At 42.3% G+C, this 1,153,433-nt stretch overlaps 6 protein-coding genes across 8 annotated transcripts in view; 1 reads left to right on the forward strand and 5 right to left on the reverse strand.

The window, feature by feature from the left end:
- The window catches only part of tbl1xr1a (TBL1X/Y related 1a), a 52,400-nt gene extending 34,811 nt beyond the window's left edge, over positions 1–17,589 (forward strand). Inside the window, exons 5-15 of the mRNA XM_079574945.1 lie at positions 370–502; positions 2,212–2,353; positions 5,228–5,291; positions 7,399–7,496; positions 7,564–7,624; positions 7,708–7,829; positions 12,293–12,367; positions 12,434–12,561; positions 13,752–13,917; positions 15,894–15,995; positions 17,418–17,589. Coding sequence (XP_079431071.1) covers positions 370–502; positions 2,212–2,353; positions 5,228–5,291; positions 7,399–7,496; positions 7,564–7,624; positions 7,708–7,829; positions 12,293–12,367; positions 12,434–12,561; positions 13,752–13,917; positions 15,894–15,995; positions 17,418–17,444 — 1,118 coding nt within the window. The 3' untranslated portion in view covers positions 17,445–17,589. The remainder of the gene's footprint in view (positions 1–369; positions 503–2,211; positions 2,354–5,227; positions 5,292–7,398; positions 7,497–7,563; positions 7,625–7,707; positions 7,830–12,292; positions 12,368–12,433; positions 12,562–13,751; positions 13,918–15,893; positions 15,996–17,417) is intronic.
- Positions 1–40,352, reverse strand: part of rgs5a (regulator of G protein signaling 5a) — a 254,907-nt gene extending 214,555 nt beyond the window's left edge. The window contains exon 1 of the mRNA XM_079575006.1: positions 40,347–40,352. The gene's annotated coding sequence lies outside the window, so the exon portion shown is untranslated. The remainder of the gene's footprint in view (positions 1–40,346) is intronic.
- On the reverse strand, positions 27,923–58,684 carry LOC306976832 (uncharacterized protein). Its single transcript, XM_079574930.1, has 18 exons — positions 58,444–58,684; positions 51,977–52,018; positions 49,745–49,818; positions 47,737–47,805; positions 47,563–47,665; positions 47,350–47,491; positions 43,192–43,257; positions 41,165–41,288; positions 40,987–41,086; positions 39,716–39,774; positions 39,568–39,632; positions 33,890–33,988; positions 33,381–33,423; positions 31,515–31,629; positions 30,166–30,268; positions 30,008–30,077; positions 28,222–28,325; positions 27,923–28,137 (listed from the first exon to the last, which is right to left on the reverse strand). The coding sequence occupies exons 1-18, from the start codon at positions 58,613–58,615 to the stop codon at positions 27,933–27,935; spliced, it is 1,755 nt and encodes a 584-aa protein (XP_079431056.1). The 5' UTR covers positions 58,616–58,684; the 3' UTR covers positions 27,923–27,932.
- A 14,652-nt stretch (positions 58,685–73,336) lies between these two features.
- naaladl2 (N-acetylated alpha-linked acidic dipeptidase like 2) lies at positions 73,337–663,951 on the reverse strand. Its single transcript, XM_079574900.1, has 16 exons — positions 663,832–663,951; positions 364,084–364,253; positions 362,728–362,896; positions 361,313–361,477; positions 307,413–307,680; positions 287,000–287,119; positions 277,857–277,989; positions 236,300–236,443; positions 213,424–213,516; positions 202,710–202,897; positions 196,568–196,696; positions 166,630–166,776; positions 139,430–139,519; positions 88,134–88,227; positions 80,887–81,085; positions 73,337–73,889 (listed from the first exon to the last, which is right to left on the reverse strand). Exons 2-16 carry the CDS (start codon positions 364,244–364,246, stop codon positions 73,640–73,642), a joined length of 2,352 nt encoding a protein of 783 aa, XP_079431026.1. The 5' UTR covers positions 364,247–364,253; positions 663,832–663,951; the 3' UTR covers positions 73,337–73,639.
- LOC306977232 (uncharacterized protein) lies at positions 508,534–511,591 on the reverse strand (the record flags this gene model as incomplete). The annotated part of the gene is made up of 4 exons (XM_079575441.1): positions 511,463–511,591; positions 511,220–511,397; positions 511,070–511,146; positions 508,534–508,542 (listed from the first exon to the last, which is right to left on the reverse strand). Exons 1-4 carry the CDS (start codon positions 511,544–511,546, stop codon positions 508,534–508,536), a joined length of 348 nt encoding a protein of 115 aa, XP_079431567.1. The 5' UTR covers positions 511,547–511,591.
- Positions 663,952–760,658: 96,707 nt separating the features above from the next.
- nlgn1 (neuroligin 1) overlaps positions 760,659–1,153,433 on the reverse strand; it is a 532,296-nt gene continuing 139,521 nt past the window's right edge. For 2 of the 3 annotated variants that reach the window (XM_079574884.1, XM_079574883.1), the window contains 9 exons: positions 1,136,929–1,136,991; positions 1,113,630–1,113,782; positions 782,445–782,657; positions 781,010–781,276; positions 778,316–778,677; positions 774,437–774,597; positions 765,459–765,615; positions 763,653–763,730; positions 760,659–762,092 (listed from right to left, as the gene is read on the reverse strand). In XM_079574884.1, coding sequence (XP_079431010.1) covers positions 761,490–762,092; positions 763,653–763,730; positions 765,459–765,615; positions 774,437–774,597; positions 778,316–778,677; positions 781,010–781,276; positions 782,445–782,657; positions 1,113,630–1,113,782; positions 1,136,929–1,136,991 — 2,057 coding nt within the window. In that variant the 3' untranslated portion in view covers positions 760,659–761,489. The remainder of the gene's footprint in view (positions 762,093–763,652; positions 763,731–765,458; positions 765,616–774,436; positions 774,598–778,315; positions 778,678–781,009; positions 781,277–782,444; positions 782,658–1,113,629; positions 1,113,783–1,136,928; positions 1,136,992–1,153,433) is intronic. The other variant, XM_079574885.1, reaches the window with a different exon arrangement.

Genomic DNA, 1,153,433 nt, shown 5'->3' on the forward strand with positions numbered 1-1,153,433 from the left:
CGGCTTCGGCCCTCGGTCTGTTTACAATAAAGAAAATCGGCCCCTCCGACAAGGAAACTTGCCGACCCCTGACCTAAAGCATGGGTCTCCAACAGGCGGAGATGATTCAATCCAGCTAACCCATTCCTGTGCGGAGTTGTGATTTTTTAAAAGAAATAACCAGACTGGTAACTGCAGCCACTAGGGGGAAGCTTAAATAAAGAAAGGAAAGATTAACACTGCAGAGGGCACTGACATATGAAGAGACCGGGATATAAACAACACATTATAATCACGTGGTAAATGGACAGTCTGCCCCTGGGCGTATACTTCCTCATGTTACTGGTTAGTCCTGTGGCTCGCTTTAACCCTCGGCCCGTCTGTCCTCAGATAACCACGCTGACCTGATGGAGGTGGACGGGGACGTGGAGATCCCCCAGAACAAGGCCATGGTCCTGAGAGGCCACGAGTCCGAGGTCTTCATCTGCGCCTGGAACCCCGTCAGCGACCTGCTCGCCTCGGGGTCAGTCCCGGAGTTTAACCGTTCGCTTTGCCTTTTCAGAGCTGACGTCGTTTATGTTCATCAAAAGCTCTTGAAATGCGAAGATTCTAGAGAGATTCATCGAGCTCAACAACATATTTTTTTGAGTTTAAGGCGAGACACTGCAGGTGAATAGGGGGGAAAAAAATTAATGTAGAGATGTCAATTTGAAACTTCTGTTGAACATCACAGATATAAATATGAGAAAAAAATGTATTGCATTTTTTCTGTCATTTTATGTTTTCACAAAAAAAGGCATTTTGAGCATTAAAATGGCCAAAATTGCCTATATTTTGTAGCCTGGCATCCAGACTAATCTCCAATGTTTATTAATTAATAAACAGGAGACTAGTCTGGCGACCCTGTATTATAAAAGCTACTGCTTGAGGCGGGACTAATGTGGGACAACCGAAGCGCAGCAGCCAATGAGAACAGAGCGGATGTGACGACAGAAACAGCGACAAGAAAGTTGTCGTCATTTGGACATTAACAATGGCGCTCCTGCCACACGGAGTTCAGTAAATGACTTCTGTCGTTTATGTCAGAAAAACTTAAGAACACAAGCAAACCGGAGCATTACGGGAAGTGGTTTGTGTTGAAAAACTACAAAACAAAGGCGCAACAACGTGACGCCCGTTCAGGAGCTGCTCTGATTGGTCGGTAGGCTCCATATCGCTGCGTCACTTCCTTTTAAAGCGCGAGTGTTGCCAGACCCTCTTCTGTAAAGAAGCGGAGTCTGGTTGGCGAGACTATATATTATGGGCAACGAAATCAAAATAATGAATTGAGCCAGATTAAATGTATGGTTTTATTTTATTGACATATTAGTAACTAAGATTTTTTCAGAGGGATTTTGGATATTTTGTTTAGTTTTTCAATAAACTAATCATCAGTGAAAAAATCTGTAAAAACTCAAATTTCACCTGTTTTTTTGTTTGTTTCAAAGCTGAATAAATCAGGCTAGGAATTAGATATTAAAAAATCCCTCTGAAAAAACCTTCAAAACATTGTCAGGTCTCAGACTGTAAAGTTTGGAGTCTGTGGGAGCTTCTATAAGGGCTCAGGCTCTGCCCAAGTGCGGCTTCTCTCATTCAGAGAAAACCAGCCCTGAAGTTTTGTAGCGAGTGCGCATGCTCGGCCCGTTCTTCCACTTTTCCGCTCCAGCGTCTCGTAGGAGGAAAAACACCATATTTGGGTGAAAGCGTCATCACGGGGCCCCTTAGCAGGACACGTGGATGTCAAATCTGTCAATATTTATGAATGAAAACCCGCGGGAAAGACGGCCTTTCTACTTCCGGGTCGCCCCCACCTCGCAGACAAAACATCATAAAATAAACATCATCATTTTTATATCTGACATGAAAACTAAGATGTAAAGGGAGGAAAATAGATACAAATCTCCACTTCGACCACTGCCGTGTCTCGCCTTAAGTCAAGATTTAGTCTGAGGCTTCCTTTTAGTTTTAGTCAACAAAATGAACACTCAAAAATCAAGGTTGTCCAGTTGTGTCTCTTTGTTGTTGTGTAAAAATCCAGTAAAAGGCTAAACTTTTGACAAGGGTGAAACATAAAGCGACCCCTCCCTCATGGATCCCTCCCTTTACGCTCCGACAAGCCTCCGCCTCAGTGCTTGTTTCAGAGTCGACTTAAAAACCTCAGTTTGAATGAACGTACGTCGGGATTGTGCGCAGGTCCGGAGACTCGACGGCGCGGATCTGGAACCTGAGCGAGAACAGCACGAGCAGCTCCACGCAGCTGGTCCTGAGGCACTGCATCCGGGAGGGAGGCCAGGACGTGCCCAGCAACAAGGACGTCACCTCCCTCGACTGGAATGTACGTCTGCCCCAACACAGTCGGGATTAGAATTTACCTAAGGAGCTCTGGTAGAAAGTAAAAACGACTCTCTATGTTTGTGAAGACTTCCATTCATCCCGGAAGTATTCACTGTAGAAAAGGTAAATCACTGACTTAGCAAAACCCAGTCCAGTCGATGATTTAGCTTCGATGCTTTTTGTTTATCCGTTTAAAAAGGACCAGAGGGAAAAGCATGGCCCCCGTTGTCATGGAAAAACCAACATGGAGGGTCTGAGGAAAGGTTTGACTGTGTTTGGGAGCTCCACCTCTACACAGGAAATGACGTCACCTCCACAACACTAGCTTAGCTTCTTAGCTTCTTAAGGCGGGGGGCCTTAACCGAGCACATTTCTCCTCCCCGGCTTTACTCAAATCCAAAAGGTGCTTGACTGGAGAGTTCACAGCCTCTGGGCCAGTGCAACGCCTCATTTGAAAGACCTGCAAAACGGATCGTAACTTTTTTGTTGCGTTGTCGTCAGTTTTTTATTACATTTTTTTTGTCACATTTTTGTCATTTTTTTGGTAATTTTTTAATCAAATTAAATTAATATTTTTTCACATTTTGTCATTTTTTCGTGAATTTTTTATTACATTTTTTGTCACATTTTTGTCATTTTTTTATCCATTTTTTGTCCATTTTTTATCAATTTTTTATCAATTTTTTGTCACATTTTGTCACATTTTTGTCATTTTTTCGTCCATTTTTAATCAAAATGTTGTTAATATTTTTTCACATTTTTGTCATTTTTTGTCATTTTTTATCCATTTTTTTATCAATTTTTTGTCATTTTTTGTCACATTTTTTGTCACATTTTTGTCATTTTTTCGTCAATTTTTAATCAAATTTGTATCAGATTTTTGTCACATTTGATACGTGTTTTCGTAGTTTTTTGACGCCTTTTTCTTTCCTTTTTTTGTCACTTTGTTGTCGCTCTTTTTATCGCGTTATTGTAGCTTTTCCAGCACGTTTTTGTGGCCCTTTTTTTTTTATTTCATCACTTTTTTAGTCTTGTTTTTGTTGCTCTCTTGTGGCTTTTTAATAACTTTTTTGCTGCGTTTTTATCCTCGTTTTCGTCGCTATTTTTCCACTTTTTTTCAAGACGCTTTTAGATTTGGATAAAGCTGGACAAAATAAGCACAGTTCAGGTGAGGGTTAAGAGATTAAACTAATCCAAACTAACCCTAAACCTAATCTTTAAAGATAAACTCACCCTCAAATCCACTTTTTTTTGCTGATAAACGGTATAAATGAGTCCAATAGTGTTGTCTACATATCCTGGTCATAATTTTGGCACTTAAAGCAGTACTAAGTAACTCTTGCCCCTAGAGGCCATAAGCGCAACTGCAGGTGTTGTAGCAAGTTACGATTTTTTTACTTATGAATTGTCTTGGAGAGTAAATACTACGCTGACAGGAAAGGCGAAGGGAGAGAGGGTTACTGTACATCCAATTATACAATGAAAATATTTTTTTTTCACTCAAACTTTGCTGTAAATACTGTTTAAAGTGACGTTAGCCCGCAGTTAGCTTTGCCCGTTAGCATGTTAGCTTCTTCTTCGTGATTAAATTAGTGTGTATTGCTTTCTCCGGACCGGTGGCAGCCAAGTTGCAAACATGGTTTTCTGGCCAGAGACACCAGGGGGCGATGAAAGACCCTCCAATCATCCCATAAACACTTGTATTACCCCCACAGGGACTACGGAAAGGATTTATTAAGGTAAACACGTTACTTAGTACTGCTTTAAGTGCAAATTAGTTGAAAGATCAACTTTCTGCCCAAAACCGTCAGTGAGTCGCCATCTGCAGGCGACCTGTATTTACTACATCTGAATGTTGAATTCGGCCGCACCGTTTGCGCAGGCGTAGCGAGTTGGAGAAGGAGCGAGAGAGTATTTTCATCGATTGTCAGGTTTGCGATTAGTTATAGCATTTAGGTTTTTAGCACAGCTTTTTGTATTAGAGATAATTATGCAGTGTAAATAGCGTTGTTGTTGTTGAATATTGTAGTTTTAGTTGTTGCTTTTATTGTTCGATTAGTTAGCTGAATTTAGCCCAGGGATTTTGTTAGCATTACTTTCTAGTGTTCTCCATGCTCGGACTTTGTTTACGAGGAGCGAAGTCAGAAGCCTCAAACCTGTCAATCACAGACCCAGGCCCCTCCCACCCCTCACCCCTCCCGCGAGTCCTCCAGGCAACGCCCCCTTTCTGTTGAGATTTTCAAATCTGAGGCTCTGAGGCTGAGGAAGGGGGGGTTAGCAACTCTTTAAGGACAGTGGACTTTACTAAAGGCGTCCTATTGAGATTCATTTATATAAATATGGCGGGGAAAAAAGTGAAGGTGACGTCATTTCCTGTGGAGGTGTGGAGCTCCACTGCTCATCATGAAGTCTGCAAACATGAGTTAATTACTGATGATGCTGATCCAGTGCGAATGACCTTAATGACCCTTTCACCAATGCCCTAAGATCCTTCCAATCCCGTACGAATCCGGCTTTATATATGCACAATAAACAGACCAAACTCTACAGTCACTACATACGTACCTCCCACTCTCACACGGCGATGACAGAACTCCGTGTCTAAAGGAGAGACTTTACTATGCGGATATTGTGCATCCTCTACTCCACAAACACCCACTCAAGTCTCCTAAACACGCAGGAACAATATCATGGAACACAGTGTACCAAATGTCAGCGTTTTAGATTCATCTGACCAGCTGCGCTCACACCCACACACTCGTAACAACAACAGGCGCTCAGTCCCGGCCGACGTCAGAGGCACACGATGTACACGAATGTATGGAAACAACTGAACTGACCCCTGTGTGTGTGTGTGTGTGTGTGTGTGTCACAGAGCGAAGGAACGCTGTTGGCGACGGGATCGTACGACGGCTTCGCCAGAATATGGACCAAAGATGGTGAGAGCGCTGAGCTGTGTGAACTGTCTGTAGTGCGAGCTCGTGCTACAAACAAACAGCAGAGTCACAGATCTGGAAGAAAAGAGAATGAAGCAACTGCAAATGTGGCGGCCATCTTGCAATTGTCCTGTTAGTCAAATTCGAATTGAAAATAATGTGAAAAGAGGGGCAGGAAGTTGAAAATGGTTCACGTTTGTCTGTTTGCTTTGTAAAACCACAAACTGCCTCGTTTTGCCTCAGACCCGGCTTTTCTCTGATTGGTTAATATGTTTGTCAATCACAGTCACCCCGAGCCCTGATACACGTCTTTGTAAAGAACAGGAAAGCGTGTATTCTGGACAGGCCAGGTCTTTTATAGATATATAAATAATTAGTTACCAGGGCTGGGACGATCCACTTTTGTCACGAGCCGATACATATCACGATACTCAGGGGCCGATCCCATACGTATTGCGATACAGTAAGAAATTATAACAAGTGACATGTTTGCCTTAAGGGGAGACACTACAGGCAAAACTACATTTTTACAGTTTTCAGGTTTTGGGCCAAATTGGTCTCTGAACATATAAGCTTTCACCTGGAAACAGAAAATATGCCTAATCTTCACAATAACATGTTTAAATATTGTGCTGATTCAATGTTCCCCCATAGACTTATATGGGACAATGCAATTTCAAGGGCCTTTTTCTCAAAACACATTTTTCTGTCATTGTGGCGACAATATGTCCACGTCAGTCGGACCTAAAGACTTCACATTTTCCAGCCTTGGACTGAACAAGATTTGGAAGATTTTTTCAGAGGGATTTTTTATTATTTAATCCAGTGTTTTTCAACCTTTGTTGAGCCAAGGCACATTTTTTTCATTGAAATAATCACGAGGCACCACCAGCAGAAAAAGTGTCAAAGTGTCATGGCTAGGAACGCCGTCTCACTAGCCACAATGCCTCAATACATCAATAGTTCTCTTGTCTCAAAGAAATTAACTACCTGATATGGAAGAGTATAATATGGTTACTCTGCCGATCACTAGACAGCATCGACACCCTCGAAAACGGTACTATTTGTGGATAATAATGCATTTGTTTAAAAAAAAAAAAACAACTTGGTGAGATTGGATAATTTCCCAAGGCACACCAGACCATATCTCACGGCACAGTGGTTGGAAAACACTGATCTAATCCCTTAAGCCCCATTTATTGAGTTTTGAATGTCAAAAAATAAGGCGAAAATTACATTTTTACACATTTGCCCACTAAAAAACAGCTTATTTTAAAACTAAACAACAAATCCAAAATCCCCTGTGAGAAAGTCTTGGTAACTCATTCATCAATGAAATGAAACCATAAATTTGAATGTAGCTCTGTCCATTATACAGATTTCGTCGCCGAAAAGATGGGAAATTTGGGGCATTTTTAGGCATAAAACACCTTGTTCTTATATGAAAAGATAAAATGACAGAAAACTTGCAATGTATGTATTGTATTTTTTCACATTTATGCCAGTGATCGACAGCAAACGTTTCAAATTGATATCTGTAAATATACATTTTTTCCCTATTCACCTGCAGTGTCTCCCCTTAAAATGTGTAAAAAGTCATGTGTCCAAAGTTTATAAACCAAATGCCGACTGACATTTACTGAAGTGTTTAGATTGAAAAGTGCAAAAGTGTGAATAAAAAATGGCTCCAAACACAAGTGTTGAAAGTATTGCGATACTTAATAAAGCATCGATACTTGGTGTTGCGGCACAAAGTATTGCGATCCCAGCCCTATTAGTTACTACTTTTATTTTAACCAGTTATGCTAACTTTCAGGAGCAAACTTTAGAAGAAATTAGTTTTACTTCCAAGATTAGCATTAGAAACATCAAACGTCATGGGTGTTAGAAAGGGACTCATGTGTGATAATGACAAGGTAAAGTCAATGCGAAGAAATAACAAAAAGAAATGGCCCCTAGAACTGTACTGTACAGTTTCAATGGATTTCCAAGTTTTGTTATAGATCTGTGTTCTGCTCTTTGGAGTCTTCCACGGCACAACACTGCCCCCTAGTGTCTACACTGTGGTTCAGCTGGATGGGAATAACAGCAGCTTCTCTTGTTTTCACAGGGAACCTGGCCAGTACACTGGGCCAACACAAAGGTCCCATCTTTGCCCTAAAGTGGAATAAAAAAGGCAATTTCATCCTGAGCGCGGGAGTAGATAAAGTAAGTCCCATCGTCCCCATTTTTCTGAGATAATACGGTTCCGGACTAACTGTTCCTGTCGTTTTAGACTACAATCATATGGGACGCCCACACAGGAGAAGCCAAGCAGCAGTTTCCGTTCCACTCAGGTCTGTCCTCTCGTCTTGGGTCGCTCTGTGGTCGTGGTTTCATAAGTTCTGGACTCTGACGTTGGTTTGTCTTGTGTGCGCAGCCCCGGCTCTGGACGTGGACTGGCAGAGCAACAACACGTTCGCGTCCTGCTCCACGGACATGTGCATCCACGTGTGCAAACTGGGACAGGACCGGCCCATCAAGACATTCCAGGGACACACTGTGAGTGAAGTTCAGAGGTTTGCAGGGGAGAGGAGCAGAGAGATGAGATTAAGTTTAAAAATCATTCTTATTATCTGAAACATGGACAAAAAAATAAAACAATTCTGCCAGGGTGTGTAAACCTTTGAGCACAACTGTATATCTGAGATCTCTTTTATGAAGTCAACAAGGTGTTTTTCAGTTTTGTGACTTTTATTGTTATGGTGGCCATCTTGAATACCCAAGCAGCATTATGCAGTACTACAACATGTCTTAAACTAGGGCTGAAACAACTAATCGATTAATCGACAACTAATCGATTACTAAAATAGTTGTCAACTATTCCAGTAATCGATTAATCCAGGGGTGGCCAACCAGTCAGAGACCAAGAGCCGAAATTTTCAACCTTGATCCTGTGAAGAGCCACAAAGGCACCGACCATTAGCGAGATTCCGGGGCGGTCGTTTATTGTGATTAAATAGAATGTGACCGTTTTATTTAATCACAATAAACTATAACTTTATGCCTTTTTCTTTCTTTTTTTTAATAATTGTGTTAGATTGAATGGTTTTACTCCTCAACAAGATTGAAATACATATATATTAAATGACATTTTGTGCTTTCAGCTCTGACTGAGACAGAATTAGATTATTATTTTTATTTTTATTTTTTTAATGCTGGGGTGTGTTTGTATGTGGGGCCCTGCCCACTGAGCCCCCTTTTCTGATTCGCCCCTGGCCTGTGCGCTCAGTGCCTGCAGCTTCGTCCTGACTGGACTGTGCAGAGAACGCACTCTAGGCTGCATAAAGTTCATGAACTTTAACCAGGAGCCCCTGGAGGACGTCTGAGAGTCTGTTTTAAGTTGCATCTGTTACAGTTACTGTCACATGTGAAAGAAAAGTCATGACTTTGCGTATTTCCGCGTTACGATGTCGCGCTTCGCATCATACGCTTCAAAAGAGCTCCGCTTTTTTCCATTTCCTAATTTTAATCTTTTTCTGTGAATATGTGGCCAAATTACATCAAATAAAGAGTAGGCTGATCAGAAACCTGAAAAGCACATAAGCTAATCCTAGTGCCACGATCTGCCTGCCTGTTGTTTAACCTACATCCCGCTGTGAGTGAGGCTGCACGGGCACCTTTTACACACCGCCTCGAAAAGGAGAGAGATACGGACTCTCATTCATGTAGAGATGGAAACATGGTCTGTAGGACTATGGTTGGATTTTTGGTCAAAGACTGTTACAGTTTATGGGAAATATTTACCAATTATTTTGCAAAGAGCCGCATTGTATTAAACATCTCCAATCATGCAAAGAGCCGCACTCTGATTGGCCAAGAGCCGCATGCGGCTCGAGAGCCGCGGGTTGGCCACCCCTGGATTAATCGTTTTCTAGTAAACACAGACTAAAATTGAGCAAAAAAGACATGACAATTATGTATTTTGGATGAAAACCTACTTTGTTTTTTAAAGTGAGGGTCTGCAGTGTTTTGTACATCGTAAATTTCATAAATATCTGTCTTTGTCTCGTCCAATCAAAGCAGAATTAGCACAAAGAGCCTCCTACAAACGTTTACTTTAAGTTTACTCCATACACGTGTCCTCAAGCGGCGCCACTTTAGCTTTATGTGATGAAAAAATTGAAAAAAATACAATTTTCATGCACCTTTCACAGCCAAGCGATTAATCGATTAATCGTAAAAATAATCGGTCGATTAATCGATTACCAAAATAATCGTTAGCTGCAGCCCTATCTTAAACTCAGGATGAAAATGAAAGAACTGATTGACAGTGACATTTTTATGCACTTGTACTTGCTCAAGAAGATAACAGTAAGAACACGGCCCCACAGTGAGCCAGTGTTTAAGCTGCTCAAGACGTTAGCATGCTACCGGTTAGCATTTAGCTTCAACAGTTCAGCTCTGACCTCTTTCTAGAAGGTTCATGCTGTCTTCTTAAGTCTATTACAGTGTTGTTTCTTTTAGTAAGACAGAGGGTTTAGTTTTACCTGCTTGACTAGTTTCGATCACTTCCTGTGACTGAAAAATCCATGTGCGCTGCTGCGACACGTCACCTCCACCACCAGGGGTCGCTTCTGAGGAAGAGCACAGGAAGTGATCGAAATATTTTTTATTTTATTTTTTTATTAATCAAATACAAACAAAAAAGGTACAGCGTAAAGACCTCACTATGTTCAGTGCACAATTTAAAGAAAATAATAATAAAAAAAAAAAAGAACATGGGGCAGGTTATATATTGAATAAATTCACATAAAAAAAAAAAAAAAATGTAAAGGGGCATTTCATTCTACAAGATTGTCTATAAAAGAGCTCATTCCTCCAATGAGTAATGTTAGGTTTTGTCTTGAAAAAACGACACTTCTGTATATAATGTTTGCTTAACAAAAATACCACATTTTATATCATTAATTGTTAGATTGATAATCTGAGTTCCTTTGGAGACAGTCCATTGTTGAAGGTCCAGCCAAAACCTTTGGACGACTTCACACAAACAAAAAAGATAATCTAAATCCTCTGGTTCACTTTCACAAAAGCTGCAGTTTCCTACATCCATTTTAAATCTCTGTTTTAAAAAACTACTAGTTGGACAGATCCTATTGATTATTTTAAATTGAATTTCTTTCATCTTTGGCGGGACTGGGAATTTTAAATATTTACATCTAATCTTTTTTACAATCTCCTTTCCAAAGTCTTTAAGAATATAATCTCTTTTGAGAGAGCTTGTTTGACAGTTAAGTAAACCGTTTCTTATATGTTTGTTGTTACATTTGTAATTCTGAAAATCAATACCATTAATGTAAAGTTGTCTTAAAGTAGGAGTGACTTTTGAATAGAATATATCCTGCTTAATCATAGTGAAGTGATGGAAACTAGTCAAGCAGGTAAAACTAAACCCTCTGTCTTACTAAAAGAAACAAAACTGTAATCAGCTCTGACTCTAAGAGAAGGCCCTGAACGCCAAACCTTGGCTACAACATGTGACAGAGGTCAGAGGTCAGAGCTGTTACTGTAGTATTTCCTCACTTCATAAATGTGAGCCACACATGTGTTTATCATGGTGAAGCCTGGTTGACAGTTGCTAGCTGGTAGCATGCTAACGTCTTGAGCAGCTTAAACACTGACTCAGACTGAGACTCTGTCGACATGACAAACTGTAAAAATCACAGAGAAAGGTTTTCTTTCTCTTTGATGTGTTTAGTCTGAGAAGTGAAGCAGATCTGTAGAAAATCCTGCTGTAGCTCGACAGGCAGAGCTGCTACGTCTAGTTATATAATGATATAACCAGATATAACCAGATATAACCAGATATAACCAAACGTGCGTCTCTGGGGCCATGTTTTTACTGTTATCTTCTTGAGCGATGTCAATCGGTTGTCTTTCAGTTTCATCCTGAGTAAAGTTATTAGGTGTGTTTAAGATGAGCGAGGCGCTGAAGGCGGCTGCAGGCGAGCGGTGCAGCCGGTCAGAATCGCTCTGACGCCACCTGTGCGACGGTGCCCGTATTCTCGTGAGACCGAGGCGGCTGGAGCGCCTTGGGTCGGCGAGCGAAGTTGCTTTTCTCCGCCTCGCTCGGCTGGCTGAACTACAAAGGCCAAAGGGATTGTGGGAAATGAAGTGCCGTAAACACGTGCGCTGACAGAGGACTGACAGATGATTGGATACGAGTTGTGTTTAGATCAGAAACGTGTTGCCCTGAGGCTCCGCAGCTCCTGCCTCATCTTTTCTCATCACAGATCTACTTAAATCTGCAGAAATGCTTCATATTTGACAGAAAGTGCCATGTGTTCAACATATGGCCTACATTTTAAATATGCATAAGTTTATTATTCTAATCCTAAACTGTAAGAGGAGAGTCTGTTATTGTAGCCGTAGTGATGGGTCTGCCTGGTGTGTGGGAGAAGCAGAAAGGTGTTCACAAACTTTTAAAATAGTTGTATTCCCAAACTCTTCCAAACAAACGCGAGACGCTGCGTGACCTGAGGCTCCTCTCTGTCCTCGGGGCTGAGATGTGTCTGCCTTGATTAAAGGTTCTCCGCCCTCGGACGCCACCGCCTGGTCTCGTCTGGAATCGAGGCGAGGCTCATCTTAAACACACCTATTGTTCCATGTTGTAGGACTGCATGATTCTACTTCGGTTCAAAATGGCAACGCATGTATATGCTGCAAATTCAAATTTAGATTAAAAAAACAAAAACTAATTTTTGTTGGTTCTATTGGCTATAGAATTTTTTTTTGGGGGGGGACACTGATGATTCTCAAATTGACCAGGTCTGATGTCAGCTCCTTATATATTAATGTTTAAAAAATGGTGTATTAAATGTTTCGTTTGTGCTGAAAAGTGTGTAATGAACACCTTGAGAAATAGTCAATATCTTAAAAACAAATGTAGCCCAAAGGATTTTTTTTATTAATTTGCACTTGATCGGGGGCAAACTTCACTCACATGAATTCCTTTCTTTCAGAATGAAGTAAATGCAATCAAATGGGACCCGACGGGGAACCTGCTGGCCTCCTGCTCCGACGACATGACGCTAAAGGTCAGTGAGGGAAGGTCCTGGAGATGAGGGAAGGTCAGGAGTCTAAACCCGTCCCATGTGTTTCAGATCTGGAGCATGAAGCAGGACTCGTGTGTCCATGACCTCCAGGCCCACAGTAAAGAAATCTACACCATCAAATGGAGCCCGACCGGCCCCGGAACCAACAACCCCAGCGCTAACCTCATGCTCGCGAGGTCAGTTTTGGTTCTGTTGGTTCTGTTTTGTGGTTGAACAAAGAGAACACTTCTGGACCGGCCTCCTCTTTCTTTCTTTTTTTTTTGTTACTTTAATTTTTAATGCTTTTATAGTATGATCCCCTAGTGTGGGGGGGGAAGTGGGTTATGTTACATCATTTTAACAAACATTAATAAATAAATATAAGAATAATAAGACAAAAATGTGATAAAATAAATAAAAAATACAATGAATAAGTGATAAAAATGCCACACAAGAAAAAAACAGCAACATAAAAGTAAAAAGCTACAAGAAAAAAGTGGCAAAAATATGAATAAAAAGTGACAGAAAAATGTATAAATGTAGAAAGCTATAAAAAAAAAAAAGTGGCAAAAACACAACAATAGGGTGGCTAAAGAATGACAAAAAGGCCACAGAAGACCGGCAAACATAAGTCAAAAACACAACAAAAGACTGGCCAAAAACGTAACAAAAATCATTGATAAATGTGACGACGACGAACAAACCCCCCCAAAAAAAAATTTTAAAAAAATTGTAATAACCATAAATAAAAATAATAATAATAAACAAGATTAAAAAAAAAAAAAAAATAACAATGTAGATTTTTTTTTTTTTTTTTTTTTTATTTACATTAAATCATCTATACATATATAGATATATATATACACATTATTTACATCTTATATTCATAAACATTCATGTTCGATTCGTTTATCCTTACATTACTTAAATAGCATTTTACATGTTCCATTTTTGTAGCTCTATGACAGAGACATGAGAGGACAAAACATCACAAAATAATAAAAGAAAGCAAAACAAAAAGCCAAATTCTCACAATCCAAACCCATATTCAAAGTTCTCCAGAATTAAGAACTTTATGTGTACGTTTGTTAAGTGATGACATCATCCTTTTACCTCCGGGTCCAACGGAGGCTCTACTGATTTTAACCTACTGTAGATCAGATGGTTAGACAACTGTTGCAAAGAAATATTACATTTACCCCAGGTCTTCTTGATTGATGCCTTTCTAAAATCAATCATCTAATTATTTTATCCATACACAATGAAGGCGTATTTTTCCATTTTGCCTGGACTATACTACTCGGAGAAGATGTATAAAGTTGTTTGGCCTCTCAACTGCTACTATTTAAAAAAAGAAGATTCCGCCCTCCTCTTTCTGTGTGCGCAGCGCTTCGTTCGACTCGACGGTTCGCCTGTGGGACGTGGAGCGGGGCATCTGCATCCACACTCTGACCAAACACCAGGAGCCCGTGTACAGCGTGGCCTTCAGCCCCGACGGCCGGCACCTGGCCAGCGGCTCCTTCGACAAGTGTGTGCACATCTGGAACACGCAGGTACGAACATCTGCAGAGGACCCCGGCCTGCTCAGGGAGGGGCCTCAGCACAGAGCGGCTCAGAAGGGTTTCTTCAAGCTGTGGATTTGAAATGTGGATCGACATATTTAAAGCAACACTGTGTAACTTTTGGCCACTAGAGGAGCTCGACCTGTAACTATCTGTCCGTGTGTTGGAACCTCATCAGGACACTGCCTTTGAGCAGCTGATTGAGAAGTCTCTCGTGTGATCCCTTTCTTGCCTCCTCAGACATAGGCTGTATCTGAATGTATCGGAATTAAGCAAATGTTTTGTTTAAATGTTACACAGTGATGCTTTAAGCACATGTCCATCCTTTTGTTGCTCAAGATATTAGTTAATGTCACATTTTCCTGAGCTGAAACAATGAACATGGGAGCTAGTTGACATTAAAGGTGCATTATGCTATATTTTATGTAAAAATAAAGGTTGATATCAGTGTGTATTTGACCTGTCAGTGACGGATGCCTGGGTGGTCAACATAGCGCCTTTACGTTCCATCCCGACGGCCTGTAGGACGCTCCAGGATCAATCGTTTTTGAGGTTTTCACTGCTGATCTAACCGTATCCATGGTAACACATACATTCCATAACGAAAACCTACCAGAAACCCTAAAAGAAGAACCTGTAGTAAAATTAAACCTGAAGCATCAAAGGAACCACCGGGATGGAAAGCAAAGATAATCACCCACACAGCCTCTGGGTCACTGGAAAGTCAAAAACACACTGATATGAACTCTCCTTCTACTAGGGATGCACCGATACCGATACCAGTATCGGGTATCGGGCCGATACCACATGCTTGTACTCATACTCGTACTCATTCATGAGGTCCCGATACCAGAAACCGATACCATTAGACATGCGGCCAGCGCAGCTACGAGGCGCGGCTACGAGGCGCGGCTACGAGGCGCGGCTACGAGGCGCGGCTACGAGGCGCGGCTACGAGGCGCGGCTACGAGGCGCGGCTACGAGGCGCGGCTACGAGGCGCGGCTACGAGGCGCGGCTACGAGGCGCGGCTACGAGGCGCAGCTACGAGGCGCAGCTACGAGGCGCAGCTCTCAGCTGAGGAGAGAAGAAGCAACAAACTGGAGAATAGTTTAGTGTAAATCCAATAATCCACATAGAGCTGACTTTATTACAGACTGCGCTCTCTAAACCAGAGTCTGAGCTGGATTTAACCAGAGCTTAATGTTGTTAGAGCTGCAGCGTCTGCAGTGTTTACAACATACAGGCTAACGATGCTAACGATGCTAACGATGCTAACTCGCGGCTAGCAGTTTTGGCCATTGATTGATTGATTTGATTTATTTGAGTCATTATATTTACATTGTTTACATTATTTACATTACATAGTCACAGAACAGAAAAAACTCAAAGGGAGTTGGCCGAAGCAAGAAAGCTTATAGGTGCCTACCCCGAATTCAAGATTAGTTTTACTTTCCAGCTGCGGTCCCTTATAGGGGTATTCTGACGCCGTTTTATGCCCAGGGGTTTATTCACCTGAAAAACAAACCCAGCGACTAAAAAGTCCTCAGAAAATCCAAATGAAAGACATACAGCATGTTTATATTGAGGGAAAATGAGCTGCAGCAGAACAATGAAAACGCTGTAGCTACTCGCTAAGTTACTACAAACACACGAGAAAATCTACAGGAGCTGAAGTAAAGACGAAAAGAGACCATTTAAGTAACATCTCAATACTATTGTTACATAAAAACACATAAATGAATAAAGCTCAGGCATTGGGAGCTTTAGGACATGGGCTTTTCTGTCTATGATGGACAGAGACGTAAAAATGAAAAATTATATTGAATGAAAATTAAATAAATAAATAAATGGCATCAGCACAATTCTAATATAACTGCTCTTAAATTAAAAAAAGCGGTATCAGTGCCTCCCTACCTTCTACATAGAAAGTTGCATGAGACGTAATGAGAGCTTTTGTGTTTGGCAGACGGGGGCTTTAGTCCACAGTTACAGAGGGACGGGGGGAATCTTCGAGGTTTGTTGGAACGCAGCGGGAGACAAAGTCGGAGCCAGCGCGTCGGACGGATCTGTGAGTGCCCCTCTATTGGCTTGTTGCACGGTGTGGCTCTATGCTAGTTCCTCTGACCTGAAGGTGTGAGCGCCTGAACTTCCTGTCTGTGTTCTTTTCCTGGAATAATAATCATATTCTCCAAAGATTATGTTGTGGGCGGTGAGTTCCCGGTAGATGATCGTTTATTGTGTGTTCAAATCATGATACAGAGACACCTGTGATCATAAAGGATTGATAGTTTGTCTTGAAGCTAAAGGCTAACATGCTATGAAAAATATATATATAAAAAGGCACTATTTCAAGTTGTGTAATGCATTAACCCCTTAACTCCCACCTGAACCGAGCACATTTTCTCGACGAAAACAATGATGGACAAAAAATAGACGAAAGATGACAAAAATGTGACAAAATAATGACCAAAAAATTACAAAAACGTGATAAAATGTGACAAAAATATGACAAGAAATTGACGAAAAAATTACAAAAATGTGATAAAAATTTGACAAAAAAATGGCAAAAATGTGACAAAATAATGACCAAAAAATTACAAAAACGTGATAAAATGTGACAAAAATTACAAAAAATGTACGAAAAAATTACAAAAATGTGACAAAAAAATGGCAAAAATGTGACAAGAAAATTACAAAAATGTGATAAAAAAATTGACAAAAAAAGGACAAAAAATTGATGAAAAAGTGGCAATAATGTCACAAGAAATTTACGAAAAATGACAAAAATGTGACAAAATAATGACCAAAAAATTACAAAAATGTGATAAAATGTGACAAAAATATGACAAGAAATTGACGAAAAAATTGACCAAAAAAATGGCAAAAATGTGATAAAAATTTGACAAAATAATGACAAAAAAATTACAAAAATGTGATAAAATGTGATAAAAATATGACAAGAAATTGACCAAAAAATTACAAAAATGTGATAAAATGTGATAAAAATTTGACAAAATAATGACAAAAAAATTACAAAAATGTGATAAAAATTTGACGAAAAAATGGCAAAAATGTGACAAAATAATGACCAAAAAATTACAAAAATGTGATAAAAATATGACAAGAAATTGACAAAAAAATGACGAAAAAATTACAAAAATGTGATGAAAAATTGACAAAAATGATGGAAAAAAAAATTTTGACGTGAGGAAAAAAGATCCTCTCGGTTTAGGCGGGAGTTAAGAGGTTAAATTAGCCTTTAGCTTCAAGACAAACTCACTGATCCTCACAAACATAAACGTCTCGTCTATGGAAATATTTCTACGAGGAACTCACTGGTCTGAGCTAATCCTAATGGAAATGAATATGAACAGGAAGTACTTGCGCCCACAGCTTCAGCTCAGAGGAACTAGCGTAGCATAGCCACATTGTGTACGGCAGCACAAGCTACGCAAACTTAACCCTTCTTCTTCTTCTCTTTCGTCGACAGGTATGTGTACTAGACCTGCGGAAATAGCCGCCGCCGCCGCCGCCGTTGGAAGCCATGGACCGACCGTGAATGTGTACATAGCCAAAAGACTGTCCCCCCCCCCCCTGCCTGCTCCGCGCACTGCCCCGCCCACTCTCACACAGGAAGCAGGGGAAAAAAACGGGAAGTACGCGCAGACGGGACGGGACGGGACGGGACGGGACGGACGGACGGACGCAAGCAGGTCCAAAAAAAACAACCACCCCCACCCCACCTCCCACCCCCCTCCAGGGCTGAACAGTTTTATGGACAGATTTACGAACACCGTGCGGCTCGATCTCTTCTCTTTCTCTCTCTCTGTGTGCGTGCGGGGGGAAAAAAAACTCAGAGAAAAAAAAACGCACAGAGACGTAAAAAGACGAAAAAAGATCCATATATGTACCAAAATCTGGAAGCTATTTTGCTTTTTTTTTTTTTTCTCTCTCTCTTTCTTTTTTTGTTGTTGTTGATCTTCGGAAAAAACCCATGTCATCGAGACGAACACGGACAAAAAAACGCGGTCTTTGTTACTAGTCGGACTCCCATCGTGAAGACGTATCAAGATCTCCACGAAATAGGATGGCACTTAGAGGTCGTTTTTTTCCCTTGGTGGTGGGGGGGGGAGGGGGAAGGGTGACGTTTCTTCTCCGATGTTTTTTTCCCCCTTCCCTCCTCCCCCCCCCCCTCTCTTTTTAAAGGTTTTTTAAAATAACTTTTCATCATTTTCTCGAGACGACGAGAGGCTGCTCAGCTCAGGCGACGCGCGCACGAAAAGCGAAACCCACGACGAATACGCTCCGCCTCACCGTGGAGTCGATATTTACCGGTTTGAAATGAACTTTTGAGTGAAATTTTCGCGGGGGGGAAAAAACGGGCGATGCGCAAGCGGGGGGGCGTCACGTGACTCCGAGCGGATCCTCCGGGGGGCGCCGCTCTTCCCGTCCCCGGTGAGTTTGGAGTAGGGATGGGATCGATACGATACCGATCATTTCATATGGGCAAAAACTGGTTATTTTATATAATTAACTGGTCAATTACAATGATATTACTTTAACTGGTTAATTAAACAATGTTAATGTGAAATTAAATACATAAACAACATTTAAAATTAATACTTAGATGACAAACAGAACCTAAACCAGAATGATCAGCCCGGCTCAGTTCAATCCTTTGCTGTTGTGACTGTTTTGGCTCAGAACAAAGAAATAAATCATCCTTTTGGGTTGATAATTGCTGCCCCGCCTTCTTTTCACATATGCAAATTAGTATCCACGCTTTTTGCCCAATATCGATACTTAAAAAGTAGCCGTTTGGTGTCGATCCGCCCATCCCTAGTTTGTAGCGGTGTCTGCGCATAAATGAACAGCTGAAGGGTGCAAGTTTAGGCACCACTGGTATCAAAACATTAAAATAACATTCTTTTTCTTGTCGCTCTTTTCCAAATTTTATTCATGGTTGCTCCATATTTAACCTTTTTATTTCTCTTGTTTTTCCAATTTTTCCCCCTAATTTTTGCCCATTTTTATTACTAACTTTTCCCTATTTCCCCCCCAATTTTTTTGCCCCATTTTAAATGTTTTTTTTCTTTCCAAATTATTCTCCATTTACCGCACATTTCTCGAACCCGATATCGTAAATTTGCAGACCTGCTTTCGAGATGACACATATTTTAGTTTTCACCATAGATACAGACGGGATCTCGTCACGGAAAGGGGGCGTGGCTTCACTGAGGGGGAAAATAGAATCTTCTGGGGGGGAAAAAATAAATAGTTTTTCACACTTTTTGGCCGCTTTCTGGCAAAATATAAACCTGTTTATCACACACGTGTAAAGTCAAGTCTAAATCGGGTTCACGTGGATGTTTACTCACAGCACATTGTTCAGTAGAAGCGAAAAAAAACGGCAGTCGTAGCTAGCGTTAGCATTAGTGCGATGCTAACATGAAGCATCAAGTTAGCATTCTCCGTTATTTATGTATTTATGGGCTGTTTAAACCGCTTTGCTCCTCTCCATGTCTATGTATCTTTATTGGGTAGAAAACTATATCAATAATTCAGCACTTGTTAGTTTTTGAATAATTAGAGAAATTTAGATTGTTTTCCCCCTTAACTGTTTTCAAACATGACCATATATGGGCGATTCCAGAGATGCCGTCTGTATCTGTGGGTGAATGCTCTGATTGGCTGGAGGGTGTCCGTCAAAACGTGATAATATACACCTCGTCCATATCACTCCACTGCAGCTGTTTCCATAGTAACGATAAACAATTGAGCTGGATCTAGCTTAACCTCTTAACTCCCACCTGAACGGATCCCATTTTCTCCAGTTTGGCTTGACCCGAATCAAAAAGCTTCTTGGGGGAAAGAAGCACCAAAACAGCCACAAAAAATGAGAAGAAAACAAGGATGTAAACGCGACATAAAGTGAGAAAAATTCAACAAAAATGTGACAAAAATTCAACTAAAAAATTACAAAAATTCAACAAAAATGTGACAAAAATTCAACAAAAATGTGACAAAAATTCGACAAAAAAGTGTCAAAAATTCAACAAAAATGTGACAAAAATTCAACAAAAAAGTGACAAAAATGTGACAAAAAAGTGACAAAAATTCAACTAAAAAGTGACAAAAATTCAACTAAAAAATTACAAAAATTCAACAAAAATGTGACAAAAATTCAACAAAAATGTGACAAAAATTCAACAAAAAAGTGACAAAAATTCAACAAAAATGTGACAAAAATTCAACAAAAATGTGACAAAAATTCAACAAAAATTCGAAAACAGGCCAAAAAGCCACAAAAAAGTAATGAAAAAGCAACAAAAACACGACAAAAATACAGCGACAACGTGACAAAAAGTTCCCATCACTTTCCTAGATATTATCTTTCAAATGAGGCGTTACAGTGATGCTCTCCAGTCAAGAAGCCTTTTAGATTTGGGTAAAGCCGAACTGGAGAAAAAAATGCGGGGGTTAAGAGGTCAAAGGAAGTGACAGGAAATTGTCATCTATTCAATAAACGACGATTGCTCTTACGATTATTATTCTGTTTTATGGTATGGTACAAATATATTACACTCATAACTACACTAAAAAATAAAAAAATCTTAATTTACTTGAAATTAATCGAGAACATTTCACTCATTTCAAGATAACTTTTTGCAGCGTAGGACATGGACGTAATAACGAGAGGAAGGACCTCGACCTCCGGAGATCGCGCTCGGAGTCACGTGCCGCCCGCCCGCTCGCTCTATTGCCTTTTTTTTAAAAACAATGCGTTATATCAAAAAAAAAAGAAAAAGAAAAAAAAAAAAGATCATCACCAAAAGGCCAGCGATTAAATCCTTCATGAAATACGGTCTGCATCAGATTGACAATGTTGGTAAAAAATGTTTTCGTTCTAAATGTGTCTTAAACTTCAGCGGGAAAATCACGGCGTTTTTTTCGTTTTTTTTTTGTTTTTTTTAAAGAAAAGGAAGAATGTGGCTTTTTAACTGTTTTGTGTTGAAGGTCAATGAAACGAAAAGGAAAAAGAAAAAAAAGAAAAAAAAAGGCTGAGCTGGGCAGTCCCGGTCGACCCCCCCCTTTCCACGAATGACCACCGCATTTTGAATACGTCTTTGTTTTGAGTGTTTGTTTTGGCGTGTTTTTTTTTACAGGACGCTTCGGCTCATGATTTTCAGCTCGCCCGGATCTTACGGCCGGAGCTCGAAACCGCACGAACAATTAAAGGCTGCTCGTTGACCAAAAAAGTATTTCCGGACCGATACTAGAGGCACCAAAGTCGTCGAAAATCCTAAATTCTTCACACGCCGCAACGGAGGCGACGTTGAAGGGATATTTCAGGATTTTTGACGTAGAACCTCATTTCTTACAGAGTGTTGTTGAATTTTCTGGAGATTTTTGTTTTGTTTTTATTCATGCAGTCTTTATATTTGAAGAGTCGAGTGGCGCTAGGCTAGTGCTAGGCTAGTGCATGTCTATGGTAACTAGTAGCATTCATTAAAAGACAGTGTGACCCGCTCCACAGAGCACCTGAGGCAAATCACTTATAACGCCAGACTAACCATATAAATGTCTGTGTCCATAGAGTAATTTGAACCATTTTGCAGCATCAGCTTCGTGGTTGTATAAGCTACGCGGCGGTGGAGTGATCTGCAGGAAAATAGTCCCTCAAAATGCGGTCATTCATGTGATGCAAGGTCAGTTATATTCCAAACATGATTCTATGGACACAGACATTTATATGGCGACAGTGGCTCAGATGGTGGAGCGGGTCGTCTCGTGATCGGAAGGTCCCGGGTTCGAATCCCACCTCCTGGAAGTGCACACTGTCGTTGTGTCCTTGGGCAAGACACCACCCACATTGCCCCCAGTGTCTGTGTACATTGGTGTATGAATGGGTGAGTGGATCCTTGCTGTAAAGCGCTTTGACTGCCTAATGTATATGGAAAAGCGCTATATAAGTTGAGACCATTTACCATTTACCAATATGGTTAGTCTGGTGTTATAAGTGATTTGCCTCAGGTGCTCTGTGGAGCGAGCGGGTCAGACTGTTTTTAATGCAGGCTAGCTGATACCATAGACATGCACTAGCCTAGCGCCACGAAACTCTTCAAATACAAGAACTGCATGAATAACAAAAAAAATATCTGCAGAAATCTGTGTTAATGTCGTCGACTAAAATATTTAGTCTTAATTTTAGTCAAAGTGTTGTTTTTGTCGACTAAAATTGGACTAAAACTAAATTAAAAGTTTCTCATGAGACTAAAACTATGACTAAGGTCAAGGTCAAGTTTATTTCTATAGCACATTTACAACAACCACGGCTGCCCAAAGTGCTTCACAACACAAACTAAAATGTCCAGATATTTGAGTCGACTAAAATAAGACTAAATAAAAATGAAAAGGAGAGACTAAAATCATCCAAACTTGTATTGAGCGTCTGAAAGAGCCTCAGATCATGTAAATTCTCTGCCAAATGAACAGGTTTGTGCTTTGTTCATGTGGAGCAGCTCCATGAAGCAGAGGAACAGGATTAAATATGATTATAATGAATATTATAAATGAAGAGTTCATTTGCAAAAGCAGATATCTCAGTTTTGAATTTTTTTCCAAAATCCTTTTGGATATTTGTTATTGCACGGATGCCACTTAAAGCTAAAGTTGTGTGAATTTAATTAAGAACAAGTGACTTAATATTTTTTATGGCACTGAAACAATTCTGGTAATGAAAAACACTGCAATGTAAAGAGAGATGTTGAAGCATACGTTGAGTTTTTTTCAATGGCACTTATCTGTTTTTGCAAATGAACTCTTCAAATATAAGTCGACTAAAACTAGACTAAAATTGAAACGTTTTTTTGTACTAAATCTTGACTAAAACTAAAATAAAATATGTTGTCAAAATTAACACTGGCAGAAATCAACAGCTCTCTGTATAACTAGGGAATGAGGCCCTGTGTCAAAAACCCTGAAATGTCCCTTTAACGGACACTTCCCGATCCTGAAACCTCTCGTATGCACTTAAAAGTTTGCGAAGTTGAAGCGTCCTGTAAAAGCGTCGGCCGAACGAGCACCGGGCCCCCCTCTCTCTCTCGTTTTTAACAGAACTCGGATTTCATTTTGTTTTCGGTGACTTTGCATCCTATTGATCTGTTCCAATTCGAATCAGATCAGTCCAACTAAAGTCAGAATAAAATCTATTTTGATAAGACTCCGGCCTGGTTTTTGTGCATGACGCAGTTTTACACATGTTTGTCCCGGGCAGATGATGCCTCGATGTCTCACATGTTTCATTATTTTATCACGCTGTACAGGCGCCATCTGGTGGAGAAAGGGTGTCACAGCAGTGAGCCTGAAAAAAGGGAGCTCGACACTTCTCGTTCAGAAATGTGAACCAAATCCAAGAGAGTGATGAGTGTGAGAAGAAACCTGCTCAGGATTATGAGAACAGACATGAATAGGTGTGTTTAAGATGAGCAACGGCCGCCTGAACTACAAAGGCCAAAGGGATTATGGGAAATGAAGTGCACTGACAGCGGACTGACAGATGATGGATCTGTTGTGTTTTGATCAGAAACGTGTCGCCTCCTGCATCCTCTTCTCTCAACACAGATCTGCAGAAATGCTTCATATTTGACAGGAAGTGCCCGTGTGTTCAACATATGGCCGACATTTCAATAAGCATGAGTTTATTATTTTAATCCTAAACTGTAAGAGGAGAGTTTGTTGTTTTGCTGTAGTGTTGAGTCTGTCTGGTGTGTGGGAGAAGCAGGAATGCGTTTACAAACTTTTAAAATAGTTTTATTCCCAAACTCTAACAAAGGCGAGACGCTGCGTGATCTGAGGCTCCTCTGTTCTCGGGGCTGAGATGTGTCTGACTTGATTAAAGGTTCTCCGCCCTCGGACGCCACCGCCTGGTCTCGTCTGGAATCGAGGTGAGGCTCATCTTAAACACACCTGAGACGAATCAGTGATAAAAGCATCTCAAATAAAGTCACTGACCAAGACTGAATATATACTAATGTTTGTGACAGTATTGGGCACATGGCACACTCGTGTTTTTGCTGTTCTCTGATTCGAGATCATGACCTGATTTGACACCGAGCGCTCTCCTTGTGGAGCTCTCCTTGTAGAGCTCTCCTTGTAGAGCTCTCCTTGTAGAGCTCTCCTTGTGGAGCTCTCCTTGTAGCGCTCTCCTTGTAGCGCTCTCCTTGTAGCGCTCTCCTTGTGGAGCTCTCCTTGTGGAGCTCTCCTTGTGGAGCTCTCCTTGTGGAGCTCTCCTTGTGGAGCTCTCCTTGTGGAGCTCTCCTTGTGGAGCTAAGTCCGCAGTTTGTCAAGTGAATGTTTTACTGCATCTTTTACGTCGCGCTCAGTGTTGGAGAGTAACGGGATACATGTACCGCCATTACGTATTTAGAATAGACATTTAGAGTAACTGTATTCAGTACAGTTACTCTTCAGTCAGAGGGTATTTAGAGTACAGTTATTTAGCTAATACCAAGGGAATACATATGTTTTAAAATTTCATAATTTACAATACATATATACATACATACATCCTTCCTTCCTTCCATCTATCGATGGATCTGTAGGTCTGGACCTTTATTTTAAATGTTTGCACAGACGGTGAATTTTGAAGCTTTACAACAAGGAAACTAAGTGACTTAGTTTTGCTTTAATAAACGGCAGAGCAATGAACTTATATGTGTTTAATCCTACATCAAGAGTATACACTTCAAAAATATAGGGCGTATTTAAAAAGTATTTTAAGTATTCAGAATACAGTACTCTGATTGGCCAGAGTAACGGAATACGTTACAAAATACATTTTCAGGCAAGTATTGTGTAATGGAATACAATTTTAAAGTATTCTCCTCAACACTGATCGGATTTCAATGTCTGTTATCGACAGACTCTGGGAAACACCTTAAAGCAACTTGTTTACCTTAATAAGTACTTTTCGTAGTCCCTCTGGGAACTCTGGGGACACCGAGAAAGATTCTTCCCCTAAATAAGGTCAACTCTCAATGAAATAAAAACAGTTAGACAAGTTTAATTTCATATAAAATAGTGTAATACTTTCAGGTTTTATCCAAGGTGTGTCAAAACGAAGGACTGAACCACCAAATGAATCAGTAAATGTTTGATCTTTAGTCTTTGTTATTGACAGAGAAGGGAAGGCTCTTGTCCTTTACACATGATCTTATTATATTATTTAGTATCAGGGCAGATTCTCAAAGCCCAGCAGATCAGAGCGGGTGCATAAACTCGTTCTGGCGCCCCCTGCTGCACGTTTGTATGACACTACATGATACAGAATGACGCTCATATCCTTAAGAGTTGTACTGAACCTTGATCTTAGGATGGAATATTTATAAAGTGGTGCAACATAAAACATTTAGTGATTATCAGTCCTTCAGTTTTTTATACAAATACTATTCAAATGTTGCTAAAGTTTTATATTTTCATCGTTACAGTCGCCAAAAATCAAATGTCAAAATACAAGCGCAGTATTAATCGCTATTTATCTAAGTGTCAATAATTTATATTTAAATATAGTGGATGCCATGCCTTGCATAAATAACACTGTTGTGCAAAGAGAGAAGCAGGATCAGGGTTTGTAAAGGCAGAAGCGAGTCCAATGTAAAGGCTTTTCCAGGCCCTTTGACTTACACAGTAAAAATGTCCAATGAATTTAGATTTAATGCCGTTTGAAAACCCTGATGATGTTTTAAAGACGACCTGCTGAAGGAAAACAGAAGTGGAGGAAACGCAGAACTTTAAAACAAGCTCCACATGTCTCTCCAAAGTGGGATATTTACACGGCGTCGGGTCCGGTCTCTGGAGTCGTCCATGGTTCGGTTTCTTCCCCGGCGAGAGCGGCAGCCGAGGAAAGTGGCTCTGGTGAATCAGAGGAAAGGCTGAGAGTCTGTTTGGCACCGCAAAGGAAACGAGAAAGACTTTCACCCAAGATACAACATTTCCTGGGCAAAAACTTCGTAACGTTCATTGCGTCTACTTGTGTTCTAGTATCACTGTTTTTGTTCGTTTTGTCAGACACTAAGGTTAGAGATGTTAAAGATCTTTTACCTTTACATGTTTCAGCGCCATCTGCAGGCCGTCATCAGAAGTATCACCGGCGTGCGGTGACGTGTCACTTATCAGCTGTTCTTACTTCCGAGGCGTGACCAGTCTGACGGTCCCAACAGGTCCGACAGACTGGTCACGCCCCCTGCCGCCCGGTGGATTCAGGGCGACAGGGGGCGTAATCATTGGAGGAGGGTGTCCCAGGTGTGGGACAGGAGAAACGCTCCTTCGTCACCATCAACCGTGACGAAGGAGCGTTTCTCCTGTCGTGGCCAGTCTGTCGGACCTGTTGGGACCGTCAGACTGGTCACGCCTCGGAAGTAAGAACAGCTGATAAGTGACACGTCACTGCACGCCGGTGATACTTCTGACGACGGCCTGCAGATGGCGCTGAAACATGTAAAGGTAAAAGATCTTTAACATCTCTAACCTTAGTGTCTGACAAAACGAACAAAAACAGTGATATTTCCTGGGCAGTCGGGATGTCACGATTCCTCAGTCACGATTATTGTGAGGAAAATTATTGCGATTTTGATTATTCACAAAGAAAATACTACTTTTCTATTTATTGAAAAAGGGGGTATTCTGCTTTTATCAATCACATAGCACCAGTCTATAGCACACTGTAATGATGAGCAAACCTTCTGTTGGCAGTTATTCTAATTTACTTAGTTTCCTGGCCTCTGTTGTTCATAAAACAGTTGTTTTAATAAGCATAGATGACATTTGATTATATGATTTGACACGTGACCTGACGCAGCCGCTCCGGAGGCCGTTCCATTTGAGCTCAAAGGCGGCGCTGAGAGGACCCTCCGCTCCGTTTTGGAGGAGCCGCCACCGAGGACGTCAACGAAGTGGCCAAACGGAGGACGGATCCTCCAATTGAGAAACAGCCGCTGTCTGTGGCATCAGTGGGGAGGGGGTTCTGCTGAGGAGCAGTGGTCGGTTACTCGGCTGGTGACGAAAGCTCGGAGGCGTCTCCAGGAGGTGGGGGCGTTCCTAGGAGGACTCAGGCAAACCTATCCCTAAAATGGCCGCCATCAGAGTTTTTACAGATTACTCAAAAATACGTGAATGTGCCAAGGCAACACTTCAGGCATGTTTTTAATGAGGGAATGACATAATAACATGATGGAAAGCCTGAAAAAGTCCATTTTGCATAATACCCCCCCCTTTAAGGGTTGTTTGAATTGAATTGACTGATCTTGACATCCCGACTGGACAAACAGAATCCTGTTTGTTTTAAAGTGATAGTCTACAGGTTTTAATGTATTATCAATTTTATAAAAATGGGCAAAATCAACCACCTGGTCTTGCATTTTAATGTAAAGTAAATAATAATATACATTATTTTCAGTAAAGTCCCTCCTTCTGGATCTTAGCAACTGATCAGAGTCTTGTATCCTCCCGTGTGGACCAATGAGAGGAGCTTTCCCAGTAAACCAGCCTGTCAGGTCCAACCAGGAGGGGCGGGGGAGGAGCTTGATCGTTTACTTTTGAAAATTCTGTTCCTGCTTTGCTCCTTTTGCAAACTAAGAAGGGCTTTCTGTTTAAAGAGAGTGGAATTTGAAAGTGAACAATCAAATTCCACTCTATCGCTCCTCACTTTGCAAACTTACAGACTATCACTTTAACGCTCAGACCCCTCATAATCAGTGGACAATAAAACTTCAAAAATCAATCATTTATCTATTGGTAATGCTGTTAAACTGATATTTCTGTACATCTCCCGCTCTTACCAGCAGAGGGCGTCCTACTCAGTCCCGAAAGAGCGTGTTTTTTTCCGTGCACACAATTATAAAACACGATAAACCATTAGAATCCCGTCCAATAAAAAGTCTCAGTGGAGCGAGCATGTCCTCCGTGACCCGTGAGGCTGGCGTGGGGCGGGGGGGCTCAGAGGGGGTCAGAGGGGCCCCGTGGAGGAGTTGTACGGGCCCCAGTTCAGGACGAGGCTGTGGTTCAGGGCCCAGTGGGAGTGAGGCAGCATGGGGAGCAGGTCGGCCACGGTCTGGAGCACGTCGTAGACCACGGCGAACAGGAAGTAACAGGGCAGGAGCCAGGACAGGCTGAACACGCAGTCGCCCACCGGGAGGGGCACGTGGACGCTCCTGCCAAACACACACACACAAACAAACAAACGCGTGATTCCACTGAAGCTCTGAGTCCAGGTGGGTTTGGGGTTCGAGACTCACTGGTACTGGTCTTCTCTGGACTCGCGCAGCATGAAGAACACGAACAGCCCCACTTCAGTGTTCAGGGAGAACGACACCACTTTGTCCAACATCACCACGAAGCCCTGCGGCGCCGAGCGGACGGACAAGGAACTTTAGACCTTTTCATATTTGTATTTGAATTCATTACATTACATAGAAATACATTTTACCTCTTAAACCCCACCTGAACCAAGCACATTATCCCCAGCTGGTACTTTGATTTAAGTACTTGCCGATACCGAATACCGATACGAGTACAAGGCATTTTCTTCAACATTCTTTTTGAAGGGAATAGACGGTTTATAGACTGACTTTTTCACAGCAGATTGGTTCGTAATTAGTTCATTTACTCATTTCCTTGAGTAAAGTAGGCAACACTTTTAAGAGAAGTTATATCAGAATTGAACAAAGCCATTTTTTTTTTCTCCATTCAGTATAATTTTTTTTTTATTGCTCTGTCCATCATAGACAGAACATCTCATGTCCAAAAGCTCCTCAATGATTGTGCTTTATTCATTATGTATTTTTATTTAACAATAGTATTGAGATATTACTTATTACTGCAGCTAAATGGTCAACATACATTCTGTATGTCAGGGGTCACCAACCTTATTTCAGCTGAGGGCGACTTTAAGAGCGAGGGCTACCAGTTAAAAACAAATCCTAAAGACTTAAACGTACACTGTTCACTTATAGGATATTGACCCCATATTATATTAAAATAGCTTTATTTTAAACTCATACTGAGTCACAAGAACCAAAATAATTGTAATTTTAAGAATTAGATTCAAGAAAATGAAGTGTTTTACACTTTAGAAAAAGTCCCAAGGGCTACTGGACATGCCCCACACTGCAAAAAGTAAATATCAAGCATTGTCTTAAATGACTTGAATTGAGGAAATTTATCTTGTTTTGAGCGGTTTTTGCTAATTTAGATATTTTTCCTGATCGGACCAAGTTTACTTTGCTTGTTTGAGGACATTTCAGACCAGTTCTAGGGTAAATCTCGCTTGAAATAAGAAAGTAAAATCGCCAATGAGCTAAGACCAATTTTCTTACCCCATCGGCAAAGAAAATGAGCTGAAATAAGGACGAAATGTATTGAAACGAGTCAGAAACATCTCAGAACAAGTGAAATAATCTAGGACAAATGCCCAACAACTTCTTAACTAGTCAAAACAACTAAAATTTTGATTATTGTGCTCAAATTGAGATGTTTACACTGATCTAGTTAATTACTTTTTGCAGTGCAAAGGGCCCCTGGGTGCCCGCGGGCACCACGTTGGTGACCCCTGCTGTATGTCTATACTTTGGATTAAAAAAGCGACAAAAAGTCAACACATTAGTGGCAAAAATGAGATGACAAAGAAAGTGCAAAAAGTGACAACGACGTGCCAAAAAACGCAAGGAAAAAGATCGGTATAGATCAGTTTTGTAGGTCTTAGTTTTCAGATGAGATGTTACATTGGCCTAGAGGCTGTAAACTCAAGTCAAGAAGCTTTTAGATTTGGGTAAAGCTGAACTGGAGAAAATGCACTCGGTTAAAGAGGTTAAGAATCAATACCCTTTTTAACTTCACAGAAAGTGTTTTCCTTCAGAATTTGTTGGAATTTAATTGAATCCATTCTCCAGAAAGCACAAGGTCCGTCTTAATGTTACGCCTAAACCTTGCGTGCCACTGTAGAACATTATGACTGGAGAAACGCTGATCCGGGGCGCCTCCACTTTCGAACCCTGCGGTACAGTTATGAGAGTGAGCCTTTACCTTGGGGTCGCACATGGACACGATGAAGATGATGATGAACCCGATCAGACACACCAGTCCTTTGACCAGGCTGTGGAGGAGCGACACCACAGGCGTTACACGTTGTCTGTGGTGATGAACGTTTGCTGCCCTCTTGTGGTGAGTCCGGTGTAGGTTACCTGAGAGCGGAGCACAGCGGCGGCCTGTCCGGGAGGTGACGTTTCCAGCGTTTGGAGAGCCAGTCCAGAGAGCCGCCCCACAGAGAGGTCACCAGGCCGTCCACTGGAAACACAACACGCTTTCATTCAACGTTCTCTTCCCTGTGACGTCACCGGAGAGCGTTTGTCCAAACATTCGTGAGACAGAATTAAAATTTAAAAACCTCTTACCCCGCCTGAGCTGAACGCATTTTACCCAAATCGAATAGCTTCTCAGAGCTTTCAAATTCGCCTTTGCACTGGCAAATAGGTTAAGACCTACAAAACTGAGAGTAACTTTTTTGTTGCTTTCTCACTTTGTCTTTGTCGCTTTTTTACGCTATTTTGGTTGAGTTTTTGTCACTTTTGGTCCATTTTTTTTAGATCATAAACTAAAGGTATAGACTCACTGGTATAAGTAAGGATTAAACAACTCGGAGCCGTGCATTAGACGGTTCTAACGCCCGACACAGTGTTGTTCCTCCTGCTTTATAACGTCTAATGCGGCTCCTCGTTGTTTAATCCGCTTATACCAGGGTCCCACAAACGTAACATTTATAATAAATGTTTGTTTCATTGACTAAACTCACTAAATCTGCCAGACTACGGGACTATTTTGTGTGGGTTATTAGCCGGTCACTGAAGGCTGGTCTCAGAGCGAGTCATTCTCCGCAGCTATTACGAGGATCTCAGTCAGGCTCAACGACACAACATCAGCACAGAATCACAACACAACAGGACTAACCCGGAAACACTTTTCCCTGGAAGTAAACACCGATATGCGGCACTCGTGGGCAGGAGTTATTTACCTTTTACGCTGTTTAACCTGAAGCTAAAGCTAGCTAGCTCAACCAGCTCAACTGTTTATGGAAACAGCTGCGGTGGAGTCGCTCACACCTGGGCCCCACGAACTGAAACTTTTATGTTTGACTTTACTAATCCAGACAAAGATGCTTAAATGCAGGATCATTTTATGTACGCCTGAAAATGATGAATAGCCTAAACCGTTTTCAATAGAAATGTAAAGCTCATATGTTATTAACAGTAGCTAACCTAGCTGCTCACTCTCCTCTACAAACATTTAGCAAACGTTTGGTTTTGAAATTAACACAAAATCCATCTCATACGTTCCTGTCAGTCACTAATTACGCCTTTATCTGATTCAGCTGTGTCATGCGTTGCTATGGCGACGCCACAGCGGAGTGATATCCCAGTGATTTAACTACCGGACTACGTGTGCGGTTATACCAAAATAATGCACCAGCCAATCAGAATCCAGTATTCACCCAGACCATGGTATAAAGGATCATAAACTAAAGGTATAGACTCACCGGTGTGCTTGAGAGCGGAGCCCATGACCAGGAAGGACACGGTGACGCTGATGGAGATGAAGACCTGGATCAGAATGGCCACCCACGAGAACACGCTGTAGCGCTCCTCGATGATCTGCGCCCGTGGGTGAGAGGGGGAGGGGCATGAGAGGAGGGCGACACACAGGACGGATGGACAGATGGGAGCATGGGACACACGTCTAGGCATTAACAACAGCAAATGTACAGCTTGTCTGAAGGTTTGACTGGGATTTAGTCGCAGAGAGAGAGCAATGGTTCTAAACTGGGCCGTACACTCAATCATCAACATATACGTTCGTTCACAAACCCTTAGGAATATGGAAAATGTGCAGGCGTGATATTCAAAAGGACATCACAGACATCAAGGCTACATCTTAAATACTGTAAATGCTCTAATATAAGGCATCTAGGACCAGGCCTTTATTGGAACCAGGCCACAATTTGAGCAAAACGGACGACCAGGAAAATGAAGAAAAACGAGATTTGTGTCCATTTGCACCTAAAATATTAGGTTAATTTATTCATTAACATTTCAAACCCTCTCCCAGCGGCTGGAACATTGACGCCTTTTATTTTGTCGGGACAACAGGAAGTGTTTCGTTGCTGTTAGCGTAGCTTTGACATCAATGTCACTGCAGGTTTCTGTTTCGTTTTTACCACGGACCGGATTATTTGTTGTTTTCTTGTGTAAAAGGCGAGTTTAGACGGAGCGTTTGTGTTTGTGATCGATCATGAGACTGACCCGAGAGAAGACGAGACGCTCGCGCTGATGGGAGGAGTTATTTTGAGGCGTGGGACTGACCTGCACACGGAGCAGCTGGACGTGCTTTGAAGACGCGATGGAGACTTTACTAAAACCCTGGAGGGTCACACAACATTTGTTGTTTGCCCTGTTTCCAAATATCGTCACAGGAGGTTTGAAAAGTGGCTAAATCTGTGTCAAAGTTACGCTCGGATCAGCTCCTCCGCAGCGTCCCCCTCGGCCCGGGTTCCCGTTTGTTACTTCCTGCACTTGAGTTTTCATTTACACCAGTATGAGACAAATTCCTAACATGGGGATTATTTCTACCGCTATAGTTTCTAATAAAAGCCCCGGCCTGTTTTAGAGACCGGCTTTAATTTGCCTCCGCCAGCCGCGAACCCGGCCTCTGTCAGAGACCCGGCCGCTAATGGAATACAGGCCAGTATTAGAGCATTTACGGTAAGTAGGTTTCTGTTAGTTTCATGACATTCATTTTATCAGACTCCGGTAGTGTTTCCATGCCAATACAGATGGAAAATATTGACTTAGAAATATACAGTACAGTAACACTTTTATCGTGCCGCTTTTCTTAATTTTCAACACTATTAACGTTGTGTGATTCTCATTGAGGGCATTAAACTATGAATGAACACATTATTATTATGTAAGAAACAAAAAAGGGGGAAATAACCTTTATTCTCAGCATTTTCCTTCCTGAAAACTATCTCAGGGGACGGTCTGTGACGTAAAAAACTTTTCTGGCGACAACATTGTGAAGCCCATTGAGAAAATGTCAAACGTGCACAGCAATAATCAAAGTAGAAGGCGGCCATTTTGAAGAATTTATGTCGACCTTTTTTGGTTTAAACATAATTACACGTGTCTATTCAAAAGTTAACGCCTTCAGTAAATATGCTAAAGGCTCGCGACCCACCAGTTGAGAACCACTGACCAAATGTTGTTGAAAGAGTTCTACAAATAAACAATGATTGATGGATAGACACATGTAATTCCCACGTTTAAGTACAAATAAATACATTAAAGTAATAAACACACTTCTTGTTTGAGTCGTGTTGTGAATGTGGCCACTTACTGTTTCATACCTTTGTGAGGGGAATGGTTGCAATTTCTCCAGCTTTTTCTGACCTGAAATAAAGGATACGAACAAGAAAGTTACTTGAGCCGCAACAAAAGTGTGCAGCTTCTTACGTACTAGTGAACCACAGCCAGGTTTAGACTTTATTTTCTTTGTTTTTTCTTTCTTTTATTATTAATTCATTATTTCTCATTCGTCTTATTCTTATTTATGAATCGTCTTCACTGTAAACATCCAAATCCTTATCTTTGATGTTCACTGCATGTACTTTTTTTAAACCACTACCGCAGCTGGCCACTAGAGGGTGCTGCTGATGCTGTTTATTGAGGCTACAGGCAAAGTCAGTCTAAACAAACCTCTGTGGTTTATTGTTGCTTCTTGTGATGTGGATAAAACACCTAATATTCCTTATAACAGTAATTTGGTCCATACATTGTGCAGTTTGTGTCGTTTTAGCCAGTTTAAGCCCTGATATAACAAAGGTTTCTCTGGTTTGAGAGGGTTTTCAGGACTCACTGCTCCAGGGAGACGTTGGTGAGGATCAGAGGTGAGTCTGAGGCGGAGTGAGGGCCCAGCTCTGACGTCTGAGGGACGATCTCCAGCACCGCCCAGCACCTGAACAACACGAGAGCAGACTGAGGAAACAGAGACTGATAATAATCCGGCACATTCTTATAACCTGAGAACAGTTTTACATCCTTCATTGTAATGGCAGCAGGGTGAAGACAATTGATTAAAGTGGAAGTCCATCCATCCTTCCATCCATTTTCTTCCGCTTTATCCCGATCCATTATAATCAATATATTAGTCTTAAGGCTCATTCATACTTCACAAGACGCAAGAAGTTCTTGTTCTTGCACCCTGAGCCGCAGCAAAATGAAGTCACTTTTGCCTTGTGGCCATGGAACTGTCATCAGCTACAAAACATTTCCATGGCCACAAGGCAAAAGTGACTTCATTTTGTTCTGCGGCTCAGGGTGCAAGAACAAGAACTTCTTGCGTCTTGTGAAGTATGAATGAGCCTTTAAAATGACTTTAAGAACAGTTTTTTTTTCAACACATTGCGAAATGAATCTACAAATGCTTTTTAACCAAAATAAAACTAAACAAGTTTTACAAAGAAACTGTAACTATACCAACTGTATAGTTACAGTAATAGTAACAACACAGGCTAGAGATGCGCGGGTCGGCCTTTTTTCTGACACGCTGTAAATCAAACCCGACCCACTCGACCTGAAGAAACGTGTCTCAGTTTGCCGACCCGACCTGAACCCACACACATTTATAAAATATAGAACTTGATGCTTTGTTTTACTACTGCATCTCTGAGGACACCTTTGAAATGGCTTAATTTACTTATCAGGAAACAAGGAGCAGAAACTCTTTCTGTCAAACTAAACGGAGTTTGGACTAAAGTGGTGCCGCCTTTACCTGACGCTACAAGAAGCTGCTCTGCTCTGGTTAGTAAGATGCTGTGTCTTTGTTATTTTAGTTCTACCTTGCTTCTTCTTGATGCATTATTTTCATCACCTGCTATTGTGCTGCATTTGTAGCTGTGATCAAGTCATACAGACGCGATAGGCCAGGTGACATCTAAACAAAACATGCTAATGATACCTTTACCCCAAAAAACTAAACCTTCAACAAAACACGGCCGACTTCGTGTGGCATTTAGGGATAAGAATGCACCGTGTATGTTGTCCTCAGAGCGATGATGCAGGTATTTTGCAGGTATTTTTGAGGTACCTGCGTCACTAACACAGGAGAACCTGGACATGCACATTCAGAGACAACTGAGAACAGACATGAGGACGAGGAAGAGACAAAGAGAATTTAATTCATCTGTTTTACAAATCCTCCTACTGTTGAGAGTCCCACTTTTAATTCAATCTGAAAGAACACGCTTCCTCTAATGCACTTTTGAGAATGTGCTCGTGGCAGCGTGAAGATACGAAAGAGATGGGTACAGCCATATACTGCTAAAAAAAAGAATGGACTGAGGGAGCGAGGCTTCCTCCACAGCGTCCAGCTCAGGCTCGCTGAAGGTCGGTCATGCTCGCAAATCTGCTACATATTTAGAATAGGCCAAAAGGTAAGAATGAAAAGCCTGTGTTCAATACTGACTTACAGAAGGAAAGTCCATAGGAGCCAGGAACTTATGGAGCCAGCAAGAAGTCGGTCACAATGAGATCATACTTAGTCTATGGGTTCAGCATAGGGCTGCTCGATTATTGAACGATTATTTGTTGCCTTTAAAACAAAAGTCTTAATTTGATTTATATATTTATTAATCAAAAAACCATGCTGAATATTTTCTGTTTTCTGAACAGTCATAAAAGTACAAATGGTTTAAAGTTTGCCTCTGTGAAACTGAGGTCTCTGTTTCACACCTGCCGCCTACTGGCCAGCCCTCACACCTGCGCAAGTAAACTGAGCAGCGCGGCCTGATGACATCAACACACAGCGCTGTTTCTTTTTATGTCAGGCAAAATGCAAAGGGAAAATAATCCCAGTGCCATGAAATAATGCAAGTCTACTTTGCAAAAAAAAAAAATGGACAAAAAATAAATAAATAGGACAAAATAAAATCTTTTTTTTTTCTTTTTTTAGCTTATACCAATTTTGTAGTCGTTTAGTGTAATAATCGAAATTGTAATTAAATTTCGATTAATTGCACAGCTCAGCACATGTCCGACATGTAGCATTGCTCTTTATGTCACACATGCTCACACGACTGTGTCTCCAACTGTTTCTTAAATGTGAGGAGACCCCTCGCTGTCAGAGGAGAACTGCTCCAGATCTGTGCGCCCTGACAGGACCGACAGGGCGTTTGGAGAAAAGGTCTGAGTGGAAGTTCACAATCTCCTCTGACAGTGGCTCGAGTCACTCGTGTAGAGCCACGAACAGATTTCTGCTTAAAGAGGGGGTATTATACTTTTTCAGTCCCACAGCACCAGTCTATATCACACTACAATGATGAGCAAACCTTCTGTTGGTCTGTAAATGCAGTAAATTAGAATAACTGCCTTGTATAAAATGTCTCTCTCAAAATGGCTGTAGTGAATGTCTTGAAATAGGCCTCTGTCTCTTTAAGAACCTCTGAGCCTTTAGACACGCCCCCTCCACACGCTGTCTGTGGCATCAGTGGGGAGGGGGTTCTGCTGAGGAGCAGTGGTTGGTTACTCGGCCGGTGACGAAAGCTCGGAGGCGTCTCCAGGAGGTGGGGGCGTTCCTAGGAGGACTCAGGCAAACCTATCCCTAAAATGGCCGCCATCAGAGTTTTTACAGATTACTCAAAAATACGTGAATGTGCCAAGGCAACACTTCAGGCATGTTTTTAATGAGGGAGTGACAGAATAACATGATGGAAAGCTTGAAAAAGTCCATTTTGCATAATACCCCCCTTTAAGGAACTCACTCATGGAGGGGCCAAACTGTGTAACACTTTATAGACCAAGAAGGATGATTTAAACAATTCAAAGCTATATTTATTGAGGATTTGACAATGATTGGAGGAAAATGGTTTCTTCTTTTGTTTCTTATTGAAATACATCCAAATTCTTAAAACAAGCCTTACAATCTTCTTTTCCTGCTGTGAATGGAAAGTTGAAATCAGTTGTACACAATTCTGCTAAATGTTTTGTTTCTTTCCTGACCTTGGAATGAAAGCAACAGCGCTGCACCATGAATCGTGATCGGCAAAGCGAGCAGTTATTTAGGCAGTGCAACATTCTCTGCAAAAAGGTAATACTTTACTACTTCCTCGCTTTGCATTTGCCTTTATGCCACATTAATACTAAAGAATTAATAAGACGCTGCACTCATATCCACACAGCCACACAACTCTGCAAACTTCGAGCAAAAAGCCGGAGTATAAATTTAAAGTTCCCTCTCGGTCCCAGGGCCATAAAGCTGCGGCAGAGGCTCGGGTTTCTTGTTTTCTCTGCGCGAGTGCGAGGCAGAGAGATTTATCCGTTCATTTGTTGTGGCCGCGCTCGAATGCGCCCAACAACGAGCCATTTCTATTTTATACCAGCGCCCCCCCCCCCCCCCCCCCCCCCCCCAAACAGGAGTTATGCCCCGTGCGATAATTATCAATCAAAATTATGGTCTGAAAAATGGGCAGGAGGTGGAGATTGCTTATCGGGGCGTCAGGCAGGACACGCACGGGGAAGGAGCAGACGGAGTTATCGGACTTTAGACGGAATGTTTTTGTGCGAGTCAAGTGTTACGGACTAAACGGGCAGAGGGTTTGTGGGGCGCAGTGGGGTTTGTTTCTCTTGAAAATCTAAATAACTGATGCTCGGTGCGTTTTGGGGGATTTGCTTTTTTTAGTGAAAAAGGCAGACCCTATATATGAAAAGGAAAAAAAAAAAACATACACTGCCGCTCAAAAGTTTAGTTCTGTAGCTTCTTTTATCAGCATAACAGTTTTCAGCAGTGCTAACATCATTGCACAAGAGTTTTCCAATCATCAATTACCCTTTAAAGGAATAGGCCACCGTTTTTACATACTGAGACTGAGACATACTGTGTTAAGGGGAGACACTGCAGGCAAAACTCAATTTTTTCAGTTTTCAGGTTTTGGGCCAGATTGGTCTCTGAACATATAAGCTTTCACCCGGAAACAGAAAATATGCCTAATCTTCACAATAACATGTTTAAATATTGCGCTGATTCAATGTTCCCCCATAGACTTATATGGGAGAACGCAATTTCAAGGGGCTTTTTCTCAAAACACATTTTTCTGTCATTGTGGCGACACTATGTCCACGTCAGTCGGACCTAAAGACTTCACATTTTCCAGCCTCGGACTGAACAATATTTGGAAGATTTTTTCAGAGGGGTTTTTTATTATTTAATCCCTTAAGCCCCATTTATTGAGTTTTGAATGTCAAAAAATGAGGTGAAATTTTTTTTTTTTCCACATTTTTCCACTAAAAAACAGCTTATTTTAAAACTAAACAAGAAATCCAAAATCCCCTCTGAGAAAGTCTTGGCAACTCATTCATCAATAAAATAAAACCATACATTTGAATGTAGCTCTATCCATTATTCAGATTTCGTCGCCGAAAAGATGGGAAATTTGGGGCATTTTTAGGCATAAAACACCTTGTTCTAATATGAAAAGATAAAATGACAGATTTTTTTTATTTTTTTCTCACATTTATGCCAGTGATCGACAGCAACAGTTTCAAATTGATATCTGTAAATTAAATTTTTTTCCCTATTCACCTGCAGTGTCTCGCCTTAATTTCGTCGACTAAAATATTTAGTCTTAATTTTAGTCAAAGTGATATTTTTGACGACTAAAATTGGACTAAAACTAAATTTAAAGTTTTTCATGAGACTAAAACTATGACTAAAATGTCCAGATGTTTTAGTCGACTAAAATGAGACTAAATAAAAATGAAAGGGAGAGACTAAAATCATCCAAACTTCTATTGACTGTCTGAAAGAGCCTCATATGTAAATTCTTTGCCCAAGGATCAGCTCTGAGCTTTGTTCATGTGGAGCAGCTGCTGCACGGACACCTTTTACACGCCGCCACGAAAAGGAGAGAGATACGGACTCACATGTGTGTCGAGATGGAAACACGGTCTGTAGGCCTTATGGTTGGATTTTTGGTCAAGATTCTTAAAGACTGTCACAGTTTATGGGAAACATGAACCAATTATTTTGGAAAGAGCTGCATTGTATTAAACATCTCCAGTCATGCAAAGAGCCGCACTCTGATTGGCCAAGAGCCGCATGCGTGTTCCCCACCCCGGTTGTAAAGGGTGAGTTGTAACCAAACTAGCATTAGCACGGTAATATCAGTCTGGGAAGGCTCTGGTTTGAATCGTTTGCTAAGAGGACAGACTTTTCAGGAAGTTTTAGTCAATCAGAGTCAGTGTTTGTGAGGCTGTAGCAGAATTCCTCATGTTCTTCCATCATCGCTGTGTCGTGAATTAGTTTAGAAAAAGCGCTTGTAGCTGTTGGTAGATATAAAACACACCCACGCTGAAAACTTGCAGCTCAAGGTTAAGAAAGTTGCAAATTTGTGGCTGAATAACAAAGTACAGTATCTCTACAGAGACCGGCTCCCCTGCATACTCACACTGGTTAATTAAGGTTAAGGTGTGCTTTACTGCGTTGTAATTTCCCCAGGAGGGATGTGGATATTCACGCCTCTCCTCAGACGCTTGACTCACCAGAGGATGTTGAGCAGAGTGCACGTAGTCAGGCCTCCAAGAACCGCTCTCCGAAACCACATGATCTGTAGAAATGAAATAGATTCATTCATATTCAAAGTGACGGCGAGTTGGAGACTTTCCCCCCCACTGTGGGACAAGTGGATACCTGAGTCTTGTTGTGAGCGATTTGGGAGAAGAGCATCGGCATCACATTCACAATCCCCCCTGTCAACACATCACAGCGGGCTTTAGGAAACACAGATCGCTCACCGACCATGTGCAATATCAGAAGAAAGCATGTCCATATTTTCATACTTTTTAGCCATTTTCTGGTGGAATATGAACTTATTTATCACATACAAATAAAGTCAAGTGTAAATCTGGTCCATATGGATGTTTTCTCACAGCAGATTGTTCAGTAGCAGTGACAAAACAGGAGCCATAGCAAGCGGTAGCTAGCTTTAGCGTTAGCACGATGTTAGCATTCTCCGTTTTTTTTTATGTATTTATGGGCTGTTGAACCACTTTGCTCAACTCCATGACTTTGTGTCTTTATTTAGTAAAAAACTATATTCAGAATTCAGCGTTTGTTAACCCCTTAACTCCCACCTGAACCGAGCACATTTTCTCCAGTTTGGCTTTGCCCCAGTCCAAAAGCTTCTGGAAAAAAGGTGTGAAAATAGCAACAAAACTGAGATGAAAACAATTATGAAAATGTGACAAAAGAGTGAGAAAAGTTTGACAAAAAAGTGACAAAAAATGACAAAAGAATGACAAAAATGTGATAGAAAATTGACAAAAAGTTGACGAAAAAAAATGATGAAAAAGTGGCAAAAATGTCACAAAAATGACTAAAGAAATGACAAAAGAAATTACAGAAAAATTACAAAAATGTGACAAAAATGTGATAAAAATTTGACCTAAAAATGACAAAATTTAGACAAAAAAAAAAAAAAAAGACAAAAATGTGACAAAAAATGACAAAAAAATAACAAAAATGTGATAGAAAATGGGCAAAAAGTTGACGAAAAAATGATGAAAAAGTGGCAAATATGTCACAAAAATGACAAAGGAAATGACAAAAAAATGACAAAAAAGTGACAAAAAAATTACAAAAATGTGATAGAAAATTGACAAACAGTTGACGAAAAAATGACAAAAAAATGAGTTGAATACCCAACACAAAAATGATGGGAGATGAAATCTTATGACGTGAAGAAAAAGATCCTCTCGGTTCAGGCGGGAGTTAACAGGTTAAAGTAGTTTTTGAATAATTAGAGAAAGTTTCGATTTTTCTCAAAATTGTTTCCCCCTTAACTGTTTTCAAACAACACCATCTGTATCTATAGCCTATAGTGTAAAATCCCCAAATATCGGCCCGATACCCGATGCATTCCGCCCTGCACTGGTCCTGAGGCTACAGACAGATGACCTCACCCAGAGCCACGGTGCCCATGAGGAAAGGACGTCCCATCTGAGAGAAGTCACTGCTGCTGTGGAGACCCACCTCTGAGCCCACGGCGAACGTGACGGCCACCTGGACAGACGGGCAGGTCACGGGTGTTTTCAGGCTGATACTTTGGAAAGGGGCACTGTGTGACTGCTGTAGTGTTACCGTGACGATGAGGAGCACTCCCTTGAGCAGAGTGAGCAGCGATGTGATTGGCTGGATGACTCGATGGGCCAGTAAAATGGACAGCGTCAGGACCCAGGTGAACACTGGGATCACGTAGATGTGCCTGAGGACAAAACACAGTATTAAAATGGATTCTTTTTTACATTTACAGGTTTGAAATAATATCTACGTTAAGAAATCACAGTAAGGCGCGAGAGACTGGGCTGGTCAGTACATCGAAGTGGCCAGGAGCGCTCTCTACAGGCAGTAAAGGGAATGACACAAATTTCAGCTAAGGGAATGTCAGCAAATCCATGATGTTTATGGAATATCGCCTTCATTGTGTTAAGCCGCATTTAATTGTAGCATCTCTACAGACGGTTTTGACATAAATAAGCTGTGAGCTTGTGGTTGGGAGAATGCATTCATGCAGCTGAATAGGGAGGGCGAAAGAGTTTATTAGAGAAGATTAAAACTAAGGATGTTAACTCCTAAAATGCCTCTTTGCCTCCTGCAGAATTGCATCTTGTTGAAGTTTATATGCAGCTCAATACTCTTATATATATATTGCATGAAAGATAAAACATAATTATTATACAGTATAAAATATTAAAGCAGCACTAAGTAACCCGTGCCCCTAGAGGCCATAAGGGCCACTGCAGGTGTTGCAGCACGTCGTGTTGTTTTACTCATTAATTGTCCGTGAGAGTAAAAACTACGGTGATGGAAAAGACAAAGGGAGAGAGGGATATTGTTCATCCAATTAAACAATGGAGATATTTTTTTTCACTCAAACTTGGCTGTAAATTAGGGCTGAACGATTAATTGCATTTGCGATTTTAGAGCGATATTACACAACGCGATTTTGAAATCGCACACACGCGATTTCAGCCCATGCAGCTGATGCCGCTGCCCATAGAAGTGAGTGTAGTAGCGAGAGACGCCACCGACATCCGCTCCGCCGCGTGCTTTTGTTTACTTCTCCGTCTACTTAAGGTGCGCGGTAGATCGTGGATGTGAAAATATCAGCGTGTATAAAGCAGCCACCGCTAAGGACTATTGCTGTTTCCTCTGTTAGCATTGCGTTAGCTGCACTGCTACACGCTCTGATGCTCTGATCACAGAAACTTTCCTCCGGATTCACACGTCTCGGCCTCCACAGAGATGAAGCTGAGCCTGAGCTGCTGTTGAGAGTCTTTTGTGGCTCACGTTTGGAGGCTTATGTTTGGGAATGTTTTGGACAAAGATTAGAACTTATCTCACAACCACTGACTAAAACACAAGAGCAAATAGCAAGAGATTATTTAGGCTATTTACAAAAAAAGCTAAGCTAAAAATAAGCTTATCGGAAATGATGTAGGATAAATGACTATGTGGACTATTTGGAATTATATTCCATGTGATTATAAAGGACTTAAGAGTAAGTAATACTTTATTAAATCAGTTGTGAATATTTAATTGTATTGTAACAAAAAGTTATTGGGGAAAATCGCAATAAAATCAAAATCGCAAAATTGATTGAAAAAAATTGCGATATTGATTTTTGGCTAAATCGTTCAGCCCTACTGTTAATACTGTTTGCTAGCTGCTTGTTAGCCTATTAGCATCTTGTATTGGTGTATTGGTGCTCCTCCACCGGGGGAGATGAAAGAATCATCCCATTAACACTTGTATTACCCCCAATTTTCAGTTTTTCAGGGTAAAGGATCCGGCAAAGATTTAATCTGATATAATGTTATTTAATGAGAGCATTCCGGCTAATGTTTCAGGCCAGAATTGTTCCTGAAACTACAAATTTACAAATCAAGCACTGCCCCGGAGGGACTGTGAAAAGGATTTATTCAGGTAAACGAGATAGTAATGCTTTAAAATGGCAAATTGTATCGCAACATCACAATAATTGCAATTAGTTTTTTTGTCAAAATCATGCGGCCCTAACGGGAGTCTTACTCAAAGCAGCGTGAATGAAGCAAAAACAACATTCAGGCTAAGAAAAGACCACCTCCTGCTGTTGCTCGAGCACTTACTTGACATTGAGCAGAGATGCATAGGCTTCACTTCCAGCCAGGACGTAGCTGATGCCAATGGAGATGCTACACAAACAAACACACACATTCAAAAAGGGAAAAGTTTACTCCGCCCACATCAAACGTTCTGCGGCGAAGTTTGTGTCGAGGTGGTGTTTCCTGACCGCGCGGAGGGGAGGACATTGTTTGTGTCCTCCAGCTCCAAACGGCACAGAGTTATTAATGCATTCAGAATTTAAAATGAGTTCTTATTCGGCGGCAGAGCTTTGATCCTCTTCTTTAAATTTACTCTCCATAAACAGAGCCTTCGGGGACGACATCTGAGAAATGTTTAGCTTTTATACACACAACTTCATGTTCAGGACTGTGGAGAGGATTTGGATTAGGTACATCCACATTTTTTTTTTTTAAATCTTTGTTAACGATAATCAAGCAATACTTCTGTACATGTCTCACACTTTATTTTGTTATGTATTTTATTGATCTAAAATAGCTTCTTCCTAGTTCAACAATCACGTTTTGTGCATAAGCCGAATGCTGAATGTGGGTAATGGAATGGCTACAGTATTGATAGTTAGCGTAAAGCAACAAAGAAAGCTCTGATTTGGACCGTTTTCTGGAAAGTTGATGATTAAAGTGCTTTTGTCGACCAGTCCTTGTTCACATAGTTGGAAAAACTATGTGAGGAAAACATTTCTGACCCTCGAAAGCGACTGTTGGACAAAGTGCAGGGTCTGAAACTGTGGCCTCAAGTCGCCGATATTTAGAACATTTAAATTGGAGTGAGAAATAAACACGTTATTTTTTTTGTCAACAAGGAGGTGGACAGTAAAGGAAATCCATGTACACATACAGGCTATGCATCTAAATTGACTTTATTTGTATTTTTTACGAGTGATCTGATGGTACAACATAGTTAATCGATCGCTAATTTGACAGACGGAAATGTACCCACTATATCTAACATCAACACCGTTTTGAAACTTTTCCCTGCAATTTCAAGACAAATTTAAATGATTTAAAAAAGTGGAGGTGTCTGTGTGGGGCATGTCCCAGGTCCTGAAGTGTTGCCTTGGCACATTCACATATTTTTGAGTAATCTGTAAAAACTCTGATGGCGGCCATTTTAGGGATAGGTTTGCCTGAGTCCTCCTAGGAACGCCCCCACCTCCTGGAGACGCCTCCGAGCTTTCGTCACCAGCCGAGTAACCAACCACTGCTCCTCAGCAGAACCCCCTCCCCACTGATGCCACAGACAGCGTGTGGAGGGGGCGTGTCGGAAAGGCTCAGAGGTTCTTAAAGAGACAGAGGCCTATTTCAAGACATTCACTACAGCCATTTTGAGAGAGACATTTTATACAAGGCAGTTATTCTAATTTACTGCATTTACAGACCAACAGAAGGTTTGCTCATCATTGTAGTGTGATATAAACTGGTGCTATGGGACTGAAAAAAGCATAGTACCCCGTCTTTAAACCAATGCCCGTAAGCCTTATGGGTCACAGTTATGGCTCAATATACTTCAGTGTTCAGGCTCCGCTGCCTGGACTCGCTCACACATTTCAATGGCGGAGTGGTTTGTTTGGGCCGAAATTAGGATCCTGATTGACCCACGCATGCGCAGTCGAGATGGGCATTCGGTTTATTGTAAATGTCATAAACACAGTACGATCCGTCTGTGTCTCAGAACAATTGTCCAATCAGAAAGCCTGCAGTCTAATCTATAATAATCAATACCAATATAATCGTTATTTGCCACTAACCAACAAAACTCGTTGCCCTTGACAGTTTCTGTGTTGTGAGTGAGTAAAGTACAGGAGGTAATGTGTGATGAACCCATTGGCGGCGCTGCTGTTGTGTGAAGGACAGTTGGACGTGGCGTGGCGCTGGTGGTCCGTGCAGCAGCATCGATCCACCAGCGAAGCTCCTTGAACACAAAGAGGCCCCATCGATCCGATAGGCGCTCGCTGATAACAGGACCTTACACTGTCCCTGTCCGCTCGGCTGCGCCCGCCGCCACACGCCGGACACACAGAGCGGAGATCTGTGGACCGTGATAGTGGAAGACACTTCACCACAGAGGACAAAACCGCAGAGTCTCGCTCGTCCAGGTCATTAACTCAATCAATGCTACAGTAGTAGATTTTAACCGCAGAAAGCTAAAGTAACTCCGCTCGAGAACATTATTATCTGTTAACTTAATAGTAATGCTTGTAGGACGCTCTTAAACTAGTGGTGGGACACGCGTGAGGAAACAAGCACAAGTCTCTGTGGACATTCATCATTTGAAAGCTAAGAACATTCAGAATAGTGATTGAGCTTTAAGTACTGGAGGCTGCACCATAAGTGTGCTCTTAAAGAGGGGGTAATATGCTTTTTTCAATCACATAGCACCAGTCTATATCACACTACAATGATTACCAAACCTTCTGTTGGTCTGTAAATGCAGTAAATTAGAATAACTGCCTTGTATAAAGTTGCTCTCTCAAAATGGCTGTAGTGAATGTCTTGAAATAGGCCTCTGTCTCTTTAAGAACCTCTGACCCTTTAGACACGCCCCCTCCACACGCTGTCTGTGGCATCAGTGGGGAGGGGGTTCTGCTGAGGAGCATTGGTTGGTTACTCGGCTGGTGACGAAAGCTCGGAGGCGTGTCCAGGAGGTGGGGGCGTTCCTAGGAGGACTCAGGCAAACCTGTCCCTAAAATGGCCGCCATCAGAGTTTTTACAGATTACTCAAAAATACGTGAATGTGCCAAGACAACACTTCAGGCAAGTGTTTAATGAGGGAATGACATAAAAACATGATGTAAAGCTTGAAAAAGTCGATTTTGCATAATACCCCCCCTTTAACGCCTTCTTAGGAAGGTTTTTGACATTCACAAAACTTGCTGAAAACGTTCTCGACTCTTACACACAAACCCAACATTGTGAGTCATACTTGTAATTTTTTAATCATGTATTATTAATTCCAGAATGCAAATGTAATTATAATAACTTACAGATGCCCTTTTAATTCTGAAATAAGTTGGTAGTATCACTTTTGAATGCCACTGATCTTACGACCTTCTGTTCACAAATCGGCGCTCTACTCGTAGAGCTACGCCGGGAGAAGTTTAAGGGACTGACCCGTGAGAAAAGAAGGAAAACCCTTTTGCGATGCACAGGATGTATGTTATATCTATTTAAACATTTTTTAATGAGAGCAAATTCACGAGCCCAAAGGTTTAGGCGGGTCCTTGAGCATGTGGTGCCGTTGACAGATATTTTTTTCTTTTGGGGTTTTGTTGGTTATTAGTTTTGGATTTGTGTTTTGCCGTTCGCATCCTCATCTGGCTGCCTGTAGCGCACAACACATTTTGTCCTTATACTGTGAAAGAGGCAGTGGCATATGCTAATTAAGGAAACATGCTAATTAAAAGTCAGAATTCATCAACTCCAGAAAACGTAAGTGAGGTTCATTGTCAGATCTGTAGACACAGAGAGGTCAAGTCGGACAGTTGTTTCTTGATTAAAGAGGCTAGATGCAAGTTGGCCATTTTATACTCACTACTGCCACCTCAGGTCTTATGTGTAACTGCAGCGTCTATATTAAGCTCGTGCATGACGACAATTCGGACCCAAAGTAACAACTTATTGAGTGACAGTGCAGGATTTTAGAGGCAGTTGCGGTGAACAGGTCTGGGCTTTTTAAACTCTGTATAGTCCATTTAAAGATCAATAAATAGGCTGAAATAGCTGACCATTATTTCAATCATCAGTCGATAAGTTGTTTCAGCCTTGCATTGTTTTTTTGCCGATTTAGTGGTTGGAAAATCGAATGAAGGAGGGAATCTTAAATTGTTAGTGTCCAAGTACATTTGTAACTTCTCTTAAGCATTGCTAACCTCCCGCTTTTACACAAGGATGAGTTTCACAACTTTCAGGTTCTACAGTTCAGATAACGTTGAAAAAGACAACTGTCCTGCTTTAAAAAGGTTTTATAATCATGCACAAAGGTCTTAGGAAGAAGAGACCGCTGATCCTGTCTCCAAAGGTTCTTATAAAACCTTTTGACCCTGCAGTTTAGATACTGTACAAACATGATCTAAAATCCTCGACACTTCTGAGAGACAACCCATTTCATTTTTTTTAAGAGACTAGAATGTATTGAGGTCTTACAAGTGGAAGAGCAGGATGCAGTTGAAGGCGTGGCTCATGATTCGGGGGAGGAACAGTCGTCCCAGGAGGTGCAGGTGTGGCTGGAGGCTCTCAGGCTGCGGCTGAGGAGCTGCGGCTGAACCCGGGTACAGCAAACCCGTGTCTGAAGAAGCACGGAGAACCACGTCAGTGCTACATCTGCAGTGTTTCACAGTAAACTAAAGTGTTCTGCACCTGCTCTGGTGTTCTCCCCGTCGTCCTCGTCTTCATCGTCATCTGTTAAGGCCTGTGGCTCGGCTCCCATGGGGCTCATCACGATACATTCTGCCACCCCAGTCTGAAGAAAAGATAAGACATCAGAATCAGAAGACCATTTCTTTGGGGCAGAGACGACAGTGGACTCGGTACCTTGAGAGTTTCCAGCTGTATGACCTGGCATCTCTGGAGCAGGTCCACGAAGAGGTAGATCAACAAGGCCTGGAGAAAGTGTGGGCTTTAGCAATGGAAGGAACTGACAAAATGCTCTTCATAGGGAACAAAATCATAATTTAGAGATATCAATTTGAAACGTTTTGATTGATTGATTGATTGATTGATTGGATTGATTGATTGATTATTCCGAGTTCAATGTACAATAATATACATTTTTTAACACCATTTTTTACATTAACATGTGCAGCTTTTGTGACATTTTAACATGCATTCATGACATATATACTTGCCTTTATACATAATGCTGTACATAAACTCGAAAAGGAGTGGGAGGAAGTATAACTTATAAATTCCCACCCCTGTTAATATCATATTTACATTAATGTTGTTGGAGCAGGTGGCAGGGCAATGCACAACAACCTGATGGCAACAGTCAGCACAACGATCCAGCCAATCCCAGTTGCAGCAGGACGACAACGCAACCACACACCAGCAACGCCCCAAAGCCGCCGAGCCAGTGAAACACAAATCTCCCTCTGTTACGGCCCCAGGCCTCCAGGTTCCCTCCTTTTTGTATATTTTTGTTAGTGTGGCCTAAACCTGCTTTTTCCCCCATGTAAATTTGCTGCTGTGGTCCTGGGCTGCGATTGGTGGAGCGCATTGGGGCCCTGGCTGCTGATTGGGGGAGCAGTTCTAGACCTGGAGAGCTCGTTAAAGCCACCTGTGCCAGCCACTCCTATAAAAGGACGTGGAATCAAGTGACACTCTAGTCATGACTTTGTTTGGTTTTGTTAGGCCCAATTTTGTCTGTTTAGTTTGACTAACTTTGTTTTGGTTAACCTTTTTGTAAACACTGTAAATAGCCTTTGTTCTTATGGTTATTTTTGTCACTCCTTCGTTTACCTTTTACACTCCTTTTATTAAAATACAACTTTATTTTACCATTTTACATCTTGGTTTTTGTTACGTCCTATACCTAGCAGAGCCGGGTCGTAACACCCTCCAACAAGAGACAGGATGCCACGTTCAGTCAGTGTGACCAATCTGAGAAGTCCGATTTGTTTATAGGTCAAGGTCAAGGTCAAAGTCAAGTTTATTTCTATAGCACATTTACAACAACCACGGCTGACCAAAGTGCTTCACAACACAAACAAATGTTTATAGTTTAGTTTTACTTCTTTTTTTTCTGTTATTGTTTTTTCCTTCTTTCTTTAGAACATTATTCCAGTAATGCACATTGACTTGTAATTTTCAACCATCCAAAAGGTACGATACTTGAACTTGCGCTCTCAATCACTTCAATTGTCCTCCTGTTTTCCGTCATGTGGCAACAAATCAATATAGTGGAAGAAAGATACAGCGCCCCCTGCAGAACAACCTCACTACGTCACCGGCCTGCCACCACGCCACCCCCCACCACACCCACAAACTTGTGTTGAACATTACTGATACACTGTATATATAAGGAAAAAATGTATTGCAAGTTTTCAGCCATTTTATGTTTTCATATAAAAATAAGGGATTTTGTGCATAAATATGGCCCAAATTGCCTATGATGATGATGAAATCTTAATAACGGATAGACCCAGATTTAAATTTATAGATTTATTTCATTGAATTTTTTTAGAGGGGATTTTGGATCTTTTGAATAAGCTAATCATAAGTGTAAAAATCAGCAAAAACTCAATTTTTTTGGGGTTCAGGCTGGGAATTAGATATAAAAAAATCTACCTGAAAAAATCATAAAAACCTTGTAAAGCCCAAGATGGGAAAGTTAAGAGTCTGTGGGACTAAAGTGGGTTGTAGTGGAACAAAAAGCTCATTTTGAGAAAACCAGCCCTAAAGGGTATGTCCAAAAAATATAAAGGGAGAAAACTGGCTAAAAATCTCCACTTTGACCACTGCGTGAAAAATCAATACCTTCCCCTGCTGTGTCTTTACAACAGTGAAAACTTTCCGAAACACCAACTCGTGCGTATCTTACCTGGACGGAGAAACCAACCAGAAATGAAACTAGAAAAGGCAACAGTCCAGCGTGGGCGATAGTCACAGGAAGACCTACACAGAAGCACATATAAAGCAGTTTATTCTTCAAAGTAAATTCGTTGATCTGCATTTTCTTTATTTCTTTACTTATTTTCTTGCAGCAGCCGATTCCCGACCGGTTCAGAACGCCCGTCTTACCACATTTTGCTGAAATTTAAGCCTCGTAATGGAGACCGGTGTCATGGCTCGGTTGCAGACGATTAAATGTAATGTACCATTTAATCTCAGGATAACCCGGACCACACGTCACAAAGCACTGACAGTGTGTTGGGCAATAAAACCCCTGAAGTTGGACAAAACTTAACGATGTTCCCAATGAACTCAGCAGATGGTGGCGGGATATGGTCAACACATTTACATTACGCTGCTGACAGTGTGTTGTAAAACCGAGATCTTAAGGTTGATATAATCTCCCTTTTACGTTGAATAGAAATCAAGGCTGTCCAAAAGAGGAGGATCATGTTTTTCTCAAGTGCTTTGGCATAATATTAAGCACATCCTGTTCATTAATCTTTTGATTGCTTCATCAAAAAAGCATTTTCAATCTTTCCCGTCTCTTTCTCCCAATGCCACACACCTTCTGTCTCTTTAAAGTGGATATGTCATCCATATGGAGCCTAAAAAAAGACTTAAAATCCTTATTTTGGGTGTCTAAGCTTTGATTTTTCATTTTTTGTCATTTTAAAATATGTCTCTGTAAGAATTAAATAGCGACAATGTAATGCAGGAGAAAGAAATGGCGAAAATCTCGACTGGGGCTCCTCCTGCTGGCAGCTTTAGGAATAATGTTCCATGTTGGACGTACGTACGGCGTGGCACAGACCGACTCAATATCGATAATGTTGGATTATGCGCTTTGAAAATGTGGAGGACAGTTTTTGGGTTTGAACAATGACGCAATTGTAATCAGGAAGTACGTAACGAGGCGCTGACGGCGTAGAAGAAGAAACAGATACATTAATCCCTTAACTCCAGCCTGAACCGAGCACATTTTCTCCAGTTTGGCTTTACCCCAATCCAAAAGCTTCTGGAAAAAAGGTGGGAAAATAGCGACAGAACTGAGACGAAAACAAAGATGAAGATGTGACAAAAAAGTGAGAAAACGTTGGCAAAAAAGTGACGAAAAAATGACAAAAATTTGAGAAAAAATGACAAAAAATGACCAAAAAAATGACCAAAAAAATGACAAAAAAATTGACAAAAAAATGACCAAAAAAGGACAAAAAAATGACAAAAAAATGATTTTAAAAAATGACCAAAAAATGACAAAAAAAGGACCAAAAAATTACAAAAAAAATATTTAAAAAAATGACAAAAAAGTTACAAAATGAGTTGAATACCCGCCCAAAAAAAAAGATGGAAAAAAATTTGATGACGAGAGGAAAAAGATCCATTTAGATGAGTTTTGTAGATCTTAGCTTCCAAATGAGGCGTCACACTGGCCTACAGGATTTGGGCAAAGCTGAACTGGAGAAAATGCTCTCGGTTCAGGCGGGAGTTAAGAGGTTAAAGTCCAACTAAAGACAAAACCAAATAAACTTTATATCTGAGTAACTTTTGGTCAAACGAGTGTATGTTGTCGTGTTTTGGGGAGGGGTTTTTGGTGGCAGTTCTGAAGCAGGAAGCGGAAGTGTAGAGTTTCTGTATTACATCCACTCAATGGCTGCTGGCTGCTTTGCTTTGTGACGACGACACTAGAGGCCACCATTGCTCCACCATTGCTGTAGTACCTCCATTTTGCCGCTCATCCCCCATTGGAATGCACTGCACTTTAGACACGTTAAAAACAACTTTAAAGCCTGCTTTCCTAAACTTTCTACAGCTAGATATTCCTCCTGTGACAACGCTGGGTTAGTTACAATTAAAGAAACCAGACTCGCATCGAAATCTCGTACTAATGAGGGCCGGAATGTTAGCATTGGAGCGCCGCGAGCTACATGTCACACAAGGGCGGAGTCTGTTTTAGGAACATGCTTTGTCAGAGCTGGGGAGGAGGAGTCTGTAAATCCGCCATGATTTCCCCCTCGAACGTGGTCATTGTGGTAAACGGGGAGGAGTGAGGAATGACGATCTATTAACAATATATCTATGCATCCACCATGGAGATGTCAGCTATTTTTATTTTCAGTTTTGTTTGCTTGATGCTAGCACACAATATCAGTCTGCTCACCTAAGATTCCCGTTCCCAGTATGGTCGCTATGGTCAAGAAATCTGAGAAGAAAAGAGAAGATGGTTAAAAGTGACCGACAACACCATGTTTTGATACAATAAGTTCAAAAGTTAAAACACTTCACGGCCATCATTTTGTCCGGTAACTTTCCCCCTTTCTGCTTGTATTGATGACTGTATCGACGGGACACTCAAGACTCATTCACATCCCTCACTCGCGCTGAATACCTCCAATCACGGGCATGGATGAGCTGTCGTCTGAAATCAGCCACAGCATCACTTATGAGCCCCGTCTCTCTGAACAACATCCACAGGACGAATGACGCCACTAATGCAAAGTGAGAATCGTTTCTGCCCTGTCTGTGCAGTTGAGAACATCAATGGACGAAATAAGCAGGTGCCATAAATCAGCGAGGTTTGTCAAAGTGAACGGGAATCTAACGCTGAGGGAGGTTTGTCATATTTGTTGACTTCATTCAGCGACCAGAGACGTATTTTTCAAACCGTGGGGTAAAAATGTTGTCCTCGCTGGAGTTATAACCAAGTGTGCACGTGTTCTTTTGGTATTGAAAGCTATTATTGAATGTTATCACAGAAATTCACCATTTTAGTCAAATATTGTGCGACTTTATATAGCTAAAAATAGGAAAAAGTAGAGAACAGCCATGGATCTGCTCGAACATTGTGTTTGTTGGACTACAATAAACTTTTTTCTTACACTTTTACACTGTGTTACTCAGCACTCGCAGCTTCCACCTCGTATTTTTACCGAGTGTCTCTACCAGGGTTTCCGTTAGCCGGCTGTAGCCGGTTTGCAAAGCAAATGGCCGGTAAAAATAATTTCCATAGGCCAAATTGGCCGACGGTAAAAAATATGGAGAGAATATAGGAAATTATATTAAATACAACATGTCACCTGGGTCAGTGACTAATATAACAAAGTGTTTTTGAGACAGCCCCAAATATTAAAGAAAGGTTCAATGTTTTTATCAAAAAGCCCATTTTACAAAGCACAGTTGAAGCGCCATCGTCACGCTGGAAATGAAAGGATTTTCTCTTCGTGCTTCCTCACATTTTCCAAGAAAACAATGAACTACAGGTACTTTTACTTTTATAAAAGTGTGTTAAGAACTCAGCAATACTTTTCAGTCGGATATTCTTTAAACGAGCGTGTGGTCAGTCAGACTGACACGCCGTCCTGCACTGGCTCTTCCTGGGAGAGTGGCCGGGTTTAGAGGCGCTTCCCTCGGTCAGTCTTGTCCATGTTCAGTCGATTTGCCCCTCCGTAATATTTCAGCGGTGACAGACTTATTATTTTACACCTGATGTCACGTTAAAGCCCAACCCTCGCTGAGCAGCTGATGTGGTCAGACCTGGATAAGGAGGGTCATAGATATGGGCTACTTTCTGTCTGAGTTAAAGTGCAGATGAGTAGGCCTAGGCTTCGTCTGCGTGACACCTGCCGCTCTCAATCGATCCATGCGCACTTTATATTTGGATTTTAGCTGCATTTTCTCACGTCACTTTCATTAGCAATAGCCGTCTTTTGGACCCACTAAAGCACTCGTGTAGCTCTGCCTAAATGTAGATTGTTATTGATAATAAGCCACGTTCATTATGTACAGTGGGGAAAAAAAGTATTTGGCCAAAATCCAATAGAATGTCTATGTGAAACTGACCAAATACTTTTTTTCCCCACTGTATATATTTTTTAATGTCCGGTAATTCCTGTGAATGGCCGACATTTTACGACCCAGCCGGCCAAAGTGGCCGACAAAAAAAAAGTCTAGCGGAACCTCTGGTCTCTACTTCTTACTTTTAGGGCTTTCTACATTGTCAGTGAGTACATGTTCATGTACATGGAGTGTTATTAATTCATTATTGCCATGGAAATCCGCAATGTTTCTCGATCTGGAGCAAGAACACCTTGTCCATAGCTAAAAACAGAATAAACCATGGAGATAAAAGCTGTGGAACCACTCATACAGCTGCCAGTACTGGGTAATTCCATCTAATATACTGTGTGTCAGGGGCGGACTGGCCACATGTCCATTCTGGAAGAGCACAGAAGGGCCACTGGCTCTAGGGCCACTGGTTTGGCCTCTCAATTATCTCCTTAACCTCTAATTTTACGCCTTAACCGAGCTTTGCCCAAATCTAAAAGCTCAAAAGAAAAGCGCCACGGGACAAAAATGTGCCGTAAAAGCAACAAAAAATGTGACAAAAATGTGACAAAAACGTGGCATAAACCAGTGTTAATTTTGACAACATATTTTATTTTAGTTTTAGTCTTAGTCTTTTGACTAAATTTAAGACTAATTTAGTCGACTTTGCATTGATAATATTGATTATAATCATATTTAATCTTGTTCCTCTGCTTCATGGAGCTGCTCCACATGAACAAAGCTCAGAGCTGATCCTTTAACAGAGAATTTACATGATCTGAGGCTCTTTCAGACGCTCAATAGAAGTTTGGATGATTTTAGTCTCTCCTTTTCATTTTTATTTAGTCTTATTTTAGTCGACTAAAATATCTGGACATTTTAGTCACAGTTTTAGTCTCATGAAAAACTTTTAATTTAGTTTTAGTCCAATTTTAGTCGTCAAAAATATCACTAAAATTAAGACTAAATATTATAGTCGACGAAATTAACACTGGCATAAACGTGACAAAAACCAACAAAAAAGAGACAAAAACACAGCAACAAAGCAATGAAAAAAGCAACAAAAAAGCCACAAAAAAGTGATAAAACACAAAGACAAAGCCACAAAAGTAATGAAAAAACAAAAAAAATCATGACAAAAAGTTGCAATCACTCTTGTAGGTCTTAGCTTTCAAATGAGGCGTTACACTGTCGCTCTCCAGTTCAGGAGCTTTTAGATTTGGGTAATGTCAATATGTATTTGTGCTGTGTGCATTTATGCTAATTTGGGCCACACTGGTCAGAGTCCAGGGCCGTTTTGAAGTCCCCGTCCGCCCCTGCTGTGTGTCCGAATGCTTGAATGTGTCCGGTTATTTACATTTACATTACGTGATTCACAGAAGCAATTCCGTAGTAACAATAATGGAGATAAAAGGTAAAATACTGCAGTTATTGTTAACATGAAAACATTCGGACACTAGATTAGATTTGTTTAGCAGTTGTGACTCGGCAGCTAAAGGACTTTTCGTACTGTTTTACCTTTATTTGACCAGGAAAGGGGGAGTCCTGGCCCCAGAGAGAAACCTATTGTACATATTTTTAGTCGTAGGGGAAACCGGAGGCAACCTACCCAGACACAGGGACAACAAGGCAGCTCCACACAGAATTAATACTTTAGAGTTCGGGAATGTGACGTCATATCGCTAAGCATTATGGGAGTAGCATCAATTGTAAACTAATGGAGCTTTTAAAAGGTAAAATACTGGAGTTATTTTTCACATTAAAACACTTGGACACCACAGTGTGTTAGATGTTTTTACCAGCAGTAACTCAGCAGCTAACGGAGCTGTTCTACGGCTTTTTTCTCCACTTTTTATGCTGTTTTTAGCTAATGTTAGTCAGGGGCGGATTGGCCATACGTCCATTCTGGAAGAGCACAGAAGGGCCACTGGCTCTTGGGCCACCGGTCTGGCCTTTCCATTTTCACCTCTTATCCCCCGCCTTAACCGAGCTTTACCTAAATCTAAAAGCTTAAAAGAAAAGAATCAAAGTAGCGCCGAAAATGAGGATGAAGACGGAACCAAAAATGTGCCGGGAAAGCAACATAAACCCACAAAAACACGACAAAAAAAGAGACGAAAACACAACAAAGCAATGGGAAAAAAAGCAACAAAAAAGCCACAAAAACACAATACGAAAGTGACACAAAAGTAACGAATACACGACAAAAAAGTGACGAAAAAGCAACAAAAACATGACAAAAATGTGCCAGGAAAGCGACATAAACCCACAAAAACACGACAAAAAAAGAGACGAAAACACAACAAAGCAATGGAAAAAAAGCAACAAAAAAGCCACAAAAACACAATACGAAAGTGACGCAAAAGTGACGAAAACACGACAACAAAGTGACGAAAAAGCAACAAAAACATGACAAAAATGTGCCAGGAAAGCGACATAAACCCACAAAAACATGACAAAAAAAGAGACGAAAACACAACAAAGCAATGGAAAAAAAAGCAACAAAAAAGCCACAAAAACACAATACGAAAGTGACACAAAAGTGAAGAAAACACAACGAACACACGACAACAAAGTGACGAAAAAGCAACAAAAACATGACAAAAATGTGGCGGCAGCGTGACAGAAAGTTTCAATCACTTTTGTAAGTCTTAGCGTTCAAATCAGGCGTTACACTGTTGCTCTTCGGTCAAGAAGCTTTTAGATTTGGGTAAAGCCGAACTGGAGAAAATGCCCTCGGTTAAGGGTTAAATATGTGTTTGTGGAAGTGTTGCATTTACGCTCGTTTGGGCCAGGCTGGTCCAGAGTCCAGGGCCGTTTTTCCGTCCCAGTCCGCCCCTGATGTTAGTCTATGGAAAGGTTAGTGCTAGATCGTCTGCTCCGGAGGGACGCTCTGCTGTGATTTTGTATAGATCTATGAGTTGGTTTGTCTAAAAATACAATTTAATCCTAATCCTTAAAGTTAACCCCTTAACTCCCACCTGAACCGAGCACAGTTTCTCCAGTTTGGCTTTACCCCAATCCAAAAGCTTCTGGAAAAAAGCTGTGAAAATAGTGACAAAACTGAGACGAAAACAATGATGGAAATGTGACAAAAAAGTGACGAAAAATGTATGAAAAAGTGGCAAAAATGTCACAAAAATGTCACAAAAAATTGACAAAAAAATGATGAAAAAAATGATGAAAAAAATTCAAAAATGTGACAAAAAATGACAAAAATGTGACAAAAAATTGATTCAAAATTGACGAAAAAAAATGACGAAAAAATGACAAAAATGTGACAAAATGTGACAAAAAAATGACAAAAATGAGTTGAATACCCAACAAAAAAAAGTTGGAAAAAAAATCTGATGACGTGAGGAAAAAGATCCTCTCGGTTCAGACGGGAGTTAAGAAGCTAACCATTTCCCTGGCCCCAGGGGCGTCGGACTGGGGGGGTAAAGGGTGCTGAGTACCCAGGGCCCAGTGCAGGGTGGGGGGCCCTCAAAAGTGCTGCAAAAAGCGTTCTATATTGTACTTTCTAAGTTTCCTCATAATGGATGCTATAAGAATCAAACACAGCCGGGCTGAAATACAACGGTTGCTACACAGAATTTGAAACAAACAATAATGATGGATGAATTTTCAGGCCCTGACACCCCTTTAACCTCTTGACTCCCACCTGAACGGATCCCATTTTCTCCAGTTTGGCTTTACCCTAATCAAAAAGATGCTTGGGGAAAAAGCACCAAAACAGCCACAAAAAATGAGAAGAAAACAAGGATGTAAACACAAGAAAAATGTGACAAAAATTCAAACAAAGAGTGACAAAAAATCAACAAAAATGTGACAAAAATCAACAAAATGTGACAAAAATTCAAACAAAGAGTGACAAAAAAACAACAAAAATGTGACAAAAATTCAACAAAAATTCAACAAAAACTCAACGAAAAAATGACAAAAATTCAACAAGAATTCAACAAAAAGTGACAAAAAACTCAACCAAAATGTGACAAAAAATCTACAAAAATGTGACAAAAATTCAACAAAAACTCAACAAAAAAATGACAAGAATTCAACAAAAAGTGACCCAAAAAAAAAGAATAAAAAAAAAATGGTCGACCAATTTTTTCACCTAGTTAGGCTATATACAATTATGTTATAATAGAAATTAAATGAACTGCACTGTAAAATTGTCACTGTTATGTGGTTAAAGAACATAAAATATGAGCGGGGTCCACCAAGATCGTTTGTACCCAGGGCCCAGAATTAGGTGCTACGCCCCTGCCTGGCCCTAACCTTAATTTGTGTCATGATATCTCAAGTTTTCACAGCAGACTGTCCCTCCGGAGCACACGATCTAGCACTAACCCTATGGAAATGTATGCTAACAGCTGCAAAGATGGCGGATCTCCATGGTAACTGTAGACTTTTCCCGAACTCTATAAACTAATGGAGACTTTAGAATAAAAAAAATACTGTAGTTATTGCTCAAATATTTGGACACTCCAGCTTGTAAAGATATATTTACTCTTCCCTACTTTTGTTTTGTTAGCTCGCATCTGTGGATAATGTGGCTTTGCACCAGAAACATGGCGGATTTCCATGGAAACGGTCAATTTATAACAGTCCAGCCCGAACTCTCGGCTTTCTCATTTTTTCGCCATGATTAACAGTGGAGTGGAAATGGACATAAACTTCACACAGTCTCGTCATTATGTATATTTTGTAGTAGTTCATTTGAAACCGGCTCCGTGTTGTGCTGAGTGCGGTTGTCCGGGTGTTGTGATGGACAGGGAGAAGCTAGCGCCCCTCGGTACTCACAGCACTGCAGGTAAACAAAGCGCTGCCTCCACGAGCGGCCCTGCTGGTGCCTGCGGGGGACGGTGACGGACAGCGGGTCGACGCAGAGCTCCGCGGCCGGGGGACGGTGCTCCGTGCTCAGGTCGGTGCGGACGGTGTGGATGCTGATCTCCTCTGCGGCGGTCGCCATCATTTTCGCTTCGGCGGCGGCACCTTCATCTGTGACGCGCGCTCGACTCCGCCCCTTTTTCCTGCGACACGGGAGCGCGCGCGCGGATGTTGCGCGTTCACAGCTCGCCAGGATGCTCCGCGTGACCTCGGTGAAGCTGGCCCAGAATCCTTATTATCTTTTTAATTTTAATATTATTATTGTTATCATTTATATAGACACTTTGATTGTTTGTAAACATTAGGGGCTTAGCTGGAGGCAGGAAGTTAGATTCCTATCGATCTCCATTGGAGCTGTTGTCATGGTAACTGTTTTTGGAAATATCAAATAAACCTTATTTTATTGACTCAAATGTCATTCCTCTTGGTCTTGTACCTTAAGCCACAACAAGACCACATGTTTTAGTTACAATCGCTAGTTTTAGCTTAATCTTATTTCTCTTTTTTTTCTTTTTTTTTATTGAAAAGTATACGAGTATACAAAGTATGCCAGGGGGTAACAGAATTGTACAATACAATTATTCAGTTACAAATATATTATATTTTGAGCAAATACTGATGTTTTTAGAGCCTTTTTGTTATCAGAACCTTAATCTTATTTCTCTTGATCACTTCCTGCCTCCAGATGATGTCACTGATGATGTCAGCAGTTAAAGGGTCAATAGGTGTGTTTGACATGCCGGCGCAACGGGGGGGCGGAGAAAAAAGTCTGAAGCCCATCTGACCCTCCACATGCAGAGAACAACGAGAGCCTCAGAACACGCAGCGTCTCGTTCAGATATCGTTCATTTAAAGTTTATCTTAGATAAAAGTCATTCACCTCCTGCTCTGTTTCCTTTACTCCAGAGACGTCATTCTTCATCAGAGAAAACTTTCCCATTCGTTTGTTTGTTCAAGTTTGTGAGATAAAACACGTCCTTTTAAATCATTGGTTTGTTCTGAAAAGCATCAAACATGAGCTCTATTTTAGGGGCGATGCAGAACTTTAATAGTTTCAGTCATAGTTTATTTGTTCAGATCTAAAGAGGAGAGGGGAGAGGGGGAGGAGCACGTTTCTGATCACACAGACTCGTATCCAATCACCTGAGCGTGAGGACAGGTGGGTGTTTTCCCATCATGCACGGGGCCGTGGAGCCGCTGCAGTTGCCTCTGGAGAGATGCAGCGGCTGATCCAGTCGGCTGCTCTCGTCGGGGTCTCACCATCTTTCCGTGCCCCACGTGCCCGTGACATCAGAGCCCGTCTGGAGCAAGTCGGACAGAAATCTAACCGGCACCGAGAGTCTGCAGTCGGCTGTAAAACTGCGTCCGTCTGGCTCATCTCGAACACACCTAGTATCATTTTGCGTTTGGTGGGTGGGCTAAGTTCATGAGAGTCACATCTAGCAAAAACAAAAAAAGGGCTGTTTGTTATTCATAAAATATGCTTTTAATGGGGGGCTAAGTTCACAGAGGTCACACCATTTGTGCGTATGGTCCCATACAAACTTTTCAGGCCCCGGCGACCCCCAAAATCACAAGATAAACAACTTGGGACCCCCTTCTGCAAAATGTAATGAGCATTTATTCGACTTTATGGTGCAAAACAGTTCAAATCGTTTTTATGCATGTTTTGGCACTGTATTTTAATATTTAGCTTAATTTCACTAAAATATTTAAGTTTCTCAATCATAAATACATCCAATTCTGTAACAGGGCCGCAAAGTAGGCTATGTAAAGTAACTTAAAGGAATAGGCCACCGTTTTTACATACTGAGATATGTTCTTACCTGAGCTTTGACGAGTTCTTTAGGACCTGTCTGATCTTCCCCCGTGCCTTCAGTCACGTAAACACAGCGCAGACGGCGTTAGCATTTAGCCTCTCCCTCTCTCCTCTATAGCTCCAAAACAGGTCAAGATAGAAGCTACCAAGCTCTTCCACGTTTTCCCTATTTAAATATGGTTACGTGAAGTGTTCCACTACAAAGTATAATTACACAAAATTAAACAATGTGGATTTTCTAAGCGGATAAAAGGGGGAACTATATTGTAAGGCGTAATAATACCTGGAGTAGTTTGAAATCCGCGCAGTAATCTTCACTTTACTGCGCGGAGATTGAAGGCACGGGGGAAGATCAGACAGGTCCTAAAGAACTCGTCAAAGCTAAGGTAAGAACATATCTCAGTATGTAAAAACAGTGGCCTATTCCTTTAAAAGTTAACCCCACTTCAGTGTCCTACGATCGCCAGAGGGGTCCCAACCCCCACTTTGGGAACCCCTGCCCGATACAGTAGATCAGGGGTGTTCAAACTTTTTCCATCGAGGGCCACATATTGACACGGCATGGCGGGCCACGCATCGGTGGTCACTGTTGTTAAATATTTAAAAGGGTGCAAAAGGAGCCAGGCGTTTCTGACCATTAGCCTGATTCCACATCTGGACATGGTTCCCCGAGTGCCGGCCCCAGTGGCACTGTGGATGGGTCAATTGCAGAGAACGGATTTCCCTACTGGGATTAATAAAGTATAATTTACTTTAACTTTAGAGAGGTTTAAAGTGTCACCTCTGCACAAGAAGCCAACATCAAGCCTGAGGGCCACAGAAAAGGCATCTAAGAGCCATCCACTACTGACTCTGTGCATAACTTCAAATCATAACAACGCCGCCCAAGAAGTGACTTCCTGTTTCGATCCAGCACACCAAAATAAAAGCACACAGCTCGTCTCGTTAGTTCAGCAGGTTCTTGCAACATTACAAGAATATAGTTAAATACACACATTGTCTGTTAATAGTTAGGCAGAAAGAAAGTTGAACTAATGAACTGCTGAACTAATGAATACGACGGTGCTTTTATTTTGGTGTGCTGGATTGAAACAGGAAGTCACTTCTTGGGCAGAGTTGTTATGATTTGATGTTTTGCACAGAGTCAATTTGCCCCCGTGGTCGCCAGGTTTTTTACTGTAAAATTTACAGATTTATTTTTTCTAAAATACAGATTTTTATGTATTTTAAAACTTTTTACCGTAAATTGCAAAAGAAATGGGTGTTAAAATGACAGTAATAAACCGTGAAAAAACAGCTGTAGTTATTTTCAACTGTAATTTTAATTACAATTGTCCTGTATTTTTTATGGTAAAAAAATGGCAGCTGTGGTCGCCAGTTTTTTACCGTAAAATTTACAGATTTATTTTTTCTAAAACACAGATTTTCATGTATTTTAAAAGTTTTTACCGTAAATTGCACAAGAAATGGGTGTTAAATTGACAGCAGTAAACTGTATTAAAACAAGTGAAACAGTGCTTGACTGTAAATTGAATAACAAGGATCCTGTATTTTTTACAGTAAAAAAAATGGCAACCACAGCTGCCAGTTTTTTACCGTAAAATTTACAGATTTTTTTTACAGTGCAGCCACACTCTGAACTCTTTTGTCCATGATTTTGACACAGATAAAATAAAGAACATTCACAAAAGAATGATCTGTTTTTTATTACTTCAAAGTCCAAAAACATCCGGATCATCATGTAACAGCAAAACCACCTAGATCTACCAAAAAGACATGCAGATTTACAAAACATATTCGATATAACTCAACAACAGTAACAAACTTGTGCTTGTTTCTCGAGTACAAATGATTGTAATATGCAGTTTATCGTCACAGTGTTAATGTGCAAATATCACAGATGTTGCTTCTTCTCAGTGCAGATCAGTTCCTCTCGTCTCTTGGAAACACGGACTGTACGTCATACATGTCGTAGCCATGCCTGAAGACGTCACCGAGAGTTCAACCATGCAACAAAAAGAAAAACAAGTCCGCTGGAGACTTTTCATTCCACATAAGAAAACTGACAAAGCCATTCGCTGATTGGTGAATTAGTTTCAGATGAGTTTGTTTTAATGTAGTCTATACCTCTACATTTGTGTGTGACATATTATCATCTAAAAAAAAGAGATGTGTTTCATTTGTTTGTTTTAGCGCCGTCTATCTTCATAAATCATGTAAATGACACCATGTTTATCCAGTAGAAGGCACAATTTTAAAGCAGGTTCATCAATCTTCTAAAAAAATCTTTTTACAATCCACATTAAATGGCTTTTCTAGCACTGAGAAACATACTGATTAACTCACACAATAAAAATAACCATAAATGTAGGAAGGACGAGTCAAATCACACGGCACAAAGAACATTCATCAAGATAAAACAAATGACCAGAGGTGGGTAGTACTCAGCTACATTTACTCAAGTACTTTTCAAAGGAACGGTACTTTGGAGAGTACTTTTTTTTCATATAGTACTTTATACTTGTACTTGAGTAATATTAAATTGAAGTATCTGTACAAGTCCCAATTTTTACATGTAAAATACATGCCTTTTGTGTTGTACTCCAGTGTTAATTTCGTCGACTAAAAAATGTAGTCTTAATTTTAGTCAAAGTGATATTTTTGACGACTAAAATTGGACTAAAACTAAATTAAAAGTTTCTCATGAGACTAAAACTATGACTAAAATGTCCAGATATTTTAGTCGATAAAATAAAATGAAAAGGAGAGACTAAAATCATCCAAACTTCTATTGAGCGTCTGAAAGAGGCTCAGATCATTTAAATCAGGGGTGTCCAAACTTTTTTCCTGTGGGGCCGCACATTGAAGCCTACACAGGGTGAAGGGCCATAGATCGGTGGTTAGTGCCGCAAAACCTTTGACTAGCAGAGGTTTAAATTGCGCCCACACCTTTATTTATGCTCAAAACCTTCATGCCAGCTCTGTCTCACAGTAAAAGGTTAGTTGTTTGGTTAGAATTGTGTAGAATTATTACATTTTAAATAAAAAGGACTATCTCTGATGATGTGACCCGATTCAGCAAGAAGGCAGAGGGCCACCAAAAATTGGTCTGAGGGCCGCATTTGGCCCCCGGGCCGCACTTTGGACACCCCTGGTTTAAATTCTCTGCCAAATGAACAGGTCTGTGCCTTATTCATGTGGAGCAGCTCCATGAAGTCGAAGACCACGATTAAATATGATTATTATGAATTCTATCAATATAAGTCGACTAAATTAGTCTTAAATTTAGTCGACTAAATTCACATGCAATTTTAGACTAAAACTAGACTAAAATTGAAAAGTTTTTTTTGACTAAATCTTGACTAAAATTAAATTACATTTTAGTCAAAAGACTAAGACTAAAACTAAAATAAAATATGTTGTCAAAATGAACACTGTTGTACTCAAGCTTTGTCTCACCGGAGGAGATGTTGCACAGATGTTGCGGAGACTGGCTGTCACCGCAACATCTCTGCAACTCGGATTGACTGCACACATACTGAGGGTCGATCTCACTGGCCTGGAGACTGGTTGGAGACTGGAGTCGCTGCTGGTCACGGAGATGTTTCCGAGACGTCCCCTGGAGATGAGGCGAGTCTCCAGGGAGTCTCGGTGACAACGAACAGGTTTGATTTCTGTGGAGACTCCGCATGGTCTCCGAGAGGTCTACACGGTCTCAATATTGCAAACACTATTTGTTGTTCTCAATAATAATATTAATAGATTTAATTTATAAAGCACTTTTCACTCTGAGCTCCACAGGGAGGCTATTCCAGCGCCGGGTGCAACTGAACAAAAGGCTCTATCCTGGTTTGGAGCTTCGTGAAAGGGACCTGGAGGAGCCGCTGGATGATCTCAGGGTGCAGGTGGAGCTTTGGAGAGGGATAAGTTCTTGTAGGTTTGATGGACGGATGGTGGAGGGAGTGTAGAATTGGAGTGATGTGCTCATACTTGCAAAAGGATTCTTGCGGCGCTGTTCTGCATGTATTGCAGCGTTGAATGTTTTTGGAGGTGATCCCAGTAAAAAGCCCCTCCTGGAAGCGCCACCTTAACGTGGTGGAGGGGTTTGAGCACCCGAATGATCCTGGGGGCTCTGTTGTCGGGGGCTTCGTGCCCCTGGTTGGGTCTCCCAGGGCAAACAGGTCCTATAGGTGACGGGTCAGACAAAGAGCGGATCAGAAGCTCCTTATGAGAGACCAACAGGCCCGGTTAGAACCATGAGGCCGTCCTCCTGTGGACCCGCCACCTGCAGGAGGAGCCATAGGGGGCTGGTGCAATGTGATATGGGCAACTCCAACTGCTGCCCCCATGACCCGGCAAGTGGAAGAAAAGAAAATGGATGGATGGATCTATGGATGGATGGATGGATGGATGGATGGATCTATGGATGGATGGATCTATGGATGGATCTATGGATGGATGGATGGATGGATGGATGGATGGATGGATCTATGGATGGATGGATCTATGGATGGATGGATCTATGGATGGATGGATCTATGGATGGATGGATGGATGGATGGATCCCAGTTTAAAGTCCATTACAGTAATCCAGCCTTGAGGAGACAAAGGCATGGACAAGTTTTCCGCATCGGGCAGGGTAAGGAGAGAACGGATCTTGGAGATATTTCAGAGGTGATAGAACGAGGTCTTGGAGAGGTTTCTATGTGGTCGTCGAAGGTGAGTTCGATCAAACCTCACGCCAAGGTTGTCGCTCCTTCGTGACCAGAGGCAACTCGAGTCTCCAACTTGTCTCCAGGCCGGTGAGATCGACCCTTTACTTGAGTATTAAATGGGCCACTACTTGTTTACGTCTACTGGAGTAAAACGACTTTAAAATAACATTACTCTTGAGTGAATATTCTGTCTACTCTACCCACCTCTGCAAACAACTGTCACTGACTTTTGTCTGATTCAAAACAACCCCAAGGATTAACTTCCATTGCATCATGCGGCGACGACCACATTAAAATCCTAAATACACGACTGCAACACAACTACGCGAGCACAAACCATGCCTAAGTACAATAACTACAGATGGCTCAAACCCAAACAACCAAAGAACTGCATCAACCGAGAAACGACGTGATCTCAGACCCACACACACAGTTTGCTGCACTCCATGGTCTAATTATCCTACTGTGAAATAGTTCTAGCTACGGGTATTTTTTAGTGCAAAACCTATTTGAAAATTGAATTATTGCTTGCATAAATGTATTGGTAACTCGCCCTGATCACAGAAAGATTGATAAAATCCATAGATATTGCTTCATACGCTACTGTCAGAAGAATTACCCTGTAGATTCCGCGGTTTATTACAGGAGCTGTGTTTGTTTTCACTAGACTATTGACGAGGTAAAGTGCATATGACACATCAGACACGGGTTTTGCTTAAACATAGTGAACAAAACAATATTTAAGAAAAATTGTGCCCAGCTTCCTTTAGTTTGACCATTTTTGTGATGTTTATAGAGTTATTATATCGAGCATTATGAGATTAGCAGCAATCGTAAACTAATGGAGATTGTAAAAGTTAAAATACTGGAGTTATTGTTCACATCAAAACACTTGGACACCACAGTGAGTTAGATGTTTTGACCATCGGTAACTCAGCAGCTAACGGAGCTGTTCCACATCTTTTTTTCCCCACTTTTTATACTGTTTTTAGCCAATGTTAGTCCATGGAAATGTATGCTAACAGCTGCAAAGATGGCGAATCTCCATGGTAACTGTGGAATTTCCCGAACTCTATAGTTTCACTTCCTTATTGGACGCTGACAGGAAGTGACATAAATAGAGGCAAACAATTGAAAACTGTCAAGTCAATGGGAAATGAGGGAGTCAAACTGCTCTGGGTCGACGGGGGAAAAACACCGGGGGAACTCAGGCCAAAACAAGCTTCTAACAGCTAGTGCTACTTTTTGTTTTGTTTAGTGTGAGCTGCCAGTCGTCGTCCTCAGAGTAACAAAGTCGTGAGTAAAATGCACGACGTCAATGCTAGCAAAAAGTAAATGTTTTATTAAACTCACAATCTAACGTAACACATCTAAATGATTAGCTGAGCTAAATGCTAATCAGTGATAAAATACCACTTTTATTTGGTTACAACAAAACCCCCACTTCCCCACATACAATACACATGAAAACAAACCATAGATATAATAATTAGAGAGAGATAATTACCTATTCAGCCCCATTCATAGTAAAGGTCCCGAATCGTCTTTGAAACTTGCATGGCTGCCTGTTCTCCATTAGAGTGAACCTGGCCCCCCATCAAACTCAAATTTAAATGAAAAATATGTCAATCTTTTGTGCTGTTTTGTTCTGTAAAAATCTCCGTTTGTGCTGTTACCGTTTTTGAGATATTGATGATTGTTTTATTGGTCAGATCTGAGGTCACCCTGCTCGTTATAAAGTTCTAAAACGGGTCAAAATGGTGTCACCGTTTCCTCTACATCTGTGCTCTTTTATTACAAACTTTCACCCTCGTCCTCCTCTGAGACGCGCACGTGTCAGAGGCGCACGGCAACACACACTGCATGCAAAAAACAATCATCAATATCTCAAAAACGGTAACAGCACAAACGAAGATTTTTACAGCACAAAACAGCACAAACGATTGACATATTTTTCATTTACATTTGAGTATGACGGGGGGCCAGGTTCTCTCTAATCTATTCTCCTCCTACACAGCCTGTTCCTTAAAAGGGCAAAAAGGCGGGACGCCCTGCTCTCGTGGGGTGGGCGGAGCCTCCACAGAGCCAGCCAATGCACCGAAAAGGCGATTTTTAGAAACAGATAAACTCTTTGGAGCCAGGCTTTTAAGCCGTTCCAGGGAAGTCTGAAGTCCCATTAGAATCCTGTTTACCAAATGTCCTTTGGAGTCTCCCCTGGCCACTAGGGGGCGGTGTTACAGCAGCGCCCCGCCATGAGGACCAGACAGAAGCACGTTCCTCGCCCATTGACACTAGGGCTCGTTCCGAAAACCATCAGATTGCTAAGAGCTCTTACGCCAAACCGGATGTGCGTCAGCGTCCGCCATGATAAGAAGCGTCATAATTGGTTAGTCAGTTAGGAAGTAGTTAGGAAAAGGAGCCTCAATGCTAACTATCATGGCCACTTTAGCATAGGGACCTCTGGTGCTAACTATCATAGCCACTTTAGCATAGGGACCTCTGGTGCTAACTAACCGGTGATTAGGAGCTATGTGCCGTCCCACAAGCCACTGCTCCAAACCTCCCCCACCCCCCTCGCCCCCCCCGGAGTGATTCATGGCAACCACTGTTGATTGACAGGAGCACATTTAATAATACAAATAATAATAATTAAAAAATAAGATTGTGCACAGGCCAAACTTTATAAAAGTGATAAATCCATGTTGTCGTCCCCACAGCTCAGTCACATGTCAGTGTTAAAGAGGAAACTCAGGAAACGGATTAAATGCTTTTGTTTTCATTTAGTAGAAACTTAAGCCACATGGATCATTTGCTGCTGTAGCTTTAAGAAACAGCTGTTGAAATAAAATAACACTAAAGGGAAATGTTTGGATCATTTGGATTTTTTATTCTCCTTAAATGTCTTTGTTTGGACACTATGTTGTTGTTGGACACTGGACACTAGGGGGCGACATGCACTTTTGTTTGGCCTGCTCCACCAATACCTTTAAAGAAGAAGAAAAACAGCTGTTGGTGATGTCACTTCCCTTTCCCCTGTTTAAGGACGGACGGATTGTGCAAAATGCAGCTGAAGCTCTAGTTCACTAACTGCATAGATCTAACAGACCCCATGAAAGGTTAAGGAGTTAGTTGCTCGTGTTAGAGCTTAGAGGCTTTAATTTGATGGTTTCGGACGCAGCCAACCATCTCGGGAAAACTCCCCCGTCCACATGAACATATGTCACTTCCTGTTAGCATCTTAAAAATTCTAATCAAAATAACTTTTCTGCCCAGCGTTTCTTCATTAATTTGCTGCTTCACTGACATAAAATGATGATTATTACTTGCAGCTGATGTTGTCCATTCGTATAAGTCGTATTTTCAAAAAAGCAATAAAACCTGTCATATGCACTTTAAGCGACAACTTACAATATGAAATTTTAATGTGCACAAAACGCCTCCAAATCCATATTCAAAAAGCCCCTAAAAAAACAAGTCTATAAAGAGTGTGCAAACATCGTACGCAGTAGCTTATTCTTACTCCAGCGCTCCTATTAAACAATTCATGACTAATGCGCAGCGCCTATAAAACTTGAATGGCTTGTCGGCTACAGACTTTGGATTTGCCCGAAAGCTATTCCATACACAAAAGATCATGTTCACAAGGTATAAAACCAGCCCTATACATAATATAGCCCCGTATGAAAATTTATAGAGAGGAGAGATGCTTCAAAGTGTCAGCTCTGCCTCTTAGTGCAAATAGAAAACTCCACTGTGCGAATACAGTATTTATGCGCGTCTTTGGGGCAATAGTGCAGAACGTCCCTCGATGTATCGGATCATAAACTAAAGCGTTCTCTTCGAATATAGATTATAATTTGTAGCTTATTGACGAATCCCTGCTGAGTGAATATTGCAGTTGTGAATAAAAGATGGTTTAAGGCGAGACACTGCAGGTGAATAGGGGAAAATAAATAAATGTAGAGATATCAATTAGAAACTTTTGCTGAACATCACAGATATAAATATGAGAAAAAAATGTATTGCATTTTTTCTGTCATTTTATGTTTTCACATAAAAATAAGGCATTTTGAGCATTAAAATTGCCAAAATTGCCTATATTTTGGGGAAATCAAAATAATGAATTGAGCCAGATTAAATTTTATGGTTTTATTTTATTGACATATTAGAAACTAAGTTTCTAATATGTATTGCATTGCAAATGTATTGCATTTTTCCTGTCATTTTATGTTTTCACAAAAAATTAAGGCATTTTGAGCATTAAAATGGCCAAAATTGCCTATATTTTGGGCAACGAAATCAAAATAATGAGCCAGATTAAATGTTATGGTTTTATTTTATTGACATATTAGTAACTAAGATTTTCTCAGAGGGGATTTTGGATATTTTGTTTAGTCTTTCAATAAACTAATCATCAGTAAAAAAATCTGTAAAAACTCAAATTCCGCCTGTTTTTTTGGTTTCAGTTGAATAAATCAGGCTAGGAATTAGATATTAAAAAATCCCTCTGAAAAAACCTTCTAAATCTTGTTGTGTCTCAGCCTGTAAAGTTTGGAGTCTGTGGGAGCTTCTATAAGGGCTCAGGCTCTGCCCGAGTGCGGCTTCTCTCATTCAGAGAAAACCAGCCCTGAAGTTTTGTAGCGAGTGCTCATGCTCGGCCCGTTCTTCCACTTTTCCGCACCAGCGTCTCGTAGGAGGAAAAACACCATATTTGGGTGAAAGCGTCATCACGGGGCCCCTTAGCAGGACACGTGGATGTCAAATCTGTCAATATTTATGAATGAAAACCCGCGGGAAAGACGGCCTTTCTACTTCTGGGTCGCCCCCACCTCGCAGACAAAACATCATAAAATAAACATCATCATTTTTATATCTGACATGAAAACTAAGATGTAAAGGGAGGAAAATAGATAAAAAAATCTCCACTTCGACCACTACGTGAAAAATCAATACGTTCACCTGCCGTGTCTCGCCTTAAACCTGTCTGTTTGTGCTGATTTTGAGGTGACCCAATAAACCTAGAGCTACTTTTTGTCAAGTCCATCCACCGTAATAAAATAGTACCGAAGCAGACCTTTTTTTTTTCATTTTTTTTTTCATTTTATACTGTGCAAAGTTAGTCTAGTATTCTTTTGTCTTGAACTGATTTTTTTTTCGGGCTAAAGATTGAAAGCTGGAGTGACCAATCGGAGAAGAATGACCACACCCCACACAGAAATATCTTTGGAAATGCCCATGTATGGTCATGTTTCAAGCAGCAAGAGGGAAAACACAGAAAAGGAAAAACTTTCTTCAATTTCTCCACCGTTACTTTAGCAAAATGCTGAATTGTGAATGGATTTTTCCACCAAATAAAGACACAGAGACACGGAGAAGAGCAAAGGGGTTCGAAAGCCCACACAAACTGACAATGCTAACCAACACGTGCCGTTTTTTGCTTCTATTGAACAATTTGCTGTGAAAAAAACATCCTTATGGGCCCGATATTGGCTTGACTTTACTGGTTTGTGATAAATATGTTCATAATGCACTGAAAAGGGCTAAAAAAGTGAAAAATTGTGATTTCCATTCGTTCCAAACGCCATGAGATTTTGTGTTTCCATTAAAGGGGTCGATCTCTGGAATGACTGTACAGAGGATCTCAAATTATGTCCCTCTCTCTTCCACCTAAAGAGAATGTATAAAAGTATTATACTTGAAAAATACCTTAATTCTGTTTACTAGTATGTTTAAGACTGTCAACTTACTTTAAAATAATAATAATAAAATAAAATCCTTTTGAATGTCTGATGTTATGTTAGAAGGTTAACAAAAACACGTGCCGTAACTTTAAAAAAAAACAAGGGTAGGCAAAATAAGCATTAGCTTCAGCCTGTACCTTTTCGGTCATTTTGTATGTTATGTTATGAAGAAGTTTACTTAACTGAATGTAAATCTTTTGTCACAATTTTGACCGAATAAACTGAAACTGAAACTAAAAAAAAAAAAAAAAAAAAAAGTTGTGTGGCGCGTTGCCGTCCAAACAAAACATGGGGGCGCGTACACATCCATCTAAAAAAGGTTTATTTTTGTCATCTATCTCTAAAAAATTTTGTTGGAGAGGTTGCATTAGTTTGTTAGCGTGAAAGCTGCTGTTTCCTACGGGCTTTAAAAGGAACAGGCCACTGTTTTTACATACTGAGATATGTTCTGCTGTATGTGCTTCACTCTTCTCTGTACGGTTTAAGTGCTCATTATATAGGGAAAATATCTGCTTAAATATTGCAGTGCCAGCAAAGAAGTTTACTAATCTCTCCAATAGCTTTGAGGTCTTCGCCGCTACAAAAAACACTCATTTGTTTAATGCAAAAAACAATCCTACAAAAACTTTTTTGACATGTACTGCATGTACTTGGAGTTGGAGAATAGCCGTCTTCAGTTTCCAAGCAGGGGCGGACTGGCCATATGTCCATTCTGGAAGGGCACAGAAAGGCCACTGGTTTGGCCTCTCAATGTTCTCCTTAATCTCTAATTTTACGCCTTAACCGAGCTTTGCCCAAATCTAAAAGCTCAAAAGAAAAGCGCCAAAAAAGAAAATCAAAAACGAGGATGAACACGGGACAAAAATGTGCCGTAAAAGCGACAAAAATGTGACATAAACGTGACAAAAACAAACAAAAACATGACAAAAAAACAACAAAAAAGAGACAAAAACAAAGCAGCAAAGCAATGAAAAAAGCAACAAAAAAGCCACAAAAGTAATGAAAAAACAACAAAATCATGACAAAAAGTTAGAATCACTCTTGTAGGTCTTAGCTTTCAAATGAGGCGTTACACTGTCGCTCTCCAGTTCAGGAGCTTTTAGATTTGGGTAATGTCAATATGTATTTGTGCTGTGTGCATTTACGCTAATTTGGGCCACACTGGTCAGAGTCCAGGGCCGTTTTTAAGTCCCAGTCCGCCCCAGCTTCCAAGGATCAACCATAGAGACTGTAAGGGGCTTTTGATCCATAAGTTTGTTCTTATTTATGATAATTTCCCAATATTTGTTTTAATTTTCAAGAAATGAATACTTCCTCCTCTGAGTGGCTTGGCACTTGGAGAAACCCAGTAGATTTATAGCCTGACCAGCCAGAATACACTGTCTTCCTATACTTTACACAGATGTGTATCTGGGATCAGGAGCGATTCCTTCAAATTCCCGATGTCCATGATTGACGAGTGTATCAACCGATCGGACAAAAGCCGAATATGACGAAAACGGCATGCAGCGTATTCTGTAAACAAGGAAGCTAGTAGTTTTAAGAGGCATCGGCGAGAAGAGTTAATGCGAACGAACTACCGTAAATGCTCTAATATCGGCCGGGGCCTTTATTTACTCAAGGGCATCTGGGACCAGTCCTTTATTGGAACCAGGCCACAATTAGAGACAGGCCTTTATTTCTATTTGAGCAAAACGGACGACCAGGAAAATGAAGAAAAATGAGATTTGTGTCCATTTGCACCTAAAATATTAGGTTCATTTATTAATGAACATTTCAAACCCTCTCCCAGCGGCTGGAACATTGACGCCTTTTATTTTGTCGGGACAACAGGAAGTGTTTCGTTGCTGTTAGCGGAGCTTTGACATCAGTGTCACTGCAGGTTTCTGTTTCGTTTTTACCACGGACCGGATTATTTGTTGTTATCTTGTGTAAAAGGCGAGTTTAGACGGAGCGTTTGTGTTTGTGATCGATCATGAGACTGACCCGAGAGAAGACGAGACGCTCGCGCTGATGGGAGGAGTTATTTTGAGGCGTGGGACTGACCTGCACACGGAGCAGCTGGACGTGCTTTGAAGACGCAATGGAGACTTTATTAAAACCCCGGAGGGTCACACAACATTTGTTGCTTTCCCTGTTTCCAAATATCGTCACAGGAGGTTTGAAAAGTGGCTAAATCTGTGTCAAAGTTACGCTCGGATCAGCTCCTCCACAGCGTCCCCCTCGGCCCGGGTTCCCGTTTGTTACTTCCTATGAGACAAATTCCTAACATGGGGAATATTTCTACCGCTATAGTTTCTAATAAAAGCCCCGGCCTGTTTTAGAGACCGGCTTTAATTTGCCTCCGCCAGCCGCGAACCCGGCCTCTGTCAGAGACCCGGCCGCTAATGGAATACAGGCCAGTATTTGAGCATTTACGGTATGTTGTTTTTGACAGAAAAACCTAAAGATATTATGAGTCATTAGCAACTTGGTTCCTATTTTAAACGTGGGAGAATTCAACATGATTGCGCAACAGCTGTTTCAATCAATGTTGTAAAAGAGACGAAAAAACTTTTGATAGATGGTAATAAGAAGAAAATACTCTTAAGCCACTTTCACACAGGCTAAAGCCCTGCTAAAGTCAGGAATTTTGGAAGAACTGGAACTAGAACTGAACAGTATCTCTCCTAAAGCTGCCATCTCCACTGTTTTGGTTAAAGAAATATTGACATTGAACTTGATTGCTGAGAGAATCTTTGCATAAAATCTTTGAGCAATACTAGACGAACTCCCTCCGTATAGAATGAACGATGATAAAACGTCTGCCGGGCCACAGTCTCTCCAGGACTGTGTTACTTCCTGTCTGCGGGGTAGTTCTCGAACAGCTCCAGCCCGAAGCAGATGAGCCTGTCTGCAGAGTGCATGGCCCCGAGGATCAAGTCCAGAGCCCGCTCCCTCGCACCGGAGCAGGACGCATCCGAACGCTCTGCTGGAGCGCTCGACCCGCTGGAGTCGCTGTGGTTACAGAAGAGAACGGCGTCTTCTGAGAAACGGAGGATGGAAAACTTTGCCGTGCTTCCTGGGAGGCTGTACAACAAGTTCCTGCAGAGAAAAAGAAAAGAGAAGAAAATATCACATAATTTTAAAAAGGCTTTCGGTTGTACTCAATGTATCTCGACAAAGTATCATGGACAAAATCCACATCATAATAATAATACAATCGTAATATTAGTCCAGTGCTCAGGCCTAACCCCCAGATTCCACATTCTCCGTGCTCGCTCCGCTCCACTGCGTTCCACTCCGCCCCGACCTCCTCAGCAAATGCGTTGCTATGTTGAACGTTCAGAAACATTCCACATCGTCCACTCCGCTCCGAGGGGCCTACGTCGCCTCTCCGCCTCTCCGCCTCGCCACGATAAAAATACGGATCAACCCTATTTTCAGGTCCGTCTGCGCCGCGTCAGCTCTGGCCGGATCAAGCTCCACCGCTCAGATCGCACCAAACGGGAAAGAGAACGACAACAATTTCCGTATTTTCAGTAAGTAAATACCCTCCGAGCGGACTTTATTTTAACGAAAAAGTCACTATTTCACACAAAGTGACCTCGATAATTCCCTCTGTGGAGTTTGTTATCACAAAAACAATCACTCCCTCGCGCATGAGGGGGGCACAGGCTTCATGCTCCAACGCGGTATAGCTCGCATGCTCATTTATAGTTGTTTATTATTTTATTGGGAGTTTTATTTCTCAAAGTCGCTGCTTTGTGCGCGTGCTCCTCGTGGAGCTGGAGCACTGGCGGAGAGGACCGGGGCGGGCTGAAGCGGAGACAGTGGGCGTTGATGTCGCAGCCGTTCGGAGTCGGGGGGAGCGGAGCGGAGCTGAGCGCACAGGCGGATGATGTGGAATCCCGGGGTAAGTCTAACTCTGTGGAGCCAATAGCGTCGATAAATTTACCGGCCAGTTTCATAATAATTATTACTGGTTATTACATTAAAGCAGTACTATGTAATTCATGCCCGTAGATGCTACAAGCGCCACTGCAGGTGTCGTAGCATGTTGCGTTTCTTACTCATTAATTGTCCGCGAGAGTAAACACTACGCTGACAGGAGAGAGATAATGTGCATCCAATTACACAATGGAGATCATTTATTTCACTCAAACTTGGCTGTAAATACTGTTAAAGTGACGCTAGCCCACAGTTAGCTTTGCCCATTGCTAGTTTCTTCTTCGTGATTCCATTAGCGTGTATTGGTGACTCCGACCCGGTGGAAGTGTGGTTTTCTGGCCGAAGACACCAGGGGGAGATGAAAGACCCTGCAAGCATCCCATTAACACTTGTATTACCCTCAGAGGGACTACGGAAAGGGTTTATTAAGGTAAACGAGTTATTAGCACAGCTTTAATTGTCACAATCCTCTGTTTTACCCGTGTGTATCTGCTTATGCTGTTATGTCGAAGTCTGATTCCGACAAAGTCCATATTTGTTATTATCACACTGCAAAAAGTATTTAACTAGATCAGTATAAACATCTCAATTTGAGCATAATAATCCAAATTTTAGTTGTTTTGATTGGTTAAGAAGTTGTTGGGCATTTGTCCGAAATTATTTCACTTGTTTTGAGATGTTTCTGACTCGTTTCGATACATTTCGTCCTTATTTCAGGTCATTTTCTTTGCCAACGGGGAAAGAAATTTGGTCTTATCTCATTGGCAATTTTACTTTCTTATTTCAAGCGAGATTTGACCTAGAACTGGTCTGAAATGTCCTCAAACAAGCAAAGTAAACTTGGTCCGATCAGGAAAAGTGTCTAAATGAGTGAAAACCGCTCAAAACAAGATACATTTCCTCAATTTAAGTCATTTAAGCCAATGCTTGATATTTACTTTCTGTAGTGCACTCTCACTATTTCACCCTGGAATAAAAAAACAAAACAATACATTGATGGGATAAGTTGGTCAGTATAATTGTCAGCTCACCTCAATCTTTGGACTCATAATGTTGCTGAACTTAGACCTGACGTGGCGACTGTAGCTCTAACTAAAGTCCTCAAAACTGTTCAGCGTCTGTGCTGAGAGACACTGTTTGAACGACGGCCTGTATCGCTGCACGTCCCGCGCACAAACACCCGGAGAGAGGCCTATAGGGCAGCACACAGTCATTTGTTAGTGACTGGGCTCCGTGCTCCGGGCTCCACTGCATTGATTTCTGTTTGAAGTGGCTGAATGGACGGCCTTATGGGGTAAATAGAGTGATTCTTCATCTGAGAGGACGCTCACTGCACGACCTTCAGCACACACGGAGCTCAAACACAGTAACTCCAAAACCGATAGTGTTGTGGCTGTTTGTCTCACACCACCTCGCTATGGTCTTGTGAGTGCACAATGGGGAGGGGAAGGGGATCTTATGTGTGTTTCGCTTCTCATAAGACACGAGCAATACTACCACATAATTAAGAGTATATGGTTTTATTTGAAAGTCTCGTGGCAGAGGAATAAAAAAGTATTATTTATACAAAAATTATCCAGATCAAAGTTGTTACTGATCTTCGACTTGCCCAAGATTGGAATAAAAGTTTATGTCTTTGTCAGTCCATAGAGTTCGGGAATGTGATGTCATGTCGCTAAGCATCATGGGATTAGCAGCAATTATAAACTAATAGACATTTTAAAAGCTAAAACACTGGAGTTATTGTTCACATTAAAACACTTGAACGCCACAGTGAGTTAGATGGATTTACCAGCAGTAACGGAGTCGCCCCACAGCTTTTTTCTTTACTTTTTATACTGTTTTAGCTGATGTTAGTTTATGGAAAATGTATGCTGCAAACATGGCGGATCTCCATGGTAACTGTGGATTTTCCCGAACACTGTAGAGCTCCACAGTCCGGAAGTAAACCTAAGTCAGATGCAGGTGAAAAAGCACGTATGAGATTGATCTAGTTTACGAAAAAAATACAGTTTAACGGCGAGCCTTCGTCCTAGAACTACATTACCCAGGATGCTCAGGAGTCCCATGATCTACTACGAGGCTTTTGATTGGTGGAGCTTCACGTTCCCACACGTGTTTATTTATTGTAATGTAGACGACATATTATAAACAATTTATTCAAACAGATGGACAGACGGGTCGGTGCGGCGTCAGCTGTGATGCGGTCGCTGTATCGGTCTGTCATGGTGAAGAGGGAGCTGAGTCGGGGCAAAGCTCTCGATTTACCGATCGATCTACGTTCCCACCCTCACCTATGGTTATGAGATTTGGGTAATGACCGAAAGGACAAGATCGCGAATACAAGCGGCCCAAATGAGTTTCCTTCGCAGGGTGTCTGGGCGCACCCTTCAAGATCGGGTGAGGAGCTCAGTTACCCGGGAGGAGCTCGGAGTAGAGTCGCTGCTCCTTCACGTCGAAAGGAGCAGCTGAGGTGGCTCGGGCATCTGTTTCAGATGCCTCCTGGTCGCCTCCCGCGGGAGGTGTTCCAGGCATGTCCTATTGGGACAAGGCCTCGTGGAAGACCCAGGACACGGTGGTGGGACTATGTCTCCGAGCTGGCCTGGTGTGGCCTCGGGGTCAGAACAGCTGGAGGAGGTGTGTGTGGATCGGGAAGTCTGGGCATCTCTGCTGAGACTGCTGCCCCCGCGACCCGGCCCCGGATAAAGCGGAAGAAAATGGATGGATGGACGTCCATAGGAATTAATGGAACAACTGGAAGGGGATACGTCAGAAATACCCGGATTGACGTCTTTATCAATGGTAAATATTTTTTATGAGACACAGCAAACAAAAGTGTTGGTTCAGAACAGTCTCAAAACATGAGCCCATCTTTACCACGGCTGTAGTGTGTGAACATTTGACATCTTTAGCAAAAAAAAAGATAAAAATACTAAAAACAACAACATTTTTTTTCTCTTTTAGAGTAAATGTAAAAAAAAAAAAAAGAATAAAAAAAGAAAAGTCCTTGCACACTCCAGGCCGCACGTACCTCCTAAAAAACAGGTCTATTAAAAGAAGCGTGGGCTGCTCTCAGTCTAATGGGCCGCTCCTGTGACTGAACGGTAACTCGTTATAAATGGCTGCCATTACGGCTAATGTTTTTTGAGCATGATGGAGCAGCTAATTCTAGCTCGGATGCTAATGGGAGCGGAGGACAATTAACGTGTCTATTACTGCCATAAACTGTGAACAAGACCAAACACGGGGGACATTCATCCTGCTCCAATCGGGACGAGGAGCCGACAGCACGGGCGCGTAAGTGACACCACAACAGCGCGGGCTGCAGAAGACGTACAATTAGTGACCGAGTCGGAGAAAATGACACGACGTGACATCTGTGTTACAAAAAAGAAAGAAAAAAAGAAATGTCAAAGGCTTCATCAAGTACAAAGCACTTTGGAAACTTTATACTGTCATGTTGAACACACAGTCCTACTCGGTGATATATGGAAGCAGTTCAGCAGCACTTTGCTCCAAAAGGGAATTAATTTAAGAATAAGCCACACAAAGACGTCAAGTAAATTCAATACGAGATAAAAACTGCTTTGACCCAAACTGTTCCGAGCATCAAACAGGAAGAATAGGGACTTAATAAGCTTCATGTATCAAGATCTTATTCATGGTGCTTCTTTTTTTCTTTTTATTGAAGTTTTGACATGTTTTGAACACAACAGACAAAACAAAACGAAAAAACAGAGCAAAAAAGGCCTTTCACTCACTCATACATTTGCTTGTTTAAACTTGTCCCAGAGCTCCAGAAACGGATCCCATGAAAATCATCTCCCTTTCCTTTCCTTTTAGTTCAAATTAGATTTTTTGCTTCTCACCAGAAAACCTACAAAACAATTGATCCTGGAGCGTCCCAGAGACCATCATAAAGAATAGATAAAAGATAAAGATAAAAAAGTCCTGGACTGACTAAAGACAAGGAGACCTTCGCCTATTGTGCGATCCCTTTCTCACCTTCTCTTTTTTGCCTCCTCAGACATAGTCTTCCTTTTTTTACTTCCCTCGGCCATGACAAACTTTAAACCAAAGAGGAGAAAAGGCAGAAGCACAAAGCACTGCTTTCTGTGTCACGTGTTCAGATTCACAGGGCCAGTCCCTCCTGAAAACAGAGCAGCCCATATAGAACAGCACTACTCATCATGTGCTCTATATTGTCCTCAAATATCATCTGACATCACTCAAATTAAGGTATTATTTAGGTCAAACGTTACAGTGACATCACGCATAGTTCCGGCAGCCATTTTGAATACCGAAGCAGCATTATGCAGTACTACAACATGTAACAATATCTCAGGATGAAAATTAAAGACAACTGATTGACAGTGGCGTTTTTACGAGCTCGTAATCACTGCTCATGAAGAAAACAGTTTAAACACGGCCCCAGAGACGCACGTTTATGTGAAATAACCAGTAAATGTGACACAGACGTAGCAGCTCAGTCTGTGGAGCTGCAGCAGAAGATCTGCTTCACTCTGAAGACTAAATGAACACATCAAAGAGGCAACAGAAAACCTTTCTCTGGCATTTTTACATTTTGTCATGTCAACAGAGTCTCAGTCTGAGTCAGTGTTTAAGCTGCTCAAGACGCTAGCATGCTACCGGTTAGCAACTGTCATCAATCAACTGTCAATGGCTTCAGCACAATGAACACATGTGTGGCCACATCTATGAACACTGAGGAAATACAACAGTAACAGCTCTGACCTCTGTCACATGTTGTATCCTGTGGTTCAGGGCTTTCTCTTAGAGAGGTCAGAGCTGAGCTGTTGAAGCTAAATGCTAACCGGTAGCATGCTAACATCTTGAGCAGCTTAAACACTGACTCACTGGTTTCTTCACATAATAATAAATAATAATAATGCATTGGTTTTATATAGCGCTTTTCTGGACACTCATAGACGCTTTACATTGCACTATTCGTTCACTCCATACTCGGTGGTGGTAAGCTACTATTGTAGCCACAGCTGCCCTGGGGTAGACTGACGGAAGCGAGGCAACCAGTCTGCGCCATCGGCCCCTCCGACCACCACCAACCACTCACTCACTCACTACATTCGCTAGGCTTCCTGGTGTTACCAAACGGTCTCCCATCCAAGTACCGACCAGGCCCTTCCCTGCTGAGCCTCCAAGGTCTGACAGGATTGGGCAGAGCAAAGGCGGTATGACCACATAAATGTGCTTCTCTGCGGCCGTTCCTCTTGAGCAGTGATTACGAGTACATAATAATGCCACTGTCTATAGTTGCCTTTCATTTATATCCTGAGTAGAGATATCGTTGCATGTTGTAGTACTGCATAATTCTACAGTATTCAAAATGGCCGCCACAACAACAAAAGTCACATGACTGAAAGGAATCCGCCCATAGCCAGCGGCAGTGCTCTGAAAGACAAAACATTTCTCCTGTGATACTTAGGGAAACTTTGATGATCCAACTATGACACACACAAGCAACAAACCGCAAATGCAAACGCCGTGGCTCCTAAAAGTCCATGTGTGACTTACATAACTGCCCGGTTAATGAATATTTATATCTTCACAAACTCGCTCCCCATTTCCCACCTTCCCCTAATACTCAGTGATTGATGTGCTGTGCGTAGATTTGCTTTTTCTCTCGTTCATCATCGGAAACACTGCCCCGAATTCCACCTCGCGGCACACCTCCCTCCTCTTTAGCGGGCGCGCCTCTTTTATTTGGCACTAATCAATGTTTTATTCAATAACGGACTCTTCGGAGGCTGCTTTTTTCGGCGCCGTGCACCGGATCTTATGAATAATGGAAAATGACTGTCGAATCACATCTGACTTTGAAGGTGTTGTTTGTTATCAGGGGACGCCACAATAAAGGCCCGCGCTAAACCTCCGTGACAGCTCCTAAATAAACCCTTCATCTTGATACTAAGTTTGCAGGAGCCGCTGAGACGCAGTATTTTACACAAACGTACAATAAGGATAATGATGAAGTTTGCGGATCTGTCTGAGTTACTTTGTGGCCTCGTGGAGTTTGTGAGCGATCAGTAAAATAAACTAAACGCCACCATGACAACCCAGTGTGTGCAAACAGATCCAGAGTAGTAGAAGAAGAAAGTGAGGTGAGGTTGACCTGTATATCCCCGGAGGAGCGCGGGCGACGATGAAGCTCTTCTCCACGTCTCGCAGGACGTCGTTGAGCATCCGAACGTGGGCCGGGTCCCTCTCTTTGGGGTCGTTGGCGGGACGCATGACTTCAGACTGGAAGAACGCCACGTGGTCTCTGAGGAAGGACGCGGCGCGGAGGAGCGGCGGCGGGACTGAGGACTTATCTGAAAACACACAGACATGATGCTCATAAGGTAACGTTGTTCTTTAAAGGGGGGGTCTTATGCAAAATGGACTTTTTCAAGCTTTACATCCTGTTATCATGTCATTCCCTCATTAAAAACATGCCTGAAGTGTTCCCTTGGCACATTCACGTATTTTTGAGTAATCTGTAAAAACTCTGATGGCGGCCATTTTAGGGATAGGTTTGCCTGAGTCCTCCTAGGAACGCCCCCACCTCCTGGAGACGCCTCCGAGCTTTCGTCACCAGCCGAGTAACCGACCACTGCTCCTCAGCAGAACCCCCTCCCCACTGATGCCACAGACAGCGTGTGGAGGGGGCGTGTCGGAAAGAGTCAGAGGTTCTTAAAGAGACAGAGGCCGATTTCAAGACATTCACTACAGCCATTTTGAGAGAGACATTTTATACAAGGCAGTTATTCTAATAACTGCATTTACAGACCAACTGAAGGTTTGTCATCATTGTAGTGTGATATAGACTGGTGCTATGTGACTGAAAAAAGCAGAATACCCCCTCTTTAAGGAATAGGCCACCGTTTTTACATACTGAGATATGTTCTTACCTGAGCTTAGACGAGTTCATTTGTACCTGTCTGGTCTTCACGTATGCCCTCAGTCACGTAAACACAGCACAGACGGTGTTAGCATTTAGCCTCTAGGTGCAAATGGACACAAATCTCGTTTTTCTTCATTTTCCTGGTCGTCCGTTTGCTCAAATAGAAATAAAGGCCTGTCTCTAATTGTGGCCTGGTTCCAATAAAGGCCTGGTCCTAGATGCCCTTGAGTAAATAAAGGCCCCGGCCTATATTAGAGCATTTACGGTAGTCCTAGAGTTAATTGTTTTTGTGAAGAAAATACTGCAAGTATGAATAATCGGTGCAACGAGCATGTCCAAATATGGACAAAACAAATAAACTTTAGGTTTAAGTGAACCTGTATGATCAAATGTGGTGCCTGCCCTTTTTTTATGCTGTAATTTCACTTATTTCACTACGTCCTCCAAAACCAACACATCATCACTGAGCCCAAATACTCACTAACAAAATGTGTGAGTTTCATCAACTTATCACGGTTAGTTTTCAGGTTATGTAAAGAAATGTAGCATGAATTTAGCCAGACTTTTTCAGACTTCAGAGAAAACAGGAAGTGGAGAGCGCGACCGGTCTCTGCTGATTGGTCAAATGCCACAGAGGCGGGATCTGTGATTCAGATTCAGATTCATTTATTGGCCATTTGCAGTTTGAAAAACCACATTGGAAAAAAATGTGCAAAGAGCTCAAAGTGCGATATGTAAAACACGTAAAAAGACACAATATAAAAAACAGAACAAACAAACAATGCCACATTAAAAGCCTGAGGGCAAAATTTTGTACAATAAAAGTCCACACAGATAAATATAATAGAAGTGCCTGTTTAAAGTGCCTTGTTTAAAGTGATCACAGCTTGAGGAAAGAAACTGTTAATATGTCGATCAGTAGAACATATGATGGAGCGATACCTTCTCCCTGAAGGAAGCATCTCAGAAAAGGCCTTAGCCGGGCGGCCTGAGGCGTCATTTGCAGGTTGTAAAGCTCGATTCAGTCGTCGAGCTTTATATGTGGCCTCCAGGAGCGGCAAGAGCAGCCGATGGTCCTGAGGCTGAGAGAACCACTTTGTTCAAAGCCTTCTTCTCTTTCAGAGTGAGACCAAACCACACTGTAATACAACTGGTCAGGACACTCTCAATTACACAATAATAAAAGTTCAGAAGAATCCTAGTATTTTGGGTAAATTCTCGAAGCCTGCGTGAAAAGAAGAAGCGCTGTCTCACTTTCTTAGCAGAGTTCATCGTATGTGAGCTCCAGTTCAAGTCATGAGAAAGAGTCACAGCCAAGAATTTACATTTCTCAACAATCTGCACGTCAGAATCTTGGATAGTAACAGGCAACTGATTCCTATTGTGACAAAAATCAATAACAAGTTCACATGTTTTTGAAGTGTTCAAAAGCAGGTTGTTTATGTGATGTAGGGTGATCTCTTCTGATTGGCTGAGTGAGGACCACATGCTTCTTTACCTTATACTGATGTACAGCAGGGAGGCCATATTTTTACCAAAAATAGTCACTTGCCGTTTAAAGGGTTGTAAATGTATGAAAAAAAACATTATGTTGTTGAGAGGCCACGGGGGAATATTGGACCTCGAGGCGGCCGTGACCCACTGGACTTTGGGTATAGCTGTTCCAGACCATAAATCAATACATATAACAATAACAGTTTCTATTTCAGACCATCCCTCATGGTGTCTGTGCTGCAGCTGTGTCCAAATTACCTACAAGAACCTCTAACACTACGCTATGTTTTGAATATCAATGTTGCTTTCATGTTTGCCTCCTCACAACCGGCGACACTTTGTTTATACCGCCCGCTCTTAATGAAGGCATGCCGGCTAAATCCTTTGTTGTTCCCGATTGTGAAGGTTACATTAGTATTGAAGGACAGGTCTGCGCTCGTAATCCGGCCCGGCTCGGCAGCGGCATACTAACGGCCCGCTATCGGCCTATGCAAATGCCCCCTCAAGGCTGCAGCCGGTCCTTGACTAAAGAGCTCCTACATATGCAGCGGCCTCCGTTTCTGCGCCGCGAACGAGCCCGGGCCACGTCGCGCGGCAGGAGGCGGGTTATTTAGTGATCAGGGAAACGAGGAGGGAAGGCAGCGGACGTCCTGATACGCTTTAATCAGGTTTTTACAACTGGGTATTACTCGGAATACCGGATGTGCCAAGAAAGTGTGTTTGGTGGAGTCAAGGTGAACAGGAAGACTAAGAAATCATTTTAAAAGAGGAGATTCCAGACTTCACTTCCTCCAGCTGTTCTGGGTATTTGGTTTTTTCAAGGTTTAAATGCATGGTTTTATTTTGCTGATATATTAGTTACAAAGATTTTTTCATAAAGGATTTTATATATATTAGATTTTTGAATGAGCTCGTAATCAGTGGAAATATCTGTTCAACCTCTTAACTCCCGCCTGAACTGAGAGCATTTTCTCCTGTTCAGCTTTACCCAAATCCTGTAGGCCAGTGTAACGCCTCATTTGAAAGCTAAGATCTACAAAACTCATCTAAATGGATGTTTTTCCTCACGTCATCAGATTTTTTTTCCATTATTTTTTTGGGGGGGTATTCAACTCATTTTTGTAACTTTTGTCATTTTGTCATCTTTTTTTTGTCGTTTTTTTGTCACATTTTTTTCCTTTTTTGTGATTTTTTTTAATCACTTTTTTGTTTTGTCTTTTTTGTCATTTTTCCGTCAATTTTTTCAGATTTTTTGTAAATGTTTTGTCACTTTTTGTCAGTTTTTGCTCATTTTTTTTCCGGCATTTTTTCGTCATTTTTTTCGTCATTTTTTCGTCACATTTATGTCATTTTTTTGTGACATTTTTGCCACTTTTCCATACATTTTTTGTCACTTTTTGTAAATGTTTTGTCACTTTTTGACACATTTTTGTCATTTTTTCTGGTCATTTTCTGTCAAATTTTTATCACATTTTTGCCCTTTTTTTTAAACATTTTTTGTAAATTTTTTGTGACATTTTTGGCAGTTTTTCGTAATTTTTTCGTCACTTTTTTGGTCAAAGTTTTCTCACTTTTTTCTCACATTTTCATCATTGTTTTCGTCTCAGTTTTGTTGCTATTTTCACACCTTTTTTCCAGAAGCTTATGGATTGGGGTAAAGCCAAACTGGAGAAAATGTGCTCGGTTCAGGTGGGAGTTAAGGGGTTACTTAAATGTAACGTCACCTTGTTTTCTGAGTTTCAAAGCTCAACAAACATTGCTGGGGGAAACATATCACAAAAGTAACGAGTTGCAAAAATATATTACCTTTTTTCAGTAATGTACAGTTCCAAGAAAGGGAATGACCACATGTTTAAATTAGATATCTGTAAATTAAAAAAAAAAGTTTCCCTATTCACCTGCAGGGCCTCGCCTCAAAACTATGCCGAAAAGTTGAATCTCATTGTGAATTTAAGCCCATTTATCTGATGAGTTTATTTATCTATTTAATACTTTCTGTTCTTTTTGCTCCAAAGGCCAGAAAGACCTTGGACTTTCTGTCTCTGATTCTATTGGATTCCCGTCTCATGTAACGGTGAGTGTCTGCTATGTTTGCCCTTTGAAAAGTTACGATGAGAAATTGATGATTGTTTTGTTTTTTTTTGTTTTTTTTGGGGGGGGGGGGGGCGTGTATGTTCAGAGGTCCCACGCGGAGAATAGATGCGGCGTTGATCTGAGGTTCACAAAAGCGTGGAGGTCGTTTGTGTTGAAATAATGAGGCCGAGGGATCGATACGTGCAGCCAAACTAATGAAGCGGCGCTAACCCACTCGCACGGGGACTGAGCTCTGAGGGTGCGGCGAAGCAGCCGCCTTACAACGGAGAGGACGGGAGACTGAAAAAAAATAACTACTTATACATCTACACTGTAAGAAATTACTGTAAAAATATGTTTCTTTTTTACAGTAATAAACCGTTTTCTTAAACAGCTGATTACCGTGAATTCTCACAGGAATTGACATAAATATATGTTCAGGAAGTCTTACTTTAAATTTTGCAGTATAATAGTTTACCAGTATTACACCGTAGGCAATTATTATTGTAGTTTTCGGTTGAATATGATTACAGTAGTTCACCATCTCACGGTAACCCCCCGTTAAAAGTTTAATACTGCAGCATTTATACGGTTCCAAGCTGTTATTTTAAGTACTTTAGCAATATAGCTAATTTACGGTAAAGAGTATAAGTAGTAAGTAGTAAGTATTGAACTAGATCAGTATAAACATCTCAATTTGAGCATAATAATCCAAATTTTAGTTGTTTTGACTAGTTAAGTTGTTCTTGGGCATTTGTCCTATATTATTTCACTTGTTCTGAGATGTTTCTGACTCGTTTCGATACATTTCGTCCTTATTTCAGGTCATTTTCTTTGCCAATGGGGAAAGAAAATTGGTCTTGTCTCATTGGCAATTTTACTTTCTTATTTCAAGCGAGATTTACCCTAGAACTGGTCAGGAAAAGTGTCTAAATGAGTGAAAACCGCTCAAAACAAGATACATTTCCTCAATTCACCTCACAACGAAGAGGACGGATAAGAAAAAAAACCTCTTATTTTACATCTACACTGTAAGAAATCACAGTAAAAATATGTTTCTTTTTTACAGTAATAAACCGTTTTCTTAAACAGCTGATTTACCGTGAATTCTCACAGGAAAAGACATGAATAAATGTTCAGGAAGTCTTACTTTAAATTTTACAGTATAATGTGGTTACTTCTACCAGTATTACACCGTAGGTAACTATTATTGTAGTTTGCCGTTGAATATGATTACAGTAGTTCAAAGCAGGAAAATGCACTCCAAGGTGTCCTTTATCAGAATTACTATCATAATAATAGATAATAGACGCCTCCTCGTGCAATATCCCTATTTCAGAATAGGGCTGTCACGGTATGAAAATTTTACCTCACGGTTATTGTGACCAAAATTATCACGGTTTTCGGTATTATCGCGGTATTTTTTTTAAATGTGTGTTAATATGTTCAGAAAGCATTGATAGTCCTGCACAAACTGAAACAGTTTCAAATAGTTGTTGATCGTTTCGAGGGTATTACATGTACTATTAATATTTTAAATGTGTACAGGAAGTAGTCTTTACCCTACACTGACCAACAGGAAGTTAGCCAAAGACATCCATGCCTAGAGAGACAAATTAAGGACCTTTTGTCTTCCATCGTTTTAAAGGTCCTATATCATGCAAAATCGACTTTTTGGAGCTTTTAGCCATGTTGTTATGCTATTTCCTTATCAAAAACACCCCCAGAGTGGTTTGTGGCTTCATTCACGCAGCTCTCAGTAATCCTCCTGAATCCTGCTCTCTGAGGCTCCTCCCTCTCCTGGTGAACGACTGAGTGTTCAGTTGTGTCGTAACAGCGGAACGGAAGTGCTCGAAGTCTGTAATGTAATGTCTTAATTCTATGCTTACGGCCTGATTTTAATTTGTAAAACAGCGTTTTCATTATTTCTGTCGTAAGAGAGAAACAAAGAGTAAAAAATAATAATTAAAAAAATAATTAAAAAAAGAAAAAAGGAAGTGTCCGAGGTGCTTCCAGGTCAGCTGTGGCCAAAACAAACACATCGCGTCTGAACAGATCAGTCATGTTTGCGCTGCAGCTGTGAAGATGGAGCTCGTTACCTACTCTTGACACATCTGTTCTTCATTCTTAACTAACGATAATGTCACGGAGAAAAAGAAGCGCGTTTGGCTACGGAGTTTATTCAACCTTTTTCAGGAAGAGGCCACTCAGCTGTTTTTTTCTCCGGGATTCAGCGACTATCAGCCAAAATATTGTTTTTCTGTGATTGTCACTGATGGATGTTTGGTGAACCTTCGCCAGAACCAAAGTGGATTAACTTTTATAACCAACGCGAGTCCCACAATGTAAACAGCGATGGAGCAGAGGGTGAGTCAATCCAAACGCGGGTTAGCTTGTGTGTTAGCATATTAGCATGAGTGTTAGCATATTAGCATGTGTGTTAGCCATTTATGAAGCTGTGTTGCAGATGTCAACTCTGTATAACTGCATCGTGAAGTAACTTCACTTATTGTTGTTTATTTATATTACGGTAAAGTTGTATGTGCAGAGAGAGGGGGCGGAGTTAACTGGAACGAAGCGTTGTGTCTTCCGGGTTCGAAAAATACCTCCAGAAAACACTTATATTTATCACAAAAATGAGTGCTCCATAATGGTAGAGGTACAATATATCATATAAATGCCTATACTTAACTTTGGAATGGCTAAAATAGCATGATATAGATCCTTTAAGTTCCAAACCTGCCAATCGTGTTATACATGTCATCACTGTACTTGTACTATTTGTTTTTTTGCACATTGATCTGTCATAACTCTCTGACGGACACGAGTTTCTCTGTTTTGAACCTGCGACTCGGCACAGTCTCCACCTCTCGTTAATAATACGCTCCTCTGTCTGTGGCTCTCCTCACCTCTGAGTTTGTTCTGAATGTCCAGCACGATGTCCAGGGTGTCGAAGGGCAGCACGGGGTCGTTCACCAGACGGAGGATGGCCTCTGCCGTCATCTGCGCAAACAAACACATACATCAATACTAACACAGGCTCACAGAGAATCTCCTCCTCGGCTCCTCTGAGGTCTCTTTCTTTCAAGGTTGTTTCTATGGTGAGCTGACAACGCAAGGATGAAGGAAAACTAGACTCGCGGTACGTCTGCCACTGGAGCTAACTTTTTTTAGTCCAACTTGAATCCACTTTAGACCCGGTTTAGTCCTGATCTGCTCTTCCTTGAGGCCTGGGGGCACTTCAGTCGGGACAAACGGTTTATGACAAAAGTTCGAGAACCACCGACTAAGGCTGTATCCACACAAAGACAAAACACTGATGTTTTCAGAAAGCATGAAGCAGCTCAGTAAACGTGTTTGTCCACATGGGTCGACTCAGGTCTGTGAAAACGAGGCAGTTCCTCTTCTAGGCCTGCGTGAGGCGCTGTGACGCAAACACAGATAATAGAACAAGATGTAGAGCAGGGGCGGGCACTGGGCAATTCATTTTCACAAGGGGCCACATGAGAAGCCTGAATTGAGTCGGAGATGTTTTAAAAAAAAAAATCATAACTCCGCACAGGAATGGGCTAGAGACGTACTTTCTTTTATGACATCCTTATGAATTTATGCTCTACAAGTTGTACCAAACGGAATCAAATCCGTATTTTGCCCAGGTCTGATGTAGAGGCATGTGCCGTAAACCTTTGTGGAATATAAACAGTGAAAATTAAACTGATTCTAGGATTTAGGATCTGCAGAAGAGACGAGGAGGAGAGTTTATTCTTCAGACGTAACGGGACTAAAGCAGAAAAACCTGTCAGTCCAAAAACACAGACTGACTCGTGTTTTTCTACTCGTCACCTGTGGCTTGTGGACGGCAGTGGAGCAAAGAGGGGCGGAGTCAAACCATCATAGATCCAGGAGGAAAACTCATTATAAGGTCAGTAGATTATGGATCACAGACTCTGGAGCTTTGATGTCATCGTTTAAGTCAAAGTTGCGGAGACGCCAACGACGCCACGTAAACGGCGTTTTGAGATCTTTCCACTCTGGGACCTAGTTTGGAAAATGTTCATTTACAGACCCTCAAAATGCCGGGCTCGTATGGACGATACACTGGACAAAATATCTTTGCGTCCACAAGTACAGCTCATTAATGCAAAGAAAGAAAGTAAACAGCCACAACAATGATGGAACAAATGAATCAGTTTGTGTAAGCCCTCGATTGTACAGGAAACTTCCATCGAAGACAAATGTTCTTAAGCCGTCATCTGTACCTGATGGATAAAGGTACTATCCAACTTTTCACCTTTTCTGTCAGACTATTTTGGCATTTATCTTTTTTATCAAAATCTGATGAAATATTTTTTACTGTCACCGTCGGCCTTCGGTGTCAAAAACACGACATCGATCAATCAAAGCGACGCAGACTCCACACATGGGGCATAAAGAATGTTTTCCTACAAAAAGAAGAAGACTCAAGTAACACGGCAAGTAACAAGTTAAGGCGAGACACTGCAGGTGAATAAGGGAAAAAAATAAATGTAGAGACGTCAATTTGAAGCTTTTGCTGAACATCACAGATATAAATATGAGAAAAAAATGTGTTGCATTTTTTCTGTCATTTTATGTTTTCACATAAAAATAAGGAATTTTGTGCATGAAAATGGCCAAAATTGCCTATATTTTGGGCAACGAAATCAAAATAATGAGCCAGATTAAATGTTATGGTTTTATTTTATTGACATATTAGTAACTCAGATTTTCTCAGAGGGGATTTTGGATATTTTGTTTAGTCTTTCAATAAACTAATCATCAGTGAAAAAATCTGTAAAAACGCAAATTCCGCCTGTTTTTTTGGTTTCAAAGCTGAATAAATCAGGCTAGGAATTAGATATTAAAAAAACCCTCTGAAAAAACCTTCAAAATGTTGTTGTGTCTCAGCCTGTAAAGTGTGGAGTCTGTGGGAGCTTCTATAAGGGCTCAGGCTCTGCCCGAGTGCGGCTTCTCTCATTCAGAGAAAACCAGCCCTGAAGTTTTGTAGCGAGTGCGCATGCTCGGCCCGTTCTTCCACTTTTCCGCTCCAGCGTCTCGTAGGAGGAAAAACACCATATTTGGGTGAAAGCGTCATCACGGGGCCCCTTAGCAGGACACGTGGATGTAAAATCTGTCAACATTTATGAATGAAAACCCGCGGGAAAGACGGCCTTTTGACGCGGCGCAGCAGCTATAAAATAAACATCAGAGTTTTGTCATTTTTATATCTGACATGAAAACTAAGATGTAAAGGGAGGAAAATAGATAAAAATCTCCACCTCGACCACTGCGTGAAAAATCAACACTTTCACCTGCCGTGTCTCGCCTTAAGTAAGAAAAGGGCGACTGTCTCATTAAGCTCCTCCACACAGGTTCAGATGAATCTTTGTTTTAAGCGAGCCGTCTCCCGCCCACACCGAACTTGAGCAAGTAATCCGTGGCTGAAATCTCCACAAAAAAAAATGAGCAGGAAATCAATAAAGGCGACAAAGGAAGCGCGTGACGTTCTTAGCGTGTGGGAAATACGGGCGCCGGTGTTTTGACCGGGAGAATCGATATATAAGATGTAATATAGGCGCTCGGACACTTGGAAATGTCACTTTAACATTTGGCGCTGCACTGCTGCGCCGCGCCATACATTTTTAATATGTTGACATTATGAATAAATGGGCCCCCCCTCACATGACCTTTGTCCAAGTGATCTTTGGGTTTCATTGTGCTGCGGTGACTCAGTGGTCAGCCCACGCTCCTTCTCTTACACCACGGAGGATATATGGGCGCAGATTTGCATTTGCTTTTCACATACAGAAGAGGACAGACTATTAATAACGTACTTATCTCGACCTTCTGTTCCACCGGGCCACGCTGTTATGGAAAGGGATTGGAATAATGCAAAAATCGCACTGGATTATTGTTCTCCATCGTGTCCGTTACCTCGCTTCTTGATTTCAAGCATTTTTACTGCGGCAATCCTGAGAAAATGTGAGGGAAATGTTCCTGAAATCACTCACTGTAATCATCCTATATGTGCGACAGTTGGAAAGAGGTTAAACGATGTATTAGTTTTGCAATTCATTATAATAGAATTGATGTAGAGCAACAAAACAATACGTTTGAGATCTACAAGTGGAGGCGTCACAGGAGGCGCTACAGGAAACAAAACGAAAGGGCCAAACGAGGAGGTATCCGGGCAAGGCTCAGAGTTAAGCCACGCAAGCCTTCTATCCCTATTATTGTTCTGGCTCATGAATGTAATCAGAATAATGAAACACCACAGAAAAACATTAAAACAATTCCTAGTAATAATAGATACAGACGACAACGCGTCATAGAAGGGGGCGTGGCCTCGCCGTGGGGGAAGGAAGTGTCTTTTGGGAAACACAATTATTCATTCTGTTTGCTGTTTTCTGGCGGAATATAAATTCCATCACACACAAATAAAGTCAAGTCTAAATCGGGCTCACATCGATGGTTTTTCACAGCGGATTGTTTAGTAGAAGCGGGGGGGGAAAGGCAGTCATAGCTAACGCTAGCATGTAGCATGCTGCAACCATGAAGCATGATTTTAGCATTCTCCGTTTATTATGTGTTTATGGGCTGTTGTACCACTTTGCCCCTCCACATGTCATTGTATATTTATTTAGCAGAAAACTATATTAAAAATTCAGTAGCCTAGTATAGTTTTTTAATAATTAGAGAAAGTTTAGATTTTCTATTTTCATTGTTTTCCCCCTTAACTGCTTTCAAACATGTCTGTATCTATATTCACCTTATTCCGGAAGTTTGCATGGGCTCCGCAAGGCCACGCCCCCTTCTATGACACGATGCCGTCTGTATCTATGCCTCAAACTTGTAAATTAAAAGGAATGTCTAAAACGTAACTGTTTTAATAAATGGAAACTTTGACATGTGTTGTAATGATGGACCTCAGTGTTGCTGTTAAAGTAAAACGTTAAAGGGACTATACAGAGTTTAAAAATGTAAAAACTAAGTATTTTCCTCCCCCACATGTTCCAGCCATGTCCTAGTGTCTAGATGTTGATCTGTTCACCACAACTGCCTCTAAAATCCTGCACTGTCACTCAAACAGGTGTGCCGTCATGCATGAGCTTAATATAGAAGCTGCAGTTACACGTAAGACCTGAGGTGGCAGTAGTGAGTATAAAATGACCAACGTGCATCTAGTCTCTTTAAAGAGGGGGTATTCTGCTTTTTTTCAGTCACATAGCACCAGTCTATATCACACTACAATGATGACAAACCTTCTGTTGGTCTGTAAATGCAGTAAATCAGAATAACTGCCTTGTATAAAATGTCTCTCTCAAAATGGCTGTAGTGAATGTCTTGAAATAGGCCTCTGTCTCTTTAAGAACCTCTGACCCTTTCCGACACGCCCCCTCCACACGCTGTCTGTGGCATCAGTGGGGAGGGGGTTCTGCTGAGGAGCAGTGGTTGGTTACTCGGCTGGTGACGAAAGCTCGGAGGCGTCTCCAGGAGGTGGGGGCGTTCCTAGGAGGACTCAGGCAAAGCTATCCCTAAAATGGCCGCCATCAGAGTTTTTACAGATTACTCAAAAATACGTGAATGTGCCAAGGCAACACTTCAGGCATGTTTTTAATGAGGGAATGACATAATAACATGCATAATACCCCCCCTTTAAGTGCTCTAGTATGACAGTTTTTCTTTTGAGGTGACACAAAACTGTTGCTGGTTATGATTCCCCATCAAGTCTACTCCCTGTGTGTGTAATCTTACATCATTTTACTAATCCAGAGATGAGTAAATCCAGAGAAAATCCAAGTCGTAAATGCCATTTGGTGTGATAGTCACTCTCTGCAAAAGTGATGGGATTCATGACTCTTTAATGGGAGCAAAATCTTGGCTCATTTCATGTAATTTTAGAGAAAACGAGCGGGAAAACGAATTTAAGAGGCAACAACTGCTTTGTCAAGTCGCATTAGTGTAACGGGGAAAAAAAAAAAATCACATTTCCCTCGTGATCCCTCTGCTGTTTTCTAGCGTCTCTTCTGTTGCATCTGTGTAAAACTGGACGAAAAACCGACAAAGATCCGACTCTTTTCATAAATGACACTAAAGATTCGGTCATGAACGTCACACCACTAATTTGCACCTAAGTATCTGTCAGAACTGCTGCAGCTCAACTGTCCTTCCAGAGCTCTGAGGTCTGCAGACCAGCTCCTTTTGTCTGTGTGTCCAGAGGTGACCGAGCCTTCTCAGTGGTCTGTAGAGGAGTTTAAAACCAAATTAAAAACTCATCTTTTTTGCTTTGGCCTTCGGTTCCATGTAGACCAGACACAGTTTGTGCCTTTATATATGACCTGTGTTTAAGGGTGTGTTCAGACCAGAAAAGTCCTTTGCTCCGCTTGTTTGTTCCGGATCAGAAGCGAACTTTTTTTTGTTTTGTTTGGTGCAGTTCGCATTCAGACTGTACTTTTTGCAAGAGAACTATATTTTGTAAACACGTGTGGCGATCGAGGCTCCCATTGGACAGCAAGGACCACAACAAATGAAATAAAAATGAAACGCTTACTATGATAATAAAAGAAACGTGAGAGGCTAAACCACTGACCTTTAACCTCAGCTTCACCGGAGCAGCTGAGGAAGAGGTGTTTTGTGCGGATGAAGGGTCGTCTGCTGAGCTGTTTGTTTCCATTATGTCCACGGAACAAACTCTTGGTCTTGATCCTCCACTTTTCTTTAATGCGTCTCGTACTTTCATTTAAGTTTGGCGAAGTTTTTTCCACTTTGACACCGCGCTGCGACGACCGCGGCTGTTCATTTTCTCGCTGAACGCGAACGCAGTAGTGTTGGTGCATCTGCCCAAATATCCAGGAGGCTCCAGGTCTGTCCACGGCTCATTGTTTGTAGCATCCATCCAGTTTTAGCGTTAGCAGCAGCGAAGGGATAACTTTTCTCACGGCGCTTTGCTACGGTGGCTTGTTAAGCCCAAAAAGGTGCATGTTTCCCGCAGTTGTTTCGGATCAACAGTGGTTTATATTCACACCTGGAGCGAACTGGACCAGAGTCCGTTTGGAAGCCGGACCGAGACCACCTGAAAAAGTGGGTCTCGGTCTCGGTTCTTTGATCCGCAACAGGATTCGTTTGTTGTTTTCACACCTGAATAAAAAATCCGGACCAGCGTTCAGAACGAACCCTGATCCGTTTAAAGTGGAGCAAACAGTGCAGGTCTGAATACACCCTAAGTTTTATTGTGTTTATTGTACATATTGTTACTGTTCTTGTACAGCACTTTGGTCGACAATGGTTGTTTTTAAATGTGCTTTATAAATGAAATTGACATTGACATTAACCACTAATTTTCAAAACCTTCAGGAAAAAAAGGGTTCAGTAGAATCATTTTATACTTTGGGTTGTGGACAGCAGCATGGTAATAGTCAGGGACCCAAAGTCTCACAGTGAGGCCTTAAGCTGAGAAAGTACTGACATGTTGTACATTTCCTGAACCCTCACAGTCTAGAGAGTTGCCCAGTATCAGAGATTTGTGTCTGTGATGTTCCTGGAAGAAACAGCGTTAAACGTAGTAAAACATTTTTTTGTGAAAAACTGTCCTCACATTTGAGTCTGAGGAGCTTTGGTTACCACGGTAATTGTTACAGAGTAGTACCTTTGGGCTCAAATGAAACATGACAATGTCTTCTTTACAATGATGCCAAATACATTGGTGTAAATCATTATCTAATGGGCTGAAAATGGCCCCAATCCAAATATGGACCTGAGTCTGTTGATCACTTATTGGTCTTTAAATCATCACAGATCCAATGATTTTGGTCTGATTTTGATCATTTTTTCTGTGGAATGTGTCTACAGTCTGTTTAAAATAATGGCATATTGACTGATGCCATAACTGGGTGGAATAGTTGATTGCCAATGAAGTAAATATAAAAATATTGGAAAAAAGTGAGAAAACGCCACATTTTTTTGCATTAAATTGATGCAAAAATCTGTAGAAATGTGTTTTAAGAGCTATTTTTTCAGTGGATGTTATCAGCACATGTGTTCTGTGTATCTGGAATGCATTTATTGACATCCTACTCAACCCACTGAGGATTTGAGGGAAAAAAAAATGTTTTTCACATTTTCTGATAAAAATGCAGGGTGCATGCACTAAAATGGCCACCATTTTTTCCCGCGATATTTCCAGCAGAGCAGACCCTCCGATTATTGGGGTCAAAGTTAAAAGATAAAACACAAATAAAAAGTATAGCAGACCATGTCAGGTTCAACCCAATTCTGAGACTTTGGGTCCCTGACGATAGTAACAGGAGAGGAAAAGTATGATTATTTATACGGTGAATGACATAGAAACAAGGCACGGCAATGCTGTATTTCACGGTAATATAATTATAGTTAGAACCTTAACCCAGTACAGAGAACGTAACCAAGAAACACGGCTTGTGTTTCGAAAACATTGCTGCAAAGTGCGTGATCCCTCATCGCCTGTAACTCCTGCTATTTCCAGCCGATCCTCGTGTTCCTGCGCCGTGTGAGAGCAGCGGAGCGAGGTCGTGCTTTGTTTTTTTCGCTCATGCATGTTTGAGTAATGCTGCACTCTCAGCTCCTCCCGGGGCTCAAAAAAACACACGGTTCCTCCAAAAACGATATCATGAGGCAGACGTAAGTCACCGAAAGCGCTCCGCGAGGGACTTTCCCACCCACACCCACGCTCAAAACTCATGTAGCCACAGCCGCCCTTGAGGAAGTCTGACAGGAACAGAAAGAAAGAGGGGGGAAAAAGCCATTGTATGAATCTCCTAGTGTTTTTGGCTCTGCGCAGTGACCCTTTCCCGCCAGCAGAGGGCTCTAGTGCGACACGCATGTCCCCCCTCTCTCTCTCCGCCTCACCATGCTCACTCGGCTCACACTCGCTCACACTCACAGGCAGCAGCAGAGTATTCCCAGTGACGCACCAGTGGCACAGCCTTCCAGCCTTCCAAATCTCTCCTCTCCAGACTTTCCACCAGCGACTGCAGCTTATTCAGTCCATGCATAAGGACACGCGTGCACATCGAACCAGGATTTTGAGACATGACGGACAGAGGAGGGGCGGAGATTCACTCACTTTCATCTCCGAGGTTCACTCTTTGAGGAATTAGTCTATCTATCTATCTATCTATCTATCTATCTATCTATCTATCTATCTATCTATCTATCTATCTATCTATCTATCTATCTATCTATCTATCTATCTATCTATCTATCTATCTATCTATCTATCTATCTATCTATCTATCTATCTATCTATCTATCTATCTATCAGGGCCATAGTCTTTTATATGGCTGGTCAACTGATGCCGCAATGATGTGATTGACAGATAAATAAATAAATGGCTTTTTATTAGGCTACTTAAGTTCTGATGGACCCTTTGACATTAGCTTAAAGGAATAGGCCACCGTTTTTACATACTGAGATATGTTCTTACCTGAGCTTTGACGAGTTCTTTAGGACCTGTCTGATCTTCACCCGTGCCTTCAGGGAGAGAGGGAGAGGCTAAATGCTAACGTCAAAGCTAAGGTAAGAACATATCTCAGTATGTAAAAACAGTGGCCTATTCCTTTAAACTTGTGCCGAGCCCAGTGGTTAAGGTGGCCCAGCTGCCCAGGGTTGGACTGACGGAAATGAGACGGCAAATCTGCCCCTCCGACCAACACCACCACCAAACAACCAGACTCAGCCTCCATACTGTATTGTACATTGTTAGCCACATAGCATAATTGCCTAAGTCATTTTGTATTGCTACAATGGCAATAAGAGAAAAACAATTTGTTTCCTAAAATAGGTATGTAAAATACATACAAAAACAAAACAAAAACGAGTTAGGCAATTACACTATGTGGCATGTTGTTGTGGTAGGGAAACCGGAGTACCCTGAGGAACCAATGCAGACAAAGGGGAAAACATGTAAACTCCACACAGACAGGCAGGGGCGTCGGACTGGGGGGGTAAAGGGTACTGTGCACCCAGGGCCCAGAGCAGGGTGGGGGCCCTAAAAAGTGCTGCAAAAAGCGTTTTGTATTGTACTTTCTAAGTTTCCTCATAATTGATACTATAAGAATTGAAAACAAACGCGCTGAAATACAACGGCTGCTCGACAGAATTTTGCACAAACAATAATGATGGATGAATTTAAAAATGTGCCAAATGGTTCAGCCGGCTTCAAACATGGTGCGAGACTAAATGAGGCTGAAGCCCTTGAGCTTTTTTGTTCATGAGACGACATATAGTATAATATTTCTTTTTTGCAAAATAGCATTTTAATGCCTACTTTAAAGTCACACATTTGTTATTCCCAGCACAAATATCTCATGTCCCTGGTGCAGTCGTCCTGTTTAATGTGGTCTGCTAATAATCATTATGCAGAATATTCCACCACCAATTTAAATATATCACTACCGGGATTGAAGGTTATTCAATGTCTGTAACTGATGAAATTTCAAGTCAAACATTGAGTACACGACAAACAAAAACAAACAATGAACTAAGTATCCAGGACTAATCTAGATTTTTAGGTCGCTGTATATAATAAAGTTATAATAGAAAATAAATCAACTGCACTGTCAAACCACTGTTATGTGGTTAAAGAACAAGAAATATGAGGGGGGTCCAAAAAGATAGTTTGTACCTAGGGCCCAGAATTTGGTGCTACGCTCCTGCAGACAGGCCACGTCTATCCGAGGTTGAACCCAGAACCTTCTCGCTGTGAAGCAAGAGCGCAAACCACTGCACTACCATGCCCCCCAATCAGACTCAACTACAGCTTCAATCAAACAAACTCCTTATGAATATCTGGTCTAGAATGTAACAGGTTCTGGCAAATGGAAATGTTTACTTTGACGAGTGTGACCTCAGTGTTTGGTTTTAAATTAAAACCTAAAGCGCTCTTACAGACGCTCCGAAAAAAAGGATAAAAAGGCGAGAAACTCCGCCTCCACAGGGCTTCCAGGGCCCGTCGATCAAAGCCCACAACATAAAACCAGCATGACACTCTTCTCAGTCTCGTTCTCAGCGTTGTCACGTTAATAAACTCTCTTTGGAGCCAGTCTTTAAGTAGTTTTTGAAAAGTCCCCATTGGTTTCCATGTTAGAGTGAACCGTGTTGCCCTTTGCCACTAGGGGGTGGCATCGCAGCAATGTCCGCCTTATAAACCACTTGATAGCTTGTTTGTGTTGCCGTGTGTTCTCTGGGGCTGTGCTTTTGTAGTTTCTCGAGGAATGATTCCGATCACACGCTGTATAAACCTGATTCCGAGAGTGTTTTGGCTTCCGTTTAAACAAAAAAATATCGTCTTTTTACGAGGTGGGATCTCACGGAGCAGAAAGGAAAGCAAAGAAAAGAGAAGATGTTCTGAATCACCGGGCAGCCATGTAACTTCAAAGTGATGCTAGTTCTTATGTAAGTCAAAAACTTGGGCTTCTCTTCCCACCTCTGACGACGAAGCTTCTCCTGCGACGGAGAAGCCGAGAGGGTGATTTTGTGGAAGTCTGCCGTCTTTATTTTGGACATTTACCCGTAGGTCCCCAAAAAAAAGGAAAGCCGGATGCTGCATTTCGGGACGCCCAGTTTCTCTGCGGCCGATCTAGGTCTCTCATGAATAAGACATGGAGCCTGTGCTTAAGTTACGTAACAGCTGCGAGGAGACGGAGAGGGGGTACAGTAACAAAATGCTGCTCTCTCCAAACTACTAAATAAACAGGGATTAGAAAGAATCATTTCTCACGTCTAAACCAGGCCACGGCTGGAAGAACGGACCTGACAGAGTGAGGCACAACTGCAGAATATATAGATTTGTCTGTCAAAACAGCTTCTCATTTTGATCTGCAATGCAAGTTTGAAGCTCCCGCCTTGACCGAGCGTATTTTCTCCAGGTCAGCTTTACCCAAATCTTAAAGCTTGTCGACTGGAGCCTATAGGCCAGTGTAATGCCTCAGTAATGCCTCAGTCGTGATTTTTTTGTGGCTTTTTTGCCCCATTTTTGTAATTTTTTCATTTCTCTTTGGTCATTTTTTTATCACTTTTTTGTCACTATTTTGACGCTTTTTAATCACTTTTTTATCGCTCTTTTGTCCCATTTTTGTCAAAATTTTGTTACTTTTTTGTACCCTTTTCATTTCACCGTAATTTTTTGTCACTTTTTAGACCAATTTTTGTCACTATTTTGACGCTTTTTAATCGCTCTTTTGTCACTTTTTTGCCCCATATTTTGTCACTTTTTCATTTCACCATTGTCATTTTTTTGTCATTTTTTTGTCATTCTTTTGTGGCTTTTTTGTTGATTTCAGGCGCTTTTTTTCCAAGAAGCTTTAATATTTGGGTAAAGCCAAACTTTTAAGTGTCAAAACTGCCGCGAGTTAGCATCGTTAGCCTGTATGTTGTAAACACTGCAGACGCTGCAGCTCTAACAACATTTAGCTCTGGTTAAATCCAGCTCAGACTCTGGTTTAGAGAGCGCAGTCTGTAATAAAGTCAGCTCTATGTGGATTATTGTGTTTACACTAAACTATTCTCCAGTTTGTTGCTTCTTCTCTCCTCAGCTGAGAGCTGCGCCTCGTAGCTGCGCCTCGTAGCTGCGCCTCGTAGCTGCGCTGGCCGCACGTCAAATGGTATCGGTTTCTGGTATCGGGACCTCATGAATGAGTACGAGTATGAGTACAAGCATGCGGTATCGGCCCGATACCCAATACTGGTATCGGTATCGGTGCATCCCTAGTCTTTCACCTTCGATGTACCGCCAGGCCTTGATCAAGACAAACCAGCTGGAAACTCAGACCTAAACTCGTGCACAATTTAAGCGCAGAAGACGAATCCCCCGACAACCCTCCCGTCTTTGGTCCGCGGGACGACGCCTAAACGCATTAAGAGTTTCATCCGTAGCCAAAATGATCATCACTAATGACACTTTGTTTTTCCGAGAGCCGTCACTGCCATTAAAGTTATTAAAGTTTGGCTACAGTCTCCCCCTGCAGCCCTCGGCACCACGGACAGCGCCAGCCCCAATATTTACCCTTTGGAGAGGCACGACTCATCCAAAAGTTTAAGAACAGATGGTCCCGCACTCTGTACCCCTCCAAAAACCCTCTGATGCCTCTGAAGAAAGAAGCGGCACACATGCACACGCACACGCACACGCTAAGACTTTGGAAACACTTGGTCTATCAGCCAATCAGCCGGCTCAATCAGCTTCAAATAAGACCGGTAAAAGAGCAGGCTGGTCTTTGTTTCACGGATAAAAGACAATGAAGTTTCACTGTTGCATCTTTAGACACAAACTTCCTGTCTATTTTAGGACTTTCTCTATAGTTTGGGTGAAGTTACATGGGTGCACATTGAAAATACAACTGTAGCGAGCCTAAAAAAAAGGGTACATTTTCATCTATCTATCTATCTATCTATCTATCTATCTATCTATCTATCTATCTATCTATCTATCTATCTATCTATCTATCTATCTATCTATCTATCTATCTATCTATCTATCTATCTATCTATCTATCTATCTATCTCTATATCTATCTATCTATCTATCTGTTACTTTTTGTTGAATTTTTGTCATTTTTTTGTTGAGTTTTTGTCACATTTTTGTTGAGTTTTTGTTGAGTTTTTGTCACATTTTTGTTGAGTTTTTGTTACTTTTTGTTGAATTTTTGTCATTTTTTTGTTGAATTTTTGTCACATTTTTGTTGAATTTTTGTCACATTTTTGTTGAATTTTTCTCACTTTTTTGTTGAGTTTTTGTCACTTTTTGTTGAGTTTTTGTGACATTTTTGTTGAATTTTTGTGACATTTTTGTTGAATTTTTCTCACTTTTTGTTGAGTTTTTGTCACATTTTTGTTGAATTTTTGTCGCTTTTTTGTTGAATTTTTGTCACATTTTTGTTGAGTTTTTGTCACATTTTTGTTGAGTTTTTGTCACTTTTTTGTTGAGTTTTTGTCACATTTTTGTTGAGTTTTTGTCACTTTTTTGTTGAGTTTTTGTCACATTTTTGTTGAATTTTTGTCACATTTTTGTTGAGTTTTTGTCACAATTTTGTTGAATTTTTGTCACATTTTTATTGAGTTTTTGTCACAATTTTGTTGAATTTTTGTTGAGTTTTTGTCACAATTTTGTTGAAATTTTGTCACATTTTTGTTGAGTTTTTGTTGAATTTTTGTTGAATTTTTGTTGAATTTTTGTTGAATTTTTGTTGAGTTTTTGTCACATTTTTGTTGAGTTTTTGTCACATTTTTGTTGAATTTTTGTCACATTTTTGAGTTTTTGTTGAATTTTTGTCACTTTTTTGTTGAGTTTTTGTCACATTTTTGTTGAATTTTTGTGACATTTTTGTTGAGTTTTTGTGAATAATCAAATTTTCATCTATCTATCTCTATCTATCTATCTATAAAAAAGGGTACATTTTCATGTTTCGAGACAGTTTGTAATATAGAAATGTAATCCTTTACCCTGAAACTAATGAACTGCTTAAGTTATTGAACTCACTTTATGTTTCTCCATAGATTCAGATGGATATTGTAACTACAAGAGCCATTTAAGTAAGTGCTTTATTTGTCATCGTGTAACAAAATGGCGTCGGGTTAGTCTTGAGCCGCCATCGTGGGCCCGCCTGAGCAGGTTGTTTTTGGAGGTCGGGAAACCGGAGTACTGCCGTCAGTGCTCCTCTGAAACGGTGCACCGCCTCCTGGGATCGTCCCTGTTTCAGAGCGTGGTGTCCTGCACTTGTCAACTCCTCTTCCTCCTGCGCAGCTCCCTCCGCTCCCACAACAGTCTTTCAGCGTCTTCTTAAGGTCAGCACAAACTTTTCTAGTCTTAACCTCTTACCACCCGCCTAAACCAAATGCATTCTGTCCTCTTTGGCTGTTATATAGGTCTGTGTAACACCTCATTTGAAAGCTAAGACCTGATCTTTTTCCTCGCGTTGTTGCTGTGTTGAGTCACCTTTTGTATGTTTTTTTTTGTTTTGTCAAATTTTTGTTGAATTTTTGTCACATTTTTTGTTGAATTTTTGTCACATTTTTGTTGAATTTTTGTCACTTTTTGTTGAGTTTTTGTGACATTTTTGTTGAATTTTTGTTGAATTTTTGTTGAATTTTTGTTGAATTTTTGTCACTTTTTGTTGAGTTTTTGTCACTTTTTTGTTGAATTTTTGTCACATTTTTGTTGAGTTTTTGTCACATTTTTGTTGAGTTTTTGTCACTTTTTTGTTGAATTTTTGTCACATTTTTGTTTAGTTTTTGTCACATTTTTGTTTAGTTTTTGTGACATTTTTGTTGAATTTTTATCACATTTTTGTTGTGGGAGCGCCATTTGAAAAGGGGGGGTGCCCTCGCAACAAGTCAATGCGTTAAACGTTCGAAATCCGCGAAGTAATCTTCACTTTACTGCGCGGATGCCAAACTACTCCTGGTATTATTACGCCTTACAATATAGTCCCCCCTTTTATCCGCTTAGAAAATCCACATTGTTTAATTTTGTGTAATTATACTTTGTAGTGGAACACTTCACGTAACCATATTTAAATAGGGAAAACGTGGAAGAGCTTGGTAGCTTCTATTGTGAGCTTTTTTGGAGCTATAGAGGAGAGAGGGAGAGGCTAAATGCTAACGCCGTCTGCGCTGTGTTTACGTGACTGAAGGCACGGGGGAAGATCAGACAGGTCCTGAAGAACTCGTCAAAGCTAAGGTAAGAACATATCTCAGTGTGTAAAAACGGTGGCCTGTTCCTTTAAGACTGACAAATAATAATCTGCACTAAACTGACCCCAAATGTTGATGCTTTGGCTAAAAGGGGAGACCAACCCCACTGTTCTCACTGACATGACCAAAGATCATGAATAATTGCTGCCACTTTGTTGTCAGACATATCAAAACCCGATGTCAAAACAGTTTGCCCAAACCTGATGTAAATGGATGCCTCAGACCCCCCCCAAAAAATACATTTTAGTTCGGGGTTCACTAAACTCTTGAGCAGATCGAGTGTTTGGCGTCAGCCGGGGTCGTGTTAGATCACAGAGCGAGACATATTGGGGAGAAGCGAACGCTGCTAATTAATTCTCACTCGGAGGAGCATGAAGAGTGGCCCCCGCGCCGGCTGCTCCTGTCGCCGCACGGATCGGGGAGACGGTTCTTCCCAAAATGACTCTGCTCAGCCGTGCTCGGTGCAGCAGATGGTTCGGTGTGGGGGGAAATCCAACTTAGACCAGCGACTGTCAGACACATGAACGCAGGCTAATGCAAGGTTCTGCAAAAGCTCGTAATAGGCTTTATTTAGGCTTGGTTCATTCAGTTTATCCTCGAGATTCCACCACATGTGTGTTGATGCTCAAACTCTTGGCAAACGGTTGGGCTTTTAAGTAAACCTTCTCAACGATTGATCTGAAGGTTAGTTGTGCACAATGCCTGCAGAGGATGCTAGTTTATCTAGTTTAGCTCATTGAGTTCTCCACAGCAGACACTTGATTATCGAAGCCGTCATCTGTAATGTCAGTGTTGGACGTAAAGCTCTGTCCCGATTCAAACCCTAGCCCCAGATTTGAGCCCTTCTCCTAGATTTTGCTCATTCCCGAGGAGGGGTAGGGTGTCCCAATACTTTAGGAAGCAAGAGGAAGTGGTAAACTCCCCTTGAAAAGGCCCCTCGGCAGCAGAAGCAGACTTGCGGCCAAGGGAGTATAAAGACGGCGGCAAGAGTTCCAGGTATCCAGGTTCTTAATCGACTGACTCTGACTCAAGCTTTCAGGAAACTAAATGGTCTCAAGCTGAACCCGTTCTCCTGTGAGGACTGTTTGTTTTTAGACGCAATGGTAAGAGTTATGATAGAGTCATGATAGAGTTATGATAGAGTCATGATAGAGCTATGATAGAGTTATGATAGAGTTATGATAGAGTCATGATAGAGTCATGATAGAGCTATGATAGAGTTATGATAGAGTTATGATAGAGTCATGATAGAGTTATGATAGAGTTATGATAGAGTCATGATAGAGTTATGATAGAGTTATGATAGAGTCATGATAGAGTTATGATAGAGTCATGATAGAGTTATGATAGAGTCATGATAGAGTCATGATAGAGTCAAGATAGAGTTATGATAGAGTTATGATAGAGTCATGATAGAGTTATGCCAAATCCTAGCGAAAATGAGATCCAATCGTTTCAAAGGAGTTCACTCTCCCACCTGATAACAGAGCTCAATTGTGACGGTCCAGACCCTTGTACGAAACACAGTAAGTACGAGGGTCTGGTAAAACCAGGATACTATAGCGCCACTGCAGGTGTCGTAGCATGTTGCGTTTTTTTACTCATGAATTGTCCGTGAGAGTAAATACTACACTGACAGACAAGACAAAGGGACAGAGGGATGTTGTACATCCAATTACACAATGGAGATCCTTGTTTTCACTCAAACTTGGCTGTAAATACTGTTTAAGTGGCGCTAGCCCACAGTTAGCTTTGCCCGTTAGCCTGTTAGCTTCTTCTTTGTGATTCTATTAGAGTGTATTGCTTCTCCGACCCATAGGCAGCGAAGTTGAAATTGTAGTTTTCTGGGCCAGAGACACCAGGGGGAGATGAAAGACCCCCCAATCATCCCTTTAACACTTGTATTACCCCCAGAGAGACTACGGAGAGGATTAATTCAGGTAAACACGTTACTTAGTTCTGCTTTAAGGGCCAGAGGTTTAATACTTGAGGGTCAGATTTGACCCCCTGCCTCTGCCCTACATGTCGCTATGAGTTTGAGATAAAAATAAGACTGACTCAGGCACTTAAGTATTTCCAAGACACAAAAACATTTTCAAAACCATTAAAGCCTGGCACATAAACTCATCACAGCCCACTTACATTTTTCAACCCTCCTCTGAATGAATTCGTAACTACCACAAACACTGCTGACCTTGGCCTCCCTTCGCCTGGATGACTACACAGCCTTGACACGACGTAATCCAACACAAAACAGCCTGAAGCAAAGCGCAGATCAACACAATCACGCTCTTCTGTCTTTGTGAGCAAAAGGTCAACATTTCTTGACGCTGCCCGTCCTCCTGGCGCTCCCTTTTTTGTACGGGCTGTAGTTATGCGTGTTCTCAGGCTGCAGCAGACGCCCTTCACTCGCAGGACTGTGTTTGCATAAAGCTGCTTCGCCCACGTCAGCGGAAAAAACAATCCAGTTCTCCAATAAATCAACACAGTCCTTGCATATGCAACGGCAAAACAAAAAAAAATACATGGGTTCCCACGCACTCGTCTCTACCAGCCGAGAGAGAGAGAGAGAGAGAGGACTTAAGCACGAGGTCCAGTCACAAAAGGCAAACTTTAAAGTTCTTGGATTTACTTTTGGAAAACATTTGGTACATTTTGTGCACAAAATAGTTCAAAGTGCTTTACAGGTCAAGAAATTCAGTGTTGTGTGTTATGAATTGGGTGTAAAAGTAGTAGTTCGGCTTTACCATCCATCCATTTTCTTCCGCTTTATCCGGGGCCGGGTCGCGGGGGCAGCGTCTCAGCAGAGATGCCCAAACTTCCCGGTCCACACACACCTCCTCCAGCTGTTCTGACCCCGAGGCCACACCTCCTCCAGCTGTTCTGACCCGAGGCGACACCAGGCCAGCTCAGAGACATAGTCCCACCACCGTGTCCTGGGTCTTCCACGAGGCCTTGTCCCACTAGGACATGCCTGGAACACCTCCCGCGGGAGGCGACCAGGAGGCATCCGGAACAGATGCCCGAGCCACCTCAGCTGGCTCCTTTCGACATGAAGGAGCAGCGACTCTACTCCGAGCTCCTCTCCGGTAACTGAGCTCCTCACCCGACCTCGAAGGGTGCGCCCAGCCACCCTGCGAAGGAAACTCATTTCAGCCGCTTGTATCCGCGATCTTGTCCTTTCGGTCATTACCCAAATCTCATGACCATAGGTGAGGGTGGGAACGTAGATCGATCGGTAAATCGAGAGCTTTGCCCCGACTCAGCTCCCTCTTCACCACGACAGACCGATACAGCGACCGCATCACTGCTGACGCCGCACCGATCCGTCTGTCCATCTCACGCTCCATCCGTCCCTCACTGAGAACAAAACCCCGAGATACTTGAACTCCTCCACTTGAGTTCGGCTTTACCCCAAATCTAAAAGTTTTTTGACTGGAGCTCACAGCCTATAGGCCAGCGTAATGAAAGATCTACAAAACTGATCTGATCTGATCCCTTTGCTCGTGTTATTGCCATGTTGTCATCACTTTTTTCACATTCATTTTCATCTTATTTTTGGTTTAACTCGAGGGTGGGGGCACATAACTCCTAGTCACCCGTCAGCTAGCACCAGAGGTCCCTTTGCTAAAGTGGCTATGATGGTTAGCATCGAGGCTCCTTTTCCTAACTACTTCCTAACTGACAGACCAATTCGGAAACTTCTTGTCATGGCGGACGCTGACGCACATCCAGTTTGGCGTCAGACCTCTTACCAATCTGCTCGTTTCGGACACAGCCTCGGAAGAGCACTCGGGCGACGAGTGATGATGTAGATACCTGACCACGCCCATTTTTGACCAGGGCGAGGCCAGATACCACGGCTTTGGGAAACAGAACCAGGGGGGCAGTGAAGCAGAGAGTAAATGGTGTCCCATTTACAGTGGTAAAATATAAGGAGTTTTGTCGATTGCTGAATCATTCCTAAAATAATAAGTACAAAATGCAACAGAATGCTGCAAGTGGCGCGTGATATGTTTTAATTCGAACAACTGGAAGCCTAAGCAAACTTCTCCTCGAAAACATTTCTCACAAAGCACATTGTTGACATTTGACCACAGGCTTCACAATGAAACCCGATGTTCTCTTGCTTCCCCCACAGTTTTAACGCAGGACGGGAGTGTGTGAGTGGAGGTCAGGAATCACCCGAGAGAACAAGGCCAAGGGGGTTAAAAATAAAGAAAAGCCATGCAGTATTTATCAGCGCCAGAGTCGAGAGGTGACGTGCGTGCGGATCACAAGCGCAGATCTGGCAACGCGCGGGAACAATCGGCGTCTGAACAATAGATGGAGAGGATGGCGGCGGCGGCACGGCAGCGGCGCTAACTCAAAGCCGGCAGTCGGGCCATTGAAGTGTGACGCGCGAAAAGGAGGAGACTAAAATTACTGCAGAAAGTGCGAGGGAACGGGGAAAAAAAAAAGTATTGTCCTAGTTTTGAGAGGGAAAAAAAAGTCATCCACGAGAAGCTCCTCCGCTACGGCTGCTGCTTGTTAGCGAGTATACGGGAAATAATTACTCTGACGGCACGTTTTGAAACATAGTGGCACCGTTCAAACTCTGCATAACAAGGTTTTCAAATAGCGCAGCGAAGGTAAGCAGTTTTCAGAGCGGGAGGCGACAGAAGACTTGCTTTCGCCCCCAAAGATTGCAATATGACGTTATCTTTTCCAATGTGCCTATTAAATGTTCTGAGCAAGACAGTTTCACAAGACAGTGTTTCAGTTTTCAGGGCGATAACGTAAATGGTGAACTGAGACGATCTTTATTTGTTTTCAATGAGCCGGCCAGAAAGCTCGTACTATCTAAAGTCGAGTGCACACTGCGCGATATTGGACACATGCGCCAAAAAATCTTAGGTCGTACAGTGAGACAGGGATAAAGATTTAAAGGAGCTTTATCATGCAAAATCGACTTTTTACTGCTTTTAGCCATATTGTAATGCTACTTCCTTATCAAAACCCCCCCCAGAGTTGTTTTTGACTTCATTCACGCAGTTCTAAGTAATCCTCCTGAATCCTGCAGTGACACTCTGACGTGTTTTACATCATAGTGTCAAACAGGAAGAGCCCGACATCTGTAATGTAATGCTCTACGGCCTGATTTTAATTTATAAAATAGCTTTTTCATTATTTCTGTTGTAAGAAGAAAAAAACTGCGGACAAAACAAACGCCCCCCCAGATGTCATGTTTGCGCTGAAAGCTGTGCAGAAGGAGCTCTTTCTAACCTACTCTGGACACGCCTGTTCTTTTTTCTTACCTATCGATAATGTCACGGAGAAAAGCGTGTTTGGCTACGAGAGGAAGGTTATTCAAGCTACCAGAGGAGAGGCCACTCGCCAGAAGCTGGAATTTCTTTCCGGGATTCAGCGACTGTCAGCCTATATAGTGTTTGTCTGTGACTATCTCTTTGGTGAACCTTGGCCAGAATCGAAGTGGATTCACTTTTATCCAACACGAGTCCCATAATGTTAACACCCGATGGAGTGACCAGGACAGAGCGGTGAGTCAATCCAAACGTGTGTTAGCTTGTGTGTGTTAGCTTGTGTGTTAGCTTGTGTGTTAGCTTGTGTGTTAGCTTGTGTGTGTTAGCTTGTGTGTGTTAGCTTGTGTGTTAGCTTGTGTGTGTTAGCTTGTGTGTTAGCTTGTGTGTGTTAGCTTGTGTATTAGCTTGTGTGTTAGCTTGTGTGTTAGCTTGTGTGTGTTAGCTTGTGTGTGTTAGCTTGTGTGTGTTAGCTTGTGTGTGTTAGCTTGTGTGTTAGCTTGTGTGTGTTAGCTTGTGTGTTAGCTTGTGTGTGTTAGCTTGTGTGTGTTAGCTTGTGTGTGTTAGCTTGTGTGTGTTAGCTTGTGTGTGTTAGCTTGTGTGTGTGTACATGCAATTTTAGTCGACTAAAACTAGACTAAAATTGAAAAGATTTTTTCTACTAAATCTCGACTAAAATTAAATTACATTTTAGTCAAAAGACTGAGACTAAAACAAAATTAAAACATGTTGTCAAAATTAACACTGGTTTGGAAAAACGGTAGAGCTAAGATCGGGCGCAAAAAAATCAAGCCCGACCCGACCCAAGCCCACGGACATGAAGCCCGACCCGAGCAATTAACTTGAATTGACGGCCCGAGTCTGAAAAACAAACCCGACGGAAATAATTGTTGATGTTCTCTGTGTGGCGCGTATCTTTGGAAGGCGATTCCTCTCACAACTGAGGAAAGTCACCGCCTGTGAGCCTTTTTTTAGTGCACAAAGCTTTCACTTGCGTTGCTCCCGCTGCTGTTGTGCTGATTCTCGAGTTCATTCGGGGTAAATCGGTGTAAAACTGGCTCCTGCACATCCCGAACGCACATGTGAATAATCAAACCCGCGCATCCCGCTGATAGTCTGGTAATGTGTATCAATGAGGTTGTAAAAGTTGTTCAGTGAAGCCAATGCCGATATTTCCATTGACTTATCTCTAAACTGCTTTCTCCCCGTAGTTTGCACGGCTTTGGTGATTCAATTGTTTCCTGATAAGGTGTGAAACAGTGTCTCCTTAAGGTCAGCACACACTACACGACTTTTCTAGTCGTAAACGATTTTATATAGAATGGGGCGTCCACACTACACGACTGGATTCAGTGCGATTTTCGAAGGTCTGGGGGTTCACACTTAACGACTGAGAATCGTCAGAGCGACTCACGATTCTGACAAACAGCTGATGTTTTATAACACAGCGCGTCTGTCGTCTCTACGGCTTCAAAACTGACCCCAAATCCGCAAAGACAGGCCTGTGTTTGTGAGCGTGGGAAACATGCGTGTCCCGATTGGTCAACGGTGTCAACAATGTCACAACACCGCAGCGCTAGCTTACTGCTACTACGAAGCTTCAACTGGGCTATAGCTCTGTCATATGGAGATAAAAGTTGGCGACAGGAAGAAGCGGGACGTATTTCAGTGGATTTAATAAGAAAAGGAGACGGGCGTCAACCTCAGGATGGAGGAGACAGCGGAGGAGACGGAGGAGGAAGCGGGGGGGCGAGCCGCTGTTAGCGGCGAGGTGAAGCTGAACAGTTCGTCTCCAAACACAGTAAGTGCCGCTAAACTCTGTTCGTGGTTGAAATGTAGCTGGAAAAGGTGGTTGTCGTGAACTTTTGGTGATATAAAGTTGTGCTGTTTCGTGTGTGGGGCTGTGGCCATGAAATGAGTTGTTTGTGCCGCTGGTTTAACAGAGAAGTGAAAAAAGGAGGCGTGGCGGTGTTTTTCTGTCTTTATATCACTCTGTCATTCACATTTGTGTCGGTAAAATCACCCACGTTTCTCCCGTGCGTCCAAAATCGGGCTTAAAAATCAAACGTTTGATTTCCTACGACTGGAGTCTAGTCGCGTCTTTCTGCCGCCCACACTACACGATTCCAACGTCAGTCCAGTCGTGACCCCCCCACACTACACGACCCGACTCTGTGTGACTGACTTCGACTAGACGCGACTCGATTAGACTCGGCACGACTGAGAACAAGAGCGAAATCGGGCATAAAAGTCGTGCAGTGTGAGCTGACCTTAAGGTGTATCGACCCCAACAGAGCTTCTTTTGTTGTCGACTGTAAAAGCGCACTTCACCATGTGCGTTTATTTTCTACAGTGACTAAAAAGTTTCTGATCTAATCGAATAACTGCTGAGTTGGGTTTTGAATTCCATGTTAGCCATCGATAAAATACTTTGGTTTATCGTTGAACAAAGGAACAGAGGGCGGCTGCAGTTGGTCTAGTTGTGATGCTCATGTGACGTAAAAAGAGCCGGAGCTTTTTCTTTCGGTCAATTCACTTAATCAAGGTTCACAGTTTCTTTATTATTGACCATTTGCTTTATGATCCCCCACGGAAACCTGAATATCGACAGTTCACATGGCCTGTTTTTACATTGAAGGACTGACGTGGCAAAACAAATGTAGGAAATAAAAGTGCTACCAAGCTCCAACGACTCATCTTTTTTACTAACCAGGCTCCGCACTTTCCGATGAAGCCGCAGCAGCTGCTCCGTCGCCTCGGCTTTCCTTCACAGTGGTGTTTATTAAACTCCTGTGACGCCTCATCACTCAGGCGCTCGCCCGCTCTGACGGAGGTGACAGGAGAGAGAGCCGACTCCAAACATGGCTGTCCCAGGAGAAACCATTGTCTCCGTCTCATCGCTAACCTTCACAATACACCGTGAGCCTCCACTTCTGTCAATCAAACGGGGAGTTCAAAAACCACACACGTGAAGGGGGCGGGGCTTGAGAAATGTAATGGTCCAGGTCTACAGTACTTTATAAAGTAGGCAAACTTCTTCTCCTAACCTTCAAAGGGATATTTCAGGATTTTTGATGTAGGGTCTCATTTCCTAGTTATCCAGAGTGTTGTCTCATGGACTCAGACCTGAACTTAAACAGCCACATCAAAGCAATAACATCAGCAGCTTTTTACCATCTGAAAAACATGGCTCAGATCAGAGGAATAGTGTCAAAACCAGACTTAGAGAGACTTATCCATGCATTTGTCTCCAGCAGGTTAGATACTGTAACGGCTGCTCACTGGCCTCTCTAAACGAGCTGTCAGAGCTGCAGAACATCCAGAACGCTGCTGCTCGAGTCCTGACAAGAACCAGGAAATACGACCATATTAGTCCAGTGCTCCGGTCTCTGCACTGGCTTCCTGTCACTCAGAGAATAGACTTTAAAACAGCTCTGCTCGTGTACAAGTCTTTTCATGGTTTAGCACCAAAGTCCATCTCTGACATGTTAGAGCCGTATGAACCATCTCGGGCCCTGAGAACTTCAGGGAGGGGCCTCCTGGTGGTTCCCAGAGTCAGGACACCTGAGGTAAATCACTTATAACACCAGACTAACCATATAAATGTTTGTGTCGAGTATGTTTTACCATTTTGCATTTAATATAATATATTATATATTATATTTGAGCAGTGGTTGTATAAGCTACGCAGCGGCGGAGTGATCTGCTAGAAAATAGTCCCTCAAAATGCGATCATTCATGTGATGCAGGTCAGTTACACTTATATGGTTAGTCTGGTGTTATAAGTGATTTGCCTCAGGTGCTCTGTGGAGCGGGTCAGACTGTTTTTAATGCAGGCTAGCTGATACCATAGAAATGCGCTAGCCTTGCATTAGCCTAGCGCCACGAAACTCTTCAAATATAAGAACTGCATGAATAACAAAAATATATATATCTCCAGAAATCAGCAACACTCTGGATAACTAGGAAATGAGGCCCTATGTCAAAAACCCTGAAATGTCCCTTTAAGGCTATTTCTATCTCTACATAATCTAACTTGCACTTGCAACTTGTAGCAACCCCCCTCCCTCTTGGTACAGCTGTGTTGTTTTTTTTTGCCTTTTTCTGCAAACTGCATTTGTAGTTTCTGTTCCACATTGTTTTACTAGATGCTTTTCTAAGTCATTGCAGTGTTTTTGTGGAGGTTCGGTGGATTTTTGTTTTGTTTTTTACAACAGCGAGTCCACAATGGTCCTCATGAAAAGGAAACAAACAGCCAGCTTATGAGCTACAGCTACAGCACAAAAGCCATTCATGCTTTTATAACTTCGCGACTTGATTATTAGGCCCGAGCCGGACGCAGTCCTGGCAAGGGACTATTGTTTTTGGGTGGTTTCTTATTATTATTATTATTATTATTTTTTTTTTTCTCCGGAAAGGATCGCGTTTTTGACCCGCTAAACGTGGGTGAAAGCTCCCCAAAATTGGCGGAGGCAATGGGGCAGCGAAAAAATGTATGATATTGGACGAATGGGACACGCCCACAACAAAATGGCTCCACAGCGCCCTCTGGAAGCGGACCCCAATTCAAAAAAATAGGGGCGTTTTTGGGCGTACGCCCGAATCCCTCGGCACAGTGAGAGGGGACATCAGGACAAGCCCAAAACTCACTTGGAGCGCCACGCCCACTCGCACAGGGAGGCGGCCATCTTGGCTTTCAAGTGGCCTTTTAAGTGGCTTGTAAGTGGCCCACCCATCCTCCGTGAAAATGGCCAGAGGTCTTAGCCTGGCAACATACTGGCCTCTGTCAGAGGCCTCTGTGTCCTGAAATTCGCCAATTTTCCAAATTTCTCCCTTTCTTCACAAAAGCCACACTTTTGGACTCATAGGTACTTATACTACCCCTATGTCACAGACAGAAGCTTTAATTTGGACGTTTTTGCCTCCAAATTCACGTTTCTCTCAACAGTACAATCACAGGAAGTTTAATTCGTCTGTTTCCTGTCCGTCTCTCTGTGTGCTCCTCGTACTATATGGGTCTTTCCAAAATATTGCTTCAATATCGAGGGTGCTGCAGGGCTGAAACCCTCTCTCAACGTTTCTTTGGGCAGCCAGGAATTTACCCTGATTAAATAATGATAGAATATATTATTTTCTATATTGTAAATCCATTTCCTGCAAATACACAAGTGCGGGGTATTTCATGATATCAATGTCAAATCCCCTGCAGTAATCACTCAGTCTTAGTAGCTCCATTGGTAGAGAGCTGGGTTAGTGTACAGGAGGTTGCTGGATCAAATCCCAACCAAGACTCCTTTTCATTTGTTTTTCTCTTGGACTCCGCACTTTCTGGTAAAAACATGAATCGTCGCCGATGGTTCCAAACTCATTAGAAACAGGAAAATTACCCCTCCAGTGTGTTGCCGGGATCAAATTTCAGCCTGTGAATTTGGAGTACCCAAGCAGTCATCAGGCCCATGTTTGCATGGAATTACAGCTCAGTGATAGCATGGTCGTCTCAAGTGAAGGAGGTTGCTAGTCCAAACACGACCTTGACACTTTCATATTGCCTTCACCTTTTACATGGGATGCTGCACACATTGTCGCAGCCTATAACACGTGAGTAAGGGACATTTTGCAGAAGTTTCTGTGCCTGTGTGGCATCATAGCTTGAGCGTTGGATTCCCAACCATTAGGTTGTTGGATCAATTCTGACTTTACCTTTTTTTTTTTTTTTTTTTTAACCGCAAATATGGTCCCACCCTCATGAAAAACGCTTCAAAACATGCGTCACTAAAGAGAAAGAAATGGGGGACACTGGGGAATATGTCGAAAACAATCGGGGACATGTTGAAGGTGGGGGGGGGATCTAAACTGTGAATCCGTTTCCTGCAAACACACAAGTGCATGATCTCTCATGACATTAATTTCCAATCTGCTGTTTTATTCACTCAGCTGGAGTAGCTCCATCGGTAGAGAGCTGAACTAGTGTACAGGAGGTTGCTGGATCCAATCCCAATGTTCACTCTTTTATTTCCTTTTTCTTTTGGACTCAGCACCTTCCAGGAAGAACTCACTAAAAACAGGGAAATAACCTCTCCTCCAGTGTGTTGCTGCGACCAAATTCCAGCCTGGGAATTTCGAGAAACCAAGCCATCATCAGGCCCATGTTTCAAGTGAAGGAGGTAGCTAGTCCAAACACAGCCATGACACTTTTATATTGTTTTCACCTTTTACATGGGCAACTGCACACATTGTCACAGCCTAAAACACATGAATACAGGACGTTTCATGAGATTGGTTTTGCCTGTGTAGTGTTACTGCTTGTGCATTGGCTTGCCAATCATAACATTAATGGATCAATTTTGACCTTAGCTCTTTTTTTTTTTTTTTTTAACCGCACCTATGGTCCCGCCCCAATGTATGGGTGGGGTGCATGACCTGAAATTACCTCTCTCCTCCAGTGGTGTGCTGGGAACTAACTTCTGCTCAATAATTTAGACAAAAGTAGCCCACATCGGGGTCTAACTACCATGGAGGTACAGCTCAGTGATAGTGTGCTTGTCTTTAGTGGAGGAGGTTGCCAGTTCAAACATGGCTGTGACACTTCTCTAATCCTTTCTCTATTTTTGGTCGGCATTTTAATAGAATTTCTGATACAGTGCAGTCTGTCAGTGATTTTAACAGTTTATACAGTGTTAAGAGTTTCTGCAATATCAACATGTTTGTACAGTTTCTGCAACAAAATAGGGATTATTGCAATTACAACAAAATTATGCAACTACATAGGGATTTTCACAATAGCACTATAATGCAACTTAATAGGGACATTCGCATATAAAGCACTGTCATGCAACTTAAAGGGACTTTCGCATATAATGTACTGTAATGCAACTTAAAGGGACTTTGCATAAAATGCACTGTAATGCAACTTTAAGGGACTTTCGCATATAATGAACTGTAATGCAACTTAAAGGGACTTTTGCATAAAATGAACTGTAATGCAACTTAAAGGGACTTTCGCATAAAATGAACTGTAATGCAACTTAAAGGGACTTTCGCATATAAAAAACTGTAATGCAACTTAAAGGGACTTTCGCATATAATGTACTGTAATGCAACTTAAAGGGACTTTCGCATATAATGTACTGTAATGCAACTTAAAGGGACTTTCGCATAAAATGCACTGTAATGCAAATTTAAGGGACTTTGCATAAAATGAACTATAATGCAACTTTAAGGGACTTTCGCATAAAATGCACTGTAATACAACTTATATCAGTGTGATGAGGATTGATCGCAAGGGACCACAGCAAACAGAGGTGGTCGTAAGGCGTGAGAGTGAGCAAAGGTGGTAGCAAGGGATGACAACGAGCGGAGGTGGCCGCAAGGGACGAGAGTGAGCGGGGGCGGTTGCAAGGGACGAGTCCCCAAGGGCGAGGGCCTTCATCGCCGCTTGCGGCTTTAATTGTAATTGTGTTTGTACACTGGTCTTGGTAAGCGTTCAATCTGTCGCCTCCAGGGGGTGCTAAATGCAGCTGCTCGTCTCCTTACGGGGACCAGAAAGAGACAGCACATACCCCCTGTGTTAGCTGCTCTACACTGGCTCCCTGTGTATTATAGGATAAGGTTTAAGCTTTTACTTGTTGTCTTTAAGTGTCTCCATGGCGCTGCTCCTCTGTATTTGTCTGAGCTTCTGGTGCTCGGGCTCTGAGATCTGCTGATCAGCTGCTTTTAGAGGTCCCTCGCTCCACATATGTGACTAAAGGGAACAGGGCTTTCTCTGATGCAGCTCCAAAACTGTGGACTGACCTGCCTCTCCACATCAGAGCTGCACAGACACTTGAAAATTTTGTATCGTTGCTTAAAACACATTTTTATGCAAAAGCTTTTAACACTGTCTAGCACAAATCTGGCCAAATCTAAGCTGTCAGTGCTTTGCTGTTTTGGACATTGTGTTTTGTTTCTTATTATTATATTTATATATATTTTTTTCTGTACTGTAGACCTTTTGTGAAGCACTTTGGTCAACAGCAGTTGTTTTAAAATGCGCTATATGAATACATTTGATTTGATTTGATGAAAGTCAGAACTAGTTGAGTAAAAACCACCCAAGAAAACACGCTGTTGATTTACACCTCGTTCGCAATTTGGCCTAAAGTCTCCCCTCTCAGCACCTGATCCAAAACGCTCTCACAGTTCACCATCGCAGCAGCAGAACCGCCCTCCTCCTCGCCCTCGGCCTGTCGTCTCCTCTTCACCGCCACCAGTCATTCCTACAGAGATACTTTCTAAATAAATCTATCACGCTCTCCCTTCGGCGCTTCTCAGCCATCTCCCGAGGTCAGTTTATAAGAATAAGTCTCTCCCGGTTGAAAAGGTTGTGTCTTTATATAGTGCATCTTCAGCGCTGTAGGATAACAATGCTCACTTTAAAGACAGTGGTGTTGAAGATACAGAAAACAGGGGAGAGCTGTCAGTGCGGCGGAAAAGAAAGGAGAGCGGGTAATAAGCCCGGTTCAGACAGAGCCGCCGGAGTAAAGAGTGTTGTATCTTATAGCGGAAAAACGCAAAGTGCACTTGATGGCGTGAAATGAAACGCTCTCAGCTCACACTCTTTGGTAGTTCGAAGGCAAAAGGCGCTGTGGCGTTTTTGACAGCGTTTAATCTGAAATGTAGCAGAATTCCACAGGGAAATGAGGAAAAGAAACAACACAACAGAGGCGCTGTATGAAGAGAGACCATTTAACTCAAAGCACCCGGAGGAAAGTATTGTCTCTTTTAGTGAAACCAGGTCTAAACAAGTTCTTTAAATATTGACTTTGAACTTGAAACTGGTAAAAAAGAGGTTTGAAATATAGTGTGGTGGTGTGACTATATTCTACACAAGGACTGAAGAAGACATGAAGAAGTAACTTGTTTACCTCAATAAGTCCTTTCCGTAGTCCCTGTAGGGGTAATACAAGTGTTTGTGGGATGATTGGGGGGTCTTTCATCTCCCCCTGGTGTCTCTGGTCAGAAAACCACAATTGCAACTTCACTGCCTACAGGTCGGAGTCACCAATACGCACTAATGGAATCACGAAGAAGAAGCTAACAGGCTAACGGGCAAAGCTAACTGCAGGCTAGCGCCACTTAAGTCGAGACACTGCAGGTGAATAGGGGGAAAAAAAAAAATGTAGAGATATCAATTTGAAACTTTTGCTGAACATTACAGATATAAATATGAGAAACAAATATTGCTTTTTTTTCTGTCATTTTACGTTTTCACATAAAAATAAGGCATTTTGATCATTTAAATTGGCAAAATTGCCTATATTTTGGGCAACGAAATCAAAATAATGAATTGAGTCAGATTTTTTCAGAGGGGATTTTGGATATTTAGTTTAGTTTTTCAATAAACTAATCACCAGTGAAAAAAAACTCAAATTCCACCAGTTTTTTTGGTTTCAATAAATCAGGCTAGGAATTAGATATTAAAAAGTCCCTCTGAAAAAACCTTCAAAATCTTGTTGTGTCTCAGACTGTAAAGTGTGGAGTCTGTGGGAGCTTCTATAAGGGCTCAGGCTCTGCCCGAGTGCAGCTTCTCTCATTCAGAGAAAACCAGCCCTGAAGTTTTGTAGCGAGTGCGCATGCTCGGCCCGTTCTTCCACTTTTCCGCTCCAGCGTCTCGTAGGAGGAAAAACACCATATTTGGGTGAAAGCGTCATCACGAGGACCCGTAGCAGGACACGTGGATGTAAAATCTGTCAATATTTATGAATGAAAACCCGCGGGAAAGACGGCCTTTCTACTTCCGGGTCGCCCCCACCTCGCAGACAAAACATCATAAAATAAACATCATCATTTTTATATCTGACATGAAAACTAAGATGTAAAGGGAGGAAAATAGATACAAATCTCCACTTCGACCACTGCGTGAAAAATCAATACTTTCACCTGCCGTGTCTCGCCTTAAAGCAGTACTAAGTCACTCATGCCCCTAGAGGCCATAAGCGCCACTGCAGGTGTCGCCACATGTTGCTTTTTTTTTTACTCATGAATTGTCCGTGAGAGCAAATACTGCACTGACAGAAAAGACAAAGGGAGAGAGGGATATTGTACAACCAACTACACATTTGTTTCACTCAAACTTGGCTGTAAAGACTGTTTAAAGGCCGCTCTGTCCGGGCCACTCCTTTGCGTTGGTTATAAAAGTTAATCCAATTTGATTCTGATCCATCAAGACACAGTCACAGAAAAACACTATTTAAAATGTATTATATTTATTATGGTGGTCACTAATGTAGCTGTAGACAATTCAGAGAAACCATATTTTACAATTAATGCACAATAGGCCAGGATGAATGATGTGTGTGAGTGAATGTATGGTGGTGGTCAGAGGGTCCGTTGGCGCAGACGTGTGTAGTCGCGAAAGCGCCTCTGACAGTCTCCCTCAGGGGAAACTGAAGCTACAAACGTAGTTTACCATCACCGAGTATGGAGTGAATGTACAATTGTCTCATGTAAAGCGCTTTGTGACCATGTCAGTGAAAGGCGCTATATAAATAAAGATCTTCTTCTTCTTCTTAATATATTCAAGCTTAAATCATTTTGTTGGATTCTTTATTTCATTACGAATATTTGTGGTGAGACTTTCTTGTCCCGCTGCACTGTTTGTGAGTATTTCCAACAATCCCTGCCCATTGTAAAAGACGTCCGTATCCGTTTGCTTTCCCAGCTCTTCGGTGGAGACGATGAATCACCGTAAACCTACAGTGAAGTGGATGGACCTCTGGCGCCTCGCAGACACACTCCCCTCCACCGCTGCTTTTGAAGTGCGTGGGCTTTGGGGAGGCCTCACACGCGCGGGGCTCCAGCTCCATCATTAGCCCTGATGGATGAGCGCCCGGGCCGGACATATACAGTACACGGGGCTGCACAGGAGCTGGGAGGGTGGAGAGACAGACTGAAGAGGAGCGGCGTGTAACAAATGATGCTATGGTCCATTACGGGGTATGTCAGTGGGACGCTGTGGGCGCGTAGACACACCTGGACACGGCGCCTGGTAATGCGTGATAAAGGAGAGTGTCAGGGCTAATGCAGACAGCAGCTCTGCCTCCGCTCAGAGAGGTGTGTGTCGCCGTGGAACTGAAACGGCACTGGCGAAGGCGCTATAGAGATTATCATGGCCCTAAACAAGAGCGGAATGAAGTTGTCAAGATGTTCGGTACCTACTGCCTCTCTGCCAATCACAGGCTGCGTCTGAATGTCCACACTTAGGGCCGAGCGATTTTGGAAACAAAATAGTCACGATTATTTAGATCTCGATTTTCGATTCTGTTTTGTTACTTAAGGCGAGACACTGCAGGTGAATAGGGAAAAATAAATAAATGTAGAGATGAAAAAAATGTATTGCTTTTTTTCTGTCATTTTATGTTTTCACATAAAAATAAGGCATTTTGAGCATTAAAATGGACAAAATTGCCGATATTTTGGGCAACGAAATCAAAATAATGAATTAAATGTATGGTTTTATTTTATTGACATATTAGTAACTAAGATTTTTTCAGAGGGGATTTTGGATATTTTGTTTAGTTTTTCAATAAACTAATCATCAGTGACAAAATCTGTAAAAACTCAAATTTCGCCTGTTTTTTTTGGTTTCAAAGTTGAATAAATCAGGCTAGGAATTAGATATTAAAAAATCCCTCTGAAAAAACCTTCAAAATCTTGTTGTGTCTCAGCCTGTAAAGTGTGGAGTCTGTGGGAGCTTCTATAAGGGCTCAGGCTCTGCCCGAGTGCGGCTTCTCTCATTCAGAGAAAACCAGCCCTGAAGTTTTGTAGCGAGTGCGCATGCTCGGCCCGTTCTTCCACTTTTCCGCTCCAGCGTCTCGTAGGAGGAAAAACACCATATTTGGGTGAAAGCGTCATCACGGGGCCCCTTAGCAGGACACGTGGATGTAAAATCTGTCAATATTTATGAATGACAACCCGCGGGAAAGACGGCCTTTCTACGCGACGCAGCAGCTACTTCCGGGTCGCCCCCACCTCGCAGACAAAACATCATAAAATAAACATCATCATTTTTATATCTGACATGAAAACTAAGATGTAAAGGGAGGAAAATAGATACAAATCTCCACTTCGACCACTGGGTGAAAAATCAATACTTTCACCTGCCGTGTCTCGCCGAGCAAGTAAACAGATGCTGCGGCCAAACTGAAAACTGCAGCTAACTCAGCAGCAAAAATAAGCTCTGCACTTAAACACCCCGTCACAACAGCACACAAGATCTGCAAAGGAGACGCCCAAAAAAATGTAATGTTTGAAGAATGTCAATGTGAGCATGTTTGTGGGCGGAGCCTCAAAAGGCCACATTGTCAGAGTGAAGCGCTAACAACTTATTATGTACATAAAGAAATGAGTAAACCGTACATTTATTAGTAAAAAAGACGCTCAGACTTACATTTCACTGTCTGGCTAATCCACGGCTGCAGCCTCAAAACAAATCCACATGGTCCAAATAGTGATCGATAGTTTTCCTCTTCAAAGGTAAACTTTTCATCCTCGTGTGTGTCCTGGTTCTCTGAGGCTCCTCACGTGTTTCTGTTTTGCCCTTTAGACGAGTTAGTGTAACTTTGTAGCTGATTTTACATGTAAAATCACCAGGTCCTCTCCTCATGCTTCCGCCTGTGCCGTCCTGTGCTTCCTGTTTGTTTGGGCCGAGTGTTTCCCTGGGATTGACCTGACAGGCGCTGCAGCATTGCACCGTCCATATTTCTTTCAAGACTGCGACAGTCCATCCATTCCATTTTCTTCCGCTTTATCTGGCCCCGGGTCGCGGAGGCAGCAGCCTCAGCAGAGATTCCCAGACTTCCCGATCCACACACACCTCCTCCAGGTGTTCTGGAGGGACCCCGAGGCGACACCAGGCCCACCAGGGCCACGAGGCCTTGTCCCAATAAGACATGCCTGGAACACGTCCCACGGGAGGCGACCAGGAGGCATCCGAATCAGACGCCCTGGCCTCAGCTGCTCCTTTCGACGTGAAGGAGCAGCCAGACTGCGACAGGATTGGCCAATTCTCCTGGATTAAAACGCACCATGCGATTATTGTGATCGACCTTTATTAAAATCACTATTGGATTAAAATTCGAGCCCTATCCACACTGTTTCCTTACAGAGTGGTCACGCCATTTTGTAGATGTCTCATTGTCTAGAAAGAGTAAAAGTGCACGTTAAAAAGTAGTGAGGGGCAGTGGTCACTTGAAGGGTCAAAATAGACCAGACAGGACTGGTGGGAGAACAGCCAAACGGTCTTTGAACTGGACACAGCACAACTGAAACTGTCAGAGAACACAATTATTACTTTGACGCACCTTTTGTTAGAGGAATTTGTAGAGGAATGTGCCTGTGTTAAAGTTTACTACAGCCTGTAAAACTTATACCCTATTATTTCCAATGAAATACTAAAACTCAGATACTTTTAATGAAACTTAGACTAAAACAATCACATTTAGAAATGACTATAATGTAAATAAAAGCATTTTTGTCCAAAAGACTAAAAGAGGGCGGCAAAAACCAACAGTGTTTCGGTGTTAGATTCAGATTCAGAAAACTTTATGGATCCTACAGAGGAATTCATTTGTAGCAAACCTCAGAACATTCACTGTGTCAGTCCCGACGGTCCAGACAAGAGTAGGGGCTCAAGATAAACAATAGAGATAAAATAGAGCACATTTCAAATCATATATCTTATTTTATAAACACACTCCCTTCAGAATTCAACAGTTCAGTGACAGAGCGGACAAAAGAGAAGTGATTAGTTTTCCAGAAGGCATGAGCAAAAACTCTGAGGACAAAGCATCGAGAGGCCGACCCAAGATACATTTATCCTTCTTTAGCGCCTGCTTCTCCCGTAGAGAGTTTAAGTCTCTTTGACTTACACTCCAATCATATTAGAGCAGGTTTTCACAATGTTTTGCAGTTCATTTTTATCTTTCACAGACAAACCCTTGAACCAAAAAAGTTCAACGGCTCTCTGAAAGTTGCAGAGAATCCTTTTATTCACAATAAAATAGTTCAATTTCCTTAAAAGATGGACTCTGGATTTCTGTCAAACTGAAACTTCAATCCAAGAACCAATATATTTGTACTTCACCGCTCCAACCACTTTGCCATGAATGACTCTGCTGCCCAGAGTTATCAACAGAAAATCCATGTTAGATAAGACTTATCTGACTTTTTCCCACCACAGTCACATGATCTGCATTAAAGGGACTATGCAGAGTTTAAAAATGTTAAAATTAAGTTTTTGCCTCCCCCTACATGTTCCAGCCATGTCCTAATGTGTAGAATGAGCCCAGACCTGTTCACGACAACTGCCTCTAAAATCCTGCACCGTCACTAAAAACGGTGTCACTTCGAGTCCGAATTGCCGTCATGCACAAACTTAATATAGAAGGCAAGGCAACTTTATTTATACTGCGCATTTTGTACACAAGGCAACTCAATGCGCCTAGAAGGTGCAGTTACACATGTGACCTGAGGTGGCAGTAGTGGGTATAAAATGGCTAACTTGTGTCTCGCCCCTTTAAGGGGAAAGTGAATACGAGCGATCGCGATGTCGTCACATCCGTTGGCCGTGGTCGGCATTTTACATTTTCATATTTGATAAACATTTTATTAAAATCCTATGATCAGCAAACACAATGTCCATAAACAGGGCATTGCTTCTCTTGCGCTGTAACAGATCTAACATTTTATAAAAGCGAGATAGAGGCCTGTGTGCATCAGCTGCCAAGTGACCTGTTAGACAGTATATAATGCAGTAGTAGTATATAATGATTGAGTGGTTTGGACGGACATTCAGGGCGACAGTAGCGCAGATGGTAGAGCGGGTCGTCTCATGATCGAAAGGTCACGGGTTCGAATCCCACCTCCTGAAAGTGCACACTGTCGTTGTGTCCTTGGGCAAGACACTTCACCCACATTGCCCCCAGTGTCTGCGTACATTGGTGTATGAATGGGAGCATGAATGGGTGAGTGGATCCTTGCTGTAAAGCGCTTTGAGTGCCTAATGTAGGTGGAAAAGCGAGCTGAGACCATTTACCATTTAGGGCTGAAAGATACATCGTTGTCGTATCGATATCGAGATATGAACATTCAAGATATCAGTATCGCAAAAGAAAAATATATCGCTATCGTATTGATATGGAGAGATGAACATTCAAAATACTACAATCGAAAATGCGAGATATAAATGATATAGATTTTCATCAATAAAACTGCAGTGTTTTGTTTCATTATTATTTTATTTTTCTGAAAAATGCTTAGTTTTCACCTCACCCATAGTTATATCGTATCGATATCGAGATATGAAATTTTGTCCATATAATTCAGCCCTAATTCAGACACGACCCCAGTCACAGATCCAGAGGTTTTGCATTTCTCTTTGGGGGTTATTGTGGGGGCTTTACTCTGAGCCCAACCAAAACCAGATCCCTCCAGCGAGGTTGTCCTGATCAACATCCACGGCTCACGATCTGGGGACGGGTCCAGGAGAAGCTCATTCTTTAACCTCCTAACACAGCACTCACACATTAACCCCTCTACATCGCCCTCATGGCCCGCACCTATAATCACCTTCAATAAGACATATCTTCCTAATAATACATGCCGGCGCCTCATTATTCACCCGCTCATTTGTGCATGTGCTGCTGCCCTCCCTCTGCTCGTCTTCCTTTTCAGCACCAGATCCAGCTTAATACACTTTTCGCGCACGTTTCCCACAGCGCTGAGACAGATCCTCGGATTCCTTCACACCGGGAACAGACCAATAAGAGCGAATGACTCGGAGGCATTGAATTTTTCATTTCATCTTAACAAAACTGTCCCCGAACCGAGCCCAAAATAACGCTGCTGCGGGGGAGAGGGACACTTTAATTACATGGCCCGTACCTCCACATTCTCCGCAGTGCGCGAGCTCAGCCCTCTCTATCGCACAGCGGGATCATATTAGCATTTATATGAGGTAGATGAGCGGAGGCTGGCTAAGCTAACCCTCTGTTTACATACGGGCTGGTAATGTAATGTGGCTGGACATGTATTTACGGGTTTCGCTCGTGTTTATGCATTCAAACGGGAGGAGACACAGCTCCAAAAGTTTACAAGATGTGTGAAAAGCAAAGGTCACTTAGTCTTAATTTTAGTCAAAGTGTTATTTTTGACGACTAAAATGGGACTAAAACTAAATTAAAAGTTTCTTATGAGACTAAAACTATGACTAAAATGTCCAGATATTTTAGTCGACTAATATAATATAATAAAAATGAAAGGGAGAGACTAAAATCATCATCTACTACTACTACTAAACTACAAATGACCGTCTGAAAGAGCCTCATATCATGTAAATTCTCTGCTATAGGAGCCGCTCTGAGCTTTATCATGTGGAGCAGCTCCATGAAGCAGAGGAACAACATTAACCCCTTAACTCCCACCTGAACCGAGCACTTTTCTCCAGAGGTTAAAGAGTTGACAGGAAGTAGACTTTACCCCACACAGGCCAACAGGAAGTTAGCCAAAACATTCCCTGCAACTGATAAAACACTAAACCCTTTGACCAAACTTGTTCTAATCCTGTACGTGGTCGTGGTGATTTTAAGTTTCAACACAAAAGGAGCAAGCCTGCCCTCTGCTGGCATTTTGTTTAACTGCAGTTTATCCAACATCTTAAAGAGGGGGTGTTACGCTCGTTGTAGGTGTGGGGTAATCATCTCAAACACTTGTTGACACTTTATTGGTTAGAAAAAAACTTTGTAGTGTTTTCAGGACAAATACATTCTTTAGATTCATGTACAAACACACCACAGTGACTGCAGCAAAAGCCTCAATAAAACATAAAGCCTTTGACTTTACCGTATGCACTGTTAATTCTGACAACATATTTTAATTTAGTTTTAATCTTAATCTAGTTTTAGTCGACTAAAATTGCAAGTTTATTTAGTCGACTTTGCATTGATAATATTCATTCTAATCATATTTAACCTCTTAACTCCCGCCTGAACCGAGAGCATTGTCTCCAGTTCAGCTTTACCCAAATCCTGTAGGCCAGTGTAACACCTCATTTGAAAGCTAAGACCTACAAAGCTAAATAGATCTTTTTCCTCACATCATCAGATTTTTGTTCATCACTTTTTTTGTTGTGCAGTCGTCTCATTTTTGTCAAATTTTCGTGACTTTTTTGTCACTTTTTCGTCAAATTATTTGCATTTTTTCGTCAAATTCTTATCACTTTTTTGTCAATTTTTTCTAAATTTTTCGTCAAATTTTTCTCACTTTTTTGTCAATTTTTTGTCAAATTTTTGTCAATTTTTTGTCAATTTTTTGTCAATTTTTCGTCAGTTTTTCCTCACTTTTTTCACTTTTTCATCCTTGTTTCCGTCTCAGTTTTGTTGCCATTTTCACACCTTTTTTCCAGAAGCTTTTGGATTGGGCTAAAGCCAAACTGGAGAAAATGTGCTTGGTTCAGGTGGGAGTTAAGGGGTTAATGTAATTCAAAAGTAAAGTAAGATTTAACAAACTGAAGAAAACTCAAATAAACGCTGTTAAATAAATGTTGTGATGATTTAACAGCGGCTTTTCAGCAATGCATTGTTTATATATTTATTTCAACACGACACGGCTAACTCTTTATAGGACAATGCCTCGGAGCGCCGCTCAGAGTGGTCCAAGTTCAGACAAGCTTTCCATCATGTTATTCTGTCATCCCCTCATTAAAAACATGCCTGAAGTGTTGCCTTAGCACATTCACGTATTTCTGAGTAATCTGTAAAAACTCTGATGGCGGCCATTTTAGGGATAGCTTTGCCTGAGTCCTCCTAGGAACGCCCCCACCTCCTGGAGACGCCTCCGAGCTTTCGTCACCAGCCGAGTAACCGACCACTGCTCCTCAGCAGAACCCCCTCCCCACTGATGCCACAGACAGCGTGTGGAGGGGGCGTGTCTAAAGGCTCAGAGGTTCTTAAAGAGACAGAGGCCGATTTCAAGACATTCACTACAGCCATTTTGAGAGAGACATTTTATACAAGGCAGTTATTCTAATTTACTGCATTTACAGACCAACAGAAGGTTTGCTCATCATTGTAGTGTGTTATAGACTGGTGCTATGTGACTGAAAAAAGCATAATACCCCCTCTTTAAAGTAGTTTTATGCTATTCTTCTTCTTTATTTGAATGCCTTCTTAATTCACTTTTTATTTATGCTTCAAGCTTGTGCAGAAACACAGCCGCCCCGGAACCTCGCGCAGTGTCACAAAGCGGCATTTACTCCTTGTTTGTCCTGCGTTAACCTTCCCCAGTGTGTTTAAAAAACCAAATCCGCCGCGTGTGAAAGCCCCTCGTCCCGACTCTACCTGCGGCTACTCATAAAGTCACCTGAACCAATGCGGCGACCAAGACGGATCACTGTAGCGCCGCTCAATGTCCTGCTCTCACAAAAAATCCATAACGGGAAGGAATGAGCCTGAATAAGCGCGTTCCCCAACCCGCTGTGACCCGACCGGCGCTTATAACGGAGGAACCCAGAGCGCCGCGGGCAGCTACTCCTTCAATTGTCATACTTCATATACTTTTACTGCTGTCGAGGGTCGAAATGCATTGTTTACTATTGACCCGGGATTAAATCGGGGGGATATGGCGTCATGGGAGAGCAGAATCTTATCTGCAGCTCTCCCCGAGGGCTCGTGAGGGGGGTAGATCCGATCCATCACCGGCCCGGGACCCCTTTGATGTCCCGCTCCTCTCTGCTCGGCGCTAATCTGAGTTTTATAGCTGCTCGCTTCATAAGAGGCTGCCAGGGAGGATGGAGGAGAAGAGGCAGTGCTGTTTCATTACACAAATCCCATCAAACGGACGAGTCTGGGCTTTTGTGCTGTCCTTAATCTGATTAATTTGGTTTCAGAGGTTTTTTTTTTTTTTTTCTCGACAAAGAAGCTAAAGGTAATTTACGGAGGGGTTAAGGTTAGTTTATTTGCAGAGCGTAATTCACCCGCAAAGTAATTTGAACTCAAGTGCTTCAAAGAGCAAGAAGGGGTTTGTTTAAGCCCCTAAAGCGCACAGTAAAACCAGCAAAATGCAAACAATTACCACCAAATGCAAATTCGAAAGTTGGGACCTATCTGTGGAAGAAGATCAGAATAAGTAAGAATAACTGTTCCGTGGACATCACAACTATAGAAGAAGAGGCGTGTTGTTCAGCTGTTGTGAACCGTCGATAGATTGCTTTGTGAGGGAGGGGTGCTCTGTAGTATTTAAGGGGAGGAAGCCAGAGAGCTTGTGTTCCAGCCAGAGCCGGTGCTGGTCCTTCTGGGGTCCAAAGCAAAAAGCCAAACGGGGCCCTACAGTTTCCATGGCTGTTCGATGAAGAGCAAATCCATTTACGGTCAAAAACAGTTCCACTGTGCAGTAGTGCAGGGCAGAAGTGGCACATAAGGACCTCACTTCACGCCCTGTACCTCTGTGTGAGAACCACTAACCACTAAAGGTGGTTTTCCACATGCAGGCGTGTGTCAGCTGAATGGCTTTGTCGAGCTTTGCCATAACAAAGGCCAGGGCCAAACTGGTCTGACCAGGTATAGGTTTTGGGACCGACCGCTGGCTGTGGCCAAAGCACTGACCCGTGTCTCATGTGACGTAAACAGACTCTGGCCTCTGATCGGCAACGAGAGAGTGGACAGTCCTCACTATTGACACGCAGGTCATACGGATTTAATATTTTACAACATCATATCACTGTTCTAGAAGGGGATTTTGCCTATATTAGCATGTAGCCGCTGTTAGCGCAGCTTTAGCTGGTGTTAGCCTAACATCTGCATGTAGCTTACCTTCATAGTTGTATTTAGTGGTTTCTTTTCTGTTTTAATACAGCTTGGCACCTCTGAGTGATTCCATAAACCCCACCTGAAGGCAGTATTTGTCCACATGTACAAAACTTCTGCGCAGTCGATACGTGCACGTAGATCGTGGTGTACGCGGTCGGGTCGCGTGCATGTGGAACGACGGTTTAAGCCACTGTCAGACTGGGGTTTGGGACGACACTAGTCTATTTTCCCCACTTTTTAAAATGGCAAATGGTCGCAGACTCTCATCTCTGGTCCCTGACCCAGTGTTTGGGAACCACTGATTTAAGGGGAGACACTACAGGCAAAACTACATTTTTTCAGTTTTCAGGTTTTGGGCCAAATTGGTCTCTGAACATATAAGCTTTCACCCGGAAACAGAAAATATGCCTAATCTTCACAATAACATGTTTAAATATTGCGCTGATTCAATGTTCCCCCATAGACTTATATGGGAAAATGCAATTTCAAGGGCCTTTTTCTCAAAACACATTTTTCTGTTATTGTGGCGATGCTATGTCCACGTCAGTCGGACCTAAAGACTTCACATTTTCCAGCCTTTTGAATGTTTTGAATGTCAAAAAATAAGGCAAAAATTACATTTTTTACAATTTTTTCCACTAAAAAACAGCTTATTTTAAAACTAAACAAGAAATCCAAAATCCCCTCTGAAAATGTCATAAATTTGAATGTAGCTCTATCCATTATTCAGATTTCGTTGCCAAAAAGATGCAAAATTTTGGGCATTTTTAGGCATAAAACACCTTGTTCTTATATGAAAGATAAAATGACAGGAAACGTGCAATGTATTTTTTTCCTCACATTTATGCCAGTAATCTACAGCAAAAGTTTCAAATTGATATCTGTAAATATAAATTTTTTCCCTATTCACCTGCAGTGTCTCGCCTTAAAACTAACTGAAACCTGTACCTAATGGATATTGTTTTAACACTGAGAACAAGTAATTAGTTTTAGACTGTGCACGTTCAGAGAACCAGAGTTACTGAAAGCAACCGTGTGGATTCAATTCTCCTTTGAGACAAATCACGTATATTCGCCAAACTACTGTCCTGATGCTCTGCTAGAGACAACAAGAAGATAGTTTAAATGAGAGTGTGGCCAATGCAGCCCCGAGTCCGCACAGAGAAAACATGACCTAGTCGCCTGGAGACAGACAGCCGAGTGGGGGTGAAGGGGGAAGGCGGTGCCGTCTCTCCTCCTCATCCACTTCACCAGACTGCTCGTAACAACGCGCTGATTCACAAGCAAAACAACCCCGTAATTTGACTGAGATGCTTGAGCAGAAACAGAGGGATAATGTGAAAAATGGCACCTCGTTGGAAAAGCGTCCGTGGGAGGTTTAAATATTACTGAAAACTCTTTTTGATGGAGGAACAATACTGTGATGGTAAAAAGCTTGATTTTCAACTCTACTGTGCCTTTTCAATCTCTTTTTCATGTTGACTTGTGTTGTCTTTGTTCGTCAATGTCATGTTTTTGCCTACAAGAAACAAAATGCAGTATTCAAGCTACATTTGACAGCATTTGCACTGATTCAAAGGCTCAATGAACACGTCTGTCTCTCAAAGGACGGCGAAGGACATCCATTTCAATAGCACCTGTAAAACACCCCAGACTGAGGCAGGAGACTGTAATCTGAATATGTTGAGCGTCAAATGAATGCCCTGAAGCCACCACTCCACAGCAGAGGTAATAAGCCCATTGTCTCAGGAACTGACCTTCAGGTTTGCGGAGAAAGCGGAGTCCCCATCGCCCACTTTCAAGTCCTTGTAATTATATGTTTCATAAAAACCTGAATGTTGCCGCGGATGTTAGCCAGAGTCAGGGGTTTTGATCGACCACTCGTAGTGCAACCTTGGATCCAAGAATCTTTATGCTCGGGCTACCTCGGTGGGGATGTTTTTTGGGGGAAACCAACAGAGATCTACTGGGGTGAAATCTATACGGACGAAAGGAACAAACTGAAGAATGAGAGTAAATGATTGATTCCAAAAGTGTGGTTTCTTTGAGAGTGCTTCAAGTAGAAGTAGCAAAACTTATAGACAGAAATTCACGGTTGATTGCACTGAAAGTCTAGGTTGTGCTTTCCATTATTAGTCAAGTAAACTCCTCAGGGTCGACTTAACATCCTGGATATTTTAGTAAACCTTTAAACCAAGTAAACCCATCACGCCCATTAGGAATTCAAAGAAATCACCCCAGATCCCAGTCCCAGATACACGTCTTTGTAAAGAATAGGAAAAGCGTGTATGTAAGTAACTCTTGCCCCTAGAGGCCATTTTTAACTCATTAATTGTCCGTGAGAGTAAATACTACGCTGACAGAAAAGGCCAAGGGAGAGAAGCATATTGTGCATCCAAATACACAATGGAGATCATTATTTTCTCTCTCTCTAAAACCAAAAAATCAGGTTAGAAATCTAGGAGTGATCATGGACTCAGACCTGAACTGAAACAGCCACATCAAAGCAATAACATCAGCAGCTTTTTACCATCTGAAAAACATGGCTAAGATCAGAGGAATAGTGTCAAAACCAGACCTGGAGAGACTTATCCATGTGTTTGTCTCAGCAGGCTAGACGACTGTAACGGCTGCTCGAGTCCTGACAAGAACCAGGAAATACGACCATATTAGTCTAGTGCTCCGGTCTCTGCACTGGCTTCCTGTCACTCAGAGAATAGACTTTAAAACAGCTCTGCTTGGTACAAGTCTTTTCATGGTTTGGCACCAAAGTACATCTCTGACATGTTAGAGCCGTATGAACCATCTCGGGCCCTGAGAACTTCAGGGAGGGGTCTCCTGGTGGTTCCCAGAGTCAGGACTAAACACGGTGAGGCTGCGTTTCAGTTTCATGCAGCTAAAATCTGGAACAGTCTTCACGAGGATGTGAGACAGGCCTCAACTCTGACAATGTTCAAATCCAGGCTGAAAACAGTTCTTTTTGCCCGTGCATATGACTGAAAGTATTTTATTGCACTCTCGCCTTTTACTGTAATTGATAAATTTTATGTTGATGTTTCATTGATTCTATTTGCTTTCTTGTATTTATGCAACTGTGAAGCACTTTGAATTGCCTTGTGTATGAATTGTGCTCTACAAATACACTTGCCTTGACTATTTTTCACTCAAACTTGGCTGTAAATACTGTTTAAAGTGCCGCTAGCCCACAGTTAGCTTTGCCCGTTAGCCTGTTAGCTTCTTCTTTGTGATTCTATTAGTGTGTATTGCGAAGTTCAAATTATGGTTTTCTGGCCAGAGACACCAGGGGGAGATGAAAGACTCTCCAATCATCCCTTTAACACTTGTATTACCCCAAAGGGACTACGGAATGGATTTATTAAGGTAAACACGTTACTTAGCATTGCTTTAATAATGCCATTATCATCAAGGGATTCTCCAAAATAAAGAAGAATGCACACTTTCCACTGACGAAACTTCATCTTAGCTCAAGCCTGGTCAAAAATAGACAGCATTTACAAACAGGCAGTGTGTTTGTGAAAAAACACAATATCAGCTTGTTCAAAAGAGGGTTCAAGGGTTCAACTTTATTCATGTCCCGAGGGAAATAAATTTGCAGTCAGTTTCTACACGTAAAAAAAAATGCAATCTTTTCAAACACAGATCCTACAGCCAAAGCTTAGCAACAGGCACCACATTAAACAGTCGCCTAAAGTAGTCACAAAATAAAGTATCACGAGGGCGGAATAAACGAATCCCTGACCCGCTATGTCCTTATCTGGGGCATTGTAAGCCTGTGACCCCTTAAAGAGGGCACGGTCCAGAAACTCCGTCATCTGTTGGGCTTTACACACAGAGTAGTACAACAGAATACATATTTAGAATACTCCTTTAGAGTAATTGTATTCACTGCAAAAAGTAAATAAAAAAGCATTGGTTAAATGACCTGAATTGAGGAAATGTATCTTGTTTTGAGCGTTTTTCGCTAATTTAGACACTTTTCCTAATCGGACCAAGTTTACTTTGCTTGTTTGAGGACATTTCAGACCAGTTCTAGGGTAAATCTCGCTTGAAATAAGAAAGTAAAATTCCCAATGAGATAAGACCAATTTTCTTTCCCCATTGGCAAAGAAAATGACCTGAAATAAGGACGAAATGTATCGAAACGAGTCAGAAACATCTCAGAACAAGTGAAATAATCTAGGACAAATGCCCAACAACATCTTAACTAGTCAAAACAACTAAAATTTGGATTATTGTGCTCAAATTGAGATGTTTACGCTAATCTAGTTAATTACTTTTTGCAGTGTTCTAGTACAGCTCCTCTTTCAATTAAGATTGTATTGCACCTTGTAAGTAGTGGATGCACCGCACTATGAAAACCTTATATTGGAAATACAAGCCTGCAAATTCACCTGGTGCGGCTCACAGCAAGGTGCACTTAATAGGCTGAAATTTATGGTAGATAAAGTTTAGTATAAAGTGTTACCAGATAGAAAAGATCAAAACAGTCGCGGAAGTTTAGTTCCGTGTCATTCTGGGATGTGGCATTTGCAAAGTGCTTTTTCTATTCCTAACTCGTGGTTGAAGCAGTACTAAGTTACTCATACCCCTAGAGGCCATAAGCGGCACTGCAGGTGTCGTAGCATGTTGCGATTTTTTACCTATTAATTGTCCGTGAGAGTAAATACTACGCTGACAGAAAAGACAACGGGAGAGAGGGATGGATACAGACGGCATCTCGTCATAGAAGGGGGCGTGGCTTGGCCGAGGGGAAAAAATTGAATCTTTAGAGAAACACAATTTTTCACTCTTTTTTGCCATTTTCTGGTGGAATATGAACTTATTTCTCACATATAAATAAAATCAAGTGTAATTCGGGCCCATATGGATATTTACTCACAGCAGATTGTTCAGTAGAAGTGAAAAAACGTCCGTTGTAGCTCGCGCTAGCTAACCGTTAGCATTAGCCCGATGCGAACATGAAGCATCAAGTTAGCATTCTCCGTTTTTTATGTATTTATGGGCTGTTGAACCACTTTGCTCCTCTCCATGTCTTTGTATCTTCATTTAGTAGAAAACTTTATTCATATTTCAGCGTTTGTTAAAGTATTTTTTGAATAATTATAAAAGAGAAAGTTTAGATTTTTCTCCAAAGTGTTAACTGTTTTCAAACATGACCATATATGGGCGATTCCAGGGATGCCGTCTGTATCTATATTGTACATCCAAATACACAATGGAGATCATTTTTTCACTCACTTGGCTGTAAATACTGTTTAAGTGGCAGCTAGCATCGCCCGTTAGCCTGTTAGCTTCTTCTTCGTGATTCCATTAGTGTGTATTGGTGACTCCGACCTGGAGGCAGGAAAATGGTAGTTTTCTGGCCGGAGACACCAGGCGGAGATGACAGACCCCCCCCAATCATCCCATTAACACTTGTATTACCCCCAGAGGAACTACGGAGAGGATTTATTAAGGTAAACAAGTTCCGTAGTTCTGCTTTAACAGGTTTGTAACAAGTCCAGCATCGTATTTTTAATCATGGCTGCTTTTGTGCGTGAATATTATGCAAATAGACGTGAGAATATTATAAGTATAAGATTGATAAACTACAGTCATATGGGCATTAACAGCGTGGTCAGTTTATGCTCCCAAACAGGACCCCATGTCCAGCTGTTGAACCTGCTGCGACCAGCTCCCCTGAACTGTGATCCACGGCCCCGGCGCCCTCCCCCAGAGCGCCGGCTTGTGTCAAACTTTTAAAAACTGCTGTAAAACAAAGCCGGGAAACGCCAGAGGAGCTGTGAGAGCAGGACTGAGCGCTCGTGCCGCCGCCGCCGCCACCTGCCGAGGCCCGTCCACAAGCCCACATGACAAATGAGTTTAGAGGACCGAGTGTAGCCAAAGTCCCTGAGCGAGGAGTTTAACAATACACGCTGACTGTACCGGGGAGAGGGGGGGAACTTGAGTGCCGGCGCTGAACTTGGAGAGAAGAAAGGGAGAGAAGGAGTCAGGGAAAAAAAAAAAAACTTTTCACATTGAAGCGCTTGAAGATATGAAATAGTAATTCAAGCGAAAGGCAAAGGTCGACTGTGGATCTTCCAAACAGACTTTTCTAGCTTTTATGCAGGTTTCAAGAAGCAAAACAATCTGTCACTTTGCAAGTTTAAATCTGACTTCTGAGTGGATCAAGCAGTTTTAATTGCGCCTATAATGGTTTGTGCTTGGGGGGGGGGTAATCAGCGGCATTTGGTTTGATCAGTAAAACGTTTGGTTGTTCTTCTTGTGGGTAAATACAGTAAGTGAAAAGGCCTCATGTTGAAAAGGTAGTTTTGGGGCACTGAGGGAGTGGTCCCGCTCACGGCTCGACATCTCCTGGGACGGTTCGGCTCCCTGAGTGAAGTGACCAAAATCCCTCTCAATACAGAGTTAATTTTGACAACATATTTTAATTTAGTTTTAGTCTTTTGACGAAAATGTAATTCGATTTTAGTCTAGTTTTAGTCGACTAAATTTAAGACTAATTTATTCGACTTTGCATTGATAATATTCATTATAATCATATTTAATGTTGTTCCTCTGCTTCCTGGAGCTGCTCCACATGAACAAAGCTCAGAGCTGATCCTTTGGCAGAGAATTTACATGATCTGAGGCTCTTTCAGACGCTCAATAGAAGTTTGGATGATTTTAGTCTCTCCTTTTCATTTTTATTTAGTCTATTTAAATATGGTTACGTGAAGTGTTTCACTACAAAGTATAATTACACAAAATTAAACAATGTGGATTTTCTAAGCGGAAAAAAGGGGGAACTATATTGTAAGACGTAATAATACCAGGAGTAGTTTGGCATCCGCACAGTAATCTTCACTTTACTGTGCGAACTTCACATAACCATATTTAAATAGGGAAAACGTGGAAGAGCTTGGTAGCTTCTATCTTGACCAGTTTTGGAGCTATAGAGGAGAGAGGGAGAGGCTAAATGCTAACGCCGTCTGCGCTGTGTTTACGTGACTGAAGGCACGGGGGAAGATCAGACAGGTCCTAAAGAACTCGTCAAAGCTAAGGTAAGAACATATCTCAGTATGTAAAAACGGTGGCCTATTCCTTTAAAGAATAATCAGAATGCTTGTTCTAGCCACTAGAGGGCATTAAATTTAAGGACAGGACAGCTGTGGCTTCAATAACAGCTTACCACCACTGAGTACTTTGAGAAACTTGTGACACGGGCTTGTAAAGTGCAATACAAGTGTGAGCCATTGTAATTCATGAAGCTACAGTCAAGTTGGGGCTGTGACCAAATCACAGCTCATTATCACTCATTTATTGGAAAACATGTCTTTATTATATACGGCCCGCGACCCAAAATGAGTTTGACACGCCTGCTTTTAGAATAAGCACGAGGCACCACAGCAGTCTGTCCCAAAGAACAAAATACATTTCAAGAAATCAGGTATAGGGGTTTAGAAGCTGCATTTAATCACCTTTGTACCATAAGAAATACTGCAGTACTCATGACAACACTTCCATTCATGTACGCAGACATAAATACCACTGCACTGTCACCTCCAAACGTGACAAAGTCCAAATCTGGGATCAGCCAGGGCAAACCAGTCGACCCCCAACTGTCTTCGCTGACTAAGCTTCTGCCACCCTGAACAAAGGCCTGTATGATGTTTTATGCCCGTGTACAGTGTCTCCAGTGCTTTCACAGACTCTTATATCCAGACTTTATTGTTGTGACACATGAGGCAGACCGGAGCTGGGGCTGAACGCTTTCACCCCGGACATAAACGCGCCTCAGTGACTTTATAAGCATTTCTTGGATGTTAAATTGTGTTAAACCGCAGTCACACTGAAGGCGAACCGCTGTTTACTGCCTCATCTGTGCCCGAACTGAGCGAATGTACAAGCTCAAGGCGGTGCAGAGCAATAGCATTATGAATTTAGCGAACACTTTGAAGTGTTTACTGAGCCAACTGGAGTTCAAGCCTTCAGCTCTCCGTGGCACCATTTTCTCGGGAATCAACCCCGGCATTTCTCCCCCTGAATTTCTTGTTTTGTTTTTTTGTTGTTGACATAACTGCCCCCAAAACCATGCGTCACAAGAAAACATTTGCCCGGTCATGTCGAGAACAGCCAGCGGCACGCACGCATTATGCTCGCAGAACGTTCGCAGTGATAGATACGGCGTTCGCGCGGTGTTTATCTCGAGAAACAGATGGGTGCCGTGGCCCGGCATACGCGGCGCCACAAAGCCAACTAACCTTGTGGCGAGATGAGATGGAGATTTTGAAAGGCACAGCATGTCGTGGTCTGAAGGATGGGGCTCATCGCCATAATGGCTTTGTCAAAGGAAGACGTCAGCTGCATTAGTCAAATAAGACACAGTACATGGATCATAGCGCTGGCGTTTTATCCACAGAGAGGAGGAGGAGGAGGAGTGGGCTGAGGAGGCGGTGAGGACCAGAAACTTCTACCTTTACATTTGCAGAGAAACCACCTACAAAGTCCAAGGAACACATAACTCTAAAGGCAATTTACGGATTATGAAAGAAATCCACATGTTTTCAAACCTTCCAAAAGTGCCTGTGCGCCTCAATAATGCTTTTACTAAAGACACGATTAGATCCAACTTTTTTGATAAGACTGCTGACTAAATATATACACTGCTCACAAAAACTTAGGGTACACTCAAAAAAACACATCCTAGATGTCAATCAATTCGATTTTTCGGATGAAAATCTTTATTCCTAGTGTAGGGAAATGTGTTGAGAACAAAATAACATAAGAATGATGAATGGAAATCAAATTCTCAGCCCCTGGAGGTCTGGATCAAAAATTACAGTGACAAATCAGGTCACTGGTTGATCCAAATTCTGTAGAAATTCCTCCAAACGAGTCTGTATCATCCTCAGTCGTGTGTGTGGCCTCCACGTGCCTGAATGCACTCCCTACAACGCCTGGGCAGCTCCTGATGAGACCACGGATGTCCTCCTGAGGGATCTCCTCCCAGACCTGGATTAGAGCATCAGTCAGCTCCTGGACAGTCTGTGGTGCCACGTGGCGTTGATGGATGGACCGAGACATGATGTCCCAGATGTATCTATTGGATTTAAGTCTGGGGAACGGGCAGGCCAGTCCAGAACATCAATACCTTCATCATGCAGGACCTGCTGACACACTCTTGCCACATGTGGCCTGGCATTATCAGGCATCAGAAGGAACCCAGGGCCCACAGCACCAGCATATGGTCTTACAATAGGTCTGAGGATCTCATCCCGGTCCCCAATGCCAGTCAGGGAACCTCTGGCTCGCACATGGAGGGCTGTGCGGCCCTCCAATGAAATGCCTCCCCAGACCATCACTGACCCACCACCAAACCGGTCATGCTGGATGATGTTGCAGCAGCAGAACGTTCTCCAGGGCGTCTCCAGACTCTGTCACGTCTGTCACATGTGCTCAGGGTGAACCTGCTCTGCAAAACCATTCCTCTTTTGGAGTGATCTTGCTAATTGCCTCTCATTTCCACCTGTTGTCTGTTTAATTTCCACAACACCAAGTGAAACTGATTCACAATAAGCGTGGCTTCCTAACTGGACAGTCTGATTTCCCAGAAATTTGACTGACTTGGAGTTACATTGTGTTTTTTGAGTGAGCCCTAAGTTTTAGTGAGCAGTGTATTAAAAAGATGTAGACATTTAAATAGGAACTAGTTGTTACAGAAAAAAAAAAGCAGTGCAAGATTATATTGGCCTATAATCTGAAAAGTGCAAAGGAAAATGTCTCTTTCTCTCTTATGTGAAGGGGAAGAAACATCATCAAAGTTAAGTTCTGGTGACAAGGAAGATGCTGAACTTTATGCCTGTTATTGTTTCTTGTGGATAGTCCAGTAAATTGGAGATATTTACCATTAATCAGTTCAAAGCATCAACATTTAGACAAATTCTACCACGGATTTCTGATCTGCCCTCCACCTCCTCTCTTTGACGATGTCACATCAATGCAAACTATACTGAGATAGAATCTGGGAAGTTCCACAACAGTGCATTTACCAGTGAGTGTCTGAATGTCCCCCTCCTGGAATCGCCACCTTAACGTGGTGGAGGAGTTTGAGCCTGAATGATCCTGGAGCTCTGTTGTCGGGGGCTTCGTGCCAGAGGTGGGAGTAAGTCACTAAATGCAAGTCTCAAGTCAAGTCCAAGTCCTGAAGGTCCAAGTCCCAAGTAAGTCCAAGTCAATCGGTCATGGGCTCAAGTCAAGTCAAGTCTTGCTTTAGTCGGCAAGTTACCTCAAGTCACAAACGCCAGCGTGTTTACTTTTCTTGTGTTTAATCTTGAAAATAACAAGTGCTTTCTCAAGATACCGTAATTTTGAAAATTTAGGCTACAATCAAACTTTCAAAAACGCATGGATTTGGATTTAAAGTCTAATTAATATTTAAACGCCACAACATTCAAAATATATGTAGCATTTTAAGGAAGGGGGCGTTCAAACTTTGTGTGAACGCCTTAAAACATCGAAAAGCCCCAAGATTTCTGTTGCTCTTATGCATCGTGGTTCTGGAGGCTCCGTCTGCGCTGTAGGTTCAGTCCATTGTTTCAAACGTTTTCCTGTCCGTAAATCTCCACCTCTTCACTCTGTTTAGAAAACTTTTAATGCATGTATTTCAACATCGTATTTCCTCCGGCCTTTTCGCGCTGTATTGATCAGACGCTCCGTCGGGAAACCGAACACGCATGTGGCTAATTACCATACGCAAACATAGATGCGCCGCTTTTACAAAATGAATCCTGATCTTTCGACAGTTTCACTCAAATAAATAATAACTGTAAAGTCACAGAAAGTCATTGAGAGTCATTGGCCTCAAGTCCAAGTTAAGTCTCGAGTCACAAACAGCAAGTCCCAAGTCAAGTCAAGTCTTTTTGGAGCTTTGGTCAAGCAAGTCTCAAGTCCCGAAAATTGCGACTCGAGTCTGACTCGAGTCAAGTCATGTGACTCGAGTCTCCCACCTCTGCTTTCGTGCCCCGGGTTGGGTCTCCCATGGCAAACAGGTACTAGGTGACGGGTCAGACAAAGAGCGGTTCAGAAGCTCCTTATGAGAGACCAACAGGCCCGGTTAGAACCATGAGGCCGTCGTTTCGTGGACCCACCACCTGCAGGAGGAGCCATAAGGGGCTGGAGCAATGTGATTTGGGCAGATCCACCATCCGGCGACGGACGGACGGACGGACGGATGGATGGATGGATGCCTAAAGCTCTCCTCAAACTCGCTCTGTAACCCCATCCTCATGCTTTCCGCTGTGTGGAAGCGGCCTTACCTTGGCGATGGTCTCATGGAACTTGAAGAGTGGATCGAGAGTCTGAGGAGAGTCCACCGAGTACTGGGCTTCCGACAGCAGACTGGACACCTGCAAAGACGAGACACATGCACTTTGTCAGCAGGTGCTGTCGGCCACTGGCTTTAGTCTGTTTCTTAGACGGTTTCTCTGACGTCTGGGGACTAAACCACGAGAGACAACTACTTTGTGTGGTCCTCGATTCGGAACACATCCAGTTTAAGTAACATTAAAAGTCGTATCACTATTTTTCCTCCTGTAGTGGAATACAATTTGCTTTTTCTTCAAGATATTGTAAAAGCAGACATCTGTGAAAAACCCCGTGTGTGTGGTGCATCTAATTCTAGATCCTTTTTATCCTTTCCGGCTAATTGCTGTTGTTTACGTTTCTGTGCAAGCGTCGCTCCCTGAAAGCACTCCTCCCCTTACGTCTCAAACTTAGAGCTTTCTAAAACTTCTCAACTTTTAAACATTTAGTCCATGAGTCATCCGCCCTCACAGAAACTAATGAATCTCCACGGAGCGATCATGACTTCAGACTGATCCAATTAGAGCGAGCTGCGCGGAGAAGCTTTCAGGTCAGTAAATCGTCAATATTTCTCAGGGAAGACGCGTTCTTTATTCTTCATACAAGGTTCATGTGTTCGACCGCAGGTTCCAGGAAATTAGACATACACAAAGCATTTCACAGAACTGTCCTTTGCTTTCTTTTTTTTATAAAGCAAACGCCCTCTCAATTCTAAGCAACCTGAGCTTATATCAAAACACACTCAGATTCATGGAGGACACGATATGATAAACATATTGTATACGGACATACAGTATAAACAACCTCCCTTGAATTTAACAACCTCAGTTTGTTTAAACAACCGAGGACATTCGTGGAAACTGCAGGAAGGCGGCGGCAGCTCTTCAAAGAAATGAAGAAACCTCTATAGCGACAATGACCTTTGAATAGAATAGTTCTTTTATTCTGTATAACAATATGACTAAATAAAATGGGAGAAAAATAGGAGTTGTTTACATCTGCACAGGGCCAGCTCACAAACCGTTCCCTCAGCTTTAGGAAACCTTGGGCCCGATCTTTTGTTTATTAGTTGGAGCGTGCTCTCATGTCCAATGGCGATATCTCGTAGAACAACCTTTTTCAAACAACAAATTTTTGCTTGAATTATTGATTGACTGCGGAATTCTTCCGCAGTCAATTATTGGTTTTCATGTTCTTTATTATTATTCCTCTTCCATCTTTTTCCCGATTTTCTAGAGCTTTCAGCACCTTCATGCTTTGTGCAATTTATGCAAGTTATGCATCAAAATGTTCCGCATGTTGAGGAGAAGGTGCTATTACTTTTGGGACTTCTGTAACTTAAGGTTTTTCCGCAATCGGCCAAAATGTCGGAGATTTTTCCCATTGACTTATAATGGGGCTGCCGCAAATCCATGCTTTTCTGCACTTTTTTCTGCATTTTATGCAATTTCTGCACTTTGTGCATGTTCAGCTTATGCAACTTGTGGGTTTTGAGAAAAAATTGGCCTTCTGCAGTTTTCCAGTTTTTTTATACGAGAGTTTGAAATTTTTGCATTGGTGTGTATGTGGGAATCCAGCCAATGGGGAAACTCCAGGACTTTCAGCCATTTGTGCTTCTGCCAATCAAGCCCTGAGGCCATTTCAACAGTTTGACCAGTTTATGGAATATAAAAGTTTATGCAACATTAATAATTTATGCAAAGTAACCACTTTATGGGATTTAACCAGTTTATGCAACTTAAGAGTTTATGCCATTTAGGATTTATGAATTTTAAAGCGTTTATGCAATTTACATAATTTATGCAAATTAACCCATTCATGCATTTTACCACTTTATGCAGTTTATACAGTTTATGCAACATGACATTTTATGCATTTTACCAGTTTAGGCAAATTAGATTATGCAAATTAAGCAATTTATGCAATTTGAACAGTTTATGCAATTTCTGCATTTGCTTCCCGCAATTCCGCAGTCAATCGCAATGGCGCAGCCATTGCATTTCTAGTTTTTATTATTATTTTGTGCATTATTCATTCACATCAAACTGCTGGTAAGCTATGCATGTAGCCACAGCTGCCCTGGGGTAGACTGACGGAAGCGAGGCGCCAATCTGTGCCACCTGCCCCTCGACCACCACCACACACACTCACTACATTCACCCAGGCTTCCTGGTGTTTAGGGAAGGCAACTTTATTTAAACCACACATTTACACATTCATTTACACATTCATTCAGAGAGGATAATGCATATTCATAAATGAGACACCCCTGAAGCAACATTTAGCTTATATATAAGACACAATATTACAAACACAAACATACATTGCTAACCTGAGATACATATTACCTAAAATACCTATTACCTACTACTTTTACTAGCTTAGAAATGCATCAATTTCAAATTAAAAAAGGTACTTTTTTTTCCTTACATACATTAGTACATACTCTCATGAGTGACAGAAGTCTTGATAGGGGTCATCAGCTAGGGTTTATTAAAATTTCCTAGAAGCTCGATTTTTAGTTTCTTTTTCAAAAACCTTTAACCTGTTACTTAACTGAGTGCATTTTCTCGAGTTTGGCTTTACCCAAATCTAAAAGCTTCTTGACTGGAGCTTACAGCAAATCCAAATTATTTTGTTTTTATTTGTGTCAAACCATGTGAATGATTTGTAATTATATTTCTCTCATCCTTGATTGTAGAAGTGGGGGGTGAAGGAAGAGGGGTGGGTGGGAGGGAGGGCAAACTGGAGAAAATGTGCTTGGTTAAAGGGACTATATGGAGTTTAAAAATGTTAAAACTAAGTATTTTCCTCCCCCTACATGTTCCAGCCATGTCCTAATGTGTAGAATGAGCCCAGACCTGTTCGCCACAACTGCCTCTAGAATCCTGCACTGTCACTCACAAAGGTGTTAAAGGGACATTTCAGGATTTATGACATAGGGCCATTTCCTAGTTATCCAGAGTGTTGCTGATTTCTGGAAATATTGTTTTTTGTAATTCATGCAGTTCTTATATTTGAAGAGTTTTGTGGCGCTAGGCTAGTGCATTTCTATGGTATCAGCTAGCCTGCATTAAAAACAGCCTGACCCGCTCCACAGAGCACCTGAGGCAAATCACTGATAACACCAGACTAACCATATAAATGTCTGTGTCCATAGAATCATGTTTGGAATATAACTGACCTGCATCACATGAATAATCGCATTTTGAGGGACTATTTTCTAGCAGATCACGCCGCCGCCGCGTAGCTTATACAACCACGAAGCTGATGCTGCAAAATGGTTAAAATTACTCTATGGACACAGACGTTTATATGGTTAGTCTGGTGTTATCAGTGATTTGCCTCAGGTGCTCTGTGGAGCGGGTCACACTGTTTTTAATGCAGGCTAGCTGATACCATAGAAATGCGCTAGCCATGCATTAGCCTAGCGCCACGTAGCGCTCTTCAAACATAAGAACTGCATGAATTACAAAAAAAAAATCTCCAGAAATCAGCAACACTCTGGATAACAAGGAAACGAGGCCCCATGTCAAAAATCCTGAAATATCCCTTTAATTCGGGTCCGAAGTGCCGTCATGCACAGGCTTAACATAGAAGCTGCAGCTACGCGTTTGACCTGAGGTGGCAGTAGTGAGTATAAAATGACTAACTTGCATCTAGCACCTTTAAGGTGGGGTTAAGAGGTTAAAACCGCTTTAGTCCAATACATAATTAAAGGAATTCCCCTCTGTCCTGCAACACGACGGGCACAAACCTTCTTCTCTGTCGTGAGTCAGGGGCATTAGACAGTACATCTGCACAGCGCCACCTACTGTTCACAAAGTGTGCATTGTCAGGCTTTTAAAATGAACCAAATCTAGTTTGTGTCATGAAGTTTTTTTCTCACATTTATTCATGATGAGGTCATTGTTGGTGCGTTATTAGTTCATGGTTTACTCACAGACCTTTTCCTTATTTAACTCCAACAGTCACACCATGGGTAGATAAGAAAATGATAAGTTGGAGACTGACAACAGTAAAGTTATATCACTGAACAAAACAAAATATTTGTGCGAGCTCGACTTGAAAACGGAGCGTTTTAAGGCTTAGTTCCACTCGGCTCGGATTGACATTGATTTCTGTCCGTCTGCCTTTCCTGCTGTCGGTCCAGGTGCCGCTTGTAATTGGATTTCTTCGCTGTAAAACCGCGCCTTTAAAAAGTCTCCGCCACTGGCTGGGCTTATAAAATAAACTGCGAGAGAAATGAGAAGATGAGAGCGAGAGAGCTGAATAATGGATGGGTCAAATGCAGGGAGAAAGTTTCAACCCCGAGCCGTCTTTCTGGTTGGAAATGCGCTGTTAGTGTGAGTCAGTGTGCACTTTTTCTGTCATGAATATAACCATCTGCAAAATGGTTCACTTTAGGAGAATAAAAGTGAGAAATGAGAAATACTTTGAAGGCTTTTGAAGCCGTGGCGCTCAGGCTCAGGTGGACAGAGCAACACCTGCGGACACCCAGGGGACGGAGCCCTTTGGAGGGTTTGAAAAGTCAGTCTGACAAAGTGTGTCTCTTGGAGTGACAAAAACAAACTATAGACTCGCTACACACTAAAGCAAAATATTAGTTCATGGTTAACTTACAGACCTTTTCCTTATTTAACTCCGACATTCACAACATGGGTAGATAAGAAAATAATAAGTTGGAGACAAACAAGAGTAAAGTTATATCACTGAACAAAACAAATTATTTGTGCGAGCTCGACTTGAAAACGGATCGTTTTAAGGCTTAGTTCCACACATGAGACAAAAACAAACTATAGACTCGCTACACACTAACGCAAAATGTGTATGAAACATGTCTATATCAGAAAAAACATCTAAATTGCACAATTTTAACTCGACTTTTTTATTCAAATGCACAGGGCCAGATCTTGTGCTCGGCGTAAGGACAGTCTTGGTCGAAGGAAGGCTTTGATCTTCCGCTTACCTTTGTTCCCCCACTTCCATTGATTAAGATTAGGCACCACTATCCTTAAGGTTAGTGTCTAGGGCAGGGTCAGGGTTAAACTGACTTGTGATTGGTTGATGCACCAACTCACCTACAACAGAAAATAATAATCACAGTTTCATGTCCATGCAAACCGTGCCTCATGGAAGTGTAGTGGAACTGTTCCAATAAGCAATGTCCTTACAGCATAACACTGAAACTTCTCTGCAGCCAATGCAACAGTCTCTGATCAATTCAATCCTTTTAAAGCAGTACTATGTAACGTGTTAACCTTAATAAATCCTTTCCGTAGTCCCTGTGGGTGTACTACAAGTGTTTATGGGATGATTGGAGGGTCTTTCATGTCCCCCTGGTGTCTCTGGCCAGAAAACTATGTTTGCCACCGGACTGGAGCCACCAATACACACTAATAGAATCACGAAGAAGAAGCTAACATGCTAACGGGCAAAGCTAGCTGCGGGCTAGCTTCACTTTAAACAGTATTTACAGCCAAGTTTGAGTGAAATAATTATTTCCATTGTATAATTGGATGTACAATATCCCTCTCTCCCTTTGAGTTTTCTGTCAGCGTAGTACAGGGGTAGGCAACGTCAGGCCCGGGGGCCAAATCTGGCCCTACAGTATAGGACCTCTGGCCCCCAAGATGATTTTGACAAATATTACATAAATCAGAGAGCAAATACACGATAAAGCACTCTAAAGATTAGGAAAATACTGTAATAGTAAAAGTATTTTATCTGCACTCTCGCCTTTAACTGTAATTGATTAATTTTATGTTGATGTTTTTATTGATTGTATTTGTTTTCTTGTATTTATGCAACTGTGAAGCACTTTGAATTGCCTTGTGTATGAATTGTGCTCTACAAATAAACTTGCCTTGCCTTGCCTTGCCTAATATGTGTTATGTGTGATTTTCTTGCAAAACACCTCATTAACCTCTTAACCCCCGCCTTAACCAAGCGCATTTTCTACAGTTCGGTTAACCAAATTCTAAAAAAAAAGCTTCTAGACTGGAGCTACTATAGGCCAGAGTAATGCCTGATTTGAAACCTAAGACCTTCAGAACTGATCTAGGATTTTTCCTCGTGTTGTTGTCACTTTTTCGTCCAATTTTTTCGTCTGGTGTTGAGTGTGAAGTGATTTGCCTCAGGTGCTCTGTGGAGCGGGTCAGACTGTTTTAATCCAGGCTAGCTGATATCGTAAAAATGCGCTAGCCTTGCATTAGCCTAGCGCCACGAAACTCTTCAAATATAAGAACTGCATGAATTACAAAAAAAAAAAATCTCCAGAAATCAGCAACACTCTGGATAACTAGGAAATGAGGCCCTGTGTCAAAAATCCTGAAATATCCCTTTAAGACATGTATGATGTACAAAAGTTGCAGAAAATGGTTCTTTACGTGGGCTATAATTTTGAAGTTCGGCCCTTGGGGTTTTGGCAATGAAGAAAATCGGCCCTCCATGACGCAAACTTGCCGACCCCAAGTGTCTGCTTTCACCTGCCTTGTCTCACTACTACTGACTTCATATCTTTAAATCTCACTGCAGACCCGCACTGGTCTAATTCAAGCTTGTGATCCTCCTCACCTCAGACTAACCCGAGCTATTACGTTTCAGCGGCTTTAAGTTCTCTTCAGGTCATCGCTAAAACTCATATAGAGTTTTCATTGTATCTATACTCTGTATTATGTAAAAGGCGGGGGCTTTACAAGTTTGCCCGCTGTTCTTTCTGACCTCCATTCACTTTGCCGCTCACTCTCAATCTCCTAAATCCCCGAAAGTCTGCGCGTTCGATGCTCATTTTCTGGCCCCCGTCTCGTCCCGTCTGTGCCGCTGTTTTAATGAAGGGGATCTGAGCGGGTTAGGAGCTGATCAGGGAGGGACTAAGCAAAGCCTGCGTAATGGGCCGCGATAGACACCGTTCGAACTTCAGCCTCACAGAAGCAGTGCGGGACAATGACAGTTTAACTTTAGTCAACTCTTAAAAATGTGCAGAAGTTCAGTTTTAGTCGTGACTTTTCTCATTGAGTTCCATTTTAGACCTGTGTGCCCTCCTTATATTGCTATGTTTGTCTGAAATCATGCGGCCTTACTTTATTTTATCAAGCTTTCCCTGAACCACACCTTGAATTGGGGCATTGTCATCTTGGAATATGAAATCCACTGATGGAATAACCTGGTCAGAGTTTTCCGGTAGTCAGCTGATCTCAGTCTCTGACATGTCGTGTTTTACACATAATACGCTTCAACCCAGCACTGACTGGCCACATATCGCACTTCCATTGCAAATGGACGGCGCTCCCACGAATGCCTCTGCTAGAACACACATTACTTAAAGGGCAATATCATGCAAAAACGACTTTTTGAAGCAAAAACACCCCCAGAGTGGTTTGTGGCTTCATTCACACAGTTCTCAGCAATCCTCCTGAATCCTGCTCTCTGAGGCTCCGCCCTCTGCTGGAAAACCACTGAGTTGTGACACTCTGACGGTTTTTATGTTATAGTGTCAAACAGGAAGAGCACAACTTCTGTAATGTAGTGCCTTACGGCCTGATTTTAATTTATAAAACAGCCAAAAAAAAACTGAAACTGAAAACAAACGCAAAACAAACGCACCCCCTGAGCGTCTGAACAGACGTCATGTTTGCACTAAAGGATGTGAAGATGGAGCTCTTTCTCACCTACTCTGGACACACCTGTTCTTTATTCCTACCTAACGATAATGTCACGGAGAAAACCCTTCCTAAAGAAGAGGCCACTCGCCAGAAGTTGGAATTTCTTTCCGGGATTCCGCGACTATCAGCCAAAATAATGTTTTTCTGTGACTGTCTCTGATGTTTGGTGAATCTTCTCAAAGTGGATTAACTTTTATAACCAATGCGAGTCCCCGATGTGATGGAGAGGCCAGGACAGAGCGGGGGTGAGTCAAAACACGTGTTAGCGTGTGTGTTAGCTTGTGTGTTAGCGTGTGTGTGTTAGCTTGTGTGTTAGCCATTTATGAAGCTGTGTTGCCGATGTCAACTCCTTATAACTGTATCGTGAAGTAACTTCACTTATTGCAGTGATTTTTATATTTCTTTTACTGCTAATAATGCATGGGCAGATCCGCTCGGAGAGAGGGGGCGGAGTTAACTGAATCGAAGTGTTGTGTCTTCCGGGTTTGCAGAAAATAGTGCTCCATAGCGGTAGAGGAACAATATATCATATAAATGCCTATTCTTTACTTTGGGATAGCTAAAATAGCAGATACAGATCCTTTAACATTGTACTGTATTTTCACAGCTCTTTACATGTACTTTGTGAAAAGTTTAAAAAAAAAAGATACCGTATGTGCTAGAACATCCAGTAACCTTCAGTGTGATGGAAAAACACTTATATCAACAGCACAATGCCCCTCATGTGTGGTTTTATGTGCAGCATTGGCAAGGGCAAAAATGCTCCCGCTGAACAATGTCCTCTTATCGTCTTGTAGAAGTTTCTTAGTACTTCATGTGTGTTTTTGAAGTGGCTCGGAGCATTGTGCTGACTCTGAGCTTCACTCCATTGGCTGCAGGTCTATGGGCCTCTCAGACACTTCTACTCAGCGAGAAAGGAGGAGAACAAGGTCACGCCATAAGAGACAAATGTGCAACTGCAATGTCACATGTGGCTTTTTATATAATGAGTGTTTCCATTGGCGCACACAAGCCTCGGTAAAGTTGCTCTGAAAAGTATGAGGAGGAAGAGGAAACACATGTTCAAACTTTATCAATCCATTCAAACATCTTCCTGAAGCACTTGTAGTACATAACATTACAATTTGGCATGGATTCTGTCACCATAGGATATTTTGCTGAAGAAAAAAGTAACTAAACTATGATTAAAAGCCCAATAAATCAAACCACCTGGATTTTTTTTTTGAGGCTGCGTCCCATGAGATCAACAAATTTCAACTTATTCCAAGCAGATGGTTTTGCTTACACGGAAAATGATGAAACTTAGAAAACGTACCACGGCTCTGGTCTGGTCTGCAGTGCATAATGACCAAGTGAGCTGTGCAGCTTATGCAGCACAATATCTTATGAAAAGATGTCGATGAAATAATAAGGTGTTTTTGGCATGGTTTATTAAAGGTCATGTGATTGAATACATTTAATCATTGTTTGATCTGTTTGAAGCACAATATATGTAAACATCAGGAATATAGGCTCGGTAATTGATTGAAGGGGGCGTGCAATATGACGGGTTATTCCCTCATATGACTTGATCTATACAGACGACAATTGAACTTGTGTTTTATGCTACACATGACTGTGACTTCGAATTAAGGAGGGGGTGAACTAGTAACATATATAAGGAGATGCTTTTCGTTCTTTTGGCACCTCGAGATAAGGTTGTACTCGCTGCATGTTCTATTGCATTTTAATTTCTTTATTAAATATCCGCAAAACGCAGTACCTGTCCTCGAGATTCAATTTTTAGTTTGTGTCCACTTCTGGCTTAGTGTCTTAGGAGTATTGACTTTGTATGCTTTCCCCCCACACAGGGAGGCGTGGTAAAGCCAATGTTCGTTAATACGTTCTGTTTTCTTCAAACCTTGAGGTCTACGCGGGGAACAGAGCGAGTATTGCACCATGTGGTATATCTCGTGTGTGTAGAGAATAACCATAGCTTGTACTGCGGAGAAACTTTTGTTTTATCCGAGTCGTAAGTTCGATTTTCACATTTATAGAGGCGAAGCCGCAACTACAGTTAAAATGCACTAGAAGGACAGTGTCGGAAAGTCTGTTCTGGATGTACGGAGACCACAGTTCGTGGCAGGTTTTGTTGTTCAAATCAAAGTGGCTGTAGTATAAAATAAAGGAAGCTTTGAACTCTCTCACTAGATACGAGACGTATAAGCAGAGGGTGCGTGCTCGGCTTCTGCCATCGGCGGGACGCGAGTCGCCCCTGTTAACGTCGGGCCGCCGTAAAGAGCCTGAGGCTGTGGTTTCTTTAATACAAAAGTGTTTTGTGTTAGCATAGGTAATCACAGGTGCAGAACAGGTCAGACTTACAAACTTAACCTGTTACTTGCTGTCCCCCATTATCAGGATGTTAGGATTACGGCAAATGTGATCTAAGTTGTGTTTCACTCACACAGATCTAACACAATTAAGAAACTGGTAGGTCTTGGCTTTCAAATGAGGCATCACACTGGCACATCACTGGAGAAAATAACTCTAAGCCTAAAGCTAATATGTCGGAAAACAGATAATAAAAAAAAAAGTCCCATCACATTATTTCATCCAAAGCAGTTTACAGCCGTAGTTAGATCCAGCCGCTGAATATCTGCCGCTGCCAGAGCTGTGATATTTGTGGAGTCTTATCAATGTTAACATAAAGGTGAGCTGGCTTACAACTCCAAATGATGTTCCAGATTAGAGGGTGCCAAGAGCAGACACTCTTCATTGTTTTAACAGCATCACCGCGGTGTTTGCCAAGTCCCTCTCACTCACTGCACTCAGGGGACCCACACAGGTGTGAGCAGAGACACTCGGGAAGTGATATGTTACAGTGTGGGGTGAATTTAATATCAAAACTGTCCGACAGACAGATTTGAACCGTTCAAACTTTTCTTATTATTCTTGTTTACAACAGTCCATTTCTACCACAGCAGCAGCAGCAGAACCATCAGCTTCCTCAGCCTCTCTATCTCTTCCATAGGGGGAGAAAAACACCCCTTATTGTGAAGGGGAGCTACCAGTAACTCTGCAGCAGTGATGTGCTTGGGAGTCAGGGGAGTCAGGAGGTTTTAACGAGCAGCCGCACTCTTGGGCCGTCAGAAAACTGAAAATGGGACTCCCAAAGTGGGGCTGTTGAAGGCCTGCAGGCTGCAGCGAGAGCCGGTCATGGGCATCAACCAAATGAGGACAGAGGTGCTGAAACCAGGTAGGAAATATATAACGGTTGGAAACTTCAGATATGGTCAATCTTAGTTCTGATGTCTCTCGTAAGAACACAAGTTTATCGTTTCCCAGGTCAGTCTACAGATGGACACTTCACAAGTCACAGCAGTAAAACCTGGAAATACTGAATTCCATTACGGGGACAAACACTCGCACATCAAAACATACTACGGCATCACTTTATTTTAAGTAAGTAAGTGCTTTAGTGTAATTGTACAAGCGGATGATGAAAAAGTGTTCAGGTGTCAGTCCTGAGTAGGGATGGGCACTGTTAAACGGTACCTACTTGGTACTAACCGAAACGCTCCGGTCGGGGATGGTTTCTGCCCACGAGTGCCGCATATCGGTGTTTACTTCCAGGGAAAAGTGTTTCCGGATTAGTCCTGTTGTGTTGTGATTCTGTGCTGATGTTGTGTCGTTGAGCCTGACTGAGATCCTCGTAATAGCTGCGGAGAATGACTCGCTCTGAGACCAGCCTTCAGTGACCGGCTAATAACCCACACAAAATAGTCCCGTAGTCTGGCAGATTTAGTGAGTTTAGTCAATAAAAAAAACATTTATTATAAATGTTACGTTTGTGGGACCCTGGTATAAGCAGATTAAACAATGAGGAGCCGCATTAGACGTTATAGTGCAGGAGTAACTCCACTGTGCGTCGTGGTGTTCTTGACTCCACGTCGTGCATTATAACCGTCTAATGCGGCTCCTCGTTGTTTAATCCTTACTTGTTACATAACACATTACATTGTACTTAATTTAGTTATGTACAATGTGTCAAGAGTACCGTAAAATAAAGTGTTGCCCATTATACATTCAAGTGTGAGAGACCGTCTTTGTCTCTATGAAGCTAAAACAGTATATCCATTTTGGCCTTTATCATCAAGTGAGAATCCAGTGTTCTTCATAATCAGTCCAGCCTTTATACGAGCGATCGCGATGTCGTCACATCCGTTGGCCGTGGTCGGCATTTTACATTTTCATATTTGATAAACATTTTATTAAAATCCTATAATCAGCAAAAACAATGTCCATAAACAAGGCATTGCTTCTCTTGCGCTGTAACAGATCTATCATTTTATAAAACCGAGTTAGAGACCTGGGTGCATCAGCTGTTGCCGACCATTCACCAAAACATCCGGCGAAAATTGCGGAAGTAAACAATAACAGCGATCGCTCGTATTAAGTTGTGATTCTTTGAGGCAGCGTCTCATTCAAATATACAGTACGTGCTGGCGAGAACTAGGACATATCCAGTAACCTTCAGCTTGGTGGATAAACACGTACATCAACAGCATAATGCACCTCATGTGTGGTTTTATGTGCAGCATTTTCAATGTCAAAAATGCTCCTGGTGATCAATGTCCTATTGTCCTATTGTAGAAGTTTGTTATTTCCTGAGTGTTTTTCAAGTGGCTCGGAGCATTGTGCTGACACTGAGCCTCACTCCATTTGCTGCAGGTCTATGGGCCTCTCAGAGAGTCTAGCTCAGCTCATGGTCTGGAGAAGGCCGGGGTTTCAAAGCACTTTAATTACGTTGTGGAGAGAAAGGAGAAGGCCAAGGAGTATTTGTATCCTCTAATAAAATGTAAGAGAACTTTGCACTATTTTACTTTATTTACTATTTATTTTTCTGTTGCGTTTCTTTCCGGACATATAATAATACATGAAGTACCCTACTGTCCTTGCTCTTTATATATAATCAGTGTTTCCGTTGGCGCACTCAAGCTCGGTAAAGTTGAGGGCTATGACAGATATACGTAGATGTGCAGAAAAGCATGAGGAGAAGGAAGAGGCAAAGACAAACTTTTTCAATCCATTCAAATATCTTCATGAAGCACTTTTTGGCATGGATTCTGTCGTCATAGTATTTTTTGTTGAAGAAAAAGGTAACTAAACTATGATTAAAAGCCCAATAAATCAAACCACATGGACATATCCAAGTGGCCTGGATCGGATCTGTGTCGTTCAGACTGTGATGAAAATATCAGGGGCATAGGGGCAGAACTAGAGAACTATTGATCCTCCTCACTTTGTAAGTAAGAGCTGGAAACCGTTGCACCCGGAAGAAACCTGGCTGCCTTCAATCCCTGCTTCAGAGCGTGGTGTCCTGCACTGGTCAGCTCCTCCACCTCCTCCTTCCTCTTCCTCCTGCGCAGCTCCCTCCGCCCCACAACAGTCTCTCACCATCTTCTGGGAAGAGCTTAGCAGTGAATCCGTTTTATTCTCTAGTGAACGTCGTCCATTAGCCAGAACAGTAGAAGGCATGTGTGGCTTAGCTGTGAGTCTCGCCCGGATACCTCCTCGTTTGTCCCGTTTTTGTTTCCTGCAGTGCCTCTTGTGACGCCTCCTCTGTGCTGCAGGTGTGAGAGAGGCTCTTGGTGCCTCTTCAGTGTCTTTGTTTACTTTGAAGAAGCTGCTTCAAGGCCGTTATGGACTCCAAACTCCACAAAAACACAATGTGGAACAGAAACCACAAATGCAGTTCGCAAAAAAAAGGCAAAAAAATGCAGCTGTACCAAGAGAGAGGGTGGTTGCTGCTAGGGATGCACCGACACCGCTTTTTCTAAAACCGATACGAGTACTTTGATTTAAGTACTCGCCGATACCGAATACCGAGACGAGTACAAGGCATTTTCTTCAACATTCTTACTTTTTTCACAGCAGATTGGTTTGTAATTAGTAAATTTACTCATGTACATTTCCTTAAGTAAAGTCGGCGACACATTTAAGAGCAGTTATATTAGAATTGTGCTGATGCCATTTATTTTTTTTCTTTTATTTTCATTCAATATCATTTTTAATTTTTATGTCTCTGTCCATCATAGACAGAAAAGCCCATGTCCTAAAGCTCCCAATGCCTGAGCTTTATTCATTTATGTGTTTTTATTTAACAATAGTATTGAGATGTTTCTTAAATGGTCTCTTTTCGTCTTTACTTCAGCTCCTGTAGATTTTCTCGTGTGTTTGTAGTAACTTAGCGAGTAGCTACAGCGTTTTCATTGTTCTGCTGCAGCTCATTTTCGCTCATAAACCAAAATCCGCACAGTAATCTTCACTTTACTGCGCGGATGCCAAACTACTCCTGGTATTTTTACGCCTTACAATATAGTTCCCCCTTTTATCCGGTTAGAAAATCCACATTGTTTAATTTTGTGTAATTATACTTTGTAGTGGAACACTTCACGTAACCATATTTAAATAGGGAAAACGTGGAAGAGCTTGGTAGCTTCTATCTTGACCTGTTTTGGAGCTATAGAGGAGAGAGGGAGAGGCTAAATGCTAACGCCGTCTGCGCTGTGTTTACGTGAAGATCAGACAGGTCCTAAAGAACTCGTCAAAGCTAAGGTAAGAACATATCTCAGTATGTAAAAACGGTGGCCTATTCCTTTAAAGTACTCTAGAAATGTGAAGAATACGGTCAATTCCTTAAAATGTCTAAGCAGAGCACACCCTTTTAGGCCATAATCCTAAAAGAATACTCATCTATAGGTAGAAATGACTTAAATCTACTTGCATTAAGAGAATTAAGAATTAAATCTAAAGTTGGAGTAGATTTGGTCTGGCCTTAGAGCAGATAAAACATATTCTTGCACAAGTTTTTTTTTTAAATTCAGATTATTTTGTATATTTTCAAGTGAATCATAAATATTTTTTACAGTAAAAGTTAATTTGCCTGATTTCCAGTGGGATTTCTATTTGTTCCACTGGCATCAGCGTTTTTATCTGATCTTAGATTAGTTCAAACCGACTCAAATCTAACATAAAAAAATCCATCTTGACTCAACTATTTTTTTTACCGCACACACATGAATTATGAAACGAAAGCGATCAATGTTGAAGTCACTATACCAGCAGTTTTATATGCACGATATGTCGACTTTAAAGAGCGCGTAATCCACAGTCGGTGCTTTGACATCGAGAGCCACTTTATGAACAAGAAACAGACGACATACATGAGGCTCCCTTCCATTATTCATAGGCTACGTTTCGCGGACCTTTTATGTGGAGGCATGTGGGATGGTATCTGGGACAGGCCTCTGGGTTTGTGTACATGTTTATAAGTCCCTTTAAGACTCAGTGCTTTTAAATGAGCTGCTTGTTTTGGCCCGTCAGTCCACGTTAGGCCCGGGAGACGCGGCAGCACACGGGCCGGGCCACCTCCAGCGCATCCTCTCATGTATATTCACTCACGTACCGTCCAATTACACCCATGTTCCGTCTTTAAACGAGGCACAGAGGAAGGACGCTCGTGTCTCGCGCTGCAGCCGGCTCGACGTAAACATATGCAGAGCCGTGCGTTCAAAAACACATGCGGCGTTCGACGTGAGCGGAAACGACGGCCATGAAATTTAGATGAAGCAAAAAAGCGACGAGAGACTGGGCTTCGAGCCACGCGCATCGAATTAAAAGAGGGCAATATCTTTGTAGGACAAGAAAAAAAGACAGTGTTGAGTGTAATTATGGATTCTTCATTAGGACAATGTGTTTGAAGAGGAATATTAACAAGGATTTAATGTTTGCCTCTGTTCTTTCCCCTTTCCTGTTGTAAAATAGACATCTAGAGCTTTTGAAAATTACATTAATATATAACTTTCCTTGTTATTCCACGGGGAAAGTAAGTTGTTGAGTTACTGCGCCACTTTATTATGAAAGTAACACACTACAGACCCCTGCGTCAACAATTATGAACATCTTTATATGCTGTAACTGCGCTGGACAAAGCTTCTGATGCTGTAAACACGCTGCTAACTAGAGATGCACCAATCCAGCTTTTGTTGCTACCGATACCTATACTGGGGTTTGAGTATCTGCCGATATCTGATATTTACCGATACCAAGAGACTTTCTTACAAGTGTCTTTCTCATGTAATTGACTCTTCTCCATTGTAAGATCAATAACATGCTCTGCTAGCTTTAGCATGCTATTGCTAACTGTAGAATTTTGCACGGCGATCAAAAATATTTTTGCGGAGGTTAAAAGTAGCTTCTTAGCTTTACAATGACAAACAGCACGCCCATATTCACTTAGATTTAGCTGGTACAAGTTGTGTTCTTAAAGAGGGGGTATTATGCAAAATTGACTTTTTCAAGCTTTCCATCATGTTTTTATGTCATTCCCTCATTAAAAACATGCCTGAAGTGCTGCCTTTGCACATTCACGTATTTCTGAGTATCTGTAAAAACTCTGATGGCGGCCATTTTAGGGATAGGTTTGCCTGAGTCCTCCTAGGAACGCCCCCACCTCCTGGAGACGCCTCCGAGCTTTCGTCACCAGCCGAGTAACCGACCACTGCTCCTCAGCAGAACCCCCTCCCCACTGATGCCACAGACAGCGTGTGGAGGGGGCGTGTCTAAAGGGTCAGAGGTTCTTAAAGAGACAGAGGCCTATTTCAAGACATTCGCTACAGCCATTTTGAGAGAGACATTTTATACAAGGCAGTTATTCTAATTTACTGCATTTACAGACCAACAGAAGGTTTGTCATCATTGAAGTGTGATATAGACTGGTGCCTCTTTAAGGCGTTAAGAGCCAAAACTGGTATCGGTTCAGTATCGGATATTTGTAGCCGATACTAGATTTTGTACTTTTTCCATTATCGGCTCCGATACCAGTATTGGATCGGTGCATCCCTCGTGCATATGACAGAGAAGCTCTCCTGGACCACGACATCACTGGTCAAGAAAAGTAATCAGCGTCTCTACTTTCCCAGCCTCTGTTATGTCCGACTTCTACAGAGGGACTTTAGAGAACATCCAGCCTGGGATGTGTTTGACTCGGGTTATGCACAGAGGCTAGAGTTTAAAAAAAGCCATATTTTGCTAATTTAACCTTAGTCCATCCAAATATCTATCCAGATCACAGGATTTTTCTCCACATTTTTGAGAATGGGCAAATTCTTATTCCAAAGTTAAAGGATCCAGCTTAAACCAAGGTCCATTGCTTCTTTTTTTTACATTTAGAAATCACTCTCTTATTATAATCACAGAGAAATATTACAATTACACTTCACTGTCCCGTGCGCCGGCGAACACAAATCCATCCGCCCCAGTTTTTTGTCTCGTAGATCAGCGGCGCGCCCTCGTCCGCCGCTCTCCTCAGTCCGCTGGAGTTTACTGTGAGCCCTAAACATGACGGACAGCCCCGCAGCCGGCAGCTCAGACCTCTCTTTCCGCACATTTATTTGTTTAACTGTTAATTCGATTCTTTCGTTAATGGGCCTATGTTTCTTCGGCGCGGCGGCGAACTCGGCGGCGGATGGGAGGGATTTGATTAGTGCTGTATAGAAGCCAGTCGGAAGAGGTTTTTCTGTTTGTTCTTTATTCCACAGAAGCACTCATTTGTGGTTCCGCTGGCAGATGAAGAATTAACAATACAACTGATGTCTGAAAGCTGGTAGTCAACAAAAGGCTGGTGCTTATATGGCAAAAAAAAACAAGGAAATGAAGAGATATGACAATTGTGCTGCTGTTCTAGGGCGCACAACACCGCCATGTTGTTGATTGCTTTCATTGTCATATCTGAAATGAGTGAAAAAGTCATGTTTTTTCTCTCACTATGAATGCCACAGCAAAACCTTCCGACTGCACCTTTTTTTCTTAAAGGAACAGGCCACCGTTTTTACATACTGAGATATGTTCGTACCTTAGCTTTGACGAGTTCTTTAGGACCTGTCTGATCTTCCCCCGTGCCTTCAGTCACGTAAACACAGCGCAGACGGCGTTAGCATTTAGCCTCTCCCTCTCTCCTCTATAGCTCCAAAACAGGTCAAGATAGAAGCTACCAAGCTCTTCCACGTTTTCCCTATTTAAATATGGTTACGTGAAGTGTTCCACTACAAAGTATAATTACACAAAATTAAACAATGTGGATTTTCTAAGCGGATAAAAGGGGGGACTATATTGTAAGGCGTAATAATACCAGGAGTAATTTGGCATCCGCACAGTAAAGTGAAGATTACTGCGCGGATTTCGAACTCCCTCCCTTCCCCTCTACCACACTGACCTACAGGCTCCAGTCGGGAAGCTGTTAGATTTGGGTAATGCTGAACTGGAGAAAATGTGCTCGGTCGTGGGGAGTAAGAGGTTACATCGTCCACAGTGCACCTTTGGGCGAACTACTGTATAAAAGGTTTCAGCAGGAGGCCTATAAAGACTCTGCCTGTTCTTCTCAGGAGGCGGAGATGTTTGTCACTGCTGGAACAACACACGGCGGACGCTAATGCCCAGTTTTATTTGTCAGTCTCTGGTTGATGCAGTGTCATTCACCATCAATCGAGGATGTGGTGGAGGCACTGGTGAAGTTGTCCTTTTAAAGTGACTGTATTATTGTCATTGTTGGTTTTATTGTGTCTCTCAATCTCTTTGGATCCCCAGCCCATAATAAAGTTCAATTGAATATATGTACGTATTTAATTATTTATTGCCAGGAAAGTTCCACTGAGATTTCAGAATCTCATTTCCGGGGGAGAAGCAAACCACAGGAGACCCTGCGGTGTATAAACCTACAAACTCCACAAAGAAAGGCTGAGAATCGAACCTTCAAACCTTGGCCCCTCGTGCAGTGAAGCGAGAGCGTTTGCAGATAAAGCTATTCTTACAAAATGTAATTCTTGAAGCTTGCAGTGATCGGTGGTTTTGGACAGTCTTTCTGTATGTTGAAAGCATCTCAGGAGGTCAAAGATCAGGAGGACGTATTAATAATGGAGGAAGCCGTGTTTGTGAGCCTATAGTGTCGAGACCTGGTCTGAAATGAAGAACAGGCGGCCGAGCTGAATAAATCCTACTGTATGATTTGAAGATGCTCAGCGTTTTACATATTGGACATGAGCTAACAGGAATTTAACCTCTTATTATACGGCTCTTCACAACGTAAGTAGAAGCTCCGTTGATTTGAATGGGATTTCCCAACGTTCTACCTGTCATTATTTTCTGATAAAGGACCTCTGAAAAAAATAATGACACTGCCAATGGCAACGGGGTTCGTGCTTTCATATCACTCCGCGCGTACGTAGTAGCGACACTATCTGTCCCGTCACTGAGAGAGAAGTCGGGGAATTGCTCGTGAAGTTAGCGTGAGTCTGACTTTCATCTTACCCAGAGATTCTTTTATTTATGGTTTATTTGGTAGGGACAGTGCAAGTTAATGAACAAGCCGCACCGGATTGTAGCCTTAGGCTAATTTTCATCCGTTCATGTTTTTGGTGGTAGGGGAAACCGGAGTACCCGGAGGAAACCTACGCAGACACGGGGAGAACATGCAAACTCCACACAGAAAGGCCCCGTCCTTGGTGGGAATCGAACCCGGACCTTCTAGCTGTGAAGCACAAGCACTAACCGCTGTGCTACCGTGCCGCCCTCAACACCATTCCTCCAACTGCGCCTTCAACTAAGTAGCTAGGCTAGCCTTGCTGCTTCTAGCCTAGCAAAACGTTGCCGAGCAACGCGCAAACTTTTGGGAAATATTTGTTGTGGAAATCATTAAATAAACCTTTCGAGTTTATGTTGTGTGTGTTCAGTTGGCAAATGGCCGTATAATAAGCGGGATAATGTATAGAGTTCGGGAAAGTCTACAGCTACCATGGAGATCGGCCATCTTTGCAGCTGTATAAAGCATACATTTCCATTGACTAACATTAGCTAAAAACAGCTTATAAAGTGGAGAAAATAGCCGTGGAACAGCTCCGTTAGCTGCTGAGTTACTGCTGGTAAAAACATCTAACTCACTGTGGTGTCCAAGTGTTTTAATGTAACTCCAGTATTATAACTTCTAAAATCTCCATTAGTTTACAATTGCTGCTAATCCCATAATGCTTAGCGATATGACGACACATTCCCGAACTCTATTGAACGCTGGTCATTATCTGGAAAATAAGTAGGCCTACCTTCAGGGCCCTGAAGGTACTTATTTTTTATTGTCGGTACTTATTTTCCAGATAATGACCAGCGACGCGTTCTATACATTATCCCTTACTTAATCCTCACCTTAAAGGGAGATTTCAGGATTTTTGACATAGAGCCTCATTTCCTAGTTATCCAGGGTGTTGTTTATTTCTGGACTTTTTTTTAATTATCATTCATGCAGTCCGCATATTTGAAGAGTTTAGCGGCGCTAGGCTAGCGCATGTCTATGGTAACTAGTCTGCATTAAACACCAGTCTGACCCAAGCACAGAGCACCTGAGGCAAATCACTTATAACACCAGACTACCCATATAAATGTCTGTGTTGACTGAATAATTATTGAAATATAACCATTTTGAGCAGCAGCAGCTTCCTGGTTGTAGCTACGCAGCGGCGGAGTGATCTGCTCAGTTACCGGATCTACAGTAGTTTGTTTACCTGCGGCCGGCGTTACTACACGTGGAATTCACAAAGGAGCTTTCTACAAATCAGATATGGCAACATTTGGAGGACGAGCCCATGATTTTGAAGAGGTTTTTAATGCAGGCTACTAGTTACCATAGACATGCACTAGCCTAGCACTAGCCTAGCACCACTAAAGAGAGAGAGAGAGAGAGAGAGAGAGAGAGAGAAAGAAATCAACAACAATGAGCCCCAATGTCAAAAATCCTGAAATATCCCTTTAACCAAGCACATTTTCTCCACCTCAGCTTTACCCAATTCTAAAGGTTGCTGTACTGGACCATACAGCCTATACGAGCCATCGCTGTTACTGTTTACTTCCACAATTTTCTCCGGATGTTTGGTAGGCAGCTGATGCCTCTTATTTCGGTTTTATATAATGATAGATCTGTTACAGTGCAAGAGAAGCAATGCCCTGTTTATGGACATTGTTTTTGCTGATTATAGGATTTTAGGATCGCTCGTAGAGGCCAGTGTGCCTCATTTGAAGACCTTGTAGTTTCTGAAAACACTGTGTCAGATCTGTGCGAGCAAAACACAACAATAGTAGTAGTGGATGGCAGGCAATTGGTTAAAGTGGCAGCTTTTGTGCTCTGCTACCTTCTGCTCCTAAATCGCCTCCTCCTGGCGTTTGACGGCAGACGGATTCTTGGCAGCGCCTCAAGTCTATGACGGCGGGTAATGTTTGCACTTCCCGACATCTCGCCTCCACCTTCCTCTCGTTCTCGTAACCTCAAACGTCCCCCTTCTCATAATGATTCCCGGACACGTTCCGTCTTCAAAGTTAGGCGCCGCCACTTCCCGCGGCCAATGTCAGGTGGAGATTTAAATATATATGCGGCCAATAATTTTCCTAACACCGGAGGACCGTGACCTAACAGCTGCGCGGGGCTTGGCCGGAGCACAGGTAATCTCCCATCATTCCTCGCCTCAGACAGGTGGAGGAGCGCCACTTAACAAGGCTATTTACGGCCTTTCAGAGACGAGGGAGACGTGGGAGAACATCGTGAAGGGGAAAAGGGAGAAAATCTCTCAACAAATTGGTGTAATCAGATGTTTTTCGCAGAGAGCCTGTGATAAATGCTGACCCGATGTGCTCCGGCGGAAGATGAATCCGGAGCCGGGTAGAGAACGCCTCCCAGTATGTTAGGAGCAGTTTAGCGCCGCAGTTTTCGTGTTTGAATAGACGTTTTTAGGATATTGGAGGAAGGCTGGTTGTGACTCACGCTGCATTCAGTCTGGTGGATAAACCGTGAAACACAAATACAGGGTGAATGTGTTGAATTCAAGCCCGCCCAATGTTTGGCCTTTATCAAGACCAGACACTCCAGGTGAATAGGGAAACTTTTGCTGCGGATTACTGACATAAATGTGAGAAAAACGGTATAACAAGTTGTTTATGTTTTTATCTCTGAATAATGGACAGAGCCAGATTTAAATCCCTAGTGTTATATTGTTAAAGGCTCACTGTGTGGATTACACTGTTGTCAATACAAAACATGCCCCTCATGACCAGCTCAACACAGAACAATGAAAGAAAAGATTTGGATGTAGGGCAGGGCGAAAAGGCCTAAAATCTATATCACGATATAACAAAGAAATATCACGATAACGATATATTTGACGATATAATTGGCAACGGATAAAATACCAGCCTTACGCCTATTGGGAAGATTAATTCACGGATATTTAATTTTAGTTTTTTTTAATGGCAAATGGCAAAAGCAGTACAAAGTAACTCTTGCCCCTAGAGGCCATAAGCACAACTGCAGGTGTCGTAGCATGTTGCTATTTTTTTTACTCATTAATTGTCCGTGAGAGTAAATACTACGCTGACAGAAAAGTACATCCAATTACACAATGGAGATCATTTTTTTCACTCAAACTTGGCTGTAAATACTGTTTAAGTGGCGCTAACCCACAGTTAGCTTTGCCCGATAGCCTGTTAGCTTCTTCTTCGTGATTCCATTAGTGTGTGTTGGTGACTCCGGTCCGGTGGCAGTCAAGTTGTGATTGTGGTTTTCTGGCCAGAGACACCAGGGGGAAAGACCCCCCAATCATCCCATTAACACTAGTATAACCCCCAGAGGGACAACGGAAAGGATTTATTAAGGTAAACAAGTTACTTAGTGCTGCTTTAAGCACCTGTCCTGTGCTCTACAGTCAGTGTTTATGCTGCTCCGATGGATCTGAGCGTAACATAAATTCTATAAAAAATTACAACTATATAAAAAACTAGAAATGCAATGGCTGCGCCATTGCGATTGACTGCGGAATTGCGGGAAGCGAATGCAGAAATTGCATAAACTCTTCAAATTGCACAAATTGCTTAATTTGCATAATCGAATTTGCATGAACTGTATAAACTGCATAAAGTGGTAAAATGCACGAATAGGTTAATTTGCATAAATTATGTAAATTGCATAAACTCTTTAAAATTAATAAATCCTAAATGGCATAAACTCTTAAGTTGCATAAACGCTTTAAAATGCATTAACTGGTTAAATCCCATAAAGTGGTTACTTTGCATAAATTATTAATATTGCATAAACTTTTATATTCCATAAACTGGTCAAACTGTTGAAATGGCCTCAGTGCTTGATTGGCAGAAGCTGCACAAATGGCTGAAAGTCCTGGACTCTCCCCATTGGCTGGATTCCCCCATACACACTAATGCAAAAATTTCAAACTCCCGTATAAAAAAACTGAAAAACTGCAGAAGGACAATTTTTTCTCAAAACCCACAAGTTGCATAAGCTGAACATGCACAAAGTGCAGAAATTGCAGAAAATGCAGAAAAAAGTGCAGAAAAGCATGGATTTGAGGCAGCCCCATTATAAGTCAATGGGAAAAATCTCCGACATTTTGGCCGATTGCGGAAAAAACGTAAGTTGCAGAAGCCCCAAAAGTAATAGCACCTTCTCCTCAACATGCGGAACATTTTGATGCATAACTTGCATAAATTGCACAAAGCATAAAGGTGCTGAAAGCTCTAGAAAATCGGGAAAAAGATGGAAGAGGAATAATAATAAAGAACATGAAAACCAATAATTGACTGCGGAAGAATTCCGCAGTCAATCAATGATATCGCCATAACGATGTGCGATATGATATGGCCCACCCCATATGCAACTGTGCCTAAAATCATTACATTGGTCCAATATTGGAATTGAAGAAGATCCGGCAATTCTGCACAAAAAACTCCACCAACCGTCTTGTATTTGGACTTCTCGGGCGCCCGTTCACCTCGTGTGAAATGCAGGTGGTTAGCACATTGAGGAGGTTCAACACACAGCTCCTGGTTCAGAAACAGCTGCACAGGACTCGTGTGGAGCAGATGTTGCGTCTGAGGAGCTCACAGAGGCCTGGGCTGCTGTTGTGTCATTCAGCAGCTGCTCCTCAGACACTGTTGCTCCAGAGCTCAGTCACAGGCCTCATCCGCCACCTGTTATTGAAGTTTTAACGTACACACTTCTGTTCCGCTGACACTTATCTTAGCACAAGCGCAAAGACTGGAGCGTTTGCATTGCACAATTTAACTCGGTGAAGACGGGGAGTCCACATTTAATGATCAAGAGAAATCGGGACATATTTCCAGTTGATTTAATATGAAGAGAAGCTCCAGAGAAAGACATCAGAACGCGTGGCAGCGGAGAGAAGAAAAGTGAGCGTATAAGAGATTGTTTGTGGTTCAGATCCGTTTGAAAAGTTGCTGTTGTAAACTTTTAGTGATATAATTGTTTTGCTGCTATAGGCACAGTCTGCGTGAAGCTCATTGTGGATGTTGTTTTATACGCGCCGCTCTGAAAAGGCTGATGTGATTCTCTGTATTTACCTGCTCTGTTTATTGGCGGCTGTATTCACATTTTGGCGGGTAAAGTAGCCCGTGCTTCTCCAGTGTATCCACAGTTGGTGTTAAAATGTTTGACCGCGACTTCAAATGTGTATCGACTTGTTCACCCACAACAGCGCGAGACTGGAGCCACTGCGACTGCCTTAGACCAGCAGCACATTTGGTAAATATACTTTGCAAATATATGGCCAGTGGTCGCTCCACATTGACGACATGGGAAGCTGAACTTTCCCCCAAAATTTCCCTCCGATTGACTAGGGCCATATCCCGAAGACAAAACGCTTACATTTTCAGAAACTTTCTTTGTAGGCATGAAGCCATCTTAGTAAATGTGTGCGTCCACATGGGTCGACCTGTGGCTTGTGGACTGCAATGGAGCAAAGAGGAGCGGAGTCAAACCATCATAGATCCAGGAGGAAAACTCATTATAAGGTCAGTAGACCCCTCCTGGAACCGACACCTTAACGTGGTTGAGGGGTTTGAGAACCCGAATGATCCTAGGAGCTCTGTTGTTGGGGGCTTTGTGCCCCTGGTAGGGTCTCCCAGGGCAAACAGGTCGTAGGTGACAGGTCAAACAAAGAGCGGTTCAGAAGCCCCTTGTGAGAGACCAACAGGCCCGGATAATCATGAGGCCGTCCTTCTGTGGACCCACCACCTGAGGAGCCATAGGGGCTGGTGCAATGTGATTTGGGCAGCTTCAACAGCTGCCCCCACGACCCGGCAAGGCTTCAGACGGCGTGTATTTAGCTGGGGCCAGTGCTCCTGGGGCCAGTGCTCCTTAGCGGGGTTTATTTTCGCGGAAAAGTGCAGGGAAAGTCCAGTAATATGCGGAGTCGGACCCGCTCATGCCTGGCTCCTGTTGCTTATGACTCCTGAAACGCCTGAAAAAGATCATCGTTGCAGCGAGAGGAGGCTCACTGCAAATCGCCCTCCTTCTTAAATCTTTCTCCCTGTCTGTATCGGCTAAAATCATACACTATACACCCGGCTATAGCCTCATTTACTTCCCTCTGGGTTTATCTACTGTAGAGTTCAATTACTTGCATTTTTTTGCATTTTTCTAAACATTTACTTCAATATCTTTAGTCATTGAGCCTACAATGACTTTCACAAGCCCAAACAAGCAAATAGGACATTTAAATATAGTTGTGTGACGACTTTCAATTCATTTAACTTCGTTCTTGCGCATGAACCCAACTCGTCTTTTGAGGTTTATGTAACGCGCAGATCTGCTTACAAGATGCTCCCCTTTATTCTAATTTTACGCACAATAACCTCTTCAACCCGCAGCATCACGGTAAACCACACTTCACAAACACGTCTGAATCATGTTTTTTTTTGACTCTCTCCTCTGTTATTTTGCGTTGGGTGCGCTGCCTCCGGGGCGGGTAAACATCACGACCGACTCTCGCACTAATTAAGCTCAAAGTTGCGAAACCTCGAAACGAGTTTGAGAAGAGTTTGGCTAAATCTTAAGTTTCCGCCCGGAGCGTTACAACAAACATCAATACTGCATTTTTAATACCAGGAAATGGGCCATGCATAATTCGAGCTGCTCCCATGACGCCTGCTCGTTACTCGTGTAAGGGACATAATCCATACTGTCAAGGCCAAGCGCTGGATTGCCTGGTTTTCTCCCCACTTTATGAGCCAGTGCAGTTTTTTCTCTTGTAAAAGCATTTCTCAAAGATTGGATGTAATTGGGACGTGAGCGCATAATGGAGCAACAGAACATCTGCTCATTTCAAGAGACAGTTTAGTCATTCAGTGTTGAAATAAGACTGAAAATAGTAAATAATTTGCCAATGTGGAGTTTCATTTGAGGAGTTATGGCCCGATTTGGTTCTCCCCAACTTCAGGAAGGCGCAGTCCGATACGTTCTTTTTGCTTCTTCTTATTTGTCATGGTGCTTCTCATGTGTGTGGTGTGCAAATGTATTACAACAGTAAAGGTCAGCACACACTACACGACTGGATTCAGTGCGATTTTCGAACGTCTGGGGGTTCACACTTAACGACTGAGAATCGTAAGAGCGACACACGATTCTGACAAACAGCTGATGTTTTATAACACAGCGCGTCTGTCGTCTCTACGGCTCCAAAACTGACCCCAAATCCGCAAAGACAGGCCTGTGTTTGTGAGCGCGGGATAACGTGTGTGTCCCGATTGGTCAACGGTGTCAACAATGTCACAACACCGCAGCGCTAGCTTAATGCTACTACGAAGCTTCAACTGGGCTACAGTTCTGTCAAATGGAGATAAAAGTTGGCAACAGGAAGAAGCGGGACGTATTTCAGTGGATTTAATAAGAAAAGGAGACGGGCGTCAACCTCAGGATGGAGGAGACAGCGGAGGAGACGGAGGAGAAAGCGGGGAGGTTAGCCACCGTTAGCAGCGAGGTGAAGCTAAACAGTTCGTCTCCAAACACAGTAAGTGCCGCTAAACTCTGTTCGTGGTTGAAATGTAGCTGGAAAAGGTGGTTGTCGTGAACTTTTGCTGAGATAAAGTTGTGCTGTTTCGTGTGTGGGGCTGTGGCCATGAAATGAGTCGTTTGTGCCGCTGGTTTAACAGAGAAGTGAAAAAATGAGGCGCGGCGGTGTTTTTCTGTCTTTATATCACTCTGTCATTCACATTTGTGTCGGTAAAATCACCCACGTTTCTCCCGTGCGTCCAAAATCGGGCTTAAAAATCAAACATGTTTGATTTCCTACGACTGGAGTCTAGTCGCGTCTTTCTGCCGCCCACACTACACGATTCGAACATCAGTCCAGTCGTGACCCCCCCACACTACACGACCCCCCCACACTACACGACCCCCCCACACTACACGACCCGACTCTGTGTGACCGCCTTCGACTAGACGCGACTCGAGAAGACTCGGCACGACTGAGAATTGGAACGAAATCAGGCATTAAAGTTGTGTAGTGTGTGCTGACCTTTAAACATCCAAAACCTCAAATCACGGTATACATACGATTGTCGCTTGTGATTTGTGCGATGAAACTCGTGTGTTGTTTCCATACCTGGTCTGCTGTGGTCTGCTGGAAGGAGAACTCCAGTGTGGGCACAGCCAGGACGTCGGAGAAGAAGGCCGAGTCTCCGGGCATCTGCAGAGAGCTGACGTTTGGGCCTGGACAGTTCCCTCCGCGGATGCAGCTCAGCAGCTGTCTCTGGGAATGAGCAAAACATATGAAATTATATTATGATACATTGACAACTTAGATTTTGTTGAGATTTTTCGGTTAACTGTCAAACAAATTCAGTGAATATGTATAAAAATCTTATTGTCAGTCATCTTTCCATGGTCATGTCTGTGTAGGCTCTCAATCGTACAGGCGTTGTCCTTTTTCAATGAAGGTTCTTGAGTCATCTTTTATACTCTGTAGTTCAAGTGTCGAATGTTTCTCCTCTCATCCAAAAGGTTTGGGCTGGAGGCTGAAACCTTTTGGATGAGAGAACGCTTGACACTTACAGAAGACGACTCAAGAACCTTAATTGAAGACTTTCCATTGTCAGTTATTTTTACAAAACCCTTATGTTCTCAACTTTCTTTTGACCCAAAAGGATGAATGGATATGTAAAAGAACATTGGGCCTTATTCACGAAAGGTTATTGCTCACAAATTTGTTCTCAACTCCTTCATAGGAAGGGTTTGGCATTCACAAAACTTTTTCTCAGCTCAGTCAGGAGGACTCTCGCAAACAAGTCTCCAGTTCTGTTCATGATCTACTCCTGATGGAACCCAACATTCAAAGTCATACAGTATTTGTTCATATTAAATCTCATAATACAGTGGTCCCTCACTATAACGTGGTTCACCTTTCACGGCCTCGCTGTTTCGCAGATTCATTTTTAGTACAATTTTGCATGCTTTATTACAGCGTATGAACGCCACACGCGCATTGTGTTCTGCGTCCTGATTGGCTCGTCACAGAGTGAGGATCTTTGTCAGTGTCCCGTCAACACATCAGCGCACACACTACGCCGCAGACAGAGTCACGTTCTCTTTCTCTGCCCTTTTCCGTGAAAATCAACACCGCTAGCATGTGGCGCTCACATCAGCTAAACACTCACCTTCTGACGACTGAAACTGCTACGATAAAACTTTTTAAAGGAATAGGCCACCGTTTTTACATACTGAGATGTGTTCTTACCTTAGCTTTGACGAGTTCTTTAGGACCTGTCTGATCTAATAATATCTAATAATACCAGGAGTAATTCGAAATCCGTGCAGTAATCTTCACTTTACTGTGCGGATGCCAAATTACTCCTGGTATTATTACGCCTTACAATGTAGTTCCCCCTTTTATCCGCTTAGAAAATGCACATTGTTTAATTTTGTGTAATTATACTTTGTAGTGTAACACTTCACGTAACCATATTTAAATAGGGAAAACGTAGAAGAGCTTGGTAGCTTCTATCTTGACCTGTTTTGGAGCTATAGAGGAGAGAGGGAGAGGCTAAATGCTAACGTCGTCTGCGCTGTGTTTACGTGATTGAAGGCACGGGGGGAGATCAGACAGGTCCTAAAGAACTCGTCAAAGCTCAGGTAAGAACATATCTCAGTATGTAAAAAACGGTGGCCTATTCTTTTAAGAGAGAAGGAAATCGCTTTTGTTTTATCTATTGAGTCATTTTGTAATGAGAGGTGTCCAAACATGTGTGTGGGTCCTTGAGCGAGAGGCGAGTTATTTTGTTTTCTTTTGCGATTTTTTTGGATATTGGTGTTGGATTTGTGTCCTCCTCTGCCTGTTGCACTTTCCTTTTATGGTGAGAATGAGAATGAGAATGTGTCATAAAACCGGCACAGTTTTCTAACCGTGCCTTCTTAAGCATGGATTTTAAAAAGTTCTTTAAAAAGATGTTAATTGTTCTTCAGAGTGACTTTAATCATGCATTCGGAGCGTGTGGGCGGGAGGCTCTGAACGTTCTATCTGTATCTACTGTATCTTATTACTATTTTATTGTGCCGCCACTGAGGTGAACTCTAACAAAGATCAATAGTAAGAAAAGGAAGCTCGAGCATCGTTAACAGTTGTCTGACCTTTCACTGGATTCGTTTGGGGCTTTTCTGAAAAACAATATGGTTCAAGGCAAAATCTGTGCCACATTTACAAAGTGGTCGGCCTGGGTGGAGACCGGACTGTCGATCTTCTGACATTTCCATCTTGGCGTTGATTCTGCAGTAATGTTGCTCTTCGCCGTCTACATTTCAGAGTTGGGAGGTGCTTTGTGGCGTTCGTGACATTCTCAGGAAAGGGGCTCATGCGTGCGGAACAGGAGGTTATCATCTGACCGGCTGGAGTCTGTGTGCATGTGTTCTCCCGGAGTCACTGTGGCTTTAATTAGACTTTCCTTTTGGCCTCGCGACGGCCCGCTGCTTTCCAATCGCTCACACACTGTCGGCATCCTACGCGCTCACACGGCTGCAATCTGAATGTTGGGGGCCCTCACGTGAGTCAAACATAACGCGCGGAAAGTCGAGCATTCTGGGGTTTAAATTAGCATCCGTCCCAGTCGTTTCTATTCATCAAAATGTGCTTCCACCGACCCAAAAGTAGGTCGCGGGTCCTTTGCAAGTAATGGCTTTTGATAGATATCTTTGGAGGTTTTTTGATTGTAAGCCTCATTACTGAATACTTGAATCAACAGAACTCTGTGGTGAAATATAGTATGTGGTGGATACAATGATTTACTATAAGAAGGCAAACCTGTGACATGTTTTTATTGTAAATTCAAATTCATATTTTTGGGTCTTGGCTTAGGATTATAGGCTCCCACACTGCAAAAAGTGGATTCTAAGCAAGTAAAAAATGTCTTACTTTAAGAAATAAGTTCTTATCTTTTCCCTAAAAAGTAATAATGTTTTGCCGAGCAAAGTTTTCTTGAGAAAAAAAATCTTGTTTTAGGAAATAAAATCTAGCCATTTCTTGTTCAGATATATTTGCTAAAAACATGCTAGTTTTTCTTGTAACAAGAAAGAAAAACTTTTTGAATCTTCTTCAGTTTTAGACAAAGAATATTTTTTCCTATTTCAAGAAAAACTAAGATCACAACAACTTTTAATGTACGAACTGATTCTCACAGAGAGATAATACATTCCATTCTTTAAAGTGGGCGGCTCGGTGGCACAGCGGTTAGAGCCTCAGCTTCACAGCTCGAAGGTCCTGGGTTCGATTCCCACCAGGAGCATGTTCTCCCCGTGTCTGCGTACGCTTCCCCTACCACTAAAAACATGTACAATAGGTGAATCCTCCAGCAGGTGATTCTAACCATCTGGCTCCACATCCTGGAGACGGGTCCCCGGGCGCGGGCAATATTTTCCTTAAATATTAGTATTTATTAAGAACATTTTCCTCAAAAATGTTTGTAATTTAGAAAATTTTACTTAAATCAAGCAACATTTAAGTAAAATATCCACAATTTTTCACTAAATAAGAATGTTTTCCTTAAATTATTCAATTTTTTGAGGACATTTTGCCTAATTATAGCTATTTATTTGCTTAAAATGAGTGTTTCTTTCTTTCTTTTATGATGGGAAAAATATTCTTAGCAAGAAAAAAATGCTGACCCCATTGGCAGACTTTTTTCCTTAAAACAAGGCAAAATGTCTTATTTTAAGATTTTTTCCCTTGTTTTTAGTCAGTTTTGCAGTGCATTATAGGTTCCCAAAACAGTTTTTAAACATCTAACCTGATACCTGCCGCGCCCCCTGATAATGGGGCTAGGGTTACCATGGTTATGTGTTAGGAGCTGCAAATGTGATTTAAGCTGTGTTTGAAAAGTAAATGGCTGGTACAAATAATTTCCATTGCCCAAATTGGCCGAGAGTAGAAAATCTGGAGAGAATGTGCTGTTGTTTTTAAAAAGGGTCACCAACGACTGTACTGTCTTCGGAAACTGTCCTTCTTTCATGTAGATAAAACTGTGATGACACTTTTTTATCGGGCATTCATCGAAGCGACCCGAGCTTTCTGCCTGGTCCCCTGGTACGGGAGCTCTTCTGTTAGAAACAAAAATGCCCTGAATCAGCTGGTCAAGTGGTCCAGTAAAGTCATGGGCCTCAGACCAGTTTGGACTTTCAGCAAGGACGGCACGAAGCATCATAAAGACACTGAGCATCCTTTGCATTCAGAGTTTCGATGCTTCCGCCTGGGCGTCGGTTTTTGATGCCAATAAGCCACACAAACCGTTTTAAGAAAGGTTTTGTTCCCGCTGCCCTTTCCTTGATGAACAAGTCGGGATCAAATTGCCCCTGACACAACTTGTTATCTGTGTTACTGTCCAGTGGCTTTGATTTCAGTTGCATCTGTACCAAAGGCACATCCGGTTAGTATCTGGAGCACTTACAAGCTTTATATTTAAATATGTGTGATGTTTTATCTTTGTATACTGTGTTTTAAAGCAGTACTAAGTAACTCTTGCCCCTAGAGGCCATAAGCGCAACTGCAGGTGTCGTAGCAAGTTGTGATTTTTTGACTTATTAATTGTCGTGGAGAGTAAATACCACGCTGACAGAAAAGGCAAAGGGAGAGAGGGTTATTGTACATCCAATTACACAATGGAAATCATTTTTCGTCTTGATTCTTTTAGTGTGTATTGGTGCTCCGGTCCGGTGGCTTTCAAGTTGCAAACATGGTTTTCTGGCCAGAGCAGTGTTAATTTTGACAACATATTTTATTTTAGTTTTAGTCTTAGTCTTTTGACTAAAATGTAGTTTAATTTTAGTCAAGATTTAGTAAAAAAAAACTTTTAAATTTTAGTCTAGTTTTAGTCGACTAAAATTGCATGTCAATATAGTCGACTAAAATTAAGACTAATTTAGTCGACTTATATTCATAATATTCATTATAATCATATTTAATCTTGTTCCTCTGCTTCATGTTTCTGCTCCACATGAATAAAGCTCAGACCTGTTCATTTGGCAGAGAATTTACATGATCTGAGGCTTTTTCAGACGCTCAATACAAGTTTGGATGATTTTAGTCTCTCCTTTTCATTTTTATTTAGTCTTATTTTAGTCGACTAAAATATCTGGACATTTTAGTCATAGTTTTAGTCTCATGAGAAACTTTTAATTTAGTTTAAGTCCAATTTTAGTCGTCAAAAATATCACTTTGACTAAAATTAAGACTAAATATTTTAGTCGATGACATTAACACTGGTCAGAGACACCAGGGGGAGATGAAAGACCCTCCACTCATCCCATTAACACTTGTATTACCCCCACAGGGACGACGGAAAGGATTTATTAAGGTAAACGCGCTACTTAGTACTGCTTTAATGTTTTGACTAGTTCTCAGAATTGCAAGACGAATTTACCCACGGGTATAAATAAAGTAACCTAGCCTGACCTAATATAGAAAAATATATTAAATACACCATTCGAGCCTGGTCTGTGGTGAATCGCTCGAGACTGACTTTTGATGACTTCAGTGCTGTCGACTTGTCCCTTCATAATATTTCAGCGGTGAGAGACTTAATCATTATTTTACACCTGAGGCCACGTTACGGCGTGGAAGGGCATCCTGCAGCCCGACCCTCGCTGTGCAGCTGATGCGCTCAGATCTGGACGGCGTTGGGTCATAGATATCTTCTGTCGGAGTCAAAGTGCAGATGAGTGGGATGCGACGGCGTGACACCTGCCGCTCTCCTCACACATATTTTTAGAAACTAGAAGGTCTTGGCTTTCAAATGAGGCTTCACAGGCTGTAAGCTCTCCAGTCAATGCGCTTTGAGATTTGGATATACATAATTGCTCATCCTAACCCTAAGGTGGCAGGTTAAGATGAGGCACTCCAGGTGAATAGGGCAAAATCAATATAGTGATATATATTTGAAACTTTTGCTGTAGATTACTGATACACATGTGAGGAATATATGTATTGCAAGTTTTAAAAGTAACAGTATTTTGTGCATAGAAATGGACAACAGAGAGCCAGGCTTAAATTCATGGTTTTATTGTGTTGATATTAGTCACAAAGATTGTTTCAGAGGGGATTTTGGATCTCGTCTAGTTTTTGACTAAGCCATTTATTATTATTTTCCCCATCTTTCGTCTCGTCACTGCTGAAAACCCTGAGCCGCTGTGACAGGGCGTGCCGCCATTGTGGGTCAACCTGACCAGCATGTTTTTGGAGGTCGGGGTAAACCTGGCTGGCTGCCTTCCCCTTTGAAACCATGTTTGGATTATAGCGTCATCTAAGTCGCCTTTTGTCAAACACACGCGTATAGACGAGTGGAGAGCAGGCTGAAGCCAACAGACAAAACATCATGAAACAAACAGCACAAAGGGTCCGCTGTTTCATTATTCTGACATTAAAACTAAGATGTTAAGGGAGAAAAGAAGCTAAACATGGCAACCTTGACCGCTACGTGAAAAAAAGCTGTTTTCAATTGCTGTGTCTCACCTTAATTAAACAAAAACAGGCCACATGTCGCAGTGGTTCAACATGAAACATAAATGAAAGGCACACTGTAATAAGTGTATTTAGGCCTTGTTGAAGCAAGGTACAAATTTACATAAAGCCAAAGTACATTTCTCATGTTTTGACTACAAAGGAAATATGTGGTTTTAAACAACTTAAAAATGCTTGACTTTGGGTCACAGTCATTTATTACTTTGACCCAAAGTTCAAAATTAAGTTCTTCTCCTGCGTATGGTGTGACGCATTAAAATCTGCGCCAAGTGAGTGACGTATTATCTCCGCGCTCTCAGAAACGCTACTTGTGAATATCATCGGTTTCGGATTAATTTTGGTAAGTTTTTCCTTTAATATATCAAAATTCTACATCCTTTATGTTTTAGATCAAAATAGTCTTAAGTTACGCGTTAACTCAAGAATTCTGCCGTACAAAACGGCAATGCACTGAGTCTGAGAACTCCAACTCCCATAATGCACCGTCCGTGTTTCGCCCGCTCTTTCCTCTGTTTTCGAATCCTGGTTCCTCCCCCTTCTCTTCGCTCTGCAGTTGGAGAGACGCCATTACTGAAGTCGCCGAGCGGTCAGAACAACCCGATAACGTGCGTAAGTTTGTTAAATCGTGTAACTTTTATTTTGGACGACTTGCCAGTTATCGTTGCTTTGCGCTGTGAAAGTGTCTGTGGATAAATGGATGTCTCGCGACTGCGTTCGAAAATTTGTTTATTTTATGCATTTTACGTCGCTGTGTTAACGATGCTGGAGCTTTCCCCAGACGATAAACCAACCCGATTTAGGCTTGAAATGCAATATATTTCCAGTGAGTTACTTTTTCTCTACCCATGTCAGATAACTTTACCACAGAGGCCCGTTGGCTGTATTCCACAGAATAGTAACGTACTTATTGTTGACGACTTCGCGTTTAAAAAGTGTTCTCCGCTTAGCCACAGACATGGAATCACGTGAATCGTGCAGATGTATTAAAAAAATAATAATAATGCTTATATATTTTACAACATTTAATTTTTCTTTTATTCTATTGCACAGAATTTAATTCTGCACCTGCAAGTCTGATGGCATGACCCCAGATCTGATTTTTACAGTAATCAACCAAAGGCTGTTTGGAAAAAAAGTAGTGAACATATTTAAATTTATTTCTCTTACAGATGACGTGTAATTGATATTTATCCTGCAAAACAATTATACAGCCTATCTTGGAGGACGTTGGACAGGAATATCTGAGGTGAGTTATTTAATCTGCTACTTTAACTCTTGTTGAAATAAATTAAAAAGTGCATTGTTAGTACAATGGGTTCCACTTTTTTGTTTTCTTTTTCAAGTGGAGATTGAATTTGTGAAAGAAGATCACTGCTGCTGAAGCACTACAAACTTGTGCATGGAATGCTATTTGTCCATGGCGCAATAGGAGGACTCCCTAACTTCTGTGAGATCATTGAGATGGCAATTCACCAAAACATTGTATTTTTCATTGTCAAAAGGGTGGATGGATGGTATATTGAACATTTTTGATTGTTTGATCTAAAAAGGTGTCCACTTAAAGGAATAGGCCACCGTTTTTACATACTGAGATATGTTCTTACCTTAGCTTTGATGAGTTCTATAGGACCTGTCTGATCTTCCCCCGTGCCTTCAGTTACGTAAACACAGCGCAGACGGTGTTAGCATTTAGCCTCTCCCTCTCTCCTCTATAGCTCCAAAACAGGTCAAGATAGAAGCTACCAAGCTCCCCCACGTTTTCCCTATTTAAATATGGTTACGTGAAGTGTTCCACTACAAAGTATAATTACACAAAATTAAACAATGTGGATTTTCTAAGCGGATTAAAGGGGGAACTATATTGTAAGGAGTAATAATACCAGGAGTAGTATGAAATCCGCGCAGTAATCTTCATTTTACTGTGCAGATGCCAAATATATATATATACTGCTTATTACTTACTACGTACTTATGCGATATCTTTTTGCATTCATTCTTTCCAGATTTCCATGGTGATGGAGACTTCCAAACCTGCACGACTGAAAGTCATCTTTGGTGACAACAATATTGAGGAATTGACTCTTCTAAATGGAATTACAGAACACCTTTGGACTGACTGACATTCGTCTGCAATACATGGATAAAGACTTCGGTAATGATTTTTGCAATCTGAGTTCAACTAATGACCTGACAGATATGGGAACAATCAAGGTTATAAAACTGGAAATAACGCCACTTGTTATCGCAGTCGCCGATGGAGCTACACCAGGTACCTCACGACAAGAAGTGGTTGACCAGCAGCCTAGGATTGGGGACTTCAAGGACAGATGGCCAGCCCTTTTCAGTCAGCTAGAGGTAATGTACCTTATTCCACTCCGCCCACTTTTGTCTCTTTTTGCTTTGTCTCGGCACTTCCGTTGTACAGACACTTCCGGTCAAGCGTGAAGCCCATTCATTAAACGGAAAACGAGAGAAAATATTCTCCGCTCAAATCTGATGTTTAGTCGATTGATTTGTGTAAAATGGCCAATGTTCATTTGCACCAACATGTCAACTCTGCAACATTTCTCTGCATGGCCGAAAAACGTCTTTGTTTTCGTGTAGTGACTGATTTTATCTGGACTTCTCCAGCCCCATGTTAACTGATAGGAGAAAAGGGGCGGGCACAATTAATGGCGGCGCCCACGCGAACGTCCAGAATAAGGTGGATGACCGCCTAGTTTGGTAAATTTGTACGTTAACACTCCTTTTGCTTCAGGTGAATGAAGAGTTCCACAGGCTTGTGGCCCTCCCTCTCGAGTCAAAGTCTTTGGAAAAACTTGACCTCTACTCCAGTGGACTGTTGGCATTGGCAAGATCCAAGAAAGGAACTGCAGGGGCCAAAATCGCTCCTATCCTGCACACGTTTGACCAGGTAATTACCTGCATTATCCTGATTCCGTCCTGCTTTAAGCTGAGCGCAGACTAATTGACTTGTTTTGGTCCAATTTTGGTCAGATTTTTTTGCGGTTCTGAGTCTGCCTTAGTCTATCTTTCTCACCCAAATATGAGCCCACAAGATGAATGTAGCTTAGCCTTGCTGCTAAACCACCAAACAATCACAACATCACATTGCCAAACTGCAAATAAACCTAAAATTTTGCTTTTCATTACTTTTCCTAATTGTCACAATTTAATATGAATGCTACTTGGATATCAAATTTTAAATTGGCATTTAAATAGAATAGAATTTTGGCATTAGAGTGGCATTAAAGTGCGATTTCTAACTATTTCATGCTTTTCGAGATTTTTTTCTTTATTGCTTGAAAATAGTGCACAAAATGATGTGGAACAGCAGTTTTTCCTTTAATTGGACTTACCTGGTAAACTAATTCCTCACAGGAGTCTAGGATGGATATCACAGACCCAAGAGTCTTCAACACAATACCATCCACAAGTTTCACTGGGATTTTTTTTTTCTTAGCTTTGACACTTAAACAAAATTGCATGATGTGAGAAAAGGTTCCTCCTACTAACCATGAATGACCCCTTCTCCAAGGTTCATCTTATTGTTGAATTGCTGCTTGATATTAATTTTTAAATTTATGCTTCAGGCCGAAAACATCAATCTGAAGAGAGTGTCTCCTGAAGGCCCTTATCATTGCTCTTGGGGAGGATACTGGTGATCTTGTCAAGGAGTTTGTGGTAGGTAACATATTTTTCCTTACAGCCTGCCTCTTGTGATTTCATGTAACTGGAAAGTACGTTGAATTGCCTTGTGTATGAATTGTGCTCTATAAATTCTGTAAGTCTTGAGCCAAATCACATGAAAGAAAAACTGTCACAAAGGTCAAAGCCCTCTCTTTCAGCTCATATGAACTATGGTCTAATTATTTCCTCATAAAGGCGTCTAAAAGTGGAGACAATATTCAAAAACATATTTGTGATTTGGGCTGGTAGAAAGGACTTTAAGCCATGAAAAAATATATGGCGGTTTTGGGAATCAAATCACTAAGTGATGATCAGGTAAAACGTTTGGACATTTTCATTTTGGAAATTTCTTTCAAAAACTGTTTTGCTCCCATAGTTATATTGGCACCTGCCCTCCAACTGAATTAGAATCCTAAAACGTGAATGCAACTCATACCCTAATGTGTTGAATTATCCCTGACCTAATTACTGCGATTGCCTCTATAAACCTGTACAGCCCGTCAAAAGCCACGGTGGCGGTCCAGCTCCTCAAACCTCCTGCAACATTTCCAGAGCGTATATATTTTTCTTGTAATTTTTTATTCTACTCCAATTTGTAATATTTTTGTGCAAAAAGAGCTTAAAAATGAAATTGTCCGTGATGCGAGTTACTTCCTGTTTATCCATTGGACGCCAATTTCTTTGTTTATTGACCTTTATTAAACCAGGATAGTCCCACTGAGATTAAGAATCTCTTTTTCAGGGGAGTCCTGGCCCCAGAGGGGAACCTATTGTACATGTTTTTAGTGGTAGGGGAAACCGGAGTACCCGGAGGAAATCTACGCAAACACGGGGAGAACATGCAAACTCCACATAGAAAGGCCCCGTCCAGGTGGGAATCGAACCCGGGACCTTCTAGCTTCTAACCACTGCGCTACCGTGCCGCCCATAGCATAAAGCATAAATGTACCGACTTCTGCTTTATCCCATTTAAATTACGAGAAATTGAGAGCAATGACAAAATGTAACTTGTGTTTTTAATTTTTCAAGAACTCAGCGGTTAATCTAAAAATCCAATTGGTTGGATACCAATGCATGTCGTCAAGCTAACACTGTTTTTCTGCTCTCTATAGGACAGTCCGCAAGATGACCTTCAGGTCGATTTGGAGCAGGTGACCATGGCGGTGTTTTCCATTCGACCAGAAGGATGTTTCGAACTTCCTCCAGAGGACATTGGTATTGTTATCGAAGGCGTAACAGTCTTAAATGGACTCAGCTCTGTCGCATCTGCTTGTGCCCTACTGCTCAGTTTGATCTACATTCTCAATCTTGCTGACCCTAAAAGCATCAGTTACACTTTCGAGGTTTTCCAGAAAGTTTTTTTGGAGCTAGATTCTCAGAAAATGTCCCCAAAAGTGCACAAACTCTTTGGAAAAGTGCAGATTAATGGTCATCCTAAGCCTATGACAGCGTTGTAAGAAGTTTGAAAAAATAAGCACTTTATTAATATTCCAGAACATAACAGGATGGAAGTCTGTCTTTTTTTTTATCTCAATTTTTATTTCTGCTGCAGTACAATCTGAACCAAAGGAGTAAATGACTGGTTTTCTTTTTGTTTTTTGGTGGAGCTCTGCATATGCCCTGTAGAAATTTCTAAATGCATGCATGATCATCTTAAGCTTGTCTACATCATGTTTTAAAAGTTTTATAAAACTGGGTGTTTTAAGAAAACAAAAAAAGCAACAGAAGCACTTTGTAACCCCCTGTTTAGACAGGATTGTTTATTGCTGGCACAGGACAGTCTGAACTGAACTGCTACTCTGGCATGTGAATATAGTCATGGAGGCTGTACAATATTCAATTGCAATGTTCTGAAAACCAATGTGAGATCAATGTGACGTTACTACTACAAATAAATAATTTGCAGCTATGACCTTTATTTTACATCTTCACATCATTACTAAACTTACAAACAAGTTTATACTGTTTAAAGCTGTGGTTCTCAAACTCCACACCCAGTACAATCTTTTTTTCGGTGATGGGTCAATAATAAATCAGAATGCCTAAAAATGTCAAGGTATAGGTCAAAAATGGAAATGATCTCCTACCACCTGAAGAAGCCTGAGTACCACCAGTGGCACATGTACCACAGTTTGAGAAACACTGTTATGTATATTTTCAGTTGACTACAGTTATTTAGTAGCAAATAACGTACAAACTTAAATATTGTATTTTTGGTAGATGAATGTTGATTCAACGTAAACATTTGAATAGGATTGTGAGAATGTTTAGAGTGGGGGAGTTGCAAAATTTTAAGTTGAACTAAAGTACAGATGTGGACTAGAATGTACAATGTTTTTGTAAGAAAAAGGTCAAAAATACTAAGTTGTTTTTGTGTAAAATTTAGCTTTAGAATAAAGCTGACTTTTAAGTTTAATTTTCAGAAAATAATAATCAAATTTTATATATCTTTGTAAGTTGAAAGAAAGTAATATTTTAGAAAACATTGAATGAATATTTAACTTTAATCTGACTAAAAATATAAGTTTGGTTCAATATAAAATGAAAAGTTGAAAATACTTAATTTATTAGTTGTTACCAATTGAAACACTTTTTTAAGTTGGTTCAACGAAAAACTTTTTTCAGTGCAGTCAATCAGTGGACTGTGAGAGATTTTCTCAGGCACAAAAAGCTTTAAGCCTCTTCAACCTCTCTGTCTCTGGCCCCTTCTTGGTAAGAGCTCTTACGCCAAACCGGATGTGCGTCAGCGTCCGCCATGATAAGAAGCTTCCGAATTGGGCTGTCAGTTAGGAAGGAGTTAGGGAAAGGAGCCTCAATGCTAACTATCATAGCCACTATAGCATAGGGACCTCTGGTGCTAACTCACCGGTGATTAGGAGCTATGTGCCATCCCACAAGCCACTGCGCTAAAACCCCCCACCCCCCTTGTTGGCCCCGCCCTCGAGTGATTCATGCACAACCACTGTTGATTGACAGGCGCACATTTAATTTAAAAAAAATATGGAATGGAAGATTCTGCACAAGCCGAACTTTTACAAAAGTGATAAAAAATCCATGTTGTCGTCACCACAGAGCCGGATTAACTGAAGGCAGTTTGTGCTTTTGTGCATTTGCTTTCATTTAGTAGAAACTTAAGAAGCCGCATGGCTAATTTGTTACTGTAGCTTTATGAAACAGCTGTTGAGATCAAACAAGGCTAAAGGGAAATGTCCATCCATCCATCCATCCATTTTCTTCCACTTTTCCATTGCCGGGTCATGGGGGCAGCTGTTGGAGTTGCCCAAATCACATTGCACCAGCCCCTATGGCTCCTCCTGCAGGTGGTGGGTCCACAGAAGGACGGCTCACGGCTCACGATTAAACGGACCTGTTTGTCTCTCATAAGGGGCTTCTGAACCGCTCTTTGTCTGACCCGTCACCTATAGGACCTGTTTGCCCTGAGAGACCCTACCAGGGGCACGAAGCCCCCGACAACAGAGCCCCCAGGATCATTCGGGTGCTCAAACCCCTCCACAACGTTAAGGTGGCGGTTCCAGGAGGGCTAAAGGGAAATGTGATGGATCATTTGGATTTTTCCTTTTTTTCTCCTTAAATGTCTATATGTGGACCCTGTGTTGTTGCATATGCAATACAGTAGGTGGCGGCATGCGCTTTTGATTTCCTGCAGTCTGCCAATAACATTAAAGGAATAGGCCACCATTTTTACATACTGAGATATGTTCTTACCTTAGCTTTGACGAGCGCAGACGGCGTTAGCATTTAGCCTCTCCCTCTCTCCTCTATAGCTCCAAAACAGGTCAAGATAGAAGCTACCAAGCTCTTCCACGTTTTCCCTATTTAAATATGGTTCCACTACAAAGTATAATTACACAAAAATTAAACAATGTGGATTTTCTAAGTGGATAAAAGGGGGAACCATATTGTAAGGCGTAATAATACCAGGAGTAATTTGGCTTTCCGCACAGTAAAGTGAAGATTACTGCGCGGATTTCGAACTACTCCTGGTAGGAGAGAGGGAGAGGCTAAATGCTAACGCCGTCTGCGCTGTGTTTACGTGACTGAAGGCACGGGTGAAGATCAGACAGGTCCTAAAGAACTCGTCAAAGCTCAGGTAAGAACATATCTCAGTATGTAAAAACGGTGGCCTATTCCTCTAAAGAAGAAGAACAGCTGTGGGTGATGTCACTTCCCCTTCCCCTGGGTAAGGACAGTCGAATTGGGAAAATGCTGCTGAAGCAAAAGTTCACTAGATCTAACAGTTGACCCCATGAAAAGTTAAGGATCAGGAGCTAGGGTTAGGACATATGATGGTTTTGGACGCAGCCTCCGTCTCTTCCTCAGTAGCTTTTCTCGTTTTCTTTCTTTTATATTGTATTGAAATAGAATGAAGCACCGAACTTGGAACTGGACCCAGGACCTTCTTGCTGTTTGGCTGGAGTGCTTTACCATTACGCCATTTTCCAATTCACTAAGAGCCTAATCCGTATATTTAACCTCAGTCTGACTTGTCGCACAACACGCTCCACCGTTGTAACGAAATTCCATTCCAAACTGAAGCACTTATTAGCAAAAAGGACAAAACATTTACCTGCGCATTAATAATCATAAAGAGCCTTTGATTAGCCACTCGCAGTCAATTAGGAGCTAACAGGCTGAGAATAAACGCTCCATCAAGTGCCTACAATTTCAAAGTTGATTTCTTCCGTAATGCTCAGGCCGCGCACACGGGCCCTTATCATAATGTCATCCCGCAGCATTGCCGTCCACGTTGACACACACCATTTAGATCCATATTTGGAGAAACACTTTACTGGTTTGTTTGGCAAAGACAATGTCCCGGGAAATGATCCAGGACACACATCTGGCCGCGGACAAAGAGGGAATGTCAGGATGCAGTTTTTGAGTCTGTGTGCGATTTTGAGGGATCATTGAGCAGAACTGGTCCAGCAAACACGCAAACCAAACATGGCGGATCATATTTGCTTCATCGGGACAAAGGAAATCCATGCATTTTTAGCTTTACACTTAGCAAGAGATGGAGACAGGAGGATCGGTGACAGTTTGTTCTTTTGGTAAGACAAAAGGTTTGTTTATCTGCTTTACTAGATTCGATCACTTCCTGTGATCTTCCTGAGAAGCGTCACCTGGTGGTGGAGGTGACGTGTCGTAGGCAGCTTACTGTACATGGATTTTCCAGTCAATAGGGAAAGCTTTACACCCCCTACTGACTGGCACCTTCCCCAGAACGGCATCCCAGGTGTGGAATAAGGTACAGCAAGTCCAGTCACTCAGCTAAACAAACGTTCTTAAGGTCAGCACACACTACACGACTTTTATGCTCGACATTGCTCTAATTCTCAGTCGTGCCGAGTCTTCTCGAGTCGCGTCTAGTCGAAGGCGGTCACACAGAGTCGGGTCGTGTAGTGTGGGGGGGGCGTGTAGTGTGGGCGGTAGAAAGACGCGACTAGACTCCAGTCGTAGGAAATCAAACATGTTTGATTTTTAAGCCCGATTTTGGACGCACGGGAGAAACGTGTGTGATTTTACCGTCCCAAATGTGAATGACAGAGTGATATAAAGACAGAAAAACACCGCCGCGCCTCCTTTTTTTCACTTCTCTGTTAAACCAGTGGCACAAACAACTCATTTCACAGCCACAGCCCCACACACGAAACAGCACAACTTTATATCACCAAAGGTTCACGACAACCACCTTTTCCAGCTACATTTCAACCACAAACAGAGTTTAGCGGCTCTTACTGTGTTTGGAGACGAACTGTTCAGCTTCACCTCGCTGCTAACGGCGGCTAGCCTCCCCGCTTTCTCCTCCGTCTCCTCCATCACTGAGGCCCGTCTCCTTTTCTTATTAAATCCACTGAAATACGTCCCGCTTCTTCCTGTCACCAACTTTTATCTCCATTTGACAGAACTATAGCCCAGTTGAAGCTTCGTAGTAGCGTTAGCCTAGCGCTGCGGTGTTGTGACATTGTTGACACCGTTGACCAATCGGGACACACACGTTATCCCACGCTCACAAACACAGGCCTGTCTTTGTGGATTTGGTGTCAGTTTTTGAAGCCGTAGAGACGACAGACGCGCTGTGTTATAAAACATCAGCTGTTTGAGAATCAAATGTTCGCTCTTACGATTCTCAGTCGTTAAGTGTGAACCCCCAGACGTTCGAAAATCGCACTGAATCCAGTCGTGTAGTGTGTGCTGACCTTTACCAAAAGAACAAACAGTCATAGTTTAATCGAAGAAGACAATATGAACCTTTCACAAAGTCTCAGGAGGAGCTGTTTGGGAGTTCTCGCCACTGGAGAAGATTCAAAGATGCACAACTGACTCAAAAGACAACCAGACTCCAGGTATGTTTTTTTGGTGAGAGAATAACATTGTAACATGGTAAAAACTCTAAGAAGTTTGTTTACGGACACAGAGATAGTTTTATGTTGAACTGGAACAGAAAAGTAATAAGCCTTCATAGATCAAGACACCATTTTCTAACCAACAAACATATAAGAATCAAGATGCCTGAAATCGCATAGCATCTCCGCTTTGATGAGCAGTTCAGATTGGCAGATTCGGCCATGGACGTCACATCTGGGCCTGAACCCCCCGACCCCCCCCCCATCTCCTGCAGACACGCCGCGTTAACTCCGGGGCCTCTCCAAACCCTCCGGCCCAAATGAGAGCCTTCGACCTGACCGGCACTAAACGCAGCGGAGCACACAGCGGAGAGAGAATGGGTAATTCTACACCGAGAATCAATATTTAATTTCTTTGTCCGCGATGATAAGAGCGGAGTGAAATCAGTTTGCGATCGCCGCTCACCACTCAATAGCCCTCAGTCGAGAAAAAACGCCAGATCCACAGAAAGACGGAGTGAAAGCGCGAGGTTTTCTCTTTAAACGTGTGGCGTACTGATTGTTTTTTAGCAAATGGCGAGGCCTTTCGAAGCAGGAGGCGGCCCCTAAAGAGCGCTACTGTAAACATGTTCGTCTCGGTTCTCCGTGTATTTAATCCTGGAGATGAGGCGACTTTGCTCATCATTGAATGCTCATCGACAGTGTTTTTTGATGTTTTTTGGTTTGTGAATGTAAGCCTTATTTGTTCTCCACTTGACTCTCTCAAATCCACATCCCGGGACGAACGACCCGGTGCCGAAGCCAAGGCGATCGCATTTCTATTCATGACGACTGCAGAGTGACAAACTGAGAATCACTTGTGCGTAATAATGGTTATTATAATACAGTTCTCCACGGTGGTTTTGGAGAAGCACTTTCCGTCCCGGTCTCCCCGGAGCATCCGGAGTAAACGGGGGCACAGGCCAGAGTGGAGACACCAAGTGGAACGGAATCTGTAACCTGCAGAGTGAAATGCAACCACTGCTTTCATCCTATTACCAGGTCACTGCTGTGCTCTAATGTAAAGGGCAGTTTGGGCTGTTTCTACTGTTACATTCATCTACGAAACCGGTTCTTTAATGACACGTAATACACAATACCAATACCTCTATCTGGAACCATAGAACAGAATAATAATGTGATATGTGTTATTTGAGCTGAAACAAACAGGTTACTCTTTAAGGTGCGTATGACAGCTGTAAATGCTTTTGAAAAAATGACTTATTTAGAAAGATTGTTGTAAGTAATAATTATAATTTTATTTCAGCGAGGGAGCAATTTAATGAAGAAACGTTGGGAAGAAAAGTTATTTTTGTTCGATTTTTTTAAGCTAATGACATAGGTAGAGCTAAAGCAGTTTGACTCTCATTGATGCACTGCAACATGGTCGGCATGGCAACAGTTTATGTCACTTCCTGTCGCTTTCCAATATGTTAAGCGATGATTTTTGTAAATGTCTGGTCTATAATCCTATGAAAAAAAACAAATACTTGACGACTCCAGCAGTGGACGATTTTACTTTATCACTTTAGGCGATTCAATCATAGTTTCTGCTTTGATTAGCTGCCGTTAGCATTAGCATACTGTTGCTACTTGCAAGCCGCAGCATTTTGCATGACGATCAAAAATACAATTGCGGAGGTTAAAACTAACTCAACGATTATGTCCATATTCACTGAGCTTGTTGACCGATACTCTGTTCCCCTGAGGCCTATAGGAGGACTCGTTTCAAAGCCCCACTTCGCTGTAACACTTTCGGTTTGTCTAATGTGTCATATGCACCCAACATTCATTAAAAGTGGGTTTCTTAACCTCTTACCACCCGCCTAAACCGAATGCATGCTGTCCTCTTTGGCTAAATGCCTGTGTAACAGCTCATTTGAAAGCTAAGACCCACAAAATTGATGTTTTTCCTCGCGTTGTTGCTGTGTGGTGTCACCTTTTGTATGTTATTTTTTTTTTTTTTAGTTTTTATCAAATTTTTGTGGAGTTTTTGTCTTTTTTTTTTAGTCACTTGTTGGTTGACCTTTTGTCATATCTTTGTTCAATTTTTGTCACATATTTGTTGCATGTTTGTCACATTTTTGTTGAATTTTTGTCTCATTTTAGTTGAAATTTTGTCACATTTTTGTTGAATTTTTGTCACATTTTTGTTGAATTTTTGTCACTTTTTAGTTTAATTTTTGTCACTTTTTAGTTGAATTTTTGTCACTTTTTAGTTGAATTTTTGTTGAATTTTTGTCTCATTTTTGTCTCATTTTGTTGAATTTTTGTTGAATTTTTGTTGAATTTTTGTTGAATTTTTGTCTCATTTTTGTCTCATTTTGTTGAATTTTTGTTGAATTTTTGTTGAATTTTTGTCACTTTTTAGTTGAATTTTTGTCACTTTTTAGTAGAATTTTTGTCACTTTTTAGTTGAATTTTAGTTGAATTTTTGTTGAATTTTTGTTGAATTTTTGTTGAATTTTTGTCACTTTTTAGTTGAATTTTTGTCACATTTTTGTTGAATTTTTGTCACATTTTTGTTGAATTTTTGTCACATTTTTGTTGAATTTTTGTCACATTTTTGTTGCATTTTTGTCACATTTTTGTTGAACTTTTGTCACATTTTTGTTGAACTTTTGTCACATTTTTGTTGAAATTTTGTCACTTTTTAGTTGCATTTTTGTCACATTTTTGTTGAAATTTTGTCACTTTTTAGTTGCATTTTTGTCACATTTTTGTTGAAATTTTGTCACTTTTAGTTGAATTTTTGTGGCTATTTTTGTGCTTTTTTCCCCAAGAAGCTTTTTGATTAGGGTAAAGCCAAACTGGAGAAAATGGGATCCGTTCAGGTTAAGTTGAGTTAAGAGGTTAAGATACGATATTTGTTTCTGTACCTTTATCAATACCTGAACCTTTTTTTCCCCAATACTTTTGCTGATATCATTTAATGGTACCCAGCCATATTCCAGACTGTTTATCTAAGCACTGATGGTTCCGTAAAATGGGTTCAAGTGTGGCATAAGCGAAAGGTATGTGTGAACAAATTTAATAAACAATATGAGTCTCTTTTCGGGCTTTTAAAACTATTTCTGGACACACCAACATTAATCTTTCATGTTGAGGTCAACCAGTGTGGGTTGACGTTTGCAAAGGGACCGCTTAAGGTAAGACACACACACACACACACACACACACACACACACACAAGAAATAGCAATAAAAACGTTTTCTCTCATTTAATTTCGTCACAATAACATAAGACACATCATGAGTAAAAATAGGCGATGGGTTTTATCAAAAGTCTGTGTTTTATGTTTCATGCTACACGATTGTACTGAGAAAAATTCCTAGTTTGTGAACTTGTTCTCAAACAATGGCAACAAATACTATTCTGATTCTGATGTATGGGTTTATTTTGTGGACCACATTATTACTCACACTTTCAGTATTAAAATGTTCTTTGCCAGACTTTGGCAGGTTAAATAAGAAATCCAACAACAAACTTTGTCAGGTACACGGCGGTGCTGTGAAGGTGATAATATGTCGGGATGTCTTTAGAGTGTGAATCCAAAGTGCAAAGTTGATTCAGTGAAATAATAAAACAACTTGACACATTTCCAAGTGAAAGTTTACATGTTAAGAGAGAGAACTGTGTCACGATTTGTCTTTTGTTCCCCTGTTTTGGACCACTTCAAGACCCAGCGGACTGAGGACCCCTGTTCCCGTCGTTCCCGCCCTGAGCCACTGCCGTCGTCCACCAGGGTTGTCTCAGCTGCCTTCAGTGCCCGCACCTATCCCCGAACCACCGCCAGGCAACACTCTCCGTGTGGGGTGGGCTCCATCCATCCCAGCGACACTGCCCCTGGGCCCCTTCTGTCCGGGAGCCACCGCCTGACACCATTATCCGTCCAGGGTGGGCTCCTCCTGTCCTGGGGCCGCCATCGAACCGAGACATCCGTCCGGAGTGGGCTCCTTTAGTTCCTGTCCGTGCTCCTTACCTGAGCAATATCCTGGGCCTTCTAGGGTCCCTCTGGTATTTCACCTGCCAGCTCCCTGACCTTCATGTCCCTCCTGCTGTTACCCTAGCTTTGACTCTAAATTGTATTCACTGTAAATTCTCTAATACTGGCCTGTATTCCATTAGCGGCCGGGTCTTTAACAGAGGCCGGGTCTCTAACAGTGGCCGGGTTCGCGGCTGGCGGAGGCAAATTAAAGCCGGTCTCTAAAACAGGCCGGTGTAGCGATTTCAAACTACCCCCCCATTCACCTTACCCCCCGGTACTTTGAAATTGATTTCAGACTACCGGGGGGTAACTTGAAATCGATTTCAAATTACCCCCGGGGGTAACCTGAAACTGATTTCAAGTTACCCCCCCTGATTTCAGATTACCCCCGCCACAATATGTATTGTTTGTTTGGCACGGCTGTGTTTAATAGAAAATGCCCGGATGTTAATTGCTAATAATAGCTTCAACTCTCGTAACTTTTCATCTGGTAAGGTCAGCTTTTGTTCGGAAACTCCACTATCCTTAAGTTTAGGGCTACGGTAATGTTAGCTTTAGTTCGCAAACTCCACTATCCTTAAGTTTAGGGCTACGGTAATGTTAGCTTTAGTTCGCAAACTCCACTATCCTTAAGTTTAGGGCTACGGTAATGTTAGCTTTAGTTCGCAAACTCCACTATCCTTTAGGTTAGGGCTAAGGTAAGGTTAGCTTTAGTTCGTAAGCTCCACTATCCTTTAGGTTACGGCTCCAACTGCGGTTCCTGTAAGGTATTTTATGGATGAAGAAAGCAGTTGAGAGGGGGGTAGTCTGAAATCAGGGGGGGTAGCTTGAAATCGCGTTCATTTTACCCCCGGGGGTAACTTGAAACTGATTTCAAATTACCGGGGGGTAGCCTGAAATGGGGGGTAGTTTAAAATCTTTACACCGGGGCTTTTATTAGAAACTATCGCGGTAGAAATATTCCCCATGTTAGAAATTTGTCTCATACTGGTGTAAATGAAAACTCACGTGCAGGAAGTAACAAACGGGAACCCGGGCCGAGGGGGACGCTGCGGAGGAGCTGATCCGAGCGTAACTTTGACACAGATTTAGCCACTTTTCAAACCTCCTGTGACGATATTTGGAAACAGGGTAAGGAACAAATGTTGTGTGACCCTCCAGGGTTTTAATAAAGTCTCCATCGCGTCTTCAAAGCACGTCCAGCTGCTCCGTGTGCAGGTCAGTCCCACGCCTCAAAATAACTCCTCCCATCAGCGCGAGCGTCTCGTCTTCTCTCGGGTCAGTCTCATGATCGATCACAAACACAAACGCTCCGTCTAAACTCGCCTTTTACACAAGATAACAACAAATAATCCGGTCTGCGGTAAAAATGAAACAGAAACCTGCAGTGACACTGATGTCAAAGCTCCACTAACAGCAACGAAACACTTCCTGTTGTCCCGACAAAATAAAAGGCGTCAATGTTCCAGCCGCTGGGAGAGGGTTTGAAATGTTAATTAATAAATGAACCTAATATTTTAGGTTCAAATGGACACAAACCTCGTTTTTCTTCGTTTTCCTGGTCGTCCGTTTTGCTCAAATAGAAATAAAGGCCTGTCTCTAATTGTGGCCTGGTTCCAATAAAGGCCTGGTCCTAGATGCGCTTGAGTAAATAAAGGCCCGGGCCTATATTAGAGCATTTACGGTGACCTTTAAACTGGCTGTTCTGCATTTGGGTCCTCAGTCTGAAAACCTTTCACAGATCAGTCCTTTTATTGAAGGAAATAAGCGATCATCAGAGCTACATCCACAATCTGATTACTTACAAACCTCCCCCTGTTATACAGCACCGAGCAACAGTCCTTAACGCTTTTATGGGACATTTATTAAGTACGAACCGCGTGTGCGTGTGCCCGCTCTGTGCCACGCCGCGTCTCCATGGCGACATTTACAGACCGGCTCCAGCCTCTTCGCCACCGTGGCTTCTCTACACCTGACAAATCTCACATTCACAAACAGTGACAGCCTCTATCCCTCAGCCCCGCGCTCCCCTCTCGCTCCGCGCTCGCAGATATGGAAATATGATTGATACTCGGGCATAAAGACTTCCCCGGGCTTGAGTGCCTCCTCCTCGTGATTATGCAGATTCATGAAGCCCCGGCGCTGTCACAATGGCCACGCAAACAAACGCCACCGCGCGAGGGCCATATTTCACGTATACTGTCGCGTGCAAATTATTCAGCAAATGTTATGTCCTCTGTGATGTTGTAATAGCGACTGTGGCCATAAAGTCACACGGATTTATAACATGGTCTTTTCTCCCCCAAAGTTTATGTGCGGAAAGATAAATTATGGAGGGATTATGGCAGGCTGCGTCTCGTCTAATGTGTCGGGGTGTTAATACTGGGAACGGGGACGTGATTTAGGGCCGAGGCCATTGTGTCTGAAAGCCTCTCGTGTTGTCATCATTTCAGCCGACATAATATTCTCTGACTCTTTGACGGAACAGGACAGAATGACAATCAGGCACAGGAACAATATAGATCAGAGAGTAATAAAGATGTCTTTGATTTTGTTGAATTCCCGGTAATACCTGCTCTTTAACCATGGAATTCCCACCCGTTAAACATTGGCTTAAGGGGTGGGAATCTGTGTCTCACGGTTTGACGATTTCAGAGGGTCACATTTCAATTAAGAAATTAAGCATATCACTTCTTTCACAAAGCAAAAGGTAATTTACTGCAGCAGATAAGTAGAAAAACTGCCTCAAGTGGAGGAGTTCAAGTATCTCGGGGTCTTGTTCACGAGTGAGGGACGGATGGAGCGTGAGATGGACAGACGGATCGGTGCGGCGTCAGCAGTGATGCGGTCGCTGTATCGGTCTGTCGTGGTGAAGAGGGAGCTGAGTCGGGGCAAAGCTCTCGATTTACCGATCGATCTACGTTCCCACCCTCACCTATGGTCATGAGATTTGGGTCATGACCGAAAGGACAAGATCGCGAATACAAGCGGCCGAAATGAGTTTCCTTCGCAGGGTGGCTGGGCGCACCCTCCGAGATCGGGTGAGGAGCTCAGTTACCCGGGAGGAGCTCGGAGTAGAGTCGCTGCTCCTTTACATCGAAAGGAGCCAGCTGAGGTGGCTCGGGCATCTGTTCCGGATGCCTCTTGGTCGCCTCCCGCGGGAGGTGTTCCAGGCATGTCCTAGTGGGACAAGGCCTCGTGGAAGACCCAGGACACGCTGGTGGGACTATGTCTCCGAGCTGGCCTGGTGTCGCCTCGGGGTCAGAACAGCTGGAGGTGTGTGTGGGTCGGGAAGTCTGGGCATCTCTGCTGAGACGCTGCCCCCGCGACCCGGCCCCGGATAAAGCGGAAGAAAATGGATGGATGGATGGGCCTCATTTCCTAGTTATCCAGTGTTGCTGGTGCCTGGAGATATATTTTTTTGTAATTCATGCAGTTCTTCTGTTTGAAGAGTTTCGTGGCGCTAGGCTAATGCAAGGCTAGCACATTTCTATGGTATCAGCTAGCCTGCATTAAAAACAGTGTGACCCGCTCCACAGAACACCTGAGGCAAGTCACTTATAACACCAGACTAACCATATAACTGTCTGTGTCGATAGAATCATTTGAATCATTTTGCATTTAAAATACCTTATATTTGAGCAGCATCAGCATCGTGGTTGTATAAGCTACGCAGCAGCGGAGTGATCTGCTAGAAAATAGTCCCTCAAAATGCGATCATTCATGTGATGCAGGTCAGTTACATTTATATGGTTAGTCTGGTGTTATCAGTGATGTGCCTCAGGTGCACTGTGGAGCGGGTCACACTGTTTTTAATGCAGGCTAGCTGATATCGTAGAAATGCGCTAGCCTGGCATTAGCCTAGCACCACGAAACTCTTCAAACATAAGAACTGCATGAATTACAAAAAAAACATCTCCAGAAATCAGCACCACTCCGGAGAACTAGGAAATGAGGCCCTATGTTAAAAAAAATCCTGAAATATCCCTTTAAATCCTGACCATTTCTGATGTCTGAAGTGGCCCCAGCCCACGCCAAAACCCATACGTTACTTGCAAGGAAGGTGAATTTACTTGCCCAAGGACACTACGGCAATATATGCAGAACAGAGCTGTGGTTGGACTGACAATTTTCCGGTTATGAGACGACCAATCTCCCGCCCGAAGCAGTGTCGCCCATTTGCATGCGTTGAGCTTTCTCAGCCTCCGCGCTGCGAGGTGAGGGATTGAGTTTTGACAACTGCGTCTAGCGACTCAAATCAATGCTGCTGCTCCTATTTCCCCAAAAAACATTGCCTCCACATTCCTATATATCGTCGTAGAATTGCCTGCGACTTTCGCTGCCAGGAGCCCCACGTACGCGACAATAATGAGCGCATGCGACCGCGATATCGCCGCATTGAGAGAAACCCCCGCCGTGGCACATGTCGGAGACCTTATACACTTCCCCTCTACGACCCTTATAGTATCTATTTAAACTAACAATGCGCTGTCCACTGCTGACCACTCGTTATACAGAAAACACCAGCCTAACCGCCCGCGCACTCACGGCAGCGAGCCGGCAATGGCCAATTAGAGGAAAACACGATTCATTCGCCGTGTGAGCCTGTTGTCACTTCAGGTCTTGGGGTAAAAAGGCACATTCGTATCTTGTGATCTTCGCGGATACCTCGGGCCAATCAGGACTCTGCGATCCCATACAAAAAAGGCGTTATAATTGGTTCCAAAGCACCCATTCAAAAACTGTGAGAGGCGGCGTCTCAATTCACATGACAGGTCAAAAAGAAAGTAAGTGAGATAAGTTGGGAGGATCGCGGAGGCAACACAAACATGACGGATGCTTAAAGGTTTGTTTTCTAAGCATTAGCGAAGAGCAGGAAGTAATGTTACACAGGTAGAGGTAAAGGAGCAATATGCTTTCCAATTATGGGAACGTTTGGTTTATGCTATGGTAAATGGACTCGGCTTATACAGCACTTTTGTCCGTTCATTAGGCCCAAAGCTTTATGGTGCGTAATGGTCCAGACCGGGAGTTCTCAACTGCTTGTTTGGAAGACAGAAATAAGCTGCGGAACTACTTTCAATGGGCGTGACTGTGACAAAGTGGGTTTGTCCCATTGTGTGTGTTTGTTATTTTGCTTCGTTTGTTTCGTTTGCAATATCCACCAGCCGGCAATAACCCTCAGATTCATGTATATGTTAATAATTCTATCACATTGTCCATTTAAAACTGTGTTTATTAATTTACTCAGACATTTACCTGTACCACCTGGTGGGAAGAAAGGAAGGGGCGTGGTCTGTGTCGGCCATTTTAAAAACTTCAGGCTGAAACATGTGGAAGGGGGGAAACCAGTTGAATCTTTGTTTTGAGTTTCCTTTGTGTTTGATTTTTGGCTTGTATTGTCTTTATTCATTTGAGTTGAACACTGATCATTTTGGACTCTTAACCCATCTTTATGTAAGATGTTAAAGCTTACCAGCAGAACTTTTGTTTGGAAGTTACCCATCAAGGAATGGTACCTACCGGTGGGAGGTCCTTTCCCTTTAGGGGAGGTAAAAAAGCTGACTGCTGTAGTCACTGGGGGCCATTTTGTATGTGACATCTGTGTGTCAGAGAAGTTCCTTTCTGCGTGAGTAATAAATGTCTGGCGAGAACTCTACCTTTGTTAAGTCTGCCTGCCCATTTCAACCCGTCGTGGCCAGCTTCCTCACAGTGACCTTTATAAACTAAAAAGGATTGAAAACTGCCACCACACACGAGACTATCAGCATATTTTCTTTCTCTCGAAATACGGACAGTGTTTCACTCACAGTAGGATAAATAAAATAAGTACTTTGTCCTGTTATCGCTTAAAAAGAATATAGCCTAAATGCTGAATGAAGTACATGAGGGCGCTCGTGCGAGGTTAAAGGAACAGGCCACAGTTTTTCCATACTGAGATATGTTCTTAAAGGGGTGGTATTATGCAAAATTGACTTTTTCAAGCTTTACATCATGTTATTATGTCATTCCCTCATTAAAAACATGCCTGAAGTGTTGCCTTGGCACATTCACATGTTTTTGAGTCATCTGTAAAGACTCTGATGGCGGCCATTTTAGGGATAGGTTTGCCTGAGTCCTCCTAGGAACGCCCCCACCTCCTGGAGACGCCTCCGAGCTTTCGTCAGCATGTGGAGGGGGCGTGTCTGAAAGGGTTAGAGGTTCTTAAAGAGACAGAGGCCTATTTCAAGACATTCACTACAGCCATTTTGAGAGAGCAACTTTATACAAGGCAGTTATTCTAATTTACTGCATTTACAGACCAACAGAAGGTTTGCTCATCATTGTAGTGTGATATAGACTGGTGCTGTGTGACTGAAAAAAGCAGAATACCCCCTCTTTAAACATGGCCTATTACAAAAACATTAAGAAAAGTCAGTTTCGCATGAATATGTTGTCTTTAAGGATTGAATGGATCTCACTAAACAGGACTTCAGATGTAGAGACAATAGACTATGGGCCAACTACGTGCCCATGGGTAGAATACTGGGAGCCAAAGCTGCGTGAATGAAATCGCTAAAGAATTCAAAAATAAAAGGAAGTTGCAAAAACGAAGTGAAATTTCCAAACTGCCATTATAAGAAAGTAAAGTGCGCGATCGTTAAACATCATCCAGATCCATTACTGGAAGAGCGGAAATCGGTTGCTCTGATTTATCGCCTGTAATTAAGTTTAATATCCAGTTATTGCCATATTCTTTTGTAAATTTAATTCTGGGCAGAGTCATTACTTAAGCCTGCCATCTGCAGCCATCCATCTGTTTGTGTCGGGGTAAACACACAGGCGTGGAATAATTAGTTTTTATGTTATTTTTATAGTAAATTGAAGCGCGGTTTTCTTTGACTCGCTCTTTTACTGTCCGTGGGCTTTAAAAAAAAAAACGCTTGGTAAAGATTCCAAAAAGCACTGTTTATTTGTTTGAAAAGCAATTAATCTGTGTTGTCAAGCGTGGGCGGCTTGTTTTCACTAAATTGCAGCAAATATACAGTATGTAATTTTTGAACACACGCTGCTCCATTTATGATGTTGTCCAAAAATATAGAAAACAATCCCTCTGATGATAATTATTTACGTTTTTCTTTGTTGGTAGTTTTGGAAAGGCTAGTTTAGATGGAGGGGGTCAAGAGGAAGAGCAAACATGAGATTTCCGAAAGTAGAGGAAGGGTCGACATATCGGTTGGTGTGAACGATGATGAGGATGCCACTTCCAAACAAAGTGATCAATGATAAATTCAATTCTGCTTTTTCACTCTTTATGGAGGGGCCTAGGTTGTTCTTTAAGTTTTGGCTGATTTATCAATGCACGGCTCTTCATCGGCAGCATGATAATAATTATAGTAATGAGTGATACTAATTCTATTCACTTTTCTTCAACTGAATCCTGTCTATATCACACTACAATGATGACCAAACCTTCTGTTGGTCTGTAAATGCAGTAAATTGGAGTAACTGCCTTGTATAAAATGTCTCTCTCAAAATGGCTGTAGTGAATGTCTTGAAAGAGGCCTCTGTCTCTTTAAGAACCTCTGACCCTTTCCGACACGCCCCCTCCACACGCTGTCTGTGGCATCAGTGGGGAGGGGGTTCTGCTGAGGAGCAGTGGTTGGTTACTCGGCTGGTGACGAAAGCTCGGAGGCGTCTCCAGGAGGTGGGGGCGTTCCTAGGAGGACTCAGGTAAACCTATCCCTAAAATGGCCGCCATCAGAGTTTTTACAGATTACTCAAAAATACGTGAATGTGCCAAGGCAACACTTCAGGCATGTTTTTAATGAGGGAGTGACATAATAACATGATGTAAAGCTTGAAAAAGTTGATTTTGCATAATACCCCCCCTTTAAGAAAAATGAATTCATTTAGAGTTTGTAACGTCCTCATGACTATCTTTTACCAGTCTTTTATTGAGTCAGTTTTAACATTTTGTTTTGTATCTTGGTTTGGGGCTCTTTCTGTGACCAACAAAAATTGTCTGATGAAGTTGGTCAGAGTAGCAGGTCAAATCATTGGTGCACAGCAGACTCAGCTGCATGACCTGTACATGACCTGTACATGACCTTTACATGACCTTTACAGCCAAAGGTTTGTACGTAAAGCCCAACAGATAATGGAGTGTCCATACCATCCGCTTTTTAAGGAGTTTAACTGACTCCCCAGTGTTTATTTCGTAGACTAAAATATTTAGTCTTAATTTTAGTCAAAGTGATATTTTTGACGACTAAAACTGGACTAAAACTAAATTAAAAGTTTCTCATGAGACTAAAACTATGACTAAAATGTCCAGATAATTTAGTCGACTAAAATAAGACTAAATAAAAATGAAAAGGAGAGACTAAAATCATCCAAACTTGTATTGACCGTCTGAAAGAGCCTCAGATCATGTAAAGTCTCTGCCAAATGAACAGGTTTGTGCTTTCAATGTAGCATTGCTTGATGGGTTATAAGCTGAATTTCCTGATTGTATGTGTGAAGTTGGGAAATAAACTAAACTAAACTAAACTAAACTTATTCATGTGGAGCAGCTCCATGAAGCAGAGGAACAAGATTAAATATGATTATAATGAATATTATAAATACAAGTCGACTAAATTAGTCTAATTTTAGTCGACTGAATTGACATGCAATTTTAGTCGACTAAAACTAGACTAAAATGTAAAAGTTTTTTTTTGACTAAATCTTCACCAAAATTAAATTACATTTTAGTCAAAAGACTAAGACTAAAATAAAATATGTTGTCAAAATTAACACTGCTACTCCCCTCCGGACGCAGGCTAAGAATGCCCTGCACTGGAACTGGTCGGGTAATTTGGCATCCGCGCCGTAAAGTGAAGATTACTGCGCGGATTTGGAATTACTCCTGGTATTATTACGCCTTACAATATAGTTCCCCCTTTTATCCGCTTAGAAAATCCACATTGTTTAATTTTGTGTAATTATACTCTGTAGTGGAACACTTCACGTAACCATATTTAAATAGGGAAAACGTGGAAGAGCTTGGTAGCTTCTATCTTGACCTGTTTTGGAGCTATAGAGGAGAGAGGGAGAGGCTAAATGCTAACGCCGTCTGCGCTGTGTTTACGTGACTGAAGGCACGGGGGAAGATCAGACAGGTCCTAAAGAACTCGTCAAAGCTCAGGTAAGAACATATCTCAGTATGTAAAAACGGTGGCCTGTTCCTTTAAAATTAGGGCAGGTTTAAACTGATTGATATATGTATGACGTTTCACTCTCATGACTTGTGATTGGTTGATAACCACCATTTTTTTCACGCACACACATCATTCATCCCTATTGTACATATTTTTAGAGGCACGGGTAACCACAGTACCCTAGTTCCAGGAAACCTACTTCCTGGGTTAAATTGCGATATAGGAAAAACACAGAGTACCCGAGAAACCCCGGCTGGGTGGCTGATGCTCTTACCCTGTGTATGTCGGAGGTGAGCTGCAGCAGAGATGGAGAGGCCGTGGCTCTGAGCGTCTCTGTCCCTCTGACCGGAGAGTCCAGGCTGATGTAGGCCACTGCGCTGGACTGGAGCACCACAGTGTTCTCCTGCAACACAATAACGCAGGATTAGAAACACTCAGCATTGGAAGCAGCAGTGGGTCCTTTACCTGATTGAACACACATGGGAAACCTTTTGATGACTGCTTGTTGAGATTAATCATGGTGATTGCAGGTGACATTATCAAGTTCAACAGAATCAATCTGGTGTTGTTTCTGTGTTACTGTGTTTATAGTTTGTTAACTTTTATAGTTATCACATGTCAACAATGAAGGCAATGATAAAGCAAAACTAAAGTTGACCCATTCACGTCAGCATTCAAAATCTGGTGTTTTCTTTAACCTCTTAACTCCCGCCTGAACCGAGAGGATCTTTTTCCTCACGTCGTCAGATTATTTTTCCATCATTTTTTTGTTGGGTATTCAACTCATTTTTGTAACTTTTTTTGTCATTTTTTATCCCATTTTTGTAATGTTTTTGTCACATTTTGTCACATTTTGGTCATTTATTCATCATTTTTTATCACATTTTTTTCGTCAATTTTTTCGTCAATTTTTCATCCATTTTTTGTCACATTTTTGTATATTTTTTGTCAAATTTTGTAAATTTTTGGTCACCTTTTGGTCATTTATTCGTCATTTTTTGTCACATTTTTTCGTCCATTTTTTATCAATTTCTTGTCAAATTTTGTACATTTTTTGTATTTTTTCATCAATTTTTGTCATTTTTTGTCACATTTTTGTCATTTTTTCGTCATTTTTCGTCAATTTTTTCGTCAATTTTTTATCAAATTTTTGTCATTTTTTTGTCAAATTTTGTCAATTTTTTGTAATTTTTTTGTCACATTTTGGTCATTTATTCGTCATTTTTTGTCACATTTTTTCATCAATTTTTTATTCCATTTTTTATCAATTTTTTGTCATTTTTTTGTCAAATTTTGTCAATTTTTTGTCATTTTTTTGTCACATTTTGGTCATTTTTTTGTCATTTTTTGTCACATTTTTTCATCAATTTTTTTTCAATTTCTTTTGACATTTTTGCCACTTTTTCATCAATTTTTCGTCACTTTTTTTTAATCAAATTTCCATCATTGTTTTTGTCTCAGTTTTGTTGCTATTTTCTCACCTTTTTTCCAGAAGCTTTTGGACTGGGGTAAAGCCAAACTGGAGAAAATGTGCTCGGTTCAGGTGGAAGTTAAGGGGTGAAAATATCATGAAGTAAAAGTCGTATTTGGTCGTTGATGTAAAGCCGTACAACGATCTTCAGGCAAAAGAGCTGGTGAAGATCTTGACTGGAGCTCCTCCTGCTGGCAGTTATAGGAATCATTTTCCAAAAGAATAACTTCCATGTTGGATACGCCTCGGTTAGCAGCTCCAGGAGTGCGTGATAAACACTTCGAGCACAGAACGGCTCAAAATCGATATTGTGGGTTATGGGCTTTAAATTTGTGGAGGACAGTTTCTGGGTTTGTAATCAGGCAGTACAGAACGAGGCGCTGACGCCGTAGAAGAAGAAACAGCTAAATGGTACAGCTTTGTCTGAGGATTAACTCAAAACTGTTCCACGTGTGTTCATTCATAAATTAATACCTTCAGTGACAATCCACAATGTACAAAGTCGTGAAATTAAATGAAAAACAATCCAGAAATAAAGCATTTCCAAACTATTGACAGGACTGTAGCTCCTCACATCGTTTGGAACAGGGATCAAGTGGCACTTCTTAAAAGCAGTAATCTTCCATGGCGCTGTTCACGTGCGTGATGGTGATTTTGTTGCTCTTTGTCGAAGCCGCAGCCTCCAAAACCTCAAATCCGGCTTGACATTTGTAAAGGCGTAACCCGGCAACAGTAAAACTAAGGCCACCGTCTCCACGCCGGCTCATCTTTGGCTCACGTTGCAAAGTGCAAAACGCTCCCGTGGCGCTTTTTGCAACGAGGATTTGCTTCGCTTTTGGCGCCCGAAGCAAACGGAAAAGCGGGTGGCCTCGCACTTTTTCTGAACCGTTCAGTCGCCGTCTCCGTGGGATCTTTGCGTCACATCTTAAAAAGCGTTATCCTCAATCCTAGCCTCATCTGTCGTGTGAGAAAACATGTCCTACAGTGAAAACAGGAGAATGAAAACCCAAGTCAAATCGATGGCTCTACTCAGGCAGATGGCGAGTTTTTGACTTTGCCGCGGCTGATTCTCTTTCTCCGCACACGCCGCAGACCGGGCTAATATATTGTTTGAATTAGGGCTGCCGCCTCGTGATGAATCCGGTTAGAGTGATTGATGGAGATTGTTACAAGCAGCAGAGAAATTACATGCACAATCAACTCCCGCACTGATCATCGTTTTAACTTCCCCCTTCTTTCATTTAATCAACGGCTGCCGGGTCCACCATTTATATACTTAACCGCTGCTGCGTGCTCTTTGTCAGGTTTAATCTCGGCATGTCGCTGTTTGTCTGGAGTTTGAAAAAGGTACGCTTGATTATTCGTGTTGAATATGAAAACTGTTGGTGAGAAGCATTTTTTCCACGGATTTTGTCACAAACTCCACCACCAACGTTCAAGGACGGAATTTCAGTAGATTTTCACTGTGCTGAAGCATTTTATGAAGAATTGAAGGCCAGGAAGAATTGCTGGCTTTTGGTAAGGTTTATCACTGACCTGGTTAACACTACCACACTGCAAAAAGTAGATATCAAGCATTGGCTTAAATGACTTGAATTGAGGAAATGTATCTTGTTTTGAGCGGTTTTCACTCATTTAGACATTTTTCCTAATCGGACCAAGTTTACTTTGCTTTGTTTGAGGACATTTCAGACCAGTTCTAGGGTAAATCTCGCTTGAAATAAGAAAGTAAAATTGCCAATGAGATAAGACCAATTTTCTTTCCCCAGTGGCAAAGAAAATGACCTGAAATAAGGACGAAATAAGGACGAAATGTATTGAAACGAGTCGGAAACATCTCAGAACAAGTGAAATGATCCAGGACAAATGCCCAACAACATCTTAACTAGTTAAAACAACTAAAATTTGGATTATTATGCTCAAATTGAGATTTAAACTAATCTAGTTAATTACTATTTGCAGTGCAGGTCACTGATAAAACACTTATCTCTGTGTAGTATCGAGAATGTTAGCAATCCCTTTGGAAAGTTGGCAATAAATTTACATCACTTATCTGTGTCACTGTATCCAACACTTGCACTATGGTGTAAAGCTGCACTGCTAACACTGACTGTAACATTTTTTTGTTATAGCCTGTTTACTTATTATTTACTTATTATTTTTGGTTGTCATTGCATGTAAGATACCACTATTTACTATTTAATTGTTTTTTCCTCACATTTCCTGCCTATTTGCTCACCCTGAGTGTTTCTAAGGGTGTGCAAGTTGATTTCTCCATTGTGAGATCAATAAAGGCTTCTCTTGTCTACTGAACATGAGACAACTAACAGAACAAAGAACAAAGATTGCATTAATGAATGTGTATGCGCTACAAAAACTAAATATCAAGCATTGGCTTAAATGACTTGAATTGAGGAAATGTATCTTGTCATTTTTTTGTCATTTTGTATCACATTTTTGTAATTTTTTTGTCAAATTTTGTCAATTTTTTGGCATTTTTTCGTCATTTTATTCGTCACATTTTATTCGTCAATTTTTTATCAATTTTTTGACCTTTTTTTTGCCATATTTTTGTAATTTTATTTGTCAATTTTTGTCATTTTTTGTCAATTTTTTTGTAATTTTTTCATACATTTTTTGGTAAATTTTTTGTCACATTTTTGGCCATTTTTTGTAATTTTTTTGTCACATTTTTTCTATTCTTTGTCATATTTCATAAATTTTTTGTCAATTTCTTGTGACATTTTTGCCCATTTTTCATACATTTTTTTGGTCACATTTCCATCATTGTTTTCGTCTCAGTTTTGTTGGACTGGGGTAAAGCCAAACTGGAGAAAATGTGCTCGGCTCAGGTGGGAGTTAAGGGGTTAAAATATCATGAAGTAAAAGTCGTGTTTGGTCGTTAATGTAAAGCCGTACAACGATCTTCAGGCAAAAGAGCTGCTTAAATGACTTGAATTGAGGAAATGTATCTTGTTTTGAGCGGTTTTCACTCATTTAGACACTTTTCCTGATCGGACCAAGTTTACTTTGATTGTTTGAGGACATTTCAGACCAGTTCTAGGGTAAATCTTGCTTGAAATAAGAAAGTAAAATTGCCAATGAGATGAGACCAATTTTCTTACCCCATTGGCAAAGAAAATGACCTGAAATAAGGACGAAATATATCGAAACGAGTCAGAAACATCTCAGAACAAGTGAAATATTCTAGGACAAATGCCCAAGAACTTCTTAACTCGTCAAAACAACTAAAATGTGGATTATTATGCTCAAATTGAGATGTTTATACTGATCTAATTAAATACTTTTTGCAGTGTGAAATACATGGCGATGGCGATGATGAATGTTGACCGAATCTTCCCTGGAGCCCGGACCCTGGTGGTAGTGGAGGATGAGATCAGGACGGCCAGCTGACAACGACGAGCAGAGCCGAAGAGAAGCCAGGCCGAGGAGGGGGCGGAGGAGGGTCACAGCAAAGCCGGGAAACCGCCGAGTGATGGACAAGGAAGGATAGGAAGGTGATCCTGGGCGATGAAATGGCTGAAGTAGGAATGAGTAGCTGTGGTGATTGGCTGTTGCGAAGGTGTGGCTTGAGATGGGGCTGTGATTGGATGATTGGTGAAGAGATGATGAGGTGATGAGGCTTTGAATGAATGCTGCAGGTTGAGTCTTGCAGGTTGAATTTGTGCTGAAGCTGAATTCAAAGCAAACTCCCTTATTTAGGGCTGGGTACCGAAACATTTCTTTCTATATCGGTATTTTTATGATACTGAGTTTATGATACCAATACCTGAGCAACTGATTCTGCTTTTGATACATTCGCTCTTCGCCCCCAGTAATGCCTGAACCTTCGATACCATTGTTTAACCGTACCTAGCCCTGCCCTTTGTGTTTAACAATGGGACAAAGTTGGGACAAAGCACTTAATGAGTGATTGGGGACGGAGAGAGTGGTCGATCATTGGTGTTGAAACGCCAATCCAATCCCTATTTTTGTCTTTCAACGTTTGGCAAAACAAAAGCTATTTCTGATCTACATGAAGGGACTAAATGCAAGTTGGTCATTTTATGCTCACTACTGCCACCTCAGGTCCATACAAAATTGACTTTTTCAAGCTTTCCATCATGTTATTATGTCATTCCCTCATTAAAAACATGCCTGAAGTGTTGCCTTGGCACATTCACGTATTTTTGAGTAATCTGTAAAAACTCTGATGGCGGCCATTTTAGGGATAGGTTTGCCTGAGTCCTCCTAGGAACGCCCCCACCTCCTGGAGACGCCTCCGAGCTTTCGTCACCAGCCGAGTAACCAACCACTGCTCCTCAGCAGAACCCCCTCCCCACTGATGCCACAGACAGCGTGTGGAGGGGGCGTGTCGGAAAGGCTCAGAGGTTCTTAAAGAGACAGAGGCCTATTTCAAGACATTCACTACCGCCATTTTGAGAGAGACATTTTATACAAGGCAGTTATTCTAATTTACTGCATTTACAGACCAACAGAAGGTTTGGTCATCATTGTAGTGTGATATAGACTGGTGCTATGGGACTGAATAAAGCAGAATACCCCCTCTTTAACACCTTTTTGAGCGACAGTGCAGGATTTTAGAGGCAGTTGTGGTGAACAGGGCTGGGCTCATTGCGGGAACATGTAGGGGGAGGAAAATACTTAATTGTAACATTTTGAAACTCCGTACAGTCCCTTTAAGTTAAGTTGTACTTTATTGATCCCCATAGGGAAATTCGTTCTCTGCATTTGATCCATCCTTCAATGCCCATGGGGCGACCTGTAGGAGCAGTGACCAGCCGGGCTAATCAACCTATTGCAGACATGAGGAGAACATGCAAACGCCAAGTGGTGCAGCACGAATGACCCACACATTTCAAGGAAAAAACTGCAACTTGACACCAATCCCAGAGAATCCCGTTACTGTCATCATGAAGCTGACCTTTCCCCACTCGTAGGAGCCGACGTGTCCCGGAGCCGAGCCGCCCCACGAGCAGAAGACGGTGGTCCGGTCCGGCACCCAGCCTTTCTTGGTTTGTTCCGTGAAGGCGGCGATCAGCTCGGTCATGATGGCAGAAGCCCCGCCTCCTCGCTGGGCGCCGTGGTGACTGCCCACCAGCACGTAACGATCTGGAAACACACAGGTCGAGACAGTTCAAAACCTATCGTCTATAGCAGGGGTTCTCAACCTGGGGGTCGGGACCCACTAGGGGGTCGCGAGATTAATTTGGGGGGTCGCCAGAGCATATAGATAAAATATATATCTTATTATTATTGTGGTGTCGTAGCGTACATGCTATTTTACCAGGGTGCCATTATTTGTTCTAAATTTAATTCATTTTTGTTTTAGCCATAGTTTTTTCTTTGTTTTTTAAGAGTTATATAGGTTTAACCTTTTAACTCCCGCCTGAGCCAAGAGGATCTTTTTCCTCACGTCATCAAAAATTTTTTCCATAATTTTTTTGTTGGGTGTTCAACTCATTTTTGTAACTTTTTCATAATTTTTTTGGTCATTTTTTGTCACATTTTTGGCAATTTTTTGTCACATTTTTGTAATTTTTTTGTAATTTTTTTGTAATTTTTTTGTAATTTTTTTATTATTTTTTCGTCCATTTTTTGTCCACTTCTTGTGACATTTTTGCCACTTTTTCATAAATCTTTCGTCACTTTTTTGTCACATTTCTATCACTGTTTTCGTCTCAGTTCTGTCGCTATTTTCCAGAAGCTTTTGGATTGGGGTAGAGCCAAACTGTAGAAAATGTGCTCGGTTCAGGTGGGAGTTAAGGGGTTAATGTCATTGTTTTTCCCATGGTCTGACCCGGGTGGGGGGTCACCATCCTAATTAACTGTTATATTGGGGGTCGTGGCTCTAAAAGGTTGAGAACCACTGGTCTACAGTTTGTTGTGTCCTGACGTGATCGTTGTCGTCATTCTTCAGTCGGCGCCGCTTGGACATCTAGATATGAGTATGAAAAATAAAGAATATGCAAATGAAGGATAAAAACAGCAAAGACTGTAAAGTAACTGCAGAGAACCACCAGAAGCGGTCCGCATTTTGAGAAACACAGCTGTAGGCCTATGTCCCTCCAAAATCTCTACATTTTCCTCTATAAAATGTCCATTCTTTTCCCTAATTAAACAGCTGCTTTATATAATATTTACATACATCAGAGGCAGAGGGAGTGACGACTTTGAAGCGCGTTATTATTTCAGTTTAATTAAATGTGTGCATGGAAAGAAAATACATCAAATTCAGCTCAAACACTCAATAGCTGCCGTTAATTTCCTCCCATTGTTTATAGTTAAATCAATCACGGATGCAAATGGTTTTCTCCATACAGGCCATTTCTCTAATATCGAGACAAAAGCCCGGACCGGCCCGAGGCGGGAGCTTCGCGACGGTATTATTCCTCTGGTAAAGCATGAAATACTCACTGACGCACAGAAGGAGAAGGGCTTCTAGGCTTCTTTCTTTTTAAATGTATTTATTCTTTCGCACGGGCGGACTGTGGACTGTTGAATATGCACAGAGCAGCTCCCTGAAGGCACGAGGCGTAACGGCAAACTGCAACGCTGCACACGCAAGTTCATTCGGTAGAGGGGGGGGGATCTAACTTTAGGTGTTGTGAAGCGCGAGCGAGAGAAACCATTTGGTGATGCAAGATGAAGCAGAGAACATACCTAAATTGGTCATAAACTGCGGTCTGATCATCATCAAAATCGTAAGAATGAGTAAAGAGTGTCTGCCTGAACTGAAACCACGCAAACATTTATATTCTATCATATTTTTACTGGCCATGACATGTAAACATTCACAGGAGAGGGAGGAATAAGTGAGTACACCGCCTGAATCTCGCTGAACTGCAGCAGTTTTGTAAAGAGGAATGGTCTCAGATTCATCCTGATCCTTCACTCTCCCTCCTTTTTGTATTAAGAGTGTGTGTGGTGCTAATTTTGCCCTTTCCTCCGTGTAAACCTGGCTGTGCGAGCCCTGGCCTGGGATTGGAGGACTCGTTTCAAGCTTGGTTCTGGTTGGCTGCTCGTCCCTGGTCCCGATTGATGCGGCATCTGGACACTGCGTTCGAAACCATAAAATTACAGCTTCTAAGTACTAGCAACGACTCCTTAACCTTTCATGGGGTCGACTAGAGCTTCAGCAGCATTATGTCCCATTCGACCGTCCTTACCCAGGGGAAGGGGAAGTGACATCGCCAACAGCTGTTTTTCTTCTTCTTTAACCTCTTAACTCCCACCTGAACAGATCCCATATTCTCCAGTTTGGCGTTGCCCGAATCAAAAAGCTTCTTGGGAAAAAAAGCACCAAAACAGCCATAAAAAAAAATGAGAAAAAAACAAGGATGTAAACTCAGCAAAAAAAAATGACAAAAACTTAACAAAAATTGGACAAAAATTCAAAAAAGATGTGACAAAAAACTCAACCAAAAAGTGACCAAAATTCAACAAAAATGTGACAAAAAGTCAACCAACAAGTGACTAAAAATTTAAAAAAAAATGTGAGAAAAACGCAACCAAAAAGTGACAAAATCTCAACAGAAATGTGACAAAAACTCATTAAAACATAAAAAGGTGACACAACACAGCAACAACGCGAGGAAAAAAATCAATTTTGTGGGTCTTAGCTTTCAAATGAGGTGTTACACAGGCCTATAGCCAAAGGGGGCAGCATGCATTCGGTTTAGGCGGGTGGTAAGAGGTTATTACTGTAAATAGCCTTGGTTTGGTTATTTCTGTTACTCTTTGTTCAATTTACCTTTTACTTCCTTTTAAATTACCTGAGCCGGGTTGTAACGTCCACGCCGTCTCAGGTCTTTCTGCAAAACATCTCGTTAAACCTGTGACTTCATTTTTTCCATTGATGATAGCAGGTTGTCCAGGCACTGCTTTTTTTCCACAACGATCAGGACGAATCTTCAACCAATCCAATGTACAACACTTCAGCGAGATTCAGGGGGTGTACTTACTTATTCCACGCTCTCCTGTGAACGTTATGGCCAATAAAACTATGATCAAATGTAGATGTTTGGGTGGTACTAGTTTAAGCACACACTGTTTACTCATTCTTATGATTTTGATAAAGATCAGACACGTTAGGACCAATTTAGGCAGAAATGTGAGAAATTCCACGCGGTGTACTTTTTGTTACACACACAAATTGTAACTTTTTTCCAACATCAACCTGATTGTTTTGTGCCTCTATTGTTTTCCCCATTAGCCATTGACTTAACAAAAGCTTACTGAGGTCTTGATCTTAAAAAACACATCTAACAGCCAGTGAATTCCTATCACACTTGAAATATTACACACTTTTCGGAAAGTTCTCGTGAAAATAACAGTTCTGAGACGAAGGTGCTCTTTGGTGTTTAAGAAGCAAAATCTTGTGAAAGAAATGAAAGAAGAGCAGAGGAGTGGGTTTTCCTTCATCATTTCTCTCAAAAATGTCCCGAGTCTTTTGAAAAACAGTAACGCTTGCGATGTTTGAAATGTCTGTGGGCAGAGAGCCAGGCTTTCATTCCTGTGCGCATCGCAGATTTCAGTCCAGTTTTTTTACTGGAAGAGAAGATTAGCTGTGTGTAGTGTGTTAAACTTACGTAAGGAACGACTGAATAAAAGCTCATCAAACAAAAGCTCATGTTATTTTGATACAGCTGTCTTTCTATAAAAGCATAGAAGGGGCAACATTTATTTCCTCACCAATGTCCAACCTAACATTTGAAGTTTGCTTTGAATATTTGAGTAATTTTAAGCAGCACAAACGGCCTGATTCTACACACCACAGCGGTCCGAGAGGCAATTACAGCCCAAATGTGGGGATTGGCGGCAGACCATCACCCATCAGCAGCAGGAGCCAGAACCACCGTTACTCAAAGAGGTATGGCCCGCCTGGATCCAGCAGTGCGAGAGACAGTTTGTGCCCAGACCTTAAGGGAACAGGCCACCGTTTTTACATACTGAGATATGTTCTTACCTTAGCTTTGACGAGTTCTTTAGGACCTGTCTGATCTTCACCCGTGCCTTCAGTCACGTAAACACAACGCAGACGGCGTTAGCATTTAGTCTCTCCCTCTCTCCTCTATAGCTCCAAAACAGGTCAAGATAGAAGTAGTTCGAAATCCGCGCAGTAATCTTCACTTTACTGTGCGGATGCCAAATTACTCCTGGTATTATTACGCCTTACAATATAGTTCCTCCTTTTATCCGCTTAGAAAATCCACATTGTTTAATTTTGTGTAATTATACTTTGTAGTGGAACACTTCACGTAACCATATTTAAATAGGGAAAACGTGGAAGAGCTTGGTAGCTTCTATCTTGACCTGTTTTGGAGCTATAGAGGAGAGAGGGAGAGGCTAAATGCTGTGTTTACGTGACTGAAGGCACGGGTGAAGATCAGACAGGTCCTAAAGAACTCGTCAAAGCTAAGGTAAGAACATATCTCAGTATGTAAAAACGGTGGCCTATTCCTTTAAAGGGGCTGGAAGCAAGTTCGCCATTTTATACTCACTACTGCCACCTCAGGCCATATGTGTAAATGCACCTTCTATATTAAGCTCGTGCATGACGGCAATTCGGGCCGAAGTGACACATTTTTGAGTGACCGTACAGGATTTTAGAGGCAGTTGTGGTGAACAGGTCTGAGCTCATTCTACAAATTAGGACATGGCTGGAACATGTAGGGGGAGGAAAATACTTAATTTTAACATTTTTAAACTCCTTTTAGTCCCTTTAAGATAATAGAAAAAAAACAACTTGATATGATGCAAAATAGTCAAAGACTATTGAACAATCTGTCTAGTTCCATTGGCAATGTTATTTCAAGAAGAGAAATCCACCAATAGTTTTTGTTTGTTTTATAACACTGAAATAAAGAAAAACATTAGCAATAATCTTATTTCAGTTGAGTGTGATGAGGTTTTCTTTGATGAGATTTTCTTAATTTAAAGGAACAGGCCACAGTTATTCCATACTGAGATATGTTCTTACCTTGTGCCCGTGGAAGAGCTTGGTCACTTCCAACTTCACCCCCATTTGGAGCTATAGGAATACATTGGGAGAGGCCAAACGCTAACAACATCTTTGGTCGTTTTGCGTGACTCAGTGCACCTAGTCACTGATATTGATGTTATTTCATTGCTCTGCTTGCTTTATGAAGGATCCAAACTCTGTCAGCTCATTTGTCCGACTCCACCATTGCTCCGACAGTGCTTCCCATTTTTATCTGGGACCGGCTCCATCTTTATGCAAAACGCCATTTTATCTTCCCTCCTCGGTGTTTGAAGCCCCTCTTCACGCTGAACCCGTCGCACTCGGTGGCTGGTGGAGAATTACCCCCTCTGATTTACTGTGTGAGATTAGGCCGCCATAATGGGCCATAAAGCACATAATACAAGCCACAAATCCCCAGGAGAGCAGACACTTCGGCAGCACGTCGTTCACGTTCGGTCATATCTGTGCAGGCTTCATTCAACTCCACTCAACACACCAGATTCGACTCAATTAGGAGGGCTTTTCTGGCAGCAGTTAGTTATGATGTGAGATTGGAAGATAGTTTGTAAATTATTAAGACCCATTAGATATTTTTTGGCCTGAGGGGATTTTGCTCCGGCCAATTTATGTTTACTAAAATGGTTTGAGTGTTGGTTTCTAGCAATCTGAGAGGTTGTCAATATTTTGGAGGTCATATTTATCCAAGTAGATGTGGATCCAAATATGCTCGGGCAACAGTGCTGACACCATCGCTCTCAAATAACTTTAAGATTTTCATCAGAGGAGGGAAAAAACTAACTTATGCAGAAGAGAAGCAGCGGAACCCATGGCAAGTTCACAAGTTACGCAGTAGAGGGGGCTATTGGGTTTTTGGGAGTTTTGGTCTTATTTGGTACTTTTTCCACCTTCTATATAAAGCCTTAAAAATCTTTAAAGAAAGTAGAGTTAAAATCAAAGGGGAAAAATAAAATACATACGCGTGCATAGACGCACATACACATGTGTAAAGGTCAATTTATCCACCTTCACCCCCGGCTCACATTAACTACGGTCCAGGTTCGGTCCTGATCCGGTCCGGGTTTGCCCCAAACTACCACTCACAGCAAGTCCGGCTGACACTCGAGGCACAAAAACGGCACTTGCGGGTTTCCCGCTTGGTGCGACTTTACGTGATGATTAGCCCCGTATATACGTAGTTTTTGTAAACAAAAGCCGCATTTGCCAGAACAACGACTCTCCCCAGTGAAGTGGACGCTTTGCAACACATTTCTGCCCCCGTCTCACTGGTAATGGAGAAATGTTTACATTTACAGGTGGTAAATGAGACCAAATACGTAGCGAGCAGACCGATTTTATTCTGAAATACACCGGTATAAAGTATATACACACATACACATGGATCTTCTTTCCTCACGAGACCTGACTTCCTGCTTGGCTCGTGTTTTTCTGTCAGCTTGATCCGCTGGGGCTCCGGCGTCCGGCAAAAATAGACTTCGCGGAGCAGTGTGAGCGTGCAACATTGGTTTTAATGACTAAGTTCGCGGATGCCGTACCGGACCTTAACCGGATTTAATGTGAGTCGGGGGTTAGCCTGGCTATAGTTCTCTATTTTTATATTTACTTGAAGTATTTGAAATTCTTCTTCTTCATTATTGATTTTATGAGTCTGTACATTTTCTATTGTGTCCAGTCAATTCCAATAGTGTATGTTATAAATAAGTTGATATTCCACCAGAAAATGGCAAAAAAGAGGGAAAATTTGTGTTTCTCTAAAGATTCGCCGAGGGGGAAAATAGAATCTTTAGAGAAACACAATTTTTCACTCTTTTTTGCCATTTTCTGGTGAAATATGAACTTATTTATCACATAAATAAAGTCAAGTGTAAATCGGGTCCATATGGATATTTTCTCACAACAGATTGTTCAGTAGAAGTGAAAAAACGGCAGTTGTAGCAAGCACTAGCTAACCATTAGCACTAGCCCGATGCTAACATGTAGCATCAAGTTAGCATTCTCCGTTTTTCATGTATTTATGGGCTGTTGAACCACTTTGCTCCTCCCCATGTCTTTGTATCTTTATTTAGTAGAAACTATGTTCATATTTCAGCATTTGTTACAGTAGTTTTTGAATAATTTGAGAAAATGTTCATTTTTTCAAAATTGTTTTCCCCCTTAACTGTTTTCAAAAATGACCATATATGGCCGATTCCAGAGATGCCATCTGTATCTATCTATGCAGCCACATATACATATCAACTCCTTTTTTTTTTTTCACTTATAAAGTTGCATAATGCACCTTAACCCCCGCCTTAGTGCATTTTCTCATCACCTTATGTTACTTTTGTTGTGTTTTTGTCACACATTCTTGTCACTTTTCCATCGCCTTTTTGTCACACTTTTGTTGCATTTTCATCCTACTTTTTTTCAAGAAGCTTTTAGATTTAGGTAAAGCCAAACGGCAGAAAATGTGCGCGGTTCACATTCACCGCTGCATCTATTTAAATAAACAAACATAATAAACCTGCTTTATGTTTCAGGCAGTGCATTGCCAGAGTGTTCTTTCAAAGTTAACTTGGGCTCGATCAGAGAGTGGGGGGGGGAGACACCTGTAGCACCAAATGAGGCGCTAAATGCAGCAAGCGGCGCCTGTTGGAGCTGATTAATGTGATTAAACAGGAGTTTCCAGGTTTAACTGCGCATCACTAATCAAAGACTACGGGCTTCTTTCTGCACAGCCAGAGACACCCAGCCGCTCAAAACTGCAGGACGAGTGAGAAACGTGCTGGATAACATCGGAGAAACAGATCCCAGTGTTTAACCAGTGGGTACTTCTGCACGGCTGTGGGGGGCGCTGTATCTACAGGAAAAACGCTTATCCGGTTGGTCGATTAAACTCTACTTCCTGTTCCGTCTTTTGTTTACAAAATGGAGCCGTGTCAGTCTGTGGATGTGTTGGTTTTTCTTTCCGCACTTTTTAATATGACAGTGACTGGAACTACGCTCAGACGCACGGATCTTTTTACTGACGAAATGAGCCGATACTCATGGGATGAGATGATGCCAGACGAGGCAAAACCAGCACTAAACCAGGACTAAACCAGGATTAAACCAGGACTAAACCAGGACTAAACCAGGACTAAACCAGGACTAAAGCAGTACTAAACCAAGGCCGTTTCTCAATTCTCAGACTGCAGACTCCGTACTTGTGAACTCCGGGGTACGGACTTGCAGGTGCAGACTGGGAAAACGCCTTTAAAACATCTGATGTGCAAACTGAAACAATAATAATAAAAAACAAATAGGTCAAATATGAACTTGTTTGGGGGGTTGCAAATTATTCTGAGAAAACAAACAAACAATTTAGACTTTAAAATATGTAACTGTTTTTTCCCATATAAAGATGTGTCTGCAGCGCCCCCTTAATAAAACAATGTAAAAGTAAAATGCATTTGTCCTCAATGACCTGTTCATGACGTTAAGACTTTAAATGAAACTGTTGATCATTGTGAGAAAATGAAAGTATGTTTAAAGTTGTTTCCACACTTCTGCTCAGAAAACCATCTTGAGCACGAGACACGTCTCTGAGGATAAAAGACTCTTAAACCGGGAACATCTCCGTGTTTATTTACATGCGCGCGATCAGCTGTAGTTCAGCTGGAGGCTCGGTGCTGAGGAGGAGGGGGCGCTGCAGGCGGGGGCTCGCGTGAGCCACGTGCTCACACCAAACGGATTGTGGGAAATATAGCTGGCGGAGAACGCACAAGTCTCCTCTGATGCATCCTGGGTAAAACGGGTGGAGCAAGTTCTCATCCAGGGATTTACAGCGGACTTGCTGAGAAGCGAACTTTGAATTGGAACAGGACTTGGGCCGCGCGTGATGGCGTTTCACGAGTCCACGAGCACAGAAGTCCACACAAGTACACAGATTGAGAACCGGCTCAGGACTAAACCAGGACTAAAGCAGAACTGGCGGCCCCCGGAGATATTTTTTCTTCACATGACAACTGCGAAGGCTCCGAGCAGAGACATCGGAAACTACTAATGACGACTGTCCGAGGCTTTGCTCTCTGGCCTCTGGCGCTGCTCATGTCAATGTTTCTGCCTCATATTTACGAGTCCTGGCTTTAGGTGTAGATGTCGTATTGACTGTTAGCTCTAACGTGTCTGCACATGCGTTTTCATTTACATTACGTAATGAATGCCGTGATTGTCTCCGCTCTGTTCTGTCTTTGCGTAACTCGTTTGTTTCGGTTGTAACAGAAGCACAACTTTCTCTTCCTGGCTTTGTTCCGCTCTCTGGCTCAGTTCAGAAACTAAATGATCCGGCGACAGAGCTCGTTCGAACCGGGCCGAGTCCCACATTTTCAGCCGGGCCAGGGATCGTCTCCTTGTTCTGGATCAGAGTCCGTTTGTTCAAAACACCTCAAATGAACCGGGCTATCTGCGCACACGGGAAGATGGAGCTCTTTCTAACCTACTCTGGACGCCTGTTCTCGTTTCTAACCTAACGATAATTCAACTCTTCCTAAAGCAGAGGCCACTCGCCAGAAGTTGGAATTTCTTTCTGGAAAAATATTGTTTTTCTGTGACTGTCTCTGATGGATGTTTGGTGAACCTTGGCCAGAATCAAAGTGGATTAGCTTTTATAACCAACTCGAGTCCCAGGGGCGGACTGGGACTGAAAAACAGCCCTGGACTCTGACCAGCCTGGCCCAAATTAGCGTAAATGTGCACTTACCACCCGCCTTAACGGAGCATATTTTCTCCAGTTTGGCTTTACCCAAATCTAAAAGCTTCTCGACTGGAGAGCAACAGTGTAACACCTCATTTGAAAGCTGAGACGTACAAAAGTGATTGTAGCTTTTGGTCAAGTCGCCGCATTTTTTGTGATATTTTTGTTGTTTTTTCATTACTTTTTTGTGGCTTTTTGTTGTGTTTTTGTCACATTTTTTCTATAATTTTTTGTTGCGTTTATGTCATGCTTTTGTGGCCTTTTTGTTGCTTTTTTCGCTGCTTTATTGTCGTGTTTTTGTTGACTTTTCATCACATTTTTTGTTGCTTTTTTTGTTTTCTTTTCTTCCTCTTTTTTGTCGCTATTTTGATGCTTTTCTTTTTAGCTTTTAGATTTGGGTAAAGCTCGGTTGAGGCGGGACCTGTGGCCCTAGAGCCAGTGGCCCTTCTGTGCTCTTCCAGAATGGACATATGGCCAGTCCGCCCCTGGGAGTCCCATAATGTAAACACCCGATGGAGCGGCCAGGACAGAGCGGTGAGTCAATCAAAACGCGTGTTAGCTTGTGTGTTAGCTTGTGTGTGTTAGCGTGTGTGTGTTAGCGCGTGTGTTAGCTTGTGTGTTAGCGTGTGTGTGTTAGCCATTTATGAAGCTGTGTTGCAGATGTCAACTCCTCATTACTGCATTGTGTTGTAACTTCACTTATTGCTGTGATATTTATACTTCTTTTACTGCTAATGTTGCATGGGCGGATTAGCTCGGAGAGAGGGGGCGGAGTAGGTTTGAAAAATACCTCCAGAAAATACTTATATTTATCACAAAAATGAGTACTTCATAGTGGTAGAGGTACAATATATCATTGTACATCATTGGAATGGCTAGAATAGCATGATACAGATCCTTTAAGTTAACAGCAGTACATACCTGGGTTCTTCTTTCCTTTCAGGTAACCGACAACGTTGTAAATCTTCTTGTTGGCCCACCGGTTTCCAACGGTCAGCGCGATCGTCTTACGGTCTAGAGAGAAAAACATAAGTTATCGACAAGGTTAGCATCAGTTCATTGTTTGTTTTTTGTGAATCCTCATACTTTAAGGCGTGTCAGGAGCAAATAATGTCGGTTTACTTTTGTACTGAGCTTCACAAGACCGAGGTTTTCAAGTGGCTACACGGTCGACGTCATTCATTTGTTGCAAACTATTGTAGCCACAGCCGGGGTCGACTGACGGCTTGATTCCACATTCTCTCTCTAAACACAGAGGGTATTCATCGCCAGGACGGTCCAGACAGAAACACAGATCGAGTCTATTTTCTGCTCTGTCGAGAGTCCGGCAAGATCAAGCTCCACAGTCCAGATCACACCAAGAGAGAACGCAAACAACATCCGGGTTATCAAAGTACCCTCTGCACGAACTTTGTTTAACCTCAGTATTTCCCCTCTGTAGGGTTGTGTTATCACTTTAGGTCACAATTAAGCTTTACTTGCTCTTATTCACATAACTTTTCTCTGCCCCTCGCAAGCAAGAGAAGAACTTGTGAAAGTGAAAGATAAGCGGGCTAGCTTCAAAGCGAACTCCTCTGTGACAGGACTTTACTGTACAGCTCGCCGGCTCCTAAATAGTTATTTCTTATTTTTATTTCACAAACCCGTTGCCTTGCGAGTCCTCTCTCCTGCAGCTGGCGGAGAAGACTAGGGCGCACTGAAGTGGAGGCAGAAGGTGCTGATTTTGCCATCATTTGGTGGCGTTTTGAGCAGAGGCGTAGCTTGCCATAAGGCAAGGCAGGCAGCTTCCTGGGGCCCCCAACAGTCAAGTCAATACACACAGTCTTCCTAATGAGTTACATCATCTCCACCAATGCTCCGTGGTGCTGTTCATCCCCATCCTGTTGCTGGAAGGGAATCTTATTTGTAAAGCGCTTTTCATATGACACAAGTCACACCCAAAGCATGAAAAGGAGGGGGTTCATTCACTCCATGCTGATGGCGGTCAGCTACATTTGCAGCCACAGTTTCCCCTGGGGCAGACTGACAGAAGCGAGGCTGCTCACATGAGCCAACGGTCCCTCCGACCACCACCAACCAATCACTCATAGACATTGGGTGAAGTGTCTTGCCCAAGGACAACGACAGTCTGCAGCTGCAGGAGCCGGGATTTGAAACCCCGACCTTCCGATCATGAGGCGACCCGCTCTACCATCTGCGCCACTGTCGCCCCAGTGAGTCATGGTTCCCTAATGTTAACTTATAATGAGCTGTGGACCGACTTTTCTACTCATGGCTCCACCAGATTATATTTCTAATAGTGGAACCAGTTTATGTAACACTCTTCATGACCTGAAGAACCTCTGCCTTCTAAATGCTGGAGTTGTTGTTCACATTAAAACACTTGGACACCACAGTGAGTTAGATGTTTTTACCAGCAGTCGGCAGCTAATGGAGTTGTTCCACGACTATTTTCTCCACTTTTTCTACTGTTTTTGGCTAGTGTTTGTCAATGGAAATGAATGCTAACAGCTGCAAAGATGGCGGATCTCTATGGTAACTGTGGAATTTCCCAAACTCTATACAGGTCTTTCATATCACTCCAGTAGTAGTCGAGGAGACCGTCTCTGTCCCCGTCCCTGCGAGAGAAGTCTGGGGAATCGCTTGTGAAGTTAACGTGAGTTCGACTTTCAACTTACCCAGAGATTCACCACCATTCCTCCAACTGCACCTTCCACTAAGTAGCTCGGCTAGCAATAAGTAAACCTTTGGGAATTATTTGCTGCGGAAATCATTAAATAAACGTTCGGCCTTCATAAAAGTGTATGAAGTGCATAAGTACCATCGCCCTGTCGGTACTTTCCGATAATGACCAGCGTTCTATACATTACACCTTACTTATTTAACACTAGCCTTTAGCTCGTAAGATAATAGTGAAACCAGTTTATGTAACACTCTTCATGACCTAAAGAACCTCTGCCTTCGATTCTGAGGAAAACTTATGCGAAGAACTGCATTATGGGAGTTGTCAGGTGACCCGCTCCTGCCCAAACGACGTCCTCTCTCCCAGTACGCAGTACAACGATCGACCTCCAGAGGGCCCCCTACCAGCATTCTTGCCCTCAGTACCCTTGCTATGCCACTGGCAGAGCGAACAGGCGGAATATGAAGAATCCGGCCATCGATGAACGCCTTCAGCTCCTCCGATCACCACCAAACACTCATGACAGTTTGGAGCAGAAGGAGCCGAGATTCGAACCACTGACCTTCGAATTCATGGACAAACCACCTACAGTGCTGGGTACCATGAAATGACACCAGTCTAATATCAGAAAAAAGATTTAGGTACTACTGGTATCGGAAAAATATAACTTTCGAAAAACAGGTACCAAAAAAAAAATCTTATATCTTTAGATCCATTTTGAGGTCTGATGGGTTCAGGCTCTCTATTTGTATTTATTTTTCCCCTTGAAAAAACAAAAAGCCAATGTTTTTCCCCATTTTTTTTCTTATTTTAGCTCCAATTTGTTTTCTTGTTTTACCATTTATTCTCCTCAATATTACAGATATTTTAATTACACACACTTTCTCCCAATTTCCCCCCATTTTCCCCTAAATTTCCCCCCATTTTTCACCCATTTCTTGACATTGGAGAGGAACCCAATGTTGCAAATCTTGCTCTGTTTTCTGGTTGTTCAGGTATCGGTATCGAAAACTAAGTATTGTTAAAGCACTGGTATAAAAAAATAAATAATGGTAGCCTACCCAACCTGTAACCACGAGGATCCACAGGGTTTTAGGCTATTCCGCATGTTTTATATACAGATACAGATACAGAAACTCCACACAAAACACCCAAGAAATAAAACCTTTTGCTGTGAGGCGAGAAGATTTGTATTTTAGAACAATCGTAAACTAAAATAACCCCATATCCTAAAGCGCTGCAGCGGTGGACTCACACTGCCAACCTGCCGCCTGGCTCAAGGGCTCGAGGGAGAAACATGGCGGAGCATCTGAAGGAGCGTGTGACAGAGGTGGCCTGCCTACAGCTGACTACTTTCCCAGGACAGGTCCCCACGCTCCTGTCCCGCCATCCACCGCTGTACCGCTGCCGCTGCTCCTATTAAATATACAGAAAAATACACTCGGCGGATCCTCACAGGCCCAAACAGGAGGCATTTATCACTCCTGACAGAGGTACGGATGACTTTGGCTAAAAGGATGGAGCACGCGGGGACTCGGGGGCGCTCGCTCTGCAGAAGAGCGGAGCGGAGAGGGGCAGGCGGTGCTGGAGAGTAAATCCCGCCGTGATGAATGGACGTCCTGGATGCGGGGCTCCGCGGGTAAGAGGTGAAACCCAGTTAAGTTTCAACAGTTTGAGGATGAGAGTTGAGGGACTTCACGTGTCAGGACGGAGGGGAAAAAAAAGTAGATACAGCGGAGGAGGCGTCAAGGAGTTTGGTGAAAGGCGTGTTCGAAGACGAGGTGTGGGGAGAGAAAATTAAATACTCAAAATAGTGACCCAAAGGAACAGGCTTCATGAGCTCACACTTTGTGGAACTGTCCTAACGTAACAGATTCCTGGACTAGCATTTTCAAATCGATGTCTGATGAAGCTTATGCGCAAATTCAACCTGGAAGACCCACCAGCTGCATTCATTCATCACCTCATCACCGGCAGAGAACTCCAATCATCCAATCACGGGCCCCGCTCAAGCCGCACCTTCACGACAGCCAATCACCGCGGCTGCTCATCCCCTCACCAGGATCCCCTTTTTAAGCTCCCTGGTCAAATGAATAAATGAATTATCTTGCTGTGAGAGGTGATTGTGAATTGGCATTTAAGCGGACTGCCTTTTCACAGAACGTCCTGTCATATCAGGGAGTGAGCTTCTGGAATAGTATTCCACTGTCAGTGAGGGAAAGCACAAGTCTCCCTACATTCAGGAGTCATTTAAAAGTGTGGCTGAGGGGCACACAAACATGTGATCATGTGTAGTGCATTATAAAAAAAAGAGATACAATTATCAGTGTAATTCGGGTTGTGCAATAAGGGTCAGATAAAATGGGTTGGGCAATAGGGGTCAGTGTAATATAGAATGGTGCAATATGGGTCAGTGCAATATCAGGTCTGTCAGGGCATGTGCATTATTGAGGTTTGTGCAATACAGTCGATGCATTTACTATTTTCTATATTCTCCTCTGTTGTCCACTCTTGTTATTGTTATTTGTTTTAACGATGTGATCACTGTCTCTCTGTACATAGTCTGTATATAGTGTCTCTGTATGTTTTTACTAACTCGTGTGTAACATCAAATTAGCCTAAGGCTATAATCTGGCATATTTACATTGTTTACAATGTTCATTAATATATATTGTCCCTCCTTTTCAAATAAATAAATAAATAAATAAATTTGGTAAAGCGAGTGTCTCTGAGGGGACAGTGACTTTACGTACATTTACAAAAAACGACGTAATAAATATTTCTACTGGTATTTTATCCAGCTCACTTGGGAGAGTAGTATTATTTAGCCTTAGCTACGATGCTAACTTATAGTTTGAGATTCTGGAGGTTTCATATTGAGCTCATGAGTCAAACCAGTAGATGGCGCCCCTGCGACGCTCACACTTCGGCTGAGGTGGTGTAGAGGAATAAATCCCTTAGAAAAGCTACTGTGCGATGCTCTCTCTCTGTTCGCAGTCACTGACAGCGAGCGAGTCGTCTACCAGCGGCCATCTTTTTTTTTTTTCGTAGGATAGTTGCTACATCAAGCAATCACAAGTCATGAGAGTGCACCAACTATCCTACGAAAAAATAAACCATGCGCACAGTCGTGACAGCGGTAACAGCAGTCTGTCAGTCCTGTCAGATCGAGGGGCTTGGTCTGAGACTGTCAACAGAGCAGACCCCGCCCACACACTCACCCCCCTCGCCTCCCCCAAAGCCTCCGAGACCACCCCTTTCTCAGAAATGTTTGACTTTTGTTTGTGGGTGGGGAAAGGCTCTGCCACGCCCGTTTAGTTACTCTTTAAGCTCCCTGGTCAATCACTCAGCCGTTTGCCAGCCGTGCTACGACCCTCCTCCACCCCTTTCTCCGCCTGGCTCCTCCTCGGCTCCGCTCATCAAGTGGCCGACCCAGGTCTCCTCCACCACCACCAGGGTCCAGGCTCCGGGGAAGATCATGGCTATCACTCGTCAAAGCCATGCGTTCCATATGGTTGGTTCAGTCTGAGCCCCAATAATGATTCATGTTCGTTAATAAAACACTCACACCGTCACTCTGTTTCTGTGAGTCTTTTCAGGTTGAAATGTTTGTGGAACACAGTTACACCCTGACCCTCCAGCAGTGGCCAAGCAGAAAGCCGTTATCAAATTTATCTCAGTACAGGCCAGAAGGCTGACATTACTAAAATTGGAATACAAGAAATCATCCAACATATATTAATTTGTTACATGATATGATGAAACTGGAAAAAAAAAACAATATTAAACTAGAAATGCAATGGCTGCGCCATTGCGATTGACTGCGGAAATGCGGGAAGCGAATGCAGAAATTGCATAAACTCTTCAATTTGCATAATCTAATTTGCATAAACTGGTAAAATGCATAAAATGTCATGTTGCATAAACTGTATAAACTGCATAAAGTGGTAAAATGCATGAATGGGTTAATTTTCATAAATTATGTAAATTGCATAAACTCTTTAAAATTATAAATCCTAAATGGCATAAACTCTTAAGTTGCATAAACACTTTAATATGCATTAATTGGTTAAATCCCATAAAGTGGTTACTTTGCATAAATTATTAATGTTGCATAAACTTTTATATCCCATAAACTGGTCAAACTGTTGAAAGTGCTTGATTGGCAGAAGCTGCACAAATGGCTGAAAGTCCTGGACTCTCCCCATTGGCTGGATTCCCACATACACACCAATGCAAAAATTTCAAACTCTCGTATAAAAAAACTGGAAAACTGCAGAAGGACAATTTTTTCTCAAAACCCACAAGTTGCATACGCTGAACATGCACAAAGTGCAGAAGTTGCAGAAAATGCAGAAAAAAGTGCAGAAAAGCATGGATTTGCGGCAGCCCCATTATAAGTCAATGGGAAAAATCTCCGACATTTTGGCCGATTGCGGAAAAACCGTAAGTTGCAGAAGTCCCAAAAGTAACAGCACCTTCTCCTCAACATGCGGAACGTTTTGATGCATAACTTGCATAAATTGCACAAAGCATGAAGGTGCTGAAAGCTCTAGAAAATCGGGAAAAAGATGGAAGAGGAATAATAATAAAGAACATGAAAACCAATAATTGACTGCGGAAGAATTCCGCAGTCAATCAATAACTAAAAGGAAAATTAGACGATTTTAATTTGATATGGGATCCGTTTCTGGGGTGCTTTAACCGGTGCAGGGAGACAAGGGTGACGAGTGTGGCAAGTGTGGCAAGTGCAAGGCAGTGAGGAAATCATAGCTCAAGATTTGGTAAAGGGCAGCGAGTAAAGGTTAAGATGTGGCTGGAGCAGGTTAAAAACATGACCTGAGATGAGACTTCGCTGGAGAAAACCTCAGTGTTCACAACGTGGGTGTTTTTGTATTGAGGCTAAGATAAAATAAAAAATAAAATGACTGCAAAGTTTTGAACGAACCTGCGCGAAAAAGAGTCGGCTTGTTAGTAGTTTACATTTCTTGGAGTTGTTTACATTTATTTATTACATTTATTATACGGCTCTTCACAATGCAAGTGCCATTGACTTGAATGGGATTATCCAACGTTCTACCGGTCATTATTTTTTGATAGAGGACCTCTGAAAAAAATAATGACTGCTGCCAATGGCGACAGAGTTTGTGCTTGTAATAGAGTTTGAGAATGTGATGTCATGTCGCTAAGCACCATGGGATTGGCAGCAGTTGTAAACGAATGGAGATTTTAAAAGTTAAAATGCTGGAGTTATTGTTCACATTAAAACACTTGGACACCACAGTGAGCTAGATGTTTTTACCAGCAGTAACTCAGCAGCTAACGGAGCTGTTCCACGACTATTTTCTCCACTTTTTATATTGTTTTTGGCTAATGTTAGTCAATGGAAATGTATGCTAACAGCTGCAAAGATGGCGGATCTCTATGGTAACTGTGGAATTTCCCAAACTCTATACAGGTCTTTCATATCACTCCACACATAGTAGTCGAGGACACCGTCTCTGTCCCCGTCCCTGCGAGAGAAGTCTGGGGAATCACTTGTGAAGTTAACGGGAGTTCGACTTTCAACTTACCCAGCGATTCCACCATTCCTCCAACTGCACCTTCCACTAAGTAGCTCGGCTAGTAATAAGTAAACCTTTGGGAAATATTTGCCGCGGAAATCATTAAATAAACGTTCGGCCTTCATAAAAGTGTATGAAGTGCATAAGTACCATCGCCCTGTCGGTACTTCCCGATAATGACGTTCTATACATTTCACCTTACTTATTTAACACTAGCCTTTAGCTCGTAAGATAAAAGCTCTGCCTTTAACGAGCCCTGGTGTTTCCTTTGGGGAAATCCGGCATGATGTTTGTGACTGTCCATCAGTAACTCGCTGTCCTTTACAAAATCTTGAGCTAACTCTTCATACGTTTGGGACCTGGCTAATCGGGAATGTAAACGATCGGGGACCGAAAGTACAGCATCGATCTTATTGTCCAGGAAGAAATCACGTAGGGGCACTGTGCATATAGCCCATTCTGCCTTTATCAAATCAAATCAAAACAACTTTATTCATCCCAATGGGCAATTCTGTTCACTGCTCTCTGGTCATAAAAAACAGTAAATGGAGACACATACGACCATATACAGACGTCATGAACTGTAAGTGCATCAGGACACAAGGGGACCAGTAAAAATGAGGGGAAAAGAACAAGATAAACACTGCCTTCTTAAACCTTGTCATTTAAATTTCTGACAGCAGTCGGAATGAAGGATTTTGAATAGCGGTTTCTCTTCTGTTGGGGGACGACATATCGCCTCCCGGAGGGCACCAGAGTAAAGTGCGACCGCAAGACATGATTTTGTTGACCCAAAATCGATCGAGTCTTTTGGAGGACTCTTTTCTTACAGAGTGAGGCGAGGTCTTCAAAACGCACACCAGAAATCTGACACTTTGACAATCTGGTTCAGACTGTTCCTATTTTTCACAGACCGGCGTCAAACCAGCAAATAAAAGAAAAGGTTAAGACACTTTCAATAAAAGAATGATAAAAGTTCTTAAAATATTTGCTGATACATTAAAAGAGTTCAGTTTCCTCATCAGCTGAACTCGCTGATGTCCACGTTTGTCAATTTGCTCTGTGTTTTTATCAAATCGTAGAGAGGAATCAAAAACAGTCCCCAAGTACTTTAGTGTGTGTCTGTGAACTAGCTTTGCAGATAGCCAACAGTCTCCAATTGACTCTGTGCATAACTTCAAAACACAACAACGCCGCCCAAGAAGTGACTTCCTGTTTCGAGCCAGCACGCCAAAATAAAAGCACCGTCTTATTCATTAGTTCAACTTTCTTTACGCATCACTATTAACAGACAAAACATTGTGTGTATTTAATCATATTCCTGTAATGTTGCAAGTACCTGCTGAACTGATCAATGAGACGAGCTGTGTGCTTTTATTTTGGCGTGCTGGATTGAAAGAGGAAGTTATGCACAGAGACAATTCTCCAATAAAGGGCCAGGAAGCATCTTGCTATTGTGGTGTATTTTAATGGAAGGACTATAACAAAGAAAATGTATTTTACGATCTTATGAGGGCAAATATACTAGGGATGCACCGATACCACTTTTTCTAAAACCGATACGAGTACGAGTACTTTGATTTAAGTACTCGCCGATACCGAATACCGATACGAGTACAAGGGATTTTCTTCAACATTCTTACTTTTTTCACAGCAGATTGGTTTGTAATTAGTTCATTTACTCATGTACATTTCCTTAAGTAAAGTCGGCGACACATTTAAGAGCAGTTATATTAGAATTGTGCTGATGCCATTTAGGCTATTTATTTATTTTATTTTCATTCAATATGATTTTTAATTTTAATTGCATAGTCCATAGACGGAAAAGCCCATGTCCTAAAGCTCCCAATGCCTGAGCTTTACTCATTTATGTATTTTTTTTTAACAATAGTATTGAGATGTTCCTTAAATGGTCTCTTTTCGTCTTTACTTCAGGTCCTGTAGATTTTCTCGTGTGTTTGTAGTAACTTAGCGAGAAGCTACAGCGTTTTCATTGTTCTGCTGCAGCTCATTTTCCCTCAATATAAACATGCTGTATGTCTTTAATTTGGATTTTCTGAGGACTTTTTAGTCGCTGGGTTAGTTTTTCAGATGAATAAACCCCTGGGCATAAAACGGCGTCAGAATGGCCAAAACTGCTAGACGCGAGTTAGCAACGTTAGCCTGTATCTTGTAAACACTGCAGACGCTGCAGCACAAACAACATTAAGCTCTGGTTAAATCCAGCTCAGACTCTGGTTTAGAGAGCGCAGTCTGTAATAAAGTCAGCTCTATGTGGATTATTGGATTTACACTAAACAATTCTCCAGTTTGTTGCTTCTTCTCTCCTCAGCTGGCCACACGTCAAATGGTATCGGTTTCTGGTATCGGGACCTCATGAATGAGAACGAGTATGAGTACAAGCATCGGCATCCCTAAAATATACAATTCAAATACAAAATAAGTAGCTTAATGATGAAAAACGGTCGCACTTCCACAAGGGGGCAGTGCGTTGTCACTTGATCTACTAAGGCTGGAAAGAGTAACCAGACGCTTCACTCATTTGACAAAAACGTTTGTTGAGAAATGGGTTGGACAGTTCTTGACAGCTTTCATCAACACCTCAATCAACATAACCTGAATCCTCCCTCATCTCTGTTTCGGGTCAGTGTCACACTCACGGGACCCTCTTCTCCAGAGACCTGGGACGATCAACCGTCGGTTAACAGTCGGAAGACACTTCTGAAGAATGCACAGAGTTCTAAAACATGTAAGGGTATAATACAAACCTCTCTCCCCCCTCTCCCACTTTCTGCTTACAAAGGTAGAAGAAAAGGTGTAAGTGAACGTTGGAAGCAGCACAGAGCAATCAATAGCGGTGTAATTAGGGCCGGCTGCTCTTTCTATAAAGCCATTTCGACTGGTTCTGCTTGGCTTGTGCTCCCTCCGCGCCTGCTATTCTAATTGCGTCGGAAATTTGTTTCACTTTTCGCAATTTTTTTTCTCCAGCCCGGGAAGACGCGAGACAGAGAAATAAAAATAAAAGATTACACTGAATATGTTTCGATTCAGTCAAACGGTTCCTTCAGGGCTTTTATGCTGCGCTGGGTTTGAATTTTATGCCTAAAACTACCTGATTATGTTAAATTTATGCCATTTCATAGTACAAGTAATGTTCTTTTATCATTGGATTTAAATGCTTATTGGGTTTAACTTTTCTGAGAATAAGAGCCAGAGCTTTGGAAACAAATCTCAATGTTATTTCAGTCTGAACTCTATAGGAGTTTGGTGATGATTTCAAAAGTGTGTCTCTGGACAGAAAACCATGTTTGCAACTTGACTGTCACCGGACCGGAGCCACCAATACACACTAATAATAACAATAATAATAATAATAATGCATTGGTTTTATATAGCGCTTTTCTGGACACTCAAAGACGCTTTACATTGCATTATTCGTTCACTCCATACTTGGTGGTAGTAAGCTACTATTGTAGCCACAGCTGCCCTGGGGTAGACTGACGGAAGCGAGGTAACCAGTCTGCGCCATCGGCCCCTCCGACCACCAACCACTCACTCACTCAATACATTCGCTAGACCTCATGGTGTTTCCCAAACGGTCTCCCATCCAAGTCCTGACCAGGCCCTTCCCTGCTGAGCTTCCAAGGTCTGACGGGATTGGGCAGAGCAAAGGCGGTATGACCACTACTAGACACTAATAGAATCACGAAGAAGAGGCTAACATGCTAACGGGCAAAGTTAGCTGCGGGCTAGCGTCATTTTAAACAATATTTACAGCCAAGTTTGAGTGAAAAAAATATATTTCCATTGTATAATTGGATGCACAATATCCCTCTCTCCCTTCGCCTTTTCTGTCAGCGTAGTATTTACTCTCCAAGAAATAAACAAGTAAAAAAATCGCAACTTGATACGACACCTGCGGTTGCGCTTATGGCCTCTAGGGGCAAGAGTTAATTAGTACTGCTTTAAAGGGGGGGGATTATGCAAAATCGACTTTTCAAGCTTTCCATCATGTTATTATGTCATTCTCTCATTAAAAACATGCCTGAAGTGTTGCCTTGGCACATTCACGTATTTTTGAGTAATCTGTAAAAACTCTGATGGCGGCCATTTTAGGGATAGGTTTGCCTGAGTCCTCCTAGGAACGCCCCCACCTCCTGGAGACGCCTCCGAGCTTTCGTCACCAGCCGAGTAACCAGCCACTGCACCTCAGCAGAACCCCCTCCCCACTGATGCCACAGACAGCGTGTGGAGGGGGCGTGTCTGAAAGGCTCAGAGGTTCTTAAAGAGACAGAGGCCTATTTCAAGACATTCACTACAACCATTTTGAGAGAGACATTTTATACAAGGCAGTTTTTCTAATTTACTGCATTTACAGACCAACAGGTTTGTCATCATTGTAGTGTGATATAGACTGGTGCTATGGGACTGAAAAAAAGCAGAATACCCCCTCTTTAACAAATTCTGAATAATGAATATAGTTTTCTACTACATGATGCATACATGTTAGCAACATGCTAATTCTCCGACTGCCATTTTTTCGCTTCTACTGAACAATCTGCTATGAATAAATATCCATATGAACCCGATTTAGACCAATGCATGGTCTGTCCAACACGTGTGTGAAAACATTACATTCTAGGAGAATTGTCACACTGAAAATTCTGGCAAATCAAAAGGTAAACTACAAAATAATTCTGATTACCGATGAGAGAAGTTAGGAAGTTCGTCTTGAATGATGTGCGAATGATGTGCTTCAGTAGTCTTGTGCATTTGTGTGCTGCTTTACAAATTTGAGTATGTGATTGGAGCGATACAAAGCATATCGGGTAATGATTGGCTCCGACCAAACCCTCGTCTGATCCTGTCTTTCAACAGACCAGAGAAGAGGCTCCTGGGCCAACAACACTTCGACTTTCAGAAGGCGAATGGAGACAGTTCCATCCAATCATAGCCCTACATTGGGATCTTGCTATATTTTTCCTGGATACAACAGCCGTTTCTTCAAAAAACCTTCTTTGTTTACACCACGTCTCCAGCCAAAATCGCCAAATTACTTTCAACATTTTCCGTTTCGTCAGCACTGCTTCAGCCGCACGGGCATCAATCTTTTAACCGTGTCAGAGGCCAACTCAGGACAAAGGTTTTGGGTCACTCCGCGTTAGCCTCGCTCAGTCTCGCCAAACGCCTCTTCATGTTTGCCCTGATCCGAGCCCAACCTCGGCGGACAGGCGCGTGTGTAGAGCGCGGTGTCCACCCGAGCGTTCTGCGGAGAGGCAAAGTGCTTCTGTTACAGTGAATGAGCACTAAACAGGGCTAGATCTGCCGCTAAGACAAAAGCAGAGGCTGTAATCTCCTCAGGATCGATCTGAGCTCGGCGCACCACTCCCGGGACCCCACTATCATGAGTTTCCATCTGTCTGCCGCCTTTCATCTCCTCTCAATTCCCTCCCCGCGCCCTTTTTCTCTTTTAATTCCCATTCAATTAAGGCCGGCAGTATTGGCTGACCATTGGTTAATTGCTCGGGGCCCTCCGTGGAGATGCGAAAACTTAACGAGATGCTTCGCTGCTGAAAGAACGTATGCGCGGCGTGGATATGCAGCCAAGCGAGTATCAGGCTCTCTGTACAATAGAATTAACATTCTTCCCCATTGCGAATTGGTGAGTAATGATTTATTTAAGACTCATTTCCTATGCCGCACGCTGATTGCATTTTTGAACAAAAACAGCAGTTCTGTGGAAGGATCGTCCATGTTATACACACTGTCAGAAGACGGTATGGGCTCTTCACTTTGAAAATGCAAAACAAAGGCAGTGTTATCTCTTACTGCTACTCTTTTCGCAGAATAACATGACTTTTTTTTTTTCCTTGGCCTTCAACTTTTGCTGCATTATGAGCGTTGCGCCCACTGACTCCACGATAAAGCTGTGGAAAATGGATGACAAAATAACAAAAACACATTTCAAGAGAAATGCACCGAATGTCTATAATGCCGTGAGGATTTGTGAGCACCGCCTTTTCAGACCGTGAGCCAGGTCAAGAGAACCCAGCTTATATATATATAATACCCCACTGTGCATGGAGTCGATGTCAGCAGAATACCTGAAAAGAACCCGAGCGATTGGCGAGGTCGAAACCTGGCTCAGGGTCAGACAACAGAGATACGGCCAAACAACTTCTTCTGCAGGAAAGACAACACAAACAGAAATGTAAGAACTAAATAGCCATGTGTTCAGTGCAGTAATCAAGTGTGTGTTAAATGTGTTGGATAACAAAGAGAAAAGGAGTGACGTCGCAGTAACAGGTGTTGGCGAGAGCTTAAAACATCCCCAGAAGAGAAGAGAGGCCGATATAGTTTCCAAACAACATAACTCAGTGAGTGACTGAGAGCTTGCAAGTGCAATAATTACTGTATCTACTCAAACTAATGTCAGACGACTCTTCCCTTTATTATAAAAACAGAGGTGTAGAAGAAATCACAATCTCATATTTCGACACATGTGGGGCTTTTTACTCGTAAAGTCTGCAGCCACTGAAGAGAAAGAAAGAGTCTTAGGTTTGTTAAACAGTCTCTCCACATCTATGTCCAACTATTGAACTGGGACAAAATACGATTTGCAATTTTGATGTGTGTTTTTGTATGTGTATTGTGTCGGAAACCAAATATTTTTGACTTAATAGTTTTGTTAAACCAGAGTTGGTGCTGATTGGTTTGAACAAATAAGCGCAACGTTTTCCTTGTTAACTTTTAAATTTTAAAAACATACATTTTGGAAAAAAAATAATAATAATAATTCAGGGTAAAATAATTGCAGTTTGTTATTAGATCAGGAGTCCTCAAACTTTTCTCTCTGGGGGCCACATTATCGTTCCTGACTGTGATGGGGGCGAGGCTGGCTATAACATAGAATTATATGACTCGCCTGGCACAGTTGTCCCCGCGACTAAATCCCCAAGATCAACACTTGACTCCAGGAACATTTGTTTAGCTTCAGTGGTTTGAAAAGGTAGTAATCAAGTCTTCACACTTTGTTTTAATTTGAAATACCACAGGTTCCATTTAATTGTATTTTCAAAAAAAAATCTTTGCCTAATGTGACCAAAGTCATAACCGTTTACCAGAGGTGGGAGTAAGTCACTAAATGCAAGTCTCAAGTAAGTCCAAGTCAATCGGTCATGGGGTCAAGTCAAGTCAAGTCAAGTCTTGCTTTAGCCGGCAAGTCACCTCAAGTCACAAACGCCAGCGTGTCTTTTCATGTGTTTAATCTTGAAAATAACAAGTGCTTTCTCAAGATACCGTAATTTTGAAAATTTAGGCTAAAATCAAACTTTTAAAAATTCATGGATTTGGATTTAAAGTCTAATTAATATTTAGACGCCACTACAGTCAAAATATATGTATTATAAATAAACAGTCTATGTACAAAATTACTGGGACAGCATTTTAAGGAAGGGGGCCCGGGGGGGGGGCGACTTAAAAAATATGAAATATAGTATTTTAAATATGAGCTGCTTTTCCCTGCAGTCTGAAAGATAAATCTAAAATACTATTTGTATTTTTGTTAGTTTCTGGCAGTTTTTCTGTCAGTGGTTCCCCTGTAGTGCCCCAGCCCCTGTATACTTGGATTCGCCCCTGCTCAGAGTAGATTCTGCGTAGCCTTCAGTCCCGCTGTCACTGGGCTGTGTGCGGATGCGTAAAATAGCCTCTAAATGCTGTAAACTTTGTGTGAACGCCTTAAAACATCGAAAAGCCCCCAAGATTTCTGTTGATTGATCCAGCTCCGCATCGTCTTTCTCGAGGCCGCCCGTCTGCGCTGTAGGTACAGTCCATCGTTTCAAACATTTTCTTGTCCGTAAATCTCCACCTCTTCACTCTGTTTAGAAGACTTTTAATGCACGTATTTCGACGTCATATTTCCTCCTGCCTTTTCGCGCTGTATTGATTAGAAGCCCTAGTCGGGAAACCGAACACACATGTGGCTGATTACCATAATGTAAACATAGATGCGCCGCTTTTACGAAATGAATCCTGATCTTTCGACAGTTTCACTCAAATAAATAATAACTATAAAGTCATAGCGAGTCATTGAGAGTCACTGGCCTCAAGTCCAAGTTAAGTCTCGAGTCACAAACAGCAAGTCCCAAGTCAAGTCAAGTCTTTTTGCAGCTTTGGTCAAGTAAGTCTTAAGTCCCAAAAATTGCGACTCGAGTCTGACTCGAGTCAAGTCATGTGACTCGAGTCTCCCACCTCTGCCGTTTACACTTGTATTGTGCTTTACAAGCCTGTGTAACAAGTTTCTCAAAGTACTGTCGTCATTATTCATTCACTCCACACTCAGTGGTGGTAAGCTTCATTTACCACGTGGATATACTGTGTTGTTTATATCCTGATTTCTTATGTCAGGGCCCTCTGCTGGACACGTGTGGAATTCTATTTTATTTATTTAAGTTGCCCCCTAGTGGCTGGAATGAATATACTGGTTATTTAGTTTAAAAAAAATCATAATTCTGCACAGGAATGGGCTTGAGACTGACCTGACATACTCGGGGATGTGTGCTCTACAAGCCAGGGGGACGAGTTAAATCATCTCCGTAGTTTAAGGACCCCTGTAATAGATTGTATCCCTATACATATCGTATCGAGCCCTCTGTATCATGATATGTATCGCAACAGAAGTGTATCTTCCCAGCCCCATTATCTACATATGTGTCAGACATTCCCAAAGTCCAGAGCGTCAAGGGCCAAATCAGATAATATACTCTGTTCAAAATAATGTCATGTTACATATAAAACATGAATCTATGTTCATACATCGCAACATTAAAAGCAAATTGTTATGATATGGTTAAAATTTGAACGCACAATTGAGATGGATCCGGATGGGGAACAAAAATCGTGATTCCCCAGGTCGTAAGCAATGATGAGTGAAAGAAACTCAATCAGTCAAAACATGATTAGAGGCAAACATCCTGCATGGAAACACTAGATAAATACTTCCAGCATCAGCGCACAGTTCACAACCAGGTCCAGTTCATGAAGAGTGACATCCACCGGTCGATATGTGGGTTTTTTCTTTCTCTCATTGATCGTGTGACAGGCCACGACCACATCAGCGGATCCCACCTGATAAAGTCTGGGAGAGACTTATCTGTGCTGTACACCGCGGCCGGACGCAGCCGAGCGCACTGTTCCAGTCACTGAGCAGAGCCGGAGTTATGGCTGAAAAAATGAGAAGAGACATTGGCGGGATGCAGTCAGAAAAACCATACCGAGCTGACGGACGGAGGGTTTCGAGGGGGAGGGCGTGGAGGGCGCGGATAAGCCGGGATTTGAGCCTCGAAAAGCAGGAATTAGCGCCAAATCTGTGTCAGTGTCAATGGCTGATGTTTAACAGTGCGCAGGTGAGGAGCGGATCAGGCAGCGAGCGCTCAGCTGAACCGCCGCCGAGGCCACACGGGCAGGTCAACCACACAGGCACAAGGGCGGCACGTTCAGGGATTTTAGCAAGAAACGGGCCAGCTCGACAGAAATCCAAAACAAGATCCTGTAGATGAGAAGCCTTCATGTTGCATCAAGTAAAAACGTTCTTGACATTGTTAGAGGATGACATTAAATTGCTATTCATCACACTGGGTCAAGCTGTACAGTCATACTATCTCTGACTGTGGAGCTCAGGCGCCCACTCTCAGCCACTGAATGTTTGCTTATGTATCAGTATGACGCTCTGAGAGGATATTTATCCCTTTTCTGTGGAAGCATAGACAGACTTGAATATTAGGACTTGCGCAATGTCTGGAGTTCATGTCTCCGGGTCCCGCACCGATGGTAAATAAACTTCTCCTGTATAAGACATCCAGACTCCTGCCTATTCTTCATCTATCCTCTCGAACAACATTGTTAATTCTCTAACAAACATAAGTACATTTTTTAGTTACAAATTTTAAAAAAATCTGTCCATGGGGCACAGTTTTCTTCCTTAACATTTTAGTTTTTATGTCAGAGTATAAAAAAAGACTACGTCGCTTCGGGAAGCCGTCTTTCTCTCGGTTATTCATTTACAAATATTGACAGATTTTACATCCACGTGTCCTGTTGGTCTATCCATTATTTAGATTTCATTGCTGAAAATAAAGGCAATTTTGTCCATTTTTATGCACAAAAGGCCTTCATTTTAAATGAAAACTTGCAATCAGTAATGTTCAGCAAAAGTTTCAAACTGATGTCTCTACATTTACATTTTCCCCTATTTACCTGCAGTCTCACCTTAAAGCAATACTAAGTCACTTGTTTACCTTAATAAATCCTTTTTCGTAGTCTCTCTGATTTAATCCTTTTTCGTAGTCTCTCTGATTTAATCCTTTTTCGTAGTCTCTCTGATTTAATCCTTTTTTGTAGTCTCTCTGATTTTTTCGTAGTCCCTCTGATTTAATGGGATGACTGGAGGGTCTTTCATCTCCCCCTGGTGTCTCTGGCCGAAAACCACAATGGCAACTTCCCTGCCTACGTGTCGGAGCCACCAATACACACTAATGGAATCACGAAGAAGAAGCCAACAGGCTAACGGGCAAAGCTAACTGCGGGCTAGCGCCACTTAAACAGTATTTACCGCCAAGTTTCAGTGAAAAAAAATATTTCCATTGTGTAATTGGATGTACAATAACCCTCTCTCCCTTAGTCTTTTCTGTCAGCGTAGTATTTACTCTCACGGACAATTAATACGTTAAAAAATAGCAACTTGCTACGACATCTGCAGTTGCGCTTATGGCCTCTAGGGGCAAGAGTTACTTAGTACTGCTTCAAAACGTACACGCCACATATTTCACTATTTCAATCGTTTTTTGACACATGTTAAGTCTCAGTTGGATTTCAGGTGCCGCATTATTGAAACTTCTGAAGCCGCCAGTAGGGGGTGGTGTCGCACAATTTGAAACGTATGCTATAAATTACTAATAGAAATATGAGGAAAAGAATACTATTGTTGTATTTTCATTTTCAAGATTGTCTGTAATTTCAACAGCCAAGCATTAATAATGGACTGAGCCAAGTTTAAATTTATGGTTTAATTTTGTTGTTCCAATTCTGCCTTGCTGTTTAAAAACAAGGCAAAAATTCAAAACCAAGTCCGACGGCTTTTTGCCAATGGGACACTCCTGGGAGATCTTGTCAAATTGTTTCGGCGGATCCGCGATGCTCCGCTGTATTTTCCTCTTTTCTCTTGTGTTTAATGCGTGGACCGAGGCCAAGCTGCTCTCACCTCATTCACTGTGGGTTAATGAGAAAACCGCACTGCAGGGACCGACGCAAGACCAGGTCATGTGACGGAGGCGCAGGCTGAAAATAGTCTTAATTAAACTGTAATGGTGCATTTAGGGAAACTCAGAAACTAAACTGCAGCACTAACCGCTCATTTTGCTCCTATTTTATATGTAAATAGGTCTGTGTTCCAGGTGGATTGACTACATTTATGCTTCCCACCATCTTTAATGTTAAGCTTGTCTTACGTAAAGTGGCCACCAGAAGGCGCTGGAACTTTGTCACCAAATCCGTAAAAAAAGACCAATGGAAGCTCACTTTTAACCTCTTACCCCCCGCCATAACTGAGCGCATTTTCTCCAGTTCAGTTTTACCCAAATCTAAAAACTTCTCGACTGGAGCTTACCAGAGGGAGTCACTAAATGCAGGTCTTTCTTTAGCCTGCAAGTCATCTCAAGTCGCAAACGTCAGCGTTAAGCCTAATTCTTCTTTTCAAAATGTATTTAATCTACTTGAAAATATTAAGTTCTTTCTCAAGATTTTGCGATTTTTAAATTTAGCCTAAAATCAAGCTTTTTAAAGGGACTATACAGAGTTTAAAAATGTTAAAATGATGTATTTTCCTCCCCCAACATGTTCCAACAATGTCCTAATGTGTAGAATGAGCCCAGACCTGTTCACCACAACTGCCTCTAAAATCCTGCACTGTCACTCAAAAAGTTGTTAATTCGGGTCCGAAGTGCCGTCATGCACGAGCTTAAAGGGGGGGTATTTTGCAAAATCGACTTTTTCAAGCTTTACATCATGTTTTTATGTCACTCCCTCATTAAAAACATGCCTGAAGTGTTGTCTTGGCACATTCACGTATTTCTGAGTCATCTGTAAAAACTCTGATGGCGGCCATTTTAGGGATAGGTTTGCCCGAGTCCTCCTAGGAACGCCCCCACCTCCTGGAGACGCCTCCGAGCTTTCGTCACCAGCCGAGTAACCAACCACTGCTCCTCAGCAGAACCCCCTCCCCACTGATGCCACAGACAGCGTGTGGAGGGGGCGTGTCGGAAAGGCTCAGAGGTTCTTAAAGAGACAGAGGCCTATTTCAAGACATTCACTACAGCCATTTTGAGAGAGACATTTTATACAAGGCAGTTATTCTAATTTACTGCATTTACAGACCAACAGAAGGTTCCGTCATCATTGTAGTGTGATATAGACTGGTGCTATGTGATTGAAAAAAGCATAATACCCCCTCTTTAATATAGAAGGTGCAGCTACACATAAGACCTGAGGTGGCAGTAGGGAGTATAAAATGGCAAACTTGCATCTAACCCCTTCAAAATCTAGTGGATTTGGATTTATAGTGTAATTAAAATTCAAATCGCTACAAAATTTTAAATATATATATTGTAAATGCTCCAGTCTATGTACAAAATTACTGGGACAGCATTTTAAGGAAGGGGGGCTTTGGGGGCCTACTTAAAAAAATATGGAAACAGAGTATTTTAAACATGAGCTGTCAGAGAGATAAATATGAAAAAAAAAAAATGAAGTTACTTTTGGGCAGTTTTTCTGTCATTGGTTCCCCTGTAATGCCCCAGCCCCTGTATACTCGGATTCGCCCCTGCTCAAAATAGATTCCATTTAGAGTCCATTTACAATTTACTTTTTTGTCGCTTTTTTCCTCAAGAAGCTTTTAGATTTGGGTAAAGCCAAACTGGAGAACATGTGCCTGGTTCTGGTGGGGGTAATGAGGATAAATAATGTGCCAGGGCAGCCTGTTTTTGGAGGTTGGGGAAACCGTAGCACCCGGGGGAAAACTGGCTGGCTGCCTTCAGTGCTCCTCTAAAATGGTGCGGCGCCTCCTGGGTTTGTCCCTGTTTCAGAGCGTGGTGTCCTGCACTGGTCAGCTCCTCCTGTTCCTTCTGCACAGCTCCCTCCGCCCCCCAACAGTCTTTCACCGTCAGTTAATCTGTTTTAGTCTCCAGTGAATGTCCATTTGTCCATTGAGAACAGTAGGGATAGAAGATTTGTGTGGCTTTGCTGCGAGTCTTGTCCGTCTTCGTTTTCCCCTTCCTTGTTTCCTGTAGCTCCTCTTATGATGCCTCCACTGTGCTGCAGGTGTGGGGCTCTTGGTGCCTCTTCAGTGTTTCAGAAGAAGAAATGTGTAGATCTTTAGCTCATAATCTAGCTGTTTGTTTACTTTGAAAAAAATCTGGGTCCTTCATGGGTGTTAAAATCCACGGAGCCTCACAAAAAACACAGCAAAGATGAGCAAAAGTATCCAGCAAAACAATGTGGAACACAGAGACCACAAATGCAGTTCGCAGAAACTAAACATGTAACAGATGGGAAGAAGACAGGAAACTAGTTGATAGAGGAAATGATTCATACGTCAAACATGTAATACGTTTTTTAAAATCACTGATGCATTCTCCATTTTGAAAAACACGATTATTTTGCCTTGGGTTTTCTCAGAAAGATCCACCAGGTATTGGGAGGCAGACTCATCACTGTTGGAGCAGTACAAACTCCGACTTTACGCATGTTGGAAAGTGCAGAGGAGGAAGCTGGGTGACTCACGGTGGCTCAGACTGCAGGTCGTGAACCGCTGAATCACCGCTGTTTGACGAACACAGGGCTCAACTCACCGGGGAAGATTCCGGGAAGAGTTCAGTTTTGTGGACCTACGCGCAGAAACTTTTAGTGTGTGTCACCACTGCTAGACTTCCATCAAACAAGCAAAAGTCACTGAGTATTGGGTGTGAGAAATGTGCACACACCGCCTGAACAAATGAAAAGGTTAACTGTTATGATCTAGGGCAGGGATTCCCAAACTTTTCAGGCCGCGACCCCCAAAATCACTCAACCAACAACTCAGAACGCCCTTCTGTAAAACGTAATTAGCATTTGAAATACAGTAATTCAAGGTGCAAGACCTTTAAAATCTGGTTTCATTTTGTTCGTTCGGAAAATGTATTTTGATATTTGGCTTAGCTTCACTAAAGCAGTACCTTTCTGTCGTCCCTCTGGGGGTAATACAAGTGTTAATGGGATGATTGGGGGTCTTTCATCTCCCCCTGGTGTCTCTGGTCAAAAAACACAATAGCAACTTCCCTGCCTCCAGGTCAAAGCCACCAATAAACACTAATGGAATCTCGAAGAAGAAGCCAACAGGCTAGCGGGCAAAGCTAACTGCAGGCTAGCGCCACTTAAACCATATCCCGGAAAGAAATTCCAACTTCTGGTGAGTGGCCTCTTCTTTGGAAGGTTGAATAAAGTGCTGCACCTCACAGACAAACGTGCATTTCTCCATGATGTTATCGTTAGGTAAGAAAAAAGAACAGGCGTGTCCAGGGTAGGTTAGAAAGAGCTCCTTCTTCTCCACAACTTTCAGTGCAAACATGACATCTGTTCAGACGCTCAAGGGGTGTGTTTGTTTTCTCCGCAGGGGCAGCTCGGATGCCTCCTTTAATATTTATTTCTTTGTTACAGCAGAAATAATGAAAAAAGGTGTTTTACAAATTTAAATCAGGCCGTAAGGCATTATATTACAGACATCGGGCTCTTCCTGTTTGACACTTCTGTCACAACTCAGTCGTTTTCCAGGAGAGGGCGGAGCAGCTGCTCAGAGAGCAGGATTCAGGAGGATTGCTTAGAACTGCGTGAATTAAGACAAAAACCACTCTGGGGGTGTTTTTGATAAGGAAATAGCAAAACAACATGGTTAAAAGCTGCAAAAAGTCGATTTGGCATGATATAGGCCCTTTGAATGAAAATGATTTAGGCTGTTAGTGCACACCCTCTATTAATGGGAATTGTTACCACAGCAATTAGGAATTCATCAATAAAAAACAACAACTCTTTAATGTATCCCACCACACTACTTTAACAAGTGCTGAATTATGGATGTTTGTCAACCAAATAAAGCTACAGAGACACGGCGCGGTTCAATGGCCCAGATTTGTACATATAACAGGGAATGCGAACCATTAGTCTAAAGTTAGCGTCATGCTACATGCTAACAGCTAGCTTCAAGCTTTTTCGCTTCTAGTGAACAATCTGCTGTGTCAAAACACTAACGTGGACCTGATTTTCACTTCACTTTATTTGTGTGTGCTAGATGTGCTTTAAGCCACCTGAAAACATCTAAAATTGTGAAATATTAAAGAGATCCAGAACAGACTTCCTTCACCCTTGCGAGGCCAATGTTTAAACCACTGTAAAAACACCCCAAGTTCATTTATTTCTTTCCTAAATGTGTAAAGTTGCAGTTTCAGTGACAGAACGGTGTGTTTACCTGCGTTGGGGGGCCTGGATAATGGCGTGCAGACCTCAGCGCCCTCCCTGACTGGAGCCGAAAGCAGCGTCTGGGCCAGGACTGGAGAGATGGGCTGGACCAGCAGAGACGAGAGTGAGCCCGCCGCCCCCTCAGACACGCCCACTGTGGAGGGACAGACAGGACAGGTGTGGGGGTATTATGTTAAAATTGACTTGAGCCATTTACTACCTTTTCTTTAAAATAAAAAAAGTTTATTTCAAAAGCGCTTTTCACATAGAAAATCACACAGTGCTGTACAAGAGAATCGGTCAAAACAAACAATAGAAAAATATGTGTAAAATTAAAGTGACACTTTTGAAAACTCATCATGAACATGTCTTCAGATCCATCCCTCCATTTTCTTCCGCTTTATCCGAGGCCGGGTCGCGGAGGCAGCTGTCCCTCCAGCGTGTCCTGGGCCTTCCACGAGGCCTCTTCCCACTAGGACATGCCTAGAACACCTCCCACAGGAGGCGACCAGGAGGCTCCGAAACAGATGCCCGAGCCACCTCAGCTGGCTCCTTTCGACGTGAAAGAGCAGCGACTCTACTCCGAGCTCCTCCCGGGTAACTGAGCTCCTCACCCGATCTCGAAGGGTGCGCCCAGCCACCCTGCGAAGGAAACTCATTTCGGCCGCTTGTATCCTTGATCTTGTCCTTTCAGTCATTACCCAAATCTCATGACCATAGGTGACGGTGCGAACGTAGATCGATCGGTAAATCGAGAGCTTTGCCCCGACTCAGCTCCCTCTTCACCACGACAGACCGATACAGCGACCGCATCACTGCTGACGCCGCACCGATCCGTCTGTCGATCTCACGCTCCATCCGTCCCTCACTCGTGAACAAGACCCCGAGATACTTAAACTCCTCCACTTGAGGCAAGGACTCCCCACAGACCTGGACAGGGGAAGCCACTCCTCAGATCCTTTTGAACCGTAAATATAATACTTTCTTTAAAGGCTCCAAAGTAAAAAATAAACTTGACCATGTGCTTTGTTCATTCTAAAAGCCTAATACTGTGAGTTCCAGAACAATAGGTGGCGCTGTACACACATACTGTCAATGCCGTAGTCTCACAACAAGGAATAATTGATTATGGCCCTTTCCAAACCAAATCCTACTTCCTTCTTTTCATGAACAAATGTCAGCATGACGGTAAAACTCTTGTAAACAAACATGGACGTAGTTGGTGTGTGTTCCTCGTGGGGCTGCTGTCCAATGTCACACACACTGTTTAATCTGCAGAGACGCTGACTGTGAAGGATCAACCACTCCTCCTGCTGCTCGGTGTGTTTCGGACAGACCTTTCCTTCACAGAAACACGCATTTTGATGTTTGATGTTTGATGTGGGAAACTGAGGAGGAAAGGGTTTCAGAAAGGGCTTCAGAGAGTAGTTTTTGTATTTCTGAACTGCAAAGTTAGTTTTCACAACACTTATTTGAACTGCTTTGTACTTTGAACTTTGCATATGTGCGTATTTCAGCATTTTTCTTTGAGCAAATTGGCTGAGCAACTTTTACTCATACTGGAGAAATATTTAAGTAAGGATTCAGCAATTAGACGGTTATAATGCACGGCGCGGAGTTGTTTAATGTGTGTATACCATGGTCCCACAAACGAAACATTTCCGGGGACTATTTTTGAGACTCAACTGGGAGTTACTGAACCTACTTATTTCTCAGACTCATTAGCCAAAAATGCTGCACCTACTGCTAAAAAAGTTAACATATGGTGCGTTCCAGGCAACTGGTAACTGGTATTTTTCCCACTTGAAAGTGACCAGTTACGACTTCAGTGCGTTCCAGGTGAATTCGCATGTAAACAAAACTGCTAATGCTACAACGGTTAGCTCATACGATGCTAACGTTACATGAACGTTTCTTCAAACCAGATCTAATTACAAACATGCAACATAATGTTGTGTTGAATGCTGTGACCAAAAGTAACGTTCACATCACTGATGTAGTGATTTTGTTACAGTTTTAACGTTAGCAGCGCTGCTCCACTGGGGGGCGCCATTACTGTCGTCATCTCGTACACGGACTCGTAGCCGTCTTCAGTTTTCCGAGTTTACAAGTTGTAATTACCAGTTCGAGCGGCTCCAAGGCATTTTTCCAAGTGGGAAGTGGTAAATTTACCAGTTGCCAGTTGCAGACGGCATCTCTGGAATCGCCCATATATGGTCATGTTTGAAAACAGTTAAGGGGGAAAACAAATTTTTGAGAAAAATCTAAACTTTCTTTAAAGGAATAGGCCACCGTTTTTACATACTGAGATATGTTCCTACCTGAGCTTTGACGAGTTCTTTAGGACCTGTCTGATCTTCCCCCGTGCCTTCAGTCACGTAAACACAGCACAGACGGCGTTAGCATTTAGCCTCTCCCTCTCTCTTCTATAGCTCCAAAACAGGTCAAGATAGAAGCTACCAAGCTCTTCCACGTTTTCCCTATTTAAATATGGATACGTGAAGTGTTCCACTACAAAGTATAATTACACAAAATTAAACAATGTGGATTTTCTAAGCGGATAAAAGGGGGGACTATATTGTAAGGCGTAATAATACCAGGAGTAGGTCGAAATCCGCGCAGTAATCTTCACTTTACTGTGTGGATGCCAAACTACTCCAGGTATTATTATCTATTATAGAAAACGCTATCTCAATGGCCGCCGCCTGGGCGCCGCCATGTTTATTTCCCATACCGACTTTGAAGCTAAGCAGGGACGGGCCTGGTTAGGACTGGGATGGGAGACCGTTTGGGAACACCAGGAAGCCGCGGTGCTGCGGTGCTGCTGTCCGAGGACAACCCACCGTCACAAAAACGCGAGTGCACGAGATCTGACTGCCGTGCGTGTGCGCGCATTCAACCAGGGCGATGTGTGTGTGCGCGCGCGTTTGTGTGTGTGCGCGTGTGAGCGTCCGTGCGTGGATGTGTGCGCGCGTGCATCCAAACAGGGCTGTGCGTGCGTGCGTGCGTGTGTGTGTGTGTGTGTGTGTGCGTGCGCAGGCGTGTATGTGTGTGCGCGCGCGCATCCAAACAGGGCGCTGTGTGCCATCGTCACTCACCCTAAACTGCAGCTGTAGACGCTCCGCACAGGTACAGGTACATCCTCCAAAACACATCTGCGTGTCTTTGTTTAAGTCTCTCCTGCCCAAAACCTGCTCCAACACGAGCCTCTAATCAAACGCGCTGCTCCGACTGATTTCTCCTCCGTGTGAGTGAAAGCGAAAATGAAACTACAACTTCACGAGCGCATGGCCTGCACTGCATAGTTTTTTCCCTTTTTTTTTACGTTGCTGCTGGACCATTTGTTTTCTATTTTGCTCTCACGTATTGTGAGCCCAGAGGTACATTTTATTCTAGAGCAGCTTTGAAAGCATTGCCAATTTTATTGTAAGGTTATAAATACTGTCTAACAACGATCATTAGACTACTTCAGTTCAAAACCTACTCATTATTTGTTTTATTGTACACTACCGTGATGCACCAAGCCACGGGTCCTGCACCGTGATCCAAACCGTTAGAGCTCAACCCCTAATATTTATCCATAATTATTCCACTATCTCTTGAATTCTATTCCCTGAGTTTAGCATATAACATAGCATATTGTCGTTGTAGTTAATAAGAAAGGAGCACGGGTGCATCAAACTCTCCAATTGCTGTTTGTTTGAAATTATTTTTTCCCTTCATTATTTTAAACATTTGTCGTGGCCATAGTTCTTGGAATGGGTTGGGAACCACTGTTCTACAGCTGAACTGTGTGACGGGTTGGACATTTCTTTGTAATCACTCATAATCTCAGAATATCAAATGTGGAGACTAGCGAGGCCCGGCCGAAGGCCGGGTCTCAGCTAGTATATTATATATTCCGCTACTTATAAAAAAATTAAAAAAAAGATTAATAAAATTGCAGATAATTACTTAAATCGATAAGTGATTTCTCACACTGTAAAGCCGCCAAAACAGTCACGCGTTTAAACTAGTTCCAAAGAAACAAAAAAACGATTTCTAATAAAGCCTGTGGACGAAGTGTATTCACCAAATACTGTAGGAAACACCATGAGAAACATAAACAAGGCCCATTGCAATCCACACCTCACACGGGCGGCGCGTAAGCCCTTGTTTGTCTGCGGCGGTGACTGATGATGAGCCCGTGTGAAATTCCCCCAAACCCTTGGCGCACACGCGTTAGTATTTGTTGGTATGAAACCCCGGAGGACTGCGGCGTGTGATAAGACGTGTTTGTTTGCTGTTCATTGGCCTCTCGGCGTAATCACTGTGGACCCCCGCTGCGCCTCGCTGCTCCCACGCTCCCACTCGCGCTCCCCGTTATCACAGGCCGAGTTAGCGGCTCTGATATTGTTTGTCCTGTACAGATTTGCTCATAAGGATAACGCCGGATGCTATCTCCGCTCTCGCATCACTGTATCGCCTTTTGCTTCGCCCTTTTTGACACAGGTTTCCCCTACCTATACGAGTCCTTAGTTTTGCACATATACATAGGACTACGTGGCTGCCGTCTGCCAAAATGACCATGTTTGGATTACAGAGTATTGTCAGGGGGATTCCGTGCGTCACGTGGATGCCAAACACGTCATTAATGAATGGACAGCAGCAATGTTGTAGCGACTTCCTGACAAAATCTGAAGCAGAAGTTGAACATCTCCCTAAATAAACAACATAAAGGGTGAGTTTGGTATTTTTACTTAGCTGTTCAGGGAGAAAACTACCGAAAAAATCTCAAAATTGACCAGAGCATAAAAAAGAAAAGCTTTTCACCTGCCTCTGCCTGATCTCTCCCTCTCATCCTCCTTTCTTCATTTGCTGAATGTTCACTCAACCAAGAAATCATCAAATCTGACCCGGGCAGCGTCTCCGCTCTGAGCAGCAGCTCCTCCATCACTGGCCTGCGATATTAACAGATAATGGACAGTCCGGTGCAGCGGCGTCTGGGTGGAGCCTCCTGACATCTCCACACCACAAGACCAGAGCTCCAGAACAGGACGAGACAAGGAGAAACTGACCAACCCGAAAAGATGGATTTGGATTAGGTTTGGACGATGTAGGGGGGCGATAGTGATCGATGGGGCATTATGGCTGAAGATGGTGGAAAATGGAAGTAGCACCTACAAACACAGAATAGTTCAGTTTCACAGGATTTGTTGGCTCAGAGGTTCTTAAAGAGACAGAGGCCTATTTCAAGACATTCACTACAGCCATTTTGAGAGAGACATTTTATACAAGGCAGTTATTCTAATTTACTGCATTTACAGACCAACAGAAGGTTTGGTCATCATTGTAGTGTGATATAAACTGGTGCTATGTGATTGAGAAAAGCATAATACCCCCTCTTTAAAAATATGTCAATACCTGATTCAAATCCTGGATTACATTTTCATCAAATATGTTTCAAAATCAACAAACGAGTTCAGCTCTATCCATAAATCTGACTTTGCCCTTCAAAATATGGAACATTTGCCATTTTTTACAAATCATATACCTTGTTATCACATTAAACACAGAGGGCCAGATCTTGTGGCGGCGCACGGGGCGGCCCCAGGCTCTTGGCGAATTATTTTCCGAGTGGCGGCGCTATATGTGCCATTCGCCTCCGCCACCTGCGAGGGGGCGTCACAAGAGGAGGCGACTGCACTGATGGAAACACGGCTGACATTCACTTCCTCGTTTACATTGCGCTGTCTTGCGTTCTTTCTTAAGCCTTAGGCTCTCACAGGTCAAACTAAAAACTTTATTTACCCCATCGTGAGCTAAACCATGTTCACGTCTCGAGAGAAAAAGAGCTACAGCGTCCGCTGTGGCGCGGATCGGCCGCGCTTGGCGTGAACGCGAAGCAAAACAAAAGCACATGTTCACCCCCCACTCCCACACAACCACTCTCCTGGAGGCGGAGTCGATCTGGTTGGAGGAAAATGTGTGTCTCCACCCACTTAAATGCGCCAAGGCTGGAGTGGCAAGATCACAAAGTGCGCCCCGACTGAGCGCAAAATGTCACGCTATCGTCTCCGTTTTGATGCACAAGATCGGGCCCAATATAGGAAAGTTATGAAACCTTTTTCCTTTACACTAATGATATGTTATCTACTGCAAAAACCTTCAAAAAGATCTCTCTTTTTCTCTGCATTCAGATATTGTATAACGCCACTAAAGACTTAAAGAGACTATACAGAGTTTAAAAATGTCAAACTTATGTATTTTCCTACATGTTCCAGCCATGTCCTAATGCAGGGAAAGGCAAGTTTGTGTCACGGAGGCAGATTTTCATCACTGCCAAAACTCCAAGGGCCGAACCTCACCACTGTAACCTAAAGTTAAAAAACATTTTTTGCAAATGCCAATGTTTTACATCAGTGTTTCTAAAGTGGTCCGGCTCCGAGACCCGCCATTACCTTAATGACAAGCTGCGACTCAAATAAAACTGTCATTTGTCATATATCGTATAAAATATTGTATTTATCACATGTTTTTATTGTACACTGCAAAAAGTATTTAACTAGATTAGTATAAACATCTTAATTTGAGCATAATAATTCAAATTTTAGTTGTTTTGACTGGTCAAGAAGTTCTTGGGCATTTGTCCTAGATTATTTCACTTGTTCTGAGATGTTTCTGACTCGTTTCAATACATTTCGTCCTTATTTCAGGTCATTTTCTTTGCCAATGGGGTAAGAAAATTGGTCTTATCTCATTGGCAATTTTACTTTCTTAGTTCAAGTGAGATTTACCCTAGAACTGGTCTGAAATGTCCTCAAACAAGCAAAGTAAACTTGGTCCGATCAGGAAAAGTGTCTAAATGAGTGAAAACCGCTCAAAACAAGAAACATTTCCTCAATTCAAGTCATTTAGGACAATGCTTGATATTTACTTTTTGCAGTGTAGATTCGCTTTTAAGACTGAAATCATGATCAAAACAACCAATATTAATTGTTACAGACTCCATTGTGTTTCCGTGTAGTTTCAGATGGAAAATATTGAAGAAAAAAAAGTTTCCTACAGGCTCACAACCCACTTTTGAGTCCTGACCGACCAGTTGAGAATCACTGTTTTACATTATATATGACTAAGTGGGATGTTCACTGTTTACTTTGCTTGTTTGAGGACATTTCAGACCAGTTCTAGGGTAAATCTCGCTTGAAATAAGAAAGTAAAATTGAACCAAGAACTTCTTAACTAGTCAAAACAGCTAAAATTTGGATTATTGTGCTCAAATTGAGATGTTTATACTGATCTAGTTTATTACTTTTTGCAGTGTGGATCTGAGCCAAAAAAATAATACTCCCACATTATTATCCCCCAGATGTTTTTTTTTGTGAGTCTGAATGAAAATTGAGTCAAATCTCGCTCCAGTTTGCAGCGCAGCTTTATAGTTTGCCCACCTGCAGGGAACAATACTGTCATAATGTAAAATACAACAAGCCTGCGAGTCCACGAGTGATAAAAAAAGACTTCATAAGCAGCACAGCATACACATGTCTGCTTTTACAACACACTGAAGGACAACAAAAAAGCAAAACCCACTCTCAGAAACAAACCAGATACGGCGCGACTTAGAAAATGCAACCGACAAGAGAGGCGTCAATAGTTAATCTTAATTACGTGTTTTTCGCTTTCTCCAAAACGGCTACAGAGGTGCCAGCTGTGATCAAACTTGGCGCTCGCCGCGGTTGTGTTGTTCATCTGAGGACAAGAGGAAGGAGGGGGCTGGAGACTTGGGGTTTGGCAGCAAACATCACATGACATCCCGCCGCGATCAAAGAAAAGAGAGGCAGGATGGCGGCGAGCAAACGAGCGCCGCGGGAGTGACACCTCGCTATCAGACAATGCCACATCTCTGTCTGCCACTGCGGGACTGCGGCGTGACAGGGAGAGGGACGAACGCCGAGGAAAGTAAATACAAAACAGCTAATTAGACATGTTTCCTTTGATCTGCGATAAACACCTGACGCCGTGACGCTGCCCTCCGGTGGTGGGATATGAAAGGAGAGCAGGATGGTTCAGCGCTGAGGCTTTAGGACAGGACGCGCTCTCCCTGCTTTAATTACACCAAAACATCCTGGTGCATATGCTGTTTCTGTAGTGCATTGAACTCAGTGGGAAAGCACTTCTCTTTGGCCCTAATGGCTGCGACACCACCCCCTAGTGGCCAGTGACAACTCCAGAGGGTTCACTCGAACATGGAATCAAATGGGGACTTCACACGTGTCAAAAACAACTTAAAGGAACAGGCACACAACACGACCAAAGGTGTTGTTAGCATTTGGCCTCTCCCAATGTATTCCTATAGCTCCAAATTGGGGTGAAGTTGAAAGCGACCAGGCTCTTCCACGGACACAAAGACCAGACAGGTACGAATCAACTCGTCTAAGCTCAGGTAAGAACATATCTCAGTATGGAAAAACGGTGGCCTGTTCCATTAAGAAAGTCTCTTGGTATCGGTTTCATATCGGATATCGGCAGATACTCAAAACCCCAGTATCGGTATCAGTGTCGGAAGCAAAAAAATGGATCGGTGCATCTCTACAATAAAGAGGTCCAGGTCCAAAACAAGGACTAATGAATGCACTTTTCCCCCCGACACAGGTCACTTCACACTTGGTAAAGGGAACAAACGAGGAATATTCATGGACTAAACCAACAAGGTGAGAGTTTCATTGTCACAAAAGAAATGCTTGGATTTTTCTTCAGTTTTCAAGGTGGATCTTCATAAGGCCAAAGATGCCATGAAAAGTGGCACTGATCGTAGCATTTTTGTATGCTATGGAAAAACGGTGGCCTGTTCCTTTAAAGCCTGACTCCAAAGACTTTCATTGTTTCTTAAAATACCCTTTACATCACGTGACAACTCTGAGGTGAGTGTGGGGTAACATATTACACTAGTAACGAGTTACTATTATATATGAGTTACTATTATATATGAGTATATAGTATGAGTATTATATATGAGAGAAGACGAGACGCTCGCGCTGATGGGAGGAGTTATTTTGAGGCGTGGGACTGACCTGCACACGGAGCAGCTGGACGTGCTTTGAAGATGCGATGGAGACTTTATTAAAACCCTGGAGGGTCACACAACATTTGTTGCTTTCCCTGTTTCCAAATATCATCACAGGAGGTTTGAAAAGTGGCTAAATCTGTGTCAAAGTTACGCTCGGATCAGCTCCTCCGCAGCGTCCCCCTCGGCCCGGGTTCCCGTTTGTTACTTCCTGCACGTGAGTTTTCATTAACACCAGTATGAGACAAATTCCTAACATGGGGAATATTTCTACCGCTATAGTTTCTAATAAAAGCCCCGGCCTGTTTTAGAAACCGGCTTTAATTTGCCTCCGCCAGCCGCGAACTGTTAGTCTGTTAGAGACCCGGCCGCTAATGGAACACAGGCCAGTTTTAGAGAATTTACGGTATGTTTGTGAGTAAGTGTCTTTATAAAAATTGCAAAAAAGCATTACAAAGCAGTTTTATCCCCATCTGGGAAAACTTAATCCTCCTACTGTTAAAACTCGTGTTAAATGATGTCTCATTACAGTTTTTATACCAGGATTGTGTGCTTTCTACCATAAACTGGCAAATTGAACTTGACAGGTCTAATAGGAAGTCATTCATTTAACAGATTGCTTTTCAAATCTCAAATTACTTTTGCGTAATTACTCCATGTACCTGCCCGTCTTTTCTAAGCAGATAGATTCCTGCCAATTTCATTATCCTTAAACAAAAAGACATTCAGTCACGATTTCAGAGCATTTTCCTCAGACACAGAAAACTATCCAACTTAAACAACTATTCAAACATGCGAGGATGAAAGAAAACAGAGGAGATTTTTGGAGGAAACCTAATAGATTCCATTGTCGTGTGAAGATGTGCGTTCATTTGCTCAGTGAAGTGTGTTTGCTGCTCCGTTCCTCTCCGAGCATCCGCCTGCACGGCCGTCCTGGGACAGTGCCTTTAATGGACTGAGTTGATGTTGAGCTGCTGGGTTTGGGGAATAACTAATCCTTATTTAATGATGATGCGCTTTTAATGGCAGCTTGATGGCACTCGCATTCACTCTGTCAGATTTTTTTAGGGGAAATAAAACAAACTCTGAGAAACTCTGAGAAACACAGAAAGAGAAGGGAAGCTTCTTTGTAGAGCTTTCACAGGACACGAGTCACCACAGAGGCGAGAGGAGGCTGCAGGGGGGGCATTTAGGACCAGACTGAGCAAGTGTGTGGGCTACAGGTTATTTTCTGTCCCATATAAGCATTTTTTTCATATAGTTATGGCTCATAAACCTGCTTTTGGACACATCAGCATTGGTATTTTATGTTTTGTAACCCATTTATTTATTTACTCAATATTAAGAAGTCTTTACATTAAAGCAGAACAAAGTAACTTATGCTCCTAGAGGCCATAAGCACCACTGCAGGTGTCGTAGCTCGTTGCATTTTTTACTCATTAATTGTCCGTGAAAGTAAATATTACGCTGACAAAAAAGACAAAGGGAGAAAGGGATATTGTTCATCCAATTACTCAATATAAATAATTTTTTTCACTCAAACTTGGCTGTAAAAACTGTTAAAGTGGCGCTAGCCCGCAGTTAGCTGTGCCCGTTAGCCTGTTAGCTTCTTCTTTGTGATTCCGTTAGTGTGTGTAATGTGGATTTATTAAGGTATCCAAGTTACTGCTTTAATTTGGGTCATTTTTATTTGCCAAGTATGCTGGTGGACTAAGTGTATTCTATTATTATTTTAAGGCGAGACACTGCAGGTAAAGCGGGGTTAGCTACTTTCGGGATGTCAGTTTTGTAATTTTTATACTCTGACATGAAAACTAAGATGTTAAAGGGGGGGTATTATGCAAAATCGACTTTTTCAAGCTTTACATCATGTTATTATGCCATTCCCTCATTAAAAACATGCCTGAAGTGTTGCCTTGGCACATTCACGTATTTTTGAGTAATCTGTACAAACTCTGATGGCGGCCATTTTAGGGATAGGTTTGCCTGAGTCCTCCTAGGAACGCCCCCACCTCCTGGAGACGCCTCCGAGCTTTCGTCACCAGCCGAGTAACCAACCACTGCTCCTCAGCAGAACCCCCTCCCCACTGATGCCACAGACAGCGTGTGGAGGGGGCGTGTCGGAAAGGCTCAAAGGTTCTTAAAGAGACAGAGGCCTATTTCAAGACATTCACTACAGCCATTTTGAGAGAGCAACTTTATACAAGGCAGTTATTCTAATTTACTGCATTTACAGACCAACAGAAGGTTTGCTCATCATTGTAGTGTGATATAGACTGGTGCTATGGGACTGAAAAAAGCATAATACCCCCTCTTTAAGGTATTCAAGTTACTTAGTACTGCTTTAATTTGGGTCATTTTTATTTACTGCTGGTGGATTAAGTGTTTACTATTATTATTTTAAGGCGAGACACTGTAGCTACTTTTGGGATGTCAGTTTTGTCATTTTTATACTCGACATATGACATGAAAACTAAAATGTTGAGGGAGGAAAATAGCTGAAAATCTCCACTTCGACCACTGCATGAAAAGTCAATACTTTCACCCGCCTTAAGGCAATTAGACCCACTGTCTAATTTTAAGTACAATATTCACAAAATGACTTGGTCCACTGGCAGATTTTCTTCACTTATCGACTCAAATCAAGAGCCAGTAGATACATTTCAAGAATATCTACATGACTTTTGCATTGCATTGTTTATAGCACCACCTTAAAGCAGTACTCAGTAACTTGTTTGCCTTAATAAATCCTTTCCGTAGTCCCTGTGGGGGTAATACAAGAGTTAATGGGATGATTGGAGGGTCTTTCATCTCCCCCTGGTGTCTCTGGCCAGAAAACCTTGCAACTTGACTGCCATTGGACCGGAGCAACCAATACAGAAGCTAACAGGCTAACGGACAAAGCTAAGTGCGGGCTAGCGCCACTTTAAACAGTATTTACAGCCGAGTTTGAGTGAAAACAATTATTTCTATTGTGTTATTGGATGGCTCTCTCACTTCGCCTTTTCTGTCAGCGTAGTATTTACTCTCACGGACAATTAACCTCTTAACTCCCACCTGAACATGTTTTCTCCTGTTCTCCAAATTCTCCAAATCTAAAAGCTTCTTCAAAACAGCGATAAAAAAAGAAAAAAAGAAAATGAGGATGTAAACACAACAAAAAAGCGCTAAAAAGTGACCAAAAACAGCGACAAAAATGACAAAAAGGTGACAAAAATCCAGCAAAAAAAGTGACAAAAATCCAGCAAAAAAATGACAAAAATCCAGTAAAAAAAAAGACAAAAATCCAGTAAAAAAAAGACAAAAATCCAGCAAAAAAAGTGACAAAAATCCAGCAAAAAAAGACAAAAATCCAGCAAAAAAAGACAAAAATCCAGCAAAAAAATGACAAAAATCCAGCAAAAAAATGACAAAAATCCAGCAAAAAAAACGACAAAAATCCAGCAAAAAAAGACAAAAATCCAGCAAAAAAAAGACAAAAATCCAGTAAAAAAAAAGACAAAAATCCAGTAAAAAAAAGACAAAAATCCAGCAGAAAAGTGACAAAAATCTAGCAAAAAAAAGACAAAAATCCAGTAAAAAAAAAGACAAAAATCCAGTAAAAAAATGACAAAAATCCAGCAAAAAAATTACAAAAATCCAGCAAAAAAAGACAAAAAATCCAGCAAAAAATAGACAGAAATCCAGCAAAAAAATGACAAAAATCGAGCAAAAAAAATGACAAAAATCCAGCAAAAAAAAGACAAAAATCCTGCAGAAAAATGACAATAATCCATCTGAAAAGTCATTAGAAAATGGCAAAAACACATAAGGGAAATAAAAAGTGACGACAATGGCAAAGAGGAGAGAATGCATTTGGTTTTGGCAGGTGGTAAGAGGTTAATAAGTAAACAAATCACAACATCCTACGACACCTGCAGTGGCGCTAATGGCCTCTAGGGGCACGAGTTACTTAGTACTGCATTGTCTTGAAGCTCGAAAAACAGCTTCAACTTTGTAACATGTTTACAATCTCAAAAAAGGTGACTGTGCCAGGTATGTCTTATGTTTTACTCTTTAAGTATGTAAAAAAAACAACCTGTCATGTTGCTACGGACAATTACAAAAGCCTGTAAAGCTTGCGCCCTTCAAATCGGGGCTCCATTTTGTTTGCGAGTGTCCCCGAAGACGTTGTTAGCAGTGTGTCGATAAACAGCGGCTGTGGAGGAAACAATACAAACTATTCAGACAAAAATAAGGGGAGCGCTGTGCTAAAGAGCCGGCTTGCACAGGCGAGCAAAGCGTTTGTGTGCGGAGCCGATGGAGAAGTGTGGCTTTTTAAATGGAGCTCTGGGGAGGCCGCTGCAAATACACCGTGCTTTTCTGTTTCCTATAAAGAGGAACAAATCAGGGTTATACAACGATCAGTGTGTCGGCTTGACGCGGCGAAACATTAAGATGTTTTATTAATGATATTTACCTCTACACAGCTAGTCGTGAAAGTATCCTAAAATGATCCTCAAAATTGCATTAGCTGATTAGATTCACCTAAAGGGACTATTACGGTTGTAATAGTTTGGTTCTTTGCAGAGGATTGTTTTGTAGTTGCAACATTTCAGTGGAAACTGTGCAATGGATTGTTGACCTGGATGGAAGTTAAAGACGACGGTTTCTGGTTACAATGGACCGTGGGATCAATCAATCAAGCGCTTTTCATACCGAAAGGTATCACAAAGTGCTTTACAGATTACAACATTTAAAACAATGCGCCTGGGACAACCTCCCATATATATATTTATATATTAGGATTAAATAAATAGATTAGTCAGTAAAAGGCTAAGCTAAAAAGGTGGGTCTTGAGCTGCTCTTAAAAACATGAACGTTCTGCAGCCCTGAGCTCCTCCTCAGGTGGTTCCAGAGGATAGGGCCGTAATACTGAGTCGTTTTATTGACTTTAGGAGTAACTAGGAGACCCCTGCCGGAGGAGGAGAAGGACCAAGACCATTAAGACATTTAAAAAACATTAAAAGAACTTTAAAATCGATCCTGAAACACACGGGGCCAATGCAGCGATTCTCAAACCGGTGTAATGTGGTCCCGCCTCCTGGTCTTCGTCAGGACACGAGCTGCTGAATTTTGTAAAATAATATAATAATAATACCAGGAGTAGTTTGGCATCCGCGCAGTAAAGTAAAGATTACTGCGCGGATTTCGAACAACTCCTGGTATTATTACGCCTTACAATATAGTCCCCCCTTTTATCCGCTTAGAAAATCCACATTGTTTAATTGTGTGTAATTATACTTTGTAGTGGAACACTTCACGTAACCATATTTAAATAGGGAAAACGTGGAAGAGCTTGGTAGCTTCTATCTTGGCCTGTTTTGGAGCTATAGAGGAGAGAGGGAGAGGCTAAATGCTAACGCCGTCTGCGCTGTGTTTACGTGACTGAAGGCACGGGTGAAGATCAGACAGGTCCTAAAGAACTCGTCAAAGCTAAGGTAAGAACATATCTCAGTATGGAAAAACGGTGGCCTATTCCTTTAACAGCATTTTTCTTAGGGTACCGCAGTTTATCCAGGACAGTCCCAGTATCAAGCCCTCTGCACAAATTCTCATTGGGTCCCAGTTTTTAATGTGAAAATCTGGAAGTCAAGGCAACACGACACTACAATAAGAAATAGATGCCTTTAAGATCTTACAGGCGAAACAACACTGTCGATGGTTATATACAATTATCTCAACCATTCTTTAAGACATGATATGAAGCAGTGCGGTTGTTTCACAAGAGGGCACCAGTGGCACGTTGCTGTCAGAGGTTTTACAGAGTGGAGGCTCTTTCTGCTGTAGACATTAGACAGGGGAGACAGAGGGGATGACCCAGAACCTCAGGGGAGAGCTGCCCCTCCACTGGACTCTCTCGGGCCACTCTCGCTCAGCTGTGACCAGTGAGACGCAGGGGCAACAGGAAGGGCAGGAAGTCATTGCATCATCACTTGGGATCGAAGTGGGGGCAGGAAGGGCTCGGGATGTGTGTCTCACTCGAAAACAAACGACAACAAAAACATCTGGACCTGGATTTGAAACTAGACTATTACCAGAGTGGTGTCAAACAAGACTTTACTGTCTCAATTGGGAACATTTACGCCGTGCAATTGACCCAGTTGATATTTGTGCGTATTTGACCTTGTAGGGACTGCGGGATCCTTCAGCTCCGGGACATAAGAAACTCAAGAGAAGGTGTCCGTTCGAAGAAGTCTTTATTTGATCAATAGCTCAAAATACAAGTCACATCTTAACAAGTGTTTGATGGGAAGTCTGTCTATGGAAGTCTATGGAAGTCAAACTGACCTTGACTCAGATGGTATGTGCAAGTTTCAGCAAAACAACTTTGTTTTCCATCACTGATCTTATACTTTGGCCAACATAGATCTGCCAGTAATTTTCAAGGCAGGACATTAAAGGTCTATGCTTACGGCCTTATTTTAATTTGTGAACCACCCTTTTCATTATTTCTGTTGTAAGAAATAAATAAATAAAGGAAAAGGAAAAAGAAAAAAAGAAAGGATGTGCCCGAGGTGCTTCCAGGTCAGCTGAGGCCAAAACAAACACATCGCGTCTGAACAGATCAGTCATGTTTGCGCTGCAGCTGAAGATGGAGCTCGTTACCTACTCTGGACACACCTGTTCTTCATTCTTACCTAACGATAATGTCATGGACGGAGAAAAAGAAGCGCGTTTGGCTACGAGGACAGGACTATATATACAGTCTATGATTCAACCTTCCTAAAGAAGAGGACACTCCCGTCAGAAGTTGTTTTTTTCTCCGGGATTCAGCGACTTTCACCAAAATATTGTTTTTCTGTGACTGTCACTGATGGATGTTTGGTGAACCTTCACCAGAATCAAAGTGGATTAACTTTTATAACCAACGCCAGTCACATAATGTAAACAGCGATGGACCAGAGGGTGAGTCAATCCAAACGCGTGTTAGCTTGTGTGTTAGCATATTAGCTTGTGTGTTAGCCATTTATGAAGCTGTGTTGCAGATGTCAACTCCGTATAACTGCATCGTGAAGTAACTTCACTTATTGCTGTTTATTTATATTACGGTAAAGTTGTATGTGCGGAGAGAGGGGGCGGAGTTAACTGAATCGAAGCGTTTTGTCTTCCGGATTTGAAAAATACCTCCAGAAAACACTTATATTTATCACAAAAATGAGTGCTCCATAGCGGTAGAGGTACAATCATTCATATAAATGCCTATACTTAACTTTGGAATGGCTAAAATAGCATGATACAGATCCTTTAATGTAACAATGACACAAGCAAAATCATTACACAAAGTTCACGTTGTTCTTCTCCAAATGGGTTGTTTATAAGTTTTACACAAGCAGATACAATTATAATTCTTACAGGACCCAGCGGCTGCATGATTGGTCAGCATGGCGCCTTTACTTTCCATCACGGTGGCCTCGAGGACGCTCAAGGATCAACTGTTTTGAAGGTTTTCACTGTGGACGGACCCTCTCAACAGAAAACCGACAAAACAATTGAGTCTGAACATTGTAGAGGCCACTGTGATGGAAAGTAAAGGTGCCATGCTGACCATTCATACAACCGCTGGGTCAAACATGCACAAATATCAACTTTTTTTCGCCTAAAAAGTTGCACAGTGCACCTTTAAGCCAGGTCAAACAGAATCAACTGCACCGCTTTATGGTAAGAAACATTTTTAGGTCACAGAGACGGTTTGAGAGGATTTAGTTCAAGGTGGGACTCCTGCGGTGAGTGCTTAGCCTCCTGCCTGTGTCTCCAGTGCGCGCTTATCGCACGGCACATCTGCACCAGTAAAAAACTAATTACATGACAAAACCACAATTAGCAGAAACATCGAACTCGGGAGATGCACTTCAAGGGGAAAGCGGCACAAGGTTGACCGAGAGATAAGAGGGTCTTATCAATTCAGTTACTGTTGAAAATTCACTCAAAGTGGCTTCATCTCGCAGCAAAAACGTCCCGGGTTCCATTCCTGAGAGCAAGTGAGGTCTTTTGTGTGGAGTTAGCATGTTCTGCCTGGGTCTGGGTGGGTCTCCGAGTGCTTCATCCATACTCATGCACAGTAACCCAAATGGCAATGGCAGATTGTGGATAAGTCGTTACCTTTACCTTTCCTGGGTCTGTCTGTGCCACTGACGCAGACCAGGCAACCCTGGGAGAAGGTATGAAGCCGGGGCTGGTGTGAGTGGGTGGAGCTGATGGAGTTTACTAATAGATAGTGGAGGAAAAACTGAATCCGCCTCTGTGTTGTGGTCGACTCCTCTGTGTACGGCGTAAAACCAGCCGCCTTGATACTGTCACCGACAGTTTCGCATAAATCCACATTACAATGCTTCTTTCCATCTTAAATATTCACTACTTTTAGTTTGTTCATGGTTAAAATAAATTAAAAAACAGAGTCTCCTCTTCACTCCAGAAACACACTGCAAAAAGTAAATATCAAGCATTGTCTTAAATGTCTTGAATTGAGAAAATGTTACTAGTTTTGAGCAGTTTTCACTCATTTAGACTTTTTTCCTGATCTGACCAAGTTTACTTTGCTCTTTTTTTTTTACTTCAAGTTTACTTTGCTCGTTTACGACTAGTTCTAAGGGAAATCTCGCTTGAAATAAGAAAGTAAAACTGCCAATGAGATAAGACCCATGTTCTTACCCCATTGGCAAAGAAAATTACTTGAAATAAGGACAACATTTATTGAAACAAGTCAGAAACATCTCAGAACAAGTAATATAATCTGGATCAAAAGCCCAACTACACCTTTCCTCGTCAAAACATCTCAAATTTGGATTATTATGCTCAAATTGAGCCTTTTATACTAATCTAGTTCATTAGTTTTTGCAGTGCGGGAGCTCTTCCGACTCACCGCCGCCATGTTTGTTTACGATGAACGGCGCATGCGCCAAAAATGGGAAGTTCCTTAAAACCGTAAAAGTTGTGTAAACATGCTGTTATATCCCGGTTACTGACGGAAAATCCCAGCCAGAAAATAGGGGTTTCTGCAAAATCAGGAAACTGCTATTTTCAGGTTTTTATAATTGGGAAACTGCGTGTATATGATCAAAGACTAAACCGGAGTACTAAAAACTCCCGATAATAGCCTGGAAACTCGAGCCTCTGTAAACACACACTATGAGAACAGTAAAATAAAGCAACATCAAGCGGGTGAAATCACGGATTGATTTGGCAAAAGTGAACCCATAACTTTTCGACTGTAGCCTATAAACACTTTTCCTTTTCCTATTCTTTACAAAGACGTGTGGCCTGGGATCTGGGGTGGATTCTTCCAATTCCTGATCAACGTGATTGATAAACGTAAAAACCAAAGAGAGAAGAGCCGGATATGACACGAACGGCATGCAGCGTATTTGGAAACAAGGAAATCGGTGGTTTTCTGGGCTCTCATAAATCATGCTGCCACTGCCCATTAAATGAAGTGCGGAGATTGAACAAACAACAGTAATCTTCCTGCAAATTCATTATAATAGGTGTATTTTGGCCGCCGTGCATCGATATGATAATGGCATTATCCAATATCTAACAGCTTGAGAAAGATTGTCTCCTGTTGCGTTAAAAGCGATGAGATGTCTTTCCCCCGATGCCTTTCCCAATGTTTCACTGTCATCGAATAGAAATAGGTCTTTATGTGGGAGTGCTTTTTCATTTCCCTGCAGCTTATTGTTTAGGATGATGTGTGGATGTGCGTACGCTCAATATCAGGAACTAAAACACGCTGGAAAATGGAGCCTTATTGTGTGAGCGCGTTCTCCATCAAGAGACTCTACATTACATATTCTTTAATGCTGCTGGAGCCGACTGTGAGGAGCACGGGTCGAGCGCCGTGCAGCATCCAGGGACTTCTCCATATTCAGCTTTACCTCCGAAAACTTCTCGACTGGAGAGTTCAGTCTATGGGCCTATACGCCTCATTTGAAAGCTTAGACCAGGGGTAGGCAACGTCAGGCCGGGCCGGAACCAAATCCAGCCCTCCAGCACAGAACCTCTGGCCCTCGAGATGATTTTGAGAAACATTGTTACACAAATCAGAGAGGACTTTGAACACTATTAGAGATAAATGGGAGAAATAAAGGTAGAAACACTGTCAATGCACCCAATTAGGTCGTATATTATGCACAACACTGGCATTTTGAAGGAAGTGCACTGGAAAAAGAATCGTTTGAAGGAAGGAATAACATAAATCTACTTGAATTAAGAGATTAAATCCAAGGCTTGAGTAAATTTGGTCTGGTTTTAGACGAGATAAAACCTCTAGTAGTAGTTATTCTCATTTATTGTGTCATTTCACATGAAAATCAATTATTTGTCTGATTTCAAGTGGGTTTTATTCTTGTTCCAGTGGCGCTAGCATTTGTATCTTGGATTAGAAAACCGACTCAAATTCAACGTAGAAGAATTTGAATCAATTTGAAGTCATTTAGCTAATTTAAGATGGTCATTTTTCCAGTGTTGTGCTTTACTTTGGGCTAATAATCATCGGCTTCGGCCCTCAGTCTATTTACAATGTAGAAAATCATCCCTCCACCAAGAAAACTTGCCTACCCCTGGCTTAGACCGTCGCCGCCTTTTTGTTGCTTTTGACCATGTTTTTGCCACGCTTTCGTTTTTTGTAACTGTTCTATTGTAGCCAGGCCTTAGCCATCTGTAAACGCCGGTCAATTATAATTTCCCTACATGTTACGTCTGGGTCTGATCTCATGCGCTACATCGGTTGATTTTCAACCTACCATTCAGCGAGCGGGGGAGGCGGGGCTTGTAGGTAACGTCAAGCATTAGCGCCACATTTGCTGGTTGTAGTTTGGCGATGGCGGCGGATACGAAAGTAAAGGAAGCTCAATCCGTTCTGCCTCGGCTTCCAAATATCCAGAAACTGAAATAGAAGCCTTGGAATGCGAAAGGAATAGTTATGATAGAGTTATAATAGAGCTATAATAGAGTTATGACAGAGTTATGACATAGTTATTATAGAGTTATAATAGCTGCTTCAATCACTCAGGTGCATTACATACGTCACGACCGAACGCTGGCGAAAATCAGATCCAATCATTTCAGTTCACCCCTCCCACCTGATAACGGAGCCCAATTGAGAAGTTCCAGACCCTTGTACGAAATGAGTACGAGGGTATTAGAGATGCGCGGGTCGGCTTTTTTTCTGACACGCACCAACCCGACCCGCCGTAATTTAAACCCGACCCACCCGACCTGGAGAAAAGCCTCTCAGTTTCCCGACCCGACCCGACCCGCGGACACACTAAAAAAACTGCTGCATGAGTCACGCTGCAGCTGGATATCACTCAAACGCGCCACGTGACCGCGAGTTTACAGGAGAATTAGCACTTGATGCTTTGTTTTGCTACTGCACCGGTGAGGAACCGTTAAAATCGTGAATGGACTTATCAGGAAACAAGGAGCAGAAACTATGAGGCTTTACTTCAACCATGTCATGGACGAGTCTTTCTGTCAAGTAAACAGAATTTGGACTAAAGTGGAGCAGCTTTAGGCTACCTGACGCTAAGAAGTTGCCCTCCTCAGGTTAGCAACATTCTGTGTCTTTTATATTAGTTTCACCTTGCTTCTTGTTGATGCTTTTTTATTGATGCTTCATGGGCACGGCTATTGTGACGCATTTGTAGCGGTGATCAAAGTCATACAGAGGCGATAGGCCAGGTGACATCTAAACATAACATGCTAACATAACATAATGATACGTTTACCCCATGAAACAAAGCATCCAACAAAATACAGCCGGCTTTGTGTGGCATTTATGGATAAGAATGCACTGTATGTAGTAAGCCAACAATATAAGGACAAAACCAAAAAAGTGCGCTTTGTAACCCGACCCACCTGCATCCGAAGTTTGAGGTACCCGACCCGACCGAATCCACGGGCCCCGCGGGTTGACCGTGGGTTTCGGGTCGACCCGCGCATCATGTCTCATTTTCATCGCTATTTTGGCGCTTATTTTCAAGAAGCTTTTAGGAGACGTCAAACTGGAGAAAACGTGCTTGGTTCTAGTGGGAGTTAAGAGGTCAGCATGCAATGTCCCAACCAAATAAACCGATAAACAAAATACTGGTTAATTCGGTCCTTCCTGTCGTGACAACGCGGCTTGTGATACAAAACTCTAACATTTGATTGGCTGTTAGCAAAGTTCCAGATGGTTTTTCCCCTTCCTTTCCATCCTCTTCTCTCAATCCAATTTACTTTGTTTCACTCTAGATCCATTAATCTCCTCTTTGGTCTTCCTCTGGGCTTCTTCTTATACCCAAATATTTACTATCTCACCTCTGTACCAGTCAGAAGTATTTGAATCAGACTTTATCTTCAATCATTTACTCATTCCTCATCTTCTCCAGCCTTGACTTCCTTGCTTATTGCGCATTCATGCTGCTTGCATTCATTCTCGGGTCAACTGCTTTGGCCAGACCTAAACGCAGGTCACACCCCAGAAGAACCGCACTGCGCGAGGTATAGAAAGGCCTGAACGCACCGGAGGACGACCGGAGGAAAACAGCTTAATTGGTCGGGAGGAAGCGGAGGGAAAGACGTCTTGGTTGCTAATTCGGCCCCGGCGCTTATTGCAATTCAATCGCGCTCACTTCGAGGCTAAACCCTGCGGAGGAAAAACAAGGCTTGTTACAGACGGATGAGCAGAAGAGGAGTAACGAGTCGAGAGGGAGATGCGCACAATATCAAGGTTAACGGCTTCTGAATGCTGATCGCGCAAACGGGCCGGAGTGAGTCTTTGAGAATGGAAACAGTGAGACAAATGACGCATCTATTACAGGGCCGACGGAGAGCGCAGGTGCTGAGGAAGACTTATGGATAGGCTGCTTCTAGAAAGACTGGACTGTTTATTGGGAGAAAGGAATCTCTCAGACTTGGGGCCTGATTTACGAAGAGTCGTCAAAACACATGCAGCGCAATTGAACACATGAGATCTAATGAATTTGCTAAACGGGGCAATTTCGCTGCAGTGAGCAAAATTTGAGGCGGAGAAAATGCGAAGGATATCGTTTAACGGGACCTTTATTTATCATGGCTGCGAGGAGTGATAACGGTATGAAAAACTAGCACGTTTGAGAAGCAGGTAAACTTTTTGCTGAGGACAATATAATACGCTCAGAGGCAAGGGCGTAACTTCCTGAAGGACTGGTGTGGACATGTCCCCATCAATATTTCAGGATGGCTAAGTTGTCCCCACCAACTTCATTCACATTGTGTGATCTTTCACCAAGACTTGACTCAGATGTGGCACTTTAGGCTTGGGAGAGGACGATCGGCATCACGACACTTTTTGTTTCGTGTTGATTGGTCAAATATTCGCGGAGAAATGCATATTTTCGGGTCGCGACGGAGCTTCTGTCTCTTTATGAAGCCTTACGTGAGACGCATTTACGTGTCCGACGGAAACACGCGATGTTTCTAGTTTATTTATGTCGGATGTTTCACTCAACAACGATCAGAAAATGGTCGGTATGCCCGTTCCATAACTTATTTTATTAACAAGTTAAGTGGGAGAGGAGTCTGTGCCATGTTCTCTGAGCGCAGCAGTGAGGGGAGGGGCAACACGGGGAGTTTAGAGACAGATTTTCACTAATAAAAACAAAACTACAACAAAGAGTCATATTAATATGCCTATGTGACGATGTTTGACAAGTCGAGAGGCATTATCTTCGTTTTTTGAGGATGGGTAAAGTGTCCCCACCAATAGTAAAACCAAACCTACGCCCTTGCTCAGAGGGCATGAAGCTTGTTTCATTTATATATCTGAAGGCAGCACAAATCACAGAGAGCATTTGCTGTTTCTAGAATATTTATTTGCTATACGGCTCCTGGGACCGCCACCTTAAAGGAATAGGCCACCGTTTTTCCATACTGAGATATGTTCTTACCTTAGCTTTGACGAGTTCTTTAGGACCTGTCTGATCTTCCCCCGTGCCTTCAGTCACGTAAACACAGCGCAGACGGCGTTAGCATTTAGCCTCTCCCTCTCTCCTCTATAGCTCCAAAACAGGTCAAGATAGAAGCTACCAAGCTCTTCCACGTTTTCCCTATTTAAATATGGTTACGTGAAGTGTTCCACTACAAAGTATAATTACACAAAATTAAACAATGTGGATTTTCTAAGCGGATAAAAGGGGGAACTATATTGTAAGGCGTAATAACACCAGGAGTAATTTGGCATCCTCACAGTAAAGTGAAGATTACTGCGCGGATTTCAAACTACTCCTGGTATTATTACGCCTTACAATATAGTTCCCCCTTGGTGGCTGGTTCCACAGCCCATAAATACATAAATAACGGAGAATGCTAACAGAATGCTACATGTTAGCATCGGGCTAATGCTAACAGTTAGCTAGCGCTTGCTACAACTGCCGTGTTTTCACTTCTACTGAACAATCTGCTGTGAGAAAATATCCAAATGGGCCTGATTTACACTTTCTTTGTATGTGATAAATAAGTGTTTCCTAAAAGATTCTATTTTCCCCCTCGGCGAGGCCACGCCCCCTTCTATGACGAGATGCCGTCTGTATCTATTAGGAGAGGTGATTCTCATTAAAGTTTGTTTGTACATTTATGAGGTATTTTTATCAATGATGGAAATATCTGTCATTAAATGCTTGTGTTTCAATTTTATTGATTAGCTAAAAATCTACGCGGTGTGGCTTTAAGTATTTTTTGAAGACCCACTTTTTTGCTTTTCACACTATTCAAGCAGGATTTTTGTTTGCTTGTTTTTATAATGTTTCGTTTTTACAGCCTTGGGCCTGGGTACAGCCCTGAGCAGCAATACTTCTCAAAAATGTACTTTGCAAATAAACTTGACCTTGACCTAAAGACAAATTCACACCAGTACGACGAGTCTCCTTCTCAAGAGCTCAAAACATCCACCCGCTTGTCTCGCTCCGGCTTATGCATCATGATACATTTTGTGGGAGCCACGGGTTTGCACTGCGAGGGGCTCCGGTGAATCCAGTACGAGCAGTGAGGGCTTAGAGACAACAGCATTCTGATCACAGAACAATAACGGGAGGTCCCTGGCTGCGACAGTGTGGATCTGTTCTCCGCACACTGCCTGAGCCGCCTGAGCCCGTCCTATAGGAGCACACTTACAGCTTCTTTAAAAGTGCACTCTTCCAAACAGAACAACATAATTATGCAGCACATTCCTACTCAAGTGTAATGAGTGCAAGCTGCTGTGTACAAACGTAGGAGTAATTGCCAGGTTAACCATATGCTCCTTAAAAACATATTTCATACTTGTGTGCGTCTACCTGCTCCGGTGGATTTCTCAGAGACGTCCTATTTATTGTGAGCGTCTCGTGGGCTTTGTGCTCTGAGACACAGATGTTCGCACGGCTCCCTCCGGACTCTATTCTTACACCCGGCTTCTGCAGCAGCATCTACTGGGGGGACGGAGCGCCTGGAGAGCGGCGGCGACACGGCCACGCAATTAGGCAAACAGGAGCCACAATACACAGCTTCATTTGTTATGTCGGAGGGGGAGCAGCATGGGGTGTGGTCAGGAGAGGTGGTGGAAGGGACGGCAGATGAAACATGTGTGGATGCTGTAAAGAGCAGTGATGGCCAAAAAAACTCAGCGCTCCGGAGCTTGTATCACTTTTCCTGAAGCAGATGCTGCGTCGGAGCCTCTGTCAGCAACAGCTGGTCACGTGACTGTCTCGTCTGCTTCATTTTGTGAGTTATCGTGTCTTAAAGCGGGTCATCGGCTCAGAGGGGCCCTCAGATTTTTTCACTGATGATTAGTTTATTGAATATCTGTAATGTTCAGCAAAAGTTTCAAATTGAAATCTCTACATTTATTTTTTTCCCTATTCACCTGCAGTGTCTCGCCTTAATTTGTTTTAAAATGATGAATCTACTTGTATCTCTTCTTCTGTGTTTCTCGAATTCAAGGTTTGGTCAATGATGGAAGCATCGCTCTGAGATTCATCACAAAACGAATCACATTTCAGTTATTGCTAAAACACTAATAACTGCTCTTTCTGTACAGCAGCCCATTTGGCCACTGACACCGGCAACTATTTGAATTCATCTATGCAAATCCCAGGTGGCAGTTCAGTTTGCACATCGCAGAAGTTCATTACTCGCAGACACACACAAACAACAACTCTGTAGGATCGCAGTTTTGCCGAGCAATTAACTTCTCCAAACAGAAACAGTTTAACCGAGAGTGCGTCGGTGCAATCACCTTGTTTGCACACCTTTAGCTTTGGTAAACAGTGTCGACAGAACAACAGCGCCGCGCAATACTTTGATCACTCCTTCTTTGTGCTCCCCCCCCCCCCCCCCCTTTCTTTCCGCCGCATCCTCGCCTCCATCCCCTGCTGCTCCCCGGCTGATACAGTGGTGTGCGTGACAGTACAAACAGCCCCATTCTGTCAGGGCGCGGCGCTAACGGGCTAACAGGCTAACAGCCTCATTGGAACCCCTTGTTATCCCGCTCAAACAGGCAGCGCGGAGGAGCCCTGGCACATTTCCATAATGTTATTGACCTAGCGCTGGGACACGGCTCGGATATGTGCTCACACCGCCGCTATTTGCATGTCTATTACCTCAGAGTGAAAAAAAAAAGAAAAAAAAAAGCGGCAGACGTGGAGAAGCACAACCAATTTGAAGGTCCACTGCACCAAAGCGACCCACTCCCGTGCTAACTTTAAAGTAGAGGCACTGGAGAAACGGGAAGTACTTAGGGAAAGAAGAGAAGTCGGGGAAGAGTGTGGTGTTCTCTTTTTAGTGCAGTATCAGTTTAAGGGAATTCCGCTCAAAACTTACATGCAATACAAGTAGATTAACGACAGAACACTCAGCAGCACGACTTTTAACAGGAGCCAGAAAACGCGAGAACATCACCCCTATTTTAGCTTCTTTGCACTGGCTACCTGTACGTTTTAGAATTGACTTTAAAGTGTTGTTGTTTGTTTTTAAAGCTTTGAATGGACTGGCCCCTCAGTATATTGTAGACCTCATCCCAATCTATACTCCGGCGCGCGCTCTGAGGTCTGAGGCCCGGCTACAGCTTGTGGTTCCTAAGACAAAGCGTAAAACCAGAGGGGACAGAGCGTTCTAAGCTGTGGAACGCTCTGCCCCCCCCACGTTCGAACGGCCCCCACAGTGGAGTGTTTTAAATCTCGTCTTAAGAGCCATTTTTATTCTCAGGCTTTTAACACCGCGTGAGTTGTGTGGTCCCTGTGTCTTTTATTTATTTTATCTGGTTGGTTTTATTGTTTTATTCAATGTTTTTAATTATTTTATTGTTTTATCTATTTTATTTGTATTAATGTTTTTTACGAACTATTTATTGTTTTATGCATGTTTTAGTCTTTTTTTTATCTATTTATTTTTAATCTTTTTTTTGTGTGGTAGAGCTAATAAGTATTGTATCTGTTTTTAGGATCTCATGTGCAGCACTTTGGAAACATTTTTGTTGGTTAAATATGCGATACAAATAAAGTGGATTGGATTGGACACAATGGGCCAGATCTTGTGGCGGTGCACGGGGCAGCGCAGGCTCTTGGCAAATTATTTTCCAAGTGGCGGCGCTATATGTGCCATTCGCCTCCGCCACCTGTGAGGGGGCGTCACAAGAGGAGGCGACTGCACTGATGGAAACACGGCTGACATTCACTTCCTCGTTTACATTGCGCTGTCTTGCGTTCTTTCTTAAGCCTTAGACTCTCACAGGTCAAACTAAAAACTTTATTTACCCCATCATGAGCTAAACCATGTTCACGTCTCGAGAGAAAAAGAGCTACAGCGTCCGCTATGGCGTGGATCGGCCGCGCTTGCCGTGAACGCAAAGCAAAACAAAAGCACATGTTCACCCCCCACTCCCACACAACCACTCTCCTGGACGCGGAGTCGATCTGTTTGGAGGAAAATCTGGGTCTCCTCCCACTTAAATGCGCTAAGTCTGGAGTGGCAAGATCACAAAGTGCTCCTACTGAGCGCAAAATGTCACGCTATCGTCTCCGTTTTGATGCACAAGATCGGGCCCAATGACTACGTTTACATGCCGTCAATATTCAGATAAAGGTCAACGTTCTGCTTTTGGAAAAACCCGCCTGAGCAGACAGTTACGCCTGTACATGGTCATTATGTTCAACTGGGATATCCACACCTAACCTCGATGCACGGAGAACATCATGACGCAAATCAGTGTCATATTTCTGCTTTTTCTTCCTGTATCCAAAGACAGCAGCGGAGCAGATGCTGAACGGTCCAGGGCCGATAGCAGTCGCCTTTGTTTGCCCTTTGGTGCTGGTACTGACCCACCAGAAGGACGTGACACTACACACACCTCATGGCCTTCAGCAACAAAAGGAGAGAACGCGAAGAAGGCGCAAACAGTTCTCAAAAGATTCCTTGCAGGTAAAACATGTGCAGAACACAAATGAATGTTCCTTTCAGTGGGGATGTATATGACCAAATACATGGCCTTGCGCGCCTGGGCTGTTGCGGATATTCCGGTTTTGAAAGGATTATTGACTGCATGTAAACATAAATACATTTTTGATCTACACAAACGTCAATCCTGCTGATTTTTGTGTTGGCGTGTTTCACAACTTTGAGGTTTTGAGGTTACGATAATGTAAACAACAATAGTTCACATGTCTGCTTTTACAAACTACTTCCATCATGTCGCTACCATATTTTCCGAGCTCAATTGAGCAGTTCCAAACCCTTGGACGAAATGAATGCGAGGGTATGGTAAAACCAGGCTAATATTGTCCGGACTTATATATCATATTATATAATTTCTCATGTTTGTTATCATCACACTGGCCGCCACGAGAGGGCGCTCTAGGCTTGTGTACCAGTGTCTGCTACTCCTGTACCACTGTGCATGTTAGAAACGGTTATCGAGCAGCAGAAAGAAAGTTTCGCTTGGACTGGCGAAAAGTGGAGTTTACTCTCACTGCAACGAAGAAAACGAAAAAGCTAATCGTGGGCTAAAAGCTACATGGCCACAGCTAAAGGAACAACTCTGCAAATGAGAGCTTGGACAATGCTGCCGGGAGAGGCTCGTCAACGGTGCAGTTACGCCTCCATACCCAGGTAGTTGCCAAAGCTGGTGCGAATTATGCTCCGGAGCGACTTACAGTCCGGAAAATACAGTGTTTGAAAGAAACAGGTCGGCTATAGGGTCTCTATTCACTGTTGCTGGTTTTATTTTCCCAGTCTGAAAGGTAAAACTGCTTATTTATGCCACTAACAGTAGAATTGAGCTGATAAATTAAGCTTTTTCGTCTGGTTTATATTTGAGTCTGATTGCCCCAAAGTCACTTGCGTTTCATGCAAAGTGTGCTGCTTTTGGCGTGAGACTGCTTTAAAAAATGGGATTTCCATATTTGTAAAAATTCACAGTTTCCATTGTGCGCACCTCTTCTCATCTTTTGGTGAGCGCGCCTCATACTCAACACGTCTCTGTGTGTAACTGGACATTAATAAATCATAAGGGACGCTGTGAGAAGCTTTAACCTCCATGCATAATTCACTGGGGCTGATGCTAATGCTACCGCAGCTCTGTCCCACTAAACTAAGTCGGGCCAATTAGCTCTAATGAAAGCAGCCAGGTTTACGCCTCAGCACAACCAACGCACAGCACATTCTCCAAAGAAAGTCTCAAAACTAATGCGGTAACTTTACTTTCACCTAGAACAAGAAAAAGAGGTCATCCACACCCACACTTACAGAGCTTATTCCATTTCTTTTAATCCACCTTCTCAAAAGCTATAGGAAATCAATACATTGTATATACAGTACAATAGAACGGTATTTCTCAAACCGCATTGCTCTCCAACTGTGTCATGTGACCCCAGAGTCGGTGCTGGCCTTTAGAGGGCCCTAGGCAAAAATGCACTGGGGGGGCCCTACAGTTAGCATCCCAAGGCTAGGTGAAGAGCGAACCCGTACGAAAACAGTCCCGCTGTGCAGTAGAGCAGGGCAGAACTGGAACATAATGACCTCAATTGAGTGAGATTGTGTGAGAAGCACTAACTATTTGCCACTGTCAGACTGTAGGACTACTCTTGTCCCCCACTTTTTAAAATGGGGCCACGCCGCCTTTGCTTTGCCCAATCCCGTCAGACCATGGAAGCTAACCAGGGAAGGGCCTGGTCGGGACTTGGATGGGTGACCGTTCAGCAACACCAGGAAGCCTAACGAATGTAGTGAGTGAGTGGTTGGTCATGGTCAGAGGGGCCTATGGCGCACACTGCTTGCCTCGCTTCAGTCTACCCCAGGGCAGCTTCGACTACAATAGCAGTTTTCCACCACCAAGTATGGAGTGAATGAAATGTAAAACTATGTAAAACATGCATTATTATTATTTTTATTATTAAATGGTCACATTCTCTCACCTCTAGTCCCTGACCCACAGTTTGGGAACCACTGATTTAAAATTGAAATCTGCACCTGACTGGTTAGTTTTATTTAACCACTGAGAATTAGCCTGACAATTCATTGTTTTAGACCAAGCATATTCGGAGAACTTGAGTTACTAACTCTTACCGCCTTTGCTCTGCCCAATCCCGTCAGACCTTGGAAGCTCAGCAGGGAAGGGCCTGGTCGGGACTTGGATGGGAGACCGTTTAGTAACACCAGGAAGCCTAGCGAATGTAGTGAGTGAGTGGTTGGTGGTGGTCGGAGGGGCCGATGGCACAGACTGGTTGCCTCGCTTCTGTCAGTCTACCCCAGGGCAGCTGTGGCTACAATAGAAGCTTGCCAACACCGGGTATGGAGTGAATGAATAATGCAATGTAAAGCGTCTTTGAGTGTCCAGAAAAGCGCTATATAAAACCAATGCATTATTATTATTATTAACTATGCTCATGAGACCTGTGTGGATTCAACTCCCATTTGAGACAAATCCGAACAACAGCTTTGCACACTCATATTCTCCAACTAATAATCTGCAACAGACAATAAGAAGATAGTCTAACTCGAAATGAATGCGTGACACGAACAGTGACGAGTGGGGGCACGAGTGGAAAAGCACTTGCGCCTTGGGGGTGATGGGGGAAGGAGCAAGGTCTCTCCTGCTCATCCACTTCAGCAGAAGCTCCATTTTGGTGTTATATGTGTAGGCGGAGAGTGAGTGAGCGCTGTCAGGGAAAAACAACACCACAACAACAATGTGAGTGAGATACGGGGACCTACGCAACTTGGTAATCTGCGTATAGGAAAAAACGGCTCTGTGTGGCCCTCAGACTCCTCTAGTCTTTGTTCAACAGAGAGACCATTTTATTTATGTTTTTGTCCTCTTCTGGGCTAGTCCTTGTTAGGAACTACAGCATATTTTAGGCCTGATTCATTCGAATTGGACTAGCTTTAGATCTTGTGGTACTTTATGGCAGAAGCTTGGCAACCTCTGAATAAGCCACTTCTCCTTGATACTGTATGTCTTCATTCACTGAAACCATGGACAAAAAGCAAATCCAAGAGTTACTGTAAGTACTTCTGAACAAGATCTCAATGTTTTGAAAAAGGTCCTCTGACATTGGACTATCATTGCCAGTATATGTGCAGAAAGAGCCAAAATGCACAACACAATTCTTGTCAAAACTTAGTATCTGTGTTTCCTGAAAATGTACACTCTTTGTATTTTGTAATTTTATGATGAATCAGTCGGCAGTGATGCGGCCACTGTGTTGGTCTGTCGTGGTGAAGAGGGAGCTGAGTCGGGGGAAAGCTCTCGATTGACTGATCGATCTACGTTCCCACCCTCACCTATGGTCATGAGATCTGGGTAATTACTGAACGGACAAGATCGCGGATACAAGCGGCCCACTTGAGCTTCCTTCGCAGGGTGGCTGGGCCCATCCTCAGAGATAGGATGAGGAGCTCAGTTACCCAGGAGGAGCTTGAAGTAGAGCCGCTGGTCCTTCACGTCGAGAGAAGCCAGCTGAGGTGGCTCGGGCATCTGTTCCGGATGCCTTCTGGTCGCCTCCCTCAGGAGGTGTTCCAGGCATGTCCTATTGGGACACGCTGTAGGGACTATGTCTCTGTGGCCTGGTGTCACCTCAGGGTCAGAACAGCTGTAGGAGGTGTGAGTGGATTGGGAAGTTTGGGCATCTCTGCTCAGACTGCTGCCTCCGCGACCCGGCCCCGGATTAAGCGGAAGAAAATGGATGGATGGATAATTAATCACATTTCCTAACCTGGCTAGCGGCAGGCTGCTTTGTGCTGCACAACAGCCTGGGGGCCATGGCCGAAATTTTTGCATGGATTTGGGAACCAATCACAGAATGAGAAGAGACGGCAAGATGATGACGCGCTATTCGATATACGGAAGCTTGTAGTCTATTTACGGATAAAAAAGAAAAAAAAAAAGACAATAACAAAACATGACAGCAGCAGACGCGACGCTATTTTTCGATCAAGTTTTAGGCCGTGTTCTATAGTTTAGCTCGAAAGTTTACAGCAGTTACGTCAGAGGCTACACATTTCCATGTATTAAAGGCGCATTATGGAGCTTTTTTATGTGGAGACAAAAACTTGTCCTTGCATTGACCCAGCGGCTGTATGAGTGGTCAGCATGGCGCCTTTACGTAGCATCACAACGATCTCTGGGACGCTCCAGGATCAACTGTTTGGAAGATTTTCACTGCTGACGGACCCTCTCACCAGAAAACCTACAAAACAATTGATCCTGGAGCATTGTAGAGACCACCGTGATCAAAAGTAAAGGCCCCATGCTGACCTCTCACAAAGCCACGGGGGTCACTATAAGGTAAAATATGCAAAAATATCAACTTTTTTTCCATAAAAAGTTGCATAATGCACCTATAAAGTTCAATGACAGATTTGTTCTCATGTGTACCTTGCAATATATATATACTGTTGCAAGGTACACATGACTACGGCGTGTGATTATGTGTTTTTCATCTAATGACCATGCTATTATTAAGTGCTCCGGAGTATTTTACTGCTCTCAAAACATCAAAAAGGAAGAATTTTCTAAGACTGAACATGTGCCAACAAACACACTGTCACAAAATGTTAAAATGACTCATTTTAATATCAAATGTTCACCTTTTATCATCTTCAGCATCAATGGGAGAGAGAGAATTTTGCTCATAATTTGACATTCGCAAACATTCAGGAACCAATTTCTCAAAAACACGCCTGATTCTGAGCTTGGACCTTTTTCAACACATTCCACATCGGTCTCGGCGAGGATGAAGAATATATTTCAATACAGAAATAAAACTGAGCTATCAACTAGCCACCCCTGGATATTTCTCAACACAAAAGGGGGAATAATGAGCTGGATTGACAATTACAATTACAATGAGAAAGCTCAACAACAGGCCCAAACTAGCCCCAGTGGCGTGTCTCTTCTCCGCCTTGTATCAACGCTGTCCGTTTCAAACAGCAGAGTAGACCTTAGGTAGTGAACTAGCATTTAAATCAATATGCTAATGCGCCCATTTCCCATTCATTGGCTTCATTTGAATCCAGCAGAGGTTTCTAAATAACCCTGGGGACCCCGAGCGAGGAGCAACCTGTCAGAGCGGCTGTCTCTATCATCACGGCAGCGTTCACGTAGCAACGGAGGTTAACGCAATTATATTAGACGACACACGACACGGGTGCGCACACACACACACACACGCACACGCAAGGGCTGCTGGGTAATGGCACGCGGAGTAGGCAAACAGAGCAATCACGGGCTGGTGACCAAACGCTCTCATTTGTTTAACCCAGAAAATGGAAAGGACAAAGCGCACACGAGCCGAGGAAGCGGACGAGGGCAGCAGGGAATAGGCGGCGAACCAGAGGGAGCGCAGGAAATGAGGGTTGAAAACTCGCAGAGGACGAGCGCGGGGTGGGGTTCGTACAATGGGGGAACAATGGGTTTTTTTAAACAGAGGCCCTCGAGGGTGAACACAGTGGCCTTGCGATAAAACTATGGGACTAAATAAACAACACAGCGTGATTGGGAAAATAACTCGATCTGCTCCATTCAGATGCAGTCTGGAGAGAATTCCACGTGTTTCAAAGTCAAACAGAAAATACACACATTTGTTCATTAGAGTGGTGAAATTCAATTTTTTACTATGAGGCAAGAGAAACCCATATCAGGCGCCAACAATACTTGCAGTTCTGGGCAGTTTCTATGAGCTTTTTGCCCTTTTGGTTGTCCCCCTCACAGGGTTGCCAGATGTAGGATAACCATTGTATTTGTACCATCATTTTGACCCCTGCATGATGTACGATCAATAATTAAAAAAGCCCTAAATGTACGAATTGTGTCCACATTGTGTCCAATATGCAATTTCAGAGCGCCAGATGAAGTCTGGTTAAATTCATTTTCCTAGCCTGGCCTCAGCCATCCGTAAACTCCGGTCAATTATAATTTCCCTACATGTATATCTGGGTCTGATCTCAGTACACAGTGCTTTTCAAAGTTAAGAACACTGAGGACAGTAGGGGTGGGACAGGGGGGGTGTGAGTGAGTGAGTGTGTGAGCGTATCTATGTGTGGTGTTGTCTTATTGTATTTTTGTTTCCTTAAATTGTACATGAAAATGTATTGTGCATAACTGGCACAAACACGGCACATCAGAAAACAGGAGCAGCAGCGTCACCTGTAACTTCATGTTTTGAGCAGAATTCCCACTAAAGCAGTGATAAAAAGAGAGTTTGGACATTATTACCTCCTGAGCTGCAGGAACAGACCAGATCCACATCAGGCACCGTTTACTGAAGATAAACTTTTCTAAACTCACTGAGCTGTTCCACAGTGAAAGCTCCTCACACGTCACAGATCTGTTACATAGTGAGAGCGCTCACTCTGTCACTGACAAAGCACCATAACTGTTCCAAACATGGCTAATGCAGAGTGAGCCTCGCCTTTTCCAGAGACAATCTTTGATCCCAAACGCTCCGGTGCAGCTGGAGTTTAAACAACAGCAGTAACTTCAGGCTCTGCGGGGCTAAAGCTAAAGGTAAAGCTAAAGGTAAAGCTAAAGGTAAAGCCCATGTGTTTCTCGTTGTCACTGCTTTTCTATTTGTCTAAGAGTCTAGTTTCTTATTCAGTCCAGGTTTAGTCCTGGTTTTTAACCAGTTTACTATAAGTCCTGGTTTAGTCCTGGCTTAGTCCTGGCTCAGTCCGCGGCTCTGCCATCTCTGATAATGACTGAAGTGTTAAGTTATAGCTTTGCTTCTGCCTTTGTGCTGAAGCTGCTCATGAGTTCAGGCTTTTTTAGACTCACTGTGGATCATTTATTGACGTTTGGAGAGAAAAAGTACCGAAAATTAGCAGCGAAAAAAAAAGGTTTTTCGATACCGCCCCCTACCGGAGCTTTTCGGTCGGTACCAAGTAGGTACTGTTTAACGGTACCCAGCCCTATCCATGATGACTGTGCGCTCAGTCGCGGCGGCTCAGGACTAACCCAACGCCTCGACTTCATTGTATAATTTTACTGTTGCCGTTACAAATGGCGAAAGCGTGTTGTGAAAGCGTGTTGTAACATGAGCTGCAGTGCGGCGGCGGTTACAGTGACACAGAGCAGATGTGTGTCAGCTTCTCTCCTCCTGCGTTTCCTCGTTCTCTCTCCTCACAGCTGTGTCCTGCCTCGGTACAGTAAGTAACATTAGCACTTATCGGACACAAAGACAAACTGCGCAGCGACAGCTCGAACATGAGGGGGACTAAGTGTGAGGGCGGACATATGTTTGCAGAGGCTCGGCAGAATCACTCTTGGAAAATGACACTACATTCTTGTATACCGCAGCTAATACATATTGACATTACCCAAATCTAAAAGCTCCTGAACTGGAAAGCTAAGACCTACAAGAGTAATTGCAACTTTTTGTCAGGATTTTGTTGTTTTTTCATTACTTTTGTGGCTTTGTCATTGTGTTTTATCACTTTTTTGTGGCTTTTTTCATTGCTTTGTTGCTGTGTTTTTGTCTCTTTCTTGTTTTTTTTGTCATGTTTTTGTTGTTTTTTGTCATGTTTATGCCACGTTTTTGTCACATTTTTGTTGCTTTTACGGCATATTTTTGTCCCGTGTTCATCCTCGCTTTCGTTTTTCTAACTCGCTTTTCTTTTGAGCTTTTAGATTTGGGCAAAGCTCGGTTAAGGCGTTAGATTGGAGGTTAAGGAGAAAATTGAGAGGCCAAACCAGTGGCCCTAGAGCCAGTGGCCGTTCTGTGCTCTTCCAGAATGGACATATGGCCTGTGAACACTAGAACGTATGGAAGTATTAGCCGAACTTACAAAGCAGTGAAAAAGCCCGTGAAGTCGAGTTTGCAGAAGATGAATAAATACGGCTGCTTCCTCCCGCTCCTCGATCCTCCCGCGCTCCAGCCGAGTGTCTCATGTGTCAGTCGCGCCTCTCCGTCAGCGGCTCACAGACAGAGACCGAGTCTGATGCGCCTAAATCCTGATTAACAGAGCAGCGGTTCACACCAGTGAGTCCAGCATCTGTCACTGCTCCACTCGCGGTGAGACAGGGACAAATCGCGCTCCGTACAGGCTGCTTTGTTTTGGGGTTTTGTGATAAGTTTAGGATTACAAAACTACAACTGTGGACAATAAACTCACAAAAATGAGGCCTTCATCCGAATAATGGGTGACTGATTTTCCTAACCCTGGGCCTAAAAGCTTGTGTCCGCGTGTTCTTTCCATTCACAGATATTACTCTTAAGTTTTAAAAAGCAAAATGTCAAATGCCAAGGTCTAGTATTCACAATTATTCAAAATCCAGGGTTTATGCGGGCAGTAGCAGGTCAAATTTAATGCTTTTTAATAGGGATGTACTGGTACGATATTGGGCTAAAAAGGCCTTTCTATTCTTACTTGTATAAAGCGTTAAATGTAAAACCACCAAGCCTCAAGTTGGACTCTGTTTGACGTCAATTGGACTCTGCTCTTCTTTGCCCTCGTGCCGTCTTCATCAATTGACAGAATGTTTCTTTAAAATCTGAGGTTGTTTGTGTTTTTGGCATTAATATTTAAATCCCCACTAAATGTAAAAGATATAGATTTTAAATGCTCCAGTCTATGTACAAAATTACTGGGACAGCATTTTAAGGAGAGGTCCGGGGGCCTACTCCAAAAAAAAACCAAATGGCAACAGAGTCCTTTAAACATGAGTTGCTTTTCCCTGCAGTCAGAAAGATACATGTAAAATAATAATAATAATTTTATTTTTGTTTGTTAGTTTCTGCAGTTTTTTCTGTCAGTGGTTCCCCTGTAATGCCCCAGCCCCTGTATACCCAGATTCACCCCTGCTCAAAGTAGATTCTGCAAAGCCTTCAGTCCCGCTGTCACTGGGCTCTGTGTGGCTGCGGAAAATAACCTCAAAATTAAGGGTGCCCAAACTTGTTGTCTCCGAGGGCCAAAGTGAAAAGTGCCTGTGGGTCGCGGGCCAAATACGGCGAGTCAAGTGTGAAACACATATAAATGCAAATAATAATAGTTACTTAATTTTATTTTTTGGGTATATATTGCATTTGAGTCTATCTACGCAAATAACATGCTACATTAAAACAAATGTTACTATATTGTAAGGCGTAATAATACCAGGAGTAGTTCGAAATCCGCGCAGTAATCTTCACTTTACTGTGCGGATGACAAATTACTCCTGGTATTATTACGCCTTACAATATAGTCCCTCCTTTTATCCGCTTAGAAAATCCACATTGTTTAATTTTGTGTATTATACTTTGTAGTGTAACACTTCACGTAACCATATTTAAATAGGGAAAACGTGGAAGAGCTTGGTAGCTTCTATCTTGACCTGTTTTGGAGCTATAGAGGAGAGAGGGAGAGGCTAAATGCTAACGCCGCGCTGTGTTTACGTGACTGAAGGCACGGGGGAAGATCAGACAGGTCCTAAAGAACTCGTCAAAGCTAAGGTAAGAACATATCTCAGTATGTAAAAACGGTGGCCTATTCCTTTAACTATGGCAAAATCCTAGTTTTACAGTAGCCGAAAGTAGTGACTTTACCTCATTCATTTGTTCACTCAAAGAAAATGCCACATTTGATCATTTTGAAAGTGTCAGTTCAGCATAAATTCTTTTATAAGTCAATTTTTAACATGTATGTTTGTTGATGTCAACAACCTACAATAAACGTTGGAAAACTGGGAAAGTTGATGTTCTCTGTAGAGAAATTTGCTCCCTGCATTTGACCCATCCTCAATGTTGCTGGTCGACCTGTAGGAGCAGTGAGCCGCCAGCGTGGACGACAACGCTCTGTGATTGATAAACACCCAAACGCCACAACAGTGTTTCCTTAACTTTGCAAAAGGAGTGAAACAGCGCACCCAATTTGACGTTGGTGTCCAAAAAGTGTACTGCATCCATATTTACCATTGAGAATGAATGGGAGAGAGTTAGTATTAATCAGATATGGCGCAAAAGCAGGTCACCCTCTGGCTTGTAGCTACCCCCGGTCATCTTAAAAAAGGACTGCACGCCTCATACTGATGTCCACAAACATTTATTGGCACAGCAGCAATTCGTGGAACACCGTGAAAACTACGAGAGAGACACACAAGAGCTAAGTTGTAAACTCTGGACATTATCGTAGCAATTTTCGTCACAAATATACAAATTGTACAGAAACAAAAGGCAAAAATTAATATTACGGTGTTCGCCAAGTAGACCAGCGGTAGATTGACTCTTAAAGGCATAAAAAGTATTATTTTATCGCCGTGCTCTTGACTCTTGACTTTTTCCGGCTTTACTCTCTCTAACATCCGGCTCAAACGTCACATCCTGTGACTATTGACTAAATTAATTTCTCTGATGTACAAAAAAAATAAAATATAAAATTACTCTTCAACATAAAGCTGTGGTACATAATACTGTGGACATTTTTCTGTTTTTTGCAAAATTAACAAACAAAGGCTGTAGTAGCATAGGCTGACCGATAGGTGTCGTCTCAAACTTAAACAGACAATTTAGCGTCAGCTACATGGCGGGCCAACGAAATTGTGGAAGCATGTGGCTAATTACCATTTGTAAACAAAGATGTGCTGCTTTCATGCAATGAATCCTGATCTTTCGACAGTTTCACTCAAATAGATAGCAAGTCATTGAGAGTCAATGGCGTCAAGTCCAAGTTAAGTCTCAAGTCACAAACAGCAAGTCCCTGGTTTTTAGACAGCATTTCTTGCATTTTCAATTAACGTATGGAGTACAAAAGTCGAGCCATGTCATTATTATGAAAGAAATGCCTGTTGGAATCAAACAGAAGGACGCAGTTTCTTGTACACTTGCGGAAACCTTGTCCATTTTTTAAATTGACTTTAGTTGGTATACTTCCACGACTTTTACAAACAAACAAACTCGTAGGATTTCATACTTATCCACTCCCTCTCCGCACTAACACGGATTTGACTGAAAATATTCTTATGTAACGTGGGATGAAAAAGGCTTTACCTCATACGTAAGAGATCACAGCGACGTTAAAGAAGCACGGATAGACAGATGCATATTTGAAATGATCCCCAGTAAACTGCCTTCAGCGGCGGGGGTCCCTGTTCTCTGCATTAGACTCCTACAGCGCACACATTTAACACAGTGACGCCCCCCCACCGAGTGCAGTTATCCAATTAGAGCTTCCCCAGTGAATCGCAGCAGGATCAGACCAATCCAGGCCAATTCCAACCCAAACGTCTCTACCTGTTGTTCACCTGGGATAACCCTGCCCAAGGCTTGCATTCGCAGCCGCGTATAAACCGTCCAGTTTCTTTACAGTTTGAGTGCGAAGCCAAGGGCAAGAACGATGCTGAACTCCTGCCAAGTCACAACTAATTAATGAACAGTTCCAAACTGCTCATAAATGCGTTCAGGCTCCTCCACTTTCTCGAAATGAAGAAGACGAAACAGGCACAAATGTTGGTGACTCGTCCCTTGACTTTTTTGACAGGGGAGAAAGAGACATTTCTGGACATACAGAATTAGAACCACTGAATGATTGGCACTGATCAATGCAGCGGAAAAAAAAACAGTGTTAAAAGGAACAGGCCACCGTTTTCCATACTGAGATTTGTTCTTACCTGAGCTTAGATGAGTTGATGCGGACCTGTCTGGTCTTTGTGTGTGCGCTCAGTCAAGCACAACTACTAAAGATGTTGTTAGCATTCGGCCTCTCCCAGCATTTTCCTACAGCTCCAAACGGGGGTGAAGTTGGAAAGGATCAAGCTGTTCCACGGGCACAAAGACCAGACAGGTACGTATCAACTCGTCTAAGCTCAGGTAAGAACATATCTCAGTATAGATACAGACGGCATCTCGTCATAGAAGGGGGCGTGGCTTCGCCGAGGGGGAAAATAGAATCTTTAGAGAAACACCATTTTTCACTCTTTTTAGTCAAATGTAAATCCGGCCCATATGGATATTTTCTCACAGCAGATTGTTCAGTTGAAGTGAAAAAACGGCAGTTGTAGCTAGCGCTAGCTAACCGTTAGCATTAGCCCGATGCTAACATGTAGCATCATGTTAGCATTCTCTGTTATTTATGTATTTATGGCCTGTTGAACCACTTTGCTCCTCTCCATGTCTTTGTATCTTTATTTAGTAGAAACTATATTCACAATTCAGTGTTTGTTAAAGTATTTTTTTGAATAATTAGAGAAAGTTTAGATTTTTCTCCAAATTGTTTTCCCCCCTAACTGTTTTCAAACATGACCATATATGGCCGATTCCAGAGATGCCGTCTGTATCTATGGAAAACGGTGGCCTGTTCCTTTAAAGGGCAGCATGCTAGTTTAGCCATTCCACAGTAAACTATAGGCCTGTAGAGTATATGATGACCTAGGGCTGCTCGATTATTGAAAAAATAATAATCACGATTATTTTAGTCATAATTGAAATCACGATTATTCAAACAATTATTCGTTGCCTTTAAAAAAAAAAGTCTTCAATGAAGGTATTCGAGTCGTCTTCTGTACTCAGTGGTTGAGTACTAAAAAAAAACACCTTTATTTTATTATATATTCTATGCTGAATATTTTCTGTTTTCTGAACAGTCATGAAAGTACAAATGATTTCTAGTTTGCCTCGATTAAGGAGAGGTCTCGGTTTCACACCTGCCCCCTGCTGGCCAGCCCTCACACCTGCGCAAGTAAACTGAGCAGCGCGGCCTGATGACATCATCACACAGCGCTGTTTGTTATTGTGTCAGGCAAAAGCAAAGAGACGTGGCACGTGAAATGCGAAGGGAAAATAATCCCAGTGCCATGAAATAATGCAAGTGTGTATGTTTACTCTACAGGGGCGGCGCGGACACGTCGGGCACTTCCTGGATGGGGGTGGTTTGACGATCGTTCTACGTAAGATTGTCAAAGCCAGTCCTTTACAAGAGAGCGGGATTCATGTGGATTACTCAGACCCAGCATTACAACATGGCTTAAAGGCGAAAAATGTTGATTTTGCATGATTTATTGCATGAGACCTTTCTAAATATAACATCCAGCTATAAACCCATTTCTGATTGTAGGATGATTTGGAGAAATTTGCTAACGAAAGAGATTTCAACACATGTTCTATGAACTGAAGAGAATTAATTTCCCTACACTGCAAAAAGTAATTAACTAGATCAGTATAAACATCTCAATTTGAGCATAATAATCCACATTTTAGTTGTTTTGACTAGTTAAGAAGTTCTTGGGCATTTGTCCTAGATTATTTCGCTTGTTCTGAGATGTTTCTGACTCGTTTCGATACATTTCGTCCTTATTTCAGGTCATTTTCTTTGCCAATGGGGTAAGAAAATTGGTCTTATCTCATTGGCAGTTTTACTTTCTTATTTCAAGCGAGATTTACCCTAGAACTGGTCTGAAATGTCCTCAAACAAGCAAAGGAAACTCGGTCCGATCAGGAAAAGTGTCTAAATGAGTCAAAACCGCTCAAAACAAGATACATTTCCTCAATTCAAGTCATTTAAGCCAATGCTTGATATTCACATTTTGCAGTGTACAGAGATAAATAAAATATACCTTAACCTCAACCTCAACATTCCAAAACAGTGGTTGAAACTGTGGTACAACTGGTGATACTTGAGCTTTTTCATTTGTTACTCGGGGTCATCTGCAATATTTAAACTTAAAAAAAAACCTCTCAACTTGTATAGTGCTTTTCCACCTACATCAGACACTCACCCATTCACACTCTCATTCATACCCCAATGTACGCAGACACTGGAGGGAAGGTGGGTTAAGTGTCTTGCTCATGGGCATAATGACAGTGTGCACATTCAGGAAGCGGGATTCGAACCCCTGACCTTCCGATCATTACTAAAGGCGTCTTATTGAGAACCATTGAGCTCCGCTGATCATGTGACTCTCCATCGGCTGCCTTATAGGAACTGTACTGAGAAGCCATAGCTGATTCTTCAAATGCTGCTTTTTTGTGTCATAAAATAGCCATGTGTTGAGGGATAAAACATTTTCACAGCAGCGTAAAGTGGTACTGACCGCGCGCTGGGTTTCCTCCCGGGTTGAGCGTGACACTGAACGCCTGGCTCCACATGCTCTGGCCCTGGGGCGCGTCACAGGGGTCCACATACAGGAGGGCAGCTCCAAATCCAAGCTCTGACAGGAGGGACAGCTGTGGAGAGGAGAAAACAGGCCTTACAAACACGTGGAGAATGTCACATCGTCTCCACTGCGCGATGGTGAATCATAGCTAGACCAAATCCACACAGCGTGATGGAGATCATTACAGCAGCGAGAGGATTCCTCACTCTGTGACCAGCCTTCCGAAACAGACACCGCCTGACGTCTGTCTCAGCTCGTTTTTGGTCGATTCTATGTTTAATCTTTGTCTCTGTCTCAATCTATCGATCTGCGTTTTTGAGCCGCGACTTATGATATTCCCCACAATGACAGATACTTTTTTCTCAGATGGACCAAGTCATGCTGTGTCCACATGCCGTAACAGACCCTGGCACACACACAAGAACAAGAAGAAGAAGAAGAGCTTTATTTGTATAGCGCCTTTCACATGGTCACAAAGCGCCATACATTCACTCAGTCATAGACAAAACTAAACTGAAGAACATGTAAAGACATTATCTTTAAAAAGTATGCTAGCGAAGTATCATAATTACTAATACATTCTTAGACAGGCACACACTTGCGTTTTTGTGTGTGGTTGCCTGGATATGAATATCAAGATATAAAGAAAGTTAAGACCCTAAAGACACGGGGAAGAAAACCACGATGCAAACGCGGTTAAAGGCTAGTAACATCCTTCCCATGTGGAGCCGCTCTTCTCACGTAAGTCTCAGGACGAGCTCATCTATGTCTCTCGTGCGCAGTGCACTGATGCAACTGGTAAACATTGTCCCGTTCACCCACTGTCTCTTACATTCCGTTAAAATTGAAAAAAAATGCAAATAATAACCTCCACCCTACATTTGTATGAGCGTAATCTGAGCCTTGATATCTATAAGCAGGTGATGCTCTGAAACTCGTCTCCTCTGAGACTTTTACGCACAAGTTTATACACATTTCTGTTGCAAAATGTACCATAACTGTTCAGATCAGGTTTAGTTTAGCTCCATTTATCCTGCAATCTCACATAAATAACATGAAGCCTATATATATATATATATACATTTATAAAAATAAAAAATAAAACGCTTATGAGAGATTAATTCATGAAGGATAAAAATTGCTCATGACGGATTTTTTTCAAACCTGTCCTTCAAAATGAAGGAGAGAAATTATCCTGAGCGAAACCACTGATCAGAAACTTTTCTCATGGTCCCTCGTACCCATTACAAGACCAAAAGAGATCGCTCCTTCCAGACGCTCTGGAACGATTTTCTGCTTTCCTTGCGCTTACTTGATTGTGTTGATTTTACTAAGAGTAAACTGAAAACCTACTTTGTATTTCTATTTGTAATTTTGTAAAGCACTGTGTGACCTCTGTCTTTGAATGGTGCTGTATACATAAACATTACTCACTCACTCTACTATGGTGTCTGTAACTTCAGTTTCCCCTGGGGGAGACTGACTGAAGCACCGTCACGACTGCAAACATCTTGTTGTGCTAACACGGCCCTAGTTTCAGGCAAAAAATATGGAAAACTGAGCGTAGGTCAGCAGTGATACTATTCTCAAGGTGATAATCAGCTTTTTTTAATGTTTACACTCGATTTATTCAGGACTGGAACGTAAATTGGAAAATAAAAATAAATAAAAAATGTCAATGACTCATTATAAGATTAAAGAACACATTTGTGATGAGACCACATTATTTCAAGCTAAACAAAAAAGTTACAGTCAAAGAGCCAGTCCGTCTAATCTCCACCAGGCCTGGTTTTATTTATAGCCCCCGCGCTGCTGTGACTCCTGGGCCGGTGTCATTGCTCCATATATTTACTGAATGTGTAACAGCAGCGGTCACTCCTCCGTCACGTCTGTCCTTTAAAACTGGGTCTCCTCGGCGTGCAGCGAACAGCAGAAACCGCAGAACTCTAATGGAGACCGCGACCCCACCTGGAACGCTGCCACGCTCAAACAAACCACAAAACTCACAGTGCTTTAAATCCAATTCTGTGGACAAATATAGACGCGGGTTCTCCAGAGCATTTCACTGTGAATGAGTGATGTCCACGACCACAGCCGGAAAGAGGCACAGAATATACGTAGATTACTTTTGACATTTTTATTTTGACACTTCCTCGACTAGCTCTTTGAAAATTGTTGTATATTGTTATATAATTGCATATTGCTCCAGTTCATTGTTGCAATACTTTTTAAAGCTACAAAGGAGGTGTTGGAGGCAAAGACATTAGGGAACGATGGGAGCGGATATTGAAGCTTGAACCTTCAGGTCGGAGGACGATCAATCTAACTGAGATAAGGGGCATCATTTGTCACTCAACATGGAAGTCGTACGATAAAATGACTAGAAGGAAGATTGTTTTGAGCTGTTATGTGATTTGGAAATCACCGTCCAAGTTGAGCCGCATTATGTAATAGCAATTCAACAATGTAATTTAAGTCCTACTTTATTGAGTAGTAAAGTCATGATTTTCTAGTTTGGCTTTAGATTAACCCAGGGCTGCTCCAAACCATTCTGGTGCCCTAAGCAGAAGCCCAAAAAAAGAAATATTTGTAGAATTATAGAGTTTAGATGTAACCATTTAATATCTGGTGCCCCCAAGACCTGTCAGATAGATACAGACAGCATATTTGGTCATGTTTGAAAACATTTAAGGGGGAAAACAATTTGGAGAAAAATATAAACTTTTTGTAATTATTAAAAAAAATACTTTAACAAATGCTGAATTATGAATATATTTTTCTACTACATAAAGATACAAAGACAGTCCATAAATACATAAATAACGGAGAATGCTAACATGATACATCATTTTAGCATCATGCTAATGCTAATGGATAGCTAGCGCTAGCTACCACTGCCATTTTTTCACTTCTACTGAACAATCTGCTGTGAGAAAACATCCATATACACGACTTTATTTATGTGTGATAAATTGCTGGGTTGCAGGTGACGTCACAGCGTTCTAAAGGCCTAAATTATTATATAGAAGAAAGATTATTTTGTTTTTGAGGAAATCTTTGGTCTTGTACAGAGAGATCATGGACCCAGTGATTGATATTAATCAGTCAATCATTTTTGTAATTCATACATTTTCTTTTGAGCTACGCCTTGTGAAAGTGTAATGCTGTTAATAGGAAAAACTGTCTCCTGTCCCCACTGGGTCCGGTGACATCATCACATCCTAGAACCTGCAACCCAGAAATAAGTTCATATTCCACCTGAAAATATGACGAGATGCCGTCTGTATCTATTCACCTTAATCAGGAAGTTCGTGTGGGCGCCGCCATTAATTGTGCCCGCCCCGTTTCTCCTATCTGTTAAAGGGGGGTAGTATGCAAAATTGACTTTTTCAAGCTTTACATCATGTTATTATGTCACTACCTCATTAAAAACATGCCTGAAGTGTTGCCTTGGCACATTCACGTATTTTTGAGTAATCTGTAAAAACTCTGATGGCGGCCATTTTAGGGATAGCTTTGCCTGAGTCCTCCTAGGAACGCCCCCACCTCCTGGAGACGCCTCCGAGCTTTCGTCACCAGCCGAGTAACCAACCACTGCTCCTCAGCAGAACCCCCTCCCCACTGATGCCACAGACAGCGTGTGGAGGGGGCGTGTCGGAAAGGCTCAGAGGTTCTTAAAGAGACAGAGGCCTATTTCAAGACATTCACTACAGAGAGCAATTTTATACAAGGCAGTTTTTCTAATTTACTGCATTTACAGACCAACAGAAGGTTTGTCATCATTGTAGTGTGATATAGACTGGTGCTATGTGACTGAAAAAAGCATAATACCCCCTCTTTATCATGGGACTGGAGAAGTCCACATAAAATCAGTTTCTACACGAAAACAAAGCCGTTTTTCGGCCGCCCTGAGAAACGGTGCAGTGTATGTACTGTATGTTGGTGCAAATGAACATTGGCCATTTTACACAAATCAAGCGACTAAACATCAGATCTGAGCGGAGAATATTTTCCCTCGTTCTCTGTTTAAATGAACGGGCTTCGCGCTCGACCGGAAGTGTCTGTACATCGGAAGTGAAGGGACGAAGCAAAAAGTGGCAAAAGTGGGCGGGGCGGAATAAGGCGAATACCAAGGAGATTTCAAAGAGACTCCATACAGCAGTTTGAGATCTCCATGGTAACAGACAAGCCTATGAGACATTGCAGGGACGTCACAGGAATGTCTCACGGTTTGAGACCACTTAGACCTCTCGGAGACCGTGCAGAGACTCCGCTAAAATAAAACCTTTTTGTTCGTTTTCACCAAGACTACCTGGAGACTCGCCTTATTGCCAGGGAATAATCATTTTCAAAAGCTCTTTTCACATGACACCAAGCCACACAAAGCTTCACATGTCACGATGTCCTAAACAAAACATAAAAGGGGTTTAAGGATTTTTAAAACAAATTTCAGTTTCTCACACTTTTATAAGGTCATATTTAGTGCCAACGTCTACGCGCTCTGTATCCCCATCCAAGGGTAATATTCAGCACATGACAAAGCCAGCATTAATCTCCCGATCATCTGTGTCCATGCATCTTCATAAACCGCCTCATAGAGACACGCGGTCGGGGATAATGGGATAAATTCCGCTTATATCTGATTTGGACGGGTAAATGTGACAACGGCGTGCGGCTGATGCGCTCCTATATCATGATTTATTGTCCGTCCTGGGCTTAAATAGAAATTAATGGCTTAAGCATGTGCCGTAAAATTACCGTATGATATTCCCGCACACGAAGAGCTAATGAGATTTAGCAACATAATGATGGCTTGTTTGGGAGTGACCCACAGACAGGAACACAGCAACAAGGTCCAGGAAACTTTCCACACACCGCTTACTCTGACCATCTACGCGGACAGGGTATCAATCTGTGTTTCTAAAGCCTGATATGAAACAATAATCGCCTCAGAGATATTACAGCAGTGCTTTTGTAAAGGGCCTCAGCTTTGCAATTTAGGTAAGGTCAACTATCCATTACCTAAAGGCTAATGTTTGCATATCGCCACTTTGACTCTGAGCAATGGACGGACCAGTTTTTGTAACCGTGGGGTTTGGCATCGCATCGGCACTGAATGTCCGCCAATATCAGCCCCTGACTTGAGAAGAAAGGGGTGTTTTAACTAAAGGGGACCATCTGGTTGTGAAGGAAATGCTCACCAAAGCAGCTTCAGCTTTAAATAGCAAACAGAGCCCGTTTTTAAAAGGCTTCGTTCAGACTTTCCGTACTTTAGCCCTGGCTTTGTTTCATGTGAAGCACTTTGAATCGCCTCGTGCTCTACAAATACATTTGACGTGCCTGTGACTTAAAATGAGCTCCACGGGCCCGATCCTGTGTTCCTAAATGCAGACTGTAGACGAGACCTTTGTGCTGACGGGAAGCGCTGTGTGAAATCTTCAGCTTCACGCCTGGCGCAGTGAGTGGCTGGACAGACTCCCATGGCATTGGCGATGTTGTTGTGCACAGCCGTGGTCCCTCCCCAAGCTTTACCTCCTACACACCGTACTAGACTGGTGCTCATGTTTGGATCACGTTTCTTTCTACTGGTGTTAGAGCAAATTAAAGCCGGTCTCTAAAACAGGCCGGGGCTTTTATTAGAAACTATAGCTGTAGAAATATTCCCCATGTTAGGAATTTGTCTCATACTGGTGTAAATGAAAACTCACGTGCAGGAAGTAACAAACGGGAACCCGGGCCGAGGGGGGACGCTGTGGAGGAGCTGATCTGAGCGTAACTTTGACACAGATTTAGCCACTTTTCAAACCTCCAGTGACGATATTTGGAAACAGGGCAAACAACAAATGTTGTGTGACCCTCCAGGGTTTTAATAAAGTCTCCATCGCGTCTTCAAAGCACGTCCAGCTGCTCCGTGTGCAGGTCAGTCCCACGCCTCAAAATAACTCCTCCCATCAGCGCGAGCGTCTCGTCTTCTCTCGGGTCAGTCTCATGATCGATCACAAACACAAACGCTCCGTCTAAACTCGCCTTTTACACAAGATAACAACAAATAATCCGGTCCGCGGTAAAAACGAAACAGAAACCTGCAGTGACACTGATGTCAAAGCTCCGCTAACAGCAACGAAACACTTCCTGTTGTCCCGACAAAATGAAAGGCGTCAATGTTCCAGCCACTGGGAGAGGGTTTGCAAAGTTAATTAATAAATGAACCTAATATTTTAGGTGCAAATGGACACAAATCTTGTTTTTCTTCGTTTTCCTGGTCGTCCGTTTTGCTCAAATAGAAATAAAGGCCTGTCTCTAACTGTGGCCTGGTTCCAATAAAGGCCTGGTCCTAGATGCCCTTGAGTAAATAAAGGCCCCAGCCTATATTAGAGCATTTATGGTATGTATTTTCCTCCCCCTACATGTTCCAGCCATGTCTTAATGTGTAGAATGAGCCCAGACCTGTTCACCACAACTGCCTCTAAAATCCTGCACTGTCACTCAAACAGGTGTTACTTCGGATCTGAAGTGCCGTCATACACGAGCTTAATATAGAAGCTGCAGTTAAACGCATGACCTGAGGTGGCAGTAGTGAGTATAAAATGGCCAACTTGTATCTAGCCCCTTTAACGGTACACAGCCCAACTGTTGACGGCACCGAAGGGGCCATTTCAGCGCCACAACAGCCCTGCTTCAGCCCCAGGGCAGTGGATGCTGTGGCTCAGAAAATCACTGCTTGGATCTTCAGCTATAGGCGCCCAAGCATCAGTATCAAGACATTTTGCACACAGCGAGGCCCAAGTTGAACCAACAATCTTGCTGTGAAGTGAAAAAGTAACAACTACATAAAACAACGGCCGTCTCCTCCACCCTTTAGCAAACGCAGCCTCCCCATCCATCACTCCCCCTCACATGTAGAGCCCTGTCAGTTTCCTCACACACACATTATGATGCACGCGCCGTTCAACTCATCAAGAGTGTGGAAACGGGGCCTCGGCCTGTTGCTTTGGGGCCTCCCCCGTGAGCGCCGGGCTTCTTTAACTTAATGGGTTTTTAAGAGAGCGCCTGTATTAATGTAAACGCCGCACACTGACCCCCGCGTCTCGGCGCCGTAACCTCCATCGGCGCCCGCTCAGCCTCATTAGCCCGTCATCTATCACCGAGCTCATACGCACAGTCTAATAACAGGAGGAAACGGCGGCGGCGAGAAATCACTGAATCATTCACTCCGGCTAATTCGGGAAAGCATTAATCACGGCGGGGGCAGGGACCGAAAACGCTACGGCTTCTTTGGGGCGCCTTCGATTGTGTGGAAATTCTTTGTTTGATGTTGAATAGTTACTCCGTTGTCAACGACCGTCCGCCCCCAAGCATGCTGGGATTGGCATGGCAAATAAGCTTCACCCTGGATGCCCCTTTGGAGTAGTGGCGGAGAGAGAGAGGGATATTGTACATCCAATTATACAATGGATTTTTTTTTTTTCTCAAACTTGGCTGTAAATACTGTTTAACCCCTTACCTCCCACCTGAACCGAGCACATTTTCTCCAGTTTTGGCTTTACCCCAATCCAAAAGCTTCTGGAAAAGAAGTTGTGAAAATAGCAACCAAACTGAGACGAAAACAATGATGGAAATGTGACAAAAAAGTGAGAAAACATCGACAAAAAAATGACGAAAAATTGATGAAAAAGTGGCAAAAATGTCACAAGAAATTGACAAAAAATTGAAGAAAAAACGACAAAAAAATGACAAAAAATGTGACAAAAAATGACAAAAATATGATAAAAATGGACGAAAAAATGATGAAAAATTGATGAAAAAGTGGCAAAAATGTCACAAAAATGTCACAAGAAATTGGCAAAAAATTGAAGAAAAAATGACAAAAATGTGATAAAAATTTGACAAAAAAATTACAAAACTGTGACAAAAATGACAAAAATTTGATAAAAAATGTGACAAAAAATGACAAAAATGTGACAAAAAAATGACAAAAATGTGATAAAAAATTGACAAAAAATGACAAAAATGTGACGAAAAATGACAAAAAAAGTTACAAAAATGAGTTGAACACAGAACAAAAAAATGATGGGAAAAAAAATCTGATGACGAGAGGAAAAAGATCCTTTCGGTTCAGGCGGGAGTTAAGAGATTAAAGTGATGTTAGCCCACAGTTAGCTTTGCCCGTTAGCATGTTAGCTTCTTCTTCGTGATTCTATTAGTGTGTATTGGTGGCTCCGGTCCGGTGGCAGTCAAGTTGCAAACATGGTTTTCTGGCCAGAGACACCAGGGGGAGATGAAAGACCCTCCAATCATCCCATAAACGCTTGTATTACCCCCACAGGGACTACGGAAAGGCTTTACTATGGTAAACACGTTACTTAGTGCTGCTTTAAACACCCCTTTAAGGTAGGTGTTGGTTGAGACACGGTTTACATCAAGTATAGACATAGTTTAGTCCAGTTTAGAAGTGTTTTAGATCCAGTTTTGTCCTTTAAATAATGGTGCTTGGAAGGTCAAATGTTAGCGTGAAAAGTTTGAGAGCGACTGGTCCAAATCCCGCCTGAACCGAGAGGATCTTTTTCCTCACGTCATCAGATTTTTTTTCCATCATTTTTTTGTTGGGTATTCAACTCATTTTTGTAACTTTTTCGTAATTTTTTTGTCAATGTTTTCTCACTTTTTTGTCACATTTCCATCATTGTTTTTGTCTCAGTTTTGTTGCTATTTTCCCACCTTTTTTCCAGAAGCTTTTGGACTGGGGTAAAGCCAAACTGGAGAAAATGTGCTTGGTTCAGGTGGGAGTCAAGGGGTTAAACAGAAAACTTTTTATCGCAACTTTTGGAAAAATGGCCCGCGAAGTCACACATTTTAGCCTTTAACAATCACAAAAAATGCTTGTGAAATCCTGGAGGGACTGGTCACGAATCACCCGATAGGAGGATTAACCTGTATATTTTTGATGTGATGGGGGAAACCAGGAGGAAACCCATGCAGACACAGGTAGAACAACTCCATTGCACTCCCCCAGTGCACAACCATAGTGCCCCAGGGCAGCCGTGGCTACAAAAACGTTATTTCTCCTTGTAGAGCCTCACCTTGTAGAGCAGCGGTGCCCTGCCCAGCTTCATCACTGCGATCTGACCCGTTAAATTCATGATCTGTTTGACCCTCTTCAGATCCTCCGCGCTGCCGTACTGGACATCCACCACTTCCCCCTGGAAACACACAGCAGAAAATTGTACGGTGGTTTAGAAATATACACTTTTATTCACTTTATTCTGTAAACTGAGCTTAAAATAGTAGAAATCAACACATGTTACATCTAGGTGAAGTTGTTTGTATGCCATTATATAACAGCACAATGACATGATGTAGGTCCGAGAACATGGAAAAGGATCCACACATCCAAAAAGCTCTTCAGAAATGATCATTTATTGTTCACCAACAAAGAGTCACGTCACTGTTAATTATTTCTGTGAGCTTTTTGACTGTGCGGATTCTTTTTCCATGTTTATGTTCATCTGTTTAACCCCTTAACTCCCACCTGAACCGAGCACAGTTTCTCCAGTTTGGCTTTACACCAGTCCAAAAGCTTCTGGAAAAAAGCTGTGAAAAAGCAACAAAACTGAGACGAAAACAATGATGGAAATGTGACAAAAAAGTGACGAAAATTGGATGAAAAAGTGGCAAAAATGTCAAAAGAAATTGACAAAAAATGGACAAAAAAATGACAAAAATGTGATAAAAATTTGACAAAAAAATGACCAAAAAAAAAGATAAAAAATTGACGAAAAAATGACTAAAAAATTGACAAAAAAAGACAAAAAAAAATTGACGGAAAAAAAGAAGAAAAAAAATGACAAAAATGTGAGCAAAATGACAAAAAAATGACAAAAAAGTTACAAAAATGAGTTGAATACCCAACAAAAAAATGATGGGAAAAAATCTGATAACGTGAGGAAAAAAGATCCTCTCGGTTCAGGCGGGAGTTAAGAGGTTAAGATACAGCACATCTATTTAGTTTGAGGATGTGGCCGTCTTTTTGAGTACGGCCACATCTAAAACTCTCATCTTCTACCAGATAAACAAGCGAACACCTAAAGTGAGAGAAGTTATAGAGTTATAGAGCCCTGTCATGTTTGGGATCTGAGCCCGTGATCTTGCTGTGGTGTACATACAGGTATACATACACAGTATATACAATAAAACAGTTAGCATTAACTGTTAGCATTGAATAAAGGAACACCGGTGCTGACAGTAGACTGTAGAGTTTTTATCCTGTTCTACGTTTGGCCTTTAATGTGCCTTCTCTTACGCACCTGTTCCAAGTGCCATAAGCAAAAGACACTGATCTGATAGACAGGGATGTTAGCTTTGATTTGAGCCGCTCTAAAGCTAACATGCTAAAGCCATTTGTTAGCTAGCTTACATTGTTCATGAAGTGGACACTCTGGGTTGTCACATGGGCTGGTTCCCAAAGCCGAGGTGCCTCGCCTCTGGCTGCGTCTGAAACCATCAAATTGTAGCCTCTAAGCACTAACACCAGCAACTAACTCCTTAACCTTTCATGGGGTCGACTGTTAGATCTATGCAGTTAGTGAACTAGAGCTTCAGCAGCATTTTGAACAATCCGTCTGTCCTTAAACAGGGGAAAGGGAAGTGACATCACCAACAGCTGTTTTTCTTCTTCTTTAAAGTTATCGGTGGAGTGCAGGCCAAACAAAAGTGCATGTCGCCCCCTAGTGTCCAACAACAACATAGTGTCCAAACAAAGACATTTAAGGAGAAAAATAAATCCAAATGATCCAAACATTTCCCTTTAGTGTTATTTTATTTCAACAGCTGTTTCTTAAAGCTACATTATGCAAATGATCCATGTGGCTTAAGTTTCTACTAAATGAAAACAAAAGCATTTAATCTGTTTCCTGAGTTTCCTCTTTAACACTGACATGTGACTGAGCTGTGGGGACGACAACATGGATTTATCACTTTTATAAAGTTTGGCTTGTGCAGAATCTTATTTTTTTATTATTATTATTTTTATTATTAAATGTGCTCCTGTCAATCAACAGTGGTTGCGCATGAATCACTCGAGGGTGGGGGCGAGGGGGGTGGGGGGATTGGCGCAATGGCTTATGGGATGGCACATAGCTCCTAATCACCGGTTAGTTAGCACCAGAGGTCCCTATGCTAAAGTGGCCATGATAGTTAGCACCAGAGGTCCCTATGCTAAAGTGGCTATGATAGTTAGCACCAGAGGTCCCTATGCTAAAGTGGCTATGATAGTTAGCACCAGAGGTCCCTATGCTAAAGTGGCTATGATAGTTAGCACCAGAGGTCCCTATGCAGTGCCTCCAAACTTACTTCCTTCCAGTCCAAGGCAAGTGTCCTGCCTTGGTCCAAAAAGAGCTGCTAACAGGAACACACTTCAGAGGTAAAGGAAGTGACATCACAAAACAAACAAGGAAGTGCTAATTTTTTTTCCCCTTAAAAAGTGGAATTTAAGAGCTTTAAAAGTCACACAAGCCAGTACCACCTTTTTTCTTTTCTTGAGATCCCTGGTGCATTATGGGTGATTTTGGCTTGAGCAAGGCAGCAAAGGCTACACTGATGTACACTTGGCATATTAGCCACATGCTAACCAAAGGCAGGACACATGCCTCCAGACGACTGCTGAGTCCCAAACCAGTAAATTGGTAAGAGCTCTTACGCCAAACCGGAACCGCCATGACAAGAAGCGTCCGAATTGGTCTGTCAGCTAGGAAGGAGTTAGGGGAGGAGCCTCAATGCTAACTATCATAGCCACTTTAGCATAGGGACCTCTGATGCTAACCCTATGAAAGGCTAAGGATTAGTTGCTAGTGTTAGTACTTGGAGGCTATAATTTGATGGTTTCGGACGCAGCACTAGGCTTTGGGAAACAGCCATGGCCTGAGGGGTTGGTTGTCACATGGGATATAAACAGTGATATATGTAGTGTAATATGATCACTTTATTTTCACACTAGCCCTAATGTTGTATCACTTGGTGAATTTTGAAAACAAATCAACAGTTCAAATTAGTGTGATGAATAGGAGTGTGACAATATTTACATTTTCCGATATATCGCAATATTTTGTGGGACAATACGACACCAATGCTTTTTATTCCGATATCGATGCTTTTGGTGACATTGTGCATATTAATGGGGCACGGTGGCGCAGCGGTTAGTGCTCGTGCCTCACAGCTCGAAGGTCCCGGGTTCAATTCCCACCTGGACGGGACCTTTTCTGTTCTGGAGTTTGCATGTTCTCCCCGTGTCTGCGTAGGTCATGAAAAAACATGTGCAATAGGTTAATCCTCCAGCCAGGTGTTTCTGACCACCAGCCTGGCTCCACATCATGGAGACGGGTCCCCGAGCGCCTGCCCACGCTGGCAGCTCACTGCTCCTACAGGTCGCCCCATGCGATACTGAGGATGGATCAAATGCAGAGAACTCATTTCTCTACAGAAATTAATACAGTATCAGATTTAGATTTTAGATTTAGCAGTGCTCCACTGATTTCACAGTCAATAGAGGCCAATAATGATCAAGAATCTATAGACCCACACAGAAAAAGTGGTACAAAGCACATGAAAAGAAATGTAAATGTCAAAATAAAGGTTAAAAGTAGCATGTTTTTTTTTATTGTGTTGTGGATTGTTTTTGTGCAATATAATCGATCATCAGCGTATCATGAGATCATCGTTAATTATTTATCTCAATATGACGTTAAAGGGATATTTCAGGATTTTTGACATAGGGCCTCATTTCCTAGTTATCCAGAGTGTTGATGATTTCTGGAGATATTGTTTTTGTAATTCAAGCAGTTCTTATATTTAAAGAGTTCTGTGGCACTAGGTTAATGCAAGGCTAGCGCATTCCTACGATATCAGCTCGCCTGCATTAAAAACAGTGTGACCCGCTCCACAGAGCACCTGAGGCAAATCACTTATAACACCAGACTAACCATATAAATGTCTGTGTCGATAGAGTAATTTTAACCATTTTTTTCCAATTAAAAGACCTTATATTTGAGCAGCATCAGCTTCGTGGTTGTATAAGCTTCGTGGCGGCGGAGTGATCTGCTAGAAAATAGTCCCTCAAAATGCGATCATTCATGTGATGCAGGTCAGTTTTATTCCAAACATTATTCTGTTGACTTAAAAATTTATATGGTTAGTCTGGTGTTATAAGTGATTTGCCTCAGGTGCTCTGTGGAGCGGGTCAGACTGTTTTTATTGCAGGTTAGCTGATACCATAGACATGCACTAGCCTTGCACTATCCTGGCACCACGAAACTCCTCAAATATAAGAACTGCATGAATTACAAAAAAGTATTTATCTCCAGGAATCAGCAACACTCTGGATAACTAGGAAATGAGGCCCTATGTCAAAAATCCTGAAACATCCCTTTAAGGTTTAAAGCTTCATTTGATGCAGGTCTGAGTCTTGTGGGATTTTCTGCTGATGAGCTGTGAAAAAAAAAGAGACAAATATCCCCCAGTCTCCTCTGTTGTAAGGCCACAGTTTCCCGTCTCAGTTTCCTCGTTTTTTGCCTTTTGAGACCAAGCACCATTACACTCACTCCACAGTTACAGCTAAAGATGTATGGAGCCTGAGCGCGTCTTCATATGAAATCAGCATAAACCTCCAGTCAGCTCTTTCACCACAGAAGCTGCTATTCATCACGGCTCCGGACAGATGCGCCGCTCCGGGTTCAGCTCGCCGCGGATCCGCACTCGCCATTTGCATTTTAATAAGCCGCTTTTTTTTTTTTTTTCACCCAACTTCATTACGCCGCGAGATCATATTAACACATGCGATGATTTATATATGGATACGACTTTCTAAATAAAACTAATCACCTTAATCACGCATCTTATATTTCATGTGAATGGGCTGATTGGAGATTATGCAGCTTCAGGGACTTGTGCGTTTAGAGCCGTTCACTTTCACGCGAGGCAAAGCGATGAATAAATTGGAAGTCGGAGGATAACGCCGTTGATAAATATTGTAACGAATCTAATTAACGGGACATTTAGCAGGCGGGGGAAAATCACAACAACATCCAATTATGAGCAGCTTTGTCAAAACGGTTTGTCATGAATAAGTTAAATACTGGCTTCAAATATTCAGGAGACAATTACTATTCTGATTCTTAACTATATCCATACTGTGGTTTACACAGAAATACAAACAAAAACAAAATGTTGCAAAGTCCCAGACTGTAAAGTTTGGAGTCTGTAGGAGCTACTGTAGTGGAGATGTTGTTGCGTAAGTGGAGCAAAAACCTCATTTTGAGAAATCCGGCCTGAAAATCTTGTAACTTGTGCGCATGTGCTAGAATAATTCTGCTGTGTTTTGTGTGTGGGGTTCTCCCAGAAAGGAAATGACCATGTTTGGATTATAGCGTCATCTCAGGCACCCTTCGCAGGACACGAGTACCGTAAATGCTCTAATATAGGCCGGGGCCTTTATTTACTCGAGGGCATCTAGGACCAGGCCTTTATTGGAACCAGGCCACAATTAGAGACAGGCCTTTATTTCTATTTGAGCAAAACGGACGACCAGGAAAACGAAGAAAAATGAGATTTGTGTCCATTTGCACCTAAAATATTAGGTTCATTTATTAATGAACATTTCAAACCCTCTCCCAGCGGCTGGGACATTGACGCCTTTTATTTTGTCGGGACAACAGGAAGTGTTTCGTTGCTGTTAGCGGAGCTTTCACATCAATGTCACTGCAGGTTTCTGTTTCGTTTTTACCGCGGACCGGATTATTTGTTGTTATCTTGTGTAAAAGGCGAGTTTAGACGGAGCGTTTGTGTTTGTGATCGATCATGAGACTGACCCGAGAGAAGACGAGACGCTCGCGCTGATGGGAGGAGTTATTTTGAGGCGTGGGACTGACCTGCACACGGAGCAGCTGGACGTGCTTTGAAGACGCGATGGAGACTTTATTAAAACCCTGGAGCGTCACACAACTCTCCCCCTGTTTCCAAATATAGTCACAGGAGGTTTGAAAAGTGGCTTAATCTGTGTCAAAGTTACGCTCGGATCAGCTCCTCCGCAGCGTCCCCCTCGGCCCGGGTTCCCGTTTGTTACTTCCTGCACGTGAGTTTTCATTTACACCAGTATGAGACAAATTCCTAACATGGGGATTATTTCTACCGCTATAGTTTCTAATAAAAGCCCCGGCCTGTTTTAGAGACCGGCTTTAATTTGCCTCCTCCAGCCGCGAACCCGGCCGCTAATGGAATACAGGCCAGTATTAGAGAATTTACGGTATATTTTTCCTAGGATAGTTGGTCGATCAACCAGTCACAAGTCATGACAGTGAAACGTCAAACATATAGCAACCAATCAGCTTAACTCTTGACTTCACTTGAAAGTGTTTTACAGTGCTTTTGTGGAAAGTGCATTGACTTTCTGTATCATCTGTTGGTGCGGGGGCCATGACTGAGGCACAAAAGAACTCCCTTAGGAAAATATGTACAGTCGCAAGCAAAATCCTAGGTGTTCCTCTAAAGCGTCTGCAGGACATTTATTTTGCTCGAGCTCTAGATAAAGCAGACATAATATTATCGGACTCAAAGCATCCTCTGTTTAGAGAGTTTGAGCTGTTTTGTTTGTTTGTTTGTGTACTTTATTGTCCTGCCCTGTCTAAAAACAGGACCAGGCAGTCATTTGTGCCACAAGCCATTTTGCAATTAAACAAACCAATATGAAGTAACCAACAGTGATGTTTCTATTCTGTACAGCTGGTCTGTCAGAGAAGGTTTTAAAAAAACAAAATTTACCCCCAAAATACTTTTTCTGTGCATAAATCCTATTTATTAACCTCTTAACTACCGCCTGAACCGAGAGCATTTTCTCCAGTTCAGCTTTACCCAAATCCTGTAGGCCAGTGTAACACCTCATTTGAAAGACCTACAAAACTAAATTGATCTTTTTCCTCACATCAGATTTTTTTTCATCACTTTTTTTGCTGGGCAGTCGTCTCATTTTTGTCAAATTTTCATTACTTTTTTGTCACTTTTTCGTCAATTTTTTCTCAATTTTTCGTCCAAATTTTCTTACTTTTTTGTCAGATTTTTGTCCATTTTTGGCATTTTTTTGTACATTTTTTGTCACTTTTTCATCAATTTTTTGTCACTTTTTTCCACATTTTCATCCTTGTTTTCGTCTCAGTTTTGTTGCTATTTTCACACCTTTTTTCCAGAAGCTTTTGGACTGGGGGTAAAGCTGGAGAAAATGAGCTCGGTTCAGGTGGGAGTTAAGGGGTTAATATTGCCTGCAGTTCACAAACTATCCACCAGGGGGTGCTGCAGCGCCCTCAGCACCCTGGGTTCCCACGGCCTTGCCATCCAGGAATGGAAAGAGTCTGGCATCACTGCAAACCTACCAAGACCCGGCCGTCCTCCTAAACTTACTGACCGAACAAGGACAGCACTGACCACCACAGCTGTTACCAAGAAGCCTATGATGACCCTGGATGAACTGCGGAGAGCTACAGTTCAGGTGGGGGAAACTGTCCACAGAACAATTAGTCGTACACTGCACAAATCTGGCCTTTATTATAACTGACACTGACCCTCACACACATGAGGGATACCACATTTTTTGGAATCGATACGTTACCGATACTTTTGGGGTCATTTTTGTCGATATCGATACCGATACAGGTCATTTCATATGGGTGAATGTATTTCAATCAATATACATTTCTAAAACTGGTTATTTCATATAATTAACTGGTCAATTAAAATTATGTTACTTTAACTGGTTAATTAAACAATGTTAATGTGAAATTAAATACATAAACAAAATTTAAAATGAATACTTAATAACAAACAGAACCTAAACCAGAATGATCAGCCTGGCTCAGTTCAATCCGTTGCTGTTGTGACTGTTTTGGCTCAGAACAAAGAAATAAATCATCCTTTTGGGTTGACAATTGCTGCCCCGCCTTCTTTTTACATATGCAAATTAGTATTGATACTTTTTGCCCAATATCGATACTTAAAAAGTAGCCGTTTGCTATCGATATATCGATACTATGGTATCAATCCGCCCATCCCTAACACACACACACACACACTGAGCATCACACCTCTCAGTTACAGCGTCACTAAACCCAAATTAATAATACATTTCAAATTTCATTGTAAAATATTCTTGCACATGAATATATATACACGTATTTCTTTTTACTTAAACGAGCGAAAATCTCCACATCGACCCACTGCATGAAGAATCAATGTTTTCACCTGCTGTGTCTCACCTTTACTAGGGAGAAATCCTAATGCTAACATAGCCATAAAAGATTAAGCATCCCTGTTATTTTCCTACAAATCCAAATGTCTATAGAGAAAAATATAGTGCACTTTAAATCCCGTGTTGCGTATCTTTCATGAACGAACCGCTTAGTATATATGATGAATACTATAATGCTGCTGACCTTTGGCTTGAGCTGTTAAATGATTGATAGATTCAAGCATAAAGGTAATAATACAAGACTTTCTCTATTATCTATCCATAAATATCAAAGAGCCTCTTGAAATTGGTCTGCATGAATCCATTATTATTGAAGTGTAGTGCACTTAAAACAGATATAGTGCACTCATTCTGTTGGTGATTCAGATACGGCGCTCACTAGTTTCTCAACAAGGCAGTGCACGTGACTTCCAGCAGGTACAGTACGTATTTCTTCTATAATGCAGCTACAACGTCAGCATGGCCTTGAAGGTAATGATCGCGCGGATAAAAGGATGTTTTCAACAGCACACAGTTAATGGGTCTGGTTAAACACACACAAATACATAATGGCCTGAGTGGAGTGTCTGGAGCCACTCCATCACTGGGGCTCTAAACAATGCTACAGCTATTAGTGTTATCAAGGAGGAAATGTACAAATACAAATACTGCACAAATACTGCAGAAAAAAAAGAGGAAAATACAGCAACGTTTCTATTGCTTGTTGTTGAGTTGGCTGCTTTTTTGATTCCTTTTTGAAAAGTTCGATGAAAGTGACTTCTTTTTGAATTTCCTGTCTTTAAACAATAATGTCTTAACCATGGGTGACTGGTTCCTTGATGTAAAGCGCTTTGGGTCAGTGTTGATTTTTGGCAGCTTTTCTAGTTTTAGACTTTTGGATGAAAATGCTTTTAGTTTTAGTCACATTTCAGTCATTTCTTAATTTAATGTGTCAGAGAGAGAGAGGGCAAGCACTATTTGCGACTCACGGCAACTTCCGGTGACTCGCGAGGTATGAGTCGTGGCTCGCGATTAAAAATACCCCAATTCTTTGCTTTTTGGCGGTATTTATTAATTATTAAGGACACAATGTGGACCTGGAGGCACAGTTTACATGTTATCAGTACCATAAACACGCTTTATCAGCTGTTATGCGTTTCCATGTCTTGTTAATCAGTGACTCGCGTGACTCGTCACCAGAGGGCGCTGTCTAATTTAATTTTAAAGGGGGGGTATTATGCAAAATCAACTTTTTCAGGCTTTACATCATGTTATTTTGTCATTCCCTCATTAAAAACATGCCTGAAGTGTTGCCTTGGCACATTCACATATTTTTGAGTCATCTGTAAAGACTCTGATGGCGGCCATTTTAGGGATAGGTTTGCCTGAGTCCTCCTAGGAACGCCCCCACCTCCTGGAGACGCCTCCGAGCTTTCGTCACCAGCCGAGTAACCAACCACTGCTCCTCAGCAGAACGGAACGGTGTGTCGGAAAGGGTCAGAGGTTCTTAAAGGGGCTGGATGCAAGTTGGCCATTTTATACTCACTACTGCCACCTCAGGCCATATGCGTAGCTGCAGCTTCTATATTAAGCTCGTGCATGACGGCAATTCGGACCGAAGTAACACCTTTTTTAGTGACAGTGCAGCATTTTAGAGGCAGTTGTGGTGAACAGGTCTGGGCTAATTCTACACATTACGACATGGCTGGAACATGTAGGGGGAGAAAAATACTTAATTTTAACATTTTTAAACTCCCTATAGTCCTTTTAAAGAGACAGAGGCCTATTTCAAGACATTCACTACAGCCATTTTGAGAGAGCAATTTTATACAAGGCAGTTATTCTAATTTACTGCATTTACAGACCAACAGAAGGTTTGGTCATCATTGTAGTGTGATATAGACTGGTGCTATGTGATTGAAAAAAGCAGAATACCCCCTCTTTATATGATACGCTTCACCAAAATATTGAGGTGAGGTATTTTGTTTCTTTGTGTGTTTTAATCATTTGTGATGCCATGGTACTTTGACATTGAAACAGAAACAACAAAACTTAAAAAAAACACCAGTTTAAAGTATTATTATGATAATTATTATTATCATTATTGTTAGTTGTAATAGTAGTACTAGAACTTAGTAGTGCGTAGTAGTAATACTTAGTAGTAGTGGCAGTGGTAGTAGTAGTATTAGTGAGAGTATTTGGTTTACACACACAAAACTGTAGTGTGGGCTGTATTTATCAGCATAACCCTAACTGATTCAACTAATCATAAATTGATTTATAGTAACAGTTTTTTGTGTAGAAACCATAATCACCCAGCCCTATGTAGAAGGATCTCTTTCCTCAAGTTGTCGTCACTTTTTTGACATTTTCGTGACACATTTTTGTCACGTTTTCATCACTTTTTAATAACATTTTTTGTCACTTTTGTTGTTGTTTTTTCAATGATTTTTTCAGCCACGTTTTCGTCTCGTTTTCGTCGCTATTTTTTCAAGAAGCTTTTAGATTTGATTAAAGTCCAACTGGAGAAAAAGTCCTCGGTTCAGTCGGGGGTTCAGAGGGTGATGAGGAACCAGAACCAGTGTAGTTGTTGTTTTAATACAGATAAATAGATAAAAAAACAGACATGGGAGCGCCAGCATTTGCACAGGAACACAGGGGAATGGGGATCCCTGCTCTCGACTGTGAAAAACGATGACCAACAAGCTGACAAGACAAATGGTTTGGCCCAGTGGGAGCGCGGCAGCATGTACAACACGGCCGAGTGTGTAATCCAATCTACAGGTGCCGGAGCGCGCGCAACTGAGCATGTGCAGGAGCGAGCCGGAGCAGATGACATTTTGATGACATTTTATACGGAAAGGTCAAAGTGCCGCGACATCTCAGATCCGGCTCCGACACATAGCGGTTAATGTTGAAAGGAAACAGTGTGTTTGAATTCACCTGCTCTGCTGCCACAATAGAGTCGTGCACATATTTTCAAGCGTGTGATATACTTTTACTATTACATTTTGATTAGTCGCGCTGTGGAGCCCCAGGAAAAGTCGCCATTGCAGGATTTACTGTACTGGGTTTGAGTCTTTCAGATCCGTTCATTTCAGACAGGCTCATTTTTTAGACAGAAAACTCACATTCCACTTCTTGATTTCTGAGAAGAAAACCCAGATTTCTACACCTTTGAAAGGCGAATATGTGCAAAAAAAATGTAATAAAAAGAGGATGCCAGGTCATTTATAGTGGAGTCATCTTTTACTCGCACTGTCTCCTCTGATTTCCATGTTCAAGGTAAATCTATGTAAAAATTCGGCTACCAAACAAACCACTCCGCCATTGAAATGTGTGAGTGAGTTCAGGTAGTGGAGCGAGTGTCATGAGCCATAACCATCAATTATAAGGCTCACGGGCATTGGTTTAAAGACACAGGGCCAGATCTTGTGGCGGCGCACGGGGCGGCGCCGGCTCTTGGCGAACTATTTTCCGAGTGGCGGCGCTATATGTGCCATTCGCCTCCGCCACCTGTGAGGGGGCGTCACAAGAGGAGGCGACTGCACTGATGGAAACACGGCTGACATTCACTTCCTCGTTCACATTGCGCTGTCTTGCGTTCTTTCTTAAACCTTAGGCTCTCACAGGTCAAACTAAAAACTTTATTTACCCCATCGTGAGCTAAACCATGTTCACGTCTCCAGAGAAAAAGAGCTACAGCGTCCGCTGTGGCGCGGATCGGCGTGTGTCTCCACCCACTTAAATGTGCTAAGTCTGGAGTGGCAAGATCACAAAGTGCTCCTACTGAGCGCAAAATGTCACGCTATCATCTCCGTTTTGATGCACAAGATCGGGCCCTTTAAGTCTCAAGAGACATTTCTTGCAAGTATTTATGTTCAATATCTTGACGGTGGCTCCGTAGGCAGGAGTGGACCATAGTGGACCATAGTGGACCATAGCGGACCATAGTGGACCATAGTGGACAGGGGAACGACAGGACCTGGGATCAGCCCGACACAGACACCGTCACTTTTTAAATTTAAATTAGTCTTGAAATCACAAGGAAAAAGTTTCAAAACGATGCTGATGTTAAATATAGCGGATACATTTCTGTCTGTCAAATTAGCGATTGATTAACTCTGTTGTGCCATTAGATCACTCGTAATATAATACAAATAAAGTAAATTTAGAGGCAGCCTATGTGTGTATGTGGATCTCTGGTCACAATAAAAAAAAAAAAAAGATTTCTTTTACTGTCCACCCAATTATTGACCAAAAAAATTCTACATTTTTTTTTCCTCATTCCAGTTTAAATGTATTGAATGTCGGCGACATGAGGCCACAGTTTCAGACCCTGCACTTCGCCTTTTCTCACATAGTAATTCCAACTATGTGAACTATGTGGTCGTCACTTTTGAAGCATCTCTACATATGAACGGCCGGTTGTAAAAATAGATTTTAAGCTAATATTGTAACAAGCTCCACGGCGACGACAAAAACGCTTTAAATCATCAACTTTCCAACGGTTCAAACGGTCCAAATCAGAGCTTTCTTCGTTGCATTCCGCCACCTATAAATATTTCTTGGTAGTCAAAAGAAATTCCATTACCCATAATGCAACAGGCGACGCGAGATGGGCATTCAGCTTATTGTTAGGGCAATGAATAATCGGTATGCTACGACTAATAATGCCTCTGTAAAGGCAAACTGCGTAACATTTTGGATTATACTGTAAAGCAAAACAAAACATGCTCCTAATGACCAGCGAGTAACTGCTGTTTTTGCAGTGTGTTATCAAAGAAAGGATTCTGATGAGGATGTAACCCATTTGAAGGTCACATTTGGCTTTAGTCATCATCTCATGGAGACAATGTGGACACGTCCCGCTCTCAGTAGAGCAACAGTTAGGTCTGAAGAGAGGTGATCCACTCACAGAAAACACATATTTTTGGTTGGGTTTATGGTAATTTTCAAGGTATTTTTCTGCAATAAATTATATCTGCTATAATATAAACGCTTGTATTTTATTCTACTTGTTGGGTAGAATAAATACCTTAACCCTAACCCTAGATGAAGATCAAACAAATGCAGCATCAAGCAACGCTCTAAACTTAAAGGTTCAGAATAAAACAAAGGGGTCATTTAGCAACGGTTAGCGCTTCCGCTTCACAGCAAAGAAGGTCCTGGGGTCGATTCCCACCTGGACCCCTTTGTCTGCGTAGGTTTCCTCTGGGTACTCCAGTTTCCCCCACGACTCAAAACATGTGTAATAGGTGAATCCTCCAGCCATGTGATTCTGACCACCAGCCTGGCCCTACATCTGGAGATGGGTCCCCGGGCGCAGCACTTCCACTGCCCACTGCTCCTGACGGGTCGCCCCAGCGGCATCGAAGGATGGGTCAAATGCAGAGGACAAATTTCCCTACGGGGACAATAAAGTAAACAAACAAACAAAGCTAGAAAATAGCAAACAGCTATTTGTGGGCAAATTGCACTTAAAGGCCCTGAAACAATACTATCCAATATTGTGGTACAATATTGGACCACATTAAACATTAAACCTCATACCTCATTCACAAATGTGTTGACACTATACTAAAGGAGGACAAACACATTTCTCTCTATTACTAGCAAAAAAAATCAGGTATAGTGCCTTCAACAGACCATTTAACATCGCTTGCATTAAATAAAATTAAAAAGTAAAAAAAAAACGTATTAGTAAAAGTATTAGAGCTCCAGATCTGATATGTAAATGAGAGACTGCTGCGCGAGGAAAACAATTTGTAAATAACTCTGTTACTGATGCACTTCTGTATGTGCTTATCATTTTGCACTTGAGCAAACTCTTGGCAGACGACAGCCATAGTAATTCAAATGACCTTTTACACCAGGGATCTCCAACCTACTGCAGCAGCTTCCAAGTAGTTCGACAGAGGCTTTCCACATTTCAACATTTGCTCGATGTGCTACATTTAAATCAGCTTGTTGTTCTGAACACACTGCAAACGTAAAGTAAAGAATAAACTCGAGTTCGTTTGTTGTGTTGAAACATCCTCTGAACTCCAGCTAAGTCGCTCATTAACAGGGGCGGACTGGCCATATGTCCATTCTGGAAGAGCACAGAAGGGCCACTGGCTCTAGGGCCACCTTAACCTCTTAACTCCCGCCTGAACCGAGAGCATTTTCTCCAGTTCAGCTTTACCCAAATCCTGTCGGCCAGTGTAACACCTCATTTGAAAGCTAAGATCTACAAAACTAAATAGATCTTTTTCCTCACATCATCAGATTTTTTTTCATCACTTTTATTGTTGGGCAGTCGTCTCATTTTTGTCAAATTTTCGTGACTTTTTTGTCAATTTTTTGTCACTTTTTTCTAAATTTTTCGTCAAATTTTTCTCACTTTTTTCTCAATTTTTTGTCCATTTTTGTCATTTTTTTGTACATTTTTTGTCACTTTTTCGTCCGTTTTTTCTCACTTTTTTCACATTTTCATCCTTGTTTTCGTCTCAGTTTTGTTGCTATTTTCACACCTTTTTTCCAGAAGCTTTTGGACTGGGGTAAAGCTGGAGAAAATGTGCTCGGTTCAGGCGGGAGTTAAGGGGTTAACTGAGCTTTACCCAAATCTAAAAGCTAAAAATAAAAGCATCAAAATAGCGACAAAAAAGAGGATGAAAAGAAAACAAAAATGTGCCGGAAAAGCAACACAAAAAATGACAAAAAAATTTGATGAAGTCAACAAAAACAGGCCAACAAAGCCACAAAAAGGCCACAAAAACGTGACAAAAACATAACAAAAAATGATAGAAAAAATGTGACAAAAACACAATAAAAGAGTGACAAAAGCACAACAAAAAGCCACAAAAAAGTAATGAAAAAACAACAAAAATATGATAAAAAATGTGGCGACTTGACAAAAAGTTAGAATCACTCTTGTAGGTCTTAGCTTTCAGATGAGGCGTTGCATTGTTGCTCTTCAGTCGACAAGCTTTTAGATTTGGGTAAAGCCGAGCTGGAGAAAATACGCTCCGTTAAGGCGGGTGGTAAGTGCACATTTACATTAATTTGGGCCAGGCTGGTCAGAGTCCAGGGCTGCTTTTCAGTCCCAGTCCGCCCCTGCTCATTAACACAAACCATCGAAATGCAAGCAGTCACTTTCTGTTAAAGTAGCTCACCGAGTAAAAAAAGGTTGGCGGCTCCTGTTAAAACGATCACTTGTGATTCATTCGGCTGCCGTACTTTCCCAAACAAAAGTAAAAATGGCTGATCATCCTCTCGCCTCCCTCTGCAGACCGTACATACATACATATACTGTAACACCGCACACTCCTCTCTTACTTTATATTTATCCGCCTGTCTGCAGTGTGACCGAATGTTGCTGCTCTATAGGGACCTCTCGCTCCGCAGTGATGGATGACACCCACGGGTGCCGGGTGTGTGTGGGGGGGGAGGTGTGCGCCCCGAGGACTCTCCACTCTCAGGACCGGGAGCTGCTGCTGCTTGTGTATTTTTTACTGAGCTCCCCTGACAGCGCGGGTTACATCTGGGGCCATTCTTCAGCCGACTTCTGAGCACTTTGGGGTTTAGTCGTGCGCACAAATTACAGCGTGTCCGATGCAAAGGGAGCGGTTGTTGTAGCGGTGTCAAAAGTTTTCTCACTTCAGGGGGATGAAAAATACAGCCTCTGCACGTCGAACGTCGAAAGCGGCCAGGTGGAGTTCTGCTTTTGGGGGTAGAAATGACTTATTATTGATTGTGACTTTAGAGGTGAAGGGATACACGTGTTCAAGAACCTGACGGGCTGGAAAATGTTTGTAGCATGCACTGTCAGTGGTTTAGAAAAGAAAAATGAGAATATCTTTCATTTATTTCTGTAATTCAACTTAAAATGTGAAACTAATATATGATATAGACTCATGACATGCAAAGTGACATATGTCAAGCCTTTGTTTGTTACAATTTTGATGATTTTGGCCAACTTCAAACCCCAAATTCAAAATCTCAGAAGATTAGAATAAGAAATGTCGGTCCTCTGAAAACTATCATCATGCATACAGTATGTACCGTAAATTCTCTAATACTGGCCTGTATTCTATTAGCGGCCGGGTCTCTGACAGAGGCCGGGTTTGCGGCTGGCGGAGGCAAATTAAAGCCGGTCTCTAAAACAGGCCGGGGCTTTTATTAGAAACTATAACAGTAAAAATATTCCCCATGTTAGGAATTTGTCTCATACTCGTGTAAAGGATAACTCACGTGCAGGAACCCAGGCCGAGGGGGACGCAGCGGAGGAGCTGATCCGAGCGTAACTTTGACACAGATTTAGCCACTTTTCAAACCTCCAGTGATTATATTTGAAAACAGGGCAAACAAATGTTGTGTGACCCTCCAGGGTTTTAATAAAGTCACCATCGCGTCTTCAAAGCACGTCCAGCTGCTCCGTGTGCAGGTCAGTCCCACGCCTCAAAATAACTCCTCCCATCAGCGCGAGCGTCTCGTCTTCTCTCGGGTCAGTCTCATGATCGATCACAAACACAAACGCTCCGTCTAAACTCGCCTTTTACACAAGATAACAACAAATAATCGAAACAGAAACCTGCAGTGACACTGATGTCAAAGCTCCGCTAACAGCAACGAAACACTTCCTGTTGTCCCGACAAAATAAAAGGCGTCAATGTTCCAGCCGCTGGGAGAGGGTTTGCAATGTTAATTAATAAATGAACCTAATATTTTAGGTGCAAATGGACACAAATCTCGTTTTTCTTTGTTTTCCTGGTCGTCCGTTTTGCTCAAATAGAAATAAAGGCCTGTCTCTAATTGTGGCCTGGTTCCAATAAAGGCCTGGTCCTAGATGCCCTTGAGTAAATAAAGGCCCCGGCCTATATTAGAGCATTTACGGTATTTACCATTTTCTCTTTCTTATTAATGACGTGCAGTTCGACTGGATGATGAAATTTTAACAACGTATGTACTCCCTTGGTATTAGCAAAGTAACTGTAGTCTAACATGTATCCCGTTACTCCCCAACACTGCGCTTCTGACGTTGTTTGTAGTTCAGGAGCGGCTTAACAAGAGGAATACGGCATTTGAAGCCCATGTCCAGGATCAGTCTGTGTGTGGTGGATCTTGATGCACCGACTCCAGTGTATATCATATATTAGTTTCACTTTTTAATTTGAATTACATAACTTTTTTAACGATATTCTCATTTTTCGAGTTTCACCTGTATACTGTATCTACTAACTTGGGCTGAGCTGCACACACGGACACAAGTTTGGCTATACAGTATGTGCATTCCCCATTTGATAGAAAATCCAGCTTTAACTAGTGGAGGCTGCACTGGCACTATGAAGATTTGACTGGGGACAGGAGCTGGAATTGTGGAAGTAGGGGTGAGTTCATTTATGTTCATTTCCAAACTGGTTTTAGCCACATTGGGAATCTGCTTTCTGACAGGATAATCACTGCTAAAGCCTGGTTCACACAGCAGGATGTACATGTAAGACAATTTGTTGATTGGTAATTTTATCATGTCACGTAACCTACTTGTTTAGCAATTGTTATACCATGGTCTGGGTGAATACTGGATTCTGATTGGCTGGTGCATTATTTTGGTGTAACCGCACACATAGTCCGGTAGTTAAATCACTGGGATATCACTCCGCTGTGGCGTCGCCATAGCAACGCATGACACAGCTGAATCAGATAAAGGCGTAATTAGTGACTGACAGGAACGTATGAGATGGATTTTGTTTAATTTCAACGTTTTGGGCCAAAACAAAACGTTTGCTAAATGTTTGTAGAGGAGAGTGAGCAGCTAGGTTAGCTACTGTTAATAACATATGAGCTTTACATTTCTATTGAAAACGGTTAAGGCTATTCATCATTTTCAGGCGTACATAAAATGATCCTGCATTTAAGCATATTTGTCTGGATTAGTAAAGTCAAACATAAAAGTTTCAGTTGGGGGGGCCCAGGTGTGAGCGACTCCACCGCAGCTGTTTCCATAAACAGTTGAGCTGGTTGAGCTAGCTAGCTTTAGCTTCAGGTTAAACCTTGTAAAAGTGAAATAACTCCTGCCCACGAGTGCCGCATATCGGTGTTTACTTCCAGGGAAAAGTGTTTCCGGGTTAGTCCTGTTGTGTTGTGATTCTGTGCTGATGTTGTGTCGTTGAGCCTGACTGAGATCCTCGTAATAGCTGCGGAGAATGACTCGCTCTGAGACCAGCCTTCAGTGACCGGCTAATAACCCACACAAAATAGTCCCGTAGTCTGGCAGATTTAGTGAGTTTAGTCAATGAAAAAAAAAACATTTATTATAAATGTTACGTTTGTGGGACCCTGGTATAAGCGGATTAAACAACGAGGAGCCGCATTAGACGTTATAATGCACTTCGCTGCGCGTCGTGGTGTTCTTGACTCCGCGTCGTGCATTATAACCGTCTAATGCACGGCTCCTCGTTGTTTAATCCTTACTTATTCTTATTACAGCACCAAAAAAATCCTTCTGTCAAGTAGTAAAAAAGAAAAAAGAAAAAGAGAAGTAACAGTTGGTAATTCGCTCTTACATTATATCACTTCTTGGCTTAACTTTACCCTTTCTTCCCGTTAGTTTCCCCGCTCCTTAAGGGTTAAACATGGTACTTAGCGGTTACAAATGGCCTGGTGTCGGCAGAGTCGTGTGCACATGTGTCACGGCACAGTTTCTGCCTCCACAGCAGCGGCGCCCGACAGCAGCAGGACTTATTAGGCCAGTATCCTCAGCCCGGGCCCGTGTCCATCCATCACACACGCCACACCTAATTGTGCCAAAGCTGCGGTAACATAGACCAAAATGGAGCTAAATTCAAGACTGGATGAAAAAGGGGGAAAATGATGCACAGATGGGCAACGGTGGCGCTCCAGTGGGAGACACCTGCAGATCAGGCCAAAGAGGGAAAAAATATATATATATATGCATAACTATGTGTCAAAAACTTATCATTTGTTAGGTTCACTTTTGTTCATAAAATAAACCCAAAAAAAAATGAATATGGGAATAAACGTTAGAAAAACGTCCAATTGGTCAAAATACAGAAACTCAAAATGTCTTTCTGTTCACAAAATCTTCAAAAAAGTCCTATTTCTATGATTTAGAAAAACAATTGTTCCAATCAAGAATACACGTAAGAACTTCTTATCCATTCATGTGCTTGTATTTGACAAAGTTACCGTAAACTCTCTAATACTGGCCTGTATTCCATTAGCAGCCTTGTCTCTAACAGAGGCCGGGTTCGTGGCTGGCGGAGGCAAATTAAAGCTGGTCTCTAAAACAGGCCGGGGCTTTTATTAAAAACTATAACAGTAGAAATATTCCCCATGTTAGGAATTTGTCTCATACTCGTGTAAATGAAAACTCACGTGCAGGAAGTAAACAAACGGGAACCCGGGCCGAGGGGGACGCTGCGGAGGAGCTGATCCGAGCGTAACTTTGACACAGATTTAGCCACTTTTCAAACCTCCTGTGACTATGTTTGGAAACAGGGGGAGAGTTATGTGACCCTCCAGGGTTTTAATAAAGTCACCATCGCGTCTTCAAAGCACGTCCAGCTGCTCCGTGTGCAGGTCAGTCCCGCGCCTCAAAATAACTCCTCCCATCAGCGCGAGCGTCTCGTCTTCTCTCGGGTCAGTCTCATGATCGATCACAAACACAAACGCTCCGTCTAAACTCGCCTTTTACACAAGATAACAACAAATAATCCGGTCCGCGGTAAAAACGAAACAGAAACCTGCAGTGACATTGATGTCAAAGCTCCGCTAAATGCAACGAAACACTTCCTGTTGTCCCGACAAAATAAAAGGCGTCAATGTTCCAGCCGCTGGGAGAGGGTTTGCAAAGTTAATGAATAAATGAACCTAATATTTTAGGTGCAAATGGACACAAATCTCGTTTTTCTTCGTTTTCCTGGTCGTCCGTTTTGCTCAAATAGAAATAAAGGCCTGTCTCTAATTGTGGCCTGGTTCCAATAAAGGCCTGGTCCTAGATGCCCTTGAGTAAATAAAGGCCCGGGCCTATATTAGAGCATTTACGGTATATAAGCAAAAGTAACTGTACACGGAGAATGCATCCTTCAAAAAAGGACAAAAGGAAATGCTACCATTGGACAGTGTTTGTTGTGATTCTGACATCATTTATGTAGCATCCAAAAAGCCACTCACTCTCCCCACTAAACATTCAAAGCCACTGAAAAGCAGAAGTGAATGTGTTTTACCTGCAGCGTTCCCACAGCGGAGTAGGCGGCGTAGGAGAACTGCTGATTGGACGGTTCGTTGGCTCGGCTCTGGTCACATGACTCGCCGGTGGGCAGGAAGCACTGCCCGGCGGAGTGATCGGTGACGGAGTTGGGGGCGGGGCCGGGCAGACTGAGCAGGGCCGTGAGATTGGACAGCTGGACGTCCGTCAAACCGAGCCCCACCCACTGGCGATACAGGAACCGCGCCCTGGCCTCTTCGCTGGAGTCGGGCTGCCGGGAGATGGACCTACAGAGGGGAGACATTTAGGACATTTTTAACCCAATATTAAGGTGCATCACATTCCTGTTTGTCCGTGTTTACATGTTCAAATCTCACATCAACTACAAAAAGCGATTTAAAGGATTTCCCAAGATCATTTGTTCATGTTTTGTATGTTTTTCTTGAGCCGAACACATCCAATCAGAAAGGAGAGCTCGCCCCCCCCACGTCTGGGATTGTGAGCTAAAAAAAAAAGTGAACTTTTTGGGAGTAAACACTGTGATTTTGTTCAGTCTGAAACCCAATGGTGCCTTCAGATAATTTCGGTTCTTTCTGGCTGCCAAAAACAAACCCACATGAAGACTTTTCCTTCGTATTTACCACTGAAGAATGACACAGAAAACATTGCAATAAGTGAATTTGTCATTTAGCTGCTATAATGGCCTTTACACACAAAAGGAAATGTAAAATAATAGACAAATAAACAAAGATATGCCAACCATGTCAATATCTTTTGCAAGTTATGTCAGAAATATTGATACCAAGCCTTGAGCATTCATCAAAAACTCCTTCAGGCCAGGTTTGGATTGTGAACTATGGAGTTATGTGTCGAAAATATATTTATAATGCTGGAACAAGAGTGTGAAGAATCAGTTGCCAAGACATTTTTGACCGTTTTTTTCATGCAAGAAACATTTTGTCAATGTGAATGGGCCCTACTTTTCAGACGAATGTATTCAGGTGAAAATACCTTACTATGTTCCACCACCTTTGCTAATTTCAGCTCATTCTACACTTTAGGACATTGCTGAAACATGTAGGGGGAGGAAAATACTCAATTATAACCGTTTTAAACTCTGTATAGTCCCTTTAAAGGGTCGCTGTCGTCAGTGTCCGTGCGCATTCACGTTTGTCCTTGGGTGTGAGCACAATACGACTCAAAAAGCTTTGGGATTTTATGAACAGGTAAATAAATATATACGGTATAGAATCACAAAGCTGTTCAAAACTCCAAGCTTTTAGTTCATTAAAAAAACATGGTACTATTTAATTGATGTCCTTGAATCTTTAAGAAACAGAAATCCATTTAGTATTGAGAAAAAGGACACTATTCTATATTATTCCTCGGGCTTCATAATATTTGCACAGTTAGTCTCAAATGTAAACACTTTTTAATATAGAGCAGTGATAATACATTCAATACAGTGTGTAAATTGATATTCAGCTTATTTCATTCATTTCATTTATTAATTTATTTGAATGGGACAGTGCATATTGATGAACAGACTAGTGCTGTAAATATGCCGGATTTAGCTCAAGGCTAATTTCCATCCGCAATCCGTGTAAATTGATATTCAGCTCAGCTCATGTGGTCTGACAAAAGCTGACCGATGAGTCTGTTTTATAATAACTTGACTACAATAAATACATTTTGTTTAAATAACATGAGGACAAAAATCCTCCAACCCTTTTCCAATGTGTACTGAGCTACGACCTTTCCCTCTCAATGAAACGTCTCACAAATCTTTCCAGTAAAAGTTCTCCCTCAGAGTCTCTCACTCTGCTTTATCGCCGCAGCAGCAGAAAAATCAGCCTCCGCAGGCAACTCCATCTCTGCGTCTTCGCCGTCGTCAGTGCATAAGCCCCAGGGAGATACTGTCCACAAGTGCATCGCTCTCTCCCTTTATAAAATGCCTCTATGAAATTGTAATAAAAGTCAAGATGTTTTTCATGCAAATTTGCAACAAACGAGCCTCATTTAGCTTCAAGACGAAAACACATCTGCAAACACAGACGTCCTCTCTGGTGGAGTATGAAGTATGGCAGTATGACAGTAGAGGCAGGCAGTGTGTCGTCTACAATAATATTGAAATTGCTGTTTAGAAAATATGCAAATTTACAAAATTGAGTTTATCTTTAGTGTCAAGAAATGTGGGGAAAGTGTGAAACAAAATGTGGGGAATAAAAGGGGAAACATATGGGAGAAATGTTTTTTAGATGTCACTTGACTATAATCAAATCCCCACAGCCATCTACAGGAATCCATGTGAACACGATTAAAAATGATGAATGATTTAAGACCAGTGGGATTAAAGGAATAGGACACCGTGATATGTTCTTACCTTAGCTTTGACGAGTTCTTTAGGACCTGTCTGATCTTCCCCCGTGCCTTCAGTCACGTAAACACAGCGCAGACGGCGTTAGCATTTAGCCTCTCCCTCTCTCCTCTATAGCTCCAAAACAGGTCAAGATAGAAGCAACCAAGCTCTTCCACGTTTTCCCTATTTAAATATGGTTACGTGAAGTGTTCCACTACAAAGTATAGTTACACAAAATTAAACAATGTGGATTTTCTAAGCGGATAAAAGGGGGGACTATATTGTAAGGCGTAATAATACCAGGAGTAGTTTGGCATCCGCGCAGTCAAGTGAAGATTACTGCGCGGATTTCGAACTACAGAACTACAGGTCCTAAAGAACTCGTCAAAGGTAAGGTAAGAACATATCTCAGTATGTAAAAATGGTGGCCTATTCCTTTAAAGCAGTACTAAGTAACTCCTGCCCCTAGAGGCCATAAGCGCAACTGCGGGTGTCGTAGCAAGTTGCAATTTTTTAACTTATGAATTGTCTTGGAGAGTAAATACTACGCTGAAAGAAAAGGCAGGGACAGAGGGATATTGTGCATCAAATTATACAATGGAAATTATTTTTTTCGCTCAACTTGGCTATAAATACTGTTTAAAGTGACGCTAGCCCGCAGTTAGCTTTGCCCGTTAGCATGTTAGCTTCTTCTTCGTGATTCTATTAGTGTGTATCGGTGGCTCCGGCCCGGTGACAGTCAAGTTGCAAACATGGTTTTCTGGCCAGAGACACCAGGGGGAGATGAAAGACCCTCCAATCATCCCATAAACATTGTGGGATTATATATCTTGATATACAAGTCGCACCCCAAGCCAAACTATGGAAAAAAAAGTGCGACTTATAGTCCGGAAAATACGGTAAAAGCGTCTCGACTGGAGAGCTTACAGTCTGCAACGCCTAATATGAAAGCTAAGCTCTACAAAACTGATTGTACGCTAGTGCTTTTGTAACGTATTTTTTGTCACTTGTTTGTCACGTATTCATTCACAGCCAGTGAAATTCCCCATTTGAAAGCTACGACCTTGTATTTTCGGAAAAAATGTGTAAGATCTGTGTGTGGCCGATGGCAGGTGACTGGTTAAATGTACAAGGCTTTGGCACCAGTATTAGATCAATAGGCAATAATTCAGAGCCATGAAGTTACTGCAAGGATAACGACAGCTCACTGTATGTGTTCCACCAACAAGCTTATACAGCATGAAACGATACACAAACCCGCTGATTTATGTCGTCTGCCGGGAAAGTCGGGCAGCGCGCTTTGACCTGAGCTTTTCTCCCCAGTTTCGCTGCGTTCATGTGCATTTTTCACCGAGGATATTTTTTCATTTCCCCAGATCCAGAGAACACAAATGCCCCAGACTGTAGCTCCCCATTGAATAAACTAAAAACAGCACAACCGTTATGAGCGGAGGAAGTTTACGAGAACTTTTAAGACCAATACGACAGCTGCAGATCCATTCCATCCCACTCAATAGACGCTCCACAGTTTTCGAACGTTCGTTAAAGTTAAGTTATTGGTAAATCGCCTTTGCCCATGAAACAGAACGTACAGTTTCTAAGTGCGTGCGTGCATTTTTGGGTGGACACTACAAACAATTCAATGTCCGATTGTTTAACATAACAAAGTGAAGCCACTGTTTGTTTTGGTCCTCAGAGACATACTGTTCCTGTACTCCCACGCTGTACGAAATGAATGGAGCCGCCTGACTCATAATTGCACAAAGAAAATGTCAATACCTCTGGATCCAGCGGTGTCCGAGCTATTGGTGTTTACTCTCTTTATTGTTCTCGGACCCAAAGGTTTTGACAATACAAAGTCGTCTGGACCGCTGAGGTACCTCCTCCCCCTGAGAAACTTCTGAACTGAAGTTTAAGGAGGCCTAATTACACATATAACCACGAACATACCTTGAGTAGGGCTGAACGATTTATCGCATTTGCAATTTTACACGTGATTTCCATATCGCAGAGGCCCGTGATTTTGGCCCATGCAGCTGATGGTCGTGGCCCATAGAAGTGAATGGCGCCGCGTGCTTAAGTTTATTTCTCAGTCTAGTCTCGTCTGCCACTACTTTCATGGGTTTACAGTGTCAATTATTATTGGAGTAACTTAATTACGAGATTAATGCACTGAATTATTGGCTATTGATCTGACATCAGTACCAAAGCATTATACATTTAACCAGTCACCTGCCATCAGCCACACAGATCGTACACTTAGCTTTCAAATGAGGAACTGCACTGGCTGTGAATAAAGACGCAACAGTTCAGTCCTGTGGGATGTCCCAAACAAGTCAGTGCTGCAATGTTTTTTTTAGACAGCAATGGCTTCCTCCGCGGCGTTCTCTCATGAACCACATTCTTGTCTAATGTTTTACTTATTGTCACGTGTCAGAGATGTTGGCACGTGCCAGTGATTTCTGTAAGTCTTTAGCTGACACTCTTGGGTTCTTTTTTTACCTCATTAAATATTCTGCCTTGTTCCCTTGGAGTCAACAGTGAAGCCAAACAACACATACATCAAGACTTTTAGAGATGGTTCTGGAACCTTTTTCCAGCTTGTCACGGTCGGGGATTTCAGCCCCGTTGCACTCCCGTTATTTCTGTTCAAAAACTGTGCTTTGTTTTAATATATGCACAACGCTCGGCGAGGCCCGGTGCGTAATTGGTCCGCTCCTGTTCCGCCGGCTCGTCACCGATTGGAGAACCTCCCGCACGGCAGACCAATCAACAGACCAGGCCGTCAACCAGCACCTGGAATGCCACTCCCTTTAAATCAACGGACTTTTCCCTTGTTCGAGGCGGCTGGGGAGTTGTGGAACCCAGTTCGCCTTCGTGTGTCTCTTAATTTCTGTCACTAAATGGCCTTACTTTGTTAGTGACTTGTTTGGTTTAGTTGAGACGCTTTGTTTGCTATTTGTTCCTTAGGTTGCTTTGTTGTTTTAGGAACTAATTTGAATTATTTGTTTTGGTAAATTTTCTAAGTTGTTCTTATTTTGTCCGTTTTCATCTTTTGGTTTTCGTTAGTGCTATTTTTTTTTTACCTCCTTTTGTTCCCTTTTACCTTTTTGTAAGAATAAAATCTGCAGTTTTAGTATTTCAATCTACTGTGTTCCTTTCTTTGTACCCTAGAGCAAAGGGCAAGCTTTATACAAATCAAAAATTCTTGATCATAGGTCTTCAGACTGCTCTTTTTTGAGCGAAGCATGGTGCACAGCAGACAATGCTTCTCAACAAGACAATACATAACTGGTGAGTTTTTTACACACCAGGGCAGCTTTGAGCCACACCTCAGTGATTGGACTTCAATCGATCAATCATTGGTTTTGAATAGCTTTATATCACAACAGGAGTTGCCTTACAGGGCTTCAGGTCGGCTCACACCTGACTCTAAATGACTGCATATATTTGTCTTATTAGTCTTGGAGGATCCTTAGCCAGTAGATTTACTTACATATTCCACGCTGTCTTGTGAATGTTATGGCCAGTTAAAGGGGGGGTATTATGCAAAATCGACTTTTTCAAGCTTTCCATCATGTTATTATGTCATTCCCTCATTAAAAACATGCCTGAAGTCTTGCCTTTTGAGTAATCTGGAAAAACTCTGATGGCGGCCATTTTAGGGATAGGTTTGCCTGAGTCCTCCTAGGAACGCCCCCACCTCCTGGAGACGCCTCCGAGCTTTCGTCACCAGCCGAGTAACCAACCACTGCTCCTCAGCAGAACCCCCTCCCCACTGATGCCACAGACAGCGTGTGGAGGGGGCGTGTCGGAAAGGCTCAGAGGTTCTTAAAGAGACAGAGGCCTATTTCAAGACATTCACTACAGCCATTTTGAGAGAGACATTTTATACAAGGCAGTTATTCTAATTTACTGCATTTACAGACCAACAGAAGGTTTGGTCATCATTGTAGTGTGATATAGACTGGTGCTATGTGACTGAAAAAAGCATAATACCCCCTCTTTTCTTTAAAGCTGACACTGTTTACTCATTCTTGTGATTTTAATAAAGATCAGACCATATTTTATGACCAATTTAGGCTGAAATATAAAAAATTCACACACATTCCCCCCCATTGTAAATGTCAACTACTTGTATAACAAATTTACACCGTGAGATTTGACTTATTTCACATTACATTTTCACGTCTAAACATGAGCACCATCACAGTCCTAATGCCCCTCAGTGTGATTGAGCTCTTCAGGTCTCGTGGACCAGGCTCCTGCTCCTCCTGGACCAGCGGGACATGTGTCATCCTGAAGGACAGAGTCTGTGACTTTTTTCCTGCCTCCGTTTATTAAAACTTTAATGGCTGCTCTCTTCAATCTGCAGTAAAGCTGTCATTCCGGAAGGTTACTCTGCAGCGCGACGCAGAGGCCGGCCCTGATTTAGGACAGATGGACGTCCTTTTGACATTTACCCCGCCCTCGCGAGAATCTAATTTATATCAATTTATAGGAAGACGACGTGGTCCGAAAATGTGTAGAAAGAGGCAGAAGTGTTGTCTGTGCGGGGCGGTCGTGCTGCGTGACCTCCCCCGGCCCGCGGATAAGCGCAGATGGTTTTGAAGTGATAATTTGGCATTAGAAGCTTTTGACTGCCTTTAACACAGCGGCTCCCTCTGTAGCCGGCTCCCAACAGAGAACAATAACAGCTTTTATTTCAAGTCTATAACCACAATCCACTGAGTCAAAAACACTCTTCATTTCACTTATCTCTTTAGCTCTGAAACTTCAATGGTATTTTTTGGGGCGAAACATCATCAAAACCAAATCTGGGCGCCGTAGTTTTGGAGGTCGTTCAACTTTTAGTGACCATTTGCGGATTTAGAAAAATATTCAGCATTTAATATGGCCAGATATTATAGCATTCAGTTACTGCACTTTCACGTAAGGAGCGCCTGTTTAAATTTTCCCCCACAATTTCCAAACAAAAAAGTGAGGTAGTTAATTTTAAATTGTTTGTTATTCTTGGCGGTGATGAGCACTTATATATAGTAATGCCTGCAGTATTACTCTTGCAATATTACTGTGACAAATGAGTGGGTGACGCAGCAGTTAGCGCTCATTCACCACAGCTGGAAGGTCCTGGGTTTAGTGCTTTGGGAATCAGTGCAATGGTGATCAGTGCAATGGGCATTGGTGCAATACGTATCGGTGCAATAGTGATCAGTGCAATGGGGTCAGTGCAATAAGGCTCAGTGCTCTCGGACTAAACATGAGACTAGGAGGTTGTGCAATACATTGTATCAATATTTTTTCCATTGGTTTGTCATAATATGTCCTAATTATTCCGTCATGTTTTTCCAACCACATGTTTATTGTCTGTGTTTAACTGTCTTTGTACATGTCCTGTGTACGTACTCTGTATAGATACAGACGGCATCTCTGGAATCGCCCACATATGGTCATGTTTGAAAACAGTTAAGGGGGAAAAAAAGTTGGATAAAAATCTAAACTTTCTTAAATTATTCAAAAACTTCTTTAACAAACGCTGACACATGAATATAGTTTTCTACTACATAAAGATACAAAGACATGGAGAGGAGCAAAGTGGTTCAACAGCCCATAAATAACATAAATAATGGAGAATGCTAACCTTATGCTACATGTTAGCATCGGGCTAAAGCTAACGGTTAGCTAGCGCTAGCTACAACTGCCGTTTTTTCACTTCTACTGAACAATCTGCTGTGAGAAAATATCCATATGGGCCCGATTTACTCTTGACTTTATTTATGTGAAAAATAAGTTCATATTCCTCCAGAAAATGGCAAAAAAGAGGGAAAATTGTGCTTCTCTAAAGATTCTATTTCCCCCCTCGGCGAAGCCACGCCCCCTTCTATGACGAGATGCCGTCTGTATCTATATTCACCTTATTCCGCCCCGCCCACTTTTGCCACTTTTTGCGTTGCCTCGGCACCTCGTTTTCCAGACACTTCCGGTCGAGCGCGAAGCCCGTTCATTTTAACGGAGAACGAGGGGAAATATTCTCCGCTCAAATCTGATGTTTAGTCGATTGATTTGTGTAAAATGTCCGATGTTCATTTGCACCGACATGTCGACACTGCAGCGTTTCTCTGCGCGGCCTGAAAACGGCTTTGTTTTCGTGTAGTGACTGATTTTATGTGGACTTCTCCAGCCCCATGTTAACACATAGGAGAAAAGGGGCGGGCACAATTCATGGCGGCGCCCACGCGAGCCTCCGGAATAAGGTGAATAGTGTCTTTATGTTTTCTGTAAACATCAACCTGCCAGGGGGTCTGCTGGTGGAAATGAGCCCAAGGCTATAATCTGGCATGTACATCTGTTAAATGTTCTATAATATGCATTGTTCCCCCTTTATCTTAAAATAAATAAATCCCTGGCTGCAATTATTGCTTTCCCGGGATGGGAAAGGCACAATTTGCATATCGACTTCCTGATTGGTCACGTGCCATTTGTGCTCACACGTTCAAGACACCTTTTAGAAACATCACTATCCTAAGGGTTAAGGCTCGGGTTGGGTTAGGGTTAGTTTGTAAAAAGTCCTTATCCTTAGGGTTAGAAATATGGGTAATGTTGGTGGAGGTGACGTCATGGTCTCTCATCTTTGGCTGCTTAAAGGGACCATACGGAGTTTAAAAATGTTAAAATTATGTATTTTTTCTCCCCCTACATGTTCCAGCCATGTCCTAATGTGTAGAATGAGCTCAGACCTGTTCACCACAACTGCCTCTAAAATCCTGCACTGTGGGGTCCATCATGCAAGAGCTTAATGTGGAAGCTGCAGTTACACGTATCACCTGAGATGGCAGTAGTGAGCATAAAATGGCCAACTCGCATCTAGTCTCTTTGGCGGCACGGTAGCACAGTGATTAGCGTTCGTGCTTCACAGCTAGAAGGTCCTGGGTTCGATTTCCACCTGGACGGGGCCTTTCTGTGTGGAGTTTGCATGTTCTCCCCGTGTCTGCGTAGGTTTCCTCCGGGTACTCCGGTTTCCCCTACCACTAAAAACACTATTTTCATCACTTGGAAGTACAATCGATCAATCAATCAATCAAAGCACCTTTCAACAACCAAACGGCGCAGTAACAAAAGTCAGCCTAAATAAGTGTGTCTTCAACTGTGATTTAAAGACAGAGTTCATGGTGATGGTCAGAGATGTTTGACCAGATGTCTGTGAATATAATCAATCAATCAATCAATCAAACTTTATTTATAAAGCGCTTTTCATACCGAAAGGCATCACAAAGTGCTATACAGATTACAACATTTAAAACAATGCGCCTGGGACAACCTCCCATATACATTTTATATATTAGGATTAAATAAATAGATTAGTCAGTTAAAGGCTAAGCTAAAAAGGTGGGTCTTGTGCTGCTCTTAAAAACATGAACCTTCTCTGCAGCCCTGAGCTCCTCCTCAGGTGGTTCCAGAGGCGAGGGCCGTAATACTGGAAAGACACCTCACCATGAGTCTTTTTGTTGACTTTAGGAATAACTAGGAGACCCCTGAGGAGGAGCGAAGGGGCCGTGAAGGTTCGTAAGGTAAGAGCAGTTCTGAAAGATAAGAAGGACCAAGACCATTACGACATTTAAAAACCATTAAAAGAACTTTAAAATCGATCCTGAAACACACGGGGCCAATGCAGCGATTCTCAAACCGGTGTAATGTGGTCCCGCCTCCTGGTCTTCGTCAGGACACGAGCTGCTGAAAACCTGAGATCCTCGTTTTGGGAAGACCAGAGAGCATGGCATTACAGCAGTGGATACGACTGGTGATAAAAGCATGCATTAGCGTCTCCGTGTTGGCCCGAGAGAGAATGGGGCGGCTCTGGCTCTGTTCTTTAGATGGTACACTTTAGATATTACACTGCAAGAGGGAAACATGGCTGCCACTCTACTATGAGTCTAAAAAGTAGGCACAGCCCCTTTAACAACATTACAAGACATTTGTACTTCTAATCATGTTGTACAATAAGCGGCTAAACTTCTTGCTGCCGTCGCTTTGTCTCATCCCTCGACAATAATGCATTCCACTCGGGCGGATTTCAGACGTGAATGCGGAGAATCCTGCAGGCCTAGTTCATAATGAGTTAGAACATCGTAAATGGATGAGGACGGAGCCTGGTGCACTGTTCGCTGCCGTAGCCTCTGGTGCCAGCGGCTCAACGCAATCCATTTCTGCTGCAAAGATCATTTTAATGGCTCCCCCATTTGTTCGGGAGGCAATTGATTTTCCCTGTTTCCAAACACATTAGTCACATTTGATTCCCCATATCATTAGCGCCGCGCACATTTTTTGGAGACAGCACCTTCGCCGGGAGGTTTTGCAATTGCTGTAATATTTCTACATATTTTCTTGTTTTTTTCCTCTCCCATTACTGTCTCCAGTTTTGCAGGGGAGAGTCTGGAAAGAAGAGGCAAGCCTGGAGTGGACACATTGAAGGACTGAGGCAGTACAGTATTTATTGTCTTATTTTGCACTTTAAAATAAAGAGAAACTATACACAAAAACAACTATTACTAGACTTTTACGCAGGCAGGGGGCGCTCTGGACAGACTCCCATGGCGATGTTATGCACAGCAGTGGTCCCAAGCTTCACCTGCTACAGACTAGGGGTGTTGAAAAATATCGATCCGCCGATATATCGCGATATTACATCGTGCGATTCTCATCGATCCAAAACGCGGCCAAATCACATTCACATATTAACATTTATTCTGCACATTCACCCCTGCACTCACTCACACAGTCCTATACCTTCTAAAACCCACACACTTCGACTTTTCGACTTTTCTCCCGCACCCACCCGCCATTCCCATACCCACACCCTTTCCACCCACATCCACCCTCATTCCCATACCCACCCTGCAACCAGCCCAGTCTCCTAAAAATGTAATGCTTCTGATAATAAAAGGTCACTTCTACTTAACATACACTCTCATACTACATATCAAATACTATACAATGTCCAATGTTAAAACATATAAACCAAACATTTCTTTGCCAGAGTTTAGTTCATGCCAGGTTGTGTGGGCAGTTTTGATCGTCATATAGCCATGACTTGAGATGTTTGGTGAACGAGCTAATTGTAGGCATCTCTTTAATGCTCGGTGGTATAGTGTTCCAAGTTTGAGAGGCTCGGAAGGAGAATACTTCTTGTCCAAAGGCACTTTTTTCGGAAAGGACTTGTACAGTCACCTCTGGAACTTGCTCTTGCTGATCTGTTGTGATTCTTTTGAGTAAATTCTTGTAATGGGGGTGGGGCTAGTCCTTTGAAGATTTTATATACAAGAATGGAGTTGTGGTTCTTCGGGAGATGGACAGTGTTTAACTGACAGTGGGAGAAATAGTTTGTTCTGGGAGCGCATAAAAAGATGAACAAGGCTGCCCACTATGTTAATGGAAAGAAGAGGAAGCGCTCGTTGTAGTCAGTGCTGTGAGTGGCACACCAAGACTTCTCAAAGCGACGCCCTCAGGCTACCGGCGTCAGCACTGCCGCACCGTTGTTCGTACACAAGATACCAACTTCATCTTAAGCAACGGTGTTGTTGCACCAGGTGGAAAATCGGGCCCTGTGGAGGTCTCCACCCTTTCCCCTCATGGTCCTCCAGCACGACCCATTCAGCGGCAATACGGCGTCATTCAGGATGTTCAGAAAGTCAGCTGATCTCATTCTTTGGGCTCATAGTGAACGAATGTGGGTGGAGCTTGGTGTTTAGTTGTCCTTTAACCAGGAAAATCCAACTGAGATCCAGAAACTCTTTTTCCGGTGGAGTCCTGGCCCCAGAGCGGACCCAATTATGCGTGTTTATATAGATGTTATTTTAGTGGTTGGGGAAACCGGAGCACCCAGAGGAGACCAGCCCGCCACGCTCAGCTCCTCACCTGTAGCTCCGCCTCTTCTCCCCTGCTCTATCCAGATGTTGTTCCTCTGATAATTATTCCCAGTCGGCGAACGCCTCAAACAGAGACATTTAACGAACGCAGCTGTCGCGCCACCCCCTGCCTTTTCCAGCGGAGACTTCACATCAGCAGCACAGGTAATTGGCTCCACGTTCACCCCCCAAAGATGACATCAAACGAGGGATGAGACAGAAAAGCAATGAGCCTTTTGTTGAAACAACCTTCAAAAGGTAATACTGAAGCAGCTGTGGTTACAAAGAAGACTTACATTTCTGTACAATGCATTCTCCAGTCATCAGTGTATCAAAAGGCATGGATTTAATGTTGAATTTCAATCAATAAACAACCTTTAAGGCAGAGAGAAAAAAACGTATGGCAAGGCAAGCTTTCTGTCATGTTCGTTGCTAATTGCCAATATTTTCAGCGACAAAATCGAAATAATGTATAGAGCAAGGTTTACTTTTAAGGTTGTATTTTGCTGATATATGAGCTGCAAAGTTTTTCTAGAGGCGATTTTGGATATTTTGTATAGTAGTGCAAGGTATTTAGGTATTTTAAATATATCGATCGACCGATATTGGCTAATAAAAAGTCTGATATCTCCAGAACTGAAAGTGATAGAGACTTCCCTCAGTCAGAGCTTTAAATGATCCCTCCCAAAACTTCCTAGACCTCAGGGGAGCGGAAAAACTTTGCGGTGAAAATCGGTCACAACTTTTTATTTTGTGTTTATGTTAAAGGGACTATACAGAGTTTAAAAATGTAATAACTATTTAAAAGTATTTTCCTCCCCGTACACTACAAAAAGTAAATATCAAGCATTGGCTTAAATGGCTTGAATTGAGGAAATATTTCTTGTTTTGTCGGTTTTCACTCATTTAGACACTTTTCCTGATCGGACCGAGTTTACTTTGCTTGTTTGAGGACATTTCAGACCAGTTCTGAGGTAAATCTCGCTTGAAATAAGAAAGTAAAATTGCCAATGAGATAAGACCAATTTTCTTTCCTCATTGGCAAAGAAAATGACCTGAAATAAGGACGAAATGTATTGAAACGAGTCAGAAACATCTCAGAACAAGTGAAATAATCTAGGACAAATGCCCAAGAACTTCTTAACTCGTCAAAACAACTAAAATCTGGATTATTATGCTCAAATTGACATGTTTATACTGATCTAGTTAAATACTTTTTGCTGTGTACATGTTCCAGCCATGCCTCTAAAATCCTGCACTGTCACTCGAAAAGTTGTTACTTCGGGTCCGAAGTGCCGTCATGCACGAGCTTTATATAGACGGTGCAGTTACACGTATGACCTGAGGTGGCAGTAGTGAGTATAAAGTGGCTTGCATCTAGCCCCTTAAACAATATGAGATAGAGACGTACTGCTTTTTGTTTTTTAATATACTGATTTTTGTCTTTCAAACAAGCTCCCTCTTAAGTACCTACAAAACATGAACATACAGCGCCCCCTGCTGTTACACTCCAACACTAACAGGTTTAGAAGCTTCATAACCATTTTTAAAAATCAGGGGAAAGGTATATGGTCACCGGCCTTAGAAAAACCTACATCGGGTGACCTCTATTAGATATATTTCTGTATATTTCTAGGATTGAAACCTATATTATTATAAACAGAAATGTTTAGGATCGAAGGTCCCGGGTTCGATTCCCACCTGGACGGGGCTTTTCTGTGCAGAGTTTGCATGTACTCCCCATGTCTGCGTAGGTTTCCTCAGAGTACTCCGGTTTCCCCTACCACTAAAAACATGTACAATAGGCCAGAATGAGAGTGTGTTAACATACACTTACATACATGTACACTGTCCTGACCAAATAAACCAATACATACCGTAAATGCTCTAATATAGGCCGGGGCCTTTATTTACTCAAGGGCATCTCGGACCAGGCCTTTATTGGAACCAGGCCACAATTAGAGACAGGCCTTTATTTATATTTGAGCAAAACGGACGACCAGGAAAATGAAGAAAAACGAGATTTGTGTCCATTTGCACCTAAAATATTATGTTCATTTATTAATTAACTTTTCAAACCCTCTCCCAGCGGCTGGAACATTGACGCCTTTTATTTTGTCGGGACAACAGGAAGTGTTTCGTTGCTGTTAGCGGAGCTTTGGCATCAGTGTCACTGCAGGTTTCTGTTTCGTTTTTACCGGACCGGATTATTTGTTGTTATCTTGTGTAAAAGGCGAGTTTAGACGGAGCGTTTGTGTTTGTGATCGATCATGAGACTGACCCGAGAGAAGACGAGACGCTCGCGCTGATGGGAGGAGTTATTTTGAGGCGTGGGACTGACCTGCACACGGAGCAGCTGGACGTGCTTTGAAGACGCGATGGAGACTTTATTAAAACCCTGGAGGGTCACACAACATTTGTTGCTTTCCCTGTTTCTACAAGTTGTCACTGAAGGTTTGAAAAGTGGCTAAATCTGTGTCAAAGTTACGCTCGGATCAGCTCCTCTGCAGCGTCCCCCTCGGCCCGGGTTCCTGTTTGTTTACTTCCTACACGTGAGTTTTCATTTACACCAGTATGAGACAAATTCCTAACATGGGGAATATTTCTACCGCTATAGTTTCTAATAAAGAGACCGGCTTTAATTTGACTCCGCCAGCCGCGAACCCGGCCTCTGTCGGAGACCCGGCCGCTACTGGAATACAGGCCAGTATTAGAGAATTTACGGTAAATAAGTAAATACATTGGAGAGATTAAAAAAAAGATCAAATCACCTAAAATATCGGACTATATTATCGGCTATTACATCGGTATCAGACCCCTAAAAATCCATATCTGTTTGGCCCAATCGTATAGTTTTTTGAATATGCCATTTAAGTTTACCTTGATTTTTGCAGTTCACAGCAAAAAAGTTGGAAATTACCATATTACAGTGTTTCATGCTACGCGCCAATATCAGATGTCTCAATATTCATGAATGATGAAGGTCTGCTGCTGAAAACATCATAAAATAATCATTGCAAAGGGTCATTTCAGTCTCTTTCGGTCATTTCAGTCCTAATACAGCTTGTTACAGGTCAAATAAATCACTGGTCTAACGTTAAACTATCCAAAACAATATGTCAAGTTGTTAATAGAAATCTGTGTGTTATGAGTCAAAAAAACAACTACCCGTGTTGTCCTTCACTTGCCTTACCACGTCAAAGCAACATAAAGGGACATTTTGTATCCGCAGAACCGTTTGATCGAGACTGCATGTTGTTCCTCAGCCTTGTTCTTTAGTTGGTGAGTTTCCAGTCCATGGCGGTGTATTAAAAGCAGCTCAGATCACAGTTAAATCGTTTGGCAGCGAAGTGAGCACACGGCGCTTCACTGATAAAGCCCTATCTGCGTCTGCATCTCCGTTTGTCAAAGAACGCCGTTTCCATATCAGCCATCTAATCCGTGCCATCTAAACTGCCGCCTATTTGGGGGAATGCCAGTTTGGGGTTTTATGAATTTATCTTAGTTTGAACATGAGTGTGGGATACAGGGATTTTGATTTGGGAAAATGGACATAGGATTTTGCATATGATCACAGTGCAAATAATCTGATACGTGTGTAAACTATGGGAATTAGGAATGTGTCTTTCGATTTTTGTGAGTGTACTTTCTTTTGCTTTGTTTTACATTGCTTTAGCTTTCTTTTGGTTTTACTGTTGTTTCAAATATAGATGCTGTGAAGCCGAGGTGTGAGTTCAACCTGGAAGACTAATTTCAGGGTCACCGATCTCCAGCTAATGATCGCCTCCACCCAGGGGCTGGACTGGGACTGAAAAACAGCCCTGGACTCTGACCAGACTGGCCCAAATTAGCGTAATTGTGACACTTCCACAAATACATATTTTAACCTCTTACCACCCGCCTTAACCAAATGCATTCTGTCCTCTTTTGGCTGTGTAACACCTCATTTGAAAGCTAAGACCCACAAAACTGACCTTTTTCCTCGTGCTGTTGCTGTGTTGTGTGCTTTTTTTTCTTTTTTTCATTTTTGTTGAATTTTTGTCACATTTTTGTTGAATTTTTGTTGAATTTTTGTCACATTTTTGTTGAATTTTTGCCACATTTTTGTTTAATTTTTGCAATTTTTTGTTTAATTTTTGTCACATTTTTGTTTAATTTTTGTCACATTTTTGTTTAATTTTTGTCACTTTTTTTGTTTAATTTTTGTCACATTTTTGTTGAATTTTTGTCACTTTTTTATTGAATTTTTGTCATTTTTTTGTTGAATTTTTGTCACATATTTGTTGAATTTTTGATTATTTTTTCTATCATTTTTTGTTGTGTTTTTTTGTCCGTGTTTTTCTCATGTTTTCATCCTCTTTTTTTGTCGCTATTTTGATGCTTTTCTTTTTAGCTTTTAGATTTGGGTAAAGCTCGGTTGAGGCGGGACCGGTGGCCCTCGAGCCAGCGGCCCTTCTGTGCTCTTCCAGAATGGACACATGGCCAGTCCGCCCCTGCTCAAGATGTGCTCGTATTTTGATTTATTAATCCGTCAATTCCAACATTATTGCAGTGACATGACATTGAGCTTTTTTTTTTGTCTAAATCCAGCCCGGTTTAAGGAAAGCAAAAGGTTCAGGTTAAATATTTCCTCTGACACGCCCAAAAAAATTTCAATGTCACTTTCATGCTTTATTCATGCACTCTCTGCACTCGGTGGGAGCTGCATAGCAACTGTCTCTCTGGAAGCAGAAGCGTCAACAAACCCGTCCACTCATTCGCCATATTTTAACAAAGGCTGGGGAGGGTGAAGTGTAATAACCCAAGGACATAGCGACAATCGTGATGAAATGAATGGAAAAAAACGGCCCATTGTGAAGCGCTTTGGGTGAGTAGAGTGCATATAAAGTGCTACAGAAACAAGATTCACTTCCCTTCTTGAGCTTTCTTGGTTGAGAGTACCTGGTGCTGTTCAACAAAACCACTTAAGGTCAGCTCACACTACACGACTTTTATGCCCGGTTTTTGCTCTAATTCTCAGTCGTGCCGAGTCTAATCGAGTCGCATCTAGTCGGGTCGTGTAGTGTGGGGGGGTCGTGTAGTGTGGGGGGGTCACGACTGGACTGACGTTCGAATCGTGTCGTGTGGGCGGTAGAAAGACGCGACCAGACTCCAGTCGTAGGAAATCAAACATGTTTGATTTTTAAGCCCGATTTTGGACGCACGGGAGAAACGTGGGTGATTTTACCGACACAAATGTGAATGACAGAGTGATATAAAGACAGAAAAACACCGCCGTGCTTCCTTTTTCACTTCTCTGTTAACCTCTTAACTCCCGCCTGAACCGAGAGGATCTTTTTCCTCATGCCATCAGATTTTTTTTCCACCATTTTTTGTTGGGTATTCAACTCATTTTTGTAACTTTTTTGTCAATTTTTATCAATTTTTTGTCACATTTTTTGGTCATTTTTTTGGTCAAATTTTGTCACATTTATTCATTTTTTCGTCAATTTTTTAAATAATTTTTTTGTCATTTTGTCATTTTTTATCACATTTTTGTGATTGTTTTGTGACTTTTTGTGAAATTTTTGCCACTTTTTCTACAATTTTTCGTTAACCTCTTAACTACCGCCTGAACTGAGAGGATCTTTTTCCTCACGCCATCAGATTTTTTTTCCATCATTTTTTGTCGGTTATTCAACTCATTTTTGTAACTTTTTTGTCAATTTTTATCAAATTTTTGTCACATTTTTTTGTCATTTTTTGGTCATTTTTTGATAATTTTTTTAAATTTTTTTATCAAATTTTGTCACATTTTTTAGTCATTTTTTGTCACATTTATTCATTTTTTCGTCAGTTTTTTTAATCAATTTTTTGTCAAATTTTTGTGGTTGTTTTGTGATTGTTTTGTGACATTTTTGTGACATTTTTGCCACTTTTTCATCAATTTTTCGTCATTTTTTTTGTCAATGTTTTCTCACATTTCCATCATTGTTTTCGTCTCAGTTTTGTTGCTATTTTCACAGCTTTTTTCCAGAAGCTTTAGGACTGGAGTAAAGCCAAACTGGAGAAAATGTGCTCGGTTCAGGTGGGAGTTAAGAGGTTAAACCAGCGGCACAAACGACTCATTTCATGGCCACAGCCCCACACACGAAACAGCACAACTTTATATCACCAAAAGTTCACGACAACCACCTTTTCCAGCTACATTTCAACCACGAACAGAGTTTAGCGGCACTTACTGAGTTTGGAGACTCACTGCTCAGCTTCCCTCGCGGCTAACGGCGGCTAGCCTCTCCCCGCTTTCTCCGCTCGCCTCTCTCCACTTCTACGCCTTATGATATAGTTCCCCCTTTTATCCCCATTGTTTCCTTTTGTGTAATTATACTTTGTAGTGGAACACTTCACGTAACCATATTTAAACAGGGAAAACGTGGAAGAGCTTGGTAGCTTCTATCTTGACCTGTTTTGGAGCTATAGAGGAGAGAGGGAGAGGCTAAATGCTAACGCCGTCTGCGCTGTGTTTACGTGACTGAAGGCACGGGGGAAGATCAGACAGGTCCTAAAGAACTCGTCAAAGCTCACGTAAGAACATATCTCAGTATGTAAAACGATGGCCTGTTCCTTTAAAGGTTGATTGATTGATTTCATGGGCAATAAATTAAACTTGCCTGGTTACATGTGCAGATAAAACAAGGGAAACAAGTTGGAAAAGTCCATTAAGCAGAATATGTGCATGCAGTCTAAGATAAGATAAGATATACTTTATTGTCACATTTTTGTTGAATTTTTGCAATTTTTTTGTTGAATTTTTGTAACATTTTGTTGAATTATTGTCACTTTTTTGTTGAATTTTTGTCACATTTTGTTGAATTTTTGTCACATTTTTGTTGAATTTTTGTCACTTTTTTGTTGAATTTTTGTAATTTTTTTGTTGAATTTTTGTCACTTTTTTGTTGAATTTTTGTCACTTTTTTGTTGAATTTTTGTCACTTTTTTGTTGAATTTTTGTCACATTTTTGTTGAATTTTTGTTACATTTTTGTCACATTTTTGTTGAATTTTTGTCACATTTTTGTTGAATTTTTGTTACATTTTTGTCACATTTTTGTTGAATTTTTGTCACATTTTTGTTGAATTTTTGTCACTTTTTTGTTGAGTTTTTGTCACTTTTTTGTTGAATTTTTGTCACATTTTTGTTGAATTTTTGTCACTTTTTTGTTGAATTTTTGTCACATTTTTGTTGAATTTTTGTCACTTTTTTGTTGAATTTTTGTCACTTTTTTGTTGAATTTTTGTCACATATTTGTCACATTTTTGTTGAATTTTGTCACTTTTTTGTTTAATTTTTGTCACATATTTGTCACATTTTTGTTGAATTTTTGTCACTTTTTTGTTGAATTTTTGTCACTTTTTTGTTGAATTTTTGTCACATTTTTGTTGAGTTTGTAAAGTATGTAAAAACGGTGGCCTGTTCCTTTAAAGGTTGATTGATTGATTTCATGGACAATACATTAAACTTGCCTGGTTACATGTGCAGATAAAACAAGGGAAACAAGTTGGAAAAGTCCATTAAGCAGAATACGTGCATGCAGTCTAAGATAAGATAAGATATGCTTTATTGTCCCATGAGTTAAAGTCATTCCTTGCTGATCAAACCGACCAAACCTTCAACAAATAACCCCCACAAACCCTCAAGTCAATCTTTTTTTTTTTGCGCTGTTGCTAGCTCTTTCGCGTGTATTTCTCCCGAGGAAGCTAGCTCATCTAAAGGTGCGTCCTCGTGGGCCCAGTCGAATCCTAATGTTCCCGCTCGGTCCCTGTTCTGTGATGAGCTGAGAGGAGCAGAAGAGCTAAAGCCCAGAGGGAACGGGGGGGGGGGGGGGTGTCTCATAATACACGGTAATGTCAACAGGGCAGTGCATTACCGAGGCGCGATAACAGGTTTCAGAGAATGGACTGTCCGCACCTCGGCAGCTGTGAGCACGTAAATGAAAAACATCCCTCACCTGCGCGGGGGGAATGTGAAATCTATAATGAAATATGTGTCTGGGAAAGTAAGTTCGTAAAGTACACAAGCGGGCTGACGAGGCGGGAGATGTGTCTACGGGTTGTTTGTTTATTTCAAAACACACGTGGCATTAGAATATAACTGCAAAGTCAGTGCGAGTGGAATGAAAAGGAACATCTGCCCCTTGTTACTCCACAATTACTTCATATACTTCAGTTTTTTAGTCTTTTTAAACATTAATCATTTCCATCGAGTGCGTTCCAGACCATTTCTCACAGTTGAAGCTGCCCTGCCCGTTTTTTTTTGTAGGATGGGAAAGGCCGCTCAGTGATCAGTGGAGCTCCAACCACGACGTCACCACAACAAAACAGCACGAGTTTAAAGTAAGTAAGGTAAATAGAGGTGTGTTTTTGATTTGTTTCTAGTACAAGCATTTATGAACATTATGAACACCTCTTCCTCTCCTTCTCCTCCTCTTCCTCTCTTCCTTCTCCTCCTCCTCTTCTTCCTCTCCTTCCCTTCCTCTCCTCTTCCTCCTTCTTCTCCTCTCCCTCCTCCTCTTCCCCCTTCTTCCCTTACTCTCCTCCTCTTCCTCCTTCTCCTCTTCCTTCTCCTCTTCTTCCTCTTCCTCCTTTTCCTCCTCTCCTCCTCCTCTCCTTCCTCCTTATCCTCTTCCTCTCTTCCTTCTCCTCCTCTCCTTCTCCTCTTCCTTCTCCTCCTCCTCCTCCTCTTCCTCCTCCTCTTCCTTCTCCTCCTCCTTCTTCCTCCTCTTCTTCCTTCTCTTCTTCCTCTTCTTCCTCCTCCTCTTCCTCCTCCTCCTCCTTCTCCTCCTCCTCTTCTTCCTCCTCTTCTTCCTCCTCCTCTTCTTCCTCCTTCTCCTCTTCCTCCCTTCCTCCTCCTCTTCCTCCTTCTCCTCTCCTCTCCTTCTCTTCCTTCTCCTCCTCCTCTTCCTCCTCCTCTTCCTTCTCCTCTTCCTCTCTTCCTTCTCCTCCACCTCTTCCTCCTTCTCCTCCTCTTCTTCCTCTCTTCCTCCTCCTTCTCCTCTTCCTCCTCCTTCTCCTCTTCCTCCTTCTCCTCCTTCTCCTCTTCCTCCTCCTTCTCCTCTTCCTCCTTCTCCTCCTCCTCTTCTCCTCTTCATCTCTTCCTCCTCTTCCTCTCTTCCTCCTCCTTCTCCTCTTCCTCCTTCTCCTCCTCTTCTTCCTCTTCCTCCTTCTCCCCTCCTCCTCCTCTTCCTTCTCCTCCTCTTCTTCCTCTTCCTCCTTCTCCCCTCCTCCTCCTCTTCCTTCTCCTCCTCTTCTTCCTTCTCCTCCACCTCTTCCTCTCTTCCTCCTCTTCCTCTTTCTCCTTCTTCTTGTAGGGTTGTTGGTGGCTGGCTGCAGAAGTGCATCTGCTCAGTGCTCATTACTTGAATGTCCCATAGTTTTGCATTGCAGGTCTGCGGCTTGACGGACCTAGCTTCATAGTAACGGTTGCTAGGACGTGTGATTGGACAGTTACCATTTCAAGGCGGGGTTTCGCGAAAGGTCAATAATGAATAAATTACACACACGTTGCACACCATCTTGAATGATCCAGTCAGACCTCAGCACAGGGCTGTTTCGTCCACCTCGCGGTGCACTCGTTCCTTAGCTTTCTGCTCCTTCATCTTTGATTCCTGTGAAATTCTAAAATCTTCTTTTTGTGTCTTGCTCTTTCTCCTCTTTCAACTTTAAAGACACCGCGAACTCTTCCAGGGCCGACCTCCCTCTGAGCTGCAGAGCCTCAAAAAGATGAAATATCCAACGTGGCTGTCATCACTATATCTAGCGAAGAAAAAAAGAAAACACCTCGGCGAAATGAGAGCTGCATTCTCAGTAGGAATAAACCGTCGAGGGCCGTGCCGCTCGACCGGCCTGAATGTGGGAAGCAAGACGAGTTTAATCTCTTTTTGTCAATGTGTTCAGTACGCAGTGTGATAAATGTTCTTCTGCTTTAAAGTGCATATGACAGGTTTTCATGCTTTTGAAAATCTGACTTATTTAGATGGAATAACATCTGCTGTCAGCTCCTAACCGGACAGGATGAGCTTTTTCCATTGTTCTCAATGAGTGTGTTTACAAGGGCTCCAAATTCCCAGTTATTTTCTGGCTATGGCAGTTTTTGGGATGTAGGCGTCTCCCAGTCACGTGACTAGAAATGCAAGCGCGCAACATTTTGAAGGGAAACAAACATGGTGAATGCAACAGAAAACGATTGTGATTCCACACAATTATGCAGTGTTTTTTCACCTACATCTGTTACAACCAATGGGCGCTGGCTGCTCTGCTTTATGACCACGACACTGGGGGCCGCCATTGCTCCGCCATTGCTGTAGTACCTCCATATCACCACTAGGCCCCCATTGAAAAGCATTGGAGTTTAGACACCTTAAAAACAACTTAAACGCCTGGTTTCAATATTTTCAACACTAGACTAGGCTAGATCTTCCTCCTGAGATAACGCTGGGTTAGTCACAAAATATGAAACCAGGCTGGTTTTCGTAAGAAGAATTTTAGAAATCTCGTACTTAATGAGACTCGGACTGTTAGCATTGGAGCAGCGCGAGCTACACGTCACGCAAGGGCCGAGTCTACAGTGAAGATCCCGCCCTTATGCCCTTTTTAGGAACATGCTTCGTCAGAGTTGGGGATGGGGAGCCTGTAAATCCGCCATGAATTCCCCCACGACCGTGGTCATTATGGTGAGCGGGGAGGAGTGAGCAGAAGACGTCCATTATTTTTTACAGTCTATGGTTACAACTCACTTACAAGGAAATGCGGCACCAAACTGTCATTGTTGGATGTTACAGACCCAGAAACGCTTCAGGCCGAGTTATTTACTGACGTCAAGTTCTCGGTCATAACTTCACTCGAGTTTGGCGATATTTAGATAGTACATAGTTACTTCACACTTCGCTAAACCAGCATGCTAATAATACTGTAAAACACATTAAGTTGGACACCCAGCTCGTTGTATAGATTGCTCTTTCACAGATTAACGAACAGTAAATCTGACACTGACAGTCAATCCTTCTGTGCTACAGCAGTTTTCAATAGGCTAATAATTTGATGAGATGTCCGATTGAAAAGCACAATAGGACCCCGTTAAAAGAGTAAAGACAAGAGAAATTCTGACACCACTAATTTGTATCCAACTGCGCAACAAGCTTCTGGCATTTCAGTAGCCTGGCATCCAGACTAATCTCCGATATTTATTAATTAATAAACAGGAGACTAGTCTGGCGACCCTGTCGTAGAAAAGCTACTGCTTGAGGCGGGACTAATGTGGGACAACCGAAGCGCAGCAGCCAATGAGAACATAGCGGATGTGAGTTGTCGTCATTGGGACATTAACAATGGCGCTCCTGCCACACGGAGTTCAGTAAATGACTTCTGTCGTTTGTGTCAGAAAAACTTAAGAATACAAGCAAACCGGAGCATTACGTGAAGTGGTTGCTTGTGTTTAAAAACTACAAAACAAAGGCGCAACAACATGACGCCCGTTCAGGGAGCTGCTCTGATTGGTCGGTTGGCTCCATATCGCTGCGTCACTTCCTTTGAAAGCGCGCAGTGGAGTGTTGCCAGACCCTCTTCTGTAAAGAAGCGGAGTCTGGTTGGCGAGACTAGCATTTCAGCGGTTTTGAAATGTAGAATTTAAATGAAGCTTTGGTGTCAGTTTATCTGGAGTTCATTAGCAAGTATCCCGTCAAGATGGAGTAAGTTGGCGTGACGTCATGCAGAGTGCACGTATAGTGTTTATATGACACTGAAAAATCGGGAAACTCAAATCCCTACTTTCATGATAAAATGAGGAAACCCGGCTTTTTGTATTTAAGCTCTGTCCAAGCAGGCGCAGTGAAAATATTAAAAGCATAAATGATTGGCTTGTTCTTTTGAATGATCACTTTGGGCTCAATGTCTTGCTCTTTCGCTACATCCTGAGCAAACGACAACGACGGCAGATTGTGGATAATTTGTTACCTTTGCCCGTCTTGGGTCTGTCTTTGTCTCAGTTAATGGAGTAAAAACTTTATCCCACTCTGTGTTGTGGTCGACTCCTCTCTGCGTCCGGAGGAAAAACAGCCGCCCTCAAAAAGTTCGGCATCAGTTTCGCATAAATCCACATTATGACCCTCAGTGGCGTAGCAAGGGTGCCAAGGGACCCTAAGTAAAAATGTCGTTAGGGGTCCCTCTGATGGCCGCTCGGTGTACTGGGCACTGGGAGAGAGGACGTCGTTTGGGCAGGAGCGGGTCACCTGACAACTCCCATAATGCAGTTCTCTGCATACATGTTCCTCAGAACAGAAGCTGCGGTTCTTTAGGTCATGAAGAGTGTTACAATAAACTGGATTCACTGTTAGAAATATATTCTGGTGGAGCCATGAGTAAAAAAGTCTGTCCACTGCTCATTATAAGTTCATATTAGGGAACCATGACTCACTAAAGCAGCAGCTGGATGGGGATAAACAGCGCCACGGAGCTTTGGTGGAGAAATGATGTAACTGCATCACCAGGAAGACTGTGTACCGTATATGCTCTAATATAGGCCGGGGCATTTATTTACTCAAGGGCATCTAGGACCAGGCCTTTATTGGAACCAGGCCACAATTAGAGACAGGCCTTTATTTCTATTTGAGCAAAACGGACGACCAGGAAAATGAAGAAAAACGAGATTTGTGTCCATTTGCACCTAAAATATGAGGTTCATTTATTAATGAACATTTCAAACCCTCTCCCAGCGGCTGGAACATTGGGTCTAATTGAAGTCTTTTTTCGTCCTCAAAGTGTACTCTGTTTGGCTACACCGCGTTACCGCGCCTTCCCCCCGCTCCCGTATCGATCACGGCCGCCGCTATGGCTGACAGCCCTGTGGTAATTACCTGCAAGGCACCGACACTCGGGGGGGCACTTCACGCGCACCGTCACCTGATACACCCACCCCCCCCCCACCCCCCCATGCACCTGTAATTGAAATGAGATTGCTATACGGCTCGCACTCGAGAGGCCCAAACCACATTAAGAAGTCCGTCCGTGGCTTATTACCAACGCTGGTGATTACCCATCGGGCCGTGAAGCGTTGGGGGGGGGGGATAGAACAAGCTAATACCGGTTAGTGATTAATGTCTTAAAGCTGTATTCTAAATTATGAGCAAACGCAGCCTCATCCATTCATGTGCCGCACAGGAACCCCCCCCCACCCCCCCCCTCGAGAAAGTAAACAGTAATGACTTAAAGCTACAATATGTATTCCACATCATGAGTATTGACTCACAGCTCCATTTGCTCAATAATAAGACAATGCAGCGGGACGTAATGCGCATTACGTCGGGGGATTGTTTATCAGATAAGCCAAACAGAAGCAGGCGTGAAGGAGGCGCGGTGGAATCTCCATCGTTTATCTGTTCTTTCTTCTTTCTTTTTTACCCCCTGATTTTCCGAGATTAAAAGAAAATAAGAAGGGGATCTTGGGCCTGTGTCTGTAGCTAATGTACGCCCGTGAAGGAAAAGGGAGAATGGTGTCTGGGGGATTTTGGATTTTTCTTCATAGATATCAGCAGAGGTGGGAGTAAGTCACTAAATGCAAGTCTCGAATCAAGTCCAAGTCGTGAAGGTCCAAGTCCCAAGTAAGTCCAGGTCAATCGGTCATGAGGTCAAGTCAAGTCAAGTCAAGTCATAGCTTTTGTCAAGTCAAGTCAAGTCAAGTCTTGCTTTAGCCGGCAAGTCACCTCAAGTCACAAACACCAGCGTGTCTACTTTTCAGAATGTGTTTAATCTTGAAGATAAGCAGTGCTTTCTCAAGATACAGCGATTTTGAACATTTAGGCTAAAATCAAACTTTTTAAAATCTCATGGATTTGGATTTAAAGTCTAATTAATATTTAATCACCAAAAAATTCAAACTATATATATTTGAAATGCTCCAGTCTATGTACAAAATTACTGGGACAGCATTTTAAGGAAGGGGGCCCGGGGCTGCTTTTCCTTGTAGTGTGAAATATAAATATCAATGTTTTTATTTTTGCTAGTTTCTGGCAGTTCTTCTGTCAGTGGTTCCCCTGTACTGCCCCAGCCCCTGTATACTCGGATTCGCCCCTGCTCAAAGTAGATTCTGCGTAGCCTTCAGTCCCGCTGTCACTGGGCTGTGTGCGGATGCGTAAAATAGTCACTAAATGCTGTAAACTTTGTGTGAACTAATTAAAACATCAAAAAGCCCCAAGATTCCTGTTGATTAATCAGCTCTTACATGGTGGTTCTGGAGGCTCCGTCTGCGCTGTAGGTCCAGCCCATTGTTTCAAACGTTTTCCTGTCCGTAAATCTCCACCTCTTCACTCTCTTTAGAAACTTTTAATGCATCCAAAGAAACACGTCGTATTTCCTCCTGCCTTTTCGCACTGTATTGATCAGACGCTCCATCGGGAAACCAAACACTCATGTGGCTAATTACCATAATGTAAACATAGATGCGCCGCTTTTAATTTAGATGAATCCTGATCTTTCGACATAAAGTCACAGCAAGTCATTGAGAGTCACTGGCCTCAAGTCCAAGTTAAGTCTCGAGTCACAAACAGCAAGTCCCAAGTCAAGTCTTTTTGCAGCTTTGGTCAAGTAAGTCTCAAGTCCCGAAAATTGCGACTCGAGTCTGACTCGAGACAAGTCGTGTGACTCGAGTCTCCCACCTCTGGATATCAGTGCGTTGGGCTGTATTGGGGCAGGGTGGGGGGATTCGGGAACTATGTGAGGTCATTTTGGGAAAGTTTGGGAAAGCTTGTCCTCAGAAAGTCGACCGACCACGACTGTCCACTGAAAGGAATGAACCTATAACCAGGCCAGGATTTCACGGGTCATTTTTGTGATTGTTGCGGGACTGAAGTGCCTGGTTTAAAGAATTGAACAGCTTAACCCCCACCTGAACTGAGCACAGTTTGGCTTTACCCAAATCTAAAGGCCTCTTCGAAAAAAGAATCATCTAAACAGCGACAAAAACATGACAAAAAAGCAGCAAAAAATGACAAGAAAACAATGGAAAAAGTGGCAAAAATTAGACAAAAATGTAACAAAAAAGGACACAAAAGAGCAACAAATAACCAACAAAAAAAATACAAAAAAGCCACAAAAGAGCAACAATTAACAAACAAAAAAGCCACAAAAAAGCCACAAAAGAGCAACAAATAGTTATTAAAAAAACGAATTAAAAAAAAAGTGACGACAACACGGCAACAACAGTTTTGTTGGTCTTAGCTTTCAAATGAGACGTTACACTGTACCTTTAGCTCTCCAGTCAAGAAACCTTTAGATTTGGGTAAAGTCGGAGTGAACTGGAGAAAATGTGCTTGGTTCAGGTGGGTGTTAGCAGAACTAAGTAACTTGTTTACCAGAATGAATCCTTTCCCCTCTGGGGGTAATACAAGTGTTAATGAGATGACTGGAGGGTCTTTCATCTCCCCCTGGTGTCTCTGGCCAAAAAAACACAATTGCAACTTCCCTGCCTACGGGTCAGAGTCACCAACACACACTAATGGAATCACGAAAAAGAAGCTAACAGGCTAACGGGCAAAGCTAACTTCAGGCTAGCGCCACTTATACAGCATTTGCAGGCAAATTTGAGTGAAAAAACCACTGAATGGGTGCTGCTGCCGGATGCTCTCTCATCGAATGCAATTTCTCCATCTGTGAGATCAATAAAGTACCATCTTATCTTATCTTATCTTAAAAAAAATCTCCATTGTGTAATTGGATGCACAATATCCCTCTGTCCCTTTGTCTTTTCTGTCAGCGTAGTATTCACTCTCACGGACAATTAATGAGTAAAAAAAAAAACGCTGCATGCCACGACACCCGCAGTGGCGCTTATGGCCTCCAGGGGCAGGAGTTACTTAGTTCTGAAAAGTCAGACCGGGGGATGTGAGAGGAAGAGGAGTGAACAGATGCAACAGTCCTCGCCTTCAGTGTGAACGACTTTAACCACTTCCTACGCGCAAATAGCGTTAGCGTTTGTGTCACTCTGAATATAAATCCGTATACTATACTGCCAAAGTACAGAAAAAAACTGGATTACTTCTCAAAATAAACAAGAACAATCCACGTATAATGCACAAAGGGCTCGTCAACTCATGCTGTGACAAGTGTGAAGAATATGTTTAGCTCTGGAGACAGTTATGACTTATCTATTTCAAGCTTTGTATTTCTCATCTGAAAACCTTTATTGTTTTACTATGGGGATTCATGCTGTTCATGTGTCTATAGGTGAACATGGGCCTGTAGATATTCTCTGTCACTGCATCCAACAGATCAGTTTGTGCACTGCAAAAAGTATTTAACTAGATCAGTATAAACATCTCAATTTGAGCATAATAATCAAAATTTTAGCTGTTTTGACTAGTTAAGAAGTTCTTGGGCATTTGTCCTAGATTATTTCACTTGTTCTGAGATGTTTCTGACTCGTTTCGATACATTTCGTCCTTATTTCAGGTCATTTTCTTTGCCAATGGGGAAAGAAAATTGGTCTTATCTCATTGGCAATTTTACTTTCTTATTTCAAGCGAGATTTACCTCAGAACTGGTCTGAAATGTCCTCAAACAAGCAAAGTAAACTTAGTCCGATCAGGAAAAGTGTCTAAATGAGTGAAAACCGCTCAAAACAAGATACATTTCCTCAATTCAAGTCATTTAAGCCAATGCTTGATATTCACTTTTTGTAGTGTGGATGCAAAACAACTTTCTCCAACTAAACTCAGACAAAATTGAGATCATTGTTTTTGGCCCACAGGCACAAAGACAAAGTGTTATCAGTCACCTTGAGTCTCTCTCTCTAAAACCAAATAAATCAGGTTAGAAATCTATGGACTCAGACCTGAACTTAAACAGCCACATCAAAGCAATAACGTCAGCAGCTTTTTACCATCTGAAAAACATGGCTAAGATCAGAGGAATAGTGTCAAAACCAGACTTAGAGAGACTTATCCATGCATTTGTCTCCAGCAGGTTAGACGACTGTACCGGCTGCTCACTGGCCTCTCTAAACGAGCTGTTAGAGCTGCAGAACATCCAGAACGCTGCTGCTCGAGTCCTGACAAGAACCAGGAAATACGACCATATTAGTCCAGTGCTCCGGTCTCTGCGCTGGCTTCCTGTCACTCAGAGAATAGACTTTAAAACAGCTCTGCTTGTTACAAGTCTTTTCATGGTTTAGCTCCAAAGTACATCTCTGACATGTTACAGCCGCATGAACCATCTCAGGCCCTGAGAACCTCAGGGAGGGGCCTCCTGGTGGTTCCCTGAGTCAGGACTAAACACGGTGAGGCTGCGTTTCAGTTTCATGCAGCTAAAATCTGGGACAGTCTTCACGAGGATGTGAGACAGGCCTCAACTCTGACAATGTTCAAATCCAGGCTGAAAACAGTTCTTTTTGCCCGAGAATATGACTGAAAGTATTTTATCTGCACTCCTGCCTTTTATTGTAATTGATTAATTTTATGTTGATGTTTTTTTATTCTATTTGCTTTCTTGTATTTATGCAACTGTGAAGCACTTTGAATTGCCTTGTGTGTGAATTGTGCCAGAGCCGTGGGAAGACATTTTAGTTAGGGGGCGCTGGGGGACAAAATTTACCCCCAAAATACTTTTTCTGTGCATAAATCCTATTTATTAACCTCTTAACTTCCGCCTGAACCGAGAGCATTTTCTCCAGTTCAGCTTTACCCAAATCCTGTAGGCCAGTGTAACACCTCATTTGAAAGACCTACAAAACTGAATTGATCTTTTTCCTCACATCAGATTTTTTCACATCACTTTTTTTGCTGGGCAGTCGCCTCATTTTTGTCAAATTTTCTTGACTTTTTTGTCACTTTTTCGTCCATTTTTTCTCAATTTTTCGTCAAATTTTTCTCACTTTTTTGTCAAATATTTGTCCATTTTTGTCATTTGTCAAACTGCCGTTTTTTCACTTCTACTAAAAAATCTGCTGTGAGAAAATCTCCATATGGGCCCGATTTACACCTGACTTTATTTGTGTGATGAATAAATTCATATTCCACCAGAAAATGGCTAAAAAGAGTGGAAAATTGTGTTTCTCTAAAGATTCTATTTTCCCCCTCGGCAAAGCCACGCCCCCTTCTATGACGAGATGCCGTCTGTATCTATTTATCCTTTTAGGAACCACCACATTCCTTTTGATGGTAAAACGTTTTTCATTTTCTTCATTTGCGCGGCCAGGAGCGACAGGCCCCGCCCTCCTGCCCTCGGCGTTTACAGCAGACACGTCAGAGCCACAGAGAAAAGGGTCCAGACGAGTTTAAAGTGACAGGGAACAGACGTGTGTTTCCTCACGGCACACGACGCACACGCTCGAGCCTCCAGCACCGTCCTCCTCAACACGCGTGTGGAGAGAGCTGGAGAGGCAGTTTCCGGCGCCGCTGCTGCTCAACGAGCTGAAAGCCGTTACATCGGAAAATGATCTCTGTAAATGTTCTCTGTAAATGTGCCGGTTTTAGCTCTAAAGCGAGTTTTCAAACCGTGGTCCCTGGGCAAGACATGGACAATAAAGTGTAAACAAACAAACAACAACAATCATTATTAAAACAACTGATGATCTCCAGCACATTTTTGAGGAATTTATACAGTAAAAATTGTTGAGGGATGTCTTGATTGTTACGAAAGGTACATTTATTGCCAGTTAATATCAATTTGAATGCTTTTTAACATTTAAAAAGATAGCTCATATTGTTTCCAGAGCAAAAAACAGGAAGTCTTTATCACTTCTGGAGACATCAGCATCAGATCGGCCAATAGCTGATATTGAAAAACTCCTAAATATATAAACAGACGGCATCGAGTCATAGAAGGGGGCGTGGCTTCGCCGAGGGGGAAAGTAAAATCTTTTGGGAAACACAAATTTCAACTCTTTTTAGCCATTTTCTGGTGGAATATGAACTTATTCATCCATCCATTTTCTTCCGCTTTATCCGGGGCCGGGTCGCGGGGGCAGCAGTCTCAGCAGAGATGCCCAAACTTCCCGATCCACACACACCTCCTCCAGCTGTTCTGGGGGGACCCTGAGGCGACACCAGGCCAGCTCGGAGACATAGTCCCACCACCGTGTCCTGGGTCTTCCACGAGGCCTTGTCCCACTAGGACATGCCTGGAACACCTCCCACGGGAGGTGACCAGGAGGCATCCGGGACAGATGCCCGAGCCACCTCAGCTGGCTCCTTTCGACGTGAAGGAGCAGCGACTCTACTCCGAGCTCCTCCCGGGTAACTGAGCTCCTCACCCGATCTCGGAGGGTGCGCCCAGACACCCTGCGAAGGAAACTCATTTCGGCCGCTTGTATTCACGATCTTGTCCTTTCGGTCATGACCCAAATCTCATGACCATAGGTGAGGGCGGGAACGTAGATCGATCGGTAAATCGAGAGCTTTGCCCCGACTCAGCTCCCTCTTCACCACGACAGACCGATACAACTTATTCATCACACATAAATAAAGTGTAAATCGGGCCCATATGGATATTTTCTCTCAGCAGATTGTTCAGTAGAAGTGAAAAAACGGCAGTCGTAGCTATCGCTAGCTAGCCGTTAGCAGTAGCATGATGCTAACATGAAGCATTACGTTAGCATTCTCTGTTATTTATGTATTTACGTGCTTTTGAACCACTTTGCTCCTCCCCATGTCTTTGTATCTTTATTTAGTAGAAAACAATGTTCATAATTCAGCGTTTGTTAAAGTAGTTTTTGAATAATTAGAGAAAGTTTAGATTTATCCCCAAACTGTTTTCTAACATGACCATATATGGGCGATTCCAGAGATGCCGTCTGTATCTATCGGCCCGATATATCGATATGTTTCAAATCACAAAATGCATTTTTTAGACATTTCAGATCCAGCTCAACTCAGGAAAAAATACAACAGAAGATTAATTGAAATGTGTTTGGTTGATTAATCCTTTGTTTATCCCCGTTTGGCCATCTTGTCCTTGAAAAAAACCTTCATAAATCAGACATTGAGGATCTTTGAGTTTTATTTCATTTGTTGAGTCTATTGCCTGGGTCTCATGTACTGTATGTCCCCTCTGAACTTTTCATCTTCAGTTTCCATCAGTCAAGTAAGGCAGACTGGGAAAATCCATCCCGAGCGTGGGTTTCTCCTCACACCAGCTGTAAAAAATGATCTTCATATTTGGTGGCAGCGGACTCCAGCATTACGTAGACCGCGGACGTCCCAGCAGGCCTACGCCAAAACCATTCCCATTTTGGATAATTGCCGAGACGGGTCTGCTGATAGATGGAGAATGAGTGGAGAGAGACTTATTGAAAGCTTTTTTCCTGCTTCTGCCAAGCCAAATATATAAAAAATGTACACCTAATGACTGAATTTCCATCTCGAATAAAAAAAAAAAATACATTGGAAGATAAATGCTGCTGCTGCTGTTGAAATGTTCTCTGCTTTTGATAGAAGAAGGCCGTGCCCGCTCTGCAGTTCAACCACTTCATCCGGAAACTTATAATATTGCACACTTTTATTTCGAACGCATTGCACCGCTATTTCATCAGAAACTTTGCAATTATCTTTTGATGAAACCAAATGTTCCTCAAGTGCAAGTGATTAAAGTTGGAACCAGCTTTAGCGCAGACATGATGCGGTGTCCGTCCGTGGCCCGAGGTCGCGGTGTGTTCAGTGATGAATTCCATAAAAGATTGACAAAAGTAACAGTGAAAAGCAGCAGCCCTGTCTTCCTTTTGGTGATCAAGAAATAAGGTCCTACAGTGTGCAATGAGAATCGTAAACTAGCACTCATTTCTTTACCAAAATCTAGCCAATGGGGAAACACTTTACATTACGGGCCGGTAAGTCCTTGGTACTTACTGTGGTACTTATGGTGGTACTTATGGTGGCATTTACACTGGTAATTCTAGGTATTTATTGTGGTTCTTACAGTGGTACTTACGGTGGTACTTACAATGGTGCTTATGGTAGTAATTACAGTGGTAATTCTAGGTACATATTGTGGTACTTAATGTGTACTATGGTAAATGGTGTCAGCGTATATAGCGCTTTTCCATCTACATTAGGCACTCAAAGTGCTTTACAGCAAGGATCCACTCACCCATTCATACTCTCATTCATACACCAATGTACGCAGACACTGGGGGCAATGTGGGTGAAGTGTCTTGCCCAAGGACACAACGACAGTGTGCACTTTCAGGAGGTGGGATTCGAACCCCCGACCTTCCGATCATGAGACGACCCGCTCTACCATCTGAGCCACTGTCGCCTCTATAGTGAGAATTACAAGTTATGTGCTTCTAGATCAGGGGTCACCAACGTGGTGCCCGCGGGCACCCAGGGGCCCTTTGGGGCATGTTCAGTAGCCCTTGGGACTTTTTCTAGCAAAACACTTCATTTTCTTGAATCTAATTCTTAAATTTACAGTTATTTTGGTTCTTGTGACTCAGTATGAGTTTAAAATAAAGCTATTTTAATATAATATGGGGTCAATATCCTATAAGTGAACAGTGTACGTTCAAGTCTTTAAGATTTGTTTTTAACTGGTGGCCCTCGAACAACTTAATGCTCTTAAAGTAGCCCTCAGCTGAAATAAGGTTGGTGACCCCTGTTCTAGATACAGTGGTAACTCTTAGTAATGAAGGTTTGTTTTCCCTAATGCTGTTTTATGTAGTTTTATTGTCACACAATCCTAGAAATAACGTCTGTATGTAGAATTACCACATTTACCACTTATGAATTGCTGCTGTAGTATTCTTGAATTACCAATAAGTACCATAGATGCATCACTGAAACTACTAGAAACTGTCATTTAAAGTACCAAAGTACATAGAAGTTTGACCTTCATTACTAAGAGTTACCACTGTATCTCTTAGTAATGAGTCTCCCTAACCCCTAACCCTAATGACTAGTAATTATGACTTTTAGTACCACAATAATAACTTAGCAAATTATCCTGTAAGTACCACTGTCATTATAAGTACCACGGACTTACCGGCCCGTAATGTAAAGTGTCCACACGTTTCTCAGGACGGGTTGAAAGATTCGAGCCGTTTCTTGCAGAGTTTGCGGATCTTGGGTGCGAAGCGTTGCCCTTTGCTGAGAGGAGTGATGCTGCGTGGCCGTGACATTATGATAATAAATGAGAAGTGACACCTGTCAGTGCGGCGTCTCTCAGTCCGTGCGGCGCCGGATCTGCTTTGGCATCTGACCTTAAACCAAACCTCTGGCTCTCACAAACTCAACAACAAACGCAGATGGAGACCGGGGCGGGCGGGAGGCTCGCATGAGATACGGAGGGATGTCAAACAGCTTTGAAGAAAAATAAAACTGTTATATGTCTGGAAGAGATGGTGCAATACGTTTCTTTTCATGATTTACTGAATGTAGACCGTGATGAGAGGAGGGTGATATGCCTGTACAATACATACATACATACATTTAATGAGACAAAAGCTATGACTATAATCATCAGATATTTGTATCAGTTAAGGCGAGACACTGCAGGTGAATAGGGGGGGGGAAAAAAGTAGAGATATCAATTTGAAACTTTTGCTGAACATCACAGATATAAATATGAGAAAAAAATGTATTGCATTTTTTCTGTCATTTTATGTTTTCACAAAAAAATAAGGCATTTTGAGCATTAAAATGGCCAAAATTGCCTATATTTTGGGCAACGAAATCAAAATAATGAATTGAGCCAGATTAAATGTTATGGTTTTATTTTATTGACATATTAGTAACTAAGATTTTTTCAGAGGGGATTTTGGATATTTTGTTTAGTTTTTCAATAAACTAATCATCAGTGAAAAAATCTGTAAAAACTCAAATTCCGCCTGTTTTTTTGGTTTCAAAGCCGAATAAATCAGGCTAGGAATTAGATATTAAAAAATCCCTCTGAAAAACCCTTCAAAATATTGTTATGTCTCAGACTGTAAAGTTTGGAGTCTGTGGGAGCTTCTATAAGGGCTCAGGCTCTGCCCGAGTGTGGCTTCTCTCATTCAGAGAAAACCAGCCCTGAAGTTTTGTAGCGAGTGCGCATGCTCGGCCCGTTCTTCCACTTTTCCGCTCCAGCGTCTCGTAGGAGGAAAAATACCATATTTGGGTGAAAGCGTCATCACGGGGCCCCTTAGCAGGACACGTGGATGTCAAATCTGTCAATATTTATGAATGAAAACCCGCTTGAAAGACGGCCTTTCTACGCGGCGCAGCGGCTACTTCCGGGTCGCCCCCACCTCGCAGACAAAACATCATAAAATAAACATCATGTCATTTTTATATCTGGCATGAAAACTAAGATGTAAAGGGAGGAAAATAGATACAAATCTCCACTTCGACCACTGCATGAAAAATCAATACTTTCACCTGCCGTGTCTCGCCTTAACTGTGTGAAAATGTGAAGAAACCACTAAAAAAACAATCCAAACTGAAAGAGTTTAACATCATTTCAACCTGAACAGACTCACTGACTCACAACACCTCCCACCCACTGCACGGGACTGTAGAGGAGCTGAGCAGCTCTTTCAGTGGCAGACAGACACAAAAAAGAGTTGTGAACGCAAACCCCTCCAGTTGGAAAGCTGAAACAACGTTGCAATTCTGGTCCCCAATTGAACCGAGTCACAGGTGTGAATAAGACTTATAACTAATGGAACTTATTTGGCTAAAACTTTACTATTAGTCAAATTTTTTGTCCAAAGGTTAAAGCCATTTTTTCTAGTTACTAAAATGTAGCTTCTGTCACTTTAGTATGTTAAAAGTGGTTGTAAGCCCTACTCGTCAGACTGCTACCATCATTGCTAGTTTACCAACATTGTTCATCTTTCAGCTGCATATTTTGTTCTCAGTTTTTGGTTTGGCCCAGGGCTGGACTGGCCATCGGGAGATTCGGGAGTTTTCCTGGTGGGCCGACGTACTTTTGGGTCGGTTGGGCCAGTCATATCGAGATAAGGCCCGTGGCCCACAATTAGCGGGTGAAGCCATTAGAATATCTATCATTACATAGATGCAATTACACAACTCCTCCACTAGAGGGATGTGACGCCTTTTATACCCCTCTGATGGCGCTTTATTGAGTCATGGTTCACAGATAATCTCGTTTAATGAGCAATGGGCCTCTGGGACATAACACTCATGCCCCTCACATTGTGAATATAAGACAAAATAGTTTATTGTAACTCCTTCAAGGACCCACAGAACCTTCGACCTCTATTTTGTGTACATTTTAGACAAATGTTTGCAAAGAAGTGCATGCTGGGAGTTGTCAGGTGACTCGGTCTTGCCCCTCGTCGTCAGTGCAATTTGGAAATCTTCTAGTTTCCATTAAAAGGATTTACAATGTTTGGCCTTTATGAGATTTCTATTCTCACTCCTCACCTCTTTAACTCCGTGGTGAGTTTTACCGTTTCATCTTCAATCTACAGTGGGATCATTTGGTTGTTTTGAGAAGTTTATTTGTGTTGCAGTCGCGAGAGGAACTTCATTAACGGAACGCGCACTTTAAGATTGTTAAGTAATTTTACAAAGGTTCCTTCAAGTTGTAAATGAAAAGAGTAAAGTGTTGAGTGCTATGACGGGTTAGCTTGAATTCGGCAGAAACAACAGCAACTATTGTCCTCGATTCCTAGCTTATCGTAAATGCTGTAATATAGGCCGGGGCCTTTATTTACTTAAGGGCATCTAGGACCAGGCCTTTATTGGAACCAGGCCACAATTAGAGACAGGCCTTTATTTCTATTTGAGCAAAACGGACGACCAGGAAAACGAAGAAAAACGAGATTTGTGTCCATTTGCACCTAAAATATTAGGTTCATTTATTAATTAACATTTCAAACCCTCTCCCAGCGGCTGGAACATTGACGCCTTTTATTTTGTCGGGACAACAGGAAGTGTTTCGTTGCTGTTAGCGGAGCTTTGACATCAATGTCACTGCAGGTTTCTGTTTCGTTTTTACCGCGGACCGGATTATTTGTTGTTATCTCGTGTAAAAGGCGAGTTTAGACGGAGCGTTTGTGTTTGTGATCGATCATGAGACTGACCCGAGAGAAGACGAGACGCTCGCGCTGATTGGAGGAGTTACTTTGAGGCGTGGGACTGACCTGCACACGGAGCAGCTGGACTTTGCAGCTTTGAAGACGCGATGGAGACTTTATTAAAACCCTGGAGGGTCAAACAACTCTCCCCCTGTTTCCAAACATAGTCACAGGAGGTTTGAAAAGTGGCCAAATCTGTGTCAAAGTTACGCTCGGATCAGCTCCTCCGCAGCGTCCCCCTCGGCCCGGGTTCCCGTTTGTTTACTTCCTGCACGTGAGTTTTCATTTACACGAGTATGAGACAAATTCCTAACATGGGGAATATTTCTACTGCTGTAGTTTCTAATAAAAGCCCGCCCCCTGTCAGAGACCCGGCCTCCGTTAGAGACCCAGCCGCTAATGGAATACAGGCCAGTATTAGAGAATTTACGGTATACTGTTTTAGTTCAAGCCAAGGGCTAATTGTTTTGCTCATCACCTCGACTATTGCATTGAATATGACTGAATATGATGATTGCATTGAATTTTTTTAGAGGGCCGGTCTTGACCCAAAAGTCCCAGGCCGATTTTTTCTGCCAGTCCAGCCCTGGTTTGGCACGTCTGACTATGTTCATAAAGCAGTTTCTGTCCACAGTGTTTGGCCTCAGTGCCTGATTTATTTCTGCAGCCTTCATTGTGTGGTTAAAACAGTATTCACAGTCACAACATAATCTATTTTTTGAATGCAGTTGTATGAGTCAAACACAAACACAGCAGCAGCACTGCAAGTCCTTTCATTGTCATAAAACATCATCATTTTCATGCATCAAAATCAAAAAAGACTGTGTTTTGCTGTTGCCGTCCCCCCTGAACTTAGCACATCTTTATCATTTTTACGGCTTGGACATACTAGCTTTTATGTGAACCTAAAACCTCACATCAGCCAGCCCTAATAAAGTCTTTACTGCTCGTTGCGGACTGCAGTGACCTGGCGGAGGCTTTAAACGTGTGTGAAATTAATTGCGGAACATCGCACTCCCTGGTTTTATTAGTACGTATGTGCGGCAGAGCATGCTTTATACAACGCCTCCCTCAACATTTATTCACAGTCACTGCCCACATGCATTAAAAAGTCCACCGCGCCAATTACCTTTCCCAACATAGAAGACGCCTCGACCACAGAGCTCCGGCGTGATAAAGTCTTTTTATGAACTGGGTTATAATCAGAAAGCCAATCACTTTTTACAGGACGACTAAAGAGGTCCTTTCTTTGATGTGAAAGACAGAAGTCAAAGTTGCCCTGGGACTCACTAATGGAAACGTGGCTGCCATTTTACCAATCAGACAATCACACATACATTCGCTGCACACCAAACAAAAAGGTCGCCCGCTGTAATATTTTGTAGGTCCGCCTTTAGCTTTGACTACAGCATGCATCTATTGTGGCATGGGCAAGATCTGGGCCCGATCTTTCGACTGGCGCAACAACAGCATTGGTCCCAACGCGACCGGTGTCTTACCACGTACCTGCTGTCAGTGCCAATGGCGACAGGGCGTCACTTAAGATAAACTACAAACACAGGGTAAGCTACAAACGTTTATTATCCCACTGTGAGTTAAACACTGTCTGTGTCCCGAGGGAATGAAAATATAGATACAGACGGCATCTCGTCATAGAGTCTTTGTGTAACCCAGCTGTAAAATCCATTGTTAGTCATCACTGTCTGCCTCCGTCGTCACGCATGCGAGAGTTTAGTCTGTGCGGGATTAAACATGGCGGCACGCACTGGTGGGGAGACGGGTGGGAAGCCAGGACGGAGTTCGACTGCAGGTAGACCGCATTTAGTATCTAAATGAGCCTCTTCTGTCACATTTCATGTACTCGTTTTAAGATATGTGCCCCTCGACTTGCAGATGCTTTACACCGCGATCAAGCCACGCTGTTGATTCGTGTGCTGTGAATGAATGGAATTGGTAAGCTATGTGTTAAAGCTGGTCGGCGTCGCCGCTCCCGTTCTTGTTGTTTTTATATTTTTAAAGCCAAGTCTAAAACGGGTCCATGTGGGTGTTTATTCACAGCAGATTGTTCAGTAGAAGTGAAATAACGGCAGTCGTCTAGCTAGCGTTAGCATTAGCACATTGCAAACATGAAGCATTATGTTAGCGTTCTCCATTATTTATGTATTCATGGTCTCTGCGATCTGTAGGAGGAAAAAGCTTGAGGAATATAACAATTTTTCCCTCATTTTCCTGATTTTTTTTAACCAAATTTATTCACACTTTTTTCATATTTTTGCTCCATTTTTTTTCTCGTTTTCCAACTTTTTGGGTATTGTTGCTATTTTTCATTACAATATCCCCCACCAAATTTCCACCCCAAATTTTTCCTTATTATTTTCCACAATTTCTCCCAATTTTTCCCCGAATTATTCCCCATTTTTTACACACATTGGAGATGAACCCGATATTGTAAATGTGCAGATCTCCCACACATTATTGTTCTGTTTTCTGGTTCTAGATGAAAATATTTAAATTGATCAGGTATCGGAAAAAGCATAGTTCAGGTATTGGTATCGAAAACCAAATAAGTACCTTCAGGGCGAAACAAGACCCCTCCGCTTCGCGTCGGGCTCCGGTTCGCCCTGAAGGTGCTTATTTTCCCGATAATGACCAGCGTTCTATACATTATCCCGCTTATTATACGGCCATTTGCCAACTGAACACACACAACATAAACTTCGTACACTTTTATGAAGGTCGAAAGGTTTATTTAATGACTTCCGCGACAAATAGTTCCCAAAAGTTTGCGCGTTGCTCGGCAACGTTTTGCTAGGCTAGAAGCAGCAAGGCTAGTAGCTAGCCTAGCTACTTAGTTGAAGGCGCAGTTGGAGGAATGGTGGTGAATCTCTGGGTAAGTTGAAAGTCAGACTCACGCTAACTTCACGAGCGATTCCCCGACTTCTCTCTCAGTGACGGGACAGATAGTGTCGCTACTACGTACGTGCGGAGAGTACAGTACCCAGTCTAATAACAGGTGGTGACTTTTGCTTTTTTGGCCCAGGCAGTGTATTAACACATGCAGGGTGAGTGAATTCAGCTGCTTGGTACGAGTCTGAAAAGGCCTACAATTAAATTACATTTCTGTGGCTCCCACTGGAAGCGAACAATTGAGAAGAATGGAAAATAATGAGTCAATTATGTTTTTGGAGTACTTCATCTTTGTCTTATTTGCGTTCTGTTAAGTTAGCTCATTCGTCTCGGCGATGGGCAAATTTCAATCAAAGTAGCCACATGCTGCTTCATCAACCCGGTATAATTACTTTACTTATTTGTGGTTATGGATGTCCGACTGTGAGGAAAGCGAGTCTAAATATTAACTGAGAGCAAAGAATCTGCAGCTAATGAAAGAAAAACAATTACTACTGCTGATTTCTTAACAAAGAAACGGAACCGAGTAAAGCATAATGCATCCATCTAACATTTAACAAGACCCACTGCAATTCATAATCTCTCCTAAAACGACAAGTCCTGGCCTTGGAGGGAGCTGTTGAAACCCAAACCTGGTCTGGGAATTGAACCCTACAACTTAAATCTACATTGCACACACAGTTTTTGACCTTCTAACGATGACATTCACCTTATTCAGCCCCGCCCACTTGTGTCGTTTCCCTCTTTTTGTAAGCACTTCACGTGAGCGATGAATTCAATTGTTGTGGATGAGAGGGAAAACAAGAAAGCTGAAAGGAAATAAGTTTGCCTCATCCCCGGCTTGTACCGTACAAAAGTGTTGCAGTTCAGTGACATTCAGGTGGTGTACTCACTTATTCCTCCCTGTCCTGGGAATGTTTACATGTTATGGCCAATATAAATATGATAAAATGTAACGGTTCACTCATTCTTATGATTTTAATAATGATCAGACCACATTTTATGACCAATTTAAGCAGAAATGAGAGAAATTCCACTGTGTGTATATATATAGAGAGAGAGCGAGAGAGGAGAGAGAGTTTCCAATGTAGGGCTGGGCGATATGGCCAGATTATGAAATCTCTATTTTGTTTGAAATACACTTTAAAAAGTCTCCTGATCTTTCATATGAAGATGACTGCTCAGAGTTCTGCTCTTTAATATTTCATAATGTAGCTACAATTAGGCCCATTAGGAAAACATAACCCTTGATTTAAAAAATATTTCTGATTTAGATCTTTTATTGTCTGTTCTCAAAAGTAAAACCTCTTAATAAACCATGGAGTTTTCAAAAGTGTTTTAGTTTTATCATCTTCATGCCTCCGCTGTGATTGACGACCGTCTCCATGGAGACTCAAGGGAAAGGGGCGGCGTTAAATGGTCCGCTCAGTAGGGATGGGCGATACCACATTTTTCGGGAATCGATACGATACCGATACCTTTGAGGTCTTTTTAGTCGATACCGATACCGATACCGATACCGGTCATTTCATATGGGTGAATGTATTTCAATCAATATACATCTCTAAAACTGGTTATTTTATATAATTAACTGGTCAATTAAAATGATATTACTTTAACTGGTTAATTAAATAATACTAATGTGAAATTAAATACATAAACAACATTTTAAATTAATACTTAAATGACAAACAGAACCTAAACCAGGATGATATGCCCGGCTCAGTTCAATCCTTTGCTGTTGTGACTGTTTTGGCTCAGAACAAAGAAATAAATCATCCTTTTGTGTTGATAATTGCTGCCCCGCCTTCTTTTAGAATATGCAAATTAGTATCGATACTTTTTGCCCAATATTGATACTTTAAAAATAGTCATTTGGTATCGATATATCGATACTTTGGTATCGATCCGCCAATCCCTACCGCTCAGAGCAGAGTGAGAGAAAGGCACAGGAGCAGAAACTCTGTTTTAGCGGCAGAAAACTCCCCCGCATCATCTTAAAACACGACGCGCGGCCTTTATGAAGCAGCAGAGATCGTCAGAAAGTCTCTGGTTTCTCCACTGGTGTCATTTCACTACGGAGACATTGACATTGAGTGGCGGACTCAGCTCAAGTTAGACCTGCTGTTTGGTCATGAGCACAAGATGCCCCTTCTCCTCAGTAAGGTGAATAACAGCGCTCTCTCATCAGAAACATACCTCAAGTAGCTTTTTTTATTTGTACTCCTTTTTAATTTGATCATTTCTTCTTCTGCTGAAGTCCAAACATCATCACTGGACCCACTCAGTTCAAGACTTTTGTTCTGTTGTCCAGTGTCTCTAACCTTACCATCTTAGACATTCTGGCATAATTTATAACTTATCATACAATATCTGGAGGGGCACCAAGTAGAAGAAACACAAAGCATAATTATGTGATCACAGGCTGCCACCACACTTTTCTCATGACGCAAACTTCCGCCCAAAATGCACTGGACTCATCCGACTGTGAAACTGTGCCCTGGCTTAGAAGAAGGCAGTTAGTGTTAAACAGCGGACAGTATTCACACGCATGTACGCCTCTGTCTGGGGGTGCACAGGACAGGGGAATGCAAAATGTCCTTCTCCAGACCAAACTCATCATACCGGCATTATGAACAGACAGAGAGGGCGGTCGAGATGGTTCATAGCAAGAAATCAAAAGTCTTTAAAGTCAATGTTGATGGCTCACATACGGCATAATGGAAAGAATCTGCAAGGGGTCTATTTATGGCGGACACTGTAGAAACCGCAGCATTTTCTGATCACGACCAGGGAATCAAACAAACCAAGCAGGAAGTCAGGCGCCAAATCAGCCACAAACTTGCACTAATTTGGTTAACGCAAACAATACGACACACACGAGCTCGGACGGTGATGAGTTTACCTACAGGAGAGAAGTGGAGATATCGTGGACTTCAGGACAGACCCAGCACCACCGTCACCCCTCGCCCTGACAGACTCTCCCATCCCCATCGTGGACTCCTTCCGTTTCCTGGGCACCACCATCACCCAGGACCTCAAATGGGAGCCAACCATCAGCTTCTTCTTCTTGATGAGGGCATCAAGAAGGCCCACCAGAGGATGTTCTTCCTGCTGAGGAAACTTTCTCAATTCTCAGACTGCAGACTCCGTACTTGTGAACTCCGGGGTACGGACTTGCGGGTGCAGACTCGCAGAACAGACTTGAGGAGTTCACTAGTGTGGACTCGGCTTTTTCAGCGTTTGGAACGAGTGAACTCGATGACATCAAAGGAAGTAGCTCATGTTGAGCTGTGAGCTTTAATAACATTAAATCACCTCATTTGAAATTGAAAGGGTGACACCTCAGTCGAAGTGGAAATATGTTTTAAAAGACATAAATCATACACTTTGGCAATAAACAAAAATACATTTTAGACAATTTCACTTTTTTTTTTTTTACAATTAGGTGGAAAGTCATTTAAAAATCTGATGTGCAAACTGAAACAATAATTGAAAAATATGCAAATATGAACTTGTTTGGGGGGTTGCAAATTATTCTGAAAAAACGAACAAACAATTTAGACTTTAAAATATGTAACTGTTTTTGAAGTTCCCATATAAAGATGTGTCTGCAGCGCCCCCTTAAAGGAATAGGCCACCGTTTTTACATACTGAGATATGTTCTTACCTTAGCTTTGACGAGTTCTTTAGGACCTGTCTGATCTTCACCCGTGCCTTCAGTCACGTAAACACAGCGCAGACGGCGTTAGCATTTAGCCTCTCCCTCTCTCCTCTATAGCTCCAAAACAGGTCAAGATAGAAGCTACCAAGCTCTTCCACGTTTTCCCTATTTAAATATGGTTACGTGAAGTGTTCCACTACAATGTATAATTACACAAAATTAAACAATGTGGATGTGGAGGGGCCGCTGCAGGCGGGGGCTTGCGGTGAGCCACGTGCTCAAAACAAAACGGATTGTGGGAAATATAGCTGGCAGAAAACGCACAAGTCTCCTCCGATGCATCCTCGGTAAAATGGGCGGAGCAAGTTCTCATCCGGGGATTTACAGCGGACTTGCTGAGAAGCGAACTTTGAATTGGAACTGGACTTGTGCCGCGCGTGATGACCCCAAAGTATCAGACACAAAACTGTACTCAATGCGAGTCACAGTTTACTAGAAAACCATACGTCGTCAATGTGAAACCGGCGCCTCCTTTAAGCTCTGTCCTTTCTCCTGAGTTTGGGTCAGTCAGAGGCTTCTCTCTCTGTGAGCTGAGGCTGGTCCCCGGATAACACTAACCCCGCTGTAGTGGCCTTGTAAGTGCCCGTCTGCCTGCAGCCACACACCACTCAACACCTCCAGCACCGAGGGGACTGAAGCCATCACAGCCGGGCACCAACCTGGCACCAGTTCACTGCCCACGGCTCCAAACACAGGCAAACAAACACCCACACCATGGTCTCTCTGGAGTCTGGTCTGGTGCTTTGCAGGTGAAGGTGAAAAAAACATACTGTGAAACATTCTACCCAATAAGTACAATACAATCATTTTAGTATAGGAGGTTTTATTGGTAAGGAAAAGTAAAATAAAGTCAGGTTAAGGCGAGACACGGCAGGTGAAAGTATTGATTTTTCACGCAGTGGTCGAAGTGGAGATTTTTATCTATTTTCCTCCCTTTACATCTTAGTTTTCATGTCAGATATAAAAATGACAAAACTCACCCGCATGATGTTTATTTTATGATGTTTTGTCTGCGAGGTGGGGGCAACCCGGAAGTAGCTGCTGCGCCGTGTGAAACGCCGTCTTTCAAGCGGGTTTTCATTCATAAATATTGACAGATTTTATGATGACGCTTTCACCCAAATATGGTATTTTTCCTCCTACGAGAAAAAGTGGAAGAACGGGCCGAGCATGCGCAGTTGCTACAAAACTTCAGGGCTGGTTTTCTCTGAATGAGAGAAGCCGCACTCGGGCAGAGCCTGAGCCCTTATAGAAGCTCCCACAGACTCCACACTTTACAGTCTGAGACCTAACAAGATTTTGAAGGCTTTTTCAGAGGGATTTTTTAATATCTAATTCCAAGCCTGATTTATTCAGCTTTGAAACAAAAAAAACAGGCAAAATTTGCACTTTTACAGATTTTTTCATTGACGAGTTACTAATATGTCAATAAAATAAAACCATAACATTTAATCTGGCTCAATTCATTATTTTGATTTCATTGCCCAAAATATAGGCAATTTTGATGCTCAAAATGCCTTATTTTTTTGTGAAAACATAAAATGACAGAAAAAATGCAATACATTTTTTTTTCTCATATTTATATCTGTGATGTTCAGCAAAAGTTTCAAATTGACATCTCTACATTTTTTTTTTTTTTCCCTATTCACCTGCAGTGTCTCGCCTTAAGTGCTGTATTTGTCATTAGTGGTTGTCAAAGTACTTTCATTACTTGAGTAAAAGTGCGATAGTTACAATTGGACTTTGCTTTGCCCGATCCCGTCAGATCTCAGACGCTGAGCAGGGAGGGCCTGGTCGGTGCTTGGATGGGAGACCGTTTGAGAACATGAGGAAGCCTGGGTGAAGGTGGTGTGGGAGAGAGTGGTCGGAGGTGGTCGGAGGGGCCGTGGCTGCAACAGTAGCTTACCACCATCAAGTATGGAGTGAACGAATAATGACAACAGTGTAGCGCTTTGAGAAACTTGGCAATACAGGCTTGTAAAGTGCAATACAAGTGTAAGCCATTATAATTATTATTGTTATATATTACTCCAATAAAAGCTAAATAATGACTTAAGAGAAAGCACTGAAGTATTTGTGGTAGAAAGTCCATCTGCAAAATCTGTTTAATTTTCAATAAGTGTTCACTAATGAGTGTAATGCGGGGAGAGGAAGAGCTCTTCTTACAGCCTGATTTTCTTAAATTAATATCTAGTCGCGGTGGCAAGACAAAAAATGATCAAAATGCTAATTTATTACCTTAATGTAAACGCATGATTGAGGTGAAGGGCATAAAGCACAGCCCAAAGGCATGGATTTCCAGACCAGTTGTACTTTATTTAAGTTAGTTCATTAGTTTCAGCAAACTTAGTGATGTGGCCGAGGTTCTCGTTTTTTTTGTTCCTTGTAGAATTTTTTGCAACAAAATAAGTTTAGGAATAACTGAGAGTTGACTGAGAAGCATCAAAAATGATTTGATAACCTTAAGTGTTAAACTATAACAAACCAGTGCTCTCGTGCCAGAAAGGCTGAGTGAGACAGTATTAAGCCAAGAGAGGACTGGTTAAGGACAAAGGTATTGAGAATTGATCTCATTTCTCTTTTTTTTTATTTGACCTTTATTTAACCAGGAAAGTCACACTGAGATTAAGATTTATTTATTTTTACAGGGGAGTCCTGGCCCCAGAGGGGAACCTATGGTACATGTTTTTGGTGGCAAGAGAAAGCGGAGTACCCGGAGGAAACCTACACAGAACATGCATCCTACCCCGCCCAGGTGGGATACAAACCCGGGACCTTCTGGCTGTGAAGCGGAGATGCTAACTGCGGTACCTGGGACAAAAAGATTAGCATCAATATCTATACCAGAAGTAGCGTTTGTGGAACTAAAGACCAAACTTCGCTCGCATTTGAAATTGCCGCTGATGTGGGTCAACTCAAGAGCAGCGCAGAGGGGGCGTGGCCAGTCCCACGAGAAACCGCCGCCAACAGCGTCAAATAAACACGGAAAATTGCTACACGCACTTAGCTACTGAAGCTTTCTGAATGTAATAAAGAAAACCTGCACTGCCTCCTCCTTCGCCGGCCGTGATCGGGAAATGATCCATTTATCAGATCGCCGTGTGCTCATGATGTGGAGTCCTTTTTAGCCATGAGGGGGCAGTGTACACACACGGTTTATATATTTACTAGTTTACACTAGAATGACACAAAATTAAGTAGAAACAGAAGATAATACTCTGCTAATACCAAATAAATAGATCAGCAGAAAAAAGGTGGTTTGGCCTTTTTGTTCTTCAAATACAAAACCACACACTGCGTCAAGAGCTGAACAAAGCCGTCTTCCTTAAACTTTACATAAACACAGTCATGACTTTACACATGAATGTATCAATCCTGCATGATTCCTAATGTACAGTAACAGCAAGCACCCATGTTTGATCATGACAAATATACATAGCAATAGAAAAACATGTACGTTTAAAAAACATCACCCCCATACTCATCAAAATCAGCCAACAAATCTAACTGGACACTTGAGTTTATCTGCACGGAGCTCACTCCTCCTCTTGCCTCATTCCTGTTAAGCTAAAATATCTCCAAGCGAGCCTCCATTTTCCTTTTTTTGCTCTCTCTCTATTTCAAGTTTTTAATTACTGGAAAGTAAAGGAACAATGAGAACAATAACACCTTTAACACTTAAACAGGTTGAGGAGAAAGTCACTTTTTGACACATTTGTGAGAAGAATGTGGGCGGCAAATGAAGAGCACAAGAGGCTTAATCATAGAGAGTCAAACCGGACTTCCTGATTAACACTTCCCTAATGAGAAACACTAGTGAAGTGGAGAGAGAGAGAGACGGGGGGCGTCAGTGAGCTTTCATTGTTCTCCATCAAAATAATTATAATCGTCCCCACAGTAATATACTTTCAAGCACATGTACCACTTAAGGCTGAACCTTCTAAGATTATAGCCATTGAAAAACACAAAAGCTAAAGGTAACAAAGCACATGATTACTGCACTGAGCTGATATGCACTGCCTCTCACATGACTGGAAGTGGCTAACACGATTATAAAAGGACGTGGTAGTTTTTTTTTAAAATTCTAAGTTAAGCATTTATTATTATAATAAAGGTTTCCATCATAGAAATATATAGAAAGATCGGTCGACGGATGTGGGGATCACAGTTATGTGTTATTGGGCTGTTTTATCATAATTTCAGCTTTTTTTGGCGTATTCAACAACAATATTTGACCAAATTTTACTGATATTTTACAAGTTTAAAGCAGCACTAAGTAACTCTTGCCCCTATAGGCCATAAGCGCAACTGCAGGTGTCGTAGCAAGTTGCGATTTTTTAACTTATTAATTGTCTTGGAGAGTAAATACTACGCTGACAGGAAAGGCGAAGGGAGAGGGTGATACTTTACATCCAATTACACAATGGAGATCTTTTTTTTTCACTCAAACTTGGCTGTAAATACTGTTTAAGTGGCGCTAGCCCGCAGTTAGCTTTGCCCATTAGCCTGTTAGCTTCTTGTTCGTGATTCTATTAGTGTGTATTGGTGGCTCCGTTCCAGTGGCAGGGAAGTTGCAATTGTGGTTTTCTGGCCAGAGACACCAGGGAGAGATGAAAGACCCTCCAATCATCCCATTAACACTTGTATTACCCCCACAGGGACTACGGGAAGGATTTATTAAGGTAAACACTGAACACATCCTTTCCGTGGCACAAACCCGTTCCTTTGATGGTGTCCTTAAGTGTGGAGGTGCCGTTTGGATAAAAGGCCGTTCCTTCCTCTCCGCCACCGAACACCCGGATCAGCGCGGCCCATATCAGATACAGATACTGATCTCGCTCCGCACGCCTCCATCCGAGAGCCATCAGCAGCAATTACAGCCGACGGCTTAAACCCTTCTCCAGGCTCACCCCGGAGGACCTCCCCAAATCTGACCTACATTTCTTCACATCTAAAATCTGGTTTTCCCCCCAAAAGAGAAGAGCTCCTTATGCTCCAATATAAAAGTGAAGTCATCACAGTGGTAAAACTAAAGTTCAGCTAAGTTTTGTTCTTTCTCAACTCAAACTGTCTCTTGCAAGAAAAACAAGAGAGTTTTTCAAAGTCACCAGTTTTTGCAGCACATGGTCCAGCCATCTTGTTTTTGATCCTCCTTTGCCTCTCGTCTCTTTCATACGAGCGATCACTGCTGTTGTCGTTACTTCTGTGAGATGTTTTAGTGAATGGAAGGAAACAGCTGCAGCGGTATTATAAAATTCCTGAGCTGAACATTGTTTTTTGCCTATCATAGAACTATGATTATTATTTATTTGAAACATGAAACTGCCCACCACAGCCCCCAGACGTGACAACATCATGATCACTCGGTTGAAGATCTTCTCCAAGCTGTTATCTGCCTTGATCACATGTCAATAGAAAGTCAAAATCGGCGCTGGCGCTCTGTGAACTCTTCAGTTTCAGACCTGACGCAGTAAGTGGGTTGGACTCATGGCAATGGTATGTACTACAACACTGGGCCCCAACAATTTTCCTCCTACGGACTGTACCAACTCTCCACCGGTAAAAGGTGGCTTCCCCTCTTCAGGTCGGTGGGGAGTCCTTGCCTCAAGTGGAAGAGTTCAAGTATCTCGGGGTCTTGTTTATGAGTGAGGGACTGACGGAGCACGAGATCGATAAACGGATCGGTGCAGCGTCAGCAGTGATGCAGTCGCTGTCTCAGACTGTTGGGGTGAAGAGGGAGCTGAGTCGGGGCAAAGCTCTCGATTTACTGATTGATCTATGTTCCCACTCTCACCTGTGGTCATGAGATTTGGGTAATGACCGAAAGGACAAGATTGCGAAAGGACTACAAACGGCCGAAATGAGCTTCATTCGCAGGGTGGCTGGGCGCACCCTTCGAGATCGGGTGAGGAGCTCAATTACCCGGGAGGAGCTCGGAGTAGAGTCGCTGCTCCTTCACGTCGAAAGGAGCCAGCTGAGGTGGCTCGGGCATCTATTCCGGATGCCTCCGGGTCGTCTCCCTCAGGAGGTGTTCCAGGCATGTCCTTATGGGAGGAGGCCTCGTGGAAGACCCAGGACATGCTGGTGGGACTATGTCTCCGAGCTGGCCTGGTGTCGCCTCGGGGTCCCCCCAGAACAGCTGGAGGAGGTGTGTATGGACCGGGAAGTCTGGGCATCTCTGCTGAGACTGCTGCCCCAGCGACCCGGCCCGGATAAAGCAGAAGAAAATGGATGTATGGATTGAACCAAACTTTGATATTTTCCAGCGCTCTTTGTGACATCAAAGAGCGTCAAAGTGGGACCGTCGGTATATTCTCTTTCTCTCGGGACACGCAGAGTCTTTAACTCACAGTGGGAGAAATAAAGTTTGAAGTTTGTCTGTAAGAGCTTTAAAAGGACGTAGCCTAAATTCTGAAAAAGTACATGCGATGTAAAGGAAGAAATGAGGAGAGGCTACAAAAGAGAAGCAGCAGCTCTAGCGGAACACCACGCCTCAGTCGACTTCTTTTTCTCTACGTGATGCCCTGTAGCCACTGGTGCAGCAGGTGAGTGCCTGCAAGATGACAGACTCATATGGACCAATGCTGTCATTGCGCCAGGTGGAAGATTGGGCCCAATGTGTTCCTTCCATTAAGCTAATCAGAGACCGTGTCCTTTTATTAGAGCTGAACATGAAATTACTGAAAAAATTACTATTAAATCCAAAACACTTAAAATTCCAGTCCTAATTGTCCTTACATATTTCTAACATACATATTCTTTACAGGGACAAGTGCTTTCACAACGTTAAAGAGGTCATATTGTCACGGTAATGTAAACAGAAATAATTTTATGAACCTGTGCTTTACGCTCAGATCTCTCCGTACGCAGAAGGATCTGATGGTAAATGCCACAGAGAAATCCCAGCGTCATCTGAATGAAACAACCGAAAATATTCATAATCAGGAGACCTCACCCACGGGTTTTACGGTAAACGCGAACGAAACACGGCAAAAAAAAGAACAGAGTTGTTTTTGACACAACAAATATGATATTTTTGCGCATGAGCAAAATTAAAGAATCTATTAGAGACCCACAATAACCTTATAGCCAATCCAAGATCACATTCACTAAATAAAAAAAGGGGAGTAGGCCTAAATGAGGAGTTTGACCTTCAACCTTCTCATTGATTTGCCTCATTTGTCTCATTTTCCCAACATGGCACCCCTACAGTGTTCATGTTCATCTTTGAGAGTGTCAACCCCAGGGTAAATGTTAATGTTAATTTCTTCATGAAAAAGTATACATGTAAAATATATGGAAATACTTTGTACATATTTTATTTCTCTGTGGTTAAACATTACTGTGGTTGTTTCTGCTTGCCCCATATGAGCCTATGCACATTTGTTTCTACTGCCTTGTACAAGGACTTGCACAGTTTTTGTTCTTGTACAGGTTATCTATGTATATATAGTTTAGGTGAGCTAATAAAAAAGCTGGTGAGCATTCATTCAACCATTTTCAGACATTTCTAGAAAGAAAAGAAAAGTTCCTAGACAACCCTCCCACCAGACATAGCTTCCCGGGACGGCGGGCAATCCCTCCTGCCTCCCAGGACAAATAATCTCTACATTTTGGCAAACCAAAGACCACAAGGCAAGATAGTTCTCACAGAAGTTCTGGTTTCTGACTGAGATCAATCCCCAACAATTGGACATTTTACTTCCTACGATCTCTACACAGGCTGTCAAAGCGTGATACAGTTTTTCAGTGGTTATCTGGCATAAAAATAGTTTGGTGTAGATATGAAGCAACCCACCAGCTGCTTTTAGACTCAACCCTTGGAACGTCAACAAATGTACTCAACGTTTTCTCTCATCTCAGATTGCGTTCCCCAAAAAAAGCTCTCCTTATGCTCTCATGTTCAAGTGAAGTTATTACAGTGGTATAATTAGCAGCCCGGCTAAGTCCTAGCATGATCGCAGCAGCAGGGAACAATCTTTCCGGGATTTGGGCCTAATCCAGTCTCTCTCTCTCTCTCGCTGCCGTGCTGCCTACACCTCTTTGAAGTGTAAAATAGAAAAAGGAAGTAGATTCGTTTGACTTTTTTTTTTCTCTCTTTTGCAAGTGACAAGAGAGATGGGAGCTCGTTTGGACGGATGACAGGAAAACACATGGTTAGTGTCTGAGCAGCTGAACAAAGACGGGGGAGAGGAAGAGACGCTTTCCTCAAACACAATATGCTTTTAAAAGAGAAAATTCGACTTAACTGTACGCAAAGATCAACTTTATCAGATGCTACAAAGCACAGCAGTCTGGAGCAACATAAAAAGTAAAACATATTTGTTGAAGTGACCAAATGGTGCGCTGCTAAACTCACTTGGTTTGCAAAGTTATCCTTGTTTTAACACTTTAGCCACTTTTCCACTGGCAGGCACTACAGAGCCTAGTGCAGGGGTCTCCAACAGGCGGCCCACGGGCCAAATCCGGCCCCCTTGATGATTCAATCCAGCCCCTGACTTATAGAGCACAATTATGTAAAAAAAAAAAAAAAAAGTACGTCTCGAGCCCATTCCTGTGCGGAGTTATGGATTTTTAAAGAAATAGCCAGAATGCTCACTCCAGCCACAAGGGGGCAGCTTAATCACTTAACAGCCACTTAAGGATTAGGGATAGCAATTATTTACATCCAACTCTCAAAGCGTATTGACTGTAGAGCTTACAGTCTATGCCAGTGTGATACCTCCAGTCCAATCCACTTTATTTGTGTAGCACATTTAACCAACAAAAATGTTTCCAAAGTGCTGCACATGAGATCCTAAAAACAGATACAATACTTATTAGCTCTACCACCAAAAAAAAAAAAGTTTGTAAAAGACATTCATAAAAATAAAATAGATAAAACAATAAAATAATTAAAACATTGAATAAAACCATAAAACCAACAAGATAAAATAAACAAAAGACACGGGGACCATACAACTCATGCGGTGTTAAAAGCCTGAGAATGAAAATGGGTCTTAAGACGAGATTTAAAACACTCCACTGTGAGGGCCGTTCGAACGTGGGGGGGCAGAGCGTTCCACAGCGTACCTAATTTGAAAGCCCAAGACCTTCTAGTTTGTAAAAATATGTGTGAGATCTGTGTGAGTGAAGCACAACTTACGCTACATTTGCCGTTCTTAACCCTAGTTATATCCTGATTATGGTTAACTAACCCTGACCCTCGCCCCCTGATCGGGGGGGACGGCAGGTAACAGGTTAAAGAAAGAAAGGAAAGAATTCCACACGTGTCCAGCAGAGGGCACTGACATAAGAAGAGATCAGGATATAAACAACACACCTCCAGAGACAGTCTGCCCCTGGACGGCTGTGACACAAGCTTGTTATGTGCAATACAAGTGTAAGCCGAGGCCACAGTCCTGTCAGGATCATTATTATTCATTTATTGAAAAAAAAATTCCATCAAAACATATTTTACTGGAGCTTTTGTTTTTGGACCCTGGCAACACAATCCCGATATGCTTTGGCCCCGACCGGATGGGTGAGCTTTTCGACTGCCAAGGTCAGGGCCAAACCGGTCTGACCAAGTATACGTTTTGGCACCGACCTCTGGCCAAAGGGCAGAACCGAGATAAACGTGACATGAACAGACGCCTCTGATTGGCCAACAAGAGACAGGACAGCCCTCACTGTTAACATGCAGGTCATTCGGATTTCATATTTTCACCGCTGTTCTTAAAGGGGATTTTACTGATATACACATCTAGCTGCTGTTAGCATAACATTTGCATGTGGCATACCTCCATAGTTCATCTTTTAGCGAGTTCTTTCCTCCTCTCAATGATTCCTCAACATCTGTGGGGTGGTTGTGCAGTGTAGTGGAAGCATAAGCGTGTATTGGGTAGAGGTGATACGTGACAAGGCGAGTACATAGACCGAGGCGTGCGCAGCAGAGCCGTGTTCAGTGGAAAGGTGAGGTTAAGAGACAGCGGACACACACTGACCATTGCAGAGCTTCTATCTTGTCGGCAGAGATCCTCGTGAGCAGCTCCTCCAGCAGGTCCGAGCTCTCGGGGGCGAGGGCTTTGGGTTTGACCGACGACGGAGAGTGGAGGAACCAGCCAATCAGGAAGCCCAGGATAAACAGAGCGACGCCTGCAGCCAAATACCTACAGCAGCAGAGACACAAGCACGCTATATTTCAGACAACTTCAGACAACTTCGGTAAAAAAAAATATTGAGATTGCCGTTTTTCTCAAAGATTTATATTTGATTTCTGTGTAAAAGGTTTTTTATCAAATTAGATTTTTTAGAAATTAGTTCTTAAGGTAGCTTAACAAGGATGTGGCCTAAATGCTGAATGAAGTACATGAGTCCGCACATGCTGTTAATGTCAAGATGAGGAAAGTGAAGGAGAAGCAGCACACTTTTTTTTTCTACTTAACATGATTTATACATGATTATACCATGGTCTGGGTGAATACTGGATTCTGATTGGCTGGTGCATTATTTTGGTATAACCGCACACGTAGTCCGGTAGTTAAATCACTGGGATATCACTCCGCTGTGGCGTCGCCATAGCAACGCATGACACAGCTGAATCAGATAAAGGCTTAATTAGTGACTGACAGGAACGTATGAGATGGATTTTGTGTTAATTTCAACGTTTTTGGCCAAAACAAAATGTTTGATAAATGTTTGTAGAGGAGAGTGAGCAGCTAGGTTAGCTACTGTTAATAACATACGAGCTTTACATTTCTATTGAAAACGGTTAAGGCTATTCATCATTTTCAGGCGTACATAAAATGATCCTGCATTGAAGCATATTTGTCTGGATTAGTAAAGTCAAACATAAAAGTTTGAGTTGGGGGGGCCCAGGTGTGAGCGACTCCACCGCAGCTGTTTCCATAAACAGTTGAGCTGGTTGAGCTAGCTAGCTTTAGCTTCAGGTTAAACAGCGTAAAAGTGAAATAACTCCTGCCCACGAGTGCCGCATATCGGTGTTTACTTCCAGGGAAAAGTGTTTCCGGGTTAGTCCTGTTGTGTTGTGATTCTGTGCTGATGTTGTGTCGTTGAGCCTGACTGAGATCCTCGTAATAGCTGCGGAGAATGACTCGCTCTGAGACCAGCCTTCAGTGACCGGCTAATAACACACACAAAATAGTCCCGTAGTCTGGCATATTTAGAGTTTAGTCAATGAAAAAAACATTTATTATAAATGTTACGTTTGTGGGACCCTGGTATAAGCGGATTAAACAACGAGGAGCCGCACTAGACGGTTATAATGCACTTCGCTCCACGTCGTGGTGTTCTTGACTCCGCATGCATTATAACCGTCTAATGCACAGCTCCTTGTTTTTTAATCCTTACTTAATACACTAAAAACTTGAGTGAACGCCGGGCAGGAGAGTCATCTGACCTGAGCAGGAAGCAGTGCAGCCTCCTCTGGCCCTTGTGCCCGGGCGTCCTGGTGAAGTGGGAGATGTAGTTTGGATCTTCTTGTAGTCGTTCGAATCGTCCGTGAGGAGAAACAGACACCGAGGGCGGGATGGGCTCCAAGAACTCCGGGTCAGGGTCTGGACCTGGGTCTTGAAACATGCAAAAAGAGCTTACAAAACCAAACACAAACATACAGTATCTTAATGAACCCTCTAGTTAAAAGTGATTGCTATTTAGAGATTGTACTTATTGTGCAAAGAAGTAGGATTTTAGTCTATGTTCCAAAATTGTCTTTGTCATTCTCACTGAGGGCAGGGCGGGGTGCATAAACACTGGCTCTGAGCAAGTTTGAGGAGAAAAAAAGAGGACTTGAAAACCTCACACAAAACTTCAAAATATAAGAGAAATAAAATAATGGCTTCCCGTTGAATTATAAAACGATCACTTGTGGAGCAGAGCAGCAGATTCAAAACTCGAGGCGTAATTCAAAACTCGGTTCAAAGGAGAGGAGATGGAGAGAGCTTCAGGGGCTTTCGGAGTTTTGTCTGTGCTGCTGCGGGCGCCGCAAACTCCTCACAATAAATAAGTGACAGTCTGTTTCAAAGGCCCCGGCTGCTGCAGAACTCTGGAGCAAAGCTTAAAAAAATACCTGAGGTTTAAAAGAGAAACAGAATATCTTGTGCAATGTTTCAACAGTGGCTGAAACTGTAATCTAAAACAATATAAGTACTTTTACATTACACTGGCAACAATGTGTAAAATGATTGATTTTAATATGAAAGTGATTTGTTTAAAGAGGGGGTATTCTGCTTTTTTCAGTCACATAGCACCAGTCTATATCACACTACAATGATGACCAAACCTTCTGTTGGTCTGTAAATGCAGTAAATTAGAATAACTGCCTTGTATAAAATGTCTCTCTCAAAATGGCTGTAGTGAATGTCTTGAAATAGGCCTCTGTCTCTTTAAGAACCTCTGAGCGTTTCCGACACGCCCCCTCCACACGCTGTCTGTGGCATCAGTGGGGAGGGGGTTCTGCTGAGGAGCAGTGGTTGGTTACTCAGCTGGTGACGAAAGCTCGGAGGCGTCTCCAGGAGGTGGGGGCGTTCCTAGGAGGACTCAGGCAAACCTATCCCTAAAATGGCCGCCATCAGAGTTTTTACAGATTACTCAAAAATACGTGAATGTGCCAAGGCAACACTTCAGGCATGTTTTTAATGAGGGAATGACATAATAACATGATGTAAAACTTGAAAAAGTCGATTTTGCATAAGACCCCCCCTTTAAGACACTTCAACATCATTGTGACCAGTGGTAGTAATCCCCCGTTTCTCACCCGCTCTCTGGCAGTCGACATGCTGCGTCTGTCGTCTCTCCAGGTCTTGTCCTGCTGCAGGGAGCTCCTCTTTGTCCAGGTCCCAGTCCAGCTCCAAGGCCCCCGGGCACGGCTCCCCCACCAGAGGCCCCCCCTGGGAGTCGCACACCTTCCGGTAGGCCATACACTCCCTGCAAGCACAGGAGGGAAGAGGCGTTATCCCACGTGGTGTCCGCCCGCCAGACAAGCTGAGAAATGACATTTATTTTACAGCTAATTCACCGTAGCATTTTGCACATGGATAATATGCTTTATCAGTAGGGATTCATCAAAATGTATTTCAATCAATCAATGTAAAATGATCTCGGAAGCGGAGGAGGCAGGAGCAGTCCAAACACACATCCGTCCATACATTTTCTTCCACTTTTCCGTTTTCGTGGGGGCAGCTGTTGGATCTGGATTTTATTTTTTCAATTTTTTTTAATCACATTATAGCTTAAGTCGCGCTGTTTAACCCCTTAACTCCCACCTGAGCCGAGCACATTTTCTCCAGTTTGGCTTTACCCCAGTCCAAAAGCTTCTGGAAAAAAGCTGTGAAAATAGCAACAAAACTGAGACGATAACAATGATGGAAACGTGACAAAAAAAGTGAGAAAACATTGACAAAAAAGTGACAAAAAATTAATGAAAAAGTGGCAAAAATGTCACAAGAAATTAACAAAAAATTGTCGAAAAAATGATAAAAATGTGACAAAGTGTGACAAAAAAAATTACAAAAAATGGCAAAAAAATTATGAAAAATGGACGAAAAAATACAAAAAATTGACAAAAAATTGACAAAAAATGTGACTAAAATGTGAAAAAAAATGGACGAAAAAAAAATGACAAAAAAGTTACACAAATGAGTTGAATACCCAACAAAAAAATGATGGAAAAAAAATCTGATGACGTGAGGAAAAAGATCCTCTCCGTTCAGGCGGGAGTTAAGGGGTTAAGGAAGTGCTGATGGAGTTAACTAAAGGGAAATGTTTTTTGAAGGCTCTATTCATGAAATTTACATTGTACAAACTACTACAGACCCTAAATATAAAATCAAAGTAGGTTTTCATCAAAAATACTACATTTTTTGGGGTAATTTTTGCTCCATTTGAGTCTGTGTGAGCCAGAAAACGATTAATCGATTACTAAAATAGTTGCCGACTCTTTCAATAATCGATTAGTCGTCGATTCATCGATTAGTCGCTTTAGCCCTAACCTGTTGTCATTGGAGACCCTACCAGGTGCCTGAAGCCCCCCCACAACAGAGCTCCCAGGATCATTCGGGTGCTCAAACCCCTCCAACACATTAAGGTGGCGGTTCCAGGAGGGGTCCAAACACATATTTAGGAAGAATCTACAGAGCCCAGGCATTCGGATCAGAGGAATCAAAATGCTTCAATAAACTTATGAAAAAACGGGCATCTTTGGCCAGACACACAGCAGCGTGTGGACGGAGGGCCAGGAGGGCCAGGACGTTGGCCGGGAGAGGGAGGACAGCGACCAGTGAATAATTCAAATCAAATTTATTCATATTGCACATTAAAAAACAACTATTGTCGACCAAAGTGCTTTACAAAAGGTCTACAGTACATAAAATAATAGGTTTGTTAAGTGGTGACGTCACAGCTCTACTTCCAGGGTCTTTGATGTGTGAGAAAGCTCTCCACCAATATTTTTGTTGTAAACATGAATGAATGAATAAAAAAATATATAAAAACAATGTGTGAGAAACTACAAAAAACTCTTTAATACAACAATCAATATTTCTGAAACTCAACGGGGAGTTACTGAACATACTTATTTCTCAGACTCATTAGCCAAAAATGCCGCATCTACAGCTAAAAAAGTATTATTTACTAAAGTCGGTACTTGATAAATGCTAATGGCGGAGCAGCTATGCTAACCCCGGAAGTACCGACTGTAGTAAATAATACTTTTTTAGCAGTAGGTGCGGCATTTTTGGCTGAGTTTGGAGACGAACTGTTCAGCTTCACCTCAACCGCTAACGGCGGCTCGCCTCTCCCCGCTTTCTCCGCTGTCTCCTCCGTCTCCTCCATCTCTGGGCTGAGGCTCGTCTCCTGTTCTTATGAAATCCACTGAAATACGTCCCGCAAGCCAAGCTGAACACATACGAGCGGAATAGAAGCAACAGCACGAACCATACGGTCAGGTGTGTAGGCAGCATTAAACCCCAACTGACCGAGTGCATGAGGCGTTAAAATCTATTGGCCAGTGCAACGCCTCATTTCAAAGCAAAAACCTACAAAAGTCATTCAAACAGATCTTTTTCCTTGTGTTGTTGCAGCGTTGTTGATCAAAATACTGTACAATTCAGCTACGTTTTGGATGAGGTAATGACACTCTAACAAAAGCTCAAACATTCAATTTCGCTGAGTAAATTCAATCTACTTGTACGTGGTATTTCACTTGCAACACTCATTTGTTGGATCTAAGTTTCTTAATTGCAGGACGTGTCTGAATAGCCTAAAAGCTACTTCAAAGACAAGAAAGTATGAAATAGTCATTTAATCTTCTTTCGATAACCATCAGAAGAATTTGATACGAAGTCTAACCCTCAGAATCAAAGAGGCAGAGCTTCACCAGAAACAACTTCAAAATCTAGTTGGAAATTCTTTGTGAGATCAAGTACAGCTTTATAAAAAGACACGACATATCCTGTGTTGAAACTGGCTTGCCGGGTTTGCTATAATCTGTTGAAATGATAACTCTGTGTCTCAAATTGCTTTAAATGTCTGAGTGAAATGAAAGACGTGACAAGAATGAGTGAGGAATGAGGTCATTGTATTGCTTCGGACATGTTCTGTTTAACCCATACAGATCTAATTTCTGGTCTCGCTTTTTAGATTATCATTAAATTATTCAGGTCAATGGTTTTCTGTTTTATAGAGTGAGTAAGTGCTTTATTTGTACAAACACTAGCAACTAATCCTTAACCTTTCATGGGGTCGACTGTTAGATCTCTATGCAGTTCGTGAACTAGAGCTTCAGAGCTATTTGTCCAATTTGACCGTCCTTACCCAGGGGAAGGGGAAGTGACATCGCCAACAGCTGTTGTTCTTCTTCTTTAAAGTTATTGGTGGACTGCAGGCCAAACAAAAGCACATGTCGCCCCCTACTGTACAGTGTCTAACAGCAACATAGTGTCCAAACAAAGACATTTAAGGAGAAAAAAAAATCCAAATGATCCAAACATTTCCCTTTAGTGTTATATTATTTCAACAGCTGTTTCTTAAAGCTACAGCAGCAAATGATCCATGTGGCTTAAGTTTATACTAAATGAAAACAAAAGCATTTAATCCGTTTACAGAGTTTCCTCTTTAACACTGACATGTGACTGAGCTGTGGGGACGACAACATGGATTTATCACTTTTATAAAGTTTGGCTTGTGCAGAATCGTAATTTTTTAATTATTTTTATTTTTATTATTAAATGTGCTCCTGTCAATCAACAGTGGTTGCGCATGAATCAATGAGGGTGGGAGCGAAGGGGGTGGGTGGGTGGCTTGCGCAGTGGCTAATGGGATGGCACAGAGCTCCTAATCACCGGTTCGTTAGCATCAGAGGTCCCTATGCTTAAGTGGCTATGATAGTTAGCATCAGAGGTCCCTATGCTAAAGTGGCTATGATAGTTAGCACCAGAGGTCCCTATGCTAAAGTGGCTATGATAGTTAGCACCAGAGGTCCCTATGCTAAAGTGGCTATGATAGTTAGCACCAGAGGTCCCTATGCTAAAGTGGCTATGATAGTTAGCATCAGAGTTCCCTATGCTAAAGTGGCTATGATAGTTAGTATTGAGGCTCCTTTTCCTAACTCCTTCCTAACTGACAGACCAATCCGTCCGTCCTTAAACAGGGGAAGGGGAAGTGACATCACCAACAGCTGTTTTTCTTCTTCTTTAAAGTTATTGGTGGAGTGCAGGCCAAACAAAAGTGCATGTCGCCCCCTACTGTATAGTGTCCAACAACAACAAAGACATGTAAGGAGAAAAAAAAAATCCAATTGAGTCATACATTTCAACAGCTGTTTCATAAAGCTACAGTAGCAAACTAGCCATGCCGCTTAAGTTTCTACTAAATGAAAGCAAAAGCACAAAAATGTACAATGTGGCTTATGGGATGGCACATAGCTCCTAATCGGTTAGTTAGCACCAGAGGTCCCTATGCTAACGTGGCTATGATAGTTAGCATCCAGGCTCCTTTTCCTAACTTCTTCCTAGCTGACAGCCCAATTCGGACGCTTCTTATCATGGCGGACGCTGACGCACATCCGGTTTGGTGTAAGAGCTCTTACCAATCTGCTCGTTTCGGACGCAGCCTTTGTCTTAAAAGTCTTTAAATCAAAAGCTAGCTGTTAGCTGAAAGAGTACACAGCAAATCAGTGTGGAGCACAGAAAACACAAATGCCGTTTGCAGGAAAAAGGCAAAAAACTCAGCTGTACCAAGACAGAGCGAAGTTGCTGCTTGTTTACATGTCACCGAGACAGCCAAAAATGTATATGGTGCTTTTCTACCTGCCTCAGGGACTCAAGCAGGTACTACTCAACCCATTCACTCTCTCATTCGTACGGCTTTGTGGGCAGACACAGGAGGCAAAGTGGGTGAAGTCTGTCTCACCCATAAAAGTTATATTCTTCTATGTTATTTTTTTATCAATTCACTTGTTTCTTAAGATCAATATCACGCCAACAATCACCAAGTCTTGCTTTAATTGCAATAACCGTAGCCCTAATGTTAAAAAAGTAAAGCTGAGTCCAGTGAATCTTGCCTGTATGCTGTGTGTTTATAGATGAGGGCAACGAGGCTGAAACACAGAGGGAAGAGCTCTGGGAGTTCCATGGCATCAATCTTCAATGCTCCGGCTCACTCCTATTACTTCTGCCTGAATGCAGACCAAGGATCCCGCGCAAAACGGAACAAAAGTTCATCTGAGTGACCCCCGTGCTACACTCCCGCGCTCAGACGGGACTTTTACACAGCGCCACGGGCAGACGTCGGGCTCGAGGATTGTCTGGATCGCCTTCAGAAAAAACAAGGAAGTCTCAGGGCCAACAATGATGCGTTGTGGTAATTCAGGGGCTGATCGAATGTGGGGATTAAGTATTGTAAAAGAACAAGATATAATCACATGCTGACAAATCAATGGCGCTGTGGTAAATGCAGCATCAAATTCAGTTGTTTGTATTTAGCCCGATCTCCCAAAAGGAGTGGCCACACGGTTCTGCACTAAACATCGAAACAGTGAAACAACTGTCCACTATAATGTCCAAAAAACAGTCTACCCAAATGGAAACACCCTCATCAACAGGCAGAAGCAATACACATTCAATGCTTTCTAATGGGTAAAGCCGAACTGGAGAAAATGTGCTCCATTAAGGCGGGTGGTAAGTGCACATTTACGCTATAGCGTAAATGTGCACTTACTTTACTTTTTGTAGTGTATACACTACAAAAAGTAAATATCAAGCATTGGCTTAAATGACTTGAATTGAGGAAATGTATCTTGTTTTGAGCGGTTTTCACTCATTTAGACACTTTTCCTGATCGGACCAAGTTTGCTTTGCTTGTTTGGGGACATTTCAGACCAGTTCTAGGGTAAATCTCGCTTGAAATAAGAAAGTAAAATTGCCAATGAGATAAGACCAATTTTCTTTCCCCATTGGCAAAGAAAATGACCTGAAATAAGGACGAAATATATCGAAACGAGTCAGAAACATCTCAGAACAAGTGACATAATCTAGGACAAATGCCCAAGAACTTCTTAACCAGTCAAAACAACTAAAATTTGGATTGTTATGCTCAAATTGAGATGTTTATACTGATCTAGTTAATTACTTTTTGCAGTGTAATTTGGGCCAAGCTGGTCAGAGTCCAGGGCTGTTTTTCAGTCCCAGTCCGCCCCTGCTCAGAATATAGTAAATACATTATTATTGGGGGGGGCCCGAAGAGATTGCGTGCGTGTTGGTCTCCGCCAGGGCTGCCCTTTGTCACCGGTTCCGTTCATTACTTTTATGGACAGAATTTCTAGGCGCAGCCAGGGGCCGGAGGGTGTCCGGTTTGGGAGCCTCAGGATCTCATCTCTGCTGTTTGCAGATGATGTTGTTGTGTTGGCTTCAACGACTCAGGACCTTCAGCTGCTCTGGGGTGGTTTGCAGCCGAGTGCGTAGCGGCCGGGATGAGGATCAGCACCTCCAAATAAAAAAAATCCTGATAATGAGGAAATGAGGCCTGAAATATCCCTTTAAGGCTACACGCTGAGTGATCCACCTCGACTCGGCCCAGATTGAGATGGTTCATGTAGGAACCCGGGCTGTCATGAAACGAGAGCACTGCACATGTACAGTACCGCAAATAATGTGACAAAACCAACGTTGACCGCTCAAACGTGAGCACCGCCAGGAGCCCGCGGCCTCCGTGTCCTCTCCAGGCTCCCGTACCGCCGCCTGCCTGTCACCTCTCGTTAGCCGTTTTACATATTTGATCTGTGTGCCCCCAAACACACTCGTTCTTCCATAAATCATGCTCTTACGGGGACACGCCGCCGTCTCTGGCGCTCGGGACGCTAAATTTTTCAGCCCGTACTCCGCTTTAGACGGGTGGAAGCAAACAAAATGGTAAGTTCACAGCTTGGCCCTAACAGCGGCTGACAGGGCTGTGTTGTTGCCATCTGTGAGGCTCTACACAGGGAGGAGATGAGAGGAGGCAGGAGTGTCAGGAGGAGCGAGCGGCTAACGCACAGTGGCATTTACAGCGCTCACGACGGGCTTCAGCGGAGGGGATGGGGCGAGCGCGGGCAGAGCTTTGTCTTCAAACCGGATCGACGCTTTTAAGTAATGGAAGATGGACTTGGGGTTGAATTCAAAAGGCGTGGGCTGAAACTGGCTTGATGTTCAAATGTGCAGTCATGTCGAGCTAAAGTTCTCTGGGAAAGCTAGCAGTCTCCATCGGGGCAGCAGCGTGATAGTGAGAGGGTTTGAAGGCTAGTTTTGAAGTTCTGAATGGGGCCTGTGCTGAGTGTGCATTTTCACCCTTTGTCGGGGTGGGGTTCCTCCACACTGGTTTCAACTTGAAGGCTACCGCTTTTACACAGCCTAGTGAGATATTTTCTTACCTTAGCTTAAACGAGTTCTTTTGTACCTGTCTGGTCTTCACGCGTGCCTTCTATCACGTAAGCACAGACGGCGTTAGCATTTAGCCTCTCCTCTATAGCTCCAAATGAGGTGAAGATAGAAGCTACCAAGCTCTTCCACGTTTTCCCTATTTAAATATGGTAACATGAAGTGTTACACTACAAAAGTATTACACAAAATCAAGCAATGTGGATTTTCTAAGCGGATAAAAGGGGAACTATATTTTAAGGCGTAATAATACCAGGAGTAGTTCCGTGTCCGCACAGTAAAGTGAACATATTAGTGCTGGTATTATTACGCCTTATTATACGGCTCTTCACAACGTAAGCAGAAGCTCCGTTGATTTGAATGGGATTTCCCAACGTTCTACCGGTCATTATATTCTGATAAAGGACCTCTGAGAAAAATAATGACGCTGCCAATGGCAACGGAGTTGGTGTTTTCATATCACTCCGCTCGTACGTAGTAGCGACACTATCTGTCCCGTCACTGAGAGAGAAGTCGGGGAATCGCTCGTGAAGTTAGCGTGAGTCTGACTTTCAACTTCCCCACAGATTCACCATCATTCCTCCAACTGCACCTTCAACTAAGTAGCTAGGCTATACTAGCCTTGCTGCTTCTAGCCTAGCAAAACGTTGCCGAGCAACGCGCAAACTTTTGGGGACTATTTGTCGCGGAAGTCATTAAATAAACCTTTCGACCTTCATAAAAGTGTACGAAGTTTATGTTGTGTGTGTTTAGTTGCAAATGGCCGAATAATAAGCGGGATAATGTATAGAACGCTGGTCATTTCCTTCAGGGCGAAACAAGACGGTTCGCACTGTCGGTACTTATTTTCCAGATAATGACCAGCGTTCTATACATTATCCCTTACTTACAATATAGTTCCCCTTTTTATCCTCATCTCGGACACCCTTAAGGACACGTGGATGTAAATTATGTCAATATTTGTGATTGAATATTTAAGGGAAAGACGGCTTTGAGAAGAGACGAAGAGGCTACTTCCGGGATGCCTCTGCCTCACTCGCGACAAGACATCATAAAATACAAGAAGAAGAGCTTTATTTATACAGCGCTTTTCACAGACAGTCACAAAGTGCTTTACATGAGACAATTTTTGATTCACTCCATACACAGTGGTTGTAAGCTACGTATCTCGCTTCAGCTTGTAATGGTAGGGGAAACCGGAGTACCCAGTTATACTCAGACATGAAAACTAACATGTCTTCACATCTTCACTTTACTGCGCAGTAATCTTCACTTTACTGTGCGGATGCCAAACTACTCCTGGTATTATTACGCCTTACAATATAGTTCCCCCTTTTATCCGCTTAGAAAATCCACATTGTTTAATTTTGTGTAATTATACTTTGTAGTGGAACACTTCACATAACCATATTTAAATAGGGAAAACGTGGAAGAGCTTGGTAGCTTCTATCTTGACCTGTTTTGGAGCTATAGAGGAGAGAGGGAGAGGCTAAATGCTAACGCCGTCTGCGCTGTGTTTACGTGACTGAAGGCACGGGTGAAGACCAGACAGGTCCTAAAGAACTCGTCAAAGCTAAGGTAAGAACATATCTCAGTATGTAAAAACGGTGGCCTGTTCCTTTAAGCCAATGCTTGATATTTACTTTTATTTTTTACATGTTTCGTTTCCTGGCCTCACAGAGTAATTACAAATATCTTATCTAATCCTATCCGTGAATGAACGGCGTCCGTACTCTGCTCGATGTTAGGAAACAAAGAGCAGCTTTACAAATCAATTATGTCACTCATTGAGCGAGCTGTAACTGCCGTCATTATCCGCAATCAGGGATCAAAGCGCATTTTCATATTTTACCCCCCTCTTTTAACTGTGACCGTTTATAGAGAACAAATTCCGCATAACTAATAAAAAGTCTGATGCAACAGCTGTTCGCCGTGACCTTGCGGGGCTGCAGTCGTCATAAACCGAGCGGCTTTGAAGAGGTTGAGGCGCCGCATTGGTATTCCGCAACGACGACGCCCTTCCCCCGTCCTTATACCCATATCAAATGTTTTTTTTTTACACACACATCTGCATACTATAGAAGGCGAGGCACACAGGGGGACCGGGAGCAAAGTGCACTTTCTTTTAGTTAGAGGCGGCGACACGGGAGATTTAGCAGGATTTTAGTTCAAGGGCTCGCTCGGAGGTCGGGGGGAAAAAAAAATATATACAACAGGGAGCGATGAATTATGAATTTGGGAACGCGTGACGTGCTGCTTTTGCCCTTGCTACTACAAATATGGTTTGTATTTTTTTCCGACGGAGAGACAGGTGACGGGTGAAGATAAAGCGTGGGACTAAAATCCCGCCACTCTTTACGCTGTCTCTTCAAACTGCTTCCAAAACGGCAGACAGTGTTTTGTTAAGGAGGATCCATTCTGCTGCTGTGACGGTCTATTATTGTGACTTATGGAGTATACTCAAGTTATTAACTCAGACGTGTCTAAATTAGCCCAATATATTTTTATGGCTGTCCAACTTGCTTTGCTTTGATGCACCTTAAAGGAACAGGCCACCACACTGCAAAAAGTACCCTTCTAAAAACAAGGAAAAACATCTTAAAATAAGACATTTTGTCTTGTTTTAAGGAAAAAATTCTGCTAATGGATCAGCATTTTTTTTCTTGCTAAGAATTCTTATTTCTAGAATATTTTTCTCATCATAAAACAAGAAAGAAACACTAAATTTAAGCAAATAAATAACTAGAATTAAGCAAAATGTCCTCAGAAAATTGAATAATTTAAGGAAAACATTCTTATTTAGTGAAAAAATGTGGATATTTTACTTAAATGTTGCTTGATTTAAGCAAAATGTTCTTAATAAATTTAAGGAAAATACTGCCCGGGGACCCGTCTCCATGATGTGGAGCCAGGCTGATGGTCAGAATCACCTGGCTGGAGGATTCACCTATTGTACATGTTTTTAGTGGTAGACACGGGGAGAACATGCTCCACACAGAAAGGCCCCGTCCTGGTGGGAATCGAACCCGGGACCTTTGAGCTGTGAAGCTGAGGCTCTAACCGCTGTGCCACCGCGCCGCCACTTTAAAGAATGGAATGTTTTATCTCTCTGTGAGAATCAGTTCTTACATTAAGAGTTGTTGATCTTAGTTTTTTTCTTAAAATAAGAAAAAAATATTCTTTGTCTAAAGCTGAGGAAGATTCAAAGTTTTTCTTTCTTGTTACAAGAAAAATCAACATGTTTTTAACAAATATATCTGAACAAGAAATGGCTGGATTTTATTTCCTAAAACAAGATTTTTTTTCTCAAGAAAACTTTGCTACACAAGACATTATTACTTTTTAGGGAAAAAAATAAGAACTTATTTCTTAAAGTAAGACATTTTTACTTGCTTAGAATCCACTTTTTGCAGTGCATTTTTCCATACTGATATGTTCTTACCTGATCTTAGACGAGTTGATGCGTACCTGTCTTTTTGCATGACTGATGTTGCCTCAAGTGGAGGAGTTCAAGTATCTCGGGGTCTTGTTCACAGTGAGGGGCGGATGGAGCGTGAGATGGACAGACGGATCGGTGCGGCGTCAGCAGTGATGCGGTCGCTGTATCGGTCTGTCGTGGTGAAGAGGGAGCTGAGTCGGGGCAAAGCTCTCGATTTACCGATCGATCTACATTCCCGCCCTCACCTATGGTCATGAGATCTGGGTAATGACCGAAAGGACAAGATTGCAGATACAAGCGGACCTTGGACTAGATTTGCTGCTCCTTCATGTCGGAAGGAGCAGCTGAGGTGGCTCGGGCATCTGTCCCGGATACCTCCTGGCCGCCTCCCTCGGGAGGTGTTCCAGGCATGTCCTATTGGGCCAAGGCCTCGTGGAAGTCCCAGGACACGCTGGTGGGACTATGTCTCCGAGCTGGCCTGGTGTCACCTCGGGCTCCCCCCAGAACAGCTGGAGGAGGTGTGTGTGGATCGGGAAGTTTGGGCATCTCTGCTGAGACTGCTGCCCCCGCGACCCGGCCCCGGATAAAGCGGAAGAAAATGGATGGATGCTGTTAGAATTTAGCGTCTCCTCTATGGGGCCAAACGGGTGTGAAGTTAGAAGCGATGAAGCTCTTCCACGTTTTCCATATTTAAATACAGTTTCATGAGTATGATCCAAGTATAGTTACAAAATTAAACATGTCGATTTTCTAAGCGGATAAAAAGGGGAACTATGCTGTAAGGCGTAATAATAGGAGCATTTTGACGTCCATGCAGTGATATCAGTGCTTCAGTCTGAACCTGGACACCACTCAAACAGTTCTTCAAAGAATATGAAAGAAAACACAAACGTTTTAAATCATAATGGAAAAAGAAAAGACCAAAATGACCCTGATCCATTGTTTACATACCACATTCTGTGTATGACAGCTTGGAGTCTTTTGTGGTCATTGTGGAGAAGGTTCTGTATAATCTAATGGTAATGCAGCTCATTCCTCTTAATCATAAACTTTAAAGGGTCATTTTGGTGCTTTGTGTTTTTAATAATAATTGAAAAGGAGCAACACAACCACTGACTGTGTGTAGTTGTGGGGAAGTTGAAGAATTAAGGCATAATAGCAAGGAGATTGTAGCTTTTTGAATAGGCTAGTTGCTTGACAGTTGTAGGATTTTTGCAAGTTTTCTTTGAGCCTTATTCACGGTTCGGTTTGGGACAAAGCTTTACACAAAGAGCAGCGAAGGAAACGAGAGGCTTATTACGCCCGCCGCTGCTGCAAATGCATATGACAGCCCAGCTCTCCCCCACCTCCTCCAAGCGGGCCAAAGTCCGGAACCGAGCTGGACCTGAGCACGGCGTTATCGCACACACTATAAAAACCAACCGCACTGAAGTTCAGATGGACACGTCTACACATTTGGAACTAAAACCTATTTTCTTTTCACTGTATGTTGAAATGATCGATGGTGCCGGGTCTTATTGAGGTAGAAAGCTTCGACCAAGTCTCCCTGAACAATCCTCTGCACCAAGCATTCCCTCTGACACGACCTTGTCAGCAGCTGCAGTTATTCAGCATGAGGCCAGCTGTCAATCTGTCTCCATCTCCCACAGCAAAAAAATAAAATAAAAACAATACCAAGAGTGCGAATAAATACCACAAATTATTCATGATCGCTCTGTATTTATATTCAACAGTCATTCAGTGCGGTTACATGGACGAAGGGGAAGTCAGGTCTCTCACCTATAGTCTGACTATAATAGGATTTCCCAAGCACATGTAAACACATGTCCGGTCCCTGTATGACGCAGCAGGAGCTTGGCTCGCATTGCCGGCAGTAAGTCAGATGATGTTGTTCTGATGGCTTCAACAAACCAGGACCTTCAGCTGCTCTGGGGCGGTTTGCAGCCGAGTGTGAAGCGGCCGGGATGAGGATCAGCACCACCAAATCTGAGGCTATGGTTCTGCACCGGAAAAAGGTGGCTTCCCCTCTACAGGTCGGTGGGGAGTCCTTACCTCAAGTGGAGGAGTTCAAGTATCTCGGGGTCTTGTTCACGAGTGAGGGACGGATGGAGCGTGAGATCGACAGACGGATCGGTGCGGCGTCAGCAGTGATGCGGTCGCTGTATCGGTCTGTCGTGGTGAAGAGGGAGCTGAGTCGGGGCAAAGCTCTCGATTTACCGTTCGATCTACGTTCCCGCCCTCACCTATGGTCATGAGATCTGGGTAATGACCGAAAGGACAAGATCAAGGATACAAGCGGCTGAAATGAGTTTCCTTCGCAGGGTGGCTGGGCGCACCTTTCGAGATCGGGTGAGGAGCTCAGTTACCCGGGAGGAGCTCGGAGTAGAGTCTTTGCTCCTCGAGAATCGGGACGTCTGGGCATCTCTGCTGAGACTGCTGCCCCCGCGACCCGACCCCGGATAAAGCGGAAGAAAATGGATGGATGGATGTAAACCCGGGAGATTCGACTTCTCCCCTGAGCTGATCATCGACCTGCCTGGTCCAGTTATGGTCAGATTGGACCATCATGTAACAGCATTGGACTAGCACAAAATAACTGCTCATGCTGTCCCTGCCCCGGAAACTGTCAGGCTGCTGAGCGCAAAAACACACAAATAACATCGTGTTAGTTACTTCTAATGGACGAGTGCCATTGTTCAAAGAGTAGTGGTTCATCATTTATCCGTGATCAATATCTTCAGGGTGGCACACACGTGATCCACGGATTGATTTATGAGGAAACAACGTTGTGTGCTCGGTCATGGTGAGCGGAGGAGCTTGAACACCCCGCGTCATTTAAAATGGGAACATTTTGGCTTCCCTGTCAAATTTAATGATAAAGGAAAAAGGTTGGATAGAGGGGCTGGGCTCAGAACAAAACCCTGGTAATAATACCAGGAGTAATTTGGCATCCGCACAGTAAAGTGAAGATTACTGCGCAGTAAAGGGAAGATTACTGCGCGGATTTCGAACTACTCCTGGTATTATTATGCCTTACAATATAGTTCCCCTTTTTATCCACTTAGAAAATCCACATTGTTTAATTTTGTGTCATTATACTTTGTAGTGGAACACTTCACGTAACCATATTTAAATAGGGAAAACGTGGAAGAGCTTGGTAGCTTCTATCTTGACCTGTTTTGGAGCTATAGTGGAGAGAGGGAGAGGCTAAATGCTAACGCCGTCTGCGCTGTGTTTACGTGACTGAAGGCACGGGGGAAGATCAGACAGGTCCTAAAGAACTCGTCAAAGCTAAGGTAAGAACATATCTCAGTATGTAAAAACGGTGGCCTATTCCTGGGAGTTAAGTTGTTAATCCACATGGGAAATTCATCAGTTGCTGCTGCTCCAATAAATATGAAAAACATTAAAACACAGTCCAAAACAACCATTATTTTGGACTGTGTTTTAATGTTTTTCATATTTGCCTTTAATATTGGTGCACCGATATTAAAAGCCATAATAAAGTCCTAAATAAAGGAACTATTATAGTCCCTAAATTGAGTCCAGCAGTAAGGTGCCTTAGATCCCACTGGTGGTGTTCATTTCCACAAGATAACACCATGAGCACTGCAAAGACCGGTCTCCCAGTGGTTTTCAAACCTAATGAGGGACTGCAGCAAAAAAGAAAAAAAAGAAAAAAACACTGGGGACAAATAAGAAAAGCAAACAGGACGTAATGAAATGATGGAGGGTCGCCATGGAGACGCGGTTCGGATTTTGGGCCCGTCAGCGGCAAACGAGGCGCGCTCATACGCCGACTACCAAGCAAACAAGCTTTAAAACTGAGAGGGAGCGAGTTAAAGCATGGGCTCGGTAATTTGAAGCGCAGAGTTCAAGTGAGTCATTTAAAAAAAAAAAAAGAAAAAAAAAACGCTACACCGCGCGACGGCCGCTCGGCGATGTTCAAAACGATCTCGGGGAAACGGGAGGTAATGGAGGAGTCCGTCTCCGAAGCAAGCACCGTTTTCGTGCACGGGCTCGACGAAAACAAGCAGCAGGGAAAGGGAAATTGAAGTAAACTTTGCAATTTAGTTACCGAGATGTTTTCGATCTGAGGCTTCCACAACTAGGGGGTGCCTGGAATTGACCCAGAGCTTTGGTCCTCGGGTTAGATCATCACAAATGACTAAAAACGGACTATGTGAGCAGAAAACATTCAAACAGATGCCAATTTTTTTTAATGATTTTGGGGTGCTACGGTTTTCAATCTGTATCACAATAGGTTTTAGCACATTCACAAACTATTAGGCGTTAAACGGTTCCTACTTGGTACCGACCGAAAAGCTCCGGTGGGGGTCAGCGTGGAAAACCTTTATTTTTTTTCTGTGCTATTTTTCGGTACTTTTTCTCTCCAGACGTCAATAAATGATCCAGATCCATGATGAGTGAGTCTAAAAAATCCTGAACTCATGAGCAGCTTCAGCGCAAATGCAGAGTTTTTCTTAAAGCGAAGCAAAGCTCTAACTTACTAACACTTTAGTCATTATCAGAGATGGCAGAGCCGTGACTAAACCAGGACTTACAGAAAAGAAACTACAGCTAGTGAACAGTGAAGCACTTGAGGGGGAAAACCAAAACAAAAGATCTAAACTTTCTATAATTACTCCAAAACTACTGTAACAAATGCTAAAATAGGAATATAGGTTTCTACCCAATAAAGATAAAAGATATGGGGCGGAGCAAAGTAGTTTAAAAGCCCATAATAACATAAATAACGGAGAATGCTAGCATAATGCTTCTAGTGAACAATTTGCTGTGAAAAAAATATCCACCTTCCTTCCCCCTCACACTGTGGGGCTTCTGGCTGACTGGACACCTGTGCAGGAGGATATGATGGTGACAGCTAAGGAGCAGGGGAATCAACGAAAAAGGACTGGGGTTATAATGTAGAGTAAGGTTATAGTGCTACAAGCAGCAACCTCCCTCTCTCTTGGTACAGCTGCGTTTTTTGCCTTTTCTGTGAACTGCATTAGTGGTTTCTGTTCCACATTGTTTTTCAGGATGCTTTTGCACGTCTTTGCCGTGTTTTTGTGGGGTTTAGCAGATTGTTTTTTTTTTTTACTGCTGAGAGTCTTTAATTGTCCTGAAGAAAGCAGCTTTATAAAAGTAAACAAACAGCTGCTCATGAGCTTTAGGCATTTGAGAACTACAAATGTCTTCTTGTGAAACACTGAAGAGGCACCAAGAGCCCCCCACACCTGCAGCACAGTGGAGGCGTCACAAGAGGCGCCACAGGAAACCAAAAGGGGACAAATGAGAAGGTATCAGGGCAAGACTCACAGCTGACCAGTGCAGGACACCACGCTCTGAAACGGAGGGGAACACCCAGGCTGCCGTGTGCGCTCGAGTCATTTCGAACTTCACAACAGCCTGGGGACCACGGCCGAAAGCGTTGCATGGATTTGGAGACGAATCATGGAACAAGGACGGACGGCAAGACGATGACGGACTCTTCGACATAGTTTGTTTACGGGAAAAAAAGTGTGTTTACGGATCCAACATGGCAGCAGCAGAGGCGACGCCATCTTTCAATGAGGTTTTAGACCGTGTTAAATAGTTTAACTCGAAGGTTTACCGCCGGTACGTCATATGCCATTGGATAGGATGATGCGATTGGCTGTGGCTACGTTCAGACCATAGACTGTAAATATAATGGACGTCTTCTCCTCACTCCACCCCGTTTGCCACAATGACCACGCTTGAAGGGGAAATCATGGCTGATTTACAGACTCCTCCTCCCCAGCTCTGACGAAGCATGTTTCTAAAAAGGACATAAGGGCGGGATCTTCACTGTAGACTCGGCCCTTCCGTGACGTGTAGCTCGCGCTGCTCCAATGCTAACAGTCCGACCCTCATTAAGTACGAGATTTCTAAAATTCTTATTACGAAAACCAGCCTGGTCTCTTTAATTGTAGCTAACCCAGCGTTGTCACAGGAGGAATATCTAGCTCTAGATAGCTCCAAAAAAAGTGTGACCAGGCTTTAAAGTTGTTTTTAAAGTGTCTAAAGTTCAATGCTTTTCAATAGGGGACTAGCGGCCATATGGAGGTACTACAGCAATGGCGACCTCTGGTGTCGTTGTCAAAAAGCAGAGCAGCCAGCGGCTATAGGCTCAGACACATATGATAGACATTCAGGGGCGGACTGGCCATATGTCCATTCTGGAAGAGCACAGAAGGGCCACTGGCTCTTGGGCCACCGGTCTGGCCTTTCCATTTTCTCCTCTTATCCCCTGCCTTAGCCGAGCTTTACCTAAATCTAAAAGCTTAAAAGAAAAGAATCAAAATAGCGACGAAAATGAGGATGAAAACGGAACAAAAATGTGCCAGGAAAGCAACAAAAACCCACAAAAACATGACAAAAAAGAGACGAAAACACAATAAGGCAATGGAAAAAAGCGATGAAAAAAGCAACAAAAAAGCCACAAAAACACAATACGAAAGGGACACAAAAGTGACGAAAACACAACGAAAATCAGGCATTACACTGTTGCTCTTCGGTCAAGAAGCTTTTAGATTTGGGTAAAGCCGAACTGGAGAAAATGCACTTGGTTAAGGGTTAAATATGTATTTGTGGAAGTGTTGCTTTTACGCCAGTTTGGGCCAGGCTGGTCCAGAGTCCAGGGCCGTTTTTCAGTCCCAGTCCGCCCCTGTAGACATTCATGGCGTCCAATAAACGGCTATGGACAATCGTAGACCACACCTCTCCTATGAGAATATGAATTGGTGGTCCCCAGACGAAACATCACTTGTGACATTTAGTCTGATGATGGCCAGGCTAGAGGCGCTGCTGTTTCAGAGGATCACAGGAGCACTCAGACAGGTCTGATAAATAAAGCACTTACCTACTTTCAAAAGCATATTGAACTCTTGCTTCATGGCAGAGGGGAAAGCGTCTGCTCCTGGTGAATTTGGCCGACAAACAAAAGGAGACATTCGCCGTTATATATATTTGCTGAACTTCTTACAGCAAGGCTATGGCACAGAGCTTTCCTAAAAAGGTCGCACTGACACTAAATAATGTTGGCGATACAATCCACAAGAACAACAGGAAATTATGTCTACATGGAAAATTGAGCTCAGCAGTGTACTATCAGAGAGAAACAATTTCCCTTTGGTTTTGCCTCTTGTCGCAGATAAAAGAGGGGGTGAAACGGATCAAACTTGAGGCTAAATATCACGTTTTTTGCTCTGAATGTTCAATGGACAGGTTCAGATGGCTTTAATTCACTAATCATGAACGTTTGATGATCAAAATCACCTCCGCTTTAGGTAAAGAAGCCAATTTAATCCAACGCAGGAAAACCTAATCAGCCACAGGTTAATGCATAAATCACTCCAACATGAAATCGAAATATTGCTTGATATCAGGGCTCCAGGGCACCTAAATGAAGTAATGTATGTGCGGCGGAGCAAAAAAAAGTAAAAAAAAAAGCGGATCAGTTCAAGTATGCCGCAGACATCCCTCTAACATCCACAGCAGGAGAGATAATTAGTTAGTTTGGGGTGTTTTTATGTCTCTTTGGAAAACCGGGTGACATAACAGCGGCATTTACATATCCCTCCGGCAAAAACCGCGAAGACATTTACCGCGCGGCTTATTTATGTACGTTTTTATGAGCTCCTTCATTATACTGAGCCACATCCATTCATCACCGGCGAACAGGGCTTTATCCCATGCAGGCACACGACCACCGTTCATAAACACATTTACAAGTGGGGAAAACTACTAAAATCATGCTTATTTTTAATGTATTGCTGTCGTCGTAAATCTATATAAATCGGCGCTTCGTAATTGGCGTAGCTTCAGGGGCGCCATCCTCGTTGCGATGACGAGCCACCACCCGAATAAATACGATTCAGCTCATGGTGAAAAAGTATTTACAGGTTGGCTCTGTTTTAGTTTATTTCTATCGAAATACCGTATTTCCTCACATAGTTTTGTTAATGCAATCATGCAGGGTGTTTAAAAGGCATTAAAGTTAATTTAACCTCTTAACCCCCACCTGAACCAAGCACATTCTCTCCAGTTTGGCTCGACTCAAATCTAAAAGCTTCTTGAAAAAAGCGAGGATGAAAACGCAACAAAAAGTTCTGCCAAAAAGTGAAAATGAGATGAAAAAGAACATAAAACAGTGATGACAATATGGCAACAACAGAAGGAAAAAGATCTCCACTTTGGAAGGTTTTAGATTTGGGTAAAGTCAAACTGGAGAGAGGGTGATGCCCCTAGAGGCCAAAAGCGCCACTGCAGGTGTCGTAGCTGACAGAAAAGACGAAGGGAGAGAGGGATGTTGTACTTCCAATTACACAATGGAGATATTTTTTTTTTCACTCAAACTTGGCTGTAAATATGGTTTAAGTGACACTAGCCCGCAGTTAGCTTTGCCCGTTAGCATGCTAGCTTCTTCTTTGTGATTCCATTAGTGTGTATTGGGGCCTCTGACCCGGTGCAGGGAAAGCTGCAATTGTGTTTTTTTCTGGCCAGAGACACCAGGGGGAGATGAAAGACCTCCCAATCATCCCATTAACACTTGTATTACCCCCAGAGGGACTACGGAAAGGATTTATTAAAGTAAACAAGTTACTTAGTACTGCTTTAAAAGTGCATTATGCAATTGATCCTGGAGCATATAGGGACCATGCTGACCGCTCATTCAGCTGCTCGGTCACAACAAGGTCAAACACACACAAACTTTTCTTTCCACATTAAAAGTTATTAATGCACTTTTAAAAGTCATTAAAGGCACTCTATCTGATTTTCTTTAAAGTAGTGGAACAAAATGTGTTTTGTCTTCCTTAAAGGGGCTCGATGCAGCTACTGCCACCTCAGGTCATACGTGTAACTGCAGGTTCTATATTAAGCTCGTGCATGACGGCACTTCGGACCCGAATTAACACCTTTTTGATTGACAGTGCAGGATTTCAGAGGCAGTTGTGGTGAACAGGTCTGAGCTCATTCACATTAGGACATGGCTGGAACCTGTAGGGGGAGGAAAACACTTAATTTTAACAATTTAAACTCTGTATAGTCCCTTTAAGTACATTGAAACTCAGACAGTTGTGGAGAAAACACACAAAAATGGATATAAGGCCTTTAAGACATATCTAAATGGCACTGTAATCCAGCCTCACTACAAAAAGGTTCCTTTCCCTCTGACGTTTGGGGCTTTTCTGCACGTCCTCCCTTTTGTCTGGGTGTTTCCTCTGATTCTCCTCATCAAACAGTACAAGTGAATATATTTCTGACTGAGATCAATGAGGACCATGAAGAGAAGGAGCTCATCTGCTGCTGATAGTTGTCCAAGCGTCCTTGAAGAATAGGTCAGCACATAAATCAGTATGACTACCCTGAATTTCCCCTGTTACCCACTAAAAAAGCACCAAGTTGGTTGTGGATGTTTTGGAATTTCGAGATCAGCGCACACAGATCACTGTCACCTATTTACCGGCACATACCCACCGTTCGCTCCCTCTAAAATCCAACCTCCCAAAGTGCAAAGTCGCTGGCAGAGTTTGTAACAGGCTGCGGGGCCATCACAGGAAAACCTTTATTTTTATAGCGTTCATGAATTAAAGATGGCTTCCCCCCGTGGTGTCGGAGGCTTTATGGATCTCTCTCCGTGTCTCTCTCTTCTCCTCGCATTAAATCCGCTCCCAAACCCACGGGTCACGTATCACGATGTTAGACACGGCAAACAACAACAGCCAAAACATTCTTATCTATTTTCCTGGATATTGTCCGATCAAGACTTTTTCTTTGTCTCATCCTTGTATACTCGGAAAGTTGGGCCAGTCCATTAAAAACTGCATTACCCGCGAGTCAACAGGTTGCGCAGTCCATTACGGCTGAAGGTCAGGTTTTGTGTTGGGAGGAAAAACAAACAGGTGAACAGAGAGGCAGGGTAATGTGTTGCTTTAGGAAGTTTCAAAGCGACCCAAGCAGCAGACTGTGATCTGTGTATTATGTCCTACGGCAGGTGGAAATGTAGAGATTATGTTTGGTTCCATTTGATTGTTGTTCCCTAATGGATTGTAACGGTTCATGATCATGCTCTTGATGAACCAATTACTTCCTGTTTTTATTTTCTTTTATACTGACAACTGATAGTGACAGACATGGACTGTGGAAACTGGATTCAAGTTCACAACTCCATGGCTTGTAACCTTAGTAAAGGGCCTATCTCACCGGCCTGGAGACTGGATGGAGACTTGAGTCGCTGCTGGTCACGGAGATGTCTCTGAGACGTCCCCTGGAGATACATACAGACGGCATCTCTGGAATCGCCCACATATGGTCATTTTTGAAAACAGTTTCTCTAATTATTCAAAACTACTTCAACAAACGCTGAATTGTGACTATAGTTTTCTACTAAATAAAAATACAAAGACATGGAGAGGAGCAAAGTGGTTCAACAGCCCATAAATTCATTTAAAAAAACGGAGAATGCTAAGAGTGCTAATGCTAATGCTAGCTTATCTATAAGGCGAGTCTCCAGGTAGTCTTGGTGAAAACTATTCAATTTCAGGCATGGCATTAAAGGAATAGGCCACCGTTTTTACAGACTGAGATATGTTCTTACCTTGGCTTTGACGAGTTCTTTAGGACCTGTCTGATCTTCCCCCGTGCCTTCAGTCACGTAAACACAGCGCAGACGGCATTAGCATTTAGCCTCTCCCTCTCTCCTCTATAGCTCTATAGGTCCAGATAGAAGCTACCAAGCTCTTCCACGTTTTCCCTATTTAAATATGGTTACGTGAAGTGTTCCACTACAAAGTATAATTACACAAAATTAAACAATGTGGATTTTCCAAGTGGATAAAAGGGGGAACTATATTGTAAGGCGTAATAATACCAGGAGTCGTTCGAAATCCGCGCAGTAATCTTTACTTTACTGTGCGGATGCCAAATTACTCCTGGTATTATTACGCCTTACAATATAGTTATATAGTAAGAACATATCTCAGTATGTAAAAATGGTGGCCTATTCCTTTAAGATGATTAAGAAAGTGCAGCTGTAGATATTGTGTCGAAACCAGACATTAGACATACTGTATCTATGCATTTTCCAGCAGGTTCGACCAGTGTTTTCCAACTTAATTTGTACTGAAGAGCCCTTGGATCTGTACTGTTAATGTAGCTAAAATCTGGAACAGTCTTTCTGAAAAGGTGAAACGGGCCTGAATGTTCAAATCGAGGCTTTAAACAGTTAGCCGTGCAACAACGACTGAAAATACTCTTTAACATTTAGATGTGTGCATGTGTGCAAATAATGCTCCTCAAATAAATGTGCCTCTCTAAGTTGTTGCTATAAATGCATCTCTCTTCAAAAAGTATTGGGTGATGTGCAAAACAAATTTGAAGTGTGAGTGTGCTAAATGGTCTAAACACTTCAATTACGACAAAAACTTGACATCAAGCATGGGTTAGTATGACTTGATTTGAGAATATTCATTTAGTCTCGAGCGTTTTCCACTCATTTAGACCTTTTTCCATGATCGGACCACGAACACTTTGCTTGTTTGAAGCCACTTCTGCACTTCTAAGGTCATCTTGCTTGAAATAAGAAAGCAAAACTGACAACGGGGCAATTTCCTTACACCATTGGCAGATAAATCAACCGGAAATAAAGAGAAAATGTATTGAAACAAATCAGAAACATCTCAGAACAAGTGAAATAGCCTCGGTCAAATGCCCAACTAAAGTCAAAAAGAAACTTGACATTTACACAAATCTAGATATTCATGTTTTGGAGTGAACGTGTAGCATATACCCAGGCTAAATACTACAGATACCGTGGTTCGGATTGATGCTAGGCTAGATTTGAAGGTCCAGCTCTCGGAGGTAGTGGCCCAATAATTAACATGAGACATAGGGTTCTTTTGGTGATGGTACCATATATGTAAGATCAGATAAGATAAACCTTTATTGATCTCACAAAGGAGAAATTCACTTGTTACAGTCGGCGTTCAAGAAGAAGAGTTAATAAAGTGCAGCTGATACAGAGATTATGGTGATATATATTTATATTGGTGATATAAAGCATAAATAACAAAAGAAGTAATACCCAATATGTACAGAGTAAATAATATATTTACATCCCAACAAAATATAAAGGAAAGAAAGGAAGCCAGAGTTTGTTCCCACAACGTGGGTGACAGGTAGTAACTGACTCTGAGCCACACACACAAGCGGCACGCTGGTTGTAGCTCGCGCATAGAGTTTGTTCAGTTAATTTGCTGCTGCGATTAGCAGAGTTCAGTTGCGCAGCAAGAATCTAATACAGTCCAAAACGCAGGTGTGTGTGGAGTGAGAGGGTGGGGTGAACAGGCTGTCCACAGCCTCCTACCTGAACTGGGAGATGTAGAGGTTCTTCCACTCCAAGGCTAGGAACATTAGATCTGTGGTTACCACAGCAGGTAAACCTGGCCAAGACCCGTTATATTTCCGGCACGACGCGATCAACCGTCCCACACCCTACTGAATGGGAACAGCCCCAACAGCTTGTAAGGAGTGCTACTGCTATGCGATTGGTTGGCTGCGGTCACGTGACAGGCGTAAGGTCATGACCCGAGTGACGCAAAGACGCTTCTACAGACTAGATATTATTTATTTTATTTAATAACCGGGCGGTTTTTACCCGGGTTACAAACGCCTAACTAAATAAACTGAATACTGAAAAATGAACTGCTAAGCCAACACAAGGATCACCTGTTTCCAGAACTTGTTTGCAGAGGTCTAAGCTACTTGGTTTGCAGGCTTTATACATAACAAGACGTCCTAGTGATTTGTTATGTTGTTGTTTTGCGGTCGTCAATAGCCACGCGGACCGCCAATATGCCAGTAAGTCCTGTTAAGTCCATGCAAAGACGAGATTCCCTTGATCAATAGCGCACAGCACCAATTAGTGGATCTTATTGGCACGTGAAGTGAGGCTTTGCGACAGAAACAGAAGTGCAGATAATTGACAGTGACCAGCTGTTAACACCCACCGCTCTTTCAACACGTGTCAGCAGGGGGCAGCACTGACTTAATTAGTTGTTTATTGATGCGCCTACGCTCTTCCGTTATTGTCAACATGTTGTGCGCATGTTGCTGTCAACTGTTGGGGTATTTATAAAACAGGCGTCATTGTATATGTTGTTCACGGTGTCTGGGATGAAACAAGGCTATATTTAACGGCGCAATACAGACAAGATCACAGCCGCAATTCATTTAGTGCGACAACCTCTTTGACGAACAACGTCGAGATCGCAAAACTTTCTAATAAGAAGCTTTGCTGATGGAACGGGAAAGTGTAACCGTTCTGCTTGAGTTGGAAGTTGAAGTCTTTATTTTATTTATATATTTATTCATTAAAAAAAAAAAAATACTATGCTGAATATTTTCTGTTTTCTGAACAGTCATAAAAGTACAAATGATTTTAAGTTTGCCTCGATTAAAGAGAGGTCTCTGTTTCACACCTGCCCCTGCTGGCCAGCCCTCACACCTGCGCAAGTAAACTGAGCGGCGAGGCCTGATGACATCATCACACAGCGCCGTTTGTTTTTATGTCAGGCAAAAGCATGAGCCGTGGCACGTCAAATGCGGAGGGAAAATAATCCCAGAGCCATGAAATAATGCAAGTCTGCTTTGCAAAAAAAAACATAATCGTTTAGTGTAATAATCGAAATTGTTATCGAATTTTGATTAATTGCACAGCCCTAGTATCAGGATGGGTATACTAACCAGATTGTCAGGGTGAGTGATATAAGTCAGTGGTTCCCCCATTTTTTTTGTCTGTCGTATCCCTCGAGTCTTTCATTTCTACTCCAAGAACCCCTTATCTCGAGAGTGTCACCAATTATTTAGAAAATGATCAACTTGCCTCATGTTTATTAGTATTTAGTAGTGTGTTGGGCTCAAAATGAAGCTAAACAAATTAAATGCAAACTTTTTTACAAGAAAATACTAGGGATGCACCGATACCAGTATCGGGTATCGGGCCGATACCACATGCTTGTACTCATACTCGTACTCATTCATGAGGTCCCGATACCAGAAACCGATACCATTTGACGTGCGGCCAGCGCAGCTACGAGGCGCAGCTACGAGGCGCAGCTACGAGGCGCAGCTCTCAGCTGAGGAGAGAAGAAGCAACAAACTGGAGAATTGTTTAGTGTAAATACAATAATCCACATAGAGCTGACTTTATTACAGACTGCGCTCTCTAAACCAGAGTCTGAGCTGGATTTAACCAGAGCTTAATGTTGTTAGTGCTGCAGCGTCTGCAGTGTTTACAACATACAGGCTAACGTTGCTAACTTCTGACGCCGTTTATTCATCTAAAAAACTAACCCAGCGACTAAAATTTCACTAAAAATTAAAGACATACGGCATGTTTATATTGAGCGAAAATGAGCTGCAGAAGAACAATGAAGACGCTGTAGCTTCTCGCTAAGTTACTACAAACACACGAGAAAATCTACAGGAGCTGAAGTAAAGATGAAAAGAGACCATTTAAGTAACATCTCAATACTATTGTTAAATAAAAACACATAAATGAATAAAGCTCAGGCATTGGGAGCTTTTGGACATGGGCTTTTCTGTCTATGATGGACAGTGCAATTAAAATCAAAAATCATATTGAATGAAAATAAAATAAAAAAAATAAATGGCATCAGCACAATTCTAATATAACTGCTCTTAAATGTGTCGCCTACTTTACCTAAGGAAATGTACATGAGTAAATTAACTAATTACAAACCAATCTGCTGTGAAAAAAGTAAGAATGTTGAAGAAGATGCCTTGTACTCGTATCGGTATTCGGTATCGGCGAGTACTTAAATCAAAGTACTCGTATCGGTTTTAGAAAAAGTGGTATCGGTGCATCCCTAGAAAATACCACAAAAACAAACTTTTGTTTTAAAATATCTTTGAAATGTAAATCATCTTCTTTTTGATCAGAAATAATTCCGAGGATCCCCTGCCAAATGCACGTGTACCCCATGGGTGTGAAAGACTGAGTGAGTGGGTGGTGGGGGTAGGTCAAAGGGTTTATTCTTGCATTTCTGTTATTAGTCTTCCCAGGGGCAGTGTGTATGTGCGTTGCTTAGTAACAAAATTATTGGAGTTAATGAATAACAACTCCTTGTGAAGCATTGAGTGACTTGTATTAATAAAAGTTCATTTCCTTTCACAATCACACATTCAAGCTGGTGAGGTGTGTTTAGTTTATATTTGGATCTCATCAGCTGCCAACAGTTTGACAGTTATTCTCCGTGGGCTCCTATTATGGAAAATACAAATACAAAACATTTCCATAATACATTTTAACATAACACGTCACAACTTAATGTTTGTGGGAGAAGTAGCATCTTCTCAAAGGACAATAGGTCTCTTTATCCATACTGTGATATGTTCTTACCTGAGCTTAGACGAGTTGATGCGTATCGGTCTCATCTTTGTGCGTGCGCTCAGTCATGCAAAACGCCCAAAGATGTTGTTAGCATTTGGCCTCTCCCGGTGTATTCCTATAGCTCCAAACGAGGTGAAGTTGGAAGCTACTACGCTCTTTCACGGACAAAGGACTTCACGGACTATTCACGCACAAAGACCAGACAGATACGTATCAACTTGTCAAAGCTCAGGTAAGAACATATCAGTAAGGATTAAACAACGAGGAGCCGCATTAGACGGTTATAACGCACGACGCGGAGTCAAGAACACCACGAGGCGCAGTGTTGCTCCTCCTGCATTATAACGTCTAATGCGGCTCTTTGTTGTTTAATCCGCTTATACCAGGGTCCCACAAACATAACATTTATAATAAACGTTTTGTTCATTTACTAAACTCACTAAACATGCCAGACTACGGGACTATTTTGTGTGTGTTATTAGCCGGTCACTGAAGGCTGGTCTCAGAGCGAGTCATTCTCCGCAGCTATTACGAGGATCTCAGTCAGGCTCAACGACACAACATCAGCACAGAATCACAACACAACAGGACTAACCCGGAAACACTTTTCCCTGGAAGGAAACACCGATATGCGGCACTCGTGGGCAGGAGTTATTTCACTTTTACGCTGTTTAACCTGAAGCTTATGGAGGACCGTGGCTGCCAAAACTATAAATATATACATAAATAAATAAATAAATAAATAAATTTAAAAAAGATAAAATTTGCAAAGAAATGCGTGCAATTATGAGAATAAGTGCATTTATTTCTGTATTTATTTATTTATATATTTATTTATTTATGTATTTATTTATTTATTTACATATTTATTTATTTTTGTATTTATTTATACATTTATTTCTGTATTTCTCTATTTATTTCTCTATTTCTGTATTTATTTTTGTATTTATTTATTTATTTATTTATATATTTATTTATTTATTTTTGTATGTATTTATTTATTTCTCTATTTATTTATTTATTTCTCTATTTATTTTTTTATTTATGCATTTATTTATTTATTTCTGTATTTATTTATTTATTTCTGTATTTATTTATTTATTTCTGTATTTATTTATTTATTTCTGTATTTATTTCTGTATTTATTTCTGTATTTCTCTTAATGAGATGCAAATCATGGGGTGGGTCGGGATGCCTCTGCTGTAAGCTCATTGGTCAATCTTTTTCCTTGCTCCAGAGCTTGTCCAGCATAGACGGCCATGTTGAGATCACTGTGTTCTCGCTATAGCCATGTCAGAACGAAAAAAAGCATTCTTCCATATGCAGCAATTGCATTGTGTGTGTGTTTTTTAAACAAATAAGTAAATTATCCTTTGCTCTGGGTCGCTGAACAGCCTCCATTTTGGAGTGGTGAACGGTTGCATGTTGGACCTCAAGCATATCTAGTTGGGGACTGCTGTGCTATGTTCTAATGAGCTGAGAAGACTGGCGGACAGGAGAATCTGTAGTGTTGACTATATTATTTTCCGTTTGGATCAGTTACGTAAAGTCCCGTCGCCAGACGTCAGTCTTAAGGCGGCATTAGTACTACTATAAAGAACATATTTTTCGGTATTCGCGTAGCCCTGGCGCACACTGATCATTACATTAAACATAATCAACAGCAAATATGACCAGACCAACTACAGCTGTAACATCAGTCCTCGTGGCGGAAACGTCAGTAGGCCTACATGCATTAAATGCCGCCGGTCCTCTCTCTCCGTGAGGAGGAAATAGTTAGGTTACTTGTGGAGTTTGGGCTGGTCTAATCGGGCAGAAAGCGCGAAAGTAACACTGTGCAAATGAGTGATCTTTGTGGTTATACAGCAGTTCTGCAGGCCTTCTCGTGGTTATACGGCGTATGTCTGCGTATCACGTAGTCTACTACACCACATCTGTGTCAGGGGGGGCGGGCATGGCCCCGTATGGCCAGCCCATAGCGACGGGTATAACCACTAGAAAACATGCAGGATGGCCGGATAACCACGACAAACCGGGCCAAGATACGTATCACTCATGTGCGAAGTGTTACTTTGCGCTTTCAATCGGTTTAATACACCGCACGCGACGAGCTCTCGCGCAAAGTGCGTACATGTACATTACAGGCGTGCGCTGAGAAGCGCCATGCTGTCAAGATGCGCGTGCCCACTACAAACCACTACAAATTGGGCAAAGATCACTCAATTGCACAGTGTTACTTTCGCACTTTCTGCCCGATTAGACCAGCCCAAACTCCACAACAAGTAGCCTAAGTATTTCCTCCTCTAGCACGGAGGCGGCATTTTTTCCCTCTCTCTCTTTCTCTGGCACGGTTCCTTCCAAGCTGCGCTCGTGCGCAATTGCGCACGGCTCCCGTGTTGTCTGGGCACAAAATAAAATATAGGTGATATGATAGAGGGGCATTAACGATCATCCTCCGCCCCGAGAGTCCACGATGCTCGTGAGAGGCAAAGGCAGTGACAGGTGCTCGTGTGTGTTTTACTACAAAGCGCTGAAGTCCGCCGAAAAGTCCCCGCGTTCGAAGTGTGCGTTTTACACTCAGACACAGGAGCTTTCAGTGAAGGCTGAGAGAGACTGAAAAGTGGACGCGGCCACAGCACTGACCGAGCCATATTCATGGTACAAACGGTGGCGCGAGTGTGGGGGTGTGTGTGGGGGGAGTGTGGAGGGGAGTGTGGGGGTGCAGGCGCTCGTTCTACAGCCCCAGAGTCCGGTCGTTTTCCACGCTCGGAAACGTGTTTTCGTTGCATCGGCGCAGTATTCTGCACAGACGCAAGGCCCAGCTCATTCAGCTGCTTTTGAAAAGGACCTCACTCATAAGTTCAAGTTTGAGTAGAAGGATGTGTTGATGAGGAGGCTCAGCTCGGAGAAACGCATGTAGGCCTACTGACGTTTCCGCCACGAGGACTGATGTTACAGCTGTAGTTGGTCTGGTCATATTTGCAGTTGATTATGTTTAATGTAATGATCAGTGTGCGCCAGGGCTACGCGAATACCGAAAAATATGTTCTTTATAGTAGTACTAATGCCGCCTTAAGACTGACGTCTGGCGACGGGACTTTACGTAACTGATCCAAACGGAAAATAATATAGTCAACACTACAGATTCTCCTGTCCGCCAGTCTTCTCAGCTCATTAGAACATAGCACAGCAGTCCCCAACTAGATATGCTTGAGGTCCAACATGCAACCGTTCACCACTCCAAAATGGAGGCTGTTCAGCGACCCAGAGCAAAGGATAATTTACTTATTTGTTTAAAAAACACACACACAATGCAATTGCTGCATATGGAAGAATGCTTTTTTTCGTTCTGACATGGCTATAGCGAGAACACAGTGATCTCAACATGGCCGTCTATGCTGGACAAGCTCTGGAGCAAGGAAAAAGATTGACCAATGAGCTTACAGCAGAGGCATCCCGACCCACCCCATGATTTGCATCTCATTAAGAGAAATACAGAAATAAATACAGAAATAAATACAGAAATAAATAAATAAATACAGAAATAAATAAATAAATACAGAAATAAATAAATAAATACAGAAATAAATAAATAAATACAGAAATAAATAAATAAATGCATAAATAAAAAAATAAATAGAGAAATAAATAAATAAATAGAGAAATAAATAAATACATACAAAAATAAATAAATAAATAGAGAAATAAATAAATAGAGAAATAAATAAATATATAAATAAATAAATAAATACAAAAATAAATACAGAAATAGAGAAATAAATAGAGAAATACAGAAATAAATGTATAAATAAATATAAAAATAAATAAATAAATATATAAATACAGAAATACAGAAATAAATAAATATATAAATAAATAAATACAGAAATAAATGCACTTATTCTCATAATTGCACGCATTTCTTTGCAAATTTTATCTTTTTTAAATTTATTTATTTATTTATGTATATATTTATAGTTTTGGCAGCCACGGTCCTCCATAGCAGCTAGCTAGCTAGCTCAACCAGCTCAACTGTTTATGGAAACAGCTGCGGTGGAGTCGCTCACACCTGGGCCCCCCCAACTGAAACTTTTATGTTTGACTTTACTAATCCAGACAAATATGCTTCAATGCAGGATCATTTTATGTACGCCTGAAAATGATGAATAGCCTTAAGCGTTTCCAATAGAAATGTAAAGCTCATATGTTATTAACAGTAGCTAACCTAGCTGCTCACTCTCCTCTACAAACATTTAGCAAACACAAAATCCATCTCATACGTTCCTGTCGTGGGGCCTTTCTGTGTGGAGTTTGTATGTTCTCCCCGTGTCTGCGTAGGTTTCCTCCGGGTACTCCGGTTTCCCCTACCACTAAAAACATGCACAATAAGCCAGGATGAATGATGTGTGAGTGAATGTATGGTGGTGTCAGAGGGTCCGTTGGTGCAGACGTGTGTAGTCGCGAAAGCGCCTCTGTCAGTCTCCCCCAGGGGAAACTGAAGCTACAAACGTAGTTTTCCACCACTGAGTATGGAGTGAATGTACAATTGTCTCATGTAAAGCGATTGTGACTATATGTCTGTGAAAGGCGCTATATAAATAAAGATCTTCCTCTTCTTCTTCTTCTTCTTCTTCTTCTGTCAGTCACTAATTACGCCTTTATCTGATTCAGCTGTGTCATGCGTTGCTATGGTGACGCCACAGCGGAGTGATATCCCAGTGATTTAACTACACTGTAATAAATAATATAGCAGTTCAACTTAAAATTCTATGTTAACTTTCTGCCATAAAGATTTGAGCTCATTGAAGGTACCGATATTGTTTCAATCAAGTAAAACCAGTAAGTTATAAATGGTCCATAAAGCATTGCTATAAATTGTTTCAACTTAACAGTTTCAGTTTTAACAAACCAACATGTTTTGTTGTGCCAACCATAAACTTGTATTGCTTCTTCATATTAACGCAAGTGTGTGTGTTTTTTAAACTCACGAGGCTAAGTTAAAAACATCTTTGACTTATAATTGAATGTCAAAAGAAAACAATGTTTTTAGCTCTATGAACATATCAGGTTAAGTTATGAACAGATTTCAACTCATTCACTGCAGTTGAATGAAACCAAATATATTTGCTACTATAACACAAAATACTACGTTTTTAAACAATGGTACCACTTACAGTCTAATGTTAAAAGAACTCAAATGTTTATGGCAGAAACTTCACAAACACTAGTAAGTTAACAGAACATCTACTTGTAATTCCTGTTAACAGATAGATACAAGTGACAAGAGACAATTATAGTCAAGGCATTTTAATTTTCCAGTAAAAAAAAATATACAAGTGCTTATAAAGTTACAAATGTTAAGATCTGATGAAACTTACAAATTTTGTTCATACATTTAAGCAAATACATGTATATTTTTTGTATGCACTTGTGTAGGCCTGTCACAAAAGTTCATATATCTACTTCATATAAATCTACAATAATTTAGCATTTTACCAAAGTAAATGTTAATTGCAACTCGTGTTGTTGAAGATCTCTTAACATGTACTTTTAGAACAACTGCTTACTGAGATTTTGTTTTAGTGGTTATTGTGTGATTGTGACAGGCCGACACTTGTGTTGTAGACAAACTTGGAGGCAGTGCCTCTGATGCTGCTCTGACAAAAACTGTAATGTTGGTGGTAACAAAAATAACTCATTTTAAAATTACTTCTAAAAGTGGCCAATTAAACAGGCCTGCTCCATATCAAAAATGGTTCATAAGAGTGACCGAGGATGAAAAAAAAAATACAACAGCATTTGCCCATGATAATGGTTTGTATCTTATACCTGCACAGTCCATGTACTCCAGCGGAGCCTGTTCTACTTTGATTTTCATGATGACCTTTAGCAGAAACGTGACGTTGATTTTCTCACGGTGAAGCACGAGGCTTTCTGTGACCACACCTGCTACAAAGTCCTGATGTGACACAGCATCCTGCTCCTCTTCATAGATATTAAGCAGTCCAAGTTCCATTCGCTTCATCCAGATGTTTTGAATGGTCCTTAAGAAAGAAAAGTCATACTATAAGTGTCAAAACATCAAAGCGTCTTTACCTTTCATGATGATGTGAATTATTTATGTCTGGGATTAATATAGTGTAATTTAAAGTGTTTGCCATTAACCTTTGCAATACATTGTTCTACATTACTTTTTACTTTTTTGTGATCATTCAACATCTTTCAGAGCTAGTACGGCTGATTTACTCAATATTTAAATAAGCTGCAAAATTAGAGGAAACACCCTGTAAGTCCTACCTATAGACAATAAATCAATAACCAGAAGGATACGTGTGAAAATAAAAATAGCGACTGGAAAAACAGGACGATATAGTGTGTTGGGACAAACGCATGGACACATGAATGACAGCACAACACTGTACGATACCACACATTTGAAAACACCGCAGCAGAATGCAATTAGGGGGAAATGTGTCCATGAAATTGTTAGTGTGTACTTTTAACGAACATGTTTCACAATGAAAGCCAGGAACTAACAAATATGCATATAATATATTGTTGTTAATATTTTAATTTTAGATCAAATTTATTGTACTCACCGCACACATTCAAAAACACTGGATGGATCTTCTCGGAGGCAGTGGGGATCCCACCACCAGAGCAGCAGTCCTGTTCCTCTTGTGTTCTGCAAAAAGTGACAAATGTTGTTTATGAGCACTAGACACTGAGGAATAAAATGGCATCTACTGCATTTAGACGTTCCAGAGTCTTAAGGATTGAGATTACTCTACAGAGATTAATAAAGGATAACTTAATTTCCCACTATACTTACATTTTTTACATGACACAAGGAGAAACACCTTCCAGGAATTGCTAGAACATTAGTGAAGCTCTAGCAGTCGGGGAAAAACTTCCTCAAGGCCGTCCAGAAATGAAGCCAGCAGTTCAGTTACAGCCACTCATTGAAATTCAGCTTTTATCTGAGAACAAAATACAAATAATGTATATTAGCAAGCGCGCAAAAAAAACAAAACAATAAAAAGTAAACAGTTACATCACCTCATCACCGACAAGCTCTCTCTTCCACTGGGCCCAGCATTGGTTTTGTCATGAATGGGGCTGTTTTTACGAATTTCTCTCCATATTCTTCCAGTTTTCCTCCATTTCTTCTTCACAGTCACCTCCTTAAGGCTCCTTTTGAAATATGTTAAGATTAGACCTACTTAATCTCAAACATACTGCATAAATAAGCACACAATCGAAACACGTTTGCTACATATCCAGGTTGACCCAAGTTGTGGAATTTTATAATCCAAGTTTATATGCTAACACATTAAAGTAATTACTTTTGTCATGTGCCAATAAATAAAACCAAGGGTTACTCCCTCAATTTAATTCCCATACTTTATTAGGCATTTTGAAGCACACCAGAGGTATTTAAAAGCAGTAAGTATGTATACAATGTATTAGTATAAAAACACATTTCATCTTTCTGCCTTTGCTGCACTCGTGCCCCCTCTCTCATCCTCCCCTGACAAAGCAAGTGAATGTGAATCTATAATTATTATAGTACTGCATTTCCAGACCTTCGTGAACGCGTGTTGTCTCCACGTCATGTTCACGGAGACACGCACGTGTCATAAACACACACTGAGCATTTACTCAGAATGACAACAGAATAATCATTTCATTTTGACAGTGACGCACAGACGTTTGACGAGCATTTAATGTAAAACTGGGCCAAAACGCAGACCACACTGTCAGTGAAAGAATCACTTGGTCACGTTCAAACCTCCGTACGGGGCACGGGGCTTTACCAGCCCAGTGACCGAGACGGGTCTGCGGCCAGAGACACTTGAAGTGACCGCAGAGCGTGGCCTGTTCTTGGGCTTGAACTGCGCTAGCTTAGCTCAGCACCCCTGCTAGGTTAGCTTAGCACCGCCGCTCCACTAAGCAGAGAAAAGTGGCGCGCAGCAACGTAATGCGGAAATTATCGGCAGCAAAGTCATTGCTTGAGCGGTTAAAGTACTTGCTAAACAGTAAAATGACAGCCTTAGTAGTTTACCTTTGCACAGACACGAACTCAGATGAAACCTGTGGCATCACTAGCTCAGTAGCTCCCTCTTCGTCGTCTCTCTTCCTTGTCTCTCTCCTTTCTGGGAGACTGGCCTGGACTTCGCCTGCTGCCTGCTGGGCTACACGAGAAAATATGACCACGATGAAGCTTTTAGAGCAAATTAAAAACCCCACTCTAAGACAACTTTCTTCAAATAGCCCACCCCTTTTGAAGCTAGCTTTAGCACCGCATGGCTTACTTTACAAAAAAAAATATATCCATATATCTATACTATATGGGCAGGACATGGCTTAGGGTGATATTGAACATATATTATATTTGACTAAAACATAAGTGAAAGATTGTTTCCTTACTTTAGCGCGATCCTCAGCGAAGAAACGTTCACTCCATTTGAAAACAAAACTGTTGAAATGTACCGTAGGACGGACTGATGTGGATCGTATTCTTCCGCCAGTTTTTTCCAGATTGATTTTTACCAACATTTCTTAAGCTGTTTCAGTAAGAGTTATTATTAAAAATAAGTATTCACTCTCAAAAAAGCTGAATATTATTTTATATTATTTTCTAGCACTATATGTGTGGCGCAGTAATATGGTTGTGGGGTTACAAGATCCGGTCTCTTTCTAAAACATACCAAACTAAGTCAAGTTCACATTTAAATGTTACCCCAACACACCTCAAAGAGTTATTCACCTTTGAACTTACTGACATAAGTTAAACATTTAAAACGATCATTGTCATGTGAAAACAAATTACACTCTTACGTTACAATAACAAAATGGGCATACGACTTTTAACAGTGTACCGGACTACGTGTGCGGTTACACCAAAATAATGCACCAGCCAATCAGAATCCAGTATTCACCCAGACCAGGGTATAATCATGTATTTAAGAACTGTGCGCCCTCAGTCACGCAAAAAGACCAAAGGTGTTGTTAGCATTTGGCCTCTCCTAGTATATTCCTATAGCTCCAAATACATAGCTCTCAGTATAGAAAAACGGTAGCCTTTAAGAATATTATCACAGTCTAAATGGTCCCAAAAATTATAATTTCTTTCTCAAATAAAAAAAATTTGAGACATTTTTTTTTGTCTTTATTTGATGTAACAGGATGATAATGTGATATTGCTCTGAAGTAAGAGAAATAAGACTCAAAATGTTCCAGAGTAAAAAGTAATTAACTAGATCAGTATAAACATCTCAATTTGAGCATATATATAATAATCTAATTTTTTGTTGTTTTGACTAGGTAAATTGTTCTGGCATTTGTCCCAGATTATTTCACTTGTTCTGAGATATTTCTGACTCGTTTTGATACATTTCGTTCTTATTTCAGGTCATTTTCTTTGCCAATGGGGTAAGAAAAACGGTCTTATCTCATTGGCAATTTTACTTTCTTATTTCAAGCGAGATTTACCCTAGAACTGGTCTGAAATGTCCTCAAACAAGCAAAGTAAACTTGGTCCGATCAGGAAAAATGTCTAAATTAGCGAAAAACGCTCAAAACAAGATACATTTCCTCAATTCAAGTCATTTAAGCCAATGCTTGATATTTACTTTTTGCAGTGTGAGTACTTCTGGCCTCTGATGATGCTCTTGTCGTGTCCATATATGGACGTTTAGAGGGCGTTTCTTTGTCAATATGATGTAAATGATAATGGAGTGGAGTGTAATGTTGGTGAATATGAGGCATCACTAATAAAGAAGACCTGCCATTCCCCCGAAACCTCTTAAAGTGGCACCTACAGACTTATTCTTCAGAAATCATTCATGAATGAGGCCCAACGTGACAACAGCCTGAGGGAATAAACCACTGCCCGCTGTTTGAGTACCCAACATCTGTACGCTCTGCATCGCCAACATTCACAGCACTGTTGCCATGTTCCTATCGGTGCAGTTTGAAATATTAAAGGGAACTTTTGCCAGCCTGCTTTCAGGAAAAAAACAAAAAAACCTCCACATCCACCTCCACGATTTCCATACGAGTTCCCTGAAACTGCCAACAACTTGTTTCTCCAGGGCTATTAAAATGTAATTACAATCTGATGTGCATCCTCCCAAACGTACCCGTCTTCTCCTATAGATCTGACAGCCAGCGCCAGCCTCTATCAGCTCGTGCCAATCCTCACTCCCCATCCCCGGCACATAACCTCAGCACGGGGGGGCTCTGTCATCCACAGCCAGCCTTCACTTTCAAACTTTCATTTAGAAGTTTCAGTGAAGATTTCATCAAATAATTTGCTTTGTACAGTTTGTGTGTTGTGTCTTATTCTAATTGGACGAAAAAGACTTGTTCCTGTTATGTTGATTGCACTACAAAAAGCGAATATCAAGCATTGGCTTAAATGACCGGAATTGAGGAAATGTATCTTGTTTTGAGCGGTTTTCACTCATTTAGACACTTTTCCTGATCGGACCAAGTTTACTTTGCTTGTTTGAGGACATTTCAGACCAGTTCTAGGGTAAATCTCGCTTGAAATAAGAAAGTAAAATTGCCAATGAGATAAGACCAATTTTCTTTCCCCATTGGCAAAGAAAATGACCTGAAATAAGGACGAAATGTATCGAAACGAGTCAGAAACATCTCAGAACAAGTGAAATAATCTAGGACAAATGCCCAACAACTTCTTAACTAGTCAAAACAACTAAAATTTGGATTATTCTGCTCAAATTGAGATGTTTATACTGATCTAGTTAAATACTTTTTGCAGTCACTGTGGCCACGTCCCGCCTCTCACTCAGAGATTGGATGTGTTTTTGCTTTCAAGCTGATGCTAAATTCTTGCAGGAAGAAGTATGTTGTGAATTAGCGACACACGGCGTTAAAGGAACAGGCCACCGTTTTTCCCATACTGAGATATGTTCTTACCTGAGCATAGACGAGTTGATGCGTACCTGTCTGGTCTTTGTGCGTGCCCTCAGTCTCGCAAAACAACCAAAGATGTTGTTAGCATTTGGCCTCTCCTAATGTATTCCATTAGCTCCAAACCACGCTCTTCCACGGGCACGCAAAGGGTACGTATGAACTCATCTAAGCTCAGGTAAGAACATATCCGAGTATGGAAAAACGGTGGCCTGTTCCTTTAAAGGTCAGTGTTGCTTTTAAAGTTCAGTTTGTGGTCAACAATAGTTAACAAGCAGGATAGGGTCCAATGGCACTCGCTTAAAGGAACGGGCCATACTGTCCATACTGAGACATGTTCGTACCCGAGCTTAGACGAGTTAATACATAACTGTCTGGTATTTGTGCGTGTCCCCAGTCACACAAAACGACCAAAGATGTTGTTAGCATTTGGCCTCTCCCAATGTATTCCTATAGCTCCAAACGGGGTGAAGTTAGAAGCAACCAAGCTCTTCCACGGGCACAAAGACCAGACAGGTACGTATCAACTTGTTTAAGCTCAGGTAAGAACATATCACAGTATGGAAGAACTGTGTGCCCTCAGCCACGCAAAAAGACCAAAGATGTAGTTAGCATTTGGTCTCTTCCAATGTATTCCTATAGCTCCAAGTTATAGGAAGTTCTGAAGCTGAAGTTAGAAGCGACCAAGCTCTTCCACGGGCACAAAGACCAGAAAAAAGGTGGCCTATTCCTTTCAGGGTCTTATCTCACCGGCCTAGAGACTAGTTGGAGACTTGAGTTGCCGCTAGTCACGGAGATGCCTTGTAAATACATTTTAATAGCCCTGGAGAAACAAGTTGTTGGCAGTTTCAGGGAACTCATGGAAATCATGGAGGTGGATGTGGAGTTTTTTTTCTGAAAGCAGGCTGGCAAAAGTTCCCTTTAATATTTCAAACTACACCGATAGGAACATGGCAAATCAGTTTATGGTCAACAATAGTTAGCATCAGTAACAGCTTGGATTCTTTAGTGGTAGTTGTTGATGTGCCTCTTCATTTCCTCGGATGGCAAACCTGGCCATTCTTTTTGGCAAAAAGCCTCCAGTTCCTGTAAATTCCTGGGCTGCCTTGTATGAACTGCACGTTTGCGATCTCCCCAGAGTGGCTCAATGAAATTGAGGTCAAGAGACTGAGATGGACACTTCAGAACCTTCCCTTTATTCTGCTGTAGCCAATAAGAATCAATTTTCACCAAGTTCCCTGATGCACGGTAGCTCACACATGCCAGTGTTGTGCGTCATGGCCTACATGGGTGTTCTGCTCAGACACTTTAAAGGAACAGACCACCGTTTTTACATACTGAGATATGTTCTTACCTTAGCTTTGACAAGTTCTTTAGGACCTGTCTGGTCTTCCCCCGTGCCTTCAGTCACGTAAACACAGCGCAGACGGCGTTAGCATTTAGCCTCTCCCTCTCTCCTCTATAGCTCCAAAACAGGTCAAGATAGAAGCTACCAAGCTCTTCCATGTTTTCCCTATTTAAATATGGTTATTATACGGCTCTTCACAACGTAAGTAGAAGCTCCATTGATTTGAATGGGATTTCCCAACGTTCTACCAGTCATTATTTTCTGATAAAGGACCTCTGAAAAAAATAATGACGCTGCCAATGGCAACGGAGTTGGTGCTTTCATATCACTCCGTACGTACGTAGTAGCGACACTATCTCTGTCCCCGTCACTGAGAGAGACGTTAGCGTGAGTCTGACTTTCAACTTACCCAGAGATTCACCACCATTCCTCCAACTGCGCCTTCAACTAAGTAGCTAGGCTAGCTACTAGCCTTGCTGCTTCTAGCCTAGCAAAACGTTGCAGAGCAACGCGCAAACTTTTGGGAACTATTTGTCGCGGAAGTCACCCCAGTAGGCACAGTAAAGGGAAGTGGGAAAAAGTGGGAAGACCAGACAGGTCCTAAAGAACTCGTCAAAGCTAGGGTAGGAACATATCTCAGTATGTAAAAACGGTGGCCTATTCCTTTAAAAGAATTGACAATATTTTTCACATGTCATTTAGGCCAATGCTTGATATTTGCTTTTCTACTGTATGATGCAGGGCCGGTTTTGGCCCCTGGGCTTGGCATTGCCTACCCCTGATGTAGAAGGTCTTTACTTGGGAAGGACGACAGGAAACTCCAAGCTTAGTTAGCGATCCCAGGTTTGCTGTGTCGAAAGCATAAGCGTTCAGATTTACTCAACAGAGCCACTTGGTCTCTGAGTATTTCTCTCTTGATAAAACTGCCAATTTGTAATAGATTGATTGAGGTAAAAAGTTATGTATAAAATTCATCAACAGTTTGTAAAAGATGTTAAAATCCCTTTCCTTTTCCTAGTGCAGGATGTTACGAGTGTTACCGCAACTATGGAGCATTTATTTACTAACTTCCTTAAAGCTGTGGTTCACAGTAAATGTTACAGCAAAATGGATATACAGTGTTTGTGTATATCTGTGGCTTTTTTTAACGTCTTTCTACATAATTATATTGAGCCGGCTTTCCTTTTTTTCATTCTCATATAGTAAATCACAGCGCCTTAGTTCTGTCCTGTTTACCCAGACAGAGTGAAGCCCCAGAGTCTGCCGCAGAGATGGCAGCCGCGGTTTACTGCCGTGGATTTCATTAGTATTGGATTTGAGTGGGCGGCTCCGGTGCGATCCAGACTGGGGCGCGATTTCCGAAATTTCATTTGTGCCGTTTGCAGAGGACAGTTTGGAGTTATAAGCAGAGGTGTACTGCGGTAATCCGGTCAGTATTGGTTTGAGGTAGAGCTGTGTCTACTCCGCAAACTCTCCACGGCCCGACTGTCTGCGCCATCGCGGCAAGAAAGTTTTTTACTAGACCTTTCAGCGCGTCCCCGGTTCACCCCCATGTAGGTTTTAAGAGGTTAACAAGGCAGTAAAGAGGTTTGTGGGTATTTTAATGTCCAAGGGGCGTCCTGACTTCCGTTGCACAAATTCTGACTCCAGCTGTTGCAAACATCGCTGCTGCTTCGATCATCCTCAACGGGACCAGTTTATCATTTAAGGCGAGACACTGCAGGTGAATAGGAAATGTAGAGATTTCAATTTGAAACTTTTGCTGAACATCACAGATATAAATATGAGAAAAACATTTATTGCATTTTTTGTCATTTTATGTTTTCACATAAAAATAAGGCATTTTGAGCATTAAAATGGCCAAAATTGCCTATAGTTTGGGCAACGAAATCAAAATAATGAATTGAGCCAGATTAAATTTGATGGTTTTATTTTATTGACATATTAGTGACTAAGATTTTTTCAGAGGGGATTTTGGATATTTTGTTTAGTTTTTCAATAAACTAATCATCAGTGAAAAAAATCTGTAAAAACTCAAATTCCACCTGTTTTTTTTTGTTTCAAAGCTGAATAAATCAGGCTAGGAATTAGATATTAAAATGTCCCTCAGAAAAAACCTTCAAAATATTATTAAGTCCAAGACTGGAAAGTTTGGAGTCTGTGGGAGCTTCTATAAGGGCTCAGGCTCTGCCCGAGTGCAGCTTCTCTCATTCAGAGAAAACCAGCCCTGAAGTTTTGTAGCGAGTGCGCATGCTCGGCCCGTTCTTCCACTTTTCCGCTCCAGCGTCTCGTAGGAGGAAAAACACCATATTTGGGTGAAAGCGTCATCACGGGGCCCCTTAGCAGGACACGTGGATGTCAAATCTGTCAATATTTATGAATGAAAACCCGCGGGAAAGACGGCCTTTCTACTTCCGGGTCGCCCCCACCTCGCAGACAAAACATCATAAAATAAACATCATCATTTTTATATCTGACATGAAAACTAAGATGTAAAGGGAGGAAAATAGATACAAATCTCCACTTCGACCCCTGCGTGAAAAATCAATACTTTCACCGGCCGTGTCTCGCCTTAAACAGTCACTTGTAGCTCAAGATACACCTAACTTTCTGTCTACTGTTTACTTAGGTTTTTTGTTTAAGGATCTACTGAAAGCTCCCTCTGAAGAACCTACTAAACATGAATATACATCACCCCCTGCAGTGGAAAAATCAAAAATCCAATCAAAACTCGGCATCGGCCTGAGAAAAGCCCACATTAGCTGTAATTTTTTATATATTTCAACCTATAGTTAATAATACATGTTTAAGCTATTTGAGAGATTTAAAGGAATAGTTCACTGTTTTCACATACTGAGATATGTTCTTACCTGAGCTTAGACGAATTGATGCGTACCTGTGTGGTGTTTGTGTGTGCGCTCAGTCACGCAAAACAACTAAAGATGTTGTTAGCATTTGGCCTCTCACAGTATATTCCTATAGCTCCAAACAGGGGTGAAGTTTGAAGTAACCAGGCTCTTCCACGGACCCAGACCAGACAGGTACGCATCAACTCGTCTAAGCTCAGGCAAGAACATGTCTCAGTATGGGAAAACGGTGAACTATTCCTTTAAGGCAGTACTAAGTAACTCGTGCCCCTAAAGGCCATAAGCTCCACTGCAGGTGTTGTAGCATGTTACCTTTTTTTACTCATTAATTGTCCGTGACTACGCTGACAGAAAAGACAAAGGGACAGAGGGATATTGTTCATCCAGTTACACAATGGAGATCATTTTGTTCACTCAAACTTGGCTGTAAACAGTGTTAAAGTGGCGCTAGTCCGCAGTTAGCTTTGCCCGTTAGCCTGTTAGCTTCATCTTCGTGCTTCCATTAGTGTGTATTGGTGAAACCGACCCGGAGGCAGGACAGCTGCAATTGTGGTTTTCTGGACAGAGACACCAGGGGCAGATAAAAGACCCCCAAATCATCCTATCAACACTTGTATTACCCCAAGAGGGACTAAGGAAAGGATTTATTAAGGTAAACAAGTTACTTAGTACTGCTTTAAAAAAGAATACCGTACAATCTCTAATACTGGCCTGTGTTCCATTAGAGGCCGGGTTCGCGGCTGGCGGAGGCAAATTAAAGCCGGTCTCTAAAACAGGCCGGGGCTTTTATTAGAAACTATAGCGGTAGAAATATTCCCCATGTTAGGAATTTGTCTCATACTCGTGTAAATGAAAACTCACGTACAGGAAGTAACAAACGGGAACCCGGGCCGAGGGGGACGGAGGAGGAGCTGATCCGAGCGTAACTTTGACACAGATTTAGCCACTTTTCAAACCTCCTGTGACTATTTGTAGAAACAGGGCAAGCAACAAATGTTGTGTGACCCTCCAGGGTTTTAATAAAGTCTCCATCGCGTCTTCAAAGCACGTCCAGCTGCTCCATGTGCAGGTCAGTCCCACGCCTCAAAATAACTCCTCCGATCAGCGCGAGCGTCTCGTCTTCTCTCGGGTCAGTCTCATGATCGATCACAAACACAAACGTTCCGTCTAAACTCGCCTTTTACACAAGAAAACAACAAATAATCTGGTCCGCGGTAAAAACGAAACAGAAACCTGCAGTGACACTGATGTCAAAGCTCCGCTAACAGCAACGAAACACTTCCTGTTGTCCCGACAAAATAAAAGGCGTCAATGTTCCAGCCGCTGGGAGAGGGTTTGAAATGTTAATTAATAAATGAACCTAATATTTTAGGTGCAAATGGACACAAATCTCGTTTTTCTTCGTTTTCCTGGTCGTCCGTTTTGTTCAAATAGAAATAAAGGCCTGTCTCTAATGGCCTGGTTCCAATAAAGGCCTGGTCCTAGATGCCCTTGAGTAAATAAAGGCCCCGGCCTATATTAGAGCATTTATGGTACATCAAATTAAATTACTTGAAATATCAACCTATATCTATATACTATATCAGCTATACAAACCCCCTTCATATTGGTGTCGGACTCCAACAATCCTTATCGGCCAGGCCTCACACCTTTTGAGTAAATGTGTGATTGAAATGTGCACACATCCCTTTCCGGGGATAATTACCCACTCTCCTTCTAATTCAGTTCTTGACTCGCGCGCCATTGTCCGCTTGACAGTGCGCCTTCCCCAGTCTTTATGAAAGCACTGGCCGTGAGAGGAGCTGTGGACCCCGCTCCCCGCTCAGCAGTGGACACTAATGGGCCCGGCAGGACGGACGCTCATTTCACCACACGCACTCCCAAGTCCTCGTGTCAGAATTAGCCGTGCCCTCAGGCCTGACTGAGCTTTGACATTCAGCCAGCATTTCCCATTTTCCGCCGTTTCCGACTGTCTCAGCCCGTCAAGTCTCCAAACGCCGGCTGTTGCTTCTGCTGAACGGCTTCATCGCAATTTGTACATTTTATTTGCGGGGAAAAAGAGAAGACACTATATTGTATCAATGTAATGCTCATATTTAGGGTTTCATATTTGGTTTTCTTTTCTTTGATGCTTCTATTATATCTAGGCAAAACTTCTACAGTCATGACTCGGACGCTACCAGCAAGTTTAGGTTCGACTTGTATCTTAGAGGATCGTTTGTGTTTACTAAACCACAAGTGCAAACAGACGCTAAACTAAGGAGTCAGTCGTTTCAAGGTGTGAATGTGTGGAACTGTTTGGAGGATGAGCTTAAGGTCCAGTTCATCTTTTTTTCTGTTTAAAAGAACGCTTAAAGCTCAAATAATTAACTCTTATTTAGTGGAGAAATTGTAAATCATCTTTGTGGAATTGTATATATATTTCTTTTTCTTGTTTCTTGGGGAATGTGAATCGCTAGTGTACTTTCCCTTGGATATCTAGTGAAAAGGGAAGGCAAAAGCAAAGCCTCAGCCTGAAGCTTAAAGGAATAGGCCACAGTTTTTTACATACTGAGATATGTTCTTACCTTAGCTTTGACGAGTTCTTTAGGACCTGTGTGATCTTCACCCGTGCCTTCAGTCACGTAAACACAGCGCAGACGGCATTAGCATTTAGCCTCTCCCTCTCTCCTCTATAGCTCCAAAACAGGTCAAGATAGAAGCTACCCAGTGTTAATTTCGTCGACTAAAATATTTACTCTTAATTTTAGTCAAAGTATTATTTTTAAAATTGGACTAAAACTAAATTAAAAGTTTTTCATGAGACTAAAACTATGACTAAAATGTCCTGATATTTTAGTCGACTAAAATAAGACTAAATAAAAATGAAAAGGAGAGACTAAAATCATCCAAACTTCTATTGACCGTCTGAAAAAGCCTCAGATCATGTAAATTCTCTGCCAAAGGATCAGCTCTGAGCTTTGTTCATGTGGAGCAGCTCCATAAAGTAGAAGAGCTTTATTAAATATGACTATAATACATATTATAAAAACAAAGTCGACTAAATTAGTCTTAACTATATTGTAAGGCGTAATAATACCAGGAGTAGTTCGAAATCCGCGCAGTAATCTTCACTTTACTGCGCAGTAATCTTCACTTTACTGTGCGGATGCCAAACTACTCCTGGTATTATTACGCCTTACAATATAGTTCCCCCTTTTATCCGCTTAGAAAATCCACATTGTTTAATTTTGTGTAATTATACTTTGTAGTGGAACACTTCACGTAACCATATTTAAATAGGGAAAACGTGGAAGAGCTTGGTAGCTTCTATCTTGACCAGTTTTGGAGCTATAGAGGAGAGAGGGAGAGGCTAAATGCTAACGCCCTCTGCGCTGTGTTTACGTGACTGAAGGCACGGGGGAAGATCAGACAGGTCCTGAAGAACTCGTCAAAGCCAAGGTAAGAACATATCTCAGTATGTAAAAACGGTGGCCTATTCCTTTAACAGAATTACCTAAACCAAACTTGAGTTACCTGGCTGTTGTTGCTGCTGTTAACGGTTGTTGTCAAGACCATCTCTACAAAACAAAACATACCGGTAAGTAAACTAGGGAAGTCCAGACACTGAGCTGTTGGTCAAACATCTGTATCTGTTCAGCTCAGGAACGACTTGCTTGTATCTAAAGTCAATGTAATTTAGACCTTATCATTTATTATCTTATGTAAATGTATATTGAATTGAATATGTGGTAGGCACTTATTAGCTTATTGCTTCAGCCAACTCCACTTTGAGCCTCAACACCGTATGACTGTAAAATTGCTCAAAATAAACTAAACTAAACTGAAAAACAGGTATGGGAAACATATTTTTTCTTGAGATCTCGGGCCATTTCTAAATGCTAATGGCCCTAAGTTTTGATGCCTGTTTAGGTCCAGGGACAGCAATGGATAAAGTTCCTTGTTCAGGTATTGGTATCGTAATCCAAGTGTTGTTAAAGTACTGGTATCGAGAGAAAAACGATGCCCAGCCCTAACCAGTTCAAATTTGGTCTAAAGCTCGAAACTGTCATGACGAGCCATGATTGTTTCCTTGCAAGTCGGTCTCTGTGCAACTACCCCCCACCCCCCCTCCAAAAAAGCGTCATCACGACATCACTGTATCAGCATCAACACAGAATTTGTAGGTCAGTGATCCAGCGCTTTCACAGAGATGCATTTTTGTACATATCAGTGGCAGCACAAGCGGAACTAACCGTCTCGACCGCCCCAAGTGAACACATCGCGGAGAGCCCTGCAAAATTAATGAGCGGCTAAGTCCAAAGTTATTCTGAGAAGAGTCACAACAAAGGCAAACGCAAAAAGCTTTTAAAACAACCACCTGGGTGTAACTGCGCTAATGCGAGGGAGGATTACCGCTGCACAAGGAGAGATCGCTCGTCTCAAAGGGGGATGGATTTATCCAAATATCGAAGTACAAGCAGGATGTTTAACCTCTTACCACCCGCCTGAACCAAATGCATATTCTGTCCTCTTTGGCCATTATATAGGTCTGTGTAACACCTCATTTGAAAGCTAAGACCCACAAAACGGATCTTTTTCCTCGCGTTGTTGCTGTGTTGTGTCACCTTTTTTATGTTTTTTTTTGTGGTCACATTTTTGTTGAGTTTTTGTAAAAAAAATTGTTGAGTTTTTGTCACTTTTTTTTTTATTTTTGTCACTTTTTTGTTGAATTTTTGTCATTTTTTTGTTGAATTTTTTTCATTTTTTGGTCTAGTTTTTGTCACATTTTTGTCACATTTGTGTAGACTTTTTGTCATTTTTTTGTTTAATTTTTGTCACTTTTTGGTTGAATTTTTGTCACTTTTTGGTTGAGTTTTTGTCACATTTTTGTCACATTTTTGTAGAATTTTTGTCACTTTTTGGTTGAGTTTTTGTCACTTTTTGGTTGAGTTTTTGTCACATTTTTGTTGAATTTTTGTCATTTTTTTGTTGAGTTTTTGTCAGTTTTTTTTTTATTTTTGTCACTTTTTGGTTTAATTTTGGTTTAATTTTTGTTGAATTTTTGTCACATTTTTGTTGAATTTTTGTCACTTTTTGGTTGAATTTTTGTCTCTTTTTTGTTGTGTTCACATCCTGTTTTGGTGCTTTTTTCCCAAGAAGCTTTTTGATTAGGGTAAAGCCAAACTGGAGAAAATGGGATCCGTTTAGGTGGGAGTTAAGAGGTTAAAGGAACAGGCCACCGTTTTTCCATACTGAGATATGTTCCTACCCGAGCTTAGACGAGTTAATACATAACTGTCTGGTCTTTGTGCGTGTCCCCAGTCACACAAAACAACCAAATATGTTGTTAGCATTTGGCCTCTCCCAATGTATTCCTATAGCTCCAAACGGGGTGAAGTTAGAAGCGACCAAGCTCTTCCACGGGAATGGAACATTTCCACTGAAATGTCCCCTGGAGATAAGGCGAGTCTCCAGAGGCTTGTCCACCAAGGTGCTGGTTTGGAGCTGGTTCTGGGCTGGTTCAGAGCTGGTGCTGGGCCCGGGTTGGTTCCTCACTGACTTGGTTTTCCACCAAAGTGAGCTGACATTGTGCCTATTGCCAGAGCAATGCTTTGGGAAGTCAACTGCCACATAAAACATGGATAGCAACATCTTAATACAGACACTCCTGGTTATAAAATACACGAAAATAAGTTTGTGTTCCATTCACAGTAGCCGTTAACATTTTTATTTCTTCTTTCTAACCTTTCCTTCTTGTTGTAGCTGTAGCTAAAGAGCATAAAGTAAAAAAAAACAGTTCATTTAAAGTTTTGGCTTCTCCAGGGAGTTATAAGCACAAACTAACTAATATTGGTTGTTAGTCGGAGGAGAAAGCAACACCCCCATCCACTAAAATCACTGGTGCTCGTTTCTTGGTCCAGCTTTTAACTGGTTCCCAACCGGCACCAGATTTTGGAACTAAGAGCCAGCGTTTTCTCAGTGGAAAACGAAAGAACTGGTTCTGAAACTGGAACCCACCAGGAACCAGCACTGGCACCAGCTTGGAGGAAAAGGGCTACAGGTAGTCTACAGGTTCCATTTTGTTCCATTTCACTGGTCTCCTAGACACTGCAGGGACGTCACAGTAACGTCTCACAGGTTGAGGAGAACAAATAGCGTTCGCGACGTTGCCACAACTACTTGAGACCATGCGGAGACTTCTCGGAGACCACACAGAAGAACTAGCACTGCCTTTCAAATCAGTCCCAATGATCCATGATACATATTGGAACACGCCAAAACGTTATTTCAGCAGACTCCGATTATCTACAGTATATAAGGCTTTGGCCCGAATCAAATGGACGAGAAAAGTTGTTTCACGAGTTGCACGAATGACTTTCCTCTTTTCGGCTTGTTGCTTCTCCTGGTTTGCCCCCGACGACCACACAAAGACATGAGAGTCTGTCGGCCATTAGAACCTGCTGCAGCACCATCTGTTGCACACTGTGGGTCACATGAACCGGCCCGAAGCTCTGCCAAGTTCACTCTCGGCCTCTAAACTGAGATCCAAAAGTACAGTAGAACCGAGCAGCTGCTGTCTGCATTCTCCGACCGCGGGTTTAACTCTCTGCTACACTTTTATTCAACGCGCCAATCAATGAGGAACATGCGGGTCCTTTCAGCAAAATCAAGGCGGAAAAAAAAAGTATTCTGTGCAAGTGACAAAGCCGCTCTAAATCCTCAACAGGTACTACACAATACTAAAAACGTTCAACCACTCGAGTTGACATATTTTAGAGATTATTACAGCGTTTCCAGCAGGAACAAGTATGGATAAAATGGCTGCTCGGGGAGATAACATAGCAGAAAATGAACATCGCAGTTTGACAACAAAGTACCCCTCCTAAAGGCTGTCCTGTCACATTCTCTTTTATAAACTCCACCTAGAATGGAGTTAAGATGTCGCCTCTGTGCGTACTGCCCGTGTGGCAAATGTAGTACAAGAGAAAAGTGTGAATATAAAGAGCGCCTATGGCTGGACATCTTTATTAGTGACAAACCGGCAAAATACAGACTGTTTGGGTGGTAAGAAAACTAAATAGAAAACAAATAGCAGCTCCGTGAAGACAGCGTTATTTGTTTCATTATCGTATTAAAGATGTAGTAGGCCTATACTGTACATGCATTACAGCGCTGGCAACTGCACAGCATGCGATAATTATGATATTATTATGGGAATGTTAATGATATGCTTTCTCTTTCACTAGAGTTATATGCACAGATGCGACTTCCTCTCCTCATGTATTAGCAGTGTCTTGTACAAATAAATAAGCTTATGCGGCAGACAGTGTTTTTGGATATTAGGGGCTTTACCAGAGGATACTTCAGTGTTCATAAAGGATAGGGAAGGACTTTAGGGCCTTTCACAGACATGGGGCCCGATCTTGTGTCTCAAAACGCAGACCACACCGTGACATTGGGATCCTGCCACTCCAGACTTTAAGTGGATTGAGACACACATTTTCCTCCAACCAGATCGACACCGCGGCCTGGAGAGCGGTTGTGGGAGAGTGGGGGGGTGAACATGTGCATTTGTTTTATTTCACGTTGAGGCCATGCGCTGTAGCTCTTTCTCTCTCGAGACGTGAAGATTGTTGAGCTCACGACGAACGGGGGACCCGACGGCTTAAGGAAGAACGCAAGGCAGCGCAACGTAAACGAAGAAATGAATGTCAGCGTTTGTAGGGTTTGAATCCCAGCTCCTGAAGCTGTCCAGCTCCATCTCCTCCTTCCTCCTGCACAGTTCCCTCCGCTCCACAACAGTCTGTCACCATCTTCTGGGAAGAGCTTAGCAGTTAAATAAGGATTAAACGACGAGGAGCCGTGCATTAGACGTTATAATGCACGACGCGGAGTCAAGAACACCACGACACAGTGTTGTTACTCCTGCATTATAACGTCTAACGCGGCTCCTCGTTGTTTAATCCGCTTATACCAGGGTCCCACAAACGTAACATTTATAATAAATGTTTTTTTCATTGACTAAACTCTAAATCTGCCAGACTACGGGACTATTTTGTGTGGGTTATTAGCCGGTCACTGAAGGCTGGTCTCAGAGCGAGTCATTCTCCGCAGCTATTACGAGGATCTCAGTCAGGCTCAACGACACAACATCAGCACAGAATCACAACACAACAGGACTAACCCGGAAACACTTTTCCCTGGAAGTAAACACCGATATGCGGCACTCGTGGGCAGGAGTTATTTACCTTTTACGCTGTTTAACCTGAAGCTAGCTAGCTAGCTCAACCAGCTCAACTGTTTATGGAAACAGCTGCGGTGGAGTCGCTCACACCTGGGCCCCCCCAACTGAAACTTTTATGTTTAACTTTACTAATCCAGACAAATATGCTTCAATGCAGGATCATTGTATGTACGTCTGAAAATGATGAATAGCCTTAACCGTTTTCAATAGAAATGTAAAGCTCATATGTTATTAACAGTAGCTAACCTAGCTGCTCACTCTCCTCTACAAACATTTAGCAAACATTTTGTTTTGGCCAAAAACGTTGAAATTCACCACAAAATCCATCTCATACGTTCCTGTCAGTCACTAATTACGCCTTTATCTGATTCAGCTGTGTCATGCGTTCCTATGGCGACGCCACAGCGGAGTGATATCCCAGTGATTTAACTACCGGACTACGTGTGCGGTTATACCAAAATAATGCACCAGCCAATCAGAATCCAGTATTCACCCAGACCCTGGTATAATCCGTTTTAAACTCCAGTGAACGTCCATTATTCCGAACAACAGAAGACACGTGTGGCTTAGCTGTGAGCTCGCCTGGATACCTCCTCGTTTGTCCCTTTTTTGTTTCCTGTAGTGCCTTGTGACGCCCCCACTGTGCTGCAGGTGTGGGGGCTTTTGGTGCCTCTTCAGCGTCTCAGAAGAAAAATGTGTAGGTCTCAATTGGGTTCAGCTGATAAGCAGAAGCTGTAACGAGAGAGAGGGAGGTTGCTGCCTGTTTACGCGTCGCAATGACCTTAAAATACGGTATTTTATTTGCTTGTGTGAGACACGGCTGATCCCACAAGAGGAAAATAACGTTAATAAGTCACGTTTGGCTTCAAAGTTAAGTGCGATGAGAGGAAGGGGGAGGAAAAACTTCAGTAATTGTATGCACCATGCCTCCACTTGTGATTTACAAGTGAGGAAACTACAAAGCCAGCTTGTCCAGGGCAGCTTGATTAATATGTGGGACAGCTGTCTGGAAATGCCCTCCACCACCCCCGGCAGCCTCGCGTTTTACATAACACTCACTTTGTTCCTTCCGTGACTTTCTGCTGACAACGACCTGCTCTTTCCGCGGGTCCGCACTTGCTGCTAGCGCCCCGACTAACTGATAGGCTTGATGCGTAATTAATGGTCTGACACCGGCTAATAAAGCTAATGACGCTAACTGCGCTAGCATATGGGAGCCCCGTGGGGATCCGCGCTCGCCGCTGTAATTTAGATAAATGACAGCCCCAGGTACGCGCGGGGCTATTTGCATTTCGTCTGGTGCCGGCCTGGGGAGGGACAGGATTGTGGCAGGATGGATTTGATGGTTTACAGGTGAATGTGACGGGTATGGGAAGCAGTGTTTTTGCTTTGGAGCAGTATTATGTCAGATGCTTTTATTTAACCTCTTAACTCCCGTCTGAACCGAGAGCGTTTTCTCCAGTTTGGCTTTACCCCAGTCCAAAAGCTTCTGGAAAAAAAGGTGTGAAAATAGCAACAAAACTGAGACGAAAACAATGATGGAAATGTGACAAAAAAGTGAGAAAACATTGACAAAAAAGTGACGAAAAATGGATGAAAAAGTCGTAAAAATGTCACAAGAAATTGACGAAAAATTTACAAAAATGTGACAAAAAAAATGTCCAAAAAATGACAAAATGTGACAAAAAAATACAAAAATTTGACAAAAATGTGATACAAATTTGACAAAAAAATTACAAAAAAATACAAAAATGTGACAAAAATTTGACAAAAAAATGACAAAAAATATACAAAAATGTGACAAATATGTGACAAAAAATATACAAAAATGTGACAAAAATGTGATAAAAATTTGACAAAAAAATGACAAAAATGTGACAAACAAAAATAAAAAAATTTGATAAAAAATGATAAAAAAATGACAAAAAAATGACAAAAATGTGACAAAAAATGAAAAAAATGACAAAAATTTGAAAAAAATAAGAAAAAAAATATGACAAAAATATGACCAAAATGTGACAAAATGTGACAAAAAATGACAAAGAAATGACAAAAAAATACAAACAAATAAAAAAAAAAAATTACAAAAATGTGATAAAAAATTTACAAAAAAATTGACGAAAAAATGTGACAAAAAATGCCAAAAAAGCTACAAAAATGAGTTGACTACCCAACAAAAAAATGATGGAAAAAAAATCTGATGATGTGAGGAAAAAGATCCTCTCGGTTCAGGCAGGAGTTAAGAGGTTAACTAGTGTTTTAGTCTGCCAAAATATTATAGTTATGAATACTTTAATTAGGGAGTGAAGCAGCCCTATGGCAAAAAGTGGACCCTGTATACGAATATTACATTGACATACTCACTCAAGTATTTCCTTGTTGATCATTTTTTTCTTGTCTACTCCCCTTTAACTGCTCTTCCTACCATCGCCCGGCTTCACCCTCCGGCTTTGAAAAACAAAACACCCAAACTGCATTAGTCGTGCCTCTCGGTTACACTTAATGGGTGAAGGCGCACAGATAAGCAGCGGGATATTGAGTGTGAGAAGGGCCAGTTTGGGAGCGTTCCAGCCTGGCACATGTTGCTCTGTTGGCTGCAGCCCTCGGTCTCCGCAGCCATCTGGACCTGAGCTGTGTGTGGTTCTGCTCTGATCGCTTCATCTGTTTCACTGACCCACTGACCACCGCGCAGCTGAACCACAGAAAAATACTCAGCCAAACTTAGAATCGAATAGCAAACTTTTTTTTCCCCCCCTCTGTACACATCTTAAAGCTGTTAATCTGTTTGGGGCTGATTCAACCAGGGAGATGTTCAGATACATGGCCCAACTCCCCACTGCAGCAGCAGAATCTGGCTCAGTGGTTCTCATTGTGAGTGAGTCGTGACGAGGGTTGCAAAGTGGTGGAAAATTCCCCATAAATTTCAATGGGAATTTTAGCAGAATTGGGAATTATGTATTTGAACCATAACACATGCAATTGAGTGATAGATACAGACGGCATCTCTGGAATCGCCCATATGTGGTCATGTTTGAAAACAGTTAAGGGGGAAAACAACTTTGAAGAAATCTAAACATTCTCTAATTATTCAAGAACTACTTTAACAAATGCTGAATTATGAATATAGTTTCTACTAGATAAAGATACAAAGACATGGGGAGGAGCAAAGGGGTTCAACAGCCCATAAATACATAAAAAAACTGAGAATGCTAACATGATGCTACATGTCAGCATCGGGCTAATGCTTACGGTTAGCTAGCGCTAGCTACAACTGCCGTTTTTTCACTTCTACAGAACAATCTGCTGTGAGAAAATATCCATATGGACCCGATTTAGACTTGACTTTATTTGTATGTGATAAATAAGTTCACATTCCACCAGAAAATGGCTAAAAATAGTGGAAAATTGAGTTTCCCAAATGATTCTATTTCCCCCCTTGGCGAGGCCACGCCCCCTCCCTCCATTCCAGGAAGGGAAAGGCAACATTTGCATATTTTGATCGGTCAGATTCATGCTCACGCCTGCAAGATGCCATCCGGTAAATGTCACTATCATTAGGGGCTATAAGTTTAGAGTTAGTTTGTGAAACTTTACTATCCCCAGGGTTTGGATTAGGATCAGGCATACGGTTAGTTTGGATTAGTTTAAACTAGAAATCCGCGCAGTAATCTTCACTTTACTGTGCGGATGCCAAACTACTCCTGGTATTATTACGCCTTACAATATAGTCCCCCCTTTTATCCGCTTAGAAAATCCACATTGTTTAATTTTGTGTAATTATACTTTGTAGTGGAACACTTCACATAACCATATTTAAATAGGGAAAACAAGAGCTTGGTAGCTTCTATCTTGACCTGTTTGGAGCTATAGAGGAGAGAGGGAGAGGCTAAATGCTAACGCCGTCTGTGTTTACGTGACTGAAGGCACGGGGGAAGATCAGACAGGTCCTAAAGAACTCGTCAAAGCTAAGGTAAGAACATATCTCAGTATGGAAAAACGGTGGCCTATTCCTTTAACAGGCCATGAACAGTAAAGGTATTAATAAGCAGCTTGCTAATGTCCTTGAGGGGAGGCAGTGATGCCCTCTGATCCGCTCTGCCGCCCTCACCACTGCTGGAGGTCCCGCCTGTTTTCCTCTGTGTCGCTAGAGAACCCACAGTCCAGCATAGGTCAGGATGTGCTCTACTGTAAAGCTGACCTACACAAGTTTCTGATTCTGATTTCAACTTTACGGGCTTCTTCAGTGCTTAACTCATGTGGGAAAACACGGTATTTTACATTATAAATAAACAAAAATCTGTATAGCCAGTTATCATTTCAGAGCTTACGCGTCGATTTTCTAGTTTTGCTCATCCTGTTACAGAACACGGAGAAAACGCGGCTTTTGGCCTCGGGCAGCCACCGTCGGCCGAGGAGCAGAGGCGTCTTTCTTCTCCACATTTCTACCGTAAGTCTGACAGCCCAGAGCCAACTTCCGAGGCAGGAGGATGAGCCGCGCAAACTTCGAGTTGTTTGTGTCGGGGAGAAGAACGCGGTTGATGTGCAGAGACGATTTGGGAGAGATGGGAATATTTTGGAAGAATGAAATGGAAGAGTTTGGAAGAAAGATAGACCAGCACATGCTATGTAATGCAACTCAAAACGGACTAAATGTTGTGGTTTGGAGCCTGATTTTATGACGTACGCAGTGGTCAAAGTACGGGTCAGATATTAAAAAGCTATTTATTATTAAAAAAAGTACTGAAGCACATTATCTATTAAATAATTGTGGTGAACTCTGCCTTTGCAGGTTAAAAAAAAAAAGATTTTGCCTGAACTCATCACCAAATGACAAGGACAAACCTTCTTTCATGCTGTGAGTCAGACTTTGGAGCCTTTAGACTTTATACGCCTTGATCTGAGATGGGGGTGGGAGCATCTGTCAGGGCGAGGGGGGACGGTGGGGCTGTGTCTTTCCTGAAGTCCACGATCATCTCCGCTGTCTTCAGGCTGTTGTGGTTGCACCAGGACGCCAGCCGGTCCACCTCTCTCCTGCAGGAGACTCATCACCGTCCAAGATGAGCCCAATGAGGGTGACTGAGCTGTTTGTGTGCAGGGAGAAGAGCCAGGGGGAAAGTACACAGCCCTGAGGAGCTCCAGTGTTTGTAGTCCGAGCGTCCGAGATAGACGTCCGAGACGACTCGTAGCAGGGCGTAGGTTCCTGAGGAGTCCCGATGCTCCAAGATGAATTGGAGGTCCAGATCGTCCACAGAGGAGCAGTGGTTCAGACCAGCGAAAGCCAAACTGTTTTAAAGGAATAGGCCACCGTTTTTACATACTGAGATATGTTCTTACCTTAGCTTTGACGAGTTCTTTAGGACCTGTCTGATCTTCCCCCGTGCCTTCAGTCATGTAAACACAGCGCAGACGGCGTTAGCATTTAGCCTCTCCCTCTCTCCACTAATTAAATAATGTGGATTTTCTAAGCGGATAAAAGGGGGAACTATATTGTAAGGTGTAATAATACCAGGAGTAGTTTGGCATCCGCACAGTAAAGTGAAGATTACTGCGCGGATTTCGAACTACTCCTGGTATTATTACGCCTTACAATATAGTCCCCCCTTTTATCCGCTTAGAAAATCCACATTGTTTAATTTTGTGTAATTATACTTTGTAGTGTAACACTTCACGTAACCATATTTAAATAGGGAAAACGTGGAAGAGCTTGGTAGCTTCTATCTTGACCTGTTTTGGAGCTATAGTGGAGAGAGGGAGAGGCTAAATGCTAACGCCGTCTGCGCTGTGTTTACGTGACTGAAGGCACGGGGGAAGATCAGACAGGTCCTAAAGAACTCGTCAAAGCTAAGGTAAGAACATATCTCAGTGTGGAAAAACGGTGGCCTATTCCTTTAACAGAAGACAACTTCACACTCCAAGAACACAACACGTGGCCTCTGTAGAGCAACAGAGAGTGTCAGAAAGTCGCCAACGGTCATCGAGTGACGGACGCAATTTCACGATTTAGCTATTTTCCACATCGTCTCTTTTTAAAAGCATTAATTAAAGGGACAATACAGAGTTTAATAATGTTAAAATTAGGTATTTTTCTCCCCGTACATGTTCCAGCCATGTCCTAATGTGTAGAATGAGCCCAGACCTGTTCACCACAACTGCCTCTAAAATCCTGTCACTCAAAAAGTTGTTACTTCGGGTCTGAATTGCCGTCATTCACGAGGTTAATATAGAAGCTGCAGTTGAATATACGACCTGAGGTGGCAGTAGTGAGCATACAATGGCCAACTTGCATCTTGCAAGTGAGATGCAAGTGAATAGGGATAGGGAAGATATCAATTTGAAACTTTTTGCTGTGGATTAATGACATAAATGAGAAATAATGTATTGCAACTTTTCTGTCATTTTATTTGTTCATATAAAATAATCCCTTTATGCCTAAAAGTGCCCTAAATTCCCCATATTTTGGGCAATGAAATCTGAATATTTCACTCATGTAGGCAGGGAATGTAAGAATGTCTTTCATCATTAAAAACACGTTTGACCTGATATAAAAGTTGTTTATGTTTCATTTTTTAGCCCACCCACTTCCAATTGTCCCAAAAGCCCAGCCAGATCCTAAGAATCTCACCAGTAGGCAATAACCTAGACACGTGCAAGGTACTGTGACTCCTTCATTTTCATTACAACAGTAAACGTGCATGCTACATACGTACCCTACCTTTAATCTATGTAATACAGTTGGGTTTAAATGGTTTTGAAATGAACCACTACAAGTAGTCACTTTTCCGCACTTATTCAATCCTGCCTGTATAACAAACTTTAAAGCAGTACTAAGTAACGTGTTTACCTTAATAAATCCTTTCCGTAGTCCCTGTGGGGGTAATACAAGTGTTTATGGGATGATTGGAGGGTCTTTCATCTCCCCCTGGTGTCTCTGACCAGAAAACCGTGTTTGCAACTTTACTGTCACCGGTCCGGAGCCACCAATACACACTAATGGAATCACGAAGAAGAAGCTAACATGCTAACGGGCAAAGCTAACTGCGGGCTAACGTCACTTTAAACAGTATTTACAGCAAAGTTTGAGTGAAAAAAAATATTTCCATTGAATAATTAGATGCACAGTATCCCTCTCTCCCTTCGCATTTCCTGTCGGCGCAGTATTTACTCTCCAAGACAATTAATAAGTTAAAAAATCGTAACTTGCTACGACACTTGCAGTTGCGCTTATGGCCTCTAGGGGGAAGAGTTACTTAGTACTGCTTTAATTCTGTAGAAATATGTAGAAATCAGCCCCTAAATTGCCCAAGATTAGTTTGTGGAAGTGCTCGGCTACAAACCAGCTCTTCTAATGGGTCAGTATTTGATGTTCTGGCAGTTCTGGAAGATTTTTGAATTAGACATTGAAAAAATCTCTCCGAAAAAAGTTCTTCAAAATATTGTTCAGTCCAAGGCTGGAAAGTTTGAAGTCTGTAGGAGCTATTGCCGTGGAGATGCTGTTGCACAAGAGAGTGTGTGACCTTTTTTCACCCCAAAGTGGTCAGGTGTGGAAATGAAGGGAAGGAGAAAGTATATCTATATTTCTCCAAACTGAACTATTCTCAACAATAAGACGAGCCAAGTAAAGTACAGATCCTCAAAAAACACACTTTAGTTTGGTACTAGGGCTTTTAGATTCTAAACACAATTAAAGAAACATACAAAAGCTTTTCAGACGTTAAAGCCACGAAATGACCTCCTCCGTCTGCCTTTAACTTTCCTCTCAAAACAACAACCTCATGTCCTTTTTCAAAACATCTACAAAACCCTTTTGGTCGTTGTCTTGGCCTTCTGTTTCCTAGCAACTCCAAACTCGACTTTCTTCTCTTAGACCGGGGACCGTGAGCAGGGACAAAGCGGCCGGCGCAAAGTGAGTAACCACTGCTAATGCAACACCTTGATTTCCGACCCTGTGTGAACAAAAAATAGAAGTAAAAACACAAGTAAAGGCAGGTGTCGAGCGCCCCGGCTCTTGTTCATTCAGGCCAATCAGAAGAATGTAAACATCCAATTCAGGCTCCCAGCTGCGGCCCGAGATGCGCATGTGCTTTTCTGAGCATCCTGGCAAAGTAACTGTGTGTTTGTGTGAGCGATTCTCTCATGGTCGACCCATTTAACGTGTTAATAATAAAAATGTCATATAAACGGATGAATAATGGGTCCTGAGAGGGAAAACATACAGCGGCGAACCAGACCATATGTTTTCATGTCGATGTATTTGTGATCATCATGCGCAGTAATCAATAGAAAAGGTGGTCCAGCCTTCGAGCAAGACTTGAATCATCTGGTCACTGATGCAGATTTTGTTTTAGTGCCAGGTTTGCTTGTTGGAGATCATTTTAACCTTTTTGGAAAAGCTTTGACTGACCCTGTTCTTTCTGTCTTTTCTACTTCTACTGTTGAATTTCTTCGATCAGCATTGATTGGATTTGTTGCACAATGGGGGCACTTTATATGTCCACATACTGTATGTACTATCGACACGGTAGCGCAACGGATAGCGCCTCTGGTTCACAGCAGAAAGTCCTGGGTTTGATTCCAACCAGGACAGGGCCTTTCTGGCAAGGATACATCAAAAACAGACAAAAAAATAAATTAAAAAAAATCATGCATTCATCAGTCCAAGATGCTGAAGTGCAAACCTCACAAACAACAGAGTCATTGGCAATTTTATGTACAACAATTGGACAAGAGAATACAACAACTCTTTCCCCTCACACAGAATTCGATGCCTGTATACTCCTTTTATGGTCAGAGTCTAGAGTAGAGATGCCTACAGGTATGGAGTGTTTGTATCTGTTCTCCCCCACCAATGGAGCCCTGAGCCTCGAACCAGAAGGCAAGTAACAGAATTCACCATGAAGAGGATGAGCGTCATGAGCCAGAATACTCTTCCGCGTCACTTGTCCAGAACACAGGTCAGAAAGTGGAGTCTGAGGAGCTCCCAGAATCTTGGCACTCAAATTCACAATTCTGCTGAGTGACTTTTTCGGTTTGATGTCGAGATTTCCAAACCAACGCATCATGGAATATGTTGGTCTGTAAATGCAGTAAATTAGAATAACTGCCTTGTATAAAATGTCTCTCTCAAAATGGCTGTAGTGAATGTCTTGAAATAGGCCTCTGTCTCTTTAAGAACCTCTGAGCCTTTAGACACGCCCCCTCCTCACTCTGTCTGTGGCATCAGTGGGGAGGGGGTTCTGCTGAGGAGCAGTGGTTGGTTACTCGGCTGGTGACGAAAGCTCGGAGGCGTCTCCAGGAGGTGGGGGCGTTCCTAGGAGGACTCAGGCAAACCTATCCCTAAAATGGCCGCCATCAGAGTTTTTACAGATTACTCAGAAATACGTGAATGTGCCAAGGCAACACTTCAGGCATGTTTTTAATGAGGGAATGACATGATAATAATATGATGTAAAGCTTCAAAAAGTCGATTTTCCATAATGCCCCCCCTTTAAGTATCTTGACCATACACAGACTTTACTTCAGGGCTGAAAACGTTCCATTATTATAGCTTGAACAAACTTTTAGCAGGAAAGGGCCTCGAGTTAACCATGAGTGTCACACTTTTCTTAAGAACAACATCCTTTTCATGCCTCAAAACACTTGCATTAAGACCAGCTCCGCCGCTACACACACTATATGTGAACTGAAGCATAATTTCTCCAAGCCTGTTGTCTTTGCAAATGAAATATAGTCCCAATTCCAGCACCGCAGCATGAGCGATCGCAGAGCCTCTGAAAGTCTCATAATAAAGACACCCCCCCCCCCCCCCCCCCCCTCCTGCTACCTGCGCCATTGATTTTCCCTGGCCCTAATTATGTTTTATAAAAGCGTGATTCATACACATGCGCGGCTCCCCGGGGGGCTCTGTAATGTTTGTTTGGAGAAATGAGATGCGACGGGGTCCTCGGGGGGTGGCTCCTCCGTACAAACGCGCCCGCAAAACACTCACTTGACCAAGGACTTCGTCAGATGGAAACTCCATTATGAACTAATCAACCCCACTTTGAGTATGATGAATTTGGCCGCCGAAACCGTATTAATCATTCGCACGCGCCGGCCAAATACTGTAAATTGAATTATCGTATCGCGAGCGGCACACATCCTGTCCTGCGCCGTGCTTTATTGGCCTCCCGTAATAAGCTATTAAATGTAAACACCGGCGTTCAAATTGATTGCGAAAATTAATAAATATCGGGGAATCGTTTGTTTTATGTGGCCACGGGGTTGTTTTGCTAATTAGCCGTTCTGCTGTTATTGCCGCGATGAAAAACAGCGATCCTGAAATTCAATTAGCCGTCCCATATGAAGGCCCCAGACTGAGGGGAATCCGGTCTGGAGAGAACTGGAAGCACGCGGCGCCGCTTATCATCATAAAAAATCTATGTTATGCGCCGCCCATAATTTGAGTAATTTTCCCGCGTGCAAGCTGCAAACGCGATTGCCGCGGCTAAACGAATCAAAGGGAAAAGGTCAAAGGAAATCTTGGTCATGTCTTTAATACCCCTCTAATTAAAACGGCAATGACATTACGGTGCAGCCGGCGTGTTTAGTAAACAAGCGGCGCCGATTGGGTTATTAATATGACAAATACCTGCAGAAATCCGCTTTGAGTGGCCGCTTGGAAGTTAATCCCAGTCGGTAATTGGAATACGTGGCGGCGAATGTCAGCGAGGAGCAGATGGCGGGGGAATTGCCGCCTGATCGTTACAATCAAAAGGCCAGGAATTTTGGGGGCAAATTTGTGATGATTGCAATTAAGGCTTTGTGCGTTTGAGAATGTTAGAATGAGGAAAAAAGTTGTTTGAATGTTGTGCCAGAAAGTTATCTTCCAAAAGAATTTGTTTGCAAACCACCGTTAATTCCGGACTCTGGAGTCAAATGCAGAGGACAAATAAAGTATGCACACACATAAACCAAATAAAATGTATAAAGATTTTACACGTAAAATCACCAGGTCCTCTCCTCTGGCTGCCGCATGTGCCATCCTGTGCTTCCTGTTTGTTAGGGCCGAGTGTTTCCCTGGGATTGACCTGACAGGCGCTGCAGTATTGTGCCGTCCATATTTTTTCCAGACAGGACCGGCCAATTCTCCATCCATCCATCCGCGGGGGCAGCAGTCTCAGCAGAGATGCCCAGACTTCCCGATCCACGCACACCTCCTCCAGCTGTTCTGACCCCGAGGCGACACCAGGCCAGCTCAGAGACATAGTCCCACCAGCGTGTCCTGGGTCTTCCACGAGCCCTTGTCCCACTAGGACATGCCTGGAGCACCTCCTGAGGGAGGCGACCAGGAGGCATCCGGAACAGATGCCCGAGCCACCTCAGCTGCTCGATGTCAAGAAGCAGCGACTCTACTCCGAGCTCCTCCCGGGTAACTGAGCTCCTCACCCGATCTCGTGCGCCCAGCCACCCTGCGAAGGAAACTCATTTCAGCCGCTTGTATTCGCGATCTTGTCCTTTCGGTCATAGGTGAGGGTGGCCAGTTCTCATTGATTAAAACGCACCATGCGATTATCGTGATCGACCTTTATTAAAATCACAATTAGATTAAAATTCGATGAATTGCCCAGCCCTAGACTGACAACAGCTGAAATCATCTGGATCATTCATAAGATTCAACACTAATGAAGCTTCAGCATAAATTCAACCTGGGAGACGTACCTGCAGCCTTCATCCATCGCCTCATCAACGGCGACCTTCACTAATCATCCAATCACGGCCCCAGCTCAAGGCGCACCTTCACGTCAGCCAATCATTGCAGCTGCTTATTCCTGCTTCAGCCATTCATCGGCCAGGGTCCCCCTCTTAAGCCTGCCGGTCAATCACTCGATCGGGTTGAACGGGTCTCGCCCTCCCACCACCAGTGTCCGGGCTCCGGGGGAAGATTCTGGCCATCATTCGTCGATGCCACGTATTCCATATCGTTAATGCAATCTTCCGAGCCCCAATCACGTTTCATGCACTAGGACTGTAACTTCACACCCCGATATTTTACTTATATGACCTGTTCTAGTTTTTATCCTATGTTTATTGTTGTTGCTCACCTATTGTTGTTTTTCTGCTGCTTGTTGTGCATGGGATACCTCGTTTTTATTCTATTTTACTGGTTGCACATTTTCCTGTCTGTTTTTGCACAACTCTGAGTGATCTTCTTGAACGCCGACTGTAACAAGTGAATTTCTCCATTGTGAGATCAATAAAGGATTGTCTTATCTTATCTTATCTTAAAACCTCTCTAACACTGCAAAAAGTGAATATCAAGCATTGGCTTAAATTACTTGAATTGAGGAAATGTATCTTGTTTTGAGCGGTTTTCACTCATTTCGACACTTTTCCTGATCGGACCAAGTTTACTTTGCTTGTTTGAGGACATTTCAGACCAGTTCTAGGGTAAATCTCGCTTGAAATAAGAAAGCAAAATTGCCAATGAGATAAGACCAATTTTGTTACCCCATTGGCAAAGAAAATGACCTGAAATAAGGACGAAATGTATCGAAACGAGTCAGAAACATCTCAGAACAAGTGAAATAATCTAGGACAAATGCCCAAGAACTTCTTAACTAGTCAAAACAACTAAAATTTGGATTATTATGCTCAAATTGAGATGTTTATGCTGATCTAGTTAATTACTTTTTGCAGTGAACGCAGTCTGTCTTTGTGAGTCTCTTCAGGTTGAAAAAACACTGACATACAACAAAGATAAAGTATTTCAATATAACATATAATGCAACCACACTGTCATTATCAACCGCAGCCGCAGTCAGACCAAGCTTCCTCCCCGCGCCTCATTGGGATGCAGAGGTCTCTCCCTGATCCCCGTGTGAACCCTGCGCTCCCCCCCCGGAGGTGCCGCTGCCTATTGAGCTATCGATCGGAAAGGGTCCCGACCCTGACTGCGCCGGCCGTGTAGCTCCGCGTGTTTGTCTCGAGTGCGCGAACGCAAATCAAAGTCGCAACCTCGCCTCACCCCATCCACTCGGCTTCCACTTTGTTTTACAATCCAGCGAGAGGGCGACGAAAACTCAGCGTGATGGAGGAGCAGGGCCAACGACGTACGGAGCCAAGAGAGGCAGCCGCATCTCTGTCAGTTTGCTAAGACTTTACTGAAGGTTCAGATTTAACACAAAATGATAAAACAATGACGCATGCCAAAAAAGTAATGAACTAGATCAGTATAAACATCTCAATTTGAGCACAATAATCCAAACTTTAGCTGTTTTGACTACACTGTAAAAAAAAGTCTGTAAATTATACTGTAAAAAACTGTAATTTACCTACAGAAAAAGTAGGGAAAATTACTGTTTATTTTACAGTGTATAACTATTTTTTTGAAAACTGTGACATACTGTACATTTTACATAAATTTGCTGCAAATATTACAAGTTTACTCTGTCAATGCTGAGTAAACTGTAATTTTTACAGATCAATTCCGGAAAAATATTTACAGTTAATAATGTAAATTTCCCAGTTAGATAATGGAAAATGTACATTTTTACACCGTTAAGTTTAAAGAAATGCAGGTTTTTATAATGACATATTCTGCAACCACAATTACGCCCATTTACTGTAATTTTCAACATACATTTTCTGTAATTATTACAGGTTTCCTCTGTTAATATTGAGTTAACTGCACTTTTTACAGGTCAATCCTGTAATGTTATTTAGAGTTAAGAATGCCAACTTCACAGTTAGATAATGGAAAATGTATGTTTTTGCACCGTTAAAAATACGGTAATGCATTCTGTAAATTTTACGGTAACTCACTGGCAGCTGCAGTTGCCAATTTTTCACTGTAATTGTAATAACAGATCATGTTACTGTATTTTTAACGGTGAAAAAATGGCAACTGTGGCTGCCAGTGAATTACCGTAATTTTGACAGAATTTTTTTTTTTACAGTGAAGTTGTTGGGCATTTGTCCTAGATTATTTTTTTACTTGAATTTCTGACTCGTTTCAATACATTTTGTCCTCATTTCAGGTCATTTTCTTTGCCAATGGGGTAAGAAAATTGGTCTTATCTCATTGGCAATTTTACTTACTCTTATTTCAAGCCGGATTTACCCTAGAACTGGTCTGAAATGTCCTCAAACAAGCAAAGTAAACTTGGTAAGATCAGGAAAAGTGTCTAAATGAGTGAAAACCGCTCAAAACAAGACACATTTCCTCAATTCAAGTCATTTAAGCCAATGCTTGATATTCACTTTTTGCTGTGCACTGTTTATAATGCCAAAACTGCAGTCGAATTGTGTTTTCATTTTTGCTTCCTGCTTTGAGAGGGTGCAGTCGTGTCTCTGCTTGCTTATGCTGCTTGCCTCTTTATTCGCTTTTTTAATCACTCTTTTTTGGCACATGTCACACGGATATGATTTTATTCTCTTCTTCTAAGTGAGCCAAGACTTTTTAAATCATTTTTAATCATTTTATGCCTTTTATTTTTTACAACTCATCTGGACCAGCGACGACAGTCTTATCAACATGGCTGCGGGAGTAACGCAAACATCTTCTTGTGAAAGCTGTCGGATTTATCAACAAGAAATTCTTTTGCTGCGGGACAAAATTCTCGCCTTTGAGATGGATAAAGGACTTAATGACACGCTCCCTATGGAACACGGTAAGAAGACTGGAAAAACTGATACTTGCAACCTAAAGCTAGACGATACCGTAACGTTCCCGAAACTAAACAGACAACTTGGCGCCAGGCCAAAGCAAAGAAAACGTGCTAGCAAAAATAAACCTGGAATAAAGTTAACAAACAGATTTTCACCTCTCTCAGAAGATGAGTATAACAAACGGAGAAAATCAGAGAGAGACAGAGAAAAAGAAGTCAAAACAAAGCTCGAGAGGAAAAGTGTGGCAAGTGTCAAGGCCAGAGATATCCTGGTGCTTGGAGACGGAGCCATATCTAATATAAACAATGACAGGATTACTACAAGCAGTTATCCCAGCGCCACAGTTTCTGACATCATAGATGTTCTAAACAAGGAAATCACAAATAACCCTGGGATTGACAAACTTATCATACATGTTGGTGCTGTGGACATAAGAAACGAAGAGTCTGAAGCCCTGAAAGAAAAGTTCAAAACACTTTTTGAGAGACTTGATTGTCTGGATAAAGAGGCAATACAAATGTTCATCAGTGGACCCATCCCAAACATCGACGGAAGAATAAACAAATTCTCCCGGCTGTTTCAGTTGAATACATGGCTGTCCAATGTCTGTGAGTCGAGAGGATTGTATTTCATAGAGAACTTTAATCTGTTCTGGCAACGTGATGACCTGTTTAGAGGAAATGGGCCTCACTTGAGCAGAGGTGGAGTGAGACGACTGACGGAAAATCTCCTCCACGCTCTGCAAAATCAGTGGAGGCCTGAGCTACAAGGGGGAGCCGAAAGGAGCATGAGAAGAGCTCCTGGCTCAGCAGCAAAGGGCTCAACTGCACCACCAATAAATGATACAGTCACAGCTGCGTCATCTGCATCTGCCATAAAGGACTCAGCTGCAGGAAAGGTTTCAGCCATAGCAGCACCACCTGCACCTACGGACTTAGCCACAGTTAAGGATTCAGCCACAGCAGCACCATCTGCACCTATGGAATCAGCCACAGTTAAGGATTCAGCCACAGCAGCACCATCTGCACCGGTGGACTCCGCTGCAGTTAAGGATTTAGCTGCACCAGCACCACCCGCATCTCCAGAAAGCGTTTCAACAATAGCAGTATCACCACCTGCATCTCCGGGGAAAAGCTCAGCTTCAGCACCACCTGCACCTTTATTAAATTTATTAAATGATTCAGCCGAAGGAGCACTTTCACCTACTCCACCACAGGCCTTGAGCCCGACTACTACATCTACACCCTCCAGAGACTTTTCTGAATTGTTCCCATCCTCAGAGTCACCTATGGGATTTTCCAACCATCTTGAAAACTTGACGTCAAGACCAAGGCTTTCATGCCCAAAGAAGCATCCACAAACCAAGGTCTCCCCAGCTCGGCCCCCACCACCGGCGCCCACAGCTGTTATCTCCAGCAGCTTCACTGCTGCTGTCTAGGACATTAGGGGCCTCTGCGTTGCTACCATACATAGCAAACTCAAAACCAACCAGAGGTCCATAGAGGGAGTGTGTTCTTACAAGACAATTAGTACTGTCAAACAACATAGATTAGATAAGAGAGGGACAGTCAGACCGTCCAATCAAAGAAATCTAATCCATATCCCCTGCAAAAAGATTCCATCCACTCAAACACAGATAAATCTCAAACATGCTGTACTCAATGTCAGATCGCTAAAAAACAAGTCCTTTTTAATAAATAGTTTTATTTCCTCTTATAATCTAGATTTTATGTTTTTAACTGAAACATGGCTAGACAAAAACACTGGTAATGCAGTTTTGATTGAGTGTAGTCCATCTCACTTCAATTTTGTGTCTGAAACACGCCAAAACCAGAGGGGTGGGGGTGTTTGTGCCATATTCAGGGACAATTTACTCCTGCAAAAATTGTCATTTGGGGTTTTTCCAACGTTTGAGTATGTGTCATTCAAAATGGAGATAAAACAATCTCCCATACTTTATATGACTATTTACAAACCACCACAGAACTGTTTTATTGAAGATTTTACTCAATTACTGTCATTTATATGCATTGATTTCGATTGTTTAGTAATTTCAGGTGATTTTAATGTGCATGTGGATGTGACCAACGACAGGCATGCAATAGAACTCGGTGCTGTCCTTGAAATGTTTGGTTTAACTCAGCACGTGAGTGAGGCAACTCACAACAAAGGCCACACTCTAGATCTAGTTATTACAAAAGGTGTTAATATATCAAATGTGAATGTTGTTGATGTTGCTTTGTCTGATCATTTTTGTGTCTTCTTTGACCTGTGTGTTACACCGAAACCAGTGGTCGGGCCTGGAGTTATTCAAGGAAGACACATAAATGATACAACAGGGACACAGTTTATGGAGATGATCAGATTTGAAAATGCCCCATGTTCTAATGTTGATAATCTGTTGGACTCCTACACATCAAGGGTCTTAAATGTTTTGGATACTATTGCTCCTGTCAAGGTTAAAATGGTTAACAATAGGCAAAAGGCACCTTGGAGAAGTGAAGATTCGGTCAGGGCACAGAAAAGGGAGTGCCGAAAAGCCGAACGGAAATGGCGCAAGTCAAAGCTCCAGGTTCATTTTGAGGTTTACAAAGAAGTACTTTGTGTGTTCAACCATATTTTGCGTGGAGCAAGGGAGAAGTACTTCTCTAAAATCATCTCAAACTGCAGAAACAATTCTCGCGTTCTGTTTTCCACAGTAAACAGATTAACTAACCCTCCAGTTTCACTGCCCCTAGAACTAATCTCTACATCTAAGTGTAATGAGTTTGCAATATTTTTCTATGACAAAGTCCAAAGCATTAAAAATGCCATAATCTCCACAACACAAATAGAAACTCTGCCACCAGATAAACACCTTGAGCTGACACATTTCACACCTGTTACTGACAAAACAATCGAAGAGGTTATCTCTGGTCTGAGTTCATGTACATGCTGCCTTGATGAATTACCCACTAAATTTCTGAAGTCTGTGCTGACCAGCTTGTTACCACAACTTGCTCAGTTAGTTAACATCTCACTCGAGACTGGAGCATTTCCAAAGGCCTTGAAAACTGCAGTCATCAAGCCTCTTCTAAAGAAGAGCAGCCTTGATGCCAAGGTAATGAACAACTACCGGCCCATATCAAACCTGCCATTCTTAGGAAAAGTCCTAGAGAAAGTAGTATATCAGCAGCTCACTTACTTTCTCCTGTCTAACAATGTGTTTGATACTTTCCAGTCAGGCTTTAGGCCCCACCACAGCACTGAGACAGCTCTGATCAAGGTGACAAATGATATCCGTATGAACACCAACGCAGGTAAGGTCTCAGTTTTAGTTCTGCTGGACCTGAGCGCTGCCTTTGACACAGTGGACCACGGGATCTTACTTCACAGGTTAGAAAACTGGGTGGGAATCTCTGGTAATGCTCTAAACTGGTTTAAGTCCTATCTCGAGGACAGGACGTACTTTGTTGAAATTGGCAACTGTGTCTCAGACAAAATTGCCATGACCTGTGGAGTCCCCCAGGGGTCAATCTTGGGACCTCTCTTATTCAACATGTACATGCTTCCATTGGGTCAGCTAATAAACAGCAACAACGTGTCGTACCACAACTATGCAGATGACACTCAAATCTACGTGTCACTGACGGCTGGTGAACATGGGCCTGTAGATACACTCTGTCACTGCATCCAACAGATCAGTTTGTGGATGCAAAACAACTTTCTCCAACTAAACTCAGACAAAACTGAGATCATTGTTTTTGGCCCACAGGCACAAAGACAAAGTGTTGTCAGTCACCTTGAGTCTCTCTCTCTAAAACCAAAAAATCAGGTTAGAAATCTAGGAGTAATCATGGACTCAGACCTGAACTTAAACAGCCACATCAAAGCAATAACATCAGCAGCTTTTTACCATCTGAAAAACATTGCTAAGATCAGAGGAATAGTGTCAAAACCAGACTTAGAGAGACTTATCCATGCATTTGTCTCCAGCAGATTAGACTACTGTAACGGCCTACTCACTGGCCTCTCTAAACGAGCTATCAGACAGCTACAGTACATCCAGAACGCTGCTGCTCGAGTCCTGACAAGAACCAGGAAATACGACCATATTAGTCCAGTGCTCCAGTCTCTGCACTGGCTTCCTGTCACTCAGAGAATAGACTTTAAAACAGCTCTGCTTGTGTACAAGTCATTTCATGGTTTAGCTCCAAAGTACATCTCTGACATGTTAGAGCCGTATGAACCATCTCGGGCCCTGAGAACCTCAGGGAGGGGCCTCCTGGTGGTTCCCAGAGTCAATAATAAACACGGTGAGGCTGCGTTTCAGTTTCATGCAGCTAAAATCTGGAACAGTCTTCACGAGGATGTGAGACAGGCCTCAACTCTGACAATGTTCAAATCCAGGCTGAAAACAGTTCTGTTTGCCCGTGTATATAACTGAAAGTATTTTATCTGCACTCTCGTCTTTTACTGTAATTGATTAATTTTATATTGATGTCCAGAGGAGAAGGAGCGACAAAAACAGAGGTTAGGTAACTTACTTTTGAACGAGCAAGAAAAATAGTGCTCAAGACAGAGCGAAATAGTGCTCAAGACAGAGCGAAATAGTGCTCAAGACAGAGCGAAATAGTGCTCAAGACAGAGCGAGTCAAAACAAGACTTAAAAATGGTGCTCAAGACAGAGCGAGTCACAACAAGAATTAAAAATAGAGCTCAAGACAGAGCGAAATAGTGCTCAAGACAGAGCGAGTCCAAACACGACTTAAAAATAGTGCTCAAGACAGAGCGAAATAGTGCTCAAGACAGAGCAAGTCAAAACAAGACTTAAAAATAGTGCTCAAGACAGAGCGAAATAGTGCTCAAGACAGAGCAAGTCAAAACAAGACTTAAAAATAGTGCTCAAGACAGAGCGAAATAGTGCTCAAGACAGAGCGAGTCAAAACAAGACTTAAAAATAGTGCTCAAGACAGAGCGAATCAAAACAAGACTTAAAAATGCATATAACTGAAAGTATTTTATCTACACTCTTGCCTCTTACTGTAATTGATTAATTCTATGTTGATGTTTTATTGATTGTATTTTGTTTTCTTATATTTATGCAACTGTGAAGCACTTTGAATTGCCTTGTGTATGAATTGTGCTCTACAAATAAACTTGCCTTGCCTTGCCTTGCCTTGCCTTTTCTTCACGAACTTACGCAGTAAAAATAGATCCAAGAAATGACACATAATGACAGTTTGAATCCAACTTTTCAGCACTTTTAAGCACTGCCCGTTCACCCAAAAAGTATATCTCAGCTCATACCTACATGGTACCACATGGTCATATCGTTTTATGGGCGAGTACAGCAGGCGGCAGAGCCAAGTCAACAACAGCCAAATGCGCTTCTGGGTGATAAAATTACATTTAATTCAATTGTAAGTTGGCAACGTCTCGAGCACACCTGCCTCCTGTTTTGTTTTGGCTGAACGCTTCTTACAGTAGCCAAATATATGCGTGCGAGAGGGGCGAAACCGAGCCCAAAAGGGAGGGAGACAAACCGATATAAAGCTAAGCTGAGCGGCTCGGTGTAGGCAGAAAGTGAATAGCTCATGTTTTCATCATCCGAAAACTTGCAAAATGAAGGCACAAATACTGGAGCTCCTGAATTGGATCCTCGGTGAAGATTTGTGGATGTCCCCAGGCGCTGCTCTGCCGTCTCCTACAGCTCCTGACAGGCCTCCCCAGCGGCATTAAAGATGGTTCAAGCGCAGAGGATACAATTCTTTGCAATTACACCTTTGGATGTTTAAGTGGGCATGTGCAGAACTGATGCTTAAAACTTTGAATGGTAAAAACAAGCTTCAACCTTTAGCTGACAGCATATACTTCAACAATATTTTCATTGAATTTCTCAAACAGCAAGAACTGTTTTACAGGCTTTGATAAAAGTATTTATAATAATAATAATATATACGTATATAGAGGCATACAAAACAGTGGCAGCCTGACCTAAGTAAATGAATAAAATAAAATAAAATAATATCACTCCAAAACTCCAAATGCTATGCTCATGAAGTTACAAATCTCCACTTTCCATCAAGACATGTGACAGATCCACCCTTTCCAAATAAGTAATACAAGGTTGCCAAATCTGATCAAATGATTCCCCTTTACCTTTCAAAATACAGGTTATTTTTTCTAATGCTAGAGCTGATGCCAATTCTCGTACCCAATGCCCTTCTTTTGGACATTCCATTTTTTTTTCCAGAAAAGTGCTATTAAACGTTTAGCGTGAAGTAGACCAAAATTGACAAGAGTCTTTTAATTTTTAGGTATAAAAATATCTGTTGGATAAATTTCTAATATGAACAGTTTGGGATTTCTTTGTATTGTAATGTTTAGCATAGTATTAATAGCCTGTCCAATGCTTCACACATTCCCACATGCAGTGATACAGGGCACCTTTTGCATTATTGCACTTTACACATGAATCTGGGATATTACTATCAAATGAATGTAGTTTGACAGGAGATATATATGTACGCATTATCCGGTTGACCTGTAAAAGTTGTAATCTTGTATTTACAGTCTGAGTGTGGGCTTTTAAACACAGTGCTTCCCATTCGTCCAAAGAAATGTCCTCCCTAAGATCCCCTTTCCAAGCATTTAGTCTGTTAGCTGAGGATTCTGTAGATGAAATAATGAACAAATTTTACAAGTAAGAAACATGTCTTTTGGCATTAGGATATTCAAAAACAGCTTCTTCAAGAATTGAAAGGGGAGGCAAAGTTAACTTTTTGTGAGGTTGAAATAAAGCTCCTCACCTGTAAATATTTGAAAAAATTACAATTGGGGATATTAAATGTAGTTTGTATCTGCTCAAAAGACATCATTACACCATCACGGTATAGATCTTCAAGTTTTCCAGCTGACAGCATACTTGCAAACTGTGGGTGGGTTCAGTGTTGGGTTAAAGACTCTGTGTCTGATTTCTGGATTACAAAGAAAGAGGGAGTAGTGCAGTGTGTGTCAGTTGTGGTCCAAACGTCCTCATTTTTCAAACATATTTGTGATATGGACGGGTTTATCGGCACGTTTCACAACTTGCAGCATCACTTTTCAGGTGAATGCTAGTGTATGTTAGGTTTTCTGGTGAGAGGCACCGTCAGCAGTGAAAACCTTCGAAACAATTGACCCTGAAGCGTCATAGTGTAAGGATTATAACGAAATCTGAACAAGCCTCTGACTCATGCTTTGCTCACACGCTACAGAACAAGAAGACCATGTCAGTGAGATGAGCTGATAGACAATGGTCCACACCATAATCATTCTGAACATAAAGAGAAGTACAGATAAAGTACAAACACATAGACTCAAACAACTGACTCACTGATCCTCTCTACGCAGAGAAGTGCAAGACTAGGATAAAAGGCGATTGTCAACGGAGGTCTGGACTTCACTACTTCTCTTTCTGCAAAAAGTAATTAACTAGATCAGTATAAACATCTCAATTGGAGCATAATAATCCAAATTTTAGCTGTTTTGACTAGTTAAGAAGTTCTTGGGCGTTTGTCCTAGATTATTTCACTTGTTCTGAGATGTTTCTGACTCGTTTCAATACATTTCGTCCTTATTTCAGGTCATTTTCTTTGCCAATGGGGTAAGAAAATTGGTCTTGTCTCATTGGCAATTTTACTTTCTTATTTCAAGCGAGATTTACCCTAGAACTGGTCTGAAATGTCCTCAAACCAGCAAAGTGAACTTGGTCCGATCAGGAAAAGTGTCTAAATGAGTGAAAACCGCTCCAAACAAGATACATTTCCTCAATTCAAGTCATTTAAGCCAATGCTTGATATTCACTTTTTGCAGTGTGGTTATACAGCTTTGTAAGTAGGAACAATGGCAATAAAAGCCTTATCTTTGAGACGACTTCTATCTTCAGTGTATGCTTTGGCTATATCCAAAAAACTGTTCTCGCGTGAAACAAAAGAACCAGGTCCTAACAATAGAGACCACTGTGATCGAAGGTAAAGGCGCCATGTGGACCACTCATATAGCTGCTGGGTCACTGCAAGGTCAAATACGCACCAATATCAACTTTTTTTTTTCTGTTAAAAGTTATACAATCCACTTTTAAAGGAACAGGCCACAGCTTAGATGAGTTGATAAGTACCTGTCTGGTCTTTGTGCCCGTGGAAGAGCGCGGTAGCTTCCAACTTCACCCCCGTTTGGAGCTATAGGAATATACTGGGAGAGGCCAAACGCTAACAACATCTTTGGTCATTTGCATGACTGAGGGCACGCACAAGGACTAAACAGGTACACATCAACTCGTCTAAGCTCAGGTAAGAACATATCTCAGTGTGGAAAAATGGTGGCCTTTAAATACACAAGAGAAGTTGCCACAATAGTAAAAGACTGCACGCGTTTACATTTTGTTGCAAGTGTGAGAGTGTGGTGACGGCTTCCGCTTCTTCGGGAATGAAGTCCCGCCTCTCGGTGCGTGATTGGACCGATGTGGGTAAAATCGTGAAATGAAGATGACAGTTCTTCTTTTGAACAGAAAGGAGGAGTGTCTGGCAGGCCAGGCAAGGTTAGTGCTAGGCTAGTTACCATAGACATGGGTAACTAGAAGCCTGCATTATAAACCTCTTCTAAATCATGGGGTCGTCCTCCAAATGTTGCCATAACTGGTTTGTAGAAAGCTCCTTTGTGAATTCCACGTGTAGTAACGCCGGCCTGAAATATCCCTTTAAGATCTGGACTCTGTAGAGGCCAATCCATGTGTGAGAATGATGTCTTACGCTCCCTGGATATGGAATGGAATATGTCAGAAGAAGTCCATTGATGGTCCATTGATGGTCATTGCAAAAAGAAATTAACTAGATCAGCATAAACATCTCAATTTGAGCACAATAATCCACATTTTAGTTGTTTTGACTAGTTAAGAAGTTCTTGGGCATTTGTCCTAGATTATTTCACTAGTTCTGAGATGTTTCTGACTCGTTTCGATACATTTCGTCCTTATTTCAGGTCATTTTCTTTGCCAGTGGGGTGAGAAAATTGGTCTTGTCTCATTGGCAATTTTACTTTCTTATTTCAAGCGAGATTTACCCTAGAACTGGTCTGAAATGTCCTCAAACAAGCAAAGTAAACTTGGTCCGATCAGGAAAAGTGTCTAAATGAGTGAAAACCGCTCAAAACAAGAAACATTTCCTCAATTCAAGTCATTTAAGCCAATGCTTGATAATCACTTTTTGTAGTGTGATGTTCAGGCTGTCGGCTGATCTCACTCGTCCAGATCCAACAGATCCAAACAGTCCCAGCCAGGTGGCGACTTCTTTCTTTTGTCAAGCAATGTATGTGGAGGGCAGTATTGTGTCCCCCATAAGACTCTATAAAATCCAGTTAATATAGAACAAAGCAATCGGGCACTACGAGACGTTTTTAAAGTGGGAACAAAGTCAATTTCCGCGTGACGTGCTGCCTTTAAACTTACAAAGCACATCTTTTTTTTAGTCGGATCCGAGCAAAAAAAAAAAACAGACACGCCGCATCAAAGACGAATCACTATCGAAGCGCGCTCGTGAATCAACGCCGTTTCCCTCGTGACACAAACAAATGCCGCGTGTTGAAAGACGCCTGAAGATGTCCCTGAGATAAAACAGAGGTCACTAATTGTACACGGCCGGCGCTGCATTCTCGCGAAACACGAATGAGCCGTAAAAAACAAAAAAAGACAAATTCGCTTCCCACACTACAAAACGTAAATATCAAGCATTGGCTTAAATGACTTGAATTGAGGAAATGTATCTTGTCTTAAGGGGTTTTCACTCATTTAGACACTTTTCCTGATCGGACCAAGTTTACTTTGCTTGTTTGAGGACATTTCAGACCAGTTCTCGGGTAAATCTCGCTTGAAATAAGAAAGTAAAATTGCCAATGAGATAAGACCAATTTTCTTACCCCATTGGCAAAGAAAATTACCTGAAATGAGGACGAAATGTATCGAAACGAGTCAGAAACATCTCAGAACAAGTGAAATAATCTAGGACAAACGCCCAAGAACTTCTTAACTAGTCAAAACAACAAAAAATTGGATTATTATGCTCAAATTGAGATGTTTATACTGATCTAGTTATTTACTTTCTGCCGGCTACTGCGGGACTTGAGCCGTGATGGATGCCCTTTGAATAATGCATGCAACGTACAGCGGACGGCCAACAACCTCCAGCGCCCATCTGCTCCCACCAAAACGCACCATGTCCCCGCCCCTCGTCATCTGCTTTATGTATACATCATCATCAGGCACAATATAACATAATCTCAGCCTTATGGGCGCGTTAACATGACTTGGACCGGGTTCAGAGTCTGCGCGATTGCCGTTGATGCTTTATGGTACATGTTGGGAGGGGGGGGGGGGGGGTTAAATGACAACAAATAACGACAGTCGCCTGTTCTATTAAAATTTGCAGCGCTCGTAAAATAACACAGTCGGCAAACGCGATGAATTACGCAAATATTTATGGCTCAGTCGAGTGGAGAGAAGATGTGAGGCGAATTCCCGCTGGGGCCAGTCGAGGCGTGTGTGTGTTTTACAGTCCACAGGAGGCAGTCAGTATCATTGCGCTAATGTGACGCCGTGTCTTTTCTAAATGACATTTTTGAGGGTAAGGGAAGCAACATTACGGTTCATTTGGTGGAGTAATTTAAATACATGTTCGTGATGTTGGTCATGAATGACAAAAAACAAGCGTTGTCTATTATGATTAGCTAAATGTGAAACGCTGCAAAGTGGTGGAATGGTTTTGTCACTGGCAGGAATGTGGTTTGTGAACATTGTGAACCCTCCCGCTATCTTTTAAAGGAATAGGCCACCGTTTTTACATACTGAGATATGTTCTTACCTTAGCTTTGACGAGTTCTTTAGGACCTGTCTGATCTTCCCCCGTGCCTTCAGTCACGTAAACACAGCGCAGACGGCGTTAGCATTTAGCCTCTCCCTCTCTCCTCTATAGCTCCAAAACAGATCAAGATAGAAGCTACCAAGCTCTTCCACGTTTTCCCTGTTTAAATATGGTTACGTGAAGTGTTCCACTACAAAGTATAATTACACAAAATTAAACAATGTGGATTTTCTAAGTGAATAAAAGGGGGAACTATATTGTAAGGCGTAATAATACCAGGAGTAATTCGAAATCTGCGCAGTAATCTTCACTTTACTGTGCGGATGCCTGTGTTTACGTGACTGAAGGCACGGGGGAAGACCAGACAGGTCCTAAAGAACTTGTCAAAGCTAAGGTAAGAACATATCTCAGTATGTAAAAACGGTGGCCTATTCCTTTGAGGATAAAGGTCTCTGGGCTTTGCATTGGAGACACTCCTGGTGACAAGGGGAAGTTCCTAGAGATTACAGAAAAGCTGAGGATGAGGATGAGCACCTCCAAAAACAAGGTTATGGTTCCCTGCCGGAAAAAGGTGGCTTCTCTTCTCCAGCTCGGAGGAGAGTCCTTGCCTCAATTGGAGGAGTTCAAGTATCTTGTTCACGAGTGAGGGACAGATGGACATTAATTGACAGACGGACCGGTGCGGCGTCAGCAGTGATGCGGTCGCTGTATTGGACTGTTGTGGTGAAGAGGGAGCTGAGCTCAAGTCAAAGCTCTCGATTTACTGGTCGATTTATGTTCATACCCTCAATATTGAGAGAACGAGATCGCAGATACAGACGGTCAAAATGAGTTTCCTCCACAGGGCGGCCGGGCGCACCCTCAGAGATAGAGTGAGGAGCTCAGTCACCAGGGAGGAGCTAGCTGAGGTGTTCCAGGCATGTCCTACACGGAGGGAGGCTCATGAAAGACCCAGGACACGCTGGAGGGACTGTGGGCCAGATCTTGTGCTGCACGGAGGCTCTTGGCAAATTATTTTCCAAGTGGCGGAGCTACTATGTGCTTTGCGCCTTCCCCACTTGTGAGAGGGCGTCACGAGAGAAGGTGACTGCCCTGACATTCATTTCCTCGTTTACGTTGTGCTTCTATGTGTTCTTCCTTAAGCCTTAGACTCTCACAGGTCAAATTAAAAACTTCAATAACCCATCGTGAGCTAAACAATGTTCATGTCGTGAGAGAGAAAGGAGTGAACGTGAAACAAAACAAATGCACATGTTCAGCCCCTACAACCCCTCTCCAGGCCGAGGAGTCGATCTGGTTGGGGGGAAAAGTGTGTCTCCGCCCACTTAAATGTGCTAAGTCTGCGTTTTAGACACAAGATCGGGCCCCATGTCTCTGAGCTGGCCAGATGTTGCCTCGGGTCCCCCTGAACAGCTGGAGGACATGTGTGTTGAGGGTAGTCTGGGCATCTATGATCAGACTGCTGCCTCTGTGGATAAAGCAGAGGAAAATGGATGGCTATTCTTCTTATTCTTTGACAACAAGAAGTGTAGAAATGGCTCGACAGCAAACAACTAGTTTTATTTATTTATTTTACAACAGCTGCAACACTGTAGCCAATAACCCTAAGCTTTAGAGGCCACGCTGAAATCTAAATATAGCAGATTTGACTTGTCTTCAGCCACACTAGCTCATCCTCGGCCTCTGGGATGAGACTTCCTGCTTCAGTTGTCTGTGCCTGCATCACACTCACAGTACGTTTCAGTGCTTTCCCTGCACCAGGCGTGTCAGTCATACTTCCAGATGGAGTTATAGTAAAGCTTGGGAAAGTTTTCTGTACTTTAGAAACTGTGCGAAAGCGGGAGTCGGGGCCATCTTTACTTAAGACCGCCGCCAATACAAACCCAGAACTTGAATCCGAGCACATTTTCCTTGATCATGAATCAGAAGCAAGTCTGCACAATGACGGTTCACTGTGATCTACTCAACCGTTCGACAAAGCTGCACTGCCTAACCATGAAAGGGAGGTATTGTGAGAGCCAGTAATGAGTGGATGCAGCAGCTAACATACAACACTGCATTCGATTGTCTTGAAAACAAAAGGAAATGGGTAATGAAAGGCATCAAGTAGGATTTCTTTGTCATTGACCAGATCACTTTTGTAAACAATAAAAAGAAACCCTTACATGAGACACTTCGTGGGATAAGGCTTGACTAAAGAGTAAAATATTCCAGAATAAACCAGTCCTGTTTTTTTACGTGCCGCCTTTGCATAAAACCTCCCATTACCAGCTGCCCATTTTCCCCCCCACTCTTGCAAAGCATTCAGGCGTAAAATCATCACAGCGCCTGCACCAAAAGAGAACTTCTCCTCCACTGAACCCTCCTCGCTCTCGCTCTCGCACAAACCCCCGACACGGTGTAACGGCGGCCGTGCAAAAGGCAAAATGAAGAGCCATTTCTGATCCGCGCCGGTTCAGTCCGGATCACCGCGCGTCCTCTGTTCTTGTTACCCCCGGCAGCCCAGGGCCAAAACACATCTCGGAGAGGCGGGGAAACCTCTTTGACACGGCGCTGATGAGCAGGGAAAGCCATATCTGCCCATGAGTGAGGCGGGACCCGGCACCTGCCCCCGACGTACAGTTTGGAGGCAATCTGCTTTCCATAAAACGGGGTCAAAACGGGTGGAGATAAATAAATTGCTTTGGGAGAGCTGACAGTGTCTTAAGGCCTGGTTTAAGCGCCGTCTTATGGAAAATATAAAGCGCATAGTGACGCATGGATTCAGGAAAGGTGGTATGATGCTCCGTGGTTTATGGTTCTGTCATGTCGAAATAAAGCATATAGATCAGGGGTGCCCAAAGTGGGGCCAAATTTGGCCCGCCAGAACAATTCTGTTGGCCCACCAGAGAGTGATCTACTTTGGCACTGCGTGTGGTTAGTACTAACTCTCTTCCATTCATTCCAAATGTTAAAGGAATAGGCCACAGTTTTTACATACTGAGATATGTTCTTACCTGAGCTTTGACGAGTTCTTTAGGACCTGTCTGGTCTTCACTCGTGCCTTCAGCCACTTAAACACAGCGCACACGGCGTTAGCATTTAGCCTCTCCCTCTCTCTTCTATAGCTCCAAAACAGGTCAAGATTGAAGCTACCAAGCTCTTCCACGTTTTCCTTATTTAAATATGGTTACGTGAAGTGTTACACTACAAAGTAGAATTACACAAAATTAAACAATGTGAATTTTCTAAGCGGATAAAAGGGGGAACTATATTGTAAGGCGTAATAATACCAGGAGTAGTTCGAAATCCGCGCAGTAATCTTCACTTTACTGCACGGATGCCAAACTACTCCTGAAAAAATGCTTTGGAACTGCTACGAGTTCAAATGCGAGATGATGACAGTAATGGCGCCCCCAGTGGAGGCTCGCAGCCAATGTTAAAACTGAAACAAAAACCCTGCATCCGTGAACGTAACTTTTTGCCACAGCTTTTAAAGGAATAGGCCACCATTTTTCCATACTGAGATATGTTCTTACCTGAGCTTAGACGAGTTGATACGTACCTGTCTGGTCTTGTCTGTGTGTACCCTCAGTCACGCTAAAAGACTAAAAACGTTGTTAGCATTGGCCTCTTCCAGTATATTCCTATAGCTCCAAACGGGCTAAAGTTAGAAGCTAGGTAAGAACATATCTCAGCATGGAAAAACGGTGGCCTGTTCCTTTAACATAATTGTTAATTATTTTAATTATATCTGGTTTGGAGAAACGTTCAAATAACATTAGCATCGTATGAGCTAACAGTTGTAGCATTAGCCTCTTTGTTTACATGCAAGTTTAATCACCTGGAACGCTCTGAGATCGTCGAAGTCGTAATTTTCAAGTGGGAAATACATACCAATTACCAGTCAGTGTTCATTTCGTCGACTAAAATATTTAGTCTTAATTTTAGTCAAGTGATATTTTTGACGACTAAAATTGCACTAAAACTAAATGAAAACTTTCTCATGAGACTAAAACTATGACTAAGTCCAGATATTTTAGTCGACTAAAATAAGACTAAATGAAAATGAAAAGGAGAGACTAAAATCCCCCAAACTTCTATTGACACTGTGAAAGAGCCTCATATCATAAAAATTCACTGCCAAATGAACAGCTCTGAGCTTTGTTAATGTGGAAGCAGCTCCATTAAGTCGAGGACCTTGATTCTCTATTGATATTTTAAATGCTAGGTCGACTAAATTAGTCTTAATTTTAGTTGACTAAATTGACATGCAATTTTAGTCAACTAAAACCAGACTAAAATTGAAACCTTTTTTTTTGACTAAATCTCGACTAAAATTAAATTACATTTTAGTCAAAAGACTAAGACTAAAACTAAAATGAAATATGTTGTCAAAATTAACACTGTTACCAGTTGCCTTGAACGCACCAATATTTCTATATTTCTATTTTTTTAGGGTGTTTTACCTGAAGCTTGCTCCAGCTCAATTGTTTGTCATTACTATGGAAACAGCCTCAGTGGAGTGATATACGTTTGTTAAGTAGTGACGTCCCAGCTCTACTTCCGGGGTTGTATATGTGTGAGAAACTACAAAAAACTCTTTAATACAACAGTCAATATTCCTGAAACTCATTACTCAGTATTATATACAAAAAACGTTACTTCCGGTTTAGCGGAGATAAATGCTAACGGTGCAGCACCTATGCTAATCCCGGAAGTACCGACTATAGTAAATAATACTTTTAAGGCAGTAGGTGCGGCATTTTTGGCTAATGAGTCTGAGAAATAGGTTCAGTCACTCCCCGTTGAGTTTCAGAAATATTGATTGTTGTGTTAAAGAGTTTTTAATGTTTGTTTTTTTCTCGCATATCACATCAACATTAGCCTGTATGCTAGGACCCGGACGCGGAAGTCATGAGGTCACACTTAACAAACGTATGGGTTTATTAAGTGATGATGTCATCGCGCCACTTCCGGGTCCAACAGAGCTTTAGCCCTATTCATTATAATGGGATTTCACTGATTTGAACCTGCTGTAGAGCCGACTACAACATCTGATCGTAAAGAAATATAACATTTACTGGATTTTCATTCTAATCAATCAAATAAAACAAAATAAGGGGGTTTATATTCTACCTTCTATTGTTCCATCTTCTGTTGTATTAATGTACATTGGCCACAATGTCAACAATTATTAACACTATTGGGATGTAAATTTTCCAGTTGATATGCAGCTACATTGTTCTAGTGATCCATTACAATAGCAGCAATATGTTTTTATTGTGAAATGTGTCCTGTCCGTGATTTCTTTTTTGGTCATGAAATGTAATTTATAAATCTGATGCATCTGTGTGAAAATCACTGCCCTGACGAAGACTCTGTCCTGAGTTGAAACGCGTTGGCTTTATAATAAAATACACCAGAAGCTGATATAATGTGCCTCGGATTTCATTTTCCTATAACATCTTCAACCTTCCATTTAGGTCCGTGTTTTAATCAAAACCAAAGGCGGCTTTACATTTCCTTTCTTCATTTCTTTCTCCTTTGAGAGCCATGTTGAATAACCACTTCAACACGCTCATAGTTCAACAAAGACAGCGTATACTGGAGAAGATCGCACTCAAAACGCTGAGATTCAAAAGGGAGTTGAGGCGAGGACAGGAGCGGGGCTGGAGAGGCGCGGGATAAAAGCGGCGATAAAAAGAGCGTTAAACCGATCTGCGAGCAGCCGTGTGCAGCTCATGGTCTGGTGAGCGCAGCGGGGCGTCTTCATACTTTGATGCATCCGAAACACCGTCCATTCACTCCCCACTGCTGTGAGCTCGAACGGGAGGCGCTCGGAACTCCAAACATGCATTTGAGAAAGTTTGCGATGAGCACTTGTGGATATCAACACAGAGTGAGACGAGAGGGGGGAGGGGGGGGGAGGTGGAGCAGAAAGTTTTGCACCCATTGAGTTGTCAAAACAAAGCAAAGAATCCCGAACCTTTTCTAACCTTGGTCTGAGAGTTGCTTTTGTATGAAATATTAAATGTTTTGGTTTCCTTTGTTTGGCACCAGTTCAGCCCTTTCACCCGAACTTCTGAGGGGTCATGTAAATATCCTCGGGTAGAATGTGACTAAACAATGACACATCCACTAGACAAGGTCACAGCTATTCTGGTAGGCTATGAATAACACAGAGAGGCTCAGTCAGACGGCGATCAAAGTGTTGTTTTTTTCTTCTCTCAATTAAACACAGCAGCACAGTAACAGTAACACAGATGTTGATGAACGAAAGTGTAGATGGCGCTGTCAAAAAACCTCAAAGTGATGATCAAAGGATGAGGAGAGCGGGCGCTTTTCGGCCTGTACATGCATTTCCAAGGTCATCATTAATTGCTCCGGCGGCCATTTTGAATGCCGAAGTAGAATTATGGAGTAACATCCATCCATCCATTTTCTTCCGCTTTATCCGGGCCGGGTCGCGGAGGCATCAGTCTCAGCAGAGATGCCCAAACTTCCCAATCCACGCACTCCTCCTCCAGCTGGTTCTGGGGGGACCCCGAGGCGACACCAGGCCAGCTCAGAGACATAGTCCCACCAGCGTGTCCTGGGCCTTCCACGAGGCCTTGTCCCACTAGGACATGCCTGGAACAACTCCCGCGGGAGGCGGCCAGGAGGCATCTGAAACAGATGCCCGAGCCACCTCAGCTGGCTCCTTTCGACGTGAAGGAGCAGCAACTCCGAGCACCTCCCAGGTAACTGAGCTCCTCACCCGATCTCGAAGGGTGCGCCCAGACACCCTGCGAAGGAAACTCATTTCAGCTGCTTGTATTCGCAATCTTGTCCTTTCGGTCATTACCCAAATCTCATGACCATAGGTGAGGGCGGGAACGTAGATCGATCGGTAAATCGAGAGCTTTGCCCCCGACTCAGCTCCTTCTTCACCACGACAGACCGACATCGCGACCGCATCACTGCTGACGCCGCATTTCCAAGGTTATCATTAATAGTTCCGGCGGCCATTTTGAATACCGAAGTAGAATTATGCAGTAATACAACATGTAACAATATCTCTTCTCAGGATAAGAAATGAAAGACAACTGACTGACTGTGGCATTTTTATGTACTCATAATCACTGCTCAAGAAGATCACAGTTAAAACACGGCCCCAGAGACGCACGTTTATGTGATATAACCAGTAGATATTGATGTTGATGATCTGTCTGTCGAGCAACTGCAGGATTTCCTAAAGATCTGCTTCACTCTGAAGACTAAATGAACACATCAAAACAGAAACAGAAAACCTTTCTCTGGGATTTTTACAGTTCATCGTGTCAACAGAGTCTGTGTCTGAGTCAGTGTTTAATTTTAGACTTTGTTTATGTATTTAATTTCACATTAACATTGTGTAATTAACCAGTTAAAGTAATATCATTTTAATGTACCTATTAATTATATAAAATAACCAGTTTTAGAAATGTACATTGATTGAAATACATTCACCCATATATCGGTATTGGTATCGAGAAAAATTACCCCAAAAGTATCAGTATCGTATCGATTCCAAAAAATGTGGTATCGCCCATCCCTAGTTATTATTATCTTCTTGAGCAATGATTACGAGTACATGAAAATGCCACTGTCAATCAGTTGTTATCCTTTATATCCCGAGTAAAGATATTGTCACATGTTGTAGTACTGCATAATTCTAATTCGGTATTCAAAATGGCCGCCAAAACAACAAAAGTCACATGACTGATAGGGCTTTTCCACCAAGGTGTTGGTTCTGGGCTGGTTCAGAGCTGGTTCTGGTGCCGGGTTGGTTCCATACTGACTTGGTTTCCCACCAAATGAGAGCTGTGCCTATTGTCATAGCAACGCTTTGGGAAGTCAACATCAAAAATGGATAGTAACATCTTGCTACAGCCACTTTTGGTTATAAAATACAGAAAAATAAGTTTATGTTTCTGTCACAGCAGCCGTTAACATTTTGATTTCTTCTTTCTAACTCTTGTTTTAGCTAAAGAGCATAAAGCAAAGCAACAGTTTCCTCCACAGAGACTGTTTTGGCTTCTCCAGGAAGTTCTAAGCACAAACTAACTAATATTGATTGATTGTTGGAGGAGAGAGCCACGCCCCCAGCCGCTGACATCCCTGGTGCTCGTTTCTTGGTCCAGCTTTTAATTGGTTCCCAACCGGCACCAGATTTTGGAACCAAGAGCCAGCGTTTTTTCAGTGGAAAACGAAAGAACCGGTTCTGAAACTGGAACTGGCCCAGAACCGGCACCGACACCAGCTTGGTGGAAAAGGGCTATGAGAGGCATGTATAGTGTAATCTGACTGTCCAAAGTTTAGTTCCTCCTGTCGCCCTTCATTCCAATTTCCGATGCATGGAAAAATGTGACAGTTTTGAGGAGGAGAACCACAGGAAGAGAGATCTACTCCCATGGACGGACAGGCTACAGATAGACCCAGGGTCGATGGGAGTCCTTCAACAGACCAGAGGGATCCATCCATCTCTGACTACTGCATCCATCAATCAATTATTAGACAAATACAGATGATGTTTAACTCACTCGTTGCACATTCTGCACGCCCCTCGCTGCAGACGGTGACGTGGTCTGTTGTCATTAGCTTCACAGTTTAACCACCGAGCTTCGCCCGTCGAGCTGTTGCCATGGAGACGCAACAGGTGTCTGCATTCCCCACAACGAGACTGAGAAAGAGCTGACCATGTTCCTCTCAAGGGGCTTCGAGCATTAACGCGATAATCAAACCCCAGACGCTTCCTGTGCCACAGCACCACAGCGAATCTGGGTTTTAAGCCAAAAATAAATGAGGGAACTTGTGATAGATGTCGGGAAATCGCATTCATTTACTTTGGCAAATTCCTGTAGAAAAGTCTGATATTTCCCTCGAGTGTCCCAAACCGACGGCCATACTTCTCCGCTTATACTGCTTCTCCACTTTGAAGAGCATTTCGAAAAATATCCATTTAAAGCTGTTTTTTATCCAAATGCTTGTGGCCAGAAAACCCAAACACAGAAAAATAAATTTAGAAAAATACATATTGAAGTATTGACAGGGCCTTCCACACTGAGAAAAACTGCAATTTGAAACTTTTGCTAATCCTTACTGGGTTCACTTAATTTTTACACAACCCTTGATACACTGTACTGTCAAATTTAGTACAATGTAATTTCAAAGCTCAATAAATCAGGTTGGGAATAAGATGTAAAAAAGAAATCCCCCCATTGATCTACTCATTTCAAGAAAACCGGCTAAACTGATTACTCCAGCTTCAAAATATGATACAGCCAGTACACAGTGGTTTATACAATGTGCTCTGAAATGTTACAAGGTAGACTTAAAGTGCATATGACACATGAGACACAATTATTGCTAAAACATAGTTAACACAATTATATTTTAAGATTTGCTTTAGATTGTACATTGTACCCAGCTTTCTTTAGTTTGGGCAATTTTTGCGATGTTTATAGCTTCACTTCCTTATTGGACACTGACAGGACGTGACATAGATGAAGGCATACTTTCAACTGTTGCCGTGCCAATCATGTTAAGTCAATGAGAAATTAATGAGTCTGCTATAGATGCAGACTGCATAGATACAGACGGCAACGCGTCATAGAAGGGGGCGTGGCCTCGCAGAGGGGGAAAATAGAACGTTACATTACAACGTTACAACGTTGCTACTTTGCTGAAACAAAGTAGCAACCTGTTGTTTTTTGGGGGCTCCGTTTATAACTTTAGCTTGCATTCACTAGGCAGTTTATATTTTCTACCCATTGTTCTATATTTAAAAAGCCTCTATAATGCTGCGTTTACACATAACGACAACAAGTCACGAAGTCCCGAGGATCACGAATGTGGGTGATTCGGGGTAGAGGTTTCACGCGCCGCCACGAACTGTTGCGACCTGTTACTGCGTGTTACGATTAATGGCACAAATTATTACGCACGGTCACGAATATGCGTCCCGCACTGCTGCGTGCTGTTGCGTTCTGCTGCAAGCTGCTGAATTGGCTGAATGTGGCCAAATCGCCTGCCGCGCACACCGGGTTGGAGGCGGAGCAGGGACGTCTCGCTCCGCCGTGCTCTCCCTGACTCGTTGGGCTCTCGCCAAATCGAGTTAAACAAAAAGCAAATAGACTCAGGCCTGTCCATATACTGAAGAATAGCAATAGTTTTTCAGTCTATGGGACTGTCACACCAGTTCAACCCCGCTCCTGTCAATGCGTAACACGGGCAAACGCATCAACAAACGCACGCGCTTCATGTCAGATAAGTCCGTGCAACAGCCGCACAATTTGGGCTGACTTTGCTCCACAGAATAAACATAAAAACACTACACACACTGTGCACTCGATCTTCTGAGGATCCGTCGTAGTTCTTGCTGCTCTTAAACCTCTTTATCCATGATTCTCACTTGTCTGGTCAGTCATCAGCTCCAGCTGAAAAAACTTTATAATCCACAAACACAGGCCTGTCTCCACCTGCCCCGCGCCCACCGCCGCTTGTTTTTGGTGTCTAAGGTTGTAAATAAGCCTTAACTTATCTGTGGTGTCGCTGCTGGAACCACGCGCTGTTGTTTTGGTGCGAGGCAGCGTGGGAGATGCATTCAGGGACAGTGGGAAAGGCGCACTTCTTACTGTCCCTTTTTCCCCACAAACGCGGGGAAAATCGTGACAAATATACAACAGTGGGTTCTCCAGCGGGGGGGCAATGGGGTGGCAGGGACTGGTTCCCAAACATCAGGAGGAACGACCGCAGGAGGAGGAAAAGCACCTGAGGAGCGGCGGCGGCAGGTGCTGCTGTCCTGGGCCTGGAGCGCGGACTGGCCGAGTTTGTGTGACTTTTCTTTTGCTGCTGCAGGTCCGAAAATGTACTTTTCGGCGTAGCTTGTGTTTACATCAATTTTGTGCGTTCTGTTTTCAGATCCCACAGCCGCGATCTGCTCGACCAATTGCCTGCAGCCACTTTGTTCTCCGGTCGGCCCGGCTGTTCTTATTGGGAAGCAAATAAAACTTTAACTCTGGGTTTTTGGCCCGATTCGAGGAGCAAAACACCGCAAAGCATTCTGCTACTTCTTCTGAGGCTGTCTCTGCGGCTGCCTAGCAACGCTCTTCGGCGTTCTGTTTTCCCCCGCAGCTCCGCGCAGGAAATGACGTTTTGTGGGCGTTGCCAAAGTTGCCGTCTGTATCTATCTTAGAAGGGGGCGTGGCCTCGCCGAGGGAGAAGAAAGTATGTTTTGAGAAACACAATTTTTTACTGTTTTTAGCAGAATATTAACTTATTTATCACATACAAATCGGGTCCATATGGTTGTTTTTTCACAGCAGATTGTTGTATTGTTTGTATGTTTATTGAGCATTCTGCATTTGTTACAGTAGTTTTTGAATAATTGGACAAAGTTTAGATTTTTCTCCTTTTTGTTTTCACCCCTAACTGCTTTCAAATAGAGTTCGGGAAATTCCACAGTTACCATGGAGATCCGCCATCTTTGCAGCTGTTAGCATACATTTCCATAGACTAAAATTAGCTAAAAACAGTAGAAATAGTGGAGAAAAAAGCCATGGAACAACTCCATTAACTACTGAGTTACTGCTGGTAAATACATCTAACTCACTGTAGTGTCCAAGTGTTTTAATGTGAACAACAACAGTATTATAACTTTTAAAATCTCCATTAGTTTCCAATTGCTGGTAATCCCATAATGCTTAGCGATATGACGTCACATTCCCGAACTCTATAGATACAGACGGCATCTCGTCATAGAAGAGGGCGTGGCTTCGCCGAGGGGGAAAATAGAATCTTTACAGAAACACAATTTTCCCTCTTTTTAGCCATTTTCTGGTGGAAAATGAACTTATTTATCTAAAGTCAAGTGTAAATCGAGCCATATATGGATATTTTCTCACAGCAGATTGTTCAGTAGAAGTGAAAAAACGGCAGTTGTAGCAAGCGCTAGCTAACCGTTAGCATTAGCCCGATGCTAACATGTAGCATGAAGTTAGCATTCTCCGTTATTCATGTATTTATGGGCTGTTGAACCACTTTGCTCCTCCCCATGTCTTTGTTCATTATTTAGTATATTCATATTTCAGCATTTGTTAAAATAGTTTTTGAATAATTAGACAAAGTTTAGATTTTTTCAAAATTGTTTTCCCCCTTAACTGTTTTCAAAAATGACCATATATGGGCGATTCCAGAGATGCCGTCTGTATCTATATGGACCCACCCATATATGGTCATGTTTGAAAACAGTTAAGGGGGAAAACAATTTTGAGAAAAATCTAACTACTCAAAAACTACATTAAAAAATGCTGAATTATGAATATGTTTTTTTTACCAAATGAAGATAAAAAGACATGGGGAGGAGCAATGTGATTCAACAGCCCATAAATACATAATAAAACGGAGAATGCTAACATGATGCTACATGTTAGCATCGTGCTAATGCTAGCTAGCGCTTGCTATGACTGCCGTTTTTTCCCCCCCGCTTCTACTGAACAATCAGGTGTGAATAAATATCCATTTAGACCCGATTTAGACTTGACTTTATTTGTATGTGATAAATAAGTTTATATTTTGCCAGAAAATGGCTAAAAAGTGTGTTTACTGTTTCGAGAAGATTCTGTTGTCCCCCTTGGCGAGGCCCCGCCCCCTTTTATGACGAGATGCCGTCTGTTTCTATGGAATGCTACCTTCTTCCATGTCACTTCCTGTCAGCAGCTTAAAAATTCTAATAAAAATAACTTTTCTTCCCAAAATGTCTTCATTAAACTTGCTGCTTCACTGAAATAAAATGATAATTATGCCACTGATGTTATCCTTCTAAATAAATCATATTTTCAAAACTTGTCACATGCACATTACGGGGAGACTTTGACTTGTTCTCATTTGACTCATCCGTGCGTGACGCTGGGGGAAAATGATATCTAACTCTACTCGGATTAATTAACTGGAACACTGGCGATTGACTGGCGAGCTGTTGACATCCTCTTCCAAGATAAATCATCAATTGTTACGTCGATATCTTGGGATTAGAATAGGCAAATCCCGCCGTCCCCGAGACATCATTCTCCTCTTCAGACGGATCGGCGCTTCTAACGATATGGTTTATGGCCACGTTTTGCCTGGTAATAGCATGTACCTCTTTCCAATCAATAGTTAATCAAGACGTGAAGAGGAATATACACACGTGACGGATTAAGGCGGCTGCAGTTACTGAATTACAGAAGGCGTGTCATTGTGGAGGGAGACCTGGCTCCAAAGAGGGAGTGAGTAATCTTCTCTAAATTCAGATGCCAATACAGTGACTGTGCCGGGGCCTAATATGATTGAATTATCCTTTAAAGGCTCGGGATAAAGCGGCGGAGTGGAACACGCGATTACAAAGGAACCGCGGCGATCAGCCCGGCACTGTTTTACACATTACAACAATGCACAGTGAGAGACGGATCATTTGTCAAATACACAGAATGCACCGGGTCACAGTACTAAAATGTGAGCTCTGCTGGTTTTCCCGTTCATTTGTGGAGCTTTTTAACAAACGACAATGAAACAATGTGGCCGAGGCTGCGAGAAAATTTCTAAAATCAAATCAAAGCCACGGTTGTATCGAATAAATCAAATTATAAATTACAAAGGCTACGATTGTTAACCTCTTAACCCCCACTTTGATTAACTGAACACGTTTTCTCCAGTTTGGCAATACCAAATAGGCCTCATTTGAAAGCTAGGATTATTCCTTGAGTTGTTGCCACGTTGTCATCGCTTTTGACGCTTTTTCGTTGCCTTTTTTAGTCACATTTTTGTCACCCTTTGGTTGTGTTTGTGGTGCTTTTTACATGAGGTTTTCGTTGTTGTTTTGTCCAGTTTTTGGAACTTTGACGCATTTCTATCATTGTTTTGATGTTGAGCTTGCATCCTGTCCTGTTTTCACTGCTATTTTGACTCTTTCTTTCAAGAAGCTTTTCTATTTGGGTAAAGCCGAACCGGAGGAAATATGCCCCATTAAGGTGTGTGTCAAGGTCTTGTAATTACAACATTGTGAGGACCAGTTTCAGTTTTTAACCAACAGAGTGAGGACATTTTGGGTGGTCCTCACTTCTTTGAAGGACTGTTTGAGGGTCAAGATGTGGTTTTAGGGTTAGGGTTAGAATTGGGTTTCGATCAGGGTCAGGATTAAGGTTAGGGTTAGGGTTTTAGGGTTCAGGGTTAGGGTCTGGGTAATACATTATGTCTATGAGTGTTCTCGCTGAGAACCAGTGTGAGTTTTTACCCAACAGAGTGAAGACATTTTTGGAAAGTGAGGCCATTTTGGGTGGTCCTCACTGTTTTGAAGGACTGTTTGAGGGTCAAGATGTGGTTTTAGGGTTAGAATTGGGTTAAGATTAGGGTCAGGATTAAGGTTAGGGTTCAGGGTTAGGGTCTGGGTAACATATTATATCTATGAGTGTCCTCACTAAGAAAGCAGTACAAGATTGTGTGTGTCAAGCAAGGTCACAAAGCGCCTTACATGGGACAATTTTTACATTCACACCACACTCGGTGGTATATGCTTCATTCGCCGGTGGTGCCCACAGTGCAGCCTGGGGGCCAAATTCAGCCCTCAGATCTTGTTGAAATGGCACATATGGCCAGAGATGGTACTTTTTGACTACAAATGTAGAGATTCTACCCACTTATAGCCTCAAAATCTATCATTTGTCTGCGAGACAGAGCGTCCAAGTTTAAATAAAAGTGTGGGACACAGTTAAACCTCTCTTGAATGCACACAGTTGAATGTTTCTCTGCACTGACCATCAATTTGTCGACCTCAACGCCGTATAAACTTCAACATGCGACTCTCAAGAAGGAAATGTTTGGACACCCCTGACATGCACCAACAGTCACAGGCGTCTTTGACTATTATACATGTTTTCAAAGCCCCTTCTGAGATATTCTGAGTGACCCGTACCTGTTTAAGGTCATTTCCTCTGAGGCTTGACTAATTCAGGTCTCCCTCACTTCCAGGTCAGTTCCAGGTTAGCTGTAAAACTAAGCTCTTAAGTTTTATGGCGTGGCGGTGTTCTTAAGTTGAGCACACAGACGGCTTAGGAGAGATTCTATAGCAGCCTTTGTTTTTCTTTAAAGATACCGCTGTCTGTGCAGCACCCGGGCTATCACCCTTTAACTTTTAATGTTTAAAATGATTGTATAAATATGTGCTGAGCATGTCCTCGGGCAGAACGCTCCGTTACCCGTATGGGTAACAGAGTGTTATTAGAGTTATGTCTGTGTCGATAGAATAATTTTTGGAATATAACTGACCTTGCATCACATGAATGATCGCGTTTTGAGGGACTATTTTCTAGCAGATCACTCCGCCGCTGCGTAGCTTATACAACCACGAAGCTGATGCTGCTCAAATATAAGGTATTTTAAATGCAAAATGGTTCAAATGATTCTATCAACACAGACATTTATAAGGTTAGTCTGGTGTTATAAGTGATTTGCCTCAGGTGCTCTGTGGAGCGGGTCAGACTGTTTTTAATGCAGGCTAGCTGATACCATAGAAATGCACTAGCCTTGCATTAGCCTAGCGCCACGAAACTCTTCAAATATAAGAACTGCATGAATTACCAAAAAATATCTCCAGGCACCAGCAACACTCTGGATAACTAGGAAATGAGGCCCTATGTCAAAAATCCTGAAATACCCCTTTAATCTATTATTACCTCCTTGCTCACTATATAAAAAATATAAAAAATTATTACATTAGCATAAACCCCATTATCATTATCATTAAAACTACCGTCCCACAACCTGCTCCGCGGCTCAGCAGAGCATTAGAAAGTGTAAGACTGAGCAGAAGAGGTTCAGTGGCGGGGTCTGTGTCGGGCTTCACTGAGCAGAGCCGTATAAGTCCACAGTTAATCCTGGTCTAATTCCGGCCCCGTATAGATCCCGGTCCCTGTAGGCCGGTCCGAGGACTCTGGAGAGATTTGGACGAGCGGCTAACCAACTCCCGTCATTACCTCCTCTGATTGTGTGACCTCCACGGTTAAATGAAGGAACGAGGACTTTGGAATTGAAATTTCCATGAAGGCGAAAGTTAGACAGGGCTCTCTGGGCTGTGGAGACGAGTCCTTCAGTGTGATGTGGATGTTCTGGGCATTTCAAATGGAGTAGATGGTTACACATAGAAACACCAAACTGCCATGGCTCATAACTGGAGCACTCACACTCATCAGGCCCCTCTCTGGATCCGTAATATCCAGCAACTCATGTAAACAGAGATATGGTTTTCCAGGTTTCTCGGACGCATGTATTGTCATAACCAGCTTCTCCTTTTCAGCTTTACCCAAATCTAAAAGCTTCTCGACTGGAGTTTACAGCTTATAGGCCAGTGTTACGCCTCATTTGAAAGCCTTGATTGTGACTTTTTTGTTGCGTTATTGCGGCGTTAATGTGTTTTTGTCGTAGCTATTCGTAGTTTTTTGTAGTGTTTTTGCAGTGTTTTTTTCCGTGTTATTTATTTTTTATTTATTTATTTGATAGGGACAATGCATATTGATGAACAGTTGCACATGAGCACTGTAAATATGCCAGATTATAGCGGGGATGCTAGTTTCCATCTGTAGTCCCTAGGAAGGCAGCACATACACAATTTACAATTTACAATTAACATAATGTGACAAGAATAAATGCAGTAACAACTAAAAGTGTCCACAGGCCTGGTTTTCCTTTAGCCACAGTTTAAAACGTGCTTTGAAAGTGGCCAGAGTTGGAGTCTCTCTGACTGATGAAGGGAGACTATTCCAGTACTTGGTGCCTTTTACAGAGAGCACAGTCTGTCCAAAGGAGGTTCTCCTGTGTGGAACCTCACAGAGAGCACAGTCTGTCCAGAGGAGGTTCTCCTGTGTGGAACCTCACAGTCTCCTCCAGCTGATGCCTTGGTGCCCATCCCACTAACAGACTTTGGCTTGATGAAATCCTGCAATGGAGGTGGAGCAAGTCCATGCAATATATATTTTTGTGGCTCTATCATCACTTTTTAGTTATGTTTTGTTGCTTGTTTATTTATTGTGTTATTCTTGCTTTTCCGGCATATTTTTGTTGCTTTTTTGTCGCTTCACTTTTTTCAAGAAGCTTTTAGGCCCTGTCCATACGAAGTCAAGGTGAGATATTTTACATACAAAGATATTCTATCAATCCAGTGTATCGTCCAAATGAATATTTTCCAAACTAGCTCCCAGAGTGGAAAGATCTCAAAACGCTGCTTACGTGGCTCCGTTGTTACGACGTCTACGCCATTTTTTTCAAAAACGATGATATCACAGCTCCAGAGTGGTGTCAGTTATCCATAATCTACTGACCTTATAATGAGTTTTCCTCATGGATCTATGATGGTTTGACTCCGCCCCTCTTTGCTCCACTGCCGTCCACAAGCCACAGGTGACAAGTAGAAAAACACGAGTCAGTGTGTGTTTTTGGACTCTGACAGGTTTTTCTGCTTTAGTCCCGCTATGTCTGAAGAATAAACTCTCCTCCTCGTCTCTTCTGTAGATTCTAAATCCTTGAATCCATTTCATTCATATTCAATTATCTGTGTTAGCGTCACAGCGCCTCACACAGGCCTGGAAGATGAATTGCGCCATTTTCACATACCTGCGTCGACGTACGCATTTACAAACCTGGCTTCGTGCTTCCAAAGAAAATTTCTGAAAATATAAGCATTTTGTATTTGTGTGGATGTAGCCTTAGAATTGGGTAAAGCCAAACTGGAGAAAAATGTGCTCGGTTCAGGTGGGGGTTAAGATGTAAACAGACTGAACTTACACTTTCAAACACGCTCTGCATCTGTCCACACTTCTGCCCGTACAACGTCCCAGCGCTCATCATCTGACTCCACCCCCCCACGCCTCCTTCCCATCATGCACTGCTGCTGTGGATCCTGAGATAAACGAACTCCATTGTCGCAGAATGTTAAGGCGCCGGTTTAGTCGCCTGGTTTCACAAGATGTGCTCTTGATGGACGTAGCTTTTCATCCCATCCACTCACTGTGACCTTCTTAAAATCGTTATTCAGGATGAAGGTCGCTCGTCTCTGGCAAATCAATTCAACATATCTTTTGATGGATTTTTTTTTTCTTTGGTTTTGACATTTGCTTGAATGCAGGTGTGCTCATAACGGCCCTGCCTTGTAAAGTATGATTCAGGATGGAATGTTCTAATGGGGCTTTGACGTACAGTACATTGTAAGAGTGAAGACAATTACACAGTTTGAATTGTAAAACTCATGCATTGAAGGACATCCATATTACTCACACCATTCTTAAAGTGTGTGAAAGGTTTGAAGTCTAGAGATCAGGTTTTGTACAACGTGGGGCGGAAATGATTGTGATTGTACAAGTGTTGCATTTAAGATTACATTTTCTTCATTCAGTCTTATTTATTTGAATCACATACGTTCCCAAAGCAGAATAAGGCAGGGGCGGACTGGGACTGAAAAACAGCCCTGGACTCTGACCAGCCTGGCCCAAATTAGCGTAAATGTGACACTTCCACAAATACATATTTTAACCTCTTACCACCCGCCTAAACCAAATGCATTCTGTCCTCTTTTGGCTGTGTAACACCTCATTTGAAAGCTAAGACCCACAAAACTGACCTTTTTCCTCGCGCTGTTGCTGTGTTGTGTCACCTTTTGTATGTTTCTTTTTTCTTTTTCATTTTTGTCACATTTTGGTTGAGCTTTTTGACACTTTTGTTGAATTTTTGTCACATTTTTGTTGAATTTTTGTTGCATTTTTGTCACTCTTTGGTTGAGTTTTTGTCACATTTTTGTCACATCTTTATTGAATTTTTAATGATTTTTTTCTTTTTCTTTGTGGTTTTTTGTCCGTGTTTTTTTCATGTTTTCATCCTCTTTTTCATGCTATTTTGATGCTTTTCGTTTTAGCTTTTAGATTTGGGTAAAGCTCGGTTGAGGCGGGACCGGTGGCCCTCGAGCCCTTCTGTGCTCTTCCAGAATGGACATATGGCCAGTCCGCCCCTGGAATAAGGGTAATAAACACTTGCATTACAGTGCATTGTGTTCATGTGCTTTTATGCTTCTAGCAAAATTAAACATGGCAAATAGTCACTGGAGCGCTCTACACAAGTAAACTGCTTTAGTTCAGTTTTTTTTGTTCCAGTCACTAAATTATTACCATATCATTCACATCATGTAATATACAGGTTGTATTAGATCAAAATAAGCAGAAGCAGAAATCTTGCAGAAAATATTAGTCATCACATGCACAGCTGAAAGCCTGGATTTGAACATTGTTAGGTTAAAGGAATAGGCCACTGTTAAAGGGTATTAAGGGGGTATTATGCTTTTTTCAGTCCCATAGCACCAGTCTATATCACACTACAATGATGACAAACCTTCTGTTGGTCTGTAAATGCAGTAAATTAGAATAACTGCCTTGTATAAAATGTCTCTCTCAAAATGGCTGTAGTGAATGTCTTGAAATAGGCCTCTGTCTCTTTAAGAACCTCTGACCCTTTCCGACACGCCCCCTCCACACGCTGTCTGTGGCATCAGAGGGGAGGGGGTTCTGCTGAGGAGCAGTGGTTGGTTACTCGGCTGGTGACGAAAGCTCTGAGGCGTCTCCAGGAGGTGGGGGCGTTCCTAGGAGGACTCAGGCAAATCTATCCCTAAAATGGCCGCCATCAGAGTTTTTACAGATTACTCAAAAATACGTGAATGTGCCAAGGCAACACTTCAGGCATGTTTTTAATGAGGGAATGACAGAATAACATGATGGAAAGCTTGAAAAAGTCAATTTTGCATAATACCCCCCCTTTAAATACTGAGATATGTTCTTACCTGAGACGAGTTGATACGTACCTGTCTGGTCTTTACGCGTGCCCTCAGTCACGTAAACATAGCACAGACGTTAGCATGTAGCCAATCCTCCTTTCCTATGGGGCCAAACAGGAGTGAAGTTTGAAGCAACCAAGCTCTTCCACGTTTTCTGTATTTAAATACGGTTACATGAGTCTGAACAGGATCCAAGTATAATTACACAAAATGACATGTCGATTTTGAAAGTAGATAAAAAGGGTTATACATTGCATAGTACTACAACGCTTAGAACATCGACATGTTTAATTTTGTGTAACTATAGTTAGATCATGTACAGACTCATGTAACCATAATAAATAGGGAAAACGTGGAAGAGCTTGGTGGCTTCTATCTTCACCTCATTTGGAGCTATAGAGGAGAAGAGAGGCTAAATGCTAACGCCGTCCGTGCTGAGGGCACGCGTGAAGACCAGACAGGTACGCATCAACTCGTCTAAGCTCAGGTAGGAACATATCACAGTATTTAAAAACGGTGGCCTGTTCCTTTAAGCACATTGGAGTCGTCACAAGAGGCGCTACAGGAAACAAAAAAGGGGCCAAACAAGGAGACATCCAGACAAGACTCACTGCTATATTCGCGGTGGTGGCCACACATGCGCGGTGGTGGAAAGGCCCCAGTTTTTAAGCTGGTAGCTTCATCAGGAGTCAGTTTTTTTCGACCTTGTAACATCATGATGGATGTTCAAACTGTGAGACTTGATAGAGCTTGGAGTTTGCACGTTCTCGCTGTGTCTGCATGGGTTTCCTCCGGGTACTCCGGTTTCCCCTACCTGGCACACAGAGTCGCAACGGCTTCGGACTAACCCAACATCTGATCTACGCAATTTCACTGTACAATTGTATAATGACAAAAAAAGTGATTCATTCATTCATACAGAGAATCTTTCTTTGAGTTTTCTCTTTGTACCTCCAATATAAAAACATCCACAACAGCAGTCGATCCTGTATACTGCATAAGTGGAGTTACAGGCGGCAAATGAACAACAATGAAAGGTTTTTGCATGTTTTGAGTCACTGAATGATTTTGCTCTGTTAACGTGGGAGCAGTGAGAACATGCCCATACCTGAAGGTTACGATTTTTTGAAAAAGGTGGGGGTGTTATCGGGGGGAGGAGGTAATTAGTCACCAATTTGTCTCAGAGTTGGAGGCCGCTTGAAGGAGAACGTGGGAGGTTCTGCGAACAGAGAGCCCAGAGTAGAATCACAGGATAAAATACTACAGTTTTTAAGAATGACACTGTTGATTTTGGAAGCCATACTGCTGTAATGCATTGGACAAAAGAGTTAGAGGGAAAAGTAGAGCATCGTTTTTTCTTCCTCTGTCCTGGGTACAGGCTCTAAAGAGAGTATTGTTCAACATAGCTCAAGCCCCTCTGAGAGAATCTATTGTACATATCAGGTGCTTGCAGTTCGAAGTCACTGACCCAGTTGCAAATCCTCCTTAACCTTTGGAATTGGCCGAATGGTATATTAGACATTTTTTTGGGTGGAAGCTTTCTTCTCTGAGTATAATGTTTCTGTCCTTTTCGGAAAAAGAAGTTTGTACAAGGCCATCGTTGAGAAATTTTAAGCTCCAAGAAGTGTATTTCTTGCTGCCTATATTCCAGGCTAAAGTTGATGTTCGGGTTCGTGTCATTCAGCATAGGCAGGTCCATGATGCAATAAAGGACTTTCAAACCTTTTCATAGACTCGAGTGCCTCGGACATTTTTCTTTTAACTGCTTTCTTTACTCAACACAAGCTTTTCCTGCAAGCAAGTCCTAAGCCAATTTTTCAATCAACTTTTCGTTCAACCCTGTCCTTGAAGACCAATCATCGCTCACGAGATTCCTAGACCATTGATGCACTCGCCCTCATCTGTTTTTCATTGTTATTTTGCATAATTTGATACCACATAGCAGCAGAAGACCTCTCCTGGAACCGCCACCTTAACGTGGTGGAGGGGTTTGAGCGCCCAAATTATCCTGGGGGCTCTGTTGTCGGGGTTTCTTGCCCCTGGTAGAGTCCCCCATGCCAAACAGGTCCTAGGTGACGGGTCAGACAAAGAGCGGTTCAGAAGCCCCTCATAAGAGACCAACAGGCCCGGTTTGAGTCGTGAGGCCGTCCTTCTGTGGACCCACCACCTTCAGGAGGAGCAAGGCAAGGCAACTTTATTTATACCGCGCATTTCGTACACAAGGCAACTCAATGCGTCATAAGGGGCTGGTGCAATGTGATTTGGGCACCTCCAATGGCTGCCCCCACGAGCCGGCAACGGACAAGTGGAAGAAGATGGATGGATGGATGGATGGATGGATGGATGGCAGCATAAGTATGACATTGAACGTCTCTTTAGTTTATAAGACACACCATTCTCTAAGCCTGATCAGTGCCAAATCCCACACCCAAAGTCCAAGCATTATTTTTTACAAAAAGCTGCTTTTTCCAAAAACCTTTGCCCTTAGAATGTTCTAATGAAGTTATGTCGTGGCATATCATTTCCTCATTAGCCTCGACCTCACCCCAACTGCTTCACTGTTGTTCCCGATTGAGGAAATTAAAAATCTCGCTTAGACTTAATTAAACCAATTACCGTTTGGGGGAGTCGAGATTATTAATCAGCTAATTTCATTTTGTCAGTTGTGATTTTTTTTTTTTTTTTAATTCTTCTTCTGGGAGCGCGGTATTGGGAAGAAGTCAGATAGAGCAGAGCAGAGGCAGTGAGGTGGAAACACTGTCGTCCCAGCAGTCTGTAATCAAGATCAACGAAGCAGGCGATCCTTAATAAACTAATGATGGTGCAGTCAGGTGCGGGTAAACAGCTGCATGACACCTGGGTGAGTGAGACAGGATATCCACCACTTCTTTGTTGGTGCCTTTACCATAATGCATAAGTTAAAAGCAGTACTTTTGAAAACGTCAGCCATTGTGTCTTTTTCCACTGAAAGAATGATACACGTCAAACCAAAGGGAGATGACGCTGTAATCCAAATATTGTAATTTCCTTTCGGGGAGATAGAAGCGGCAAAAACACTGCAGCGATACACATGCGCATCCGCAGACGGCACCAAACTTTATGGTGAGTTTTCTCCGAACACTTTTGTTTTACGCTTTTGCTACAACACCTCCAGTAAGTAGGTCCCACAGACTGCAGACTTAACAATATTTCTAAGGGTTTTTTTGCCAGAGGGATTTTTTTCATATCTAATGCCTGTTGAATTATTGAGCTGGGAACCACAAAAAACAAGACAATAAAAATCCCATTTGAGGGAAAAAATAAAATAAAATCTTCAGCCTCAGCCTCCCCGGTAAGGTCTGCTCCAGGGTGCTGGGGAGGAGGATCCGGCCGATAGTCGAACCTTGGATCCAGGAGGAACAATGCGGTTTTCGTCCTGGTCGTGGCACACTGGACCAGCTCTATATATATGACCGCAGCAGGAGCTTGGTTCGCATTGCTGGCAGTAAGTCAGACCTGTTCCCGGTGCGTGTTGGTCTCCCTCAGGGCTGCCCTTTGTCACCGGTTCTGTTCATTATCTTTATGGACAGAATTTAGGCGCAGCCAGGGGCCGGAGGGTGTCCGGTTTGGGAGCCTCAGAGTCTCATCTCTGCTGTTTGCAGATGATGTTGTTCTGATGGCTTCAACGAAACAGGACCTTCAGCTGCTCTGGGGCGATTTGCAGCCGAGTGTGTCGCGGCCGGGATGAGGATCAGCACCTCCAAATCTGAGGCCATGGTTCTCCACCGGAAAAAGGTGGCTTCCCCTCTTCAGGTCGGTGGAGAGGCCTTGCCTCAAGTGGAGGAGTTTAAGTATCAAGGCAATTTTGTGCATCCGAAAACTTTTCACACAGAGATCTCAAGAAATTGATCTAGTTAAGTCATGGTGAGGCACGTAAGAAGCAAAACCTTTTTATTGTTGTCATTAGTACTGGGTATTGATTCTAACCCATGTGATGGCCGCTTGTAGTTTCAAGACCATGATGTTGGGTCTCACCATCCATTGCTGTAGTACTTCCACACAGTGGCGGCATAACAAGATAGTTTTCCATAAGCTACTATTGCACTTTCGACACGTTCTAAACAACTTAAAGCCTGGTGCCTAATTTTCCTTAAAGGGGGGGTATTATGCAAAATTGACTTTTTCAAGCTTTACATCATGTGATTATGTCATTCCCTCATTAAAAACATGCCTGACGTGTTGCCTTGGCACATTCACGTATTTTTGAGTGATCTGTAAAAACTCTGATGGCGGCCATTTTAGGGATAAGTTTGCCTGAGTCCTCCTAGGAACGCCCCCACCTCCTAGAGGGTGGGAGCTTTCGTCACCAGCCGAGTAACCAACCACTGCTCCTCATTCGAACCCCCTCCCAACTGATGCCACAGACAGCGTGTCGGAAAGGCTCAGAGGTTCTTAAAGAGACAGAGGCCTATTTCAAGACATTCACTACAGCCATTTTGAGAGATTTTATACAAGGCAGTTTTTCTAATTTACTGCATTTACAGACCAACAGAAGGTTTGGTCATCATTGAAGTGTGATATAGACAGTGCTATGTGATTGAAAAAAGCAGAATACCCCCTCTTTAACTTTCCACAGCTAGATATTCCTCCTGTGATAACGCTGGGTTAGGCGCAATTCCAGGGAGTAGGCTGGTTTTCGTAAGGAACATTTTAGAAAAGTTGTATACCAATGAAGATCCCGCCCTTATGCCCTTTTCAGGAACATGCTTTTTGATTTTGAGCGAGTTGGATTGAGAGAAGACCTGCCCTTCAACTCTCTCAAAAAGTTCTGCTGTCCTGTAATTCCTTGCCGTGCGGCTGATTTGGGAGGCTTTTTGGCCAGTGCAAGGACAGGTAGAGGGAAGAGCGTGTGAGCGAGGACAGGTCCCCGAGCGATGACATGAGAAAAACACGGCTCCTGCTCGCAGCGGGAAGGAGCCCTGACATTCTGCCAAGGCGAACGTGAATAATGGCCCCAGTCCTAAAACTGGTGGAGGTGACCGGGATAAGGCAGGCCGTCCACAGTGTCTTTGGAAACTGTGGAGCGGTGGCGGACACGGAAGATTATTTTACATCAACCGGTGTTTGGTGCATTTCACACAGAAACTTGAACTGTAAAACCAACCTGGGCACATGAGATATAATGATAATGAAGCTAAAGATAAGATAAGCCTTTATTGATATCACAATGTTAAAGGTCCTATATCATGCAAAATCGACTTTTTGTTGCTTTTAGCCATGTTGTTATGCTATTTCCTTATCAAAAACACCCCCAGAGTGGTTTGTGGCTTCATTCACGCAGCTCTCAGTAATCCTCCTGAATCCTGCTCTCTGAGCAGCTGCTCCTCCCTCTCCTCGTGAACGACTGAGTGTTCAGTTGTGTCGTAACAGCGGAACGGAAGTGCTCAACGTTTGTAATGTAATGTCTTAATTCTATGCTTACGGCCTGATTTTAATTTGTAAAACAGCGTTTTCATTATTTCTGTCGTAAGAGAGAAACAAAGAGTAAAAAAAAATAAAAAAATAAAAATAAAAAAAGGATGTGCCCGAAGTGCTTCCAGGTCAGCTGAGGCCAAAACAAACACATCGCGTCTGAACAGATCAGTCATGTTTGCGCTGCAGCTGAAGATGGAGCTCGTTACCTACTCTTGACACATCTGTTCTTCATTCTTAACTAACGATCATGTCACGGAGAAAAAGAAGCGCGTTTGGCTACGAGGACGAGGAGTTTATTCAGCCTTTTTCAGGAAGAGGCCACTCAGCTGTTTTTTTCTCCGGGATTCAGCGACTATCAGCCAAAATATTGTTTTTCTGTGACTGTCACTGATGGATGTTTGGTGAACCTTCGCCAGAATCAAAGTGGATTAACTTTTATAACCAACGCAAGTCCCATAATGTAAACAGCGATGGACCAGAGCGGTGAGTCAATCCAAACGCGGGTTAGCTTGTGTGTTAGCATATTAGCTTGTGTGTTAGCCATTTATGAAGCTGTGTTGCAGATGTCAACTCCGTATAACTGCATCGTGAAGTAACTTCACTTATTGTTGTTTATTTATATTACGGTAAAGTTGTATGCGCGGAGAGAGGGGGCGGAGTTAACTGAATCGAAGCGTTGTGTCTTCCGGGTTCGAAAAATACCTCCAGAAAACACTTGAGTCACAAAAATCACAAAATCACAAAAATGAGTGCTCCATAGTGGTAGAGGTACAATATATCATATAAATGTCTATACTTAACTTTGGAATGGCTAAAATAGCATGATATAGCTTCTTTAAATCAGCTCTCAAGAAACACTCAGGGTGTGCATAAAAGGCAGGAAATGTGCAATCAATTAAATAGTAAATGGAGGTATCTTGTATACAATGACAATAAAAAAAGCTTTAAGGGGAAAACGTACAAATAACAAAAATAAAGTTAGAGCAGACTACAAAAAATATCAGCAGTGCAAATTCTTTCAGTCCTCGTGCAGGTGGTTGATAAAGTGACACACCTGTGGCTTGTGGACGGCAGTGGAGCAAAGAGGAGCGGAGTCAAACCATCATAGATCCATGAGGAAAACTCATTGTAAGGTCAGTAGATTGTGGATCACAGACACCACTCTGGAGCTGTGATGTCATCATTTTAGTAAAAGTTACGGAGACGTCGTAACAACGGTGCCACATAAACGGCGTTTTGAGATCTTTCCACTCTGGGACCTAGTTTGGGAAATGTTCGTTTACAGACCCCCAAAACGCCGGGCTCGTATGGACACTGGATTGATAAAATATCTTTGTGTTTGGTCCTCAGCTTGACTTCGTATGGACAGGGCCTTAAAAGCCCAATTAATATTATTTTTACTACAAACAACGAAAGAGGAAGCGGTGGTGGTCCAAACTCGTTCCTAGCTTTTCTAACATATTTGTACAATCCAAATTCGTCACAGAGTAAAATTTATAGGTATATTTTTACTTGCAGGGTCACTTTTCAGGCTCCGTCACAGGATTGACAAATGGTCGCATTTATATAGCGCCTTTCTGCCAGCTTTAGGCACTCAAAGCGCTTTACATTAAGGAAACAGTCACCCATTCACTCTCTCATCCAGACACCAGCGTACACAGACACTGGAGGCAAGGTGGGCGAAGTGTCTTGCCCAAGGACACAACGACAGTGTGTGCCTGTGGGATTCGTACCGCCAACCTTCCTGTCACAAGACGACCCGCTCTACGATCTGCACCAAAGCCCCCACCATGCTCAGAAACTAAACTGAAAGTTCAAGAAATGAATCACAAATACTGAGTGTTTTTAAATCACAGTTGAAGACACATTTTTTCAGGAAAGCCTTCGGATAGCCACCGACTCGACTGCTGTTTTTATGTGTTTTTGTATTTATTGTTGTCTACTATGATTCTTGTTTTTATCCTGGAAAGCGCTCTGGGCACCTTCTGGTTGTTGTTGGGCGCTATACAAATAAAATTTGATTGATTGATTGATTGAAATAATATTAGCTGGTTTAACAGCTGCCAAAAAGATGGTAGTTTGCAGATGGAAGAAAGTGCAACCTTTGACTGTGAGGGAATGGCTTGTCTCCTATAGAGATATAATTCAGTTGGAGCTTTCTGCCGCTCGAATCCACGGAGCAAAAACTGAAAATATTACTTGTTGGTCCAATCTACTGTCTACACTGGTTGTGGAATAGAAACTGCATTCAATTTTTTTTTTGTTCCTTTTTCTGCCTGTATACTATTGTACATTGTACATAATTGTATGTATCCTGTTGTGAATAGTCTCTACTTATTGTACATATTCTTTATGTATATTTTGCTATTTCCGCAGATGTCTTTTGACGGAGGAAATTAGCACTTTGTATTTCAAATAACATACCAATGCACTTGTGGTTGTATATCCTGGACAGGGTCATATTATATTATATTATATTATATTATATTATATTATATTATATTATATTATATTAATTATATTATATTATATTATATTATATTATATTATATTTTATATTTTATATTTTATTATATTTTATTTTATTTTATTTTATTTTATTTTATTTTATTATTATGCTATTGTTTTTGTCTTTTGTCTTTTTGTCTTTTTTTTTTCCTTTTTTCTTTCTCTTTTGCTCTCATTTCCATTTGTTCTGTGTTGATCTTTCCTTAAGGAACTGCCTTCAGTGTATCTGTTTTTGGGTATCATTTGATGATTCAACAGATATGAGGCCCATCTTAAGAGGGACTGGGGAATAGAAATGGGGAAAAAATGTGCTATGCCTGTATACTATACTATATATATAAAAAAAAAGAAATGAATCACATGTTTTATAATTAGAGGGACAGTGTTTTTACCACAGATGTTTGAGTTTACAATATACTAAAGGAGGGACACGACAATTTTGAGTTCATTACCAGACATAAAATCAGGTCTACAGCTTTTAAGGCAGGGGTCCTCCATCATAGCACCTCTGGCCCTGAAGATGATTTGGAGGAATAGTATCACACAAATCACCTGTTAAAACACACCTGAAAAACACTGTCAATTCCTTCAAAATGTCTAAACACCCATTTAGGCCCTATATGATTGTACAACAATGGTTCCCAACATTTTTTGTCTTGCGTACCCCTTAAATCGTTCATTTAAACTCCTGAGTACCCCATACTTATAGGACTGTGCCAATACTTTAATTGTTTTGGGGAACACTGATGGTTCTGGCATTTGTAGAAAGTCATGCTTTACTTTTGCCTAACAATGGAGGATCCAGCCCATGGTCTTTTGACGAAGAAAATTCTCCCTCCACCAAGCAAACTTGTCTACCCCTGATTTAAGGGGAACATGAGACCAATCACAGCAGATTAAAGCTTGTGTTACTGTTTCACAGGTGAGCAAGTTTGTGATACAAGCCGACTCGATCAGAAAATATGCGAAAAATGATGTTCCTTTAAAATAAACAATATTTTTGCAGAGTTTTCACAGTGTGCAGGATTTTTCCTGATCGATCAAACATTGGGTTGTTCCCTCGTCTTTTATGGACCAGCCCTAAGTACCTAAGTCCCTTTTCTCTGATACAAAGCAACTTAAAAGCAACGAGCTCACGGCTAAACAGCTTTGTACTGGGGGCAATATGAGCAATGAAATGTTCAGCGCAGGATTGGTGACCACATGGGTATTTTAGACAACACTGTTACTCAAAAATCAAATCAGTTTTGCTCAATATCTGACCTTCATCAAAAACCTCCACAATTTTCCAATTTATTGGTACAGCATTTGTGTAAAAGATATAAACTCACAAGAACTGGAACGAGAGCAAACAACAAGTCTCATTAGTTAATGTGATAAACTGTTTTGCTAATTTTATACACTTGGAGATGCTAATGAGAAAAAGGCTTAACCAAGAAGATGTAATCACATATAAACAAAAGTAAACTGGCAGCGAGTGAAGTAAGGACATGATTATCAGTTCAAAACACATTGAAATATTGCGGAATTTGTCGGTTTGCGAATAACTGTGTGGGTTGTTTTACTTGCCACAAGCAAATCTCATCAAAACATGCCTGAAACCACCGTCTTCTTCTCGCCAGAATGTAAAATATGAAAGAGAAGAGAGAGGTAATAGCCGAGCCATTTAAGCCAAGGTTCTGCCCTCGTCAGAAATGATCAGTGCCTCCCATCGCTCACAATGGATCCAGTGCAATTAGGAGCCCGTTGAAAACACACGGGAGACGGATGGCCCCAGACTGATATTAATAAGTCTATGTCTGTTTTATTACTTTCCTTGGATGCATTTGTCTTTGGAGGCTTTCTGCCCCAAACACGCTGTTTTCGGAGGCAGAGGTGTAACTCAGAGCCTCCTGTGTCATATTTTCACAGGGCGTTGCGGAAATGGATCAAAAGATTATGGCGAAGTCGAGTGTGACTAACGGTCGCTGAAGTTTAGAAGATCAGTTTTTAAATGACCAGAGGAATGATGAACAGTTGAATTGAAGGTAATTTTTAAGAGACTAGATGCAAGTTGCTCATTTTATACTCACTACTGCCACCTCAGGTCTAACGCGTGACTGCAGTCTCTATATTAAGCTCGTGCATGACGGCACTTCAGACCCAAAGTAACAACTTTTTGAGTGACAGGGCAGGATTTTAGAGGCAGTTGTGGTGAATCTGGGCTCATTCTACACATAAGGACATGGCTGGAACATGTAGGGCAGGGGTCGTGAAGGGACAATTTTCCTCATCGCCAAAACACCAAGGGCCAAACCTCACCATTGTAGCCTAAAGTAAAGAACTACTTTCTGCAAATGCCAATGTTTTACATCAGTGGTTCTCAGGTGGTCTGGCTTCGGGAGCCAACATTACCTTAATGACCGCGACCCAAATGAAACTAATTTGTCATATATCGTATAAAATATTGTATTTTCCACACACGTTTTTGTTGAACAAACAGTAGATTTGCCTTTTAGACTGAAATTATGATCAAAACAACCCAATAACATTAATTTGAACAGACTTGTTTTGGTGCAGTTTCAAGTTTAAAAAAAAAAATACTGACACTATTTCTCTAATTTTTTTTAGGTATTTTAGGTATTGGACCTCTTATTTGCATAATAATATTTCTCTAAATCAAGTTGGGGGCCAGAGGTTTGGTGCTGGAGGGCCAGATTTGGCCCCGGGCCTGACGTTGCCAACCCCTGATGTAGGGGGAGGAAAATACTTACTTAACATTTTTAAACTCCGTATAGTCCCTCTAAGGATACAGTTAAAAACACGTGGCCAATTAATATTAAAGAATAAAAATGTTCAAACAGGAAGTTGGTGGTTTGATCGCAGCTCCGGTCAATAAATAGGTACAAAATGAGACAGGTGAGGAAGTGATGGAAGTGGAGAGTTCAGCTTCTTGACGACTGGACAAGTTAAACTGTAGTACTGTAGGTGGTGCAGCGCCTCCTGGGTTTGTTCCTGTTTCAGAGCGTGGTGTCCTGCACTGGTCAGCTCCTCCACCTCCTCCTTCCTCTTCCTCCTGCGCAGCTCCCTCCGCTCCACAACTGTCTCTACCCATCTTCTTGTTTGTCCCTTTGCTCTTTCCTGTAGCGCCTCTTGTGACGCCTCCTCTGAGCTGCAGGTGTGAGAGGCTCTTGGTTCCTCTTCAATGTTTCAGAAACAAGAAATGTGCAGGTCTCAAACGTCTTTAGCTCATATGCTAGCTGTTTGTTTACATTTATAAAGCTGCTTTCTTCAGGACCAGTATGGACTCTTTGCAGTAAAAAAAAAAATCCACCGAACCTCCCAAAAAAAACGGCTGTACCAAGAGAGAGGGAGGCTGCTACTTGTTCACACGTCGCCATGACGCAAAAGAATAAACTGTGAATGTAGTTTAGCCCTTGATGGCAGGATTGAAGAGACTGTTGGGTGGGTGTAGAGTCGTCTCCACACTATTGATTTCATCAACCAACAAGTACTTGGCCATAGTTTTAGTCAACGTAATATTTTGCTGACTACAGTTTGACTAAAACTAAAAAGAATGTCCAGATATTTTTGTTGACTAGTAAAAATAAAATGAATTGAAAACACTGAACCTTCAAAGCCCCTGGTGACACCATTTGAATGAGCCTTTTTCAAAGAAATAGGAGAAAAATAAAAGTACGGCAAGTTTTCTGTCATTTTATGTTTTCATACAAAAATAAGGCATTTTATGCATAAAAATGGCCAAACACACTTTCGAAATATTGAATTCAGAAATTCAATATTTATGAATTACACCATGTGGGAAAAACAAAGCACCATGCTGGGTCTAGTTGTTTCCTGGAATGTGTGGCAAACTCTACAAAAAGTCATAAAATAAGCATCGTGAAGGGTGATTATTTACTCTGCCATTAAGGGAGATGATCGCTAATTTACTGATTTTTCACATGAGCTTATTAAAAAACTAAGCATGACATCCATAATCCCCTGTGAAAAAATCTGCGTTACTAATATGTAAAGATAAAACCATCCATTGAAATCTGTGTCTATCCAGCCAAAGGGCGGCAATTTTTATGCATAAAAAAACAGAAACCTTGCAATACATTTTTTTCCCTCTTATAACAGTAATGTTCAGAAAAGTTCCAAATTGATATCTCTACTCTAGTTAAAATTTCCTCTGTTCACCTGCAGTGCCTTTGAGCTGCAGCATACAGCATGTGCCTTGCATTCCTTCTGGCCTGATTGGGACAACTGCCATCCTCTTCTCCCCCTTCAGCCGTGAGCTTTGGGTCGGCTCCAGCTTCCGTCTCAGCTCTGAGCCCGTATTAAGCCAAGGATTGTGGGTAATGGCCATAGTGCACCTCTTTGCGGCCGTGTTTGCCGATCGCTCTCCCCGCAGAGGGATCCGCGGTGCTCGTTTAGCAGCCTGATGCTTTGTAATTAAGAGTATAGCTGCGGATAGCGTTAACCGGTTAGCTCGCGCGGTCTGCAGGGTTCGATTGCAGAGACCGCTAATGAGTCCATTAGTCTCCTGTGATCCTGCAGGAGGGGGGGGCAAGGATCGGGGACAGCAGATGTTCCGAGCGTGAACTGGAGGTGAGAGCTTTTTTTTCCCACCTACACCTGGCAACAGGAAAATGTGCAAAATGAGTTGAGAACTGAGAGCAAATCACACCCCTTTGGATACGAGGCCAGGAGCCTTAACTCTTGTACAAGAATAAATTGTATTGGGTGAACACTTAAACCGACTGTGTCACTATTATACATTATTTGACAAATCAAAGTCGTCTTTAAGGAATCGTCAAGGTTTGTTACACTACAAAAGGCAACACAGACTGACATGGAGTATTGACAGTATTCATTTAAAATGTGTATTGCTGGCTTAAAGCAACACACAGCTGGACATGTCTTTTACATAAGGTTTAGAGAACTTGCTGATGTAATAACAACTAAAAAAGGACTGCATTAGTTTGTGTTTTTAAGGACAAATGATTGACAAATGATTGACACCACTTCAGAGGATCAGAAACGGTGCACCATTTCTTCAGAGTGCTACAGTTTCCCCGTCCTCCAAGGTCATGCGGGTCAGGCTGACACACAGTGGCAGCGCGGCTCAGCCGCAGGAGCTCAGGACCGACACCTGAACATTATTTTGTTGTACGTTTGTACAATGACATTAAAGCACTTACTTATTTTTTCCAAAGTCCCTTTGAATCCCCACTTGTGCAATCTATTGAACATTCACTCTTAGGGATGGGAATTGAGAGCTGTTTGAGCAAAGTATTGGAACCGTAAGTCCACTTCATTATTGATCGCTCTTAGTTCTTTGTGTCTGTTGATGCTGCTTCGAAGTAAGCAATGAAACATGGAGAGTTAGGCCCAATCTCAATTCTACCCCTCAGCCTTTCGCTTAGCCCTTCCCCTCTGTTTTGTGTTCACGAGAGACGAAGGGGTGTCGTCAATTGAAACAGTCCACTGCATTGTTGCTCTGTTTATTTGCGTTGTATTGGATGACATTGGAGTTTCTTTCCAAACCTTCGCTACGTCACTATTGACATGACACACGGGTTTCAGTGCCTCGCTGTCTCCCCGTGCCGCTGTGCTCTGAGCCCAGGTCTTTTTCTGCCCCTCCCCTCTATGAGTGCACCATATGAGCGGATCGGCTGATCTGATCTCTCGCAGCTCTGGCTAACGGCCTCAACAGAAGTAGTTCACACGGACAGGAGGATGGAGAATGTAGCGCCGGATGAAGCAGAAATAGATAAAAATCTGTAGGGTTTGGGCTGAGACCGAGTTTCAGACACTTGTTGAAAAGTATGTACAAATGTTACCATTATATTTCAGAGGATGCCAGGCAGGCTGAGTAGCAGCAGGAGCCACAGTATATTTGGAAACTTGCTTCATTTAATAAATATTTTTTTCTTGTGTGTCTTTTTTGATAGAGTTCATCGAAAGCACGTTCATTCCTTGCTTTTCCCCAACACACAGACAAGTCAGGCATTAGAGAATCAATAAAGAATCGAATCGATAGGTCAACTTATTGATGGCATTGATATCAATAAAATCTTATCAATTCCCATCTCTATTCACTCTACACTTTCTGCCTGTCCAATAATGGCGTCAATACATCCAAACAATACAAAACATCCCAAGGTCCTGTAATTAACGCTCTCTCCCTACCGCCATGTCCTCCTATATTTCCAAGAAGAACAGATTAAAGGAAAGCCATCACTGTGCCAAGCCATGCATTTTTTTTTCTTTAAATGGCATCATCTCATTGTTGAAACGCCCATTGATTAGAGCAAAAAGCTTTGGCCATTTTTCAAAGCCACTCAGCACTCAATTAACAGTCCATTTACATTATGGCAGTTTTTCGTTTCTCTCTGGCTCTCACTCTGCCAGTCAATTGTGAACCGCACACTTATAACCAACACCACTGGGACCAACCGCAGCCTCGAAAAGAAAGGCGGTGGAATTTTTTTTTTTTTTAAAGAATAGGATTCTTGAGCAAAGAGGCACATATTGCTGACAGAGGGAGATAGTGGGAGAGAGGAGACGGGGAAAGCGCGGTGACATACAACGTGGGGCAGACAGGGGTGGCTGGGGAGTGGTGACTGATAGGGCTTATAAAGAATGGATGGTTTAGAATGAGGAGCGGCGCCGCAGAGACAGGAGCGAGCCCAGATAGATCAACATGTCTCTATTCGGCAAACACAAGAGGCTCATTACCATTTTATACACTATGCATTTTATACCCCGCTGCCAATAATGGGAATACAGTAGAGCTTTATTTTAAAATCCAATCCTTTCACCTTGACAGCGACTTAAGCTGGCACTTGAACGTGGCAGGTGTTTGTGCCAAAGATTACCAGCGCCTCCGTTTCCTCAGACGCCTCTGACTGTCTGGAGTCTGCAAAAACATGAGCCACATTTTCTACAGGCCGACCATAGAGTCCATGCTTTGATAGAGCATCAGTCATAGGCACGCCTTCCTTAAAGGGGGGGTATTATGCAAAATGGACTTTTTCAAGCTTTACATCATGTTGTTATGTCATTCCCTCATTAAAAACATGCCTGAAGTGTTGCCTTGGCACATTCACGTATTTTTGAGTAATCTGTAAAAACTCTGATGGCGGCCATTTTAGGGATAGCTTTGCCTGAGTCCTCCTAGGAACGCCCCCACCTCCTGGAGACGCCTCCGAGCTTTTGTCACCAGCCGAGTAACCAACCACTGCTCCTCAGCAGAACCCCCTCCCCACTGATGCCGCAGACAGCGTGTGGAGGGGGCGTGTCTGAAAGGGTCATAGGTTCTTAAAGAGACAGAGGCCTGTTTCAAGACATGTAGTTTGTGTTTTGTTTTTTTCTCTCGTGGAAGTCTGTAAACTGGGTTAGGCATACTAAGTTTTCACTTCAGCCTAAACCCTTTCGGTCGTGTTGTACACAAAGAATTGGAAATGTTTTTACGTTTAAAGGAATGAACTGACCGAATAAACTACTACTACATTCGCTACAGCCATTTTGAGAGAGAAATTTTATACAAGGCAGTTATTCTAATTTACTGCATTTACAGACCAATAGAAGGTTTGGTCATCATTGTAGTGTGATATAGACTGGTGCTGTGATTGAAAAAAGCATAATACCACCCCTTTAACTCATGACTGCCAATGACGTCTATAGACGTCAATTGGGTTTTTCAATGGGAACAGTTGCAGCAAAGCCTTGAGCATGTCTGGTGTTAAAATCTTAGTTGTGCTGCCAAATGCTGCCACCTAGTGACTCAATAAAAGAACTACAAGTTATTTTATTAAGCATTGCTCTTTCATTTTCTTAGCTTTTAGGTCAGAAAACAGCATTTTGGGTGATTTCACCTATTTTCTACGGACTATTACTAAAGAATGGAAAGAGGTACACACAAACCTCTCTTTTTTTAGATGAAAGAAGAGAGTCTAGTCTTTCTTTTGGTGGGTTTCGTGTTGACATAGACCTAGACCTAAATTTTCTGTGGGTCTTGAAAAAACAGTCAACATCCTGAAAAAAAAGCCAGATTTTATTTTATTCATTCATGTATTTAATAGGACAAAAGTGAGACGTGTGCGGGAGCTTTTGTTCATTTTTGCATCAATTTCCCTGTCTTCTAAGCACATAATCTAATTCAGAATTTGGAGAAGATCATTGGCAAGATCATGGGCCCGCTATTCACACAGACATTTGAACAGGCTCAGAGTATCCTGATTCCTCACGTGACCACTGGGCAGAGTTACCGAGTCCACATGTGCAAACCCAACCATTTGGAAAAACTCATTAGTCTCTGTCTATCAGATCTAGTGTTTTCATCATCTTGTATTGTGAGGGAAGACTATTAAATAAGGCTTCATATGAAGATTTCGAATCCTGGCTCATACAATCTTTTTCTGTGGAGTTTGCAGGATGAGCTTTCCCTTGTCTAACTATAGCATGTGCAAATATCAGCTCGTGAGACTCGTCCCTCAGTGCTCTGCTGGAGTCGCACATGGCTCTTTGCAGGTTGCTGTAGTGGCATCAAAGGGTGGGTCAAATGCAGATGAGATTTTAAGACCTCAGAAATAACCATCACACCTGCTGTAAACAAAAGAAAAGTTGTGAACCTGGACTAAAACAAAGAGCTGAGAGCCGGTCAGGACATAATGACTGCACGGTGATGAAGATTAATGGTGTTGTAGGAGGTGAATGGGGGGGATGGGGGGGGAGGCGGGGGGGGGACACAACCGGAGGCGGGTGAGAGGACCAACACGGAACTTAACAACACTTATCTAAATACTGAGAGACTAGATACAGGAGTGGTGACTGGATTTAAGGCGAGACACTGCAGGTGAATAGGGAACATTTGGAAACTTTGCTGTGGATACTGAAGTATGAGGGGAAAAAAGTATTGCAAGTTTTCTGTCATTTTATGTTTTCATTTATAAATAAGGCGTTTAATGCTCAAAATGTCCCATCTTATCTGAATAATTGATTGAGCCAGAATCAGATTTATGGTTTTATTTTGCTGACATATTAGTTACAAAGACTTTTTCAGAGGAGATTTGGGATATCTTGTTCAGTTTAAAAAAAAGCTTTAATAAGTTTTTTTGTGGGAAAATCTTTGCCTTGACGTTTAAAACTCAACCAATCAGGCTACGAACTAGTTATTGAAAAATCACTCTGAAAAAATATTCAAATATTCAAAATATTTTTTAAGTCCAAGGCTGGACACATTTGGAGTCTGTAGGAGCTACTTACATGAAGATATTGTCGCCACAATGAGAGAAAAATGCATTTTGAGAAAATGGCCCTTGAAATATCCAGTATAAATCTATGGAGAAACATGGTGCATTATATAACCATGTTATTGTGAAGATTAGGTATGTTTTTGGTTTCCATGTGAAACAAAGAAGACTGAAAAAATGTAGTTAAAGCGATGAACTGTAAAGGGAACTACCTCCTCTGGAGAACTGGACTAATGCTGAGACCAAGAAAAAAGCTATTTCATTTAAAATGTATGAACTATCACTGGAATAATTCTCAGCTGGACTGCTTATCTCTCCTACGCCGTCAACACTTCCCTTCAAGGCCAAGCCCCGGAGCTAAACCAGATGAGGACTGAGCTCCCTGGGTCATATTTTGCATAACACTGACTTTCAGACTGTAAATAACCACACACACATACCCCTCCCTAACCACGCCCCCATCGCTCCGCATCTTCCTCAACACGTTTCTTCAGCCCCGCCCCCGGTCAGTGGCCGGTCATCGTGTATTCCCCATGTCTTGATGTTTCTACACATGTGCTTTGCCGAAACCTGATTGTAATTTCACATTAAGGCGCATTGACTTGCCTTGTGTACGAAGTGTGCGGAATAAATAAATAAATAAAGTTACCTCGAGGTCAATACATTATGATACATACATTGCCTTTTGCGATTGATTCCTACTGATGTTTTTTTGGACCAAGACGACATCAAAACTCAGCCACTGCTTAAAACCCAGCTCGGATCCGTTTTCAATACCCTTTTGTCACGGGGCATTTTAATGAGGTTTTGGGATTATGTGCATATAAATAGCCTTAAAATGTTAGCCAAAGCCACAAACGGCGCGGCTCCACACGTGTTCGCCTGTCGAGACCTGCTCCTCCGCTGAGCCCCGGACCATTCGTGTGAGCGGCGCGAGAAAACAGCCTTATATGTCATGCCCAGCAGTCAGCGGAGGCTCTACCTGACAACGAATTAATGAAAATGTCACTGCCTTATTCCTCCATCTCTCTTTCCCTCACACACTTTCTTAAATGTCCCTCCCAAGATTACACTGCAAAATCCAGCTCCTAAACCTGGAATTATTCATGTGCATGAGTTATTGGAGTATTAGTTTCCAGGTTAAGCAAAGGATTATCTGGGCATCTCTTGGTTGTTTGACAGGAGAAGCTTTGAGGGAGTGAAGCGAAAAACAATGACTATCAGTAAGAAACGAGAAGTGCTGGTGGCGATGTGAGGGCTTAAATGATTGAGATGAGTCTGGAGAACCTGACTGGACTTCGAAAACACAAAGGAGCTCCATGTCATGACATCAGTTTTAAGCTCTTCACACGAGCCGGCTCCTCAGAGATGCAAAGAGGGAACTTCATGAAACCAATAAAGCCTAGTCAAGAGGTTAAAGAGGGGGTATTATGCTTTTTTCAATCACATAGCACCAGTCTATTCACCTTATTCCACTTTTGCCACTTTTTGCGTTGTCTCGGCACCTCGTTTTCCAGACGCTTCCGGTCGAGCGCGAAGCCCGTTCATTTTAACGGAGAACGAGGGAAAATATTCTCCGCTCAAATCTGATGTTTAGTCGATTGACTTGTGTAAAATGGCCAATGTTAATTTGCACCAACACTGCAGCGTTTCTCTGGGCAGCCTGTTTTCGTGTAGTGGCTGATTTTATGTGGACTCCTCCAGTCCCATGTTAACACATAGGAGAAAAGGGGCGGGCACAATTCATGGTGGCGCCCACGCGAGCCTCCGGAATAAGGTGAATATCACACTACAATGATGACCAAACCTTCTGTTGGTCTGTAAAGTAAATGCAGTAAATTAGAATAACTGCCTTGTATAAAATTGCTCTCTCAAAATGGCTGTAGTGAATGTCTTGAAATAGGCCTCTGTCTCTTTAAGAACCTCTGAGCCTTTCCGACACGCCCCCTCCACATGCTGTCTGTGGCATCAGTGGGGAGGGGGTTCTGCTGAGGAGCAGTGGTTGGTTACTCGGCTGGTGACGGAAGCTCGGAGGCGTCTCTAGGAGGTGGGGGCGTTCCTAGGAGGACTCAGGCAAACCTATCCCTAAAATGGCCGCCATCAGAGTTTTTACAGATGACTCAAAAATACGTGAATGTGCCTTCAGGCATGTTTTTAATGTGGGAGTGACAGAATAACATGATGTAAAGCTTGAAAAAGTCCATTTTGCATAATACCCCCTCTTTAAAACAAACGTCAGATTCACATCCTCACAAGAATTCAAATCGAAGCTCTGAAATCGTGAACCTCCGTTTTGCAGTGCAGAGCAGGCCACCTCTCCCCTCACCTGAATCCATTCTCTCCGTCCAGGGCAATTTCCTGCCTCCTGTTGCCGGGGCCCCTCCGTCCGAGCCCTCGGAGCCCGTTTGATTAAAGTGGGACACGCCTGGGGATGATCTTTTACTTTATCTGGACACAGCAGAGCGCGGCCCCCGTGCGCAGGAGAGACAGAGGGTTAATGGGAGCCATGACAAGGAGTCCGTTTCCATCAGAGGAGGAAAGGTCACGACGCAACAGGACAATCGGAAATGCCAGAGCGAGGACGAGCGAGCGTCTCCCAAACATTTCAGTCAATGATCCGGGTTTGTTTGGTGCCAAGATTTTTTTTTAAAAGCCAGTATTCAAACGGCAATGCTGCTCGGAACTTGTGGAGACGAGCAAGCTGGACATCATTGCGGAGATTTGCATGAATCAAACGTTTTCTTTTGTGTGGTTTTCTCATACCTGACAGTTTCGACTGCACGCTTTCTGCAGTCTTCCTCAGAGTTGGTCACATGATGTTGCTGCGACGAGTTTTCCCACCAGTGGAGGTAGGACAACAGCGCCGCCCGCAGTCCTCCTTCTGCAGCGCAGTGTGCCGGTGTGTGTCCCAGACCGGTCCTTCATGTTAAAAGAATAGGCCACCGTTTTTACATACTGAGATATGTTCTTACCTTAGCTTTGATGAGTTCTTTAGGACCTTTCTGGTCTTCCCCCGTGCCTTCAATCATGTAAACACAGCGCAGTATTATTACTCCTTACAATATAGTTCCCCCTTTTATCCGCTTAGAAAATCCACATTGTTTAATTTTGTGTAATTATACTTTGTAGTGGAACACTTCACGTAACCATATTTAAATAGGGAAAACGTGGAAGAGCTTGGTAGCTTCTATCTTGACCTGTTTTGGAGCTATAGAGGAGAGAGGGAGAGGCTAAATGCTAACGCCGTCTGCGCTGTGTTTACGTGACTGAAGGCACGGGGGAAGATCAGACAGGTCCTAAAGAACTCGTCAAAGCTAAGGTAAGAACATGCCTCAGTATGTAAAAACGGTGGCCTATTCCTTTAAGAGATACATGGGGACACAGTCTGGAATTGTGCGATCTGAATCTCGCTGACTCTGACAACACCAAGGCGAGCCAATCATAGCATGCGAGGCGGGGCTTAACTGTGCGTCATCTTCTAAGCTAGGATTTCCCATCACCAGCGCTCCACCGGGCCATAACCAAAACACTGAGGATTGCTTTTACCAGTGCCCTTTCTTCTGCTTTCAATGAGCTGGACTTGTCGTTAAAGCCACAGTAAGAAGCTGCTCTGAGGAATTTCACCCGAACATTTACTCGACTGCACTTGTGGACTGTAAACAATCATGGTGGAGGAACAAAGCGTAGGTCTCTTTGTGTTTGATTGGTTCACTCTCGGTCAAACTGCGAGTCTCGATTTCCCTTTTAAAGTCTTTATGAATACACATTACCAAATTTCAACTGCCTTCTAAATCCTTGTCGGTCTCTGTTGTCCGGATGATTTGAGCTCTTTCCCAGTCAATAATGTGGTTCTCTCTTGTGCAATGGTCAGATTTGAGTTGTTCTTGCTCAGCTTTTTTGTTGTGTTGCTCTTGTGTACACCTTTGCAGTTTTGTGCTCCTTCTTTCAACAACTTAAAGCCCACCCTGTTTCCCCGATACATGTTTAATTGCATGATCTACACGGGAATCCATACACTACATTGGTGTATTAATACTATGTTTTTTTCATTGCCCTCTGACTTTCTCTGTAATGCCCTTAATGTGAGGTAATGTAACCGTGGTGATGTGCTCCTTTTCCCCCTCCTGTTTCCTTTTTGTTTTGTTCTCTCCTTTTTCTTCAACTCCAAACCCCAACTCTGAGGAAGACCGTAGCTTCAAAAGTGTATCCTGTTTCGATAAGAGAGAGTATTCCATCTCATACGTTCCAAAGAGCTGGAGTGAAAGGCGGACGAACTAAACAGAAAAGCAGCGTCTGCCTGAACGAACATGTTGCTTTACGCATAAAGACTCACATGTTCGAAGAAGAACAAATACAAATCACTCAGATGGCTGAAAATGTTCGACCCAAAGCTCGTGGAGAATGGATTTGCTGTGGAGAGCGTCCCAGAGGCTCTTGCTGGCAGTCGGACATGCTGCAAAAGACCCTCACTCGTGTGCGGATAGATCGCTGACCTTCACGGACGAGGTGGATCAGTCCCGTCCGAAAGGAAATCTTTGTGTGAGAAACTTTTAATTAGTCTCAAGTCCTCTCCAGCTTCGCAGTCTTTTCCCCATTCATTACTCCATTGTTTCTCTGGTCAATCTCTGAGCTTCCCACTGTGTTTCTTTTCTTTTTTTTTTTTTTACCTCTGTTGGATCATGAAAGTTTCATCTCGATCAATTGTTAATGTTTTCCAGGGAGATCATTGTTAGGATGCGATGCGGAGCGACAAGAAAGTGTTTGGTACAGTTGGCAGACTCTTTTCAGAGCTAAGATGTCCCCATGACTCATGCATGCTAATTAACAACTCTCTCTCATGCAATATACAGGAGGGTTTATTTCCCATTCACACCTAAAGCCTGGCGTACCCTGCCTGATATTTTTGAGACTTTTTTGAGGTCACGCTGCAAGACATGGGGAATGTAGAACAAGCTAGCACTTACCTACATTGTGCGATGGTTCAAAGTTCAAATACCAATCCAAGCTTCTGGCAGAGCAAGACTCGGTGTGGCATCAGTTTAGCATAGCGTCGTTTGCAAGGAAAGTAAAATGCAGTCCCATTTTGACTCTGGCGATGCACTGGTGTTTTTTGTTGAGTGCTTAGCAGAGATATGTCAAACTACAGCATCATACATTGCTTGACATCTACCACAGTCTTTGGTTGTATAAAACTTCTTCTTTTAATCTTCATCCCTGTCTCTGTTACTACAACCTGCGTTATTTTTAATGCTTTGTATTAGCACGGATAGAACAGCCAACCTTTTGATCAAAAAGGCAGGACATCTTGACTGCAGCCTCTCAAAGTGAGATGCTCATGTGCAATAATCATCAATCGCCTGCACTATGACATTGTGCATGAGTTAGTCCCATTTACTATTACTTGTTTGCACAATATCCTGTTCTTTTTGATGGCACATTCAAACCTCTTCATCAGGTTTGCAGAGGACACAACAGCGGGCCGGGTCAGACTACAGGAGTGAGGTGAGCAGTCTGACCATGTGGTGCACACAGAACAATCTCTGTCTAAATGTGGAGAAGACAGAAGAGATTGTTATGGACTATCGAAGAGCGTGGGTCCAGCTCCTCTAACAATCAACGGTGCTGCAGTGCCACCATTACGTTCCTGGGTGTGCACATCACAGAGAAGCTCTCCTGGACCATGCACACTACATCACTGGTCAAGAAAAGTAATCAGCGTCTCACTTTCTCCAAAAGTCAAGAAGAGCCAGAGTCCCAGCCTGCGTTATGTGCAACTTCTACAGAGGGACTATAGAGAGCATCCTGACCAGCTCCATCACTGTGAGGTTCTTCTACAGAGGGACGATAGAGAGCATCCTGACCAGCTCCATCACTGTGAGGTTCTTCTACAGAGGGACTATAGAGAGCATCCTGACCAGCTCCATCACTGTGTGGTTCTTCTACAGAGGGACTATAGAGAGCATCCTGACCAGCTCCATCACTGTGTGGTTCTTCTACAGAGGGACTATAGAGAGCGTCCTGACCAGCTCCATCACTGTGTGGTTCTTCTACAGAGGGACTATAGAGAGCATCCTGGCAAGCTCCATCACTGTGTGGTTCTTCTACTGAGGGACTATAGAGAGCATCCTGACCAGCCCCATCACTGTGTGGTTCTTCTACAGAGGGACTATAGAGAGCATCCTGACCATCAGTGTGTGGTTCTTCTACAGAGGGACTATCGAGAGCATCCTGACCATCACTGTGTGGTTCTTCTACAGAGGGACTATCGAGAGCATCCTGACCATCACTGTGTGGTTCTTCTACAGAGGGACTATAGAGAGCATCCTGACCAGCTCCATCACTGTGTGGTTCTTCTACTGAGGGACTATAGAGAGCGTCCTGACCAGCTCCATCACTGTGTGGTTCTTCTACAGAGGGACTATAGAGAGCATCCTGACCATCAGTGTGTGGTTCTTCTACAGAGGGACTATAGAGAGCATCCTGACCAGCTCCATCACTGTGTGGTTCTTCTACAGAGGGACTATAGAGAGCATCCTGACCATCAGTGTGTGGTTCTTCTACAGAGGGACTATCGAGAGCATCCTGACCATCACTGTGTGGTTCTTCTACAGAGGGACTATCGAGAGCATCCTGACCATCACTGTGTGGTTCTTCTACAGAGGGACTATAGAGAGCATCCTGACCATCACTGTGTGGTTCTTCTACAGAGGGACTATAGAGAGCATCCTGACCAGCTCCATCACTGTGTGGTTCTTCTACAGAGGGACTATAGAGAGCATCCTGACCAGCTCCATCACTGTGTGGTTCTTCTACAGAGGGACTATAGAGAGCATCCTGACCAGCTCCATCACTGTGAGGTTCTTCTACAGAGGGACTATAGAGAGCATCCTGACCATCACTGTGTGGTTCTTCTACAGAGGGACTATAGAGGGCATCCTGACCAGCTCCATCACTGTGTGGTCCTTCTACAGAGGGACTATAGAGAGCATCCTGACCAGCTCCATCACTGTGTGGTCCTTCTACAGAGGGACTATAGAGAGCATCCTGACCAGCTTCATCACTGTGTGGCTCTTCTACAGAGGGACTATAGAGAGCATCCTGACCAGCTCCATCACTGTGAGGTTCTTCTACAGAGGGACTATAGAGAGCATCCTGACCAAAGGAGCCTCCAGCGCATCGTGAGAGCCTCCCCTCCATTAAGGACATGTACTCCACCCGTCTCACCCGCAAAGCCATCAGAATCACCAGAGACCCTACGCAGTTCATACACCTACAGTTTCATACACCAGGCCATCAGGAAGCTGAACGCCCTCTCTTCCCTGCTGTCCCTGCGAGAAACATAATTTCAAATCATTCACAAATGGTTTGACAAATAAAGAATCTTTTGAATCTTTGAATTTTCTGACTATTCTGTCCTCCCTGAGTGCAAGTGAATTTCTCCATTGTGTGATCAATAAAGTTCTATCTAATCTGTCTTTTTTGTTACATGCTTGGCAGAGATATTTCTTTTTTACTGAAAGAGGATTGTGCCCTCTGCAAACAGTTTCCAAACTATCTTCAGATTACTTGATGATACCAATAACAGCCCGTCTTTGGTTGTGCAAAAGTTCTATTTTGAATCTGTATCTGTGTCTCTCGCTCTGCCGTACCTATAACCTGTGTTTTTGAGATAAGATTTTCCCCACGACGACTCTGACTCTGTACTCTGATCCGTACATACTGTAGACAGAACAGGTGACTGATGATCACATGCCAAACGCAATGGCAATATTCAAATTAGCATGGATAGAACAGCCAGCCTTCGGATCCAAAAGAAGAGATCTCAGCTGCAGCCTCTCGAAGGGAGTTGGCTTTAGTGAATTATATGTAGTCAGATTTCTTACACCAGAGTATGAGATTAAACTGTTCCAGCCATCTGGATATACCTCTATTCTGCTAATTGCTTCATCTCTATTATCCTCTTCCACTGGATATATCTAATTTAAAGCCATTTAATTTCCCCCCCTTTATTCCCTCAGTCCTGATCCTCAACAGAGCAGCGTGTTGTTCTCTGGCGCGGCGACCAAATTGCAAGCATTAATCATTTCTAACTCATCAGCATTTTAAAGGTGAAAATCCAAACAAATTGTTTTCCATTCGGCCCGGGCTTAATAGGATTGTTGTCTTGTAATTCACAGCCTCACAGCGTTTAACAAAAACAATTAACAGTAAATTGGTCGCAGCGCTTTTCTCCTACCAGCCCACACGTTTGAGTAATACAGAGTTATTTGGAATCGCAGAAGAGGGCTCTAATGGAAACGATTGGTCTGAACTTAATTTATTTCAAGACAGAAAAACTATTAATTCAGCATGTAAAATGTATGGGTTTGTTATGAGACAATTATTACTTGTATTAGTGTACCTGGAGTTTACCGGTAAGACACACACGCTCCTCGTAGGAGGAGCATCACGTGCACGCACGCAGATGAGGCGCGCAGTGGCCCAAGAGGCTTTACATCCGTAACGTATCTAGATTAAACCGATATGAGCGCGTAAAATCCGATGCATCTCATGTTTATGCTCTGAACTGCATCGATCTGTGGCTTCTCTGTCGATGCATTGCATCTCTCGTGCGCAAATCGGTGTATCGATTCAAATCAGTTTTTCGTCCCATCCCTAGAACAAATACATTAGAAAATAGAAAAAGGTGGTATTTGAACCGTCAGTCTTTAGCTTACGAAACTCTGTGGGCACATGGACCTAAATGAAGTCCCATGCAGCACACCCCTGTGTAACAAGTGAATTTCTCCATTATGAGATCAATAATGTTCAATCTTATCTCATCCTTAACTTTTCGGTCACCGTAGCATATACAACAACGAGCCGCGAGATTATACGAACATCTTTTTCACAGATGTCTGCTTTTACAATACACTGTAGGGCAAAACTAATTTCATTTAACACCAAGACATGCATATCCTAGTCTTAAAAAAGGGTTAGGGTTAGCCTTTAAGCGTGCATAACTGCTTGTGAAATCTAGAGCTTAGTACTTTCTTTTGACTTTGAGACTGACATGAGCAAGGGAGCGCAGTCGAGGACGATAAGGACCTTGGTAGTGGGAATTTCCATGGATGCCAAGTCGATAAATACTGAACGTCAGGACTCATCGAGCGACGTGCCAGCAGATGTGCGCAGCAGCGTGTCTCCCTGCAGGTAAGCCCACTTGTGCATGTGCAACGTTCAGATAACCGCTTTCTCTCCACCTGTTGGTTCGCTCTCTCCTCTGCTTGTAAAACAGCGCGCATACGAAGTCACCCACTGTAACACATCGTGACAAAACAGCAAAAAAATAAAATAAAACGAGAAAACATCCCCAAACCATGCGCTCAAATGTATGAGCCAAAACGACAGGGATTAGCGGGGAGTGGACCGCTGCCACCAAACCACCAACGCAGCAAAAGCACTCCATAAGCACACACTCGACAGGCCAAGAAAGTGTACTCAAAAGCGTAATCCTGTCTCGTACTTGTCTGTTCCTGCAAGGCGTGGAGAATTGCGGTGTCAGAAAAGGGGCTAAAACGTGCCACAGATGAGTTCTAATGGGACAGAGGCGGTCAGCGTGCTGCCAGATCCGCTCCGAGGCGAAAACAGTGAAAGGAGACAGTCGCCGCTTTACGTGTTTCTTAATAGGGAGAGTCACATGTACCGAGGAGCTCGCTGTCAGGCTTTAAAAATAATGTGTACGTTGGTTTGAGGGCATGTAGGAGTTTGATGAAAGGCAACATTATATGCTGTGTGATAGTACATACTAATTATGATGGTTGCATTGCAGATGATTTGTCATGAAAAGTAATGGATCTTTCAGTGAGAATCCCGTCGCCGTCCGCCCTCCGTGCACGTCGAATAAACCGGGGTCAGCCAAGGGTCGCCAACTCCGAGAAATAAAACACGCCCGATCGCCATTTTCGATCAACGTGACTTATAATTTGCCACCGCGGTATAAATGAAATGGAGACGATGGGAGAAAAGTGAAGTTTGAGAGTTCCAGTTTGGACGGCTTCTGTTTGTGAGCCATTAAGCTGTAGGCTGTTTTAAAGTTGTAGTGTGTCGTCAGCATAACAATCGAAATTAATCCCATGCCTGCAGACGATACGAGCAAGGGGAAGCATGTAAAGGTTGAAGAGGGTAGGGCTGAGTATGGAGCCCTGGGGGACCCCACAGGTAACAGTGATGGGTCTGGATTTTGCATTCCCCGGGACCAAGTACTCAGTCTGTTCGGTGTGGTATGAATGAAATGAAATTGAAAGCCAGTGCCAGGGAGACCAACGTAGTGCTGGAGTCAGAGCAGGAGGATCTGATGGTCTATGGTGTCAAACGTTACCCAATGACTAGTTCCCCGGAGAGCTTCGAGGTACCCCCAGATGCCAGAGGTACCTATGTTCCCCAGCCGCTCGGTGTGCCATCACAGTTTTAATTTCCATCCGTTGAGCTGCACTAACACATTATCTCATTCCTCCTGACCAATGGGCGAGGAACGTGCTTCTCAAAGGGTTTTTTTTTTTTCTTAAAAAATGCTATGACCCATGTGACAATGCTGGGGTGGGTGAAATATTTTTAACCACGCTAGTGTTTGTTTAAAAGCTTGAAATTTGGAAGCAATTTTAGTGCATTGACTGGCTCCAGCGCCTGTCAATCAAGCTCTGGAGCTCTGTGGAGGCTCGGCCCGCCCCGCGAGCACAGGGCTTCCTGCCTTTTTGCCCTTCTAAGGCACTGGCTGCATAGGAGGAGACAGAGCGGCCATTAAGGTTCACACGACTCGGGAACCTTTTCAATGAATGGGGCTGAATGGGACCCGCTCATCTTTATTATATTATATCTATGCTCCTGACCTATTGTACATGCATTCATCGGAACCACATTATCCAGAGGAAACCTTCCCATACACGGGAAGAGTATGCAAACTCCACACAGAAAGGTCCCACCCCATGGCCAGGAAATCAAACCCAGGTTCTCTTCGAAACTCTACAAAGCTCTACTTTGTGTAACTTTGCACTTCCAGCAGGGTCCTGCTGATTTCCAGTCATGCTCGAAACCATTTAAAACACATCCAGGGGTCGGTAAGTGCAACAGTCAGCGCAAAAAACAGAAATTTGGCACCAAAGTAATTTCATTGTATTCTTGTTGAATAGTGTTCGCCGTGCTGGATCAAATCTGAATAGCAAAAAGCATGACCAAAACCAAATAGAGTGTGGAGCGAGAACACTGTGCACCCATTTATTTTCCCATATTAAATGACAAAAGCGCAGTGGAGAGACTGATTTGGTGAGGGGACATCCAGATGCACGCATGGTGCTGACGGGGCATTCTTTGGACTCGGTTACCCAGCCTGGTAATGAATGGTTTCCAATTGTCTACAGAAGAGCACCCGCGCTCTGCAGCCGTGGTATGAAGACGATGTTTTTAACATACTTTTGAGAAGCTGTGACCTCACTGACTCACTAACGATCTCATTTTAAAAATAACTAAATACGCTTGATGACAACGTTTTGTATTCCTGACACTTGAGCTGGCCTAGTAACTGTTCTGACAAAAGGGAATATTTAAATTTGCCAATCAAATGACAAACATTTTTCTTCTGGAAGGGAGCCTAATTACTCAACAATGTGCACAGAAATAACTCATGGTTTCAAAAATACACATGTTATATTAAAAGTATCATGCTTTATTCAGGCTTCTTCAGTTCCTCTTTAGAAATGTACTGTATGTTTCATCTCCACAAGACTAAGGTTAGCAAACTGCATACAGGAATATTTACTGGACTAAAAGTCAAATTAGACAAGTGGACGACAGTTTGTGAATTGAATTGTGTGGTGACAAGAGACGCAGACTCTACAGTCAAAAATAGCTCAATCGAGCTCCAACAATCTCTTTCATCTACTTTGAAAACCGATCAAACCACTCCTGATAAGAGATCATTATCAGGAGTTTGAAAAGGGATAAACACACTCTCAAATGACAAACAACTGTTCTCTTTGCTCTGTTTGAATAGGCTCTGAGTTGGACAGCTAGTATCTATTGTAACGGGGAGTTACAAGTATTCTGGTTTGGACTGGGTTGATTTAGTTGAGGACCTTTCGCTTCTATCTTCAGAAACCTGTTTATAAAGTGGGTATAATTACAATCGCCTTTGTGCTGTGCTGAAACAAAACTGGGAGGTATTAAGTCCCTAAATCTCCCAGTTTCGGATCAGCACAGAATAAAGAATAATTCTAATTAGTGAAAGTGTAAACAAGTGCAGTAGGCGGGACCCTGGCAGTCCTGACCAGACCTCCCAGGGGAGTTGAAGCCACACCGTGTAACGTTTCACCCAATAAAGACGATAAAATACAAGCATTTATTTAGTTATTCACCTCTTCTAAGACCTGACTGGCTTTACTACTGCATTTGAATAAAGGCAGCCAAGTTAGTTTTTCATCTTTCCTTTCTTTGTCCACCCCTCCTCGAACCGCCACCTTAACGTGGTGGAGGGGTTTAAGCACCCGAATGATCCTGGGGGCTCTGTTGTCGGGGGCTTTGTGCCCCTGGTGGGGTCTCCCATGGCAAACAGGTCTTAGGTGACGGGTCAGACAAAGAGCGGTTCAGAAGCTCCTTATGAGAGACCAACAGGCCCGGTTAGAACCATGAGACCGTCCTTCTATGGACCCACCACCTGCAGGAGGAGCCGTAGGGGCTGGTGCAATGTCATTTGGGCAGCTCCAGTGGATGTCCCCATGACACGGCAACGGACGAGTGAAAGAAAATGGATGGGTGGATTTCTTTGTCCAGTTAGTGCGAGCAAGTTTTGAATTGCTGGAAACGGTATAATCCAAAGTATTATGCAGTGTGCCTTTAAATAGGCCGCTTTTGTAGTCATGAACTGACTTAAGCACATATGACACAATAGACAGGATTTTTGCTAAAACAATTAACGCAATTAAATTTATATTATATTTATTTTATTTATTTTTTAATGAAAAAGAATGACCCACTTATCTTTAGTTTGACCATATTTGTGATGTTTATAGTTCACTTCCTTATTGTACACTGACAGGAAGTGACATAGATGGAGGCAAACAATTATAAACTGTTGCCGTGCCGACCATGTTATGGTTAAACTGCTATGGAACTTTACCTCTATGTCACTTCCTGTCAGTAGCTTAAAAATTAAAACAATTCTGTCCAACATTTCTTAATTGATTTTCTGCTTCACGGAAATAAAATTATAATTATGACTTACAACAGATGTTATCAATCTAAAGAAGTTATAATTTCAAAAGCATCAAAACTTGTCATAGGCACTTTAAAGAGTGAAAAGAAGCTTCTGAGAACAAATACAGACGGCATCGCGTCATAGAAGGGGGAAAATAGAATCTTCAGGGAAACAGTTTTTCACTTTTTAGCCATTTTCTGGCAAAATATTAACTTATTTATCACATACATACAAATAAAGTAAAGTCTAAATCGGGTCCATATGGATGTTTATTCACAGCAGATTGTTCAGTAGAAGCAAAAAAAAACTTCTGTCGTTACTAACGCTAGCTAGCGTTAGCATTAGCACAATGCTAACATGAAGCATCATGTTAGCATTCTCCGTTATTTATGTACTAGCTGAGACCCGGCCTTTGGCCGGGCCTCGCTAGTCTCCACATTTGATATTCTGAGATTATTAGTGATTACAAAGAAATGTCCAACCCGTCACACAGTTCAGCTGTAGACCAGTGGTTCCCAACCCAGTCCAAAAACTATGGCCACTACAAATGTGTAAAATAATGAATGCTAAAAATAATTTCAAACAAACAGCAATTGGAGTGTTTGATGCACCCGTGCTCCTTTCTTATTAACTACAACGACAATATGTTCGCTAAACTCGGGGAATAGAATTGAAGAGACAGCGGAATAATTATGGATAAATATTAGGGGTTCAGCTCTAACGGTTCGGTTCACGGTGCAGGACCCATGGTTTGGTGCATCACGGTAGTGTACAATCAAAAAAATAATAAGTTGGTTTTGAACTGAAATAGCCTAATGATCGTTGTTAGACAGTATTTATAACCTTACAATACAATTGGCAATGCTTTCCAAGCTGCTTTAGAATCAAATGTACCTCTGGGCTCACAATACGTGAAAGCAAAATAGAAAACAAATGGTCCAGCAGCAAAGTAAAAAAAAAGAAAAAAAACTACGCAGTGCAGGCCATGCGCTCGTTAAGTGGTAGTTTCATTTTCGCTTTTACTCACACGGAGGATAAATCAGTCGGAGCAGCGCGTGTGATTAGAGGCTCGTGTATTGGGCAATGTTTTGCGTGTACTTTTTGTCGGAGACAAAGCTTTGGAGACGGAATGCGGCCAGCACTGGATCTATAATGAACCACAGCCTCGGTAACTGCAGGAGAGACTTAAACAAAGACACGCAGAAGTGTTTTGGAGGATGTATCTGTACCTGTGCGGAGCGTCTACAGCTGCAGTTTAGGGTGAGTGACGATGGCACACATCGCCCTGTTTGGATGCACGCGCGCACACATTCATGCACGAACGCACACACACACACACACAAACGCGCGCGCACGCGCGCACACACACACACATCGCCCTGTTTGGATGCACGCGCGCACACATTCATGCACGAACGCACACACACACACACACAAACGCGCGCGCACGCGCGCACACACACACACATCGCCCTGTTTGGATGCACGCGCGCACACATTCATGCACGAACGCACACACACACACACACACAAACGCGCGCGCACGCGCGCACACACACACACATCGCCCTGTTTGGATGCGCGCACACGCACGGCAGTCAGATCTCGTGCACTCGCGTTGTTGTGACGGCGGATCAGCCCCCAGCACCAACCACGCACAAACTCAGTACTGTCGCCAGGCTTCCTGGTGTTCCCAAACGGTCTCCCATCCCAGTCCTAACCAGGCCCGTCCCTGCTTAGCTTCAAAGTCGGTATGGGAAATAAACATGGCGGCGCCCAGGCGGCGGCCATTGAGATAGCGTTTTCTATTATAGATTTATGGGCTGTTGAAGCACTTTACTCCTCCCCATGTCTTTGTATCGTTATTTAGTAGAAAACTATATTCATAATTCAGCATTTGTTAAATGCTTTTCATATGATTCAATAGACCTATTCCGCAGTATCCGATCTGAAACGGCGCGGCAATAGAAGTGTTACTGCAAACCGCGAGATGGCTGAGGAGACCCTGTGCTTTCATTAGAGGCGCGCTGTTGAGACCGGAGTTAGAAAATACAGTCGTCTTTGTTGAATCAGCGCAAACACTTCTTTGACAAAGACGCCATCCGAATGTAAACAATCGTGGCTTTACTTGTGTAGCGAAGGGTAAACAGTGTGCAGGTGTGCAGGCAGCACCATATGGGCGCATTATGGCTCGCAGCGTGGAGCCCTCAGGAGTGATTTAGCTGGACAGGAGCAGGATGGATGGTCTGTGCTCTTCACATTCATCTGTCTGCGGCTCAGAGAGGGTCTAACAGCCCCCGGGGAGACGCAGACGTTCAAGCACCTCTTCATTACTGCTCTAATTCTACTCTCTCCCTCTCCTCTGCTTCCATTAGCAGTGTGCACGTGGATTAAGTGTGCATTTGGTTTCTAAATCCATTGTATTTTGAACATTGGAGAAATATAGGAGAACATTGCATTTTGGGTCAGGTGTACTTAAAGGAATAGGCCACCGTTTTTAGGCGTAATGATACGAGGAGTAAAACGTCCGCGTAGTAACTCCTAAAGACTTCCCCCGCTCACTTCCGTCAATAACCTTTAGGAGTTACTGCGCGGACGTTTTACTCCTCGTATCATTACGCCTCACAATATAGTCCCCCTTTTTATTTGCTTATAAAATCGACATGCTACATTTCTGGGTAAATATACTTCGCATGAAAACACTTCACGTAACTTTATTGAAATAGGGAACACGTGGAAGAGCTTGGTAGCTTCTATCGTGAGCTTTTTCGGAGCTATGTGACATGTGGGAGAGGCTGCGTATGTGCTCCGTTTGCGTGACAGAGCGCGCGGACAAAGACCAGACGGGGATATATTAACACGTCTAAAGTGAGGTAAGAACATATCTTAGTATGTAAAAACGGTGGCCTATTCCTTTAAAGGGGCTAGATGCAAGTTAGTCATTTTATACTCACTACTGCCACCTCAGGTCATGTGTGCAACTGCAGTTTCTATGTTAAGCTCGTGCATGACGGCGCTTCAGACCTGAATTAACACCTTTTTGAGTGACAGTGCAGGATTTTAGAGGCAGTTGTGGTGAACAGGTCTGAGCTCATTCTACACATTAGGACATGGAGGAACATATAGTGGGAGAAAAATGCATATTTTAAAAAAAATGTTAAACTCCGTATAGTCCCTTTAACAATCGGTAACACTACATTGTACCTAACTAAATTTAGTACAGTACTGATACAAGTTATTCCATTGTGTACGTACTACATAGGTACAAGTTATTACAGATTGTTACAGAGCACATTACATTGTACTACATTTAGCTAGTTAGTTAGGTGCAGTGTATCAAGGTAGTGTAAAATAAAGTGATACCGTAAAGACCATACTCACTTTCAATTACAGCCTACAGTTCACGTGTAGTTACACATTAGGTACGGTGTATTTGTGCATTAGTTTTACGGTCATTCAATTTATTATTCAATTTATGTGCATGACAACTAAAACGCCTGGAATAACACGCTGAATACCTTTGTTACACTTAATAAACCTTTATTGAATCTGGTTATACCTTTGTACACCTGCACTTTAACCTGTGACTACCTAGTAGGGGGCAAGCAACCAGAAGGTCTTGGCTTTCAAATGAGGTGTCACACTGGCATATAGACTGTAAGCTCTCCAGTCAACACTTTGAGATTTGGATGTGCACAATTGCTACCCTTAACTCTAACCCTAAGATTGCAGGTAACAGGTTAATGTCTAATAACCTGTACCCACATGTCTAACTACTCATTCTTGTGCCCTGTTCCTACACATGGAACTTGCAGGCTGTAATCTAAAGTGTTTACTTTATAAAATTCAATGCGCACTCTCGTATTAAGTACTTCTCTTGCTTCTGCTCAAGGTGCTCCCTCCTCTTCCCTCTCTGCTCCTCACACCCTCTCCTCTGATTGGTCAAAGAACCTGGTCCAGAGCAGGTTAAGGGCATGTTTCCATGGAGATCTACCCTGATAAAAAGTAAATTATCTTTGTAGTTCGGCTAAACCAGGATTAACTCTGAATTTACCCTGTTAACCCTCTAATCCAGCTTCATAGTAAACCCCTCTGACTTGAAGATTAGCCTTAAAGCATGTATTAGGTTAAGGTAAGGAATATTGTGTAGTGGGAACTCGTCTCGCTATCTCCACAATGGGAGGCTTTAGCTGGTTATGGAGGAAGGAACCTCGCTCAAATACAAAAACAAAAGTAACATATTGCTGTGTGGTGACAGTGCCAGTATTATTCTCATAGAATTACAATCTCCTGTGGTCAATCTGTCATTTGATTTAATATCCGACGAGTAAGTACACTTTCCAAGAGGCTGACATGAGGCTCGTTATCCAGACGGATCATAAATTGTTTTCAATAATCTTCAATGTGCACTTCATGGCCCCAACGACGTGCTTCATGAACATTTATGGAGATGTCAGCTCATCCAAATCTCAACAAATATAAGCACTATGAAAGAAAATGGAGGAGAGTAAACAGAGGAGATATCTAAGCCAGACCAGTGGCTAATATACTGTATCATACTGTAGAAGACAGTGTATGCTATTTAGTAGGGGCGAATCGGTTCAGCTACATATAGTATCTTGTGGTTTGATTCGAGTCACGGTGCAGGAACCATGGTTAGGTGCTTCACGGTGCAGGTACAATAAAAAGAGGTTGGTTAGGAATTAAAACTCTAACTCTAAATGTTCATCATCCCCTCCTGGAACCGCCACCTTAACGTGGTGGAGGGGTTTGAGGTCCCGAATGATCCTGGGAGCTCTGTTGTCGGGGGCCTCGTGCCCCTGGTAGGGTCTCCCATGACAAACAGGTCCTAGGTGACGGGTCAGACAAAGAAGTTCAGAAGCCCCTTATGAGAGACAAACAGGCCCTCCCGTGGACCCACCACCTGCAGGAGGAGCCATAAGGGGCTGGTGCAATGTGATTTCACGACCCGGCAACGGACAAGTGGAAGAAGATGGATGGATGGATGGATGGATGGATCGATAAATGTTCATCATTAGGCAGTATTTATAGTCTCAGAATAATGCTATCTACTTTTTCAAAGTTGCTTTATAATAAAATGTCCCCCACAAAATAGAAAACACAACTAAAATGCTCTAAGCAAGTCTAAAGTAGTAATTCGACTGCTCGACACAGATTATGACCAGGTTTTGATTTTACGCATTTGTCTGGGCCACTGGATCTATCATTCACAGTCGCCTGGTCATCTGCAGTGAAATCATATTTTTAACATTGCTATGTTCAAATTGTATTATAAATGAATAAGCACGCCAGTGTGTAGAGTTATGAGTGTGCAAAACGTATTCTGCCTACGCTAGCGGAAAGTAAGATAACCTATAGTACAAGGAATGTGTTTTTCCATATTAAGGCCTCACATACATAGCATTCCTGTCACTATGACAGTGATGGATACGGGGCCTCACAGACAGACGGTCTGTCTCAACTAACCTCACCAAGAATAACTCAGAATACTTAGAATTTGGGCCATGTTTAAGGATACGCCCTAAACATACCTCATTTGCATACTAGGATAAAAACCCCATGTCTATCGTTGTTCATTGTGAAACTTGTTCTATAATCTTCCACCCAGTAAATATTTCTTAATCCACTTAATTGTCTCCAGTTGTTCTTCACACCTCATGATTTCATGCAGGACTCGGAGAAACCTTTTCAAAGCCACACAGACTTCACGTGTTTTTGAAGGATGTAACTTTGCCTGTAGCCTTCAGTTTAGTGATGATGACACACATGGGCTCTGTTCGGGCGCTCCCACACACACATGCCATGGGAGTTCATTATGAAGAAATATAGACGTTATATATAGACTTGCACCGTCACTGTAGTACAATGCTTGGATACTCGACCAGTGACCGACTGAGTGAAGGGACTTCTTCATCCTCCAGGCAGGAAGCTGAACTCTCCTTTTCCCTCCCTTTGCTTCTTTTCCATTGTGTATGATCCGGCTCGAAGGACCATAAATATTGTGATGAACTCCACTCCACTCCACTGAACTGAATTATTATCATTATTATGTTTGGCAGCTGATGTACTTCATGCCAAAATGGGTGGTCTCCAAACCTCCTTTCTTTGCTATTCACAACAAATGTTTAAGTGACTTTGATTTTTCTCGGCTCGTGAAGTATTCATTGTTGACAAACCTGGCGTATCATTGCGGTTTAAGACGGTGGAAGCATGAGCCCATCTCTGCTGGTGCCGTGCCAGCTGCTGTTTGCTCTCTAATGTATTCTGTCCTGCTGCACACCACACATGGAGCCTGTTTTATTGATGGACTCCGAGTCAAGTCTGGAATGCGAGCCACACTTTTTACCCAGGATGTCCTTCAACTGCAACTTGCAAGCCTCGGTCTAAAAACAATACGGTTTAATATTTTAAAGCAACTCTGCGCAGCTTTCCGAGAAATGTATGAGCAGGTCATTACACAGTTCCAAAACACTGTCTGTTCATTTGCAGAGCCCATATTTGCTAAACTGACTTTGACAACATTGTTCCCTCATTAAAAAGAGATCTGGAGGCGTTCAAAGTGAATACATCAGGCATAATTGTAAGGTATAAGCCTGATTTTGAGCACCTCAGCATTGGTGTTTTGAATAATCTCTCGATGAAGAAGCAGAGACTGGAGACTCGCCTGTCACTCGAGCTGAAGTCACTGAGGTGGTGGGAAAGCTGCTCGGTGGCAAGGCTCCGGGGGTGGATGAGATCTGTCCAGAGAGCCTTTTACGAGATTTGAGATTTTTTTTTGTCTTATAAGATTTTTAGATGTCACACTGCACAACGTGGGGATGGTAAAGTCGTGAGCTGCACTCGTCTCCACTGTGTGTTCAAAGAGACAATCATAGCTACGGTTTTCTCGTAGCAGTTTCAGGCTTCAGAAGGCGCGTGTTTAGCTGAGGTGAGCACAACATGCTAACGGTGTTCATGTTCCGCGGAAAGTCCAGAGAAAGTCCTGTGAAATGCGTAGTCGGACCTGCTCATGCCCGGTCTCTGTTTGCTGTGACTCTGGCTGCGATGTAGCAGCCTGCACTGATGTGTTGACGGGACGCTGACAGAGATCCTCTCTGCAGCGAGAGGATGCCTCACTGTACGACCAGTGTTCCAAAATATCAGACACTGCTTGATGTCGGTCGTAGCTCGTCTTTGGTCGTACGGCGGCTCTATTTAAAAAATCGTTGTCCGTGTCTCACTGTACGACCTAAGACCTACGATTTTCAGCTACAACCTAAGATTTTTCTCACGACTAGTGATTGTACATCGTCGATGACAAACATTTTTGATTTGGGTGGTTGCAGCCAAAAAAGCTTGGGAAACACTAATGTAGAGGACATGTATTGTGGCCACACCGCCTTTGCTCGGCCCAATCCCGTCAGACCTTGGAAGCTAAGCAGGGAAGGGCCTGGCAGGACTTGGATGGGAGACCATTTAGAAACACCAGGAAGCCTAGTGAATGTAGTGAGTGAGTGAGTGGTGGTCGTGGTCGGAGGGGCCGATGGCGCAGACTGGATGCCTCGCTTCCGTCAGTCTACCCCAGGGCAGCTGTGGCTACAATAGTAGCTTTCCACCACCGAGTATGGAGTGTCCAGAAAAGCGCTATGTAAAATCAATGCATCATCATCACGATTATTATTAAATTTCACATCAGCTTTAAAGTGAATGCAGCTTCATAATTGTTCACAGAATTTCCACACTAAGTTTGTCTCCAATTGAACCCTTTCTTATAAGCAAGGCAAGTTTATTTGTAGACCACTATTCATACACAGGGCATTTCAAAGTGCTCCACAGTTGCATGAAATTACAAGAAGCCAGACACAATCAATCCATAAAACATCACCATAAAAATGTATTGATTACAGCAAAAAGCAAGAGTGCAGTGTCATGTTCACGGGCAAAAAGAACTGTTTTCAGCCTTGGATTTGAACATTGTCAGGCCTGTCTCACGTCCTCATGAAGACTGTTCCCGATTTCTAGCTTCAGCCTCAGCGTGTTTAGTCCTGACTCTGGGAACCACCAGCAGACCCCTCCCTGAAGTTCTCAGGGTCCAAAATGGTTCATACGGCTGTAACAGATGTACTTTGGTGCTAGGCCATGAAAAGACTTGTTCAAGCAGAGCTGTTTTAAATTCTATTGTCTGAGCTAAGGTGCAAAGGTTCTACGCTACGTTCTTTCCCCTCTGAGCCAGTGTGATAAATTGTCATTGTCCATTACTCTATGAAAAAACAAAATCGGCTGCTACCGTAACAGAGCTGCTGACCTGTCTCTGCTCGTCTTCCACGTACAGGTGCCCTCATGTTCGCAGTGATCCTCTTCACTCTGATAGGGGATAAACCGCGGGTGCTGCTCCGGACAGATACCGGCGAGGGCTTAGGAGAAGGAGAACGTGATCCAGTCAACACTAAACTCCTGTAAGTCTCCTCTACATCCAATCATGGCTTCTCTACAAAGTCCCTTGGAAGTGTGTCACATGAGAATCCACCTTGTCCAATCACATCTCCACACTAACCCTGTTACAACGGCGGACCGGGCTGTCGTAGAAGAAGCAGCACATACAAGCCAGACTGTAGCACCTTTAACTCTTAGATCCAACAGTGGCAAAGATACACCACAGGCTGAACATGGACGCTCTGAAACATGGATGAAGTCTTTCATTCATTGCCATGTTTGTTGACCGCTGACCTCACAAGGGATTTGACTCATTAAAACAAACTAAAAACATGGCTGATGTGGTGTTTTGTTTCAGTAAGTCATAACACCAGCCTTGATTTTTGTGTTTTATAGCATCCTGTATGTGGCAACAGTCTCTTCCCTGCGCTAATTACCTCTTTTCTTAATAGCTTTTGCAAGTTTGAATTTTTGGGTTGTTTAGACGGAGGATGTTCTGCCCTTTAGTAAAACAGCATTTTATAATATCATCAAACATAAACTATTCTTGAGACAATAAAAATATCAAGGCTAAGGGGTGTTCAGTATGAAGTTGCTGTAAAGCTAGGGACAAAAAGCGCAATTGGATTTAACCTCTTAACCCCCACCTGAACCAAGCACTTTTTTCTCTAGTTTGGCACTATCCAAATCTAAAAGCTTCTTGAAAAAAAGCGCCAATATAGCAACGAAAATGAGGATTAAAAGGCAACGATAAAGGAATGAAAAAAAGTGATGAAAAAGTAACAAAAGCCTCCAAAATAGCAACAAAGAAGCATCAAAAACATGCCAGGAAAGCAACATCCATCCATCCATTTTCTTCCACTTGTCCGTTGCCGGGTCGTATCACATTGCACCAGCCCCTATGGCTCCTCCTGCAGGTGGGTCCACAGAAGGACGGCCTCATGATGCTAACCGGACCTGTTGGTCTCTCATAAGGGGCTTCTGAACCGCTCTTTGTCTGACTTATCACCTAGGACCAGTTAGCCAAGGTCCGGATTCGATTCCCACCAGGACGGGGCCTTTCTGTGTGGAGTTTACATGTTCTCCCCGTGTCTGCGTAGGTTTCTTCCCCGTATTCCGGTTTCCCCTACCACTAAAAACATGTGCAATAGGTGAATCCTTCAGCCAGGTGATTCTGACCACCAGTATGGCTCCACATCATTAGAAATGGGTCCCCGGGCGCGGCCCTGCCGTCGACCACTGCTCCTTGCGGGTTGCCCCAGCGGCATCGAAGAATGGGTTAAATACAGAGGACACATTTCCCTATGGGGACAATAAAGTATACGAAACAAAAAGTAAAGCAACAATAAACACAAAAAAGTGACAAAAATGTGACACACAAGTGATGAAAACACAAACAAAGAATGATGAAAAAGCAACAAAAAGACATGAAGACGTGACAGAAATGCTTTCAAATGAGGCATTACACTGAAATCAAGAAAATGAGATCCGAGGCACACAAATTTGATTCAACTCTATACTGATTCTTGATCAGGGCAGGGAGCGTAATGAGGCATTACACTGTTGCTCTCCAGTTGAGAAACTTTTAGATTTGGGTAAAACCGAACTGGAGAAAATGCATCTTTTCTCCACTTAGACTTTATCCAAATCTAAAAGCTTCTTGACTGGAGAGCAACAGTGTAATGTCTTACTTGAAAGAAAACTGATTGTAGCTTCATTGGTGCGTTGTTGCCTTTTTGTCTCTTTTCATGCCACTTTTTTGTTGCTCTTTTTTCACTTTGTTATTTATTTATTGGTTTATTTGGTCGGGACAGTGCATGTTAATGAACACACATGGGTCTCATGCGTGTAAACAAGCCACACCGGATTGGAGTCTTGGGGCTAATTTCCATCCGTCGTCCCCCATGCGCACTCTCAAACACACTCTCATTCACCCTGGCCTATTGTACATGTTTTTAGTGGTAGGGGAAACCGGAGTACCTGGAGGAAACCTACGCAGACACGGGGAGAACATGCAAACTCCACACAGAAAGGCCCCGTCCAGGCGGGAATCGAACCCTGGACCTTCTAGCTGTGAAGCACGAGTGCTAACCGCTGTGCTACCGCGCCGCCATCTGTCGTGTTATTGTTGCTTTTCTGCCACGTTTAGTTGCTGCTTTGTCACTTTTTTATAGCTTTTCTTCTGTTACTTCACATTTTCATTACATTTTTATCATTTTTTGTCACTTTATCGTTTGTTTTCGCCGATATTTTGACACTTTTTTCAAGAATTTTTAGATTTGGGAACTGGAGAAAATGTCCTTGGTTCAGGTGGGGATTAAGAGGTTAAGTGTTAATAGTTTGGCACTCTTCAACTAACATCCAGATAAAAACAAATGATCCAAATGCAGTTTTGTTTACATTTCTGTCTAAATTGCCTGATGCCCAAGGTCAGCTGATAAAATAGGATCGACTGACAATCAATCAATTAGGAAAAAAAAAAAATCAAGCTTTAGATATCGACCAATCGGATCAACTAAAAGTTCCTGCCAGACCCGCTGTGTCTTTCGCGCTGTGCTTTAGTAACTTTAGTGCCTCCTCACTGCCAAGAGGCCCATCGACCAGGGGGGGGGAAGCACTTGGACATGCAGCAGATACATTCATAGCACTTGACATGTGGTCAACTCAAGTGTGTTTAAGCAGAGATGTAATGAAGAGCGGCTCTGGCGGGACACTTAGCTAATGGAAAGCGCTGCGTGTGTGCTCTGTTTACCGCGAGCAGGCCCTCCATCCCTCTGGCTCAGGTCTCCCATCGACTGCTTCGGGGGCCATAAATCACTGTGGAGCTGGGAGACTGTGGACGGTACACCCCCCCCCCCCCCCCCGCCTTTCTCTGTCCAATCTCTTTACCTTCTCTCTTTCTTCCTCCCCGCGGAGTCGCATTTTGTAATGACGCCGCGTTCTGTAATAACAGTTCATAATGCAAGAAAATGCTCACTTCTTTTGTAATGAAGCCACATTTTTGTTAAGAGAAGATGAGACTTTATTGATCTGACTTGTTACAGCCGCTCGAACGGACATTCTTCAGGGGCGTGAGGACAAAATGTGCAATCAAAGAAGAACAAGGTGAATGGACGATGAATAAGACGACTTGAAAAAGCCAGAAAAAATAGACTGTAAATAACTATTGCACACTATTGGAGCATGTGTATATACTTTTCCACCTCTAAAACATTTGCAAAGCATCACTTGTTAATCATTTATAGGTGCCTAAATGTTGTTAGTTCAATAAAACATGCCCAGACTCTAATTTGTTTATGTAAATTGCCTAGTGACGAGTAAACAAGCAGCAACTTCTCTCTCACTTGGTGCAGCTGCATTGTGTTTGCCTTTTTCTGCGAACTGCGCTTGTAGTTTCTGTATTCCACATTGTTTTTCTGGATACTTTTGTACATTTTTGCTGTGATTTTTTTTTTACTGCAGAGTCTGTGATAATAAAGGATCCAGATGTTTCTAAAGTAAACAAACAGCAAGCTCATGAGCCAAAGACATATGAGACCTACACATTTCTTCTTCTGAAACATTGAAGAGGTACTAAGAGCATCCACACCTGCAGCACAGTGGAGGCTTTACAAGAGGTGCTGAACAAAAAAGGGACAAACGAGGAGGTATTCGGGCAAGAATTGGGCCTTATTCTGACTAATGTTAATTCACTGGAGGATAAGACAGAGGAGGAACGCTCTGTCTTATTCGGACTAACCCAACACCTAAACGCAGTATCGTTGTACAGTTGCTTACTTTAGATCACATGTGTCAAGGTCAAGGCCACGTGCGGCTCCTCGGGATGATTTAATGTGGCCCTTTGAGGAGCATGAATTTCTGAGCATGTAAAAAAAAAAGTAGAAAAGTAAGTCTCGAGCACAGGGGTAAGTTCGTGTCATGGACGGCCGATTTTCTTCAATGCCAAAACACCAAGGGCCAAAACTCACTATTATCGCCCAAAGTAAAGCACCTTTTTTTCTACAAATATAAGTTTTGCACATATTATATGAGCTAATCAGGTGTTTTGCTGGGAAATGTGAAAATATTGACAGTATTTTCCACATTTTAGAGTCCTTTTCACATATTTGGTCTCTAATTTATGAATAAGTGTTTCTTCAAAATTCTCTTGGGGGCCAAAGGTTTTAGGCTGGAGGGCCGAATTTAGCCCCCGGGCCTGAAGTTGCCTACCCCTGCACATTCCTGTTATGGATTTTGAAAGAAATAACCAGTTTGCCCACTCCAGCCACTAGGGGGCATCTTAAATTAAAACAGGAAATAATTCCACACGTGTCCAGCAGAGGGCACTGACATAATAAGAGGTCAGGATATGAACGGCATATTACAGCCACGTGGTAAATGGTCAGTCTGCCCCAGGGCGGCTGTGGCTACAATAGTAACTTACTGAGTGTGGATTGAATGAATACTCGATTCTGATTGGCTGGTGCATTATTTTGGTATAACCGCACACGTAGTCCGGTAGTTTAATCACTGGGATATCACTCCGCTGTGGCGTCGCCATAGCAACGCATTAACACAGCTGAATCAGATAAAGGCGTAATTACTGACTGACAGGAACGTATGAGATGGATTTTGTTTAATTTCACTGTTTTTGGCCAAAACAAAACGTTTGATAAATGTTTGTAGAGGAGAGTGAGCAGCTCGGTTAGCTACTGTTAATAACATATGAGCTTTACATTTCTATTGAAAACGGTTAAGGCTATTCATCATTTTCAGGCGTACATAAAATGATCCTGCATTTAAGCATATTTGTTTGGATTAGTAAAGTCAAACATAAAAGTTTGAGTTGGGGGGGCCCAGGTGTGAGCGACTCCACCGCACCACTGTTTCCATAAACAGATGAGCTGGTTGAGCTAGCTAGCTAGCTTCAGGTTAAACAGCGTAAAAGTGAAATAACTCCTGCCCACGAGTGCCGCATATCGGTGTTTACTTCCAGGGAAAAGTGTTTCCGGGTTAGTCCTGTTGTGTTGTGATTCTGTGCTGATGTTGTGTCGTTGAGCCTGACTGAGATCCTCGTAATAGCTGCGGAGAATGACTCGCTCTGAGACCAGCCTTCAGTGACCGGCTAATAACCCACACAAAATAGTCCCGTAGTCTGGCATATTTAGTGACTTTAGTCAATGAAAAAAACATTTATTATAAATGTTACGTTTGTGGGACCCTGGTATAAGCGGATGAAACAACTCGGAGCCGCGTTAGACGTTATAATGCAGGAGTAACAACACTGTGTCGTGGTGTTCTTGACTCCGCGTCGTGCATTATAACCGTCTAATGCGGCTCCTCGTTGTTTAATCCTTCTATGTTGCACTTTGAGAAACGAGTGACACAGGCTGATGAAGTGCAGTAAGTGTAAAATGTTTTTTATGAGGCCACAGTCCTTTACAATATGTGCGGCCCGCGACCCAAACGAGTTCGACACCCCGGCTTTAGATGCTGGTGAACGTAAAGAAGTGTAATAACTGTGTGAATGTCTCATAAACAAACTGCTTGATTCTACTATTTATATACGTTGCGAGAGTTTATTACAAATTGCGGCACAGCTACGAAATGTGGTCATTTAGATGACATTTTGAACAGTACATAGTGCGGCGTTATCACCCTCCCACCTCAGGTCAGACAGCCAATCAGTGGCTCTGCTGTTCGGACCAGTGGGCTTCCTGGAGCGAGTGAATGACTGCTCCTGACGCTGGGATGTAAGAGTTGAACAGACCGGAGCTTTCTTCATTCACACACACAGGGAAACGCACAGACCGCAGAAGCACGGGAGCAATTAATCACGACCTGCCGATAAGAAAGTGGCCGTGCGCGTTCTACTTTGCACTTTGCTTATTTGACCCAACTCGGGAAGTCTATATCCAGCCGCTGGACCTTCATAGCCTAATCACTAAACCCCAGCGGATTAACAATGGCCCCGGGCACAGATACAGATGCAGATTGGTACTTTGTATAATGCACTGCTTTCACCTGGAGGAAACTATTTACAGAAAAGTTTATGCAAGCATTACGTGATGCAAACTTAGAAAGGAGCACAGTTGTTGTTTTTCCCCCCTGAAAATTGCTTAATGTTTGAAAATGTAAAAGTTTGCAGACACAGTTATGCTATTGAACTATTATCTAGAAGAAAATACATATATTTATACACCTAATGTCATTATCCACTGACAAAGTATGTTTGTGTAGGAAGGATCTTATCATAGTCCTGGGACCAAATGAGGGTTACTTCAAACAAAACATGGTTGGTTGGTTGGTTGGTTGGTTGGTTGGTTGGTTGGTTGGTTGGTTGGTTGGTTGGTTGGTTGGTTGGTTGGTTGGTTGGTTGGTTGGTTGGTTGGTTGGTTGGTTGGTTGGTTGGTTGGTTGGTTGGTTGGTTGGTTGGTTGGTTGGTTGGTTGGTTGGATGGATGGATGGATGGATGGATGGATGGTTGGTTGGAAGGATGGATGGATGGATGGATGGATAGACAGATAGAGGAGCACATTCCAAATATTCTCCATGGGGTTAAGATCTGGACTCTGTGGCAGCCAATACAAGTGAAAAAATTATGTTTGCTCCCTAAACCACACAATGTGAACCTGATTAATCTTGGCCATTGTCAGTTTGGTATATAAAATCCCATGATGGAATATCATGGGCATTCAGGATGCTCAGGCTACCTGATCACATTCTTTGGACACATAGGGCCCGATCTTGTGCATCAAAACGGAGACGATAGCGTGACATTTTGCGCTCAGTAGGAGCGCACTTTCCGCGTCCAGGAGAGTGGTTGTGTGGGAGTGGGGGGTGAACATGTGCTTTTGTTTTGCTTCGCGTTCACGCCAAGCGCGGCCGATCCGCGCCACAGCGGACGCTGTAGCTCTTTTTCTCTCGAGACGTGAACATGGTTTAGCTCACGATTTTTAGTTTGACCTGTGAGAGCCTAAGGCTTAAGAAAGAACACAAGACAGCGCAATGTAAACGAGGAAGTGAATGTCGGCCGTGTTTCCATCAGTGCAGTCGCCTCCTCTTGTGACGCCCCCTCACAGGTGGCGGAGGCGAATGGCACATATAGCGCCGCCACTCGGAAAATAATTCGCCAAGAGCCTGGGGCCGCCCCGTGCGCCGCCACAAGATCTGGCCCATAGTATTGCTGAACCTAGACCTGACCAACTGCAGCAACTCCAGATCAAAACACTTTTTCTCTCTTGATCGGCCGGTGTATAATTATTACTGTTCTGACATGTACTGTACAGGGATCACCGGAACCTTTCTTTCCCAGAAAAGAAAGAAAGATCAGTCACTTGTTTCCAGTCATGAATGTCACAGCAAGAAATGTAGTCAAACATAACATTTAACTACGCTGGAGACCTGTTAACATGAAAGTCCATTCAGTTACAACCTCTGCTGACGACCAAGTCTAACCCAACCAATGGGCAAATCTCATATATGAATGTGTAGCATTGAATTCCTCCAACTTGCATGTCTGATACACCACAAGGGACCACCATTTAAAACATGACTTTCTTTGTCCAGAACAGAAAACGTTACTGGACACAATGTTTTCACTGCTACTTTTTTTCCGAAGTAGCCCCGTCAGATAGAGTTGGTTCAAAGACTTAAATTCACATTGCGCTTAATTGGACCGTGCTTCAGAGAGTTATAAAGTCATCTTTTATCTCACACATTAATATTTCATTCATGACTTATTAACATTTTATTACAGATACTTTCCAGGATGACGGCATCTGAGGATATGCTCTTTTTCCACACTTTGTTTCAGGATGTACTGCCCTTGACTACAATGAAATCCAACCGCGACTTTATTAAGCAAAACAGACTTTCGAAAAATAATGCCTCCAAAGTCAAAGAGTTCCGCGGTGCTTTTTCATCTGCCTCCATCTGACCCCGTCCTCGCCGTCCTCCTCCCTCGCACCGAATGACTTCATGTCCTTGTTCAGTAGCTCTGAGTGAACCACGGGGCGCTTACAGGAGAGTTGTCTTCATTTGTGCCGCTCGTGAATGCAACACCTGACCCTGGGTTGCACCAACACTTGCATAACTGCGGAGTAACAGGATTACACTGACTAAAATTCACTGCTTGGAAATTATGTAAAGCAGGCAACAAACAAGTGTAGGCGTTTACATCTAGGTGTGCTGTTTTCTAACCAAAAGGCAACGGTTCTCAAAAGATAATCTGCTTTGCGCTAAACTTTACAGTACACTTAAAGGCATTCTGTGTGACATTGAACCCCTTAAGCTCTAAAAAGCCATATTTGGCTCCGCCCCCCCTTGTGTCTGCATCTCTGGGGCCATAACTTTCGCATACAAACACTGTCAGTCATATTTTTCACCTCTCCGTGTTCAGTGGACTCTCAGCAACACATTCGTCACCTCCAATTTCAAATCAACAGATCCTACCTCAAACAGCCACAATATGTCAATTTGTCATAATTCGTTGTACATATTTTGGTCAGTGACAAATAAATGCTATTGTGTAATGTTTTTGGAAATAATGGTGTTCATTTTTAGACAGGGAATACAATCTTGTGACCCGATTTGTCCCTATGACTAAAATACTTAATTTCTGTAAAAAAAAAAAAGTACGATTTTTTTTATTTTATTTTTTATTTGGCACAGTTAGATTCTGCCTGGACGTTTTTATTATAAAGCATGTATAACTTTAGTGTTTTGACCTACTGGTATTTTGTTGACTAGGGAGCACACATTAGGCTATATTAATTATTTCCATTTCTGTTATTTGCTTCAGCACAGACAGAGAAAGAGCATTTTTAGGCGCAAATATGTGTTTTTCATTCAGGCGGAATTTTGATTTTTCTGTTTCAAACTAATTTTTACTTACAAACTGTAATTTCGTCTAATTATTTTTCACTGAAACAAAAAGTCCCAAGGATAAAGTTTATTTTGGTACCAAGATTAGCCATGTGCCCCTTGTAGAGGCTGAGTTAAACCCAAATAAACACATGTATAGCATTAAGGGGAAAAGGGCCCTAAACAAGAATGATTAAACTGTTACCAATGCAAAACGTACTCCTAATGACCAGCTCGAAAATGCAATTGGTCGTCGTCATCTCCATGGAGACGAGATGGAGACGTCCCGCTCCCAATAAAGTTAGTCAGGTCGTACAAGACGTTTGTTTTCTCCATAATAAATGGTAAAGAGACTCAACTTACATAGCGCTTTTCTACCTTCATCAGGCCCAAAGCGCTTTACTGTAAGGAACCAGTCACCCATTCTCACTGTACACAGACACTGGAGGCAAGCCAGGTGAAGTGTCACAACAACTGTGTGCATTTGCGGGAGCTGGGATTCAAACCCACGACCTTCCGATCACGAGACGACCTTGCCTGACCTGCCAGACGCTCCTCTTTTCTTTTCAAAAGAAGAACTGTCTGGGCGGTTGCTCGCAGTCAATGGGCGCTGGCTGCTGTACTTTATGACCACGACACTGGGGGCCGCCATTGCTCCGCCATTGCTGTAGTACCTCCATATCGCCACAAGGCCCCCATTGAAAAGCATTGGAGTTTAGACACGTTAACGCCTGGTTTCAATTTTTTCAACTCTAGACTAGGCTAGATCTTCCTCCTGAGATAACGCTGGGTTAGTTACAATTTATGAAACCAGGCTGGTTTTCATAAGAAGAATTTTAGAAATCTCGTACTTAATGAGGGTCGGACTGTTAGCATTGGAACAGCGCGAGCTACACGTCACGCATGGGCGGAGTCTACAGTGAAGATCCCGCCCTTATGCCCTTATGTGTTGGGGAGAGGGAGTCTGTAAATCCTCCATAAATTCCCCCACGACCGTGGTCATTAGGGTAAACGGGGAGGAGTGAGCAGAAGACGTCCATTATTTTTTACAGTCTATGCTCGCAGTCAATCATTTTACGATTTTACCCACATTGATCCAATCACGCACCACGAGAAGCCGTCACCTGTCACAACCACGCACTCTCCCTAAACATTAAAGATGGCGGCGCGGCGACGGATACACTGTTTTCTTCTGCTCTTGCGTCTGTTTTAAATCATTTGGGAAATATTAAATCCCTAAAACCGGAGCAAGAAACAGTGTTCGAAGTGTTCCTCGAAAGGCTTCCTGCCGCTTGTTGCTCTAAACTAAAGAACCCGTTTTCATTTTTTTTTTTTTCAAGGTCACTTTTGATGAGCCCACAAAGTCGTCAAGTGCCTTTTTATTTACCGTTTATGAAGATTTAAAAGCTTTAACCGTCCTTCATTGTAAACTCCAGTGTGTTTTCTTAACAAACTGAAAAGGTCGGGGTCGCTGAAAATGCTTCACTGCGTTTAATATAAACATAAAACGAACATCCAGTGCGTTAACGTCAAATGCCATGTGTAATAACGTTCAGTAAAAGGTCGACCGCAATCTACAGAGGAAACAAAATAGATGTAGTTGAAGCAGGCGCGAAGTGTGAATTTATCGTTTTCTTTCAGAGAGGGATCGCGCGACTCGACAGCTGTGTCCTCGTCAGTTTGTTGTAAAGAGTGGAAATGTGAAAACAAAGTCCATTGAGTCGAACCTGAATGGTCAGTGTTTCAAACCGCAGAGGAACCTTCCAGTTTTCAAAGCAAACACGGCCACGCACTTGGTTTAATTGCATTCGGTTAATTCAATGTCAAAACATAAGTGTGTGCATTCTTCACACACTTATGACATAGATGACCAAACAGCGAGGTCAGCGAGGTCAGCGAACAAAGAAACCCCAACATTGCGTCAACATAATGCGTACTCACCGAAGCTGTGTTGGAGCCGATCAAAACACCTGAAAGAGAAGAGAAACTTCATCAATTACAGGAAACAGACAGACAGTTTTTTGTTCCACCAGATAAATATATTCTAACTAACCATTTTCAGGGGGTAGTCACCAGTTATTCCAACATATTTGCAACATTGGTCCACAGTAAAATGTCTATATTTTGTCAATCAATCAAGCAACACATAAACTTAAAGAGCTACTAACCCCTCCTTCCAGAGCCTCAGTATCAGAGCCTCAGATTTGAAAATCTCAACAGAAAGGGGGCGTTGCCTGGAGGACTAAGGGGCACGCGGGAGGGGTGAGGGGTGGGAGGGGCTTGAGGCTTCTGACTTCGACGCTGCACCTGCAGCGCTCCTCGTAAACAAAGTCCGAGCATGGTAGCATGGAGTTCCAGCGAGCTAACTTATTTAGCAACTTGTTCCACTGGGACAGCTCTACAGCTCTCTCTACACAGGGGGGGCATCGTGGCAGCCTTGTACCTGAGGCGCTGGGTCATTTATTCCTCTGTCATTTACAAAGCTAGCGGCTTAGCATTGAGCTCGATCGACGTTAGCATCGCAGCTAAGGGACGTAACTGTCCTGGCTGCTTCAGAATTTACCGATCTATTTTAGATGTAGACTTTTGCTGTGGTCTACGTGAACATGGGAGATGTATCTCAGTGTCCTCAGCAGAGTGTGTGGTATAGAGACGTGGCTATTTGTGTTACAAAGATTTTTATTATTTTTCTTACAGCAAAGTGCACAAAACATATCACATAAATAAATATATGTAGGCCTGTATTATTGAGCAGGAACACTGTCTTTTTGAAATTGATTTTTGGTTTGCCATTGAAGATGTGAGACAGAATCATTCAGGTCATGTTTCTCTAAAGGCTTGACTGTAACATTGTGAACCCAAAGAGCCAGTTAGCCCTAAGTAAATAGCCTGAAGTAATTTCTATTACTAAATTTAGTGAACTAAAAGGTTTAACCAACGTTAACACATACACTAAACTACCACTGAATGATGACACTGTAGAGTAAAGGCTATAATGAAGTATTTATATGTATGCTTTTTTTAGTTGAATATTGAAATATTAATAAAAATTATAGATCTTGTTTTGTACCAGTACTTGATTCTGCACTTCTGGCTCTTACAACAGTGCAATTTCCCTATTGTAGCACAATTTCTTTGGTAAAACTTACTACAAACTTACAGCTCACATTTCACTTGAGGTTGAGCTGCATGTGCCACTCACTTGGCCTACATAGATGTGTGCAATAAACAAATTGAACAGACAAAGTTGACTGGTTATGTTATACAATACCAACTGTAATAAATATACATGCAGTAAGTTTTCAGCTTCTAGAAACATAAAGCGGTGCTGCATATACCTTCCCGTGACATATCTGACAGAACATATACAGGCTTCTTTTTTTTTTTACTGCTCACAATTAAATCTTGCATGAAACATTGATTTTAATCTATTACGTTGTCCAATGGGCACAGAATGGTTCAGGCACAGGTCCTTTGTGTGCTCCTGATATGGGAGAGGATCCTCGACCACACTTTCAAACAGCAGGGCCATTAGTTGGTCAAAGTAGACTGTAAACAAAGCACAAAACATTTGTTCTTGTAAAAGCATTGGTTGTGTTGTTTTTAATGTGACATACCTGAGGTAGCTCTGGTCTTCATGGCTCTCACTGTGTCGTCTCCACGCTTGAATTTTGGATACACTATGACATACAGCAGCAAAACGATTTGCCTTTTTTAATCATAATTCAAGGCACCAACCTGCACCCTAAAATTTCACAAATAAACAATATGCAGTATCTATTTTCTAAACATTTCAAAGTGATAAAATAACTAGTGAATATTTGTTGAACCTTTAGGAATCATTACCTGGCCAGCATTCCTTTGGATAAGAGGCCCAGACTATTGTGAGAGAATCAGACTATGGATGCCTCAATATTTGAAGTGTGGTATTGTGGGCTTATTTTAGCTTAATCTTTCAAAAAACGTGGTGTTGACAAAAGAGTAAGAGTCTCTCGCATGCTGCTGTGCCTACAAAGAATTATAAAGAATTACAAAGAATAATAAATTGATATGTGAAGTGTAAATACATCAATATAAATTAGATATTGGGAGGAGTAGTTGTAATTACACATACTTGATTTTGGCTACACTCTTGCATCATCCCCAACCAAAGGCCTGTGAAGACAGCGAGGGGACAGGGGGTTTTCCGTGGACATTCTGAATGTAGTTGCCCAGATGTCCACTCAGCCACAGCCTTTGATGGTGACCAGTAGAGATGATTCATAGATGGTTCACAATGCTTTTCTTCCACCTCGTCATTTCCTCCGTTCACCTTTTCTGGCCCAGCGCATCATTTTTTCCAATCTCTGGGACACAAAACACAAACCCCTCCTTCTCCATGCGCACGCTGTTTCCAACCACATTGCTCTAATAAGACAAAAAAATAAGAATATGAGTTCTATCATAATGCACAGTTATCCCAAATTACATAGTTACATTTTTATTGTAATGTTTTACCTGGACTAGCTGGATGTCAATGACTTTGTTACTCGTTAGATTCATCATGGTGTAGCTGCCATACTTGGCTGAATGTCCTACATGAATGCAAGTTATACATTAGCTGACTTTTATTAATACTTCAGATAAATGTTTATGAAATGTATTTACCAGGTGAATCTGCCCGCATGTCCCCGCCCAGTGTAACAGAGCCGCTTTCAAGAGCCTCCCTGATGAGGTCATCCTGCTCCAGCTTCCACTGCCAGTTGACCGTAGGGATGAGGAGCTTTGCCTGATGCCTATAGAAGCACTGCTCTGACAGTCCCTGAATATTGAAGGCCCCCAAGAACTATAAAATTAAAACATCTGTTATCATCGGATAATATATGGAAAAATAAAATGTTTTTGTAGTACCTTTGAAATCTGGCTAAAGGATGAGCCGGTGAACAGCACAGCAGCACAGAGCTGTAGGTTTCCAGCTGGGACGTTGTTCACCATGGGCTGACTGGACCACTGACTGGAGAACTCACAGCGAGGACACTGTTGAGTGACCCAGACAGGACATCGCCTAAACAGCTCCAGCAGTTGGTCCTCAAGAACAATATGTTCTTTGTCCTTGTGTGGAGGGACTTCAGCAGGAATGCTATATAAAATAAAGGATATTTCATCCCTCAAAAAACCAGGACGCTGTATATATTTTTTCAATTAAAACTCTAGATTTCCTTTGTACCTTGAACAGTTCACAGTGCTGGCGCTGTCATCTATGTGGAAGCTGGGCTCAGACGATGACACCTCACACCTTCTCCTTTTTAAAGGTGTAGAGGCTGCTCTGGGACTGTCAGGAAGAGGGATTTCCATCAGGTCCCCTGTCCCACAACCGACGCTTGTGTAAGCGGTCCGGGCTTGAGTAGCTGTACAAAACACAAACAAAATAAACACGTTTAAAATGGCAGTAATTACACAACTTGTGTCTAACTACAGTATATAAAAAAACAAAAGTGTAGACTGTTTTATACATAAAATGACAGTACTGTATAAAGGATAAATAGATTTCACCTTTGCGTCGCCTGCTCGGCTTCACATTGGCCTGGACACTTGCATGCCTTGTAATGACTGGATCAGTCTGGACATTTCTCTCTGCTCACTTTTGGCTGAAAACATAACAATAAATAATATTTATAAAGTGCACACACACGTGACATGCAAACACATTGTTTGTATTGATGATTTATAGGAATACAACCTACGATATACTTTAGAATATGCCACCCTATAGCAGATAAAACAAATATTTGTATCAGGTTAATTCTGGCTACAGTCGGCTTCTAAAAACTTCCAAATGGTTTGGCATTTTGAAAAGCTGCGTCCAAATAGGTGTAAACTTTGGTTCACTTCAGAAAACTTGTCAACATGAACATAATTATCAGAATTTATCCTACTTTGTGAACCTGTTCAACAACAATGGCAATAACAACTATACTGATTCTGAAAGCACGTAAGAACAGCTCATATCTGTGACCACAATGACCACACGGTCCACCTGGAGAGGTCAGCCCTCTCCTCACTGACCACACGGTCCACCTGGAGTGGTCAGCCCTCTCCTCACTGACCACACGGTCCACCTGGAGTGGTCAGCCCTCTCCTCACTGACCACACGGTCCACCTGGAGTGGTCAGCCCTCTCCTCACTGACCACACGGTCCACCTGGAGTGGTCAGCCCTCTCCTCACTGACCACATGGTCCACCTGGAGTGGTCAGCCCTCTCCTCACTGACCACACGGTCCACCTGGAGTGGTCAGCCCTCTCCTCACTGACCGCAATCGAGCATCAAACGGGAGCAGAGCGCGCATGGAGCCGGTCAGTTTAGCCTCAGACACACAGTACGTTCTAGCTATACGTTAGCTTTACAGGCTAGCTATACGTTAGCTTTACAGGCTAGCTTGTAGCTACTGTCAAAAGCTGCAGTCATATCAAACTTAGATTAGTTTGGTGCTCAGACTCGTGCACATTTGCGCACAGTGTTGGCGTAACTTTGCAGACGGATGCATTAGCAGGCTGCCCCGGGCAGAGTAGACGCGCTTATAACCGGTGGCTGCTTTTCTTCAGCCACAGTGAGCGAGTGCGGGACACGTCGCCTGGAGCTGACGCTGCAGAGTCTATTTACACGTCATATTTTTTCAACATATCTACACGACTCATGTGATTGGTGTTATCAGAGGCCAAAACGGCGAATTTGTTTGAGACACTACAATAACGATCTATTCTGACGTGCACATCAAAATTCTATATACTGTACATGACTCAATCTGTGAGCAAAGTAGCTACTACTGACAGAAATGACCGGGACAGAGTGAACCAAGTGCCTCTTTTTACAGCAGCTACAATCAATGCAATTATTACCAAATCCAAAATGGGTAAATCATTATTTTTCTCACTCACCTCACATTGTTGGCGGGGCAGCAGAGTCGGTGGGGACGGCCTCGCTCTTCAAACGGAGAAGACTAGCATAGCCCAGTTCAACCTCGGTGAAGTTGGCGAAGGAATCAGCACGTAAAATGGTCTTTGCAAACTCCAGCCCCACTACGCTACACTTCCTCCCCATCCTAACACAGTACAATTAACAACTAACAATTAAATTATACACGATAGACCACTAAAAGCAATACTAACAAACGCCCTAAGCTAAACTGAGCAAACTAATCTAACAATAAAAGCAACTAGTGACTACAACTACAATATTCAACAACAAACACTACTAAAACTATACACTTATTTATAATAAAAAAAGCTATCCTAATAAAATCTACCTAAATGCTATGATAACTAATCGCAAACCTGACAATCGAGGAAAATATTCTCTCGTTATTCCAACTCCAACTCGCTACGGGGGCGTGAGCGAGACTGAGCCTTTTTATACCCCAGAGCGGCAGAGCCCGTGACATCATCTCTCGCCTCCTGACATCATCTCTCTCCCCTCCGCTAATTGGGTGCCGAATTCAAAAAATCAAATGCAGTACAGACAGTTCGCTGCAGATGGCGCCACACAGACGGTTTGGGACACAAAGACAGGATTTCAACAAATTTGCACTAAATTGTTAAAATAGTGACATATACACGTAGACAACACTATAAGATACCCATTTATACAACTTAGCTAGAAAAAAAAGTTGATTTGGGGGTTAGTTGTTCTTTAAGCATCAGGTTTCTCATTTTGCCCCTGCTGAGCAAACAAACTCTGGGCGTCTGAACATATGTCATGTTTGTACTGAAAGCTGTGAAGAAGGAGCTCTTTCTAACCAACCCTGGACACGCCTGTTCTTATTGTCTTACCTAACGATAATGTCACGGAGAAAATGCGCGTTTGGCTACGAGAGGTGCAGGACTTTATTCAACCTTCCTAAAGTAGAGGCCACTCGCCAGAAGTTGGAATTTCTTTCCAGGGTTCAGCGACTTTCAGCCAAAATAGCGTTTGTCTGTGACCGTCACTTCACTGATGGACGTTTGGTGATAGCCTGATAAACCACACCCACCTTCACACAGCAAACAAGTTGCTGATTGGCGGCTAAGGCCGAACCGAACCAATCACGACCGTCACAGGGAAATGACAAGGTTACGTCACTCGCTGCACCACTATGTTGATGGTTCAATTAAAGCAGTACTAAGTAACTCTTCCCCCTAGAGGCCATAAGCGCAACTGCAGGTGTAGTAGCAAGTTACGATTTTTTAACTTATTGTCATGGAGAGTAAATACTGCGCTGACAGGAAAGGCGAAGGGAGAGAGGGTTACTGTGCATCCAATTATACAATGGAAATATTTTTTTTCACTCAAACTTGGCTGTAAATACTGTTTAAAGTGACGTTAGCCCGCAGTTAGCTTTGCCCGTTAGCATGTTTGCTTCTTCTACGTGATTCTATTAGTGTGTATTGCTTTCTCCGCACCGGTGGCAGTCAAGTTGCAAACATGGTTTTCTGGCCAGAGACACGAGGGGGAGATGAAAGACCCTCCAATCATCCCATAAACACTTGTATTACCCCCACAGGGAAAGGATTTATTAAGGTAAACACGTTACTTAGTACTGCTTTAACATTAATATTAGCCAAAATCATGGATGAAGTAGTCGAGGATTTTGCCTCGCGTTCTCCATGTGAGTTTATATTCACTTCATATTTTTTTAATTGGACTTCGGCTGTCGTCACGTCCGCTAATTGCTAATTGGTTTATTTCACTGACAATCTGTGTGCGTTAGGCCCCGCCCCTTCAAACTGCTCCAATGGCTCCATGACCAGACTCATTCCCTGCGTGGAATGGACGGTGAAGAGTTTGGCAGAGCCAGGCTAGTTTGGTGAACCTTGGCCAGAACCAAAGTGGATTAAACTCTTCTAACCAGTAATGATGGAGAGGCCAGAGCGACCGGTGAGTCAATCCAAACGCGTGTTAGTGTGTGTGTGTGTGTGTGTTAGCTTGTGTGTGTGTTAGATTGTGTGTGTGTTAGCCATTTATGAAGCTGTGTTGCAGATGTCAACTCCTTATAACTGCATTGTAAAGTAACTTCACTTTTGCTGTGATATTTATATTTCTTCTACTGCTAAAGTTGCATCGGCTGCATCAACTCGGGAAGAGGGGCAGAGTTCACTGAATCCAAGTGTCTTGTCTTCCGGGTTTGAAAATACATATATTTATCACAAAAATAGTACTCCATAGAGGCAGAGGTTCAATATATCATATAAATGCCTATAGTTTACTTTGGAATGGCTAAAATAGCATGATACGCATCCTTTAAATCATATCATCATCATTCTTTATTCAGACTCTAGGTCCATAGTATAAAAAGACATATATATATAGACAAGACTCACATAAACAATACATACAAGATTATAAAAGACAGCCATACCAATGTTTCCATAAAGGAGACTGGTAAAATATCAAAAAACATGCCTTTATCGATCGCGTCTTAGATATTGAGAATTATCCGGCTGCCAATAAAAACTATTTAAAAAAAGGCAGTCTTTTGAACCGCTCTATGAAATGAACGGACCCCAAAGACTCAGCTCTTTATCGGACCAAATTTCCTTTCCCAGTTTAAGGACACTTCTCATTTCTGAGGTCATCTAGCTTGAAATAAGAAAGTAAAATGGCACAAGAGCCATTTTCTTACCCCATTGGCCAAGAAAATCATTTGAAATAAAGACGAAATTAATTGAAACGAGTCAGAAACATCTCAGAACAAGGGAAATAAGGTCAACTAAAGGTCAACTCGTCAAAACAACCATATTTTGGATAATTATTAAAAGGAATGGCAGACAAAGGTTGATAGACGTGGAAAACACTCTTTCTTGTGTGCTGAAGTGCCATTCAGATAAATGTACCATGTGCTGATGCCTCATAAAGCTGTTGCTTGTCACTCATGTTCATATTTTTATTCATTTGCAAATGGATCGCCAGCGGGAATCACCGAAAGTGGTCCCGGCCGCACCCGAGGGAGCGCTCGATACCTCTGGCCTCTGTTCTTTCGACTGGACAAAAATAGCAACACTTCCTTCCCCTCCCTGGGCTGTTAATAATGAATGGATATTATTTATGAATGTGTGTGGGCTTTCCCGGAGAGGCCGCGTCGGAGTTAATGCCCCTCACACACGAGGGCACTGATGGACTGCTTACTTATTGATCAGACAAAGGAACAGTAACCGAGAATAGCCAACAATGTGCATTATGAACGATCGCCCCCGTTGTCATGTCTGTGCTGACGAGTGTGGGTCAGGCTGCCGTGTCAGGAGTCAGCGCTAAGGCCAAGTATAGCCTATAGGATCATTTGGAATTTTAGACATGATTCATTTTATTTGGAAATCATTGAATTTACACTTCCGTAATGTTAACGCCCAGTTTAGACATACATTAGCCCAATTTAAGATCCTTTTTTGACCTGCTTTACTCATTCAACTTCAAACACTCCCGTGGCCGTATGAACTGTGACCTTATACGAATTATAGCAATGAATGATCAAAATGAACTAAAACCAGTATTGTTTCCTGTTGCATTTTTCTATTGAATGGCCATTCATATCCATGTTTGTGGTATGTCCACTTTAATGTACGTAGTATATTGGTACCACTTGCAAAAGCAATCACTTGTGTCTGTCCCATCTCTTTGACAGTCGTAACCTATTCTTTGGAATGGCCCAACTGGGCGGCACGGGAGCACTGCGGTTCGTGCTTCACAGCTAGAAGGTCCCGGGTTCGATTCCCACCAGGGACGGGGCCTTTCTGTGTGGAGTTTACATGTTCTCCCCGTGTCTGCGTAGGTTTCCTCCGGGTACTCCGCTTTCCCCTACCACTAAAAACATGTACAATAGGCCAGGATGAATGATGTGTGAATGAATGATGGTGGTCAGACATCGTGACAGCGCTTCTGTCAGTCTCCCCCAGGGGAAACTGAAGCCACAAACGTAGCTCACCAACACCAAGTGTGGAGTGAATGTCCAATTGTCTCATGTAAAGCGCTTTGTGACCATGTCTGTGAAAGGCACTATATGAATAAAGATCTTCTTCTTCTAACACGTACTACCTTAACTAGTTGTTCAGCCACATTTGCTAAAGAACCTGCAGCAAACACAAGATCTTGGTCAAAAATGGGCCGTTAGAATTCTAATTCAGTACAAACACACAAGGCATCTACTCTTATTCACAGTGATTTAATGCTCCTCTTCCATGAACAACAGCTTTGGACCAATTGGAACTGAATATCACAAATTGTGTATATTGAAAACGGTGCCATAGTTCTGAGAACAAAAAGTAAGTTCTATTTATTACATTATGCTCTTGAGCAAAGATGCTTGTACCGGACTGTAGTTTTTTCAAGCTTATTTCCATATGTAGTCCTCGGGGACGAAGCAGTATTACAAGGTGCAGTATTAACAGTGTATATAATCATCCAGTCCTCACCATCACATCCATAACAGAGGATAAAACTTACATCTTTCACCTTTACAACATACAGTCCTTTTCATGTTTTGTTTTGTGCCTTTTGTGCCTTTTTCTGCCTTTTGTCCAGATCGACCATTTGTAAATGAGGCTGCTGGTGGAAAACATGTCGTATTTATGCACAGGTCGATGAGAAGAGGATTCAGAGGAGCGTTGACAGAAGCGCGGGGACAAAGACGAGTGCTTTAAAACCTGAAGATGACACGCCAGACAAATGAAAAGCCCAGATCTGAACCAGGCTTTCATGTCTAATTTACCTCGCTCCCCTTTCTTCCCCGGCTCAAGCTCGATTATTCATTTTACTCTAAGGCTCTGAAAGGGCGCAGCTGTAATAACGGGGTTTCAAAGCTGCCACGTTTTAGGGCGTTTTAGGTTTTTCTCTTCAGATGTACTGTACTTAAGGGTCGCATTTAGAGAGGACAGCATCCAAGGTCCAAACACCTCACAGTATATGGAAGAAAAAACACCTCAGAATCCACAAATGTAGCCTAATGCAAAAGGACAAAACAGAGCGTCTTTCTGGCCTGATGTGGTTTTGAGGTGAGTCACTGCAAACGTCTTTAAGGTCTTGAGACAGACTTATTGTTCACGTGTGATCTTTCTCCTGAAGACATTGACTAATGTGAATCTGCATCCCTCAACAGATTTGATTGAGAGATGCATTTTTCTCACACTCTGGGGACAACATTTCAGATATAGCACTTATATACAGAACAGAATATCCAAACAGTTTTCATTGAAGGCTGCAGATCGGTGGTCAATGCAGTGAAAGTTTCAACTGAGAGCGTTGCAGAGTTTTAACCTGTGCCCCACTTCTGTATTTAGGAACGGTGGCACAGCGGTTAGCACTTGTGCTTCACCGCTAGAAGGTCCCGGGTTCGATTCCCACCTCTGTGTGGAGTTTGCACGCTCTCCCCATGTGTCTGCGTAGGTTTCCTCCAGGCACTCCGGTTTACCCTACCACTAAAAACATGTACAATCGGTGAATCCTCCAGCCAGGTGTTTCTGACCATCACATTTGATTAGAAGAGAGAAACTGGAGGTTTTACACATTTCAGAAAAAAAGCCTTTTCTTCACATGTATCTGATGTATTATAGTGCCCTTACAAAGCCCTGGTCAAACTCCTGAAGTGAAACAAGTGGTACTGAATCAGTGTTAATTTTGACAACATATTTTAATGTAGTTTTTAGTCTTTTGACGAAAATGTAATTTGATTTTAGTCTAGTTTTAGTCAAAAAAATATCTTCAATTTTAGTCTAGTTTTAGTCGACTAAATTTAAGACGAATTTAGTCGACTTTGCATTGATAATATTCATCATAATGATATTTAATCTTGTTCCTCTGCTTCATGGAGCTGCTCCACATGAACAAAGCTCAGAGCTGATCCTTTGGCAGAGAATTTACATGATCTAAGGCTCTTTCAGACGCTCAATAGAAGTTTGGATGATTTTAGTCTCTCCTTTTCATTTTTATTTAGTCTTATTTTAGTCGACTAAAATATCTGGACATTTTAGTCATAGTTTTAGTCTCATGAGAAACTTTTAATTTAGTTTTAGTCCAATTTTAGTCGTCAAAAATATCACTTTGACTAAAATGAAGACTAAATATTTTAGTCAACGACACTGTACTGAATAGAATAATTTGTGTGTGCGGACTCTGAATTCCACTTTGGAACAGGTGGAAATTGTCTCTCTGGTTTTATGACCATTTGCTCTCGTAACAACATTTCATCAGGAAACAAATCAATTGTGCCTCTCACCTGAACCGAGCACATTTTCTCCAGTTTGGCTTTACCCTAAAAGCTTCTTGAAAAAGGAGTTGTGAATGCGCAGCAAAAAGTAATGAAAAAGTTACAAAAATGAAACAAAAAAGCTTAAAAAAAGGGCGACAACGTGGCAAAAACGTCTGTCAGTTAGGAAGGAGTTAGGGAAAGGAGCCTCAATGCTAACTATAGCACCAGAGGTCCCTATGCTAAAGTGGCTAACATGTGATTAGGAGCTGCCTGCACTCCACCAATGACTTTAAAGAAGAAGAAAAACAGCTGTTGGTGATGTCACTTCCGTTTCCCCTGGGTAAGGACGGTCGAATTGTGCAAAATAGCTCTGAAGCTCTAGTTCACTAATTGCATAGAGATTAGAGATCTAACAGTCGACTAGTTGTAGTGTTAGTGCTTAGAGGCTACAATTTGATGGCAGATCTGTAAGATGCCTACGACACATCACCTCCACCACCAGTTGACGCTTCGGAGGAAGATCACAGGGAGTGATACTAATATAGACTAATAAAGCAGGTAAACAAACATTCTGTCTTACTAAAAGAACAAAACAGTAATAGGGATCAAGATGTGTTTGAGATGATTAGCAAACACCTGCAAAAAGCATAACACCCGCTTTTCAAATTAAAACTGGAAATGTTTTCTTCATATAAATTACTTGTGTCAGTATTTACATAAAAGTTTGAAAATCATTTGTTTCTCCTTTTCACCTGCAGCGTCTCACCTTAAAAGCGTGAAGTCTTGAAGCACGTCCAATTCTTTCAACTATAGGCAAATTAAAGCCCAAGTTGCTGCTTTGTTGCTCGTCGTTTACCTTGAAACGCGAACAAAGACAGCAAATAAGCGCTTTAAAGACTCCACAAACTTTCCCCACATGAAAAAGTAGGACATAAAAGCGGAGCATCCTTTTTTTCTTTTTTTTTCTTCTCTCACTCAGAGGCTCCGGCTTTTTTTTTTCTTCTTTTTAAGATGCAGCAATAAAGGCTCAAACAAATAACCTCCTCCTTACGTTTTATCAGCCGCTACTCCCGCTGCATGTTAAAGCGGCCGCGCTGCCGTGTTCCTTGTCTTGTTTACGCCCCATAAATTAAAGTCGAGCCTCTCCCGGTTAATCAAGCATGGGGCGGACACACTCGCACGCGCCCAACTCGCCAATAAACCGTGGCCTCTCGCACTTTGCAAAGTCAGTGGGAAATATTTTATCCATAAATGCCGGGGAGCACCCGGAGCACTTTGCATGTCATATAAAAATTCATACGCTGGCTAAAATCATTGTAACAGGTGCTGTAAAAGGCTCATTCAATTACAAAGGAACACGGCGTCCCCGCAGTAACTCAAGCGGCGTGACAATATGGAGAGAGAAATACAGTCCGTGCAGTGGGCCGGTGATTCAAATAACGGTTACAAGCACTTTTATTCAACACGTATCCGACGTTACGGTGAAGGAGGGGGCAGAGGTGGTCAGTAAATTCATTTGAGTATCACAAGTGGCTTTTTTAAGGATCTGTGCTTTACTTGAGGTGTATTTGTGTGGAGAACGTAATGGGCCCGATCTCCCACCTGGCGCAACAACAGTGCAGATGAGAGCGACATCTTGTGTGCGACCAACCGGGGCAGCAGTGTTTGCATGGCCAGGGGGGCGGGGACTAGAAAGACGAGCTCAAATGAGGCGCCATGCCATTAGTCTGACGTCTCCATCCATCCATCCATTTTCTTCTGCTTTATCCGGGGCCGGGTCGCGGGGGCAGCAGTCTCAGCAGAGATGCCCAGACTTCCTTATCCACGCACACCTCCTCCAGCTGTTAAGGGGGGCCCCCGAGGCGACACCAGGCCAGCTCGGAGACATAGTCCCACCACCGTGTCCTGGGTCTTCCACTGTTTAAAAACTCAGATCTCAACTGTTTGGATCTTTCCATGGGAAGCCGCTCTGCTTTGTCAAATGCTCCAGAGAGCGACAGAGAAGTGTTGTACGCAATACCACGCCCCCTCGAACGAAAAGAAAATAATAATATGAATAATAAAATAATATATGAAATGTCCAGATCATGAATTTTGATGAAGTTTTTGATCGTCATTTATTTCACTTCTGTTCATCACAGAGCTACCAAAGTCACACATAAGGTGTATTAGAGTGTCTAGTTTCATAATTGTTTCGTGTTAACAGCATGTACGACTTGGATTTGCGCAGGACTTCTACAATAAAACGGTTTGAGATTAAGTACACAGGTCGAGGACATAAATAAATTGAGAGTTTTGTATCAGCCCAAAACAATCATTGTACTCTCTTTGTAAAGTGAGCAGAGGGCCCTTTTGGATTACCTACAGCGTACAGTCACCATTAAAGGCCTATTCCATCTTCATTTCGTCAGGACTTCTACAGGAAAATTGGTTGAGCTTAAGCACACAGGCAGTGGACCTGATGTGGGATTTTAAATGCAGTCTTGTTTCACCTTAAAGGGAACAATACAATCCCTTTCCAAACCCAGCATATTTTACACAGTGGAGTACATATAGTCACCATTCCTCCTTTCAATGTAAACATGGCAACACCAACAAAACAGCTAAAGGCCCTATAACTAATCCATAATTTAAAAAGCCGGTATCTGCTCCCACTTGGTCCGGTTACTATTTCAGGCGTAATGATAAGAAACTGTTGTAAGAACGATAGAATGTTGCCATACACTGCGCTCTTGTGAACCCTGAGAGATAATCTATCCATCAGCCCGGTGTGAGAGCAGTGAGAGGTGAACCGCGCTGACCAGAGCTCCTCAATGAGCTGCTGACCTTCACACCGAAAACCCATATTTAGCACAGAAGACGCCACGAAGCAATGAACCCACTACGGAGGAGTCGGAGAAAAGGCAGCGGAGTTTTCTCACTCTTTTGTGATATGAGCCGGATAAGGCCTCTCTTATTGGATGGTCAGATTATGTAAATGTGTAAATTGGGTTATACAGTGATAAACTCAGGAGCTGTTTGAGCCAGTTCCAAGCTTGGATAATAAGAGCAATAGCTGCAAAAAAAGTCATGTCAGAACACCATTTACCAACAATGGCACATTTTGACTGCTACGTGAATAATAATAATTATATAATTATATAATAATAATAATGCATTGGTTTTATATAGCGCCTTTCTGTACACTCAAAGACACTTTACATCTGCCCTGGGGCAGACTGACGGAAGCAAGGCAACCAGTCTGCGCCATCGGCCCTCCGACCACCACCAACCACTCATTCGCCCAGGCTTCCTGGTGGTTCCCAAACGGTCTCCCATCCAAGTACCGACCAGGCCCTTCCCTGATTAGCCTCCAAGTTCTGACGGGATGAGGCAGAGTAGGGCTGTGCAATTAATCGAAATTCAATTACAATTTCGATTATTCCACTAAACGATTACAAAATTAGCATAATCGGAAAAAAACTTTTTTTTTTTCACATTAAAAAAAATATATAGTATATTTTTGCAAAGCAGACTTGCATATTTCATGGCGCTGGGATTACTTCCCCTTCGCATTTCACGTGCCAAGGCTCATGCTTTTGCCTGACTTAAAAACAAACAGCGCTGCTCAGTTTGCTTGCGCAGGTGTGAGGGCTGGCCAGCAGGGGGCAGGTGTGAGACCTCTCCTTAATCGAGGCAAACTTGAAATCATTCAATTAAAAAATATTCAGCATAGTTTATTTTTTTATGAATAAATATATAAATAAAATAAAGACCTTTTTTTATAGGGAACAAATAATCGTTTGAATAATCGTGATTTCAATTATGACAAAAATAATCGTGATTATTCTTTTTCAGCATGCGTTCTTCCTGTGAAAACAACAACATCACACTCAGATTTTTAGGTCAGGTCACTTTTAGGCGTGAATCCAACCGCAGCTGAAACAGGTGGTCTCGGAGCTTGCGCCTCTTGCTCTCGGTGTGAATGCTGCCGAACTCGAGCTGAACTACTCTCACTTTGACTCATGAATATAATAATAACAATAATAGCTCCAAACTGGGGTGAAGTTAGAAGTGACCAAGCTGTTCCACGTTCTCCCTATTTAAATACAGTTACGTGAAACGTTACACGATCCAAGTCTAGTTACACAAAATTAAACATGTCGATTTTCTATATAACTAGGGTTAAGAACGGCAAATGTAACGTAAGTTGTGTTTCGCTCACACAGATCTCACACATATTTTAAAAACTACAAGGTCTTGGCTTTCAAATGAGCTATCACACTGGCATAGAGGCTGAAAGCTCTCCAGTCAATACACTTTGAGATTTTGATGTAAATAATTGTTAACCCTAATCCCAACCCTACAATGACAGCTAAGGGGTTAACAATACTTGGTTTTAACGATTCTTTTTTTCTACACCTAAAAAATGTTACTTCCAGAACCAGAAAACAGAACAAAAATGTGAGGGAGATCTGCACATTGACAATATCGGGTTCATCTCCAATGTCAAGAAATGGGGAATCATTTCGGGGAAAATGGGGGAAAATTGGGAAAAATTAGGGTAAAAAAAAAGGTTGTTAAATGTTGAAAAAATTACAAACATAGGTAAATAATTTGCAATAAAATGGGAATAAATTGGGTAAAAATGGGGGAAAATATTATCTTAAAAAAAGAGGGGAAAAATTGGGAAAACAAGAAAGAAATGGGGTTAAAATACGACATCAAAACTTGGATCTAAAGATGTTTTTTTGTTTTTTGTTTCAATAATTGCATTTTTTCGATATACGGTAATACCTAAACTTTTCCCCCCGATACCAGACTGGTGTTGTTTAACGGTACCCGGCTCTATCCATAATGAATCCAGGCTATAATGTGAACATCAGAACGTCTCTTTTGGGTTCTCCCGTGATGCGGCTCAAACAGCACCGTGACCTTTAAGCAGATGCCCTTGTTGTCCTGCCGTGATTCATGTACGTCTGCTCCACTTTATCCATCTCTGCTCCGCCCTCTCGCACTGCCTCCCTCTGAACCCGAACGGCCCGTGCTGCAGATGCCTCTTCCCCTTTCGTGGCGGCGCATTTAAAAACCGCGAGCGTCTGCAGAACACGTGCCTATGCGTGTCAGCTGTATGAGCGCACTATGTCACTGCCACGCCGCCAGTCCCGCGCACTAAATTCTCCATCAGGACGCAGAGTGAGATTAAATAGGCCCACCTGAGCCTATCCATCATGACACATAATCACTGCTGTGGTCAGCGGGTCACGGACCGCGAGGGTCCCGCTAATGGACTCGGTGCATTCAATCTGAGCGCGGCCGCATGTAGCCACGTGTCGCGCGCGATATCGAACGAGAAACATCAAAACTGATTCATCTCGGCTGATTATCCTAAAATGAAAGGATGGAAACTGACAGGACAATGGGACTTAAGGTGAGGAACTCCGGGCGACTGGCTCTTCCTGTGATGCTGAGGCTTGCAACTTTTAACCAGGGTTTGGTAATGAGGAAAACAGGTATTGGTGCAACTGTTAAAGGGGTGTTATGCTTTTTGCAGGTGTTTGGCACAGATCTCAAACATATCTTTATCACTATCTTACACTTTGTTGATTAGAAAATGCAACATTGATCTAAAACAGCTCAAACAAATGACTGTATCCAGTAGTTTAGCTTACGGATTTTCAAGCTATAGGTTCCCTCTGCATGACGTCACACCAAAGAAGTTACTCCATGTTGACGGGATACATGCTAATGAACTCCAGATAAACTCACACCGACGTTTCATTTAAAATCTACATTTCAAAACCGAAATGCCTTAAGTAACATGTTTACCTCACTAAATCCTTTCCGTTCTCCCTCTGGGGATGATTGGGGTCTTTCATCTCCCCCTGGTGTCTTTGGCCAGAACACCACACTTGCAAGTTCACTGCCACCGGGTCGGAGTCACCAATACATACGAATGGAATCACGAAGAAGAAGCTAACAGGCTAACGGGCAAAGCTAACTGTGGGCTACAGCCAAGTTTGAGTGAAAAAAAAAAAGATCTCCATTGTGTATGAATGTTGAATGCACAATATCCCTCTGTCCCTTTGTCTTTTCTGTCAGGGTAGTATTTACTCTCACGGACAATGAATGAGTAAAAAACGCAATATGCTACAACACCTGCAGTGGCGCTTATGGCCTCTAGGGGCACGAGTTACTTAATACTGCAGCAATTTACAGCCCTAAAAACCAAGCACACGACTCGAAGCACCATGAGCGCTCCTTCCCAAGTTTTCCCATAAACATTCATGAGTGAATCCAGCGCTGTCCACAGGCAAACACCGCGATAGACCCTGTAATTGGCTCTCACTTCATTGCCCAAGGACTGGTATTGCTTTATTAGTTGATAGATATTTACGAAGGCGCGCTGCAATCTCTGCTTAGCTCCAGATCCGAGCAACTCTGGCTCATTTCGAATGGACTTATTGACATTTAAAAGGTGAGCCTGACGTCACACTCTCCCCCTTCCAGGTTCAGTCACTTATCCCTCTTCATCCCCCCGTAATATCTGCCCATCTCTCTCTCTCTCTCCACACCTCCCCCCCCCATCCCCATCCTTCCGTCCCACCTGCGTCGCTTTATCTCTTTGTTCACGTGTCATTGGACGGAGCAGGTCGGGCGTAAAGGCTAATCTAAATTTCATTCCCTCTTTCACCGGGGACTTTATCATAATGAGGGTCTAAAGCCATCCCCCCCCCCCCCCCTTCGTTTGACTCCATTGAAAACATGACAAAGAATAAACACAAAGTCGCCGCCGTGACAATGGCCTGCCCTTGAATTTGACCGTGCAGAAATGTCAGAGTGTTCACGTATAGGTTTGAGATTTGTGGAAAGAAAAAGCATATAGAGCAATCGAAATTCGAAAAGAGTATATTGACGTTCAGGGATTTTTTGGCTGGGAGAGATGTTCAGCAAAGCGTCGGGACCTAAACTGATAAGTAAACCAGCATCCTGAAACATTTGGCCGAGAGACAGATCAAATCAGGACTAAACTATTTCAAACCAGCGCTAAATTGGTCAAAAATATGTGTAAATTGTGTTTGTGTGTTGCGTTTGAGCCACGATCTTGGTCAGGAGTAGCTAGTGAGAGGTTTTAGCCAACAATAAACTGGACTGGTCCCACAACACCAAGAAGGACCAACCTCTGGGGTAGCCTCTGCTCCACTCCGCTGCCGTGTGCTGGGCCCCGGGGCAGCACAGAGCGGGACAAGCACAGACTGAACAAGCTGGTCAGGAGGGCCAGCTCCGTCCTGGGCTGCCCCCGGGACTCTGAGGGACAGGAGGGTGTTGGCCAAGCTCACCTCCATCATGGACAACACTTTCCACCCACTGCATGGGACTGTAGAGGAGCTGAGCAGCTCTTTCAGTGGCAGACTGAGACACCCTCAGTGCAAGAAGGAGCAGGTCCTTCATCCTCACAGCTGTCAGACTGGACAACAAGACTGTAAAGCAGGGGTAGGCAAGGTTTTTGTCATGGAGGGACAATTTTAAATCATTCCCAAAACACCAAGGGCCGAACCTGACCATTGTATCCTAAAGTAAACTTTTTTTCTGCAAATGCCAATGTTTTACATCAGTAGTTCACAAGTGGTGCGGCTTTGGGACCCACCATTGCAATCCGTGACCTAAATGAAATTGTAAATGGTCATATATCGTCTAAAATAAAATAAAAAACAGCCCAACAACATTCATTTTAACTGACTCCTGTGTGTTTCCATACAGTTTCAGGTGGAGAATATTGATGTTTCTTATAGGCTCGCAACCCACTTTCTGGTCCCGACCCACCAGTTGCGAATCACTGTTTTTAGTCCTCTACCAGGAAAGGTTTAAAATACCAACATTAGTTTTTCCCCCCGCATTTTTAGATTACTTTAACAGGTATTTGATCTCTTATTTGCATTATAATTTTTTTATCAAAATCATCTTGAGGGCCAGCGGTTCTGTGGAGGAGGATTTAGCTTTTTTTCAGAGGAAGTTTTGGCTACTAGTGGGGAAAAAAAATCAGTAATTTTAAAAAAATCTAAATGTGTGTTTTTGGGGTTCAAATTTCAATAAATCAGGTTAGGAATTAGATTTTCAAAAATCCCTGTTGCTGCGGTTTCCCAAAAAGAAATGGACCTTGCCGTAGGTAAGGCAACTGAGATTGTCCTCTCAGTTGCCTTACCTACGGCACATGGATACAAAACGTGTCAATATTTATGAAGGAACACGCGTGGGAAAGACAAGGGTCCTCCACGATGCTGTAGAGTTCACCACAACTGCCTCTAAAATCCTGCACTGTCACTCAAAAACGTGTTATTTCGGGTCCAAAGTGCCGTCATGCACAAGTTTAAAGAGGGGGTATTATGCTTTTTTCAGTCCCATAGCACCAGTCTATATCACACTACAATGATGACCAAACCTTCTGTTGGTCTGTAAACGCGGTAAATTAGAATAACTGCCTTGTATAAAATGTCTCTCTCAAAATGGCTGTAGTGAATGTCTTGAAATAGGCCTCTGTCTCTTTAAGAACCTCTGACCCTTTCCGACACGCCCCCTCCACACGCTGTCTGTGGCATCAGTGGGGAGGGGGTTCTGCTGAGGAGCAGTGGTTGGTTACTCGGCTGGTGACGAAAGCTCGGAGGCGTCTCCAGGAGGTGGGGGCGTTCCTAGGAGGACTCAGGCAAACCTATCCCTAAAATGGCCGCCATCAGAGTTTTTACAGATTACTCAAAAATACGTGAATGTGCCAAGGCAACACTTCAGGCATGTTTTTAATGAGGGAATGACATAATAACATGATGTAAAGCTTGAAAAAGTCGATTTTGCATAATACCCCCCCTTTAACATAGGGACTGCAGTTACGCGCCAGACCTGAGGTGGCAGTAGTGAGTATAAAATGACCAACTTGCATCTAGTCCCTTTAAAGGCCATTTCAGCACTCAAAATGGGTCTTGCTATCGCAGTCAAAACAACTGCTCAGAGCACACAACCTGAACAAACATACAACAAAAATAATACGAGCAATTCCTACTTTGATGCCACTTGGGACCTGGCTGGAGCCACATAAAGGCTTTGGAGCTGAGGTATGAGGCCATTCATCATGCGTCTGGTGCCGTCACATGACCAGCGGAGCCGACAGAGCGCTGTGCTGCCGAGGAGACACGTGTCGAAGATGGCGCTCATGTGGAAAGGACACAGGATAACCCCGAACGGTCTCAGAACAGGGCCTGGTGGACGCCCGGCCACATAAATGTCACGTTTTAGAGCAGTGGGGTCAGTGATGTGACTTTCAAGACAAATCAGTATTATGGCTTTGCAATGTCGAATACCGTAAATGCTCTAATGTAGGCCTGGGCCTTTATTTACTCAAGGGCATCTAGGACCAGGCCTTTATTGGAACCAGGCCACAATTAGAGACAGGCCTTTATTTCTATTTGAGCAAAACGGACGAACAGGAAAATGAAGAAAAACGAGATTTGTGTCCATTTGCACCTAAAATATTAGGTTCATTTATTAATGAACATTTCAAACCCTCTCCCAGCGGCTGGAACATTGACGCCTTTTATTTTGTCGGGACAACAGGAAGTGTTTCGTTGCTGTTAGCGGAGCTTTGACATCAATGTCACTGCAGGTTTCTGTTTCGTTTTTACCGCGGACCGGATTATTTGTTGTTATCTTGTGTAAAAGGCGAGTTTAGACGGAGCGTTTGTGTTTGTGATCGATCATGAGACTGACCCGAGAGAAGACGAGACGCTCGCGCTGATGGGAGGAGTTATTTTGAGGCGTGGGACTGACCTGCACACGGAGCAGCTGGACGTGCTTTGAAGACGCGATGGAGACTTTATTAAAACCCTGGAGGGTCACAAACATTTGTTTCCCTGTTTCCAAATATAGTCACAGGAGGTTTGAAAAGTGTCAAAGTTACGCTCGGATCAGCTCCTCCGCAGCGTCCCCCTCGGCCCGGGTTCCCGTTTGTTTACTTCCTGCACTTGAGTTTTCATTTACACAAGTATGAGACAAATTCCGAACATGGGGAATATTTCTACCGCTACAGTTTCTAATAAAAGCCCCGGCCTGTTTTAGAGACCGGCTTTAATTTGCCTCCGCCAGCCGCGAACCCGGCCTCTGTCAGAGACCTGGCCACTGTTAGAGACCCGGCCGCTAATGGAATAGAGGCCAGTATTAGAGAATTTACGGTGAACAGGAGAATGAGCACCGAGCAACAGAGGAAGTGTTTTAGCAGAAATGGCAGCCTGTATGAACTCAGAAGCGCTCGTGGTTCAGGAGTCGTCTCCTCACTCAGCTCCCGGACTGAGACGAGCACAGAGACGTCTCAGACAGGATCATCTCGACTAATACTCCTGACAGCGTGTCAAACGTTGGACAATTATACGTGTTAAATGGCCCGTAATGACTACACAACATGATGGCCATATGGATGGGCCCCAGTGAAATCTGCTGCTGGCACTGGACCAACTGGCCCCGGCTCAGAGAGAGGGAGGGGGGGAGAGAGGGGGGAGAAAGAGAGCAGGTGAGAGAGGGAGATTAACGTCTTGCTCACAAGATACAGCAACGCAAAGAGGAGGGAAGGCGTGGGAGGTTTTGCTGAGACACGCTCAACAAAACAAAAACAAAACACACTACTGTTAGATTCTGTTTTTGTCAAATCAAATAGTCTCAGCGGAGATGGCCATGGCACACCTCACAACGCTGGGCAGGCTTTCAGATTTTTAAGCATCACAAAAACATGGAGCTATTACTATAAATGGGGCGGTGATAATGGAGATAATGCAACTCTAAAAACAAATCTGTAGTCCAGACCAAAGGAGAAAGTACAAACGACTGACCAGATCCGATTCAGATCCTTTTACACCACATCAGCCTGAAACAACACCATTAAAGAGCAAGTATGACGCTTTTTGCAGGTATTTGGTAATCATCCCAAACAAATCTTTATCTTTATCTGTCTTGCTGGGTATGAATTACAATATTGACCTAAAGAGGTGGGAGTAAGTCACTGAATGCAAGTCTTGAGTCAAGTCCAAGTCGTGAAGGTCCAAGTCCCAAGCAACACTACAAAAGGTAAATATCAAGCATTGGCTTAAATGACTTGAATTGAGGAAATGTATCTTGTTTTGAGCGGTTTTAACTCATTTAGACACTTTTCCTGATCGGACCAAGTTTACTTTGCTTGTTTGAGGACATTTCAGACCAGTTCTAGGGTAAATCTCGCTTGAAATAAGAAAGTAAAATTGCCAATGAGACAAGACCAATTTTCTTACCCCATTGGCAAAGAAAATGACCTGAAATAAGGACGAGATGTATCGAAACGAGTCAGAAACATCTCAGAACAAGTGAAATAATCTAGGACAAAAGCCCAAGAACTTAACTGGTCAAAACAACTAAAATTTTGATTATTGTGCTCAAATTGAGATGTTTATAGTTAAATACCTTTTTTGCAGTGACGTCCAAGGCAATCGGTCATGGGGTCAAGACAAGTCAAGTCTTGCTTTAGCCGGCAAGTCACCTCAAGTCACAAACGCCAGCGTGTCTACTTTTCAAAATGTGTTTAATCTTGAAAATAACAAGTGCTGGCGATTTTCAAAATTTAGGCTAAAATCAAACTTTTTGAAATCTCATGGATTTGTATTTAAAGCAGTACTAAGTAACGTGTTTACCTTAATAAATCCTTTTCATAGTCCCTCTGGGGGTGATACAAGTGTTTATGGGATGATTGGACGGTCTTTCATCTCCCCCTCGTGTCTCTGGCCAGAAAACCGTGTTTGCAACTTGACTGCCACCGGACCGGAGCCACCAATACACACTAATGGAATCACGAAGCAGAAGCTAACATGCTAATGGGCAAAGCTAACTGCGGGCAAGCGTCACTTTAAACAGTATTTACAGCCAAGTTTGAGTGAAAAAAAATACTTCCATTGTATAATTGGATATACAATATCCCTCTCTGCCTTTGCCTTTCCTGTCAGCGTAGTATTTACTCTCCAAGACAGAGTTAAGTTAAAAAAACTTAACTTGCTACGACACCTGCAGTTGCGCTTATGACCTCTAGGGGCAAGAGTTACTTAGTACTGCTTTAAAGTCTAATTAATATTTAAACGCGACAAAATTCAAACTATATATATTTTAAATGCTCCAGTCTATGCACAAAATTACTGGGACAGCATTTTAAGGAAGGGGGCCCGGGGGGCGACTTAAAAAAATGAAACAGAGTCTTTTAAACATGACCTGCTTTTCCCTGCAGTCAGAAATATAAATATAAAATAATATTTTATCTTTGTTAGTTTCTGTCAGTTTCTGTCAGTGGTTCCCCTGTAATGTCCCAGCCCCTGTATACTCGTATTCGCCCCTGCTCAGAGTAGATTCTGCGTAGCCTTCAGTCCCGCTGTCACTGGGCTCTGTGTGGATGCGGAAAATAGCCTCTAAATGCGATAACTTTCGTGAGAACAACTTAAAACATCGAAAAGCCCCAAGATTTCTGTTATTAATCCAGTTCTTACACATCGTGGTTCTGGAGGCTCCGTCTGCGCTGTGGCTGCAGTCATTCTTTCAAACGTTTTCCTGTCCATAAATTTCCACCTCTTCACTGTCTTTAGAAAACTTTTAATGCATCCAAAGAAACACGTCGTCCGTGGGGAAACCGAACACGCATGTGGCTAATGACCATATGGAAACATAGATGCGCCGCTTTTACGCAATGAATCCTGATCTTTCGACAGTTTCACTCAAATAAATTATAACAGCGAGTCAGTGAGAGTCACTGGCCTCAAATCCAAGTTAAGTCTCGAGTCACAAACAGCAAGTCCCAAGTCAAGTCTTTTTAGAGCTTTGGTCAAGTAAGTCTCAAGTCCCGAAAATTGCGACTCGAGTCTGACTCGAGTCAAGTCATGTGACTCGAGTCTCCCACCTCTGCCGAAAACAAACTGCAACAAAATTGATTTTCAAGCCCCTCCTACTCCCCCTCGCAAAAAGTGTAGTCCGTGTGTCCGTCGTGAAGCTATGGTGAGAGTTTCTACTTCCAGATGAAAGGACTGAGCTGAGTAAGAGGTCGAGAGGTGAGGAGAGCAGGTGTCAACGATTACTCAAGGATTACCCAAAGTGTGTCGAAACACAGCTCCAGAGCAACATTGTCAGATGGTAAAAAGCTCCATAAAGTCCAGAATACATGATCCCCGTATACAGTATGTTCAGAGAATTACAGCTCGTGCATCGCTATAAAAATAATAGTGGCTTAATGCCTGAAATGACTTGTTTGCTGATACTGTGTCGCACCGCGCCAATAAAATCCTGTCTTTTATTGTTATTGTCTCTTTCTGCTGTGTGAGGTCAAACACAGCTAATTACTTTGTTCAGGTAATTAAGTTAGTTAAACAACTGCTCGCTGCCGTTGCTACAAACAGGAGGGCCGTTCGCTCTTTACAATGCACTACTTTTATGTCTTTAACTGTTTGGTATCAGTGCAACAAAGTGGAAATAAAACTGCAAATGCCAACCAAAGCTGTGATTACTCGGTATTGCAGATAATAAATGACATATTGTTGGCACTACGGAGAGATTATCGAGGTTTGGAGATGTTGGAATGGAGGCCGATCTGTATCAATTAGAGCACATTTAGATTAAATACATTTAAAATAAGCAAGCCTCTATTTGACTCTATAGAGTTGGGGAATGTGATGTCACATCGCTGAGCATCATGGGATTAGCACCAATTATAATCTAATGGAGATTTCAAAAGTTAAAAATGGAGTTACTGTTCACATTAAAACACTTGGACACCACAGTGAGTTAGTACCAGCAGTAACTCAGCAGCTAAGGGAGTTGTTCCACGGCTTTTTTCTTTACTTTTTATACTGTTTTTTAGCTAATGTTAGGCTGTATCCGAATGTCCACACTATTCCCTATATAGTGACTATATAGTGGTCACGCCATTTTGTAGGGGTCTCCGAATGTCAAGAGAGAAAAAAGTAGTCCACTCGAAGTTTCTCGAAAAGTAATGAGCATCGATGGTCACTAAACGGGTCAATATAGACCACAATGCATTGCGAGAGTGGGAGAAGAGCCTGACAGCGACAGGTCTTTGAACTAAACAACACGACTGAAGTAAATCAGCTGTTTCAGTCGTGTGTTTGTATTTCTTATAAGTAAACGACCAAAATATAAACGGTTACGGTGAAAAGATGCTAACGTTAGCTGCTAACCATTAGCTTGAGATGTTAAATGACCGACAGCTTCCTCTCGAATAATCCAAGCCATTCACGTAAAATCCATGTGAAATAAAGCGTATCTGTCGCGTATTAATCCCTAAATATTCCACTGTCTCTGAGTTTGGTCTTTATCACAGAAATACTTTATTCCCGGAGTTTCGCAAACTTTTAGCAGATGTTGTCACTCAATCTGCTGGCGCTTCGGACACTGAGCTTTGACCGACTTTCGGCGTCTCTGAGCTCTGGGGTGATATTTTTTTTTCCTTTTTTTGTGATGATAGTTTTAATTTAAATGACAAATAAAACGCCTGTAAAAGTGCCAAAACAGTCGTTCTGGTTCATACAATAAACGTTTGTAACAATAAATAAATTCAGATAAAAAAATTAAAAAAACATATCTGCAGCCGCAGCGCGTGTGACGTCACGCAGCGCGGAGAAAGTCGTGGCTTGTGTCCGAATCGCCAACAGAATCAGTGACTATATAGTGACTATATAGTGACTATATAGTGCGGGCCTATGTAGTGAATGAGGGGTTAGGGACTAGTGTGGACATTCGGATACAGCCGTAGTCTATGGAAAATGTATGCTAACAGCTGCAAAGATGGCGGATCTCCATGGTAACTGTGTATGTATGTCTTCACTGAACCAGTTGATCTGTGACTGACGCTGTAATCAGCTGCATTTTGCAACACCTAAACAACACGATCGTGGAGCACTCACTGTCAGCACAAATCATACAGATTCGCCGGGTCACTGTGTCTGAGATAGATAGAGCCGACCCGACCCGCTCACAGTGCACCAAGGGCGGGGAGACGGCGGCCACAGCAGCGAGGCCAGTCAGAACAATTGCGATGTATCGAAAGTTTGGAAAGAAACTCCAAAGACAAATGAACCAGGCGTTCGCAGCAGAAAGTGAAAACGTTTACAGCAATGGACTATTTGAATTGTTGCACAAAAGTCAAAAACAAAGAGTCCTACAATTTTATAAATGTTGTAAAAGTGCTTTTTGAAGATGTTTGTGACATTCATTCCGCAGTTTTGTGACCATGCCTGAAAGACACGATACTAATAAAGTTCTTCTTCTTCGTTTGGAGTCTGCATCTGAAAAAGCTTTGTTTGGAGGGTTATGTGGCCCTGCTAGAGAAATAACAACCGAGAGACCGAGAGGATAGATGAAAAAATAGGCAGGAGTCTTTCAGAACGCCGCGGCCAGGATCCTGACGAGGTCACCTTAGCACCAGCACATCACCCCAGCCCTCCGTGACCTCCACTGGCTCCCGATCGGTCAACGCATCAAATACAAAATCTGCCTGCTCACCTATCAATGCATCCATGGACACGCCCCGGACTATCTCACTGAACTCCTCACCCCTCCGCCCATAACCAGAACACTCAGGTCCACAGACACCAACCTTCTCTCCGTCCCCAGAACAAAACTCCGGACAGTTGGTGACAGTTTAGGCTGCTCCTAAACTGTGGAACGCCCCACCACTAGACCTGAGGGCCCCACAGTCTCGGGAGACTTTTAGAAGAGGACTCAAGACTTTTCTGTTCCCTTATTAACATTTTTAACTTCAACTTGTGTGTGCTTTTATTATTGTCAGCTTTTACTTGTGTTGTAGCACTTTGAGATTTACATGTAAAGTGCTTTACAAATTAAATGTATTATTATTATTATTATTATTAGGAGTCTGGATGTTTTATGCAGGAGAAGTTTATTTACCATCGCTGCGGGACCCGGAGACATGAACTCGAGACATTGCGCTGGTCCTTCCATTCAAGTCCGTCCATGCTTCCACAGTATAGAGGGATGAATACCCTGTCGAGCGTCATCCTGCTCCGCAAGCAAAACATCCAGTGGCTGAGGGAAGGCGCCTGAGCCCCACAGTCAAGGCTGCGACAGAGATAGTGCAACTGTACAGCTTGACCCAGTATGATATATAGCGATTTAATTTTATACAGCCCTTCCCTAAGCCCTACGCCTCGCCACTGAACAGAATTGGGACGCCCCTTCGTCTCTCGTGAACGTGCAAAATGGAGAAGAAGGGCAAAGGCGAAGATAGTTGAGATTGTAAACTCTTCAGGCCTGTAATAGCACAACTGTCTGACTCCACTCTGTCATTATTGTCAGTGCCGTAGCCCCCCCCCCCCCGAGGGAAACGTCCCGACTCTCATTCAGCCCTTTTCCAACAAGCTGGAACCGGTTCTTTCGTTTTCCACTGAAACGCTGGCTCTTGGTTCCAAAATCTGGTGCCGGTTGGGAACCAATTAAAAGCTGGACCAAGAAACGAGCACCAGTGATGTCAGCAGCTGGGGGCGTGGCTCTCTCCTCCAACAAACAATCAATATTAGTTAGTTTGTGCTTAGAACTTCCTGGAGAAGCCAAAACAGTCTCTGTGGAGGAAACTGTTGTTTTGCTTTACGCTCTTTAGCTAAAAACAAGAGTTAGAAGGAAGAAATCAAAATGTTAACGGCTGCTGTGACTGAAACATAAACTTATTTTTCTGTATTTTATAACCAGAAGTGGCTGTAGTGAGATGTTACTATCCATTTTTGATGTTGACTTCCCAAAGCGTTGCTATGACAATAGGCACAGCTCTCATTTTGGTGGAAAACCAAGTCAGTATGGAACCAACCCGGCACCAGAACCAGCTCTGAACCAACACCTCGGTGGAAATGTGACTAGTTGAGCGTCTGTCCACAAAGGCAAAAAGTAGGATTGTCTGGCCCGGTAATTAAACAGCATTACTGAGGTTTCTTTAGCGTCAACACTTTGAAAAGGAGCCGCCTCATTTGGCTCATGCGGACGCGTCTGGTCTCACATTAGCAGTCGCTCCGAGTCCAGGCCGCATCTAAGAAAAAAGCGAACGGCGCGCTCTCCATTAAAACCCTGTTATCCGGCTCCCGCTGCTCCCTCCCCACGGACCAAACTTTCATGGCATCCTTTGAAGACAGCCACTTTGGTCTTTAACAAAGTAATAGAGCTGAAGAAGAGGCACTGACGGACGTTTATGTCACTTTTAAAACAGCGCGTTCAGACAGCTGCACCAATCTAACGAGCCGGAGTCTTTGTGCGCTAAAGTAAATGGGAAATTGGCTCTTGGACTGAAATGCGTCGGCCGGGCCCTGTCTAATTGCCACAGTTTGATGAGAGCAGAAAGGAGTTTTTTTTTTATCAAAAGCCAGTTGGGTGTGACAACAATTAGCTCAGTTTGTGGCGTTTTGTCTCAAAGTGATGCCACAGAAATTAGACTCTTTTTTTTTTCTTTCTAATGGGGCTGTTCAGTCAATTACAAAGTCGCAAGAAACGAAACCTCGGGAAAATGTTCCAGATTGGTTTGTTCGAGACTGAACGGGAAAATCTTAGTCATAGATAGGGCTTCAGAGGAAAAAGGAATCACGGAGTTGGTGCGCGTTCCAGTTGAAACTCCGAGATCAAGTGGAACGTGGCATAATGCACGACGCGGAGTCAAGAACACCACGACGCAAGGTGCATTTTAACTGCTTCATGCACGGCTTCCAGTTGTTTAATCCTTGCATACCACGGGCCCACAAACTGAGACTGTTCATTTGTTTGCTTTTATAAGTCCTGGGCAGGAGTTATTTCACTTGTTAAGCTGTTTAAGCTATTTTACCTGAAGCTAGTTCCATCTCGATTGTTTGTTGTTAATATGGAAACAGCTGCAGAGGAGTGATAGGTTGTGTCCGAATGTCCACCCTAGTCCCTAACCCCTCGTTCAGTCCACTGATGCTGTTGGCGATTCTTTTTTATCAGAATTGATTTATTGCTACAAACGTTTACTGTTTGAAACAGAGTGACAGTTTTGGCACTTTTACAGGGGTTTATTCGACTATACGGAGTTGAAAAATGTTAAAATGAAGTTTTTTCCTCCTCCTACATGTTCCAGCCATGTCCTAATGTGTAGAATGAGCTCAGACCTGTTCACCACAACTGCCTCTAAAATCCTGCACTGTCGCTCAAAAAGGTATTCATTCAGGTCCGAAGTGCCGTCATGCACGAGCCACCGTTTTTCCATACTGAGATATGTTCTTACCTTAGCTTTGACGAGTTCTTTAGGACCTGTCTGATCTTCCCCCGTGCCTTCAGTCACGTAAACACAGCGCAGACGGCGTTAGCATTTAGCCTCTCCCTCTCTCCTCTATAGCTCCAAAACAGGTCAAGATAGAAGCTACCAAGCTCTTCCACGTTTTCCCTATTTAAATATGGTTACGTGAAGTGTTCCACTACAAAGTATAATTACACAAAATTAAACAATGTGGATTTTCTAAGCAGATAAAAGGGGGAACTATATTGTAAGGCGTAATAATACCAGGAGTAGTTTGGCATCCGCAGAGTAAAGTGAAGATTACTGCGCGGATTTCAAACTACTCCTGGTATTATTACGGTGGCCTATTCCTTTAATATAGAAGCTGCAGTTATGGATAAGGCCTGAGATGGCAGTAGTGGGTATGAAATCACGAACTTGCATCTAGCCCCTTTAATATAGAAGCTGCAGTTACGCGCAAGACCTGACCAACTTGCATCTCGTCTCTTTAAACATATTTGGATGGATTAGCAAAGTGAAACATATAGTTTCAGTTCGTGGGACCAAGGTATACGTGACTCCACTGCAGTTGTTTCCATAAACAATTGAGCTTCAGGTTAAACAGCGTAAAAGTGAAACAAGCCCCGCCCAGGAGCCGCATATCAGTGTTTACTTCCACGGAAAAGTGCAGGGTTAGTCCTGTTGTGTTGTGACTCTGGTGAAGCAGCGTGTGCTGATGTCGTTAAGCCTGACGGAGATCAGACAGTGGCTAAACACCCACATGAAATAGTCCCAGTAGTTTGGCATATCTTGCCAGTTTAGTAAATGAAAAAAACATTTGTTATAAAATGTTACGTTCATGGGACCACACTCTTGACTCCGCGTCGTGCATTATGACCGTCTAATGCACGGCTCCTCGTTGTTTAATCCTTACTTATCTAAAGGTTGACGTAAAAAAACAAAAAAAACAAATTCTCGCTCAATATTGTCGGTGTGAATTGACTGAGAATACGGCGACTAAGCTCAGAGCCTCCAGCCGGACAAAAGGCCTGGAAACTGCTGTCGACCATTTAAAAAAAAACATAACATCGCTGTTCATGTGTGTAATTCCCATCAGGAAACGCTGGATAATCCATGGGAGAGAAAAAACAAAACAAAAAAATAAATCCCTGTATTGTCTTGCTAAATTATTGTTTCTTTGCAAAAAGTTTTCAGCCTCTGTATACTTTTTTATCCTTGCGAAAGTATTGCATTCCCTCATCACATTGCATCCCCACTTGTTACCACTGATCATCATCGCGGCTCGGATCAATATATCATTTAGAATTTCGTCAACATTTCTCCTCCACTCAACTGACAACTGAATGAAAGCTTCCCCTGTTAATGCAATTAGTTTCTTCAGCTTAACCGCCCATTTCCGTCCATGTGAGATCGGTCTAATGAATACGAAAGTGCCTGAAAGCCGCTTGTGTATACAGTCTGTACTCGCCTTAACTAACGGCCAACTGTTTCTCTGGAGTTTTACCGAGGCCCTGAACAAATCTCCATTAGCGCAGCTTTAGCTCCAGCCCAGTGACAGCCAATTAAAGCCCACATGTTAATTAACCGGAGGAGACTGAGGGTGCTCCCTGGGTGTCCCGTGCAGAGAGAGGGCCGGACAATGGCCTCATTTCTCATTCACACCGCTGCTCTTGTCCCACCAGAGAAAAGACAACATTTGGGCCTTCTGGTCGGATTAAAGTTTAATCTGACTGCGCCTGGTTATGTCCATGTTAACGGGCTGCACTGGGAGATCTTTTCACAAACCAAGAAGAGTCGGACATTGATAAAAACTGGAGAATGTGTGGGTTCTGGAATAGCCATTTTTAGATTTATATAGTATATTGATTGTCAGGCATCTTCTCCCTATAAAACTGGTGGCTGGAGCGAAGAAAAAAAGTCATTTGTCCCCTGCATGGACACTTCCTTAAATGTCACTGGAGCATCAGGAGCAGTGGATAACCGCAGTAAAGTGCCCCTACAGTGGACTCATATACTGTATTTACAGAATTTGAGATAAGATCTTGGTCAACAGAGCTGGGGGGATTTGCTGATAATACGAGTCCTCAGAAGAAATCCACCTACAGCAAAGTGTTTGACAGTGAAACTCAGGAGACTCTTGCTTAGGGCAGTGGTTCCCAAGGTGGGGGGTCGGGGAAGGGATTTTGAGACAATATTTCTGACACCGAATTTGTTACAGACACTTTATGTTATTCTAAATCCTAATGACATTTTACAGCTGAAACAAACAATAAAACTGTTAAACTATTAAATAAATGCAAGGCCATTATCTTTTGATGGTTCTAGAAATAGAATAATGCAGTATTGGTACTGGATTATAGTGTTATTCAGCTACCGTATACCATGAACTGTAGTTTCTGAAAAAATGTAACCCAGCTTTACGCCCAGCTCACATTAAATCCATTTAAAGGGGGGGTATTATGCAAAATCGACTTTTTCAAGCTTTACATCATGTTATTATGTCATTCCCTCATTAAAAACATGCCTGAAGTGTTGCCTTGGCACATTCACGTATTTTTGAGTAATCTGTAAAAACCGTGATGGTGGCCATTTTAGGGATAGGTTTGCCTGAGTCCTCCTAGGAACGCCACCACCTCCTGGAGACGCCTCCGAGCTTTCGTCACCAGCCGAGTAACCAACCACTGCTCCTCAGCAGAACCCCTTCCCCACTGATGCCACAGACAGCGTGTGGAGGGGGCGTGTCGGAAAGGCTCAGAGGTTCTTAAAGAGACAGAGGCCTATTTCAAGACATTCACTACAGCCATTTTGAGAGAGACATTTTATACAAGGCAGTTATTCTAATTTACTGCATTTACAGACCAACAGAAGGTTTGGTCATCATTGTAGTGTGATATAGACTGGTGCTATGTGATTGAAAAAAAGCATAATACCCCCTCTTTAAGGTCTGGTACGGCCTCCGCCATCTTAGCAAGTCATTAAAACCAATGCTGCACACTCACACTGCTCCGCGAAGTCCGAAACCGGCTAGAATCCGCAAGAAGTCCGGAGGCGGATCAAGCTAACGGAAAAACACGAGCCAAACAAGAAGTCAGGTCTCATGAGGAAAGAAGATCCGGTGTATTTCAAAATAAAATCTGTCTGTTCACAACTTATCTGGACTCGTTGACCACCTGTACACGAGCGTAACGTTGTGTACTGTGACACAGGGGCAGTAGTGTGTTGCAAAGTATCCACTTCACGGGGGAAAGTTGTTGGACTGGCAAATACGTGGTTTGTTTACAAAAACTACCAATACACAGGGCTGCTTATCACGTGAACTCACACCAAGAGCGGAGAACCCACGTGCACTTCTGTTCTCGTGAGTGTCAGCCGGACTCACTGTGGACATCAGGACTGGGTCAGGACCGAACCCGGACTGGAGTTAATGTGAGCCGAGGGTTACACTTGCTGTGAGGTGAGAGTATCAGGCCAATACAGGTAATACAATATACAGAGTTTGCAAATACGTCAAGAATAAGGGATCTGATATCATTTTCCACTGAACAAAGCTTTCTGACATGACATTGCATAGTGGAAGCGCATGTGTGAAAAGGAGTTGAAAAGAGATTTTACATGACCAGTTCCTAAATAGTGCGATTTAAGTTTTCAAGTTTCAAATTTAGTGCTAAAAATATGTATTTGATATTTCTGTTCACTCATTTATTTTTTGCTACGCCCCCCCTTTCGCGCCCCCGTCTCTCTCTCTACCAGGAATGTTTTCTGACTTTTGCTGGCTTTTTCAGATCAGTGACAGTCGAGCGCTACTCTTGAGGAGTGTATTTATGTGTCTTATGTACTGCTCTGCTGTTGCCCTTCTTTAGTGTTTCTCCTGATGCGTACTGTCATGAAACAGCAGCACTTTGCCGTGAAAGTTTAGCCTTGTGTCTTCTGCTGTCCGGAGAACGAGTCCGAGACGAACGGGCAGGATGTGATCGCAGTTTTATGACCATATTCCCGCGAGTATTTCACCGATCTTTACCAAATAAACACCAATTCAGAGCATGTGAGCGGGAGCACAGCACTGAAACAGTTAAATGCCCTAAAGTACGGGGGATCCCCTCTACTTTGAGATGCGCAGGCTGCAGCTGGCACTCACAATGGTGCGCACTTAAACAATACAATATGGATTGTTGCCGATATTTGACACGTTTTCACTGAAAAAACTCAAGCGGCTCATCAGCGGGACTGGGGTGTTAAATCTTTAAGTGACGCCTTCTTTTATTTGGCTTCATGCCTCCCTGGCATCGCACCGCCCCACTATACTGTACGTCAGGCCCGGGGGCCAAATCCGGCCCTCCAGCACAGAACCTCTGGCCCTCAAGATGATTTTGAGAAACATTATAACACAATTCAGAAAGTACTTTAACATTTTAGGGTTAAATGGGAGAAATACTGTTAATACACCCAATTAGGTCATATTATGTACAACTTAAAATTAAAATAATTTTAAGGAAGAAATTACAGAAACCTACTCGAATTAAGAGATTCAATCTAAAGTATGAGTAGATTTGGTCTGGTCTTAAATCAGATAAAACATCTTATCACCAATGGAACAAGTCATAATTCTCTTAATTCAGATTGTATTTTATAATTTCAAGTGAAAAACAAATGTTGTTAAAGGTAAAAGTTCATTTGTCTGATTTCAAAGTGGGTTTATGCTTGTTCCATTGGCATCAGCATTTGTATCTTTATCTTTATCTTAGATTAGTCCAAACAGACTAAAATACAACATAAAGAACCTTTTATTCAAGCAATTTTAAGTCATTTATCGCATTTCCCTTGGTCTTTATACAATGAAAAAAATTGGCCCTCCGTTAAGAAAACTCGCCTACCCCTGCTGTACAGTAATATTCACGGGCCCAGAGTGTCTAAAGGCCAGTCCCCAAAGCCGACCTCTGTACTCTTGAGTGTGCATTATCCTCCTTTAGAGAAGCACATGGGGGAGGTCCCGGAGGTCAGAGATAAGAGCCAGACTGACATTTTCTAAAGGGCTTTCCTCCAGCGGCTCTCTGTCGCTCAAACCTGCAGACATACGGCATTTACGCGCTTTTAAGAGAAGGCTATTTGAAGGGCTCTTGGCGTTTCATATTATATTAGCAAAAATAGTCTTATATGCTTGCAGTATTTTCTTTCACTTATTAAATTCAATTGTTGGGTCAGTGTTTTCATGCAATTTACGTCATTATTAAGGGGTTTGCAGCATGGAAATTGTCAACACCTGCACAACATGCTAACAGATACAGATCCTTTAATATCACAATAAAGCATGGATCAGCCATTCCAAAGTAAATTCATAAAATTACATATGATATATTGTACCTCTACCACTATGGAGGACTCCTTTTTGTGAGACTATTTTCTAGTTGTATTTTTCCAACGCGTAAGAAAAGACGCTTGGATTGAATTAACTACGCCCCCTCTCTCCGAGTTGATGTGGCCCATTGCAGTAGTAGAAATATAAATACCACAGCAATAAGTGGTTACTTCACAATGTAGTTATAAGGAGTTGATATTTGCAACACAGCTTCATAAATGGCTAACACACACAAGCTAACATGCGTTTTGATTGACCCACTGCTCTGATCCATTGAGCGTTTTTATTGTGGGAATCACAATAATAATAGTGAATCCTAGGGATGCACCGATACCACTTTTTCTAAAACCGATACGAGTACGAGTACTTGGATTTAAGTACTCGCCGATACCGAATACCGATACGAGTACAAGGCATTTTTTTCAACATTCTTACTTTTTTCCACAGCAGATTGGTTTGTAATTAGCAAATTTACTCATTTACAGGCTACACATTTAAGAGCAGTTATTAGAATTGTGCTGATGCCATTTATTTATTTATTATTTTCATTCAATATAATTTTTAATTTTTATTGCACTGTCCATCATAGACAGAAAAGCCCATGTCCAAAAGCTCCCCAATTCCTGTGCTTTATTCATATATTTTTATTTAACAATAGTATTGAGATGGTCTCTTTTCGTTTTTACTTCAACTCCGTGTGGATTTTCTTGTGTGTTTTGTAGCAACTTAGCGAGCAGCTACAGCGTTTTCATTGTTCTGCTGCAGCTCATTTTCGCTCAATATGGACATGCTGTATGTCTTTATTTTGGATTTTCTGAGGACTTTTTAGTTGCTGGGTTAGTTTTTCAGAAGAATAAACCCCTGGGCTTTAAACGGCGTCAGAATGGCCAAAACTGCGCTAGCCACGAGTTAGCAACGTTAGCCTGTATGTTGTAAACACTGCAGACGCTGCAGCGCTAACAAAATTTAGCTCTGGTTAAATCCAGCTCAGACTCTGGTTTAGAGAGTGCAGTCTGTAATAAAGTCAGCTCTATGTGGATTATTGTATTTCCACTAAAGAATTCTCCAGTTTGTTGCTTCTTCTCTCCTCAGCTGAGAGGTGCGCCTCGTAGGTGCGCCTCGTAGCTGCGCCTCGTAGCTGCGCCTCGTAGCTGCGCTCACCGCACGTCAAATGGTATCGGTTTCTGGTATCGGGACCTCATGAATGAGTACGAGTATGAGTACAAGCCTGTGGTATCGGCCCGATACCCGATACTGGTATCGGTATCGGTGCATCCCTAGTGAATCCACTTTGATTCTGGCGAAGATTCACCAAACATCCATCAAGAGACAATCACAGAGAAACACTAATTTGGTCGAAAAGAAATGCCAACTCCTGGCTAGTGGCCTCTTCTTTAGGAAGGTTGATTAAAGTCCTGCACCTTCTCCGTGACATTATCGTGAGGTAAGAAAAAAGAACAGGTGTGTCCAGAGTAGGTTAGAAAGAGCTCCTTCTTCAGATTTCGGTGCAAACATGACATCTGTTCAGACGCTCAGCAAGTGTGTCTTTCTTACTTACAACATCAATAACGAAAAAGCTGTTTTATGAATTAAAATCAGGCCGTAGGGCATTACATTACAGACGTCGGGCACTTCCTGTTTGATACTATGACGTAAATAACAGGAGAAGGATTCAGGAGGATTGCTTTGAACTGCGTGAATGAAGCCAAAAACCACTCTGGAGGTGTTTTTAAATAAGGAAATAGCAAAACAACATGGTTAAAAGCCCCAATAAGTCGATTTTGCATGATATAGGACCTTGAAGGTTTAAAATGACCTAAAAAGCATCAACGGAAAAACAATAAAAGTACATTTCTGTTGAGCCCAAACAGTGAAGCAGCAACTGGATAATTGTTCCCGGAATGTTCCCCTGACTTTACTTTCCGGCGTCACAACCCATTTGAAGAAACATCATGAATCATAAAAACAGGCCCGCAATTATTTCCAGCAATTCACTGTTCACGTTTTCTCTTCCTGCTTTCCTCTCGGTGGAGGGTTTCTGGTGCTTTGGTGTTTCCAGGAGACAGAGTGCTCCTCTGGCCAACAGCAGATGTTATTTTGGGGATTATAATTCAGCCCGTGCCCTTTCCCTGACACTAATGGACCTTCTTTCAGCGGCGGCTGCACAGTAACTCAGAAACTGCTCAGAGAGTTCCCGTCTCGTGGACTAACTGTTCACAACCTGACGATATGGACAATGCACTTCTCGCTGCTCCTTGGCCAAATGTAGCCAGAATTTCCAACTGAATGTTGCTTTTACTACAACGAGTGACATTTCCGAGGCTTGGATTATCCCCGTCTCATCCCCTAAATTCTAGAAAGTGGATTTAAAGATACCGCTTGGTAAACGTCTTCACCTGAGTCTAACGTTGCCAACAGCAGCGGAGAAATGTGTCGCATCGTTTCTGAAAATTGTTCGAATGAAAATGAGTTAAGAGTAATGAGACACAATTGGAATATGGGCTGTAGTGTGATGTAAAGTTAGAGCTTCTGGAGACAAGAGAGGACAAGCAGGCTCAGTGTTGAGCTGGTGTACACATAATAAATATATGATTACTACAGGATGGACTAATCAGAGAAGCATTGTGTGCTCAAAGTTTGCTTGAGAGTTAGAAGTATTCCAATATGGATCTAGTGCACATTCAAAATGGTTTATGCAGATGTAATTAGGTAGCACACAATCCACAATTAATGCTTAGGAGCACTTGGCTTGTGTGCCAGGTTTGTGCTGTTGCTTCATTAATACAATTATGATAAAATGTGGAGTCCTTTAAGGCCGATGTTCAGACTTAAGACAAAAGTACAATGTAGGAGCAACATGTTCACGTACATGTTTATTGTGTAGCCTTTTACTTTACAGCGCAGTATGGGATGGAAATGAAAAGGCAACATGGTACCTAAAACTGTAATAATATGGTAAATACAACCAGGAAATATGGTCTGTAAGTGCTGCAGACGAAGCTTCTTGAGACAAATATCCAACACTTAAACTGTAGAGTTTTTGAATAGACTAAAAAACAAGTCACATTACATTATTTTACCATTAGATTTTCTTATGGTTAAATCAATCACATGGGAGATTTTTTCTCCGAAATTACTCTCAATCCTTCAGAGTGAACTTTTCTCACCTGAACAGATTTTAGAGCCTCATGTGCTGCTTCTCCAGAAGTTTACGCTGTTTTTTGGGTGTTTGCGTGATTTTGATTTGTCCTCTATCAACAATTTATCTGTTTTTGTGAGCCTGATGGCTCAGTGTGAGCAATAAAAATTGGTGAGCATATACAGTTGTGCGGATCTCCTTTCCATTATTTCCACTGTGTTGGTTTTGTAAGCCGCCATGTTAGTTTAGAGTTCTCTCAGCCCCATTCATTAGAATTGGAAAAACATGCTTGTAATATTGCAGAAAGTTCCAGTGTGCCTCATAGACAATGCAGTGGGAGGATAATGTAAGTGAATGCTTTGGAATTTCTCACACTTCTGCCTAAATTGCCCGTAAATTGTGGTCTGGTCTTCATCAAAATTATAAGAATGAATTAACAATGTCTGCTTAAACTAATACCACCCAAACAATCACAGGTTAACATATTTTTAATGACCATAACACGTAAACTTTCACAGGACAGGGAGAAAAAAGTGAGTGAACCCAGGAATTTTGCTGAACTGCAACAGTTTTATAAAGAGAAATGGTCGAAGATTCATCCTGATCGTTTTGAGCGTCTAATCTGTAACTACAGAAAAGCAGTTATTGCTACAAAAGAAGGATCAGCAGATATTCAATACAATGGTTCACTTACTTTTGACCCCATTTTCTGACCAATTTAGGCAGAAATGTGAGAAATTCCAAAGTGTTCATGTACATTTTCCTCCCTCTATATGATACAGTACATGTGGAGGTCACTTCATGACTTTCTCCCTCACTAGCTTTTGACACGTTTTGAGTGGAGCCCCATTAGTATCCATCAGGTTTGAAGGGCCGCCATACATTATAAGACAGGGCTTCACTTTAACAGCGTCCGTGTCCTCTGCTGGTCCAGCGACATGAGACGCATTAACGTCACAGCTTCACTCGACCAGGAGTGATGTGTGTGGATGTGCATGTTCACCGTGAATACAAGCTTATGTTCCCACAAAAGGCTGGATTCTAGTATAAGCAGCCATGTGAAGAAACAATGCATAATTTGGACAAACTCTCTAACACTTTTCAACAGAACTGGCGAAAAGGGAGCAAAGGTTCTCCGTGAAAATGTTGGTAAAGATATCAAACTTAAAAACCCCTGTTCAGTCACAACAGAGAATGAAGTATCACTTACTACCTGGTTGATTTGTATTCATTTCTAGTGATACAACTGCGTACTGTAAATCCAGCCATCGCTATGAAAGAACATAGTAAAAACAAATGCATCTTCAATCTTTTATTCCTGTACTCCACACTCCCTCGACAGAGCCTGTTCCTTCCCCGTCCTCCAGGGGACTGTGTGAGAGCATTGTTCATCGAAGCACAGTGTTTCTGCACCAAATAAAGATGAAGTCTTTCTGAATTATTCAGAAGAGACAAAGCAAATCACAGGTTCACGGTCCATCTGTGGATGGAACCACAAGCCTTTGGGTTAGGTAGGTCAGCTGTCCAACCAAACATACTCTGATCAAAAAAACGTTTCCACATTAAAAAAAGGTCACACGCTTTCATATTTTGTTGGACCACCTTTAGCATTGATTACAGCAAACACTCTCATAGCATTGCTTCAATAAGCTTCAACAATGTCAAAAGATCCAGTGTTGCATTTTTTCTTTCTTGTATTGTTGATGGTAGAGTGTTGCCTGGCCAGCCGTCCACTATGCTTTTTGTATCTGTTCAAAAGCAGGACCATCTGGCACTTTCGTATCGATCCAATCACAGGCCACGTTGTCACGTCAGGAACTGAATTAACCACTGGCAAAATATGAACTTACATGTAATAATAAGAATGTACCTGCGTAGATGTTGATACTTCATATTCTCTAAGAGTATTCTCAATTGAGTTTTTTCATCCCGTTCTGAACATGCACTGCGTTCCAAATTGTTATGCAAATGACATTTTTCTAAGATTTTCTAAATTGTCAACTCAAATGAGAGTCAGCATAATTTTCAAGTCTTTACCTGGTAGTGGATCATTTAAAATCTCCCAGTGGTAACAGTATTTATTTCAAAAATAAATATAGTAAAAACCTTAAACTCTACTGTTCCAAATTATTATGCAACTCATCGTTGCAATACATTTAAAGCTTGTAATTAACTGAAAATGGTCATTTGTTGAATTTGCAGCATTAGGAGGTCATATTTACTGAAATGAAAAGCTATTTCAATCAAAAAAGTATAAACAGGTCAAGTCATATTTGACCATAGGAGCCCTTGTGTGAGAGCAGCTTCAAAATTCTTAAATCCATTAAAATTGTGAGTTTTTGGAGAGTTTCTGCTGTTTCTGTTTACTCCCATAGCAGCCAGTGATGCAGAGGTTTTCTTTACAGCAGGACATGGTGTGTTGTCATGCATGAAGATGATCTTGTTCGGGAAAGCACGGCTCTTCTTTTTGTAGCATAGAAGACAGTTGTCAGTCAGAAACTCCACATATTTTTTCAAAGGTCATTTTCACACCCTCAGGGAGCCTAAAAGGGCCGACTAACTCTCTCCCTATGATTCTGGCCCAAAACATGATTCCGCCCCCTCGTTACTGACGTCACAGCCTTGTTGGGACATTGGGGCCATTCACCAACTATCCACCACTCTATCCGTCTGACCATCCAGGGATACACAGCACTCATCAGTGAACAAGACTGTTTGAAACCGAGCACATTTTCTCCAGTTTGGCATTACCCAAATCTCCGGAGCCGTATCTTCAACCTCCCTGTAGTGGCTCTGTGTCCCACTGGCACAGCCACGAGTCAGAAGTAGAACAGGTTCTGATAGAGCTATCTGTCAAATCCGTGTGTCTCCTTCATTAACGATGACTCTTATCGATGCCGCTTTGTGCCCCAGCCTCTTAATATTATAAACCTGCAGGCGTGGAGCCGCTGCAGATACACACCCCACTTCCACTTCATCACAAAAGTGTGTGCTGTTTTAGGAGCTGCTACGGTTTTAAGAACAAAGCGCACCTGCTTAAACATGCACGTCTGTGCACTCGCTCAAATCATTCAGAAACGACAGCGCTGAGGAGCTGACAAGAATATCCTTCACCCCTTGTTCATGAAACCAGAGGAAGGCAGAGAAAGGTAAGAAAATCACTAACGACCTGATGTGCAGCTCCTCCTCCGCACAGCATGGACACTGGCTGTTACAAGCTGAATTAGTCAAACAAATGTTTTAGAGAAACAATTGTGTCTGCCCCTCTGGAATCGCTAAGGACCTACAAAACATAAGGCTAGACTAGAGACTGCGCAAAACCTTCTCCAGCACATCCCAAACACTCTCAATCTGGACTCTGTGGCCAACACATGTGTGAAAAAACCCATTGACGGAATAACCTGGTCATTACTCAGCTGATCTCAGTCTTTGGGTACATAGTTTCGCTGAACCCAGACCTGACCAACCGTAGCGACCCCAGATCACAACAGTTAGTGAAAATCCAGGCGTCCACTTTTATTTTGGGGTCAGGCAGTGTATATCTATCGAGAAAATACATGGATTGAATTACGCTAGATGATGCTGGTGGAGCCCGTTGGTGATCTCGTGTTTCCATAGACATCCCCCAGTCTTGTCATCTTGTCTTCACCTCTTCACAGTACAAGCTTTTATCCAGAGTGCTCCGGTGTGTGCTCTCTGTTGTTCAGCTGAAAACAATAGCCACGCAGCACTTGAACTGGCTTTAAGTGATTCTTTCTGCTCAAAAGCAGGTTATCGCTGAGGCCCAATCGCCACGCACCGCTATTGTCTCAAAAATACACTCTCTCAACACAACAGGCTGGCCACTTAGGGCAGCACTTTCCCCGACGCGCACTGGGCCCATAACAAAGATGGCTGCCTGTTGGAGTCAATAAAGAAGCCGGGAATAGCACTGTGGGATCGCTCTGAGAGGTAAACAAGTAACATAAGGGGGATATATAGAACTGAGTTCTGAAGTTTTCTGGGCTCAACAATGCTGTGGTGAATTTAGATGTTACAGCTGAGCCCTACTTCAGACACTGTTTCAGAGCTGCATGTCTATAGCTATACAATGTACCTGTAGTGAAACTATTGATCAAGACATTGTAAATATATCTGCTCCTTCATGGTCATGGACACTCCATGTTAAAGTTGCACACTGGTGTCTACCAACTTTAACTTCGGGTGTTCAACCTCAAATGGTATCTCCCAATTGTAAACTAAAAGAATAGAGTCATCATTTGATCAAATCCTTTGAAGCCCTATACCTGATGATTTTGATTACAAACCATGAAAAAGGAATCCACTAAATTAAAATGTTAGTTGTAGTTCAAACTCCTTGCGAACTGTCCGTGCATATTTGCAGCATCTATTCAAACGGACGAGTTTAAAGCCACATTTGACAACTTTTCTAGCCTGGCACAAGCCAGACTGATCCTCCATGTTAAGACACACATGGGGATACAGTCTGGAATTGTGTGATTTGAATCGAATATAATAATTATAACCATTTTGCATTTGAATAACTTATATTTGAGCAGCATCAGCTTCGTGGTTGTGAGCTAACACAGCAGTGGAGTGATCTCTCCTTCAAAATGCGGTAATTCATGTCATACAAGGTCAGTTATATTTAAAAAAATGATTCTATGGACACAGACATTTATATGGTTAGTCTGGTGTTATAAGTGATTTGCCTCAGGTGCTCTGTGGAGCGGGTCAGACTGTTTTTAATACAGGCTAGCTGATACCATAGACATGCACTAGCCAAAAACTAGCCTAGCGCCACAAAGCTCTTCAAATACAAGAACTGCATGAATTTCAGAAAAAAATATCTCCAGAAATCAGAATTAACAACACTCTGGATAACTAGGAAATGAGGCCCTATGTCAAAAATCCTGAAATATCCCTTTAAGAACGCGTCGTGAATCTGCCACAGTTTTCTGCCACTGCCTTCATAAGCAATGATTTCAAGAGGTTTGAAGAAAAGAGTAATTTACAGATTTCACTTACTGGTTTCTGATTATTCATATTACCATGAAATATGTAGTGTCCCGTTTCCATGTAAGGACCAAAGTCAGTCGCCATGGCATTCATTTTTTAAGTACTACGCTATTTCTATTTGATATCAAGATAAGATAAGACTTTATCGATCTGACAATGGAGAAATTCACTCATGCTATTGCTGTGCTGCAAGGTAAAGTGCTCCCAATGAAACAAATCAATAGAAACAATCCAAAACATGTTGAGAGACCAGAAAGGGGAAAAAAGAAAAGAAAAACAAAGCGTCTTCAAGAGCTTAGATTCTAGCAATGCTGCAAAGAATTAAAGGAAAACGACATAGAGCCCCGTCCCGCATTGCCCGCATCCAAGTGATCTTCAAAGGTCCCTCAAACTGGCGTTGCTTTTGCCGCGTCCCCGCTGACAGACGGATGCGTTCGGAGGCAATGGGAGAATGCAGTTTCAGATCACAAAGGCGCGTGTAAAGAGTGTTTGTGTTGCGTGTGTCACAGCCCCCCCGCCTGGCGCTCCGTAACAAAGCACTCGTCTGAATGGGCTGACAGCTCGTGAAAATTTCATCAGCATGAGAAATGTCTGTTTTCCCCCTCAACTTTCTGTTTACTGCTATCAATAATTTGTGCACAACAAACAGCAGATGTCTCCCCCATAACAAAGACGGAGAGCGCGGACCGTTCGCTCACCGGCGCATGTGAGGCTTCATACCAGCGCGCTTCAACCAGATGTTAGCGCTGCTGGAAGCAAACGAGGACGGACTATGACCACGCGCTAATTATGAATTCAGGAAATATAATACCGTAGAGACCAGTACAGGACACAGGGATCACTTCTAATATTGGAGAATAGCTCAGCCCCCTTTATCTTTGTCCCCTCAGTGATGAACCAAATCTCTGGACAACAGGTGAGAGTAGAAACGCAGAATGAATCAAGAACTATGCTCAACTCCTTCTTCACCACAACAGGACTTTGGCTCTTCAATCCAAACAATCAAACACACCAAAGTCCCTTTTGGGTCTATATGTACTGCCTTTTACTGATGTGCTGTTCTCAGTGTCTGGTATGTGAAGTCTCGTTTCCTCGTTAGGTCAAGTTTCATAGCTGTTCAGGGCTAAAGAGCTTCTCGACTGTGTTGGGCTTGAAGTTGTTGCATGGAGGATAATTGCTGGTCGATAGCTATAGGATCTTTAAAAATACTGTAAATGTAATATAGGCCGGGGCCTTTATTTACTCAAGGGCATCTAGGACCAGGCCTTTATTGGAACCAGGCCACAATTAGAGACAGGCCTTTATTTCTATTTGAGCAAAACGGACGACCAGGAAAACGAAGAATAACGAGATTTGTGTCCATTTGGACCTAAAATATTAGGTTCATTTATGAATTAACATTTCAAACCCTCTCCCAGCGGCTGGAACATTGACGCCTTTTATTTTGTCGGGACAACAGGAAGTGTTTCGTTGCTGTTAACGGGGCTTTGACATCAATGTCACTGCAGGTTTCTGTTTCGTTTTTACCTTGGACCGGATTATTTGTTGTTACCTTGTGTAAAAGGCGAGTTTAGACGGAGCGTTTGTGTTTGTGATCGATCATGAGACTGACCCGAGAGAAGACGAGACGCTCGCGCTGATGGGAGGAGTTATTTTGAGGCGTGGTTTCCACAAATAGTCACAGGAGGTTTGAAAAGTGGCAAAATCTGTGTCAAAGTTACGCTCGGATCAGCTCCTCCATACCGTTCCCCATCGCTTGGGTTCCCGTTTGTTTACTTCCTACACGTGAGTTTTCATTTACACAAGTATGAGACAAATTCCTAGCATGGGGAATATTTCTACTGTTATAGTTTCTAATAAAAGCCCCGGCCTGTTTTAGAGACCGGCTTTAATTTGCCGGCCTCTGTTAAAGACCCGGCCGCTAATAGAATACAGGCCAGTGTTAGAGAATTTACGGCACACAGGCCTGGGACCAAAGGAATCAAGATCAGGAGATCATACATATAAGTTATCTGCAGTTTATCTACTATAAACACGAGCCTTTCAGAACATTTTGTTAGAGGTCTAGACTGGGTTTGCAAAGGGATGAATTGCAACTTTTGTAATTTGCTGAAATGACATATTGGTTACATTTTGAATAGGCCAATAGAATTTGGAATTGAATATTATGAATTTAAAGTTACCATAACATATCCCCCATTGGACATAACACTGGCATTAAAAAGACTATGAATATGTCCATAGTACATAAAACAATGTAAAGAAATAGCTAGTGTATGAGCTATAGGCATTTCAGATCTACAAATTTCTTCTTCTAAAACGCTAAAGCAAACGAGGAGGTATCCGGGCAAGGCTGGCAGCTAAGCCACACAGGCCTTCTATCCCTACTATTGTTCTGACTGATGTTCACTGAAGAATTAGACATATTACATCTGTCTGGTACGCTCTTCCTAGATCAAAGACTGTTGTGGAACGGAGGGAGCTGCGCAGGAGGAATTGGAAGAAGGGGGAGCTGACCAGTGCAGGACACCACGCTCTGAAACAGGGACAAACCCAGGAGGCGGTGCATCGTTTCAGGGGAGCACTGACGGCAGTACTCCGGTTTCCCCGACCTCTACAAACATGCTGCTCAGGTTGGCCCACAATGGCGGCTCAAGGCTGACTAACACCTGAACACCTGAATTGTGTTGTACAATTGCTCTTTGACAAATAAAGCACGTACTGACTTACAAAGGACAAAGACGTAACAATTTGAACTCTTTCTCTAAACACTTGGCAGCTTTGACGACACACTCTGAGCTCTATCACGGCTGACCAGGGCCATGCTTCGTATTTCGATGCAGACGGCACATGCAGAAGTCCAGATCTTAATCCAGTCCTGTGTCAGTGGGTTAGAGCGCTGCATGGGAGGGCCCTGACCCTCGCACTTTGACCCCTCTGCTCCACACTGACACACGGCGCCGCGTGCGTCCTCCCGCTGCGTCTGTGGTGAAATAAACCCTGTGCGCTGCGAAGGTGGAGGATCAGGGCTGCACCGCTGAGACCACTGACAGCCTAATAAATCTGGAGCAGGGGTCAGGATCTCTGCAGCAGGACGCAGGGGCAAGACCAGAATGGGAAAATCAGAGCAGCCGAGAAGAGAATCAAGTGTGTGTTTTTAAGAGGATAAAGAGAAGTGCTCAATGAATTCCCTGGACAGTGGGACACAAGTCGGAGATTTGTTTTTTTTACCCATAAGGAAATCTGGTTGCAATTGCTGAGTTAGTTTTAATCTCCACAAATGTGCTATCCTCTTCTTCTGACTGCAGACTTTGTCTTATCATGATACAGTACTTAATTTATCTGTAGTCTGTTCATCACTATTCACATGGTGTCTCCTGTCTCCCCCCCCCTCGGGAGTGCCTGTCTAGATCGAACGGAGGAACCTGGGTGAATGGAGGAACCCTGCATTCTGGAATCTGATGACTGGACGGTCTGCAATCTCGGCCCGTCTGCTGAGGGATCCTTCGGCCCTGGGTCTCTATAACCTGTCCGTCCATGGGAGTGGATCTCTCCTTCTGTGGTTCTCCCCAAGGTTTCTCTTTTCTCCTGCCGGGTTTTTGAGTTTTTCCTCGCCGTGCTGGAGGGTCTAAGGACGGGGGACGCCCACGCTGCTCGTCGCTACCTCTTATTGGACATTATATTTGCCTGGATTCACCTGAACGTTTAATTGTCATATTTATTGCTCTGTTTTATTGCCTTAATGTTTGGTGCAGCTGTGAGGCGACTTCTGTTGTGATATTGGGCTATACAAAACCATTAAACTTGAAACTTGTTTTTGAGCGCAGCGCAAAATGCCAAAGCTAGCAACAGCATGCTTAATCTAGCATCATGCTAATGCTAACGTCAAGTAATCAAGGCTGGGACAGACACCATGATTTAATCACCAACAATAATAAAACAAGTGTTTGTATTTTAGTTTCTGAAATTCCACTTTATCCGAGGCTATCTCATGGAGGCAGCAGTCTGAGCACAGATGTCCAAACTTCCCAATCCACGCACACCTCCTGTAGATGTTCTGGGGCGACCCCACAGTGACACCAGGCCAGCTCAGAGACATAGTCCCTCCAACGTGTCCTGGGGGAGGTGTGCGTGGATCGGGAAGTCAGGGCATCTCTGCTGAGACTGCTGCCCCCGCGACCCGGCCCTGGATAAAGCGGAAGAAAATGGATGGATGGATGTTTAATGTTTGTCCATTATAGTTTATGAATAAATAACCTATAATTGATAATTGATAACACCTCAATTGCAAGAAAAGATCTGTATTGATGCCACACTGGAGAAAATAGGACCATTCATTTTTTCACTTGGAGAAATCCACATTTAAGAAAGCGGTTCATATCGGATATCGGCAGATACTCAAACCCCAGTATCGGTATCGGAAGCAAAAAAGCTGGATCGGCTTAAAAAAACAAACAAAAAAACAAACTCACTCACTCAATTGACAATGACAGGAAATTTGAAATACAATAATTGCGTTTTGTTTCCGTGTTTTGCTTTGGTTCTTCAGGCAATCATCAAATCCTAGGACAGATACTTTGGGGGTGCCGGCTCCCATTGCTAAAACCAGTCATCGGTAACCTAAAAAGGACTCTCACCTGATTCCAAAACCCCAGCCTGTGTCTCCAATCAGGTCCATGTTAATATCAGAGCGAGATTCCCTTAGTAAAAGCTCACTGACTGAAGGCTCCGAGCAACCCAAGCTGGTCGAAGTGTGGTTTTTAACACATAATTATATTTACCTTGATTGTTGTTGTTCCCAGCGTGCATTTTCACATCCATAAACCCATCAGCGCCCCTAATGCATTTTGTTTCCTTCCCACGCCTCTCTCTGCACAACATGTAACATTAACCCCCGCTGCGCTGCTCATTACATGCGTCAACATGACAAGAGCACATATTCATAATGGCGTAATGATTCGGTCGTCTGGCACATAATGCGGAAGTGCCACTGCGCGCTGCTAATCCAATTACCCCGTCAACACGATCCCCTTCAGAAACATAACGAGATGTAATCAACCCCAGTTATATACTACAGCATAAGTGATGGAGAGTCGTATCAATTACATGGAAAATATAATCAGAGGAGTTAGTGTATTATGGTATCCAGTGTGACATGGTGATGGAAGTAATGCGATATATTCAGGCTTATTACACAGTACAGGGTTTCTGCAGGACAAAAGCCATGGCATGAATTGAAGGCCTTAAAGGGATGTTTCAGGATTTTTGACATAGGGCCTCATTTCTTAGTTATCCAGAGTGTTGACATTTTTTTTTTGGTAATTCATGCAGTTCTTGTATTTGCTAGGCTCGCACATGTCTATGGTATCAGCTAGCCTGCATTAAAAACAGTCTGACCCGCTCCACAGTGCACCTGAAGCAAATCACTTATAACACCAGACTAACCATATAAATGTTTGTGTCAACAGAATTTTTTTGTAATATAACTGAATTTGCATCACATGAATGATCGCATTTTGAGGGACTATTTTCTAGCAGATCACTTTTTCTCCACATAAAAAGTTACATAGTGCACCTTTAACATAGAGACTGCAATTACACGTTCGACCTGAGGTGGCAGTAGTGAGCATAAAATGACCAACTTCCATTTAGTCTCTTTAAGGACAATGGAGTTATACAAAAGACCTTGACCTTATCTTAGCTCTAACCCTAAGGATAGTGACGTTCACAAAAGGTGTCTCTCTTGGAAAAAAAAAAAATGCCTAAAATCTTCTACTGTCCACCTCCGACAACTGGCATTAATTAATATTTTGTACATAATGACTCAACAGCTGCATGTGTTCTACCACTAACTGTTGGAACTCTTATCTGGTGCCAGAATAAGAAGTACAGGAAGGGACCAAACTGCCACCTTCAAATAATCTCCTCAAGAGCTTCAAAAGTGTTTATCTCATCAAATAGATCCTTCTGTGTGTTAGAATGAAAGATGTGCTGCCTTTGCACCCCATTTTTAAAGTTTTTAGCCCGAAGTTTGTTCACATGTCAATCCCCCCGCGGCCCGGCCTGACTGGCGTTCTATCACTGCAGCACACTTACTGTATCAGCGCGCGTGACTCAAGCTATTTGTCAAGTTAAATAAAAGCAGCGCGGACGGGCCCTGGGGGAGCTGTACGTTTGGGTTTGTTTTGGAAGCGGCCTAATAGTGCGTGGCATGTGAGTGGAAGCCAGGACTTTGACGTTTGCTCAAGGGCACGAGGGCGGCGGCGGCGGTGGTGGTGGTGGAGGGTGAGGAGAAGAAAAAAAAAAGCGAAAACAAACTCTCAACCATCTGGACATCCTGCTGGCATCGCGCGGATTCAGATGGGGACTTTACTTGAGGAGCAGTCGACTTTTGGTAATGCGACAGCAACAACGCTCCTTCAGGCCTTCGCAGCTTTATAGGAGAAAAAAAAAACTGTAGAGCAGCCAAGTTTAGTGACACATCCACCCGACACGGCGGCGAGCCCGGACGCATTTCGCAACATCCGAATTTCCTCGTAAGAGAAGTCTCAATTTTCCACATGTCACACCTGCTAGTTATTTTCTCCTGACCTGTCATCTGTTCATTTCCAACGCCTGACTTTGCATTTGAAAAGTGTTCTGACAAGCCTGAGCTCGTGGGGACAGTAATATGACTAAGAACATATGCTATAAAAAAAAAAAAAAAAACACCTTTTGGAGGTTTTGAAAGCGACTGGCAGACACCACCAAGGAAAGTCAGTCACAGTTCCGCATTATTACTGTTTTCCTTAAAAGGTTTGGCATAAAGACTTTGACTTCTGTGGTGCACCAGACTAAAAACGCCTACATGGCAACCTGCCCTGGGGCTAGTTACCCTTTGGTTGCCCTCTGTAGGAATCTTCTACCCATTTAAAGAGGGGGTATTCTGCTTTTTTCAATCAAATAGCACCAGTCTATATCACACTACAATGATGACCAAACCTTCTGTTGGTCTGTAAATGCAGTAAATTAGAATAACTGCCTTGTATAAACTGCTCTCTCAAAATGGCTGTAGTGAATGTCTTGAAATAGGCCTCTGTCTCTTTAAGAACCTCTGAGCCTTTCCGACACGCCCCCTCCACACGCTGTCTGTGGCATCAGTGGGGAGGGGGTTCTGCTGAGGAGCAGTGGTTGGTTACTCGGCTGGTGACGAAAGCTCGGAGGCGTCTCCAGGAGGTGGGGGCGTTCCTAGGAGGACTCAGGCAAACCTATCCCTAAAATGGCCGCCATCAGAGTTTTTACAGATTACTCAGAAATACGTGAATGTGCCAAGGCAACACTTCAGGCATGTTTTTAATGAGGGAGTGACATAATTACATGATGTAAAGCTTGAAAAAGTCGATTTTGCATAATACCCCCCCTTTAACAGAGCGCGAATGAGTATTTTCCCCAGTTCGACTATTCCCAAATCTAAAAGCTTCTTCAAACAAGTGTCAAAATATAGACGGAAATGAGGCGTAAACAAAGATCAAAACGTAATGAAAAAGCGCAATGAAAAAAATTTGACGAAAAAGCAACTAAAAAGCTACAAAGCAACAAGAACTTGTATTACTGCATATTCCCGACCTGAATAAAAGAGTAGAAAAGGCATAAAAAACACAACAAAAACTTTATACCACTTTATAGGTCTTTCAAATGAGGTGTGACACTGGCCTTGTAGGCTGTAAGCTCAAGGCATAGAAACTTATTTAGATTTTGGTAAAGCCGAAATGAGAAAATGCGTTTGGTAAAGGCGGGGGTTAACTCATTGACTGCCAATGACGTCTATAGATGTCAATTAGGTTTTTCAATGGGAACAGCTGCAGCAAAGCCTTGAGCATGTCTGGTGTTAAAATCTTACTTGTGCTGCCTAATGCTGCCACCTAGTGATGCAATAAAAGAACTACACACCCTTTTATTGAGTCACTAGGTGGCAGCATTGCTCTTTCGTTTTCTCAGCTTTTTGGTAAGAAAACAGCATTTTCACTTGTTTTCTATGGACGATTACTAAAGAATGGAAAGAGGTACAATCTAACCTTTTTTTAGATGAAAGAAGAGAGTCTACGCTATCTTTTGGTAGGTTTCTCGTCTGGACAAAGACCTAGACCTAAATTTTCTGCGGGGCTTGAAAAGACAGTAAAAATCCTGAAAAACCTCTGGCAGTGGGGAGCTCTCTGATTTGAAAATGGCTGGCAAGAGAGGTTAAGATCCTAACCACCAGATTCCCCATCTTCCGCCTGTTCGCTCAGCTCCAGTCCACTCCAGACGCCTCCGAATGACAGCAACATCAACGACCACTATCTCCACTTCAGTCCACCCTTCTCCTCCCACAGGTCCACGAGGAGCTTGAAGAAAGCACACGCAAATAAAACTCCTAATAAAATAATAAATATCAAAGGTGTAAGAGAGGAGGTCGCTTTAAAGCTTGCCCCATTCTCTTGCACTATCACAGGTTTTGCTTTCTCTTGCATGCGAGGGTCAGCGGGGCCTCCTTCTGGGCTTCCTGCCTTGAGGCTCGTACCTGAGTATCCACCATCTAATAGCAGTAAGTGAGGCGGGATTCCCTGGCAAACAACAGCCTGCCGAAGTCAACCGTGAGACAAAGTTGTTTTTTTTCCTCCTCACTGGGATGCTCTTGGGCTAGGATCCTAAAATTTAGTAGTAGCAGTAGTTAAATTGCATGTTGACCCACTACCTCTCCAAAAACAATGTATTTCAAACACATCTGATTTAGGAATAAGTCCAAAAGCGACACATAAAGCCTTGATATTCCGCGGTCCATTCATCAGCTGCAACTCTATATCACTGCCTCTTTATAGACTTCCTCCACTGCCTCTGTCTGTGTAACCTCTGCACTCTGTTATTCCGAGTTGCTTTGTGCCGGGAAGATAGGACAAGCTCCTCACAAGGTCACGACTGGTAATGGAAAAACCTCCATGAAGCTGCTTCTGAAAGCCGAGTGTGCGGGGTCAACATCGACAGCTAAGCCACCATTTGTCAACGCATTGGTATCTAAGGTCCATGTCGATGGTCGAGTTAGACTATGTTAAGACCTTCAACAAGATGTCTATGAAATATTGTTGCTATCCAATCAAAATAATGTAAGCCAAATCAAGTGTCGGTGCCTGCTCATGTTGACAGAGGAATCCAAGGTCAGCTGCATCCAATCACAGCTGTTTTTGGACACTGTTGTAACCTTCCTACATGGTTGAAAGCTCAGAAAAGTTTCATGTTCGTAATAAAGGCCAGGGGGGTCCATCTTTACATGGCAAAAAATGGTCCAGCTTCAATGATTGATTGTTGAGTAACTGCCCATCTACGTGTCCCCCTGATGAGTTAATGCCAGGAAGTAATGTTTATGAATTGTGTCCAAGAAGAAAATGCTTCTCAAATATGTATCAAGGGTGTAGATGGAAGAAGCCTTTGTGGAGCTACTTGGAGAGGAGAGCCAGCGAGCTCAAGGGCCACCAGCTGATACAAGCTCTTTAAAGTAGTGCATTGGTTAGCTTAGACCAGAGATGTCCAAAGGGAAACCCAGGGCCAAACGCAGCCCATCCATCCATCCATCCATCCATCCATCCATCCATCCATCCATCCATCCATCCATCCACATTGTGCCAGCCCCATGGCTCCTCCTGCAGGTGAAGGGTCCACGGAAGGACGGCCTCACGATTCTAACCGGGCCTGTTGGTCTCTCATAAGTGGCACAAGGGCCATCACGTGTCTTGGTCAGGTGACCCACAATGTCAGACATGGTACTGGATATTACAAGCTTCAATACCCTCAATAACTTACCTTTCAGAAAAACATACCGGCTTTTCGTTTGCTTTTCGCCTTTGTGCTGTAACTTGCTCCTAATTCGTCAATATGTATTGCTTAAATATTCCCGTTTTGAGGGATTTCCGATTTCATGCCACAAATCAGCGGTAGGCCGAGGGTCATAATACCTTAGGAGCACTTCGACGTCCGTGCAGTAAAGTCGAAGTGCTCCTAAGGTATTATTACGCCTTACAATACAGTTATCGGCTTAGAAAATCGGCATGTTTAATTTTGTGTAACTATACTAACTTCGCCCCAGTTTGGAGCTATAGGAATTTGCTGGGACAGGCTAAATGCTAACAACGTCTTTGGTCTATTTGCGTGACTGAGTGCACGCACAAAGACCAGACAGGTACGCATCAACTCGTCAAAGCTCAGGTAAGAACAGATCTCAATATGTGAAAAACAGTGGCCTGTTCCTTTAAGGTTACTTATATTTTCCAACAAACCAGCTAGCACTAACTATAGCGCATGCTTCAGCGTCATCGAGAAGTAAAGTGAATGTTACCAAGTGATGTTAACCCCTTAACTCCCGCCTGAACCGAGCACATTTTCCCCAGCTTGGCTTTGCCCCAGTCCAAAAGCTTCTGGAAAAAAGGTGTGAAAATAGCAACAAAACTGAGACGAAAACAATGATGGAAATGTGACAGAAAAGTGAGAAAAACATTGACAAAAAAGTGACGAAACATTTATGAAAAAGTGGCAAAAATGTCACAGGAAATGGACAAAAAATTGACGAAGAAATGATAAAAATGTGACAAAAAAATTACACAAATTTAATAAAAAATTGACAAAAAAATTACAAAAAAGTGACAAAAAAATGACAAAAAATCGATAAAAAATTCATGAAAAAATTGAAGAAAAAATTATGAAAATGTGAAAAAAAATTAACCAAAAAAAATGACAAAAATGTGACAAAAAAGTTACAAAAATGAGTTGAATACCCAACAAAAAAATGAGGTGATATGAGGTGATGCAATATCCATATCGCAAGAAGCCACAATATACAGTTTTGATCAGACTGAGATCGACACATTCTTTGCAAACTCGCCCAAAAACAAACAATGCGTTGAACTTTTAAATGTGTAAAGATTCAGTTTTAGTGACATTTACTTGATTTAGTCTCTTTAAATATCCACCACCTAAAGCAGGGGTGGCCAACACGCGGCTCTCGAGCCGCATGCAGCTCTTGGCCAATCAGAGTGCGGCTCTTTGCATGATTGGATATGTTTGCAAAATAATTGGTAAATATTTCCCATAAACTGTAACAGTCTTTGACCAAAAATCCAACCATCGTCCTACAGACCCTGTTTTCATCTCTACACATGAATGAGAGTCTGTATCTCCCTCCTTTTCGAGGCGGTGTGTAAAAGGTGCCCGTGCAGCCTCAGTCAAAGCAGGATGTAGGTTGAACAACAGGCAGGCAGATCGTGACTCTGGGATCAGCTTCTGTGCTTTTCAGGTTTCTGATCAGCCTACTCTTTATTTGATGTAATTTGGCTTCATATTCACAGAAAAAGATCAAAATTAGGAAATGGAAAAAAGCGGTGCTCTTTTGAAGCGTATGATGCGAAGTGCGACATCGTAACGTGGAAATACGCAAGTCGTGACTTTTCTTTCACATGTGACAGTCAGTAACTGTAACAGGTGCAACATAAAACAGACTCTCAGACGTCCAGAGGCTTCTGATTAAAGTTTATGAACTTTGTGCAGCCGAGAGTGCGTTCTCTGCACAGTCCAGTTAGGACGAAGCTGCAGGCACTGAGTGCACAGGCCAGGGGCGAATCAGAGGAGGGGGCTCAGTGGGCAGGGCCCCACATACAAACACACCCCAGCATTAAAAAAAAAATAAAAAATCTAATTCTGTCTCAGTCAGAGCAGAAAGCACAAAATTTCAGTTAGTATACATGTATTTCAAAACCATTAAATCTAACACAATTATTGAACAAAAAAAGCAAAAGGCCAGGCATAAAGTTATAGTTTATTGTGATTAAATAAAACGGTCACATTCTATTTAATCACAATAAACTACCGCCCCGGGATCTCGCTGATAGTCGGTTCCTTTGTGGCTCTTCACAGGACCAAGGTTGAAAATTTCGGCTCTTGGTCTCTGACTAGTTGGCCACCCCTGACCTAAAGGTTTGACGGCACAACAAAAGTGTGCACACCTTAGATGCTCTTTGGTTTTGGTAACAGAAAATCTAACTATAGCCTGAACTCCACAAGCCAAACCGCACAGGGCTGACAGCTGACTATTCACGCTGTAATGAAGTCAAGAGCATTAGACAGGTATTTAACACTGCAGCTATGAATTTCCTGTACATTTCCTCCCTCCGGCCACCGAGAGAAAGATGAATGATACATTTAAATTTGGTGTTAGGTGTCCGGCGCGCGCGGAGGATGGAGCAGCCTGTTTAAATCCCCTCAGCGCTGTCATTACCATCACCTCTTATTTATGACGCTGCTGTCAGAGCCGCACCGGAATAATGGAGCCCCTTTTCATAAAGTCACTGTAATGGAGCCCTAATGGATTTGTCAGATTGACTGGGAAGGAGGCGAGAGAAGGAAGCGAGGGACGAGCACAAAAGGGAAGAGAACCCCCTCCCCCCCCTCCGCTTTAATCAATTTGAAATTGCAGTTTTACCTGTCACAATTAGCCAAACTCAAAGACTGCAATATTTTAGTCATAACATGAACAAACAAACTAAACGAATGGCTTTTGCATGTATAAAAGCTGGTAATGTAGTATAGCCCAGTGGTTTTAAAATGGTACGTTGCTGTCAGTCGCTCTACAGTCATTTCAAAGAAGCTCCCTTGAAGGCCTGGTTTCTACATTTCTACATGCTTGTGTTTTATGAGTCACAGTGCTGAACATGTTTGCTGTTATTTAAGTAAATATAGAAGTCACAGGAAACGTCATTGTTTTAATTGTGAGGAAAAATCTACATGGCAACTAACTCCACGGTGAGTCGTTGAAGCATGAGTGGGTCTCGGAGACTTTTGTTAGGCTAGAACAGTGGTTCTCAACTGGTTTGGTGTTTGACCCACCATCTCCAGCCACAACCCAAAACAGGATCTTATTTGTTATATATCTGTCTCAGTGGGACTTTCCTCGTTAAATTAAGGTAAAATACCATGTAATCCTGTATAATCCTGACACATTATTGTTGGATAAGTCCAAAAACAATCAAACCGTAGTTTCAACTCTCTGAAAAAGTATTGAAACACTACCAGTGGATCAGTATTGAAAAAATAAAGAGTTCTGGGAAAGGCTCGCGACTCGCTTATGGGTAACACTGTGCTATAATGTACATGAGTAACACACACTGTATTGCAGTCTGGAGTTTGTATTGCAGTCTTCACTTATTGTCTAGAATTCATCGGGGTGCTCTAATTTCCCCTACCACTAAAAGCACAGCCAGCCAGACCCAATACAAAATTTGCAATAATAAACACTGCAGTAATAAATCATGCACATTACACTGTGATATCCCCTGCATCCAAATCCCCAAACCGAGCAAGGAAAGGTCTCCAGATGTCATAACATTTTTGGACAGTGTATCTAATCTTTTCTAATTGTATATAGAACATGACCTCCCTAACCCAGTGCCCATTTACAGGTGGATGTGTATCCTTCCAATTCAATAAAATTCTTCTACGCGCCAACAGTGCACCAAAGGCTATCAAGCCGAGTTGTGCCTTTGTCACATGGGCATTCATAGTCACTCAAAATAATGCAACAAATGGACAGGGTTTCAGGGTAAAACCACACGTTTTAGAAAAAATATGAAATATGTGTTCCCAAAAGCTATGTATTTTTGTACATGTCCAAAACATATGCACCAAAGAGGCTGGATCTTGTTTACACCGATCACACCGATCAAACATTTTCTCTGATCTTACTCAATCTGGTGTTGGACCAGTGAAGGCGATGTACTGCTTTAAATTGTATGACAACATGCCTGAGACAAATAGATGACGAAACAATTCTGTTAATAATCCTTTTCCAGGTCTCATCTGAAATCTGCACGGACAAGTCTTCCTCCCATTTGTTTTTGAGTATCTGCAATGTCACCACTTTGTAGTTATTTAACAATCCATAAATAACACTTATGAGGCGCTTGGTATTTCGTTTGAGCTTGAAGATATCATCCAAAAGTGATGGGGATGGAGAAGACGGAAAGGAGTCATTGTGAGGACCAGTTTGAGTTTTTATCCAACAGAGTGAGGACATTTTTGTGAAGTGAGGACATTTTGGGTGGTCCTCACTGTTTTGAAGGACTGTTTTGAAGGACTCAAAGTATGGTTTTAGGGTTAGGTTTAGATTAGGGTTAGGGGCCCTAACCTTAGAGTTAGGGTCTGGGTAATACATTACATCTATGAGTGTCCTCACTAAGAGAGCAGTACAAGATTGTGTGCGTGCACGTGCATGGTGGTTGGAGGGTCTGTTGGCTCAGACGTGTGCACCTGTGCTTATTTCGATCTGAGCCGTGGCTACAGCTTTGTTGTTGTGTATAGCGTATGGCCTTAATTAGGTGTATGCTCTATTCTACTAGGAACCTGAATTCTCCCTTTGTGTGTCTGTGTTACGCCCCGGAGGACAAACATATATAGAGGACACAGGAGACAAAGGGTCTGTCGAGGACATATAAAAATCCCCTACCTTGAGTGACGAGCTATGAGTGTCTTTCACTCCGCATTATTGGTGATATCTTCTCTAAGTAAGTGCCTGTTTGGATGCATTGCTCCCACCTCCTCCTCTGGTGTACGAATGAGCCGCTTATCAGATCATCGTAAGGTCATGACATTGAGAGGATCCTTTGGCTCCTCAAAAAGAAATTCAAGCTTTCAAAGCATGCATACAGTTGAAGTTTTCAAAAGTGCAAATCCCTCAAGTTAAGGCGTAGACAATACTCAAAGGACGTCTCACACGCGGTTTATCAGCCAAAAAAAAACATCTTCACCACTGTCATAACAAGGCCCTCTTGCCCCACACTTACGCAGTTAAGCGTACATATTTGCAGATTTGAATGCATGTGACGCATTAGACAGATTTGCGCACTAGGCCGCTGTGTGTCTGAGCTGCTGTCTCCACTGACACTGAGCGCTGTCACAAACCAGACAAACTCCACTCCGCCGCTCGCTTTCATCTATTATTACAAGCTTCATTTTGGGAGCTGACAACCGACACACGCTGAGCCCCGCGTCCACACCAATCCCAAAGTTAAAAACATGGTGTAAAACTGTATCGCTGCCAACTCCAGCAAGAGTCCACGACAAGTAGCTCTGCCGGTAATGAGACATGGCTGTTACACAGACAGTATTCGTCTTAAAGGGGAGATACCATGCGCAAATCAAGGTTTCGGAACGTTTTACCATAATCCCTCATATCTATCTATCAAGACATATCTGGAGTAATACCTTAATTCAATCGCACAGTTTTCCAACGATCCTATTTCATTATTTCTTCTGTTGAGGCACTTTGATTTACTGCATTTCCAGGATTTTGAGGAGACACTAAATCCCAGCAACTCTACCCTCAAACCACCAATGCTGTTAGCTAAAAATGACTGCTAGTATAATCTTTTAAATAGTGATGATTCCCAGTGCCTGCAGAGGGCGCTAAAACCAAACAATGAGATGGTGTTACAAACTGCTATCAGTCACCTTGAGTCTCTCTCTCTAAAACCGAAAAATTAGGTTAGAAATCTAGGAGTTATCATGGACTCAGACCTGAAAACAGCCACATCAAAGCAATAAAATCATCAGCTTTTTACCATCTGAAAAACATCGCTAAGATCAGAGGAATAGTGTCAAAACCAGACTTAGAGAGACTTATCCATGCATTTGTCTCCAGTCAGTTAGATACATCCAGAACGCTGCTGCTCGAGTCCTGATAAGAACCAGGACCATATTAGTCCAGTGCTCCAGTCTCTGCACTGGCTTCGTGTCACTCAGAGAAAAGAATTTGAAACAGCTCTGCTTGTGTACAAGTCTTTTCAAGGTTTAGCACCAGAACCATCTCGAGCCCTAAGAACTTCAGGGAGGGGTCTCCTGGTGGTTCCCGGAGTCAGGACTAAACACGTTGGGGTTAAAGCTAAAATCGGGACCGGTCTTCATGAGGATCTGAGACAGGCCTCAACTCTGACAATGTCCAGGCTGAAAACAGTTATTTTTACACGTGCATTTGACAACTGACAACTGAATTAATGTTCATGTTGATGTTTTATACCGTAAATGCTCTAATATAGGACGGGGCCTTTATTTACTCAAGGGCATCTAGGACCAGGCCTTTATTAGAATCAGGCCACAATAAGAGACAGGCCTTTATTTCTATTTGAGCAAAACGGACGACCAGGAAAACGAAGAAAAACGAGATTTGTGTCCATTTGCACCTGAAATATTAGGTTAATTTATTAATCAACTTTCCAAACACTCTCCCAGCGGCTGGAACATTGACGCCTTTATTTTGTCGGGACAACAGGAAGTGTTTCGTTTCAACTAGCGGAACTTTGACATCAATGTCACTGCAGGTTTCTGTTTCGTTTTTACCGCGGACCGGATTATTTGTTGTTATCTTGTGTAAAAGGCGAGTTTAGACGGAGCGTTTGTGTTTGTGATCGATCATGAGACTGACCCGAGAGAAGACGAGACGCTCGCGCTGATCGGAGGAGTTATTTTTCCACAAACACTCACAGGAGGTTTGAAAAGTGGCTAAATCTGTGTCAAAGTTACGCTCGGATCAGCTTCTCCGCACCGTTCCCGCACTCGGCCCGGGTCCCTGTTTGTTTAATTCCTGCACGTGAGTTTTCATTTACACGAGTATGAGACAAATTCCTAACATGGGGAATATTTCTACCGCTATAGTTTCTAATAAGCCCCGGCCTGTTTTAGAGACCGGCTTTAATTTGCCTCCGCCAGCCGCGAACCCGGCCACTGTTAGAGACTCGGCCACTGTTAGAGACCCGGCCTCTGTCAGAGACCCGGCCTCTGTTAGAGACCCGGCCGCTAATGGAATACAGGCCAGTATTAGAGAATTTATGGTAGATTGATTTGATCTGTTTTCTTTATGCAACTGTGAAGCACTTCGAATTGCCTTGTGTATGAATAGCGCGCTACAAACAAACTTGCCTTGCCTAAATCAAGTTTTATTTATATTCATTTGGACTGAATCAACACACTCTTTGGCACTCATGTTACTTGGCAGACATTTGCAGCCCATTACCCACATACCCATCCTCTTTAAATACCCAAACCATCTCAATCTGTAAAACAGCATGAAGCGCCTCAGTCCTAATCCTCCTATTATCATGAACAGAGTGTACGAAAGGCAACATTGGTTTAGTGAAATGCTACAGGGCATGGGTGGAGGTTTGCTCGGCGACCACATTGGGGACAACAGAAGAGACAATCCATAACATCCTTCCTCACTAATATATGGCATTGCTCCGGCATCACGGACAGCATTCAAGTTCATCTGGATGTAAAGAACAGAGCAGTGACTGAGTGGCAGCTGGAATGAGTCGTGATGGTTTTCAATCAGAAACCAATCAGACACACAACAGGAATGCTAACCGCGGACTCGGGAGGGAGCTGTGGGGCCCCTTGTGGAGAAGGCATGAAACAAGCACCGGATCTCATAAGACTGGAGTCGGCCACAGCGGTCTATACTGAGCTAAGTGTGACGTTATAGAGGCCCACTATCTTGTTGGAAAGTGAAATCCAACTACAAAATTGTAATAAATTGAAAGAATAATATGAAACCAAGTGTCAAAATAAAATATGGTGGTGTTTTCGTGTAAACAAACCTCACAATCAATTGAAAAGTCCCCATCCAATTTGTGCAATGTCCTTGAACCGAAAACATCTTTCATGAATCAACAGCAGCTTGTAGTGATGTCATTTGTGCATGGAGCAGCTCTTGTTTGGAGTGCTTTTGGAGAGACACTCGGTCTCCTCTCATCCCCATTAAATCACATGTCACTGCCCTGAAATACTTAATACTGATTATTCAGATATTCTAACTGCAGTCGAGACGCTTCCCATCGCAGAAACCAGTTACCGCAGTTTGTGCCCTCGCCTCATAGCAAGAAGATTTGATTTCCAGGCCTTTATGTGTGGAGTTTGCAAGTTCTACCTGTGTCTGCATCGGTTTCCAATGCCACTACGACATGCACAATAGGTGCCACGTCTGGATTCAGCAGATCCGAAGAGTGGCGCAGGGTCGAGCTTCACTGCAACCTTGGTGTGTGTTCTCTAATAGAAAATTCAACCTGAAAAGACTCACAGAAACGGAATGGCGGTGTGAGAAACTGAACGAATGATATGGAATGCATGGCTTTGACGAATGATAGCCATGATCTTCCCCGGAGCCTGGACCCTGGTGGTGGTGGAAGAGACCTGGGTCGGCCACTTGAGCGAAAAAAGGGGATCCTGAGCCATGAATGGCTGGTGAGGGGATGAGCAGCTGCGGTGATTGGCTGTTGTGAAGGTGCGGCTTGAGCCAGTGTTAATTTTGAGAAACATATTTTATTTTAGTTTTAGTCTTTTGACTAAAATGTAATTTAATTTTAGTCGAGATTTAGTCAAAAAAATATCTTCAATTTTAGTCTAGTTTTAGTCGACTAAAATTGCATGTCAATTTAGTCGACTAAATTTAAGACTAATTTTGTCGACTTTGCATTTATAATATTCATTATAATCATATTTAATCAAGGTCCTCGACTTCATGGAGCTGCTCCACATGAATAAAGCACAGAGCTGTTCATTTGGCAGTGAATTTAAATGATATGAGGCTCTTTCAGACGGTCAATAGACGTTTGGATGATTTTAGTCTCTCCATTTCATTTTTATTTAGTCTTATTTTAGTCGACTAAAATATCTGGACATTTTAGTCATAATTTTAGTCTCATGAGGAACGTTTGATTTAGTTTTAGTCCAATTTTAGTCGTCAAAAATATCACTTTGACTAAAATTAAGACTAAATATTTTAGTCGACGAAATTAACACTGGCTTGAGCGGGGTCCGTGATTGGATGATTGGAGTTCGCTGAATGAATGCAGCTGGTAGGTCTTCCAGGTTGAATTTGCGCATAAGCTTCATTAATGGAGGCGGCTCTTTTGCAAAGTGTCACAGCGTCACGGCGTGCTTTGGCTCTATCCTATTCGATCCAGTCACATTATCTGCAACTAAAATGTGCTGCATTGATGCGTTTAGTGTTTAGTTTGGGGCCGTTTAGCAAAACAAAGCAACAGCTGACTCGACCGAAACGAAACATTTCTTTTTTGAAGAGTCTGGTATGGCTTGGCATCTTTCCCAGAGACTCAGCAAAATGACTGGCTTTGCTGAAACACTGACAATTTCTCTTTCCTTGTGAAGCAAATCATGAGTTTGTACCGGTGCCTTTTTTTTCTGTGACGTGTTCTAAGCAACATTTCTGTCATCCTGGGTACGCAGCGATTCCGTGTTTTTCCGCAACACCTTGAACAAACTGAATTGAATCAGGGCAAAACCAGGGCTGACGTGGAATTAGAGACAAAACAGTGGCCATGGCAGAGATGAAAAGAAATTATATGAAAGCTCATGGAGATTAGAGAGTGTCATGGCTAGCCAAACACTAACGTAAAGTCACATGATAATGGGTTAACTAGGTTGAAGCCAGCTAAGGCGAACCCGACAACGGTTCGAGAACCACTGCTATAGATATCTACATTCAGACCTCGGAACTGAATTCGTCTTTTGGAAAGTTGTGCGCTTGTTCCTCCGTCTACTCTCTCTGCCTCATACAAAAGGTCACGGGAGTCTAGCTCACTAAAGTTAATCATTCTGCCTCCTCCGGCCCACAGTAGTCTCCCAATACGGCACATAAATTATCCAAGAGTTAGCCTGAATAACAGGGCTGCTCTGCTCCGGCTCCATTTGTCCGCTAGCTAAAGGTCAGTGCAGTGTGTTTTAGCCCCAGTCACTTTTTCAGAGCTCATTTGTAGCCCTCAGCTCAAACTGCAAAAGGCAATAACACCAAGTTAGACAGGAAGCAAAATCCCAGCGGAATATGCAATGAGTGATAGGAAAGTAGAGAAGGACAGTCAGTCTCTGTCTACTTCTTTGAATGCTTTGCTAAAATGGATTGGGACGCAGTGTTACAGGCCAACTGCAGCATCACCTTGTGAAAGCCTGATCTCGTCATATCTCGGACGGTCTGGTTCGTACCTCGATGGGAGTCCGTGAGGGAATATAAGATGCCTGTATGTGAGCAGTTGGTTGGTGGTGGTCGGAGAGTTCATTGGACTGACAGAAGACGGATGATGACAGTGAGATTGGAGTTCTCGCCGAAGATGGTTTGAAGGAAGATGGTAGTACTGTAGACATTTTCAATTATCAAGGTCAGGATTGTGTTGAGGATGTTTCACGTCAATCATCAAAAGCTTATTCTCACTCTTCAGTCAAATGTAAGACTCAAATTGGTGACCTGTTGCTAGGGACTATTTCTCTGCAGAGATAGCAGCAGTAGCGCATCGTGGGCTTTACATCTCTCACAAAGCCACCAATCATTGTTTGATGAGGTAAAAATTGAAGCAAAAGAGAATATGTGGATTGAGGAAGGAGTAAAAGAGGTCATGTTTGTGAAAAAGCACGAACCCAAAACATCCTCTACTCAATCTCCCAGTCCAGTTGACAATATCTGAAGAAATCTCCTCTATAATGGAACATGTTTGGAAGAGTCTTCAAAGAAGGTTCTTGAGTCATCTTTAGGGCCTGACCAATATATCGGCCGGCCGATATAGGTTTGATGCCTTCAATCGGCCGATATCTCGGGAACCGAAAGTTTGCGGTGAATATCGATCACCAGTTTGTTCACCTAGTTTATGATGTAAACCTGTTTCTAATTTCGGAACCACAAGAGATAGAGACTTACGTTTTTGTGGTTTTTCTACTGATTTTTATCCTCACTACAAAAAGTAACTATCAAGCATTGGCTTAAATGACTTGAATTGAGGAAATGTATCTTGTTTTGAGCGGTTTTCACTCATTTAGACACTTTTCCTGATCGTACCAAGTTTATTTTGCTTGTTTGAGGACATTTCAGACCAGTTCTAGGGTAAATCTCGCTTGAAAGTAAAATTGCCAGTGAGATAAGACCAATTTTCTTCCCCCATTGGCAAAGAAAATGACCTGAAATAAGGACGAAATGTATCGAAACGAGTCAGAAACATCTGTGAAATAATCTAGGACAAATGCCCAAGAACTTCTTAACTAGTCAAAACAACTAAAATTTGGATTATAGTGCTCAAATTGAGATGTTTATACTGATCTAGTTAAATACTTTTTGCAGTGCTCTGAAGCACCTACTAAACACCAATATATAGCGCCCCCTGTTGTCACAGTTCATTTTGGATGAGAGGCGAAATCCTACACTTCAACTACAGAGTTCAGAAGATGCCTCAAGAACCTTCATTGGCAATTGACAACTCCTGTACGACTGAGAGCGCACAAACTACTGCATCCCAAGTGAACAATCAGGTACAGCCCAGGTCGTGACAATATACAAGTTAGTGTTATCATGTGCAAACTGATGATTTCATTGAAACCAGGTTCTGAATCTCCAATGGCCATTTATGAAAGTGAACGGTTAGAGCAGCTCATAGGCAGGAGGCAGACCACATAGTTTAACTTATTTAGTGCGATAGAAAATTCGATATTGCACATTAAAAGTGAGTACACAAAGGTTGAAAACAGGCAGGAAATGCTGAATGAAAAATTAACGAAAGGCCTGAAAGAAAAAGGAAACACAAAGCACCGGTGAATAGACAGAGAAAGGAATGAGGATAGACTGAGCAAACAGTTGGAGGAAAACATCTCTGTCAGACAAAATAAACACAATAATACTGCTTTTTTACTGAGGGAGCATGGGTTCTAAAGTTTTTTTGGGATATATATATATATGCATGATGCGACACACAACTGCATAAAATGAAACTACATAAGTGAGGGCGGGGACTTCATAAATGTAACGGCAATGCTCTGTGCACTGATTCGTGTTGTATTTCCTGTAGTGGCCATGTTCAACACAGTACGCTCTCTTTAATATCGCCTGTAATTGACCCGCCTTTCACTGAAGTACATCAAACCCTCGACAAGACAAGAAGACAGCGGCTCGGTTATCTCGGACACAAGATGAAACCCGATCCGTCCCAGCTTTCGCCGCGAGGACATGGCAACCCTTCCCCATGGCCCGCAGGTATATCGGCTTCCTTTGTGCCGAGATGAGTTCTTATCTGCTCCTCGCAATAATAAAAGAGGTAGTCTGCTGTTCTGCCACTCCACAGAGGATAACAAAGGAAGTACTGGTCAGTGGGAGATATGGCCCCCCGCCCTCGACGCTCCTTTTGTGGCCTGAGCGACACATCAGATCGAGTTGCAAGGATGGGGGGGAAAAAGAAAGAGGCAAAGACGTGACAGGTGAAACCGCCAGTGCTCCAGGTAAGGCATGTCAGAGGGAAACGGACCGTCGGCCGAGGAGGAGAGACCGAGGAGGCGCAACGATGCTCAAATGGGCAAAAATGATCTTGCCATTTTTGGATATTTTGACGTCATGGTCAAAACTAAAATGTGTGGTATAGCTTTTGGAGAAATGTTTGAAATCAACAGATGAAAAACATGCACAATATTCTCCCTGACCACGAACCAACCTTATGGTCTGTATTTGATAAAAAAAATGAAGTTGTGGGGAATAATGACTATGTTTACATGCAGACAATAAGCAGCTGATAGGACTTAGAACTTTACAAAGACTTATAACTACAAAGATGTTTACCTACTGGTGAGAGTAGCCGTTAATAGAGGGGAGAGACTGAACCAAGCTAAACTCCCAGTGGTCTATATCTAGTCTGCGGGCTGAGCTTAAAAAGGGGGTATTATGCTTTTTTTCAATCACATAGCACCAGTCTATAGCACACTACAATGATGACCAAACCTTCTGTTGGTCTGTAAATGCAGTAAATTAGAATAACTGCCTTGTATAAAATTGCTCTGTCAAAATGGCTGTAGTGAATGTCTTGAAATTGGCCTCTGTCTCTTTAAGAACCTCTGAGCCTTTCCGACACGCCCCCTCCACACGCTGTCTGTGGCATCAGTGGGGAGGGGGTTCTGCTGAGGAGCAGTGGTTGGTTACTCGGCTGGTGACGGAAGCTCGGAGGCGTCTCCAGGAGGTGGGGGCGTTCCTAGGAGGACTCAGGCAAACCTATCCCTAAAATGGCCGCCGTCAGAGTTTTTACAGATTACTCAAAAATACGTGAATGTGCCAAGGCAACACTTCAGGCATGTTTTTAAGGAGGGAATGACATAATAACATGATGTAAAGCTTGAAAAAGTCGATTTTGCATAATAAACCCTTAACCCCCACCTGAACAGAACACATTTTCTCCAGTTTGGCTTTACCCAAATCTAAAAGCTTATTGAAAAAAAGTCAACATAGCAGCGAAAACGGAACAAAAAAGCGGAAAAAGAGCAACATAAACGCGCCGGATAAGCAACAATAGCATAATGAAAAGGTGGCAAAAAGAAGACTAAAGAGTGATGAAAACGCAACCAAAAAGGCGCCAAAAAGTGACTAAAATACGACGAAAATGCAACAAATAAGAGCCAGAAAAGCAACGAAATAAGTGATGAAAAATCAACAAAAACGCACACAAAAAAAAAACAATAAAAAAAAGACAAATACTTGAAAAATTGTATTAAAACGCGGCGACAACAGGACAAACAAGTCACAATCCGTTTTGCAGGTCTTAGCTTTCAAATGATTGGCCAAGCTTTCCAGTCGAGAAGCTTTTGGACTTGGGTAAAGCCGAACTGGAGACAACGCTTAAAGTGGGTGGTAAGAGGTTAAACTTTAGTGTCGCTGATGAAGCCTTTTGGATGAGAGGCGAAACGTTCTACACTTCAACTACAGAGGACAGAGGATGACTCAAGAACCTTCATTGAAGAGGGACAACTCCTATAGGACAAAGCTTACGTCATTATTGTTGGGACTCACCTTTGCAGTGCTTCTATGTCGCCTTTAGAGCAGAGTCAGACTCAGGCAGAATCAAGTGAGATCGCTGTAGCTGTGTCCTTTTGTTTCTGCATATTAAGTGGGAATGTGAGCTTCTGATTTCAGCTGTTTGACTCGATTAACCTATTTATTATTTATTATGGAATCATGACCGTACTAAAGCCCCTCCTGGAACCGCCACCTCAACGTAGGGGGAAAAGTGGAAGAAGATGGATGGATGGACTGTACTACAGAGACAGTATGACCCAATATGATGAAAAGATGCGTTTAGACTGATTCACCTCAAATATTTCTACCGTTCCGTACACCTGTCCCATTTTCCAACATTTTCCGACTTCCAGTAGAGCAGAAAGCCTTAAACGAGTGTGATCAACATGTATTTCGTAAATGAGGAATTAAACAGTGCCAGGTGTAAATGAGATGTCAAGACACGTCACTGTAGCTTGACTCTTCTGAGAAAGGTGCAAGAAGTATCCAAAAGGTACACAAGGTAAACAGTCTTCCAACGTGTAGCCAATTTGTGAATCTCCAGACGACATTAGGAAAGTTGCGTGACAAGAATTGAGAGTTTAGATCGAGATATTGTCCCTGTAAAAGCCCATACCCCACGTAATGAAGACGCTCTGAGTTAAGCCCAGACATCTCCTGTGAGATCCACTCTGCACTTGAGCAGAGCGGAGCCGGGTCAAAAAGGTCAGTCTTCAAAATTAAACTTCGACTGTGTACACAAAGCGCCTGGAAGTCTATGGATTTTCTCTGCTTGTCAATACTTCAGATTGACGTAATATTCTACTGCGTTGGATGCTTTGTGCTGAAAGAAAGGGCTTTCAAACTGGTTCTTTGGAGCATAATCAAAGCTGTTCTGAGTGATGTACAGGAAGAATAATGATGTTATTCGTGATGATAATGAATGGTTCCATGCCTTATAGTTGGTGTACAGAAGCAGTTATGACTCATCCATCCATCCATCCATTTTCTTCCGCTTTATCCGGGGCCGGGTCGCGGGGGCAGCAGTCTCAGCAGAGATGTCCAAACTTCCCGATCCACACACACCTCCTCCAGCTGTTCTGGGGGGAGCCTGAGGCGACACCAGGCCAGCTCAGAGACATAGTCCCACCAGCGTGTCCTGGGCCTTCCACGAGGCCTCTTCCCACTAGGACATGCCTGGAACACTACTACATACTCCGAGCTCCTCCCGGGTAACTGAGCTCCTCACCCGATCTCGAAGGGTGCGCCCAGCCACCCTGCGAAGGAGAAGAAACTCATTTCGGCCGCTTGCATTCGTTTTTTTTTTGTGTTAGATTTTTAGATGTCACATGGATGGAAAAATCGTGAGCTGCTCTCGTCTCTACTAGTTTTTTAACGAGACGATCGTAGCTACAGTCAAAGTTCTGTCGTAGCAGTTTCAGGATTGAGAAGGCGTGTCTCCAGCTGAGGCAAGTGCAACATGCTAGCGGGGTTTATTTCCGCGGAAAAGTCCAAAGAAAGTCCTGTAAACTGCGGAGTCAGACCCGTTCATGCCTGGCCTCTGTTGCCTGTGACTTTGGGTGTGCGCTGATGTGCTGTCGAGGGGCTTTACGGAGATCCTTTCTGCAGCAAGAGGATGGCTCACTCTACGTGTAGTGTTCGTAGCTCATCTCGTACGACGGTTCCATTTTAAATCCTTCTCCAAGTCTCACTGTACGACCTAAGACCTGCTATTTTCAGCCATGACCTAAGATTTTTTTCACTAGTGATCGTACGTCACATCACATTTGGAAATGACTATAATGAAATAAAAAATAAATAAAAGCATTTTCATTCAAAAGACACTGGCAGTATTTAGTTCTTTGTTCGTAAACTATAAAGGGTCAAGTGTCCTTTTATTGAAATGATGTTTTATTGAGTCATAACGGCAAAGCTCTCGATTTACCGATCGATCTACATTCCCACCCTCACCTATGGTCATGAGATTTGGGTAATGACTGAAAGGACAAGATCGCGAATTCAAGCGGCTGAAATGAGTTTCCTTCGCAGGGTGGCTGGGCGTACCCTTCGAGATCGGGTGAGGAGCTCAGTTACCCGGGAGGAGCTCGGAGTAGAGTCGCTGCTCCATCACGTCGAAAGGAGCAGCTGAGGTGGCTAGGGCATCTGTTCCGGATGCCTCCTGGTCGCCTCCCGTGGGAGGTGTTCCTGGCATGTCCTAGTGGGACAAGGCCTCGTGGAAAATACCAGGACACGCTGGTGGGACTATGTCTCCGAGCTGGCCTGGTGTCGCCTCGGGCTCCCTCCAGAACAGCTGGAGGAGGTGTGTGTGGATCGGGAAGTCTGGGCATCTCTGCTGAGACTGCTGCCCCCGCGACCCGGCCCCGGATAAAGCGGAAGAAAATGGATGGATGGATGGATGGACAAAAACAACGCACATTGTACACCAGCCATTAGTCGATGAAAACTGAATAAGGTTTTAGTCAGCTTCAACGTAATGATAGTGTTGTTTTCGCCAGCGAAGACAATCACGATGTCAGCTTAAGCAAAATGCCTTGCCTACATCTCTAAATGATCCAAACCATTTAGGCTGTATTAAAGGGACTTCGGCGCAAGCAGCAGATCGTTATTCCCTGTTAAAAAACACAGAATTTTACGCCACAATTTCTCACAGCATTTTGTTACTGAACTGATTTTCTTCTGTGGGATAAACGACACCTCGAAGTTTGACCAGACCTCCCTTTGTGAAACTCTCCTCAGTATATCCGTCTGTCTCCATCTTGCACTGAAATTCCTTAAAGCTTTTGCTGCCACATCTCAGATCTGCCAGGCTCCACAGCTGGGCGCAGCCTGGGTCCCGATGGGATCCTCCTGGCTTTGAGCGACTGAGGAGGAGCCAGGCGGCTGAGGAGATTAAAGACACAAACACTCGGTGGCAGCTAACTTTTTACTGTGGGTTGTTGAAAGGAAGGCTGTCAGGAAATGTTAGGTTTACAATTAAAAAAGGTGGACTTTTTGTCTAATGTGAAGAGACAAGACTGAATGGAATGTATCGTGAGATTCTGAAACAGTTTACGTCAAGTACTTCATGATACATTTCATCTTGATGGGATTTATGGATGAGTCTTTGGGATCAGCTCACTTCAAAGAGCTGTTCAAAAGACTCATTCATTTAATACTGATTTTTTAAGATGTCAACAACCTAACTCGCAATTGAAAGGCACAGACAATCATGATGGGACTGAAATTCCTCCATTTAAAAGTGTGCGTGTAAAAGAAAGGTCGCCCTGCTATTAATGAAATGTGGCTTCAACTGTCTGCCAAATTACTTATTGTGCTAAAAGCTTTCACTTGAGTTTGTTCAGGGTAAATCTGTAAACACCAATGAAATGCTTCACCTCAAAGAGAAGAAGAAGAGCCGGTTCATTCATCATTTCATGATTTTTGACATCGGGCCTCAGAGTGTTGTTGATTTCTGGAGATATTTGAAAAGCTAAGTGGTGCTAGGCTAGTGCTAGGCTAGTGTATATCTATGGTAACTAGTAGCCTGCATTAAAAACCTCTTCAAAATCATGGGGTAGTTCTCTAAATGTCGCCCAATCTGATTTGTAGAAAGCTCCTTTGTGAAATCCATGTGTAGTAATATCAGCCACAGGTAAACAAACTACTGTAGATCCGGTAACCTAGCAGGTCACTCCATCGCTGCGTAGCTACAACCAGGAAGCTGATGCTGCTCAAATAACAGTTCTTTTAAATGCAAAATGGTTATACTTATATACAACACGGACATTTATATGGGTAGTCTGGTGTTATAAATGATTTGCCTCAGGTGCACTGTGCTTGGATCAGACTGTTTTTAATGCAGGCTACTAGTTACCATAGACATGCAGTAGCCTAGCACTAGCCTAGCACCACTAAACTCTTCAAATATAAGGACTGCATGAATTAAAAACATATATATATAGAAATTAACAACACTCTGGATTGCTAGGGAATGAGGCCCTATGAAATATCCCTTTAACATCACATCACAATATTTGACCTTCCAAGTACCACCAGGCCTAGATTATTATCAAAACAGGACTGAAACAGGGCTCCACTTCTTTGTTCAGTCCAGCATCAGAAATCTCATGGTATTCTCTCTTGAAAGGCATTTTAGTCACTGTTTTTACCAACTGAGAAATGTTGCCAATTTGATCCAACTCTAATATTTAACTGGTGATTCAAGCTTTTATTTTCTCTCGTTTTGATCACTGAAACTCCCTCTGTACCTGATTAAACAAATCGGCTGAATCATCTTCAATTGGTTCAAAATGCCGCAGCGAGGCTTTTAACAGGATTTTGCAGACAAACACACATAACTCCAATGCTACCCTCCCTGCGCTCAAATTTCAAAGAGATTTTGGATTCACTGTACCCCTACAGCTGTGAAAGATGTTATATAACCAAAGTTTCTTCACCGTATTTCTTCTAAAAATGGTCTGAAATAGATTTAAATGGAATGAATTGCATCTAAACTGGGTGTAAACCAGGGATCTCCAACCAGTAGCTCTCCAGTCCTTTAGCTCGCCTCTACATTTCTACAATCGCTTAATGTCCCATATTTTAGATGCATTACTTTTTGTATTGAACATGCTGAACACAACATTTCGATCAATAAAGTAAGATACTCAAGTAATGTTCCTTAAAATATCCATCAGCTTTAGCTTCATCAAATTATTATGCAAATTGTATTTCAGTGTCAAAAAGCTAAAAAAAAACCAAAAGGTTTTAACTCATGGATGGTTTTGTGTCTCAGCACTCTTTGAATCACTGACATCAATCTCAGACGCCTGTGACACCTTTTCCGGAGGCCTGGGGAGTTGTGGGAGGACTCTATCATTTTCGGTCCCGGAAATATCGTCTTTTTTCGGCGCTAGATCGGTCGAGGTATTGTAAAATCCCCAAATATCGGCTTGATGTATTGGCTGGCTGGATTCGTATCAAGAGGAGGTTGTCATTGCGGCCTCATAAATGATGAATGAAGTATTTTTAAATGCGTTGCTTACTGCTTGATGATGTGCAGTGATCAATTTGATTACAAAAAGAGTTGCTAAACAGAGTTACTATTACTAAATTTGGTGTTATTACACAATTAATCTAAAATTTGATTACATTTTGAACAGTTATTACATGGCTTAAAGGAACAGGCCACCGTTTTTACATGCTGAGATATGTTCTTGCCTGAGCTTAGACGAGTTGATGCGTACCTGTCTGGTCGTTGTGTGTGACTGAGCGCACGCACAAAGACCAAAGATGTTGTTAGCATTTGGTCTCTCCCAATGTATCCCTATGGCTCCAAACGGGGGTGAAGTTGGAAGCTACCACGCTCTTCCACGGGCACACAGACCAGACAGGTACATATCAACTCGTCTAAGCTCAGGTAAGAACATATCTCAGTATGGAAGAACTGTGTGCCCTCAGTCACGCAAAAAGACCAAAGATGTTGTTGATTTGGCCTCTCCCAGTATATTCCTATAGCTCCAAAAGGGGTGAAGTTAGAAATGACCACGCTTTTCAACAGGCACGCAAAAAAAACAGACATCAACTCGTCTAAGCTCTGGTATGAACATATCACAGTATGGAAACACGGTGGCCTGTTCCTGTAATCACGGTTCATGTGTTGGAATAAAAAACTAGAATATTAGTATTGGCTTTTCTGGGCTGAGACTCTTTTCTTTGGTCAAGCAGTAAACACATTTCATTGCCAAAGAATGGTTAAGGGGATAAAAGGCCATGGAAAGTGTTTAAGTGTTGAATCTGCCAATCTTGTGAACAGAAAAGGGAAGTAGTCAATAGCCAACTCTAAACTGGCCTTTTACATACAAAAATAATCAATGCACACGGGGCCTCTGCAGAAACATACTCATTCAAAAGTACCAGGGGTCATGTTTACTTGACATTCTGCATATAACATGGATGTATACAGTAAACTGATGTCATGGTCATGTCATCCATTATGGAAGGGCGCGTTTGTGTGAACGAGAAACAACAATTTCACTGATTTCATCTCAGCTCCCGCACACACACCGACATAAACAGCACAGGATGAATACAAATGCCCAGACAGTCAATATAATCGCTCAGAAAAACAGAAGAGGAGCGGCTAAGCCTGGCAGTGGAGTTCACAGCCACATTCACTGAACGACCATCAGGGAACTATTTCTGTATTGATGTTGCATGAACGCACATAATATGATTTAGAGAGTTACGTCACTATTGGACACTCGCTGTTTCACTGGTCAACATAGCTCCTTGCATCTCCAAGTAATACCAATATTGTTTTTGGTAAACCTCACAGCACATACAGTAGACAGATCATCACAGTCTACTGAAGGTTGGCAGGACTCAGGACCATGTTGATGCCCCCACGACCCGGCAACGGACGAGTGAGTGAGTGAGTGAGTGAGTGAGTGAGTGAGTGAGTGAGTGAGTGAGTGAGTGAGTGAGTGAGTGAGTGAGTGAGTGAGTGAGTGAGTGAGTGAGTGAGTGAGTGGGTGAGTGAGTGAGTGAGTGAGTGAGTGGGTGGGTGGGTGGTTGGGTGAGCGGATGGACGGACGGACGGATGATTTGTTACAAAGACTTTTTCAGAGGGGATTCTTTCTATATTTCTAAATTTTCATTTCAAAACATATTTGCTTTTTTCATTCCCAAATGCAAAGCATCTTTAAGGGTTCCTTAGGGTAAAACTTCAAGGTAAATTTTATCCAAATGAGAGAAAAAAAATCACCAGGAGAGTTTTCTCAACTATAGCATTGAATTCCAAGCGTTGGAGTTTTCAATTTCCATTGTAAGAACCACCCTAATGTACAGAATACAATCCCATTTAAAAAAAACAAAATGTTTTATAGGAATTTAGTCATGCTGTATTAGACTCTACTTGTTTTAGAAAGGCCCAACCAGGGACAGGTTAAATAAATAAGCACTGGCTATAAGCTCTACACGCATCACATCAGCCTCAAACTTGCGTTGCAACCATGTTGATGGCATCGACCCTGATAAATAAATAAATAAACGAATACATGAATAACCTTCACCGGTGCCTCATGTGCCGGAGCTGGTCTGAGTGTGTGCACTTGTCTTTATAGGAGGCTGTGAATTCTTAAGCGACTTTGAGATCCTTTCAGCAACTCCTTTATAAAGTGCAATAACCTCATCGAGCTCCACTTTTAAACACTCATTGTCCTTTCTCACATTATGGTATATTTTATATATATATATAAAGCGTGATAGACATAGACAGCACATATAGAGCTGCACTTTGATGGTATAAACGCCTGAGATCACGACATCCAACTGTCAGAACTTGGAGCTTTTAAACATGAATTCCTGACACAAACTTGATCCCACTTGACCTTCGCTCATACATGTATATGTATCTCTTGACTGTGCAGCCACCTTGATTTTCATTCAAACCGCATAGAAAATATCTTACATTTCAACTCCATCTAAAGCACATTGAAAAAACTGGGCAGAGAGTTAAAGGCGACGCTCGAACTGAGCCAAACACGAAAGACAAAACACATATTACTGGAAGACATTTAGAAACAGCTAATCAATCGGTCTGATAATTAGAGGGATGTTCTCCCGGATAAACTGACAACTGCCCTGAAAACATCTCACTACAGGTACAGAACCCGATACTGTACCAGGACGACTGTGTGACATCGATTGAACAAATCATACTTAAATACAGTAGTATAGTAAAAACTATCAAGGTTTTACATAAACGATACACAAATGATGATTAAAGGCACCATGTCCTATGAAATGTGTTTTTCCCCGATTGCAGTGTAGACGTGCTCATAAACTCACCATGACTAAGAAATCGGGATGCAATCGGAAGAAAGGAATGCGTTTGGATCACAACAAACATTTTTTGCAGAATTTAATCCTTAACACATTGAGTGCCGCGCTGTTTTGGGGATTTAGTTGTAGAGTGCCAACAATCCAGACCATTTTTCATGATATTTGTAGCACCACAGCAGATTCTATGTTATAGCTATGGACACGTGCTATGGCTCGTTTGAAAGGTAAGCTCGCCATAGGTGGAAACAGTTTAATTCTACGTGCCTCGGTTCCTGAGAAATCTAAGCTAAACAGAGGCTAGTTTGGATCAAAATCAGATTTTTTTCTAGAAACTGAGATGATATGAAACACTCTCCTTTCTGATTAACTCCTCTCTCCTCTCTGGACAGACACTAACGCTATGTAAAGAGACAAATGCCTAAATATCTCTGTTTCAAGACCATTTTCAGCGACAACATTGTTAACACGTTTTGAAACACCGCAGATCGATCGCTTTTTCTCAACAGAACAGCCTTCTCGGATTGAAGACTTTAACAGGATGTTTCTCAGCCGTCCTTGGACCGATTTTAACCATTTAAAAACTCAGAGAAACAAACGTGCTCCAGAGAGCGAGAGAGAAGTGTCGGCTTTACAGCTGTTCGATAATCAACACCACGCCCCCTCGGACTAAAAAAAAGAAAAGAAAAGAAACGCAATAATATATATAAAATGTCCAGATGGTGACTTTTCACAAGTTTTTGATCGTCATGTATTTCACTTCTGTTCATCACAGAGCGACCAAAGTCACACATAAGGTGTATTAGAGTGTCTAGCTTCATAATAAAAAAACACTCAAACACACACTCACCACCACCTGAACCGAGCGCATTTTCTCTAGTTTGTCTATACCCAAAACCTAAAAGCATCTCGGAGAAAAGAGTCAAAATAGCGACAGAAACAAGAGACAAAAGAGCGACAAAAATACGATGAAAACACAACACAAAGCAACAAAAGAGTGGCAAAAATGTGCCAGCAAAGCACCAAAAACACACACACAAAAAAAAGAAAAAACGACAAAATCAGTTTTGTAGTCCTTAGCTTTTAAATGAGGCGTTGCACTGGCCTATAGTCTGCAGGCTCCAGTCGAGAAGCTTTTAGATTAAACTGAAGGAAATGTGCTCGGTTATGGCGGGGGTTAAGAGGTTAAAAGGGGAACAATTAGGTCCAGGGTCTTCTGGTCTCCATTGATTCACACTCATACTTTTTAGAGTACGAGTTAGCTGCTTAAAGAGGGGGCATTCTGCTTTTTTCAATCACATAGCACCAGTCTATATCACACTACAATGATGACCAAACCTTCTGTTGGTCTGTAAATGCAGTAAATTAGAATAACTGCCTTGTATAAAATTGCTCTCTCAAAATGGCTGTAGTGAATGTCTTGAAATAGGCCTCTGTCTCTTTAAGAACCTCTGACCCTTTCCGACACGCCCCCTCCACACGCTGTCTGTGGCATCAGTGGGGAGGGGGTTCTGCTGAGGAGCAGTGGTTGGTTACTCGGCTGGTGACGAAAGCTCGGAGGCGTCTCCAGGAGGTGCGGGCGTTCCTAAGAGGACTCGGGCAAAGCTATCCCTAAAATGGCCGCCGTCAGAGTTTTTACAGATTACTCAAAAATACGTGAATGTGCCAAGGCAACACTTCAGGCATGTTTTTAATGAAGGAATGACATAATAACATGATGTAAAGCTCGAAAAAGTCAATTTTGCATAATACCCCCCCTTCAAATGTTTGCCTTCTGTGAAATTTGAAAGTGAACTGAAAGAAATGTTAATTCTCCTGGACGTGTCTAAAATGTGCAATGTGAACTGAATCTTTTAAACTAATCAAAAACCACAAAAGACAGAACCAATGACAGATCTCAACAGCCCATACAACTATAGTCTAAAGTGCAACATATCAATATAATGATCATTTGCTGCTCTTGTCTATTGTCTCTACTATTTGATGCAATGCACAGCACCAAACCAAACCGCACACACTGAAACCACAACAGCACTAGTGTCCATTTACCTCGGAGCAGTGCCGGCCGGCCCCCCCGCGGTGCCCCCCCTGTGTCTCTTGTTTACTGAAGGGGGGTGTGTGTGTGTGCTCACCGCTAATGCTGTAGCTCCCGGCGTATTCCTCCTCCAGGCGAACTTCCCCCGCAGAGAGCCAACCCCGCGCTGTCCGGCCCCTGTGGGTGTGTGCCGTTTCACCTGTTTACCTTCCAGCGTTACCATTTGCCTGCGAGTGTTTTGTGCTGTTTTCCTCCTTCCCGTTTGCGAGCCTCTGACATTAGCGTTAGCCCTCCCTCCTCGCCGCGCTCCGACTGATCCGACCTGTTTGGCAGCGCGTCTCCCAGGTGAGGCTTTGGGAGCGCGGGCTGGTTACAGTGTCACATGCACCGGCTTCACCCGCTGCTCTCTCATAATGGTGTTTTTAACCTGCCAAAACTCCCAAAGGACGCGGCACAGGACCGGGGGAAATAACGACATAGAGTACAAGGGGGTTTAAAGCAGGCCAACAATGAGTGGAGGAATTTAATTTGAATAAAAGAGTTTGGGCTGTGAGAACTGTTCTTTTAAACAGTGGTAGTTTCTTAAGCAGGGTGTATATCGTGCAGTTTTGGCTGTTTATTAGCTAGTCCAGTGAGGCAGAGACAGATTTCAAAGACGAGCCACGACCGACATCAGGCCTGATGTTTTGGAAGGTGAGGCGCAGAGTGAGCCTCCTCTCGCTCATCTAGGATCTTTGTCTCGTCAACAAACAACGTCAGCACAGCGGCCAGGATCGCAAGCATCACAGGCCAGGTATGAACGAGTCCGACTGCATTTTTCCTCACGTTTATCCAAGGGCGGACTGGCCATATGTCCATTCAGGAAGAGCACAGAAGGGCCACTGGCTCTCGGGCCACCAGTCCCGCCTCAACCGAGCTTTACCCAAATCTAAAAGGTACAAAGAAATGCATCAAAATAGCGAGAAAAAGAGGATGAAAAGTCAACAAAAACATTTGTCGTCTGTGGCATCAGTGGGGAGGGGGTTCTACTGAGGAGCAGTGGTTGGTTACTCGGCTGGTGACGAAAGCTCGGAGGCGTCTCCAGGAGGTGGGGGCGTTCCTAGAAGGACTCAGGCAAACCTATCCCTAAAATGGCCGCCATCAGAGTTTTTACAGATTACTCAAAAGTACGTGAATGTGCCAAGGCAACACTTCAGGCATGTTTTTAATGAGGGAATGACATAATAACATGATGTAAAGCTTGAAAAAGTCCATTTTCCATAATACCCCCCCTTTAAAGAGCAGGACTCTGAACAGTTTTCTTCATGTGAAATATCAGGACAGTTTTTAAAGTTTATTTAAAATAAAATCGATTAAAACTGTAATCGTCCAAACAGAGAAAAAACAACATACAAAAAAGCAACAAAAAAAAAGTTCTCTAGACCAGGAGGCGCAACATTTATGGATCTTGTTTGTTGCTACGGCGCTGTGGACCCACAATGCAAAGCTTCAATGGGATTAAGATAAATTAAGCAGTGAAGCAGCTAAAATTGGAATGTGCTGCTCAGCCTGGCCCCTCATCTCATTGGCCAACATCTTCTAGTTCAGATGTAAATTCAAAATGTATGTTTCCATTTAGGATTTAAGTTGGATGCAGATCGTGTCATGTTTTTAAGACGACCTGTGGCAAACACTAGACATGGATGTGTCTCAGAGCAGAAAAAGCTAAAGTTCTGTGGCTGATGCAATAATAGAAGTTCAACAGTACCTGTCAGCAACAAACATTCCCAGACCCACTGGAATATTGGAACACTTAAAAACAGGCCTAGCCACACAAACTGTCCCGAAAGTATTTGTGTTCTCCTGCCTCATCTCTTCGTTGCAAACAGATTTTCTCTAAAACTGGAGAAATTGTGTCCAAGAGAAGAAATAGTTTGAGCCCCCCCAAAAAAGAAATAAATCACAAGCACAATCCACTCATAAGCCACAAGCAAAGTGTATCACATACAGGTTATTGAACATAGACTCAATTGTTATGGTAAATGGATTCAACTTACCACTACCTTTAACAGGCCCAAACATTGTACAGCAAGGAACCAGTCACCCATTCAGTCTCTCATTCATACACCAATGTGCGCAGACACTGGAGGCGAGTCGGGTGAAGTGTCTTGCCCATGGACACAATGACAGTGTGCGTTTGCGGGGGCTGGGATTTGGACCCTCGACCTTCCGCTCACAAGACGACCCGTCACCGTCACCCCCGTTATGTTCGCATGTGAAAGAAATACCTTACGCACTTAGTTATCAACTCATTACAATTAGTTTTTTCTTTTGTAGTATGGCTGCAGTGCATTTTTTAAACCACTAGATGGAGCCCATGCACATACCAACACCGTGTGATACAGTGTCGACACAGTCAGGGGAAAGTGTGAGATATCATCTACCCATCACCGCGAGCTCGGCTTCCACATGCGGACTCACATTTCAGATGCATTTTCTTTTCGGTCTGAACATTCTGCAAACATTTGGTTCAATAGTCGACTAATATCATCATTGAATTTGGCTTTAATTGCACGAGTGTCTTGGAAACGTGAATAGCTCTCTGACGTTTTGGTTCCCTCTGGTTCCAGGACAATAGGGGAAAATCATCTCTTAAAATGACTGGGCAAACGGCGGTGTGACACAGGCAGCAACAGTTTGCCAACACTTCGGAGGAAACGACTGCACCTGCATGAGCGCCCTCATTCTGAACACCTGCAGGTGCCTTCACACCTGCGATCCAGTCAAACATCCAAACGAGATAACACGTCTGAGCAGCAAGAAAAACAATGAGAGAATGACACTATGAGACAAGCCGCTCAAGCATTATGTACACACGAGGCTTAAACTATTGCTATTAACATTTTCTAAGTTGCTAAAACGTCAATGTAAAGAGAAGACAGTAAGAGACTAGGCTGGTTAGGATTTTGAATTAGCATGGAGCACCTTCTATAGTCATTAGAGGAACTGGCACAGGGGCGGACTGGCCATATGTCCATTGTGGAAGAGCACAGAAGGGCCACTGGCTCTCGGGCCGCTGGTCTGGCCTCTCAATTTGCTCCTTACCCCGCGATTTAACCAAGCTTTATCCAAATCTAAGAGCTTAAAAGAAAAGCATCATAATAGCGACGAAACAAGGATGAAAACGGAACAAAAATGTGCCGGAAAAGCAACAAACAAATGACCAAAAAGTGATGAAAACCCAACAACAAAGCATTGAAAAACAAAAACACCACAAAAAAGTGACAAAAACGCGAGGTCTTAGCTTTCAAATGAGGCTCTGCCAGTCTAGAGGCTTTTGGATTTGGGTGCCGAACTGGAGAAAATGCACTTTGTTAAGGTGGGGGGGGTAAGAGGTTAAAATATGTGCTTTTAGAAGTACGTATTTAAGCAAATTTGTGCCTGGCTGCTCAGAGTCCAGGGCTGTTTTTCAGTCCCAGTCCCCCCTTGAACTGGCATGTTCTAAAATCTCCTGAAAACGTCTTGATACCGTGGGGAGTTTAGTGCCGTCCTCTCTGTCTCTCTCCCTCGGTCTGTGGTTCTGCCATCAGGCGCTCCGCTCGATACTCTCGGCTCTAATAGGCCTTTCATTAGCCGCTCATCAATTACCTCTAGCTCAGGACGGCCACTTGGATGTCCCTTTCACACACACAAAGAAGAGACTAGCTCAAAACACCAGACCCTCTCATTTAGCGAGAAACAGAAAAGAAAGTGTGGGCAGGCCTGCTATTTGCCATCAGAATTTCAAGGCCACATATCCAGCACTGACGGTAAATCGAACATATTTTAACCTTGTGTTAATCAATGTAATGAATACGTTTCATTCTACAGCACGAACATTCAGGGCTGTCTATTTTTTTTTACTCAACGTCTTATTTGTTTATTGAGGGCTGTATTCTGGAAATGTATGACGTTGTGAGTCGCTTAATGGTGGGGAATTTCAACAGTGTGGATACAAAAGTCAAAACATTTACTTACTACCACAGTTATGAACCTCTTAACTCCCACCGTAAACAAGCAGATTCTCCCAGTTTGGTATTAAAAGCATCCGAATAAAAGCTTCTTTAAAAAGAAATGTCAAAATAGCAGCGAAAACGTAACAAAATCCGGCAAAAACGTGGAAAACGATCAGTTTGGAACTGAAACCGGAGAAAAGCAACAACACACAAAAAAAGCCACTAAAACACGACTAAAAAGTGATGCAAAGGTAACAAAAAAAAGACGAGAATGTGACAAAAACACTTCCAAACGCCGCAAAACAGTGATGAAAAAGAACAACACACAGTCACAGAATGATGAAAAAGCAGCAAAAAAATCAACAGGAAAGCCATGTGTTGAAATGTGATGAAAAAGTGACCAAAACACGACAACAAGACTTAAAAAATTGCGGAAAAAAAAAGTTACCATCAGTTGTGTAGGCCTTAGCTCCAAGAAGCTTTTAGATTTGGGTAAAGTTGAGTTGGAGAAAATGCTAAGTAACTTGTTTACCTTAATAAATCCTGTGTTAATGGGATGATTGGAGGGTCTTTCATCTCCCCCTGGTGTCTCTGGCCAGAAAACCACAATTGCAACTTGACTGCCACCGAACCGGAGCCACCAGTACACACTAATGGAATCACGAAGAAGAAGCTAACAGGCTAACGGGCAAAGCTAACTGTGGGCTACAGCCAACTTTGAGTGAAAAAAGATCTCCATTGTGAAATTGGATGTACAATATCCCTCTCTCCCTTCGCCTTTTCTGTCAGCGGAGTATTTACTCTCACTGACAATTAATAAGATAAAAAACGTAACATGCTACGACACCTGCAGTGGCGCTTATGGCCTCTAGGGGCATGAGTTACTTAGTGCTGCTTTAAGAGCTTAGGATCTGGACTCTGTCGTGGCCAATCCATGTGTGAAAGTTTAACTATTGCCCTTATTAGAATGGATCTTCAAAACCAAATCTTTAAATCCAAATTTGTGCTTCATTTTAGAAAGCGATGTCCAGGTAAAGGGAGAGGCTCATACACAAACCTAACGCGACAGTTTCTCTCACCACTAATGCAACCTGATCCACTGGCCTTTCTCTGTGTTGTGAATAGCGGCAGGATCCACCCTCAGGGCAGCCGCATACACACTGTACTGTCTAATGAGCTAAACAAGGACAGACGAGGAGTTTACAGGACAGAGGCACATTTCAATGGTTTACACACATATATCACACCTGAGGGCAAAATTAACAGCCATCTCCACTCCCAAATTTCACAAAACAGTCGGGTCCAAAGATATTATGGCACGTCCGCGGTGCTCGGAGTGGAGAGGATGATCATAGTTGCTAATGGCTTGTGGTTTAGACGCCAGCCTCAGTGCGGAGAACCCGGCACTGAACCAGGCCAATAAACTCTTGGAACCTCTCCCCACAGCTGATGCCAGCAGTGAAGCATCATGGTCAAAACATCACACTTTCCAACACCAAGTTATGACAGCGGATAAACATCATAATTGTTGTGGTACGCCCAAAAGTTCTGTCGCGGACGTGATTATGCTGTGGTTCACTTTCGGGCCAGCGTTTGTCAAGCTAACATATTCCTCTCCTGCCGCGGGAAAGAGGATACAATTTTCATCTCGTTGCTCGTGGAGTTTGCCAGAAAGCACATTGAGGAGGTGGACGGTTTCAAGTACCTGGGTGTTCACCTCAACAATAAACTGGACAGGTCCCACAACACCAACACTGCGTACAAGAAGGGCCAAAGTCACCTCACACCTTGTGAGGAGACTGAGGTCCTTTGGAAGTGAGCAGGCCTCTGCTCAGGACTTTTTATGACTCTGTGGTGGCCTCTGCTCCACTACGCTGCCATGTGCTGGGCCCCGGGCAGCACAGAGCGGGACAAGACCAGACTGAAGCTGGTCAGGAGGGTCAGCTCCGTCCTGGGCTGCCCCCTGGACACTGTGGAGGAGGTGAGGGACAGGAGGGTGTTAGCCAAGCTCACCTCCATCATGGACAACACCTCCCACCCACTGCTGTAGAGGAACTGAGCAGCTCTTTCAGTGGCAGACTGAGGCACCCCTCAGTGCAACAGGGCCTTTATCTCAACTGCTGCAACAAGACTGTAAAGTAACTCATGTGCAATAACCACTACGCAAAAATCTCAATGTCACTTTACCTGCACTTAGACTGAAAGAATTTGCACTGCTGACATTTTTTATCGTCTGCTCTAACTTAAATTATTATTATTTGCGATGCCTTTATTTACTATTTAATTGATTGCACATTTCCTGTCTTTTTTTAGCACACTCTGAGTGATTCTTGAGAGCTGATTTAACAAGTGAACTTCTCCATTGTGAGATCAATAAAGGGCTATCTTATCTTATCTTATCTTATCTTATGTTCAATCCAATCCAATCCACTTTATTTGTATAGCACATTTAACCAACAAAATGTTTCCAAAGTGCTGCACATGAGATCCTAAAAACAGATACAATACTTATTAGCCCTACCACAGAATAAATAAATAAAAAATAATAATAATAATTAAAAAACAAATAAATTAACTAAAACCTGCATAAAACAATACATAGTTCGTAAATGACATTAATAACAATAAAATAGATAAAACAATAAAATAATTAAAAACATTCATGTGTTGTTTATGTTCTCCCGTATCTGCAAAGGTTTCTTGCCTTTTACAACCACTAAAACATGCATTTGGTGGTTGATTTATGGTCGGGACAGTGCATGTTAATGAACATACGTGGGACTCATGCATCTCAAACACACTCTCATTCATCCTGGCCTATTGTACATGTTTTAAGTGGTACTCTGGGGAAACCAGAGTACCCGGAAGAAACCTACGCAGACAACGGGGAGAACATGCAAACTCCACACAGAAAGGCAGCGTCCAGGTGGGAATCGAACACGGGACCTTCTTGCTGTGAAACACAAGCACCAACCACTGCGTAAATGTCAATTCGACAAAGACAAAATGCTTTTAATTTCAGAAACTTTCTCTGTAAACACGGAGCCAGCTCAGTAAATGTGTCCATCCACATGGATTGACTCAGGTCTGTGAAAATGCTGTGATACATCAGCCGGGCCTGTGTGAGGCGCTGTGGCGCTACCAAAGAAAACAGAACAAGACTGTAGAAACCTGTAGAAAACCCTGTATGAAACTTCAATGGATTTACCGGACTTTCACTGTCAGTCCAAAAAACACAGACTGACGGGAGAATTATGAGGTCACAGATTTTGAATAACATACACAAGGTTGGATCTGTGTTGTTAAGAAAAAGTTGATGAGACGCCGTAACGGAGCTTCGTAACGCCGTTTTCAGATCTTTTCACTCTGGGACTTAGTTTTGGATAATGTTTATTTTCAGACCCCTAAAACACTGGTTTCGTACGGATGAAACCCTGGATTGTTGAAATACTTTTTGCATTTAGTCTTGAGCTTGACTTCGTGTGAACAGGGCCTTAGTTTCCTCTTAGGATCAAGGAGTTTTTCGGAAATCTCAGTAAGACATTCCCAGTTAACAAATTTTCCAACATTAAAGACACTAAAGTCTGCAAGTACAAATATCGGTGAACATATTTGTACTTGGTCACCGATATTTGTTCCAAGTCAATGAATTGGCGAAGCGTTTAGTCTGGCTGGCCAGGCACTTGGGTTGTACTCGTGCATGAAAGGTGCTACAGTTGACTTAAGTTAAGTGACTCTTCTTCAGTTCAAGCACGATCAATATGACCTCTGAAATGTCCCAGGTTTCAGTCCATTCCTAAGTAAAACGCTTGCATCATGTCAATATCAAATTACCGAATTACATGGAAAACAAAAGTCGCCCATCCTGACTAATCTAGCTAAATGCTGTCCAAACCAATATTCAATTGCATCAACGCATTAAAGCAAAAAGAAGAGTCTTTGACCAAGGATATAACAGCAAAAATACAACCCCCAAACTTCAGTAAGTCAGTCGCCCCAACAGTTATACACTGCTGCCCCAATATTTCTACTGTATTGCAAAGAATAATACGTTTCACTTTGATGCACTGGACACTGAAAGGCTTGAGGTCAAGGTTACACTCATTATTGGGCTGACAGTCAACCCAATTACACATTTAATGGCTTTTTCAGGAGGCACATCCAGAAGACTGACCTCTCCTCCAGCTCCTGACACAGGCATTAGACTTGTCTCATCAGGGGGCCACAGTTTGTAATTATCAGGTACATCTGAAGTCAGCACGGGGCAGGACTCTGGCACCGATTCAAACTCATCACGCGGGATTTAGAGACACAGTTTAGCAAATGTGTCCTTAGCTCAAAGGTAAACAAAAACGCTGTGTCAGTTTGTTTCCATAAACGCACATGCGCAAACATTTTATAAACCTCTTAACCCCAACCTGAACCGTGCACATTTTCTCCACTTTGGCATTACTCTAACCTGAAAAAAAAGCAACATCAAAATAGTGACAAAGTTAGTTATTGCACATGTTTCTTTACAGTCTTGTTTTGCAGTCTGACAGCAGTGAGGATGAAGGACCTGCTCTGTCTTGCACTGAGGGTGTATCGGTCTGCCACTGAAAGAGCTGCTCAGCTCCTCTACAGTCCCGTGCAGTGGGTGGGAGGTGTTGTCGGCTAATACCCTCCTGTCCCTCACCTCCTCCACAGAGTCCCGGGGGCAGCCCAGGACGGAGCTGGCCCTCCTGACCAGCTTGTTCAGTCTGTTCTTGTCCCACTGAGCAGAGGCCTGCTCACTCTGAAGGACCTCAGTCTCCTCAGAAGGTAGAGGCGACTTTGGCCCTTCTTGTACAGGGCGTTGGTGTTGTGGGACCAGTCCAGTTTATTGTTGAGGTGAACACCCAGGTACTTAAAACTGTCCACCTCCTCAGTGTCCTCCCCCTGGATGTTCAGCGGTGTGTGCGGTAGTGGCTTCCTCCTGAAGTCGATCACCATCTCCTTCGTCTTACTGGTGTTCAAGCACAGGTAGTTGCGCTCACACCAGTCCACAAAGTCCACAACAACCAACCAGTACTCCTGTTCATTCCCCTCAGACACAAACTGGAGTCAGTTATCGTGGATAATAAACTCCTTAGCGGCCTTCTTAACAGGGTCGCTGGCCGAGGCCATTTCCTATAGCAGTTTTTCATCGAAAAAAATCACGAGGCACACCACTAGCAGAAAATGTTAAAACATGTACGTAACTCTGTAGCCTATTTTCATAATATAAAGTCATTCGCATCATAGTGTCTTGAATAGGGACACCGTATAGTCTCGCAATGCCACTGTCACACCTGTCGCATCCATGCATCACTAATTCTCTAGTCGCAAAGAAATTTGCTACTGCAGCCACTTACTGATATGGAACAGTATTACATGATTACTCTACCCATAACTAGACAGCACAGAGACTCAGTAACATCCATCCATCCATCCATCCATCCATCCATCCTCTTCCACTTGTCCGGGTCGTGGGGGCAACCGATCGAGTTGCCCAAATCACATTGCACCAGCCCCTATGGCTCCTCCTGCAGGTGGTGGGTCCACAAGAGGACGGCCTCATGGTTCTAACCAGGCCTGTTGGTCTCTCATAAGGGGCTTCTGAACCGCTCTTTGTCTGACCCGTCACCGAGGACCTGTTTGCCCTGGGAGACCCTACCAGGGACACGATGCCCCCGACAACAGAGCACCCAGGATCATCCGGGTGCTCAAACCCCTCCCCCACGTTAAGGTGGTCTGCACAGTAGACTCTAACAGTTTTTTTTTTTGGCCTTTTAAAATACCGATAAGAGTACCAGATTGATAAGTGTAGTAGTATTGATGAATACTTAACGACACCCACCCCTAATCCCCATGAGCAACTTGTACTTGGAACCATGCATCTCCCGGAGGGTTACAGATGTGCCTGTTTTGGGATAAAATCCTGAGCGCCCACAGGAAACTCAAACAGCCACGAGAAAAACATACAAATCCCACGCAGCTAGGTCCAAACAGTCCAGATCCCATTATTTGTAAACTGTGCTTTGTACGTGCATTTGCGTGCAGCGTTTTTATAGCTTTCTCGCCGTTTCTACCTTCTGAACAAAGCCTCGTCGTTCTATTTCCTGAGGTTTACTGCTGTGTTGGCGGGCAGTCGTTCCTTTCATGAGAGCCTTTTAGACAGTGGGTGAAAAAGTAAAGTAGGACTACAATAAAGGAGGGAAAAAAAAAAAAACTCTGCTTTTTCAGACACAATGGTGGTGTGAAGGTGAAGCGGGGCTCTGAGCTCTGGGAAAGCTGGAGCACCATTGTACGGAGTTCTTTGTTCAGAGGTTGCGGTGGGAGCCCATGGGCGACACAATGAGGGGCCGGTGTGAGCTGAAATACATTAAGGCCGGGTATGTCCACTGAAGTCTGCTATATCATGAGACAAAACATGCTCTTCACTGGTACAATGTAAGAACTCAAGCAGAAGCAAATAAATATAGAGATACAAGATGTAAAAAACATGTTAATTTCCTTTGCAGAAGACGCAAATGTCCTTGTGGAAATACGTCCAGACAACATCTCACATTAGTCACTCTTACAGACTCCAAACATTGTTTTAATTTTTTTATGCCTAGTTATTCAAGGAGAAATGTATTCATAATTATTATTTACTGATTTGTGTCACTAATAACTGGCCTACAAATAAAACAAAACAATATACCATACATTTAAACCTGGCTTCATTATCCATTATTGACATTTGTCAATGTGTATAGTTTGTGTATAAACAACTTTGGCCATTTGTATGCACTACTGCATACGCTACCTTTTTATTGTCATATTTGTCCACACAGTAAATGTATCAAATTGATATCGCCACATTTTTCTTCTCCACACATAAAGCACCTCGCCTTAAAGCTGGGGAGATTTTGTTGTTGTGAAGTAAATGTATTTTTAGCCACCAAGATCTGTAAAAACAGATCTTGTTGCATCACCTAACTTTTTATTGAGTGATGGACAATAGACTTAAAAGTTTAAGCAGCACTAAGTAACTCGTGCCCCTAGAGGCCAGAAGCGCCACTGCAGGTGTCGTAGCATGTTGCGTTTGTTTTTACTCATTAATTGTCTGTGAGAGACTTTGAGAGTAAATATTACACTGACAGAAAAGACAAAGGGAGAGCGGGAACTTGGCTGTAAATACTGTTTAAGTGGCGCTAGCCCGCAGTTAGCTTTGCCCGTTAGCTTCTTGATTAGCTTTGTGATTCTATTAGTGTGTATTGGTGTTGCATTGACCCGGAGGCAGCGAAGTTGCAATTGTGGCTTTCTGGCCAGAGACACTAGGGGGAGATAAAAGATCCCCCAAGCATCCCATTAACACTTGTATTGCCCCTACGGAAAGGATGTATTAAGGTAAAAAAGTAGCTTAGTACTGCTTTAATTTGCAGTGCCATTAAAAAAACTCAACACATTTCTTTTTACATATTGTTTTTCATTACCAGGTTTGTTTTAGTGCCATTAAAACATCTGCTTTTCCAAACAAACTCTTAATAGAATCTAAATTAGTGCAATATATTTTGATTGTGGGCCGGGTCAAAAAAACCTTTGCCATACATATTCGCTGTATGTCAAGGGTGTCCAAACTTTGTTCACCGAGGGCCAAAGAAGCCTCAGGGCCGGATTTTGCCCCCGGGCCGCACTTTGGACCTCCCTGCCATACGCGCATCATTCATCCATCCATCCATTTTCTTCCGCTTTATCCGGGGGCCGGGTCGCGGGGGCAGCAGTCTCAGCAGAGATGCCCAAACTTCCCGATCCACACACACCTCCTCCAGCTGTTCTGGGGGGGACCCCGAGGCAACACCAGGCCAGCTCGGAGACATACGATACGATACGATATACTTTATTAATCCCGAAGGAAATTCAGTTTATCAGCTGCACAATCAAGTCACACATACAAACATCAAATTTAAAATAACAGTGCAGAGAATAAATATAATAATAATTTAGAAGTATAAAAATATAGAGGTACTATAAAAAACATTTCACTCCCCAAGGATTTGTTATACAGCCTGATCGCTCTGGGCAAGAAGGATCTCCTGAGCCTGTCCTTTGAGCAGGACAGCGAGAGCAGCCTCTCACTGAAGGAGCTCCTCTGCTTCATCACAAGCTCATGCAGGGGGTAGTCTCTGTTGTCCATTACAGAGAGCAGCTTCTCCAGGGTTCTCTTCTCCGAGATTGACTCTACAGAGTCCTGATCGGCCCCAATCACAGAGGAGGCCTTTCTAATTAGTTTGTCCAGTTAGTTAGTTAGTCCCACCAGCATGTCCTGGGTCTTCCACGAGGCCTTGTCCCACTAGGACATGCCTGGAATACCTCCCGCGGGAGGCGACGATGAAGGCTTCCGGAACAGGTGCCCTAGCTAGATGCCTTAGCTGGCTCCTTTTGACGTGAAGGAGCCGCATCATTCAGAAAGTTGTAAAACATCCATGCATTTGTTGGTTCAAGAAGACTTGGGCTGAGTGGAAGCGTTTGTGAGAATTTGTTGAAAGGAAATTGGGAACAGCAGCTTCAAAGTTGGCTTTTTAATGTATTATGGCATTGTGTTCCTATACCCACCTTTGGGAATATCAAACAAACAAAAATGAAAAACAGCTTCTTTTCCCCCTTACAGCACATGGAGTTGTTTGCAAATCAGCGGTGGGGTTAACAGTACAGCTCTGAGATCGGAGACGCAGAGGTGCTCTGAGCAGCCAGGGCTAATCACCATTAAAGGCTTACAAGAGCGGAGAGGAGGGACAGAGTGAGCAGCGGCACAAAGCGAACAGGCAGAGAGAGAGAGAGGAACGAGGAGAAAGAGCAGGGCGAGCAACAGGCCAAAGCTACAAAAGGCCATCTGTTCAGGAGTCACAGCGGCACAGAACAGAGACGATTTGACAGAAAAAATAACAACCGCTTTTCCACAGAGGGAACGGGGAAGAGACATGCTGAGATAAGCCATCAAAATACCAATGTCTTTGAGAGAAGTCTCAATTCATTTGCCTCTTCGAGCTCCACTGATATTCACTCTCTGTCATTAAAGGTCATATGTCACATTAACATGAATATAAGCACTTCTAAAACTGAACCAAGCTTTTTTTTTTTCCCTGGTTTGACTTCGATTTGGATGTTAATTATTGGTTCTTGAGCACAGTGAAAAAGGTAGATGTGCATTTTCCAACTAGCGACATAAAACCCTATTCTACCCATCAGAAGCAAACAGATAATAATAATAATAATACATTTTATTTGTCAGCGCCTTTCAAAACACCCAAGGTCACCTTACATGAGCCACAATGACAAAATCATAACAAAATAAAACACATCAAAGTGAGTAGCTAAGTTTAAATGAGTGGGTTTTGAGGTGAGATTTAAAAAGGGGCAGAGAGGTCATTTGACGGAGTTCAGCGGGGAGTGAGTTCCAGAGGTTTGGGGCTGAGCGGCTAAAAGCTCGAGCACCCATGGTGGCTAAGTGGGCAGTAGGTACAGACAGCTGAGGGGCAGAGGAGGACCGGAGGGTGAGGAGGGAGGAGGCACATGAAGGACCTCAGTGAGATAAGGAGGGGCCAGGTTATTCAGAGATTTGAAGGTGAGGAGAAGGAGCTTGTATTGAATGTGATGTTTACTGGGGAGCCAGTGGTGCTGCTAAAGAACCGGGGTGATGTGATGAGTGGATTTATCTAAGTATACATTTTTCGTCTGGTTGAGGCGGAGAGTTTGATTTTGTCTTGCAGTTGTTGTGGCCAATTTTTAGAATTGTTGAGATCTTTGATCACTCGTCCAACAGGAGTCTTTTGTCTTATGGCTTCATTCATCCTACATTTTGACATGTTCGATATATTCCAAATTTAAAATGCTATCGGCTCCCCCCTGCACTGCCGTTATTGACGGACTTCTTCTCCTTTGAGTTTGGCAGCAGTGGCAAAAGCGGGCCCAGTCCAGACTGATATCATCACTGATAAAATATACAGAGGGGCATCATTCTGGATGCCAGGATAAAGGATTCTGACAAGAGCTAAGAAGAAGCTTCTGTGAATAAGTCAAGTTATACTGTATTAATCTCTGTAGAGAAATGAGTTCTCTGCATTTGACCCATCCTCAGTGTCGCATGGGGCGACCTGTAGGAGCAGTGAGCCGGCGCTCGGGGACCCGTCTCCATGATGTGGAGCCAGGCTGAAGGATTCACCTATTACACATGCTTTTTATAACCTACCACTAACCTACGCAGACACAGGGAGAACAAGCAAACTCCACAGAGAAAGGCCCCGTCCAGGTGGGAATCGAACCCGGGACCTTCGAGCTGTGAGGCACGAGTTCTAACTGCTGCGCCACCGTGCCAGCCATAGAATAGAAGCAAGATGTCCTCAACTCAACCAAACCCAGTCCAGTTGAGGATTTAAGCTTCACTTTGATAAATACCTCCTAAACGAATGAGAGCCTTCACAAACAAGTGTCAGGTGCAGTGGGCTTATCTGCAGAACAACATGACATCTACAGGTTAGTTACAGTTTCACATTGTATTGGCAGGATGAAAAAAGTCATCTCTCCAAACAGTAACGCCTTTTAAAGCACAATGAGAAGACTTAAAGATCCAAACACAGCCAGGGAAGGAACAAAGAGGGTCCTACCTTTAGCTGTTCACTGCTGGTGCAGGACAGAAAGACCTGCAAGAACATTCGGAGGACAGGAGTTAGATATGAGCTTTGACAGCAATAGGACAAAATAATGAAGTAACCGGAATGAACTCGCAAGCTGCAAAAAGAAGGGGGTGTTACTTGGCTACACAGAAGAATTAACATTTGAGAGAACACTTGGAGCTAAATTTATAATAATTGAGATTGGTGCCTAGGTTTGAATAATGCAAGTCATACAAGGACATACAGCACCAAAAGAATAGCATTGGTCGCAATTAATTCCTAACTTTATTGTACGAAGCCCAATTAGTCTGGTATGAGTTGAGATTTCAGAGAATTTCCAAATGGTCTGCGTGGATAGTGCGGGGGTGGAATCATTAGTGTCATTTTCCAGTAAAAATGTCCGTGTTTGAACTTCAGTATGAGAGCATTAGCAGTGAGAAAGAGTTGTCTGAACAGAACATCCTGTACATGACGCGAGTATGAAAGGAAATCAGAATTAAACATTTGTACGGCCATGAGCGCCAGGAAGGAGGAGAGGCTCTTTGCTGTGAATGGTCCCAAAAATACTCACAATATTAAAACAATTCCACCGTCAAAAAATAGTTCCATTCACTACCGGCTCATTTACAGCAAACAAAATCATGTTTTAAAGGAACAGGCCACCGTTTTTCCTGAATTTAGACGAGTTGTTACGTAACTGTCTGGTCTTTGTGCGTGCCCACAGTCAGGCAAAATGACCAAAGATGTTGTTAGCATTTGCCCTCTCCCAGCATATTCCTATAGCTCCAAATGGGGTTGAAGTTGGAAGCGACCAAGGTCTTCCACGGGCACAAAGACCAGACAGGTACGCAGTCTAAGCTCAGGTAAGAACACATCTCAGTATAGAAAAACGGTGGCCTAATTCCTTTAAACAAAATGACTAGTGATGGCCAAAAAACTCAGCGCTCCGGAGCTTGTATCGCTCTTCCTGAAGCAGATGCTGCGTCGGAGCCTCTTTCAGTAACAGCTGGTCACGTGACTTTCTCGAAAACTGCTTCATTCTGTGAGTTATCGTATCTGGTCTTAAAGCGGGTCATCGGCTCAGAGCGTCTCACTGAGCTGCCTTTAGGGTCGAGGGCTAAACCAACGGAGGCTTCCTCGTTCAAATAGTGATGTAAATCATTAGTCAAAGATAAATAAGGCGTGAGGCGGTCGTGAGGCGGTTGTGATGCGGGGGTGGTGATGGTGGTACGGATGGTGGCAGTGGTGGTAGTAGTAGTTGTGGTGTTTGTAGTGACGGCGGCACTAATGGTAAAAATTGTAGCTCAAACTAGTCTATTGTCCTATGTCATACCTCATGTGTGTTGTTTTGTCTCTCTTTTCTTTTTCTTTTTTCTTTTCTTTAAATGTATTGTGCCCCCTCTGCACATTTGTAAAATATGCACTTCTTGAGATAAAATAAAATAAAATAAAAAATTTAAGAAAAAAAAAAAATAAGATAAATTAATGTGCTGTAATTCCCTCATTTCCGGCGAAAGTGGCTGTGGGCCAGAATCCATTTTGTATTTTCTTAGTCTTTACAAAGTCCTGCTTTTGAACAGACACTAAAGCAGGCGGGGAGCTGATCAGGCGAGGGTGTGCCCCTCCTGGAACCGCCACCTTAACGTGGTGGAGGGGTTTGAGCACCCGAATGATCCTGGGAGCTCTGTTGTCGGGGGCTTCGTGCCCCTGGTAGGGTATCCCATGGCAAACAGGTCCTGGGTGACGGGTCAGAAAAAGAGCGGTTCAGAACCCCCTTATGAGAGACCACCAGGCCCGGTTTGAATCCTGAGGCCGTCCTTCTGTGGACCCACCACCTGCAGGAGGAGCCATAAGGGGCTGGTGCAATGTGACATGGGCAGCTCCAACAGCTGCCCCCACGTATTGTGATGGTGCTTCAGTCGTGTTTATAAGTCGCGATAATGAAGTTTGTCCACAAGAGGTCAGTGTTCAAACAGAATGAAACGGCTGAGAGACTTCGAAGCCTACGACACTTTTTGCTAGGAAAGCCTCCAAGTGTTAACCCCTTGCTGTAACTGAGCACATTGACTCCAGACCGGCCAAACCCAAATCTAAAAGCTTCTCAACTGGAGCTTACAGCCTATAGGCCAGCATTCTCGTGCTTTAGACGGGCTTCAGTGAGATCAGCGGAAAGAGAAAGACACAAAGGGCAAGGTCTTAAAAGGTTAGGTTTTTTTAAACAATCACGCACACATATAAAGTTGAGTGGTCTTTCTGAAGACTGTATGCGGAATGGGTTTGGATGTAGAAGTAAATCAAAATGCAGTAAGTAAGTTTCCTAGTTATCCAGGGTGTTGCTGATTTCTGGAGATATTTTTTTTTTTTAATCCATGTAGTTCTTATATTTGAAGAGTTAAGTGGCGCTAGGCTAGTGCAAGGCTAGCGCACGTCTATGGTATCAGCTAGCCTGCATTAAAAACAGTCCACAGTGCACCTGAGGCATTAATGTCCTTTCTCTCTTTTTATCGCTGCTTAAGTGGAAATTCTGCTCAAAACATGCAAATCTGACCTGTTCACTTTGCATCCAGACCTATAATAACCTCTAATCCCTTCCATTTACTCACTATATCCCTTTCGCAAATTTACATATTCGTATCCCATGCGTCAAACAACGTCTTAATCTGTCGTCTGTGTATTTCAAAGCATCACATTTCTATCGACGGCAAACCGTTGTGATGTGCTCCCGACCCGAGAGAGCGCATTGTCAGAAAGAAAACATAATCTTATTCCCCATTAGACGCCTCTCTGAAGGATCGCTGGTGCAGTCGAGTCAGATTAATGCCAAAAGCTGCTCCAATGGGCCAATAATGTGATCTTTGCTCGGGTAGACGTAGCTCGATGGCAGCGGCTGTTATTCCGGGATTGGCTTCAAAGTGCGGGAGCAGAGGGAGAATTAAATCAAGCGCTGATCACACGGCTTTCACGGCGCACTGATGGCTCTCTCCAAAATAAAGTGTCAGTCAAATTACTTTTAGCTTGAGTGACCATTCGAGCGTCATCGGATTCATTTTTCAGATCCTTCTTGTGCTTTAGACGGGCTTCAGGGAGATCGGCGGAAAAAGAAAGACACAAAGGGCAAGGTCTTCAAGGTGTTAGATTTTTTTTTAAAGGAATAGGCCACCGTTTTTACATACTGAGATATGTTCTTACCTTAGCTTTGACGAGTTCTTTAGGACCTGTCTGATCTTCCCCCGTGCCTTCAGTCACGTAAACACAGCGCAGACAGCATTAGCATTTAGCCTCTCCCTCTCTCCACTATAGCTCCAAAACTGGTCAAGATAGAAGCTACCAAGCTCTTCCACGTTTTCCCTATTTAAATATGGTTACGTGAAGTGTTCCACTACAAAGTATAATTACACAACATTAAACAATGTGGATTTTCTAAGCGGATAAAAGGGGGAACTATATTGTAAGGCGTAATAATACCAGGAGTAGTTCGGAATCCGCGCAGGAATCTTCACTTTACTGTGCAGATGCCAAACTACTCCTGGTATTATTACGCCTTACAATATAGTTCCCCCTTTTATCCGCTTAGAAAATCCACATTGTTTAATTTTGTGTAGTTATACTTTGTAGTGTAACACTTCACGTAACCATATTTAAATAGGGAAAACGTGGAAGAGCTTGGTAGCTTCTTTCTTGACCAGTTTTGGAGCTATAGAGGAGAGAGGGAGAGGCTAAATGCTAACGCCGTCTGCGCTGTGTTTACGTGACTGAAGGCACGGGGGAAGATCAGACAGGTCCTAAAGAACTCGTCAAAGCTAAGGTAAGAACATATCTCAGTATGTAAAAACGGTGGCCTGTTCTTTTAAAACAATCACGCACATACAAAAAGTTGAGTGGTCTTGCTAAAGACTAGGAATGGGTTTGGATGTGGAAATATATCAAAATACGGTAAGTAACCTCTTAAGCCCGCTTTAAAGGGATATTTCAGGATTTTTTACATAGGGCCTCATCCAGAGTGTTGCTGATTTCTGGAGATATATATTTTTTTAATTCATGCAATTCTTATATTTGAAGAGTTAAGTTGTGCAAGGCTAGTGCATGTCTATGGTATCAGCGAGCCTGCATTAAAAACAGTGTGACCCGCTCCACAGAGCACCTGAGGCAAATCACTTATAACACCAGACTAACCATTTAAATGTCTGTGTCGACAGAGTCATTTTTGGAAATAAATGACCTGCATCACATGAATGATCGCATTTTGAGGGACTATTTTCTAGCAGATCACTCCGCCGCTGCGTAGCTTATACAACCACGAAGCAGATGCTGCTCAAATACAAGTTATTTTAAATACAAAATGGTTAAAACTACTCTATGGACACAGACATTTATATGGTTAGTCTGGTGTTATAAGTGATTTGCCTCAGGTGCTCTGTGGAGCGGGTCACACTGTTTTTAATGCAGGCTAGCTGACACCATAGAAATGCGCTAGCCTTGCACTAGCCTAGCGCCACTAAACTCTCCAAACAAAAGAACTGCTTGAATTACAAAAAAAAAATCTCTCACTCTGGATAACTAGGAAATGAGGCCCTATCAAAGATCATGAAATATCCCTTTAAGATGCATATTCTTTTTCCAGTGTGGTAGCACTTTAGTAAACTCTGCACTTGTTTTGTTTAAAGAAAAAAATGCAAATGTGTGAGTCAAATCAGGGGCGTATCTAAGAAAATTGTACTTATTACTTTTTGCAGTGTTTTCATATGAGAGTGACTTTTCAAATGAGATTTTCTGAACTTGCTTTGCCCATGTGTTTTAGAGAACAGGTAAAGCCACCGTCAGGAGTTTGACGTTCAGCATCAATGACAAATTGTGTTTCTGATAAACGTTGAATTTGGTTGTTCGCCGTGACTTTCATTTGTCGACAAACATCCACAGCTCCCTTTTCTCGAAATCCGTGTTTTGTTCGGTTCCGGCTCGTCTCGGTCTTCAAATCCCTCCCTCTCGCTCCCTCTTGTCGCGGCACACATCATTATTTGTTGATCCCATTTTCCCACTAACAATAGAACACATTCAACATGACAGAGCCGCGCCGGAGTCACTTTGCGTCAGATTGGATATCCTTCACTTGAGCGCTGTCAATGTCTCTCGCTCCGCTGTTTCTTCATCAAAAAAAGAAAAGAAAAAAAAGAATAGAGAGAAGAGAAAATCCGCAGATGTCAGTTCCCACCATGACGGAGTGGATCGAGCTCCGAAGTGACAACCAGCCGACGACTGACGCGCTGTTTATTGCGTTGGAAATGAGCTTTTTGTCATGTAAAGTCTGACACAGTGAGCAGACATAATAAACATGTCAGGATCACTGTCGGAGAGCCGCAGACCGCTGGACGCGTCTGTACGTATAATCTGCGACGCAAAGGAAGATGGACACGTGGAGACTGGTGCTACACAGGGCTGCGGAGAGCTTCCTGGGGCCGGTGCCGAGTTTAGTTTGCTGTTCCTTTGTTTGGCGAATATCTAATTTCAGATTTGTTTACGTTGATCGAACACAAGAGTCTTTGAGATGGGAGTCTTGACATTCTGTACATTTCAAATGGCACTCATTCAACTTTCCTCCATTTCTTCACAGTTAAGTGTTTACAAGGGCGCTTCAATACTTTCAGGGAGCAACAGGGTCAACTTTCATATTTAGGTTTAGATTCACAGTTTTCTTGCAAAAGTCTGCTTTAACAAAATATACTCAAGGGCAAAGCAAATGCTTTTCTGGGACGAAAAAAGAACAGAAAAAGTGATGCTGTTGATGGTAATCGGTTTTGCATTTTGTGCATCTTCATGTCATGTAAAAATGACTGACCACATAAGTAAGGTTTGGTGTTCAGTAGGTCGAGATACTGGCCTGAAGTACCAAGTAAATATAGTTGAACAAATAAGTAAACAGGGCTAGTTAAAAATCATAGATATAATATACTGTTCCATTCAGCCCCATTCACAGTCGTGGTCCCAACGTGTGGTCTGTGAAATAAACATGGGTCTCCTCCTACCAAGCCTCCTGTTCCTTAAAGGAACAGGCCACCGTTTTTCCATACACATAGTCTTGCCTGAGCTTAGACGAGTTGATACGTACCTGTCTGGTCTTTGTGTGTGCCCTCAGTCACGCAAAACAACCAAAGATGTTGAGAGCACTTGGCCTCTCCTAATGTATTCCTATAGCTCCAAACGGGGTTGAAGTTGGAAGCGACCAAGCTCTTCCATGGGCTTGCATGAAGACCAGACTGGTACGTATCAACTCGTCTAAGCTCAGGTAAGAACATATCTTAGTATGTAAAAACAGTGGCCTGTTCCTTTAAAAGGGCAAGAGGGGGGCAGCCCCACACTACGAGCCTTCACAGAGCTCCAGAGCCTCACTCATAGATTTAGGCTTTTTATTTCAGATTCTCAAAATAGGCCATTTTCAAAACAAAAGAAACACTTTGGGGCCAGGCTTTTAGCAGCGCTCGGAAGTAGGAAAGGCTACATTAGAACTGTGTTTCAAAAGTGCCTTTTAGAGTCGCCCCTGGTAACCAGGGGGTGGTATAATCCCCGCCATGAGGACTGAGGAGAAGCACTTTCTGTACATTTCAAATGGCACTCATTCAACTTTCCTCCATGTCTTCACAGTTATGTGTTTATAAGGGCGCTTCAATACTTTCAGGGAGCAACAGGGTCAACTTTCATATTTAGGTTTAGATTCACAGTTTTCTTGCAAAAGTCTGCTTTTACAATATACTCAAGGGCAAAGCAAATGCTTTTCTTTTTTTAATTTTTTTTTAATTTGCAATTTATGGGTTTGTGCGCTGTAAATAAATAATAAAAAAGAATGATATTAAATAAAAACAAACACAAAGAAACATATGTATATACGTACATACATACTGTGCATACACACCCACATACATATACATACATCTAATCTACATTTGCACGTTACACGTTACGAAGTTCATACATCTACATATACGTATATATACACACATATACATGCATGCATTCACAACACATAGGCACACTTATGTACATACACATACAAATAGATACACAAATACATATACCCATCTGCGCGTACATGCACGTACACATGCATACACATATATACACATACATTACATTACATTCTACTCAAATTTCCTTATTTAAAGTACTGTAGTCTCAAAATAAATTGTTATAAAGTAAAAGGGGAGGAGGGGGGTTACCTTGAAAGTCAGTTGTGACCTTGTCATTTACGTTGTATACCTCTTAGTCCCATTCTACATTATTTTATTAAATACATTCTAGTTTATTTTGGAAAGATATTGTTCCCAAATTTCCCATCTGTTTTTGAATACCTCATTTTTAGTTCTGAGATTCATTGTTATTTTTTCCATTTCGTGTATTTTATACATTAAGTCTTTCCATGTATTCATAATAATACATGTTTTTTGCCAGTTTTTTGTAATTTGTTTAACCATTATTATTCTTGCAATTAGAAACAGGTGCGACTCTTTCTCCATCATGTTGTCCGGAATCTTTCCAAGTAGTATAGCTACATCAATGACAGTTCCTCAGTGGATTTTTCCCAAAATTCTTTTATAGTCCTGCATGACCAGAAGACATGAGTATGGTCTGCCTGATGTTCCCCACAATTTCGCCAGCAGTCGGATGTTACATTTTTATATTTCTTTTGTATATTAGGTGTTTTAAAGTACCGATTAACAATTTTCCAAGAAAATTCTCTCCAATAATTCGAATGTGTAGTTAGATGAATGTTTTTCAAATTTATCCCCAATCTGTTTCTAAAATAGTTATAGAGAGTTCCTTTTCCCATTTATTTTTAACTTTAGAGATAATATCAAGGTTTGGTTTCTTTATAAGTGTGACAATTTTGGTTAGGAATTTTCTTTCCACACCCACGTCATGTGTTCTGATCATATATCTAGCAAATGGATGAATATCCTCAACATTTCTATTTTTTAGAGCCTGCTGAATGTGGCTACGAATCTGAAAAAATCTGAACACATGGGCATTTGGTATCTCATACTGTTGGGCAATTCTTTCAAAAGACTTTATTTCTGTATCACCGAGTAGTTGTCCAAATATAAATAATCCTTTGTTCGTCCATCTTTGGAATGTCTCATCTATTTTATTTGGCATAAAATCTGGGTCATTTTTAATTTGTCTTAAAAAAAAGTCCCTTACGATTTTTTGTTCCCGACACATTTGGTTCCACACTTTAAGTGTTTCTTTTACCCATATGTTTTTTATTTTTTCCTTCACCTTTTTACACTCAACAAAGGGGAAAGTATTGAGCGGAATATGTTCTTCAAATGCCTCCAATTCTCTCCATTTTGTGTTCAGTTTTCCTGTCATCCACTCAACGATATTTCTAATATGTGCTGCTTGATAATAGGATTTGAAATTTGGAAACCCCAAACCTCCCATTTCCTTTGGAAGTTTTAGGTAGTTGAGTGATATTCTTGCTTTTTTATGATTCCAGATAAATGTTAAGAACATTGAGTCCCACTGTTTAAAGGTAGTTTGAGGTATATATATAGGTAGAGCTGTAAAGAGAAATAAAAATCGTGGGAGCACATTCATTTGTATAATTTTGATTCTCTCCCATAGTGAAAAAGGTATCAGTGACCAACTATTAAATTCCTGCCTAATTACAGTTATCAATTCTCCAAAGTTTTTGTTGTAGAGATTATCCAAGTCTTTTGTAATGTTGATTCCGATATATTTTATAATTTCTTTATCCCAATGGAAAGGGTATTTTCGTTTTGTTTCCTCCTTAATGGAGCAACCAATGAGCATGATTTCAGATTTATTCACATTTAGAGTATACCCAGAAATACTTCCAAATTCTTGTATAATTTCCATCAATGGATTTAGTGAGGACTCAGGATTTTCCAGGTAAACAACTATATCGTCAGCATATAATGACAGTTTATGATTTTCTTCCGCAATGTTTAATCCGCTTATAGTATTTTCTTGTCTAATTCGCTCGGCTAATGGCTCTATACATAGAGCAAAAAGTAATCCAGATAAGGAATCGCCCTGTCTTATTCCTTTAAACAATTTAAAATTACGTGATATAGTACCATTTACTCTCACTGCAGCATTTTTATATAAAGCCTTCATCCAGTCAATAAATATTTCATGTATTCCAAATTTTGTAAGTGTTTCGAACAGGTATGGCCATACAACCTTATCGAAGGCCTTCTCTGCATCTAACGTAAGAATTCCTATAGGTATGTTATGTTTCTGTGCGATATGCAAAACGTTCAAAGTTCTTCTAATATTGTCAACAAGGTGCCTTTGTCCTATAAATCCTGCTTGGTCAGACTTTACAAGTGATGGTGTTACTTTTGATAATCTGTTAGCCAATATTGCCGATAGAATTTTATGGTCAGTATTTAATAAACTAATTGGTCTGTAAGACGCGTCGTCAGCTGGGTTTTTTCCTTGTTTATGTATCACCGTTATTATGCTTAAATGCTTTTCTGGGACGAAAAAAGAACAGAAAAAGTGATGCAGTTGATGGTAATCGGGTTTGCATTTTGTGCATCTTCATGTCCTTAAAATGACTGACCACATAAGTAAGGTTTGGTGTTCAGTAGGTTGAGATACTGGCCTGAAGTACCAAGTAAATATAGTTGAACAAATAAGTAAACAGGGCTAGTTAAAAATCATAGATATAATATACTGTTCCATTCAGCCCCATTCAGTCGTGGTCCCGACGTGTGGTCTGTGAAATAAACATGGGTCTCCTCCTACCAAGCCTCCTGTTCCTTAAAGGAACAGGCCACCATTTTCCCATACTGAGACATGGTCTTGCCTGAGCTCAGACGAGTTGATACGTACCTGTCTGGTCTTTGTGCGTGCCCTCAGTCACGCAAAACAACCAAAGATGTTGTGAGCATTTGGCCTCTCCTAATGTATTTCTATAGCTCCAAACAGGGTGAAGTTGGAAGTGATCAAGCTCTTCCACGGGCACAAAGACCAGACAGGTACACATTAACTTGTCTAAGCTCAGGTAAGAACATATCTTAGTATGTAAAACGATGGCCTGTTCCTTTAAAAGGTATTTTATTTTACTTTTTATTTCTGATTCTCAAAAACCACCATTGTCACATAGGCCATTTTCAGAACAAAAGAAACACTTTGGGGCCAGGCTTTTAGCAGCGCTCGGAAGTAGGAAAGACTGCATTAGAACTGTGTTTCTGAAGTGTCTTTAGAGTCGCCCCTGGCAACCAGGGGGTGGTATTACAGAAATGTCAGCTTCCCGCCATGAGGACGGAGAAGCACTTTCCCCAACTAATGGTTAAAATGTTTAATCATCCAACAGATTAAATTTCTTATTACAGTAATGGTATTTACTCAGGGCCAGGAATGAAGCCGTGTGCTTTCATTGATTGGGGCGTTTGCAAATCATACAAAATAATATCTTCCTTTAATTATAATGACACTTAGGCGCTCACAACGATCAGGATGAATCTCAGACCATTCCTCTTTACAAAACTGTTGCAGTTCAGTGAGACTCAGGCGGTGTATTTACTTATTTACTTACTCCATGCCCTCCTGTGAATGTTTACATGTTATGGCCAATAAAAATATGATAAAATGTGAATGTTTGCCTGGTATTAGTTTAATCAGTCCTGCGATCAGACCACATTTAGTGACCAGTTTAGGCAGAAATGTGAGAAATTCCAGACAGCATACTTACTTTTTCTTTATCACTGTAATCCTTTCATCACCAAGTAAAAACCCTCACTGTAGCTTCATTAACGGGCCCAGCGATCCATTTTTTTCCATAGTGAAAGAGCTGCTTATGAGAGACTGTATGTTCTAACCAGCCAAAGCGTAGGATAGCAACAAATTTGTCTTTGCGATTATTACCAAACACCTAGAAAAAGCAAAACGCCCACCCTTTACAAGCAAACACAACCTGTCGGCAAAGACGACTCTTTTTGTTGCCTAGTTACCACAATAAACAAGTTAGGTTCATTCCTGCACTGCTGGAAGCACCAATACAGACGGCATCGCATCATAGAAGGGGGCGTGGCTTCACCGAGGGGGAAAATAGAATCTGTAGAGAAACACAATTTTCCACTCCTTTTAGCCATTTTCTGGTGAAATAGGAACTTATTTGTCACATAAATAATAAAGTCAAGTGTAAATCGGGCCCATATGGATATTTTCTCAGCAGATTATTCAGTAGCAGTGAAAAAAGGGCAGTTGTAGCTTGCGCTAGCAAGCTGTTAGCATTAGCACAATGCTAACATGAAACATTCTGTTAGCATTCTCCGTTATTTATGTATTTATGGGCTGTTGAACCACTTTGCTCCTACCCATGTCTTTGTATCTTTATTTACTAGAAAACTATATTCATAATTCAGCACTTATTAAAGTAGTGTTTGTATAATTAGAGAAAGTTCAGATTTTCTCCATAGATACAGACGGCATCTCGTCATAGAAGGGGGCGTGGCTTCACCAAGGGGGAAAATAGAATCTTTAGAGAAGCCATTTTCTGGTGGAATATGAACTTATTTATCTCACATAAGTAAAGTCAAGTGTAAATCGGGTCCATATGGATACTTTCTCAAAGCAGATTGTTCAGTAGAAGCATTCTCCGTTGTAGTTGTATTTATGGGCTGTGGAACCTCTTTGCTCCGCCCCATGTAGGGCTGCAACAAACAATTTTGGTAATCGATTAATCTACCGATTATTTTTAAGATTAATCGATTAATTGCTTGGAAGTGAAAGGTGCATGGAAATTGTATTTTTTACAATTTTTTTATCACATAGAGCTAAAGTGGCGCCGCTTGAGGACATGTTGATGGAGTAAACTTGAAGTAAACGTTTGTCGGAGGCTCTTTGTGCCAATTCTGCTTTCTGATTGGACGAGACAAAGTCAGATATTTATGAAATTTACAATGTACAAAACACTGCAGACCCTAAACTTTAAAAACAAAGTAGGTTTTCATCCAAAATACATAATGGTCATGTCTTTTTTGCTCAATTTTAGTCTGTGTTTGCTAGGAAACGATTAATCTATTACTGAAATAGTTGACAACTATTTTAGTAATCGATAAGTTGTCGATTAATCGATTAGTTGTTTCCGCCCTATCCCCATGTCTTTGTATCTTTATTTAGTAGGAACATATATTCATAATTCAGCATTTGTTAAAGTAGTTTTTGAATAATTTGAAAACAGTTAAGGAGGAAAACAATATGGAGAAAAAAAATCTGAACTTTCTCTAACATGACCATATATGGGCGATTCCAGAGAGGCCGTCTGCATCTATAAAAGATGTCTGGCGTGTGAAGGTCATTAAACTCCACACATCACACAGAGTTAACCCCGCACCGCAGCTATAAGGCGCAGACTTGGAACAAAGTGGAGAGGAAAAAAAATATAGCTTCAGTCCCAATGGCGCCTATACAGTCCCAGCCGTATCCTTCTCATAACGCAGGTGATGTCTCCAAAAGAAAAACTGAATTCGAACCACGCACCCACAGGGCTTTGTCCGCGCTCGCCGAATGACAAATATTAATTTCCATCAAACACTTCGGTAGCCTGTATCTTTCACTCTCCCCGGCTGCAATGTGGAGTGTTTCTCTTGGCCTTTCCGCGCCTGGGCACCCCTGGGGAACGCACCGAGCTGCTATTTGAAGCCCAGGACCTAGTTTTTTTTTTTTTTTTTTTTTTTTTTACCGCTACCATGGGCCCCCTTCGTCTGATGCACGATTTATAAAAGGAAAACTAAAGGAGACGGAACAGCCGAGAGGAAACAGAGGGAGACAAAGAGAGAGGGCTGGTACCGGGGCTCAAAGACGGTCTGCGAGATGAAAAGGGAGCCTGGCTGATGTCACTGAAATGTCACTGGAATCAGGTAAGAGGGAAGTTCAGGAGTTCAAACGTAACGGAAAGGAAAAGTGAAAGGTGCTGCCCGCCCCGTTGCATTCAGGGAAAAGGCCACTGTCACAACAATGAGCCTTCGCGAGGAGGCTCTGGCAGATAGGACAGACTATTCCCATCGTGTTTGCATATTGTTCCATAGGGTTGTTTGTGTTCAAGATATAAAATGCAGCATCGAAAGGACTGGACCTATTCTTTAGTATATTTAGAGAAATATCAAATCTACTGTGTTTTATGTCCTGTACCACGGGTGCTACAAGCAGTTAGCCTGGCGGAGGCTTAAATTACCGGGTTCCTCTGTTCTCTGACAGCTAGAAAGTTAGAAAGTTGCAGGTTTGGATGACCAACAATAGGGCGATTTCACTTCTGAAAGTCTGCACCACTTTAGAGCTTGATATGTTTACTGTAATTTTGTTTTGAGCGGGCAGACGTCCTGTGACTTTCAGAGTTTACCTGGAGTCGGGTCTTGCCGTTGCCATGGCGACAGGAGCTCGCGAACGGCAGCCGGGAACACGAGGAGAACGACATTTGGATCAAATGGATCTCAGAATTGCCAATGTTAAAAGGTTTAAGGCTTGTTTTGCTTCACTGGAAAATAACGGCCATCTTAAATGAGATATATGACTTAAAATTGCTTGAATGACATAGGGCCTCATTTCCTAGTTATCCAGAGTGTTGTTGATTTCTGGAGATATATATATATCCTCTGATGGTGTTTTCTCACCTTGGTCATCTGTACCCAGCCTTATGTACTTGATTTTGATTCTGTGTGTGAGCATGACTGTAGAGTAAAGGGTAGGGGGTGTAGGTGTGTGTGTGTATTGCGACAACTGTATATATTGGGAGGGTTTGTCGGGCAATAATGTTTTAATGTCTTTTTTTTTAATGTCAAAGCACTTTGCGATGCACCTGTGTATGAAAAGCGCTCTATGAATAAAGATTGATTGGATTGATTGATATATATAAGACAGAAATAGCTTGTTCTATTGGCAATACCATTTTAGATTTCATCTCTTAATTCAGTGGTTCTCAACCTGGGGGTCCGGACCCCCAAGGGGGTCGTGAGACACGTTGGGGGGGGGGGGTCACCAGAATCTGTAGATAAAATATACATATTTTTATTAGCATATAATCTAATATTTTATTGTAGCATACGTGTGCTATTTTACCAGAGTGCCATTATTTGAACGTAATATTAATTTCAAGGACTATGCAAATAACTGCACACACATCCCCTCCCTAACCACGCCCCAAATCCCTCTGCGTCTGTGTTCACCAACTTTTGTAACTCCCCCACCCCCGCCCTCCAGTCGACAGGCGGGCGCCCCTCCCCTACCCAACACAAAATTCCAGAGCCTGCCCAGGTGTACTGTGTGTTTCCCATGTCTTGATGTTTTTATATATGTGCTTTGCCTTAACTGATTACCTGATTGTAATTTTGCATATTTTCTTTTGTAAGGTGCATTGAGTTGCCTTGTGTACGAAATGCGCGGTATAAATAAAGTTGCCTTGCCTTGCCTAATTTGATGAATTTTACTTTAGCCATTTGTTTTTTTTTCTCTGTTTTTTAAGAATTATGTCGGCTAATGTTCCAATTTCTCACGGTGTGACCTGGGCGGGGGGTCAGGAACCCCTTTAGCTGTTATAATGGGGGTCGTGAGTTTCCTTTGCAGGGTGGCTGGGCGCACCCTCCGAGATCGGGTGAGGAGCTCAGTTACCCGGGAGGAGCTCGGAGTAGAGTCGCTGCTCCTTCACGTCGAAAGGAGCAGCTGAGGTGGCTCGGGCATCTGTTCCGGATGCCTCCTGGTCGCCTCCCGCGGGAGGTGTTCCAGGCATGTCCTAGTGGGACAAGGCCTCGTGGAAGGCCCAGGACACGCTGGTGGGACTATGTCTCCGAGCTGGCCTGGTGTCGCCTCGGGGTCCCCCCAGAACAGCTGGAGGAGGTGTGTGTGGATCGGGAAGTTCGGGCATCTCTGCTGAGACTGCTGCCCCCGCGACCCGGCCCCGGATAAAGCGGAAGAAAATGGATGGATGGATGGATGGATGGGGGTCGTGGCTCCAAAAGGTTGAGAACCACGGTCTTAATTCAAGTAGATTTATGTCGTTTCTTCCTTACGATGATTGTTCTTTTTCTTTTCCCATCTGACCCCCAGTCTGAGACCGGACTGAGACCGGACCAGCTCAATTTCTTGGACTTAGTTTAAGCCACGGTTAAAGGAAACATTCAGATCTCATTCTTCAAAACAAACCAAACATAACCATCGGGCACTTATTTAATCGATTTCCTTTTTAAAACCCCGTCTATTTTTGGACAATAAACACAGCCGCTTGTCAGATTAACGATCGTCTTGAAACAGGATTGATTAGCCGAATGAGCCTTCATGTCTTTGGCCTCCACGCAGCGCCTGAAAACAAATTAAAACAACAAAGACACATCCTCTGCTCATTAACCGTTTTATTTTGGCAGGCTCTAATCCGGTTTGATTCTTGTGCGCTGGTGGGCTGACCCAGAGCAGCGGGAGGGCCTGCAGTTATGTCGGCGATAATAGCAATGGGCCCGAAACATTCATTTGTGGGATTAGCAGGTCAACAATAATTTCACTGTAATTAAATGTTCGCCATCTGCTCAGTTTAACAACAAATAGTGGCTCAAAGAGTGAATTATGATAAGCCAGAAAAGATGGCTTTATTAGGGAGTCATCGAGAGCTGCATCTAATCCAAACTAAATCAAGTTCACAATAAAGATTTGGAACTAAATGGACGTCAACTCCTAATTAGGCAAATCCTATATTATTCATTATGACCATGCCTTTTTGCGCTGATGATCCTGTGCTCCAAGAAAGCTCAACTAATGTGTAAGTGTTTTGTCTGCATTACCAAGTTTGTTCAATGTACCGATTGCCTGAAACTACAGTGTCTGAGCAAAAAAAAACTAGATTATTTTACTTGTTCTGAGATGTTTCTGACTCGTTTCTATACATTTTGTCTTCATTTCAGGTTCATTGATCTGCCATTGAGGTAAGAAGATCTTGTCCCATTAGCAGTTTTAGTTTCTTATTTCAAGTTAGATGACCTTAGAACCAGTGAGAAATGTCCTCAAACCAGTAAAGTAAACTTGGTCTGATCAGAATAAACGTCTCACTTGGTGAAAACCGCTCAAAACAAGATCAATAATTCCAGTCTTATAAAGTTTTTGCAGTGATCAGCTGACTACACTGTAAACAGTAAATATCAAGCTTTGGCTTAAATGACTTGAATTGAGGAAATGTTTCTTGTTTTGAGCGGTTTTCCCTCATTTAGACACTTTTCCTGATCGGACCAAGTTTACTTTGCTTGTTTGAGGACATTTCAGACCAGTTCTAGGGTAGATCTCGCTTGAAATAAGAAAGTAAAATTGCCAATGAGATAAGACCAATTTTCTTTCCCCATTGAGAAAGAAAATGACCTGAAATAAGGACGAAATGTGTCGAAACGAGTCAGAAACATCTCAGAACAAGTGAAATAATCTAGGACAAATGCCCAACAACAACTTAACTAGTCAAAACAACTAAAATTTGGATTATTATGCTCAAATTGAGATGTTTATTCTGATCTAGTTAAATACTTTTTGCGGTGTACACTGGAAAACCCTGTCAGCTTTGTTTAGAAAATGACTTAAAAGTGCATCATTTTTACTGGTTTTGAGCAGATGCTATTGGAACAATGAATGGTTTTCTTGCCTTTTACTTTTCTGTCTCATTTCACATGCTTTTGTCTTATTTTAAGCCATTAATGATTGTTCCATTGGGAATTTCAAACCTCAGGATAAATGGTCTCAAGTCAAGCACCTTTTAAGCAATTTACCCCAGCTAAATTTTTCCCCCAGTGTACCAGAACATCCTTAATGACCAGGTTATTCCATCAATGGACTTCTTCTTCTCTAAAAACATGGGCATAATCCAAGATCAGGCTCACATTGTGAAAGAGTTGTTCAGGGAGCATGAGGTATCGTTTTCACACATGTCACAATGTCTGAGTCCAGATCTAATCTATTGAGAATCTTTGGGATGTGCTGGAAAAGGCCTTGCACATTGGTCACACTCCCCATCATCAATATAAGATTAATGCAACACTGGATCCTTTGCCATTGCAGAAGCTTGTTGAAACAAAGCCACTGCCAATACTAAAGGCGGTCCAACCAAACATAAGAGCGTGTAGAGGCAGCGTAGCAATGCTAAAGGGTTTATCTCACCGGCCTGGAGACTAGCTGGAGACTGGACTCGCGCTGGAGATGTCTGGTGAGTCTCCAGGTGGTGAAAACAAACAGGTTAGATTTCAGCCGAGTCTCCGCATTGTCTCAAGCAGCCACACTGCAAAAAGTGGATTCTAAGCAAGTAAAAAATGTCTTACTTTAAGAAATAAGTTCTTATTTTTTCCCCTAAAAAGTAATTATGTCTTGCCGAGCAAAGTTTTCTTGAGAAAAAAAAATATATTTTAGGAAATAAAATCTAGCCATTTCTTCTTTCAGATATAATTGCTAAAAACATGCTACTTTTACTTGTAACAAGAAAGAAAAACTATTTGAATCTTCTTCAGCTTTAGACAAAGAATATTTTTTCTTATTTTTAAGAAAAAAACTAAGATCACAACAGCTCTTAATGTAAGAACTGCTTCTCACAGATAATACATTCCATTCTTTAAAGTGGGCGGCGCGGTGGCACAGCGGTTAGAGCCTCAGCTTCACAGCTCAAAGGTCCTGGGTTCGAGTCCCACCAGGACGGGGCCTTTCTGTGTGGAGCATGTTCTCCCCATGTCTACCACTAAAAACATGTACAATAGGTGAATCCTCCAGCCAGGTGATTCTGACCATCAGCCTGGCTCCACATCATGGAGACGGGTCCCCGGGGTGAGGGCAACATTTTCCTTACATATTAGTATTTATTAAGAACATTTTGCTAAAAAAATGTGTGTAATTTAGAACATTTTGCTTAAATCAAGCAACATTTAAGAAAAATATCCCACAATTTCTCACTAAATAAGAATGTTTTCCTTAAATCATTCCATGGACATTTTGCTTAATTCTAGCAATTTATTTGCTTAAATTTAGTGTTTCTTTCTTGTTTTATGATAAGAAAAATATTCTAGAAATAAGAATTCTTAGCAAGAAAAAAATGCTGACCCCATTGGCAGAATTTTTTCCTTAAAACAAGACAAAATGTCTTATTTCAAGATTTTTTTCCTTGTTTTTAGTAGGGCACTTTTTGCAGTGCATGGCAACCCTTCTTGGACACTATCGCGGCACCACTGCTTGACACTGCGTATACCTCTCGGAGATCATGTGGAGACCTCTCGGAGACTCAGCTGAAATCTAACCCCTTTGTTTTCACCGAGACGACCTGGAGACTCACCTTATTGCCATCGCATCGGAGAAATCTCTGTGACCAGCGAGTCTCGAGTCAGCAACTGTTCTCCGAGCCATTACTTTCCCAAAACTGTCCTCAACGTTCCCATGTCTGAATCAATAGGAACATCTCGCTTTGTTCATTCGCTTCTACTTAATCTCCTCTGTACCTCCCACACTGCATCCCTGCTGCAGTATTAATAACTTCATACAAGCGGCGGTGAAGAAAGCTCCATCTTGAATGACACGCCGAGTATCAGTGGAGGCCAAGTCCTACAGAGACAACATAAATATGCATCGCCGCGGGCTATCTTTGCGCTGGATCTGAACGACAAAGCTAATGCACTCGTGTCAGTTTCCTCGGCTCTTCCCCTTCTCTCCCTCCCAATGGCTCTGCGCCGTTTCTCCCTGTCATCCTCCACTGCGTCAAAACCAATATCGGCGCTCTCCAAATTAATTACCAAGCGCGGGCCTCGGCGCTTTGGTAATAAGTCTCCGAGGGAGCGGGAGTGATGGCCTGTCCCTAGCATGTTCACATGGGTCTGACAGCTCGTCCCCCCCTTGGCTCACACGCTGCCCCCGCATTGCAATCACAGCAGAGGGATGGAGGAGGAGAAGCAGAGGAGGAGCTGGAAACAATCCCGTCTCCATTGGCTTTGTGTCAGGGAGAATGAAGTCGCGTGTCGAAATTGGCCTGCGCTACATAAAGCACCTCTGTGTGAAGCGGCGCTGTAATGAACAAGACGCACCGCCAGAGGTGTGCAGCGGTTTCAGGAAGTATTGCTGCTTTGAAGGCTTTACATTGGAATATGTAGCGGTCTGAAAATGACGTGTTAGACCTTTATTGTCCATCAGTAAAATTGTACAATGATTACTCTAAATAATACATTCAAAATACACTGCCTGACAAAAAAAAAGGAGGGATTTAACTCACTTTTATGATCTAGGGTTGCTGCAGGTGGTGAGGTCGTGGTTCAGAAACACCATGTGCTCAAAGAATGAGTCCTGGTTATTCCATCAATGGATTTCTTTTTCTTCCAAGATGACACTGGGACACACTGGGCTCACATTGTGAAAGACTGGCTTAGGGAGCAAGAGTTATAGTTTGCACGGAGCCCAGATCTCGACCCCAGTGAGAATCTTTGGGATGTGCCGGAGAAGGCTTTGCAAAGTGGTCACGCTCCCATCATCACACAAGAGCTTGGTGAAAAATCAATGCAACGCTGGATCCTTTAATGATGCAGTAGCTAGTGGAAACAAAGCCACAGCAAATGCGTGCTGTAATCAAAGCCAAAGGAATGAATCAGGCATTGTAGAATCTAGCTTTATCTAATCGAGCTTTAATAAACAATTAAGCTGGACTTGGCGTGGATGAGGAACTTCTAGTGATATGGCGCACTTGGCCGAATCTTTAAGGTGACTGAATCCAATCAGATTTCAATCTAAAGTCTCTGTTGTTTTGTTTGTTCTCAATTACAAAATCTATATACAGTGAGGAAAAAAAGTATTTGGCCAAAATCCAATAGAATGTCTATGTGAAACTGACCAAATACTTTTTTTCCCCACTGTACATGATTCTCATGGTGAAGAGGGAGCAGAGTCGGGGGCGAAGCTCTCGATTTACCGATCAATCTATGTTCTGACCCTCACCCATGGTCTTGAGATCTGGGTAATGACGAAAGGACGAGATCGCGGAAACAAGCAGTCGAAATACGTTTCCTTCGCAGGGTGGCTGGGCGCACCCTTCGAGATCAGGTGAGGAGCTCAGTCACATGGGAGGAGCTCGGAGTAGATCCACTGCTCCTTCAAGTCGAGCGGAGCCAGAGCTGAGGTGGCTCAGGCATTTTTTTCAAATGCCTCCTGGTCACCTCCCTCGGGGGGTGTTCCAGGCACCCAGGATACATGGGAGGAGGTGTGCCTGGATTGGAAAGTCTGGGCATCAGACAGGCCTCAACTCTGACAATGTTCAAATCCAGGCTGAAAACAGTTCTGTTTGCCCGTGCATATGACTGAAAGTATTTTATCTGCACTCTTGCCTTTTACTGTAATTGATTAGTTTTATGTTGATGTTTCATTGATTCCATTTGCTTTCTTGTATTTATGCAACTGTGAAGCACTTTGAATTGCCTTGTGTGTGAATTGTGCTCTACAAATAAACATGCCTTGCCTTGCCTAAGGGTCGCCTGTTCCAACAGAGAGTAAAAAAAAAAAAAAATCACATTGGAAATGACCTCTAAATCCCTGCACTTGTCCCCAACCAAGTGCTGGGTTAGGCCTTTAGTATTTGAAGCTCATCATCATCAGACAATAGTTCTGGAAGTTCTTGGCGTTCAAATGAAGAACGGTGCAGCGAAACCTGAGGTAACCCAAGTTCAGGTGTATTGCCTTTTTCAAAACACACACACGAGCGCGAAAGCATTTCCTCAGCTCACCTCGGGTTTTGACAGGCAGCTCAGACTGGCACGCCGCTGACTCAGACTCTCCTCGCTGCGTTTCATTCCTGTCCTTTTCGTTCCGACACGTCTGTGATTAAGAGACGGCGAATGCAAAAATGGTAAACCGCATTTGCATATACACAATTGCACTTACAAGTCCTGCATGCATAATGTATCAATTCCTTAATTTACCTATTATCATACTGTCGTTATTGTATCACACAAGCCACATCTGCACACGCTCCCTCCTCGGGAATTTAAAAAAGATCTCCCGACGTTGCCCTGAGGTGGGCGTACGTACAGTATGTGTGTATTCAGATACAGGCAGCCGCTAGATGAAAGTTCCCTGCACTTTGACTTTTGATGATAAATTCTGCCCATGAACACTAAACTAAGCAATACTACAGATGTGTTGCAAACATTCTGTGTGAGATCTTTCTCCATTGTCGGAACACATCTGATATCCACCGTTGGAAGGAAACTTTGGCAGATGTTTTATTTGGATGTTTTCAGGAATCCCAGTGTTCCCTCAGACTGAAAGAGCAGACAGAATTATTGACAAGCTGAAATGGAGCAATTAGCAGCAGAGGCTCGGGCACATTATGAGTTGAAGAAAGCAATCAGCTAAAAAACAATAGACTCTGGAAATAAACTTTCTTTTCGCCAAAATCGGCACAGCTCTGATGAATTTCTCACTTTAAACGAGCCCTATTAAGCATTTGCAATCCATTTAAAAGTAAAGTATTGGTAAACACCCATCATTTCTAAGATTCCCTCCTTTGTTGTGCATATAAATAATTAACTAATAATGAGGAATGTTACCAGTGTTAATGTATTCACTACCAGTTCATGGATATTTGAGATACTGTGATACATCCCGAAAACTGTTTTTGCTCCTCATCAATCAAAATGCTAAGTTTATGCTTCTTTTCAGACTTCAGCTTTTGATGCGCCATTAGAGGGTATATAACAAGTAAGTTTTCAAGTATAAAGATGCACATCAATGCACAGGGAACTTTCCTCAGTCTCTCAATCCTGCTATTGAAGATTTACAACATAATAAAAATGAGCGGCGAAAAGATCACCCACACAGATCGCACTCTCCGGGAAGAATCTTTAAATGTTAAACGCAGAAACTTGTGATCGAGAAGTTTAATGTCCAATGGATGGACTTATTTTTGTGTCAAAATGCAGATCATTGAACCTGGTTTATGTATCTCTCTCTCTCTTATATCTCTGTAATTACTTGGCCAATTGTGCTTAATTCATGAATGAACTTGAATGAGTAACTGTCCAGCATTTTTTCGGAGGTGGGGGAACCGGAGGAAACCGACACAGACACGGGGAGAACATGCAAACTCCACATAGACAGGCCCCGTTCAGGTGGGATTTCCTTCTCGGCCCAGTTCCATCTACTGCGGACACTAATCCAGACATTATCTCTGTTGGACATTATGTTTGCCTGGACAGTAGATTTACATGAACGTGTGATTGTTTTAATGTTTGGTGCAGATCTGCTACAGCTATATAGCCTGGCTAACACCAGACTAAAATCACAAGTGATATTTAGTCTGGGGACCACCAATTCATTTTCTCGTAGGAGAGGTGTGGTTTACGAGCGTCCATAGTCGTTTATTGGGCGATACGAAAAAAAAAAAAAAAAAGTCTCATGCGTCTGCACGTAGCCATGGCCAATCGTATCATCGTATGAGATGACGTATGACGTACCCGCTGTAAACTTTTGAGCTAAATTATTTAGAACAAAGTCTAAAGCTTGATCAAAAAATACCATCGTGTCTGCTGCTGTCATGTTGGATCCGTAAATAAACTTTTTTTTTAATTATCCGTAAATAAACTACAAGCTTCCATATATCGAATAGCGCGTCATCGTCTTGCCGTCCCTCCTCGCTCTGTGATTGGTTCCCAAATCCACCGGAGATTTGGCCATGGTCCCCAGGCTGTTGTGCAGTTCGAAATAATTCGAGCGCACACAGCAGCCTGGTGTTAGCCAGGTTAACAGCTATACAAAACAAATGATTGAATGATTGAACAGAGCACCAAAACAGTCTAATCTCCACAACCATCAACTCTCTAAACAAGTCGTAAGTAACATTCCTCTAGAGAGACCTGTTTTTCGTCATCATATCAGAGTACATCATGTTGTCCGTTTGCAATGTCTCTCCATAAAGTAATAAAGTATACACACAATGTGTGCCAAAAATGTAAAAAACTTGTTTTTGTTTTTATTTAATTATGACTCTAGACACTAATACACCTTATGTGTGATTTTGAACTGAAATAAATGATGATCAAAAACATGTGAAAAGTGACAATCTGGACATTTCATATATACAGTTTTGCGTTTCTTTTCTCATTTTTTAGTCCGAGGGGACATGGTGTTGCGCAGTGAAGCTGTAAAACCTGACAGAGTGAGACAGAAAGCAGAGTGGCTTCTCATGTACAGATCGAAACAGTTGAGATTTTAACATTTCTCGCCTGAGAAACATCCTGTTAAACTCTTTAATCCGAGAACCAGGCTGTTTAAATGCACATGCAATAAAAAAAACAATCGATAACACAACAATGTTGTCGTTGAAAATGGACTTGAAACTGAGATATTTAGGCATTTGCCTTTTCCCATAACGTTAGTGCCTGTCAGGAGAGGAGAGAGGAGGAGAGTGTTTCATAAAACACACAATATCTCAATTTATTGAAAAAAAAAATCTGTTATTTTGATCAAAACTAGCCTCTGTTTATCTTGTATTTCTCAGGAACCGAGGCACGTAGAATTAAAATGTTTTCAATTCTGAAGAAGTTAGAGTCTTAGAGTTTATGCTGTTGAGCTACAAATATCATGAAAAACGGTCTGGATTGTTCTCACTCTGTAGCTAAATCCCCAAAACACAGCAGCACTCAATGTGTTAAGGACAACCAACCAACCAACCAACCAACCAACCAACCAACCATCTAGACCTGGGACAGACTAGGAGCCGCTAGAGGACCATAGCCATTTGGCCAGAGTGTGCTGTATTATCAAGCTGTTTCCATCTAACAGTTTCATATTCCCCAGCCTGCTAGTGATGTCACTTCACCGCTGAGAGTGCGATCCAGACCGCTAACTGATGGGAACAAATCGAGTGGGCCAAAGCTTAGGGGTTCTAACGCGCTTTAAAAGCCAGAACCAAGCGTTACGGGACCTTTAAATGGTCCTCGCCGCTGAGTACAGTACACTCCGCTAATGCACTCGCTTCCTCGTTGCTTTGCCGCTGGACTCCTCCCAACACACACTCTGCAGAAAAGACCTCGCCGTGGCCCAAGTCCATTTACTCGCCGCTGATTTGCAACCATCATTTTAAGGTGAGCAAATGCTTTAGCGAGCGGCACTTAGACTTAGCGGCCCATCGTAAAACACTCCGTTCCATTTACAGTAACACCTTAGGGGGGGGGAAAAACACTACTTTAAATATGATTTTTTAATAAACAATAAAAGGAACCTCTTGCCTTCCACTTAAGCTGTTAACCGCGCGGCTTTGGTGGCAGCGTCGCGGGACCATTCCTCACCGTAATACCAATGTCGCGGCAGCAAGGATTTTCCAATACTCCATAAATTCAGGGTCTTATCTCCAGACAGTGACTAGTAAATGGTAAGCAATGCTATCAATCAGCCGAGCTCCCCGCTGCGTGATTCATAGTAATGCGTTTCCATTTAAAAGTCCCCCGGGGACCCGCGCCGAGAGGAGAGCCGAGGAGAACAGCATCAAATTCCCCGCATCAATCGATATGTGGTCGCTCAAACAGGCCGTCTCGCTCGGCACGGCCAAAATAAACACGTTGAGGTAAAAAGGCGAGGGAATGCATGGAGGAGGAGAATAAACTTGGAGGAGGCAGAATGATGCAGGATCTTACTCAGATGAAACAAAATACGACTCCAGATAGGATTGCAGCTCGGGATCAACGCTGTAACGAGCTGAAAACTTTCCCCAAAAGTTTATTATATATATATGAATCACACAAACAAATTTAGGGCTAAAGAAGGACATTGCCTAAACCAGAACAAATATGTGTCTAAACCCGTAAATATTATTGCTATGTGCAACACAAATGAAACCATACCCTTAGGCAAATCAATAAATCTATGAAATGTCATAAAAAAGGGATTCTGAATGGATTAAAGTGGCGTGTCTTCTTTAATCTTTTCCAAGGACACTTCCACAACAGGAAAGGAGACTCTCACTGCCAGCTTAGGGTTAGTGTTAGAGTTAGGGTTTGCAATTATGTATATCCAAATCTCAAAGCGTATTGGTTGGAGAGCTTACAGCCTAAAGCAAAGACTTTCTAGTTTCTAAAAAAATATGTGTAAGATCTATGTGAGTGAAACACAGCTTAAATCACATATGCCGTTCCTAACCCTAATATGTTAGGGATGGCAAACTTCTACCCTAATGGTGCCTACACATCTAACCACACGGACCGCGCTGCTGCTTCTATTTGGACGCTTGAAAGGCTGTAATCAGACGCTGGTATGTGTTCACCTCAGGCGGAGCCACTGCTGCTGATTCTGTAGGAAAGAAAACTCTGTGCACAGCTTCCTGATTCTTTGTTTATACTTTAGTGACAGTGGAATAGTTTAACTAACCTACATTTCTCTGACACTTGAGGCAAATCGCGCCTCTTTCCTCTCTCCCTCTCTCAGATATTATTTCAGCATGTGGGTTTGAGTGTGTAGTACCTGTCTGTCCAACGGTCATGTCAAGATCAATCCCCTTTTAAACATGGTTGTAATCCAGCGCCTTGTTTAATGCGCCTGCGCCCGTGTTTTCAAAAGTTTACTGAAGCGTATGATTCTTCTGATCCAAATGCCTGATCCGACTGTCATGAATACTGTCTCTTTTCAGACGGTGTCTTTATGACACAAGTGAAGAGGTGGTTATCCATCCATCCATCCATTTTCTTCCACTTGTCCGTTGCCGGGTCGTGGGGGCAGCTGTTGGAGTTGACCAAATCACATTGCACCAGCCCCTTATGGCTCCTCCTGCAGGTGGTGGGTCCACAGAAGGACGGCCTCATGGTTCTAACCGGGCCTGTTGGTCTCTCATAAGGGGCTTCTAAACCGCTCTTTGTCTGACCCGTCACCTATAGGACCTGTTTGCCCTGGGAGACCCTACCAGTGCACGAAGCCCCCGACAGCAGAGCTCCCAGGATCATTTGGGCGCTCAAACCCCTCCACCACGTTAGGGTGGCGGTTCTAGGAAGGGAAGAGGTGGTTATGTTGCTCCAAATTCAGATGATCGCTAAATTCTTCCAGAATGTGTGTTTGAACTGCTCCTGCCTCCTCACGCCGCTCTGAGCTCTGAACAGCTGACATGCGTTGTTGCTGATTGACACCGCTCACTCATCACCCGCACATGTGCACATTTACATTGACAATACACAGGAACCAACTGCACCTGCCGTGTGAACCGCGTTTGGTGTGAATGCACCTTTACTGACAGATCTGTGGGGCAGCAAATAAAAGGAAAAAACAAAATGGATCTGAGTCTGCGCTGGTCAGGGTTAGTGACTGACTTTATGTAGAAGATATTCACCAGGGGTCCCCGAATTGTGGACCTGGGTCCAGATCCGGACATCCAGAGGCTTTAGTCCAGAACCCAAAGCCTTTTCATTTTCTCAATATACTTGATTTCTAAGGCTGAATTTATCCTTATCTAAACAATTTGAATAACATTGAAATAAAATGGCAAAATTATTGATTCATTGATCAGCTCTGCTATGTAAATGGTTCTTCTAATTGGGAAGGCAGGATTATTTGCATGCAGTGGATCAACATTTATTTATAAAGCTCTTGACAACACTCAGCGTGACCCGAGTGCTTTCCAACATAAATGAGCAATGCAAAATGGTAATATCCTCCCATTCAGGACACAAATCAGGCTCCTCCAGCTTCCTTTCTACCTCGATTTGCCACAGCAACTTTGTGATGACTGCAATACAACACAGAACATGCCGGAGAAAGGGCTCATTCTGCATGTGCGTGATCAAAGCCAAGAGCTGAAACAGGCTTTATGATCAAATCTTCCATACTGTGTGTTCAAAGCTGACTCACTTCATTCTTGTGACTTTTGAGTCTGGCCCTTTCCGAAACGAGCAGATTGGTAAGAGGTCTTACACCAAACCGGATGTGCGTCAGCGTCCGCCATGATAAGAAGCGTCCGAATTGGGCTGTCAGTGATGAAGGAGTTAAGAAAAGAAGCCTCAATGCTAACTATGCGCAACCACTGTTGATTGACTGGTGGCAATCTGCGCCATTGGCCCAACCACTCACAAGACATTCACAAAAACAAGTGTCTTCCCCGAGGACGAAAGAACAGTCTGCTCAAGCCGGGCCTGGGATTTGAACCGATTCCAATCATAAGACCACCCACTCCACCTTCTGAGACGATGTTCCCAAGAAAAGCCATCTGTATCTATTTGGACATACAGATGGCATGCAGGCATCACAAAAGCCGACTGCAGCTCAAGTTGAACACCTCGTTGTTGTGAAACAATTTGCAGAGTTTGCCGAATAGGAGACCGGGGACAGTTGTAACACAGGGTTAGTTGTAACAGCACCAGTTCAACCAACCTATCGCCCCTTCGTCTCTGATCATACACAGCAACTTTAAAGTCCGACGGTCTTTGCTAGCATATTTGATCTGCCTTAGGGGCTCATTGATCAAGGCAGGTGTGGGTGCAAGCTGAAAATTAAAACATTTTGTAGTCTGTAGCTGATCCACTTTAGCACGTGCTACTTGCTTTGCACATGAGCAAACGCTTGGTAAAAAACTCCCTTTGTGTTTTAGGCTTTTATATTATCTAATACACTTACAAAATATTAAAGAGGGGGTATTCTGCTTTTTTCTATCACATAGCACCAGTCTATATCACACTACAATGATGACCAAACCTTCTGTTGGTCTGTAAATGCAGTAAATTAGAATAACTGCCTTGAATAAAATTGCTCTCTCAAAATGGCTGTAGTGAATGTCTTGAAATAGGCCTCTGTCTCTTTAAGAACCTCTGAACCTTTCCGACACGCCCCCTCCACACGCTGTCTGTGGCATCAGTGGGGAGGGGGTTCTGCTGAGGAGCAGTGGTTGGTTACTCGGCTGGTGACGAAAGCTCGGAGGCGTCTCCAGGAGGTGGGGGCGTTCCTAGGAGGACTCAGGCAAACCTATCCCTAAAATGGCCGCCATCAGACTTTTTACAGATCACTCAAAAATACGTGAATGTGCCAAGGCAACACTTCAGGCATGTTTTTAATGAGGGAATGACATAATAACATGATGTAAAGCTTGAAAAAGTCCATTTTGCCTAATACCCCCCCTTTAAAATACAGCTTCTAGGAACAAAGTGACACATTACATTACAATAAGGACAATATGTTAGGCTGTCATTCATCCACGGCGTATCCATCGTAGAAAAAGGCTCAATCATCGACGGACTAGGTTTGGTAAAGTTGAGGACATTTCGCTTCTTCAAGCTCTTCAGGTCAACAAAGACCGGCTAGTTGAGTGATACTGTAAACAACTTGAAAAGGATTTTTTTCCCCCTCCTCCAGGGAAGAGCCTGGGTCTTTTTAGTGGTGCCATGTCGTTGGTCCGACAGCCCATTAGTCCGACGCCTCATTATTTTCCGAAAATGACCATTGAGCAGAGGTGCCCTTAGCCCGAAATGTTGTGTTGTGGATTAGAGAACCACATACAACCACTGGCCCAAACCTTAAGGTCAGTGGACTCTTGCCTGAACCTTTTTTGGGGAATTTTAGTTTTACATATACATTTTTGGGATAATGAGACGTCGGACTAACGGTTTGTTGGACGAATGCGCTGACCCCATTTTAGTTCCCTCCAGGTTGTGCAATAGTGCATGTCTTTGTCATTTTATAAAGCTTGTTCTAATATATTTTAATGGTAAATGGTCTCAACTTATATAGATCTTTTTCCCAAAGCACTTCACATCAAGGAACCACTCACCCATTCTCTCATTCATACACCAATGTACACAGCCATTTTTAAATCTTGAATTTCTTTGTTTTTTGTTTATTTGTTGTTTTTTCTTTTACAATACAACAGTTTAGAAGACTATCTTAAGGTAATCTCACGGTGTCTGTGTTAATGTTTCAGGAATCATACTTGGAACAGTCTGTAGCCAACATGTGTAGGCATTTTGTGTAAAGGTTTGACAGTCATAGCTTGAAAGATCAGTGAGTCACAGCGCTCAAGCAACTGTCCACTGTCTCCCCGACTTCATCTTTTCTTCACCTCCAATCTTTCTGTACTACCCAGTCCAAAAAATCTATGAGGGCCAAAACAATGTTACTAAAAGTAAGAGAATAGCATTTAGACCCACAGCACGTCAGAACAACTTTTTGGGGCCAGGACCTACACGGAGAGAAACCTCCGTTTGGTGAATAATCCCTGTCTGACCTGTTTAGCTTCAGTTCCTGGTGCAGCAGCAGCTGTCAGTGCCCGGCGCAGCTCCTCCCTCGTCCCCCACGTCTCCTCGAACATCGTTGTGACAAGCTTCGAACAAACACGTTATTTACCAGAGCAGCAGTGCCAGGCCTATCACCCAGCCATCAGTCAATCAGGGAGCTTTTATAAACGGCCCAGATGAGACTGCGAATGTCCACAGAGGGGGAGAGAAGCCAAAACATAATGAGTGTAGTTGGTTTTAATCTCAAGCAGTCACTGTTTGAACATAACAGCGTGCACGATCAAACGGCAACGGGACGGCTCATACGGGAAGAGCTGCTATTTTGTACACAGTGCCGCTGGCTTTTCATACCCAGACGAGATACTTAACATAACTTCACCGGAAACACGGTCTGAGAGGAGGAGGAAACGCTTCATAACAACGCAGCAGCTGTGGTTTGAAATGCCTCTCCTCAGCCCAGGCATTCGGATCAGAGGAATTATTTGCTCCAATAAACTCATGAAAACAGGGACGCAATAAAGAGCGCACTGGACTACAAACATATTTTAAAGAGGATTTTATCATGACATGAGGCATGATTAGGGATGTCACGGTTACCGGTGTAGCGGTAAACCCCGGTAAAAATGTTGACAATAATAATTACCGTCTTGTTTTTGAAAAAATATTTTACCGCGGTGGATTATGGCGCCCGCGGTTTAGGCAAAGTGAGCCTCATGAGACGCCGTCTCCTCTGTTGAAACTGCCGCAGGCGCCTCTGGAGCTACAACCAAAACTAAACTTTCTCGAAGCTGGAATCATGTCCGACACGACAGCGCAGGATCAGCCTCAGAGACCGAGCCTGAAGTCTGGACATGTTTTGTGTATTTTAAGAAGCTGAAGGACAGTTGATAAAGACAGTTTTCCTGTTTGTGGAACGTGCAGGAAAAAGTGTCTCTAAAGCAGCAAAACTTTGAACCTCTGACTCTCCTGCGTGACCATCTCCCTCTATAGCAGGAAGCTAACGTTAGCGCTTTAGCTGAAATGCTGATGTGGGACTTTGGGCTGAGGGAGAATGTAACGAGTCGCCCCATAGTGCGACTGCAGCGCCACCGCCAGCATAAACCGTGTCCGGATACCTCCGCACAATGACACAATGTGTTACTGGGCTCCCGGGAGCAGATTCACTCTCGCCGCAGTTTTATGAATTTAATAATGATCACTGTCTGATGGCATTTCACAAATCTGCAAAGCGAAAGCTCACTGGAAGGAAACAAACTGAGAGCAATATTCCTGATACAGACGGTTTATCTTGTTCAAAAATATTCTTCTCCGTTTCTGGCGCTATAAATAGTACATGTAATACCCTCGAAACGATCAACAACACATCGTTATATTTCCTTTACTTTGATGTGAAAAGGCTTTGTCTCTATTTTTTTTTGTAATAAGCACTGTTAAACTTTTTAGGAATGATTTCAGTTTGTGTAGGACTATCAATGCTTTCTGAACATATTAACACACATTTAAAAAAAATACCGCGATAATACCGAAAACCGTGATAATTTTGGTCACAATAACCGTGAGGTAAAATTTTCATACCGTGACAGCCCTAGGCATGATAAATGGGTACTGCCAGCGGCGGCACCAGACATTTCTCCCAGGGGGTGCTTAGGTGGTGCTGAGGTCTTTCTTGGGGGTGCTCACAATTGGACAACATAACACACACAATAAACGCGCGTGCACCCATTAATAGTAAATGGTCTCAACTTAAATAGCGCCAATGCATCATTTTCTGTTCACAACTGCGTCCGAGTGAACGGAGCACCAGTCTTTGGGCGGCAAAGGCGTCGTGAGCGGTAAAAGTGCTGTGGTGGAAGAGGAGGCTCTGGAGCTGCCTTTAACTCCAGCGCGCACTGAGGAGCCTCCGTGAGACGGTTTTATGTCGACCCCGGGAGGACGTGTGGCCAGAGGAGCCGGTCCTCGTGAATGTGTGGCTCTGCGCGCTCATGTTGCAATCTCTCCTCATACTCTGCATCCTAGAGCTGCTTCTATCTCAAACACAGTAAATGTTAAAGTTGAGCTGATTACCAGACGGATGCCCACGACTCGAGAGAAGGGCAACGCGCTCATGACTTAACTTTTTTTTTCCCGCTGTTGTTTTCCTCGTCCAGACTTTGTCTCTCTGCTGGAGGACTCGCTCTGTTTCGTGCTTTAGGTTCAGCCGCGCTCACGTTGCTGCACAATAATAACCTCTGATTTCTGTTCAGAGCCAGAGGAGCAGAGTCTGACTTTATAACATCAGTCTGACTTCAGCTCATTGATCAACTTTAGTGAACAACTGTAATAATGACCCCAGCAGGAGTCAGGCTCAGCCCGACTCCTGCTGTGGCCGAGCGTGCGCTCTGACGCACGGCCGCATTAACATCACACTGGGCCTCGGACAAAGCCCCGTCCTTTAGTTGGATTTAAACCTGTCCTACTCACTCCTTTTCATCTTAAACATCAGAGGAATGTTTCAAGAGATAACTAGTGCTCCTTTGATTTAGTGGCCAAAATCTTTGGGGGTGCTTTGGCAATCAAGCCCCCCTGGCGCCGCCCCTGGGTACTGCACACTCCAAACCCACAAATATTGATAAAATATCCAGGAGAGACAGGAGGGAGGAAAGTGGCGAGGTTTGTGTTACGTGTCAAGTGTCAGAGAAAGGTAGTAAAACATTTCCACTGTCACCAAAGCACAAGCAACGAATCAGGGAACAATTTGGTTTGGCAGCTTAGTGCTCAGCAACACACGAGTTTATTTTTCAGATTCTTGCAGCAGCAGAGACTTCTCCTGAAGTAGACAGGCCCATCTTAATGTACCCATAGGCCCCGGGGCTTAAACAGAATTGTAGGCCCCCATTCCCCCTCAGCACAAACCCTAAACCTAACTCTAACCCTAACCATAACTCTAAATCCAAAAAAAAAAAAACCTAACCCTGCAACTCCTACATGTATCCCTCTGGGCCAGGTAGGGCGGGCCCACTCCAGGTACACACATAGGAGTGCAGCACAATCATCACATACGCTTAGTCATGCAGCAAAGTGAAGTGATTGACATGAAAATCAACAAATCACCTTTTATTTTTTATTTTCCTTCATTTTTTTTTCTCATAATGGCTCCAGCCCCTACTAACCCTTTGGATAAGGTGGCTCTGGAAGTGAACGCATGCGAGTGACCGATTGCAGCCGTTTCAAGCAACCAAAGAGAAGCAATAACGCGATTCAACCGAGGCGTACGCACCTTGAGACTTGTGTAATGTAAAATATTATCTTTTCCTCAAAAATGGTGTTGAATAAGCACGAAATAGACCAAAAAAACTGAAATTATGATCAAAAACCTGATAACCCCATAAATTATTTTAACACTCAGTAGTGATGCTATAGTTTTCCTGTAGATAAATCAATCTATCATCAAATATATGCTTTATGCAGAAAGTGAACCACTGGTCTAGAACTTTTTTTTTACAACTGTTTTGAGCCAAGGCACATTTTTCATTGAAAAAATCACGGGGCACACCACCAGCAGAACATGATGAAAAATGATTTTTTTAAAATGATAGCCTATATTCAGTCGTTCTCATCAAAGCGTCTTGAATAGGAACACTGTATGTCACTGTCACCGCCACCTGCCGCACTAATTGTCTTGTCTCATAGAAACGGGCTATCTGATATGGAAGAGAATTACATGGTTACTCTACCGATCACTAGACAGCACAGACACTCGAGAACAGTAAATTATTTGCGAATAAAAATGAATTTGTTTTAAAAACTACTACAACTAGGTGAAATTGGATAACTTCCCAAGGCACACCAGACAACATCTCACGGCACACTAGTGTGCCACGGCACAGTGGTTGAAAAACACTGGTCTAGAAAGTGGTAAACTGTGTGCACTGTTTTAAAAGGCTTTGCAGAATCACCCGGATCAACGTTAGATCTATAACAGGACTAAAATAAGTCAGTTCTACGTCAAAATAGGACTAAACCATGACATACATAGATTTAAATAAGGATCAGTGCCATCTGAGGAAGCAGTTTGAGAAAGTGCGTATTTGCATACCATGGTTAATTTTGACAACATATTTTATTTTAGTTTTAGTCTTTTGACTAAAATGTAATTTAATTTTAGTCATGATTTAGTCAAAAAAACCTTTTCAATTTTAGTCTAGTTTTAGTCGACTAAAATTGCATGTCAATTTAGTCGACTAAAATTAAGACTAATTTAGTCGACTTATATTTCTAATCATATTTAATCGTGGTCCTCGACTTCATGGAGCTGCTCCACATGAACAAAGCTCAGAGCTGATCCTTTGGCAGAGAATTTACATGATCTGAGGATCTTTCAGACGCTCAATAGAAGTTTGGATGATTTTAGTCTCTCATTTTCATTTTTATTTAGTCTTATTTTAGTCGAATAAAATATCTGGACATTTTAGTCATAGTTTTAGTCTCATGAGAAACTTTTAATTTAGTTTTAGTCCAATTTTAGTCACAAAAAAAACACTTTGACTGAAATTAAGACTAAATATTTTAGTCGACGAAATTAACACTGTTGCATACATGGTATATTTTGCTATATTTAATCCATTATCAATTAAAAAACAGCTTTCATTATTCTGAGGCTCCTGTCAGCTTCACTTGTTGAAAGAAGTCTCTACCAGAACAGTGTACAAAGCACAAATGTGTTTAACGTTTCACAAAGCTATTCTCTCACCAGATTGTAAAGTATGGAAAGTTGCCAAAAATTAGAAAAACAAAACAAGTGATATGGATAAATAAACTCCACTTTGAAAAGAGCACTCTATTCTCACTCAATAAAATGTAGCTGAAAGTAAAAGTACAGTAACTCCTGCACCGCTGCCAGTGGCCCGATGCTACACGCGCCTCGACAACACCGGCTCAGAAGTGCTAATGTATGTGGCACACGAGAGCGCGCTGTGGTGCCAGGGGAGCAGCTGGGGGGGGGGGGGGGGTTTCCTGGCTAAAGCTAACACAGCCACGCTACACGGAGGCTTTTGAAACAATGATCCAAACCCTTAATAAGAAATCATCTGACACAAAGCTGCAGCCGCTCGAAATGTGACAGATGAGGGTGAAAATGGAAATGGCAAAGCTTCAAGAGAATATGGGACTGAAGTGATATCCGCTATAATGACATTTTTTTCCCCCCAAGAATTGGCTTTGTCTGGTTATTACTCGTTACTATGTTGGCAAAGTGGAGTCTTTAGTTTGGCTTACTTTGTTAAATGAGATTAAAAACTTAATGAAAGGAGCAACATCCGTTTGGTCATTAATAAGCTCAAGATAAATAAAATGCCACATCATTTTGTTGCAGACCTTTGCAAAGTCTAAAGATTCTGGGCACATTGGTCAAGACTCTTGCCAAAGCAGCGACACAGTTGTGGATCTCTTCTTTTGAGGAGTTCTCATGCTCTGTCTGGTTCTTTGCGTCTACTTTCTCTGAATAACCCAGCTTCCCCTTCCAATTAACCTGTGTAAGAAGCTTTCTTCTGGGGCCAAGACTTTCAAGTAAAAATTGACTTTTTCAAGCTTTACATAATGTTATTATGTCATTCCCTCATTAAAAACATGGCTGAAGTGTTGCCTTGGCACATTCTCGTATTGTTGAGTAATCTGTAAAAACTCTGATGGTGGCCATTTTAGGGATAGGTTTGCCTGAGTCCTCCTAGGAACGCCCCCACCTCCTGGAGACGCCTCCGAGCTTTCGTCACCAGCCGAGTAACCAACCACTGCTCCTCAGCAGAACCCCCTCCCCACTGAGGGGGCGTGTCAGAAAGGGTCAGAGGTTCTTAAAGAGACAGAGGCCTATTTCAAGACATTCACTACAGCCATTTTGAGAGAGCAATTTTATACAAGGCAGTTATTCTAATTTACTGCATTTACAGACCAACAGAAGGTTTCGTCATCATAATAGTGTGCTATAGACTGGTGCTATGTGATTGAAAAAAGCAGAACACCCCCTCTTTGAAACATATATAATAATTGTAAAAAATAAAGCTGACGACTTCACGGATTTCGTTTATTGTGGGTTGTTTTAAGAGCGTAACCCCCGCGATAAACGAAGGACCACTGTATTCCAACAAGACGTCGTTCGGACGACCAACAACAGTCAGGGTCTCCGATAATAGTCAGGAGCTACACTGCCCGACCACCCAAAAAGGTCACACGCTCCAAAATGTCATTGTACCTGCTTTAGCTTTGATTCTAGCGCGCATTCACTGTGGCATTGTTTCAATAACCTTCTGCTGAACCGAGACCTGACAAACTGCAGAAACCCCAGATCAGAACCGTTGCCAACAAGCTGACAAATTTTTCTCGCTGAAAGAAGTGAACTTGCTGACACCATGCGATCTCAAGCGGCACTTCAACCACTCACTCAAACCACTTCAGCTTCATGAGACTGATACCTGAGTCGTATTGCTCGCTCCAACGGGTGTACACTGTTGTAGTGTCAGTGGGCAAGACTCTTGAACCACCTGGCCTCAGCATGAATGTTACTAATGGCTGGAAGGATGAGTCTTTGAAAGTGCATTAGTACAAATCCTTCCTTCCATACAATATGAGCATACAATTGTGGTAAAGCTTATGTTGAATATGCAGCAAGAGAACCCTTTATTTAAAGGGGCTAGACGCAAGTTGGCCATTTTATACTCACTACTGCCACCTCAGGTCATACGTGTAACTGCACCTTCTTTATGAAGCTCGTGCATGACCAAAGTGACACCTTTTTGAGTGACAGTGCAGGATTTTAGAGGCAGTTGTGGTGAACAGGTCTGGGCTCATTCTACACATTAGGACATTGTTGGAACATGTAGGGGGAGGAAAATACTAAATTTTAACATTTTTAAACTCCCTATTGTCCCTTTAAAGGAATAGGCCATCGTTTTAACATACTGAGATATGTTCTTACCTGAGCTTTGACGAGTTCTTTAGGACCTGTCTGATCTTCACCCATGCCTTCAATCACGTAAAAGGGGATAAAAGGGGGGAATATATTAGGGCGTAAGAATACCAGGAGTAGTTTGAAATTTGCGCAGTAACATCGTCACTTTACTGTGCGGATGCCAAACTACTCCTGGTATTATTACGCCTTACAATATAGTTCCCCCTTTTAGCCGCTTAGAAAATCCAAATTGTTTAATTTTGTGTAGTTCTACTTTGTAGTGGAACACGTCACGTAACCATATTTAAATAGGGAAAACGTGGAAGAGCTTGGTAGCTTCTATCTTGACCTGTTTTGGAGCTATAGACGAGAGAGGGAGAGGCTAAATGCTAACGCCGTCTGCGCTGTGTTTATGTGACTGAAGGCACGGGGGAAGATCAGACAGGTCCTAAAGAACTCGTCAAAGGTAAGGTAAGAACATATCTCAGTATGTAAAAACGGTGGCCTATTCCTTTAACATATTTTACTTGAAAGTAAAAGAACCAGATGGAACATGAGAACTCCTCACAAGAAGACAACATCAAGACCAGGAATTGACCCCACAAACCTTGTTGCTGCTTTGGCAAGAGTCTTAACCAATGTGTCCCTGCCCAGAATCTTTATAGATGTCTCACTTTTCTTCAAAATCAAAATTAATGTAGCATCTATTAATAAAATTAAATATTAAAAACGAAGCTTGTGCTGCTGTTGATTCAAGTATCTCATGTAATATTGTAACGGCAATTTCCCTGCACTTTTTACACATAACCAGGTGCTGCTGACACATCCAACTAACTCCTCGCTCTATTTCTCTCCATATATTTACAGCTGTAGTCATCCGAGCGCCCGGAGCAGGCGTTTGTGCACGGTGCAGCGTGTAATATGCAAATGATTTCTCTCAAACCTGTGAGACACAAACAAATGCAAAAAATGCTCCGTCGCCACTCGCTCTCCTGCTCCTTGATTGACATTCAGCCCGAGCTCAGACACTTGTCAGAGCAAAGCAAAGACAAAGTAGAGGTAATGCGCTGCGATGGCACCAAATAGATGTGTTATTTTATACCCGGGCTCGGCGGCAAAGTCCCATTACAACCAAACGCATTCTAACAAACACGTCACCAAGCCAAACACAATGTAATGGAGTAGGCCTCATTTCATTTGACTTTCAATCTCACATAATAGTTGGCAGACATCGGGCAAATGGAGAGTGAGAGATGACGGCTGAATACAAAAAAAAACCAATTGTCTTGAACCAGAATGGTGGCATATAATGTGCTCTATAGCTTTTGTGACTTACAGCAAGTGTTATGAGAATAGTGTGTTCTATACTGGTGAAAATTAAATATTTTAAGGCAGTGTTTTCGTCAAGGAGGACAAATCATTTTGTGGACACACCTGTTTCCATGATGATGGCCGTTTCCCAGAGCTTAGGTACCTCGCCTTGCCTGGTGCTGCGTCCGAAACGAGCAGATTAGTGAGAGCTCTTAGGCCAAACAGGATGTGCGTCAGCGTCCGCCATGACAAGATGCTTCCGAATTGGTCTGTCAGTTAGGAAGGAGTTAGGAAAAGGAGCCTCGATGCTAACTATCGTAGCCACTTTAGCATAGGGACCTCTGATGCTAACTAGGAGCTATGTGCCATCCCACAAGCCACTGCTCCAAATCCCCCCACCCCCCTCGCCCCCACCCTCCAGTGATTCATGCGCAACCACTGTTGATTGACAGGAGCACATTTAATAATAAAAATAATAATGATAAAAAACTAAGATTCTGCACAAGCCAAGGGAGCTGTGCAGGAGGAAGAGGAAGGACGAGGTGGAGCAGTGCAGGACACCACGCTCTGAGACGGGGACAAGCCCAGGAGGCGGTGCACCGTTTCCGATGATCAGAGGAGACAGAGGGCAGCTACAGTTTCTCCATCCTCCAAAGTCATGCGGGGGGAGTGGCTGAAGGACAACGAGATCATCGACCCAGCCGAGGACAGGAACTTCTACATCACCATGGACACAACCTGATCATCAAGCAGGTGCGTCTGTCCGACACGGCCAACTACACCTGTGTGGCCAAGAACATCGTGGCCAAGCGCAAGAGCTCCACCGCCGTGGTCATCGTCTACGGATTTCCCATCAACCAGTGCTCCTCCTGTGACCAAAACAGTGAAGATGGCGGCCGCGACACAACGATCTTTCACCAAAGAAAAAAAAAGAGTGGTGCGCACTGAATGGGTGCTGCTGCCGGATGCTCTCTCATCGAATGCAATTTCTCCATCTGTGAGATCAATAAAGTACCATCTTATCTTATCTTATCAAACTTTATAAAAGTGACAAAATACATGTCCCCACAGCTCAGTCACATGTCAATGTTAAAGAGGAAACTCCGTAAACAGATTAAATGCTTTTGTTTTCATTTAGTAGAAACTTAAGCCACATGGATCATTTGCATAATGTAGCTTTATGAAACAGCTGTTGAAATAAAATAACACTAAAGGGAAATGTTTGGATCATTTGGATTTATTTTTCTCCTTAAATGTCTTTGTTTGGACACTATGTTGTCGTTGGACACTAAGGGGCGACATGTACTTTTGTTTGGCTTCACTCCACCAATAACTTTAAAGAAGAAGAAAAACAGCTGTTGGTGATGTCACTTCCCTTTCCCCTGTTTAAGGACGGACGGATTGTTCAAAATGCAGCTGAAGCTCTAGTTCACTAACTGCACAGATCTAACAGTCGACCCCATGAAAGGTTAAGGAGTTAGTTGCTAGTGTTAGTGCTTAGAGGCTACAATTTGATGGTTTCAGACGCAGCCAAACTTCAGAGCTTCAGAGAGGAAGTGACATCACAAAATAAAGAAGGAAGTAGTGTTTCATCCAGGGGAGGGTCTGCTGAGTCGGGGGATTGTGAAAGCTGGTGGAGTGGAAGTAATAACTTCTTTTACCAACTACAAATAAATGAATAAAAAGGAGTCAGAGAAGATGAAACCTATCTGAAAATATAAAATAAAACTCGAAAGGGGGACTAAAACTTTAACAATAAAAAATTCAAAGTGCCTGATATTAATTAACGCCCACAAAACAAATGAAGTTTCCTTTGCTTCTTTGCTCCATGAAGCAGTGACATTTCCTGTATGTTTGAATCAAATAATATACATTTCAAATTAACAAAACAAATCATAGATGTAGTTTTATTATTGACTGAAAAAAAGACAGAAAATCATTATTTGACCAAATCTTGACAAAAACGTTTGCTTTTTTGCAACTGAAATGAACACTGTCTGCAGAGCCATTAAACACGTCAAGGCTTGTATTTTCTTCTTAAAAAGGTGAAATAAGTGCATTATCAAGTCACACAAGCCAGCCCCACCTTTTAAAAAAAAATTGTTTTCTTCCCCAAGAGCCATGGTGCATTATGGGTGATTTTGGCTGGAGCAAGTGAAGGCTACACTGATGTATCCTTGGTATATCAGCCAAATGCTAATTAAAGGGAGGACACAGCTCTCTAAAATCTATAAAATCACACAAGCTGGACATACCTGTGAGCACAAGAGAAGAGACCAACGGGCATGGCCTCAATTGGGCAGCTTTGCGTTGTTTTCTTTTAGTTTCTAAACAAAACTGCAGTCTACGCGTCTACTTTGCATAAACTCTGACAGAGCTCCTCACTTTGCCGTGAATGTGACTGTCGCTGATCAATGGGACACACAACACATGGGCGGATCTGGTCACGTTGGTCACTGTTTTCTCTCTGCACAGTGCAGTCAGACTGAGACTCATAGACTGAATCTTCGCCACCCTGAGAGAAAACTGATCCATTATAAAAAATAAAGAAGGTGCACCACTCCCTGCAGCTCATATACTCGTTCTATCAGCTAAATGGCCTGTAGGCTTATGAGCAAGCTCTGATGGAAAACAGAGTAGGTTCAGTTGAATTGTTTTTACAATTAGAAGATTGACAAACTCTTAAGCTTAAAGTGGCTGGATGCAAGTGAGCCATTTATACTCACTACTGCCACCTCAGGTCTTACATGTAACTGCACCTTCTATATTAAGATCGCAATTCGACCCAAAGTAAAACCTTTTTGAGTGACAGTGCAGGATTTTAAAGGCAGTTGTGGTGAACAGGCCTGGGCTCATTCTACACATTAGGACATTGTTGGAACATGTAGGGGGAGGAAAATACTTAATTTTAACATGTTTAAGCTCAGTATAGTCCCTTTAAACATTTGTAAACTGCTAAATGTTCCAGCAAGAATGGTCTGGGGTCAAATCTCCCGTGTGGAATCTGCTGCCTGCTCTTCCAATGTTTCAGGCGCTCCCGACTACCTCGAACCAACAACCAGCTCAAGATCTGGAGAAGGGTTCCCATGCACCACTTTATATGAAGGATCAACTGCAGAAAACATGTCCCTGTGTATCCACGCAGCATAGCTTATAAAATATGAAAATTAAAAATTCACCGCAACCTTTGAGGATAAAAAGCAACAACAAAATGTTTTAAAAAGCATTTGCAGCAATGCAGTTCACAGAGGATACTTTTCTTTATTATTCAAAGCTTTTAAATCTCTTCGGTAGCAATTTTCTACAGCATTCAACATTAAGTGCTCCAATTAACTATGATTTTTTTCACAAATGAATGAGTTGAATAACCTTTTGAGTACGCAGTTGGCTTGTTGCACGGTATGGCTATGCTAGTTCCTCTGACCTGAAGTTGTGAGCGCCGGTACTTTCTGTCTGTATTCTTTTCCTGTAGAGATTAGCTCGGACCTGCTGGAATAACAACCATATTTTCTGAAGATTACGTGGTGGGCAGTGAGTTCCTGGCAGATGATCAATTACTGTGTGTTCAAACCTTGATGGAGCGAGTTCAGAGGAGACGCCTGTGATCATAAAGGATTGATAGTTTGTCTTGAAGCTAAAGGCTAAACATGCTATGAAAAAAAGGGAATAAAAATAAATACAGATAAAAATGATGGTTTATATGCACATTAGTTTATATTTGAGGCACTATTTAAAATGTTATAATGCATGAAATTTATGTTAGCCTTTAGTTTCAAGACAAACTCACTGATCCATATAAACATAGACGTCTCCTCCGCTGAAACATTTACACTGTACAGCAACTCGTTAACCTGCAGGAAGTGATCATCTACCAGGAAGTCACTGTCCACTGCAGAATCTTTAGGAAATACCATGATTCGAACGGGTCGAAGCTAATCTTAAAGGAATAGCCACCGTTTTTACATACTGAGATACCTGAGAGACCTGTCTGATCTTCCTCCGTGCCTTCAGTCACGTAAACACAGCGCAGACGGCGTTAGCATTTAGCCTCTCCCTCTCTCCTCTATAGCTCCAAAACAGGTCAAGATAGAAGCTACCAGGCTCTTCCACGTTTTCCCTATTTAAATATGGTTACGTGAAGTGTTCCACTACAAAGTATAATTACACAAAATTAAACAATGTGGATTTTCTAAGCGGAAAAAAGGGGGAACTATATTGTAAGGCGTAACGACACCAGGAGTAGTTCGAAATCCGCGCAGTAAAGTGAAGATTACTGCGCATCAAAGTGAAGATTACTGCGCTGATTTCGAACTACTCCTGGTATTATTACGCCTTACAATATAGTTCCCCCTTTTATCCGCTTAGAAAATCCACATTGTTTAATTTTGTGTAATTATACTTTGTAGTGTAACACTTCACGTAACCATATTTATATAGGGAAAACGTGGAAGAGCTTGAGGGAGAGGCTAAATGCTAACACCGTCTGCGCTGTGTTTACGTGACTGAAGGCACGGGGGAAGATCAGACAGGTCCTAAAGAACTCGTCAAAGCTAAGGTAAGAACATATCTCAGTATGTAAAAACGGTGGCCTATTCCTTTAATGGAAATTAATATGGACAGGAAGTGCTAGCGCCCACAACTTCAGCTCAGAGGAACTAGCGTAGCCACATTGTGCAACAAGCCAATTATCATTAAATAAATGTTATTTTTTCTATCTTCCTTGAAATAAAGATTTGAAAGAAGTCTGAGGATGATGTTTAGTACTTTATTTTTCCATTGATTTCTTGCGTATTCAGACTTCAAATCTGAATGCCGTTAATAACTTGCTCTAAATATATGTATGTATTTATTTATTTATGGTTGGCCTCATTGTCACGAGTCCCTTTGTATTAAACTTAGGGTAAACTTTGATCATTTTTGAGTTGTTTTTATATGTTAGCATCTGTGCTTTTTGACATATTGCCTGCATTGTTTGATCTCTTATAATAGATCGGTAAATTGAAAAGGCATCATGAACTGATCCCCTTGAATCTGGACCTCCAGTGTGTGTGTGTGTGTGTGTGTGTGTGTGTGTGTGTGTGTTTTTACAACTAAAATAGGACTACCCAGGTTGAATAAAGTTCTTTCAAAAAGGAATAATCTTCTAAATTTCAGAACTACTCATTTGTCCATTATGAATACACGGACACCGCTGGCCGTCCATTGGCAGCGGCCTCCACTTCTGCTTCAGATGTAATTAAAGCCACTTTTAAAACATACCCAGGAATATTTTACCCGCAGAGGTTGGCACTTGTGGAAGGCCATTAGGATGAAAAGGTTGTATTTATCCCGATGTGAAATAGCCTTCTCTCCGTCGGCGTGCACATTTTTATGACAGCCCTGGCTTTGATAATTTCAGCTCGACTCAAGCGCCTTGGCCTAATCAGACTTAAATTGTCGTCTCGCTTTGATTTAACCGGGCCATAATGAGAGCTCTGCCTTTAGAATGACAGCAGACATCCATTAAGACGTTCGCGCTCTCCTCTTGGAGATTTCAAATAGAGTCCAATCAGACCTGGCTCGTACAATCACAAAAAGCACAGGGCTATTCTTACTGTGGAACTATAAAAAAAAAAGGGCACGACTAAAAAGAGGATTTGTACAGTGGGTTGCATAAGTATCCGCCACCCTTTAACTTTTCGTCATTTTGCCATTTGCCACGAGGAGAATAAAGCTGGGTTAGGTTATAAAAAGACTTCCAAAGCTTCACCGCAAAAAGGAATTAACTAGATCAGTACAAACTTCTCAATTTGAGCATAATAATCAAAATTTTAGTTGTTTTGACTAATTAAGAAGTTCTTGGGCATTTGTCCTAGATTATTTCACTTGTTCTGAGAGGTTTCTGACTCGTTTAAATACATTTCGTCCTTATTTCAGGTAATTTTCTTTGCCAATGGGGTAAGAAAATTGGTCTTATCTCATTGGCAATTTTACTTTCTTATTTCAAGCGAGATTTACCCTAGAACTGGTCTGAAATGTCCTCAAACAAGCAAAGTAAACTTGATCCGATCAGGAAAAGTGTCTAAATGAGTGAAAACCGCTCAAAACAAGAAACATTTCCTCAATTCAAGTCATTTAAGCCAATGCTTGATATTCACTTTTTGCAGTGTTTGAACATCTCTCGGAGAACTGTTGACTACACCATCCAGAAAAGGAACGAGTACAGCATCACTGCAAACCTACCAAGACCCAGTCGTCCTCCTAAACTTACTGACCACAGCTGTTACCAAGAAGCCTATGATGACCCTGGATGAACTGCAGAGAGCAACATCTCAGGTGGGGGAAACTGTCCACTGTACAACTATTAATCGTAGACAGCACTAATCTGGCCTTTATGGAAGAGAGGTTGAGAAGCCATTTTCAAAAGAAAACCACCAGAAGCCACATGAGGGATCCAGCAAACATGTGGAAGAAGGTACTTTGGTCAGATGAGATCAAAATTGAACTTTTTTGGGCTAAATGCAAAATGCTATGTTTGGCCTAAAAGTAACACTGCACATCACCCTGAAAACACCATCCCCACTGTCAAACATGGAGGTGGTGGCATCATGCTCTTTTCCAGTCTCAAGATGTGCAGGAGTGGTAGAGTGGTAGAGTGGATGTTTATTCACAGCAGATTGTTCAGTAGAAGCGAAAAAAACGGCAGTCGCAGCAAGCTCTAGCTAGCGTTCGCACTAGCACGATGCTAAGATGAAGCATGTTAGCATTCTCCATTATTTATGTATGTATGGCCTGTTGAACCACTTTGCTCCTCTCCATATTTTTGAATAATTAGAGAGGGTTAAGATTTTCCTCCAAATTGTTTTCTCCTGTTTTCAAACATGACCATATATGGGTGATCCTAGAAATGCCGTCTGTATCTATGCTGCTTAAATAAACTAAACTAAAGATGTACAAACTGTGTTAACTGAAGAGGGTATTCTAAAGGTACTGAACTATGAATTGTTAACTTTAAGATTGTATAAATAAAACTTGCTACATATTGCAAATGGAACATTGCCTGTAATTTTCTATCATGTCCTTATCTGAGGGCCTTTTTGAAACAAGTTTGATATTAATTCTTTTGGTGAAATTCCTATCGTGGCGTAGTTGACAACCAGCTAAATCCTCAATCAACCCTCGCCATGCCACACATGCATGTACCGAAAAACTAAGCATCTTAGTTGGACTTTCCAGCCCCCACTCTGCCCCCTCGTCCTGAAGGAAAAAAAACACTTGTGATTCATGAGCAGCAGTCGGCGCAGACCTCCCACGTCCGCAGCCCTCTTCGGAGAACTTTAAAAGCTTTGTTAAATTGAACGTTCCGGCAGCGGGCATTATTTTTAGATGCTGTCCCAGAATCCCGCCAGTTTAGGCATGCTCCACAGGATTTGTAGCCCCTCTGAGGCGGCTAAGCTCGGCTAAATGCGAGCTTAAAGGGGTCAGGTAGAACCGGAGATCAACATTAGCCTCAGGTGAGCATTTAGACGTCAGATTCTTGGTGAAAAGTGGGGAAGCCTTAAGAGAATTGGGAGCTCATAGCAAAGAGAAACCTGTTAGTGAACTGCTTTTGTTTGGGCGCAGTGGAGGATATCATCGCAGCTGATCTCTATAATATTTCTGTAAGCAAAAAGAATATATGTGTCTTTGTATAGGACTGTAGAGAAAAGCCTAAAGGTCTCCAGGGGGAATGTATCATGGTATATCTCTCAGCAGCTTATCCTCTGAGTGCAATAATCCCTTTAGTACATACTGTAGGGATGAGCTAACAGTAATATCCTTTTTTTCCATTAGCTTTTGTGTTAGAAAGCTGAACCATCAAATGATTGGAATATGATGCTCTGCCTTCTCAGTGTCCAGCAGTCTCATGGCCATTTTAAAGTGGAGTTTTGTGCTTCCAATTATTTTTTTACTCAAACTTGGCTGTAAACACTGTTTAATTGTCGCTAGCCCGCAGTTAGCTGTGTTCTTCATGATTCTATTAGTGTGTATTGGTACCTCTGACCCGGAGGCGGCGAAGTTGCAAGGGTGGTTTTCTGGACAGACACACCGGGGGGAGATGAAAGACTCCCCAATCATCCCATTACCGCCAGAGGGACTACGGAGGGGATTTATTAAGGTAAACAAGTTACTTTGTACTGCTTTAATTTTAGTGTGGCCGTGTTTAGAGCCGCCCTCCTCGGCCTGTCTGCGTTCACTGCCCCGGCCCCGGGAATTTACCATTGTTTGAAGCTGCTCTGAGCTGGGTTCGTGGTGGATCGCTCAAGGCTGGCTTTAGATTAATTTAACCTGCCATTCACTTAATAATATTTCAGCAGTGAGATAATTAATCACATTTATTTTGCACCTGAAGCCACGTTATGGCGTGTAAGGGCATCCTGCTGCCCCCGCCTCGGTGTGCAGTAAACACCGCAGACCGCAGAGGTAGAGGAAGACAGTTTTAGGGTTTGCACTTGTCCGAGTTGTTGTGCAAATGAGTGGGGAACGTCCCAAAGGAACTGCGTGAGGTCTCCATCATCTCCACAACTCTATGTTTGGATTGGAAGCTCTTGTTGCGTCTTTCTCACGTTGGAGTTCTTTCATCAGAAACAGTGTTTTTGGACTCAGGTGCAATGTTGTTGATAACATACACAGCGTGGGTGTCCAGAACTGACTGCAAATTTGTGTGGCTGTTGTGAAGCGATGGTGAGTGTTTTTACTTCTCGATGAAAGGATTAAAAACATTGTCCATGGGTGCTGTTTCCATGCATTTTTTGGGGGGGGATCTTCATAAACAATCCAAATTTCAAGTGACAAAAGCTTAAATCCAAGGGCGTCAGTGCTGCTCTTTCTGTGTGAAAAAAGAAGAGGCAGGTCTGCATCACTGGAGGAGCGTAGTGGCTTTGTAATTACAGCCACACTGTATGTTCAGGGGTCAGCCCGACGCTCCTCGGTACCCATGTTCCCCCGTCAATAGAAGTGGGGGAACATAGATGTATTAAAATGAGGCACCAGCCCACTATCCATAAGGTTAGTGGCTAGGGCAGGGTCAGGGTTAAGTTGATTGATATATGTATGACATTTCAGTTATGATTGGTTGATGTACCAATACGAAAAAAGAAATCGCACCCGGGGAACATAGGTACGCACCCGTATGTTCATGGATTTTGGGTGGTTTGGCTCCATGGTGCAAGATTTCTATCAGTCCACCTCAGGGCAGTTGTGGAAATAGATGTATAACTCATTGGCTTTAGACACGCAAACTATGTGGGAAAACGAGCTGAAACCAAACTACGAGCCGCGATTACCTGCTCACAATTAACTTAAGACTGAAAATGGAAGAGTTCTCTGACCCGTGGGTGTGTTGGCCAAGTTAACCTCTGTGGATATCTTCTAATTCTGCGATCATTCACAAAAACTTGTGATACTTAAAGCTTAGAGAGTGGTTTGTCAGCATAAAAAGAACTTTTAGTTCCATGTTGTGATTGGTCAAATATCTGTGGATATCTTTACATTTTCGGATCAAACTGAGCTACAGTCTGTGTACGAGGCCTCATTACATGTGCTGAGTGCTTACCTATGTTCCCCGGGTAGGAGTAGTTCGAAATCCGTATCAGTAATCTTCACTTTACTGTGCGGATGCCAAATTACTCCTGGTATTATTACGCCTTACAATATAGTTCCCCCTTTTATCCGCTTAGAAAATCCACATTGTTTAATTTTGTGTAATTATACTTTGTAGTGGAACACTTCACGTAACCATACTTAAATAGGGAAAACGTGCACGAGCTTGGTAGCTTCTATCTTGACCTGTTTTGGAGCTATAGAGGAGAGAGGGAGAGGCTAAATGCTAACGCCGTCTGCGCTGTGTTTACGTGACTGAAGGCACGGGGGAAGATCAGACAGGTCCTAAAGAACTCGTCAAAGCTAAAGTAGGAACATATCTCAGTATGTAAAATCGGTGGCCTATTCCTTTAAGGATAGTGGGCTGGTGCCTAACCTTAATCAATAGAAGTGAGGGAACATAGGTACATAGGGCTGACCCTACATGTGCCGCATTTATGCAGAAACATGTCATGTCTGTAGTTTAATTAAGTCAAAGGTTTTACTCAAAAAACATCAGAAAATAGCTGCTCTTTCCAAAACTAAGACATTTTAAATGGATTGTATTCAGACCCAGCTCAGCTTGTGTCGCCTCACGGGGCTCGGGTCATGCCACTCGTACAGTGTGAGCAGGTCAGTCGCGTGTTATCACTCTTTATGGTATAAACACCTCCGTTTGCTCAGGCTTTCTTCATCACAGTTGGCACGTTCGAAATCGCCCGAAACACGTCACAGTATATATAAGACCAGTTTTGATCCAGGAGCAATTTCCACACACAGCATGTTCCAGAGCCACATGTCACTTTCTCTGGTTTTTAATTCAACGGCGAAGAGCAAAACATGTTCCTGAGCTGCAGAGGACATCTCTTCAAAGATATCGGGGGCTGTTTAAAAAATCATCTTGATATGTTGAAATAAACCGCTGTGTGAAACGAAAACTCGCCCTGGAAACCGCTGGACACCAACGGCTCAGCACGACTTCCGGCATCTCACTGGAAATGACGCCCATCCTCGTTCCTACATGAGCCGCCCCAGGAATCAGGTGGAGAACGACTTTTGCTTGAATGTAAAGCTGCGTCAAATCTTTTGTTGACTCATTCGATCGGGACGGCTCATTTTAAGAGCTTGCCCCGTCATTACTGCCCTAACCCACTTACTGTACAGGGTGGTCCCAGGCTCAGCTCCTGTCCAGTGATAACCAGCTCTGTACAGTGGGGAGTGCTTGGTTTTGACACCCCCATCTGACTGCAGCCTAATGGGGCGAATGGGTGCTTCGTTTGAGGCACTTAGCGCAGAGAGTGACAGCGGCCCGCAGGCTCAGAGTCACGGATCAGAGGTGTACCGCTGAGTTATGATATCATTTTATTTCTGTGTTTGTTGTTTCTCCATTTATGACAGCGTGTTGTTATAATTGTTGAAAGCAGCCGGTGAAAAAGACCAAAAACAAGCAAAAACAGTGTTGCAATTTCACTGGGAAAGGTAATAGCGACGGCGGTGCCAAGTTGTAAGACTTTAACTGCCTTCCTGTGTAATCCTCCGTAGATCTGTTGCGGTTCATATTTGATGAGGATATCGCTTTGATATCTTTTGGTGTTTCAATCTAAATTGCCATATTGATTTCTGGATATGGTACAAAGTGGATCATAGAAACCCCGTGAGTCACTGTTTCCGCTCCAGTCCAGACCGGTTAGTCTAGTCATCCAAAGACACTGACAGATTTAACAGAAGCCTTCATTAGAGCTGCTAATCTGTCGTTGTATTAAAAATAATCATGGTTACCGTAAACGCTCTAATATAGGCCTGGGCCTTTATTTACTCAAGGGCATCTAGGACCAGGCCTTTATTGGAACCAGGCCACAACAAGAGACAGGCCTTTATTTCTATTTGAGCAAATTTACACCTAAAATATTAGGTTCATTTATTAATTAACATTGCAAACCCTCTCCCAGCAGCTGGAACATTGACGCCTTTTATCAACAGGAAGTGTTTCGTTGCTGTTAGCGGAACATTGACATCAATGTCACTGCAGGTTTCTGTTTCGTTTTTACCGCGGACCGGATTATTTGTTGTTATCTTGTGTAAAAGGCGAGTTTAGACGGAGCGTTTGTGTTTGTGATCGATCATGAGACTGACCCGAGAGAAGACGAGACGCTCGCGCTGATGGGAGGAGTTATTTTGAGGTGTGGGACTGACCTGCACACGGAGCCACTGGACGTGCTTTGAAGACGCGATGGTGACTTTATTAAAACCCTGGAGGGTCACACAACATTTGTTGTTTGCCCTGTTTCCAAACATAGTCACAGGAGGTTTGAAAAGTGGCTAAATCTGTGTCAAAGTTACGCTCGGATCAGCTCCTCCGCAGCGTCCCCCCCTCGGCCCGGGTTCCCGTTTGTTTACTTCCTGCACGCGAGTTATCATTTACACGAGTATGAGACAAATTCCTAACATGGGGAATATTTCTACCACTAGTTTCTAATAAAAGCCCCGACCTGTTTTAGAGACCGGCTTTAAATTGCCTCCGCCAGCCGCGAACTCGGACAATTTTAGAGACCCGGCCGCTAAAGGAATACAGGCCAGTATTAGAGTGGGTAAGTTTTACGGTAAATTGTTTCTTGTTTTCACCTATCGAATGAATCACTCCCTCACAATCTCAAGCTGAAAAAGCCATTGATGGAATAACTTCAGAATGTTCTTATCACCCTTTGTTTGCCAACCAACCTAAACCTGAAATCGTGAAACTTCAATGTCAAATAGCTCTAGTCAAAGGCGTAGGTTTGTTGTCATTATTGGTGGGGTCACTTCAATGGCCGCTGGCTGCCCTGCTTTTTGACCACAAACGTGGGGGCCGCCATTGCTCCGCTGTTGCTGTAGTACCTCCATATCGCCGCTAGGCCCCCATTGAAAAGCATTGGAGTTGTTATGGAAATTTTGGAAATCCAACTGTATATTATATATTATTATACGTTTATTATGTGCTTCATTGTAATTGCATTACGTATGTGTTATGAGCGACGGACAAGTACGCACTGTACCCTGTTTACAGCTAAGAGACAGTGTTTTCAGCTAAGGGACACCTGCTCGGACACCTGCGTGGCCGGGGTAGTACATCTTATCTCGATTTGGAGACAGGGTGTCTGTGTCCTTGCTTTGGCGACGTTTGTCTAATACATCTTCGTCAGCGTTTTTGAATGTCTTAGGTCAACCTGAACCATTACACCATTGGGGGCATTCTTTAATCGTATGATCATTGTTTATCTTTGTGTATAAATACTGTGAGCTCTGAACTGCGCTTCAGAGCATCTTGTATCTCGGTACTTGATGTGTCTCCATGTGCACATGTCCAATAAATTGGCACGCTTGACTCACGACAACTTCTCTCCGGATTTTATTTACTATGGTCTCGATATTTACCATAACAGAGTTTAGACACGTTAAAAACTACTTTAAAGCCTGGTTTCAATTGTTTCAACACTAGACTAGGCTAGATCTTCCTCCTGTGATAACGCTGGGTTAATAACAATATATGAAACCAGGCTGGTTTTCGTAATATGATTTTTTGAAATCTCGTACTTAATGAGGCTCGGACTGTTAGCATTGGAGCAGCGCGAGCTACACGTCACGCAAGGGCCGAGTCTACGGTGAAAATCCCGCCCGTATGTCCTTTTTAGGAACATGCTTCGTCAGAGCTGGGGAGGGGGAGCCTGTAAATCCGCCATGAATTGCCCCACGGCCGTGGTCAATCTGGTAAACGGGGAGGAGTGAGCATAAGACGTCCATTATTTTTTACAGTCTATGGGTCACTTACGTCTAAAGGTCTTTTGAAGAAGTAAGAAGAAAATAAGGCCTACAGACATGTCAAATCTAAACGTCTTATACTTCGGAGCGAGAAAGTGGAAGTCACTCTTAGAGAATAAAACAAAACAAAACTAATCATGGGCTGAAAGCTATATGGCCACAGCTAGAGCAACGAGTTCGCAAATGAGAGCTTGAAAAACGTGCCGGGAGAGGCTTGTCGATGGCGCAGCTATGCCTCCATGTCCAGGTCGTTGCCAAGGCGACTGTTCAGAAGTGACACCGAGGATGAAGATTGGATTTAGTGATTTGGAGTGAAATCGAGAGTCTTATAGTTCTGTGCTATAGTTATCTGAGTTATCTGAACTTTTTATGTGACGTTAACATGCCAGACACCTATTTAGTTCATTGTTTATGCTTCATGTCCATTAATGTGTTACGTTAGCAAACCGTCCGCCTGTTCCGCCTGTTGTTTTCTTCTTCATTAGGCCTTCATTAGGCCTGGCAGGTGAATCACAGCGGTTTTACAGACATGACTGGCTTCATGTGGACGCACACAATTACTGAGCTAGCTCCGTGTTTACAGAGAAAGTTTCTGAAATTATAAATATTTTGTCTTCGTGTGGAAAATAGTCTCCGAGGGCCTCAGCCCCTCATTTGCTTCTAAGTCCGCTTGACCCCACGAGCCAGCAGGACAGGTAAGTTTTTGATTTGTAAGTTTGTTTGCTATTTTTTAGCATTTACTCTGCCACTGCGGTGATCTCTCTGCCTCTCTTCTTCAAGTATTTTCTGATCATTTCCTTCTTTATTAAACTACAAAAATCAATTGTTTCCGTCAAATACTTAAAGGGGCTAGATGCAAGTTAGCCATTTTATACTCACTACTGCCACCTCAGGTCATATGTGTAACTGCACCTTCTATATTAAGCTCATGCATGACGACACTTCAGACCCAATACTTTACTAAACTTTATCGTGTAACACTTCACATAACCGTATTTAAATAGGGAAAACGTGGAAGAGCTTGGTTGTTTCTATCTTCACCTGGTTTGGAGCTATAGAGGAGGAGAGGCTAAATGCTAGCGCTGTGTTTACGTGACTGAGGGCACGCGTGAAGACCAGACAGGTACACATGAACTCATCTAAGCTCAGGTAGGAAGATATCTCAGTATGTAAAAACGGTGGCCTATTCCTTTAAGCGAGAGCTTAAAGGAAGAGGCCTTTAGGCCAGGGTAATGCGTCATTTGAAAGCTAAGACCTACCATACTGATCGTGACTTTTTTTTTTTTTTGTCGCTGTGATTTGTCCCATTTTCATCGTGTTTTCGTAGGTGTTTTTTTGTCTTGTTTTAAGTTTTTATTTTTTGTCGCTTTCTTCACTTTTTTGTCGTGTTTTTGCTGCTTACTCATTGTGTTATTGTTGCTTTTCTGGCACGTTTTTGTTGCTCTTTTGATGCTTTTTTGTAACTTTTTGTTGCTTTTCCATCCCAGTTTTCATCACTGTTTTGACGCTTTTAGATTTGGGTGATGCCAAACAGGAGAAAATTTGCTTGGTTCAGATGGGGGTTAAATTTGTCTTGCAATTCTGAGGAAAAACCAGTCAATCATTAAAACACATTATGCAAAGATAACGTTATATCATATTTAAACATGTATGTGATGTTTAAGAGGTTTATCTGGTAGGAAAAAACAGAAAAAGTCTGTTATATAGTAGTCTTCTGTGTCTGTATTGTTTACAAACCGCGTAGAATTCAAGAAAAACTTCAGTGTGGTCTCTTTTCTCAAATCACATCCACATTTGGAGTTGTTTTAAAAAGGACTTACTTTTAGAATGTATTCAAGTGTCTTCATGCCACTCTTTCTTTAAAACTTGAAAGAAAATGTAACAAATGTCTGAGTAAAAGCACTGATTAAACGACAACAGGCTTTATGGACCCGCGCCAAGGCAATCAATTAGTCACTGCACATTTAGCACACGGCACCAATGCTAATGAAATTAACAAGGAGGCTATCAACAACTGCAGCGGAGCAGAGAACATACAGAAGCAGCTTCAACGTAAAGAAGAAATGTTTTATTTGTATAAGGTTTACTGAAGGCTTTCGAGAAGCCTGTACATTCCACATGAGCAACACTTTAAACTTTGCACCTATTGAGTTTAATCACATTTTAGCTCCAATTTAGTTTTAAAGCCACTTAAACCCCTGGATACAAAGCATTACGGCGGAATTATAATGATCGAAATCAACAAATCGGAATAAATTAATGGTTCTGCATATTTGCGACAATTACTAACCAATTTAGAAGCATTTATAATGTCATTATTGTGAAATGACGCTCAGTTGGTGCCAACAAATGTATTGTTAAACAAACATCTGTGGCAATTACAAAGGAGAACATTAATAAAATTGAGGAATAATCCGTTTTTCCAAGTATTAGCATTTTTCATACATTCATTCTAAAGTGTAATTACCCACTGATAATTAGAGTTTAGATTCTGGGCCGACAGTGATCCAAGCCAGAGCAGGATATTCTCTTCTCTCACAACTAAATGGTTCATTCACTGTAGAGCAAATAAATCAGTTTGATGTTGCAGTATGAGTGAAGAAAGGATGTTCTGTCAACAACGTTGGGGGTAACGTATTACAAATGTAACGCCTTACAAAAGTATATTCCTATTTTCAGTAACTAAGGAATGTAACATGTTGCTTACAGGAATATATTGGTCATTACATTTAAGTAACTTGAGTTACAAGTGCATTTAAATGTATGAACAAAAAAATGCAAAACTCCCCCCACATAAAATCCATCCATCCATTTTCTTCCACGAGTCCGTTGCCGGGTCGTGGGGGCAGCTGTTGGAGTTGCCCAGATCACATTGCACCTGCCCCTTATGGCTCCTCCTGCAGGTGGTGGGTCCACAGAAGGACGGCCTAACGGTTCTAACCGGGCCTGTTGGTCTCTCATAAGGGAGTTCTGAACAGCTCTTTATCTGACCCGTCACCTACGACCAGATTGGCCTGGGAGACCCTACCAGGGGCACGAAGCCTGTGACAACAGAGCTCCAGGATCATTCAATTCTATTATTTATATTTTTGAACAATAAATCGCATTGAGCAAGTTCTAAATATTCTTTAAATTAGCTAATATTTTAGCTACTGAATCTTTATATGACCCATCATCAAATGCAGGGTTGGAAGAAAGCAGATTTAAAAATATTTTTTTTTACATAGTACGAGGAAGCACCCTATTGGACACTGGAGTATAAGATCTGCAGTCTGTAGTTAATTAAAACCATTTTGCATTTAAAAGAACTTGTGTTTGAGCAGCATCAGTGAGCAGCTTCGTGACTGCAAGCTACGCAGTGGCGAGTGATCTACAAGAAAATAGTCCCTCAAAATGCGGTAATTCATGTGATGTGAAAAAAGGGGGAAAAAATATAATCACATATTAGTCGCTCCGGATTATTCACCTTATTCCCGGAAGTCCGCATTGGGCGCTGCCATGAATTGTGCCCGCCCCTTTTCTCCCTTTCTCAGTTAACATGGGGCTGGAGAAGTCCAGATAAAATCAGTTACTACACGAAAACAAAGCCAGAGAAACGGTGCAGTGTTGACTTGTTGGTGCAAATGAACATTGGACATTTTACTGAAATCAATCTACTAAACATCAGATTGAAGATGAATAAGGCGCCAAAATACCGTACACAAAATGTGACTTACTGTAAGTGGAGTTCATCCAGGAGAATTAGAGGCCATGATGATATTTCAAAGGGAATTACTCGAATTGAGTCCTCATATTTCCAACATCAACCCAACTGTTCTCAGATTGTTCTCAGCATGTTCAGAACAAACAGAAACTGCATCTAAAATGTGAGTCCTCAAGTGTGTAGAGATGTAGAAAGAGCTACAAGTTGGAGATCCCTGAACTACTGATTCCCAGCCTTGGCGTCAGGACGAATAACTATTGTAAGAAAAAGTTTAATGAAATGAAAAGCCGCTGTAAAATCGCCATAAAAACGCTTCTCGTGAATGCACTGACCTCGCCGGCCCCTGACAGCGGACAGAGCCATTACCATGTTCTTTACATTGTATTCACCTCTTGTCCAACATAACCTCTTTCACAATTACAGCCGCGTAGTATAATACAGGTCAAAACGTCGAAAATCTATCAATGGTCCCATTCAAACGCAGCTCAAACGCGGCGCTCCTGATCTGTATTCCGCCCGCGGCCGCCTCGCGCTGTGGGCCGGCCGCCGCTGACGGTGATTGCTTGTGTGTATGGAGCCTAAGTGGTGCACTGGAGCAGGTAATGGAGACAATGACTGGCCAAATGGATGACTCCTCAGAAGTCACCTTGAGTGGGCACAGCTCATCACTCACCAGCAGCCTCTGACAGAGATACACACGCTCAGGTCCACGCGATTTCATGGGGACATTTCAGCGGCTTCGTTTTGTGAGGCCCGACTCTAAAACGTAAGGCGAGACACTGCAGGGGAATAGGGAAAAACAATTTAGTGATATCGATTTGCAGCTTAGATTACTGAGAAATACTCACTGAAATACTTTTAACTAAATAATTTCAACGAAGAGTGTTATTGGGAGGGTTAGGTGTGATCATTCTAACCTCAATATCACCAGTCAAGAGCTTTTGTAATGTGATTGTGCTTTACATGCAGTGGGCGGGGTCACCTTCAATATTGTTTGCCTAATAATGTTACTACATAACAACATAAAAACATAGTCCTTGGGTTTATTGGTTCTTTTGTGTAGAAAATACTGTAAGTTTGAATAATCGGTGCAACGAGCATGTCCAAATAGGGCGTATGATCAAATATGGTGCCTGCCTTTTTCATGCTGTAATTTCACTTATTTCACTACGTCCTCCAAAACCAACACATACATCATCACTTAGCACAATTATTCACTAATAACATGTGTGAGTTTCATCAACTTATCATGGTTAGTTTTCAAGTTATGTAAAGAAATGAAGCATGAATTTAGCCAGACCTGGGTCATTTTCAGACTTCAGAGAAAACAGGAAGTTTAAAGCGTGACCGGTCTCTGCTGTGTCACTTTTAGGGTTCATTTTGTCAGATCTTTACCTTGCAGTTGGCGGCTGAAACATGTAAAGATTTCAACAACCCTAATGTCTGACAAAATGAACCCTAAAAGTGATAATGTCTCTGCTGATTGGTCAAATGCCACAGACGTGGGATCTGTGATGTAGGGTGATCTCCTCTGATTGGCTGAGTGAGGACGACATACTTCTTTACCTGATACTGATGTGCAGCAGGGAGGCCAGATGTAAAGTGTGGGGAAATGATTATAAGGGGCAAGGAATATGTGTTTTGTTTCTGTGATTTGAAGTTTTCATATACAAATAAGATATTTCATGCATCAAAATGGCCAAAATTGCATAAACTGTATTTTCAGTGACAAAATGACAATAATGGATAGTTGTTTATATATTAGTAATTAAGATTTTTCAGAGGGGCTTTTGGATTGTGTTTAGTTTTTAAATAAAATAAAGTACAAAAACCTCATTGCTACATATTTATTACCATCTTACATTTTGTTGGCTTGAAAATGCAGTATAAAGCAGCTAAGACAAAATATCCAGGAGTTTCACTTCCTGGTTTTCATTCAATTTCACCCGGATATAGATACAGACGGCATCTCGTCATAGAAGGGGGCGTGGCTTCGCCGAGGGGGAAAATAGAATCTTTAGAGAAACACAATTTTCCACTCTTTTTAGCCATTTTCTGGTGGAATATGAACTTATTCATCACATATAGAGTCACGTGTAAATTGAGCCCATATAGATATTTTCTCACAGCAGATTGTTCAGTAGAAGTGAAAAAACGGTACTTGTAGCTAGCGCTAGCTAACATTAGCCCAATGCTAACATGTAGCATTAAGTTAGCATTCTCCGTTATTTGTATTTTGGGGCTGTTGAACCACTTTGCTCCTCACCATGTCTTTGTATCATTATTTAGTAGAAACTATGTTCATATTTCAGCATTTGTTAAAGTAGTTTTTGAATAATTAGAGAAAATATACATTTTTTCAAAATTGTTTTCCCCCTTAACTGTTTTCAAACATGACCATATATGGATTCCAGAGATGCCGTCTGTATCTATATGCAAGACCTCAGGATGAGCTTTTCGAGAACTGCCGGCGAAGATACAGAGATTACTCAAAGGTGCGCGAGCGGCTCCAGACACAGCTCCAGTTATGTTTATGATGAGACATTGTGACATGGTAAGCTTAAAATAGTGGGTTTGGCATAATACTGCACTGCAAAAAGTAATTAACTAGATCAGTATAGGTAAGAAGTTCTTGGGCATTTGTCCGAGATTATTTCACTTGTTCAGAGATGTTTCTGACTCGTTTCGATACATTTCGTTCTTATTTCAGGTCATTTTCTTTGCCAATGGGGTAAGAAAATTGGTCTTATCTCATTGGCAATTTTACTTTCTTATTTCAAGCGATATTTACCTTAGAACTGGTCTGAAATGTCCTCAAACAAGCAAAGCAAACTTGGTCCGATCAGGAAAATTGTCTAAATGAGTGAAAACCGACAAAAACAGGACACATTTTCTCAATTCAAGCCATTTAAGCCAATGCTTGATATTTACTTTTTGCAGTGTGCCCCCTTTAAAGCCTTATTCTACTCAATAGTGGTCAATAAATGAGGCAACCAAATGCTTTTTCTCACACCAACACATAATATTTGACTTTGTGGATCCCAAAGGTATTGAATATGAATAGGAAACTTTTACCAAACTCAACCCATCTCCAAAACATCCTGCAATCACATCCACAATGACAACAGGTCTGAAGTCTTTAATCAGTCCCCACATGACCTGGTAGACCTGAACGCGCACACACACACACACACACTGGTGCGCAGATAGAGGACAGAGCAGTGACCAAGGTCCCTGTCACGGCTGAGGACACGGGGCATAATGCAGCGTGGTCTTTGATATTCTCTGGTTGTAGCTCAGAGGAGAAATGCCAGAGCTGACAGTGACAGACTGGCCCTGGGTGTACTTACAGTGCTCTGAGTGGGACAGTGCTACATATTCAGCAGACGGGCACACAGGAGGGGGCGGTCTGGGGATAAGGTTTACTGTGCCAGAGACTTGAAGGAAAAGAGAAATTTACCACCAGAGTCACAGTTAATTATAACACTGCAGCTGATGCATTTTAGTTTTTACCACCATTACTCTATTAAAGGAATAGGCCACGTTTTTTACATACTGAGATATGTTCTTACCTTAGCTTTGACGAGTTCTTTGGGACCTGTCTGATCGTCACCCGTGCCTTCAGTCACGTAAACACAGGGCGGACGGCGTTAGCATTTAGCCTCTCCCTCTCTCCTCTATAGCTCCAAAACAGGTCAAGATAGAAGCTACCAAGCTCTTCCACGTTTTCCCTATTTAAATATGGTTACGTGAAGTGTTACACTACAAAGTATAATTACACAAAATTAAACAATGTGGATTTTCTAAGCGGATAGCGGCAGTAAAGTGAAGATTACTGCGCAGATTTCGAACTACCACTCAACAAAAGCACAAAACAAGGCTAAACTTAGTCAAATCATGGACCAAAACTGAACTATTGCACACTTTAAGCTTCTCTGAGTCAGATGGGAGACCTCAGGGATTCTGAATAGTGACTTCTTGCGAGATGTTGCATCACCTAATCTGACACCCGTAACTTGGTGGAAACATTGCAGCCACTTGAAAACCTCGACAAATGCATTGTGTTGAAGTTAGAGCTACCGCCTTTCAGCAAGATAAGAATAAGGTCAATATGCTGCCTGACCTGATGCACAACATCCCTCCAGTGCCCTAACACGATTGGTGAATCAACGCAAAACAAAAGGTAAATGGGTGTAAACGCAGCCCCACGGCACAGACGGTCCACACGCTTTCTGAAAACATAACGTTATTATGACCCCTATCTAATATTATTGAATTCCCCAAAAGAACTGCGAGGTTTTATTGATCCCATCACTGACCATAACTGCTCTCCACAGCCTCCTTCACTTTATGCTCTTGCTTTTGTTTTGTGTTATTGCATTATGTCCACTCCGGGGCAGGCAGAGCAGCTACTCCCCGATACGTCCGGCGTCCATTCCGATGACTTACATAAAGGTTACCCGGCGCGCTCACCGGCGGGCTGCTGTTGTTGAATGAGTTACCGATCATATTGCAGTCCATAAAAGTGCATCCACCTTCAGTGCCGGAGGACATGGCTTTACAGCGGCCGTGCTTTTCTTGTTTTTATGTTGCTTTTTGCTCCTGTGAGACCCAGCAGCGCACACAGGCCCGTTAGCCCCGGCGCGTGTCACTATGATTTAGCCTAGTTGCACGGTAGCCTCCTGTTTGGGGGGGCGTCTCATCTCTGACCCCATAATCTGAGCGCGGGCCGTAAATCGATATAACCTCAGGGGCAGTACACTAAGTGCCGCCGTGGCCCTCAGGCGGGGATTTAACCCCTGGCCTCCCGGGGAGCCACAGCAGTAGCATTGGAATGGGCTCAAAGGCAGGACTGGGTACATGTGTCCAGATGAATATGAGTGACCCACCCCCCCACCATGATGCCACTGGGCCTGCTCTGTCATGATTTGGCAATAGCGACAGAGACAGGGACTTCCTCATGAGTTAGCGTTATCCACTGACAGCATTGAAGTAGCTTAGAGAGTGCATTCAAGTGCATTTGTATTTTGTTACATGTTTATGAGCACTAGCGAAACGGAAACCTCTTCAGTGGGTCGAGAGTCTTTCCCAGAACTTTTTTTATTTTTTCTTATTATTTATCAATTGTAAGTATTGCAACTCTAGCTGAGAGAGAATCAAAAGTTGTTTTTTTCATTATGATTTCAGAGTATTGGGCTTATTGATGCTTATTCTACAATGATGTGTAAGTAAAATCCAGTATATTGCATGATATGTCCATAGCAAATTAGATCCTGTTTTGGGTCGCGCCCTGTCATTCTATGGGGATGGTGGGTCCCGACGCTGAACCGGTTGAGAACTGCAGGACTAAACCACACATTCGATAGACTGGTGTCAACCAATGGCCGCTGGCTGCTCTGCTTTTTGACAACGACACTAAGGGCCGCCATCGCTGTAGTAATAATGCATTGGTTTTATATAGCGCTTTTCTGGACACTCAAAGACACTTTACATTGCACTATTCGTTCACTCCATACTCGGTGGTGGCAAGCTACTATTGTAGCCACAGCTGCCCTGGAGTAGACTGACGGAAGCAAGGCAACCAGTCTGCGCCATCGGCCCCTCCGACCACCACCACTTACTCACTCACGCACCACATTCGCTCGGCTTCCTGGTGTCTACTCAATGGTCTCCCATCCATGAACTGACCAGGCCCTTCCCTGCTTAGCTTCCAAGGTCTGACGGGATTGGGCAAAACAAAGGCTGTATGGCCACATATCGCCGCTAGTCTCCCATTGGAAAGCATTGGACTTTAGACACTTTAAAAACAACCTTAAAGCCTGAGAAACTCATGATGTGGACCCCATCCTCCCCTGACCTCAACCCTATAGAGAACCTTTGGAGCAAAAAAAAAAAAAAACTTCTATGAGGGTGGGAGGCAGTTTTCATCCAAACAGCAGCTGTTTCTGATTGATATAGCTTTTGATTTCAGTAAATATGACCTCCTAATGCTGCAACGATGACTTGCATAATCATTTACTATATTTATTTATATTTATTTTTGAATTTTTATCACAGGGAGGTTTTTTTTTTCCACATATAAATGATCCTCTACAGTTAAAGACTTGAAAATTATGCTGACTCTCATTTGAGTTGACAATTTAGAAAATCAGAGAAAAATGTCATTTGCATAACGAGGCTAATCTAGTTATTTACTTTTTGCAGCGTAAACATGACAGATAAAACATTAGCGGCCTGTCCTTTCATTCCTTTACATTTGCAACAAGAGGGTCAAAAATAAACTTTTCAAATAATAAACTTCTCTTCTTGTATATTATTAGACGCAGTCATTTTAGATTTAGGCCAGACAAAGCCCTTGCGCCTGTCACAGAAAGTCGGACACCCCCACAGGTGTCCCAGACTGTCTCCTCCTCACTCCACTGATCAGCGCTGAGCGACACGCCCCATTAACAGGCTTTAAACCCGGGCCCGTCCTGCCTTTAGAATCACACAGTGTCCCACAGCCCTCCCACCCCCATCCACCCCCACTCGTCCGACGACTAAAGAAGTGTCACTAAAACGGCTCCGCGGGCCATTCCACCGGCAGAGAGGGAACACTGTAGGACATAAACGGCTACAAGCGACGAGAGGCGGCGTGGCAGCGCTTCTGGGAACTGGGTCAGCAACAGCAGGTGAGTAAACACGTCTGCACCGTCCCCACTTGTTTGATGTCTTGTTTTTTTTATTACAGATATGGCAGTTGTGATGAGATTGTAATAGGTCAGAAAATACTGAAATACGAACTTCTTTACTAATTATGTACAGGGTGCAACAGGTTTAATGGAGAAACCTTCAGAAATGGTTAACTCGCAGTCAATGTACAGCAGGAAAAACTCAATTTTGTTTTTCAGTGTTCATGCTTTGGGTCAGATTAGTCTCGAAACAGCCATCCAAGTCCCAAATTTTGCATCATGTAACAAAATAATCCCACACTTAGACTAAAATACTAAAATACTAGCATAAAAAACTGGAAAACTGACAATGTTGATTTCTCCTGTCAAAGGCATACATCTAAATGTCTTTCTTTCCTATGACCTGCAGCGTCGTCTCTAACTTGAACCTAAAGATCATTCAGGATACACTATTGTGAATGCACTAGGGCCGGGACTTTTTTCAATTCATTCCGATTAATTAATTACAAAAGGTTGAATGTTGAAATCCCACTTTCCTTTACACAGACGCCTTCTCGGTTTCTCTTTTTCCTGTTGCTTAGGGACGAACACCGCGTAAAGCCACAATTTAACTGTCAAACTTGTTTATTCCCACAGTTAAGCCGACATAAACTTATTCAAAAAGATCATTCTCCGAAATAAATCAAGCTGCTATTGTCTTTGAAGTGTTTGAAATGATCACACAGGCCTCACATCTCCACGAAAAGAAGTTCAAATGTAGGAAAATACAAAGAAGCATCGGAAATATAGTACAACCTCTAAATAAATGATACTTCAATGTGATTATATTAACTACAAAGGTCATAATTACTGATACACGATTAAAAAATGTAACCGAGAGCACTTTCCTCAGTCTCAAAGACACTTTACTGTAAGTAAAGTATTTTATAGTTAATTTATAAATCCATAGAATATCCCTTTCCCCTTTTAGTTTAAAGCCACACCGTGTAGAATTTTACCCAAAACATAAAATTGAAATACAAGCATTTATTTTATGACAGATATTTTCATCATTGAAAAATACCACATAAATGTCCAAACAAACATTTGTGAGGCTCACCCCTCCTAATATATGACTGTACTCTGTACTGGGACTGGGTACGTCTCCAGCTGGGCTGGCAACAGGCAGTAGAATTTGAGATTTAAACAGGTTAGTTTCTCATTCAAATACATTACTTTATTACTCACTGCTGTAATAGCATTTTCTGTGTTGAGCTGGTCAATAGGAGCAGGCTTTGTTTTGTGGGCAACAGTATAGTCCACAATGTTATGCAGTGTACCTTTAAAGTTTTAACTGTTGGCTCTGTTATTGCATAGATGTTTTTAGTTATTTACTGAGACAGAAAGGATTAACCTCTTACACCCCTGCCTGTTCAGCTTTACCCAAATCTAAAAGCTTCTGGACTGAGGAGCAACAGTGTAATGCCTCATATGAAAGCTAAGATTTTTTTTTATATAAGCTTTTAGAATTGGGTGAAGCCAAACTGGAGAAAATGTGCTGGATTCAGGCGGGGGTTAAGAGGTTGAAGTGGCCTTTGTAAACAGGGAAAGTATCTTGAATAGACTAATATCACGCTATGGCGCCTTCCACCGTGCATGTGCCAAGAACACAAAGTTACATCAAAGTCGAGCGTAAGTCAAGCTTCTACACATACAAACTCAGCGGGACGGCGTGCTCACACAGTCGAGATCCCTTGATGCATCCATACATTTCCACCCTACAAAGTGTTAAACGTGTTTAGCATTCGCCGTCGTCAGCATAAGCCTGTGTCAGCAGCCGCGCAGTGTGAGATGAAGTGTTGCTCGCCTTTTGAAGCCGCTGTGTTCTCAGGTAAAAGGCGTCCGCGTTGAAACTGTCATTTATCGTGTCGTACATTTCAACATCAAGGCAATTCTCCGCTCCATCAGCACTAACGCTCAGACCTGACCGCGCCGCACGACTCGCAAAACGCCGCTAATGTATGTGCCTTCTTTTTTCCCTCCCCTCTCTAACAATAGCCCACGTCGGACGCTTTCCTTCCGCTTTTCTATGTATAGTCTCATATGCATTAAGCGTCAACCCGAAGAGCGAGGAGGAGGAGGAGGGGGCGGGATGTTGTCATGTGATCTAGCTATACTGTACGGCGCAGATGCTAGCTTGATTTTGCTAGCATCTCTTAGCAGCCTTGGCAACAACGTACCGAGACAGAAATCGACATCAGCCTCTTTTAATCTGACGAACGTGTAAAGCTGTGGGGGGAAAAAAAAGCAGCGCGGAGCCGTGCGAACTGTGCAAAGTGCGTCAGGACGGAAGAGAGAAGGAATCCGAAGCCGCTTTAGCCGTTAGCAAGCGTGCAAGACCAGGAGAGCAATATGGTTTACCATGATACGTAGCATCCAAGCACCTACAGACGAACAAAAGCAAAGCTCGGACACACAGCCGAACACTTTTATTGCCTGGACTCTAAAATACTTCTACATGATCGTCATTAAACAGATCTCGTACACAAAGTAAAGCAAAATTAAAGCGAACGAACCCAAAAGCTACTGTTTCATGATTTCATTGCGCAAAACTTCGATCAGCTTCAAATACTATATTATACTATAACAGTTGCCTTTTGCGTGCTCAGGTTAAAGTCTAATCGCGAAACATGGTTTGTATACTGTTGGCTACTCTCAGGATCTTACCTTATATACGTTAGCACATCTGTCTATCCGATATGTATTCTCCCTAAACGAGGAAATAAGATTGTCCGGTCGATTTTACGCATCCCGCCACGTCCTTATTTCTGCAGACATTGCCAAGACGCTGACCAGACATTCAAAGGTACTCGTCAAAGTTATCAGGAAGCTTTGATGACATATTTCTATCCAGTGTAAAAAGCTGCCGATACATGTGTTTGCGATGTCGCTATGAAATCACAACAATCCGAGAAAACGGCACTGAGAACACACGCACAGTATACAGTACAGCCAAAGCATCAGCTAATATTTCGAAAGTCATGTTTCCTCGATATGTTAAAGAATTCAGAAGCAATGTCTGAACGGAGACATCCTTCGCCAGCGATTCAAGTCAAGAACGTCAAAGCGAACGTTGCCTTTCCCCGATTGGCACCGAGCCTCTTTAACTCCTTTGTGCCGGCCGAGGGCATCCGACCGAGGGCATCTGAGGCTAAACCGCCGAGGCAAGGGTTAAGCGCTGCTACCACGGCGACTGCTTCCGAAATGCCACAACACGCCATTTTGCCTGATCCCTTTATTTCCATCCGGCTCAACTTCCTGCTCCGGGAAACAGGAACGGCAAACGAAAGGAGGAGGAGAAGGAAACCGAGGGGGGGAAAAAAAAAAGGAAAAAACAAAAGGGAAAGGGAAAAAAAAGAAGAAGAAGAAGAAAAAAAAACACATTGTGAAGGTCATTGTGTGAGTGGGCTTACCCTGGGAGGAGGAGGAGGAACGCCGCTGGGCCCCGAGCGTGTGGTTGCCAGAACCTATCCGCTACCGACCTGGAGAGAGCGCCCAACCTGCGCGTGAGAAGACAGCCTGTGACAAAGCTCAGACGCCGCGCTCCGGGAGCCAGTGAAATCAAATGTGACACTTTTCATTTATTTGTAAATGGCTGCCTGCTACTCACTGGAGATTGTGCTGGGAGCAGGTTTAGTGGAGCCAATGGTGCAGTGGAAGGACAGCGTGTTTTTTTTTTTTTTTCTTTTTCTTTTTTGGAGGGGGGGGTAATGAGATGCCGCATTATCGGGCCGCGCTCATCCTCTCCTGCAGCCCCTTCCCGGAGCACGCCCTTCACTTCCAATCTACTGCTCCCGCCGTTCCCCCCCGAAATAAAACTACACTAACCCGCTTTGGTGCAGCGATAAAACACGGCATTGTGGGGTTATATTGTCGGGGGTTTCCTTTGAAGCTCCGAATGCCCCATTGTTAGGGAGGATTTGGGAGAGTCTGGCGCTCATGGGGAAGGAGTGGGAACGGTGTCTGATAAGCAACACCTGCAGGAGATGATCTTTGACCAATTCTTTTTTTTTCTTTTTTTTTTTTCTTTTGGACACGGAATAGAAGTGATGGAGGAAACAAAAGCTTTGGCTGGTTTGCAACTGCCTGTTTTAGGTTAGAGTGCGGCGCTTTGATCGGAACCACACAGTTTAACGTGCTTGGCGTAGCTTTGTTTGTTTCAAGTTTCAAGTTTAATGGTTTTGTATAGAACAATATCACAACAGAAGTCGCCTCACAGGGCTGCACCAAACATTAAGGCAATAAAACAGAGCAATAAATATGACAATTAAAAGTTCAGGTGAAACCAGGCAAATATAATGTCCAATAGGAGGTAGCGACAAGCGGCGTGGGCGTCCCCCGTCCTTAGACTCTCCAGCACGGCAAGGACATTTGAAATTGTTGCTGTGAAAATAGGAAGGTAAGAACATAGCTTCACTGCTGGAGACATTTGGGAAAATATTTCACTTGTATTAATAATTCTTAGAACTGTAGTTAGGTTTTTACAAATAACAACTTCTTAGTTTTTGCTTTAACCTCAGAACCACCCACGTGAACCACATTTTCTCCAGTTTGGCATTACCCAAATCTAAAAGCTTCTTGAAAAAAAGCATCAAAATAGTGACAAAACGCCCCAAAAGAGGACCAAAAACAATCAACTGAAGGCAACAAAAGTGACAAAGACGAGATGAAAACGAGGATGAAAATACAACAAAAGCGTGACAAAAATGCCCCCAAAGAGGACCAAATAACCAATAAAGGCAACAAAAAACTGACAAAAATGCCACAAAAACAGAATGAAAAAGTGGCAAAAGTGTAATGGAAAAAAAGAGACATGCGCTATCGTCAAAAGTGACGGAAGAACAGCAAAAGAGCGAGGTATAAGATCTGTTTTGTAGGGAGTCCTGGCCCCAGAGGGGAATCTATTGTACACATTTTTAGTAGTAGAGGAAACCACACAGACACATGCAAACTCCACACAGAAAGGCCCCGTCCAGGTGGGAATCGAACCCGGGACCTTCTGGCTGTGAACTAGGGCTGAACGATATGGGCAAAATTTCATATCTCGATATTCATGCCAGATATCTCGATATTGATACGATATAAAATCACAATACAAAAGAGTATTAATATTTTGAAATGTTCATATCTAGATATCGATACGATAACGATATATCTTTCAGCCCGACTGTGAACCACCGTGCCACCCATTATTCGTGTTCAACAATTATCCTCCAGGTATAAAAACAATGCAACTGAACTTGTGGACCTCTGGACAGAATCCAATGTTTCTCTCTCTATAGATACAGAGGACATCTCGTCATAGAAGGGGGCGTGGCTTCGTCGAGGGGGAAAATAGAATCTTCAGAGAAACACAATTTTTCACTGTTTCAAGCCATTTTCTGGTGGAATATGAACTCACGTATTACACATAAATAAAGTGTAAATCGGGCCCATATGGATATTTTCTGAAAGCACATTTTTCAGTAGAAGTGAAAAAACGGCAGTTGTAGCTTGCGCTAGCTAACCGTTAGCATTAGCCCGATGCTAACATGTAGGATCAAGTTAGCATTCTCTGTTTTTATGTATTTATGGGCTGTTGAACCACTTTGCTCCTCTCCATGTCTTTGTTTCTTTATTTTGTGGAAAACTAAACTAAAATCTCTGGAATCGCCCATATATGGTCATGTTTGAAAACAGTTAAGGGGGAAAACAATTTGGAGAAAAATCTAAACTTTCTTTAATTATTCAAAAACTACTTTAACAAATGCTGAACTATGAATATAGTTTACTACTAAATAAAGATACAAAGACATGGAGAGGAGCAAAGTGGTTCAACAGCCCATAAATACATAAATAACAGAGAATGCTAACATGATGCTACATGTTAGCATTGGGCTAATGCTAACGGCAACCTAGCGCGAGCTACAACTGCCGTTTTTTCACTTCTACTGAACATCTGCTGTCAATAAACATCCATATGGACCCGATTTAGACTTGACTTCATTTATGTGTGATAAATAAGTTCATATTCCACCAGAAAATGTCTAAAGAGTGGAAAATTGTGTATCTCTAAAGATTCTATTTTCCCTCTCAGCGAAGCCACGCCCCCTTCTATGACGAGATGCAGTCTGTGTCTATCAGGACATCCTCAAGGCAATTTTTTTTTTGGACGTTCCTGGAAGTCTGCCATCCACGCCCACCACGGCTATATCCGCTTTGTGGTTGCGAAACATTGGCAGTTGCCTCATAAGTCCAGTCAAATTATTTATAAACCTAGAAGACAGAATTAGCCACCTGGATGACTGAGAAGTTTCACCGCTTTACTCAGCAATGACGAAATATGATGAAAGAACTTTATTAATCCGCGAGGAGCTCCAGTTGTGGATCAGCGTCTCTTCAACGGGGCACAGGGAGCAATAAAAGAAGCAACAATGAGCCCATATCTGTCACACTAAAAAACAAACATGGGCTCAAAATCATAGCTGTGCCAGTCTTATGATTCATCAGTTTGTTGGAGAAAACGACTGCCGGCTTTGCATGCTAACTGCACCTTTCCACATTCTTCAAACTTTATATATATAGATATTTTTTTAACGCTATGCAAATCCCCTTTGACTTACAGCAACTGAAGTGCCATTGAAAGTCATGATCGAGCCATAATTTCTGCTCGAAGTGGGTCAGACTGCGGAGAGGTCCCGGCGGACAGGGAAATGAAGCATTAGCCTCCACAAGTGTGTGCTACGTGTCCTCTGGAGTGTCCTACCAAGGCAGCATGTGGGCTCTGACTTATGGACTGCGCACTTAGTCATTTCGCTCAAAGATATCAGGTCCACTCCCAGTAGTTCTTTCCTTGCACATATCAGATCCACGAGGGTGCCACGTGGCTAGAAGCTAAAAAAAAAAAAAAAAAAAAAAAAGGAACAAACCACAGCAGCTTTATCACAAAACCCACTTCACTGTAAACCTTTTCATTAAGATTATTTTTCGTCCTCCACTTGGTTCATAATAATTTTCTCGGAGTAATTAGATTCATCAGTGAGACTTTCTACAGGATTAACCGAACGAGATCACGTCGAATGTGAATTATTTTAGGCCTCCACTGATGTGTAAAGTTTATTTAACATAAGCTGCTTAGTTTTAAATGGATACTTTTATATTCCTTCTTCACAGCTCAGTGGGAAATGCATTAGCTGCACGAAATATCGCTGAAAAACCATTTGCGGCACTTGGGATCAACCACTGCTCTTCAGATTATTAGAAAAAAAAAAGGCAGACATATTTTTTGAAAGATGCTCGTGTGGGCTTTGAATTTGTTGCACCAACGAAGGACAACTTTTAAACTATAGTCACGACCGAATCACCAAATGACATCGAAGACGCGTCGATTTTAAGATTGTAAGGGGCAGTGCCATACTATATATGGGTGGTTAACACTATAACCAATATTATTCCCCGCCCTTTATTATGTAGTTTATGCCAGTGTTTCCCAACATGGGGTACTGAGCAGGGGGTGCATGTTAGGGCAGAGCAATTAATCAAAATTTGATTACAATTTCGATTATTACACTAAAACTATTACAAAATTAGCCTAATCGGGGGGAAAAAAGTTAGTTTTTCTATTGATTTTTTTTTTTTTTTTGCAAAGTAGACTTGCATTATTTCATGGCGCTGGGATTACTTTCCCTTCGCATTTCACGTGCCATGGCTCATGCTTTTGCCTGACATAAAAACAAATGGCGCTGTGTGATGATGTCATCAGGCCGCGCTGCTCAGTTTACTTGCGCAAGTGTGAGGGCTGGCCAGCAGGGGGCAGGTGTGAAACAGAGACCTCTCCTTAATCGAGGCATACATGCAATCATTTGTACTTTTATGACTGTTCAGATATATAATATATATATATAATATATAAATAAAATAAAGACTTTGTTTTAAAGGCAACAAATAATCGTTTGAATAATCGTGATTTCAATTATGACAAAAATAATTGTCATATATTATTTTTTCAATAATCGAGCAGCCCTAGTGCCTGTGTTCTTTTCGTCAACAAAGACCATACAGAATTTCGTTGACGCGCCTTTATTTAATGAAGACAACGTTACGATGATGAGCTAAAAATACCTCTTTGGGACTGTGACAAAGTGGGTTTGTCCCGTTGTGTGCATTTGTTGTTTTTTGTTTTTTGTTTTGTTTGCAGTATGCACCGGCCAGCGGTGGCCCTCGGATTCATGTATGTCAATGATTGTGTCGTTTACCTGTACCACCTGGTGAGAAAGGAAGGGGCGTGGTCTTTGTCGGCCATTTTAAAAACCTCAGGCTGAACCATGTGGAAGGGGAGAAACTAGGAATGGTACCTACCGGTGGGAGGTCCTTTCCCATTAGGGGAGGTATAAAAGCTGACTGCTGTAGTCACTAGGGTGCCATTTTGTATCTGTGTGTCAGAAGTTCTGTTTGCTTGAGCAATAAATGTCTGGTGAGAACTCTAACTTTGTTAAGTCTGCCTGCCCATTTCAACCCCTCGTGGCCAGCTTCTTCACAGGGACAAAAACAAGACATTTATGAGTTTACGTCTCGTCTCATTGGTTCGTCAGACCATTATCAAACAGAGCTTGTGCTAAGAGCGGGAGAACACGCCCGCTACATGTGACACAGAGCTGCACCGTCAGCTCACGTGGACTCACATGCTGCGCCCCCCTCTCCCACTCTCCCCCTGTGCACCACAATCAGCGTACGTCCTCCATGGAGCGTGTCCATAGACTGTATATATAAACAGACAGCTCGTTCTCCTCCCAATAATGACTACAGTCGTGGGGGAAATCATGGCTGATTTACAGACTCCCCCTCCCTAGCTCTGACGAAGCATGTTCCTATAAAGGACATAAGGGCGGGATCTTCACTGTAGACTCCGCCCTTGTGTAACGTGTAGGTCACGCTGCTCCAATGCTAACAGTCCAGCCCTCATTAGTACAAGATTTCGAAAACAAAATGTAAAGTCCAGTGCATTCCAATGGGGGACTAGCGGCTGTATAGAAGTACTACAGCAATGGCGGCCTCGAGGGTCGTCGTCGCAAAGCAGAGCAGACAGCGGCCATTGAGACAGTCTGACAGCGATGTCACTGGGACTTAAAGGGGGGGTATTATGCAAAATCGACCTTTTCAAGCTTTCCATCATGTTATTATGTCATTCCTTCATTAAAAACATGCCTGAAGTGTTGCCTTGGCACATTCACGTATTTTTGAGTAATCTGTAAAAACTCTGATGGCGGCCATTTTAGGGATAGGTTTGCCTGAGTCCTCCTAGGAACGCCCCCACCTCCTGGAAACGCCTCCGAGCTTTCGTCACCAGCCGAGTAACCAACCACTGCTCCTCAGCAGAACCCCCTCCCCACTGATGCCACAGACAGCGTGTGGAGGGGGCGTGTCGGAAAGGCTCAGAGGTTCTTAAAGAGACAGAGGCCTATTTCAAGACATTCACTACAGCCATTTTGAGAGAGCAGTTTGATACAAGGCAGTTATTCTAATTTACTGCATTTACAGACCAACAGAAGGTTTGGTCACCATTGTAATGTGCTATAGACTGGTGCTAATACCCCCTCTTTAATCTTTTCGCAGAACACATTTTGTTGAAAGATTGTGCAGACGGCGCTGTTGGGAAAAAAAATGGAAGCGATGATCAGAGGATGAGGAGAGCGGGCGTTTTGGAGAAAAGTCATGTTCACAATGACACTTCTGCCAGCACCTATATTGTAATAATAATCCATCAGACTAAAACTGAAAGGGCTGCCAAAAACAACACTGGGGGTACTTGGAATTACTCCAGACAAGATTCTAGTGTTTCTATTATTTTCAATTTTGAATTTAATACTGGAGAAAAAAAAGAGTTTAGTTGACCACTTTGTAAAAATATTGATCCTCAAGGTATATGGGTGAGTTTGAATGTAGGATTTAGGGGGTACACGAGATAAAAAAGGTTGGGAACCACTGGTTTACTGCCTACTAATATGCAGACACACATGGGCAGTGTCTGTAGAAAGTCCAAGACAAAAGCTCTCGAAAGACTCTAAAAGAACCAGATCCGTTAGCATCATTGTGTAGTCTTAGCAATCCCTGTTAAACAACAAAAAGAGTGAGCGCAGTTTACGCCTTTTCCTTTGATATTTGTCCACATGAGCGACCGATTGTGACCGATTGTGCACATTCCCCATTTGAACGTATACAAGTCGTCATTCTCCTGCACTAGCCTGCACCGTTATCAAATATATGCGGTTGTATTTAACATTTTGTGAAGCAGCGTCTTCCATTTGCCACGAGAACACGAGCTGCATCACACACGAGCCTGGTTTATGTCGCCAGTGGCTCAAAACAAGTTACATAACAGCTGCAAGCGTAGCCGAGGATGCTACGAGCTACTAGCATCCACATTTAGCTAAAACTGGAGCGATTATAATAGCAGGATAATACTGACCTAAGCATCGTCTCGCCGAGATGGAGGCAATTCTGTGTACGGAGAATCCGACCGACCATTTCAGAATGAGGCGTTTCATAATTTATCATTGGACGTCCGGCTGCTGCGATGAAAGAGTAGACCAAAAGATGATGATGTTAACTGTTGGCTCTACAGTATAATAAATAACTTTTTCGACATGCGTATATACAAAATGCAGTATGAATTCTGATTATTTCTCAAGATTGGTGCCTCCTTTTCTTTTGAACTTCTTTAGCGCTGTTGCCATTTGTTATGTTATCAAGTGCACAGTTCACTTAAGACTTAAAGGCCCTTAATGTTGTGACTTGACATGTCCTCTGTCCTTTAGTATATTGTAAAAGCAGACGTTTAAAGGAATAGGCCACCGTTTTTACATACTGAGATATGTTCTTACTTTAGCTTTGACGAGTTCTTTAGGACCTGTCTGGTCTTCACCCGTGCCTTCAGTCACGTAAACACAGCGCAGACGGCGTTAGCATTTAGCCTCTCCCTCTCTCCTCTATAGCTCCAAAACAGGTCAAGATAGAAGCTACCAAGCTCTGCCACGTTTTCCCTATTTAAATATGGTTACGTGAAGTGCTACACTACAAAGTATAATTACACAAAATTAAACAATGTGGATTTTTTTAAGCGGATAAAAGGGGGAACTATATTGTAAGGCGTAATAATACCAGGAGTAGTTCAAAATCCGCGCAGTAATCTTCACTTTACTGCGCAGTAATCTTCACTTTACTGCGCAGCAGTCTTCACTTTACTGTGCCTTAAAATATAGTCCCCCCTTTTATCCGGGTCCTAAATAACTTGTCAAAGCTAAGGTAAGAACATATCTCAGTATATAAAAACGGTGGCCTATTCCTTTAAAAATAGAGCGTTATGTGCTGTGCATCTAAATATCAAGCCTATTTTCTCATAGTGCAAAGGACTGTGGCCTCATAAATACTAACAGCTTAGACTTACTGCGCTTTAACAGCCTGTTCACACGTTTCTCAAAGTGCTACATACAGTATAGTCATTATTTATTCACTCCACAGTCCATGGCAGTAAGCTACATTTGTAGCCACAGCCGCCCCGAGACAGACTGACCATTTACCACATGGCTATAATATGCTGTTTATGATGATCCTGATCTCATATTATGTCAGTTCCCTCTGCTGGGCATGTGTGGAAGTCTTTCCTTTTTTTTTAAGCTGCCCTAGTTTACAGACTCAGAAATACCTGCTCCATAAATCCAATCATCTGTGATCTAAAATCACAATGGGACTGAGATTTACGCTCTGAAAAACATATTTGTGAATAAAATCTTGCATCACAACTACTAAAGCGAGGCTGCGGCTGTCTTACAAATCATTTTAGTGCATTTAGCTTTGACTTGTGTCGCCTGCTCCTTTGTTGGGCTGATTCTCGTGTTCGTTTGTGGAAGTTCTGGGTTAAATTGGCTGAAAAAATGATCCGACTCTTTTCCCAATTAATACATTGACTGTGCCAACAATCCAGACCATTTTTCATGATATTTGTAGCACCAAAGTGTATTCTATGTTGTAGCAATGGACACATGATGTGGCTCGTTTGAAAGGTGAGACTCTAAGCTCTCTGTAGGTGAAAACAGTTTAATTCTACGTGTCTCGGTTCCTGAGAAATCTAAGCTAAACAGAGGTTAGTTTTGATCAAAATCACCAATTCTTTTTCTAGAAATGGAGATAATGCGACTTTTATGAAACACTCTCCTTTCTGTTTAACTCCTCTCTCCTCCGCTCTCCTCTCCAGGCACTAACGTTATGGGAAGAGACAAATGCCTAAATATCTCAGTTATTTTTATTTTTAATTTTCAACGACAACATTGTTTGAAACACCGCGTGTTATCGACCGCTTATTATCGCGTGTGCATTTAAACAGCCTGGTTCTCAGATTGAAGACTTTAACAGGATGTTTCTCAGCCGTCCTTGGACCGATTTTAACCATTTAAAAACTCAGAGAAATGTAAAAATCACAACCGTTTTGATCTTTCCATGGACAACACCACGCCCCTTCAGACTAAAACATTGAAAGAAACGCGAAAATATTATATGAAATGTCCAGATGTCACTTTTCACACATAAGGTGTATTAGAGTGTCTAGTTTCGTAATAAAAAAAATAATCGTTTTTAGCACTCAACGCATAGATACAGACGGCATCTCTGGAATCGTCCATATATGGTAATTTTTGAAAACAGTTAGGGGGAAAACAATTTTGAAAAAATTTAAATTTTCTCTAATTATTCAAAAACTGCTTTAACAAATGCTGAATTATGAATATAGTTTCTACTAAATAATGATACAAAGACATGGGGAGGAGCAAAGTGGTTCAACAGTCCATAAATACATGAATAACGGAGAATGCTAACTTGATGCTACATGTTAGCATCGGGCTAATGCTAATGGTTAGCTAGCGCTTGCTACAACTGCCGTTTTTTCACTTCTACAGAACAGTCTGTTGCGACAAAATATCCATATGGACCCGATTTACACTTGACTTTATTTATGTGTGATAAATAAGTTGATATTCCACCAGAAAATGGCTAAAAAGAGTGGAAAATTGTGTTTCTCTAAAGAAAACAAAATTCTATTTTCCCCCTCGGCGAAGCCACGCCCCCTTCTATGACGAGATGCCGTCTGTATCTATGGGAGCTATGGGATGTTTGTTGGCACTCAGTGTGTTAAGATCCGGTTCGAACGTCTCATGATCAGTCGGTCATGAAGGTCACATCCCCAACTGAAGGCCTTTAACCTGTTACTACTCCACCCGATCGGAGGGCTAGTGTTATGATTAGGGTTAAGGTTAGGAACGGATGTGATGTGAAGTAAGTTGTGTTTCACTCACACAGATCTTATGAGTAGTTGTAGAAACCTCTGTCTGTAAGGTCTCACGTCAATACGCTTTGGGATTTGGACATGCACAATTGCTAACCCTAACCCTAAATCGTACTAAGATGGCAGGTAACAGGTTCAGCTACCAAAACTAGCAATTTCATCATTTAAAGTCCGACGAAAATACTAGTACTTCTTTTGTAAACGTTGTAAATGCTGTTGCCTAATGTTTTCAACCCATGCGCCACGTGTCTCGTTCTTAACACTCAAGACTTAATGTTAGGCCTTGCAGATGTGCCCACTTTTTGTAAATTGAACGAATAAACAGCTTTTCAACCACGACTCAAAGGAAAAAGCGATTGAAACCTGTAAACCGAGGGCACCTGTTGAGTTCCCATTATGCACCACTTTGCTTGCTTGCTTTGGTATATTGAAAGAAAAAATGCATTCACTTTTATTAGCTGTCATGATTGACACTGCAGGCTCTCGAATGCTTTTCTCTATGTATGTAAAAGACACCACTTAAATGTTTAAAAGATTTGCTCTGAATGCCTTCATAACGTTACCAGTCTGTAAACTACCTACAGCTATATACGTGCTCCAGACTGAGGTCACAGCTGACACCTTTTCATCTGCATAGTCGGTGTTTTAATTTGCATGGACAATAATAATAGCTGTCGTTGAAGGCCAATTCAGTTTCAAAAGGCATATGAAAAAGTCACAAAGCGGTGTTTCTTGAGTGCTGCTCCTTTGTCATGGCTTTGTCTGTTAATAGAGAGGAGGGACGAAGCCAAGCTGAACTCGTCCCTGTGGTCTTTATCTGAGCTGCGAGCTGAGCTGAACCTTAGTGCGCTGACGAAGCCTTTTGGATGAGCGGTGAAACGTTTGCCACTTCACCTACAGAGTACAGAAGATGACTCAAGAACATCCATTGAAGATGCAGCTGATTTCTGAACTTATACATGTTTTTTTTCCAAATTAAGCTCAAACGAAAACAAAAGTGTTCCTCTAGTTTCATTTTGCACTCAAAGATCTTCCATTGCTTCATCCCAACTCGAAAACTAGGTGCTGTTTCTGCCAAAAGAAATGGCTTTCAACCTGACGATTGTAAAGTCCCATGACGATTATTGAGATTGACCAAAGTATGGATTATGATCTTGGTCAAATTTTGATTGCCAAAGCCCTATAGTCGGACCCATGAGTGGAGGAGAACGGGTTTGGGGATTGGGATCGGTACCGCTGTTCTCCAAAGCCTTGGACATGGGAAAATTATTTAACAATAACTGAAAATAACGTGGAAGACCGAGACTGAAGGTGTCTGTTTCCTCGTGATGCGTTTGGATCAACCAGTCTCAGACGTAAGCGTTTCGCCTCCATAGCTGCTCCCCAGATACATTTAACGCAGATGGGAGGAGTTGCCCATAAATCAGCCTTAAAGGAACAAGCCGCCGTTTTTAAATACTGAGATTAAAGCAGTTCTAATTAACGTGTTTACCTTAATAAATCCTTGAGCCAGAGTGTCGCAGCTTTTGTTAGGGTTTGCAAATATCCGTTCGAACTCCATCTCGATTCTCTTTTCTAACCCTTGACACAGAGGGATAAGGTCGAGGGCTCAAGAAACGGGACAGCCCTCCATTTGACTGCATTTACACCTGAAACAGATATGGAGGAGATTATGGTTTTGTGAGTTTGGAAAGGAAGCTTACTTGTACATTTTTTCTCACTACTCCACCTACTGACAAAACAGACATAGCTAAGGGCAACGTTATCCTTTAGCTTTAAGGCTAAAACACTGGTGGATTATCTAAATCCTGAGTAAAGTTTTGTTTTCTTCGATATTGTATAAGTGCTGTTCCAATATTTGTTTAAGTCAGCGAGACAAGGCGAACTCTCCGAAGGAATAAAACACAAACAGGAAACATTGAGAGTGCATTTGCAAAAACAGAGCCATTGAAAAAGCTCAACGTATGCTTGCAAATTTAATATAAGGCCTTAAAGCAGTACTAAGTAACGTGTTTACCTTAATACATCCTTTTCGTAGTCCCTGTGGGGGTAATACAAGTGTTAATGGGATGATTGGAGGGTCTTTCATCTCCCCCTGGTGTCTCTGGCCAGAAAACCATGTTTGCAACTTGGCTGCCACTGGTCCGGAGAAAGCAATACACACTAATGGAATCACGAAGAAGAAGCTAACATGCTAACGGGCAAAGCTAACTGCGATCCAACGTCACTTTAAACAGTATTTACAGCCAAGTTTGAGTGAAAAAAAAAAACCTCCATTATATAATTGGATCGACAATATCCCTCTCTCCCTTCGCCTTTTCTGTCAGCTAAGTATTTACTCTCCAAGACAATTAATAAGTAAAGAAATCGCAACTTGCTACGACACCTGCAGTTGCGCTTATGGCCTCTGGGGGCAAGAGTTACTTTGTAAGTTCTTACCTGAGGTTATAGACAAGTTGATACGTACCTGTCTGGTCTTTGTGCGCGACCGTGAAGAGCTTGGTCGCTTCTAACTTTTGGGAATATACTGGGAGAGGCCAAATGCTAGCAACATCTTTGGTCATTTTGCGTGACTGAGGGCACGCACAAAGACCAGACAGGTACACATGAACTCGTCTAAGCTCAGGCAAGAACATATCTCAGTATGAAAAAATGGTGGCCTGTTCCTTTAAAACAGTCACTTAAGCTTCAACATGTTGTGAAGTGTGATTGGTTGAACCATAACCAGCATGATGAAACAAACCCTGTCATTCTCATTCCTCATTCTTTTCGATTCATATATTGTATCCTTGTTTTAGTACTTTTGTCGTTTTATGCCATAAAAAAAAGAAAATCATCTCTAGGAGCAACGCTGAAATGAATACGATCCAGCCTTGCGTCAGGACAGGGTTGCGAGGTCCGCAGACAAAATGCGGAATTGGGTGGCTTTGTGGAGACCATTTTCGAATGACAAAACCTCCAACCCAAGAGAGAGAGGGAGAAAGGGGTGGCTTCTCATCAACGCAGGAGCACATGGCTCGTGCAAAAACATCGGAAATTGGATTCTGCTGATTTTTTTTCCTGATATTTTTGGCTGGATTTGGCTGCCGAGACCTGGCAACCCTGTGTCATGAGAACAGCACCACGCTGAGGGAAGCTGGTGTCTTCAGTAAACCGGTCTTCATGCAGTGTATGGGGGGTTACAAGCAGCGATCACCTGCTCATGATGATGGGATGTCTGGCACGTTTGACATTTGTTTTTAGGGTCCTATCGGCACAGTACTGAAAGCTCTTGACTGAATATCATTTGTCGCGGAAGCTAGCCTGGGCAACTGTTTAGCGACTGTTTCAGTGTTTAAATGTGCTATTTGATATAGATACAACTTGAGTATGAAGATTAATAAAGTGACCCGTAATTATTATAGTATATGAGATCAGCTTGACGAACTATGAGCACTCCCTGGTGGCGACTTTTGATAATGCAGGATGGGAAACAGAAAAAGACGCAAGCTTCATTGTTCGGTCACACTATAAACCTTTGCTGTTGAGCTCAGTCGATGAAGATGCAGATTCCACTCTATACCACTGTGACCCATACAGCAGAGGTTTCCTTGAGCAAGATACTTCACCTTCCTTGCATGTCTGAGTGCCCTGAAAGACTCAAATGATTCAAATGTAGGTCAAAGCCATGTGTTTGTAGAATGTAAATATATGCAGGGACGTTCGCAAGCTACAAAGTTTTCATACAAGGCTGCGTTTCTCATTGGAAGCGAAGGGGAGTGACCTTGGTCGTGTTAAATGAAGCCGCGAGGATGTTTTCGTGACTATGCCGGAGAGAAAAAGGCCGGCGCTGGGAGGAGTAAAAAAAAAAAGAGAGAAAAAGTCCACCAAATTCCCATTTCGTTCTGTCACTGAAGCTTGACAGGTCGTAATTTCACTGCTCACTCCACTGAACTGCAGATTATGGAGACAGGTTTTTAAGCACGCTCTTCATCCATTTTAAATCTCTATAATGCCAGGGCATAAATAAAAAACACATTGCTTTATAGTACCAGAAGCAGGCGGCAGAGGAGGGGAATAACGCGGTGCTTGGTTGACTAAGTTCCCATTTATTACTGTCAGGATTGAGTGAAGTCGAAAGCTTTGACTAATAGCTATGGTCTGGGACAGAAAGTGGCGAACATTCATTTTCTAATTTCTCCATCAGTGTCAATTTTGTAATTTGTTCTGTCAATAATATGAAATTGTGCCGTGTCAAAGCCAATTTGGGCGTTTTAACACTTCACTAATAACTGATCAGATTGAGCTGAAAGTTAATGAGACGTAATGAGTCATAGGTCTGGTCACTGTTGTTCTGGAACCTCAGGCACCAGTAGATTAGAAAGCTCTAGAGCAGGGGTGCCCAAAGTGGGGCATGCGGGCCAAATTTGGCCCACTGGAAAAACTATGTTGGCACGCCAGAGGGTGACCTACTTTTGCTCCATGTATGGCTAATCCTTACTCTCTTCCCATTCATTCTCAATGGTAAATATGGATGCAGTACACTCTTTGGCCACTAGCATCAAATTGGGGGCGCTGTTTCACTCCTTTTGGAAAGCTAAGGAAAAAAACTTGTGGTGTCTTGGTGTTTATCACAGAGCATCAACTTTCCCAGTTTTCAAACCTTTATTGCAAAGGTTGTTGACATGTACATGTTAAAAATGTACTTAAAAAATAATTTATTCTGAACTGACATTTTCAAAATGATCTAATATCACATTTTCTTTGACAAACGAATGATTTAAAGTCACTGTAGGTACTGTAGATACAGGTGTTGTTTACATTTTGCACTATATTGCTGCAATAGTTGATTTTGTTCTACTAAAACTAGGCTTTTGCCATAGTTAACATTTATATTGCTGTATTGTATATGGTATTTGCATAGATAGATTTAAATGCAAATGTATAGGCTACCGAAAAAGAAAATAAAGTAACTTATTATTTGCAGTTCTAAGTGTTTCACACTTGACATCGCCGTGTTTGAACCACGACTCACAGGCACTTTTTCATTTCTCAGAGACAAAAAGTGTGGGCACCCCTGCTCTAGGGCATTCGTCCATGCATCCAAAAGGTCGGCTGTACAATCCTGGCAACGACATATTGCCATTTTGTCATCGGGCAAGACTGACATGTACTATATGGGTCTGCCATTGAGATACTGGCTATAAAGAGGTCATTAGTTCTGACTGGCTGCCACCACTGAGTGTGGGATGTTAATGAATGACTGGTCAGCTTGTCAAAAATGTAAAGTGCAATACAATATGAAAAAAATATTTAAATAAGTGACATTTTCTTGAAATATGTCAATTTGTCCGTGATTTAGTTTACTTTATTTGTTTTTTTGGTACGTAGAACCCACCCCTGACTTATCGAAACATGAAGCTGTTTACAGTAGAAGTTGTTTACAGTAAACTCGTGACCTAGTGGGATGTTCTGCCAAAGTAGTGAGTAAAAGTCCCAGAAAAACAAATGATGAGGAAGGAAAATGAAACACAAAATGCAATCAAATCAATCAAAATTCTTGCTGATATTTGCAACAGTTATGACAATGCATTTTCTCCACTGATTTCACTAGATGTGGGAGCATTATTTTTATCCTCACTTTTAGTCAGTACAAGAGTTAGAGTTTTGTCCAAACAGCAGTCAATATATTTTCACATCCAACACACTGAACATATCATGTCGGAGCACCTTGGTTCTTGTTCTCAGATGCCGGGATTCGTGTTATTGTGGGGCACCTCACCTGACCGGCATCACTTCAGAACAGAGATGATTGCCTCCTCCGATAAATATCTCTGAAGTTCAAAGTCCAGGCCCTCGATGTGAAGGTCAGTCGGATTCTGCTGTGAGCCCCCGCCTCTTAAACCCATCACTCACTGGAGACAATACCGTTTTCGGTGGGAGGCTGCAAGGGCCAAACTAAGCTGATAATATACTGTCTATCAGAGGGCCCGGGTAGTTTATTGCACAGAGATCCTTTAGTCATTTGGAGAAATTAAAAAAGGAAAGACAAAAGTGTTATAAATCTAAGAATCCATCGCAAACCCCCCACATTTCCTTTCTCGTGACGATGCGATGGAAGTGCCACAAATATCACGTGCCGACTGTTAATGTCTCTACAGTGAATGCCTTTCTAGATCTCGAGTCTTGCCATGAGGGATAATGTTAGTGGGAGTAACAGATCAGTGTATTGACAGAACTGAATGGAGAGATGTTTGTAGTTTGGTGATCACCAGATGAACTCAGGAAATGTAATTTGTATTTATAAACAGGTGCAAGACTTTTGAAGGGGCTAGACGCAAGTTTATACTGCTGTAAAGTCCAGTCAATTATAATTTCCCTACATGTTGCGTCTGGGTCTGATCTCAGAGGCCGCGTTACCATTCAGCGAGCGAGGCAGTGGTGGCGTCAAGCATTTGCGCTGGATTTGCTGGTTGTAGTTTGGCAATGGCGGCGGATACGAAAGTAATGGAAGCTCTTCAATGTTCTGGCTCGGCTCCCAAATATTCAGAAATTAAAATTTAACCCTGGAATGCGCAAGGAATGCCCCCAAGAGTTATGACGGCTGCTTCTCTCACTTGGGCGCATTACATACGTCATGACCATGGCGGCACGGCAGCACAGCGGTTAGTGCTTGTGCTTCACAGCTAGAAGGTCCTGGGTTCGATTCCCACCAGGGACAAGGCCTTTCTGTGTGGAGTTTGCATGTTCTCCCCGTGTCTATGTAGGTTTCCTCTGGGTACTTCGGTTTCCCCTACCACTAAAAACATGTTCAATAGGCCATGATGAATGTGAGTGTGTTTGAGAGTGCGCTTGGGGGACGAGGGATGGAAATTAGCCTAAGGCTACAATCCGGTGTGGCTTGTTCATTAACTTGCACTGTCCCTGCCAAATAAACCAATAAACAAAACAAAATCAAACGCTAGCAAAAATCAGATACAATCGTTTAAAATTTCAGAGAGTTCACCCCTCCCACCTGAAAACGGAGGTCAAGTGTGAGGACCTGAGAGAAGCTCAGGTGACTGAGAGTAAAGTCTCTGATCCTTCACGTGGAAAGGATCAGCTGAGGTGGCACAGGCATCTATTCTGTCGGAGCCTCCTGGTCCTATTGGGACAAGGCCTCACAGAAGACCCAGGACACCCTGTAGGGACTATGTCTCTGTGGCCTGGTGTCGCCTCGGGGTCCCCCCAGAACAGCTGGAGGAATGTGTGCGTGGATCGGGAAGTCAGACTGCTGCCTCCGCGACCTGGCCCCGGGTCAAGCGGAAGAAAAATGGATGGATGGATGGATGGATCACACGGATTCGTTTGAGTTTGGCAGCAGCAACAAAATAGTCCATCCGGCCGAGTCTGGTATCCCCATGTGGATGCCAGGCTAAATAATACTGGCAGCCTTGCTTCCGTCGCTCTATCCCAGGGCAGTTGTGGCTACAGTAACTTACCACCCCGAGTATGTGTAAGTGAATGGACAATGCAATGTATTGCATCTTTGAGTGTTCAGAAAATCGCTATTAAAAGAGTATTTTAATGTAATTTTCCTTAATGGCAGATTTCCATTTCAAGCATCAGGGATAAGTGATTATTATTATCTTCTATCGTTTATTACTATCGTTTGCTTGAAATAAATTAAACTGAAGTGAACTGAACTACATATACTTTACATCAATACAATTTCATCAGTTTTGAAAATTCTATTTTGAAATAACCAATGCAACGCACGTCTCCTCTTAAGGAAGTATCTATGTATCCCTTCCCTTTGATACTGACGGAGAAAATGATTTGCAGTTCATATTACAAGCCTCCAGTCGATATCTAAATTGGTTCAATATCTGTCAAGATGATAGATTATTCTCAGTAGTGATATCAGCAACTTCACCGCAAGAAAACAAACTCTGTCCTTCAATTGTCGTTCTGCAAACCCCCAGACGCTGAAACAGTTCTCTGGAATTCACTAATTGATTATTTGCTCATCAATGGAGCTAATTATCATCGTGAACTTGCAAAACACAAACATATTCAATTGTATTCTTTGATCAATAGTAATAAGAGAAGTGCTGTGAGGATGCCGTGCCCTTTGATCATTAGTCATTCACAAATAAAGAGGCTAACGACTTGTGTGGCGCGGAATAAACCGATACAAACTGCTCTCGACTCCGCGTGAAGTATTGAGCACGTAAACAAAAGGAAAGGTCAAGAATCAACACCTGCACTTTTGTTTTCCCTCTCATGCACATCAATATCTCTTTTAAAACGGCAAAACACTTTAATGATGCAGCGAAGACGAGTGATGATAACTTTGGGGATTTCGAGCAGAGAGAGCAGAGGATTAGTTTGCTAAACATGGAATTCAGAAACTTTCTCTTCTCGTTCTATTTAGAGGTTATTTTGTGTTAGGTTATGGAATTCCCCCTAAAATATGTAAGTATTATTATTATTATTATTATTATTAGGCCCGAGCATCATCAGGGCGGGTGTAGGGGCTCTTTTAATCGTATAGCAGCTCCCCCAAAGTGAGCGAAGTCCACCTCCTCTCATACAGTAACGCACTCTTCTCGTCATGTGTTGGAAAAATGAGCATTGACCCATTGACCCCTTCCATAACGAAGAATGTGAGAGCCAAAAATATATAGTTCATGTATCTGCAAAATGCGTAAATATTTCTTTCTTATTTAATTTTTTACATTTCACATTTTTTACCCAAACCCACAACTTTTGGCTATTTCCAATTTTTTTTGAAGAGGGGGTATTCTGCTTTTTTCAATCCCATAGCACCAGTCTACATCACACTACAATGATGATGAAACCTTCTGTTGGTCTGTAAATGCAGTAAATTAGAATAACTGCCTTGTATAAAATGGCTCTCTCAAAATGGCTGTAGTGAATGTCTTGAAATAGGCCTCTGTCTCTTTAAGAACCTCTGAGCCTTTCCGACACGCCCCCTCCACACGCTGTCTGTGGCATCAGTGGGGAGGGGGTTCTGCTGAGGAGCAGTGGTTGGTTACTCGGCTGGTGACGAAAGCTCGGAGGCGTCTCCAGGAGGTGGGGGCGTTCCTAGGAGGACTCAGGCAAACCTATCCCTAAAATGGCCGCCATCAGAGTTTTTTCAGATTAAAATACGTGAATGTGCCAAGGCAACACTTCAGGCATGTTTTTAACGAGGGAATGACATAATAACATGACGTAAAGCTTGAAAAAGTCCATTTTGCATAATACCCCCCTTTAATTTATTTGTCACCTTCGGGGTTTTTTTCGCATTGAAAAAAAATGACAAGTTGGGGGAAAAAAAGTTATTACGGCAACGCTGTCTGCCAAATCTATGGGCTCCAAGAGCGATTATCGAAACAAGCTAATCTGGGGTGGAAAATAATCTTGAGAAGAGGAACTTCAAAAGTTATCCAAATCACTTTGTTTTCTTAATTTGTTTTTAGTTGTTGAAGTCCATCCATCCATTTTCTTCCTCTTTATCCGGGGCCGGGTCGCGGAGACAGCAGTCTCAGAAGAGACGCCCAGACTTCCCGATCCACACACACCTCCTCCAGCTGTTCTGGGGGGACCCCGAGGTGACACCAGGCCAGCTCAGAGACATAGCAGTTGTTGAAGTCCCAGTCCTAAATACTTGAATTTTTGTCAAATTCAAATTGGGCGCGATAGGAATTATGTCGAGAGTAAATACTTTTGTTTAATGAAAATTAATAATTTGGCACAAAATTCCATTTGGTCGTTCTGCTTAAAAAAGTCAATTACACCCATGCTACATTTGTCATGGTGTACCTGCACATCTGTGAGCAATCCCGCTGTTGTTCTGTCAAATTGTTGTCGTCCTATGTTTCATTTTATTTAATTTCTTATTAATTTGAAATCTTCTGCTATTTCTGCTACTGTTGTATTGCCCATGTCCGCCCCAACACGTCCAGATGTTCCACCTCCAGCCTCTTCTACAAATGTGCCACTTTCAACCTCTTCCACCACTTCGGGAGATGTAACTTTTGCCTTTTTTGTAACTTTCTTGGCCTCGCCTTCAGCTTTCATCAAATCAGTCTTATTCAAACCTACAGGCGTTTCCAAAGTGGTCACAGTTGTCGGAGTTCCAACCTCAGATCTTAAACTTTTCTGAATTTCAATGACTTCATGAAGACGCAGCTCTGAGGTGAGGGCCAGCTCCAGTCTGTCTGCAGAGATCCACCTGCTGCTGTACTCAGCATTTTTATTCAGAAACAAGTCTGTGTATCCTCTTTCCTGGAGGATCTTAATCTTTGTTGGTTCATCTTTGTTCTCATTCACACTTGCTTTTCTTTCTCTCACGCCTTGCTGCACTGAGGTTGAATCTTAGAACCAGAGAAATTGAGATTAAACCAGCTCACAATTTCCAGTAGTGCACCACCGCTCCATTAGGTAAGGACTCATTTCTTATTAGACAAAAATAGTGTTCAAGAGAAGGGGTTATCGCCTTTCAACAAAAAGGTTCCGTGAAGCACTTTGCGGTGAAAGGCAAACCGTCCACTTCTTTAGACAAGGCAAGTTTATTTGTACACACAGAATGAGTGAGAGAGTGAATGGGTGACTGGTTTCTTACTGTAAAGCGCTTTGGGCCTGATAAAGGCAGAAAAAGCGCTATAGAAGTTGAGTCCATTTATCATTTTTTACCATTTACAAAGCAATTCAAAGGAGTAGGGGAAAGCTGCAGACCCGGAGCTGAGATAGGAAATACCGTGAAGCGAATCCACCGTGATAGTGCGCCATCTCCTGGTAAAGACGGATATACGACGGTATTAAGTCTTGGGAGGATCGATTTTGATCAACTCAACGAATGTGAGTAGACTTTAACAGAGTTATTTCATTTTTTTGATTTCTTATGAACCAATTTTGAAATCGTAGATGCTTCAGTTGTTTGATAAAGCTAACACTTTAAACAACATACAAATTGCTTAGTGAAGTTGAGGAATTCAACAGAAAATAATCCCAACAATACAACTGTAAAACATGAAATAAATACCGTCGTATATCAGTCTTTACCAGCAGAGGGCGCGCGATCACGGTGGATTCGCTTTTCACGGTAGATCTGTCCTCGGCTCCGGCTCTGCAGCTTTCCATTATTGATGCAAAGTGCTTCTACAAAAAGGCAGATACAATGAATCCATAAAAAAAATAAAAAAATAAAGGTCAATACAATACAATAAAACATTTATAGAATTATTAATTTACTAAAATAACCGTGAAGAGTGCAGGTAAAATACTTTCAGTGTCATATGCTAGAAAGGCATGCTCTTAGTCTTGTAGTTTAAAGTTTTTATAGTTTATTAATAATAGTCTTATATAGCGCGGGGCGAAGGTCGCAGCTACGAGGATCTCTTTGCCAACGATCCCCAATCGATGGCAAAGCGACCCTCAGACAGGCGTAACGAAAGGTGCATTCGAAGTGCCGAACTACCAGGCCAGGTGCTAGTTTCAGGTCTGACTCCTCGCCTCAGATGATTTGATATTCAGACCTTTAACTAGTGGAAAGTCAGAACTGACAACAGCTTAAAATTCATCAGAATTCCAGTTCACATTCTCCAGTGTAGTAGGCGCTAAAAAGAACGGTTCTTCATCTGAGCTTTCCGTATCTTCGCTGCTTCTAAACCCTTCCTCAGCCTTATTTAAAGCATTGGGAATTTCCAAAGTGACCACAGTTTTCTTAGTCTCAACGTCAGATCTTAAACCTCTCTGAAGTGTGATGAATTCATCAAGATGCAGACCCGAGGTGAGGGCCAGCTCCAAGACTTTCCCTGTCTGCAGAGAGCTGTACATATCTCCCACCTGTTGCTGTAGCTGAGTATTTGCACGCATTAACACATTCGCGTATCCTTTTTCCTGGAGGATCTTGAATTCTAATAGCTGTTGGGTCTTCTCTTTCTTCATTAACGCTTTCATTTCTTTCTCTAGCGCCTTGTTGCAGGCAATATAAGCTCTTTGTTCTGTGCGTATCATTTCCAGCTCAGCAGAACCGTCTTCGTAACACAGATTCCTTTGGCTCTGGTTTAGTTTCCTTAGTTTATCGATGAGATTCAGGTGCTCCTCTTTAAGCTTGGCGACATGGCTGGAGGCGATGTTCATTACTTGTAGATTTTTCGTTTTTGCCCGGGTGTTTTTAATCTTTTCTACAAGACTCATATTATTCTTCATTATAGCATCTGCCGCTTTTTCCTTCCATTTATACACGTATGCTTCTGAGTTGGCCTGGTCATACTTTTTGAGGAGTCTTTCTGATTCCTTTTTAAGCGCTTTGTTTTTAGCAGCCTGCGCATTTACTGATGCGTCCAGTTTACGCCGAATTGTCACGTAGGTGCTCTTTTCATTGATCCCCTTCTTCATTTCGACAATGCCATTCTGAAGTGCCTGGTTTTCGTCAAGAAGATTTTGCAGCTCTTGTTGCAATACTTTGTTGGCATCCTGATGATTCAACACCCGCAGGTAATCTGGGCGGAGTAAGTTGTACTCGTGTCTGAGCTGACTCTTCATCCGGTTTTGCACGGTCAGTTCGTCCCGCAGAGTCTGCAGTGAGTCTCTGCTTGTGAGAAGTCCTGGATTGTGACGGTCTTGTCTGGAGATCTGTTCCTTTGCAAGTTTTTTCAATACCCGAACAAACAGACAGTCTACGCTTGCATCGAACAAAATAACCGTCGGCTGATTCATTTTCCCTTCTCCTTAGAACCTCCGTCGAGGCAAGGAATAACTCTAAAACCCAGTGGGAGAAAAGAGAAATGGGGAGAACCACAAGAAGTCGGACAAGCAGTCGACCCAGAGCTCACGAGAGTCTGTGTGCGCTCTCTGAGGCCTGGATCACTGTGAGGAATGATCACCAAATATGGACACATATGGAATGCATTCTGTTTTCATGGCAACGGTTTTTTATTCTTGAATTCCATGATGGTGTCTTGGACCCTTTAACTGGTGACATCATCAATGACATCATCTGTAAACAGGAAGTGATCAAATAAGAAATAAGATTAAGCTAAAACTAGCGATTGTAAGTGTGAAACTACAAGTAAAACATGTGGTCTTGTTGTGGCTTAAGGTACAAGACCAAGAGGAATGACATTTGAGACAGTAAAATAAGGTTTACTTGATATTTCCAAAAACAGTTAAACATTTGTTTACCGTTACCATGACAACAGCTCCAATGGAAATTGATAGGAATCTTGCTTCCTGCCTCCAGCTAAGCCCCGAATGTTTACAAACAATTAAAGGGTCTATATCAGGGGTAGGCAACGTCAGGCCCGGGGACCAAATCCGGCCCTCCAGCACAGAACCTCTGGCCCTCAAGGTGATTTTGAGAAATATTATGACACAAATCAGAAAGTACTTTAACATTTTTAAGGTTAAATGGGAGAAATACTGTCAATGCACCCAATTAGGTCATATCATGTACAACTCTGGCATTTGTAGAAAGTGCACTGGAAAAAAAATAGATAATAAATGATACAAGAAATGACAGAAATCTATAAACTTCGTAACGTTCATTGTGTCTACTTGTGTTCTAGTATCACTTTTTTGGTTTATTTTGTCAGACACTAAGGTTTGAGATGGTTTGAGATCTTTAACATCTCAAACCTTAGTGTCTGACAAAACGAACCAAAAAAGTGATTCTAGGACAGAAATCTACTTGAATTAAGAGATTCAATCTAAAGTTTGTGTAGATTTGGTCTGGTCTTAGATCAGATAAAACATCTTATCGCCAATGGAACAAGTCATTATTCTCTTAACTCAGATTATATTGTATAATTTCAAGTGAAAAACAAATCTTTTAAAAAGTAAAAGTTAATTTGTCTGATTTCAAAGTGGATTTCATGCTTGTCCCATTGGCATTAGCATTTGTATCTTTATCTTAGATCAGACCAAACACTCAAATTCAACATAAAGAACCTTTATTCAAGCAATTTTATCATTTGTCTCATTTAAGATGGCATTTTTTCCAGTGTAGTGCTTTACTTTCACCCTCGGTCATTTTACAATGAAAAAAATGGCCCTCTGTTAAGAAAGCTTGCCTATCCCATGGTCTATATGGTCATGTTTGAAGCAATTAAGGGGGGAAACAAAGAGGAGAAAAAATGTTCTAATAATTTTCTATAATTACGCCAAAGCTACAAATGTTGAAATATCAATATAGTTTTCTACCCAATAAAGATACAAAGACACAGAGAGGAGCAAAGTGGTTCAACAGCCCATGAATACATAAATAACAGAGAGTGCTAATGGTGCGTTCATGTGGACTGGGAAGCTTGTTTTCCCGAGATGTGATGTCATTATCCCCATGTGGTTTTTATGTGGGAAAGTGGGGATTTTAAAATCTTTTATCATTAATTAGCGCTTAGCTCAGCTTAATCATTTAAAGATGTTGTTAGCATCTGAAAAGCTAAACGCTCAATATCATGTAAATTCACTTTTTCCTAGCATTGATGGGCATTTCACTTGCAATTTTGTTAATCTGAGGTTGACGACAGCTCACACTAAAAAAAAAGTAGCAGTGTTTAACAATAAAGCTCACATTAGACGATAAAAGAACAAATCAGCTGATTTCCACAGTCAGGTGCGGAAGTCGGGAAGTTTGTTTTGACCCGACTTCCCCAGTCGTTTTCCCCAGTTGAGCGAGCGTTCACGTGCATTCAACTGGGGAAGTCGTTCTCCCGGGTTCCCGAGGACCACATGAACGCACCATTACATGATTCTTTATGTTAGCATCATGCTACATGCTAGCGCTATCTACGACTGCCGCGTTGTCTGTTCACTCTGCTGTGAAAAAAATATTAATAAATTAATATTCCATCCCATAAAACATAATTCCTTCCCCGTTGGCCACGCCCCCATGTATGACACAATGCCGTCTGTACTTCAATTAGGATGGAACTGGGGCTTGCTCATGGCCCCAGGAAATACGACCATATTAGTCCAGTGCTCCGGTCTCTGCACTGGCTTCCTGTCACTCAGAGAATAGACTTTAAAACAGCTCTGCTTGTTACAAGTCTTTTCATGGTTTAGCACCAAATTACATCTCTGACATGTTAGAGCCGTATGAACCATCTCGGGCCCTGAGAACTTCAGGGAAGGGCCTCCTGGTGGTTCCCAGAGAAAGGACTAAACACGGTGAGGCGTTTCAGTTTCATGCAGCTAAAATCTGGAACAGTCTTCACGAGGATGTGAGACAGGCCTCAACTCTGACAATGTTCAAATCCAGGCTGTAAACAGTTCTTTTGGCCCGTGCATATGACTGAAAGTATTTTATCTACACTCTTGCCTTTCACTGTAATTGATTAATTTTATGTTGATGTCCAGAGGAGGAGGAGCGACAAAACAGAGGTTAGGCAACTTTGTGTGAACGAGCAAGAAAAATACTGCTCAAGACAGAGCGAATCTAAACAACTTAAAAATGCATATAACTGAAAGTATTTTATCTACACTCTTGCCTTTTACTGTAATTGATTCATTCTGTGTTGATGTTTTTATTGATTGTATTAACTGTGAAGCACTTTGAATTGCCTTGTGTATGAATTGTGCTCTACAAATAAACTTGCCCTGCCTTATTTACTGCATGGTTGAACAGCGACAGGTGTGGAATCTCCCAATGTCACATTCTGAGTCAGCTACTCCATCAGGAAGTAAAATAATAAATGTCTGAAAAAGGCAAAACCCACAAATACATATACACACATTTTAAAGCTGAATTTCAAATATGTACAACTGCTCAGCAAAAAAGTTATATTCATAAAGTCTTTATCCAATTAAAAACTACAAAAGGGAAAACAAATCTATTTATTTAGCACAATCAAATCAAAGTGAAATCTATTTTAAATGTCTCATTATAGTACAGTAACATTATCTCAAACAAGGCTAATTTTGTAAACTGTAAACTCTAAAATTTGCATACGGGTTGCAGTGATGGATTGCCTATACTGCAGTGGTTCTAGAACTGCCGTCTGCAATTTAGACATGACTCATTTTTAATCACCATTTTTAAAAAAACGATTGTGACCCCTCTGTGTTTCTCGATTCTCGTCTCGCTTTGTCTGGAAATTGTCACGATACTCGCTTCCTTCTAAATGATTCTGGCTTCATCTGATGCTTTCACATTGCGTAACTACCAGAAATACAGCTGCTGTTTTTCTTATCATCTTCAACTGCCAAAAGCGCTCTCCCGACAGGCCGAATGAACTGACTATTTCTTGAGTAATTAAGCATTAGCCCAGGTGCACATTAGCATACGGCTGAGTGCACAGTGACAGCAGCGTGTCCAGCTCGGAGCTCCTTCTGAAGCTTTAATGACCTCTCTCTCTCTCTCTCTCTCTCTCCCGTCTCGTCTCACATCTCGCAGTCCCTTGTTCTGTCTCGGAGGTAACGTCTTTTCATGGTCACATCATTAACTAAGTCTGATTTCTTCCCTCTCTCTCTCTCTCTCTCTCGATGTCCTTCTCAATCCCAGTCTCTTCTCCTCCTTTCCCTCCGTTCCACCCCCTCAGCCTTGTCTGTTCCTCTCTCTTTCCACAAGGTTTCTGAAAGGCATTAAAAAGCGTTAAATTGGACTCAAACTGGCATTGAATCGGAATTTCTTTGAAAATGATGACCTTGCTCGACTAACTTTGTCAAAAAATTCTAATATTATAATCTAAGCTTTCCATGGGGAAGATTCTTTTCCATTTTCTTCCACACCAAAATTACAAAAAACATTCCTGAGTGTGTTAGAATTACAGTTGAGTTGTTTTCTTTTTATTAAAGGGACTATAGGGAGTTTAAAAATGTTAAAGTAAGGATTTTCCTCCCCCTACATGTTCCAGCCATGTCCTAATGTGTAGAATGAGCTCAGACCTGTTCACCACAACTGCCTCTAAAATCCTGCACTGTCACTTAAAAATGTGTCACTTCGGGTCCGAATTGCTGTCATGCACGAGCTTAATATAGAAGGTGCAGTTACACATATGGCCTGAGGTGGCAGTAGTGAGTATAACATGGCCAACTTGCATCCAGCCCCTTCAATGGGATTATTCAATGCCAGTGTCAAGAGTGCAACATTTCGTGGACGGATTTGCGCTGGGAATGTGTTTGAGGCCATAATTCACACATGGTGGCGCTGTGGTTCACAGCTAAAGGCCAAAACATTAGGGATGCACCGAAACCGATACCAGTATCGGGTATCGGGCCGATACCACATGCTTGTACTCATTAATGAGGTCCCGATACCAGAAACCGATACCACTTGACGTGCGGCCAACTCTCCGCTGAGGAGAGAAAATAGCAACAAACTGGAGAATTCTTTAGTGTAAATACACTATTCCACATAGAGCTGACTTTATTACAGACGACACTCCCTAAATTAGAGTATGTGCTGGATTTAACCAGAGCTAAATGTTGTTAGTGCTGCAGTGTTTACAACATACACGCTAATGTTGCTAACGAGCCGCTAACTCGTGGCTAACAGTTTTGCCGATTCTTACGCCGTTTTATGCCCAGGGGCTTATTCATCTGAAAAACTAACCCAGCGACTAAAAAGTACTCAGAAAATCCAACCTACATAGATACCTCATGTTCATATTGAGCGAAAATGAGCTGCAGCATCAAAACAATCAAAAAGCTGTAGCTACTGGATAAGTTGCTTTAAACACACGAGAAAATCTACATAGAGCTGAAGTAAAGGTGGAAAAAGATGAATAAAGCACAAGCATTGAGGAGCTGATGGAGAGTGCAATAATAATATAAAAAAAAAATCAAATGGCATCTGTAAAATGGCATTTTGATATAACCTATAGGCTACATTACTGAAGGAAATGTAAATGAGTGAAGGCTAACCCCTATAGCCACCAATGCAAAACCAGGAGCAACATTTTCATTGATTCATCGGCAGAATGTGAGACACTCTGATTGTTTGTGATTGTTTTATTTCTAAGTCTCGTATCTCTGTCATGATCAGGTCATTTCTTTGAAACGTTGTGTTGTTTAGCCGTATTTGCATTGTTTTCTCCTTTCATTCCCAGGGTTCAGTGGTTAGCATTCATTGTATCACTGTCCCATGTTCAATGTACATTGATTTAGAGTAGGAAACAAATATACAGAATGATTTAAAGTGTTTGACAGAGGAAAATCCGTGAACAAATGTAACTAAAGTTTATGCATCCTATAAAACTTACAGGGACTAGACAGAGTTTCAAAATTTCCACCCCCTACTTGCTCCAGTAATGTCCTAATGAGCCCAGACCTGTTCACCACAACTGCCTCCAAAATCCATCACTGCCACTCAAACAGGTGTTAATTCAGGTCCGATGTACCGTCATGCACGAGCTTTATATAGAAGCTGCAGTTACGCGTAAGACCTGTGGTGGCAGTAGTGAGTTTAAAAATGAAAACTTCCATCTAGTCCAGGGGTGTCCAAAGTGCGGCCCGGGGGTCAAATGCGGCCCTCAGACCAATTTATGGTGGCCCTCGGCCTCTTGCTGTATCGGTACACATCACCAGAGATGGACCTTTTTATCTGAAATGTAATAATTCTATACAATTCTAACCAAACAACTAAAATTTTATTGTGAGACAGAGCTGGCATGAAGGTTTTAAGCTTAAATAGAGGTATGGGGCACAAATTAAACCTCTGCTAGTCGAAGGTTTTGCGGCACTAACTGCCGATCTACGGCCCTTCACCCCGTGTACGCTTCAATATGCGGCCCCCCCATGAAAAAAGTTTGGACACCCCTGATCTAGTCCCTGTAAACAACATTTGGAAAAACTGCAGAAACTTGATTTTCTTGCCAGATATGACATAAGGAATGATCAAAGGGTCATGGAATAACTAGATAAAAACAGTAGTTTAGTTTAGTTTATTTGTTTATTTGAGCAGTATGCATTCTGCTCAAAAGGAGTGGGCTGAAGCAAGAAGCTCATGAGCGCCGACCCCCAAATGTGGGGTCTCCCAGGGACAGCTCACAGACCCCAGGGGCGACGGTGAGCTGTCCCGCCCGGCCTTCGAGGCTCCGGGCAGAAGTACAGTGTGTGGCTGAGTGTCCGCTGAAGGCAGGCGGGAGGTACGAGTCGGAACAGTGGAAGTCTGCATCAGAAAATATCAGCTACAGAATTGCATTCCTCTCTTGAGGCAAGCAGAGCGAACAAACAACAACCGCTCCCCCGCCCATCGGATGACATTTTGGGAGAGCAGAACGCCCCAATTAAACGTGTCGATTTTCTTAGTGGATGACAATGGTATGGTATGGTTTTTATTTAAACAGGCACAGTGCACAATTTAACATTGACCAAAAGGAAAGATGCATTGTGCCAGGTTATAGCAAAGATGCTAATTTCCACCTGTCGTCCCTGGGCAGGTTGATGTTGCAGTACAAACACTGATTTTAAATGTAGATGAGTACTTGACCATGGATTTATACATTTTGACATCATTAAAAACATACATTTAATTTAAACAAGATTGGAACATTAGAACATTTTCTACCGGTCCTTTTTCTAGGTGAAACGGTCGCTCCCACATGGCGTTACAGGTCAAGTTTGTTTTTCTAGAAGCCATTTTTAAGTCAAATGCGCAAAACTTTTGAATGTCGTACTTGCAATAATCTCTGTTGGCAGTGTGTTCCACTGACCCATTGCGATCACAGAGAAGGCAGATTTAGCGAAGGCAGTTTTTTACATTTTGGGACGCTGCATTCTCCTCTAGAAGTGGATCGAGTAGTTCGAGTAATTTTATCAGTACATAAAGTTATACAATGGAAAATATATTGTGAGGCGTATTAACACCTGAGGAGCACTTCGACGTCCGTGCAGTATTTACGCATTTAGCCGCGCATCTAAAACTCCTTTGGCGTCTGAATTCAACCGCACATACTTCCAACTAGTCTTTTGACACTGAACGCAGCATCACTCTCCCTCACTCGCTGTTTTTTCTCAATCCTAACCTCCTCTCCTTCCTTCCTCATTCTTCCTTGTGTGTTTTTCTTTCTCTCCATCTCTCTTTCTTACCTTTCTCTCTCTCCCTTCCTCTATCTTGTCTTCCCCCGCTCCTTCTGTCTCTCTTTGTACATCTCCACCAATCCTAATCTCTTTTTTCCCCTCTTTCAATCCACTCCCTCTCTCCCACTCTTTTTTTTCCTCTCCATTACAGCCCCTCTCTCTCCCTCTTTCCCCCTGTCTGTTTTTATCAGCTTCTCCCCCGCCCTTTCCCGCTCTCTCCCCTGATTTGGATGCAGGCCGTCGCGTGGCCGGTGTGCCTGGTTTTGACGGACAGCTCGGAGACACCTGGAGATGACTGCGCCGGCTCTGTCATGTTCTGTCTTTTTCTGTCTTCTCTTTTTGCCTCTCGCGTTTGATGCTCTTTGTCTTTCCATCTTCCGTGTATGCCTTTAGCCCCCGCTCCCCCGGGACGCTCCATCCAGCGGCAGCCTTTTCAAACTCCGGCACAATGAAAAGAGAAGGGGGAGTTTTGAAAATATATACAGATCCTCCGTTCTGTTCAGCAGCTCATTTCCCAGGACATTTGAGGACACTGTTAAAAGGATGGGGGGAGGAAACTATGACAAGAGCGCGACCGAAACCAAAAGTTATAAGGAAGCTTCTAGCATCGCGTGGCAACACTGCTGAAAGTCTTTTCTCGAGAAGAGTTCAGCAATCGCAAAGGTCACATCGAGCCAGTTGCAATAAGAAATGTTATTGTCTTCATGGTCTTCCTTTGTGAAAAAACTGCTGATCTTCACTCTGTTGAGAGTTAACCATATACAAGTAGGGCTGGGTACCGTTAAAGAGGGGGTATTATGCTTTTTTCAATCACACAGCACCAGTCTATATCACACTACAATGATGACCAAACCTTCTGTTGGTCTGTAAATGCAGTAAATTAGAATAACTGCCTTGTATAAAATGGCTCTCTCAAAATGGCTGTAGTGAATGTCTTGAAATAGGCCTCTGTCTCTTTAAGAACCTCTGACCCTTTCCGACACGCCCCCTCCACACGCTGTCTGTGGCATCAGTGGGGAGGGGGTTCCGCTGAGGAGCAGTGGTTGGTTACTCGGCTGGTGACGAAAGCTCGGAGGCGTCTCCAGGAGGTGGGGGCGTTCCTAGGAGGACTCAGGCAAACCTATCCCTAAAATGGCCGCCATCAGAGTTTTTACAGATGACTCAAAAATACGTGAATGTGCCAAGGCAACACTTCAGGCATGTTTTTAATGAGGGAATGACATAGTAACATGATGTAAAGCTTGAAAAAGTCGATTTTGCATAACACCAGTAGTAATTATGGGGCTGCTTTTTTTGTTATGCTAATTTTTTCTTTGTTATGCTAATTATGTGTAAACAATCACACCTCCCTAACCCATGTGGTGTCTAGACACAATGGCGCCACAACAGGTGCATGGGGCACCTGCATGCAGGTGTATGGGCAACCGGTTCACACCACAGCAGACCCCCTCCTCTCACCCTTCCCCTGATGCAAAACCATGTGACCCAATGGCTGTAACGACCTCACACCACAGCAGACCCCCTCCTCTCACCCTTCCCCTGATGCAAAACCATGTGACCCAATGGCTGTAACGACCTCACACCACAACAGACCCCCTCCTCTCACCCTTCCCCTGATGCAAAACCATGTGACCCAATGGCTGTAACGACCTCACACCACAGCAGACCCCCTCCTCTCACCCTTCCCCTGATGCAAAACCATGTGACCCAATGGCTGTAACGACAATTGGTTGACGATGTTGTGTGTGACAAACTGTTTTTAAAAGTTTACTTTTAAGTAACATTAAACAGCTATGCTTTAAGAGCTAAGCTGCAATGTTTCATTTTTATTAGTCTTAACTTAGTTATACTAGTTTTGGCTATTCCAAAGTCATTTTGATTGTTAGTTTGTAAGCTTTACTTCTGTAATGTTTCTATAGTGGAATAATACAATACTAATAAGAATAGTGATAATAATATATTTTGTTGGTTTCATTATTTTATTTTAGAGAAATGTGTGCGGGCGTAAATACGGGATTCTGTAAACAAAACAAACATAAAAATAAAACGTTTTGTTTACCGTTTTCCATAGGAAAACAAACACAGAATTAAAGTTACATTTACAACAGTATATTGTGTCTGACTTGTATGCATTTGAGATAATGTATTGTTTTGACATGGTTGTAGTGATGCTTTTAACACACGCACACGCACGCGCACACACACGCACACGCATGTTTGAAGTAAAAGACGTGTGAAAAGCTTGAGATGCATAAGCACTGCAAATAACAGAGCCAAGCAGACTGTGGTGTGTGTTTTGATGTAACGATTCATGAAAGACGCCAAGTGTCTGTCTCCTCAGACTGCTTTAACGAGCACAGCTGATGGGGCGCTGGGCTATGCGGCGACATGACCCACTATAGTGTTTGTAATTGAAATGTCCTCGCAAAGCACACCCCACGTGGGATCCTAGACACTACGGCTGTGTGTGTCTACACACCACAGCAGACCCCCTCCTCTCACCCCCCATGATGCTAGCGTCTCACACTCCACGGGGATCCTAGAAACGATGTCCCTGTTTTAAAAGTAACATTAAACAGTTATGCTTTAAGAGCATGTGCGGACGTAAATACGAGATTCTGTAAACAAAACCCGTTTAAAAGTAACATTAAACAGTTATGCTTTAAGAGCATGGGTGTGCGTAAATCTGACTGTAAACAAAACCCGTTTAAAAGTAACATTAAACAGTTATGCTTTAAGAGCATGGGTGTGCGTAAATCTGACTGTAAACAAAACCCGTTTAAAAGTAACATTAAACAGTTATGCTTTAAGAGCATGTGTGTGTGTGTGTAAATCTGTCTGAAAATAAAACCCCGTTTAAAAGTAACATTAAACAGTTATGCTTTAAGAGCATGGGTGTGCGTAAATACGAGATTCTGTAAACAAAAACAACATAGAAATAAAACGGCTTTGTTTACCGTTATTTTTTTTATTTTTTTTGCAGTGACATGCAGTCAGTATTGCATGTTTGAAGTAAAAGACGTGTGAAAAGCTAGAGATGCATAAGCACAGCAAATAACAGAGCCAAGCAGACTGTGGTGTGTGTTTTGATGTAACGATTCATGAAAGACGCCAAAGTGTCTGTCTCCTCAGACGGCTTCACACGCAAAACTGATGGGGCGCCCATTAAAAGTCATGGTCAAGAATAAGGGATTCACGCCCGGACACATCCCGGCTGAAGCGACTTCAGCGTGTTGTGTCCAGACATGACCAAGTCGCGTATGGGTATATAGCGGTAGCCGGGGCGACCTTCATTCTGTACACCGCCACAGCCAAAGCAACTCGCTGCAGCAGACGCCCGGTTCCCTACCTGTGCCGCCTTCAGTCCAGCTCGCCACCGCAACGCCCGCTTCCCTACCGGTGTCGCCTTCAGTCCAGCTCGCCACCGCAACGCCCGCTTCCCTACCGGTGTCGCCTTCAGTCCAGCTCGCCACCGCAACGCCCGCTTCCCTACCGGTGTCGCCTTCAGTCCAGCTCGCCACCGCAGCTCGGTTCCTTACCGGTGTCGCCTTCAGTCCAGCTCGCCACCGCAACGCCCGCTTCCCTACCGGTGTCGCCTTCAGTCTAGCTCGCTACGCACTCATACGGAGAAGAAACAACATTTGCGTGGATAAAATATGCCTGGGAATTACGGTAAGAAATCACATGCTGAATTGTCGTTCATTTCTTTTTCTTTTTTTCCATCATGTAGAAACTATTTCCCCGTTCTAAATATTACTTTTTTTTAATCTAATACAGGAAAACGATTTTACGAGGATGATTCGGATTGCGTGTCTAAAACAGAACAAGCCCCTGGTAATTAAAACTCGTATTATCAGTCGTTCGTTATCCAACGCATGCTAAATTAATATCTGGTTTTATGTTTTTCAGTTGCACTGCGCGCGAGAGGTCTCGGCAAACACCGTAAGCGCCCATTTCTGAGCGCGGCCGAAAGAGATAGGTAAGAAAATTATGTTGTAGGAATCACAAGGCACAATGTAGTAGTAATTATGGGGCTGCTTTTTTTGTTATGCTAATTTTTTCTTTGTTATGCTAATTATGTGTAAACAATCACACCTCCCTAACCCACGTGGTGTCTAGACACAATGGCGCCACTACAGGTGCATGGGGCACCTGCATGCAGGTGTATGGGCAACCGGTTCACACCACAGCAGACCCCCTCCTCTCACCCTTCCCCTGATGATAAAGCATGTGACCCAATAGCTGTAACGACAATTGGTTGACGATGTTGTGTGTGACAAACTGTTTTTAAAAGTTTACTTTTAAGTAACATTAAACAGCTATGCTTTAAGAGCTAAGCTGCAATGTTTCATTTTTATTAGTCTTAACTTAGTTATACTAGTTTTGGCTATTCCAAAGTCATTTTGATTGTTAGTTTGTAAGCTTTACTTCTGTAATGTTTCTTTAGTGGAATAATACAATACTAATAAGAATAGTGATAATAATATATTTTGTTGTTTTCATTATTTTATTTTAGAGAAATGTGTGCGGGCGTAAATACGGGATTCTGTAAACAAAACAACATAAAAATAAAACGGTTTTGTTTACCGTTTTCCATAGGAAAACAAACACTGAATTAACGTTACAGATAGAGCAGTGTTTTTGTGTCTGACTTGGGTGTCTTTGAGCTAATGCAGTAGTAGTAGTTCATTCCTTTAAATGTAAAAACATTTCCAATTCTTTGTGTACAACACGACCGAAAGGGTTTAGGCTGAAGTGAAAACTTATTACGTCTAACCCAGTTTACCCAGACTTCCACCAGAGAAAAACAAAACACAAACATTAATAATGAACAATATCAAGTGTCAAACAGAAGAGAAATAAGCATGTATCTGGAGTTAGTAACATAAATTTCTGTATTCCAACAAATATGTATACATACATTTTTAATTTAGTTGAAACTAAATCATGTCATTATTATTTTTGATTTATTTTTTCTTACTTTATTCATCCTAAGCTGATATATTCTTGAATTTTAGCAGCTTTAAACAACTTTTTGAAAGCTTTGACTGTTTGGGACAGTTTTAACTGATCTTCCACAGATTAACACCTCTTACAGAAATACATCCACTCTTTTTATTCTTTTTAGCTTTTTTGAAAATAGCAGTTCCTCGGAGGTTATACTGACTTTTCCTGTGTTCAAAAAGCTCCTGGATGGGAGGGGGGAGAAGATTATGCTTTGTACACTATTACTAATGTATTTAGATCAACAAGATCATGGATTTTCAGTAGGCTCAGCTCTACAAAGATAGGGTTCGTTGGTGCATAGAAATCTGCTTTAGTGATAATTCTTATTGCTTATTTTGGAGTACGAAAATAGGATGAGTATTGGATTTATTATTTTTCCCCATATTTCCAGGCCATCATTTGGGTAAGGAAGTATGAGTTATACAGTAATAGAAGAGATTTTTTATCGAGTACAGTTTTCAATTTGCCAACTACAGCAATGTTTTTTTCTAATTTTGTTTTTTAAGATAAGATAAGATAAACCTTTATTGATCTCACAAAGGAGAAATTCACTTGTTACAGTCGGCGTTACTTATATATATATATATACTTATATGCGATTTCCATTCAAGTTTACCATCAATGGTAACTCCTAGATACATGCATTGTTTTGGCATGGCTGTAGTGATGCAGTGTCTGCCTTCTCAGACTACTTAACTCGCTTAGCTGATGAATATGCATGTGGGCTCACGTTGCTAAAGCTAGGGGTCAAGAAATCTGTTGTTTGAAGCCTCTTCAGAGGGATCATGTCCCAACATAGATCTGAAGTGATTTTAATCTGTCTGTAAATAAAAACCCGTTTTTAAAAGTTTACTTTTAAGTAACATTAAACAGCTATGCTTAATATCCAACGTTTTATTTCTGTTAGGGTGCTATTGTTTCTAACTTTTAATCGCACAAACATGCTGATGTAAGAACTTTTTTCAAAGTATGCTGCACTTTGGTTGTTTTTATAAGTTATATTGTATTTTGCTTCAAACTGTGTTCCTTTTGTGGTGAGAATGGGGACATAATGGCTTTTACAATAATTATAACATTTAGTTTTTTTATTTTAGTGAAATGTGTGCGGGCGTAAATACGGGATTCTGTAAACAAAAACAACATAAAAATAAAAACGGTTTTGTTTACCGTTTGAACCAGCTGAAGAGTCCTGACCACCTAGGTGTCTAGACAAGGCTGACACCTGACATTAACATACAGTATGCGCATGATCCTCACCCCCCTCGCCACCTGCACGGTGAAAAGGAGTTTGCTCAAGGTTCTATCTGATTCTGAAAAAAGAAAAGAATGAACTATGGATCAAAGCAAAGCTTTTGCATGTCAAAGACTGACAAAGACTACAACTCCAACCCAAACCAAAAGTCATGCAAACTGCAACCACTCTTAACATAATGGAAAGTACACAAACCAAAGAAAGCACTCCAAACATCCAACCTGCGATCAATGCAGCAGACCTTCACCACCAAAATTTGACAGAGATCACAGTTTACTGGTATATTTTTCTTTAAAAGCAAAATGAAATATCAGACCTGCTCATCAAACGACAAAAACAACTCAACTACCACGGCTAAATGAGCTCAATTTGTCAACCAAAACCATAATCACAAAGCTGCCAAACAAACTGAAAGAACAGTTCAGATATATTGCATGTGGCGTCCAAGAAGCACTTTCACTGACATTATAATTTTTGTTGAGTGTCAGTTAAAAATCATCACTGATCCCTTATTTGGTGAACTTCAAACTCAAAGTGTCGACTAAGAAACTGTGAAACCAAAAAACAAGACACGAACCAATCTAATATCAGATCTGTAAAAGTTAATAATCCCAACTCTACGTTTTTGTTCACAACCTGAATCTCATTATTTAAGTTGTTGTCCCAAGTTCACAACCCTGCAACATAATGGGAAGATTAATTTTGTTTAGGAAAAGAGACTTTGCTTTAAATGTTTTGGGTATGGACATTTTACTGTTTCATGTAAATGTTTCAGTGGATAAATCTATCAAACAGTGATCTGTCTGAGCTCAATCCTGATGTCCATAGTACTTTCTCAACAGTTGAATCACAGCAAGCCCAAACGGGGACCAGTGGAGTTGGTAAATTTTCAATCATTCCAGTTGATGTGAAATCAAACAAAGACAATAAAATAGTTCAAACATATGCATTTTCAATAACATCAACATCAAGTTTCTGCACAGAATCACTTCTGCAAAACTCAACTTGAAAGGACAGAAAACAATTAGCAAACAATGTCACCTCAACAAACACAATCTACTTAACCTGACAATTGATCTTTCAGTTTTCCAGTTGTGATGGTAATGACTTCTATTCCGGGGAGTCAAAAGACAATACCAGTGACAAAAGTGAGTTTGCTTAAGTCATGTGGATCTTCCAGAAATTGAGTCAAATGTTGAATTGCTAATCAGATTGACTGCTCCAAAGTTGCACTAGCCACAAAAAACAGTAAAAATGATGGCCCTTTTGCTGTTAAAACGTCATTAGGATGGATTGTAAATGGTACTTGTACGTGACATAAACATGTCAACTTTGGTCAAACTGTTCAATAATCTGCTCTATGTCACTCTGGTCTGTCCACACTCGTATTTGCTGCAAACACTTACTTCACATGCACATCTGTGAATACACTCACACTGTTGTTCTATGTTCTATGTTCATGTGTTTTATGTTTCAAGTTGCACGATCTAACGAAAAATAATTCCTAGTTGTGAACCTGCTCATAACCATGACATTAAAAACGATTCTGTTTCTGATTCAAGCAAAAAGGATTGACAAAACGGGGAAGGAATGAGAGACAAAAGTGGCAAATAATGTATACGGGAAAAACGACAATGCTATTAGCAAATTGAGTTGTTTATGGTATTGTAAAGGTTTCGAAAAACAAAGATGACAAAATAGCAAAGTATGAACATTAGTTTAGGGAAAATCTAAACTAAATGTCCTAAAGTTAAATATGGTTGCCGATGGTTTAATATGGTTGCCGATACACACAATCTACATAACCTGACAGATGATCTTTCCGTTTCCAGTTGTTAGGGCAATGAGCGTGTTGTAAACTCAAAAGACAAAACCACAGTGTCTAAATCCAGTGTTAAACCTAGACCGAAACACATGTCAGCAGCAAGCTGAATAATGCAACGTACTGAGAACAAATCTTAACCATTTTCACAATAATTGCATAATGTTGCCTGAGGAAGAGTCCCAAAAGAACTATATTGTAATTAGAGTAAATTCATGAGTCACAAATTAGAGTGAATATCTTATTATAAAAGATTATTCACACCAGTTTGTTTTTCATTTGATACAGCTAATAATATTCTTTTACCTATTTCTTTTACATAAGATGAAAGTCATAATGATAACAGGCTGATTGTTCAAAAGGTTTTCTTTTAAAACAACTCTTAAATAAACTTATAATCAATTAATCTCTTGTTTCTTTGTTGTGAGCCACACGGTAAAGGATTTGAGAAATTCTCTGTATTTTCTTCCTTAATTTCACGAATAATCACAAAAGGGCAACATTTTTCTACACAGTAATCGTAATTTAAAATTTTAGGATTGTGTAATTCATTGTTAAAAAATGACTCAAAATGGGAAGGTTGTGTTTCTACTATGGACTCCTTGATTGCCTCTTGTTTATTTTGCATAGTTGGCAAACCTTCTCGGATTTATAAATGTGTTTGTCTTCAAGGGGGCGTCTGTGTCACTTAGACAGTAAAATGAAAACAAAAAAAATGGAATTTGAATATTTACAGTATAGTTAGGTTCATTACAGCACTATATTAATCAAGCTGCACAACAGTCAGAATATTAAGTAATACTTACTATTCACAAATATAAAGAAACCACTTTTCTGTGTTTTTTATCATGTACACATCATAAGACGATGTTTACTGTCCATTGGACATGTATTTGTGTATCCAACTCACAAAAGCAGAAACTTCAACGTGATTCAGCATTTAGCTCAGATTACCCTTTTTTAGCTAGTACAGGAGGTAAAGGCAAATCTTACATTAGAAAAGTTGTACTTTTTAAAATGCTTATATATGTTGTGATTTATATTTTTTGCTTAATTTAAACGTTTTTGTTAAATGTACACAGGATACCAATGTTATTATTTTTTGTTTCATTCGAAAGTAACAATAAAAACAGCTCCCCAAAAGTCTGAATGAAAAAAGAGCAGAAAACAAGAATATGAATCTGTTACTTTACAGTCCCTTTACATCTGTCTGTTATTTTGTTCACGTCCAACTTTTCTAAATATTTGCAGTTTTACAGATGTCGTGTGCATTTTATGTACAGCATATACAATATACAAGTAAACATGTTTGTTCAAAGTAAATATCTCACATTATCTATGTTCAAGTTTAATCTACATCCTTCTTTAACATTGCAGCGTATGCATTCTTGAATGCCATGAGAGTTCCTGACTCCTTTACTTCTTTCTGAAGTTCATACCATAAACTAATTCCTTTCACAGTTTGTTCCATTGTTTTGGAATTGATCCTGTGTGTGAAAGTTTTGAAGACTATCTAGTCGAATAGTTTTTATTTGTAAAAAGAAAAGGTTTAGTGTGCTATGTCCATAAAGGTTAAATTGTTTTATCTTTATAAACTTACTAACATTTTAATTACATTTGAATCAAGTTATAGGATTAGTAAGACAACGTGAAACTAACATGTTTTACTAAGACAAAAAATTTAATTGATATTGTAAAATTTACTTCTGTGGTAAACGACTGCCTTAAGATTTACATTTCTGCTGAATTATCAGGGTAAACTGTGTACAGACACGGTATTATGGCGTTAAAAAAATACTATTTTGTATTTCTTCAGGGCCATCACTAGCTTTCTGCTATCGTTATATGTTGTTTGGGATGCCTATTTGCCAAACTATTGCACAATGACTAGGCTAATTGCTAAAAAATGCTATTTAAAACAGACAGTACAGGGAGGTAAACTAAAACATTTTTGTTTTTGTCTTTTTAAAGGAAGATGTTGAAATTATATTTTCCATACAACTAAGATGTATTTGAGTACCATGACCTTCAACAGAACCACAAAAGTTGCTTTGTAAATAATCAGCAGTATCTTTAAAATAGGCAGTAGCTGGAGGTTAAAGGGACTATAAGGAGTTTAAAAATGTTAAAATTAAGTATTTTCCTCCCCCTACATGTTCCAGCCATGTCCTAATGTGTAGAATGAGCTCAGACCTGTTCACCACAACTGCCTCTAAAATCCTGTACGGTCACTCAAAAATGTGTCACTTCGGCCCGAATTGCCGTCATGCACGGGCTTAATATAGAAGGTGCAGTTACACATATGGCCTGAGGTGGCAGTAGTGAGTATAAAATGGCGAACTTGCTTCCAGCCCCTTTAAATAAAAGGCCAAAAGGTCTAACCTAAAAAACGGTTGAGATTCACTACCTTGCATGAGCCACAAGCAAATACTTTTATGACATACAGTACATTGGGCAAAGACAATAATGTGCACTGGGGTCCCTTATAGATCCAAATATCCCGAAGCTACCGGTTATCCCGAAGCTAACTTCCAACTATATAAATTCACTTCACAAAGAATGTTATGTGTTTTTCCTCATAAATCTCTCAACTGCCATAACAATTTACAAATAATCAAAACCAAACACTGTTTGTTCCTTTGAAACTTCACTTATTATTATGAGTAGTCAACCTCTAACAACTTGTTTGTTGTGTCTCCCTACATTTCACTATCTGGTTCCATAAAGTGATTGGACCAAAATAAATCTAAAAACAAAATGAAGAGCGAGACTTTCCACTTCATATAAGATAAAAACTGAATTGATCTCAAATTGGAGAGACTCTCTTGATAGCTGCTCCTACACTGTGAGGTGCATATAAGAAAACGATGCAATCAAAGAACTAGGTAATGTGCACAAACAAGTATAAGTAAAGTATTTTGTATAAATAACACACTGTAAAAATAGCCTAATCCATCACTCTGTTACATAAAGTCAATTTCTCGCAAATCAATCTTCTTGATTTGCTCAGAACTAAATTTTACAATATCAATTTATTAATTTTTTTGTCTCAGTAAAACATGTATACTTTCACGTTGTTTTACTGATCAAGTTATAATTATTATATTATAATCTTAAAGATACTGCTGATTATTTACAAAGCAACTTTTGTGGTTCTGTTGAAGGTCATGGTACTCAAATACATCTTAGTTGTATGGAAAATATAATTTCAACATCTTCCTTTAAAAAGACAAAAACAAAAATGTTTTAGTTTACCTCCCTGTACTGTCTGTTTTAAATAGCATTTTTTAGCAATTAGCCTAGTCATTGTGCAATAGTTTGGCAAATAGGCATCCCAAACAACATATAACGATAGCAGAAAGCTAGTGATGGCCCTGAAGAAATACAAAATAGTATTTTTTTAACGCCATAATACCGTGTCTGTACACAGTTTACCCTGATAATTCAGCAGAAATGTAAATCTTAAGGCAGTCGTTTACCACAGAAGTAAATTTTACAATATCAATTAAATTTTTTGTCTTAGTAAAACATGTTAGTTTCACGTTGTCTTACTAATCCTATAACTTGATTCAAATGTAATTAAAATGTTAGTAAGTTTATAAAGATATAACAATTTAACCTTTATGGACATAGCACACTAAACCTTTTCTTTTTACAAATAAAAACTATTCGACTAGATAGTCTTCAAAACTTTCACACACAGGATCAATTCCAAAACAATGGAACAAACTGTGAAAGGAATTAGTTTATGGTATGAACTTCAGAAAGAAGTAAAGGAGTCAGGAACTCTCATGGCATTCAAGAATGCATACGCTGCAATGTTAAAGAAGGATGTAGATTAAACTTGAACATAGATAATGTGAGATATTTACTTTGAACAAACATGTTTACTTGTATATTGTATATGCTGTACATAAAATGCACACGACATCTGTAAAACTGCAAATATTTAGAAAAGTTGGACGTGAACAAAATAACAGACAGATGTAAAGGGACTGTAAAGTAACAAATTCATATTCTTGTTTTCTGCTCTTTTTTCATTCAGACTTTTGGGGAGCTGTTTTTATTGTTACTTTCGAATGAAACAAAAAATAATAACATTGGTATCCTGTGTACATTTAACAAAAACGTTTAAATTAAGCAAAAAATATAAATCACAACATATATAAGCATTTTAAAAAGTACAACTTTTCTAATGTAAGATTTGCCTTTACCTCCTGTACTAGCTAAAAAAGGGTAATCTGAGCTAAATGCTGAATCACGTTGAAGTTTCTGCTTTTGTGAGTTGGATACACAAATACATGTCCAATGGACAGTAAACATCGTCTTATGATGTGTACATGATAAAAAACACAGAAAAGTGGTTTCTTTATATTTGTGAATAGTAAGTATTACTTAATATTCTGACTGTTGTGCAGCTTGATTAATATAGTGCTGTAATGAACCTAACTATACTGTAAATATTCAAATTCCATTTTTTTGTTTTCATTTTACTGTCTAAGTGACACAGACGCCCCCTTGAAGACAAACACATTTATAAATCCGAGAAGGTTTGCCAACTATGCAAAATAAACAAGAGGCAATCAAGGAGTCCATAGTAGAAACACAACCTTCCCATTTTGAGTCATTTTTTAACAATGAATTACACAATCCTAAAATTTTAAATTACGATTACTGTGTAGAAAAATGTTGCCCTTTTGTGATTATTCGTGAAATTAAGGAAGAAAATACAGAGAATTTCTCAAATCCTTTACCGTGTGGCTCACAACAAAGAAACAAGAGATTAATTGATTATAAGTTTATTTAAGAGTTGTTTTAAAAGAAAACCTTTTGAACAATCAGCCTGTTATCATTATGACTTTCATCTTATGTAAAAGAAATAGGTAAAAGAATATTATTAGCTGTATCAAATGAAAAACAAACTGGTGTGAATAATCTTTTATAATAAGATATTCACTCTAATTTGTGACTCATGAATTTACTCTAATTACAATATAGTTCTTTTGGGACTCTTCCTCAGGCAACATTATGCAATTATTGTGAAAATGGTTAAGATTTGTTCTCAGTACGTTGCATTATTCAGCTTGCTGCTGACATGTGTTTCGGTCTAGGTTTAACACTGGATTTAGACACTGTGGTTTTGTCTTTTGAGTTTACAACACGCTCATTGCCCTAACAACTGGAAACGGAAAGATCATCTGTCAGGTTATGTAGATTGTGTGTATCGGCAACCATATTAAACCATCGGCAACCATATTTAACTTTAGGACATTTAGTTTAGATTTTCCCTAAACTAATGTTCATACTTTGCTATTTTGTCATCTTTGTTTTTCGAAACCTTTACAATACCATAAACAACTCAATTTGCTAATAGCATTGTCGTTTTTCCCGTATACATTATTTGCCACTTTTGTCTCTCATTCCTTCCCCGTTTTGTCAATCCTTTTTGCTTGAATCAGAAACAGAATCGTTTTTAATGTCATGGTTATGAGCAGGTTCACAACTAGGAATTATTTTTCGTTAGATCGTGCAACTTGAAACATAAAACACATGAACATAGAACATAGAACAACAGTGTGAGTGTATTCACAGATGTGCATGTGAAGTAAGTGTTTGCAGCAAATACGAGTGTGGACAGACCAGAGTGACATAGAGCAGATTATTGAACAGTTTGACCAAAGTTGACATGTTTATGTCACGTACAAGTACCATTTACAATCCATCCTAATGACGTTTTAACAGCAAAAGGGCCATCATTTTTACTGTTTTTTGTGGCTAGTGCAACTTTGGAGCAGTCAATCTGATTAGCAATTCAACATTTGACTCAATTTCTGGAAGATCCACATGACTTAAGCAAACTCACTTTTGTCACTGGTATTGTCTTTTGACTCCCCGGAATAGAAGTCATTACCATCACAACTGGAAAACTGAAAGATCAATTGTCAGGTTAAGTAGATTGTGTTTGTTGAGGTGACATTGTTTGCTAATTGTTTTCTGTCCTTTCAAGTTGAGTTTTGCAGAAGTGATTCTGTGCAGAAACTTGATGTTGATGTTATTGAAAATGCATATGTTTGAACTATTTTATTGTCTTTGTTTGATTTCACATCAACTGGAATGATTGAAAATTTACCAACTCCACTGGTCCCCGTTTGGGCTTGCTGTGATTCAACTGTTGAGAAAGTACTATGGACATCAGGATTGAGCTCAGACAGATCACTGTTTGATAGATTTATCCACTGAAACATTTACATGAAACAGTAAAATGTCCATACCCAAAACATTTAAAGCAAAGTCTCTTTTCCTAAACAAAATTAATCTTCCCATTATGTTGCAGGGTTGTGAACTTGGGACAACAACTTAAATAATGAGATTCAGGTTGTGAACAAAAACGTAGAGTTGGGATTATTAACTTTTACAGATCTGATATTAGATTGGTTCGTGTCTTGTTTTTTGGTTTCACAGTTTCTTAGTCGACACTTTGAGTTTGAAGTTCACCAAATAAGGGATCAGTGATGATTTTTAACTGACACTCAACAAAAATTATAATGTCAGTGAAAGTGCTTCTTGGACGCCACATGCAATATATCTGAACTGTTCTTTCAGTTTGTTTGGCAGCTTTGTGATTATGGTTTTGGTTGACAAATTGAGCTCATTTAGCCGTGGTAGTTGAGTTGTTTTTGTCGTTTGATGAGCAGGTCTGATATTTCATTTTGCTTTTAAAGAAAAATATACCAGTAAACTGTGATCTCTGTCAAATTTTGGTGGTGAAGGTCTGCTGCATTGATCGCAGGTTGGATGTTTGGAGTGCTTTCTTTGGTTTGTGTACTTTCCATTATGTTAAGAGTGGTTGCAGTTTGCATGACTTTTGGTTTGGGTTGGAGTTGTAGTCTTTGTCAGTCTTTGACATGCAAAAGCTTTGCTTTGATCCATAGTTCATTCTTTTCTTTTTTCAGAATCAGATAGAACCTTGAGCAAACTCCTTATCACCGGGCAGGTGGCGAGGGGGGTGAGGATCATGCGCATACTGTATGTTAATGTCAGGTGTCAGCCTTGTCTAGACACCTAGGTGGTCAGGACTCTTCAGCTGGTTCAAACGGTAAACAAAACCGTTTTTATTTTTATGTTGTTTTTGTTTACAGAACCCCGTATTTACGCCCGCACACATTTCACTAAAATAAAAAAACTAAATGTTATAATTATTGTAAAAGCCATTATGTCCCCATTCTCACCACAAAAGGAACACAGTTTGAAGCAAAATACAATATAACTTATAAAAACAACCAAAGTGCAGCATACTTTGAAAAAAGTTCTTACATCAGCATGTTTGTGCGATTAAAAGTTAGAAACAATAGCACCCTAACAGAAATAAAACGTTGGATATTAAGCATAGCTGTTTAATGTTACTTAAAAGTAAACTTTTAAAAACTGGTTTTTATTTACAGACAGATTAAAATCACTTCAGATCTATGTTGGGACATGATCCCTCTGAAGAGGCTTCAAACAACAGATTTCTTGACCCCTAGCTTTAGCAACGTGAGCCCACATGCATATTCATCAGCTAAGCGAGTTAAGTGGTCTGAGAAGGCAGACACTGCATCACTACAGCCATGCCAAAACAATGCATGTATCTAGGAGTTACCATTGATGGTAAACTTGAATGGAAATCGCATATAAGTATATATATATATATAAGTAACGCCGACTGTAACAAGTGAATTTCTCCTTTGTGAGATCAATAAAGGTTTATCTTATCTTATCTTAAAAAACAAAATTAGAAAAAAACATTGCTGTAGTTGGCAAATTGAAAACTGTACTCGATAAAAATCTCTTCTATTACTGTATAACTCATACTTCCTTACCCAAATGATGGCCTGGAAATATGGGGAAAAATAATAAATCCAATACTCATCCTATTTTCGTACTCCAAAATAAGCAATAAGAATTATCACTAAAGCAGATTTCTATGCACCAACGAACCCTATCTTTGTAGAGCTGAGCCTACTGAAAATCCATGATCTTGTTGATCTAAATACATTAGTAATAGTGTACAAAGCATAATCTTCTCCCCCCTCCCATCCAGGAGCTTTTTGAACACAGGAAAAGTCAGTATAACCTCCGAGGAACTGCTATTTTCAAAAAAGCTAAAAAGAATAAAAAGAGTGGATGTATTTCTGTAAGAGGTGTTAATCTGTGGAAGATCAGTTAAAACTGTCCCAAACAGTCAAAGCTTTCAAAAAGTTGTTTAAAGCTGCTAAAATTCAAGAATATATCAGCTTAGGATGAATAAAGTAAGAAAAAATAAATCAAAAATAATAATGACATGATTTAGTTTCAACTAAATTAAAAATGTATGTATACATATTTGTTGGAATACAGAAATTTATGTTACTAACTCCAGATACATGCTTATTTCTCTTCTGTTTGACACTTGATATTGTTCATTATTAATGTTTGTGTTTTGTTTTTCTCTGGTGGAAGTCTGGGTAAACTGGGTTAGACGTAATACGTTTTCACTTCAGCCTAAACCCTTTCGGTCGTGTTGTACACAAAGAATTGGAAATGTTTTTACATTTAAAGGAATGAACTACTACTACTGCATTAGCTCAAAGACACCCAAGTCAGACACAAAAACACTGCTCTATCTGTAACGTTAATTCAGTGTTTGTTTTCCTATGGAAAACGGTAAACAAAACCGTTTTATTTTTATGTTGTTTTGTTTACAGAATCCCGTATTTACGCCCGCACACATTTCTCTAAAATAAAATAATGAAAACAACAAAATATATTATTATCACTATTCTTATTAGTATTGTATTATTCCACTAAAGAAACATTACAGAAGTAAAGCTTACAAACTAACAATCAAAATGACTTTGGAATAGCCAAAACTAGTATAACTAAGTTAAGACTAATAAAAATGAAACATTGCAGCTTAGCTCTTAAAGCATAGCTGTTTAATGTTACTTAAAAGTAAACTTTTAAAAACAGTTTGTCACACACAACATCGTCAACCAATTGTCGTTACAGCTATTGGGTCACATGCTTTATCATCAGGGGAAGGGTGAGAGGAGGGGGTCTGCTGTGGTGTGAACCGGTTGCCCATACACCTGCATGCAGGTGCCCCATGCACCTGTAGTGGCGCCATTGTGTCTAGACACCACGTGGGTTAGGGAGGTGTGATTGTTTACACATAATTAGCATAACAAAGAAAAAATTAGCATAACAAAAAAAGCAGCCCCATAATTACTACTAACACCCCCCCTTTAAACGATACCAGTAGGGTATCGAATAAAAAGTTTAGGTACTACTGATATCAAAAAATAAAAAGTATCGAGAGCAGGTACTGAAAAAAAAAAAGGTTTTGATGCTGTTAGTCCAGGGACTGCATTAGAGGAAGTGACTTGTTTTTTAAAGCCTGGCCTGAGCCATCAGTAAACTCCAGTCAATTATAATTTCCCTACATGTTACGTCTGGGGAGGCGGGTGTTGTGGGCGACGTCAAGCATTTGCACCGCCATTGCTGTAGTACCTCCATATCACCGCTAGTCCCCATTGGAATGCACTGCGCTTTAGACACGTTAAAAACAACTTTAAAGCCTGGTTTCTTATTTTCTTAAACTTTCTACAGCTGGATATTCCTCCTGTGAGTCTCGCACTAATGGGGGTTGGACTGTTAGCTTTGGAGCAGCGCAAAGTCGGCGTCACACAAGGGCGGAGTCGACAGTGAAGATCCCGCCCTTTTGTCCTTTTTAGGAACATGCTTCGTCAGAGCTGAGGAGGGGGAGCCTGTGAATCCGCCATGATTTCCCCCTCGAGTGAAGTCATTGTGGCAGGAGACGTCTATTCTTTTTAACGGTCTCTGGGTAAGAGCAGGCTAGGTCGTTTCAGCTCAAAAGCTCAAGCATTTGTTTTTTTCTCCAAAATTTCTTCCCCATTTTGGCACAATTTTTATTTCTTTATTTTTCCCGTTGTTTGAATTGTTTTTTTCCTGTTTACCCAATTTTTTTCCCTCTTTCTCTTTCCCAATTTTCCCCCATATTTTCCCCAAACGAATCTCCCATTATTGACACATTGACATCGGAGATTAACCCGATATTGTAAATTAGCAAATCTTCCACCCGTTATTTTTCTGTTTTCTGACTCGAATACATATCTTACGATCGAAAACCATATTATTGAAAAGTAAGGGTTCCCAGCTCTATATACAACAAGCGACACTTTTATTGATTTTTCTTTTCCATCTTCATGTCATTTTTTATGCCACGGTAAACACAAAAGAGCGGCTTTGCTGTCACTGAGCCAATAACGCGGAGACGAATGCCCTCCTCTGTGTCTTTCAGGTCCTGGATCCAAAAAGAGAGACCCGGCTCCATCTCGGCTTTGATTCCTCTTCTCCCTTTGTGCGCCGCCGCCCGGAGCCCTGTGACACAACGTGTTGGAGTTTTCATCATTCATCCGTCAATCTCCGCCCAATAACTCTTTTATCTGGAGCATTTGCATCCGTATTTCTGTGCTTTCATACCGCACTTCAAGAGGCTGTGCGCCCGGCTGTGGGTGCGCGCTCTTGCCTGTCAAACGGCCGCATACGTAAGAGATGCCTCGTGTCTTTTCTTTGCCCCTGTTTCAAACGACTTAAAGGGAATTATTAAGGGGTGAATATCTACAGTGGTGTTTTCTAATTTAACCCCTGGGCCGGTTCAGTCAGTGAGAGCTGGTTTGAAAAGAAACAGATGTTAAAATATGTCTGGGATTTTTGGGGGTCTCAGATTTATTGGCAAAGAGTTGATCAAAGCAAATGGTATCATGGGGTTGGGTTGGAAATAATAGAACTAAACAGAAATATCTGTAATGTTAGTAGTAATTAAGGCGAGTATTGAAAGTATGGATTTTTCACGTAGTGGTCGAAGTGGAGATTTGTATCTATTTTCCTCCCTTTACATCTTAGTTTTCATGTCAGATATAAAAATGATGATGTTTATTTTATGATGTTTTGTCTGCGAGGTGGGGGCAACCCGGAAGTAGCTGCTGCGCCGCGTAGAAAGGCCGTCTTTCCCGTGGGTTTTCATTCATAAATATTGACAGATTTGACATCCACGTGTCCTGCTAAGGGGCCCCGTGATGACACTTTCACCTAAATATGGTGTTTTTCCTCCTACGAGACGCTGGAGCGGAAGAGTGGAAGAACGGGCCGAGCATGCGCACTCGCTACAAAACTTCAGGGCTGGTTTTCTCTGAATGAGAGAAGCCGCACTCGGGCAGAGCCTGAGCCCTTATAGAAGCTCCCACAGACTCCAAACTTTACAGTCTGAGACCTCACAAGATTTTGAAGGTTTTTTCAGAGGGATTTTTTAATATCTAATTCCTAGCCTGATTTATTCAACTTTGAAACCAAAAAAACAGGCGTAATTTGAGTTTTTACAGATTTTTTCACTGATGATTAGTTTATTGAAAAACTAAACAAAATATCCAAAATCCCCTCTGAAAAAATCTTAGTTACTAATATGTCAATAAAATAAAACCATAAAATTTAATCTGGCTCAATTCATTATTTTGATTTCGTTGCCCAAAATATAGGCAATTTTGGCCATTTTAATGCTCAAAATGCCTTATTTTTATGTGAAAACAAAAAATCACAGAAAAAGTGCAATACATTTTTTTTTTTCATATTTATATCTGTAATGATCAGCAAAAGTTTCAAATTGATATCTCTACATTTATTTGTTTCCCCTATTCACCTGCAGTGTCTCGCCTTAATAGTGACATTCTCTATGGGCCTTTGTGAGTCTGAAATAAATGAATAAAAAGGACATGATGTAAATGTTGCTTATGTTGATGCTTATGTCCAGTTCTTGAGCAGATTATCAGAAAACACCACGGTTGGCTAATTCAAGCTAGTTCACGCTAAATTAGCATTTTTAAAGTTGCAGGTTGTGGCAACTCAGTGTAACCGATGGAGGAGGATTCAATGCCCCAATATGTACAAAGTCAAAGTACAATAAAGAGAAGTTTCAAGTGGTTTATTTAAAAAATATCTACAAAAATAGTTATTCTTAAAATGGCAATGTAAGGTTTAACCCAAATTAAACAGCAGTTGCCTAAAGAAATATGGACTCATATACTGCCCCAAAGTGTTTTCTATATTAAACGAAGAAGAAAAATGTAGAAATGACACAAAAACAAACCATATGGAATAATGGGGGGCAGGAGTGCACATGTTTGGCAGGTAGGGCTGCAGCTAACGATTATTTTGATAATCGATTTATCTACCGAATATTTTCACGATTAATCGATTAATTGCTTGGCTGTGAAAGGTGAATGGAAATGGTATTTTTTTAATTTTTTGACCACATAAAGCTAAAGTGGCGCCGCCTGAGGACATGTTGATGGAGTAAACTTAAAGTAAACATTTGTACGAGGCTCTTTGTGCTAATTCTGCTTTCTGATTGGACGAGGCAAAGACAGATATTTATGAAATTTACAATGTACAAAACACTGCAGACCCTAAACTTTAAAAATAAAGTAGGTTTTCATCCAAAATACATCATTGTCATGTCATTTTTGCTCTATTTTAGTCTGTGTTCACTAGAGAACGATTCATCGATTACTGAAATAGTTGACAACTATTTTAGTAATCGATTAGTTGTCGATTAATCGATTAGTTGTTTCAGCCCTATTGGCAGGAGAGAAGACGGATTACTATCTTTGAAAAAAAAACAGCAAAAGTTTCAACTGAGAACTTTAACTGATACAATGAATATTGCGAAAATGTTTTACACATACAATGTTTGCTACTTTGAAGGGATATTTCAGGATTTTTGATATAGGGCCTCATTTTCTATCCAGACTGTTGTTGATTTCTGGATATATATATATACATTTTTCAATGCATGCAGTCCCTATATTTGAAGAGTTTAGTGGTGCCAGGCTAGTGCTAGGCTAGCGCATGTCTATGGTAACTAGTAGCCTGCATTAAAAAGTAGTCTGGTGTTATAAGTGATTGGCCTCAGGTGCACTGTGCTTGAGTCAGACTGTTTTTAATGCAGGCTACTAGTTACCATAGACATGCGCTAGCCCAGCACTAGCCCAGCACCACTAAACTCTTCAAATATAAGGACTGCATGAATTAAAAAAAAACTCTCCAGAAATCAACAACACTCTGGATAACTAGGATATGAGGTGTCAAAAATCTGGAAATATCCCTATCGTGTTCTCTATCTGTCAATAAAAAGTAACAAAAACACCACATCAACTTGGACACAGTGGACCAGTGGTTCCCGCCGGAGTCATTTATACTCCAAGCAGGGGCGCTGCCAGAAATTCTGGGCCCTATGGAAACAAACATTGCGGGGCCCCCTTCATGTTTAACAGATAAGATACGCATAACCCAATAAACATACCCCGTTTGTAAGTTCAAACAGGCACAATACACATTGAGTGCACGAGGGGCCTTAGCACATTTAACCTCTTAACCACAAGTCATAACCAAGCACATTTTCTCCAGTTTCGGCTTTACCCAAATCCAAAAGGTTCTCGACTGGAGAGTAACTGTGTAATATCTCAAATTAAAGCTAAGGCCGCCAGCTTTTTTGTCGCGTTGTCACCGGATTTTTGCTGTGTTTTTGTATATTTTTCCTCACTTTTTTTTGCTGTTACTGTCACTTTTCTGGGACACACTTGTGCTGCTTCTTTGTTGCTTTTTAATCCACTTTTTTGTTGTGTATATGTTGCTCTTTTGTGGCTTTTTTTCATCACTATCTTCATTGCTTTCTTCTCACTTTTGTGTTGTGTTTTCATCCTTGTTATTTTGACGCTTTTTTCCCCCCCCGGATGCTTTTAGATTTCTGTAACGTAAGTGGAGAAAACGTCCTCGGTTCAGGTGGGGGTCAAGAGGTTTCAAAAATAAACCGCACACATTTTGGTGACACAGTATAATACAGCCATAACTACAAGTGTTCCCGCCCTGCTGACTGATAAGTGGGTCTGTTAACAATCAAAAACAAATGGTCTGTATGCAATGCAATAATTTCACTTGGTAAAACGGTCCCTTCTTTGTGCAAAGTAAACCATACATCAGAGACCTGTTATTTCATTCTCGCCCGTGTGACTCCAACCAAGGCTGTTATTTTGACGGCTGTAATGACACTTGAAGAATGCGCACATTACACATATCCACCGGAGGAGCCTACAATTTGAGCGAGTGTGTTGAGGTATGTAAAATGCAGCAGGGGCGACGTCGGCGGAGGCTGAATGCATAATTAAAGCGGGTCTGGAGCTGGAGCAGAGACACGGAATGAATAAGCAGCAGAGGGATGAGGCAGGTGACAGGAGAGAGGCGCATGGAGGCGCATGGAGGCGCAGAGAGGTCTGAGCGGCAGCAGAGGAGGAGGAACAGGAGCGTGTACGGGCCGATCAGGATGAGCCGGTTTTTATAATTATCGCAGTTTTAAAAGCTCATGGTAGGTTAACTCCTTAACTCCCACCTGAACCGAGCACATTTTCTCCAGTTTGGCTTTACCCCAGTCCAAAAGCTTCTGGAAAAAAGCTGGGAAAATAGCAACAAAACTGAGACGAAAACAACGATGGAAATGTGACAAAAAAGTGACAAAAAATGTATGAAAAAGTGGCAAAAATGTCACAAAAATGTCACAAGAAATCAACAAAAAATTGATGAAAAAAAAAAGACCAAAATGTGACAAAAAAAATACAAAAATATGACAAAAATATGACAAAAATATGAAAAAAAATTGAAAAAAAATTGACAAAAAAATTACAAAAATGTGACAAAATGTGACAAAAAATGACAAAAATTTGATAAAAAATGGACAAAAAAATGACAAAAAATTGATAAAGGATTGACGAAAAAATGTGACAAAAAATGACCAAAATGTGACAAAATGTGATAACATTTTTTACAAAAATGTGATAAAAAATGACAAAAAAATGACAAAAAAGTTACAAAAATGAGTTGAATACCCAACAAAAACATTATGGAAAAAAAATCTGATGACGTGAGGAAAAAGATCCTCTCGGTTCAGGCGGGAGTTAAGAGGTTAAACATAAGAACTGTAGGGCCCTCAGTAAACCGCCCTCATCGGCAACAACGGAAGAAACTCTGTCCAGTGTGAAATCAGCCCAAAAGAAACAATGTGCAGAGAGCAAATCGTATCCATTTCTGCAGAGAGACAATATCTAGAAAAGCAGAAAGTCTTTTGAAAATATTCACACCCATTGGCTTCCTTTAGGTGGATAATACAAATATTTTATTGTCTATTTGTTATTCTAAAACACATGATTTTATTAGGCCTATTATTATTTTTTACACAGGAGTAAAAGCATTAAGATAAACAATGACACAGGCTGAAAGTTCAGGAGGTCAACAACCCTTAAATAGACATAAAAATGTGCATGTACACTTTCTTGATAAAAATATGATAAAAGACAACAACACTGTGCTGTTGTTCAGTATTAAATTGTCTTTTAGCATATTTTATTTTTTACTACTACTTGTGCCCTTATAGTTTTATAGATTTTAAAGTTTATTGTTCATGTTATGGTTTAAGTTCATGTTGCACCATTGCTCCGATGGAGGTCATCATTTCAGCTGCGTGTCATGTGACATCTGTCAATAGTTGTGTTGATTGGTTTGCAGACGCCCACGGCTGAGATCCAGGTTAACAGGCGTCCTCCACTAACTTGCTCAACCTGCCCTCCATGGCATCTCATCCACCTAAGAATCCTTAGGTTTCTATATATAAAAACGTAGGTTACGGTGCATTGTTTGGTCCGAATTGCTATAGCAACCTTTCATGCAATGACTCTTCACCATTTTCTTACTGCGAGTTACAAAGCAGAACTCATGTTCAACTATTCAACTTAAATCTTAAAGAGGGGGTATTCTGCTTTTTTCAATCAAATAGCACCAGTCTATATCACACTACAATGATGACGAAACATTCTGTTGGTCAGTAAATGCAGTAAATTAGAATAACTGCCTTGTATAAAATTGCTCTCTCAAAATGGCTGTAGTGAATGTCTTGAAATAGGCCTCTGTCTCTTTAAGAACCTCTGAACCTTTCCGACACGCCCCCTCCACACGCTGTCTGTGGCATCAGTGGGGAGGGGGTTCTGCTGAGGAGCAGTGGTTGGTTACTCGGCTGGTGACGTAAGCTCGGAGGCGTCTCCAGGAGGTGGGGGCGTTCCAAGGAGGACTCAGGCAAACCTATCCCTAAAATGGCCGCCATCAGAGTTTTTACAGATGACTCAAAAATACGTGAATGTGCCAAGGCAACACTTCAGGCATGTTTTTAATGAGGGAATGACATAATAACATGATGTAAAGTTTGAAAAAGTCGATTTTGCATAATACCCCCCCTTTAAAAGCATTGGAATTATGGGGCAAAAATGAGTGTGAGACCCATTTGTTCATTGATTATTGCAGAAAAAGGCACATGGAGATACTGTGGAAGAGACCGTTGATCATATTAAAAACTTAAAGAAACGTGTTGAAAAGAAAATGAAATGAAACAATAAATAAATTGTATTACACTACTGCTTAAAGGGGTAACATTAGGATAACATTAAGTTAATAAGGAATACAGTCTGGACATTGTTAATGCCGTGAATGCCTATTCTATCTGGAAACGGGTGAGTTTTAATGGAAGGCGCTCCAGAGTCTAACGGTACCCTGTGTTAGCTGATCGTGTTAAAGGGAACTGATGATTAGAAAACCCTTGTGCACTTGTTCTAGCACTGCTGAAAACTGTAGATTAGAGAAGCTACAGAACTGGCCCGGGTGACCCCAAACATTTGAGCGGTAAAGTATGATTTGCAAGTCATGTGGAGCTGTCAAGAAACACTCTGATCAATAAGGTCTTAAAGTCATGCTGCCCCTAGTGGACAATGACTGCAACAGGGAGAATCTTTGCTCCATATTGCCAAATCATTGTCTATGCGCTCAAGCTTCATTGTGCGTCAAGTTTAGTTTTAAGGCAGTAAATACAATGTGAAGACACCAAACAACACAAATGTCAAATAATATTTACCAACTAAACATATTTTGAACTCTTTCATTCAAAAAAAGCCCCAAAACAGCTTTGTCTCTGTGGGCGTGTCGTCTTTATCTGTATTTTTAACCAGTTGCCCGTTATTGTTTTTTCTCCAGAGGAAGTTTTGAGCCAACCCCATGAACTGCTACCTTAACGTGGTGGGGTTGTTTGAGCGCCCGAATGATCCGAGGAGCTATGTTGTCTGGGGCTTTATGCCCCTGGTAGGGTCTCCCATGGCAAACAGGTCCGAGGTGACGGGTCAGACGAAGAGCAGTTCAAAAGACCCCCATGGACGTACACTATACAAGGACCGTGACGTCGCCCGGCATGGCGCAGCCGGGGCCCCACCCTGGAGCCAGACCTGGGGTTGGGGCCCGAACGCGAGCGTCTGGTGGCCGGGTCTCTGCCCACGGGGCCCGGCCGGGCCCAGCCCGAAGGGACGACGTGGGCCCGCCCTCCTGTGGACCCACCACCCGCAGAGGGATCCGTAGGGGTCGGGTGCGGAGAGGACTGGGTGGCAGTCGAGGCCGGGTGCCTCGAAGACCTGGTCCACATGCACAGCTTCTGGCGTTCGGGACATGGAACGTCACCTCGCTGGGGGGGAAGGAGCCTGAGCTTGTGCGGGAGGTGGAGAGATACCGACTAGATATAGTCGGGCTCACCTCCACGCACAGCTTGGGTTCCGGATCCCAACTCCTGGAGAGAGGCTGGACTCTCCATTTTTCTGGAGTTGCCCGCGGGGAGAGGCGGCGGGCTGGGGTGGGTTTGCTCATATCCCCCCAGCTCAGCCGCCACGTGTTGGAGTTCACCCCGGTGGACGAGAGGGTCGCGTCCCTACGCCTTCGGGTCGGGGACAGGTCTCTCACCGTTGTTTCGGCCTACGGGCCCAACATCGGTGCAGAGTACCCGGCCTTCTTGGAGTCCCTGGGAGGGGTACTAGATAGTGCTCCGACTGGGGACTCCATTGTTCTGCTGGGGGACTTCAACGCCCATGTGGGTAACGACAGTGAGACCTGGGAGGGGGTGATTGGGAAGAACGGCCTCCCCGATCTGAACCCGAGTGGTGTTCTGTTGTTGGACTTCTGTGCTAGTCACAGTTTGTCCATAACGAACACCATGTTCGAGCACAAGGGTGTCCATAAGTGCACGTGGCACCAGGACACCCTAGGCAGGAGGTCGATGATCGACTTTGTAGTTGTGTCATCTGACCTCCGGCCGCGTGTCTCGGACACTCGGGTGAAGAGAGGGGCTGAGCTGTCAACCGATCACCACCTGGTGGTGAGCTGGATCCGCTGGCAGGGGAGGAAGCCGGTCAGACCTGGCAGGCCCAAGCGTGTTGTGAGGGTCTGCTGGGAACGTCTGGTGGATCCCTCTGTCAGTGGGGTCTTCAACTCCCACCTCCGGAAGAGCTTCACCCAGATTCCGGGGGAGGCGGGGGACATGGAGTCAGAGTGGACTCTGTTCTCCTCCTCCATTGTCGATGCGGCTGCTCGTAGTTGTGGCCGTAAGGTCTCTGGTGCCTGTCGCGGCGGCAATCCCCGAACCCGGTGGTGGCGCCCGGAAGTAAGGGATGCCGTCAAGCTGAAGAAGGAGTCCTACCTGGCCTTGTTGGCTTGTGGGACTCCTGAGGCAGCTGAGAGGTACCGGCAGGCCAAGCGTGCTGCGGCTCGTGCGGTTGCGGAGGCAAAAACTCGGGTCTGGGAGGAGTTCGGGGAGGCCATGGAGGAAGACTATCGGTCGGCCTCGAAGAGATTCTGGCAAACCATCCGGCGCCTCAGGAGGGGGAAGCAGTGCTTCACCAACACTGTGTACAGTGCGGGTGGGGGGCTGCTGACCTCGACTGGGGATGTCGTCGGGCGGTGGAAGGAGTACTTCGAGGACCTCCTCAATCCCGTCGTCACGTCTTCCAATGAGGAAGCAGAGGCTGAGGACTCGGGGGTGGGCTCGCCCATCACCGGGGCTGAAGTCACCAAGGTGGTGAGAAAGCTCCTTGGTGGCAAGGCTCCGGGGGTGGATGAGATTCGCCCTGAGTACCTTAAGTCTCTGGATGTTGTAGGACTGTCTTGGCTGACACGTCTCTGCAACATCGCGTGGCGGTCGGGGACAGTGCCTCTGGATTGGCAGACCGGGGTGGTGGTCCCTCTCTTTAAAAAGGGGGATCGGAGGGTGTGTTCCAATTACAGAGGAATCACCCTCCTTAGCCTCCCCGGTAAGGTCTATTCCGGGGTGCTGGAGAGGAGGATCCGGCCGATAGTTGAACCTCGGATCCAGGAGGAACAATGCGGTTTTCGTCCTGGTCGTGGCACACTGGACCAACTCTATACCCTTCATCGGGTACTCGAGGGTTCGTGGGAGTTCGCCCAACCAGTCCACATGTGTTTTGTGGATCTGGAGAAAGCGTTCGACCGCGTCCCTCGTGGTGCCCTGTGGGGGGTGCTCCGGGAGTATGGGGTCCGGGGCCCTCTGCTAAGGGCTGTCCGTTCCCTGTATGACCGCAGCAGGAGCTTGGTTCGCATTGCCGGCAGTAAGTCAGACCTGTTCCCGGTGCGTGTTGGTCTCCGCCAGGGCTGCCCTTTGTCACCGGTTCTGTTCATTACTTTTATGGACAGAATTTCTAGGCGCAGCCAGGGGCCGGAGGGTGTCCGGTTTGGGAGCCTCAGAGTCTCATCTCTGCTGTTTGCGGACGATGTTGTTCTGATGGCTTCAACGAACCAGGACCTTCAGCACGCACTGGGGCGGTTTGCAGCCGAGTGTGTAGCGGCCGGGATGAGGATCAGCACCTCCAAATCCGAGGCCATGGTTCTCCACCGGAAAAAGGTGGCTTCCCCTCTGCAGGTCGGTGGGGAGTCCTTGCCTCAAGTGGAGGAGTTCAAGTATCTCGGGGTCTTGTTCACGAGTGAGGGACGGATGGAGCGTGAGATCGATAGACGGATCGGTGCGGCGTCAGCAGTGATGCGGTCGCTGTATCGGTCTGTCGTGGTGAAGAGGGAGCTGAGTCGGGGGGCAAAGCTCTCGATTTACCGATCGATCTACGTTCCCACCCTCACCTATGGTCATGAGATTTGGGTAATGACCGAAAGGACAAGATCGCGAATACAAGCGGCCGAAATGAGTTTCCTTCGCAGGGTGGCTGGGCGCACCCTCCGAGATCGGGTGAGGAGCTCAGTTACCCGGGAGGAGCTCAGAGTAGAGTCGCTGCTCCTTCACGTCGAAAGGAGCCAGCTGAGGTGGCTCGGGCATCTGTTTCGGATGCCTCCTGGTCGCCTCCCGCGGGAGGTGTTCCAGGCATGTCCTAGTGGGACAAGGCCTCGTGGAAGGCCCAGGACACGGTGGTGGGACTATGTCTCCGAGCTGGCCTGGTGTCGCCTCGGGGTCCCCCCAGAACAGCTGGAGGAGGTGTGTGTGGATCGGGAAGTTTGGGCATCTCTGCTGAGACTGCTGCCCCCGCGACCCGGCCCCGGATAAAGCGGAGGAAAATGGATGGATGGATGGAAGTTTTGAGCGCTTTTCTGCTGAAACAAAGACTTGAAAGAGAGAGACAAAATAGCCAAATGTGTCCTGTCCCTAAATAGCTGCTGTCTGTTTCATCTATGTTTATCTCATGAAAATATAATTGTGCGGCCGCGTTCCAAATCTCTGCAGTGACAGAGGCAGATGTTCTGTGCGGCGGCGGCTCCCGTCCCGACGCTAGTGCTCAAAAGCAACATTTCTACACTTCATCGGCTCTAATTGTTTCTTTTACAGCTGTTTTGTTTCCATGCTGATCTGGTAATAATGACCTTTGGGTGAATGCATTTCCCCCCAGCGCCATGGAGCTCAGGGTGATGCAACTCCTGCTCTGCAAACCTGCCTGATGTCCCTCCTACGGCCAAAAGCCTTGTCCGGCTCCTCTGCTTTGCCGCTGTGATCTCCACATCTCTCAGTCAACCTCCACGGGGTGCGAGCTCTTCCCCTCCGTGTCGCTGCATTCTGAGGCTAAATAAAGGCATGTCGGCCTCTCGAACTTCCCAGGGGGCATTTCATATGAGCAAATGATACTGTCTATAAAACCAGTGGTGGTCAAAGTACCTGATTTCATTACTTGAGTTAAAAGTTCTGAGACTACTGATCAAATATTACAAGCCGTTTTATCAAATTATGACCTAAGTGAAAGTACTTCATTTTTTTCTGAAGAAGATATACAAGTATTTAGTACAGTTAGGTTTAAATAAATGTTATAAACAACAACTTTGCTGTTTCAAAGACAAACACAAAAATAGTGGACAAATTCCCAACCCGCACGGCAACACAATGGGGACAAATGTTCGTCATTGTTGTGATTCCATGAAACTGACAGCACATCTGCACCTAAAAATATGGTGAAAAATGTGATCCCTAGCCCAGTGTTGTGACTTTTTTTTTTCAGGCTTTTAAGCAGTGCTAACGAGGTCCAAAGCTACATAGGAATCCTGTTTACCAAGTGTCTTTTTACAGCATGTCCTCACCATGAGGACCAAAGAGTAAGTAAGTAAGTAAGTAAGTAAGTAAGTAAGTAAGTAAGTAAGTAAGTAAGTAAGTAAGTAAGTAAGATAGTGTTCAGGTGTCTGTCCTGAGCTGCTGTGGCTGAGCGACGCTGCCACTGTGTTTCAACCTGAAACGGTGCAGCACCTCTAACCTGGCTAACACCAGGCTGCTGTGTGCGCTCGAATCATTTGGAACTGCACAGCAGCCTGGGGGCCATGGCCGAAATTTTTTCATGGATTTGGGAACCAATCACAGAACGAGGAGGGCCGGTAAGACGATGACAAGCTATTCGATATACGGAAGCTTGTAGTTTATTTACAGATAATAAAAAAAAAAAACATTTATATACGGATCAAACATGACAGCAGCAGATGCAACGCTATTTTTCAATCAAGCTTTAGGCCGTGTTCTATAGTTTAGCTCGAAAGTTTACAGCGGGTACGTCATACGTCATCTGATACGATGATACGATTGGCTGTGGCCTCGTGCAGGCGCATGAGAGACATTTGTAGTGTCCAATAAACTGCTATGGGCGATCGTAAACCACACCTCTCCTACAAGAACATGAATTGGTGATCCCCAGACTAAACATCACTTGTGATTTTAGGCTGCCGTACAGCACCTCCTGGGTTAGTCCCCGTTTCAGAGCGTGGTGTCCTGCACTGGTCAGCTCCACCTGCTCCTCCTTCTTCCTCCCTCTGCTCCACAACAGTCTTTCACCATCTCCTCGTTTGTCCCTTTGTTGTTTCCTGTAGCTCCTCTTGTGACGCCTCCACTGTGCTGCAGCTGTGGGGCTCTTGTTTCTCTTGCTCTCTTCAGTGTCTCAGAAGAAGTCATTTGTAGGTCTCAAATGGGTTTAGCTGATAAGCTAGCATTTGTTTACCTTTAAAAAGCTGCTTTCTTCAAAGAAGTACAAAAGTATCCAGAAAAACAATGTGGAACACAGAAACCACAAATATAGTTTGCGGAAAAAGGTAAAAATGAAGCTGTACCAAGAGAGAGGAAAGTTGCTTCCATGTGCAGTACTGAGGTAAATCTACTTTGTTACTGTATGAAACTGCCTATATAGAGCCTTTTCAGGTATCCACATTTCTTTAGGTTGGTTGCATTCATTCACTGTCTACACTCTTTGATTAAATTCTACATCTGGAGCCACAGCTGTAGATTAATGGGACCAATGAATCACACACGTGAGTGTGAAAGTGGAGCGTGTTTTGCCTTTTTTATTTTTCTCTCAAATTAATAGGTTTACAATATACTAAAATATGTTGTTCTACTGCTCCAAAGAAAACAAAATAAAGTATAGTGCCTAAATAATACACAATACAATGTTATTGTCGACATATGTGCAGCTTTGGCCATTTGCTTTTCTGCATGAGGTTGATGGTTTGATCTGCAGCACTGACCACAGCATATGGTCATGTGCATCTAATTATAAACCATTTTGATCAATTTCATGAACCTGCAGGAAGGTTTTGTAGCATTCCTGCAAAGGTGACCCTGAAAAGTGACCCTGCAAGTGCAACGAAACGTGAAGTCATCACAGTGTAAAAAATACATTAGGAAAGTTAGGACCACAACTAACTTTTTAATTTTGTGGTTTCCTCTTTCATTCAGAGAGCCTCCTCCTGGCAGCTTGTGAAGTCCAAGATATAGATGAAATACAGACTAAAAATGTAGGTTGTCTTTAATTTGCATTAAATTCCACAGAACAAGAAAGTATAACCCACACAAAGCAGTACTTTCCTGTTTAGCGTATATCCACTCCTTTTTGGCCACGGGACCAAACTCTGGTGCTGTGGCTAACTACAGGTGCTAATTCTGAATGTCAGTGGTATTAGCAGAGAGCCCATCACCGGAGCAGCTGCAGTGAAGGCTTTTGTCCTCTCCGTAATGAGCAGGTCAGCGCAGGGATTATTAGCATTAGCCACAGGTCTGTCTTTTATTAAACGCCCGCAAATCCCATCAGAAATGTGAGACGCTGCCGGGAAGCTTTCATTCTCACTCCACGGCTAAAGGGTCCAGCTGGACGAGGCGCAATTTAATAAGGTGCGAGATATTATTGGTGTAAAAGGACACGGAGACCACTTAGGGACACTCACCTCGATGCACAATCAAGCACCAGCCTCTTTTTCATACATTGACTTGATGATTTTATAATGGCTACTCATATATGTGTGTATGTGATAAGATGAATTCATGAACATCCTCTTTTCTGATGGATAATGTTCAATAGAAGCTTTAAGGGGAGGGGCCTTACTTCCATCCTGTTACCTTGACGTGGCCCTAAAGGCACCACATGACTAATATTCACACATGGAGGATTAGAGGCTGTGACCATTAGACTGTTAAACTGTGGCTTTGGTTGGATGTAAAAAGTAAATGTTCATTTAGCTGCTGCCACTGTTATTTCACAAACTCATGTTGTTTCAGGGAATTAGAGGTGAGTGAGAAATGCTAATGAGGAAAACAATAACAGCAGCTGTGCAGCGGGTTTAAGGATAAATGGATATTTTGTGTTGGGCAGTTTTAACAACACTGCGCTGTAGGTAATGTTACTGGAGTCACCAAAACTACCCATTTCAATGCAATAAATATAGATCTGCACTACAGTACTGGTCAAAGGTTTGGAAACACTTTTTTTTGGAATGGAAATTTAGAGCTTTTCAAATGACACAAGTCACCCACAGCGCTTCACATGTGTCAGACATGTGTTCTTCATTCACACTCTGTGGTGGAAAGATTTGTATGTAGTTTGAGTTTCCCCTGGAGTAGTAGTCAGACAGAGGCACAGTCACGACCAACACTCCCCCTGGCCACCATTCATTCATCATTCATCCCTGTTGTATGTGGGTTTAGTGGTAGGTAAGCAAATTTCTTAAACTAGTCACAAAAGTACATTAGAAATAAGATTAAAGCTGCCTTAAGCAATGTCTTTTTAAAATGTTTTCATCAGTAGGTGTAATAGTGAACTCTAGTGAACTCTCCCCCCCTCCCCTCACCTGGCTTTCCCCGTCGCCCACGCCTCTCACTCCCCTCCACACGGTTCAGACCACACGCTGCTTTGATTGCATTCAATGAGCTACGGAAACCTCATTAATCTTGTGTGAAACACACATTCAACCACATAAATAAGATATGTTCAAATATTTTGAGATTTACATTCATTTGCTAAACTGCAACTTTTATGAAAGTCTGTCACTTATTTAGAACATAATAATAATTTAGAACATAATTATAATTCCATTTAGAACTAAGTTTACAGTGCAGTGCTTTTTTTCCCCCGCAACCCTTGAACGCCTCAGCCTCTCCTCCGGTGCTGCTTTGCTTTGTGAGGAATAAAAAGGAGGAAAAGACCTGACAGCTCCTGTAGATATTGGATTAATAAACAAATGGACGTTCCACAAGTATTTCAGCTGCAACAGAGCAGGTCGGTCGGATGTTTGTCAGTTCACCATCTTTTTGTAAACTTCTGTCATAATGCTAAACTGTTAGCTGCTAACTGTTGCTGCGTCTTCTGCTTCGAACATCTGCGATCTCTTGTTCACGTGTTTGTGTTTACATGGTGTGGGGGGGTCTATTATAATAAACGGGTGAGGGAGGTGCGAGAGCAGCGCCGGTCTTCTTCTACAGTTTGCGAGTGTGGCGCACAAGGTGGTGGCGCATCGAGAGGCGTTTATTGGTAATGCATCGGTGCCGGACCGGCAAAACGGGATCGCTCAGAGCTGCTTTAAGGGATTATCTTTATAGTAATGGAGGAAGCGGTAATTAACCCCGTAACTCCCACCTGAACTGAGCACATTTTCTCCAGTTTGGCTATACCCCAGTCCAAAAGCTTCTGGAAAAAAGCTGTGATGGAAATGATGGAACTGTGACAAAAAAGTGACGAAAAATTGATGAAAAAGTGGCAAAAATGTCACAAAAAAATGACAAAAATGTGATTAAAAAATGACAAAAAATTGATAAAAAAAAATTGACGAAAAAAATGAAAAAAATGTGACAAAAAATTACAAAAAAATAACCAAAAAAAACAAAAAAATGTGAAAAAAATGTGAAAAAAAATTGACGAAAAAATGAAAAAAATGTGACAAAAAATGACAAAAAAAGCTACAAAAATGAGTTGAATACCCAACTCATTTTTGGTAAAAAAATCTGATAACGTGAGGAAAAAGATCCTCTCGGTTCAGGCGGGAGCTAAGAGGTTAACCAAGTAAATACAAAAAGTACTTGATTGATAATCTGTGCATATACTGTATTATGGTTGATCAATGTTCATCTGAAATTCTGTTAGACTGTAGACGGTGGATTGTGAACTGGTCAGACTTTGTTCTAAGATCTATCGTCATCATTATTTTCTGTATAATAACATATTGTGAAGTGACTTACTGTATGTACTATCAAAAGTATATTTTAAAATACATGACTTTGGTGAAGAAGAGCTGTAGCTTGCTGCCGCTAATGGGATTCCTAATAACAAACAAACAAACCTCCGCAGACAGGAGGAGAACATGCCAACTCCACACAGAAAAACCCCGTCCAGGTGGGAATTGAACTCAGGACCTTCTAGCTGCGAAGCACAGGCACTAACCGCTGCGCCACCGTGCCACTCTAACGGCTTTTTTGATCTACAGCACTATTACCATTAGCTATGAATGAAAGCTATGAATGAACACACATGGGGTTATGTATAAAACAAAGGGTGAAATCACTCAAAATTCTTCACAATCGCCGCCCTTTATTCTTGGCATTTTTTCAATGAGCTTCATATTTCATCCCTGATTTTTTTTTTTTTTACAGTCTGTGAAGTCAAAACCATTTCTGTTGACGGCATGACTTCAGTGAGAATCTACAAAGTAAATCGTCTGAACACAAAATGAAAACCAACACATAAAACGGGTACCGTAAATAAATTCAACCAATGAATAATAATAAGAAATGCAATGCTGGCCGATCGGAGTGCATTGAATTAAAAGAACCGCCTTTGCCTAAGTAACAAACAACCTTGCAACATGACCTTGCACAGCTCACTACTTTGACATACGTTGATGAAAAACTGAATCGAGTTTCATCAAAGTCGGACACATGCTCAGTATCCAATCTCCAAACAAAGCCCTCCTCGTCCGCTGCAGAGGCCGGCTGTCAGATCAGCTAAATGAGCTTCACTTTGGACACTTTAACTTTTTCTGTTGTTCAGAGAGACATACGGAACGGGCTGCGTGCCACATCCAGTTATCCTCACCCATATTCGCGCGGACAGGCGGAGGCGCTTCAAATCCTCTCATTTCATTTGTTTTGTTCAATCACGCTCGTTGTAGGCGCGGGAGCGAACATGAAATACGCCATTCGCCTTGACACTGACAAAATGCGGAATTTAGAGAGATCACAGCTGCTATTGTTGGAACAGAGGCTAACGTTTCAATGTGACTGAATATTTTAGATTTGAAAAAAAAAACACACAAAAAAACGTGTGGGTGGACACATTTGCTGCGGAGAAAATGAGTTGTATTCCATGAAACAAAACAAAAAAGTTCACTGTCTTCTTGTTATGATTTGCTGCAGTTGGTCAGGTCTAGGTTCAGCAGCACCATCAGGCCAAAGAATGAGATCAGCTGAACATCCTAAAAGACCCGGGCTGCGTCCGAAACCATCAAATTGTAGCCTCTAAGCACAAACACTAGCAACTAACTCCTTAACCTTTCATGGGGTCGACTGTTAGACCTCTATGCAGTTATTGAACTAGAGCTTCAGCAGCATTTTGAACAATCCGTCCGTCCTTAAACAGGGGAAGGGGAAGTGACATCACCAACAGCTGTTTTTCTTCTTCTTTAAAGTTATTGGTGGAGTGCAGGCCAAACAAAAGTGCATGTCGCCCCCTAGTGTACAGTGTCCAACAACAACATAGACAAGACAGTTAAGGAGAAAAATAAATCCAAATGATCCATACATTTCCCTTTAGTGTTATTTTATTTAACAGCTGTTTCATAAAACTACAGCAGCAAATGATCCATGTGGCTAAAGTTTCTACTAAATGAAAACAAAAGCATTTAATCTGTTTACTGAGTTTACTCTTTAACACTGACATGTGACTGAGCTGTGGGGACGACAACATGGATTTTGTCACTTTTATAAAGTTTGGCTTGTGCAGAATCACATTTTTTTATTATTATTATTTTTATTATTAAATGTGCTCCTGTCAATCAACAGTGGTTGCGCATGAATCACTGGAGGGTGGGGGCGAGGGGGTTGGGGGGATTTGGAGGAGTGGCTTATGGGATGGCACAGAGCTCCTAATCACCGGTTAGTTAGCACCAGAGGTCCCTATGCTAAAGTGGCTATGATAGTTAGCATCAGAGATCCCTATGCTAAAGTGGCTATGATAGTTAGCATCAAGGCTCCTTTTCCTAACTCCTTCCTAACTATCAGACCAATTCGGAAGCAACTTGTCATGGCGGACGCTAATGCACATCCGGTTTGGCGTAAGAGCTCTTACCAATCTGCTCGTTTCGGACGCAGCACAGGTTATTCCATCCATGGATTTCTTCTTACCCGATGGCACAGGCATATTCCAAGATGACAATGCCAGGATTCATCAGGCTCACATTGTGAAAGAGTGGTTCAGGGAGCATCAGACATCATTTTCACCTCCAGAGTCTAGATCTGAATGTGCTGTAGAAGGCTTTGCACAGTGGTCTCACTCTCCCATCATCCATACGAGATCTTGGTGAAAAATGAAGGCAACACTGGATCTTTTGGCATTGCAGAAACTGATTGAAACAGGATAAAGGTGTTTGACGTGTCCTCTGATGCTGCTGGGCCGACTGCAGTGCCCCATTTCCAGATGTGGATTCAGGCTAATGGTGAAAAACACCTGGCTCCCGACAGGATTTACCCGTTATCTGCCATGTTATTAGGGTTGGAGTTATTTTTTCCAATTAGGCATATCCAAATCTCAAAGTGTATTGATAGGGAATTTTACAACCCATATACAACCAAAAACATGCACAATAGGTTAACCCTGTTGTTTTTTAAAGTGCATTATAAATAAAGCTGGATTGGATTGGAACCCTCCAGCCAGGTGATGCACCAGGGAGCTTGTTTTCCCGGTTGGTTTGTGCTCATGTGGTGTTTTGTGGGAAAGTGGGGATTTTGACGTCATCAAATAAAAACGGTATTTTATCGCTGATTATCGCTTAGCTGAGCTAATAATTTAAATGTGTTATTAGCATCTCAAAAGCTAAAGGGTAGTTTGCTAGTTTTAAAAAATATCACGGAAATTCACTTTTTCCTTGCATTGATGTCGGGCATTTCACTCGCATTTTTGTTACAATGAGGATGACGACAGTTCACACTAAATAAAAAATAAAAAAAAGTTGCAGTGTTTTAAAGGGACTATACAGAGTTTACATGTTCTCCCTACATGTTCCAGCCATGTCCTAATGTGTAGAATGAGCCCAGACCTCTTCACTAAAATCCTGCACTCAAAAAGGTGTTAATTCGGGTCCGAATTGCCGTCATACACAAGCTTAAAGGGGGGTATTATGCAAAATTGACTTTTTCGAGCTTTACATCATGTTATTATGTCATTCCCTCATTAAAAACATGCCTGAAGTGTTGCCTTGGCACATTCACGCATTTTTGAGTAATCTGTAAAAACTCTGATGGCGGCCATTTTAGGGACAGGTTTGCCTGAGTCCTCCTAGGAACGCCCCCACCTCCTGGAGACGCCTCCGAGCTTTCGTCACCAGCCGAGTAACCGACCACTGCTCCTCAGCAGAACCCCCTCCCCACTGATGCCACAGACAGCGTGTGGAGGGGGCGTGTCGGAAAGGGTCAGAGGTTCTTAAAGAGACAGAGGCCTATTTCAAGACATTCGCTACAGCCATTTTGAGAGAGCAATTTTATACAAGGCAGTTATTCTAATTTACTGCATTTACAGACCAACAGAATAATAACAGACTAATAAAACAAATCAGCTGATTTCCTCAGTGAGGTGCAGAAGCCGTGTTCCCGAGGACCACATGAACGCACCAACAGATACAGACGGCATATTTGCAAATGCCCATATGGTAATGTTCGAAGCAGAAGCAAAAGGGAAAACAAGGAAGAGAAAAACGTTCTCCCATTTCTCCACGATTACTTTAACAAATGCCGAATTATGAAAATATTTTTACAAAAGAAAGGAACAGACATGGAGAAGAGCAAAGTGGATTATAAATACTTAAACAATGGACAATGCAAAGCAGGAAGATAGCTTTATGCTACATTTGCTAACATTAGCTAAGCTTCATATGCTAATGTTGCCGTTTTTTTGCAGAACAAGTTGCTGTGAAAAAAAAAAAAAACATCCATATGGAACTGATTTTGGCTTGACTTTATTGATGTGTGAAAGATATTAGAGAAAAATGATTCCCATGAGAAGTTTTCTTCCCCCTCAGCTAGGCCACGCCCCCTTGTATGAAGTATATGAAGTGTATTCAGGCCGACTGTATTTAAGTAATGTGCATGTTTTTAGTGACGGGGAAAACCAAGAGGAATCCCATCCTCTTTCACTATAAAATCACAATTCACATCATTTTCCTTTTTATTTCCTTTTTTCACATCAATTTCTAAATATCTAAACACCGCGGGGGCTTTGACCGCACATTATCATCGCTAACATCTCAAACCTCCTCAGTCGAGACGGCGCTTTCAGCCTCCCGTCAGTTATCACAGGCCTCGTTTAAACTTTCACAAACCTCGCCGAGCAGATGTTATTTATACTCCCAAAGTGTTTGATCAGCAGACTTGTAAACACAGACGTGATCAAGCCCATTGTGCGCCTTCAGAAAGGAACAGACGAAAGATGAAGGCGGGAGGAGTAACCCGGCCGTGAAAAATAAATTCTAATTGCCTTACCTGAGGGTAGCATGTTTCGCGCCGACTCAAACGAAGCAACAAAAAAAAAAAAAAAATCCCAATTAAACTCAGCGCAGAAGACGAACAAAGCTTTTGCGGCTGTGTTGTCGGGACGAGAACAAAAGAGTGATTAAAACCGCTTGTTAAGGGGGACGTGTGCGCCTCAAAGCAGAGCAAATTTTGGATATCTAATAAGCGGCTTGGGAATAGCAGTTCAGCGTTTCATTGTTGCTTCGACAAAAATATAACCGCGAGATTGGTTTCTTGAGATGTAGCGTGCTTCAGCATAAATTTCCCCAAAGTGGCTAACTCTAAATACGGTTTGCAGGCTTCCTTAAGTAGAGCAACTGCGGGGAGTTTTAATAAAGGCTTTACTAAGTTTGCAGAATATAATAAGAGCAAACGGCATTGTTTCACAGAACGGAGGGCGCTTTGTAAAAAAGAACAGAGTTTGCTGATTCACAAAAATGGCATCGCAGTGATTTGTTTTTCCCCGTGTCTTGTTTTCCTCCCAGCGCTCCAGAATCCTCTACGAATCTGCTACAACAACAAAAACAGGCACAATAGGGTTCCCTCTGGTGGCAGGAGGATGGAGAACCAGTTATCAGTTTGAGCGCACGGATGGAAAGTAGCTCATGGCTGCAATCCAGCTGTGCTTCATTAACATTCTGTTTCCCAACAAAAGAAACAAACAAAGGCGGAAAAAAAAAATATAACCTTCTACTTTAATTAAAGTCATTAATTAGAACAATAAAACCTTTTTTCTTTTTTAAACCTCTAAACCCCCGCCTTAAAGGATCTGTGTCATGCTATTTCAGCCGTCCAAAAGTAAACTACAGGCATTTATATGATATGTTGTACCTCTACCACTATGGAGTACTCATTTCTGTTTCCAACACATTAGACAAGACGCTTGGATTCAATTATCTACACCCCCTCTCCCCGAGTTGATGTGGCCCATAGCAGTAGTAGAAATATAAATATCATAGCAATCAGTGAAGTTACTTCACAATGCAGTTATAAGGAGTTGACATCTGCAGCACAGCTTATTTATTTATTTATTTTGCAAGGACAGTGCATATTAACATAACAGCTCAACTGTAAAATATGCCAGAGTTAGCCAAAAGGCTAGTTTTCATCTGTAGTCCTCGGCCAGATGTACAGTAGGAACCCTGGAAATGGGTGCTTCATAAATGAAACATCAACATTGTGGGAATCACTCTGGTTAAGAGTTTAATCCACTTTGATTCTGGTGAAGGTTCACCAAACATCCATCATCCATCCATCATATAAAGCGGGAACTTGAATGATTTCAGATTAAAAGATTCTAACAATAATACTATAAAAAATAATAATGATCTTTTCATGTTGTTACCAACCAGAGGACCAGGGGCTCGTCTCTGTGAACAATTTGGTGTAAAAATACCTTGTGACATTGAGCTTAGGCGACACTGAAGAGAACAAAGAAGAGCAAAGGGGACATTGTTGTATAATCCAGTCATTCCTCGACCGTTCAAGGCGAGACACTGCAGGTGAAAAGGGATTTTTCATTTTTCATTTAGAGCTGCGATGATGATTCCAAAACTCAAACGCAAAGAAATGAATCACAAACTTGCCAAATTAGCCCCAGGTCTTCAGCCCTGCCACACCTGTGGAGGAACTGAGCGGGCTGTGCCAAAGCCTCTCCAAGCATTCCTGAAGTTGTTCTTCCGGCTTTTCCTCCTCCTGCGATCGTTCCTCCCAAGTTTGGGAGCCAGTTCCTGCCTCCCCTATTGCCCCCCCACTAGAGAACCCACTGTTATAGATGGTTTTCCGTTCCCCCTCTGCCCCGTGCCGCCATTTTGTGTGGCGTTCGACAATGTTTATGCACGACTCGCATGCACATTTAATGAATAATTGTGTCTACGACGGCCGTTCTGTAGTCGCTATCTTGTTTTTTTTCACTCACAATGAGCCATGTGATGGGTAGGCTAACATAATCATGTGATGTACACATGCACGGTAATCATAGCAGTAAAACTATAATAATTGTGTCTACGACGGCCGTTCTGTAGTCGCTATCTTGTTTTTTTTCACTCACAATGAGCCATGTGATGGGTAGGCTAACATAATCATGTGATGTACACATGCACGGTAATCATAGCAGTAAAACAGTAGGCCATAGCGATGGCGCCATATGGAACTATGCGGGAGTGTGACGTCAATGGAAAACTATCTATATATTTGTCCAGATTTTCCCCACGTTTGTGGGGGAAAAAAGGGTCAGTAAGAAGTGCGCCTTTCCCGCTGTCCCTGAATGCATCTCCCACGCTGCCTCGCACCAAAACAACAGCGCGTGGTTCCAGCAGCTACACCACAGATAAGTTAAGGCTTATTTACAACCTTAAACACGTAAAACAAGCGGCGGTGGGTGCGGGGCAGGTGGAGACAGGTGTCTGTCACTGGACAAAAAGACCTAAAATCCGGGAAGATTTAACCCAGTATATGTCCGTATTTGTCAAAGATCCGGAGAATATCCGGAGATATGCAAACCGTATCTTCGACGTATGCAAATTCGGATCTTCCCGGATCGGGACCACTTTTGTATCCGGGAATATCCGAACTCCGGATATTTATCCCTGAAATATACGGAGATATCCGGAAGCCAGTATATGTCCGTATTTGTCAAAGATCCGGAGAATATCCGAAGATATGCAAGCCGTATCTTCGAGGTATGCAAAGTTCGGATCTTCCCGGATCGGGACCACTTTTGTATCCGGGAATATCCGAACTCCGGATATTTATCCTTGACATATACGGATATCCGGATCCCGTATTCTCAAAAGATTCATCACGGATCTCCCCGCATATTTTCTGTATCTTCTAAAGATCGACGGATATTATCCCTCTTGTATCCGGAAAATATACGGAAACCGAATCTCCGACAGATCCATTTCGGATCCCCTTGCATATTATTTGTATAATTTTTTGGAAATCTCCGGATTTTTATTCCTCTGGTCCACCAAAATATCCTGAACCCAAATGCTTCACAGGTCCCGTCTGTGATCTCACTTAAGATCTCTTTTGAAAAAGTTGGAATACTTACTGCATATTTCACAGATATAACAAAATGCCTGTGCATCTTACAGTATATTTAAGTGAAGATACCATATTTCAGGAATCTCTAATTTATTAACCATGTCACATTTTGTAAATGTCAAACATTCAAAACATAATGAAAAATAAAAAAAGCTTGCTTTTACATAATACACTTGTCTGCAAAGCAGTTCTCTCTCCAAACTGAAATCAGATAATCAATTAATCTTTTCACATATGAACAATAAAAACACATTTATTTCCAATAACCTTTCAAACTGTCCTGTTTGGAGAGAAGGGATATGACTTGAAGCAGTGTGGAAGTGCCACAACTAAACTAGATTTAATCTTGGACTAATGACAGGTAAAAACATGTACAATAGGCAAATCCTCTAGCCAGACTTGGATCCACTTCTGGAGATTGGTCCCTGGGGGCGGTCCTGCCGTCACTCACTGCTCCTGGCGGGTTGTCCCAGCAGCATCAAAGGATGGGTCAAATGCCAAGGACACTTATCGTTGTATAGTTGATGTATAATGACAAATAAAGCGCCTTAATCTTAAACTGTACCAGGACTAAACCTGAACTGAACCAAGACTTGAAACAGTACACAACTAGTACTAACATAAACCAGGACAGACAATGCAACCCGATTAAATTGACAAGGCAAAAACACCACATCAATGGGTTAGTAATGGCTCTCGATTAGGGCGGCACAATTGTATATTAATATCAATAACATTCTTTTAGACTTGTGTTGTAATCATCAATTTTTAAGATTCAAGATTAAGTTGAGACTCACTTTGACGTCACATTTTACACATAAGAGCATAATCACTAGAGTAAAAACTTCACACATGCATTTCAGAACATGAGGACAGATTTAGTTTGGAATTAACTAAGAATTGCAGTCATTTCCAATTTGATTTGAAAACAATTAACTGTGCAGCCCTATGCGACGCGTGGGACAAATATTTTTTCATTCGCCAAGGCAAAATAAAAATAAAGCTATGATCAATAGCTGATAAATTGTATCCATCGCCAGAGCTTATTAAAAAGGTAACTGTGTTCTGTGAGGGAAGTCGCAACATCATGACCACACAGGTTGGACCGTCCGCCCTGTCCGACTGTTTCATTACATTACACAGTTGTGAGGCTGGGTGTCTCTTTGGGTTTCACTGGTGTCCTCTTCAGAAAAACAGCAAGCAGAGGAGCCCCATCAGCCAGTGGCCTCCACTTTCACAGGATTCAGGTGCTTCAAGAAAAAAATAAAAATACATAAATATGTTTTGTTTATATACAGTAAATCAGCATCAAATACTTTTTGCACAAAGCCCTACATGCATGTAAGGATAGCTTTTGTTTGCTCACTTAATTTGAAATGCGTGTAGCTTACCTGTTTGTCTTGGCATGAAGATGGCCTTGAAATATGGTCTATTGCGCTCATAAGGGTTGCATGTTCCTGAAAAAAAAGCAAGGCAATGTCACTAAGGAGTGCTTAAAAAAAAACAAAGTATCTTGAAGGAAGCGAATGATAAAATAAGCAGTTAGATGAATACAGACTGTAGGTCAAACCTAGTATTAATGGAGACAAATCTAAGTGTTTATCTTGGAAATCTGATTCAATGTTTTTGCCCCCATGTCTGAATGAGTAGATATGCAGAAACAAGGCTTTAACAAAAGGTAAAGAATCAAATCTAATCTCCTAGCAAACAGTTCACAACTCACACAAATGTTCCTTCACCAGGCTGTGGTTCACAGAGAAAGTCACGTTGGCTCTGCGCTGTCCGTTTCTCCAGCTCAGTCCTCCCTCTGTGTCTCCAGTGTCCTCGTCTGCAGCTCCTCACTGTTCATGTGCTGCACTGCAGGTGACAAAACTGAGTTTCATTTGGCCAACCTAGTATGTAAAACCACAGTGTAGGAGAGGCTTTCCTGTACTAACCTTATTGGTGGGCCTCAGATTGTGGTCTTCCTCTTCTCCAGGTTCAATGTGGCCTTTCTGGCTGTGTGAGCCACTGTTGAGAAGAAGCCAACAGAGCATCCAAGAGGCTCTGTGCACACAAGCGACACATCAGCCGCTGGTTTTCCACTCTGGTTATTTTCCTATCGAAGATTAGTACAATCAATATTTCAAAATGGATGGATGTAACACGACTTCACTTGAGGATAATGTGTGTTCATAATGGAGGGTGTGAAATGGCACCAAGATCATAACTAAGTGAAGTCTTTAGTTTAAATTAGAACATTTAACATTAACTTTCAGTATTCTCATCCAACACATTTCCAGTGCTTGCAGCCTGCCACATGTGTTCAAAACACTGCTACTCTTTCATGAGAAAAGGATTTATATGTACTATATATGGTAAACAACACATTACTTTGTAAAAAGTGTTGAAAATAACCTATGTCTGGCTCTTCTCCCTCAACTGCAGTGGTGTCATCTCTTCTTCCCTGCACACCACTTCCTGTCTGCCAGTACCCTGTTAAAAGACAAATATGGTGAAGTTGTGGCTCATTAGACAGATAAATAGTATTTTGCTAAGGGGGAAAGGAAATCATTTCTGTACAGCACTTTTCACAGAACACACCCAAAGCCCTTCGTAAGGGACACAAGCTTCCAATTATTGCCAACGTACCCTCTTACCCCCTCCGTCAACTTACTCAAGCTGCCCGATATTTCTGCATGGTCTTCCATCGTGGTACAATCCCGCCCAAGCTGCTCAGCCTCTGACCCCTGGCTCGAACAGGCATTGTCAAAGTGGCATGGCCTGTAAATAAGAATAATCATTACATTCTAAAAACACAACAAACAAGATAAAAAACTAAAGGCAGATGATCCAAACATCTGTTTGGACATTCAGACTTTTTCCCTCCCAATGCACGGCCTTAAAGGCCAGAAAGGCTGATTTAAAACAGTATGACAAAAATATGATTGAACTTACTGTCCTAAATGGTCACATTTACACAGCGCCTTTCTACCTACTTTTGAAGCACTAAAAGCGCTTTACATCAAGGAATCACTCACCCATTCACATTCATACACCTGTGTATGCAGACACTGGAGGCAAGGTGGGGAAGTGTTTTGCCCAACGACACAATGACAGTGCGCACCTGTCCGAATGGATCTAAACACATAAAACAAAACAGGCTGATACAGTATATAACAACCCTTTAGTTTTCTTTTTCATTTTTTTTTACTTGCCTCATATCGACATCCACCCTGGTCCTCATCCATGTGTGGACAGCATTCAGATCCTCCCAAAACTTTTGTGGCAAAGCAAATATAGACATTATTAATAGTAAAAGCATAAACAGTAAATGATTGCAAGATGCAAACGAGATTGAATGCAGCAAGAAAGTGCAATATTTTTGGCACTTAGCAAATAAGGTAAGAAAATAATGAGTAATACTTATTTTTACCAAGTTTGTGCTGGTTTGACACACACAGTCTGTCTCAGAGACACACACTTAAAGTTTAGTCTTTTAAGCTTTTAAAATAAAACAGCGCCAAACAGTGTAAATATAAAAAAATTTGGTGCAAGGCATTAATGTCTAGGACCAAATGCATTATTAATATTATCATGTTGTTTTGTAAATGACATGACTCAGTCCAATTTATTAAAATAGAAGGCTATGGAGCACAATTAAGTGGCAAACTAATTTTAACTATAACAGAAAAAACGGTTAGCTTATCTTTAGCTCATTTATTAGACTTGTATTTTGTAACCTAGGGACAGTAGAAAATAATGTGAGTGTTTTGTCTGATTGCTAGCGACACAGTGCCAATATCCTCAGTGAAGTAAAATACTTACGTAAATGCCAGACATCGGTCGTTAGATAGCTAGCCATTAGCACAAGTATGCTAACTTAGCATGCTAGCTATCTAACGGTTCTCGGCGCGGAGTTCTAGTCCCAAGGATCCAGTTTTGGTTTTTGGTCTGCTTCGACTTCTCCCAGCCGAGGCTTAGTCGATGTTGTGTCCATTTCACTCTGCTGAGTCCAAGTCCGAAGAAAACGTACATTAGGAAGAACTTTTTCTCTCTCCGTGTCTCCGGAGCTAGCACCGCTCCCCGCTCTGGCCGCAACACAGACTGTACAGCGCGAGCGCCCGTCTCTGTTCCTCCCGCCCACAACAGGTGCACGAGCCAATCGGCTTTCGCGCCACAACTATTTCAAAATAATCTAGCTCCCTGATTGGTTCTTATTTTTCGGTTGAATGTAGTTATTTTCCGGTATGTTGAAGCGTAGTCGTAATTTTGAGTGTATTTTCAACTTTAGACGCCATTGCCAATGCAAGGATCAATATTCGCTTCTTTTAGTAGAAGAAACTTGTGACGCGCGTCAAGGTCTCAATGGCACAGTAGACAGTGCGCGTGCATGTGCCCCCTCCTCCACCCCACCACCCAACTCCTGTTTAAAGTTTTAGGCCATGTCACCCTCATATCTACAAATATGATTGAAAATGTACCAAGATTGAACCTGCGAGAATCCAGCATGGATATTTTTCCGGATTTGTCGCGGACAGTCATATCTCACAGATCCGGAGAGATGCACCACTGGATCTGTACAGTAACATTAACAAGCTCATAAAGTGAGGCTTTATGTTGTCTAAATATCTCCAAAACACAGCCCGTACATACGTAAAGATTGTTTAATGAAATATTGCCAAATAAAAAAATACTGACATTTTAAATTCTCAGATCCGGAAAGATAATTATATGCATATGTCAGGATCTGTGACAGATCAGATCCTCCCGGATTTTCCAGGATATTTCCGGATATCTGACAGATCCGTGAGCTAGGATCTTATTATATCTTCCCGGATTTTAGGGCTTTTTGTCCAGTGTGTGTTTGTGGTTTTTCCAACTGGAGCTGATGACTGACCAGACGAGTGAGAATCATGGATAAAGAGGTTTAAGAGCAGCAATCCTCAGAAGATCGAGTGCACAGTGAGTGTAGTGTTTTTATGCTTATTCTGTGGAGTAAAGTCAGCCCAAATTGTGCGGCTGTTGCACGGACTTATCTAACATGAAGCGCGTGCGTTTGTTGATGTTTGTCTTGATAGATTCAGTCTGTGTTTGCCCGTGTTACACATTGACAGGAGCGGGGTTGAACTGGTGTGACTGTCCCATTTTGTTTAACCCGATTAGCCCAACGACTCAGGGAGAGCACGGCGGAGCGAGACGTCCCTGCTCCGCCTCCAGCCCGGTGTGCGCGGCAGGCGATCTTGTCCACATTCGCCCAATTCTTAACAGATTTTTGACAGAACGCGACAATTCCCAACAGCCCACAGCAGCTCACAGCAGCACGCAGCAGTGCAGGACGCATATTCGTGACTTTGCGTAATAATTTGTGCCATTAATCGTAACAGGCAGCAACAGGTCGCAACAGTTCGTGGCGGCGCGTGAAACCTCTACCCCGTGATCCTTGGCTTGGATTCGTGGCATTCGTGACTTGTCGTCGTTTTGTGTAAACCCAGCATAAAAATTCAACACTCTCATATTATATTATATGGGTGAGCTGGATCATCGCCATTTTACTCACAACAACAGCGACACCAAAGCATATCTCACCATTGATGTCTTCGTGAGTCCTTCTTCTCCTCCATATGCGTCATTTCCAACTCCACATCTCTCCTGTCACTTCCATCTCTGTCCTCGTGTTGTCAGACTCCGTGTCACCCGTACGTCCGGTTGTCCATGCGCTGCAAACCTCGGATCCGCGCCGGGTTCCAGTGCTTATGATGCGGGAAACACCTCTCGTCATCCTGGGGAGTTCTGGCCTCGGCTCCGCTGCTGTTCTCCACAAAGTCCTGCGTCCCTGTGTCAGAGTTCCTCTTGAGAACATGCTGCCAAATGTCCGTGATCAAACTGATGAGGTTCATTTCTCCGCAGTTTCATCATTTAAGGATTAAAAATAACATTAACATCACAGCTGTGTTTAGCTCGCGGGTTTTCGAACTCGATTTGACACTCGCTCCGTCCAATGAAAACACTTGTATCAGCCAGAGGGCGTTTGGGCAGGTGAGCCTGCGCCTCTGATTGGCTGAAGGGTCTGCAACGTCATATTGCGTGTCATATCAGCAGCATTTCTTAATAAGAAGAAGAAGATCTTTATTTATATAGCGCCTTTCACAGACATATAGTCTACAAAGCGCTTCTTCTTCTTCTTCTTCTTCTTCTTCTTCTTCTTCTTCTTCTTTTTCTTCTATTATTTATGTATTTACCCCAGCAATAACTATTCTTCCTGGGATCCATTTATTTTTTATTTTTAACTGTTATTTGAGTTTATCCCCAATTTTTGCTTTTACTCGAATAATATTATTGTGAAGTATCTGTACTCTTTAATGTATAGTTCTTTTTTTAATGAGTAAATCTGCAAATGAATCGCTGTTGTTGTGAGTAAAATGGCGATAACCTACAGCCTGTCCATATAATATAATATGACAGCTGACGCTCTGGGGCTGCTTTATACCCTCACATATTGCCAGGGCAAATTTTGCAAGTTTGTCATTCATTTCTTTGCGTTTGAGTTTTGGAATCGTCATCACACACAGTAACGTCGTTTCTGAATCGTGTTAAATGTAATGTACATACCCTCAATGGGAGCTTGGGGGCGCTGTTCTAGCAGACGTCTTATATGATTCAGGGATAAAACAAACGAACACTAGTGTCGTTTTCTATCGGAGGACTGTCTCTTTATGTTCTAGGTGCCCCGGTGTTGCGTAAGTCCTTTGATTCCTGCCATCACCCTTGTGCTGTAGCGAGCGAGAGCCTCACGCCCCCCGGGAGCGCTGCCACCAGATCAAACACAACGAAAGATCTACTCTGACGATGTGCGCAGATGTGATGTATCGGATGGTGAAAATCGCCAACGAACCTTGTCAGTGTCGACGGACTAAATACTGCTTTGGAAGCTCAAAGAGGAAGATGATTAAGGAAGTACTTGTGGTTTGATGAAAAGCCCAAGGAGCACAAAAAACATGAAAATCAAATCCCTTCTCTGCGCCCTCGGTCTCTTTCTTTCTTTCTCTTGGACATAATAGCTAAGCATCTTGTTTATTCGCAGCTGAAAAAGACCACTCTCTCCAAATGTCACTCAGCTGCGGGCATCGTTTGTTTCTAATCATTGCTGAAGAGTGCTCAAATGTCACCCTTTCACAAGCAGGATGAATCTCTATTGATTTCCAATTAGAAACATCCAAATGCCAGTGTGCCTGTGTGTCTGTGTGGTGAAAAAAGAGCAGCGGAGATGGGCCCAGCCAGACAGCGGCGTCCAACAAGTGTTACCGGCTATGGAACAATTCAGAATCCACATGCTACAGTTGTTAGTGCTTTTTTCCACAATTGCCCAAGCCACAATTTCACAAATGTTACGAGAAGGGCGTCACTCATTCAGAAGGCAAAAGGCCGACGCACACCAGGAAGCTTTGCGCTGAACAAATCTGTAAAAACTCAAATTCCGCCTGTTTTTTTTGGTTTCAAAGCTGAATAAATCGGGCTAGGAATTAGATATTAAAAAATCCCTCTGAAAAAACCTTCAAAATATTGTTAGGTCTCAGACTGTAAAGTTTGGAGTCTGTGGGAGCTTCTATAAGGGCTCAGGCTCTGCCCGAGTGCGGCTTCTCTCATTCAGAGAAAACCAGCCCTGAAGTTTTGTAGCGAGTGCGCATGCTCGGCCCGTTCTTCGACTCTTCCGCACCAGCGTCTCGTAGGAGGAAAAACACCATATTTGAGTGAAATCGTCATCACGGGGCCCCTTAGCAGGACACGTGGATGTCAAATCTGTCAATATTTATGAATGAAAACCCGCGGGAAAGACGGCCTTTCTACGCGGCGCAGCAGCTACTTCCCGGTCGCCCCCACCTCGCAGACAAAACATCATAAAATAAACATCATGCGGGTGAGTTTTGTCATTTTTCTATCTGACATGAAAACTAAGATGTAAAGGGAGGAAAATAGATGAAAATCTCCACTTCGACCACTGCGTGAAAAATCAATACTTTCACCTGCCGTGTCTCGCCTTAACCGAAAGACCGCTGTAAACTTTGTTGTGAGGGACGAGAGGAGCAGCAGAGACAGAGAAATAATCTTCAGTACTCCTGCCTCTGTCTGAGCAGGGAAACTCCTGTCTGTCGCCAACTCGTATTAAAGCAGAGCTAAGTAACTCCTGCCCCTTGAGGCCATGAGCGCAAGTGCAGGTGTCGTAGCATGTTGCGATTCTTTAACTTATTAATTGTCCGTGAGAGTAAACAGAAAAGGCGAAGGGAGAGAAGGAGGTACATCCAATTACACAATGGAAATATTATTATTTTCACTCAAACGTGGCTGTAAAAACTGTTCAAAGTGGCGCTAGCCCGCAGTTAGCTTTGCCCATTAGCCTGTTAGCTTCTTCTTCGTGATCCTATTAGTGTGTACTGGTTGCTCTGGTCCGGTGGCAGTCAAGTTGCAAGCGTGGTTTTCTGGCCAGAGACACCAGGGGGAGATGAAAGACCCTCCAATCTTCCCATTAACACTTGTATTACCCCCAGAGGGACTATGGAAAGGATTTATAGTAAACAAGTTACTTAGTGCTGCTGTGAAAATTAGCAATATTTGCTCTCTCTCTCTCGCAACAGTGACCTACTGTATGTGTCTTATTTAGTTAATTATTGTAATGGTCATAGTGCTCCACTGTTCACACATTCCTCTTTGAAACACATAATGATGAGTTAATGATGAGCATTTTCCCCCTTGAGAAGTATAGTCTATCCTACTTTGTATTTAGATAGCCAAAAGTCCTCTTTATATACACACTTTACAGCACGGCCGTGACTGCAGAATGCATTACTTGTTGACATTTCTTCAATAAATTAACAAAACTAGTTTCATCATTAAAGGTATTGTTTATGACCCAGAGTGGAGGGGGACACTTCACATATCTGAAGCACTGCACGGTTTGAGAAAAGGCTGTGACGCACTCCAGAGTGTATTGACATGCCACACGTGTGTCAGAGTTTATTTTGATTGATTTAAGTCCTACCTATAGCTTCAGGACTAAGCATCTATACTATCACATGCGACTGCAGAGAAAGTTGTACCTGATTTATCATTAGAAACTGTTTATATCCTTTGTGGCACAAATCTGATATGTAAATAAGCTAAAGGCTCTTAGGGGGTCATTTACCAAGCGTTTGCTCATGTGTAAAGCGAGTAGCAATTGCAAAAGTGGATCAGCAGCAGAGCCATTTATGCATTTCTTCTTACTCACATGCATTCTCTCATTTACATAGGCAACAGTAAATTAAAGGGATATTTTTGACATAGGGCCTAATTTCCTAGTTATCCAGAAGACCAGTCGATTTATGGATATATATATATATTTTTTAATTCATGCGGTTCTTATAGTTGAAGAGTTTAGTGGTGCTAGGCTAGTGCTAGGCTAGCACATGTCTATGGTAACTAGTAGCCTGCATTAAAAACCTCTTCGAAATCATGGGGTCGTCCTCCAAACGTTGCCATATCTGATTTGTAGAAATCTCCTTTGTGAATTCCATATGTAGTAATCCCGGCTGCAGGTAAACAAACTACTGTAGATCCGGTAATCTAGTAGATCACTCCGCTGCTGCATAGCTTACAACCAGGAAGCTGATGCTGCTCAAATATACGTTCTTTTAAATACAAAATGGTTATTATTCAGTCGACACAGACATCCATGTTATAAGTGATTCGCCTCAGGTGCATTGTGCTTGCGTTAGACTGTTTTTAATGCAGGCTACTAGTTACTATAGACATGCGCTAGCCTAGCACTAGCGTAGCACCACTAAACTCTTCAAATATAAGGACTGCACAAATTTAAAAAAAATCTCCATAAATCAACAACACTCTGGATAACTAGGAAATGAGGCCCTATGTCAAAAATCCTGAAATATCCCTTTAAGTGCAACATGGCAACAACATGGAATATTTCATTTTTCAGTTTGCACCCACAATTTAGCACCTGCCTTGATAAAAACCTGCCCCTGTGTTTTGCACCACATTAGCACCATCTATGTTGCATTTGTACAAACGCTTAATCAGGCCTTAAATGAGTGTTTGAACTTATTCCTGACCTAAATCTCTGGAGAAGGCTCCCCAGATTCTGCACTGCATTTGCCCACTAAATGCTTGTTATGTTTTTTTTTTTTCCCATGGGGCAATGCGGTCTACCCTAAACATGCGGGTAAACATGCAAACATTCCCAACATATACTTTTTCCTTTCTCCTTTCGTTGCTAGCTTCACTTGGCCGATCCGCTTGTGTATTGTGGCTACATCGTTGCTGATTCCCCAGTCCGCTCACACTTCTGTCTCCTTGATATGTATGCCTCCTCCGTCCGCCGCGTCTTCGCCTCCCTGTCCGTGGGAACAAATCCTATCTCGCCGGCAAAAAGCAAATTAGCGGCGTAAACACATGTGAGTGCCCATGTGTGGCAGGCGGCAATTAAATCATCCTCAACTTCGCACAAACACCCTCCATTCCATCCATCCATCCATCCGCACAAAAGCAATGAAGACTCCGACACCAGAACGCATATCAGCATATTAAAATCATTTATTGTGCTCCAGAAGAGTAATTACTATTTAACCAGAAAGAAAGACAAGTGACAAAGAATCTACATTACAAATGCCAGACCAGACCCCTCACAAGTGCCGAAACCACGCATTATCCCCCCCCCCCCTTTCCTTCTCGCGATCTTCCAAAAAAAACCTCTCCTCGAATTGTTTTGTTGAGGCTGAGTTTGGTTGTCTGCTGCTGTGGCGTGGTGAGGTCAGAAGTGGCACGTTGCGTCACATTCACGGGTACTGTTCCTCTTCCGTAAAGTATGAAGCGATTCACTAAACAAGCGGGTTTGGCCAAGAACGGCTGAGTCTTGACAGAAAAAGAAAGAAGGAAAAGAAAAGAAAGAAATTGACTTCGGGAACTGTTCCATTGACAGGCATTGACTGTACAGAGGAGTGGGCATATTGACATTTAGAGTTCACTCGATTCTTAAGTAAACAAGCGGAAATTCAGCGGCAACACAAAAAGAACTAGCATCAAGTCTGTGTCGGGAAATGAGTTTGACAATTGTGGTTTTGGAAACATATTAGACTTTAAAGTGATCGTCTGTAAGTTGAGATGGCACAAATGTAATAAATTGAGTATAATTTACCGCTAGGGCCTCCAATTTTGTACGTAAGTAATGTTAAATCATTTTATACCATAGATACAGACGGCATCTCTGGATTCGCCCATATATGGTCATGTTTGAAAACAGTTGAGGGGGAAAACAATGTGGAGAAAAATCTTTACTTTCTCTAATTATTCAAAAACGACTTTAACAAACGCTGAATTATGAATATAGTTTTCTACTAAATCTAGATACAAAGACATGGAGAGGAGCAAAGTGGGTCAACAGCCCATAAATACATAAATAACAGAGAATGCTAACATGATGCTACATGTTAGCATCGCACTAATGCTAACGCTAGTTAGCGCTAGCTACAACGGCCTTTTCTTGCTTCAACTGAACTCTCAGCTGTGAATGAACATCACTATGGACCCGATTTAGAATTGACTTTATTTGTATGTGATAAATATGTTTATATTTTGCCAGAAAATGGCTAAAAACATTGTGTTTCAAATGCGACGCCGTCTGTATCTATGGTCAGTGAGAATTCCAATGCTAAGTGGCTTGTAGTATTTCCGTATAATGTGTACAGTTAAGTCTGGCAACAGTTAAATCACGTCCTACATCACTCCACTGCAGCTGTTTCCATAGTAATGACAAAGGTAAATCAGCATAAAAAGTGAAATAACTCCTGCCCAGGACAAAAAAAACAAACCAATTAAACTACGCAGAGCCGTGCATTAAACAGCTGTAACACGTCGTGCATTAAAACAGTATAATTAACCCTGACATGTTTTTAGTCCCTCCCTTCGCTGTTGTGGAACTAATCAGAATCCTTGGTGCCATTACTTTAACCAATGAGACGAGCTTTGCCGTGAGCAAGCCTGTAAAGTACAATCAGGAAGGAAGGGACAGAGAAATGACTTAAGCTAGTTCGGGCCCGGGATGCTAACAAAATGTTCTATATCCCCGTACCAATCATTAGGGAACAAAAGGTCAAAAGGTCTGTGCATTCATTAATGATATCTTACTTGGCTTTGGCCTCACCTAAATCTGGTCGACAGTTGACGACAGCTGTAAAAATATCTGGATCGTTCACTAGCCTACTTGCTATCGCTTCTCCTTTTTATTTCGATGGGAAGGGAGCTTGATGGGTTAGTTTTGACATTTCTGTTTCTGGTGTATGACTAGGAAAAGAACTCGGAGAGGCTTTCCAGTCCAAAGGTGAGGGGGCGGGGTGTCTGGATTGTTTACCTTAAAAATCTCTCCAGTCTTTAATGGACCATGGGCCTTTGAAACGTTCAAGCCAAGATCCAACTATTGACCATGAGATATACTTGGGTCCCCAACTTTCATTCAGTGCATCCCAGTGTGTTTCTACTTCAGCATTTAGAATAATAACATGTTAAGAGAAGAAATAACTAATCATAAATTACTAATATATTGACTTAAAGGGGATTGTACGTCATAGTTACTTCAGCACAGATTGCATTACAATTATATAGCATGAACCCTGGTAAAGTTATGAGCAAGTACCGAGAATCAAATATAGTTAAAGAAGATTAGGGAGACTGTTTGCATGGGCCATGAAGAAGTGGGCATTGTGTTGAAGACCAACATATGTTAAAATACATTTACACCCATCACCGTGTGTCCACTCCTGTGTACTGTCAAAGACACATGGTAGCGAAAGGATTGAAATCCAAGTGTTATTGGGGGGGGAGGGAGGGAAACGGGGGCGATAAGACAGTCGCTCGAGAGATCGGAACAGAATGAAGACACACATACAAGTCTAACACACGGCAGAAATCAACCACAGTGTGTCAAAAAATAAAAATAAAATCACCAATCTGGCAATAAAGCAGGTGTTACCGACAATTAGCAAAAGGAAAGAAAAAAAACAACAACAAACTTTCGCAGGTAATGCTGACAGAGACGGTTTTGCTTTTCGGAAAAAATAGCACCCCAAACGTCATACAAAATTCCACGTAAATCTAAGCCACGGGACGCAGTAAAAGAGCATTAATTTTTTGCAGCGATGATGTGAACGGTTTTATGGTTGAGAAAGCCCGAACACAAGGCCGGCCCACAGCCCTCTCTCACGGGTGGGGGGGGGAAGTCATAACTTAAAACGGCTGCATAAACAGTGTAAAAGCTGCCATTAACTTTCTGCCTCCTTTCACGTTTTATTTGCTCATTTTACTATTCGGCCATGTCCTGTTGTTATGAGCTTTAAAGCACAGTGTCTCCTGTCCGGGCTTTTTTTTTTTTTTTACGAGATGATGGCTTTTATGCACGGATCTTTCAGGTAGATGGTATGATGATGTTCACTCACAATAAAAAAAAGTGGATATTAAAGAGAAAAACACCAAGGTTGATTATTATTATGTGTTTACTTGTTTGTTTCTGGTAAATGGATGAGAATGCCCTCCTAAAAATGGGTTGTCAATGTCATAATATGGAAATGACACCAAAAACATTGATGGGCTTCCAATGGTCTGAAGAGGGGATTATTGACACACTGCAGCTGGAACAAAAAGGTCACGTAGAAGCACAGGTTTCCTCTCCAAAAATACTACAACGTTGCCAGCTCTATGAAAGCTACCCTCACACGGGATTAGAAATACCTGGGGACGTCGACAATTTACAATTTTTTACAGACTTTGTTTCCGGAATAGATAGATAGTGAACAATGAATGATGACAAGCCTTTCATTCATCTGTGATGCAGGCGCTGACTCTCAGGTTGGTTTATGTGAGCTTTGCTTTAGCCAGATTTTTACAGCTAGTACAGCTTTAAAAATGTAGTACATTTGTATGACATATTACTGTTTCAAAAATGAAGCTGAGTTACACTACTATGACTTACTATTGGTAAAATATAAACTGAAAAAAGTAGTAATGCCACTGTGCATTACGATTACTAACTCCCATTCTATCATATTTCACCAGTATCCAACTTGATTTGGTGATGTATTTTATTTGAGGGGAATTTGGCATTTCTTGTGCTTACATCAATATAAAGCATTTAAATGCACTTGATTTGCCCAGGTATGGTCATGTTTGAAAACAGTTAACGGGGAACAACAATTAGGAGAAAAAGCAAAATTTTCTCTAATTATTCAAAAACGACTGTAACAAATGCTGAATTATTAATATAGTTTTCTACTAAATAAAGATACAAAGACAAGGGGAGGAGTAAAGTGGTTCAACAGCCTATAAATACATAAACAACAGAGAATGCTAACATGATGCTACATGTTAGCATCGCGCTAATGCTAACGCTAGCTACGACCGCAGTTTCTTCACTTTATGAATCACTGTATGTGATAAATAAGTCAATAATTCACCAGAAAATGGCTAAAAAGAGTAAAAAATGGTGTTTCCCAAAAATAATATATTTTTGTCACTCGTTACTTTTGTAATACGTTCCCAACACTGATGACGAACGACATCAGCGTCAGGTCTGGGATTTTGCTAATCTGTTCGCTGTGAAACAACCACCTATATGGACAAATGCATGAGGATTCCACAGCTCTGAGAAGGAACATGGAACACATTTTCTGTTATAGCTGGTGATCCGTTAGAGGTACTGAGCTCATCTTGGGCTTAATGTGAAGCTAGTGAGTTGGGGCAGTTTTCTATTTACATTTGAAAATGTAAAGATAAACACAAAGGACAATAATGCACTCATTTGTGAAGCGCTTTTCTTATCTATATGACATTTATTTAGCATTTTTGTAGATATATTGTTTAATATATGGAAAAAGAAAAAGATAAAGCCCAAAACTGTCATATTCCTTTGTTCCTCATCATGTCTGCTTTCTTTGATCTAAATTTCATTAATCTGTGACTCTGTATGTGACCACAGCACTACTTTGGATAGAATCACAAAGTTGGAAAAGGTAGCAAAGATGTGCCTGAGGAGGGGGTCTGGCTCCCGGTCTATGTCTTTGTGACATCAACCTGCCAGGGGGTCTACAGATGGAAATTAGCCTAGGACTATAATGTGCATATTTACATTTTTTTTTTAATGTTCATTAATATGTATTGTTCCCCCTTATTTTAAATATTAAAAATAAATAAATAAGTCCAAGATAAAAACCGGGGGAATTTGTACCTTCCAAATTACCGACATGGCAGATTCGCACGGGAATTGAAACTCTGGGTAATGTTTACTTTTTACCTGAGGTCCCTGGGTTATTCTAATCCTGCGCAAATAGGTTTTAAGTCTGCATTTTTTCCACCGTTGAACCCTTATTACGGGTTTCTGATGCGCTCGCACCCCAAAGTCCATCCAACCTTCAAAATCAATCTTTTAATAGAAGATTAAAGAGACAAGAAGCCGTTTATTCCCTCCGCGTTACATTAGGGAGCCTGTCCCGGCGCGCCTTGCACACCTTGACATTATGCAGACGAAAGCACCTTCACTGTGGGGCTGTTTTCGTGTGGCCGATCCGCATTGTGTCTGTGGCGCTGTGGTGGTTTCCCTGACATATCTTTTCCATCACCAGCGATGCAGCTCCTGTTAATGCTTTAATCAGTCATGTTCACGTCGACTGGGGCTGTTTCCAATTTGTGCTGCTAGCTCCGGATGTAATCAGCCTCTCACCGGGCATGAAAAAGAGGAGCCTTTTAGCCTTTTTTTTTTCTTTTTGCAGCAAACCAGTGCAATTAGAGATTTTTGCCTTACTCAAACTGAAGGTCAAAAGAAGTTGAGCATTAAAAAGATTGAGTCAGACCAGTGGATATTTTGAATTCAGGTTGGTTGATTTAGCTTTCCAGTCCTGATGTTCTTGACTTAATGGTCGATGATTTCGCTAATTCTCATGCGAGGTGTCCAAGAGGCGAGAACTTTGAGAGTGAAATGCAGAAGATAGCAGAGGTATTGACGTCCCTCCGTGCTTTAAATTTAGTGCAGTCGTATCTAAGCTGAAAAAACTCCATCAGAAGTTTGTGTTTGTGTCTCCCTTTACACTGTTTTTAAATAGACTATGTTTCTGTGATGGCAGATGGTAGAACTTTCAACTCAATTTAAACATTTGACAACATTCCCGTCTTCTGCTGCCGCCGCCGCCAAAGTCCTCCGCCATCTTTCTGTGTAGCACGGATATTACATTCAGACTACGGTCCGCCATCTGCCTCACTGTCTGTGCCATAAACTGACCGTAATATACAACACTATGTTTTGGCACAAGAGCAAGCAGAGTAGATATAGCATGTTCACGAACTATGTCACAGCCTGTGGAGTTACTGCCGTGTTACGTCTTCACTGTGCGCAGCAAATCAAGGATTAGAAATGTTTAAGAACTCTTAGGGTGACAGTGGCTCTGTGGTTGATCCAAAAGTCTGTGGTTTAAATCTCAATGTGTCCGTCTGCTATAGGCACTTCACAGGGGGGGCTCGAACCTGCTACCTGCCAGTTTAGGGTTAGCAATTATGCATATCCAAATCTCAAAGTGTGTTGCTGTATGACCTCATTTGAAAGTCAAAACGTTCTAGTTTCTATAACTCTGTGTAAGATCTGTGTGAGTGAAACACAACTTACATCACATTTGCCATTCCTAACCCCAATCATAACCCTAAAACCTAAACCTAACCCTAAATCAGGGGGGAAGAAACAGATTAACCTGTTATCTGATATCTCAGGGTTAGGTTTAAAGTTATTTATGTTTTCCAGTTATGCCGTATGTGCTTACAGCCGATACGGCAGTGTGATACCTCATTTGAACAGTGTTGGGTAAGTTTAAAATTGAAATATCTTCTATATTCTATACTATTGCTGTTTCAAAAATGTTGCTGAATTGCACTACTTGGAGTTACTTACAAAATATAAACTGAAAATAATGCCACTGAGCAAAAGTGAGGTCAAAGATGTCCTTTGCTATCTCCATTCGCTCGTGTTTTGTTTTGACCACATTAGCTACAGGAAACTGCAGATCTTATAAACCAACGTCCGACTCAATTTGGTGCTGCATTATATTTGGGGGGAATTTGGCTTTGTTTTGGTTCATGCATCAATACAAGCCATTTCAATGCACTTGTAACTCGAGATACTTAAAGCTGGGGTATCTGATTTTTTGGTGTTGCAGAATACATTTTTTGACCTCAGAGTAAGTTGTAAACACAGCAAAACACAGACCTTGTTGTATTGTCTTCGCCTAAAGTTTTATTGAGCAATGGATGATAGAAGTCTAATCTAAATTAGTGGAATTTACTTGGGGGGTAGCTGCCCCTGCTTCACTTTGCCACCACTCAGTGCTGTGTATGGGTGTGAAATGTGCATATGATTCCATTCTTTTAACAATGTGAATACACAGGCGGGACTGTGAGAGCTAGAAACAAGTTTGGCCAAAACAAAAAATGTCACTGTTTGAACAGGAAAATTCTGATACACCAGCTTTAAATTGTAATAACTAATATATTACCATATTTTGTGTTGTATTGTATTATATTCCTATATTTATTTGTAACTCATTACTTTTGTAATACATTTGAAAGCCAAGATCTTCTAGATTGTGAACATGACATTTGCCTTAGTTCCTCACCCTAAACCCTGAGGCTGTGGTTTCTACACCAGTGAGAAGAAAATTCAAACAAGTCGACTAAAGCCTTAAAGGAACAGGCCACCGTTTTCACATACTCAGATGTTCTTACCTTAGCTTAGACGAGTTCATTTGTACCCGTCTGGTCTTCAGGCGAGCCCTCAGTCACGTAAACACAGCACAGACGGCGTTAGCATTTAGCCTCTCCTACGTCCGCACAGTAAAGTGAAGACTGCGCGGATGTCGAACTACTCCAGGTATTATTACGCCTTACGATATAGTTCCCCTTTTTATCCGCTTAGGAAATCCACATTGTTTACGTGACTGAGGGCACACGTGAAGACCAGACAGGTACACATGAACTCGTCTAACCTAAGCTAAGGTAAGAACATTATCTCAGTATGTAAAAACGGTGGTCTGTTCCTTTAATATTGTATATTCATAATTAGTTGCTAATATATAAAATAATAATGACATGTGACAAACATTTTCTTATATATTTCTATCAGAGGAAAAACATGTTTAGGGTTAATTTTGTACAATTCAATACAGCAAATTCTACTTTTTGTTATAAATGATATAACTTTCATTATGAATTACTCACTGTCAAATGGGTAACACTTTACAGCACAAATGCAGTATGTTGATAAAATACCGCGATGCCGAACAGCATTTATGATAATTGCATGAATGCAGGACACACATGTAATTTATCCCAGTGCAATGTGATTAATGACACCCCTCTCCTCAACATAAACCAGAATAAAGACCTCATTCATCATTAACGTTATGCTTAGTTACAACGTTAGTCCTGTTCAGCTTAGCTAGTTGCGGAAGAAGAATTGCTTTTGACAATTGTGCGTGTACAAATAAAGCCCTCCCTCCCTTCCATTCCGATATTGCGAGGCTAAATGGAGCGTTACCGCAATTAAGTTTCAAAAGCAAACCGAAGAAGTCGCTGAACGCTTCTGAACCCGAGCCCAGTTTTTCCCTCAAATCTGGCAGCGGTGGCACGAAACCTTCCGCAGAGTCTCCCGTCTCCGGGCTGTAGGCCTCTCCTCTAATGACTGCAACACTGCTACGGCAAAACTTCAGGCCAATGTGCGTCCAAGCGCGTGTTAGCATTTCCCTCTCTGCCAACTTTCCCCCCCTGTCCATATCTCGCCGAATGTTTTCCCAGCTCCCGGGCAACGGAGGTCACCAAAACAAGGTCGTGTTGCTTTTTATGTGAGCCTAATAAATCTTTGGTCCAAGTGAGAGAAATGACTGTGTTTGGCCTATGCGCGGTAACTAAAGCCAGCGCGGCACTCAGAGAGTCCGGGCTTAATTACTTACCGCTGATATTTCCGTTCACGTCGGCTCATTAGCATTTGATTGTAAGCGACGGGGGGGAAAAGTTAGTCCGGATAACAATGGAAGTAAGATGGATTTCCGCCAGTCCTCCGCGGCCGCTCTCGGGGTTTGTTTTGACGGAATAAGTTCGACTCCTGCGCGCGGGATGAACCTCGGTGATAGTCTCGGAAATGGCTTTTTAAATGGAAGCTTTTTTCAAATCTTTTTTTGAACAAATATTGAGCACCTCCAGACTTTCTTTTCTTTCTCAGCACAAAGATCCTTTTTTTTTTTACGGTTTCCGCACGGGCTCTAGCGTTTCGAAGCGGCAGTGGGGGGGAAAGCCCTGACAACAGCGCCGCATAATCATTTCATTTACAGTTGAACTTTCCAAATTAGTGGGGAGAATGCCATAACTGTGTCGCTAAGTAGTTATCACACTTGTACCGTTACTGAAGACGGGGAGGAAAATGGTCACAGGAGAACTTTTTATGCTGGAAATGTTCAGCAAAACAGTGAGCGGATGTCTTTTGGACTCTTTTGAAGTCACGCAATGTCACTATTTCCAAATGAAGGTTAGGTTTCAGTTCTATTAGAATCAAGTTGAATGGTTTTGAATGACATTTAAAGGGGCCAGATGCAAGTTTGCCATTTTATACTCACTACTGCCATCTCAGGTTATACGTGTAACTGCACCTTCTATATTAAGCTCGTGCATGACGGCACTTCGGACCCGAATAAAACCTTTTTGAGTGACAGTGCAGGATTTTAGAGGCAGTTGTGGTGAACAGGTCTGTGCTCATTCTACACATTAGGACATGGCTGGAGCATGCCATTTTTAAGCTCTGTATAGTTCCTTTAAGGCCTTAGCTCAATTCATTCAATTGCTTTGAATGCCTTTTGTTGGTGTCCCGCAGCAACCCCTGACGCCAGCAGGTTCAAAAAGCCAAAAGGCTCTGTGCTCAGAACTTCCGAGAGGTTCATTTGCAAAAGCAGATATCCCTTTTCTTCGGAGTCGTTTTGGATATTTGATACTGTACTTCTCTAGATGACACTAAAGTTGTGTGAATTTGATCAAGAACTAGTGACTTTATAATTTTCATGGCACTGAAACGGTTTTGGCAAATGCACTCTTACTGTTTCCTGTTTGTGTTCGCCGTGTCTCGCTGAATTAAAGCAGTACTAATGCCCCTAGAGGCCATAAGCAACACTGCAGGTATCGTAGCATGTTGCGTTTTTTCACTCTTTACTTGTCCGTGAGAGTAAATACTACGCTGACAGAAAAGACAAAGGGACAGAGGGATATTGTACCATCCAATTACACAATGGAGATCTTTTTTTTTTTCACTCAAACTTGGCTGTAAATACTGTTTAAGTGGTGCTAGCCCGCAGTTAGCTTTGCCCGTTAGCCTGTTAGCTTCGTCTTCGTGATTCCATTAGTGTGTATTGGGGCCTCCGACCCAGTGGCAATTGTGGTTTTCTGGCCAGAGACACCAGGGGAGATGAAAGACCCTGTAGTCATCCCATTAACACTTGCATTACCCCCAGACGGAAAGTATTTATTAAGGTAAACAAGTTACTTAGTACTGCTTTAAGGCCTTATGTTAAATTTGCAAGCATATGTTGAGCTTTTTCAATGGCTCTGTTTTTGCAAATGCACTCTCACTGTTTCCTGTTTGTGTTTTATTCCTTCGGAGAGTTCGCCTTGTCTCGCTGACTTAAACAAATCCTTTCCAAACTCACAAAACCATAATCTCCTCCATATCTGTTTCAGTTGTAAATGCAGTCAAATGGAGGGCTGTCCCGTATCTTGAGCCCTCGACCTTATCCCTCTGTGTCAAGGGTTAGAAAAGACAATCGAGATGGAGTTCGAACGGATATTTGCAAACCCTAGCGTAAGCCGCGACACTCCGGCTCAATTATGAACTTCATCTAATCCCAAAGACGGCTTCTCAGCACGTTGGTTTATTATCCCTCCCCCCTCCCCGGCAGCATGGCCCAGTGTTACGTGGGGTAACAGTAGTCGCCTCTCATTATTTTGAGTGACTGCACCGCGCCGGGAGCCTGAGCGTTTGTACCGTGGCAGCAGAGAATCCTCCCTCCCCTTCAGAGACAGACGCCGCAAACCCAGTGTAGCTATAGCGTTCACTTTTCAGAGATTTGACTACAATGGGGTTTGCCAGCCTGGGTGTTTGAGTGTCTGTTCTCTAAAGATCCCCACTCACTCCCCCACAGTGGCACAGGAGTTGTGTAAACTGCTGTCTGGTCTGCACCGGCACCGCGTGTTTGGACGGTGGCAGGTCGTGTCGTGCTGACCAAAAGACGGTGTGATGTTACAGTGAATGCAGTGGGAAAGGGGAACTGTTGCTGCTGTAAAGAAAAAAAAAAGGGATATAGCAGAGGTATGGGATTTTAGTTCTTCTTGTTACTTGAGTTGATAAAAGAGCAGCAATTATGCTTTTCGTAGGTATTTGGAAATGATCTCAAACACAGCTCAATCACTTTCTCCCACTTTGTTGGTTTAGAAAATGCAATATTGATGTAAAACAATGAACACAAAATATCCAGTAGTTCCACATGGAGATTTTAGCTGTTTCTTGGAAAATAGTGACAAAAAGCGGCTGCAGAGGAGCAATGGCGAGTGTTTTTACGTCGCAGTGAACCTCAGGAGGACGATAGCCATAGGAGGAGATACTAAGATTACTCAAAGGTGCGCGAGTGGGGTTGAAACACAACTCCAGGTATGTTTTTGCAACATGGTAAAAAGGTCAACATGCAGATTTTTAGTTTGGGATTAAACACAATGTTGTAAAAGTGTGTAATGTGTTAGCAGGGGAAGGAAAGTTTGCTTGCTGGGTGGTTGATTTTCTTCATTGTCGAAATAAAGAATCCATTTCTCCAAAAGTATAATCCTCAAAATCATCTAGAGGGCCAGAGGTTTTATGATGGAGGGCCGGTATTGGTCCCTGGGCCTGATGTTGCCTACCCCTGTGTTAGAGAATGATCAGTTTGATATTAACACATTAAGTGTTAAGCCAAAAACGGGAAAAAAACGTGTTATTCGCTCTCTTGCTTTGAGTGCCAAAAAAGCTTGTTTTTGCTTTTTTAATTGCGAAACTAGACACTCTAATACACGTTATGTGTGATGTTGGTAGCTCTGTCATGAACAGAAGTGAAATAAATGACGATCAAAAACTTGTGAAAGGTTTTTGAGTTTTTAAATGGTCAAAATTAGTCCAAGGACGGCTGAGAAACATCCTGTTAAAGTCTTCAATCAGAGAACCAGGCTGTTGAAATGCACACGCGATAAAAAGTGATCGATAACACAGTGTTTCAAAACGTGTCAACAATGTTGTCGTTAAAAACTGACTTGAAATTAATATATTTAGGCATTTACCTCTTCACATAACGTTAGTGCCTGAGAGGAGAGGAGAGAGGAGGAGAGGAGTGAATGTTTCATAAAACACTAATCATCTCAGAATCTAGAAAAAAATCAGTGATTTTGATCAAAATTAGCCTCTGTTTAGCTCAGATTTCTCAGGAACCGAGGCACGTAGAATTAAACTTTCACTGGATTGTTGGCACTCTACATCCCAAAAACAGCGCGGCACTCCATGTGTTAACTTATTATGAAAGACCCTGCTCCCCATGTTCACCTTTTTCATCAGATAGGCACTAAAATCAAAGGTATTTTGATAATAACACTGTCTCCATCAAAATCTGACAAAAATGGTAAACCCTGTTTTATCGCAAACTGACAAGTGTGGGCTGAAAAATCTTCCAGTTGTGGTTCATTATTTCATAGTACGATCCAGCATTTTACAACAAATTACTGCTTTGACATTAAACTCCATGGGACAAAAGGGACTTTACTCTATGACAAAAAAGAGTCAGGTATTTTTGTTATTGTCTATATACATACTGTAGCACCTCTCCATAGCGTAATAAAGAGCAATGGTTTTTAGACGTCCTGCTTCACTAAAGCCTCCAAACAAAGCCCCAAGAGAAAGATAGAAAGAAAGATTTAAGTGCCATGACCAAAATACCGACAATAATTCAAGGCCAATAAGTCTAGTGTCTGTTTCATGTGACGTTTTTATTGTTGATTTCATGAGCTAGAAAATGTAGATAAGTGGATGAAATCCTAAGGGAACGTTTGTGGAAATGAATGAGTCAAATGACAACTGGATGGAGCCCTAAATCGAAGACGCAGAGTGAACTTTCAGGAGACACCGTGACTTGTACGAGACGTTTGAACGCTCGAGCCTAAAAAACATGGCCACTCTTGTTAGAAATGAGCGCATAGAAGCGCGATTCTCGACAGGAAGTCAACGGCAGCCAAGCGATTCGAAAAAAGAATCTTGATGTCTATGACCAAAACACAATTGAGAATCATGGGAGGGTGCATGCGAGTGGATTGCCAGAATTGAACGGGGGCCCGGACACTGTGGCTTTTACCATAAACCTTCTCAAACACCAGACAGCACAGATATGGCTGTTGTATTGGATCCACTGTCTCGTTTTTTTTTTTCGGAAAAAAAAACTTTTAATTAACAGAGGGGGGCGTACCCGGCGTGTTCAGTCAGCGCAACCTGCCACGCGTAGCAAAAAACAAAGCATGGTTCAAACAAACAATGCGGACAATCCCCTTTCACCCCCCCTCCCCGTCCCCTCCCCTCCCCCCGGGTGACCCAGCAGGTAGTTTTACCCCCCGAACATGGTCAAACTCAAAAGCGATGCCCTTTTTGCTTGATACCGTGTCGTGATTAACCCACTATCAAAAGTAGTACCAACACACAGAGAGAGTACAAAACTAGTCCTTATTCACCCCCCCCCCCCCAAACCCCCCCCCCAGCGCCGCCCAGGCTAGTACAGTGTATCTTAATGCCAGACTATCTTTCCCCTCCACCTACTAATTAACCCCCACACGTGAAGACTCCGCCTCCCCGGGAACCGCACCTCCACCGCGATCCGTGTTTTTTGGGGGGAGGAGGGGGGGGGGGGGCGTTTGGGGAGGTGGGGGGGGGCAGGCCGGCGGAGTGTGTGTGTTTCCTGTAAGTAGTAAAAATCCTCAAGTCAGGAAATCTGTGTGTAGTTTTTTCTCCAAACGCGAGGGGAGGGGGGATGGAGAGAGGGGGGGGCGGGGCGTTTTTGGAGAGAGAAAAAAAATTACTCGTATTAACGTCATAGTCAGCAGAGCAGCCATCAAGCAGATAAATTGTCATGCGCGTCGTGCTTAAAATATCCCGGGTTTTCTCCTTTTTGCGTGTGTCCCGCGCCGCCCCCCCCCCCCCACACACCCCAAAAAAGCTCTCTCTTTCTGGTTTTCGACGTGGGAGCAGGTAGCGTTGGTTCACAGCCCCGCCTTCCCTTCCCTTCCCTCCTCCCCTCTCCTTTTTTTCCACCGGTTTTCGAATGACTCGCGCTGGCAAATTTGCAATAGTCCCCCCCCCTCCCACACCTTCTCCTCCTCGCATTTTCGAAGAGGGCTCCAAAAAAAAAAACAGCCTTGGTGCTTCGTGTACAGATCTAGATATGTAAATAGGTTCTATACAATAAAATGTCTGTTGTTTTTTTTATTTGTTTGTTTGTTTGTTTGTTTGTTTTTTGTCTCCGTTGACGCTGAAAAATAAATGGATGAAAAGTATCTCGGCAAAAAATCCATTGTGCATACAAGGGAGCGGGTTTCTCCTTGAGGTTTGTCCTTGCCGTCTCGCTCCGCCTCCTCCTTCCCCCCCCCCCCCCCCCCCCTCCCCCATTGTTCGGCCTTATCTTACATAAAGTTAACACATGCCTAAATGAGTTTTTTTCTTCTTCTTCTTCTTCTTCTTTTTGTAGCACGTAATCTGCCGTGGGAAAACAATATGTCTTGCTTTCTTTTACAAAGTGCTCCCCCCTCCGTGTCACCTCCGAGGCGTGTCTGGAGCGCTGCTGTTTCGAGCTCCCGGATCATTCTGTCAAGCAGTTGTTCGTCAAAAAGATCCCAAAGGCCATATCTGTCACTGTAGAAAGAGAACAAGTGTGTGTTGTGTTTTTTGTGTTTTTTTTTTTTTTTTTGCTCCGGAACAAAAAATACTAAAAAAAGTTCCATTTGTTTGTTTGTTTGTTTTTTTTTAGCTTGTGAGGCTGTTTTAAATTCTTTAGCTGCTTTTTATACTTTCACATTTTTCCTTACAAAAAAAAAAAAAAGTAATATATATTTTTTTTTCTTCCAAGTTTGTCGAAGCCCCGGTAAATCCCCATATAATCCTCCGTATGAACATATACTGAATATGATCCAGAATGGTTGTAACTCCAGGCTGCATCCATTTCGGTTCAGGCCTCTGTCACTGCAGCGTTAGCCACGTTAGCCACGTTAGCCTCGTTAGCTTCATTAGCCCTGTTAGCTCCGCGGTAAGGGTCCCAGCGGTGGCGCGGCGAGGCTATACCCGGGTGGTGGAGTGTGAGTGCGGGTGCGCGTGGGGCAGCGTGTTGTTCTGCCCGCTGCTGGGGTAGGTGTTGAAGGAGTGCAGGGACGCCAACCCGCCCATGCTGCTCGGGATCATGGTGATGGTGTTGGGCGTCATGAGCGGGATGTCATCCGGGGACCTCCGCATGGCCAGGGTGTAGTCGGGCGGGCAGGCAGTCCTCAGCACCACGTCGTGGGGGTGCAAGGAGTCGCCCACCCCCCGGCAGTCCCGCTCCAGCTCCGAATGCTGCTTCATCTGCAAAGACATGATCTCCTCCTCCTGGGTGTGCGCCAGGTCGTTGGCCGCGCTCCGCTGGGGGCTGCAGCGCCGGTGGACGTCGTGCCGCCTCTTGTCCTTCTTGTAGTAGAGGGCGGCGAAGGCCAGGATGTTGAGGAAGAGCAGGGAGGCGCCCACGGCGATGGTCACGGACAGCTCGGTGGAGTAGTCGCGCTGGTCCACCAGGTGGGGCTGGTTGTGGCTGCCCTGGGTCTCCGTGGGGAAGGGCGTCGGGCTCGAGCGCTTCGGGGCCGGGAGCTTGGGCTTGGGGCTGCGGTTGGTGGTCTCCGCCGGGGGGACCTGGACAGTAAGAATATAGTTAAACAACTAGTAAGTAAGTAAGTAAGTACGTAAGTAAGTACGCAAGTACATAAGTGTGTCCCTGACATCTGTATAAATGCGTACATTACATCTATTAGTTTGGATGGTTTTGATTTGTTGGCCTGGATTTGTGTAAGTATGTTATTGTTCTGAGTGATGGAGAATTATAGAGTTAATTCAGCCATGGCACATTCCTTTCGAATCTTATCATATTGTACTGTCAAAGGGGAACATTCAGGCGCCGACCTTCTACATGACTTGTGGCCTAGTCAACGTGGCACATTGTCCGAGAGGTAGACTGTTAGTGCCTACGTGTAACCGAGGCTATATAGCTCTCTTCATGTGGAAGTATCCCCAGACTCTGAATGATCAATGCTCTGAACATTGTGTTGACTGTTCAAATGTCTCCAGGCCTGTAATACGGTAATAAACTTCTACCATGTAAGACATCCAGACCGTGTCCCGTCTCTCCATCCACATCTCCTCCGGACTCCTTTAGTATTTCCCTAACACTGAGAATTTATGCATTACGCAATTATGTTCTTGTGCAGTAACATTGTATTGCAGTGTAATACACATTTTTAGTACTGTACTTTAAGTATCCGGTATTGCTTTAGATTAAGGTGTGCTCATTAAGAATAAGCATTAGTAATCATTTTAGGGTTACGGTCAGGGTCAGGTTAAGGGTTGGCTATGAATAAGCGTATTATTAATTAATGAATTATTAACCAAGTCCTGCTGAGATTAAGATTTTTTTTTTCAGGGAAACCTATTGTACATATTTTTAGTGGAGAGGGAAACCTGAGTACCCGGAGGAAACCTACACAGACACGAGGAGAACATGCAAACTCCACACAGGTGGGAATCGTACCCAGGACCTTCTTGCTCTGACGCACGAGCGCTAACCGCTGTGCCACCGTGGGGCACCATACATGTTATTTAATCTAAATCCCTCGTTATCGATATATCAATTACATATGACCCACACATGTTAAAATCAAATGAACTGAAGACCTGTCAAAGTTGTACATGTGATTTATTTTAGCTTTGTTTTTTTGTTTCCATGAGTCCATCAGAAAGCAGAATGAGCCCCACACTGTGGATTTCCAGATCCTATGGCTATGACCCGTCTGCAATTAACATAAATGGACTCTGTTTCACTTCCCCACTGAAGTCCTCTTCTGTGAAATAGTGCAGGCCGAGTTAAACCTCAGCAACTCAGCTTCTGACCATAAAGGTAGTTGTTTCCATGCGGTTGTTTCCAGGTTGATTGTCTACATTTTCTAAACCACTCGAGTGATTATATTCTGCTTATACTGATTTTAATAGAAATTGTCCAGCTTTGTTTAGTCTCTACTCTGTGAAAACTAGTGTGCAGTTTATTTAACGCTAATGGAAAATTGAACAACAAATATTACCATCCTGAGCTTATTCTACTGCATGCACCGTAGCAAAAGACAAACAGGAACAGACAGTTTGACATTTGGGAGTTAAGCTGTTCGGTGCCAGCGCACAGAGAATATTTGATTTGTGGCGGACCTTGGTGGTGGTGGGGATGAGCTGGGTGACCTCGTTCAGACTGTGCAGGTGAGGGACCAGCTCCAGCCACAGGTTCACCTGAGGGGAGAGACAGACAGAGAGAGGAGAGAGAAAGAGGAAAGAGGGTTTGTTAAAGGTTGTCCTCTGAAGGTGCATTAAGGACATTCCAGGCTGCGTTTGTTTTTGGTTGCTCAATACTGGGGTTTTATTTACATTTAGTTCAAAGCCCTGTACCCTGTATTTGTTTTTCTAGTATTGAGCAAAAAAAAAGTCCTGTGCATAGGTAGTTTTCTCACATTTCCATGACAGGGACCCCGAAAAGTGAAATGTGCTTATAAATCCATCCCTGTTAAGTATTGTGATGTAAAAAAAAAGAGTGTTTGGGAGGTTTAGAATGAGTCTGGATCCTTTTTCATTGTTTGTTGCCAAAATAACTCACTCACTACATTCATGCAGCCGCCGGGACAAAATAACGGATCAGAATACTTGTTGCTGCAATACCAGGTATCAATACTTTATCAAGAATTGCAATACTTTCTATACTTTTTTTCAATAACAGTTACACAGCACTTTGTCACATTTTGAGTCAACGCACAAAAAAATCTACAAAAACAAGACCAAAATAACAGTTCTGTAGGTCTTAGCTTTCAAATGAGCTGTAACACTGGCCTATCCACTGTGAGCTCCAGTTGAGAAGCTTTTAGATTTGGGTAAAGCTGAAGTGGAGAAAATGCAAAGGCTAAGGCAAGAGGTTAAGGTAAACCGCATTACTCATCATAGTTACTTATTGTATCATAATACGTTTCGGATCGGCCCCTGAGTATCGTGATACGTATCGGATCGTGACAAGTGTATCGTCCCAGCCCTAGAGTTGAGTGTCTTGCCCAGGGACTCAATGACAGCCTGGATTCGAACCGGCAACCTCTTGGTTATGACTAGACAGCTCGCTCTACCATCTGAACCATTGCCATAAGCCAGGGGTCGGCAAGTTTTCTTGGCAGAAGGCCGATTTTCTTTATTGGAAATAGACAGAGGGCCGAAGCCACTGATTTTTCGCCCCCTGGTAAAGCGCAACGCTGGAAAAAAACACCATCATGAGATAAATGCTTGAATTAAAGTTCTTCTATGTTGAATTTGAGTCAGTTTGAACTAATCCAAGATACAAATGCTATAGCGCCAATGGAACAAGAATAAAACCCACTTGGAATCAGACAAATAATTGTTTTTCACTTGAAATGACACAAAATTATCTGAATTAAGAGAATAACTACTACTAGAGGTTTTATCTCATCTAAGACCAGACCAAATCTACTCAAACCTTAGATTTAATCTCTTAATTCAAGTAGATTTATGTCATTTCTTCCTTAAAACAATTATTCTTTCAAATGCCAGTGTTATGACCTAATTGGGTGCATTGACATTTAACCCCACTAATGTTAAAAGTACTCTGTGATTTGTGTAATAGTGTTTCTCAAAATCATATTGAGGGCCAGAGGTTCTGTACCGGAGGGCCGGCTTTGGCCCCCGGGCATGACGTTGCCTACCCCTGCCATAAGCCATGAGAAGGCCACTTTTAAAAGGTTATATAGTGTTTGATATGTTGTGCTTGTATAAACTAAACTCACAAAGCTAAAAACTGTGGAAAAGATTAAACTTATTGGCACGATTTCCTAAAGTCTTTAAGAAGCCAAGCCCCGGTGTTTTCCTCTGCACTTGAGTCTAATGCGTGACCACATAAGAGCTGTTTAGCCCTAATTTGCTCTTATTACCTAATACATTTTGCACCATAGACTAGTTCTGAGTCACCTTGTTGGCTCTGTAGTGCTCCTTGACCCGCGGCTTCAGCCCGATGTGCAGATACAGCTGGTCCTTCTGGTTATACCTGGTCCAGGCCACCTCCTCGAAGCGGTTCGGTTTGGTGTGGATGAACTTGGTGTCCTGGGGCACCGGCTGGTTCGGGTCCCTTTAGACGAAAACAAAACAAAAAACAATCAAGGCATGTGATTAAGGCGAGGTAGAGTTTTGAAACTTAAACTGTACTTTACTGAGATAATAATGAGAAGAAGAAAAAATATATGGCCATTTTTTTCATTCATTTAATGGACCTGTACCAACCTCCAGGTAGTGGAATTAAATCGTTTTTCCCTCCTTAAGTGAATTGTGAAAGAAGACATTTGTGAAGTGTGTATTTTATGTGAATAATGTGCATATTTGACCTGGTAGTGACCCAGCCGCTGTATGAGTGGTCCGCATGGCGCCTTTACTTTGTTTGAATCGCTCCAGGATCAATTGTTTTTGTCCGTTTTCTGGTGAGAGTCAGCCATGAAAACCTTCCAAACAATTGATTCTGGAGTGATGGAAAGTAAAGACCACTCACGAGGGTCACCACAAGGTCGAAGGTCTTGCATAAACAAGTTGCTTCAAGGGACTACAGAGTTTAAAAATGTTAAAATGAAGTATTTTCCTCCCTCCAGCCATGTCCTAATGTGTAGAATGAGCCCAGACCTGTTCACCACAACTGCCTCTAAAATCCTGCACAGTCACTCAAAAAGTTGTCATGCACGAGCTTAATATAGAAGGTGCAGTTACACGTATGACCTGGGGTGGCAGTAGTGAGCATGAAAATGACGAACTTGCATCTAGTCCCTTTAATGCACCTTTAGTTAGAACACTATGTTTTTCAAGAACAGGAAAGCAAATTGTTTACCGCATTATTGTGACAGTGATACCGAAAAACTGACCCCGAAGCATGTGATACGGGCTTATAAACTTATAAACTTGTCCCTGTGATGAAATGGGACACTAGGAATGTCTTTTTGCAGAATTGTTCTGTTGAAGCCACGAAGAAGCCTCTCCATGTTTAATCTAGCAGTAATGGTATATTTAAAAGTGTAAACTTTTCAGTTCAAACAGGCTTGCTTAGGGAGATTTGACACGACAGGGGGATGTTTTTTTTCTAAATGAGATGTAAATGAGCCCTATAGTCACTCCCAGAGAGGTGAGAACAGCCCAAAAGAGGCCGATTCCTCTCTTTAACATATTTCCAGTTCCTAAATTCAAATTGCCACATCTTCTCCAAATATGATCAGATTTCCATGTGTTACACATTGTTGGAAACAGAGATGGTTTTTCCTATAGGCAAACTATGCAAGGTGTATAGGGCCCCCGCAGCCGCAAGGGCCCCACATCTTAGTCAAACTACGGTGTTGTTTTACTGATTAATCAACACGTTTTGTTACGGGCCTTTTTGTCTCAAAGATGAGTTGAATCCACACTTACTTACAGTAACTCTGGTTCTCTGAATGTGCACGATCTAAAACGAATTGGGCTAATTCTCAGTGGTCAGACAGAAATAACCAGGTGCAGGTTTCAGTTAGTTTTAAATCAGCGGTTCCTAAACTGTGGGTCAGGGACCAGAGGTGAGAGCATGTGACCATTTGCCATTCACCATTCTAAAAAGTTGGGGAATAGATTAGCAGCAGTCCTAAATCCCAGTCTCACAGTGGCTTAGTGGTTCGGGACGAGGCCTGAATTGAGGTCATTATTTTCCACTTCTGGAACTGTTTTTGACCGTAAATGGGTTCGCTCTTCTTCTAACCATGCGTACTTTAGGGCCCCCCGTGTGGATTTTTGCTTAGGGCCCCAGAAGGGCCCTAAACTTTGGAGACTACACTTTCACACTCTATGTCCCGCTCAAAATGCCCCAAAACCGAGTTCTCGTGATGGGTCACAATTTCTCATAAATTCTATGGAGAAACATTGAACCTGTGCACTAGTGAAGCACCATATTGTGAAGATCAACAATGTGAATGAAAGTTTATAAAACGAGAGCAAACTGTCCCAACACCTTGCTGGAGTTGCATCTTATTTCCCTGTTTGACTGAAGCGCGGCGGCTCACGGCCTGATAACGCGCTCACAATTGACTATTTAATATTTTGAATCAAAGTGCTTCATTCGGGCAACTTCTGAGATTATTAGCTATCACAAGACCTTTTCACTCAATCAGTGTCTTTAGAAAACCAATCATCCGTGAGCAATAACAGCGCGTTTGACCTTTTTGGGGGGATTTTGATCAGATGTGATATCGCAGACACAGTTGATTAAAATTTGATGAAAGCTCGGGGCTGCATCTCCAAAGCACATCCCTGTATTTTCATAATTACACTGATTAGCCTGGGGGAGATGCTACACTTAGGTCAAAATTAAAATTTTAATAAGCAGACAGGCACGTTCCCTGGGAAGAAGCGCGCGCTACACACACCGAGTCAGCCTTTTCGTTCTCACCGTCCCCAGACCACCCCAAGGTGACACCGGCACAGGCTGCACCGAGGAGGGAGCGGGGCGGGGGGGCGAATTAGCCGGAGATGATGGAAGACTGTTGTGAGCTTCATGGCGGTGCGTGTACGTCTTCAGCCCAGCAACAGTTACTTAATGTGTATAGAATGTGACTTTAGGGCAATGCGTTTATGTTTCAAGGTCAGTGTGTCCGAGGTTTAAGTCGACTTCCATTATTGGCAACCTCTTAACCCCTGCCTTAACCAAGCACATTTCCTCCAGTTATTATCCAGGGATCCAGGTATTACCCAAATCCCAAATCTAAAGGTGTCAAAATAGCAATGAAAACGCGACGTAAGGAAGAGGAAAACTCTTAGATCATTGTCGGAGGTCTTAGCTTTCAAATGAGGTGTTGCACTGGCCTGTGAGCTGGAAGAAGCTTTTAGATTTGGACAAAATGAGCTCAGTTGAAGTGGGGGTTCTTCTCTTCAGCCCCTCCTGAACCGAGCGCATTTTCTCCAGGTGGGCTTTAGCCAACTCTAAAAGCTTCTCGGCTGGAGAGCAACAGTTGTGATGCCTCGTTTGAGAGCTAAGACCTGCAAAACTGACGTTGTCGCTGCGTTTTTATCATGCTTTTGTCTCTTTTTCAGTTTTTGTGTCACGTTTGTGGCTTTGTCATGTTTTTGTCATGTTTTTTGTTGCTTTCCGCTATGTTTTTTGTCACTCCTTTTTGCGTTTATTCGTCACTTTTTTGTCACATTTTTGTCGCTATGTTGATGCATTTTTCTTTAAGCTTTTAAATTTGGGTAAAGCCAAACTGGACAAAATGGGCTCGGTTCAGGCGGGGTTAAGATGTTAAAGATGCAGCCAGAGCAAAATCCCAGTTGTCTGTTGCCAAAGCTATAAAGTTATAAAGTTATTCCTATACCCGTCCAGTAATCTATGTTTCATTTAGTACAAAAAGCCTAAAACGCTGAAATAATGATTTATTTATTCATTTATTTAAGTAAGTAAGTGCTTTATTGTCATTGTAAAAGTGTACAACGAAATCCTCTGAAACGGTGCAGCACCTCCTGGGTTTGTCCCTGTTCCAGAGCGTGGTGTCCTGCACTGGTCAGCTCCACCTCCCTCTGCTCCACAACAGTCTTTCACCATCTCCTCATTTGTCCCTTTTGTCTTGTTCCTCCTCTGTGCTGCAGCTGTGGGGGTTCTTGGTGCCTCTTCAGTGTTTCAGAAGAAGAAATTTGTAGGTCTCCAATGGGTTTGATAAGCTAGCTTTTGTTTACCTTCAGGACCATTTTGGACTCTCAAAGTTTACATTTATTATTTGTTTATTTGGTCGGGACAGTGCATAGATACAGACGGCATCTCGTCATAGAAGAGGGCGTGGCATCGCCGAGGGGGAAAATGGAATCTTTTGGGAAACACAATTTTTCACTCTTTTTAGACATTTTCTGGTGGAATATCAACTTATTTATCACACATGAATAAAGTCAAGTGTAAATCGGGCCCATATGGATATTTTCTCACAGCAGATTGTTTTGTAGAAGTGAGAAAACGGCAGTTCTAGCTAGCACTAGCTAACCGCCAGCATTAGCCCGATGCTAACATGTAGCATCATGTTAGCATTCTCCGTTATTTATGTATTTATGGGCTGTTGAGCCACTTTGCTCCTCTCCATGTCTTTGTATCTTTACTTAGTAATTCAGCATTTGTTAAAGTAGTTTTTGAATAATTAGAGAAAGTTTACATTTTTTTCAAAATTGTTTTCCCCCTTAACTGTTTTCAAACATGACCATATATGGACAATTCCAGAGATGCTGTCTGTATCTATGTCAATGATCACACACTGGTCTCATGCATGCAAACACGCCACGCCAGATTGTATCCTTTAGCTAATTTGCATCCGTTGCCCCATTCATGTCATTCATGCTGGCCTATTGTACATGTTTTGTTTTTGTGGTCTCAGGTCGTGTTTCCTTACTATTTCAGTTGATAAACACTGAAAGAAATGTTGCCTGGGGAAGGCCTACGACTCACTAAAAACGATCCCGCGACCCACCAGTTGAGAACCACTGTGCTGCACTATTTCTTCATTCATTTTAGCCTTTTTTTTATTGGCTGCGTCACATGGTTTACTGACAATACAGGCAGGTAAAGGCCCCGCAAAGGCTAATGACAAAACAAAGCTATTTGAAATAAGATTAGCTGTGCCTTTAGACTCCTATCCGCTCAACGCAAACAGCTCAAACAAGTCATCGTTCCACCCGCCTGAACTCTATTAAGCCACCAGCCGAATGCCGCCGCCGCCGTCGTCGTTCTGTATCCACTCTGTTCAAACACGCGGCCTTACTTCCGCTCCGAAGCCAAAGACGTGGGGCCCATTCCGACCCGCCGAGCGCCGCATTGTCTGCCCGATCCCATCGCGCACACGCTTAAACCGTCTGCTCCGGTGGCATAAATCTCCCAGGTGCCCGCCGTTTCTTGTCAATTTGCGGTTATATATGTAGATCATTAGTGCTGCTCCCCCCCAGGGCTGTGCCGGCTGGCGGTCGCCGGTCTGGAGTGGCCAGTGTCCCGCTAAAACAATTACCGCCATGTCATGTTCGCTGAAAGGCAACTTCAGATGGAGGGGTTTTAATTGCAATCCATTGAGAGTTTCGCTCTTTGGGCTAAAGCCACCCATTAGACGAGCATTTTCAGATATGAAGCGGGCTGCGGTGAATGCTAATCAGCCTCCCACGCCGACGAGAAAGCGCCGTCAAACCAATTAAGCCCCCATTCTTCATTTGTGGACGGACTGCGCGCCGGACGTTAGGAGGATGAACTGTGGCGATTGTTTGGTTCTAAGTGGATATTTCTGTTTTATGTGGGGCGACGCTGGCGGTCTCCTGGTAGTTCCATCCTGGCTCTGTCCAATTCTTAATATCGCTTTTTTTTTTTGTCCCTCATGGGCAAGATACTTCACTGAATATGTCCAGCCCAAGTTACTTCTAGTTAATTGGTAAATGGTCTCGATATATAGCACCACATTAGGCGATTTACAGCAAGGAGCCACTCAAAGACACTGGAGGGAAGGAGGGTGAAGTGTCTTGGTTAAAGGAATAGGCCACCGTTTTTACATACTGAGATATGTTCTTACCTCACTTTAGCCGAGTTAATATATCCCCGTCTGGTCTTTGTCCGTGCGCTCTGTCAGGCAAACGGAGCACATACGCAGCCTCTCCCACATGTTATATAGCTCCAAAAAAGCTCACGATAGAAGCTACCAAGCTCTTCCACGTGTTCCCTATTTAGATAAAGTTACGTGAAGTGTTTTCATGCGAAGTATATTTACACAGAAATGTAACATGTCGATTTTATAAGCAGATAAAAAGGGGCACTATATTGTGAGGCGTAATGATACGAGGAGCAAAACGTCCGCGCAGTAACTCCTAAAGGTTATTGACGGAAGTGAGCGGGGGAAGTCTTTAGGAGTTACTGCGCGGACGTTTTGCTCCTCGTATCATTACGCCTCACAATATAGTCCCCCTTTTTATTTGCTTATAAAATCCACATGTTACATTTCTGTGTAAATATACTTCGCATGAAAACACTTCACGTAACTTTATTTAAATAGGGAACACGTGGAAGAGCTTGGTAGCTTCTATCGTGAGCTTTTTTGGAGCTATGTGACATGTGGGAGAGGCTGCGTATGTGCTCCGTTTGCGTGACAGAGCGCACGGACAAAGACCAGACGGGGATATATTAACTCGGCTAAAGTGAGGTAAGAACATATCTCGGTATGTAAAAACGGTGGCCTATTCCTTTAAGGACACAGCGACACTGTGCATCTTGCAGGAAGCGGGAATCGTACCCCGGCCTTTCCGATCATGAGACGACCCGCTCCGCCGTCTGTGCCAGGGCAATTTTGTGAATGTGCACCCCACAAGTAGGGCTTCAACTAACGATCATTTTGTTAATCGATGAAGATACCGATCATTTTTTACGATGAATCGATGAATCGCTTGGCTGTGAAGGTGCATGGAAATAGTATTTTTTCAAATTGTTCTACCATATAAAGCTAAAGTGGCGTTGCTTGAGGACATGTTGATGGAGTAAACCTAATGGAGTTTTTAAAAATGTTAAAATGAATTATTTTCCTCCCCCTACATGTTCCAGCCATGTCCTAATGTGTAGAATGAGCCCAGACCTGTTCACCACAACTGCCTCTAGAATCCTGCACTATCATTAAAAAAAGGTGTCACTTTGGATCCGAAGTGCCGTCATGCACGAGCTTAATATAGAAGCTGCAGTTACGTGTAGGACCTGAGGTGGCAGTAGTGAGCATAAAATGACCAACTTGCATCTAGCCTGTTAAAGTAAATGTTTGTTGGAGGCTCCTAGTGCTATCTCTGCTTTCTGATTGGATGAGACACAGACAGATATTTATGAAAATGACAATGTACAAAACACTACAGACCCTAACTTTAAAAACAGCAGGTTTTCATCAAAAATACATAATAATAATGCCTAGGTTTTATAGAGCGCTTTTCTGGACAACTGCAGCTGCCAGTGACTCACCATTGTGTAGTTGGTTATACAATATCCCTCTCTCCCTTTGTCTTTTCTGTCAGCGTAGTATTTACTCTCACGGACAATTAATGAGTAAAAAAAACACAACATGCCACAACACCTGCAGTGGCGCTTATGGCCTCTAGGGGCATGAGTTACTTAGTACTGCTTCAACAATGTTAACATCTTTTTTTTGGTCCTGTCTATCTTTGGTCCTGTGTATTCTATGATGATGAATGTGGTAATGTTATCATCACTGTTGCTTATTATTGCAGTGTTCATGTAGTTTGAATGATGTCATAATACTCTACTTCAGGGGCTTAAGGCGAGACACGGCAGGTGAAAGTATTGATTTTTCTCGCAGTGGTCGAAGTGGAGATTTTTATCTATTTTCCTCCCTTTACATCTTAGTTTTCATGTCAGATATAAAAATGACAAAACTCACCCGCATGATGTTTATTTTATGATGTTTTGTCTGCGAGGTGGGGGCGACCCGGAAGTAGCTGCTGCGCCGGGTAGAAAGTCCGTCTTTCCCGCGGGTATTTATTCATAAATATTGACAGATTTTACATCCACGTGTCCTGCTATGGGTCCTCGTGATGACGTTATCACCCAAATATGGTATTATTCCTCCTACGAGAGGCCTGGTCAGGCCTGGTGCGGAAAAGTGGAAGAACTGGCCGAGCATGAGCACTCGCTACAAAACTTCAGGGCTGGTTTTCTCTGAATGAGAGAAGCCGCACTCGGGCAGAGCCCGAGCCCTTATAGAAGCTCCCACAGACTCCAAACTTTCCAGTCTGAGACCTAACAAAATTTTGAAGTTTTTTTCAGAGGGATTTTTTAATATCTAATTCCTAGCCTGATTTATTCAGCTTTGAAACCAAAAAAACAGGCGGAATTTGAGTTTTTACAGATTTTTTCACTGATGATTAGTTTATTGAAAAACTAAACAAAATATCCCAAAATCTTAGTTACTAATATGTCAATAAAATAAAACTATAAAATTGAATCTGGCTCAATTCATTATTTTGATTTTGTTGCCCAAAATATAGGCAATTTCGGCCATTTTAATGCTCAAAATGCCTTATTTTTATGTGAAAACATAAAATGACAGAAAAAGTGCAATACATTTTTATCTCATATTTATATCTGTAATGTTCAGCAAAAGTTTCTAATTGATATCTCTACATTTATTTTTTCCCCTATTCACCTGCAGTTTCTCGCCTTAACCAAAACAATCTGTGAAGAAGTGATCACCTCAGTGCATGTGTGTAGGTGATCCCTCTAGTATTTAGCACATATGTGGGCTGCTTATTCGCAAAACTGCCCTGATGAATACAGGCTCCTATCAAAATGTACTTTTTTTCTACCTTCTGTCAGCTAGTCACCCTTCTGCTGTTCACTCCTATTGCTGGTTTCCTGATAAAAAGCACCTGTGTTTGTATATTGGCCCTTCTTCTTGTCTACTTTAATGGTTCTTCTTTCTTTCATGTTCTTATCATACACTGTTCATGTAATTGGGAAGGCAGAATTATTTGCATGCAGTGGATCAACATTTATTTACAAAGCTCTTGACAACACTCAGCGTGACCCGAGTACTTTCCAAACATAAAGGAGCAATGCAAAATGGTAATATCCTCCCATTCAGGACACAAATCAGGCTCCTCCAGCTTCCTTTCTACCTCGATTTGCCACAGCTACTTTGTGATGGCTGCAATACAACACACAGAACATGCCGGAGAAAGGGCTCATTCTGCATGTGCGTGATCAAAGCCAAGTGCTGAAACAGGCTTTATGATCAAATCTTCCATTCTCTGTGTTTAAAGCTGACTCACTTCATTCTTTTGAGTCTGTCCTTCGAAAAGAGCGAATGATCTACACTGGTTGTTGCTGAACATGAGTGTTGGACTCCACAAGACGTTGAGATGTACTGCAGTGTGTGGTTCCTCCTTACCCTGTCTTGGCGAAGTTGGTCCAGTAGGTCATGACCACCGCACTGAGCATGACGTCGTTCTTGGAGAAGTTACAGGGGAACAGCTCCGTGGGTCCGATCATGGGGAGGCCGAACACGTAGGGGATCTCGTCTCCGTGCGCCGCGTCAGCCCACGGGGGAACCTACAAAACAAAGGCACGTTAGGAGAGAGCGAAAACATCTACAAGAGGAATTTTTGAATGTTTGAGAGACAGGACTGGGATAAACTTATTGACTTCCTCCCACTCCTGTTCGGACATGTATCTTTTATGTCTGATGCAAACCTTTGTGGTCTAAAAATGGCCTCACAAACAGCTAGGGAAACTGCACTGTACAAAGTTAGTGCAAAATCGACCCCCTGGTGTTTTTTGATGTAAAGTAAGTAATAATATATTTTCTAGTCTAGTCTCCTCCCATGTCGACCAATGAGAGGAGCTTTTCCTGTGAACCGGCCTGTCAGGTCCAATTAGGAGGGGAGGGGGAGGAGCTTGATCTGTGCCTGCTCTCTTCGTTAAGTAAATAGGGCTTTCTGGTGCACCGCTTAACCCTGTGTGTCTTTATCCAAATCTAAAAGCTTCAACCACAAAAAAAAGCGTTGAAATAGTAACGAAAACGAGGATGAAAACGCAAGAAGAATGTGACAGCAGAGCGACAAAAACGCAGAAACAAAAAAAGGACAAAAATGTGTCAAAAAAGTGACAAAAATATGACAAAAAAGTGACAAAAAAACGAGCAAAAAGTGACCAAAACATGACAAAAAAGTGACAAAAACATGACAAAGAAGTGACCAAAACATGACAAAAAAGTGACCAAAATAGGACAAAAAAGTGACAAAAACATGACAAAAAAGTGACAAAAAATTGACAAAAAAGTAACAAAAAAATGATAAAAAAAGTGACAAAAACATGACAAAAAAGTGACAAAAAACAGCAAAAAAGTGACAAAAACATGACAAAAAAGTGACAAAAAAAACGACCAAAAAGTGACAAAAACACAAAAAGTGACAAAAACATGACAAAAAAGTGACAAAAAATTGACAAAAAAGTAACAAAAAAATGATAAAAAAGTGACAAAAACATGACAAAAAAGTGACAAAAAACGGCAAAAAAGAGACAAAAACATGACAAAAAAGTGACAAAAAACGGCAAAAAAGTGACAAAAACATGACAAAAAAGTGACAAAAAAACGACCAAAAAGTGACAAAAACATGACAAAAAAGTGACAAAAACATGACAAAAAAGTGACAAAAACATGACAAAAAAACGACAAAAAAGTGACCAAAATAGGACAAAAAAGTGACAAAAACATGACAAAAAAGTGACAAAAAATTGACAAAAAAGTAACAAAAAAATGATAAAAAAGTGACAAAAATATGACAAAAAATATGACAAAAAAGGGACAAAAAATGACCAAAAAGTGACAAAAAAACGACAAAAAAGTGACAAAAAGGCTTCATAAATTTGACAAAGGTGCCAACAACGTGACAAAATAGCTGCAATCACTTTTGTAGGTCTTAGCTTTCAAATAACGCATTACACTGCTGCTCTCCGCAGTTGAGAAGCTTTTTGATTTGGGTAAAGCTGAACTGGAGACTTGATTCAGGCGGGAGTAAGAGGTCAAAGAGGGGAGGAATTTGGTTGTTTAATTTAAGCATTTGTTATGATATACAACAACAACAAAAGCTAAATGAAGTCGACAATATGAGCCACAAAAGTTAATGCTTCCCCTAAAAGAATCACAGGAATCAAACACACAGCTCTGAGAATTGTTGCCGCTTTATTAATTAGTCCTGCTGTGAAGGAGTCAAAATATGTAAACTAAAGTGTAACCAAGAATTAAGCAGCCCTCTGTGCGTCAGCCCACTCATGTAGAAAATGTCATTTGAATAATTCGCTTTTCTGTTTTGGGTTAAATTGTGTTTTCTGTCAACTCCAACACAATTTACTCTAAAACCACGGCCAATTAAAAGCTGCTCTTTCAAGCCTCAGCGGACATGTTTATTTGCGAATTTACATTTTATTCTCGCGTGGGGTGATTTGAAATGGAAAAAAAAAAACACACACAACTGTCAAGAGTCTTATCGAATGTTGTTTTTTGGTGTTTTAATATTTCAGACAGGGGATAACGCGGTAACAGCATAATCATCGTTATTATTTTGTTCATTACGGGATTTAAACGGACGGACTGAAAAAGGAGGCATTTCGTTCACCGTCTAAAGTCTGTGCACATTTAAATCTCAAATAGCTCCACTCAGAAACATAAAATGTGCAGACGGACCTGGAATTTGAACATCTAAAAGATAGCATGTCTTGAAGCAGTTGGTGGATTATTTTTGTCAGAAAGATGACTGCACAGTGTTCCAAGTTTTTGTGCACTGGGACCCTTAAATTTCAGCAACGAATACTGTCAGAATGCAGCTGAAAGGAGTATGCATTTTTCTCAAAAGAGGAGAAAAATCCCTGAAATGTAAATCAGTTGTGTATGCCGTGACGAGACTGATTTATTCAGTCCAACCAGTGTTTCCCAACCAGTGGTACGGGAACCCAAGGGCTATTTCAGTTTGAACAGGAAAGTAAAACTGAATAGTATTAGAACATTATCTTTCATGGAAATGACATATTGTGGTGAAATGCATGGTTTTGAGAGTATGTTTTTGATTTATTTTGAATACAACAATGTCTTTCTACTACAATGATTGTTTTTTAAGTAATGCCTTTCTAGATAAACTGCCACACCCTTGAGTTAGGGGGTATGCGGATTACCACTGAAGGATCCAAGGGGTCCACATCACTCAAAAGGTTGGGAACCACAGGCCTAAACAACTCTTTGAATGTGGCATCTCAGGACAAACAATTTTGTTTTTTACACATTTTAGATAAGGCTGTCCGAAAAGGAGTGGGGGGAAGTAAACACTTATTTAGTCCCACCCCTTTTAAGTACTCTCAATATCTTGTTCTAAGTACTTATTAGGCTTCCTTATAACAATCATTTGAGCACTGTGACCTAAAGCCAAGTTGTCAGGAACACAGTGTGAACACTACCTACCAGTCAACATCTGGTGTACAACACAACAGCTGAACATGAAAAGTCATATATTTTCTTCAGATACATACCTAGAGAATATCCATTCTTTGTATTGATACTTAAACTGTCTGATATTTGGACATCATTTGGACACCTCATGCCTTGCCTTGTAATTCAAAGAGCACATAAAGTAATGTCTCCCATTTGTATTGCGCTTTACAAGCCTGTTGTGATCAGTTTCTCGATGCCCTACACCCACACTCTGTGGTGGTGAACTACTATTTTAGCCACAGCTCCCCTGGGGGTAGACGGCGGAAGCAAGGCTGCTGATCTGCGCTATTTGGCCCTCCGTCCACCTCCAACCACTCTGAAAATCCCCTCCGAATTTTGCACCCAATTTAACAACACAATAAACCAATAAGTTTAACCCTGGCTCTATCCAATATTTAAACTTAAAGGAACAGGCCACCGTTTTTCCATTCTGAGATATAAGCCTGAGCTTAGACGAGTTGATGCGTACCTGTCTGGGCTTTGTACATTCCCTCAGTCACGCAAAATGACCAAAGATGTTGTTGATGCATTTGGCCTCTCCCAATGTATTCCTATACAGTAGCTCCAACCGGGGGTGAAGTTGGAAGCTACCACGCTCTTCCACAGGCACCACACAAAGACCAGACAGGTACGTATCAACTTGTCTAAGCTCAGGTAAGAACATATCTCAGTATGGAAGAACTGTGTCCTATTTCTTTTTTCTGTTTTCATTTATTTTGTCTGTGTGTTCTGCTCTAATTCCAGATTCAGACTCTTTCACGTTTTCATCCTTTGTGACCCGCTCACCTGCTCCGTCTGGCAGTGGTGGTAGAAGGCGTAGAAGTACGTGGGCGACCCGAAGCTGGAGTGCAGGTCTGCCGTGGCCACCGCGGGCGCCACCCACTGATGGTCCGTGAAGAGGGCCAGGAGCGTCTTCCGCCTGGTCTCCGGGTTGTGCCTGTCCGCCCAGTCCGTGTACATGAACTTGATGGTCTCCCTCAGGATGTCCTTGCCCTCCGGGTAACCGTACAGGTCGTCCACGAAGCTGGACACGGCGTAGTCGAAGTCGTTGGCCTGGACGCCGTTCTCATTGTCCACGATCAGCTCCACGAACTTCAGCCCCTCGCCCTGGTTCACCCCCAGCATGATGTCGTAGTTTAGGAACTCCCCTGGAAGGAAAAACGTCATCAGAGGAGGCCATTACTACATTATTACATTACTAGCTTGGCATTGTGGCTAGAACACTGGATTTCTTGTGCATTCCGTAACAAACTAATAGAGAATTTGAAATGTTTTATTCCTCAGCTCCGAAATGCAAGTGTGAACTAAGTTGGGACATGTTTCACATCATTGTATTGAGTCAGAACTGTAGAAATATTTGTGTGACATGGAATTAATAGTATAAAAGCATCTCAATTTATCATATTAGGTCAAGCTGTACTGTAAGGCCATACCATCTCTGTAGTGCAGTCATGATTCCATAATAAATAAATAAATAGACTAATCGCAACACATTCACTAATGTTAGCGCGGCTAGTGCTAACGCGGCTAGTGCTAACATCCACAGCAGCTCATAAATACACTCACTGAGGAGCTCATTATTGCTAGACTCTGGCAGAATCCAGTCAAACAGTTGTAATCAGGGGAGCAGAAGTACGTCCTTTTGTTTACATATATTAAAGAGGGGGTATTATGTTTTTTTCACTCACATAGCACCAGTCTATATCACACTACAATGATGACCAAACCTTCTGTTGGTCTGTAAATGCAGTAAATTAGAATAACTGCCTTGTATAAAATGTCTCTCTCAAAATGGCTGTAGCGAATGTCTTGAAATAGGCCTCTGTCTCTTTAAGAACCTCTGAGCCTTTCCGACACGCCCCCTCCACACGCTGTCTGTGGCATCAGTGGGGAGGGGGTTCTGCTGAGGAGCAGTGGTCGGTTACTCGGCTGGTGATGAAAGCTCGGAGGCGTCTCCGGGAGGTGGGGGCGTTCCTAGGAGGACTCAGGCAAACCTATCCCTAAAATGGCCGCCATCAGAGTTTTTACAGATTACTCAAAAATACGTGAATGTGCCAAGGCAACACTTCAGGCATGTTTTTAATGAGGGAATGACATAAAAACATGATGTAAAGCTTGAAAAAGTCGATTTTGCATAACACCCCACCTTTAAGTGAGCTCCCGATTTCAGCTGTTTGACTCGATTGTACTGAAATTCTGCCTACTCTTCTTCTACTGACATGTTTGCACTGCAAAGGTAAGTCTTTCCTAACAATAATGAGGTTTTAAGCAGGTGCAGACTCCCCTCAGTGAGAGTATTTATAAACTGCTGTGGACGTTAGCATTAGCCTTCGTAACGTTCATTGTGTCTACTTGTGTTCTAGCATCACTTTTTAGGTTTGTTTTGTCAGACACTAAGGTTAGAGATGTTAGAAAAAGTAATGTTAGCATTAGCCGCGTTAGCACTGGCCTCATTAGCATCAGCGAATCTGTCGCGATTAGCCTATTTATGGAATCTTGACTGTACATAGGTGGTATGGCCTTACAGCATGACTCAATGTGATGAATTGAGATGCTTTTAGACTGTGATTTCCCTGTCACACAAATATTTCAGCAGTTCTGACTCATTTACACCTGTCACAAACATGTCCTAGCTTCCGGCCGTTCACACTGGTTTGAGGATTGCTGCGCATATTTCGGAAATGAGGAATTACATCCGTCCATTTTCTTTCCGCTTTATCCGGGGCCGGGTCGGGGAGGCAGCCGTCTGAGCAGAGATGCCCAGACTTCCCGACCTCCTCCAGCTGTTTTGGAGGGCCCCCGAGGACGTGACCCCGGGCCAGCTCAGAGACATAGTCCCTCCAGCGTGAAAATGTCCTATTAGGAGGAGGCCTTGTGGAGATGAGGAATTGTATCGTCATTAAATCATTTGGACACTACATTGTATTAGATGTACTTACGCTAACAGAGTAGTGCTGTGGCTATTTTCTCAACTTCTCTTTTCACCACATTGTGATCTATCTAATCTATGCAACAATGAAACATCCACCTGATTGTGCAGATTTGTCAAGGTTTCTGTTGTTCCATCAGCCGCAGAACCACACTCGGCGGTTGCGTTCAGGTTAATTGTCACTCAGCCCGTTCGGTCGGCTTCACTGTAACTCCACTCTATTTCCTCAGAACATTAGGTTTGTTTGGAGAGGGGTGAAGGTGCGAGTTAACCGCTGTGCACTTCGATTAACCAGAGGGAAGGAAGTGAAGCCAACGGCAACAACCTCGTCTGAAACTGTGCCTCTGACTGAAGCTAAGTGCTGTTAAAAGCTGAAGACTTTGAACTACAAATGCTCTGTGGAAGAAAATATGATTATGGGATCAATTAAACTAGGTCTTCATTTCAAAGTAAATTAGGATCAGCCGTTTACCGCACATTACCTTCAACCAATTTACTGCTGCACAACTTTAAAACGTTCTCAATATCCACATGGGACTTTTGGGGTATACCTTGCTCCATGAGTATCTGTGGGTCGTCTGGGATCACGTCCCCATCGATGACGGGTCCGAATGCGATGTGGTAGCGCGCGGGCTGGATGTCCTGGTCCACCAGCTCTTTGTAATGCTTCTTCTGCAGACAGGCCACCAGCTCCAGGGTGTCCTCCAGGTTACAGCCCACTTTACGAGCCAACATCCGGGCGTACTTCGCCGGCTGGAAACTCACCGCCCAACTGGACAGGGCCGTGCCACTCTGAGCTATGGCACGCTGGAACAGACCTGGGGAGGAGCAGAGGAGAAAGTCTGGAGTCAGGGTTTTAAGATTATAACTTTTTGACAAATACAATACACACTATGGCTGGGGAATTTATCGAATTTTAATCTCAAATGACAGGATTATTGGCCAATCCTGTCACAGAAAAGCACATGGAACGGGGCAGCAGGAAGCGCCTACTTGTTTCTAAAAGGAAAAGCATCTGTAACATCTGCCAATGGATCGTTTTAACAAAGCTGGGTAATACATCAAAGCTATTTATTCATCTCGAGAACCATCGTCCCTCTGAACGCAAAGAAAGTTTGCAAAAAATTCCCAACATCTGCGGAGGGATGTAGAAGACCCTGTCACAGTACTGAGACGGCCCTGATCAAGGTGACTTATGACATCAGGCTAAACACTGACACAGGCAAGGTCACAGTTTTAGTTCTGCAGGACCTTTGCGCTAGAGGATCATTGGATCTTACTAGAGCGCTTAAAAACCTGGCTGAGAATCTCTGGAAGGGATCTCAAGTGGTTCAGATCCTACCTCAAGGAACAAACTTACTATGTTGCGATGGGAAACTGTGTCTCAGACCAAATAGCACTGACCTGTGGGGTTCCGCAGGGGTCGATTCTGGGGTCCCTGTTGTTCAATCTGTACATGCTTCGATTGGGTCAATTAATATCCAGTTTGAGGACTGGACGGTCTGCAATCTTGGCCCGTCTGCTGAGGGATCCTTCGGCCCTGGGTCTCTAGCCTGTCCGTCCATGGGAGTGGATCTCTCCTTCTGTGGTTCTCCCCAAGGTTTCTCTGAGTTTTTCCTTGCCGTGCTGGAGAGTCTAAGGACGGGGGACGCCCATACCGCTCGTCGCTACCTCCTATTGGACATTATATTTGCCTGGATTCACCTGAACTTTTAATTGTCATATTTATTGCTCTGTTTTATTGCCTTAATGTTTGGTGCAGCTGTGAGGCGACTTCTGTTGTGATATTGGGCTATACAAAACCATTAAACTTGAAACTTGAACTTGAAACTTACAGGGTCAAAAACAGTCAAAGCAAACTATCGTCATCCATCTTCTGGGCCCGGACTACACAATTGTAATTTCCTTGTTTTCAAATACATATCTGATTGCATATGGGTATTCAAGTGGCGTTACATTAAACACACACTAGAGCACGTCAATTACCTTTCGTCGAGTTGCTCCAGCGGTTGCCCTCGGAGTAATGGGACAGGGTGAGCAGGTTGACGCAGGACGCTCCCGCCCCAGACCCGAACACTGTGATCCTCAGGGGGTCTCCTCCAAACGCCGCGATGTTCTCACTCGTCCAGCGCAGAGCCTGGATCAGGTCCAGCAGGCCGTAGTTCCCTTTGGCCGACTGGTCCCCCGTGCTCAGGAACCCTGCACACACGAGGAGGACAGGGAGGTGAGGCATGAGTACACACTTATCAAACTGGCTTTATGGGAACATTACGATCCTCTGTGGTAAACTGGCAAACCATAATACTGTACACAGCTAGTCATTAGAGTGATTCACAAAATTAACTTTCCAAACCATATTTTTCACAATGTTGAAATTGTTCATGTTGTGATATTTACTGTTCGACTTGCTCGATAAGTAAAATGAAGGACGCTAACATTTTTAGACCTGTTAAATGCACGTGTGTCTCTGTGTGGAAAAAAAAGAAAAAAGATATTTGTATTTATTTGACCAGCGGCTGTATGAGTGTTTATCATGACGCCTTTACTTCCGATCACGGTGGTCTCTAGGACACTCCAGGGTCAATTTTTTTGTAGGTTTTCTTATGAGAGGGTGCGTCCGCAGTGTAAACCTTCCAAACAATCGGTCCTGAAGCGTAGGGTCACTACAAGGTCAAATATGCGCATAAAAAGTTGCATAATGCTCCTTCGAGTACAGAAGAAGGACGTATCACAGCTGAGATAACTGAGCATCCATCTGCCGATCACAATCCGACCTTCCTGAGGGGAAGGCAGCATCGTATCAACGCATGTATCATATTCTTTCTGGAGGCCAAATTAACGGCAGGAGTATAACTCTGATGATGTGAGGGCCATTCTCACAGATGAGGCTTTACCTTTATCAAACAATGTCAACAATCCACGCAAAATGAAGACCAAAAGCAATTTTTTGCATGGACACAGAGATAGAAGTAAATGGTAAATGGACTCTAGTGCTTTTCTACCTTTATCAGGCCTAAAACGCTTTACAGTAAGGAACCAGTTACCCATTCATACACAGACACTGGAGGCAAGTACAACAAACAACAGTGGGGAGCTGGGATTCGAACCCACAGCCTTCCGATCACGAGACGACCTGCTCTACCAACTGCGTCACCATAGCCCTGGAGTAAGTATCAAAGATAGTAAAGCCATCCCACATATGTTTAAACTGTTCACATGTCGTAAAGTGACCTTTCTTATTTTTTATATCAGACCACCCTTTACTAGCGTCTTATTGGCTAAGTTTTGGTACAGATGTTCAAAATATCAGTAGGAACAAGGCAAAATGCGATCTGGTGAAATCCTATTGTGAACCAGCCGAATCGTGAATGCTGAGGTAGGACACTCTGGGCCCGATCTTGTGCATCAAAACGTAGACGATAGCGTGACATTTTGCGCTCAGTAGGAGCACTTTGTGATCTTGCCACTCCAGACTTAGTGCATTTAAGTGGGTGGAGACACAGATTGACACCAGATCGACTCCGCGTCCAGGAGAGAGGTAACATGTGCTTTTGTTTTGCTTCGCGTTCACGCCAAGCGCGGGCCGATCCGCGCCACAGCGGACGCTGTAGCTCTTTTTCTCTCGAGACGTGAACATGGTTTAGCTCACGATGGGGTAAATAAAGTTTTTAGTTTGACCTGTGAGAGCCTAAGGCTTAAGAAAGAACGCAAGACAGTGCAATGTAAACGAGGAAGTGAATGTCAGCCGTGTTTCCATCAGTGCAGTCGCCTCCTCTTGTGACGCCCCCTCACAGGTGGCGGAGGCGAATGGCATATATAGCGCCGCCACTCGGAAAATAATTCGCCAAGAGCCTGCGCCGCCCCGTGCGCCGCCACAAGATCTGGCCCATAGTCCATTGGCAAGACACGTCACATCGCCTCTGTGCCCAGGCTGGAGGTCGGTGATAGAAATGTGAGCAAAACCCCCATAGGAGCCAAGGCACTCGTGAAATCCCTCACAACCACTCAAATCATTCATAACAACACATACTTCGACCGGCGTTCAAAGTCCGCTGTTAGAAAAGCACTTTTACTCGACTGTCTGTGCGTTTTTGTGCGTGTTAAGAGAAACTCATAGCGCAGCAGCTGTTTAATAACTGTCTGCAGTAAAACTATAGTTATTTCCCTGTAGAGCGGACGCGTTTAAAAGTGGAGATGCTAAATATAACGGAAGTGCTTATTTCAGAGAGACTAATGCAAATCCGCGACCCTGCCCTCAATATTACACAAACAGCTTGTACCGCCAGAGTGCCGGCGGGAAACAAGGGGGGGGGGGGGGCTTATACACTTTTCTCTTTGTTTCTTTTTTTACTTTTTTGTCTTTGCGCTGGGAAACGTAATGCGTAATGGAGGAAAATTAATAGTGTGGAGCGACACGGAAAGAACAAATCATCAATTCTAATTCTAATTTTCGCAATTGTTGGAAAAGATTGTGGGCCTGGAAGTCTAATGATTATTTTGTTTCAGACTCATTTAGTCCAGTTTACATTTATGTCGTTGTTTTCCAGGGCCGTGCTCGACGTCATTTCAGGCCCGGGAGTTTTATCGTTCAAACCGGCCCATTTACCTCTGGAGAGGTCGCTCACCTCGTAGGGCGTTTGTTTTGTAGTTAAGGTTGTAGGACCGATTCCCACTCATTTCCTTCTCACATGGGACACACATAATCTGGACCTGACACGTCTCCACTGTCGGCTTTGAGTTTCTTTCTTGCTTTCTTTCTTTCTTTCTTTCTTGCTTCTTTCTTTCTTTCTTTCTTTCTTTCTTTCTTTCTTTCTTTTGATCTCTTTCTTTTGCTCTTTCTTTCTTTTGCTCTTTTGTTCTTTTTCTCGCTCTTTCGTTCGCTCTTTTGTTCACTCTTTCTTTCTTTAACTCTTTCTTCCTTTTGCTATTTCTTTCTTGTGATCTCTTTCTTTTGCTATTTCTTTCTTTCTTTCTTTCTTTCTTTCTTTCTTTCTTCCTTCCTTTTGCACTTTCTTTCTTTTGCCTCACTTGCCTCTTTTATGTCCACTTATTTTTTTTCCTCAACAGTACATTTGTCTTTTTTGAAATGGCACATACATTACGCATATGCATTTTTTATAGTTTTTACACATCTGGAGATTCTAGCTTCAGTCATCATGAACTACGTCTGATTTGGCTCTAATGTATTTTTAGCAAAAATGTTTCATGTGCAACAACTACGACAAAATATGTTTGTTTGTTTTCTGCACCAGATGCGCTCGCGATCACTACACACACAGTAAAACATCCTGAACTAGTCACTTTATGAGGTCACAAAAGCAGCCACATTAAACCATGCCTCAACATTACCCTTAACCCCTTAACTCCCACCTGAACCGAGCACATTTTCTCCAGCTTTACCCCAATCCAAAAGGAAAAAAGGTGTGGAAATAGAAACAAAACTGAGACAAAAACGAGGATGAAAATGTGAAAAAAGTGAGGAAAAAATGTACAAAAAAATGACAAAAATTGACAAAAATCTGACAAAGAAGTGAGAAAAATTTGACGAAAATTGGAAAAAAAAATGGATGAAAAAGTGACAAAAAAGTGATAAGAATTTGACAAAAAAATGCAAATAATTTGACAAAAATGAGATGACTGCCCAACAAAAAAAGGGATGAAAAAAAATCTGATGATGTGAGGAAAAAGATCAATTCAGTTTTGTAGGTCTTTCAAATGAGGTGTTACACTGGCCTACAGGATTTGGGTAAAGCTGAACTGGAGAAAATGCTCTCGGTTCAGGCGGGAGTTAAGAGGTTAATATCAACATCTAGGTCCATATAAACAGAGCTAAAATCACGACATAAACACTACTCAGAGTAAAGTCCTGTACAATAGGGCCACTGCAGTGGGTCCACATGGGAGCTCTGGTCTTTTCTCCAGTCCTTTCACATCCACGCCCTGATCTCCGCTGCACATTTCCATGTTAAAAGCTCTATTAGGCGCTGCGGGCACCAGGGACCCCCTCTTCGCCCAGACCCCCCACCGCCGCCGCTCTGCCGGGCTCCTCCCGCCTCACGTGGAGCTGATACGGTCCTATTCGGAGCTCATTTGCTCGCGCTCGATTTCTCATTCCACCGGGAAGCGCCGCGGATTCGTGCGGTATATGTGGAGCAATGAGGAAGTGTCCGTTGTGTGGACTGGCAACAGAGCACAGGCCGGGGGGGTGTAAGTCAAGACACTGCACGTGAATGGAGAAATATGTATTAACGTTTTCTAATATAAGGCTTTATGGGTCAAAACTGCCAACATTACCTACAATTTATGTGACAAAATCTGTATAATTATTAGAGCCAGGTTTGAATGTATGGCCTTGTTTCGTTGACATCAGGGACGGACTGGCCATATGTCCATTCTGGAAAAGCACAGAAGGGCCACTGGCTCTAGGGCCACCGGTCTGGCCTCTCACTTTTCTTCTTAACCTCTCACACCCTGCCGTAATCGAGCTTTACCCAAATCTCAAAGCTTGAAATAAAAGCATCCAAAACAAGGAGGAAAACGGAACAAAAATATGCCGCAAAAGCAACAAAAAAGTGACAAAAACACAACAAAATGTGACGATAACGTGACGACAAAGCAATGAAAAAAGCAACATTTTCTTTTACTCATCGATTCAATGAAAATACCAGACACCGTATCACTAAATGGCAACTTTTTTTACTTTGAGAATTACAGAGACTTTATATTATATGCCGTACAGTCACAATAAAGAAGCGTGTCGCAGTCTTTGAGAAACTGTCAAGTGTGTGACGAGTGCTCGCTGTCGCAGAGTGTAATCATATAGGACATGCATAATACTACGTTGCACATACAAAGTAAATGTAACTGTGAGTGGCTGCCTCTCTGTTTTGACCTTGCAAAGCATAACATTTCTCTCTACTGCTTCCCACAATAAAATACTACCTCTGCCATGTAAACTCCGCAGCCCACGGTTTCTGAGGAGCTCTCCGTGGTGCTGAACAAGATGTCCAATAGGCTTTTTTTCCCTTTTTTTTTTTTATCAACGTGGCTGTTATCTTTCTGTTGTGTTATCATCCGTGTGGTACCTGGTGGTATTTGGGCTTCTGGACTTTATTAAGTTAAAGGCGAGACACTGCAGGTGAATAGGAAAAAAAAAAAAAACATTAAGAGATATCAATTGGAAACTTTTGCTGCACATTACTGTATAAATATGAGGGGAAAAATGTGTTGCAAGTTTTCTGTCATTTTATCTTTTCATATAAAAATAAGGCATTTTGTGCATTAAGATTTGCCCAAAATATAGATTTAAATTCAATTATCTTGTGCAGAGAGAGGGATTTTGGATCCTGTTTAGTTTTTGGTGAAAAAACAACAACTAAAAACTCAAATTTTACCTTGTTTTTTGGGTTCAAAGATGAATAGATAGAAAAATCTCCACGTCAACCACTGCGTGAAAAATCAATACTTACACCTGCCGTATCTCTTCTTATTAATAGCGATAGTTGTGTTTATGCATCAGTAATGTTCCAAATGCTTATTGCTGATTTTAGATGTATTTATTTATTTGTTCATTTGGTCAGGGATAGTGCATGTTAATAAACATACATAGGTCGTCGTCCCCCATGCGCACTCTCAAAAACTCTCATTCATCCTGGCCTATTGTACATGTTTTTAGTGGTAGGTAGGGGAAGGAGTACCCAGAGTAAACCTACACAGACACTGGGAGAACATGCAAACTCCACACAGAAAGGCCCCGTCCCTGGTGGGAATCAAACCCGGACCTTCTAGTTGTGAAGCACGAGCACTATATACTGTACTACCGTGCCGCCCACACTGTTGTTGTGTCCTTGGGCAAGACACTTCACCTTACTTGCCTCCAGTGTCTGTGTAGATTGGTGTAAGAATGAGAGTGTGAAGCGCTTCGGGCGTGATAAAGGTAGAAAAGCGCCAAATAAGTTAATTTGCCATTGACCATTAATATCACACAATATTTCACACCCCTCCACTTATATCCGCATTTTGTTATGTTCCTTCCTTATTCCAATCTGCACACAATACCCCACGACGGCTGCGATGTATTTCAAATTCTGAACTTTGAGTAAAAACTCGGAAGAACAAACACCTGAAAGTTCCAGACCCACCGCTTTAGGCTATTTGTGTTGCATAATGAGCGCAAAAATGACACTCAAGTAAATACGAGCGCTTCCCGATAACGCCGCTTCGCTTTGTGCGTGCGCAGCAACTGACTCGAAATGCAAAAGCCGCCGCAGACCATTTGCATGTGTCGCCACAGCGCACCGCCGCATCCTCCATTCCCCGGTTTAATTGAGTTCATTCTCTTCCTATTCCCCCTTGGCCGGCCCATATATTTATTTATTTACTTGCGCGTTTCTTGATCAAAGCCTAATCTGGTGGAAGCAACGGCAAGTCGTCTCCAAGAAAGATTTTAATTGATTCGATTTAGCTGCAGTGCGGAGATGGGCCGAGCACAAAGAGAGAGAGAGAGAGGCGAGCTCAGTGATTAGGACGGCATTTACTTTTGGAGAAGACTACCCGGCACCAACTTCTGAAGTTACAATTAGTCTGGCCACCGAATGAAGAGGAAGAAAAAAAAAAAAACAGTCATTCCATTTTACTTCAAGGAAACTGTAAGACGAGTGTGATTGATCAAGTTGAACTGAAATTATGAGGTGCCCGGTAATTAGCAGATCCAAAAGTCTGCAATTATTAAGGTTATACAAACCTGATGCAACAAGAACCTTTCTCAAAGCTGTGTAATTGTACCAGCAATAATAATAATGACAGTTCAGCGTGAAATCGGGCGGAGAGCAAGGAGAGACATTCAACCAACAGTCAAAGTCAGGGCCCAAACCCATGACGCGGTGTTTAACCACATGTGAAGCTTCCTTAAATGGACTATACAGAGTTTAAAAATGTTAAAAGCAAGTATTTTCCTCCCCCTACATGTTCCAGCCATGTCCTAATGTGTAGAATGAGCTCAGACCACCACAACTGCCTCTAAAATCCTGCACTGTCACTCAGAAAGGTGTTAATTCGGGTCCGAAGTGCCGTCATGCACGAGCTTAAAGGGGGGGTATTATGCAAAATCGACTTTTTCAAGCTTTACATCATGTTATTATGTCATTCCCTCATTAAAAACATGCCTGAAGTCTTGCCTTGGCACATTCACATATTTTTGAGTCATCTGTAAAAACTCTGATGGCGGCCATTTTAGGGATAGGTTTGCCTGAGTCCTCCTAGGAACGCCCCCACCTCCTGGAGACGCCTCCGAGCTTTCGTCACCAGCCGAGTAACCAACCACTGCTCCTCAGCAGAACCCCCTCCCCACTGATGCCACAGAGGAGGGTGCGTGTCGGAAAGGCTCAGAGGTTCTTAAAGAGACAGAGGCCTATTTCAAGACATTCACCACAGCCATTTTGAGAGAGCAATTTTATACAAGGCAGTTTCTAATTTATCCATTTCTTTTTTCATTGTAGTGTGCTATAGACTGGTGCGTTGTGATTGAAAAAAGCACAATATCCCCTCTTTAATATAGAAGCTGCAGTTATGCGTAAGACCTGGGGTGGCAGTAGTGAGTATAATAAATGACCAACTTCCTATCCACGGTTTTAAAAGTGGGTGATTCTTATATTCACATTGTGATGCTCTTGCAATCCTGCAGTCAATAGTGAAAACTAGGGCTGTAACCCGTGTGCGAAATACGGGGGGGGTTATGGAGGAATGCGACCCCGCTGATTAACCCATCACACCCCTGGGCCCCGATCTTGAGGGCGAAGGCAAACGTAGTAGACGGGAGCAAAGGTGCAGGCACAAGCGCACTCTGCACTCTTGGCGGCGGTGCATGTGAGCCGGGCCAGCAGCACTTGGCCCATTACGGGCTGGGATTGGGCGCATTGTGCAGACTCAGTATGAAAATACTGTCAACATAGATGGCACGTAGGCCTACTGCACAACCACAATTTAAGAAGAGTAATTTGCTGACGGTCCCTAAACCTGACCAGCCATTAGTCTACAAGCGTTAGCCGCTTCCCTGTGTGTGTCTGTCGGCTTCACAGCTGCTGCAGCTCCCGCTCTGAATATCTGCTGAATATTTGACTAACTTCATCGTGGTGCCAGACCGGACATCATCATCAATCAGCTACTGCAGAGGTCGTTTTTCTGCGTGAAACCATACCATACCAACTTTATTTATAAAGCACTTTAAAAACTGTACAGTTGGCCAAAGTGCCAAACACAGAAACAGATACAAAGATTTACAGTAAAAATATAAGGAAAAAGTACAACAACAGCAGGCAACACACCAGGGAACTTTTCCAGGCTGTCGTATGAGTTCTGAACAATGCGACTGATGATGCCCTGTCCCATTTTTGTCCCACAATTCGGGGATGGGATAAAATAAAAAAGCAGCACAGTGTAGGCCATGCAGGGATAAGTTTCAGTTTCGCTGTCTCTCGACAGCAGCTAAAAGACTCACAGCAGACTCGAGGCTCGTGTTTTGGCTTTTCACGGACACCATTCTGCTTGGACTTTTTTTGGAAACAAAGCTTCTGATGGAGATTAGGACCAGGATTGGATCTTAAGCAAAATTGTCAGACGCACTAGATCTATCATTCTCTCTGGACTCGGAGAAATCTTTTCAAAGCCACGCAGACTTCATGTATTTTAGGAGGATGTAACTTTGCAGATCTAGGACGTCTACGGCCTTCAGTTTAGAGGTAACTGATGATGACACACCGCAACATTTGTCCAAAAAAAAATATGTGGCAAGAGTGGTAAACAAGACACCGTGACGAGTGATGTCCTACAAAAACTCAGCATGTACCATATGAGATTAAGGTTAGAAATCGCAAGAGTCAAGTCCAATGTTAAATTAACATTACTACAAGTGGCACAGAGGTGGTGTGCCTCAGGGCCTGATATTGGTCCCCCTCTTGTTCATTTCAGTATCAGCCATTCTAGGCCTTTTAAGTTAACTATGGGCTTGTGAATAAGATGGCAAAAAACCCAAAACATTATGTAAGGGATAATGTATAGAACGCTGGTCATTATCTGGAAAATAAGCACAGACAGGGCGAACCTGTCGGTGCTTATTTTCCCGGTAATGACCAGCGTTCTATACATTATCCCGCTTATTATACGGCCATTTGCCAACTGAACACACACAACATAAACTTCGTACACTTTTATGAAGGTCGAAAGGTTTATTTAATGACTTCCACGACAAATAGTTCCCAAAAGTTTGCGTGTTGCTCGGCAACGTTTTGCTAGGCTAGAAGCAGCAAGGCTAGTAGCTAGCCTAGCTACTTAGTTGAAGGTGCAGAACTGGAGGAATGGTGGTGAATCTCTGGGTAAGTTGAAAGTCAGACTCACGCTAACTTCACGAGCGATTCCCCGACTTCTCTCTCAGTGACGGGGACAGAGATAGTGTCGCTACTACGTACGTGCGGAGTGATATGAAAGCACCAACTCCGTTGCCATTGGCAGCGTCATTATTTTTTTCAGAGGTCCTTTATCAGAAAATAATGACCGGTAGAACGTTGGGAAATCCCATTCAAATCAACGGAGCTTCTACTTACGTTGTGAAGAGCCGTATAATAAACACAAACAATTAAATTAAACTGTCCGTTGACCCGGAGATTAAGAAGCAGCCAGAATGAGCGCAAAAGTAAAGAACACAGCGTAGTTAGATGAGGTTACTCAGGGACACATTTGGCAGTGCTTTAGAATCTTTGATGTAGAGTTTAAACATTTTTAAACCAAATTATATATTCTCTTTCACGACCTCATGAGACTTAATGAGCTGTGAATAAAAGCCAAATTGAATGTGGCCTTGTGCGAGACATCTGTAATCTTTTGCAGCAACAAAACGCAAATGTTGACTCGGATTTATCTTCTTTTATTATTTTTTTTCTCCACCGCTCTATCTTCTTTCTCTTTGAAGTTTTGTGATAAAGTTTCAAAAGTTGAGAGACATGCACTCTAAATTACCATGCATGTTATGATATGAAATTAATTGTCTGACTACAATACATTGCACATCATACAATCCTTTTTTTTTTCATGGTTTCGGATTCACAGCGGCACCATCCATGACACTTTCTCAGGCAATCTTCTGAATTATGCATCGCAAATCTCTTGTAAACATCCTCTCTCTGTAACCTGCCAGGCACCTCCTTCCTTTGTAAATATAATCACCACTTTGCGATCAGAACGATGATTGAACGAGAGCGTCTTTCTGCAGTAAAAAAAACAAAGTGTACAGTCTTGCATAGATCTCCAAACATCTCTGCTTAACATAAGTTGAAATAGCTCGGATTCCTTTGTATTGTGTTTTGAGTAGTTTGAATTTGCATAATGATATTAAAGGAGACACGTTGTTCTATCGTCAAAGGCATTTGTACCTGGAGTAGGATTGCACAACATTTTACACAGTTTTGAGTAATCCTTGGGTTTGTTAAATTCTGCTGTTTCTTCTTCTACGGTGTCAGTGCTTTGTTCTGTGCTTGATTGTTAAAACCCCAAACTGTCCTTCACATTTTTTAAAGCCTATAATACAACATCATATCGATTCTGAGGTCATACTGCACTCAAAGTCCATCTGGCCGTACTGAAGCTGTAAACCACGCTGTAAAACGAAACTGAAAGCTAGTTTTAATTCTATTGAAAGGATATATGTATTCACTTTAGGGCTGAGCGATATGGCCAAAAAATTAAATCTCGATTTTTTTTTACTCAGTTTGAACGATTACAATTTTAATCAATTTTATTTGAAATAAACTTTAAAAAGTCTCCTGATCTTTGAAGAACACTGCTCAGAGTCCTGCTCTTTAATATTTCATAATGTAGCTACAATTAGGCCCATTAAGATAACATGAGCCTTTGTTTAAAAATTGTTTTTTTCTCTTTTAGACATTCCTTATCTGCTCTCAAAAGTAAAACCTCTTAAAGCAGTACTAAGCAACGTGTTTACCTTAATAAATCCTTTCCGTAGTCCCTGTGAGGGTAATACAAGTGTTTATGGGATGATTGGAGGGTCTTTCATCTCCCCCTGGTGTCTCTGGCCAGAAAACCGTGTTTGCAACTTAACTGCCACCGGACCGGAGCCACCAATACACACAAGGGAATCATGAAGAAGAAGCTAACATGCTAACGGGCAAAGCTAACTGCGGGCTAGCGTCACTTTAAACAGTATTTACAGCCAAGTTTGAGTGAAAAAAATAATTTCCATTTAAAGGAATAGGCCACCGTTTTTACATACTAAGATATGTTCTTACCTCACTTTAGTCGTGTTAATATATCCCCGTCTGGTCTTTGTTCGCGCGCTCTGTCACGCAAACGGAGCACATACGCAGCCTCTCCCACATGTCACATAGCTCCGAAAAAGCTCACGATAGAAGCTACCAAGCTCTTCCACGTGTTCCCTATTTAAATAAAGTTACGTGAAGTGTTTTCATGCGAAGTATATTTACACAGAAATGTAACATGTCGATTTTATAAGCAAATAAAAAGGGGGACTATATTGTGAGGCGTAATGATACGAGGAGCACAGCGTCCGCGCAGTAACTCCTAAAGACTTCCCCCGCTCACTTCCGGCAATAACCTTTAGGAGTTACTGCGCGGACGTTTTACTCCTCGTATCATTACGCCTCACAATATAGTCCCCCTTTTTATTTGCTTATAAAATCGACATGCTACATTTCTGGGTAAATATACTTTGCATGAAAACACTTCACGTAACTTTATTTAAATAGGGAACACGTGGAAGAGCTTGGTAGCTTCTATCGTGAGCTTTTTTGGAGCTATATGACATGTGGGAGAGGCTGCGTATGTGCTCCGTTTGTGTGACAGAGCGCACGGACAAAGACCAGACGGGGATATATTAACACGTCTAAAATGAGGTAAGAACATTTCTCAGTATGTAAAAACGGTGGCCTATTCCTTTAATAATTGGATGCACAATATCCCTCTCTCCCTTCGCCTTTTCTGTCAGCGTAGTATTTACTCTCCAAGACAATTAATAAGTTAAAAAAATCGCAACTTGCTGCGACACCTGCAGTTGCGCTTATGGCCTCTAGGGGCAAGAGTTACTAAGTACTGCCTTAATAAGCCATGGAGTTTTCAAAAGTGTTTTAGTTTCATCGTCTTCATGCCTCTGCTGTGATTGACACCCGTCTCCATGGAGACTCAAGGGAAAGGGGCGGAGTTAAATGGTCCGCTCAGAGCAGAGTGCGAGAAAGGCACAGGAGCCGACCTTAAAACACAACAAGCAGATTGTCAGAAAGTCTCTGCTTCTCCGCTGGTGTCATTTCACTACGAAGCGTCCAAAATGGCCCGATTTTCCGATTTAGCCATTTTCCAAATCGTCTGTTTTTAAAAGCATGAAGCAATTGAATTAATTCGATTTCTCACCTAGCCCTAATTCACTTGCATTATTCTGAAATGCACGAGAGTGACTTTTGAATATGGGGTAGGCACTTATAAGCTTTCTTGCTTCGGCCTTCTCCTTTTGAGTTGTCATACCTGTGTAATGATGTAAACTAAGAATGTAAATTGCGTACATTATCAATGCTGAGGCGCCCAAAATAACATCTTTAAGTCTATTTTTAAGCCCCATATGAATGATGTGTCCACCTTGATGTTCAAACTCAGGCAGATTTGAATTTTTCCTTGTGTATATGGCGCTATAGCCCGGAGATGACAGCATGCGAGGGCCAGCCGACTGGAGAGTTTGCTGATGAGGCACAAAGCATTGCTCTGTGGAAATAATGAACACAATGCTCCATCTCGGGCGCCTTTATTTAGACAGCACCGGGGACCGCCGCGCGATCAGGTGTGCCCCGTTTGCCTGCTGACACTTTAAAAACCAAGCTAACATGCGCATTAGCATTCAACACCGGCCGGATTAGCATACAGAGGGAGCGGAATAGATGTGTGTGTGGAGTGGACGGGGAATTGTACGGTGATATGTGCTGCTGTGTTATTAAAATGAATGCAGTTGTTGATACAAGGGCACATTCAGGCATCGTCGCTGTCGCTGGGGAGATGGCGGACACGTATATGGAGGGTTTTTCACGACGAGTGGGGGGGGAAGGCGGGCAATTGTTGCGGAAATGACCAGAAAGACGGATACTGGGGAAGGAGAGGTGCACTTTCTGACACGAGGAAAGATTTATGAGGATCTCTGGTGGTTTAATTGGAGTGGGTTGAACTGTAACGACAATAACACTTTGGACTGTATGGCTCCTAAAGGCATAATACGTTGTTTTATTGGCCATTCGCCGGCATCCCCGAACAATACAGGCGACCGTTTCAAACCAACTCCGACAGCACTCTTACTCCTAACACTCCAGCGACGTAAAAGGTAACGGCAACGCTACCAGGAGGGGGGTGAAGAGCAGGGAAAGGCAATCCGCAAATTGCTACAATTCCCAGGACGCTTGACAGAGCAGTTCTCTAACCACTAGACCATTGGCTGCAGGACTTATAGTCAGACATACTGGCACATTTTTCACTTTGAAGCAAGTCAAAACTCAATGTATCGTGAGTTCAGTCTGTTTTCGCACTAATATGAGTCTGGTCAATCCCTCGGGCGGATTCCAACGCAACAAAAGGTTGGACTCTGTGTCAGTTCTACAGTTCCATTGGTACAGTGTGAGGTGTTTTGAGAGGGAGAGCAGGGAAAACGTCTGCAGCTGATTTAGGTCAGGGGTCAGATGTGGCGTTCATGACCGACCGGCTCTTTTAAAGGGACTATACAGAGTTTAAAAATGTTCCATGTTCCAACGATGTCCTAATGTGTAGAATGAGCTCAGACCTGTTCACCACAACTGCCTCTAAAATCGGGCACTGTCACTCAAAACGGTGTCACTTCGGGTCCGAATTGCCGTCATGCACGAGCTTTATATAGAAGGTGCAGCTACACGTATGACCTGAGGTGGCAGTAGTGAGTACAAAATGGCTAACTTGCATCTAACCCCTTTAAGGAATAGGCCACAGTTTTTCCATACTGAGATATGTTCTTACCTCAGCTTAAGACGAGTTGATGCATAACTGTCTGGTCTTTGGCAAATGTTGTTTGTTTGTTCTCCCAGCAAAGGTGTAGCTCCTAACTGGGATGAGTTAGAAGCTACCAAGCTATTCCGCTTTTTCCCTATTATGTAACACCTGGAGTACTATGGCGTCCATGCTGTAATATCATCAAAGTACTCCAGGTGTTATTTACTCCTCACAATAAAGAACCCCTTTTTATCCGCTTAGAAAATCAACATGTTTAGTTTGTGTAACTACACTTGGATCATGTAAAGGCTCACGTAACTGTATTTAAGCTTCTAACTCATCCCAGTTTGGAGCTATAGCTTTGCTGGGAGAGGCTAAAGGCTAACAATATTTGTGTGACTGAGCGCACACACAAAGACCAGGCAGTTATGCATCGTCTTAAAGAGGGGGTATTATGCTTTTTTCAGTCACATAGCACCAGTCTATATCACACTACAATGATGACAAACCTTCTGTTGGTCTGTAAATGCAGTAAATTAGAATAACTGCCTTGTATAAAATTGCTCTCTCAAAATGGCCGTAGTGAATGTCTTGAAATAGGCCTCTGTCTCTTTAAGAACCTCTGACTCTTTCCGACACGCCCCCTCCACACGCTGTCTGTGGCATCAGTGGGGAGGGGGTTCTGCTGAGGAGCAGTGGTTGGTTACTCGGCTGGTGAGGAAAGCTCGGAGGCGTCTCCAGGAGGTGGGGGCGTTCCTAGGAGGACTCAGGCAAACCTATCCCTAAAATGGCCGCCATCAGAGTTTTACAGATTACTCAAAAGTACGTGAATGTGCCAAGGCAACACTTCAGGCATGTTTTTAATGAGGGAATGACATAATAATGATGTAAAGCTTGAAAAAGTCAATTTTGCATAATACCCCCCCTCTTTGTCGAAACTATATGCACTAAAAATGATTTGTCAGACAGTTGCAGCCTCTTTTTATCAGTTGTGGTGCAAAATTTCATTCACAAACACGTTTTTCAAAGCGTAAATATCAGTCCAATGGTGTGCCTTTTATCGATCGCGTCTTAGATATTGTGAGTGATCTGGCTGGCGTTGTTCAAATGTTACATTAGAAAAAGGCAGTTTTTTTGAATGTCTCTTTGAAATGAATGGCTCCCAAAGACTCGGCTCCCAGTAAAAGAGCCGTGAATCCCTTCACTAGTCAGAGTTTCTCTATAGTGCAGCCCTCAGACCAAACTTATGGTTCCCCTCAGGCTTGATTAACCATTTCGTGCATATCACCAGAGATGGTACTTTTTACAACAAGTTTCAACTGTAACCTCAGAAACTAGCATCGTCATCGTGAGAAAGAGCTGGTTTTAAGGTTCCAAGCCTAAATAACCTCCATGAATAAAGTTTGACACCCCTGTTTAGGTCAGGAGTATGAGCCAGGGGGTGTTCGTGGTCGGCTGTTATGTGCTGGGGTGGGTAATCGGATCGTTGAGTCTTCTGCATGACACCCACTTGTCAGCCATCTTGACCGAGTGATCAGTGATTAGCACAATCACAGAAAAATGGTTCTTGGATTTGATTCTCTGGTCTGAGCCTTTATACGTTCTGCCTGTCTGTGTCCTCCAGTTTCACCCAATAAGCCAAACATTGTCAGTGGGCTGATTCTCTGGCTGGTTACTTCTGTTCTGACCAAGATCTGAGATGAGTCCCCTGCTGTGCTGTACTGCAGCTGCCCACTGCTCCTGGACGGTTGCCCTGAGGCGCTGGTTGAAGGACGGGTCAAAGCAGAGGACAGGGCTCTTCTAGAAACACAAATCTGCAACTAGTTTTAACCAGCTGTTTGTTGCTTGTTTTAACCCCTTAACTCCCACCTGAACCGAGCACATTTTCTCCAGTTTAGCTTTACCCCAATCCAAAAGCTTCTGGGAAAAAAACTGAGATGAAAACAATGATGAAGATGTGACAAAAAAGTGAGAAAACTTTGACAAAAAAGTGATGAAAAAATGCCAAAAAAAATGCCAAAAAATGTGACAAAAAATAACAATAAAATTGACAAAAATGTGACAAAAAATAACAAAAAATGTGACATAAAAATGACATAAAAATGACAAAAAATGACAAAAAATGACAAAAAAATGACAAAAAATAAAAAAAAAATAACAAAAAATAACAAAAAAAAAAGGGACAAAAAATGACAAAAAATTACAAAAAAATGACAAAAAATTAAATAAAAATGAAATAAAAATGACATAAAAATGACAAAAAAATGATTTGAAAAAAATGACAAAAAATGACGAAAAAGTGATGAAAAAATGACAAAAAAATGACAAAAAATGAAAAATTGACAAAAAAATGACCAAAAAAATGATTTAAAAAAAATGACAAAAAAGTGACCAAATGAGTTGTATACCCCCCCCAAAAAAACATGGAAAAAAATTTGATGACGTGAGGAAAAAGATCCATTTAGATGAGTTTTGTAGATCTTAGCTTTCAAATGAGGTGTTACACTGGCCTACACGATTTGGGTAAAGCTGAACTGGAGAAAATGCTCTCGGTTCGGGCGGGAGTTAAGAGGTTAAAACAGAATTGAAACTTTCCTTGCAACATCATCACAAGTCATGTCCTTCTCAAGTTTCAATGTAGTCTTTATTTGCCCCGCCGCGTGCTTTATTTTGGACAGCGGGATTTGCATATTTCCGACACATCATTTGACACTGTTTTGTCTCCCGCTCCAGCCTTTTGGACGCTTCTATAAATACGGGCTGTGCGACTTGTCACGTAGACAGTGAGCAGGTCCCACAGCGGCCGCGGCGTTAAAGGGACTAATTGTGATTCAAAGAGGAGCCGTGGCGTGTTTGTGGTGATGGGGATTTGCATTTGAAAAGCCGTGCTTATCTGCAGCAGGTAACGCCACACCACTGAAGTTAATGTCGGTTTAAATAAGACAATTATAGAGCGGACAGATAAGGCCCTCACACAGACAGACGACGGGGAAGTATTTTTAGAACCGTAATTCCCATAATGCGCCGCTCACATTATACTATCAGACGGAAAGACAGGGTGGCAACACTTTAGCAAATCAATTAATCCTCGTAGTAAAATGTCAGTGATCAATGTAGCTATAATACTGTACATATGTGCATGTTTGAGCTTTTAACCATGTTGTTATGTTTCCTCAACAAATCTGGAGAAGTTTTTTGCTTCTTTTTCTGAGTTTTAAGTCTCAAGTTGAGGATGGTTGCTTCCTCTTCTACTGCCCAAGCGCTCCGATCTGTTCTTCCTGGATTGTATTGTGCCATTGAGGGAACACAAAACTGTCCATCACCTTTAAAGGGACTACACAGAGTTTAAAAATGTTAAAATAATGTATTTTCCTCCCCCTACATGGTCCAGTCCTAATGTATAGAATGAGCTCAGACCTGTTCTCAACAACTGCCTCTAAAATCCCGCACTGTCACTCAAAAAGGTGTTGATTCGGGTCCGAAGTGCCGTCATGCACAAGCTTAATATAGAAGCCGCAGTTACACGTAAGACCTGGGGTGGCAGTAGTGAGTATAAAATGGCAAACTTGCTTCTAGTCTCTTTAAGCGTCGACTGTGCATGACATATTTTATTGTCCAGATAAGAAAAAGTGTTCTCTGCATTATGACCCATTTTACCCATGAGGAGGAGTCAGCGAGACCTTAAGATTAAAGGGACATTTCAGGATTTTTGACACAGGGCCTCATTTGCTAGTTATCCGTAGTGTTATTGATTTCTGGAGACACTTTTGTTTTTTAATTCATGCAGTCCCTATATTTGAAGAGTTTAGCGGTGCTAGGCTAGTGCTAGGCTAGTGCATGTCTATAGTAAGTAGTAGCTTGCATTAAAAACCTCTTCAAAATCATGGGGTCGTCCTCCAAACGTTGCCATATCTGATATGGAGAAATCTCCTTTGTGAATTCCACATGTAGTAACGCCGGTCGCAGGTAAACAAACTAATGTAGATCCGGTAACCGAGCAGATCACTCCGCCGCAACCAGGAAGCTGATGCTGCTCAAATATGGGTTCTTTTAAATGCAAAATGGTTATATTTTCAAAAAAAAATGATTCAGTCAACACAGACATTTATATGGTTAGTCTGGTGTTATAAGTGATTTGCCTCAGGTGCACTGTTTTTAATGCAGGCTACTAGTTACCATAGACATGCACTAGCCTAGCACCACTAAACTCTTCGAATATAAGACTGCATGAAATACTTTTTTTTTTTTTAATATCTCCATGAATCAACAACACTCTGGATAACTAGGAAATGAGGCCCTATGTCAACAATCCTGAAATATCCCTTTAAGGGTTAAGGCGAGGCTTATGGTGAGCAATCGTCAGGACTACCTTGAGCAGCTTGTGGTTTTAGAGACACTTTCTGCTCTTGTGGCTCATTGGCTAAAGTCCTGCTTTAGCTCTGGTTCAGTCTGGCATTAGCTAGTCCTTGCGTAGACCTTGCTGTACTAGTGGTTTGGCCTTACGTCCTTTGTCACATTCACAACCAAACTAATAATTAGACTTTTTTTTTTTTTACTGGTGAGAATTTAGCACATTTCTTGAAATAATTGGCAAGGTCGTTGTGCTTTCATGCATGAGTGGGCACCTGAAACCTTTTTACTGAATAAAATCACCCACATTAAAGCAGTACTAAGTAACGTGTTTACCTTAATAAATCCTTTCCGTAGTCCCTGTGGGGGTAATACAAGTGTTTATGGGATGATTGGAGGATCTTTCATCTCCCCCTGGTGTCTCTGGACAGAAAACCATGTTTGCAACTTGGCTGCCACCGGTCCGGAGAAAGCAATACACACTAATGGAATCACGAAGAAGAAGCTAACATGCTAACGGGCAAAGCTAACTGCGGGCAAGCGTCACTTTAAACAGTATTTACAGCCAAGTTTGAGTGAAAAAATATATTTCCATTGTATAATTGGATGCACAGTAACCCTCTCTCCCTTCGCCTTTCCTGTCAGCGTAGTATTTACTCTCCAAGACAATTAATAAGTTAAAAAAATCGCAACTTGCTACTACACCTGCATTTGCGCTGATGGCCTCTAGGGGGAAGAGTTACTTAGTACTGCTTTAAAAAGAAAAAAAAAAAGGTCCAAAACCATATTTCCATTCAAACGAGTGAACCCCCATTTCAAATCCGAGTCCTGCACACAAAGAAACCTGCCTGGATGGATTGATGGATATTGCATCTTGCCCACATGCGCCTACGGTAAATATCGTATGTTAAATTCATGTCCCTCGCGTGGCGCCGGCGACTAATATTTCAAAGTCCAATCTGCTGCATCTTCACAGTCTTTACGCACACCTCTCCCCCAGTTTCTTTCACTCATCCATCCATCACCGCCTCCTAGCCACAGTGCCGCTCTTTGTCTATCAAACAAGTCCAAGTCCTCGCGCGAATAAAAGAAATATCAAACCGAGGATGAAAACGCGTGGCATGTTTTGTGTGTTGACATGCTAATTTGAGAGGGTAACGAGAGGGTAACGGTGTGCCTCGGGGTGGACAGGGGAGTCATTAGTTTGTTTCATGCCCGGTTTTGTCAAGAGGAGACAGAGTACAAGGTAATTATGGACAGCGAAACATGGCCGGCGCCGAAAGGGATCATTTGGGAAAACTAACACTTATTATTAAAATGTGGCATTCAAAAGAAACTGTTGCATGCAATTAATAAGAATAATCATCACGTTTTTGTCATTTGTTTGCATTGCGGTAAAGGGGTGCCGAATATTTTGGTATTCCATAGCACCGTGATGCCTACAATTAGAGTACGGTACAGAAAAAGAGCATTTGACACTATAGCAATGTATCTCAGTGGTATTTTATCATAACAAAAGTCTGAACTGGAGACGGCTGGTAGGTTCCAGGTTTGATTCATGGACTGTGTGGGACACGGAGTTTGCATGTTCTCACCGGGTCTAGAGTTTTCCCGTTAGGCCGACATACATATGGGCCGGTCAGACCAGATGAGTGAACAGGCTGGTTTTTCACCACACCGGCCCACAATAGAAACTGACACCATTATTAGGATGCAATTGCACAGCTCGTTCAGTGGTCTTTTTGAGTTATGGTTCCCAGATTATCTGGTATATAATGAGCAATGGGCCTCTAGAAAAAAATCATGGGGTGGCAAGCAGGGTCAGGGATAACTTCTGGGGTGGCAACACATTTTACAATGTCGAATGTTTATAGCAAAGCAAGGCAATTTTTCCATTTAGATGCAGGCTGAGCCCCCAAACATTATACACCAATCGTAGCATTGTCCATAATATAATCAGGGGCTTCCTAACTCAGGTAAAATTGAAACTTTTACACACACAAAAAAACCCACCATCAACTTGGGAGCCACATGTGTTGGCACCTGGTGCCTTATTTAGCTATAAAATTGTTATAATTCTTTGTCCTGTCAAAAAAGTACTAACTGAGAGTGAGCCGCTGTAAGCACCCAAGTAGCTTCGAGAGCAGATGACCACATGACAATGGGGTGGCAGCTGCCACCTCGTGCCACCCCTCTGGATCTGCCCCTGAACAACAATCATAAGTGAAAAGAATTTATTGCAACACCGTCCAGGACCCACAGATCCTCAGGCCTCTATATTTATACATTTGAGACCAATGTATACAAAGCAGTGCATGTTGGGAGTTGTCAGGTGACGCAGTTCGGAAAAGCTTTTAGGGTTTTCTATTGTCACTCCACACCTCCCTAACTCCGCAGTGAGTTTTATCATTTCATTACTTAAATCTTAAGTTTGATCATTTGGTTGGTTTTGTGAAGTTTATTTGTGTTGCAGTCGCGAGACGAGCCTCATTAACGGAACACACATTTTAAGATTGTTTTGTCATTTTACAAATGTTAAAGCAAGTTGTAAACGACAAGATTAAAGTCATGAGAGCTGTGAGGCGCTGGCTTGAATTCGGCAAAAACAACAGGCAGCTGTTGTCCTCTGTTTTGTAGCTTATACTGTTTTAGTACGAGAGCTTATTGTTTTGCTAATGGGTTTGATTATTGCAATGAAAATGACAGTTTTTTTTTAGATGGCTTGACCCAAAACTCCCCGGCCAATTGTTTTCTGGCTGTCCAGCCCTGCAAGACGAGCCTGGATCCTCCGCTTTCCCCCATCAACCCAGTTCTTTTTTGTTGTTTTTGTACGTCTGCATGTTTTTATGGGATGTTTTGTCATGCCTTTGCAGACTGAAGAGCTGAGTGGACCTGTCACAAAAATGTATAAATTGAACTTAAAATGTTGTTATCATGACAGGTCTAGAGCTGATTTTCACTAGACCTGAGTTAGAAAAACTACATATTCTCACACAAACAAAGTTGTGGGGATGTCATCTGCTCCGGATCTTAAACAAACACACACAGCGTGACACAAAATGGAGGAGAGTAAACAGAGAAGGAAGCCGAGTCAGACCAGGGGCTAATCCACACAGGCTGCCTGTCCTATACATTGAGACCTTTGTTAGCTCTTTGGAATCAATCTATTGGAATCAAGCTGATCTGCACTCGATCTTCTCGGGTGACTGTGTTGTGTTTGGCTCAACAATGATCTGGAGAAGGCCCGTTCGACTGGCTTTCTGACAGCCGATAGTCTGATGCGGATGAGGCTGCTGCACATACAATATGGCAGAGCACTGTCGGCTCTGAACATGTGCAGATCCTAAACTCATTGAGGAAAATAAAGTTTATCAATCAATCAAAAAACATATGTTCCTACCTGAGCTTAGATGAGTTGAAATGTACCTGTCTTGGTCTTTGTGTGTGCGCTCAGGCACGCAAAACGACCAAATATGTTGTTAGCATTTAGCCTCTCCCAATGTACTCCTATAGCTCCAAACAGGGGTGAAGTTAGAAGCAACCAAGCTCTTCCACGAGCACAAAGACCAGACAGGTACGTATCAACTCGTCTAAGCTCAGGTAAGAACATATCTCAGCATGGAAAAACGGTGGCCTGTTCCTTTAGGACAGTTTTTATAGTACTATAAGCAAGAAAACAAATCAAAAAGTATCTGAGAATATGTTCTCCATTCTGAAGTGATGTGGGGAAGTGTTAGTAGCTAGGAAGACGTTTAATAAGGTCATCCAAATATCTGTAGTAAGAGCTAATGGTAATTAGCACTTAGTTAGCTGTTAAAAAGCTAGTGCTAACATAAAGTGTTAGCGAATCTCCCACTAGATGTTGAATCTTCTTAATTTCATCAAGCAAAGCTTAAAGAACAATTCCTTATTTATGCTTCATGTGCACTTAAAGGGACAGGATACAAAACAAACATTCATACAAAATGAATGTTGGTTCAATGTAGATAATGTAGCTCATGTATTATTCTCTCCATCTGTGTATTTCTGCTCTATGAAAACAAAACTAAAATAGATTTGCACGCACACCTATTAGTTTTATGACAAAGAAAAACAAACCTAAAGTTGCAGAGAATAAAACCCTGAATGTAGCACCTCTCCAGCTCGGTGTCGCATTTGCGTATTTGATTAGCGCGTCGCGAAAGGGTTTTAAAACAACACTGCCGAGGAGGCCGCGCTACAAATCTGAATTCCGACATGAAGACGTGCTGCGACAGAATTATTCCAGAGACACCAAATGTATTTCTGTCTCGCACAAACGGGGGTGAAATAAAAAGGAAAAAGACAGCAGTTGCAGCGGCACGAGCGGCAGCGTGATAATACATACCCAGTGTGAAATATTGAATTCGATCGATATGAGAAAACAGAGGAAAACAAACCTGTCAGAGCGGAGGAGAAGGAAATAAAAGATGCAGTTTTTTAAAGCAGCAAATCAATGTGCCCGCATTTTTAAAGAAACAATTTACCTGCAGACAAAATGCTCTTCAGTCAAAGCAGAGCTCAGGCTCCGAAAGGGAAGAATCTTAACAAAGCAGACGGTTAACGTGGGCTTTTAAGTTGGATTGTTGCTGAACAGCCATGGCCATCCAGCGGAAAGCTACATACTGATGCTGTTGTACATGTTGTGTACATGCACATTGGTTTTTCCAAGATTTTCTCCAGTTCAGTATTTCCTGAATCTTAAAGTTTACTGCCAATGCGTTTCCAATGACATCGGGCACAGTTCCGGCGGCCATTTTGAATACCGAAGTAGAATTATGCAGTACTACAACATGTATCAATATCTCTGCTCAGGATGAAAATGAAAGACACTGATCGACAGTGGCATTTTTATGTACTTGTAATCATTGCTCAAGAAGAAAACAGTAAAAACACGGCCCAGAGACGCACGTTTATGTGAAGAAACCAGCAGATCTCTGTCTGTGGAGCAACAGCAGGATTTACTAAAGATCTGCTTCACTCTGAAGACTAAATGAACACATCAAAGAGGTAACAGAAGACTTTTCTCTGTGATTTTTACAGTTTGTCATGTCGACAGAGTCTCAGTTTGAGTCGGTGTTTAAGCTGCTCAAGACGTTAGCATGCTATCGGTTAGCAACTGTCAATCGACTGTCAACGGCTTCAACACGATGAGGCTCGCATCTATGATCCCTGAGGAAATACTACAGTAACAGTGTGGTTCAGGGCTTTCTCTTGGAGACACCTGAACTAAATGCTAACCGGTAGCATGCTAACATCTTGAGCAGCCTAAACACTGACTCACGGGTTTCTTCACAAACAGGTGCGTCTCTGGGGCCGTGTTTTTACTGTTATCTTTATTTCATCCTGAGTAGAGATATTATTGTTGTAGTACAGCATAATTCTACTTCGGCGTTCAAAATGGCCGCCAAAACAACAGACGTCACCCCCCAATCATCCCATTAACACTTGTCTTACCCGCAGAGGGGCTACGGAAAGGTTATATTAAGGTAAACAAGTTACTTAGTATTGCTTGACTGAATAAATCAGGCTGGGAGTAAGTTTGGAGTCTGTATGAGCTACTAACGTGGCTATTTCAATGCATGAGTGGAACAAAAACCTCATTTAGAGAAACCCAGCCTTAAAGTTTTGTAATGAGTGAATGAATGCCTCTCTCCAATACATAGGCTCTAAACCTGTGGGTGTGGCAGGATATTCTGGCCTCTGGATACAAACCACTTTGGTGGCCCCAAACTGCAAGTTTTTAAAGCAATGAACAAGCTTTTGGCTTTGGCCCTCCACACACTGGGCCTTGAGTAAACAGTGTCTCCCATCAAGGCCAACGCTCCTGCCTGAACAAGTGAAATACAAAGTCTTTTTAAGATTGTTGTGCTCTTTGGTAAGCATCGTTTGGTTGCCATAAATTGTAAAGAAAAAGAAAGAAAGAAACAAATGCTTAATTGTACTGCATTAAAGGGTTATTCTTCAAAAGCTTTAAATTCCATATTGTCGTTATTGTTGTATGTTGATTTATTGAAAAGATCTTTGTTTGTTTCCAGCTTTTTAACGACAATCCCCAACTTTTTGCAAATCACACAACTCACAAAACTTTGCTCCAAAACAGGCATAAATAAATACAACGCACTGATTTGATGCGCCGCTCGCCTTTTCCCTCCGTGGAGGTACAAACCGCGGAGCACGGCGTATCCCTGGCTCAGTGACGCGACTGAACAGCGTCCTTTGTGGGAGCCGGATCTTATTATTAGCACCGAGAGGCCACGGGAGAGGGCGACAAAGGGAGACGCGTTATGGAAACCAAACAGGGCGTTTTTACCACAGAACACAGGGCCACGGGAGGAGGAGGAAAGAGAGCGAGCGGGAGGAGGAGGAGAGGTGCTGACAATGTGAGAAAAGTGTGTGGGCCGAGGCGAGAGAGGAGCGTGTCCCGCAGGGCAGAGTCAGAGGGAGAGGGGGACACTTCAGAAACACATGAGGCTCTGTGCAGAAGTGCAGTTAAATATAGCTTTGGTGTTCTGTCACTGGAAATAAAATAAAATAATAATGGACGCGGTGAAACACAATGAAAGAATAATGTGGCCACAGCGAGGGCAAATAAAAGAGAAATAAAAGCACAAGAATCCAATAATGACCAGTGTTTGGAATAACGCCGTTTAAAAGAACGGCGTTAGGTAACGGCGTTATTTTTTCAGTAACGGAGTAATCTAATTCATTACTCTCCTCGTCGTTACAACGCCGTTATCGTTACTGGGTAAACAAAGTGGCACGTTACAATTGGGCTGAATGAAGCGCCGCGGTGTCAGCATGGGGAGAGCAGTGGAGAGGGTGGGCGGAGTCTGACGGAGCAGAACACGCACATCTGACTGTCCGTGCAGAGTACTGCATCGCGCTCTCTGCTCCATAAACTACTTGTGTCCCCGACCCGCGGCTTGTCATCCCCACAGCGCAGTGCAGCCGCAGGGGAGAATCAAGTTGGTGATCATTGATCAGTAGTGTTGGAACTTATTTTTAACCCAAAGACGCAGTGGACGCGGTGGAGACACGTCTTTCTCCCTCTCTCTCTCAGCGCCTTTCTTCTTCCTCTCTCCCCGCTCTCCGCTCCATAGAACAGTGCAAGGCCACTAACCTTCTGGGGCATGTAAACTTATATTTGCTGTCGATTGTTTCACGGAGAGACATCATGCTTGTGCGTAAAGTCTGCCCTGATCGTTGGCACATGTTACTCTTGTTCCTCCCCATTCTCTTTGAATACGGCCATATTCCTACATTAATAAAACAGCGGCGCAAATACAATACCACTCAGTCACAGGGGCCTCCCCCACTCACCCCCCATTCAGTTCATTCAGTTACTATGAACATCTTTGAACATCTTTGAACACCTGTCTGTTCTAACCATTTCAATTGACTTGTGAAAACAGCAACAACAAAAAAACAAAATTCTTTGACATATAGCAACACAAATAGTTACTTTCCCTGGTAACGAGTTACTTTTATTATAGAGTAATTCAGTTACTAACTCAGTTACTTTTTGGAACAAGTAGTGAGTAACTATAACTAATTACTTTTTAAAAGTAACGTTCCCAACACTGATAATGACACTTTAAATACTTGATAGTCCAGGTATTATTGCAAAGACCTGGAGCCGTCTGACTAACATCTCTCTGATGATTTGAATGCAGGACCTATTTGACGTGAGGTGAGAGTTTAATGACATTGTACTAAAAACCTACTCCGATAGTGCATTATTGCTTATAATCATCCTAAAAATATCAAAACTTAAGGCGAGACTCTGCAGGGGAACAGGGAGGGATAGAGATATCAAATTGCTTAACATTACTGATGTAAACATGAAAAAAAAAAAAAAAAAAAACATAGCAAGTTTTCTGTCTTTCTATGGTTTCGTATAAAAAAAACAAAGCATTTATAAAAATTAAAAAAAAGCCTATATTTTCAGTGGCAACATTAAAGCAGTACTACGTAACTTGTTTACCTCAACAAATCCTTTCCTTACAAGTGTTCAGAGGCGGACTGGGACTGAAAAAAGGCCATGGACTCTGACCAGCCTAGCCCAAATTAGCGTAAATGCGGCACTTCCACAAATACGTTTTTCAACCTCTTAACCCCGTCACGCTGTCGCTGCGTTTTCGTCACATTTTTGTTGTTTTTTTCATTACTTTTTTTGTGGGTTTTTTGCTGTGTTTTTGTCAATTTTTTTTGTCACTTTTTGTGGATTTTTCATTGCTTTTTTCTTTGCTTTTTGTTTTGTTTTCGCCATATTTTTTTTATCACTTTTTAGTTGCTTTTCCAGCACATTTCCGTTCTGTTTTCATCCTCGTTTTCGTGAACTAGTTTGATGCTTGTCTTCTAAGCTTTTAGATGTGGGTAAAGTTGGTTAAGGCGGGTGGTAAGAGGTTAAGGATCAAATTGAGAGGACCGGTGGCCCCAGAGCCAGTGGCCCCTCTGTGCTCTTCCAGAATGAACAGATGGCCAGTCCGCCCCTGCAAGTGTTGATGTGATGATTGGGGGGTCTTTCATCTCCCCCTGGTGTCTCTTGCCAGAAAACCACAATTGCAACTTCGGTGCCTCTGGGTCGGAGTCACCAATACACACTAATAGAATCACGAAGAATCAGCTAACGGGCAAAGCTAACTGCGGGCTAGCGCCACTTAAACAGTATTTACAGCCAAGTCTGAGTGAAAAAAATATCTTCATTGTGTAATTGGATGAACAATATCCCTCTCTCCCTTTGTCTTTTCTGCCAGTGTAGTATTTACTCTCATAGACAATTCATGATTAAAAAACCACAACATGCTACGACACCTGCCGTGGCGCCTATGGCCTCTAGGGGCATGAGCTACTTAGTTCTGCTTAAAGGAACAGGCCACCATTTTTCCATACTGAAATATGTTCTTGCCTGAGCTAAGTTGATGCGTACTTGTCTGGTCTTTGTGTGTGCCCTCAGCAAAACGACCAAAGATGTTGTTTTGTTAGCATTCCCAATGTATTCCTATAGCTCCAAACGGTGTTGAAGTTGGAAGTGATCAAACTCTTCCACGGGCACAAAGAACTTGTCTGAGCTCAGGTAAGAACATATCTCAGCATGGAAAAACGGTGGCCTGTTGCTTTAAAAGTAATTCAAAAGAAATAACATCTTTGTTCCATTTTAAATGCAGCGCAATCTATGCCTGTGGCTAACACTTTTTCTTTCACAATGGCTTCCCTATGGCATACAGGCTTCCTCACTATAATGCAGATGGAACACTACGTCTTTCACATAACTAGAAAAGGTTTCAATCCGTGCACCACATCACGCCCAGTAGGGGCTGTTCCACTACTCAAATCTTGCTAAAATATAGCTGCTTTATCTGGATTCCTTCGCTCTCCTCTTCACTCAGCTCTGGCTCAGAGACGTTGTTGTTCCTAATCCCGGTGCATCTCTGTCTCGCCGGCTTTTCGAGGACCTGTCCCCGACCCCAACAGCTAAACCTCCAGGCAAAGTGGCTTCCATAGCTCGGCCCATTCTTCACACATAGGTTTTGACCGAGCTCTTGGCTGTGGTCGAAGATCGGGTCAAATGCAGCGATGTCCTTAGAGCGACGGACAAGAGTAAGTTTCCGTGATGTTTGCTCTTTTGAAATGTGAAGCAGAAAAAGCAGATAGTTGACCAAAATAACCGATGTGGTTTGGCTTCCCCCTCGGGCCTCCGCATTAATCCCGTCTCAGTGCATTCCGAGGACTAAATCTCGACCGCAAGACGACGGTAATGCCGCATTAGAGGTACATCCGTTTTCCCCAGCGGCTGCCACATAAACAGCAGTCCGGCCCCGGTGCTCGCAGATGTGAATTTGTCTGCTTTACGCTGAATGAGATTTGTTGGTTGCCAAGATTTTGTAACACAAATCCTAAATGCAGATGAAACGGCGAGGTGATAAACTGAGTGCACAATTTCTGGTTTGACCTTTCTCATTCTTTGCTAAATTAATTGTATTCCACGCACAAGGACAACGTCGGTTTCAACAATGGACACTTTGGAACGATGAGCCGGTATTGCGCCATGTACTTTTATCGGAAACTGCGACATTGTAATGCTGATAAGACTTTTATGAGACTGTTTTATTCATGTTTTATTGAGTCTGTTTCGACCTGTTCTTTTACATGTTGATTTGGCGCATTAGAAGAGAAGAGAATTGTGTACACTTGTGGGAAAGCAGCATGGACAGTACATTTAATGAGTTCTCCTCAGATTCTTTGGGCTGAGGTCAAGTTTCCCTAATCCGGCCGCAGATTCAGTGTCTCCAAGGGTAGGAAAAATCGGTTCAAGAACTCTTATTCCAGTGGCTATTGGCAGTTTAAGGCAAAACACAGCAGGTGAAACTATTGATTTTTCACGCAGTGGTTTAAGTGGAGATTTTCGTTTCCCCATCTTAGTTTTCAAGTCAGAGTAAAAAAATAACAAAACTTACCCTGAACAATTGTTATTTCATGATTTTTCATATCCAGAAGTACTGTAGCTACAACATCGCTTCACAAAAATCACAAATTCTTTCGCAAATATCGACAGCTTTTACATCCAGGGTGTCCGCAATGACGCTATGATCCAGAATGTACAATAGGTATCGCTCTGGGGACAGGAGTCCTCTGAAAAGAGATTCTTAATCTCGGTGACTTTCCTAAATAAAGGTCAAATCAATAATTCCACCCAGGCAATGACATCATCACTTTAGTAGCTCCGACAGACTCCAAACTTTCCAGTCTTGGATTTATACATTAAAACCTGGGTCTGTCCATTATTTAGATTTCGTCGCTGAAAATATAGATAATTTTGGCCATTTTTATACCTTGTTTTTATATGAAAACATAAAATGACAGAAAACTTGCAACACATTTTTTTTTCTCATTTCTCTCAGCAAAATTGACGTCTCTACATGTATTTACTTTTCCCTATTCGCCTGCAGCGTCTCTCGCCTTAAACGACTTTGTAATTCTATTGAAACTGTACTTTCCTTATTGTTATATTGAATGTGTGGGATGCATGTGTTCTGCTGTTGCAAATCAAATTGCCCTTCGGGAATAATAACTTTGACCCTTAAAGAAGTTAGATACAAGTTGGCCATTTTACGCTCACTACTGCCACCTCAGGTCTTACACATAACTGCAGTCTCTATATTAAGCTCGTGCATGATTTTAGAGGCAGTTGTGGTGAACTGGTCTGAGCTCATTCTACACATTAGGACATGGCTGGAACATGTAGGTGGAGGAAAATTCATAATTTTAACATTTTTAATCTACGTATAGACCAAAGGTTGCCACCAGTGTTGCAGGCAGTTTTATTTGTTGTATTACACCTCGTGATAGAAGTGCCCGTTGTCTAATCTAATACACTATTAAGTCATTAGCATTAAGGAGGAACAGCCCAAGATAGATTTTCATGACTTTAAACATCACAGCAGTGTTTACGAAGACACTGGAGACAGGATAGTGTCTTGCCAAATGACACTACAAGAGTCTGTTCTGGTGAGATTAAAGATCCGAATTTCAGCCTGCACCAACTGAACCTAAAAGGAATCAAACTGGAGTGTGAAGTCAGTGTTTTTGACAGCCCAAGCCTTGAATACGTATTAGCTGAATGTAATTATAATTTGCAAATTACTGACAAAAACTTGGTCAACATGACGAGTTGCTTTCCCTCTAATTATCCCAAAGTTAAGTACTTTTAGCATTTCTGCTGCACATTGAATCACATTTGCATCTGTTTTACTTTGTGCTGGCTCGCTGTACGCTGAACGAATGGTGAAAGGAGAAAGTAAAACTGAAAACAGAACCGATGACCTCAAACTCGCTCAAAAGGGAGATTTGAATGTACTTTGAAACGAAGGTGTTGAATCTTTTCTTTATGCAGCACTAAAGCGCGAGCCAACTACAAAAGGTGAAAAGGTCTCTCTAGTGGAATAAAAAAAATGCCTTTCATAATGTTGGACCAAAAACGAAAAAAAGGAAAAGACATAAGGAAAACTTACCTAAAATTGTTGTGAATTAGGTATGAATAGGGACATGACAAGCTTCTCAAAGTTTTGCGCTAAGTGTTTCTTCAGGATAAGATACTGTTGTCAGGCCTGGACTGGCAGAAAAAAATCGGCCTGGGATTTTTGGGTCAAGACCGGCCCTCTATAAACTCACTGATTTTATAGAGGGTCAGTCTATAAAATCAAACCGGCCCTCTATAAGTGGGCCCAGTGATTTAAAATCACCAGGTCTGATTTTAAATGTTTGTCCCAGTGGATGGGGGTTAGGATTGATCTTACAAACTCGTGGTTATGAGCCTGGCGCTCGACCTATGGAGCTAAACCAGCGGGCCATTAGCAATAGAATAAGCCCTTGAACATAACCAGTATAAGCTACACAACTGAGGACAATAGCTGCACGTTGTTTCAGCCGAATTTGAGCTAACGCATCAGAGCACTCACTGCTTTAGTCTTGTCGTTTACAATTGCTGCAACATGTGTAAAACTTCTAAACAATCTTAAAATGCGGGTTCCGTTAAGGAGGTTCCTCTTGCAACTATGACACCATTAAACTTCACAAAACAAATCAAATTATACACTGTAGATTTAGGTCATTCATCCATCCATCCATCCATCCATCCATATTCTTCCGCTTTATCCGGGGCCGGGTCGCGGGGGCAGCAGTCTCAGCAGAGATGGTCAGACTTCCCGATCCACACACACCTCCTCCAGCTGTTCTGGGGGGACCTCGAGGCGACACCAGGCCAGCTCGGAGACATAGTCCCACCAGCGTGTCCTGGTTCTTCCACGAGGTCTCCTCCCAATAGGACATGCCTGGATGCCATCGGTACTCCCGATGTCCAGCCCTGACTGTTGTCATCACAACTGCCCTGGACGGTGGCCCGGAAAAGCAAGTCACAAACATTACAACATTACAAACAAACATAAGTCAAAATTCAAAAACAAAAATCAAAATTCTAAATGCAAAAATAAAATTCAAAATGTAAAAACAAAATTAAAAATGCAAAAACAGAAGTCTAAGTGCAAAAAAAAAAGCTGTTTGACCTGGAACAAGGTCAAACAGGAACATTTTTTTGGTGTTTTGTGTTTGCAACCTGTCTTTCCAGGCTACCATGTCCCTGGGATAGACTGCCATAATCTGCCCCATGCGCCCCTTCAGCACCACCAATCACACACCACATTTACAGTGTGGGAAACGTCCTGCCAAAACACTGCCTTTAGATCCGTGTGCTTAAAGCTCCAACCACTACGCTACTGCTGTTTCTTGCTGTTTTGGAAAGATATACCTGTAGAGGCTTCAGACCTATATATTATGGAGAATTATCTGAGTTCAGTCGGTCCTGCAGAGAACATAAAACCACTATTCCCCATTTTCTTTCCTTATCTGGAAAGATGAGTTAAGAATAGCTTTGCGCCGCCTGTACCATTCTCCTCTAGTATTTCCGTTTGATTTGTGTGGTTTTGTGTCTTCCTCTGTCAACGCTGTCTCCCTAATGAGACTCCAGCACCCAGGAAGTGATGTCGTTCCTCGTTACAGCCCCCTCCCTCCCCCGCCCATGCTCTCCCGCTCTCTTTTTCTCTTTCTCATAAACAAGCTGCTCCTGAGAAAAATGTCACTCCACCTTCAACAAGCTCTCTCGTCCAAATAGATTCAGGAAGACAGACTCCGAGTCACGACCTACAACTTACTGCCAGAAACAATGTACTGCTACACAATCTTTACAATACTCCTTTGCTCAGAATATAAAAAGCTTGATATTTGCTAAAGAAAAACAATATAAGATTTGTACAAAACAGTTCACTTAGACATTATGTTGCTTGACATTCCAGGCAAATGGTAACTGGTTTCTTTCTCACTTGAAAATGATGACCTACGACCTCAGGGTGTTCCAGCTGAATAAGGTTGTATGTAAACAAAACGGCTAATTCTACACTGCAAAAAGTATTTAACTAGATCAGTATAAACATCTCAATTTGAGCATAATAATCCAAATTTTAGTTGTTTTCAAGAAGTTCTTGGGCATTATTTCACTTGTTCTGAGATGTTTCTGACTCGTTTCGATACATTTCGTCCTTATTTCAGGTCATTTTCTTTGCCAATGGGGAAAGAAAATTGGTCTTATCTCTTTGGCAACTTTACTTTCTTATTTCAAGCGAGATTTACCATAGAACTGGTCTGAAATGTCCTCAAACAAGCAAAGTAAACTCGGTCCGATCAGGAAAAGTGTTTAAATGAGTGAAAACCGCTCAAAACAAGACACATTTCCTCAATTCAAGTCATTTAAGCCAATGCTTGATATTTACTTTTTGTAGTGTAAAACAGTTAGCTCATACAATGCTAATGCTATATGAATGATTCTCTCTAGCCAGATATAATGTAACAATCTGTGACTAATAAGTAACGTTCACATCACCGATGGAGGTGCCATTACTGTCTTCATCTCGTATCCGAACTCATAGAAGTCTGGACATCTCTGAGTTTACAAGTTGTAATTACCTAGCCTGGCAAGACCAGAAAGATATCCTTCAGTCTGGGACCATACACTGTAGAATTAATTGACAGCTTCTGCTCACTCCTTTCTGTTTACCATACTGATCATGTTCGAAAGGGAAATGGATTTACAGACTCCTCCTCCCCTGCTTTGACGGAGAATGTTCCTAAAAAGGGCATGAGGGCGGGATTTGTAGGGCGTGTAGTTCAATCGTAGCCACATCCGCCCCATAAGGTCTAATGCTAACGGCCTGTCAATCAAAGCAACATCTAGCTGTGGAAAGTTTTCAAAAATAAGGCACCAGGCTTTAAAGTTGTTTAGAATGTGTCTAAAGTGCAATGCTATCTAATGGAAAACTAGCTTGTTTTGCCGCCCATATATGGAGGTACTGCAGCAATAGCGGACAATGTCGGCCCCTAGCGTCGCAGTCTTAAAGGAGTGCAACCAGCGGCCATTGTCTGGGACCCACGCCATCACTGGCAGCGGTAGAAAACTCAAACGAGCCTGTGCAATCAGATTTGTTTGTTTGCGGTCACAAATTGTTCAGGAGCATTGTCACTCACGGAACGCAGAAGAAGAAGAAACAATGCTCTTTCTCACAGTCACTAACTTGTGATACTGCTCATTTGAAGTACAACAATAACAAACATGTATTATTTTGACTTGATCTGGCAATGTAGGGGCAAAGATAATAGGCTCATGTTCACTTATAATGGCAGTAAAAGCTGATTGAAGGTAGATTTGACTTTTTCCACACAATACAGTGTTAGCCCTTTCTGGACATAATGCACAATTCAAAAAATAACACAAAATCCGCAGTGATTTATCTCTGCGTCAGGTTTAGTGTGGGTGGAGTGCAAGTGCTTGTTTTTGTTGCTCCGTTTGTTTGAAGCAGAGAAAAGGTTAGACTTCTCCTTGGCCTTTCTCACTTTGGAGATTTTAATATTATTCTGTCTTTTGTGAGCGGCTACATTACAATCCAAATATTTAGTAGAAATCATTTTGGACACAAGAAAGGTACAACTGAATAACCTTGCTTTTGAAGACAAACTGACAAAACTGGTTTCACTGTGAGAAATATAATGTGGTGGAGCCATGAGTAAAAAGTATGTCCACTGTTCATTATAACTTAACATCGGGGAACCATGACTCAGTAAAACATGCAGCAGGAGGGATGTAAACAGTGCCAGAGAGCAGTGGTGGCAAGAAGGTGTAACTTCAGCACCAAAGTCAATAGGAAGACCGATCATGCATTTGTTGCAAAGTTACAAATGATGGGCAAGTTCATTGACTGCTGGGGACCCTGAGTACAGCCGGTGCTGGCCCTTCTGGGTCCCTGAACAAAAATCCACACAGGGGTCCTACAGTACGCGTCCCATGGCAATTTGATGAAGAGCAAACCCATTTACGGTCAAAAACAGTTCCACTGTGCAGTAATGCAGGGCAGAAGTGGAACATAATGACCTCAATTCAGGCCCTTCACCACTGTGTGAGAACCACTAACCACGTAGCCACTGTGAGACTGGAGTTTAGGACTACTACTATCAGTCTATTTTCCAACTTTTTAAAATGGTAAATGGTCCCATTCTCTCACCTCTGGTCCCTGACCCACAGTTTGGGAACCGCTGATTTAAAACAAACTGAAACCTGCACCTGACGGTTATTTCTGTCTTACAACTGAGAATTAGCCCGTGAGTAGCCCAACTCGTTTTAGACTGTGCACATTCAGAGAACCAGAGTTACTGTAAGTAACTGTGCTCATGAGAACCGTGTGGATTCACCTTCTCTTTGAGACAAAAACAAAAAACAACACTGTAATGATGCGGGACCCTTGCGGCTGTGCAGTTTGCTTATAGGAAAAACAGCTCTGACTCTAAGCAACTGCGTGCCTTGCTCTTATGGCCTCTGAACACCAGTTAAAGTTGTGGTAACAGTGGCTAAATACTATCATCGGCAAAATCACCTTTTTCAAAAGCGGTGTGATGTTGTGAAATATTAAATCTCGTGCGACCAGAGTGTTTTAGTGGGGCCAATCAGAGGCCAGCAGTCAGATCATGTTCGTATCAGTTCAGCGCACTTTGGCCATGGCCTGGTCAGCCCGGATTAGTCCTGGCCTGGGCGCTCTCCTAACGGGGTAGACCAGGCACTGGGCTGGGTACGGCACTACAAACGCTCCCCTTTTGTTCCTTCCTGAAGTGGCTGTATTATACAGTGATACAACACAAGGGACAAAAGAGTACACAATAATTCAAGTAAAGATTACTTTCTGCATCAACTCGCGTCTCCCAAAGCCCCCTCTGCAGTAGCAGCAGTGAAGGCGCTGGCAGGGATCTGCACAAGAATGCTGCAACTCACTCGATAAACTTCTCTGGGTCCACTCGAGGGCCTACTCTAGAAGACCCACGGGTCTCTACACATTTAATTATGATGTGTTTTTTATGGAGCATTATGAAAATTCACCTCCGCAGATGGAAAACTCTCCACAAACTTGCCTGGGTATTGCAGACTGAACAAATTCAATGAATTGCTTGCCCTAATGACTTATTCAAATACGTATTACTGAACTCTTGACTTGACTTAGACATTTCAATATCTAAAAAGAGATGCAGCAGCAGCAGTGGAAGTGGTCGTTATGGGATGAGTAAGGGCTGTAATTGCTTCATGTACAGTTTGTCAGAAGCCAACGAGAGCCCTATACTGCTGTGATTGAAGTTAATGCATATGAGGAAGAAGAGACTGGGTTAATTATAGACACTTGTAATCTCGCACAAGAACACTCAGCATGTGGAGAGGGACTTGTTCGGAGAAAGATGATGTCATTAAGAAATATTTCATACTGGGAATTATGTGATTTTTTTTTGTAAGGACTTCTTGCTCCCCTCCTCGAACCGCCACCTTAATGTGGTGGAGGGTTTTGAGCACCCGAATGATCCTGGGAGCTCTGTTGGGCTTCGTGCCCCTGCTAGGGTCTTCCATGGCAACAGGTCAGACAAAGAGCGGTTCAGAAGTCCCTTATGAGAGACCAACAGGCCCGGATAGAATTGTGAGGCCGTCCTTCTGTGAATTCACCCCCTGCAGGAGGAGCCATAGGGGCTGGTGCAATGTCGGAAAAGTGGAAGAAATTGGAATGATGGATGGATTTCTTGCTACGATGGACCATGGAATTCTACATTATACTTGTGTTTGCACTGACCTGTATGTTTATTCACGTACTTATTTTGATGGTATATTTTTAAGTCAACCTTCATACGTAACATGCTTTTGGGACTCAAATATGTGCATGAAAAGAGGAGATTTTATAAACATTCATTTTCTTCCGCTTTATCCGGGGCACTTCCCAATCCACGTACACTTCCTCCAGCTGCTCAGGGAGGACCCCGAGGCAATACCAGGTCAGTTCAGAGACATAGTCCCTCCAGCGTGTCCTGCGTCTTCCCACGGGTCTCCTCCCAATAGGACATGTCCAGGAGGCATCGGAAAGAGATGGCCGAGCCGACTCATTTGGCTCCTCTCGATGTCACGGAGCCGCAGCTCTTCTCCGACTTCCTCCCAGATGACTGACCCCATCAGCCTATCTCTAAGAGCCACGTTCTGCAGTCTTGTCCTTTAAACCATTACCCAGATCTCATGACCATATGAGGGTAGGAACGTGGATCGATCAGTAAATCGGGAGCTTTGCCTCGAGACTCAACGCCCTCTTCACCACAACAGACCGATACAGCGACCGCATCACTCCCGACGCCTCCCCGATCCGTCTGTCGATCTCACGCTCCATCCGTCCCACACTCGTGACCACGACCCTGAGATACTTGAACTCCTCCACTTGAGACAACAGACTAAAGAATTTGGAGGGCAGGACTCCATTAACCTCTTATCCCCCATCTGAACAGAGCACATTTTCACCAGTTTGGCTTTACCCAAATCTAAAAGTTCTTGAAAAAAACAATCATCTAAATAGCCACAAAAACGAGACTTAAATGATGAAAAAATGTGGCAAAAAATTGACAAAAATGAAATGAAAGAGTGTCAAGAAATTTGAAAAATGAGACAAAAAATCAGCAAAAAATTGACAAACAAGTGACAAAAATGTGGCAAAAAAGTAAAAAAAACAATAAAGTGACAAAAAATTTGGAAAAAGAGACAAAAAAGTGACAAAAATGCTATAAAAAAAAACTTCATGGCAACAACGACAAAACCCCCCATTTTACATCAGTTTCATAGGTCTTAGCTTTCAAATGAAGTGTTTCACTGGCCTATAGGCTCCAGTCGAGAAGCTTTAAGATTTGGGTAAAGCTGAACTGGAGAAAATGTGCTGGGTTAAGGCGAGGGGTAAGACGTTAACTTTCTGCTCCCAAGTTTACCACTTAGGAGCAGAACATAACTAGAAAGGTACAAAAACTGCATAATTGGTCATTACCTGTATGAGGTGAATGAAGGTTAAATCTGTTTAAAAGGCTAAAGTACAAGTATCAAAGCGGTTTAATTTTCTCCCTCATTTTGATTAACTTCCTCAGCGTTCTGTTTATCCAGGGCCACATCATTAGGCTGACCTTCTCTAAACCTGCCTTTCACGGTGCCACTTTTATTGTTACTTGCGTACAAATGTTTTTTTTTTCCTCCCTCCCCTGAGTCGCCTGCGTAACCTTCGCAATTAGAGGAGCCATTGAGAGGAGTGGTTTCCATGGCAGAGACATCGCTGCTCTTGTCCTGCGCACAATTAGGACAGATTTTCCCCGGACTCTACAGGCTGCTATGGTCACTCCATGTAACCTTTGTCTTCGAATGAGAAAGGGCACGTAAGGCTGTAAAATAGGCCATGACCGTAGGTAAACAGAGCTGGCTGTGTTTCAGAACTTTAGATATGCACATTTTAATTCAACCATCGTTTGTCCATGACTGCTGCTTTTGTAGCCACAGCTGCCCCTGCCACAAGAATGCTAGAAAAATATACAAATGCTTTATAATTGACTCTGTGCATAACTCTCTTATTCATTAGTTCAGCAGTTCATTGTTTCAACTTTCTGCCTAACTATTAATAATAATACATAGGTCTTATATAGCGCTTTTCAGGAGACACAAAGACGCTTTACAAGTGAGACAGACAAACAAAGATGGCAGAGCTATTGTTGGTTGTAGGTGAGCTGAAACAGGTGGGTTTTGAGCAGTTTTTTGTAGGTGGTCAGTGAGTCTGAGTTTCTGATGTGGATGGGGAGTGAGTTCCAGAGGGCGGGGGCGGCGATGGCGAAGGCTCGGTCCCCCAGGGTTTGGTGCTTTGATTTGGTGATGGGTTTGAGGAGGTTTAAGTTGGCAGAGCGGAGGCGGCGGGATGGGCGGTGGCGTTGTAGGAGGTCTGTGAGGTATGGGGGGGCCAGGTTGTTGAGGGCTTTGTAGGTGATGAGCAGAACTTTGTAGTGGATGCGCTGTTGTACGGGGAGCCAGTGAAGCTGTTGGAGGACGGGGGTGATGTGGTCTCTGGGGCGGGTGTGGGTGAGGAGGCGGGCAGCAGAGTTTTGAACATATTGCAGTTTTTGTAAATCAGAGGAGGGGAGACCGTACAGGAGGCTATTGCAGTAGTCGAGTCTGGATGTAATAAATGCGTGGATGAGAGTTTCAGCAGCAGATGTGGAGAGGGTGGGCCGGATCTATTAACAGACAAAACACTTCAAATGTGTGTATTTAATTATATTCTTGTTGCTTTTATTTTGGCGTGCTGGATCGAAACAGGAAGTCACTTCTTAGGTGACGTTGTAGAAGTTATGCACGGAGTCAATTAGACCTACAGTGTTTTCCCCACAAATGTCTGAGTTTACATTATACTTAAAGAGACTTGATGGTAATTTTATACTCACTACTGCCACCTCAGGTCATATGCGTAACTGCAGTCTCTGTATTAAGCCGGACCTGAATGAACAACTTTTTGAGTGACAGTGCAAGATTTTAGAGGCAGTTGTGGTAAACAGGTCTGGGCTCATTCTACACCTTAGGACATGGCTGGAACAGGTAGGGGGAGGAAAATACTTGATTTGAAAAGCTCTGTATGGTCCCTTTAAAGAAGACAAAATAAATCTCATTCCTTCAAAACTACTTTTACTCTTTAAAGGAACAAGTCAACTTGGTTCCGACTTTAAACATCGGAGAATTCATGACGAATGCACGACTGTTTCAATTAGAATTTACTTTCGATAGACAAGAAAAAAATCCTCTTAGAGAAGATGAAGCTTCAACGTCTTTGCAGGTACGTTCTTGTTCAGTACATTTAAAGAGGGTGTATTATGCTTTTTTCAATCACATAGCACCAGTCTATATCACACTACAATGATGATCAAACCTTCTGTTGGTCTGTAAATGCAGTAAATTAGAATAACTGCCTTGTATAAAATTGCTCTCTCAAAATGGCTGTAATAGGTCTTGAAATAGGCCTCTGTCTCTTTAAGAACCTCTGACCCTTTCCGACACGCCCCCTCCACACGCTGTCTGTGGCATCAGTGGGGAGGGGGTTCTGCTGAGGAGCAGTGGTTGGTTACTCGGCTGGTGACGAAAGCTCGGAGGCGTCTCCAGGAGGTGGGGGCGTTCCTAGGAGGACTCAGGCAAACCTATCCCTAAAATGGCCGCCATCAGAGTTTTTACAGATTACTCAAAAATACGTGAATGTGCCAAGGCAACACTTCAGGCATGTTTTTAATGAGGGAGTGACATAATAACATGATGTAAAGCTTGAAAAAGTCAATTTTGCATAACACCCCCCCTTTAAGAAAACATTTTCCCAGTGTTTCATTAGGTAAGCATTTCCAATCAATAGCTTTTATATTCCAGCTTTAAAAATACACACTAGCATAAAAGGACAAGCGCCCTTATTCAAACTGCTTCATCAGTTTGAATAAACATGATCAAAAGCTGTACAAAGCATATATCATGCCAAATCCACTTGTTTGCTCCCCCATCAAAACCATACCTGGAGTGGTACTTGACTTTATTGACGGACATTTGAATAATCCTCCTTACTTTGTCTTCATTTTGTATTTCCTGAAGTATCCAGGCAAAACTCAAAAAGAAAAACACAGAAGGAGAGATCCACTCCCATGGACAGACAGGCTATGGACCCAGGACCGACGGGAGTCCCTCAGCAGGCGGGCCAAGATCGCAGAGCTTACTTACTTAGGAAAGTTTTTGATTAGGAAACTGCGTCATCACACGGTTGGATCTCAGAATCTTCAGCACCTTTGTTTTATGAAATGCAAAACTCTTTCGGCGAATCCACAGAAAGCTCCCTGGCTCTGGCGCGTTCTTTTACACGCGTTGGTTCTGTGCCAGCCCACGCGTCGTCGTCGTCGGCGGCAGCAGTTGTTTTCCTCTCTCCGTGACCGTGCGTTCGTGTCACAGGCTGCAAAACCCGAGCAGATACTTGGCACACTCCCGGAGAGGCCTGTTCACACGATGCACGGAGGATTTCCGATCGGACCCGAGATCAGCTCCAGTTGGCGGCCACAGTGTGTGCACAAACAGAGGGTTACTCATATTGGTGATTATGGCCCTTCTGAGCAAACACTGACTTAGCCACAGAGCTCACAGTGTGTAATACAGGGTGCTATAACCAATCCCTCTCCTAATACTATGCTCAAATATCGGACAATATCGGTGATCCTTGGATTCACTCAGGGGAGATACAGCATCGACATACAGCATCAAACAATGAAATACTTTATCTTTCGGCATTGTGTAGACCTAATGTAGCCATGATTTAGCCCTAGTTAAGACTTGATTATGTTAAATTTAGACATGATACAGTCCCATTAGCAGAGGTGGGAGTCTCGAGTCACATGACATGACTCATGTCAGACTCGACTTACTCAGACTTACTTGACCAAAGCTCCAAAAAGACTCGACTTGACTTGGGACTTGCCCCAAACAATACAATTATAAAACCCATTAATATGTTAACAAATGTAAATGACTTAAAATAAGACTAATATTCATACTATTGATTAAAACTGTTCTTATCACAACACCATTTATTTGATAACATGCTGCTCAAATCGATGCCATGTATTTTCGATTTTGCTATTTACTATGGTTACTATGGTTAATTCCCCCCTGAAGGCATCTTCACACAACACACAAGAGGCTTAAAAGACCAGTCCATGCTCATTAAGTGTCCACCGTGTCTGCGAGTGTGTGATAGAGATACTGTTATGTTGCCTAACTGGAGCCTTACTGGGAAGAGACGACTGGTATGTAAGTGAAAATGAGAGTGTGGGAAAACGGATGGAAATTAGCCCAGGCGACAACCCGGCATGGCGTTTTAACATCCATGAGTCCCATGTTTGTTCATTGACACTGTCCCAACCAAATAAATGAATAAATGAAAACATATAGTAGTTGAATAATAAAATGCAACAATTCTGAAAGGAACAATGTATGTTCAGTCTCATGAAAATCGAATTAAACAAGTGACACATTCGAATCCACTGGCAGATCGGACAAATCCTTTTGTTTCCTTTTGCTGACAACGAAGCGCTTTGAACGCCACAGTAATTTACAGTAAAAGCACAAGCACAGACAAGATATGGAAAAGGCTTTAGTTCCTCATTGTTCAGCTACGGTGTGAAACTTGGTTGTGATTGGCTAAAACGGGGCGCTCTTTATCCAATATGTTCGTTAAGTGGTGACGTCCCAGCTCTGCTTCCGGGTCCCGAGATGTGCGAGAAACTACAAAAAACTCTTCAATACCACAATCAATATTTCTGAAACTCAACAGAGAGAGACTGAACATACTTATTTATCAGGCCCATTAGCCAAAAATGCTGAACCTATTGCTATAAAAGTAATATTTACCAAAATCGGTGCATCCGGGCTAACGGGGCAGCAGCTACGGTAACCCCGGAAGCAGCCACTTTAGACTTTTTTGCCAGTAGGTGCAGTTTTTGGCTAATGAGTCTGAGAAATAAGTAAGTTCAGTAACTCTCCTTTGAGTTTTAGTTCATAATATTGTCCACTGGAGTAGAACAAAAACATAAAAATAGACGATAATTAAACAACAATTACTTCTGCTCTTGAACAAACATTTGAAAGATTAAATTGATTTGGATGTTAAAGCAACCGACAGAGAATTAGTCAAGAGCAAAAGTTTTAAAGCCTATATTTATCTCTATAGAACTGTTTTATAGCAGATACAAAAACACCAACAATGTGCCTTCCTCTTTGCAGCAAACACTTTCCCCAGACAAGCTATACTAAAACAAACTCTACATCAACATTTTGAAGTAAATCATTTCCTATACAACATTTCCATCTGACTCTGCATCAACTCTTTTGTATTTGAACAACACTGGCAATTGCCTTTTGTCTGGAAAACATAAAAAAAAAAAAGGTACATAAAGCCGCTGTAATAGATTTGTGGACATGAATTGGTCCGACAGACGATAAGAGATAGATCTAAAGCCGCTCGAACAGAGACAGATTACATTTAGATCTGGAGCGGATAGAAGACGCTGTCAGGCTCTGTGCCGTCTGCTGTCACCACTGATGTCCACAACTGGGCTCAGTGACAACTTTATTCTTTATTTATTGGTCTGCATGCGGGAAAATAAATGATGGCTGACATAGAGGAACAAAAAAAAAGTTTTGTTTCCCTCAGGCTTTTTGCTAATTAAATTTGTCACACCCAAAAGTGCCACCTTTTATATTAAAATACACATTGTACTTCCCAAAAACTGGACTGACAATCAAACAGAAAACGACATCCCGTGTCAGTTTGTCTTTAAATGATATGTTTTATGTGTCGGTCCATCAGCAGTTTCTATACAATCAGAAGAGCAAAAATATTCTTTGAAGTTTTACTGGAAAGGAAAATTGTCTAATCTCAAAAAAGTTTTTCTGACCTGTTAAAAAAGCATTTTGTCAACAGTACAGATAAACTAATTCATTGTTTCCACGTGTTTCTCCTAATATGAACAGTGTAGAATAGATAGAGATTTGTCACTTTTCTTTGGCTGTTTTCTGGGGGACTATACACATATTTATCACGCACCAATAAAGTCAAGTCTAAATCAGTTCCATATGGATGTTTTTTTTCACAGGAAAAATGTCGTCTTTCCGCTTTCCAACCCAGTTACACCATGATCCCGCCCCCACATTGTTCTAACTCTAACCAAATCCTTTTTCCTCACCCTAACCTTCCTAACTCAAACACCTAACCTTAATCCAAGCCCTAACCTTAACTCAAACACCTAACCTTAATCCAAGCCCTAACCTTAACTCAAACACCTAACCTTAATCCAAACCCTAACCTTAACTCAAACACCTAACCTTAATCCAAGCCCTAACCTTAGCTCGAACACCTAACCTTAATCCAAACCTTAACCTTAACTCAAACACCTAACCTTAATCCAAACCCTAACCTTAACTCAAACACCTAACCTTAATCCAAACCCTAGCCTTAACTCAAACACCTAACCTTAATCCAAGCCCTAACCTTAAAGGGGGGGTATTATGCAAAATCGACTTTTTCAAGCTTTACATCATGTTATTAAGTCATTCCCTCATTAAAAGCATGCCTGAAGTGTTGCCTGGGCACATTCACGTATTTTCGAGTAATCTGTAGAAACTCTGATGGCGGCCATTTTAGGGATAAAACGCCTGATTCCTTCAGGAAACGCCCTCGACCTCCAGGATACGCCTCCGACCTTTCGTCACCAGCTGAGTAACCAACCACTGCCCCTCAGCAGAACCCCCTCCCCGCAGTGTCTAGCCCTAAGATGTAAACAGAGTCATCATGGAGGATTAGCTTCATGTGTTGTGAACCGGAGTTACAGCAGACTTTTACAAAGACACACATCAGTGTTTCTGTTACCTAAACACCCAGGATTGAAACCGGTGACAAGAACACTTATTTCAGTGTCTGGTTCTGCGCTGGGCCTTGATGATGCACAGAGCCTCCGGAGAAAGCTAATGCTAAGCTAAACCTCGAGTCATCACGTGAAAACGAGAAATATGCACACATAAAGTCAATAAAACCACCACACACATAAAGAACCGTTTAACAATGATCACACACGGAGCCAGGCTTGTTGATTTGGAAGTTTATTGCTCACATTTCATCTACAATGGGTCATAGCCGAGTGGTTTTTTCCCAGAGCTAACAAGCTAGCCGTGACAAGCTAACGGGAAAATTCACTGAATACAAGCAGCATATTATGCATTGAAAACGTCACTAAAACAGGCAACTGCTTGAAGCAGCCTTTATGATGATCACACACTGAGCCGGGCTTGTTGATTTCATAGTTTATTGCTCACATTTCATCTACAGTGAGTCGTAGCCGAGTGGTTTTCTCCCGGAGCTAACAAGCTAGCCGCGATAAGCTAACGGGAAAATTCACTGAATACAAGCAGCATATTATGCATTGAAAACGTCACTAAAACAGGCAACTGCTTGAAGCAGCCTTTATGATGATGACACACGGAGCCTGGCTTGTTGATTGTGTAGTTTACTGCTCACATTTCATCTACAGTGAGTCGTAGCCGAGTGGTTTTCTCCCGGAGCTAAGGCACTATTAGCCGCGACAAGCTAACAACCTTCACCTTCACAACATTCATTGAAAACAGGCAGCATATTATGCACAAATAACGTAAATAAAGCAGGCAACTACTCGAAGCAGCCTTTACGATGATCACACAATGAGCCTGGCTTTACACATTTGTGGTTTATTACAGACTTTTCATCAACAATGAGCTGTAGTCAATTATAACAAGCTAACGGGGTAACCTCGAAAAACCATTGTCCACCTGCACAGATAATGTCCGTCTTTTGAATCGTATGGGCTCCTGCAGATCCTGGTGTCGTCCATGGGGGTATAGTTAGAGATCCATAGGGCATGGCAGATGCAAAGAGATAGCCTCCAAACAGCAGTTATTTTTCAGGCAAGAGCCCCTTCCAAGCGTCCGGTGTGGAAGGTTCGTCTCCAAATAATATCCTGTGTGGCCATTGTTCACAAAGTGATAAACAGTAGCTCCTTTCCAACAATAAAAATTAAAATGCACCGATCGTAGTTTCAATACTGTTGAGACAACGAGCGCAGTGTTGTTGTGATGCCACAGCCAGCGTGTGGAGGGGGCGTGTCAGAAAGGGTCAGAGGTTCTTAAAGAGACAAAGGCCTATTTCAAGTCATTTGCTAACGCCATTTTGAAAGAGCAATTTTATACAAGGCAGTTATTCTAATTTACTGCATTGACAGACCAACAGAAGGTTTCGTCATCATTGTAGTGTGATATAGACTGGTGCTATGTGGCTGAAAAAAGCATAATACCCCCTCTTTAACTCAAACACCTAACCTTAATCCTAGCCCTAACCTTAATTCCTAACCATTTGTAAAACAACATTATTAATTTAAAGGGCCTATATCATGCAAAATCGACTTTTTGGAGCTTTTAGCCATGTTGTTATACTAGTTCCTTATCAATAACATCCCCACTGTGTTTTTTGACTTCATTCACGCAGTTCTCCGCAATCCTCCTGAATCCAGCTCTCCTGGAAAACCACTGACTTGCTCAGCTGTGTCGTCAGAGCAGAACGGAAGTGCTCGACGTCTACAACGTATTTCCTTACGGTGTGATTTTAATATGGCAGTTGGCCCGCGGGCCGTAGTTTGGACACGCAGGGTCACTTTTCAGGGTCATGTCTACAAATACGCTTGAAAACTCGGCTGCAAGTTCCTGCAATTTGACACATATGCCTGAATTTACAATTGTCAAAACGGTAAAAGTTGGTGTTAGTTCATCGGAGTCCACAGCTAGTCAGAGTTGACATGTGAACAAGTCCAACCAAGCCAACACAGAGCTAACTTAGCCCCTGAGTGTTAGAGGATAACATTAAATCGCTATTTATCATACTGGGTCAGGCTGTACAGTCGTACTATCTCTGTCATAGCCTTGACTGTGGTGCTCAGGCGCCCACTCTCAGCCACTGAATGCTTGCGTATCAGTATGACGCTCTGAGAGGGTATTTATCCCTCTTCTGTGGAAGCATAGACAGACTTGAATGGTAGGACTAGCGCAATGTCTCGAGTTCATGTCTCCGGGTCCCGCACCAATGGTAAATAAACTTCTCCTGCATAAGACATCCAGACTGCTGCCTGTCATTCATCTATCCTCTCGAACACCATTGTTATTTCTCTAACACTGACTTCCTGATTTGCGCTGGAGGAAAATGCGCTACATTTCCACACACAACAGCACCCACGGTCGGCTTGCCTTTCACAAATACATCCATCTACTCTAAAAAGAATCACTTTGATAAACACGGGATTTAATGTCCTTCCAGTGCTGCACAATTCATTCACGTCTGTGCAACGTGTCCGTGTTCAAGAATGAATGGACAGTAGGCAATTCTAGTAACGGGAACACAGAGGGATGAAAAGGTGCACAAGAAGAAATCACCCCCGAGTTTCACCGTAACGTCAAAATGTGCAGAGTCACAGGCTGGAACTGGCACGCGCTTCCCCCCTCACTGTGCTCTGTTTCATGTTGTCCCGGAGAACAGTGGGACATGCTCCTCTCAAATTCTCACATCGCCTCTGTTGTTCGGTGTCCAATCCTCCTCGCCCAGCATGCAATGGGACACTGGCGGCGCCTTTATCTTTGCCGCCGTAGTGGCAAACAACAGACCTCCCCTTCTGCGAGTGTGTGGCATGTCCCCGCGGTACATAGATTTGTCCACGTTAGTAGTGTAGAGATTGACCGACTTCCTGGAGCGTGTATTAAACATCGTTATGTTATTCAAACCGCTGTCACTGTCGGCCCATCACAACATGTTTGCTTCTGAGCCAAAGTCCGGCCCACTTCCAATCCAGTTCCAGATAATCCATTTTCTTTTTCCAGCAGATTGTGTGCATTATGCTTTACTTTTTAAAGGGAGACACTACAGGCAAAACTCAATTTTTTCAGTTTTTGGGCCAAATTGGTCTCTGAACATATCACCCGGAAACCAAAAATATACCTAAGCTTCACAAAAACATGTTTGAATATTGTGCTGATTCAATGTTCCCCGATAGACTTATATGGGACAATGCAATTTCAAAAATGACATTTTTCTGTCATTGTGGCGACACTATGTCCACGTCAGTCGGACCTAAAGACAAAGAATTTTCCAGCCTTGGACTGAACAATATTTGGAAGATTTTTTTCAGAGGGATTTTTTATTATCTAGTCCCTAGCCCCATTTATTGAGTTTTGAATGTGGAAAAAATAAGGCGAAAATTATTTTTTTTTACAAATTTTTCCACTAAAAAACAGCTTATTTTAAAACTAAACAAGAAATCCAAAATCCCCTCTGAAAAAGTCTTGGCAACTCATTTATCAATAAAATGAAACAATACATTTGAATGTAGCTCTATAAATTATGCAGATTTCGTTGGAGAAAAGATGGGAAATTTGGGGCATTTTTAGGCATAAAACACCTTGTTCTAATATGAAAAGATAAAATGACAGAAAATGTATGTATTTTTTTCTCACATTTATGCCAGTGATCTACAGCAACAGTTTCAAATTGATATCTGTACATTTAAATTGTTTCCCTATTCGCCTGCAGTGTCTCGCAGAATAAAAGTTTATATTGGTGCGTATTTGACCTTTCAATGACCCAGTGGCTGTGCGGGACTGTCTCCATGGTTACGCGTACATTTCAACCAGAAAACCTACGAAAAACCCTAAAAAACCTGATATAAAATTGATCCTGGAGGCCACCAGGATGGAAAGCGAAGGCACCAAGCAAACCACCCATACAGCCATTGGGTCAATGAAAGGTCAAAGGTCAATAATAACTTTTTTCCATGTAAAAAAGTTGCATAATGCAATAATCCGAGTAGTTTAGTTTAGTCTGGGTTTAAATGGTGCTTGTGCTCATTAAAGGCACAGACTCTTTTTACCATGAGCCTTTCACCATACTATGTGCATCATGTTAAATTGCTCTTTCATCAAAAACCTGGAGTTGATTCTGGCGCATCTTTGAGTAATCTTTAGATCTTCACCAGTGGCTGTTCTTGGCAGCTCCACCTTCTGTCCTTCGTACCCAGTAAATCCGCTACCTTTCAATCATAGGCTTAAAATAACACACGCTCAGCTCAAGCCTTCAATCTTTTGCTCAGCTTAATCCTCTCATTGCGTAAAAGTAAAAAAAACTACAGCACACGGGCCGAGCGGTGTAGCTTTTTATTGAAACAAGCGAATGAGAGCATGAGGAGTGGGTGTGGGAGGGGTAGTGAAACTATTGGATAATTTGTTTTAGCTGTTTTAGATCAATATTGTATTTTCTAGCCAAAAAAGTGATGATATTGTCAAAAAGATGTGTTTGACAATAAAACCAAAAGCCAGCAAAAATCCTGCCATATTTTCCGGACTTCAAGCTGCTCTGGAGTAAAAGACGCACTAGCAATATGAAAATATATGAATATGAATAGGCGTACGGTATGCTAACGTAAAACATTGATGGTACATGAAGCATAAACAGCAACTAAATAGGTGTCTGGTATGCTAACGTCACACAAACAGTTCAGATAACCATAGCATGAAGAACATACCAAACTCTCCATCTCACTCCAAATCACTAAATCCATTGAAATCTTCATCCTTTCTGTCACTTCTGATCAACTACCTGGACATGGAAGCGTAACTGCACCGTTGACAAACCTCTCCCGGCAGCACATTGTTCGAGCTCTCATTTGCGAACTTGTTCTCTAGCTGTGTCCATGTAGCTTTTAGCCCGTAATTAGCTTTATTATTTTTCTTCATTGCAGCAAGAGTAACCTCCGCTTTTCGCCAGTCCCTCGCAAGTGTCATGCTCACTCCAAGTTTTCTTTCTGCTGCTCGATTAGCCTGCAGTGCCCTCTAGTGGCATGTGAAATTATATATTTGAATTTTAAAGCAGTATTAAGTAACGTGTTTACCTGAATAAATCCTTTTCGTAGTCCCTGTGGGGGTAATACAAGTGTTTATGGGATGATTGGAGGGTCTTTCATCGCCCCCTGGTGTCTCTGGCCAGAAAACCATGTTTGCAACTTGACTGCCACGGGACCGGAGTAACCAATACACACTAATGGAATCACAATCAAGAAGAAGCTGGCATGCTAACGGGCAAAGCTAACTGCGGGCTAGCGCTACTTTAAACAGTATTTACAGTCAAGTTTGAGTGAAAAAAATATATTTCCATTGTATAATTGGATGCACAGTAACCCTCTCACCCTTCGCCTTTTCTGTCAGTGTGGTATTTACTCTCCAAGACAATTAATAAGTTAAAAAAAATCGCAACTTGCTAAGACACCTGCAGTTGCGCTTATGGCCTCTAGGGGGAAGAGTTACTTAGTACTGCTTTAAAAAGGAAAAAAAAAATCACATATTAGTCACTCTGGAGTATAAGAAATGAAAAATAGTGTGACTTATAGTCTGGAAAACACGGTAATACCCGCTCTTTAAACGCTATAGCCAAATGGTCACGATCCCTCCTCCTCTGCATACTCCTCTTCTTCTTGGGCGGGACAGTGCACTCATGGATCAAAACAAAACTCGCTGCTATCACCCAACACCAAAATCCATTAGACCTCCACTCCACACCACACACTGCGCTTATTTAGCTCATCCTCTGTCTATAGATCAGTCCACAGTGGCCTTGAATTACAAATTAGACCCAAGCCTGAGCCGCCCGCGCATCGACGCGTTGTTGTTATTTTATTGCTCCGGAGTGGAGAATCCGGCGGGGCTTAGTATGTGCGCTTCCAAGCTGTATAAAGCCAGAGCCAGTGGCGGATGCTAACTACATAAAAGTGCAGTGGCCCGTGGTGATATTGAAGCAGCAATATGAAACGTTTTTCAGAAATTTCACAGGTATCGATCGCTGGGGTTTGATGGCGCTGTCCTCGGATCACTCTGCAGCTTTTTGTCGGAGAGGAAATAGAATTCGCAGAGTTTTGCCCAGGTACATAATAGAGGATATGGCTGTGGATTGTAGCTTCTTTCTCATGCTCTTTTTAAAAGCAAGGATTGAAGAGAGAAGCTTCGCAAATTGTTAACATCTCATTCGCTATCCGCCATGTAATCTTGAGATATTTGTTTATTTGTGTGTGACAATACTTATCCGTCAAAAGAAAACCAAGGGAATGAACAGGATGAGGTAATAACAATGGGTAGCTCTCAGATAATTCCAATTTCTGCACACAAACTTTAAGTAGACACAGAAAGACCACACAAGGACATTTTCACTGTACAAAAACTTTAAAGCAGCAAAAAAAGAAAGAAAAAAGAAATAATTAGGGAAACTAATCAGAGGTAATGACTACTTACAAGATCAAATCAAGAACTCACCTTGATCTCTCTGAGTTTAACCGAGAACATGTTTACTTCATATCAGACTTCTTGGAAAATCAAATTTAACTTCTAAAGCTGGGACAACGTATTGTTTTGCAATATATCGCAATACCCATTTGGCGCAATACCAAGAATCAATGAGTTCAATACTTTTTAAATGTTATATTTCTTCAGGAACAGTGACACAGCACTTTATGTTAAACCTACATGTTGCTGTGGTAAAGCCCTTTACAGCGCTTGAAACAATGTCAAGTGGCATTTAGGTTATGAAGCTTAAGCGAAAATTCAGCCTGGAAGACGCACCTGCAGCACTCATTCATTGTTTCATCACCGGCAGCTCCTCACCAATCCATCGCTCGCCCGTTTCCCAGCTGTGCTGCGCTCCTCCTCCACCCCACCTCCACCTGGCCCCTCCTCTGCACTGCTCTGGGTCTCATCCTCTACCACCACCAGAGTCCGGGCTCCGGGGAAAGATTCTGTCTAGCATTCATCATCGCTGTGTATTTCATATCGTCAGTGCAATCTTCCACCGGGATCTGAGTCTAATTACCATTTATGTAAATTCGCTACTTGCGCAATACCATAATGCATTGCGCCTTGGGGGTTTGCTAATGTAATCAATGCCATCGAAGAGACTAATATTAATCTTGCAGATACCTTAAAAAATATATAAAATTCCACAAAACCAAAGCTTAAAAAATATCTGTGCCTTTTTATCTATTGATTTAAAAAAGCCGATCGGGATAAAAGCTCCCGTTAACCTCGTGTTGTAGAACGCTGTAGTTCCAGATCCCCTTTTCGATTGTTGGAGCAATTCCGAGCACAGCAGAAGGTGTTTTTCATCATTGTTTGGCTGTAGCTTCACTCGCACTCAAAGGCCTCCAGCTCGTAGCAACAACCGCCCAAGGCGCAAAGCATTATGGGTCATGTGCAAGTGGAGAATAAAACGTTCCTAACGCCACTCAGATTCTGTGAGTCTTTTGGACACATCACTCAGTTTTCTACTAACTTCACGCCCTCTTGAAACCTGCTCTTTGCTCTGCCCTTGATGCATTGTACTTGCCAAATTTACTACAATGTAAAGTGTTTTGTAACAATGTGTAATAGCTTTTACTTATATGAACTGCATACACAATGGAATAATATGTCTTTGTAGTTTAGAGATACATAATGTAGCCTCACCTTTAAGCCCTATCCCAGTCTATATATGTCTTATTACATTATATACCTCCAAAGTCTCATTCCACATTATTCCATTGAGTATATACTACATAGGAACAAGTTATTACAGATTGTTTCAAACTAGATTACATTGAACTCAATTGTGTTAGGTGCAATGTATCAAGAGAAGTGAAAGATAAAGTGTATCCGTCTATAATCTTCAACTGTTGGGTCGGAACCAAAAAGTGGGTCCCACAACCGTTTTTGTAGCTTTTGAAGTCGTTCATGATTAATACTTGAATCTTCCAGAGTATTTTGACGCTTTATACAAGATAGAATAGATAAATCTCACAGCCTGCACACAAATCGGGCATCTCCTTTCCGACAGCCGGAGTGTGGAGGGATGGAAGTGTCTTTTATGGTCGAGATCGGTCCTGTTCGTACATCAGAGATGGAGAAGGAGCTGAAGCTATAATGCAACAACTTCTCTATGACCTCGACAGCTACACCCTGGAATGGCTTGCATCAACAGAGATGACCGCTAGACGACAAGAAGAAGATCGTCAGTGGAAGAGGAGTAGTAGAAGAAGAAGAAGCAGCAAACAAATGTCCACTCCAAACCATAAAATCACACAAAACCTCAGCACAAACAGAAAGAACTAGATCCATCTCAACCCCAATTATACTTGCAGATTACACCACCCTCATTAAACATATTTCCATTCTTCCCCAACAGTCAGACAATCCCAACAACTTCTTATAGACCTGCTTTTATGTGGAGACGGCACTAAACTTCTCTCTCCTGCCCCGTGTGCGTTTGAGTTTGTCGCGCCACACAGATGTAGCCTCCATACGACACATGAATAAAAGATAGTCCGCCGATTCTGCCGGAGAGACAGCCATGCTTAATTAATGCCTGAATACGGTCGCGTTAGGCCCTCACAGAGCTGATGCGCTGATGAGATCTGAAATATAAAAGGATCGTTATGGATTTCAGAGAGGGGGCTTTATTCTCTGAAGTTGACGGACAGATGCGGCAAAGTCTGGCTGCGTAATAATTGATTCGTTGATATTATAAAATAGACGTCGAAGTCAATGAAGACGTCGGGCGACTGCTGTGCAAGATGCGGGCAGAATGTCAGGCTGAGGTGGGGGTTTGAAATGATTAAAGGGGAGGAAACGCTACAGGCAAAACTCATTGTTTTTGGGCCAAATTGGTGTAAACTTTCACCTGAAAAAAAAAAAGAAGGCAAATGTTCACAATAAAATATCATCAATTATTGCAGTGATTCAATGTTTTGGAATAGATGTACGTAGGAAATGGTAATTTATTTCACAAAATGCATTTTCCTATCCCATCTACAGCAGTTGTTTCAAACTGATCTCTCTGAAATTTAAAAAGCTTCCCTGTTCACTTGCAGTGTCTCGCTTTGGGAAGCGCATGCAGACAGAAGAATGCATTTCAGAATTAATCTATTCCGTTTGTGGATACATTTGCATTTTTCCTACCAATCGCAAAGTCACTCAAGCTACATCAGTCAGAATAGCAGCAGCAGGAAGCGCATCTGGCAATAGTATAAGTATATTATAATATTGGTATTTTGACTTTTTACGCTTGCAGGTCTTTGAACTCTCAGAATAAGCCTGTCACCAGTTTGAGCCTGGCAACATGGCAAAAAATGTATATAATAACAATAAACATAGATTTTACTAATGTGGTTGATGAGCAAAGACACTCTCTCACCACTTTTACACATAAATATGTCCCAGTTTACTCTCCACAGATTTGGTTTTGAACCTGTGCCGCGCTGTTTTGGGGTTTAGCTGTTGAGTGCCAACAATCCAGACCATTTTTCATGATATTTTTAGCATCACAGCGTATTCTATGTTATAGCTGTGGACACATGCTGTGGGTCGTTTGAAAGGTGAGACTCTAAGCTCTCCGTTAGTGTAAACAGTTTAATTCTACGTGCCTCGGTTCCTGAGAAATATAAGGTAAACAGAGGCTGGTTTTGATCAAAACCGAAATATCGGAGATAACGGGGTTTTATGAAACACTCTCCTTTCTGATTATCTCCTCTCTCCTCCTCTCTCCTCTCTGGACCGACACTAACGTTATGGAAAGAGGCAACTTCCCTAAATATATTTGTTTCAAGTCAATTTTCAGGGACAACATTGCTGACACGTTTTGAAACACCGCCTGTTATCGATCGCATGTGCATTTAAACGGCCTGGCTCTCGGATTGAAGACTTTAACAGGATGTTTCTCAGCCGTCCTTGGACCGATTTTAACCATTTAAAAACTCAGAGAATTGTTAAAATCTCAACTGTTTTGACATTTCCATGGGAAGCTGCTCTGCTTTGTCAACCGCGCTCCAGAAAGCAAGAGAGAAGTGTCGGCTTTACAGCTGTTCGCTACGCAACACCCACGCCCCCTCGGACTCAAAAAGAAAAGAAAAGAAACGCAATAATATATATAACATGTCCAGATCGTGACTTTTGTGACGTCATTTATTTTACTTCGGTTCATCACAGAGCTACGAAAACCACGCACAAGGTGTATTAGAGTGTCGAAGTTCGTAATAAAAAAAATATTTTTTCCGTTTTTGGCACTCAATGTGTTAAAAGTGAGATTGATCAAAATTCCCTTTTCTCTTTGATTCCGTTTATATTTGTAAAATCATATTTGTATAATCTGCAAACAGGTAAATATTCTAATTTTGAATCAGTATTTTCTTGACTTTGCATTACATTTTACCAACGATGGACGGAAAATAGTCACAAATTTCAGTTTCCAGCAAAACCTTATAAACAATGACAACTAAAAATCTGATTATGAAAAGCTGCTGTACTTGACGTTGTGTATGAATTCAGCGTAACTGTCATATAGGTGTTTGGTTGTTTGAAACGGGCTTTGAACTCCGACTACAAAGCATTTACTACTTTTCATCAGCTTTACTCACTTTGTTCTGCGTCTGACAGACTCCGCTCTCCTAAAGCTCTCGTCTCACCAGCAGAGCCACATTTAAACGTATAAACCTGCTGCATATAAAAATGAACTAAAACAAAGCAACTCCAATACATTAATAGCTATACCTGTAGATTATACCTAGTAAGAAAAAGAGTTCAACTTAGACTGAAATTTGTCTTATAATTTCAATTCCCTACGTATGCAATAATGATGGACTGTACATTTTTTGTTAAAAACTGGCACCATATTTTTGTGCATTTTTTTTTTTTTCTGTTCAAATCTTATAAATAGCCTTCTGCTTATTTCAATTCTCAAAAACTATCGATCTACACCTTTGACATTTTTAGCAGATGTGGGTGTTAATTCATATTTATGATTTTTGACCTATGCTTCCAGAGGGGTGCATTGCGGAACTTTTCTTGGGCCTATGTGAGCGGACATCTTTAATCGTTTGGTCAAATTTGATTTTCTGATTTTGTTTTCCAATTCAAGGCCTACATAAAAATGTGCTGAGAAAAAGTTTGAGGACTGACAAAGCCGCCATCTTGTGACCACTCGGAGGCGATTTAGTTAATAGGGACATGTGATTATTTTACTATGATTTGGCCCAGTATATGTTTTGCAAGGGGGGAGTGGGGAACAACATTTTGTATGTAAAATAAGGCACCTTAAAGCAGTACTAAGTAACGCTTAAGCACAACTGCAGGTCATTACTTGTCCCTGAGAGTAAATACTCGGTTGACAGAAAAGGCAAAAGGGAGAGAGGGATGTTGTATATCCAATTACACAGTGGAAATATTTTTTTTCACTCAAACTTGGCTGTAAATACTGTTTAAGTGGCGCAAGCCCGCAGTTAGCTTTGCCCGTTAGCCTGTTAGCATCTTCTTGGTGATTCTATTCGTGTGTATTGGTGACTCTGCTCCGGTGGCAGTCAAGTTGCAATTTATTATTTTTGGCCAGAGACACCAGGGGGAGATGAAAGATCCCCCAATCATCCCATTAACACTAGTATTACCCCCAGAGAGACTACAAAAAGGATTTATTAAGGTAAACAAGTTATTTAGCACTGCTTTAATATGCATTGAAATAAATGAATCTGGATGGGAAACCACTAACTAAATAGCCTCGTCCAAATTACAACTTTCTGAACTCCTCAGAACATTTGCTCCCTGATGAGATTTATGGATCCTTTATGAAAAAAAAGAGCGTAATAAATAAATAATGGTATAGCCTATACTTGGAGATGACCGCAAACCACATACTAGTTGAATATAATCTTGCATGCTCCTATTATTTTTGCATCAATGTATGTGGGTTGTCATAACAATACTTTTTTCCCCGATGTGTGCCCCTCACGTTTTCTTTCTGACCGGTATTCTGTCACATTAGAGCAAACACAAAGTGGTAGGTCCGCATCAACATTTATAGATGAAAAACAAAAATAATTGGGGATGTATTAACATCATGCATGGAGTTGTGAAGCTGATTCTGCGGAGTGACCAGGGGGAATCGGTCGATATCTGAATATGTGCCGGAGCACGAGAGCGAGGAAGAGGGGAGTGGCCCCGCATCCACTTTGTGATGAGGCCCGCGGGAAGTGTGGCCGGCTCAGATTAAAACGCCCCGAGTGCAGAAGCAAACGGCGAGATGGCGTCACCTGCGTTCACTTTGCATCATCTGCTCGTTCGATCATCCTGTCACTCCCGAACACGTCAAACTTTTCCTAAAGAGAAGTGTCTGGGAGAAAATTGCCGGAAAATCACAGCATCGTTGCTTCAAGCGCACTGTGCAGAAATGTGCGTCTCAAGAGAAAAGGATACGCAGTCAAGTGAAAGGTAACAATATGCGCATAAAATTGGCTTAATTAATATGTTTATTTTATCACCGTTTTTGTATAAATGCTTTGTTTAATTAGGTCAAGGATCAGAAAGTCAAATGCTGGGACAGAAAAGTAGTGTGACCTCCTAAACAACAAGATAACTCAATTTAGTTTGCATTAGATTATAACAGTGTTGGTTTTGGAGCCGTACTAATAAAATATGCCTGCATTCTCTCCTCCCCAAGGAAAAAAAAAAAAAAAAAGATTGAATACCCTGTGATTCAAAGATACAAACCAACATTTTAATTGTGTTCGGGAGCTAAATCATCCACATGTAGCCCTCAGTGCCAGGCTGCCTGAATTACAGCGAAATAGAAGCATTCAGTTTCGTCTGGCTAATGCGGAATACAGTTGTTTATCAAAAGGTTAAGTGAGAGAAGTCAAGTCAATGAAATGTACAAAATACAGCTTCTAACAGACGGGAAACTGAGGGCAAAGTGTGAATCAATTGACAGAATTATTAAGGGGGAGGTTGCACTTGGCAGTAATGGTCTTGCAGAATTCAAAGAGAAATAAAAGAAGCCTGATGATGGATCCCTGTGGTGCACCACAGGTTAGAGGGCAAAGTGTAGTGGAAGTGCAAGTGCAAAAATGCATTAACTGTATATATATGTTCAACTATAACTGACAGGAAAGCATTACCTCATTACACTTTGACTTTTTTTCACTCAAATAGAGTTGTTAGGCAATAATGTGTTTTTTTTCCTTTCCTGTCACAATTTGCAAACACCAAAGCATCACTCGATCACCGTGCTTTGGCGCATCATTTCAGATGATTTTAATTTCAGTTCTTTTCACAGTTACATCATCAGACCATCACAATATGGCTTCATTGTATTAAGACACTGACACAATCTGTCACAATACGTCAATCATCGTATTTTCCACACTTCAGCCATACGATACTTGAGACTTTCTGTATTTCCTTGAATAAAGGGGGTAAAGAAAAAGGTTGTATGCTTATATGATACTGGAAAATGTATCTATTTATAATATATGGCGGGAACAAGAGACAAGTCTGTGTTGAATACTTTGTTCTTTTTTACTTCTGAATGCTGATATTGTTACACTGTTACTTAAAGCTGCACTCCCAGAGTCAAAGTGGTTGAGTCGGTTGTTGTGCAAAATCTCTCGGCTGTTGCTTACACTCGTTTCTAGCTCTCACAGACCCTGCCGCATATGAGTTAATTGGAAACATGTCGGATCGCTAACACTGTGCTAATTTAGCCTCTGACTTCCTGGTTCGCACTGGTGGAGAATGTAGATAACTATGTAGATTTATGGCACCAACTGAACTCAAATCACTTACTCAAATCCAAGACAATAATTTCATTACCACAGCTGTAAAGTGCATATTATTGTTTTATGTCAGCGAGGCAGCAAATTAATGAAGACATGTTGGGCAGATTTTTATTGCTGACAAGTTCCATAGCAGTTTGACTCACTCGTTTCCCATTGACATAACATGGTTGGCACGGCAACTATTAAACTGCATTATGACACATTAGACACAATTCTTACTAAAACATGGTTACGCAATTATATTTTTATACCCAGTTTTCTTTATTTTGACATTTTTTGTGATGCTTTTAGTTTTACCTCCTCATTGGACACTGACAGGAAGTGACATAGATAAAGGGAAACAATTTTAAACTATTGCCGTGCCAACCATTTTCAATGGGAAATGAGTCAAACTGCTAGGGATCTTTACCTATACGGCGTCTCTGGAATCGCCCATATAGGATCATGTTTGAAAACAGTTAAGGGGGAAAACAAAGTGGAGAAATGTTTTCTCTAATTATTCAAAAACTACTTTAAGAAATGCTGAATTATTGCTATAGTTTTCTACTAAATAAAGATACAAAGACATTCAGAGGAGCAAAGTGATTCAATAGCCCATAAATACATATATAATGGAGAATGCTAACATGATGCTTCATGGACCTGTTTTAGTCTTGACTTTATTTATTTGTGATAAATAAGTTCATATTCCACCAGAAACGGGCTAAAGAAAGAGAAAAATTGTGTTTCTCTAAAGATTCTGTTTTCCCTTGGCGAAGCCACGCCCCCTTCTATGACGAGATGCCGTCTGTATCGACATCTATGTCATTTCCTGTCGATAGCTTAAAAATTAAAATACAAATAACTTTTCTGACCAACATTTCTTCATTAAAATTGCTGTTTTGCTGAACTAAAATAATTATTTCTTATAACATCGCAAACATGTTAACTAAAGAAAGCTGGGCAAATGTTTCTGCAAACTCTTAAATATAATTGTGTTAACTATGTTTTGGCACAAAGTGTGTCAAATGTGTCATACGCACTTGAAGTAAATCAGTAAACATAGCACTTCTTCCACCACTGCTTCGGTATTTTTCCACGCCTTTATGCACACGGCATAATCTGACACTAAACAGTCTAAACATATCAAAGCCACGCCACAAACCATTCTCACTATTCAATGATCCCTGACATGAAACACGTCTTGTAGCATCCGTCTGCAGACCACATACTCCTCTAATGAGAGCTGTCACTGAAACAGCCCGTGCTCTTCATGTCCTGCCACCATCGCTGATCGCCATCCCTCTCTCGTTGGCGCTCAAAGCCACACACTCCAATCTTGTATTTCCTTCAAAGCCCTCGCTTGCCTCTCTGTTCTGTGCCCTTCTGCTCGCTTTTAGCTTCTGTGGACGCGTGTTTTGATGCTTTCATACTCGTTGCACATCATGGTGTATTTTTGGCGTTGCTTTCTTGATAAGGTGTCTGGGCTCCCGGGAGTTAGAGCTTAGCGGCGTCTGTGAAATGACTTCTGAAAGCGTCAGTCGTGGATAGAGGCTCGTCTCGGGCAGTATTTTGGTTTTCTTCTCACGTTCTCGGAGCCGTTTGACAGAGGGTCCCAGAAGACGGGGCCTCTCCACACCTCTCTTGTCCAAACCGCCTCTTTGCTGTCTGTCTTTTTCGAGAACATTGATTGCGATGTTGACCAAGGCTTCGAAACTGAAGCAAATTGCAATGTGGATGAGTCAGTTATCGTAAAATGACCTATTGGGGAAAGCTCTGGGATGAAATGCTCTGGGGTTCTCAAGCAGTGGAGCATTTACTGCTTGTGGTACTCTGGATCATCTGCAATTTTAGATTCATTATTTTTATTAGGGGTCAAATTAATTACGCTTTAGTAACGCATTTAAGATGTGCCTTTTCTGGTTTAGACATGGTTTACGCCCAGTTTAGACGTAAGTCAGTGAATTATGAGGCTATTTTACACCAGGGAAAGGTTTGACCCAGTGGTGCTTGGAAGGACAAACATTTAATTATGTGGTACTTGGTGTGAACAATTTAAGACTTACAGCTCGAGTTCATTGGTTTGTCACAAGTTTTCCATTAAAGGAACAGGCCGCCGTCTATCCATACTGATATATGTTCCTGCCTGAGCTTAGATGAGTTGAAATGTACCTGTCTGGTCTTTGTGTGTGCGCTCAGACACGCACAAACACCAAAGATGTTGTTAGCATTTGGCATCTCCCAATGTGTTCCTATGGCTCCAAACGGGGGTGAAGTTGGAAGCGACCACGCTCTTCCACGGGCAAGGACCAGACAGCTACATATCAACTCGTCTAAGCTCAGGTAAGAACATATCACAGTATGAAAGAACTGTGTGCCCTGAGTCACGCAAAAAGACCAAAGATGTTGTTAGCATTTGACATCTCCCAATGTATTCCAATGGCTCCAAACGGGTTGAAGTTAGAAGCGACCATGCTCTTCCACGGGCAAGGACCAGACAGCTACATATCAACTTGTCTAAGCTCATCTAAGAACATATCTCAGTATGGAAAAACGGTGGCCTGTTCCTTTAAAACTACATTGAAAATATGCTTCCTTATCTGGCAACCACAAGGCCCCACACCTGCAGCACAGAGGAGGCGTCACAAGAGGCGCTACAGGAAACAAGGAAATGGACAAACTGGGAGGAGATGGTGAAAGACTGTTGCGGAGCCGAGGGAGGAAGAGGAAGGAGGAGTGCAGGACACCACGCTCTGAAACAGGGACTAACCCGTGAGGCATTGATCTGTTTCAGAGGATCAGAGGACTAACACCTGACGTCGTTGTACAATGATAAATAAAGCACTTACTTACTTTCCTGCTCTAGGAAATACTGGTTTAGGCTCATAGTTGTTGACCCTAACCCTAAAGGCAAAAATCAAGCACATGTCGATGGTTGAAGCCTAGTAACCTACAATGTTTGAAACAATTCTTTAAAAATGCTTGTGTTACTGTAAGACTTTGCTCTAATCTAAGTGTTACAGCCCCGGCGGCAGAGGAGAGCGAGCTGTATAGTGTGAAGTGGGGACAGACTGGATTATCACTGGTTGATGTGGGCTCCAGCAGATGGCTCGCCTGGGGCCACTCCACACCGTGACACTCTGCTCTGCTCGACTCCGGGGCGAGCGGCTAAACAAGCTCAACAAGCACTTAGAGCACTAGTCAACTACAGCCAACGACACAGGGTCAGATGATGGCGGACCGAGGGAGAGCGGATAAAACCACGATGATGGAGTTTTGAGAGGCTGATTTGCAATGTTACATCCTCTAAAATGTGACACGGCTACTTTCAGATACCGTTTTTTACTAAACCTCCCAGTAGACAGAACACAGTGCAGTTGTAGAAAGTAATGTGAAAGTGGACAAACGAGTGGGGTACTCGGGTCAAGATGAACTCAGCTGATTTGTTCTTTTATTGCTTATTGAGAGCTTTTTAAACACTGCTACTTTGTTGAGTTTAGTGTTAGCTGTCGTCATCCTCGTAGTAACAAAATGCGAGTGAAATGCCCGACATCAATGCTAGGAAAAAGTGAATTTATGTGATGCTTTTTAAAACTAACAAACTAATATCAAAATCCCCGCTTTCCCACATAAAAACCCACATGAGCACAAACCAACAGGGGACAATGATGTCACATCTCAGGAAAACGAGCTCCCCAGTCCACATGAATGCACCAAAAGACATTACAGACTGCACCCTGTATGGCTGAAAGGAGGGCGGCACGGTAGCGCAGCGGTTAGAGCTGGTGCTTCACAGCTAGAATGTCCCGGGTTCGATTCCCACCTGGACGCCACCTTTCCGTGTCTCCCTGTGTCTGCGTAGGTTTCCTCCAGGTGCTCCGGTTTCCCCTAACACTAAAAACATGTGCCATAAGTGAATCCCGGGGTGCAGGACTGGCACTGCCCACTGCTCCTTAAGGGTCGTCCAGTGGCGTCGCGGGATAGGTCAAATGCAGAGAACAAATTTCATTGTACAGTTGTCTAATGACAAATAAAGCATTTTCAATACAAATGTACAGTTTTAAAATCAAAATTTACACAGGGGAATGTGTTAGAGGGTAAAAATAAATCACTATTTAGCATTCTGGGTCAAGCTGTAAAGTACTATCTCCGTCATAGCCTTGATTGTGGACGCATAGACAGACTTGAATGGTCGGACTAGAGCAATGTCTCGAGTTCATGTCCCCGGGTCCTGCACCGATGGTGAATAAACATCTCCTGTATAAGACATGCAGACTCCTGCCTATTCTTCATCTATCCTCTCGAACACCATTGTTCATTCTCTAACAAAATGAATAATTTCTTTTTAAGCATATATAAACATGAAATACAAAATATATTATACCGACATGAATTACAGGTACTTTTGGAGTTGGATTTACTTTTTTGGCCAAAAGGCTTTATCAGACAAGACAGCAAAAAGTGACAGTGGGTGGAGAGAGGGGAGACACTTTTAGAAAACTGTCTGTGCCGGGACTCAAACCCACACTGAGGTAGACACTGTTGCAACATGTGCGGCGCCTTAAACACCAGACTGTTGCCTGCGTTTACAACAATTTCAACCAAGATTACAGTAAAAGTAAAAGCACAAGCGTTGCCTTCATTTTGCACTGAATATCAAACTGAATATGAAAGTGAAACGGTTCTAATAAGTAGTGAGGAGTTTTGTTGTTAAAAATGTGTGAAGTGCTTCAGAGAGTTGACATTTAATACTTTTATAATTATGACATTGCTCTACAATTATGGTTCATCCAAAATCATGGGCTAAAACATATTCAGCTGCAGTTTTAGCTGAAATTGACTAATTACTCTAATGTCTTCTGTTTTGTCCAAGTGTCTTTCTTCCGTTTTAAACTAAATGCAACTTTTTTCGCTTCATTTGTGGCATTATAATATAGTATTTGGCCGTCACAGAGCATTACTTTTGACATGCTTCTACCTGTATATACGTTGTACTTAACTAAAACTTTCATGTGTACTGACACTGGGTAGGTAAAGTGTCATGCCCAAAGAAAAGCCACCAGCATTCAACCGTGAGAGTGGAGACGTGGGTGGAAAACTCTTCCCACTTAGCGACTGCCTTCCCAGTCAGTGTCTCTGTCAGCGGCTGTGCAACGACTTCTTTGTTGCACCGAATTTCATTTTGTGTGCTCGCATGCAGATGTAGAAAACAGATTAGTCTCCACGAAGCACTTGAGGGACTTGGAAGACCCTAACAAGTCCTGATCTAATGTCTCGATCTGCTTCACAGCTAGAAAGTCCTGGGTTCAATTCAGACGGAGCCTTTCTGTGCAGATGTGCATGTTTTTCCTCCTGCTTTCCCGACAACTACAAACAATAGGTCACACATCAGCACAGAAAGGCTCCGTCTGACTTAGAAATGATGATTAAGCCTGATCATTTTTGGACACTTATTTTTCTTTGTAATTACATGTGTAATTACTTTCAATAAAAAAAAAAAAAAAAAGAACAATCAATAAAAATGCCTGGGGTCATGTCTTCACTGTTGTCCTGCAACATTAAAATGCATGCACATAAAACAGCAGTGATGCGGTCGCTGTATCGGTCTGTCGTGGTGAAGAGGGAGCTGAGTCGGGAGGCAAAGCTCTCGATTTACCGATCGATCTACGTTCCCACCCTCACCTATGGTCATGAGATTTGGGTCATGACCGAAAGGACAAGATCGCGAATACAAGCGGCCGAAATGAGTTTCCTTCGCAGGGTGGCTGGGCGCACCCTCCGAGATCGGGTGAGGAGCTCAGTTACCCGGGAGGAGCTCGGAGTAGAGTCGCTGCTCCTTCACGTCGAAAGGCGCAGCTGAGGTGGCTAGGGCATCTGTTCCGGATGCCTCCTGGTCGCCTCCCGCGGGAGGTGTTCCAGGCATGTCCTAGTGGGACAAGGCCTCGTGGAAGACCCAGGACACGGTGGTGGGACTATGTCTCCGAGCTGGCCTGGTGTCGCCTCGGGCTCCCTCCAGAACAGCTGGAGGAGGTGTGTGTGGATTGGGAAGTTTGGGCATCTCTGCTGAGACTGCTGCCCCCGCGACCCGGCCCCGGATAAAGCGGAAGAAAATGGATGGATGGATGGATAAAACCACATTCCCTTTTGCCACAACTCTCTGATGGCTCATCACCACTAATTGTTCAGTTTCATTCAAACTGTATTGGCGGTTTTGTTATGATTGTATGATGTTACTTTTGAATGAAATAAATACAAAAATGAAAATGAATACCTTGACACGTTGTTACACGTTGTACTGCCTTGTTACACATTGAGTAACTGTACTTACATGTGTAATTACTTTCTTGTTACCCCGTACTTACACCTGGAACGCGGGCTGTATTCTAAAGCGTTACCGACTATTCAATGCCCGATCACAATGAGCGAGACTTTTCCAGACTCCTCCGTGCACCTAAAACTGATGAAAGAAGTATATACCATTAAAATATTAAAGCCGACAAGCCTAAACGATGCATGATTTATCCACTTAATAAATAGTGCAGTGAAATATTTTTCCTGAAAACTAGCTAAAAGCCTGTTCTTGCCTCGTGTTCCCTCCCCCGGTCGAGTCACTTGTTTGGAGCAGATGTATGGGACAGCCCTGGCGCCATAGATCACCGGCTCTCACCCCTCTGCCCTCTCCTCACCGCGCTCATATATCTGCAGCTCTGTTTGGCTACACTTGTGCGCAGTTTACTCATGCAGCTGGCCCCAAACCTGTTCTGGCCCTCCCAGTGGCTGTAAGAAACAAGCAAACACAGAAAGACGGAGGCGGCGGAGGACGAGATACGAAACACCGACAAACATCGGGGAGGGAGAAAAAAAAGCAGCTTTCAGATTCAGGCGATTTTAGAATTGTACTGTTTTCTGAAGATGATGACTCAAACTCAAACGGTGAGTGGTGGAGCAGATTACGCAGGTTTTTTTTTTAGCAAGTGCTGAAAATGGCAAACATATCCCTACAACCTTATGTTTTAGAAGAGCCTCTTAACCGCCATGTTTAACATCTCCAACCATGCCTGTCCGCCAAGTGTCAGACCACCTGATACTGATGACTCATACTTTAGGACAAGATGATGAAACAGACGATCTTCACCTGATGAGGATAGTAATACAATAAGCCGAATGCCCATTATGGACAGTGGAATTTCTTTTGGCTATCAAACAATATTGATAGGTAGTGTCAAGCAACAAAGAAAGCTCTGATTTGGACCGTTTTAACCGATGGAAAGTTGATGATTTAAAGCGTTTTTGTCGTCACTGTGGAGCTTGTTACGATATTAGCATAAAGTCTATTTTTACATACAGGGCTGCGTACGGAGATGGACAGAAACGGAAAGAACTGAACGGCCGGTCATATGTAGAGATGTTGCCAAAGGTGACGTCCAGTCCTTGACATAGTTACTCCAACTATGTGAGAAAAACATTGAAGTGCAGGGTCTGAAACTGTGGCCTCATGTCGCCGACATTCAGAACATTTAAACTGGAATGAGGAATAAAAACAGAATCCTTCTCTTTTTTTTTGTCAATAAGGAGGTGGACAGTAAACAAAACCTTTAATTTACTGTGACCAGAGACCACATACACATAAAGGCTATGTCATCTAAATTTACTTTATTTGTATTTTTCTATGAGTGTTCTGATGGTACAACAGAGCAAATCGCTTTGACATCTAATTTGACATGAAATGTATCCGCTATATTTAACATCAGCACCGTTTTCAAACTTTTCCCTGTGATTCCAAGACAAATTTAATTATTTAAAAAGTGACGGTGTCTGTGTCAGGCTGATCCCAGGTCCTGTCGTTCCCCTGTCCGCTACGGTCCACTATGGTCCACTATGGTCCACTATGGTCCGCTATGGTCCACTATGGTCCACTATAGTCCGCTCCTGCCTACGGAGCCGCTGTCCTGACTTTTCTCTCGCTTTCAAGATATTGACAACACAATTATTTTCAAAAAATGTCACTTGAGACTTAAAGTCTTTAAACAAATGCCCGTAAGCCTTATGGGTCACGGTTATGGCTCAATACACTTCAGTGTTCAGGCTCCGCTACCTGGACTCGCTCACACATTTCAGTGGTTTGTTTGGGCCGAAATAAGGATCCTGATTGACCCACGCATGTGCAGTTGAAATGGGCATTCGACTTATTGCATTATTGGGTCGGTTGTTTTTATATTGTCAAACATTAAAGAAATGAGAATTATGGCAAACAGGCTTTTCCAAAACTGGATCTATACAACCAAATCCGGTGCTTGTGTTCCAAAGTGAACCTTTTCCTTCATTTTCCACTGTTTGAGGATGAACAACTATAACAGGATCTTGTCACAAATACTACTGTATGATTCAATTCAACTTTACGAATTTTCTTTTCAGATTATTCTAATATAAATACCCAAGCAATGATTCAGATTTGAGGCCCTCTATTGAGAAAGGAACTTCGATGCATTCTCTGAAAATAACCAATCGTCCAAAATAGAAGGATTATGCAAGTGCTATTTTTACTATGACAAGGTTGTCCTAGATGTCTTTAAAAGTTCATAAATCTAGCAAAGTACCTTCTCATTTTGTGCAATTAAACCCTGTGCTGTTGTCTCAAGCAATTTTTGTCACAAAGCAGCAGGCCTTCGTTACGGCGGCTAAAAAAAGCTACGACAAGTGCCGTGACTTTGAACGTTGTGAGTTTGCAGATTCACTGTAACACACGTTCTGTTTGGGCATTCGAGTTCGGCGAGAGGAGAGTAAATTAGGATTAATGAGGTGATGAAGCAAAATAGAGACATTGCCGATGAATATATTTTTGGCCTGGGAGTAAAAACGTATTTAACGGAAGTATTTCCTACTGCACATACGGAGGTTTTTGCCTACAGAAACATAGTCTAGTGGTGCTTGTGAGAACGGGAGCAACTGTAAAGCTTTGGTAATGAAAACTCCTAAAAAACTAGAGGGAATTTGAGAGATGGAGGAGCTGTACACTATTACAAATGTGATCCATCACGAGAACGGGGGACAGAGCTTGTGAAAGTGTCGTCTCCAAAGTTTCCAACAAAGAGCAACACATGGAAATCTGATCATATTTGGAGAAGATGTGGCAAGTTGAATATAGGAACTGGAAATATGTCAAAGAGAGGAATCGGCCTCTAAACCTTTGGGCTGTTCTCACCTCTCTGGGAGTGACTATAGGGCTCATTTACATTTAGAAAAGCCATCCCGCTGTAAAGCTCCCCCTGTTGTGTCATGTGTGTGGGGTTTCAACAGGGGCGGACTGGCCATATGTCCATTCTGGAAGAACACAGAAGGGCCACTGGCTCTAGGGCCACAGGTCCCGCCTTAACCGAGCTTTACCCAAATCTAAAAGCTAAAAAGAAAAGCATCAAAATAGCGACAAAAAAAGAGGATGAAAACAAATCAAAAAAGTGCCGGAAAAGCAACAAAAAAGTGACAAAAAATGTGATGAAAAGTCAACAAAAACACGACAACAAAGCAACGAAAAGGCCACAAAAACGTGACAAAACCATAACAAAAGAATGATGGAAAAAATGTGACAAAAAAGTGACAAAAGCACAACAAAAAGTCACAAAAAGTCATGAAGAAACAACAAAACTGACAAAAAAAGCGGCGACTTGACAAAAAGTTACGATCACTTTGTAGGTCTCAGCTTTCAAATGAGGCGTTACACTGTTGCTCTCCAGCCGAGAAGCTTTTAGATTTGGGTAAAGCCGAACTGGAGAAAATGCGCTCCGTTAAGGCGGGTGGTAAGTGCACATTTACGCTAATTTGGGCCAGGCTGGTCAGAGTCCAGGGCTGTTTTTCAGTCCCAGTCCGTCCTTGGGTTTCAGAGTTCACTCACTCAAACGCACAGAAACTGATCCACAATAGGCGTATGTATAAAACCTTTTTTTTTGTTGCTTTTTTGTTCGCTAAAGGATGCGTTAACAATGCAAACCAAAGCAGCGGCGCCTCCTCTCCAAACAACAAAAGGAAAAACCAGGAGACGAGCGACAGAGACATCGGAGATCAACTCGAACGCAAAATCCACCGGAATAAAAAGATACTAAACTTACTGTTTGGTGCTTTTGCTGAAGCTTATTTTAACGCTGAAGCTGCCGTGGCCAAAGTGTCGTCCTGCCTGGGAAGCAAAGCAGCGTCTCTGTCCCGCTGTCGCTGCTTTGCTCTCAAGGCTCTTCATGAGGAAGCGGCACCGCATAATCCGTGATGAACAAATCCACTTCCAAACATGTTCTTTGTAACGTCCACAGTTCAGCTCGTCTGATACAACCTTTGTCCATCCAACACAACCCGGTGTTTACCCAGTATGTAAACACACACAGACAAAGTCACGCCCCGACTGCACGCTCCCAAATCTCCCTAAACAAGCCGCTTTGAACCTAAAAGTTTACGCTTTTAAATATACCAGTACTGCAGCTTAAACATGGGGAGGCTTCTTCTTCACTTCTTTTGTGTTTTTCTCTCGAAACTTGGGCTGCCGACTTGTGTCCCTAGATCTAGTGGCTGGGCACAAATACAAGGGAAACATTGGGGGTCAGGTTCTCCTTGTGTCAAATTCTGTTCCCTTCAGGTGCTACTACAAACATGTGCAATAGGGATGAATGAGAGTGCGCAACAAACAAGTACACATCCTGCAGATTACCATCGTTCACATCTTACATCAGGGAAACTGTTGGATAGTGTAGATTTTCCTAAATGTCCACACACACGCACACATCTCTGCCTCTGTCACTTTGAGCCATCAAGCCCATGGCCCCCGTCTAAGTGTGGGGTTAAATGGAGCCGCTCCGCTGTGCCCGGCTGCCTTTGCCTGTGTCATACCAGCGAGTTTTTATTTTTATGCTCCCCCAATGCTAAGGGTGGCCCTCAGAGCAATGGCCAGTCATTTTCTGCATATTAGCTTTTACTCTCTGTCTCCAAACGATAGACAGTCCATAAACCTCAGCCTGGACCGGACGTAGCTCGAGCAGTCGGGTGATACCAGGGACAGAGGACACCGGCAGAGATGGTTTTGTCAGAGGGAGAGAGCCCAGCGGCAAAGTCAGCTGATATTTTGATAGACTCTAAGTACTTTGGGTGCACGAGGACACCACGCTGGCTGCACAAGGCATCAGCGCTGTTTATGAAGAACATTCTGGCCCAAGTTTTCAGTTCCTCGAAGCTAAAAGATCAATCAAGTATGTCTATTGTGACTGGCAGAGAAACAGTGAGGAGGTTTGTAATCGCTTTCTGAGATGTCGATTTATTCAATTCATAAAATGGCATTGGGTGAGCTGTTGTTCTGAGTAACCTTCACTCAACACATTGATGCTTTTGTAGCTGCTTGTTTTATGGCGTTAAAACGTTTGCAATGGCGTTCGGACAAAGAAATGGACAAAATGAGCACCGTGGGTCTGAACAAGTCTCGATGCTTCAGTTACATACAGCATGTTTTTGTCTGTGTAAGTATATGCGTGAGTGAGTGAGAAGCAATGAAATGGTATTATGAGTCATGGACATCTGGACGTATTGCTTCAAATGCAGACGATTGCCTTCCTGGAGTAGTCATTTGCATCTGCCTGGATTCTCGTCACATGCAAATGGATGGTGAAGCCAGGATCATATAGAAAGCATGATGATGCTGTGATGACGTTCATATATAATTGATGTGGTTCCTCGATCATTACCATATTGAAAGAGGAGGAGGTTTAATGGGATTTAACATAATTGTATCTGCTGTCCCCCCTGATCAGGGTTAGGGTTAGGCAGTTTGGGTTATGATTAGGTTTAGGAACGGCAAATATGATGTAAGTTGTGTTTCACTCACATGGATCTCACACACATTTTTAGAAACTAGAAGGTCTTGGCTCTCGATTGAGGCATCACACTGGCATATGGGCTGTACACTCTCGAGTCAATATGCTTTGGGATTTGGATATGCACAATTGCTAACCCTTCATTTTGACATGTAAATTGGACGACTTTCATGATTTATTTACTGAATTCTTCATAAGGATTTCTTTTTATATGTTTCTATGATATTCTCCTTGGAAATCATCTTTTGTTTTTCCATAATTTATGTCACAACTGAGACACAGTACTCAAGTAAAACGTTCTCCAAGTACATTTTTACTTTTACTTCAGTAAATATTTGGAAAGGAGCCAACTGAGGTGGCCAAGGCATCTGTTCCGGATGCCTCCTGGTCGGTGTTCCAAGCAGGTCCTATTGGGAGGAGGCCTCGTGAGACACACTGAAGGGACTATGTCTCCGAGCTGGCCTGGTGTCGCCTCGGGGTCCCCCCAGAACAGTTGGAGGAGGTGTGCGTGGAACAGGAAGTCTCTGCTGAGACTGCTGCCTCTGTGGCCATGCCCCGGAAAATGTGACTTTTTTACTTCTACTCAAGTAAAATTATTTTTAAGTAACGTTTCTCTCACTTGCGTATATACACCTGTTCCCACAGAAAGTAGAACATCTGACCGAGCTATGATTTAGCACTTTAATTCACAATTTATTATCTAAAGTCAATTCTCTGTAGGTCTGTACATTCAGCAATGATTTATTACCAGGCATCACTAACGTATGTGTGATCGATGGCTTGACACTTGCGATGTTTGATGTGTAATGCTTACAGCTATAAGGCAAAAAACAACAACACTGAACTGAATTGTGACAAGTTTTCCAGGAGTTGTCGCGGGTTTGCTTACTGCCATTTCTTCTTATCTATTTTGTGGTCAGAAAGGGCTTTGAAGCAGGTAGCGTACCAAACACCAAGCGTACAGAGAGAATGAATAATGCAAGCGCTGTCTTAAAAGGTGCAACAGTGTCAAGTAGAGTTTTTTTTTTTTTTTCCCATACTTGATTTCCCAGTGCTCTTCCAGACCGTATCAGGATGACTTGTGTCCGATTTCATCCAAAACGCCTCTCCTATGATGAGCTGTTTGACTATCGTCCCTCTCTGTAGGTCCTGGCCCCTGTCCCATAAAGGTGATGGATGCGCAGCTGAGTCAGTCACCCATCTCCGCTCCTCTTACCCCCCCCCCCCCTCCTTCCTTCTGCATTCACACACAAGCTTAGGCCCTTCATGAAGCGGAAACTATGATGTAACGCCGGGATGACACGAACGGTTAGCCGCCGCGCTGACGTGAGGCAAAAAAGCAATCCCGCTGATGGCACCGGGACCGAGGGGGGAGTTGGGAGGGGCGGGGGGGTAGTCGAGATGTGACGGTAGATGACAGCCAACTTGAGAGAGGGAGAAAAAGAGGGAACGACCACAGAGAAGGGAAATCCAGCGCTGCCACAATAAACGGCATGGCTTTAATGAAAAATGCAGCAGGCGTTATTGGCCGGGACGGATGCTGCGGCACATGGCAGCTCAGCGGGACGGTCCCAGCGGAGAGGCATGAACGTTTACATCTCCAGCAGCAGCACATGAAAGCGTTCCGGCTGCGCAGCGGTTATGTGACGCTGAGAGCGCCGCCGCGGAGAACAATATTGATTTTTGTATTCATTGCGTGTGTGTACATAGAAACTTATGGGTTTCAATAAAAGCGTTTAGGGGAACGCAACAGCTCGGGCGGCAAGTCACCTTCAAGTCCTCGTCTCCCGTGTGTGTTGCTATGATGGCAACAACTTTAAAGAGTGCCCAGCAAGAAGTTTGAAAAGTTATGGACGACAAAGTCAGGATCATTTGGCGTTTCTCAACCGTTACATGAGTTTTTCCCATTTTCAAATTGGAAAAAGGGGAGTTCAATTCTAAACTTTCCTGATTGATTTGAGGATGAGTTTATAAGCACGTTACAGGGAGCTGAGTGGCAACATGATATTACCATATCTTAGCCTCTGAAAAGTAATACACTGTCTGACCAACAACAACAAAAGTCGCCCCCTGGATTTAACTAGTTGTTCTGATGTCATTTTGCTGCAGTTGGTCAGGTCTAGGTTCAGCAACAATATGTGCCTAAAGATCATCCTGGAGGACCAGATTATTCCATCAGTGGGTTTCTTCTTCCCTGATGGCACCTTCAGAGAACTGAGGCATCAATTTTACACATGGTTTGGCCGCCAAAGGGTCCAGATCTGAACCCCATTGAGGTTCTTTGGGATGTGCTGGAGAAGGCTTTGCACAGTGCTCACACTCTCACATAATCAACATAAGATCATCGCACTGGATCTTTTGGCATTGCCACTTTTTATTGAAACAATGACACCATAAAGAGTGACCTTTTTGTGGCAACTTTTCTTCTTTTTTTTTTTTAGATTAGATTAGATTAGATTAAATTTGCGGGAAATTTGTCTTGGGCTCACAGCTGCTTGCTGAATTAGACACACATTACATTACATACAAACATGGATACAAACAGCACATACAGCTCTATGCATCTACCAGACCTCAAAGTAGTGTGTTTTCACCATTATTCAAACAGGAAAGTTCCAGCATTATTCAGAATATCTTTGTCATGGGACGCCAGAATAAACAGTACAATACATGGATTTAGTGAAACTTCACAAGGCCGCAACACGAAAAGCAGCACTCAAAGTGCACTACTATTTTTTTGACTATTCACATGGTGTCCCCCTGTCCCCCTCTGCCTGTTTCAGACGGTGGGTCGTTGGAGTCTTGGTCTTCAGCCCTGTCCACGGAGGAACAGAGGAACACTCTGCCTACAGGGGCTGGACAAGACGAACTGAAGCTCCAGCAAGGACTGGACAATCTCAGCCCGTCTGCTGAGGGACTCCCATCAGCCCTGGGTCTATTTATAGCCTGTGCGTCCATGGGAGTGGATCTCCTCTTCTGTGGTTCTTCCACTGGGTTTTTGAGTTTTTCCTCGCCGTGCCGGAGAGTTTAAGGATGCTTAGTTGGACATTATGTTTGCCTGGATACTTCATTTGCCGGAACTTTACATCGTCTTGTTTATTGTCTTGTTTCATTGCTTTTATGGTAAATGGTCTCAACTTATATAGCGCTTTTCCACCTACATTAGGCACTCAAAGCGCTTTACAGCAAGGATCCACTCACCCATTCATACTCCCATTCATACACCAATGTACGCAGACACTGTACAGTCCTGTGAGGCAACTCAGGATATGATGTTAGTCTATACAAAGCTATTGCTTGCTTTCTTGATTATTTACAAAGCAATGTCAAGTGTTTGAAGAGATGGATCCCTGACTGACTTCCAATAATGCAGTCTGTCCACTATCCTTTTTCTTCCTCCTATTTTTTTTATTTACAGAGCAATTTTGCACAAGAGACTCTGAGAAAAATATCACAGTTAAGTTGAGGATGCATCAAACCGAGGATGACCTTTGCGCATGAACCGCTGAAGGAAAGACATCGCCAATTTACACCCATGTCACAAATCAACCGTTAATTGCACCAGTCAGAGCCTCGCGAAATCACCAATTCATTACGATGAAGCGGACTGAAGACACATTGCAAATAAACGTGCTAATGTTAGTCTGTCGAGTCAAACTGTCGAATGGAAAGACCGAGAAGACGTCGGGGGAAAAAAAGGTGAGCCGAGGTGACTCAATTAGTCTCAAGCCCCTGCTGCACGAACTGTCGAGGCAGATAACATGGGAACGGAACGGTGGAAAGCGGCGCAATGCTTCGAACGAAACAGCCCGGATACGCCGCGTACGATCCGGTGCCTCTGTTTTTTTTGGCGTGAGGGAGGATCGAGACACAAAGGTTAATTGGCTGGTTGCGGGTGGAGACAAAAGGATCGGTAATAGCGGTGACTTTCCTGGCTGCTGTGCCCGAGCACTCCAGGCGACGGTGCGAAAGCAGGGCCCGTGTGGGTGGAAGTCTGCGCCTCGCCGTGCCCTATAGAGAAGACACGCACCGAAAATGTACAGCGGGAGAAGTCGCACTGAGGGAAAAGTGAAGAAATGTGCTCAGGCCTTAACTACGAGGAGGAAACTATTTTTGTACTGGGAGAAAAAGTACAGTATGAAACAAGCTATTGTGTTAAAACATTGACAAAATCGACTTTTTCAAGCTGTACATCATGTTATTATGTCATTCCCTCATGCCTGAAGTGTTGCCGTGGCACATTCACATATTTTTTGAGTAATCTGTAAAAACTCTGATGGCGGCCATTTTAGGGATAGGTTTGCCTGAGTCCTCCTAGGAACGCCCCCACCTCCTGGAGACGCCTCCGAGCTTTCGTCACCAGCCGAGTAACCAACCACTGCTCCTCAGCAGAACCCCCTCCCCACTGATGCCACAGACAGCGTGTGGAGGGGGCGTGTCGGAAAGGGTCAGAGGTTCTTAAAGAGACAGAGACCTATTTCAAGACATTCACTACAGCCATTTTGATAGAACAATTTTATACAAGGCAGTTATTCTAATTTACTGCATTTACAGACCAACAGAAGGTTTGGTCATCATCGTAGTGTGATATAGACTGGTGCTATGTAATTGAAAAAAGCATAATGCCCCCTCTTTAATGCAACAAAAAAAGCCACAAATGCTAACAAAAGCAGTTCCTTCGTCATTATATTCCCCAAACATACAGTATTTGTATGAGAACATGTTTTCAGTAAAATCACTGGCTGCATTTTTTGCTACTTTGGCGCCTAAAATGTTCCATATGTGTTATTTTCTTAATTTATTTTAAGAAAAATTTTGATGGAGTTTTTGAGTTTTTTTTGGAACTAAAGGGTTAACGAGCCGTCATCCATGAATCGTTCAAGAATAGGGTCCATTTCACATCTCACCTCAAAAGGCCTTTGTTAGAAACTGATGATCTTTTGGCAAAAGTCTAGTTTCGTGCTCATCGACAGTAGTAAGGACGGGCTTGTTTTACTGTTTCATTTTTATTGTAAAAAAAAGTGCTTGTTTAAAGGGACTATACAGAATTTTAAAATGTTAAAACTAAGTATGTTCATCCCTGTACATGTTCCAGCCATGTCCTAATGTGTAGAATGAGCCCAGACCTGTTCACCACAACTGCCTCTAAAATCCTGCACTGTCACTCAAAAAGGTGTTAAGTCGGGTCTGAAGTGCCGTCATGCACGAGCTTAATATAGAAGCTTCAGTTACACATAAAACCTGAGGTGGCAGTAGTGAGTATAAAATGACCAACTTGCATCTAGTCTCTTTAAGTGAGAGTCCTCAACAACAACATGCTTCATAAGTAGACTACTTTCTGAAACAGCGAGTGTCTTTCCTCAGACCTTGAGGTCAGTCATTACATGGTTTTAATAGAAGATAAATCTTTGGGATCCTCTCATTTAAGAGATTGATTTTTCACTTATTTTATTAGTGGCCAGAAAAAACACAATTTAAATGACCCAGAGGGATGTGTATAATCCAGATCTTTGTTTCCAATGTAGCAATGCACTTAATTTGCAGAAACAAACTTGTTTTGTACAATGTTGAATTGCAATGTCATGGTCAAATATATAAATAAATCTCTTGTTAAACGATTATCTATAATTATCTGTAACAGACTTGGGCAAATCAAGGCCCAGGATTAAAGGAACAGGACACCGCTTTTCCATACTGAGATATGTTCTTACCTGAGCGTAGATGAGTTGATGCGTACCTGTCTGGTCTTTGTGCGTGCGCTCAGTCACGCAAAATGACCAAAGATGTTGTTAGCATTTGGCCTCTCCCAACACATTCCTATAGTTCCAAATGGGGGTGAAGTAAGTAGCGACTACGCTCTTCTGCAGGCTGGCACACAGACCAGATAGGTACACATCAACTCGTCTAAGCTCAGGCAAGAACATATCACAGTATGGAAGAACCGTGTGCCCTCAGTCATGCGAAAAACCAAAGATGTTGTCAGCATTTGGCCTCTCCCAGTATATTCCTATAGCTCCAAACGGGGTGAAGTTAGAAGTGACCAAGCTCTTCCATGGATGCGCAGAAAGACCAGACAGGTACATAAAAACTTGTCTAAGCTCAGGTAAAAACATATCTCAGTATGGAAAAACGGTGGCCTGTTCCTTTAAAAAGGGTTAACTACATCAATATTGTCACTGACATACAAAACAGTAATGCATAACTGGAGCTAATCTATTTCTTTTGAATATGGTCTTCTTGAGAATTGTACGCCCCAAAGCACATCCAGCCAGACAAGTTCAAAAACACAAGTTGGCCCCTGTGTCAAAAAGTTTGCTCACACTTGATCTATGAATCTATCTTTTCACACATTATGACGAAGAGTCCTTTGACTCATTTCGGGCCTGAGCCTCACATCCCTGCAGATCAGCCTGTGCCGGTGTCTCTCACCTAAAATGAACGTCTGTGCAAAAAATACTTACATATGAAACTGTATGCATATGCATGAGCCTGGCCTTAGACCAAAGCTGTTGTTGAGGTGAGTAATGCAGCCCCCTCCATCAGTCCTCAGTGTGGGAGCACAGATGTCTCCTCGGGCTCAGGTGATGCCAGTGCAGGTGTCAACAGCCATCACTTCACAGAGACACTCTCCTCTCTCACACGTACACACACACACACACACACACACACACACACACACACATACACACACACACACACACACACACACACACACACACACACACACACACACACACACACACATACACACCCTCTCTCTTCTCTCATCTTTCTTTATCTTTCTCTCTGCTATCACCCGCTCCTCTCTCTCCTTCTCATCCGCCCTTCACTGTATTATTCACTCTACTTTCTCCCTCTCCTCGTCACATAGACACAACAGCACGCCCGCACATCGTGTATGAATGCTGCAAACAGACAGCGCGGTGCCCTAAGCAACAATGCGTCTGGCCTCATCTAATAATGATGCGGCCTGAGAAAATGCGAGCTGATAGAAGCTTTTATCACTGCAGTCGGAGGAGGGAGGAGGTAAGCCGTAGGAGGGAGGAGAGGAACAGAGGCCAGAAGAGAAGCAAGCGATCATGAAAAGAACAGTGATATTTATAATCATAAAGCAGGCGACTGAGTGCTCGTACATGCACTTCTATAGGGCAGACTTAGATGACACGTGTGGGCTCAGCTGCAACTCCAGTACCTTGGTTGGAATGTTTAGGTTAAGCTGTACTTTTTTTTGCCCCTGTAGGGAAATCCATCCTCTCCATTTGACCGGAGCACCCAGAGGAAACCTACGCAAACACGGTGAGAATGTGCAAACCCCACGCAGAAAGGTTAATGCGCCGCCGTTGAATTAGGAAACTCATATCAACAGTTGTACTTAAGGCTAAACAAAGCGTTAGAACGAAAGTGTTTTTTAGTGGTGGGATTGGGACTGTTAGATAGAAAAAAATATATAGCTTCTCTAACCACTTCTGGACTATTGATGGCACCTGAATATAACCCGCAGTACATATAGCATTATCAGTGCAGTGGATATACTGGACTTTTGCACAGCGACTCTTGCTCGGGAGTTTGGCCGTGTTCAGAGCCGCCCTCATGGGGATGTCTGCGCACACAGTCCCGGTTTTCCGGCGTTCGAAGCTGCTCTGAATTTTTATGAATTTAAGTAAGTAAATTAAGTAAAGCAAGGCTCTTCACAGAACAATGAAAAAGTGCTGAGCGTTTCGCTTATTTCAGCAGTGAGAGAATTACATTTATTTTTTAAGCACCTGAAGCCATGTTACAAATCCTGCTGCCCCCGCCCCGATGAGCAGTAAACATCGCAGGAAGAAGAAGAAGAAGAAGAAGGAGGAGAAGAAGAAGAAGAAGAAGAAGAAGAAGAAGAAGAAGAAGAAGAAGAAGAAGAAGAAGGAGAAGAAGAAGAAGAAGAAGAAGAAGAAGAAGGAAGAGGAGAAGAAAGAAGAAGGAGAAGAAAGAGAAGGAGAAGAAGAAGAAAGAGAAGAAGGAGAAGAAAGAGAAGAAGAAGAAGAAGAAGAAGAAGAAGAAGAAAAAGAGAGGAAGAAGAAGAAGGAAGAGGAGAAGAAGAAGAAGAAGAAGAAGGAGAAGAAAGAGAAGGAGAAGAAGAAGATGGAGCAGGAGGATGAGGAGAAGAAGAAGAAAAAGGAGAAGAAGAAGAAGAAGAAGAAGGAAGAGGAGAAGAAGAAGAAGATGGAGGAGGAGGATGAGGAGAAGAAGAAGAAGAAGAAGAAAGAGGAGAAGAAAGAGGAGAAGAAGAAAAAAGAAGAAGAAGAGGAAGAAGGAGAAGAAGGTGAAGAAAGAGAAGAAGGAGAAGATGGAGAAGGAGGAGGAGAAGAAGAAAGAGAAGAAGAAGAAGAAGGAGAAGAAGGAGAAGAAGGAGAAGAAGGAGAAGAAAGAGAAGAAGGAGAAGAAGAAGAAGATGGAGGAGGAGGAGGAGGAGAAGAAGAAAGAGAAGAAGAAGAAGAATGGTAAATAGACTCAACTTATATAGTGCTTTTCTACCTTTATCAGGCCAAAAGCACTATACAGTAAGGAACCAGTCACCCATTCACTCTCTCATTTATGCACCAATGTACTGGAGGCAACTAGGGTGAAGTGTCTTGCCCAAGGACACAACAACAGTGTGCATTTAGGATTCGAACCCACGACCTTCCGATCATGATACGACCAGCGCTCCCACCTGCGCCACCGTCGCCCCGAAGAAGAAGATCTTTGTTTATATAGCACCTTTCACAGACATGGTACAAAGGAAGACAGCGATAGGGTGAGAGTCTTCATCATCTCCACAATCTTATGGATTGGGAGATGCTATTGTGTCTTTCATCAGAAATAACCAAGTGTTTTTTTACCCCCCCGTATTAAATGTAGGTGCATTGTTATTGAGAGCGTGCCACAATATTCAGTATGACCGTGCAAATCTATGAAAAAGCTGCATCGTATCATAAGCCAGACTGCTCAAAGCGTGGGAAAAGTCGCGGCTTATCGCCCGGAAATGATGGTACTTAGCCCATGCAGAGACAAGTGCACCATCCATTTTCAGGCTGGAAAACAAACGATGTTACCAGCTCCTACAGCCATTCACATCTACTTCTTTGTGGCTGAACAGAATAGTGGAGTTGATTTCTTTTCTTGAAGCACTATCCCAAGGTCCACTACAAAGAGCCAAACCTCAGAAAGGTTTTCTCTAACAGCTTTAAGTCCTGCAGTACTCGATGTTTGTAGCTCCTCCATCAGGTTGCTGCCCTCCTTCGATCTGCCCAGAACCTCACGTCTGTGCCCCCACGACCTAAATAGGCCTGGGTCGGTGAGCCAGGATTATCTGGCAAACACCTGCCTGCAGGTGTCAACTGCGAGGGACACATCTTTAAAGAGTTGTAGTCGTAGTAGCAGAAGCAGTAGTTGTTGCACCACAATCACCTAAATATAAAGCGTGGGGTTAAATGACTTGGATTGAGAATATTAATCTTGTTTTGAGCTGTTTTCACAAATTTTGACTTCTTTCCTGATCAGACCAAGAATTCTTTGGTTGTTTAAGGACATTTCAGACTGTTTCTCAGATGATTTTGCTAGAAATAAGAAGGTAAAACTGCCAATTCTTACCCCTTTGTCAGATAAATCAAGTTGAAATAAAGACAAAATGCATTGAATTGAGTCAGAACTTAGGGCAAAAAAATGAATCACTATTTTCCCCCCTATTGATCAATTTAGATTTTCGATTCAATTACATTCAATAAAATAATTACATGAAGCTGATTCATTCAGGGAGCCTATCTCACCGGCCTGGAGACTAGTTGGAGACTTGAGTTGCTGCTGGTCCTGGAGAAGTCTCCAAGACGTACCCTGGAGATGAGGCGAGTGTCCGGGTAGTCTCAATGAAAATGAACAGGGGTGATTTCAGCAGAGTCTTCGCATACTCTCCAAGAGGTCTACGCATTCTGTGGCAATGTTGCGAACACTATTTGTTATCCTCAACCGGTGAGAGGTTTCCATGACGTCCCTGCAATTTCTCCGACTTGCTACACCTGGAGACTCACCTTGTCTCCAGGCGACGTTTCAAAGACTTCTCCGTGACAAGCGGGAACTCGAGTCCCCAACTAGTCTCCAGGCCGGTGAGAAAGGCCATTTAGACACACCTTCTACACAAACCTCAGCTCAAACAAAAACAAATGCTTGCCTCTAGTTTCATTTCAAACAAAAATCTTTAATTTCTCATCCAAACTCCAAAACTAGGTTCTGATTATGCAAAGAAATGGCTGTAAAACCTGACAATCATAAAGACCCATGATGATTATTGAGATTGACCAAAGTAGAGACTGCGGTGGCAACAGCAAGTGGCAACAGTGCTCTTTGGATACCCGATCACAGGTAGCAGATGTAGAAGCCCGCGGGCTACTTCTTTAGATATACCATGATCTCAGACGGGGAGGGAAGGACATGGTGACGAGAGTAGGAGAAGATTGAGAGAGAATGACGAAACTTAAGGAAAAATAGAGGCAACTTACACTTGAACAGGTTTGGTTAGCAGTGGTTCTCGTAGCAAGAGTGTTGGAGGAGATGATGGTGATCATGGAGGAGGAGGAGGATCAAGGAAGGTGTTAGACCCAAAAAAGCCGCTGACAAGCATGCTAGCCCCGAGCCTGCATCTGGCGGCACCTTTCCTCACAGCACACACGAGAGAGAAGCAGTTTTTTGCTGTTTTATAGAAGGAAACCACTGTTCAGATGTTTGAGGTGTCACTGAAGCAAAAAGTCAAAGTCACTGTTCTGCTTGATTTGGGTTGGTAACCCTAACCCAACTTTTTGGTCACTGGTGTTTTCAGTGAAACTTACCTACATTCAACTGATTATGGAAGAACGAAACAAGCTAGAAACAAACTTTTTTTTTTTTACTGATGAAGTAGAAAGTCTATTCTTTCAGAAATCTGGTTTGAGATGGTTTCAGGCTGTTCTGAAATTGGCTGAGAATTAGCTCAGAAACACCTCAGAACAAGTGAAACAATCTCAGTCAGACACCCATAAATCTTAACTTAGTCGAAACAACTCAAATTTAACATATGTTCAATTTGAGACATTTAAACTAAACTAAGGTATACATTTTTGGGCTGTGCCATCAGCATAAGCAGCAGCACTTTCTGTTCAAACTATTTTATACTTTCGCACTTCTTCCAACCCCGGGGTTTACTCAGTTTTGTGTGACCCAGTGTAATAGAGTTCAGAACAAGAACACCATGCCCAGCCTTAACAACGAAACGTGTACTCAAAATTAAAGCCCGCTTTTTCTAACAACCTCCGGCTCGTGTAATACAGCACATTGATTTTTATGACACGGCGTCCCCTGGGTATGTTCAACTCTGTCCAAACATATGCGTTCTCAAAAAAAATCACCATCGACCCGCCTTTGTATCGTTCGCAATTCTGCTAATTATGCACTCATCGTTCCAAACCACTCGGCCAGACGTAATGTTCTGTTCCATAATGTCCGGTAATGCAGGGTAACACCAGGTGAAACTATTTAATTAGCTCCATCCTTTATCCAAAGCAAGCCTGAATCATTTGCACATAAATATCCTCTTTAATGCAGTTTCTGTTGATCTCCAAATCTTTCATATTTCCTTCAACCTGATAAAGAAGAAAAAAAAACGTAATAAGTCTAGCCGTTTTTGTATTGTGCGCCTCGGAAGGATATGCAAATGCCGTTTCGGGGGGGGGTTGGAATTTGCATGTGAATGTGACGGAGGACACTTGTGGGTTGTCGCAGCAGAAATACAAATGCTTGTCCAATCAAACTGCGAGACAATTAGATCTCAAGACCATTTGCTTTGCAGAAGGAGCCATCGCCTGTGACAAACCGTTACAAAGCCCGCGGAGGAGAAACCGGATTGATAATGTAATTGTATTGTCAACGCGAGCGTCGTTTTCATCCGTCATTCGCGTTCCTTCCCCCCCACACACACACACATCCACTCCACTCTCTGATCATGCAAGCATTTCACATTTGTTGTGGTTACATGCGAAGAAAGAGATGGCTGTTTTGTCGCCGTGTTCTGACAACATTTATACTTGGAGGAGGCATCCCGAGAAATATGTGTGAAGAGAGATGGCAGTAATTGAAATTTAGATTCATCAGAGAAACTCGCAGGCACTTCGGATGTTTACTGCCGACATAAAGGGGAATTCAAGTTGGCACAATGAGGTGATGCGTCTGATGTCATGCTGGGTCTAGCAAGCAACATGTATGAAATTAATAATAATAGTTCCATAAGGAGTTTAAAGGAACTGCACACCTGGAAGCAGCAGCTGGTTTTCCAACCGTTCCAAAAATATCCGGCAAAAAACGTGGATGTCCAACAAACAACAACGTTAGCTCCTATTTCCTTTAAACCTTTCTTTAAAGGGGCTACATGCAAGTTAGCCATTTTATGCTCACTACTGCCACCTCAGGTCATATGTGTAACTGCACCTTCTATATTAAGCTCATGCATGACGGCACTTCGACACGAATTAACACCTTTCTGAGTGACAGTGCCGGATTTTAGAGGCAGTTGTGGTGAACAGGTCTGGGCTCATTCTACACATTAGGAAATGGAGGAACATGTATGGCCCCAATACAGCCTAAAGCCATATTGGCACAGGACTAGAATTGTTGCAATCTTGTTTTTGAATCCCTTTCACTGACAATCTCTATAAAGTGATTATGATTCTGGCGGCCGCTGGTTTAATGTCAGTCTTTGAGTTACTCTGTGGAGCTACTGTTGAACTTCTGTATGTTTTGCTCATGTACGTCTATTCGTGGCTGCCAGATGCCTCCCAAGGACTGTTAAGCATAGTCTTTCTTGGCGCTGCACTTTGAGATATAACGTTTAGTCTGACCCGAAGATCACCTTTATGTGCCCATGAATTTCTCCGCCTTCTCTGTGTGGTTTGGTATAAATACCGAGCTCTGATACAGACTTGTGAGTGCTCCATGTGGACATTTAAAATAAATCACGACTTCAACTGTCTTTATTTTACTTTTTGATAGTTAGTCTAAAGTTAATTAGTAATTCCACAACACTGGGATCGAACAAAGCTGCAAATCTTTGGGTCTACAGACGCACTGCCAACTGAGCAGTCCCAAAAGGCTAATGGCTTTGTTGCTTGTTATTACTGAAATATCCACGTTGAGATGAACATGGATGGAGCAGAACCACAGTGAATGTTTACTTCGAGCAGACTCCAGGGAAAAGCTCCAGACGCTGATGTCTCTGACGCCTCCAGCTGAGAGAAACCATGTGGGAGAGCTTCCAGGTCAGTGGCACTGCTCCTCACTCTCTCCTCCTGTACTTCACAGTCACTCTGTAATTATCTACAAACAGTGGGACTCTGCAAATTCAAGGATAGTATAGAGGAGATAAGTAGATTTCACGTTGATAATTGAAGTGACAAAAATCCCTCAGTCAAAGCTGATAAAGCGACTTATTGTTTAATGAAATGTACAATTGCCGTACAATATATGCCACAATATACTAAAGCAAGCCAGTCTACAAAATGAACACTCCAGCTAAGTACTCATGAGTCATGACCATAAACTTTATCCAAGGTTTGAAGAAAGGTCCCACACTGTTGCTCCTGCTGCTCCACTGGCTTTGATGGATGGGTAAACGCTGAGGACAAATTTCTCTATGCTCAAACAAAGTTTGCCTTAGCCTCTTGCCGCGTCTATTGCTCGCCTCGACGCGGACAAATCACACCCCTGCATTAGTATTTTACATTTTAAAGTTAAACTTATGCTTATTTTAGGATAAGAGCTCAAAACCGAGACACAGAGTCCTGGTCTGGTCAGGATTTGGTGAGGATGTTGTTTACATGCACTCGAGTCTCCCGGAGTTTTTAATATTCCAGTTTTTGAACAAAGATAAATTGTGTGTAAATGATAGATGAAATAATTATTGATTGTGAGGTTGTATGAGCTGCTGCAAAGTGTAATTTCCTGTAAAAGATCAATAAAGTATCCATCCATCCATCCATCCATCCATCCATCCATCCATCCATCCATCCATCCAACCAACCAACCAACCAACCAACCAACCAACCAACCAACCAACCAACCAACCAACCAACCAACCAACCAACCAAAGATACATAAGCAAAGATACCCCTGGAACCTGGGACTCTCCTACAGTAACAGAATATACATATAACAGGATATAACATAATATATTATGTTATTTCCTGGTTACACACAACTTCTGATTTCTTGCACATGTGCCATTAGTTGTAAACAAACATGCTGGTCAGTCCAAATAGGTCCTAGTTCTGGATTTAAGAGGAGACTGAGTTTTTTATTTGAACAATGAAAGACGATGGAAGGCGGCATCGTAATGTGGATTTATGTAAAACTGTCAGCGATCGTTTGAAGGCGGCTGGTTTTCCTTCCAGCGCAGTCGAACAGGTGCGTTCACGATGGAAAACCTTGAACAAAAACGTATCCAAGAAGCATGGATGGATGGATAGTATTTGAGTATAAACAGGGGATTTGAGTTTCCCGACTTCTCAGTTACATAGACATAAGGGGTGACGGTGGTGCAGTTGGTAGAGCGGGTCGTCTCGTGATCTGAAGGTCTTGGGTTCGAATCCCAGCTCCCGCTTACGCACACTGTTGTGTCCTTGAGCAAGACACTAAACCCTACTTGTATGAATAGGTGACTGGTTCCTTCCTGTAAAGCGCTTTGGGCCTGATAAAGGTAGAAAAGCGCTACATATGTTGAGTCCATTACTATAATATTCAGATAACTACCTCTGCAGTTACAATAACGCAATAAAAACACTGTTTCAGTTTCTGTTCACTGCATGCAAGAAAATGTATGGCGCCATAGTGAACACATTTTGGGTGCAGCTGATGGATTAAGATGGTAAGAAGGTACAGATGGGAGCGCTTCAGCAGTAGAAGAAACAACCAGCCCTCTCAAAACTGGGCAAAGGAACGAAACACATCTTGAGGTATGTACATTTTGCACAATAGATTCAAATGTTCAGCCCAATATAGCAATATCTGTCCATCTACAGGGACTGACATTAACTTTGTTATGCAGAAAAATCCAATTTGAGTTATTTTATTGTGGCGGTATGTCCAGCAGAGCTACTGAAAATCTCCCGGTCCAATCAGCGCAACACCAAAAAAGACCAAAAGCTCCCCACGCTGCCCCTAAGCCTGGTTGGCAGCCTTTTTATTTCACAAATTTAATAACAATTAATACCATAAAAACACATTACTGTTTCATCTGCCGCCTGTTCCATTTCGCCGGGGCGTATCTTGCCAGCTCAAAGCCCCTCTTTTGCACCACTCAACATGTTTCCCGGTTTGAAAGTAGCACAACAACAGATGCACAGCTAATAGACCCGGACACCTGTTGACGCTCCGGGCCTGTATTTAATCCTAATTGTTTTCATGCAATAAAATACAGCACAATATAATAACGGGGACATTGTTTTCTCTGTGGGTGAACACGCATTGGAAACAGCACCGTGCCATCTGCCACCACAAGACCAGAGAGACCTATAACAGCGCGAGTCCATTGTACGGCATGGATACTTATTATAGTCCCATATCACGCCGCCTCTCTGCGGTGTATCAAACGGAAAGCGGAAATCAAAGTTAACGGTCATTACAGAGGAGTGCGAGGTAACGCGTATATGAGACACTGGACCTAAATATCATAACAATGGGCTTTGAGCGCGAATGTGACATACTGCTACTTTTAATTCGATACAAATGGCCCCTGTCCTTCTGGCCGCTGTTACTGTCCTCTGAGGGATTAGTGGAATCCGGCTCAAATAAATAAATATTACCAGATTATGTGGCAGAAAGCAAGTAACTGTCAAAGATGCATAGCCAGACCAAAAGTAAAAGGTCACACGCTCTCGTATTTTGTTGGGCCGCCTTTAGCTTTGATCACAGCACACATTCGTTGTGGGACTGTTTCAATAAGCTTCTGCAATGTCAAAAGCATTCATTCCCCCCACCCCAAGATCTTGTATTGATGATGGGAGAGAGTGACCACTGCGCAAAGCCTTCTCCAGCACATCCCGAAGATTGTCAGTGGGGTTAATATCTGGACTCTGGAGGTGAAAAAGATGTCTCATGCTTCCTGAATCACTTTTCCACAATGTGAGCCTAATGAATCCTGGCATTGTTATCTTGGAATATACCCGTGCCGTCTAGAAAGAAAGGAATCCTGGAATTCCTGGTCATTCGGGATGTTCAGGTCGTCAGCTGAGCTCATTGTTTGGGAACATAGTGTTGCTGAACCTTGACTTGATCAACTGCAGCAACCCCAGGTCAGAACAGAAAGTTAAATCCATGTGGGGACTGCATTAAAGCCTAATTTCAAAAGCCTCAAGACTGACATTCAGAATGTATCTGTAATATTGGCTACACTGAAATGAAACACATCCTCAGGTCAAGTATGAAACAGTTAAACGATTTGCTTCCAGAAGGCAGTTCAAGCCGCTCCAACCTGGGGCCTAGAGCAGCTCGCTTTTAGGATCGTCTTGGTAAAAGAGGAGCTATGGTGGAGAATGTATTCTGCAGCAAATACAACATGAGGTGAAAGGTCAACCAACCTGATGACTTTGTAAATGTCGGCAACTCTTGGATTAGGAACTATAACAAGCCAAAAAGCAGAAATAAAATATTTTTTCTTCATTTTTATCCCCAACCGGCCTTCGGCGATCACCAGACGTATTCCGTGAGATAGTAAGTTCAAGTAGAGGTAATACGTTTTGGAAAACAAAGCTATACCTTATCAGCAGCTGTTTCCTGTGGGCCCTCTCACTTAGAGACTAAACATTATGTGTTTGTTGTTTTGAAAGTTTTTCTGGGAAACATTTAATATTGAATCCATTCCATTGCACGATGATGTAAAATTTGTCAATATTAATGAATTTATTTATTTATTTGATAGGGACAAGTGTGAACAATCAACATGTACCACAGCACAACATTTATAGCCAAGGCTAATTTGCAACGTCAGTCCTGAGAAGTGCCTTTCAAATGCACACAGAATATACATTAAAGGAACAGGCCACCTGGTCTGTGTGCCCTCAGTCACACAAAACGACCAAAGATGTTGTTAGCATTTGGCCTCTCCCAGTATATTCCTATAGCTCCAAACGTGGTGAAGTTTGAAGCGACCAAGCTCTTCCACGGGCACAAAGACCAGACAGGTACGTATCATCTCGTCTAAGCTCAGGTAAGAACATATCACAGTATGGAAAAACGGTGGCCTGTTCCTTTAACAGTCACATTAATTTTGACATTGCAAAAGGAAGTGCATATGGGTGCAATCTAAAAATGATCGCACGCTTGGTCTCTTTTTAAAATAAACTCAGGAGACAAGGAGTTCCAGAGTTTAGCTCCTGGACGATAAAGGCCGACTGTCCAAAGGTCTTTTTTCTCACGGCAATTTCACTAGCATTTCCATTAGCAGGACGTGGTTTCCCACGGCTGTAGCTTAATGCAAGCCCCACGGCGCATAATTCTGAAGTTCAACTCTTTAAAGCAAACCAGATTGTTTTGTATGCAATTACGAAGTTTATATTTCTTTTCCTTGTAATTTCTCATCAGACTGAGACCTCCCGTCTGCTCAGCCCTCTCTGTGACTCGTGCCTTATGTTTAATGGGGCCGGTTCAATTCATGTGGAGCATATTTACTCCACACTGCGTCACTTCATTATGAAAGCAGCCATTCTTTCCTGTCACAGATGCTCTCCCTTCACTCTCCATACTCTCGGCATATGGGCCTGAGCCGTCCTGCTAACCACCACTCACTCATGTACTCACAGCCCGCATCAGTTCGCCTCCATTAAACACAACTCTAACTAATTAACGGTGGCATTGTTTTTGAAATGATGCTCATGGCTACCGGCTGGAAAGACAATTAGCGATCTGAAATTTTAAAGCAGAAATAAGCAACTTTTATTCTAGATGAGCTGTTACTTTTAACCCTAGCCCTACTTTTAAATAAGCATCTTCCCTAATAAGGATTAAGAGAACTTTAGCTAACCTTAAATTCACAGCAAATTAGCTCCAGTAACATGTGGCTTCTTGCATCCTTTGAACAATACATTTTAATACCATCGCTGCTCGGAGTCTAGTGCGCTCTACAGTGGCTAATACCCGCTCGGGGGGCGTCCACTCGGCCATTACGTTTCTATTATTAACACAATGGGCCTTTAATTAAATAGCTTCTAATGCTGTGCCTTTGTTCTCTTTTACTCCACTTTCTAAGTCCATCACTCACCGGCGGCAACGCACTTAGCCGGGGTTTGACTTTCACAACATCCCCCTCCCCTCTCCCCCTCTGGAAAAGGCTCCGACCAAACACAACCGCATTGCTTATCCGAGCGCCTTTTTTTTCCTTCTTGTAAACAGTTTCTTGCCCTCATCGTCTCTCCTCTATTTTCTCCTTTGCGGACATAGCCGTTCCTTTCTTAGATTTCGAAGGAGCAGAAGGAGATGCTATGGCACTGAGGGCATGTTCGGAGCGGGCAGGGCTAGATAAAAAGGTTTAATTGACTGTCATACCGCCTCCCGCTTGTTCTATGGACGCTAATGGCCGGCTGGAGGCTACAGACAGCGGCTAGCGGACAAGCACCCAAGTCTGGACTGGACTGTGGAGCTCTCATTATCGCCGGTTCCCTAAAGCGCCGCTCCGGCTCTCAAACATGGACTACTATCATGCGGCTGGGTAGAGCTTTGTGAGGCGTATGTTGAATGAAGGATTTAGATAAAAGTTGGGAAAGGAAATTAATAAGCTGCAGTAACGTAATGTAATGTAAGAAGAAGCTTTTGTGGATCGGCGAACGGTCCATCAACCAAACCGATGACTTTGTAAAGGTCAACCACAATGTTATTAGGATTATGATAGGGTTAGGAAGGGCAAATGTGATGTAAGTTGTGTTTCACTCACACAGATGTTACACATAGTTTTGGAAACGAGAAGGTCTTGGCTTTTCGGCTGTAAGGTCTCAAGTCGATACGCTTTGAGATTTGGATATGCATACAGTAGTTGCTAACCCTACTTTTTTCAACCAAAAAGTTGTTTCTAAAAGTTCACTAATAGCTAACGTTATATTAGGATTCATAAAGTGTCCAGAATGGTATATTTGACGGCATAGTGGGTCAGTAGCTAGAACTCTTTAGTTTTGAGTTCGATTGAGTTCTCTGTGACTCCCGGTGCTCCATTTCTCCATCAACCGGAAACATGTCGATAGACCAAAACTTTCAGCTGGGGCCTTTCCGAAACCGCTCCCTCCTCCCGCACCCTCCCCTACCCCCTCAGTGACGGGAAGTGAGTGAAAAGCTCCTCCTCAGTGAGTCTGCATCGACGCTGGCTTAACAGGTGTGTGTTACACTGGAAAGCAGTCCCACGAGCAACACGCACCAAACAACAGCAGTTCCACTTTACCGTCACATAGACATTTATTAAAGAGGGGGTATTATGCTTTTTTCAATCACATGGCACCAGTCTATATCACACTACAATGATGACCAAACCTTCTGTTGGCCTGTAAATGCAGTAAATTAGAATAACTGCCTTGTATAAAATTGCTCTCTCAAAATGGCTGTAGTGAATGTCTTGAAATAGGCCTCTGTCTCTTTAAGAACCTCTGACCCTTTCCGACACGCCCCCTCCACACACTCTCTGTGGCATCAGTGGGGAGGGGGTTCTGCTGAGGAGCAGTGGTTGGTTACTCGGCTGGTGACGAAAGCTCGGAGGCGTCTCCAGGAGGTGGGGGCGTTCCTAGGAGGACTCAGGCAAACCTATCCCTAAAATAGCCGCCATCAGAGTTTTTACAGATTACTCAAAAATGCGTGAATGTGCCAAGGCAACACTTCAGCCATGTTTTTAATGAGGGAATGACATAATAGCATGATGTAAAGCTTGAAAAAGTCAATTTTGCATAATACCCCCCCTTTAATGAAAAATAAAGTGGCAATGAAACCTAATAGGATTTTATTGTGAGAGGAAAATGGCTTTCTTTTGAGTTTGGAGAAGCTGAATGAAATAAGGTAAATATGACATATTGAATCTGAATTTATAAACTCATTAAGGAACTTTTTTTCATTTTAAAGAAAGATCAGTCGAACTGTGGGGGCGAGGGAGAGAGCGTCTCTAATTTCTCTGATGAGTGAACCTCTGAAGGTGCCCTCACTCAGGCCTGAGTGGAAGGGTGAAGGCGAAAGGAGGAGGGAACGGTTTCAGAAAGGCCCCCACTCTGGACCAGGATCCCAAACTTTTTATGCTGCGACCCCCAAAATCACTCAAGCAACAACTCGGAGACTTCCTTCCGTCAATGCATTTACAGCCATTCAAAGTGCAAAACATTTCAAATCTGCTTTATTGATGTTAGTTTGGATACTGTATTTTGATATCTGGCTTAATTTCACTAAAATATGCTGAGGGTCGCAAGATGATTTTGAGTTTTTCTTTTTTTTTTTCCCCATTAAACCAGATTTGAAATGTTGTGCACCTTAAATTATTTAAAATACTGATTATGTGTTACAGTTTTTTTGGTTGAGTGATTTTGGAGGTCGCGGCTCTAGACCAGTGGTTCTCAACTGGTGGTTCGGGACCCAAAAGTGGGTCGTGAAACCATGTCCAGTGGGTCACGAGCCTTGTCCAGAAAACATGTATTTTAATAGTAGACATAGAAGTGGAATCACTACTTGAGCCTGTTCAAATGGCTGTTTTTGGGTTGTTTTGGTCATAATTTCAGCTTTTTTTCAGCTTTTTTAATGCCTATTAACCTCTTCACCCCCACCGTAGCCCAATGCATTTCCTCCAGTCGGCTTTACCCAAAATCGAAAGGCTTCTCGACTGGAGAGCTTGCAGCCATAGGCCAGTGTAAAACCTCATTTAAAAGCTAAGAACTCATAGTTCCGGAAAATATATCTAAGATCTGCGTGAGCAAAACACACCTTACAGGTGGTGGACCTCAGGTAACAACTTCTATTGAGGAATAAACAGCCAGATTTGGGTCGCGGCTCGTCATCCCAGGGTGATTGTGGGTCCGGACACCAGTTACAAACCACAGCTCCAGACAAAAGAGTTGGGGTCAAATGCAGTGGACATTTTCCCATTGGGGGCAATAAAGTAATAGATAACATTCCCTATTGCACTTGCTCCATTTCTCATCTGCTCCAGCTCTTTCCTTCATGCACACTCCCCTCATATGCCCCTCGCGTCCTCTGTGCCCTGTCCACTCTAATGGCCTATTGATTTCCCATCTGCTCCCTTGGACATGATATTAGCTGTCCATTAACTGCTCTGCACTGTAAACTCCGAACCACACAGAGGGCAGCCGAGTCCTTAACATCTCTCGACGCATCACTCTCCTCCAGAAGATATGAAGTGTTTTCAAGCGCATTGTGTAAAAATAGCAGCGCTGTCCTGTGATGATCTCCACGGCAGGTCAATGTTACGTAACCCAAGACAGAGCCGTCGAGAGGAGCGGCTGACGCGCTAAGGTTAGAAGGTGCGCAATGCATTACTGAGATTTGGACATGAAAAATGCATTATGTAAACTGTAATCCGAATCCCAAGCACCATTTTCACTGCAGTGCCACCTTGCCAATGCCCGATCTCCGAAGCTCAGCAGAGGGTTAGAAGGTCAGACTGGCAGTCAGACGTTCCTCTGTGGGTACCTGCATGGCTTTCCAGCGCCTTCTGTCCCTGAGAACGGCCATGCAAATGAAATTCCCTTCTCAACTCAACTCAGAATAAATAATTCCGACAATTCTGCCACTCATTTGACCTTACATTTCTGCGCCATTGACAATATTGATGACAATGACGTCCAAAGAGTGTGTTGCACAACTTGCGGCATTTTATGTTTCATTGAAAATCATTGTTCAGCTGATACACAAGATTAACTATATATCTAGTTAATTAATGATAAAAAAAAATCTTCCATGCTTCACAGCTATAGAACTCACTAAAAGAAAATCTTCCCAATAAACCCTCAACTGGCATTTTTAAGGCAAAATTAAAGACCATTCTTTAAATAAAACATATAACTACTATAACAACTTATAGGAGTGATCGCCAGAACCAACTGGAGTGTCAGTGATCTGGTGCTTTCCAGGATCCCGAGTGGGCAGGGACAACATTAAGTCTCCATCAGGGCAGTGATGACATATAACTATATTATTAAAAGTTAAAGGAACAGGCCACCATTTTTACAAACCGAAATATTTTCTTACCTGAGCTTAGACGAGTTGATGCATACCTGTCTGGTCTTTGTGGGTGCCCTCAGTCACAACCAAAACAACCAAAGATGTTGCTAGCATTTGGCCTCTCCCAATGTATTCCTATAGCTTCAAACGGGGGTGAAGTTGGAAGCTACCACACTCTTCCACGGGCACAAAGACCAGACAGGTACCTATCAACTCGTCTAAGCTCAGGTAAGAACATATCTCAGTATGTAATGCATATTCAGATCTCAAAGCGTATTGACAGGAGAGCTTACAGCCTATATGCCAGTGTGATGCCTCATTTGAAAGCCAAGACCATCTTGTTTCACAACTTGCATCACATTTGCCGTTCCTAACCCTATTCATAACCCTAACCCCTGACCCTAACCCTGATCGAGGGTACGAATACGTAATCTAGATATATATTTACCTTACGTATTCATTTCCATATTAGGCTATTTCTAGCATGAGAGGGACTTTGAAAATAAAGTTAGAGTTGAGACAATCAAAAAACAATTCATACACTTTTTGTTTTGGCAAAGAGCTGCAACCCACTGGAAATGATCCCACGACCTTAACCAGCCCGTTGAGAACAACTGCTCTGTGAGGCTATTTTTCATCATGAGCTCTGTTCGCAAAACAAAAATAAACTACTACTACCGCTACCCACTGCCAAACCAGATTAAGATCGCAAAGTAGAAACCATTCAGAATCCAGACAAGTGCTAAACCTTCTCAAAGTGACTGATTCTGCCCTAAAGACTTGTGCAGTGTGGACAGGAATCCAGTTGTCCAGCTGTCAGCTCCAGGACTGTACCAGACTCCGTTCTGGAAAGCGGCACTTTCACGTCGAAAGAGCGGAGCACTGTTCCTGTGTCACTCCTGTCACTTAGAGTTTGTAATGAGCTCACAGCTGACTGACATTTCCACATTTGTGTTGGGAAACTTAAAATGAAGGCTTCGTGACTCGATGCTTGGCTGCCAGAGTTTAGACACGGGACACTTCTCTGCTCGGCATTGAGAAGTCAATCCCAAGAAGCCTTTTCAACACACTGACAACTTAAGGAGACAGTTTCAACTTATGCTCCAATATTTGCCGCAGTGCGTGAGGTAGACTGTGCCAGCGAGGACGGAGGTTTCTGGTTGGATCACTGGTCGAATTACTGCGGTGCTCTTGGGCAATGCTCTTTATTGACCCGAGCTGATGACATTCAAGGAGGAAATGTAAATGGGGAGGCGGGTAGTGTCTTACGAAGCTTATTTTGGAGAATGCAGATCGACACACAGGTCTTTCATCTCCCCTGGTGTCTCTGGCCAGAAAACCACAATTGGAACTTCGCTGCCTACGGGTCGGAGCCCCAATACACACTAACAGAATCATAAAGATGCTAACAGGCTAACGGGCAAAGCTAACGTAAACAGTATTAACAGCGAAGTTTGAGTGAAAAAAAAAAACACTCTCCATTGTGTAATTGGATGTACAATATCCCTCTCTCCCTTTGTATTTTCTGTCAGCGTAGTATTTACTCTCACGGACAATTAATGAGTAAAAAAACACTGCTACGACACCTGCATTGGCGCTTATGGCCTCTAAGGGCATGAGTTACTTAGTACTGCTTTAAAAGGGTCAAACCTTGGTAGTTCAGTGTAATATGTGCAGCAGTAGGGAAGATGCCAGGCTGGCTCTGGGCTGCCCACTCGTGTGGGGACAGAGCTCAGCTGAGCATCAGGCCCGTCTCTCATGGTTCAGAGTAGAAGATATGATCAAATGTCATTTAGTGACTTTCTTCAGAAACATATGCAATAGCCAAAAACCTACTCATTTGTACAACCTTTTACATTATACGAGAGATCTGCACAACTATCCAACCAGGAAAGCGGCTCAGGGTCATCTGACCCGCCCCAAACCCAGAACACAAGCAGTGCGTATTTTCTGATGGAAATCTATGTTTATGTGTGTGCGTGTGTGTGTGTGTGTGTGCGTGTAGGTGTGTGTGTGTGTGTGTGTGTGTGTGTGTGTGTGTGTGTGTGTGTGTGTGTGTGTGTGTCTATTCTTTATATGCATGTGTGCATGTATGTATAACTCAGGGGCAGTTTGTATGTGAAGTGTTTTCAAGTTTAACTGTATTATGTGAATATTGTAATTACTTGAACCAGACCCAAGGAAGAGTAGCTCCATTTGGAGACAGCTAATGGGGATCCAAATATATAAACAAATAAAAACGTGCCTGTGGTAAAATTATAACAAGTGATACTATTTCTTCCAATGAGGCATCATTAAAAATTTAATGTAATTGTCCAGTATTTAATGTATATTTAATATTTATGGGGCATAGCACTGCATAAATGATCTTAACCAGTTTCTAAACATTTCACAAAGAGTATGAGACAAGTATGTCTTATTTTTATCTATTCATTCTTTTTGCCCATAGGCTGTATTTGAGGGAGAGGGTGAAATGGAGAAGGGAGAGACATTGGTGAAAGTGTCAGAGCCAGGATTCAAACTCACACACTGTAGACAAAAGTGTCCCCCCACACGGCTATTCGCTGCTCATCTCCAAACGGATTCTTTAACACCATATCCAAAGCATTTAAACATATTTTCTTGCATCTTAAACTGCTCTGTAATTGTATTGGCGTCGCCTTGCTAGCCTTGAGTGCGCTCTCTGGTGTGCGCCTCCCTCCTCCTCCTCCTCCTCTGCCGCGGCGCTCTGTAATCACCAGTGTTATTGTTCTGCTTGGTTTATTTGCCCGCTGCTCCCTGCTGACACGTTAAAATGGCATTTCCCTATTCACATCCCCTCATTCTGAACAATCAGCCAAGTACAATGAGTGCATCTCTTCCACAGTCGCATAAACAAATCACCGCGAAGAGGCGAAATCTTATCAAGCACTCTCCAACGGGGAAAAAAAAACACTAAACTATTTACGCAATGTTTCACTCCAGAACAAAGTGAATTGCAGAAAATGCTGGGTTTGAATCTCTGTTATTGTCAGTTACGCCGCGTCAGTCTAAGCAGCAATCATTTTTCTTCCTTTTTTTTTCACAGCTTTTCACAGAACTTATTTTTTCCCACAGAACATTCAACATCTCATTTTTGAAAGAAGCAATTTACCAAGCGAAAATAACACATCAAAAATCATTGAAAGATTCTCAGATGGTCAAAGAAAAAGGTGCTAAAGTTTTTTAAGTGTGGAGTCACCTGGTATTTGCAGCCCCCAAAAGAATACTTTGATGTGATGGTCAGAAAATTAAGAATCCAAAATATAAACGTAGAAAAAATTGTGAGGCTGCTATTCACCTTATTCGGGAAGTTTCGCCTGGGCGTCGCCATGAATTGTGCCTGCCCCTTCTCTCCTATTAGTTTACATAGGACTGGAGAAGCCCAGATAAAACCAGTTACTACATGAATGCAAAGCAGATTTTTAGGAAGCCACTTTCTAACATTATCGTCTCGTTAACAGAAACTCACAAATGTCTCGTTACGTTTTAGTGATCCAAAGCGCCATTTTAAGTGAGGGAAAAACTAACGATGTCTGTGGAGCTGTGGATGGAGAGGCGAGAGACAGTCTGGGTGTCTTAAAGGAATAGGACACTGTTTTTTACCTGAGCTTAGACGAGTTGATATGTACCTGTCTGGTCTTTACGGATGCGCTCAGTCACGCAAAAAGACCGAAGATGTTGTAAGCATTCAGCCTCTCCTCCTCTCCTCTATAGCTCCCAAACAAGGTGAAGACAGAAGCTACCAAGCTCTTCCACGTTTTCCCGATTTAAACATAGTTACGTGAGTAGTTACACGATCCAAGTATAGTTACCCAAAATTAAACAAAGTGGATTTTCTAAGTGGAGAAAAAGGGGAACTATATTGTAAGGCGCAATAACACCAGGAGTAGTTCGACATCCGCGCAGTAATATCTTCACTTTACTGTGCGAACGCCGAGGTACTCCTGGTGTTGTTACGCCTTACAATATAGTTCAACTTTTTACCCGCTTAGAAAATCCACATTGTTTATTAATCATTTATCAAATCATTAATTTTGTATAACTATTCTTGGATTGCGTAACACTTCACGTAACCATTTTTAAATACGGAAAACGTGAAAGAGCTTGGTAGCTGTGACGGGGCTCGTATGGCTGATAGTGTTAGAAACGGCGTGACAAGGTTGTACGTTTTTTATAACACCATCTGTTTATTTTCACTTTATACAAACGACGTTCCCAAGGTGCTTACTACAAAAAAAAAAACAACAAACAATACATTATTTACAATTTCAATATTTACAATAATGAGGCACACAAGGCTCTCATAGTTACCTCCCTTGTAGACGGACCAACGCAGACTGGATGGGGTGAGAGGGCGCCCCTCTTTTATACTCACTGGCCCCTCCCCCCAGCCAATCACCACCAGTGTACTGTTTACTACCCTAAAACAGTATCAACCAGTCCTGAACAATTTACTACACACGCAGAATATCAATCTAACTACTTTAGCATACTCACAGAGCCCAGAACTACCCTTTAACTTTACAATAATTTATTCACTGAAAACTGGGCTGGCCATGATGACGTCATGCGCCGGCGCCCCGCGTGTGACGCAATATACCCGGAAGAGTGCAGACGCTCGGTTTGCCCGTGGGGACATGGATGGGGAACACGGAGGTGTGGAAGAATGTTTGGTGGACCACGGGGTTATGGAAGGGAGATGGTTCAGCGACGGCCTAGTGTGCACCCAAGACCCCCGCGATGGACGTTGAACTACTAGCGTTTCGCAAACGCGGAACAGACGGAGGGAAAACGGGACCGAGCAACAGGTGAGTGTGGATGTGTGCGCGTTAGGTCCTAGGTGGGTCGCGGTAACTTCCCCGCGGGCTCGGACGGGGTCACTCCGTCACAGTAGCTTCTATCTTCACCTCTTTTGGAGCTATAGTGGAGAGGAGGAGAGGCTAAATGCTAACGCCGTCTGTGCTGTGTTTACGTGACTGAGGGCACGCGTGAAGACCGGACAGGTACAGATAAACTCGTCTAAGAAGTTTATTACAGACAATGCAGTCAATACGGTTTTCAGACAATTGATCAGAGTCTGATGATACTTCCAGATGAAGAGGGTTAAATAACCTCAGATATACTGTACGTAGGCACGATAATGGAACATGCACAGACATATTGTGTCTGTGCTACAGATGGACTATACAGACTAAATGTCCTGGTTTGACCCTATAACACGATCAGGTATGGTAAAGTTCATTTCATTTTCATTTCATTTCATTTTTTTATTTGAGCAGCTGAGTATTCAGCAGATGACATGACAAAACAAACAAACAAACTAACAGGCAAGTAAGCTGCCCAAAAGGAGTAGGCAGAAGCAAGGTGCTTGTACACGCCTACCCCCTTCCAAATTGACAGTTGTGACTAGAAAACCCATTTGGAGGCAGAAGATGGAAAAATAAGTTGCTAATTCCACACACATTTGAGGTGTTTCTTCTCCCCATGTCTGCAAAGGTTTCCTCCAGCTTGTTCGGTCTCCCCTACCACTAAAGTATTTGCAATGGAGTTTCCTTTGCAGTCCCTGATAAAGAGCTTCTGAATCATTTATAAATACTTGAATTCTTTCTATTGCGTCTTGCGTAGTGTTTATTTAAAGGCAGAGCTGTTGGTTAAATGACTCTTTTCTAAACTGCGTGACTTACTCTGACCCTGAGACAGCACTTAACATATCAGCGCCTCACTCCCGACGCTCAGGTTCAACTTTAGCGTCACAAGACCGACTCTAATCAAGCGCAGGTCTTTCGCCGGCGTCTGCAAATTTGCGGCGGCTTGAACCGCGCTGGCCTTTTCTCTGCCGAGTTAATTGTGTGATTGTGGCACGCGCTGTCCCTTCATGGACGGCTGTAATTTCCAGATCCCGCAGGCATACGCGCGGTTTGCCTGAACACATACTTGACCTTATCCAATAACAAGGGCCACAGCCACAAGAAAAGCTCCGCCTGGAAGAGCGTGTGCGCAGTGACAGTTTGCTTAATGTTGAAGTGGACAGCCGGGCATGCTGGAATCGCTTTGGGAAGCTAAAAGCCGCTTTAATTTTTGCGAGCGAAGGGGCAAGGGGGAGGAAGGCGCACAAAACGGGGAAATGGTGGGGAGAATAGCAAGGCTTAAAGGAATTAAAAGCAAAGGATGGGGTGTTGAACTTTTAAAGACATAAAATAAGCTGTATGTGTGCATTTATGTCAGTTTCAGTTACAGAGGAAGTAACACTGCCTTTAAAACATATTACACGGCAGCTGAAAGTATTGATTTTTCACACAGTGGTCGAAGTGTACATTTTTTTGCTATGCCGGAAGTAGCTATTACGCAAAGCCGGCTTTCCATCATGTATTCATTCACAAATATTGACAGATTGTACATCCACGTGTCCTGTGAAGGTTGCCTGAGATGACGCTACAATCCAAATATGTTTTTTTTTTTCCTTCACCCGGTACGGAAGAGCAAAGAAATGTGGCAAAAGTCAAGGCAAAGGCAAGTTTATTTCACTTATGATTGAGTCATTTAAAGCAGTACTAAGTAACTTGTTTACCTTAATAAATCCTTTCCGTTGTCCCTCTGGGGGTAATACAAGTGTTAATGGGATGACTGGGGGGGTCTTTCATCTCCCCCTGGTGTCTCTGGCCAGAAAACCACAATTGCAGCTTTCCTGCACCGGGTCGGAGGCGCAATACACTCTAATAGAATCACAAAGAAGAAGCTAACAGGCTAATGGGCAAAGCTAACTGCGGGCTAGCGCCACTTAAACAGTATTTACAGCCAAGTTTGAGTGAAAAAAAAGATCTCCATTGTGTAATTGGATGCACAATATCCCTCTCTCCCTTTGTCTTTTCTGTCAGCGTAGTATTTACTCTCACGGACAATTAATGGGTAAAAAACGTAACATGCTACAACACCTGCAGAGGCGCCTATGACCTCTAGGGGCATGAGTTATATAGTACTGCTTTAACAAACTAAACAAGATCCATCATAATAACATACATTTGAATCTGGATCCATCCATTTTTTGTCAAAGAAAATAGGCTGTTGGGAACTTTGTGTGCAAAAGGCCTAATCTTTATATGAAAACATAAAATGAGAGAACACTTGCAATACATTTCTCTCATGTTTATATCAGTAATGTTCAGCAAAAGTTTCAAATTGACATCTCTTCATTTAACTTTTTTCCCTATTCACCTGCAGCATCTCGTCTTAACAGAAAAAAATGACAGAAGAAAAATGTTCTCAGTGCTGAGTAATAGTTCGAGGCTAAAAGTTTGATTTATGTCAATGTCATTAGAAGGAAACACTTTTTTTTTCTATGTCCAAAGAATATATCATAAAAAATATCTCCAGAAAGCTACAACACTCTGGATAACTAGGAAATATGGCCCTGTGTCAAAAATCCTGAAATATCGCTTTTCCTTTTTATATTTCTCAAAATATACACTCTCAAGTGAGATACTCAAGTGCACTTCACAAATGTAAAAGTTGGCCCTACAAAGAAGTATACAGTGATGTCGTGCAGAGGTCTGGCACCTTGGATTCAAAGAGCCAGTTACATCAAATCGGTGTCGTCTCTTTGCAAAGTTAAGTTTGGTAAGTTTACGGGGGATATGAGTCCTAAACCAAAATAGAACCAGGTCTAAATAAAGACCAGACATTTTCCAGATCACACAACAGATAGATTCTCTAATTAGCCAACCACTTGCCTGAATCGCTCTATTTTCCGTCGGTCTGTGCCTGGGCAGCTGTGTTTACACAGAAGTGGTAGTATAGTTCAAAATGCTTTACAGTAATTAACATAAAATGACACTTAAGACTCTTAAGTGTCATTTTATGTTAATTACTGTATATCTGTCTCTTAAGTTAAGAGGCAGATATACAACTCATAAGACAGAAATGATCATTAGAAAATTCAGGCCTTGTTTACACATAGCAGGGCATTTATTATTACCCCCTCCGTGTAGAACAGGGGTGTCCAAACTACGGCCCGTGGGCCAACTGCGGCCCACTTCTAATTGGCCCGCGGTAAAAAAAAAAAAAAAGCTGTGATGAAGACTGTTTTTTTTTTTTTTTTTTACTTTAAGCGTGTTCAATTAAAAAGCATCAGGGTTTCCCACTAATACATTTGTACAAAAAAAAGCTGTACCTGTGTATATTAACCAGAAATCATTCTTTTCTTAGCAGCATAATAGCCACAAATAATTATTATTTAATGCTTACAATGCACCAGAATGCAGGAAAACACATCTAAATAATAAAAAAATCTCCCAGACTCCCCCTAGGGGACTCTCTCTCCCACCACAGTCCCCTTGAAATCTGTAGGAAACACTGAGGACAGTTGACATTGTATTGTATTTGCTCATTTTAATATAATAGATGTGATGTTTTATATCTTACCTCGACTGAGAGCGGCCCAGTTGTTCGTATAATTTTCTGTAGGTGGCCCTCAGTGAAACAAAGTTTGGACACCCCTGGTCTAGAAGAAATGTCGGAACTATCGTTGGTTTTGATGGCGTCCTGCTGTTTCTGATGTACCACAGATCTACACCCACAGACATAAGGCACGGCTGTAATTCCCAGTGCATATTACGAGGGTTTAGTCTTTGCAAGCCTTCATTGACCAGGACCCCTTTAATCTGTCACAGAATGAGCAGCTCTTAAGCTTTTCAACTTGAGATCTTGTCAAAATAGAGATTATTATGCACAGTGTAGGCACACCATTTACATGTAATAAGAGAAATGGCCCTGCTTTGACTATATCACAGGCAGCAAGTTGTCCAATCCCCTGATAATACCGCATATCTGGCAACCTGCAGGAAAAGCATGTCCCTAAACCCGGAATAAGACAGTGCCCCTTTTCGTTATCAGCGTCTGAGCACCTTTTAGTGACGGCAAATTTGCCACAATGTCTTGGTCCGTTCGCTCTAAGCCGGAGACAACGCGTATCCCCCGCTCCGTCAACACCTCCCCCCCCCTCCTCAGCCCCTCAGCGTTTCGCCGCGTGCGCCGAGGGCCCGCTGTAAAGAGAAAACAGACGGATCCGGTTGGAGGTTCGCCGTTAGCGGAGATGGAGCGAGAGAGCGGTCGCAGCGTGAACGAGTGGGATTACGCTCCGAGTGAGGGATTAGCGCTGCTCGTGTTACCGAGAGGAGCATCAACATTAGCAACACGGCCGCGCGGTCGCTCCTGGGTTTGAGCTGACTCCGCTCCACGGTGCGGCGTCGCGCTCGCGGTTCACACAGCCGCGGACAGCGAAGATGAAGGGCGCGAAATGTCTCCCTTTCGGCTGAGATCGGGGAGGGATGGGAAAACGCCGGTGGGTCGGACTGGTTCGCGGACCGTGTCCTTGACGTGAATGGATTTGTCCGAACTAAATGGAGATGTAGAGCGATGGACTGGGGCCTGTCTGTTTTTGACTGTCGCATACGGTTCAAACAGGTCGAAGCAAGTCAGATGTGTTGCTTTTTAATGCCATTTTAATGCCCAAGTTCGATGTTTTGAATGCCACAAATGCAAAACATCTGATACTTACCCTGGTCAGGGGTTAGGTTTAGGAACAAAGATCCTACACATATTTTTTTAGAAACTGGAAGGTCTTGGCTTTCAAATGAGGTATCACTCTGGCATATCGGATGTAGGCTCTCCAGTCAATACTCTTTGGGATTTGGGTGTTCATAATCTTTGTATTTTCAATGGACTTATAAAGTAAACATAGTCAAACAATAACTTTATTTTATATAAAGTGGCTAGATGCAAAGGGGCTAGATGCAAGTTGGCCATTTTATACTCACTACTGCCACCTCAGGTCATACGTGTTACTGCAGCTTCTATATTAAGCTCGTGCATGACGGCACTTCGGACCCAAATTAACGCCGTTTTGAGTGACTTGAGGATTTTAGCGGCAGTTGTGGTGAACAGGTCTGGGCTCGTTCTACACATTAGGACATGGCTGGAACATGTACAGTAGGTGGAGGAAAATCCATAATTTTTACATTTTTAAACTCTGTATAGTCCCTTTAATAACTCCAGAAGTTTGGAATTGCTATTTTTTTTGTTTTTCACTTTGTTTTTTTTTCTTTTAATTCAGTACTATTTACCTTGTAAATTCTCACTGAAGGCATTCACTTATGAATGAACACATGAGTAATTATGTTTTAAAGGGGCTAGATGCAAGTTTGCCATTTTATACTCACTACTGCCACCTCAGGTCTTATGTGTAACGGCACCTTCTATATTAAGCTCGTGCGTGACGGCACTTCGGACCCGAATTAACACCTTTTTGAGTGACTGCAGGATTTTAGAGGCCGTTGTGGTGAACAGGTCTGAGTTCTACACATTAGGACATGGCTGGAACATGTAGGGGGAGGAAAATACTTAGTTTTAACATTTTTAAACTCCGTATAGTCCCTTTAAACAAAACAAAACAAAAAAAGGCGCCTTTTGCTTTGATTACTGCTTTGCATGCTTTTGGCATTTTATGAATGAGCTTCACAAGACTGTTGAAAACCATTTCAGGGATGACCTTATGAAGCTCATCGAGAAAATGCCAGGAATAAAGGGTGGCAACTTGAAAGTAATTTCATCCTTTGTTTATTTCCTACACGTGTTTATTGACCTGTTACTTGCCGTCCCCCCAGATCAGGAGGTTAGAATAAGGAACGACAAATGTGATGTAAGTTGTGCTCCACTCACACAGATCTCACACATAGTTTTAGAAACTAGACGGTCTTGGCTTTCAAATGAGGCGTCACACTGGCATCTTCTCAATAGAGAGATTTGGATATAAATAATTGCTAACCCTAACTCTAGCCCTAAACCTAAACTGGTAGATAACAGGTTAATGCCATCATTGAGAATCACACAATGCAAATAGTGTGGAAAATAAAGAAAATCCAATGCATATAAAGTGTTTCCAAACTTGTGACCGCTCATGTATATTGAGGGTAATGTTGGGTAAGACCTGATTGACACCAAACTATTCTAAACAACTCTTCGCAAATGACAACTTTCAACAAAGCAAAACATTTGCAGCTCAAGGATGGACGACGTGTTTGCTAATCACAATCGTCCCTCTTTGTATTCATCAGTCTCAATTTTTTTATTTAATTTTGCCTTGTCCAAAAGACAAATACGTTTAGCTTTTGTATGACTCATGAAGCTTTTAAACAAACCTCAGCTCAAGCAAAATGAATGCTTTCCTCTCCAGTATCATTTAACACTTAAAAACAGGCTGCCATTACACTCCTCCAAACTCCAAACAAATTAATCACCCATGTGGAATCTAAACGGGGCTTCATCACGCCAGATTGGTCGGCCCAACTGAGTTCCCGCTAAAAATCTGGTCATGGAGGATTGTGGACAAAGCGAACAAATGGAGAGGTAATGATTGTAATTTCCCGAGAAGTGCTTTGGTCTTAATTGTTTTTTGGTTTTTGCAACGCGTTATATGAATAGACTTTGGCTGATTGAAAGATTAAAGATGAGGGAATAGCACAAGAAATAAAAGCCTGAGCACCATCTGCAGCATGCGACGTTTTGAGAAACTCCAATCTAACATTTCACTGCCACTTTCTCTAACAAGTTCATGCATAAGTCCGTGAGCGGAGTTTTACACAGTCGCAATTTCAACGACTGAAATCACCAACTTTTCTCATTTCAGCCCCTTGACAGCCATCTATTCTCCAGCCAAGGTCGAGTTGGCATGAGATCGTTTGAGGGACTTTTTTTGGACTATGGCAAAATAGTTAATTGAGCTCTCGTTTGGCGAGGACCCACAAAATCCCTCCATTCAGCGCTCTGGAACTAATTGCATGCCTCACAGTTTGACTTTAGTCAGCTCGCAGCCATATATGTGTCCAAGTCATGGTTAAGGGCGGAAGATATACAGTGCTGAGAGAAAGTATATATGCCCATTCCTGATTTCTTACATTTATCACACTTAAATGTTTGAATACAACGTGAAGTTTCCAAACGATGACCTCATTAATTAAGGGAAAGAAAAATCCAAACCTCTCTGGCCCTGTGGGAAAAAGTAAACACCCCCCCCCGTGATTAGCTGTGAATAACCGGATTTTTGTAAAGCTGAGTTCAGTTTCATTGGCCACTCCCAAGCCTGATTACCACCAAGGCTGTTGTATCAAGGAAATATCACTGTTAGACAAATATACTGTGCTGCAAAATCTCATAAGAAAACCTACAACGCCGAAACAAAATTAGCTCGACTCATCCAGGAGGTCACCAAAGAACCCAGAAGGACCTTCAAAGATCTGTAGGCTTCTGTAGGCTTCACTGGGCTCAGTCAAGGTCAGTGTTCATGACTCAACTATGAGATGAACACTTGGCTAAATCAGGCTTTAGCTAAATCTAAAGCTGAATGAACTAGAAAGAACGTCGCCTAAGAGCTTCTAAAACATTTTCTCGCCTGCATTATGTTCAACTTATATCATGATTACTTCCGTGATGCGTAACACCGTACAGCCCTATTCCAAAAGTCAAACATGGAGGTAGCCGTGGACAGTCTGAAGCTGCTTTGCTGCCTCAGGACCGGGACAACTTGCTATTGATGGAATAATGAGTTCTACAGTCTACCAGGAACTTCTAGAGGAGACCGTCTGGCCATCAGATCAAGCCTTCAAGCTTCAAGTGCTCCTGGGTTATGTGGCAGGACAAGGATCCTAAACAAGGAAATCCCTATCGATGTGACAAACTCATCAGCAGTGATCGCAAACACTTGACTTCAGTTATTCAGCCCCCCCAGAATTTCACAATGTTGCGATCGCAACTATTAAAGCAGTACTAAGTAACTAGTTTACCTTTATAAATCCCTTCCGTAGTCCTATACGGACTTTAAAAATGTTAAAATTGAGTATTTTCCTCCCCCTACATGTTCCAACAATGTCCTAATGTGTAGAATGAGCTCAGACCAGTTCACCACAACTGCCTCTAAAATCCTGCACTGTCACTCAAAAAATCCTGCACTGTCACTCAACTTTGGGTCCGAAGTGCCGTCATGCACGAGCTTAATATAGAAGGTGCAGTTATACGTATGACCTGAGGTGGTAGTAGTGAGTATAAAATGGCCAACTTGCATCTAGCCCCTTTAATGGGATGACTGGGGGGGTATTTCATCTCCCCCTGGTGTCTCTTGCCAGAAAACCGCAATTGCAACTTCGCTGCCACCAGGTCGGAGTCACCAATACACACTAATGGAATCACAAAGAAGAAGCTAACAGGCTAACGGGCAAAGCTAACTGCGGGCTAGCGCCATTTAAACAGTAATTACAGCCAAGTTTGAGTGAGAAAAATTATTTCCATTGTGTAATTGGATGTACAATATCCGTCTCTCCCTTTGTCTTTTCTGTCAGCGGAGTATTTACTCCCACGGACAATTAATGAGTAAAAAAAACGTAACATGCTACGACACCTGCAGTGGTGCTTATGGCAACTTTCCTACAACTATGTCAATAATCTGCTATTTCCTTCACAACTATTCCTTAACTTTGCAACTTATGCGCAACTGAAGTGAGTTTTTGTTCAGTTAAATCCATTTTACTAGTTATATTTGCACGTAGGAAGTCATGCCCAGCCCATTTCCCTTAATTAATGTGACTGTCATTTGAAAACTGCATTTTGTATCCACTGGGAATGTCTCCGCGTGATATGAAATGGTGATGATCAGAAGCATTTAAGTGTGGTAAACATAAACTAATACATACTTTTTTCACGGCTCTGTATGTATTTACCGTTTGCTTACATCGTTTCGAAATACAGATCGTAGAGGCGTGCCTCGGCTGCCGCAAATAGCCCTTTCCTCCGTGACTCCCCGCGGGGTTTCTCTGAAGAGTATGCTAAATAATTTCAAAGTTTGTCTTTCCCTTCCGCCGCGCCGACACACAAAGTGACAAGAGTGTGCACACGACTAAACCCGGAGATGCAAAAATCTGCCGACACGTTCCGAATACATCTTTACAAAATGTGCATTAAACGCGCTTGATTTGGAGTCGGCATTGCACGCTGTAATGGCCACCCACTGAAGGCTGGCGAATTTCACACACGCCGCAGCATCGTTTTGAATATTAAAAAAGGAAAAAAAAAAAAAAAACACCACCCGAGTGAACTTTTCTTCAAAGAGTTGGGGCGGAAAAGGGAGAGCAGTGTGTGGTGAGCTGCAAGGAACTATTTTATGCCGCGTGTCAGAAGCCTAGGCGGGTATCAAACATTAAGCGAGCATCAATAATAAGTGCTGCTCTCTCTTCCGTTTACAAAGTTAATACGCTTTTGACTATTTCATGCTCTTTGTAAAGTCAACGCCAGAGCCCGGGAATATTAGCATGATTTAGTCGGGCAAACGTGACGCATTCCTCACCGTTCGCCGCAGATGGAGTTGACCTTGGCGGGGCTTGACTCATGGGAAGCTCTGTAGTCCAGGCGGGAGCTCTCGTGTTGAGCAGAGAGGGGGGGGGGGGGGGAGCACCAGTGGGGAGTTTAGCGGCGGCAGCGTGGGCAGCTATTTGAGCAAAATATGCCCGATGGTGCGGCCAAAAAGCAGTGAAGCAAGGAATACTCGCTCAGTTCTTGTGTGGAAAGCCAAATGCATGAAAAAGCATGTGGAGTAACTTGAATATAATGCTGAATCTGGGAAGTGAAGTAGGAAATGCTTGACTTGAACAGAACTGTTGACACTGCAGGTGAATAGGGACGGAAATTTTATTTAGTGATATCAATTTGAAGCTTCTGCTGAACATCAGTGATATAAATGTATTGCACGATTTCTGTCATTTTATGTTTTAAAAAAATTGTCAAAATGACGGAATCAAGACAATGGATAGGCCCAGGTTTGAATTGAAGGGTTTGTGGACATATTGCTCAGCTTTTGAATGAGCTAATCATAAGTGAAAAAAAAAGTGAAATATGTTACGTCGCATTCACACCTGGGACTCGGTTCGATTGGGGACCAAAATTTAAACATTGTTTCAGCTTTCCAATTGGTGCGGCTGGCGTTCACACCTCTTTTTTGTCAATCGAACCAACATTTTAAATGCAGAGCTTCCTCTGCAGCCTGTGGGGGCGCTGTATCAAAACCATCCACAGGAAAAACAGTGAACAAGAGACACGCCTCTCTGATTGGTCGATTAAACTCCACTTCCTGTTCCGTCTTTTGTTTACAATATGAAGCTCTCTGGCTCAGGTGCTTTCACAAACCAAATGGGTTTTCAGCAGGACCAGGGTTCGCTTCTTTGGCCCGGATCAGAGCCCGTTTGTGCGTTCACAACACCCCAAACGAACCAGACTATCCGAGCAAATGGGCCGGGATTCGGATCAAGAGGAGGTTGTGAGTGTGACCTAATTATTCCTTGTTTATTGCGGTTCAAAGCTGAATGAATCTGTCTGGGAATTAGATATTACAAAATCCCTTAGAAAATATATTGTTAATTTCAAGACTGGGAAGTTTGGAGTCTGTTTGAAGTGACGAGGTCGTTGCATGAGTGGAGCAAAAACCTCATTGTTTCTCTTGTTACATTACTGTGCTACTTCATTATACAGCCAGATACCAGTAAATGTATTTAATAAGCACAATAAATTCACTTCACTAAGCTTTATTTGTTGCAACAATAATGAGCATGAACTGACTTATAAAAGCTTAGCTTAATGTGAACAGTTTGGCTCTGTCAGGACCCAAACAAACAACTTTACTGATTTGAAAAATAATTAAGTACTAAGTTGTTACTCTGAAAGCATAATCTGAGTACTTTAACGTGTTACTAAGTAGCGTGTTACCCCCTACACCCTGCTCATGACACCTGGATGTAAAATATCTCAATATTTGTGAATGAAAACGTGAGGGAAAGCATGGTTTTGCGAAGCGATATTGCAGCTACAGTACTTCCTGGATATCTCCGCCTCGCTCGGGACAAAAAATAAAATTACATGAAACTAAGATGTTAGGGGAGAAAAATAGCTAAAAATCTTCACATTGAGTGAATAATCAATACTTTATCCTGCCGTGTAAGCACGAAGCCAGGTTAGTAAATGTGTGCGTCCACATGGGTCGACTCAGGTCTGTGAAAATGGCGCAATTCATCTTCCAGGCCTGTGTGAGGCGCTGTGACGCTAACAGAGATAATAGAACAAGATGTAGAGGGTGCATGTGCAGTAAACTTTAGTGGAATGTAAACAGTGAAAATGAAACTGATTCAAGGATTTAGGATCTACAGAAACGATGAGGAGGTGAGTTTATTCTTCAGACGTAACGGGACTAAAGCAGAAAAACCTGTCAGTGACTTTTAATCAGTCAGTCCAAAAACACAGACTGACTCCTGTTTTCCTACTTGTCACCTGTGGCTTGTGGACTGCAGTGGAGCAAAGAGGAGCGGAGTCAAACCATCATAGATCCAGGAGGGAAACTCATTATAAGGTCAGTAGATTATGGATAACAGACACCGCTCTGGAGCTGTGATGTCATCGTTTCAACGGCGTCACGTAAACGGAGTTTTGAGATCTTTCCACTCTGAGACCTCGTTTGGAAAATGTTCGTTTACAGACCCTCGGGCTCGTATGGACAATACACTGAACTGAATCTCAGTTTGATGGAAGACCTAAGTGGCTTCATTCCCTCAATTAATAACACCATTTGGGAATTGAAATGATCAAATCTTTCCTGGTTGATCTTTTATCCAATCAAAAATCTACATGTTTGCTCTGTGATCTTTGCAAAATCATCTTCTCCCCCCCTCTCTACTGCTCTCAATCCAGTCCACAAAAGACACCACCTCTTTTTGATCATCCACAGTTCGATTAAAGCCCGAGCATCTGCAGCTGTAGACCGCGGGGATACGAGTGTCCAGTCGAGCAGCTCTCCCATGTTTTGACGACAGAAGATAAAACGCTGCACAAGTCCATATTTTCACGCTGTTTTGGTGGCGCGGCCGACTGCAGCGGAGAGAGCCCGTATTGCTGATCATTTGGGCAAGGCGAGGCCGGCAGAGGTTATTGCACTCTCAGCCCTGTGATCCAGCTTCGGCGGCGTGCAGGGAGGGCACAGTGGCTATTAGACAGCCAGCCCACCCATGTCGCCTCGGAAAAAAAGCTCTCTGGTAGCTGCGGCGGCAAAGAGCATTACATGTTGTTGCGGAAGGAGGAAGCCTGGGAGAGGGAGGGGAAAAATAGAAATAAGGTGCTCAAAAATGCAAAAAATAAATAAAAAATGCGGCAAATCACTTATAACACCTGACTAACCATAAAAATTTCTGTCGATAGAGTAATTTTAACCATTTTGCATTTAAAAGAACTTATATTTGAGCAGCATCAGCTTCGTGGTTGTATAAGCTACGCAGCGGCGGAGTGATCTGCTAAAAAATAGTCCCTCAAAGTGCGATTATTCATGTGATGCAAGGTCAGTTTTATTCCAAAAATTATTCTATCTTCACAAACATTTATATTGTTAGTCTGGCGTTATAAGTGATGATTGAGGGGCGCTTTACTCGGGGCATAGAGCTGATTTATTCAGTACTATCATGTACTATCACACAAATCATCAGAACAAAAAAAATGGTAAGTCTCTTTCTCTCATGTTTCCGAAATCTTAAGCAGACATCGGCAACACGTAGGGCTGTCACGATAATTACTATATCGACTTATCATTCAATAAATAACAGATAAATGATACATGTTTGGGCTTGATATTTATGGTCTGTACATTGATTAGTATCCCCCTATTTTTCTTCTGTAAAACTTTGATTTCTAACTAAAACAAAATGAGTTACATTATATTTCATGTTTATTGCAGCTTGTGTTATATTATGCACTTTTAGAACAAAAGTTTACAGTTATTTTATGCCTGAGAGTTGACAGTATCGAGTATCGCTAGAGTCAATAATATTGTTTATCGCGATACTTTCCTGCCTCAATATATTGAACTTCAAATGTATTATTGTGACAGGCCTAGCAACACAGAATTTATACAATACAGTCCGAGCTTCAGGTGTAGAAACTTCTGACCAATCTTCACAGCAACGTTTCTTCGCTCCCCTAAGGTCAAGGAAGTTGTAGGGCTCATTTTAAAGCCCTGACTGAGTTCTTTCAAGTGCAAAGAGCAGGAAGTGGGCCAAATGTATATAATATTATAAAATACATGCAGTATACTATATATCGTCCAATATGTCAATTGACCTCTATTTCAGAATAGAAGTGATCTCGCTGAACCAAATGTGCATCAAAGGGAACAGTCTAAAGCAGGGATTTTCAGCGGCGTTGGACCAAACAGTGAGTCACAGAACCCTTTTCATCAAAAAGCTTTCATGTAAATGAATCAATATCCTCACTTGGGTCACGGATTTGTTGTGAATTTTAAACACCAAGCCGTGACCCAAATTTACTAAGTGTGCGCAACACCAATGGGTCGTGCAAAAGTGGCGCAAAAAGGAAGTGAGAAGTTTGATTCTCATAAACGCTAAAAGGCCACAATGCAAACAAATCTATATCAGAATTGAAGAGTTTCAATGATCAATCCGGTGCTCGAAAATGTGTTGATTCAAGTACTTCTCGCATTTCAGCACCTGCTTACCTGAAGCCCTATATGTGGCAACAAAACTAAGAGAGTTCTTAATCTTGTTTAAACAAGAACAAAAATGACTGATCTAGGTCTAAATGTGATCAAAACCAGGCTCGAACCAGGTCTATATTTCAAAGCCTGTGAAAGCCAAACAAAGATTAACTCCGATTAATTCAAACGTGAAAGGCCCAAGTCCCTCTGGTCTCTCCTGCATTTTGAGAACCACCAGTCTACTTCAAATCACCCTCCACTTCAGCCTCCTCTGTCACGGCAGCTCTATGAGGCTCTCCGCAAACTTGTAATTATTCTCAGAAATTGGAAAGAGTCTCTACGTCTCCCTGGAGATATCGCAGGAAACACACAACAAGCCAAATATTAATTCAGAACGGTGGAAAGAAAGGGACTTGAAAACAGAAGCAAACGGCCTATAAGGACAATCTAAGCGCATTCACATGGGAATTCTTTAGCTTTGTTTTTGCAACCACAAGTTCAACGATGACGAACTTGTCTTGTTAACATCAACAGGAACAAAACTGCCCTCAGAGAAATCCATCTTCAGAACAGACCCTTCCTCACACCTGTGCCATAAAGCTCTCAGCACTCATCTAGCTCCTGTCACTTTGGACTGAAGACATTTTCTTTGACGAATATACTCCCTGTGCCATCGCTTAGAGGTACTAGACCAGGTAATGATCGACGGGCTGCGATGATAGCATCCAAGGTGACCCCGCATCCAAATCCAGTGTGTGAGACAAGCTGCTGGTGAACGCACACGTGCCGAGTCTAAGCGCCAACATGGGATTAAGGTTAAACTGCGGGTCGGAGAAAACTGTCAAAAACATGGAGGTACATCCCAACGGATATTTCAAAATGAGGAAATCTATATCTCTACCCGAGGACACCCAGAAGAAATTGATTGCCTATCCTGTCCTACAGCGCCAAACATTCAAGAAACCCACAAGCTGCAGCCCTGTCAAAATAATATGAAATGAGCATAGGCTGGACCGACTTTGATTGAGTCGAGGTTATGTATTTATTTATTTATTTCCTTTTAAAGCAGTACTACGTAACTCATGCCCTGAGATGCCATAAGCGCAACTGCAGGTGTCGTAGCAAGTTGCATTTTTTTTAACTTATTTATTATTAATTGTCCATGAGCGTAAATAATTCGCTGACAGAAAAGGCAAAGGGAAAGAGGGATACTGTACATCCAATTACACAATGGGGATCATTTTTCTCACTCAAACTTGGCTGTAAATACTATTTAAGTGGCGCTAGCCCGCAGTTAGCTTTGCCCGTTAGCCTGTTTGCTTCTTCTTCGTGAATTCCATTAGTGTGAATTGGTTGTTCTGGTCCGGTGGCAGTCGAGTTGCAATTGTGGTTTTCTGGCCAGAGACACCAGGGGGAGATGAAAGACCCTCCCAATCATCCCATTAAGTGGCTTTTAGATGGAGAAGTTCAGTTAAGCGAAGAAGGAGCTTTTGTGAAAAGAAGCAACTCGTCCTCAACTCGACTTAACTCAGTCTACTATAATGAACCAATCAATCACATTTTATTGTCATTGTCATTCAAAAAAAGAGCAACAAAATTGTGTTGGAGCATACAACAACAGTATATGGTATGTTGTAAAGTGCACAAACACCAGTGCAGATCCCCTTATCAAATAATAAATAGCAAACACCCCCCGTGTAGACATGGCACATCAAAAGTATTTGGTTGTTAAGGCACAAAACCAATGACATTCCCTCTTGGTAGCAGCAAAGCTTAACAAAACAACTGAAAAGGCATTGAAAACAGAGAGTATGGTCAGAGTTGGATATAAATGTAGTTAATGCAGCAATGCAAATGAATAATGCAACTTCCTGGACGAATGAGAGAGCGTCACAAAGATATTTAATGAATCATTTCAGAAAAACAATGAAGCACAGTCGATAGTCTAATGCAGTCGTTTTCAAACTCTTTACACCAAGTGACACCTCATAAATGCTTGACCTATATCTATTTAAAAAGAATAAAGCAAACTAAAATTGTCCATGATCCTGAGCACCACCTGAGGAAGGCCAAGTGCCACCAGAGGTACACATGTACATGCCTATAACAAAATCCTTAATACATATTGGTCTATGCTCAATGCTGTACTGAACTGGTTGATAATATGAAAGAAAAAAGCCCAAACAACTCTGCTGCTGATCCACTTTTACACATGAGCAAACCCTTATAGGACCCCTAAAGTGCATACAACTTTTTGACTATTTGCAAAAACAGAGCTTGGTAATGGCAGAGCAGTCGACAGAAGTCCACAAACACGAATCATGAAATGTGAAATCCACCGGAAAGGCTGTGAAAATGAGATCATTACCGCTCCACAGATGGTCTGGTGCAGATCCATGTACAGATGTGGCCTCCTGTTTGCCAAATTGCACACAACTGTTGAACACTGGACGGCATCACAGCCAACCTCCCATGGCTTTTACGATGCATAACACCCACAGAAGACACCAACATCTGGGCGCGCTTGGATTGTGAAAGTTGGAGTTACACATCAATTGCACTTGGATAGAAATGGATTTGGCTCGGCGATACGTTTGGGTACGCGCGTCGGGGGTAGGATTTATCGGCGTCGAGCATCAGACGCCTCACTTTTCACAGCCACGCGTGTATCTCACAGAACAGCAGGCGCTAAAGGCAACTCAGGCAAAGAATTAGCTCGGATTCAGCGGAGCGTTCAGAGGTTTAACTGGCTGTCCTCAGAAGTTCTCATTACCTGTGGAAGCTTTCAGCCGATCGTCGCGCCGAACCAAAGGCATGTCTCGGGAGTCTAAACGAGTGGATAAAACTCTGTCGCCTGATCAAAAAAGTTTAGGCTTCACTGCCGCCGCCTTCACAATCAGCGCCATTGAACTACAAAAGACCAACTTCCAAAGAAAAAAAGAGTAAAGGCGAGCCGAAACTTTATGCTGAATTATTCAGTGCAGTTTCATTATGGCAGCTGGAAAAAGAAAAGGTAACAAGTGAAGAAATGAGGAAACTGTAATTATCAGCTTTTCCCCCCATAATTGCTTTGTTTTTAATAATCAAAAAACATGATATGAATTAATGGGGGACACCTGCTTAATGAGTTGAATTGAAATAGTCCACTTGGCATTTAAAAGAAGAGAAAAAAGGGGTTTGTGTGAAAGAAATGATTAGTGCCTCAGAAAGCAACGTGGTTCACTCAAATCTTTGCAAAGACAAAGAAGTCGGCGCATTATTGGAGAAAGTAAACAGCCACTGCACAAAAGGTTGAACCAACACCACAGAGAAAGCTCACGCAGCCCTCACACAGTAGTTCATAGCTGCCAAACACACTTTTGATGACAGTGAGGACTTCATTTAAAGGAACAGGCCACCGTTTTTCCATACCGAGATATATTCTAACCTGAGCTTAGACGAGTTGATACGTACCTGTCTGGTCTTTGTGCGTGCCCTCAGTCATGCAAAACAACCGAAGATGTTGTTTGCATTTGGCCTCTCCCAGTATATTCCTATAGCTCCAAACGGGGGTAAAGTTGGAAGCTACCACTCGTCTAAGCTCAGGTAAGAACATGTCTCAGTATGGTAAAATAGTGGCCTCTTCCTTTAAGGACACGGTTTGAAAATGAAACGTATTTATAATCGCTGCGCATATTGCTAGCAAAAGTATGCTAATGCTAACATCGACTAATCCAAGCTGGGACAGAAATTATGACTGGATTACCACATAGAATGCAATAGCCACTGGCCAAGTGTTTGTATTACAGTTTATGAATTGCTGTTCAAGAATCAAACATATTAGTAATGCACAATCAGATCTCTTTTTTTGTGAGTAGTTTGTATTAATACAACCTAATAGCCTGTTTTATACAAAAGGATATTTAGTGAAGAAGAAGAAACTTTATTTATATAGCACCTCTCACAGATAAAATCCCAAATTGCTTCACAAAGGATCACAGAAAACATTACATAATTTACATAGGAACAATCATAATCACAGCCTTGTCAACTAAAAGCTCGTCTGAAAAGCAGCGTCTTTAGCTGCTTTTTGAAGGAATCAACAGCTATACGGAGCGACAAAGGAAGGTCATTCCAAAATTTAGGAGCAACGGCTTCAAAGGACAGATCACCTCTGGTTTTACAGTGGGTTCTTGGGACAGTGAGAAGGTTCTGGCTCGAGGACCTAAGGGTGCGACCCGAGGAGTAAGGGCACGGCAGGTCAGATGCATATTTGGGAGCCTGACCATACAGCGCTCTAAAAGTCAAAACTAAAATTTTAAATTCAATTCGAAATTTGATGGGGAGCCAGTGCAACGAGGATAAAATGGGAGTAATGTGTGACCGTCTGCTAGATCCTGTTAAAAGCCGCGCTGCCGCATTTTGAACCATTTGAAGACGATTCAAAGCAGGTTTGTTAAAACAAGTAAAAAGGGAGTTACAATAATCTAAACGAGATGAGATAAAAGCATGAATCACCAATTCTAGATCAGAGTTGGATAAAATTGGCCTCAACTTGGCAATATTTCTCAAATGGAACAAACAGTTTTTCACCAGGTGCCTTGAGTGGCTGTCAAGAGACAAAGACTGGTCAAACCAAACACCAAGATTTCTGATGAACCGAGGAGCCCAGAGAACCAAGGTAGTTTACAATCGAGGGGATTTTCTGCTCTGGAGCAATAATCAAAGTCTCGGTCTTTTTAGAATTGAGCTGAAGGCAGTTTTCATAAAGCATAGTGCAGAAAAGTCCAGTGATCCTAGTGTAATGTTTTCCCATTAGTTTATTTTTTAGATATATTCTCTTGTATATAACATCGGCAATTATAAGACACTATTGACCTGACATATGGCTGCTCAGTTATTGAAAATATAATAATCACGATTATTTTAGTCATAATTGAAATCACGATTATTTGTTGCTTTTTAAAAAAAAGTCTATCTTTATTTAATTTATTTATTAATCAAAAAACTATACTGAATATTTTCTGTTTTCTAAACAGTCAAAAGAAAGTACAAATGATTTCAAGTCTGCCTCGATTAAGGAGAGGTCTCTGTTTCACACCTGCCCCCTGCTGGCCAGGCTGCACACCTGCACAAGTAAACTGAGCCTGTTGATCATCACACAGCGCTGTTTGTTTTTTGTGTCAGGCAAAAACCTGAGCCATGGCACGTGAAATGCGAAGGGAAAATAATCCCAGCAGCCTGAAATAATGCAATGTCTAATTTGCTAAAATAAAATAAAATTAAAAAATGCCTTTTTTTTAAATCGTTTCCCCCCCCCCCCCCAATTATGCTAATTTTGCAATTGTTAAGTGCAATAATCTAAATCGGCTGTTGAACAAGTTTTAGAGCAGCTTTTTAGATTAAAGACCAGGTCAACTCCTCCCTACTGTATGCACAAACACATGCACAAACACAGGCAACCCTGTTGAGGGAGATTAGATACAAAGTCATACATCATCATTTTGCGTCACACTCATCATTTTTCTTTCCATACCTTTTCATTTGAGTGATATCATTTACCACGTACAGCGCATAAAAAGCCTCTTTACGCACGTACTATGAAAAGACCCTTTGTTCTGCGTGATGAAGGTGTGAACTCTCAATGCATGGATGCAATGAATGGTCTGCCTCATAACTATCTAGGTCTATAAATTGTAAAGCCTAGAATTAATGAACCTATGAAAGCTCAGTAATGTTTTTTATATGCTTTATAAGTTAGAATATCGGAGGAAATATAGCGTTGAAATAAGCTTTGATAAACGCACCTTGTCTAATGTGGTTTATTACTGTATTGCAGTGCATAAACCAGGAAGACACAAAGCTACAGGAAATGATACATCAGACATGAGTGGAGTCTCGATCTCATTGCTTTGAGTTGTTCCTATATCAAAGTCATAAGGATAATGCGGTCTTCGAAATGAAAGCTTTCTCAACTTAGGTCAAGGATCTCAAAGATAAGTGCTTGGAAAATAGAGAGATGGGAGAAGAATTTAAGTATGAAGAGGTTTTCTCCTTTGTGTATTTGATAAGGACAAACCAGATGTACTTGTAGGAGGCTTCAGTCTATTAGGAAAAACAAAGAAAGGATGGAAGGAAGGAAAGAGAAAGAAAGGAAAGAGAAAGAAAGGACGGAAAGGAGGAAGGAAGGACGGAACGAAGGAAGGAAAGAAGGAAAGAGAAAGGAAGGATGGAAGGAAGGAAAGAAAGAAAGTAAAGCAGGCAGGAAGAAAGGAAAGAGGAAGGAAGGAAGGATGGAAGGAAGGAAAAACAAAGAAAGGATCGAAGGAAGTAAGGAAAGAGAAAGAAAGAAAGAAAGAAAGAAAGAAAGAAAGAAAGAAAGAAAGAGAAATAGAAAGGAAGAGAAAAAGAAAGAAAGAGAGGAAAAATCAGTGTAAACATGCAAGAGACTTTTGAAAGCACTTCTGAGAAGAAGAATGCAAGAAATGCAAGAAGAATGTGAACAGCTCTTTTTCTCTAAACTGCATCTTTTTAAGTCTCACATTTGATTCATATTCATATTCCATAATGTCATAAACACACAGTTTTTCCATCTGAACGTAGAATGTAGAATTTACTGAAAAATGATTGCGACTAATCCATGCGCAGCCTCAAGAGCCGCTCTCCCCCGACTTCACCTCCTCCTCCTCAAATACGATGGAGTGTAATCTGAAGCAGGAGATCGCTGTCATTCTCCGCTCCACTGGCCCCACATGTGAGCCGCCAGTTCAGACACGTATCAGGTTTTACTGCAAAACACCTACAACTCTAGAATCTATAATCCACACCAAATCCTCCGCAAACGGACTGCGACAGGGAGTGCAGTCTGCGGGGGATTCACAGCCACCAGGGGGAGTAAAGAGCTTAACGGTGAGGGACAAAACATGAGCTAACATGCCAAGTTGGTCTTCGTTTGGTCATTTTATTAGTGATGTTTCAAGACAAATACTACTTTGACTTAAAGAGAAGATCCCTCTTTACTCCAAATGTCAGAGGTCACACTTAGGTAGAAATGGAAGAAAGATTAGCACCACTCTGTTTTGAACCCGGATTCAACCTCTGCCATTTTATTTACGTCTCACTTTTTCCACACTTTTCCACGCTCTGGATTTCTCTCAATGCGTTTTTTTATGTAACAGCTTATGAGTTTTCATCTTAAAACAAAAGACAAAGTTGTGGTCAAACGGACTGAAGAAACTATAAAGGTTACTCCAGGTGATTCTTTCCTTCTCCCCCCTTTTGATTTCAAAGTTAGTTGGGGCTGGAAAATAAAATAAAGGTAACAGAGTCGAACAGTGGAGATCTCCTGCCAAGTCTAATTAGCAGCACCTTTGGGAGCACAGCGGAGCAGACTGGACTCGGTGGCGGAGGTTCAGTGGGACTCTCCGGAGAGAAGGGACTGAAGACGAGGGCTTTTGGGGGGGGACAGAAGAGTGAGCCCGGCAGGAAAGGGTTCAAACTCGGATGTATGAAAGGAAAAAGTGGAAGGAGACAAATATGGAAGATACAAACAATGGTTAATCATGGTCTGTGGGTCCCTGAGCTAAAAAGAGCACACTGCTAAGGTATAAGAGAAAAAGATTGTTTTCAGATTGTTATATGATTGACGAGTCTGATTTGCAAGAAAAAATGAAATAAAATAAAAAATCGTCTTTTTCCCCCCAATTATGCACATTTTGTAATCGTTAAGTGCAATAATTGAAATCGTTATCGAATTTCACTTAATTGCACATCCTTAATCTGACACTGGAGAAATGAGGACCAACCTTGTGCCTCTTGGTATCGGTTAATATCAAATATCGGCAGGCTACTCAAACCCTCAGTATCGGTATCGGCCAGAGGTCACACTTAGGTAGAAATGGGAGAAAGATTAGCACTACTAATCTAGCTAAAAACAGCACACTGCTAAGGTCTAAGAGAAAAAGATTGTTTTTAGATTGTTATATGATTGACGAGAAGGCATGTGATAAATAAAAAAAACAGCTGAGATTTTAATATTTCTCTGAGTTTTTAAATGGTCAAAATCGGTCCAAGGACGGCTGAGAAACATCCTGTTAAAGTCTTCAATCCAAGAACCAGGCTGTTTACATGCACACAAGATAAAAAACAATCGATACACACAATCGATACACACAGTGCTTGAAAATGAACTTGAATGGGAGATATTTAGGCATTTGCCTCTTCCCATAACGTCAGTGCCCGTAGAGGAGAGTGGAGGAGAGAGGAGATAATCAGAGAGGAGAGTGTTTCATAAAAGACGCATTATCTCAGTTTCTAGAAAAAAATCTGTGATTTTGATCAAAATCGGTTTAGCTTAGATTTCTCAGGAACCGAGGCACGTAGAGAGAGAGAGAGAGTCTCACCTTTCAAACGAGCCACAGCACGTGTCCATAGCTATAACATAGAATACGCTGTGGTGCAACAAATATCATGAAAAATGGTCTGGATTGTTGGCACTCTACAGCTAAATTCCAAAACCAGCGCAGCACTCAATGTGTTAAGGAGCTAGGATTCTAACCCACGACCTTCTGATCATGAGACGACCCACTCTGGCATCTGCACCACCGTCGTCCCAAAAATCTTTTATAGTAGTCGCAGTTATTGTCAAGAAGGGAATATTACACTAAGTTACAACAAAGCACTTCAGGTGAGGTGTGTGTTTCTTTTTACCTTTTTTTTTACTACTAAGTTGGTGGAGGTCGGAGGGGCTGATGGCACAGATTGCCAGCCTTGCTTCCATCGGGCTACCCCAGGGCAGCTGTGTTGATTTAGTGAAAACATGACTGCAGCGTGCCAGGTCTTACATGAGTAAAACATGTACCTGACTGAGCAAAACCAATGTGATTTTTGGATTCAGCACATCAAAATTGTTCTGAATAAGCTCACAAAACATGGACGTCACATTTGTTGTAAACCAGTGTTCACAGACAAATGTCGCGGCTGCCCACATGCACATCCTAATGGACCCTCCGACCACCGACCGCTCGCTCACACAGCACTTACCCAAGCTACCAGGTAGTCACGGAAACATAACCACGCCCATCTGGTGTTACGGCCACCTTACACAAGAACAACTATGCATTGTGGATAGTTTGTTAAAAAATAAACCTTACAATAAACACTTGAGGGCTGGATTTTTGTTTCCCGTGAACTCTCCTGCCTCGATTCTCTCCAGAGTTGCTCTAATTGGAACTAAAACTCTCCCAACCAAAACCAGAGACGCTGCCACCCCCTCACACGGACCATTTCCAAAACTATTATAAGCATTTGTTCAGAGCGCGGTCTGGGTTAAACCAATATCTCCCGCTATGTGATATTTATGGCTGCTCCTGTCTACAGTCTGTCCACCGTTTATTACTCCTCCGTCTCTTCTCTCTTCTTATTTTTCACTCTTTTAACCCCCGATGCCCTCTTTCTCCGCTGTTTTCTGCTTCATTACCTCTTCATGTCCATCACGATAAAAAAGAAAAAAAAACGACCGCAATCCCAGCTGAACCCACAGTGCAATTTTGACTGAAGATTTTGTGTCTAAAATGATCAGTAACTCTCTGCTTCTTTTTTTTTTTTTAGACGCAGAAATAGGCGTCTTAAATATCTAACAGGCTCTCCAGTAACATCCTTCACGCTGACTGCTTTCACACATTCCTATTGAGCACTATCAGGGCTGGAATGCACTCATCTCCATGGGCACATTCTTCACTTCAACTTAATGGAATATAGGCGAAACATTGGCAAGAATTTCCAGTTTATGAGTGAAAATATCTCTGTACGAGAGTTGGTTTGCAGAAGCCAAAGCCCATCCTTGTGATTATTTTTGGACATTTCATAACCTCCCAACACCCCAAAATGCAATTACTGCAAAGAAGCACATTCAAAATTAAGTGTAAACACAAAATATGTGCCTGAGGTCATTGTCATAAGCTCATAGTACCTGTCAAAAGTTTGGAAACACTTTTTATGTATTGGCTTTTCTTTATTTTCAACGCTGTTTACTTCTCAATGAAGACATAAAACTATGAATGAACACATGTAGTGAACTAAAAAGGGTGAAATAATATTAATAACTGTCATTATTCACGCCATACTCCGTGGTGGTAAGTTACTATTGTAGCCACAGCTAGAAGGAGATCTGTGTGGAGTTTGCATGTTCTCCAGTGTCTGCGTAGTTTCCTCCAGGTACTCTGGTTTTCCCCTACCACAAAAAACATGTACAATAGGCCAGAATGAATGCAGTGTGTGAGAGAGTGGTTGGGCAAAAATAACTCAAATTATGTTTTAGAATTAATATACTTAAAGCAGTACGAAGTAACTTGTTTAGCTTAATAAATCATTTTCATAGTCCCTCTGGGGGTAATACAAGTGTTGATGGGATGATTGGGGGGTCTTGCATCTCCCCCTGGTGTCTCTGGCCAGAAAACCACACTTGCAACTTTCCTGCACCGGGTCGGAGCCACTAATACACACTCATGGAATCACGAAGAAGAAGCTTATAGGCTAACAGGCAAAGCTAACTGCGGGCTAGCTCCACTTTAGCAGTATTTTTACAGCCAAGTTTGAGTGAAAAACATTATCACAGTTGTGTAGTTAGTCTGCTGAGACTGCTGCCCCCGCGACCCGGCCCCGGATAAAGCGGAAGAAAATGGATGGATGGATGGATGGATGGGTGTAGTTGGATATACAATATCCCTCTCTCCCTTTGTCTTTTCTGTCAGCTTAGTATTTACTCTCACGGACAATTTCTGAGTAAAAAAAAACTATGCTACGACACCTGCAGTGGCGCTTACGGCCTTTGGGGGCATGAGTTACTTAGTACTGCTTTAATATTCTTGTCATTTTGTCAACTAGCTTCATAAAGTCATCCCCTGAAATGTTTTTTTTGGTCTGTGAAGTCAAAACCATTTCTGGTGACGACCAGAAGTATTGAAGTATTTCAAATATTTCAACTTTTTGTTCTTTAAAACATAATTCCATATGTGTTCATTCATAAATAAATGTCCTCATTGAGAATCTACAATGTAATTAGTCTTGAAATAAAAGAAAAAGCACAACTGTTTGACTGGTACTTCCATTGTTTAACAGTGTGGGGGAACTACAGTAAACCCATTATACACATTACATCTATATATAAAATAACAAAGAAAATCTCTAAACCTGCCCACAGCAGGTAAAATGAAGGAAAAGTAGTAGAGACGCAAATCAATTGCTACTTGAATGGTGCCAGTGCTCACCAACTCCATTGCAATACAATGGAAATGGCATGGCAACTAAAAACATAATAGCACGATAATTACGGTAATCACACATGGAAAAAGGTCACTTTCCGGACAAACTGTTGCTCGGTATGAAGCATGTATTTTCTTCAGGATATGGACTGAACAATGCATTCTCCCTAGTTACCATACAATACCATCATGTTTTTATTGCGCTCCAAGGCTGTGGTTGTTGGCCTTTGTTGTAAAGCTTAACTCGACATCAAGCGCACCTCAAGGTTGCACAGAAAGTGATCAACTTAACTCATATTTATAGGTATTCTGCAGCCTGCAGTGGCGCTTACGGCCTTTGGGGCATGAGTTACTTAGTAATGCTTTAATATTCTTGGCATTTTCTCAACCAGACCAGACCAGACCAGAAGTATTGAAGTATTTCAAATATTTCAACTTTTTGTTCTTTAAAACATAATTCCATATGTGTTCATTCATAAATAAATGCCCTCATTGAGAATCTACAATGTAATTAGTCTTGAAATAAAAGAAAAAGCACAACTGTTTGACTAGTACTTCCATTGTTTAACAGTGTGGGGGAACTACAGTAAACCCATTATACACATTACATCTATATATAAAGAAAATCTCTAAACCTGCCCACAGCAGGTAAAATGAAGGAAAAGTAGTAGAGACGCAAATCAATTGCTACTTGAATGGTGCCAGTGCTCACTAACTCCATTGCAATACAATGGAAATGGCATGGCAACTAAAAACATAATAGCACGATAATTACAGTAATCACACATGGAAAAAGGTCACTTTCCGGACAAACTGCATGAATGTCATGAAGCACGTATTTTCTTCAGGATATGGACTGAACAATGCATTCTCCCTAGTTACCATGCAATTCCATCATGTTTTTTTGCGCTCCAAGGCTGTGGTTGTTGGCCTTTGTTGTAAAGCTTAACTCGACATCAAGCACACCTCAAGGTTGCATAGAAAGTGATCAACTTAACTCATATTTATAGGTATTCAGCAGTGTGTTGTGTTCAAGACAAAGCTAAAAAAATGTTGAAACATGTCAGTGATTTCAAAGTGTTTCCTTTGAAAATATCACTGGAATTTTACTGAGTTTCCATTTCTATTTTTAAATCTGATATCACTCCCTGCACCCCCTACGAAGTGCAAGAGTAAATCCCCATGTCGCTTTGGAAAACTCGGCTTCAGAATCACCACAAAGAAGGCAACATCAATGGAGGTTGTAGTGTCTAATAACTCTTGGCTACCCCAAACCGAGAGTGTGAGAACAGTTTCACGGTTTACCAACTGAAGTGCCACAAACTGGCTCACAATATAACGCTGCCGCCATAATCGAAGACAAAGCAAACTTTCGGTCTTTTTTTTGCCATGCACTCCCCTTGTTTCTAACTAGTCACCGCTTCATCTTTTAACAAATCCTGCCTCCCAATCCACTTGAACTCCAAAAGTCTCTCTCCACTTTATAGTGTATGTAAACCAGGCCTGACAGTAAAGCCATGAATTGTAAGCAGCAGCAGTGGCTCTATGCGGGGGCCATAAAGCACAAGGCTCTATAGCTCAGTGATTTCTGAATCTCCATGGCTGCGGCGCCGCATGCATTAAACTATTTGTTTACTGATTCCATTACTGCCACCGCCGCCATTGTGCTGCCTCGGCACTTTCATTCAAACAGGTGAACTTCTACGGGACTATTACTTACCTGCACAGTCAAGCACGCAGCTAAAAGCCTTATACTTATGAATGGACTGACCTTTTTTTTTTTCCCATAATGCACTCTGGAAGTAGAAACTGAATGTTCATAGTCAAAGCTGATCTTTTGAACAGCTGCCTGATGGTCTTTTGTAATCCATAGTAAAAAGCTATAGAAATACTGTGTCATGTTTTATAGCCTAATGCTTTCATAAATCAGCGTCAGACTCTGGAGACAATGTGGGTGAAGTGTCTTGCCCAAGGACACAAAAACTGTGCGGGATTTGAACCACCGACAAGACGACCCGCTTTACAATTTGCATTCTGCGCCACTGTCGCCTTAAGTGAAAATCAAGGGAAAGTGTTATAACTAGCGCTATGCTAGAATGCAGTTTTTAGACTTTAGCTCAGCATTCAACACTAAATCCCTCAGCAGCTGATACACAAACTGCTCCAGCTGGGGATCAACACGTCACTGTGCAACCGGCTGCTGGACTTTCTGACGGGGCTGTACGTGTCGGCGTCAAGTACTCCAGAACCATCACACTGAACACGGGGGCTCCCCAAGGCTGTGTGCTGAGCCCCCTCCTGTTCACTCTGCTGACCAGACCCATGCACTCAAAAGTACGACTCAAACTTCTGCATCAAGTTTGCAGCCGACACAACAGTGGTGGGCTTCATCCGCAACAGAGACGAGTGAGGTGAGCAGTCTGGCCATGTGGTGCACACAGAACAATCTCTGTCTAGATGTGGAGAAGACAAAAGAGATTGTTATGGACTTTCGAAGAGCGTGGGTCCAGCTCCTCTAACAATCAACGGTGCTGCAGTGCCAGCATTACGTTCCTGGGTGTGCACATCACAGAGAAGCTCTCCTGGACCATGCACACTACATCACTGGACAAGAAAAGTAATCAGCATCTCTACTTTCTCCAAAAGTCAAGAAGAGCCAGAGTCCCAGCCTCTGTTATGTGCAACTTCTACAGAGGGACTATAGAGAGCATCCTGACCAGCTCCATCACTGTGTGGTTCTTCTACAGAGGGACTATAGAGAGCATCCTGACCAGCTCCATCACTGTGTGGCACGGCGCCAGCACTGCCTCTTGCCCAAGGAACCTCCAGCGCATCGTGAGAGCAGCGGAGAAGATCTGTGGAGCCCCTCTCCCCTCTATTAAGGACATGTACTCCACTCATCTCACCACCAAAGTCGTCAAAAATTGCACCAGGGACCCTATGCACCCATCACACAGTCTCTTCAAGGTAATGCCTTCAGCGAGGAGACTGCGGAATCCACGGGCCAGTTCCAGTCGACTGAAGAACAGTTTCATACACAAGGAAGCTCAACTGTTAGCATTGCCTGTCCGTGCTTCTTAATTAACTCAAGTGAACAATCGGGATGTGAGAGTCAGTTTAAGCAACAGCTGAGCGATTTTACTCGACTGCCCACGACTTTCTCTGAGTAATTCAGGCAGTGCAGCTTTAAGTGAGGGCAATTCGAGCACTTGAGTTACATGTGAAGGTTTAAAGACATGAAGAAGCACTTTCTTTAGAGGAGGGTTTGGAAATAATCAACCTAGAACGGCTCAGTTGCGACATTAATGAAATCGTTTGCATGATTATGAGACATTTGGAGGGTGAATGTTTGGATAGTTCCAAAACAAATGTTAGCTTTTGTCATTCTCTCAGTGATTATGAACTGGGGTAAAACAGGATATCAGACTGGTTTCTTTTACTAACTCCATTTTGAACCCTTTTGAGCGGCTATTTGGAATGAACAGACCCCTTTCTCTTTCCATCCAAAAGCTGAAACCTCTTTTTACTGCACTTACACCACAATTTTCATGCCTCCTGAGCACAGGTCTAAGGCACTTTTCATCCACAGCCTATTTACTTGAGTACAGTGCCGCGGCAGAGGGGCTAATATTAGATATGCGCTGCCGCTGAGATGATTGTGTGATTGCCCGTGACCTGGAGGAGCGCACAGTGCTTCTTAGTGGGATGCAGATTGGATTACCTCAAAACATAGCCCCTGGCCTCCACTTATTCCAAAATACTTGACACAGAAATGACTCCCTTTGAGCACTTGTTTTGGCTGCCTTCTCGACTTCAAGTACAGCGTAAAGAAAAATGGTCGCTATTGAGGAGGATTTGCGAAGGTTTCGGGCTGCTCAAACGACTTCTTAACCCAAAACAGATGGAGGACAAAGACTGTGTTTTATTCAATTGGAAATGTGTTTTGGAAAATGAATTGAGCTTGGATGCTAAGGGCAATCAAAGAAGACTTTTGGTTCATGGGCAACCAGAAGTGTTCAAAGGGATGCAACAAGAGACACCGTCATTTCCGGACTATAAGCCACTGCTTTTCCCACGCTTTGACCCTTACGGCTTATACAGTGATGCAGTAACAATCCACCAACATTTAATATGCATGGGTTCAAAAACACTGATGATCAAACTCTGAAATGAGAAAGACTCGCTATTTTCCCATTAAGGATCAGCGATGTCTTGCACAAATCACCGAATAGTTCAAGAAAAGATCTCCGACAGTGAGATACTGATAGGAAGTCAATGGACATGTGTTAAAGACGTTGGATGTAAATTCTTGACTGTGTTTTTTCAGGTAGGACTTTTTAACTCCGGGTGAACGGCGAGTATCAAAAAACAACAAAGGCATTTATACTGAAGACAGGCCAAATATTTCTTTAAAATCTGCTATTTTAATTCTATATCTGCACAATAACTCTGGCAGGTGGCAAACCCTATCGCTGTCTTCCTCTACCTCTGTGTTTACTGCACACTGAACCTGGGACAGCAGGATGCCCTCCCACACCATAACGTAAAATAAATCAGCTTCATTCTCTCACCGCTGAAATTTTATGAAGACAAGTGTTGTCTGATCACGGGTTAAATTCTTTAAAAGCCAGCCTCGAGCAAGCTTGACTGAACATGCGGGATTAAAGCAGTACTAAGTAACTTGTTTACCTGATTGGAGGGTCTTTCATCTCCCCCTGGTGTCTCTGGCCAGAAAACCACAATTGCAACTTGACTGCCACCGAACCGGAGCCACCAATACACACTAATGGAATTACGAAGAAGAAGCTAACAGGCTAACGGGCAAAGCTAACTGCGGGCTAGCGCCACTTAAACAGTATTTACAGCAAAGTTTGAGTGAAAAAAATGATTTCCATTGTGTAATTGGATGCACAATATCCCTCTCTCCCTTTGTCTTTTCTGTCATCGTAGTATTTAGGTGGCGCCAGCCCACAGCTAGCTTTGCCCGTTAGCTTGTTAGCTTCTTCTACCTGATTCCATTATTGTGTATTGGGGACCCAGAGGCAGGGAAGTTGCAGGAGTGCTTTTCTGGACAGACACCAGGGGAAGATGAAAGACCCCCCAATCACCTCCCAGGGGACAACAACATTTATTTATTAAGTTACTTAGTTCTTCTTTAAGTTCTTAATATACTTTCATAGAGGTAAATGTACCTGTAGGCCACCATTGTGTTGAAATATTTGACCATGCACAGAGAGAAAAGTCCTGTATTTCCAGATGGAGCTTCAAATGCCTTTGGAACAGCTGCGGCTTATAGACAAGTGTGGCATATGTGCTTTTTTTTATATATAAATCATGTTAGTGCAGCTTATATTCAGGTGTGCTCAGTAGTCCCTAAAACTGAGGGGGAAAACTTTGGAAACAACATTGTCACGCAACTATAAGAGCAAGAAGACGCCTCTGAAGATACAAGCGAAATTACATCAACTCTATCAACCCAGTCCAGTTGGTAATAGATCTCTATTATAATAGGACTGAACAAACTACTTAGAGGCGCGTTTTTGATGAGGGGATGCGATTGTAACACGGTTAAAGGCTCAGAAAAGTTGATTTGACCCTAATTTACCTCCTTTATAGTCAAGGTAATGTACATACGCACTCGCACAGATATAGAAACGGCATTATAATCCTCATCATGTTATTTCCGACACATTGTCAGCACACAAACAAGCTGCAGCTCCACTGAAAGCTGTTTTTCCCCCATTTGCCTTTTCATTAGAGCTGTCAGTCAAAGCCTCTACAATCACCAGGTCCATACAAAACGCGGTGACGTCTCGTGACAAAGAGGTACTATCTTTCAGGACGGCCACACACAGATGCATCATGTAGTGTGTGTGTGGCGTGAGCCGAGCCCTTGTGTCTGAGGTCCTGATGGAAAGCAATAAACGCGGCGGCAGTGACAAGGACCCAGCGATGAGACTTCCACAATAGTTGTAAATGCTCAATCACTTCCCCCCCCCCACTGCCTGTGCGAGGGCGGATGACTGTGGGGAAGAGAAAGGTAGAGGGGAGCAGAGGGGAGTTACTACTGCTGTATAAAAAGCTCATGGTATAGGTACAAAAATTGGAACCGAAAACTGGCGGCAAAGAATCTATTTTTCTTTAAATACTAAATTCTCCAGTCCTCAGTCTTTCCCATTTACATGATAAACAGTCGAGAGAGAATCCACGATGCCAGATCATTCTGAGCATGTTCCAAAAAAAAGTTCAGAGCAGCAACGAGCCCCCACAGTTCTCCAGGACCTGTCAGTCAAAGCCAAAACTGAAAACTTTAAGTAACTACTGAACAAAAAAACAGCACTGTTAAAAAAAACATGACACGCCCCCTTGTGTCACAGGAGGAAACGCTACTTTAGAAACGACGATGTTCTTTGGAGCCAGGCTTTGAAGATGTTTTTTTGGTGGATCTCCAAAAGATTCCATGTTATTGTGAGCATTCTGGAGTCGCCCCTTGCCACTAGGGGGTGGTATCGCGGCAATGTCAGCTCCCCGCCATAGGAACAAGAAAGAGGTTGACCCAGCTCAAATAAATGATAATAAATTAAGGCGAGACACTGCAGGTGAAACTTTATAAATTAAAATCATCAACTTGGCATAAATGTGAGAAAAAATGTATTGCAAGTTTTTTGTCATTTTATGTTTTCATACAAAAAAAGGCTCGAAATCTCAATCTGACATATTAGGGATTTTGGGGATTTTGTTTAGTTTTTAAATTAAGCTGTGTTTAGTTGAAACATCTGTAAAAAATGAAAATTATGTGTTGTTTTTTGACATTCAAAACTTAATCAGTCAGTCTTGGAATCAGATATTTCAAAAATCCCTCTGAAAAATAAGTCTGAGCTTGAAGTCTGTAGGAGCTGCTGATGTCTACAGATTAGGAAATGTCATTTGAGAGAGAAATGCATTTTGAGAAAATGGCAATTGAAATGACAATTTCCCACAAAAATCTATGGAGAAATATTGAATCAGTCACATGTAGATGAAGATTAGGGTTTGTTTTGTTTCCAAGTTAAAGTGTGTACATTATGATAAAGCGACTAGATGCAAGTTGGTATACTCACTACTGCCACCTCAGGTCTTACGCGTAACTGCTGTTTCTATATTAAGCTCTTCCATGACGGCACTTCGATCCGAATTAACACCTTTTTGAGTGACAGTGCAGGATTTTAGAGGCAGTTGTGGTGAACAGGTCTGGGCTCATTCTACACATTAGGACATCGCTGGAACATGTACAGGGAGGAAAATACTTAATTTTAAAGGGACTATACGGAGTTTAAAAATGTTAAAATTATGTATTTTCCTCCCCCTACATGTTCCAGCCATGTCCTAATGTTAGAATGAGCTCAGACCTGTTAACCACAACTGCCTCTAAAATCCTGCACTGTCACTTAAACCCTTACCTCCCACCTGAACCGAGCATATTTTCTCCAGTTTGGCTTTACCCCAGTCCAAAAGCTTCTGGGAAAAAGCTGTGAAAATAGCAACAAAACTGAGACGAAAACAATGACGGAAATGTGACAAAAAAGTGAGAAAACATTGACAAAAAATTGACGAAAAATGATGAAAAAGTGGCAAAAATGTGACAAAATGTGACAAAAAAATGACAAAAAAATTATACAAAATTGACGGGAAAAAAGACAAAAACAATGACAAAAATGTGACAAAAAATTACAAAAATGTGACCAAAAAATGATAAAAAAAATCTGATGACATGAGGAAAAAGATCCTCTCGGTTCTGGCGGGAGTTAAGAGCTTAATATAGAAGCTGCAGTTACGCATAAGACTTGAGGTGGCAGTAGTGAGCATAAAACGACTAACTTGCATCAAACCCCTTTAATATTATAAGAGACCAATTTATTAAAAAAAAGGGTTTGCCTGCAGTGTCTCTCCATAAAGACAAATTGGACACAGGTAAAAATAAAGAAATAAAAATATTGTTTCAGTGCTACAGAAAAAATGGAACTGTACCCAGCCCAAGTCACTCATCACACAAATAAAGAACAACAGCAAGTTCGTCTTATATGTGAACAATGGCCAAACGACAAAGAAGATCCTTACATGGCTAAAAGTGCTGCCATGTCATTGTGCACACTCTCAAAGCAGTAAATGTGGGGATGGAAGTAAAAGGGCAGAGTGAAAAAAATAACTGTTTCTTACCTGGAACGATGAACAGGACGATCGGGAGGAGAGCAGGGAAAAAGAGAGAGAGAAAAAAGACCATTAGTGGGCAGTTGTAAAACGCACACAATGAAGTCAACGAGATTCTAAACAATCAGGTAAGAACTGTAAAGGACCATCACCAGATCTTAAACTATAGTCATTCAGCTTCACAACAATACAGGGGTTATCCGTACAAATACAGAAGTACAAGGCAAATGCTATAACAGGGGAACAATACTCTACTTTAGACCTTTCATTTTAATAAGAGGTAATGTCACTTATGCTTTAGGTTTACAATTTAGGTAAGTGTTGGACTGACATAATTCAGTCCAATTCGACCTTGATCTTGGCTCGGTGGTACTTGGAAGGTCACATGTTTTACACAGTGATACTTGCATCACTCGTAGCCTTACACTGGTGCCATAACACTGCAAAAGGGCATCAACACTCCAGCATTTACGGCTGTAGTTCTTCATTTGCGACATAAAGTGTCAAGATATGTTTGCAGTCCACACTGTGTGCAAGCGCGTCACCTCTTGCTCATAGAAATCATAGCCATTACCGCCATGATTATTCCATGTGTAATAGCGCTCTGACACCTTCCCTCTTCCGCGCTGTTTTCCGAAAGTATTTCTTCTTCTAAATTATGCATCCTGCGAAGCCTCATGACTCACGATATGAATCACAATAAAGCCCAAAAGCGGCGTGCACCCTGTTTATTCTCTCCCGCACCTCTGCACAGGCTACGGCAGCTCTTGCCGTGAGCTCCGTGCCGTCCAATTGAGCTATCTGTCTGTCTGCGTCCCACCTCCAGCCCGCTGCATCATTCCTCATGAACACCCGGCTCAATCACAATAAAAGCGCGCAGCGTCGGAGCGAGCGCCTCAGCGACGGGGGGCCTGGCTTCTCCTCCGCACCTCTCCCTTTCCCTGCTGGCCGTAATGAATGAGGGATAGAGAGAGAGGTTGTGCGCACGCTGCCCGATGCATAAATAACACATCGGGGATAGAGGCCCTATTATAGAGGCTCCGCGGCGGCACGGACCCACTGGCACGGACCGGGCTAACGCAGAATAGATGGTGCGCTCTCATAACAAGGTCTGCAGAGTCATACAAAGCTTTCAGACAAATGGCGACGTGTCCTTTGTCATAAATTAGCCGGAATGAGCAGCGGGAGGGAACGGAGAGAGTGTTTGCACAGCAACAGGAGCGGACAGGGGCTGCAGATACAAAATCTACTGAAAGATCGGCTCCTTTCTTTGGCTTGATTCAGTTTTTAGATATAATAATATGATGTGTGTTTGCACCACAGGAAAGGGGAGTATAGAACAAGTCGCCACCTGAATTGAACTGTTCTGATTTGGGGTTGCTGCAGCTGGTCAGGTCTGTGGTCAGTAACTCTATGTGCCCAAAGAAACATGAACATCCTGAATGACCAGCAATGTATTTCCTCTTCCCTGATGGCAGAAGCGTATTCCAAGATGACAATTGTGAAATAGTGGTTCAGGGAGCATGAGTTGAGGTCACCTTACATGAGATACTGTGATAAAATCCCAACAGGACATAATAAAAGCACATCAAAGTGAGTAGCTAAGTTTAAATAAAGTGGGTTTTGGTGGGACTATGTCTCCGAGCTGGCCTGGTGTCGCCTCGGGGTCCCCCCAGAACAGCTGGAGGAGGTGTGTGTGGATCGGGAAGTTTGGGCATCTCTGCTGAGACTGCTGCCCCCGTGACCCGGCCCCGGATAAAGCGGAAGAAAATGGATGGATGGATGGTTTTGAGGTGAGATTTAAAAAGGGGCAGAGAGGTCATTTGACGGAGTTCAGCGGGGAGTGAATTCCAGAGGTTTGGGGCTGAGCATCTAAAAGCTCGAGCATCCATGGTGGCTAAGTGGGCAGTAGGTACAGACAGCTGAGGGGCAGAGGAGGACCGGAGGGTGCGGGAGGGAGGAGGCACATGAAGGAGCTCAGTGAGATAAGGAGGGGCCAGGTTATTCAGAGATTTGAAGGTGAGGAGAAGGATCTTGTAATGAATGCGATGTTTGATGGTGAGCCAGTGGAGCTGCTGAGGAGCCGGGGTGATGTGATGAGTGGACGGAGTTCTTGGACGAGCTGAAGTCTGTGGAGTGATTTTTGAGGGAGACCGAAGAGGAGCGAGTTACAGTAATCTAACCGGGACGTGACTGGGCTTAGTGCAGTGATCACAATCTCCCTAAAATCTTGGTGAAAGGGTTTGAGCACCCGAATGATCCTGGGGCCCATGTTGTCAGGGCCCCTGGTAGGGTCTCCCATGGCAAACAGGTCCTGGTTGACAGATCAGACAAAGCGCGGTTTAGAAGCTCCTGAGCAACCAACAGGCTCCTCCTCGGGCCCACCACCTCCAGGAGGAGCCATAAGGGGCTGGTGCAGTGTGATTTGGGCAGCTCGGACGGACAAGTGGAAGAAAATGGATGGATGTAAATCTAATTAAGATAAATAAAGTTGCCTTGCCATGTTGGAGCAATCGTGTGTTTGCTTTTTCTCACCAATTATGAGGTTTAGTTGAGTCCAGCGGGTCTCTAACAGTGGCTACCTTTAGCTGTCCCTGAACTCTTTCTGTACATGCCTGTGCTTCAGCAAGTCAGGAGAAATCATGCAAAGTCTCAGTCGCCCCAGCGGTTAATTCAGTCTAAAGCACATTGTCCTACATGTTTGAAAGACGGCAACCCTACCCTCTCCATCTTAGAGAGCTTCTTCTTGTCCTTTACGCTCCTGTCCACACTGTTCCTGGCTGATATCCAACAACACACACATTCTCTGCATTGTGCAAACACACTGGCTTATGTTTCAAAATGTGAAAAACAGGAGCGATCCAAAAAATTGTCAGATATTTTAACCTTTAACAAGTTATGAATGCATGATTTCTAACACATTCTGGCATGTGCAATTTGCAAACTGCCAATCAGTGTAAAGTATGCTAAACAAAGATGGAACTCAGGACCTGCCAATACATAAAACAGCATTTTATGAGCAAGTAGGTTTTGCCAGCTCAAAGAGTGCCATGTTTGATTATTTTGAGTGCTCCTGTGGTGCCAAGTACAGGCTGGTTTCTAGGATTTGGTACAGTACAGTTGGAGGAGGGTCTGAGCGCGGTGCTATTGCGTGTGAGTCCAGACGTGCGGCTACAGCCTCCAAGAGCACGCTACCTGCCAGAGTGGCCAAAAAAACTGTCTCAAGGTCAGTAATGTTGCTGTGGGGGCTGACTGATGGAGATCCATGCATCTGTGTGGCTGAAGCGTCTTGCTCAAGGGCAGTGATACTACAGTGTGAGTATGGGGCAGTTGTGAGAAAGTTAATGCAGTAATTATTTCCTTTCAAATCAATTAAGTATTGAAGTTGAAGTATTAATACACAGTAAAAAAAACAAAGAAAGCAAAGGTAGAACATCGCAACAATGACAAGATTCAGTAGTAACACTTTATTTTACGCTACCCTTAATACATAGTACCTCCCAAATTCAGTACAATGTAACGTGCAATGTCTGTAATAACTTGTACTTATGGGTTAAATACACAATGGAATAATATGTCTTTGTAGTTTGTAGGTACATAATACGAGCGATCGCGATGTCGTCACATCCGTTGGCCGTGGTAGGCATTTTACATTTTCATATTTGATAAACATTTTATTAAAATCCTATCATCAGCAAAAACAATGTCCATAAACAAGGCATTGCTTCTCTTGCGCTGTAACAGATCGATCATTTTATAAAACGTATGCAATGAGACATAAAACTCTAAACCTAACCTTAAGCCCTAACCCGAAGGGTAAGATGACTACATTATGTACCTCCATACTATTATCCCCTGTGTACAGTATGTACTACATAGGTACAAGTGACTACAAATTGTTACAAAGCAGATTACATTGTACTATTTTTTTATGCACATTATATCAAGGTGGTGTAAAATAAAGTGTAACCAAATTTGCTGCAAGGTACTTACTGTCTTGGAAGTTACATTACATCAAGGCTGAAGATTTTCAAATATACAGAGTATGAACAACAGAGGGTGGTTGAACACAGGCTACCTGGTTGTTTCTGCATCGCAAGAATAAACAAAACCAAAACATAAACAAAAGCAGCAGTGATACTGAGCCTCAGTCAGACACTGAAAGTCCTGACATTGCATTTTGCAATGTTCTATCAACCCAAAGCGTTAGGGAATCACATGTTTTTGCATCTACCCATTTTATCCTCGTTGCACTGGCTCCCCGTCAAATTTCGAATTGAATTTAAAATTTTAGTTTTGACTTTTAGAGCGCTGCATGGTCAGGCTCCCAGATATGTATCTGACCTGCTGTGCCCTTACTCCTCGGGTCGCACCCTTAGGTCCTCGGGCCAGAACCTCCTCACTGTCCCAAGAACCCGCTTTAAAACCAGAGGTGATCTGTCCTTTGAAGCCGTTGCTCCTAAATTGTGGAATGACCTTCCTTTGTCGCTGCGTACAGCCGACTCTGTTGATTCCTTCAAAAAGGAGCTGAAGACGTTGCTTTTTAGACGAGCTTTTAGTTGACAATGCTGTGATTGTTCCTATGTAAATTCTGTAATGTTTTCTGTGACTCTCTGTGAAGCACTTTGTGATTTTATCTGTGAGAGGTGCTATATAAATAAAGTTTCTTCTTCTTCTTCTTCTATTATTTGCCAAACAATAGTGGAAAAAAAAGTAACAGAGCGGATGACGTCTGAGGAGAGAGGAGTCCATTGCAAAAAATGTTTTAAAAACAAAACCAATTTCATCAATGAGATTACTCCTATTTATTATTTGATCATTCATCAGGTTTAATGTAATGCAGTGTGGCTTCAAGCTTGCCAATCTATTTCATGTTGAGACAAATCTTGCCAGAGGAACACATTTAACAGAGTGTTGTGACTCCACTCAACATATCTCTGGCTTTTGTGTCTTTGGAGGTCGCTCCACAAATACAGCCTTTTCCCATTTACCCTCCCGCTGGACTCGCACCACACTCTGCAATCTCCTACAAACTCCTGCGTTCCTCCCTCTCTCTCCATCAAACAGGCGTCTCCTCTAAACGCTCGCCCCTGACTCTTGATTCAACTCCCATTCATTTTCCTCTTGATTAGCCCCTTTTAAAGTCCCGGCATTCCCCGCGCGCTCCGCTGCAGATTGCTTTTCGTACGCTCTTCCACTTGACACACACTCAAAGACGAATACCTCTCCTGCAAAGACGCTACATGTTGATTTGTGCAAACTTTTTACACATAATATAAAGTCATATTTTGATGACTATGTGTCCAAACTGTGACTTAATCTTTTTGTAGACTAATGAGAACACAATAAAAATGATTTCAGTGCCATAAAAATACAAACTGACAACTTTAGTTTCACAAGTGTCATCAGTAGAACAGTGATACAAAACGTTGTACTCTCATAATTCAAAACGGAGATATCTGAATTTGCCAATTCTCTTCAAATGTTAAAGATGTAAGCTTCCAAGGTCACTGTATGAAAGAGCCGTCGATCACGTTTACAAAATTGCTAAATCTACTTCACTGAAAAGCACATTGGATTGCTTTGTGAATAATGCGCTACAAATAAAGCTGCCTTGCCTTTGAACATGGGGGAGAAAGTCCTTGAATGTTTGAGTGAAATGATATAAAACTACATTTCACTAAATGAATGAGAGATCATAGTTTTTGTTCAATGCAAGAATTAAAAAATGACATCACACAGGGATATGGCTGTAACACACAAAAGGAATCATGACAAAAGAATATCAGCGGTATGACTATTTAGCACGATTGTTCCATCCATGCATCTTCATCTCCAACTCTATACATGTGTTTCCGATGACATCACGTATAGTTCCGGCGGCCATTTTGAATACCGAAGTAGCATTATGCAGTACTGCAACATGTGACAATATCTCTACCCAGGATGAAAATGACAGACAACTGATTGATTTTGAATGTACTCGTAATCTGTCTGTGGAGCTACAGCACGATTTACTAAAGATCTGCTTCACTCTGAAGACTAAATTAATGCACCAAAAAGGACAACAGAAAACCTTTCTCTGTGATTTTTAGAGTTTGTCATGTCAACAGAGTCTCAGTCTGAGTCAGTGTTTAAGCTGCTCAAGACGTTAGCATGCTACCGGTTAGCAACTGTCAACACAATTAACACATGTGTGGCTCTATGAACACTGAGGTAATACTACAGTAACAGCTCTGACCTCTGTCACATGTCGTATCCTGTGGTTCAAGGCTTTCTCTTGGAGAGGTCAGAGCTGAGCTGTGGAAGCTAAATGCTAACTGGTAGCATGCTAACATCTTAAACACTGACTCACTCAGTACATAAAAATGTCACTGTCGATCAGTCGTCTTCCTTTTATATCCTGAGTAGAGATATTGTTACATGTTGTAGTACTGCATAATACTACTTCGGTATTCAAAATGGCCGCCATAACAACAAAAGTCACATGACTGAAAGGCATGTAGCAGATATTCTCTAAACCCAGGTCAAACTCATGTCTTCTATGGGAGCGACTTATTCAGAGGCACATCTGTGAAAGCACACATTCGCGAATGGCTCAGCCGATTGAGGCAGCACAGGTTTGCGTGTTGAAAACGCTGCACATAAAGAGTAGCCTATTGAAGACAGCGGCGCATAAGCAGATTAAAGACTCATTAAAAGACGTAATTAACTGTTTCAACACAGCCGTCGAGGGGTTATGGTTAATAATGTATTCTCTTTAATGATGAAATCTATCCAAAGCGCCCACAGGGCAGCTGTAATGGAGTAATATGGATAGGCTGAGTAAATAATATCGTTGCATCATTCGTAATCGCACGGGCGCTTGTTTTGTTGAGACCACCCCGAAAAAGCACAGGCAAAATACATCAAAATGTAAAACTACTGCAGTTTTTGTTACATTTATATTCAAAGGGGGTTACGACAAACAAACAAACAAACAAACAAACAAGGTGTTTACACATTTAGCAGTAAATCAAATGCTTTTTAATGCCATTTAAAGAGACTGGATGGAAGTTGTCATTTTTATACTCGCTGCTGCCACCTCAGGTCTTACGTGTAACTGCAGGTTCTATATTAGGCGCGTGCATGACGGCACTTCAGACCTGAATGAACACCCATTTGAGTGACAGTGCAGGATTTTAGAGGCAGTTGTGGTGAACAGGTCTGAGCTCATTCTACACATTAGGACTTGGAGCAAGTAGGGGGAGGAAAATACACAATCTTAACATTTTTAAATTCCGTCTAGTCCCTCTCCTCTTGGAACCGCCACCTTAACGTGGTGGAGGGGTTTGAGCACCCGAATGATCCTGGGGGCTCTGTTGTCGGGGGCTTCGTGCCCCTGGCAGGGTCTCCCATCGCAAACAGGTCCTAGGTGACGGGTCAGACAAAGAGCGGTTCAGAAGCCCCGTATGAGAGACCAACAGGCCCGGTTAATCGTGAGGCCGTCCTTCTGTGGACCCACCACCTGCAGGAAGAGCCATAAGGGGCTGGTGCAATGTGATATGGGCAGCTGCCCCCATGACCTGGCAACGGAAAACTGGAAGAAAATGGATGGATGGATGGATGGTCTAGTCCCTTTAATGCGCGAACAATGTCTTTCAGGAGACATATGCAAAACCTGAAACTGTCCTCCACATTTTTAAACCTCATAATCAAATAGTATATTGGTTCAAAGTGTGTGTAGTACACTGTAAACCACACCGTAAATGGAAACAGAAATTACATTTTAAATAAGTTATTCCCACAGCTGCCAGCAGGGGGAGCCCCAGTCAAAGTCTTCACCAGCACTTGTGTCTGTATTTCATTGTTACTATTTAATTCTTGCAGACATGATTTCAAATGATAATGTCAAGTGAAGCCTGTTGTTAAGCCCTACATGCATGACAAGTCCCCTTTAAATGGCACATTGCTGTGCACTGGAATGTACAAATCTTTAAATACTCTAAATGCAAATAGGCCACAGCGGGGCACTCTTTTCTCATCTTTTTGCCACTTTTCTTGTGTTTTTATCCTCGTAGTTTGAAGCTTTTAGATTTGGGTAATGCCGTACTGGAGAAAATGCACTCAGTTGCACTTGGAGTAAAAAAGTAGAGCAAAGTAATTTCCAGTCATTGCCTGTAGGAATAAAATGTAATTCTTTTCGATAACAGTTGCGGCACAATTAATGTAATGACTTTTATCGTCCGTCACAAACCCTGAAACCTGTTTGAAATGAAGCTCTTTCGCACGATTCACTGTCTCGCCGTGAGTGTGCGACCTCACGTTTCCCCCGCTGAGGTGACGTGAGGGCGGTCCTGGAGGTGCTGGCGTCTGGGCTGTATCTACTTATAGGTCTGCCTCCTGTTGGCTCCTCTGTTCTCACGCCGACACCAGCGGCAACCACCTGTCCCCTTTTCTTTCCATGATCCTTTTGTTTAGTTTACCCCGGCACAGCCCCGCGCATGCTACGCGATTAACATCTACACCTCGCCCACGTCCATTCTAGTTCTGATATGTGCACAGAGTTTATGTCCAGCAAAGGAAACTGTTTGGTTATCGTGTTATTGTGTAACATTGTAGCGTGTTGATAGTAAATGTTATTCACTTCATTACTGCATACATTTCATTGCTCTATTGCACTGGTCGGCAAGTTTGTGTCATGGAGGGACGATTTTCTACTCAAAATATGTCTTTGCATTAAGGTGTGCTTGTTAAAGAGAGTATACAGAGTTTAAACATGTCAAAGTTATGTATTTTCCTCCCCCTACATGTTCCAACAATGTCCTAATGTGTAGAATGAGCACAGACTTATTCACCACAGCTGCCTTTATAATCCTGCACTGTCACTCGAAATGGTGTTAATTCGGGTCTGAAGTGCCGTCATGCACGAGCTTAATATAGAAGGTGCAGTTACACGTATGACCTGAGGTGGCAGTAGTGAGTATAAAATGGCCAACTTGCATCCAGCCCCTTTAAGGTTAGGATTATGACTTAAAAATGAATAATGCTTATTTATACCTTATTAATACTTTAAAGGGGCTAGATGCAAGTTGGCCATGTTATACTCACCACTGAGAAACCTGGGTGAACGGAGGAACCCTACATTCTGGAATCTGAGGACTGGACGGTCTGCGATCTTGGCCCGTCTGCTGAGGGATCCTTCGGCCCTGGGTCTCTATAGCCTGTCCGTCCATGGGAGTGGATTTCTCCTTCTGTGGTTCTCCCCAAGGTTTCTCTTTTCTCCTGCCGGGTTTTTGAGTTTTTCCTTGCCGTGCTGGAGAGTCTAAGGACGGGGGACGCCCACGCCGCTCGTCGCTACCTCCTATTGGACATTATATTTGCCTGGCTTCACCTGAACGTTTAATTGTCATATTTATTGCTCTGTTTTATTGCCTTAATGTTTGGTGCAGCCCTGTGAGGCGACTTCTGTTGTGATATTGGGCTATACAAACCCATTAAACTTGAACTTGAACTACTGCCACCTCAGGTCATTCGTGTAACTGCAGCTTCTATCACATTTTGCATTCTACTGTTGCCGATTCAAAACATGCCCCAGACGAGCAGCTAGACACAGGAAAGTCTAATGTATACAAAGATTGGATTTGGATGAGGATTAAAGCGCACATTTGGCTGCTTTTAATCGACATCGCCATGGAGACGAGCTGGAGACGTTAAAGTCAGGTCTGAGGAGAGCTGAGCGGCTCACAGCAAACACACAGGATTGTTTGCTCATGTTTAAGGTATTTAAAGTATGTCTGTATTCAAATAAATGATTTTATTCTTGTCATTGGGTGAAATGTTACATGGTGTGGCTTTATAGGCCAGTGTTACACCTCATTTAAAAGCTAAGAACAATCGAAATTGATCTTTTTCCTTGCGTTGTTGCAAACTTTTTTTTGGCGTTGCTTTCATTACTTTTTTCCCACTATTCTGCCATTCTTTGGTTGCTCTTTTGTCGACGAGATGCAGTAAAGCAGCAAATAAACATTCTCCAGTTCGGCTTTACCCAAATCTAAAAGCAGTGTAATGCCTCATTTGAAAGCTAAGACCTACAAAACTGATTAGAACTTTATTATTACATTGTCGCCGCTTTTTTGCCACATTTTAGAAGCGTTTTTTCTGACGCCTTTTCGTCTCTTTTTGTTGCTTTTTTTTGTCATGTTTTTGTTGTTTCTTGTTACTTTTTTATTGCTTTTATTTCACTGCCCTTTTGTCGTGTTATTGCCACGCTTTTGTGTTGCATTTTTTTCATCCTCATTTTCATCACTATTTTGATGCTTTTTTTTTTTTAAGCTTTTAGATTTGGGTAAAGCCGAACTGGAGAACATGTGCTCGGTTGAGGTGGGGGTTAGGAGCTTTTTAGAACTCATTCAGAGGCCGACTGACTGGATAGTGAAGTATCTCCCCACTTCTCCTGTGCTACTTCGCCTCTAACGTAAAGTTTTGTAAAAACGGAGTCATCCAAAGGCGAACGGCGGCGTTTTGGCGAAACCGCCGCTGGGAAAGTAAACCACAAATAGCTCTGAACCGGCGGTTATCTGCTGTGTGGGAGGGACACTTCAGCTGTGCTCCTATGCAACATTTGGCTTTTTGTTTTTGTGTTCGGGAGTTACGCGGCAACCAACGTGAACAAAACAGCACGGCTTATGCAACACGATAATTGACACAAGAGAAAAGAGTCCGGATACACAGGGATTCTTTTTTTTGTGTGTGTGTAATTTAGAGAAGGACAACTGATTGCACCCGTACAGAGAATTTCAGAGTGGATAACCAAGGCAAAGTGAGTTCTTCATGTGAACTGAAGAAAAAAACAACTGTTACATCTGTTTTTAAGGTATGTATAGAAATTTAATTGGCTTTGGAGAGTTTCTTGGAATATGGCAGATGGAAGGGTTTCTGAGAACACAGAGAGCAATTTCGCTGAAGCTCTAAAAATGTCTTCTTATTCTTGAAGTGTTGTGATGACCTTATTGGCCACATAACTCACATAATAGTTCAGAAAGTTGCTCTTTCTTTTGTGCGGCAAATCATTCGGGCGTTCTGTTCTCCCAAAATTTCATCCGATGGGCGGGGGAGCGACTGAATTTTGCGGTGCATTATGGGTAACAGTAATCTTGGCAACTTCCGGTTCTGTCGGAGCGTTTACGTTTAATCTGCTTGCCTCATCTTCTGCTAAGAGAGGAATACAACTCTGTAGCTGATATTTTATGATGCAGACTTCGACTGTTCTGACTCCCTTGGAGCTCGTACCACCTGCCTCCCCTCCTGCCTTCAGCGGACACTCAGCCACACACTGCCCCGCTGTACTTCCGCCCGGCTCGGTGTCTCGAAGGCCGGGCAGGATAGCTAGCTGTTGCCCCTGGGGTCTGTGAACTGTCCCTGGGAGACTATAGTAAAAAGCAGCCATTTCATAAGCACCGACAGCCTCTGATTATCTCTCTGCCCAATACAACTTTATCGAGTCTGTGTTTTCAACGTGAGAACATCAGCCATGTCAAAAAGTAAGTCCGTAGCCGAGCTGCTAACCACTCGCCCGGAGCTAACTAGCTCCTTAGCAGCGCATAGATCTGGTGACAACAAATATTATACAATAATAACGTCAATACAGCTGTAACTATATAAAGCAGCCTTTTTGACAATAAATAGCCTCCACGTTGATTCCAAGTGATTTGCCTCAGGTGCACTGTGGAGCGGGTCAGACTGTTTTTAATGCAGGCTAGCTGATACCATAGAAAAGCACTAGCCTTGCACTAGCCTAGCGCCACGAAACTCTTCAAATATAAGAACTGCATGAATTACAAAAAAAAAAACAATCTACAGAAATCAGCAACACTCTGGATAACTAGGAAATGAGGCCCTATGTCAAAAATCCTGAAATATCCCTTTAAGCAAATGCATCCATCTCAATGAACGATAAAGGCAGCCGTTCTTTGTCTGCCAGCGTAAGACCTGTCATGCTCCAAACATCGTTATCTTCCCCATTTAACAAAACTAAAATGGACGTGCCTTCCCCTGCACCTGCGACAAAACCGTCCGCGGCTCCACACTGGGTTTAGTTTCTTTGAAGAGCAAGAGTGGAGAAAGTGTTCGGTGGATGGCCTTCTGCAGCTGGTAATATGCTGACAGGGACTTTTATTAGAGAGAAACTCATATCGAAAACATCTCCCTGCCTCTCTCTATCTCTCTCTGCCTGTTCTTCTTCCTCGGAGGCTGCTGAAACAAGCTGCACACAGGGGGCACAGATAAGTATAGGAGAAGCTTGGAAAGGCCATACATCTATATTAGACTGGTGGTTTTGTTTGCGGACTGTGTGTGACTACAGTATGGCGGACTTTAGGCGGCGGGGCACCAACTTTGTTTGAGCGACTAGAAAGTGCTCACCAAAACAAGACTCTTCTGAAAAAGACAGTACGATATCTCCGTGACACTTTCCTGGTAAGATAAAAATCAAATAATCATGAATAAAACAATGATCCTACTCAACAATGATCCTACTCTATTTTCTGTCACAAACCTGAAGTCGTGCCAGTGCCTAGAACGTCCAATTCATTTCCTGTGGAGATTAGCCTCGACCCACTGAACAAACATATTTTCTACAAACAACCGTCTTGTCTATAGTTTTAAGTTTTAATCTCAAGGAGATTTTTCCTGGTTAAAAAAAAAGGTTTGAATGCTATGTTTTAGTTTCAAGACAAATTCACCGACCTTGATAATCACATGAGTATCTTTTGATTATCACTTGACAGGGGCGGACTGGCCATATGTCCATTCTGGAAGAGCACAGAAGGGCCACCGGCTCTAGGGCCAGTCTGGCCTCTCAATGTTCTCCTCTTATCCCCCGCCTTAACCAAGCTTTACCTAAATCTAAAAGCTTAAAAGAAAAGCATCAAAATAGCGACGAGGATGAAAACGGAACAAAAATGGGCCAGAAAAGCAACAAAAAAACGTGACAAAAAAGCAACGATAAAAAGCTATGAAAAACCAACAAAAAAGCCACAAAAACACAACAAAAATGTGATGAAAACACAACTACAAAGCAACAAAAAAACACAAAAAGTGCAAGAAAAAAAAACATGACAAAAACATAACAGAGCAACGAAAAAAAGCAATGAAAAACCAATAAAAACATGACGAAAAAGAGACGAAAACACAACAAAGCATTGAAGAAAAGCAATGAAAAACCAACAAAATAGCCATAATAACACAACAAAAAACACAAGACAGTGACGAATACACAACAAATACACGCACACAAAAAAACACACAAAAAGTGGCGAAAATGTGACGAAAATGCGGCGATGTGACAAAACGTTTCAATCACTTTTGTAGGTCTTAGCTTACAAATCAGGCATTACACTGTTGCTCTTTGGCAAGAAGTGTCGCATTTACGCTAATTTGGGCCAGGCTGGTCAGAGTCCAGGGCTGTTTTTCAGTCCCAGTCTGCCCCTGTCACTTGATAATCTGCTGAATGATTAATATCTCACATCACCTGTTTAACATGCAGTATCATCTATCAATCCATATTTATTTATACAGTATTTTTCATTCAAACAGTGAGGCTCAACGTGCAGAACAAGATAAATACGTATATCACATAGGCCTATTAATAGATAGGAAAATATATGAAATACGTATTAAGATAGGTGAAAAATGTCAACCTACTTTAAAAATGAATAAGAACAAACACTCATTAGTTACCAACTAGAAGTAATCCAGTAGTGTTAACCGTATGCACCGCCACAAAAGAAGGTTTTCAGTTTGTCCAGGCTGAAAGAACACCGTTTTACTGCTGCATAGGGCAATCGATTGTATTTTAATGAATTTTATTATACGGCCCTTCAATATGCAAGTGGAACGCTCCATTGACTTGAATGGGATTTTCCGACGTTCTACCGATCATTATTTTCTGATTGAGGACCTCAACGGAGTTCGTGCTTGGAACACAGTTCTTTCGTTTCACTCCAGTAGTAGTCGAGGACACGATCTCTGTCCTCGTCCCTGCGAGATAAGAGGAATCACTCGTGAAGTTAAGGTGAGTCCGACTTTCAACTTACCCACAGAGTCACCACCATTCCTCCAACTGCACCTTCAACTAAGTAGCAAGGCTAGCATTTACTAGCCTAGCCACACTGCCTGGAATTACAACAAAAGTTGTCAAGCGACGTGCAAACTAATGGGAACTATTTTCCGTGGAAATCATTAAATAAACCTTTCAACTTCATAAAAGTGCATGAAGCTTATTTTGTGTGTGTCCAATATAATAAGTGGGATAATGTATAGAACGCTGGTCTTTCAGGTCAAAACAAGACCCCGCCCCGGTTCGCCCTGTCGGTACTTATTTTCCCGATAATGACCAGCGTTCTATACATTATCCCTTACTTAATATATGCATTTATTTTTTAATGTAATTTTATTGTGTTTTTAATGCTTTTTTATTGCACATTGAGTTATCATGTACATGAAATGTGCCATACATATAAACTTGCCTTGCCTTTGGTTTAAAGGTGCAACGTTTTATGTAAGTAGTGCGTGACGCAGAGGATGCTTGTGCGGTTAGCATAGCGCCTTTACTTTCCATCCCGGTGGCTCCTATGATGCTTCCCAATCAAATTTATTTCAGGATTTCTGATAGGTTTTCGGAATGGAATGCATATGTAACCATTGATACGGTTCAATCAGCTGTGAAAACCAAACAACGACATATAGTGCACCTTTAACATTTGAGAACGTGTCTGCATCATGCCAGGAACTCACTGTCTGCCATGTAGTTGTTAGAAAATATGTGCATTCCCTCGGGTCTAAGCCAATCTCCGTAGGAAGTTAATAGAAAGTAGCGTGCTTAAAGAGACTATAAGGAGTTTAAAAATGTTAAAATTAAGTATTTTCCTCCCCCTACATGTTCCAGCCATGTCCTAATGTGTAGAATGAGTTCAGACCTGTTCACCACAACTGCCTCTAAAATCCTGTACGGTCACTCAAAAATGTGTCACTTTGGCCCGAATTGCCAAGCTTAATATAGAAGGTGCAGTTACACATATGGCCTGAGGTGGCAGTAGTGAGTATAAAATGGCCAACTTGCTTCCAGCCCCTTTAACGTTAGCAGAACTAGCATATAGTCACATCGTACAACAAGCCAACACTTGTTATAACAAACACAGCAGGGGTTTACATCTCAGCCTATGCCAGAATGTACACGTATGCCGGCCCATCTGTATCAATGACAATATAGGACATAATGTGCAGAACACCTTCATCCAGCGTTCCCATTCCCAGAGGCTCCTTGTACAGATGCAAAGTGCACTTCCAGCCGGGCCAACACGTACAGTAACGACGCACTGAACCATACGCTCCATATCCCACGGGCAGAGGGGGGGGGGGAGTGTGAAAGAAGGAGGGACACGAGGCAGGGAGGTGGGGGATTTGTGTTCTTATAGACAGGAGTTGAGAAATAGCACTCCGTATGCATCGCGTCAGCTAGCCAAATCCGTAATAACAACTGGAATGTATTATTTCATCACTATCTTACTAAGCCAGCCACGTATAACCCCTAACAACCACAAACATAAAGCAATTACTGCATGTAGATAACAAGCATGAACGTGTAAATCTGTGGCTAATTGCTATAAGTTGCTACATTGCACCACCACTTAGAAAGATGGCAAATTCCACTTCAGCTAATTATAGGGAAGAAGATCTTTTTTTTTAACAATCCCCCACAAGTCTGACCTTCAGCTTTGTACAAATGATGTTCAGACGTGATCCTCAGACGTGATCCGGACTCATTATGGCATTTGCATCGTCCTCCCAGACGAACATATCTGAGCCTCTGTTTGGCAATTAGTTCTGATGGGCCTCTGTGCATTGAGCCGGGCTTTAGGTGTAAACCCTGTCAATAGAAGGCGCACATTAACTCGAGAGGGATGCGTGTAAACAGATCGAGTTTGTGAAATGAGAGAAAGAGAGAGAGAGAGAGAGAGAGAGAGAGGAGTGGGATTTCTCTGGACAGATGACCACTTTCCCAGGGACAAACACAATAATCGTCCGAATAATTAAATGCCGAGGAGAAGATGCAATTTGTTACGGAGGCGGCATAAATATTTCTCGGCTGAAAAAAACAAAAAAAGCGCGGACGTGAGACGCAATCATCAGCCGCACAGCTAATTTATTCTCGGAGGATGAGAATAGAGACGTCCCCATGCGAACGGGAAAAGGAGGAAAAGCTTCTGGAGTGATTTACAGTATAGGTAACACGTTGCTCACTTCACCTTAGATCTCCGACACAACACTAAATCTAAGCATTCAGAGTTATTTAAAGCAACGCCAACTCCTGTTCAGAAGACGATATAGTAAAACCTTGGTTCAAAACATCAAGATATTCATATGGGTGGCATCGCTGGAATCGCCCATATATGGTCAGGTTTGAGAACAGTTACAGGGGAAAACAATTAGGAGGAAAATCTAAACTTTCTCAAATTTTTCAAAAACTGCTTTAACAAATGCTGAATTATTGATGTAGTGTCTACCCAATAAAGATACAAAGACATGGAGAGGAGCAAAGTGGTTCAGTAGCCCATGAATCAGGGGCAACGTCAGGCCCACGGGCCAAATCCGGCCCTCAAGATGATTTTGAGAAATAACTTCACACAAATCAGAGATCGAAGGCCTGTTTACCTCTTAACCCCCACCTGAACCGAGCACATCTGTCCAGTTTGGTTTTACCCAAATCTAAAAGCTTGAAAAAAAGAAGTCAATGTAGCATCGAAAACAAGGATGAAAAGGCAACAAAAGAGCGACAAAAACGTAACGAAAATAAGACAACAACAAAAATGTGAAAATCGCTGCTGCAATGCAACAAAAAAGGAACGTTCAATTCTTAGCTTTCAAATGAGGATGTAAACTTTGGGTAAAGCTGAACTGGAGAAAATGCGCTCGGTTAAGGCTAAGGTGAAGAGGTTAGTAAGTTAGTAAGTACTAAAAAATGTAAAACATACAGTCAATTCCCTTAAATTTCTTTGCAGAGCACCCACTTAAGTCACATATGACGCACAACTGGCATTTGTTAAAAGTGATGCTTTACTTTGAGCAACAGTCAGGGGGTTCGGCCCTCGGCCTTTTGACGATGAAGAAAATCGGCCCGACACCAAGAAAGCTTGTCCACTCCTGCCATAAATACATAAATAACGGAGAATGCTAACAAAATCATGCTAATGCTAACCCTAGCTAGCGCAAGCTACGCCTGATGTGTTTTTTTCGCTTCTACTGAACAATCTGCTGTGAATAAACATCAATATGGACCTGATTTACACTTGACTTTATTCATGTGTGATAAATAAGTTCATATTACACCAGAAAGTGGCTAAAAATAGTGAAAAATTGTGTTTCCCAAAAGATTCTGATTCCCCCCTCGCCGAAGCCACGCCCCCTTCTATGACGCAATGCCGTCTGTATCTGGAAGCGTTTGAGTGATTGTACCAATTAAGAGCTTATCTAACACGGTGGTTCTCAACTGAGAGGACTCAAAAGTGGGTCGCGGTACCGTTTTCAGTGGATCACGAGCCTTTCCCAGAAAATGACTGTTATCAGGTTGTTGTTTTTATCATAATTTTCAGCTTTCTTTGATTCTTATTCAACAACAGTTTTTGAAAAAGACTATACATGTAAAGACTATACATTATACATTGTATTTTACAAGTATACGTCATATTTGGGTGATCAAATCTATTATCTAGCCCATTGTCTTCTTATGAGTATGTGCTGCAACACTTTCACCACTTCCTGTTAATAAGACATGGCATTCAAATTAGATTTTAAAGGTTCGTTGTTTAAAAAAATAAAAAAATAAATTTGGAGTAGCACTGTAGTTTTTTATTCATTCTGTTCCCTTCCAACTGCTGAAGCACTCTGCTTTGTATTTTCTGGATTGGGGACAGACAACTGTCCTCCACATTTCTAAAGGCCAATAAACCAGGGGTAGTGGAAGGACGATTTTCTACATTGCCAAGTAAGTAAGTGCTTTATTTGTCACTGTACAAGCGCACAACAAAACCGCCACAACACAAAGGCTCAAACCTCACAACTTTAGTTTAGAGTAAAGCAGTATTTTCTACACATTCCAGAGTTGTACATCACTATGGCCTAATGTGGGGTTTTGCCAGGCAAGGCATGTATATTTATATTGCACATTTCATACAAGGGCAACTCATGCGCCTATAATATCTCTCAAAATTGCCAAACCCTGCCATAAATCTTGAACCGGATCCATTCTGAGAAGTTCTGACCTCAAAATGTTTCTTTCACAATTTGCTAATGTACGTAAACTAAAAGTGAAAGCTTATTTTAGGTGTTTTGTAACATGTCATTCCTGGTACAGCCTGCAGAGGGTGCCCCAGGTCAATTTGACATCCTAACAGCCAGTTTCTTACACCCAGGCACGTCCAAAATAAGTTTGTTAAGTGTGTATGGGAAAAAAATATTTGATAATTATTGTCAGAAAAGGCGTACTCAAGAAAATCCGGAGTAAAAGTAATATTTCTATGTGATCAGATGTTTAGAAAGAGCGTTGTATGGCAGGATAATATCAGCTAAATCCCATTATAATGAATATGGCTAAAGCTCTGTTGGATACGAAAGTAGAGCGATGACATCATCACTTAAACATATAATTTTTTAAGCCATCAAGTCCACTTTACTGACGCAGGGCCATAAACAAGACTCACATGAGCTTCGTGATAGAAATCTTAAAACACATTCCCATCCACAGCATAATAATTTCCACATTTTCCAACGCACGCTGATAACATTTTAACCTCATGCATTTAAATGAAATTTCCGGCTGTTGCCACGAAGGTTTTGTGTCTACAAACGCTCACAAAAGCCCTCTCAAAGCCCCTCGGTTATCTCGGAACGGGGCGCTAATAGGAGTCACGGAAACTGGCTGTAATAAAGATTTACAGATCCTCGCGCCTCTGCCGGCCGCGGTGGAAGGTCGCACGGATGCATTGACCTCATGGACTGCTGTATTTTTTCTTCCATTTCCATTCGTTATAAGTCCAGGGTAAAAAATGCTGATGAAACCTGATTGTCCATATGCAGCCAAGAGGTCCACCCAACAGAAGTTGCTACTCCCAGACCTGCACTGGGAACTGGATCTGATTTTAAAAAGGTCATGAATCTGCAACCACAATAATAATAATAATAATAAAAAAAAGCAAGGTCACATGTTTGGCCGCACGCTCGCTCCCGCAGTGGCTTTTAAACAGACAAATAGAGAAGTGCTTCCATTGTATTCCAGATGTATCAGGGCTACACAGGTCTAAAGGGCTTTACAGAAATCCAGCCTTGAGAGGAGAGGGCGGCTGCAAATGGAACAGCAAGTCGCTAAATCTGCAACAATGAGAGGTCACGGTAAACAAGTTGCTTTGTACGAGAAATACACGTGGACATATTTACTTCTTTAAAGGGGCTGGATGCAAGTTAGCCATTTTGTACTCACTACTGCCACCTCAGGCCATATGTGTAACTGCACCTTCTCTCGTGCATGACGGCAATTCGGACCCGACACCTTTCTGAGCGACAGTGCAGGACTTTAGAGGCAGTTGCGGTGAACAGGTCTGAGCTCATTCTACATTATAGGACATGGCTGGAACATGTAGGTGGAGGTAAATACACATAACAATTTAACATTTTTAAACTCCCTATAGTCCCTTTAAGCAGGAAAGTCACACTGACACACGGAATCATTTTTTTTTCAGGAATGTACATGGTTTTAGCAGCTGATCTGTGGAAATTAGACACAAAAGTGGCGCTATACAAGTCCCTGCACCCTATACTGAATCCTATATATATGGTTCATAAACATGGACCATTAAGAAAAATTGCAAGGTGAAGCTTAAAGCTTTCCAAAATCGGATGCTCAAAAGGCTAACTGGTGTCTCAGTGAAGGATCGTGTTACATCTGAAGAACTAAGTCAGAAATGCCAGTGCCCCGAGTGTCATTGCGGAGAGAAGAGCGAAGTACTGGAGCAGGACTAGACGGACGGAGGATTACAGGATTCAGAATATTTTATTAGAGTGGAAGACAAAAAGGCAAGAAGGTGGACAACTGAAGCAGTGGGTGACGCAAATAGAAGTAGACGCCAAAATGTGTCGATGAAACATCTACAGGATATGAGAAAGGGCGGTTGGATCACGTTTCTTGAAGCACTACAGGCATATCCCAAGGCCCATTACAAGTTTTTTTGAGCAGGTGAGGCCATTATAACACCCTTTGGTGAAGTCCTGTAGTACCCGATTAGTACCCCTAATGGTGTCATTCCCCTCAATGCGGGCGATCTGCCTGGAAGCTTATGGCACCATCTGAACAGGCCCAGGTCAGTGAGGCGGGATCCTCTGGCAAACAACTTTCTGCTGGAGTCAACCACGTCCCTTCTCTGGAGCACTCTGGGCTGAGATCTAGTAGATCTTGTAGTGAAAACATAGCAGTAGTAGTAGTTGTATAGTAGCAATAGGAGCACATGGTGAGACTTGAAGCATATCAAAATCTTACACTCAAAAGGATAATGTGACATCTGAGGAACTAAGTGCCTCGACATTATTGCAGTGTCATTGCATAGTGAAAGATTAGTCATTTGTAGGATTCAAATTGAAAAGGTTATACAGTATTAGAGTGAAAGCCAAACGGAATGGAACTGGACGGTGGACAACAAAGAAATCAAGGGTTAGGGAAGAGGCAGCAACATGTCGCTGAAGTTCTTGCAAACTATGACCAAAGAAGATTGGCTCATGTGTTTATTGAAGCGTGGGAATATCCCAAGACCCATTACAAAGAGCCCCATTGAGGTTTTATTTAGCAGCTGAGGCCAATATCGCACCCTAAGTCCTGTAGTACCCGATTTGTACTCTTAATTGTGTCACTCCCCTCATTGTGGGTGATCTGCTTGGAAGCTTATGGCACTATCTGAACAGGCCCAGGTCAGTGAGGCGGGATCCTCTGGCAAACAACTTTCTGCTGGAGTCAACCACGCCCCCTCTCTGGAACACTCTGGGCTGAAATCTAGTAGATCTAGTAGTGAAAAAAACAAAGTACTAGTAGCTCAAAAGGATAACCAACGCCCCACTAAATGCTCAAGTGACATCTGAGGATCATTAATGCAGTGTCATTGCAAAGGCAAGAGCAAAGTAATGGTGAAAGATTAATCATTGGTAGAATTCAAATGGAAAAGGTCATTCAGTATTAGAGTGAAAGCCAAAAGGAACTGGAAGGTGGAAACTATGACCAAAGAAGGTTGGATCACGTGTTTCTTGAAGCATAGGCATATCTCTAGGCCAAGTCATGCATTACCCAATAATCGCCCCTCGATCGGGTCCCTCCCCCTCTTCCAGGGTGCCCTGCCTGCACCTGAACAAGCCCAGGGGTCAGTGAAGGTGGGATTCTCTGGCAAACAACTATAGCAACTCGATGTACAATAATTCCTCGCATAATTGGATCGCGCTTAGGGCAGGTTAATCGAATCGCGCCCTGTTTCTTTAAGTCAGAAATACAAGATGAAATGGAGCGCTGTTTGTGTGAACGAGGAGCTTGACATTATCACCCTCCCTGGAGAAGAGCAGCCGCTTGCAGACAAATGAAGGCCCTCGCTTAAAAGTTAATTGGATCAAGAGCCAGAGCACCTCGGCAGTCGCACAGGGCACCGCTGAATATTCCGGTGCGGGCATTAAGGATATCCGCGTGGGATTTTGTGGGGCGTTCGCGGTCACAAGGAGGTTCCGTGACGTTGGGGTGTAACATACTGCATATCCTCCAAATCAATGAACATAGACGTTTCTTCCAGTCCGTTTAGGGCCGGCAGATTCTTTGCAACCCTCTCACATTGCAGGGTTTGAACAGACCAGTACATTGTTACTAATCACCGTAGCGACAAGTGCGATAACCGCTGCGTTAAGGTAAAATATTGAAATTAGTCACTGTTCCCTGTGCACGAGTCTAACCTGCTCTTGTTATGACATATGTGTTGCGGTTGCCGTGGGAGACCTGCGCCGGTGAATGAAAACCCTATTATTCTGCTAATTAATATCTTAATTAAGGCTCGCTGGCACGTCGGCCATGCTTGATTACATCGTTATGAGGAGTAATTGGGGATTTCTTTAATGGCACCTTGAGAGAACCACCGCGGATAGACAGTAGGCGCGCTACAGCGAGTTTTTACTCAAATGACTGAATTAACGTCTGACAAACGTGGATGGAGAGCAGACAGCAGGAGAATGGTGTAAAGTGATAGTAATCCTGTTACAAGCAGCGATAGAAGTGCTGCTGCTGCTGCTGCTGGGTTCAACTCTCTTCAGTTTTGACACAAACAGTAGAGTTTGAGAAGCTCTTCCACGGGCACAAAGACCAGACAGGTACGTATCAACTCGTCTAAGCTCAGGAAAGAACATATCACAGTATGGAAAAACGGTGGCCTGTTTCTTCAATGTATGACCAATAATTACAACACACAAGTCTGTAATAGTAATTAAACTCACATATAAGATGAATTACCGAGCGCCAGTCTCTCTAAACAGAAGACAATCAGAGGGACAGATCTCCATTAAATTTAGGGAATTGAAAAAGTGGCTGCTGAGAGCCCAAACCTGCCAACACTGACAGAGGCCGGTTTCAGGTCCTTGTATTTTATTATGTCTATAACGAGAAATGGTGATTGGATTCATGCAGGATGAAATGTAGTGATTGGTGAAGAAGTGTGGTGTGGCTGACTTTGTGATTGACTGTGAGAATAATGCACTGTCATACTGAATAGTGTTATTTATTTATCTGTAACCAGGGACTACGAATGGAAACTAGCAGTAAATCTCTGTCTCTATGAGCTTAAAGCAGTAGTAAGTAACTCTTGCCCCTAGAGGTAATAAGCGCAACTGCAGGTGTCATAGAAACTTATTAATTGTCTTGGAGAGTAATTACTACGCTGACAGAAAAGGTGAAGGGAGAGAGGGATATTGTACATCCAATAATACAATAGAAGTATTTTTTTCACTCAAACCTGGCTTTAAATACTGTTTGAAGTGACGTTAGCCCGCAGTTAGCTTTGCCTGCTAGCCTGTCAGCTTCTTCTTCGTGATTCTATTAGTGTGTATTGGTGACTCCAACCCGGTGGCAGTCAAGTTGCAAGCATGGTTTTCTGGCCAGAGACACCAGGGGGAGATGAAATACCCTCCAATCATCCCATAAACACTTGTATTACCCCCAGAGGGTGGACTACGGAAAGGATTTATTAAGGTAAACACGTTACTTTGTACTGCTTTAATATCTTTAAAATAGATTAAAGTAAAGTAAAGCAAAATATATCTTCATAGCGACTACACTTAATGGAAGAAATCCTGTTCAGATTCTACAGTGCATTCAAAATGAAAGCTTCATTAGGAACAGTGCTATTGTCAAACAGCCCCGACCCGCAGTGCATTAAGGAACAATGTGTCTGAGGTCTTGTACTTTTGAAGGGTCTGCTCTCAGGCCTCATCAAACATCGCTCTCTTTGTCCCTGCAGCTCAACAACATGTACCCTATTTATGACAATACTTAAATAACCTACAGCAATGGTTTCCTTCACAAAAGACCATGGCCCCATCTGAACATCTGTGCCTCTTTGATATACGAGTCCTTGAGTATGAAAACGTCTACTTCTCGAATGCACTGCTTATTAAGTTTAATTACCTCAATCTATGCATTGCTTTCTGTATGGAGTTTGTGCATTTTCTGCCCGTGTCTGAGGTTTCCTTGAAACTAAGTGCTATTTGATTTGACAAAACCAGATCTTTTGGAGCTATCATGTTTGTAACCAGTTTAATAAGAGCTGTTTTGCCGCTTTTGGACCTTTTTGGATTTGGACACACTTGCCTTGTGCTAAAAAATGGCGTCAAGAAAGACTACACTGAGAACAGTCCTTGGGTGACATCTGGCAGCCACAAACACACGTATATGAGCAAAACACGCAGACAGTCTGCACAAATATGTGACAAAGGTTCAAGATTATCTCCACAGAGTAACTCAAAGATTGACAATAGAGTAGCTCAGCAATTGACGTCACAGAAATTAAAGTGAAGATATTACAGCACGGATGTCGAAGTGCTCCTAAGGTGTTACTAGGCCTTACAATATAGTACCCCTTTTTATCCGCTTAGAAAATTGACACGTTTCATTTTGTGTAACTAGACTAGTATTGTGTGAGTACAAGTCAACCGTATTTCAATATGGAAAACGTGGAAGAGCTTGGTCGCTTCTAAAGCTATGGTCATACCCGGTCGTACGGGCTGCTACGGCCGCACAGCGTCTTTGACATGTCAAATAAACTCAACGGGCGCTTACGTTTTTTTCAAGTTGCAAGAACGCTGTACGTCTGCGTGCGTCGTCTGTGCGGCCAGCGTATGTCTTTCGTACGTTTTGTATGAAACTTCAGTATTTTGTATGTCTGTCACACACCATTAGTGCCGCCAACGCACGTTCAGATATCTCCTACGTCCTCTATACAAGTCGTGTAAGTCGTTCGTGAGTTGCCCATTAGGCGTGGGTGCATCGACCGCACGAAAACTCAGATATATAAAGCTTCAGTGGCGCCATTTATACAGTTTTTGAAATATGTCGAGGGGGAGAGGGAAGGGAAGGCGATGAGAGAGTAAAGGTGGCAGATAGGGCGCACTCACCACGGCTTTCTCTCTCCAACTCCTGAAAAAGTGTGTCACACTGCCCAAACAGGCGCCTTCTCTGTATCCAAAAACGAAATATATAAACCATACCCCTCCAAATAACCGGGTAATCTCTAAGACAAACGCACGGCGGTGGTAACGTACACATCGTGTGCAGTTCTTCCAAACTTCATACGAAGCCGGCATGGCCCCGACGGTCAGTACGTTTATTGCAGGTTGGTCGTGCGTTTGCTGTACGAATGACGTAACAGCCGCACGTCTGACCAAAAAGTCGTACGACCTGTTGTGACCTAGGCTTAACTTCAACATCATTTGGCCCCATAGAGGAGAGGAGGAGAGGCTAAATGCAAACAACATATTTGGTCTTTGTGCGTGACTGAGCGCACACGTAAAGACCAGACAGGTACGCGTCAACTCGTCTAAGCTCGGGTAAGAACATATCTCAGTATGGAAAAACGGTGGCCTGTTCCTTTAAACGCTGAAAAAAGTCTATTTTCAAAGATATGTCCACAGATTTCCCTCCTGACCAGAGGCACCCGCCTATAGTTCAATGAGTCCAATGATGCTAATAAACCTTGCCTAACCTTCTCCAGCAGCCTCGCGCTCTGCTACAGGAATAGCTCTCCTTGCTGCGTTAATTCCGATTCCTGCCGCGTGCCCATTCACCACCGAGCGTAAACAATAACTCAGGCTTATCCCGCCGTTATGCGCCGCGATTGACTGTTATGTCCCGCCTGAGAATGTGCTCTTTATCTCTGGGCACAATGACTGGGGACAGGGAGAGCATAATGAAATTAGCGCAGACAAACGCCATTCATTGTGGGAGCGCGTGATTAGAAGCCCGTGCCCATTCGCGGTGAGGGATTGGCAGCAGAGCATTAGCCAGCGGCTCAATAGGGGCCGTCGCAGGAGCAAGGGGATGCACCTTTGTTTGTTCAATCAGCCCAGGGACAAAGTTCAACGACGGGGCAGCGCATCAGCGTAATGGCAAATGTACAGTGCTATTCTCTCGTATTGGTGCTCCGTGATCAATTCCTTTATAGATTTCTCTTTTCACATAAAGGGTAAAACACGCTTCTCCAAAAGTCTCACATGTAAGAAAATGGGAGAAAAGGAGGAACATTTTTTGGTTACTGGAGGAGTTCAAAACTTGACATGTTCCCGTGAGCAATTTTGAAAGAGGAGTGCCTTGTTGTTTGCAGCTGTTTCCAAAAATAGAGAACTGTTACTGTTACATGTGCGCTTTTGTGAGCTCCGGTTGAAATGGGTCATGCTAAAACCTTATTCTGCATGAGCCTGGGCAGTTGTGCAGTTGTGGTGAAAAGGCAGGAATTAGGACATGGCCAAAACATGTAGGGGGAGGAAAATACATAATTGTAACATTTTCAAACTCAGTATAGTCCCTTTGAAATGGAGGAAAGAGTCGATTCAATTTTTCACTCAGAGAAAGACACTTTTCAGAAAGTTATTTATTTATTTATTTTTTACCTCATGTGAGCACTGCTGATGTGTCAGAGAGCAAGACACTAAACCCGCACTTCCGGCTTCAGAACTGCTGCTCACAAAAGAGGAACAACGGGAATAATATAGGAGTTTTGGTGGAACCATAACAATAACAGTAACAGCTTTTGGACCATGTTATAAATGTTTACATGTGCACTTCCAATTGAATTCCACGCTTAGATATTAAATGATCTAGCTTTTCAATCAAGGAGAAACTCGGTGAGAAATGAATGTCTCTTTAAAGGCACAATTTATCTTAAGTGCGCAAACCTTGAAGAGGAAAAAAATAAGGCTCAAACATTGTTTTTTCCGCCGCCTTTGCATTGAATGAAAGTGAGTGCATGTTCGAGCTTTATAAATGAGCATACGTACTTTACACATGCGAGGGTTATCAGCTTTCAAAACAAAACTATGCACACAAAAGGCCGGATTAATGCAGGGGTTTACAGGGGCCCAGCAGGCTGAAGGGCCCATGGACAAAAGGAGAAAAGGAGAGTTCCTTCCCTCTCTCTTTGCATACTCCCTCACATGTAAGGCTTAATCAGATGACTTTGTACCCAAGACTAAACCAGGTCTAAACCAGGACTAAACCAGGACTAAACCGAGACTAAACCAAGACTAAACCAAGACTAAACAAGGTCTAAACCAGTTATAAACAAGGTCTGAGCCATTTTCTTTGAGTTGGCACTGGGAAAAAAGGTGTACCTATTGGTCTGTGAGTCCCCCCACCAGTTTGGCAGTAGCAAAGGTTCTTCGGCGAGCGCCACGGAGCTCAAATTGGGGTCATTAAAGAGGCTAGATGCAAGCCATTTTACACTCACTACTGCCACCTCAGGTCATACATGTAACTGCAGCTTCTATATTAAGCTCGTGCATGACGGCACTTCGGACCCGAATTAACACCATTTTGAGCGACAGTGCAGGATTTTAGAGGAGGTTGTGGTGAACAGGTCTGGGCTCATTTTACACCTTAGGACATTGTTGAAACATGTAGGGGGAGGAAAATACTGAATCGTAACATTTTAAACTAGTACTATGTTTAAGAAGTGCATGTTCAAATTTTAAAAATCATTCATTTATCCTGTCATTGTAGAGAGAGAGAAATCAGACAGACATACAGTATATGGGGGGTCCTGAAAAAACTTTAGCCCCGGGGCCCATTTCAATTAAATCCGGCCCTGCTCATATGTCATGATTTGTTAAAGACAGATGCACATCACATCAGCTGGAGCGCTCCGGCCTCTTGAGAAGGCAACAGCCTGGATACGCGGGAACACCGAAACGAAAAGGTCAACTCTCGACACGCTGTTGAAAGAGTTGCAAGCTCCAAACATTAGATTTTGCATCACATATCTCCCGAATGAACGGCGCGTTGCTCACATGGCTGCAATATCGCACACATGCTTGCTTTTCTGTGATCTCGGCCGCGGCGAGAACACGCACCATCTGGCCGTCTCCATCACACGGCGCTCCTCCGAGGCCCACTGCGCTGACCTACGCGCGTCTTCAGCGCTCTGGGCCTAAAGACAAACGCTCATATGTGCTTTTTTTCTACGCCGTATAGCATACTGCGAGTCCCGGTTTGGCCGATCAAGTGTGAAATGTAGGCCAGTGTTTACATGTGAGGCAGAGGAGGCAGCCGGATGTACGGGCGAGCGGGCTTCAGAGGGTCCTGCGGGGACGCCGGGGTCACAGTTTTGTAATCATATGTTTATGGAAATTATGCATGTCATGTCTTCAAAGGTCTTTCTCTTATCCGGCTTTAAAAACCTTTATGTTCACCTTTGCATGGCTTTAGGTTCAATCATGCTGGAACAATATAGAGAGAAGAAAACAACAACGCTTTGGTTATTAAGTTTCCTCCCAAAAATAGAGAGAATACAGATCATAGTGCTTCAACAGTGGAGGAATAAAAGAACACCTTCGATGGGAGAACGCACAGCTGAGTAAATTAAGCAAAACACTACTCCAGGTATGTTTCTGATGAAGAATTGCAGGATGAAACACACATAAAAAGATTTAACATTTGCTCAAATTGCCCACACACAGCCCAAACACTGATTAAATTAAACAAGAATGATTCTGGTAGAGAAATAATCAAAGCTCGATGAAGCTACACAGCTCAGCATTTGTTAAAGGGGGGCATTATGTAAAATTGTCTTTTAAGAGCTTTTTACCATGTTACCATGTTGGTTAAAGAGGGGGTATTATGCTTTTTTCAATCACACAGCACCAGTCTATATCACACTACAATGATGACGAAACCTTCTGTTGGTCTGTAAATGCAGTAAATTAGAATAACTGCCTTGTATAAAATGTCTCTCTCAAAATGGCTGTAGTGAATGTCTTGAAATAGGCCTCTGTCTCTTTAAGAACCTCTGAGCCTTTCCGACACGCCCCCTCCACACGCTGTCTGTGGCATCAGTGGGGAGGGGGTTCTGCTGAGGAGCAGTGGTTGGTTACTCGGCTGGTGACGAAAGCTCGGAGGCGTCTCCAGGAGGTGGGGGCGTTCCTAGGAGGACTCAGGCAAACCTATCCCTTAAATGGCCGCCATCAGAGTTTTTACAGATTACTCAGAAATACGTGAATGTGCCAAGGCAACACTTCAGGCATGTTTTTAATGAGGGAATGACATAACAACATGATGGGCGCATTGAGTTGCCTTGTGTACGAAATGCGCTGTATAAATAAAGTTGCCTTGCCTTGCCATGTAAATCTTGAAAAAGTCGATTTTGCATAAACCCTCCCCTTTAAACACTCAACAATACGGCCCAGTAAGTCTGTGTAGTTACTGTAGTGCAGAGGTCACTAAACGGCGGACCTTGGCCCGGATCCGGACCCACACGCCAGCTCATCCGGACCCGAACCTTGGATCCGAAGTTTGGACTCGACCCTCAATCCGCTCAGACGAGCGGCTGCGAGTGCTCTCCCTCTCTGACTGCAGAAGAAAAAAGTCCAGACGAACAGAAAGAGAAAGTCCTACATGAGCTCCATGATACGTTTTACATTTTTTGGAATAACTGATATACAGGAAAAAAAAAAAAAAAATGTAATTTGCACATTAGCGCAGCGAGCAGGTCTGATCCTGGACTAAACCAGGTCTGAACTTATTCTTAACATGGACTAAACCTGGACTAACCAGGGCTCAGTGTGATGAACTGAGCCCATCACTGTCACTCACTGTCATTATGTGCACATTGTGTATAATAGTGTGTATAATAATATGCATTTAAAACAATTAAAACAGGATTCAAGTAATTGCCTTATTTTGAAATCACAGAAATAGATTTAATAAAGGCTTAAACATCCTCATGAATTAACCCCTTTTGTTCCGGACCTTTGCTTGACATTTTTTTTCCTATTCGGACCTTGGAGAAAAAAACAATTTATGACCGCTGCTGTAGCACATCCCAGACATCTACAGTGTATATGGCACCTTTAATGGTACTTCACAGTTAGTTACAGTCATACATCCTCCTGTGTACATCGCAAAGTAAAAACACTCGCCACGGCTTCACTGCAGCTACACGGGCTGTTTTACATCAATATTGCATTTTCTCACTAACAACGTGTAAGACGGTGATAAAGATGTGTCTGACAGTAATACCTGCACAAAGCATGATGCCACTTCTTACCCAGTACTTAACCTAAACTGCTGCCATTTCGGGACAAAAGCCATGCCCCTGTCCCAAAGCCAAAACGTCTGTCGTTTATGAAAAAAAAAAACAATGTCCGTCAATGTTAATTCCTCAAAATGGGATTCTTTGTCTGCTTGAATGTTTGAGCGCTCTTTAATGTTAATGCTTCATAACGTGTGATGAAACAACTCAGTGTGGTGGCATGTGCTTTTTAACCTTATAAATCGCTGCAATAGTTTATTACGATGACATTTTTCAGAACAAATGTGAGTAGAAACAGCGTCTCCCCTGAACAGCGCCCCCCTGAAAACATATCGATGAAACACAGTGACTTTGCTGCTGGGGTTCACTTCTTCCAGGCGAAGTAAAGCAACACTGCACGGCTCTGCACTCTTAAGCTGCTCATTGAAAAAAAAACAGCCATTGTTATCTTCTTCTTCTTCTTCCTCAGCTGCGTCTCACGACACAGCTGCACCGGGCGGGCACACTATACGGCGGTCGCTTTTGAAACACTTATTTACATTTGAAATTCCGATCACATGGAAAAATATGTGGCTCTGACAGCGGCGGGCACGCAGCGAATGCGAATCGGGTGCCTCATTCTTATTCAACAGCGACAAGCCGCCTCCTCTGAACGTCTTCGCTCGCACGGGGGGTGGTGGGGGGTGGTGGGGGTGGGGCTTTGGCAAAGAGACACCCACATGTATTTACGCACACACCTACGGGAGAGCGAGGGGCCGCCGCCGCCGCACTCGAGAGGCAAATCACCGAAGAACCTCTCCAAAAGACTGATTAGGCGCCTTGGCAACGCGGCAAAAGCAACAGCCAATAACTGGGAACAGAGCTGAATAAACAACGCACAGGCTGCCAGATGAGCCGCGGCGAGAGAGAGAGGGAGGGAGACAGGACACACTCCGGGCTGTCACTCAAACGCAGCTCTCGGAATTCAGGTGGATGACTCTATTTAATTATCGTCAGTGAAAGGAAGAGGGAGAATTCCAATGAAAGTCACTGAGCTTTCCTGCCCCTCGGCGAGTAAAGTTACCGGCCATTATTCTGTGTTTTTTCAGCTGCCATTGTGAAGGATTCAAGGGGAGATATTGCAGGGAAAAACTCATTCTTTTCAATTTGGAGATTTTTTTCGGGCGAGTTCTCGCTCCAAGTTTATTTTTCCCACACCACGGTTTTCTCACACTGTGGCCACAACAGCTCCACTTAAAGGTGCATCGGCAGACTCCTTAAACTTAACGCTCATTTTACTTTTTTTGTTTTACCCCCAAAGGGATTAGTCCGAAACCATCAGATTATAGCCTCTAAGTACTAACACCAGCAACTTAACCTTTCATGGGGTCGACTGTTAGATCTCTATGCAGTTACTGAACTAGAGCTTCAGCAGCATTTTCCCAATTCAACAACAACAAGTCCAGACAAAGACTTTTAAGAAGAAAAAAAACAAAAAACAAATGATCCTTCACATTTCCCTTTAGTGTTATTTTATTTAACAGCTGTTTCATAAAGCTACAGTAGGAAATGATCCATGTGGCTTAAGTTTCTACTAAATGAAAACAAAAGCGTTTAATCCGTTTCCTGAGTTTCCTCTTTAACACTGACATGTGACTGAGCTGTGGGGACGACAACATGGATTTATGTGTTACTTTTATGAAGTTTGGCTTGTGCAGAATCTTAGTTTTATTTGCTCCTGTCAATCAACAGTGGTTGCACATGAAGCACTGGAGGGTGGGGGCGAGGGGGGTGGGGGGATTTGGAGCAGTGGGTTATGGGATGGCACATAGCTCCTAATCACCGGTTAGTTAGCACCAGAGGTCCCTATGCTTAAGTGGCTATGATAGTTAGCATCGAGGCGCCTTTTCCTAACTACTTCTTACTGACAGACCAATTCGGAGGCTTCTAATCATGGCGGACGCTGACGCACATCTGGTTTGGCGTTAGACCTCTTACCAATTGACTGGTTTCGGACGGGGCCTAAGCCTATTCTTAACCACTGTGTCTCCGGGCGATGGTTAGCGCGCTCGCTTCACAACTAGAAGGTCTCACCTGGATGCGCCCTTTCTGTGCAGAGATTGCATGTTCTCCCCGTGTCTGCGCAGGTTTCCTCCGGGTAATCATAGACAGCGTCCTCTGAAAACCACCAAGTATGGAGTGAATGTATCTTTGCCTCTGTGAGGCAGCTGGCCACAGAGTAGTGAACATGGGCAGGCAGACTCGACAAAGAATAAAGTTCTTACCAAGCAAAATGGATTTCTCCACACAAAAGGAACTTCTCAGTGACAAACATGTCACATGCATGAACAAAATGGCGCCTCTCCCAGAGACTACAAGCAGTCAGCTTTTGTACCTCTCCTAATGGGGAAAGGACCTCCCACCGGAAAGTACCACTAGCTTGATGGGTAATCCCAAATATACGTTTAGCTGGGAAGTTTTAATATTTTACATAAAAGTTTTTTTTAGTCTAAAATTATACGTGTTCAAATTAAATACCAATAACCACAAAGATACAAACCAAAAATCATACACAAATGGAAAACTCAAAGCAAAGATTAAATGAGTTTCCCCCTCTGCCCCATGGTTCAGCCTGAGGTTTTAAAATGGCCGAAAAAGACCACGCCTTCCCTTTGTTCCCACCATGTGGTACAGGTAAATATACAGGTTGTATACCGAGTAAATGAATAAATAGTCACAGATAGATACTCACAATCTCATGTAAAGCGGTTTGTGACTACGTCTGTGATAGGCACTAAATTAATCTATTAGATTTAGATACTTTTTTTATGTTTCAACAGAGGGGGAGAAATGCCTTCCAAAATCCTGAAAGTACTGGCACAAAATCAGTGTATGTTCAATAATATACTGAACAGAGTGGTCAGTGAGAAAGGACATGTTATTAACTGACAAGATTGGATTGGCAGACCGGGGTGGTGGTCCCTCTCTTTAAGAAGGGGGATCGGAGGGTGTGTTCCAATTACAGAGGAATCACCCTCCTTAGCCTCCCCGGTAAGGTCTACTCCAGGGTGCTGGAGAGGAGGATCCGGCCGATAGTTGAACCTCGGATTCAGGAGGAACAATGCGGTTTTCGTCCTGGTCGTGGCACACTGGACCAACTCTATACCCTCCGTCGGGTGCTCGAGGGTTCGTGGGAGTTCGCCCAACCAGTCCACATGTGTTTTGTGGACTTGGAGAAAGCGTTCGACCGCGTCCCTCGTGGTGCCCTGTGGGGGGTGCTCCGGGAGTATGGGGTCCGGGGCCCTCTGCTAAGGGCTGTCCGTTCCCTGTATGACCGCAGCAGGAGCTTGGTTCGCATTGCCGGCAGTAAGTCAGACCTGTTCCCGGTGCGTGTTGGTCTCCGCCAGGGCTGCCCTTTGTCACCGGTTCTGTTCATTACTTTTATGGACAGAATTTCTCGGCGCAGCCAGGGGCCGGAGGGTGTCCGGTTTGGGAGCCTCAGAGTCTCATCTCTGCTGTTTGCAGATGATGTTGTTCTGTTGGCTTCAACAAACCGGGACCTTCAGCACGCACTGGGGCGGTTTGCAGCCGAGTGTGTAGCGGCCGGGATGAGGATCAGCACCTCCAAATCCGAGGCCATGGTCCTCCACCGGAAAAAGGTGGTTTCCCCTCTCCGGGTCGGTGGGGAGTCCTTACCTCAAGTGGAGGAGTTCAAGTATCTCGGGGTCTTGTTCACGAGTGAGGGACGGATGGAGCGTGAGATCGACAGACGGATCGGTGCAGCGTCAGCAGTGATGCGGTCGCTGTATCGGTCTGTCGTGGTGAAGAGGGAGCTGAGTCGGAGGGCAAAGCTCTCGATTTACCGATCGATCTACGTTCCCACCCTCACCTATGGTCATGAGATTTGGGTAATGACCGAAAGGACAAGATTGCGAATACAAGCGGCCGAAATGAGTTTCCTTCGCAGGGTGGCTGGGCGCACCCTCCGAGATCGGGTGAGGAGCTCAGCTACCCGGGAGGAGCTCGGAGTAGAGTCGCTGCTCCTCCACGTCGAAAGGAGCCAGCTGAGGTGGCTCGGGCATCTGTTTCGGATGCCTCCTGGTCGCCTCCCGCGGGAGGTGTTCCAGGCATGTCCTAGTGGGACAAGGCCTCGTGGAAGACCCAGGACACGGTGGTGGGACTATGTCTCCGAGCTGGCCTGGTGTCGCCTCGGGGTCCCCCCAGAACAGCTGGAGGAAGTGTGTGTGGATCGGGAAGTTTGGGCATCTCTGCTGAGACTGCTGCCCCCGCGACCCGGCCCCGGATAAAGCGGAAGAAAATGGATGGATGGATGGATTAACTGACAAGAGCAGCATTTGGCAGATTGGCTACTGCTCGTGTTAAGCTCCAGCTGCGGTGATTGAATGTGAGTGAAGGTTGTCAAGTTCAGGACCACGGAGAGCTCCACGCGGCGAACCCCTGCTACACGCTTCTGCTGAATGTATAATTTATCACCGTGTTTTGGTTTGAGAAGTCAGACTGGATTTCATTCAGCGCCTTCGCGGACTCATGCATTATCAACAGTGGGATCCCGCAAATGTAACCCAGTCAGGGCGGTGGATACAGTACGTGGCTATTTGCTAAAAAGAGGGAAAGAAACAGTCTGCCACCGTGTTTTCTTCAAACACATGGATTCACAATTCGCTGGTAGAATGTGTTTGTTATTCAGCACCATGGACAGAGACATCACAACCATTTATGGAGCACAGAAAGGGCTTGATCTACTCAGATATACAGTAGACCACTGTGAGTTTTAGACTATATCCACACAAAGACAAAACGCTTATATTTTCAGAAATATAATAAAATATATAAATGTGTGAGTCCACATGGGTCGACTCAGGTCTGTGAAAACGGCGCAATTCATCTTCCAGGCCTGTGTGAGGCGCTGTGACGCGAACACAGATAATAGAACAAGATGTAGAGGGCGCATGCACAGTAAAGTTTGTGGAATGTAAACAGTGGAAATGTGGCTTGTGGACTGCAGTGGAGCAAAGAGGAGTGGAAAAAAAACATCATAGATCCATGAGTTAAACTCATTATAAGGTCAGTAGATTATGGATCACAGACACCACTCTGGAGCTGTGATGTCATCGTTGTAGTAAAAGTTGCGGAGACGTCAACAACGGCGCCGCGTAAACAGCGCCACGTAAACGGCGTCACGTAAACGGCGTCACGTAAACGGTGTTTTGAGATCTTTCCCTCTGGGACCGAGTTTGGAAAATGTTTGTTTACAAACCCCCAAAACGCCGGGCTCGTATGGACGATGCACTGGATTGATAAAATATCTGCGTTTGGTCCTCAGCTTGACTTCGTATGGACAGGGCCTTGGCTTATGTCCCTCCCCTCTATTAACGGCTACACTCACCTGTGGATAAACACCTTTGTAGTTATGAGTCTTTGTAGTTTTATGTCCTAACGACCTAACTCACACCTGAGTTTCAGTCTGAATGGCCCTAATCTCAGCTGACCACTGCTAATTACCTGCCTCTTGATCTGAGCTGGGCTGAGATTCAGCCTCATTAGCAATAGCATTAGCATGACAGAGCTCTCCAGGCCTGGGGCGCAGAAGGCTATGTGATGAAACTACATCAAGTAAGTAATAATTTGCAAGTTACTCACAAGTACCTGTGCAAATAGAACGGAGTACGACCTGTAATTGTGTTTAGCTTCAGTAAAAGTTCAGTGCCCCTCACTGAGCAAGCGCATCTGACAGATCCCAACTGTAAACTAAATTAAAGGTTGATTTAAAAAGGTTAAAGGTTGAATTGCTATCACTAACCGCTAATTACATAAATAAAGCAAATGTTGTGACTGCGCCTTTGTACATTGACCTCATATTCCACCTCAAGCTCACCTGCAGAAAAACTGAAGCATTGCACTTAAAGACGACATTCCACGCGCTCCCCTCACAAATCCATGCAGCCGGTCAACACTTGCACAGAGCTGAATGATCACTTGGACACACTGTTGGCTAAAGCTCTCTTCATATTTACTTGAATAAAACATTCAGGTCCACAGTTGTACGATACAGACGATCGATTGGCTCTATACCAAAAGGCTGACCGGACCAGAGCAGCGGGAAGAGAGGAAATGAAAAATAAATAAAACATCTGTGATAGTGGGGGAAGAAAGTACAGAGGAGAGGCTGGAGAGCAGAGAGAGGAGGAGACGAAAGGTTAGCTCTGCTGCGGCTCCAAAACAGACGAGACGTGAAGCGGTTTAAGCAGAAAGGCCAGATACTGCAGGTGAAAAGGGGGGAAAAGTTATTTAGACTGAATCGTATGTGTTTGCTGTAGATTACGGATAAAAAAAAAAAAGTCAGTTCCCCATAGACTTCCTATTGGATTTCCGCCAAACACTAAGGCATTTTATTTGCAAAATTGTCCACATTTTTCAGAATAATTGACACTTTTGGTTGGTTTGAAATAGCTATTAATGGGGAGAAAAAAACATATTATTCCGCCTTGTTTTTTGGGGTTAAAAGCTTTATATGTCAGGGTAGGAAAAAGATAATAGAGGATTCTGAGAAAAAGCTTTTGAGATGGTATGCCTGGAGGAGCTGCTTATGTGGAGATGTTGTTGCAAGAGTGTAATATAAAAATAATACACATTTTGAGAAAAGCTTGAACGTTTGTAATGTAATAAACTAAATGCAATGTGCTGGACTTTTGAAAATGAAGGCACGGTGGTGCAGTGGTTAGAACTCGTGCTTCACAGCTCAAAGGTCCCAGGTTTGATTCCCACCTGGACGGGGTCTTTCTGTGTGGAGTTTGCATGTTCTCCCTGTGTCTGCGTAGGTTTCCCCTACCACCGTTTTTTTACATACTGAAATATGTTCTTACCTGAGCTTAGACGAGTCGAGGCTCAAGGCAAGAACATATCACACTACGGAAGAACTGTGTGCCCTCAGTCACACAATAAGACCAAAGATGTTGTTAGCATTTGGCCTCTCCCAATGTATTCCTATAGCTCCAAACGGGGGTGAAGTTGGAAGCTACCACGCTCTTCCATGGGCACAAAGACCAGACAGGTACGTATCAACTCGTCCAAGCTCAGGTAAGAACATATCACAGTGTGGAAAAACAGTGGCCTGTTCCTTTAAAGGGACTATGCGGAGTTTAAAAATGTTAAAACTAAGTATTTTCCTTCCCCTACATGTTCCAGCCATTTCCAAAAAGTTGTTAATTCGGGTCCGAAGTGCCGTCATGCACGAGCTTAATATAGAAGCTGCAGCTACGCATAAGACCTGAGGTGGCAGTAGTGAGTATAAAAAAACAAACTTGCATCTAGCCCCTTTAACCTTAACCTTAAACACTGATTGTCGTCTTCAAGAACATCCACGAGACTATACACGTGCCTTTGCTCACAACCAGGAACAAAAAAAAAGAGCCTCCATGTCCTCCTCGTCGCCGTATAATCCTGATAGATTTCATTATTTGAAATGACTGCTCGGCCACAGGGTGCACAATCGCTGACAGTCAGATTTAAGACAAGCTTATTCCCCCGGCTCGCTCTGCCATAATGATATCTCCTCCTCTCACTTTCAGAACTTTTTTTTTCTCTCCCCCCCCCCTTCACGATTTCTCTTTGAACCTGCGAACGCCACGTGAACGCCACATAGCTCTCTCCTCTCTCTTCTCTCACACGCTCTTTTCTATTTCAGCTGACAGACAACTCCGCTGGCACCGCTGTCTTTTTTTTCTCCTTTTTTTCAACTCATCCGACCAGAAATAATCGCGCTTTCACTCACCTTACCGCGTCTCCTCCCTGTGGATTTGGAGCTCATGTGGAGTTCTCCGCCGCCATTAGCCCCTTGAGATCCATTCTTCTGTTTTGTTTTTTTTTCCCCCTCCACCGCGGCGGGAGGTTAAATAAAACGCGCGAAGTAGAGCTTACTTTTTTTGTTTTGAAAGGAGGTAATCTTCTGAAAGTGATCGCAAAAGAGCTCGAGGAAGAAAAAAACAAAATGCCGGCGCTCGCTTTGGGGGACGACCGGGAGTGCATTAAACGCGCTTAGTATCTTTGAATTGAAATAGCAATGGCGGTAATGAGATAATGTAGGTGTTATGTGAGCAGATGAAAACCTAAATAAGCTCATATAGAAAGCTTATATCCCTTTCGTGTCTCGAGTGTAGAAAATTAGGCATTAGAAGCGCCGCGAGTCTCCCAGGTTATGCCAATAAAAAGCCGCAAATGAAATACCCAGACTCATTTGGCGGCGATAATTCTTCTTCTGCACAAGAATGGAAAAAAAAAATAAAAAATACATCAACAAAAGAGGTTTGGAGCAGCACGGGAAACAATGAAATCTGCTTTAGAGGAGCTCATTTGCACAATATCCGCGTTCCCCTTCGACAACACAGTCATTTGGAGGAGACGGGACGGGTTTAAAGGCTGTTTTGGGCTCGTATGAAACGCGAGCGAATTGTTTAAACACAAAGCGACAAAGAATGAGAGAAAAAAAAAAAGAGTTCCTTTCCCCTTGCCTTTTTTTTTTTCTTTGTTAAATGGCGAAAAGACAAAATGACGGAAAATTGCCGTGAAAGTGTGGTGATAGGTTCCCCGAACAAAGAGGAAAAGAGAAGTTTTGACAAAGGCTTTTTTTCAAATTCAGCACCACGGACAGCTCAACTAAAGCCATTGCACGGGAGGTGAGTGAGGGGGAAAGGGGAGCACCGCTTTAGTGCTTGTGAGAAAAGAAAAGGAGAATAATAGAATCCAAAAAAAAAGTTACTATCTTTCATTACAGCAGAGGAAGAAAACAGCATTTGTTCTGTTCGTCTTTACCTCCAAACACAGCTATAGAACTCAGTCACATGTCACAATTAAGAAACATGCCCCAAAAAGGCGACTGGTTCATACACATAATATGCGTTGACTTTCTGAGTTGAGCATTCTTATGTTGTTACTTGTACCACTTGTATATTTGTGTCTCTCAATGAAACATGTACAGCACTTTGGGCAGTGTCAACTGGATTTCAAATGTGCTATATAAATAAACCTTGACCTTGATAATAAATAGGCATGCACGGTTTGATCCTGGTTTCAGATATTGGAGCTGATACTGGAAAAAATATGATATCAGGTATCGGCTACCCCTTCTGGAAACGCCACCTTAAAGTGCTGGAGGGGTTTGAGCACCCAAATGATCCTGGGGGCACTGTTGTCGGGGCTTCGTGCCCCTGGTAGGGTCTCCCATGGCAAACAGGTCCTAGGTGACGGGTCAGACAAAGAGCGGTTCAGAAACCCCTTATGAGAGACCAACAGGCCCGGGACCCACCATCTGCAGGAGGAGCCATAAGGGGCTGGTGCAATGTGCTTTGGGAAGCTCAAACAGCTGCCCTCACGACCCGGCAACGGATAAGTGGAAGAAAATGGATGGATGGATGGATGGTATCAGCTACAAATATCCGATACTGAACCGATCCCTGTTTTGGTTCTCACTGTTTTAAAAACACAACTTTCACCAACCACATCTCAGTGAATATGGGCAAGCTGTATGTCATTCTGAAGGGTAGAACCTGAGTTAGTTTTAATCTCTGCAAATGTATTTTTGATGCACAATGAAGAAGAATAACTTTATTATAGCGCCTTTCACAAAGTGCTTTACATTCACTCCACACTCGGTGGTGTTCAGAAACACAACTGAACACATCTGCACCAGCAATCCCTCTGACCACCACCACCACACACATCAATCATTCTGTTCATATTTTTATTGGCAGGGGAAACCGGAACACCCGGAGGAAACCTACGCAGACCCGGGCAGAACATGCAAACTCCTCACAGAAAGGCCTCGTCCCTGGTGGGAATCGAACCCGGACCATCTAGCACGAGCGCTAACCACTGCGATACCGTGCCGCCCAATGCCACTGCTAGCAGCAACTAATCAAGACTGTGTCAGAACTACGAATAGATACAGACAGCATCACGTCATACAGGGGGCGTGGTCTCACCAAGGGGGAAGGACATATGTTTTGGGAAGTACCTTTTTTTTTTTTTTTACAATTTTTAACCGTTTTCTGGCAGAATACAAACATATTTATCACACACCATTGAAACCAAGTTTAAATCGGGCCATTAAGAACACAGCAGATTGTTCAGAAGAAGTGAAGAAACAGTAGCTAGCATGAGCATGTAGCATGACGACACATCTCCGTTATTTACATACTTATGGGCTGTTGAACCACTTTGCTCCTCCCCACGTCTTACCACGTCTTTGTATCTTTATTGAGTAGAAAACTGTATTCATAGAGCAGCATTTGTTAAACTAGTTTTCGAGTAATTAAAGAAAGTTTAGACTTTTCTCCCCTTTGTTTTCCCCTTCAACTGCTTCAAACATGGCCAAATATGGGTGAGTCCACAGATCCCGTCTGTATCTCTACCTAAAGTAGCCTAATTAAATAACACTGGCCACTGCTGGAGTGTCCAAGTGCTGTTATTTCATTTTAGGAAATGCTGTTAAAGAATAGCTTATCTAATATGTTTTCTACTTCATAAGTTGTAATGATCAGACCACTTTATGTGAGTTGTTGTTTATTGATCTGTAACACCTCATTTGCAAGAAAAGATAAGACTTCGAGAAGAGAGGACCATTCACTTTTTCACTCAGAGGAAAGTCTAAAAACAAATAATATAAACCTATTATATCGTCTCGCTTTTGTGTTTTGTCTTTACTGTCCGTCACGTCATGAGAAAACTGCAAGGAAACTCCCTTCTACTAAACCATTAAAACTGGCCAGACTTTTCCCATGTCTGAAAATGACACACCGTCATAAGTCCAGGTCAAATGCAAACTAATGACCGCAAAAATCTGCCTTGAAGACTAATTTGGAGCAGACTTCGACAGGTCTGGCCTTTGAGATGAGTCAAATATCTCATTAGAATAAGACATGTCTACAGAGAGGGAGGCGCAGTCGCTCTCCTCCCTTTCAGGTGGACTTCTGTTGGAATTTATAAATACCCTCAGTCATTTGTTAGTTAGTTAATTGTATTCAGGCTTTTCAAATTTGGTTTGAAGTGCGGTTAAAGGAGGATTTCTAAATGAAGGATAATTAGTCCATTCTGAATTTACAACTAATGGGTCAGATGTGTGTCTAGTGGCTACTTAACCTCCAGTTTTAAGATTTTCATAATGCAAAAAAACAACTGAATGATATATATAGGTCATGAAATCAACTGCTTTCATAAAGGCTTTGAGCTCATTATGAATTTGTTTGCAGAAAGAATGCGGATAGAACGCACAACTCCCCCCTCTCCTCCTTGTGTACACAGACTTGGACACAACTCTCGCCGTCCAGTGTCAGCGACCATCGTTGGCTGATGAATGTGTCCCGCTGCCGCTGTTAATTGACATAATCTATTCTCCATTAGCGCCCGGGCCTCTGCAGACAGACTCAATGTGTTGTGTCACCCCTCATTTCACTCAAGGTGCTCCTGTCCTTGAACTGTGGGCGATGGCGGACCGAGCAAGGGTCCGAGTGGGAGACTATTATTAACATCAGACGTTGGAGTTTGGATTCACGTGCTGCTCTGAACAATGTCAATGAGATGTTAATGGGAAGGGGGGGGGAAGTATATGTGGGAGAGTGAGGACCAGGAAACCAGCAGGAGAAGGGTCATCAGGTACTTAAGTGCGTCATTTGTCCAGGCAGAGTTTGGGTGATTTGTTAACATTACTTTTTTTTCCAACAACAGACCAAATTATTATATTATCTTACCGTTTGTTTTTAAAGCCCTCAATGGCCTCCCCCCTCCTCTCGAACTGTCCTGAACTCCTGCAGGTTCGCAATCCAAGGCTTTGAGGTCGTTAAATCAACTTCTGCTGGAAGTCCCTCGGAACCAATTCGAAACACTGTGGTGATCGGGCCTTTTCGGTCGCTGGGCTCAGACTCTGGAATAAGCTGCTCCCTGAAATGCGCATCACTGATTTTGGCCTTTTCAAATCCAGGCTTAAAATGCATTTATTCAGGCTGGCTTTCAAACGGCTCTATAAAGAAACGTTGATTGATTGATTGCTATCGTGTCCAAGGTCATTTAAAACCTTTGCTAAAGACAGGGAGTGATTGTAGGGCATCTTATAAACAGAAAGTTGGCAGTTTGATTCCTGGCTCTTCATCAAATTGACTGTTGATGCCATTGTATGACAAACCTCTTGGAAGCTGCTATTTATTCCAAAACAATTTGTTTCCGTCTGGATTTTGCTAACTGACGTTTGGTTCTGCAACACTAAGTGACCAAATATTGACATCCTGAATGACCAGGTTATTCCTAGCTTGGCACGAGCCGGACTGATCCTCCATGTTCAGAGATACATGGGGATACAATTGCGCGTGGAATTGTGCGATTTGAATCTCGCTGACTCCGGCAAAACCGAGACGAGCCAATCGTAGCACGGAAGGCGGGAGTTGATGGTGCGTCATCTTCTGCACTAGGATTTCCCATCAAACAGGCCGTAACGACAACAGTGAAGATGGCGGTCGTGACACAACGTATCATTAAAGCCACAGTAAGAAGCTGCTCTGAGGGCTTTCACCGGAACATTTACTCGACTGCACGTGTGGACGACAAACAATCATGGCGTAGGTTGTTCCATCTATGGATTTATTGTTCCCTGGTGGCACAGGCATATTTTCACATATGGATTGGGCTACCAGAGTCCAGATCTTAGCCCCATTGAGAACCTTTGGGATGCGCTGGAGAAGGCTTTGCATAGTGGTCTCACTCTCCCATCCTCAATACAAGATTTTGATGCAAAACTGGATCTTTTGACACTGTAGACACTTGTTTAACCCCTTAACTCCCACCTGAACCGAGCACATTTTCTCCAGTTTGGCTTTACCCGAGTTCAAAAGCTTCTGGAAAAAAGCTGTGAAAATAGCAACAAAACTGAGACGAAAACAATGATGGAAATGTGACAAAAAAGTGACGAAAAATTGATGAAAAAGTGGCAAAAATGTCACAAGAAATTCACAAAAAAATGACGAAAAAGTGACAAAAAATTGATAAAAAATTGATGTTTTTTTTTTTTTAAATGGGACAAAAAATGACAAAAAAAATGACAAAAATGTGATAAAAATGTGACAAAAAAATTACACAAATTTGATCAAAAAATTTGACCAAAAAATTGACAAAAATGTGATAAAAAACTGACCAAAAAAAATGACAAAAATGTGACAAAAAATGACAAAAAAATGACAAAAAAGTTTCAAAAATGAGTTGAATACCCAACAAAAAAATTATGGAAAAAAAATCTGATGACGTGAGGAAAAAAATCCTCTCGGTTCAGGCGGGAGCTAAGAGGTTAAACAGTGCCACAATGAATGTGCGCTGTGATCAAAACTTACGGCAGTCCAGCGAAATATTAGAGTCTGACTCTTTTTCTTTTTTTTGGCAACTTTTTATTTGGTCAGAGAGTGTAATAGATGCCATGGAAACGTACAAAATGTTCTCAGCGTTGAGACGACTGTGGAGTTTGACTTTCTTCAAACTTTCCCAAAAGGTCAACGAGCGGCTCTGCGGAGATCGCGGCCGCTTGTTAGTCATGTGTACGGGCTCCATCAGAGCAGCAGTGTTAGCGCTGGCATATGCACAAGCCGACACACAGCGCTTGTTGTTGTTGCTGCTACGGAAAAGCCAGTGGAGTCTGGGTATTTTTAGCCATATTACACCGCCGCACACAGGCGGCGCACATCTACGGCCACACCGCCATGCAGCCGAGTCGAGTGGAAGGGATTGATTTTCCCTGACATTTCCAAGTAGAAAAAAAAGTTCTGAACTTGTCACAGAGACTTGGAGAAAGAGGAAGGAAGGGGAAAAAAAATGAAAAAGCATATCTCGAACACAGAGCGACTCCCCTCTCGGTTTCTTAGCAACAGGCTCTGGAGGCGGGCGAGCGGGTGATGGAGAGATAGCGCCAGGACTGATATGGCAGAGCGCGGCCTACAAAGTGTTCACACAGGGCTCGGTGCGTATCGATTTCAGATGATATTCTCCAGGATGTGTTCAACTTCCACTCTGATATGGATTTATGGGAGAAGCCATCACGCTTTGAGGACTGGGACTCCATCTGACTGTATCAAGCGACAATGAGGTGCCGTTACGGGTGTTTGCAAAGCATTTGTAACCAAGAGATAGTGGTGCAGTCACTTCTTATATATAATCAATCAACACGGAGTAGGTAAAGGCCAAACAGGGGAATATCGAAGAGCGTGCAAATGGATATGCATGTATGGAAATAGAACAGAGACCAGCTTTGAATAAAGAAGATCCCCCCTACTGTGTGTTCAGATAAAGAACAGTCCATCAATGAATGACTTTTGAATTTCAGACAGATTAAACAAAACGCGTACTCTAGCGATGATTTTCCCACAACTACAAGCGAGGATTGGACTTTGAAAGTCTACTCAGAGTCTGCAAGCAACAAGCACTGTCTGAGCCAACTAAAAGTTAACATTGCAAAACAAAGAATCCAGGGACGGCAGAGGCTGACTCAGAGAGGCTGCCAGTTAGCAACTGAGAAAACGAGCATTCCTGGAAAATGTCACTTCAACTGTGAAAGCAAGGATGTCTCTTCACGAGGCCATATGGTGTGATTGTATACCTCAAGCCACGCAACAAAACATGAGGTCAAGGAACAGCATGGCAAGAAAGAATCCTGGACAGCAAACTCAAGTGAGGAAATCATTGGTTCGATTAAAGGGTGAAATGTCACACAAGACAGATACAGTCCCCTCCTGGAACCACCACCTTAACGTGGTGGAGGGGTTTGAGAACCTGAATGATCCTGGAGCTCTGTTGTCGGGGGCTTTGTGCCTCTGGTAGGGACTCCCATGGCAAACAGGTCCAAGGTGACGGGTCAGACAAAGAGCGGTTCAGAAGCCCCTTATGAGAGACCAACAGGCCCGGTTAGAACCATAAGGCCGTCCTTCTGTGGACCCACCACCAGCAGGAGGAGCCATAAAGGGCTGGTGCAATGTGATTTGGGCAGATCCAACGGCTGCCCCCGTGACCCGGAAACGGAAAAGTGGAAGAAAATGGATGGATGGATGGATGGATGGATACAGTCACCTTGTTCAAATATTAGTATCATTCTAATTCTACATCTTATGCCCTGTTTACAGCTTAACAGAAGGTTTGTTTCACTACCGAAATATCTTCAGTGTGAGTCACTTTTAAGATGAATGCACAGTGACGAAAGCAGCGAAGGTGATTGGCCGAGAACAAAGGTCACTGGATCAGCTGTGCACAGAATGATCAAATCCATCATCAGAGACGTGGAACATCCCTCGCTTGATGAGCTTAGACTGATGGCCTGTAGGCGGCGTTTCAGTGTGCCTTTAGCAACAAAAGAGGTGTTTGTGTTTTCTTTGTGCTTAATGCAGTCAGCCCACTGAATACGCGCGCGTGGAGAATACAGAGAAAATCCTTGAAATCTACTATTGTGCGATCCAGGCAAATTGTAACTGGTAAATTTCCGACCCTCCACTTCGAGAAATGCCTTGGAACGGCGCTCGAACTGGTAGTTACACCTTGTGAACTCGGAGATGTCCGGAGAGCTTCGAGTTCGGGCACAAGATGAAGACAGCAATGGTGGAGATGAGCAGCTAGTGATAAAACTTTGACAGAATCACTGCATTAGTGATGTGAAGGTTACTTTTGGTTATTTTGAATCATACTTAGTGTTTAAGGCCACACCCCCCTGCAGATGAAAGGGGGGGGGGGGACATTACTGATATAAATAATGGGTCACATTAGTGACAAAGATTTTCTTCCGAAGTATATTTGGATCTTAAACTAATCATATACGTAAAAAAAAAATGTAAACACTCAAATTCCGCCTTGTTTTTTTGCTGAATAAATCAGGCTTGGAATTAGATATTAAAAAATCCCTCTTGAAAATCTGGTTAAGTCCAAAACTGGAACGCTTTGGAGTCCACAGGAGCGACTATAAGGGCTCAGGAGTTGCCTGAGTGGAGGAAAAACCCTCATTTAGTATCGGTTGCTCCCAGAAGGAAAAATACCATATTTGGGTGATGGCGTCATGGTGGGCACCCTTCGAAGGACACGTGGGTGTAAAATATGTCAATATTTGTGAATGAATACCCGTGGGAAAGACGGCTTCCTCACTCAAAAAGCTGTTAATTCGGGTCCGAAGTGCCATCATGCACGAGCTGAATATATAACCTGCAGTTACACGTAAGACCTGAGGTGGCAGTAATGAGTATAAAATGACCAACTTACATCTAGTCCCTTTAAATGAATAGGCCACCGTTTTTACATACTGAGATATGTTCTTACCTTAGCTTTGACGAGTTCTTTAGGACCTGTCTGGCATCCGCACAGTAAAGTGAAGATTACTGCACGGATGCCAAACTATTCCTGGTATTATTACGCCTTACAATATAGTTCCCCCTTTTATCCGCTTAGAAAATCCACATTGTTTAATTTTGTGTAATTATACTTAGTGTAACACTTCACGTAACCATATTTAAATAGGGAAAACATGGAAGAGCTTGGTAGCTTCTATCTTGACCAGTTTTGGAGCTATAGAGGAGAGAGGGAGAGGCTAAATGCTAACGCCGTCTGCGCTGTGTTTACGTGATTGAAGGCACGGGTGAAGATCAGACAAGTCCTAAAGAACTCGTCAAAGCTAAGGTAAGAACATATCTCAGTATGTAAAAACGGTGGCCTATTCCTTTAAACGTTAGCATCGCATTAGCTAACTGCTGTAGCATTAGCCGTTTTGTTTGCAGACGAGTTTATTCAGCAGGAACCCTCTGACGTCGTGAGTCGTAATTTTCCACTCACCGACACTCGGATCGTGTAGTATTTCTAATTCGACAACATCATTCTGGTCGGACTCTGATATCTCTACACCGGCGTCTCTTCCCATGTCTTGTTGAACATAAATACGCATAAGACAGTAAATGACAGCTCTTTCTTCGCCATCTCCAATCTCCTGACCACCGTCGCCAGATAAGTACAATCTCGTCTTTCCCTTTGACGATCTCCTGCTTTTTAGATAAAAGCTTTGCGCTGCGGCTCCAAGATTCACATCTCCTCTCTCTCGCTTTGATTTTTTTTTCATTTTTTTTTTATCTTTTTCCCTCCTTTGCTGCGAGCGTGGATTGGGGAAGAAGACATCGATTTGGGACAGGAGAGATGGCAGTTGGAGATATGCAGCGTCGGGGACCGTGAGGACAGGAGCGCGGTTTGTTTCGGGACGATCTAACGTAACAATCGCAGGAGAATCAAAGCAGGCGGAGCGCGGACATGAATAAGCCATGATCTTTCTGACGTCGGGCTCCTCTTCCTCACCGGCTTTGTAGTTCCCACTGTCTGGCCCGTTTCTCCGGTAATTGGTCGGCGCGAACGTGTAGCCGGGCAGGTCATTTGGCATGTCGAGTCAGCCATTTTCAGACCAGAAAGTAGCCAAGAATAGCTTAGGGAGTAAAATGTAAGGGCCAACCATTTTGTTTTAATGGTTGTCATGGGAATAAAGAGACGTTTTAATCCTGACATTGACCATCATCGGTTTGTAGTTCAGTAGCATTTTGTTATAGCTGTTCAAAATTTCACTTCATTGTGTGATCAAACTACATTAAAACAGTTCAAGAATTAAGAACACGCAACCAATAAAATTCACATTTCTTTCTTTGAAAAAAATAGAAATAAAAAGGTACAGGGTCATATGCAAAGGGTTTACCACAGGTTTGCCACATATTGAATTGTAATATTGAACTGCTGTTAGATATTCTAAATAGGGCCGCTCGATTATAGAAAAAATAATAATCACGATTATTTTAGTAATAATTGAAATCACGATTATTCAAACGATTATTTGTTGCCTTAAAAAAAAACAATCTTTATTTTATTTATTCATTTTTATTATCATTTTAAAAAACAACTATGGACTACATTTTCTTTGGACAATAAAAGCATTTTTTTTTTTTTTATTTGTTCACGTTTCTAAACTAATCCTATAGGGACACCTGCCCCCTGCTGGCCAGCCCTCACACCTGTCCAACAGCGGCCTGATGACATCATCACACAGCGCTGATGTTTTTATGTCAGACCAAAGCCTGAGCCTTTAGCTCGTGAAATGCGAAGGAAACAGAAACAATCATCTCAGCAGCATGAAGTATTTGAGCTCCGTTGATTTGAAGAAGAGTTTTTGACTTTTCTACAAACAAAACCAGTGTCTGGGCAAAGGATGTCGAGGCTTCTGAACAGCTGTTCTACTTTCAGGACAAGGTGAGCTCTTAACAGCGGCGTTATCTCAAGAGTTAGGTATAAAAAATATTAGTAGATATTATTTACAGTTCTGTCAGGCTGCGCTGGTGTTTCAGCTGATCAGACGCGTCACACAAACCGCGCAGGACGGACTTTTTGCGCTTTGGATGGACGAGCGGAAGGGCATCTTTAATAATCGTTTGTTCTCGATTATGCTATTTTTGTGATCGTCTAGTGTAATAATCGAAATCGTAATCGAATTTCGATTAATTGCACAGCCCTAAGTCCAAATAAAGCATTTAAGAGAGATTTAAACAGTGCCTCAGACCCTTGTTTAGGCATATAACCTTTATGCCAGCTCTGTCTCACTGTAATATATATAGTCTTTGAGGTTATAATCGTGTAGAATTATTAAAGGGACTATACAGAGTTCAAAATTGTTAAAACTAGTATTTCCCTCCACCTACATGTTCCAGCAAACCTAGAATACTCACACCAGAGAATTGCCATCATTAAGATCATTCACCAAACCCCTAAAAACAAAGGCTGCTGCGAAGGCCAAAGATGTCGTCATGATTTCTAAATGAGGATGTTGAAAAGAGGTTGATTCTTAATTCCAGTGGAACTTCTCGATTAAAAGTAAATTACATTTTCTTCTGGAGATTCAGTCGCAAATGGATGTAGTGTGGCTTTTTAACGGTCTCCATGGCAACGCAGCTGGACAATGTCGCCGGTGCTGTTGTTTCTCCTCTCTGTTTGTTTACTGCTGCGCTTAAAACAGCCAGTGGAGGAGGAGGAGAGTGTGAGCACGGGCAGATGAGCAGCGCCGCTGTTCACTGCGCAGAGGAAAACGCTCACACGTAAACAGAGCAGAAGCGGGGTCATTTGGTCACGAGGAATGCATTAATACTATACTTTCTATCCATGTGCGGTTTAGCCCTGAGCCAGTCAGAGAGTTTGAAGTTTTTACGGATGAAAAGCTTCACGATGAGTCTGTTCCAGTGCTTCTAAAGCCGTTCCGCCCACACACCCAGGTGTTCCGAGCCAAATCACCATCACTGCATTTATGTTTCCACAAGATTTTAATGTGAAGCCTGTTTTATCCTAGCATAGCCTTAACCATCCGTATACTCCGGTCAAATATCATTTCCCTACATGTTACGTCTGGGTCTGATCTCAGTGGCTGCGTTACATCGGTTGAATTTCAACCCACCATTCAGCGAGCGGGGGAGGCGGGGCTTGTAGGTGCCTGGTTGTAGTTTGGCAATGGCGGCGGATACGAAAGGAATGGAAGCTCTTCAATACGTTCTGGCTCGGCTCCCAAATATCCAGAAATTAAAATTGAAGCCTTGGGAATAACGAGGAATGCTCCAAAGAGTTATGATAGAGTTATGATAGAGTTATGATAGAGTTATGATAGAGTTATGATAGAGTTATGATAGAGTTATGATAGCTGCTTCACTCACTCGGGCGCATTACATACGTCACGACGCTAGCAAAAATCAGATCCAGAGTTCACATCTTCCACCTGATAACGGAGCTCAATTGTGAAGTTCCAGACCCTTGGACGAAACGCAGTGAGTACGAGGGTCTGGCAAAAGCAGGCTAGTTTTATCTAGATGAGGAATCAAAAAGTGGAAAAACATGGCATAAATAAAAAGCAATAGTAAATACTGCACTCTTGAAACTGGGGTGATCAACATATCTAAGACTTTGCAGCTTCTCATTCACCTTAACGCCCAGCTCACATGAAAACTGGTCAAGGTCCGGTATGGCGATCTTAGAAAGTCACTAAAACCAATGTCGCACGCTCACACTGCTCCGCGAGGTACCGAGGCCGTCCGGCAAGAATCTACAAGAACTACATTTTTTGCCGGAGGCCGGAGCCCCACGGACTTGTGAGGAAATAAGATCCGGTGTGTTTCAAAATAAAATCTGTCTCCTCCTATCTGGTCTCGTTTACCACCTGTACACGAGCGTAATGTATGGAAATGTAAACATTTATTCACTGCTGGTGACACGGGGGCACTAATGTGTTGCAAAGCATCCACTTCACTGGGCAGAGCCGTTGTACTGGCAAATACTGCTTTTGTTTACAAAAACTACCTGTACACGAGGCTACTTGAACTCACACCAAGAGGGTATAACCATGCGCACTTCTGTTCTCGCGAGTGCCGTTTCTGTGCCTGGCGCAGCGTCTGGCGCCGGAGTTGGCGGAGCCACAGTGTCAGCCGGACTCTCAGTGAGTGCCACTTTGGGGGAAATCAGGACTGGATCGGGACCGAACCTGGACTGGAGTTAATGTGAGCCGGGGGTAAAGCTTCTCACTTCAAGAGCGCCTGATTCTTCACGTCAAAAGCCCTAAAAAAATAAAAACCCAAAAACAACACAATCTTTCCAGGGCAGAAATGAACCCCTCGACAGCATGGCAGCCTAAACAAAAGTGCATTGATGTGCTTGACAAACACGGTGGAGAGCTCTTAGCAAGCAACAGCCTCGCATTGAATCCAACATGAGAGAAAGAGAAAGTGTGTCCCCAAAAACACACAGCAGCAACAAGCTGAAAACACATATTTAGACATTTGGCAAAACATCTGAAAGCCTCAGCAGCCTTGCATTCATTTTCACCTCCAAAAGTATAGTGCAGGTGGTGTTGTTGAGTGCTTTGAAAGCCGCTTTAAATAAAACACATGGTAAGAGTTTTGAAAATTGTGTTTGTTTTCGACTTTAGGGGACTGGAGTTTATTTCTTGAGCACTTCAGAGAGCGCGCCTTTCCTGTCCGTGCGCCAAAGGGATCCAAAGACCAGCCTTCGCTCCTCACTCAAAGCCAGAAAGCAATTACGACGCCTGTGAGGAGAGTTTCAAATATGACCAGAACAAGAGTTTCAGTCAAAAAAAGTTAAAACCAGATTTTATTTGTTTGTCTGTTGCGGATTAGACCAAGCTTTAATGAACATGGACAAGGACAACGAAAGAGACCAATTCACACACTCAGCATTACGCAATGATGTCAATGCTTTTATTTTGTTCTGTTAATTGAGTGAGTTTAGCACAGTGAAAATTGTATCACTCAGTGTGTAGCTCAAAATCGCAGGCTGTATTGGTCCTACAATGATATAGGGATAAAAATTGAAGTTTGAGATTCGTAAACTGATGTCATTAGAGTTTCTGCCCATGCCAATCTGCCATTCCAGAAGGTAAAAAGTCCTCCGATTTATACCTTTAGGGTTATTCTGCAAACTCCGAGGTCCCCAGGTGATTCTAGTCCCGCGTGATTCGACATGTAGTAGTTTGGAAAGTTTAAACATAAATAAGGGCAACATTGATTTAAAGCAGAACTAAGTAGCTCATGCCCCTAGAGGCCATAAGCGCCACTGCAGGTGGCGTAGCATGTTACGTTTTTTTTACTCATTAATTGTCCCTGTGAGCAAAAAAAAAGGGAGAGAGGGATATTGTACATCCAATTACACCATGGAGATAATTTTTTTTCCCTCAAACTTGGGTGTACATACTGTGTAAGTGGCGCTATCCCACAGCTAGCTTTGCCCATTAGCCTGGTAGCTTCTTCTTCGTGATTACATTAGTGTGTATTGGTGGTTCCGGGCCGAAGCAGGGAAAGCTGTAAGGGGGAGATGAAAGACCCCCCCCAATCATCACTTGTATCACCCCCAGAGAGACTATGAAAGGGATTTATTAAGATAAACAAAGTTACTTAGTTCTGCTTTAAAATGTCTTTTTCCACTATATTTATGTCCGCATTTAGGCTATAGTAATAATAATCCATATAAAAAGTTGAAAAGAGAAAACCTACGACATTACAGGCGTGAACTAACCTGGCTAACACCAGGCTGCTGTGTGCGCTCGAATTATTTCGAACTGCACAACAGCCTGGGGACCATGGCCGAAATCTCCGGTGGATTTGGGAACCAATCACAGAGCGAGGAGGGACGGCAAGACGATGACGCGCTATTCGATATATGGAAGCTTGTAGTTTATTTACGGATAAAAAGTTTATTTACGGATCCAACGTGACAGCAGCAGACACGATGGTATTTTTTGATCAAGCTTTAGACCTTGTTCTAAATAATTTAGCTCAAAAGTTTACAGCGGGTACGTCATACGTCATCTCATACGATGATACGATTGGCCATGGCTAAGTGCAGACGCATGAGACTTTTTTTTTTTTTTTTCGTATCGCCCAATAAACGAGTATGGACGATCGTAAACCACACCTCTCCTACGAGAAAATGAATTGGTGGTCCCCAGACTAAATATCACTTGTGATTTTAGTCTGGTGTTAGCCAGGCTAGGCGTGAACTGGAAGTACAGCCCCGTTGTCATGGCAACGTTAGACAGAGTTTGGATGCATTTGGTGCAAAAGTGTAGACGGAAGGAGGCTGTTTCAGAGCAAATTGACTAACCTCTCAACCCCCACCTTAACCGAACACATTTTCCCCAGTTCGGCTTTACCCAAATCTAAAAGCTTCTCGACTGGAGAGCAACAGTGTAACGCCTCACTTTTTTTTATCACGTTGTTGCCGCGGTTTTGTCAAATGTTTTAAGTGTTTTTCTTTCTCTTCATGTTGCTTTTTCGTCGTATATTTTCGCTTCTAGATTTGGGTAGCGCCAAACTGGAGAAAATGTGCTCGGTTCAGGTGGGGGTTAAGTGGTTAAAGGAGAAAGGAAACTGCTGTTTTACGGACAGAGCAAAATCCCACAGACCTGACACTGATGTCGTTCGTCGTAGGTACGAAAAGTAAGCCTTTGTCGCTAAAGCAAAGCTCACATGAACAAACCTAAGACTCTGCATGCCATCTCGAGCCTATGTTTCAGTCTTTGAACTCCACGTAGAGGCGCATTTTTTCAGACACCCAACTTTTTGTTTTGTTTTCTTTTTCCTTCATTGCACATGGACACAATTGGCTTGCGTCTAAATTACAGCTCAATATAACGATTTTTAGTTGGGATTGTTCTTTCATATTCTTTCGCACTGTGAGTTTTTTGACTGTTCCAACTCCAGCTCGGATCCCTCTGTCTCTATGGTGATAAACCACTTTAGCGGCTCGGGGCGGCCCAATATTTTATCCTCAGCCCATCGCAGACGGCAGGTGGAACTGATTGAAAAGAAATTATGAAAGCGGAGAGCAGAAAGAGTGGGCTCGCAGCATCTGCAGAGCCGCGGCTGAGGACGTGGAGGAAGATTGAGCACAGGTTATCAAATATGAAGCAAAATAAATCTCTTTCATCAACACTGGCTCTGTGGCTCCCATATAACCCCGTAACGGCGGAGACGAGGGGCTGAGTCAGTCACGGCGAGCGTCGAAACAAACGCCTGCCGCGGGAAATACGGAAATAACGACATTAAAAGTGGCATGGAGTTTCGGTGAACTTTGTCGAACACAAACCCAACGTTTTTCGTCAACATGCTAACAAATCAACGGTGCCGTAGTGTGAGAGAAAAACTGTTTATGGTTTATGAGCTTTGAAAATGTGGGGGACTTTCAAGTTTTGCCTATTATGTGGCAACATTCTGCAATTACAGCCCTTTTACAGTCAAAGAAGAGATAACCAAAGCGTGGATAAAGCAATTTACTACTTTACGCATGTTTTTGATGAAGGAACAACATCAGAACTCTGTTAAAAGCTCAAAAAATTTATTAGGTCTTCTTTTTTTCGTCATATTTACAAGCTTTGAGATAACTTCCAAGAAGACATTGTAGCCAGGCCAGCCTCTCCTGCTTTCTGTTCAAAAGAAGGAGAGTCTGATAGAAATATGTTACGCAGCACTCAAATTGCATCATTCAAAAAGCTTTCACCTGTAATATAATAGTTTAGTATTTTGGTAGAAGATGGAAAATAAGGTAAGCCGCCATGTTGGACGGACTATGGGCCAGATCTTGTGCCTGCGGGCGCAAGGACAGCACAAGCTTCAAGCGCTATGGTTATCTTCCATGTGGCGCAGCTGTTACAGGGGCTAGATGCAAGTTTGCCATGTTATACTCACTACTGCCACCTCAGGTCATACGTGTAACTGCACCTTCTATATTAACCTCTTAACTCCCGCCTGAACCGAGAGGATCTTTTTCCTCACGTCATCAGATTTTTTTTCCATCATTTTTTTGTTGGGTGTTCAAATCATTTTTGTAACTTTTTGGTCATTTTTTCGTCAAATTTTTGTAATTTTTTTGTAAAATTGTTATCACATTTTTGTAATTTTTTCAATCACTTTTTGTAATTTTTTTGTCACATTTTTGTAATTTTTTTTTGTCATTTTTTTGTCATTTTTTTGTCCAATTTTTATCACATTTTTGTAATTTTTTTGTCACATTTTGTCACATTTTTGTAATTTTTATTTTGTCACACTTCGATCATTGTTTTCGTCTCAGTTTTGTTGCTATTTTCACAGCTTTTTTCCAGAAGCTTTTGGACTGGGGTAAAGCCAAACTGGAGAAAATGTGCTCGGTTCAGGTGGGAGGTAGGGCCGGGGTTAAGTGACAGTGCAGGATTTTAGAGGCAGTTGTGGTGAACAGGTCTGGGCTCATTCTACACAATAGGACATTGTTGGAACATGTAGGGGGAGGAAAATACATAATTTTAACATTTTTAAACTCCGTATAGTCCCTTTAAGCATTATAGGCTCTCACATTTCAAACTAAACTAAACTGAACAATGAGCTAAACGGTGCTCATATCCGAGAGAAAGATATGTCGCTACAGCCGCGGGTCGGCACTCACTTGGCCGTAATTGTGTTAACACGACCAAAACAAAAGCACATGTTCATCCCCCACTCCCCCACGACCCCTCCTTCCCCTCACCATGGAGTCTGGTTGGAGGAAAAGGCTGTTGTACACAACATCACCATTGGTCATGGGTGTTTCTTCACCCCACGCTCTTCCCACTTACAATAAAACTGCCAAGTCTGGAAGTGGCGAGATCTAAAAGTGTGCTCCTACTAAGTGCAAAATGTAAGGCTATAGTCTGTGTAACCCAAGATTGGGCCCTATATGTTTTCCCAAATTGTTTTTTGTCAGATTTTAGGTCGACTGACCGGTGCAACCCTGGCCTGCACCTGCAAATCTTTTGTGCTCTGAGGCAGGAGTACTCCTCACTATGCCACCAAATGGGGAAAAAAGTGCATTGTTTCGGGTATTTAATTCATTTTTTACTGTGTCTCAAAGTTTGAAAACTAAAACTTCAAGACAGGAACACCCACTGACCCAGCCGGATACAAAAGCTCAGCGGTTTTCCAGACAAGTTTTGAAACTGTTATGAGATCTGCTGTATATTTCTAACATGTCAAGGGGCAGTATAAGTTTGAGAGATTGCTAAAATGCAAATAACATGCATACAATGAAGTGTTGTCATTCCTCAACGGATCTTCATGCACCCACGCTTGACCCCTCGGATCATCCTCCACGTGCTCTGACATTTCCCCCTCTGTCCGAAGAACGAGCTTGAGTCGCGCTCCTCTCTGCTCGCTCATCAGTATTCGCCCCACGCCGGTTTAGTACGTGTCAGCAGGGTCAGGAGGAGGTCCCAGCGGGTTGTCTCAAAACGCGCCACAATTACCACTCCCTCCCGTTCACTGTAACACGGCACGCTCTGACAGCTATCGTAACGCGCTAACAAGCTAACTGCCCCCCGCCCCATCCGCCCAAAACGTCTCATCCGGCGTCTCCTCCCGGTGTTCAGACAGACGCCGAGGTCATCTACAGATGGGACGCTGCTGACGGGAAAGGAGGTTAAAGAGAGAGGGAGGGGGGGGGGGGCAAGGACAGGCGAACACGGGGTAAGACGTGAGAGGAGAGGCAAATCGGGGGAAGCTAGAAAAGCGGAGGGGACCAGTGGAGCGTTTTGGGTGTGTTTCCATATTGACAGGCTGCAGTGCAGTGTGAAATCGTCTGATGCGGCCCCCGGAATGGTGTTTAGAGAGATAGCGTTTCACATTTCTTCTCGATAGACTACATGTGGCACAGAAGGTCGCAGAGAGTCGTGTTTTTGGGCCGTTGCTGTGAGCTGTGCGAGGAAACACAGTGGACTGACTTGTGCGGGAAAGGCAATTCCACGTCCTCTTTTCAACAGCGACATACAAGCTTTCAGACGAATAATAGCCACTGCACAGTTATAAGGCAGAAGTTTTACTGGTGGCAGTTTTACATTCATTATCACCTGGAAGGACTGGGCCGAAACAACAAAACAAATGCACAAAAGGAAGAGAGACGTGGACTTTTGGGAACTCGCTTCATGAGCTTTACGTTACCATGTGGATCTCGGCACTTGAGCCATGACATTAGTTTGTAAATCTTCTAGTCCTATTGCTTGTTTTTCCTCTTTGCTCTAAGCCAGTGGTTCTCAACCTTTTGGCGCCGCAACCCCCATTTTAACAGTAGGGATTCGTGACCCCCACTTGGGTCACACCGTGAGAAATAGAAATAGTAGCTTACATAATTCTTAACCTCTTAACTCCCGCCTGAACCGAGAGAATCTTTTTCCTCACGTCATCACATTTTTTTTCCATCATTTTTTTGTTCGGTACTCAACTCGTTTTTGTAACTTTTTGTCATTTATTGTCACATTTTTGTCATTTTTTTGGTCAAATTTTTATCACATTTTTGTCATTTTTTTATCACATTTTTGTCATTTTTTTGTCACATTTTTGTCATTTTTTCCTCAATTTCTTGTGACATTTTTGCCACTTTTTCATCAATTTTTTGTCACTTTTTTGTCAATGTTTTCTCATTTTTTTGTCCCATTTCCATCATTGTTTTCATCTCAGGTTTTTTCCGGAAGCTTTTGGAATGGGGTAAAGCCAAACTGGAGAAAATGTGCTTGGTTCAGGTGGGAGTTAAGGGGTAAAAAAAAAAAAATGGCTAAAATGAAATTCATCAAACTACAAACAAATAATAGCACTCTGGTAAAATAGCAAACACATGCTGCAATAAAATATCAGATTATATGCTAATGAAAATATGGTTATTTTATCTAAATGATCTGGCGACCCCCCAAATTTGTCTCGTGACCCCCAGGTTGAGAACCACTGCTTTAAACAATGGGGGACTGAGGATCATAATAATGGATCAGTTTTATAGCGGAACGTTCGGTTTCATTGGTTGTTTCGGACCACACAAAGACGATTTGCTCATGACTGTAAATCTGGATTTTTACAGTTGCCATTGTTGCCATGGATTTTTCAGAAGCTCCACCTCAATTTTAAACTATATCAATCAATCAATTAATCAATCAATGGTTTTGTACAGCCCAATATTAGACTAGCTTAGATTTAAAGAGACTGGACAGAGTTTAAAGTGTTCAAATCGGGTCCGAATTGCCGTCATGCACGTGCTTCATATAGAAACTGCAGTTACACGTAAGACCTGAGGTGGCAGTAGTGAGTATAAAAATGACAACTTGCATCTTGTCGCTTTAACTTTATTGTCCACCACGGAGGAAATTTGTCTTTGGTTCACCATCACAGTCACACAATCACATAGTCACAACAGACATGTATAACAATTAAAAACAATTGCACTGCATACTCCACTAGCGCTTATTCAGCAGTTTCATTGCATTAGGCACAAATCAGCCCTTGAACAACCTCTTTGTAGCTAAAGGCGCTCAGCAGCAGCACCTAGAGGGCATCAGACTAAACTCACCCAAACATTAAGGCAATAAAACAGAACAGGGAATAAGACAATGTAAAGTTCAGAAGAATGTAACTATAACAACCTATACGTCTGGTCAAAACTATTGAGGGTTCAAGTTGGAAGAACACAACTTTATCTCAATCTATAACAGATAAATAACAGATTAAAGGCCACAAACCTACCAAGAATAATAAATGTAGTCATTTATCCAGGCAAAATGAAGATATGTTTATATTTAGAATATGCCTGCATTGTGTGTGGATGAAATAATTTGATAATTCCTGCAATACTTAAGATGATCTGGAGCAAAAGTAAGTGATCAGATGTTTAGAAAGAGCCATATTGTGTGTTCTACCGCAGGTTGTAAACGGCTATATCCCATCATAGTGAATAGGCTTAAAGGAACAGGCCACCGTTTTTCCATACTGAGATATGTTCTTACCTTAGCTTAGACGAGTTTATACGTCCCTGTCTGGTCTTTGTGCCCGTGGAAGAGCTTGGTCGCTTCTAACTTCACCCCCGTTTGGAGCTGTAGGAATACATTGGGAGAGGCCAGACCAGACAGGTACGTATCAACTCGTCTAAGCTCAGGTAAGAACATATCTCAGTATGGAAAAACAGTGGCCCGTTCCTTTAAGTTCCACTAGACACGGAAGTGGAGCGATGACCAATGCAGTGTTAATTTTGACATAACATATTTTAATTTAGTTTTAGTCTTAGTCTTTTGACAAAAATGTAATTCGATTTTAGTCTAGTTTTAGTCGACTAAAATTGCAAGTAAATTTAGTCGACTAAATTTAAGACGAATTTAGTCTAGTTTGCATTGATAATATTCATTATAATGATATTTAATCTTGTTCCTCTGCTTCATGGAGCTGCTCCACATGAACAAAGCTCAGAGCTGCTCCTTTGGCAGTGAATTTACATGATCTGAGGCTCTTTCAGACGGTCACTAGAAGTTTGGATGATTTTAGTCTCTCCCTTTCATTTTTATTTAGTCTTATTTTAGTCGACTAAAATATCTGGACATTTTTGTCATAGTTTTAGTCTCATGAGAAACTTTTAATTTAGTGTTAGTCCAATTTACGTCGTCAAAAATAACACTTTGACTAAAATTAAGACTAAATATTTTAGTCGACGAAATTAACACTGCATCAATGACAACCCCATTAGCACCAGAGGCTGAATGAGTCAATGTTCACAGTGGCAGCTTCCGGTACGCTGTACATGAAAGCTGTCAGAGACTTAAGTAAGAGTAGGTACTGTGCAGAAAAACAAGAGTATGATTCAACCATGCAAACATCATTGCATTGATGAACACTCCTGCTGACAAACCGTTTGGTCAAACACAGAAGATAAAGTTCCTTACGGTGACAATATCGTCAGTAATAGCTTACGAATGTTCTAGTCAAAATCTGATCCATCGTGCAGTGTGAAAGAGAAAGGCGTACGATTTCAATATTTCAGAAGCAAAAACTACAGGTGAATAACCCAACAAACTGTCGGCCAAAAGAAACTGCGTGGGTCTCTTTCCAAAAAACACCCCTGGAGCTGCCTTTTCTGCTCACATTACATCACATCTTCATACCCAAAGACCTCTCCTTTTTTCCACTTGCGTTTGTGCGGTTGTTTTGCTAAACACTCTGGGTCCCGGTGCAGCCCTCAGGTGGTCTTCAGGAGGCTGCTAATGCGCTCTGCTCTTTCAGCCTCGTGCCACACTCGTGCACCCCGCGTGCATTCGCTTAAAGGAGAGGCCAGATGGGCACAGCTGTGACCGAACAATGCTTTATTTATTTCATTTTTCTTTTCTTTCCTTTTCTTTTCTCCACGCACCAGGTGCCGTGGCGCTGCAAAGTGTGCGTTTGTTCACGGCGGATGCGTTTTAGTAGATTGGAGTTTCATCCACAGACTGAGGTAGCCTTGCACTGTGAGATGAATTCCCGTGAGATTTGTGAGTCCACATATCATATATCTTGAAAGACTCCAATCTCCGACGTTTGGCTAGGATACCACAAATAATCGATACTAATAAACAACGCGGCGATTACGGAAAAAACACAAGGCGACAAACTGACTGATACATGTGACATTTTTAAAAACAAAACAATTGCTGTAGTGGTTGTGTAGCTACACCTGGAGAATAACTCAAAAATATTATGCTATGGGGGGAAAAAATGCCATTTGCCATTTTGTAATTGGGTGTTGGGGTTTGGTTGTAATGGTATTGTTTAAAACAAGCCAATCGGACGTAAAAGTTATGGCCTAATCTGTTTCAAACCTCTCAAAACTTTAAAGATAATGAACTGAAAACTTTAAAGTTAACCTTGGCTTAAAACTGTCAGGCGTTTTTTTAAGCTATATTGACCTATACATTTTTCAGTTCATTTTGGTAAAAGTTTTTCAAGTTAAGTTGAACTTGAGAGTTTTCAGTTCACAAAAACTTAAAATAATAGTATTTTTCAAGATGAAGTGAAAACTTTAAAGTTCAACTTGGCTGAAAACTATCAGGAGTTTTTAGGCTAAGTTGAACTTAAATTTTTTCAGTTCATCTCGGTTAAAGTTTTTTTCAGTTGAATTTGAGAGTTTTCAGTTCCTAAACATTTAAAAAGCTAAACATTTGTTCATTTTTCAAGATGAACTGAAAACTGTAAAGTTCAACTTGGCTTAAAACTATCAGGGGTTTTTAAGCTAAGTTGAAGTTTAAAGGGACTTAAAGGGAGTTTAAAAATCTTAAAACTAAGTATTTTCCTCCCCCTACATGTTCCAGCCATGTCCTAATGTGTAAAATGTGCTCAGACCTGTTCACCACAACTGCCTCTAAAATCCTGCACTGTCACTCAGAAAGGTGTTCGGGTCCGAAGTGCCGTCATGCACGAGCGTAATATAGAAGCTGCAGTTACGTATAAGACCTGAGGTGGCAGTAGAGAGCATAAAATGACTAACTTGCATCTAGCCCCTTTAAAGTTTTCCATTCATTAACTTAAAAGTATTCCAGAGCGTTTCGAGATTGAAGCTACTGTGCTAATGAAACTTGTATTGTAATATCAACGTGGGTTTTACCTGGTTAAGGATTAATGTCACTGAGTCTTTGAAATGAGTGACAGGCTGCAATTTTATGGAGAATATCAAATAAAATTTGTGAAAATCCAGTGTCAACTCACGCAGACACATTTTAAACAAATCCGGGAGCATTCATTAACGTTGGAGAGAAAACTAAAATGCTGTGTTTTTACATTCATCCCTTAAAGACATGTGGGGAAGAAGACACTGGCACAAAAATACAATTACCACAATGATTCATTCATGGGGCAATTTCTATGTCACTTGTTCCCAGTAGGTTTATTTTCCAAAGGGTCCTGTCCATGGAAGCAAAGTGCCGTTAAAGTGGGCAATTTTCATCATCATCATCATTCTGTGTCATTTTATCCACTGTACTGGACTCGCCCCTGATGGGTGAGCCATTGTGAGGCGAGACACTGCATTTGAATGGGGAAATAAATACATTTAGAGATATCATACTTTTGCTGAACATCACTGAGGAATTTTTCATATAAAAATAAGCCATTTTGCACATCAAAATGGACAAAATTACCAATATTTTCAGCAACGAAATCTAAATAATGGATAGACACAGGTTTAAATGTATGGTTTTATTTTGTGACATATTTGTAAGTTTTTGAATAAAATCATAAGTGAATAAAATCTGGAAAAACTCAAATATTGCCTTGTTCTTTTGGGGTTCAAAGCTGAATAAATCAGGCTGGGAAAGACGAAGCGACGTATACGCCTGTCACGATAACACATTTGAAGTGCGATATATTGAGGCAGGAAAGTATCGCGATAAACGATATTAATGGCTCTAACAATGCTTTGTACTTTGTTCTAAAAGTGCATAATCATCTCCTTAAATACCACACAAGCTGCAATAAACATGACATATAAGGCAACTCAATTTGCTTCAGTTAAAAATCCAACGTTTCCAAAGAAAGAACAGGGGGGAATGCTAATAAATGAACAGACGAAAAGAAGATTTATTTTATATAGCACCTCAAACATGAGACAATAGTACATTCACTCCATACTTGGTGGTGGTAAACGTAACTGCACACGTCTGCGCCAACGGTCCCTCTAACACCACCATACATTCACTCACACACATCACTCATCCTGGCCTATTGTACATGTTTTTAGTGGTAGGGGAAACCGGAGTACCCGGAGGAAACCTACACAGACACGGGGAGAACATGCAAACTCCACACAGAAAGGCCCCGTCCAGGTGGGAATCGAACCCTGGACCTTCTAGCTGTGAAGCGAGAGCGCTAACCGCTGCGCTACCGTGCCGAACCCAAAAATATATTCTTTATTGAACTAATTATCGTGACAGCCCTCGCGACGTAGTTGCTACTTCCGGGTTATCTCCGCCTCGCTTGCGACAAAACGTCATAAATAAAGCATTGCACGGAGTAAGTTTTGTCATTTTTATTCTCATGACATAAAAACTAAGGAGAAAACTAGCTAAAAATCTCCACTTCTACCTCTGCGTGAAAATCAAGACTTTCATCTGCCGTGTCTCGCTTAAAGTGCAAAAGTGTGAACATCGAGGGTGAGTTTATGTGTAAAGTGTTTATCCTCCTCAGGCCAACTTAAAGTGTGCCATGTTTTTGCCACAGACTTTCTAAAAAACCGGGCCGCTCTTCAGCTTGCACGGCAAACACCCTCTGACAACATTAGGCTATTCCTTATACCTATCAAACATTTTTCTCACTTTTTGTTGCAGCCTTGCAGTCGTCAAAGCCTGGGTTATTCTGCAGAGATGCTACAACCGTGTGCAAAAAAAAAAAGGATCAGATGATATATTTCATGTTTCAAGCAAGAAATAAAAGTCTAAAACCTCCAAGTGATTGAACACAACTTAAAAAGAATCTCCTTGAAGAATCTCCTCGACTCCAATGCTCAATTTCGCTCCACATTTCAGAGAGGCTTTGGAGAGAGAGAGAGAACACAGCTGGGGCTCACATGAAAGTGCTCTCGATCTGGTAATGATTATTTTCTCTGGTACTTCCTAATTTTGCTCCAAAATAGATATTATTATGTTGACATGGTAGAATTCAGCAGGGAATCTCGTGAGAACACCGTGTACCGAGAAAGATAGAGCCACTGCAGGAGTAGTTACACATTTAAAGAAGACTTTTTTCAGGCTCAAAAAAAAAATAAGAAAAAGGTAGCACACCTCCTCTACAGCTGGCAACACCGAAAATATAAAAATGCTTGCACATAGTGAGTGTTCGCAATTAAAAATGACAGCATTGTATTAGTTGGAGATGTAAAAGCCTCAGAATAGTGGCAGCACTAAGGGGGAAAAAAAGTGAGATGCGCCTATTCACACTTATGCATCAAAAGAAAAGTATTTTCCAATTGAAGTACGACTTCAGTGCTCGTGTGTTATGGTTTATACCAGGGATGATACCACATGCTTGTACACATACACTGTAAATTCCGATTGAGGTGGTAATATGAAATAAAGTGTTCTAATTACTAGGAGACCTGAAATTTTCAGCATTTACCCTCTAGTCCATGTAAGAAGTACATTTTTAAGAGAAAATTGTGATTAATTGCTTTTCCGTTTACAGCAACATGTTTCTGTTCCAATAACAGGGCTTTGCCAGTAGTGACTAACTTTACATGATGCCAATAATGATTATTTGTGGTCCTGTTGTGTTCACGTTCATTCTAAAGTATCCATTATAAGATTCTGTCCCATTTACAAGGATTTGCCAGTTTGAATAATCTAGGCTTAATTTATAAAACTTCAATAATGGGAATAACCAATAAACCATAAAGGGAACAGGAATATTCCATTAACCAGCACTAAGCAGAATAGTACAGGTTAAGGTCATATTTAAGTAACAAAAGCAATCAGTACTCGGAATTCCCAGTTGTCAGTACTAACATGTCTAGTAATCAGAACTTGTATCATAAGCAATGAATACTGTGAAAGCCCTCTTAATCATACTAGCATTACTAGTAATCGTGGCTTAACATTGGGCGTTATAATTATGCATCGGGTTTACAACTTATCCCAAGTAAGCGCAACGAGTTGGAATTTACAGTGTACTTGTACTCATTCATCAGGTCCCGATACCAGAAACCAGAAACTTGACGTGTGGCCGGTGCTCCTATGGGACAAAGCTCTCCACTGAGGAGAGAAAATAGCAACAAACTGGAGAATTCTTTCGTGGAAATACAATATTCCACATAGAGCTGACTTTATGACAGACGACACTCCCTAAATCAGAGTCTGTGCTGGATTTAACCAGAGCTAGATGTTGTTAGTGCTGCAGCGTGGAGTCTGCAGTGTGTACAAGATACAGGCTAACGTTGCTAAAGTAGCCGCTGGTAGTTTTGACGATTCTTACGCCGTTTTATGCCCAGAGGCTTATTCATCTGAAAAAACTAACCCAGCGACTAAAAACTCCTGAGAAAATCCCAAATAAAGAGACACAGCATGTCCATATTGTGCGAAAAGCTGCAGCAAAACAATCAAAATGCTGTAGCTACTGGATAAGTTGCTACAAACACACGAGAAAATCTACACGGAGCTGAAGAAAAGGCGAAAACAATGGGCGAGGAACGCGCTTCTGTCTGGTCCTCGTGGCGGGGAACTGACATTGCTGTAATACCACCCCCCGGTGGCCAGGGCCGACTCCAAGAGACACTTGGAGGCATTCAATCTAATGGGACTTCAAACATCCCAAGAACGTCTTAAAAGTCTGGCTCCAAAGGGTTCTTTTGTCTAAAAATCGCTATGACCCATGTGACAACGCTGGTGTAGGTGAAATATATTTAACCACGCTAGTTTTTGTTCATCAGTCCAAAATTTGGAAGCATTTTCAGTACATTGACTGGCTCTGTGGAGGCTCCGCCCACCCCTTGAGCGCAGGGCTTCCCTCCCGCCTTTTTGCCCTTTTAAGGATCAGGCTGCGTAGGAGGAGAGAGAGCGGCCATTAAGGTTCACACAGGACTCGGGAACCTTTTTCAATGAATGGGGTGAATGGGACCCACTCATCTTTATTATATTATATCTCTGGGCAAAAATAGACAGTTTAGCTGCAGTAATAAGCAACCATCTCAATCCTATTGTTAAATAAAAATAGATCAATGAATAAAGCACAGGTATTGAAGAGCCTTTGGACATGGGCTGTTCTGTCTATGATGGACCGTGCAATAAAAATGTAAAAGTATACTGAATGAAAAATAAAATCTGTTCAATTCAGATATAACTTCTCTTATAAGCCGACTTTACTCAAGTTTAAGGTTACTCAAAATTAACTTATTACAAACCAATCTGCTGTGAAAAAGCCAGTCTATAAACCGTCTATTCACTTCAAAAAGTATGTTGAAGACAATGCCTTGCACTCGTATCGGTATTCGATATCGGCACGTACTTATATCAGTACTCGTATCGGTTTTAGAAAAAGTGGTATCGGTGCATCCCTAGTTTACACCACATTTTCCCTCCATCGTGAACTTTTTGAAGCCGCCTAAAGCACAGGTTCGGGCAAGATAAGGCAGGACACATAGGCTTTGTGGCGTCCTCTATCTCCCATGTCTAAAACTTTCCCTCCTTTGTTAAACACATGCTCCTCTCTGCTGCAGCACGCCGCGATGCAGTCTGGATGGGGAAACTGGATACGGCTCTGATTTATGTTTGGCACGGAATGGCCGCCGCGAGATGGATGCTGCACATGCACTGTTTTCATACATCAAACACATACCACACGCATCCGCGGCAGCGCCATTTGTCTCGGCGACCGCGACGCACGCATACAGTTTTAATTCATCACCGCTGACTGACCCATATATCGGCGCTAAAAGCACGGGGAAAAGCCACAGAGGAGAAAAGCAGTTGCGACAAACAAGCCCAGGTAGGAATCTGACAAATTATGACCGAGTCCAATCTTTTGAGCAGCTCTATCATGTGAAAGGTTCAAATGGATGTCATTTGTGGAAGAGACAGAGCTTTATTTCCTTGGTTTTTCACATTTCAGTTCATTCTATAGTGAATAGTCATAAGAAACAGCCACATAAAAGAGAATAGACAGTGGAGTGCTGTGAAGATTACTGTTACAAGTTACAGTTACATTTGGCATTATGTTTTCTTAAGGGTAGACTTTGCAGAAATCCGGTTTTGGGACAGTTTAAGTGTTAATAAGGTAAGCATTAAACCCTTAACCCCGGCCTTAACCGAGCACATTTTCTCCAGTTTTACCCAAATATAAAAGCTTCTCAACTGGAGAGTTTACAGTCTATAGGCCAGTGTAGCACCGGAAACATTTGAAAGCTAAGACCTACAAAACTCATCTAAGCTTCTTCCTTGGCTTTTGTTATCACGTTTGTGTTTTTTTTAATAATGTTTTCATTGCTTTTTTGGTCACATTGTGTCACATTTCTCTTTATCTGCAACTTTGCTGTGATCAGGCCACAACTAAAAATGACGAAAGCTTGACAATCATAATGAAGAAGAAGTTGAATCAGTTGTGTAGGTCTTAGCTTTCAAATGAGGTGTCACACTGGCCTATTCACCTTATTCCTATTATTGGGCACTCAAAGGAACCAGTCATCCATTCACCCATTCATACAATGTACGAGTCGCACACACTGGAGGCAAGGTGGGTGAAGTGTCTTGCCCAAGGACACAACAACAGTGTGCACCTTCGGGAAGCGGGATTCGAACCCCCGGCCTTCCGAAACACAAGACGACCCGCTCTGCTTTCTGCACCACTGTCACCCTTTAGTCTAACACACCATGAATAACATGCTTAGCCTGTTCTAATCTTAACCTTAAAGGGACCATACAGGGTTTAAAAATGTTTTAAAAAGTATGTTCCTCCCCCTACATGTTCCAGCCATGTCCTAATGTGTAGAATGAGCTCAGACCTGTTCACCACAACTGCCTCTAAAATCACTCAAAAAGGTGTTAATTCGGGTCTGAAGTGCCGTCATGCACAAGCTTAATATAGAAGCTGCAGTTACATGTATGACCTGAGGTGGCAGTAGTGAGTATAAAATGACTAACTTGCATCTAGCCCCTTTTAAAGGCCCTATACCTGATTTTATGATTGCAAACAATGAAAGGAGAAGCCACTGAATTAAAATATTAGATGTGGTCCAAACTCATTTGTAGCTTTCCTAATGTATTTGTTGCATCCAAATTCTTTACGGGGACAAGTTTATCGGCACATTTCACAACTTGCAGGGTCACTTTTTAGGGTCAATTTCACAATAACGCTACAAAAATAGCCTGAAAGTTCATAAAATTGATACAAATGTTTTATAATTTGATGCACACTGTTTTCCCCACACATGTATGAGTTTACAGTATACTAAAGGAGGGTAAAATAAATGCAATTCCATTTATAGAAGTAAAATCAGGTATAGCTCCTTTAGTATAAAAAATATATAAAAAGGAATATAAAGCGATGCCGTTCACTCTTTTAAGAAAAGAAAAGAACCTTTTGCCTAGTATTCGATATTTCTTGAGGGGGAACTGCTAACTTCAAAAGTAATTTTCTCAAATTGCATTTTGTAGACATCTCTACTTAAGTCTAGACACCAAAACGATTTTGAAGGGTTTTGTTTTTCCCCAGGGGGATAAAAAAAAAACAAAAAAAACATGACTCGAGGCTAAAATGTGAACTTTTGAGTGAGTTATTAGAACAGATCCCTCCGGAGACTCTCCACACTGAAAACCTCGCATGAGAAGTGAAGTGTGACATTTTACCGCTGAATCATATAATGCCCACATACATAATAAACATGTAAAGAGGTCAGCGTGGTTTTATATATAGGCCTTTTGGAAAAGAGCAGAATTAACATAGTCATCACCGCGGCGCAGTTATTAGCCGCGCGACAAGGCGAGCGTCGGCCAGTCGTCGTAAATATAATGCACATAATTTAATAGCACCTGTCGCATTATGGATCGCGCACTTCAGATTTTATGTTTGGCGACATAAAATGAGAGATAAATAAGCAGAGTATCCGCGCGCAGGAGGGAGTGTACGGTGTGACAACAAAGTTAGAAATACTGCACGCTGATAAAGTTGTCCTTGTTACATAATGTGCTTAACAATTACATAGATAAGGCTCTGTACTGTATTTTTCTACTCTGGGGCCATGGATCCCTCCACAAATAACTAAGCCTTAACTAAGCACATTTTCTCCTGTTCAGCTTTAGCCAAATCTAAAAGTTTCTTGACTGGAGAGCCACAGTGAGGGCAACTGACGGTAACTATGGTAACTGTAGTGACTGACAGTATGCATGTTTTTACGTCTTTGTTTTTTTGGCTCATATCTCAGTCATGCTGGAGGAATCCACATGAAACAAAACTGTCACAAAGTTCATTGTCTCTGTCGGCACATATGCGAAAACATGAGCGTGATGTTGTCCAATAGAAAGGACTTTCAGACATAAAAATAATAATCCAATCACGATCAAACACTGATGAGGAAAAACATTTGTACATTTTCGTTTTGGAGATTTCTTCAGTTGTGTTGGCCCCGCCCTCCATCTGACATTATGACATCATCACACTCTAAATCATGCACTATTGTGCATAGGAGTGTTATTATCCTAAATTGTCTGGGTTCAGCAACACTATGGGGGTGATTTACCAAACGTTTCCTCATGTGCAAATCGAGAAGCACGTGCAAAAGTCATTTACACATGTTTTGCTTGCACAGCAGTCTGTCTTTTGCACATCAGATTTGGGGAACTAATACGGTTACTCATTGCATTTGAATTGAATTCTATTTGAGTGATCTGTTGCGACTTTATTCCCCGTCGAGAGGCTTGAGGTCAGCTGACCAGCTCCTGTTGGATGTTCCTAAAGTAAGCTAAAGATGAGAGGTGATAGGTTAGGTACCCAAACTTTTGTTTAAAAAAAAAAAAAACATGCTACATTAAAACAAATGTTAATTAACTATGGCAAAATCCTAGTTTTAGTTGTAAATCAGCAATATAGTGCAAAATGTAATCAACAACAGTAGCTTACCAACAGCGACTTTACCTCATTCATTTGTAATCTTTTTATTTTTTTGGTCTGCTGTTGTATTAATACATGTTGGTTTACGTGTTTGTTCTGCAAGGTTTTTCACCTGACGCAAAGTCAATTAAATAGACAAAAAGGATCCAAATGAGCCAGTACAATGTTGGAACAACAAACGAAACAAATCTAAATGGCAAACCTTTTCTTTTAACAGTGCATTGACTCTACACCTTTATACCAAATGCCCTTCCTAACTTATAACAAGCACCCACTTTGTAACAGGATTATACCGTGAAGTCTGCGGCTAAAATATCCTTGTGCTGCTTCTATCGACCCGTTTCGTGCACCGCGAGTCACTCCGAACTGCCAACAGATTACATCTCTGCCATTATACGGACTTATCCTTATATCGGCTCAAAGTTGGCGAGGTAAATATCAATAGACTATAAATATCGAGACACAATAAGCACAGACGACAAGCTTAAGTCGTAAAAATAAATGACTCCCCTCAAATCCCATGATTCAGTTAGTTATTCTTCCTTTGTACTGCATGATGCTGACATTATCCGTCAGAGAGGTCTGTTCAAAGCTATGACCAATCGGCGTGTCACTCTGAAGAGGGTCTCGCCGCCGCACGCCGCTCCTTACAATGAATATCAAATGGATGGCGTCTAACCTCTGCCAGAGCCCGGTGAAAAATGATCCCAAAAGACATAGCGGAAAATACACCTTCCCCCGATTCAATCTGACTTCAAACTGCTTCGCGGGAGTAGCCCCGGCGTTGAAAATGGCTCCTCGCCTCACAACTTGACATTTCCCCGCGGCACATCATACGGGCTTTTATTCCTCGCACTGATCTGCTCATTACGGACTTGAAAAGGTGGAGTCGGGAAGGACACGGTGACACGCGCTCATGCTAATCGTACCTCCACCACAATGAGCGAGCGACTTTGGGGGAAAGGGGATCACAGCACTGCGCGTGGAAAAACATGAAGTAATGATATCTATTCGCTGGAAGTGTGAAAGTATTTCCCAACGTGGTGTTTTTGCACCTTTTTGGTTTGAAGATAACAGTAATATCCATGGTGGTTTTTGGAGTTTTGGTTTGGCTTGTGCTGCAAAAAGTCTTGATTTGAGGAACTCATTTCAAGAAATCTCTCCATGGGGGAAGTTTTTTACACTGACATTAAGAAAAAGCTCATCACAAAGTTCATTTGCCATTTACTCCAGATTTGATTGGATGTTTTTCTAAATGAACAGATTTCTTTAAACCAGTTGCTAAAGTTGAGGACAAATGTACTGATTTCAAGACAATTGTACTGGATTACTTAACCAGTTACCTGCCAGTTTAGGGTTAGGTTTAGGCAAGGCAAGTTTATTTGTAAAGCACAATTCATACACAAGGCAATTCAAAATGCCTCACAGTTGCATAACATTACAGGAAAACAGATAAAATCAATAAAAAACATCAACATAAAATGAATCAATTACAGTAAAAGGCAAGAGTGCAGATAAAATACTTTCAGTCATGTGCATGGGCGATGTCAATTTGGGGTTTTTAAAAGCTGAGCCAAAAGAATCAAAAATCTAACAAATAATGGCTGTACATATCTCACTTTGTATCTATTGACTCCATCATGTATTAGTTTCACAGTTTGAGTTGAATGACAGAAATGAATGCACCTTTTAAGCAATATTCTAATTTCTAGGGTTTCACCTGTATATTGTAAACTTGTGTATTTGTGGGGGAAAAACACTGTGCATTTGGAAGAATACTTGCAGGACTTGCAGGACAGTTTTCTAGCACTCCAGTTCAAGTGAACCTCAAATGTGAAATGTGCCTATATATAATGTGCCAATAAACCTGTCCCTGCGAAGAATCTGAAAACAAATATGTCAGGAAAGTTAGGAAGGAGCTTGGATCACAACTAACATTTTAGTTATGTGGCTTCCTCTTTTATTGTTTGCAATTAAAAAATCAAACCGGGCCTTTCAGCTTAGTAACATTCATTGATTGTGTCTACTTGTTACTATAAAGTGTGGTACTTTGTTGTTGAGAATATCTACTTCTCAACAGATTTACTGGCAGTGGATTAGAGTAAAACACTGTTGCAGCCATTTATTAGCCATTCGAACATACCCTGTATTTGTGTTACTTATCCAGAGACGGCTGCATATTTAAATTGAGGTCACACAATAACAAACTCCACACACTGACCTCTTCTTTATCACACATCCCTTCGGATTAAGCTTGTATTGCGCTTTATGTGCTTGTGCGTAAATAGGTTTCTACAATACGTGTGCGCCCATAGAGACACTGAGGAAAACACCACCAAATGAGATTGGACTGGGCACTTCCCTCGCTCACGTCGCCTCATTCCCGCCGACACTCTGAGCGCTAACAGCAGCCCATTGTCTCCCCACATCACACAGGCCATTGGCGGTGACTGATAAAGCCGCTCAAACGCACGTGAACTTGACCTATTCTTGTCACGGAGCCAATTTACAGCAATCAGCCTCATCGCCGGCCCCCGCTGTCACTGCCGCGCAGACGGCTCCGTTAACCGGACGGACGGCGGCGGCGGCCTGGAATATGCGGTGAGAGTGTCAGTGCGTCACCGGGTTGAGACGGTCTGTACGTTTGCTCCGCCACATTAGAAAAGGCTAATGTGTTGTAAATTATGGGTGAGCAGCAAGCTTGTGCTCAAGGGTGCGAGTATAGTTGTCGTTTCAAAGGCGGACGTTCAAGTAAGTTAACTATGAACAATTATCTTGAACTACGTGCAGTTGTGCTCAAAAGTTTACATACCCTGGTTTACAAACCTTGGAATATGAAAGGAAACACAAAAAACCCTTTTCACTTATAGTTAGTGGTTGTGTGAGGCCATTAATGGTGAAACAAGTGAGTTTGCTATTGTTAAATCATAATGAAAAAAGAAAGTACCCAAATAAAAAAAGTTTATATACCCCAGTTTTTAATACTGTGTATTGCCCCCTTTAACGTGAGCCGCTTTACCATCTGAACAAATAACTACCACAAAAGACTCCAAGCTGTTGATGTTAAAGGCGGCAATACTATACAATATTAAAGGTCCTATTTCATGTAAAATTAACTTTTTGGAGCTTTTAACCATGTTGTTTTGCTATTTCCTTATCAAAAACACCCCCAGAGTGGTTTTTGGCTTCATACCCTGAATCCTGCTTTCTGAGCAGCTGCTCCGCCCTCTCCTGGAAAACGACTGACTGTTCCTATCTGACGTCAGAAATGAACGGAAGTGCTCGACGTCTGTAATGTAATGCCTTACAGCCTGATTTTCATTTGTAAAACAGATTTTTCACTATTTCTGTCAAGATTTTGGAACTAAGAGCCAGCATTTTTTCAGTGGAAAACGAAAGAACTGGTTCTGAAACTGGAACCGACCAGGAACCAGCACTGGCACCAGCTTGGTGGAAAAGGGCTATTTGTGATCTTGCCACTCCAGACTGAGCTCATTTAAGGAGGAAGTACTGTGGTGGAGACGAGCTTTTTCCTCCAACCAGATCGACTCCATGGTCCCCATAGGGGTTGTGGGGGAGTGGGGGGATGAACATGTGCATTTGTTTTGTTTCGCGTTTATGCCAAATGGGACGATCTACACCACAGGGGACGCTCTCGAGACATGAACATTGTTTAGCTCATGATGGGGAGAGAGTTTAAAAATGTTAAAATTAAGTATTTTCCTCAAGATTCAAGATTGTCCTAGGGTGTAGAATGAGTCCAGACCTGTTCACTTCAACTGCCTCTAAAATTTCTGCACTGTCACTCAAACGTTGTTACTTCCGAATTGCCGTCATACACGAGCTTAATATAGAAGGTGCAGTTACATGTATGAACTGAGGTGGCAGTAGTGAGTATAAAATGGCCAACTTGCATCTACCCCCTTTAAGGAAGAACACAAGGCAGCGCAATGTCAACTAGGAAGTGAATGTAAGCCTTGCTCCCATCAGAGCAGTCACCTCCTCTTGTGACGCCCCCTCACAAGCTCATAGCGCCGCCAAAATAATTTGCTAGGAGCCTGCGCCCCTCTGTGCGCCAGCACAAGATCTGCCGCCAGGGCGGCACGGTAGCACAGCTGTTAGCGCCTCCGCTTCACAGCTAGAAGGTCCCGGGTTCAATTCCCACCAGGACGGGGCCTTTCTGTGTGGAGTTTGCATGTTCTCCCCGTGTCTGCGTAGGTTCCTCCGGGTACTCCGGTTTCCCCTACCACTAAAAACATGTGCAATAGGTGAATCCTCCAGCCAGGTGATTCTGACCATCAGCCTGGCTCCACATCATGGAGACGGGTCCCCGGGCGCGGCACGGCCGTCGACCACTGCTCCTTACGGGTTGCCCCAGTGGCATCGAAGGATGGTTTAAATGCAGAGGACGAATTTCCCTACGGGGACAATAAAGTATACAAACAAAAAAAACAAAACAAAAATCTTAGCGGTTAGCTCTGCTCAATAAGTTACATCAGAATAATGATGACAATGTGGCTTTGAACTGGTTTACGGCTGAAATCCCACCAACTACTCATACCCTTTATCCACATGAAACAAAGTTCAGTGTCGTCTGTGTCAGCACAAATGAACCAAGGCCGAATCATTATTCATAAAGCTGTCCAAAAGTGGTGACAATATGACAATGCTGATCAAAAAGGACTTACGGCCAAAAGCTTAATACGACAGATTTGTTGACAGAATCCCTAACAAACAATGATCATTTAGTAGATTTTCTTCTCTTTTAGTGAATCTCCCAAATAATTGAAGACTGTAATTGACCAACGCCCCTTCCCAAGTATTCTGTATAGTATTTCATCTTGACTAACATGAAATCGAATGTGCTTTTCTTTGGAATGCACATTTGAAATCAAACCCAATTGCTATGGCGTATCGCATTCACAAAGTTTACAACTTGCACTTTAGCTCCCCGTTGGAGGCGGCGGCGTCAGGGCAGAAGGCCGAGCATTTGGCAGAGCACCGGGTCGTTCAAGGCTTTTTTTTTGTATCTGCTCTGGTCACTGCTGTCGGGATTATAAGTTTACACAACTCATGTTTCTATGGCAACTGTACAAGTATTCCCCAAATAAAAAGAAAAGCTAAATCAGATATGATTGCTTTTGCATGTGTATGTCCGTACATTCTTTCATTGACTGCAGTTGCATGTGAAGTGGCTCTGTAGATGGGATGTAGAAGACGGATGTGTGGCATTCCTGCGGCGCCGATGCCTGTCCACGGTTTGAACCCTCCGCCTCTCCACTCGGGTGCTCCACTTTCCTCGACTTTTAGCGGTAATGAAACTGAATCAGAAATAGCTGCCCTACTTTCCTCTTCAAAGTCTCTAATGACACGCGGGCAGGCTCCGCGTTAGGCCCCTCCTGAGCTGTAGGGGGCGGCGTGTCGGGGAGCAGGGGGCTAAACGGAGTGTTAAATGGAGCTGCCGAAAAGCATGTTCCGGACAGTGGGACAAGCGGAGAATGCACCGTTGAGACAGCGCTCAGAGTGAGTCATATTCAACGGAACAGAAGTGAAAGGGCAAAAAAAAGAGCACATGCAAACATACTAAGCTCAGACAGTGAGAGGCGGGACATGCCCACACTGCAGACCCTCCAGAATATCCTGAAGGACAGTTCTTCTCCTCTGCAGACCTTCAGGACTCAGACCCCCTCCATCGGAGACCAGCTCAGGCACCGAAGACCATATACAGCTAAGAAGAGCCACATAAAAATACACATGAAATATCTTTTATCTCACGAGCTATAGTGTTGTTTTATAAATGTTTTATAGATTTATAGTTGTTTTCTTCCATTGCTGTTTTTCTTCTATTAAAATTGATACATTTCAGGTTGACTTTTTATTCTTTCCTGCTATGTCAATGTTTAATCAACCTAAACCTAAAAACACTGATAATGTCTTTTTGATGTAATTGGAAATGAATTCAGGCGTCAAGGGGTTAAAAACTAATTTGGTAACAAGACGAGATAATGAATGTAATAAAAAGGACAATAATAATAATAATGCATTGGTTTTATATTTTTATATAGCGCTTTTCTGGACACTCAAAGAAGCTTTACATTTCACTACTCGTTCACTCCATACTCGGTGGTGGTAAGCTACTATTGTAGCCACAGCTGCCCTGGGGTAGACTGACGAAAGCGAGGCAACCAGTCTGCGCCATCGGCCCCTCCGACCACCACCACTCACTCGATCATGCACTACATTCTGGTGTTCCCAAACGGTCTCCCATCCAAGTCCTGCCGGGCCCTTCCCTGCTTTGCTTCCCAGGTCTGACGGGATTGGGCAGAGCAAATAGCAAATGTGTGTGATATAAAAGATGATTAAAGGGACCAGACGGAGTTTAAAAATGTACTACTAATACTGCTTTTCTACCTGTATCAGGCCCAAAGCGCTTTACAGTAAGGAACCAGTCACCCATTCACTATAGATACAGACGGCATCTCGTCATAGAAGGGGGCGTGGCCGCGGCAAGGGGGAAAATAGAATCTTTTGGGAAACACAATTTTTTGCCATTTTTTGCCATTTTCTGTTGGAATATGAACTTATTTATCACATAAATAAAGTCAAGTGTAAATCGGGCCCATATGGAGGTTTATTCACGCCAGATTGTTTAGTAGAAGTGAAAAAAACGGCAGTTGTAGCTAGCGCTAGCTAACCGTTAGCATTAGCCCGATGCTAACATGCAGCATCAAGTTAGCATTTTTCATGTATTTATGGGCTGTTGAACCACTTTGCTCCTCTCCATGTCTTTGTATCTTTATTTAGTAGAAAACTATATTCATAATTCAGCATTTGTTGAATAATTAAAGAAAGTTTAGAATTTTTAGATTTTGTTTTCCCCCTGTTTTCAAACAAGACCATATATGGGCGATTCCAGAGATGCCGTCTGCATCTATTACTCTAGTGTGCGCAGACACTGGAGGCGAGTACCGTGAAGTGTCTTGCCCAAAGACACAACGACGGTGTGCATTTGCGGGAGCTGGGAATCGAACCCACGACCTTCCGATGTGTAGAATGAATCCTGCACTGTCTCTCAAACATTGTTCATTTTGACTTGGTTCCTTGCTGTAAAGCGCTCGTATAACAATTCATACACAAGGCCGTTCAAAGCTGCTGATGTAATGAGTTGTCGGAGTAGTAGTATTGTTGTCATAGTAATGATAAACCATGTGGCTGGTTAAGTTCAGGTCTGAGTCCGTGATCACACCGATATTTCTAACCTGATTTTTTTGGTTTTCGAGAGAGAGCCACTAAAGTAATTGATTCGTCTGATACTACTTGTATGATTGCTTTTATGGAATGTGAATGACACTTCTGTAAATGATGTGAAAATACTTGAGATTTTCAGGCACCATTCGTGTAATTTTGTCCAATTATTTTCCCTCTGCCAAAAGTAAACGCGTCGCAATCTCTTCCTGAATTCTAATCACTTTTGCACATACTCCACATACGCCGATATTTCCGCAGTCTACTTTCCAGTTAATTGACTAAAGCCACCTTCGTCCCCTGAGAACTCGGAGACTGCCGCGTTATTTCATTAATGCAGAAAGTGTTTTCATTTTGCAGATGATCTCGCTTAAGCCCCTTCATCTGCGCAAGGAATTTATAATAATGACCAAGTTTTAATTGCTCAAACAAACAAATGAGCAGGCTCCTCGTCGGCATAATGAGTTTGAACAAGGTTTAAACTTTTTTTTACGCCGAAACTAAGTGGATACTGGAAATTTCCCAGAGCAGTTCACGTTTATTCCTATTAGAATTTCCAGTCACTGCAAAGGCAAACCAGTGGTGACTAAAATGTAAGATACTCAAGTTAGTATTTACGCTGTAGTATTTTAATCCTGCAGTGTAATGGCTGCACGGTAGTCCAGCGGTTAGTGCTCATGCTTCACAGCTAGAAAGTCACGAGTTCGATTCCCACCTGAACGGGGCCTTTCTGTGTGGAGTTTGCATGTTCTCCCTGTGTCTGCATAGTTTTCCCTACCCCTGTATAGGCCAGAATACATGTAGTGGTGGTGGTCGTAGAGGCCGACGGCACAGACTGGTTCCCTCGCTTCCATCAGTCTACCCAGGGGCAGCTGTGGCTACAGTAGTAGCTAACCACTGCGGATACATACATGGAGTGAATGAATAATGACGACAGTGTAACGCTTTGAGAAACTTGGAAACACAGGCTTCTTGATTGGATCTTACATCCTATAGACCAGTGGTTCTCAACCTTTTGGAGCCGTGACCCCCATTATAACAGGTAAAGGGGTCTTGACCCCCCGCCCGGGTCACACCGTGAGAAATTGGAACATTAGCCTACATAATTCTTAAAAAACAAAGAAAAAAAATGGCTGAAATAAAATTCATCAAACTACGAACAAATAATGGCACTCTGGTAAAATAGCGAACACATGCTACAATAAAAAAAGATGTATATTTTATCTAAAAGATCTGGCAACCCGACCCCAAATTTGTCTCGCGACCCCCTTGGGGGTCCCGACCCCCAGATTGAGAACCACTGCTATAGACCCTTTGTGTTTGTAAACATTCCGGGCATAGTTGGAGGCGGAAAACTACATTCTTCTCTGCTTCAATTGCAGCCATGTTGTCATAGCAACGATAAACAAATGTCTCACTGCTGTTGGAAACATCAGATAATTATTATTTTACCGTCTCAAATGTCATTCCTCGTGTTCTTGCACCTTAAAGGGGCTTGATGCAAGTTGGCCACTTTATACTCGCTACTGCCACCTCAGGTCATACGTGTAACTGCACCTTCTATATTAAGCTTGAGCTTCGGACCCGAATTAACACCTTTCTGAGTGACAGTGCAGGATTTTAGAGGCAGTCGTGGTGAACAGGTCTGGGCTCATTCTAAACATGCAGGGGGAAGAAAATACAGAATTTTGACATTTTTAGACTCCGTATAGTCCCTTTAAGCCACAACATTTTTTTTGTTGTTTATTTATACTTTAAATCGCTAGTGTTAGTTTCATTTTATTTCTCTTGATCACTTCCTGCCTCCAGCTGATGTCACTGATGATGTCAGCAGCGAAAGGGTATAGGCCAGTGTAACGCCTCATTTGAAAGCCAAGTCCAAAACACTCCAAAAATGCAATGTGATTTAGCGAAAGTGAAAAAGTAGATATATCAATCAATGTAAAAGTGAATTTGTCTGATTTCGAGAGGATTTCTGCTTGTTCCAGTGGCATTAGCATTTTTATCTCGTCTTAGATTAGATTAGTTCAAACCGACTCAAACTCAACAGGAAGTGCCTTTAATTCAAACCATTTTAAGTCTCATTTAAGATGGCATTTTTTTCCCAGTGCAGTAAAAAACCACTGTCGGGAAAAAAAAAGAAAAAAAAAAAGAATCAAATCCAAGATAACTTTTTAAAACCTTCTTGGGAATTGCACATTTAGGAGGAATTTAGTTTTGCGTCGTTGTTCGCTGCGAGACAAAATGAACAATTCATTAGAGAAGCCCCACGGCAGAGAAGTATTTTGCCTTGAAAGCTGTGCCAGGGGCGATACCAGCGTGCCCTTGGGCCAGGCACCTTGTCTGGGAGTCTCACGGCATCGTCTCCTCCGTGTGCGCGGAATAGAAATGTGACGGGCCAATAACGCGATGATGAGCTTAAGAGAAAGGGAAAGGAGTGGACGAAGCTTCATCAGCAAATGTGATGGTGTTTAGACGAGGCGTGCGGGAGTTCACTCACCGCCATCACGGAGAAAACCAGGCTGTATTTACAAACAATTTATTTCAATTACGGTGGATATAGGAAGAGAAATGAGAACGAGAGGCGCTGATGAGCTAGACCTTTGTGGAACACACGAACATAATGGTTTTTAATCGCGTTAATCGCGTGTGCATGTGGGTGTTATGTCTCTATCCTAACATCAGTCATTAAGGCAAGACACTGCAGGTGAATAGAGAAAAAACTATTAAATGGGATGGGGGGGTTAGAAGTCAAGATAGGAGGCCAGTGGTAGTGATATCATGATTAATATACTGTCCTAAAATCCTGCCTGTGTGGAAATTAAAGGGGCTAGATCAAAGTTGGTCATTTTTTTTACTCACTACTGCCACCTCAGGTCTTACATGTAACCGCAGGTTCTATATTAAAGAGACAAGATGTAACTTGGTCATTGTATGTTCACTACTGCCACCTCAGGTCTTTCATGTAACTGCAGGTTCTATATTAAAGAGACTAGATGCAGGTTGGTCATTGTATGTTCACTACTGCCACCTCAGGTCTTTCATGTAACTGCAGGTTCTATATTAAAGAGACAAGATGCAGGTTGGTCATTTTATGCTCGCTACTGCCACCTCATGTCTTTCATGTAACTGCAGGTTCTATATTAAAGACACTAGATGCAAGTTGGTCATTTTTATGCTCGCTATTGCCACCTCAGGTCTTTCATGTAACTGCAGGTTCTATATTAAAGAGACAAGATGCAGGTTGGTCATTTTATGCTCGCTACTGCCACCTCAGGTCTTTCATGTAACTGCAGGTTCTATATTAAAGAGACTAGATGCAAGTTGGTCATTTTATGCTCGCTATTGCCACCTCAGGTCTTACATGTAACTGCAGGTTCTATATTAAGCTCCTGCATGACGGCAATTCCGACCCGAAGTGACACCTTTCTGAGCGACAGTGCAGGGTTTTAGAGGCAGTTGTGGTGAACTGGGCTCATTCTACACATTAGGACATGGCTGGAACTTGTAGGGGGGGGGGGGGGGAGAAATACTTAATTTTAATTTTTTTTTTTTTTAAATAGTCCCTTTAAAAAATGCTAATAAAAAGATTTAAAATCAAAAGTGAAAAAATCTGTAAAAACTTTCCTGGATTTTTTGGGGGGGGTTTAAAGCTGAATAAGGCTAGGAATTCAATATGAAAAACGAAAAAATGAAAAAATCCCTTAAAAATAATCTTAAAAGGTCTTATTAAGCTCAAAAGTGTGGACCACCAAAAACCAATACTTTCACCTTAAAGGAACAGGCCACCGGTTTTACATACTGAGATATGTTCTTCCCTGAGCATAGATGAGTTGATACGTACCTGTCTGGTCTTTGTGCGTGCCCTCAGTCACCCAAAAAGATCAAAGATGTTGTTAGCATTCGGCCTCCATCCATCCATCCATCCATTTTCTTCCACTTGTCCGTTGCCGGGTCGTGGGGGCAGCTGTTGGAGCTGCCCAGATCACATTGCACCTGCCCCTTATGGCTCCTCACGATTTTAACCGGGCCTGTTGGTCTCTCATAAGGGGCTTCTGAGCATTTGGCTTCTCCCTGTATATTCCTATAACTCCAAACGGGGTGAAGTTAGAAGCTACCACGCTCTTCTACGAGCACACACAAAGACCAGACAGGTACGTATCAACTCGTCTAAGCTCAAGCAAGAACATATCTCAGTATGGAAGAACGGTGGCCTGTTCCTTTAAGTAAAGTTATTAAGCTACTCTGTATGTCTTGATGTCTTGGCCTGACGTCCATGGTAGGAAGTCATTGTCGATATTATATTTCAAAAACAACAATAACAAAAACATTTTCCGCAGGCGCTTGTGCTACTTCTTGGCGTAAGTTTATTAAGACTTCACCCCATTTAGCGGTAAGGAAAGAGTTAAAGCAAGAATTGGACCCAAAGAACAAACTAATGCTGTTAATTCACATGAAGAGACACAATCATGATGCTTTTGGTGAACGTATCGACTGATCCACGGCTGAATCAGAACTAGAAAATGTCTAATCAAGGACTGATTGCAAATAAGAGCATCAACTCAAACCCAGACACTATTCATGACAGTCCATATCCAATCGTGTGTATCTCTGGTGGCTCGGGGTCATTTAGTTTCAGGGTTTATGCAAGAAGAAGCAAGTCTAATTTAATGTGTTTTAATGCCCAATTATTATATGTTAATGTCACAAATGCAGAAAAGAAATCAGCACATATTTAATTTCTTAAGATTTGCAAATATTTCATCAAACAGAGGGCAACTTTTGACCAAAAAAAGGTGGTCAATTTAGGCCAAAACTGCATCTGAATAGGTTTTTGCCAAATAAATGTAATCCACCTTAAACGAGCACACTTTCTCCAGTTTGGCTTTATCCAAATCTAAAAGCTTCCCAAAAGAAGCATCAAAATAGCGACAAAAACAAGATGTAAATGAGGATGAAAACGCAACAAAAAAGTAAAAGAACAACAACAAAAATGTGGGAACAAAAAGTGTTGAAAAAGCATAAAAAGTTTAACAAAAGTGTGATGACAAAGTGCCAAAATTGCAAGGAAAAATCTGCTATGGGCTGTGAGCTCCAGTCATGCATGAGTTTCATGAACTTTTGCATGAATTGATGTATGATTTTATGATACATTCATGCATTACTAAATCATGACGTCTCAGGAACAAACATGATCACATGTTGGTTCATGGATGACTTTTAAATGAAACGTCTAACTACTGTAATGAATGTACATGAACATCTTAATAATTCATCATGATTACGAGGATCACATAAGAATACCATGAATTCATTAAATCAGCAATGAAATGACATTAAAATGATAAACGACTCATGATCATGAGGATCATGCATGAACATCATGACTCATATGGAGGACATCTACGTGCAAATTATGTCTCCTCAACTAAAGTGGTGCATTATCCTCAACTTTTTAACCTGTTAAAGACCAGCTCTGGAGATCTTATTTTGCTGTACTTTAACAGGTTAAAAAGTTGAGGATAATGCACCACTTTAGTTGAGGAGACATAATTTGCAAGTAGATTTCCTCCATATGAGTCATGATGTTTATGCATGATCCTCATGATCATGAGTCGTTTATCATTTTAATGTCATTTCATTGCTGATTTAATGAATTCATGGTATTCTTATGTGATCCTCATAATCATGATGAATTATTAAGATTTTCATGTACATTCATTACAGTAGTTAGACGTTTCATTTAAAAGTCATCCATGAACCAACATGTGATCCTGTTTGTTCCTGAGAAGTCATGATTTACTAATGCATGAATGTATCATAAAATCATGCATTAATTTATGCATAAGTTCATGAAAATCATGCATGAACTCATGTTCCATTATTATTAACGTGTGACCCTTTATTCATAGGATCGATGTAGAAACAAAAGGACAAAACTCTTAGTCAGGATAAACTTTTATTGCCTGTCAAACGTTTCGAGTCTCTCCATTCTCCGTGCTGTTCTTTCTCTCGTTTCTACATTGTTCCCAGGAATTAGCACCCGGTCAGAGAGCATTTGTGAGTCGAGCGCGTTTTATGCTCGTCATTTATTTAAGGATCCCCATTAGTCTTTACCAAAGCAAAGACTGCTCTTCCTGGGGTCCATTAATGACTTTATAATGCCCCGCGGACACCCTGAGTTTACACCTTTTACCCCCTCCTTTCCACTTATAATCTCGGTTTAAAAACATTACAGTCCTTACAAGTGACCCGCCCATCCTTGCCCTTCAACCTCATCCTCCATCTACTTTAACCATCGCACATAAATGAAGCCATTCTGAAGCACTTTGGCACCTCCCCCTCTCAGCCCTCATTTAGACAGCGGTGCGCTCAGACAAAGCCTGAATGATTCCCTCAGCCCCTCTCTCTCTTCCCCTCTGTCTCCCCCTCTCTCTCCCCCTCTCTCTCTCCCCCTCTCTCTCCCCCTCTCTCTCTCCCCCTCTCTCTCTCTCTCTCTCTCTCTCTCTCTCTCGGCAGCCGACAGAGGAGACGGAGGAGACAATTTGCAAAGCCTTGAGACTCTGTTCCTCCGGGCTCCGATGGATTTATGGCGGAGTGTCGAGTGGAACGGCGAGAGCAGCGTGCGCAGGGCGGGAGGCTTAGTAAACAGGGCTTTTTCACTGTAATTTGAGGGAAAGGAAGAGGGGGGAGGAGGGAAGCAGGCACAGCTGGTTGCACCGCCGTTCCTCGTTGAAATTCATAACAGCCAAAGTTGAGAAAGCGAGAGGTGCGACGTTACAAATAGCAAAGGAACGACGGGGGGACTGCGCATGTGTCATGGCGCTTATTGTCTTTTCAGATGCAATATAAACTGTCTGCAACACCAGCAATCATTCACGAAGACTCACACATTCACAGGGTGAGGAGTCTTGCCCAAGGACACAACTTTACGGGTTGGTTTGACTTTTTTTTAAGTCCATTTATGATGAATATGTTTTACTTTTACTGGTTTAGTCCCAGTTTACACTTGGTTTAGTGGTTTACTCCTTTAGACTTAGTTTAAGTTTAGACCTGGTTTGGACCTACTTTAGTCCGGGTTTAGCCCTGCTTTAGTTCCTGAATTGGACCAGAGTTAGTGGTTTACTCGTTTAGACCTGGTTTGATTCAAATTCTTTAAAAAATCCTGCACATTAAACTCTTAAAGAGACTAGACGCAAGTTGGTAGTTTTTATACTCACTACTGCCACCTCAGGTCTTACGTGTAACTGCAACTTCTGCATTAAGCTCGTGCATGACGGCACTTCAGACCCACATTAACACATTTTTGAGCGACAGTGCAGGATTTTAGAGGCAGTCGTGGAGGCTAATGTGGTCATTCTACACATTAGGACATGGCTGAAACATTTAACATTTTACTTTTACTTGAGTACATTTTTGGTCCTGTATCTGTACTTTTACTTAAAGGGACTAAACAGTATTTTCCTCACCCTACATGTTCCAACAATGTCCTAATGTGTAGAATGAGCCCAGACCTGTTCACCACAACTGCCTCTAAAATCCTGCTCTGTCACTCAAAAAGTTGTTTCTTCGCGGTCACGCACGGGCGTAATATAGAAACTGCAGTTACGCATAAGGCCTGAGGTGGCAGTAGTGAGCATAAAATGACCAACTTGCATCTAGTCTCTTTCTTCCACCATTGCTGGGTCACATTGAATCAGGATTTTCTAAGCACAATCCCCCAGCCCAGATGATGGAAATATAAAAGCGGACACGCATGATTGAGGTTTATAAATATTCTCTCACAGCATTGATATTTACCTATAACATTTTGAAATATTGTTGATAAAAGGGGTAGGGAATCTTAGGACTCATCACATGATACATAGTTATGTAGTAGAAAAAGCAACAAAAGCATACATTATTAGTCAAAACTGCATGAAGGAAGTGAAATACAAGTCCAGGTATGTTTTTAACCTCTTAACACCCACCTGAACCAAGCACTTTTATTTTTAAATTGTCCAAATTTCTCTTAACTCTCCTCACGCTTTCCTGGGTGAATGTACAAACACCCCAACACAAGTTACATTTTGATCCCCATATATGGACTTCACTCTATTATGATTAAAATAGCTATAGTCCCTTTACATTCTGATTTCAATAGCTAAGTAAGTACTTGCAATGCTTTTTCAGTTCCCCATTTAGTTTCGTATTACTGTTGTGCAACACTTAGAAACATGCCTGAAGAGAAGAAACAGTAACACACATATTTTGAATCACACTTTTCTGAACAGGTTTGAAGGTGAAGTAAATTTCGAGTAGATTGTTTGAGATTTCTGTTGAAACCATTCAAATTGTGACCTTAAGCCTTTCACTGGAATCGAAAGGCGTTTAATTTACTTTTATTCAGCGCTTTTCAACTCATTACGCTTCATCTTGACCGAAACGGAGGTAAGTCCTTGTCACTAAAATCCATATTTTTCAATACATATGAACAGTTTTGAAGCTTTCCTATTATACTGCTGATGTTGAAGGTTCAAGCTTTTTTATTTTCTAAACTCACTGGAATTAACAAGAGCCGTCGCATTCAGATCCTTCAAGGGCGTTAAAACAGTTGCAATAACCTCGGCGTGACCTCATACTTTGCATCTGCGCCTGAATGAGACGTTCGAGGCCCCGAGGTCTCATTTCCTCTCGTGTCCGAGCGTTTGCATAGAAGTTACGAGTCTGTCCGGAACAAATACAGAGAGGAGAGTGGACCAAATCAGGCCTTGATTTTTTTGCGCAGGGAAAAGCAGTGTTTCCACGGTGACGGCGCGATGATAAATTAGCCGTTTGGAGCGACGGATTCCTCTCGCACACTCCCACTCTCCATTAAACCACGGAGCTCATGCGTTACCGGGTGAATATGTGTGTTACAGAAAGTATATTTAGATGTTTTGGTGGCGACATATGGGAATGTAGGAGAAGTGCAGGGTTAGGTGTTCAATTGAGGCGAGATTTCACGCAGTACTGACAGTGGAAGATCTTACTTTTCATGTCAGAGTAAAAAAACGACAAAACTTTCTCCGTACGATGCTCTTTTTTTTTTCCACGTGTCCATTTGTTGCTATATGGCTGGTTTTGAGGCTTTTGCTGCACTCATGCAACGATATAGCCTCTATAGTAGCTCCTGCAGACTCTAAACTTTCCGGTCTTGGGCTTAACAAGATTTTTAAAGGGGCTAGATGCAAGTTCGCCATTTTATACTCACTACTGCCACCTCAGGTCATACGTGACAGTGCAGGATTTTAGAGGCAGTTGTGGTGAACAGGTCTGGGCTCGTTCTACACATTAGGACATGGCTGGAACATGTAGGGGGAAGAAAATACTTAACTTTAACATTTTTAAACTCTGTACAGTCCCTTTAAGTTTTATTCAGTTTTATTCAGTTATATTTGTCGTGTGGCGGTAGCTGTGGCTGTCAGGCACTGTATGTTTTGGCTTACAGATCAGTATGACGCACAACAGAGGTTACTGGTGCCCTTTCATGTGGAGGCAGAGCCAGACTTGAACGGTCAGACTCAGTGTCTTGAGTTTATGTCTCAGGGTCGCCAGCGGCAGTGAATTCATGGGAGAGCTGTCAGAGGATCAGGGAGGATATTTGAGGATATGAACAATAATGTGCTCATTTCCACCTACCCTACTACCTGCGTTTAAAATGTTTCCACCGGCCCACTTTACAGTTAAAGCTGTACTAACGCTTGCCCCTAGAGGCCATAAGTGCATCTGCAGGCATTTTTTTAACTTATTAACTTTCCTTCAGTAGAGTAAATACTACGCAGACAGAAAAGGCAAAGGGAGAGAGGGATATTGTACATCCAATTACACAATGGAGATCTTTTTTTTCACTCAAACCTAGCTGTAAATACTGTTTAAGTGGCGCTAGCCCGCAGTTAGCTTTGCCCGCTAGCCTGTTAGCTTCTTCTTTGTGATTCCATTAGTGTGTATTGGTTGCTCCGGTCCGGTGGCAGTCAAGTTGCAATTGTGGTTTTCTGACCATAGACACCAGGGGGAGATGAAAGACCCTCCAATCATCCCATAAACACTTGTATTGCCCCCAGAGGGACTACGGGGAGGATTTATTGAGGTAAACAAGTTACTTAGTACTGCTTTAACTGTCGCTGAGCAGGCATGGAGTGGATTGGCCGAAGTTCTGACCGTGAGTTGTAAGATTGTTCTTTTTTCCACATAAATGCTCTGTTTACTTGTATTTCTTTATGCACACAGTGGCGTTGTGGAGTCGTGGCCTTGCGAGGGCTCCGCACCGCACACAAACCGTGCACTAAACTGTGAGTCACAGTTTACAAGAAAACGTGCTGAAGCTGTTCAGTAGTCAATGAGCGCCGGCGTCCCTGACTGATTGTGCGTACAAGATAATACCTCTGACACTTTGACTTGCCCACGCACCTGGAAAAGCTACTATTTCCCCCCTTCATAATGTGTTTTGCCCCTGCCTGTGATCAGTAGATTACACTGTGCATATAAGCCGCCGTATAGACGTGTAATGTAAAGCTTGATAGCCCCTGACATGTTTGTACTGCAGAGATGACAGTTGTTCACACTGCACATATGGATTATATGCATTTGCTGCTGGATCTGTGCCTGGGCAGCCTCTCCGTTCATGTTGATGGGAAGTGAAACGCAGCACACTGTAATGGCGTTCAGCGGAGTAGATTCCCAAACTTGTAAAGCCTCCAGCTAATTTAATTAAAGCCAGTGTGCCCGCGCAGCTCTCTCAGCATTAGTCGGGAAGAGGAACAGTTAGGCCTATTGTGGTATATGGCACCGGGTCAAAACCTGCACATTCACACAGAGTGACCCACCGGCGTGGACACGGGTGCGGGCAGATTATAGGGAAACAGCGACCTCTTTACTGTACATCCAGAATGGTATTCACACCTATAACTTAACCTATCTTCTATTTTAGTTTTAGGATTAGGACTAGAGTTATAGTTATTTTTACCAATATGCATCCAAATCTCAAAGCGTACTGACACAAGAGTTTACAGCCTATATGCCAGTGTGATACATCATTTTAAAGCCAAGACCTCCTAGTTTCTAAAAATATGTGTAAGATCTGTGTGAGTAAAACACAACCTACAAGCCTCAATCAATGCAATGCAGAAAGGAACTGTATGTGGTTAGTTGGTAAGTAGGTGAACAAGTGCATCCAACATGGTGCCATGGTGGTGCAGTGGCCAAACTTGTCACATGACTAAAGAAACAGGCCACCGTTTATACTGTACATACTGAGATATGTTCTTACCTGAGCTTAGACAAGTTGATGCGTACCTGTCTGGTCTTTGTGTGTGCCCTCAGTCACGCACAAAGACCAAAGATGTTGTTAGCATTTGGCCTCTTCCAGTATATTCCTATAGCTCCAAACAGGGTGAAGTTGGAAGCGACCGAGCTCTTCCACGGGCACAAAGACCAGACAGGTACGTATCAACTCGTCTAAGCTCAGGTATGAACAGATGTCAGTATGGAAAATACTTAAAAAAAAAAAAACTTTAACCATTTTTTCCAGTTCGGTTTCTGTGTAACGCCCCATTTGAAAGCTAAGACCTACAAAACTGATCTGAATGGATCTTTTTCCCTTGCGTTGTTGCCGCGTGGTCATCTGATTTGTGCCACTTTTCCAGCGCTTTTTTGTTGCTTTTTTGTGACTTTTCTGTCACTTTCTCATAATTTTTTGTCTTTTTTTTTTTGCATTTTTGTCACATTTGTGTTGCGCTTTTGTCGTTCTCGTTTTTCTTTCGTTCTTGTTGCGATTTTGAAGGTTTTTTCAAGAAGCTTCTAGATTTGGGTTAAGCCAAATTGGAGAAAATGTGCCTGTTTCGGGTGGGGGTTAAGAGGATAAACTGAAATAAATAATTTTTAAATGAAAGACTTTTCTGTTTGCATTTAAGCATCATTTTAACATAACCACCCTCACATAAACCAGGAGAATTCATAAGATGATTATGAATAAAGGAATGAGGGAAATAAACGTTATTACATAAAAGTTAGGGCCATCGTAGGGCCAGCTGTATTCATGTATTTTTTTTTCTGTCAGCACAGACACCGGCCTTTTACTTAGCATTACTTATTACTCATTTGAACACCATGCTCCACTTCCTCCTCCGTCACCTCCAGATCTGTGTGCGACTGCTGCGCAGAGGACGCCATGTTGTGTCGGAAAGTCAGACGAATTTGCATAAAAATATGAGTGTGAGAATCTCTGAAACGCTCTGTAAGTCTTGGAGTAAAGCTGAGCTGTGCACCACACTGTCAACGGCTGAATCACAGAGATATCCTTGACATTCACAGTCCCATTTAGCATTCGGAGGGATTCATGCCACACCACATAGCAGTGAAGAACATAAACGAGTCCACGTGACCTCAGCTTGTCTGTCTTTCAAAGATCTAAAGTGGACATGGTATCATCTCAACCTGTTTCATACCACTACTGTAACATTGTGAAGAAATACAAATTAAATTTCAAAAATTTCATTTTGTTTTCGAATGTCAGTTTAGTGTTTCAAATTCTTCATGATTGATGAACTTTAGATCCTCCACGTTTGGACAGAATTGTTTCTCTGTAAAAGCTGCAGGGTGTGGAACTCGCTGCCATTGACTGTTCGAGAGAGTAGCACTTTACAACAGTTCAAACTTAATCTAAAGAAGTGGTTGAAAGACGGTGAGATTTGTGAGCATTAACACGGGGGTAGTAGTAAATATGAGAAGGTACAAGTTTTTAAAAAACTGTAAATAATTGTAATTGCTTGTAAATACTGTAAATAGTGTATCTGAATGTTTGAGGTAATCCTTTTGCCGGTGCTTTATATGTATTTTATATTGTGAACGAACTCTAAAGTCAGATGCTCATTGGTCACTGTTTAAACCTGCTGTCACTTTGCCTCTGCCAAGGGACTACGGATGAAAATTAGCTTGTAGCTCTCTCTGGTCTGTGCAACACATTTGTTGTGCAATGTCCCTGTCAAATAAATAAATAAACTGTAGCTTATAGCAGTGATATTTTCTGTTGCATAACAAAATTCAACATAAAACACTATGCATGCCTCCATTTTACCCAATAGCATGCTCCACAGTGTGAGTGCAGAACCGCTCTGGTGATATCGTACGGCCTTTGAAAAGACGGTGCTCTCTTACTGATTCTCGATGACAAAACAAAATCCAGGAAACACAGATTGGAGAGTTTCAGCAGCAGAAGAGGAATCAACGAAAGTGATCAGGATTACCCAAAACTGCGTGAATGAAGCAAAATACTACTGAGATGAGACTGAAGCCTAAAAGGTAAGGTAGGAGTTTGCATGATATGCTGTGTTTACGTGCCGATTGAGCTTCAAGCTAAATAGTCCTTTTGAGAACTCTTTCTTCACTGTGCTTTTCTCATTTTCTTTGGTGCTGAACATTTTGTACAGAATCCGCAAACGTTGACGTTCATAAAGAGAGCGTATAAGGAAAAAATTACAGTCATTTTTGTTGAAATAGCTTCTTTGTAGCATAAGTAGCTCTCTGTCGCTTTTGCTACATAAAAGAACCTCATCATGTAAAAAGGTTGGAGACCCTGCGCATGATATGCAGTTAATACAAGTGCTTTGTCCTTCATGTACATGTGCTCAGAGACACCAGTGTGGAAACATATCTGATGAGATTAATTCATGATTAATGGACCTTTTTTAACCCAGACGAATCGCGAGTTAAAGATTTAACAATATACACAAATTAAGTTTGCGTTCAAGAGCACACCTTTCAAAAACATGCAAAAGAGTGGAGGTAGTAATCATTCTAAACTTTTTAAGTAAAAACATTTTTCAACCACGGCCAAACGCTCGAAACACTTCAGGCTGATGTTCTTCAAAAACAAAGACTCATTCAGGTCTTTGGCTTAGCATAAACAATGAAGAATGCATCTATTCATTGACTTCACAAAAGAGTTTGCGAATATTTGGGTGTGAAAAATGAAAAGTACCTTATCTCCCTCTGCAGCCATGCGGGGCGAGTCAGTATGTACACTCAGGATTCAATGTGTTCATACACAGACACACAAGGTCAATATGTGCACTTAACGGTAGAAATATTGATCGAATAAACAAAAAAGTAACAGAAAAGACGGAGATGTATAGATCACTTTTGACCTTTCCAAAGAGTGGGATCTAGACCTTCAACTGTAGACAATACGAAGGAAATGAAGGAAATGAGTGTAAACAGTTTGCAGTCATAATAAACATGTTTGAGCGTTAAAGCATCTCCTATAAACAATCATGTACTCGAGCTGGTAATTGTACTTAAACAAGATATAAGTACACATAAAGAAGTGATGCCCTGCCTGCTCTCAACATAATGAAGTGATGCCATGGCTGCTCTCAACATAAAGAAGTGAGATAATGGCTGCTCTCAAAGATAATAATAACACATAATGAACACATAGCTTTAGAAAGAAGAGTGGGGACAGTTTGCAGTCATTATAAACTTGTGCTAAAGTGCAGTTACTGAGCGTTGCCCTTCCCGTGAGGTCAAAACGCTCTCGTCCCATCGCTTTGAGCGAGCACTTCCCCTGCCAGTGCGCTGTGTACAGTGTGTTCCTATTACCCTTAGTGACAAACACCGCCATCTGAGGCCTCCCATTCACTTCGATGAATTGCCAGTCACGAGCCTCGTCCCCAGCCGCGCAATTGTTACTAGGGTGCATTAAATGACTGGGGGGGAAATAAAGCGGGTTCATATTCCGGCGGTGATGTTTTAGCTTTTGTTTTTTTATTGAAAACCGCGGCAGGTGCGAGTAGCGCTGATGCCAGCCAACGGTATCAATTTCGAACTAGTTATTAGTGTCCAAACCCGGCACTTCAATCCGCCTGGAGTGCATTTTGGTGATGTTTTGATCGTCAACACATAGACACGAAATGAGCGGCGTCTCTAGTAGCTGGTGTTTGGTGCGCGCCATTACCAACACGCCGTAATAAAGTAAAAAATCTGCTCGTCCATTCAGCATCAGTGAAAACAACAACGGCTGTGTTCAGCGTGTCATTAGCAAACACAAAAAAGCCCAAGGCCAGTGAGGATACGCTTGTGTTTTGTGTTATGTGTTGGCTGTTCTGACCCTGAGGGAAATCGGTCGTTGGCATTTCAACCGTCCTTCAACCAGTGCCTGCAGGACAACTGGTTAGGAGCTGTTTAGGCTTTGAGCTTTTAGGATCTTGGTCAGGGTTACCAAGCACACAACACGAGGAAAACAATAGATGACTGTTGTTTGCCTTTAGTAGAACAAGATTGTTAAGTCGAGTTGTGTAAAGTCGCAAATTATTTGAAACGTACATTGATACATGATTACCAGTAAAATACAAAGTTAATGGAAACAAATATTATGTACTGCTTTAGGCCAGAGTCAGCCGAAGACCTCACTTTCCTGAATGAGTCTTTGTTTTTGAAGAACATCAACCTGAAGTGTTTTGAGTGTTTGGCCGTGGTTGTAGAATGTTGAACATTTTTAACGTTTAGAATGACTGCTACTATCACTCTATTGCTTGTTTTTGAAAGGTGTGCACTTGAACACAAACTTAATTTGTATATATTGTCAAAGTGAAATCTTCAAAGGAACAGGCCACCGTTTTTCCATACTGAGATATGTTCTTACCTGAGCTTAGATGAATTGATACGTACCTGTCTGGTCTTTGTGTGTGCCCGTGGAAGAGCTTGGTCACTTATTATGCGATTATACTAACTTATGCTGAGAATATGCTGGGAGAGGCCAAACGCTAACAACATCTTTGGTCGTTTTGCGTGCCTGAGGGCACGCACAAAGACCAGACAGGTACACATCAACTCCTTTAACTCACGATTAATTGGGGGGGAAAAACGTTATTTATTTCTGTAATTCAATGTAAAATATTTAACTAATATATGCTATAGACTCATTACATGCAAAGTGACACATGCCATAATTTCAAGAGGTTTTTAATTTGGGGTTTTTACAAGCTGAGCCATAATAATCCAAATGATAACAAATAAAGGCTATACATATCTCACTTGGCATGTAATGAGTCTATCATATATCAGTTTCACAGTTTAAGTTGAACAACAGACGTGAATGCACTTTTTCATGACCTGAAAGTCAAAGCATTTGCATTACCTACTTATTATAAGCCAGGTTTTTTTTTTTTTTATGCAACAAAACTACTTAACTACTACTTATACAACAAAGAGGCTTGTCTAATGGTGCCATTTCAACAACTTGAATGTTCTCCTTGTACTCTCTCTTTAGATCTAGATCAGACATACTTTTGAAGAATGCAAGAAAACTGTAGTACCTTCATGTCAAAACACTAAAAACAATGTTGCTCTTCTTAGTTATTGTTATGACCCGGCTCTGCTAGGTGTAGGACGTAACAAAAACCAAGATGTCAAATGGTAAAATAAAGTTGTAATTTAATAAAAGGAGTGTAAAAGGTAAAATGGACAACTGAGGGACATAAATAACAAACAACAAAAGGCTATTTACAAAAGGTTAACCAAAACAAAGAGTGACAAACAAAATGAGACACAAACTAAAACGAGTGTTCCTGGAAAACAAAGTCATGACAGACACGAAGGAACACAGACACGAATACAAAAGCAAATGCTATTGGCGTACTGGTCACAAGGACCAGCAGCCTAACTAAACACGAGTACAAATGGCGTACTGGTCACACAGAGGCCAGCAGCCCCGAATGAGCCATGGTGGAGTCCTTTTATAGTGGCTGGCACAGGTGGCTTCAACGAGCTCTCCAGGTGTTGAGCTGCTCCCCCAATCAGCAGCCAGGGCCCCAATGCGCTCCACCAATTGCAGCCCAGGACCACAGTAGCAAATTTCCATGGAGGAAAAGCAGGTTTTGGCCACACCAACAAAATATGCAACAAGGAGGGAACCTGGAGGCCTGGGGCCGTAACAGTTATATATAGTTATCTTAGCTCAGAGTCAGTAACTCTTGAGACTTTATGACGACCTTGCGTCTTATCAGAGAAATGTCGCTTTGAATTCTCAACCACTGCAATCAAAACAACAGCTCGTTCTTTTCTTTTCTTTTTCTTCTTTTTTCTTCCTCTGCGATTGCCATTTACTGGCCGTTGTTTAGTGCTCCACGCGGTGATTTGAGTTGGATTCTTTGTTTTCTCCCTTGCTCGGCCACCAGGGCATGCTTCACAGTAGACTGAAATTGCTGGCTCTGTCTCCAGTAAGTAGCACATGACAAACTGAGAAGCCTCTCTATCAATGGCAGGTCTCCCGAGTCAAGTCAATCAATGCCAGGGGGAAATACGAGCCTGGAAAGCAGCGACTGACGCAAATGTGAGCCCGAGCAAAGGACTCCCGCGTGGCCTGTTGTTTTGCAGTGGAGTCGCAGCATTTTCACACGCTTACAGTGATCATGTGAAACAAATGAGGGAAATGAGGGTCGCTTCTATGTGAATTCATTTGCATAACACATTTAGACGAGTGTTTTTTTGTGCATTGTCCCTGATTAAATAATGACAATTCAAATGTATATGTCCTGGTTTTCTGAACACATGGCTGAGACGAGATCAACTTATTGGAGCCTTACCCTTAGCCTAACATACTTGTGCTTCATTTATGCAGTTTTGAGTAATCCTATTCACTTTCTTTCAAATGTATTTTTCATTGAGGGTAATAATCAAAGACATAATGATGCTTGATTTTAATGTATATACAGCAAAAAAGAAAACAAGAAGAAATCATGCACACAGAAAAGAACAAAGAGGGGAAAAAAGTAAATTAACGTTGATACAGATAATCCTATTCACTTTGTTTCATGTATTTTTATTGAATGTAGTAAAATGTATACTGTATATGGCGGCATGGTGGTGCAGTGGTTAGCGCTCGTGCTTCACAGCAAGACGCTTCCGGGTTCGATTCCCACCTGGACGGGGCCTTTCTGTGTGGAGTTTGCATGTTCTCCCCGTGTCTGCCTAGGTTTCCTCCCGATACTCCGGTTTCCTCTAGGACTAAAAACATGTACAATAGGCCAGGATGAATGGATTGTGTTTGAGAGTGCGAGTGTGGGACAATGAATGGAAATTGGCATCAACATTAGCATTAACACAGAACTAGATAATCACATGTCTCTCATCCAGGATGCTTTGTCAGCAGCACTGATGATCTGCGTTTTAGAAGCAGGGGGATTGTAAGAAATTTAACTTGTACTACCACCCATCTTTGTTCTAAAGATTATAGTATAGTTCCCCTTTTGACCCTAAAGTCAACACTGCATCATAGACCTCATTGTGACACAAGTGTGTTCATCGCAATGCCATAGTACAGACGTTTGCTGAAAACTGATTTATATTGTCACATTATTGCACGTTTTAAAACATAAATGATCAGTGCTCCTTACATGTTTTTAAGTGTCAATTATCCATGATATGTCTCTCTTAAAGGGACTATACAGAGTTTAAAAATGTTAAAACTAAAATTTTCCTCCCTCTACATGTTCCAACAATGTCCTAATGTGTAGAATGAGCCTATTCACCACAACTGCCTCTAAGATCCTGCACTGTCACTCAAAAAGTTGTTAATTCGGGTCTGAATTGCCGTCATGCAGGAGCTTCATGTAGAAGCTGCAGTTACGCGTAAGACCTGAGGTGGCAGTAGTGAGTATAAAATGACCAACTTGTATCTAGTCCCTTTATGTAACCAAATAAACTGACTATTGAGAACCAAATGCAGAACACAGTGAAGTATTTTGTCTACATAGGCCGGTTTATCGAAATTTTGAGACCAGGAGTCATGACAAACCCGGGGGCCATTTGTTCTGATCGAAACTGTGTAATTATATCCACAGGCATTTAGTCTGAGGGCAAACGCACCGCCTTCCGAATTATCATCACAGTTAATAATAGCCTCGTTTTCTTTGGCACTTTATCGGATGAGGTTTAAAATTCAAACCAGCTTTTGCATTATGTCAAGCTCCATGCACAACATTATAGGCTTACAATCTACAGGACAGTATTTATGTGTCGTTTTGGTGAATATAAATGTACTACCTGTGGAGTATATCAATTATTTAAAATTCACTATATGTTGTGTGTAGCTTAGAGATGCACCGATCCAGCTTTTTTTTTTTTTTTTTGCTTCCAATGCTCACACTCAGGGCTTGAATATTTGCCGACACCAAGAGAGTAAGTGAGTAAGTGCTTTATTTATCATTGCACAATGTTTTAAAAAGCGGCTTTCTTCAGGACCATTGTGGACTCTCTGCAGTGAAAAGAACACGGCAAAGTCGTACAAAAGCATCCAGCAAAACAGTGTGGGACACAGAAACCATGAATGCAGTTTGCAGGTAAAGGCAAAAAAAGGTGCTGTACCAGGAGAGATGGAAGACGCTGCTTGTTTAAAGTGAGAAGTGAAAAAGTCAGTGGTCCATTTTGAGAGTCTCGTCTTTTCTTGCAAACGAGATGTTGCAGATCAATTAACAGCAACTCGCATAAAATCATTACAACGTGTGCGTTAAAAGAACATTATGTCAGTTATTATTTAACAGCGTTTCATAAACTAAAATTCAAACACATTTTATTTCATTAGGCTACTTTAGGTGACCCTGTCATAGTTTCTGAACCAGCCTTGATTAGTCTCTGCTAGCTTTAGCATGCTGTTGCTAGCTGCAGCATTTTGCATGGCTATCAAAAATACATTTGTGGAGATTAAAACTAACTCAGTGATCAGAAATGACATACAGCCATATTCAGATTTAGTCGGTGAAAGTAGTGTTTTTAAAATGGTCCTTTAATAAAGTAAACAGCAGCTTCTGAGACACTGAAGAGGCACCAAGAGCCCCCCACACCTGCAGCTCGGAGCTACAGGAAACTAAAGAGGGACGAACAAGGAGGTATCAGGGCGAGACTCACAGCTAAGCCACACATTGCCTTCTATTGTTCCTGCTAATGGACATTCACTGAAGAATAAAACAGATTAACTGCAAAGCTCTTCCCAGACGATGGTGAAAGACTGTTGTGGAGCGGAGGGAGCTGCGCAGGAGGAAGAGGAAGGAGGAGGTGGAGGAGCTGACCAGTGCAGGACACCACGCTCTGAAACAGGGACAAACCCAGGAGGCGGTGCACCGTTTCAGAGGATCAGAGGAGACTGAAGGCGGCCAGCCAGGTTTCCTCTACCTCCAAGTACATGCAGGTCAGTTTGACCCACAGTGGTGACGCGGCTCAGTGGCAGCGGCTCAGGACTAACACCTGAACACTATTTCGTTGTAGGCCTCTACAATGGCACTACACAACTACTTACTTACTTACTTAAAGGGGGGGTATTATGCAAAATCATGTTATTATGTCATTCCCTCATTAAAAAGTGTTGCCTTGGCACATTCACGTATTTCTGAGTAATCTGTAAAAACTCTGATGGCAGCCATTTTAGGGATAGGTTTGCCTGAGTCCTCCTAGGAACGCCCCCACCTCCTGGAGACGCCTCCGAGCTTTCGTCACCAGCCGAGTAACCAACCACTGCTCCTCAGCAGAACCCCCTCCCCACTGATGCCACAGACAGCGTGTGGAGGGGGCGTGTCGGAAAGGGTCAGAGGTTCTTAAAGAGACAGAGGCCTATTTCAAGACATTCACTACAGCCATTTTGAGAGAGCAATTTTATACAAGGCAGTTATTCTAATTTACTGCATTTACAGACCAACAGAAGGTTTGGTCATCATTGTAGTGTGATATAGACTGGTGCTATGTGATTGAAAAAAGCATAATACCCCCTCTTTAAAATGGTGAGAGCCAAAAGGATATTTGTATCCGATACGAGTATTGGATCGGTGCATCCCCAGTGTCGCTGCTGTGTCACTGTAACAAATGCTTTACCCCATGAAGTGAATCCACATGATTCCCACATAACATGACTCTATGTTAGAAGCTATTAACATTGGTTTTGCATCTCTGGACCAAAGAGGAGAGCGGCTCATGTAATATTGAACACCCTCACTGAGTTATGAGAATTATCTTTGGACAGTGATATAGATGTGAAGTCGAGATTTAACAAGGTGATTGGCCTGTCCGTCCCAGGTGAGAGCCGGGGTCTGCTTTTGGACAGCTTCACAAAGTCAATTTCCTTTCCCCGTATTTGAAATAATGACCGCGGCCTGAATTATTCATGTCGCCGATGGTCTAAAAAGGGCAGCGGACAAGGTGGAAGATAAAGGTTACGCAATGAATTAGAATAAAACTAATGAAAACAAAATTAGCATTAAATCATTATCGGCAATGAGTAGAATGGAAGAAAGGGATAACTTTCAAAATGTGCCCAATACTTTATGAAAAATAATGTTCATTTACAATATTTTTTATATGTGTGTGTTTATTTTATCCATTTATTTTGAAGGACAATGTGCAGTTGCATTAAAAAAGATTTAGCACCATGCTAATTTCCATCTGTAGTCCCTTCTAACCCTGTAATTAACAGAGCTGAAATAATTGTTTGTCTTTTAACCGAGTCAAAATGTTACACCGTCTGACCAAAACAAAAAGAAAAGGTCACACGCTGTAATATTTCATCGCAGCAGGCATTTGTTGTCAATGTAAAAAAGATCCACTTTTTCACTGAGATCTTGCATTGATGATGAGAGAGTGTGACCACTGAGCAAAGCCTTCTCCAGCACATCCCAAAGATTCTCAATGGGGTTAAGATCTGGACTCTGTGGTGGACAATCCATGTGTGAGAATGATGCCTCATGCTCCCTGAACCACTCTTCCTTTGTGTGCCCATCTTGGAATATGCCAGCGCCATCAGGGAAGAAGGAAAACATTGACGGGACAACCTGGTCATTCAGGATGATCTCATTCTTTGGGCCTCATAGTGTTTTTGAACCTAGACCTGAGCAACTGCTGCGACCATAACAGCAGTTAGTTTTAGGGCCCGACCCCGATACAAAGGCAGATATCCCTGGGACCTCCCACAACTTCCTAGGCCTCAAGGGGGCGGAGAAACATCGCTGTGAACATTGTTTGTACCTATTTTACATATTTTAACTTATAAAAATGTGCGTATAATTTCGGCCCGAGTTAGTTACGTTAAATCCAGGTGGTCAGGCAGTGTAGATCCTCCACAAAAACAAAAACATTTTATTAAAGGGACTAGAGGCAGTTGGCCATGTTATACTCACTACTGCCACCTCAGGTCATATGTGTAACTGCACCTTCTATATTAAGCTCATGCATGACGGCACTTCAGACCCAAAGAAACACTTTTTGAGTGACAGTGCAGGATTTTAGAGGCAGTTGTGGTGAACAGGTCTGAGCTCATTCTACACATTAGGACATGGCTGGAACATGTATGGGGAGGAACATACACAATTTGAACATTTTTAAACTCTGTATAGTCCCTTTAAGGAATCTTGCACATTTGTCCCTTCTGCTCTTAAAACACACACATTTTTGAGCTACTTTTACAGAACAACAATGGCAAATACTTCTGCTGTTTGTTCAACGAGATGTGACGCACATTGAGAGTTCGTCATCAAGATAATACTTCCAAACAATTATACTAAATTGAATCAAAGCTTCTTTCGTCAGTAGAATTGTTGAGAGGAATTGAATTATTTTGGTAACGAGAATCACTCTCCTTCTTTATACCATTTCAATCCCTTTTATTACCAGCCTTTAATTAAAATTCAGATCATCTCCTTCTCCGCAGCCTCCGAGCAGCAGTCGAGATGTTTTTTGTGCTAAGCTGCTCTGGGGGCTCGCCGTCTGTCGGAGGCTCACCGTCGGATCGAAGAAGGCGCTAAGCCACTGAAACAATTGCATTTGTCACAGTGTCAAGGCTGTGGACTTCCCCGGCGCTGGACTAATGTAGGAGGCTGTCCCTCTCCCGCTCTCTCTTTCTCAGCAGAGGTGGGGATTTACCTGAGGGAGATGTTCAGTCACGCTACAGCAAAACAGAGCCTCGCACAAGGCTCTGTTTGCCGGGAATGGTCAGGGGCATTTGGATGGACAATGGGACTTGTTGCATACGAACAAAAAACAAATCAAACTCCAGTCCTGTATGAATCGACATGATGTGGTTTTGAAAGTGGATTACCTGTGAGTTTAAATTGTGTATACTTGACTGCCTGGGTCTGAAATCTAATGTAACATAAGTAATATTAGAAACAAATATTTTTTTCTCTTAGCTGGTTTCAGAAACTAATCAGAATACCCTGGATGCCACTGTGACCAATGAGACGAGCTTTTCCTGTGAACCGGTCTGTCTGGTCCAATCAGGAGAGAAGGGGAGGAGCTTGATCTCTTACGTTTGACAATTCTGTTCCTGCTTTCCTCATTTTGCAAACTAGGGGTGGCGTTCTGGTTAAAGGGATGAGATGCAAGTTGGTCATTTTATACTCACTACTGCCTCCCCAGGTCTTAAACGTAACTGCGGTTCCGATATTATAGAGACTAGATGAAAGTCTCTATATTAAGCTCGTGCATGACGGCAATTCGGATCCGAATTATACCTTTTGAGTGACAGTGCAGGATTTTAGAGGCAGTCGTGGTGAATAGGTCTAGCTCATTCTACACATTAGGACATGGCTGGAACATGTAGAGGGAGGAAAATACTTAGTTTTTAACATTTTTAAACTCTGTCTAGTCCCTTTAAAGAGGGAAGGAATTTGATTGTTTGCTTTCAAATTTCACTTTATCTCAAACTTACAGACCATCACTTTAAGTTAGTTATAGCTGTAGACCTCCAAAGCATTACTTTGACCCAAAGGCTGTTTTATAAAAGTACAAAAGAGAAAACAGATGACGATACTACAGATGTAGTATCTTTGGATGTGTTTGGAGCAAAGATTAGATCGATAAGGCCGTATCAAAGAAATGTGAAGAACCACTTCCAATTTTATGAGAAAAACAAAATCCTGGATGAAAAACATCTATGTCATGTGGTAAGAAACTAGTGATGGGATTTGCGGCTCTTTACTGGGAGCTGAGTCTTTGGGATCTGTTCAAAAGACTGGCTCTTTATAATATGACATTTTAATAACGCTAGCCACCTTAAGGGAACAGGCCACCGTTTTTACATACTGAGATATGTTCTTACCTGAGCTTAGACGAGTTGATGTGTACCTGTCTGGTCTCTACGCGTGCCCTCAGTCACGCAAACACAGCACGGACTGATTTGGCAAAAGCCTCTATGTTAGAAGAAACCAAGCTCTTCCTCGTTTTCCCTGTTTCCCTGAAGAAGTACACAAAATTAGAACGATTTTCCGTGCAGTAAAGTCGAAGTGCTCCTAAGGTATTATGACTCAAATAAATACAGGCCTAAAGAGAGCCATTTCTTCTTCTGACCCCTGCAAGTGGAGCATAATCCTCTCCTGAAAGCTCTGTTTCTTATACTTGCCTCCTCCCGCGGACACGTAGCCCTCACAAAGACCGTATAAAACCACTGTATAAATGGACTTTGCACTCTCTCCATACCAGCCGGCTTTTACACACTGGACACGTGCTTATTAACACAATAGACTTGAAGCATTGCTATTGGAAACCTTCCAGCACTTTGAGCCCCTTTGTTCACGATGCATTCATATCCCTTTTTTCTTTTTTTCCTCCCGCAGACATAAGAGCAATGTTTATGGCCCTGACTGCTCTAATACCGCACCGCACTGTAAAATCATTAGCGAAAAAGGCCCTTCATGGTGTAATTATTATTGATCTGACAACAGGCGGTTTTAGAAGCAGCAGCAGCAACAAGTCCGCAGAATATTGCCATATTTTTTAAGGAGAACGCAGAGACATGTTTGAACAAGGATTAAGTAGCAGAGATGTGGATATTTCATGCTTCTTCAAGTCCTTTTCATAACTTTGTATTTAGTGCTTGTACTTTTCTCCCAAAGCATCACAAGTCATAAAAGGAACTGTCCCAAAGTGCAAAATTATGAATCATTTAGACGGATGACATCTGTTGTAAGTAATAATGATCTTTTTACTTCAGAGAAGCCGCAAATTAGTGAAGAAATGTTGGGCAGAAAAGTTATTTTACAGACAGGAAGGGACGTAGATAAAGGTAAAGTTCCATAGCCCATATATGGTCATGTTTGAAAACAGTTAAGGGGGAAAACAATTTGGAGAAAAATCTAAACTTTCTCTAATTATTCAAAAACTACTTTAACAAATGCTGAATTATTGATAGTTTTTTACCAAATAAAGAAACAAAGACATGGAGAGGGGCAAAGTGGTTACATACAAACATACAAAAAATACATTAAAAACAAAGAATGCAAACATGTGCTAATATAATGCTACATGTTAGCATCGTGCTAATTCTAACGCTAGCTACGACTGCCGTTTTATCGCTTCTACTGAACAATCTACTGTGAATAAACATCTAAATGGACCCAGTTTAGACTAGACTTTATTTATGTGTGATAATTAAGTATATTTTTCACCAGAAAATGACTAAAAAGAGGGAAATTGTGTTTCCCAAAAGATTCAGTTTTCCCCCCTCGGTGAAGCCACGCCCCCTTCTATGACGTGACGCCGTCTGTATCTATAACATGGTTGGCACGGCAAAAGTTTGCCTCTATCTATGGCTGTGTCCCAATGTCCACCCCTCATTCACTATATAGGCCCACACTATATAGTAAACTATACGGTGCACTGATTGGTGATTCGGACACATAGCCCGCTGCTTTCTCCTCACTGCATGACATCACACGCAACTATAAGTCGCTAATCTCCAGGAATAATGTATTTCTGCGATAAAGACCATCCAAACTCAAGAGACAGTGGCATATTCATGGACAAATATGAGTCAGATACGATTTATTTCACATGGATTTTACATGAATGAAGAAAACGGCTTGAATGATTGCCTTTGAGGAAGCTATCGATCATTTAACAGCTCGAGCTAAAGGTCAGAGCCAACGTTCGCCGCTTTTCACCACAACCGTTTACATTCAAGTCGTTTATTCATGAGAAATGCTCAACACACGACTGAAACAGCTGATTTCACTCATTCATGTTGTGCTTAGTTCAAAGACCTGTCGCTGCACACTGCATTTCAGAATGCATTGTTTGAAATGTTGAGTGCACTGCTTTTTTCTCTCTGGACATTTGAACACTAGCAGATCATGGCGTGACCGCGATACAGTGCACTATAGAGGGAGTAGTGAGGACATTCGGGCACAGCACTTCCTGTCAGTGTCTAATGAGCATCTCTGGAATCGCCCATATATGGTCATTTTTAAAAACAGTTAAGGGGGAAAACAATTTTAAAAAAATGTAAATTTTCTCTAATTATTCAAAAACTACTGTAACAAATGCTGATATATGAATATAGTTTCTACTAAATAATGATACAAAGACATGGGGAGGAGCAAAGTGGTTCAACAGCCCATAAATACATGAATAACGGAGAATGCTAACTTGATGCTACATGTTAGCATCGGGCTAATGCTAACGGTTAGCGGTTAACGCGCTAGCTACAACTGCCGTTTTTTCACTTCTACTGAACAATCTGCTGTGAGAAAATATCCATAGGGGCCCGATTTACACTTTACTTATGTGTGATAAATAAGTTCATATTCCACCAGAAAATGGCTAAAAAGAGTGGAAAATTGTGTTTCTCCAAAGATTCTATTTTCCCCCTCGGCGAAGCCACGCCCCCTTCTATGACGAGATGCCATCTGTATCTGTAAGCATCAGAAAAAGGGTCAAACTAAAGAAAGCTGGGTACAAATTTTAGCAAAATCTTCATTTAGCAAAAATTGTGTCTAATGTGTCTTCAATATCAGAAATGTAAAATATATTGTCTCTAAATCCTCTTATGACCCCCACTTCATTGTCCCGTGATCCCCCAGGGTGTCCCGTCCCCCACTTTGGAAACCCCTGCCTTCATCGACAAGTTTCCTAAGGGTATTTGAGTTTACGCCATCAATTTTCAACACATAACATGTCTAATCCTGGCCAAGGAACCATTCAAAATCTGGAGAGAAGTCGCCAGATTCTGCACACGTGGCACTAAAGTATAGGATATACGCAAAGGACAAAATATCACAGCTTAATTTAACCTTCGCTGCAATTGTTCTTTTCTGACCCAGCAAAGAAGCCGAAGCGAAGAGAAAACACAGGATGCATGAAAGCTAAAAAGATGAAACAGCCATGAGCAAATTCATCTCATTTTCACATGAGGAGCGTTGTGCCTAAGCATCAGCAAAGAGGTTAATTAAATCCGACTCAGACTAAAGGCTAAATGAAGCAATATCCCGCTTTATGTACATGTGACGCCGGTGGCACGCTCTGACCTGAGCCATTAGCATTTCATCAAATAACTCATAAGCACTTTGGCCTGGGGAGCGAGGCCCGACCTTGGACATCCACTCTCTATTTGTGCAACTGCATTAACTGACCTATACAATGAACGGATCAAGGAGAAGCCGGGGGGTGGAAGCTGATGGCGTTGTGGGTACGAGAATCGGACGACAAACAGGGCCGTAGCGTAGCATCTTTACCACGACTTCAAATGGACTTTCTGAAAGAAGCACCGGCATAAAAAAGTTTGTCCCGCGCTGCTGTCCGATGACTTGTCCACTGTGACCTCGTATCCATGCGTCCCGTCTGCCGCTCCGCCCCCCTGTCCCTGGACCTCTGACCTCCTCCAGACGCCCACTGCGTTTCGAAATTGGAAACACTCACATGCCCAATTTGTTATTTCTGTCTGTTTTGAATCAGATAATGGTGAAAAATTACTTTGGCCGTGCTTTGTATGAAGCGCTCACTTATTCAGCACCATGGACAGCTCCCCAATGGGTTAGGGACGCTTGGATTTAGGAGAGTTTATGAGGAATTTGAGTGGGTTTGGACTCGTTGTGAATTGGAACAGATGACAATGACAGCACTTGAAGGCACCATGTCTGTTTTTTGTGTGTTTTATTAAGTATTGGAATGAAATTGTGTCCTGTGTAGTTTCCTGTTCACTATGTTCCTGTTCACCCCGTCTGCTGTGGCTCTTTAGTTGCTCCCATCAGTCTCCAAATGAAACAAAAAAAACAACAGAGAGGAAAAAGGCAAGCATAAAACAAATAAATAAATAATGTTTAGGATTCACTTAACATTTTACAGTTTTTATATATATACACTTTCCATGTGCTGTATTCAAAACAAACACAAAATCAAAGACCTGAAGGTTCCCTGTAGATATCGGATTATTAAACAAACGCACATGGAGATTTTGTGAGGATTTCAGCCGCATCAGAACAGCTCGCTCAGATGTTTATCAGTTCACCATCTTTGTATTGTAAACATCTGTCATAACGCTAAACTCTGAAGCCGTTAGCCGCTAACCGATGCTTCTGCTCATTTCCACTTATTTCGCGATCCCTGCACGTGTTTGTGTGACATTTTTGTGAGGGTTGGGGGTGAGGCGGGACTTAAGTGTCAGTGGGGGATGGAATGAACCGGCGACTGTTGAATCCGTGGTAAATTGTATTCCAACTGAATTTGCTCGCTTTTATTACAGTCCTTTTTTAACATGACAAAAATAACCATTAGAACCATTAGAGCCGTTGAGTGCCAACAATCAGGACCATTTTTCATGATATTTGTAGCACCACAGCGGATTGTATGTTATAGGACACATGTTGTGGCTCGTTTGAAAGGCGAAACTCTAAGCTCTCCGTAGGTGAAAACCATTTAATTCTACGTGGCTCGATTCCTGAGAAATCTAAGCTAAACAGAGGCAAGCTTTGATCAAAATCACAGATTTTTTCTACAAACGGAGATATTGCGTATTTTATGAATACTTTTCTGATTAACTCCTCTCTCCTCTTCTCTCCTCTACAGGCACTAACGTTATGGGAAGAGGCAAATGCCTAAATATATTTGTTTCAAGTCAATTTTCAAGGACAACATTGTTGACACGTTTTGAAACACTGCGTGTAATCGACTGCTTTTTTTGTGTGCATTTAAACAGCTTGGTTTTCGGATTGAAGACTTTAACAGGATGTTTCTCAGTCATCCTTGGACCAATTTAAACCATTTAAAAACTCAGAGAAATGTTGAAATCTCAACTGTTTCGACCTTTTCCACAGGAAGTCGCTCTACTTTGTCAAACGCTCTCCAGAGAGTGAGAGAGAAGTGTCGGGTTTACAGCTGTTTGCTACGCAACACCACGCCCCCTGGGACAAAAAAAGAAGAAAAGAAACGCAATAATATTCATGAAATGTCCATATCTTGACTTTTTACACATTTTGACCGTCATTCATTTCAGTTCTGTTCATCACAGAGCTGCCAAAACCACACATAAGGTGTATTAGAGTGTCAATGTGTTAAATACACAAACCGCTGAACACTAAAGCAACACAAACTGTTTTTGTGGCATATGATGGGCTCTATATTTATTCATGTGAATGTGGCACAAATGTAAATCAGGTGCACGCAGAACAAAGAGGCAAGAGGTGCGCAGACAATGGCGGATTTAATGTAGCATTCAGACGATTTGAGCCAGTTTTTCTGTTTTGTTTTGGATTCTTTTTTTATACCTAGAGACGGCTGTGAAGAGATTAGCGCTTTGTTAATTTCACTCATTCATCCCTGCGCTCTCCATCTGGGGCTGCGGTTTGTCCACCTGCATCTCTATACTGTGTGTATGTAAAGCACTGAAAGAGGAGAACACCTTCACGAGCAGTCGACTAATGAATCATCACTGTTTGTCGTAGCCTTGGACGAGCGCTGTATGGCATAACAGAGCACGTTTCTCTTGCTGTGAAACCTTTTCATATGCATGTCCTTCATGGTACATCATTGTAGATTATTGATGTGTCTTGCACAAAGGTAAGTGAGATGAAGAGCATAGCAGGTGCAAATAGAGATGTGCCATGTGCTTTATGTGAATGGAAGGGGAAGTGTGTGGGTCTCTGAGCTACAATCCAATAAACAACCAAACTAAACTTGAGCTAGACTCGTTTTTCTTCATTATGTGGCCCCGTTTGGACTGAAAGAAAATACCAAAATACTGCTTTGACTCCCATCTTTCATTTAAAGGTGTCTCTAATTGCCACGTTGAATGGTCCCGGCGTGTGTTACGGGTAATATCTACAACATTTCTGTTTTGTCTCTTTGTAACTTGAAGCATCTGGAGCTTTAATAGTGTGGATACAGTGTCTTCGGAAATGAAACTTCCTAACTTAAAAGTGCAAGGTGCAAAATAGAAGCTTAAGCCCCGAACTGTGATACTGGAGTGCTGAGAATGAGAGAGACCATCTCCCATCACTGCGTGTCTGAGGGCTGAATGTTTCGGACTGAATGGGGCGACAGTGGCTCAGATGGTAGAGCAGGTCGTCTCAGGACCGGAAGGTTTTATTTGTGTCTGATACTGTGGTTTGGTTTATGAAATGTAATTAATTGCAAGTCAACTCCCAGCTGCAAAGCAATTGTACCTGAGGGTACCAATAAAGTTACTTTGAACCTTTTATTTGAAAATCACGGATTTCCAAAGCTTCACAATGGGTCGTCAGAGCATTTAAATGTTTTATTTTATACTGACTATTGCTATTGTACAGACCACATCGTGCACTATGTGGTCTGTCCACACTCTCTCACTCTGCTTAATGCACCTGTACATCCATTCACACTGTTGTTCTGCGTCAAAAAGTTGTTTTTAATCATATTTCATTTTAATCTGCTCGCACGCCCTTTACAGCTTTAAAGCAGACATGTCAAATCGGCCCCTGACTTGTAGAGCATGAATTCCTGAGTATATCAAAAAAGAAAGTCTCAAGCCCTTCCTGTGCGGAGTAATGAATTTCGAAGGAAATAACCAGTTTGCTCATTCCAGCCACTAGGGGGCATCTTAAATTTTTTTTAAAAGGAAATAAAATTCCACCCGTGTCCAGCAGAGGGAACTGACATAATAAGAGATAGGATATAAGCATTTTATAGCCAAGTGGTAAATGGACAGTCTGCCTCTGGGCTGCTGTAGTTTCCTGTTCATTATGTTCCTGTTCACCCCATCTGCTGTAGCCCCGTCTGCTACTGTAGACGGGGCTACAATGGCTAATACAACCTGCTATTGTAGCTTACCGCTACTATTGTAGCGGTAAGATACTGAGTGTGGAGTGAATGAATAATGACGACAGTGTAATGACTGTAGTGCACTCTGAGAAACTTGTGACACAGGCTTGTAAAGCGCAATACAAGTGTGAACCATTATTATTACCGTCCTGTTGAGCTTTTGACCAAATCAGCACAATTTTAAAATCACAGCTCAATATAATTCATTTATTGGAAAACTGTTTTCTCAATCGTATTTTCCTGTTTACATAGTAAACATGCGGGCCCATATTTATCACGTTATATGTGGCCTGCGACCCACCAAGGAAGCTGGATTTCGGCCCACGATCCAAATGAGTTTGACACCCCTGTTTTGAAGTTGTCATAGTTTATTATGTATCTTGTATCTGTTTTATGTTTCATGTTGCACGATTGCTTCGAAGAAAATTCCTAGTTTGTGAACCTGCTCACTGACAATGGCAATAAAACCAATTCTGATCTAAGAAGATTATTATTAAAGATCCTGATGTCTTACCCAGGGCTCACTTTGACACATTGGCCTCCGCAAGAAATCAAAACCGGGAATAACTGCAGTAAATTGTTCAACAACTTTGTACGTACAGTATATACAGTAGTTTGGAAACTTCTGCTTTTCTTTATTTTCAACATTATTTACTTAACAACAACAATAACAGAAAAAACAATACATAAAAATAGCTTATCCAAATTTTTGACCGGTACTGTAAATCCCTCAGATGATTTCATAGAAGAACTGCTCAGGCTGCTATTTTAGATTCAACAAAAACCTTCCAGATTATTAAAAAGTCAGTCAAACAGATTTGAAGTTGATTGTGGCGTGTTGACCTTGACACATAAGAAATCTCCAGCTGCAATAATAGAAATCAAAGCTGCAAACCCACTAAACCCGTGATTTGACACAGGAAATTGTCAAGCGATGGCAATTTACCATATAGCGTATAGCTCTGAGCTGATAACGCCATGGCGGGCAACCCCCCCCACCCCCGCGCCTCGCCCCCCGCCCCCCTGCCAGCCTCCGGCACTTTCCACAAATGCCTATATTGTCTTTATCCAAGCTGTCATATAAAATTGTAGGCCACCGGCTGCTATTGTAATTGCGTAATGGTTTTGTAATTGCACAATTACCAGGTGGAACAGAGAGGGGGGAGCGGGAGGCGCCACGTGGCCGTAATTGTCTCCAGCTTCAACAAGTCTCGCTGATGGGATCACATCAGCGAAACCGGCGGCCGCTTCTTCACGTGGCACTTACATAAACCGTGCATGGACGGGATGCGCTTTTCCCTTATTGAAAATAGAGCATGCAGAAGGTTACTCCAGAGATCACAAATGAATATGCTCCGGTCCTTATAGCGGGAATAATGTTTTCGTGGCAACATGCAGACGTTTGTTCTAATAGATAATGACAAGACGGTGGAGGCTGCGGCTCTTTTGTGTAAGAACAATAACAGCACTATATGGCACAGTTGTTCGGAGTCGATTCATGGTCGAGAAAGGGACTTTGTTGAGTTTTCCTCCAGGTGCTGTGGTTTCCCCAGTATCCTAGTCACTTTGGCTCATATTCATCCCTCTATTTACTGGATTGTTGTAAAACCTATTGCTGCCTCTTGCCCAGGACTCCCTTGAAAGAGAGGTTTTTAATCTCAGTGGTGCTTTCCTGATTAAATAAAGGTTAAATATGTGTCTGTGTTTGACTATCAGTGTTCTTTGGATTATTGTCTATGCTGTACATACAGTACACATTTTTCATTGTGTGCTTGAAACACAACTAAACTTAACCTCTTTCTCCAGTTCAGCTTTACCCAAATCCTGTAGGCCAGTGTAACACCTCATTTGAAAGCTAAGATCTACAAAACTAAATTGATCTTTTTCGTCACATCATCAGATTTTTTTTCATCACTTTTTTTGTTGGGCAGTCATCTCATTATTGTCAAATTTTCGTGACTTCTTTGTCAGTTTTTCGTCAAATTTTTCGATTTTTTTTTGTCCATTTATTGTCACCTTTTCGTCAATTTTTTCTAAATTTTTCTAAATTTTTCTCACTTTTTTGTCAATTTTTTGTCAATTTTTTGTCCAATTTTTGTCAATTTTTGTAATTTTTTGGGTCCCTGGGTGCGGTACCGCCGCCGCCCACTGCTCCTCACGGGTCGTCCAGTGGCATCGAAGGATGGGTCAAATGCAGAGGACAAATTTTATTGTACAGTTGTTGTACAATGACAGATAAAGCACTTTTACCTTTTATCTAAATGGGGGTATAATGCAACACTGACTTTATGGAGCTTTTGATCATGTGACTATGTTGGAACTTCACCAGTGGCTGTTCCTTGCTTCGCGGAAACAGCTCCAAAAAACCTCCAAAAACCTTCCCCTGAGGTCGTGCATATCCATTTCCTCCTCGATCTCTTGCTAAGCTTAATACGGGAGGAGTGGGAGGGGCTTATTTTAGTTCACTCGGAGGATCAGGAAGTGGACATTTTGGTTTTGCTGTTTTAGATCTTTATTGCATTGTCTCACTATCAAAGTGTAAGCTAGTGATAAAGATGTGCTTGAAATCATTCCAAACAGTGGCATAGGTTGAAATTATTCTTTTTTTTTTCACTGTGGAAGCACTTGTGTCCACGTCTTAGTCCGTCTATGAGATAATTGTAAGTACTTAAGGCACAGCTCAGTCCCAAAAGGACCCATTGCTCTACGTATGGCCCCTGATGTTTCCCCTCACCGTGCCTCTTTACGCGCTGCAGAGACATCCGACTTCCTCATGTAGACTAAGCAACCTCTAAATCTTTAAGCAGGTCCATCTGAGCATCAACGCGGTGAGTTGTGTGGCTGTGTACATGCATGTCCCCGTAGGCTTCTTCTTCTGCTCTTGTTACACGCCGCACACTCGCTCGCAGACGCTCCGGACAGCACGGGTTTTTTTTTTGTCATGTGTCACTACAGCGCTGCCTCTCAGATCACCCTCCTCCGACACGAGAGCTACAACCGGAGCCATCTGTCTCCTGCATATTTATACCAGCAGCCTCATTACACCGGCCTAGTGCTTAAAATATGGAGCAGGGGACGCACTGGCTGCAGCGGCGCATTCCAAAACGGAAAATCACGGGTTCCAATGACTTGAAATCTATGTATTATTTAAAGAGTTGTCTCATTTATTCGGTTTCTAGGTCTCAGTTTTGTTTTTATTTACATTTATTGGGTTTGATTTATAGGATACATTTTCTGTATGCAGATTTTGCTGAAGTGTAGGCTTGATTGCTTATAATTAAAATTTTGAAGATGCCAGAAATTTAACACTAGCTTTGGGTATTTAAGGCAAGGCATGTTTATTTATACCACACGTTTTGTCCAGAAGGCAACTCAATGCGGTTTTATGCTTAAAAGGGACGGAGTTTAAAAATGTTAAAACTAAGTATTTTCCTAAGGTAGAATGAGCCCAGACCTGTTCACCACAACTGCCTCTAAAATCCTGCACTGTCACTCAAAAAGTTGTTACTTCGGGTCCAAAGTGCCGTCATGCACGAGCTTAAAGGGATATTTCAGGATTTTTGACATAGGGCCTCATTTCCTAGTTATCCAGAGTGTTGCTGATTTCTGGAGATATTTTTTTTGTAATTCATGCAGTTCTTAGAGTTACGTGGCGCTAGGCTAATGCAAGGCTAGCACATTTCTATGGTATCATCTACACTGCATTAAAACAGTCTGACCCGCTCCACAGAGCACCTGAAGCAAATCACTTATAACGCCAGACTAGCCATATAAATGTTTGTGTCGATAGAATAATCTTTGGAATATAACTGACCTCGCATCACATGAATGATCGCATTTTGAGGGACTATTTTCTAGCAGATCACTCCGCCGCTGCGTAGCTTATGCAACCACAAAGCTGATGCTGCTCAAATATAAGGTACTTTAAATGCAAAATTGTTAAAATTACTCTATGGACACAGACATTTATATGGTTAGTCTGGTGTTATCAGTGATTTGCCTCAGGTGCTCTGTGGAGTGGGTCAGACTGTTTTTAATGCAGGCTAGCTGATACCAGATATCTCCAGGAATCAGCAACACTCTAGATAACTAGGAAATGAGTCTCTATGTCAAAAATCCTGAAATATCCCTTTAATATAGAACCTGCAGGTGAAGACCTGAAGTGGCAGTAGTGAGCATAAAATGACCAACTTGCATCTAGTCTCTTTAAAGTGTTTACACTTACATAAATTATCTTAAAGGGACTATACAGAGTTTAAAAATGTTTAAAATAATGTATTGTCCTCCCCCTGCATGTCCCAGTCATGTCCTAATGTGTAGAATGAGCCCAGACCTGTTCACCACAGCTGCCTCTAAAATCCTGCAATGTCACTCAAAAAGGTGTTACTTCGGGTCCAAATTGCCGTCATGCACGAGCTTAATATAGAAGGTGCAGTTACACGTATGACCTGAGGTGGCAGTAGTGAGTATAAAAAAGCTGACCAGGAATTGTGTTTTGTTGGATTCATGCATGTTCCTGAAATCCATCATGATTAATCTGTCTCTTGAAAAAGAGACCCTGATGTCATAAGGTGATTTTGGACATTTTCATTTCAGCCCTTGAATTTAAAGCATGTCTCGACAATAGTTAGGATTTGTGGCTTCATTTAAAACGGTCGACCCTTTCAGGCTCAAAAGCACAAAACTGAATTACGTTACAAAATATTTCAAGTCATAAAACATAACATGCCAATGGTGAGATGCCCAAACGTCTTCTATAAAGCTTAAATGAAGCATAAAATTGCACATCCACGTAATTAAAAGACAACCAGTGTTCCAAAACTACACCTCCATGGTTTTTGGTTGAAAATGCAAACTCGCATGCAAGGAGCTCTCCCTATTCAGAATTGACAAGCAAAAACACATCTGCCAAGTGAGTGACATGCTTGGACTTTTTAGTTAGTTGTTGCTTGTAGCACAATTTCCAAACTCCGCCGGCAACCTGGCAAACCTACCAGCCAATCAAAACAAAGTATTCAGTTATTCCTTTGCAGTGGCAGCAGAAACTCCAGTCGTTATCCGTCTGTACACAGAACAAGGCTCGCACAGATTTCTACTTTTATTAGTTTTTTACCCGTGTTTCAGGCTCTTTAAACACAAAAAGATGTAGAGAAGCCTGGATGCCTGGAGGATGCACTTAAATTATTCTCTATAAATGCTCATCGTAGTGTGAATCTAATATTCTTAGCTTACTACGGACTGTTGTAATGGCTTGAAACATGCATCCAAACAACGTTAAGGGTCAAAGTCGTGAATCGAAAACCAATTCATTTGTCTTGTTTATTTTTCTCCGTGGTCCAAACACTCTCAAAGACTGAGGGTTTTGCTACATAACAGAATCATTGTATTTGCATATGTAAGGGCTTTGAGTACACTGTCTTGTTTGCATAATAATGTTCATATCATTCATTATGCCTCAAGTGTAATGTAGCAGCTCTACATTTACATACATTTGTATCTCACATTATAAACACTTTAGTAGGATCTGAATGTGACAAAAGTCTTTTCATGGAATGATTTGACAATACGTTATGTGGCTCGTACGGTGGCGCCCGTGTGCCTTACCACAGTGTGACTTACCACAGTGGTAAGTCACTTGTGTTTTAAAAGGTCCCGGGTTGGAGGGGGCCTTTTTATGTGGAGTTTACATGCACTTCTCATGCCAGTTTCCCCTACAACTAAATACATGTACGATAGGGGAGGATCGTTGTTGTTTATTTCCGCGATTTTCTTCGGATGCTTTGGTGAATGGTGGGCAAGCAGCTGATTTTTCCAGAGCTGTTTATTTAAGTCACAGATCTTTTACAGAAGCAATGCTCTGTTTGTGAACGTTGTCTTGACCCACCATATAACTCTTATTATCTATTTAGTACTTTGCATCCCCTCTTAGAACCGCCACCGTAACGTGGTGGAGGGGTTTGAGCACCCGAAAGATCCTGGGAGCTCTGTTGTCGGGGGCTTCGTGCCCCTGGTAGGGTCTCCCATGGCAAACAGGTCCTAAGTGACGGGTCAGACAAAGAGCGGTTCAGAAGCCCCTTATGAGAGACCAACAGGCCCGGTTAGAATCGTGGTGCAATGTGATATGGGCAGCTCCACGGAATGGAAAAGTGGAAGAGGATGGATGGATGGATGGATGGATGGATGGATGGATGGATGGATGGATGGATGGATGGATGGATGGATGGATGGATGGATAATACTGTTGCCCACCAGAGCCTTGGACGTGACGACACAGCGATGACCCCTATAGGTCAGAATGAATGAGAGTGTGAGGAAGTAGTTGGTCAGATGGTGGTCAGAGGTGCAAATTGAAAAGCACATCAAAGAACACCTTCATTCCATTCATCTTGGTAGGTCAAATAATATATAAAGTGACAAGTGTGAGAACCACTGCTCTATGTTATTGCTGCCATTTGATATTTACCCCTCAATCTGTAGTGTGTGTATAAGATTTTCTTTATAAAGTAAGGAGTGTAAGTTTATATGTGTGAAATACCAAACAGGCAAAGCAGATGATCAACCTTAATTTTTCCCTCTTCCTTTCAATCCTCACCTCACCTCAATAAATGTATAGACTTTTAATATTAAGTTCCAAATAACGAGTCGATTCCCCCATGTGCATCGCAAGTTCAAAAGAGTTGCTAGCATTAGAAATGTGCGAAAACAAGATGGCACTAATTCCTTGCGCTTGGCGTCTTCTGTTTTCTCGTGATCTGGCATTAGCTTTAGCTGCGACTAAGACCACTGGGTCAAAGCGACACGCAGAAATTATTGGAGAGCTCCGCGCGCCGCATGCCAGAGTGTGATTTTGTGAATATTTAAAGGAAAGTCGAGGGGGCTAGTTGAGTAAAAAAAAAGAAAAAAAAAAAAAAGAAAAAAGGAGGTCAGGATTCCCCAGAGACGCCTGTTGTTGGCTGCTGCGGCTCGTTCACTGCAGTCAAATAAGGATACCGCCGGTTTTGTCCGACATCTCAGCCCGGCTCAACACCGTTTCCAATAAGATTTATTACTGCGGGGTGTGTAATGAATGTGTAAATCCACAATGTTATGAAAAAAGATAAGAGGTGTTTTGGAGCAAAGAAGCATAGAGTGTGGAAACAAACAACCTCGCCCAGGGATGTGGCCCAGGACAAAGGTGTTGGCCCTAATTATACAACTTTATATTATAGATGAACACTTGCTTTCCCCTGCAATACCTTGTTTACATAGAAAATAAGCGGCTAGATTAGGAATAGCTGCAAAACAGATTCTTTCAAGTGCTATTGTTTGAAGTATTCGTCACAATTTGGAAAAAGGAACTCATAATGAACAGGCCACCGTTTTTCCATACTGAGATATGTTCTTACTTGAGCTTAGACGAGTTGATATGTACCTCTCTGGTCTTTGGACGCGCCCGTGGAAGAGCTTGGTCACTTCCAACTTCACTTCAAGTTTGGAGCCATAGGAATATACTGGGAGAGGCCAAATGCTAACAACATCTTTGGTCGTTTCGCGTGACAGAGGGCACGCACAAAGACCAGACAGGTACGTATCAACTCGTCTAAGCTCAGGTAAGAACATATCTCAGTATGGAAGAACTGTGTGCCCACAGTCACGCAAAAAAGACCAAGGATGTTGTGAGCATTTGGCCTCTCCCAATGTATTCCTATAGCTCCAAACGGGGTGAAGTTACAAGCGACCAAGCTCTTCCATGTGCAGGACCAGACAGGTACGTATCAACTCCTCTAAGCTCAGGTAAGAACATATCTCAGTAGTAAAAACAGTGGCCTGTTCCTTTAAAGGGGGCTAATACAAATGTTTTTTTTTTTTTTTTTTTTTTGCTTGACGTTACTTTTTATGTCATTTCAGCTGTAAAATTATATAAAATATGGAGTAAACTATTATTATTTGTGGGGCTCCAAGAGATTTTCTGATCAATAAGGGGTCAGTGATGTCCTGGACTTTGGGAATGGCTGACTTAGACATCTGTGTAGGCTCCCAGTCGTACAGGAGTTGTCCATCTTCAATGAAGGTTCTTGAGTCCTCTTCTGTACTCTGTAGTTGAAGTGTAGAACGTTTCATCCAAAAGGCTTCGTCAGCAACACTAACGTTTAAGCCCTTTAGAAATGTACTCTTCTGTCGTTCTTTGGACCTTCTATGTTGGCTGCCTGAGCCACTTGTGTGAAGTTGCAAATGTTGAAGCAAACCTCTTCAGTCACACAGGCTTCTAATCTGAATACAGACTGTAGATTTCTTAGTTAAAGAAATCGTCTCATGCCCAAATTGAGGTTCTGCTGTATATCCTCAGGGGCCTTCTGCTTCAAGCATTTAGGGATCAATCTATTCTGTCTGAGCTGAGATTAAACTTAAGTGTCGCCGACAAAGCCTTTTGGATGAGATGCGAAAAAGGTTCTGCATTTCAACTTCAGAGCACAGAAGAGGGCTCAAGAACCTTCCTTGAAGCTGCTTTACTTGGGTTTGTTTCCTCTACAGCTGAGGTGCCTCATTTTATGTTTCCTGGATTTTGTTGCATAATATATGGAACACAGAACTGCCGTCCACATTATTAAAGTTCAAGAATCATTTATAGATGATTGTCCCACTTAAACCGGTGTTCTTATGTGCTCAAAGACCTGCATGTCTGATTTGATGTGGCGGTGACTCTAAATTAACTATAGAGGTCATTAATGTGATGTCATAACATAGCAGCAGAAGACTGAGTGGTTCCGACTGCAGTTATTCTTAGGTTACTCTGTGATTAGACTGACTGTGGCCTGCAACGCTTACATTCGCACCTGTGACGCTGATGTGGCGCTGATGAGAGATTTAATGTTTATATTTATGCAGCGACAAACAGACTCTGACTAACCGAGAAACAGATCCAGCATTGTCTCGAGAAGTGTTCATGCAAATCCCAAACGTCCAATGTTTATTATGTGCAGCTTCACCTCATATTAGTCTTCACCAAGCGAGAACAGCCAAACCAAACAGAAAAAGTGTCCATCTGGATTCAAGGTCTAGGTTCAGCAACACTATGTGCCCAAAGAATCAGATCAGCTGAACATCCTGAATGACCAGTTTATTCCATCAATGGATTTTTCCTTCTCTGATTGCAAGATGACAATGCCATGATCCATTGGGCTCACATTCTGAAAGAGTGGTTCAGGGAGCATGAAACATCATTTTCACATGGATTGGCCACAACAGAGTCCAGATCTTAACCCCATTGAGAGTCTTTGGGGTGTGCTGGAGAGGGCTTTGAGCTGTGGTCACGCTCGTTCATCATCAATACAAGATCTCAGTGAAAAATGACTGCAACACTGGATTGACTTTTGACATTGCAGAAGCTTCAAAAAAAAAAAGCTGAACCAAACCAAATACTAGAGAATGTGACTTCTTCTTGTTTGTTTGTCTGTGGCAACATTTTTGTTTTTTGTTGTGAATAAAAATGTCTGCGGGCATGGGGAGACCACACACGGATGGGTCTGTATGATGGGGGTTCGATATGCTGTTAAAGACAGTAGTGAGTGACTTTGCCGATGGGAGGACACACAGGCGGTGGAGGGGGTTTGGTCGTGGAGATTAATGATGTTGGAACCACAGTCCTCCGTGTGTGAGGCCCCTCAGGCGGACACATTATGCAGAGGAAGGGGCTGAGGGATGGGCTCGATTAGGGCTGGGAGGCCTGGGCCACGGCGGGTCGCTCTGGAGGTCTGGGGCGTTCACGCACAGAAGTGAACTCTGACACTAGCAAGGCAGGCGAAGGACAGGTCAAGATGTAATTATTAAAATGTGTAAAGGTCAGTGTGCTTTGTGCTGCTTGTATTCAATAATTACAGCTGAGACTCACAATGCTGCAGGATCATGTTTTAGATTGATAAGGGAAACCACACCATCCAGAGGGAATCCACCAGGTATGATTCCATGGACTTCAAGCCAAGACTTCAAAACATTTTCTTAAATGTACTTAACAAGAATGCACCTGCGTAGATGTTGATGCTTTAATGTACTTTTGTCCCGTTTTAATGCACATGGATTGAAACAGCCGTTACTCATTCGTGTTACTCATTTTGTGTCTAGAACGACTTAGATCATTCATATTCAAACTTTCTTGCTCACAAAGTCAGCCACATACCGTTCCCGTCTAACCTGGCCAGCCATACACACTTCCTTTATATTTGATATACATCCAAATAAAGTGAAATCTCCAGTTCCGAATAAAGCTGATAACAAACAAAGGAGATTAGTCTGGCTATAGATACAGACGGCATCTCTGGAATGGCCCATATATGGTCAAAACAGTTATGGGGGAAAACAATTTTGAAAAAATGTAAACTTTCTCTAATTATTCAAAAACTTATTTAACAAATGCTGAATTATGAATATAGTTTTCTACTAAATAAAGATACAAAGACATGGAGAGGAGTAAAGTGGTTCAACAGCCCATAAACACATAAATAACGGAGAATGCTAAGTTGATGCTTCATGTCAGCATCGGGCTAATGCTAACGGCTAGCTAGCACTAGCTGCAACTGCCATTTTTTCACTTCTACTGAACAATCTGCTGTGAGAAAATATCCATATGGACCCAATTTACACTTGACTTTATTTATGTGATAAATAAGTTCATATTCCGCCAGAAAATGTCTAAAAAGAGTGAAAAATGTGTTTCCCCCTCAGCGCCTCGGCGTAGCCACACCCCATTCTATGACGAGATGGCGTCTGTATCTATAGTTCGTGTTGTATTCAGCTTTTCTCTGATTGGTTAAAACGCTTGACGCAGACTACATGTCTTTATAAAGAATAGGAAAGGCGTGTGTTCTGGCTGACCAGGCTACTAACTTTCACCTCTCTGTGCAAGAACAAACCTGACCATGTAAGGCTATGGAGGACGGCATCAAGACTTTCAAATTGAGCCAAAACGCGACTGGGAGCCATAGACGCGTCTTAAGTATTGGAGTAACATGAACCATTATGTTGGTGCAAGCCAGCAGACGATGTGGAATTTTGAACCTGCTGCCAAGAAGCTTCTTTTATGTTTAGACAACAAAATAAAACAGTGACAGCTGTCTAAAATCAAGATCTGTTTTGGCTGAAGACATTTCAGCCAACTGAAAAATCTGCTGTTTTGAGACATGCTCTGAAGACATTTGTTGTCGGCAAGGTTTGTTTGTCGGGAAACTCAAATACTGGTTGATCCCTGGAATGGCATCATCAAACTCATTATTTTCAAACTAATTACACTTTAAACCAGTAATTATCTTTCACTTGTTTGCTTTTCCACATCATGTCCAATCTTTTTTTTTTTTTTTTTGATTCTCAATTGTCAACACTGTAAGATTGCTATGACCATTTTGTCCAAACATACATCTTTAAGAGCGCACCTTTCCGAGAGCCAGATTTCTACTCCAAAGGTCATGCGGTGTCAGTCAGACGGCGCTACACGCTAACCTGATCGGGGAACACACGCTAAATGTCAATCGATATTTAATTCATGATGTGCTCTGTGCCTGTTGTGCGGTGATTATGCGGCGCACCTGCTTGGTCATACCCACATCCTCCTGCCCGCCTCTGCCGGCATGAGGGCTGCTGTTGGCTGCCTGCCTGGATGTTCGCGCCCCGGGCCGTGCTCAGCAGCTCAGGGGGGGGCGACTCGGTGTGTAGGGGACTGGGTTAATATGTCACTCGGTGGGGGGCCCTGGCTCCTCTCTGTGTCGTGTGCTGTCAGTGTGTTTGGCTGATATTTGGAGCGTGAGAAATTCAGTGTTGGGTTTCAGTTGATGAGGATGATGCGGGTGGCGGCGCAGCAGGTTTGCCACCTCACCCACAGTTTCCGATGGGTGGGTATGAACCAAATTAACTTTTTACTGTGTCACAATGTTGTTCTCTCATCAAAAACAGACCTGTAGGTGTATTTCGGCAAACTTGCGCACCTTTGAGTAATCTTGGAAACCTCTCCAGTGCTCCAGTCTTATAGCAGCATGGCCACAGCTCCCAAAGACCTCCCACCTGAGGGAGCTATCCAGGAAATGATTTCCTCATCTCTCAATCTCATACTAAGCTTAAAGGGACTAGATGCAAGTTGGTCATTTTTATACTCACGACTGCCACCTCAGGTCTTATACGTAACTGCAGGTTCTATATTAAGGTCATGCATGACGGCACTTCAGACCCGAAGAAACACCTTTTTGAGTGCAGGATTTTAAAGGCAGTTGTGTTGAACAGGTTTGGGCTCATTCTACGCATTAGGACATGAAGGGGTCGGAAAAGACTTAATTTGAACATTTTTAAACCCATAGTCCCTTTTAAGGAACAGGCCATTGTTTTCACATACTGAGATGTGTTCTTACCTGAGCTTAGACGAGTTGATGCATAACTGTCTGGTCTTTGTGCGTGCGCTCAGTCCGCAAGAAGATATAAGCGGCATGGTAGCACAGCGCTTAGAGCTTGTGCTTCACAGCTAGAAGGTCCGGGTTCAATTCCCACTTGAACGGGGCCTTTCTGGGTGGAGTTTGCAGGTTCTCTCTGTGTCTGCGTAGGTTTCATCCAGGTGCTTTTCTTTACCCTACCACTAAACAGGTACAATAGGCCAGGATGAATGAGAGTGTGTTTGAGAGTGCACATGGGGGACGACGGATGGAATCCGGTGTAGCATGTTCATTAACATGCATTGTCCCTACCATATGAACCAATAAAGACGTTGTTAGCATTTAGCCTCTCCCAGCATATTCATAGCTCCAAGCTCGGTTGAAGTTAGAAGCGACCAACCTGTTCCACATTTTCCCTGTTTAAATACAGTTACATAAAGAGGGGTGCTATATTGTGAGGCGTAATAACACCTTAGGAGCAGTTCGACTTTATTACACGGACGTCGAAGTGCTCTTGTATTATTACGCCTCACAACGTAGTTCCCCTTTATATCCGCTTAGAAAATCGACATGTTTAATTTTGTGCAACTAGACTTGGATCATGTAACTTGCGTGACTGAGCCCACGCACAAAGACCAGACAGTTACGCATCAACACGTCTAAGCTCAGGTCAGAACATATCTCTGTATGGAAAAACGGTGGCCTGTTCCTTTAATCCTTTCATCACAAAGTAAAATCACTCACCATAGCCTCACTACAACCACATGTGCAGAGCAGTTTTCAGTTTATGGAAGCTGCGTGAAAATCAGGAGGCGAAACTAGTGGAAATTGTTAAAGCTCAATATTGCATTTTGGAACTATACTGCATCTTGACAACATATACAGCTTTAAATAGAAAACACAGTGCTTTCTCTGTTGCCTCCTCAAAGCTGTGGAACTCGTTGCCTCCAGAGATTAGACAGGCTCAGTCTCCGCCTGGGTTTGAATCCCTCTTGAAAATGCACCTTTTCTCGCAGGCTTTCAATCACTGAGTAAGACATGTTTCAGATTTCATTTCTTTTTCTATTTCTGATTGCCAGACTTCCATTGTTTTATGACGCGTGTGCGGCCGACTGTAGAGTTTTTAAAGTGTGTTTTAAATAAAGTTGGTGTATGGTATGGTTAAAGCGCTAAAATGACATACAGAAATAAAAATATATGTGGAAAAAGCAGCTCCCCTCTCTGTATGTGACTTGATATCTGTGTTTAGTTTGACAGAATGAGGACTCGGGAGGAGACGAGGTTTTTTGGCTGAACGAACGGTGTCTCTTTGATGTTTTTTGGATCTCACGCCCAAATGTCTTCACTTTGATGAAACATGGTGTACTCTCACTAATAAACACATTATTCTTCCCACACCTGATTATCCTGACAGTGTAGCTATAGACTGAATAAAGATGCTTCCACCAAAAAGGCAAACTGCACACTTTCTTCAATCTTTAGGTTTAGGGATAGGGATATGCAAATACATTTCCTAATCTTCACAATAACGTGTTTAATTACTGCACAGATTCAACATATCTTCATAGATTTATTTTTGGAAATGTTGACAACGTGATCTTTTCTTGTATTCCAGAAATGTCATCTCATCTTTTATTTAATGACGTCGAACTCCGAGCGTGATTTATCAACCTTCGACAGATCCAAAACGAGGTGAAATTTGAAGCTCGAGAGCTAATCTAATTGATTCAAAGACTAAACTTTCAATGAATTGAGGCTCAGCACCTCCAGATCTAAGGCCATGGTTCTACTGGAACTGGAAAAAGGTGCTTCCACTCTTCAGATCGATGGAGAGTCCTTGCCTCAAGTGGAGAAGTTCAAGTATCTCGGGGTCTTGTTCACGAGTGAGGGACGGATGGAGCGTGACATTGATAGACGGATCGGTGCGGCGTCAGCTGTGATCCTGACTGTTGGGGAAAAGCTCGACCTCGGGTGAGGAGGTGTGTCTGGATCGGGATGTCTGGGCATCTCTGCTCAGACTGCTGCCTCCGTGACCCGGCCCCGGATAAAGCAGAAGAAAATGGATGGATGGAATGAATCATAGACAAAACTAGATGTATAACAAAATGGGAAAAAAAGTATTGATTTTCATCACAATGTGTCAAAAGATAAACCAATGAATAAATAAACCAATATATTTCATTCTGGCTCTATCCAAAACAAGATTTATTCTCCACAGATATATTTTCGACCAATGTGGGTTTGTCTAAGGCCATGCCGATTTTGGGGGATTTATTTTGGCTGATTTTTCCAAATGTCTTGTCTATAATCCTGTGTATGATGCTCCTAAACTCTAAAATATGTCAGTGTTGAACTGGGGTCGCTTTACTAGGGCATAGGCCTGTAATAAAAACAGCTGACTCCAAAACAAAAAGCAGTACGTCCCCATCTCTTATGGTTCCCGAAAGCAAAAGTCAGTACAATATATAAAATACAGTCCGAGGTGAAGAAGTTGTGGGAGGGTTCATATTAAATCTCTGACTATGTTCTTTCCAATGCATATATAAAAAAAGAGTCTCTATCACTATCAGTTCTGGAACTATCTGCCAACATATCAATCCCAGTGTCTTAATTTCCTCACTTTTGTAGTCGAATCAAACAAGCCCAAGTGATTACCTTTCAAAACGCAACGCTTTACCCATCAACAATAGCTCCGTTTCGAAACACCCCCCCCTCTCCCTTCTGCCGCCGGTGACACACAGGACGTTTGTCAGTTGCATCTCTCTCCCTCCGTCTTCAGCCTGACGTTTGATTAGAGAGTAATAGTCCATTTGTTCCAGGGGGCTCCCAGAGGGCCCATAGCTCCGCAGCCCTCCGCAGCCTGACAGGTAAACCCGCCCGGAGGCACAGATGACAGCAGCCATTTTTGATTAGCCTCGCGGCCTCGTGACCCTCGCGTCAGCCGCGTCTGTCACATGTCGGCGATTAGCGCAGAGACGGAGACGCTTCATCAAAACGGGACGTCCGGGCGGGATCAATATGTTTTGAATCAGCACTGATGGGGACGAAGGGGTTAGGTAATTACAAAGGTGTTGAATTGTGTTAATATCAGGGAGGCATTTTGGAGCAGCAGGCATTAGAGAACATTCAAAGTTATTAGATTAAAGCAGAACTAAGTAACTTGTTTACCTTAATAAATCCTTTTCGTAGTCCCTCTGGGGATAATACAAGTGTTAATGGGATGTTTGGGGGGGTCCCCCGGTGTCTCAGGCCAGAAAACCACAATTGCAACTTCGCTGTCTACGGGTCGGAGGCACCAATACACACTAATAGAATCAGGAAGAAGAAGCTAACAGGCTAACGGGCAAAGCTAACTGCGGGCTAGCGCCACTTTAACAGTATTTACAGCAAAGTTTGGATGTACAATATCCCTCTCTCCCCTTGTCTTTTCTGTCAGCGTAGTATTTACTCTCACGGACAATGATTGAGTAAAAAAACGCAACATGCTACGACACCCGCAGTGGCGCTTATGGGCATGAGTTACCTATTACTACTTTAAGTCAAGGCCTTGGATTCAAATTGGCATTAAATCTAAATTTGATGAAAATAAATTATTTGTCAGTTTTTTTTCTCCAATTGTTTCATCTGTTTGATGAAATGTTTGCAATCTCAAAGAATGAAATGTGCGCTGATTTTTTTCTGCATTAAAATATACTGTTTGGGCCTTTAACATGGCAAAGCATTAAATCTGATTTGCTTCTGCCTGTATAAACCCTGTTTACAGCACACACAGTGTGTAAGGTGGATGGAATACCAAGAGGTGTCATTTTCTTACATTTAAGAACGGATTGAATAAAAAACATGCAGCTTAGTAACGTTCATTATGTCTTCTTGTTTCTAGTATATCATTCAAGGTTCATTTATTCAGACACTAGAGATGTTAAAGGAACAGGCCACCGTTTTTCCATACTGAGATACTGTATGTTCTTACCTGAGCTTAGACGAGTTGATGTGTACCTGTCTCGTCTTTGTGCGTGTGCTCAGTCATGCAAAAAGACCAAAGATGTTTTTAGCATCTGGCCTCTCCCAATGTATTCCAATAGCTCCAAACGGGGGTGAAGATGGAAGCTAACATGCTCTTCCATGAGCACAAAGACCAGACAGGTACGGATCAACTCGTCTACGCTCAGGTAAGACCATATCTCAGTTTGTTCTCCTGAGCCGTGGCCACTCTGGTAAAAGTAAAAATGTATTTATCATGAACTTGGAAAGTTAATACTAAAAAAACTGAAAAAGAAGAAGAAAAAGACCTGATTTGTAACTATAGGAGCCGGTCTCCATGGAGATATCAACGACAGGCAGCCAAACATGTGACTTCAATAGATTCTCATCCAAATTCTTTCTAGCCGGTCATTAGGAGCATGTTTGTTTTCTATTGCTGGCAGCAGTGTCATCCAAAATCCAGTGTGACTTTAACTCAACCAGAGGATAGAGTTGGACTCGTAATCTCTATTTCTGGACCCAAAGAAGACCCTACTCTACATGTTTTAATAGTCAGGGAAACTGGTGCACCAACTGAACTAAAACATGGAACCTTCTTTCTGTCTTTATGCCTGGTTGCCATGTTCTGTTGGCTTACCATGATGTTAGTGCAATGGAGGACGGTTTAATGTGAAGGACACCATTTTTCTTTCTCCCATACTAAAATACCATTGAGTAAAAATAGGTTGAAAGAAAAAGAAAAAAAAAACTCCAATCCTTCATAATCACATCACGCTCCATGAAAAATTCCACTGGCACATTTACCAGCACATGCAGCTCTTACGGAAAAAGGACAAGCTTCAAACTCTTCACATCGTCCTCCAATCTCTCTTTAAGTGTTTATCGTCGCTCACTGCCGCTCGCTCTGATCCCGTTTGGTATTTTCCAAATGCCACTTTGTTTCGGCTAAGCCCTCGCTCAGATCCTGCATGCTTTGGGTCCTCTCCCCGGGGATGTGAGCGCGGTGCAGGAGGTGGAGCGCTCGCCGCACGTAACGGAGAAATCTCAGCGACCTGGCTTTTCACAAATGTCACTCGACGACGGCAACAGGCGCTTGAGTCGTGTTGTCGCTCCTCCTTGTCTCAAATAACATCGCTTTTCATCCATTGAAGATGTTCATTTTGTCGTCTTCATCTTGTCTATTATTCGTTTTCTTTACTCGAGACAAAAGCAGTCGGGTTATGTTTCTCACGAAGGTGGCAGTGGATCACCTAAACATTTCAAGGTAAATGCTACTTTGCTACTACCTTTTGTCTTGAGAACAGAAAGCTAACGGATAACACTTTGCATTCTGCATTTGTGATCATACAGAAGTCTTAAATAGCGCTTTTCAAGGGACTAAAAGACGCTTTACAAATGAGACAAACAAACAAAGATGGGAGAGCTATTGTAGGTTGTAGGTGAGCTGAAACAAGTGAGTTTTGAGCAGTTTTTTTGTAGGTGGTCAGTGAGTTTCTGATGTGGATGGGGAGTGAGCTCCAGAGGGTGGGGGCGGCGATGGCGAAAGCTCGGTCCCCCAAGGTTCGGTGCTTTGATTTGGTGATGGGTTTGAGAAGGTTTAAGGCGATAGGATGGGCGGTGGCGTTGCAGGAGGTCTGTGAGGTATGGAGAGGCGAGGTTGTTGAGGGCTGTGTAGTTGATGAGCATGAGAATGGATTCACTAAATAGTAATAGTTTTGTGATGGGCAAAAACAATGTTCAGAAACAGGGCTTCCCTAGCGCTGTAACAGATCGGTCATTTTGTTAAACAGTGATACTTATATGCTTTGAAGAACGTGTTTGTGAATAAAATCTTGCGCCACGACTATTAAAAAGAGGCTGCATCTCAAGACAAATCGTTTTTAGTGCGTTTCGCTTTGACTTTAGTGCAACACTTGAGTCGCCATCTCCGTTGTTGGGCTGATTCTTGTGGGTAATATTGACTGTAAAAAAAGATCTGTCTCTTTTCACGATATGCATTTTATACTCACCGCTGCCACCTCAGGTCTAACGTGTAACTGCAGCTTCTATATTAAGCTCGTGCATGACGGCACTTCGGACCCGAATTAACACCTTTTTGAGCGACAGTGGAGGATTTTAGAGGCAGTCGTGGTGAATGAGCTCATCCTACACATTAGGACATGGCTGGAACATGTAGTCATATTTTTTTACATTTTTAAACTCCGTATAATCCCTTTAAAGAACCACTTGGTCATAAACGTCACATCACTAAAAAGCCCAGAAGTAAGTAACAACAGCATTGTATTGTCATGCCCAGATATGTTTAATGTGATAATTTCTTGAGATATATATAACATGTATAAATGGGGGAAGGATAGGACACAATGGAATACCTAATAAATATTTATTAATATGAAGCAATATCATTATTGTCAGTGTAATTCTGATTCAATGCCTGTTACAAACAAATGAAATGATTTTTAATGGTATTCAAGCTCTTAACCCCCACCTTAACTGAGCGCATTTTCTTCAGTTCGGCTTTACCCAAATCTAAAAGCTTCTTGACTGAAGTTTACAGCTACAAGCCAATGTAACACATCAAAACAGATGTTTTTCTGTCACATTTTTGTTGCATTTTGTTGCTTTTCCAGCATGTTTTTTCCGTTTTTTCCCCCACTGTTTTTGTTGCTTTTTTTGCACTCAGTATTTTTGCATGTTTTTGTTTTTTTACTTTACAGCCTGTAAGCCAATGCAGCGCCTCATTTGAAAGCTAAGACCTTGTTGTTTCTGAAAATATGTACAAGAACTGGTCAAGGCCTTAATTTTGGCACCATTAATTTAATAATGCTGCGATTTTATTTATTTATCTTTCTCCAACCTATAGCTCTCCATCCCGTTCAAAGCAGCTCCACAAAAGAACAATGAACACAATCTGCAAACGTTTATGTAAATATAGCCATAGATGAAGCCGGATGTAAATATCTTCTTTGCTCCGGACTGTCCAGGGCGTTTTCTGCTGTATTCTGCTCTCTGCCATTTGTGTTGAGTAAAGTCGGGTAGAAGCAGGTTTAATGTATGAAGACGGGATTAGCTCGCATTATACTGCCTACATGACTGTATCCGCTGTGACCGCGCGAGCATGTGTGACCGTTTAAAAAGAGATTAGGTTGAGATTAATCTTGCAACCGTAATCTCAAAGCTCAACCCTCGAGGTAAACCGCGTATTGAAATGTATCCGCGTCTGAGAACACACACACACACACACACACACACACACTGAGCGGAGGGGAATACAATAGTGCTGACTCGTTATTTGGCGCTGGACCCGTAAACAATAATGCGGCGCTCGGAGGTCTTCATAGGCTTTCAGGGTCACGGATTTTCTCACCTCAGCAACATCATAAACGTCAGCCTTCATCAAAACGACGGACAGCGCTTTAGAGAAATGAGGAACCTGAATGCAATAATGCGGTTTGGGGTTTGGGACGGTCGATGGGAGAGGCTAATAATGTGTAAATATATTTATGTTAAAACCTCTTAACCCCCCGCCTTGACCTGGCTTTACCCAAACCTGAAAGCTCAAAAATTAGAAGGAAACGCATGATGGAAAAGAACGTGAAAAAAGTGATCACAACATGGCAACAACACGAGGAAAAAGATCCGTTAACGTCAGTTTTTCTAGGTCTTTAGCTTTCAAATGGAAGCTCCAGTCGAGAAGCTTTTAGGCCCTGTCCATGCGAAGTCAAGCTGAGGACCAAACGCAAAGATATTTTATCAATCCGGTGTATCGTCCATACGAGCCCGGTGTTTTGAGGGTCTGTAAACAAACATTTTCCAAACTACGTCCCAGAGGGAAAGATCTCAAAACCCCGTTTACGTGGTGTCATTGTTACAACGTCTCGGCAACTTTTACTAAAACGATGACATCACAGCGCTAGAGTGGTGTCTGTGATCCATAATCTACTGACCTTATAATGAGTTTTACTGGTTTGACTCCGCTCCTCTTTGCTCCACTGCCGTCCACAAGCCACAGGTGACGAGTAGAAAAACACGAGTCAGTCTGTGTTTTTGGACTGACAGTAAAAGTCACTGACAGGTTTTTCTGCTTTAGTCTCGCTACGTCTAAAGAATAAACTCGCCTCTCTGTCTCTGCTGTAGATCCTAAATCCTTGAATCAGTTTCATTTTCACTGTTTACATTCCACAAAAGTTTACTGCGCCCTCCTTTTTTTTTCCTGTGTTAGCGTCACAGCGCCTCACACAGGCCTGGAAGATGAATTGCGCCGTTTTCAGAGAGTGAGTCGACCCATGTGGACTCACACATTTACTAAGCTAGTGCTAGTGCTTACAAAGAAAGTTTCTGCAAATATATAGCGAGATTTGGGTAAAACTGAACTGGGGAAAATGCACTCAGTTAAGGCGGGTTCTAAGAGGTTAAAGGCTGTTCTGGTCAGGGCCTCAAGAAACATAATCCAGTCTGCCTTTGTCATTTTCTGCAAGACGTCCAGCGCTGCTACATACTATTCCGCGTTTCATGCCGGATTATCGTCGCTGACTTTGGTTTTCTTTGTCTCGGTTTTCCCGACAGCCGCTTACATAAACCCCTCCGTTCGAGATCTAAGACGGATCGCGAGGGTCGTCGTCGGAGCAGAAATCCGTCTCCATAAAAGTCCGATCCTCCAACGGCAGCAATATGTTCCCAAATGGACCCTTGACATACGGGGGTCATAATCCGGAGAGCGTCGCCGTGGCAACCGTCCCGACTATTTTTTGCCCTTTCATCTCCGGCCCTCTCGTACGTGCGAGCCGCCCACGGAGCGGGACGTCTGCAGTATATTAACCGGTGCTATATCTCGCCGTGACACGGGCTGATGGGAGTTTTCATATAGGGCGAACATATAGGAATGAACTCTGGCCCCAGTAAAGGACCGCGCTCTGAGATCCTCCCCCGTCCAGAGGGAAGGGGGGCAGATAACCGCTGACCGTGATAGCACGAAGTGAAGCGCCATTATAGGAAAACTGGGAATGTGAAGACGATAACACCCAGTCATTTTATACATTACGATTTAACCTCCTAACCCCCGCCTTAAAGGAACAGGCCACCATTTCTACATACTGAGAAATGAGAAAAGAGGCAAGAAAAAGAGTAAAGATAGCAAAAACGTGACAAAAAAGCAGCAAAAATGTGACTGAGGAAGATCACAGGAGGTGATCAAAACTCGTAGGTAAACAAACCTTCTGTCTTACTAAAAGAGCAATCAGTATAATCTAAGCCAGGGGTGTCTTAAGTGGGGCCAGTTTAGTTGGCCCGCCAAAGGGTGACCGCATCTGGTCAATACCGACTCTCTCCCATTCATTCTCAATGGTAAATATGGATGCACTACACTGTTTGGCCACCAGCGTCAAATTGGGGGCGCTGTTTCACTCCTTTCGCGAAGTTAAGGAAACAAAGTTGTGGCGTCTTAGTGTTTATCAATCACAGAGCGTTGTAGCATTTTTCCAACTTTAATTGCAAAGGTTGTTGACATGTGTTAAAAACTGACTTATAAAGAACTGATGCTGAACTGACACTTTAGAAAAAATCTAGTGTGGCATTTTCTTTGAGTTATTGAGTTAACAAACGAATGTGGTAAAGTACAGGTGGTGTTGTTTACATTGTACACTATATTGCTACAATAGTTGATTTTGTTCTGCTAAAATGAGTTTTTTGCCATAGTTAACATTTGTTCTAATGTAGCATGATATTTTCAAAGATATAATCACATGCAAATGTCTAGGCTACTGAAAAATAAAACAAGCTACTTAATTTTATTTTTCAAAATAAAATGAGATTACTATTTGCACATCGCCGTGTTTGGCCCATAACCCACAGGCACTTGTTAATGTTGGCCCTCTGAGATAGAGAGTTTGGGCACCCCTGATAAGCAGACAGTATGAACCTTATTCAGATGTTACAAAATACATGTCAAGGCAAGCATCAGTGTCAGTATTCGGTATTCTGTAACAAAATATGTTTTCAAAGCACAGGATGCAAAGGTCTGCGTGCCGCTCTGGTGGAAAATGATTACACATATAAATATGTTGATATTACAGATTATTTCCATTTGGTGGTGGTTCAAGCTGATTAAATCATGAAGCTGTAACTCAGGAACGTCTTTCATACAAAAATATAAAACTTTTTTCCAAAATACCTGGCAGCTTTTGCCACCTTGACTTTTGCCGATTTGTCAAATTCTGGGTTTGGGCCGTGCAATGAAAAGTGTAATTGAAATGAATATTTTCTTCAAGGCACACCTGACAATCCCTCAGACACACCGCTTCAAAATCACTGCTTTCATCATGTCACCGACATCACCCGATAAAATCCAGTCCCTCAGTTCCTTTTTATCACTGCCCCGACAGAGGAAAATGACATGTTCACAAACGACTCGCCCACAAACCCGCCTGACGCCTGCTGATTGTGCGGATCTATAAAAGAGCATCACCTCAGCCCTTCTGGAGGGCGCGGGGCAGGGCCTGATGTCCCAGTGCAGCGGGTGACCAACCGTTCAAAACACACCAGTGACAATTTTAACACCAATGCATGTCATGATGTAAAACCGGAAAATATGTTTGTACAGAAGAGGAAAGATACAGACGGCAACGCATCACACAAGAGGGCGTGGCCTGACCTCTCATGGGAATCACAATGTTTCACTCGTTTTAGCTGTTTTCTGGCAGACAATTAGCATATTTATCACACACCAATGAACTCAAGCCAAAACCGGGTCCAATTGGATGTTTTTTCAGCAAATTGTTCAGTCGAAGCAAAAAAAACAGCACTCGTAGCATTGCTTCGCTAACGCTAGCATACTTCCTGGTTAGCATTGTCCATTTTAAGTAGCCTATTTATGGGCTGTTGATCCACTTAATATTCACACGACATATTCATAATGCAGCACTTGTTAGAGCAATGGTGGAGAAAGTTGAGTTTTTCTTCATCATATATGGGTATTTGCAAAGATGTCTGTATCTATTGAATCACTTTCAGACATGACGTTTAAATTTTCAGCTTGGATAGATACAGATGGCATTGCATCATGGAAAGGGGCATTTCCTGCGTGGAATAAATAAATATATTAAAAAGAAACTAAATAAGGTGCATTTCTAAATATGCAACTTTTAAATGAATCAAAGAAATGTATAAACATTATAAAATAAAACGAGCTCCACTTGAGCTGAATAAAGACTCCACCAGAAGTGCATTTATACAAATAATGGCTGACTCCACACACACAATAACTTACTAATTAATATAAATAGCCTATAGCAAATCATCAAATCTGATCAAGAATATAAGAAAAAAGACTGTCAAATACCTACAAATAAGAGCGCCATCTGCTGTATTTTCAGTGCACATACCTTCTTCTACGTCATCACTAAAGAGCGTTCTACTGTACATTAAGGAGTTGCTGAGGTCAGATTCCTGCACATTTTTGACGTTTTAATCACACTTTCTCCACAAGCTGATATTTTATGGCTGTAAAACTGTGATATTTTCCTAAACACAGGTATTATTGCACCAAATCAAGAAGAATAATAGAAACTTGACAACCTGTCATATGCACTTTAACTGTTTTCAAACATGACCATATATGGGTGATTCCTGATAGGCGATTCTATGCTATGTAGAGGTTTTGACTTAACAGCAAATGCATAATTATGACACGTTGTTGGCATCTCCTTCAGTTATGACTGAAAGAGGAAAGTGGAGAGTCTAGAAACCACTGTGTAGCTTTATTCTGAAGAAAACAGTCAGGATTCATGCAGGCCATTTCAGCCCATGGTGTAAACTGTTTCTAAACTGCAGTAGTGGTCAGTGTTGCTAGGCAACATCACACAGCCTTTTGTGAAAAACTCAAATCTGACCCTTCAACCATTTTAGATACAAATGGCCACCATTTTCCCCTTTCTTCTTCCTTCATGGGAACACTCAAAATCACCAGACGTCACAGGATGTGGTTTACAGTTTTATGATGCCAAAGGATAATAATGTGTGTCAATAGTGGAAAATGCACTGACCACACCTAACCAGCTGCTCCATGATGCCCTTTTGTCATAACCAAAAGCCGTGAGGTCTAACTCTCAGGGCAAAACAGGATAAGCTTCCAATATCAAGCTTAGCCAATGTGTTAATTTGACACTTTAAAGGGACATCATCCACAGCAGCTTTTGGGAAGTGCGTCTGCCTCCTGTGCACCATCCTCCAAGCACTACCTTCAAACGCGCAGCCTCCCTCCCATTAGTTTTATTTTCCGTGGTGAAATCAAGTCGAGTCACCCAGGCAGACTGACTCAGAGGGCATTTTTCCCCTACCTTTTCTTCCCTTTGTACTGTTCTATTTTAGCCTCTTCAAACGCAGGGAGCCATCTGTGGGCATGGCTGGGGCCGTCCCCCGGCGCTCGGAATAATGCGGAGCGGCGCTGGAGCGATGGGTCTGCTGTTCTCTACTGCGAGCGTAACACACAGCGGGATACAGTGGAGCGCGGGATAGGCACATAAACAAACCAGCGCGAGTGGAGACTGAGGGGCAGGCCTGGACGATGCCGAGGGGATCACACTTTAATACCATATCTGCTATATTCAAAGCACATGATGTTCTTTAAATCAATAGTTCTAGACTAAATTATGCCTAAACTGGGTGTAAAGCTTAAATCATGTCCCAACCAGAAGAAAACATCTAACTTAAATGCAGTCACATCACCAGATGACCCTAATTACCATCAGAAGTTCAGTGTGACCACTATGCAAAGCCTTCTCCAGCACATCCCAAAGATTCTCAATGGGCTTAAGATCTGGACTCTGTGGTGACCAATTCTTCTCAAAAATTAGGGATGTACTGACCCGATATTCAGTATCGGTAGCCGATCCGGGCATTTTGCGAGGATCGGACTGGATCAGATTTGATAACTGGACGGGTCCGATACAAGACGGCCGTGAATCTGCGGTCATGGATCTGACTGGAGCCGCTGCAGATCCAGGACCACAGACTCACGGCCTTCATGTTATCGCTAAGCTCGGATACTGATTTGATTTATTCTTTTTATTGTGTCTTGTACATAAGTAAGACACTATGCAAGCTAATTTTTTCATCCAGGTGACATAAATGCTTCAAAAATGTAATATTTCAACTAGACCTTTTTTTGTTTTGATATGTTGTTGTATCCAGTAAAACGTTTCAACAGTCATCCAACTGTCATCATCAGGTAGGTCTTTAAGACACATTTCAAAACAGAATTCAGATGCTGCCAAAATAAAATCATAGAAACTGCACAATCAATCACAACAGAACAACATCCACATCACACAGGAGGAAATAAATGAATTTGTCTACTATCGTTAACCTGCCCCTATAACAGCTGCTTCTGAAAAACTTTAGAACTTAAAATTCAAGCGAAAAACCAAAACCTTTCATGAACCTCTTTCATATCCATAGGCTATAAAATGTAATGATGTATAGTAAATAAGTTAAGTTAAGTTATACTGTATTAATCTCTGTAGAGAAATCTCTGTAGAGAAATTAGTTCTCTGCATTTGACCCATCCTCAGTGTCGAATGGGGTGACCTGTTGGAGCAGTGAGCTGCCAGCGTGGGCCGGCGCTCGGGGACCCATCTCCATGATGTGGAGCCAGGCTGGTGGTCAGAAACACCTGGCTGGAGGACTGCACATATTTCTTTTATAACCTACCGCTAACCTACGCAGACACGAGGAGAACATGCAAACTCCACACAGAAAGGCCCCGTCCAGGTGGGAATCGAACCCGGGACCTTCGAGCCGTGAGGCACGAGCACTAACCGCTGCGCCACCGCGTCTGAAATAAAAATAGAATAATGCAAAAAGAATGTATCAGATTGGATCGGTATCGGCCAGATGAAGTCTCATAATATCGCATCGGGAGTTCAAAAAATCAGTGCATCCCTAAAGAAAATGATGTGAAACAACCAAGAAACTTCATTTAACTACAAAAGGGCGGGAAAAAAACACGTTTCCCACAGATTTTTTATTTGACAACATGTTTTTCTTATGTTTTTTTTTTTCCTTTCAAATTTTTATGACCCACAGCATCAACACTTGAATATTCTATATTCATTTTCGGTACCTGCTTTCGACACTTTTATTTTTTTTTATACCGGTAGCACCTAAACCTTTGTTTCTCTCAATACCAGGTATCGTTTAACGGGACCCAGCTCTAGCTACAAACCAAACCACGATGTCAGTTCGGAGCCCTGTGCCACAGCCTCTTTACTGTAGGAGACGGGATAACCACCCTGCCACCGTCGCAGAGGAAACGCACAGACTCAGCTAATGAGCGCGGCAGAAGGCAGGGCAGAGACACTGTGGCGACTTTGTTGAAAAATGGCCGCCCGGGCTTATCTTAAAGACTACAGTAGAGCCCCATAACTCAGTGGATTATGTTCAAGTGTGCATCAATCACTCGGGCCATCCAATTCTCACTGCACAGATGGCCCGGGCGGAGTGAGGGCCCCTCTCATTGGGTTAGCGGGGCCACAGTGTGCGGTCTGTTGGTGCATTATCAGCTTCAATCACGGTAATGCACCAGGCAGGCCACGCTGACCTCCCAGGGCCGACAGCGGACACATATATCACCACTGTCCTCGCGGCGGGACGGGGCGGACAGAACACACGCCGAATCCGCAGGAGGTGGAGCACACAGGAAGAACGAGGGGGAAAGGGGGGAGAGGAGGCATGAGGGGAGAGGAATATGTACATAAAACGGGCCAAAGAAGAGCGTCTGATGCTTTTGGTTTTATTCCAGATAACTTAGTGGTCGAGCAAGACATTTTGGCCATCTCAAACATTTTAAAACAAGTGCTAATACTCTGTTGCACAAAACAGGGGGAAATAGAGTATACGCATGGTTCCCATACTGCCTGTTTAACAATAACTGATGCATTTTAAGGAGAGACACGGGAGGTGAAAGTATTGATTATTCACGCAGTGGTCGAAGTGGAGATTTCTTTAGCCTGGCATGACCCAGACTGATCCTCCATGTTAAGAGACACATGGGGATACAGTCTGGAAATGTGCAATTTGAATTTCGCTGACTTCGGCAAAACGAAGACGTCCTAATCCTAGCACGGGAGGCGGGACTTAACGGCGCTAGGATTTCCCATCAAACACCAGTGCTCCTCAGGGCCGTGACCAAAACAGTGAAGATGGCGGCGGCCGCGACACAACGATCTTTTACCAGTGTCCTTTCTTCTGTTTTAAATGAGCTGGACTTGTCCTTAAAGCCACAGAAGCTGCTCTGAGGGCTTTCACCGGAACATTTACTCGACTGCACGTGTGGACTACAAACAATCATGGCGGAGGATTGGTTCTCTCTTGTTCAAACTGCGATCATTAGCCCCGCCTCCAGTCTCCATTTGGAAATTTCGTCCTATTACCACAATTCCAGACTGTCTTTACCTGCTTTATTTTTAGCTACAGCAGTTTCCTCCATTGGCGCAGATGTGAGCAGCCTCCATGGACTGTAAATATAATGGACGTCTTATGCTCACTCCTCCCCGTTTACCACAATGACCACGTTCGAGAGGGAAATCATGGCTGATTCATAGACTCCCCCTCCTCAGCTCTGACGAAGCATGTTCCTAAAAAGGGCATAAGGGCGGGATCTTCACCGTAGACTCCGCCCTTGCGTGACGTGTAGCTCGTGCTGCTCCAATGCCAACAGTCCGACCCTCATTAAGTACGAGATTTCTAAAATTCTTATTACGAAAACCATCCCGGTTTCTTTAATCGTGACTAACCCAGCATTATCTCAGGAGGAATATCTAGCCTAGTCTAGTGTTGGAAAAAAAGAAACCAGGGCGTTAAAGTTGTTTTTAACGTGTCTAAAGTCCAATGCTTTTCAATAGGGAGACTAGCGGCGATAGGTACTACAGCAATGGCGGCCTCTAGTGTCGACGGCATTAAGCAGAGCAGCCAGCGGCCATTGGCAGCCTCGCTTCTGTCAGTCCAGCAAGACTAGCCATTGTCAAGGGCAATGGCTAATGGGGATCTTAATAAACAAACAAACAGTCTGCCCCAGGGGAAACTGTTGCTACAAATGTGGCTTACCACCATCAGCATGGAGTGAATGAACCTGAGCACATGAAAGGGAGGGGCCTTTCATGTGTGAAGCGCTTTGGGTGAGACTTGTGTCATATGAAAAGCGCTATACGAATAAGATTCCCTTCCCCTAGAGTATAAAAATGACAAAGCGTACCCCACGATGCTTATTTTATGATGTTTCGTCTGTAAAGCCGGCTTTACCCATTTGACCCATTTGCCGTGTCCTGCAAATGGGTCAGGGACGTGACGCTATCATCCAAATATGGTATTTTTCCTTCTGCGAGATGCGAGAACTCCAAAAAACAAGGCAAAATGTGAGTTTTTGCAGATTTTTTCACTTATGATTAGCTTAATCCAAAACGAAGCGATCCAAAATCCCCTCTGAATAAATCTTTGTAACTAATATGTCAATAAAATCAAACCATACATTTAAATCTGGGTCGATCCATTTTCCATCTATTTTTTTTCTCATATTTATATCAGTAATGTTAAAATTGTGTCCATTTTTTAAAAGTTAAAAGTCTACAAGGGCACGCTACACCTGACAATGGCATATCTTGGCCAAATTCTTGAGTTTTTCCGCTCCGACCAGTGAAAGAAGCAATACAACATTTTGAAAAAGATTAATCCTTGAAGGAGAAGGAGGTTGAGACTTTGGCGGTGTTAAAGATTTTTCTACCTTACACTTCATGAAAAACTTCCAAGCTCTTAACAAAGTAAAGCGAAATGAAAGTGACTTCACGGCAAACCTGACATTCTTTTAAAAAATGCTTTGAGTAAAAAAAGGTGTGAAGACTGTTGAGAGACACTTCAGTCAAGTCAAAGCAAGGAATATCGGTAAATAGTTCACCTGCAGTTCTATTCGCAAATACCCATTGGAGAAACGTCTGGCGGACTTGTAGCCCTGTGTACCAGTGCAGCGATAGTGCTCCCTACCTTGACGTAATGGCCAGTCGTGGTGCGAGAGTCGTCTCCCACCCATAGTTGGCAAAACAGACACGTTACTGATAAGCAGCAACTCACTGTGAAAGCATAATGGCTAAATAATTAGCACGCACAATTACACAGCGTAATGGGGGAGTCTATGAGCGCCCGGCCAAACCCGGGGAAGACATACCGACAGCGTCAGGACGGCACTTAACAAACTACAGCAACTATTAGTCACATTGTTTGTGTTTGGTGCGGGGGGTTCAGTCAGGCAGGGAATGCCAATGGTCCATTCATAATGTTTGAATAACAGCCTGGTTCAGAATAAGACATATAACATGGCGGATGATGTCAGAAGAAAAAGTTCTCCATCTCCTCAAAGTTGCTAATGCATAGAGTTTACACAGACGGATTAAAAGGATGTATATTCACAGTTACATCAGACAAAATGGAAATATTGATCCCTTGAATTAGCCCCTCTCTTGTACAGGATTTTAATGTGCATCTTTAGTCGAAAATTAGTGAGGTTTGGACGTTATGTTCGGTAGCATTAGCAAAAGACATTAAGGATTTAGAGACAGGGCTGGTCAGGGGTGCCCTCTGCTGGCAGTAATGGGAAAGACACGTCAATGAACACCTGAATAACAGACTGGCAAATCAATGGTGCAGTGAAGAATGCACTTTTGAGCACAGAAAGGTCAGGTCAGGGCTGGGCAACGAATCGAGCAGTCGGGCAATCGTTATGGCACTTCACTTTTGGATGAGACACATGAATTTACCTTGTGTGTGTTAAATGATACTGGAGGACATCATTTGTTGTTGTTTGAGCTGAGATTTGTATGAAAGATACTGTATATAAGTTCATGAATCAGCTACAGACCATCCTTATAACTGCATTGTGAAGTAATTTCTACTACTGCTAAAGTTGTATAAGTGGAGAGAGGGGACGGAGTTAACTAAATCCAAGCGTTTTGTCTTCCGGTTTGGAAAAATACCTCGAGAAAATACTTATATTTATCACAAAAATGGTACTTCATAGTGGTAGTGGTACAATATATCATATAAATGCCTATACTTTACTTTGGAATGGCTAAAATAGGATGATACAGATCCTTTTAAGCAAAAAAGAAAAAAAAGTAGAAGTGGTCTGTAGTTTGGACACCCCTGATCTAAACTTTCCCTCGCCCTAAAAGCTGAAACATGTCTAATTATATCGGCATCCCTCTGACACTCATCGAAAAAACGCTGCCTGCACATGATGGCATTGGCCGGGAATAAACTCTCGACTCTTCCCGACATTTTTTCGCTTACTCCGTCCTAAACCTCCTCGCCCTAGAATCCACCGACCCAATCAACAGAGCGAGCAACTCACTCCCACATATGGTCGGCAACGCACTCCTGTTCACTTGGGCTTATTCTCACAGCAGAACTCAAGTGGGACCGGCCTGCTCCAAGAACACTGTCTCAGCAGCGAAAAGCATGAAGAAAAAAAAGAAGAAAAAAGAACCCGTTACTTTCACACACCGCACTCAAGAAGAAGTCGGTGTAATTTTAAACCGCAGCTGAATCCAATTGACCTCAAACAGCGCGCGATCGTGTACACCACTTTCTATAGTAGTTTTTTCAACTTTTTTTTTCCTTGCTCACTTCACTCGTGTTGGTTCAAAGTGCGCACTTGTCCTTGCATGATTGGGTCTTGTCTCGAGTGGCGGCAAGTGCGAAGTATAGGAAGGAACCACCTCGGTCAAGTAGCCTATGGACATTTTCATTTTGATTGATTTAACGAGAGCAAACGGGCCAATTATGACTGGAGCAATCTCTTCAAGTCAAGAGCGCAAAAAAAAAAAAAAACAGAGTGGAATGACACACTTTGTGGTCCTCAGAAGTCTGCAGCCTCAGCCGTGCGGCGGGAGCGGGGCCTGAAGCGCCGCCAAAACTCCAACGTTCAGCAGGGAGCGGGAGATAAAACCGCAAACATTATCATATGAATAATATAAGAAATGTGGAAGCAACAAAATAACTTCAAAGCGACTTGTCATTAAAGCGGCACAATCCGAATGTGGGTGGATTCAAAGGGAGAGCAGAGTAAACACATGAGGAGAGGTGTCCAAAAAAGAGCTTATGCGATTTGCTCAGCGACTTGCAAGCCGTGCGTAGCGAAAGTAGGGCTAACAAGCAAAGTGTTTATGTGGCGCAGCTGTAACTTTCAAGTTAGTGGACAATGAGGGGGAAGTTTCCGAATTGCAAGACTTTTAAAAGGTTAAAACAAAAAGTTGGCGGAGAGGAGCGAGGAGCAGAAAGGGTAGAGGAGGAAGCACCTTGAGCAGCGGCGAGAGAAGTCCTTTTCTCACTTTTTTTTTTTTTTTAAAGTAGCGACATTGACTTTTCGTACATGCTGTTTGTGGCTGATGCAAGTTTTAGATGAGTACATGAAAAAGGCTTATTCTTCGTTAGGGATGGGAATCGAGAACCAGTTCTACAAGCAGACCCGGTTCTGTTTGAGCAAAGCACAGATACAGACGGCATCTCTGGAATGGCCCATATGTAGTCATGTTTGAAAACAGTTACGGGGGAAAACAATTTGGAGAAAAATCTAAACCTTTTCCAATTATTCAAAAACTACTTTAACAAATGTTGAATTATGAATATAGTGTTCTACTAAATAAAGATACAAAGACATAGAGGAGTAAAGTGGTTTAACAGCCCATAAATACATAAATAATGGAGAATGCTAACATGATGCCAAATGTTGGCATCGTGCTAATGCTAACGCTACTAGCATTAGGTACGACTGCCGTTTTTCACTTCTACTGAGCAATCTGGTGTGAGAAAATATCCATATGGGCACCACTTGCCCAAAAGCTCTTTGTCTATAGGTTTATCTCACCAGGTAAAATAAACTAATCCAGGGCAAGTTCAACCAGCTTTGTAGAATAGCCCTGAGAGTGAATTTTGAGATCACTAATCATGCAACATACTTTGTGTGCACACTGCTGATTTTGACTGGAGTCGGGGCCCTGGGGCAGATGGAGAATGCAGCTAATGCCACGCTTAGCTACACTTAGCACAGCATAATAAACATAAACACTGACTGTGCAGGCCCTGCAGGTGCTGAGGACAGTGGTACGAGACAAGGCAGGCCTAAACAAATAAAATACATTTACACAGCGACAGGAAGGCAGTGAGGAGACCTGAGCACTGGACTAATGTGATCCTTTTCCCTGTTTCTCGTAAGGACTAGAGCAAAACATAATTGCTCCTGTTAGAGAAACATATTAAGATTCAACCACCAAAATGACTGCTTATTGGCAAACTGTCAGGGATGTTTTAAACCCGGCTCTTTTCTTAAGACACTCCCTGTATTGCGGAATGTCCTGGACGTCTGCTTTAAATCTTCCAAATCCTGATAAAAATGCAGCCCAATTAGCCATTCAAGTCTTTGCGGACCATTGACCTTTTGGAATAGAAATGCCGTGGCTTTATCATTTTGACTGATGGCATGTTTTTGTGGGGTCACCTCCAACTCTAGGACAAAAGTGAATGTCAAAAAGCAAATTCCAAGACATTTTTCTCCGTTGATTTGGTGAAGTTTGGCATTTGGGGCCAAACTAATTAAAAACTTGCACCGGTAAACATTTAACTGAAACCTCCTTCACAGCTGAAACAGAGAACAAGGACAAACTTTCACACTCACACATCTGAAGTGTTTACACATACTTATACGTATTTTTGTAAGCTTTGGGTTACAAAAACATTTCACGTAAATAAAGGTCCAAGGTTCATCTTTAGTGAAATGGGTGCGATATTTTTTTCAGTGACAGCTGCAAACCTTGTTCAGTTGACAAGACTGTTTAGTTGTTTCTAAACAGTCTTGCATATGGATGTTGCATCTATATGCAACATCCAGTATCATACATACCCTTATCATATCACACCTAGTGTCTCAAAGTGAATTTCAATGTGACAAAATGAACTCCAAAGCAGTGTTTGGCAAAGAGTGTGGACTGTGGCATACAGTATATTAGAGAACAGATGGTCAAAATAGAAGGCATGCTGATGATGTCACAGCATGGCAACATTCTCCCAATAGAAATGAGTGTTGCCGAAATTCAGTATGCTACTTGTTTTAACACTGTTAAGGGTTCTGTTAAGAATGAAAATGAAGCATGCGCAGACGGCTTTGATTGGATGGACTTTAGGGCTCACAGAGCTGGTGTGTGTTACTATCTACTCGCTGCACCTTCGGGGATCAAATAAAGAATCTAATCTATTATGATTGCATAGTAACTTTTAATGCAGCTTATTCTATAGCAATGTTGTTTCCTCAGAGGACTTAGGGCCAGAGCTTGCGTCTCACAAGACGAGGTGACTGCTCTGATGCGTTGTGGTCTTCCTTAAAGGGACTATTCGGAGTTTAAAATGGTCATAATTAAGTATTTTCCTCCCTCTACATGTTCCAGCCATGTCCTAATGTATAGAATGAGCTCAGACCTGTTCACCACAACTGCCTCTAAAATCCTGCACTGTCACTCAAAACGTTCATGGCGTCATGAACGAGCTTAATGTAGAGCCTGCAGTTACGCATAAGACCTGTGTTTGCCAATAAGAATAAGAAGACCTGATTACAGGCTCTCACAGGTCAAACTGAAAACTGTATTAACCCCATCGTGAGCTAAATAATGTTCATGTCTCGAGAAAGAAAGCGCTACAGCCGTCCCGCTGTGGCACAGATTGGCCTCCGCTTGTTCGTAAACGGGAAACAAAACAAATGCACATGTTCACCCCCCACTGCTCCACCCCCTCCCCCTTCCCGGCCGTGGTGGAGTCGATCTGGTTCGAGGAAAAAGTGTGTCTCCAACCCATAGACATATTATTAACAGACCGTCATGCCTCACTCCTCTCCGTTTACCACAATGACCACACTCGAGGGGGGCATCATGGCAGATTTACAGACTCCCCATGTTCCTAAAAAGGGCAAAAGATCTTCACTGTAGACTCGGCCCTTGCGTGACGTGTAGTTCGCGCAGCTCCAATGCTAACAGTCCGGCCCACATTAGTACGAGATTTCTAAAATGTTTCTCATGAAAACCAGCCTGGTTTCTGTAATTGTAACAGGCTTTAAAGTTGTTTTTAATGTGTCTAAAGTGCAATGCTTTCAAATGGGACACTAGCAGCCAGCGGCCATTGCTCCAACCCCACTTACTTTCCATTTAAATGTGCTAAGTCTGGAGTGGCAGGATCACAAAGTGCGCTCCAACTAAGCACAAGATGTTTTGGAACACAAGATCGGGCTCTTAGACACCTACATTTATTTATCTATCACAGTCTTCTAAAATCGGATTTATATTTTTACCATCTGCCTGTTTTTTTAATTTTTATTTAAATATCTATTTCCCCATTTTTTGTGTGTCTGCATTGGCACTTCACACTGAAATGAAACATTTACTTCCCACCATTTGGTGTTCTGGCTCTTTAGTGTTTTAATTCAGTACATTCGCACATAAAGGCGCGGCATTGCGTACTGTATTGAATTCAAGGTTCCATCCCTAAAGCTCAAAAGCTACACTTTAATTGAATCTTTGCGTAACTCTGCTCGACACGACCCGTCTATAAAGTTAATGCAAGTTTGACAAAGCCCTTGAATGGAACTCTTCTTTGTCCTTTTTACTGTGTTATAACATTGTTTCTGAAGGAAAACCAAACTTTCTGTTATTTGTTTCATTAACGCTATTCCAGGTGATAAACAATACATTCTGCCAAACTCTCATAAAACTACAAACATCAACAAGAGGACCTGATGTACAGTTTTCATAGATCAGTAGTCAGGTTTCATGTCAGAGTTCAAAAATGCCCAGACTGTGATGCTTATTTTACAGGGTTCATACAGGCAGAAGCAAGTCAAATTCAATGTTTAATCCCCAAATATTACATTTTAAAGGGACTGGATGCAAGTTGGTCATTTTATACTCACTACTGACACCTCTGGTCATACTCGCAACTGCAGCTTCTATATTAAGCTCGTGCATGACGGCACTCCGGACCCGAAGTAACATCTTTTTGAGTGACAGTGCAGGATTTTAGAGGCAGCTGTGGTGAACAGGTCTGGGCTCTACACAGTAGGACTTACTGGAACATGTAGGGGGAGGAAAATACTCAATTTTAACATTTTTAAACTCCGTATAGTCCCTTTAATGCCAACATTTTATTCAAATATATATTTAAAATCCCTCTGAAAAATTATTTATAACTAAAACATCAACTAAATAAATCCATTCTACAAGCACATTGTGTCGAACATATTTATATATATTTTTTCTAAAGTTTCAAAAAATATCAATCCTTCATAAAAAGCTTTCTAAAGTAATCGGAGTATAGTAACTCTGCCACAGAGAGTTGGCATTGAAAGGGTTACAATGTTTAAAAGTAATAATATTGTTATATTTATGAAAAGAGGAGAGTCAGACCTTCAAAATATAAAAAATATCAATCCTTCATAAAAAGCTTTCTAAAGTAATCGGAGTATAATAACTGCGACAGAGAGTTGGCATTGAAAGGGTTACAATGTTTAAAGGTAATAATATTGTTATATTCATGAAAAGAGGAGAGTCAGACCTTCAAAATATAAAAAAAGATCAATCCTTCATTGAGTGCTGGCTTTCTGAAGTTCCATTCGAGGGTTCATGCATATGTGAGTCATCCTGCCTGGTCACTTGCATCGCTGCAGCTCAAAACGCTCGCCCCTCACCTGCTGATGTCACCAGGTGCTGTCCACAAAGCTTCACTCATTTCATCTCTCAAATTAAGTCCACTACAAAACAAACTCACATCGTAATCCCTTCCGAACTGGGCTCAGTGTTCACCTGTCAGTGTAAACCCCCATCCCGCCCCTCCCCGCTCGGGCCCCGGTCCGCTGTCAGCCGTGATGGATGTATCCTGCGCCACAGACGGAGGAGGGAATAGACTTCTCTCTCTCAATGCGTTTCTCGGCAATCTGCGACTGTCAATAGGCGCGCGCGCTCACAGGGCGCGGGAAAACTGTCATGTCTTTATCAAACGAGCGAACCTCTAATGCATCAAAAGACAGAGCGACGAGACAGGAACACACAAACACACAAGCGAGACAAAACATCCCCAAAGTTTGGCTCACGCAACTCCGGGGACGTGAGTGATGTATTTGTAGCGGGGAGGAGGAGAAATGTTCCCAAAATGACACTCCGGCGCCGAGCAGTTACCTTTAAAACAAGCGCTTAAACATCTGTTAGCGCCGCATGACACAGAATGTACCGTTAGCTGACGCCTTGTACCGTGTGTTATCTGGCTGTGAGCACGAAATGGCGCACGAGCAAGCCCGACATAGAGAATACCGGTAGTGTTATTTTAAGAGCTGTAATGTATCACAAAGCCTATGTTAAAACCACACTAGCAGTCCAGGTGATATGTAACTGTCAGCACATGAGCGGTAGCAAAGATGCTCTTAATGATCGTCCAGACATTGACACAGTTTCTATAAGTGCCGGCTGTAGACTGAATTTGATTCTGCCGCTGATGGGGGGAAGCTTTTTGAGATCTTCAGCTTCAGGCCTGTAGAATGAACAGACAGCTCCTCCTCACTCCTCCGCATTTACCATAATGACCACATTCGAAAGGGAAATCATGGCGGATTTACAGACTCCTCCTACCCTGCTCTGACGTAGCATGTTTCTAAAAAGGGCGGGATCTTCACTGTAGACTCAGCCCTCACAGGGCACGTAGTTACGACATTAGCTCTAATGCTAACGGCCTGTCAATCGAAGTCCGGCCCTCATTAGTATACGAGGTTTCTAAAAAGTACCTTGTGAAAACCAGCCTGGTTTCTTTAATTGTAACTAACCCAGCGTTATCACAGGAGCAATATCTAGATGTAGAACGTATACAAAAATGAGAAACCAGGCTTTACAGTTGCTTAGAATGTGTGTAAAGTGCAATGCATTCTAATGGGAAACTAGCTTGTTTTGTCACCCATATATGGAGGTACTACACCAATGGTGGGTAATGGCGGCCCTTAGCGTCGCAGTCACAAAGCAGAGCAAGCAGCGGCCATTGGGCCTGACACAGTAAGTGGGCTGGACGTGGGCTGGACAGACACTGCGAATGACGATTGAGTTAGACGGAGCAACGTGATGAACCACGTGACTTGACGCCGCCACATTAAACAAGGCAAAAGAAGACCAGCTCCATTCAATGGTAAAAGACTCTGAGGCTTGGTACTACTTACATATAAAGCATTGTACAATGGTGATGTGACGTTCACCGAGCGGCTCTTTTGAACGGTTCGAACTGGAAGAAAGTCGGAAAAGAAAGCTTTTTGCACTAAAGTCAAAGTTAAATGCACTAAAAAATGATTTGTCAGACCGTTGCAGCCTCTTTTTATTAGATGTGGCGCAGGTTTTACATTCACAAACATGTTTATTAAAATTAGATTGAGTTACATACAGTTACCCTGAAGTATGGAGCGTTGAATATACAATAGCAAAAGTACCTTGAACTAAGCGGGAACAACACACACATCTTGTTGTCTGCATCTACCAAGATGTTTGTGTTGGTAAGTGCCTATAAGAGCCTATTACTCACTCCACATACCACTTCAAACAGGGACATATTCACTATAGGTTGGCCTTTGTACTGTTTCCGTCACAGTGAGTCATACAATAACACAGCAGTTATCCCCACACTGGCCCTGAAGCAACACAATAGGCTTTACCTATGAGGATAGCCCTATATCTGTGAGTCTCAAAGCACCTCAAACAACAGGCTTAGCTTGGTCACCTTCACCTTAAAGGAGACATTTCAGGTGTAATGGAGGTTTTAAAACATTATTTTAGATACTCAGCATTGAAATTTTACATTTTATTAAATCAAATAATGTAGCACCGAACACTGCTGTACTGCTCACCATTACATATAAGGTAATTCTGGAGCTCCGCAAACCTGGACTAAAGCAACACTAAACAAGGATTAAACTGCGACTGAGTAGTGAGCTGGATGGACCAATAAAGACACTATCTATCACAAGGTCAAAAATAACCACCAGATTCCAGAGTACCAGCATAAGATGCTTGTGCCACAATGCAATGATAAGCCCCTGTTTGAGAGCCAGAGCCGCTCCATACGTTCAGATGTGAAGGAGAGAGATCCGTGATTAATGGAGGCACAGATTGTTTATGTTGCTCGGAGGGATCGCGGATTGTGCCTTCACTCTATGGCGCCATAAACTTGCTGGTGTCAGCGGCCCGTCTCTGTCAGCGCAGTGTCATACATGATGAGACACATTAGTGCAAATGTTTCCACCAGTAAGGAACACATTTATCTTCTCAGTCAAATACTCGGGGAGTCCTTATGCTCAAGAGCTGCCGCCAGTGTGAGATTTCTGTGTTTCAGAGCAAATGTCTTTAGCTCAGCACACACTCCACGATTTTAACATTAACATTAAATCCGGTTATGGTCGGGTACGGCATCCGCGAACTTAGAAAGTCATTAAAACCAATGTTGCACACTCACACTGCTCCGCAAACTCCGGGTCCGGCTACCGAGGCCATCCGGCGGTCTTCTGGCGTCAACGGAAAGAATCCGCAAGAGGTCTATTTTTGCCGGACGCCGGAGCCCCAGCGGATCAAGCTGACAGAAAAACACGAGCCAAGCAGGAAGTCAGGTCTCGTGAGGAAAGAAGATCCGGTGTATTTCAAAATAAAATCGGTCTGCTCGCTACTTATTTGGTCTCATTTACCACCTGTAAATGTAAACATTTCTCCATTACCAGTGACACGGGGGCAGAAATGTGTTGCAAAGCATCCACTTCCTGGGGAGAGTCGTTGTACTGGCAAATGTGGCTTTTGTTTACAAAAACTCCGTATATACGGGGCTAATCATCACATAAACTCGCTCCGAGCGGGCAACCCGCGCACGTCTGTTCTCACGAGTGCCGTTTCTGTGTCTGGCGCAGCCGGACTGTGAGTGGTAGTTTGGGGCAAACCCGGACTGGATCAGGACCGGACCCGGACCGTAGTTAATGTGAGCCGGGGGTTAGTGGTATATCATTTAGGGCATCCTCACTTCAAATGTGTCCATAGTAGCTGAGTGAAAATGCCTTTGAAAGCAACAATGCATCCATGCTTTTCCAGTTGGCAATGCATGACACGATGCAACAACTCGGCTACGTCACCCGAGCGTTTGCTGGCGCGGCGTTCCCTTGTGCGAACAGCCTGTCAATGCCTCCAGCGCGCGGCGGATATCAGTATGCACCCGCTGCTATCAGAGTGATGGACTGCCCCCACAATGCACTGCTCTCATCTTCTGCTTCCTGGAACTGGTGCAAATGTCTGCCAACAGCTGCCAGGTAATGCGAGGCTGAATAAAACATGCGCCGTTTGTGTACTATACAACAATATGGCTTCCGTGCACTGCGCTGATTAATCTTCACAATAACGAATCACGAGCGCGCGCCGAATTTGTGAAATACTGAGGTCATGTTGAACTCATTTCAGTCCACACTCGGTTTAGGCCCATTTCTCACTTACTTGGTCCCTTATATAAGTCTACTACAGCAAAGTGTTGATTGTAAATGTATGCTGGGATTACAGAGACACTCCATAAACCAGATAAATAATGCCTAGTGTTATGACCCTTTGCATCCATTATAGTTAAATCAAACCTCACGCAAGTTAGTGAATGTTAGTTTGTGCTAGAACTATTCTAATTATCGTTGGCAAAGTTTCTTAGGCTATCATCTGTTCTTGGAGATTTGAGTGTTGGTCTTTTCGCCTCTTATCCAAGCAGTTTCGACCGCACTAGTAATGATGTTTGTTTGATTGTCGAAATGTCCAACACTTAACACTTAAAGGGATATTTCAGGATTTTTGACATGTCCTAGTAATCCAGAGTGTTGTTGATTTCTGGAGAGATTTGTTTTATGTTTATTCATGCAGTCCTTATATTTGAAGAACTTAGCTGTGCTAGGCTAGCGCTAGGCTAGCACATGTCTATGGTAACTAGTAGCCTGCAATAAAACCTCTTCTAAATCATGGGGTCGTCCTCCAAACGTTGCCATATCTGATTTGTAGAAAGCTCCTTTGTGAATTCCACGTGTAGTAATGCCGGCCGCAGGTAAACAAACTAATGTAGATCCGATCACTCCGCTGCTGCATAGCTTACAACCAGGAAGCTGATACAGGAAGCTGATACAGCCCATTTTGCATTTAAGTTATTTTAAATGCAAAATGGTTATATAAAAACATATGTATATTCAGTCGACACAGACATTTATACGGGTAATCTGGTGTTATAAGTGATTTGCCTCAGGTGCACTGTGCTTGGGTCAGACTGTTTTTAATACAGGCTACTAGTTACCATAGACATGCACTAGCCTAGCACTAGCCTAGCGCCACTAAACTCTTCAAATATAAGGACTGCATGAATTAAAAAACAAAAAAATCTCCAGAAATCAACCACACTCTGGATAAGTAGGAATTGAGGCCCTGTCAAAAATCCCGAAATATCCCTTTAACCTCCCACAACTCCCAAGGCCTCAGTGGAGGTGAGAAACATCGCAATGATAATTGGTTTGCTTTCAGCTTGTTAAACACAAGTTTCACGAAACCTCCGTCAACATGGACATGCTGCATGTCATTTTGAAGTGCAGAATCTGGAGAATTCAATCGCTAAGCTAGTTTGAACATCCACAGTATTTTTGATCGCTGCGCAAAATGCTATGGCAAATAACAATATGCTAATGCTAACGACAACAAATCAAAGCTGGGACAGAAACTATGATTGGATCACCTAAAGTAATACAATAAAATTGACCACGGCTGAAGCGGCCAAGTCTTTGTTTTTACAGGATTATGGAGCAGACATTTGGAAATATCGGCCAAACATATCGGTCAAAAATATTGGCTGAGCATATCGGCTAGCGTCTAGCGGCTTAAGGCGAGACACGGCGGGTGAAAGTATTGATCTGTCACGCTGTGGGCGAAGTGGAGATTTTTTTTCCAGTTTCCTTCCTTAACATTTTAGTTTTCATATTTTATGACATTTTGACGCTAATGAGGCGGAGACATCACGGAAGTAGCTTCTACATCGCAAAGCCGTCTTTCCCGCAGGTATTCATTCACAAATATAGACATATTATGTCAATTACGCAATAATCCAAATATGGTATTTTTCTTTCTGCGAGACGCACGCTATGTGAGAAATGTGTCACGCGTATGCACTTTTTCTAAAACTTTAGGGCCGGTTTTCTCAAAATTAGATTTTTGTCCCATTCAAAAAAATGCCACTGTAGCAGCTCTTTTCTTTTTTTCATAGCAAATTTTCTAATATCTAATTCCCTAATTTATTCAGCATTTAACCCCTCCCAAAAAACAAGGCAAAAAATCTTTGTAGCTAATATGTCAACAAAATAAAACCGTCAATTTAAATCTGGGTCTATCCATTATTAAGATTTCGTTGCTGCTTTATTTTTATATGATTGAAAACTTGCAATACATTTTTTTTCAGTAATGTTCAGGAAACGTTTTTCCCTATTCACCTGGAGCCTCTCACCTAAACAATCTTTGTTTCTGCTTTGGAAAACTTTCTTTTATGCTAAATACAAATTATGTTTTTTTTTCTTTTGTTATTTTTTAAAGAAGAAAACCCTTCCAGAAGTTCAGCAAACCAAGGCTATTGTAAGAAATGGTTGTACGTTTATAGTGCCAAAAGCCATAAGAGAATGATTTTGTATTGTCTCAGCACTCGAGGATAAAGATAAAAAGGAGTTGAAAAACTCAAATTCTTTGTCAATATTCAAGACTATTTTCTGAAAGACATGTGTAAATGGATGAATGTTTTCTTCTTGAAGGCCACCGACAGCATTATTCTCTTTTTTATAATGTACAATAAAAGATAATGATGTCTTTTGGGCTCACATCAGTAGTCGGTCAATGTATGGTATAAAAGTACATCTTCTGTGACTGAATTTGTTTAATTCATGTTTTCTGAATTCATTGCGGTTTAGACATTTCTTTTGTCTGTTTCCACACCCGTTTTGTGAGCCATGAAACGTAACACAGCAGACAAAAATATGCTGTGCATTATGTTGAGGTCCGGAAATGTGACCCACAGCGGTTGTTGCCACGACAGGCAAAGACTGAGCCGCTGCTGAACCCTGGCACCAGAACAACACTACTTCCCGTCTGATTCGCTGTTTACCGGATTTTACAGAAAAAAAGGCCTCATTTGTTTTGGCGTGGAAAATACATCTCGTGGAGGATTTCCAAACATGGTCAAATGAAGCGCCGCATCAATATTATTCTGGCTCGGACCCTTCACAATGATCCGCTGAGCCTCTGTTTTCTATAAATGGAGCTTAGGGAACTCAGGCAGGGCAATATTTTCATAAGGAGGTGAGAAGACCGGGCTTAGAGAATTAAACCCTGTAGCAGTCCATTCAGAGGAGGAATACTGAGCTCGGGAAGGAAAACAGGACTCACTCTGCTCTTTTCCCAAGTCATGTAGCACAAATTCTCACCCTATTTCTGTCAATCACATTTGTATAAGCATTATATCCTTGACACAAGCCAGAGTAGATGGTGGATTATATGCTGTATGAAAATTACAACACAACAACATTTAGTTGGACGCAAAAAAGCCACATTTATGGAACGTTATTGATATACAGGAAGAGCCCAAGGACATGTTCATGGCCCATTGGTACAGCATAGTTGAATAGCAACAGTTGTATCTCTTTGTATGGTACTATATGCACCTTATGCAACAAAGAAGTAAAATAGTACACATCATAAAAAGTGTCAAAAGAGGGAAAAAGAAGGCAAAAAATAGTAGTCACCGAGATTTTAAAAACGCTAATGTTGCAAGTTATTGTTGCAGAAGAGCAGATTCAACTAAACCAGATAAACAAATATTAATGCATGATTTTATGATACATTTATGTATTAGTAAATTATGACTTCTCAGGAACAAACATGATCACATGTTGGTTCATGGATGACCATCCCTAACTACTGTAATGAATGTACATGAACATCTTAATAATTCATGAGGATCACATAAGAATACCATGAATTCACTAAAACGTCAATGAAATTACATTCAAATGATCATGATCATGAGGATCATGCATGAACATCATGACTCTGGTGCAAATTGCAAATTATGCACAAGAACACAAAGTATAACTTTATAGTATAAAGTTTACAGCAATCATGAACTTACCATTTTCTAATACTTAACACATCATGTTTTCATTATGATTATGTCCCCTCAACTAAAGCGGTGCATTATCCTAAACTTGTTAACCTGTTAAAGACCAGCTCTGGAGATCTTATCTGGTTAAGCTGTACTTGTAGTAATTTGTAATAAAAGTTTCTAAATTGTTTTTCCAAGCAAAAATTCCCTATTGAGGAAACAATCCAAAAAAATAATTGCTTCTTCTTCAGGACTAAGGTGGTCTTGAACATTTTAAAATATTAAGGATAATGCACCACCTAAGTTGAGGGGATATAATTTGCACGTAGATTTCCTCCATATGAGTCATGATGTTCATGCATAATCCTCATGATTATGAGTCGTTTATCATTTTATTGTCGTTTCATTGCTGATTTAGTGAATTCATGATATTCTTATGTGATCCTCATGATCATGATGAATTATTAAGATGTTCATGTACATTCATTACAGTAGTTAGACGTTTAATTCAGGGATGACGTCATCCATGAACCAACATGTAATTCATTGAATTTTGTCGTAATTATAAAGTGTTGCCAATATTCCTCTTGTGAAATGTCCGCTTCGATAGCAAAGCAGCGGGAACGACAGTGAGACGCAGACGCTTGGCTCCAGCTGCCACTTGGGAAGGGAACAGGTACGGGACTACGAACGCCAAAAAGGCATCCCACATACGCTAAGCATATTTTTATTACTTAGGATTTTGCGTTTGGTTTGATCTCTGGATGTCTCGCTCTGTCAACAAAACATCTCATAAAAACAGCCGCCTGTTTCCACGTTATAACGCGCTCTCGTCTCCGCCTGTCACATTATGAGTGTTCCCGATGGCTTAGTTTGGGGACGGAGGCACCGCTGCTTTGGTTGGCTTTGTTTATACATCCTTTGGTGAACAAATGCCACGCAAAAAAGCTGTTTTTTCTATACGCCTTTCCATTGTCGATCAGTTTATATAAGTTTGAGTGAGTGAGCCCAGGTTGCTCCTGAAACCCCACGGCCCGCCACTGGATCTGGGGTTGCTGTGAGGCGAAAGTGTTGCACCCTTTTGTGAAGCCAATTACTGAAACAAGCCATTTCTCCTCAAACACACAAATCCAGCTTGAACCCCTTTGTTTCACAGTGGTAATCCAAACACACTGTAATTGTAGTATGAGTGGTCAAATTGAAGCAAGAAGAGAACAGAAGCATATTCGTTTGTACTTTTGAGAGCCGTGAAGAATCGGTCACAATTGCCCCGCTCAAGTGGCTGCTAAAGATGCTCGTCGAGTGAAAGCGCTGTGAAGAAAGGATTTTCCAAGGACGACTCAATTCGAGGGGCCGACAGTTCGGTTCTCCAGCGGCCGCTAATTTCCCCGCTCTTCAAATAAGACGCTTGAACTGCACTTGTCTCTCAGATGCAAATGTTTCAATTTCACCCCGTTTCAATTGAATTGCATTAGCCACTAACAGTGGACCCCGGCTCTCTCACTTTCACTCTCCGTCCTTTATCTCTGTCTGTCCCTGTGTCTCCATACACAGCAAAGAGTCATCAAGAAATAAGCTACATTTCCTTGAAAGAAGTATACCCTGGATTTGAGTAAAAAAAGAGAGAGTATGTTGGCACTTAAACCTCCTAAACCCAATTCTGAGTTTTATAATCAATGAACATTCAATTATTCTTATGGCTTTCTGAACACATTTCTATCAGAAGCAGAATCATTTATTGCCATTGTTTTGGAACAAACTAGGATTTTTTCTCGGTACAATTGTGCAACATAAAACATATAGCACAGATTTTTATATAAAATAAGCTATAAAAACTTTAAAACTATAAGGCTATAATGTTTATCGCCTGGTCAGCCAAACTTCAAAGATGTTCTTTCAAAGATGTGTAGTCTGGGAACGAGCGTGATCTCAGCGGTTTCCCGGTGGGCGTGACTGACAGACATCTGGCTGGCCAGGCAAACGGGTTTATAGGCATGTTTCACAACTTGCATAGCCTGGCCTTAGCCATCGGTAAACTCCGGTCAATTATACTTTCGCTACATGTACGACATTGGTTGAATTTTAACCTACCATTCAGCGAGAGGGGACGGAGGGGCTTGTAGGTGATGTCAAGCCTTTGCGCTGCATTTGCGGGTTGTAGTTTGGCAATGGCGGCGGATACGAAAGTAAAGGAAGCTCTTCAATCTGTTCTGGCTCGGCTCCCAAATATCCAGAAATCAAAATTGAAGCCTTGGAGTGCGCAACGAATGCTCCAACGAGTTATGATAGAGTTATGGGAGCTGCTTCACTCACTCGCGCGCAATACATATGTCACGACCAAACGCTAGCGAAAATCAGATCCAACTGTTTCGAAGGAGTTCACCCCTCCCCCCTGATAACGGAGCTCCATTGAGAAGGTCCAGACCCTTGTACTAAACACAATGAGTACGAGGTGACACCAGGTGACAACTTTTAGGGTCACTGTGGCATAAAGACGAGAAAACAAACCTGAAAGCCGTAGGTTTGCGTGGGGTTTCTGGGCAGATATTGTCCCCGTGTCTGTGTAGGCTTCCTCCGACCCTCTGGTTTCCCGTACCACTAAAACGTGTACAATAGGTTCCCCAGTGGGAAAATGTGATACCTAATCTTTCCTGGTTAAATAAAGGTCAAATAAAGGGCAGGAAACTAGCCTGCATGTTCATGAAATTGATACAAATGTCAGATTGTTTCATTGATAAATCTATCAATCTATCAATCTATCTATCTATCTATCTATCTATCTATCTATCTATCTATCTATCTATCTATCTATCTATCTATCTATCTATCTTCTCTCCCTCTGTGTTTTTGCCTCTCTTCTTCTGCCTAACGACCGGCCCTTGTGAACCCGCGATGCCCGAGATGTGAAATTGAAAAGCCAGTCAGCTGTTTAAATATCCCGTCCATTGTCTAATGAAAACAATCCCTCACTGTTAAATCTGAATAGGCCAAATTGCATTTAAAACTACATAAACCACCGGAGCCCGACACATGGGTCCACGGCGAGGCCCAAAAGAGCCTTTGCGCATCTAATTTTGCCCTTTTCGCTTCAGAACAAAACAACAACAGCAGCGAAACACCCAGTTGGATTCTCTCTCTCTCTTTAGTGAACAGTGAATCTCCAAATGCCAAGTTGCTGCAGGCTGCGTTCATTTATGTCTCGTCCAATGTCACCCGAGTGCAATTGGTTTTAACTACAAATTGAAAAGGCCTATGGTGCAGAGGGATTTCATCTTTGCACCAATAAAAAAAAGTCTTATTTTGTGAAAGGGAATTATGAAAAATGCATGGGCCAGTACGAAATGCTGTGTATTTGAAAGGGGGAAAAAAGTACGAATGAAAGAATGAACATATACGGTACAGCGCGGTCTCTCAACTCAAAAACTCAGAACCAGGGGGGCCTTGAGGAATGAAGAACTCTTGGCCAGTGAAGCAACAACATCATGAAGAAAAGCTGTGAAGTTAATTCTGACACTCTACACTCTGTCCATCTAAAGCAGGCCCACGTGATCAGTGTCAGTTTGTAATCAAGTATGGTTTAAACAACGAGGAGCCGTGCGTTATACAGTTTTAATGCACGGGTAACACTTTACATTACGGGCCGGTAAGTCCTTGGTACTTACAGAGGTAATTCTAGATACTTATGGTGGTACTTGCGGTGGTACTTACAGTGATACTTACAATGGTACTTATGGTGGTACTTATGGTGGTACTTAATTCTAGGTACTTACAATGGTACTTACAGTGGTACTTACGGTGGTACTTACGGTGGTACTTACAGTGATACTTACAATGGTGCTTATGGTGGTACTACTAGTACCACATTTACCACCTATGAATTGCTGCTGTAGTATCTTTGTAGTAGTTACAGTGATACATCTATGGTACTTATTGGTAATTCAAACTATCAATTAAAGTACCAAAGTGAATAGAAGTACAACCTTCATTACTCTTAGTAACGAGAGATACAGGGGTAACTCTGTGTCTCCCTAACCCTAATCCTAACCCCTAACCCTAATTACTAGTAATTACCACTTTTAGTACCACAGTACAAACCTAGAATTACCACTGTAAATACTAGTACTTACAACTAAGTACCACTGTAAGTACCACAATAATTACCACTTTAAGTACCACAATAAGTACCACTGTCATTACTAGTAATTACCACTGTAGTTACCACTATAAGTACCACGGACTTACCGGCCCGTAATGTAAAGTGTTACCGTTTATTGTTATATGGAAACAGCTGCAGTGGAGCCGGGCTATAGGTGGAGATTATGTAAGGATTAACCAACTTGGAGCCGTGCATTAGACGGTTATAATGCACGACGCGAAGTGCATTATAACCGTCTCTGAGTTCTTTAATCCGCTTATACCGCAGTCCCACAAATTTAACATGGCTAGGTATGCCAAACTACAGGGACTATATTATGTGGGTTTTTAGCCGGTCTTACTCTGTCTGAAGGCTCGGTATCGGAAGCCTAATTGTCTATCAAAACAGCTGCAGTGGAGTCACTTATACCTTGGTCCCACGAACTGAAACTTTTATGTTTGACTTTACTAATCCAGCCAAATATGCTTAAGTGAAGGGATTATTTTATGTAGGTCTGAAAATAACGAATAGTGCCTTAACCGTTTTCAAAAGAAACGGAAAGCTCATATTAACAGTAGGCTAACCGAGCTGCTTGCTCTCCTCTACTTGCCATTCATCAAAAGTTTTGTTTTGGCCAAAAATGTTGAAATAAAAAATACAAAAATCCATCTCATTTGTTCCTGTCAGCCGACTTGTCACCTAACATTAGCTCATTAAGCGTTTATATCAACAACATTAACAACCAGACGACGTGTGCGGTTATACAAAAATAATGCACACCTGTTAGACTTGGAATTCTCACTGACCGTGGTATAACACTCTTAAACCTACACCCTCCAGCCAATCAGAATCGAGTATTCACCCAGACCATGGTGTAATTGGTCATATATACGTGTATACAGGAGTAACTGTCTGCTCATGCATGCATAATGAGGGAATACTATAATCTGGGCGATTTGACACACGTATGCATAAAATGTAAACTTACAGTCTTGACTGTTGTGAAATTGTCTTGGCAAACCATTGATTGATCCCCACCCCCACCCATCCCCCCACCCGCCAAACTGTTGCCACTACACTCTCACAAAGCTGGTACAACAGCCATTGATTTGCTGAGTTTGACCATGTATCAGACAGTCCACAGGGGACAGTCAGACTGTCGGAGCATCCTCAGCCCAGCGCCTCTATCACCACATGATATTCCCCGAGAGCTTTTCAGTCCAAATGTTTGTGTGCGCACTGTATCGATTATGCCCATCGCGTTAGCCCAAAGATCCTTTATGATACGGCCTCTCACTCCCCATCAAGCCTCATAAACCCAACGATCGCACTCGGATCCGGCCATCGGGTCAATGCTGTGGTTGAGATTAGGCCTGGATTTCAGTAGTATTCTGTTTAATTTACTGAACTGTCCCCCCCCCCCCCCCCCCCAAGTAACTTTTTCACACCACATTTTTTACATGTGCTCAACAAAATCAATACATGAGTGAAATCTTTGGAGCCTTTTATTAGTCTATCAGGTCTATTCCTAAACCTGATTTGGAATTTTGACGGAGCGGGACATCAGTTTGTCTACATTAAAATGCGGCTTTTGACAACAGGTAGCCAAATGCTATCTTTTTTTTTTTAAGATGTTTGACCTGGCATAACCTGGCATGTTCTACAGCAGTGGTACACAGCCTGGGGGGGCTGGCCTCTCCAGGGGGGGCCCAGAGCTTTACCTTGTCAGAAAAAATTATACAGTAAAACAAAATCATCAAGTATGACTGCGAAAGGACTACAGGTGCAGTTAACACTGCAATTTCAGTTTATTTGTTGAAATATGCACACTGTCGTTGTGTCCTTGGGCAAGACACTTCACCCTCCTTGCCTCCAGTGTCTGTGCACATTGGTGAATGAATGAGAGAGTGAATGAGAGGGTGACTGGTACCTAACTGTAAAGCGCTTTTGGGCCTGATAAAGGTAGAAAAGTGCTATATAGGTTGAGTCCATTTACCATTTACCAAATAAATCCTAAATTATTTTAATTATTTGATACATTTGTGGTGTGATGGCCCCGGCCTGTGTTTGTGTGTGGGGGAGGGAACATTGCTCCTGCTGCTGCTCCTCCCTCTCCTTATTTGTGTGCAAGTGTTCTCCTGGCTCGCCCCTCCCTCTCAGCTGCTGGGTGTGACTCCTCCCTGGGCTGCTTAAGAGGACCACAGGTTTGGACTCGGGGTCAGGGCCTAACTACAGCACGCGCAGGGGGGGCTTCAAGGAAAAAAGGTTTGGAACCACTGTTCTACAGGGTTGCTTTAAAGTGATAGTCTGGAAGCCTGAATGTTTCACAAATTTTATAAATCGACCACCTGGTCTTGCATTTTGATGTGAACTAATAATATATATATATATATATATATTATTATTTTGTAAAGTCCCTCCTTCCCGGATATCAGCAAATAATCTAGTATTTAGCTAGAGACTAGTATCCTCCCGCGTTGACCAATGAGACAAGCTTTTCCTGTGAACCAGCCTGTCAGGCCCAATCAGGAGGAGGGGGAGGAGCTTGATCATTTACTTCTGAAAATTCCATTCACGCTCTCCTCATTTTGCAAAATAAGAAGAGATTTGTGGTTGAAGATTTACTTTCAAATGTCTCTCTCTCGCCTCACTTTGCAAACTTACAGATTATCCCTTTAAGATATTTCCTTTAGGGGGACTAGATGCAAGTTGGTCATTTTCATACTCACTACTGCCACCTCAGGTCTTACGCGTAACTGCAGGTTCTATATTAAGCTCGTGCATGACGGCACTTTGCAGGATTTTAGAGGCAATTGTGGTGAACAGGTCTGAGCTCATTCTACACATTAGGACATGGCTGGAGCATTTTTAAACTCTGTGTAGTCCCTTTAAGAATATGGTTCAATATTCAAAAATGCCTGAATTTGTCTTTGCCCTTCCAAAAACATCCAATTGACAGCAAACACAGACGTACGATAGCGTTAACAACAACTCTCGCTTCAGCAGCTGTTTCTAGCACGACCTCCCCCTCCATTTAAGTACTTTTATCTCAAACCCGCAGTAATCCTACTTGTGTAAAATCATGGCTTCGCACCTCTGATGCATCTGTGCGAGAAGAAAAGAGACAATTCATCAGTGATAGAAAGTCCCAAAAGCAGAGCAGGCAGTTCCACGAGATGAGCAGAAATATTGCGGCAATGCTTACTAATGAATCCGCAGCGTTCGGCTACATTAATTATGATAATGAATGCTGGTGAGGTTGTTGTTTTAGGCAGTTTTTCGTGTTTCCCTGTGAAATTTGTATGCACAGCGTTAGGAGGCTGTCGAGTGGGAGTTGGAACAGTCGGGGAACATTGCGGTACATGAACATACGTATAACTAAAGATGTTTTCAACTGAAACCAATCCTGAGTTAGCGCGACAGAATGAAGCATGAGGGCAAAGAGATGTCAGTTTGAAACGTTTACTGCAGATCACTGACGTGCACTTTTATTAAAACACAAGGCGTTTTGTTTGTTTGTAAAAATAGAAACTCCTTTGACCATTTTTGTGATGTTTATGGTTTCAATTGACTCTGTGCAAAACTTCAAATAAAAGCACTAAAAGCACGATATTAATTAATTAGTCAAGGAGACGAGCTGGCGTGCTGGATCGAAACAGGAAGTCACTTCTTGGGCGGCGTTGTTATGATTTGAAGTTATGCACAGAGTTAATTCCTTATGGGACAGTGACAGGAAGTGACATAGGAGAAGGTAAACATTTGTAAACTGTTGCCGTGCCAACCATGTGAAGTCAATGGCAAATGAGTGAGTCAAGCTGCCTTCTTCTATAGACGGCATCTCTGGAATCGCTCCATATATGGTCATGTTTGAAAACAATTAAGGGAGAAAACAATTGAGAAAAATCTAAACTTTCTCTAATTATTCAAAAACTACTTCAAAAATGCTTAATTATGAACACGGTTTTCAACTAAAAAAAGATACAAATTCATCGAGAGGAGCAAAGTGGTTCAACAGCCCATAAATACATAAAAAACAGAGAATGCTAACATGATGCTAATGCTAGTACTAGCTACAACTGCCGTTTTTTCGCCTCTACTGAAAGATCTGCAGTGAATAAACATCCATATGGACCCGATTTAGACTTGACTTTATTTGCATGTGATAAATAAGTTTATATTTTGCCAGAAAATGGCTAAAAAGAGTGAAAAATTGTGTTTCCCAAAAGATTCTGATTTTCCCCCTTGGTGAGGCCACGCCCCCTTCTATGACAAAATGCCGTCTGTATCTATGTCACTTCCTGCCAGCAGCTTAAAAATGCTAATAAAAATAACTTTTCTGCCCAACATTTCTTTATTAAAATCACTGCTTCACTAAAATAAAATTATAATTATTTAGCTGATGTCATCCATCTAAATAAGTCCTATTTTCAAAAGCATTAAAACCTGTCATATGCACTTAAAGAGGGGGTATTATGCTTTTTTCAGTCACATAGCACCAGTCTATATCACACTACAATGATGACCAAACCTTCTGTCGGTCTGTAAATGCAGTAAATTAGAATAGCTGCCTTGTATAAAATGTCTCTCTCAAAATGGCTGTAGTGAATGTCTTGAAATAGGCCTCTGTCTCTTTAAGAACCTCTGACCTTTTCTGACACGCCCCCTCCACACGCTGTCTGTGGCATCAGTGGGGAGGGGGTTCTGCTGAGGAGCAGTGGTTGGTTATTCGGCTGGTGACGAAAGCTCGGAGGCGTCTCCAGGAGGTGGGGGCGTTCCTAGGAGGACTCAGGCAAACCTATCCCTAAAATGGCCGCCATCAGAGTTTTTACAGATTACTCAAAAATACGTGAATGTGCCAAGGCAACACTTCAGGAATGTTTTTTAATGAGAGAATGACATAATAACATGATGTAAAGCTTGAAAAAGTTGATTTGTGACATTAAATTTGATGTATGTTTGATTGAAAACAGCATATTTTCGTTAAACAACATTTAAAATGTTTTGCACCTTAAATTATATTTCAAATGCTCTCTTTTTTATTATTATTATAGAAGGGAGTCCCGAGTTGTTGGTTTAGTGATTTCGGGGGTCGTGGCCTGTAAAGTTTGGGAACCCCTGCTCTACTACACGCTACATGGAGTGTTTGGTGAAGTTTCTCTTTTCCCCAGCAGCAGTGTGCCCCCTGTTGACGTAATATATAGGTGTTTCATTGTCTCACATTAGAAATATCAAGACTAAGCTACGGTGAAGTGGTTTAAAATGCCATTGCTGTTGTTAATGTCATCTTCATGCCCCTCTCTCTCCGTCATGGCCTCATTGCTGACGGCGAGACTTCATCCCGCACGGTCCCAACTCCTCGCTTTGAAATGCCGATCCATAATGCATGACACCTCCTCACCAGAGATCAGCACTTTTCTTGCTTTTTTATTTTATCTCGGCGTCTACTTTGGACAGTGTCAGGTAATATCAGAGTTTAGGCTAATTTTCCCCCCGGTGTGGGGAGATTACGCGGCCCGCTGCATATGCGGAGTCCAATTTAATTATCAGAGCGTCCGGGAACGATTCTGCCGCGCGTCGTTTGATCTCTCCCAAGCACTTAAAATCACTGCTTCAAAGCACCTTTTGTCACCTCGCAGCTATTCCACGCACATGGAATTTCAATCTGGTCATGTGATCTCGAGGCGGCCAATCGGAGCGCAGGAGCAACAGGGTCAGCGCGTCAGGACGAGTTTGCCGGGAGTGGAATGAATAAAACCTTTAGATTAAACTCATCGGTCGGTTTCACATATGCTAACAAATCAAACGCAATTATATATTATTCTGTTAGAGGGTCTTTCAATTAAAGCTCGTGTGAAATAAAATTACATCAGCTCAAAATGATCATCTTAAATGAGATAAATGACTTAAAGAGCCTAGATGCAAGTTTGCCATTTTATACTCTCTACTGCCACCTCATGTCATGCGTGCAACTGCACCTTATTTATTAAGCTCGTGCTCGGCAGTAGTGAGTAAAAAATGGCTAACTTGCATCTAGGCCTTTTAATGGAACTCTAAAAAGGAAAAACAATTATTCAAAAACTACTTAAAAAATGCTTAATTATGAACACGGTTTTCAACTAAATAAAGATACAAATTTATCGAGAGGAGCAAAGTGGTTCAACAGCCCATAAATACATAAAAACAGAGAATGCTAACATGATGCTAATGCTAGTACTAGCTACAACTGCCGTTTTTTCGCCTCTACTGAAAGATCTGCAGTGAATAAACATCCATATGGACCCGATTTAGACTTGACTTTATATGCATATGATAAATACGTTTATATTTTGCCAGAAAATGGCTAAAAAGAGTAAAAAATTGTGTTTCCCAAAAGATTCTTATTTTCCCCCTTGGTGAGGCCACGTGATTTTTCCTAAGTGCCGTCATGCACAAGCTTAATATAGAGACTGCAGTTACACACATGACCTGAGGTGGCAGTAGTGAGTAAACAATGGCTAACTTGCATCTAGCCCTTTTAATGGAACTCTAAAAAGGAAAAACAAGGCTTCTGGAAAAGACACTCTCAAAAGTGAACTGATCACATCTAACTTCCAAAGGAACTTTGGGAAAGGAACATAATTATTTATTTGTTTCCCCAGCACAAATGCTGTGATCTTTTTTTGATACTAATGCTCTCTCTGTTACACACATATGTTGTTTATAAATACAACTTGAACTTTAAAACTATATTTGTTAGTTGTCCTCTTTCCCACCATATACAATATATCATATAAATGCCTATACTTTGGAATGGCTAAAATAGCATGATACAGATCCTTTAACCTCTTAACTCCCGCCTGAACCGAGAGGATCTTTTTCCTCACGTCATCAGATTTTTTTTTTCCATCATTTTTTTTGTTGGGTATTCAACTCATTTTTGTACCTTTTTTGTCACTTTTTGTCATTTTTTGTCACATTTTTTGTCATTTTTTCATCAATTTTTTATCACATTTTTGTCATTTTTTTAATCAAATGCTAGTCATTTTTTTGGTCAAATTTTGTCAAATTTTTGTCATTTTTTGTCACATTTTTGTCATTTTTTGTCACATTTTTGTCATTTTTTGTCACATTTTTGCCTTTTTTTGGTCACATTTTTATCATTTTTTCATCAATTTTTCGTCACTTTTTTGTCACATTTCCATCATTGTTTTCGTCTCAGTTTTGTTGCTATTTCCACAGCTTTTTTCCAGAAGCTTTAGGACTGGGGTAAAGCCAAACTGGAGAAAATGTCGGTTCAGGTGGGAGTTAAGGGGTTAAACTTGCCATACATACTGGAATCAACCCCTGCAATATTATGTTCACAATGTTCTTCAAATGTCTGTTTCATGTTGCAGCGATCCAATGCAAATGAACTTCCGCCTGGAGCTTTACAAAGTACAGTAAAGTCCGCAACGTTGTCTAACTTTCTCTTTCAGAAGTGCAAATATGTTTTCGCTTGATAAAACTGTAAACATCAGAAAGCTGAAAACCGATTAGGCGTCTGAGCAAATCTTTTGGCTCAGTTTTTCTCTTTAGTTGCAAGTTAAGAAAAAACAACAACAAACAGCCAGGAGCATTTGGATTGCCCTCACACTTTGTTTCCGATGTGTTTTATTAATGTCGAAAAACGCAAGAAGGATATCAGTATGCTGTTTTTTTTGTTTTTTTTTTGGAGGGAAAGTGAGATGTTTGTAAAAGTCAGTTATCTCCGCTCCACAGGCCGTCAGTGGAAAAGCCTCATCACCGCACGGCGCTGGGCCCAGATAAAGAGAATGGGATTACTGTGATTAATACACGGTGTCACTTGTAATGCCTTTAAGTATGAGTTATGGTGCACGGTACAAACATTCCCCGAGCTTTGAGGGCGAGATGTACACTGTCAAATAGCGATGTCGTACATTACATGCGGTTACATCTATACGGGCCTCCTTGGAAGTCCTTGTGCTACATGTGTGTGACAGATGCTTTAAATATTAACAAATGTAAGCGAGTAAATACCCCCGGCGATCCATTCTGATTACTTCTACGGAAGGAAGAGGATAAATAGGCTACATTTACATGACAAAGTGGCAAACGGGAAGATGCATCATGTTCAAGTCAAAATGGGCAATGATGATTTAAGATAAGTGCCGCCCACTGTCTGTCAGACTCAAACAACAACAAGAGCTGACAACAAAGAGCAAGGTCATCCAGGACAAAGACTCACTCCAAGAGACGAGGGCTGGGTGTCGAGTTAATGATATCAGTATGTTTAGGTACTACCGGTGTACTGCCCCCTTGTGGAAAAAAAAACAACATTTGTGTTTTGTCCACGGGGAGCAACCAAAATTCAGTTATAGATACAGACTAATAGATACAGACGGCATCCTGTCACAGAAGGGGGCGTGGCTTCGCTGAGGGGGAAAACAGAGTTTTGGTTTCTGGTGGAATATGAAGTTATTTATCACAAATAGATAAAGTCAAGTCTAAATCGGGTCCATGTCGATTTTTTTTTCACAGCAGATTGTTCAGTAGAAGCGAAAAAACGGCAGTCGTAGTTAGTGCTAGACAGCGTTAGCATGCAGCATGATGCTAACATGAAGCATCATGCTAGCATTCTCCATTTTTGTATTTATGGGCTGTGTAACCACTTTGCTCCTCTCCATGTCTTTTTGTATTTAGAAAACTATATCAATAATTCAACATTTGTTAAAGTAGTTTTTGAATAATTAGAGAAAGTTTTTCTCTTCGTTGTTTTCCCTCTTAAGTGCTTCCAACATGACCTTATATGGGCAATTCCAGAGATGCCGTCTGTATCTATGCTCCTAACAGTGCCACAGCATGTCAAAGTTCACAGTTGATTTTGGCCCTACAAAACAATCCATCTTTAAATAAATTAAAGATGGTGATCAGAGCTTCAATTAGATGCCAAATGTAGTCAAATCATCATGTTTCCAATTCGTAGCTGTTAAAAAATAATAATAATTCTGCGCTACTAGCGTTAGCATCTCTATGGCATTTCCCATGTAAGCTAGCATCATGCTAACTGCTCTCTAGTGCAATCGTTTTTTGAGGGATTTAAATGGTAAAATGGTAAATGGTCTCAACTTATATAGCGCTTTTCCACCTACATTAGGCACTCAAAGCGCTTTACAGCAAGGATCCACTCACCCATTCACACTCTCATTCATACACCAATGTACGCAGACACTGGGGGCAATGTGGGCCCAAGGACACAACGACAGTGTACACAGTGTACACTTTCCGAAGGTGGGAATCGAACCCCTGACCTTCCGATCATGAGACGACGTGCTCTACCATCTGCGCCACTGTCGCAGATGGTAGAGAGATGGTAGTTAACTCTAAGCTACTTGCTTTCTATACATTGTTTGCTTGCCCAAATAAGATTGTAATATGCATTCTTTTTGTTTCTGTATGTTACAGTTTTACAGTTCTTTCGGTAAAATACACCAAAAATACAAAAGACACTTCCTGGTCCATAGTTGGAGACTCAAAGCTAGTTTACACACACTAGTAAAGGCAGAATAACTGGTAGGCCAATAAAAAAAAAAATATTGAAAGAATGTACCAAAAAAACATATGTATGTTTTGATGCTGTTGGTCCAGGGACAGCATTAAAGGAAGTCATTTGGTTGTTTCAGCCCCATTTATTTTGCTAATTTTTTCAAACATTTTCTTTCAATATTTTTTTCTTATTTTGCCCCATTTTTCCCTAATTTTTGCTCATTGTTTATTACTAAACATTTTTTATCCTTCATTCTTTTCCTTACTTTTGCCACAATTTCTCGCATGTACCCCCAAAATTATTATATCATTATTATATAAAAATTACTAAATAAAATATTCCCTTCAGTATGAGTTGTTTGGAAGGTTTTTACTGCGGAGTACCACATCGATTTTTGTAGGTTTCTACAAAACACTTGATCCTGGAGCATCCTAGAGACCACCATGATCGAAAGTAAAGGCGCCATGCTGACCGCCCATACAGCCACTGGGTCACTAGAAGGTCAAATACCCACAAACATCAACTTTTTTGCATAATGCGCCTTTAAAATACCGGTATTACCAACCCTAGATGAGAGGAATTGCATCTGGCTGCATTCCTTGACATTTCCACTTCCATCCCTCTGTTCTTTGGGGTGAAAAAACTCAGCAAGACAACACAGCAAGACTTAATATTACAACTGTTGCACGCAAGCAAAAGCAAAACGCAATCCAACTTTTTTCCCCACCCCTCTGGCCCTCTGCAGTCTGCCGAATGACGAGACACCGATGCTAAAATACCCCGGCCCTGAAGAGTGCTGCCTCTTTCACATGTACACACTCCTTGCCTCGCTCCCCTGGTGGTTTGTCACAGTTTGCTAGCCATAGGGGCTCCACAAGACACCAGCCAAGCGCCATATGTGCGACCAAACTTAGAAGTCTGAAGGAGCGCAGTGGACTGGCTCAATATCCCGCGGTACAGGGAGCGTGGGTCTGCATGTCTGAGGGGGGCCCCTGGCTGAGGCTCGGTCTGGCCCTGGAGCACAGCAGATGTTGCTCTATCAGAATCCACACACTTGTAGACTTTAAAAAAAAAATCATCCACACTGTGCTCAGACGCCGGCCTTGAATCCGAAAATGGCCGCCATTTGTTTTAAATATAGGTTTTCTGGAGACAGGTTGAGGATGGGGATTATACGTGGACGACACTTAGAGGAGAGTTGAGAACACTTCTATTTGTCGTCCTCTAAGTGTGCAGCCAAAAGGGACAATCGCCAAGAGTTACAGAAACTGCTGATGTGTCGATGTGGTGTCTGCAATTTTAGACTTTAGATCCATTTCGAATAGAGATGGTTTCATTTATGTTTGAATGATTTGTTCAAGGCAAGAAACTGCAGGTGAATAGGGTAAAATATATACAGTATATAATTTTGAAGCACTTGCTACTCTAGCAAGTTTTCAGAGGGGATTTTGAATCATCTGTATGTGTTTTTTTGGGTTCAAAGCTGAGTAAATCAGGCAGGGAATTAGACATTTAAAAAATCTCTCTTCAAAATATTGCTAAGTCAAAGATTGGAAGGTTGGAGTCCATAGGAGCTACTAAGTCGTTGCATGAGTGGAACAAATACCAAATTCAGAGAAAACCAGCACTAAAGGTGCCATGACCTGTGGAGCCCCTCGGGGGTCAATTTTGGGACCCCTGTTTATTCAACTTGTACATGCTTCCATTGGGTCAGCTAATAAACAGCAACAATGTGTCGTACCACAACTACGCATATGACAGTGTTTCACACTACGTGTCACTGACGGCAGGTGAACATGGGTCTGTAGATACTCTGTGTCACTGTATCGAACAGCTCAGTTTGTGGATGCAAAACAACTTTCAGACAAAACTGAGATAATTGTTTTTGCCCCACAGACACAAGGACAAAGTGTTATCAGTCACCTTGAATCTCTCAAATCCTTTTCTTTTTGCCCGTGCATTTGACAACTTCAAGTATTTTATCTGCACTCTAGCCTTTTACTGTAATTGATAAATTTTATGTTGATGCTTTATTGATTTTTTCTGTGTTCTTGTAATTTTATGCAACTGTGAAGCACTTTGAAATGCCTTGTGTATGAATTGTGCTCTACAAATAAACTTGTCTTGCCAACTTCAACCACTGCGCGCAAAACCAATACTTTCACCTGACGCGTCTCGTCTAAAGTTAGGTGCAAGACACACCCAGTTAGATGTGATTTAGTCCAATTTAGGTCAATTTTAGACCCGGTTTAGTCCTGATGTGATCTTGATCGAGGCCTTGTGGTGCTTGGAAGATCACATATTTTATTATGAACCAGCAAATCTTCCAGTATGTACTTGTTGTTGCGCTGTCAAAACCAACGTTTTACTATTTTTCTGCTGCTTAGCCCCATTTTATTATTTCATAGAGAACATCTTAAAGCCTTTCATCGATGTCACAGCTGTTCCCCATGATCCAGCGTCTCTCCAGTCGCACCTTTGGTTTTTTTCTCAGTTTCATTCAAGGTTATGGTCCGTACAGCAAAGATCGATACAGTCCTTTCTCACATCTGCGGCAGGGCACACATCACCACATAAGGACTACTACAGTACCACGCTTATAGATTACTCCGGCCTCACTCGGACATTTATCCCGCTGGACCGTGGCTGCGGCGAGGGCTAAAGAGCAGGCCCCAATAAGCACGTGAAGGTGGACAGGTCTCCCGGGGGCCGCTAAATGAAACGCCGCTGCGCTTTCATTTCTCCTCCTCCTCCCGCCCACATAAACATAAACACCCGCACGCTGTACCCACAACAGCACAGCACATGGAACACTTGTCAGGGGGCGACCACTTCACTGCTCCCACGTGGCCAGTTGTGAAGCTGCAAGGCCAGCATTTATAGATCCACAAACTCCACAGTGCAGCAGCTCGGGATATGACATAACAGGTGAAAACAAGCCACTAGGTACAACGGTGTTTATCCACTTCAAAAGGTTACATTTTACTCATCTAAGTTTAATGGATTCATGTGGATTCATGTTTTTCTTGGATGTTATTGGAGAGGCAGACAGTGCAAAACGGCAGCAGACGCATTCTGGGCAGCTGTGGCCACCGCTCACCGCCCAGAATGACGAGTGAGTGAGCAATGCATGGAAATGTAAAAGCAAGTTTGAGCAGATAAGTAGCCTGACTTGTTAAAGCAGCACTAACTAACTCATGCCCTTGGAGGCCACAAGCGTCACTGCAGGTGTCGTAGCATGCTATGTTTTTTTACTCATTAATTGTCCGTGAGAGTAAATACTACACTGACAGAAAATATAAAGGGAGAGAGGGATATTGTACATCCAATTAATCAATGAAGATCGTTTTTTTCATTCAAACTCGGCTGTAAATACTGTTTAAGTGGAGCTAGCCCGCAGTTAGCTTTGCCCGTTAGCCTGTTAGCTCCTTCTTCATGATTGCATTAGTGTGTAGTGGTGACTCCGGGTCGGAGCAGGGAAAGTTGCAATTGTGATTTTTGGGCCAGAGACACCGGGGGAGAAGAAAGACCCCCCAATCATCCCATTAACACTTGTGTTACCCGCAGACGGACTACGAAAACGATTTATTAAGGTAAACAAGTTACTGAGTACTGCTTTAACAGAAGGTCAACTATGACAGAAACATATTACTGTGCGAGTACCATCTTCATAACCAGCAACTGATGGATCATCTCCCCCCGGTGTCTCTGGCCAGAAAACAACAATTGCAACTTCACTGCACCGGGTCGGAGTCACAAATACACACTAATAGCATCCCAGAGAAGAAGCTAACAGGCTAGCGGTCAAAGCTAACTGCGGGCTAGCGCCATTTTAACAGCATTTACAGCCGAGTTTGAGTGAAAAAAATGATCTCCATTGTGTAACTGGATGTACAATATCCCTCTGTCCCTTTGTCGTTTCTGTCAGCGTAGTATTTACTCTCATGGACAATTAATGAATAAAAATAGCTATCATTCTTAGAGAAATGCCCGACATTAAATGAACATAAAAGGACAAATTTAAATGGTCAGCTCAGTTAAACCCAAATCAGTGATGGAAAGACTTTTGTTTGCTTCAGACAGTACTAGCCTTCAAAGCTTTAGAAACTTCAGAGATCAAGCTGGTGGGTCCACTTTCATAACGTTCAGAAATGACACAATAATTGATGTTTTGATTTTTAAAACCTCTTTGCATATAAACATCATTTTTCAGTCTTCAGACCACTAAAATGTGTATATAATCCTGACCATGAAGCCAAAATGTTGGCTCCGTACCACCTCTGATTGCGATCAGATACTACTGTTTTGAAACGCTCCGGCACTTTCCATAATTGCACACCTCTCACTCAACATGTATCCCCCCCCCCCCCAAACTCACGCTTTGACTGGTGCACAATCCAACAGTGTCTTCATGTGCCATTCAGATGCAAATGCAGAAAAAAAAAAAAAAAGACTATGATTGATGCATTTTTTTTTTGCTCAGGTTTTATTTAAAGCCATAATGTTCCGCGCTAATTTAAGTGCGCCCCAATTGAAAACAGCCAGCGAGGGATCATTTGCATACTTAAAAGTAATCAAGAGAGACACTCCAGATTGGAATGACAGCTACGGGCGCGTGTGTGCGGAGGAGTGGGGGGGGTGACGGCGAAGGCAGTGGAGCTGATGAACGGTTGGAGTAAACACACAGAGAGAGACGCCATGTCGGAGGGGAAAGTGAATTACTCCTAATGACGCAGATTAATATTGATGATGAAGCGGCTGATATTAATGCTTACTTTTCTAATTAGCTTTGTCGTGGATGCGCCGCTGATTAATTCTACACATGCAAATCCGATTGTGGGCCAACACTGCGTCCAGTCTTAATTAGTGACCAGGCAATACAGTTAATTTATCTTACAAATTATACCGAGGACATTCATAATCAGGCTAAAATGCCATATTTTGCAACAATAAACGCATAACACAGTATTTTTGGGAGGCACGGTGGCACATTTACATTCATCTCCAATGTCAAGTAATGTGTGAAAGATGGGGAACATTAAAATATATATATATATACATACTGTGTTCCAAATTATTATGCAAACTGTATTTCAGTGTCAAAAGGTAAAAAAAAAGGAAAAACGTCTTTTCAATTAAACTCATGGATGGTATTGTGTCTCAGGGCTCTCATTAATCTCAGAGACCTGGGATGAGCAGTTTTCAGGTAAACCAAGTTAAGGGAAAAACTACTGAAAAGTGTTTTCCACATTATTAAACCAATCATCATTTTCAAGCAATAAGGGAAAGAAAAAGGATTTTTTTCTGCTGATGAAAAGCGTGAAATAGTTTAATGCCTTGGTCTAGGTGTAAAAACCTTCGATATTTCATGGAAGATGAAGCATAATCATCATACTGTTAAGAGATTTGTGGCTGATTCAGAGCACACACAGGTTTGTGCAGATAAAGGCACAAGAAGGATTTTAACCAGACAAATACATCAGATGAATAGAACAGCTGCTCCAAAGCAGCAAATAGGTATTTGAAGCTGCTGGTGTCTCTGGAGTCTCCCGAACATCAAAGTGTAGGACCCTCCAGAGGCTGCAGTTGTGCATAAACCTTCTATCCTAGCCCCGATACAATCAATCAATCAATCAATCAATCAATCAATCAATCAATCAATCAATCAATCAATCAAGTCTTATTTAAAGCGCTTTGCAACAACCAAAGTTCTGTGCACAATTAAAATACAATTTAAAAAAAAGGCATAGAATATAATTAAAAACAGACCATTATCACATTCACAAAAACGTGCCAGAGAACTATGTGTCAAATGCCATTTTAAACAGGTGAGCGGCAACGAGTTCCAGAGCTGTGGACCTGCCACAGCACAAGCACGATCACCCCACTGTTTGTATTGTGACCTGGGCACCTCGAGCAGGTGGTGCTGAGCAGAACGTAGGGCTCTGCTGGGCTGGTGAGGGGTCAGAGTCTCAAATAAATACCCAGGTGCAAGGCCGTGGATGGAACTGAAAACGAAAAGCAAACGCATGTACTGCATTCTGAAAGGGACCGGGAGCCAATGCAGGGACTAAAGGACAGGTGTGATATGGCCATGTTTGCGTGAGTTAGTGAAGAGCCGGGTAGCAGCATTTTGCACCAGCTGCAGTCTTTGTATGGAGGCCTGATTGAGGCCAATATACAGTGCATTGCGGTAAGGGAGAAAATGTATTTTAACTGAAACAATCGAGTCACTTCCTTTAATGCTGCCCCTGGACCAACAGCATTGAAAGATATGTTTTTTTTTCTGTACCTGCTTTTGATACTTTCATTTTTTTCAATACCAGTAAAACCTAAACTTCTTTTTCGACACCAGACTGGTATTGTTTACAGTGCCCAACCCTACCCACGCGTGCTGCGGTTTCCCCTACCACTAAAGCATGCATGTGTGTGTGTTCTTGTAATTACGACATTGTGAGGACCAGTTTGAGTTTTTAACCAACAGAGTGAGGACATTTTTGTAAAGTGAGAACATTTTGGGTGGCCCTCACTTATTTGAAGGACTGTTTGAGGGTCAAGATGTGGTTTTAGGGTTAGGGTTGGAATTGGGTTTAGATTAGGGTTAGGGTTAGGTTTTATGGTCTGGGTAATAAATTATGTCTATGAGTGTCTTCACTAAGATAGAAGTACAAACGTGTGTGTATGTGTGAGTGGTTGGAGATGGTAAGAGGGGCCAGTGGCGCAGATTGACGGCCTAAAACAATTAGCAGGTTGTCTCACGATTGAAGGTCGGGGGTTCGAATCCCACCTCGTGAAGGTGCACACTGTTGTTGTATCCTTGGGCAAGACACTTCACCCACCTTGCCCCCAGTGTCTATGCACATTGGTGTGTGAATGGGTGAGTGGTTCCTTGCTGTAAAGCGCTTTGAGTGCCTAATGTAGATGGAAAAGTGCTATACAAGTTGAGACGTTTTTATTTTTTATTTAAATATAAAGTAGTAGTTGTCTAAATGCAATATTAGACAACTGTGAGGTTGTCTAATATTGTCAGTGTTTTAACATAATCAGTTGCATGATGATGAATCTATTTCACTTATTGACATTATAGAGAGTTCGGGAAAATCCACTGTTACCATGGAGATCCGCCATGTTTGTGGCTGTCCATAGACTAACATTAGTCTGTAGTGTCCAAGTGTTTTAATATGAACAGCTTAACTCCAGTATTTTACCTTTTAAAGTCCCCATGAGTTTATTATTGCTGCTAATCCCATGATGCTTAGCAAAATGACACCACAGTCCTGAACTCTATAGTATTATTGATTTCAATGTATCAAGTAGACTTTATGAGATATACAGTATGTCCTCTGCATTTGATCCATGCCTCAATCCCGCTGGAGCAACCAGTCAGGAGCTTTGGCAGCGTGCAGTAAATATAAACAAATAAATAAAATAATGTCTCGGTTGATTCAAACAAATGGTTTACTGCAAATACCCAACGTCAAAAGTACATGCGGCTTAGTTTAAAGACAAAACAGAACAAATGAACCAACACCAGAAAAGCTTCTTCTCCACTGCACTAATTCCTTCCATCGACTTGTAAATTATTCATCTTCCTGTGTGCTGTTTATGAAAAAGTATTTTGATGTGAATACAATAAAACAAAGGCTTTTTAAGAGAATCAGGCTTGTTGTTGTGAGAGAAACACAAATTGCTGATTGTTTCCTTTTGTAAGAGACTTCTTATGGCCGTAAATAATTCAGCTGAGTGTGAATGAACGAAGACAAAGGGAGCGGGGAAAACAGAGCTTGAGGGATGCTCCTTTCTGTGCAGCGTATTCTATTATATATTGTTGTATTATATCCAATGGGGGGGAAAACAAATAGTGAGAACAGAGTAGCGTGACCTTTGAGAGCGGGATTATGGGATTTGTGTTGGAACAGAGCGAGAAGGCAATATGGCTGCGGTATTGTGTAAAAAACAGAAGCGTGTTTACCACGGAGACGCAGGTCGGTAGGAGCGCTAATGTATAAGGCTTTGTGCCGTGAGGAGCCCAGGGGTGGCCCGCTGATCACAGGTTACATGCTGTTTGTCATTGAAATGAGCCGGGAGCGTGGGGCGGAAAGGAGTGCAGCTCAGAGGAAATATGGACACAGCGATACACAGGTCTGGCTGTGTTGAAGCAACGGCCGACGTGATTGCAATGTGCTTTTATTGCAGTAAAATTAGTCAAGATGAATCTGCTGCATGAGTTTTTTTTTTCACAGTCTGCTACATCGAGCAACTGAGGTGACGTGGCGACCGTTCTGTATGTCTAGGAAGAAGCCTGTGAAAAAGATCTGGGATACACAAGAGCAGGGGTCCTCAAACGTTTTTCTCTGGGGGCCATATTTTTCATTCCTGACTGTGATGGGGGGCTAGGCCGGGTTGGCTATAACATAGAATTGTATGACCCAGAGCAAAATGCAGAAGAGTTAAGTAGAGCTAACTAACCTGGCACAGTCGTCCCCACTTCTATATACACAAGATCAACACTTGATTCCAGGAATATTTGTTTAGCTGTAGTGGTTTACAAAAATAGTAGCAACTCTTCACACTTTGTTTGAATTTGAAATGAAAGTATGAAAGTATTCCATTTAAAAAAATTTTTTTTTGTAAATATCATTGGTCACATTGTGTAATGTGACCAATGTAATCAATCACTGCTTACACTTGTTTTGTGTTTTAGCATTTATATAGCGCCTTTCACAGACATATACTCACAAAGCGCTTTACATGAGACATTACATGTACATTCACTCCGTACTTTGGTAAACTACGTTTGTAGCTTCAGTTTCCCCTGGGGGAGACTGACAGAAGCGCTTTCGCGACTGCACACATCTGCGCCAACGGACCCTCTGACCACCACCATTCACTCACACAAATCATTCATCCTGGCCTATTGCACATGTTTTTAGTGGTAGGGGAAACCTACACAGACACGGGGAGAACATGCAAACTCCACACAGAAAGGCCCCGTCCTGGTGGGAATCGAACCCGGGACCTTCTAGCTGTGAAGCAAGAGCGCGCTACCGCTGCGCTACCGTGCCGCCACAAGCCTGTGTCACAAGTTTCTCAAAGTGCTGTAGTCATTATTCATTCACTCCACACTGTGGTGGTCAGCTTCATTTACCACGTGGCTATAATGTGTTGTTTATATGCTGTGCTCTTATGACACGTTATTTAAGTTGCCCCCTATTGGCTGGAATGAGTATACTGGTTATTTAGTTTAAAAAAAAAAATCTTAACTCCACACAGGAATGGGCTTTTTTTTTTTACATACTGCTCTACAAGTCAGGAGCTGGGTTGAATCATCTCATAGGCCAGATTTGGCCCGCGGGCCGTAGTTTGAGGACCCCTGCACTAGAGGGACTATTGGCATGATTTTCTCAGCCATTTATCATTACAAACTGTCTATTAAACTAAAAACATGTGCATTAGGTGAATCCTCCAGTCAGGTGATACTGACCATCAGCCTGGCTCCACAAATGGAAATGGGACCTTTGTACAGTTGTTGTATAATGACAAATAAAGCACCTTAACCTTATTAGAGGCGTAATTTGGATATAAATGAGCCGGCACGATGATGGGAAGGGTGGATCGACACCACCAGCCACTTTATAAGTTTCAACATTGGGTAAAAAGTATCAACACTAATTTGCATATGGTAAATAGAAGCAATTATAAACACAACAGACAAATTTACTTCATCGTTCCGCGCCAAAATCCTCCACAACAGTAGAGTATTGACCTGAGCCAACCAATAAGCCATCCAATATCATTCTAGTTTAGCTGTTTGTCATGAAAGTATTCATTTTAAACTTTAATTGTCTCAAGTTTCAATGAACTACATACGATACTGTAAATCTAACATGAAGCACTGTATTACAGGTTTTCCCCTGGGGTCTGTTTGGTTCCAAGTGCCTCACTGCTATAGAGGAATGGGCATAGCTCCCACAAAATTATCCATGCGAGCCAATATTCAATTAACTCAAATCAAAATAAATCACTTTGCTAATAATTACGACTCTTGCCAAACACACATTGGATCCGCGATTTAGCGCAGAACCTTGGCCAACACAGTACGTATCTTCAGCGACACACAGCGGGACACAAGCTTTATGTTCCGGTTGGCAAAGAATGACACTTTATGGCACAGTATATGTCGTTTTCTAAATATATAGTCCTGTTATTTTTGCATCCATTGCGAGCTTCATTGAGTCGTCATTCAGGCGGTCAATGGCAGCAGGACAGGTGTCAGTTCAATCAAGGCGCGTCTGTTACACTTGTATCGTGGCCTTACCTCCCCAGCGCACAGGGCGTCGGTGCTGCCGCGGTTATAAATATTCAAGTGGAGGAGCAACAATGCATGAAATTAATCATATATAAAAGTGCGGAGGGTAACGGCGCGGGCCCGCGGGGATGCTAGCAGATACACTCACGGTGCAGAGGAGAGGAGCGCCAGGTTAAAAGTAAAATGGTTGTAATTGAAAGCGGGTATTCATTTTTTTCTGTTTGATGAGTTTGAACTGGCTTAACAAAAAGGCGGTGCTTGTTTCTGTCTGGATTTGTATTGTAGAGGCAATTTGCAAATATTTTAAATGAATTATGTGGCTAAAGATGCATGCGTTCATTGTGTGGTGTGCATTTTGTGTTTATAATTGGCGACAAAAGGCTCGAGGCTTTGGATTGAGGCACAACTCAATATTTCAAGTATATTAACAATACAGATGAACTTTTTTTTTTTTTTTTTTCTACAGAGAGTCCATCTCTGTCCTCTGGAATCGCCCATATATATCTCTAATTATTCAAAAACTACTTTAAGAAACGCTGAATTATGAATATAGTTTTCTACTTAATAAAGATACAAAGACATGGAGAGGAGCAAAGTGGTTCAACAGCCCATAAATACATAATACCGTTTTTTCACTTCTACAGAACAATCTGCTGTGAGATTTACACTTGCCTTTATTTATGTGATAAATAAGTTCATATTCCACCAGAAAATGGCAAAAAATAGTGAAAAATTGTGTTTCCCAAAAGATTCTAGCGTTTGGCCTCTCCCAATGTATTCCTATAGCTCTAAACGGGGGTGAAGTTTGAAGCTACCACACCCTTTCACGGGCACGAACAAAGACCATGACAGGTACTCATCAACTCGTCTAGGCTCAGGTAAGAACATATCTCAGCATTGAAAAACGGTGGCCTTTAATTAGAGTCATAGAAAGAGTGACAATTATTTTTTTTCTCATTTCATATTAATTGTTTTGTTGTTCCTCTTTTAATTCTGCACTACCTGACCAACAAAGCCCTTGATTACAGCACTCATGCGCCGTGGCATTGTTTCAATAAGCTGCAAAGTAAAACAAAAACAGCGTTGCTTTAGTTTTTTCACCAAGATCTTGCCTTGATGCTGGAAGAGTGTGACCACTGCACAAAGCCTTCTCCACCACATCCCAAAGATTCTCAATGGGATTAACCATTAGTAGTTCCATATTCAAATCTCACAGCATATTGACAATAGAGTTTACAGCCTATAAATACAGCTGCGATACTTTATGTGAAAGCCAAGACCTTTTAGTTTTCTAAAACTATGTGTAAGATATGTGTCAAACACAACTTGCATGACATTTGCCCCGTTCCAAACCCTAATCATAACCTTAGCCCCCTGATCAGATGGGACAGAGAGTAACAGGATTTGCTCCACGGCCTCCTGGAACCGCCACCTTTACGTGGTGGAGGGGTTTGAGCACCCGAATGATCATAGGTGCTCTGCTGTCGGGGGCTCTAGGTGACGGGTCAGACAAAGAAGCCCCTTATGAGAGACCAACAGGCCCGGTTTGAATCGAGAGGCCTTCCTTCTGTGGACCCACCACCTGCAGGAGGAGCCATAAGGGGCTGGAAGAAAATGGATGGATGGATGGATGGATGGATGGATGGATTTGCTCCGTGTTTGTAACTTGTAACTTTGTGCAGCTCTCTCATGTTATGTCACAGATTGGATCTCCTCAGACTCGCCGCTTCCATCACCGGCTCAGAGCTCGCCAAATGAAGGTCATCCTCACCGGTAACAGAACGGGACACGCACAGCTGTTGCTCTCGATGCCCACACACACCTTCAATTAAAACCGAATGACAGCTTTCATACCGGGCACTCCAAGTCTTTTGACAGTAATTGGCCCAAAGCGTGGGCAGGCACAACAACTCGCGGCCAAGCAAAAGCCAGATCTCACGTCTTTGCCAATGAAAATAAGTGGCGCACCGAGGTACCATCGCACAAACAGAGATGAGGCAGGGAAACAGAAAAAAAAAAAAAAAAAGTTACACAACAGAAGCAGCGTTTTCATGGAGTCAGTAAATGTCAGTAAAACACACTCTGAAGGTTCAGCCAAAATTGGATTGGGGGGTATTTGGAGTAGGCAGACTGTAGCCGCGTTTACAAGCGAGTGGTCGGATGGAGCTTTTGGCTCCTTTTGGCAGCGGTGGAAGAGTCTTTTTTTTTTTTTTTTCGTTTTGGAAGACCTCACTCGCAAAGAAAGAAAGAAAGTATTTTTAGCCTGGATAAATCTTCCATTCAATAAAAGCTAAAGACGGTGTCCACTCCACTTCCCCTTTAGACGAGAGTGAAGGGAAATAAAAAAGCCCTGCTACCTGGTGGAGGATCGCAGCTGCTGTCGGTCCCACATATTGAAGACTGCCGGTCCCAGTGCGCCGAATACAGGTGTTTGACTGGAATTAATTTGAATAGAGTCCAAATCTTGTAGACATGGGAGCGCTTAGCGAGAATACTCATAATTGCTTTGCTTAATCCTTTGTATTATGAGCAAAAAGACCAAGTATTCTTATCATAGCTAATAGAGCAGGTTTTGAATGCAGCTGTAATGACTTCTCCAGAGCTTTGAGTCAGAGCGCTAAATACTATTAGAATTAGACATGGTTTCTGGAAAATATAGCAACAGGATGTAATGGATTTTTCTTTTATAACACCTGGGTAAAGCTTATTGTTCAGAGGTAAGAGGTGTGGAGAGGTACTTTCTGTTCAAAAGCTGGAGCAGCATTGCATCCATATTTATTTGACTTTTGTCGAGCTAATCACAGATGCGAATTTGTAATCTGCCACCGAAATGATGAAGACAGCGGCTTTTTTCCCAAAGTGTCTCCAAATTCATTTCCTTCCAGTCCTTTGGTCCAAAAAGAGCTGCGAATGGAACACACGACAGAGGGAAAGGAAGTGAAATCACAAAATAAAAAACAGGAAGTTGTGTTTCATCCAGGGGAGAGGGGAGGGTCTGCTGAAGACGGGGATTCTGAAGCATTGGGTGTGAAAATACAGTTTTTGTACCAACTAAAAATAAGAAAAATCAAAAGCAGTCAGAGATGATCTGAAGATACAAAATAAACTCGAAAGGAGGACTAAAACGTTTTTTTTTAAGTGCCTTAATTCAACAAAACAAATCCAAGTCCTTTGCTGCTCGATGACGCAGTGACATTTGCAATTCATGGATTAAGTTTTTTTGTTATTGACTAAAAAGACAAAAAAAATTGGCTTGAGCAAGGCAGCGATATGCCAGGAGGGAGGACACTTGCCCATGGACAACTTGAACATTGAAACAGCACCTGGGCAGCAAGTAATGATGTGGATACCTGACCACGCCCACATGAGACCAAGGCGAGGCAAGGCACCTCGGCTTTGGGAAACAGCCTCTCTTATCAATCCAACTTTATTTATTTTTATTTACAAAGCGCTTTTCATAATGAAAGATATCACAAAGTGCTTTACAGATTACAACATATCCTGTATCGTTGAAGATATACTCTATAACTTCTCTCAGCTGTGTGGAAATTTATGTCTTTGTATGCATGCATTTGAAAATATTATAAACTTTTATCGTAGAGGGACTATACGGAGTTTAAAAATGTTAAAACTGAGTATTTTCATCCCCCTACATGTTCCAGCAATGTCCTAATGTGTAGAATGAGCCTCAGAGAGGTGTTAATTCGGATCCGAAGTGCCGTCATGCACAAGCTTAATATAGAAGCTGCAGTTACGCATAAGACTTGAGGTGGCAGTAGTGAGCATAAAATGGTAAATAGTAAATGGTAAATGGTTTCAACTTATATAGCGCTTTTCCACCTACATTAGGCACTCAAAGCGCTTTACAGCAAGGATCCACTCACCCATTCATACTCTCATTCATAGGGTGTATTCACCCGATGACTAACTTGCATCTAGCCCCTTTAAAGTAGGAGAGCCGCTCTCTCTACAATGTCATGAGATTGGGTATGTGACTTCCTGCTCACCTAAGTTGGCCTTCTGCTCACCTGAGTGACCAAGGAAATTCGGAGATTGCTAAACCAGGCAATTGCAGTCGTAAAGTTATATAGTAGCCATATACATGACATCTGTGGAATGTCCAGTTGGTGTCCTTACGGTTCAAATACTTTGCTGTGGACCTAATAAACCAGCCTCTGTGGTATATAAGCTGGGTGTTCTGTTAAACCCGCAGACACTCCTGCAATGCCATCATGGTGTACTTTTGGGTTAATAAAGGCTTTAAGAACTGCTTTGCTCGCTCTGTAATTCAAAGACCTTAGTGGTTTGCTGGTGGATTTATTTCAGAAGATGGCGCTGTTCCTCAGTCCTCTGTCTGATTGTTATTAGTTGTTTTTCATGTTATTTTACTCGGGCCAGCTGCCTTGTTTGACCCGAACTAATCCAAAGTTTGGCCCTGTTTTATTGTTCCATACTGTCAAAGTATGTCCTCGAGGAGGTCAGTTAATTCAAGCATTGATCAAAAGACATAAACTAACAAAACAGCTGATCAGTGGGATGCCGGCTACCAACTAAAAATGGTCTCAAGCTCCATTTTTTGCGTCCCATTCCAACTTTATGGCACCAGATTGTAGTTAATGGTCGACAGTGGACACTAATGCTGTGACATGAAGTCTCCTTCGTTCTCTTTCCCTCGCTTACCCAGATTGAGATTTACTCATTTATTTCTTTAGTTGAAAAGTTTAGTTGATCTTTGGGGGGAAAAGACAGACTGAGACAGCCAAAGGAAAGGATTTAGCCCACAATATTCCCATCAAGCTTACCATTTCTTGGAGACCTTTGGAAGCGCTTTACTGGCGGCTGTATAACATAGTACTCTTATCCCAGACACCGATGGCCAATAATTCCCTTTTAATAAAACCACAGACTGGCCAAACTGATACCGCTCGCCCCCCGCGCGCCCCGAGCACTATCCATCTCTTTTACAGTCCTCCTCGCAGCGGGGCTGGAGCCGTAATGGCCGCCCAGTGTGCTCCGGTTTGACCTCTAAAAATACGGCCCGGCTAGATTTGTGGGCCGGCCCGATAACCAATCAGAGAGCGGGGTTTGGTGCAGCGCTGTGACCCCCGCCGAGCGCTAAATCACAATGTGCTGCGTCACTCCGGTCCTCACTCTTCTTTACGGCACTTGGCATCGCTTTTATTTGGTTTGGGCACAACGCACGCTGAGGACTCCACCGGGGCAATGTGAGGAATGGACAAGAATATGAAGGAGGGATATGAAGGAGTGAAAGGGAATGGACCACAGTGTCGTGGACAAGGAAGCTTTGGGCAAATAGTGCTACACAAACGTACACAGTGAAAGCTATTTGTGGTTTCCTCAACCTCCGAAACACGTGTTACCCCAGCATGGGGCCAGGACTCCCCTGAAAAAGAGATTTTTAATCTCAGCGGGACCTGTCTGATTAAATACAGGTTAGATTTGGTATTTTGTGGTAGTGTAGAGAGTTACAGGAAAATGGGGCTTTGTTCAATTGAAAGACTATTTACCTGTGAAAGTTTCTTTGTTACTGGATACAGTAAAGAAAGTTAGAACAGCAAAGTAAAGAAGATTTACATTCTTGTTCCGACAACAGCTTAGAACATAATGGTAAATGGACTCAACATATGAAGCGCTTTTCTACCTTTATCAGGCCCAAAGCGCTTTACAGTAAGGAATCAGTCGCCCATAATGTTTTCCATTCAAAATTTTGATTCTGTTTGTTTTTTAAAGAGACTAGATGCAAGTGGGCCATGTTAGACTCACTACTGCCACCTCAGGTCATACATGTAACTGCACCTTCTATATTAAACTCGTGCATGACGGCAATTCGGACCCGAAGTAACAACTTTTTGAGTGACAGTGCAGGATTTTAGAGGCAGTTGTGGTGAACTGGGCTCATTCTACACATTAGGACATTTCTGGTACATGTGGGGGGAGGAGAATACATCATTTTAGCATTTTTAAACTCTGCATAGTCCCTTTAAGTCTTCATTATACTCAAGCTACTTTTACATTTGCAGCTTGAGATGGAGTTAGCTGCCAAGATGGTATTTCAACCCAATTCAAGAAAATGACTGAATAGTATGAAGAAATTAAGAAAACCTCTGAGGTGCTACTTGGTAAGGGTTGGAAAGCCACTGCTATCACCTGAGCCATATGTTTGAGATTTCTGGCTTACACGTGGTGCAAGCAACTCCTGCAACTTTGTAAACTTTTAATGATCATAATTCTCCCTATATACTTACACATTGTCTTGCACTGCCACAAGACGTGCCCACAGCACTGGACCCATAAGTATCCCCGTCCCAACACTCAAAGTGGCAAGGCCCACGCCCTGATCAATAAATAAGTGTCATGGCCGCTGCGTGCTGCACATGCAGGCCCCGGGGAGCTGCCTGTGAGCACTTAGATGCTGGTCATGTAATCTGTGTTTGCTTCTCCTCCGACCTGCATCCCCTGCTCGCCATGGAAAGGCAATCAGCCAATCAGACGGCCCCGCTGAACCCCGCTGAGCCGGCTGTGGCACCGGAACATGGACACAATGGAACAGGACAGACGTCTCATGGAATATAAATGGGAAATAGAAAAGGAGTCAGTGGAGGTGTTAGCACGAGCTGAGAGACTGGTGGTCGGTACACTGAGTCAAGTTAATCAGATGTTCTGCCTGTTCTCAGTGTCCTCATGACGTGACATGTTCTTGCACATTTTGGGACGATAACTGACATCATCAAACAGTGTTCTTAGTTGGAAGTGCTCTTCTGGAAGAACAAACCCTAAGAACAGTCGTGAGGATTCTTATGCTCACACCCAACCGTGGTGGTGGACAAAGAGCAGAGCAAATACAAAAGCACCAGGGGCTGAAAGAGGAGCTGGAGAAGGCCTGGAGGGTGAAGGCATCAGTGTTGTCCACGGTCATTGGAGCACCCGGGGCGGTAACCCCCAAACTCTGTGTGGTTGCAGCAGATCCCGTAAACATCCAACATCTCAGTCCAGAAACATGAAATCTAAGAAGTGCGCGGAGCCCCTCGGCAACTCGGGCAAACCGGAAAACTCGAACTGCCAACGAGCCAAACAAGTCTGGCATCTGCTGGATTGATAAAGTTTTCTCTAAAATGAATCTGTAAATGAGACATACTTCCCAAAGCATTTATGCATTCGCTTTATTATTACTTGATCTTATCTTTAGCCAAATAATAATCACCTGATTATCCTGCTTCAATCCAAAGAAAACAGACTGATATGGCTGTCGGACGATTCAACACACAGAGAATCTTGCAGGATGATATGGATACCACTTAAACAATTAAAAAAAACAGAAACAGCTTAAGCATTGGCTGTTGTATTTGATTATCAGAAATGCTACTGCAGTCAATAATAAACCTCCTCAGCTCAAAATCTGCATTATTTCAATTTGTGGCATTCAATGTCAGACATTTTCTCGTAAATAGATCATACTGTATATGAAAAAACTGCAAGTGCTGCACTCATCAACCTTGCTACTAATTTACAAGTCCGTGGTATCCATGACAACCATATAAATTCCCCAGCAACACATCACATTACAGTCATTAGATTATTAGTGTTTGCTGTTTAGTTTGTTAGAGATATTAGTGATTGGTAGTAGGGTTTTAGTAGAAAGCATCAGTTAGTATCGTGTTAGTATCATTAGTACAGGGTTAATCGGTTGTTAATAAAAAGTTGACCCATGAGAGTCCAGTGTTAGTCCGGCTTTCGGGTCAGTGGAGGAACATGCTCAGAGTCGTGCACGAAAAGTTCGACACATGCCATGCAAAAGACGATCGATGACACCAACAGGGGCGTTTCAGGGGTGGGCACTTTTTTTTTTTTAATGTGTTCAGCAGTGGATTATGTTTTTCTTCTCAATATTCAACTGTATGAATTTTGCCCATCTCGAGAGCACACTCGTGTTAGCGCATCTTAGAAGTGTTTGAGCTTGACAAAGGCCCATAGATGTAGACTATAGATATCCTCGTCCGAAGAGCAGCACTAGGATAGTACACTCAAGAGGCTGCTCATGAACTGCATGCAAAAGAAAACGCGACGGACCATCGGGGGCGGCCTCGTTATCGCATGCCGAGGTTACGTAAGGTCCGGACAGCCCTGGGAAAGCATCTCCAGCCCACCACACCACGGCACAGACAGATTCTCGTTTGGTTCGGTGGAAAAGAACGGGTGCTATTTTTGGCAAAGCTAAACGGGGACGCCGCAAACGGAGGGGAAAGTATTCGTGACATAAAATACTACAGGAAGCCGCGTTAATAATTCAGCGAATGGCTTAAAGACAGAGATAAGTCCTGCCTTTGCACGTTCCGAAGCGGAGAGAGCGAACAACTTTTGACCTACATACAGCCGATGGTATCACAAGCCGGAGCGCTCTCTCTGCTCCACTCCCGGGTCGTATTCCACATTTAGAAAGTTGCGTTCAAATGTGCACTAGGAACAGAATGTGAAAATATGCACGGTAATCCGAGAAGTGAAGGTTGAATTTAAGTCATGAGACACTTGGGCAAGACACTTCACCCTCCTTGCCTTTGTGTGAATGTGCGAGCGAGGGGTTGGTGGTGGTTGGAGGGGCGGATGGCGCAATTTGGTCAGCTGTGGCAACTTTAGGCACTAACATATTACCACCAATAGGGATGGAATGAATGAATAAGTAATAAAAATGCACGACGAGGTGTCTATTATCAGAAGCAACCGTCCTCCGCCAAGTTCAGTTATTCTGATAATGCACTGCAAAAAGTGGATTCTAAGCAAGTAAAAAATATCTTACTTTAAGAAATAAGTTTTTATTTTTTCCCTAAAAAGTAATGACGTCTTGCCGAGCAAAGTTTTCTTGAGAAAAAAAAAAATCTTATTTTAGGAAATAAAATCTAGTCATTTCTTGTTCAGATATATTTGCTAAAAAACATGCTCATTTTTCTTGTAACAAGAAAGAAAGACTTTCTGAATTTTCTTCAGCTTTAGAAAAAGAATATATATATATATTTTTTTTTAAGAACAAATCTGATCACAGCAACTCTTACTTTAAGAACGGATTCTCACAGATAGAAAATACATTCCATTCTTTAAAGTGGGCGGCTCGGTGGCACAGCGGTTAGAGCCTCAGCTACGCAGCTCGAAGGTCCTGGGTTCGATTCCCACCAGGACAGGGCCTTTCTGTGTGGAGCATGTTCTCCCCATGTCTGTGTACGTTTCCCCTACCACTAAAAACATGTGCAATAGGTGAATCCTCCAGCCTGGTGATTCTGACCATCAGCCTGGCTCCACATCATGGAGATGGGTCTCCGAATGCTTAAATCAAGCAACATTTAAGTAAAATATCCCACAATTTTTCACTAAATAAGAATGTTTTCCTTAAATTATTCCATTTTCTGAGGACATTTTGCTTAATTCTAGCTGTTTATTTGCTTAAATTTAGTGTTTCTTTCTTGTTTTATGATAAGAAAAATATTCTAGAAATAAGAATTCTTAGCAAGAAAAAAATGCTGACCCCATTGGCAGAATTTTTCCCTTAAAACAAGACAAAATGTCTTATTTTAAGATTTTTTCCCTTGTTTTTAGTAGGGTGCTTTTTGCAGTGTGGACACCTCGGAGTGCATGATCCCGTTTATACCATGGTCCTGCGCACTGAAACTTTTCATTGGGGCCTGTTCTATTTTTTAAGAAGCTAGTTCCAGCTCAACTGTTTATCATTACAATGGAAACAGCTGCTGATATAGAACGTGATTTAAGGGTTGTTTAACCATTGCCGGGCTAGCTGTACTGTACATTATCACTTTTTAACGGACACCCTCCAGCCAATCAGAATCGAGTATTCACCCCGACCATGATATAATGCAATGCAAAGCAGCTGTGAGTATGGAGAATTACTTCACCATTAAAATCTTAATTGGAGTGTTTGGTCTGGCATCTTGTAAGTAAGTGCTTCATTTGTCATTGTGCAGTTGTACAATAAAAATGCGTCCAGGTGTTGGGTTAATCCGGAGCCACCATTGTGGGCCAACCTGACCAGTATGTTTTTGGAGGTAGGGGAAAGGGGATGTAGAGCCTTCATTCTCCTCTGAAACAGTGCACCGCCTCCTGTGTTGGTTCCTTTTTCAGAGCGTGGTGTCCTGCACTAGTCAGGTCTTCCACCCTTCTGCTTCTGCCCTCCGCTCCACAACAGTCTTTCACCATCTTCAGGGAAGAGCATAGCAGACGAATATAATCCATCCTGTACATAATTGCCATTTCAATATATACTTCATGGCGAGACGCTCTAATATTTCGTTGAACCACCTTAAGCTTTGATTACAGCACGCATTTGCTGTGGCAATGTTTCAATAAGCTTCTGCAACGTCAAAAGATCCAGTGTTGCTATAATTTTTCCACCAAGATCTTGTATTGATGATGGGAGAGTGTGACCACTGAGCAAAGCCTTCAAACCCTCAATGGGGTTAAGATCTGGACTCTGCTGTGACTAATCCACGTGTAAATGTGAGCCTGATGACTCATGGCATTATCATCTTGGAATACTCCCGTGTCATCAGGGAAGAAGAAATCCATTGATAGAGTAACCTGGTCATTCAGGATGATGTCATTCTTTGGGCACATAGTGTTTCTGAACCTAGACCTGACCAAATGCAGCAACCCCAGATCATAACAGTTAGCTAAATCCATTTTTTTGGGGGGGGTCAGGCAGTGTATATACCCGTTCAACTGGAAAGTACATAAATACACTGTCTATTATCCGTTGTTTTAAATGATAAAATATGAAAGCCCGTCTAAATGAGTTTAAAAGGCGTGAATAAAGCCGACCTTCTTTCATTCGACGTAACACCAAAAACGATTGTGCTTGTCTGTGTCGGTTAAGAAGTGGCCGCCAGTATCCAGCAGGCACCTGGCTCCGCAACCGTGCTCAGATGGTCTGGTGCGGAGGCCACATTAATCCCACTGTCCCCCCTCACCAGAGCACTGTCCCGGGCCAACCGGCCTGTGCCAGTCCACCCCCGCTCCCATCAGCTCAGCCTGCACAAACAATCATCACACAATTAGGGCCCGGCCACAGGCGCCATTAAAGGTACTGCTCACAGCCACAGAAACAGCTGGGCCGAATAAAAAGGACTGGATACGAACGGTGCTACTTCAGTCACACGATCCAAGCTGGTAACCTGTGATTGGCACCTCTGGGGTTTGTGAATGGCTTAGGCTAAGAGTCAATGTCCTCACACACACACGGGCCAGTATGGAGAATGGGGATTGCAAACGAACCATTTAGAAGAAAGCAAATTGAGATTAGTTTTTAAAATTAAATACTGATTCTGTGTGGGGCATTTCTGTGTGGATTGTGTGTGTCTATGCCCTTTTAAATATCATTGACATCCAGCAAATTGTCGGAGCCGGGTCTCGACTCATATGGGCTTCAGCCTAAACCACTCTGCTGTAAATTCTTTAATTAAATTGTTTCTAATCATCAGTCATTTAGATCATTCTATTGCTTGTTTTCCTAGATGGAATAGATTGGATAGTTTGGATTTTTGTCACTTGTTGCCTTCTGCTCTTTTGTACTTTACTGTTGGCACAATGTAATTCCCTCCGTAGGACAAACACAGGTATTTTGATCTTATCAATATGGTAATGTGGTGTCCTTTTAGATCTAATAATGTGTCCTTTAGGAATTTGACTTTCTAATGGGCCTATCTCATCAGCCTGGAGACTATTTGTAGACTTTGTCATGGAGATGTCGCTGAGACGTCACCTGGAGATAAGGCAAATCTTCAGGTACAGTAGTCTTGATGAAAACGAACAGGTTTGATTTCAGCATCATGTGGTCTTCACATGGTCTCTGAGACGTTTCCGCATGGTCTCTGAGAGGTCTACGAGGTCTCAAGCAGTCAACAGTTGCGAACACTGTTTGTTGTCCTCAACCTGTGAGACGTTTCTGTGACGTTCCTGCAATGTCTCTGAGATCTCCTTGATATCCAACCGGTCTCAAAGAGACTCTATATGACTCTTTATGATCTCCTTGTTATCCGACAAGTCTCTGTGACATTGCAGGAACGTCTCATTTAGGACAACAAATAGTGTTCGCAATATGGCCACAGCTGCTTGAGACCACGCAGACCTCTCTGGAACCTCTCGGAGATCACACGGAGACTCCGCTGAAATCGAACCTGTTCGTTTTCACTACCTGGAGATTTGCCTAATTGCTAGGGGACGTTTCGGAGACATCTCTGTGGACCAGCACCGACTCTAGTCTCCAACTAGGCTGGTGAGATAGGCCCTTTGTATGTGCACATTCAATCCGAGTTGCAGAGACGTGGCAGAGACGTTGCAGAGACTGTCAGTCACGGCAGTGCCTTCGACAAAGCCTCTGCTGTCCTGGTTAGCTTAAATGCTGTGCAGTGGGTAGCTCAAACTCTCTGCCTTAAACCCTGAAAAGTACTTCTCATGTCTCTCTCAAGTTCTTCTGAGAATAAGACAGTAGTGTTTGTTGTAAATTAACATTCAGAAAACAGCACTATGATTTAGTTACTAGGCAACTCTTGCAGAGAGAGACTTTCCGTGCCTGAGCCTCCCTGTTTGTCCCATCCGTCTGGCTGTGTTTACCTCCAAGGCAATGGAAATACAAATGAATGTGCCAACAAGAAAAAGAAAACATATATATACTTGAACTCATTCTGTGCTGGAGTGGAACGGAAGCTGGTTCACAGTTCGGCAGTGAAAAGGGAAGCGTTACTTGAGCAAACATTATGGCAAGGCTCGGCCGCTGATCCCTGCGGCCACAAATAAACAGCTAATGTCTAGCCCGAGAAACTGTTTCAAAATGCAAACTCCCCTCCAGCGGAGACACGGCAAGTGCACAGCCAAAGACAGCACAGAACAACATCCAGACTCAAAATAGAGCCAGATGGTGCGCTCGGGGTTTGAAAAACTTGACAATAGATACAGTATGATGTCCTTTTAGCGTGTTTGGTGCGAAGACATTTGCGTATGACTAATTATAAACCTAAAATGAAAATGTTTTCTTACCAAATGCCAAACAGAGGCGCAATTTGGCTTGATTCAGAACATCTCACTGTGATTACTTTACACAGACTTCAAGAAAAACAATCGGTTCAAGCCTCAGCGGTGCATTATATGGCCGCTTAAAAGGTTCGGTCGAATGCAATGGCAGAAACGCACACAGGTATAACAGGAGAATTACTATAATGTGGGTAATTTCACAGTAACCACATTATAACAGAAGAGGAAGCCATAAAACCGGCCCAGATCCCGGACAAACTTATTGCTTCGTAAACGCAATGCAACAACCCCCTAATTTATCTATGAAGCCCAAATAGGATCATAGATTATTCAAGTCAAGAAAACTGCACTTGGCGTGAAAAGTAAAACAGATTTATTATGGCCATCATTGTTTGCCGCAGAACTAATCATAGGCGGCTAATAAACACCCGTATACAACTCTTAGGGGTCAAACGCTGCGCTCTCCGACGGGCTGGAAGTGTAGGAGGCTCGGCGAGCACTCGGAGGAGCCGCACAAGAGTAATGAAGCCAAATCATAGGGGCATTTGTCGTAGGCAGAGAGAAATTAATAAGCACCAAAATAATAGTGCGCTACATTTAGCCGGCAGGACGAAACTAACGAGAAAGAGAGCGGGCTATTACTGGGGATGAGGCGAGAGGAGGGAGAAGATCTATGAGCAACACAGAGCTGAGCAAATTTAGGAAACACTACGGGGAAAAAAGTGTGGGAATGCATATACGGGTAGAGTTTGGGCGCAATTTAAGCCACTGCGGGATATTGGCGTAATGCAGATAATGCAATTAATTTCAGCAAGGGCAGAGCAAGGAGATGTTTTCCCAAATGTGAACAGTACTGTATAGAAACTTACTGTGAGTAAATCAAAAGCGGCTATAGCATTCAGGTATTAGAATTTGCCGATGTCAAAGGGAGGGCAGGGTCCAATATAACTTAAAGGGGCTGGATGCAAGTTGGCCATTTTATACTCACTACTGCCACCTCAGGCCATACGTGTAACTGCACCTTCTATATTAAGCTCGACACCTTTTTAAGTGACAGTGCAGGATTTTAGAGGCAGTTGTGGTGAACAGGTCTGGGCTCATTCTACACATTAGGACATGGCTGAAACATGTAGGGGGAGGAAAATACAGAATTTGAAACTCCGTATAGTCCCTTTAATGAGAGAGAGACACAGTTTTTGAAGGAAATCTAATGTTGAAGTGCAGTAGAAGATCAGTATTTGGTAGTGATTGGATCGGAAGAGGAAGGAGGAGGTGGAGAATTCGACCACGCTCTGAAAAAGGGACTAACCCAGGAGAAGGTGCACCGTTTGAGCACAGCATTGAAGGCAGCCAGCTTCCCCCAGGTACTCCGGTGTGAAATGCAGCTGAAAAATGTGGTTCATGTGAACTTTTAGGATATAACAACGTTGCGCTGTTTGCCGTGGTCTGCGTGGGGCCGGCTGTTTTGTCAGAGAAATGAAAATGGAAGGAGCCACAGTGTTTTTTTCTGTCCAGATGTTCGAATAAAAGACTTTTAATTTTTGCAAACGGCAGTAACTCGGCTTTTTGTCTTTGACTGCTTTAATATATCTTCATATCAAGTCACTTTTCTCTGTTTTCACTATTCGGCCCCATCCTTGAAGAGCACCCGTCGATAATGCTCTCAAACCTACAAAGTGGACCTGATGCGCCCACACGTCTGTCTATCGTCTTGGGTTTTTTCTGTATTCCATCCACTCCGTCATTGGCGGCTGCATTGCGTGTCACGTTTGGGACGCTGAAATCACAACAATTAAAACATGTTTTCCTGCAACTGAGGTTTTGTGACGTCTTCCTGCTGCCACATTACAACGATTCGAGCGCAAATCCAGCCGTGACCCACCCACACTACGAGACCATAGACTGTATATATAAATAAACAGCTCCTTCTCACTCCTCCCCGTTTACCACAATGATCACGTTCGAGGGGGAAATCAAGGCGCATTTACAGACTCCTCCTCCCCAGCTTTGACGAAGCCCGTTCCTAAAAAGGGCATAAGGGCGGGATCTTCACTGTAGACTCGGCCTTTGTGTGACGTGTAGTTTACGCAGCTCCAACGCTAACATTAGTGCGAGATTTCTAAAATAATGAAAACCAGCCTGGTCCCTTTTATTGCAACTAACCCAGCGCTATCACAGGAGGAATATCTAGCTGCATCAAGTTCCCAAAAATTAGGCACCAGGCCTTAAAGTTGTCTTCTACGTGTAAAGTGCAATGCTTTCCAATGGGATAATAGCGGCTATATGGAGGTACTACAGCAATGGCCTCACAAAGCAGAGCAGCAAATTTTAAAAGGAGTTCGCCCCTCCCTCCTGAAAACGGAGCTCAATTGTGATGATCCAGACCCTCTGTACGAAGTGGGTACGAGGGTATGGTAAGACCAGGCTAAAATTTATGGCACGGTGAATCACTTGTGCATTTTTACCGACGCCTTTCCATGCGTCATTTCCACATACAATTGGTGTCCTAATACCGTGATAAAGGAAATATCAAATGGTAAATTCTAGACACTCAAAGTGGCAGGCAAAACATGGGTTCTTTCTTTAAACGAGCATAAAAAGTAGGTGCAGAATAAGACGTCTGTTTGATCATCTCTCGATTCAACTCATTTATCGGTGTTCATTGTAATTCTTGTTTGTGCCTCACAGCCTTGTTCTCCCATACCCGCTCTCTCCCCTCCTCCCTCGCCAGTCTGCGGTCCACTCGCTGACAGCCAGGCCCGGTTAGAGCTGCGCCTCGTCCACAGAAAATGGATATTTTGTTGGCCAGGTATATCTTAAAACAATCAGGGCTGTGATGAATTGTCTGGACGGCTGATGTATGGTTGGATGGAGGGGGGGATCTGGGGAAGGTTTGAGTCAGGGAAATGCACCTCATCAATCAGCGTGATTAAAGGATTTGGCCGCGTCCAAACAAACTCGGCACATGCAGCCAGGGGTCGGAACTTTAAAGGCACAGTTTGACAGAGCAACAGTCTCACGCGGAGAGGGGAGAGTAACAAGAGAGCTACAAAGCCACTTGAGTGGGCTCGGGATCTGCTGACTCAAGATAAAATGTATTTCTCGGTCATGGATTCAGACAGAAACACACCGAAACTTGACATCTTAGGTTTAAAAGTGCATCCTTATCCAACAAACCTCGCTCCAAAGTGGCGACAGTATGTTTTGTTGAACCTTCAGTACATTGGCTAAATGTGTCGTCAGCATGTTTTATTTCCTCTCCAAGTAAAGATGTTGCTTATGTACGGTTTCATAAATGCATGCATGAAAGCAGCACCTAACCAGCGCACGCTTTAGCCTGGGAGTGTTTGACGAAAATGATGCAGCAGCATGAAGGAGCAGGACGCAGATCAAATAACAGGATGAGGCCTGGCTCCTAACCGAGGAGACAGCACGTTCACGCTGAGTCAGGTTCAGGCTCCTGCACGAGCTACTTCAAGCTCACTTCTAGTTTGTCAGAAAGAGGTGTGCATGTTGTTGGAGTAACGGCTCGAGGTAAGGTAAGGTGTACTTTCTTTCTTCCCATCCTTTGATGCCGCTGGGGCAAATCGAAAGGAGCAGTGGGCGACGGCCGTGCAGCACCTGGGGACCCATCTTCAGATGTGGAGCCAAGCTGAGGGTCAGTATCGCCTGGCTGGAGGATTCACCTTTTGTACACATTTTTGTGGTAGAGATAACCGAATTACCCAGAGGAAACCTACTCAGGCCCCATCAAGGTGGGAATCGAACCCGGGACCTTCTTGCTGTGAAGCACAAGCGCTAACTGCTATGCTACCGTATCGCCAGTCGCAAATGTAAGAAAAATATTGACAGTGTAATTCACTCTTTAGGGCACTTTAGGTCAGGTATAAGATAACGGATGTGTGTAATAATATTGCTCATCTCGAAGACGAAAGGTTCTATGCTTAAAGGAACAGGCCACCATTTTTCCATATTGAGATTTGTTCTTGCCTGAGCTTAGACGAGTTGTTACGTGCCTGTCTGGTCGTTGTGCGTGCCTTCAGTCACGCATTTGGCCAATGTATTCCTATGGCTCCAAACGGGGTGAAGTTAGAAGCGACCAAGCTCTTCCACGGGCACAAAGACCAGACAGATACGTATCAACTCGTCTAAGCTCAAGAAAGAACATATCTCAGTATGGAAAAATGGTGGCCTGTTCCTTTAAGGGCTGAATTTGGCCCCAGGGCCTAGCGTTGCCTAATCGGTTTCCTTCTGTTAAGAGGAGAGTCTGAAATCTAAATGAGACAAGGTGGAATAAGACTATAATTATACATTATTGAATCTATATTGTTCCATTCCTGGAGATAGTCCCTGGTCAAATAACGAAGACCCAATGTCCTTAACTTATGGTTAAACAGGGACATGGCTGTTTAAGCAATACAAGCCTCCCTCTTCTCTTAATGTACCGCTGTGTAAGATGGCACTGCACCGACTTCCTTTAGCGTTAAGTAAAACATACGCAGCCTACAGCAGCCACTTACACAAACACCGGCCATCTCTAATAATGACATGTTGACAGCACTATACATTCCATTAGCACTCCCCCTCCTCCCTGCCAGACAAACACCCACATTATCTTACTCTATGCATGCCCCGTAGCTAAATCCTTTGTAGCCACAGCCTTAGCGAGTCATAAATACAGCTCGGAGTCAGCATCGCTGCATATTTAAAGCTGCTAATGGTTTCCTGCTAGGCTTTGGCAGAAACAGGCATCGTCGATATGCGGTGAGTGGCAGAACGGTGTCTCCCAGCGAGCAGGTGCAAGGAAGGCTAACCAGCTGAGGTCAACTGCTTTAACAAACGACTGGCCGCCCGTCCTTCCGGAGAGTATAATTACGAGACAGCTTGAAGTTATTAATGAGGGAAGGAATTAAGCTTTGGCACATTTGCGCGGGACTTAAGAGAAGCATAGGACAATGGCAATTCACACATGACAGCTACACAATTTGTGCAAATGAATCTCTGCAAATTCATTCACGTGGGGTGAAAGCTGTGTGGCAGTCGATTTGACACAGCACCAGCCTTTGGAAAATTGAATATATTTCCTATTCCCTTCAAATTGAGCCTTTTTTCACAATATCCCTTTGTGAGCACACAAAAAGGGCTGATTGGTTGTCATGGAGTGACTAAGAATACAAAAAGAAAAAGGAAATTGGTGATCATTAGAGGCTTTTGATTTATGCTAGCATTTTTAGCTGTAGTTCGAATCAATGGAATGATCATTTTTTTGCATTTATTAGGACTCATGGGTAACCGGAGTCTATCCTATGGGCATGAGGCGGGAGGTCACTGCAGGCCTACACTGAAATACAAAGACTGACAAATGCTTTATTTATGAAATTTGAGTAATAAGTGACCCCTCCTGGAACCGCCACCTTAATGTGGTGGAGGGGTTTGAGCACCCGAATGATCCTGGAGCTCTGTTGTCGGGGGCTTCGTGCCCCTGGTAGGGTCTCCCATGGCAAACAGAAGCCCCTTATGAGAGACCAACAGGCCCGGTTAGAACCATGAGGCCATCCTTCTGTGGACCCACCACCTGCAGGAGGCGCCAGAGGGGCTGGTGCAATGTGATTTGGGCAGATGCAACAGCTGCCCCCACGACCCGGACACTGACAAGTGGAAGACAATGGATGGATGGATGGATGGATGGAGTAACAAGTGACTACATTTTCTAACCATGATGGCAGTTCAACAACACCTGAAAGAAAAGACCGCACTCTTTCTGATAATGTGAGGAATATCTGACGAATAAACTGGACGGAAAGAGTGACAGGAAGTGTTCCTGGACGAAAGATTTTAGTCAGATCCAATGCAGAGGAAGAAGGGGTTTGCTGGTCAGATTGTGCGAAGAAGCAGAGGAGAACGACCAAACATGGTGTCGGAAGGATGCAGGAGACTAGACTGACGACATCAAGAAATAGAGTGCGGCAAAGACGTGCTCAGAAGCCGAGCGGAGAGCAGACAACCTCGAGGAATGGAAAGCCATGGTGACCAAACTTTTCAAACACTCAAAGGAAATGCTGCCATTTCCGTAGAAATTCGAGGGCATTTGCAAAAATACATAGGAACAGAAGGACTTATGATTGCAGGCAATCACCAACAGACAGGCAAAGGAGTCGTTCGCAACTAACGTCAGAACACAAAAATGGGTCCAGGAACCATTTTCAGTCTGGCCTTTCCAGAGGACCTTTCTTTCAATGTTAAATACTAAGAAAGTACAAAAACACTACCTGAGGCTATTCATGATGCTGATTAGTTAGTTTTATTATGATTTGCGGCTAATAGGCTTATTCAATGCCCAATCAAAAATAATCTGTGGGAAAAGACCGTTCTATTTAACAGACTAAACAGCAAACTTTTATGGTTTGTTACTAATTCTTGGGTTGTGGCTGATGGGACATCCCAATGCAATACCAGCTGAAAAACACGGATGTAAGAGGTGAGGGGCACTTTGTTATTAGCCGTTTTCGCACCTTGGGGAGAGTCCCTGAAACTGCACGAGTATATTGTCTTTAAAGCCTAGGGGTTTAGACCTGGTGTCATCCTGGTTTAGACTTGGCTAAGACCTGTTTCAGTCAGAGTTTCAGTCCATACGTAATTTTGACGGTTTAGTTCAATCCTGACTCAGTCTGTGATATTGTCCTTGATTTAGTCCCTGTTTTCTCTTGGTTTATCTCTGATCGAGTCCTCGGGTTTAGACCTGATTTAGTCCTGCTTTAGTCCAGGGTAGTCCTTGTTTCGTTCTGTCCCTGGTTTCTTCCTTTTTAGTTTGGTCCTGTGTTAGACCTTCATTTCAGTCTCTGCTTTAGTCTGGTTTTGCTTCTCGGTTTAGTCCAGATTCAGTCTGTGATATTGCCCGATATTGTGATTGTGTATTGTCTCCTGGTTTAGTTCTGGTTTAATCCTGGCCGTAGAAGCAGTGAGTGGGGAAAAGTGTCAGTATTTGAGATCAGCCACTAGAAAGTAAAATGGAATGAAGTATGACACACTTACTGGTTGAATCATATTTACATTATAACAGTAGTGATTCCTTACAATTGCGAGCGCCTTTTATGATTTAGTATTTGCAGGATGTGTTGTAATGCTTTGTATCACTGTTGAAAACCCGTTCACAAACTCCCCCTGCAGTCGGCTTGAATGTGTACAGTAGTGGAGCCCTGAGCCCTGCAGATATACGGCCCTGTACAGCAGATCCAGACATGTGTTGAGAGGTGGAGGCATATGCTGCAGCCCAGTGCCAGTGGCGTAAACATACGGACGCTATAATCTCAGCGCAGACGCGGGAGGGATACCGTATCCGCCGGAGGGACGCGGGGGGAACAACAATCCCGGAATATGTAATGACTCATGTTTACATTTCTATCATTCGCACCTCTGTAGAATTTGGCAAACACATCGGGCTAAAACAGAGCATCGGTCTTTGACAAACAGCTTCTGGGTGAACAAAAGGCGCTCGAATGGCTTTTTTCTGTTCAGGAGCTGCCTGTTAATCAGCTCATTAAAAATAACTAATAAAATCTGTCAGAGAGTCCCTGTCAGCGCACTCCTCTCCCAGCCTGACTGAAATCCACCTGAAATGTGTGAACAGAGCAATTTCTCTGCCCAAAATGAATTCCAATTTGTTGCTGAAGTAAGCAAGAAGAGAACTAAATATTATAGGTTTGTCATTCATTTTTAAGCTGAATATGTAAATGGGATGAATAATACTCCTAAAGACTTCCCCCGCTCACTTCCGTCAATAACATTTAGGAGTTACTGCGCGGACGTTTTGCTCCTCGTATCATTACGCCTCACAATATAGTCCCCCTTTTTATCTGCTTATAAAATCGACATGCTACATTTCTGTGTAAATACACTTTCGCATGAAAACACTTCACGTAACTTTATTTAAATAGGGAACACGTGGAAGAGTTTGTTAGCTACTATCGTGAGCTTTTTTGGAGCTATATGACATGTGGGAGAGGCTGCGTATGTGCTCCGTTTGCCTGGCAGAGCGCACGGCCAAAGACCAGACGGGGATATATTAACTCGGCTAAAGTGAGGTAAGAACATATCTCTGTATGTAAAAACGGTGGCCTATTCCTTTAAGTTTTTGCGTATTCTGTGTTGGCCGTCTCCGCAGATGTCCAAGATGAGTAACAAGAGTTCTGACAAAACAGACATGCCCACTTATGTCAGGTCCTGTTGCACGACTCGACTATGACTAATTGCAAAGTCACACCAGCGCCAAACTCAACAGACATGTGTCAAAGCAAACACAGATTGATCTATCGTGCATCCCCGGCTTCAGCGTGTTGTTGCTTTGAAGCGTATGACATAATATTGTGAAACTGGCTTTCTATAACTTGGACCGTAGCATCTGCTTCTGTGCAATTTATTTGCATTCTGGAAATAAACTTAGTGACGCATTATGCTACATGCAAGTCTCAGAAGAGAAAATGTGTCTTGGTTTTTTAAAAGCTCAAAATTAACGCCAGTGCAGTCCAGCAATGTACCGTAAGTCGCCCTCGAGTTCTCAAGTCCAAGGCCCATTTCAAGTTCTGAATGGGAAAGTCCATGTCCAAGTCATTCAAATAAAGCTGAGTTGAGTCCAAGTCCTGTCCTTATCACCAAAAAACAAGTCTGAGTCACATGTTCAACCCATTTAAGAAGTTTTCTTACTATTTTCTGAGCAGTGTCAACTCAGTGAACCCTCCTTTGAATAAACAGCTTTCAGTTAAGTCAGTGTTGTATAGAGCTGTATCATCTGCCTCCATATTCAATACAGATCAGTGAGGAGGAGACATTTAAAAAGAAGTTATGAAAGGCTATATATGATAAAAAAATTAAAGTTTAAAGCGCTTGTCAAAGTCATCCGTGTTTCTGTTGAAATTGTATTTGTGTGAATGTAAGACACGGTACAATTAAATCTCTATATTGTAACTATAAACCCTACTCGTAACTGATAATGTTAGCTTAACCTACTTTTGTTTACATATGGACTAGTGTGTCATTGTACATGTTTGTGTTGTTGTTTCATGTGGACCCCAGGAAGAATAGTTATTGCTGCGGGAATGAGTAATGGGGATCTGTAATAAAGATAAACCTGGGATAAGCCTGGGAGCCAAATCCAGCCCTCCAGCACAAAATATGAGATCGATCACCTGTTAAAGCACTCTAAAAATGCGGGAAATAAGGTCAGTATTATTTTTATCTCTTGGCAGAACATTCCACTAGGTCATATAAAATGTACAACATTAAAACATGTCTTTACCTTGGGCTATAATGGTGAGGTTCGGTAGCCTGGGAACCAGACTCATCCACTGCACCAGTGGATGAGTCTGGTCACCGCTGCCGCGATTCCATTATGTGGAATTGGCGCAGGATTATGAGTCACAAAACTCACCGACTGTCAATGCGTTTTTGGTCATTTACCGGCAATTGGAGACACGCACTTTCTCTCTCTCACGCACCGATTGTTGTGAGGGAACAATCTACGAAGGGCCCTGTGAGTAACGCAAATAAACAAATCCAATTGCACGGGATTGTGGATATCGCCGGGGCAGGGGCGTCGAGGGCGATTCCCCTCTGTATAAAAAAATAGAGAGAGGAATATATCATTCTGGTCTCACTAGACTAGAGGTTCAGCCCTTGGTGTTTTGGCAGCCTCCTTGGCTTTCCCTGATGTAAAAGCTTTTATATATATAGGTCAGATGTACCAAGGACTTGAGGGCTTTATTAGTCAAGTCAAAGTCTAGCAACTGCCACTCAGAAAACTCAAAGTCCAACCCTAAGAGCTCCAAGAGCTAAAGTCTGGTACAAAGCATCTTTTCATATGCTGATTAATGCTCCTGTACATGTCCCTGTCAAATAAATAAAATTAAATTAAAAAATAAACTAAGTCCTCATTTTGTCCGAATCCAGGACTTGAAAACTACATCTTCGGTGAAGCCTAAGGTTATGTAGCACTTCGCTCACTTCTGAAAGGAGAGTTCTAGGCAAATTCTTGTCCATCATGGATAATCCCCACCACCCGCTGCATGCCACCTTCACCCGACAGAGGAGCAGCTTCAGCAAGCGGCTGTTGTCTCTGTCCTGCTCCAATGACAGGCTCTGGGTGTCATTTGTCCTACAGGCCATTTGGCTGTATAATTTGTCTTGTAATATCTATCTATCTTGTCTTGTCTATCTATCAATCTATCGATCTATCGATCTATCTATCTGTCTATCTGTCTATCTGTCTATCTGACTTTGGACTTGCTTTTAAGACTTTGACAAGCAAATGCATTTCTCATTAAATTTACAACCCGAACTATCCTGGCTTATTATAGTGGTACCTGCAATTTGTCTAAATCAATTTGTCTAAAAGCGCCTGGCAAAAACATCAAATCTCCACAGTGCAAATCACAGGAAAAAAACAAAAACCTAAGAGTGAGAAAAATTCTATTAGCAGAGATCTGAGTCATATTGAATTCTTATGTAATCCAAGCAGTGAGAAAACATCACTGACCAAAAGCGGCTGTGAAAAGAATGATGTGCATATAGCTTCCATCAAAAAACGAACGGCGCGGTAATCTCATTTGGAAACACAAGCTTTGTTTCCAATATCGAGGTGCCCTGTGGGTGTGCGGCGGTGACACTCGAACATCAGGGACCGGGGTTAGGAATTAGAGTGATGAGACGAGATGAGATAAAACGAGGAGAAGATGCAGATAGGAGCCCAGGAGGAAAGGGAGAAGAAATGAGAAGCGACAGCGTGGCATGAAGAATGAAAGCGCGATGATGGCGAGGAGAGCCAACACCGCAGCACGGGGACGGGGAAAAGTTTATAAGATGGTACAGCGCTACATAAGGGGGGGAGCGGGAACGTATAGAGACATTAATGAAGAAGCGCAAGGGCAATCCAGTAGCAGAAAAGGGATTTGAGATTGCGATGGTTCCCAACAGGTCCTAAACTTGCAAACCTAAACTTGCCTGATGAAATAAGTACAAAAAAACCTCTAAGTCAGTTAAAGGCCTTACATGTTTTAGTTTTTTTAGCAGTGGAATAACATTAATTAATTGTCTTTACTATAGATACAGATGGCATTGTGTCATAGAAGGGGGTGTGGCCTCGCCGAGGGTGAAAACAGAATCTTTTGGGAAACACAATTTTTCCCCAAAATAGATACACAATAGATGCCGTGTGTATCTTTTGTATAGATACACACTGGAATCGCCCATATATGGACATGTTTGAAAACAGTTAAGGGGGAAAACAATTTGGAGAAAATCTAAACTTTCTCTATTATTCAAAAACTACTTTAACAAAGGCTGAATTATGAATATAGTTTTCTACTAAATAAAAATACAAAGACATGAAGAGGAGCAAAGTGGTTCAACAGCCCATAAATACATAAATAACAGAGAATGCTAACAGGATGCTTCAGGTTAGCATTATGGTAGTTATAACACTAGCTGGCGCTAGCTACGACTGCGTTTTTTTTGCTTCCACTGAACAATCTGCTGTGAATAAACATCCACATGGGCCCGATTTTTATTGGTATGTGATAAATCATTTTATGTTTTGCCAGAAAGTGGCTAAAAAGAGTGAAAAATTATGTTTCCCAAAAGATTCTGTTTCCCCCCTTGGCGAGGCCACACCTCCTTCTATGACAAGATGCCGTCTGTATCCATAAGAGTGTGCTTATAAACTCGTCCCTGTAAAGAATCATCAAAGTGCTAGAAATGTTTTTGGTAAGTTAGGCATGAGTTGGGACCAAAATGTCCACACTCACTCTTTTATCATTTGTAAACACAAAAACAGAGCCTGTAAAAAGCTATATTTTCTTTGAAACACAGTGGGACAAAACCTGTTTCACGAGATCAAAGATCTTGAAGCTGCACCAACTGGCAACCACTGATTTTAGATGAATATACTGTATGTGTAGTAAGGTGATAGGCGAGGAAAAGTTGCCACAATCCAACTGTGCTAGCTAATTTAATCCTTTAAACAGTGTGAGGCTAATTTAAGGGGTAATGGCAAATACAGACGACACCTATGCAGCATAGAGAAAAAGAGATCGCACAGAACGTCACAGCGTCACATGGGAGGTGCAGGAACATACTGTGCATGAATGGCAATTGAAAGGGTAATGACAATCTGCAGGGTTTTGGCTTATTGATTGAGAAGGTTTGCAAAAGGAACAATTTTGTGGCTACAATTAAATGAAGGAAACTCTTCTATTAGAGATGCAGCAGCACTGAGGGGATGCTGTAAGATGGTTTGATCATGAATATGGGCAGAAAAAAAGTCAAGTATAAAATGGCACCATCCATCTACTTTTCACACCATCTCATAAAGCTTTGAACCAAGTACCACCACATCTAAGTCAAGATCCAAGCAGGAGTAAACCAGGTCTTAGTAAACCAAGTTAAAATCATTATACTTCACCACATCAAGTTCCCACAACTCAAATGGGGGACAAAATACTTATCAGTCCTTTCCTGGCCAGCCATCCACTCCAGCTTTTCGTATCTGTTCACCGTTTGGAACTTTGCAAACAGCCAATTACATCTCAAAAGGTTTTATATCGATCCAATCACAGAGCACATTGTCACGACAGGAACATGGAATTAACCACAAGTGAAATATGTTCTTACATGTCCTGAACAAGAATGCACCTGGGCAGATGTCGATGCTTCATCTCTCAGAGTCTTTTCTTCTTGTTGCCATGTAACAAAAGTATTTTTGTCCCCATTCCAAGCAAACATTGATTGAAACAGCCATTGCACATTCCTGTTGATTCCTCTTACGTTTAAAGTCAGAACCGAGTTACCAATGACTCCTTGAATCTTTAAAGGGATATTTCAATTTTGACATAGGGCCTCATTTCCTAGTATCCAGAGTGGTGATGATTTTTTTTTTTTTTTTTTTTTTAAGTGATACAGTCATTATATTTCAAGAATTTGGTGGTGCTAGGCTCGTGCCAGGCTAGTGCATGTCTATGGTAACTAGTAGCCTGCATGAAAAACAGCCTGACCCAAGCACACTTATAACACTAGACTACCGATATAAATGTCTAATCATTTTGCATTAAAAATAACTTATATTTGAGCAACATCAGCTTCGTGGTTGTAAGAGACACAGCGGCGGAGTGATCTGCTAGAAAATAGTCCCTCAAAATGCACTAGCCCAGCACGAGCCTAGCACCACTAAAGTCTTCAAATATAAGGACTGCATGAATAAAATAAAACAATTTAAAAAAAACTCCAGGAATCAACAACACTCTGGATAACTAGGAAATGAGGCCCTATGTCAAAAATCCTGAAATATCCCTTTAAGTGGTTAGGTTTGGGGTTGGGGTTAACTTCCTTGTTTAACTTTAAGGGTTAACTTCCTTGTTTACAAAATACGCCGCATGCCGATTGCATCACATCCGGCTTTTCTCTGATTGGTCAAACACGCTCATCGGGAATTCGAAGAAATCACCCCAGATCCCAGACTAAAAAGCATGTGTTCTGGCTGGCCAGGCTTCATCAATCCACTAGGGTGGTTTACCACAGAGAGTACCACAGGCGGTTACCACAGGGAGAACAGTCCAAGAATGGCAAACATGAAACAGCTAAGAAAGTCAGGACACCAGGAAGAAGGAGCCAGCAATACACCGAGAGATTCCAAAACAAACCAAGCACAAATGCATCTTGTTGGATCGCACAACTCTACACAAACACTTGCAAAAGGCAGACCATCGCCGACACAAACCCCTGTCCTACCATCCATAGTCTCACTTCGAACAACAAACCAGCAAAAGCCACGCATGAAAAGATATCTCTGTCTTACCTAGGACGCCCAGTCTGTAGTTGACGGTGATGACGATGACGTTTCCGTAGCTGGCCAGGATACTCCCGTCGAACATGTTCCCAGTGCCTTCCATGTAGGATCCCCCGTGGATGAACACCATCACGGGCTTGGGGCTGCCGCTCTCCCTGATGTCTACGGAGGGTAAGAAGAGCGACAGATTAGACCGTAGATATGAACTGACAGCTCAAATATGCATTTTCAATCCAACCATCTTAATATGAATGCTAATGGCAAACTGGCTTTTTTTTTTTTTTTTCTCCCTTCCTCGTGTGGACAAGTTAGTTTTTGAAGCGTCAAACCATCGATTCCCTCCTCGGCCGTGATTGAAAGCTGCTATCTTATTTATTTTGTTGATATTTTTCGACATAATAATATACAGGTTTTTAATGAATGTGGGTATTTGATGTGGCGAATTTTAATTTTCTTGCCGGCGATTGACTGTCAACTTGTAAGAGTAGCAATCTGGGCTGTCATATTATGTGGAGGCTGTACAATTAAATGGAAGCAGGGCCTAATGAAAAACAGCAGATTGGACTTGACGTGTTTATGAAAATAGAGTGCATTATTGAAAGTTTGAGACAGATATTAGAAGAGAGGAGTTTCAGCTTGATGGAATAGTAAATAAGGTGCACGGAGAGAGTCGATTAACAGTCGCTAAATTAGAGAGGACAGCATTGTCTGAAAATGATATTGTGTTTGTGTTGTCTCTCCTTTGAACCCCTGCACATGTTGAAATATCACTCGAGAAAGACTGTTTTTGCTCATTTTGAAGGGTGTATATTATTACTTTATTAACTTAAGTATTAGACTTAACTATATAGTTTGTGAGGAGTAGTTTCTTATACATGCCTTTCAGTCATGTGACTTTTGTTGTCATGTTGTTATGTTTAATACCGAAGTAGAATTATGCAGCACTACTATATGTAACAATATCTATACTCAGGATAAAAATGAAAGACAACTGATTTTTATACTCGTAATCATTGTTGAAGAAGACAGTAGTAAAAACACAGCCCCAGAGGGCGCATGTTTATGTGAAGAAACCAGTGAGTCAGTGTTTAAGATGCTCGAGATGCTAATGGTTAGCATGTAGCTTCAACATGATAAACACATGTAGACTAATAGTAACAGCTCAGCTTTGTTACTGTAGTATTTGCTCAGTGTTCACAGATGTGAGCCACACATGTGTTTATTGCGTTGCAGCCATGGTTGAAGCTAAATGCTAACCGGTAGCATGCTAACGTCTTGAGCGGCTTAAACACTGACACAGATTGAGACTCTGTTGACATGACAAACTGTAAAAATCCTAGAGAAAGGTTTTCTGTTAATTAAGTCTGAGGAGTGAAGCAGGTCTTTGAGGCTGTTGAACCTCTTTGTATCTTTATTTAGTAGAAAACTATATTCATAATTAAGCATTTGTTTAAATACTTTTTAAATAATTAGAGAAAGTTTAGATTGTCTCCAAATTGTTTTCCCCCTTAACTGTTTTCAAATATGACCATATATGGGCATATCCAGACATGCCGTCTGTATCTATTCAAAATGGCCGCCGAAACTATGTCATTGAAAACGTATGTATTGGGAACTTGTCTACTTTTACCCCACTAAATTTGAATGACAAATACTTTCCGCTTCATTTCTAAAGGAGTCCAAAGTAACTTGGACATGTGTTTTCCCATTTAATACCCTATGATCAGTGGTGGTCAAAGTTCTTGATTTCATTACTAAAAGTATAGATACTGCTGGTCAAATATTACTCCTGTAAAAAATGCTTGCTCCAATTATTACTTGTTGTTAAAGTACTGGAGTACTGCGTTTTTTGTCGCTTGTTCATCACTTTTTTTGTCGCTATATTGACGCCAACTGGAGAAAATGTGCTCGGTTAAGGCGGGGGTAAGAGGTTAAACTGATCTATTCTTTATACCTTGAAAAGTATTCAACATCAAATACCACCACAGCACTGTTCTCTGCATTTTATCTATCCCTCAACGCCATAGGGGCAACCTGTCAGGACCAGTGGGACCGTTCTTCAGATCTTCAGCTCGGTTAGGAGCACCTCGCGAGACCATTAGCATATATTATATATATTGTATTGGAAATATCGGAGTACCTCGGGGGAAACCTGCCCACTTACACGTGCAGAGAACACACAGAAAGTCCCAAGGAACTGAATCTGGAACCTTGCGGTGAGACAAGAGTTCCAGCCACTAACAGCTTTAGTAAGTGAACAGAATTGAGACTGAGAAAAGACAAAAGCATAAAATGCAGAAGTCACCTTTAAACGTGAGCAAAGGAATTCACAAAGGCGCAGTGAACGCAGTCTTACTCCTTTTAAACACGTTGTTATCTTTAGAAAATCGACTAAAATACAGAGCATTGCTTTCCCTCTCCCACTGACTATTCTCTGTTTGAGGCTTTTACAGCTCTATAATTTATGGTGACACTGCGCTGGATGTGGATACTGGATATAGCCCTGTTTGTTTATGATTATAATGTATTTGTGTTCAAGCAAATCGCCTCGAGGGACCATTAAAGATTAATTTATCCGCTTTTTTTCCTCTTTCATCATGTTGAGTGCACGTTTAATGGCTCTCACAAGGTCAGGAGAACAGTGGTTCAAAAGCAGCTGTGTGTATTTTTGTAGCTCCAACTCTAATATGGACAAGGACATGGGAATCCAGCATGGCTGCCGCCGCTTAAACTTTTTTTTTTTTTTTTCACTTCACAGTTTTTGAAATAGAGCGTTTCATGTTGCTTTCTTCCAAGATGAGAGCCTGCATTCATTAGTGTAGGGCGAAATGTTTATACCAGTGAAAGACTGCCAAGTCTCAAGGGAATTAAGAGGATTCGAGTCAGGTAATAGGAAGCACTTTTGGGAATTAACATTTATGATTTAATTGAGGCAAACTGTTTGAAAAGGCATCTGTTATGATTAGACTTTTCTAGAGGACTTTTTTCCTGGTGTTTCCCTTTTCTGATATGATCCACAAATGTGCATGGAGTATATTAAATAGCATATTAAATAGCATGTTAAATATTCTCGACACTCCTCATACTATGTGCAGGCTTTTAGTGTTAATCCATGATTTGCCATGTCTCCAACAGGTACAATTAAAAGTGAAATTGTTATTGCACAGGGTTAAGGTTATAAGGTATTGTGCATGTTGGGAATTTGCCCTTCATCAGTATCACAGAGAGACAGCTCTCCATATTTTGACTTAAAGGCACTAGATGCAAGTTGATCATTTTATACTCACTACTGAACGAAACGAAACACTTCATTTAAAGCCTGGAACTGTTTATCCACTGACCTGAAGGGAGAGTCAAACTGGGTCCTTTTCAAACACAAACTTAAACTTAATCAGAGGTCAGAAATGTGCCCACTGACCGTCTGCTCTGATGTGTTTATATAGTGTGCTGTATTATTATATGTGTTTTAACTATGTATTGTTTAATTTTTTTGTAAAGGCCCAACTGGGGACGGACATTGAGAATTAGCTTTGGCTAAAATGTTGTAGAATGTAACATGAGTTTATGTGACATACTTGTCCCTATTCAAATAAACTTAAATAAATAAATAAACTGCCACCTCAGGTCTTATGCCTAACTTCAGTCTCTGTCTCGAATTAACAACTTTTTGAGTGACAGTGCAGGATGTTAGAGGCAGTTGTGGTGAATAGGGTCTGAGCTCATTGTACACATGCACTGACAGGAAGTGACATAGATGAAGGCAAACAATTTTAAACTGTTGCTGTGCCAACCATGTTATGTTAATAGAAAATAAGTCAAACTGCCATGGAGCTTTATGGTGCGTTCCACTTGATCTCGGAAGTCGAAATTTCCGAGCTTTGACTTAACTTGAACGCACAACAACTCCGGAAACTCGGGACAGGATCAGCTCACCCGAGCAGGAGCATTTGAGAATGGCAAGATGGTGAGACATAAAACTTCAATAAACCGCGTTATTTGGCAGATGTTTCCCAAATAAACTTGTTAGATGTCAACGCAAAAAGGATAAGCGTTTGTTGCTATCGTCTTATTAACGGTAAAACAAATTCAAAGTGGAACACACCATAAATATATTATACTGTTGTGTAATGTTACAATTAAGTTTCTCTGTAAACTGATTATGACGCTCGAACATGAATAACAAAGTTGTAACTTTAGCGGGTGCATCTACCTCCGATGTTTCCGACCTGGACAACTGGAACACTACAGTCGGAGATAACGTTTCATCCTGGTCGGATTTTCTGACTTCCGACATAAGTGGAACGCACCATTACCTCTATCTATGTCACTTCCAGTTAGTAACTTAAAAATGCTAATAAAAATAACTCTCCTATCCAACATGTTTTCATTAAGAAAGCTGCTTCCTGATATTTTCCATCTAAATGAGTCATATTTACAAAAACGATGAAACCTGTCATATGCACTTTAAATGAGTCATTATTAATTAACCTTAAGTTTACCATTTATTGTGTGTTGCGGGAAGAGCGAGTCCAGTCTTTGTGCCGCTAACTTCATAGGGTAACTTTTTCCTGTCCTTTTTTTATTCCTTTGTCTTGCAGAAATAAATAAATAGGTAATTTACAAAGAAGAAGAAAACATGCAAAGAATCACTTATAGCATGTTTAATGTTAACTTTACCTACAAATACATTATGTACAGTATTTACCTCCAGAGAAGATGTTGATAAGTAGGTGCTTTAATCCTTGAGTTAAAGACTAAATATAACGTGTAATAAATTATAAAGTAGCTCCACATTGTAAACTAATTTGCCTCATGAATATTTATCTTGACTTTTATTTATTTACTATTTTTAAGTTTAGGCTAAAACAGGAACATGAAACTACAGGAAGCTCCTCCCACTGGCTTATCTGTGCCTGTGTTGTGCTCATATGGATATTTATTTGACCCAGTTGATCAGGAGTAACTCCAGATCTAACGTGGGACCTCATCAGGGCTCCCTGTCAAGAGGGAAAGTCTATTATGCATGTTTTAGATTGTGAGCTTGGTAAATGTATGTCTACCAATTTCAGAATCCTTGCATCCCCGTCCTGAGAGCCAGCGTCTTGCATTTTCCGCCCCTCTTCCATATGCTGAAAGCTTTTGTGCTCAGTTTGAATTGTACGTCTGAGTCACATCGTAAAAAAAAAAAGTGGTCCGGCGTAGGTGGACCTAAATAGGAAGGCCTGTAGTGCAGAGAATATAAAACAGCACCAAACGGCGGCGGAGGAGAGAGAGCAAATATCCAGGCGGAAATTGAAATGTGCGCGGCCTATAGGAGAAGGATGAGCGGTGTTCGCAGACCGTCTGTACTCTGCTCATTACATCACCCCAAACTAGGCCCAGAGTGAGAATTGAACTTACTATTTTAGATTTTCTGCTCGGTCTTAACAGGAGAGTATGATCCTTGCTCTGGTGATGAGGAAGCGTGTTGAAAAGTGCAGGTATTGTTTTTTTTTTTCTTTTTAGCCGGGTTAACTGTATCTGAGGGAGATTCTTTTGAAAACAGGATTACAATGCACGATCATCCTTTCTATTCTTCTTTTGTTTGAAAAGGCCTTGAGAGTTTAGACTCGGCATGGGAGAAATAACTGCCTCCATCAGGAATCGCAGAGATTCTATTATGTTTTGATAAAGATGTTTAACTGAACACCTTCTGCCAGATCTGCACACTTTTGTTAGCACTAAATTTGGCTTTGGCATTAGCTTAAAACATTGATTCATATCATGTAGCAGTCTAAAGCCACACTGCGTAGAATTTTACCCAATAAATGAAGTTGAAATAAAAGCATTTATTTTATGACAGATATTTTGCTTGCTAAGATATGACTGCAAACTTTACTGGGAGTGGGTACGTCTCCAGCTCGTCTCCATGGAGATTTGATTAAGCTCAGTAGAATTTGAGATATAAACAGGTCAGTTTCACATCCAAGTCCATTCTTTTATTACACACTGAAGTAACAGCATTTTCTGTGTCAATAGGAGCATGTTTTGTGTTTGCCGCAACAGTATAATCCAAAATGTTACACACTGTACCTTAAAAGTGGACACGTCATGCATAGACGTACAACACGTATTCTGTGTGTCTCAGCTTTGATATTTTACATTAAATAATGTGAAACTACATCTCTGTAAGAATTAAATGGTAACAATGACAAGCAGGTGAGAGAGCTCGTGACTGGGGCTCCTATAGGAATCATTTTCTTAAAGGGGCTAGATGCAAGTTGGCGATTTCATACTCACTACTGCCACCTCAGGTCATGCATGTAACTGCACCTTCTATATTAAGCTCGTGCATGACGGCACTTTGGACCCGAAGTAACAACTTTTTGAGTGACAGTGCAGGATTTTAGAGGCAGTTGTGGCACGCAAAGGTGACTTCAGACGGGTGAGTGAAAGTTTGTTTATTTTCGCTGGTGGCCGCTGTGCCATCGCGTCTGTTTGCTTTTACATGAGGCCATTGTTGTGCTGTAAGCTAACATGGTGTGTTCTGTGGGTTGGATTTGTTTTGTTTGTGTGTGCAGGTTACGGATAATATAACATAGTCATTGTCCATGTGTGTGTGTTGGGATAATGTTGCTAGTTGTCATTGTGTTGCTAGTTGCTGTAGAGGCCCCAACAAATCCTTTGTTCATTAAATTAAAAATACTAAAACTACACGACTTAGTTGATCTTGGCACAGCTATTGTTATGTATAAGGTGCATAACCATAAGCTTCCTGAATGTATACAAGAAAGGTTTAAACCCAGAGAGACTGGCTATAATCTCAGAGGAACTCATATCTATCAGAAAAGTGCATTTGGAACAAACACCAAAGCCAGATGTGTCTCAGTCAGAGGAGTAAACGTCTGGAATATTCTGAATGACACCTTAAAAAACTCAACATCCTTAAACGCTTTCAAAAAAATGTTCAAATCTGATGTAATTAGTAGTTATAAGGCACTAGCGCAAACTCGCATATAAACTCTCCTGTGTATATTATATTTTGTCTTTACATTACATTATTGATTGATGCGTGACTTGTGCGAATTCATTTTGTAACTAATTGATACAGAAACATAATCATTTGTCCTCATCTTGCAGATGGTAAAACTGCTGTAGACTCTAAGTTGCTATAAGTTGCAATAGGGTTTGGCTTTAGATCAGTGTTTCACTTCAGCCAAAACCCTTTTCAGTCATTGTTCTGTGTTTTCATGTTTTGTAGTCAATCGTGTCTGTGTGAAGATGCTGACTGAAATAAACTAAACTAAACAAAAGGTATAGGCTCTGTGGGAAGTGTATTAATTTTTTTTGATGGCACTTTTTTCTTGCTTTTTGCCTTTTCTCCCCTCTGTGCTTAACAGTGTTGCGGGGGGGGGGGGGGGGGGGGGGGGCGTCACTCAAGCAGCAGAGAGAGGTGAGAGCAGCCCAAAAGTTTAGAGGCCGATTTCTCTGCTTAGAAATGAAAAGCTTCAAATCTTCACAGGTTCTCCAAATATGATCAGATTTCCATGTGTTGAACACCATTGGAAAGCTTGGAGACTACACTTTCATAATCCGTGAATAGCTCAAAATGCCACAGAAACGACTTGTGTCCCTACTTTCTGTGTCTGATCACAAATGTGCTTGGTTCCGGTGGGAGATAAGAGGCTAAAACGGTTATTTGATATATTTTGGATGAGAGAAAGTAATGAATACATTGACATACGTTTTCAAGGATTCAGAAAATGTCGAATTACAAAATTGGTTGGAGACTCCTGAAACATTTTACTATTTCAGCAAAGTCTGAAGGTCACATTGCAATGTATCCTTTATTTTGCGGTCCTAAGGCTATATAGTCTCCGCACACTGTGTTGTCCCTTTGGAGAAACATTTCCACTGCACTTGACCCATCCTTCAACCAGAGCCTTGAGGCAAACCGTCAGGAGCAGAGCTTAAGCCAGGATCTTGATCAGGATTACCCAGCAGGAGATTTAAGCCTCCTGTGCATGAATTTAGTGATGGAGGAGAACATGCAAACTCCACACGGAAAAGCCTCAATCTATCTTTAAACCTGGGACTTTCTGTGGCTAGAACACAAACCGCTGCCCCCACACCCTGCCAATTTATTTCTGTATTTCACATGTACTTTTACCCGTTTATTGCACCAATTCATTAATATACTCGCCATGTGGTATATATATCTTTTTTTTTTTCAGGACGAGATGCTGTTGGCAGTTCCTCGCGTGTGTTTGATGTCTTTCGGTGGTGAGCTGCATGTTCCTCCGCAGTGACAGAACGCACTGTACCTCTGCTCTCGGCGTGTTCCCTGGCACCGCTCCCGGCTGCTCCCTCTCAGCCGAGCCAAAACCAGATTCACTTCTTCAAAACGCTATCAATTAAAACGCAGTCGAGGAGACGCAAATTTAATCCGATCCGTCGGCGTTCGATTCTTGGCGTTGACGGCCGTCCCTACAATTACTACGATAATCAATACTTGACCTTCATTAGTCATTCGCTCCAAACAAAACACTTTGTTTTTAATGAATCTATTTGTATTCAGTTATTTTGTTATTTGTCCACTAACTCTTCCGAATCCAATTAGATCGAGGCTGTCCTTTCATTAGGGCTGGAGTTTGGAGGTTTGTTCTCGCTAGATTGATATGTTCATGTCTCTGCGTCCCTCACTGATGGTAAATAAACTCATACTAAACCTCTTAACCCCCAACCAGTTCAGTTCTACCCAAATCTAAAAGTTAATGTATAGTGTAACACCTCATTTGAATGTGAAGCCTTGTTGCCATTTTTGTTTATTTTTCCATCACTTTTTGTTGCCTGTTTTGTTGCCTTTTTTCCCTTTTCATCTTTTTTCCCCCTGTTTTATTGCTTTTTTGTTGCTTTTTCATCACTTTTTGTTGCCTTTTTTGTTGCTTTTTTCATCACTTTTTGTTGCCTTTTTTGTTAATTTTTCATCGCTTTTTGTCGCCTGTTTTGTTGCTTTTTTGTTGCCTTTTTTGTTCATTTTTATCACTTGTCGCCTGTTTTGTTGCCTTTTTTCCTTTTCATATCTTTTGTTGCCTGTTTTGTTCATTTGTCATCACTTTTTGTTGCTTTTTTGTTGCTTTTTCATCACTTTTTGTCACCTGTTTTGCTCATTTGTATCACTTTTTTGTCAGCTGTTTTGCTCATTTGTATCACTTTTCTGTCGCCTGTTTTTTTGCTTTTTTCATCACTTTTTGTTGCCTTTTTTGTTCATTTTTCCTCGCTTTTTGTCGCCTGTTTTGTTGCTTTTTTGTTGCCTTTTTTGTTCATTTTTTATCACTTGTCGCCTGTTTTGTTGCCTTTTTTCCTTTTCCTATCTTTTGTTGCCTGTTTTGTTCATTTGTCATCACTTTTTGTTGCTTTTTTGTTGCTTTTTCATCACTTTTTGTCACCTGTTTTGCTCATTTGTATCACTTTTTTGTCAGCTGTTTTGCTCATTTGTATCACTTTTCTGTCGCCTGTTTTTTTGCTTTTTTCATCACTTTTTGTTGCCTTTTTTGTTCATTTTTCCTCGCTTTTTGTCGCCTGTTTTGTTGCTTTTTTGTTGCCTTTTTTGTTCATTTTTTATCACTTGTCGCCTGTTTTGTTGCCTTTTTTCCTTTTCCTATCTTTTGTTGCCTGTTTTGTTCATTTGTCATCACTTTTTGTTGCTTTTTCATCACTTTTTGTCACCTGTTTTGCTCATTTGTATCACTTTTCTGTCGCCTGTTCTGTTGCTGTTTTCCAGAAGCTTTTAGATTTGAGTAAAGTCAAGCTGGGTTCAGGCGTGGGTTTTGAGGTTAATACGTTTCCCTATCAGGTAAAGTAGTTTTAACACAACCTGTCGGGAGCAGAAAGCTTCCAGTCTCCTTGGTAACGAGGCACTTTAATCTTTGCAAATTAGAAACTCCTCTTGTACAAGTGTCAATAAATCCTCTTAATAAACAAAACATCAGACTTCTTTTCCCAAGTTTGAAAAGTTGACAGCAGCAGCATTAGTCAGGAGCCAAGAGAGTGAAGGTTGTTCTTTGTACTTTAACTTATTGTGACTAATGTGTTTTTGTTGTTGTTTTTTTTCTGAAAGAGAGTGGGTAGATTTTGACTATGACATTGACAATTGTAATTTTCTTCATTAGCAAAAACGATGCTCTGAATACTGATGAGGCAATGAGTAGGAGCTGTTATTTAAAAGATTCCAGTTTGGACATTTGCAAAATATAAAACCTCTGAACAGCTCTTTCACTGGGATCATTTTACGAAAGGGCAAATCTTATAATGAGAGACAAAGAGAGGCCCAAAGAGGACGGTGTCTTCATCTAATTTAGATTGTAAAGAGACGGAAATTCATGCACTCATCCTAAAGCCTCTTCCTGCCATCGGGAAGAAGGCTGCAGAGTCTCTCTATCGATCAGGTCCAACTGACTGAGGGACAACGTCACCACTGTCAGGAAGTCAAGCATTTCAGTATCACTGTGCATATAGCGCTATACTAACTAGGCCTGTCATGATACAAAATCTAAAGTTCGATATGTTGAGGAAGGTAACTATCGCAATAAACAATATTTATAAGACTTTTTAATGCCAAAGAAACTCTAACAGCTCTGTTCGAAAAGTACTTAGTCATTAAAAATCATGAAATGCAATTAGACACAACTTACTTTAAGAAAGTATTAGTAGTAAATAAGTATTAAATTATAAAAAATGGGCGGGGCATTTATTGAACGATGAATCAATATACAGCCCTAGTTAGTCAGTTAATTAGAATATCATGAAAAAGTGCTTTTATTTCTGTTGTTCAATTTAAAATGTGAAACTAACATATGATAAACTCATTACACGCAAAGTGACATATTTTGATGATTATGGTTTGCAGTTCATTTTTTAAATATTCACATTTTCTGAGATTTTGAATTTGGGGTTTTTACAAGCTGTGAGCCATAATAATTGCACATTATGTATTTAACGGTCTGTGCTTCAAGAGAAGAGAAGATTGGACAGATACAGTAAGATACATTAAGTCTCAAGAACGCTCAGGAGGTGCAAACAGACAGGAAATGGGCAATGGCTTTAGAAATATATATAAATAATGAAAATTAGAACAAAATATCAAAATGTCAACATTGGCAGTACAAATGACAGTGATTGACAATACAGCTGAGGATGCTGAACATAGCATGCTATTGCAGTTGCTAATTTGCATAGTGTGCGGCATATTCTTATTATTCTTGTGACATATTTTCTCATTATCATTTGCAACATGATGTAGATTCATAAATTAGCGATTAAGATCTGAACATATAAGGGGAAAAGTTAGCAGTGCTCACTACATTATCTCACCGTGTACAGTAAATTAAAATTACATTTTTAGTAGTGCAGTCGATCGATTAGTTCGGATTAATAACACTTGTCTAATAATCATATTCAGTATTAATGCTTGGCCAACATGCTCACATTTCATTAACCAAATATTTTAGATTCATTTCTTTGGTGCTAAATATTTTGAACAGAATCTGCAAACATTTAGGTGCATAAAGTAGAGTATAAGGACAGAAATAGACTCTTTGATGCATAAGTAGCTCTCTGTGGCTTCTGTTACATAAAAGTACTGTATCGTCATGTAAAAAGGTTGGATAATGAATGTATTGGCCGGTGCCTCCCCCCCACCAAAAAAAACAACTCACTTTTAACGTCTTTTGAACTAGTTTTCCATCGACTCCCCCTGGTGGCCGCTGCTGATGTGCATTTCTAAAAGTTACAAATAGCCCCTTTAATGTCCTTCCAGTGGCCTGTATGTTGGCTGTTTGAGCGAGATGAAAGGGGCTTTTATGAGGCCAGATGAGACGTGCTGATTGGCTCGCTCCGCTGTGCCGGATGTTTGCCGGTTCATACAGTGACAGACTTTCTCCACGGAAGGATCAAAGTCCTGTAGGTGCTTTAGATTTCTGAGAGCCGATCCACCAGAATTCCCCCTGTGCGCGCATGCTATGTTATGATATACCTTCCCCTTTCCAGCCTGGAGCATCCGGATCACATTTGGAACCAAACCATTCTGACAACATGTTGGAAAATGTGCCGTCAACAGTTTTAATCTCCATCAATTCCTTTTTTATATATAATTACCAGTAAATTAACATTAGACAATTTGCAAACATGTCCATATGTCCATTAAGAGCTCAGCAACTTTCTATTATCATGGTGTCCACGAAAGACGAGTTTTATTTTAATAGACTTTAACTATGACTTCTTTAGTTGGTATTGAGGCTGTCAGTGAATATTTCACTTATCTGAACGTTTCAAGGATTTGTATGCAATTTAAACGTTCACGTCTAATGAAAAATATCGCTTTTATGATCTTGTCTTTACTTTATACCCTCTGAAATGAAAGAGAAAAGATAATTAATTCCATTTTACGCAGAATGCTGAAAGGTTTCTAAAGGAACAGATTGTCTTTACGAACACAATCTAAACACACCACTGCCGGGTGCCTATAGCTGCTGTAATCTGCAGCTTTGTTCAAAATGTACAGATCAAGTAGATTAGAAGCTTAATAACAATAATAATAATACATCAGACTTGTCTAGCGCTTTTTTGGACACTCAAAGACGCTTTACATGGGGGAAACGTAGAGGAGCTTGGTTGCTTCTGACTTCACCCCCGTTTGGCCCCATAGAGGAGAGGAGGGAAGGAGAGGCTAAATGCTAACAACATCTTCCCCATAAAAACCCTAACCCGGCTACTCCTACATGCATCCCTCTGGGCCAGGTAGGGCGGGCCTACTCCAGGTACACACATAGGAGTGCAGCACAATCATCGCATACGGTTTGTTATGCCGCAAAATAAAGCGATTGACATAAAAATCAACAAATCACCTTTTATTTTTCCTTAATTCTGATAGGCTCTTCACCATGGTAGGCCCCTGGACTCCTGCCCCTGCTAGCCCTTTGGATAAGGTGGCTCTGGGTACGCATCAACTCGTCTAAGCTCGGGTAAAGGTCAGCACACACTACACAATTTTTCTTAAACGATTTTATATAGAATGGGGGGTCCACACTACACGACTGGATTCAGTGTGATTATAGAATGTCTGGGGGTTCACACTTAACGACTGAGAATCGTAAGAGCGAACTCACTATACGATTCTGACAAACAGATGATGTTTTATAACACAGCGCGTCTGTCCTCTCTACGGCTTCGAACCTCAAATGACCCCAAATCCGCAAAGATAGGCCTCTGTTTGTGAGCGTGGGGAAACATGTGCGTGTCCCGATTGGTCAACGGTGTCAACATTGTCACAACACCACAGTGCGAGGCTACTGCTACTACGAAGCCTTCAACTTGGCTATCGTTCTGTCAAATGGAGATAAAAGTCGCCGACATGAAGAAGCGGGACGTATTTCAGTGGATTTAATAAGAAAAGGAGACGGACCTCAGCCTCGAGATGGAGGAGACAGCGGAGGAGACAGCGGAGAAAGCGGGGAGAGGCAAGCGGAGAAAGTGGGGAGAGGCGAGCCGGCGTTAGCAGCGAGGTGAAGCTGAACACTTTGTCTCCAAACTCAGTAAGAGCCGCTAAACTCTGTTCGTGGTTGAAATGTAGCTGGAAAAGGTGGTTGTCGTGAACTTTTGGTGATATAAAGTTGTGCTGTTTCGTGTGTGGGGCTGTGGCCATGAAATGAGTTGTTTGTGCAGCTGGTAAAAAGGAGGCGCGGCGGTGTTTTCCTGTCTTTGTATCACTCTGTCATTCAAATCATCCACGTTTCTCTTGTGCGTCCAAAATGGGGCCTAAACATAAAACATGTTTGATTTCCTACGACTGGAGTCTAGTCGCGTCTTTCTACCGCCCACACTACACGATTCGAACGTCAGTCCAGTCGTGACCCCCCCACACTACACGACCCCCCCACACTACACGACCCGACTCTGTGTGACCGCCTTCGACTAAACGCGACTCGAGAAGACTCGGCACGACTGAGAATTAGAGCAAAAACCGGGCATAAAAGTCGTGTAGTGTGTGCTGACCTTAAGAACATATCTCTATGGAAAAACGGTGGCCTGTTCCTTTAAGTCAAAGGGCATTGTCTTATTGTTGTGATCAAATGTATTAGCCTTGTACAACACAAAATGAATGACCCCTATTAAATTATACCTATGCAAAATGTTTCAATACTAACTTTGGACATAAAAGAAGACAGTGTCCTTGTTTGGGGTGAAGTTTTCTCTGCAGTTCTTTGTAGATCATGTCGCTGAAGCCCTTTTATCCACGAGTCAATGGATAAAGCACAGCAGCTTTCAAAGCAGCTCTCAAGGCTACTTTTATATGTAATTAAACATATGTAATTGAAGCTCACTTTTGAGACGCTTGCCGGTTATAATCTCTTCTTCTATGAGGAGCTGTATATATTCATATTTTTTGTAGCTTTAGCGGGCACTGTATCCATTTACAAAAACGTATTGATTCTTTCTCTATTATTCTCCTAAAACTAGATTTTCCTGTGGCATTTTTCTATAATCATCAAAAGCACACAGTCTGATCCGTTACAGCCTCACAGCTTTCTTATCGAGTTTACATCCGGCGTGTCGACGGGTCAGGGGTTAAGAACATATAGCGTAGCATTAGCGCCCGTACGCTAATCTCCGTCCCTGTTACGTTGCGTATATGTACGTGAACTGTCCCTTCTACTTTAAACAGGATTAACCGTCTGCCCCACATCCGTCGTGGATAATACCAATCTCTCCGGGTTTCTGCTGAATAGATCTATGGGACTAATCTTAGCTTACGCATTGAGAGTGTGAGAGCGGCGGAACATCAAAGATTTTTCTCCACTGTTCGCCGGCTTGATTTGGGGAGTAATTGCTGTTTACTTCATCACATTATACAGTAGAGGTGCCTTATTAGGACTGGAGGACTCAAGGGAGCACTGTATCTACCTCTGCGTTCTATCAAGGATGCCCTCTTCCAAGTGCGCTGCTTCAGGTTACGGAGGTTATTCATATTTGGCCATCATATAGAACCTGATTTATAGGGATGTCTACCAAAAGCTGTTATATTAGCATCCCCAGGGTCACATCTGCTGATAAACTCCAGCCTTAACGGGCCTCTTATCGGTGCTGAGGAGCCAAATCATCATTTTATAAAGATTTCCTGCATCTGATCTGTTAAGCCTGCGACCCGTCCTGAGAGGAGAGGGAGAGACAGATGTGCTGCAAATACAACACATAGGGCCCGATCTTGTGTTTGTAAATGTAGACTGTGGAGTAGACACAGTAAGTGGGTGGACAGACACACACGGTGATGTTTTGCACAACAGTGGTCCCTCCTCAAAGGTTTTCCGCCTACAGACTGTACCAGACTGGAATATTTTCCCTGCACTTTTATTTTATGTATTTATTTATTTGATAGGGACAGTTTATATAAACACATTGAGCACCGCACTATTTTTGTTATGGCAACAATCCAGACCATTTTTCATGATATTTGTAGCACCACAGCGTATTCTATGTTATAGCTATGGACACATGCTGTGGGTCGTTTGAAAGGGGAGACCCTAAGCTCTCCGTAGGTGAAAACAGGTTAATTCTATGTGCCTCGGTTCTTGGGAAATCCAAAACTAAACAGAGGCTAGTTTTGATCAAAATCACAGATTTTTTTCTAGATTCGGAGATAATTTGTTATTTATGAAACACTCTCCTTTCTGATTTCACTCCTCTCTCCACCTCTCTCCTCGGCTCTGCTCGGACATTAACGTTATGGGAAGAGGCAAATGCCTAAATATATTTGTTTCAAGTCAATTTTCAACGACACTGCGTGTTATCGAACGCTTTTTTGATCGTATTTGCATTTAAACAACCAAATTCTCAGATTGAAGACTTTAACAGGATGTTTCTCAGCCGTCCTTGGACCAATTTTAACCATTTAAAAACTCGGAGAAATGTTAAAATCTCAACTGTTTCCATCTCTCTATTGGAAGCCGCTCTGCTTTGTCACTTTGAGAAGTGTCGGGTTTACAGCTGTTCGCTACCTAACACCACGCCCCCTCGGACAAAAAAAATGCAGTAATAGATATGAAATGTCCGGATCGTGACTTTTTACAAGTTTTGATTGTCATTTATTTCACTTCTGTTCATCACAGAGATACCAAAATAACACATAAAGTGTATTAGAGTGTGTAGTTACATAATTAAAATGCAAAAACAAGTTCTCTAAGCGACGCCCTCAGGCAGTCGCTGAAGCCCGGCCGCACCGTTGTTTGTACGAAAGATCAACCAACTTTGTCTTGGGCAACTCGTAAAGTTGTACACACTTCTATTTCGAAGCTCCAGATTCCACTGCTGCTAGTTTTAGGAAGCAAACTGTGTGGAGTAGTTGTAAATAGAGCTGGGTATCGGAAAAAACTGTTTTGGTACTACTGGCATCGAAAAAGCAGTTTTAGTTTTGATGCAGTTGACTCAAATAAAATTATTTTTCCAAATTATTTTTTTTCTTTTGCATTATTTTTTACCCCCTAATTTTTTGATAATTTTACATATTTTTTTTTATATTTTATTACTAATATTTTCCCTATTTCTCTCCACTTTTCCTCATTGTTTTTAATCAATTTATTCTCCTTTTCCCCCTATTTTGGCCCCCTTTTCCCACCAACTTTAAAAAATGTTTTTATTTTTGCCACAATTTCTCCCAAATTTCCCTAATTTTCTCCAAAATTATTGCTAAATTTTTGAACGCATATCTTGACATTGGAGATGAACCCGATATTGTGCATTTGCAGATCTTCCATGCATTATTGTTCTGTTTTTTGGTTCTAGACGACAGATATGGTATCAAACACCAAGCATCATTACTGGTATCTTAAAAAATTGTAACGGTCCAGCCCTAGTTGTAAAAGCCTGATGAAAGCATCTTATTGGATTCCTTTTAACACATATAATGCTTCAACCTTTTAATATATATACAGCAATATACTTTAAAAATCAAGTCTACTTCATACAATACAATTTTGAGCTAAATTTCTGGGTTGAGCTAAGCCGCATCATGAATGGGTTTGGCACGAGATCCCTGTGGGGTAACTTTGGAACATTTCTGTGCATATCAATGTACAAGTCTGAATACATGAATGAGTGAAGAGGAGGATTTACATATGTGCTCCTTTTATCTGCACTCGCGAGGTTCTGGGGAGAAAATATTTACTCCGCTCAAAAGCAGCGACTCATTTTAAAGAGGGGTGTTTTCTGCTTCATACACTTTTGACGTTATGTATTTGTTTCGTAAACTTTTGTGCACATCATGTATGGCCATCAGCTATGGTCTGCTCCTTCACGGTTATTACAGTTCAAAGCTTGTTCTGTGTGGATTTGCAAATCAGCATATTTCATTTTCACTCTCTGATCATTGGCCTAATCTTATTTCACACATAAGAGTCAGATTTCTCTCGCTTAGAATAAAGAAGCTGGTCTGCGAAAAACGAAGCATCAAATGAACCAGAGGGAAATATTTGTTTTTAAAATCATTTTCAATTGGGGTTAAGAGGTGCTGATCATTATTAGTTTATCGAAGTACCTAATGGAGCTCAATACATTTCCCTTTCATTTTTGCCATAAGGATCATGAAAAGAAAATTAAGTAAAAGTTTCAGCTATAGCTACTTTTTCCCCACCCCTTGAAACTTGCGGCTTAAACAATAACTTATAGATTTTAATGGCCTTTAACTGAATGTTGTGTATAATATAATCAAGTCCGCAACATACTTTAATAAAAGTGAATACATGTAGGCCACCATTCTCCTCGTAAAACAGATCACGTACAAAGAGAAAAATCCAGTATAAGTGGCATTCACGATTTAGAATGTGATGATGTCATAGTGTCAGGTGGAGGGCAGGGGCCAATGCAACTCTATAGATAGATATAGACGGCATCTTGTCATAGAAGGGGGCGTGGCCTCGCCAAGGGGGAAAATATAATCTTTAGAAAAAAACAATTTCCACTCTTTTTACACATTTTCTAGTGGAATGTGAACTTGTTTATCACACATAAATAAAGTCAAGTCTAAATCAGGTCCATATGGATATTTATTCACAGCAGATTGTTCAGTAGAAGTGAAGAAATGGCAGTTGTAGCTTGCGCTAGCTAGCCGTTAGCATTAGCCCTATGCTAAAATAAAGCATCAAGTTAGAATTCTCTGTTATTTGTGGGCGATTCCAGAGATGCCATCTGTATCTAGAGAGACGGCATCTCTGGAATCGCCCATATATGGTCATGTTTAAAAACAGTTACGGGGGAAAACAATTTGGATAAAAATCAAAACTTTCTTATTATTCAAAAACTACATTGACAAATGCTGAATTATGAATATAGTTTCTACTAAATAAAGATACAAAGACAAGGAGAGGAGCAAAGTGGTTCAACAGGCCATAAATACATAAATAACGGAGAATGCTAACATGATGCTACATGTTAGCATCGGGCTAATGCTAACGGCTAGCTAGCGCGAGCTACAACTGCTGTTTTTTCACTTCCACTAAACAATCTGCTATGAGAAACTATCCATATGGACCTAATTTACACTTGACTTTATTTGTATGTGAAAAATAAGTTCATATTCCACCAGAAAATGGCTAAAAAGTTTCCCAAAAGATTTTATTTTCCCCCTCGGCGAAGCCACGCCCTCTTCTATGACGAGATGCCGTCTGTATCTATACAGACTACAATGTGTTAGATGTATTTATCAGCAGCAACTCGGCAGCTAACGTAGTTGTTCCACGGCTATTTTCTCCACTTTTTATACTGTTTTAACTAATGTTAATCAATGGAAATGTATGCTAGCAGCTGCGAAAATGGCAGATCTCCATGGCTCCATGGTCTTTGCACTTCCATTGTACAGACACTTCCGGCCGAGCGTGAAGCCCGTTCATTTTAACAGAGAACGAGGGAAAATATTCTCCGCTCGAATCTGATTTTTAGTCGATTGATTTGTTAAAATGTCCATTGTTCATTTGCACCAACATGTCAACACTGCACGGTTTCTCTACGCGGCCGAAAAACAGCTTTGTTTTCGTGTAGTGACTGATTTTATCTGGACTTCTCCAGTCCCATATTAACAGATAGGAGAAAAGGGGCGGCCACAATTCATGGCGGCGCCCACGCGAGCCTCCGGAATAAGGTGAATAGGCTCTTTAGATTGTTGTGATGTTACATGAACGCAACCTATTGGAATGCTTGGAACATCTGCAGCTTGTAGATGCCAATGTGTAAAAAAAAGAAGCAATATTTATAGTTGTCGGTACGGCTTACATTCAGGTGTGCGTGATAGTTTGGAATAATTTTTTTAATGGAAAGACCATACTAGGGCAGGGTAACAACTTCACGATACAAAACATATCCCAACCCAGAGTTTGTGATATGATACGTATCGCAAAACAAGTGTATCGTTATGGAATGTCCACGATACAAGATATATTTTGAATTTTAAAATAAAATATAAGTGCAAAAAAAAAAAAGAAGCTTTTTATCATGCTGAATTAGCTCAGCGTGCAATTTAAGCCCGTTATTGCTGTAGAATGCATGTTGTGATATGTTTGCGTATATTGCGATACAGGGGCCTCGATACGATACGTGTATTGTCACGTCGCGATATATTGCTGTTACGATATATTGAGCACAGCCCTATGTCAGCATCGGGTTCTTTTCCCTCACTCTCGCTTTCCCTTAAACAACACAGTTTGAAATGATAATGTTTAAAGCTGTATATGAAATGCATGGGGCTTTGTATTAGTCCAGTGTGTGAAATGAGATTCCTAATCCTATCAATTTTTCATTACATTTGACCTATTTCACAGGAGCGCCATGGCCATAGACGCAACTGTACCGTCGGCCTCTTATAGCTTCATTAAAACAGCGAGGCACTATTGAGACGGCACGACAAAAGAACTCATATTGCCACAGTAATGTTATATTTCCTTTTTTTTCTGTATTGTATTTTAAATTATTTTTAAACCGATTTGGTGCAGTGATTTCTTTGGGCCAATGGGACCTTCATCATTCAGAAACTTGAGGAATTGAAATTGCTACATGCAGCACAAGCAATTTCCTGCGGAGGCTGAAAGAACTACATGAGTGGGCCTGAACAATGAAACATAAGAGTGTTCTTTCCACTGTCCAGTTTCTTATAGCAGTCGGGGTAAATAAAGATTGAAGGGCGCCCCCTGTGTTCCTGGGATTTCAGGGGAGGTAAATAGGGGGAAAAAAATGTAATTTAGAGATATCAATTTACTTTTCCGTACTTTTTCCTTTTGCAAACTAAGATGTTCAGCGTTTGTACTTTGCCTTTTTAGTTGGAGGAGTGATAGCTTATTTGACTAATTACTCATTATATCGCTTCCTAGGCCACATTTCTACAAAGGCTCTAAACTAAATAATACATAGTTGGCTGTGTGTTTAGTCCCATTGAAAAGCCATATGTCTGACGAGAGTGGGGTGTTGCCATACAGGGGGTGAATCGGGGTCACAATCTTCAGGTTTTTGAAGCCAAATCAGACTCAAAACATCCTCTGTCGCACATTGTTCCCGACTGTTTGCACCCCCTGAGTGTTCTTGAGAGCCGACAAGTGGAAGGCTGTGTCCGAAACCAGTAAAATGGTGAGAGGTCTTACACCAAACCGGATGTGCATCAGCGTCCGCCATGACAAGAAGCTCCCGAATTGGTCTGTCAGTTAGGAAGAGTTAGGAACCTCAATGCTAACTATCATAGCCACTTTAGCATAGGGACCAATTTGATGTCTCAGTTGTGAGATCAATAAAGTAGTTTGGTTGTCCTAACTTTTGGAAAACAGATATGATGAAGTCGATGGTCGTGGTTTGATCTCAGGCCTGTAGCTTTTTGCACGTTTGGACCATGTCTGGATTCGTCGTGGAGAATGTTGTCTTTGTGTGTAGGTCAATAATTGATCTACTACTAATACTGATTAACAACCTTTATTTCGAATTGTACTTTCGATTTTAAACGTTGTGTGTGTGTGTCCAATTTATGGAATATTTCAGCTATAAGTTAAAATTTGAGAAACTTCCCATTGCTTTGGAGAGATAGTTGATCCGCATGTGTATTGTTCCGTGAGTAATGAAATGCCGTACCTTGACCACCACTGCTTATAAAAGATTCATATTGGATTGCTTCAGTTTCCCCCCAGTGCTGTAGCTGTTTACTCCTGACCAGGATTTTAGAAAAATATCCAAACCACACTGTTGGGCCTGACTGGAGATGCAAAAACATCCATATAAATAAATGTCAAAGCCTAAACACTGATTTTGAGAGTTAGTTTTATTTGATTGTGACAGTTACTTTAACTTGATTTTGAGTTTTACTTGATTTTGAGAGTTAGTTTTACTTGATTTTGAGAGTTAGTTTTACTTGATTTTGAGTTTTACGTGATTTTGACAGTTTTGCTTGATTTTGAGAGTTAGTTTAACGTGATTTTGACAGTTTTACTTGATTTTGAGAGTTAGTTTAACATGATTTTGACAGTTAGTTTAACTTGATTTTGAGTTTTACTTGATTTTGAGAGTTAGTTTTACTTGATTTTGAGAGTTAGTTTTACTTGATTTTGAGTTTTACGTGATTTTGACAGTTTAACAGGATTTTGAGAGTTAGTTTAACATGATTTTGACAGTTAGTTTTACTTGATTTTGAGAGTAAGTTTTACTTGATTTTGACAGTTTTACTTGATTTTGAGAGTTAGTTTAACTTGATTTTGAGAGTTAGTTTAACGTGATTTTGACAGTTAGTTTTACTTGATTTTGACAGTTAGTTTAACTTGATTTTGAGAGTTAGTTTAACGTGATTTTGACAGTGTTACTTGATTTTGAGAGTTAGTTTTAGTTAGCTTCATTTTAAACATGACACTATTAAATACTGATTAATCTTTAGTTTAGTCACTTTGCAATAACTAGGTACTTGGACGATAAAACTATTTCAATGTGTTTCGTCTTTATTTCAGGTTAATATCTTTGCCAATGGGGTTAGCAAATTGGTCTTATCCCAATGGCAGTTTTACTTTATAACTACACCGTGGATGACACTTTTGTGGTTCTGTAAGGAAGGGGTTGGCAACCATGTTTTTATGTTAATATAAGGTGTTGGGAACACATTTCATGAATATGCCACTCGCCTTTGTTTTTTTTTTATTGAAGTCTCATTTCTCTCTGCGCTGTATGTGTAATTTAACACTACATCACGACACAGGAAATCTTGGATTGCTAGGTTTCAAAATAAACAAATTGTTTTTTTTCAAGGAGGAAACAAGATGGCCGCCATAACTGAACTGGCTGACACTCAGTTCAATTGTTGCATCTTCAAAATTCTAGCAGGTTTTCTGAAATAATGTAGACTGTATGAGTTCAAACGGCTTTCAACACTTTATTCTTTTTTTCTTTCTCTCCGTGTTCCATATGCAAGTGCATTTGTTCTATATCGGCACTTAGATCATGCACATAAATCATATATAATTTGAGTTGTGACGTGAAGTGCAAGTCCCTTCAAACCATTAGCAGTAGGGACATTGTTATTTCTAGCTGCAGAAAAGAAAAGTCACCTACCGTTTGCTTCATCCGGCTCGCGCGCGCAGAAGGCTAACTCACTGGAGCGGCGTGCACTAAATTAGCTCCGACTCCGCTCGGCAGGAGTGGAAGCCGCGGCGGCAGATAACAGCCCCCGCGTCTCTCCACCGACCGAGCTCCACTTTCAAAGACTTTACCCAGGTTTTCTCTCTTTTTTTTTTGGGTGGTTTGCTGCACGTTCCGGTTTGACGCCCCAAAAATTGTACGTTAGCATCAATACAAGCCAGTTTGCCAGGGTCTTTGAGCGTTTTACTCATTTGTTTCCCCCAACAACACATTTGAACGAAAAAAGAAGATAGCATGCAAAAAAAAAATGTGTTAATTTAAGGATTAATAGCTAACAAAGTTGATCTGCCGGTGGGATGCAACATAGAAACTGAAATGAAAACGAGAAAATAAAACAGCAAAACCCAAGCAGAGGAGTCTAGTTAACGGTATTAATATCAAAGAAATGTGGTAGAGACATGTACTTGAATAAAGACACCAAGCTGAGAGGACAAAACACATCCAGCCCGAAAAGAGAGCAAAAAGAAAATGTCCATCACTTTCAAAAAAAGGACAAGAAATGTAAGAAAATCAAAGAAGGTTTATAAAAAATCGTAAAGAGGAGAAAGAAAGGGTGTACATAGGTTTGGTTGCACTTTTGTCATGCAATCAGTTTGGCATCGGGTGGTGTGGAAAAAAAAAATAATACCTTCGTCATCGGTGCGGTCACTAGAATCACTTATATCATCTGAGTGTTTCTTTGTAAGGGGACCTATAAGGACCAAGAAGGAGAAAACCAAGCAAAACATTTGTGATCAAGAAACACACACAGCTTTGATCAAAAGACGCTTTCCCACCAAAAGAAAAGAAAAAGCTCAAACATGTCATAATCACCACAGTTTCAAAGCAAGAAAAGATTGGTCAAAAAGAGACTTGGTGGGGGTGGGATTGGTGGGTGTAAAAATATGTTTGTTTGGTTCAAAATGTGCACCAGGATTTGAGTCATCCCGGGGTTGGATGGATTCAATTTTAACACACAAGTGGTCGTATCGTCAATGTTTTTTAGCAAAGTCGTAGCAGTTACAGTGGCAGTTTAAGGAGCAGGCTGTGAAAGGAAAAGGCATTGTTTAGTACAAAGAAAAAAGCAGAGGAGAGCAGAAGCGAGTGAAGATCTCCCTCTGTAGCAAAATGAATTTACTGTAGTGCCGTGTTTGTAGTGGACAGCGGGAACAGAGGCTCGGATTAAATAGAGGATACAATATTACAACATTAATCTGCTCTCATGTATTCTTACTTACACTGCCTGGCCAAAAATAAGAATGAACTGAATATCACACTCTGTTTTCAGCCATGATTAATGGGCATCTCCTGCAAGGTCATGAGATTTATTCACTTCTTGTATGAAGTTCATTCATTGATATTGTATTGATGATAGTGTAAAGCTTTCTCCTGCACATCCCAAAGATCCTCGATGGGGGTTAAGTTAGTCTCATGCTCCCTGAACGTCTTTTTTACAATTTGAGCCCGATGAATCGTGGGCTGGTCATCGTGGAACATGCTTATCAGGAAGAAAGAAATCTGTATAATAACCACACCTTATTTAGCCTTATTAAATGATGAGTCAGCACTTAGTTCATCATGAACCATCAAAAAGTGAAGTGTGACTAACACTTAATAAGTACTTAACAAGAATAAGTGAAGAACTATTCATTAGGAGTTAGGCATTAACTGTAGCAGTTAAAGCAGTACTAACTCATGCCCCTAGAGGTCATAAGCGCCACTGCAGGTGTCGTAGCATGTTACGTTTTTTTACTCATTAATTGTCCGTGAGAGTAAATACTACGCTGACAGAAAAGACAAGAGGGATATTGTACATCCAATTACACAATGGAGATCTTTTTTTTTCACTCAAGCTTAGCTGTAAATACTGTTTAAGTGGTGCTAGCCCTCAGTTAGCTTTGCCTGTTAGCCTGTCAGCTTCTTCTGCGTGATTCCATTGGAGTGTATTCCAAAAGGAAAAGCTACAAGTGTGGTTTGCTTATCCCCCAAGACCCCCCAATCACTCCATTAACACTTGTATTACCCCCAGATGATTTATTAAGGTAAACAAGTTGCTTAATTCTGCTTTAAGTAGTTAACCTCTTAACCCCCACCTAGACCGAGAACATTTTTACCCAAATCAAAAAGCTTCTTGATCTGAGACCTTACAGCCTTTAGGCCAGTGTAACGCCTCATTTGAAAGCTAAGGCCAAGCTCTTTGCTTGTTTTGTTATGTTTTCAGAGTTTTTTGTTGCAGCTCATCACAGTGACGTCACACTAAAGAACGATATTCGGCCAAAACGCTACAAAACAACAAAAATGTGGCAAAAATGTGGCAAAACCCTACCAAAAGCAACAAAAACTGATGAAAACATGACCACCAAAACAAGAAAGAAGCTTAGATGAGTATTGTAGGCCTTAGCTTTCAAATGAGGCGTTGCACCAGGCTGCAAGCTCTCGAGTCAAGAAGTTTATAGATTTGGGTAAAGCCGAACTGGAGAAAATGTGCTCGGTTAAGGCGGGGGTTAAGAGGTTAAGTGTTGTTAAGCCTAAATAAGGTGTAGTTTTTAAAAATGATGGAATAACCTGGGCCTTCAGAATGATCAGCTGCTCTCACTCTTTGGCAGTGTTGGGGAGTAACAGAACTCACGTATTTCGACTATGTTTTCTGGTTCAGCTACACTTTCATTCGAGAGCGTTAAACCGAGACCTGACAAATGTCGCAACCGCAGCGTTTGACTTGTTGTCCATGCATTTGACTAATCGCCCGCTACCCGTCCGCCACGTGAATATTCTCAACAGCTCGGCTAACACTGTGTTTGGTTTACAGTTGACTGGCTTCACAGAGGGAGTCTTGAACGGCTTCTGCTCTCAAACGCACGGAGAGGCATGCCACAGTAGCCCTTTTTTGCACAGCGCTGAAACATTTAGACTCAGCCCTGAGGTGCTTCCTATTGGCTCGCTCACCAGGGGGAGTGCGTCTCCTATTGACGGTCTAGAGTCGTTGCTTTACAATGTAGATCGAACATGCACACGCACAGACACACACACACACACACACACACACACACAAACACAAACACAGAGGACAACAGCGGTGCATGCAGTAACATAGAAACACGCGCTCACTCAGACTTGCATCAGATTTGGCTCAGATATAGTGTAGCTGCAGCGTGATTATAGACCCTGTCGATCTAAAGGGCAAGAGCATTGAATCCAACATACTACAGCATCAATAACATGGCCTTAGGAAGCACTAATTACTGGGTGGATCATGACTTCAAGAAAAAGGAAAAAGCCAGTCCCAAATCAATCAATCAAGTGTCGAAGAATCCAAGGCTTTGAGAAATAATGACAAATATGAAAAAGTTATTTGTTGTAGTTAAAGAATTGTGGAGATGCATGTTAAGGCTTTATACCTGACATTTTTTATAGGTATGCACCGATCCTATACTGGTATTGAATATCAAACTGGAAAACATACGATATGGGCTACAACTGTCCAATACTGAACGGCTACTTGTTTTGGCTCTCACCATTTTGAAAACACGACTTTCACCAACTAAACCTCAGTGAATGTGGACATGATGTACCTACTTCTAAAGCTTCGAACCCAGAGAATTCATTTGCTAAGTTAGTTGTATGTTTGATCACGGCACAAAATGTTGCAGCAAGCAGCAGTATGCTAACACTAGCGGCAGTATGCTAATGCTAGCGACAGTATGCTAAAATGGTAAATGGACTCAGCTTATATAGAACTTTTCGACCTTTATCAGGCCCAAAGCGCTTTACAGTAAGGAACCAGTCACCCATTCACCCTCTCATTCATACACCAGTGTACGCAGACACTGGGGGCAAGTAGGGCGAAGTGTCTTGCCCAAGGACACAACGACAGTGTGCATTTGTGGGTGCTGGGATACGAACCCTTCCAATCACGAGACGACCTGCTCTACCACCTGCGTCACCGCATGCTAATGCTAACAACAGTATGCTAAGGATAGCAGCAGTACGTTAACGCTAGCGGCAGTATGCTAATGCTAACAACAATTAATCAAGACTGGTATAGAAACCATGAGCGGACAAATGATTGTATTTTAGCTGATGAAATGCTGTTAAAGATCTGTCATATTTCTTATGCTCACAAACCCAATATCGGTATCGGGAGCAAAAACGCTTGTACAAAAGTTGTGAGTTTGAACCTTCAGTAGCAGCTTTACAAGTATGCAGGGCCTACACGTGTCACTCTTGTCCAAATGCAGTAAATATGTGGAGGCTGCAAGTTTTCTTTGTGTTCCTCTTCCACTTTCAAGGAAGAAACAGCACTTGAGAACCTGCGCCCATCTGTGGGATCACAATGTACACCTGGCACAACTACATGTTTCTCAACCTTCAATGCACAAAGACCGATACAAATCCACTCCAAGAATGCTTTCACAAAAAAATTTGAGTTATATTTTTTCAACAGAAGTATTCAAAGGCTGGCAAGCATTCCTCCTTATTTGGCTAAATGCTTGAGCTCAATACTTGAGATAAACTGTACTATCCCTTTGTGAAAGATTGACTGCCGATGTCTCAACTCTATCTTTTTGAAAGCAATGATGAACAATGATCAACCTTCAGTGACTACAGTCTTAATAAACTGCAGTTAAAAGGCTTTACGTAATACAAAGCTGGAGTTTTAGGTTTGTCGGCACAACAAATTGACAGTGCCACGGACATTTGGTGGTTAAGCTCAGCGGTTCCCAACCTTTTTTTTACCCCTTAATATGACACATAAGACACAAATTTTGCTAAAATAGTTAACACAATTATATTTAAGATTCTGCTAAAGATTCTTTTGTTTACATATGACTTCAATCACCTGGAACGCACTTAAGTCGTAACTGGTAACTTTCAAGTGGGAAAAATACCAGTTTCCAGTTGCCTGGAACGCACCATAACATGATGCTACATGTTAGCATCGTGCTAATGCTAACGCTATCTATGGACTGGTGTTTTTTCGCTTCTACTGAACTAAAAAGAGTGGAAAATTGTGCTTCCCTAAAGGTTCTGTTTTCCCCCTCGGCAAAGCCACGCCCCCTTCTATGATGCAATGCCGTCTGTATCTATGTCACTTCCTGTCAATAGCTTAAAAATTCAAATAAAAATAACTATTCTGCAGAACATTTTTTTAATTAAAATTGCAGCTTCACTGAAATAACATGATAATTAATGCAACTGATGAACTTGCAACTAATGCTATCCACCTAAATAAGTCATAGTTTCAAAAGAATTAAAAACTGTCATATGTCACTTTTTATACTCCAAGTACTCCTGGGATCTTGCCGATATTATTACAATCAAGCATTATGTCGAAAAAAAACCTAGAATGCTAAAGGAAGAACATGAGGCCGCACCATGTATATCAGATTTCTCAAAAGCTCTCAATAAAGCTTGAAGATCAACTACAAAATCTGACTTATGATTTTCACAAAATGGAGCGCCGTTCGTCTATTTATAATCTCATCATGACGACTGACTTGTTCCTGTTCCTCTGATTGCCTTGTTCATTCTGAGATTTCCTTTTTTGGCGTACTCCGCGCAGCATATCACTCAGTCCCGGACCGGTCCCTGGGCGTTCTTTTGTGAATTTGACAAGCAATTTGATAAGCCGGCGCTGACTCGAGACTTTCGACTGCTGAGTCAGCAGCGAGATGCGAGGATCTCCAGAGCGGAAATGGGCAGACATGGAAGCGTCTGGGGAGGTGTTACCTGTTTACTGTGAGCGTTGGACAAAGCCGTCACTGTCAACAAACCCACGGACGGAGATGTATGGGATTAGCTTAGCATACGGAAGCAAGGGATGGACACACAGCTGTATGCTAATGCTGCATTTACTGAAGTCGATCCAGTTGTTATTTATTTTCATATACTGGGACATTTATGTCGAATATTTTGAGTAAGTAAGTATTGTCAAAGGGCCTGGAGACTAGTTTAAGACTACCTGGAGACTCGAGTTGCTGCTGGTCCCGGAGATCTCTTGAGCATCCCCTGGCGAGTGTCCAGGCATAGATACAGGCGGCATCTCTGGAATTGCCCATAATGATTATGTTTGAAAACCGTTTAAGAAAAATGTAAACTTTCTCTAATTACTCAAAAACTACTTTAACAAACGCTGAATTATGAATATACTGTAGTTTTCTACACTAGTGGTTCTCAACCTTTTGGAAAGGGGTTCGGGACCCCCCGCCCGGGTCACACCGTGAGAAATCGGAACATTAGCCTACATAATTCTTTAAAAAAACAATTGGCTAAAATAAAATTCATCAAATTACAAACATATAATGGCTCTCTGGTAAAATAGCACACACTTGTATTATTATAAAATATTATAATATACGCTAATAAAAATACGGTATATGTTATCTACATGATCTGGCAACCCCCCAAATTTGTCTCGCGAATCCCTTGGGGGTCCCGACCCCCACGTTGAGAACCACTGTTCTACACAATAAAGATACAGACATGGAGAGGAGCAAAGTGGTTCAGCCCATAAATATATAAACAACGGAGAATGCCAACATAATGCTACATGTTAGCATCGGGCTAGTGCTAACTGTTAGCTAGCGCTAGCTAGAACTGCCATTTTTTCACTTCCACAGAACAATCTGCTGTGAGAAAAAATCCATATGGACCCGATTTACACTTGACTTTATTTGTATGTGATAAACAAGTTCATATTCCACCAGAAAATGTCTAAAAAGAGTGAAAAATTGTGTTTCCTAAAAGATTCTATTTTCCCCCTTGGCGAAGCCACGCCCCCTTCTATGACGAGATGCCGTCTGTATCTATAAGGCAGATAGGCCCTTAATAGAGCAAGACTGAAATGTGTGTTTTCCTCGAGTGTCTCCCCATAAGAGCGAGCTGATTCATGCAATGAAGATGGATGAATTGTACTCTACTATAACAGTGATTCCCTCTAATGTACTCTTACTGCTAAATTGCTTGGTTGAGTGAAGGTTGTTACTGTACTGTGATGTTCCGAGAAGTGGAGTCGGAATTATGAAGCCATTCATTGGAAAATGTATGAGACAATGCTCTATCTGCATTATGCAAAGGTTAGGAAGTAGAATTTTATTTTGAGGCTGAAGCAACACTGATCTATCAAGCTCAAACAGAATACCAGTATATCACAATTATACAAAACAAGGAGGATCTCTGCGGTGGGTTTGCTCTACATTGACTCTGTCTCTTCTGCAACTGGAGCAGTTCTGGTATAGCGGGTCCAATGATGTTTTAGATATGAGATCGTAATGCGTAAACAGCCATGATTGATTTCCATAATGCTTGTGCTCAGACTGGTTTGGTCTCTCTGCTATTGCCAATACAGTCAATAAACAAATTAATTCAGCTCCGCCTTGTGGTTCAAATTAAATGGGTCAAATTTCTTTTTTCACTTTTTTTTTCCCCTCTCACACAGAAAGAGCATCACTGACACTTTTGAATGTTGAGGATTCGACCTTTGACACTCTTTGGGTGAAAACAGCAGCTGAAGTCCATTGAAATGAATGGGCAGCGATCGTCTGAGAACTTCTAATTTACTTCTAATTTACATTTACTCTGTTGCTTCAGATCATTCGCAGAAAAGACAGGTAACGTTTTTAAACTGAACCCATTGTGATCATGACAAGTCAGTGACATTTCCTTTTGGAACTTTTTCGCTGGTTGCTTTATAATGTCTTAACAGCTTCAGCTTCTAGTCTGTCCCTTTTATATTGTTAGTAAATTAAATGTGTGCAGCCTACATGGTAGTTCTGTAGTTTTTTGAGCAAATGGTTCATGGTTAATTCAGCAACAAATCAACTAGCTGCTATTGCTAATGCTAACATGTGTTTTAAGACCCAGAGAATCATTAATAATAAGTCTGAATATTTACCGATTAAAGATGTCACAAAGGGCATAATACACGGCCATAATGTGGAGCTATTTCTCCAATAATGAGCCCTGGCAATCGATAAACTGGATCATATAATTTTCCACTGTCTTCTGACAGTGAATTGATGTGCCCGCAAGCGAGAACAGCCATTCTCCTGTGGTTCTGGTCAGTGTCAGAGGATGACATTAAATCGCTACTTATCATACTGGGTCAAGCTGTACAGTCGGTGCTTTCTCTGTCGTAGCCTTGGCGGTGGTGCTCACTCTCAGCCACTGGATGTTTTGCTTGCGTATCAGTATGACGCTCTGAGAGGGTATTTATCCCTTTTCTGTGGAAGCATAGACAGACTTGAATGGGAGGACCAGCGCAATGTCTCGAGTTCATGTCTCCGGGTCCCGAACCAATGGTAAATAAACTTCTCCTGTCCAGACTGCTGCCTATTCTTCATCTATCCCAGAGATGTCGAACTCATTTTAGGTCGTGGGCCGAAATTAAGCTCCCACGGCGGGTACCGGGCCGCATACAGTAGAGAAAAATGTCCCAATAAATGAATAATAATAAGCTTTGATTTGGTCAAAACCCCAACTTAACTGTAGCTTCATTAATGCACCTGTACACTTACACTTGTATTGCACTTTACAAGTCTGTGTCACAAGTTCCTCAAAGTACTACTCATTATTCATATACTCCACACTCGGTGGTGGTAAGTTGTTATTGAAGCCACAGCCGTCTTGGGGCAGACTGTCCATTTATCACGTGGCTATATAATGTGGTGTTCAAATCCTGAGCTCTTATTAAGTCAGTGCCCTCTGCTGGACACATGTGGAACTCTTTCCTTTTTTTGTACATGTAAGGCCCCCTAGTGGCGAGAATGAGCATTCTGGTTCTTCGTTAAAAAAAATCATCACTCCGCACAGGAATGGGCTAGAGACTTACTCTTTTTTTTTTTTACATACTCTGGAACTTATGCTCTACAAGACAGAGACCAGACCCCTGATCAATCCTCTCTATTGTTAATTCTCTAACAATCACTGACTTGAAATGATCCCTCTTCTTCCCCAATACACACAAATGTAATGTTTAACTCTTGTTTTCACCTAAAGGGGACACGGACTCTGCAAAAGTTCCCGGAAGCTGCTCCCATCTATAGGTTTTTTGTTTGGAGAGCTTTTTACTATATTTTACATGATGAAACAGCTGGCAAAAACAATAAATTATTTGATGAATACAATACCTGGCACCTCTGCTCTGGATTATCTTAATGTGAGTCAAGACTCTTCACCACAGGGCCGATTCTGACCCATATACACCTAGACAAAGCAGTGTTTTACCACCTGCTGTCATTATTTCTTGTCAGACACGCCGAGTACACTACGCTACTAGACATATTGTTTGTGAGCTGGGAGTCAGGGGCATCAAAGCACTGACAGCGTTTGATTGGCTGCTCCGGTGACTACCTGTGCTATTACAGAGGCATGTTGTTTGACTGTGGGTTAGTGGGGATCAGAGCTGACATGACAGGGCCCCTGACAGCCGCGATGGGTCTCACCTCCACCAGACCTGCTGCAAACTCCTTCAACAGCGTCCACAGAAATCACACAGAGCGATCAGATGTCAGCCGCAAACTGTCCAGTGACAAGCGAGCAGCCGCAGTGACCTCCGCCCCTCACCTGTCACAGCCGGCATATGCGCCATCGGGCCCCAGCTGCTCCGGGAGCAGAGCACTGATTAGAAGCTCAAAAAAGCCACGGTTTATGTGAGTCCGCGCTCTCCTTGCAGGCCTACTTCTGGAAACGACATATTTCTACCTATAGAGTATGGGATTGAATGTTAGGAAAATAATCTGTTTTTGTGAACGGCAATGGTCACAGAAATGCATTCACTGAAACTGTATTAGTAAAACAGAGAGCCGTGGAACAACTTCTTAGTGACCCTATACCTGATTTTATGCTACAAACAATGCAAGCAGCAGCACGTCTTACTGTATGGGGTCTTATAGATACTACATTCATCAAAAAATGTACTTCCTTGGCCTATCCTCAGAAAAGTCCAAAAGTGATGAGCTTAACGCCTTGAGTCTTGACAGCTTACAAAAAGTTGAATTAAAGACATATCCACGGATGAAGTTTGCAGACACAACAAGCCCGAGGCGTGAGCTGGAAACATTAGAAATGCATTTGATTTATGAGCGGCTTTGTGCCCAGGCTGAGTGAAGTGAGCTGTGAACAGTAGGAGCACTGTCTCCTCACCGAGGGCAGCCATTTTGTTCTGTCTGCACACAACAACAATTAAGCCTGTGCAAATGTGACGGCTAATTTTCTGCTTTATCAGCTTTGTTGGCTCATATGTATCAAACCCTTGGTTAAAATGTAAGGGTTCCAGTCGTGGGCCTTCTCTGCTAGCCCTGGCCAAATGAAGAAAAAAGAAGTGTAAAATGTCTTAAAGCAATACTAATTCACTTGTTTACCTTAGGGAGTTTAAACATGTTAAAATTAAGTATTTTCCTCCCCCTACATGTTCCAGCCATGTCCTAATGTGTAGAATGAGCTCAGACCTGTTCACCACAACTGCCTCTAAAATCATGCACTGTCACTCACAAAGGTGTCATTTCGGGCCCGAAGTGCCGTCAGTTACACATATGGCCTGAGGTGGCAGTAGTGAGTATAAAATGGCCAACTTGCATCCAGCCCCTTTAATAAATCCTTCTCGTAGGGGTCTTTCATCTCCCCCGTGTCTCTTAGCCTGGGAATACCCCTGCTGGTTTATGCACTCGAATCATTTACAGCAGCCTGGGGACCATGGCCGGAAATTTTGCATGGATTTGGGGACCAATCACAGAACGAGAAGGGACGGCAAGATGATGACTATTCCACATACGGAAGCTTGTAGTGTGTTTACGGATCTAACATGACAGGAGCAGACGCAACTCCATCTTTTGTTCAAGCTTTAGACAGTGTTATAAATAGTTTAGCCCGAAGGTTTACTGCGGGTACGTCATACGTCATCGGACACAATTGATACGAATGGCTATGGCTACGTGCAGCAGACGCATATGATATTTTTAGCGACTATTTTCAGGACATGTGTATGGAAGACCTGTCAAGATTTGTGAATGAATACCCGTGGAAGAGACGGCTTTGTGGAAAGTTGCTACTTCTGGGTTATCTCCGCCTCGCTCACAACAGAAATATCATAAAACAAGCATCGTACGGGGTAAGCTTTGTCATTGGAGGAAACCAGCTATAAATCTCAATAAATCTCTCTTTTTGACATAGGGCCTTATTTCCTAGTCATCCAGAGTGTTGCTGATTTTTTGGGATATTTTTTTTTGTAATTCAAGCAGTTCTTATATTTGAAGAGTTTCGTGGCGCTAGGCTAGCGCATTTCTATTGTATCATCTACACTGCATTAAAAACAGTGTGACCCGCTCCACAAAGCACCTGAGGCAAATCACTTATAACGCCAGACTAACCATATAAACGTCTGTGTCGATAGAATAATTTTTGGAATATAACTGACCTTGCATCACATGAATGATCGTATTTTGAGGAACTATTTTCTAGCAGATCACTCCGCCGCGTGTAGCTTATGCAACCACGAAGCTGATGCTGCACAAAAATAAGGTATTTTAAATGGTAAAAATTACTCTATCGACAAAGACATTTATATGGTTAGGCTGGTGTTATAAGTGATTTGCCTCAGGTGCTCTGTGGAGCGGGTCAGACTTTTTTTAATGCAGGCTAGCTGATACCATAGAAATGTGCTAGCCTTGCATTAGCCTAGCACCATGAAGCCCTTCAAATACAAGAAATACATGAATTACAAAAAAAATATCTCCAGGAATCAGCAACACTCTGGATAACTAGGAAATGAGGCCCTATGTCAAAAATCCTGAAATCTCCCTTTAATATTTTCAAAGCAGCGTCCTATCAACGGACCCAGCATGGAACTTCCTTTGAACCAAAAACCATCATTTGAAAGGACAACACTGCCAAGGACTCGAAACCAGCCAAGTCCCCAGCCCAAGGTCGAGCCCTTGATCCACTTTCCAAGTTCAGGAAATTTCTTCTAAAACGAGTCACAAGTCTGAGTGTGGGCTTTCATCACAACATCAACTTTATGCAGATACATCCATGGTTCACGCAGTAATCGCACTTATTGCAACATAAACACGCTTATTCCCAGGCAGTGGGTAGTTTGCCCCCATGATCCCATTTAATCTTCTCCGGTCCTTCTTGCTCTCCGGGATCCGTCCTCCTAGCACATACCAGCGCACACTCAGCAGGATCTGGGCTTACGGCGGCGGCTTTCTCCCCTCTCCAGTTTTCACTTCTCTATCCGCATTGATCTGTTTCTGATGAAGAGCCTTCCTGAGCACTCGGTTACACTCTGAGAGACCTGTCTGTAACCGACGCACACACACACGCACGCACACACACACACACACACACACACACACACACACACACAAACACACACACCTCTCCTCTCACTCACCCTCCAGGCTTCCCCCTTTTCTTCCAATGAGGTAATTATAGAGCAGAGAGTCCACGCATCGATCGCATATTCAGCGCGAAGGCTATCCATACATACATATTGCATCATTCAAGGCAAGAGCGCTGGCAAAGAAACACAGCGGCCCTAATCAATCACCCCACCCCGCATTAAAAAAAAAAAAAAAGAGAGAGAGAGAGAGAGAGAGAGAGAGAGAGAGAGAAGCCGGGCCCGTCCAAACCGAGTGCATGGCTCAATGGGCCAAATAGGTAATATAGTACTGACCTTGGAGAAAAATCCCTACAGGCTGTAAAGCATAAATACAGAAGCCGTTCCCCCGAGGAGGAGTCGAACGCACTGAGCCAAACTGTCTGATGAGGAATTAAGAGAGCAGAGCGCGGGGAGCTAACGTTAGCGCAGTCACAGGGTTTAGGGCCCAGCGCTCGCTCATAAGTGCAGGTTATGCCAGTGAGTGAGTGAGTGGCAGCCGGGGCTCAAGAGGAAGATTGCAATCGATTTCGAGGTTTGACTTTGTGCAGATTTAGCCTGTGCTATACACAACAGTTCATTCAAGGCCTTGCACCTGTTTTTACCAGGAGAATGAATTTGGTTTTGTCGTCCCAGTATTGTTTTTTTTTACCACCACATTAAAGGGGAGAGATGCAAGTTTGCCATTTTTTACTTATACTGCCACCTCAGGTCAGACGTGTAACTGCACCTTCCATGTTAAGCTCGTGCATGACGGCACTTCGGACCCGAATTAACACCTTTTTGAGGGACAGGATTTTAGAGGCAGTTGTGGTGAAGAGGTCTGGGCTCATCACATCACACATTAGGACATGGCTGGAACATGTAGGGGGAGGAAAACACTTAATTTTAACATTTTTAAACTCTGTATAGTCCCTTTAACCGAGCGCATTTTCTCCAGTTCAGCTTTACCCAAATGTATCAGGCCAGTGTATTGCGTCATTTGAAAGCGAAGCCCTACAAAACTCATCTAAATTGATCTTCTCCCATCGCATTTCCGTGAATTTCTTTTGCTACATTTTGCGTTTTTTTTTTGTCTTTTTAATTGCTGCTTTGTCACATTTTTGAGGCTTATTTGTCACTTTTTGTCACTATTTCATCCCTTTTTTTGCCACTTTTCTGTTGCTCTTTTTTTGACTTTTTTGTTGCATTTTCGTCACACATTTCTGTCGCCTTTCCATTGCTGATTTTGACGCCATTTTGTTGCGTTTTCAAAATAAAAAAAACAAGGTGACAGGGTGTTTGCTGTTGCTGGGCCCAAACCATCTTCCTCAGAACATTCAATCTGCCTCCTCTATTATTGCTCTTATTTTTTTTTTACTTCCATATGTATATGTATGGTCATCAGATCTGGGTAAAGATCGAAAAGACGAGATCATGGGTACAAGAGTCTCCTTCGCCCTTGGCTGGGCGCACCCTTCAAGATCGGGTGAGGAGCTCAGTTACCCAGGAGGAGCTCGGAGTGGAGTCGCTGCTCCTTCACATTGAAAGGAGGTGGCTGAGGTGGCTCGGGCATCTGTTCCGGATGCCTCCTGGTCGCCTCGCTCGGGAGGTGTTCCACGCTGGAGGGACTATGTCTCTGAGCTGGAATGGTGTCGCCTCAGGCCCCCCCAGAACAGCTGGAGGAGGAGTGCGGAGTTCGGGAAGTGTGGGCATCTCTGCTCAAACTGCTGCCTCCGCGACCGGGACACGGATAAAGCGGAAGAAAATGGATGGATGCATATATTTTGTTCCGTTTTATATTGTCTTTTTTCTTATCTGAACCTTGTGCAGCACACAGCAGTGTCGACTGTACAATAACTGTGCGACATGACTAAACTTTGACCTTGACCTTGAAGTAAATCAGACTGAGCATCGATAAGCACCCGCTACGGCACCGATGTGAATATTTTAAACATACTTTTATCTTCCCACAATTGTATTCAGTGAGCAGATCCTGTTTCTTGCTTTTGCTCTGACATGTTTGTTAACCTTAGGCGCGACGCGTTTTCCTTCCTAATTCACACTGGAACACGTGCTGTATTTCCTTGCCTTTAGCTTGCAGCCCTTTTCCCCGCCTTTTATTCTCCGGTGAAGACGCCTCACGCGGCACAGTCGGCGCTGAGAGCTGTTTGTCACATTTCAAGCCCGTTCCTGACTGATCTGCCGCACATAATGCCCATAAAGGTTCATATAGAGCCCAGGCAGTTTCTCCAATGCGCTTCGCCTGGTTCAATAACGCCGTCATTTATCCAGATGATTATAGGAGCGCCCGTGTTAGAGGTGTAGCAGCAATGACTCCGATGTGTCTCGCAAATTGAAAAATGTGTCTTGACGTTGAACACGAGATTAGCTGAGGAGAGGAGGAATCACAGAGCATTGCTAATGAATGAGACTGAAAGATCATAACAAGTGTAAAAACAGGACACATTTCATTTACGATGTGTTTTTGGTGCCCCAGCTATTTTCACTTTGCATTTGCTTCAGTTTCCTTCTTTATATTCTGTGAAGTTGCTTTAGTTATTGTCTCTCCTTGATGGATTGATATTAGACTGGGTGTTGCTTTTTGCCCCAGTTTTTCTCGTTTTCCCAATTTTTTCCTCCTCATTTTTGCTCATTTCTTTTATGAATTTATGATAGAGCTCTACAGTCTTCCTTGGATAATTCTTGTCTCCGTGTTTTGAGAAATGTCACAAAGAGCCAGGTGTTAGCAACATTGCACCGTGTTTGTCATGAGCCCCAGCTCTGGAGCCTCCAGGATACTGTCGTTGCTCATATAAACAGGGATAGGAGTATCCTGCAGAGCCGGTGCTGGCCTTTCTGGGGCCCTAAGCAAAAGGGCACTCGGGGGCCCCACAGTTTGTATCTCAAGGCTTATCTGCGAAATACTAACCCATTTGCAGTCAAAACCTCTGTGCGATAGAGCAGGGCAGAAGTGGAACATAATGACCTCAATTTGGACCCTGCACTGGAAAAAATGGCATCTTATCTTAGAAAAATGGCTTGAAATGAGCTTGAAATAAGAATTTTAATGCTGATTTGAGTAGGTTTTGACTCGTCTTCAAATAAGTTTGCCAATGGAACAAGCATTAATTCGCTTTGAATGCTGAGGACAAAAAAAGAAGAAAAGAAAATTCGGTCTAGTTCCATTGACCATCTTATTTCAAGATGAGTCCAAACCTTCTCAAAATAAGAACAATTTCTGATAATTCAAGCACTTTTAAGTCATTTTTGTTAAAGATAAGATTTTATTTCATTCCAGTGTGCCCCTCTGTGTGAGAACCACTAACCGTTTCCACCGTGAGATGGTGTTTAGGACGACTTTAGGCTATTTTCTCCCACTTTTTAAAATGGTAAATGGCCAATTTTCACATTCTCTCACCTTTCTCACCCTGACCCACAGTTTGGGGACCACAGATTTAAAACTGACTGAAACTTGCACCTCACCTTGCATCCTTATTTTTATCTAACCACTGAAAAGTAGCCTGACAGTAATTCGTTTTAGACCAAGCGCACTCAGAGAACTAGAGTTGAGCCCTGTCTGAGCCTGTCACCGTAACAATGTGTTGATTAACAAGAGAAACGACACTGTAATTTCACTGAGATGCGGGGCCCTTGTGACCTTGGGGGCCAACTACGCAACTTGTGTAATCTGAGGAGAAAACGTCTCTGGCATCCTGGTTACACTGACGTACGTAAACATCAAGAATATTGTAGGATATGGTCAATAACCAAGAACAGAAACAGAATTTGTAATGGCAAGTGAAGCTGTGATATGGTCTTGTGTGAACAGAAAGTGAAATTGCTACGGCTAAACGTTTGTTGTGAATGTTTGTACAGTACGTTCCCCTTTAATGTTCTCCTCACGTCTCCGCCCCTGCCTCTCCCATCCATCTCTGCATTCCCTCCTCCCCTTTAAACAAATGCTTTGATTCTGCAGCTCAGTCTTCTCTCTCCCTCGTCTGCTGACCAAACAGACAGCCTCAGTGTCGGTGTGGGGGGGAGTCAATGGCGGCGCAGGCGAGAGAGTGGCGTGTGACTGAACTGCAAATCAGCTCCAGACCCACGGGGGCGCTCCATCAATCTTTAATAAGATTTTTTTTTCTTCTTTTTTACCCCGCTTCCTATCCTTTTCTTGGGAGTGTCAAACATTTGTGTCGTGGGGGTTTTCAGTCACGTTGTCTCCAGTGTCACGGTACTGGCCCACCGCTGCATGTTGAAGCTTTTCATATTTGTTTTTGGGAAACCATGTGTGACTCCGGGTCCTCTCCTGCACATGCCGGTCATAACAAGGCCAGATCGTAGACCGTAGAATAGCAGAAGATTAGTCCATGCTCTGTGAATCCCTGTAGGAAGTGAGGGCCGGCACCGGAAGATCCTTTGCCGTAATGATTGAAACTTTTTTGATCTCTTTAACCTCTGAACTCTCTGAAAGTAGCAGCATGTAGCTAAAAAGCTGATATTAGGTGATTAAAGAACAAATCAGCTGATTTCCGTAGTCAGGTGCGGACGTCGGGAAGCTGTATTTGAATTCGGATTTAGTCAAATAATCTTCTTCAAATTCCAGTCTAGTTTTAGTCGACTAAAATGCATGCACATTTCATTTTTATTTCATTTTAGTCTACAAAAATATCAGGACATTATAGTCCAAGTTTTAGTCTCATAATCAACTAAGGGAACAGACGGAGTTTAAAAATATTAAAACCAAGTATTTTCCTCCCCCTACATGTTCCAGCCATGTCCTGATTTGTAGAAGCTCA

The sequence above is a fragment of the Gobius niger genome (assembly GCF_951799975.1).
Source record: "Gobius niger genome assembly, chromosome: 17".
Classification (NCBI taxonomy): Eukaryota; Metazoa; Chordata; class Actinopteri; order Gobiiformes; family Gobiidae; genus Gobius; species Gobius niger.

What these genes read in the sequence shown, in the direction of transcription:
- LOC306976832 (XM_079574930.1), bottom strand. Translation starts at nt 58,615, where the DNA reads ATGATGGCGACCGCCGCAGAGGAGATCAGCATCCACACCGTCCGCACC. An exon ending in ACCAACGTCTCCCTGGAGCA is followed by an intron (nt 33,424 to 33,889) that starts GTGAGTCCTGAA and finishes CCTTTATTTCAG; the next exon opens with GTCAGAAAAAGCTGGAGAAA. An exon ending in TGTCCATGTGCGACCCCAAG is followed by an intron (nt 28,326 to 30,007) that starts GTAAAGGCTCAC and finishes TCGGCGCCGCAG; the next exon opens with GGCTTCGTGGTGATGTTGGA.
- naaladl2 (XM_079574900.1), bottom strand. Translation starts at nt 364,246, where the DNA reads ATGGCCTACCGGAAGGTGTGCGACTCCCAGGGGGGGCCTCTGGTGGGG. An exon ending in GGGAGGAAACCCAGCGCGCG is followed by an intron (nt 236,444 to 277,856) that starts GTCAGTACCACT and finishes GTCCCTCCACAG; the next exon opens with TGGGCGTGTCTGAGGGGGCG. An exon ending in AGCAGACCACAGCAGACCAG is followed by an intron (nt 139,520 to 166,629) that starts GTATGGAAACAA and finishes TCGTCTTTGCAG; the next exon opens with GTGTCCAGTCTGCTGTCGGA.